Source organism: Manis javanica, chromosome 7 (assembly GCF_040802235.1).
Source record: "Manis javanica isolate MJ-LG chromosome 7, MJ_LKY, whole genome shotgun sequence".
Taxonomy (NCBI): domain Eukaryota; kingdom Metazoa; phylum Chordata; class Mammalia; order Pholidota; family Manidae; genus Manis; species Manis javanica.
This window is the reverse complement of record NC_133162.1, coordinates 128,414,781-129,568,213: the sequence shown is the minus strand read 5'-3', so window position 1 is coordinate 129,568,213 and position 1,153,433 is coordinate 128,414,781. Positions and strand designations below refer to the sequence as shown.

The 1,153,433-nt window shown below is 36.6% G+C and overlaps 6 protein-coding genes and 1 long non-coding RNA gene across 11 annotated transcripts; 5 read left to right on the top strand and 2 right to left on the bottom strand.

Moving 5' to 3' along the window:
* Positions 1-468,451: 468,451 nt before the first annotated feature.
* Positions 468,452-903,361, top strand: KCNH7 (potassium voltage-gated channel subfamily H member 7). 2 transcript variants are annotated; one of them, XM_073241555.1, is made up of 16 exons: positions 468,452-468,750; positions 470,449-470,679; positions 744,320-744,475; positions 762,392-762,820; positions 767,307-767,327; positions 775,223-775,437; positions 824,045-824,470; positions 835,986-836,385; positions 843,312-843,511; positions 861,231-861,483; positions 864,248-864,453; positions 866,377-866,452; positions 880,595-880,858; positions 885,534-885,702; positions 892,826-893,018; positions 894,170-903,361. In XM_073241555.1, exons 1-16 carry the CDS (start codon positions 468,675-468,677, stop codon positions 894,434-894,436), a joined length of 3,582 nt encoding a protein of 1,193 aa, XP_073097656.1. In that variant the 5' UTR covers positions 468,452-468,674; the 3' UTR covers positions 894,437-903,361. The 2 variants fall into 2 exon arrangements, with proteins under 2 accessions (XP_073097656.1, XP_073097657.1); XM_073241556.1 differs by lacking the exon at positions 767,307-767,327.
* Positions 503,102-507,149, bottom strand: LOC140850627 (uncharacterized). Its single transcript, XR_012133576.1, has 3 exons — positions 506,597-507,149; positions 505,618-505,764; positions 503,102-503,614 (listed from the first exon to the last, which is right to left on the bottom strand). It is a non-coding gene; the product is annotated as an uncharacterized lncRNA (long non-coding RNA).
* Positions 903,362-905,301: 1,940 nt separating the features above from the next.
* Positions 905,302-920,423, bottom strand: GCA (grancalcin). The gene is made up of 8 exons (XM_017661851.3): positions 920,248-920,423; positions 918,252-918,419; positions 912,620-912,689; positions 910,198-910,241; positions 909,763-909,910; positions 907,821-907,934; positions 907,420-907,478; positions 905,302-906,807 (listed from the first exon to the last, which is right to left on the bottom strand). Exons 1-8 carry the CDS (start codon positions 920,272-920,274, stop codon positions 906,781-906,783), a joined length of 657 nt encoding a protein of 218 aa, XP_017517340.1. The 5' UTR covers positions 920,275-920,423; the 3' UTR covers positions 905,302-906,780.
* Positions 920,424-920,548: 125 nt separating this feature from the next.
* Positions 920,549-966,625, top strand: LOC108398082 (interferon-induced helicase C domain-containing protein 1). Its single transcript, XM_073240059.1, is given in 11 exon segments — positions 920,549-920,779; positions 930,995-931,122; positions 936,584-936,738; positions 937,894-938,794; positions 938,796-938,940; positions 944,412-944,519; positions 944,522-944,573; positions 961,209-961,313; positions 966,398-966,538; positions 966,541-966,573; positions 966,576-966,625. Coding segments are annotated over 8 exon segments (933 nt in total). The 5' UTR covers positions 920,549-920,779; positions 930,995-931,122; positions 936,584-936,738; positions 937,894-938,495.
* A 10,918-nt stretch (positions 966,626-977,543) lies between these two features.
* On the top strand, positions 977,544-985,764 carry LOC140850317 (interferon-induced helicase C domain-containing protein 1-like). Its single transcript, XM_073240058.1, is given in 5 exon segments — positions 977,544-977,697; positions 978,115-978,356; positions 980,766-980,915; positions 982,272-982,433; positions 985,615-985,764. Coding segments are annotated over 5 exon segments (858 nt in total).
* Positions 985,765-986,316: 552 nt separating this feature from the next.
* Positions 986,317-1,084,372, top strand: FAP (fibroblast activation protein alpha). 3 transcript variants are annotated; one of them, XM_073241557.1, is made up of 32 exons: positions 986,317-986,404; positions 986,503-986,608; positions 987,320-987,477; positions 988,886-989,050; positions 1,006,102-1,006,279; positions 1,006,607-1,006,691; positions 1,019,300-1,019,398; positions 1,020,318-1,020,412; positions 1,021,353-1,021,427; positions 1,022,740-1,022,792; positions 1,026,101-1,026,170; positions 1,026,851-1,026,971; positions 1,027,864-1,028,018; positions 1,030,078-1,030,181; positions 1,031,944-1,032,079; positions 1,036,936-1,036,980; positions 1,042,357-1,042,461; positions 1,042,560-1,042,630; positions 1,044,688-1,044,741; positions 1,046,393-1,046,517; positions 1,049,510-1,049,557; positions 1,054,313-1,054,411; positions 1,054,892-1,054,961; positions 1,055,701-1,055,895; positions 1,060,641-1,060,695; positions 1,068,342-1,068,441; positions 1,069,464-1,069,528; positions 1,070,012-1,070,084; positions 1,070,357-1,070,430; positions 1,079,632-1,079,776; positions 1,083,187-1,083,274; positions 1,084,170-1,084,372. In XM_073241557.1, exons 5-31 carry the CDS (start codon positions 1,006,274-1,006,276, stop codon positions 1,083,195-1,083,197), a joined length of 2,334 nt encoding a protein of 777 aa, XP_073097658.1. In that variant the 5' UTR covers positions 986,317-986,404; positions 986,503-986,608; positions 987,320-987,477; positions 988,886-989,050; positions 1,006,102-1,006,273; the 3' UTR covers positions 1,083,198-1,083,274; positions 1,084,170-1,084,372. The 3 variants fall into 3 exon arrangements, with proteins under 3 accessions (XP_073097658.1, XP_073097659.1, XP_073097660.1); XM_073241558.1 differs by lacking the exons at positions 1,079,632-1,079,776; positions 1,083,187-1,083,274; positions 1,084,170-1,084,372 and adding an exon at positions 1,071,838-1,072,229; XM_073241559.1 differs by lacking the exons at positions 986,317-986,404; positions 986,503-986,608; positions 987,320-987,477; ... (1 more) ...; positions 1,006,102-1,006,279; positions 1,006,607-1,006,691 and adding an exon at positions 1,019,657-1,019,809 and having other exon boundaries at positions 1,084,170-1,084,371.
* Positions 1,084,373-1,094,057: 9,685 nt separating this feature from the next.
* Positions 1,094,058-1,103,297, top strand: GCG (glucagon). Of its 2 annotated transcripts, XM_073241560.1 has the most exons (6): positions 1,094,058-1,094,277; positions 1,097,261-1,097,361; positions 1,098,885-1,099,046; positions 1,100,693-1,100,830; positions 1,102,060-1,102,203; positions 1,102,847-1,103,297. In XM_073241560.1, exons 2-6 carry the CDS (start codon positions 1,097,270-1,097,272, stop codon positions 1,102,851-1,102,853), a joined length of 543 nt encoding a protein of 180 aa, XP_073097661.1. In that variant the 5' UTR covers positions 1,094,058-1,094,277; positions 1,097,261-1,097,269; the 3' UTR covers positions 1,102,854-1,103,297. The 2 variants fall into 2 exon arrangements, with proteins under 2 accessions (XP_073097661.1, XP_073097662.1); XM_073241561.1 differs by lacking the exon at positions 1,102,847-1,103,297 and having other exon boundaries at positions 1,094,124-1,094,277; positions 1,102,060-1,102,207.
* The last annotated feature ends 50,136 nt before the right edge of the window (positions 1,103,298-1,153,433 follow it).

The window sequence follows — 1,153,433 nt, the reverse complement described above, 5'->3', positions numbered from 1 at the left end:
CTTCCCACAAAGATAATTATACCCTATTTCACTGAAATACAACATCATATTGTGCCTTCTATCATGGCAGATTACCATGACCTCTTTTTAAATTTTATGCATGTACTCTTTTGTGCCCAAATTCTTCCACTCAACATTTTGTTGTGAGATTCACCCATTTTGTGGTTTGTAGAGAAAGTTTCGTCATTCACATTGTTCTGTAGTTTTCCTATGTACTGTAATATGACAGTTTTTGTCGTCCATTGTACCCTCGATGAACAGTGCTGCTTGAACATTGTTGTGTATGTCTCTTGGTGTGTACATACATACACATTTTTTGGGGAAATGCAGTTACTACACAAAGGGTATGCATGTGGATAGCTTTAGTAGATATTCCCAGCGAATTTCTAGGATGTTTGAAGATGTGTACAAGTAGCATAAGAGTTCTGGTTGTATTCCTTACCAACATTGTTCTTCTTAATTTTAGATTTTCTGGTGTGTTGACTGGTATGTAATTTTGATTTTAATTTGCATTGTCTTGGTGTGTAACAATATTAAGGACTTTTGTTATGCTTACTGACTCTTTGGATATACCCTTTTGGACATGTCTCTTTATGGTTTTTCCCAATTTTAATTTGGTTGTGTATTTTTTTCTTGTGATTCATCTGAGGTTTAAGTATATATAAATAAATATGTATACAAATAAAATGTTTATATTCTATACACTAACCCTTTGTCAGCTACACATATTTTCTCCCACTTGAAGGTTTGCATTTTCACTCTCTTAGTGATATGTTTGATGATTAGTAGTTCCTAATGTTAATGAAATCCAAACTTACCTTTCCTTTATGGTTATTGTGTTTGTATCATATTTAAGAAGACTTTACCTAGACCAATGTCATAAAAGTATTATTCTGTGTTACCATTTACTAGCTTTATTGCTCTTTCACATTTAGTACTAGGATCCATCCAGAACTCATTTTTCATATTGTTAAATAAGAGCCAAGATACATGTTTTCCTCAATTGCATATACAATTATTTTTGTGCCTTCCTTTCCTCTCTGAACTGTTTCACTGTAAATCAGGTGACCATATATATGTGCATATGATTCTGGACTCTGTTGTCTTCTACTCTGCTAATAATAAACATATTAATTACTTTCTTTGAAGTAAGTCTTAATATCTATAATGTAGATCCAATATCTCTGTTCTTCTCAACATTGCCATTGCTATTTTTGGCCCCTCCCATTCCTGTAAAGATCAGCTTATCAATTTTCACATAATGGCCTATTGGGTTTAGGTCCATTACATTTACAGTTTAATTGACATCTTTACAATATTAAATTGTCCAATCAAGAACATGGCATATCTGTAGTGAGCCAGTGATCTCTCACTTTTGTCTGCCTGCAAGAAATAACTTGAATTCACAATATTGTTGGGTGTTGCCCACCATTCCAAGCTGACACCCCTTTGCCTGTGGCAGAGAGCTGCTGATTCTCATGGTGCTTTGCCCTGATTCTCCAACTGAGTGGGAAGGGGGTATCAGAAGCAGACCCAAAACAGAGCACACATATTTCCACTCTTCTTTCTCAAATTTCAGCATCTTTTATTCATAAAGGTGATCAGATTATTGTGTACCTTTATGTGCTTTCCAGAGCATTGAAATGTTTGTTTTTTGTTAATATTGCAGAGATTTAGAGATACTTTTGGGGAGGTGGCTTGGGCCAGTCATAGCCAAAAATCCTAAATAATGATTTCTTCCTCAAGAAAGTGTTTTATTTTATTGAAGTAGTCAGACTTACTGCCATAAATTATTGATAAATATTTATCATAGCATTTCTAATAATACTTATATCCATGTTCCACTCTTCTTGTATTTTTTTTCCTGTATAATTTTTTCTTGGATTTTTATTGTTATTTTAAAATAACAAGCCTTTGGTGGTGTTGATATTTCTTTTGCACATTTGCTTACTATTTAATTTTAATGGTGTATTATTTTTTACTCTTCTACTTTGTGTTTACTTAACTGTTTTTTTCTTGGCTTATTGAGAATCACATCCAGATAACTTACTTTATACATCTCTTCTTTCACAATATATATTTAAGGTGATAGATTGTCTGCAAGTATATGTTCAGATCTGTTCTGTATATTTTGAAAGGTCAGTTTTCTTATATCACATATCATTAGATACCATATATCTATTATTTAATATTACTCAGTAGATATATATAGTTTTGCTAGTGACTTCTTTGACCCATAAGTTATTTACTATTTTATTGCCTAATTACCTAATTTGAGGGGAATTTCTAGTACTGTTTTATAATTTATATTGAGTTCCATTTCACTGTGCTTAGAGTAAAACTGTTCAGTTGCTTTATGTTTCAGAACAGTCAATTTATTAAATGTTCCAGGTGAACCTGTAAAAACAAATGTGTATTCTATCATTTTGGAAAGCTTCTATGTGTTAATTTTTTGTTTGCTGAGAGCAAATCTCAAACTATGATTGTGAAATTTCTATTTCTTCTCTTGGCTGAGTAATTTTTTGCTTTACGTATATTGAGGAATTCCTATTAATACATACAAAATTATAATTTTTATATTGAATTCATTGTTTAGTTATTATGAAATATATGTCTTAATCTCTAGGCTACCTCTTGACTTTAAGTTTACTTTGTTGGTATAGCTGTACCACCTTTTTTTCTTTCTTTTTCTCTAACTTTTTTTTCCTTATATAAAAAGATGTCAACAACATACAGTTGTGTTCAATTTCTTAACTAGTCTGAGGTTTTTTTATTTTAATGTGAATATACTGCCCATTTACATTCAAAGTAATTACTGATTTTGAGGGGCTTAATTGTACCATCAAAGGGTGGTTTTCTATTTATCCTACTTAGGTACTTTTTCTTTTCTTTCTTGATTTTTTAAAAATTAATCAGTTCTTATTTAATTCTCCCCCATTAGCTTTTAAATCACACATTCTTTTATTGATCTTTCAGTAGTTACTCAAGAGGTTATAATATGCACACTTAACTTATGATAATCTACCTTAAATTAATACTTTAGCCACTTTTCAGAAACAGGAAGGGATCTAGGTCACCTTAATTCTACTGGCCTCCTTTATTTCTACATATATTTTAAATCTCCAACATCTTATCATTGTTTAAAATAGGAATTGACAAACTATGGCTCATGGGCCAAATCCTGCCCCATGACCATTTTTGTTTGTTTGTTTGTGTGTGTGAATGATCTGTGAGCTGAAGTTGGTTTTCACATTGTAAATGGCTACAAAAAAGTCAAAAGTAAAACATCTTAAGATATGTAAAATTGGTGTGAAATTAAATTTTATGTCCATAAATAAAGTCTGACTGAAAAATAGCCACACTCATTCAGTATGTGTTTTCTGCGGCCGCCGTCCCCGCACAAGCAGAGTTACGGGGTCGCTGGGACAGAGGCCGTGCAGGGAGCTCTCCTCACTCGGCACTGCTGCTCGGTGCACCGCAAACGGCAGTGTTGCAGTGGGAGCTCCTCACACTTTCCAGGGCCATACGCATGGCCACGCTAACGTTTTATTTTTATTTTTTTATACCAGGGCATAGCCATTACAGCAAAAGAAAAAAAGGAGGAAAAAAGTGCCCTTAAATGTCGTGCTTTAAAGGTATAGTAGAGTATGGATGAATTGTATCATGAAGTATTGTGTGTTTTTTAGCAATAACTAAAAGAATACAGGATACATTGACATTACCAGATTAAGCACTCATCACAATATGCACAACTCACAGGAAAGCAACAATAGGAAAAATTAGAAAATTTAATTTGAAATATTTCATCAAAGAAGAATTTCATCATAGATACAAAAAATGACAATGAGTTTTTGTAGGCTCAGCTGTTAGCTAAGCACTGCATAAGTCATTGCGGACTGACAGTGATTTTATTTTGGCGCTTTGAAGACGTAATTTCTTTGTAGTTGGATTTCACCAAATGTGTTAAAAAGTGAAACATATTTATTATTTTTCCTTTGCTGGCAATGTCTTTTTTGTTAACCTGCTTTTAAGAATTGCTTTTTGCCCTTGATTTTTAAGTTTTAATATGATTTGGCTAGATGTGATTATTTTTGTAATTATTCTTCTGAAAATTAGTAGACCTTCTTGTATCTTTTTGAAAAATTCTTACCCCTTGTCTTCTGAAATATGGCTTCTACGTCTTGACTGCTTTTCTCCTTCTTGGAATCCAACCATACACATGTTAGACTTTTTCCGTGACGCTTTGCCTCTTATATTAATAGATATCAGCTCTTTTTTCTTCAGTTGCTTCTTTTTGGATTTTCCACTTATCTCTATTGTTATTAAATCCATATATTGATTTCTCAATTTTAGTTTGATTTTTTTGTTTTTGAATTTCTATTTGATTCCTTATTATAGATTTACTTTCCGTGGTGACATTCTTCATCTTTTTATCATATTTTTTGTATGTACTAATAATAGTATCACTGGCCTCTATTCTCCTTGATATGAATTGGCAAATGTTTCAAGAAAAAAGTGTGATGGTAAATGACAGGGTTGCCGTGATTTTCCATTTTCTTAGGCAATAGGCTTCTCAAGCTCTGGTGGCCTTGGTTGTTTTCCAAGACCCTTCGATGCTGCTGTCTCTTTTTCTGTGTATTTGTGTCTTGTCCAGCTTCTACTGTTGTGCTCAGGAGAATAAATAACCTGAAATGAGCAACATAAAAATCTAGCCCTATTGCTGGCCCACAGTTAGTGCTGAACAAATATTGCCTAGTAGCGTAATTAATGTACTAAACTCTGCGTTTGTGTAGAGCATCTCATACTGGATATTTTAGTTATACCAGAACTTTGAAGGATATAAAGGAGGAGCAAACATTCTTCCTGCCTGATGTTAATTCAAGGACTGTTACTCAAGAGAAATCCTAAGGTGAGTGAAATGGTAAGGGAGGTACAACAGAGAGAGAGCGGTAACTTTATTTTTATTCTTAACTTGCAATTTGAACCAAAACAGAGGCTCTTAGTAAAGCCAACATTTCTTCAAAATCCAAATCCCACACTCTGCCTAGATGATTAGAAGAAACAATCCCCCGAAATAAAAGCAACGAAAATTTTTAAATTTGCAAGAAGTCATGATTCCTTTTAAGTTGTATGATTAAAAGAGAAGAACTTAATAAATTACTAGTTCCTTGTTTAATTGTACTAAGGAGAGACATTGCAATCTGACACATTCTATGAGCAATGCTTCTAACAGTGTGTGGATCATAATCCTTCCTGTTCTTCAAAATCTTTTCAAATCCTAAATCTACATCAACTTTACATCACTGGGATCAGAGTGAGATACATGAGGCACCACAGGCATGAAGCTAAATAGATATCCACTCCCCAAATCATACAAGTAGCAACCCTGCTCTTGTATGAGCCTGGCAGTGAATGGTTCCCCTTCAATTTTGTGCCCCTGGTGCCTCCTTTGAGTCACCCTCCTTTTAGTCCTACTGCAGAGATGGGTAGAGAAACACTTATCTTATGATTTTCTAAATGTAGAAGCAGTCATAGAAAAAGAACATGATTTTCCGAAGGCCACTTTGGGACCTAGAAGACTGACCGAGGGAAATAAAAAATTACTTTGATAAATATGTATAGGATATGTAATTTTTTTGTAGGACCAGAAAACCACGTGCATCAGTAGTCAAAAGCCATGTGAGTCCTTGAGAGCGGTGGTAGTAAAATAGGATCAGGCCCCAGACATCCAGAACATTCCATGACCTGAAGAAACAGCATTTGGGGTTTCTGAGTGGTACATGCCAACTATCGCTTCTTGCCGTTGTTGATATCTACCACACCAGTTAGGTTTAAACTGAATTTGCAGATGATAATTCAGATTTTTATACACTAGTTGGACAAGTGTATACACTTGTCCTACACTTAGTTATGAAATGAAATGATTATTGTGTACTCTCTTTTTTTTCCTACCTTAGCAGATGCAACACTAATCTCTACAAACATGCTAATAAAGGCATTTGCAGTCAGCCTGTACAGGAAAGTTGCAAGAGATTCTCTGTACCAGAATGGGCTGTCTCTGCTTAAGAATGTGGAATGATTTACAGGTGTTAATGGGCATATTTTATTGTTTAAATGCTACTCAATGAAGGCATCTGTGGAAGAACAGAAAGGCTGTGTTGAAAATGAGTGCACCTGTTTGCAACCTGTTAAAAGATGCACCGAGAATAAAATGCACTTGTCTAAAATAGCCTAAATGTAAGGATTGGAAAGCCTTATCTCTTTTTAGCCTCCTTTTCCTTTTCTGTATTTGGTGCCTTGCTCAGGTGTGAAGTGAAAAACTACATTTTGGATCGGAGTCATTTCACTTAGGAACGAAGGTTGAGTTTAAAGTGCTATCTCTTAAGTGAAGGTCAGTGGTTTATCCATTATAGCACCCAACCCCAAATACTTCTTGCAATTAATTATATCTATATCTGTTTTTATAGAGTAAAAGAATAAAGAAATGACAGTCAGCAGTTTTAGGAAATGCAAGTTAAAGGTGTCTTATCATTTAAAATGATATATCATTTTGGAAAGAAAATTTAAAAGCTGGGACATGCAATGTAAAATTAAATACAGATTTTGAATTTCAGGCTGTGAAGCTAAAAAGATCAAAGGAAAGTCTTTATAGTACTTTGGAATTTGTTATAATGCTTCCCAGGAGGTCATTTACTCCCATAATTTAGTCTGACTTATTTTGGCTTCAGGTCCATTAAAAATGTGCAGTAAAAGAGGAGACCTTTTTTACTTTAATTTTTAAAAGCAACTTGTCAGTAAAAAAGAAAGGTGTCTGAAAAAGGATAATCTATTATAGTCCTAATAGCTTTCAAATCTTCTGACTTTCTGAGTCTGATTGAGAGAGAAACTTACCTTGGAATGTCTATATTTCAGCTCTTTCTACTGTTCTGTGGAGGAATATGATGTTAGATTTTAAGTATTGTTCAAAGGCAGTCACCATCTCTTATGACATCCGTGGCTGTTACCCGTCAGCTAAGGAAACTTAAGAGGTCAAGCAGATTAGGTGTGTTATTAGGTATGGAGTTTTTCTATCTGCTCTTCTCAAATGACTAAGTGCTACTGATAGGAATCCAGCACGTCAGTGGATAGACGAATCCATAAAGCAAAGACCCAGGTAAATAATTCTATTGCTGTTTCCTCTTCTTACCTCTCCTCCCGTCCACAAGATCAGGTTCAGGATCTGTTTCGTACAGACACACATACAGACACACACAGAAAGATAAACTTTTTTTTATTTTTTATCAGTGGCTACATTATGCAGGGGCAAAAGTATTGGCTGAGAGTCAGAAAAGGAAGGACTCTTATGTTCTCTCTTCATATGCTTGTGGGTTCCATTGTACAGCCATTGTATTTCTCTAGTCTTCGCGTTTCCTCATTTGGAAGATCAGGGGATTGCATCTGGGGTCTGAGGTCTCTGCTCGCTTGAACTCCTCGGAGCATGCCTCCTCTGGAATGCCAGTAATTACTATCTTACAGTGGCAAATCCTACAGAGAAGCGCTTATCTTCTCTTCATTTGGGCCCAGGAAACTGACAGTGTTACTTTAATTGAATCAATATAATTCAACTACGCTTTCTAAATAAGTTTTAGTGGGAGCAGATTTCCATCCACTCTGAAGATGCTAATGGCGATCAGCTTGTGACTAGTGGCCACCTAGAGTCCTGTCCTGAGAAGGACTGTGAAGCTGGGTCTGGGGAGAACTGTGAAATCTGAGCCCTGGCTGCTATTGCTAAGCACAGGGTACGCAGAGTTCACCTACCCGTTCTTGCCATTTCTGACAATTTCTGATATTTCTCCCTTACTGCCAATATTGTGGAAAACGCACTACTTGGAAGATTTTAGCATAAATCCAGCTTGAATGAAATAATATAAAAGGCAAAAACATGGCTTTGTTACCATCTTTATATAACGCTGCCAGGCACAGTTGCAACCCTTATAAGCTCGTAGATTTCTAATATGTGTCAGACCTGAAATTATTGTTATTACTACCTTCAAGGAATGCATTTATTTATTCCACACTCACAAAATGGAGGTATATTTTATTAAATAACATAAGGAAGGATTTCAGGGCATTGAGTCTCTGCTTTTCATCATATTGTAGGGAGACTCCTGACTAGACCACCTATTGAAGTCCTCATCCATTAAACAATTCTATATTGACTTGGTTTAGTGTCAGAAGATAATGTCTTGGACCAGTTTTTGACTCAGATGTAATCAAGTCTGGAATACCTGCCACACAGAAGAACTGGTTTGCACCTTATGTGCTTCTGGACTCTTGCCGTTGAAAGGTTCTTGCAGGTCAGGCTCCATTGCATTGCCATCTAAAGAAATGAACGACACTAAGTGTCATGGAACTTATATTCTTATTCTTGTAGTAAACAAGATTGATAGGAATCTTGGGGTATTTTGTGTTGTAAACATAACAAAGTCAAACAACCACTTGGAGATCTGGCTACTACACACTTCTCAGAAACCTATTTGTAGAAGAGTTTGAAGTATGTGTTAGCCCATTTTCTAACAGTGTGGTCTGTTGTAATATGCAGAAAATTTTAGCCAAACCTTTTGAAGTAGTACACATAATTTATTGACCTACTTGCAGTTTTTCTTGTTTTAGTTTGTACTCTATTTTCATGTAATTTCAAAGTCATAGAAAAAAATGCAAGCTGCAAGATGTTCAAGGAAATCCTTATATCTTTTATTCACCAATTTTTTACTTTTCCTCCCATTTCTACTTTCTTCCCTGTTCCTTCCCTCTCTCTCTCTTTATCCACTTTTTCTGAACCAATTAAATTTTAGTTGGAGCTACCATACCCTCTTTCAAAACACTTAATTGTGTATTTTCTAAGAATAAGTTGATTCTTTTACACTGACCACAATGTAATGACCCAAACCAGGAGATTTAATATTGGTGCAATACTACTGTATAATCTGTAGTCCATATCCATATTAAATGTCCTTTATATCTAATTTGTATTTTGCTATGAAAGGTTCAGCAGTGAGGCAATAATTTATAATATGGGAGAGGGTTGAGAAAATTATTAGAGCATGTCCTTGAATAGGAAAGAGGAGAACCTATTTAATACACAAATCATGGGGTTGACCTTGGTTATGAAAATCGACAGAATATATGGGCACAGATAAAAGTGGGTTGATTCATTCAGTGATGGAAAGTTGGATAGCTGTCCCCTGTTACTTACATCTTCTCAGAGAACTAGGAAGCTGAAATTGATGAATAAGGAGGAGGTATTAAAGGTTTAAGGAGGAAGAGGAAAATAGTGGGACAATAAATGGGTTAGAAAAATGTGTTATGATTGCAGGGAGTATTAAGGGCACCCTTGAGGTTAGTGATCATAAAGTTACAGGAAGACTGCTACACGTGACTATTTTCTTTCAACCACATGTGGCTGTATAGGTTCAGTTGCTGAGTAAATGGAGAGTTTTATCTAACCAGGACTGAAGTTTTGACATGATTGTATAATGAGGGAAGAGAAGAGCAGAGAGTTGAGTGTGACTTCAAGGGAGTAATGTTGAGGATTGGCCATAGATTTAAACTGGATAGCAGGATGTGAGGGCCTTGGGGGATAACAGACAGGGAGAAAGGCTTGCAGTTATTGAAATGACAAGGTTCAAGATTCACTGTAGGAAGTGAGGAAAGGTAAATGGCAAGACTCCTGGAGTAGATGTCATGGCCCTCAGAATCCTGCGTGTTCGACAGGTCACACTATGTAATAATGGAAAGTGTGGCAGGAATAGTGTGAAGCAATACCAGAGAAAAAACTGCCACAGAAAATGTTCCAGGAATGATTGGTGACAGGAAGCAGCAGTGTGGCTCGAGTGTGGTCAAGTCTGACGATTCGAAATTGGGGATTGTTTAGAGAGGAGAGTTGGATCTGAAAGCAGTGGTGACGAGCCCGGAAAGCACGCACCACATCGTCAGGCCCCAAAGCGGAAGAGAAGTGGGGCACACATTTAATGCCTGGGGTGAAAAGGGTCCTCTGCAGAGATGGGCTTCTCTGAAAGCATGGAAGGGCAGGTTCTGCACAGCAAGAACGGGTCTGAGGAGGCCTCATTCACAGTGTAGACTTCCCAGCTCTGTAGATTTAGTCTGGCAATTGTCCATCACGTGGTAGTCAAGTGTCTTAAGGAGAAGCTCCATTTTCTAATTCATAAAATGGTATTAGAAGCACTAAGTAGTAGAAGTTGAGAATAAGAGGGTTTTTTAAATTACAGATGATAAATTCCAGAAGGACCCAAGTGGAAGGCCTTCAGAAGTTGGTGGGACGTGCAGATCTGAAGTAAAAATAAAAGTGTGCTTTTAAGGATTGGAATCTGCATATGAGGGATGACTTAGAAAATTCTGATTCAATTGATTTTGGGTAGAGGCCAGGTATGTGTATTTTTTAAAAGCTCCCAGTGATTCTAACATGCTTCCAGGACTGAGAACCACTCTTCTAAATACTTCACTTGTATTAAATTATTTAAACAATTCTTATAAATGCTATAAGCACAGTATTAAATTCATAATAGGTGACAGCACATAATGTTACTACATACTTACAAGACTAAATGAATAAATCACTCAAGTACACAGATAGTTCTTTTTTTATCCAACACTATCATTCTCAATAGTTCTAAATTAACACATTTTTCACCCAATAATTTGATGCTCCCATGTTTATTCACTGAAAAGATCAAATGACATCTATATCCAACTGAATCTTGGAGATATATGATATGCTTTGAAATTGTGTGCTTTTACAGTGCAATTCTCGAGTTAAATCTATAAAAAATAAGCATAAATTTGTTGCTCATTTTTTTTTGTAAATGGAGATCAATTTGGGATAAAATAAATACTTTAGTCTTAACTGATATTAAATTTAATAGCCCGTTTAAGAAGAGTCTTGAAGAATGAACACGTTTCCACCACTTTCTTTTTTAGTAACCATTGGGCTTTACATTTAAGATTTTTGATATCTACCAATAGTGATTCCAAATTCAACTAGAGATGTTTTGCTTTCCTCTGTCTTCATACTCTTCTGTCGGCCAAGGAACTGTCTATCAATTACCTGTGTTGAGACATGTTGCTAAGTAATCATATTTGGAACTGAACATTATATCTGTACTCTGGTCATTATTGCTACTGATAAAATAACAATTATCTTCTGATCAATGTAAGTCTGATTTCATAGTTTCCTATGATAGTGTAAAACAGCAAAAGCAAAAGGTTATGATATAGTTTTAATTTTAAATCTACACTCTTCCACACAATTTACTGGGAAATACTTCACTTCTACTAATGCCTCACCAATTATCATAAGGCTGAGAATCAACTGTCAGAAACAGGCACATTGAAGACACGGAACTCATTGCTCATAGATTTTCTTTTATTATAATGCTAAGCACAGAATGTAAGAGATCCTAAACGTAGCACATCAAAAAAGATATTATCTTCTACAAATACAATGATTTGGATTTGTTCCTATTCAGAAGATGTGTTGAAAATGGCCAAAGATATTGTACACTGATTTCTTTCCGTCTAATCCCCGTTAATTAATTAGCTATTAATTAGCTATTAATTAATAGCTAATCCCCATTTTGGATTGGTGCAAGTAGTCAAATCACTCCCAAATCTTCAGGAAATGAAGGACTAGATCACTAATCACTGCATGCATACTTCACTTTAATATTTCATTCAGCATTGATAGAAGATGATAATGGAAGAATATTATGAAAGGGCACCTCTACAATGGTACTCAGTGGGCCATATGTAACATCTGAAAGTACATCACCCTTCAGGTGCTTTGTACGTCACAGTTAGGTGAAGAATAAATGTTACACAAGATTTTCCCAGTCATCCAATCAAAAACATTTATTTTGAACTGCCTGTGTGTGAAGAACTATATTAAGTGTACAGAATTTTTGTCTCTGTTATTATCCTTAAACTATGCTCCTGGCATGTTTTAAGCAGAAATGAGTGATCTTGACACTAAAATAAAATAAAGGCAATTTTTCCTGGTTTTTAGAAAATACTTCAGTTAGGGCTTAGAATTGTATCCATTTTGGTTTTCTCCTGCTAGTTTTTCTTAAATGTTTGATGTCTGCTTCTGCTTGTTTATGTCATAGCTAATTTTAAATAGTTTCAAAATTAGGAGTTATTTAATTTTAATGCAGTCTTGTTTTTGTTGTTCTGGAACAACATCAAGCTTACCAAGTGTCCTTTCTGTCATGTGAACAAGTTCGAACACCAGTGTGACTTTAGACGCCTTGGAACAAATATGACTGATTCAATTCACGCAGCTAAAATCATTAAGTTCAGATAGTTGAATAATACACAAATTTCTGAAATATAATCATGTACTTCAAAAGAATTAATGCAGCATTTTATGTAAAGAGTGGAAATAGGTTCGATCCCAGGAAGGTTGGGCTTATTTTGTTTTCACTTACATGATTTTCTAAGGAATGAAGTCAAATCATGTCTATTATTTTTTAATGCCAATCATTTCCTGCAGCCACATCAGGCCATCTGTAAATTTAGGCTTCACAGAATATGTAATAATGTTTGTTTTACTTTTGTCAAGTAGCATTAGTATTTAATAATAACAGTGAACTCTTACTGAGCATATACTTTGGGTCAGATGCACTGGCTCTTTTAAACCTCAAAATCACCTGATAAAGAAGATGTTCTTATTATCTTCTTTATTCAGATGAGGAGTATTATTCATAAAGTGAACTAAACCTAGTTTAGGCAACATATATGTGACAGACCAGAGATTTGAACCAAGCCAGTTTAGCTACAGAGTCTGTGCTCCTAACAATCGAGCTAAACTAACCCCATTTTCTAATTTAAGAATGTTGTATTATTTAAGATGCCTTCAGTTGCAAGTATCAGCCTAACCTAAACTGGTAGAAACAATAAAAATAATTTACTGGCTAACATAATTAAAAAGACTAGAAATAGCACTTGCTTCAGGCAAGGCTTGATTTATTGGTTCAATGATGTCACTGAGAACCCAGTTTCCTTCACTTTCAGTGTTCTGTTCTCCCAAGATGGATGCCAGCAGCATCAGAGGAAAATGCTTCCTTATTCACATTCAGCAAGAAAAAGGAGTATCTTGGTTTAACTATTTCTTGCAAAAATCTTGAGCATCACTCTGAACAAGCCAGTTTCGGTTGCTGACTGCCCCTGAATCAGTCACTGTGGTCAGGGAGATGGAATGCTCTCTTTGGCTTAGGGTAGATTAATATGCTTCCTCGAAACCACAGAATCCTCCATTGGGTTTCTGGTGAAAGAGAACATAGATATCCTAAAAGTTAACTACAAATATATTCATAATGTAGTATTTCTATATTCAAGTGTTCATGTTATGTGACTTATTTACTATGCTTATATATGTATTAATTATAAATATTAGTCCATCATCTATCTATAGTTGTCTATCATGTCTATCATCTATCTAATCAATTACCTATCTATCTGTCTATCTATATCATCATCTCTGCCTCTGTCTAACCATAGACCAATCATCTATCTCTGCCTGATCTCCTTGGGAACTGAGAAAGATGCTATACCAAATGACGTTTTGGTAATAGGGTGGGAAGTTAGGAGCATCTATTCTAAAAATCTTGTCAGGTTGCCATATAAGTATAATAATGACGATCAAAACCAAGGTATATCCAAAAGATTTAGCTTTTTGGATATTTGGAGCCCTCGATAAAACATAAAATAACATTTCATTTAAAATTGTTTTGCATCTGTGGATGTTTTGTTGCCCTTGTCTATCTTGGATTAATACTTAGTCTATAGGCGCAGACCTGGTCATCTACATTTGCCCTCTTACAGCACTAAATGATGTTTTCTACCTTTATCTTGCATCTACCTACCACTTCAGCATTTTATTTAAAAAAATAAAAATAAGGGAGAAATGTGGGATTCACATATAAATTAAGTATAAAAATCAAATGAATAATCATATCTGACTTGATTGTTTATAGTTCATGATGCATGATCAAAACTGAAAGTTTCTGTAATATGACTGCCCTTGCACCCACTGTTCACCATGTAAGAACTTATTCACTATGTAAGAACTTGTTCACCATGTAAGAACTTGTTCGTTATGCTTCAGAAGATTGGAGACTGACGAGAATTAGGCTTGGGGTTGATTAATGACTGTGCATTGAGTCCCCTACACAGAATTTTATTGTTGTTAACAACCATTCGGTCAATAAACATGAGAGATGCCCTCTCAAAAAAATTATTTTTTTAATCTCTAACTGGCATTGTTATCTATAGTTCATGACTAATTTTCTTTTTATTTAGTACTATTTTTATTGTTATTCATGCTCTTTTAGGAACTAAGTACTTTTCTGAGATAGGGAGCTCACAAAGAAGACTATAGGCTGACAAATTGCAATGCCAAGGCTGCCTGGGCAGCTTGTGATGTGTAGGAATGACATTCTTGTCCAAAGGAGACACACGTGTTTCACATTCTTCTGTGCTCAAAGAGAAACACTGTAAGAAAAACCCAGCTCTGTATTCTCATGTCAAGGCTGAACCATTTACCAAGTACAGTAATCAACATGCAAGTGGAAGAGTAGACAAAAAGAGACAAGTGACTTCTTTGGTATTTCTGCAGTTCGTGACGCCCTAAACTGAAATAATCGCTCACACATCTCGGTTTATGATATATGACACAGACTGTCTTGTTGAACCTAGAAATTGTGAAAGAGAAAATGACCTTCCTATAATTCTGTAGAAAGACTATCTCCTTTATGTCTGATGTTTCTGTTTCAAATCAGTTGTGGTGATCTACTTGAATTAACTGTAGTGTTTTACAGATTTATACAAACAGAAATAAAAGTACTTCATTGGATATGCATGTGAATCATTGAATTTTCTGAGATTTTTCCACTCATCTAAAAAAATGCAGAGAGCTAATGAAGACATAAAATATGAAATCCTAAGTACAGTATGTCTTTTAAAATAACAACTGAGAAAAATGAAAACACATTTTAAATAAAATGTTTTTCTTACATTAATATTTTTAAAAGTCAACTTGTATTTTAGGAAAGTTTTATACCTACAGAAAATTGCAAAGTTAGTACAGAAAGTTTCCATGTACTGCTCATCCAGTTTCCTATATTTAACATCTTATATTAAGGTATATTTGTTACAATTAATAAACCAACATTGATAATTATTATTAACTAAAGTCCATACTTTATAGAGCATTCTGTAGTCTTTAAAACAGATTTTTATTTTAGAACAGTTTAATATGTACAGAATTATGGTGAAATGGTAGTAAGTTCCCATATACCCCACATGGTATTTTCCCTGTTACTGACATCTTTCATTCATGTGGCACATTTGTCACAATTAAGGAGCCAGTATTGATGCAATATTACTTTAGAAATCCATTATTTTATTCAGATTTCCTTCGTTCTCCCCTGATGTCGTTTCTCTGTTTCAAGATACCATGCAGGACACGGTATTACATTTAGTCATCACATTTTCTTTAGGTTCCCTTGTGGTCATGGAAGTTTCTCAAACATTCCTTGTTTCTAAAGACCCTTTCAGTTTTGAGGATTATTGATCAGGTTTTTGTAGGATGTTCCTCTACTAAGATTTGTCTGCTGTTTTCACCGAGATTAAATTGGGTCTTTGCATTTGGGGGAAGACCACCACAGAGGTAAAGCGCCACTCTCATCACATCTTTTGAGAGTATGTATGACTTAGCGATGCCGACATTGGTCTTGGGTCACCAGGCTGAAGTAGTGTCTGCCAGGTTTCTCCGCTGTGAAGTCACCCTTCTCTCCCCTCGTCTTGCATACTGTCCTCTTTGGGAAGAAGTCAATCTGCACAGCCCAGTCTTACGGAGTGGGGAGTCATGTCCCGCCTCTGTAAGGGCAGAATACCCATACAAATCATTCAATCATTCACATTTCTTCTGAAACGGAGGTTTCTCGCTCTTCTATTTATTTATTTTATACTCATCTATTTATTTCCATCCATATTTTTAAAATGCAGTTAGTCAAATAGCATCACATGTGCATTAAAAGTGTTTATTTAAAAAAAGTGAACACAGCTTAATAGGCCACTATTCCAGGGTTAAATCAGTATTAATTGGGAATGTCCAGTATTTCGGGGAAGGGGGCATGAGACTCTCGCTGAGTACAGACTTACTTCTCTGGATTATGCTGTATGACAAGTCTTTTTAAAAATCTTTCTATTTCCTCTGTTTAGCACATCTTCATGATAGTGGATTGTGCAAGTCCATTATCTGCTGGGTAAAATAGAAAATACTTACATTTGTTTCCACTTGAACATTTATTAGCAACAACAACCACTTTACTAGGTTTATTAAATGAGCCCCATTATGCTAAGTGTTTGACATATTCTGAAATTTAAGCCTTATATCTCTATGAATGACGACTTATTATCCTCATTTTGAAGAATTTCAGGGTTTAATAACTTAAGCAAGGTCACTAAGTCAGCAAATGATAAAGTTGAAATTTAAACTAAGGTTTTTATGGTTCAGAATTTTAAGTTATCAACTACATTTTACTGCATCATTCACTGTGTTAAAGATTTTAAGTATTTCCCCTCTCAGTCTTTGATTGACTGATTTTTTTTCTTTTTAGTCTGCTATTATACATCTGACATTCTGCCTTTCTGATAATTTAAATTTTTCTCCTGTATACATTTTCTGGTTCAATAATATCACATGTGAAATGCTGCATAGGAGTTTTTTATTGTGTTTTGTTGCATTTTTGTTAGAGTTTTACTGTTTGGGGCTAACATCTTGTTGGCTGGCTGTTATTTTGTTTTTCCAATAGTTTCCTTGATACCCCAATCTCATTAACACTGTGACAAGACTATCCATTCATCTATACACCCAACTAATTACCATTGACCACCTGTATGTATTACGGGGAGATACGATTTGAGAAAGATAGACTCTCCCTTCAGTAAAATGACAGATTGGTAGAAATAATATACATATTAAGACAGTAAAAGAATACTGAGTAGTAAAAATTACAAGTAAGGGTGAAAGAGTTCAGGCAAAAAATACTAATATTGAATACAAATATTAAAGGATACTTCTTGGAGGAGAGATAATATTTGACTTAAATCTTGCACACCTGGTAGGATTTATGAACACGAGATGGATGTGAGCACAGTATAATGGAGAACTGACAGCCAGGATTCTACTTTCTTCTGGTTCTCTTTTTATCTCCTAGACACCTTGGTGTCCATCATATTCTGCCATCCTTTTAAACATAAAATGATTGGCTTTTGCCTGCAATTCTCTTCTCTTTGTTCTCATATACACCTTATGCCCTCAACTATCAGTCACATGCTGAGAACTCCAGACTTTTCTATCTATCCATCTACAAACTATCTTAACAGACATAAAATTCAGTATGTCAGAAATAACTCCTGTTCATTTTCTTAGATATAAAATAATACCTAAAAATAATTTATCTTTGGGTCGAGCATTCCCAGGTTTGAGTGCTGTTTCTATCTATTACACACTATTTGAGAGACTTTGGGCAAATCACTTAACCAATCTAAACCTCATTTCTTTAAATGATAAGAGAAAGAGTAATTGTGCCTACTTTATTGAAATGCTATAAAAATTAAATGAGACCATGAGTGTTAAGATCTCAATGCCAGTTGCTGTTACTGTTGTTATATTTTATACAATTTCACCATCCACTTGAGCACCCAAGCCCAAACTTAGCAATCAGCAGCAATGAGACTCTCTAATATCACCTTCCACCAGTGCAGTTGAAGTCCAAACTCTTTAGCATGATCTGGCCTGTGCTATAACCTCCTAAATTATCCCCTCGTAAGTCCATAGCCCTAAACACCATAGTTGCCTAACTCCCTCACATGCCATTCTGCTTATTTTTCTTCCCAGCATTCCATTCTGTTTCACATGTCTCCTCAGAACCTTCTTCCAGCAATGTCTCCCCATTCATTCTCCAATATGAGAAGTGTGTCCTTACCTCTCAAAAATCTCTTCTACAACACTGTTTAAGACAGATTCATCAACTTTTGAGTCCTCACTGCAAACTTTACATGCTATTTCTATGATACCTTAATTTCTGTTTCATTTATTTATTTACAAACCATTCTCTCCCACCAGACTGAACATTTCTTGAAAGCAGGAATCTCACATAGAAGTTTGCATTCATTCTCAGATCTTAGTAAAGTGCTTAGCATGTGTTAGATATTTGATAAACTCTGGGATGAATTATTGAATAAATTAGTACCCAAATGACCAAAGTTTATTCATCTCCTCACACTTTTGCCAGCTCATATTAATGAATAGAACTTAGCCTATTTTTGAAAACTGATACTTGGCTAATCAGAGTAGTTTGCCATTGGGATCTCAGAGAATCCTTTTCTTCCCAGATCATTCATACTTATATTGTTTAACATAAGTGATAACCAGTATCAGCTCTGTAATACCCAACTCTTCATTTACCACAAGCCATCACTTTTGTTTCTACACTAAGTCCACACCTGTATCAAAACAGATCCATCGGACAGCATGGAGACCCCATTTCTCAGACATATATTTTAGAAAGAAAACTTTCGTAGCGTTTTCCTCCACTTGATGTAGAAATAAAAAATAAGTTCAACTTTGACAGACAGAAGCTAGCAAAGATGCCCAATATCTTCTTAATTTAGCCTGTCACCAGGTACACCACAATTCAATTACCCACTTATTAAGAAATAACATGAAGACAAAAAGCATTTAATTTTAATTGCCTCTGATGCTCACCATATTGTCACTTTTTAGTGGCTCACTATGGCTGCTCAGCTAGAATTTCTCTTTCAGGCAAACAACAGGATTAAATTGAATTGCATAAAAAGAAGCTACACACTGACTCACAGCAGTATGTTTTGACAAAACATTTTGTCTCCATAAATGATTTCAGATGCTGTAGTCAAAAGCCTTGACGGAAAATAATGGGTTCATAAAACCTATCTTTAAAATTTTACCTGACAGTAATGCCGTGCAAATATCTGCACTTCGGGTTCACCTTCTCCACTTGTTTACATCAGGATTTTAATAGAGTGACTGTCACAGAACAACAGCTAAAGGCCAGCGTTTGATAAGTTCCTGCAAAAACACACTGTTTAAAATGAGAATTTCCTCCTTAAATTCAGCCATTATAAAAAGTGATGGTGGTGGTGGCTAGAAAATTATTGAGGAAACATGTTTTCTTGGCGGGGCCTCAATAAAATCGTAAAAAAAAAATCAGAATGTTAAGTGCCATTCTAAATAGCGATGGCTTTCAGATTTTGACTTTGAGTTGCTAAAGGAGCAACTGACAGAAAGTACCTCACATAGTAGGTTCCCAGTATGTGTGTTCTTTCAATAATTACAAGACCCATTCTTTAAAAATGTGGTTTCATAGAGTATGAATTTTACTCTAGTATATTTAATTCTGTCAGATAAAAACACAAATTATTTCCACAATGAAATTGCATATTCCAAAAACGACGGAATAGACCTTGCTGCCCATGTTTGGCTTGTTGCTCTTGAATCCTTGCTATGAGGAAACAAATAAGAACTTGAGGATGACTTAGTGCCCATTACATGGCTTACAAGGTGCTAAACACTTTATATATGGACTTTCTTATTTAATACTCTCCTCAGTGATGACGAAGGGAGTGTTTATGAAGAATCTGAGAAGCTCTTCCATTTCTTAAAATTCATTTCTTTTCATTTAAAAAAATGTTACCTAGTTATAATACCATAGTAGTAGAGTAATATATGTGAAACATTCAGTGTCTTCACAGAACTATTTTTTTTTTCACTTCTCAACAATATGTTTGGCTATATGAGGACTATTTTTCACTGGAACATGTTTCAACATCTGAGGCTTTTTTTCTGAAAAGTCTGCACCTTCTTTTAATATCACAATTTCAGCTTCAGTTTTAACAAGGTGAATTCTACACCTGTTTTAGTTTGGTTTTTCAATACTGTGAAATAAACAGCAACAGTGTTAGCATTATCTACTTTTTGAGAACTTAAAAGCACCTATCATTTTAAATATCAAGCCCCAGAGTTACTATGGTAGTAAGAATTTGAAAATGTCAAAAAGTAATCCTAGACTCTAATATATATTGTCAAGATTAGATGCTTTTATTTTCTGCCTTCAAAATGATTGTGCTAACTCTTAATCCTTTCCATCTGTGTTCTTCAATCCAACCTTTTTTCCCAGAGAAATTTGTCCCTTTGTTGAGAGTCTGCTGAATGATGTCAAACTCCAATTGGTTCTAAATGGTATTCTCTTTCTCGGCAAACTCCTTCCACACTGTTAGAGAACTTTTGTAGATTAAAACTGTTGAGATTATCTTAATTCCCTTTTATTCTAAGTAAATTAAATTCTCTGTCTTGTACTCTCTTGCTCATTTTATTTCATCAGTGTCTCTAATTTGAAAATAGGAAGGAAATTAGATTTTGGCCTGCAATGAGATGATATTTCAGGGATTATAGCATCCCTTGTGATATTAAAGACTTACTCTATTGAAGAAGAAATGGTAATCCATTTTTTCATCAGTCTAATTCCATCATATTGCCTTTTGTATGTGTTCCAAATCTATGCTAGTTTTACAAAAATCTAAAGATTTCCTAAAGGAAAGACAACTATGAATCAGCATTTGGAAACTTCTGCGACCTGAGGTTGAGACAGCATTAAGATAGACAGCCATGAAACTGTTTTGCCATTCAGAGCACATCATTTCTTCATCACAGGGGAAAACTTCAGAAAATATTGAATTCAGCCTTCTCTTAGCAGTACTTGTTTGCTCTCTTCCTTGGAAAAATGTTATAGCAATTCTCTCATTTATGCCACTCTTGAGAATTGAAGAACCATAGAGCATTAGAACTGAAGTATATCTTAGATATGATTTAGTTATTCAGAAGGACTAAATTGTGCCCCTAGCGTTCATCCACATGGAAAATCCAGAAGGCAAATAATTAGAGGGAACCAAATTAGAGGGAGTTTCTTGTCCATTTTTCTCTTATCTCACATTTTAGACACCAAACATGATCATTTTTATCCCTAGATTTTATATGCGATTGTAACAAAAGCCAGAGTTACCTCCCCACACCATCTCTTTGAAGGACCATGAACTCTTATCTTTTGCAATGATTCACTTCCCTATTTGCCCCCAGTCAAGAGCCCTCATCATAAACAAGTTTATGAGGATGAAGCAATTGAGCATTAAGCAAGGAGGTAGAAATGTGTTAACATAGCTTGGAACCTTGAGCAAGTTATGTAGCTGCTTTAAACCTCAGTTTGACCATCTGTAAAATTCAGGTAATAATGATATTTATTTAGTTTGAGGAATTTGATGTGCTAATTCATGGGATGCATTTATCCTAACACAGAGAAACCCTCAACAAATATTGATCACTGCTGTTAGATTTACTACAATATATCTGGTGAATGTGTGTGGATGGAAGTGACACGAGTGGTTTCTTGATGTATTGTTTAGTGTTTCTCAAAAAGCACTGATCAGTACTATTTTCTTTAATTTTAGTTGTTAAGTAAACATTCTATTGAAGTGTAATGTACCTGCAGAAAAGTGAGTCGTGTGTGCTACATTCACGTTTTCATAAAGTACATGTATCTTTTGGGATTGCCACCTCAATCAAAAAAATAGGACATAATTGGGATCCCTCCTTCTCCTTCAGTCACTACTCTCCTAATCATCACAGATTAGTTTACTTGTTTTGGAAGGTCGTGTGAAATAATTCTGCAAGTGGAATTTGTGCCTGGCTTGTATTAATAAGGTTAATTTAGACTGCAAAGTGTATCAGTTGATGTCCATTCTCCTCAGGAAAATATCACAAATTGTTTATCAATTCTAAAGGTGATAGCCCTTTGGGTTGTTCTCAGCCTTGGGTTACCAGGAGTCAAGCTGCTGTGAACATTCTTATGCATATCTTTTGGTGCTCATATATGTGCCTTTCTCTTGGGTATCAATCTGGGAGTAGAATGGCTAGATTGTAGTTTTTGTGTATACTCAGCATGGATAGATGCTGCTAAATAGTTTTCCAAAGTTTATACTCCCACTGGTAGAATATGGGTGTTAGTTTGATAGTTGCTCCACATATTATGCAAACACATACTATTGTTTCATAGTGTTAACTTTCAAAGTTAACCCCTCTTTGTTGTGTAGTTGTGATATCTTACAGTTCATTTCTCTAAAGAGGCTGAGTTTCTTTTTCTTTTTTCATGTTTCATTGTCCAAATGGATTTCTGGATTTAGAAAGTGCCTATTGAAATTTTGTCCATATTTCTATTGGATTATTTATTTTCTTACCGAGTTTTAGGAGTTCTTTTTATGTTTTGGATATAAGTCTTTTACAAATATATTTTTCCCCTTAGTAGCTTATCTTTCACTCCCTTAATTATGTCCTTTGATAAAGAGAAGTCCCAGATGTATCTTTTCCTTTATAGTTTGTGCATTTTATTGTCCTAATTTAGGTTTATTTGACTACCCCAAAAGTATGAAGATATTTCCCTGTGTCATCTTCTAGATTGGTGTATTGTTTTCCTTTAACTTTCAGGTCTGTGATTTATGTGGAAATAACTTTTGGATATGATATAAAGTAGAGGTCAAATTTCTTTTGCCCCATGTAGATACATTTGCCCCATAATCCTTTATTAAAATAGCAGCCTTTCTTCACAATGCTTCACTTACGTATTTGTCACAAATCAGGTGACCATATATGTATGTAACTATTTCTGAACACTATTCTAATTAATCCATTTCTCTATCTGTCTATCCTTGCACATACTATAGTATGTGCCTATACAATGTCTTAATTTCGGTACTTTATAATTAATCTTGAGAACTGTAAGTATAGATGTCTAACTTTGCCCTTCTTCAGGATTTCCTTGGCTATTACTGACCTTTGTTTTCCAAAAAATATTTCAGAATCAGCCTGTCAATTTTCACAAGCTAAACCTGTTGGGGTATTGATTAGAATCACATAAAATATAAGGAGCAATCTGGGACAGAAGTGAGTTTTCCAATTCACCAGCATGTTACAGGAGTCTGTATTGTTCCCAGACAGCTCTAGGGGTGAAATTTACTGCTGCTCATTTAGACTGTTAGCAGAATTCAGTTCCTTGCTGCTGTAGGACTGAGGTCCCCATTTTATTGCTTTCTGCTTCTAGATAGCACTACCTTCCGTGGACCTTCTTGTATCTTCAAAGCAGTAACGGCAGGTCAAGTCCTTGTCATGTCTCACCTTTCTGGCCCTCTCCTGCCTTCCTCCTCCACTCTTAAGGACTCATGTGATTAGATCATACCCACTCAGATAATCCAGGATCATCTTCTCATCTCGAAGTACTTCACCTCAACCACATCTGCAAAGATTCTATAGCATGTAAAGCAACATGTTCACTTCCTGTGATTAAGGTATGGACATTTTTAGGGGATCATTATTCTGCCTACTCCAATATACCTGTCTCACATTTTAATGTCAAGATTTTGGAGGCATCAAAATAACTTGGGAGTGCCCTTTTATTTTCTGTTCTCTAGAAGTGTTTCTGAAAGATACAGAGCAATTCAAATTTTTATTTTTTATTGTTGCATAAATTTGGGTAAAATTGTAGTTTTCAAGTAGTTTACTATTTCATCAACTTTTAAAAGTAATTGGCATAAAGTTGTTATGGTATCTTTATCTTTTTAATGTCTGTAAGATCTATAGTGATGTGTGTTTTTTCATTCCTGACATTAGTATTCTGCACCTTCTCTTTTTTTTCTTAGCCAGTCTTACTAGAATTTTACTAATTTTATTTGTGCTTTTGGTAATCAACTTATGACTTTGTTGATTTTGCTATTGTATATATTTCCTCTTTTAGTAGTCTTATTAATTTATTAACTTCATTTTTCATCAATTTTATTTGGTCTGATTTTTTAACTTCTTGAGATGAATGCTTAAATCCTTGTTTTCCATTCTTTCTTCTTTTCTTATATATGTATTTCCTTATAAGCTAAACACTAGCTGTATTTCACATATTTGCTGTGTCATATTTTCATGTTTTATTTAAAAATATTTTTCATTTACATTTTTGGCACACAAATGATTTAAAAGTATTTTAATTTTCAGGCACTTGAAGACTTTCTGTTTATCTTTCATCTTTTTTTATAGAAAAAGATAAATAGAAAGTCTACTAATGATTTCTATCTTAAATTCATTATGGTCAGAGAATATATGCTAATGCTTTAGTTCTTTGACATTTGTTGAGCCTTCATGGTCTACCGGGGAATAATTGTTTTTAATGTTCACTTGAAAATAATGTATTTCTATTCTTTTTAGGTTCGGTGCTCTATATCTGTCAATTAGATCAAGGTTGTTAATCATGTTGTTCAGATTTACATCCTTACTGGGTTTCTGGGTGCTTATTTTATTGATGCAAGGATGTTTACTTTTTACTGTGAGTGTGGATTTTTCTGTTTCTTAATTCTGTCAACTTTTGCTTTACGGATTGTGAAGAGATGTTATTGGAGGCATGCAGATTTAGAAGTTATATCTTCTGAGTGGATTAGCTCCTTTACATTTATCAAATATCTCTCTTTATTCCAAATAATAGTTCTTAAAATTTATTCTACACAATATTAGTGTATCTCATTAGCTTACTTTCAGTCAGTATGAACATAATAAATCTTTTTCCATCCTTTCACATTTAACCATCTTCTGTCCTTATTAAAGTTGTTTCCTTTCTATGTTTTTATTAAAGCTGAGCTTTTATTAATCACTCAGAATTTGAGTTTTCTTTTTATCCAGTCAGATAATATTAGTCTTTTAATTGGAGAATTAAGTTTGTTTACATTTATATTAATTACCATTGCATTTGGGCTTATACGAATAATCTTTTATTTGTCCCACCTGTTCTTTATAGAGTCAGTCAGCTATAGCTGCATAAAAAAATACAGAATCTCAATGGAGTACAATAATACTAAGCATCTACTTCTCATAGACCTTCAGGTTGGCTAGGGTAGTTCTAACGAGCTCAGTTGGGCTTGCTCACATGTCTGCAGATTGGCTAGGAGTTGGCTCAGTTAGGCTGGTCTGGCCCGAAAACCTCAAGTTGTAGGTGTAACTGACTCAGATCTGCTACATGTGTGTTCACTCTGAGGGCCACACTGAAGGAGCAGCAGCCACCCAGGGGGAGTTCTTCTTCTGGTAGCAGAACACAAGGGGCATGCTTGACCGTGAAAGAACATTTTAGGTGGCTTTTTGCATTGCTTCTGTTAGTTTACCATAGATAAGTTAAGTCTACTTGTGCTAATGTTAAACAGCTACAGTAGATCATACAGCAGAAATAAAAATCAAGAGTGCGGGGTGGGTACTTAGCTGTCACAGAAACTGTGAAGTTATATGGTTAAAAATGTGGGAACTATGAGGTAGAGAAATGGGCAAACAATTCAATCTACCACATACCCTTGTCCTTACGAAAGCCTTTAGAAAAATAATAAGTTTTTCCAGATTCCTGAGAGTACAAATATATGTATGGAATCCGGTGTAAGTAACAATGACATAATTGACTTTCCTTATTTTGCCCACAATTGAATTATGGTAGAATATAGGGGACTAGTGGTGAGAAGAATGGTAGGATTTAGCTCAGAGTAATTATTTTTATTAAGGCATCATTGCTATACATTCTTATGAAGGTTTCACAAGAAAAAAATGTGGTTGCTACATTCACCCATATTATTGAGTCCCCCCCACACACCCCATTGCAGTCACTGTCAATCAGTGTAGTAAGATGCCACAGAGTTACTACTTGTCTTCTCTGTGCTACACTGTCTTCCCCATGACCCCCTCACACACCATGTGAACTAATCATAATACCCTTCAATCCCCTTCTCCCTCCCTCCCCTTTGGTAACTGCTGGTCCCTTCTTGGAGTCTGTGAGTCTGCTGCTGTTTTGTTCCTTCAGTTTTGCTTTCCCACAAGTGAGGGAAGTCATTTGGTATTGTCCTTCTCTGCCTGACTTATTTCACTGTAGCTCAGAGTATTTTTAAGTAAATTTGTTTCCTATAGAAGGTAAGTTACAGTGTTGAACATGTTCCACATTTATACCAAAGTGGTAATTTCTTAAATCTGAATAATTTTTCAAACTCCTCTTTATGGAGTGATTTTGAGTTTTCAGAGAATTACTATTTTGATTGGGATGTCAGAGAAGAGGGAAATTCAGAAACAGTAGTGTAGACCTAAGGTACATTTGGGGAACTTGGGCCTTGGGAAAGGCAATACAACAGTACCAGATCTAGGGAAACATAAGAGTGAAGCTAATAAAAAAGAAGAAAATATTGCCATCTGCAACAACATGGATGGATTTAGAGGGTATCGTTCTAAGTGGAATGAGTCAGAGAAAGACAAATACCATATGATTTCACTTATATGTGGAATCTAAAAAGAACAAAACAAAGAAAAAAGAAACAGACTCATAAATACTGACAAAGGACTTGTTCATTACCATAGCGGAGGAGGGTAAGGATGGGTGAAACAGGTGAAGGGGATAAAGAGCTACAAGCTTCAAATTATAAAGTAAATTGTCACAGAAATGGGCATACAGCTAGAGAGTGTAAATAATAACACTGTAATGTCTTGGTAGTAACAGGGGATAGCTAGACCATGGTTGTAGTCATATATGTAATTGTTGATCACTATGTTGTACATCTGAAACTGGTATAATATTGTATAATACCCTGCATTCCAGTAAGCAAAAAGAGAGAAGGCTAGAAGTGAATGAATAAAAAGAGAGAAGGCTAGAGGTAAATGAATCTCTCAGAGATTCAAAAGAAACATAATGAACAATTTTGTCTGATAAAAATTTAGTTTCCCTAGCTATCATGACTATAATTTTAAGAGCGATTAAAAAGAGTGTTCACTATTAGGAAATCTTTATGCCTAAAATATTGCAAAATTCTTTATGTATCTCTTTTAAAAAGATATGACAAATGAAATTTTGGATTCAAATTCAATTAAAATAATAAGGATGATCATTCTATGTCTGATCTTTATTTTGCATCAGTTCACATCACTCTAGTTTTAAAGTTTCTTCAAAGCACCTCTCCCTTGCCAAATAAGCAATAATATACAAAACAGCCCATTAACATCAGTGAAGAGAGAGGTTGCTATCTAAGAGGGAGTGTGAGAACCTTTTTATTTTTATTAAGAGCTTTTGACCCTTGGGGAAATCAATAAAGGACTGCAAGATAAAAAACAATTTAAATTTTAAAGATGCATTAAAGAAAAACATATGAGAAATTCTATTTATCTCCTTGACAATGAAAATAGAAGTTATTAATTGCAGTGTATCAATTACAACCCTAAAATCCTTAGTTCTACATTTCAATGTGAGTTAAAGCTAAGTAGGATAGAACAACAAGAACCCAGAGACTGAAAAGGAAAGACAAAAAAAATCTAGTCAAGAACAAACAAGGAAATAGATAGAGAAGAGCTGAGAGCTGGGCACACTAAGCATGAAGAAGGAATCAAAAATTTGACCAGAGTAGGAGAGAAGAGAACCTATAAAAAATCCAGAATACAGAAAGAACTGAGAGAGAAAATAGGAGGATTTAGGACACAGAAGGTTGGAAATCAGAAATAGAGGCTCCATGGAGCCCATACCTCTTTAGTTGTATATTGAATAAGACCACCTCTGATCTAGGAATTACTACAACTTGATTAGTGATTTAACCACCATTCACAGATCTTCATCTATTTAAACCTGGTCAACATTGTTCAAGATAAATGGGGATTAGGGTAAGAATTATTCCTTGGACAGCAGCAGCTGAGATCAGAATAATACTTGAGGACTACTTAGAATCCTACTCCTCAATCTTGGACCTTTAAGTGCTGACTTAAAAGAACTCCTATAAATAATGTTTTATAGATTTGAGGTTGCTTTTAAATATGGTTGCTTATCATGTCCTCTTAAAACTTCATCTCATTTCAGGTCATTTATAGTCACAACAAATAAATGTCATCCACTCTGCAGAAACTAAATATTTCTCTTCCTATCAGGCTAATATTTTCTAAACTACAGATCTTGACTCCTTAAAAATGGATTTTACAAGTTGTGAGCAGCAAAAATGTAAAAATACATAGATTAGAGAATGTCAGTGCATCACATGGAGTAATGGCAGATATTGTTTTGAGAAAACTTTTTATGTGTGTATGGCTATTGTGTATTTCAATGCATTTGTAATTGGGGTTTGCACTAGGGCTGCCCCAATGAAGTACCATAAACTGGATGGTGTAAGCACTGGAATTCTGTTGTCTCAAGGTTCTGGAGACTGGAGATCTGAGATTGAAGTGTTGGCAGGATTATTCCCTTCGAAGGATTGTGAAGGAGAATCCCTTTAGTGCTCTGTCCAACCTCCTGGGGGTTTGCTGGCAACCTCCAGCATTCCTTGGCTTGTATACACATCACCCCAATCTCTGCCTTCATGTTCTCATGGAATTCTTTCTGTGTTCATGTCTTTCTGTGTATCAATTTCACCTTGTTATAAGAATACAGTCATGGTGGGTTCAGGCCCACCTTAATGATCTTACCTTAACTCATCTGCCAAGAACCTATCTCCAAATATAGCCACATTCATGGTCACTGGGAGTTAGGACTTCAACATCTTTTGGGGGGACCCAGTTCAACCCATAGGATAAATCATAAATAAAAAAGTGCGAAAGCTTCTGCATAGGCATTTTTTGTCCACATTAGCTTTATCCCCTAAGACCAAGATCTTAAAAAAACCACCAAGTTGTATATTGATTTGAAGATGCAATATGGTATAAATTGTACTGATTTGGGGTTTTCCTCTCTGACCCTAACAACCACAGGCAAATAATTTGTGTAGTTCTAATTACACTTTTTTTCCATTTAAGCAGCTGACACACATCTTTCAAGGTGTTTAGAAAGTTAATAAGGAAGCTGACTAATGATTTTTAAGGTCATATTTATGTCCACCCAAGCTTACTTTCTTATTGGCCCTTAAAGGTATAGTCAATACTTATATAATACTTAGTCATTTATTAAAATATATTATCAAAATATAAGTTTTTATTAATCAAATATAATCTGTTAAGATTGAGGTCTTTGGGGCTATATATGTAGATGCCAGGTATTTATAACTAGATGCACATATTCATTCTCTAATTCTTAATCACACTGCTGTATGCAGTCATCAGTTTTCTGACAACCATCTGCTTAGATGTCACTCATTCCTTCCACCCCATCTTATTGAAATTAAAATATTGACAGAAATAATTTTTGCATGGGAAGTAGAAAAGCTAATAGGGGTGGTGAAACTAGATTGGATTTTGCATGCATCGCCCCTGACAATACTCTGACACTTTTTAGCTTGCTTCAAGTCATGAAGTAATACAGGAAAATAAAATATAAAACAAAGATTTGAGCAAAGAATAAGCTTGTGCTCTTCTTCTGATGGTCTTAAAATATTCTTGAGAAGTTAAAAAAAAAGGCTACCAAGCTGTAAATGCCATATTTGATGGTGACTATATGACATAAGAGTGGCACTAGTAAAGAGAAAATGCTATCCTTTTCTTTCACAAATACAAAATGGCAATAACAGCAGTAAAACATCAAATGAAATAAATATTTTTAACAGAATGGAGAAAACATTTCAGAAAGTTTTGAAATATTCCAATTACTTATTCATTTTGGAACTCTTAATAAACCTAACATATTCTCTATTGAAAATATTTAATATTTAAAAAAATCTGACTCTGAGATTCTTTTTTACCTTAGTGAAGACTGTTCAGCTACATGAAAAACTCTAAGCTTAGTTTTTAGAATTTCCATAGGTGGTAAACTGTTAAACTAAGCACTTGATTTCCTGCCTTTGAAAATCTCACACAAAATAAATAAGTGTGTCACTAAGTGGTCTGGGTTTATACCTCCAACACATAAAGTAGTGTCCCAGGGAAGCAGAAAACTTAGATACACTTACAATTTACTTGATATAAAAAAAATCACATTCATGTAGTCAACAGACAAACACTAAGTCAGTGAAGTGGGTTGTAGGAAGAGCTGACAGGAAGGACAGAGATTAAGACTAAATGTGAGTAGCTGGTTGTAAGAATCAGGTTTAGTCCGAGAAGATAACAGGAAAAATAATGAAATTGTTTCCTCTGTGCTCTTTCCTAAGGCATGGGGAAGTGTTTTTCCTCCTTTAATCACAAATGCTCAGTATGGATAAAACCTTTTGTTAATGATTCCTGAAGGTCTCAAAGACCTTACCAATGTCACGTGAACTTCCCTTTTCTAAGTCTCACCTCTGGCCACATCTGTTCCTGCATCTTGCCGTGTGCACTTCTCTACCTCCTTATAGTTTTGTTCTGTATCTCCTTAGGTTTTGTTGTCTCCCTGGTAGGGATTGCTTTACTTTCCTCTTCTTCCTGCACACGTGTTCACAGTTGTTTACGGGTATGGGTAAGTTGTTAAAGGCTATGGCTAAGTTGTTAATGGGTATGTTTCCCAAACTAGACGATGCAGTCCTCAAAGACAAGGGCAATACCAGTATCTTAATACTGTTTTTATTCCTAGAGCTGAGAACATTTAAGTCCACAAAAAAAAAAACTCTTACTTCATGGGTGTTTTAGACCAGAGTAGCTGTGACAACACACCCTAGTCAAATATTTGCACAGCATCACAGCTGCCTGCAGAATTATTTTTCACTTTAGCTCAGTCTGTTATGCTCAACTTGCAAGAGGCTTTGGGGAAACATCAACAGTGGCCGTCACCACCAGCCACCAAAAAGAATTTTCCTAACACATTCCCTCCTTTTCCCCTCACTTCTAGCTTCATGTCTACTGCACAGGACAACTCTTTCAAAGCTATTAGAGCTGTCACTAAACATTTTAGGTCATCTTCCCATTTGCTATCTCTGGTTTTATTGCTGTTATTGCTCCTGGACAGGTTAGCTACGTCTCTGCTCTTTAGGGTGGATCCATACAAAGGAAGACGCACTGTTTCTTAAAGAAGCTGAAGCAAGTAGTTCGAGCACTGGAAACGTGTTTCATTTTATCATACACTTATCCATTAACGTTTTTGTCATTTATAGCCTACATTTTTATGAAAGACTCTCTGTTGGGAACTGAAGGTGAGGCAGAGAGCTGACAACTCATTGGGAGGTGTGCCATAGGCAAATGGATAAGCCCAAAGCAATGTGACAAAGTGACAGCAGAGGCAGGAGGGGCAAAGGGCAGACATGGGGGTGCAGGGAAATGTTTGAGTTGGGGTTTTGAAGGTAAAGGAGAATTTTGAAAACTTGAATGTAAGCATTTTTGGGCAGAGGAAATAAAAGCATTTTGGGCAGAGGGTCACTATTGAAGAACACAGAGCTATAAAAAGACTTAGCTTATTAGGAAAAGTATGATTAGATCAGGTGCAAAGGCTGTTCATCCAGGGACCAGGCATCAGATGCCTCTACTTTAGGGCTGGTCTACCCTCCCTCATCCAGAAAAGAGTCCTAACTTATGCATGAATCTCAGTTCATAACTGCCACTCCATGAGCCATCGAGGTTGGAGAGGTCAGAGGTTGAACATGCCCATGGCCTGTAGAAAACCAGTAGACAGCAGCCTATGCTTTGCATGGCAGGCCCCTTCTCCCCCGATGAGAATAATTCAAGACAAGGTAAGATGATTTATGGGTTACATGAAAATATGGATGTCAAAATCTGGCACACATAATCAGATTAGTACTTCACCAGTGAATTTTACTGTCAGGAAGGACTGTGCCTATGTTATATGAAAATACAGCAGAAACTGGAAGGACATGAATTTGTCCTATTAAAGACTAAAAGAAAGCTGAGGCTAAGGAAATTAAGTGACTTGCCCAAGGTCATACAACTTATCAGTGAACGAGCTGGTGCAGGAATAAGGGTTTCTGGCTCCCAGACCAGGATCAATTCCACTGTGCCATGTGCTGATCCTGGCAAATGGAGGTGTTGCTGATGTTTGAGAGTATTAAGAAGTTCAACATGTGAAAGAAATGATAAGCTCCCTGAAGAGCTTTGAAGTTAATAGACTTCTAGTCACTGTTTTCTGAGCAGTCTTGCCTTAAATTTGTAAGTATCTCTGGATATCCAATAATGCAAACTTCACTGAGCTTCCAGAAAAAAAAAAAAAAGAAACCATCTCATTCTTTTTTGATTATTTAGATACCATCTGGAGTGCCGACAAGGTTTGACCTGGTGGAGACCATCTGATATTATTCATGTAACCCAAGTTTTAGAGCAGTATCAGCCAGTGTCTCAGTGAGAAAAGAACAGTGCACTTATAAGGGACAATTGAAGAGACTTCGGTGAAGGGACTATGTACAAAGAAGTGGGTAGGATTAAGGGAAACTAACAAGAAATGATGAATGAGTGGTAGGAGAGATGTTAGCAACTGGAGGCCTGTAGAGGGAAGGAGAAACACCAGCTAGAATTGTGGTGGGGATATTTGTATATGTAAGAGATGGCCCTCAGACATAGACTGTGGTTGTAAATATAGCAATAAGGTCATTGCCAACCTTAGACACAACAGGGAGGAAGCCAGTAATTAAAAATACCCCCAAGTCCAGTTTCTTCCCGCCCTTGCATCTCCTCGGTGCTTTAGTTTGAGCAAACCCCACAGAATGTCGGAATCAGAAGCCGTACAAGTGAGTCTCCCAGGGCACAGATCACCACAGACGAAGAGGGAGAGCCGATCTGGAGGAGCATGTGGAAAATATTCCAGGACAGACCAAATGGAGATTCCTCCATGCCCTGGCCTGGCGTCTCTTCAGCCCTCCCGTTCCACCACCCTGCCTGTATGTGCCCTGCTACACACTCCTCTGATTTCAGAAAGTTTACCTCCCACTACTGGGAGAATTATGTAAATATGAAGAGTTTGGCTGAGCAGTGACTAAGGAGAGAGGGAAACATGACCTCCATCTGCAAGCAGTAGTGAGAACGGAAATGATTTCCTGCGGGAACTCAGCTGGTATTACTGTTAAATCATTTGTATACTGTTAAATGAGTTGTGCGCTGGTGGGGCAAAGAGGTCCTGGACCTGTGTTTGCTGGCATTCTCCCTGCCTCCATCATTGTCTACAAGCATTTGGGGGGTTGAAGAAACAGCAAGCAGAGGCTCGGATTCAAGGTGATGGAACCAGAAAGAGTAAGGTAGAATCCGGAGGAAGATATTCTAAGTTAAAAAACATAAAAGCGTTCATAGCAGAAGAAGTTAATCTTTTATTAAAATATTCCAAGGAAATAAAATATGGGGAAGCTCTTCTTTTGCATATTTAATTTCCAAGAGAACAGGGCTCTAAAAACTCCCTATTGAAGATAATCTTCCTGGAAGAAAAAAGAAACTATACAGTTTATTGTTTGCATTTCTAACAAGTACACTTAGCAACACTAACAAGCTTTAGCAAGTTTCAGTTTATGATACAGCTAATTATTATTTACTTTTCTTTTTTGAAATATGATTTCTGATACTAAGCATTTTTAGATCTCTGAAGATAGAAATTCTTTTTTTCTTCCCCATCTGGTAAAATGCTGATATGTAGCTTAAAGAAAAACTTAATAAAATTTTTATGAAAAGGTTTTGGTATGAGGCTTACTCTCAAGGAATATATTTAAAACATAGCATAAGCCTTCCCTTTAAAACTTCAATTAAATTAAACATATATTATACATGTACTAAAACTAATATTTTTCCAGTTTAAAACTTTTCTACTTGACTTGACAAATGCTAGTGGACAAAAGCTGCCTTGCATTTTATTGTTTCTCTTCCTCGCCCAGCCTAGTTCCCTGGGCATAAATTGTAGTATACAATTTGATTGACAGTGCTAGGTAAACATAATAATTAATGTTCCTGATCAGACTGTGTCAGATGCTGTTCTAAGAACATGAGATGTATTAATCCACTTATACCTCCTAAAAGCTTTATGAGACATTTCCATCTTTGCAGATAAGGAAACTAAGGCTTGAGAAGCTGTAGAATTTGCTGAAGATCATGCAGACAGTGACAGAGGCAGGATTCAAACCTGAGAAATCAGATCCCAGACTTTGAGATTTAACCATCATGCCATACTATCTTACATGCTATGCTGAGATAAGGTGGGGCCAGAACAGAAGGAGCCTTGAATGTAGGACAGTTGGTTGTCAAGTGAGAGAACTCTCGTAGGTTTTTATAAGAAAGTATCATGATCAAATTTATCCTTTAAGACGATTAGTATGATATCTTTTTTTAGGTTCAATGAAGGCAGATAGAAAAACTGTGCCTTAACTTTTTAGCTCAAAGCACTGTTTACATAACATTGATCCAATGTCTAAAAGGGACTGTGATAATAAAGAAAATAAACACAGTTTATTCCATAACTAAATGGTTTTTAGGCCATTTTTAAAAATCCTTCCTCAAACAGTATCTTCTGTGGACACTTAATAGGAAAAAAAATGTTAAAGGCTTTAAAATACTTCATTCCTGTGATTTGGGAGGAAATTATCGTTTCTAGGGAACCTGAGAACAACACCCCTTTGCTCAATGGCTATTTCCTGGTTTCTTCTTCTACATGTCAGGTCTGCCTGACAGGGACTTTCCTAACCAGGGCAGGCTAATTGCTGTAACAAACAACTGCAAAAATTAAGTGGTTGAATGTGTCAAAGGCTTTTTTCCCCTCTCTCATCTTATAGTACAATGCAGGCTGGAGAAGGTGGGGGAGGTCTCTGCTCCACAAAGTTAGAGAGCCAGGCTGAGGAAGTTTCCACCACGTTCACTGCATGGAATTCGATGTCCAGCTAGCAAATCAGGGAGAGGGTAGTCATGGAGAAGGCACGCTCACTCGTAACTGCTTCAGCCCAGAAGTAACATGTCATCTCAGCTTCCGTTTCATTTGTGAGACCTCGTCTCCTGGCTTTACCATGATTCAAAGGGCTGGGAACCTTAATTTAGCTGTATGCCCTAAAGCAAGAGGAAACATATTGAGGGTATATAAGCCCCAAGCTCTGCATTACAAGTTGAAATCTCTTTTGAGTAAAGCGCCTTGGGAAACACCAAACACACAGAGGTGAGTCCAATGTGATTCTTGCCCTCAACAAGCTTCGTGTCTTGAAGTGGAGTTTAATTAAGTAACTGAAGGTACACTAATAAGAACAGCAAAACCTACCAGTGACTTACAATGTTCAAGGCAGGGTTCTACATGCTTTATGAGAATCAGTTCCTTTAATCAATGAGATGGTATTGCCAGCCCCGTTTCACAAATGAGGAAGTGAAAGCAAAGAGTAAGAGGCTCAACGAGGTACATGGCTGTTAAGATGTGGAGCTGGGGCCTGAACTCAGACAGTCTAACATCACCCTCCACACTTCCTAGAACAGTGCGTGCCGCAAGAGGAATGCAGTCACGGTGCTCATGTGGCCTTGTGAGGGAGGACTGGCTGTGACAGCGACAGGTGGCCATCAGTCTCTGGTCATCGCTGGGGAGCACAGGTCGACTGTTCAATAAATGTCAGTTATTTTTATTACTGTATTAGGTTTCCAATAAAAGATAACATTTTGGAAATGACTTTAAAGGAGATGGACCATTTGACAAATGGGAAGTTAATGTGAATGGGACTTACTCCAAAGTCATTAGAAGGCTTTTAAAAAGGTATAAACACAAAGACTAGAAAAAGGAAAGGAGTGTAAGACAGGTCGCTGAGACCAGGGTTGGGGGACAGATTCCTGTGCTCCTGACCTGCTCCTTCGTACCTTCTGACAGGCTCCTGCCCACTCCCCTCCTTCCACCTCAACTTTCCGTGAAGGTGCCCTTCCATTTTCTTTCCTCCAGTAGAATCTAAATCTCAATGTCCTGGAAGCAGGGTATGGGTAAAATTACAATATTTCCAGAATCTCTCACCTGGCCTTAGTGCATCTCCCTAGAGTAGGTGTTTCCAAGGGGTAGAGAGAAGTAGCCCATCTCCATATCAATAGATAATTACAAGAGCAGATAGGGCTTATCTGGACCGGAGAGGATGGGTGGGGGCCTCTTCTTCTGCAGCCATATCGTGAGAGACACAAAAGAGCTCAAGTGAACTGTTTGTAAGAATTAAACGGTTTCTCCCACTGTATCTCTCCTTTTGACTGATTTTGGTTTCAAAGATATTTTTCCTTGGGATTTTCCACCTGGAGTTACACAGGGAAACTGGAATCAGGAATCCAGGCTTCTTCTGGCTCAGATACTAATCCTTCGTTGATCTGGAGCAAGATACTCAGACCTTTGGGTCTCAGATTCTTTATCTTTAAGCAGAAAAAATGCAAGTTGCATCATATCCACAGCTCTGGCTAATGTTATGGTTCTTCCAAATGTCTGAAATACTAGGATTTTAATACACAGTAATTAAAAAATTTTTTTCTATCTCATTTTTGGTAAACTCCATGTTATGTGCCAAATTAGTTTTAAGATACAAACATTTATGTTTGTATCCTAAAACATGTAGGTGTTAATTCTGAGTCTGAGTTTAAATATTTTGATAGAAACTGATCTTGTTATCACATTAGCCTTTCTCTTTACACATGTTCAGTGACTTTCTGTTTCACTTATAGGATAAGGCTTTGACAGTATAATTTGGCAGTAGGATCATGGAAAAATCTAGGATAGAAGACATCAACAGGAAATATGAGTGGGGGGGGGTTTCCTGAAGTTAATAGGAGCAATTTAAAAATCAGACAGGCAATAATGTTAAGAAATGACATGCTTTACTGATGAAAAGTTCTGTGAATATTTTATAGAAGTTGAAAACTAGGAGTACAAGTATTTAGACTTTGTGCAAACTATTTCATCTACTTTCTGTATTTAAGAAACAGAACTGCTTTATCTGTTAAATTAAGCTAGAGTATGCTATCATCAACCTGCAGACACAAAGAAAAGTCCATGAAAACTTCAGTCATTTTCATCTCAGCATGATGATACCCCCTGTGTGGTTTTATAATTCTCAATTAAAATGAGTAATTCAGTGAAAGAACAAGTTCTGTGAAGAAAGATGCCACTAAGGAATCTTACGGTTAAAGAAATATTTTCCCATGATAAGCCTGTTATGGTTGGTGATGCTTCAAACACACCCATGCCCACCGTCTTTGATTCTCATCTTAATGTGTTAGTACTATAAATTCAGGAGAAGAAATTTAAATTGGTTAGTGTAACATTATAAATAGCATTTTTTTCCTATTAAAACTGTCCTATCTGATGCACACATTTTAGTTATTTGTATTAGGAGTTGTAGTATTTGTGGCACCAGATCTATAGGAGCTAAGAATTTCTCTGCTTCCGATTCCATACATCCTATTAGTGTGTCTGCTATTTTTCTGCCATTTTTTTAGCGTTTGCCATAAATGTCTAATTTATTCCTCAGAATAAGTCTATAATGTTTAAGTGAGGTGACTTGGCTAACATACACAGGTTATAAGTATTCAGGATTTGAAGTGAAATTGTCTAACAGTATCTCTCTATATTGTCAGAGACTGGCCTGTTCACTTTTTATATCTTCAACTGATGGTTTTATACAACCCAGACATTTTTGAGTGTATCCAGGCCCTGGGTTACAAAGAACACTCAGCGGGACCAGCTTTTCACCTAAGTAGGTAGGGTTGCAAGGCTAACGGGCAAAGCACTTTCCAGTAAGTAAATTTCCTGTAGCTCTAGGTATTTGGGAACAACCTAGTCAAAACCCCCAGTTAAAATGCAAAACTGCTTCCTGGAAGGACAAGTATATTAGATCTTGCCCTTTAATACCTTGATTTAAATTATTTTTCCGATCTTATCTCCAAATACAACCCCAAGGTCATGGAATGGAGAACAGGGGAATCACAATAGGGAATTGAAAGATGACAGCTAAGAGGGTGTCAAAGTAGATCTCTCCCACGGTCACTGCTAGCACATATAGCACCTCTGCTGGAATTTATAAAAATTTCCCTCTCTGAGGATGAATTACAAGATGGCATTCATTCTGAATGGTTGAGTTACTGAAAGACTCCTTTCCCTCCAAAATGATGTAGCCTCGAGCCAGCGCACACAGCTGAGGGGCATCTGAGCTGGACTTCAGCCCAAATACTACCCCTTGGCTGAATATCTTTGTGAACATTTGTACAATCTTACGTGGCTTCTCCAGCTTTTCCTGGTGCATTACATGAGGTCACAGGACCTTAGAATGGGGAAGAAAACAGTGCTTACTATAGAACTGAGAACCAACTTTATTTAAAGCTGAACCTTACTCTTATCTTTGCAGTATCTTGGTAGCAAGGAACTCTAGCAGCTTCACCCCGTTCTCTCACTGAGGCTATGATCTGTAGGACAGGAGCTGGGACTAATGGGTGGAATTCAAGATTCTGTCCAGAGACAATCATGGTGATTTAAAGATGTTATCAGGTTACCCTCCCTCTAATACTGAGTCTAGAAAAGGATCTAGGTGTTTTTAGTTATTCACTGAAGAGGTATCAATTATTGTGGAATTTTTTACTTGTCTCTAGGGAGTAGTCCCTATATGCAGTACTATATGCAGATCAAAAGGCCAAAATAAGCATGAATTTTGTTTTGAGTAGTAGAAAGAACTCAAAACTCTTTTGGAAAGAAAATATTATCTTCATTTCCAAATAAGGGGCTCCATACATCTCTTTAGGCACCAGACTTGGATATTTCTTGATTCTGTTATTTTGTTCATGATATTACATATTGATATATTCTTTTACTATGTCTATACTGTCAGCATGAATGGTCACCATAAAAGTAATGTATTTTATCATAAGAGATTTCAAAAATACAAAAATACAGAAAATGAAATAGGAATCAATTTACAATCACACTAAAAGATACAAGTCTCATCCCAGACTTGTTTTGATTGTGTGACTTCATTGTCTTTGCGGACAATTAGTTAAAACCAGGAAGAAGCTGTCCATTTGTTCTTAAGACCAGGAAGTCCACTGCAGACCACATATCAAGGTATCTCCAGACTCCCCAGGCTGTCTGACCCGTGTCATGTTTCTGCTTCTATCTAGCCTGAAATTTCTTGGCTCTTGCCAGCCATGCATTTAGGCCAATCTTTGAAAACAGTTATTTCTGACAACCAGTTTGTTGATGACAACTTGATCTTTATTATGAATTTTAAAGAAATAACTAGGACCAACTGCTTTGATTCTTTCTGTAAGAATTTTCAATGACGTCCTCAAGAAACAAAGCAATCAGGCCGTTAGCACGCACACAGATTCATTTATATCAGGTAATTCATTTCCATCCACACATCACATACTGAGGGCCCCTTCCTGAAGAGACTTGTCGTCATCGTTTTGAACGAAGTCTGGAGTTTTGTGAGAAGGCTTTAAGACCCAAGTCCAAATGGTTGTGTATAGAAATATGTGGGCTGGTAATGGAGAAGAGAAGGAGGAATGGGAAAGGGTAGGGCATTTAGACTAAATAAGCTTTGGAGGAAGAATGAGTACGTTTTTAATTTTCCATTCATTGTTTCCTGGCATTAGTACGATATGCAGATTAAAAGGCCAAAATAAGCATGAATTTTGTTTTAATTAACTCTCTAAGATTTGTCTACCATCTGGCTGCCCCCTCCCACCCTCATCTGTTATTTTGTTCATTTTAGGGCCATAAATATTATTAATCCACAGAGATTTCTTTCTGTTTCCTTTAGTTAATTAAAGATACTCTGGAATTTATCTTATGCTACCACCAGGAGGGCACAAAAATTGAAATATTATATTGCTAGATAGTTCATTCATTAGCATAAAACAGTCAGTGGGACTGTATAGTGGAGTTTCACGCCCCTCTGCCAGATTTTCTTTTAAGAGACAAATGCAGTCAACGGAAGAAAATAGGGAAAGAAGGGAGCAAAAATGAGTAAAAAATTAAGAGAATGACAGCAACAAATATACAGATGAGCTTTTTTTAGAGATTGTCTCAGTAGACTCTAGTCTGGGAAAAAACTTCAATAATTCCCTGCCGCGGTATCTTTGGTAATACAATGGACAGGTCTTCCTTCACTGGTTTCAAGCTGTGTCACTCAGTCCAGAGGAAAAGGGGCCATCACGGAAGCTGTCAAAAAGAAAATGATATTCTTTTATTTTACCTACTTTATTTTACATTAATGGTTTTATTACAAAAAGAAACTATGATGTAAACTTCATGTATCATTCATTTAAAGATTTTAGACCAAACCAAGCAGAACCCAACGCTAGACAGCTCCACTATTTATATTCCTCTAAGGGTAGCTCACCCTGCCCTCTTTTTCCACTGTCAGTGTTTTTCTTCCTTCGGGGAGAGATTCTATATCAGTGTTTCATTTCTCCTCTGGGTGGGCTTAAAGGCCAGACACATTGATTATTAATCATTATATTGGGGTTCCTCTCCTTTCTTAACCAATGACACAATCTGCCGAGCATGATAGGTATACTGTAACTGACATCTGTACTGAAAAAAAAAAAATCAGGTTATGTCGTATATATCTGTGCTAATAAAAAAAGCCATTTTTCAAATCTTCCTTTTGTAAGTCTTACTAAAAAGACCGCTGAGTTACAAATGCATAGGCACTGAGCCATAAATCCCATAACAGAGACATATCGAAAAGCCCATTTTGGGACATTCTTTACTTGGACTCTTGGGATACTCCAGGCTTAACAAGTATCACTTTTTTTCTAGGTTGTGCTGTTGATGAATACCAGGGAGACAACTGGAAGCATGTGGGATTTTTCTGGCCTTATTAGCTGGCTGTGCTATTTTACAATCATCTATTTTGACGTATATTTTTATTTGTGTAAATTTCCCAACTTAAAACTATCTATACTGTCATTCATGCTTTAAAAAACTCATCGACCTTATGATGCAGGGCATATTTGAAGTGTATTTGGGACTGCCAGTTTATTATTTTTTTTACATAACATGTCATGAATTTTCAGGAGTTCAGAACAGTAGCAATCTACTGTAATGGTTTAGAGCATGAACTTGTATTCATGCTGACGGAGACCTGAATCACAGCACTCAGCCTACATGTGTACCTTTGGGCAGATTATTTGTCCTTTCAGAAGTACAGTTTTCCCAGCTATGAAATGGAGACAATGCTAACACAAGGCTGACATGGTTCCTGCAGCCAGTGAGAGCCTGCTTCACAGTAAGCCCTTCATCATTGGAGACATTGTTCCTATTATTATGAGCGTGACCAAATCAGCATCATTTAGAGGGAAAACAGGCCCGCTGTAATGTTTAATAATTACACTGGAACAACAGGCACCACCCTGTGCTACCCTGAGTCTAGTGGGATGTACCGTTAGTCTGATGGTGGGAGGCTATCGACAGTCTCAGAAGCAGCATGGGGAAATTAGATGTTGAATGACTCATTCTGGTCCAATGTTGAGAAGTATATACAATGTTGAGAAGTATATACAGCAGCCAGAGTAGCAAACCGTGCAATGCGTGTTTTTGTTTTTGCTTGTTTTCTATTTACTTCCTTAACAAAAGCCTGTTTGCAGTGTGAGAAGCAAAAGTTTATAGTCATGTCTTTGAGTTTTGCCCATGCACGCAGACATACAAGGGTAGTCCCCCCTTTAGTCACACCGTTTCTGACTGTAAAGGACAATATGGATTTATGTTTAGTGACCTCTTGCAAGTTTTCTTTCCCGGCTGCAGAATTACGGGGAGCAACAACTTGATTTATTCCATTAGTTTTGAACTGCACTGCCAATAAGTAAATTGGCTCATGGTAATCACAGCATTCACTTCAATTAAATGATCATCAATTGAGTTATTTGCCTTTTTGCATGTAATTTATTATGGTCTACTTTTCTCTTTCAATTAAAAAGTTGAAGTGTATAATTTACTTATTTCTAGGGAATATAAATAAGGGAATTAGAATTCTAAAATGCTTATCTTAAAGACTTAACAATTGTAAATGTTTATGTTTCTTTATATCTTACTGACAACATATGATTAGGAAATTATTTTGTTGTATGCAATCAAAAACATTTATTTCTTTATGCAAAACCTACCTCAGAAAAAGGGAAAGATGAAACATATGAGAAAACACATTTTGCCTAATGATTTTCTATCAGGAAAAATATTGCTCTCATGATCCTTTTTAATTAAATAAGAATTTAACACTTTTGCGTGTGTGTTCTTAATGTCAGACTCTTTAGTTATCACACTTACACCTCTGTTATTAATGTTAGCCATGGTTTTCAGATGAGAAAAAGCTAGTTATCAATGAATAATTCAGATTCCATAACTGTCAGACCTCATTATTTTAAATAGGGCCTGGTAGTTTCAGTTGTAACCAGCTAATTGCCTCATTTAAACTTAAACTGTTAGACTATTTCACATAATTCCAATTTTAAAAACTTTAAATACATTTAAAATTGCTGTAGTACATAGAGCAATTTGTTTTAAATCAATCTAGAAGAACAAAAGGCATTCTGGTTGTGATCTGCCTTCAAACAAGAATTGAAATTTATTTTAATCTACTAGCTCTCATGAAATGCTTACTTAACCCAGGCTGAACAAAATGTTTTCCATTTATCAAAAATAAAATGAGAAGACTGAGGCTGAGTAACTCCACTTAAAATTTGATCTCTTTTGTTTAAACATATTTTCAAATACAAGTTCAAAACCAAAGTGAATGGGATGGAAGGAATCACTAAAAGTGATTGCTTTCACTTCCTGAATTCCCAGCACCTTGAAAAACTCAAACAACTATCTTACTGATGACAAAAAATCTGTGAAGTCAGTGTGGTGCCTGTGGAGGTAAGTTGTGCAGATCCTCTGTCAAGAGAAGCTGCCGCACGTGGTAGACATCCTCCAGGGGACACACCTTCAGATCTGCTCCAGTGTTCACACCAAAGCCACACCCTGTCTGGGCTGCTCCCAGCCAGTGACAGAGCATGGTAGAATGCTAGATCCAAGGCCATACCTGCGGTGCGGTCCTCCTACAGCAGCAGTTCTTTCTCTGGGACTCCGCAGCAGCCTGGTTGAAACTCTCTCAGAAGTGAGCTTCTCCTCTCCACTCCTCTTCCCTTCCCTCTGTCCTTGTCCAGATGCCAGACCTGCACCATGCCCCGAAGGGTCCCCAGGGGGCCTGGTCTTCCCTTTATCATTCAAAAGCATTTTCCCCAATAAATTTTTTGTACATCTAATTCTGTCCTGTTGTTTGCTTCTTGGAGGACCTGGACTAGTAATAGCGATAATTCTATGATCTCTGCATGTCTCATTAAACAATTCTATTCACAAATCTAGTCCTTGTTATTTGGCTTTGATCTTTAAAAATAGTAAGTGTTGACAGGATATGTTTTGTTGAGGTCCATGGAAAATCATATTTCATTCCTTTATTCAGGCCAAATAATCCTACCTTTTATGATTCTCCTGTAACCTAAATATATGTTTTCTATTTCCTGGTCTTCTCTAGCTTCTCAATATATCCCAACATGAATAGATAAAAGTTGGGCACATATCTACTATTTCTACATAAAACACTTCATCTTAAAGTCTCACTTAAGTCTTCTTTCAGTGAAGTCACTGCCTTTTTGATAAATAATTTACTTATATCCCACATCCACAAAGCATGTTATTTGATAGACAGCTCTACCTCACTATCTCTTGTCACCTGTTGTCTTGGGCAGTGTTGACTTTTTCTGACATCTGAAGTCTGTGAGCTGCTCAAAGATGAGAAAGGGACAGAGGTGGGAAGCTACATGAGCATTTGGAAAGGATATACTGAATTTTCAGCTAAATTTAAAAGTTGATTTCATATTTTAATATCAAGGTGTCAGCAACATTCTGGTGCTCACTAAACCTATTCACAAAAAGAATGAAATTTAAGGGACACACAGGTTTGCATAGTTCAGTTTTAATAGTACCTTCACACTAGCGTTGAGACCTTGGGCTAGTCTTGGACTTCTCTAGGTCTCAGTTTGCTCACCTTTGAAATGATAGTGAGCTGGGCTGGGAATGGGACTAGACAAATCTTAAGGCCACTTGTAGCCCTATGAGTCTCTGAGGTCAGGAAGTACAGTGCACCCACACTTCCCTTAAAGGAAATATATTCTGGATATAAGAGCAACTCTTGGTTTACTTTTCCAATATAAGTCTATATTGGTGGAAACAACACAACGAGTGGCCTAAATTTAATATCCTTTTCTGGGAAAAAGTAAAAAAAATGAACACATTTTCTTCTGATTCATATGTAGGGCATTTTTATTTACTTATTTTCTTTTTCACAGTTAAGTCTTCCACCCTATGCCCACCTTTGTGTAGTAACATCAACATAATAAGTTTGAGAAAGTAAAACTCAGTTTATTTTTCTTCTTTCAATTTCTGTGTAACAAACAACTTCTGAAATATTAACATTTTCTGGAAGGTTTGTTCCCCTTTGTTGCCTTGCAATTTCTGAGCAATGACTTGTTTTGTCTGCTCTGTAACATTCTGAAAGTATAATAGGCTACCATGAAATAATACAGTAAATATTTCCCCTTCATGAATTCTTATATTCTGACAGGTTTTTCCTCCCAGAAAACTCAGTGAAGAAGAAATACAGACACACACAATTAATGTCAGTTACAGTTCATGGAAGCTCATGCTTTTTTTCTATAGCAGTAACTGAACATTTAGCAACTGAAGGGTTTGCCGTCTGTAAGCTATGTGTCAGCTTAGCTGTCTCAGCTCAAGCTTCGTGTTTTAAATATTGTGCTCGAGAAGCCCACGCCAGGATAGGGATGGCATTCTTGCAACCACACTTGGTTACCATAGTAAAATGGGGACTTTGCTTGTCTATCTTCAAATCTGGCATGGCTTTGCCCCTCTCCCATGACGTGTCTCTATAAGCAACCATCATGTTTAGTTACTAACTGGATTCTACAAAAGAAGAAAAAACTGTTTAGCATTAATGTACTACTTTGTGCTTTTAGATAATTACATAAATAAACAAAAAAGGTCACAAATGTCATGCTCATAATTTATCCCCTCTACACTGTGGTTTAGAATCCTACGGTATAGTAAACATTTTGCTGTTATAAGCATTTAGTCCAATTAATTTTGTTGAGGGATAATGAAAAAAGATGCTTTTGGTTTTCCTTTGCCTTGTTTTTAAAAAAAATTCCACTGAAATACATAGTTTTAAACCCATTTTTATAGTATAAAATTTCTTCTGGTAAATATAGAAGACAGATTTGCCAGAAGCACAAGAAAGGACGAAATGGGGTAATCAGTTAAGTGTTCAAGTGGAGCAACATTTAGGGTTGTGTTATATATTTTGTCCACTATTTAGCATTGAGAAGAATTTGATAACCTAGGACAAGTTTCAGAGGTTTAAATGGTCTCTGGACATGTACATCATATTTAAGTTACAGATTACTTTGAAATCACTGGAGCTGGTGGACGTGGGAATCCAAAGAAATATTTTGCTTTCTGATATGTGAAAAAACTGAAATATTCTCAAAGGCAAAGATTGGAATTTTGTAGAATAACTTCTTATGGTCACTGTTAACACCTGTTCTACAGGAGACAAATTCCTCTCTATGATTATTATACAGTGATGAATGGCAAGTTCCAGGAAGAAAATAACTAGTTTCCTAAGGATTGAGTTAGACATTTAAAGTATACCAAGTGCTTCTAACATATGGTACAGATGGATTGCAAGCTACACCTGAGTGATTGACTAGTTCTAGCATTTGGTGTTTATGTTGTGATTTTAAAATAGTCATTCATTTGACTGGTGTGTGTGAGTGTGTGTGTGTGTGTGTGTGTGTGTGAAGGCAGTTAAGAAAACATTATTTATACTATTTCACAGAATATGAAGGCAAGTACCTAATCATTAAAAGATTTAGGAATGCACATCACTGCTAGTTGTTAGGTACTGACTCTTAATGCCTAGTCAACATGAGAAACAGATCGCTTGTGAGTATTTATCTTTTTACCTTTCATAATGTCCTAAAATGGAGAACTTATACTTCATTTTTTTAAAGAATAATTCCTTCAATCCCAAAATCCTTCTAGCAGCATAATAATGGGGTCAAGGTACTCTAATAGAGAAGAAAGTTATTTGACAGTCAGCCATACCTTGACATTATAAACCCTGTTTTCAGTTCTGAAATTTTTGTCCACTTGGGAACAAATTGAGCTTTTAAATCCAAAAATTTAAGTTAATTTCATAATTCATTATTAATACAAAATAGTAATACCTATGAATTTTATTCAAACTCACATATAAAATAACCAGTAATCCATTATGGGCACATATGAACCCTTTAAAGCTTTCTTGTACCTTTCAAGGAATGCTCATATTGAGTATAGGAAAGGTTCTCCGTAAGAAAAATACAGCGCAGCCTGCACACATGAAGGACCCTTTTAGTCACCTGTCTCTATTAATTAGCTCTTTTCTTTTATTGTATCATCCAACAATAGCATTGTTTTATTTTATTTTTCTTTTTTCCAGTTTTATTGAAATATAACCGACATATGACATTGTATAAGTTTAAGGTGTACCGTGTAATGTTTTGATATATTATATATATATTTTATATATATATTATATATATATTATATATATAATTTTATATATATATTATATATATATTTATATATAATCATATTATAAAATGATTACCACAGTAAGTTTAGTTGATACCCATAGCCTCACATTGTTACATATTTTTATTCCTTATGATAAGAACTTTTAAGATCTATTTTCTTAGAAACTTTCAATTATACGATACGGTCTTGTTAACTATAGTTCTTATGCTGTGCATTACTTCCCCAGAACTTAATTGTCTTATAACTGGGAGTTGGTATTTTTAGTCTACCTTCCCTGAGTGCTCCCACCCCTGACTCAGGCAACCAAAATCTGACCTCCATTGGTATAAGTTATTTTTTTCAATTCCACTTATAAATGAGAACACAGTGTTTATCTTTCTTTGTCTGGACTTATTTCTCTTAGCATAATGGCTTCAAGGTTATCCCATTTTGTTGCTCATGGAAGGATTTCTTTTTTATGGATAAATAGTATTCCATTATACATATATCACATTTTCTGTATCCATTCATCTGTCATAAATGACAGAAGATAACATACCACATGAAAGAATAACATTATCACATATAATTAAAATAATTCTTAGTATCACTAAGTATCCAGTCAGTGTACAAACTCCCCTTGTTGTCACAGTCATATTTTTTCAGCTGGTTTGTTCAAATCAAAGTCTAAACAAGTTCCAGACATTGCATTGGTTTATGTAATTCTAAAGCACCTCAAATCAACAGTTTCCTCTTATGCTTTTTTATTACAATTTGCTTATAGAACAAATTAGAATTTCTACATACTGGATTTATGCTGATTGCATCCCTGTAGTATTGTTTAACATGGTCTTTTCCCCCCAGTTTGGTGAGATTCAGGTTTGAATTTATGCCAGGAAGCTGTAAAAGTGGTGCAGGGCATTTTCTGCTGCAGTAGACCAGGAAGCAAATATTAACGGCTACCTCTCTTTTTTGGGATATTTAGATTGGTCATTAGATTCAGATATTATCAATCTGATCTCTCCATTGTAAAGTTTCCCAGATTTTCAGTCATAGCCATTGTTTTCATTTTTGTTTTTTTAGTTTTTAGTTTTGGTATCACTAATATACAATAGCTATTGTTGGTCATTTCTTAGCTCTAATAGTTCATTAAAGGAACTGTGTCAGTTTTGTTTTCTAAAAGTTCTGCAAAAAGTTCTATTTCAGTTCATACAATATGCTTATTGCAGAGAACAGAGAGATGTAAGCCAGAAGGTGATGGCAGTTTCTGGGGGTAGGGGAAAATGACACTCTTTCATTAACAGTTTGTGTGTGCATTTGATTTCAATTACTTCATATTGTGAATGTAGCTATTTTCCAATATACACAACAATGGAGTCAACATTGCTAAAAATACTGTGATGAGATTCTTGTTACCTGGCGGAAATAGCTTACTTGAATTGCAAATCATGATACCTTCTCGAGGGCTAAGTATACATAACGATTATTTGGTGCATTCAGCATGATTTCTCATCCATTATACTATATGATTCAAATAGCAACTCTATGCCGTAAACAGAGAAAACATAATTTTCTCTATTTTACAGATGTGGAAACTGAGGTTTAGAGAGCCAGAATGGATTTCCACTGTTATCCCATGAGTTGGTGAGAGAACTGGGGTCAGATCTGAGATTCTTTCTAAATCCAGTGTTCTTTTACTGTGCAGTACTTAAATTATCTCTAGATTTAGACATGTGTTAAATCCAGAGGGGTATGCCAATAAGTTAATATATTGTATAAAACATGATTTATATGAACATATAAATATAATTCAATAATATGCATAAAATTAAAACTTACAACTGTTTTCATGGTACCATGGAAGAGTAGAAGCTATGTACCAATTTTCATTTGTTATTGCTATTTTTGTTGTATTAGAAAAAGAAACTCAAAATTTCTTTTGAATCTCTAATACATTACAGATGCAGAGAATAAGACATTTTGTCTCAAATCTGGAGGCATTCATGACATGGTGCAAGAAAAGAGGATAAACCAGTAATTATAGCATAGATTAGTAAAATGATGGGTTTTAAGCTTCAAAAATTGTCAATTTTCACTTGACCCTAAATTCTGTCTCTCTTATATTGTCAGTATATCAAGTCTCCAAGTGTAACTTGCTCAAAACACGTTAAAATACATTTTACATATATTGCTAGTGGCTTTCTGTGTAAGTAATTCTATTTCTTTTCAGGGATCAGACATAGCTAATTACACCTCTGAAAATTTCTCTAGGTCTTTCCACCTGAAGAATGATCTTCTCTAGCTGGTTTCCAAAGGTATATTCTCAGGTGCTGTTGTGTCTAAGGATGGCCTTAGCACTGGCTCTATCTCCAATCTGGGCAAGTACCACACGTCCCCTACGTAGGGAGATCCAAATGTCAGAGCTGACTTTGTACAGGCTGAAGCTATTAGTTTATGTTGAACCTTAAAAGAATCTGAGAAAACATTTCAAATCTAGCAGGTAGGGATGTCTGCTTCTGGAGCACAATTCCTACAGCATCTTTGATAATAATTGATCCTCAAATAAAAGATAGAGACAATTCTTGAGGAGAATCCTCAAATACTGGAGATTTATTTGAATAACTTTGATGACATGTTTTCCTAAGAAACGGTAACTTATTCTCTTGGAGGAAACCACATTTTTCTGTTTAGAGAAACCAATAACAGACAACACCAAATGACACCATGAAAGAAAAGGAAAGGAAAAAAATTATATGGACCTGCTTAGAATAATAACCCACTGAATTAGGTGAATTTTAATGTCATCTGTGCCTGATCTAATGCCTGCATTGATAAGATGAAAATTTTGGAGATGCTCTTGAACACACTGGAAAGGCATCTATAAGAAAAGTCATTTTTCTTGGTGTCTTTATCACTGATCCCTAACCTTTCTGTCAAACAAGAGCAAAATTTTTAATCAGATGAAAAACTCAAGACTTTGCTAGTCTCAACATCATGGCAAATCTTAGAGAAGTGTCTTCGCATCTCTAAAGCATCTTTGTTTGCTAGCTTACACACAGACACAAACACACCCCTCAGGATATATTTATTAGACATTTTATTCTTGCTTCCTAGATGAGGAAACAAAAGCTAAGTATCTTAGATACTTGAACAGAATATAGGAATTAGGACTTCCTGACTCAAAAGTTAGAGGTTTTCATTAGTTTCTTAATTTCAAGAAGCTAATTTACACTTATACAACAGATATAGTAATTTTCCTTGAGTAAGCTTTAGTTCACCTGGAGGCTGATATAAATGATTAATTTGCTGAGTTGTATTGTCCTACATGTTTAATGTGGTTATACCAGATGGAGGTTCTGAAGGAGGATAAATGACGTGTAAATACCATGCAAACAGTATCCGTGCCAGGCTATGGGAAAGTGTAGTAAGTACATATTGGTAAGTAATTCCATGATTCCCTTCCCAGTAGATCCTTAGAAATCATCTTTAATGGTTTCCCTGGGAACAAAAAATTAAATCAAAAATAGTAATTTCCATTGACTCTGCCTTTCTTTTGAAAATTTTGTGAAGGAAAGTATGATTTGAGTATCATTCCCTTTTGGAAAGATCGTGGTACCTTGGTACTTTTGATTCTAATGTGAAAATCAAAGAAATGCCAACATATAAAGCTGAAAGACATTTCTTTGTTAACTTTTCTTTTGCGTAAGGCCACTATGAAGACTATAAAACTTTTCCATGTCTGTGATTTTTTGTCTTCAGAAAGCATTTATTCACATACTCACTGTGTTTAGAACTCTATACCAGAAAAAATGTGGCATGACTGAAAAAAGAAGAAAGCTGAGTTCCCAACTGAAGGAATTTTAGAAAACCTCCTAATGTGCATGTACTTTATGATTATGTACAATAAACTACTAAACATTCCCATACATCAGGATCCAGGTTTCCTCACTAGCTAAGCTACCTCGGAGAGAACTCTCAGCAGGAATAAGTTTGTCTGTCTTTTCTTCAACTTGACAGAATCAAGGACACAGCATTAGGTACTACCACAAGTTTCCCTCTAACTTGGCTGGAGGACCTTCTACAAATATTCATTATTTGACTCATGATCCCATCTATTATCATGGAGGTTGAAGTTTTGTCATACTAATGTGCATATCCCTAAGTGACAGGAATTTGAAAATATCAAGTCTTCAACAGCACACATGAAGTGCATTTTCCTCTGTGACCTTTTTAAAATACACAATAAGAAGTATATTTTTCAATGGAAGCAACCTAAGTGTCCATCAGGAGATGAATGGATAAAGAAGATGTGGTACATATACACAATGGAACACTATTCAGCCATAAGAAAGAAACAAATCGTACCATTTGCAACAACATGGATGGAGCTGGAGGACATTATGCTCAGTGAAATAAGCCAGACGGAGAAAGACAAGTGCCAAATGATTTCCCTCATTTGTGGAGTATAACAATGAAGCAAAACTGAAGGAACAAAATGTCAGCAGACTCAGAGACTCCACAAATAAACTAGTGGTTACCAAAGGGGAGGAGTGTGGGAGGGTGGGTGGGGAGGGAGGGAGAAGGGGATTGAGGGGTATTATGTTTAGTATACATGGTGTGGGGGATCACGGGGAGAACAGTGTATCACAGAGAAGGGACATAGTGGATCTGTTGTATCTTACTACACTGATGGACAGTGACTGCATTGGGGTATGGGTGGGGATTGGATAATATGGGTAAATGTAGTAACCACATTGTTTTTTCATGTGAAACCTTCATAAGAGTGTATATCAATCATACCTTAATAAAAAGTAATAAATAAATAAATAAATAAAATTAAAAGATTAAAAAAAAGTATATTTTTCATTGGGATATATTTTTGTAACCCACATAAGTATATTTTGCATTGTGACCCATTTCACACGTGTACATATATACCTTTAACACAAAAGTTTAACAAAAATTCTTACACGTACATGTGCCCTGGGCTCCAACATTTACTTTACTTTGCCTATTTTATTTAAATTTCTATTTCTATCCTGTTGTAGATTAAAAATACTGGTTGTTACCTACTGAATTTATTTTGCAACCCACTCATGTGTCTGGATTCATAGACTGAATTACTCTGTGCTAAGTAAGTTGCAGAATTGAAAAAAGAGACTATAGCAGTAATAATCGTCAAGAAGAATCTGCTTGCTATCTGTAAGAAAAGAACACAAGAAAGGTGATCTGATGCTCAAGTAGAGAGTTACTACTTTAGGCTGGTTAGTTAGGTGTGGTCAGATCAAATTAGTAGCTGGAATCAGGTTTTCCCAGATACACATCTCCAGTGTCTCACACAATATTTACTCTAGAAATTTATACATACTGTGTTGAATTTAATTAAAGTGAACTCTGGTATGGCTGAAGAAATGGATAAAAATTGCACATTGAAAACTATCATGGGAAAATGATCTGAACATCTTGGGTACTTCTATATTTGGTTTTATAAAACTTTTTTTTCTTTTTTTTACTTTATAAAAGAAACAGTGTCAAGATTGTGTCAATTTCATGAATTTAGGTTGGAGATTAAAGGTAAGACTTTCAAAGACGCAAGTTTATCAGGAGACGTTTTTAGGAACAAGTACATGGCTATACCTAGTGTGTCATGGAATTGTAGATTCTTCCATAGAAGGGACATCGGTGATTATCCAGAGGTCCAAACTCCCTCCCAAGACGACGTTTCTTTTTATACCATCCTGGAGAGAAAGCTTTCCATTTGTTCGTGAAACATTCTAATGAAGGGAGAATATGCTTGAAGCAATCTGGTCTTTTGTTCATTATATTGAATTGTTATAAAGTTTTCTCTCCAACTGAAAACCTACTCCTATTTACACCCTTCTACCTTGTAGCATAATATACAAAAAGTTAATTCCTTCATTTTACACAGCGGCCCTCCTCACCTCTTGGCCATACACTTTCAATATTTTTCTGTCTCTGAAATTCAAGGTTAAAAATGTTAACAAGGTCATCAATGTTAAAAAAAAAACTGAGGTCAATAAGGGGAATGAAGAATTAAATAATCATAGAATGAATAATGCCCATTTCTTTAAGACAATGCAGGCCTAATTTCATGGTCATCAGATAAGAATCTGTAGTGTTTTGAATATTACACATATTATTGATTTAAGAAACCATCAGCAACAAGTCATATTTATTGAGAACTCTTTGGTAAAATGACGCTGTGTTAACTGAAGGCATAACATATTTCCAATGGTTTGTTTCCATACAGGAACTTCTTGTCAAACAATTAGAGAGCTCTTAAGTACGTTTGCATTGACGTCATCACTATTTGCCTAAAAATATAATAAGAAAGCTGAGCTCCTCTTCAAAGAGGTGATCTCATGTTTGAAGAGAAGTATTTTTTCCCCATCAGACTAATAAAATTTACTTAACTTTTGGTTTTTCCTTAAGCACTAGTCTTCAAAATGGAGTCATTGTGGACCCAAAATATTCACCTTCAAAATTTCCTGTAGTATAATCTTTAGTCATAAAACATTAGGCAGATGGAGCTAAAATAATTTTAGAATATAATTATTGGAAAATTCCCAATAATTTTTAAGTGGAAAATACTAGAAGTCTCCACTATTAATTCTCAGAGCTACATAATTTAACCATAAACTGATTGTTTTTTTAAGCTGTAAAATATTATTTGCCTTTAGAAGTCCAAAATTATTAGAAACAGGTGACATTGGGAAAGCTTCACAATCTACGGAACCCTAGTGGTTTTCAAATAGCATTTGAAAGGCTGATTATGAGTAACAAATCTACCAATACAGAGAATCCTCATTATAAAGCAGGTATACATACAAATATCTGAAATCACCAAAATGAAATAAGAAAAACGTAAATGTTTTAGAGCCTTGCTCTCAAATCTCTTATAATAGTTTCTAACCAATAATAAAGTATTAAAGTGTTTATGAATTACAAGTTTATAAATGTTGACCGTATGACTGCTTTTTGGTTATCCCAAAAGTCACCCCAGCAAGTGGCGGATCCTGAAGCCGTGCACAGCTAAGAACACAAGGCGAGCACCGCCTCTGGCTACGGCAGTGGAAAATGAGTTTGCGCCTTGAAAAGGTTGAAAGTATGATTAGGAACCCAAAAGGCGTGCACAGGAAAATGACTAAAGAAAATATAAACACTGTACAGACATTCAAAAAAAATCATAAACAGTGAAGGAAAACCAAGGTTTAGAATCAGGAAGGGTATTCTTGAAAGAGCTCTTGGAGGGTTTGGCGGGGCTAAATTTTCAACGAAGTAAATGGGCAGAAAAATAGTTACAGTGTTTGAAATAAGGAGAAGCTATTCATAAGTAACAGTGACTGGGCTACAAATAGAGAATAAGATTGAAGATGGCCGAGTGGTAGCTGAACAGCATTAAGAACTTTATGGAGGAGGATAATACCCTCTAGTTATGTTGAATCACATGTGATTGTTGATATTTCACCATGCGATCTACGAACACAGCCATGTCATACAGTTCATCGTAAGTTTCCTTATTTGGGCTGTAAGGACTACCTGTATTCAGAAGGCAGACTTGAATCCTAAGGCAAACTCCTGAAGAGGAATGTCTGGAAATCCATCATAGGAATTTACATCTAATTGAGGATCTTTAGGGAATTTTTCAAAAACACAGTACAGTTTAATAGCCGTCATTTGACCACAATCCTTGGCTGAAGGATTTGTCCTCATACTTTCCTTTGTGCTTGATCCTACAGGCCTGCCACATGGCTAGCTGGTAATGGGTTCCTTCCCCCAGGCAGCAAAACCAGGAGCTGTCTGGAAGCTATGATTTGTCCTTGAACATAAGCTCTGCCCAGACATGTAAAACAGTGATCAACAGGCCCAGTGATTTTCTCTTTTTCAGGAATCTTCACCAGAAATAAAGGAAAATATCCACTGGTAGTGTACATATATATACATAACATAATGGAGGGAAGCATAGGTCCTATTTCAGAGTGTGTTGAAGTACGGCTCCTGAGGAACGCTTGTACACTGTGGAGCTATCAGGCCTGCCATCCAACTGGAGCTCCCCTGGGACCCCAGGGACAGTCCTGCCTCCCTAAAGCCTGGCAGTATGGGAACATTTGTTGTGTTTTCTTTGTATATCTCTCAAACAAATTTCTAATTCATTTAAAAGACCAGAATGAGCTCTGTTCATTTCAACCGAAAGAGTGACCACACATCAACGTGAAGTCCAGACTAGAATTTTAAAGATGAGTGAAATGCTTCAGCTTTAGGATTTAGAAGGGAAAGAAGCTAAGACACTGGTTATTTGACTCTATAATCAGCCCTGAGTAACTGCATTTGATATACCTTCTAAAATAGAGCTAAATAATGTCGACTCTCATCTCTTCCCTCCCCACGGCCAACCTAAAACCTCTAGAAAGATATCCTGTCATCCTGCTTGTTAATTTAAAATTAGTCCACACAGACCCAACTTCCCTTGAACTTGGGAGCAAAATCTCCAGTAATGAGGTCACAATTTTGAGTGACATTTTTAGCCCATTGCTTTAAACGGTCAGAATCATCGTGATTAGGATTCCGGTTTTCTTCGCTAGCAAGTGTTTAAGCAATAAGCAATATTCACAGTAGTGACAGGGTCCTATTTTAGAGGATGCATTGATAACATATTAATGATTTGTGCTGGAAAAAAAAGTACTGAGGTAATAGTGCAGTGGATAATATCACAAACATGCATAAGCAATATTTCTTGATAACTGAAATGTTTAACTTATTTTATTTCATGGCCTTTGGAATGCAAATTCCTTCCCATTTTCCCCTCAAAACAGCTTCCCTCAGTTTTCCTGAGTCCAGAATCCTACCATATACCGTAGCATCTGGGCTTTCCTTCATGTGCCATGCTTCTGATACCTGTAAGAAACCTTAGCTTCTCAGCTTTTTTAGTGGTACTGTTGCATTGTTTGTGAATTTCAAAAGCTTCAGAAGAATCAAAATCTGTGATCACTTAGAAAATCTTGCAGAAATCACGCTCTTCCCTCCAGCTTCACTGCCACCGCCCTCATCCACACCACGGCATCTCTTGGTAACTAGTATTCCTAAATGGCCTCTCTGTGTCCATTTTTGTTGACCACAGAACATTTCCCGTAAATCAGCCAGAGTGAGTTTCTAAAACCAAATCTAATTTTGTCACTCACACACTCACACACCATGCACACACCTCACATACTCCAATCCATTCAATGGCTATTCACCACTTTTGGAATTAAATCCAAATTTCTCTCTGGGAACCATCTCTAACATCATCTCATGCAACTTACTCCACACTCACTGAGCTCAAGCTTTTTCTCATCCCCAGAACCTTGCCCGCCCCTCTTTGCTGTGTGCTGGTCCTAGAGCAGCTATAACCTGGCTCTCCCTGTGCGAACAGCAGCCGTAGCCCAATGTCACCTCTTTGGAGAGGTCTTCTCTGCTAAGCCCACATGAAGTTTTCCTTAGCTACCCCTCTTCATCAAATTGTTTTCTTCCTCAGGCTTAACAAACTCTATTGTCCTTCCTCAGGTGGGCTGCCAAATGCATCCTTCTGATTTGTGCACGGATCTTTCTTCCGATTATGGGGCCCTGAATAGCAAATCTGCCTTTATTCAATGTATAAAGTAAGAACTACAGCAACTTCAGAGGGGATCCCTGTTCAAGTGTACCCCAGAGAATGACTCTGAGGAAGAAGTTAGAAATACTTAGGGGCTGGATTCTAAAACACTAAGCCTACTTGAGAAAGTCAGTGTCATACTTGCATTTTAAGAGGCAATTGTGTTCTTTACATTGATATTCCCAGCTAGGAATTTATTTGGAGAAAATACTCGGACATAGGTATAAAGATATGTGAATATAAGATTTAGTGCAGGGGATATGCTTAAAGATATATCCATCGTCATTAGCTAAGTAAATGATGAAACATCTATAAAAAGAAAAAAACTGTAATTCTTTAAATGGAGAGTGAATGTGTTTATCTAATAATATTAAAATATTAAATATAATTATATGACATGGCACAGAATTTACTAAATTACCATATAATCTGATTAATTGTATAAATATATAATATATAACATTTTTATATTATATTAACATATAACTTAATGTATAATTATATGATGTTAATTTATTATATAAATTATATATAATATTTAATATACATCCACTGACATGGAAAACATCTTTACAAAGTATTGTTGATGGAAAAAATGGGCTGCAAAACAGTACATATAGGAGAAAACAGTCTATTCCAATTATGTAATTGCTATGTATTGACAAGGATATTTTTTACTGAACCAGAAACCATTACAGATATTGAACAGAATTCTGTCCATGGTTGTTTGTGCCTGGATTGTGGAATTTCAAGGATTTTTTCTTTCTCCTTTGTATCTTTTCTCTAATTATTTATTTACAACTGTGTATACTTTTGTGATAAATAGAAGAAATGGATTAAAAAGATTGTTACCGAAAAAATACTAATGCAAACCACAGAGAAACATGGGGAAATATTTAAGTGGGGAAAAAAGTGAAAGATTGCATAGTCATACAGTGATAATGACTATGGCACATACATAAGGAGAAAAGATCAGAAAGATGGGCACAAAAAAATGGTCATTGTCAGGAGGATTAGAGTCAGGTGGATTAAGGGTAACCATTCACATGCTTTTCAAAACTTTGAGGAACACTCTATTATTTAACACTCTATTATTTCTATAATTGAAACTATTTTAAAAGACTAATGTGTACAATGTGTACGTATATATTGATTATTTGGAAATTCATACAAATGTTTATGGTCTGGTGATTTGGACAAAAAGGTTTGGAATATTCAAATGTATCATCATCATGCACATATTATATATTTATATGCATAGGTGCACACACACATGTGCATATACATTACTAGGAAATAAAGTGCAGTACAACTCTAATATTTGAAGTCCCTAGAAAAGTAAAGTTCATCTTGAATTCAACTCTAGTGTGTCTACACGTAGGTAGAGTTTTATCTTGAGGACCACTTTGTAATCTGTAGACTGAAGAATTTCAGAAGTTCTGAACATAGACTTCAAAGCTTCAGTTCATGCTACATTGGCAGAAGCACTTTCTCTCTTACTCGGTTCACCACTTTGAACTATGTTAGTCACTAATCTAGTCACCTTGTAGGACTTAATGGGGGGCATATATGCCACAGATAATTCTTGGTACTTTAGAAGAACTTTGATCTTGTACTCCCTTTTTACAGTGACTGAAAGAACATTAGAAATGAATCTACCAGAAATGTTTCTATGCAGAACAAGTCTCACAAAAAGTATTCTAAGTGGCTATCCTGTGCATATTTTCCTCTGGTTTTAATATAATAGCAATATCAATTTTGTCCCTAGGTATAAATTCTATATCTGCTAGCTTGTCAGTATTATTTATACCTTTGAAGTGTACATACACTTACTGTAACCATTGCTGGATGATATGTCAGTAACACTGAACTTGGCATCAATAATTAATAATGATTTAAAAACAATATAAGCATAAATACATACGGTTCAATTTTATTATTTTTTTGAAACTGTAAATCAGATCTCATTCAATTGCTTTATAAGCACAGGTATTTTTTATTGCTTATAAAATGGATGAAGGAAACTTTCAAAAGTCTGCAAATGCTGGAAAAATAGCAAAGCACCCATATTGTTCTCATGGATTTTTTGAAAAAGCCATTACATTTTGAACAGCACCTAACTTTCTTTTTTTCCATTATTCCTACATTTGGGGCCCTGTTATGCTGGTTTACAAAGTACCATAGTCTTGGAGGATGCTGAATAAGTAATATAGTTCAGACAGGCAATTGTTTTTCTTGTAAACAGAACTAACAAGGGGGAAAGTTGAACCAAATGTTTGCTGAGCTCCTACCTAGGCATGATGCTTGGCAATGGAGATTCAAACTAACAAGACAGTATTATCCTCATGGCTTACGAGGAAAAAATAGAAGCCCTGCCTGTATACAGATATTCTATAATCGTGGGAAGTTTTCAGAACATGGTAAGCTATTGATGTGCGTGGGTAGTCAGGATATAACGTGTAAAATGCTCTAAATAGAGGTTTGTATAATGTATTGTCTGAATATAGAAAAGGAAGCAACTCATTTTGTCTGGGTGACTGTGGGAAGATTGGTGCTCAAAGTTAGCTGCAGAGGAGAGAAATCATTTGGGAAGGACCTCAAATAATGAGTTAGAACGTTCCTGGGAGACACACAGCCAGGTGTTAAGAGAAGAACTGACTCTATCATGTATGGAATAGTCCATGTGATGAAATAAATATGTTAACTATCTTACCAATTTTAGAAAATCAGTGTGATCTAATCGGATGGCTTCAATGATATTATTAGCATATCATTTGGCATTTCTGTTCTTCCTCTAAATTCTACACTAGCAGTATTTAATAGTGTTCTTTATTTTTCGTGAATTTGGCACATTGACAGGAGAGGTGGCTGGCCATAGATAAAAATTAATTGAAAAGCCATATATAACTGCTGATCACCATAGACGCTGACTGACACCTTGCTCTACATAATGGGTATTCCTTTTTTCCCAGGGAAAAAGTCAAATTACTTGAGCCTGAAGTAAGGAGAAAGGATTCTGACCCATCAACATAACTGGTATAAAAATCTCCCTAAGACAATCATTTTTTCAGTTGGTCCAGCCACCAGCCTGCCACTAATCTCAGTCATTCCATAATAAACCATCAAACCATGCTATAATCCATCCTAATATGGTTTAATTTCTTCTAAGGTCTGGAAAGTGTGGACGTGTTAATACATAATATATTTTTGAGGCAAATTTCTAGGTCACCAGATAATGCAAAACATTAGATCTTGAGGATACTGCATTGGAATAAAAACATAGAAAGAACAAATTCTAATATTGATATTAGATAAAGTTCATGTTACAAAGTCATGTGACACAAAAAGGAGCAATTGCAGTTAGCTAGGAACCTGTGTGTGTGTGTGTGTGTGTGTGTGTGTGTGTGTGTGTGTGTGTGTGTGTGTGTGTGTGTCTATAGATTAATTTAGCTTTAATCTAGGCTGGTGAGCTATTAGTTCAGGGGTACTTCACAGTCTTAATTTACAACTGATAAGACAAAGGAAAAAGTCTAGTTTAAATACCTGTATTTGACCATTGCTGGGAGGAAGATACGGAAACACCAGTTTTGTTTGCCTTAAACAACAATAAAGAGAAAAGCTAGAATTGTGACGGTGGTTGATAGAAATTTGTGTCCATTTTACAAATCAAATGTACTAGGGTTTTCTTCAAGAAATTTTATGGTATTGGTATATCCCCAGTAGTTCTTGGTAAAGCATAAGGCCTTATTAAACTTTTCATTAAGTAAAATTCAAGAATTATTTCTGAATTTTTAATGATTGGGGAGGCTAATATCTAGTTTATGTAGTGAAGGATTCCTGGAGCTCTTCAGGATTCAGGAAAAGCTGCCCTAGTTTGGAGCAGCTGTGAAGTCGGGGGAAGCTGTTGATACGTGTGAGCAGGAGCAGCTGCTTGTGGCTGACGGGGGGCCCCTGGCTGCGTGCGGGATCAAGGAGGCCTTGCCGTTCAGCGATACCCACTTAACCATGCACCCTGGAGGTTTTCTTACACAATTTTCACTGAAGGAAGAAAAACAATAATGTCCCACTAGGAGACCAGACTGGTATCCCAGCTTAGGAATCATGGGTGAAGATCTAAAGCGAGAATGGAGTATGTAGAGAGAAAATTAGTCTTCTGATTCTGGGTTGGAAATATATGGCTTGTGAAAAGAGAATTAGAGCTGAAATCACTTAACTTCTAAGCATTCTTTTGTTTGATTCTTTCCTGTATTTGCAGGTACATGGCAATTTTTTGTTTATCACAGTCAGAACCAAGAAACACATCTGTTGGCTCGGATCTTAGCAGATTGAGCTAATGTTATCCAAACTAAGCTAATGTAATTGTCCAACATTCTCTTTGAGTTGTCCATGTCTGTAAAAAGACCTAAAAATAACTTCTTCACAATGATCATGTCTTCCCCTAGTTGGCCAGATGTTTTTCCATGTACTGTGCAGATTGAAAAACCACAATTCAAAACAGAGTGAAGATAGTGAGGTTTAGAATAATTTCTGTTTGAGGAATGATAAGGGAAGCAAGCCTACTTATAAGTAATGATGAGATCTTACCTGCCTACTACATTCTTATAAAATCTGAGTATCCTTTAAGTGATCATCCTTCCAAGTGATAATCAACAAATAGGACTGTCGCAAATAGGACTGTTCCTAGAATGTTAATCTTGAAGGAGGAAACGTGAATGCAGAAAAGAAGTTCACTTGTCCATAGAGTGAACCATAGACTGTTTAGAAAAGACAATTTTTTTTGTTATTTATATGAATTCCTGTGACCTGATTCCATGTGGATGTGGGTGAACATCTGTTAAAATTTATTAATTGTCATGAAAGGAGAAAAACTTTATTTTTGGCTCATTTAATTATTAATGCATATGTATCTTCCCTTAATTTTTTGTAACACAAAATTTCAGCACTCCAATTTCTTGCCAGAATACAGTCTTAAAGTTGGGGCAATGAGTACTGGGCAAGGAATACATGGTCTCTCTATTCGTCAAAATCAGTATTTCACAAACCTTTTTGAGATCTATGCTCCCATTTAAGAAACATAAAAATCTCATACCTTCTTAGTCTCAAAAGTTTGTTCAGTGTAATTATTCTCTGCATATTCCCACCAATCAAGATGTGGTATTTTACTTTCTATAGATATGGTATTATAAATACAACAAGAATATTTTTAAATTTTATGAATATTAAATAGTATTTTAATTTTGAATACGCTTCATAATTCATGCTCCCCTCCTGAGATATTTATACCTGGTGGCAGGCAAGCTAGAGATGAAGTATGTCACCAACTGAAAACCATTCCTCCGATATCCCAAATAATCTAAATGTTACCTTTGTATCTAGCCAGACCATCAGAGAGCTGGCTTACATTCCCTTCTTATTTCTTCGTTAAATTGAAATAGAATTCAGGAATTCCATGTTGAATTTTAGCATTGTCTTGCATTGAATAACTAGATGAACAAAAATAATACAAAACTTGATATTATATTTATTTGGGTGTTATTGAAGACATGCACTACATCTCATATTCTTTTTTGGAGAGTGGGGATTTTGCTTTCCAAAAGGGAAGTTTTGTTTATTTATTTTATCTGTACATGCATCTTATAGCTGTTCTGTTTTCCTCTTTTCTTTGGCCACTGGGATTCTTAGTCCAAACATAAGCTCATCCCTTTTAGTTGTACAAGACTTTATCATGTACATTATATCTAATGGAAACTCTAGATGCTTAAGACTGTCAACTTTGGAGTGAGCCAGCCAGGGACTAGAATTCTTGTTTTCAGTATTTACTAGCCCTGTGACCTTAAGCAAGTAACTTAAAATCTTAAAGTCTTCATTTGCTCATCTGAAATTAGAAAATTAAAAAATACCTTCCTAGAAGAGTCTATGTGAAGATTAAATAAGACAATTTATAGTGTCTAACACAATCTATGGCACACGAAACACTTTCTTTAAAATAATTATGATTTCCCTTTTGCACTGATACCTTGTGTTTATGTGTTTTTGTTTGTTTTGTTTTCCATCTTGGTGCTGTAGTGTTTCTTCAGGGGACCTCAAATACCTTTGAGAATAATGTTGAACATTAATAAAAACGATCATATGTCTGTGGGATTCTTCAAAGCAGCTTAGAAAGTCAAGCTGGGGGACTATTAGGAGGGTAGGAATTCCACTGATGGGATATTAGCTGGTTTTGAGAGGACTGATTACATGCAGTTTTGACAAATAAGCAAATAGTTAAACAATTTATTAATATCTTAGTTTGTTTTCCTAACCTCTACTTTCATTTTTTTTTTTGACTACTTTGCCCTGACCACCTCCAACAATCTCTCTCCAGACTTTAAGAATGGAATCTATGTCTTCTTTTGACCTCTTTGCCAGTGTTAGAGGCTATTTAAAGTATTGGGTGGGGTGTTAGGTGTGATAAGTGGGAGGTGGGAGTACCATTCCTAAATGAGCTAACTTTCAAGAGCTCTCAAACAACTGCCTCCCAGCCACATCCATTCCTGATGAAGTGATGATCCATGAGTATCCAGGGTGGTCTCTGAAGAATAGGGTTTACCTTCTCCAGATGGACATTGTCTTCCATGGACATTAAACCTAAGTGAGTCCTAATACCAAAGGCAATAGGCATGGCTCAAAATTGACATAAAGTTTCAGTATATCTTAATTAGAGTAATTAAGTGCTGAGAGTTTTTTGAATGGGCAAGCCCAACTGTATGTTTATTTTTCTTCTAATAATCATACTGATCAAGATCTTATGAGTAGCATTTCAGTAAATCCAATACTAACCTCAAGGGCATGAAATTTAGACAGACTGTCTTACATACCTCTATGCTGGACTGATAAAGGAAGTTGTATTTAGAGCCATTATGCCATTTATACGTACATTTTTCTGAGTGTAGCTAAAGTAGGAATAAGGAAAACGGAGGAAAATAATCACCACCAGTAGTCTCAAATAATAGATAAACATTTCTTTTTCTATTCTTTTAAGTGATGGTCTTTGATGAGCTGACTCATGTCCCCTTAACATATTAACTGAAACCTAGTCCAGACAAGATTTATTCCCACCGGTCCACAAAAACTGTTTTCATTTCGGTCACCAATGACCTCCATGTTAGCAACATACCATGATCAGTTCTCAGTCTTTCTCTTGATTGTCAGCATCATGTATTACAATTGATCATTGCTTCTTCGTTCATGAGCTTTTCACATTCAAATTCAGCAACACCATACATTTTTCTTTCCCTACCCCATGGATAGCTTCTCTCTGACTCCTCCTCTTCTACTCAAACTCTTAATTACAGAGAATCCCAGGGATCCATCCTTGTATCTCTCTCTCCTCTCCACGTGTATTTCCTTTCCTGGTGATTTCATTCAGGGTCATCACTATATGCTGACAAATTTCAATTTTTTTCAACGACTCCCAACTCTAGACTCTAGACTCATACAGGCAACTACCTATCCCATGTCTCTCTGTCCATATCAAATAGATATCTTAAGCCCACACGCCTAGAGTGGAATTCCTGATCTCTCTCACCCTCAAACCTGTTCCCTCCACCTTTCCCAGCTTGGTTGGTCTCAACTCTGCTCTTCCAGTTGCTCAGGCCAAAAACCTCAGATTCATCTACGATTCTTCCCTTTCCTTTATTCTGTACATCCACTTTATTAGGAAATGCTGTTGACCCTTTCTTCCAAGTATTTTCATGATCTGATCATTTTCCTCACTTCCTCTAATAGCCTGGTTCAAAACTAGCATGATCTCTTGTCTCTATTAACTGTGGCATCTTCTTTAAGAGGCCTTTCTGCTTCTACTCTTGCCTCCAGTAGTTTAATCTCAACACAGCGACTAGAATGGAACTGTTAAAACATGTCAGACCATGCCATTCCTCCGTTCAAAGCTCGGGTCTGTGGCTCCCCATGTCGTTCCAAGTAAGTCCGAGTCATCACTGTGGCTCACGGGGCCGCCGCTGTGGCCGTCTTTCGCCTCTGCACCTCATGTGCTACTTCCCTTTGCTCGCTTGGTTCAGGCCGTGCCAACCTTTGTGCTGTTCCCTGAACCTGACAGGCAAGTTCTTACCTTAGGTCTTTGGGTGTAGCTCTACCTCTAGCCTGGAAATCTCTTTTCATAAGTATCTGTGAGGTTAACTTTCTTACATCCTTCAAGCTTTCTTCAACTATCTCCTTTTGTGTGAGGCTTACTCTCGCTACCCCACCCAATATCACAGCCCGCCTCTCTGGGCACTCCCATCCCCTTACTTTGCCCTCATTCCCTCTTACTTTTTTTTTCTTTTGAGCACTTATCACCATCTAACATACTATAGAAGCAACTTAGATATCGCATTTATTATTTATCATGTATCTTTCCCAAATAAATTTAAGCTTTCTGGGGCTATAGTTGGGCATTTAGTGTTCCTTTTACTTACTGACTGATTAATTGGTTGCAATTTTAAGTTTTGTTACCATAAACATGTGTGTCCATAAAGCTTTACTTATTTAAAGAATTATCTTCCTAAAATAGAGACCCAGAAATGGGATTATCGAGAAAAGGACCATTTCAAGACTTTCATAGGCACACCAACTGGACTGCACCAATTTACATCCTCACCAACAATGTACTAGTGTTCACTTCATTACATCCTCATCCACATTGAGTGTTGCCATTTTTTGACTATTTGCCAAAAAGTATTATAAATAGCTATTATCATATACATAAATATATATTTTATTATCAGATGATAGTTATCTGTGATTCCTGTTGAAGTGAAAATGAAATTTTTTTTCAAATTTTATGCTTTTCTACTTTTCTAAATTGTCTTGCTATTTTCACCTTTATGAATTGCCTGTACCTGTCCTTTGTCCAATGATCTCTCTTAATGTTTTGTATTATTATTTTTTTCTCAGTTTGTCAATTTTTTGCTTGATATGTCTTAAAATAGGCATTCATTTTATATGGGTAATTGTGTCATAGCAGTAGTATAAAAGCTACCTAGGCATTATGTACATTTATTGTCGTAAGCATAATGTTTATTCATATTGTCATTAAAAAATGGAGTCTTTAAGGAGTGTAAACTTGGAACAGCTTTATTCATAGCTGTTATAGAGAGAAGATTTCCATTGAAACTTTAAAGTTTTTGTGAAAATTTTTGCCATCTCACAGTGCATGGAGCTCAGTGTACATCTCCAAATGAAATCTCACAAAAAAGGTTTGAAGTATTTGTTAGTAAAGGTTACTCTTGGGCAATGTCTAATGTCCCTACCTACAAAAATGTGGCAAAAGTGCAGAGCAGGTGGAACAGCAAAATAAACAAAGGTTTGGTGCACAGATGAGCATGACTTAGAAATGCACTTCCATTGATAAACTGTCAGCATCAATTGTACTTTTAAATTGTCCTCTTCTTAGAATTTATTCTCTGGTACCAGTTTCTAGCCAAGGAAAATGACATTGATTGTAGATAATTGACACTGAACTTTTGGGGTGATTTTAAAGGTGACTTTAAATCTCTTCATATTTTGCTTGTTGGTATTTTAAAGATCTAATGATAATGATCTTACATTTGCAGTCAGGGCAAGCCAAAAAAATCTCCCATTACTACAGAGATCCTGTCAGAGATAATTCATTCTACTGGATTTTTTTTTTTTTTGTATCTTTAGTTAAGAATGCCATATGGCTTCTTTTGCTTTATTACATTACATGTTCTGAAACCTTTACTTGAAAAATGAATTTATAGTGATATCATGCAGCAGGATGGAGTTTTCACCACAAAGATGCTGCCATCCCCAGGGTTAAATGTGGCCTCTAGTTAACAGTACACTGTAACATCACAATACTGTGTGAGGTCAGAATGAAGGATCTCTTTGGTCCCAAAGAGAATTTAAGTAGGCAGAATGTAATTACCCAAGTTTGACTTGAGCCAGAATGACAGGGTTAACATCCTTACTAACATCCATCCTAATTGAAGAAAATTGAAACTAACAACAGCTACTTTCCCAAAATGTGAGTCATATAACTTTTTCTAGTGTCTCTCATTTTCTCTTTATTCTTTATTAAGGAGTGTAAACTTGGAACAGCTTTATTCATAGCTGTTATAGAGAGAAGATTTCCATTGAAACTTTAAAGTTTTTGTGAAAATTTTTGCCATCTCACAGTGCATGGAGGGAGCTCAGTGTACATCTCCAAATGAAATCTTGGAGATTTCAATCTTCTTTATTGGTATCTCCCAGGCAAGTCCACCAGCTCTTACTACTCAACCTGTTGTTGTTCTTTAAAGATATGAAAACACCACCTAGTCATTAGTCAAAAGATTTATGAAATGAGAGAAGTATAGTTTTTCTTTTGTTCACTAGGTTAAAAAAAAATAGACTATATACAAGGTATAGTGCCCAGGTTTGAAGAGTTTGAGATGATTTGTTTTGCTCTGATATAAAATTAAATTAAATTATACTCACTTGGCTAAATCTATGGAAACATTAAAATATATGATTCTGAATAATCTCAGCTTTAAAAATATATTTCATACCTCCTATGAAAGTTAATAATATCCCTTTAAAGGTAGTATGTTTGTTTCATTTCTATCCTACACTACAATGTGAACACTTAGGGGAGGGTGTTATGTTTTTTAATATATCTGTATAACATCATCACATACTACATGCTCCCAGCACAAAATAGATGTTCAATAAAAGTTAGAGAATGCTTCCTTTTTACTTTAGTTACTCACATCATAACAACTAACTAGCCACTTTACATGAAAGCAGTAATGTGCAATTCCTCTTTCTTTTGAAATTAGCTTTTCTTAGACTCATTAATCCCTACTTTTCCCTTTCATTAGAATATTCCCAATTCATACTTCTCTAACATTCAAATATTTTCTCATTTTTTTCTTCTGCTGGAAGCAATCCCTGTCCTATAATTAAATGCATATAATTAACAATGGGAGTTTCTAATTCTTATTCTCTTGGAAATTGTTTTTAATTCTAATCCCAGTTTTAAAGGCTGAATGGAAGGAAGACCTTGCTAACTCAGGGGCATATTAATTGAGAGCTCACACCTGCTTTCAGCTATTTGTTCTTCAAATGACTCTTTAGCCAAACATCAGGGATCTGCCCTGTGGCTGGAGCTGGGTATACCAGCAGGACAACCTGAAGACCCTTTGTGGCTGAACATCAAGGGGACAGTTATCAGCCCTTGTGCTCCCGCTTTATGTGAATATTGCCTTTTCCACGATGCTTGGAAGTTTTGAAACTGCTGGAATGTGATTTGTGGCCCACAGCAGAAAGAGACAGCGATGCAAGTGTGATATGACACACAGGCCCAGAGACAAAAATAACGTGTGAAAATGGAAGCGACAAGGTTACATTACATGGAGAACTTATTTATTTGAAGTCTTTGAACGAGGTGGCTACACTGTGATATAAGGGTTGAACAATTGAGCTCGGATAAAGGAACCTCGAAATTTTAACTCTCTCAAATCAAGTTTTGTTGTGTTTGTTCTTTACCAAAGTTTAGAAAGTTTGGTGATTCATTTGATTCTGCACATTTCATGAAGCTGCGCATGCGACTGAGACACGCTCCAGTCAGAAATACGCGCTGCCGCAAAAAGTGCCGTTCTTGCAGAATTTTCAACCCAATTTAAACCTATTCATTTTTGATATCTTATAAGAAATATTTAGTATCATGGGATTTACAGCCCAATTTTCTGACCGAACAGGTCCAGATGATTTCTAAAAAGCTTATGATAAGCAACTTTAAAGTTGTGCCAAAATCTTAAACTTTAGACATCCTTCCAAACCGCAACGGACTACTCTAGAAAATGTTGCTTAATCTTTGGTTAACCAGTGATTGATGATGGTTATGTAGATGGTTAATGATACCCAGCAGGCTTCTCAGCTACCTTCCCCAACTAGTAGGTGGTTAAGCTCAAGGAAGTACTAGTTTTATTTTATTTTTATTACTACTTTTATTTTATGGTTATTACTAATTTAAGTATTTATCACTAATAACCAGGGGGTAAATTTGCAGTAAAAATTACACAGTGCCTCCTCAAGGCAAATGTAAATAGAATTTAGAGTATTGGCAAATAATTCACCTCCACACACACCCTTGAGAGGAAAGCAAGTGGCCTGTGCATTTCTGGTCAAATGTTTCTACCCAGAGTTTGAAATTTGGGGGCATGAGACCAAAGGAAAGGGTCCAATTGAGGTTATTTTTATAGCAAAACTGATGGAATTGAGGATTTTAGCAGTAAGATGCCTCCAGGGTTCTTAGGTGTCCTTAAGTGACACCTTAAACAGAAATAAAGGATTTTGGTGGTGTCTTCCCTCCCTTGGGGCCTTTCCAGGCCTTGTGTTGGTTATCATGTATGCTAACTAACACCCATTCAATACATTCTTTTTCTGTTAAGTTTGCGACTAAAAATCCAGACCTATGATAAATAGGAAGCCATAATGATATGACTTGCTTTCCATCTGAAACTGGTATTATGAAATGTGGATATCAATCTAAATAGACTACAATAATTACCCAATAAGCCTCTAGGCCTCATATTCTCGTATTTCTCACCTATGTTAATTCTTTGTAGGATATCATAGAATTTTAAATGAGGTAATACATATAAAATGTTCAGTACCCTGAGTATTGTTATTGTTGCCTTACTTACACTCAGTGAGTACATTATGGTTATTATTATCATTAATATTATTACTGGCTAACGTTATCCTCAGGTCATCCTCCCTTCTAGTCTCTGTTTCTTGGTCTTCTCATTAGGCTGCACCATCTTCTCTTTGGACCTGTCATCATGCCCATCAGATCTTCCTTCCTTCATCACTGAATTTCATGACAGTTTGTTATTACCTTCCTTCTCTTCCCATCAACATGCAACCCATCCTAATCTGGTTCTCCTTCCCCTTTGTATTAAAGTTTATTTTATCAATGTTGCCCATAACCTGGCAACTGCCAAGCACTTTTTAAAATACTTCTGTATGAATGGATTTCCCTGCATCCAGTACTCATAGTAATCAAGCATTCCAATGTTTTCTCCATTGGCTTCAGCCACACAACTCTTTCCCTTTTATCTTTGTGACTCTTTATTATTAGAGCTCTCCAGGAACTTGATTCTTTCACATTCTATGCATTCTTCCTTGTGGTATTAGCAGCCTCTTCAGCCTCAGTTACGTCCTGTCCTCTCAGTTAAACTAAGTGCCCAGTTCTGAGGGCCAGGTGAGTGAATATTGCCACCTCCAATTTTATATTTACCCAAACACTCTCTTTACTCCTACCCTCATACTAAATTGGAAACTCATTCATTGCCCTAAAATGCTTCCTAGTCATCTATTACGTCTTAGATGCCCCTCCCTAACTCAACAGTCTTGATTTAGGCCCTGCCATGTCCTGCTCATTACTTTTAACAGCCTCCCATATTAGAATCCTGAAGGTATACAGTTAACTTTGGACCAATTTACTCTTTCTTTACAACAAATTCCTCAACACTCAGTTGCTCAAAATAGCAATGGTTTATTCTCAAGAGTCAATGAGTCAGCTGTCTATGCAAGGCTCAGCTCAGGGAGTTTTGCTGACATGAGCTGGATTTGCTTGCCCGTCTCGTGGTTGGTTAGCCCAGGCTGGAACGAGAAGGGACAGTTTGACTCCTTTCCACCTGTCTTTCTTTCACCTTTTAGGAAATGTAGCCCAGGCAGGGCAATTGCAGGGCCATGAGAGTGGAGGTAAGACCTCTAAGAGCCTCTTGACTTCTGTCTGGTGACTGGCACAACATCACTTATATCTCACTTTACTGCTGATGCAAGTCAGGATGACTTGTACTCAAAGCAAGGGAGTGAAGGAATACTGTCCTGTGGTAAACCGTATGGATTCAAGAATGAATGAAGAATTGGGGCCAGTGATACAACCAAACACTGAGCCTAGCTTCCTCCCAACCAACCCAATCTGTTCTCCTTAGTATCACTGAGCCTTAGAAATGCACACTTGATCATGTTAATTCCTGGCCTAAAATCTGTTGGTTGCTTTTGGATAAAATGTAGACTTCTTCATTTGGCTCATCAGATCCATTATCTGACCTCACCCCCTTTACCAGCTTGAGGGTTCATTTGTTGCTTTATCTGCCCATCACTGCCATTTTCCCTTAGGGAATCAATAACCTATTGATATCAATCAATCCACCATTGCATAGCATCTGCATGAGACATGGAGATGTGCATGGGCTTCCGGGTGAGCCAATCATATTTCTCTCTTCCTTTGCAAAAGGAATTCCACTATTGGTGAAAAATATTATAGTATGGAAACAAATTCCTTTTTGTTGAAGTTACTGGCATTATTTTACTGCCTCATGAAAGAAGCCCCGTCAGCAGAATAAAGGCAACACACAGAGGAAAGCAGAGCTGGGAAATGGAGAATAATAGAGCAAGCTCTAAAATCACTGTTTTCTTCTGTTCCTGAACACAGTCTTTCTTGCATCCCTTTTTTCCCCCCACTAAAATAGTTGGAATATAGTTTATGTATTGTGTAAACAACAGCTCCTGGCCTGAAACTGCATGTGGACATGTAGCATCTCACACTTCTCCTATCTGGCCATGAACCAACGCCCTCAACATGATTGGTAAACATTATATACTGTATCCGCGTTAACATTGATTTCGTTAAAGTTTCCAATATTTTACTAGTTGCAAAACTCAAGATTGTCTTTCCATTTTATTCCGCCAGAAAATTGGTAGTCATTTTTCAAGATCAAATTCAATGTCAAATACCACTTTTTCCTGTAAAGTCTTTCCTACCTTTCAGACTAAATCAGTCTACAACATATTCATCTTTAGAGGTGGTAAAGGAAAAGAAAAAAAAGAGACCCTGATTCCCATTTGCATGTTTCAGAAAATGACCTCCTACCCATCAATAAATGCAGTTAGCTCTACCTTCAAAATCTGCTTTGGCCAGAATCAGGTAACTTCTTATAACTTGCATTGCTACCAGCCATCATCACCGCGGTCATGGATCGCTGCAAGATCGCTGCTTCTGCCCTTCCCTCCTTGTACGCCGTCCTCCACGCTGTGTGGCCCTGTAATGCCAGCTGAGATCTGTTCACAGACTTGTCTCCAGGGCCCTGAACAGTCTGGCCCCTCTCATCCCCTGGCTGACACTGCTCTGGATACAAGATCTTTCTGCTCCTTCACACACGTATCACATGTGCTCCGGAGCCACGGCCTCTGGGGTTGCTGTGCGTTTCCAGGATTCTCTTCCTCCAAATACTGGCCCAAGTTTCCTTTCCCTTTCTTCAGGCCTTTGCTAGAATACCATCTTCTCAGTGAGGCTTTATGAGATCAATACCTTTAAAAATTAACTCTCCATTCTCCTCCCCTGCATTGTATTCAACACACTATATATTCTCTTACATAACATACCATGCATTGGAACTACTGATACGTGGTTTCTGAATGTTTCTAATCATTAGGATGTAAATTCAATGAGGAGAGGTTTTCAATCTATTTACTTATTTGTTTTTTGGTCTATTTTGTTCAATATTCTCTCCCCACTGCCTAGATTGGTGCCTGACACAAAGAGATTCTTAAAATATTTGTGTAAAATAAATGAGTAACAGGACACATTGCTCTGTGTGTGGAGGTCAGGGGTGATAGGCATTCGTCCCTCCCTAGATGCTCCACCCTCCCTGGAAACCAGGGCACGCACTAGAGAGTCGATGGATGGGTTTTGTTTGTGTGTGTGTGTGTGTTGTTTATTTATTTTATTTATTTATTTATTTATTTTTGGTACAGGTGACTAGTGAATGTTAGAGCTGAGAATGGAACCTACCTCTTTTAAAATCAAGTCTCTCCCTGGCTGCTCCCATCATAGGACAATGAATCTCAGCTGCAAAAGAAATCTGCCCGAAGAGGCCTGAGTGTTTTCCTTTAACTTTCAAAAAAAAGGAGGTATCTCATTCACCTGGATTTACTGATTATTAAAAACACACTTAACGCTTGATTCACATGTGAGAACTGTGTAATCTGCTAGTAAAATATTCTAATACATTAGGTGAACTTCAAGCAAAATACAGAGTATGTTTATTGTAATATAGCCCAATTCTTTGCTCCATTAATGATTATATATTCTCTTTAAGAGATGTGAAATGCCTTTCTGGCTGGCAACATCCCTAGTTCTAAAGATTGAATGAAAAAGATGTGCCAACTGCTTCACTAGGCATTTTCCTGACTGTTCTGCCCCTTTCCCTAAGATAGTTTAAATTTTCTGATAGTCAGTTTTGCTAGGAAAATCTTTTTCTATGTTACAATTATCCTCATGAACTAAAAAGATATGGAGAAGTGCATACACAGAAAAGTATAACTTCTTTGATTAGGCTTTTTTAATACTTATCTCAGCTGAGGCTTAATTTCATATTTATTTTCTCTGTTTTATATCTCCTGGGAGAAACTGCTGTTGCTCACAGCACAGATTTTTACAGTTTGATTTATCTATTATTTTTCTTCAGTATTTATGAAATAAACACAATGTTTCACAGCTTTACACTCCATGGCAGGATACTCTAAATCTTTTCCTAGTTTTTGTTAAATTTCAGACAGCAAATCCTTATATTCTTTTCCTATATAGAAAATTTAAAAAATCAGAGTAAAGAAACACTTGTTTTTCCCTTAAGAGAATTGAATGAGCCATCATAATAGTGAGTTTTCAAGATCATTCAATATTCTTTTCAAGAATCCTAGTTTTAGTGCAAGGAGACTACGTAATAATACTATGATGATTACCTTACCTCTGCTACTGTTAGTTACCATTATTGAGCTGTCTTACTTGCACATCTTCTTTAATCCTTAAACTTTCCATATGAGTACTATTTATTAACTCCATTTTATGGAATAGGAAATTGAGACTCACAGCGGTTAAATAATGTGCGAAAGGTCACAGAGCTAGTAAAGGATGGTGTAAGATTTGAACACAGACCTGCCTGCTTTCTCCTTAAATATGTGGTGTGAAAACTCACGACATTGCTGTGGTTTGCAATTTAAACAACTGAGTTCTTCCAGAGTATAACGAGTGTATTTTAACAACCTATTAAAGAAATCCCAATATAATTCAAATTGATTCAATATTCTACGTCAGCATTTTGCTCTTATAGTAAAATATTTTAGAAAAGTAGAAAGACAAAATTATAATAAGGTTATAGGTGATAATAGGATTCTATATATTGCAAATTGTAGTGGTAAGTGAAGATAATTCAGTGAATTTTCTCAGGTTAAATAACACAACAAAGATTCATTTTGAAATACAATCTTTATTACAAGACATTATATGAACTACTAGGTTTATAAATTTAAAAACATGACTTTGTTTTCAGGAAAAATTAATCATGTGTTAGTTCAAACTAGGACATCCTCCTTGCATTGGGTTTGAAAGTGATTAGTTGGGGAAAATGAATACAATTTACAGAACATTTTGCATGGCAACAAATATCTTATTACAAATCTAGTTTTTCCACAAAATCCCTTTGAAGTCGGCATTTTATTCTAGTTTTAAAGATGGGGAAACTGATACTCTGATAAAATTATTTGCTGAAGGTCTCCACTACAGATAATTGCAGAACCTGGATATGATTCCAAGATGACCGTAGCTTCAGTCCACTCCATGTGCTTGAGCTGTGTTGCTAAGTATTGAGTTTAGGAGGAAGAACAGTAGCAGATAAAATCAAAATAGGTCACCTTCCTTAGGGCATTTGGTCACGTAGGTCCCCGTAGGCCATTGGTAGTTCGACTTTCTTTTGAATGAAATGGAAAGGCACTAGAAGCTTTTGAGTAGTAGAGACAAGACACAGTCTTACGTAATATTAATAATACCACTCTCAATTGTTCTCCTAAAAACAGACTCTAGAATAGCAAAGGATGAAATACCAATTAGGGACTATTGCATGAATTCATGCAGAGAATCTGATGTAAATTATATTTTGAGGATAGAACCAATAGAATTTGTGAATGGGATGCATGTTCACAACATAATGCTTTGCAAAATGTTACATGTACCTTCTCTGCTTTCTCTTTCACTCGATGGTGGAATGACTAGAGACAAGGAGACCAAGTGGAAATCCATTGCAACAATCTTAATGATAGATCTTGGTGACTTGAACTAAGTGGTGACGGAAACGGAGATACATCTGCAGATATATAGGCTAGGAGTGAGTGAGTGACTGGTTGTAAAGCACCATTGAGAAGAAGGATTCATAGCTTTCTGACTCAAGCAACAGTTTGGGTGATGATGCCATTCAAAAGATAAGGAATCACAGGAGACAAAGTAAGTTGAATGTGGGAAGATAATACGAATTCAGATTCCTGCGCCCTGTGTTCAGGGCTCTTGTGGGGGATCCGGTGGTTTTCTGGGGGAGTGGGTTTGTGCAGTGTGGGCTCAGACAGGACATCAGGGCATGGTTGGAGAGTCAGGCTCGACATTACAGAGACAGTTAGAGCCATGAGAATAGTGGAGACCATCCGAGGAGATTTTTAACAGGAAGAACAAAGGGTTAACAGAACTGAGAGGAACACCACCGCTAAGGAGTAGCCCAAAGCACAGAAGTCCAAGAAGTGGAGAAAAACAAGAGAAGCTAGAGGGAATTGGAACATAATTATGAAGCTTGGATGTTGGAAAGCCAAGGTAATGGGAGTGTGGGTCAACAATTACACATGTTGGCAAATACCATAGTAAATCAAGGATCGCAAGCAATCTAGTGTATGTAGTAACGTAGAGCTAATGTCTGTGGTGAGGAGGGACTGTATTAGTGTAATTTGTCTATTGGCCTGTCTACTAGACAAGGAGCTCCAATAGCATGTTGTTGAGTTCTTGAAATTTTGTTCAATTCCAGCCCTACCTAATGGCATATCTTACAAAGAGACTTGAGATTTCACTGACCATCTGAAATCGTGACTTAAAATGCAACCATAAATCACGGCTCCATGTTGTATGTGCTATGCCCCTTATGCCTCTTAAAAAATATTATCCCAAATTAATTTTCACTGAGAGACTTAGGACAACTGGAATATATAGTATCTTGAATTGCATTTGTCATTTCCTACTTATTCATAGACTCTCATCTTATTTTTAGTGCCATTAAGAATTACTATCTTTGGTAGCTAATCACTATGGAGTCAAAGAGTGTCAGTTGTTTCTGACTTGTACAACCTACTTTGATTACTGTACAACTTACATCCAAGGAATGCTACATTCCACAGTGTGCTGTGTTGGATGACAGGATCGTTTTACACTGAATTCCAAGTTCTCTACACTCCGCCACTAATATATCTGGATGTGAATACCCTAATTTGTGAGCTACATAACTCCTTTGTTTCCCTGCAATTGATGTTGTATTAAACTGTCCATACCCCAAAGCCAGTGTTCCTTCCCTATAAAGCACCCCATTATACCCAAATGCAGTGTAGGGCTTTTGTAACCTCATCAGACCTTCATTCATGTCCTCTCTAATAAAGGCCTCTTTGTGACTTACGCGTTAGTAGAACTCCCTAAAAATCTCAGGTTATCTGGAGGAGAGGAAAGGGGAAATGTTAGGATATGTATTTTGTGCAAATATAAATAAAAGACTGACCAGTTCAAAATAATTTTCCCTTTTCAATAATGCCAATGAGATGAAGAATTTGTGTGCCTGTTTTCATCTTATTGTTCTGAACGTTAGTGCCTCTCTTTGCCTGCTTTAATGGTGTTTACCTACTTATTTTTTATACCTTCCACCTCTGGCCTTGCTTTTTCAGTGAAAGAAATTTATGCACACTCAGAGACCAAACATTTCCATAAGCTGCTTTATTAGCAAATAAGACATTTGTGCATATAAGGATTTTTGGATTTCAGAGTTAAGTTTCCTATCTTTACCTACATAACATTTCATAGGAGATTAAGTTTGACTCTGGAAAGCAAAGCATTTTCCCCCAATTTTGTCTAGGATCTGATTGATTCCTTGTCATTTTTTTTTCTATTTGTTAAAGAAAAAGAAAGGAAAAAAGAAACAACAGGAAAAGAAAGAAAGGAAAGAAATCATAGTGGAAAAAAGTCAGACCAGAGATTATATTAGGCTGAGGCAAATGGTATTCACCTTTTATAGTCCCTATGTTTTATAATGAAGATACTTCATTGAAACAATGATGCATACTTCAAGGGTTCCCTGGAGAGCTGTGAATCCTGTTTGGAGAGATTCATGAATATGTGCATTAGCACAATCCAACTGGAACTTGCCCTTAAAAAACGAACCACGAGAGAAGCTGATCAGTTTCTGCTTATGTATATAATCAGAAGGTTATCATATTATCTCTCTCCATGGAAAAGCAGATGCATATTTTCCTACCACCTTAAGAGGAGAAATGCCACAGGAACACAACAGTATTTTCCCTGCTTTGTGGTGTTCATTACCTGAAACTCACATAGAAACCTTTTAATATTAGGCAAAAGAGCAGAAAATGAATGTAAACTCAGTTTTTCGAAACGAATTTGAGTTTTTGCAAAAGATGAATCATAGAACAGACCTTCAAAATACACATCTTGGCCCTGATTTGCTGGAGGTGATTAATAAACCTGAACTGAATTCAAAGATTGCTAGAGACATCCATTTCAGAGTCAAAGCTTACGAAAAGGGACGTGAAACTCTGTGCTTTAAAGATGAATGAGGGACACATGGCAGATGTTGAAGTAGTAGTTTATTTAAAGTACAAAGAATTCCATGAAAAATATTTCTAACCAGCAGTTGGTACCCAAGTTTCAATAAAAATGGCAGACCACCACCAAGCTAGTAAAAGTGACAAAGTAGATCCAGGTATATTTGCAGATTTATCTTTAGGTTTTAGCTCCATGAACTTCAAGCAAAATAGACAATATAAAGGGGGAAAAGCCTCCCAACCCTTGATCATCACGAATGAACAAAAGAGAAAAATTGTTGTTACCTAAAGATGGAATGTTGTTAAATGTTCATCTTCTCTGCTGTGCCACACGGAAATATCATTAGCAAATGTGAATAATTGCTGCAGAAAATTTGATTTTTTTCCAGATTTGGGAAAAATGTACTGAATTACTTAGAAAAGACCTTACATGATATTTTTAAATGCATATTATTCTTATTGTTGTAAGTTCTGTGCTCTAAGTTCAACCGTGTCAGTATTTGCACCATGTTCTGCAAATAGAGAGGAGAGAAATGGTTATCTCAAAAAGGAAAGCACAATGATCTTAATGTTAAAAAGCACTTAATTCCTCTTTGGCAATTTTTTTTAACTTGTCAGTTGGTCATTACTTAAACATCTGGGAATGAATTGCCAGAAACTGTTTCGATCCGTTATTTCTAGTCTCCACATTTGTGGAGAAAATGGTGTTTAAACTTCTCCCCTATATTCTCAAACCTCTGGATTCAAAAGCTTTCTGGATGGCTTAGGTTCGCTCTCCAAATGTGGTGTGGGAGCCTGCTCCACTCTCAGTATGTAGGGTAAGACCTAGGGAACACTGTTAATTTGAAGAGAGTACAATGGTGCAGTCATGCATTTAAATTATGTCTAACTTTCACCAGAAGTCATATTCGTGTTTTGGAAAATTAGTACTCAGCCAGGCTCTGAGGAAGAAAGCGTTTTATTTAGTAATAGTTCAAATAATGCAGTAAAAACGTCTCTGTGCATTTGAACTGGCCCTGGTGGCCTGATTCAGAATTTGCCCATTTTCTTAGCTTTTTGAGCTTCACACACACAAAAAGGAATTGTACAAAACACTTAGCACTGTTTTTTCATAGCTGGTAATGGGGCTTTCAGTGCAGAAAGGCAAGGAAAAAGTATTTGGAAAGGTGAACAGGTTTTTAGAAGAACTAGAAAACTGTCCTCATACATTTTAGACTCAGCTTTCTGTCCCTTTCCTGCATGTTTCAAATCTAGAATCCCAGAAAGAATCCTATTTCACAGTGTTAAATGCTGAAAATGATCATCCGTAACTAATCCACAAAAACAAATTTCATAAAGAAGAATGATGTTAAAAGAAATTGCTGTTTACTGATAGTGTTCTGTTTGAGCCTGTGCATAGAAAAACCTTATCTATCTACTGTTGCCCAAACTATCTCAGGATTCACACATGCAGTGCAGAAAATGTGGCTTTGAACCCCTTTTGCAAACATGTCCTATCACAGGATCTTAGAAGTTTTATATTGTGCAAAAAGGCCAACGACATAACCATCTGTTTAGTGAAAACAGAGCTAGCTAGTGAATTGCAGCGTGTGTGTGTGTGTGTGTGTGTGTGTGTGTGTGTGTGTGTGTGTGCAGGCGAGGTGGCAGTGAGGGAGAAGAAGGTCAAAGGGTAAATTCCAATTGCTGTGACATATTTTTATGAGCTGAATCATACCCAGCTTTTAGCCTTGAAAGGGGAAGAGGATCTTAGAAAGGGAAGTAACATGAATGGGCAGGTCAGGAAAAACCTCAAGAAGTGCTTTTCCAAATTAGCAGTTAATTGCTCCCTAACCTGCCATATTCATCCATTTGAATTTTATTTTATTGTCCCAGGACTCGACAAGATCCATTTCCTCTTACGCCGAATCCCAGTAAAATTTGGATTGCAAAAGATGAAGTTATCTTGGAGAATTTACTTCCCTTTTACACCTTTGGTATTTTTCTCCTTGCTGGAAGGGTGAGGGGTGAAGCATCCTTGAAAGTCAGAAAGGAGCAGGAGACTGTGCAGGGAGTTGGTTCCCAGCCCCAGGCTGACAAAGCATTGCTGCAGCGGGAAGGAGATTGCTAACCAGAGCGGGGAGAAAAGACAGGAGGGGCCCCGGGAACCCAGCTTTGTCAGAAGCCCTAACCCCCCCCCACCCCAGCCCTCCTCTCCCGGCGCCCTTGCTCTCTGGCCAATGTGGAGGCTATTTTCTGCTCTTTGCAGGAGGTACGGCCAGGAGGAAACAAACAACAAAAAGCTGATGCTAAAATCAAGGAAGAAACCGCAGAAGGGTCAGGGCCAAGAGTCACGGCAGCAGCAGCGGCGGCGGCCGGGCCCGCACCGGCGCGCTGGGTCCCGGCGACGCGGGGACAGCCCGGGGGGCCGCGGCTGCGGGGAGGCCGCGCTTCTCCCCCGGCCGCCGCGCCGGGGCACCGCGTGGGGAGCCCCTACCGCCCCCACCGTCTGGGCCAGCACATTCCCCTCATTCCTTCGCTCTCCCGGTCCCCGCGCCAGCTGACCGGCCGCTCCCTCCGGGCCCTGGGGACGGGCACCGCGGGTGCCCTGCCCCGAGGCGCACGTGCGCCGCCCGGGTTTGTTCCAGGAGGTGTCGGTGCAGCCTCGGCAGTGGGTTTGGGGCCAGGCGGGCCTAGGCGTCTCTGGCATCTGCCTCCGGGCCGGCTCCGCAAACCCCAAGCCCCTGGGTTGGAGAGATGGCCAGGCACGAAACCAGGGCCTTAATTTGCAAAGTGGGTGGGGATAGACCCAAGCATAACTCGAGAGGGTGACCAGCTCCCAGGCCTTGCAAGAGGGTGAACTAATCAGGCAATAGCAGTATTATCAGAGACAACATTATGACCCTTTTTGTTGTAAAAGGAACATAAATGTAGCCACAGAGTGAATGAAGTTACAGGCCATAAAAGGGCAAGAGGAAAAAGCAGGGAGATAATAGGCTCTGTCCATTTGAGCCTGTTACACTTACTGTTTCAAATCTATTCAGACACTGTTAGTGGCAAAGACGTAGCTTACCGGCAATAATAAATGAGGGAAGGAGTAAATAAATATTAGGGAGGGCTGCGGTGCATTTAGAGTAGTGACAATTGCTGTTTATTTGCTCTTCATTTATGAAAATTACACAGGGCAAGGTTATATGTGAGGCACACATCTTTATATTATTTTTTCTCATGTTTTTGGAAATCAGGGTGAGTGGAAGCATTCAACTTTTTTTCCCCTTATTTAGATTAACTAAAAAAAAAAATCAATACACCCTTTTTAGTATGGATTTCTTTTCTCTGTTATATACTCAAACAAAACTAATTATATGTTTTTTTTGCAATTATAACCATCCCGTTTGCCTTCCTTAAGCCGACCCCATATAACCATGAAATCCTGCCTGAAAGTTTGTAATATTTCACATAGTTGAACATTAACTTTACACAAGTATGGATTTCTTTACATGCTTAGGCATTTAACCATTGAAGATTTTAGGCACACTGTTCACTTGCTAGAGAAACAAGTAGATTTATTTTGGGTTATTAAGTATAAACTCCTTAAGGGCAAAACTGGGGATTTCTCTGTAGTCTGAAAGCTACCAGACTCACAATTAGCGTGCATTTTTGGTTGGAAAGAACAAAAGGGCCAAACTTCAAAATTTCAGTTTGTATATAAATGGTAATCAGCTTCATCTAAATGGGAAATAACTTTTTTTTTAGTGAAATAACTTATTGCCTTAAATTAGAAAAGATAATTATTTAATATGTGACAAAAGTATATAGGAGAAATAATTGTCAATTTTGAAATTTTTAGATGCATGACATTTTGTTTTTTGGTTATTTGAAATGGAGTAGAATAAATACAAGTAAGATATATTTGTCATATAAATTAATGTGGCAAGATATATATTTCTATTAGAAAAGCAATTATACTACCTTTAGATAAATTATTTTAGATAAATTCCAACAATATGTAGTATTTTACAAATATTTGAAAAGAACTTTCTTAAAGATGATTGAGAGACTTGACTATAGATCATTTTAATACTATTTTTCAATGTGAAATTAAAGGAATTTTATCCAAAGATATGTGAGATTATATGAAAACATATTCTATTAATATATTCTTTAACTAGCTTTCAAAAAGAGGAAGAAAGGATGAAATATTTATACTTCTGCAGGAAGCTGAGTAAATAGAATTTTTATGTTTCTGATTTCATTTAGATATTTTATATTTTTATAATGAGATTTTAGGACTTTGTAGTTTTTTTTATGTTAATGTGTACATGGAGTTCTGTTCTTCATTTTCTCTTTGAACTAGAGAAAAATCAACCATTTATTTAGTCATTCATGGATTGATCCTAATTTGTTTGCTATCTTTTGTATTGTATCATTGATCTTTTCTAGATAGATAGTGCATGAAATTAATATTGCAGTATTCTTATGAAATAAGGTGAAAAACATAATAGAAACAAACTTTTGCACCACGTAGTTAAAAATATGCATCATTTAAAATGTACATGAAAATTGCATTTTATTTACAGTCAAACAAAAGCTCTCTGAATGAAGATTCTGGGATTTCTTGGGCTTTGTCTAAATTCAAAGTGCCCTCTACTGTCCAAAAAGTGTACTACTCTGAAAGAAAAAACTTGATAAATCTGAAATAAAAATCTAGACAAGTCAGAGACAGATGGAAGAAAACCAGGATGGGTAATGGCATTGCCACTCAGCCCTGGGCGATTCAGTTTGGAATGTTCCATCAGTACATAATCACGCTCCCATTCCAAACATAAAAGTTACGTTAAAATATTTGTAAGTTTATAACTGTTACTTCATGATATTTTCCTTTTTTTCTTAGCTTTGGTTTTAAAACTGAAATTTCATTTTGGTGTCACTGTGTTTTATAGTATGATGATCTGAATAATGCATGTTATGACTGACAGACTAAACTTTAAAACTGCACATACCCTGATGTCTTTATTTTGCTCTTGAGGAATCAGTGTTAGAGTTTCTTTTCATATTTTTCTGTTAGAACATTTTCATTTTTAGTAGAGATTATATGTATCTAAAATGCATAATCTTTACTTTGATGAAATAATGCTAGCTAAATAATCAGTTGACCCAGTGTGGGGGGAAAAAAACACTTTTAAAAATATCATGCAAACAAATAAGGGGTTGCCCAATTTGTTCACTCTTAAAAAGGTGTTTAAACATTATGAAGACAGTTATAAGCATTCTCTGTGTACGTATAAGTTTATTACAATCTTTCAATTAAATTTGGTGACCCACAGAAAGTTTTGCTGTAAGAGACTCAGGCTATTCCACAATGTTGAGTTGTATTTTATAATGTACCGCAAAACAGTGAACTGAGGTTTGTGATAGATACAGGTGAAAAATTTTAGTCATGATTACTGACCTGTTTTATTAAAACAATGGATGGTATTACAATATATTAAAAAAGGGAGAATTCTGATAGAACTTATAATTTTTATAATAAAATCAATAATTTGAAGTGAAATTAAAGATTGAGAGAGGCACTGACATGATTGAGGGATGGCAAATTGCACAATTTGTCAGGTGTTCAACATACATAGCAGGCCTTGGTTAACTGGCTCCATGAAACATTTAGTCTATATTTCAAGCAAAAACAAACTAGAGATTTAGAAATTTGAACCTAATTTTTATGGAATTATCATTTCTCTTGATCAGTGCTCAGTTATGTTCCACTCCTGAGAAAAGAATTGCATTTGCATACTAATCATAAATTCTGTAAATATGTGCCACATTAAAAAAAGTCTAATGCTCTGATATATCAGATAACCAACTAAAAGTTCTATGTTGCTGATTCCTTTGCTTTTTAGAATAAATCTTCTGTTCTGAATTCAACTTGAGATAATTTAATTCCAATTAATCTGATCTAATTAATAATAAATATTTGCTCCTCTCCATAAGTACTGTTTGTCTTTGTGAGCTATTTAGGAAACTTAAACCAAGGGGCTTGACATCCTTTAGCCAATACTAAGCTAAGGTAGGTCCATGGAACTCTTCTGGCAAATGAATCTTGAATTAAATATTATAAAAACAGAAGAAAACACTGGCACCTTGAAGACTTTGCTCTGTTTCCTGTTTTGGGGAACCTGGGAGCTGCTCCTCTTCTCATACTTTGTTTTAATACCTCGTTGATTCACTGTCTCATAGTTTCTGTTGGCTGCATAATCTCCTTCTTACAAATTCCTTTACTCGCTAAGGGAGCCAGTCAGCTTCTTTCATTTGCAACCAATTCTAATTTAATATAATGCAACTCTTTTCCTCAGTGAGCAGGTCATAGATTGATAGGTGCTTATTTACAGAAAGTTCACCAACTTTGATTTCATGCTATGGAAGCTTGGTTGAGTAAAGGACATTGACAACTCCACAGAGCATGCTTGTGCAGGAGAACGGGACTCAGTCCCAAGCCTCCTGATGGCCACCGCATTGTACTGACGCACTGATTATTCATTCTTATTCCCATGATCTGCTGGGCCTTGTATATGGCTTTGTTGACATAAATGCTTGTCTTTCTCATCTTTAGTACTGAAAGCATTGTTCTTGATATAAAAGTAAAAATAATGTATGTACTAGAGATCAAACAATTTAAGGAAACAAAATATTGTGACAAATTCAGGTATTTGTAGTACATGTACTATAAATGTTATATAGTAGCTTTCTAATGTTATACAGCTTAATGTACGAAATATCTTCCCTACAGAAACTGAAATCTATTGTATTTAAATAGTGGAGAGAGTAGGCTTGAATTCCATATGTTTATGTTTCTGTATAAATAACAGCTATCTATTTAAAACTTGATAAGATGCACAATGAAACCCTTCTCTTTTTCTTATGAAAACTGTTGTGGATAATATTAGCAAGTATGAATTGCGGAAAATTGCCTCTCTTTAATACATCAATAGTAACAAAGCATGGCACAGGCATTTAATAAAAGGATTATTGTAGACTTTCTTCATTCCTGGGAACCAGCAGAAAATCTCAGGAGACAGATCATTATATCTTCTTCCTCAGTGTTAACTTGGACAACAGCCCAAGAGACATCTCTGAGGGTGCAAGGTACTTATTAGGAGCATGTTTAGGAATCTCTGACTGTTTTTCAAAAACCACTTCTGCAGAAAACAACAGGATAGCTACTAAGCATTTCTGGAAACCATGTATAACTGAGGAGATTCAATTCATTAGAAATATGATAAATTATAAATGGCAAAGGCTGAAAGTGGGTAAGTGTGGGGGAAATATAAATTAAATATGAGAAGTATTATACAACCATGAGAGATCACTCGGTATGTATTACTTTATTACATTTTTATATTATACTTTTTGAGATAAGGCAATTTGCCACAGTATTATTTTATGCCTTACGTACTTTATAGGGCAAAAAGCAAAGAAAAAATTGGAAACAAAAATGTACAAAGTATGTTATTTTCTTACTGCTATTTTTCTTTTTTACATTATTTAAATGTTCTTTGCTTTTTCTTTGCTTTTTCCCCTATAAAGGATCCTTCATCAGCTATAATTCCCATTACTTTTTTCTTTCTGAAAGAGGTTATTGCTAAAACCATGATTTAACTTCCAAGCCTTTATCTTTCCTTGACCCAGCACTTTTCCTAGTTTTCAGTGGATTTCAAATGATAAATACAGCATCTTTCATTTGTGTACTGATTCAGACTTAATAAATACTTCCATAGTCAAATTTCATTTTCTGGCCAAAGGTTTCTTTCTCATAGTCAGCAAGTAATTTATTTGTTTGAATTTTCAAAAAAGGTTTGGAGATCCATCCAAGATAACCCACATCTTGAGGAGATTAAAATACTTTGAAAACTCAGATTTTAGGACTCACAGTTAGTACACATTCACCCATTAATTTGTCAACAAGTATTTCTTGAGAACCTACTTATATTTTTTAATTAGAAATTTAAATTAGATACTCGTCCTAGTAAATTAAATTTTAAATTTAAATGAGATACTCTTGCGAGGACCAGCCGTTCCTTCTCTCTGCCTGGAGCAGCATTCCCTTGCCTGTAGGAGTCAGGCAGCAAGCTCGTGAGGGTGGCTTCCTCCTCAGGTCTTGGGATATCAGTTGAGGCTATACCTTCAGACAACTGTTTCATGACTAATTACTTATCACTAATTTCCCTGAAAGATCTTTTTTTATTTCTTCCTTTTAGTTTTTGAAAACTACTGCGCCAGACTCCCCATTTCGTAATTGACACTTATTATGGTTCTTCGCGCTGAGGATTCTTGGCTAGGCCCGACTCTGCTCTGACCGCTCTGGGCGTCCACCCCTAGCTCTCAGGAACCTGGAGGTGTGGACGCTTCCACTACCTCCCCTCTCCACTACTCGCGGTATCACCACCACACCGTCACACACCTAGCTTTATTTGTTTGACTTTTCAAAAATGGTTCAGTGATCCGTCCAAGATAACCCATCTCTCATGTACATCTGTAATTTTGAACTCCACAGAATGCCAACTTCATATTTATTCACCTTTTCCCCCCTTTTTTCCTTTCTTCTCTGTGCTTTCTTGCTTCAATAGGTTGGACTTTCCCCCAATTGCCCTTTCATTTTATTTTTATAATCCTTCCCTCTACTCTGTTCTGCCATTAATTATATCATTTATATGTGACATTGGGCAAGTCATGTAACTTCAATCAATCTGGTTTTGTTATGTGGATAAATAGAAATAACTTTACTTACAGAACTGTGACCATGCTTTAAAAGTGAAGGGCCAAATCTTTCTTACATAGCAGTTATGATTGGTGAGTTCCTTATTAACACTAGTCTTCCTGGGATTTGTGGATGAAACCTGTAGACACATTTCAAGCTAACTTCTGAGGTTGTTTTAATGCAGTCAAGTGTTACTCTATTACTAAGTCAACTTAGTCTATTACATTATTACTTCTTACCTCATTTTTGATATTCCTGTGCTGTTTGCTAGGAGGATCTACTTTGTCATTGTGTGTGTGTGTGTGTGTGTGTGTGTGTGTGTGTGTGTGTGTGTGTGCGTGTGTTTGGGATTTTAGCAGAGAGGTCCTCACTTGTTTTCTTTGGGAATGCTGAGCAAATGTTTCCTCCCCCTGAGTATTTAGAGAAATTGTTAAGAGGGGATTTGGGGGTTGGATATATTAGTAGGTCTGAACTGTTTGGAAGACACAATTCTGTAAGAATGGATTTTCTGAACAAAAGAGTGTTGATTTTCTGAAGAGTGGCATTGGAAAAACAAAATCGTGAGAAGAGGTAAGCACGAACAAAACTGCCACAGTACTTGTGAAAACCTAAGAGCCACCGTTTTCCATGTCTGGGCAACCAGACTTAAGACTTCCCACAAGTTTTTTTTTTTTTTCCCTGTGTAAATGCAAACTTATAAAGTTAAGTAATTGTTCTTTCCTATAGGAGAGTGTTGAGATGGTCCTTGTATAATGAGTGCACATCACTAGCTTTTAGCAATTAAACGATGACAAAACTACATTTTTTGAATATTGAAAAGGGGATTGGTTACCTCTTTGTTTTCCTTCCACTGTTTCCTGCCCATTTCGGAAGCTGTAGTGGTTGGTTTCCTAGGAGACTATTAACGAGTGAAAGTTGATTGGCTCTGTTGGCAGAAAGATGATTGGCGTACATTTTGAGAAACTTCTACATATCAGCTACACACAAGAAAATAAATGCTTAACATATGGAAGATTTTTTAATTGTAGTATGAAAAATTTCCTTGATAAACTAAAGTTAGAGATGGGAACAATGACCTAATAAGTTATCAATCACCTTGCCAATTAGTCCTTTAAATATCCTCCTGCTTATCCACTATAGTTAAATTAATGTTTTTATTCTTTTAGCATAATTTCCCAACTAGACTATTTATTTTACCAATTTGCTATATATTCATATATCTTTTCTTTTTCACTAATGACCTTGCAAGTTTAACAAAGGGTAAAGAAGATGGACATAGAACAACTCCTCAGTATCTCTCTGAGCAACAAGGACACATAAGAGAGTAAAAGCCTACAAATAACAAAGGAACACAGCTCGAATATTTATGTTCTACAATGTTCTGTAAAAATAGAATTTATTCATAGGAAAGTGGGGCAAAGTAGAGGATAACATCAGGAGATTTAAGCACAGGAAACATTTCTGTTTAAAGCTCACAGATGGGACTAAATATTCAATTCTAGCTGGCCCTTAATTTGAAAAAATTTATGTATAAGTAGGTTTATTTTTATAATTTTATTTCAAGATTTTCATACAATATTTTTATTGTTATCTACATCTGTCAGCTTCATCCCAACCACATATTTTTCAGTTAAGAGGGACAGACCAACACATTCTTCTTGAGTCAAAATCTTCACCATTTGTTGATAAGTTTATTTCTTCAAGAGGAAAATGGCAAAAGAGAAAACAAGTTAAGGGAAATTTTCTCTATGGCTTGATCTTGAAATTGGATTCTACAACAAATTTTAACAGTTTTCTGTTGTGTACATTTTCCTTGCTTTTAAATCAGTTTTTAAATTTAATCCAGCAATTTTTGGAGAGAAGTTCATATTCCTTGCACTAATCTAAGTGCAAAGAGAGGAAAAGGAGGGCTGTAAGAGAGCATCGACCCACAGGGCACTAGTGCCTAGTTTGGGAGACAATGAAGACAAGGGCAGATTCAAAGCAGCATGGGATTAATTGAAAAAACGTTTCTTGTATGTTATTCTCAGTGTGGAAATGTGACTTAGAGGAAGGTTTTTGTATGATTTGGAACTATTCATAAAATAGAATGACAGAAAGGTGGTGAACTCTTCATCACTGGAGGTGTGAAGGAAGGGAATGCAAAACCATGTGTTGAGAATATTATAAAAGTATTTCATGCTTTGATCATGATTGGAATGGGTGTGCTTTCAAATTAGTGATTCTATGACAGTTTATGACACATAATAACATTCATATAAGGGCTCTTCATTGTGGACTATAATACTCCATGAATTCTTAAGCAAATATGAAACATAGGCTAGGTTTTGAATAATAAATAAGGTTTAGGTAAGCAGAAGAGTATAGTAAGATCATTATAATGAGAAAGGAAGAAGGAAAATCAGAAAAAAAAGAGGGCACAAATGGGTTGATATTTTTCAGGACAGTGAGGAATTTGGTCTGAGAAGACTGTAGAATTGTATAGATGAAGGTATAAAGGTAGATCTAAATGTGAAGGGCTTTTAGCATTGAGAACTGGTCAGGAAGGATTTTATCTTATTTAAATAGGGTAGAACTTTCAGATTTTTGTCTGTTAGAATAGCCTGTCAATACATGCATTTTAGCAAGATAAAACTGATATTATTATATAAGGGGAGAACAAAGTATTTAGATAATTTGGGCATTAGTAGATGAAGACCTAGTCTTAGGGAATGCCCATAAAACAGGGTCTTTGTACAAATAATTACTCTGGGACTATTCTATTTATATTTACTGATCCAGAGCAATGGACATAACAATTCTTCCTCTTCTAACACAAAATGAAATAATACAAAAGTGAAAAATTATATTGCAACAGCTGAAGACATCCTTTTAGCATGTGTGTCAGTTTGGATTATCCAGATGAAAGGGGTAAGGTGGGGAGAGAAAGAAATCGATTAATTTTAAGGAATTGGCCCTCACAAATTTGGCAGCTAGCAAGTCTGGCATACACACCGCAAACTAACAGGTTGAAGACTCAGGTAAGAATTGATGTGGTGGTTTTGAATTCAAATTCTGTAGGGCATTAGTTTGGAAACTCAGACAGAATTTTTATATTGAAATCTTAAGAATTCCTTTTTCCTCAGGAAACCTCCTCTTAAGATCTTCAGTTGACTGGGGAGGCTCACCCACATTATGGAGGAAAATCTGATTTACTGAAATTAATTTAAGAAAGCTAAATTTAAATGTTCATGATGTCTTAAAAATACCTTCAAACAATATCTAGACTGGCAATAGCTCAGCCAAACTGATGCATAAAATTAACCATCACAGCATGTAATATTATATATAAGAAATGAAAGTGCTGTTTTGGCATTGAAGGAAAACCATGTTTATACAGATCCACACACAGATAAGTATAGAGTTGGTTACTTCTAGAAAGAACTGTAGAGAAGACATATGATTGGTTTCTCTAACCATCCACCGCTCTAGTTCATTAAGAAAACATAACTTCCAGTAAATGATTAGTTGTTACAGTATCAGAGGAAGCCTAATCGAAATAACCCTTTTAAACTTTTACATAATATGGAATAACATGGACCTACTATGCACTCTCAGAAAAGAAAGCAAGTATAGTCTCTCTTCTGATAATTTCCTCTATACCTTGAGTCTTAGAGAGAGGGAGGGGCTAGAAGACAGCGTTAGTGTTTCTAGTCTTCCACTCCATGGTAATTTGAAAAGCTATGTTAGTGCTGCTTTTTGCCCTCATGCCTTCTGATGATTTCTCCTTTCTTCATTGAATTCCATCCCTATACACACACACTGGATATACCTTCTGTTGAATATTTTTACTCCTTCCCAGGTTATTTTTATCCTTACAATTAAATGATTAAATATAATTAGCAATGGACCCACAGCTAAAGCTTTGGAATGTCTTGCCCTAATTATACAATAGGAGAAAAAAAAAGAAAAGAAAGACTTATTTAGCTAAAGAGTTAATTTGTATTCTTCAGGGACTGCATTATAAAAGAAATTGAAAAGGAAAACAGAGAATAAGTTTGGCATGTGAAGAAGTAATTAGAGTATCATGACTTTAAAAAATCAAATTGGAACTGCTAGTGGTTAGTGGGTTATGCTCAACACATCTTAGGCAAATGGACTGGGGCAGATGATTCCTCCTTAAATGTAACCTGAACAAGTTTTCACAAGAAAAAAGGCAGAAAAGAAACAGAAGTGGTAGCATTCAATTGAGTGATGTCTGGGCAGGACAAATCATTTAATTTTGAAGTAAAATTAGCAAAGATGGGATAAAATTTGATATTATATAAGATGCACAGCCTTGAAGGTAGCTTTCAATTTATAATAATACCAGCAGAAAATGTTGAACTGGGAAGAATGTCCAAGGAGAATATTTTGGCAATGGAGTTTTCACTTAGAAAGAAGCCCAATAAACAAGTTATGAAAGAAATATTGCTGACACAGAAAGAAGGCAAGCAAGGTACGGCCTGCTGAAAAAAAACTTAAGAAACAAAACTGCCAGTCAATTTTTTTCCCCCAAACACATCAGCATTGCAAGTCATTATCTTAAAAGAAATCGGCAAAAAAACATTAATCAAATAATTTACCTGTGCCACCAAGAGGATGTAAGGATTAATGAGTTAATTTTTGGAAATATTAAAACACTTTGGGATATCAGAATGAAAAATTAAAATAATTATTTATGGCTTTGCTAGAATGTTTCAGGAATCATAATTACTTTTTCATTATAGATCCCTTGTTTTCTAGTTACCTTATATTTTTCTAGTAAAAATTAAACTTGTGGCATAATTAAGCACCAGAACAATATTTGATAGAGCAAAACTACTTAGATAAAATAATGCTAAACATACATGCAATTCATTCTCTCCTGATAAATGATTATTTTCTACTATTAACCTAATAATATCCTTCTTTATTACTGTGTTTAGATGACTACAGGGGAATATATGGCCTTTAGTGCCTGCTTAGAATGGGGTACATTTTTGGACATTTGGCTATTTTCTCCTTTATATGCACCAGAAAAAGAATTTGATGGAAAAAAATTGAAAGAAATGAGTAACAATTATTAAACTTAAACTCACAAAAATGCACTTTGCTTGGTATTTGTTGAGCTGAATACAATAGAAAGACAACTTAAACCTTGTCAGATAGAGGACAAAATGAGGAGCGCACAGCCACAGAATGTGAGGCTGGGAAAGGACTTGGAGAGGTCACGGAGGTCACCACCTTTCCGGCAGAACCACACTAAAAACTACTAAGCCCATGAGAATTCAGCCTAATGTTGGAAACAAAACAAAGTTGAAAACTAAAATCCTCTAGCATAGGAGATAGATTTGGGTCTCTTGAATTTCCCTTTATTTTTCCCTGAAAATTTTTTTCATGCTTTTCTGGATTTTAATATGACTCCTTATGAGGTACTGACTAACTTGTGGCAAACGTACCAATTATATCCTACAGAATTCATTTCATTGTTTGAACAAAATAAAAGCTTTGGGTTCTAAAGAACAGCCTTTATGTCTCTCCACTTCACATTAGCTCTTTGCTACTAAACTCTGGCAGGTTCTAGAAAGTTTTTTTAAAATTACTTGGTAATATTTTCTAAACAGGGGAGGGATAGGCATCCTTTGGCACAGGTATTACTGGGATGCAACAAACGTCATTCTTGCTGACACTCTGCTCCTTATCAACACCTCTTTTCTCCTTAGCTCATCTTCTCATTTCTCTTTCATCATTTTCCTTTTCTCTCCTCTATTTACCTCCTTCTTCCTCTTATTCTCTTGTTTCCTCCCTCCCTCCTTTCCTTCCTTCCTTTCTTTCTTTTTCCTACAGCAAACCTCACTTTATAATTAGTAGGCATCCTGTTGCCACCTAGGGTTCATTTAGGCTTCAAATTGGCATTGCTGGTGTCACCACATGGTAGTCTTGCTTTGCAAAATGTATTTTGAGAATCAATGATGTTGATGTCAAGGTATATTTTTAAAACTTTGGTTATAGCTTTGTGATACTTAAAAAATACTTTCATGATTTCCCATCCACTGGAGGAAAAATATGGTTCATGTTGAACGTTTTAACTAACTTCATCTTACAACTCCCAACTCACTCCTATGCTGCAGTCACTCCCAATAGCTTACAATTTCCTAAATATGTCATATTATTTAGTGCCTCTGGACTTTTATATACATGTTTTCTAGACAGACATGCTCTTCCGCTAACTTGTCTACCAGTTAGATGAGCTGCTACACAATACCTCAAGACCAGATTCAAGTAACCCTTGCTTTCCTTGATCATCTTCCTAAGCATAATTAATTTCTCCCTTCAGGATCTTACCATAACAATTATCACTTATTGTAATGATTTATTTACATTGCTACTCTGACATGGACTAGGCAACTAGAGGAGATAATATTGTTGAACTTATATAAAATTAAATCATTATTTTTAAAAGAAATGTTATTAATCAAAATAATTCTCCATAGGACCGTAAGCCACACATTATTCAAACTAAATCTTTTGTGACATGTATTCCATCTTTACTACATTTCAGGTGATAGACAACTGTTTTTTCCTGCCAAGAACAATTTAGAGGATTGATACAAATGATGAGAAGCAGGCCAAGAACTGGGTGAGATTGTTTTTGGTCTTAGGGTCTAGGAAACATTATGTCTATTTTAATTTCTGATTTTTCTTAAGACCAGCTAAATAAATGACAAATGCAAATAAATTCTCTACAAACATTTGCATACAGGCTTTAGTGTAAATATGTTTTCATGTCTCTCAGGTAATGCCTAAGAGTACAAAATGAAAAACTGATAAATTGGATTTCATCACAATGACAAACTTTTGCTTTGCAAAATCCCATGTGAAGAGGATTGAAATGACAAGCTACAGACTGTATATATTTGTGTGCCACATACTGGATAAAAGACTAGCATATAAAATACATGAGGAACTCTCAAACTGAACATTAAGAATCAAACGATTCAATTAGAAAAATGGGCAAAGGACATGAACAGACATTTCACCTAAAAAATACACAGATGACAAATAAGCACATGAAAAGATGTTTGGCATCATTAACCTTTCAGGAAATGCCAATTAAAACCTCAAAGAAATATGACTACATACCTGTCAGAATGGCTAAAATAAAAAATAGTAACAACATCAAAAGCTGGTGAGGATGCAGAGAAGCTGAATCACTCATACATTTGCTGGTGGCAATGTAAAATTGTACAGCCACTTGGGAAAACAGTTTGTCAGTTTCCTTTAAAGCTAAATATTGACATCAGTTTTTAGGAATGGACTGTAACCATCATAGAGAACATTAATGTTAGAAAACCTTTACAGATGAAAATAATCTAACTTAATGAATTGACATTTAATATCTGTGCATTGTAGATGACAGACCACAGTCAGTAAAACCAATCTGATATATTGTTATTGCAAACACATTTCAGTTAACATAGAAGCCTCAGAACTGAGCAAATGAATGATTGACGGGAATATGGGCATCAGTAATGTAAGTGACAATGTGCAATCTCTAAAGTGCTAGAAATATACTGGATATCATTCCTATTATTTATCTCACAGAGTCATTGTGAGAATCAATTAGATAATGTACCTGAAGTCACTTTGAAAAACAGGAAAGTATTGTAAACATGTTAAAATATCAGAAATTATTTTGACACCAAGTTAAATATCAGTATGGTGAGATACAGAAGAACATTTTAGTGTCTTAATTTCTCATTAATCCTCTCATTAATCTTTTGAAGCTGTTTTGTAAACTGATCATTTAAATCAATTTCTTGTACTTTGATTAAATAAATGTATTAGTAGCCATTTTTAAAATGTGGTCATTTTTCTGATTATAGTGAATTAAAGTTGTAATGCAGATTTGAGGTTCTGAGAAATTTTAAATTATTTTCCCACATCACCCAAGCCAGTTTCCCAGATATACTCCTTCATTTTGATTCCTTCAACAGTTACCCTCATCGTAAACATATCACAAGATAACATTTTAGCTACTCATTTTCCTTCTATCCTTTCTTTTTCAAGTCCCTTATTTCCCAAAGCTACTAAAAAACTCACTGTTTTAATATCACCATTTATTTTTAAAATATTTATATTATAGCACTATAAATATGTATACATATTATATATATCATTACAATAACTGTGATAACCCAAGAAAAATAGATAAACTAAGTGTAAAAAGAAAGCATATTCATCATCATTTGTGGGGATAGAATGTATACCCAGAAAAGCTAAAATAACTAACTAAAAAAAAAAAAATCTCCAATCTGCTGCTTTTCTATAGGACATGTAATGTAAACAAACAAACAAAAAAGATGCCATTTAAAATAACCTAGCAACACCAAGGTACTGGAGCAGAGGGGAGAAGACTGAAACATTTCTTTCCTTAATTCTGTGCCTCATTTCAGAGCCTGTACTTTGAAGAAGTTCTCCTTCCGTCTAAAGTTTCACAAAATCTCTTATGATGACAGATCCATCAACTTCTGGCCTTCCTCTCCCTAAATTCTGTTAAAAAATGTCATGATGGGGCGGGAGCCAAGATGGCGGCGTGAGTAGAGCAGTGGAAATCTCCTCCCAAAAACACATAGAGCTATGAAAATATAACAAAGAAAAATCTTCCTAAAATAGAGACCACAGGACACAGGACAACATCCAGACCACATCCACACCTGCAAGAACCCAGCGCCTTGTGAAGGGGGTAAGATACAAGCCCCAGCCCGGCGGGACCCGAGCGCCCCTCCCCCCGGCTCCCGGCGGGTGGAGAGAAACCGGAGCAGTTTTTTTTTTTTTGGCGAGCGCTTTTTGGAAGCCTTAGAGGGACGGGCCCCCGTTGCTGGGGAGGCAGGGTGGCGGGACCGGTGAGGAGGTGCCTGGGAACAGCGCCGGAGGACAAAGAATATCCCGCGTTTCTCCCTGCGAGACCTGGGGGCGGGTGCCTGAGACCGGTGCCTGAGGACGGAGGAGGTCGCGCGTTTTTCCCCTTTTTTTTTTCTCTTTATGGCAAGCGCTTTTTGGAAGCCTTGAAGGGACGGGGACCCCAGTGCTAGGGAGGCACGGTGGCGGGACTGGTGAGCGGGTGGCTGGGACCGGCGCCTGAGGACAAAGAATATCCCCCGTTTTTCCCTGCGGGACCGGTGGGCGGGTGCCTGAGACCGGCACTTGAGGACAGAGGAAATCGCGCGTTTTTCCCCTTTTTTTTTTCTCTTTTCTGCGAGTGCTTTTTGGAAGCCTAAAAGGGACAGGGACCCCGGTGCTAGGGAGGCAGGGCGGCGGGACTGGTGAGCGGGTGCCTGGGACCGGCACCTGAGGACAAAGAATATCCCGCATTTTTCCCTGTGGGACCGGTGGGTGGGTGCCTGAGACCAGCACCTGAGGACGGAAGAAATCGCGCATTTTTCCCCTTTTTTTTCTCTCTTTTTGCCAAGTGCTTTTTGGAAGCCTTGAAGGGACAGGGACCCCGGTGCTAGGGAGGCAGGGCGGCAGGACTGGTGAGCGGGTGCGTGGGACCAGTGCCTGAGGACAAAGAATATTGAGCGTTCCTTCCCTGCGGGACCGGTGGGTGGGTGCTTTTTGGAAGCCTTGAAAGGACAGGGACCCTGGTGCTAGGGAGACAGGGCAGCAGGACCAGTGCGCGGGTGCCTGGGACCGGCACCTGAGGAAAAAAAAAAAAAAATCGCGTGTTTTTTCTTTTTTTTTTCCTTTCTGTTCCCTCTCTCATTGTTGCTGTTGTTGTTTTGGTTTGGAGAGTGCTTTTTGGAAATCTTAAAGGGGCAGGACAGGTCACTTAGACCAGAAGCAGGGAATCTGGGGATCTCTGGGCACTCTAACCCCCTGGGCAGCAGGGAGCACAGAGGCCCCTTACGGAGATAAATAGTCTCCTGGCTGCTCCCCCTCTAACGGGGCTCCACCATTTTGGAGGAACAGCCCCAGCCAGGCCAAGCCCACAGCAACAGTGGAGATAAACCCCAAAGCAACTGGGCAGGAAGCAGAAGCCCTGTCTGCGCACAGCTGCCCAGCACAAGCCACTAGAGGTCGCTATTCTCCCAGGAAAAGGCTACAAACCAACAAGAAGGGAAGCTCTTCCAGCGGTCACTTGTACCAGCTCTGCAGACTATCTCTATCACCATGAAAAGGCAAAACTACAGGCAGACAAAGATCACAGAGACAACACCTGAGAAGGAGACAGACCTAACTAGTCCTCCTGAAAAAGAATTCAAAATAAAAATCATGAACATGCTGACAGAGATGCAGAAAAAAATGCAAGAGCAATGGGATGAGATGCAGAGAAAAATGCAAGAGCAGTGGGATGAGATGCAGAGAAAAATGCAAGAGCAGTGGGATGAAGTCCGGAAGGAGATCACAGATGTCAGGAAAGAGATCACAGAAGTGAAACAATCCCTGGAAGGATTTATAAGCAGAATGGATAAGATGCAAGAGGCCATTGAAGGAATAGAAGCCAGAGAACAGGAACGTATAGAAGCTGACATAGAGAGAGATAAAAGGATCTCCAGGAATGAAACAACACTAAGAGAAATATGTGACCAATACAAAAGGAAAAACATTCGTATTATAGGGATACCAGAAGAGGAAGAAAGAGGAAAAGGGATAGAAAGGGTCTTTGAAGAAATAATTGCTGAAAACTTCCCCAAACTGGGGGAGGAAATAATCGAACAGACCATGGAATTATACAGAACCCCCAACAGAAAGGATCCAAGGAGGACAACACCAAGACACATAATAATTAAAATGGCAAGGATCAAGGACAAGGAAAGAGTTTTAAAGGCAGCTAGAGAGAAAAAGGTCACCTATAAAGGAAAACCAATCAGGCTAACATCAGACTTCTCAACAGAAACCCTACAGGCCAGAAGAGAATGGCATGATATACTTAATGCAATGAAACAGAAGGGCCTTGAACCAAGGATACTGTATCCAGCACGACTATCATTTAAATATGATGGTGGGATCAAACAATTCCCAGACAAGCAAAAGCTGAGGGAATTTGCTTCCCACAAACCACCTCTACAGGGCATCCTACAGGGACTGCTCTAGATGGGAGCACCCCTAAAAAGAGCACAGAACAAAACACACAACATATGAAGAAGGGAGGAGGAGGAATAAGAAGGGAGAGAAGAAAAGACTCTCCAGACAGTGTATATAACAGCTCAATAAGCGAGCTAAGTTAGGCAGTAAGATACTAAAGAAGCTAACCTTGAACCTTTGGTAACCACGAATCTAAAGCCTGCAATGGCAATAAGTACATATCTTTCAATAGTCACCCTAAATGTAAATGGACTTAATGCACCAATCAAAAGACATAGAGTAATAGAATGGATAAAAAAGCAAGACCCATCTATATGCTGCTTACAAGAAACTCACCTTAAACCCAAAGATAAGCATAGACTAAAAGTCAAGGGATGGAAAAACATATTTCAGGCAAACAACAGTGAGAAGAAAGCAGGGGTTGCAGTACTAATATCAGACAAAATAGACTTCAAAACAAAGAAAGTAACAAGAGATAAAGAAGGCCACTACATAATGATAAAGGGCTTAGTCCAACAAGAGGATATAACCATTCTAAATATATATGCACCCAATACAGGAGCACCAGCATATGTGAAGCAAATACTAACAGAACTAAAGAGGGAAATAGACTGCAATGCATTCATTGTAGGAGACTTCAACACACCACTCACCCCAAAGGATAGATCCACCGGGCAGAAAATAAGTAAAGACACACAGGCACTGAACAACACACTAGAACAGATGGACCTAATAGACATCTATAGAACTTTACATCCAAAAGCAACAGGATATACATTCTTCTCAAGTGCACATGGAACATTCTCTAGAATAGACCACATACTAGCTCACAAAAAGAGCCTCAGTAAATTCCACAATATTGAAATTCTACCAACCAATTTTTCAGACCACAAAGGTATGAAAGTAGAAATAAATTCTACAAAGAAAACAAAAAGGCTCACAAACACATGGAGGCTTAACAACATGCTACTAAATAATCAATGGATCAATGAACAAATCAAAATAGAGATCAAGGAATATATAGAAACAAATGACAACAACAACACTAAGCCCCAACTTCTGTGGGATGCAGCGAAAGCAGTCTTAAGAGGAAAGTATATAGCAATCCAGGCACACTTGAAGAAGGAAGAACAATCCCAAATGAATAGTCTAACATCACAATTATTAAAACTGGAAAAAGAAGAACAAATGAGGCCTAAAGTCAGCAGAAGGAGGGACATAATAAAGATCAGAGAAGAAATAAACAAAATTGAGAAGAATAAAACAATAGCAAAAATCAACGAAACCAAGAGCTGGTTCTTTGAGAAAATAAACAAAATAGATAAGCCTCTAGCCCAACTTATTAAGAGAAAAAGAGAGTCAACACAAATCAACATAATCAGAAATGAGAATGGAAAAATCACGACAGACTCCACAGAAATACAAAGAATTATTAAAGACTACTATGAAAACCTATATGCCAACAAGCTGGAAAACCTAGAAGAAATGGACAACTTCCTAGAAAAATACAACCTCCCAAGACTGACCAAGGAAGAAACACAAAAGTTAAACAAACCAATTACAAGCAAAGAAATTGAAACAGTAATCAAAAAACTACCCAAGAACAAAACCCCGGGGCCGGACGGATTTACCTCGGAATTTTATCAGACACACAGAGAAGACATAATACCCATTCTCCTTAAAGTGTTCCACAAAATAGAAGAAGAGGGAATACTCCCAAACTCATTCTATGAAGCCAACATCACCCTAATACCAAAACCAGGCAAAGACCCCACCAAAAAAGAAAATTACAGACCAATATCCCTGATGAACGTAGATGCAAAAATACTCAATAAAATATTAGCAAACAGAATTCAACAGTATATCAAAAGGATCATACACCATGACCAAGTGGGGTTCATCCCAGGGATGCAAGGATGGTACAACATTCGAAAATCCATCAACATCATCCACCACATCAACAAAAAGAAAGACAAAAACCACATGATCATCTCCATAGATGCTGAAAAAGCATTTGACAAAATTCAACATCCATTCATGATAAAAACTCTCAGCAAAATGGGAATAGAGGGCAAGTACCTCAACATAATAAAGGCCATATATGATAAACCCACAGCCAGCATTATACTGAACAGCGAGAAGCTGAAAGCATTTCCACTGAGATCGGGAACCAGACAGGGATGCCCACTCTCCCCACTGTTATTTAACATAGTACTGGAGGTCCTAGCCACGGCAATCAGACAAAACAAAGAAATACAAGGAATCCAGATTGGTAAAGAAGAAGTTAAACTGTCACTATTTGCAGATGATATGATACTGTACATAAAAAACCCTAAAGACTCCACTCCAAAACTACTAGAACTGATATCGGAATACAGCAAAGTTGCAGGATACAAAATCAACACACAGAAATCTGTAGCTTTCCTATACACTAACAACGAATCAATAGAAAGAGAAATCAGGAAAACAATTCCATTCACCATTGCATCAAAAAGAATAAAATACCTAGGAATAAACCTAACCAAGGAAGTGAAAGACTTATACTCTGAAAACTACAAGTCACTCTTAAGAGAAATTAAAGGGGACACTAATAAATGGAAACTCATCCCATGCTCATGGCTAGGAAGAATTAATATCGTCAAAATGGCCATCCTGCCAAAAGCAATATACAAATTTGATGCAATCCCTCTCAAATTACCAGCAACATTCTTCAATGAATTGGAACAAATAATTCAAAAATTCATATGGAAACACCAAAGACCCCGAATAGCCAAAGCAATCCTGAAAAAGAAGAATAAAGTAGGGGGGATCTCACTCCCCAACTTCAAGCTCTACTACAAAGCCATAGTAATCAAGACAATTTGGTACTGGCACAAGAACAGAGCCACAGACCAGTGGAACAGATTAGAGACCCCAGAAATTAACCCAAACATATATGGTCAATTAATATTTGATAAAGGAGCCATGGACATACAATGGCAAAATGACAGTCTCTTCAACAGATGGTGCTGGCAAAACTGGACAGCTACATGTAGGAGAATGAAACTGGACCATTGTCTAACCCCATATACAAAGGTAAACTCAAAATGGATCAAAGACCTGAATGTAAGTCACGAAACCATTAAACTCTTGGAAAAAAACATAGGCAAAAACCTCTTAGACATAAACATGAGTGATCTCTTCTTGAACATATCTCCCCGGGCAAGGAAAACAACAGCAAAAATGAGCAAGTGGGACTACATTAAGCTGAAAAGCTTCTGTACAGCGAAAGACACCATCAATAGAACAAAAAGGAACCCTACAGTATGGGAGAATATATTTGAAAATGACAGATCTGATAAAGGCTTGACGTCCAGAATATATAAAGAGCTCACACGCCTCAACAAACAAAAAACAAATAACCCAATTAAAAAATGGGCAGAGGAACTGAACAGACAGTTCTCCAAAAAAGAAATACAGATGGCCAAGAGACACATGAAAAGATGCTCCACATCGCTAATTATCAGAGAAATGCAAATTAAAACTACAATGAGGTATCACCTCACACCAGTAAGGATAGCTGCCATCCAAAAGACAAACAACAACAAATGTTGGCGAGGCTGTGGAGAAAGGGGAACCCTCCTACACTGCTGGTGGGAATGTAAATTAGTTCAACCATTGTGGAAAGCAGTATGGAGGTGCATCAAAATGCTCAAAACAGACCTACCATTTGACCCAGGAATTCCACTCCTAGGAATTTACCCTAAGAACGCAGCAATCAAGTTTGAGAAAGACAGATGCACTCCTATGTTTATCGCAGCACTATTTACAATAGCCAAGAATTGGAAGCAACCTAAATGTCCATCTGTAGATGAATGGATAAAGAAGATGTGGTACATATACACAATGGAATACTACTCAGCCATAAGAAGTGGAAAAATCCAACCATTTGCAGCAACATGGATGGAGCTGGAGAGTATTATGCTCAGTGAAATAAGCCAAGCGGAGAAAGAGAAATACCAAATGATTTCACTCATCTGAGGAGTATAGGAACAAAGGAAAAACTGAAGGAACAAAACAGCAGCAGAATTACAGAACCCAAAAATGGACTAACAGGTACCAAAGGGAAAGGAACTGGGGAGGATGGGTGGGCAGGGAGGGATAAGGGGGGGGAAGAAGAAGGGGGGTATTAAGATTAGCATGCATGGGGGGGAGGGAGAAAGGGGAGGGTGGGCTGCACAACACAGAGAGGACAAGTAGTGACTCTACAACATTTTGCTAAGCTGATGGACAGTAACCGTAATGTGGTTGTTAGGGGGGACCTGATATAGGGGAGAGCATAGTAAACATAGTATTCTTCAGGTAAGTGTAGATTAAAAATTTAAAAAAAAAAAAAAAAAGAAAGAAAGAAAGAAAAGGGGGATTACTCCTTAACAGGATAAAACTATTGGTAAATCAAAGATCAACGCATGCTTTAAATATCCTTAATGTTGATCACTTAAAGGGTGTCAGATGATCAGCTATGGAGGTACTCTTTTCTGATAATATTCCTTTCTCTTAATTAAAAAAAAAAAAAAAAAAAGCAGTTACTGTGTGCTGACCTCCAATGAGTTCTGCACAGTGGTATAGAGGGCATGTCAAAGTGTGGGCAAAGGGTCTGTTTGTTTCTACGCAGAAGATCAAGGCCTAGCTTGGATACCCAGAAAATGAACTAAGATACGATATGAGGAGGAGCTTCCGGCATCAGCACTCTCTGGAGGACTCGTGCCGGGGGATGATCATCAAAAAGCCTCCACAGGGATCCGGACGATGCTGCGGTTGTGGCTGCATCCAGCCCACCATCTCCTGGACTTGCCATGAGAAGGAGGAGGGAGATGTCTAGGCTGGCATGTGCATACAGTGAGACAACGAATTTGACCGGATCTGTCTGTTGGAACTCAACCAGGAGTTGGGAGGGGTGCAAGTTGTAGCACCCCAAAATCTCATGACTATAGACTATCTATGGTTAAAAGAACATATGGGATGTGAACAGATCCCAGAAATGGGCTGCTTTAATTTGTCTAATGGTTCAAGTACAGTTGGAAAATATCCATCATATCATAGATAAATTTTCACAAATGCCTAGGGTGCCTAAATGGTTTTCTTGGCTTCACTGGAGATGGCTGGTAATTATAGATTTGCTTTGTTTATGTCACCGTATTCCTATTATGTCAATATGTGTGTGCAAATTAGTTAGTAGTTTAAAACCTATACATACTTAAGGTACTATACAAGAAGATATGTCAAAGAAATAATCAATCCTCCCAAGTTTCCTTCATATGCTACATCTATAGCTTTTCTTCTTCCTTCCTAATTACAAACTTTAAATAGAATTCGTGCCTCATATCGAATTTACCGAGTATCATAATTCCTCCAGGTGGTAAAGATACCTCGAGACAAGTGCTGGGCATAGAAGCCACAGGGCATAAATCTGCAAAGAAGTAAAAAGCTAACCTTTGCAAACAATATGGCTTCTCTCTCACTTACCAACTTTACATTTCCCTGTATGGCCCCGGAAGATGACTGGTTAGCCAGAGACGGGTAAGATTCCTCAAGGGAGGAACAACCTAAGACAGGCACAGTCGCAGGGGGGCCATCAGGTGAGAATTTGGGGATCAACAGAGGTGAGGCTCAGAACCTCACCCCCCCTGTTTTGAGAGAAATCTTCTGCATCCGTGGATGTTTTGCTGCCCTTGTCTAGCCTGGATTAATACTTAGTCCATAGGCACACACCTGATCATCTGATCATCTACATTTGCCTTCTTACAGCACTAAACTATGTTTTCTACCTTTATCTTGCATCTACCTACCACTTCAGCATTTTATTAAAAATAAAAATAATAATAATAATAGGAGAAATGTGGGATCAACATATAAATCAAGTACAAAAATCAAATGAATATTCATATTTGACCTGATGGTTTATAGGTCATATTGCATGATCAAAACCGAAAGTTTCTGTGATGACTGCCCTTGTACTGTTCACCATGTAAGAATTTATTCACTCTGTAAGAATTCGTTCACCATGTAAGAACTTGTTCGTTATGCTTCAGAAGATTGGAGACTGACGAGAATTAGGCTTGAGATGGATTAATGATTGTACATTGAGCATTGACCCCCCTATACTGAATTTTATTGTTGTTAACAACCATTTGATCAATAAATATGAGAGATGCCCTCTCAAAAAAAAAAAAAAAAAAAAAAAAAAAAAAATAAAGTACTATTTCAACAAAAAAAAAAAAAAAAAAAAAAAAAAAAAAAAATGTCATGACATCTCCTCAACACTTTCATGCGTTCTAGATAAGACACATTTCCTCTAAAGTTCCCTCAGCCTCAAACATAGACAATATTTATATTCTTGCACCTGAAGGAATTCTAGTTTCCATTTGGGTAGGTCTTTGGGTTTTATTTATATCTCTAAAAGGACCATTCAGGTGGTTTTCACAGAACAAATCTGCCCTGGAATCTCTTATCTTTTGTCAGATAAGAACTTTTGGTAGCTTTCAAGTGATTTTTTTAAATGTATTTGTTTAACTTCTACATATCAAGTTGTCCAAAATTATGAGCTCCCAGCTTCAGCCTGTCCTGATGCCGTTGTGGGACCCAGTGTGATTCATGAATTGAATGTGTCATTTGCCTTCATGACAGAAAGTAGAGCTTGGGACAGGTGTATGAGCTTCTCCAAATCAGTATTGCCTATAAAATTAATTATAAAGAATAGAATCTGTTATTGGGATGTCAGCCTAAGAGAAGTAGAAAGGCAATTGTTTATTCACAGTTTAATTGAGGCAGTTGGCACAATGGAAAACAGCAAGGGTTTAAAGTCAAATAGACCCAGTTTTGCATCACTTGGAGCTTCATGGCACTACTTAACCTCTAAACTTCAAATTTTTTCATTAGTAAAGTAGGGCTAATATGATAAACCCACCCTGTAGTTTATTGTGAGGATTCACTGAGATACATAAAGCACTTTGCATGCAGAGTCTGGCAGATAATGTCTTCTGGGTAGGTTTATAAGTATTCATGTTAAATCTGGGAATCAGAGCTAGTATGTCAAGAAAATATTTCTTAACAATTTAAAACTTGAAAATCAAAAAGATTTGCAGATTTGTACAAGGCCTGAAGGGGTGATCAGAAATGATCCCTCCTCCCCAAATAAGTAAGGCGTTAGGATAAGACCAGACACAGGTGACAGTTTAGTGGGGTGATAGATGTTACAGAAAAATCAATTTGACTTTTGCATATTTTAAGTATGCTTATTCTGAATTTTGGTGTAATCCATTGAGAATCTGGTCTTTTGTAATAAAGTCTGAACTTCCTAAAGTGTTTCATGCATTGGGTGCTGTAGTTGAACACCTGTGCAATCTGTGACTACAAGGATACCTTTTCTTCACTGATTTAGAGGAGAGTAGAACAATGCCGTGTGGAGGGTTTAGACAACCATTTACAGAATGAACCCACCTAATGATTATCCAGTTATTTAATTTTCTCATAATGCCAGCTACTTACCTTAAGGAGAATAAACTCTTTAATTCTCTTTCAGTGTAGTCTCACTATTTATTGCCATGTGCTTCAAAAATCTAACCTGACTGTATTCACTCCATTATCCTAGACCCTGCTCTAATTTAGGGCTCATCTTATGCCCAGACATAGATATTAGTTCGAAGTTTCCATGGAAAACCTCTAAAGAGGCCCTACTAGAGAATGGTAGACCCACTTTTTTTATTGTTTGTATGAGGTGTTCTAACAATCAATATATGCAATTAGTCTTGTAAAATTTAGAGCAGCTACTATTGTAAACAACAAATGTACTATTAAGACATGAATACAATAAAAAATCTAACATGTTTTTTAAAATAAGTACTCATAGTAGAATTTAGGTTTTTAGTAGGGCATATTTTATAAATGATAAATTCATATCTTTCCATGTAATTAACATTGGACATGAATATTACTTATCAGCCAAAGTTAACAATTGTGTGTAGCACTCATGGATCTTGGGCTCCCAATTTTTAAGTAACTCAACTGTAAAGGTAGATACTTCACACTGGGTTCACAGTGATTCTATTCATCTGTACTTTTTTCCTGAGAAACTCAGAACCCTGTACTTGTAACAGTTATCCTGGTAAGTTCCAATTACTAATATATAGTATTCAGACACCACTTCAGCTAGTTGAGCTTTATGAATTTTGAATGAATTTGAAATTGAAATTTGAGTTAAGGAAGATTTACATATGAAAAATCCCAAATTATGCCTTTTATACATTTTTTTTTTCAGATTAAAGCAGAATATTGGAAAATATAAATTGGAGTCAGATAGACTAGGGCTCAAATCTGAATTCCTCAATTTGTCAGTCACATGACCTTGGAAAAGTCACTTGACCTCTGAACTACAAGTTTCTCATCTCTAAAATGAGAATAATTTGATTCAGTGATGTGTGGAGGCTTAGAGATAAAGCATGTAAAGCTTCTGGCACAAAGCCTGGTTTACAGCAGTCATCACAAATTGAGTGCTACTGATGTGAAAAAATAAAAACACTAATAAAGAATTGAATGCAACATACCAATACTAAAAATTATTAATTAAACTAACCACAATATGGCAAGATATAATTTAGAGTCAGTAAGTAATAACTAGTTCTGGACATTCAGTCTTAATATAGAAAATAAATAGAACACTTTTTTCTGCCACCCATAAAACTATTTTACTTGAATTAAAAGTTCCATGTTTAACAACAAGTTCTATCATTTATCCGTTCGCTTACTTATTACCCTTGGCATTCATAGACCTTTGTGACCCATGGCCCTGTCCCTCTCTGAATTTGTTTCTTCTCCCTAAAGGGATTAAAAGGATTGCACGTGAGATTCTTACTAGTAGATGCTTATCTACCCACTTTTTATATTTGAAGAACGCTCAGTGAAAATAAGCAGGCTTAAAATACGGAAGATTTCCAGTAGGAGAGAGGAAAAAACTTATTACAATCTTAGGATAGTCGACTGAAGAAAAGCCCATTCTTGTAGATCTATCCAAAGACATTGATTACATTTTAATTAATTATCCTCCCCATAAAAGTGGAAATAAAATACCAATCTTTTAAGGTTATTTGGAGAATTAAATGTCCAAACAATATAAGCCATGTTTAGTTCCTGACAAGTAGAAAGTATTCATTAATTATTAGTGATTATGATAACTATAGTGGTGGTGGTGAGGATGATGATGTGAGAAAGACCAGGAGAGGCCAGAGATGAGAGGGATGATTTGATATGACATGTTTAGGGCTTTATAAAAATTTTCCTGAATGAACAATGTCATGTTCTGGTATTCCTACATAGAATGGATATCCAAGACAAATATTTTGGCCCTGGAAGATACATATTTTAACACCTAATTATTTAGATGTACTGCATAATTAGAAAATACAAAGAACAGACCTGTAAGTGTTTAAAAAATATAAGGGAAATTATCTAGCTGAGATGCAGCACATATAATACTCACACAATTGGAGCTGCACAAAGTATGATGTAAATCATTTTACTAAGTCAGATTAAGGGTGCTATTACTCATGGTTATGTAATACTATCTGTAATTTCTGTGTTAAACTTGACATTATAAATCTTTTAATCTGCGTATTTAAAAGCTGTTCTATGGCTCATTTTTCAAACAGATTCCCGTTAACACATTTACTGCTAATGAACCACTAACGTGTTCTCTCTTTCTTAGATAAACGCTGTTGACCAACATTATTATTTGCTCCTCATATAATTATTTTTTTGGCTTTTTAATTTAATTGCTTCAATAAAAAAATACACCAATAATGCATTTTTAATTACACTTCCCAGGTGACCTCTGTAAAAAGAGGTTTTATAATGAAGCCACAATAATTAGCCTGTCACAGTCCAGTTTGGGGCTATTGTCTAGTTGTCCTTTCCATGGTTTCTTGTGGCATGACTAGAATTCTAAAGACCTTTTGTATTATCTCCCATAATACTTAGGAAGGTATTAAAAATGTGTGCAATACTGGCAGAAGCAGGCTTTCTAATTATTGTCAGCTATTTCTAGTGTGACGTGGTAAACTCCCTTGAGAACAGAAACAACAGCCCACTCCAGGGTTTGTAACAGGCCCTAGAGCCTAAGTAGTTGTAGACAGAGCTGTATCCCTCCGGACAGATAATTGGTTTACACAGCAGTTAAACATCTGAACCAAATCCATTTTTTTCCTATTGTGATTTCACTGTTTACTCTAATATACATAAACTATTTTGATATATTAAATAGCATATGACTCATTTTTTAATAGCTGAGTAAATTTGCATGTTCTCTCTCACCTGGAATACTAATGACTCTCATGTCTGCCTATTTTTCATGCATGAAATATTAAATATTTGGTTTGTTAAGCACACATGCTTACTGTAAATACTGTGTTCTACCAACTTGTTAAGTACTATTATCCTTTAGTTTCATTTTTTTCACGGATGAAATATGGCTTTAACTTATAGAGAAATGCAGATGATTTCTAAGGAATTTAAGGATGGTTGTCCTTATGAGCACAGTATAGTCAATTATTGAGAAACATTTGTTAATGTTTGCAGACTACCATTAATAGTAATAGGGTGACACTTTATAGTACACAATATATCAGAATTTTTTGGGTATGCAGATACCTTGCTTTGGAGCAATAATTAAATGTGGCATATTGAAGTTGAGCAAAACTTGGTTTTAATATCTCTGGTTTCTAATGGATAAAGTATTATTGCTGTACGTTGTAAGCAAATCCCACTGTAAATGATTTTCCTTCCAAATTATATCCGATAGTCAAGTCACCACTTTCCTTCTCAGTCTGAAAATGACTAAAGGTAAAAAGCGCTATTACACTTGGAAAAAAGCCATCAGGTCTGGAAACACCTACCATTTCACACTTCTTTCCTCCGAACCGCTTCTTTTCCCTCTAACTGGACAACATAATCATCAGCAGATACTGCCTGTCCTTTATCTAAATATGAGTCTTTTCTAGGTGTACTTGCATGTTTATGTGTAAAGCATTTGTTATGACTCAATAAGGTAGTTTCACTAGGCATCTGTATTTCCTTCTCTGCTGCTGAGGAGGCCTTGTTGATAATGTAGGGGACTCAGAATGATAGGATTATTTTTGTATTTAATATCACCAACTTGTATTTGGCCAACTTGTCTTTAATGTCACCTGAGATTATATGCTATGACATTCTGGTTTTCAGTTCCACAGAAATAAACTATCTTCGATGAATATGAATGTAAAGTGGGAACTACAGCACTGCTGTATGCATCCCAGCAAATCATTTGCTCTCCTTGGGCCTCACAGTCACGTCTAATAGGAAAGGACCCTCCCCCACCTCACAGTAAGTGGTGTTAAGTAGCTTCATGATTTGGGGCAAGTTCCTTGCTCTCTCTGAGCTTCAGTTCTCTCATCTGGAAAATCTGGAAAAGGAGAATAAATAACCTCGACTTCACAAAGGGATTAAAATGGATAAAGTGCATAGCAAAGTGCTTAAAACAGGATAAAGCACTCAACAAATGTTACTTCCTTTTTCTTTCAATTCATGTTTTCTTAATGTCCGGCTCTCTATTTTTTTTAAATCAGGTTAAGACAAAAAATTTGTATAAAGAGAAATAAGACTGTAATTTTAATCAGAGATGGAGAATTTGCCCATTGGAAAGAAAACAAATCTCCCAAATTCTTAGACCGTATGCATTTGACATCATATGAAATATACATACCTGTATGCCATTTTTAATATTTTTTCTTTTTTTATTAAGGTATTATTGATATACACTCTTATGAAGGTTTCACATGAAAAACAATGTGGTACTAGATTCACCCATAATATCGAGTACCCCCCTCATACCCCACTGCAGTCCATCAGTGTAGTAAGATGCCACAGAGTCACTATTTGCTTTCTCTGTGCTACACGATCTTCCACATGATCCCCCCTATGCCATGTGTGCCAATCATAATACCCCTCAATCCCCTTCTCCCTCCCTCCCCACCCACGCTCCCCCACCCCTCGCCTTTGGTAACTGCTAGTCCTTTCTTGGAGTCTGCGAGTCTGCTGCTGTTTTGTTCCTTCAGTTTTACTTCGCTGTTATACTCCACAAATGAGGGAAATCATTTGGTACTTGTCTTTCTCTGCCTGGCTTATTTCACTGAGCATAATATCCTCCAGCTCCATCCATGTTGCTACAAATGGTAGGATTTGTTTCTTTCTTATGGCTGAATAGTATTCCATTGTGTATATGTACCACATCTTCTTTATCCATTCATCTCCTGATGGACACTTAGGTTGCTTCCATATCTTGGCTATTGTAAATAGTGCTGTGATAAACATAGGGGTGCATATGTCTTTTGAATCTGAGAACTTGTATTCTTTGGGTAAATTCCAAGGAGTGGGATTCCCAGGTCAAATGGTATTTCTATTTTTAGTTTTTTGAGGAACCTCCATATTGCTTTCCACAATGGTTGAACTAGCTTACATTCCCACCAGCAGTGTAGGAGGGTTCCCCTTTCTCCGCATCCTCACCAGCATTTGTTGTTCTTAGTCTTTTTGATGCTGGCCATCCTAACTGGTGTAAGGTAATATCTCATTCTGGTTTTTATTTGCATTTCCCTGATAATTAGTGATGTGGAGCATCTTTTCATGTTACTGTTGGCCATCTGAATTTCTTCTTTGAAGAATTGTCTGTTCATATCCTCCACCCATTTTTTAATTGGGTTATTTGCTTTTTGGTTGTTGAGGTGTGTGAGTTCTTTATATATTCTGGATGTTAACCGCTTATTAGATATGTTGTTTACAAATATATTCTCCCATACTGTAGGATGCCTTTTTGTTCTGTTGATGGTGTCCTTTGCTGTACAGAAGCTTTTTAGTTTGATGTAGTCCCATGTGTTCATTTTTGCTTTTGTTTCCTTTGCTCAAGGAGATACGTTCAAGAAAAAGTTGCTCATGTTCATATTCAGGAGATTTTTGCCTATGTTGTCTTCTAAGAGCACCATTTTTAATGTTTTTAATAACCCATGTTTGTATTTTAATAGAGATTCAATGCAGACTGATCCAAAGGTGTTTTAGCAGATGATAAACATCTAGAACTGGCAAAAACAGGCTAAGATTAGAACATCTTGCTTCATTAAAAAAAAAATTTCTTAGAAGCACAGAAAAAAGAGTAAAAAAATCAGTCATGTGAGTGGTCAAATATCACCCTTTGGCATTCTAATAAACTGTTGCTTAGATAGAAATATCAAGCTATTACTAATGGCTATTAATGTGTACATGCTTCATGTAATTTTATAGTATCTTATTTTAATATCTGTAATTTTAATGAATTGCAATTTAGGAAAGAAACAATTTTCATTTACTTTATATAACATAATTATGGATCAAATTAACCCCACACTAGTCTTAATTACATTTAGTTTCATTTGGCTGATCAAGCAATTAACATGCCACTCTATTTTGGAAGTAAAACCCAAGTTGGTATGGTCTTTCTTCCAAAAAACATGTACTTGTTCATCTGAAGTGTAGCTACCATGTACAATTATATGTGTGTGTGTGTGTGTGTGTATAGATATAGATACAGATACATAGATATATAATTTTTTTGGTTTGTTTACTGTACACTCAGTACGTTGCTGCTTAAGAATAGGTATAATGAGGAAGTCCTGCACCTGGGGTCCTGGTACATGCTACTGCTTAATAATCTCTTCTCCATGCCACCCTTTATCTGCTACATTCGGATTGGTTTTCATACATTTCTCCTTTAATTGGAACTATTTTAGGTTTGCCATTACTTGTCATTAAATAGCCTCTTTACCACACACGCATTTCCTTCCGTTTATGTAGTGTTACCTTCACAATTTTCTTTAGAAGAGAATGATTTGTCAGGAGGAGACCATCTTTTTACTCCATTAGCTAAGTTCTATCTGTAAGGTGCATAATTTTAACAGCAATAAAACATATTGGGCTTAATAATAATAGCATTCAGGACCATACGAGTATCACTGCAACTAATCCTTTTCAACTAATTGAAAATGAAAACGGCCCTTTACAATATGTGTGTATTGTGAATAATCCTAATTAGGATAATGCAAGGTTATTTTAGCACAGTTCAGAGGCAGGGTACAGTCTCAGAAAAACAGCTTAGCTGAAGTGTAGTCCATTTAGAATTACCTGGGAGCCTATGAGAAATCATAAACTTCCAATCACGAATGCCACAGAAGACAGGGCCTTTAGAAAGCCCCAGTTCTCAGTTGTATTTAAACAGTCTTAAATATGTAAGAGGACCCTATATTGTGATATTTTTAGTACTTTCCAGGGGGAAAAAAAAATATTTCTGAAGTCCATGACACCAGTCTATTATCCATGATAAAACATAGTGCAGAAGGGTTGCATATAAGATATTTGGACAAACTGTGCTGGTGGATTATTTGCTCATCTGCCAAAGGCTTTGTTTTTATATTTCATGATAAGTATTGTATTATTTTTTTTCTCTTCAGTCTGAATAAAGATAGTAGCTTTCCCTTGTTGAATTGTGACATTTCAGATTGTAACTGAATTTGTCAGATTGCATCAGTCACATTTGATTACATTATATCGTGTCAAGAAACAGTGAAAAAAGGTATTTTTCTACTACCTTTTCCTGAAAGAAGTAGGATTCATGGTCCACCAGATTTCTTACAGGAATATTCCCTTTCACATAGAATGATAGAAGCAAAAGTGTTTAGAGTCATAAAAAATGAAAGAAACCCTTCATGGCTGACAATTTAAACAAGATATGCTCATTGGAAGTAATTTATTTCACTTGTGTGACCAAAAAGTTATAGGTCTATGTGTGTCTAAACTTAGGCTGATTTGTTTCCTTTTTAAAAATTATGGTTAGAGTTCGAGTGTTTTCGATCAGCAGTGACTAAAGATGATTATGTTTAGTGTTAATTTTCAGAAGCGTTTTTTGAGACGTTCTGTTATATTCATAATAAAATTTTTATTGTTTCCACTATTCTCACTGATTTTTAGTGAAGTAGTCATCTAAATAAGTACTCTGTCAATAGAATGGGTGTTTGGCTAATGAGTGTGCATTGATTATTTTAAATCAAGTCAAAACTAGTAGGGAAGCCGCGAAGTGTTCATTGACTTCAACTTCTCAATTAAAACAAAACAGGGAAAGAATCTAGGAATTCTCTCTTCTCTCATGACCTTACCAGCTAAGAACACACCTGGACTTTAACAAGCCACGATTATTATTTCAAAAAGAGACACCTGTGTGTGTGTTGGGTGGGGGTCATGGTGCTGGTATAGTGGTGATAAGCCTTGTACACTAGCTGCCTTCGCTCAGCTCTTCCCTCTGGGCTGTGGTGGGAGAGGTCAACACTGGGGCCTAAGAGCTTATATGTCTCAGCTTATTTCTTCTCTTGCTTACTTGTTCTGTATCCTGTTTTAAACACAAAACAATCCCTTGAAGTTGAAGCTGAGAGGTTAGGCCTGTTCCCCCGGGTCACACAGCCAGTAAGTGACTCAAAAGGTCTTTTAGGTGACTGATCGGAAAGCAACACACAAGGAAGCCTTGGAAGGGACCCAGAGCAGGTGGGGCGTGGGGAACTGTCCCCAGGTTGGTGGTCCTGAAAGAAGAGGGGATGGCAAGGAGGTGCTGGAGGGTAGGGGACAGCTTGGACCTTTGCTCCAAGCGTCACAATTAGGCTTTGCTGACAAATGGTATGGAATCTCCTTCTCCTTCATGAGAGGTTTCTGGAGTCCGTCTTCCTGCAGAGCCTCCAGAGGTCACGCCCAGCCTCCCAGAGGTCCTGTGCTTCCAAACTCTTCCTCAGAGCATTCATGGTGACTCAGTGGCTTCTCCCACCCGACTTCTGTGAGAGTGAGAGAATGTGAAGAGTGAGAACAGCCAGGTTGGGGAGTCTGGAGCCTCTGATCAGCCGTGGAGCAGCTCACGGGCCTGGGGTAGTTCTGGCCTCAGTGCTTTCTCCAGGACCCAGGGGGAGCTAGGGGCTCCTCTTCCCACTTCCAGTCGGACCTGAGCCCCCACCAGGAGCTGGGAGGCATCTCGGTGAGAAGATGCTGTGAGGGACTTAGAAGGTTCAGGCTTGGGCTGTAGGGTTTGGGGGTGTTTCCAAGCAAATGGGGATTTTCTCTGGATTGGGTACCATCACAATTCTATGACTGTGCATTTTAAATTCTTACTTCCCAGGAGCAGACTAGAAATAGACTAAAGCTGTAGTTGGGAAAGCAGTGGCAGTCAGTCATATTAGCCAGATGGGGGTGTTTGATCATTTTTGTGGTTTGAAAAATGTTCATGTTTTGTCTGTGTTCAGATGTGATTACAGAGTATCTTGTCTCTTATGATCACAGAGCGGCCTTATCTGATGTTGATGTTCTATGGAATCCATTCTATTCAACAGGAGAAACCACAGCGTAGCTCATAGTTCCAGGCCGGCTCCCAGCACCACTGAGGCCCTGCTCAAAGTACCAGGCTACCAGCTCCCGAACCACAAGGGGCTGCTTTGTCCTCTGCAGTTCTGTGCCTTTTTCTCTGGACTACCCAGATGAGCGTAGGGAGGTACCCAGATTCCACCCAGAAGAGTAAGAAAAATAAACTGTCACTTTATCTCCACATATTCTTCACAACTTATCCACACCTATGAAATTTTTAAATGTATAAAATAGTTGTGTCTCTTATCTTCAAATCTTGGCTTTTTTTTTTTTTTTTTTTTTTGCCACCTACTCCTTACCACTCACTCAAAGTGCAATTGTCTGAAGGGATCTCTGCACCAGCCTCCTTAGATCTGCACCTCCACGGAGCCAATCCTGGACACCTGCCTCTCTCTTCTGCATCACATTGCCAGGACCTGTTGATCTTATTTCTAAAACTCTGCAGTCAATACCTTCGTCTCCTTAGGAGTGAGCTGAAAAGTTATCTGCTCTGATATTATCTGACAATACTAATCACTACTTTCTCTACAGTGTATATTTCTTTACAAGTGTGTTTACCACATCTGCTATGTTTCTCAATCTATTTCACCACCTAGTCTCTGATTTCCTTTCCTACATCTTATTTGCTTATTTATTTTTGCCTCTTTGACCCCCTACAGGTGAGGAAATAAAGCACAGTGGTTAAGACCAGGGGCTTCGGACTCACCCGGCCTCAATTCGTTTTCTTGGCTCTGCCAGTTTCTAGCTGTGAGGTTTTGGACACACCACTTGGCCTTCCTGGGCCTCAGTTACGTCATCTGTAAGATGAGGTTGTTAATAATGGCACCTATATTATAGATTTGTTCTAAGAATTAATGAGGCATAAGGACTGTTCTTGAAACAATGTCCAACACACAGTTTCCAACACACATGAACAATGTCCAACACACATTTATTAAAAGCCCTTAATAAATGTGCTAAACTATCATTATCACATAGCTGCCACATACGTGAGGGTCAATAAATCATAGTTGAATTGGATTTCCATTGGATTCCCAATCATCACATACATAAAAAGTGCTGTAAGTTTAGGATATGGAAACAATATTTCATCTTTACATAAGCTGAGTTGTGCTAAGAAGTTTCCACGCTGGGTGGAGTCTGTGACCCTGGTACTCTACCAAAACATATTAAAACAGGAGGTGTAGGAATTTGAAATCAGATAGAACTGGGTTTAAATCCGGGCTCAGCTTTGAGTAAAGTCCTTTGGTTTGTTGAACCTCCTCCGTTAAGTGGGAATAGCATCTGATTCATGAGGTTATTTGAAAAATTAAATGAGTTAATGTATGTAAACTAATGAGTAAACTACCAATAAAGTGTTATATACTTGGTAATTATTTTCCCTTAATTTCTCCCATTGTTTAAGGACATAGCCTCCCACATACAACCTTCCAAATAGCAAGGTAAGGGGCGAGTCAGGGCTAGGCAATTGTCTGATGAGTGTCTATCAAAAGTCGCCATGAGACATTTCCATATGTTGACATGAGACCTTGATCAGAAATGAAATCCCATCAAGCTAGAAATAATACGGTTTGATGAAAATACAAGATGTAAAGTAGGACTGGATAACTAGTATTAGAGAAATCCAAGTCATCGTTGGGCGTAGGTTAGAAGAACTGGGCAGGATCCAGGCTGAGGGAGAGGACTTTTTAGGGCAGGTGGGGCAGCTTAAGTCACACAGAGGGAGTGGGGTTGGTCCCACCCAGTGTTAGAATCTTTGGGATTTAGATAGAGGAGGTCAAGCAAGGCCTGTCCCTCCTGGGAAAATAGCAATGATGAATATTTCAAATGGCTGATTGGTTGACCTGGTATTACAGGACTGGTAAGGTGATAGAATGACACAGTGAATGCAGAGAGAGTAGCTACAGGGAGCAACTAACTTCCTTAGACACTGAGGGTGGGAGGGAGAAAGGGTGCAGAGCAAAGAGTACTGGGGTACCAAATGCCCTTAAAGTGAGTTGTTGCTTTTCAAACCCTCAGATCCATACTCTCCAGTTCCCAGTGCTCATTCGTAGTTTAATTATTATTGTTCTTTAGCTCTAAACCCACTTTTCTATATTTTGTTTTGTGATTCTGGGGCTGGGAGCCTGTGGACTTAACCTGCATGGCCAGCTGTCCCCCTGTTAAGTCCTGCTGACTGGGGGCGCTGCAGGGAGACAGTGTGACCGCAGGAGGCAGCAGGAGCTCCATCCTGTTTGGTGCGCTGTTTCTGTTAACACCACTCTCGCAATGGCCTTCCTTAACTATTGGTAATTGACTTCAGTTTCCACCTTTTTCTAAATGCTCCTACTACAGACCTTATTTTGCCCACTCAGAGGTCTCAGGTCTACCTGGAGCGTGTCCCTTCCTCAGAAGGAGCCGCACTCTGTAGAATTCCTCTTCTGAACTTCTGGAGCCTGATACCCCAACCTCTTCCTTCTGCTCCTCGATCTCTAGGGAGGCAGCTTCTCCTTGCAGTTACCATCTCTATGTTACCCCAGGTTTTCTTGTTGTCCCTCCAGTCCTTTAACCAATTGTCTATTTGAATTTCTCCTCATTTTTATATTCCTGAACAGACCTTGACCGTTACAGTCGCCCACCCCGTTACGATGTCTCTGGATCTGCATACAGAAAGTAGATGAGGCACTCCTGGGTAAACCAGATGTCTCAGAGTGAGAGCAGCTGGGAGTGTTCTGTGCCTGGTGCTATCTCAGAGGAAAAGCATCCTGAGCTTCTCATGCCTGCCCTCACCATGACTGTCAGTCTCTGTGCTCTGTCCATCTTTCTTTCTATGTGTACACTTTACCAAGACATCAGTCACATGGCAGCATGTAGCCTGACACGTATATTCAACAGAAAATTCAGATCTAGATGGAAAATCACTACCTATTTTACAAAAGAATGAAACTCCTATCAAGCTAGTTTTTAAAATTTTGTACAGTATGTGGAAGACTGGTCCTTCAGTGACTAAAGGCCTGAGAATCAGAGAAGTTAAATGACTGGCCCCATTGAGGTTTTCCAACTCCTAGTTCTAGGTTCTTTTCCTACATCAGACACCCACCAGAGAAGAAACTGGCGGGAATCCACCCCGATTTTGAATTACATGAGTAGCAGGAGAGCTTAAGTAGTTGTACGAATGAACATACTTACTTAAATATATAAGCTTTGTTCTTAAGCTTTATTATGTCACTAAATCAGGTAATGTTATCATGTCATTAAATCAGGTAATGTGTCAGGATGATAAAAGTTATTCAGAACTTGAGAAATATATGTTCTAGGGTTGACTTTCAAGGTTTGACTCTGGAATGAGGAACATTGTGGGAGACTGAGAAACTTAGGAGTCTGCATTCTCCTCAAATACATAGTTAAGATATTCCAGAGATGAAACACAAAACATGAAAGAAATAAAGAAGTCATTGATTTGGAGGCGGTAGGCTAATAATTCCTCCCACTCATGCTGTAGACTCCGGAATAAAGAGAAATACTGTTCTTCAGTGACAGCATGCACAGAACACTGACTTGTTTTTCTGATCAAACCCTGGGCAGAGTGTGTGAATTATTGAATCCTTTAACATTAGGACCTGGACATAATAAAACTAAATGGTTAAAGGAATGGAGATGCAGCCATATGCAGTTGTACTACTTGATTTTTGGAAAGCATAAAATAATTTTACATTAATAATTTATATATATTTTAAAAATAAGTTACAAAATTTTATAAAGCCATTGTGGATGACGATGGTAAATTCATCCTCAAAAATACACATGTATGCATAGTTATGTGATATCTCATTATAAAATTCCATGATTTTATTTGCAGCGCATGAATTGAGAACACTATCCTTGATTCTCTAATTTGTGGGGACAAATGAAGCTCTTTCACATTTTTAGAATGATGCATTTTTGAGATTTTTCTACATGAAGCCAGAATGTAGATAAGAATCTCTCCCTGTTTATCTGCGTGGGTTGACGTGCTCTGTGGATGCCTCCTACATTCCTAGTGTCCACGTTATGAAAACCACTGAACCACTTTGTGGAAAGAAACAAAATAATCCATTTTGACACTTCTTAGGAATCTCTTAAGAGAAAAATATACTCCCATTTGTGGCTTGGTAATTCTGTGCAGGAACAAACTGTAGAAACTACTATCTTAAAACCATAGACTGTCTGGGTTGGAAGGGTTCTGTAGAGTATGTTACCCAACCAAAGTCCTATTGTCCTCTGACTTTTATAAGGTAGTCATTCAATTTATGTTTCAGTGCCAACAGTGACAAAAATTTCTTCACCCTTTGAGACAGTTTATATAGTAGCCATAATTACTGTGATCAGTTTGACCTCATGAGATTAGAATGAGGCTAAACCCATCTAGGTGAAGAAAGTGCCATGTCATAATGCTTTGGAGTCAAGATTTCCATGAAAAATGCCCATTTTTCTATAATTGTTTCAAGTTCCTTTCTCATCTCAGGCAATTATTCCAAAAGTAGAAGAGGAAAGCTTTCCATTTACCCACCTCTCTGCCTGCTTGCCCTTTTAAAAGGTGCACCAGTGGTAATTGAAATTGCTTATTTCAGTATTTCCCCAAATGGGTTATTTGAAAAATTTTTCTCATAAGCATATGGTATGAAAAAAAAATTTTTAAGGATAAATACATTCAAGAAATGTTGCAAACCTGTACGCTTCATTGTGATTCACAACAAATGTTATTACACTAAAAGCTCTAAGAAGTGCTTGAAAAAAGAAACCTATTTAACTTTCTATTGTTTAGTACTCCCCAAACTTCTTTGATCTTAGAACCTTTTTTCAAGTATCATCTGCTAGCATTTCTTTGTAGCAACTCTTCTTTAGAAATGCATGTTGAGAAACACGGGCCATAAATTTACTGAGACGTCCGATCATAGGAGGAGGCTGGAACAAATATTTGGTCAAACAAACTTTTACTAATGGGATGTGATGTAATAAGAAGAAAAGGTAACATCGACAACATGGTAGCCCTGCCCTATGCCTTTGCTTTCTCTGGTTTTGCCCAAGCCCTCCCTGGTCTCACTATTTTGCCCGTGTTTGTCTTGGTCCACACGTGAGTGTTATAGTCTCCTACAGGACCACAAGCCAGGGAGCACTTGTCAGAATTCAGCGGAGACTTAAAGTACCATAAACAAGACCACAACTGTACTGCTCTTTTTTAAAGAAGGACAATGGATTAGGAAGAATTAGCTGGAGCAAGTGGCATTCATCTTTTCAAGCATTCATCTTCCTTCTTTATGCTTTAGAGACATGTGGTTATATAGCACACCATTCTTTGTCACACAAAAAATAAAATGACCAAAACCTTTTATGAATATTCAATCACTAAAGGTAATTTATTTTTAAGTGGAGTTATCTCAAAAAATGTCCCAGAAGCAGTTCTTCCTTTCATTTGGATGGCAAGCTACGCAAGCAAGGTAAAATCCTAAACTATGCCAGAAGGGAAAAAGCGCCCTGTTATTGAACTATAATTTACAGGTAAATGCTAAGAATTGTGGCTTCAGTTGATTTTTTCTTGTTATGATTTGGTGGCATTTGCAACAAGGGTTTAGTACTTTCGACCTGTGTTTTATTACTTATCAGTAATTTTACAGCTAACAACCGAACCAAGCAAAAATTAGAGAATGGACACAATTACTGGCAGAATTTATAGAGAATACAGTTCATTTACCTCTGACAAGCCAGTATGAAATCCCTCCTTGGCTATAAAGGGTCACCTTCAAATCAGGGTTCTCTAGATTGTTTGATTAGACAATATTTTAAAAATTAAGAAAAACATTCCTAGAATAATGTGGTGGTTTCACTGACTAAAAATAAAGTCTCCTTTTTAAAATCTCCTTTTTTAGAACATTAGCCAGTAGTCTCCATAATGATAACTTGATAATCCTGTATTTCTCAGTTGAGGAAACTGATAGGAAATAAAATCTCCTGTTGGCAGCTGATAAATGTTAAAATAAAAAACAACAACCCTGAAAACAAAATCAACAGACTTCCTCAGAACATAGAACTGAGAAAATGTAATCGACTGAGATGCTACTTAACAATAATTTATAAAATGCAGTGTTTTATAGGTATATATTGTATATATATGTATTATTCTTACACACACACACACACGCATGCACACATTCATACACATGCACAAGAGCCATGTCCAACAATATATATTGAAATTTGATTACAGAAAAAAATTATCAGGGCACTCCTTTGTTTTATGGTCTTTAAATTGGAATTTATATGATATGAGTTGTCATAAAATACTAAGAAGAGCAGATGAAAACATCTTTGCTTTTATTGCAGTGCTTTGACTATGAAACTAGCAAGTATTGATTAAAAGATGTTATTATACTGATAGACATTCAATAAATCATGTGGAACGACTTTCTCTTTTTAGATTGTGGAATTTTTCCATAAACTTTCCTCAACATAAACACCGTCTCATTAGAGCCACCGCCTTCATGCTTAGAGAGGCACGGTGCGGGATTGTGAATCCCAGCTCTGCCATATATGAGCAGTGTGATCCTAGGCAACTTCCACACCTCTCTGAGCCTCCACCACTGGTGATGTGTATGTAAAATAGGTGTGACAATGCCATTCTCACTGAGCTGAGATGATGGTTTATACATGATTCCAGAGCATCTTCTCTTTAGCAAGCATGTAGTAAACCTTTTATCTCTTCTTTTCTTCTTCCTTTCTTCTCCCCCTTCTTGTCTTCCTTCCACCCTTCATCTTTCTCCTCATTTTCTGATTGTTATTATTAAATTCCTACTACTGACATTTCATTTAGAATCACCATGTGATTTCAGCTTTCCATCGGATCAGACGTCATAGTTGAAAGGCAGGTGGACACAAGCGTGGTAGCCAAACACAGAGTTGCCTTGGTAAATTAAAGAAAAGGAAACAGGCAAGAGAATGGTGCTGCCTCAATTTCTCCTCTTTCTCTTTCTCTTAACTCCACCTTTAAAATATGTCTAATGACGCAATGAAATGATTCTGAAGGAGCCTCTCAGAGGAGCTGGCTTGAGGCTAATGATGGAAAGTGGGTTGCAGTCTGAACCGGCCTTTCTACCACCAAAACTGTCTGGCAGGTCCTTCAGCACCTCTCCTGTGCCACCACACTCAGGCCGGGTGAGGGCAGGGGGGATGAGAAGGACTTGAAGAATTCAGTAACAAAAGTTGAAGAAATTATGAGGATTCTGACATTTAAGAATTTTGCTTTGCAGTGCCTTATAATTTTTAAATGTCAGAGAGAATTGGAGTGGCTGTTAAGTCTGAGATCTTAGCACAGAGTTAGGTCAGTTTTATTTTACTAAAATTGGCTTGTTTATTTCTCGCAGGTAAGCATTGCACTCCAATGTGGCCATTTATTTTCCTCATCTGTAACTACTCTATCACTGGTTTTAAGATCAAGGGCCACAATTTCAAAGAGAAAACAATAAAAACAAAACAGATTCACTTTACTGACTAAAGGTTTTTTTTGTCTATTAGGGTAATAAAAAAAGAAATAAGCTTACAGGTTTGAAGTGCTTCATATCCAAATAGTTTTATTATCAAGAGTCTTGTCAATAAACAATGGAAGTGCGCCTATTCAGAGACCCCAGGGTCACCTATAAAGTAATATTAGTAATTAGATTTTCTATGGAAATTAATTAGGCTGTAAACCAGTGTTCTTTCAAAAGTAAGCTCAAAGAAAAAATCAGGTAAATTGCATTTTCATTTAATTTACTATCAAATAAAGGCAAGAAAGTTCTAAAATCTGTAATAAACACCAAATTACTTAGTATGTGACTTGCTAGTAGGAGGGGTGATTTCTGGATGTAAAACTGATTCTGTTCTTTAATTTTTTCTGGGATCTTATGGACACAAAGACTTTTGGATTGTTTAGTTTCCCATCCTTAAGGCTTGGCACAAAGAACATATTCTTAATGAAATTTTCTGAGACACTGCCAGGTGGGAGCACTTTCTCCTTACTCTGAATTTTCAAATGTTTTATCTGTGCCTTTCATGCATTGTTTATTAGTTTCTGCCTTATGTTATCATTATTTCTGTACAATTGGTATCTGTACTATTTAAATGTTAGTCCAGAAAAGCAGGGCATTTGTCTTACTCGCTTTTATATTTTTTTTTTTTTTTTTTTTTTTTGAGAGGGCATCTCTCATATTTATTGATCAAATGGTTGTTAACAACAATAAAATTCAGTACAGGGGGGTCAATGCTCAATGTACAATCATTAATCCATCTCAAGCCTAATTCTCGTCAGTCTCCAATCTTCTGAAGCATAACGAACAAGTTCTTACATGGTGAACGAATTCTTACAGAGTGAATAAATTCTTACATGGTGAACAGTACAAGGGCATTCATCACAGAAACTTTCGGTTTTGATCATGCAATATGACCTATAAACCATCAGGTCAAATATGAATATTCATTTGATTTTTGTACTTGATTTATATGTTGATCCCACATTTCTCCTATTATTATTATTATTTTTATTTTTAATAAAATGCTGAAGTGGTAGGTAGATGCAAGATAAAGGTAGAAAACATAGTTTAGTGCTGTAAGAAGGCAAATATAGATGATCAGATGATCAGGTGTGTGCCTATGGACTAAGTATTAATCCAGGCTAGACAAGGGCAGCAAGACATCCACGGATGCAGAAGATTTCTCTCAAAGCAGGGGGGGTGAGGTTCTGAGCCTCACCTCTGTTGATCCCCAAATTCTCACCTGATGGCCCCCCTGCGACTGTGCCTGTCTTAGGTTGTTCCTCCCTTGAGGAATCTTACCCGTCTCTGGCTAACCAGTCATCTTCCGGGGCCATACAGGGAAATGTAAAGTTGGTAAGTGAGAGAGAAGCCATATTGTTTGCAAAGGTTAGCTTTTTACTTCTTTGCAGATTTATGCCCTGTGGCTTCTATGCCCAGCACTTGTCTCGAGGTATCTTTACCACCTGGAGGAATTATGATACTCGGTAAATTCGATATGAGGCACGAATTCTATTTAAGGTTTGTAATTAGGAAGGAAGAAGAAAAGCTATAGATGTAGCATATGAAGGAAACTTGGGAGGATTGATTATTTCTTTGACATATCTTCTTGTATAGTACCTTAATTATGTATAGGTTTTAAACTACTAACTAATTTGCACACACATATTAACATAATAGGAATACGGTGACATAAACAAAGCAAATCTATAATTACCAGCCATCTCCAGTGAAGCCAAGAAAACCATTTAGGCACCCTAGGCATTTGTGAAAATTTATCTATGATATGATGGATATTGTCCAACTGTACTTGAACCATCAGACAAATTAAAGCAGCCCATTTCTGGGATCTGTTCACATCCCATATGTTCTTTTAACCATAGATAGTCTATAGTCATGAGATTTTGGGGTGCTACAACTTGCACCCCTCCCAACTCCTGGTTGAGTTCCAACAGTACAGATCCAGTCAAATTCGTTGTCTCACTGTATGCACATGCCAGCCTAGACATCTCCCTCCTCCTTCTTATGGCAAGTCCAGGAGACGGTGGGCTGGATGCAGCCACAACCGCAGCATCGTCCAGATCCCTGTGGAGGCTTTTTGATGATCATCCCCCGGCACGAGTCCTCCAGAGAGTGCTGATGCCGGAAGCTCCTCCTCATATCGTATCTTAGTTCATTTTCTGGGTATCCAAGCTAGGCCTTGATCTTCTGCGTAGAAACAAACAGACCCTTTGCCCACACTTTGACATGCCCTCTATACCACTGTGCAGAACTCATTGGAGGTCAGCACACAGTAACTGCTTTTTTTTTTTTTTTTTAATTAAGAGAAAGGAATATTATCAGAAAAGAGTATCTCCATAGCTGATCATCTGACACCCTTTAAGTGATCAACATTAAGGATATTTAAAGCATGCGTTGATCTTTGATTTACCAATAGTTTTATCCTGTTAAGGAGTAATCCCCCTTTTCTTTCTTTCTTTCTTTTTTTTTTAAATTTTTAATCTACACTTACCTGAAGAATACTATGTTTACTATGCTCTCCCCTATATCAGGTCCCCCCTAACAACCACATTACGGTTACTGTCCATCAGCTTAGCAAAATGTGGTAGAGTCACTACTTGTCCTCTCTGTGTTGTGCAGCCCACCCTACCCTTTCTCCCTCCCCCCCATGCATGCTAATCTTAATACCCCCCTTGTCCTTCCCCCCCCTTATCCCTCCCTGCCCACCCATCCTCCCCAGTTCCTTTCCCTTTGGTACCTGTTAGTCCATTTTTGGGTTCTGTAACTTCACTGCTGTTTTGTTCCTTCAGTTTTTCCTTTGTTCCTATACTCCTCAGATGAGTGAAATCATTTGGTATTTCTCTTTCTCCGCTTGGCTTATTTCACTGAGCATAATACTCTCCAGCTCCATCCATGTTGCTGCAAATGGTTGGATTTTTCCACTTCTTATGGCTGAGTAGTATTCCATTGTGTATATGTACCACATCTTCTTTATCCATTCATCTACAGATGGACATTTAGGTTGCTTCCAATTCTTGGCTATTGTAAATAGTGCTGCGATAAACATAGGAGTGCATCTGTCTTTCTCAAACTTGATTGCTGCGTTCTTAGGGTAAATTCCTAGGAGTGGAATTCCTGGGTCAAATGGTAGGTCTGTTTTGAGCATTTTGATGCACCTCCATACTGCTTTCCACAATGGTTGAACTAATTTACATTCCCACCAGCAGTGTAGGAGGGTTCCCCTTTCTCCACAGCCTCGCCAACATTTGTTGTTGTTTGTCTTTTGGATGGCAGCTATCCTTACTGGTGTGAGGTGATACCTCATTGTAGTTTTAATTTGCATTTCTCTGATAATTAGCGATGTGGAGCATCTTTTCATGTGTCTCTTGGCCATCTGTATTTCTTTTTTGGAGAACTGTCTGTTCAGTTCCTCTGCCCATTTTTTAATTGGGTTATTTGTTTTTTGTTTGTTGAGGCGTGTGAGCTCTTTATATATTCTGGACGTCAAGCCTTTATCAGATCTGTCATTTTCAAATATATTCTCCCATACTGTAGGGTTCCTTTTTGTTCTATTGATGGTGTCTTTCGCTGTACAGAAGCTTTTCAGCTTAATGTAGTCCCACTTGCTCATTTTTGCTGTTGTTTTCCTTGCCCGGGGAGATATGTTCAAGAAGAGATCACTCATGTTTATGTCTAAGAGGTTTTTGCCTATGTTTTTTTCCAAGAGTTTAATGGTTTCGTGACTTACATTCAGGTCTTTGATCCATTTTGAGTTTACCTTTGTATATGGGGTTAGACAATGGTCCAGTTTCATTCTCCTACATGTAGCTGTCCAGTTTTGCCAGCACCATCTGTTGAAGAGACTGTCATTTTGCCATTGTATGTCCATGGCTCCTTTATCAAATATTAATTGACCATATATGTTTGGGTTAATTTCTGGGGTCTCTAATCTGTTCCACTGGTCTGTGGCTCTGTTCTTGTGCCAGTACCAAATTGTCTTGATTACTATGGCTTTGTAGTAGAGCTTGAAGTTGGGGAGTGAGATCCCCCCTACTTTATTCTTCTTTTTCAGGATTGCTTTGGCTATTCGGGGTCTTTGGTGTTTCCATATGAATTTTTGAATTATTTGTTCCAATTCATTGAAGAATGTTGCTGGTAATTTGAGAGGGATTGCATCAAATTTGTATATTGCTTTCGGCAGGATGGCCATTTTGACGATATTAATTCTTCCTAGCCATGAGCATGGGATGAGTTTCCATTTATTAGTGTCCCCTTTAATTTCTCTTAAGAGTGACTTGTAGTTTTCAGAGTATAAGTCTTTCACTTCCTTGGTTAGGTTTATTCCTAGGTATTTTATTCTTTTTGATGCAATGGTGAATGGAATTGTTTTCCTGATTTCTCTTTCTATTGATTCGTTGTTAGTGTATAGGAAAGCTACAGATTTCTGTGTGTTGATTTTGTATCCTGCAACTTTGCTGTATTCCGATATCAGTTCTAGTAGTTTTGGAGTGGAGTCTTTAGGGTTTTTTATGTACAGTATCATATCATCTGCAAATAGTGACAGTTTAACTTCTTCTTTACCAATCTGGATTCCTTGTATTTCTTTGTTTTGTCTGATTGCCGTGGCTAGGACCTCCAGTACTATGTTAAATAACAGTGGGGAGAGTGGGCATCCCTGTCTGGTTCCCGATCTCAGTGGAAATGCTTTCAGCTTCTCGCTGTTCAGTATAATGCTGGCTGTGGGTTTATCATATATGGCCTTTATTATGTTGAGGTACTTGCCCTCTATTCCCATTTTGCTGAGAGTTTTTATCATGAATGGATGTTGAATTTTGTCAAATGCTTTTTCAGCATCTATGGAGATGATCATGTGGTTTTTGTCTTTCTTTTTGTTGATGTGGTGGATGATGTTGATGGATTTTCGAATGTTGTACCATCCTTGCATCCCTGGGATGAACCCCACTTGGTCATGGTGTATGATCCTTTTGATATACTGTTGAATTCTGTTTGCTAATATTTTATTGAGTATTTTTGCATCTACATTCATCAGGGATATTGGTCTGTAATTTTCTTTTTTGGTGGGGTCTTTTCCTGGTTTTGGTATTAGGGTGATGTTGGCTTCATAGAATGAGTTTGGGAGTATTCCCTCTTCTTCTATTTTGTGGAACACTTTAAGGAGAATGGGTATTATGTCTTCTCTGTGTGTCTGATAAAATTCCGAGGTAAATCCGTCCGGCCCCGGGGTTTTGTTCTTGGGTAGTTTTTTGATTACTGTTTCAATTTCTTTGCTTGTAATTGGTTTGTTTAACTTTTGTGTTTCTTCCTTGGTCAGTCTTGGGAGGTTGTATTTTTCTAGGAAGTTGTCCATTTCTTCTAGGTTTTCCAGCTTGTTGGCATATAGGTTTTCATAGTAGTCTTTAATAATTCTTTGTATTTCTGTGGAGTCTGTCGTGATTTTTCCATTCTCATTTCTGATTATGTTGATTTGTGTTGACTCTCTTTTTCTCTTAATAAGTTGGGCTAGAGGCTTATCTATTTTGTTTATTTTCTCAAAGAACCAGCTCTTGGTTTCGTTGATTTTTGCTATTGTTTTATTCTTCTCAATTTTGTTTATTTCTTCTCTGATCTTTATTATGTCCCTCCTTCTGCTGACTTTAGGCCTCATTTGTTCTTCTTTTTCCAGTTTTAATAGTTGTGATGTTAGACTATTCATTTGGGATTGTTCTTCCTTCTTCAAGTGTGCCTGGATTGCTATATACTTTCCTCTTAAGACTGCTTTTGCTGCATCCCACAGAAGTTGGGGCTTAGTGTTGTTGTTGTCATTTGTTTCTATATATTCCTTGATCTCTATTTTGATTTGTTCATTGATCCATTGATTATTTAGTAGCATGTTGTTAAGCCTCCATGTGTTTGTGAGCCTTTTTGTTTTCTTTGTAGAATTTATTTCTACTTTCATACCTTTGTGGTCTGAAAAATTGGTTGGTAGAATTTCAATATTGTGGAATTTACTGAGGCTCTTTTTGTGAGCTAGTATGTGGTCTATTCTGGAGAATGTTCCATGTGCACTTGAGATGAATGTATATCCTGTTGCTTTTGGATGTAAAGTTCTATAGATGTCTATTAGGTCCATCTGTTCTAGTGTGTTGTTCAGTGCCTGTGTGTCTTTACTTATTTTCTGCCCGGTGGATCTATCCTTTGGGGTGAGTGGTGTGTTGAAGTCTCCTACAATGAATGCATTGCAGTCTATTTCCCTCTTTAGTTCTGTTAGTATTTGCTTCACATATGCTGGTGCTCCTGTATTGGGTGCATATATATTTAGAATGGTTATATCCTCTTGTTGGACTAAGCCCTTTATCATTATGTAGTGGCCTTCTTTATCTCTTGTTACTTTCTTTGTTTTGAAGTCTATTTTGTCTGATATTAGTACTGCAACCCCTGCTTTCTTCTCACTGTTGTTTGCCTGAAATATGTTTTTCCATCCCTCGCTTTTATATTTTCCACACTGCTTTACACAAAACAGTCAAATTATTTAATGGATGAATGAATGAATGAATGAATGACTCCCCACCTGAGGCCTATCACTTTGGGCCTAAGCCAAAGGCAGATGCACACACACACACACACACACACACACACACACACACACGTATTTGGCAGTTCAATCACAAACAGATTTTGAAATTTAGGAATTGAAATTGAGTCATCTTAGAGATCAACCTCTCACTATTCCCATATTTTACTTATTATGATGCTGAAGCTCAGAGAAACTGAATACTAAAAGCAAGACAAACAATACGTATAGGAACAGTGGAAGTATATTTGAACTAGAAGCAAACCTATGGATTGTATTGTTCTATATCTTTTTATTTTCTGAACTATTTATGTATGTATTTACCTATGAACATATGTGTATATGTATATATGCATGTATGTAGTATTTATTATTTGTAATCCAACAACAGGCCCAGAGTGGGCAGTGACTAATAAAGGTGATATCAGGAATTACTAGCAAAGCCTGGGCCAGTGTACTGTTCTCCCCGTCACACGTTATGCATCTTGGAAATGATACTGTTTCTCTGATGCATGAACCCACTACGTACTTTTCCTTGTGTCTCAACCTAACCAGCTCACAGATGTTATGTGGAAACTGGACCTGTGTGAGAATGCCCAATACTGATAGTTCTAGAAGGCTTAGGCCAGCAAACACGTCTCTAAGACGGCAAAGACAATGTAAGATTTATGGCCTGCTTTTTACCTTTGTCTTGGTACATCACTTGCCTCTTTTTATAAAAGAATCTTTCTAGATGTTGCTGCCTCTGGTCCTCACAATTGTGAGGAAGACGTGTGTTCTCAGATTTCACCTCTCTCCTTTGATGAGGGACAGAGAAGTGTTTAAGGTTATAAATGGAATCGATGATATAACCAGGATTTGAACCTAAATGTTTAAAGTCACAGCCTATCGGCCTTTCCTCTCCTGGTGTCTCCACATGTATGTGCATAAGGGGCATATCAAATGAGGAATGATTACATTTCTATAGAAATGCTAACAAGCATCCTCAGGAAATACTTTTCAATTGAGGAAATCAAAATATTTTGTGAACCTGCAGTGTGAAGATACCAGTTCTATACTTTGTAGGTCACAAAGGTTGGGAAGTCCCTTCGTATTGTGTTCTTTATTCATGCAGAGACTCAAGCCTAAACTTTCACCCTGTATTTGTTTACTGATACTGCTTTATGTTGGTTAGTTTTGCTTATGGTTTTAATAGGAATCTCAATAGTTTTTCATGTGAACAACAAAAATCAAACACAGATATGTAGTATGTGGATACCTCAATAAACATGCTTGAGTGTTTGAGGAATCCTTCCAATCCTTGTTATGCATATCTAAACACATACCTAAGTGTGTTATATAGGGATATTTAAAAAATTAACCATTTGTGTATCACTCTATGACTGGCTCTTTAACTTCATGGTATAATTTCTATAATGTATTTAACCACATTCCTACTAATGGATATCAAGCTTGTTATTTCTTTTTTTTTTCCCCTTTACAGTCTAATCTGCAATGGACATCCTGCCCTTTGAATCTTCATACGTCTATGTGATTATTTCCTCATGATACGATCAGAGAAGTAGAATTGCCAGGCAGTATAGGCTGGGTTTCCCGATGGCAGGCTCTGCGATGAAGACTGCATTTAGGGGATACATTAGGAAGTGCTCCTGGTGTCAGTACCTGTGACACGAAAGGGAAGGAAGCAGGACTAGTGAGTGGTTGCCTGCCATGCAGTTTCCAGGAAAGCCCCAGCTGATTCTCCAGGGAAATTTTAGGCCTTCATGGCCCCATCGAGTTGCCTCTAGCTGGAGTGAGGCGCACAGTCCCTAAACTGATTAGTCACCGGATTCAAGCTGCCCCGGGAAGCAGGAAGACAGATCCTGGAGCAAGGTGGCTCTCTTCAGCCAGGGTAGGTCCAGAGGACTGTTGACAGCTGAGGGCTGTCGGCCAGCAGCACTTCCAGCAGCTGGGGGCATGAGGCTTACCTTCCTGAAAGGGGATCTGGGTGGTACTTCACCACTCTGGGTCAAAGGCAATTCATGTGATGTAAATTGATACACTGATCAATTGATAAATGATGCCAGATTACTATCCAAAATTTGCTAAAATACACTAATTGCATCAGCAGTGTGTGAGAATGTTTGCTGTCCCAAATATTTAACAACACTAAGAACTATCAATCTTTATATTTGCCAACCTGATGGACAAAAATTCTCATTGTTGATTTAATTTGCATTCATTGATTAGTGAGATTTGTATCTTCTCATATATTTAAAGGCTATGCATATTTCTTCTTTAGTTACTTGACTTTATGCCCCTTTTTCCATTTCTAATGTGCTAATCTTTATGCAGTAAGGGTATTAACCATGTATTTGTCCCATATGTTGCATGTATTTTTCTGTTTGTAATTTGCTCTTTAATATTCTTCATGTATCCTTCAGGGTAATCTTTTATACAGTCAGATCTATCTTTTCTTAGTGTCTACCCTCGATGGTAAGAGAGACCTTTCCTATTCAAGATTATCTTCAGATGTATCTATATCTATATCTATATCTATATCTATATCTATATCTATATCTATATCTATATACACACACACACATATATATACATATATATATAAATCTTCAGATATGTCTATAGTTCTAATGCTTTATGGTATATGAGTCTATTTTGAATTTTTTGTTATAAAAATGTATAACATCATACTACAATTGAAGACTGTGTTGAGGCCCCATGGTGCAATAGATTCCTTATTCTGAAGTATCTATAGGAGTCAGAACATGATGCGGTTATTTCAACTTTTATCATGATGGTTACAGGACTCTTCAACCTCTCAGCTACAGCCAAGGATATATGAGGGTCCCAAGCTGCTGTTCCTTTAGAAAAAGCTCTTTGTGTCCTGTGAACCTCACTGTTCTCCTCGGGGGAGGAATGTCATAAATAGGTCTGTCTCCCTTCACTTTAAGGAGACCTCCTAAAAGTTCAATGAATCTTCTGAAGTTTCAGGACATGGTGGATAGGGGTCTATGCATGATGGAGAGAGAAAGGGGCAAGTGAGTAGCTTACTGACTTCTTTGATGTTAGGATGAAGGAATTGCTACAGCAAACAGATACCAGCAGACCTCAGATCATATTTAAAGGAAAAAAGGAGAAAAGATAAAGTCAGTTTATAATTGTGCTTAATCTGTAGTTGGTCTTGTACACGAATGAAGGTCACCGCATTGGATGGGGGAGTCCACCATACTCAATGTGCTTAGCATCTTCAACCATCTATACAAGTTCTCTGCATCAAGTAGATTTGGAAAGAAGCCACTTTTGGAAAGAAAGGGTTCTTGGAAATTCTCAAAGCTCCTCAATGTGTTCTCTGTTGGGGCTGGTCCCCAAAGTTTCTTCTAGCCTCTGATAGTCGAATTTATCAGTGTCTGAGTCATGACAGAGTTGAAATGTGAAACTAAAATTCTAGAATGCTACAAAAATCAAGTGAAGGTTGTTTAAACTTCTTTTTTTTTGTAATAGCCCAAATAGTACCTACTAAGATGCTAGCTTCATTCTCTCTTGTTTTTATTTCTCAATTAGAAACCATCAATGTTTATTTTAAGTGAAATCTAGGGACAAATGCATCCAGTTGCTTGCAGATCAACTAAGTTTCGCTCTTCCACCATCTCTCCGCCTTACCTTTTCCATTTTCCCAAACTGAGGTAATTGGCATCTTTCCAGACACCATTCCATGCTGGAGGGTTTTCTAGATCTTTCCTCAGAAAATGCTTCCACTTACTTTTGAAACAAGTCCTTCCTTTGCCAGGCATATTAGTTTCCTATTTACTAGGGTTTCCATAACAAACTGGCACAGACTGGATGACTTAAACAACAGAAATTTATTTCCTCACAGTTCTGAAGTTTAGTATGAGTACCAGATCAAGGTGTCCGGTAGGGTTAATTTCCCCTGAGGCCTCTCTCTTTGGCTTGTGTATGGCCATATGTCCACCTCTACATGGTCTTTCCTCTCTCTATGTCTGTGTCCCCATTTCTTTTTCTCATAAGGACACCAGTCATTTGACCCACTCTAATTATCTCATTTTAACTTGATTACCTCTTTAAAAACCTTGTCTTTAAATATAATCACATTCTGAAGTACGAAGGGTTCAACTTCAACATATGAATTTTGAGGGAATACAATTCAACCCAAACAACAGGTTGAGATTCAAAGAGGTGCTTAGTTTTCCTCTTTGAAGACACCTAATCTGGTTTTCCATCTTTAATTCTTTCTTATTCCTGTATTTCCTTAGACTTTTCAACAGGATTTGGGGAAAAATGGGAAAACAAACACATGGACTTTACTTGCTTTCTATATATTTAAGTGTTCTGATATTTCCCAATGCCTATAAGAGAAATAAAAAAAGAGAACATACCATTAGTGATCACTATAGTGTACCCATCTACCCTAACTCCAGAAGGCGTGAGCTGCGTGTGTGCATGTGCATGAATTTTCAGTGAAAAAAAAGAAAAAACTTAAATGTTATCGCATTTAGTACTCATTTGAATTGCTCCAAAATCCTTATAATCCATATTTTAAAGATGTGGAATAATATGTAATTAAATATTAATATGACCTGTAAAGTTAAAAATGAAATACATGAGAGTATTTGTGAATTTAAGGCCAAAATATCACAATAATACTTATTTTTTTGGGACAACTTATGTATATTTTATATGTGATATAATATGTATATTAATTTACATGTATATAATACTTTATAATATAGTTACAATATATAACACTTTATATATTATATAATATATATTATTAGATAAAATATATAATATATGATGTAGTATGTATTAATTTATGTATAATGTATTGACTTACATGTGCTTGTAATATACTATGAATATATAATATATATTTATTTACAGTGTCCTGCCTACTTGTGCCTAATTGATGTCTTAGTTTCTAGTCATAGTATGAAATGAGTCTTCATAAACTGCACAAGCACCATTTACAAGGATGGTTAAAAATGATTCTTAAAGTTTCCTGCTTATGAACATTTCCCGTGTATGTTTTCCATTCTCTCTTCTTGACACCTCAGCCCACACAACTAATACAACTGCTTTCTTTAATTAAAATGAGAAAATATATTACTTACAAAACTTACCATTAAGCAGAGCCACATACAAAATCTATAGTTTCCGTAATGGGAGATGCGCTATAAAATGGAATAAAATGATACATTGATAAATACATAGTATAATTATTTGTTCCATCTTGTTATTTTTTATCAGTTATAAAATGTACAAAAGCCTTATAAATTCTCTGTTTAATAAAAGAAAAATAATGAATTATGTACCTTATGAGATCTTAAACAAGTTTCTGAAGTTAAAGTTTTTCTTAGATCTTTTCACCTGTAACATAATTTTTTCTCTTCTCTTTATAATAATCAACAAAATCCCTCTGGGTGGTTTCTCCTATTATTTATTTCAAAAGAGCCAAATTATTGAAGAGACAATAGTTTTTAATGATATGGACTTTATTTGGTTTTTGTCCATGGATGTCTTGGTCATACATTAGAAAAATGAGAACAAATGCAGCTGTATTATGAGATGAACTTTAGATTCCAAGTAAGTAGTCCCTGGAGGGGAAGAAACAGATACATGAGCTGCTTACTCTGAGAGTTTTTCAAATCCTCTAATCTATTTGAAATTATTTCTATGCCATTACCTGAAGATTAATTTTGTTGTTGCAAGCAAGCTTCCATCAGGCATTCCCTACTTTTGCAGCCCTAACAGTTGAGAGTATTCTGAAATCAGGATTCTCCTTAATTCTGCCTGAAGTACAGTTGGGTGTTTCTACTTAACATTGCATTTTGGCTTAAATGAAATTTCCACATTTGTGCTCATAAAGCAGGTATTTCCTGAGTGGGGTGCAAGAGGAAAGAATGTGGAGATTGGAGATATCAACCAAAATGAGCTACTTTGCTCACATACATTTGATCACACAAATCCTGAAAATACTTTGTGCCTCCTAGCTTTGTGTATAGGTTTCATATTAAATGGAAAAGATGCAGAGCTTATTGAGAAAACTACTCTATTGTTTAACAATATAAAAACAGAAAAATCACACCATTGTTTTATTGTGTTTATCCATAGGCTGGTGCATAGGAATATAAAACCCAATTGCTGTTCCTTAGGGAAGTAAGGAATCTAATTATGCATTTCATTTTAACTCTTTTTAAAATATAGTGTCAAGGTGCTACTCAACTTCAGTGGACTCTTGGCTTAAGTCCCATTTTTTAAGGCAGTGTTTAAAACTCCAAAGTCTTCAAGCTTAGACCTGGGGAATATACAAAGTTCTCATTTGATAAGAAAATTAAAGAAGAAAACTTATGATTAAAGAATCATTCTTTTTAAATTTTTAAAAATAAGAAAAAATCCTGTATTCTTCAAGGAAATTGTAGTGATTATTTTTCCTTCCATGATATCTTATTTCAATGCTCTTATAATTTAAGCACGTTGATGTAAATGACAAGCTGAATGTAAGGTCAATGGACAGAATTTTTTCTACCTTGTATTTAACAGCAGAAACTAACAGAGGGAATTACCAAGGAACTAAGCCATTTTTCATGAATTACTATCAAAGGGGCTTTTGTGTTTTACTTTCAATTAGAGTTTTGGCATTTGTATTTAGGAAATACTGATGCTGTGTTCTTTATTTTTTTAGTATGTTAAAACTTGAATTTGTTTAAAATAACACAAGCACAATGAAACATTAAGAATATGCCTAAACATGTTACCATTCAAGCAGTATATCAGATATTTGTAGCTCTAACATAAACATTTTCTTGAAGTGTCTTGGAGAAACTATAACACTTGAAGAATTATTTCATAATGGTTAATTGTACAGTGTATATTACACTGTACATAACTTTCTCTCCCATTATTTTTCTAAGATACATACCAGTCTAACAACATAAAATTAATAATACAATTCAGAGGGGAAGTTTTATACTCTAGGTTTAGAAGGTCTAGAAGTATTATTAGATAACTTGTGCAGAATTAAAGAATAAGCACTCAGATTTATGAAAGAGTCACTAGGAAAAATTTGCCAAAGTTATATCATTTTGCTTTGCCATACACAGTGCTGGGATAAATACCCTTGTAACTACATTTTTTTTTCTAGCTCAGACTTACTTTCCTTAGAAAATTAGTTAGAATTTTGGGTAAAAAATATGCACAATAAGGGTTCTGGTCTGTGTTCCCAAATTATTCTCCAGAATGTTTTCATAAATTTTTATACCATCAGCAGTATATGAGTGTTTGTTTTTCTCATCAAAATGTAACTGCCTCATCAAAATTATATGTTGTTATGTTTATAAAACCCCTACCATTTTGATCAATTAGAAAACCTTATTTAATTTAAGTTTTTATTTGTAATGAACCTTAATCTAGTCACAGCCATTTGTATCTGTGAAAGTGTGTGAACATCTGGAGCTTTTCACCACACAGAAAAACGGGGTGTTTGCCTTTCTTTTGTGAATGTTGAAGAGTTTGTATATAATAAATAAGCCTGTTACATCTATTTCAAATTCATTTTTCCACCTTGTTGTTTCACCTGCAGCATTAAAGTCAAATTACTTTTTCTTACAGTTTCTAGGTTTCATTTCCTCTTAGATACCTTCTTCATGTAGTAAAATGTTACTGTTCACTTACATTATTTTCTTAGAGTGTGTTTTAGCCTGTTGTGACATGGATAATGGTGCAGGTGATTATATTCACATGTGCCTTCCTTAGACGTGTGCATGAACAAGCCCGTGCTACTGTTTTCCAATCAGGCGAGACTTTATGCTTTAGGATCAGTAAAGCTCCTTCCAGTTGAAACACTCTGGTTTCGTGATTCTACATTGGGACGTTATTGCCGCCAGCATAAACGTTCATAAATTACCAAATGCTCTGAACGTTCGTTCTGAACCTACATTGGTTTTTATGGAAGTTCCTTTTTGACCATTCCTTCTGTGATGAGACTGTAAAAGCTTAAAGACAGACTGTGCTTCTGTTACAGATTAGGAAAAAATTCTAAAAAATCTCGGGGCTTTTGAGAGATTGGCAAGTGGGTGTCTTTCCATTGCTCCTCCAGACAGAGACATCAAAAAGGACCAACAGGATGCCGCTTAGTAAGGTCTTAAGCTAAAAAAGAATCGTTTTCTTCTGTGCTACGGTGTCAGTTCTGGTCGCACTACTTTATTTTGTCTCATGATTTTTCGCCCTTTGATGTTCACCTTACCTCTGTTTGCTCTCATGATTATTTTACGTGAATCATAGACACAGGAACTATGGGGAAAATGACAGGTCATTGTATTCAGACCTCTGCACCTAGTGCATGTTATTGCCAGACACTTATAGTATTCCCTTTAGAATTATATTTAATCTCTTTCTGAATGTCTTATTGATGTTTCCTCAATGACCTCTTTGGGTGACTATTCCATTGTGAAATTGCACTTGCCTTTAGGACACTTTCTCTTATAAGTAATTTAAACATGCCCTTCTTATTTCTTGTAAAACATTCTAAGTCAACTACAAATGATTCTTTCGTCTACTGTATATTATTTCTTTCTTCTTGTAAAATACCACATGTCATGGGACGTAGGCTCTCCATTCAACATGTAGCCCATTCAGAAGAAACCTAACAGATTTATGCCATTCCCTCATCTATAAAGGAACACTTAAATGTTCTCTGAAATTCTTTCCAATTATAATATTCTGTTGTCCTGTGATTCCTATATTTTGGTTGTGGAATTTCTAAATTAGTCTCTGTCCTGTAGTTCATTATGCCTGTGAACTTTTAAGTCTTGTGTTATCAAATATATTATTTTTAACTTTTAGCCATCTAAAAATATAAATTATAACATAGAATTCATAATATCTACTTTATTGAGTACTTATTATTTACTACTTTACATTATTTATATATATATATATAATATATATATATATATTTATATATATATAAATTTTTATTTTAGGCTTCTCTCCTACTGATATTTTCTGATATTTTGTTGGCATTAAATATATGTATACACCCATAATATGTACTTAAATTTATTCCATTGGAACCATTACATTCAACATACCCTTTTCATTCCTTTTTCTCCTTAACCATTTTTTTCCTTTTTCTTTATGAAGAATATCTGAGGACACTTGTCTCATAAAGACACTTTATAGAACTCTTGTCCTGTTCTCTACAACATTATTTTCCAATACTTTTATTTCTTTATGGTTACCTAAGTGAAAACCACAGTGAGATATCACTTCATGCCTGTTAAAGTGGTCATGATAAGAAAGATAAGAGATAAATGCTGGTATGGGTGTGGAGAAAAGAGCACCTTTGTGCAATGTTGGAATTACAAATTGGCACAGCCACTATGGAAAAAGTATACATGGTCCTGTATAAATAGGACTACTACATATGATTCAGCCATTTCACTTCTGGGAATATATCCAAAGGTAATTAAAATGCTAACTCAAAAAGATTTCTTCACCCCCATGTTCATAGCATTATTATTTATAATAGCTAAGATTTGGAAACAACCTAAGTGTCCATTGGTCTATGAATGGATAAAGTTGTTGTATATTCACAATGGAATATTTTTCAGCCATAGAATAAGGAAACCCTTCCATTTGTGATGACATGGATGGAACTAGAGAGTATCATGCTAAATGAAATAAGCCAGACAAAGATGAATACTATATTATCTCACATATACATGGAATCTAAAAAACAAAAACAAAAACAAACATAGAAAAAGTGACTGGAAGAAAAAGAAATAGGAGTACTGCCATATGATACAGCAATTTCTGTGGGTACCAGAGGCAGAAGGTAGGGGAAGTTGGAAGAAGGTGTTCAAAAGGTATAAACTCTCAGTTAAAAGATGAATACGACGACTGTAGTTAACACTGTTGTCTGACATACACATAGGAAAGCTAACAGAGTAAATCCTAAGAGTTCTCTTCACAAAGAGAAGTTTTTTTTTCTTTATTCTTTGTATAAGAAGATGGATGTTAGCTGAGCCTGCTGCAGGAATCACTTCATAATCTATGTAAATCAAACCATCATGCTGTACACGTGAAATGTATACAGTGATAGATATCAATTCCTTCTCAATAAAATGACAAAAAGAAGAAGTTATTTTCACAAAGAATCAGTTTTCCATGTATGCAGTCATCTTTAATGTTGTTAGTAAGATAAACATTAAGATACACGAAAGCAAATTACAAAAGTTGGTAAAGTAAAATCAAGCAAAACTTCTTAATCATTGGTGAAATATTTCCACAGAGTTCAACAATTTCCAGAGTGTGTACCTACTGGTGGTTAAGAGGAGGTAAAGTGCAGTAGTTGGGTAATTCACAAGATGATTTTTGTAACACCTGCAAAATATAGCTGTGGGTTCTTTCTTTAAGTAACATATGTTCTTGTGTTTTTGAACTGATGACCTGCTATACACTTCTCAAATAGTGGCAAAACAAAATTCCCTTAGAATAGAAGAAGTTTTAAACATGTCAAATAGTATGTGAAGTTGAGAATCCTCTAAAGCAGAGGAATCCAGTTTTTAAGAGAGTAGAGAAATAAGCAAAATGACCTACACAGAAAACTTACCCTAAGATAGAAAATAGCTGGGATTGGAAAACCACTTCTTTAGAGGAGAAAGATAGGAGGATAATTGGTTCAGAAGAAAAACTTCTACCTGCAGGTTGATAACCCTTGTGGAACTAGGAAGAAAGAGAACCACAGCTGTCTTCATAATCATGGAGGCTGAGGTGGCCTCTAGTAGTAGCGACTGCTTTGCGGAAGTTAAAAGATAGAACAAACGGAAGTCACTGTTCACTTGGAAAGGAACTAAGATGTTTTCAGGCCAAAGAAAATTCAGTACTGAGGTCGAAACTAAGCAGAAATAAAAAGGTAAATGAAATACTAGATGGAAAACTCCAAATTAATAACTTCTAGAGAGATTATTAAAAGAAATATAATATATATTCCCTGAATTATTGAATTCATTCACATATCTGTTTTTCTTAAACATGTGTATCATTTCAAAATAAACAAGTCAGTGATAGTTTCTCTTTCCTACACATAAATTTATAGGTATGTATTGAACATTCATACATATCAAACTTGATGCCTGCAGAGATGACTCAATGCTTTGTGAGATGGTTAAGCAGGAAAGTTGTACTAGAATTAGAGTAGGGGTGTGAATGTGTTTAAATGTGTTATAATGACAATGGAATGACCTCTGTATTTCTCTGTATTTCTGGAAATCTTTTTGTTTGGGCTCTATCTGGAGTTTTTTTTTCTCTCCAAACCGAAATACAGCAGATTATGGGATTATGGAGATAGAGACAGAAATAACATTGCAAATAAGCAATTCTTGGAGAAAATAGATACCTTTAAATGACATTTTTAAGGATTATGTATTAAAAGTTGGAGTGTGAGATTTTTTACAGTAACTACAGTGGTATTATGCAAATAAAAAAATATCCCTTTTGAGAGAAAAACTTTGGACAAAGAGCATGGACATTTAGAAGAGAATCATTAGATGCTGAATGATGCCAGAGAAAAGAAGATATCTTACTCTCAGGTAACTTATTTTCTAGCTGTATCTATATAAAGACTTGCTTACTCAGTCCTTTGTAAAAGCAAGTTTAAATAAAATACTGTAATTCAGTTCAGGAGACACTGGGAGTTCCTCTGACCTTCCGAAATCCAGTGAATTTCTCTTTCAATTGCTGTGGATTCCAGACCCAATGGAAATCACAACTCCACTGGGCTGGATGACTGTGCCCTTTCTACATTCCCTCACTCATCTTTCAACTTCCAGCACCAGCATATTGACCTTCATCTCTTGGGGCCAGAAGTGCCCAGGAGAACCCTCTGAGAGCAGTCCTCCCAGAATGATTGACAGTAGTGATGTGCAAATACCCTGGGGCAGGCACAGTAACTCAGGTGTGTGTTTCACACTGGCTCCCCTTCCCCAACAGGAAGCCCAGTCATCACAGTGACAGAGGGCTTAATAATGAGCATTTGGGGGGCTACCTTCTGTTCCTTGTCTCATTTCCTCCCTGGCCTACTGGTGGTTTCTTCTCTTGAATAAACAATTTGCACTAGAATCCTGTCCCAGCATCTGCCTCTGAGGGCAAACGAACTATGGCACGCTCTCTGAAACGTACATGGACTCCCAGGGGCCCTGGGATGCCCTGTCCTCAAAAGCTAATCAGGAGTGGAATTCAGCTGTTTTTTCAACTCCCTAAGTAAATACACAACTTTTATGTATTTAAAAGACTTTATTGATAATTTGGAAGGCTCTTTGGGAGGAGTCACTTTGCACAACGGGCAGCTTTTCTCTCCCCCTTTTTTCCCACCCCCACGCATTTGCAGATTGCTTGAGGAATCTCAAATTCTTCTCCCTTCTATTACCCAGAGCCATTTCTTCTTTTCATGGCTTAGAGCCTGCCTGGGAGTTCCACTTTCTGCTCTAAGAACTTCTCTTTTCTTGAAGATATCTTTCTTCCTGAAAGGCATTCTGGAGACAGTAGTTAAAATAATAACATTTTCTACATGTTGTTATGTTCACAGCCATGCTATATGACCCCTATATTTTTAAAGTCATTATTAGTTATTCTTAAATACAATAAAAAAGTAGTTAAAGTTCTGTGTACAGTAAACTGGATAGATTCTTCTTTTCTAATTAGGATTCAGTGATTGTCAAATCTTTGTGAAACTCTGTGTTAAAGAAACTGTCTAAGTATTTAGGTATAGTTTATTATGGTATAATATATCATTATGAATAATTATCTGAACTGGGTCCACTGTACTTGAGCACGGGTAGAATTAAATCTTATTTGGGCTTGAAAGTTTTATAATTTGGGGTGCCTTAAGAAAATACAAAAATAGTTCTATCAGCCTTGGAAAGTCGGGAACTTGGAAACTTAACTTTCATTAGCTTTACTAAATCAGCCTTGGTTTGTGGCTTTCTTATGCAGAGGTGTAAGCCAAGAATGTAGCACCTCTTAAAATCACCTATTATAACAAAAAAAACAGAACATGGAATCCTTATGATATTCCAGGCATTGTGCTAAGCAGTTTACTAGGATTAATTTATTTAATTTATTTCATTCCCAGATTTACAGATGAAGAAATTGTAGGACAGATAAATTAAGTGACTTGATGGAGGCCACACCACTAGCTAATGGCTGTAGTTGGGCCTATAATAGTGTGTCTCCGAAGCCAGTTCACGTAAACTCGACACAGTAATGCCTTTGGAAACTGTCTTCCTGACGTGGAATAGCTCGCTATCTGTGAAAAGAAGTACACACCAAAGATACATTTAGCATTAACAATAAAGCTCTGCTTGCTACCTTTAAAATACCTTCTGCGGTAGTGCCATCAGCGATATACTCAGGCGGAGGGGTACCCGCGGTTCTGCTCAAGGGGTAGTCACAACGTTAGGAATCTCATATTTTGATTGCCTTCAAAATAAAATTGAACTGTCCTATTAAGTCAAAAGCACATGCATTAGCACAGGCCTGTTAATCTGTAAAATACTGTAATAATACAAGTACTACAGGGAAGTAGGTCCAGATACAGAGTTTCGGAGGCAAACCAAATTCCTGGGTTAGTAATGGGTCCAAAGCAGCCCGGTACACACCCCGAATGGGATTAAAATAAATATGCCATGGAGTATTTTTCCAAGTTACAAATAGCCAATTGCCTTTTGTCCGCTTTGCTTGAGTCCATAATCAATCCTCCTATTCTAGCTGATTGAACCAAAGGAGATTACTTTCTCTAACCTGAGAAGAAAGATTTTTCTTTCCAGAAATTTCATAGTTGATACTAGTATATCCTCGTTCCGTTAGGAGCAACTATACACTTAAGTATGCCGTGGCTCTCTCCTACCCACTGCGTGGGGGGCGGCTGAGAGGCAGAGAGCGCCAGTTCAAGAGAGAAACTATCCGTGAAATTTCCTGTTCACAGATGGAGCAGGGCTGCAAATTTGTGCTTTGGGGTTATAATATATCTGTGAATCACTTACAGTGTTTGGGCTTTTCTGTTTGTTTTTTCATATCTTTATCTAGCTTGAGTTAATTTCTGTGAATTGAAATTCACAGTCTAAATACAGAGATAAACTCCAAAACTTAGATGTATTTTATTTTTTTAAAACCCACCTTTTTAAGAAATTTGTCCCCATTAGAATTGTAACTGAAGTTCCTAGAACACTTTTAGAATATTATTAACAAAAGCCAGATTGTTCAAATTCATTTATGAGGAGGCATAGATCTCAGTGTGATATGGGCAAAACTGGTAATTTCTGAAGTCAATGTTTTTCTCAAGGTAAATGGTATTAAATGAATCTTTTACCATCTTTAACATAATTCCATGTTCTCCTTTTAAGGCTGAAGTCATCTTATTTTTAGTTTCTTCATGTCATTAATATATTACTGTTTATCCACTTTATGGAAACTTCTAATGAATCCTTGCTTTATTAGAGCTTGGGGCTTTTTAAAAGTTTAATTTCTCTGTGAGGCCAAGGTCTTAAAATTCCTTATGAGTAAATGATTTTTGCTTTATTTTGCCTCATTTACTAGTTTAGTTATAGCCTTAACTAAACTTTGATTTGGTATTTCATGTGTGTTTGTGTATGCATGCATGCGTGCATGCCTTTCTGTATGCATGGATGCATGTAATAACAACTGTCTAAAATAAATTATCATACTAAAAGCAAGAGGCAGATGAAGTCCATCAATATTAATTCATTAAAAAAAAGTTTACTTTTTTAGTTGGTCAGGTACAATCACTTATGCATATTGTTATTTGGAAGTCCAAAGTAATATGAATATTTTCTGGGGTACAGGATGTTTCCTCTACTAAGAATACCTATTTTGGAGCTCTACCTGATTCTGTCAGAATAATCATGGGAAATATGCAATTTTAGTAGAAGTTGAAAAACATTTTGAAAGAAAAAATGTCACTCATTGATTTTTCTAAGCAGATAGTGATGTATTTTAGTGACAAAAATTGGAAACTGGGTTTATATTCTCTTCCAATTTCATGTCTCATGAGTAGTTTAAAAAGTTTGGGTAATCATCCTTATTACCTTCCAAACCACAGAATACAAAACAAAACTTAGATTTGGTTCTTCCAGGAAGAATTTAGGAATATTTACATCTTATTACAATCCCATTGTTTCTCTCTTTAAGCAGATATTTAAATTTGGAACTAGAGTTATGATTTTAAGTAACCTAATACAGTAGAACAGTAGGAACCCTCAAACCGTATTTCTTTGCATCTCTAATATGTAAGTATTGTGTCCCCACATGACATTAGTAAGACTCATGGTGGGGAATGAAATTTTATGATAACAGATTGCAATTTTCTTGTAGCAAGCTGAGCGGGGAGAACCATGTAAACAAATTAGAACTGCAATTATAGCTTAAAGAGTGTGCAGGATAGAGCGACCATTACAAAATAAATATTTTACTTTTGGGGTGTGACTTTTTTCCCACTGATTTTAATTTGTGTGAAACGTATCATACATAAAATCAGAAGTGTAGGAACAATTCACTTATCTTTATTTATAGTTTCATAATATAAGTCATCACCCTGAAATGATATTTTTAAAGATTTTTGAACTTTATTGTTTATCACTTTTGAACTGTATTTACATGAAATCATACTGTCTATATCTTTTGATCTTTTAATGTATTGTTTCTTATTCTAATGTAAGACTTTTTATAAATATTTATCAACTTGATCATTCACTTTTACCTTAGATAATAATCTAATATTTAAAATACATTGTTTCAAGATACATAGCTTAATCCTTTACACTCTTGGTAAATAGAATCTGGAGTAGTTCCAGGTTTTAAAAAGTGTTTATTTTTAGTATTACTGCATTTCTATGAATATTTTTATATGTATCTCTACCCTAATACTCAGAGTTGAAATTGTTGAATCAAATTATAGGTATATTTTTAATTTTTTTAATTAATTAGTTTTTTAAATTTAGTTTTGCAAAGTTCTACTATCTAAAAAGTCCATTTGTATATGGGGGATTCATTACTCTAAATCATAGTGAAGATTTGGTATTTACTAAAGTTTTAATTATTATCAATCTGATGGGATACACTACAGAATTACAGGTCTCATCACTATGATGAGATATATCACTATGGATTTAATTTGCCTTTCTTTGATAACTAAAGAGGTTGAGTAACTTTTAAATGTATTTATGTGCCATTTGTTTTTTATCTTATTTGAAATACTTTTTCATGTCATTTGTCAAGTGTTTCTTTTGAGTTATTGATCTTTTATTATTGATTTTTAGGAACTCTTTATATATAATAAATGTTAATTCTTTGTCTTCTGTGTGTTTGATAATTATCGCCTTCCAGTCTTAGTCATAATCTGTATCGTATTGTGTCATTTAATGAATATAAAGTTTCAATTTTCATAAGGATATATACTTACTTTATTTTATGTTCTGGGATTTTATGTCTTATTTAAGAAATGCTGCTTAATCAGATGATAGTTTCCACTAAAAACATTAAAAAATTGCTTTTGGCAATGTCCCTAATCTTCTTGCAGTTGATTTTCTGTGTGGTTTAAAATAGCTTTTATTTTTTGTTTTCATTTATTTTTGAGGGGATGATCAATAATAATTGCACCATATGCTAAAGAGTCCATTCTTTTCCTGCCAATCTCAGTATCCACCTCTATAATTCCTGAAAATCTCCATGTATTCAGGAGGCTCTCTGAGTACATTCAAACTACTGCATTGGTCTACCTGTTTCTGAGCCAACATGAAACTGCTTTAAGTACATTAATTTTGTAATTAATGTTGTTATCTAATAAGGAAGCCCTCCAACTTGTTCTCCTAGGAGTATACTGTGTGTTCTTTGTCTTTATTCTTCTACATATATCATGGAATCAGATTAGAAAAATTAATTTAAAAACACACACACACACAACACCTGTTGTGAGTCTGGCTGAAATTGCATTGACTCTATAGTTCAATTTGGCGAGAAGTCATATTTTTGCAGAACTGATTCTTTGCATCCATATACAAAGTATGCTTCTTCCTTTAGTTTGGTCAGACTGTCTTTCAATAATATTTTATAGTTTTCTACATAAAGTTCTTTCATACCATTTTAGATTTATTTATAGTACCTTATTTTTTTAATGCTTTTGTATATTTATGTTAATTTTGTGAATTTATGTTAATGACATTTTCTAAGTCATTCTGTTAAATAGGTTTCTAACTTTGCATCTTCCTTAGTGTATTGAATTTTCTATTTTTTTAACCTAAGAAAATTCTTTTTTGAGTTACGATAAGTTTTCCATCATTTATCATGGATTTTTTTAAGAAATCATATCATTTGCAAATAATAAGCTTAATATTTTCTCTATTGCTTGGGAGTTATATGTCATAATTTTATTAATTTAGACATTTTAACATGCATATAAAATTTAACAAAACCTAAAGTTAATAAAAATCTTCACCCATCTCCCAAATAATGCTAGCATTCAGAATGTTTAAACTCTGATCACCCATTTCCAAAAAGGCTATTGCTGTACAAGATTTTTATTCTGTCTTTATTTCATACTAACCCCACAGAGTTATTGTTGTTACAGGTTTATGGAGTAAATATCTCTAGTTTAACATTTTCTCACAGACAATTCCTTTTTTTCACCTCTGATCTCCCTTCTTGAAAGAATTACATTCTCTGGTATTTCCTTTAGTGAGTATTTTTTAGCTTTTAAATATCTTAGTTTTATATATTATATATATATATGTATCTTCTTCTTTGAGTATTATTTTTGCTGGATGCATAATTCACTATTCACAGATATTTTGCTGTTTGGAGAAATCATTTGACTTCCTTTTTTCCCCTTTGTTGTTCTTATTGAGAAACCAGTTATTTGTCTTATTTCTGGCTGCTTTTAAAACCTTCCAATTTAATAATTTTCCCTTTAGCTTTGTCTAAATGTTTTTTTTAGTTTTATCTTGACCTTCTAATTATACTTATTCATATCTGGAAAAATATCTTTTCCAGAAATTATTTTTCAAACATTTTCAAATCTTTTCAGTCTCTAATTCCTCATCACATGAATAATTCTATGTATTTAAAAAATATTTTAAATATACTTATTTCAGGTTCTACATCTATTAGTTTAAATATGCACAGTCAGTTTGATTCTGAGGGGTTTTTTTTGTTTCTGCTTATCTTCATATTTAACGGTTTCTGTCTACATGTTTACTGACATTTTAAGTTATAAGGCCATGTGTTTATACATTTGTATGTGGAGATTCTTTAAGAATTGGACTAAAGGGGGACTTTTCATAGAAGATTGTATATGCTTCTATGGGAAGCATGGGAGAAATATTAACTGAGGAATATTTTCCACATTTGGCTTAGGATTTGGGGGACCAAATAAGAATCTGAATTCCAGTTCCCAAACCATATAAGTGTAGATTAATGATTAGGAATTTTCAGTGGAATATTTTCCCCCCATTTTCTCTAAATTTACTCAGAAGCAAAGCCCAAACAGACAAGTGTTCTTGAAGGTGTTGGGTTGTTCCCTAGGTCATTCACAGAAGGCTTTATACTTTTGGGGACCCAGGTTTTGAAGAGAGTATCTGACTTCCAACTAGCATCAGCCCTACTTCACTCTGTCTTCCCTTTGCAACATGGTGCTTGTCAAGACAGGTCAGCAAATGCCCTCAAGACAAAAGGCATCCCAGCTTTCTTATTACCATAGGATTGGCTTCTTAGTGTCTCTTGTCTCTGGGGTCATCTCTTATTTTCCCACTATCTAAGCCATCCTTTTTTACGTTTTTTAATATTTTAACAAAACCTTTTCTGGTTTTCTCTGTTGAGAAATGTTCCTTTGCACATTTAGAACTCCATAGTGCGAGAAATTAAAATGCATTCATTTTTTTTCTCTTCCTCCAAAAATTCAGGCTATTTGTACATAGATTAGAATTTTAAGCAGAAGCATGGCTCTGGCTCTATTTTGTTTTGGTTCAAATTTGTGCTTTGGGCACTTATTAGTAATGGGATACTTAATCTACTTCTATTTCAGTTTCCTTATGGCGATAACAACAGTACTCATCTTACAGGGTCGTTAAATTATTAAATGATTTTAGTAGAATGGTAACTTACAGGTAGCATGTACTCAATAAATGATAACAGTACTGTTGTGCTCTCTGATCAAACAGAAGCAACTGCATGTTGTTGTCTTGTTAAATTGCTTGTGTAAGTAGAATCGGTTAAGTTAGGACAGGCAAAATTTGTAAAATTTTGTAGAATGAGTTAAAGTTGAGGATCTTATTAATAAAAATTAGTAAATAAGTCAGTATAGAAGCTATACTGATGGTTCCTTTTCCTGCCTCAAATTGGAAGTCTAGCACTCCCTCTCCCAGTTTGCTTCTTGTAAGCGTCAAACCATTGATCGTGGCAGTGGATTTACAGGGCAAAGCTGCCAAACTTCCTGATAAAAATCACCTGAATCTTCTTTTAAAATCCTTATTCCCAGAATTCTTCCTTGAAATTCTGATTCAATAGGCCTATGTTGGGTCCTGGATATTGTATTTTGCTAAGTGTGTGAAAGGGAGAAAAGCTTTTCCTCTACCCTGTTGTGCTCAGTTACTGGAGTTGTGAATTAAACTCATAAAAGATTAATGGGAAAGAAGGTTTATTTATACATGCAACACACATGCACATAGCAGTGCTCAGTGATGAGTCACACAAAAGGGTGCTTAGAATTTGGGGGTTGTATACCTAATTTAGTAGAGGAAATGCAGTGAGAGGGACAGACTCCAGTGGGAAGAACAAACAGTTTCCTTCAGAAATGATAAGTGTTTGGGTTTTTTTTTCTTCCTTTGGAGAACACATGGGAGGCAAAATTTTGTGATAATGCTTGCCTATACAGGTATTAATAGTCTTGTGTCTTCTTCTGGGCCATAAAACTTTCTCAGTGAGAGGATTTACAGTAGTTTAAATCTTGGTCTCTCCTCTGAAAGTAGACGCTACCACAAAGAGGGAATTTATGGCAGTCTTTAGTTCTCAGAAGTTTCTGCTTTTAGTCAGATAAGGGAAGCTCTCAGAAGGCTTCTCTCTGCATCTGTTAAACCTCAAATAACTTCATCCTAAAATAATTTTTTACCACTCTAGAGTTCCATGTGAGTCCTCACAGGCCCTAGGGAAATCTAGGAAACACAAACCTACGCCACCAGGTACTAAAATGAAATGCAACATATATTCTACTACTGATTTCACTATAATAAAAAGGTCTCAAGAAATTCATTTGAACTTCACTGTCTTTCATTTTACTCACACAATCATGCTGGCCCTTTGTCATTAGCCAGTTGAGGGAAAAATGGGTATGAAATACCTCTAAATGTTTTGAAAAGAAATAAAAAATCCCATTGCAGCTAAACAATTTTCAAAGATACATGGCGCTCCTTTTGGTGTTTGCATTTTAGTATGTCTTTCAAATGCATACAGCCAGATTGATAACCCTTTCTTGAACTTTCTTGTACCACAGCACAATTTCCTCTTCTGTAAGTTTCCCTTGCATTACCCCAAACCTCCTTCTAACATCTCAGAGATGCTTTTAAAATAAACATCTTTGGTGACTTCACTTGAAAGGTGTGTGACATATGTAAAGTGAGCTCATAAGGAGAGGGCAGCCAGATCAGCTCATATCTCATATATCAGAGGGTGGTTGAATCCGTTATGAATAACAAGGCTTGTCTTCTTTCACATTTGCAACAGCTTTGTGAAGAGATAAAATGTACTAGGTTTCTACAATTCAAAAGCATAACTACATCATGCATATTAGGAAAAACTCTTTAGCCACTAACCCAAAGATACAACCTCTGGTTTCTATCTATTATATGTTTCTGATTGTATTTCACCGAATTCTTACAAGCTGAGGTGTTCACCATGGGTATCTCACTTTATTTAAATTTTTTTTGGACTAAAAGTCACCAGATACAGATAAATGAAAACATTCCATTGAAAATATGTTTCTAAACCAATAAGAAAGGCTACAACTTAGATCTGTTCAGCCCATTTACTGAATGTCATGCATATTTAATTGAAAAATAGGTAAGACAATATGGTTCCTACCCTTTTCATTAGTGGATCCAGTGCAGCTTTACTCCCTCCTATTACCAACCTTACTAGAAGAGAAAAAGTAGAAATGACTTTTAATAAAAAGTATGTTTTTTTGTCCATACATTCCATCAGTTCTGATTATTGAATATAGTCCTATGGCTCATTTGTATCCACCATTGTGAGTTCTGAGGAAGGAGCAATCAGACTTCAACAATGGGATTCCAGAACATAATGGACAATATGCCAGGTATTTAGTTTCAGTATCTTCATTTCTATTCACATCTCTCTGTGCTGTATGGTTTTTCCTTAATTTAATTTTAGTGCCATTATTGTATCTCCTGTTTAATATTTTTATAGCTCACTATAATTAAGCTTTTATTTGGAAGTCATTTTAAAACCACTGCATTGCTGTCAGGGAATTGTTGGTAATATGTGATTACATTATGTTGTCTTTTGCCAGGACACTCTTGTAAATGAGGCATTATCCTCAGAGATTTTCTTGGCTGAAAATGTAAGTAATTAAAAATGTAAACAAATATTATCTGTTACATATGCTGCAATAATAAATACTTCAGTATAACACAAGTTAATGTCTCTTTTGGGATGCAGTTTAATCCTGCTACAACATGTTTTATAAATGGACAAATAAACGGTTAAGCACTTAATATCTTATGTACTATGGCACACAGGTGCCCAAGGCTTTCATATGTTCTCTCTTTGAGTATTTATGCATTTCTTACCAGGCATTATCGAGAATCTTTTATCATTATTTTTTATTTTATAACAATAGCACCTATGGAGATGTGAAAAATAGAATCATCCATCAAGACTTCCCAATTAACACCCATATAAATGAGAGTCTAGGAAACGGGGCACTCTTTGTCTATAGATTTTAGGATGAAATTAGTGTGTACTGCTCACAAGGTGATTTGGCAATATGAATCAAAAGCCTAAAATGTGCATAATCTTTACCCATTAATTTATTTCTCAAGAAATCCTGAAAAGCATACATGAAAGAAAGTGTACATGATTTTCATCATTATATTATTTATAATATCCAAATACAGTAAAATGAATTAAACATATATCTGTACAGAATTGGTTAAGTAGAATACAGTAAATCCATAAAATGGAATGTCATGCAGCCAATAACAGCCAAGTTGGAGAGGAAAAGTAAATGACAGGATAACATAAAAGTGTATATTATATCGTAAGCAACAACAAATAAGGATAGGCCTAACTATGAACAGTTTTCTAATAACTATTGAGATCTGTTAAAAAGAAGTCATGATGGGTTCAATGTGAACAGTATCTATTATGTATTTATCACTGGATTTTGTCCCACTAAAGGAAACCACCCGGGGAAAATTAGATGAACTAGATGAACAGGCTGATATTAAAAACAAATTCATTGAATGTTTGGTATTAGATAAGCATCTCTGACTTTCTCAAATCTTCCCTCATAATTTAAATTATTTTACTAAAAAATCCAGGCAATTATATAAAATCAGATTATTAAAAGGAGGCAAAATATTAGCAGGGGGAAATCTTGCGAGGAACTGTATCTATAATTTTTTTTTTTTGTACAAGGATAGCTTCATCTAAGTTTGGATAAAATAAAACCTGGTTATTGACTCTGTTCAAGTGAGGAGATTATCAAATTCTCTTTCTTCAAGAATAACTATAAAGCTGGACAAAATTGACAAAAATAATTCTTTCAGCACATAGAAATTGAGAATTGACATAAAATAATATTAGAATTATTTATGCTTGAAACCCTGCTGAATTCTGGGTAATGCTACTTTGAATCTGTGGCATTCTGGCCTGAGGCTTGACCCCTCCACCCCCACTTCACATATCAGCTACCTCTGCTGAAATGAGGTGGTATGGCAGCTTCTTTGTAGTAAACTAAATTTGGAGTGGTAGGTGGTACCCATACAAACCAGCATATTAGTGGACATGACCTCACAAAAGTAGGTGAAAATGGAGGACCGGTGTCTCAGGGAAGTTAGCCTATGATTGCCATTTTGATTGGTCAAGCTTTATTTTGTGGCATTTATGTACTCAGTGGAGATTGGAGAAACTCCAAGGTATTCATATACTCCTGGCCAAACCTGAGGCTGTGCACATGCACAAAGGAGACTTGAAAGGGCCCAGAAAGAAAGTGAAACCTGAAACACACTTCAAATGTGCTCATCATAAAAAAAGAAATGGTAATTATGAGGTGTGATAGAGGTGTTAGCAAATGCTATAATGGTAATCATTTTGCAATATGTAAGTATATCAAAACAACATGTTGTACACCTTAAACTTAACACAATGTTATATACCAATTATATATCAGTAAACCTGGGAGAAAAAAATGGCCCCGAATTTGGAAATGACACAGATATATCAGTAGAGGATAGTAGCTACACTGGTTAACCACTGACTGATTAGATTGAGATTCTCAGTAAGAAAATATACACACATTAGATATGCACATGTAAGTCTGTGAAGAACCGGTACTTTGACTGAAGTAACAAGGCAGTATTGACCCATCCCCTGTCACATCACTGCTACAGGAGACTTGTTAAAACACAAGATTTAGATAAGACCCAGAGCCTTACAAAATAATTCACAAACTGTCTGGGTTTTAATTGAAAGTTATTATAATCATACAAATGACCAGGAAGAATTCAACTTGAATAAGAAGAGAAGATTGTCTTAATGAATGATAACAACGAGATGACACAGGTGTTAGTATTATCTGAGAATGATTTTAACATAGTTAACCAAAAAACACTTCAACTAGCAATTATTAACATGCTTTAAACAAATGAAAAAGTGGAAAATCTCATCAAAGACACAGAAGGACTCAGAAAAGAAGTAGAAGGTAGAAGAGCCAAATGGAAAATTTAAAACTAACAAGCAATAACTGAAAGAAGAGCTCAATGAATGAGCTCAACAATAGGATGGAGGGAGCAAAACAAAGGATCAGTGAACTAGAGGACAGAAAAATAGAAATGATCCAAACTGTACAACAGAAAATAGACTGAAAAAAACCTTAAGAAAATATTGTACTGTAATAAAAGATCTAACATCTGTGTCACCATAATCCCAGAGGAAGAAAGTATGTCTAAGAAGGTATTCAAAGAAACAATAGTTGAAAATTTCCCAAATTTTGCAAGAGACACAAATCTACAGATTCAAGAACAGAGCAAACCACAAATGGGATAAACTCAGAGAAATCCATACCAAGACCCCTTTCAAATTACTGAAAACAAAGGATAAAGAAAAATATCTTGAAAGTGGCCAGAGAGATATCATGCATTTCCTATGAGGAATAAAAAAATTAAGAGATAGTGGATTCTCACAAGAAACCATGGATGTCAGAGGAAGTGGTACAATATTTTTTGAGAGCTAAAAGAAAAGAACCCAGAATTTTTTATCTAGTGAAAATATGCTTCACAATTGAAGGAAAATTTTTTTTAAAGTCTCAGATTCTGAGAAAACCTACCCTAAATGAATGGCTAAAATAATTTATCTGGGCAAAAAAGGAAATGATAAATAAGAAACTTGGGAAAAATCAGGAAAGAATAAAATAACAACAGTATTTAAACATGTAATGGGCTTTCTTCTCTTAAATTTTCTAAATTATGTTAGATGACTTAAGGCAAACTTATAATACTTATCTAGTGTAATTACATTAAATAAGAATGGTAAAAATATGCAAATCAAAAGACAAAGACTGGTAGAGTAGATACAATAAAACAATCAAACTATATGCTATGCACAAAGGTCTTATTTTGAATATATTCACATAGGTAGGTTAAAAGTAAAATAATGGAAACAGATAAACCATGTTAATATTACTTAAAAGAAAGCAGAGGTTGCTAGACTAATATTAGATAAAGCAGATTTCAGAACAAAGCAAATTACTGTGAAAGAGACATTATATAATGATAAAAGGGTAAATCCACCAAGAACACATACTGTTCTTAAACATAACTGCATCAAACAGGAGAATTGCAATATATGAGAAGCAAAAACTGATGAAACTGAAGGGAGAACTATCCAAATTCTCAAATATAATTGGAGATTTCAACTTCCATCTTCTCTTCTCTAAACAAATAATAAAAACACTAAAGACAAACTTCAGTAAATATATAAAGGAATTCAATAATATCATCAGCCAATAGGATCTAATTGATATTTATAAAATGATCCACCCAACAACAGAGAAAACACTTTGTTTTCAAGTGTCCACATAACATATACCAAGATAAATCATATCCTCGGCCATCAATCAATCAATCCCAACAATTTGAAATAATTGAAATCATACAGAGTTCTTTGACCCCAATACTAGACATCAAAAACATAAGAATAACAGAAAAATTGCCAAACACTTGGAAAATAAATCACACACTTCTAAATAATTCATAAGTCCAACAAGAATTTGCAAGGCAAAGTTAAATGTAAAATAATACATTGAATTGAATGAAAATGAAAACACAACACATCAAATTTTGTGGGTAGCAACTAAGAGTGCTAGTTACACTAGGAAAAAAGGCATCTACAGTCTAAGCTCTTCCATCAAAAAACCAGAAAAAGAACAAAGTAAACTCAAACAAGTAGAATGAAAGGGAATAATAAGGAGCAAAAGTCAATGAAATTGGGAAAAAAATAAAGACAGTGAATAAAACAAGTAGCTACACTTTGAAAAAAATATATCAATAGACTAATGAAGAAATAGCATCACCAAGTGATGTAGAAAAGGCATTGGATTTTGTCCCATCAACAATTTATGTTAAAACCTCTCAGCAAAAATAGGAACAGAGGGTAAATTCTTCAAACTAATAACAAGTACAAAATAGGACAGAAATGATGAAGGACTGACTACTTCACCCTTAATATAAAGAAAAGAGAAAGGATGTCTTATGATTTCTCCACTCACTGTTGGAAGTTCTAATTATTGCAATAAGACAAAGCAAATAAATAAAAGGTATACATTTTAGAAAGGAAGAAATAGAACAGACCTTATTTGCAGATGATCGGATCATTTGCATAGAAAATCCCAAGAAATCTGCCAATAAATAAAATCCTATGAATAACAAGTAAGTTAAGCAAGGTTGCAGAATACAAGATCAACACACAAAAATTAATTAAGTTTTTATATATTAAACATGGGCATGAAAAACTGAAATTAAAAACACAATACCACTTAGAATTGCTCCAAAGAAAATGAAATATTTATGTACAAATCTAACACATGTATGGGGATTTGTATATTAATAATTACAAAGCTGATGAAAGAAATCAAGGAAGATCTAAATAAATGGAGAGACATAACATACTTACGGACTGGATGACCTGGCTTAGTTAAGATCCTACTCGTTAAGATACTCGATGAGATACTAGATCAATACTTCCTAATTTGCTCCATATGTTCAATGCAATTCCTATCATAATTCCAATAATAGCTTTTGTATACACAGCTAAGCCCGCCCTAAAGTTTACAAAAAGGCATAGACCAAGGAATAGCTAAAAAAATACTGAAAAAGAAAGCTGGAGTGAGATGAATCATACTAAGTGATATTAAGTTTACATATATATTGATATATATCTATAGTAATAGTAATCATGACAGTGTGGTATTGGTCAATGGATAGACACACAGATCAATTGAACAGGATGAAGAACCAGGAAAAAATCCACACATATATGTTCAGTCAATTTTGATGAAGTACTAACAATTCAATTAAAAAGAATTGTAACCATCTTCAACAAATTGTTCTGGAGAAATTGCACAACCATTGGGCAAAACAAAAGAACATTGACCTAAACTTCCACCTTTTACAAAAAAATTAGCCCGAAATTTATCACAGAAAGAAAAATGAAAAGTTAGAAAACTTTTAGGAAAAAAAGAAGAAAATTTCATGATCTAGGGCCATGCAAAGCATTCTTAGACTTGACATCAAAAACACTATCCACGGCAAGAAATACTGACACATTGGACCGCATTAGAATGGTTCTCTGAAAGACTGTCAGAGGACGAGAAGACAAGAGCAGATTAGGTGAAAATATTTGCAAACCATTTGGATAATAGTTTTGAAGCTTCTTATAAAACTAAATGTACAATGACATAAGACTGAAAACTTGCATATCTGAGCATTTATCCCAGAGGAATGAAAGCCTATGTTCGCATGAAAATTAATAGCAGTTTGGCTCATAGATGCTGCAAACCGAAAACAGCCCAGGAATCCTCAAACTGAGGCACACGTGACCATGGACTAACCTCAGCGATAAAAGAATGACTATGGATACTTGCAACAACATGGATTAATCTCTGGGAAATTATGCGGAGTAAAGAAGCCAACTGCAAAAGTTTATCTACATAGTGTATGATTCTATTTACATAACACTTGGAAAAGCAGAAGTTTCAGGAATGGAGAACAGATTCATGGTGGCCAGGAAGACCATGAGGCAGGGCAGGAGGGAACTGGCTATGGTTAGAAATGGGTAATATGAGTAATATTTGTGGTGATGAAACTATTCTGTATTTTAATTGTGATGCTTGGTACTCAAACTGACATATGCTGAAACTGTACAGAGCTACATGTACATATAAACACACACAAATGAATGCAGCTAAAGAGGAAATCTGAGTAAAATAGGTGGATTGTCTCAATGTCAATAGTCATAGCTGTGTTATTGTAGCAGTTTTCTAAGATGTTATTTGTGGAACTTGAACAAAGAGTACAAGGATCTTTTTGTATTATTTTTTCCAACAGCGGGTGAATCGACGATATAAAATTTTTAAAGTTTAATTAAAAAAATAATTTATACCACAACCAAGTGGGGTTTATTCCAGTGATGCAAAACTGGTTCAGTATTTAAAACCATCCATGAAATGCTGCATACTAGCAAGTTAACAAAGTAAAGTCACATGATCATACCAAGTAAGGGAGAAAAAGCCCTTAATAAAAAGAATCAACTTTTTTGTGATTAAACCTCTCAACAAGCTAGTAGTAGAAGGGCACTTTATAAAACTAATGAAGGACATCTAAAATACCCACAATTAATATCATATTAAATAGTTACAGACAAAATGCCTTCTTCCTACAATTTTAAACAAGAAAGAATGTCCACTTATACATTACTTCTATTCAACATTGTACTAGAAATTCTAGCAGCAAAATAAAGCAAGAAAAATTTAAATAAAGGCATCCAAACATTTTAAAAACAACAGTACAACTGTCTTTATTTGCAGATGAAGTCATCTGGGATCTATAAAATCTTAAGAAATCCACAAAAAATCCATTATATTTATATACATTAGCCATGAAAAATGTGAAAATGAAATCCATATTTTCATTCACAATAGCATCAAAAAAGACAAAATACTTGGGAATAAATTTAATAAAAATAAATATTTGAAAATAAAATATTCCAGGCTCATGTACCAGAATTACAAAACATTGCTGAGAGAAATTAAAGGAGACCCATATAAAGAGAGATAGTCCATATCACAGATTGCACTGTCAATAGTGTTAGGATGACAGTTCTCCCCAGATTGGTACATACATTAATTGCAATCTCTATTACATTTTAGCAAGCTCTTTGAGTGGAAATTATCAGGCTTATCCTAAAATTTGTATGGAAAATCAAAGTACCTAGAATAGTCAAATCATTTTTAAAAGGAGAAAATCATTTGAAGACATGGGATACATAGTTTAAAAAGGTATTAAGTCCTCTGTAATCAGGGCATAAGGAAAAAAGAGATCAATGGAACAGAGTTGAGAGTTCACAAATAAATCCTTACCTCTAAGTTCAATTCATTTTCAATAAAAACATCTAAGAGGAAAACTTAACTTCAAAAAAAATAGTGCAGTGACAATTAGATGTTTACACACAAGCACACACACACACACAGAACTTAGACTTTATTCACATGTATTCATTTCACATTCAACCATATTCATATGTATTCATTTAATATACCACATTTAAAAATGAACTCAAAATGGACCTTAGACTTTAATGTAAAAGAAAAAACTATGAAACTTCTAGAGAAATATAGGAGAGCCATCTTTCCGACCTTGTGTTGGGTAAAGAGTTTCTATATGTAAACCAAAAGCATGATCAATAAAGAAGAAAATTAAGTATTTGATATCACCTAAGTTAAAACTTTGGTTTCAAAGGACATGATTAAAAAAATGGAAATGCAAGCCACAGACTGGGATAAAATTTGGCAAGTCATATATCTGTTAAAGGGATTGTATCTAAAATATGAAAGAAATCTAATGACTCAAAAAAGACATACAACCTAATTTTTTAAAAGACAGAAAATATTAATAGAGATTACACATAAGAACATACAAATGGATTACGCTACATCAAAAGATGCTCGGTGCTAATTTGTCATTAGGGAAATGTGCAGTGAAATCATGAGGCTACTACACATCCATTTAAATGGCTGTAATTAATGAGACATACAATGCCAAATGGTCATGAAGATGTGAGGAAATTGGAGTTCTCATGCATTTGTGGTGGAAATGTAAAATGTGACAGGCACTTTGGAAAACATTTTTGGCAGTTTCTTAGAAAATTAAACATAAACTTACCATATGAGCCCAAAATTCCATTCCTGTATTCTATATAAGATAAATCAAAATGTATTCTCACACAGACATGTATGCAACTGCTCACAGCAACGTTATTCAAAATAGTCAAAGTGTAGGAAAAAATCCAAAGGTCCATTTTCTGGTAAATTGATAAATAGTGGTTCAATCCATGCAAATTCATGCAAAATCCATGCAATAGAATACTACTTAGCAATTAAGAGGATTGAATTACTGATGCATGCATGTCTAAAACATGCTCAGTAAAGGGAGCCAGGGGCAAAAGTCTGCATATTATGATTCCAGGTATTGTGATTTTTTCCAGATATTAGGGACAGAAAACACATCAGTGGTTGCCTATGACTTGGAGGTGAGAACAGGGACTTACTGTGAAATAGCACAGGAAACTTTTTTAATGTGATTGATTAAACTGTATCTATGGTGATGTTCCAGAACTAGATCATGGTGATGTTTTCATATCTTTATAAATAATCTTACAGAATCATTGAATTGTACACTTACCATGGGTGACTATTATGAAATATCCATTATTTATTTCAATAAATCTGTTAAATAACCACTGATATCAGTACATGTACTACATATTTTTTTGAACAAATGTGAAAGCAACTATTGAAAATGCCTAAGTTCTTCAGTGAACACTTGTATGATCCAGTATTTTGATGACTACTCATAAATTTTGTTGTGTCTCCTATATCTTATGATGCACATTATTAAAGTCAGTGTTTTCAGGGGAACAGATTCATTTGATAAGTGCACAATACATTTAGTAAAAGAATTTTAGAAAACTTAAAATTTATGTTCTGTTCTCAAACTACATTCTTATACAACCCATTGATTCCATCATTTTTAGAAACATTTCACACTTTGGTGTTTCCTGATTCTTTGTTAGCTCTTTGAGCAGGTGAACACACATGTGTATAACTATCTTTATTGTTTATTAAATGCACATGTCTATTAAATACTTAGCTTTCTCATTTTGTAATTTGCATCCTTATAAGGCAAAAGAAAATGCTGTAACAGTGCGTTGTTGTGCAATATTCTGAAATAATGACTTAGAGAAGTCTTGACGAAGATGGAGTACCACCAGGTACAGGTCTAGAGGATGGGAATAAGCTAGAGGAAGCCCTGAAATCAAAGGCACATCGGATCGTACTCCTTCAGCGTGACTGGAAATAAATCCTGTTTTTTAGCCTTTTATAGCTACCTGTAGTTTACTCCTTTTCTCCCTGACTTAATGCACACATTTTCACTTTTAACATCAGATCATCACATAAGAGCCCTTTTTGTGAATCTTACTTATGCCAAATGGCATGCAGAACGGGTTAAACATATGTGGTCTTTGACCTTAAACAAGTAGTTTGACACAAGCAACTCCTATCTGAAAGGCACATGAACAACTAAATGCATATGATTCTAATCTAATGCCTTAGTTCTTTAAAATATGCTTACTCTTTGCCATTAATATTTTATGAAAATGGTAACGGGCATTCATACAACATTGAGTCCTTTTGTTTCATATTAATCTTCATTCATTTTTATAGTTTATATATGTAAGAATTTCTCAGCCTTTATTTTTAAAGACATATGAAGAAACGTAAGGGATGTCACAAAAAAAATGTATACAGAGGGCTTAAACGTTAGGGTTCATTTTTGTTATTGTTGTTTTTGCTTAGTTTTGAAGTTTGTTTGTTCTTAGTTTTGAAGAAGGCCAATCAGCTTTACAAGCCCTGCTAAATTCCCAGGTGTCTCCACTGGTGGAAGTCTGTGTCTCCCCCGAACATGTGGGAGCTCAGCAACCAAGCAGTGACTCACATAGGGGAAGAGGAGAAAAAGCAAACCTGTGGGGACAGTAGAGTAAATACTCTTTTTCATCTCCGCTGCAGGAAAAAAAATGGAAAATGCTGCCATTCATTAAATCCCTGATTTATGAAGGCAAGATCTTCTTCAAATAAAGCCTAACAGAAGTAAAGAACTGCGACGAAAGGAACATACGCTAAATCTAGAGATCATTCTATCTCCAGTTCTCCACATGCAAAACCAACTGATACTTTGAAAGAGTTGTAAGACTCTCAGCCAGTATCCATGTTTGCTGTTGCAAAGCATAAAAAGGTGAGAAGGGAGGGCATCATTAATCATACAATAAAATTAAAGACTTTGTTTAAATAGAGGAAAAGGGAGAAGTACAATACATTATGGCATTTATATTGTGTTTGTTTCAATGTCACAAATGCTTAGATTAAATTTAAAAAGAGGGGCTAAAACAGTAATAAAAATGTCTTACATATGTATGCTATTTCTTGATACAGGGTAGAGCCTTAATTTAAAAATGGGGCCTATTTTCTAAATCACAGGACTGATTTCTGAAGAAGGCAGGCTTTCAGTCCTTATTCATTCAAAATTGCTCTATTTTTTTCAGGCTCAGGCCATGCATCACACATATTTCCTTTTCCCCCTTCCTCTGTGCTCTGTGGATGATAAGGGTACCAGATCAATAGCTGTGTAGGAGAAGCAGCTATAACATTCCCGAGACACTGGAGACAGGGAATAGAAGCAACAATTCATTTTTCTGTCTCAGTTTAGATTGTATTTATACCACCTGCTATGCCTGTGGGAATGGAATCTATAGTTTGTGTCTTTAGACACAAACTTTCTCTTAGTGACTTTGCTTTTTCTATTCAGTCTGATAACATTTTTTTTTGTTCTGGGAAAAGTAGCCTGTGGCACTTGGCTGAAGAGATGAGACTTCAATGAGATATAGGAGACAAAGAGTGACAAATTAAAATGACAAGGCTGTCTTATAAGATTGTGATCCAGTGAAATGAAGTATTTCTGGCCCAGTCAATGCAGACAGCATTATGCTATGTGGGAATAGATTGTAAGACCTGGGCAGCCTGTATATGTCTTTGAGATAACTGAATTTATCACTATCAACACTCTCCCAAATTGTGTCTTTCCTGGCCCAATTTCCATTTTAAGAATAGGAGTATGGACAAAGCTATTCATTTAAGCCAAGTATTTAGGGATATTTTATTTTTCCTAAAAAAAGAAAGAAAGAAAATTTGCTATGTTAGTCATTGGTATGAAATTAATCCAAGGGGAAGCCTTGAAATAGATTAACTAATAGCCATGAAAGTGATGGTGAACTTTGGCATTGTGGTTATTGAATGTCTTGTTACATCTATTCCCTCATAACTCTACCTGGTAGTTAACCACACACTTTCTTCTGAGCCTCAGTCCTGCCTACTGGACAACTTGACTTGGTGTTCACACCATGACTCCAAATTGAACAAACATTAAGTTAAATTTGCAGATTTTCTTTTAAAAAATCGATGGGAATGCAATTGCACATTATGAAGCAAAAGTTTAATTTTAATTTGCAGTAACTGCTTGTAAAGATTGGGAACAGGAGAGTAGGGGGTTATAAGCTTTCTGTGGAACACAGAATGCTTAAGAGAGTTTCTTGTTTCCTTTCATCAAAGATCCTCTTGATGTGGCAAATTATAGTAAGGAATTGGGGCCAACCATAGTAGGTGGTATTTGCTGTTGCTGTATATTTGGAAATATTCTAATATTTACTGAAGAATCAAATCCATAAAAAGTTACCACCTATTAAACAGTAGATATCTTCAGTTGTGGATGGCCGTATTTTTTATCTTTTTTCTGTGCCCAGATTTTTAGTTGTTTCTAATTTATTGATGCAATCACTACAAAACCTAAAGGATGTATGCTTTCCTGAGTTATGTGATAGTTGTAGAATGTCAAGGTTATCATATGTGCCTTTCCTTAAATGACCTGCACATTTCCCTCAGTTAGATTATACATTTCTTTTTTTCATTTAGTAGTATAAGGGGTTTTTTAGATGATTTCTATTTTCTGAAACCAAATTCTAAAAAGTTTAGTTAATTAGTGAAAAAGTGGAATAAATGAGTGATATCAAATCTGATTGTTTCAGAAACCTTAGTCTCTCTAAGGGATGTTGGGCATTTTTTTCAGGCCCAGTCTTAGGACTGGGTCGTAACAATAGCCTTTGGATACAAAAGAGTTTGAATGGAGCATGGTTTTGCTACTCAAAAATACAAAGGAGAAGTTCAGACAGAGCTATTCTTCGGTTTAAGTGAATCTCTTAAGCTGAAACAGGAATGCTTCCATACATCTCCCCACAACACGAGGAAATAGAAACTACCTCTCCAAGTCCCCGTCCTTACAATGTTGTTTTATTTTTGAAAAATTTGGATTGTTTCCATTTTACTTTTATTTTCTCAGCGTGTTAAGTGGAGGAAAATTAAAGGTTAATCATGAAATGTCAAAAATGAATTAAAACCCTCATACGCAAGATCCAAATTTGGCTTACTTCTCAGATTCATGCAAGTAAGAAACAATAAACACAGCTTCCCTTTTGTAAAGTTAAGGCTATTAAATTATATATTGCATAAATTATATATTGCATAATATATAATTTTTAGTCTAGAACCAATGGAAAGGAAAAAGAAAGGTGAGTTACTTCAACATCCAGAATAACACTGTAACAATGAGCTCGGTGATGGTCACAGTAAACTCAATTGGATTTAAGATGAACAAACAATTTAAATAAGATGAACTAATTAGATTGGGCTTAAGTGTGCAAGCAGTCTATTTTCTGAAATCATGTACAATAACTTGTTCAAGAAATGCTGGTGTATAATTGCCTGAAGTCAGATGATAAAAAAGAGAAAAAGCAGGAAATCCATTATGTTCGTGTTAACAGTCTAACTAAACTAATTAACTGCTATCTGAATTTTCACACCTCAGTTTCATGATCTTTCTTGCCTTAAACCTCTAAGCCTCAAAAGCAACAAACAAAAAAATATTTGAAAGAAAACCGTACTAAAAATGATGCAAACTATCCCATTTTGAAAATCATTTACTTTTATTTTCTCCACCTTCATGTGTTTACATTGCTTGACCAACAACCTTGTCATATACACTCTCTACATAAACTTATGTACTACTCAGTTATGTGCCTATAAATAAAATAATAAAATATTTGCTATACAGCTATCAACTTATCTTAACTCTGCTACATGTATAGCCACTTTTATATTTAATACTGAGAATTAGAATTCCTACTATTGTAGAAAAGTTTGGAATATCTACAAATTCACAATTTTTAAATAATAAAAACATTTCAGATCAAATGCCAATACCCAGCCCTCCATATTTGTTACAAAATACTGATAAATCTACAAGGTTTTCTTTGGTTTCTATCTACATTTGCATATATAAGCTCAGTTATAGCCAGAATCAATTTATCTACACATCTTCTCTAACTAGGATCTGCTCTTTCCGATTTTATTTTTAAAGAAACAGACATTTGAAAAGGAAACAAGTTTTCTTAATTAAGAATTTATACCTATGTAACAGTAAAATGACCAACAACCAGCAAAAATCAAAGACAAAACTGTTATATTGAATCAAGTGAAATCTCTAACAGTTGACTATTTTTGTCCTATACAAAAAAATGGTATTCAAAATGGTTCAAAGAGATATCAGTCTGGTTTAAAACAGAACTTGTTTGCTATACACTACATTTAATGGAGGTTTTGTAATATAATGAAAGACCTCCCAAAAGCCTTCCCAGTTCTCATTATTATTTCATGGGAAGATGTCAATTCTATCTTTCAAAATTTGAAAAGCATATCCTACAATACATACTGATCTCCAAATAACACTGTCTTTTAAGTTACTATAATAAGATGTAATTTATTGAAGGTGCGATTATTCTCTTATAGAATATATTCTGGTGTTGCTCAATGATTGGTTTTATGGATAGATATTTTATTGTGGCTTATTTTGTATAATGTAATTTAGTTCAATTTCATTAACAAGAAGACATGATATTGATAGTAATAGTATTTTGCATTTCAATAAATATATTTGCATTAAATTACTTTATATAATGTAATATTTATATGATGTGTAAAATATAATAATAAATCATAATATTTTTACATTAATTCTTTATAGTTTTTGACACACTTTAATTAAGAATTGTAAACAAAACTACCCCTGAACAGTTTTTTTATTGTTCTTAATACAAAATCTTCTTTCTTGATGACTTTCTATTCATGTTTTATGAATAACACTGAATCTGCAATTACATAATCAATTTAAATAGATTAAGGACTCACAAACCACAAATCATGTTATATTCGAAGAGATAAATCTGCTACTAGTCAGTGTGATATTCATGAAATGAAATCTTGGAGAATGATGAGACCCTAAGTTCTTATATCAGGCTTTCTGGTGTACAGGTTGTCTGGCTAATTTCTAGAGTTGATTTCTGACTGTGCAGTGGCATTGAAGTTCAGCAGGACACATTTCCTGTATGTATCCAAGACGGTTGTGCAATTGGTGAGAAACTTAGCTTATGAAACCAAGGTCATGAGTTCACTACTCTGTGGACCCATTTGCTTTGTTGTATTCAAGGGTTATGGGTCACACCCCTCATTATAGGTAACTTTCTGACTCATATATGTTACTTGTCACTAGAGAGTACCATGTGATGTTATGTGGACAGATGAAAGGAAGTCCATACGCATGACTGGGAAAGCCACTCCGAGTGCATGTTCACCTCAGAATGAGTCACCCAGGAGTCCTTGTGCTCTATGTTCCCTGCTCACATGCCCTCCACACTTTCTTCCATCCCTCACAGCAGAGCCACGATGGAGCTCTTCAGGTTTAGGGGAGAGATCCCCTTACTAATCACATTCCACTGCCCTACTTCAGCCATGGAGGAGTGAACCTGACATTCAGGATCATTGTCACAAGCCCTGTCTTTCTAGCTTTCATGTATGGATTTTGAATTTTAATTTAAAATTGTTAAAAACACAATAACTCTCAAATCAAGAGTCAGAAATACCACAAACCTGGGAAATTCTCACACATGATAAGAGAAATCATAAAAGTTAAAATAATTTTTTCTTTCTAGTTATTTATAAAATCATTTTATAAAACAGTGCTTGTAATCTCACCATCTAGTCCCTCCAGCCTTTATATAGATACATATGTATGTGTATGTGTGTGTGTGTGTGTGTATATATATATACACACACACAATATATATATATGTAGATTTCAACATATATATATACTTATATAAATATATTAATATATTTATGTTACTTATATATTATGTACGTATATATGCCTATATGTAAATTGTATTTACATACAAATATATTTATTCATAGGCATAAATTATATATTTATATTTATATTATATATATTTATTTATACATATACATGTAGAATTCAGAAGAATTAATATTTTTAAATGTAAACAACAAAGTAACCAACAACATGAAGGAAGATTTTGTAGAGTTTAGAACCAATATCCATTCCATTGGATTTCATTTTCTAACAAATTAATCCTTTGCCTATAAGTATTTATGTTCAAGTGTTAATAAAATTTTAAAAAGCAGTCACTGGTTAGTGCTAGAATGGAAGCCTATAAATATAAAGACTTGGAAAAGCTGCAGACACAAATGATAATATAAAAATAAAGCAGAGAATATTCACAAATAAAATTTCCAAGGTCTAAAAGTAAGGGTGTTAAAACAATATCAACCAGGCATGTCAGTCTTGAGACTTCCATGTAAATGTCCAAAGTGATATTATGAGCAAATAGGACATCTTGTTATAGTGAAGTTCAAGAGGATTTCCTATACACACTCCAAAAATATAAAAGAGGTGTGTAGTTTACATTAGTTAAAGAACTTCAGTACAAGAAGATAGGAAACAAACTAGAAAAATGGGCAAGTAGAGCATACAACTAGAGAAAAGAGAAATGCAAATTAAAATGGTAGTATTCTATCTGTAATAATAAGCTATCCCACCCAGTAAAATTTAATATGCAGGTATCTCTACTATACAACTCTGTAGTTCCATCCCTGAGTGTGTAGAATGTATGCTGTACAGAGAAATTCTTGCTTAGTTCCGTAAGAGGATATGTACAGGATGCTAACTTCAGCATTGTGTGTGTGTGTGTGTGTGTGTGTGTGTGTGTGCGTGCGCACGCACATGCAACTGGAAATAGTCCAAGGGTTCATCAACAGGGATATGGGTGTATAAATGTGTGGATGTGCATGATGAACTATTATGGAGCAGCCAGAGCAATAAACTAGAAATGCATAGAAGAAAAAGAAGTCTTAAAATTTATGTCTGAGTGAAAAAGTAAAATAAACAAAAAATACAAAACACAGAAGAGTGAAAACTAGGACTATAATATGTTAGGCATTATATAAAGGTAAAAATCACGATATACACATAATGATCTTTTTAAGGGTTCTTACATATCTTACAAAAATTCACTTTCATATTGAAGTGGTTACCTGTTGGGAACAGGAAAGGGCAAGCACGATGGGGATATGGAGAAAAAAGTAAAAAACTAAAACAATGAGAGGCCTTGTAGAGAAGGAAGATGATAAGGTGTACTGGGCTGAGAATATAATTTGTCCTTTGCGTCTGAGGTTACACAAGAGAATGAAAAAGAGGAAGAGAAATGAGGAGGCAGAAGAAAGAGGAAGAGGACAGACGCAAGCAAACGTGAAGTCAGCATTCTTAGGACGCCCCCAACCAGCACACTCAGAGTTTGCAAGCAGTCAGTTCATACTTTCAGCAAAGACACTGCTGGTTCTCATTCGTCATATGCTCCTTACATTCTGGCAATGATAGTCTCAGATTTTGTTAATTCAGAAATTGTTTGTCTAATTAGACTATTTGTGTGATGACATGGCCATGTGCCTTCCAATATGTTTGGTGAACTGTTAAGAGTCTTAAAAGAGTACATTAGGTCTACTGAGCTTGATTAGAAAAAGGGCCACTGGTTGCCCTGCAGCTAAACTCTTTATTAATTTGTACCATGCAATTTCTAGTTTGAGATTCATAGGCCTTTAGAAAATTAATCCTTCACAGAGAGAGGATAATTCAGTTGTGAACTTAGTAGAAGAAAGGCTTTTCGGGTATTTACTTTGGATACATCATCCCCAGCAGACTGGTAAAGAGCACTCTTGCAGCAAGGCAGGTTCAGACATTGGCCTGCATCAGTTTATGGTGGGTGAATAAATCTTTCGTTTACATAGTCCTTTACATTTTAGAGTCTTAAAAGAGCTTTACATAATACACCTGATTTAAGTGTGCTGAAGTATAAAAATCTCAGGAGCTAGAAACAAAGCATCTCATGCAACTAAATACACACACACACACAAACACACACATTCACACATTCACACATCCACCCATTTTTCCTCGGTGGTAGAAATCACTGTAGACAGGAAATATTTCACCAAGAAGCCAACTGTGACATAACAAGCATAAGACTATAGGTGAATATTCTGCCAGCCAGCTATGCAGAAACTTCAAGCTGAATTCTGTTCTTGGTGATTTCACTTCAATTCTCAGAGGAGTTTTGTAGCGTAAATATCAAAGTGCAGAATTGACTTTAGAGCATAAGTACATGAAATAAAAGCTGGTTTCCATAGAAAAGGCAGTGGGATGATTAAACTCATGTTAAATAACATTATTTAATAGTTCCATATTTCTTTGATGTAACTCAAAGGACCAACAATAAATTCACAGAGAATCACAAATCAGTGTATTCATATCCAGCTTGAAACATTAGCCATAGGGTTATTATCACTAAGATCTTTCAAAGTGAATATATGAAAAGGCAACACATTGAAACTCAGTCTTAACCAGTATAATTTAGTTGTACACTGTATGTGTAAATATATATATGCCGGTATACATATATATATATGCATGTATCTACACACTTTTTCAGGATGCTCCACAAACAGATGCATACAGTCCATACATATCCATGTATACATAGGTATATATACATATACACACATAACAGGATTGCACCCTGTACAATAAAAGTACAAATTAAGTGAAATTTGAATTTAACAAACAACGTATCTTCAATGTTGCAATTCTTTACTGTTAGGTACAATACTTTAAAGTTTTGCTTATATTTCCATTGTCCATGCTGACAAAAATTCTTAGGATAATTAATGGATGACACTTTAAAACGTCGTTTTTCAAGTCTGTGGTTTCTCTGCCAGTATATTCTAATATTGTGGCTCAAGCTAATTGTGAAGAGGCTGAGTTTTGGGTTGATGACTGCAGTACTCTAGAAGCTGCTGGCAAATCAAAACTGCCTCCTGAGCAGTTGGTACAAAATTGGTAAACGTGACCAATTTTGCCTGTTTCCTTTCTGTTGTTGATGTTTTAAGAAAAATAATTGGACCTTAAAAACAACACTGCCAGTGCAATATATAAACTAATAATTTGAGCAGTTAAGCAGTTGATGGACATTGGCTGGAACATATAATATTCAGGTTGTGTCTCTGTGAGTTTTGGCTATTTACTTAATAATAGTTTCTGGACTGCATATGACTTCCCAGCCTTCAGCTAAGTTTCCATCTGTTAATAGCTGCATATAGGATGTAAGGTCCTGATTCATTTATGATAATGAGTTAATAGCCAAATAGGGCAAGCTTATCCCTCTGCCAATCTTCATGTCAACACTTGATTTTGGGTTCCTTTCTTTATCTTTAGCTTAAAATAAATTAGTATGGTCTACTAATAATATGGTCTGCAATTTTCATAAATAGGTATCCTGGGGAAAGGGTCAGTTTTAGAAATAAGAGGGCTATAGATGAGGGCACACTTAGGCTTCGGGCCATAGCACATCTGTGGCCAATTCAGAACAGATTTCTACCACCTTTCAGCCGTAGCCTTGGTGCTATGCTGGCAGATTTGTAAACATCTTAAAAATAACAAAGCAGACGTGAAGGATGGGGAATAGTGATACAGCAGCAACCAGATTGACAGGCATGCCACATTATTATCTTGTACTCCTGATTTTTTGAAAAAAGGCACATATTATTAATTTTCATAGCACATGTAGAAGAACAAAAGAAATGATTTAAATGTCTATTACCACCTATTATCTGGGACTACATTAGGGAGGTTCTGGTCAGCTTGGCTTCACTTGTCCCCCAGACGCTCAGAGATGTGAGGCCAGGCCAATTGGGGTTAAAGCAGGCAGGGGGCTGATACAGCTGGGGATCATTAAGAGTGACCAAGGGCCAGCCAGAAGAAAAAGTTAGCTGCAAACAAGACCGAGAGGTCTTCCAGGCAGAGCGGCGGAGTCCTGTGCGTTCAGGAAACAGCCTCACCCCATCCAGCGAACTTTGTTGATTTAATTAGATTTTGTTTAAAATTCCAGAGTTGGAGCAGCTTGGTCAGCTTTGATGCAAAAATTGGCAGGAGAAAACTATTGTTAATTTTCAAAAGTAGGATTATTAGGGCATTTAAGAAATGTTCAAAATCTTTGTCATGGTAAGGAAAAATTATGTAGTGTGGCACACTAACGTCGCCTTGTTGATAAAATATTATCATCTTTCCTTGGCCAATGAATACATAGATTGTGGATTTAATGGGAGCCTGCTCATTTATGCACTTTTAATTTATTGGCATTCCTCCTGTTTCTGTCTCACATTTCCACTCCTTCACGGTACTTTCCGGATGACTTTCCAAATAAATTATTTGCACTCCCATGCTTGTCTCAGAGTCTGTTTGGTGAAACTAAATCAAGACATGCAGATTCTAGTAATGACTTAAATTCATTCCTTACCTCACAGGGATGTTTTGAGGATCAGATTTGATAATACATGCAAAAATACTTTTTTAATAGTAAAGTGATACAAGTTATCACACGGAAGATATTCAGTTTCCTCCACCAAAACTGAGTTTTTTGAGTACAAAAAGTTTATCTTTGTACCCATTTTAATTTGCAGAATTATCAAGATAGTGGAGGAATTTAATAAATGGCTATGGAAAAATGCTGGAATTCTGATGCTTACTTGGCTACCTAAAATATTTTGAGAACTAAAAGGTTTGCTGTTCTCATAGACACTTATGTATGGGAGATGCTGTTACTGAGTTTTACGCTCTTCTGTGGTGCTATGAGAGCAGGTATAACACAAAACTGGGAAAGAGAGGCAAGAAAGGGAGCAAATGGCATTAGCTAAAACTAGATCCTTATCTATGCCAACCTTTGCCTACAAAGACATAGTCCTGAGGAAGACAGACAAGCAAAAACAATACTCTGGGTCCCTAGAGGCCAAATTATTTTCCATGGATAGATTAAAACCGAATAAGCTGGTGAAGGAAGAGGTGATCTCAGTTCATTCCCAGTATTTTATCAGTTTTCCCTAGAGCCCTGAAAGTTTCAGCTCTTGTAGAATTTCCCTGTTTAGACACAGCTAATACCAGTGGTTCTCAAAATGTTGGTCTCAACCATTAGCCCTAACATTACCTGATAGCTTGTTAAAAGTGGAAATTCTTTTTTTAATTCAGTATTTGTACACTGCAAAATGATCACCACAATAAGTCCAGTTTACACCCATTACCATACATTGTTAAGCATTTTTTTTTCTTGTGGTGAGAACTTTCAAGATTCACTCTCCTAGCTACTTTCAAGTACATAACACAATAGTATGAGCGATGGTCACTAGGCTGTGTGTTACATCCCCATTACTTATTCACTTTCTAACTGAAAATCTATACCTTTCAACCATCCTCACTCATGTTGCTCACTTTCAGCCTCCCCCTCACACAACTACCAATCCCTTGTCTATATCCATGAGCTCAGTTTCTGTTTTGCTTTTAGATTCCCCATATAAGTGAGATCTTATGGTATTTTTCTTTGTCTTTCTGACCAATTTCTTTTAGTATGATGCCCTCAAGGTTCATCCATGTTGTCACAATGGCAAGATTTTGTTATTTTTTTTTTATGGCTGAATTATATTTCTGTGTGTGTGTGTGTGTGTCACATTTTCTTTATCCATTTATACATTGATATACAAATAGGTTGTTTCCGTGTCTCAGCTATTGTAAATAATGCTGCAGTGAATATAGGGGACCTATCTTTGCAAATATTTGTTTTTGTTTTCTTCAGATAAATACTCAGAAGTGGAATTACTAGATCATATGGTATTTCTAATTTTAATTTTTTAAGAAACCTTTTTTCATAGTGGCTATACCAATTTACATTTCTAACAACTGTGCATGAAGGTTCCCTTTTTATCTATATCCCCACCAACACTTGGTATTTCTGGTCGTCTTGATAATAGCCACTTCTAACAGGTTTGTGGTGGTAACGCATTGTGGTTTTGATCAGCATTTCTCTGGTGATTAGTGATGTAGAGCATATTTCCATGAACTAGTTGTCCATCTGTATGTTTTTTTTGGAAAGTTGTCTATTCAGATCCTCTATCCATTTATTAAATCAGATTGCTAATATTTTTTCACTATTGACCTATATATATAAATTCCTATATATTTTAGGTATATCCCCTTATCAGATACATGATTTGCCAAGTAATGTATACCATTCAGTAGGTTGTCTTTTCATTTTGTTGATGGTTTCCTTTGCTATACAGAAGGGAAATACATGAGCCCCACCCAGGACCCACTGGATCAGAAGCTCTGGACTTGGGGCTAAGCAACATGTATTTTAACAGATGTCCCAGGTAATTCTGACATACATTAAAGTTCTAAAATCTCTGGTCCACAGTGAGCCCTTTGGAAAAACTGAGAATGCCTCTGGTTTAAAGCAAGTGTCCTAGAATCAACCTAGTCCTCTAAAATTCTTTGGACGCAAAGCTAAGTCAGCAGTAGGAAAGGATGTATTCCTCCCAAATGACCTCTACAGAGGTCAGAAAATGAAACCTTCCCAGTGCTGTCCAGACAGGGAAAGAAAGGATTTGATGACACACAGTTTCTTTCCCTTAACCCTTTTCAGTGATATTCAAATGTATTATATTTCAGGAAAGAATATCACTTACTTATTCTTGATCTTGATTATAGTGTTTGGTAAGTCCTAGTGTGACATGTATATGATGACCTCCAACATTCTTAATACATACAGACTTTTAGATAAGCAGAAATCTCCATTTCATAGATAGTATGTGCAAATTGGATATAATGGCAGTTCATCTGTACTTACTATTGTGTTTTACTGCTGGTTAAAATGTTCAAACTCAGTATTTCCAAGGCAAATTTGATGCTTATACACTACGGTATTCACTGGGACTGATTAGCATTTGGGATCCTCACATTAAGCTAAATGTGGAAAACTGAAGACAGTATGAACGAAGTAAGTAGAAATAACTAAAGGATTTGAGAGAAGATTAGTGGAGAAAGGGTAAGGTAATTCAGATTAAATAAATTAGGGAGGAGAAGAGGCGGAGTCAGCCCATCACTTCACCTCAAGTTTATGGAGAAGAGTCACTGGTAGTCCATCCCCTTCAATGACAAGAATAAAAGGATGAATTTTAATTGCAGTAGATAGTATGTACCTTCTTGGCACAAGAAGGCAGGACAGCCTTCTGGGAATTAGGATTAACACTAGAATGTTCCTAATTAATGGAATACTATTTCTTCTATGGAAAATTGGGCAGGACTTAAAGAGAAGGAAGACTGAGCATTTTTCTTCCTAGTCCAGGTATGGGAATGTTATTGTGGATTCCCACTCTTAGAAATCAAGTAAATAGCAGGATTTTTATGGGAAATTATCAACTGTACTTCCCAAATGGTTCAATTCCAACTATTCATGGGTGTTAAAAGTCTATTTACCCTCTCTATATAATTTAGGAAGCCTCAGAATCAATGACCTATCATATAGCCAAAACTTTGTTTTTTCTAAATTTAGCTATTATAATTCCTACCAATTCCCAACACTGATATTTGCATATTCTTCCTTTGAAAATTAGTCTATTTAAAAAATGAACTACTGATTTTTGTAAAACTACTGCTGAAATATAAGGAAATTGATTAAGTTCCAATCGGCCCCTTAGTCAAAATGAGTGTTCCTTCTATGATAGATTTAGAATATTCATGTCTGAGAGGAGGATCTACAGATATCCACTGGTAGTCAAATCCAATTCTTTTCTTTAAACTCAGTAGAAATTTTGAAATGTTGTGTTAATACTTCAGCTTATTATTTATATAATAAAGGAATTGAGTTTAATTAAATCAAAATGTTTGGCATTCTTTTTTTAAGTGAAAAAACCATTTTAATGTTTGATTTCTTTAGCAGTTTCAGGGGAGCTGAAACTTTGTTTGTGCCTGTTTAGGTGGAAGGGTGACTAGATATGTGCTCATATATATTTATATATGACATACATATGTACATTTATATTTCTAATTTCTTCACAATTATTAAAAACAGAATCCCTCAAGGACATGATTTATGTAGAAGAAATCTTTAGACTTGATAAATGTTGGAACATCGGAGAAATATCAGCTCAAGGTTAACTTATTAAATCCTTCATTTTTAAAGTAGTGAATAGTCCTGTGTAATACAACCAATCAAAAGACTATGGAATCTAAAACTACAGTGCTTGACCCATAAAAATAATTTCAAGCTGATAGACTTACAACCTTGTATTCTGCAGTTGTAAGAGTTAACATAGAAACAGCATTGCATGTCAACTTAGATGGTAATGATTTGAATGTGTTCACAATTATCATTGCATTATTTTATTAATCTTTGCACATCTGTTAAATAACATTTATAACACGATATAAATCCATTAAATAGATAAATGTTTTGATTATCTTTTATTGTTTATTTTTCATCTTCAGGGATTCATTACATTGACTATACCTTTCAAAACATAATCTACAGCTTAATTAAGCCTTGCAGTTATAAATTTTGAGCCAACATATTAAGAGAGAAGTTATTGCTTTTGGGGGTACAATATTCCTAATGAATGTTTTGCTCTGCACCATCACTGCTGGTATAAAATTCTAAGTCTGTCTGAAAGAAACTGTTCCGGATTTCACTATTCAGAGATCATAAGTCAACTTTTGATGTACTATAAGCTTCTTAGGTACAAAATCCATACCCAATGATGGCTGAGTAAATTTCACAGCTTGTAGAAAAGACACATATCATTGTAATGTGTGAAATTTTAATCAAAAATGTTATGGAGGAGAAAGGTAAACTGACTGCTATAATTAATGTGCTCTGACACAGATTTAGCTGGCACGTTGGTGGACTGAACTGTGCTGTGTTAACCATTCCATTGCTTAAGGATTCTCGGGGCTTGAGGACTCCCTGTGTTACGGTTTTCCACTTGACACATTTTCCTAGAGCATCAGCTTTGTCATGGTTTGAGATGTAAAATCTTTTCTTCTTTGCTTTTTTCCTATTAATATTTAGTGAGGTATCATGGTTATCTGGTGATAGGGTATATTATCTTCCTCCTAAAAGCAGCTTCATTTAAGATTAAACTATATAAGAATGCTTTTAAAATATGAATCACTGTGTTTGTTTCTCTACTATTTAAATAGCATCCAGTGTCTTAAAGGTGAGGATACTGAGAAAAACTAATTGAGGTAATGAAAAGTTAGAAAGCAGACCCTCGTATAACACACTGTAATAAAATATTTTCATATTATGCCACTTGCATCTCATAATTAAATAATACTTGGTCTCATAAAGCAAACAAAATATTCCTCCATTTAGGAAATGAGCTCTGATTTTAAAAAGGCATTTGTGCTCTCTCTCTCTCTCTCTCTCTCTCTCTCTCTATATATATATATATATATATACACACACACACACACACATATATACACACATATATATATATATAGGAAGTAGCATGAAATTCACAAACTATTTGTTAAATGCTCCTAAAGTATTCTTTCATGCTAGACACTGGGTAAGATAGTGGGTTTCATGCCAGACACCGGGTTAGATGGAGGCTTTGTATTTCAGGGAGATTCTTCCAAAAATCACAGACTGGGTTCCCGGCGCTGTGTCAGTCTGCTTGTGGAGATCTACTGCAGACGCTTCGAAAGCACTGCCAGTGTGGTTTGCAGTAGACAAAAGACATACCTGAAAGGGGAAGACAGATATGCCACTTAAATTAAATAGGAAATGAATTGGCCAGCAAGCTGGCATGTCTGCCGAGACAAATCATGGACAACATGTCTCTCAACAACAAAACTTATTTGTTTTCTCTTGCCAACAGATTCATCACTGCCCAGGCAAAACAGGCAAAATACATTAGTGTCATGGTAAACTGATAAAGAGAAGTGCCTCAATCTAGCATCCTCAATGGCGAAAGTCTTAGGGCAGTATTGATCTGTGTTATATAAATCTTGTTTTCTGTCTGCAGAAGTGAATCAGGAATGACCCGTAAGGTTAACAAACATTGTAATGTCTTTCAGCTGGGGCAGATGCCTGTGAGTTCCACACATTGTATTTGGTCAACTTCCATCTTGTCATTTTACCGCCAAGAAGCTTAACTAATTGCTGGCAATCATAAGAATGTTTGGTGGAAGGAGAGAATTCCTACAATTTTTACCCCCTCTCCCATCTCCCCCCCCTCCACGCCCCCCACCCAGCAACCCCTGCTTTTGTTTCTTAAGTCTTAACAAGCAGTCAAAGCCAAGTAGCGGAAAACAATCAACACTGAATTAGTCAGCAGGAGTCTTCACTTAGCTGAAAGTTTATGTAATTGGCGTGTCATGTTCCTACATTGCCGAGAACAGACCTGCTTAAGCTGATGCATTTTGTTTCAGTAAAGTTTGACAAAGAAAATGTCTCATCCTTTTGAGTAACATGTCAGAGTATGTGCTTAACATGATTTTCTTCTGTTCTTAGGCATCAAAGTGAACCGACTGAAATAAAAATTCTCACCAAACTAAGGCCTGACAATGTCAGTGTTTGGAGGAAAAGGAGAGAGAATATTGGTGGTGAAAGTTAACCATCAATGAAAATCAAATTTATTAGCAAACAATTACCCATCATAACCCACTTGCTTTTATAAATGAAGTACTCTTAAAGGGACAATACGTTCAGTCCTGTTTTGTTACAGGGGTTTGCCTGACCACATATGCTTTCTTCACACACTGTCTTACATTTTTACTTATTAAAAAAAAAATTGTCACTGTAACCTTAACAATTTTTACAATGGCAGCCCTCTTTAGAGATTTGTCAGCCATGTGAATTTGGTCTGCTAACTTCTTGTAATGCCTTAGTAGGCTGCATATGATGAATGTTGCCCTTATTTGGAAAGTCAGACTTTATGGTGAAAATGCAAATGCCTAGCACTAAAAGAACTCTACAAAGCTTATGATACCTTATTTGTATTTACTCACACTAGTGTCCCCCCTTGTCATATCTCTAAATCAAATGACAGATTTGAACTTGGCTTAGATGATTAAAGCTACAAGAGAGCAGCTATTGTGGGAGCAGTCCACGCATCTGTTACGTCATCGGTGACAGTATAAAGGCAAGATCCAGGGACTAATGGAGGTTCTTTTTCTTCTCCCCTTTTGTCATAGAAAGGTCAATCTAGTTTTCAACATTTTTATCTATGTCATTCTCAATATAGCAACAGAATCTCTTATGGGAAACAATGTAAGTAAATGTCTTCACGATGCTACTAGTCACCTGATCAAAAACCAATGTTGAAAAACACTTCTAATGACTGTCTCTTATGCATCAGTGCACCTACTAATGAGCTGCCAGAAAAGGCTTTGTAGAGCTTTGCTAAGATAGAGCAGGAATGTGAGAAGCCTGAGATATAACTTCCCTGCTGTGATCCCTGCCTTTCTACTAACAGGGAGCCTAGACTTGGAGCTGCTAATGAGCGTGCTGGAGAGAGTGTCCAAATGAATGTAGGCTGCAGACAATTCACCTGTCTGCTTTCAGATCCAGGGTATGATGCATGACAGTAAGACACCCGGTAGTAGCTTTTCTTTAAATAATTTAGATATTTATTGATTTTCCCTCTCGACCCCCGTATTTTTATTTAGTCCCTGAATTTTGCTTTCTTTCAGTGATTTCTAGCACCATCAGAAAAAAAGAGTAAGGATTATTCCTTCTATTGCCATTCTCCCTCAATCACATATATACAAGAATTTAATGTCATTATGTCATAGAATAGCAATATGGAATATCTAATTAGTTTTCCTGGAGGAAAGAGAAATACATGCTCTTCAGAGGTGGTATTTATAAAATGAGACAGTTGAAATTAATAGCTTTTTAAAAGCCAAATTCAGCTTATTGAAATAAAAGGAATTCAAAAGATGGCATTTATTTTGACACTTAAAACATAGTACAGCATAAGTTAAAGACTCTTTTCCTTCTAGCAACACCTTTTTTAACATCTTTATCCATAGGCAAACCCCAGCAAGATCTTTATAAAGAACATTTACTAACTTGGCTTGTAGAAATTCCTTTCTATAAATGAAATAGTTAACTGCAGAATACCTTTCAAGTTCAATGCTAAGCTGTTGCCATTACACATTTTGATGCTATGCTTCCTTTGAATTTTCCTAGAGGCTATTTTACCAGTGAATTTTTTTTTTTTAGTCCAACAAATTAAAGAATACAACCTGTGTAATTTCACCAATTTGCAATGCCACCGTTACCTCAGAAAGAGAATCAACATGCCTAGCCATTAATTATAATCCTGACTATCTTCTAGCATCCCAGGAGGCAGCCTGTGCAGTCCACATGGACTAGTGCTATCTGTCCCTTCCAGTTGCCAATGTTCCTATTTTCCACAGCTCACCCTTGCTTTTTCTTAGGCTGATACAACATGCCATGGGAAATCGCAGGCTCCGTGGCAACTGGGGAGATAAGAATACTGTGTGCCTCGACAGCCCTTTTATCCAAGGATGTCCAAAGAGCTTTATAAAAATCTATTTTTTAATCCCCTGGATACCCCCGGGAGATAGGTATTAGCCCAACTTCACAACTAGCAGAGCTGAAATGAGGGAGCATCTACCTGCATCTCTGCCCCTGGACCCTTCTAGCTGTTGGATGTAGTGCAAGGAAGAGCTTGAATTCTGAACCTAGTCCTGACAATATGGGGAGGGGGTTTGGAATACATGTTTCCTGGCAGGAAATTTACGAGGCCCCCCCAAAAATTGAGCTGTACCTAAGTGCATTTTTTTAAGAAAACACTACTACACAGAGATACAAATAACGTAATAAATATTTGAGGTTAACAACTGTATTATGATAGTCCTGCTTTGGAACTTTGTCACCAAGAAAAGCTTAACTTCTCATACTTGGTACTCCAATGTACCTTATTTTAATTCTTTGCTTGATAAACTTGCAAAAGAGTAGGGGCAATAAGGGTTAACCGGTAAAGGTTTTTGAGCAAATCTCAGTTCTGTAGAGAGATACCCAACATAAAAGAATCAACCACTTACTCTCAGGAAATTTATAATCTAAGAGAAAGGAAAAAGTAGTTAAACTTATGAAATAAATGATGATGCACATCATGCATACGACTGCTAACAGATACATTTTGAGAATTTCACTATCTGTAACGATAAACATTGAGAAAATGTCTCTTTTTATGATGCTGTTTGTGGAATCCTGTCATTGCAGATCTGTGTCCAATGGAAAAATAATTTTTTACTTAATTTAGTATGTTTTTATTAGGAAGTGATCTTGAAACACCATGGAATGTTCTATTAATGCTTGCTGGGATACCTGGGGCACAACAGATATAACACTGCCATTATCCTTTGGAACTTTATATTTCATACGTATAATTTTGTTTCAGCATAAAGTTTTATCTTTTAATCTCAGCTATTTGTCAAAATATATAAATATTAAACATGTTATTTTCTTTAAATTTTCTCTTATTTTATTTCTCAGTATTGTCTAAAACATTGTTTGCCAAGTGGCCAAATATTTCAGAGCCTAAGTAAATATCTAAGAAGTAAATTATTAAACCAAAACTGTAAGAAAACTTGCCTTCCTTCCTTTTTATTTTCCTCATGATCTGAGCTTGTGAAGAAATGCAAAAAGGCACAATGTCATCTCAGCCTACCAATAGATAAGCTGTATTCTTCCCAAAGCAGAGGAATTTTGTGACAGTAAGTTTGGCCCTTGGAAGGAGATATTTGTTCTTTGAGTCACTTGGGTCCCATTTTATAAGCATCACATTGACTGGTGCCTTACACTCAGTTTAAATTTTTATATTGCCCGCTCCATCAGTAGAACATCTGAAACAAGCATCCTTAATATATTTGCATTTATATATAAATTACATATCTATGCTATTATATTCAATGTATGTATTTTAAAATATGCATGAAGAGAATATTAAGAAATATGAGAGAAGATAAAGGAAATATTTTAACTATTTATTTGCTAATACAGCAAAGTATTTTTGCTTCTAGAGTTAATTATAGTATTAGAGTAAAGTATTCATAAATGGGTACGTTTCTGTATTTTTGGAAATCTTGCTTAAACTTTTGGTATATAGCAATGTCCAAAGACTGGCTTTAGATTCATTTTATTATGAGACTTGGTTTTACTTGTAACCATAGCTGGAAATAATACCTCACAAAATTATTATGAAAGAAATGCATTATGAAATCATTACGCTGATTATTAAGTTCCATCCAAAAATATGCCAATATTTTCATTTGGATGTTGATGGTGAATATGTCTGATGACAAGTATTTTTGCATTTAGTGGGATTGAGTGACACTCTAATATTTTTGATGAATGGCTTCAACATTGCTAAGATTCTTTGTTTAGGAGATTTCAAAACATGTTAGGGAATTTTCTTCCATTTTTTTTTCTTTTGAAGTGGACAAAGATGCATCTTTATAGAAGGTACATCACTTTGACAGCAAAAAATTAGAATGACAATTCATCTCCAGATACCTATTTTCAAAATTCATTTTAGTTATGTTTCTTTCAAGATGAAGTATATCAGTCATTGATATGAAAAAATCTCTATTTAAAAAGATATAATAACTGTGTTTATTCTTTTGGGAAAAAAACCCAGCAAATTATCCTACCATTGGAGCCATTTGTCATGAGGTTTGGAACCCTTGCTTCTTTATAAAATAAAAACACCCATTTCTGCTAAGAACTTTCCTGTAAGTTAACCAGGGAAGATTTTCATGGCATTCTTCATGTCATTCAAGATTACTCTAAAGATCTATTTTTTAAATGAATTGCTTTTATGAGAATAAATGCTGTTCTTTTTTATCTTATAGTATGAAAACTTTAATTTGTTCCAGTATGCCTAATGTAAACAACTGTGTTAAGGCCATCTCTTTCAGTCACATTGTGGAACCTCATTCTTTCCTCAGGATGGAATATATAGCAATGAGCTTCTCTCCTTTGAAACAATTTTGATGTCTAGAAAGCATAATTTTTTTCTACTTATTAGATTTCAATATATTCCATTATGAGATCTGATATCTTTCCATATCCTGATAGAATGATTGCACTTTGCAGACCATCCTTCCAGACACCGTAAGATAGGATAAGGATGGTTAAGAAAACTAGGAATCAGAATAGAATTTTAGTTGGATGTAAGGATATTATCCAACATCAAAATAATATAGGGCAACTGAACATGGTCACAAACATTAGGAGGATTCAGTATAATGGCCAGTCATAAAATTTGTATATGTAAGTCACAGATGTCTCACATACTGAGGATATATTGAGTTAGAAAATAGAGTGACTAAGATGTCATTTTTAATGTTAACACAGAGACATAATGCCAAGAAGTAAACCTAAAGAGAAATGTTCAGAATCTACATGAATGTGCAATGTGTTTTGAGGGACATAAAAAGAAGACTTAAAAAGTAGAAAGAACGACACAAGCGGGAGCCAAGATGGCGGCGTGAGTAGAGCAGTGGAAATCTCCTCCCAAAAACACATAGAGCTATGAAAATATAACAAAGAAAAATCTTCCTAAAATAGAGACCACAGGACACAGGACAACATCCAGACCACATCCACACCTGCAAGAACCCAGCGCCTTGTGAAGGGGGTAAGATACAAGCCCCAGCCCGGCGGGACCCGAGCGCCCCTCCCCCCGGCTCCCGGCGGGTGGAGAGAAACCGGAGCAGTTTTTTTTTTTGGCGAGCGCTTTTTGGAAGCCTTAGAGGGACGGGCCCCCGTTGCTGGGGAGGCAGGGTGGCGGGACCGGTGAGGAGGTGCCTGGGAACAGCGCCGGAGGACAAAGAATATCCCGCGTTTCTCCCTGTGAGACCTGGGGGCGGGTGCCTGAGACCGGTGCCTGAGGACGGAGGAGGTTGCGCGTTTTTCCCCTTTTTTTTTTTCTCTTTTTGGCAAGCGCTTTTTGGAAGCCATGAAGGGACGGGGACCCCAGTGCTAGGGAGGCACGGTGGCGGGACTGGTGAGCGGGTGGCTGGGACCGGCGCCTGAGGACAAAGAATATCCCCCGTTTTTCCCTGCGGGACCGGTGGGCGGGTGCCTGAGACCGGCACTTGAGGACAGAGGAAATCGCGCGTTTTTCCCCTTTTTTTTTTCTCTTTTCTGCGAGTGCTTTTTGGAAGCCTAAAAGGGACAGGGACCCCGGTGCTAGGGAAGCAGGGCGGCGGGACTGGTGAGCGGGTGCCTGGGACCGGCACCTGAGGACAAAGAATATCCCGCATTTTTCCCTGTGGGACCGGTGGGTGGGTGCCTGAGACCAGCACCTGAGGACGGAAGAAATCGCGCTTTTTTCCCCTTTTTTTTCTCTCTTTTTGCCAAGTGCTTTTTGGAAGCCTTGAAGGGACAGGGACCCCGGTGCTAGGGAGGCAGGGCGGCAGGACTGGTGAGCGGGTGCGTGGGACCAGTGCCTGAGGACAAAGAATATTGAGCGTTCCTTCCCTGCGGGACCGGTGGGTGGGTGCTTTTTGGAAGCCTTGAAAGGACAGGGACCCTGGTGCTAGGGAGACAGGGCAGCAGGACCAGTGCGCGGGTGCCTGGGACCGGCACCTGAGGAAAAAAAAAAAAATCGCGTGTTTTTTCTTTTTTTTTTCCTTTCTGTTCCCTCTCTCATTGTTGCTGTTGTTGTTTTGGTTTGGAGAGTGCTTTTTGGAAATCTTAAAGGGGCAGGACAGGTCACTTAGACCAGAAGCAGGGAATCTGGGGATCTCTGGGCACTCTAACCCCCTGGGCAGCAGGGAGCACAGAGGCCCCTTACGGAGATAAATAGTCTCCTGGCTGCTCCCCCTCTAACGGGGCTCCACCATTTTGGAGGAACAGCCCCAGCCAGGCCAAGCCCACAGCAACAGTGGAGATAAACCCCAAAGCAACTGGGCAGGAAGCAGAAGCCCTGTCTGCGCACAGCTGCCCAGCACAAGCCACTAGAGGTCGCTATTCTCCCAGGAAAAGGCTACAAACCAACAAGAAGGGAAGCTCTTCCAGCGGTCACTTGTACCAGCTCTGCAGACCATCTCTATCACCATGAAAAGGCAAAACTACAGGCAGACAAAGATCACAGAGACAACACCTGAGAAGGAGACAGACCTAACTAGTCCTCCTGAAAAAGAATTCAAAATAAAAATCATGAACATGCTGACAGAGATGCAGAAAAAAATGCAAGAGCAATGGGATGAGATGCAGAGAAAAATGCAAGAGCAGTGGGATGAGATGCAGAGAAAAATGCAAGAGCAGTGGGATGAAGTCCGGAAGGAGATCACAGATGTCAGGAAAGAGATCACAGAAGTGAAACAATCCCTGGAAGGATTTATAAGCAGAATGGATAAGATGCAAGAGGCCATTGAAGGAATAGAAGCCAGAGAACAGGAACGTATAGAAGCTGACATAGAGAGAGATAAAAGGATCTCCAGGAAAGAAACAACACTAAGAGAAATATGTGACCAATACAAAAGGAAAAACATTCGTATTATAGGGATACCAGAAGAGGAAGAAAGAGGAAAAGGGATAGAAAGGGTCTTTGAAGAAATAATTGCTGAAAACTTCCCCAAACTGGGGGAGGAAATAATCGAACAGACCATGGAATTATACAGAACCCCCAACAGAAAGGATCCAAGGAGGACAACACCAAGACACATAATAATTAAAATGGCAAGGATCAAGGACAAGGAAAGAGTTTTAAAGGCAGCTAGAGAGAAAAAGGTCACCTATAAAGGAAAACCAATCAGGCTAACATCAGACTTCTCAACAGAAACCCTACAGGCCAGAAGAGAATGGCATGATATACTTAATGCAATGAAACAGAAGGGCCTTGAACCAAGGATACTGTATCCAGCACGACTATCATTTAAATATGATGGTGGGATCAAACAATTCCCAGACAAGCAAAAGCTGAGGGAATTTGCTTCCCACAAACCACCTCTACAGGGCATCCTACAGGGACTGCTCTAGATGGGAGCACCCCTAAAAAGAGCACAGAACAAAACACACAACATATGAAGAAGGGAGGAGGAGGAATAAGAAGGGAGAGAAGAAAAGACTCTCCAGACAGTGTATATAACAGCTCAATAAGCGAGCTAAGTTAGGCAGTAAGATACTAAAGAAGCTAACCTTGAACCTTTGGTAACCACGAATCTAAAGCCTGCAATGGCAATAAGTACATATCTTTCAATAGTCACCCTAAATGTAAATGGACTTAATGCACCAATCAAAAGACATAGAGTAATAGAATGGATAAAAAAGCAAGACCCATCTATATGCTGCTTACAAGAAACTCACCTTAAACCCAAAGATAAGCATAGACTAAAAGTCAAGGGATGGAAAAACATATTTCAGGCAAACAACAGTGAGAAGAAAGCAGGGGTTGCAGTACTAATATCAGACAAAATAGACTTCAAAACAAAGAAAGTAACAAGAGATAAAGAAGGCCACTACATAATGATAAAGGGCTTAGTCCAACAAGAGGATATAACCATTCTAAATATATATGCACCCAATACAGGAGCACCAGCATATGTGAAGCAAATACTAACAGAACTAAAGAGGGAAATAGACTGCAATGCATTCATTGTAGGAGACTTCAACACACCACTCACCCCAAAGGATAGATCCACCGGGCAGAAAATAAGTAAAGACACACAGGCACTGAACAACACACTAGAACAGATGGACCTAATAGACATCTATAGAACTTTACATCCAAAAGCAACAGGATATACATTCTTCTCAAGTGCACATGGAACATTCTCTAGAATAGACCACATACTAGCTCACAAAAAGAGCCTCAGTAAATTCCACAATATTGAAATTCTACCAACCAATTTTTCAGACCACAAAGGTATGAAAGTAGAAATAAATTCTACAAAGAAAACAAAAAGGCTCACAAACACATGGAGGCTTAACAACATGCTACTAAATAATCAATGGATCAATGAACAAATCAAAATAGAGATCAAGGAATATATAGAAACAAATGACAACAACAACACTAAGCCCCAACTTCTGTGGGATGCAGCGAAAGCAGTCTTAAGAGGAAAGTATATAGCAATCCAGGCACACTTGAAGAAGGAAGAACAATCCCAAATGAATAGTCTAACATCACAATTATTAAAACTGGAAAAAGAAGAACAAATGAGGCCTAAAGTCAGCAGAAGGAGGGACATAATAAAGATCAGAGAAGAAATAAACAAAATTGAGAAGAATAAAACAATAGCAAAAATCAACGAAACCAAGAGCTGGTTCTTTGAGAAAATAAACAAAATAGATAAGCCTCTAGCCCAACTTATTAAGAGAAAAAGAGAGTCAACACAAATCAACATAATCAGAAATGAGAATGGAAAAATCACGACAGACTCCACAGAAATACAAAGAATTATTAAAGACTACTATGAAAACCTATATGCCAACAAGCTGGAAAACCTAGAAGAAATGGACAACTTCCTAGAAAAATACAACCTCCCAAGACTGACCAAGGAAGAAACACAAAAGTTAAACAAACCAATTACAAGCAAAGAAATTGAAACAGTAATCAAAAAACTACCCAAGAACAAAACCCCGGGGCCGGACGGATTTACCTCGGAATTTTATCAGACACACAGAGAAGACATAATACCCATTCTCCTTAAAGTGTTCCACAAAATAGAAGAAGAGGGAATACTCCCAAACTCATTCTATGAAGCCAACATCACCCTAATACCAAAACCAGGCAAAGACCCCACCAAAAAAGAAAATTACAGACCAATATCCCTGATGAACGTAGATGCAAAAATACTCAATAAAATATTAGCAAACAGAATTCAACAGTATATCAAAAGGATCATACACCATGACCAAGTGGGGTTCATCCCAGGGATGCAAGGATGGTACAACATTCGAAAATCCATCAACATCATCCACCATATCAACAAAAAGAAAGACAAAAACCACATGATCATCTCCATAGATGCTGAAAAAGCATTTGACAAAATTCAACATCCATTCATGATAAAAACTCTCAGCAAAATGGGAATAGAGGGCAAGTACCTCAACATAATAAAGGCCATATATGATAAACCCACAGCCAGCATTATACTGAACAGCGAGAAGCTGAAAGCATTTCCACTGAGATCGGGAACCAGACAGGGATGCCCACTCTCCCCACTGTTATTTAACATAGTACTGGAGGTCCTAGCCACGGCAATCAGACAAAACAAAGAAATACAAGGAATCCAGATTGGTAAAGAAGAAGTTAAACTGTCACTATTTGCAGATGATATGATACTGTACATAAAAAACCCTAAAGACTCCACTCCAAAACTACTAGAACTGATATCGGAATACAGCAAAGTTGCAGGATACAAAATCAACACACAGAAATCTGTAGCTTTCCTATACACTAACAACGAATCAATAGAAAGAGAAATCAGGAAAACAATTCCATTCACCATTGCATCAAAAAGAATAAAATACCTAGGAATAAACCTAACCAAGGAAGTGAAAGACTTATACTCTGAAAACTACAAGTCACTCTTAAGAGAAATTAAAGGGGACACTAATAAATGGAAACTCATCCCATGCTCATGGCTAGGAAGAATTAATATCGTCAAAATGGCCATCCTGCCGAAAGCAATATACAAATTTGATGCAATCCCTCTCAAATTACCAGCAACATTCTTCAATGAATTGGAACAAATAATTCAAAAATTCATATGGAAACACCAAAGACCCCGAATAGCCAAAGCAATCCTGAAAAAGAAGAATAAAGTAGGGGGGATCTCACTCCCCAACTTCAAGCTCTACTACAAAGCCATAGTAATCAAGACAATTTGGTACTGGCACAAGAACAGAGCCACAGACCAGTGGAACAGATTAGAGACCCCAGAAATTAACCCAAACATATATGGTCAATTAATATTTGATAAAGGAGCCATGGACATACAATGGCAAAATGACAGTCTCTTCAACAGATGGTGCTGGCAAAACTGGACAGCTACATGTAGGAGAATGAAACTGGACCATTGTCTAACCCCATATACAAAGGTAAACTCAAAATGGATCAAAGACCTGAATGTAAGTCACGAAACCATTAAACTCTTGGAAAAAAACATAGGCAAAAACCTCTTAGACATAAACATGAGTGATCTCTTCTTGAACATATCTCCCCGGGCAAGGAAAACAACAGCAAAAATGAGCAAGTGGGACTACATTAAGCTGAAAAGCTTCTGTACAGCGAAAGACACCATCAATAGAACAAAAAGGAACCCTACAGTATGGGAGAATATATTTGAAAATGACAGATCTGATAAAGGCTTGACGTCCAGAATATATAAAGAGCTCACACGCCTCAACAAACAAAAAACAAATAACCCAATTAAAAAATGGGCAGAGGAACTGAACAGACAGTTCTCCAAAAAAGAAATACAGATGGCCAAGAGACACATGAAAAGATGCTCCACATCGCTAATTATCAGAGAAATGCAAATTAAAACTACAATGAGGTATCACCTCACACCAGTAAGGATAGCTGCCATCCAAAAGACAAACAACAACAAATGTTGGCGAGGCTGTGGAGAAAGGGGAACCCTCCTACACTGCTGGTGGGAATGTAAATTAGTTCAACCATTGTGGAAAGCAGTATGGAGGTGCATCAAAATGCTCAAAACAGACCTACCATTTGACCCAGGAATTCCACTCCTAGGAATTTACCCTAAGAACGCAGCAATCAAGTTTGAGAAAGACAGATGCACTCCTATGTTTATTGCAGCACTATTTACAATAGCCAAGAATTGGAAGCAACCTAAATGTCCATCTGTAGATGAATGGATAAAGAAGATGTGGTACATATACACAATGGAATACTACTCAGCCATAAGAAGTGGAAAAATCCAACCATTTGCAGCAACATGGATGGAGCTGGAGAGTATTATGCTCAGTGAAATAAGCCAAGCGGAGAAAGAGAAATACCAAATGATTTCACTCATCTGAGGAGTATAGGAACAAAGGAAAAACTGAAGGAACAAAACAGCAGCAGAATTACAGAACCCAAAAATGGACTAACAGGTACCAAAGGGAAAGGAACTGGGGAGGATGGGTGGGCAGGGAGGGATAAGGGGGGGGAAGAAGAAGGGGGGTATTAAGATTAGCATGCATGGGGGGGAGGGAGAAAGGGTAGGGTGGGCTGCACAACACAGAGAGGACAAGTAGTGACTCTACAACATTTTGCTAAGCTGATGGACAGTAACCGTAATGTGGTTGTTAGGGGGGACCTGATATAGGGGAGAGCATAGTAAACATAGTATTCTTCAGGTAAGTGTAGATTAAAAATTTAAAAAAAAAAAAAGAAAGAAAGAAAGAAAAGGGGGATTACTCCTTAACAGGATAAAACTATTGGTAAATCAAAGATCAACGCATGCTTTAAATATCCTTAATGTTGATCACTTAAAGGGTGTCAGATGATCAGCTATGGAGGTACTCTTTTCTGATAATATTCCTTTCTCTTAATTAAAAAAAAAAAAAAAAGCAGTTACTGTGTGCTGACCTCCAATGAGTTCTGCACAGTGGTATAGAGGGCATGTCAAAGTGTGGGCAAAGGGTCTGTTTGTTTCTACGCAGAAGATCAAGGCCTAGCTTGGATACCCAGAAAATGAACTAAGATACGATATGAGGAGGAGCTTCCGGCATCAGCACTCTCTGGAGGACTCGTGCCGGGGGATGATCATCAAAAAGCCTCCACAGGGATCCGGACGATGCTGCGGTTGTGGCTGCATCCAGCCCACCATCTCCTGGACTTGCCATAAGAAGGAGGAGGGAGATGTCTAGGCTGGCATGTGCATACAGTGAGACAACGAATTTGACTGGATCTGTACTGTTGGAACTCAACCAGGAGTTGGGAGGGGTGCAAGTTGTAGCACCCCAAAATCTCATGACTATAGACTATCTATGGTTAAAAGAACATATGGGATGTGAACAGATCCCAGAAATGGGCTGCTTTAATTTGTCTGATGGTTCAAGTACAGTTGGAAAATATCCATCATATCATAGATAAATTTTCACAAATGCCTAGGGTGCCTAAATGGTTTTCTTGGCTTCACTGGAGATGGCTGGTGATTATAGATTTGCTTTGTTTATGTCACCGTATTCCTATTATGTCAATATGTGTGTGCAAATTAGTTAGTAGTTTAAAACCTATACATACTTAAGGTACTATACAAGAAGATATGTCAAAGAAATAATCAATCCTCCCAAGTTTCCTTCATATGCTACATCTATAGCTTTTCTTCTTCCTTCCTAATTACAAACTTTAAATAGAATTCGTGCCTCATATCGAATTTACCGAGTATCATAATTCCTCCAGGTGGTAAAGATACCTCGAGACAAGTGCTGGGCATAGAAGCCACAGGGCATAAATCTGCAAAGAAGTAAAAAGCTAACCTTTGCAAACAATATGGCTTCTCTCTCACTTACCAACTTTACATTTCCCTGTATGGCCCCGGAAGATGACTGGTTAGCCAGAGACGGGTAAGATTCCTCAAGGGAGGAACAACCTAAGACAGGCACAGTCGCAGGGGGGCCATCAGGTGAGAATTTGGGGATCAACAGAGGTGAGGCTCAGAACCTCACCCCCCCTGCTTTGAGAGAAATCTTCTGCATCCGTGGATGTCTTGCTGCCCTTGTCTAGCCTGGATTAATACTTAGTCCATAGGCACACACCTGATCATCTGATCATCTACATTTGCCTTCTTACAGCACTAAACTATGGTTTCTACCTTTATCTTGCATCTACCTACCACTTCAGCATTTTATTAAAAATAAAAATAATAATAATAATAGGAGAAATGTGGGATCAACATATAAATCAAGTACAAAAATCAAATGAATATTCATATTTGACCTGATGGTTTATAGGTCATATTGCATGATCAAAACCGAAAGTTTCTGTGATGACTGCCCTTGTACTGTTCACCATGTAAGAATTTATTCACTCTGTAAGAATTCGTTCACCATGTAAGAACTTGTTCGTTATGCTTCAGAAGATTGGAGACTGACGAGAATTAGGCTTGAGATGGATTAATGATTGTACATTGAGCATTGACCCCCCTATACTGAATTTTATTGTTGTTAACAACCATTTGATCAATAAATATGAGAGATGCCCTCTCAAAAAAAAAAAAAAAAAAAAAAAAAAAAGTAGAAAGAACTACTCAGTTCTTAGATAGGAATACATATACATGGGGATTTGGAAACAGTGATTACCTCTGGGAGAAGGAACTCAGAGATGGGACAGTTATTTTTCAATGTATATCTTTTGACTGTTTAAACATTTTTTTAATCCATGCACAATTATTATTTTCAAATAATTAAAGTAAGACCTTCTATTTGTGATATACTTATGTTACATGGCAGGCAGTTTTCTAAACAGATTACATATATTAGCTCATTTAAACCTCACTACAATCCCATAGTCAAATATCATCATTTTTATAGATTAGGAAACTGAAGCACAAATATGTTATTTGTCATAGGTCACACAATAAGAGGCTGGAATTTTTAACTCAAGTAGTCTGACAAACAGTCTAAGTTCTAAGCACTATTATATGCCTTCCTTTCTAGAACAAACACCTCCAAAATTCTTTTTTTTCCCAAATTTTAGGTGACTTTAATAATTCAAAATAATGAAAGAAAATGCATCCTTCTGAGGATATTGTTTAGATGTTCTAAATATTGAAGAAACACCATTAAACTATGCTGCAGTACCTCACAGATAAGCACACATTCTACCACAGACCAACCAATATAAAACCAAAGTCAGTCCTATGTTTCATGAGCATCTTTGCAGTCTCAGTCGGCAGAAATGAAGTTTTCTACTTAAAAAGGAAAAGAAGAGAAAATTGTGAATTTGCCTTAAAAATGATTTCTCATTGATTTCTGTCATAGAGCACCCCCTCCGATCAATCACACATACATGTTCCTGTTTAAGGGCTCTCTTCTGAGATTTCCTTACTCCCACACCCTCAAAACTAATTCTGTTCATCTTTAAGATATGGTAGCCCTCCCTCTTCTACAACATCTTACTGGAGTAGCTTATAGTTATTTTTTCTAATATAAAGCGATTATATTTTGAGATATAAATATATATAATGTTAATAATAATAACAAATACAAAATATACTCTGAGATCTACTTGGTCATTCTTGTCCTTATTTCCTCTTAAAAATATTTTTCAATTTTGTAATGTGTGCACATGATTTCTCTCTTTGCTGATTTTTATCAAAGTCTGGGAAGGGACTTAATTTTATTTTATATTTCCTATACTGCTCAAGATGGTATCGAACTCAGTTAATTATTTAATAAATATTTATTAACTGCCTTTTCTGTTCATGTCTTCCAGATATTGATTGAGGTTGTTAAGAAAACGAATAAGATATTACTGTTTGCTGTCTGGGAACTTACAGTTTTGTACAAGAGATGTTTGAAAGTTAAGAATTCTATTGAAAGTTAAGCGTAACAGTAAACATTTTTCAATGACTGCCTATTGATGTCAGTGTATACAGTCAGCTCAAGGCTATCTTTACGTCATTTTTTTGACTCCTGATAATATAATTTATATGCATGTATCTAATATTTTTTAATAAGGTAAAAAATTGTCCCTCAGAAACAGCATGATGTATGTTTAACTCCAAAAATATGTCAGTCTTAATATAACATGTATTTGTTTCAAATGTTCATTTCTAACTACATCCTTGAAGTTAAGGATTCAACTTAAATTTTTCCAATTCCTTTTGTCTATTATGATCTCAAATACTTATATTTTCTTGTTAATTTTAAGTCATGTAACATACATTCCAAATGGCTAAATAACAAGGCAGCACATGTCAAAATATAACAATTTACTTAGTTTTTTCCTTTCTTTTCTTGAGTGTAATTCTATGGTACAAGTCAACCATAAATTATTTATACTAGCTTCTAATTAAGGCAGTAAGGAATTTAGCTCACTAATTTTCTTCTTCTTAAATTCCTCCAAAGTTTGTGAATTACATATATTTTTCAGTTTATATGGGTCACCCTTAAAAATCAAATATTACTCTTGACTTTTTATGTCATGATCCATAACTTTTTGGTGTTTTATATAACCTCTTCTATATAAATGAAGACATTAACACTCTGTCTCTTTCTCCATTCCTATATCTTATCCCTCCCAACCTTTGTTAACTGTGTCATTAGTTTTATATTATCAATTATTTCTTTATGAATTTATTTATTGTAATTTTATATAGTACATGTATAGTATATATAATAATTATATAGTATGGTAAAATATATTCTATGTATATTTATATAGTATAATTTAGTTTTCTATACTTTATATCTAGATTAATTCTGAAAATTGATAATGAACATATGAATAGCATATGAAATACTATTATTATGGATATAGTAAGTCCTATGAAGTATAGAACATAGTATTTAGTAATTGATTCTGTAACAAAACAGAAACAGATTTTTTATATTTCTCTTATAAAAGGGTAATATAAATGTCAAAATTAAATGTTCTTTCTTTTCTTACACTCAATCAGAGCCCCAAAACTTTGGGGCTATGACTTTCTTGGACAGCTGTAGTTCCTAGATATATAATTTTCTCCTTAAAATTTGAGATATATGCTCTTTATACTACCAGATGTGTGGTGAAAGTTGGATTAGCTACTTTCTAGGGCTCAGAGCACCCCTGCATAACACCAACTTAATTTTGGGTCTCATATCTTCCTATTTCTCAGATTTCATTATCATTTTCTAGGAATATTTTAATTTTTTAAACAACAGTGGATAAGTGATAGACTTCTGGGGCTTTGCATTTGCAAAAAGTGTTCTTTATTTCACTATAGCCTTCACTGGTATGCTGGGACTGGCTCATACCAGCTCACAAATACTGAAGTTTTAGCATCTCTTCCCAATCCTGTGCCTCACTTGGGTAGCTTAAAATTGAACATGTTAGGAGTATTTACTCCATAGGAATAATCAGATACTACAAATCAAGTTAATCAAGTTGTGTTCTTTTATATTTTTGAGAGCTGGTTGTTAAGCTTTTATCCGCATACCACCTCACCTCACTCTTCAGACTCGATTTAGAATTTTAGATTCAAAATTACTTTCACTATATATTTTGAAGCTCTGGAAAATACTCTCCTATTAGTTACTCATATTTCTTATTTTCTCTTATATGTTTTCTTCTTTCTCTTTGGAACGCCTTGAATATTGCTTATACACTCCAAAATATAAATTCCATGATGGCTAAGACTCTGTCTTACTCATTATCAAGACAAAAACCATGAGGACAACAGATGGCACAGAGTAAGCCTTCAATGTCTGTTTGACTGATGAATACATCAAATCATGTTAGAACTTTATTGGCCCTCAAGATTTATCTTCTCTGTCTTTTTACGTTTGGCTCAAGCATTTGATCTCTTTGATGCTTCAGTGGTCAGGGAATTTTTCAATAAATTCGGTAAATTGCTAATTTATGATGATTATTATCATTTCAACAATCAGTTTAATTTCGGACCTATTTCTGCCCTCTGTTCCTTTTCCACAGCAGCATGTTCTTACGTTACAATAAATATCTCAATGATCTTTGAGAAGGTACCTTTGGAATTCTTTTACCTTCCCTCTTTCTTTTCTTTTAATTTTCTTTATTTCCTCTATTAGTGTGTTTCTTAATCTCAGTTTTTTCAATTGCTCTTATTCCCTGGGTCTTACAATTCTTAAGTAATTGTGTTTTTCTCTTTAGTGATTGTCTTTTATGAATGAAGAACTAGTTTGATTAATAGAGATAGGTCACGTGGGTTTCTCTTAATGTGACTACTGACCCTCACCTGATTTAAGAGGACTGATGTAAAACCTATGTGTGCCAAAACAGTTTGTTAACAACCAAAAGGCTTCATTTTGGTCTAACAGGCAAGAGTCTGACCACACCTCACTTCATGCTGCATGTTAATAGTGAAAAGTTCTTCTGTGAAGAATCAATGCTCTTTTCTCACTATATATATATGCATATACGTACATACATATTATATACATACTTTTCCATTTTTATTTCTATTTTTATGAATGAATGTATTTATATTGCATGTATTTATATTTTTAATTTAGCTGGCCATTCTTTATCTATAGGTTTGATACTAGATACTGCTGCTTTTAAGAAATTCCACCAAATAATGTTCTCTGACATTCTTGTCCTCATCTTTCCTACAGCTTCTACCTCAGAATTTCAAAGTATTTTTCACATTCATGCTTCCTTCTAGTCAATTCAGTGAGTCTTAATGAGAGAAGAGAGTTAAAGGGTTTGTTTAGCTCTCTGAGATTTATGATCGCTTTACATCTTAATAACTCCCTCAACAATAATTTAAATTCTATTTGGAAAATTTTCCACTCCAGGAAAAATATCTGAAATATATGATATTAGTTATTTGTGAGCAATAAAATTTACATTATCAAATTTGCAATACATAGTATTATATGTAGATTCTGTGGTAACACCTGTAAGTGAAGATTTTCTGTAGCACATCATACAGTCTCCAACTTAATACCTTCTTGGGAAAATTGGGATGTAGGAGAAGAATTTGGCAAGTATGAATCCCAAACTTAAGGAAAACCTGTCTATTTATTATCAAGTCCTAGGTACTTCATTTAGTCAGACAACATTGGGCCCTCCACATGAAAAAATGAAGGAATTGATGCATTTTGAGCAAAGTGTGTTAAGTTTAAAACAGAAATCAAAGTTCTTCCTTTGGGAGTGTTTTAGTCTATTATGGATATTTAAGTAAACATAATTGCTTGGTGAGCATGAAAATGAGAAAACTTAACTAAAAATCTCTAGATTATATTTGGTTGCCTGTTGTGATTAGACACAATGGATTATCAGCTATTAAGACTCTTTATTGGCCCTGCTTCTAGTGTTCCTGGAACTTTTCCTCTATTAATAAATATCCTGAGCTTGAATTTAACCATGACAAATGATCATTGGCATAGCTGTCTGTTTCCAGTAATTGAGCAGGCAGTCTATAACACCATGTACTACAGATTTGTTGTGTTTTAACAATTCAATTCTATTAATGCCATTCATTTACAGTCGCTGTCTTCTGATTGTGATGCCTCCTTGGCTTCTGGAAAAGATATAAGTCAATTGTTTAATCCACACAGTATATGCACAATGGCCTTCTGGACTGCTGCCATCATCAACATATTCAGAAAGTGAGGATGTATAAAAATATATCTTGAAGAGATCTGAATCTCTAATGTTTTGGTTCAAGGAGAGTGATTCTATGGATGGCACTACCAGATTGATCAATATGGATTAGTTACCACTTCTAAATTTTGTATCTTTTATCACTTATAAAACAAGGGAATTGTATCATTATTTTGTATACCTCCTAGCTTTAAAATTCTATGATTGTAAGATTCAAATATGATAACACATAAAATAATATGCTTAGCTACTAGCAAGTAATGTAGAAATCTAAGAGAAATATTTAAATTTGAGTGTACTACCTTATATAAGTGTAAAATTATGAGAGCAACCCTGGGTTAGTACTGGTTTTACACATGAAAACTCCTGAAATATATTAATGTAAAGCTTTCTTGAAACTCCTCTTTGATTCTGGCAAAAATGTAATAATTTTTCAATGGATTACTAGAGAATAGAGTACATGCCAGAAAAAATGATTAATAAAACTTGAAATCAGCTTGCAATTTCATTAAGCGAAATGGGAAATCAGTGGCACCAAAGGTGAAAAGTAAATGCCTCTTTCATGTTCTTATTCAAGTCGTAAATAATGCCATTAGAACTCTGTCTCAGATGTTTATTGGGACCGTGCTCTCCCAATGAGAACTTTCAGACTTTGCTCTCTCTGTGCTTAAGTGCCCAATTTCATTAATGTAGTTTTGGCATGAGTAATAAGGTATAAATATTTTAAAGAAACAAAGTTCTAAGAAGGCTCTATAAGACAGTTGGCATGTTTCTTAAGGTTGTTCCCTCCTAATGAACCAAATTGGCTCTAGAATGAGCACTGAAGAAAATCTGCTTCAGGACCATAAGAAGAAGGTGATTTTAAATGGCAGAGCATCTGACTTAGGGGAGCTATCTGGTAGGGTGTTTGGTGTTCATCCAAGTTTTCCTTAACAACTTTATTAATTATCTGGAAGAAGAAATAAATAAACAGCATGTTAATTAAATTTGCAGCTGATAATAATTGGGAAATGTTGCCAACTTCAATGCAAAAGAGAAAAGAAAAATAAATTATAAAGGAAAAAAGACAAAAAGATTGGGTTGATATAGGACAGAGCTGTAAGAAAACAAGAAACAAGTTAATAAATATAATAGAGGAAAATAAGAGAATAGAATGAAGAATCCTAATCATAAATCCATGAATAGACTACTTTAATAACAAATTCAAGGGTTTATAGTATAACTGGTAATATAACTACACAAACTGTATCTTAAATGTGTAATTTGCAGCATCTAGAGTCGTATTTGATATCTTCTATATATAAATGCTCAGGAAAAGTTAACTGATTGAATACATGCTGCATTGTAGGAAAAATGGGAGTTTCATGCCAAGATCCTCACCTTATTCTAATTTACTCATGGTATATGTGCAATGAAATAATAGTTAGCCTACTGTGCAGACACAAGCTTACATACCCTGCTTTAAAAAGAATTCCCTCCACCCCCATATGCTAAGGACAGAGGAGAGCAATGGCTGGGCACGGAGACAGAGCCTGGAGCGGAGGTAGCGTGAGGCAGAGGCTGGAGCAGAGGCCGAGAAGGAGGCTGATGGGATTCTAGGGCTTGACGAGCCACCCTGAGAATAAAGCTTGGTATAAACCCTTTACCCACAACATTCCGTTGTCACTTTTTAGTCTCATGGAATCCACAGTGAACTTGCCCAGAGCTGAAACCTCATTCAGCCCAAAGCTACATGCATGTTTTGGAAATCTCTCTTGGCTACTTACTGTCTCGGTGTTATGGAGCAGATTTTTGCTTCTCTGAGTCTCATTTTTCTTATTCCTAAAAATGAAAAAATAATATATTATTTTACATGGATTTGGATAAATCCTACATATAAAACAAATTACCTCCCATAGGACATCAGTTCTCTTCCTTTTCCTTTCTTTCCTTCCTTCCTCCTTGTCTTTCTTTTAAAGAAATCTCAACAAAACCGGTGGGGATGGAGATTTTTCCCCTAAAATAAATTAGTTCATTAAAAAGCAATTAAAAATATTTATGAATATCAGTATTTAAAAGGAATAGGTGGTTCTAAGAGAACTGGCCTCACCTATATTAAATATATGGCCATATATTCTTAATGTTTAGCTTTTTCTTGAAACTTAATAGTTTTCTTCTTAAGATTTTAGCCAAATTCCATGTTCAACTCTATATGCCTTGATAAGTAACTGTTAAGTGACTTCCTTGACTTCTCATAATGAGAATATGTAAAAAGATCTTATGATTTATGCATTTGGGAATTTTAAGACAATTATTACTCAGAACATTGCATGACCACTCCATAAAAACACACATCACCATAAAATAACTGCATGTGGAGTATTTAATCCTGAACTTCTGAAGACGAAAAGTGAAAGTAGTTACAATAATCATTATTTTCAATTTTATGTAGTTAAGTGGTTTTACACAAAAAAATTAGCTTTCCAAATGACATAGTTATAATGTGTTAATGGTAGCATAACGTGTTATTACATTATGCAACATAATTTCATGGATATTATGTATGGCATTTTAGAAACTCATGTACTTACAGTTATTAGAAGATACTCTATTTTTTCAGACTATACTCTTCTTAACCCTATTACTTAATGTAATCTTTGAGTGGTTTCTCTGCTTTTTGATGAGGTCTTCGTATGGACTGTATAACCTATTTTCTAACAGGTTAACTTACTGCTCTCCAGTTTCTTCATTATCTTTTGCTCTTATTTCCAACAGAATATTTAGAATGTTGTCTTAAAGGGGTCCCAAAGTCAAGAGGCAGTAATGATCCAATGTATCTAGTTTATAAAAAGTGCTTTGATTTTGCAAGTTGATTATTTATGTAATAAATCTTATTACATTTAGATGGAATTGGGTATTTTTACTATTCTCATTAGCACCAAAAATGGTGCTTTATCCTCATAATTCATCCAATTCTTTAATAGCAAATCTCATTTATCAAATGCTCAGCACTCAGTTAAAGTCACCACTTGCTGAGTACCTGTTTTTTCGAAAAACCATGCTAAAGTGGTTAAAAACAGTCTTTCTCTTCTAACAGAACAGTATTCAAATCCCAGACTTGACAATTTCTGTGTGAATTTTGCAAATGAATCTCTCCTGCACTCATTTCTTTACCTCTAAAAGAAATCTAATAATAATTACTATAAATGGTTTTTCATAAATGATATTTTGAAATAAGATATCTAAAATGTCTGGCCCATTGTAGTAGTTCAGTACATGATAACAAATATTGTTATTCTAATTAATAATTCAATGTGCCAAATGGTAGTACAAAGATAAACAAAGAATTCATAGTTTTATGGAGCTATGGGGCTAGGAGCTGAAAAGATGAGATAATCAGTCTAAAGTAGCCACCTTCAAGAAATATCATGTAGTATTTGTTGAATAAATAAAAAAACTGGGAACAAAACTTTGTGCAGAATTAACTTCAGTGGCAATCAGTATGGTAAGGACTGTAATTAATACGTGGGTAAAGTATTGCAGATATTCAGAAGGGGGTTGAACATTTAAGGAGGATGAGAAAAGGTTCAGAGGTTGGACACTGGAGAATAAGCAAGAATCTAATCCCCACATTCTGCCTGTCTTATGAGAACAGTCCTGTTTTCCTTTGTCCATTTAGGTCTCCTGAGAGACAGACACCAAGATGACAGTAGACAAGCAAAAGATTTATTGAGAGAGACACTTGTGAAGGAGAAAGGGAAATGGGCAGGAGTGGGCCTGGGGAGCTTTCAGAGTAGAGGGTAGGTCTGATCGCTGAGGAAGGCAAGAGGGAGGAAAGATTGGATGGAAATAACATCAAACTGCAGTACAGTTCTGCAAATGTTGCCAGGCTGCTGGAGATTCCTGGGTCAAAGTTATCCATTAGAAAAATCCTTTAGTGAGCAAAATGATCTAGTTCTGGTAACCCTCCTGTACTCTGTCATTGGCTGACACAGCCTTGTAGAACCATGTGTTGGCATAAATATCTCAGTGTATGTAAAGATGGAGTGCCTAGAGTTTGAAACTACTGATTAAATAATTAATCTTCACTTTTCCCCACCCCTAGTCCCTGATAATCACCAATCCATATTGTGTTTCTATGGAATTACATATTTCTTAAAAATTAAATCATACAATCATACAGTAATATAGATCTTTTATTTCTGGTTTCTTTCATGTAGAATAGTTTTTCAAGGCTCATCTAGACTGTAACATTTTTTAGTTCCTCATTGATTTTTATGGCTGAATAATATTTCACTATATGTATATGCCACATTCTGTTTGTTTGTTCATCCATTAGGAGATAGTGGGCATGTTCTACCTTTGGCTATTGTGAATAATGATGCTATGTACAAGTATTTTTTTGAATCCCTTTTTTTTATTATTTTTATTTTATTATTTTATTTTTAATGATTCCAGTTATGTATTATACATGGGTCTGGAACTTACAGATCTTATGGTAATATGGTATTTAACTATTTGGGGAAGTATTAAAATGTTTTCCATAGTGGCTACACCAATATATCCTCACCAACACTTGTTATTTTCTGTATTATTAGTAGTAGTAGTCGTGTAAAGTGGTATTTCGATGTGGTTTTGATTTGCATTTTCCTAATTACTAATGATGTGGATATGGAGTCACAGGAACTCTCATTTATTGCGGCTAGAATGCAAAACACTTTAGAAGACAGTTTAGCTTTTTCTTATAAAATTAAACATAATCTTGCCATAGAATCTGCAATTGTGCTCCTTGTTTTTTGCTCAGAAGTAATTATATGTTAATGTAGTTTCATCTTTGGCAAAAATGTTCCATTTGTTTAATGATGTTGATAGTGGGGGAAGCTATTAATGTCTTGGGGCAGAGGGTATATGGGAAATCTCTGTGCCTTCTCAATTTGGATAAATCTAAAGCTGCTCCAAATATACATAGCCTTTAAAAAAAATGTGTAGCAAAGAATTTGATGTTGCCCAAAAAGATATCTGGTCTTCATTCCTGGTTCCTGGATGGTAATCTCTGACCCCCTGAAATTTCCTAAAGATGAGAATATCTTTGTATTTCATGATGGGATCCTTGGAACTCACATGATTGTTTTGCTAACAAAGTGTCTCATGGTGGGCCCTTGAACTATGTGGTATCAGCCTGACTTCTGGGGAGGTGGAGATGAAGACCGCTTTCAACCACAAGGGCAATTAATCAATCAGTCAGGCCTGTTCAAGAAAGCCCCAATACAACTCTGTTCACCACCAGGAAAATTTGGTTGACCCTCTCAGTTTGGCAATGCTTCATGAATATTGTCACTTATAACTTCTTGAAGGTAACGTGCTGAGGACAATGGAAGATATTTTGCATCTTTTCCCTGCAATAAATCATAACCACTCATAAAATAGCTGTCAGTGAGTTTTGTGAGTCCCTCAGCAATGCATCAAATTCGAGGATGTTTTCTGAAAACTCTACACACTTAATACTGCTGTTGAAAGTAGGATAGTCTTGGGGACTGTGCTTCAGACTTTGCAGTGTGGCTAATTCCAGGTAGAAGGTGATGTATTTTCACTTCAGAGCAGAGTCTTAAGAGCCAGCATGTATGGTTTGCCACACCATCTTTTCCCCAGCATTGCATATTTTCCCTCAGCAAACACCTAAAGAGTTGGCATCACCTGAAACAGCAAGCAATTTATTCTAACCATCTGTTCTATTAATTTCAACAAATGTGCATCTTCATTGTGCTTTTGATTTAATTGTTTGTTACGTGTCTTGTGAATAAATAAGCTGGAGAACAGCTCATACTCCTCATGTATAACTGTGTCAAATGGGAAAACTAGTAAGGTACATTGATAGACTAAGGGAGAGAAATAAAAACCTATTAGCTGCAAGCCAGGAAGGTATCCAATTCATTTTAAACCTCATTGAAACCGATACCGCATTTAACATGACAATTTAAAATAAATTATTCTAAATCACCTGCCACCTTCTGCCAGAAACAGACTACAGACATTTCTTGAAATATGATCAGGTTAATGAAAATGTATTAATAGAATCAATGAGTTGATGCTCTCCTGTTATTTCTTCCACCCAGAGATTGAGATCATCAACCCCACCCAAGGGGCAATCATAATAAAAGCTCCTATGGACTTGTTTGTTGGCTACCTGTCCTCAACCCTTTTTCCCTCGTCCACTGTGTACTGCAGTGACTGAAAAGTTGTTCAATGTTCTTTCCCAACCTTTTGTGAAGCTAGAAACTGCCATACATTCCATAGAGGAAATCTGCTCTGAGCCTTCTGAAATAAGTTTCCTTACTTTATACGAGAACAAGACACTACTGTAAAGTTCTCACGCACGTTCCTCTGCTTCCCGCGTTTGGATGTGGTCGTGTGAGAACATACTGATTGCCGCTGTAGCAGCTCTGTGTGACCAAGAAGTCGTCTGTCAAAAAGCATGAGATTTTTTTCAAAAATACTCTGGGCTCTTGACAAAATTAAGCTTATAAACTCACCATAGGATAGTTTGACTCCAGATGTCTCATCTACTCGTCAATGCATGCCAAATACTGGGTAAGTCACAACAATGTGTCTCAAAACCCTTGCTACTCAAATTGTGGTCATCATCAGCGCCATCTGGGAAGTCGTATAACATGGAATTTCAGGGCCCACCTGAGACCTACTGAGTCAGACAGGCACCTTAACAAGATATCCCTATGATTTGTATGCACGTTCAAGTTTAAGAATCTCTGAGTTAAGCTCTTAGAAAGAAGTCACGGTGTTATTTGAAGTTCCAAGTAATTGCTAAATTGCCAAGGTCCTATGGTACTATCTTTTGTTAAGTATATGGAACTCTGACTCTTAACATTTATTTTATTTCATCACAGTAGAATCAAATAAATACTATACTTCTGTGTTTCTCAGTTTTCCAACTGTTAAGAAACTCACAGCATTAATGGTTACATGAGTTATACACATGTCATGATTCATCATGCTGTATGCTAAGATTTGTACATTTTCTTGTGTGTTTCTCAACATATTTTTAAAAGGAACTTGTAATTTTAGTTTCTCCTTTTCGGTTTTCCTTTGTTCCTGCCTGATAATCAGAAGGGAAAAATAAGTTTTCAATCTATCTTTTTCCTTTCGCATTAGAATCATATTTAATTCCCTTTAATTAATTTAATTTGTTAAAGGTTCACCATCAAATATATATATATATTCGTATGTGTGTGTGTGTGTGTGTGTGTGTGTGTATAAACCTACAGCTGTGTGTCAGCACTGGCATTAAAAACTAAATAAGGCAAGGGTCCTATTTATAATCAAGATGTCACTCATCCCTTATCTTTATTAAACAATTCATTTCTGTAATTGAGGAAACACAAATGTAAGTTGGGATAAAAGGAAAAGAAATATACAAAACTAGGAAAATGACTTGTCACTGTTAAAACAGAAGAAAAGTAAAGTGGACCATCCCCAAAGTCCTTGAAGTTATTCCATGTAGAATTTTCACAAGACTTGATTTTCTTCTCAGTTGTTTTTCATCAGACTTGTTCTTTTACTCAAGGATCAAAAATAAGGATTACTTTAGTATTACAATACTAATAACATTAAGTTTTTCCTCAATGATATTTTAAAAACATGATATCTTTGAGAGGGATTTCTTTCTATCTTTGAAAGATTACACTATTATAAATTCATAAAAGCTGATAATTTTTGTGGGCTAGCCTAGAGCCTTCATCACTCCCCATAATATTGTGTGAAAGAATCTATTCCAACTGACACATAAATTGATTTGGGGAGCCCAATCTATTTCTCTGTTAGCAATACCTACTGTATTGCCTGGACATTTGGTACTTGCTAACATAGTACTATGTAAGTCAGGTTTGTGGGAACTTATTCCTTGCTCTTCAGAATAAAAAAACAAAACGTTACCACTTAGGGAAGGTCTATCCTGTTCTAGGCCCCCTTGGAGACACTTCTTCCCATGTATTCTCTGATTGATAATTCTCCCATGTATAATCTAGCCCTCACGGTATCACAATGATAAGCACTCATGTCAGAGGTGAAGATAGAGCCTATAATCAGCTGATGTAAACCAGTATAACAAAGGAATATATAACAAAATTAATTTGTTCTTTTCCAGTATGAATATAGCTTCCAAGAAACTAAGAGACATGTTTTTAAAGTAAATCTTTTTTATACAGTAAACCTTTCTTTTTTTTTTTTCCCTCAGTCCACATTCATTCAATATTTGTTTATTTTTTTAATTTTCAGGAAAACCTCTTCTGATGTTAAGACTGATGATTCCATGGGACTTCTGGCACAACAGCTTTCTAATTTGTGCTCTGCAGAGTTTTATGGGGTTCCTTAGCTTGTCCCTGGAGATAGAGCTGGGAAATGGATACAGCTAATCTGAAAAGCCTGTAGAATCCGGCCTGCCTTTGCTGGTGCCCTTTCTCCTGGCTGTTCTGGGCACCAGATGCTTCTCTCTGCTGTTGTGACAGTTGGGAAGACACCGTGTCTTGAATCTTTTCATCCTGCTGGGCCTGTTTCTGAACTTTGACAGTGGCTGCTGCTTAATGACAGCAAGGCAGTTGGTGAAATAGTTGTTGCTTGTGTTAAATGATCTATAAATCTATGATCAAACACTGTGATGTGGAGAAAGTGGGTGTGGAGTTAAATGTGGTCCAACTACTTAATAAGATGAACTGTGTAAATGTTGTAAGGAAGACCAAGTGCAGACAAGGCTTAACACTGTGGTCATCAGAATATAAAGACTTCGTTATTATGACATGGAGATGACCTGGCTGAGGTTTTCAGATTCAGCAATGAGTTGCATTTTTTATTGGGACTCAGAAGTCAGAGGAACTTCCCAATGAAGTCTCTAGCAGCCCAGTGCTTGCTATCTGCCTTTCCTCTGCATGCTACAACCATCTATACGGTACGTTAAGCAAAGCAGAGATTGTCCTCTGCTTTATAAAAGCTAGTCATGAAATAGGTTTTATGTTTTACCATTTCTTAAAGATTTCAAAAAGACCATCACAGAGAATTTTGTGAATATGGAAAATTTACAGATAACAGGAGAGTATCATCAGTCATTATTAAGCTATAAAATTAATGATAGAATTTGTACACGGAAGGGACTTAGATGAACCTCAAGAATGTTCTCCTCTGCTTCTATTTGACTTGAACTTCTCAGAGCCAGATAAAGTTTAAGATAAACAGAAATAAATTCATGGTTTTTAAAACTCTGATCAGAGCCTTGGTGGCTAACCTTGTTTCTGCTGGTTGGGCATCTGCCCATTTGGGGCCCTGAAGCCCTAACAGACAGTGAAGATGGGCGGGGAGCGACAATATGAGGATTGGTATCAAACGACCTACCATTTGACTTGAGGCACATCAGAGCAGATCTACTCCAGCAAATGGTAATTAATGTGCAAGGGAAGTGTATTGGCTTGAAGGAGTTACATAAATTTGCAAAGGATTTTTCTCTTATGTTATTTGGGTAGAAGAGTACTAGAGGCTAGATTTCAAACAGTGTCCAAGAGAGAGAGAAAAAAAATGAGGGACCAAAATATGAGCCCCTCCTAACCTATTCCACAGCCAGTACTGGACAAGCAAGACCATTTACATGAAATTTAAATGAGGCATTTAAATTGGCTCCCTGTATAAATTACTGTACATGGATATTTTCCTATCTGACGTACATGCTATTTTAGATTGGTCTTGCAGCTACATGGAGTGCAGTTTATGTAAAATGGAGACGGATTGAAAAAAAAATTTTTTTAGATTGGCCCAGTGAGCAGGTTAAACTAAAATAAGAGAAGAGAATACTTCTCCCAAAGCTTACATTATTCGTAAAAAGAGGCATAAAAAAAAGTTACATTAATGAAAAATTAAATTTGAGCTCTTCATTACAAAGATAAAAGGAATTTACAAGTTAGAAGAGAATGATTCCTTTAATAGGAAAACTCCAGTTTCCAAGAGGTTCCACTGCTTCATTTAAGGGAAAAGAGAAGAGTCATTAGCAACTAAAGACAAAATGAAATCTAAGAAACTGGAAATGAAACTTCATGGCTCTCCTGAGCCCTGCAGATTTTCTCTTCTGAGAACATTGTTCATAACTCAAGGTGTGAATAGTGAAGGGAACAGTTTCAACCAGTTCGTGACACACTTCTACTGGCTTCCTGTCTTGCCCATAGGAGCTAAAGCTGATTTGTCACTTCCCCCTCCTGACTCACCTTTGTCTTAGAATCAGTCCAGTAGGTCTGTATCTGAAACTTCACCTTAGCTAGGAACGTCTACCCTGAGGCCGGTATTACAGGAACTGCAAAATTCTTCAGAATAAACACTTCCTCCCTAACTCATGTTTCATTCATTAATATGAGAACACTGGTTATAGAAGTATTTTTAACTGCTCTATGCTTATTGTATTAAAAAAAATGAGTTATTTCCTTATTGAAATATAGAAAGCAAGTCTAATAACTATACTGATTCATTCAAGAATTTGGAGTATTTTTGTGATATTTGATTCTCCAGAATATAAGAATATACATTCCTCACAGAATACATTTTGCTTCTTTAGATAAATTAAATTAGTACTGTGAAAAGTATTTAGAAATCCATGTAGTAAATTTAATGAACTATCTCATATTCTCCCATTGAATGATATTCTGATAGAAATACGAAGAGACTAAGGTATTTTAAGGTTGTAAACATTAAGGTGGTTAAAAGCCAGGCTGTTTGGTAAAATCCAATGGAGTCTGAAACTCAAGATGTCTTTAAATCGCTGGAGAGGCCATATAGATTCCCGGAATTCCAAAGGGTACTTTTTAGGCATTGAAATGTGTCTTTCTAAAATTCCTATGTTGAAGTCCTAATGCCCACTACCTCAGAACATGACTGTACTTGCAGGTATGGTCTTAAAAAGATAATTAAACTACAATGAAGTTATTAGGAGAGACCTCAATCCAATATAAATGGTGTCCTTATGAGCAAAGGAAATTTGGAGACAGATAAATACAGAAGAAAGACCAAGTGAAGACCCGTGGAGAAGAGAGCCATCCACAAACAAAGGAAAAGGGCCTCAGGGGAAACCAACCCTTCCCACACCTTGATCTCAGACTTCTAGCCACTGTAAATGAGAGAAAATAAATTTCTGTTGTTTAATCCACCCATTCTTTGGCTCTTGTTACGGCAGCCCTAACAAACTTATAAAGTATCCCAGGGGTGATAAAGAAATAATGTCTCCCCACAATTGCCTTGTTTACTCCCCTGCAAAATAGTGACTTCTGAGACAGTCTTGGCTGATGAATTCCTTCAGTAAATCCCTAATTAATTCTTACTGTCAACAGATAAGCACTAACTGAATATTTTCTATCCGCTAGTCACTTGCTAAATTCTGGAGATACAAGGATGCCTTCTCAAGAAATTCACAGCTAGTGGAAGATACAGACAAGCAGAAATAATTGCAGTCAATGTGGGAAATGTCAGAGTGAATGTATTCTTTCCTTTATGCCTTCATTCATTTTCCGAATTCAATGAACGCTGTTGAGACCTTCCTTTGTGCATGCACTGAGATGAAGGAACATCAAATCTTATGGCAAGATAGTTCAACGACGCATTCATGAAAAACGTGTCTGTTCTCCAACGCAGAAGGTTTTATTCGGTGAGTATCATTGGCTACCATCTGCATATCCCAGCAGTGTCACCCTGAAACCTCTGTAATAGTGCTCAGTGTATTTCCCAGCTGAGTCTGTTCCCCTTCCTGGTTCCCTCTCCTTGGTTCATAGCACATTTCCCCATCCTGTCACTCAAGTCAAAACCTGCGATTAGCTTTGAGTCCCCCTTTCACTCCCACCTCATATCTACTAGGTCATCAGGTCTGGTGACTCTTCTCAGACATGTCTAGACACTCTAGATCTCTCTATACCTTATTCTTTATTTCAGGCCTTCATCATCTCTGGCTTAGTTTACTCTGTTATTATTAGAGCCTACACTCTCTGATCGAGATTACTATCTTCGATAGTGGGAGAAGTTCCACATTTGTTGCTCTCATTCTAACCAACCTTCCATATTGACTCAAGAATTATATTTCTAGAGCAAAAACAAGTGTAGGGAACTTCCTTGTGCATTATTTCACAACTGCTGATGAGATGTAACGTGAACTCCTTAACCCAGTATAATAGGTCCTCTTTGCTTCTTCAGCAGTACTCCCACCACTTACCAGAACATGTCTCATGCTCTTGTCAGAAAATTAAGATTTTGATATTTTTAAATATGAAATACAAACCTGAATAAAAATTGAGGGAAAAAGAGAATTTTTTTTGTATTTGTGAAACTCGGAAGAAGATGGCCATCCCAGATCTTAATATTTGTACACCCTTTCAATATTTCTGATTCAATATTTATTAAGCAAAATGTTCTTGTCTAGGGCCTACTTATAGTTATTATCATCACCATTTTCCCTGCAATATGCATACATATAGGGAGTAAGAGAAAGACTACATTATCCAAAGAAAAATTATAATTATAAATAATTAAATAGGAATTATCTCTTCCTTCTATTATTTCAATATGTATATAGGAAAACGTCATGTGGATATAGGTGAACAAAACAGTAAGTTACAATATGTTTTCTTCAACTGCATTTGATTTTCTTGGAGAAATCTGATTATATAGACCCACAAAATGGATCCATTAAAAATGTTTTATCAAATCAATCTCCATATTCATCTATTTCAGGAATTGGAGTTTCCAAGTGAAGGATAGTTTAAAGGAAAATTCAAACATTCACACCTTTAACCCAATGAAGGCAATAAGCATGCATTTTGTATGATTTATTTTAGGAACAATAGAATATGTTTTATATCATAAGGCCTCCAAATTTAAATACCATATGTGACCCCAGAGCATAATTAAGGAGTTATTAAATACAGCTAATGATATAAACACTTGTTTACTCCTTATATTAATGTTTTCTAAAATATGATTTCATGAGCCATTTCTACAGAATAATATTCTATTATAGAATATGTATATTCTATATGTACTATATTCTATTAGAAAAATATACTGACATATTTTAAATAAGGCAAAGAAAAATTCTCTCAATTTTTGACAGCAAAAACTGACAATCTGAGTCTTTATACCTTGAGATCTTGGGGTATTTTTTCTCCATCCAAAATCAAATTACTATTTCTAGCCTCCTCTTTTGGCATATATCACATTGCTAGAAATCAATAAATATTAATATATTATTCTCAAAAGACTAACAGTTTCAGGCCATCCAACTATGAATACCGTCTGCAGAAGTTCCAACCTTGTGGAGTCAGCATTGAATTCATGAGAGTTCTGGAAGAGAACAGACCAATGACTGCAAGGATGTCTGAGGATACAGACCCTGAAAGCTATGATAAGAAGCACTTTTCATCAAAGAGAGAAAAAGAACCCAGCTTGATTTTAATGAAATCTTTTTAAAGTGCAGGAGAAGCAAGGAATGCGGAAAACATCAGTGACTCGGGACGCAGACTGGAGGAGGGGATCCCCCCGAGTCTACTCAGAAAATGACTTGATACCAGAAGATAATTAGATAGTCTCTTGGAAATAAGTTAGTGGGTAACCCTTATTCTGTTCCCTTTCCAAACCCCAAATTATTGCACAAACGAGATCTATTAAAACCCTCCTGCCTCCATCAGTTGGGCTGGGAGATTATAGACTCTTCTTTGGCATTTCAGGGCTTCTTCGAAAGCTTCCTGCTCTACAGGTTTTGTGGCTAAATAGAGTTTCCAGCCTCTGGGGCTGCTAATTTAACAGGTTTCCTAAGTATTAAAGTTCAAGGCAAATAATCCTTTTTAAAAAGGGTACATTAAGTTATTTCTCACTAAATCATGAGAAAGGCCCTCTCTACCCATTACCAAGCATTAAAAAGTTACCAATTAGTAGAGGCTTTACTGACAAGGTCAGTTATAAAAGAATCACCCGATCTAGGCAGAGAAACCTATAGCTGAGAAACGAACTAAAAACAATTCTTCAGCTAAATTCTCAGGAAATTAATGTTTCTGTTATCTGTGTTTATATTTAAAGAAGAAGCAGTGAGAATGTTTCATCCTTGAACTGAGAAACTACCTCTGAGCTCTTGGCAGAGAAAAAGAAGAAAGTCTGATTGCAGTGGCAGGCTTGAACAGTTTGGACGAGCAGAGTATTGATTTCTCCTGGTATTTATTCTATTCTTGTGTTAGGAAACATTAAGTATCTGGAGAGGGATGGCAAAGTGGACATTTTTAAAACACTTTGACATGATTGAAAGTCTCCATATTTGTCAAGGTGTTTACCTGCTATATGGAATTGTTTAGTTTTCACATTTTTGTTCTCAATAGATGTCACATCCTTGAAATGTGGCAGATTCATGTCTTCGAAGTATCCGTTTTTCAGTTTGACACCAGACCCAGTCCGTTGTGGGCCAGGGTGCTTCCCATGTTTTTTACTCCCTTTTTTTTTTTTTTTTTTTTTACTAATCAAGTAGTTATAAGTAAAAATCACTGCAAGGAATGGCCTGTATTGTACTGCTCAGCACACGGATCAAACACTGTTCTTAGCACTGTATTCTAACCAGCCATGGCCATTCTTTATCATGTCTCAAAAGGTACCCCAGTTCCCAAGTTGGTTTCTCTGGCAACTGTAGAGACAGTTGAATTAGAATTCGTAATTGACCAGTCACTAGCCCTGGGGATTTTTCTTCATCCGCCAAGCTTCCATGTGGCCTGTGGAGTGTGGAAAGTGGTTGCCCCTCCCAGTTTCCTGAGTCCTTTGAGACAGAGCCAGTGAACCACAACCCTCTGTGTTCTGATCACTGGAAGGACTTTTTTTTTTCTTCACAATTCATTCAGAACTGCTTCAGCTTTCTTAAAAGACTGTTATCCCAGGGAACAATGCTACTTGTTTTGGATCGTTTTGTGCTCTTCATACCTGTTGAGTTTGAATTATGCTAAAGCTGCCAACTTGCTTTATAAAAAGTCATCTGGAAAACAATTTGACAATGTCACCTTTTTGCTTCCTTCACAAGCTTCACTCCGATATAACCAAATGTAATGAGAATAATAACTTGCACCTAAAACGTCTCTTAGGTCTTCCTCATTTCAGAAAAGTTACCTTAAATTATTATCAAAGACTCCTCACATCTTAACTAAATTTGGGGAAGACTCCTTCTCAGCCCTTGAAAGCATGTTTTTTAAAATTTCCTTTTCTAGGTTTATGTGTAAGAAGTCTTGGCATCTGAAAACATGCTAGCTAATCTAAGCAATGAAAGCCTGTCAAATTTGTCACAAATATAGAATAATACCAAATAAGCCTCATATTGAGATGCATTACATATTTTGGAAAATATCCAAGTACATTCCTCCATTGGTTGATGCATAAATAAATGACCAAATTTAGATAACTAGGGCAATTGCATTTGGAATTACAACTACCTAGAGTTGCATGAACATTTATTTTGCATTTTACGTGAACATTGACTTGTGGTAGGTTGATGAAGGTGATGTAAATCTTTATCTTTTCAAGTTCACATCAAGATCCATGAAGTGCATAGGTGTTCAGGGCAGAGGCTGTGTGGATTGTCTAGGTTCAAGAGAAATGGGACTGCAAATACCTCCACCACAGAGCCATCTCGAATGCCACTGGAACAGAAGCTTTCTTTTTGCTTCCCGGACTCAGTACCACAGTCAGCCACATTATTGACCACCAGCGCCCCAAGGGGAAATGTCACCACTGATGATACAAATTGGGCTAGAACAGTAACTCAGTTAAAAGATTCCAATGGCATGACTGCTCCTTCGACATGGGTTCTTGCTCATTAAGTGACTTTCTTGTTGCATTGATTCTGGGCACTCGGGTTCCATAAGAATATATATGACCAAGGGATCTTTCTCCTGCTTTTATGGCTTACCACTGCACAAATTGCTGCAGATGTGAATGTTCTTATTGGCATACGTGGAAGAATGACCTTACTTTATAGTGCTATTATAAAAGCACAGTTTAAACCAGCCTTTCCATTTTTGTGTGACAGAACGGGCTAATCTTACGGGTCTTGACCTCTCGAGCATTCAAACTATTGATGACAGAGCACAAGGCTCTTTACATTCCCTGCTTGTCATTTCCTTGGCCTTAGATGGTTTCCAACCCATTTCAGTGCATATGCCTTATTGACGTTCTGCACTGGTGGATAATGTATCTTCTCAGCCTCCACATCTCTGGTCTACCTTCTCTAAAGATTAAGGAAAGAAACAATCTTTCTGATTCCCAAACCTGGCTTTGCACATCTCCAATTCATAACAGCAGAAACACTGCTAGGGGTGTAAGCCCTCCTGCCATATTAATAAGTATGCCTAATCCATGCATTATTCCAAGCAACTGGTTGATCATCCAATTTCATGGTTCACATTTGTTCACTAAACTGGACCTTCCTCAGAGACACCTTTAATTTCTTTTTCAGCAGATGTCTCAAATTAGTTTTACATTTTTTACTGAGGTTTCATTGAAGATTCTATCTACTGCGCTTATTCTTCCCTTAGGCATTTGTCAATACTCTATACAAATTTAAGCAGGGATATTTCTAAATTCCTCATAAGGATACATAAATGAAAACTGTAAAATCATTAAAGATGTACTAAATTTGGCACCAAAGAAGATGTCGTGATTCACAATAGGGGCAGCCTAAGCCTCCGTCGGTTTCATGATTTTCCTTGGAGACTCGAAGGTGACTTTTCCTCCCGCATGCCCACGGAGAGGCTCTTTACGCAGGGGACATCACCACTCTCACCATGGGTGACTGGTCCCAGAGCGTGCGCTGGACACACAGGCACCCACATAGAGTCTGTCCAGCAGAGTGTATGTTGTCCTGGCGAGAGAACTTTTACCAACTGGTGGCCTGAAAATGGATGAGACTGCCAGACCCAATCAGATTTTCATCTCTTTTGTGAAGTTTGAATGGGACATTCAAAGAAAGGCTGAAGACAATAGTGGGGCACAGGGGTGAAGTTGCTGAAAGATACACAGAAAAGAGGCAGTAAGCTGAAACTACAGGGATGTAGGACCCAGGGTTAAGAAAATGCCTCAATAGAGAGGAGAATAATGAGGGTCAGCTTGCAAGTGACAGCAGGAGCTGTAGATGCGGAGGCACAGAATGACTGGGTCACCGTCATGTGGAACACTAGAGAAGGGAGGAGACGGCGATGTGCAGAGGGGACGACTCAGTTCTCTTAGGGCTTTTACCTTAAATGATCCTCCAGCTCTCCGTGGTAGCTGGCAGTGTGATGGGGGATGTATTCTGGAAGCTGTGTCTTTTCCACGAACCAAGTTAGGCATCTATCTTTCTCTTCCACATTTCCTCATTTATTTTCTCAATAAACTATGACTGGAGAATATGGGTATTATTAGGAGACAGAAAAACTAACACAGTATTTATCATCACTTTTGGCAGAGGGGAGTAGATGATCTCTAGCTTAGATCCCTTACAATCATATTAAGAAAAGTTATAGATTTAGCCAAAAAAGAAAATCCTTATACTACAAGTAGTAGTAAAAGAATTGTCAGGATAAGTAGGGGCACAATAAGTATTGTCAAGATGAGGGTTTTCGATGAGGATAAATGTGTTAAGCTTAGGAAAGATTTAGGATGTATGTTAGCTTATTAAAAGCTTAGTGAAGTCTTACAATTAAGAACAAATTTTACTTCACTTTAACCGAGCAAGAGAAAACACTTTTTCATTACAACAGTGCAACCAATAACATCTCACCAAATTATTTTTTCTATGGTCTGAAGTTTCCAAAACTTCAATTTATATATATTATCTTAATAACCACATTATATTGTATTAAAGATACCTATCCTTAAGATTGTACCTAACTATAAGTTATTCCAAACTTTGAAATTCTTACTGCTTTTAGTGTCATGCAAGAAGTCTTAGAACTAATACCAAAGATATATTAGTTATTAAAAGTTCTGGAAACACCAATTTGAAAAAAAATTTCTTTCTGTCTCTTCCCACCCACCCTCTGGTTGTCTGTAGGAGATTTCCTTTGTGGATTGTTAGTCAGTTTTTAGAGGTTTTACACACAAACTTTCTAACCTGAAGAATTGTTTTTTTTTTTAGAAGACCAATAGAAAAAGATATAAATATAGTTATTCGAACTGCTTAAAACAATGTGATAAATATTGACGGGGCCAGTGAATAAATCCCATGTATGAATATAGATGGATTCAAATACTACTTGTCACAGGGTCTTAAAATACTGGGTGTTCTGAGATACCCACTTTCACCCACAAAGTGAAATATTCAAATTTTATATATTAGTAAGGAAGACGGTGATTAACACTATTTTAATGGGAGTTCAAATACTCTAGAGAAAAAAATAAAAAGGGAAGAATTTTTTATGATAAAAACAACTATGTGTTAATTTAATCTAAAGAAGAATCTTAGGAACATGAAAGTAGAAAATCAGTTGTAAAATTTTGTGAAATTTCCTTAATCACTCTAAAAATAGAATGGTCAGTAGTATATAGTTATACATAATCTTCAGTTGAATAGCTTTTAGCTCTGATAATACTTATGTGTAGAGTTGTGTGGGAGAAGGCAAGAATATTCAAATTTTCTGATTGTAGAAGTAATAAATGTATACTTTCAAAGTTTGGAGAAGCATAAAAAAGCAGTTATTACTCACTCATAATTACAGTGTTTGACAATATTGGCTATTACATTTGGTAGATATTTGGTAGATATTTTCTTCCAGTCTTTTTGTGTATATATCCTTTTATGGAATTCAGATATTGGTACATAAATTTTCCAGCTTTGACCTGGGCTTATATTTTATCACTACTTCCATATTTTCCTTACTATTTAACTAAAGATTATTAGAAACTCTTTCTGCTGCTGATTTTAAAAGTTACACAATATTCTATTACAATTTATCTAACATGTCTCCTACATAGGTTTATTCAGGATAATTTCTATTTGAATCAATTTAAAACTTCAGTTTTATCAATAATACTGTGATGTGTATAAATCTTTTTTTCTTTAAAAAATTTTTACTTTGGGATAGATTCTGAAAATGAGATTAATGAGTCATATGTTTCAATACTTTCACAATTTGCCATATGTATTACAAATACTTTGCTATAAATCTTTAAAAAATTTACATTCTCTATTGTAACAGGTTAGAACCTTCACATTATTCATATTTGAATTTCTTGTTCATATCCTTTCTCATTCACCTTTTGGGCTCTGTGCTTTTATGTTTGTCTACAAAGTTTTTCATATTAACACTTTAATTTGCATATTAATAAAAACATTGGTAAATATTTTTCAAAACTTATTTTTATGTTATTTTAATAAATAGAAGATTCATGATTATATTCTAAAAACTATATTTCTGCTATGATTTCTTCACTTCCTTATAAGTTTAGGATATCCATTTGTCTTAGGACCTACTCAGATTAAGGTTAAATCCTCTTTCTGGGCTGTTGTACTTGTGAGAGAGGATTTTCTGAACACATATAGAAGGGCTAATAAAGAGGTTTTTGTTCCTTTATTCCTTAGCAATTGTTTGGAAGTACAGGAGGAGTATGGTGCTCTTATGTTAACCTCTATTAGAGCAGAAAGTGGGTCTCTGGTAACATTTCTTGAAAATTCTCAACTTTCCAGTAGACTAAAACCAAAGTTTTCACTAGTCTCTAACAGAATCAAAAGAGAATAACCTGTACTACCTCTAAACAAAGAGGCTGTGAGCGTGAGATTCTGTAGGTTGTTTTCTCCTCTCCACCACAGTCAGCCATTCTAGCCATGAAATATTAATAATCTCTTTTTCTCACCATATGGATACACACATCCCTCTCCCCAACACAGAACAGTCACTCTGGTGTTTGCATCCAGTGCCCAGCTTAGGCTCTCCAGGACAGGCAGTGCTCCCCCCATCAGTCCCATGGCTGCTCCTCACTGCCTGGGGCCCCATGAACTAAATAGTCAAGACCCCTGCTTTTCCTGTACCCAGTGGGCAGCCATGCTGTGTATCAACTGGTGGTTGAACAGTTTGTGCTTTCGTTAGGGTCTGATGCTGTTCTCTGTAAGGTACTGATTTGCCCACTGTTTTTGTGTCCCTTCTCTCTAACCTTTGGGAGTTTATTCTTTGTTGGTTACCACATTCCTGTTCATGACCACATCTGAGTGGGCACTGGGGAGTATGCCCTTCTTGGACGCTGTGCAGTTTTCTTAGAGTCCTTCTAATGGAGTAAGTTTGGGGACTCACAATATATCTTGAACAATCCAAGGCTGTTTAGCTTGGTCTCATGGTTTGTATTGAGAGATTAGATAAAACCATGCAGCAGGCACAAGACCTATTTGCTTAGACTCAAATCCACATGCCAGAAGCTACATTCTTTGCTACACAATTCTTAAGCCTGACTCGTTTTTTGCTTCTTTTTCCCTTTTGCACCTCCGCCTCAACTTCATGGTGCCAACTGGAGGCCATCTAGAACAAAACTCTCATCTTTGAGTGACTATCTTCAACTGATAATTATCTCTAAGTGTTCATTACTTAGTCTTTCTCCATTCTATCCTTACTGTGTAATGTCTAGAAGAAAGTTTCACAACCTCTGGTCTTCTCAGCTCAGTTTCATTTCTATTAAACAACCAATTATGTCTATATCTCATCTGTTTCACTTTATGCTAAAGTCATCAATAGTCATCTAGCACACTAATACAGTGCTTCTCTCCGATGTTCCTAGAGGTGTCTGCTCCATAACACAAGGGGTCCATTCCAAGGTGCCATGTCAGCAGTTTTACCAAATGCCTCGCCAAACGCTATCAGGGTCCTCCAGCCTGCTGGTCTCCAGGACTGACTGGTTCTTCTTTACACGTGGCCTTCTCACTGAGCCTACTGCCAAATATTTCTATATGTTTTACATGAACATCCCATCTTGGCATCATTCTCTCTTTGGGGCAGCATATGTTAATGGCTGTAACAAACAACAAACAACTCCAAATTCTTAGTCACTTAAATCAACTACGAGTTGTATTTCCAACATCAAAATCCAGTATGGCTGGCAATGGAGCCCTACCTCACAGAAACAAGCCTTTTTTCCTTTTGAAGCTTAACTATTTTCCAGAACTTTGTTTACTTCTGCATTCAGTAGCTGGATGGGGAAAGATTAGAGAGTGCACACATTTTTAATTGCCTTGGTCTATAAAGTGGCACATGTCACCTCTGCTCACACCACAGCACTAGCTGCACTAGAGCAAGGGAATGAATTCTAGTTGTATTTCCAGGAGAAGAGGGGTCCTGAAACTCTGACACAAGCTTACAAATTACTTGGAAAAAGAAGAATAAAAAGAAAGTTAGTGTTTGTTAAAATTACCTGCTACTGTCACCTCTTTCTCTATTCAATTCATTTTTAAAATAATAAAGTAGAAAAGAGTACAGTAATGATACAGTTCCATCTCTCCATTTTGCTATAACTTTTCTCCATACTTAATTGTTCAAGTATCACAGTCCAGGAATCTGGCAACTCTCAAGCTCTCCTTTGTTTGCCGTGACCCCTTGGCCATGACCTCTACTCCATTCTCAGAGTGAATTGTTGGGCGGGGGCAGTGGTACTATCACTTGGAACTGCTTATACATTTGGTGGGAGGGAGAAGTACTTGTACATTGCCATAGGCGCTTCAGCAACTATTAGTTATTCTACAGTTTCATAAATGCATGGATTCTTACGTATAGATGCTAAGTCACTGTAATTTTTAAAACCTTTTTAAGAGAGTGCATTTATTACTTTTACCACAGGGAATTTAAAAAAATGGATATTCAGCCCATAGAAAATTGAGAATTAACTATAAAAGAGATGATTACATATATTCTCTGGGTTGTGGATGGGTAGAAATCTGGTATTTCTGTCTAGAGAAGAGGCTTGTTTAGAAAACTCTAGGGCTCCATACACATAATTCGAAACCACTAATCTAGTCCTCGTGGTAGACAATTATTGGTTCCAATTCTTTGCCTATCCCTGAATTCATATGTATTTCCATGTAATTTCGTAGTTCCTCCAGCTAGAGGCAGACTGTATTTCTTTACCTTTGACTTTGGGCTCAGCCATTTTAAAAGATGTGAAGCAGCAAAGGCTTGAAATGTACTAGCATGGTTGGACTTGCCATTGTATTTCTGCCTTGTCCATGAGAAAAGCGTGCTCCGGAATGTTCCCCTACAGAAGAGGAGAGACACTCACTCGGGGGTAGTTTGACACAACTCCCATCTTGGAGCCAAGCCATTCCAAGCTCAGTTGAGCCTCGTCTGGGTCATCCAAACCCTGGTCAACTAGCAGACGCATGGACAAGAGCAATAGTTCTTTTAGGCCACTGAGTTTTAGGATATTTTCTTAAACAGTGATAGTTTATTGATATACCCCCTAACAGGTTAAAAAATTGAATACGGTAATAGCTATTTGCCAAAGGTAAGAGCCAGGATATATAATCAGATGATTTTCTTTCCAGATAGGTGATCTTTGTAACATTATCCCCAGATCTCATTTAGTTTCTATAGGTATCTACCTTATGCTATGACGTAAGTTTGGAATAGCAAGGCTTACATATTCTCAATGTAAGCAGAATTAAGATGCAGTTAGAGAATTGAGCTTTGTTTATGTTTTTTGTTATAGTTTTCTAGAGTGTACTTTAAGCATTGGCCACAAGCCACGTTGGGACATTAAGTAATCACAATCCTAGCACATTTCAATATTCAGCTGGCAACAAGGCCTACAATTACAGTTAAGCTTTTATTCTCTGTGTCTGCAATTACCTAACCAGTGAAAGGAGATTTTCATGATTGCCATTAAGGGTTTAATTATGACTGAGTTAGATACAAGAACAGTTGTTAGCTCGATGTCTATACATCTCTGTGATTAAACAGGCCCATCTGAGGACAGGGTCTAGAAAGATAACCAAAGAAGGAAAAGTAGCCCATCACTTACATTATGTGGATTCAGGACACACTGCTGCCAGCCTGCTCCGTTTCAGCAGCCTCCTGTGAGGTGGGCTGCCTCAGTGACCTCCGCGCCTTGGAAGGGCCGACTGACCTCAGGGGAGGAGCAGTGAGCTGTCCTGAGGCAACCGTCTTACTCAAGGAGACTGACTGCTTACCCTGTGACAAACAGGGGCACACAAGTAAGCGCTTAGCATCCAAGTCATCAAATAGACAAAGTAAACACTTGGCGTTGCTTGAGAAAGAATTGCAAGATTGGATATCACTAATTCATTGGTTTTATTTATTAAATGTTGCTGTCACTTTAATAGCCTCTTCACAAATGTAATCCAACATTGAATATTTAGTGGCTTTGTTATCAACCGTATCAAACAATTTGAATCTGAGTATGTCAGAGGAGATGTCACTAGTTTCCTAGTTATTTGACAGGCATGTCTGTTGCCAGATAATAAGCCAAAAGCGCCATTGTTTTTTAAAACAATGTGGAATCCAGACGACACTACAAAGGATCAACCTGGAAATAGCAGAGGTAGAGAGTTTTATTACGGAGTGCTTTGGAGAAGCTAGTTAGAAAGAATATTAGATCATGATGGAACTAAGCAAAGGTGATCTTATTTATCTGAGTGTTTGAAGTACATATTGTCCTGATTAGTTGTTTGCTTAAACAGGACGGCAGTGATTATAATACAGACAAAAAAAGCCTTCATGCTCTTGTTACATCAAGAAAAGACACGTGATTCACTGTCCATATGCTTAATGTATTTTTACAAGGATGTGTTGAACCCCTTTTATAGCTCTAAGATATTTTTTTTCTCTTCAGCTCAGAACAGTGCTACCATTTTAACTACTTGGAAAATTAATTTGATCGGTTTTAAAATGTAACAGAGCCTGAAGGATCATGAGGAGGAATTTCCTGCCACAACAAATCACATTTTTAGAAAATGTTTAAAATTCAGAATCTTGAAATGACTGTTTTCATAGTTAAAAATATCCTTTGATGAATTTAAGCTGAATTTTAAAATATTCTATCAATGATAAAGTTGAACAGAATTACAATAATGCTCCAGTTCAATTTTCAAACATTTATATCAATATTTATGGGTTTGTTGAAGGAGTACAAACATTCCCATGTGACCCACTTTTTCAATAAAATTTCTTGTTAGAATTTAAGGTGCGAAACTTGCAGCTTAGAATTAAATGTAGAAACAGGAAAAGATAAAATACCCCCAGTAGCAAAAGCAACATAAAGTTAACATTTAAAAAAATGGCATGTGACTGAAAAGGACGAAAGTCTTAGAAATTAAGTCATGAAAAAGGGCAAGAGCTATAATACACGAGGTGATTAGATCCAGTATAAATGAGAATAAAGAAGTCTACTCCAAAAGTCTTCAAAAGAGACATCTTTCTACCCTGCAGAACTTAAAAACAAAGAAAAAACATGTGGAAATAGGGAGATGTTTGCATTGCCTTAATTTTTAATTTGTTCAATTAATTGTTTAATTTATAAGTTTTTCTTATTTTTTTTTAAACACATACTTTTGTAGCAGTCACTGTCACCAGGTAGGAGCCACTACTTAGGTACTTTAAAGCACTGGCTATATAATTTACTAAGTAACTCTATCAAGTAGGCACTGATATCATTACTGATGCATACGCGGAGGTAAAAAGTCTCTCAAGATCACAGAGCAGTAGAAAGTGGGTAGAGGTGATATTCAAGCTCAGACAGGCTGATTCCAGAGTAAGTGCACCGAACCGCAGGGATAATGCCTCTGTAGAAGCTCAGCAAGTAGCCAGTTCCTTGTCTACATGCATCATTCTATTTCATATTTTCAGGTTGTTGCAAATTAATAATAAATGTGTGTGTGTGTTTGTGTGTGTGTATATATACATGATGACATATTAACATATTGATATAATATGTAATTGTATATGATATAGAATTTAGCTATATAAATATATAAGTAATCATATACATAATGTTAAAATGAACTGCAAACAAGAGTTGCGTGCTATTTGTTTTGGAATGTATTCTATCAACACAACTGAAAAATTGTGGTTCCACTGGTAGAATAAGATCATGTGTGTCCAAATACGAAGAGTTTTTCCCCAAAATTTTTCCTTAGAAAAGAGAATATAATTTAGAATTGAGTTCTTTCAAAGTTTGTTTGGGGAAGGCAAATGAGTCAGAAGTAACTGTCATCCATGTGAAGTTGAGATGATTATAGGGATTTTTTAAGGGGTCAAACACAGATTTAGTTATTATCCTTGGGACTAAAACCTGATGGTATTAGATGCCATTTTAAATAATTCTTTTATAGAGCATTTTGAAGAGCAAGACAGTGACTGATTATATTACAGAAATCGCCTACTATAAAGTCCACTACAAATAAAACATACAAAAACAATAGCAACAACAAAAATCTGAAAATTTCCTAATGTTATACATTCATAGGAACTTAGAATTTTAGGATAAAAGTTCCAAAGATAGCATCACACATTGATTGAAAACCTCTCTGTATCAAATAAACCATCTGAATGAAAAAAATAGAAGCTTTCTAGGAAATCTTTCTAGATGACAAAGATCTGACCCAATGATAACAAAGTAATTGATACTGAAGATGCATGAGAAACATTTAAATGAAATTGTTTTATGGAATCTGAAAATAGAAAATGTTCCTACATTAAAATATTTCAGCACATGGCATCAACTCATATCTGTAAGTAAATTTTTAAAAGAAACATTTGACATTTTCATCTCTAATCTTAAAACTTTAAAACTCTTTGTGGTTCTATATACTAATTATGCAGTTCATGATATGTAAAATTTAAGTGTATATGATCTTAAATACTTCACACTTGAAAGTTGAGTTATTATCTTTAGCTGCTCTCCTTATTGTTTGAATAGCAGAAATGAAAATTAGGAAGCTTGCTGCACCAGATCTTTGTCTAATTCTGTATTCTGTTGAGTGTTGCTCATAATTAAGAACCTCAATGTTAAATGACAATATTGACTCTTCTACTCTACTTTTAAATATGCTTACCCTTGAAGCTTACATTAAACATGTGTACTTTTATTTATATTAATACACACATATTTCACAATTTAAAATTTTATATTGCCTATATGTTTGTATGTGTATGTGTGTGTGTTTGTGTATCTGTCAATATTAAGTTTTAAGCCATTAGAAGACCGGACTCACACATTTATTCCCCAAACTTGTGTCAAGTATTAACTAAATATACTGTACCATATACTTGAAATGATGGGGAGGCACAAAATAATAGGGCTGTAATATTCTTAAGAGAAGAAAAACAATCCCTTCCAACTATAAATCATACTTTGTAAGAAATAGTGAATCATTAGATATTATTTTAATATTTTACATATGAATAGTGTTTATGAACGTGCCACAAAATGTCGACTTATGTGCTGAGGGAACATGGATTTAAGCTTATTCAGGAAGATGAGCTCTGTGAAGGAATTTAAAGGAACTGATTGACACCAGTGAACAATGGTTTTAGGGAGACAAATATTAGAAATGTTAGGGAAAGGGTACAAGAATTCTAATAATATTTTTAAATGATAGACAATGGCACTTGTCTGTCTGGAGAGATGAGAAAAAATAACTGTGTGTGTGTGTGTGTGTGTGTGTGTGTGTACACCAGTATCTTATAATTAAGACTGGAGTGGAGTTGAAAACCAAATTAAGAATTTATATTTAAAGTAATAAATAATGAGATGTCCACTGAAGATGCTGAATTCAAAGAAAATACTTTATTGAAATAGTGGTGACATGAAAATGGCCTTTAAGTAAATGATCCTTGTAACTATATATGTGATGAACTAAAGCAACAATAAATTAGATTCTAGGCAAATGAGAATAGGGAGATAGCTATATCAGTGTAGGAAAGTGATCCATTCATGTGATGATAAGAAGACTATATGCATGGTGTCCATCTTGTAGAAAATTAGGTACAACACTCCATATATATAAAATATATATATATATATATATATATACACACACAAAATAGTCAATACATTAGGGATACCTAGAGGTTTAATTTGTGATTACTAATTATATAAAAAATTTCCATTTAAAGAAAAGTTTCATTTTTCTTTAAGAAGACTTCATTCCCCATTTCCTTCCTTACCTGATTTTTAAGAAAAAAATAAATGCTAAATTAAAAGGCGTGAAACATATAAATCAGTCTCACAGAGGTAAGAAAGAAAATGCTTAAACACCAACTCTGACTCCTAAGAGACTGGTTCATACCGCCACCTTCTGTTGATGACCCATTTTGTGTATGTGTGTGTTTTGTTTTCAAAGCCTTATTTTCCTGGTGCTAAACTACATTCTGAAGTAAATATGGGTGACTTTGCCCATGTTTCAAATTTATAAAGTACTGAAATATGCAACAAAAAGGTATTTTTAAATAATTTTTTCCCACTAGTCAATTTTTTCTGCTCACTCTGTTCCATGTTGGTACATTCTTGTTCTTTTTTTTTTTTCCACTGAAGTGTGGTCAGTCCACTTGGGCTATGGGAGGGCGTATTGGGAACAGCTGGATTCTGTACTGAATCTAAGGATAGAATTAAACAAAGTGTGATATTTTGAAATGGTTGTAATCAAAGAAGTACATGGCCAGGATATGCACGTTCTCATGTATTTATTCTACAATTAATTTGCACTGGCTGGTTTCTTCTCTCTCTCTCTCTCTCTTTTTTTTTTTGCATTATTTTTTAAATGGGTACAAATTATGGAGAGTTTAATGAAAAATTTTTGTGAATTCACTATTTGGGGAATAATTGATATAGGAGCTGATCAAATCCATCTTTAGCAAGTATTTTTATTATATCTAAGCTTTTATTATTTGAACTAACAGTTGATTACTATTTCTAATCACCAGCCAAATTGGATCTCCTACCATTAATCCCTGGAGAGACAGTAGAAGAAATGCTGTAGAAAGATAATTTAGACAATGAACTATAAGCTCTATTTCTAAAGCTACTATCCCAAATTGTCTCACAGCCTACAGGTCCTTGGATGCTTTCAATTGAATCTTTTTTCTTCCCAGAAAATCACAGTAGCTGTTCCTTTCCTATCTTCCCTTGTCTGAATGACTGATTCATTTAAGTGAAAATAAGCTTGAATTGGTTTTTTGTACTTTCCTTTTCCTCCTGTCGAATGACCTTTATGTCTTTAAATATAGCCTTGTATGAAATTAGAAAATAAAGATAGCATATGTAATTTATTTAGAATGTAGTCTACCAAGATACTAGACCTATCTTTGAAATAAAAGTAGGAATCCTCAGATTAAAACTTCTTCAAGTCAGTCTAGCTTCTTAATTAAAAACTTAGATGTACCAAAATGTCTCTATTTATTATAATGAAACAAAAAGTTTTGTGTGTATAATACATATGTATAATCTATAATTATATATAAATTTAAACATATACATTTTAAGTGTGTGTATATATATTATATAAATACATACGTATAATTCTGCTGAAAACTTTTTATTTCCTATGGTTGTGGGAGGTGCAGGTCATGGTATTATACATTCTATATACTCAGTAGTATGGATAATAAGATTTTTTAATGTCCAATAGCAACTAAGACAAAATATCTATTAAGGATAATTTTAGGTTCTATGTAAATTTTACTGTAGGTAACCTTCCCATCTAGCACTCAAATTTAAAAATAATTCATTTCTAGAGATTGAGTATATTAATTAAATTTCATAGTCTTATGACCAATTCAACAACTTGCTTAATTATTGTTGAAGAATTTGAGCTCTTCATAAAAACACATCTCTTTAGTGACAAACAAGGAATTTGTCAACTAACAGTTATTCAGGTTGTCATGTCTTTTCTTTTCATCATAAACATTCTGTCATTTCTTTGCAGAATGCATATTTTTGTCTATTTGAAGTGCATTATTTTTAGGTAGAAAGCTGCTCAACAGATTAGGGAGTTTGATTCAAGCCAGTGGAGAACTTAACTACATAAGCCCACTACACCTAATTATAAAAGATGAAGGTTTCAAAATTTACATAATTGCAACTATTGGTAGGGGTCGGTAACATATTTGCATTATCTACTTATGTTCCATACCAACACTTTTAAGCACCACTTAAAAAAAGTCTGTTAAGTCAGATGTTTATATAGGTGTTAGAAAGTCGTAACCTAAAAGCAGGTTGCCTGTTTCTACGCACACTCCTGGGTTCTGACAGCTTTCTAAAATCAATTTCTAGGCTCTGGTGCTATTTTATCTTCTGAAGTTTGAAAAAAAAGTCTTTCTGTCCATAACTGCAAGTGTCAAGAGACATGCCTGATGCCTCTAAACCAAATCCGAAGTACTCATTTATTATTTTTGCAAATAAGCATTCCATTTGCTATAATTCATAAAAGCAGGTATTTAAAAAAAGGCATTCAAACATTTTTTAACGAGTTCAGAGATCATCAAGAATAGTGATCAGTTAGAAAAATGTCCCTTGTTTAGCCAATAAAGAAAATCGAATATTGGTAATACCTCTTGAATATAATTTTTAGACTTGATCTTTACATCTCATGCACAAGAATTAGGAAGGTTCCTACCCACCATTAGAATACTCCAAAGTAGGAAAGGTGTTTATATTTTAATCTACACAAATATATAAATGATAGAAAAATGCAATTTTTAGTTTTTTTCTACTCTTTCATCAGTGTTCATGGAAAATAAATTAGGACAACTATAAAAATATTTTTGATGAAAGAGGGTAGCTAACATTATATCCAAGTAAAACTAGTCATCTAATTGTTGTTTTCATTGTGGTTTTAACATGCCTACTGTGTTTGTGTTAGTGTCTTCTCAACAGTTTCTTCTCGAAGTACTCTTCATCTTGCACAGCATAGTTCATGATATTTCATTGAAAATAAGTATTTTGTTTTATTTTAGTAAATCCATTTAGTAGTATACCTGTCCTCACAACACTGGTTTGTATCTTCTCTACTGACACATGTTCCCCTAAATTCTGATTTTTTGTTTGCTCATTTTTATGAAGTTCTATGCAGCGATCTATAACTGGTGTCATAATGTTTAGTTTTCATTACAATATTCTGGCTCTGCTCACTTCCTGTCTGATACTCCCGTTGTGGGTTGAGTAGCACATTGCATGGAGTAGGTAGTCAGTATTCGTTGAGTAAGTGAAGAAATAAATGAAATATACTTCGTGTTTTTTTTGAGGACAGCTAATCTTTTTTACTACTAAAAAAAAGTTGAAGTGATGATCTATCATACTATCTAGGTAATTGAGGCTCTGCCATGAAGGTGTTATTAATAAAATACAGTTACAATTTTGTGGGAAGGAGGCAATGTGAAATAGTGGAAAACTATGGACTGTAGGGTCAGAAAAAGCAGGATTAAATCCAGGTTTAATTTCTGTAAGTCTATAAACAAGTTGGGCAAGTTATTGAACTTCTATAAGCTTCAAGTTCATCTTCTATAGAATAGAGGCAAAATATCTTATTGGGTCTTAATGAAAATTAGAAGTGATATATGTAAAGTGCCTGGACCTTGCACATAGAAGATACCAAATTAATGGTAGCTATTATGATTTTTATTAGCAAATTAACTTATTTATTAATCCCCTTTTCCATTTTCTAATTTAATTATTTCAGATGTCATTTAGACGTTTAAACAAGAGCAGCTGCAAGAAGATGTTCATTTCTCTAAGATACGGGGTTTCTTTTAGCTTCCAAAGTATAAAGGTTCTTACATTGGATGAATAGATACCCTGAGAAAACATCAACACTCTTGGTCTCCATACACTTAAGTATTTTCATGTAGATTGAAGAGCATTTGCTGAGCATCAAACCAGTCATTTTCCCAGATGTCTCTGCCTAGGATGGGAAATCGCCCCTTCCCTCTACTGTCTACCCCCTTGACATCTGGCCAAGGCTCCTCTTGTATTAGGAAAAGGTTATTATAGGAGAAGGAAGAGGAATGGGGCACAACATAAAGGTGATTTCTACACAGTATCAATCTCCAGATATTTAATTCAAAGTGTACAGTGTCCAGGACAATCAAAAACTTCCATTCCCAAATAAAGTCACAGAAGACACATTACCTCAAATGAGACTTAAAAAAAAAAAGATTCTTAATGTAAGTTTTAACATAAACTTATAAAAGTTATCACATACAAGGAAATAGAGCAGAGGACTAAAACCATAGAATATTAAATCTAAAAATGCCATTAAAAATGATTTTATACGTGAGAGAACAATTCCCAAGGGACTGAATGATTTCCTTCAGCTGATTTGCTAAATGAGAATGGTGATGCCAAGATTGGAATTCAGGTCTTCCTGTTTACTGTGCAATGTGTCTTCTCCTACACTGGATTTAAGCACGTACCTGTGAAGCAAGTAAGACACATTATCCTCCAGGAATATTGTGACTACAGACATCTCGTAAGACCTTCAGGGGAAGTCCAGCTCAGATCTGGCCATCTCCAAAATCTCTCCTACTTGTATCTTGGCTCCCAGCAGATTCACATGTGGCATTAATGATGCTACATTGTGTGGGAGCGTTTGGCGTGTGCTTATTTGGTCTGAGGAAGTTCCTAAGAGGGAACATTTTAACTCTAGTTTATACAAGAAAAATGTGTCATTCTCAGCCAGCTCAGAGTTTCATCAGATATGAAGACTTAGAGAAATGATTTAGGAAAGGGAGATTATAAAAAAGAAAAAGGCATTTTATTTCCACTATGAGTCATGCTTTGTAGAATAAACGTCTGGAGAGTCAAATGGTCATTTTTTTTTTAACTATACAAATGTATCTGGCAGATAATTTATTCAGTCATAATGGTATATTCATTTAAAAAAAAACCAAACAACATTTGCTTCCAAATCAAATATGACAAGAAGATACGTTTCCTCTAATTAAAATTGCTTGTGGTATGCTGGCAAGTCCTGAAAATCAAAAGTGCACAGGAAGTGAGACCGTTTCAGAGGCTCTTGGTGAACGCATACACGTACTTCACACTTACAGTAAATACCAAGGTTTCGCACTTGAATTACCCAGGTTCCTTTCAGTTTCTGCTCTCCTGAGGTAACTTTCAAGCCCAGCATTTTCCGTAACTTGATTCCTCAGCACTTTCTGGGAAAGAAGGGTATCAATGAGCCACTAGTTTTATTGTAAACTCCTTCATAACAGAATAAAGCTTTCTCATCATTTTTAGCTTTTTCAGCCATAGGCCTAAAAAAGAAAGTATATAACCATATTTTCTTTTGCATGAAGTTAGAATATTAGCCACTAATCTAATCAAATCTACACTCAGATTTCTCTGACCATCAAAAGTAAGTGCACATGTGTGTGTGTATGTGGTGCATGGTATGCTGGTGTATGCGTGTGTGCATTATATATTTCCTGATGTATCTTCATCTTGACAGTAACAATAGTGTATGGCTCTGCGCGAGTGTTTTTCTCACTGCCGATTTTGACTGCTGGTGTTTGAACCCTGGACAAATATGGTGACACTGTGGCTGATCCACTTCAGCCCTGCTTTGTTTGGTTTGGTCTTGCTCCCTGAGGCTCCACTTCCCCATTTTCGTTGACTTCAGGAAAAGGTTCATTAGGCTGATCTCCTTCAGTGTTTTTTTCTTCCTCCCCTTTCTTCTCTCTTCTCCACACTGGATCTGGGGCTCTTTATTCCTCAGGTCCCCTGTAGGTTAAGCCTAAGCTCTTATCCTCTCTTCTCTTTAACTCACAGTCAGCATTGGCATCTGTATTCCATAACACTCCCTGTGAATAAATAAAAGCAGGTACCAGCCTCCCAAATCTCCTGGTCTGGCCAAACGAGCAGCTTCAGATACAGCTCTGGTCACAATTTCGTAGCACCTTGCAGCAAAAACGCCCCATTGCCGCTGAGATGCATCTGACTGCAACTCTAATTCTCTGGTGTTCAAATCTGCCAGACTCCTACAATGCCTCTACATAATCTACAAATAATTAACATCTAAAGAAAAACAAATTATGGATGTAAATGATGCACTAAGGCAGAAGGAATGTTTGCACCTGGGTATGGAATAATTTAGGGTTTCCATGGAGGTCTTTATACTTCACAGAGGGTTTGAGCTGTCAGTAGAGAACCGGAGTTAGAGCCAGTTGAACAGTTGGATAGGTAATTTGCATTTGCCAAGGTTTTTTCACTCCTCACTGTGTATATCCATGTTTCTTGTTCTTTATACAAATTCTGCAGTGTTCAAATAGTATGCTCTTTTGAAATTATTCCAGAATGATTATTACCTGAAAATGAAAGTTGTCAGGCAGAAGGGCAGGTACTTCAACCCTTGCAGTTTGTTTTTACTTCTGTTTTTAAATTCCAGGTTTAAACAAAGTCAAGCTATTCTTATCATCAGTTCACAAAACATTATCATCCTGGGCGTATGTCAGTTCCCTGCCTTGGTGAGCTGGCTGGCTGATGATTTATTTTTAAAATTTTCTTTCCATTTTTGCTGCTTAACCACACTCCTCACTCCCCAAGTGGGCAGCCATTTGAGTGTGTAGCTTTTTCTTATATCGTGTTATTAAAAAACACACATTATATGAATATATTTTAACGTAAGTGATACTGCTATGTACTCTCTGTGTTTCCTTCTCTTACTGTCTATGTTTTTAGCAACCATCCTTGTTTTTAGGTATCATCATTTCTAACTGTTCCTTAATGTTCATGGCAAGTACCTACCACAACTTGCCTGTTCATCAGAAGTCTGAATTTGACTTCTGGACAAAGAAAAACAGACGAATACCTCAAAATTTGTTTTTCTTTTTCTTTTTTTTTTTTTTTTTGCTTGCTCTTGAAGCCTTTTCAGTGTCTGTGTTGCATGAAGGGGATATAATGACATAACTCAAGGATGGACTTGCCAGCCTACCACAAGCAATTTTAATTAGAGGAAACGTATCCCCAGGAACCTACAACGTCCTGACACACGGCAGGCAATCACTGTTTGTTGCATGGATGAATGCAGTCCTAGAAATGTAATACTTTAATTAAGGGGACCAAATATTTAATGGATGGGGAAGTGGGTATTTTAGGCATTGTGGGAGGACAGCTGGAGATAGATTTTGAGTAAGAATGTTCTTCAGGATTGTCCCAAAATTTCTTGTCAATCAACTTTTCTGTTTACATTTGGAGGCAGATTCTAATTGATTTGCAACATTTGGAGACAATTCATAAGAATTACAGAGCTCTAATATGACAGGATAGTTTTACATGTTCAAAAACTGCAAATGTTTGGTTAATAATAATAGTAGTAATAATAATAATCACACTATTTTCTAGAGGATTTAAGGCCTTTAAATACCTGGCATGTTTTATATTGAAAAAGAAAAAGTCTGCAAGCCCATCATTGGGCAGATTTAGTGGACTTTTTAAAAATGGCTTCCCAAAATGGCTGGTGGCAAAACTTTTAAAAAGGCTAAAATTTGCACAGCATTTCTGTGATCTCTGTAATGTTCACTGGACTCCACTTTCTCTATAATGTACCCTTTTTCTGCCTCAACCCAGGGAACTTCATTATTGCAAGAACAAAACATAAACGACTTCCCTAAATCTATTCTCTTGTACCTCAACCCATATGCAACTGCAGTCATTGGGCCAGTGGCTGACAAAGAGTAATTACATCATATGACTGCATCAAAAATTATTAATAAGGTGGATTCTTATGATTTGAAAATTAAAGGACAGTATGTCCTTTCAAAACCCCTCATCAATTACACTAGCTTACCTACTCAGACTCTAAAGCCTATTAGCATTAACCATAATCCCTACTCTTCAGTTATTTATGCAACCGCCTGCCTGAATACACATGCACTCACAAACTCTTTTTTGCTTTTTCTTCCTTCCCTCATTGTTCTAAAAAAATTCTAATTTTTCAATATCCAACTTGAATAACACACTTCCCTTCCACTTCATTTCCATATATTTTCAACTTTAGTTTAGCTTTCACATCTCCAATGGGTTTTACACTCCTTTACAAGAACTTTCGTTTCCTATTCATATTTATTCCCTTTGGAATCTATTAGACTCTTGCAGATTGTAGTTACTGGTTTTTAAAAGTCAGATGACTTAGTTCTTATAAAATAACATTGCATTAGATCTCCAATACTAAACAAAGACAATTTTTTAAACTGCTGGAATTTGGGTATGAATTGAACTTTCATGAGAGTTTTATCTCTTTCCAATAATTTTACCCAGGTCTGTATCTGTAGGCTAAGGACAGTCTTTCTTATTTCTTGATTTCATTTTATTTCTATATATTGAGAGTTATAAAAAAGCAACAATGGAATATACTTTATGAAAGTATAAAAATGTTTTCAAAAGAGGCATAATGATCTTGAACCCAAAATGTATTGTTTGAAGCTAAAATCTCTAAAAATCTTAATACAAGGTGATGAATAATGCCTGTAATAGTGACATCTGGTGGCTCCTAAGGAATTTACATTAATCAACCAATTTCACCTCTACAGGTATTTCTATTTTAGGAAGACAGTTTCCTTTGTACTTGTAAATTAGTCTTAATCATTTAAAATATTTGCCTCATTCCTTACCAAGGAAATTAATATTCTATGTTTTATTCTCTAAAATGTATGTCTTAACTTCAAAAGTAGGCTAAATTGCAGACCTGAGTTTTTCTTGTGCCTGAAAGGAGTGGAAGGTGCTGTTATGTATTAAAAACACCCATAATCCATACCACTGTGACTCTGAACTCAACCCTCCCTAAGCAACCGTGATCTCCTAGAATGTATATGTCATAATGTAGCCTTTGTACGTGGTATGAAAATATTGTGGTGGAACAAAGATAAAAATGCCAGAAGATTGGCGTTCCAGACCAACCCTGCAACTACTGAATTGTATGATCCTAAATCAGTCCTTTACATCCTTGGGCCTCAATTTCCTCATCTGAAAAATTCATACTAGGAATCCTCTATCTAGAAAATTCTTAAAGACAGGGAATTAATAGACAGCGATGGTTAATTACAATGACATAGTTCTCCTCTGATATTTGGCTTTTGGAGCACAGAGGATAGGAACTTTAAAAAATGGTCATCAGGCTCTTTTAAATTTATATTCAGTATTCATGTAACATCCATTATGAGAGCACCCAGTGGGATGACTCGGCGTCCCAGGACCACTGGCAGGGAGCCAAAGCTATTACAGTCACATTTGTGAATAAATTAGAAACGGCTTAGGCTCAGTTTCTCACACTCAGGAATTGACTAAATGTACCTGCTGATCTATCCCCATTCAGTAATTTCCAAAGTCTGTTAGAAAATAGATTCATTAGAATCATCTGGACACTTGTTAAATATATGTCTCCCGTGCTCCCCACTAAACCTACTAAAGGGAGACGCTGGAATCCCCATTCTTAATGACTCTCCTGATTATAATGATGGTCACCCTGGTTTAGATGCTACTTACTACCTCAACTCCAAAACCACATAGATTCAGACAGAATGGGACACTGGTACCACCTAGCTGAAAAAAAGATGGAGTCTTTTAAATCAAGAGTTTTCAACTCAAGTGTCTACATGGCCCACATAAATGACTTAATGAAAAAGCTGGCCAAGTAGGAATTCAGGGGAGTTAGAGAACATGCCCCATGTGAAAAAAGACAGCCTCTAATTAGCTGTAGGGCTGCCAGGGCGGCAAGCTTCCCAGGGTTGCCTGTGCTTTGTAAAAACATGCAAAGAGGATTCTTATATGAAATCTCCAATCTGTAGGAGTTGGAACTAATTCAGTGTGAGTTAAATGAACCATGTTTGGGGCTTCAAGTTTGTATTTCTTTACTGTCAGTTCAGTTTTCATTTGTGTCCTCTGTAACACATTTCCCTCTTTTTCAACTCCACTGTATTTTTCAGTCTAATGCATTTAACTAGCTAGATGAATCTACAGAGAACCCTATATAGAATGGTCATCCCATCTTTTCTGTTGTCATATCCTTTCAAATTCTTATAAAATTTGTTGAAATCTTGTCTCTTCCGTAAAGCTTTTGAAACTTTACTCTCCAAGCATCTGCAAATGCACTCTTTTCATGTATTACTCCCAAACAGCTTTTCCATCTCTATTCATTTAATAATTATAAAATTATAAAATATATAATTATAAAATTATTATAAAAATAATTACTATTGCTGTATTGGTCAGTACAGCAATAATAATTATTTTTATCGGTGTTACTTGTTTTACCATCTAATAGATAGGTATTATCAATTGGGTGCTTTTGCTTAAATGGAGATAATACTTCCAATAATCATTTTTGTTAATGACTAAGTATATTATATAAATCAGCTATCACACATAAATTTAAATGTTGAAACCTTATTAAGGAGTCATCATTGAGTGCTTATTACTAGCTTAACATTCACCCTGATTAAAAGCAAATATTGCACGCATCTCTCTTCACTCTAAAGCAAGAGTCAGAATTTTAAAAATCAATCAATAAAAAGGACTTCCCCCATAAGAAAGTCAAAAAGATGCCTTCGGATGAAGTGCTCTTGTGAGCCTGGATCTTAAGGCCACATGAGAAAAAGCCTCTAGGGCAAGTGGCAAAACAAAGGACTTTAGATAGAAATTAGAAACTTTCATAAAGTAAACACTACACATTATGTTAGAAAATAGTTTTAATGGTTGATCAAAGGTAGAGTCGGCATTTTTGCTTGTGTTTTGCTTGTTTGTTTCTGGCTGTGCTGAGTGGTGGAATGAGGCTTCTGAGTGGCCAAGACCTGAAGCCTCCTGAAGAGGAAGGAAGGAAAAGCACCCGGCCCTGCGAGAAGGTCCATAAGAGGAAAATGAGGATGGAGGCACACCCGACAGTATCCATCTCTTCCCCATCCTTGAACTGGTCATCTGAAGGAACTTCGGGATTTATTGTAACCTGGAACGCATCCAAAAGCCACTATTTCTGAATATATGACATATCACCAGGACTCATATCATTGTAAAATGATATGACTCAATTAATTTGAATGAAGATAAAAGATATCTAAATTTTATGTCCTATAATAAGCATCACTTATATGACACATTAGTAGAATTTATAGAGGTTGATGATTTATTGAATGTTAGCTATGATCATGGCCTTAGATGATAGGGAAAGAATAAAAATAAACACAGGAGATCATCTCCACTCTGAAGTAGCTTAAACTCAATGTAAAGAATACAGAGTAAGTGCAGGCATAAAGATGCTTCAGACCAAGGTAAGAGTCTCAGTGGATTGTGCATTTTAATGAGAACTTGGTCCACTGAGTTTTAAGGAAGTAAAGATTCAGAGTACAGTAGCAACAGCTAGGGAAATTAAATAAGGTATTTTTAATTTGTCAGCACAGCTAACTAGCTCTGAGTCTTCCAATTAATTCAATCATTTATTCATTCAGCAAACATTTATTAAATTCTCTTCATATTTATCAAAAGGTAAAGCATTCCTGTGGCTTAAAAATTAAAAAGACTTATTGATGTATCTAACTACTGCCCCATCCCCATCTAAATTTCCATAAGTGAGCATTTTTATTGATTCATTTCATACTTTTAGCTTGTTTATGCAAGTATAAGAAATTATTAATAATGTGACTTAGTAGATTAATCTCTTTAACATACCAAAGGTAGCATCTTATATGCACTGGTCTTTACCTTACTCTAGTGTTGTGAAAGCTCCATATAAAACTGAATAATGTTCCACTGGAATATTATTGGTACATGACTAATACCATGGTTTACACCATCCCCTATGGATGGATATAATTTATATTTAATTTCTTGCCAGTATCAACTGTGCTAACATGGCTATAATACAGATTCTGTAGATGAGTGTTCAGTTTCCTTTCTTTTTTCACCAGACTTCTTCTATAGATCCTAACACACTAATAATACTGTAAGGTTGGAGGTACCAGAGGGACGAAAGCGAGGACAGTGCAAGTGGAACAAAGACAGCACCAAATAGCTCTGTGCCGTATAAGGAAGGAACGGACAGCTCTTCCTGGATTCCAGTCCTGTGAGGTGCCGACAAAACCCAGATGCAGACCCCCTCCATCTGGAAGGAGACCTCTGGCTGTCCATCACCTGACCCTGAGCCAATAAAAATTCCCCACATACCCCTGGCGCCGCCCACTTCCCCCTCCCTTCCCTGTGCTTATAAAAACTCCCCGCCTGTCTGGTTGGGTGCGACCTCTCCGGCCTGTGTCTGTGCGGACTGGTGAACCTCGCCTGGGATTGAGCTCAAATAAACCACCTGGCCTTTTGTTGCCTCTTGTCACCTGCTCATTTCGGTTACAATTTATCTTACAAATACTTATGCAAATTACTATTGTTTCAAGAGAAAAGAGGATTGGGAGTGGGGGTGTGGAGCAAAAAGTAAGAAAGACTAGGAGAGGCAGTAGAGGAAAGGGGACGATGAGAGTGGACAGACGCTGCTCTGAGGGCCACCTGTTACTAGAATGTTATTTCCCTTCCCACAGGAGCTGTCATTCTGAAAGTAAAATAGTTTATTATCAAATTGTGAAGACTAAAAGTCCTGCCATGGTCAGCTATAAAATATAAAGGAAGAATGAACATCATCAGCTCAGGAGAGTTTCTTATATGATTGCATAATAATTTTATGTATAATTACATGCATATCTGTTATACATTACACATAACTTTCAACTTGAAATATATTATTGCTATTAGTAACATACCTTAATGCAAATCACCGTGGGAATTATTCTATATTTCCTTTGAAGCAGTTTTGAGGAACGTTAATGCAACTGAAGAAATGCCTTTCTTAGGCCATCCATACCTCACACTATAATTTTTTTCTTAGGAATAACCATCCTTTCTATCTTAATCTCTTACTGGTATTAAGCTGTCGATCATTACACAGTTAAAATGTTAACTGAATCATGTCATGTCCCATGGACTTTTATCATGTTTAAATTTTCAAAACTTGACCGCATGTAGGAAAATGAAAGGTATTAAAAAAAAAACAAAGCCCAGGTCCTTCCCATGATCTGACAGCTTGAAAGGATCTCCAACAGAGAAACAGAAGTAAAGTGAAAACTCCTGGAGCCTTAGCCCCACCCATACAAGACTCTAATTGGCAGTCTTCAGAGGGAATTTGCCAGTCATTCAAGTTCTGTATATGATATTTCCTGATTAACTTTGAAAACAAGGATGTCACCTGATATTGTAATTTGTCTCAAAATTAAAATAACATTAGTTAAGTATTTTACAAAACTTTGCATTTATTTTAAAACCTACCCATTACATATTTCTTTATCACCTTTTATTAGAACTGTTGCTTAAATATCTACTTCAGATCCTAGTCCTTTTGCAAATGAGATCATGTTCATGGTATTTTAAGACATGGATCATTTAGTAAATTTATTTTTTTTAAAGTCTCTCTTTAAGTGTAAAATATTTCAAAGCCCTTCTCTGCAATGTGGGTGCATGCTAGAACACATCTGATATGCACACTTGAAAATTTGTAAGATCCTTTGCTAATTGAAATAAAATTAATGTTGCTGTTCAGAAGATCTCAAAGAATTTTAAAAGTATCTGGTTTTAAAATCCCATATGCCTGTGAGAGATCAATATTATTTTGAAGAATATGTGTCTTCTGAAAGCTCAGAGTCAGTGATGGAGCTCGAAATAGAACCAATGAATCTTGACTCTCAATTTGTGTCTCTAGCTAACCACATTAACTGGACAATTTTCTTTCATCTGTGTATTATTAATAACATAATATCCTGTGATACAACAGACTAATAGCCTCTTTGGAGAATTACCTTAGAGTTATGTGGTACACGTTTTAAAAGAACGTATTATGTTATACATATATAACTTACGGATTGCCATATAATTAAATAATTGCCAGCTATTTACATGAGGGTTTTCACTTCGAATTGTCTTAGTCTTGTACATAGGTATGGACCACTTATCACAAAGACACATATGAAATTTACATAGTAGTTTTTTTGCAGAAACTCTAGTTTTCTCATATCCAAATGCCTCATGAAAAAGGGAGATAGTTGGGACTTTTACATCCTGTCTTTATTTTAGATTTGGGGTCAGTGAGGCCTGGATTCATGATAACTTCACTGCATTTCAAACTCTTCCCTTCCTTAGTGGTAATGATAATGTGCTGTTAGCATTAACATTTTATTTCTCTATTTTTCATTTCTTCTGTAACTTTAATGAAGGTTTTCCTCAATAGCACCTCCTTGAACTTCTTCCTTTCTTTCTGACATAAACTTCCATGGCTTCAATTATTGCTCATATAAAGCTCATTCCAACATGTATAACGTCAGCTTAACCTTACTCCTGAAATTTACTTGCCCTCTAGTCATTTTGTCCTGGGTTTTCATTAGCAGCTCAAATTCAACATGTTCCGAGCTTTTCTTGACTTTTTTACTCTTGAATGTATCAGCCTCATATTCTCTGTGATCCCATTTGCATAAAAAGCCCTTCTCCCAACCATTGTCTTATAATTATGCCTTTATAGGTTTTTCTTTTTTCCCCGAGTAAGTTGCAAGCCCATGAACATGGTTTCATTCATCTTTCTTGTCCTGGTACCCAGCACAGTTTAGTACCTGGCAGATGCTCAATAAATTTTTGGTGAATAAATGAATGAATGAATGATCATTGGATAAAGGGCTGACAAATGTTCAGGGTATATGAGATGGAGGATCTATTTCCTGTGAGAAAAATAATATAAGCCTTGCCTTTTAAAAAGTTGCCAGAGAATAAGTTTTTAAAGTCTACTCTATTAATATACTGGGCCGCCATTTCAGTATGTATCATCACCATGTGGTTTTGAGATATAATTTTAATAAAATTATATTCTCTTGATGGAGCAGCTTCAGTAACAGGGTTAGTTTCTTAAAGCCAGTCTTATAAAAAGGTTCCATTCTATTACAGTTTATGTTACTAAAGTGTTAGGTATTTATAATCATGAAGGAAATACAATCAAGACAAAAGCATTTCCAATCAAATAGAATTTGATTATCCATTAATGCTAAGTGGAAACTTCAGGCCCTGAGCCTAATGGGCTCCTTACAAGTTGTAGTGGACAATTCAGCAACTGTCCCGTGAAACTGACATTGAGGAGCAGATTTTGCCTGCCAGACGCTCTCAGAGTTTGAATTTCAGTGGATCATGTTCTGAAAGGTCAGCACTGGCCAGATGACCAGTCCAGAACTGCAGATGGCAATGTGGTCACCTGACCACTCTGGGGCTCCCCAGCCTGCTGTCCAGGCTCAAGTTCACTGAAAGGTCATGGCAGGCCCTGTGTCCCAGCTCAGAAACACCGTAATTCCTGGGTACTCCGTATTCTACATTATGTGGAATAAAATAGATTCTTTTACTCTCCCAGATAGAGGATAACTAAAATCATGACACCATTCTCACAGTGGTAAGACAGCACCTTAGCTGTAGGGAACAGCTCAGTGTGGGACAGCTTTCTTCAGAGGAATGTTCACATTCTGTAAATGAAACATCATTTACACACTCACTGGAAATTTGGGGGACATACGCCAGCATTCAAGTCTCGACCATACCAATTACAAGCTATGTACCTTTGTGCCACTTATGTCATCTCCTTGAACCTGTTTTATTTCCAGCTATAAACTGAAGAAAATAGTATGTCCTTCCTGCCAACATCGGAGTTGAGAGGCATAGCATGTAAGTCATTGGCGAACTTCCTGGTGTTATTTTCTTTATGTTTGAATGAGACTCTTTATGAATTTCCAGGGAAAAAAGTGAAAAAAACATGTTTTTCTTATTTTTAAACTGCAAATTAGGCTTAGTGAGTAGGCAGAACTCATTTATTGCCCCTAAACTTTTTTGAAAGCAGACCCAGTGGAGGGCAAGATGACTTTGAAAACATCTCTGGTCAATAATTCTCTTGCTCAAATTCCACCCAACCTAGCAGGAAAATGAGACCAACGGTAATTTTGAATATTTCTACACTCTTTCAGAGTCAGAACCAAGGTATCCCTTTGTTTTCTGAAAGTGGTTTGGAACTATTTATGTTCCAATAGCATTTAAAAAAGAACTCATAGGCTCCAATCACGTAATCTCTTTCCCGTTCTGTTCTTCTTCGACAAGACAGGTTGGTTGTACTGTCACATTCTTTGTTTCAACAGGCTGTTCCATGTGCCCACAGGCCTGACCTCCTAGTTATTACTCACTCCAGGCAAGTGAAGCAAGATTAGGTCCATAATTTGAAGTCCTCTCCACACAAAAGGGAGAAAAAGCTGCACTCACAGGTGGGGGCTGGAACCTTTTGTTTTTGCTTTTTTTTCTGAAGATCCTCTTAAATATTATCAGGCACAGATAATCAGTCTGGAAACAACCCCTACCTCCCTTAAGCAGGGATTTTGCAAAGTTTGAGCATAAATGTTAGCCCGCAGATGGCTAATCTTGGAGTTAAGCTTTTAACTTGTTTGTTTTATATTGTAATGTTCTAAAGAAGGGCTTAGACTATTGTAACTTAGAACAATTGTGAAAAAGTATGAATGCATTGGTTTGGGAAAATTCTCACCTGTCAAAAATGAAGTTGCACCGGAGCTTTCTAATTTGGCCCGATTTTATTTCTTCACACACTGTACCTGCTAAGAGAACAGAGGTGTCTGTCGACAGCTAATACAGCCTCCCTAGAAGTTTTCAGGAAAACCAACTAAGAGCACAATGGGAAAGAGGACAGATGTACAGTCCTCAAGCGTCCTGTTGGCTTGGCTTGGCTTGAGGCCCTGGGAAATTGAGACAAGGCTGACTTGCAGGGCTGATGCAGATCAAAGGGAAAGCAAAGCGCCCCACTGCCCCGTTGCTTGTGCCCAAGTAAACACTTCTGGTTCCTTGGAGCAGAGGCAAGTAGACAATAATAGATCAGTTGTTTCTTAGAAACTTATAAACCGAGAGTGTCTACCGTCTTTCTGTGAAAACTTGCAAACAAGGCACGTTTTGCAGCATGCAGGAAAGGAAGACCGCCAAAGAGAACTAGACACCTGTCGCTAGCTCTGTAGCGTCCCTGCCAGTGTGGGAGCGCTTGGCATCCTGAGTGGCTTTGCACTTTGTGTCACACCTGCTCTGCTGTTGGTTTCTAGAAACTATGTCTGCGCCTGTGTGGCTAAACCTTTCCTCTTGTAGGAGTCTCTTGTCTGTCCAGGAGATGGGATTTGACTCCAGAAACCTGGATTCCTGTTTGTTCATCCAGCCATCCTCCCCAGCATGGCACCCACATATAGGTCTCACCACTCACCCACCGTTTCTACCTCCACACCTCTTCCCAATACCTCAGTCACCACCAACTTGTGCTGCCAGGATTTATTTGCACTGCGGGAGCTCTTGAAGTAGCTGGTGGGGACAAACTATACTCTCTAACTCCCTTCTTCACCCCTCTGGGGTACTTTGATAAGAAAAAAACATGCTCCATGTGGCTAAAAGTGCTCCTATGAGGGGCTCTAGAAACATTTCATCTGTATGCAGATATGTCTCCCCACTCCCTTGCCAAGCTGATCCTTGTTTTTTTCAGCCTAGGTGTCTGTAAGGCCTCACACCACCCACACCTGGCTTGCAGGATCAAGCTGTCCTTTCATCAAGAGAAAAAGCTGATGAAAATCTTTCACACAGAAGTGTTAAGAGCTTAATGATGAACACTCCCTTGAGTATCTTCATTTTGAAAGAGATTGCCTGGAGACGTTATTGATTTACACAGAGAAATGGATTTCTAATCCTGGAATTTCGTCAGGAGAAGGGAAAGAGATTTATTTGGTGGGGATAGTTTTTGTTTTTTTTTGAGTACCTCCAGAAATTAATCAGAGGCAGGCACCTGATTGGTCCTCTGACTAGATGGCCCAGATTATGCCAGTGCCTTTAACTCAAATGTAGTGATGGCTTTTGACAGAGGAAACAAAGGGGAAAAGAAAGGGGAGAGAGGACGGAAAAGAAGAGAGAGAGAGGAACACCAGAGACGCTTTACAGTGATACACAGAGAACAGAGAATTCCACAATGCCTACCCCTGTGACGGAAGGGGGAATATCCCAGGCAAAATTTGGATTAATTTGGCATAGTATTGTAACCGTGGAGTTTGGCATGGAGTTTGAACTAGATTAAAATGAATACGTATTAGCAGCATAAAACAAAAATTAAGTAGTATCTAAAAATGCAGATATAATCTATTCAACTCTAGCGTCCTTCTCTTGAATGTACTTGGTAAGATTTTTAAAGGTTACATCAGCTGGAGATTGAGTCAAAAAAAAAAAAAAGAAAAAAGAAAAATCAACAAACTAGGGCAAAAGATGATCACTGTGAATGGACATCGAAGATGACATTCAAAAATCGCCACCTCATGTCCAGATGAGCAAGAACAGGATGAATAAACTAACAGTAACATTGATCATAATTATTTAGGATGATGATAATGGTAAGGATGATCACAGAGCATTATTCTAAGTCCTCATACAACTACACCATCAGGATGATTCCGTGAGATGGATACTGTCCGCATTTTAAAGAGGAGAAAGAGGAGGCACAGAAAGCTGATTAATTTAAAATTAGCAAGTGGCAGAGCCAGAAGTAAGCCGAGAGGTTCTGTGGTTTTCCTCTGGGGTATTCTAAGGCTACACAGCAGCATTCCAAGGCCCGGTTGTCCTAAACTTTTGCTATGTGGTTTTTAATCCCCCCTTTGCTTTGGTTCTGTGGCGGTTCCTGAAGACACAGCCCAGACAATGACAGCCCCTCACAATATTTGCAAATTCTGCAAATTGAAACTTTAAAGGAAGTAGGAACCAGTTGCTCTGGGGCTTGAAACAAACGGAGAATGATTGCTTACATCAATCAATCGCCATAAGTTTCTGACATCAACCAACAATGGCAACAATATTACTTAGAATTCTTGGGTTTGAAGTTTGGGAGAGACACTAGAGGTAATCTTGTCAGTCGCCTGCACTTTACATATGGGGAAACCAAGACCCAAAGAAAGGCATTAACTGATTTGCTCCAGGTCGCACAATGATAGGAAAAGGACTAATTTTCCAGAAAGTAGCTTCAAGTGGAAATAAGCATGTGTCTTTTAGTGATTTTGATATAGTTAACGATCTAGGTTCCTGAGATGGTTGAGATAAAATAGGTATTTTGCCACTTTTTGTTAACCTTCATCCTTTTGATCAACTTTGGCTTTTGCCCAGAGGCTCGTTTCTTCTAGGACCAACAAAGAAATTATGGGTTAAGATGCTTAGTTAATATATACATACATACATATATATATATATATATATATATATATATATATATATATATATATATATATATATTTCACTTCTTTTCCTACCATCAACTCCCTAGTTCTAGAATTGTTTACCTATTTTGCACACTAAATTTTGCATTGAATTGTGTGTGTGTGTATACATATATACGTATTTGTACGCATGTGTATGTATATGTGTTTATATGTATAAATCTCATTCCCCTACTCCACATCTCTCCTAGGCCTAGTGACATCTGTGAGGCATTATAGAACCTAGATTTTGGATTCAAATTTAACTCTCACTGGGTAAGCAGCTTTGCACAATTTACTTGCCTTCTTGACACTCTTGTTTTTTCTTATTTAAATTAATCATATTATTATTTTTCAGAGCTGTTGTAAGGATAACAGATACATGTGATTGTGTAAAGCATCCAGCACAATCCCTGGAATATAGTTAGTGATCAATAAATGTTACTATTATTATTTTTTACCTTATCTAAGAGGGTGTTCAATAAATATTGCTAGTGTATTATTATTATTATTATTATTATTATTATTATTATTATTATTTGACATTTCTGACTGTTCACAATTTCTTCCACTACCGTAGCAACAATGTTTTATAAATACCACCATATAATTTCATTCTTTACATAGAAAAATAGGCAGCATGCAATATACTTGTGAGGATCATGCAGGATGAGTTGTATTCAACTGTCATATAGAGTGCTCAGTAAATGTTAGGTATTATTATGGTTTTATGTGCCATCGTAATTGCTGGACAAAGCTTGTGAGTCCATTTTCCTTCCCCAGCTGCAATAGCTTCTTTATGAGGCTCATCAGCTTGCTTCTTCCTTTCTAAGAGAAAAATAAAAAACCACGAATAATATGGAAATCTTAGTGTCGCCTGTACGGCCTTTGTGGCTTTGTCCTGGACATTTGCCATCTATGTGGCTCAGTTTCTTAATCCTGGAATGTAGTATCTAAATGGGATCCTGAACGTGCCATTCACAATTTCATACCAAAGTGATTTTCTTGAATCTGTGGTACAGTGAAAGTCACAGGGCAACCCCTTCACCAAAAAATCATGCAATCGCTGCTTTGCTTTCAGAGTCTAATTGGAAATAACCCAATGAGACTTCTTGTAAAAGAGAGACGTGCTATTTGCAGGTCAAGCACTAAATATCTCTGCTTTCAATACAGTTAACTTCCTGTATTTTCTCTATGTCATGATTTGGCAGTGCAGTGATACATCAGGAAAAAGGGCAGTCAGGGTAGGTACTTCACTTAGCAAAGATCTCATTGTAAGTCATTTGTTTTGTTAATATGGCTGTAAAATTTTCACAGCATCAGCCTAAACCTTATTATATGTGGAATCACAGAAAGTCAAAATCTGATAAGCCATAAAGCAATAGTTTTGTCAAAATTTGTTGAGTAAAAGGCAGTTACGGTTGCTTGTTCTAATACGTGGAGTATAGTGCCATCTATTGGAAATTATGTGTAATGAATGACATACATCTAAATCTAGATTCTACGGGTGTGGTAAGCTTTTAGTGTGGCGACTGTAGTAAATGGAAACAAGAAAATACAAACTCATTATTAACACTTAATGTGTCTCCCTGAAGAATTAAAGATGCTCGGTATACATCTCATAAAATAAATAGCTTCAAATGACTGGGAAAATTGAAGGCGGGAAAAGCAATTTCCATGGTAACCATGTAAGTGGAAATTTTTATTTAAAAGAGTGATGTGAAGAAAAGTAAAAGAGGTTGGCCAGAAAGGAGAAGACACCTAGAAAGCAAATAAATAGGACAGAAATTGTTCTTTAGTTGAAATGTCTGTATAAAATAGTTGTCTAAAGTAATAATAAAATAAGACAACTGTGGATTCTAGTTACAGTTACATTGTGTGCTATGCCATATCAATTATATTTCCCAGCTAAAAGTATTTGTCCCAGATATGCAGGAAAAAGCAGTGGTAACACAGCATGGAGAGAAGAGTGGGCAGGTGGGCAGGCATGTGGTTCTAGATCCCAGGTCCACTGTAACATCCCTGGACTTTAGTTATCTTATCCACATAATGAGAAAGGATGGCAACGCAGTTTAAAAGGCCAAACTCAGCTCTAAAATTTTCGAGTATGACTTTAATAGTGGCGACTTTTCCTTCTTAATCATTCTGTGGTCAGTGGTTAACTTGATGTGCAACCTTGTACAAAGCACTTAACCTCTCATCAGCTTCCTCGCTTGTAGTAACAGGTGCCTGGACTGGGTGATCTCTAAACTGACATTCGAATATGTGACTTGTCTCGAGCATTTTATTATATTTCCAAGCCCATTTTTTGGTCCATGTGAATTAAAATTCCACTCTGAGGTAGAGTTTAGAGAATCAGCGAAACCCCAAGCATATAGCTAAAAGGGCTAATTACAGTAAACACGACTATACCTATCAGAATGTTTATATGAGCTTGAGGAGGATATGTTTACATTTTAAAGTCTGTGCACTCACACCATCTTTGTTGTGTTTGGTTAGAAATTGGGGACAGCAACGGAAAAGGTTGTGTAACTCCGAAGGTCTTGTCTCCTCCCCATCTCTACTCTCAATCAGGCTTCCAGTTTGGACCAGTAGCATCAAAGAGAAAAAGGGGTCTAAAATTTCTGACTTCAGTTTCCTAGATACTCCCAAAGGCTTTTATAGCTTAAGGTGAGATTCATTAAGCTTCTGCCTAAGATTTTTAAACATAACAAAATATGAATTTCCTATATCTGTTCTGAAAAGAGACGCTTTGTAGAGCAAATCACACTATCTATATTGAAAGTAACTGATACCCATTCTGGAGAAAGCTAGAGGTTACTAGGATTTCCTCATATTCAACAACAGAGAAGTTTTTTTCCCCTGATGTTTTGACTTGAAGCCAAGCTTAGGATCCTTTCAGTAGTAAATTATAAGCCAATTTTATTGAGTACATATTATGCACCAAAAATGATGCTAAAACTTCAGGTGCAGTGTCTCATTTAATCTCTATAGTTCAGTGAAGGCTTTCTTTTTTCTTTTGGTATCATTAATCTACAATTACATGAGGAACATTATGTTTACTAGACTCCCCCTTTCACCAAGTCCCCCCCCACATACCCCATTAGTCACTGTCCATCAGCATAGTAAGATGCTGTAAAATCACTACTTGTCTCAGTGAAGGCTTTTTAACCTTTTTATAAATGAAGAAAATAAAGCTTTGAAAGCCTAACATATTAAGCTTAGACCTGAATTTAAGTATAATGAACTCTCATTCATTCTGCCTCACACACACACACTCACACACACATATACACATATATATATAAGGAAGGGCACACGCATGCTCAGGTTCATTTGAATTGGTTCCTACTATCATTATTGTACGTTTGGTCTCTCTAACCTTCCTTATATCATGAGCTAATAATCAATGCCATGTTCAGTTTCTATATAAGAAGGGATATGTTAAATTTAGGTGTAACAAATAGTTTTCCGTTTCTAATGTTGTTGTTTTACCATGGGAAATAAAACTGTTGCAGAAAATATTATATAAGGTTAATAAATATCAGTTGCTACTAATAAAGGCAAATGGAGCAGTTGGGGCACACTGTGTGTGTGTGTGTGTGAGATTTGATGCATTTGTTTTGAGTAACCATGCTGCAAATTCCACTTCAATTTTTTTTTCAATTTTGTCTCCATTACAATTTTTAATGGATTAAACATATTAATTTTTAACCTATTAAAAAAACAGAATTTTTAACATATTAAAAAAAACAGAACAGTAATATAAGCCCCAATCAACATGAGCCTATGGAGAATCCTCCCTCAATCACAAGTGATCCACTTCCATCTCCCATATCCTTACTATTACATCATTTTATCTGAATGTGTTTCATGATATGTCACTAAAATAAAGGGAATTTTGTATAATGTAATAATACATTATCACACACTCCCAAACAGTAATTTCTTATTATCAAATATCGAATGTTTTTTGAAATACAATTGAATTTAGAAAATATGTTTCTTAGCAAACAAGAAATAGGAAGGAACCTTATTAATCTGATAAAGAATGTCTTTTTAAAAACTAGAGCATATACAGCCAATAACTCAGAGACATTGTTGTTTGGTTCCAGACCACAGCAATTAACAAATAATGCAATGAAATGAGTCACCTGATTTTTTTCATTTCCCAGTGCATGTAAGTTCTGTCTACATGATAGTCTATTAAATATGCAATAGCATTTTGTTTAAAAAACAATGTACATGTCTTAATTTAAAAGTTCTTTAGTGCTAAAAAATGCTAATCATCATCTGAGCTTTCAGCATGCCATGATCACTAATCATATAAATCACCATAACAAATATAAAAATAAGTGAAAAAGTTTGAAATATTGTGAGAATAACCAAAATATGACATAGAGACAGGAAGTAAACAACTGCTTTTGGAAAAATGGTGCCCATAGATTTTCTTGATGCCAGGTTGGGAGTTGTGCAATATCTGCAAAGCACAACAAAGTGAAGTGCAATAAAATGAGGTATGCCTGTTTCATAATCAATGGTGAAAGATTGAAAGATTTCCTCAAGAGCTCAAGAACTGAACATGGATTTATGCTATCACTGCTTGCAGAAAACATAGCAATAGAATCTTAGCAATACAAGAAATCAAGAACAAAAAAACATTAATTTGTAAAGCAAGAAATTAATCAGTTTTCCAAATGGCATGATTCTGTAGCATGGTAGCTAGATGTAGATAGCTAACTAGATACAAGGTATTTATACAAAAATTAATTACATATCTAAATGCCAGCAATAAGCAGATAGAAAATGAAAAAAATTAAACATGAAGTACTGAAAAAAAAATTAAGGTGTACAGAAACTATAAATATTATTGAGAGAAATTAAAGAATCCTATATAAATCGAAATACATATAATATCTATGGATTGGAACTCTCCATATTCCAAAAACATCAATTATTTCCAACTTGAACCATGAATGAAAGGCATTTCCAATCAAAACACACATTAATATCTGTAGGCTTTATATCTAATCGCATAGTCTTTTGGAGCACATATAAATATTGACAAAAATGAATATTATTAAATTTGAAAGAATATCACGGAGCCTCACAAAATCTTACAACAGAAGGCAAGGCCTGACCATTTCAACTGGTAAAAATACAATGAGCCGCTTTTTAGATTTAGAGAGTTTGATATTTAAGTAAACAGGATAAAAGACGAAGTCAAAGGTGCCAGCTCTCTGGGTCCTTGCCCAACATGCTTAGAAGGATCGCACTGGCAGTTGAGTCACTACAATGAAAACTGTAGGATACCCTGTGGCCGAGGAACCAAATTTACCCTGCAGCTAAGTGGTTTTATATTCTGTAGCTCTACACTGAGAGGGTGAGGCAGAAAGTCCCACAATTCATCGGACCCAGGAGATGATAAGAAACTCTCTCATAATAACCTTCCAGGGAAGCAAAGGGGTGAGTGGGCAATGGAATCACAGGAGCTCCTTAGAAGCCTCCCACACTCTCATGTTCCCAGGAGATCATAGGTATATTGTTACGACTCCGATAAGCTGCAGTTCAAACTTCTGCCTGTATGAATATATGCAAGGTCACCACAGTAGCAGGATGAGCCATTCCCTAAAATTCTGATCTCTGTGAATAATACGCAGGTAAAGAAGATCTGCAGGTTGCAAATAAGCATATGAAAAGATGCTCCACATCGTATGTCATCAGAGAAATGCAAATAAAAACATCATGAGATACTACTACACACCTATTAGAATAGCCAAATCCCAAAACACTGAAACATTAAATGCTGATGAGGGTGTGGAGCAACAGGGGCTCTCATTTATTGCTGGTGGGAATAAAAAATGCGATGGTTACTTTGGAGGACAGTTTGGCAGTTTTTTTTTAAATATAAAAGTAAACATACTCTTATCACACAATCTCATTTTCCTTAGTATTTACCCAAAGCAATTAAAAATTTACATCCACATAAAAAACTGTACACAGATGTTTATGGCAGCTCTATTCATAATTGCCAGATTCTGGAAGCAACATAGAAGTCCTTAAGTAGGTGAATGGGTCAAAAAACTGTTGTACATCCAGACAATGGAATATTATTCAGTGCTAAAAAGAAATGATCCATCAAGCCATGTAAATACATGGAGGGAACTTGAATGCATATTAAGTGAAAGAAGCCAGTCTGAAAAGGATACATACAGTGTGATTTCAACTATATGACATTCTGGAAAAGGTCAAACTATGGAGACAGTAAAAAGATCAGTCATTGCCAAGGGCAGTGAGGTAAAGGAGAGAAGAATAAGCATAGCATAGAGGATTTTAGGGCAATGAAAATACTCTGTATGATATTATAATGATGACATATGACATATGTCATTATATATTTGTCCAACTTCATAAAATATACAAGACCAAGACTGAACCCTAAGGTTAACTATGAATTTTGGGTGATTATGATGTGTCTAGGTAGGTTCATCCTTGTTAAAAAATATGCCATTCTGGTGAGTAATACTGATAATTACACATATGTGAAGGCAGGGTATAGGTGGGAAGTCTCTATACCTTTCTTTCAATTTTGTTGTAACTGAGAATAAAGTCTTAAAAATAAATAACAAAGGTGAAAAGAAGTGAAAAGAAAAAGTCATAGAAAATATTATGCATTTGGGCACTTAAAAAAATAAAGAGTATTCTTGGGATAGGGAAAAAGAAAAAAATTAAATCATGAGTTAAGTATTTAAAGTAGAAAGATTGAAAAGGAGAAAGAAAATAAATCTAAAGTAATTTTAAAAAGGAAATATTACTCTATGTAACCATCAATAGCCCTACTAAGTTAAATATGAACCCTTACTGCTGTCTCCAACACTCATCTATTACCACAGTGATGTGGTAGTTTGAAGCTCCTTATGTTGTGGAATGGAAACCAAAGGTCCTGAACCTATAAACTTTTCTTCTTTTCTTATATCTAATTTTGTCACAGGATTTTGCTAGTGTCATACATTAGCTGGCTCTTTCAGCATCATTTCCCCCTTCTGTTTGCTGGAACAGGTCTATAAGGAGAAGTTATTCATTCCCTAAATGTTTGGGAAAAGTCACCTTCAAAGCAGTGTGGGCCTGGGAGGCGGTCTTATGAGTCTTTTAAATATTGCTTCTAATTACATTTCCACATAACTCATACTTAAATTATTTCAGTTTTTTAGTTATCTGCATTCAGCCATAATAAATCCTTTTTTCAGGACCTAAAAACAACTAAAAACCCTCTGGGTTTTGCACGTTCTGTTCCTTTTTTTAAAAGTACTTTGCCTTCCATGTATTTTGCCCGCTGATTTTATTATCCTTTAGTTTTCTTTGATACTTTTGTCTGTATCAACAGCTCTCATCAGAGGGTAGTGATTATATATTATAAAGGACTAGAGTTTCCAAAAAGCCTTCCTGGACCTAAGTCAGATTGCACACACACGTTTATGTGAGCACATGGAATCCTACACTTGTGTTCTCTACTCCTTGTGATACACTGTTGACAACCCGTCTCATCAGTATGTCCCAATAGTTCACAATCTTCTTGCAGGCAGGAATTCTTCACTTCTTGATTCTTCAGTGATCGACATATATTGTCTTAAAATATTTGTTAGATGAAACAATTATTCTATAACAACATTATGGTGTTAAAAGAGGAAGTCATTGACTTTATACCTTTTTTTTTGGTATTGATGCATGTGGAGGGATTTTTGTCGGTCAGTGTGCACTTTAGAACAGATAACCACTACCATCTGGTGGCAATTATATGAATTACAGCCTCAAGAAGGGACTCAAAGGACACGTGTTTGTTTAAGCTACTGGTTCTCATTTCAAGAGTTGGAAAATCCGATTGGTGGAGAAGTGCGCAGCAAATAACGTCTTTCTCAAACTACTTAAAAGGTTAACGTTAACACTTTAAAAACATTATTAGTGTGTTCAGTGGTAAATCTGAATTCACTTTCACTTCAGCCGATCCGTGTCCTTACATTTAAGTAAGTTTTTGACTATCACTCCATCTACGCCACTGGCTCTGGAGGTCACCATACCCGTCTTTTCTGAGACCTTTCAAGACCATTACTTTATCTCTTGCCTTCAACAATGGCTGACATCATGCTATCTTTGTTTAATCCTAAACCGTTTCAATCAAAGGTGGTTAGTCCTTGTGCAAAAGGGGTGCTGTTTTTGTTCTGTCCATGGGCCCTTGCTTGTTCTCTCTGCTTATGGCCTTGTGGGGAAGCATGGAACGAGATCACATTCTGGGAATGCAGTGATTATAGCTGATTATAGCCTGATGTGTCCCAGAGAAAACACAGATGAAGATGTGTATTTTATGTTATGAAATCCCAAAGAGGAAATTTAATGCGAAACTGAAAAATGAATTATTGCTCACATTTTCCTGCATATCCTGGAAAACTATTATCAACGATGATCAGTTGCAACTTTTAGAGACCTATTAAAAACCAGTTATCGTGGGCAATGTATGATGTAACATCATAAGTAAAACTGTAACCAGCATTAAATTAGTAGTATTAAGATATTGCAGAGGCAAGATTTATATTGTTTTGATACAAACAAGTCTGGAAGAGTCACGTCATCATGATTAGTGAAATGTTGCCCCCTTTTCCTAAATATTTAAAATATAAAGATAGGCAGCAACACCTATTTGACAATATAGAACATGCAAAAAATCCATTCATGAACCTAAAAAGAGACTGTGCTTGAACACTTCAAAGAACACCATTGGTTCCAATAAATAAATACCTAAGTACCCTGTCTCTGCACACTGTTTAAAAAACACCCTTCATAATAAATCAGTATACATTATATAGACTCAAGAAGATTATAATGCATTTTAAAATCATGTTGTAGATATGGAAAGGGAGCTAAGCAAAATACTTGCCTGATGCCCTGCTGACCCCAGATGGGGCCCTGGCTGTAAGCATCTCTAATAAGGAAGTAGGGAACTTGTTTCAGGACGTGCTCATACAGAGAAAATGTCCCTAGTTACTCAAGATATAAACAGAACAAACTGGAAACTTCCCTGACAGCGAGAGAAGTGACGGATGCATGCACCGACGATGTGCCAGAAGTTAATGGAAAGAGCTAATTTGAATTTTGGCAGCAGGAAAGCTTGAGCACATACCTCTCTGATTTACATATACTTCTGAGTTTCTTTCTAGGATAATGTAATACAACACTATAAAAATGGCAAAACTATGGGGATGGAAATCATTTAGAATGTTATTACCACTCTACTCTATATGAAGAAATATTCAAGGGATTATCGTAATGAAGTGACAATTGAAACAGAACAGAGATTTCAAAGGTGGTGACCGAGAGGAAAATGTGGGCATTAAGTCTCTCTTTCTATCCCTCTTTCTCTTTACCTATCTACCAACCCATCTATCTAAAATGATTATGCCTTTAAAATTAAAGCCTTAAGGACACTTTAAATATTCAAGAAACATTATAAGGAAAAATAGTAATAGAATCCTGAAATAAAAATTTTAAAGTGTCTCAGCAAAATATAGCGGGATTGGTTGGTATGGAAGTTGATAGCATTCCCATTATGTAATGTTAATAGTGATAAAAAAAGATCAACAATATCCAAACTCTGTACATGTACATAATTTTCCATGGACATAGGGTAAGAGGGAATATAAAACCTCTAAACAACTAATTAGGGAGAGACCATTACTTGTTTATATTGCCTTGCATTATTTCACTCATTACAGTGATTACCTAATATTTATTTCATTAATATTTCAATTGGAAAACTATTAATTAATGGTTATTGTTGCAGAAAACCATTCAAAATCTTTTGTTGAGCACCTATTATCTTCAAGATATTATGCTACAATGGAGAATTTGGGGCACACATGAAATCTGTACTCAAAAAACCATCATTTTTCTACTTGTGTTAAAGAGAGACGACTGCTCTCCTTAATTACTTTCCTTCTTCATCCATTCACAACTGAACCAATGGTAATAGGCTTTGTATCCCCTCTTACCCTGTGTTCATACAAAATTATGTACATTATAAACATTGGAACTAAAGGAAAACACAGAAAGGTGAGCCCAAGATTTAGTACAAGTTATTTTCCCTTGAGATCTTGCCAATTAATGTATACTATCTGGTAGGCTGAAAAGTTGGAAAGCAAATGGTAGCATGGAGTCTTTGAAACTGGACACAGATGCTAGTCATTTCATAAGGTTAATGAGACAAAACTATGTTTTAAAGTAACCAAGGAGGAGGATGGTGGGCAAACATTTCAGGCTTTCATTTGAAAACCTTAAAGGATTACAATGTAGGAATATGGATGAGGAAATAAATAGACCATCCTTCACAAATAATATATTGGCAATAATGAATCTAAAGTTATTCACCCCTAATCCAACTTGTCATACACAATTAAACCTTCTTTGGAAGAATAGAAACATCACCTATATCATGAAAACATGTTTGGCATTAAGATCTATTTTTTGGATCTTGTTTGGCATTAAATCAAAATTACTAGGCATAAGAGAAGACAAATTACATGAAAAAGATCAAGAGAAAAAAAAAACAGAAAATAGAAACAGACCTAGAAAAGATCATTATATTTGATTTGTCATGAGCATATAGAACAGCATAAACATATCAAAAGAATACTATAAACTACAGTGATCAAATAGAAATACTAGACCTGTTATTGTTCAAAATATAACAACAGAAATCAAATCATGAATTTAACAGCAGAAAAATACTAAAGACAAGATTCCTTTAAGGTCCAGAATAAATTCAGTTTTAGTAAATATTCCAAATGCTGGAGGAAGAAAGAGCCTCAAAATTTCAAGGGACTGAAATTACACAAATTATATGTTGTAAAGCAGAGAAATTAAACTAAAATAAATAATAAAGATAATTGGAAAAGCTCTAAGTATTTGGAAATTCTGACATATGCTACTAAGCATACCATGGGTCAAAAAGAAACAACAGGACCTTTAGGAAATATTTCGAACCTAATAGCTATGTAAATAGAGCATATAAATATTTGTGGAATGCAGCTGTAACCTAACAAAGGAGAAAAACTATACCATGCTTTCAGGGAAGTTTATAGACTTAAGGACATAGATTAGAAATGGAGAAAGACTGAAAAACCAATGAGTTCAATATCCAGATCAAGAAGTTAGAAAATGTAATTAAACTAAAGAAATAAATAACAAAATGATAAATATAAGAACGGAAATTAAGCAGCAAATACAGAAGAGAGAAAAACTTGAGAGTCAAAAGTTGTTTGAAAAAGTAAGTTCTTAAACTTCTAGAATGATTACTGAAGACAAAAGAAAGGCACAAAATACTAACATGAGAAATAAAATAAGGATATAGCAGTATAGACTGCATAGACATTACTGGCATTATAGCACAGATTTGTGAAAAGCATTATGATAATACCTGATCATATATTTCAAAATACAGATGACAGGAAAAAATTCTTTAAAAACACAAATTACTAAAGCTGACATAAGGGAAAATAAAACTTCTGAATAGTCCTATGTCTATTAAGAAAATGCAATCTATCATCAACAGTTTCATCTAAGAAAATTCCAAGTGTAGAAAGCTTTGATGAAGAATTATTCTTAATATTTAAGAAGGAGGCAACGTCAATGTTGGTCAAAGTATCCCAGGAAATTGAAATAGAGTGAATTCTTTCCAACTTACTTTATGAGGACATAAAATGTTATAAATATCTTAAATAGGGATAATAAGACAGGAAGATTCTAGGCTAATTTCCTGAAATATAGGTGAATTTTTAAACAAATATTATCAAGCAAAATAAGAATTATAACACGACTGATTAGGCTTTTTCAAGGATAAAAGATTAACAGTTTGAAAAAAATAGTGTAATTCACCTCATTAACAGAACAAAGGAGAAAAATTATGTTATCTTCTTAAATACATAGAAAATATTTGATATTATTCAACATTCATTTATGGTTTAGAGGGAGAACTGCTTGTAACCTAGGACTACGAGGCTATTTTTTAAATCTAATCAAGAATACCTATGAAAACCTATAGCTAACACCACACTTCCCACATTGAGACTGGGAAGGATTACATTCCATTACAGCTTTTACACTATTAAACTGGAGAACCTATCCTGTGCAATATAATAAGAAAAAGAAGTAAAAATTATGAGTACTAAAAAGGAAGAAATAAATTGCTTTATTTGCTGGAGGAATGGTTATGTATCCTGAAATTTTTAAAAATAGATACACATGGAAGTAAACCAAGTATAACACTGATTGAGGAACGGATTAACAACTGTGGTGTATACATATAATACTACTCAACCTTAAAAAGGAAAGAAATTCTGACATGTGGTACAAGATGAATAAACCTTGAAGACATTATACTAAGTGAAATAAACCAGTCACGAAAAGATAAATACTGTAGATTCAAATTAAATGAGAAACATACAGTCGTCAAATTCATAGAAAGTACAAAGGTAGTTGCTGGGAGTGGGGAGAGGAAGGAATGGGGGGCTGTTTAATGGGTACAGAGTTCTAGTTTTGCAAAATGAAAAAGAGTTCTGGAGATGGGCGGCACAGCGGGGTGAGTGTATTTCACACTGCTTAGCTGTATACTTTGAAGTGGTTAGGATGATACATTTTTTATTCTGTGTATTTTGCCACAATTTAAAAAATTAGTGTGCCGTTAAACTATATAATGACTTCAGAGAGTTCACTTTAATTGCCATATATCATATCCAAAAAATTAAAAAATTTAATCTAACAAATGGTGTGTAATGTGCAATACATCCATTGTATTTTAAAACAGTGAAGTAAGTTTAAAAAGAACCTAATCAGTGGGGAATATGCTATGTTCTTATACCATAAGATTCAGTAATGTAAATATGATTATTTTATTTAAGTATATCCCCAGATTGAATGTAATTCGAAGCAAAATCCTAGTAGTCCTTGTGTGTGCGTGTGTGTGTGTGTGTGTGTGAATAGAAAGACTGATTTTGAATATTATGTGGAAATATAAAGAGGTAAGAATGGTACAGTATATTTTAAAAAATATTATGAGAATATGGTATTAATAAAAGGATGTGCACATTACATCAATGCAACAGAATAAAATCCAGAAACAGACCCACGTGCATATAAAAATTTGTTTTATGGTAAATATTGTATTGCATACTAGTAGAGAAAGGAAAAACTTTAGTACATGTATTAGGTAAAATAGTTATAGATATGAACAAATAAAAATGAAAATGACGGTGCTAGAATCTTCCAAAGTGAGGCAGTATAGACCAATGGCCAGGGCTAGCCATCAGCTCTAATGCCTTGGCCAATCTTGCCATCTCTGCTGAGTTTTACAGGTATAAATAAAGGAAAATATGTGGAATATGGGTGTAAAAGACATGGAGAGGTGATCCCACAAAGCTTGATTAGATTTGAAAGCTAGGGTGGAACACAGATTTTAAAAAGGAATCTGAGATAGAGCATAAATTTTAAAGCTGTTTTCAGTCAATAACCAGAACATTTTATTAATAACCAGCCCAACTGGTGTTTGTGAAAAAAATAGTATCCAAGGAAGTCCTTCTCTATTAGCAAATTCAGTATACAATAGAGTGTTATTAACTATAGTCACATGATGAACATTCAATTTCTAAAATTTCTTCATTTTACATAACTGAAACTTTGTACCTTTTGACCAACATCTCCCCATGATGTGATCTTTTAATAATAAACCCACACTGCATAGAGAAAAATATTTTCTCTTCCTAAAGCATTATTGTTGCTTAGATTGCATATGTCATGTTATATATAGTATATATACACAATAAAATGTATATGCAAGTTATATATACATGGTACATTATATTCTAAAATGCTTGCAAATGGTTAAAGTATATTTAAGTCTCTCCCTTATCTTGCTTTTTGGTCATTAACTAAGTAATCTCATAGTTTAACTGGGTTAAAATTACACAAGAATTTGAATATTATTTTTCTGCTCTCAAAAAGTCGCATGATTGATAAGCATGAACCTTATCCATCATTTCAGATGTATGTCCCTAATGTATTTTTCTACCCTTAACCTCTTAACAAAAGCTACATTTTTTATCCCTTCCATCATCCCACCCTCTTCCTGCATCTCAAGTTCTTTATTTAAGAAAAAGGTAAGATTTACTTGGAATCATATACATATAAAAAAACAAGTCCATCATGAACATGGAAAATCTGTGAAATCATTAAGGAAGATTTTTCTGAGAAAGATATCTATGACCTAGATAGGAAGTTTGCTCTATAAAAAAAGTGTGCTCATATTCTTAGGCTCTGTTAATATTACATTTCTATAAAAAGTCAGACTAACAAAATCCCAGTGGAATATGTACATTGCAGCAGTTGCTAAGGTAACCCCTTTCTATTTAAAATTCTTTAAATAGAAAGAAAAATTAAAAATACATTCTTTGAGGGCTGATAAGTTAAAGGCTGTCCCAAGGCTTTCTAAGAGTATTTTTGTGGCAGCAATAATGACTATAAAGAAAAGAGCTGGGACCTAAAATGAGACTGAGTCACAGAAAATAATTAATTAACCAATACAAATGAAATCAAAACAGCATAGAATAAAGACTTTTGAAGTTCCCTATAGGGGCCCACAAGGAAGAGTTGGCCTCAAGGAGAACTAAAAATGAAGAAATTAAACTATATTGTCCTATTCATCTAGTGTAATTTTGAGGTATATTTGATACAATACTGATCTATTTCTTATTTGGTTAAAGTTGAGGTTAATTTTTTTCTTCATTGAATTTTTTCATTGAATTACTGAAAGTCATACAGCATCTTCTGAAAGTCAAACATTTAAGGTGGAGATTTGTAACTTGATTGATATTTCTTCATGATGCACCAAATGGATCATAAGTTCTTTTAGCTTTGAGAGGTCCATGATCTTGTCGTAGAGGTTTGTCCATGTGTGTGGTCTTTAACTGCCTAGTACGTGACAAACAAATATTTTGAGTAAGTCTCAATGAAAAAAAGAACTACAACTTTATTTGTATCTTGCATCTTCAAGTTTTGAAAGTTTCTTGGTTGTTCCATCACAAGAAAACACAAATGCAGCCTTTTCTCCAGTAACAGGTGTTAAAATCTTATAATTGTTTCAATATTTTTCGTGCATCTAAACTTTACTATAGTGGAAACTTTTAAAGGACATTTCAAATGACTTGCAAGTGTGCAAATAAAAATTTAAACTGTACGTGATTTATCAATGCTAATAACTTAGGGGACAATATGTTCATATTCTTTGTATGCACATTTGACAAAGTCCAGGTAAAGACAACACCTTTCTCTTCTGTCCAGAGGTTGGTGTAAAGATGTGAGAAAATGTGGATGCATCTATATGGAAGCAAGGAAATGTCTGAAAAACAGAGAAATAGAGATGTAAGCTGATATAATTCGGCCTTAAAACTTCAGGAATTGGTAAATTTGCATACTCTGACTGCAGGACCCGTGAGTGGACATGAGATGTGCTGACTATGATTCACGAACTGAGTGCAGTGAATGCCAAAGACTGATGTGGTGGGCTGCGTATGCAGCAACTGTGGAAGCTTCGTGGGGCAGAAGGTCTAATGCAGGTCTCACGGGACTTTTAGCATATTTTCATGCAGACCATTCTGACATTCTGATGGCTTTTTCACACAATAGTATTTATATAAGCATAAGATACATAAGCAATACATAGAAATATACCTGAAACAGGCTATATGGAAATAAAATTATTAAAACACATTTTCCTGTAGTAATACATGTGCTTCAATTCATTAAATAACAATATCTAAGGGTACTTCTAATAATGATAATTGACAATAATTCAATGAAGTGAAGAATGTATCTGAGATGCCTGCAAAAATGTAACCTCTTTAGAAGTATCTGTGATTTCTGTTGGTGATAAAGTTACATGTTCTGCTAATAATACTAAGGTTTTTTGTAACCTATGTTTACTTTTGAAAGATATGTTAAGTTTCATTAATGGGTGAACAAAAATGAAATTTTTTCCCACCCACATACACAAATACATTGAATTCTACCCATGGCCTATTTGGGGTTAAGTTAAGAATTCCTGGAAGAATGAAGCATTTATTATGTGGACAAGGCAGTCATACCTACTACGCTATAATTTTAAAAATGCCATATTAAAGGTTATTCTGAGTTTAATCACAATCTAAAGTCCTTTCCCTCAGTATCAGCATCAGATTATTATTTTCGCACTGTGGTCTGCAGAAGTGGCCTGCTGAGAAACACCATTAATTAAGACTGAACAGTAAGCAGTTTGCTTTCCGCAAACGTGGTTACCCTGTCACTACAGCCAACTCAGAATTCACACGCTCTTGCCAGCGCTGCCCTGCAGATTTTTAGTAGTTTCATTACAGGGGAAACATTTGCTCCCAATGAAGGCATAGTTTCTACCCCAGCAGCATCCATGGTGTGGGAAAGAAGACCCAAATGGGATAAGAAATGGAGTCCCGATTCTGCTGGGACCAGCACTGTGGTAGATAACTGAGTGGAAGCATCTAGTCAACGTCCAATTTGGGACCCAGGGGGCCATATTTGAAGGACAGATAGAAGATAAGAAGAAAGAGAGGAAGGGACTCTTGATTATCCTTTGAAGGCAAGGGCGTCGTTGTAACGTAATGGACATCACTGAAACCCAATATTCCAATATTTGTTTACCAGCTGGCCCCCTGCTGCCAGGTTTCAGTGTGTGCTGGGAAGTTTCCCTCTGCACAGGCAAAGGCTCCAAGTAGTTCATTAAGCCTTCTCGCCTCCTCCCTGTTCGCCCTCATCTTTGGAGGTGTAAATTAGAGAGGCAGATGTACCATCTGGGAAGTTTTCCAGCTACATATTTAGAATGTGGAGTGTTCGACACCGTGGGTGTTGACTGGAGTTCTTCAGTCTGTCACACATGCAGCCTCAGCGCAAAGGAAACCCCCAAATGGTCCCCGAGAGCTTTGTTCTAAAGGAAGGCTGTAGCCTTTATCAGAACAGGTTATAGTTTGTTCTTTATTTTCATTGTATAATAAATAAATACTGAGCATAGTGGGAGAAAAACAGTATTCTCATCCAAGTCTGGGAAGCCCAGTGTACTGGCTAAATGATATCTGTTAGGAAAAAGTTTTAAAGAGTCTCTATATTTCATTTTGCAAAAAATGCTTATGCACTAAGTAGAACATTAGCTACCAGAAGGCTGAAATGGCATAAGAGCATACTTTCTGATATTTATTTAAATAGTACATTCTACTTTGAAGAGTGCTTTCATACATTTTATCCCATATTATCCTTACTAAACCTCAAATGTACAAAGTAGACTTAATTTTTCCAAAATTTGACAGGAAACCAGGCACAGGTTAAGTAGGTCAGCCAATGTCATGAAGATACGCTGTAGTGGAATCAGGTCTCAATGTTTTCATTCATGAAACTGTTCAATAACTACCATTTATCAGAACATAAAGGTAAATAAAATAATATAGAATTCTACACTACCTAATTTCCTTTACTATCTCCCAAATAACCTAATATGGAAGGAAGTCATATGAGAAATAGAAATACTCAAGTGTGGATAGAGATTAAAGGCAGCCTCATAAAGAAACCCAGGGTTGGGGGTGGAAGCGGGTGTTGGAAAATTGTTCCTAAGAGTGTTCTAGTGCATAGAGATCCGACTCCCTCCAGGAAACAGAGCTTGAAACAAGGGCTTTTATACAAATGGCTTATTTTGGAAGCGATCCCAGAAAACAAGAGTGAGAGATCATAAAGAATGAAAACCAGGAAGAGGAGAAAGTCATTTGAGGTGACGTGAGGTGATGATCGCTGGGAGCAAGTGGCCCCCTGTTTTCTGGGGAAAGCGTAGTAGACACAGAGCCCTACAGGCCTTTGGTTTAGTGTAATCTAAAGTCCTCAGTCGGTTCTATGTTAGAAAACCATCCTGTTGCTGTATACTATCAACTCCAAAAATTGTATTTGAACCAAAACACTTTAGGAAAGGAAGTGAATGACATACTTCCAACTTTTAAGGAAGCCAAAATGAGTACACCCCAAGATCCAATTGCTCACCAAACCCAGGCCACAACGTTGTGAGGCTGTCTCAGAGTTCTACTCTTTCTGTCTCCGTTAATTAGAGCTCTGAACAGAAAACAATGAGAGAACACTTTCTGCCCTACATGGTTTACCAGCACAGACTCAGCTTGAAGGCAGGTCCCCCTTTCAATTACACAAGCCCCCCGGCTGAGGACTCCTCGTGTGCTCCGTTCGTCATAAACTTCAGCTTCCCTTGCTCAGCATGATCCATTCCAATTGGGTTAGCTAGGAATTTCCCATCCTTTTGACTTTTGCATGGCAGTACAGCACGTGCAATTGTTCCTCACCCCCACGTTGGCACAGCATCGAACTCACCTCCTCACCTCACACTCCGCAGGCATCGGGAAGCAACGCCCTCTGCCCTTCGGCCGCCCTTACCCGGACACTGCACTGGCCACAGTCTATGATCTGGAGACTGCCTCCCCAAGTTACTCTAAGAAAATATGGATTTCCAAACCCCTCATCTGTATTTAAATTATTAGCTGTTACATTATTTTTAAAAAATAGAGATCAGCCGTCTGACGGACTTGCACAATGACCTCACTTACAAGAAGCTGTCTCCATTCATGTGCTTCCGAGGAAGTCATTATGTGGACATTTTTGTTTTCAACATGATCTCAATCTGTGACAAGAGCATAAAAGCTTAAGCTGTTATATTTCATGTGAACTTGTAATTCGGCATAAGGACATTCCTTTTTAATGGCATAGTACAGCTCAAGGACAAACATACTTCTCTGACAGAAATGGTGCAGTGACGGCAAAGTCACAATAACTGATACCTTTTAAAATACCAGGCAAGTGTAGAATAATTATGAATACGGTAGTGTATGTGGGGGTGTATGAATAAAAATACCCACTAGTTTTTGAACATGGGAAATTAGAGGTTTTGTGATTTACATTTGGGGCAAGTGTAATCATATACACTATTCCTACATATGACAAATTCTTATAAAACAAAAAGATTACAAAAAACGTTTGCTGTTTTTTAAAGCTACCACTAGATGGTATGCAAATACTCTTTCTTCAGTGCTGGTTCTACTGTTTTTAGATTAGCATATGACGTAACACCGGTGTATGCGATGCTCTGATTCTCTTCTTGTCCATTGGTAGGGAGGTAGAATAGGAGGAAGAGACACAGGTTAGGTCAGAAATGTTTTAATAGCTATTGTCAACCTCTTAGGATCAGTTTTATTCCTTTAACATTAATGTGACAATTTGATGATATTTTGAATTTTTAAGTTTTAAATTTTCTTCATCCCATTTCCTCAGTATACCCAAGAACAAATGATCAAATAATAGTATTTAAGGATTATCTTCAACTAGCAAGTATATGTCAAATCTAGAAGCTCTTTGGTCTTGAAGTACTAATATTTTACATTAACAATTCTTAAAAATTATTTAGAGGTTTAAAAAACTACGAGTTGCCAAATATTTACCACATCATATGCAAAAATGAAAAATAAGTGTTTTTCATATAAATAATCTAAAATCTTTCATAGCTAATATTAATTCCCTATTTAGTCTATTCAATTATCTATGTCTTTTTATGTATGTGAAAATGCTCACTGTCCTTCTGTCTAACAGAGATTCTGACTTGTTTTTTTCCAATTCATGAATGAAATTAGAGGGCTACTATTCCCAACAAGGGAATGACATCCATCATTACGTAACAAATCTATGTTGAGTCAAAGTCTTTCCAAAACCTATTACAACTGGAAGTATCAATCAACTCTAGTTCCCAGTATTAATAATAGGCTCATCATTTCCAACTTCATCATTCCTGCCCTAATGCAGGAGAGCTTCTGCACAAGTTACCTATAAATTGTCCCAATCTATGGCCTCCAACTACAGCAAATGAAGATCAGCAAAAAGTAGGAGGGGAAGTGAAATGCGGTGAGTTGACCAGAAGATTCAGTGACTCAGCTGTTTATGCTTAAAATCAACCTACCTTCCAAATCCAAGTATGTAGCACCGTCCTAGGTATAAATTATTGTGGTTCCAGAGATAAAGAACATCTTATCTAGTTACATTATTTAGCTGTTTTATAACCACACATACTTACACAGCTATTCACACTATAAATGTAAAAAGCCATATGCACACATAACCACATAAGTAGTAAGCAACTGCCTTATATCTCAAATTATCTGAATTTTCCTGAATATTTATTCTCAGACATTTGAGACTTCATGATCAGTCTGAACTTCATGCTCACCTATTTCATTCCTCTTTCTGCTAATTTTCTTTTTTTAGTCCTTGGCCTTTTAATTCACACTTGCTTTCTCTGTTCTTGTTCTGAATCAGAGTACAGGAATACTTTGGAGATGTTGCGGGTTTTGTTCCAGAACACCACCACGTGAATATTGCAACAAAGTGAGTTAAATAATTTTTTATCTCCCAGTGTATATAAAAGTTATGTTTACACCTCACTGTAGTCTATTAAGTGTGTAAGAGCATATTTTTTAAAATGTACATGCCTTGATTAAAAAATACTTTATGGCTAAAATACACCAACCACCATCTCAGCTTTGAGTTAAGTGACAATCTTTTTTTCGGATGGAGGATCTTAACTTCATGTTAATGGCTGATAATGGCTTAACTTCATGATCATGGCAGTGTTTGCTGACAGTAGGGTGTCTGGGGCAATTTCTTAAAATAAGACAATGAAGTTTTCCATATTGGTTCTTTCACGAATGATTTATGTGTAACATTTGATGCTGCTCGAATGCATTTTACTCATAGTAGGACTTCTTGCAAAATTAGAGTCAATCTTCTCAAAGCCTGCTCTTGCTTTATCAACTAAGTTTATGAAATAAATAAACATTTTGTTGTTGTTTCAACAGTCTTCACAGCATCTTCACCAGGAGTAGATTCCATTTCCAGAAACCAGTTTCTTTGCTCATCCATAGAAAGCAACTCCTCGTCTGTTCAACTTTTATCATAAGATTACAGAAATTCAGTCTCTTCTTCAGTTTTCTAATTGTAGTTTTCTTGCTATTTTCATCATATCTGCAGTTACTTTCTTCACTGAAGTCTTGAACCCCTTGAAGTCATCCATGAGGGTCGGAATCAACTGCTTCCAAATTCCTGTTAATGTTGATATTGTGAGTTCTTCCCAAAAATCCTTAAAGACATCTAGAATGGTGAATCCTTTCCAAAAGTTTTCAATTTATTTTGCTCAAATTCATTAGAGTAATTTCTATGTATGCTAGCTACCACCTTAGGATATATAGTTCTTAAATAAGAAGCATTGAAAGTTCAAATCTCTCCTTGATTTATGGATTGCAGAATGAATGTTTTGTTAGCAGGCATGAAAACCATGTTCATCTTGTTTTACATCTCCATCAAAGCTCCTGGGTGACCAGGTGAATTGTCAATGAGCAGTAATGTTTTGAAAGGAATCTTTTTTGATGAACAGTATGTCTCAGTGGTGGGCTTGAAATATTCCAGTAAGCCATGTTGCAAACAGATGTGCTGTCACCTGGCATCCTGATGCATTGATAGAGCACAGGCAGAGTAGATGAAGCATAATTCTTAAAGGCTTTTGGGTTTTTGGAGTGGCCAGTGAGCACTGGCTTCAACTTAAATTTGAAGAGTCAGCCTGTCCTTTGAAGCTTTGACACTTGACATTGACATCTCCTCTCTAGGTATGAAAGTCCTTGATGGTGTCTTCCAATATAAGGCTGTTATGAGTACATTGAAAATCTAATATTTAATGTAGTCACCTTCATCAATGATCTTTGTCTTCTGGATAACTTTCTGAGGCTTCTCCATCAGCACTTGCTGCTTCTCCTTGTGCTTTCACATTGTGGAGACGCTGCTTTCCTTAAATCTCATGACCCAGCCTCTGCTAGCTTCCCCCTCTTCCCCTGCAGCTTCCTCACCTCTCTCTGCCTTCATAGAATTGAAGAGAGTTAAGGCCTTGCTCTGGGTTAGGCTTTGGCTTGAGGAAATAATCTAGCTGCTTTGATCTCCTACACAGACCGCCAAGACTTTCTCCATACCAGCAATAAGGCTCTTTTTCTTTCTTATCCTTTGTGTGTTCACTGGAGGAGCAGTTTGAATTTCCTTCAAGAGCCTCCCTTTGCATTCACAACTTGGCTAACAGTTCAGCACAAGAGGCCTAGCTGTTGGCCTCTCTGTGCTTTTCGACATGTCTTCCCCACTAAGCTTAATCATTGCCAGCTTTTGATTTAAGGCAAGACATGTGCAACTTTGCCTTTCACATGAACACTTAGAGGGCACTCTAGGGTTATTAACTGTCCTAATTTCATTATTGTCAGGTCTCAGGGAATAGAGAGACCTGCGGAAAAGGAGAGAAATGGGGGAACAGCTGGTCTGTGGAGCAGTCAGAACACACAGGACATTCACTGATAAAGTTCACCATCTTATATGGGCTTGGTTCATAGCCCCCACCCCCAAAAACAATTGCAATATCATCAGTTATCACTGATCACAGATCATCACAGCAAATATAATAACGAAAAAGTTTGAAATATTCCAAGAATTACCAAAATGGAACATAAAGATACAAACTGAGAAAATGCTGTTGGAAAAATGGTGTTGATAGACATTGTATGCCAGATTGCCACAGACCTTCAGTTTGTAAAATAGGCATTAGCTGTGAGGTATAATAAAGTGAAGCACAATAAAACAAGGATGCCTGTAGTCCCGGAGAAAGATAGATAACCCCTCAGATTATGCAGTACAGAGGCCAGATCAGCAGCAGCCTTCCTGCTTGCTATTTACTGCTGAAGACCTCAAAGCAATTACATGCTTTGCCTAAATTCCAGGCTTACTGATAACACACATACACTATTTTTGATGAAGTCATCTTGAGCTCCATTGAAAGGATGTGGGCCCTTGAATCGATTCTCCTTAACCTAATTTCACATTTTCTGAAAAACAGTTTTAGAAGAAGGTGTAGAGATCTTTGTAATTTATAGTCAGTTGTCTTCAATCTCATCATTTCCTGACACCTGAGTATTTTGCTGCTACGGCCAGCTCTGCGCTCTTGTTAATCTTGAGCAACGTCTCCAAATTTAATACATGGTACTTCCTCTCTCTCTTTAAAAAACAAAAACAAAAACTAACGAATCTTTCCTTTGTTCCTCCAACGCTTACCCCCAGTCACCAACTTTTATCTTTTATTTCACTGAAAATCTGTCAATATGTCAGTTTAATTTTATTCTTCTCTTTATTAATTTAACCTCTGCAGTGTTACATCTCACCCCACTCCTCTGAAAAATGCTCACTTTTGACTACTGCATTTATAATTGTCACTTCCAATGGCATATTTGCCTGGACCTGTGCACTATGTATGTATATATTCTGCTGACCAGACTTCCCTTTGTGCTGTAAACGCCATGATTACTACCTTGATTCTCCTCTTTCATTCCGATAGCGTATCTATTTCTTGGAGGTCTCCTACACTACCTCTTTCTTCTTAATTATTAACATTTCTCAGTGATCACTGCATCATGATCCTTTGCTCTTCTATTTATTCTCCACTTACTTACTTTTTCATTCATCCATTCTTTTTCTACAGAAGTCATGCCAGTCTGCCCATACCACCACTAAATCTGTCATGTCTTTTTGTGGTATGGCTCTACAGGGAAAAGATGATTACAGAAGAGTAAATTGGCACACATGTAAGGAATGCTGGGGTTAGGAAGTCATTATTTTGTAACCACATAAAGTGAAGCACATAAACTATACAATCAAAGTAAAGATTAGTTCAGGCAAGAATCATTAATGGATGCTAAATGTTGAAGGACATTTTGATGAGGTGTAAGATATTTGCATTGTCTGAAATTGTCATCCCATATATTGGCTAATAGTTGCAAAGGGAATCATAGGAACTGTACAGTGGAGAAAGGAAGCATCATCTTATGAGCCATTGATAAAATTAGCATCACAAAATGACAGAAGGATGGAAATCGCCTGCCTCTATATATTATGCTCTGGTACAATATCACTTAAACTATCTGTACGTTAGCTTCCTTAGCAATGAGCTGAAAGATCTGCCTGGTGAATTCAATGACTCAGCACTGTGCCTGAATCATCGTCAGCATTCAATAAATGTTAGTTTCTTCTTCCAAATTCTTCCACAATATGCCTTCATACATTTCTTACCTCTTATTTCACTGTTCAGAATGCGTCCTTTGCCCAAGTCACACGTGTGTCTCCTATCATCCCAGACAGATCGTCAGGGTGCATTTACTATTGTGTCTTACACACAGCAGAGACTGACGTACACTTGCCATTGCTGTTGGTGTTTGATTATGTACTATTTTGATGGAAGAATTGGAGGGAGAAGGACTCCCCTAATACTAAGTCTGTTGCTATAGATACCCTGTTTCCTGTAAGTTTTCGTTTTCTTCTCTCTATGGATCCAGAAAATTATTTTGATCACATTTCCTTTTAACTTGATTTAGCAACACAGATAACAAGTAGAAATGTAATAATTTAATTTAAAAGTCAACCAAAATTCAAGGCTCATAAACAACTGCTCTCGTAATAAGATTTATTTTCCAAAACCAATACTGGAAGACATATATATTGATTATGCTATGAATCATAAGGTGACATTAAATTTTAAAGTAAAGTTCTTACCCAATTGTGGCCAAAGAAGCAAATTAAGACTGAGTGTGTGATGCAACTTAAGTAAATAGTTTAAAATCTCATCTGTTACATTAAAAGTATATTAGAAAATCTTGCCTATGGATTATACAGAGATAAATACAAGGTAGCTAGAGCGTTTAAGCTAGTTTTTTTCCAGTTGGGTCTAGGAAATAATTAAAATGTTATGGTTTAATGCATAGTTCACTTTCATTAAGGTGTCTTGGAACATCATCATTTACATTAAAATATGTTTGGCAAATTTAGACTTTTGATCAGAAACTATAAGAATATTGCATTAGTTTTTGTTATTTACTATATTTAGCACAGAATTCGTTTTCATTAAAGCATATTATTGTCTACATTGCAGCATGAAGGAAGGAAAATGAATATGCATTCAATACAAATAAACTGGGTAAGTTGGTGCCAATTTATTTTGTGTAATTGTCTCTATTGATTACTTAGTGATAATAGTAATATTTGAAGAGTGATCTAATTTTTTGGCTGAGACAAGGATTGTTTTTAAGGTTTCCTGTCTAAAAACATTATTGAACTTATTAAAGTAATAAATGTTTCAGAAATTAGTTAAATGTTCTTCAATTTGAAAATGAAGTATATGCAGTAGAACCAGAATTCTCTGCATAAACAAATTAAAGCAACCACCTCATTTTGTTTAAAAAATATAGAAAAACAAATTAACTTTATGACATCCTAATCCATAGTACTTTGTAGCTTGTTTCTAAATGCAGGAAAGTGTTGAACTCTTGGGATAAAAGACAGTGAACAACAAGTAGAACAATTCTGTTTTTTCTTTCTTTCATAGTATTTAAAGGCACAGTACTATAACAAACAATTAGGGAAATGATGCAACACTATCCTTTGTCTAATTATCTGTATTTTTCAATACCCATAAAATAGTGAATGAAAGGAAGTGAAAAGTATATAAGTAGTACCTCCACCAAGACTAGAGGAAAAAGGAAATATTCCTTACTAATTCCATAACAATAATATTAATAACTTCTATTTATCAATGTTTAGTATGTAAACAGTACCTTGCACACATTAATTTTTTACCTTAACTCTATTAGGTCTATTTGACAAACAGAAAATTGACCTAAATTATCTTTACTTGACAAATGAGAAAATAGAGACTTCCAGAGGTTAAATAATCTCGCTAAGTGCATGAAGCAAGCATAGGCGGAACCAGAATTCAAAATAAATCAGTCTAGGTTAAGGTCTGTATTTTTAACCAATATGCATACTGTCTTCATGGATATATTTGTTTCAAGTTGAAGATCAAGCAAGTTTTAATCTCTATTATTCTCTTTTGGTCATGGCTAACATGTACTTTGATCTCATCAGAAAACTGGCCAAGAAAAATATGAGACTTGTAACATCATATACCATCTTTTAAACTTTCACTCTACAGAAAGAAACTATTTGGATGGCAAGCTTAAAAAGGAAATAGCTTCATCCTCATACTAATTTTTTCCATTTCAAGTGAGGAAAATAATACCTGCCATTAAAAGTGGTAAGGATTAAATGAGATAAGACATTGCAAAATTTATGTGTAAGAAATTACTGAGGTATATCCTACAAATGTGAGCATTATTTTTGCCTTTCTCTATGCTTTTTATGAGTGCTCAGTATAGTGACACAGTTACGACTCAAAATAGGAACTTTGAATTTCTGGTAAATAGTGACACAAATTCCTAAGTGTGGTATGCTAAAAAATTCTGATTTGCTCTTAGAATACAGGGCAGATATAAGTATGTTAAGGAATTCCACTCACTCTGATACTCTGATATACTGGCTGGTTTAGACCTTTTGGGAAAACTAAATACTGCATAAATTATTTGAATAGAATCAGTCTGTGTGTGTGTGCGCCCCTTGTTTTGACAGTTGTTATATGTGTGTTTTGTTATATTTGTTTGTAATTATGGATATTAGATGAATAGCTGCATGCTCACCTGTTATAATAAACAAAAACTTAATATAAAAAATAACCTAAAATAAATGACTTTAATAAACTATAATTGATAAGCTATAATAAATAAATAAGAACTTGTGAGGTGACTGGGTCATACATACTTTTCTGATACGTATATACTGCCATCCTACTAGGTAAAAGGGCCTCATTAGATAAGAATACAAGATACACTTTAACATTTTTTTCAACAGAGTGCCAGTTTTACCACTTGTACATCCTGTATCTAGAACATACGGATCTTTCTAATTATTTCTGTGAAATACTGGCGATTTGGACATTTGTCACAGGATTCAATCATGAAATGACCATGAATTACACTTGCCAAATGTTCACCTGTGATAACATGTTAGAGGTGGTGCAGGGATTTGCTAAGTACCCATTAATCTGAGTTCTCTAACTCCCCCAGATTTCCCTGTATTGAGTCAGGCCATCAGAAAACAATATTGGTTTTTCTGAGCTATTTATAAAAGACTTTCAAAGTCAGGAAATGGAGTCATGCATGTCCTGATGGCTATTGATGGACACTTCTAGACCATTAATCTCCTTCTTTCATTAAAAAAACAATTTTCTACCCTGATATGTAAAAAACTTGAAAGTTGTCATTTTCCCATGCTCACAAGGAAAAAAAAAACTGAAATATTTAAAAATCATCAGAAGTTCTTAGAATCAGAGAACTATGCAAATTGATGCCCCCAAACATGGTAGGACTCGAGAAAAATCTTCCTGTGCTCCAGACAGGAGGAGGAGAAAGTAACCTTGTTGAAATCTACCCCAAGTATTCTGTTCTCCACGAAGTTCTGCCCTCCAGCGACCTACCCTAGCAGAGACTCCTCTGACCCGAGGGAAGCTCTGCTTGTATCCTTAGCAACAAATAGTTCTTCCAATAGTAAGGCTGCTCAATTCCTGGATCCTCTCATCCCCAATGACAAAAGCTTATGCAGCTTGGCCATGTCATTACCTGCAAATAAATTTATCTCTTTTGAAAGAATATATTCAAACATCTTCTCTCACCAAAACTATGTTTTGTTCCCTTTCTGCTCTCTCATTCATTTTCTTTTATGATCTTGGTTTGATCTTCAGGACTTTGTTCTACATTCTCTTTATTACCCATATTTTTCTGTCTGTTCACCTTTTGCTAGCCAGCTCAGTCTACCATTTTAACTATTCTTTGGCTATATCCTTAGGTCTATTGTTTTTCAGTTATACCTTCTTTCTTGGCAAAACTTAAATTCCAGATCAACCTATCTCAGATGCCTAACAACAGCCCCTGTCTACATCTCTCTCACACTCAGCTCATCACACATTACTGGAGACAATCACACATACATGCAAAGTTCCCACATTTCTTGGTCTTATTGCAACAGAATTCCTAGTATTGCCAGCAACTTTTTTCTATTTTCCTACCTTGCTACCATTTCCCATTCTTAAGAGTGACCATTTTCCTCTCCTGAAATATCTGGCAGTGCATTTTATCCTTTGTTTTCAGCATTAATACTAGAGCTTCACAAAGAAAACATTAGCCATCATACAGATAATCACTTGACTTCCTATAGGGAAGTCATTCAGAGCACAGACCCTGAAGTTGGATCTGTGTTCAAATCCCAGCTCCATTTAGCATATAACCTTAGAGAAGTAACTTAACCTCTCTGAATGACTTTTATATGATGATAATAAAAGAATTTTCTTCATTGAATTGCTGTGAAGGTTAAAATGAAATAGTGCACACTGAGTGTTCAGAATAGTGCCTGGTATATACTGGGTGCTCTCTAAAGGATATGCATTGTAAGTCGTGTGATTGTTAATGTTTTTTCTGCTACCTATTTTACAAATGTCCTTCAATATTCTTCGTTCTCTCCTATTTTAAACTGACCAAAGTGTCCTCCTTGGTGGCACCACTAATGGGTTGTCCTTTCAGCTACACTTTGGATTCGATTCCCTTCTCAGTTATTCTTTTCTGTTTTTAGTTGCTTTCAGTCCTGTTATCCTGTTTCTTACTTGTTCATATTACTCACTTGCTTTTTACTTACTTATATTATTACTTTGTATCTCTTTCACATCATAATTTAAATATGCTTAATTCCCTCCTATGTTAAAAACAAAGGAAATGAGTTCTATTTTCCCTAGTGATTAAGTAGCTGATATCAGACTAACCCTTCTAGAGATAATTATAAACTGTAGAAACATTACTGTAAAAATTATACACTGTAGATTAAATAGGTGTAAAAATGACAAAAAGCAGGGAGACCTGGAAAGAATTCAATCTTTGAAAGAAAGAAAACACATAGAGATCCACATGTTACGACTTTTCCATTGAAGGTCCTCTGGAGTCAGTGCCACAGGGCTTGAACATAAGCAGACATCCGAGGCCATATGCCTGTGAAGGAAAAGGTCAGAAAGCAGTGCTTGCAAGAATGGTTGGGAATTGAAGGTAGAAATTTTCAAAAGGGGGGACTCACAAAAGGGGGAACCCTGATGTCTACATATAAGCTCCCCTTAAATACAGACTATTCTAGGACCGCTGGAGACCCAAGTGGGAAAAGAAAACAAAACACAATACAAAAACTAAACAGATAGAAGGCCAAAGAGCCAAACAGATTTCACCCACTGCCCACTTTAGGGAAGAAATAGTTGAAGCCCAGACAAGGCAGCGGGGCTTGATAAACATCTCAGGCCTGAGAGGCTACAAAGTGGTGACCAATCTCAAAATGATCCAGGTATTGCCAAATAAGTATTTACAATCAACTACTATAACTAATCTCAAGGAAATAAAAAGACAACCTGTTTGTAATGAATGAATAAGAATGTTTTCAGAGATACAGAAAACAAAAAATATATAATTCAATAATGAAAGAAATATCTCAGTAAAATGTAGACAAAAGCTTTGAGTGGGCACTTGATGAAAGATGATATATGAATGACAAATGCACTATATGAAAAGAAGCTCATATCATTAGATATCTTAAAAGCAAATTTAAACCACATTGAGATAATACCATTTCACATCCACTAGAATGGTGAAAATTATAAAACTGGATTATACCAAATGTTGGAGAGGATCTAAAGCAAGTAGAACTTCCATGTACTGCAAAATGTTGCAATCACTTTGGTCTTATATTATGTTATAAATTTAAAGGGGCACTTAACTTTGACTTACTAATTACTCTCCTAGGTATTTACCTGTATCAGTTTTCTCCCCATAACGCTCCAACATTGAAAGCGAGTTAAATATCCAACAACAGGATGGATAAAATGGGAAGAATGTAATGAATACCACGCCCCATGTAAAAAAACACAAACTACTGATCAACTCAGCAACATGGTTAATTTCAGAAGCATTTTGCTAAGTAAAAGAAGCCGGATGCAAAAGGACTACAAAATGTGTAATTCCTTTTATATGCAATTCAAGAAAAACTAAACTGGTGACACTAGAAGAACCATTACCTTTGGAGATGAGGTCTGACTAGAAATGGGCAGGAGGAAGCTCCCCCAGCTGTATCTCAGTTGGTGTGGTGGGTATATGGCTATGCATGTTTGTCCTCATTCTTCAAGCTCTTCTCCTACCATTGATTCTTTAATTTCGCATGAAAAGTACAACTCAATTCTTTTAAAGTCTTCTTCTTCTCATAAATATTTCACTAGCACACGATCTCCTGTCCTACGCCTGTCATTGTTACATCGAATCAACTTCTAGAAATAGTTGTCTTCATCTGCACTGCTGTCCTCATACAGTTACGCTCTCATTTTCTCTCTATAGCTTATTGACCTATCTTCTAATTGAGATCATTGTCTACAACTTAGTTGTACTGATTTTTTGAAAAATATCAAAGCAATCATATCACATCATTACTTAAAATCCTCCAGTGGCTGTCAATGCATGTTACATCTCAAATCCCTTTCTGCATCTTGACGGGTGTTTATGGCCTTTGCCCCCCATACCACTTTAGTTTCACCTTGCACAGTTTACCCACTAGAGCATTTTGCCCCAGACATTAGAAATGCTTTTAGTTTAATTTCAACCCCTTCTCTCGATTCTAGTTCTTTACACATGGTCTTCCTTGAATATGAAGCAATCCTATTTTCCTCTTACTTGACTAATTCCTATACAATCATCTGGTTTCAATTTAATTCACCTTTTATTCTAGGAAGCTGTCCCCAACCACATATTTTGTTAAGGGCATAAATGCTATGATAATATTTTACTCTTTTCATATTATATTTAAATCCATGTTTGTTTGCCCATGTTTGTTTCTAGATTTTAGAATGGTGGTTTGGAGAATGAGATCTAGCTTGTTTACAATAACATCCACAACATCTACGATAATCCCTGATGTCAAAAAATATACGATTATCATTAAGTCATTGAATAATTAAATGAATAAATTATTAAATGAAATAAAGAATAAGTAAATGCTATATTCTTGTCCGCTAAAAAAGGGAACCCTATAAAATAGCCACTTAAAAGATAGTTGGATACTAATTACAAAACTCTAGTCAGAAGTTTCATCCATAAAAATCTCATTGCTATTTAAATTTGCACCATTTGTGTCACTTGCTTTTAAAACCTATGATTGATTTAGAGAACATAGTCTTGTAACAATTTCTATAAAAATTTCTGGTATATTAAACAAATATTATGAGAAAGTTAAAATTAGTTCTGTTACTGCACAAATAGAACATTAAGTTCTCCTGTAACAATAGCTGCTAAGTAGTTACAAATTAAAATAAACAGTTTATGCAAACTTCCCAACAAGGAACAATATATTTAAGTTAATATCTGTTTATAATCCATGTCAGCTTCTAGTTTCCAATAGGAAATTGGGGATGTAATTCTAGGTACCTGTCAGATAACACAAGAAAGCACAAATATCTAATGATAACTATGTGAATTATTTCTTGTAATTTTATTGACATGTTTTGATCTCTTTTTATTTGTTAAACCCTCAGTCTTCCCCAAATGCATCCTGTAAACTCATCAGATATAAAAACTTTTAAGTGATAAATAAAACTTTTAAATAATGAATGACTTTTTTGCCATCTGAAAATTTTTTAGTTTATTTTCTTTAGTAGTAGGTTATAATGCTCTTAGGCAGCATTTACCAAGTAGTTATTCTATGTCAGGCAATGTTGAGTTACTGATTTCCTGATAGGCTTTGTTTCACCTTATTGAAAAATCAGCTAGAAAATGAATAGGAAAGATATGTCTAAAATCTGTTATTCGGAAAAATAATATATTATTAAAAGGCTTACTGAGCATAATTCTGATCACTTAAAATTACAGATATACCAGTATATGTGTGTGTGTACATATAAAAGTGCCTATGCAGATCTCTTGCCAAAAAGTTGACAATGATTATGTCTACATGATGGGATTTGGGATGATTCTTACTTAAAAAAACATTTGCAGTGTTTTAAAAAGGAATTTTATAATATATTATTTCAGTTATTAGTGACTACCTCCATCTCCCTATATACATGTCCACTTTGAAGAGATACATTAAACATCATTTTTATAAGTTTCCCTCTACTTTCATTTCTACAAATAGAAGCTTCCTATTTCAAGCTTTAAAGATGCAGCATTTCATTATCTCCTACATTTGAACTACAAAATTTTACCAAAATAAGAGTGGGTGGAAATGGTTCATTGAAAGATAAATGAAGCATTTTAAATGGAATAAATTGTAATTGTGCCCTGGCTCCCCTTTCTTTTATCTTAATATATAGATGAATAAATTGGTTTAGTTTTAAAAATATTGGATTAAGATGCCCCATTATAAACTAAGATTACACTCACTAATCACATTTCTTTATTCTTAAGTGTACTTAAATTATTTATAAAGAATAATCTCACATCAACTACCCCAAAACTGAGTGTTTGGGGAACAAGAATTTCCCAGTGTTGAGACAGAAAATATAAAATCATTCCATCCAAAGTCTGTTCAACAATTTATGAAGCTGCAACTTGAGACTACAGCTCAGTAAAATCCATGAACTTCAAAGCCAGACATTCTACTAGAGACAACTAGCGATGTACTTACAGCTTCTACTTGCACTTAAAATTGTATATGTTTCAAGTTGCCGCTTCTCCAGGCTTGGAGAAAACTTTAGAGCTCATTTTGAGCAAGTATTTGGAACTTATTCTTACAGTCTATCTTCTTACAAGAGTACAATGGTAAGAGTAGAATGTAATGTTGGTACAATAACTTAATGAAATGTTATCTAAAACAAGGGAAGGCTCTGTTCAGCCATTTAAATAGTTATGCCTTTTAGACATTAACCAGATAATTTCATGTTCTATTGACTATTCCAATTCTTGTCAAATAAATATTTAAGAAGTGTTCAACACAGTCAAATAAGTGATCCTTGAGGAAAAAAAAATTCAGAAAATATGCTATTCCTACTATCAATAAATAATTGTGCTCACTTTCTCATGAAAAGTCCTCTTTTATAAATAAAGCATTTGGTGGTAATTTCCTACCTCAGGTGGGGAACCTTAGGGAATATGATCTAGTGAAGAATATCTTCCAGCTTCAGGCGACAAGAGCAAGTGAAAAACTTTAAATCCATCATGGTTATTTTCCTGATTCTTTGAGACCCGTTTCTACTCCTTAATCTTGTGTTTTGAATTAGCAGTGATGCTGAGGACTAAGTGGTATTATGTCTCACCTTCTATCCATACTCCATGTATCTCGTCTTAAAACTAGAGATGATCTAGACACTGAGAAGGGACCAGTGCTTACCAAGGGGGAGGGATTGCAGAGGATGGCGAAGGTGGGGGGGGAAGGGGATTATAACTCCAGGGAGGGGAAATCCCGGGGCAAAATAACTTTGAAACCGAAATCAGTCAAAGGGAGAAATAAAGTTTAAAACCCGTTTGTTGCTCCTAAGCAGTCATCCCGCGTCTCTCTCCTGCTGGAGCAGAAGCAAGCAAATACTCCTCTCCAGCCTCTCAGGCCCAGATAAGCCCTCCCAGGCCTATGCAATTGCCCATTGATATGGAGGTGGATTACCTCTATCCACTCCTTGGCAACACCTGTTAATATGCAGATACACTAAAGCCAGGCAAAAGATTCTGGAAATATTGCAATTTTACCCACAGGGATTAAGGGACATGATAATTGTCAATCACAATATAGGTTGGTCACGGGAACGGTAGTACAGCATGGAGAATACAGTTAATGATTCAGTGACATCTTACTACCTTGATGGACAGTGACCGCACTGGAGGGGGTGAGGACTTGATAATATGGGTAAATGTTAAACCACTATGCTGTGTATTTGAAACCAACATAAGATTGTATGTCAATGATACTTGAAATAGGAAACGAAAGATGATCTAAGAGAATATCTGTCTTACAATTACATATAAAAATTTCTGCCATGAGTTATTTACCTTAATTCTGAGAATTTTATTTAGCAATATTTCCATGTATACCTGCTGTGACAAGTTCTATCAGCTTGTGTTTCCATGAAAATGTTTCTATTTTTGCCTTAAATTTTTGAAGGTATTTTTCTTCAACATAGATTTTTTTTCCTTTCAGGATTTTTAGAATATTATTCCATTGTCTTCTGATTTATACTGTTCCTAAAGAGAAGTAAGCAATGTTCTTATTGCATTCCATTTTATAAAATTTTTCTTCTTGCTCTAGTTACTTTTAGAATTGTGTTCTGGTTATCAGCAGTTTGACTATCATGTGCTTGGATGAAATTATCCTCTTTATTTACGCTGTTTTGAGTTCACTTATTGTTTGGCATTTTGGGTTGCTCTTTTTGTTCAAATATGGAAAACTTTCAGCCACTATTTCTCCAAATACCTTTTTCCTTTCACTTCTGTTTCTTCTCCTTCTGGGACCCTAATTACATGTATGTTATCCTATCTGATGCTGTCATATTGGCTGTGAGTGCTTTTTTCATATTTCTCAGCTGGTTCTCTGCACTTATTTTGGATAATTTCTGCTAACTTCTATTCATGTGTACTGACCATTTCTTCCCTTTGTGCAATTTGTTATTAATCACATGCAACAAATTTTTTATTTCAGAGATTGTGTTTTTTCAGTTTTACATTTTCCGGTTGTTTCTTCTTTGAAATTCTACTACTCTTCTGAAATTTTTCATCACTTCACCAATTTTACCCACATTTTTCTACAATTCTTTCAATGTATTTATAATAATTATATTATAATCATAACTGCCAATTCTAAGATATGGATCATAGTGGGCTTGTTTTTAGTGAATTTTATTTTCTGTTTCTTTACCTGTTTTTTTTTCTCTTTTAGTAGTAGGGAATATTTTGTATTATAGAGAATCTGGAATCTGTTACTATCTTCTGGAAAGTGCTGTATTTTGTACAAGATGCAGTTAACTTCCAAGAAGTCCTTTTGACCCTGACAGCATTATTTTTAAGCTTTCTAATGGACATTTTTTTTTTCTTTCAGTCTCATGTCAAATCCCTTACTCTTCAGATGCAGTCTTTACTCTTCAGGTGTGATCCTGAGATGTTTACCAATTCCTTCAAAGTGGTGAGAATCACATTCTAATCCCCAGCAACAGGCAGCTTATAACATCTCAGTACAATTCAGATTTCCAGATGTTTCTTCCAAGTGGGTTCATTGATGTCTTAGCCTGTGTGTGTATAGTTCAGGGGTCACTGATTTGAAAGTAGTCATATTTGGAATCTCTGCAGTTCTCTTCTTTTTGGGATTCTCCCTTCACATTTTATCAACTTCTAGATCCTGGTATCCTACTGTCTTGACTCCTTAAACCAATAAGACATTAGCTTTTCCCCCTTCTGTTCTGTCAAAGGCACATCACAGTGGACTCGAGTCCTCTCAGGGGAAAACCATGTAAATGGACACCTTACCTGGATTGTTGCTACTCTGTCAGGGTTAGACCCCTTCAGTCTGCGTTTGGTTTCGTTACTCTCCAGTTAGTTTAAGTATTTATAGTTTATAGAGTTCATATGTTTTTTATAGTTTATAATTGTTAGGAGCAGATCAGTTAGTTCTTGACAATTTTTCCATCATTGCTGAAGGTAGAAGCTTCGATCATTTTTACTTGTTTGATTTACAGATTATTAGGAAACTAGGAGGTCTTTGAAATATCTTCTTGAAATTAAATTCATTTACATGCAAATTACTTCTTAATTATGTGAATGTTGTTACAACAAATGAATAAGAGCCTCAGAAATTCAGTATGTCATTATTTTAAAGTATATTAGTCATTATGCAATGAGCATACTAAAGTTTACACAAACAGACACTTAGGAGGTGGCAGTCAGGAATCTCAAGTCATTTTGTCTAAGTATTTATTGAGGTAGCTCACATGTTTTCAAATGACTGTTGATATCACTTCTGCATTTTAGCTCTACAATTGTTTAGATTCATTTTCTTATTTATGGCAGCACTAACATCTTGGGAAAAGATCTATATATTTATTCGACATACGTGATGACCATTTATGGTGGGCATCTCATGTTCATAAAATACTTTTATAATTTGTAAATAAAATTCACATATGTTTACCTGGTCAACATATGGTTAGCCTCTAAGGTAACATGTCAGGATCTCCATTTTACAGGTTATAAAATAAGAATCTTAAAGGGGTTATGGTGACTTTTCAAATAAAAGACTGATAGCAGGTGATGGATCTGGGTCCTGGACACAGATATTCTGCGTCTTGGTAAGACTTTTGTCTCCACTAATGCACACCAGTCTTCTCACCTGGGTCTCATCGATTCTGCTTTGGGTCTCAGCGCTCTTTGACATGTCAAATACTTTGTGTTATCCTGGATAAAATGCAGATTAACACAGGATACTTGATGGCAACTTTGAGTTTGAGACTGGTTACTTTGGTGAGAAAACAGAATTCAGAAAAGGTTAAGTAGCATATAGAGCCACATAGATTGACAAAACTCAAATTAGAATTGGGAAGCTATCCTAACTCTGAACCGTCCCATTGCTTCATGCGTGGCGTGCTCAAAGAGATGTATTATAGGTCATTGTTTTCTGTTTCCCATGTTTGTATTTTTAAATCTTGATCAACTTCAAGCTGAATAGACTTTTTTTTTTTGCACTTGAGCAGGTAAAACTTTGTAGGAAAAAACTTAGCACAATTTTTGAAGTAAATGTTAGGCTAAACTTTGTCTCTCTTTGCCTCCAATGCCTTATATCAGGCCTGAAAACAAGTTTAAAATTTTTCCATGCAAATAGCCTTTGCTCTCTGCAATCTAAAACTTGTTTAGTTTATCCTGTGGGGAAAAAACTGGAAGATGAACATCACTGAATTTTTAATCTGGAAGTCCCATTTATTTAACCCTGCATTGAAATTAAAGCATTTTGGGTTTTTTTAACTTCCCAGCTCTGAAAATAAGACTTTAGCCTCTCAAGCCTTACATAATGTGCAGCGTTTCTGTGATATTGGTGATCATTATGGGTTTTCTTCTTCCATATGATTTTTTAAAACTGAATCACACCTAAAGAAATCTGCTTCCTGGGTATCTGTTTATCTTCTCTCCTTTATACTATAATTGCACCCTTGCTTTGATTGTAGATGGCCTATGTAGAAAGTGAAGTCGCTTCTGAAAAACTTTGCCTTGCTAATACACTGAAGGCATGTGATTGTAGAGAGAGAGCCCTTAAAGAACTTAAATGCGATTTTTGTTACTAGGAAACCATATTCCTAGACTAAATATCTCTTACATACTGCCATTGCTCAATATAGACATATATAGATATGTTATACATACATATGCATGTGCACATATAAAAATTTGCACATATATAAAATCAAGTTAGAATAGGAAAGCCTTACAGAGATATGATTTCTACAAATCTAATTATACTGAAAAATAGGTCACTTTTGAGATGTCAAGCATATGATTGGTATTAGATCTTATATTCTTAGTCTTAGAAAATGCAAAATGAAGATTTAAAGAATAAAACAAGCTAAATGTGAAATCTCCCCAGTTTTTGGTTCCTCTGTATTGAAAATACATATGGAGGGTAGTGAAGAGGGGCATTTGGTAAAATTGTTAGAGCTGAACTTAGATACATTACAGGATTTATAAATTCACTTTCTCTGAAGAGAGTAAGAAAGATGTATGTACATCACCATAGTCAATTTCCTGGGACTTAATGAGTATTATAGACCATTCAGTCAATTTCCTTCTATTACTACCTTTTTTAATAAAATTACAGAAAACTGCTTTTTGCAAATTGGTATGATGGGAAAGTATGTCCACCCAAGTACAACTGTCCAGAAAGTTTCCCCTTAGAGGCCTTTGCCTAAAATTAAGCCTTATATAGAGTAATATAAAAAGGAGAATCATAGACCAGATGCCCAGTGACCAGAGACCACAGTGGTCACTAAGCTCCTTGGGACAGAAGGAAGGCCCTACTAATGGGAACTATTTTAGAGAGTGAAATGATTACTAGCTCAACTATAAATGAAATCAGTGCATAGATTGATGGAAATGTTTAACCCTCCAGATTTATAGGTGAACATTGCAGATAGTCTCCCAGCCTTGAAAGAGATTAGGAGACTTCAGTATAGTATCTTCCTGAGTTAGGAAGGGTTCACATGGTATTATATTACCTATCTGTATCTTCAGCTATTTACATGCATGCCCTTGTTTGCAGGTGCATACACACACACACACACACACACAAACACATTTAATCAGAAATGCCAAAGCTTGGGTAGCTGACCTAGAGAAGCTGGTTCTCTAAATGTCAGTATGCAGTTCATACAGGCTGGTGACAATATACAAAGTGTTGTGGGATGTGGAACTTTGTGTCTATTGAATCTGTATTTCTCTGGCCTCCTAAAGGAGTCAGAGGAAAGCATTTCAGTGAAACAATGAACCAAGATTATGAATTTGGGAAGGATGGGTAGTTGAGGAAGCTCAGATAGCATTAAGGACAGAACTGTGAAGAGCGGCACCGCTTGAGGAGGGCTGACCATCACAGAATCATGAAGTTTCCAATTTGGAAGATATTTAATCAATCACAGTTCTCAGATTTCATAAGTATGCACATTGTGGACCAAGATTGAATGACCAAGATATTAGGATATAATGACAGAACCACACCTATATTTCCACCCTACAGATTCTCATTCCAGAATTTCTCATTCCTTTATATTGTGCTGTATTCATACATGAGTTCCCCATAGTTCTCTTAAGCAACTACATGTCTATTGCTTCCATTACTGGATGCAAATAATCCCCTCTGACTAAGGGTCTACTTGGATGCAAATTAAAGCATCCAGGTCCAGAGATAAAAGACTTTCCTCAAGAGAATGGACGGACTTTGAGAGATCCTGGGAACAGAATCTCTGACTATAAAAAATTGTGAGGTTGAACGTATCTACAGAATTATGTGATTTGCATTAGAAATGTAAAGCTAAGCAATTTCACAGTTTAAAAATGTTCAGTGATTTACTATAACTCAAATGCTCGCTTTTTCCTTTTCAGGTTAAGAAGTAAATTAAAGGAATTGAAACATTTGAAAAATGACAAGAGTGAAATTAAATTATCTTCTCAGACTAAGTCACCTTTTAGTTGTTTCTGAAAACTTCTTAAGCATTAATGATCTGATTAAACTAAATGTTCCACTGCTGTAGCAATAAACTTTTGTAATATATATATATATGTGTGTACACACACACACATATATCATATATATATATATACTCATGTATATGTGTATATATATGTGTGTATATATATATACACACACATGTATATATTTATATATCAGGCAGGAAATGTAGTTATGCTGTCTTTGCTCTGAATTTTGGTTAGCATCAAACTGTTTCTGCTTTAATCATGGCAGATTTGTGGGGGTTGGAAAGATTATTCCTTTTCAGAGAACTCTATCCTTACCAAATATTGATCAGAATGAAATTTCTTTGGTTTAAATGACCATTTAAGCACACTAAAATTTATAAAATGCACTTATAGTATGATAGGCCATCATGTGACTTTTGACCTTTTAAAAGTTTTGTCATGTTAATATAAATCAGGTATGACACAGAACTAAGAGGCAAGAGAAAAGATTGATAAATTCAACAAAATGAAAATAAATAAAAATTGCAAATCATTAAAAGCACCATGAGCAAAGAGAAAGAAGACAAATCTTCAAAAAATGGGAGGAAATATTTGCCTCACATATTTCATATTAACATGTCATATTCAAAATGTATGAAGGATGATTAAAAAACAAGAATAAACCAAGGATTTATTTGAAAAGTGAACAAATTACATGAATAAATTTTCCTCAGGAAATATACAAATGGCCTTTGAACTTATAAAAAGTTGCTTGACTTCATCATAATAAGATAAACACTAAATAAAATTATCCTATGATACCATTTTTCATCTATCGGATTGGGAAAAATTTGAGTTTGACGTTACACTATTGCTGGGTCGTGTGGCAACAGGTGCTTTTATATGTTGCTGGTGGAATACAAAAACATAAAACCATTGTGAAGAAGAATTTGCCCATAGCTGAAAAATAATTACACATAAAATTATTATTTAACCCAGTAATTTCACTTCTAGAGATTTACCATTAAAATACATCTCCAAGAAAACATAATAAAGTCAATATTCACAAAAATATTTATTGCAGCAATATTTCTAATAGCAAAATACCTGAAACAAATAAAATTCTCATTCACAGAAAGTTGATTGAATAAACTATATGAAATACACACAGATGGACAACTAAGCAGATGTAATGAGGATGATCTTTATGAATCATATTGCATTATTTCTGAGCTTTATCATGCAGCAGAAAAAACAAGGTGGGAAAAATATATTTACTAGACTACTTTTGTTTAACAATGGGGATTAAATATTCATTTATATGTATGTGTATTTATTATTTATCTATCGATCTATTTATAATTCCTTTATAAAAAAAGAAATGCAGAAAGGGACAAGATACTAAAGAAAATGGTTACACAGGGGTGATGAGAATTGAATAGAAGGGGAAGAGTTGAGAGTAAGACTCCCCTAACCGTGTATCTTTACTGTGGAACTATGTAAATAATTTCTATATTTAAACATAAATAAAAAAGGATGCAAAAGCAGCAGCACCAACATAAACAGAAACAGAGGAATGCAAAACACTATAGTGTTGATGACATACATACAAAAGAACTAATCTATAATAAAAGTGGAATTAGTACACTCTGAATATAGCTCGCTGATGATATTCCCTTGGTGGGAAATACTCTAAAAACAAGATAAAACAACAGCAAAAACTGCAAAGAAAATGTTATATAGTAGATTCCATATTTGGAGTGCTGGGAATGTAGCAGTGTATTTTAAGACTGAGCAAAGCAGGAAACATACTGAGACTCTCGGGACCTGGGTTCTCACTGTTGGGGAAACGAGACACAAACACGGAAGAGTCCGAGTCAAGGAAGCCTGTGGGGTGAGAGCACTATTAGAAGTATCAGTATAAGCCTCTTGATTTAAAAGAAAGAAAATCTCGATGCTAGCTAGCTATGCATTTCTTAACAGTGTCCATTGAAAAGACATAGAATTCCAGTAGCTATCCAATGCCCAGATCTTGTTTTTTCATTATTATTCCCAATGAAAAGAAACCAGCACTTCTTAGAGAAGTGACTGGAGTGGAACTGGGAAAGTACAAGTTTGGAACACGCCAGACAAAAGGTAAAGAAGCACTCCGAAGGACGAGTTGCAAAAAGGTCGCAAGAGCCAGCTTCATGGGGTATTCACTGGCCAAATTTAGTACAATGCAAGTATCAAAATGAACAATGGCATGCATGGTTTCATAGCACATTGAGCGAAAAAAGAATCCATGTTCATCTAAATGTATAAAAAAACTTGAACGGAGTAAAAAGGGGAAGTTCATTTAAACAGAAAGATGCTAACCTATAAGCATAGATGGATTGATGGAATTATGACATCATTACCATAGTAATAGCTGATTCAGGCAAGAATCACCAATAGATTTTAAAACTATTACATGTAAGATGGTTGAGGAACAGTGTTTTCACAGTCTCAGAATATTGCTCCACAGACTACTCATGACATGCAAAGAGTTTGAAAACATACTTTGAGAATGATGAAATTTGGCAGATGCCTTCTTGACCAAGAATTGAATTTGGCATCACCAATAATAGTAGACACTGACTTATAAGCCTCCCCATATGAAGTACTGAGAAGGAGGCAATATTACCTGTATAGTATTAACAAAAATGTTAACCCAAATCTGATCAGAAGGAAATAATCAGAAAATTATATACAAAAATATTATGCAAAACAATTTTCACATGTTAAAAATGCCAATACTAGCAAAGATTGTGGGGGAAAAAAACCTGAAGAAATGATCTAGATTATAGACAACTAAAGAGACTGTAGTAACTAAACACAATGTGTGATCTTTGACTGGATCATGGATTTAAAAAATGAAGAAAAAGAAGATAGACATTATTAGGTCAATAGAGAAAATTTGAAAATGGACTTGTTTTCAATTTCAGCCAAATGAAGTTTGCATAATTTGAAATTAATTGAAATGATCTAAGAACTACAATTATTCAGAAAAGGTATCTAATTGGGCTTTATTGACACATTTTATATAAAACTCCTGAGTACGTACCTAGTGATTTTGCCGAAATTAAAGTAAAAAAAATACCTTGTGAATTGAATTTGTGGTGACATAAAGAATAGGAAATATTCACTTGCGAAAATACAAAAGGAAAAGAATGAAATGAAAATCACCATCACTCTCTCTCCCTTGAGAACTCTTCTCATATTTCAGTCTATGTTGTATCAATGTTTTTTCTGTTTCGTTTTTATAAACATAGTTTGGCTTCTTCTCTGTACTGCCTTTTAGTAACACAACACCATTCCCCCAAATCCTTCAGCATTATGCTGTAACCTTGTTTTTATATGCAGAGTGTATCCTAGGAAATAGATTCTACATCTGTATGGTTTTAATTATTTTATAGATTGGTTTAGCAGGACAATTTCAAGCTTAAGTTCACTCTTTCAGGAGGTGTGTTTTTTCCTAAATTCTGATGTGTAAATAAAAGAAGCTCTAGTTAGATCAGATCATTAAAAACCTAGGGATAATCTACTAATGAAATAAATGAAGCCAGCAGCCATCTCGCACCACCAATCTCACATTTGACTTGTTTTTCTTTGTAAAATATTAAGAGCCAGGGGCTCATTAGTTGAAGATGTACAGCATCAAATGGGGATGCTGCTTGACATAACAAGAATGTTAGTGCTGTAATTTTTTTGGGGGGAGGGGGCTACTATCTATTTCCTCTGTTAAAACAAATAGCGAATATTTTTAACTAGGTGGTTGCAGCCATAGTTAAGGGACTGCACAAGAACAGCGTAACTGCTAAAGACAATGTCTCAGGCTCAGTTTGGGACTGGGCTATGTAAAGATCCCCTAGTCCGCCACTACCCCGTGTCACACCTCTGGTACCTTTCCATCAGAGATTGTTTCCTAGCTTCTGGAATGAGACTCAACTTCCTCACACCTCATCCACACCGCACTCATGCACTTCCACACTTCATGCTGAACTGAGCTGCTTCTCGTTGTGGAGTATTTATTTCCCCAGTGACTAAATAAGCACAATTTCTTTGACATCATATATGTAAATTAAACACTGATCCATCCAACTCCAGATCTGTAATACACAAACCCCCCCTGCCCTCTTTAGAATATTCAGCAGACACAGTAAAGTAAGAACTTACCTTTACTATATATGTAGTATGTTTATTTTGATAATATTTGGACATTAAAGTCCATTTCTTTCTGTATGTGGGTAAAAACAATATGTTCCCTTTGCATGTTACAGGGAACTCAGAGCAGGGCTTTCTGTTTGTGTTCAGGCCGCCAACAAGACAAAATTCAAGCATTAGTATGTCTTTTAATTTTTTTCATTTAAATTGAATTAACTGTGAGAGAAGTAAGAAGGTAACCTATTTTCCCTGATTGTCACACATATGCCCCACCCCCTCCAGAAGAAGGATACCCAGGTCTGCACAATAAGGTTGGCGGCATGAATTATTGCTCCATCATTTTCTGCTGCTACAAGAGGTGCACTGCAGTGATGGCTGACTGGCTGCCCGCCAAAGGACGATCTGACTTCTCTTCAGCCTCTCTCCTTCTCTCGGTAGCTGCATGTGAAATTGTCACATATATTTTTATAAGAATTCTTTTTTCATGAGAACTTCATTCATTCAATATTATATCTAGCCTGAAATTCTGGGCATCACAGCTTCTATGTATTTCAAGAAACTTTATTTTTAGCTTATCCCTTTTTGTGCTCTGTCAGCACTTTCAGCTTTCCTCCCTCAGTAGCTAGGCAGTTAGGAAAGGCTAACAGCTAAAAAGACAGAACCATTCAGAAAGAAGATCCCCATGAATCCTTGGGATGCCTATTTCTCCTGCGACGACAAATATTTATCTAGCAGCCTGTAAATGATCAACCTTCACTTGGGGTCATTTCCATGGGCACCACTTCCTTTTATGGATTCTGTTTAAATATATGTTTATACTCACAAACTCTGAATTTTGGTTCCTATTCCCTCACCATCCAAAACGATTTAGCAACAATGTAGTTCTGATATTCTGGGAAAAAAAAGCCTGCTAGACTTTAGCCCTAATGCAGTCCATGAAATTGGCATGCTCTTTGGAGTCACACTCCAACACTCATTCCTTGAAAATAGTTTGTCAAACTGGTTATAAACAACATATTTATTAGGCTCTTGGCAAAACTATCAAAGGAAGTATATGGGTACAGAATAGGGCTCTAATTATAATCTATTCCCAAGAGTTAAGATGATCTATCTGTCCAAGGTAAATAAATTTGACTATAATTAGTTGGTAACACACCTAATTCACAAAAAAACAAAACCACATCTAAAACCATAAAAATGAAATTAAAAGTCAGGCATGGAATAAATTAGGAAAATTAAATGATCTTGAGAAGTGGTTGCTAAACTACACATTAGAATCAAACACCTGGACAACTTGTTTGACTATTCATGCCTATGGCCCACTCTCAATAATGAATTAGAATTTTAAGAAAATAATTGGAATCAAATCAATATAGTCTAATTATTTTGACAATATATTCCTGAAATATACTGGGAGTAATGTAGTATATAATTACATATGTGTGTGTGCATGTATATAATTTTCCAGAGACAAAAGGCATGATATGGTTTAGATGAAAGAAAAAAAGAACAAAAAATAGGCATCTAGAAATTAATTTTTTATATAACACATAAACATTGAAAGAATAAAATACAATATTCCTTTTCTTGGTTAGTATTATTAAAATATTATTTGGATAGGAAGTAGAATTACTTGATTTTACCATCTTCATGTTATTCTCTATATACTGACAAAAGACCTACATTTATAAATTTCAAACAAGAGAGTTGTATCTTCTAAGTTTCCTTTGCAAAAGTTCAGTCATATGGAATATTTCTAGTGATCACTATTTAAATGAAAGACTTATCAAAAATAGTTTGCAAAATGATTGGAAAAGTGGAATGAAAATAGGTTGTCATTAGTAAGAGCAGGCTAATTCCATACTAGTGATGTGTATCAAAACTTTAATGCATTGACAAATATATAAGAATATGTCATATGAAAAGCACAGTTCTCTAAGAAAGCCAGCTGAAATCATCCTCTCATGTTTTTCAAGGGCAAATTGTCTCATTTTTCCTCTTTTTAGTGCCTCATTATGGTTCTACCTCCTATAACTAAATTATTCTCTCTGAGTCTGTTTATCATCTGTAAGATAAATAAAATGGAGATAATAATATTTACAAATTTGTTATAAATATTGGATATATTAATGGATGTAAGGATTTTAGATAGCAAGAGATCTCTTACATTTGAGACGTTTAAGTATAAATTCAAATAAACCTGATCTTTGATATAAAAAAATTTTAGCACTACAACATAATTAGATCATGGAGCTTAGGGACAAATATATACAATTTTAAAATTGTAAGAAAAAAAATTCTTACCCATCTTTGAAAATGAAAAAGTTGTTACCATCTACTAAGAATTTGGTATTGTATTTGATTTGTTTTAATCAATGGCTTGAGGATAAACAGCCACATTTTTACCATGCTTAGTATGGTAACCATCTCATATTTTGAGATAACGTTGTAAAATTCTTCTAATTTCCTCATCAGGTATTATATGAGCCGATTTCAGTCTATGGTGACTATTCAGTACTAGTATTATTTCAAGTTAGCCATTTGAATACATTTTATATCAAGGGCATTACAAGTAAAACCAGTTGTTCCTCCAACTACTTATAAAGGAAAATGTGATTATTTTCAAATGAACAATATGCTGAGATGGCATTGAAAGAAGATGGGATCCCTAGAGAACTAAATGATATATGTCATTTGGTGTCAGGGGAATATCATAGTTACATGTGATAACAAATCATGCTTGTTTCAGATTTGTCAAATGTCATGAACTCATCTTAAAATGCTTAGTCTGATAAAACACTCAACACCATATAAATTGCTTTTAAATCATGCAAAGGTTAATCTTCTTATAAATCATTTGATTTGAACTTCTTCTCAAGATACCAATAAGTGTTTCTGAGATATTTTTAAAGACTCCCTTAAGAATTTCCAGTGAAGTACCTTTAGGCCAACAAAAAGAAAAAACACACACACAAAAAAACAACAGAAAGAACGGATTGTGAATCGCAACACTTCGCTAATGTCAAGTATTTATTTGGCAACGCAGCAGGCATCATTTTGTAAGGACTCTATGTTCTGAGGAAAAGTTCTCTTACCACTAATTCATATACTATTTCTGGTCCTCAGTTACCTCCAAATATTCTTCAACAAATATTGTTAAGGAGACAGGAAAAATTTGAACTTCTGCATATCCAGCATATGCAAAGGCATTGTGTTGTATTTTCACACAAGAAGGGACAAACAGAAGCAAAATATGTTTTAGGCAATCCCAGTGACATTAGTCAGGGCTTAAATGTTAAACATATTGGAGGCAGGCAAGCCTATGTATTTTGTCATGACTACAGATGCAAAGTAGATGTGATATAAATAAGATCAATGGGCAAGGAGTCGGTGAGAGTTTTCTTGCTTCATCATCCTTCAAGAGAACTGGATGGCAGTTTTGAACCAGTCATCTTCAATAACCACTAAGAAATCATAAATAACATGTAGGAGGAGGCAGCTTGCTAAACTTGTTCTGCTGGCCTCAGCTGGAGCTCAGGACAACTTGTTAACTGCTTTGAAACAAGGTCAGTTCCAGAGAGTGAAAAGGACATGAAACAATGTCGCCTGCAACATAGAATCCTGGTCCACCCAGGACCAGACAAAATTTAGTACAAAATGCCATTCAAAACTCTTTCTCTCGGTGGTGCCAAGATGGCGGTGTGAGTAGAGCAGCAGAAATCTCCTCCCAAAACCACATATATCTATGAAAATATAACAAAAACAACTCTTCCTAGAATAGAGACCAGAGGACACAGGACAACATCCAGATCACATCCACACCTGCGAGAACCCAGCACCTCGCAAAGGGGGTAACATACAAGCCCCGACCTGGCGGGTCCCGAGCGCCCCTCCCCCCAACTCCCGGCAGGAGGAGAGGAGTCAGCAGGGAGGGAGAGGGAGCCCAGGACTGCTGAACACCCAGCCCCAGGATTCCGGACCAGAGCGCAGACACAGTGCATGCGCGGGGCCCTGGATACTAGGGAAACAGGGCAGCAGGACCGGTGAGTGGGTATCAGAGACTGGCGCCAGAGAACAAAAGAAAAGCGAGTGGCCACTTTTTTTGTTGTTGTTGTTCTTGTTGTTTTATTGTGGCGAATGCTTTTTGGAAGTCTTAAAGTGACAGGGACCACAATACTAGGGAAACAGGGCAGCAAGACTGGTGAGCGGGTATTGGAGGCTGGCTCTGGAGAACAAAAGAAAAGCAAGCGGCCACTTGTTTGTTTTGTTTTGTTTTGTTTTGTTGTTGTTTTGTTTTGGTGAGCGCTTTTTGGAAGTCTTAAAGGGATAGGAACCCCGATACTAGGGAAACAGGGCAGCAAGACCAGTGAGCAGGTGCCTCAGGCTGGTGCCGGAGAATAAAGAAAAATGAGCAGCCATTTTTTTTTTGTGGTCATTGTTTTGTTTTGGAGGGTGCTTTTTGGAAGTCTTAAAGGGGCAGGGCGGACACTTAGTCCAGAGGTAGGGAATCTGGGGATCTCTGGGCACTCTAATCCCCTGGGCTGCAGGGAGCACAGAGGCCCCTCACGGAGATAAATAGCCTCCCCGCCACTCCCCCTCAACGCAATTCCACCATTTTGGAGTAGCAGACGGAGCCAGGTCATACCCACGGCTACAGCGGAGATAAACTCCATAGCAGCCGGGCAGGAAGCAGAAGCCCTGTCTGCACGCAGTTACCCAGCACAAGCCACTAGAGGTCGCTATTCACCCAGGAGAGGAAGGCCACAAACCAACAAGAAGGGAAGTTCTTCCAGCCATCACTAGTCCCAGCTCTGCAAACTATTCCTATCATCATGAAAAGACAAAATTACAGGCAAACCAAGATCACAGAGACACCAGAGAAGGAGACAGACTTAACCAGTCTTCCTGACAAAGAATTCAAAATAAAAATCATAAACATGCTGACGGAGATGCAGAGAAATACTCAAGAGAAATGGGATGAAGTCCGGAGGGAGATCACAGATGCCAGAAAGGAGATTACAGAAATGAAACAAACTCTGGAAGGATTTATAAGCAGAATGGATAAGATGCAAGAGGCCATTGATGGAATTGAAACCAGAGAATAGGAATGCATAGAAGCTGACATAGAGAGAGATAAAAGGATCTCCAGGAATGAAACAGTATTAAGAGAACTGTGTGACCAATCCAAAAGGAACAAATCCATATTATAGGGGTACCAGAAGAAGAAGAGAGAGGAAAAGGGATGGAAAGGATCTTGGAAGAAATAATTGCTGAAAACGTCCCCAAACTGGGGGAGGAAATAATCGAACAGACCACCGAAATACACAGAACCCCCAACAGAAAGGATCCAAGGAGGGCAACACCAAGACACATAATAATTAAAATGGCAAGGATCAAGGACAAGGAAAGAGTTTTAAAGGCAGCTAGAGAGAAAAAGGTCACCTATAAAGGAAAACCCATCAGGCTAAAATCAGACTTCTCGACAGAAACCCTATAGGCCAGAAGAGAATGGCATGATATATTTAATGCAATGAAACAAAAGGGCCTTGAACCAAGGATACTGTATCCAGCATGACTGTCATTTAAATATGATGGCGGGATTAAACAATTCCCAGAAAAGTAAAAGCTAAGGGAATTTGCTTCCCACAAACCACCTCTACAGGCAATCCTTCAGGGATTGCTCTAGATGGGAACACTCCTAGAAAGAGCACAGAACAAAACACACAACATATGAAGAATGGAGGAGGAGGAATAAGAAGGGAGAGAAGAAAAGAATCTCCAGACAGTGTATATAACAGCTCAATAAGAGAGCTAAGTTAGGCAGTAAGATACTAAAGAGGTTAACCTTGAACCTTTGGTAACCAAGAATTTAAAGCCTGCAATGGCACTAAGTACATATCTTTCAATAGTCACCTTAAATGTAAATGGACTGATGCACCAATCAAAAGACACAGAGTAATAGAATGGATAAAAAAGCAAGACCCAAGTATATACTGCTTACAAGAAACTCACCTCAAACCCAAAGACATGCACAGACTGAAAGTCAAGGGATGGAAAAACGTATTTCAGGCAAACAACAGCGAGAAGAAAGCAGGGGTTGCAGTACTAATATCAGACAAAATAGACTTCAAAACAAAGAAAGTAACAAGAGATAAAGAAGGACACTACATAATGATAAAGGGCTCAGTCCAACAAGAGGATATAACCATTCTAAATATATATGCACCCAACACAGGAGCACCAGCATATGTGAAACAAATACTAACAGAACTAAAGGGGGAAATAGACTGCAATGCATTCATTTTAGGAGACTTCAACACACCACTCACCCCAAAGGATAGATCCACCGGGCAGAAAATAAATAAGGACATGGAAGCACTGAACAACACAGTAGAGCAGATGGACCTAACAGACATCTATAGAACTCTACATCCAAAAGCAACAGGATATACATTCTTCTCAAGTGCACATGGAACATTCTCCAGAATAGACCACATACTAGCCCACAAAAAAGAGCCTCAGCAAAATCCAAAATATTGAAATTCTACAAACCAATTATTCAGACCACAAAGGTATAAAAGTAGAAATAAATTCTACAAAGAAAACAAAAAGGCTCACAAACACATGGAGGCTTAACAACATGCTCCTAAATAATCAATGGATCACCGAACAAATTAAAATAGAGATAAAGGAATATATAGAAACAAATGACAACAACAACACCAAGTCCCAACTTCTGTGGGACGCAGCAAAAGCAGTTTTGAGAGGAAAGTATATAGTGATCCAGGCACACTTGAAGAAGGAAGAACAATTCCAAATGAATAGTCTAACATCACAATTATCGAAATTGGGAAAAGAAGAACAAATGAGGCCTAAAGTCAGCGGAAGGAGGGACATAATAAAGATCAGAGAAGAAATAAACAAAATTGAGAAGAATAAAACAATAGCAAAAATCAATGAAACCAAGAGCTGGTTCTTTGAGAAAATAAACAAAATAGATAAGCCTCTAGCCAAACTTATTAAGAGAAAAAGAAAATCAACACAAATCAACAGAGTCAGAAATGAGAATGGAAAAATCACAACAGACTCCACAGAAATACAAAGAAATATTAAAGACTACTATGAAAACCTATATGCCAACAAGCTGGAAAACCTAGAAGAAATGGACAAGTTCCTAGAAAAATACAACCTTCCAAGACTGACCAAGGAAGAAACACAAAAGTTAAGCAAACCAATTACGAGCAAAGAAATTGAAACGGTAATCAAAAAACTACCCGAGAACAAAATACCCGGGCCGGATGGATTTACTTCGGAATTTTATCAGACATACAGAGAAGACATAATACCCATTCTCCTTAAAGTTTTCCAAAAAACAGAATAGGAGAGAATACTCCCAAACTCATTCTATGAAGCCAACATCACCCTAATACCAAAACCAGGCAAAGACCCCACCAAAAAAGAAAATTACAAACCAATATCCCTGATGAACATAGATACAAAAATACTTAATAAAATACTAGCAAACCAAATTCAGAAGTATATCAAAAGGATCGTACACCATGACCGAGTGGGATTCATCCCAGGGATGCAAGGAGGGTACAACATTCGAAAATCCACCATCATCATCCACCACATCAACAAAAAGAAGGATAAAAACCACATGATCATCTCCATAGGTGCTGAAAAAGCATTTGACAAAATTCAACATCCATTCATGATAAAAACTCTCAGCAAAATGGGAATAGAGGGCAAGTTCCTCAACATAATAAAGGCCATAAATCATAAACCCACAGCCAACATTATACTGAACAGCGAGAAGCTAAAAGCTTTTCCTCTGAGATCGGGAACTAGACAGGGATGCCCACTCTCCCCACTGCTATTTAACATAGTACTGGAGGTCCTAGCCACAGCAATCAGACAAAACAAAGAAATACAAGGAATCCAGATTGGTAAAGAAGAGGTTAAACTGTCACTATTTGCAGATGACATGATATTGTACATAAAAAACCCTAAAGATTCCACCCAAAACTACTAGAACTGATATTGGAATACAGCAAAGTTGCAGAATACAAAATTAACACACAGAAGTCTGGCACAAGAAAAGAGCCACAGACCAGTGGAACAGACTAGAGACTCCAGACATTAACCCAAACATATATGGTCAATTAATATTTGATAAAGAAGCCATGGACATACAATGGGGAAATAACAGTCTCTTCAACAGATGGTGCTGGCAAAACTGGACAGCTACATGTAGGAGAATGAAACTGGACCATTGTCTAACCCCATATACAAAGGTAAATTCAAAATGGATCAAAGACCTGAATCTAAGTCATGAAAACTTTAAACTCGTGGAAAAAAACATAGGCAAAAACCTCTTAGACATAAACATGAGTGACCTCTTCTTGAACATATCTCCCCAGGCAAGGAAAACAATAGCAAAAATGAACAAGTGGGACTATATTAAGCTGAAAAGCTTCTGTACAGCAAAAGACACCATCAATAGAACAAAAAGCAACCCTACAGTATGGGAGAATATATTTGTAAATGACAGATCCGATAAAGGCTTGACGTCCAAAATATATAAAGAGCTCACACACCTCAACAAACAAAAATCAAATAATCCAATTAAAAAATGGGCAAAGGAACTGAACAGACAGTTCTCCAAAAAAGAAATACAGATGGCCAACAGACACATAAAAAGTTGCTCCACATCACTAATTATCAGAGAAATGCAAATTAAAACTACAATGAGGTATCACCTCACACAAGTAAGGATGGCTGCCATCCAAAAGACAAACAACAACAAATGTTGGCGAGACTGTGGAGAAAAGGGAACCCTCCTACACTGCTGGTGGGAATGTAAATTAGTTCAACCATTGTGGAAAGCAGTATGGAGGTTCCTCAAAATGCTCAAAACAGACTTACCATTTGACCCAGGAATTTCACTCCTAGGAATTTACCCCAAGAATGCAGCAATCAAGTTTTAGAAAGACAGATGCACCGCTATGTTTATCACAGCACTATTTATAATAGCCAAGAATTGGAAGCAACCTAAATGTCCATCGATAGATGAATGGATAAAGAAGATGTGGTACATATACACAATGGAATACTACTCAGCCATAAGAAGAGGGCAAATCCTACCATTTGCAGCAACATGGAGGAGCTGGAGGCTATTATGCTCAGGGAAATAAGCAAGCGGAGAAAGAAAATAACCAAATGGTTTTACTCATCTGTGGAGTATAAGAACAAAGGAAAAACTGAAGGAACAAAACAGCAGTGGAATCACAGAACCCAAGAATGGACTAACAGGTACCAAAGGGAAAGGGACTGGGGAGGATGGGTGGGTAGGGGGGCATTAGGGGGGAAGAATAAGAGGGGTATTAAGATTACCATGCATGGGGGGGTGGGAGAAAGGGGAGGGCTGTACAACACAGAGAAGACAAGTAGTGATTCTACAACATTTTGCTATGCTGATGGACAGTGACTGTAAAGGGGTTTAGAGGGGGGACCTGGTATAGGGGAGAGCCTAGTAAACATAATATTCTTCATGTAAATGTAGATTAAAGATTAAAAAAAAGAAAGAAAGAAAAGGATATTACTCCTTGATAGGATAAAACTAACTGTAAATCAATGATTAATGCATGCTTTAAATATCCTTAATTTTGATCACTTAAAGGGTGTCAGATGATTGGCTATGGGGGTACACTTTTCTGATAATATTCCTTTCTCTTAAAAAAGCAGTTACTGGGTGATGACCTCCAATGAGTTCTACACAATGGTATAAAGGGCATATCAAAGTGTGGGCAAAGGGTCTGTTTGTGTTTATACAGAGGATCAAAGCCTAATTTGACTACCCAGAAAATGATCTAAGATATGATATGATGAAGAACTTCCAACATCAGCACTCTCTGGAAGAGTCATACCAGAAGATGATCATCAAAAATCCTCAACAAAGATCCAGGCGCTGCTACAGCTGTAGCTGCATTCATCCCACTGGTTCCTGGACTTACCATTGAAATGAAGAAGGAGATATCTAAGCTGGCCTGTGCATACAGTAAAACAACAAATTTGACTGAATCTATACTGTTGGAACTCAATCAAGAATTAGGAGAAGTGCAAGTTGTAGCACTCCAAAATCTTACAACTACAGACTATCTACTGTTAAAAGAACATATGGGATGTGAACAGTTCCCAGGAATGGGTTGTTTTAATTTGTCTGATTTCTCTCAGAATGTTCAAGTACAGTTGGACAATATCCATTATATCATAGACAAATTTTCACAAATGCCTAGGGTGCCTAACTGGTTTTCTTGGCTTCACTGGAGATGACTGATAATTATAGATCTGCTTTGGTTATGTAACTGTATTCTTATTATGTTAATGTGTGTGTGCAATTTAGTTAGTAGTTTAAAACCTATACATGCTTAAGTTACTCTACAAGAAGATTTGTCAATGAATATTCAATCTTCCCATATTTTCTTCTGTCTGCTACCTCTATAGCTTTTCTTCTTCCTTCCTAATTACCACCCTTAAATAGAATTCGTGCCTCATATCGAATTCACCGAGTATCATAATTCCTCCAAGTGGTAAAGATACCTCAAGACAAATGCTGGGCATAGAAGCCACAGGGCATAAATCTGCAAAGAAGTAAAAAGCTAACCTTTTCAAACAATATGGCTTCTCTCTCACTTACCAACTTTACATTTCCCTGTATGGACCCGGAAGATGACTGGTTAGCCAGTGACGGGTAAGATTCCTCAAGGGAGGAACAACCTAAGATAGGCACAGTCGCAGGGGGGCCATCAGGTGAGAAATTGGGGATCAACAGAGGTGAGGCTTAGGACCTCACCCCCCCCCTGTTTTGAGAGAAATCTTCTGCATCCGTGGATGTTTTATTGCCCTTGTCTAGCTTGGATTAGCACATAGTCTACAGGCACACACCTGTAGACTATATGCTATAAGAGACATTTGCTCTCTTATAACACTAAACTATGTTTTCTACCTTTATCTTGCATCTACCTACTACTTCAGCATTTTATTAAAAATAATAATAATAATAATAAAGGGAGAAATGTGGGATTCACATATAAATCAAATATAAAAATCAAACAAATATTCATATTTGACCTGATTGTTTATAGTTCATAATGCGTGATCAAAACCGAAAGTGTCTGTGATGACTGCCCTTGTACTGTTCACCATGTAAGAACTTATTCACTATGTAAGAATTTGTTCACCATGTAAGAACTTGTTCGTTATGCTTCAGAAGATAGGAGACTGACGAGAATTAGGCTTGGGGTGGATTAATGATTGTGCATTGAGCATTGACTCCCCTATACAGAATTTTATTGTTGTTAACAACCATTTGATCAATAAATATGAGAGATGCCCTCTCAAAAAAAAAAAAACTCTTTCTCTCCAACCATAAAATATATATAATTTTTTTTAACTAGAGCTCAAACACACAAAAAAAGATTGTTCAGAATGAAACTAATTTTAAGAGAGAATAGGATAGAGGATTTGCTCAGAAGTTAGGTTGGCTGAGAATAGAAGGAAAATGGTGACTTTGTTAACTAGTTCTGTCTGCAATACATTTTCTCTCACTCATCTCTCATGAAAGAGAAAATCCAAAGATATAAAGGAGAAATTAAGCTTCATAATTCCCTTCTACTCAATTAGATCTTGTGATGTCACAACCTAAGCATACAATCCAGAACTGCACATGCTTTCAGGAGTCCTGTGGTTGTAGAGGGTAATAGAGTCATCCCAGCGCAAGTCAACCGTATAACACTGCTGTATTATTTGCTTCCCTCCCCTGTAAGAAGCAATTAAGAATAGACCTTAGATAATTACTAACATGAAAAGTGAACCTTACTACTATAGATTTTTTGCCTATTGTTTGGTCCTTGTGTTGTAGTTCATGAATCCTGGAAAGCAGATCAATAATGGTGGGATTACTTGTGTTGCCCTGAAACTACAAAAGCAATAGAAATTCTCTGATATGGTTTGAGTGCAGCAGTAACTGTATCTTTAAAGCTCTACCTGTAGGCACACAGTCTGAAAATGGATCCCTTAGTCGTGTTTCAGATAATACCTTTCTTTTCAATCAGCTGCAGGAGGATTCAGGCTCTTGCATCCACATTTTAGATTTGTTAAATATAAATAGATAAAATATATTCACACAATGGCTTTTAGTTGAATTCTTCCCAATCCAAGGTTTTTTAACTTTAACAATTGAATTTAATGCAGTGAATTTAATGCAGTGAATACCAGTGAATTAATTGAGGCAGAAAGTCCTTATATCCTACCTTCACTCCTCTTGATATGAAACTAGGGTTTATGAATATTCTTCCAGTTATTTTCACTCCTTACCTGTACTGACTGCACTTTTCAAGGACAGACAATATTCAAGCTGATTTCAAGGAATTTTCAGACTAATTAGAGAAAGGAGATTTAAGCAATGAGATGAGTAAGAACATTAAGGAATGAATATAAGCATCACCACTAGCTCATGCAGGTGTAAGGAAAGGAAATGATTTTTATAGCTTGGTGAAGGTGAAATGTGAGCTCCATTCTGACTACATAGATACAATGCTAATTCAGGATAAGTGAGAAAAGGACTTTATAATCAGGGGAATGGAGACAAGCAAATAGAATTTAGGCTAGAGAGACTAGCCTCATTGGTACCAGAGTCCCTATCTCATAGTTGATAAAATGGCTGTAAAAAGAGTTTAGGAAATTTGCCCAAGAAAATTCATCTAATTAGTGGTCTTGCCTGAATTTCAAACATTGTCACACTGCTTTGCCAATGAGGAGACCAAGTTTACCCGGAGAGCAGTGAGAAACACTAATGCAGACAGAAGAGGTTGGACTACTCTACAAACCCCTTCCTCCAACTCATTCTATTTCTCAGTAGCTTTCATTCTGATTTCTTTTATTTTCACTTTTCAATTTTCTTTCCTTTCCATTATATTTTTTCATCCTTTAATTTTCTCGAAATAAGATTCACATCTTTAACGTGATTTCAGAATTCTCTGGCCAGTGCTTGGCAAACAAGAAAATTACTTTATCGCCTCCTGAGCTTTTTGTGTCTGCCTCATTAGAGATTTTTTCTGAGAATTAATGACAAAGAGCAAGTGAAGACCAAGGGCAAAGCAGAACTGGCTAATTACCATTTCAAAGGAAGGTGAAGGGAGGTTCCCTCAGCCAGGTTCAGAGCTCAACTATTTCACAGCTTGCAACCGCAGTAGTTGACACACATTTTAGAACCACAGAAATTTCTCACTCTCCGTAGATCTCCATCTTTCTGTCTTTATCATTTCTTTCTTCCAAGCAACTCTCTCCTGTACTTCCCTAGTCTTTAAACTTCGAATCTCTGTCTCAACCTTTCATCTTTCTTATTTTATCCTACTTCTTTCCTGCTCCCGCAAACCACATAATGCTTATATATATATATTTTTAGTATAGTTTAAAATACCTTCTGCATTTATTCTTTTAAAAAGGTGGCTATTTAAAATTTTCAAAAACAGTTTTCTTATCCTATTCCTTCTCAGAAAGAATTTATCTCCATGGCCTTACCTTAAAATTCTGTTTATTCTTTTTATTGAAAGATAAACACTGAAAAAATTAAAAATTTTAAGAGTTTGAGTAAAAATCAATTGGAATTGACAGCATCCAATTTAGCAGATAGAAAGGAGCTCTGAAGCACTGTATGAAATGACAGACTTATAGGCAGAGGAAGTGGGGGAAAGGAAGTTATACTAGGCAAAAGAGCAGGTTGGTTATTGCAAAGTTACTTTCTTTTAGGGGATGGCAGAGGCCCACCAGGCAGAACACTAGTGTTGATCAGTCTCTTCCTGAATGACTAGTTTAAGATTCCATTTCTGGCTGAGCCAAAACTGCAATTAAGTTGAGTCTTGGTTTGTGACATGGGGCTTAGCATCACAACTCCATTTGGGCCTGCTGTCTTCTTGTTACCATCTTCCTTTATTTCAATATTTCAATTCCATGCAAAGGAAAAAGTCTTACTTTTCTCTCTCCTTTACGAGCTGTATTTAGAAGCTTTTAGATTAATAAATGTGTTAGGCAGAGAAACAGATATGAGCAGGTAGAGGGAGAGAATAGGCCAGTACAGCCCACTAAAAGGGATTCAGAGTTAACCAGATAAAACCAGAGAGCCAGAAAGGACGCACAGAATTAATGAGTTAATTAGTTGAAGTACCAAAGACCAAAAGTAACTGAGAATGCCCAGATATTCCCCAGATAAAGAAAAGCATCTGAGCACAGCCCATGTCTTCATTTATCAATTAGATCAAGCCACTGTAAAATCTACTTAGCCTGCAAAAAAGGCCCAATTCATTCTTTAACTTAACCTATATGCTGTTTTTTCCTTCTTCCTCCAGCCCCTAATCAAATAACTTGGTAACCAGGGCAGGAGACAAACCTTGGAAGTGTAAATAAACCTATATGGACAAAGAATGCTTAAGTCCCAAACCAACATAGTCCCCTAAATAACCCTATTTTTAAGACAAAACATCAAAGGAATTATGAATCACCTGTACACATCATGCTTTATGCTGACCCTTACCCAAAAAAGCCCTATAAAATCCAAGACTCTGCACCCTTAAGCACGCCTCCTCTCTGGGGTTGCCCAGGCTCACCTTTCTGCGAGTGTGTCACACTCTCTGTCTTACTTCAGATAACTAGGGAGGGGCTGCTGACAGCTCTGATTTGGGGCTTTTAAGTTCCCATCACCAGGGTGACCAGATAGAACTGCAGCTAAGATCATGCCCCTTAGTAACCTGCCTGAAAATCTCTTTTCTTTGCCTTTGGGAAGTTCTTAGAACATAATCTCACTCTGTCCAGAGCTCTGAGGCCCCCCAAATCCAGGGGTGATAGGAACTTCGTTCCCATGCCATGCAGATCCAAGTGGACATTGAACGCCAGGTGACCCTGGCTTTAGGAGTTGGCAGGGTATGTGCCCTGTGCTGAGCAGCAGTTCACTAAGCTTCCCTTCCCTCCCTCTGTTTTTCCTTCCTCTCTGTGTGGGTAAAAAATAGAACCTCTTTCCCCTACAAAAAAACTTAAAAGTTTACTTTTCTAAAAGATTTGTTCCATTGTAAATAATTATTTGGCCTTCAGTTTTCCCCCAAGCATGGGTCATTGATTCCCTGTTGCATTACAAATATATTCACAAAACATGTAATTTATGAAGTAGTTGGTAATGAATCAGTAACAGATTCATTACGACTTCTCAGAGATTTTAGTATATTAATGTGCATTGTGAAGTCTTTTTTATTCTTTATTTTCTTTTTCTCATAGTATTTCATGACAGAACTGGTGATCGACAAACTTATTTTGGACAATATCATTGTATTTCCATATGTTTTTGCATATATTATATAATATAAATGAGTATCTCTATAAACTTTATTTGTTTTCTTTGACAGCATAACAATAACAAAATATTCCTTTAAAGCTCTGTCAGAAAAAATATATTGAATACAAACCAAGAAGCAGTATTGACATTCTAGTGTGACCTGGAAGTAACTTACAGAATCTATTCTAGGTCTCACACAACCTTGGTTCTTATGCTAAGAGTTAAAATATAGATTGGAGTTATAAACAGAGCTGACACACTAGCAAAAATAGGACATAAAGTGGTCCATACCTGTTTTTCCAAGACACCTTGATAGGAAATTTTCCTTGGTAAAGATTTTGAGATTTAATTTAGAGACTAAAAGTCAGTAACATTGATCTATTAATAATTGGTACATCTGACTCTCAAACTTTGGTAGTTATCTTTGTGGCATCTGATCCCTTTTTCCCAAAGTGGAATTAAAACTGATGCCATGTGTTTTCAGTATAAACACAGATATAAACAAGCATATACATGAATTAGGACCAGATTGCTTTACTGCCTTCTGCTATGCCTACATCAACTAGCAATACATTTTTTGAAGCTGGTAAGGTAAATTGAAAAGCCAGAAATGGTATTTTGAAAATAATAGGTTCCAATCCAGGAGTCACTGATGATACAATAGTATTTCTTTTAGTCACTATTTTGTGAGTGGATATATAGATTTCCTCATCCTTGAAAGGAAATTATGTTTTTCCCACTATACATTTGAATTTGTGCTTGCTTAGAATTAAACAGATTTTTAATATATGTGCCATATTCAACATGTGTCATCTCTAAAATCAGTTTAGCTTCCCCTTGAAAATGGGGTCCGCTCATAGTTTTCCAGCTTTGGATTTTCAGTCTACATTAAAACTGACCTTTGACAAAACTAATGAAGGTATTTTAACCCTCAGAAAGAAACACTGAGCATAGTATATGTTTGGATGCTAATCGAATTTTTGAAATTTCAATACCACCAGTGATATTTCTGTAATAAATAGAGCATCAAGATCCTTCAAAGGACTTCAAAGGGAAATGCGGGTAAAATCTGCAAAGACCGTCCCATGAGGAAATTAGAAAATTGATAGAGGTGACCATGGGTTCAAGAGCCTGTATATCTGTTTCCTTCTTTGCTTCTCTTCTAGCTCCTACTGGGAAATCCCACCCAGAGATGTTAACCAAAATTCCTCCAGAACTTGCCTCAATCTTTTCATGATGACTCACCTATGAAAAGTCAAGTGTGTGGCGTAGAATTTGAAAACAAAGTCAAAGTTAGAGTGACTGCCTTAAAGTGGAAATAAAGGGGAGAAAATTTCTTAACATTATCCATTCATTTGATATGACTTTGGATTTACATCCCAGTTGTATATTGAGGGGACCCAATATGTTTCAAATGTTTTATCTCCGGTTTCCTTTTTCTTCACAGAATCACTTTACCAGGGGCTTGAGGTATTATTTCTATTTAAGAGAGGTCACATTGCACCAGGGAATTTATAGAGAAGCTGGACCTCTGCCGTTCTATTTTTAGCAAGAAGATCCCACTGCGCACAGACGTTTGGTCTACATAATTGCCAGAGTCTCAGGCTTTGTTACAGCAGCTTATGAAAACAAATGTTTTCCACCCTCCACCACAGCAACAGCCAGTCATAGAGCATCTCTAGACCCTGTGTTTAATTGAAGCTTTTCCCAGCAAAGCACCTGCTCTTTAAACATGCAGAATTCCAGTCATGTCTACACATAGTAATCAGGTTTCAGAGGGAGGAAAGAATGGAGAGACAGTCCTTGAGGCAGCCTGAGTTCTGGAAGAACCCAGAAGCTGGTACTTCGGCTGGAACCAGCAATAAAGGATTCCTTTGATGATTATAGCTGGGAATAGCTGCTGAACTGTGACCTCTTGAAAATGTGTTTGAAAGTTGCCTTCAGTGGGAGGAAATACTAATGATAATGAGACAGTTTTTATAGAAGATAATGGAAAGACTGTACCATAGGAAGACTGATGTAGAGATTATAAAACAGGAATTGCAAAATTAATCCCACAAAGGTAGTTTACCTTCCCTGCTGGTTTTGTTTTAATTGGAATTAGTTTCAAAATATTAAAACTGGGAGGATTGCATTCAAAGAACCAATTTCTGCCACCTCTTAAAAGCTGAAGGACTCAAACAACTCATGTGTCAGTGAATGAATGATAAAGAAAATGTGTATACATATATGTATGTATGTATGTGATTTAAGTATTATATAATATATATATTTCAACATAAAAAAAGGAAAGCTTGCCATTTGCAACAACATGGGTGGAACTTAAGGGTATTGTACTAAGTGAAATAAGGCAGAAAAGACAAAAACCATATGATCTCACTAATATGTAGAATAGAAAAACTAAAATCATAGAAGCAGAGATTAGAATCATGGTTGCCTGAGCCTGAGGGTCAGGAGAACTGGGGAGACATTGGTCAAAATACACAAACTTTCATGTATAAGATAGATAAATTCTGGGGAATCTAATGTCCAGCATGGTGATTGTAGTAAAGAATATTGTATTGCAAACTTGAAAGTTGCTGTAAGAGTAGAACTTTAATGTTCTCACTATAACAAGCCCAATAACAAAATGGTGATTAAGTGAAATGAAGGATGTGTTAACTAACCTTATTGCCATAAACATTTTATAATATTTCTGTATGTCAAATGATCACATTGTACATCTTAAACTGACACATTGCTATACATCAATTATATCTCAATAAAGCTGGACAAAAATAAAATAATTTTAAAAGTTGGAAGACCTGGCAATAGTGGGTCTACATTCTTCAATGTCAATGATGAACTGAAGTTTACATCCCCTTATTCCCTGTATTTGGTTTTGTCGACTTTGGTCATGCCATTTGGGCATCTAGGTTGGCAAATCCTTCTTCTAAGAGATGCTTGAGATATAAAACCTGCCCCTGGATGTCACTTAGAAGCTCTAAAGGGCATATGTAGTGATTTCTCGGAGATGGCATCTAGAAATATCATGTTTTAGGTCACTGTAATTTAACACTACTTCGGTTAAAAGTGTCCAGAAATAGGTATCATAAAACTAATCTCATCTAAGTGTTACAAAACGCGCACCTGGGAATAATTGAGGCCCTATGAATCCACACTCCTCACCATGAGTGCTTAAAACTGCCACATACACTCACCTGCTATGACTTTCTGAAGAGTCCCAGGACTTCAAGGAAGCCTCCTGAACTTAGGGTACAATACAATATAATGACCTGTGCATTTTATGGTTTGTCTCCTGAAACAGGCAGAAATTTATTTCTGCTAGGATCTTAAGTCATAAGGATTTTAAACCAGTAACTAGTTTCAATGACATAGAAGCACTTGGTATGTGACAATTACATACATTTTCATACTGCTTTACAACACTTAATGTGCTCTAACGTGTATTACCTCTTCATTTTTTTAAAAACTCTGAAAAATAGTCAAAGCAGATATTCTTGCTCCTTTTAAAAGTCTCTGACAGTAAAAATGACTTTTGTCCAAGAACAAAAAATACTTTGAAAAAGTCATAAGTAGAACATTAGTCTATTTTCTGCCAATAATAAAAATTTAGAGTGTGTTCTTTAAATACCTAAGTTATTGACAATTGAGTAAATGTTATAGAGAAGTCCAGTTGTTAAAAATGCAAGTTCTAGGTATTCTTACTCTGTATGCTACTACTTTGGGTGTGTTGCTTAATAGCTCTGAGATCTTGGGCAATACTGTAGTTACTTTAAATAATTATTCTGAAAATAAATAAGATAATGCCTCTTATGTACTTGTAACAATGGCTGGTACATAATAGGAATTTAATACATGATATATAAAAGAATTATATTAAGATTCATAGGACAATAGATAGAGAAATTGAATTTACCTACCTGGCTGAATAAATGAATTATGTTATTTTAATGTAACTTTCTCAATAACATGTATGGAAAAAAAGAAGGACAATGTGGAATTTAATTATGTGTGTGTGTGTGTGTGTGTGTGTGTATATATATATATATACACACACACAAAGACTCCTATATATAATTATATATATGTATGTTTATGCAAAGAGTCCTATAAAGATGCCAGAATGGTACTTGGGGGAAAAATAGCTCTTCGATTCTATTATTATTTTTGTGTTACAAAATTTTTCAAAAATATTATGTTTACATCTTGATGGGATATTTTTAATACTTGAAATGCTCTCAAGCACAATGCTTTTAACAGTTCATTTCACATTTGCATTAACAAATGGAAACCATTCTAGACGGTTGTTATCTCCATTATAACTGCTAGACATTTTGTGAAGTTCTTGGAGAATTGCATGTAGTGGTAATAAAGTAGGTTTTTTATTTCTGTCCTTCAGGATTGCTGTAATTTTCTTACTGGGTAGTGAGAAACAGGTGTACATGAATCAAAACTCATTAAGATGAAAACCAATGGAGGCTCATATTTCTCTATGTGCCATTTAACAGGTACAGTGATTCATGTTCAAGTAAGTATCAGTGCTTAATTTTTTGCTTAATGATTGTTAATCAGAAATAGATCTTACTAACAAAATTGCAATACTATTGGCTTTTAATCTATGAACTACATTCTTACAAAATACAACTAACCTGCATATTCTTTGTACTGCATTGCTCACACACTACCAAAGTCACAATGGTAGTAATGCAGGCACCCCTAAATTAATCAAGGAGGAAATGAGGTCAGAAGGCAAAGGTTTCATTTCCTCCCAAGTGTATATTGCAAGTATTATAGCAGCTACAAAAAGTTTTAAGAATTATTTATAAAGGTAAAACTAACATGTTCTTTTCCTTTAAAATGACCATTTAAGGAAGAAATGGACTTTATTTTAACCTGTAGGATCTCTCAAATTCAGAGATTGTAATTACAGAGGAAAAAGAAAGGAAACTATAAAATCCTCTTTCAATGGAAATACTAGTATTTTTAAATTACCTTAAACTTAGCCTAATAGTTTATATTTCAATGTGCCCCTAGTTTCATACAGCACTATTTTATATAAAATTCCACTTTTTATTTTTGTGTACTTTATTGACTCTATCAAGTTGTTCTGTAGTTACTTATATGCAAATTAGTTGCATAATTAACTATGTATATATGTATGCATGTGTGTGTTCTTGCAATAGTATATATTGATATAATTTATATTCTGATAGTCCATAATTGTTTTCCATAAAAATAATAGCATATTAAATAAATTCTTAAAATCTTTAATCTTTCTCAAGTAATTTTATGAAATTTTTCATAAGCTACAGGGTATTTATGCATATTACAAAATTTAAAAAGTCATTGTACAAAGAATTAAATTGTTACTTATTTTGATGCATTGCTGAGTTTGTTTTACAGTGTATCATGGGGCTAATATAATAGAGAACAGGAAAGCTAAGCTAAGTATAGAGAAAAACTAGTAGCCAGAAACAAAATTGGCTGGAAACTAGAAAAATAAGCAATGGTTCTTTTTAATTGACTTTGCATATGGAAATATAATGCAAGTTGCTGGAGAAAAAAAGAAACTTTATAAATATTGTTTATACTTAATATTTGTAAGAAATGTGTTTTGTTAACAGTTCAGATTATTACAATTAATACCTAACTGTTTTTGAAATTTAAGTAAAAGGCAATCAAAATACAAATAACTGAAATATCCTGCCATTATTGGCTTTTTTTATATAGCTGGTCATTAGTGTTGCTAGATGTTGTTTTTTATGTAACCAACATTTTATAATCTTCATTTAAAACCTATTTATAAATGAAAGAGTGCCCACTTCTTTGCTTAAATGCTGAGAAATTTCCCTGTGCTCACTACTGATAAAAAACACATTAAGGATCAACATCTCTTCAGAGCGTCTTTAGGGTAGTATAAACTACTTATTTAAACATTTCTCTTAAAAAAATTGCTAGCCCCAAAGTTTAAATCTGAAAGCTTTCATGCACAGATTCTAAGAAACAATAAAAATATGTTTGAATCCCTAGACTATCTCAAAAACATAGAATGTCTGGACATTTATTTTCTGTCTGACAACTCTCCATTGTCTATTATCTTTTACAATCTTTGTTCAAAAGAAGAGAATATATTTTATCAAATAAATCAGATAGTCCAGTATTTTCCTTGAATGTCACAAAATAATTTGGACCACAGAATTTCACTAGTAGTGTTGTTTTAAATTATAATAGTAAGATATTCTTAATTATTTGCTTTTGTGCACTGGAACATGGTAACTACTTCAGGGAAATATATAATCATTACTAACACCACCATTATGACAGCAAGCATTTACAAATAATTTTGTATATGTCAACTTTGTGCTGTACCTATATTATTTCATTCAGTTCTTGCAACATCATCACATTTCATCAAATATAAGATGCCATGGGTTATAAGAAACATCATCACTTTTTGTGTCACTAAAAGAAATGATGTTTCTAATCTCTCGATGTCCCAATGCTAAAATGTCATAGGCTTGTAAAAGCTATATTTGATTTCAGTGATGTTGAAATGTGGGAAAAAATGTGAATTAAAATCTATTCAATAAAAATACTCCATAGAAGCAAGGATGCTTCCATAATTATTTATTCCATAATTCACCCACCTCAAAACACGCATATGCATGTCTCTTGGTGTTTAGAAATGACCCACAGCAATTTCCCTCTAGCTGCCTTTCTAGTCACCCAGAAAACTGATAACCACATATTTATCATGACACCTGAGGCATCTGATTTTTTGCCACCCATTTTCTATTCCTTTTCCTTCAGTTAACAGTATCCTAGCTTTGCTTTGGGGGTTCCAAATGCAGATGATTAGACGTGTTCTCCTTGGAACTGAAAGTATGAACAAAGTCGAAAACACTGACCCTAATAGTACCCTGAAGAAATGGTCAGTTCCTTCCTTCCTGCCAGAGGCTGGGATCTGCCTGGGACCTGGCAGTACAAAGCCCAGTGATTCAGTGATTTGTTTTGTTTCGTTTTTTTCTTAAATTCTGAGAGCTACCTTACTCCCTTCCAAACAATTCCCTTCCTGCTTTGCTGACTTGCAGCTAATGGGCCCTGAAAGGCTCCGACCACGACAGCCATTTGATCTTCACTACAACATAATTTCTTGGTCATTTAGATATTACTAAATGATAAACACTAGCACAAACATTCCGAGGAAAACAGATTTAATTTACCTGGATACTCATAAACATTAAGTCAATCAGGATTTTTTTAGTTTTGATTAATTAATGACCAACTACAATTTAAATGTGTACAGTAGAGTATTTTCTTGTTTTTCGGAGTCCTTAGCAGTAATGACATCATCTGGGAGCTTGCCAGGACTGCAGGCTTCATCCCAGATATATATTTAATCAGGATCTGCATTCTTAAAGAGCCAACATTCTTAAACATTAAAGTTTGAGAAGCACTGCTTTGTCTTGTTCTGAACAAATGCATGAAGTGGAAGTCTATCTCCTAACACAGATAGAGTTCATTCTCAAAGTTATTATATCCATTATAGTGAGAAACATCTATGGTTATTGAAGTACACTTCCAAACCTTCAACCTTCAAAAGTGACTCATCAATTTAAAAAATCTTGTCTGTTCACTATTTCTTAATCATACAATTTATGTACTCGTGAAATCAGGGAAAAAGTATATAATTATATATTTGAGATGGTGGCTATTTTTAATTAATTTCCTTTCAGACAAGTTAAACATGAATATTTATTCTCATAAGATTTCCCAATGATAAAAATAAGTAGTGCAACAAGCTGTAGGTCCTTTGCACATTGCCTACCTCAGTAATTCCTCATTTCTCCTTAGAGTTAATACTTAATTATATGCCCTTTCAGGTATTTTTATATTCCTATGTGTGTGAATATGCTTTTGTATGTAATTATAGACAGATAAATGTTCTATATGCAAATTTAGATATAGGAAATATGTATGAATCTATAAAAAGTGTCATTAACTTTGCTGCGAAAAAAAAATGTTTTCTTTACTTTTTTTACACCTGAATTCTATATGTATTCTCCTTTTTCCCAGGAATGGAAAGCTATTTTTTTCTTTCAATTTTTGGTAAACTCAGTCATAACAGGCATTCTTCAATTTTTTTCAGAGCTATCTCTAAGTTCTAAGGGTTCCCATTCCATCAGGCATCAGAGGAGGACTCTGGTCCTTGGTGACATCCCCACACAATGTCTGCTGAGATGATCATGCTCCCATTAGGTGGTAAGTCATACTCAGGACTGATGGCTTTGAATCCCATTTGTTCCTGGTTTTCCACTGGGATCCATGGGGTCACTGGGTTTAGAACAGGTCCATTTGCCTAGGCCTTGCCAGGAAGCCTCCCTAGTACTGTCCTGTGCCGTGGGAACACGGAGCACTCCAAGAACACTTGCCTCCCCTCCTGCTTCTGGACAGGAAATAGGAGAGAGGCCTTTGGTACTTCAGGTCTACACTTACCTAGGAGTTGGTTCATCACCTCTGGTCAGCACAAGAGTCAGGAAGAGGGTCCTTTCTGGGCAGATCTTGCCAGTATCCAACATACTTGCTACTTTCTCTGTTGCAGTAAAATTTCTCTTTGGGGGATGGAAGCATCTACCCACACCTGTCTCTCCCCAGTTCCAATAATTACCTCTCTCTTTGTTTTCTCATGGAATTAGCTAGGACCTCTAAGATCTGCTGAATGCCCAGGTGAGAGTATTCAGTTTTGCTTTTACTGTTTAGTGCATGGCCCCTCTTATTTGTCAATAAGATACAAAAGTTTCTCCTATTTCTGACTTACCATTTTAAAAAATCTGTCAAATGGCTAATGCTGGTTTTTTTCTTTGTAACAATTTCTTAGAGCTTCCCCGATGCTGAGTCATCCTTGCATTCTTAGGACAAATCTTACTTGGTTATAATACCAAGTCTGTTAGTACAGTGTCAGACTCAATTTATAATATTTTATCTAGGTATTTTATAGCTATGCTCAAAAGTAAGATTGGACTACTTTTCTTTCTTTCTCATTCATTAATTTTATCTTTTTATTTTACAATTTCCAGCACTGTTATCAACATTCTCTCTACAAGAAATATGTGTCATGACTGAAGGATTAATGAACAGTTACCTTATGGGGTACCTTGGTTAGCTAAATAATACCATATATGTGTTTGAAGGATATTAATCTTCTTTTGGGGAGGTGTCCAACCACCGAATTCTCACGGCTCTGCTTTGCTTTGCATTGTTACAATTAACAGTATATTGCTCCCTTGCACTTTAAACTCTATTATTTTACTTACAGGCATGCTACCACTATCACTACTCTCTGAAAACATTTTACATATCATTGTTAAAATAATCTTCTCAAATCTCTTCATTGGCGTGTTCTTGTCTTTTCAGAAATCTATTCCCAATACTAATTCACTTTTAAATATTGTGCCTCAAGTAGAGGTTGGATACATTTATTTTCTGATGTTGTTGATTATAATAAAACATGGTAAAAAATATTAAATAAATGATATAAAATATTAATAATACCTTAATCTTTAATTCTAAATGTTCTTTTAAAACCTGTTAGAACAATATAAGAATCCCTATTAAATAGTTTATCTTGCTGTATCATAGTTTATGTTACTATAAAATGGTAAGAGGGATTTTATGGTTTGGAATTCTAGATAAAACAAAGTTGTCTCTCAGAATTCCAGGGGAAAAAATGACAAATATGTATATAAAGCAACAATAATATATTTTTCACTCTATATGAATATATGTGGTATTTGCACTTAAGAATTTAAAGAAGCAAATATTGTCAGTTGTAGTTTATAAAAGAAAGTGTGTATATTTGTCATTCATCAAAAATTTGGAGTGTTTTAGTTTACATGTCATCTTTGAGAAAATTAAATTAAACTTGGCTAAACATAGAACTCAAGCTTCTTTGCTTCTACTGAGTCTCATCTGTCTGCAGAACAACAAGCTTGCATTTATTTTGGGAAAATATGCCTATAATATATATGTAAAACTTCCCCCATATATATCTTATATACATATATGATCACTCAAGTTAATAAATATACATGCAAATTAATACAAATATACACATAAACTAATGCAACAATGAAATGCATGTAGCTAAAGTGAGAGAACAGAACTCATTAAAACGCAAAAAGTGTTGAAAATACAAAAAATAGTGGAAAGGGGGCAACTCAAATTTCTGAAATGTATGTTGGACAATGTACCTTGAACTATAAAATAGAACTTATTTCCAGCATCAGAAAAATATACACAAAACTCCCTAGTTTGATCTATTTTGGTCTATAGACTACATTTTTATTTATATGCCAATGTAGCTAAATTTAGTAATTCTCTCTTCTGTGTTACCAGCTGTAAAACAACACTGTTGGAATAAAAATATGCTTTCCACTGAAACCTGTTTAATATTCATTTTTAAGTTCAGTTTTAGCATATGATTCAGATGAAAGTTGATTCCTATAGGCAGTAAGTAGATTCCCAACCCCATTCCCTTTTTCCTTTGCACTGTGTATTAACTAAGAATTAACACACAATCCCAGATTATAGGAATGGGACCCAAAAACAACTATTGAAATTATATTTCCATACAGTGTGTTGGAAGAGGGGCTTGAAATAAAAATTAGATAAGATTATAGAAATAAAATCTAGTTTGTATAGACACGAATTTGTAGACTGAAATTCACAGCCTATATAATCACACAATTGCTCATTGTTTTGAAAATGGGAATGCAAAAGAAAGGGCATTCCAAGCAAGAAGCATAGCCTATGAGAAGGCTAAACAGTTAAACTGAATATTTCGTATTGTTCCTAGAGAAAGCATGGCCCTGATACAAAGTGGCTGCAAAATAAATATTTATTGTACATGCCAAGTAAGAGCTGACACCAACAGCTGATGAAACATTTTGCTTTTTTCTATAAAGAGCCTGTATGTAATCATTTAATTCAGTATATGTAAAAACACTTAAGAGAACTACCTACTGAATTTCCAAATGCTTTTCATACATATCCACTTATGTTTCTTACCCTAAACTTAATATCTAAGAGTCCCAAATGAAAAGACTTCTTTTTAGTTTTCCTGATCCAAACTGATTATAATCCTTCACTCCTTCTGCATCCCTTCAATTATAAGATATCAGACATCCAATACCTAAGTTGAGATACAATCTAAAACATCTTGAGTTTCCTAGTCCAAGTGTGCCTTTATTTCCATAGCTACCTACCGAAGACAGACCTTTCATTGACTCATAGTCAGATATGTATGATTCCATTCAGTTGATTCTCTTATTCTTGAGCTCTTTCCCATCTGGTGCTTCGACACTATGTCTTACGTACGTAAGAATGTTAGAGTCAGTAACTTAAATCTCTCCAAAATTTAATGGACAGATTCAATATTGCAGACTCTTCAGTATCTCCTACTCCCTACTATATAATGACAGTTTTTCAATATTTTTTAAATCACATAGCCTCCAAACTGGTCCTTTTCCCTATTTTCCACATACTTACATAGAATGGAAAACTACTTCCTTACCTTTATAAAAATATGTTGGGATTTCTACATCCTTATCTGAGCTTCACTGACCTTTCTGTAAATTACTATTTTGAATCAGTGACTCAAACCTTGTTAGCTCTATGACCTCACAATACTCCTAATAAAAAGAAATTTTTTCTCAACATATGATTATATGTCTTAATTAATTAGCTCAGCAATTATTTTTATGGTAGTTGGGATAACTTTGACCTTTACATTTCACTTTTTATTATTAGAGCTTTAAACAAAATGTTCCAATGAAAGTCAAATGTGGAGTAGATACATTTTGAATTCTTTTGACAATATGGTAAGAAAATAAGGCAGAACTAACTTCTAAGGAAAGTGAGGCTAAGCAAATTTGGGTAATTTATCAAAAGCCATTTAACTAATGGCATATTCAAAAAGAATATATAGTTTATTCTGAACATTTGTTGGCCCAACTTCTGTTTCTCAACTACAACAATATCACACCACATGAATAGAAAATTAATCATAAATTCAGATTGAAGAGGATTTACATCTTAAAATAACCCAAGTGGAATTCTACTTTAGCATCTGTTCCCACCACCTCCTCTTCTGATTTTCTTTCCCCAAAGTGCAAGGAAAGTGGTGATTGAGGACGTTCAGCATTGTTCTTGCGTCTTCACCCAAACAAAGTTTAAACTAGCCTTGCAATGTGAGCAGCACTGTCTGATAAAGAACCAACTTATATAGTCCATAGTCAAAAATACCTTAAATCAAAATAGATATCATACCAAGTCTTTAAAAATGGAATTTCAAATTCAGCTAATTTCTTATAGTAAGATGACAACAAGGTTTTACTGAACATGCATTTGTATATTTTTATTTTAGTCACAAAAATGGTTTGTTCACCAAACATATGACCTGCTTATTTTTTTTTTTCCCATCGGAGGGCCTATTTTTATTTGTATTTTGCGCAGGATGGAGATCTGAACTCATCCGTACTTAGTACCCCTTCACCCACAAAACAGGAAGTACCCAAGCCTCTAGTTTATAAGGTCACACATAATCCCTAACTTCTTAATCTGTATCACCATGTATGACCAGTCATTTAGGCGTAAAGCACTCTCAGAGACGCCGGACAGCCCCTGGGAGTGGGTGAGCCACCGCCAGCACTGCAGATCACGGAAACGCGCCTCCGTGTGCAGCCGGCTGTGCTCACCTCCCGCCCCGCCCCGCCCCCAACAGCTCCCCATTTTCTCCTGCAAGCCAAGGAAGCAGGTGTGGATATTGACGGATGAGTTTCTTGGAATTCCACGGAGGTAGAAAGGGAAAGGTGGTGTTCTTATTTCTCCTTTAGTCAGCACAAGCTTACTCAAGATGAGAAGGTCTATAGTCAGTACCATCAGCAACGTTCTTGGTCCTTGGTGTTCCCTCAGGGTTTACAAATACATTTGCACAACCTCAAGAGTAGGATGCTGCCTCCCCGTGAATAGCCCAAGATTCAGATTATTTTTTGTACTTGGTCCCCTTAAAGAGAGAGAGAGAGAGAGAGAGAGAGAGAGAGAGAGAGAGAGAGAGAGAGAGTGTGTGTGTGTGTGTGTGTGTGTGTGTGTGTGTGTGTGTGCGTGCATACCACACAGAAAGCTTTAACAAAACACTAAAACATGACCAGGGATGTTGGCAAAGAGTCAAGGCAGAACCATCTGAGTCACCATGAAAATGTAACTAAAAGGCCAAATAACCACTTGAGAAAAATCTTTTTGTCTGATGCTTATGTCACAGTACAGCAAAGAAGATATCAATAATTAATTCAGTGGGCTAAGACACATACCACTATAAACTTTGAGTAAATAATTATTATGAAATGACATAAGATTTAGAAGCATTTGCATGTATATCTTTCATACTAAATATTTATATTCTTCCTTTGCCCTAATTCATTTTCATGAAGGGTCCCTGTTTCTAGAAGAAAGCATAAACAATTCAGGAAACTTCTTTCAGTTTTAGATGTTACATTCTAAAAATGGAGAAGTTTCTGGAGATATTTTTGTGTTATTGACCACAGTCAGTTAGAAATGACTTACAATTTTTTTTTTTTGCCATTGGTGCTATTAGTTATATTTAAAAGAAAAGCTGTGTAAACCAAATCAAAGTTAGTACAGCTTATGAATAGCTAATATTTATGGGGTAGTTACAATGTGCCAGATACTATTTCAAGCATTTCATGCTTGTTAATTTTTTTAACTCTCATAATAACTGCAGTAGATAATTTTAACTCTCCAAATGATTCATATTGGTGGCAGTTCATATTATTCCTGTTCAATCCAAACGAGCTATTTTTTATCTGTGTAACTCCATCAAGCCTTATGTCTTTAAGTGCCAGAACATTTAAATCATAAACAAAAATTAAAACATTTCAATTAAATTAAACCAGATTGATTGAGTTGTAAACAAAATCTGTTAAAAATGAGAATAGCAAGTGAAAATTTGGCATAATCAATCAAGAGATGCTGATACATTGTATTACAATCACTGTCAGTTGTGGTTCATTTAGAATTTCCCTGTAGGTCAGTGACCAGTGAAATCTATGGCATATTGATAGTATATATCCTATATACTGGTTGTTTTGTTAATGATGAATAGAAAATTTAAATCATACATAATAATTCATTTAAATAGAGACCCATTTTGTTTAAGAAATTGACAGTCAGACCTTTTCACTTTGAGTGCAATTTGAATCCATGCTCACTTATAAATTTCACTGCCACTTTAATATTGTGTTACTTAATTAACCAGAACAATTAATGCTAGGCCCCTAATTTCTCTTTCTGTCTTGTGATGGTGCTTCCATTGGACTTCTAAAACTAGCATTTCCTTGTATACAACCTTCCCTTGGAAAGCACCCAGGTATGGAAGATAATGGTGACTGTGTGAATCTCACTCTTCACACAACCTTCCAAAAAAACAGATCAACAATAACAAATAAATTACAACTGACCATGTTTCACACATTCCTCGGGGGTGGAGAATGCCATGAACTTTTGAAATATTTGTAAGTAGAGAAATAAAAATCAAATCCCAATCCCTCATGATTGGTGAAAGTCTATACATATGAATAATGAGGGAAGGGGAACTTCAGAAATTCTGTGAAAAAAGAAGAGTGGAACAAAAGATGTAGATAAAAGATAAACAAATATCACTACCAGAAAGAGAAATTACAACAGTTAAGTACCAAAATACTAAACACAGGGAACTGGTGGTTCCCAGTATCAGCAATAAGAATGGAGCTTGAAAGTACACAGGACTGGAGGTATTAGCATTTGGAAGCACTGCTTCTGGGCATAGAATTTGCTAAATAGAGAAGAAAGAATGATATAATATAAACTTTTGAAAGAAAGAAGTATGAAGAAGAATTAAAGGAGTTAATGATGCTACAGAAACAAAAGATAAACATGAGACACCAGCCATCCCTCTTCCTGCCGCCATCACTACCAATACCAGTATGAACAATTTTTCAACTACACTTAATCATACTGGTAGAAAAGGGTATTCTTGAGCTGGAAGAGTATTGACAAAAGCAAAAGGTAAAAAAAAATCAACAAAAAACCAACCAAAAAGTATGGCAGAAAGTAAATAGAAAATTAAAATTAAAATACTTCCATTTATATATTATAGAAACCACAATGTTGCTCATGTGAAACCTTCATAAGTACCTTCCTACCTTCATTGTAGGTCAATGATACCTTAATAAAAAAAAATACTTTCATGATAAATTCTTTCCAAAAACCAATAAGAAAGCAGAACACTGTAACAAACATTCAAAATTATATTAGTCTTAAGCAATCATTTAATTTTAATTTTTAAAATGCATTAACCAGAAAGTTAAAAAAATGACCAAAAAAAGAAAGGACAAAACAGAGGGGAAAAAAAATCTGATGGAAGTTAAACTCAGAAAATAATTGAAAAAAGAGATAAAGTCAAACAGGAAATAAAGAAGAAATTAGAAGATGCCTAATGGAGTATAGACTGGGATAAAAATTTAATAAGGGACTTGAGAAAAGACAGAAAAACAGCTAAGAGAATACATTTGAGATTTTTTTAAAAGACTAAACAGTTTAAGGCAAAATTGGATGAAATGCCAGACAGATGAGAAAAAAAAATCTGCCTTTAATATAGTTCAAGTTACTGGAAAAGGAAAGAAGCAGAACAGAAATAAATATTCAAATCTGTAAGTCAAGAACACTATCTGGAAATAAAAGATAATTTAAATTTACATTTTGAAAGGGCCTACTTTGTACATGGGAATGTTATCCAAAACTTTGAGAGATATGCTAGTAAAATGATTCTACTTTTAAGGGAAGAATCATCAGGTCTTATAAACAAAATAATAAAATCATTTCTAATGAGAAGAATATTAGTCTAATATCAGCCTCTCAAGAGTAACATAACACAAAGCAACAGTGGAGTAGCATTTTCAAAATAGTCAATAAAAGTAAAGTTAGCCAAGGTTTTTATATTCAGCCAAGCTATCCTTGAGGTATCAAGATTATGGAAAACTGTTTCAACCATGCAAGAAACCAGAGACTATTAAATGAAATGAGTCATTTATGAGGAATCTACTATAGGGCAGGTTCATGCAACCAAGACATACCAAGGAAAACTTGGTAAATGGATTTCTGTGATCATTTAGTATATTTAATAAATCGAAGACTAACACAAGAATAGGCTAATGGGTGAGAGAGTAACATTTGAATATTATATATTCTGACTATTTAAAATGAATGCCATTAAAAATGGGAGGAGGAGACAGGGAGAAGGGCTTAATTTGGAACCTGTAATTGACTATTATATATGTGAATGTCAATGAGTACCACTTAAAACTGACAGAGTAGATACTAATATATTTTTAAGACAAAGAAAATTAAGGGTATTATAACAGGTATAAATATGAAGATAATTACTCAAACAAAATAGAACCTTTCCTAAAAACCAAATGAAATAATAAAAGAAAATTGTTACATTTCTTGTAAATAGAACAAGACACACACATCAACAATAGAATAAAATAATATGTCAGAATTGAAACTAAATGTCATTTGTAACATTCAAAGTACATGGGCAAGAATGTTCTCTCTCACCACTTCTATTTTATGTTGTACTGGAAGTCTTAGCTAGTTCAATAAGAAAAGAAAAAGAAATAACAGGTATACAGACAGCATAGATAGGCAGAAATAAACTTCTTATTTGCAGATGCAATGATTGTCTATGTAGGAAATGCCAAAGAATCTTCAAAAAAACCTACTAGAGTATGCTGGGGAACAGGTACAAGGGCGATACATAAAATTCAGTTGTTTTCTCATGTACCAAAAATGAAAAGCTGGAATTTAAAATTTTTAGAAAAAATCAGTTACAGTAGTATCAAAAACACAAATACTTAGGCATAACTCTAATAATATATATATATACAGAATTTAGATGAGGAACACTTTAAAAAACTGCTGAAAGAAATTAAAAATGATGTAAATCAATGGATAGATACTCTATGTTCATGGACTGGAAGACAATATGGTTAAGATGTCAGTTATTTTCACCTTGATCTATAGAGTCAATATAATCCCAATCTAAATTCCAGGGAGCTGTATCAATATTGATAAACTGATTCTAAAGTTTGTATGGAAAGGCAAAGAAATGCTGTCCTGTTCAACGTAATATTCTTTCTTCATAGGACACCATGTTTTCTTTTTAAAGTAGATGTTTTTATTTTTAATTCAAGACTTTTATGTAAGTAAACACATGCCATAGCATCTCTGCAAAGGTAGACCGGTAATTGGAAAATGACTTTGGAAGCTGAGCCCAAGCGTTTCACTGTGGTGCGCACTTTTGCCATTCTTAAGGAAGTTGGAAGTTACTTGTTTATTTGGATTGCTCTAGGATTCCATTTTAAACCTGTCACCATCACGTACCTAAAGGGCTGTACATGCCTGGTGGCACGTAGCTGAGTGTGTATAATTCGATTCACTTCCTTGCTCAGATGTTCAATACATATCATGGAAATATACAAACTTAAAATTACAATTCTTGCTGAACATAAGGGACTTATCGAAACTGATAATTCTTTTCACTCAGGTTTCTGTCTCTGCTGAAATCTTTGAGACAGTGGATCAATGGCTAAGTGCCATTTGAAAATCCATTATGATCTCCAAGGAAGGCACAGTATTGTGTTTTCTTTTTATAGCTAAGAAAACCTCTGAAAATCCTGCACTTATTCCCTTTGACTTCTTTGAGGAAGGACCTATTTAGAGAGCACGGACTACACACTTAAAGAGAAAGAAGCAGGTTTCCTATGCCATGAAATTTTTCAAAGTCAAAATAGTTCTCTACAGAACAAAGAAAGTTAAATATCATGATGCAACTAGATAATTAGGTAAACATTTGTTAAACAGAAATAAAACTCATGCAATTCACTGATTTAGTCTGGTAAGAGAGTCTGTAAAATCAGATACTTACAATTCTGTCCTTACCTAATCCTACATATGTATTGATCAGCTAAAACTTGTGGCATCTGCTTTTACTGATCATTTTACTTGCCTAGAAGCAGCTCTCAAATTTTGATTTACAACATAACCACCTGAAGAACATGTGAAACATAGATGTCTGAACCCTTTCCCAAAATGTATTATATGGGTTCTCCTGGGATTGGTCATATGCATTTTTAGCTAGCTTCCCAGGTAATCTTAGTGCACCATATCACTGTCTACGCCCATAGTAGGTCCTCTAATAAGATGTATGAAAGGAATTTACTATTTATTATTTATTATCAGTACCCAGTGTATAGAGAACCTATTTCTTTGGCTGAAACTACACCTCTCTGCCATTATTTTCTTGGTATTTCACTTCACACTAATATGTCTGCCCTGCTGCGGTAAGAGGAAGGAAAGTGAGATGAAACAAAAATTTGTCAATTTTTCTTCTCAAAACTTTTGGTAAATGGCTGAGTAAGAAACAGATTAAAAATGATTTTAAGATTATCTGGGAACTTTGTTATCTCTACTCTCCAAGTTTTTGGTCCCTATGGATTAATAGAGGTGATTATATTGTCTTTAATCCTAAAAGAATCCTAAAGTGGATTCAAGAATCATAGAACTGGAAAGAGCAGTGGTTTCAGAAATTATATAAATCACCTCAGTTTCTTGTTATAGAGTCTGAATGAAAATATTTATTTATTTTTTTACTTTCAAACAAGCTTCCACTTTGCTTGATATCTGCTTCAAATGAATACAAGTCAGCAATCCAGTGTAGGGCTGTGAACGTGTAAAAAATGAGCACATGAAGTCTTCTTTACGTGATGTCAGCCTTATAAAACAGCTTGCAAAATGCATCTAGTCTTTATCAACTAATTTGAGAGAAAAGAAAATCCAAAGAACAATTTGGAAAGAGGAATGTCGAAAAGATGTAAGAAAAACTAGTAACCTAAAGGACTTATAAGAAGGACTATCACCCAGGAGAGTAAAAACATGTTTTCTATTTCAACTGAGAACAAAGTGAAGAATGTGTGTAATATTGCTCCAGAAAAAGTTGGCCCTCACCTCTACTCGCAGTTACTCTAAACTAAGAACACAACAGCATGCTTCAGTCGCCTCTCTCTTACTCTTTCTTGTACTTGGAATGCTTTTCTCTTGCAAGACTTCTTTGACTTCACCTACCATGTCGTTTCCTTCTCTTGGCTTCTAACAGGGTATAATAGATGGTTCCCATGCTTGATTGCTACATCTCCTCCCAGGCGGAGGTCATATTTTATTTGTATTTAATTCTCTGTTCTTTTTACAGTGCCTTGCATACACTGGTACTGGATAAATGTTTTCTGAATGAATGAAAAATTAAATGGGAAAAACAAAACCTCTTGATGAAAGTGTTATAGATTAATAAAAATAAGTCATTGCAGGGAAAAGTAGTGAAATTGTCTTCTCTCACCACAATTGGCTGGCAGATAAATATGTGAAGTCTCTGTTGCTTTCTTCAAACCTGTTTTCTCTCCTAAGGTTATAGAGGAGGCAAGGAGCATGCCAGCCCCAGGGGCCCCTGAGAAGCTTCTGCTCCAGTGAGATCTAACACTTCATAAGTCTGAGCACAGAATCTGGGGCAGACTGCTTGCAGTAGCCCTTTACGTTGCTATCCTTGGATAACTGAGTGACGTGAGCTGTAAGGGGCAACCTTCTGAATCAGAGCAGGAACTTTACAGCCTGCAACCAGATAGACTGAAAGCACAGGTGCTAGCCTGTAACCAGGCAAAGGTCAACTCTCATCACCATAGGTAAAAAAGAAAACACCCTGCATTTTGTTTTAACCAGAGTTTCAGAAAATGTAAAGTGCGTAAGATTCATCCGGGGAGCTTGTAAACCCACATCCCATGGGCAATTGGTTCTGTGGGCATAGTAAGCTGCCCAGAAACCTGTAATTTAGCTAATGCCCTGTGACTGCAATGCAATTGGCACTTTGAAAATCACTTCTTTACATTAACTACAGGGAAAAGTTTTCTGCTAATTATGAAAAGGTATCCAAATAAATAAAAACTATTAAAAAATTTATCTTCTATGGAATTAACTCAAGTAGTTTGGAAACTTTATTGAGTTCCTGTTCTTCATTAGATCCAGGCATATGGGAGAGTAGTCCGGAGACTGTCTGGATTCCTTGTCATTGGATAACTGGGCACAGGGAGAAACATGCTTAAATGTCTCGCATCATGATGTCCTCCTTTTTAAAAAATGAGAATAATAAAACTACTTGCAGAGTGACTGTCAAGATAAAATAAGAAAATATGCATTGTTCCCAGGGAAAGTTAAATAAAGGTTATCAATTGTGATGATAATACAATTTAGAGTAGATGATATTTGGACAATAATAGCTATGATACAAAAGGGATAGGCAAAATACTAAAGCATTTGTAAATATTAGGACAAGAACAATAGGTTGAAAAAGGAATAAAACAGTCAATTCCATAACACGAGTAAAGATGAAGTTCTGTGGAGGGATCCAGAAGACAGAAATAGTATATTCTACTGTGGGGACAGAGCTCAGAGAAGCCACCGTGAACGAAGCAACCTTTGATTTGAGCCTAAATAAATCAATAACCTATAAGCATATAGACAAGAGCATTCCCCAACAGAAGAAACCTTGACGAAGGCTTGGAAGACAATAGAGAGAATGCTTCTATTTTGCATTCTCGCTAGGGGAGTAGTGAGAAATAAGATTGAAATGTTATCTGAGTCTGAAAGAACTAACAGATGAAGACCTTTGCTTATTTGATGGCTTTTCCCACACAGGTGTGTCTAACCCGAACAGAGCAGTGACACCTTTATTTCCAGCTTGAGAAGCAGGCCCCGAGGTGTCAGTTGGGATGTCAGTATCTGCCTTTTCAAATACAATGAGTCAATTGGAGTGTAGAAAAGAGGTCTCTATTAGTCATAGACAAATATTCAGCTAAGCCTGTCATATGAACCTAGCAAGAGGGGAGGTGCTGACAGAACGGAACAGATGCAGTCTTTTTCTAAAAGGGAGTTTAAGAAAATGACAGTATTTAGACTGAAGGGAACCAACACTACAGCCTTTGAGTGCCACAGTGTGAGACTGCCTGCGTTCATTTTAGGCTCTAGGACTAAGCCCTTCCGAGGTTTGGGGTAGATTCTAAAGCACTGAGGCCACTCTCCTTCCAGGGGTGTGACTCCTGGCTAAACTGAATGAGAAATCATTAGAGTAAAAACACCTCAAGACCTTGCATCATGCCTGCAAATAGGAGGTGCTTCTATTAGTGAAGAAATACTAAGTTAGTAGTATTTTAGGATTAAAGTGAAAAAACTGTTACATATTCTCGATTCCAGCAGTGCTGTATAAAATGAAGTTAAGAGTTTTGAACATTCCAAAGAAGCAATAACATATAAAGCCCATATGTTAGCCTCTTAACTGTCTTTTGAATATTGAATTACTAAAAAATAGTCATATCTACAATGAAGATTTTCTAATATGTATTTGATATTTGTTTTTCCATCAGAAAAATTAGACAACAAAAAAATTGTGAAGCTGAATTAAGATGTAGAAGTTTCCCAGAGACCACTGGCTGTGTTTCTTTTTATATTTAAAGCTCATATGATTGAAATAGATATACATATGCACATATGTATACATGCTTAAAACATATGTGCATATGTATGCATGTGTTTAAAACAATAAATGTTCATAGAATTCCTCTGAAAGGATTTTCTTTGATGTATGTTAATGTGATATGGGAAGAAAATCCCATAAAATATCCAGAATTTTGCAGCTGTGCATCCAACAAAAAGAATGTTATTCAGGATGTTTCAAAAAACAGATAACCCTAGATAATTTCTACCTTATGAAAGGGATGTGTAGTCCACATTAGTGCTCCTGAAGGTAATATTAACATGCCATGCAAGGGACGTGACTCACTGAATGACTTCCAGAATTCATTACGGCAATCTTTAGTTCTGAAAATTTTGGTAACATCCTAGATAGCATTATTGGCTTGTCTGATGATGTATCATTTATACTTCCAAACAGTGTACATCATTTATTGGCAGCATCATCGGAGTGACAATATACCAATGCAATTCCATCACACAAATGTCACATGAAAAAGAGACCCAACCTACTTAAACAAAAATTGCTACTAGAAGAAGAGGGTATTCATTTGAGTCTGAAGAATAATAACATGAACCTAGAGACAAAGGGAGGAGTAATTTCTGTAAACATGTAAGGGCAGTTCAGAAAGGAGAAATCCCCAATGAGATTTGGTTTAAAGTATTTAATAAACTCTGATTTTGTTATTCTAATGTTCATATAGAGAGAGCAGACTCACAGCCCACATAGAAGTAATATTTTTAAATCACCTTTTATGTTCCATAATGTTAATGAATGAATAGTTTATTTGAGAATTTTATGTATGGAAGTGATAACAAATTTTCTTATGTCAATTGATAAAATATACTGCCTGTAGACACATGTACCTTTTAAAAATAAGCTTAGGAAAATTCCAACTTCTTTTTTTCTTTTTGGAAATATCTATCTACTTCTGCTTTGACAGCAAAACATCATGAATTTGGCTAGCTTTTCCCAATGAATAAATTACATCCTAAGGTAAATTTGCATGCTTTAGACTCTGACTGATACACTTATGTTATGTGCTCTTTATTTATGTTACAACTTGATCCTTAGAGCATGTAGGCAAAACTAAAATGGTTATATAGTATTCATGTACCATCTTTTAGCATTTTATTACTTTCTATGTGTACATGCTTTAGATTCTAGGGGAAAATGACTTACATTGGTTTAGAGCAATCTACCTCAACAATGATTTCTTACATACCTACTCTGTGCCAAGAACTGTTTGCTTGAATTTTTGTTGATATGTATTACTCAAGGATTTTAAACAGAGAAATTAATCCAGATGCTGTGTGGAAGATGAACTTGAGGCAATGACCCCATTAGGAAGGTGATGCTGTAATCCAAGATAGAAATATCCAAACTTATTCAGGCTGTGAGAGAGATGAAGAAAGAGTGGAGAAAAATTTAAGGAATATGAAAATATAAACTGGTTCTTTCTGATGATCTGATGATTTATTGTTTGCAGAAGAGGGAGATAACCAAAGGAAAGAAAAGAGTGGACGGTGTTTCTAAGAGCTTTAGCGAAGTTTCAGATTATTAGTGGCATCTCCAGAAATGGCAGAGAACACAGGAGAAGGTTAATTAGAGGCTGAAGGATATGATGAGTTAAGCTTTGGGCATATTAATTTGGAGGTTATTCAAAGCATGGAGGTAGAGCTTCCCAGCCAAGACATAAATGTTTGAATGAAATTTCAGGACTGTATAATGGAAATTTAGTCGGGATCAGTAAACTGTAGTAGAGAGGATAAGATCACATCAGGAAAGAATGGAGACAAATAATAAAAGAGTTTGATGGCAAAACCTTGTAAAGGGTATCAATGTTTAAGGTATGGATAGAATTAAAAGGTCCTCTAAAGGGATCAGTACTGGAAAAGTCAGAAACGTAGATGGACCAACAATCCTGTTTCATGGATGTAAAGGAGTTTTACGAAATACTGAACTAAGTGTTCACTTAAAAGTTCAGCTCCATGGAGCAAGATGCTTGCCTGCCTTGTTCACCACTGAATTCCCAGTACCAGTAGCAATGTCTGAGCTTTAATGGACACTCAATAAAAGTTGAATGAATCAAACGGTGGTATAAAATGCACCACAGAGGCTATCCAAATGAACAGTAAAATGTTACCATCGTTGAGGTAATTGAGGACATTGGCAAAAGTAATGTCAATGAAATTGTGGGAGCAGAAATCAAACTGTAAGGAAAAGTCATGTAATATAAACACTGAAGGATGACTTGTCTTGAAAAAAAAAATGTATATAAAAGAAAGGTAAGAAGGAGGCAGTTCTTAAGATGATACACACCAAAGCTTGGTAGACAGAAGATTATAAAAATAGAGGTGTTCTAAATCTCAGCCTACAGAGGATTGTAGTCAAATTCATTGGCATAGGGAATAGCCCAGGAAGGAGAATTCCATCGCCAGACTGTAATTTCTTGACAGCAAAGACAGTATCTCATGCGACTGCCTTCTTAGGATAGGTTCTGACATGGTGTAGGCGCTCTGACTGGGTGTACTTGCTGAATTAACTGCATCTAAACTAACTTTATTCCAAGATGAAACTTTCATTAGTTTGAACTTGTTAGTCCTTGTCTTTTCCCCCTTTCCTCCCCTTCCTCACTCACAGCTTGGCAGCTGAAACAGCCATTTCAAGAGCTGGGCTCACACTTGAAGGAAAAATGATTGAAAATGTCAGAAAGGGTGTCAGCACTATCTGCATATGGGGCTTAATTATACTCTAGTCCTGGGAGCTCTGGGGAAATAGGATGAAACCACTGCTCCTTTTTGTGACATTAATTCTCACTCATCTAGAGATCAAATTTGTTATGCAGCACTTGAAATTTTCTGTAAGATTCAAAGAGTCTGAACCAGATATTAAAACTGTTTTATGTTGGCAAAGTGCATATCTTTGAGTTATTTGTCAGCTTAAATAAAAGTTTGTTTCTGTGAATACATTTAAGTGTTTTTTTCCCATATACTGAAAAATAATATTCTTATTTAAAACGTAGGATGTGTTTTACTTTCTTCCTTGCTCCCTCCCTTCCTCCCTTTCTTCCTTTCTTCCTTTCTTTTTCTTTCTTTCCCAGTGGGACCATGTGTGGAAGCTGGATGTTTTGAGTTTAGGTGATTGTATTCCTGTTTTATTTTATGCTTCTCTCTTGCCTCTAGTCAGCTAGTTTACAGTGTTTGGATACATTCCTCGGTATCTGTTGTGATTTGCCAAAATACTCATTGTAGGTAGACTGTTATGTAAGTTCCTGGCTGCTCTGCAGACTGTGAGCATTTGGAACTCAGTCATTGACAGTTGCAGATATTGGGAGCTGTTTTATCTAGACTTCCAGGATGTCTCAGCGGATCTTTAATCTGATGTGGCTGTGCCAAAATAACCTGGTGCCATGTATGTGCAATATGTCTGTGCTAAAAATTCCCACAAAAATGTTGGATGAGTAACCTCACAGGCAAAGTAGCTGGGATCTGCTATTTTAAAAACAGAACTGATGTGATTATGTTTGTTGTTGTCAACTAGCAAAGAGTATATGATCACTAAATATGCTCAACTGCTAAACATCCCTGCATAAATATGTGTTATGCTATGTCCTCTAGAGAAAACACCAATGTAACATACGGTTTCAAGTGCGTGTTTATTTTGTTCCATGGTCATGACAGGAGTCCCATCGCCTGTATAAGTTCATTATGTTGGGAAACTTTTTAAAACATCTCCTAAAACTATTTTTGACCACCCCGACCCCCTAAAAAAGTCTCTGATAGAATGAGCTTTTAAAGCAGCTACAAAGAACAAATCACTAGCTGGGGTGGGAAAGCATAAGACCTGACCTGTTGATGTTTCTCAAACTTTCATGTGCCTAAAAGTCACTTGGTAGGCTTACTAAAATTGCAGTTTCACGGGCTCTGTCCCATGCCTACCAAACAGGAAACTATGGGTGTAGAGACTGAAACTAGAGAATTTAATAACCATTCTTGGTGAACTTCACACTGGGGGCCTTAGACACACAGTGTGTCCAGTCAAAGCTTTAAAATTGTCTGGGTTTCAATACCAGATTTGTTTTTCAGTCTTAGTTGGTTTACACATTTTCTTTCAGTCTCTCATTTAAGAAGGTGGTGTGGGATTATCAATAGACTGTCATGAGTCTAGCCACCTAGAGAGAGGGTAAAAGTCAAGAGAAGAGAAAGAGCTGGGCCTACCCCTCCTCTTTGGACAGGGTGATAAGCAAAGCACCCATTTGAGGCAGCTGACCAGTGAAGTGAAGGGAATTAGGTCATTCCCTGAGCAGGTGAATTTGCTATTTGAATTATCTGGGGAACTGACCTGATTTTCTGCTTCTTCTTGTCAGTGGAGACTTGGCCTAAATTTGCCCTCACTGCATGCATACCAAGCATGATAAGTGGTCAGATAAATCCAAATGATCTAAAATCCTTTTAACACATTTGTGTTAGTCTTTCATCAACATCAATACCATATTAAACTGAATTTTGATAATCTTTTAGATATTACGAAGCCATTTTGTACACATTATGTCACTTGTGCCTCAAAAAATACAGGCCAAGATTTTGGTCCTATGTTACTGCTTAAATGCCTGAAAGCCCAGAAAACTCTTAACAGCTTGTTATTTGCAAATCAGGGAATAAAACTCAGGTTTCCTGACATATTGCTTAGTGTTCTATCTTTGACTGTGCTTTGATTTCTTTTGTCTTTAAAAGATTACTAATAAATAGCTGCTATTTATTAATATGAATCCTGAATTTATTAGGGTATCTTAAATTGCAAGTTAGAGAAAATATTCCCAATCTGGTCTAAACAATAAAGGTGATCTGTTGTAAATAAATAAAATGTTCATACAACTAATAATCCCCAATTAAGTAAAAGCTCATACAACTAATCATGCTTCAGGAGGGGCCTGATTCTGGAACTGCAATGAGAACCTGATTTCCTCCCTAATTCTTCACCCAATTCACTACTGACTCTTTCTCCAGCGCGATCTTTCCCTGTGACCATAACACAAATGGCCAGAGGCACCCAAAGCAAACTTTCTTTCTTATCCAGCAAGAGAGAGAAAACTTTTACTCTTCTTCAAGCCAATGGCTAGACTTATATCTCATTGGCCTGATTTGGGTTGTGTGCCTGCTTCTGGGGTCAGAATGGATGGGGTGATGGTTGGTTTAAGTCAAGAAGAGGTCACAGTTGAAGGTAAGGTTCTCAAAACCTAGTGTTCAGGGAACTAGACGTCCATGGTGATAAGAGTAATTTACTTGTCAGAATTCTGATTTCAAAGTCCCGATACCCTTTAATATTGGCTTAAAAAATATCTTCCTGGTCAGCTGGAGGTTTGTGATAATGAAGTCAAGACACTGGATAACAAACTAGACTAATTTTACAAAAGGAAAAAAGCCCCATTATTTTCCTATTCTGGCCAGCATTCTGACAAAGCTTTACTTCTGACAACAAAAGGAACCAGGATAGAGAGTATGCATGATTCAATATAATCTTCTTTTCATTAACATATAAATTAATATTAATATTTAATAGACAGTGAAATATGAATACTATGGTATATAATAACATATAATTAATATATAATAAAATGCATAGAGTAATACTTTATCAGTAAGTCTTAAATTATTGATATTTTGGGGATTATGGGCCATTTCTATGGCTTTATTCCAGCCCTGCCTTCTGTAGCCTCACTGGAATGAGGAAAGTTAGCCTCTCTGAAACAGCACTGATGCGCATACAAGAATATATCAGTGGGAGAAAAATATAGAAGCAAAAGACAATTTAGGGAAGAATTTTCACAATTCTCCCTTAGAACCGTCCTATGACAGAAGAAGAACGCTCTAAAGTTTAGAAAGATTGGACTATATTGAGAGAAACCATTCCAATTTTAAGAGCAACTTGACTTTACACAGAAAAAATAACCATTCAAGTGCTTCATTCAATGAACAAATACTCCGTAAACAACAACAGTGTACAAAGGATTTATTTAAGTATCCTGTTCAATTACTGCAAGGGATAGACCGTGTTTGTTGGTTTTCTGTTTTGTTTATTTGTGGATTGACTAGCATCTAATACAAACTCTTCTTAGAAGGATATTGATTTGCTTTTTGAAAGTCACAGCTCCCTGACTCTCAGTTCATGTGACTGGGACATACTAACCATACCTCAGTTCCAGCAATGAGCACATGACCGTTGCCTTGACCAAGATTAGAGATTTCTTTCCCCTGTCCACAGTAATTGGTTCAGAGATTAACCCAAGCCAGATCAATGGTAGTCATTTAAAGAAAATTTGCTGAAACTATTAAGAATGAGGAACTGGTATTACTTTCTACATGAACTCCTGAGATAATAGGCATCAACCTTCTGCGAGCTACCAATAGGGAGAGAATTGGTTGCGAAAGAATACTAATTTGGAGGAGAGCAGAGCTTAGAGTGCAGATGAAGATATAGTCTTGATGATAATATCTAAGCAGCCATTATAGTCTGTGTCTGAAATTATATTGTATGATTTTGAGTTAGATGAGCCAATACATTCCTTTTTGTTTAAACCAGTCTGATTTGCGTTTCTTATACAACTAAAATATGGGTTCACATAGTTGCCAATGTTAACCAATTTATAAAAGTAAAACTTTATTTTAAACTAACACACTTAAAGAACTGAAAATAAATGCAATGCAAAGGGAATGTAGCAAGTTTTAGTGGATATTGTGTTAAAAAGAAACAGTTTGTATAAATGATCAAAATTTCCTAAAAGATACATCCAATTTAATTGCAAAGCTTCCCAGTAGCTAATAACATACTCCTCCTTAATCACAGGTGGTCTGAGATTCCATTCCCTTCATAGAAAGACTGATGAACAAACAACATCTTTGCATATTTATGTTGTTTTTCAATACAGTGAACCTAGTTCTCAAAGGGGGCTTCTCCAGCTTCAGGGGATTTTGGAAAGAGATAACTTCGAAATTTAATTTTAATTTTACCTTAAGCAGCTATATAAGGAATTTGAAAGTTGTAGATTTTTGGTCTAGCATCTTCACCTAGGTGATTTTCTGTTTGTGATGTTTGGAAAGTACAAACCACCGCAACAACTGAGTGTTTTCATAACTCCTGAAATAAATGGCATGCTAACAAACTATAAGAATGTGCCAGGTAGTATACTTTTAGTTTGGGTCCATGCAGGGAAAATCATTCCCTTTTTCTTATTGAGATAAAATCTACATAACGACAAAATATAAAAAACAAAAACAAAGTGAATAGTTTAATGAGCTGTGATAAATGTATACACTATAGTAACCATCGTACCATAAAAGATAAAAAATTTCCAGTCAGCTCAGAAACACACTGGTATAATTTTACAGTCAACCAACATCCCTGTTTCATTTTTAATGACTAGAGATTATTTATCCATTTTTGAATATCACATAAATGGAATCATAGAGTATTTACTCTTTTATGCCTGATTTCATTTGCCCAACATAGTGTTTTAGGAATTTACCTGTGTTATTGAATGTAATAGTAGTTTGTAGTATATAGTAGAATGTAACGTAATTTTTTACATTAACTTTAGTGGGGCATGTCATTTAACGATTTTAAGTATAATTTAAAGAGTTTTGACAAATGTATACAGTCATGTAACCATCACCCAGCCTGTGTTATAGAAAATGTCCATTGCCCCAAATATTTCCCACATGCTACTTTGTGGACAATACCTCTCCCAACCCCAAGCTCCTGCCATACACGGATTTGCTCTTGTCACTATAGCTTTGCCTAGAATTTTATATAAATTGAGTTACAGATTGTGTAGTGATTTGTTTTCTGGCTCCTTGTACTTAAAGTAATGCTTTTATAATTAATTCATTGTGAAACTTAGTAGTTTGCTCCTTTTCATTGCTGAATATTATTCATGGTATGTTTTTACATGGATATACCACAGTGTTTTTGTCCATTGAGCCAGTTGATGGGTAGTTTAGGTTTCTTGCAGTTTGGAACTGTTAGAAATAGGTTGCTATGAATAGCCAAGTACAAATCTTATGAATAATTATTTTCAGTTTTTTACTTACAAAACTATCTATAGTTTATATTGCTAAGCTATATGGTAAGTGATATTTAACTTGATAAGAAAAAAAAACAAGCTGTTTTCCAATGTAGTAATACCATGTCCTATTCTTGTTGGAGGTCATTGAGAAGACGTGACCTCTGATTGACCCATCAGAGGGACTTGGGAAATGGAAGGTGCCTCACCCTATCCCCTGTTCTTGGAATACATGTTCCACCCACTATCTCAACCTAGGAGATGTTCCAACAGCAGTCTTGAGAGAGTAAGATGGTGTTGAAAACAGCTTGACTTAATGCATTACTGAACCCAGTAAAAGCCTCTGTGTAAATTGTTAAGATCCTGGTGGGCAGGTGCAGAGTTCTATTGGTCTTATGGCTGCCCAAGACAAACCTTGCGTTTAAGTTCCTTTGCTTATGAAACTTGCCATCTGCAGTCTGGAGTGGTCTGCTTTTCCTTGTTCCCCAGCTATGGAGGCCAGTTTGCAAACTGACAATTGATAAGCCAGCCAAGAGATCGAAGAAATAAATTTTGGAAAAGAAGTATCCTTTAGGGAAATCCTAAATTGGCCATTGACCTTTACATAGGGAAGGATGGCATGTATGTTAGATACTTACGGATTGTCACTGAGTACAGGGACATATGGAAAATGCCAGCTGGTCTCATGCACTTGTTTAAAGACCTGCACATAGCACCCTGTAGCAGAGACAGAAATTGATTACCACAGTGGGCTGTCATCTATAGCGGGCAGTTTGGCTGAACACCAACTGCCCAACCACAGGCTAAAGCCTAAGCTAGAAAGTTGAAAGAAGAGCTAAAGTTAGAGAAGGGTGTGCAGTTTGTCCAATACTTTGCTATATTCAGGGCTGGCAGACAAGGTGAAAAGCAGATTGATAAATTGGAGAGATTAGTGTGCAGTTTTGTAAAGCTAATTGGGTTCAAGCTGCTACAGATTTAAGTGTGAGCTCTGGTGAAAAAGCCTGATTGAGATGCTAAGAGGTGGAATCTCTGGGAAAGTGAAGAGAGGAAAGAGAAGATGCTGTGATTGACAGTGAAATTGATGAAATGCCCCATTCCCTCTGACCCCTAACACTAAGGAAAGCAGATGCACAGTAACAACAGCCCCAGCCTCATAAATGGATTGCCTAGCATCATAATTGGGACAGCCCAAAGTTCAGATGTCCATGGCGAAAGAAGAACTCCTCTTGAGCTTATTGTTGCAGCTACCAAGTTTCAGCAAAAGGCCATGGTTGGTACAGCTATGGGATGGGGAGGGAGTGGGGTGACAATGGCATTTCTCTGTCTGGGAAGGAGGCAGAGAAAATAAGAAACCCCCTGCCCAGCAGCAAGCCCTGCATGGCCCTTATAGATTGGAACTCACTCCCTTATAGATTGGATTATTATAGTTGCAGGGAGGCTTGGTCCAATGAGGAGGACCTCCCTGGGCCAATGGGACCCAGGATATCTATGGAGGAGATAAAACAAACTCTTAGGGGGTTAGGGGTAAGACAGGGTATCCATACCCTGGTCTCTGACAGCCCTTATTGGGCCTCATTTACTACAAGAATGAAAGCTAAGACCATCCAGTCAACCCCAGCACCTGGTATGGGATGCTGATATCCATGCTGAGCCCAGGCTGGGACAGGACGTTTATGATGCTGGGCAGTCCATTGCTGATTTGGGGAAAACTGTCAAATCATGGCAACAAGTACAGGATACAGAAAAGACTCAAGACAAAAAGGGAGCTCCAAAATCCAAAAGCCTATCCCAATCTGCTGTACAGGGTCTGGGGAAAGTAACCCAGAAGGAAATGTGGTTTGACCTCATTGCTGCTGGGACCCACCTGAACAGATAAACCAACAAATGAAGGCTGTGTTGGTCGGCCTTCAGAAAGCCTTAAAACCTAATCACAGCTCAGACATGGCCCACCTGCCTCTACCATCCCTGAGGCCTCATCAGCTCCAGCAGAGGCCAGAGATGCAGTCTTATTTTGGGTGGGTGCCTCCTACACTCCAGTTAATGTGAGCCAAGATTGCCTCCAGGTGAGGGACACTGGAGGTGATCGAAGGCCTCATGTTGAGCTCACTGTACACTGGCACCCCAGAAATAAACAAAGGTAACCAGAGCCAAACGTGTCCACAGAGGATACATTCCAAGATACCTAGAGGTTGCCTGACACCCCAGAAATCACTAAGCCTTATATACATATGTGTTTTTCCTATACATGCATACCTATGATATAGTTTAATTTATAAATCAGGCACAGGAAAAGATTAACAATACTAACTAATAATAAACTAGAATAATTATAACAATACACTGTAATAAAATTTATGTTAATGTGGTTTCTCTCTAAAAATATATTTTTGACTGTACTCACCCCTCTCCTTGTAATGATGTGAGATGATAAAATGCCTACATGGAGAGATGAATGCTATAGACATTGATGTAGTGTTAGGCTGCTATTGACCTCCGGATGATATTCCAAAGAAGGATGATCTGTTTCTGGATCATGGTTGTTCACAGGTAACTGAAACCATGGAAAGCAAAACCACAGATAAGTGGGGATTACTGCACTTCAATACGTGGTAATGCCCAGAAGTTTTCTAAGTCCCTCAGTGCCCTCAGGGATTACAGAGGGCAAACGGTCACGGTCATGAAGGCTTCTTTGACACAGCAAGTTGGGCATTCTCCCTCGCAAGAATATGAGGTTGTGTCTCTCCAGGACTAGAGAAGATATCCAGCAATGATATCCCACAAGATCAAACTCTGCAAACCTTTATCAGTGGATTGTGCCTCAAAGTTAGAGTCATCAAACCAGTGCTGAGGGGAAATGCCCACTGGGAACCAGAAAGCCTGCCACCCCCAGGAGTGGTAACTGTTAAATAATATAAATTGCCTGAGTGGCAGAAGGAGATAGGAGAAACTATCCAAGAACTGCACTGAGTAGGTATTGCATCCCTTGCCTATAGTGTTTTCAACAGCCCAGTGTGGCTGTTACAAAGACAGATGAGTCATCACAGATGACCATCAACTACCAAGTGAACAGGGTGGTACCGCCCTTCCATGCAACTGTGCCCAACATTGTCACTATCGCAGATGCCTTGGCCCACAGTCCTAAGAGTGCACCACGCTGTGCTGGACTTAGCACACTCTTGACCACTGAGTCACAAAATCCATTTGCCTTCATGTGGGAGGGGTTAACAGTGGGTCAATCAAGTGTTTCCCCAAGGTTACCTGCATAGCCCCAGACTGTGGAGTCCTAACACAAGATCTGGCCCTGTTTTCCTTTCTCACATCAATGAAATAGTCCCATTACATTAAAAATATAATGTTACCATGTAAAGGCTTGCCTCTGCTGAAGGACACGTTGCAGGCTTTGCTGGAACATCTGCCAGGGCGATGATGGGCAGCAAACCCACAGGGAATCCAGTGGCCACACACTGCCGTCAAGTTTCTGGGAGCCGTTTGATGTTCACGGTCCCAGAAGCTCCTTTAAGACACACATTGTCCCGGAAGCTGTGATTGATGCGATGCCAGCCTATCTAACTCCTAAGAACGTGAAAGTGGCCTAAGCCTCCGAAGAGATTTTGGGGTTTTGGAGGACTTTTATTCCCTTTCTGGCAAAATGCCGCCACCCCTTATACTGCCTGTAAAGAAACAAGATAGCTGCCCAACGGCCACCTCCGTTCTAATGAAAGCCTCTGCTGAGTGCTCAGGGCACGCTGAGGAAGAAAGGGGCGTGTAGGATGGTAACAGCCTGTCTCTGGGGGTGGGGGGCGGGAGGTGATCCGGAGGACGTGACCCCTGGCTGACCCACCAGCTGGGCTGGGGCAATCGGAGGCTCTGCACCCGCTCCCCAGTCCTTGGAATGCACCTTCCACCCCGCGGCTCACGCTAGAGGCGGTTCCAGGGACACAGCCTGGGGACAGGAAGACGGTGCTGAGACCAGCTGGACTGAATAGGTGGCTGAACTCAGTCCAGGCTTTCTGCATAAACTCCTAAGATTTGGCAGACAGGTGAGGAGATCTACTCCTCTCGCGGCTGCCCCGGACAAGCCTGGTATGTGATTTCCTTGACTTATTAAACCTGCCTTCTGCCAGCCTGGAGCATTTCACCTCCTTCCTCTTGTCCTTGCCCCCCAGGTGCAGGCACCAGTGTGTAAAGCAACAATTCTCAGCAGCAGGTTATAAGAGCTCCAGTTTCTCTGCCTCATCACTAATACTGGGTACTGCCTATTGTGTATGTGTGTGTGATTTTCTTTTTTTTTAGCCTTTCTAATAATTGTGAGGTGCTGTTGACGTGAGTGGGTCAGGAAGTATGGATCCTCGGGGCGGTGGAGTAATGAACTCCACACCCTTAACGTGGCAGGAACCACGCGGTTTATTTTGCACTTTCCTTTCACACAGCACTCGAAGGAGGGGATCACACAGCACGGGTCAATCCATCTCATACCTGTCACGATGGATGGTTCGGGTCCTGACAGTCCCAGTCAGCCTCTCGTCTCTCCCAAGGGGAAGGTGAGGAATCGGTGATGCAGCAGGAACACGCGCAGGTGAGGAGGAGCAAGCCTCGGAGCACAGGCCTGTCAGGTGTCAGCGGCCTCTGGGACGAGCTTGCTGCAGGGGCTCTGTCAGCTCCCTTACATAGTCCAGTCCATCCATCCGGGGGTCAGGGGTAAGAGGGTACAGTCCACACCTGGGTCAGGCGGCCCCCGGCATGCATGACGTGCAGTGGGGTCTGGTCCCAGCGATCACCACGCGCCTTGCAGGGTGGGGTGTGTTTACAGAGGCAGTGCACGTGAAAGCAGCAAGCCTGACATAAGTAAGTCCACACCAGGGGCTCGCTCGCATCAGCTAACTAATGTTTTTAATTAATGTTTCTCCAGTAACACGATGTTGAACATTTTTGCATGTGATTATTCCCTTTTAGTGCAACTTCTTTGGTAAAGTGTCTTTGGTAAACTTTTAAAAGTTTTTGCCTATATATATATATATATCTTAAGTTTGTGTTCTTAATATGGTGTAAGTCCAAGTTATATATGAGATACATGTTTTGCAAATGTGTTCTCCAAATATGTAGACTGCTGTTTCATATTTTTAAACCACTATATTTTAAAGAAGAAATTATTTCAATTTGATGAAGGCCAATTTATCTTTTTGTTGTTGTTCATCATTTTGTATCCTAGCTGAGAAACTTAGGCCTAACCCAATTTTGTCCTTTTTTTCCCCCTAGAAGTTTGTCTTTAGCTCTTACATGTAGGCTTATTACTCACTTTTATTCAAAATTTTTAATCATGTAGGGCAAGATGGGGGGGTATTTTTTGCATATGTTTAGTCAGTTGTTTCAGCACCATTTGTTGAAAAGGGTGTTGTATTCGTTTCTATAGTGCTGACTAGTAGGAAATCTGGGTGTTCAGACAGGCTTGAATCTGAAACCCATAGAAGAGGCCCACAAGCTGGAAATTCAGGTGAGATTTTTACATTACACTCTTGAGGAAGAATTCCTTCTTCTCCAGGAAACCTCAGTTTTTGCTTCAGGCCCTCGGCTGTTACAGAATGTATTCATTGTCACAACACGCTGCATGACTTAAACAACAGAAATTTACTCTCCTAGTGGAGGCTAGAAATCCATGACCAAGTGTCAGCAGGCTTGCTTTCTTCTAGGGCCTCTTTCCTCTGCTTGTAGATGGAGGCCTTCGTGTGCGTCCTCACAAGGTCTTTATTCTGTGCACACATGTGTCTGGTGTTTCTGTTTCCAAAAGTGCCCTTCTTGTAAGGGCACCAGTCAGACTGGATTGAGGCCTACCTGATGGCCTCATTTTAACTCAGTCACCTCTTTAAAGGCTGTATCTCCAAACACAGTCATGTTCTGAGCTATTGAGGTTTAGGGCTTCAATATATGAATTTTGGGAAGACAGTTTATAACTCTCTTGAAATACATATATATACGAAATGTTCAGGAATTTAGTGGTACTTACACAGAGGAGTAGGGAAAAGTACATGTTTCCATCTTCCCAGAAATTCAAGTCCTCCTTGTTACTGGTATTAATGTCATTGCTTTAAAGATACCATTACATTTTAGCCTCCGTTACATCTAGTAAATTGTAAGCTATCATTTGTGCAATTTTATCTCTCTTTGTAATGTACTTTTTTTCTTTTGTTTAGCAGTTTGACTACATGTGTCTAGATATGGTCTAATTTGTGTTATCCTACTTTGCATTTGTTGAGTTCTTTGGCCTTTATATTCTTTACCAAATTTTGAAAATATTTAACCCTTATATCCTCAAATATTTTTTCTGTCCCATATTTTCTCTCCAACCCTTTTAGGACTACAGCTACACATGACTGACCATGTGATTTTGTGTCACAGGTCCTTAAGGCTCTTTTTTGTTTCTTGTCTTTTTTTATCTCTATTTTTCAGATTGGATAATTTCTATTGAACATTTTCTGTATACCTTAATCCTTTCTTTAGTCCTTTCCAATCATCTGTTGATCCATTTCAGTGACTATTTTATTTCAGATACTGTGCTTCCAAATTCTAAAATTTCTGTTGTGTTATTTTTTATATGTCCTGTTTCTTTTGTTAGGATCCTCCATATATTCATTCACTGTGGGAAGTTTCCTTTTGATCTTTTAATATATCTTTAATAGTTGCTATAAAATCCTTTTCTGGAAATTCCAGCTTCTGGGTTATCTTAGATTCTGTGTTTATTGACTATTTTTTCTCTTAAATATGGGCCACATTTCCTCACATTTTTTCATATTTCTAGTAATTTTTATTGTATACTAGATGTTATAGAAAATGCTTAGTAGAAATTCCATTAAGTTCCTCTGAAGAATGTTGACTTTTATTTTTCAGATAGTAAATTATGGACTTTACCCATGAACTAGGGAGGTTTGGTTTTATACTTTATTAGAAGAGGTGTTTTGGTTTTGTCCTTATGCAAGAAAATATTTTAGTCATACTACATCATCAGTGGTCTTAAGGCGTGATCTTGCAGTACTTGACTGAGAAGAACCCAAGTTCAAAATTTTATCTTCCTTCAGAAGGAAAAGAGTGATATATCTGCCCAGCTAATTCAGCCTTCCATTTAATGTTTTCCAGCAGTACCATTAGAGTCTTCTCCATGCATATGCAGTTTAGGAAACAGCCAATGATTTGAGGATGGTTATACACAGATTTGGGGCCTATCTCTTCAGTGTTTTCTTCCTTTCCAAGATTTTCACACTTGATTTCCAGCACCTTTGGCAGCCCTAGACTCTGTCCTCTGAGACTTGAAGCTAGTGAGACTTTTTTTTTTTTTTGCTTAAGTTCTTATGCAATGTAGACTGGAATGCGCTGAAGTAGAAAAGAGGAACTCATTTTCAAGATATTAATTTTATATCTCTATTTCATTTCCCATGAGTTATTTTAGTATTTTCTTTAGAGTTTATAATTGTTTTCCGGGAGAGAGTTAGGTTTTACCAATAAAAGCTATTCCACCTGGTCAACACCAAAGCTCTCTCAAAGAAAAGTCAAAGAAATATAGAATTTGTTTTTAAAGTCAATTTTCAAATCTGATTTTTAGACTGAGTCGCACACCAACATTGCTAAATTCTGAGGCTACATGGAACAACTTCAGTTATTATAGTTAAGACTTCAAAGAATAAATAAATAATGGTGAACTTTAAAAATTTTCATCAGATTCTGTGAAAAATAAGATTTCTTTCCTTATGACTAACAGAATTAGACTATTAGTAATAAAATGCCAAGCAGTGGTCATTATGTGCAGCTATATTTGCTGAGCGTAAAGTAAGTATGTGTTTAGGGGATGTTTATAAAGATTGGTGTCCACAAATATCTTCTTTTGGTTCTTTTTTTTGAAATCATCCTTAAATTCTTCAAAATATGAAAAAGTTAACTGTCAGAGAATAGAGTAACCAGCCAGTTCAACTTGACTAGGGAGGCACAGGTTCATAAAGCCAAACTGTATTCTTGCAATTTCAGAGCAATTTTCTTTTGCTTCCATACCAACTTCCAGAGCCAAAATTAATTTCTTCTTAAAGCTATACCTATAAAATTTGTTCTAGCAAATAGAATTAAGTAGAAATACAATTACGTTCAAAAAAATGTAATAATAATCATCTCAGTCTAAACACTGAATTTCCCAACTATACCACATTGTGCCCTACCTTTTCTATTAATTAAGCTTAGTTCTTTGTTCTTAAGCCCGTTTTCTTATTGTGCTTTTAAATGAACGGAAAAACTGCCTTGAGGAGGATTAAAAAGTAATTTGCTGGCAGGATGTTTTGCACTTCTTTTAAAGGTAAACATTAAGTACTGTATATACAATTATAGTACTTTAAGCTAATATACCCCATTGGGTATATCTGTATTTATATCTTATTTTTTACTAAATAGACCAGAAATATCATGCAATTCAAGTTTGAAATGCATGGTATCTTAGAAAAAAAATCAACGTTATTCAATTGGTTATATATAAAATTTTGTTCGCATTTTTCTTATTTGTATTTTATTTGTAACAATTGTCAGTTTTTTCTAATTTTTCTAAACTACAGTTAAAAGAGTAACACTAGCTCAAAATGGTATTGGCTAAGAACTTTTCAGTATTGGTCAATTTATCAGATATTTGAAAGTTATCTCTCTATGTGGCTCCATTATGGTATTTCTCCTGTGAAGATGGGAATGAGTGTTTATTAATATTTATGTTACATATAATCTGTATGCATGTGGGTACATCTCTCATTTCTTTAGAATATGCCTCTCACTCTCCATCCCACCATGCCCTCCCCCAGTCTACCATTTCAGTTTCACAAGTATTTATTTTGCTAGTGACCTTCTTTCTAATTCATCACATTTTCTGGGTTAATGTTGCTCATTTGCCTTCTGTTGCTAAGCATAGGTCTTCTTTGCAAATTCTGTTTACTAAAAAATATTCACCCCTGCTTGTCAATCAAGTAGAATATATTGGACTTCCTGATATCATTCTACTGGTTCTAGACACAAGGATTGAAGGCATGTACTAGGTAAAGAAAAGTATTCCATCTGTGGTCTCTTTTTGCGGCATTGCTATGCCAGGTCTTCATCTTTATTTATATTTATTGTGCTTGTTACTGTTTCTGCTAAAATTTTCAATAATTTCCATCTTGTTGAACTTATTTCAGTATAGCGGACACAGAGGATCACAGTTATATTTTGACTCTTATCTCCTGCAATGTATGTTAATGGCTCTTCTGTTTTATATTTTACAAGAGTTTAACACGTATTTCATCTAAGACATCTAAAAATAATTGTGCAATTTATATAAAAGTAACTGCTTTAATAAAATTAAACAACACCAAAGTTTGATTGAATATGTCTTGGTTATAGCACCTACTCCTGTCATCTGTTGATTCATTCTTGCTCAATTTTGAGTTGCAATTATATAATATGACTGAATATTTTTTATGCAAATGCTGCAATAATATGACATTTTATTAGTTGTAGCTTCCTTAGATTTAAGAGGGTAAAGTTTATTCAAGTCATAGTTATTGAACACCCACAAGTGCGTCCATTTGTTGTAATTTATTTGCCAAAGTGCTCCTTGCTGGAGCTAGAGCTGCATTCATCGTCTTGTCCATATCCACTAAATATGCTGAAACATTTAAGAAGCTCTATGTCAGAGGCAATGTCAATGATGATGAAATATAAAATGTTACACTACTAGATGTTTGGCATGGTGTACACTCTGGATTGCAATTAAATTTCATGTCTTGATTAGGGGCCAAATTGACTCCCACCACATTGTTTCTCTACTGTCCTATGTTGGGTAGGATGTCAAAGGCCCGTCTGTCTCAAGAGGTCAGAGTGATGTATTAACGGACAAGGGACTAGGAGCGGCAGCCATTTTACTGTACCTTTCCCAGCGTTGGTGTAAACCAAAGCATTACTGATTTATACAATTTGTTCATTTTCCGAACAGTGTGAGGCTGTGAGCCCACGGCTGGAGTTACATCTTAAAATATATTATTGCCAGGTGGTATAACCATACTACTAAAGGGAGACTAAAAGAACCAGGTACAATGTAGGAAATCATCTCAAATAAAATAAAAGTTCTTAGTATGTAACGTCAAGGGTGGATTAGCATGTATAGCAAAAAGTGTTTTTCATTGCTGGTAGTAATTAAAAGGGAAGAGTTCTAACAAACTATTTGCTTGATGGAGGGGAAAAATGATTGTTATTTGTTATTCCTAAACAATGAAATATTTATATACTCAAATTTTAAAATAATGAAATATTTATATACTCAAATTTTAAAAATAGGCAAGATGAAATAGATTAGAGCATTGGACACTGAGTTGGAAATTATCATCATTGCTACCAGCCGACCAATCAATTCAGCTCCTATCTGGACTGTGGAATTGATGAGACACTCTTTATGCCATGAGCGAGCCTATACGCTCATTAGACAAACCTGATTTTCATTTAAGAAATACTTAATGAACATTTATTTCTGTGGACTTTCCATGTTGGTAGACTTACGAGAATTAAAGGCAAAGGACAAGCTAAAAATAATCATAGCTTATCATAGTATATATTTTATTATCTGCTTTGTTGAAAAGTAGAATTCTGCTCTGTTTCTAGCTGTATGAAAATACAATATGAAAACAAACAAGAAAGGAAATAAGCAACCTCAGACTGACTTCCCTATTTCATTCAGGTTGGGCTTGGTTTAAGTTTAAGGTGACATTATATATATTCCTTTCCCTGTGACCTTCCTTACTGAAAAATAATTCTATGATTTACCATCCCTTTACTAAATAAGTATAAATATACTAAATGTCAATCTTCTCACTAAAAAAATTTTTAGAGCTCATAAATGTATTATCAATCTTGAAATCTACCTTGAGGCTTTGTTCATTTTCATGTGTGTACAGCTAATTTAACTTAGCTAGCCACTCTTTACTGACTATTGTAAGCCTTTTCTACCTTTCTTGACTGATTATAAAGTGACTTTTTGATAGTGGGTCTTGTATGGGAGTCGATTAAACATGCTTCCCCTCTTTCTTCATCACCTGCTTCCATCCATGTGTGTTCTTCCTTAGAACATTCCAGAGGCATTCTTGTTCCTCCATAAATAGCATCATTCTTCCTAAATCTGAATAATTTGAAAGTAAAACCAAGAATGATGACATAGGAGCCAAAAATGGCCTTTGTTACAGACAGTGAACAGTTTACTGTACTACATTAAGTCTGTTATTTGGCAAACTAATATTCCCACCATCCCTGCCCTGCAGGCTGCTGGCAACCCTGGATAATTGCCCAGACCCACCCCCCACAGAGGTGGCGCTCCTGGAGCAGCACCGGGATGTGTTCCTGCAGGAAACAGCTCGCTCCCCAGAGGAGGAAGGCAGAGGTGAGCCAAACACGCCTGGTTAATCGCTTCAGATTTGCCCATCACACAAATCACCACCTTCTTAATGGCAAAGAAGGGAGAACAGTATGTTGAGAAAAAAAGTCCTCCTTAGGGAAGCCAGTAGGAGTGAAAGGGTTTACAGTGAGCATGCTCAGTGAAGGAAACGGTGCCCGGGGGGGTTTTACTGGTCACAGAAGCTTCAGAGAACCGTTTTCTTCTAAAAGGCTACTGTTCCAAAGGAATATCAGGTGAGGTTAAAAAATATTAACTGATGCTGTATTTTACGCTTTTCTAACTAGTTTCTTCTCTAGTTTGTACATGTTTTCTTCTAGGGGTGGTCACAAACACTCAAAACTTCTCAGCAAGTGCTTGGCATCACCAGTGTGCTCCAACACGAGCTCTTGTAGCCATTTATTAATGGTTAATTACTTCATCGTTTCATTAAATCAAGCCCACATTTAAAAAATCTCTCATTATTTATAATGAGGTATTTATATCATGGCTTCCTTAGAGCAAGAGAGGTTCTTAGTAAACATCTCATCCTATGCTCACATTTCAAACATAAACTGAAGTCAAAGGACCCAGACTCATATGAGGTTTTGAAATTAAGGTAAATTGCTTTTTACAAGAAAATAACCACTTTCCTGATTATAAAAGGTATTAAGTGACTAGACTATATACATTGACAGAATACAGTTATTTTGTATATATATACTGTATATAAATAATATAATTATATATTATATGCGTTATGTAAATATATATTACATATAATATACATATCTCAATTCATACATAAAATTCTGAGGTACATAATATAATATTATATCCTAATTTTCTAGATAAGAAACTAAGTTCAAAGGAATTATGAAACTTGCCCAAGAACACAAGCTTTATAGTTAGCATATTTCTGACTTGACCTTATCTGACTCCAGAGACCTGTGTTCTTTATAGAAACTTGGGAAATATGAAATTGTATAAAAAGACTCTGAAATAATATAAGATTACAAGACCTATAAATATCCATCAATAATTTGGTATGTTTTTACAATCATTTTTCTACTTAACATTAAGAATGTTTTGCTATTTTAGAAATCTTTTTCTACCTGCTTTTTTTCCCCCCAATGCTAAATACCCCTGTATTAGTGTGATTAGGCTGCCAGATAAAACACCAAAAACTAAGTAGCTTAAAAAGCAGAAATGTATCTTCTCACAGCTCTGGAGGCTAGAAGTCCAGACCAAGGTGCCAGCTGGTTCGGTTCTTGGTGAGACTTTTTTCATCATTTAAAGACAACCATCTCCCCACTCTTCTCTTACACGGCCTTCTCTGCGTTTCAGTAGGGAGAGAGCCCTGGCGTCCCTTCCTTTTCTTCTAAGGACACCAGCCCTATCAAATTAGGGACCATATTTAAAACCTCATCTAACTTTAATTATCTCCTTAAAGGCCCTGTCTCCAGATACAGCCACTGGGGATCAGGGCTTTAGCATATGAATATTTGAAGGATACAATTTAATCCATAACAACCTCATTTTTAAGCAAAAGTCTCAGAATAACTAAGTTTCTCTTGGAACATGTGTTGCTCTTCTCACTGGGAAAGGCACATTCCTACTTAGAGCTCAGAGGCATTGCTCACATCTGTTAATCTGATAGGAAAACTTTTATGTTGGAAGTAGGGAAATTTATTAGATTGAGAAAAATGAATATAAAACGTATGTAGTGTCAGGGCTAGAAAGGCATAATCATGCATTTATTGTATTTGAAAATGTATGTTGTTAGAATATGCTAAATTGATGGACTGAGTAAAAGAGGTCTTTTTAAGACATACTGAGATACACTTGGCCACGTTTGTTTTTTTAAACATCCTTGCTATGACTGTGGCAGAGTCTGTGTGGGCCCAGTACTGAAACTATTTACTATATGATCCTATAAGAAAAAGTGTGACAATCCCTGATATAGGTGAGTGAAGAAAACAGCAGGAAGCTGACCAAAGCCCCGTAGAAATACAAACAGAACAAAACTGTACACATACACACACCTTCAACATCTGCCAGTGACTTCAGGACATCACATGTGTTAAGAGCCACTCTTAATGTTACCATCGGATTTCACCTCATTCTTCCACCACTTTGTAGGAACTCACAAACCAGAACCCTCCCAGCATGTCCTTCCACAAGCAAACATCAGGCCCTCTTCAAGGCAGAATGACATTTTCATTGCAGATTTTGCATATTTCTTAACCATTTCTATGTGACACTGTGCTACCATTTTTAAGGACCTTATTCTTTTTGGGGCTGGTGAAGTTTTTGAGTCCTGTGTTCCCAACTTCATTTTTTTTCCCCCCCGTAAGCCTTGTAGATTTTTACTGCATGGTTTGTATAAGGCAGTGAGTGTTTAGGAGCACATAAGTCATGTTTCAAAAGCACTGACTGCACATCCCATACTCTGTGCCTCAGACATTCCCCGAAGAATGAGCCCCAATTGGCCACTCAGTGCCTTGCTCATTAACACGTGGATTAATTGGCTTTTCTCAGTTCTCTGCCTCACTTTCCCTACTCCCTTCTTGCCGCTTCCTCAGATCACATTTCACACACTACTTGCTCTCAAATCCATATCTCAGCCTCTAATTTTAGAAGGAACAAATTAAGATGACAGGTTCCTGGCCTAATGGAATGTACATCCTAATTTGGGAGAGAAACTATAATCAAGTAAATAAATGAACAAGCAGCAAGCAAGCAAGAGAAATACATATCACAGTAAGTTTTATGTAGGAAACAGTCATGATTTTTATGATGAGAAAAGGAAATCTGGGGGAGGTCAGTTCTGAGAGGATCCAGGGAGGACATTTACGAGAAGATGACATTTGAATTCAGATATAGAGAATGAAAGTGAGCCAACTGGGGTAGAATTGGTACTGGTGTTACAGTGAGAAATACTAGAGGCACATCACCAGGTGGAAAAGGGCCAGACTGGTACATAGTAATATTGTATCAGAACTTAAGGATGAATGGGCACTGCACGGCTCGCCGTCTCTCTTCTGCTGATACAGCAAACGACCATTATCAGTACACTGTCTCCAAAAAGCCATGTTATACTCACTGTACAGAAGGGACCACAGTCTCGAAGGCTGAAGTTCACACTTAGAATTTGTCAGTCAGCATAGGGGGGTAGAACCTGTAGCAACATACTGCCTCAGTTGTTCTTTCTGCCCTTTACTGCAGTGAAAGTGGGATATTCAGAAAATGATGAAAACCAACAAGGATAAGTAGGATCAGAGATCAACAAACACGGTTTAAAAATACAATACGTGGTACATATAAAGCATTTGAAATGGCCCTGGAAATCCATCCTCATGTGCCTAGTAGTAGGCTCCCAAGGAACAGTGGTGATGATGGCTTTGACATTGACCTTGGCAGTTATGACAGAAAATGGTGATAATCCTGATACTAATTGATGATCGGCCCTCAGTGCAGAAAAAATGAAATACAATCTTGACCATTAGGCTTCTTGCCAATTTGGAAGAGACACATTATTTGAACACTCTTTATAGGACTGACTCCTAAATTTGAAGGCATCATATCAAAAAGAGAGGAACAGAGGGAAGATGATCAAGAAAAATGACACTGCTGAGTGTCCACATGTGATCACTCTTTGGCATATTATACACTATTCATCCTCCCATTGACCATATGTGACCATGGTCTACCTAACTTATTGTAAAATGAATTTTAACCGAAATGAACAGGTGATGAGGGGCAACAAAAGGCCAGGCAGTTTATTTGAGCTCAATCCCAGACGAGGTTCACCAGTCCGCACAGACACACGCCAGAGAGGTCGCGCCCAACCAGACAGGTGGGGAGCTTTTATAAGCACAGGGAAGGGAGGGGGAAGTGGGCCGCGCCAGGGGTATGTGGGGAATTTTTATTGGCTCAGGGTCAGGTGATGGACAGCCAGAGGTCTCCTCCTTCCGGATGGAAGGGGTCTGCATCCAGGGTTTGTCGGCAAGTCACGGGACTGGAATCCAGGAGGAGCTGTCCGTTCCTTCCCTATACGGCACAGAGCTATTTGGTGCTGTCTTTGTTCCGCTTGCACTGTCCTCGCTTTCCTCCCTCCAGTACCTCCAACCTTACACTTATATACACAGGGAAACTCATTCTCGGACAGGTTCTATTGTTTTCCGAAGTCACTCAGCTCATTCACATTAGAGTTTGCTCACAAAGACAAAAATGAGTTGCTAATAATAAACTGAATAGGTATGGATAATTTTAAAGAAAAGAACAAACTTGGAAAAAATGAATGCCAGCTTTGAGTTTAAGACTTCATTTAGAAAAGGTTGGAAAGGAGAGAAGAAAGTCTGCAGTGGGGCATGAGGGCTTCTCCTCGTATTGGACTGTCTTTAGCAGGAGATTCGTTCTGGGGATCATCACCTCTATTAAGATACACAGTACTGGGCTTACTGTCGGTAATTAAACATTTGTGCTGATTTTGAAGAATTTTGTGAGCACAGTAGGGAAGCCAAACTGATTTAATTGTTTGCTAATTCCTAATTAGCCTCATTATAATGGCAGGTGGTCACATTTGCCTGAGTAGGAAGAGGGCCAGAATATCATTTTAAGAAATTCTACAGTAAAATTTGGTAAGTGGGAACTATATCAGCTGACCAAGTTTCATACCACAAAGCATTCTTGAAATTTACCTAGATAGATAGATAGATAGATAGATAGATAGATAGATAGATAGATAGATAGATAGATGATAGATAGATATCATTTTTTTTTACATTTGGTAATGAGGCTGCTAATGGCCTATTAGGGATTATATAATGTGAAAGAGAATGGAAATAAAGGAAAATCTGTCATTAGCAGTTGACTACCCCCCACTCTTTCTGTACCTATATTTCTTCCTTTCAAATTTTACTAAATTATCTCCATAAATTTCAAATTAATTTCATAAATTTATCTTCATAAATTTAAAACTTTCTTAAACATATCTTCATTCTTTTTAAAAATCCTGCTCTTACTTATATTACACTACACTCCTTTACTATATTTTAGTTTAGTCTTAAAGTTAACACATTTTTCTTAACATTAGGATTATCGGTACACATATGCTGTTTGAAATTTCTATGTTCTACTTGAAAGACATTTTAGGGTGAAAGGATGTCCTCTTGGTCAAATAGGTTAATCAAGATTTCTAGAATATACACTACACTGTATATATATATTGATTTTTGCATAGCTTTGCTTCATTACTGTGAAGAAGGAAGTAATTGTGCTAATCCTCATCTGAGTCACATGCTTGCAGGAAACAGTGACAGTTATGAAATCCTCTTACCATTTTGTTTTCTTAAACCTCCTCAGCATTTCATGTTTCAAAATATGGCAGCCTATCCAGAATTCCAAAAACAGACTTGGCTCCAACTCCACCCATCTTCAGTGATTCAGATCAGACCCATCTCTGTCCTTCATGACTCCCATAAGATTCCTGATAATTTTATCTGCCTCTGTAAAACTCTTCTTTGTTAACAAATATTCTCACTATTCTAATCACCGTAATAGATTCATCTCCTTAGTTGTTCAGTGACTTTGTCTTTCACAGAAGGTGGAATGACTTGGAAGAAATACTTGAATTTATCACACATATTCTTCTTTTCCTTTTAGTAGTAGGGTGGCTGAAGACCACAGCACATACCAGCTAACACTCTATTCACAAACGCTTGCACAGTTATGGCTACTGAAAGTAGAGGAAACTGCTGAAATTCATCATTACCAAGAGATATGAGTTGAATATCATAGGATGACTTTCTTTTACTACAGTGTCTTATTCCTGCCTTGCTGCTATACACTCACAAACCTATCAAGAAAAGCATGCAAAGATTTTAGCTCAGTGCATGGCACATAGTGAATGCTCTCGAAATATCAGTACTTTTTACTATTATTGCTCACCAAGTGCTCAGAGTTCTTCTAGTACACCAAACTTTATTTCTCTGGCCCTTCTACATGTGGAAGTAAATGCAAATCCTCTTAGAATGGGTGACATCTGAAATTGTTATTGGAAAAGCTCTAGATTAGTATGAATTAAAACACAAGAGGCACCAAATCCTGCTCAGTAGTGATGGATAGCCAAGAAAAGAGAAGGCACCACAATTACCATTTGACCTTTTATCAGTCACTCAAGGTCATGGCTACATCTTAGAGTTTCATGCTATTATTATTAATATAATAAATTTATATTTCATGCTCTTATGTGCACAGAAAACATATTTTGTTTATTTCCTGCAACTTATCTAGCCTTCCTTAAAGGCCTTCCACCATGACATTGTATTTATAGGCATAAGATGTATTAATAGGCATCACATTGTATTTATAGGCATGGAGATACTACAGGTTCAGTTCCAGATTCCCAGATAGTAAATATGGCAATAAAACCAATCAAGTGAATTTTATGGTTTCTCAGTGCATACAAAATTTATGTTCCTAATATACTGTAGTCTATTAACTATGCAATATACACTATGTCTAAAGAAACAATGTACATACTTTTTGTTTTTTACATTTTTTAATTTTGTTATCATTAATCTACAATTACATGAAGAACATTATGTTTACTAGGCTCTCCCCTACCCCATGTCACCCCCACAAACCCCATTACAGTCACTGTCCATCAGCATAGTAAGATGTTATAGAATCACTACTTGTCTTCTCTGTGTTGCACAGCCCTCCACTTTCCCCCACCCCCCACATTATACATGTTAATCATAATACCCCCTTACTTCTTCCCCACCCTTATCCCTCCCTACCCTCCCATTCTCCCCAGTCTCTTTCCCTTTGGTAACTGTTAGTCCATTCTTGGGTTCTGTGATTCTGCTGCTGTTTTGTTCCTTCAGTTTTTCCTTTGTTCTTATACTCCACAGATGAGTGAAATCATTTGGTACTTGTCTTTCTCCGCTTGGATTATTTCACTGAGCATAATACCCTCTAGCTCCATCCATGTTGTTGCAAATTGTAGGATTTGTCTTTTTTCTTATGGCTGAATAATATTCCATTGTGTATACATACCACATCTTCTTTATCCATTCTTCTACTGATGGACACTTAGGTTGCTTCTATTTCTTGGCTATTGTAAATAGTGCTGCGATAAACATAGGGGTGCATATGTCTTTTTCAAACTGGAGTGCTGCATTCTTAGGGTAAATTCCTGGAAGTGGAATGCCTGGGTCAAATGGTAAGTCTATTTTGAGCATTTTGAGGAACCTCCATACTGCCATCCTGCCCAAAGCAATATACAGATTTGATGCAATCCCTATCAAATTACCAGCAACATTCTTCAACGAACTGGAACAAATAGTTCAAAAATTCATATGGAAACACCAAAGACCCCGAATAGACAAAGCAATCCTGAGAAAGAAGAATAAAGTGGGGGGATCTCACTCCCCAACTTCAAGCTCTACTACAAAGCCACAGTAATCAAGACAATTTGGTACTAGCACAAGAACAGAGCCACAGACCAGTGGAACAGATTAGAGACTCCAGACATTAACCCAAACATATATGGTCAATTAATATTCGATAAAGGAGCCATGGACATACAATGGGGAAATGACAGTCTCTTCAACAGATGGTGCTGGCAAAACTGGACAGCTACATGTAAGAGAATGAAACTGGATCACTGTCTAATCCCATACACAAATATACATACTTTTACTAAAGGCTTTGTTGTCCCATTAATAGAACACAGGAAGAGCAGATTTAGCATAAATATTAAGGGCCCTAGGATTTTCAGCATGGTCAATGAGCACTGGCTTCCACCTAAAATCACCAGCTGCACAAAGCCCCTAACATGAGAATCAGCCTGTCCTTTGAAGCTCTTACTCTTATTCCAGACACTGATTTTTCCTCTATAGCTATGAAAGTACTAGCTGGCATTTTCTTCCAATAGAAAGCTGTTTCATCTATACTGAAAATCTTTGGTCTAGTGCAGCCACTTTCACTGATTTATCTTACTAGATATTCTGGGATGCTTGCTATAGCTTCCCCATCACCTCTCACTGCTTTACCTACTGCTGTGGTATGGAGAAGGTTACTTTCCATAAACCTCATGAATCAGCTTGTTAGTTTCCAACTTCTCTTCTGCAGCGTCCTCGCCTTTCTCAGCCTTCATAGAACTGCAGAGAGTTAGGGCCTTGTTCTGGATGGGGCTTTGGCTGGAGGGATGGCTGTAGCTGGTTTGGCCTTCTATCCAGAGCGCTCAGACTTTCTCCTGTTTTGCTTTCTTGTCATTTATGTGTTCCCTGAAGTAGCACTTTTAATTTCCTTTATGAACTTTCCTTTGCCTCACAACTTGGCTAATTGTTTGATGCAAGAGGCCAGCTTTCATTATGTCTCCCTTTTGACATACCTGCCTCACAAAGCTTAACCATTCCCAGCTTTTTGTTTAAAGTAAGAGACATGCAACTCTTCCTCTCACTTGAATACTTAGAGGCCACTGTAGAGTTATTAATTGGACTAATTTCAATATTCTGGAGTAGGGAGGTCTAAGGATGGGCAGAGACAGTGGAACAGCTGGTTGGTTGACTAGTCAGAATATACCCAGTACTTATTAAATCCTCCGTCTTACATGGGAGTAGTTCATAGCAACCCACAGCAATTACAATAGCAACATCAAAGGTGTTACTGATCACATATCACCATAAAAAAGATAATAATAATGAAAAAGTTTGAAATGTTGTGAGAATTACTAAAACATGACACACAGATGTGAAGGGAGCAAATGCTGTTGGAAAAATGTTGCTGACAGACTCGCCCAGTGCAGGGTTGCCACAAATCTTGAATTTGTAACAAATGCAATTCCTGTGAAATGCACTAAAGTGAAGCTCAATAAAACAAATGATGCCTATATATCCATTCCATATATGTACACACATATGTATATATACACACATATGTGTATATATATTTTTATATATGCATATTTCCCATGTGCATCCATTCGAAGAAAAAGCTAAAACAAAACATAGTTCAGTCTGATAAATTCAATCAATCTGATATGGTATTTTAGTCTTTGTCTCTTTCAGGTCAAAATAAACCTTGAAATCTTCCTCCTCCTCCTCCTCCCTGGTCCTTCCCTAGTGCTGGATTTTTGATAAAATGAAAACTAAGGGTTATGTGACATTGTATCTGAGGGAAGTGGGGAATGACCCACATTTTAACTTCAGGTGCTCCCTGGCAGGTGCTGTGGTGGAGCGAGTCTGGGCTACTCTCTGAACTGGTAATTGCAGGGGCAAGACTGGTCCTGTTCACCCATTAAAGCCATCTTGTCAGGGCCACTTGTCCTGGGTCAGGAAGTCCTCACATACAGTGACAGCTTTGTTCTGATCCCAGACCTCTACAAAGTCACCATATTTCTCCATTTCTCTGTGGCTTTTCAAGCAAGACACACATCACACCTGAACCCCCTGTAGTTCACACAGGGCTTGGGAACTTGAAGCATTCCCAAAGATTCTCCTAGATGCTTCCTTTGACCAGTGCTGTACGACATTCCCACATCACGGTAGGTGTGCCTGTCGGGCTGCACACAGAGGTCCGTGCCTTCCCAGGAGCGTACACCACCGGCTAGCGCCAGCGCCCTCCACGCCCACCCATTTCAGGATGTTTCTTCTATTCAGTCTTTTACATCCCTTATTTTGAACCTTGAAGATGGAAATCAAGGTCACATGGGCTTGAACTTTCTACCCTCTACATGTCTCCCTGCTCTTTTTCCTATAAACTGGTGCCATAATGGGTGGCATTTTTTATTTGATTTATCATTCCGTTTAAGGTAGAAATCACTGAGTGTATATACCTCGATGTCCCCTTTTACTGGAACAGTGGATCCTAAGGACATCGAGAGACCCTCCTGGCTATGACAAATGCATATCTCTCTGATAGCTAGCACGAGAGGAAACCAGAGGTTTCTCTCAAAGGCACAGTATGAAACTCTTGGTATTTCACATGCCTCTCTGGAGTAGAGGAAACAAAAAATAATTGAGCTCTAATTTCCCAGCAGGCCAACTGGGTGAGGGCTCTTCTTTGACCTCCACTGAATTTAATTAGATTAATAGAAAATAAAGAAATAAGACATCTCAGGCAAACCTTAATTTGTGGACAACTCACATCTGCTACATAACATTGTTCTTCTCCACTGTAAATTCAGAATTTCTGATGATTTATCTAACACAAAGACTAATAATATGACTTTAGAAGTTGATCATTTTAATTTAAAATAGATTTCTTCCTCCTCAAAGTGCAATTTTTAACTATTTAAACCTTGCATAATTTCAACAAACTGTAATGGGTATTTATTCCTCTAAAGGAAACTGAACGTTTGCAATATTTGAATATTTTGAGTTCCCCATCATCATATGGTATGACAAATATATCATATTCATTGTATCTATACTTTTAACAGTTGTGGATTTTTAAAATGTAAGTATCTTAGAGGCAAGATATACTCAAGCCACACATTAATTCTTTATACTGTGCAAAATATCTAAATCAATAAACATTTTAGAAGAAAAAAATCAATACTGCCCCAACTCCAGTGAGTAGAATTTGTCCTTGTGCTTCAGGTAAGTGCTAAGGACCCGTGGGGATACCTATAATTGGACTGATTTTTTCTGGCTTTGTGATACATATTGATTGACCATGCTATATTGACCCTTGCCACTCTGCAGTAAACCTATGCTTCCAGGATCAGGGCCTCACTTTCAGTTGTGTATGTTTAGTGTATGACTCTTGAGAGACATCTGGGGTCATCTGCTTAGGGATATGAGAGAGTGACTATCAGGACAAAATGTTAAAGATGATTTCTTAACTGATGACTGATTACTTGATTTACCAGAGCTATTGTCACAGGGAAGTCAAGCATCAAAAAGAATGTCAGAAATAATCAAGTTCTCATTCCCCAGTAACAAACCAGAGGAGGGTCCTCCACTGACCTCTACTGAATTCAATTCAATTAAAACAAATAAATTGTTGAAAACATTCCCTGCAAACGTTACTCAAAATGTTAACGTAAATAAGTTTTAACTTGTTAGATATAGGAATATAGATATAATCCCATTAGGTGTTATTCCCCAAATCCTATTTCAGCAAACATTAATGTTTTTAGATTTTCTCTATTTTACAGTCAATTTCTTCTTTACAAGTTAGACATCCTAACTTTCTAAGCAAGATTTTGCTTCATGTCTCATTTTCAGTAATAATTAGGTGCCAAATTGCACCCATATCAGCTGGGCTTCCCATGTATTCCTCTTCATCACCTGCTCTGCAGTTAATTGTGTCCCCTCCCAGATTCATATGTTCAAGTCCTAACCCCTATATATGTGACTGTGTTTGATAATAGGACTTTTAGAAGGTAATTAAGGTTAAGTGAGGTCATTAGACTGGGGTCCTAATCCAGTAGAACTGGTGGCCCTATATGAAGAGGCAGAGAGTGATCTCTCTCCGCGTGTAGACACTGGGGAAAAGCCAGTGAATACATCCTGAGAAGGAGCCATCTGCCAGCCAGCAAAAGACCCCTCACCAGAACTCAGCCAAGCTAGCACTCTGACCTCAGACTTGCCATCTCCAGAGGTGTGAAAAACAAATTTCTTTTGTTTAACTTTTCCAACAACCTAAGGTATCTGCTTATGGCAGCCTGAGCTAAGACATCACCACTTTGTAAAAGCACCCCTACTTTGCCGCTGCAAATAGGATGATGGTTCTTCTTGCCTACTGGCCTGGCCCTTAGTCACAAGAAATCTAAAGATCCATGGTGGCAACTGTAACCTATAGTTCAATACATGCCTTGCTGTGTCCCAAGAGTACAACCTTTGTAGAGAGCAGGTCCTCTGACCCTGTATAAATTAGAGTTGAAAGGACGGAAAACATACTTTCCTAAGTAGGTGTTTGGGTGTGACGGTAAGAGGGGCCACTCCTACCAGCACTCTTCAGCTCTCAGGTCAGTGCATTCTCTCTGAGAACACAGAACCATATACAGTGGACTTCGTACACATACAGAGTCCTGAATTTAGTATATATACTATACTGAGCCCTGGAATGATGAAACCACATCCTTGCTAAGTAATGTCTCCCAGCTGGCATTTTAACATTGTCTTCAGTAGGTCATCCTGCATTAGAGAAGACCAACCGCTTCCGGATTTGCAGCATGTCCTATAATAGCAGATCCCATCATTCTAGGTCCACTTTTGCACATCCCATGCTATAAATGGGCCATTTGATTGGGTGCTTTATTATGTGGACTTCAGTGCCTGAGGATCAGGCACTCCCCCAAACTCATGGATAGGTTCTATAGGTACGAAAGCCAAGTAAATACCTGGAAAAGATAACCACCTCTGTGAGGATAAACACTGATGCTTCTAGGGCAGAAGGCCCAGCGTAGTTAACTTTCCGTCAAGTGGCCAATGGGTCTCCTGGAGGAGTTGTGTCCTATTAATGGCTTAGTGTTGGTCTTTATTGCAAATATGTTGGATGTTCTGGGGCAGCAGCAGATAAATTGGCCTTGGGAAGAGGGCCCATGAGTCACCCCATCTATGCCATGATGACCACTCTATTCACGTGCACATTATGCCACTTCTGGGACGACCAATGATGAAGACTGCCTAATGTTGACTGGTCCAGTCATTTTGTCTTCAAGGCTGTTTAGTGCTTCTTATGTGGTAGATGCTTCTGGTGAATATTAATGTATGATACACAGATATTCACACTTTTTTTCACACTCCCAAGTGCCCACCCATATGCTTCTACCCCACAACTCTTTCTCTCAGATCTTTTAGTCTTATTCTGTCCATGCTCCTGTCTAGACAGCAGGGGTATCAAACTTGCTCTACCTTGGATATCTGTTGTTCCACGTGAAATGGATGATCAGGTACACCACTGTCAGTTGTACCCTTTAAATTTTCTTTCTCCATTACTTTTCAAGGTCATCCCTGAATTTTGCTCTATTGCAGTCACTGTTCATTGTAAGCTTGCACCCACATACCACATTGACTCATTAGTAAACCAAGCTTGACTTCCTTCTCCCACATAGGAGTAATCTGGGAGGGTTCCTTGGGTACCTTGACAAGAAACATGGGTGGCCTGGCTACCTGCCCAAGCAGCTTATTTGTCCTCTCTGGTCCTCCTGAAGCTCACTTCCAGATACACCATTCCATCTTCTGATGGACTGCTGTGGCCTGTCTACCTTCATGACTGGAGGGCTCCAAATAGATTCCATGTCATAAGAGGCAGTTCCAGATGCTTGGTATGGGATTGGTGGTCAAGTGTGTCCTCTTTGACAAGGGCCCAGTAGCATGCAGGAGCTGTTTCTTAAAAAGTGCCTCATTATCCACTGTGGATGGCAGGGCCTTGCTCCAAAATCTCAGCGACCTGCATCGTGAGTCTCTACCTTAGGCTTGTCACAAATTCCACACTGAATCTCTTCCCATCTCTAACACCTCCGTCACCAGATATTATGGCCTAATAGGCCATCTGGACCTTCCACAGAGCCTTTTCCTAACTCTGGACCTCACTCAGTTCTGGCAGCCTTCCATGTTACACAGCATTTAGGTCAGAGCAGTATCCCTAGGGTTGAAATGTTGGGTGGAAATTGACTCTAGAAACTGAAAAATTCTAGCAGGTGCTATGCTTCCTTCTCTGTAGCAGGGGAGACAGTGCAGCAATTTGTCTTTTAATTTGGAAAGAAAAGGCCTGTCATACCCTTGATCATGGCTCCCAAACATTCTTAATGAAATAGTCTGAATCTTTTAATTTTCAAAGGGCTTAATCCACACTCTTCCAGTGCATGCGTTTTACCCAGCTTTCCAGTATACTGACCACCTCACACATGCTCATTCTGCCTGAGCACTATGATGTCATAATGAAACGATCAGCCTCATGTCTGCAGATAATCCGGAAGATACAAATCCATTCAGACTCTGCTATGAAGGAGAACACAAGGGTTCACGTAGCCCAGAGGTGAAACTATAAATGAGTTATTTTTTCCATTCCATGTGAACTCATATTATTTCTGATCCTATTTTCCAACTGCAGGCTTGAGGTCTATGAAAGGAGAAAGGTAAAGAAAAAGGACTGGATAGAAAAATCTTCAGACTGCAGTGTAATAGAAAATCTAGGGTAGGAAGATGAGGGGTCTTCAGAAAACATTTCCCTAAAGTAGTTTAATGTCAGACAGAAATGGCTTGCCACCATTGCCAGTCATTGCTGGCACCATGGCCCTGGTGTGGCAGCTGTGGGGGACACTGCTCTGAAATCTTAGCTCTGCCTTCTGCAGCCCAGGTTTTTGAAAGGAGATCGAAGCAATGCAAACACATGGTTCCACAAACAGAAAAAAATTGTGTTCTCTCTGCGCTCTCCATAAAGATGGTGAATTTTAAAGTGGTTTCACTTTCAAAGCATCAGACAGTCCCCTCTGGAGGCAAACAGACAAATAATCCTTTCTCATATGTACTCCTTACTTCACTAAATAAATGTTGAACAAATATACAAAGAGTATCAATCTGAAGGGGTACCACTATTATTTGCAGCCGAGCTCTCTGTATGTTTACCTCCACATCCCATCTCTGCTTTTGTGCCCTTGTACCCTGGTAGTTAGAATAAAATGATATTTAAGGTGACTGCACTCAAGGATTTGATCATTTTCTTTTTTTAATTATTAGCACATCTTCCAACCACCACGGAATAGTTATGGGCTTGCGTCTGACTTCCAAAGGTTTTTTTTTTAGAAGTCTACCTTTTTAGCATGCAGACTGATGAAATCATTATCAAACTGGAGACAGGCCATGCTAAAAAGATTCCTAGATTTGGCAGAAATGTAAAGGTTTTGTGCCTCAAAGCAAGAAATGTCACCAACTGACTGTGTGCGCTTTGGCACCTTAATGTATATGTTTCCCCACACCAAAAATATGTGTAAGTGTATCATATCTTACTCTTGGAAGTTTCATGAAAAATATTACTTAAAAAAATGATATATTTTTTTCTGTTAGTTTTGCTATATGAATATACTATATTCTAATATAGTGTAGTATATACTTGCATTATATTGTGGTTGTTTGCCTCAAGGGACCAGTCTGTGTAGATATTTTTTTGATTAAGGATCCTTTATCACTCTTATGTCCAAACTATCTCTTATATTTTTTTGTCTATAATCTCAGCCTCTCTCTACAGGGCTCTTCACAGTTTACTGTTTCCTCCATAGATAGTTTCATCTGTCTGTGAACATCTCCGTCATATTTTGCTGCTTTTTTCCCTGAGATACATTTCTCCTCCTTCCATTAGAAAAAAAAATCATCAAAATAGATACTTCATTTAAAATATAAGTGACAATATATATCAATCTTTCTTCATTGTTATACAAATTGAATTAGTAATACTAACATGCACATATTTGATTTCTTAATTACATATGCCAATTTTCAACACATTATTTTTATATTTAATACAGCATTTTCAATATAACTTTTTCTGAATATCTGTTTAATGCTTTAAAATGCTTTGTTTGGTAGTGAAAGATAAATAAACTCTCTTAAGAGACCACTTTGACTCCTTAAGAAATCTAGAAATATTTTTTAACATAAATTCAAGTAACATGGCTATGAACTATTCACCATGTCATGTGCTGAAAGCAAGATTTTTCTTATTTAAAACTGAGAACAAATGTATCTTTTGAGGAAAAACTTATCTATAAATAAAATCTCCACCTCTTCCTCTCCCATTTATTCTTCATCCCAACCCATTCTGGGTTTCCCCTCTATCATTCACTTTGATAACCTTTGTGAAGGTCACAAATCTGACCCCAAACTGATGGAAATTTATCAATTCTTATTTCACTGAGTGGACTTGGCCTGCCATAGAGGAACACTTTTCCTTTGTGAATCACTTCTGTCTTGGCTTTTATGATGCCTTATTCAACTGTTTTGTTCTTTTTTACTCCCCTGGCCACAGCAACTTGATCTCCATTAGTGGCTCATCAATGTGTAACAATATTTAATGATAGACATAATTTGTTCTTACCTACCTTGACAGCTATACGGGCCAGCTATTGCTGTGAAACAAACTAGTACAAAATCTTGGTGGCATAAAGTATTAATAATTTGTTTCAAACATGGCAATGTGTTGTGTGGAATGGCTCTGCTGATCTTGGCTGGGCTTGTTCATGCTTCCATAGACAGAGGTTAGATGGACGAGGTAGAATCAGGGGGAAAGTTCTGATTCAAACTGAAGGTCTGCCAGTGAGCCAGGCAGTTCTGCTCTATGTGTCCTTTCATCCTTTCATGGGGAAGTCTTACTCAATAAATATTTGTTGAATGAATATAAAATGAAAAAAATATGATTAGGCTATTTTTTTTCATTTCACAATTTTATAGAAGAGGTAAAATAAAAAACAGTATACCTAGCCCTTTATGCCCTAAACATTTCTTTGTAGTGGTTGAAAATGGGAAACCAAGAAGATGATTAAGAATGGTGAAGCCTTGTTCTTCATTTTTTTTGTTTCATTTCATTTTGTTTTATTTTTGATTCAGAATATCTGCTACTATTAGAAAAATTTTCTTTTCTTTCCTTTTTAAAAAAAATTTTTAATTGAAGTATAGTTGATATAAAATATTTTATTTGTTTCAAGTATACAACACAGTGGTTCAACAGATACCCATAATATTACATCATTACCCCCACGAGGGCAGTTACTACCTGTCATTTTCAAACCTGCAATAGAAAAGCCTCACAAAAGCAGAGACCAGTTAGAACATTATTACAAGGGTCCAGATGAGATGATAACTTGGAATGGACTGCCAAAACCAAAGTAGGAGACCTGGAGAAAGATGATGAATTCCATCATGGGCATGTGGAGTTTAAGGGGTTTATAAGATGTCTGAATGAAAATATCTAATAGACCATTGGAAACATAGGCTAGAGAAAGAAATTTTTAAAATGTTAATAGGTAATAGTTGTAGCCATGGGAGTGAGTGATATTTTCTCTAGTGAATACAAAAGTGAGAACGAAAGATGTCCTAGGATTTTGCCCTGAGGAGTTCTAGCATTTAAAGCTTATATAGAGGAGATGAAACAAGAAATAAAAACGAGAAAGCACAATTAGAAAGGTAGGAGGAATACTGTGCCATCACAAACCATAGTGGAAGAAAATGTTTTCTGAAAAAAAGAAATAGTTTGATTGCTGTTGAAAGGTCAAGTAAGATGTGAGAAGAATAGTAGCCATTGGAGATGGGCAAGCAGAAGATGTATTTTACATTATCAAGAGCAGATCAGAGGTGCTCTGGAGGTGGCAGCTAGAATGGGGTAGACCGCATTTTAATTAAGGGCAAGAAATAAAGTCAGCAGGTGTAGATTATAGTCTGACAAGTTTTTCCAGGAAGGGAAAGAATATGAATGTAAAATTATGATTTCCACTATAGAAATCTTAGATAACTCCTGGAGTATCTTTATTTCCCTTTATCACATCAAGTAGTGAAATATCTATATGTGGAATCGCTGGCCCTGAGTTTAACTCTTAGCCCCATGCATCACTAGTTATTTTATTTAACCTTTAAGCCTCAGTTCCTCGTATGTAAAAATGGGCATAATATTACCAAATTTACTGATGTCCGCAAGTGTCAAATGTATTATTCATGAGAGTATGACTGACATAGAGTAGATGCTTCAGAAGAATTTGATCCTGAAAGAGTAAACTTTAGAGAAAATATAAAAAAAGCACACTTTGACAAATTGAGGGCCTTTTATGGTATTTAAATTTTTTTTCTTTTTTTTAAATTTCATACTTTCATTCTATCCTTTGCTTTTCTGTGATAGTATTTTCATTTTTTTTTTCTTATTGTTGCAATTCCAAAATCCAAAAGTTCTAAAAACCATATATTTCTAAATTTATTTTCTGGCAGTAGAAACTTGACCTTTACATGATTTAGTCCAAGGGCTTAAGATGGCAGTCATATCAAGGGAAAACTTTTGCTTGGACAGGGAGACCCAAAAGTGTTTGCAGGCAGCAGAGCAGTTGTTCATAGGAAAAGAGAAAATACATTATTTTGCCACAGATTTATTTACCTGTATCTTTTTCTACCTTGATAATATGCTAGGTTCTGAGTATATAGCAATGAACTCAACATAGTCTTAGGCCTCATGAAGTTGATATTCTGCAGAGAAGGATCCCTGATAGAACAGATTTCAGAGGAGACCAGAGGAAATGGGGCCTAAGCAGTATGATCCCTGTGGTCCCTGACGGCAGCATTACCATCTCCAGGGAGCTTGGAAGAAATGCACATTCCCAGGCCCTCCCTCAGACCTACTGCATCAGAGTCTCTCTCAGCGAGTAGTTGGAATCTGTGCTGAGTCACTTTTTAGCTGATTCCTATGCACACTAACATGGGAAAACCACTGGTCGAGAGCACACACAGAGGAATGAGCCTTGTTGAGGAGGAAGGAGTGGATAGGTAAAGGCCTTGAAGTTCTGACATACGGTGAAATGAGACAAGATAGATTTCACCAGAAAACCTTTGCTTTCCACTGGAATAGGAGTGAGGTCACTGCTGAGCACAGGCTACATGCTTTTGGTCCCTCTGAAGTTTTATCTCCCACTCTGTCCCTACATAATCTCCACTGGAACCAGCGTCTCCCAATACACCAAGCACCTGTCTATCTCTTAGCCTTTCTCGTTTACCTGAAGTGCCTTCCTGCGCCTCTGAATGTATTATAGTTACCCCTTCCTGCAAGCCCACCTTGAGTCAGTGTAGCCTTCTCCTGGAAGTGTCTTTCCAGTGAATTCTTGTTGTAGCCTGTAGCAGTACAGGTACACACGAGACAAACTCCAGAGCCAGGTGACTGGATTGATATCAGCTCCACAACTTAACATGTGATTTTGGGGAAAGTTACTTAAGTTTTTTAAACTTTAGTTTCTTCCTTGTAAATTACAGATGATAATAGTATCTACCCCATAGGTACACTTGAATATGATAATAAGCACTCTTCAAATGTTAACATTTATTGTTTATGACCTACTCTGCTCTCCTTCAGCATATGTTTCCTATATAGTTATTTTCTATATATCTATATTTATATACAAATATATATTTATGTAATTTTATTTACATAAATTTATTTATGTGTGTAATATTACATAAATATATATTTGTATATGTGTATATATATATATATATATATAACACATAAATGCATGTATACACATGGATTCTCTTCTTATATGCCTGCATCTTAATTGCTCAACTCCATCTATCCCCAGATAGCTGTTGGGGGACTTCATAAGTGTGTTGAATAAACGATGATGTAATAGTTCTCACTTTCATGCTTTCTGTTTTGAGTCCTGGGCCTCACCATCCTGCTTAATGTATCCTATACAGTATCTCAAAGCTGTGTTCGTGATTAGCCTCAGAGGAGAAAACAGTGGTGTGATAACAACACTGAGCCTAGAGTGTGAATATCTGTACTTCAGGGTTTTCCAAGTTCAGCACTTTTGGTGTTTTGAGCTGGGGAATTATTTATCATGGGCTGTATTGCAGGATGCTTAGCGTAGCCCCGGTCTCTACATGCTGGATGCTGTTAGTGCCCCAGTCCAGTTGTGAAAAATATCGAGTGTCTCCAGACATTTGCAGATGACCCTGAAGGGTAAAATTGCTACGAGTTGAAAACAACTGATCTACCACTGATCCCTTTATTTAAACTTTATCACTTTTTGGATATATGCAATCTTGCTTCATTCACTGCAGTATGCTAAGCCTCAGATACCTCACCTATAAACTGTGTATAATAATGGCTACTGCACAGGACCATTACGAAGACTAAATGAGAGGCTATATCGCAGAGCCTTGCACAGAATATATCAATATGCAACTTGAAGTTGAACTTCAGAAGTCCCCATTGTTTATCTAGGCAGAATAGAAAATGCCAGAATGCCTCCAAAGGATGGAGAAAGATCATGCCCGTTTCTCACTCCCCTACCTCTCTCCCACTGTGGTATCACTTTCCACTCGATTTGACCCATGTTTTCTGTGGAGCTAAAACTGGCACTGTTTTAAGAAACCTTCATGAACCATCTGCCCATCTGGCAGCCTGAACATAAAGACAGACAGGTCAGAAGTGGAAGGCGAAACAACCAACAAGCAAAACACCAGCAGACAAGAGTAGATGGGGTTCTGCGGTTCCAGAGAACACATTCTTTGTCTTTCAGGAATACAACACATGTGCCCTGGGGGGCTTCACACAATTCACATACCTAGACCAAATTTGAGGGATACTATTTCTGATAGGCAAAAAAAAATATTCCTTCATTAGATAAAATAATCATTATTATAAAAAGTAGACTATTAAATATATTCCCTTTATTGCTTGGTGGATTAATGAAACAGCTATCCATGTAAAGTGAAGTTATTCTTAAGAAATTGTTTGATTCAGCAAACCCAATTCTATCTTCTTATTGGTATTGAAACTATAAATAAAACATTATAATTACTGAAATAATTACAAATGTGTTAGAATGTAAAACCAAAATTAAATATATCAAAGGACACACATACGGAGTTCTTTCCCAAAGGATGCAGTAACTCTTCGATGTAATGAAAAAGTTAATAGACTAATAATGTTTTTGTAGATTGAGTTATTCTGTTTAGCTTTAATTTTCTTTCTTTTTCTGTGGGTTTCAACAATTTTCACATTGCTGTAAAAATATATTTGTGCATTTTCCTGCCTTTAGTAGCAAAGCAGCCTGACTTTCCTTGCCAATACATGTTCTTGAAATGCTTCAGGGGTCTGAAGAACAAGCAATGAAAAGGGTAGAAAACATACCCAGAAAACTGTTTTTAGCATTAAGCTCCAGTCTCACTGCTTTTCTTATATGCATCTCTGTTTGATAGAAGCCAAGCACAAAAAAAAAAAAACCTACAGTGCTTAGAGTTTATTCTAGTAAAATGATTTTATCAGAAAGCATAATTTAAAATCACTGAGGTCATAAATCTCTGGCTTGATATTAAAAGATTTGTCTACCTAACTACAAACACCCTTAAATTCTTGAGGGATTCTTGTTAAAAGATGTCACAACTGTTCTTTAACTTTCCCTTTCCTTCATTCTTCTTCCCTCCCTTCTATCCTTCCTTCTTCCTCTCTTCTTTCCTTTCTCTCTTCCTTCAGCTTTTTCAAGATTCAACAAATATTTATTGATTATTTAACTGGTCCCATGGTAAATTTGATTACTATTGAAAAACAGTAAGTTACCCACAAGCCTAGCTGCTTCTTGGATGTAATTCATCTTATCACTAAAAAATGATGTCTTTGACACTAAATGTGTTACAGATAGTAAGTGTGTATTTTATAGCTACCAGATATCTAAACATTATTATCATTCACTTTAGAATTGAAACTGTTTTATTCTGTTTGATTTTTCCCTACATCTGCCTTTCTTGACTTCAAATGAATTAGAAGGAGAGAAAGAAAAAAATTACATCATGGCTTATAAATGGCAGGTAAATTGCCACCCGGCCCTATACATACACACATATGTAAATGGACATACACAAATAAACATACATGATCCTCCACTTCACGCATATGCTGGTTTGTTACATAAGGATTTATTAAAATAGGTTATTGCTCTGATGGAATATTTTACTTAATAGAGAAAGTACATTGTTTGTGACTTATAAAGAACGTTCATCCAGTGGTTTAACTAATTATTTGTAATTAATGTTCTCTGATTCCAACTATTTGTTATTTTTATTTAATTGTGAACTTAAAATTGCCTCTCTGAGATTGCTCTGGGACTACAATTTCTTTGACCTTTGAGAAACAAAAGGTGAGTAATTTTGCTTAATATTCCTTCCTTACCTACATCTTTCTGAAATTAATAAGAAAACTTGCTCAGACTATATATCATAGAATTAATAAGAAAATAAATAGGAATGGCCTTGGCCTTTCCCATGACTGTTCCATATGGAAAATATATTTAATTTACTTTCATTTAATGAGAATAATTGTAAATATTTCTAAGACCTACTTCAGTTATTTCATACACACACATGAACACACACAGAGGCATCATGAAAATTCTAACTTAAGGATTTATACTTCTATACATTCTTATCTAATGTCTATTTATACCCTCTGTGTTTGTGTGTATATGCATAAATGCACACAATTTTATTTTATATATTTTCAATTTTATGTTATATATTTGCAACAATGTATTTGCAATTACACGTATTTGAAATTCTATATTGTATATAAATATATAATTCTATATGTTTGCTTATATATTTGCAATTTGTAGTTTTTAGTACATTTTATGTATTTAAAATAATTTTTTACATTAGATTTAAATCAAATTCTCAGAATATTTTCTCCCTGATTGACAAACAGGTAAACAGAACCCAATTTGCTTAAGTAGCTTACTTTAGGTCATATAATCAGGCAATGGCCAATCTGAGCCCTCCGTTACCTAGCCTAGCAAACTTTCTGCTACGTCTTTTTGTTGGATGGCAATATTACAACTCTTGTGTGGGCAGAACTCATGACACTGACTTGTTGGAGCTCAATGAGGTACATTGGAAATGATCAATGTATAACAGTATAACCCAGACTCAGTTAAGTTAATAGAACACTATTAACTTAAATTTCATTTCGTGACTGTCTTTCCAAGCAACATACAGGCAACTTTCTTCTTGCTACGTAAGTACTATTTTTCAGATTTTAAGTCTGTTTTCCCTCTCTGTTCTCGTGATGGCCCCAGGCTCACGTGCTCTTCTGCCTCCCATTGCTTGCTTGGGTTGGGGTGTGTGCATAGGTGTGTGTATGCGTTCGCGGCTGACCGTGTGCAGGCATATGTTGCTTTTTGTTTATCATGAGGTAGTGCATCCCACATTCTGTTTTTGAGTGGAGTGCTTTATAAATTGTTGTTGTTAATGTTCTCATTAAAGCTCTTTACAAATAGAATGTGGTACTCGAGCATCCTACCTGTCACAAAACAGGTAGACAGGGAGGCTAATTATTTGTCTTTGCATTTCTAATCTTCCTCAAGAAAAAAAATAAAAGAGGTGTGAGTTTAGAAAACACAGACAAGATGAATACAAAACACCTGCTATTCTGAGACAGATGCCAGTGAATCAACTCATTCAAGAATAGCTATGAAATATTCAGAAAGCTTTTATGCTGGGAAAGCAGAACAAACATGGTCATGCATAACAACTTGAAAAAAGCTGCTTCATATACAAATCTGCGGTTGTTCCTGTATCCTAGACGTGAAGTTGGGTAATTTGAAATACGAACCAGAAGCCTCCATTTGATCTTGAAAATGGGAAAGGACAAAAAAACCCCTAAAAGTAGGATTTATTTTCTTTCCTTTTATTTCACTTAGTAAGACCAAATTATACAATTTTCATAACTTGCTGAACAAACTCTAAACTCAATGGGAAATATCACTTAACTTCTCTAACTTGTGTAACATTCAAAAACAAAGCTGTGCCATTTGTGTGACTGACATGCTCTGGAACTGTTGATGGTGAATGTCCCAGTTTGGACTTTGGGGGTCATATATTGGGGTGTAGCACACATCCAAATATTTGACTCATACTATTTCAGACAAATGTGTGTTTCCTGTGATATTAATGTACCAGGGGTTTTAATATAAATCAGTAACCATAAGATGTAGTTTTAGTAATATGGCTATTTTAATAAATAGTATCCTATAAAATGTCTGGAGAATTATTATATTAAACTTTTTTTCTTAATGTTCTCAATATCATCAATATGATACATTTACACTGTATTTTCTAAATCTTGCCTAATTTTTCAGGAAAACACAAATACAGACCCTATGAGCAATGTTATTGGACACCCCCAGCTGGGAATATCTAGTATTCACAAAAGCTTTCCAAACATTTTTTAGTAATTTTTTCTTGCACTTATTCACTTTCTAATGACTTGAATTCAAGGAGGAAAATGAAAAACTGGCCACCAAACATCAACTTGTTTTCTGGACATAAAACCAATATATCATTTAATTTCAAGGAACATAAAGTAGTACTTCTATTTCTTAGCCTGACTCCTTCTGAGCATGACGAATATGAACAAGGTAATGAATGATCTTCCAACCAGTCCTGAGATGGACTACATGAGGCACGGGGAGAAGTAATTAAATTACACTATATTGCAATGAAGTAGCTCATTTGTTATTTTCCAGTTTCTTCCTATCAGAGTAATCATAGCATCAAGAATTACTCTAACCATGGGAGTCTGATAGATTATCCTGGCCTTACAGAGATGCCCCTTGTGACTAGCCTAAACTCTGGTGAATTAACTCAACAAAAAACTGGGGTACATTTAATTTATGCCCAGCCCTGAGTGGGAACTCACAGCCAGAGCTGCTGTTGAACTGACACTGCAGAAAGCAAAATAAAAAGAAGTAATTGCTTTATATGCAGTAGGTAGACTTTTGAGAATTGACGTCCCTCACCCAGCCTATTTCAAAAAGTGATGAGCCGTTGCCTCTTCTAAACTGCTGGGAACCTCATTCTGCATAAACTACACTGAACACAAACTGGGGGAGGCATCCTTGTGAGCGATTAGGGAGTTCTAGTTCCTAAGGGGAGCTACATCTGCTTGCTCATTTGCATCTTTATTTTACATATCATTTACATTATTTATTTATAATCTGTTACGTAAACCAAAGTGAAAGCAATTTACTCTAGTTGTGAATACCCTGATTTCAACAGACACTCTGAATGATGAAATAGATCTCTGTGGTTCATTTTGTGAATATGCAAGAACATGGATTCTAAATGGAAAAACTTAATCTTTAACACTAGTAGTTCAGTTTAAATCCAAAAATTTTATTTTGATCGATTAAATGAAAAGCAGGATTTTTTAATTGAATTAACTGACTCTAGTTGATATGGGATTAATTACATGTGAATTTTAAATATAGGAGTCATATATATATATATATATATATATATATACACACACACACTTCTGAGCTTTGCCTTTTAATTCTACATGATTTCTTCTTTAAAACCACAGTAGAATCAAGACACTGTATATATATAATCAAGCTCTTCTGGTTCATATTTTTTTATATTTTAGATGGCATATTATGTATAATAAACAGAAGCTTCTAATTTGGAGCCTATTTTTTATAACTAATTGCTTCCTGTTTGATCTTTACATACAAATTATTTAAAGCGTAAAAGGGAGTTAATATTCTACATGCATAGCTGGTGAATGCCTTCCACCTCTGGAGAATGCCCAGTGACTCATCTGTTTTTGCCTAATCTGGAACATAAGAGTTAAATTATTTGCCCAAGATAATAGAAAGGTCATCAACCTAGTCTAGATTATACATGAAAAGTCTCACAAATATATAGATTTACCAAGAAAACTTAAAATTCTAAAAACAGAAATTCAGAAATTTAAATATTTAAAGGTACGTAAAGCAATATCGACATTTGACTTTGCATCAAATTCTTTATGCTCTTTCTTTGAAAGTCCTGGAGATGTTTAGAATAGCTATTTTATGTAAGCAGGTGTGTTTTCTTTGCTAAATGCTGTTCTTTAATTTATCCAAGGCCATGGCTTAGAACTGTCTGGTATCTTTGTGCAGAGAAAAAGTGCCTCACTCTGGGCGACTGATTAGGAAAAGAATCTCCCTTTTGGTGGATGCGCTCTCCCGTGAGTGTGGTGCTTGATGAGCTGAGTGCTGGCTAGATTTGGGTCTCCATTCACATTCCAGCTGGTGGCTCCGTGCAGTGTCCTGCATGCATGATGGCCCTGTGTTCGCCCTCTGCTAGGTGATCATTATCTACATTCTCACTTGTTAAAAATTCTCTCCTTCAGTTCAATAACCTTGTCCTTTCATAAGAAACATCTATTGACCAATGGATTCCTTACCATATAATTTTAAATCTTTGCATGCAGCCTGGGTTCTGGTTTTAAACATCCTTGGATTTGTTAAGAAAATAATAGCAGCAAAAAGACAAAGCTAAACTCCCTAAGAGATAGCTTATTAAAACACGGAAGTTTAAAGAGAATAAAAAGACAGAAATCATCAGTGAAACCAAACAACTGAGACTTTTAAAAGTTTCAGCTTAAATTCAATCCCTTGAGGGCATCCATGAAATATTTATACTCTAATGTCCCCAAAGTAGTCTAATCTGATCTGCCAGGCCACAGCTACAGCAGAATACTATGTCTCAGCGTCAGGCGATGTGCTGGCCTCAGCAGGACAGGCCCAGTTTCCACAACCAAAAATATACGTCCTACAGGCTTTGGTGAAAAGTCTGTAGCTAAACATGTCTTCCAATTCTCAGCAACAAGTTCCCCTTAGAAATGGTAAAGAATTTTCTGTTTAGATCTCTTGATTTTACTATTTCTTAATTGGTATTATGAATGGAAGAGTCAGTATTTGCAGAACTGCTATGCAATTAGCACACACACACACACAAATAAGGTATTAACCAATTGTGAACAATTTCAAAGAATCCTTTATAATTAAAGTTATCAAGTTGCTTCAGAAATTTAAATGCTGTTGAGCAATAAGAAGCATTTGTTAAAATGGAGGGATGGTGGAATTAATCAATCTTAATTCACTTATCAGCTACTCAGAATAACACCATGATAAACAATTATCACCTCAACATGGCTGGGTGTAGCATTTTCTTTGAAGTGATATTTATGACATCTTATCAGTGTATACAACTTAAAAGCTTACACATGTTTTTCTCATCCTTGTAATCTAATCGAAGGTGCAAATCCTGGATCACTGCCAGTAAAAGCCTTCCTTGTTTCATGGTTGCAGCCTGCATCGTCCATCTGGAGTTGCTGGTCTGCTTGATGTCACATGACAGATCCGACCGGCATGGAAGATGAAAGGATGTTCGGGCCACGTGCCTGGGGATGACAGCTTTCTTTGTGATGAACCACAGGGTCACAGCTTGTTAAATAAGCCTGTGACAGTGATAAAAGACAAAGCCATCAGTTTATAGCAGAATATGGCCTATCTACCCATGACAAACCATGCTATCTTTATTCACACACACTGACATTTCATAAAGCATTCCCACAAGTGGTGGCTAGAAATAGTCTCTGAAGACAGCTCCAAAAGAGAGTAATAGCTCGCTGCTTATCTTTGAGCAAATGAATGGAAAAAACCTGGAGTGCACAATGTAGTTCTCTTAGCCTCACAGATAAAGGTGTCTTTCTACTTAGGACATTTTCTATGGTAGGCCTATTTCATATAACATTAAAATCTTGAGCAGTGACATAAAGATGACCATGAAGTCCCTGTTTTCAAAGACATGCTCATTTTGAATTCTTCTATTATTTCATAAGTCCATAGGCCACTTTATGAGACAGCTTCTGTTTATTCAGAAACAATATGTCTATAAACAAATAATAATAAAATCTATCATCTAGTCAATGGTTACAGCACATTAGGTATAGTGTTAATCACACACTATATATTTCAATGAATCCTTATAATCCGTATATCATCTAAACACAACTGGGTGGACCATTTCCTTTCAAGTAAAAGGACTATTTTACCAACTTCACAAATGAGGAAACTAAGACTCAGAGAAATAATTTATCCGGGTCACTCAATGGATGAATCAAAAATTGGAAGGTCAAGCTCCTGCTTTACCATATCCTCTCTACCATAATAGTAACAAATAAAGTGGGGAACATTATAGAAATGAATATTTCTATACAGGAACTAAATGAATGTTCCTAGTTTCTTTCTAGCCACCTTATTTTCATGATGCCCTTTATTTTCATCTGATTCACTCAGACTTTATACTATCCATGGTGCCTTTGAAGTTTGGTCCCTTATCTTCCTGATCAGCCGTTTTACACACACACACACACACACACACACACACACACACACACACACACACACACACACAGGTTCTATTTAATCATAAGATGTTTTCACATAATTCCGTAATTGTTTTATATACAGGCTCTCTACTCTCTCTTCTCCACAAATTTCTTGAGAATGTAAATGGGTCAGACATTTGTCTTGTTATTTATATCAGACTTTGCAGAGTCCTGGACAACTGGAAGACACTCAGTGAATGGTTATTCTGCTGAAGTGCTTCTCTCAGCTAGTGGTTTCAGACACCAAAGAGGAGACTGAACCCTTAATATAAAGGAACAATACTGCCTGACAAATCCAGATTCTGAATGAGCAGCTCAATAGCAATAGAAGTTTGCTTTGAAAAAAAAGACCTTTTCTAGTCCAGTAAAACTGAAAAAAGTCCTTTCTGTACAGCGGTTCCTACTCTTCTGAAGGGTCTGGCTAAACTATCTTGCTATTTTGGTTTTGATGGGCACTTTTCTAAGCCTATCATGACAAACCTTTAATAGAATTTGCAGACAAATCAGGATGAAAATTAATACTGAAAACCACTGTTTTAATTATAAAATAAGAAAATGTGAAGTTTCAGGCTAGAATTGAATTTTGAAGTTCAATTAACTGATGCTCTTTATCTGTTTTCGACTCTGCATATTTGCATCAACCAAATTATACATGTGTGTGTATATATATATAATTTTACATATTCATATTTATAAGGTTCATATATATATATCCATGTTTATAATATATCATACATATAAATGAATTTGCTGTCTCTACAAATTTTTATTAAGGTAGGACTTAAAGTACCAAGGCATTTAAAAAAATATGTTCAGGTGATTCTGATGTGTATTCCTAGTAAACCAGTGGTATAGTCTAACCACGGATTTGTCCTAGGGTCTCTTCTATAACACCCGCTCTCAAGATCATGAAACCTATTTCTTTAACACCTTCAAATGGCAGAGCAGTATTAGTGTAGAAAATCACTTTAATAAACTGAAAGACTTGTGGTCATTTGCAAAATGCACTATTAACAACCGGAGAAGATGCAACTCAATTCTGATGAGAACACACAAGGTTCTTAGATGTTAAAGTTCATGTGTTTTGTGAAATCAAGGAGAAAATTGTTAAGGGGAGGCCAGGGAGAAATTCTCATAGAGAAAGCAACCAAAAAAGGAGAACAAGAGATTAAGTTGGAAAAAGAATCATTACCTCAGCCATATCCTTTGCTTAATTTTCAGATGCTGGCTGCAAGTCATAGGAAAATACTAGAAATCAAATTATTTGTGCATGTGTGTGTGTTGTTTTATCACTCAAGAACATTGGTAGACTTGGTAGGAGAATATCAAAAGTCCCTGTCAGGTGAAGTCAGTCAACATGTGCTGAACATCTCTTATATGAAAAGACTGCTAGAATCAGGACTGAGAGACAGTAGGACTAGCCAGGACCTGGGTAATTAGGCAGGCTTATTGCGCTAGACCAGCCAGGTTTGAAAGAGACCAGAAGGAGCCTGAAGATGGAGACAGGTAGAAAAACTGACAGTATCTGAAGGGAATGAGGAAATCAGAAAAGAGTGATTCTATGTGAGATATAAGCTCAGTTTCCTACAGGAAAAGAACAAGGTTGTTAGAAACTAATTGCCCAGCTAGGAAGGTAAACTTCTGAATGCCTTGATGGTATTGATCTAATGATTTAAGACTCTATCTCCCTCCAGACTAAGAATTATATTTATAACACCCAAGTTGAAGTTTAAAGAAAGAATGGGAAGGATGATATTGTAAATGAAGGGCAGGTAAATTTCAGCTGTAGTTACTTGAAGTTTACAAAGACATGCACCAAGGAGATCATCACACTCTGCTCTATATAATCAAAGATATTTTGGGGATTAAGGTATTCTCTTCTCTCCAACAAATTCATAAGAAGATGAAAAGAAACAACAAAATGAAGTTCAAATATAATAATAGAAGTGGTGTCATGAGATTATAGAGGTTTAATGGCACAATGACAATCGTATCAGATAATAATGGCTCTAAAAGCCACAAAAGAAGAGCAGATCCCTTCATTCTGAAAGGCTAAGGAAATCCGGAGAGGATTGTGAGTGGGTTTAAATAGAAGGAAACATCCCAAGAGAAAAACATTCTGTCATTAAATGCTGAAATGCAGGATTTTAAGATAGTGATGTTAAATAATTGACTTGATAGGAGTGGAATTTTTGGAAAGGATAGGTAGGTTTAGGTACTTGAACACTTAGTTTGGGATTATTTTGTAAACAGTGGGGACCCACTAAAGGTTTTTAAAAGAGTTATTTATAAGCATAATAGTGTTAGGGAACATTGACTTGATAGTTTCCACAGAATGGATTGGAGGGGAGAGAAATTGGAGGAATGAAGAGCAGTAGGGGAAATGATCTCAATAAAGACATAAAGCAATAAAGGTCTGAATTTAGATCATGACAATGAAATTGAAAGAAAAGTTTCTTTGCAGTAGTTATTCTAAATAAAGATCTGAGAAGATGTGACAACTACTTCTTATTAACTTTAACACGGAGATCAGTTAACTGTGATCAGAAGTCTCAGATAAGTTGATTTGGTGAAATACCAGCCCAGTTGAAATGTGTGACAATTTACCACTTAAAGGTCGCACAAATCAAACCCAAAAGCTTTCCCATTTGGATATAATTATTCAAACACCATTCGGAAACAGCATTCATTTATGTGCTGCCTACCAAAATAGAGCCAGTTCCTTCAGTTAGACCTTTCATCTGTGGAATTTATCCGAGACAATAATGATCCTTGGCCTCTGATATCCATTCCAGATCTTATCTGACAGGGAAGAACCAGCTATCTGTACCGAAGAAAGGAAATAACATTACATTCTAAGGTTCATTATCATTGAAAAGGAAATTTAAAAACACAGAGGTTATGATTTTGACCATACAAAAGCTCCATTTAGCTCATTGGTCCTTTAGATGATGCAGTTCAGAGAGCTCAGCTTTGTAAGTGGCAAAATGGTAACAACAAAAACAAAACTTCACAAGTACTTAAAACATAAAAATTAAAAAAAGAAAACACTATTTCACTACAAGTGAAATAAGCCAGGCAGAGAAAGACAAATGCAATGTGATTTTACTTGTATGTAAAGCAAATAAACAAACCGGAAACAGACTCACTGACACTGAGAAGAGACTAGTGATCGCCATGGGGGAGGGGCTAGGGTGGGTGAATGAAACAGCTGAAGGAGATAAAAAGGCACAAAGTCTCAATTATAATATAAATTAGTCACAGGAATGAAAGTATAGCTTAGAGAATATAGTTAATAATATTGTAATAGCTTTCTATACTGACAGTGACTACACTTATTGGGGTAAGCATTTAATAATGTAGAAGATTAAAAAAAAACACTATTTCATATCAGAATTTTTCAAGTTGAGTATTTTATCAGTAACTTCTGTGTATGGGTAATAATTGAATAATCAAAACTTTGTTCCTTACCTAAAATGCATGAACTTTGAGAAGCATCTACCTCCTAAATATCTCCTAGAGATCTATTGTTCTATGATGTAGATGGAGTCTTTAGTTTTCTTATTTTTGCCCTGTATTTTTTGAAAAGCCCCAGGTATACAGGTGATACATTTATCTGTCTTATTTGTCAGTGATACACTCTGTAATTTGTTCTATGGAGAACATTCTAGGATTATGCAGGCATGTTCAGCACATCTTGAGATGCTAATATGTCATAGAATCATTGTATCTTAAATTTGAAAGACTTAGAAAATTACATAGTCAACTTCCCTCTTAATATAGGAATACCTTCTCTGAAAAGGATATCCTTCACAGATATTATGACCCAGACTGAATGTTTTGCAAGTATTCCATTCTGTAGCTTTTACTACCAAAAAGAACCAAAAAGAATGTCTTTCTTCTATATACTTATACAAGGCATTGTAAAATTGTTGCAAAATCAAAGGCAAATCAAAGGTATACAGTACCAGGACCCATCAAAAATACCACCAGTCCTTGTTTTTATATTTGACTTCATCTTACCATCTTGCACACAATGACATGAAATTACAAGACCTAGGTTATTAGATATTTTTGAAACAAAAGTGTTTTTAAAAGAGTAAAGTAGGCACTCCATCTAGGGCATTCTCATCTGCCAGAGGAAATCCAATTAAGAGGGCATGACTTGTTCCTTGTGAGTCCATGATGCCTTGTAGTAATGACTACTTTATTGTCAAAGTACTTACAAATGAACTATTTAATAATTTTTTTGGAATTCTCCCAGGGCTTAATATTAAATTCATCAGAGAATATAGTTGTGGTACAATTTACTTATTGATCTATTCAGTTTAACAAATATTCATTACGCACCTACATTATACTAGGTACTAGTATCTATGTTCTAGTAATGTGATGGTAAATATATTCTCTAAATTCCAGGAGCTTATGGTCTAATGAGGAAAACAGAAAACAGACAGGTAAACATTGTTTTAAATGATATTAAAACAAAGAAGAAGAAACAGAAAGACTTTTGATAGTACATTGGAGGGGTATTTACTGAGGCTTTTAGGTTTTCCAGAGGATTTTAGATCTCAGATGAAACATAACCAATCAGTAGGAGTTGAGTAAAAGCAAGGATAAGCAATGTGGAGAAATCAGCATGTTTGGAGGGCCCAGTGATAGGCTTCATTTCAGTGAAGAAGTCCATAGTATATAGAGAACAGAGTATGGGGTTAGACTGGGGAAAAGGTGGTAGTGAGCCTATAGCCAGAAATGAGACGGAAGGGGACAGTATCCGGAGGAGCCCTAACATCCTAGGAGATACATACTATGTATATGTGCATGTGTGTGTTTAAAAGACACACTGAGGTACAAGAATCACAAAGGTAGAAGAAAAACTAAAAGAATATGGTGGTATAAATGCCAAAGGAAGACATTTTTCAAGCAGGAGTCAATTATACTATATGTATGTTAAGAAATCAAATAGGCTTAAACTGAGACGTGTTTACTGGATGTAGCAACAAATAGGTGATGTGGCCAATTTCAGTGGGTTGGATGTGTTCCATCCAAATGGTTATAGACTGAGGAGTGACTGCAAGGGACAAAAGTGAATATGAGTATGGAGAACCCTATGGGTAACTTCACTGAGAATAGAGGGTTAATATATTACAGTAGCTAAGGTAGGATATTACAAAGGAAAAAAACATCAAGAATTTTTTTAAGCATGGAGATTTAGAGTTACAAAATGTTAAAATACAGAGTAGCTATAGAGAAAGAAAGAAAGGATTTATAAAGCTGAAGTGTCTGGAGAGAATACAAGCAAAATCAAATGGAAAAAATCACCATAGATAAGAGAAGAGACACTACATCCCTTGCCTGGGAAGACATAGCCAGAAAAACATTAGTAACCTTGATGTTTAAGAGTTTAGTGCCTATGTTTTCTTCTCAGAGTTTAATGGTTTCAGGTCTTATATGTATTGGTCTTTAATTTAAAAAAGGAAAGAAATATCAAGTGTTGGTGAGGACATGAAGAAAAAGGAAGCCTCCTACACTATCGGGAATGTAAATTGGTACAGCCACTATAGAAAGCAGTATGGAGGTTCCTCAGAAAATTAAAAACAGAAATATCATACAACCCAGTGTAATTCTAATTCCACCTCATAATTTATCTAAAGAAAACAAATCACTAATTCAAAAAGATATATTCTTATGTTTATTGCAGCATTATTCACAATAGTCAAGATATGAAAACAACTTTAGTGTCCATTGATAGGTGAATGGGTAAAGAAGATGTGGTACATACATACAATGGAACATTACTTAGCCATAAAAAAGAATAAAATATTGCCATCTGTGACAACATGGATGGATCTGGAGGGTATTATGCTAAGTGAATTAAACCAGACAAAGATAAATACTATATGATATCATTTATATGTGGAATCAAAAACAAAAAACAAATAAACAAACAAGCTTATGAACACAGAATAAGCAGGCTTTTGCCATAGGGGAGGAGGGAGCAGAGATGGGCAAACTAGGTGAAAAGGGGATAACGGGTACAAATTTCCAGTTAAAAAATTAATTAGCTATGGGGATAAATGTACAGAATAAGAAATATAGTCAATAACATTGTAATAACTTTGTAAGTTGACAGATGGCAACTACACTTATAATGGTGTGCATTTCAAAATGTATATAATTGCCAAATCACCGTGTTGTACACCTGAAACCAATATAATATTGCATATCAACTATTTTAATCAAACAATATAATAATAAAAATGATTTTGAAAAGAGGAAGAGGGGAGAACAAGATGAATGTATATTGTAGGGAAATCTGTAAATTTGATCATAGCTATTGAAAATCAAGGTAATGCTCATTGTATATCTTTTACTTTCTCTGAAAGACCAACAGTTTACATGGAAACAGATGTTTAAATCAAATGTTTAAAAGCGTGGAGAAGGTATTTCAATGAAGAGGGCTGGGGATTAGAATGGTTTCTGAGAAATACTAAGTATTGAGAAATTATAAAAGTTTTATCTGGTGTAATAGGGAACCCATCTAGGTATGATAACCATAAGGATATAATTTATGCAGTTTTGTAGAATTTATCCATCAATGTCATCTGATAGAGATGGGGGAAAAAGGTGAACACAAGATGAAAATATCCAAGAAACGTTGGCTAAAGTGGGAATGATGGTGGGGTTTATTGGAGTTAAGATCAAAATACTAGCAGACTGGCAGCTGAAATGGCTTGATATTATTCACCCCCAAAGGATGACAGTTACAAAGAAATAGAGACATAATGGCTTGGAATCAGCCCTGTGAATCTTGGCAGTCATGCACCTTGACTGTGTGGATGTGGGAAAAATAACACATTCCTCTTGAGGGATCTGCAGTGATTATATTTTACCCTATTTTAAAATTTAGAAATTGGAGCTGCAACTCCAATCTATGGTATCTCTGTGATTGAGCAAAGATAAATGGTAAGGAATTTGCAAGGTGGCTAAGGTGTCCCGTTCCACAGAGTTGTGATTGCTAAACCGTTATGAGTGACAGTTTAACCACCACCAGCAGGTTTTGGTCCGTTCCACATTAGAGAATATTCCTAGTCACATAACGGACAAGTCAGACCAGATACTTGTGATACTGACTGAAAAATGATTATTTCTCACTACCGATTCCAATAAAAGAGCATGTGCCCTGCCCACTTATCAAGACTGTCATGTGCCCTTGAGTCTCTTAAAAACAATAACCATTTTGCATCAGTGAGTCTTTACTATGTGCAGCCACTTGAGATGCTTGCATCAATTTCCTGAGAATCCTTATTAAAATATTGTATTCTTATTAAATTATTGCAATGAAAACAAAACTTAGAGTCAGCAAATTTCCCAAGTTCACAGAGTTGATTGGCTCCAAACTTCATGCCTTCTGTGACCATGAACCAATCTTCCTTTGTATCTGACTTCCCCAGTTTCTACTTATTAGCTGCCTAGTAACCTTGTCTTTTGCTGGAAATTTTAAGCTCATGTGATAAGTTGTTCAATCTATCCATATTTAAATATCCCCCTTTGAAATTAATGCTCTATATATCCACCCTGTCTTTGTCTCTATAGATTTGCTTTTCAGTTCATTTCCCAGTCTGCCCATTCCTTAAATGTCCAGTTGCTACCTTACCTCCTACATGTTTCGACATGTGGCTTCAGCTTTCATCACATCCTTGTGTTGCCTTATCATAATATCTGTCATTCTCTAGACCCCTGAACCTTGCTTTCAGCCACTATACTAGTACTAAATGCCTTAATATGGAGCAGAAATAGGAGATGACTTCACTGCTCTTCAAGGACGTTAGAAACCTAGCAGAAGGCTAAGTAGATCTTCTCAAAGGCTCTCTGATCTAGAATCTTACAACAAGACAACTGGATTTTTAAAAAAAATCGATGGTGTGGTAAAATGTGCTAACTTCCATTTACCTGTCTTTGTAAACCTTGAAACTCCATGATTATGCAATCTAAATTTAGGGCAAGCACAATCTTGTTCTACAAGATTCTCCAGACAATTACGAATTTCACAAATTCTAATTCCTAGAACATAAACTGGGAATTAAGCCTTTTGGGCTTATAGGGCCAGAAAATCGACAACCCTTTGAGGCTGATTGCATTTTGCAAGACTGCAGAGGTTCATAGGCAAGTTATTCTATATGTCCATCGGCAAAACTTACTTGGACGTAAACATTTTTATGTCCACAAGAAAAGAAAACTTTCTGCACCCCAAAGGGACAACTTACTTAAATCTTTTACTTCATTCATTCATTCATGTTATATGTAATTTTAAATGATTACTATTAGCAAGGAAGTTGGAGAGCACAAAAAAGAATGTCACTCAAAGGGAACTACGAAGGTGATCTTTCCCCCACAAGAAAGTGTAGATATGAATGCAAATAACTGTGACTTGTAAAAAATACTAAAAAGGCTTTTAGGAGTCTCAGTATAAATTTAGCTAGGATATTTAATACTACCTATAAGGATTATAATTACTATTCCCAATTTTTTATATATTGATGGATACAAAAAACTGGCCTTAATTCTTGTGAGGTGATAGACTGTTTGGGGGGTGTATAGGAGGAGAATAGAAGAATGTGTACCAGGTGCTCTGTGGGTGGGAGGCATAAAAAGTTTTTAAAAGCTTCCAAGGGATTAGGATATAATACCTTCCCCAGCTCCAGGCACAAATGCACATTATTTGAGGACTTCTGCGCTTAAATTTTAAAAAGGCTAAACTGAGATGTTTCTTCACTCACGGTTAGGGAGTAGTCTCTGATGGCTGAGAAATTTTTGTTGAGTTTAGTAGCTTAATAAGATTTGGAGTTTACTGCTTATTATTTCTCTAGTGAGTCCCCACACTAGAAAATATGTTTAATTAAACAATAATTAAAGGATCATTTTAATAACAAATCCTTTTGTTCCAGTTTTTTTTGTTACAAAAATTTTTTAAATGGATTCTGGGTAGAGTGGGGAAATTGACTTTAATTTCAGGTTAAAAATATATAATGAGTTTATATAAACATAAACTGAAGAAAAGGGTAAGAACAGAAAACAACTAGACCTTCTCAGTGAATATGTTGAATTTTATGGATAAAGAACAAAAAACCCTACTAGTTTCAAGGTGCCGATTGCCATGAATTTAATGAGAGGAAATGTCTCTCTACTGTATGTGAGACTGTGCATTACATACAGCCTTATTAGTTCAGTGAAGAATAGGATGCTGATGAAATGCTCAACTTGATTAAGGGGACAGCTGTCTAATGAAGAGGCTGGTGTAGCAAAAAGTGGAGAGAGCTTTCTCCTTGAAGTTCCAATGATCAATTATTTAGCAGAAGAGCCTTGTATTCTAGAGGGATGTTTATCTGTCTTTAATAGTCATGTTGCAGACACAGGCATGTAGCATTAAATGGACAAGGATTTCTATACTTGCTATGATTTTAAGAGTACAGAAAATGTTTGGAGATTCTCTTTCCCATTCACCTCTGTGTGACAGAACAAAGCAAATCCACAATTTCCAATACAATTATCAACCAACAAAAATGACTCTTCCTGCTTACGGGCTTTGTTACCCTCTTTTCTTTCCTTCAATCTTTCTCTTGCTTTCTTTTATCTTTTATCTTAATCCAATACTGTCAGTCTCATCCACCAGATCTACAAAGTCCGCTCAGTTTAAGCCGTATAGTTTATGACAAAAGACAAGGACAAAGAAAAATGAGGTTCATAAAAATACATACATAGGCAACACAAAATAATATGATGAAAATTAAATTCAGGAGAAGCATAAAGTGAAAAATATCAGTGCTTAGAAATATAATGAAATGTATTCCATTTACAACAAAAATATAATTCATCTAGCAATAAACATATGAATACTATAGATTTATCATAAACTAAAAAATGAGTAAAATGAAACAAACTTTACTATGGCATATAAAATAAAACTTGACTTAATGGAGGTTATTAATAAATGCTATTGAATTGGAAGTTTCAAAATTGTAAGGATGTTAATACCTCAGACACCGATCTGTAAATTGAATGAATTAGTGAATCCCAATACAAGTATTAGTTGTGCCATTTTTAATAACGGCAAGAACAAATTTTCCCTTTTCTTTTTTAAAATTTTTCTTAGATTTTTTTTGCATGTTGTATTTAATAATTTTTAGATTATTTCATCAAATCACTAAGCAAATGACCAACTTGGTAGAAAATTATGCAGGATGCATGAATGTAGAATATAAAGAAAAATAAAATAAATAAAAATTTTCAGTTAATCGTTATAAGGTAAATATGTAACTTCTGTAATATAAAACACACACAAAAAAGGATATAATATATTTTTTTCACTTCATATTAACATTACAATACTCTGTGGGTGAGGATGTGAGGAAGTGGGTAGTGTCTTGTACTGCTGATACAAACATAAGGTCCTAAATAACAAAATCCTGAATGTGAAATGTAGTTACCCCCTTCCCTTTCCCTGTACATCAGCAATTCACATTCCCAGAATTAATCTGAAGGACCTAATTGAACTAAAAAAAAGATATATCTATGAAAATATTCTTTGGAGTACAATACTCCACAGAAGATAGGTCATCAGTCAACATTGTAATTGATCAGCATGATTCACAACAAGTTACTTAATTTCCTGAATCTCTATGAACCTTTGAAATGGGATAGAAATTCCTCACACTCTAAGATTATTGTTGTGAGAAAACTGTGACAATGTATGTAAAACACAAAGCTTATTCCGCACATGGGAAGCAGTGCTTAAAGGAAGTTATAAGAAAAAGATATGTAAATACATAATCTATACATACATAAAAAGTAAATATTTCTGTGTGTATAGATTTTTTTCAACCAACTATAGTTTTTATTTCTTTTCTATTCAAATATAGTTTTTAAAAATTGTAGATTGCTGACTTTTTTCTACCTAAATAAGACTGCTGGAAAAGTAGCTATGTTCCAGTCCATAAACCTTTTGCTGTGTAGGTTGAAACATCTTAATGATGGTGTGGAGAAAATGAAATTCTTGAATATTTAACTTTCCCTGCAGCCTCCCAAACCGCCACCTCCCATCACACTCACAGACTCACACATTGTGCTGAGAGATATGATCATGTTTAGTTTTATGCTCTGCAGCTTAATGCTTACTATTTCATAAGCTTCCCCCAAATCATCAGATGTACCCTTATAATTGCAATGTTTAAAAAAATTTTTATCTTTTAGGGGAGGCCCAAACATTTTTACTTGCTGTGGAGGAAATGGTTCATCATCAGCACGGTCATCCTGAGTGCCAGGCAGGGCTCCAGTCACCTTCTCTGCCTGGGGGAAAGCAGCAGGAGAGGAACACGGCACAGGGGAGGGGCCACGTGCCAGGGTCTGAGCGACATGCTTTCCTTACACTATCTAATTTAATCCTTTCAACACCCCTTAGGATGTAGGTGTGATTGACTATTTCTTAAATTATTTATGGGTTTGTATCTACAAAACACATTAATGTCTCATCAATTAAATATCAGACTTCATTAGAATCCATTTTAATATGTTTTCTCCCTCCCACCATAAAATTACTGTAAGTACTTTGCTTAAAAATAAAAAAAAAAAACCATGAACCAATGTTTTGGTTTCCTCTCACTCAACTAATTTGTATGTTACGAATAGCAGTTTGTAAGTCAGTAAGACAATAGGTTGAAGACTGAGGTTCAAAATATCTCCCACGTAACAGTGCTAACCAGTTTTGGAGCCTTCTCTTTCTATGCCTCTCCTATCCATATCTTATCATATGTACAACATTTACATAATAGGAAATGGAGGCTTATAGAAGCTATCAATTGCCTTACTCAACTCACACAGCTGGCAAATGTTGGAATCCAGATTCAAATCCCAGGCCTGACTTCATAACCTTACCCTTAAACTTTGCTATATTAGTTCCATAGAAAATGAAAATTCATTAAGCCTCCTCTAGCCTAAACTTTTTTTTTTAATTGAGATTTTCAGCCTCTTTATCCCCTTCACCTATTTTACTCAACTACCCCAATCCCACTCCCATGGTAACCAATAGTCACTTCTCAGTGTCTATGAGTCTACTGATGTTTTGTTTGCTTTGCTTTATTTTAGATTCCACAAATAAGTGAAATCATATGGTATTTGTTTTTCTCTGCCTGGTTTATTTCACTGAACATAATACCCTCTAGGTCCATCCATGTTATTGCTAATGGCAAGATTATTTTCTTTTTCATGGCTGAATAATATTCCATTGTGTATATGTACCACATTTTCTTTATCCATTCATTTATTGATGGCCACTTTAGTTGCTTCCATATCTTGGCTATTGTAAATAATGTGGCAATAAACAGAGGTGCATATATCTTTCTGAATCAGGGATTTTGTTTTCTTAGGGTAAATTCCTAGCAGTGGCATTGCTGAGTCATATGGTATTTCTATTTTTAGTTTTTTGAGGAATCGTCATACTGCTTTCCATAGTGGCTGCACCCATTTACATTCCCACCAACAATGTAGGAGTTTCCTTTACTCTACAACCATTTATTGTTTTTTATCTTTTGGATAGTGGCCACTGACTGGTGGGAGGTTGTATCTCATGGATTTGATTTTTATTTCCCTAATGATTAATGATGTGTTGCATCTTCTTATGTGCCTGCTAGCCACCTGTGTGTCTTCTTTGGAAAAATGTCTATTGAGGTCCTCTGCCCATCTTTTAACTGGGTTATTTGTGTTTTTTGGTGTTGTCATATAAGTTCTTTATATTTTTTAGATGTTAGCCCCTTACTGGATACATAATTGGGAAATAACAGTATTCAGATCTACCCTTACAATTGCATTTATACCTAACACACTGAATGCATGTACTGCCACTGCTTTGGAGCAAAAATTATAGACTATGACTAAAAACTGACTGCTTCAAGAACAGGTGTACTGTTGTCTCTTCTGTTACATTTCTTTGTGTTCTTGGCAGAGCTGCTTACCTCACATAGCAACTGGGATTTTTGATTGTTTATACACAAATCTCATTTTAGTCTCTTAAAAACTATACCAAAGTCACAGAAAGCAGCACACAGTGAATTGCGCCATTCTCAAGAGTGTCAGAACACAGGGTAATGCGGGAGCGAGACTACTTAAAGGAGAACTCGATTTAAACTCGTAAGGACAGTCAAAAGTAGGTTGTACATTTCTGTTAACACAACCCAAAGAAGGTATCAACATCTCTATAAACTCCATTATTTTAAAATCTTTCAACAGCTTGGTTTATTTTAATCTAGAAATGATGCAATCCAGCTGTGAGCACTATATCTCTTTTACAGTTGCTTCAAATATAGAATTTTTGTATAATCTGTTAAGACACAAATTGAAAAAAGAAGAAAAAGTGATTTTGAGTTGACGCAAAATGTTCTCAAATTTCTTATTAGCCAACCTAGACTATTTTTTAACGAATTTATGAGATACAAAATTTCTAAAGTTGCACCTTCAAGCCACCTTATCGTGAGTGACTAAGTCCTTCCTGATTATTCTAGTCTTCTCCAGACTGAAATGTAAACAATCTGCTGTTCTATTTCCAGTGTGAAGGTGGGATTCCTTTGGGTCTTGGTTCTCTAAGCTAGAAAGTTGGTCAAAATGGCCAGAAGTTCTTGCCCTGGCCTACATGGAAAATCCTCTTGGCTATTTGAACTGCAAAATATAAGGTTGATGATGTAAGGAACTGAACAGGGATCAGCCGGAAAAGGCAAGGAATTGGGGTGTTCCCTAGAGTCCCCAGAAGGGAACACAGCTCTGTTGAAACCTTGATTTTAACTCGGTAAGGCTCAAGTCAAATTTCTTACCTACAGAACTTTAAGAGAATAAATTTGTGCAGTTTTAAGTTATTAACTTGATAAGGATTTATTACATCAGCCGTAGGTAACTAATACTACAGAAATATAAATTTCTATATATATTGTGCTTGCAGATCTAGTTGGTTCATTCTCATTGCTTCATAAAATTTCATTATATGAGTATTTTAAAATTGACTTAACCTTCAACTTTTGAGCACTGGTTGATTTCCTTTCTGAGATTATTAAAAATAATGCTGCCTTAAGCATTCTTGTAAATGTCTTTTGTGAACGTATATCAATATTTTTATGTCTATACCAAAGAAGGGAATTGCTGAATCATGGAGTGTGTCTATCATGGAGTGTATGTCCATTCAATATTAGTGTATGCTGCAGTTTATCAAAGTTTTTGTACCCATTTTCACTCCTATCAGCAATGTATGAGACATTCCAATATAGTACATCTTCTCCAACAATTGGTATTTTTGGTCTTTTAAATTTTATCCATTCTTGTGTGTGGTGATCTTACATTGTGGTTTTAATTTGTATTTTCTCATTATTAAGACTTAGTTTACTGTGTCTTTAAAATGAATAGGTGTTGAATTTTTCCAAATTACTTTTCTGCTTCTATTGAGATAACCATATAATTTTTCTCTTACTCTTTTATTAAGGTGGTGGATTACAACAATGGATTTATAATGATAAAAATACCCTTTATTTGCTGTAGGATAAACTCTGCCTAGTCATAGTCCTTTTTTTAAATACAGCTGAGTTCCATTTTCTAATAATTTATTTAGGATATTTGCGTTAAAATGATGAGAGATATCAGCCAATAAGTTTTCTTTCTTCTCATTCTCTTTGTAGGGTTTTCAAGGTTATGTAAGCTCCATATGATAAGGTAGAAATGTCCCCTTTTATCTGTTCTCTGGAAGGTTCTGTGTAACATTGGTATTTAGAAGGATTCGTAAGTTAACCTATTATGGCCTAGAATTATCATTTTCAGAAGTTCTTAAAAATGGAATTAATTTCTTTAAGAGAGATAAGACTTCATATTTTAAATTTCTTACTATGTCTGTTTGGTAATTTGGGTTTTTAGAGAATTTTTCCCATTTCATTCAAATTGTCAAATTCGTTGGCTTTTTTCATATTTAATCATTATAGTTTTAATATTTGGATGATTTATATTTATGCCTCCTGCTATATTCCTGATATAGGTAATATTTAGTTTTAATCAGACATGCTAGGAGTTTTTTAATTTTACTAAAAGTTACATAAAAACAATTTTTTGCTGATTTTCTCTATTGTATGTTTACTTTGTGTTTCACTGATTTTTCAATCTTATCCTTATTATTTGATTCCTCCTTCATTCTTGTTGGTTAATATGCTGTTCATTTTTTTCATTTTTGTTCTCTTGGGATGGATTTTTGGTTATTTTTTAATATTTCTTCTTTTCTATGATGCACTTATGACTCTACATTGCATTTTAAGTACTGCTTCAGCTCTGTCTGGCAAGATTTGATGTGTTGTGTCTTTGTTATTATTTAGTTCATAACATTCTCCAATTTCCATTGTGATTTCTTCTTTGACATATTAATTGGAATTTCCAAGCATATGGAGTTATTATAGTTTTTTTTATTTTTCAGTTTTATCTAAATTCGATTATGATGAAGGAATATGCTCTAAATGATTTCTGTCCTTTGACATCATTAAGGAAATTTTTGATGGCTTAACACATGATTAATTTGTCTAATGTTTCTGTGCATTTCAAAAAATATAAATGATATTTTTTGAATATCAGTGTCAGGTGCAGTGTTAGGTATATTTGAATTTGGTCAAGTTTTGTTACTTTTGTTGTTTACATTATATCCTTGCTGTCTTTTCTATCAATTATAGAGAAAAGTCTGTCGATTCTTCCTCACAATTGTGGAATTACATGTTGTCTGCTTAGATCTCAGAAAATACATATATATATACATATTTAATAATATAGAGAATCTGTTGTTATGCTTTATTTCATATATATGAAGGATCATGATCTTTTCTTAGTTGATTGAGCTTGTCATGATTTTAAAATGTCTGTTAGTAGTGCTTCTTGCCTTAAAGCCTACATCCCATTGGTATAAACTTACCAGTATTCTCTTTATTAGTATTTTTATGTTAATCAGTTTCCATCTTTTGATTTTCATTTTGTGTGCTTATATTAAAATGTTTATCTTCTAGCAGAAGAGTTATCCTTTGTTTAAATCTAACAAGTGTAGTATCTTAATTAAAATATCCATTCCATTTACCTTTAATATAATTACTGATTAATTGATATAATTTGATTTAAATCTACCATTTTACTATTAATTTTCCTTCTGTATCTGTCTCTTTTATTCCTTTGTTTTTCCCTTTAAGATTTCTTTTGGATTTGCACAATATTTTTATCATTCCATTTTCCCTCTCTATGACCTTGTGAATTATACATCCTTTTCTTGTTCTTTTAGTGCTTACTGATTAAAAATTTATCATTGACTTATTACCATGTAATAGAAGTTATCAATAATTTCATTTCCTTGCAATGTTGGCATCTTAGAACACTTTACTTTCAGTAATCCACCTCCCATTTTTGCATTATTGTTGTAATGCATTTTAAGTCTATATTTATATTATAAATTTCATAAAATATTATACTTATTGTTCTATATAATCAATATATGTTTACCCACATTTTTTACCATTTCCAGTAGTCTGAATTCCTTTATTCATTCTACTTATTTACTTCAGTCTAGGAATTCCTTTTATGTGTCCTCTAATGCCTATTGATAATGTACTGCTTTTGTTTGCTGAGAGTATCTTTATTTCATGTTTGTTTTGAACATTTTTATTAGGTATAAGATTCTTGATGAACAATTATTTTAACATTTAAAAAATATCAACCTATTATTTTCCAGCTTCCTTTGTTTCTGATGAGAAGTCATCTGTTAGTCTTGTTTTTGTTCCTTTGAAAATAATATTGTTTTTTTTTAATTGATTGCCGGTTGTGAGACTTCCTTCTCGTCTTTGGTGATCAACAATTTGACTATAATATTCGTAGTTATATTTTTGAAAATCTTGATTTTGTTTCGCTAAGCTTCTTTTATCTATGGGTTGATACTGTTTCTGTTTTTAAAAATTCTCATCAAACATTTCTTTAAAAATAGCTTCCTTCGTCACCCATTTACATGTATGTGAGACTTCTTGTTAGAGTCCCTCACCTGTGCTATATTTTTTTGTGGTTGTTATTCTGTGCTTCAGGTTGGATATTTCCTCTTGATCTAATTTATCTAAATTTCTGTGAAAAACATTATTTTCTTAATTTCAGATACAGTGTTTTTGTTTCTAAAATATTCATTTTATTCTTATAGTATGGAACCTCTCCATATGTTACCAATTTTTCCATCTTTATTCTAATTGCTTGACTATATTAGTTACAGTCATTTTTAAGTCATCACCTCCTGATCCTAATATCAGATTCACCTGAAAGCCTCATTCTGTTGCATATTCTTCCTCTTGGTTGTTGATCATAGGATCATATGTGTGCTTGATTATTTTTATATAATTATGAACCTGATGTACATAAAAACTATAAAGGTTCATATTATATAAGCTGGGTTTTTTTTTCACCAGAAAGGTTCTAAGAAATAAAATGGAAGACAATCACATTAATTCAATCAGAAATGGAGCCATGTCACAACTGCACGGAGTTCGGTCAAGATTCATTCTGTTTCTACTTTGTCTTTATTCTGAGGATGTGCCTGATATGAGTTAATTAATGGCCCAGAAAGACTTTTTCTTCTCACATCTGAGATATGTTTGGAATTTCTGCTTCACTTTTCAGAGAGTTGTAGATTAGTCTTGTCCTGTGCAGCTTTTGAGTAGGAATTGTTTAATGAGGAAGTCTGGCTGTATATTTCACTGCTAAAACTTATGCTTATTCTTTAGTTTCCCCAAAACTCTGTGCCCCTAATTATCTTCATAATTAGCCAATATTCCCAGAATGGAAAGATACTGATAAAATATCAGTGTCGGTTCATCACTCTCTCCAGCGCCATCAAAATAGTTTTGTATTGCTCTATCCTCTGGCATAGAGACTTCAGTGTTCAGTGAAATAGAAAAATGTCTAGCTTAGTTCTTTAACCACTCACTCTGCCCATCTATATACTAAGTTACTATGCTCATGAGATAAACTGGTCATGTGTTTGAGGCAATTTAAGTCTCTAGCTCCGGATGACTGCTGAAAGTTCTGCTGGCTTATTAGTGCCTTTTCATTGGTTTTCATTCTGAAGAAGCCCTGGTCTTCCAGTTTTAGATCACAGTCCAAATTATTGCATATGCCTAGGGAAAAGACAGCTGAAAATCCTGAGCTTTCCTCTGAATACTTTTATGAATATTTTCTCTAAAAGTTTAGTTCTTCTAATCTTAGTTACATCCACAGCTCTCTGATATCTATAAAAATAAGATTTTTATAATTTAACTGGTTTCCCTAGGTGTTCACATTGGGCATGTTAGCCTCCTGAAAATTACTTCATCTTGCTTGTAGGTGAAAGTCGCCATAGATAATTCTTCATTTTGATTTTAATACCAGTAAGGAAGGCCACTACTCTCCAATTTCTCAAAGGTTTTACAAGTCTCTATTGTCCAAAAACACCTCATACACTGTGGAGCAAGTTTTTGACCACTACGCAAAAGAAACTATAATTTTTCATATCCCCTGCTGCCCAGATCTCACCAGTTTTTTATGGTTCAATTCAAGCCAAATTCCTCTGAGACACCTTCCCTGACTGGCAAGAGTTGACTACTTTCAATAAATTCTGTGGCACTGTTTTACTCAACAATAAATATCTGCAAAAAGCTTGTGTGTCTGTTTCATCTCACTCTTATAATTGAAAAGTTGTTTTAAAAGACTAATAGTTATAGATTGCATGGAAGAAAAGCTAGTAATTTTTGAAAGAACCAGCTCTTGAACTACTTCGGAATATGTATTTTAAGGGCTCCCCAGTGCTTTGCTATTTGTTAAAACTGAAGACACAATGGAAAATAGAAGAAAAAATTGCTCTCAGTCAGCTGCCCCTGAGAGCAGCAAAATGTATGCCACTGAATCTGACTGTTAAGATGATCACTTAAATATTCTGCTTCTGACTATATATAAAATCTAAAGCTTCAGAGTTGGGTGAAAAAGCCCACTCTACTACTAATGAATTTTATTGTCCTAGTTTAGGTAATAGTATCCCTCTGGGCCCCAGTGGCAATCAGCCAGTGCCCTGAAGCATGTAATTTAAATGTAGTTATTAATGTTAATAAAATGTATAAGTCATTTTGAAAAATGGCTTATACATGGCAGTATTGGTGATATTCCAGCAGCTATTTGAAAGTCCAACCTTAATACCTTTATATTAAATTCTGTAGATTCAGTAGTATACATTTATCAATGCACACCACAACACATGATTTATTCATACCACTCACCCAGTGTCTTCCATCATTGATCTAAAGACTGTTTTTTTAGCTTCATAATGAAACTCTAGAGCTTGAAATCCTATCAAATGCCTTCAATACACTAGATCAGAAATACAGACTTAGGAGTTAAGGTAGGCGAGGCTCCTTTTGGTCTCATAATAAAATCTTGCCCAAATCTAATATTAAGAAAAGGGGGAAAGCGTTTCAGTGAAATCAGATTTGCTGTCATCCTACCATTATCAGCATAGATTGGGTTCATCCTTCTGAGCCATGTGCTCCAAATATTAAAAACAAATGATAATAAATGTCATTGTTCTAATGAGTAAGAGATGGTGTTTAACTAGGATGTATTTTTGGAAATATACTTCTAATAGAAAACAAACAAAACTTAAAGAAAATACTGTCTAAAGTGAGGTTTTTATAATATGCTTCACAAGATAATGCATAAAATATAAGCATATTTATAGGAAATATAAAATATAAATATATTTAGTATATAATTAAACTGTAGATATAAAAAATTCATAAAGTAAACAGGATATCTTATAATGATGAAACATAATTTCTGATTAATTAATACCAGATGTCATAACATTTTAATCAAGATTAGGAAACACTAACAGTCTTGAACTGTATTTCATTAGTTAATGTTATGTTTGGAATTATAATCCAGAAGTTAATCCAGAGTTAAACCAGAGGAGCAGAATCAGTGGGAAATATAAGTTAAGATTTTTGCAGGAGACTGGTTTACCATTTGGGGGACTGGCTAAGAATATCTGAAATTTGCAGGGCAGGCCACGCAGAGGGCAGAATGGCACTTCCAGGCACAGGGAGAAGCTGCTGTCCATAGAATTTATTCTTACGGAAACCTGAACTCTGCTTTTAACCCCTTTCAATGGATTGCATCAGGCTTACCAGACTATCTAAAATAATCTCTATTACTTAAAGTCAACTGATTATGGATTTTAATCTCACCCACAAAAAACTTCACAGTAACATCTAGAATAGTGTTTGAAAGAATAATGGGACTATCCAAATCAACACATCAAAAAGACACCATAGTAATATAGAGAGGATTTGTAAATCTAATCAAAATGACACATCATATACAGAATTTGCAAATTTAAGTATTGATTGGTTTCCCTGAATCTCAAAGGGCATTGAAGATTACCCACTTGAAATTCAAACACTACTTTCTTTAAAAAATGGTTATAAAAATATGGTACATATTATATCTCTGGTCTTTTCTTCTTATCTGGTTTTTATGGGGAAAAAATTACCTAAAAGTTCAAAACTTTACTATAAATTTTTGTGTCCATTTCTATAAACAGGGTAAAGAAGGTGCTTCTGAATAAAGAGTTTCCATAACAGAGTGTCACAGAACACACCTTTCCAACATCCTTCTTTAAAAAAAATAAAATAAAAATTAGGAGGGATAATTTTGTACTTATTCCATCTTGTTATTGTTTTCTGGCTGTTTTTATAGTTGTTCCTTTTTCCTTCTCTTGTGGTTTGATAATTTTTTTAGTGTTATATTTACATTCTTTTTTCATTTTATTTTCTGTATTTACCATAGGTTTTTGCTTTGTTGTTAAGCATGAGGTTCACATAAATCCTCTTACACATATGAGTCTATTTCTTAAATTGATAGCAACTTAAATTTGAACACATTAAAAAACTCTATATATCCCACCACCACATTTTAAGTTTTTAATATCATTTTTTGCATCGATTTTATTTATCCCTTAACTAATTATGGTAGTTTTAGTTATTTTACTACTTTTTAACTTTCATACTCTCCTTCAGTTCTGAGTGATAACCTTGATGGGTAATGTATTCTTGGTTGGAAACATTTTTGTCTCTTATGTATTTTGTTTTTCCTTTTAGGACTTTGAATATATCATGTAACTCCCTTCTGCTTCCAAAGTTTCTGCTGAAAAATCTGCTGGTAAACTTATGGAGTTTCCTTGTATGTAACATTTGTCTTTCTCTTGCTGCTTTTAAGATTCTATCTGTATCTTTAACTCATGACATTTTAATTATAGTGAACCTTGGTGTGGCTTTCTTTGGATTCATTTTATTTGGGATTTTTTTTGGATTCCTGGTCATGGCTGTCTGTTTCCTTCTGTAGGTTAGGAATTTCAGGCATTATTTCTTCAAATATGTTTTCTTTTCTCTCTCTCTTTTCTTCTCCAGGGACCCCTCTAATGTGAATTTCATTCCACTTGATGTTGTCTCATAGGTCCCTTAAGTTATCTTAATTTTTTCAAAGTTCTTTTTTACATTTTGCTTCTCTATCTGGATGAATTCCATTGCTTTCTCTTCCAGCTTGCTGATCCATTATTCTGCTTTATCCAATCTGCTGTTCAACCTCTCTAGTGTATTTTTTCAGTTCAGTTATAATATTCTTCAGCTCTATGACTTCTCTTTCATCCTTTCTTATATTTTCTATCTCTATGAGTGCTTTCTCTGTAGTGAAGATCTTTGGCTGAGGTTTGTCTTGTTATTTCAATTGGAACATCATTATCTATTTCTTCATTTTGCTTGTGTTCAATTCTGTGTATTAGGCAGAACAGCTACCTCTCTGTCTAGAAGAAGTGGTCTTGGGTATGTGATGAAACTTTTCATTTAACCTTGCCTTAGTGCTTAGTTTTCTCTGAAACATTTTTGATGATCTAAACTACCTGATTTATTCTTGGTAAATCCTCACTTTTTAGGATGTGCCAAGACCTGTCAGTGTTCCAAGAGGAAGAATCTCACCTAGCACCTAGTTTCAGGTGGACTATAAGCCACACCCTTAGGCAGTAGTTTTTAAACTATGCAAATAGATACAGTCCTACAGAGCTGCACTTGTAGTCCCTGCTGCCTCTAGACAGGAGAGCTGGAGGTGTCTTCCTAAGCCACAGTTGCAAAAATTGTGGCTCCAGGTGAGCATAAAAGCTTCTTTCTAAGAGGTAACATCAAGTTGTAGTGAGGCCAAGGGGCAGTGCAAGCATAGTGTTTTCCTGCTCATGTTCTCTGAGGGTGGCTCCTTAGCCTCTACATGTGTGGGAAAGCTGAAGCCTGTTCTTGAGGCTGAAGCTCCAGGCTAAATAAATAGACATTTTTTTCACAGGAAGACTGGGGTTGTGTTTCAGTCTGCTATTTGTGCAGTACCTTGTTTGGGAGTTGGAGGGGTTTGGGGGTGGCTGTGAGCTGTCTTTCCACTTGTCACATTCCCATGGAGCTCAGGAATTCCAGCCTCCTTGGCCACCAGAGGCAGGAAATCAAGAGGTGCCCCTGTATGGACTGTGCATACCTACTGGCATTAGGTAGGCAGCTAGAGAATGTAGACAGCAGGGCATGCTTCCCATGAGCCTCAGAAAGGCAGTGGGAAAATGTCTTGACTGCATACATCCATGAGCTTCAGGAAGAAACCAGGGTAGTGGCTTTTCTGTGCACTTTCCAACTTGAGGCTGGGGGTGGGTGGGTGCCATGATCATTTGCATTTGCTGGCCCAAGCCAGGACCAAGTCCCCATACTCACCAACTTTAGCTTGGGAGGAGAATGTCCTGACCATTCGTGCTTGCCTGTCCCACCAGGGAATGGGACAGTGCTACAACTGCCCATGCTCTCAGGTTTCAGCGAGGCAGTGGGCTCATGCCCCAACCACTCACCCCCCAGCAGCCCCAGCAAGGCAGTGGGAGGGCATTGTGGCTGAGCTCTCCCACTGGTGCTAGCAGAGCAGATGGAGAGTTTGCAAGTGGAATTCACTGGCATCTCTGTCTTTAGGGTGAGCTCCAGCTGTTTCCTATCCCTCTGGCAGGTGCTGTTAGGGTAACAAATGAATGTCCTTTACATATAGTCTAGGCGCTTTTGAAACTGCTGTTTTCATTGGGTCTCTGGGAGTGTGAGATCACGTGTAAACCCTTTCAGAGAGGATCTCGGTTTCCTATAGCAGTTTGGGGCCTTTGAATGTCAGCCTCTTGGCTTTTTAAGCCAGATGTTTCAGGGCTCAGCTCTCCAGTTCAGATCCTGGGGTGGGGGAATTGCCAGATGTGGGCACCACCCTTGCTCCTCTTGGAGAAGTGCTGCCCTGGTGAGACCCCTCCCTTTTGTGCGTGGCTCATGGGGGGACTTTTGGTAAGACCGTGTTTCTGCCTCCTACCCTTCTTGATGTGGTCTTTTATTCTTTTTAGAGGAGAAGCAGTTTGTCTAATTTTCAGATCTTTGTTCAGAGGGAAATGATCCATATCTGTATAGCTATAGATTTGTTGGGTCCATGGAAGGAGACAGGTTCAGAATCTTCTTATGCTACCATGTTGTGAAAGTTGTCTTTGAGTTAACCATTCTATAAGAAGTAAGTTTGAGGTTTAGTTTTCTTTTTAACTATGGATGTCAAGTTTTTCAACACCACTTATTTAAAGGGTTACTATTTCCATATTAAATTACCTGTGTACCTTTGTCAAAATTAATTGACAGTTCTTTGGGCCTTTTGCTGAAATCTGTGTGACTGCCTTAGTCTGTGTCTATTCCCTCGTCACTATCACACCGATATGATTACTGTAGCTTTATTTTAAGTCTTGACATAGTATGAATCCTCCAGATTTCTTCTTCTTTCCCCCCAAACACTTTTGGCTATTCTACACACCGTGGCAATTTATATAATGTTTAGAATCCAAATGTCTATGTATTTATTGGGATTTTTATAGGACTACACATCCAGTTGAGAGTTATCTTAAATACATGTGTTTTTAAATCTACGTATACTATTTATGTCTTCTTTGAATTCTTTCATCGCATTCTGTAATTTTCAGGATAGAGATCCTGTTTTAAAGTTTTGTGGGGCCGTAGTTCCCATCCCGTTTCCCTTCCTACTGCTTGCACCAGAAGCCAGAGGTCTTTCCTTGGCAGCCCTTCTACCTGCACAGAGTGAGCAGTTACAGGGCTCAGGTTTCCTCTGAGTCCAGCCTCGCAGCCACCAAAAGAAAAATAAAATGGGAAACTCCCTTCCAATTTAGTGATACTTTAGATTCTGGCTTCTCCAATCTACCTACTCCCATTATTTTTCAAAGGGCTCAGAGGGCATTTTCTGCATGCATTGAGATTTTAGTTGCGTTTATGGGAAAAACAGAGTGGGATATTCTTACCCCATCTTACCCAGAACCATAATGACACAGCTTTTTTTGGGCAAACCCAGTAAATAAAATAACCTCATGCTCCTGAATAGAATATATTTACTGTTATGACTTTAGCTTAAAATGCATTTGATGTTCCAAAGTGAAGATGGCGATTCCTCTGTGTGGTTGAATTGTAGAGATTCTTATTTGCAAACCTTAGTTGTCAGAAATTACAGTAGAAAAGAAAAGAATATCATATATTTCTAAATTAGAATCAAACATCTATCAGTTGGATTACATATATAACAAAAATTATCTGACTACTAGGTAATTGAGGATTTTGAAAATAATTGCATTTCCCTGAATTCTCACTAATAAGAAATGTTTCTTTTTAGGAACAGCTTTATGAGTCTGTCCTCAGATGCAGCGCATCATGTGGCCTTGTATGACTTCTTTCCACTTTTCCTTAGCATATCATTTTCAGCAAGGTTGGAGCTTCTGCAGTGCCAGCATCTCAGCTCTCTATGGGGGTGGGTAGGAGAGTGATGGTGAAAGAAGCGGTATGTTTGGAGTGTGAGCAAATACACAGACTTGAGTTTTCCCCTTGAAAGGAGTTATTTCTCATCTGGCACCTTTTAGCTAAAAATATTAGAGGCTTGTTTTGACTGTTACTTCTGTCGCTGAACCTTGAGTGAAGAAAAACGAAAAGTTAGGTGTCTGTAAGTTGGTGGATTTCTAGGTTCATCTAAAGAACTGCTGCTTGGTGAGTTCTCAGGGAGCTACAGGCAGCCTGAAGAACTGTGTGACATGCCTGTGCCTAAATTGTCCAGGATCTACAATATGCTCATGAGCAGGACTTCCTGGATTGAGTGGCACAGAACTGGACAGAGAACGAGATAGAAAAGCTGGAACACGTGGTGTTCTCTGCAGGGTCTCACCCTAAAGCAGTGCTTCACCTCTCTGTAGTGGATGTGAGTTCCCTAACACTTGAACTCCCATTGTCTTCTTTGCTCTGTCCAACCCTGCTGTCAGCAGCAAGCGCTCCTTATTTTCCCAGTTCTAGGGATGAGACACAAAGACTCAAAGTAGTTAAGACCTTCTGGCCTCTGTTACTCCGAGATTCTTTTCGCTTGAATGTCACTGGTTGACTGTGTTACCAGGAGACTCAGTTTCTTGATCTGTAAAATGAAAGATTTTCACTCCATTTTCACTCAAGTTCTCTTCAAGTTCAGTCTAGTCACATTTGCTCATTGTAGACACCTATTAACCATAATCAGTTACTTTAAAAATCTTATGAAATTTTTCACAATTATTCAGTCTAAAATATAGTCTCATACATTCTGTCACTAAAATATCAAGCATTTCCTCTGCTCACACTCCAGTGCCTAAGTCCTGGCTGTGGATAATAGCAGCATGTATCTTAACATAGCTGAATAGCATCTGCGAGCTCATTGTGTTTATAGAATTATTTAATTTGGGTACTGTAATGTATTTTAAAGCCTATTAAATTTTGTTGATTCCAGTCACTCACCCAAATTCTCTTAATCTAATTTGTCTCCTTTATAAACACACAATAGAAAGGCAAAGGATATGAATGGACTATTCATTGAAATGATATATAATTAGACAAGATATATACAATTGACTCACTAAAAGCCAAGTAAATGCAAATTTAAATAATGAGAAACAATTTTTCATACATCAAACTGGAAAAATTTTTAAAGATTAATGAGACAGTGATGGTAAGGATATATGAAAATAAGAAACCTCATATACTAGATTATATTAGTTAATATCTACTAAGGCTCTTATAGAGTTCTGGCATATGGTAAGCACTTAAAATTGCTTAAAAGTTGATCAATATATTAAATAATTAAACTGTTAGTGCAAGTTTGAATTGCTTCACAATATTTAGAAAGTCCTCTGGAAATATAAACATTAAAGTTGCACTTAACCTTTGAATGCACATTGCTACTTTTGATAAATATCTTACAGAAACAGGAGCACTAGTATTTAAGAATATATGTAGAAGGATGTTTGTTTCAGCAAAAATGCTGAAAATAAACTGAATGTTCATCACCAGGGGAACAATGGAATAATTTTATCAGAGTCCCAAGGAAACAGATAAGTCATGATAATTTGGGGAGAGTATATTCACAAAGGAAGGGTTTCAATGGTATGATCAGTATGTAGGGAATCCAAAGAACACTTTCGATAGCCCAATTTTAATAGGAGTGGAGCTGTTACCCTGCCTGAATCTAAGGAGAGGAATCTGTGACCAAAGTTCAGAAGAAAATAGAGTACAGGAGGAGACTGTGAGAGAAGTGGCCTTCAGTTGGGGGACACAGCCAGGCTGAGGCAAATTGTATGAAAGGAGCCAGGGCATAAATACTCTGCCCTCAGCCTTCTGCCTTCCTTTAATCTCCCAGGCCTCCCTATTTGTCAACCCAGTCAGAACCAGAGGACAAGGGAAGCCATAAAAGTCTGCATAAGTAATTTACCAAAACCAGGATAGGCACAGTGGAGAAAAGGATCTGGGTGGTCAAGCAGAAGACATCTAACCCGACACTCATACGACATAGACATGATGGAATAATACATAGCTTTGGAAAATAATTATGAACATGAGATAGATGGTTATAACCTATTTCAGAAAAACTAGAGTGTAAAGCTTTGAAAAGGATTCAATTTTTAAAAGAAATAATTGTGGGTAGGTATATGTGTGTAAATGTATAAATATGTCTATATATAAACATCTATGAAAAAATTTCCTTCTATTTCAATGTTTCTCCAAAGTCCTTTCATACACTTTAGGATGGCAGGTGTCATAAAGATTGTGCTAAATGCATTTTGCATGTTCACGGCAGGTGACTGAGAATAGAGACTGAGTGGCTAAGATGGCTGAAATACAGTATGTTTGTAATTTGCATGAACTAAATTTTGCTTTGTAATATGAGTAGACAAAATAGTGTGCAGATAAATGAACCTTCAGAAAGGGATGGTTCCAATTCTGTTTTTTCTCATATCCACATAGTTAGAATTTAAATGGTGCAAAGCATACTGGGATCTGACCTACTTTTGAGTCAGGGAAAAATAACAATTGTTTGTAGGCAACTCCAATGTGAAGGAATTCAAGGGGGCCCTGCTTTGCAGCAACATCTCAAAGTCAAAAAGTCACCCTAAAGTCTAGAACATTTGTTAGATGTTATCTGCTAACAGATCTGATTTCTTCTCTTCAATTAGGAGTCCCTAAATATTTGGAAAATTTTCTTGTTTAGTGAAGGATGTTATATAAATATCTCTCCTTCATTTTTAATAGATGCTTCTGTTTATGATACATGTTTTCCATTTTTGAGGTATTTTCAAATGTCATTGACTTTCAAATATCACCTTTTCACAAAGCAACTTACAGACCTTGTTGTCTTAAAAAACACACGCCAGACTTGGACTTGCTACAGATGACACATCACACTTGCACAGCGGTTTCACCAGCCTTACCTGGGATCATTTTCTAAATTCCAAGGCAAGACAGGAGCCCCACAACCAAATGCCTGGAACATAGCCAGTCTCACAGCACTGAGTCAGTGTGACACAGACAAGAAGACAAAGCTACAATGTGAGTCTACAAGACACCAAACAACTCTGTTCTCTCTCTCTTTCTTTTGTCTCTATTTTAATCTCTTTCTTTCTCTAAAAGAAATACAGATTCACTAACACTATGGACACAGAGTATGTTGGGAAAAGTCCCTAAGAGAGCAATGAACTTTATGTGTGAGTTCTGGGGGAAGGAACCTAAGTCACACTTGGATCTTTCCAGGCAAGGCTGCCTGTGTGAACAGCGTGGCCATTAACAATGCCAGCTTCATCTGTGAAAGGCAGCAATTATATGGCTTTTTAAAAGGGGTAATTCAGGTGTGTCAGATAATTTTCTAAAAGAATGTTAAAACATGACTCTTACTTTTAACCCATAGGAGAAGAGTTTAGCAATTAGGACATTTTGCTAGGACTTAAGCAATGGACTTGTGCACTGTTGAGTATAAATTCTGATCTATAAATTCTAAAATAAATTATCTACCAGATGGCAATTACACCCTTGACATTGTAGAATGATAATTTGAACTAAATAGCTCATTATTAACAAAATCAGAGTATTGCTTTTAATAACATAAATTCCATACAGCAAGCTAGACAATGGTAATATGGAACCAGCTAATCTAATAATTCCTTGCTCTGTTTCCATGATTCATCTTGTAACTCTGGGTGCCTGAAGGTAGTAGTATAAGGAGAGGTTCATAAACGTGTTGCTTGGTTTCACAACGTAGAAGAAACAGGTGATTATTACTGAAAAACTTGTGTAAAGCAGATCAAACTTTATGTATCTTAGATGTCTTCTCATACCTGAAATTCCTACTATGTTAGCACAGAGGAGGCTTCTGTGCTGGGAGGAATTGGAGCAGAAAGCAAAACGGAGCAATAATAAGCTAAGTGAAAAAAATAACCAGCCAGGTGAATCAAAGACTACTATTTTCTGGTGGGAGGGACGACAGAACAAACCGCTACCATATGAAATGACAGACTTATGAAATAAGTTCAAAAGCAGGATTCCAGGTTAATACCACAGGTAGGGTGCTGGCAAAGGGGTCTTTACCTGAGTAAGAGTCTTTCCTAGTTGCTCGCGGTCCATGTTTCTCTTTATTCCCACTGTTTCCTGAGGCAGAGACTATAGCCAGCAACAGTCGTAGCAGTCATGCCACAGCATGTTTGCAGACTGGAACCTACTGAAATTACCTATTGAGCTAATGTTACATTATTACTGGCAGTCCATGACCCAATAATAATCATAGATGAAAACGTCTGTTATTGTCCCTGCTGCCTCTCAACACCAGTGATTGTCTCTCCCTGTCACCTGCCCTCTCCCTACTCCTCCCTGCTGTGGTAGCTCTTAAGGAAAAACTAAAACTTTGCTACCCGCTGGGGGCCTGTGAAACTGTGAAACCAGAAGCAGAGGAATACCTGAAGAAGTGAGAAAGCAAAAAAAACACAGATATGTTAGGGGAGGTGGAGTGTGGAATTTCATACCTCCAGAGGGGGCTGATACGCCTATTCAGTGACCCACTGCCAAAAAGGAACTTCTTCGTGAGCTAGGTGTATTTGTCACTTAGCTTCCTATTGAGTCAAAGGTCAAAATCCTTTGTTAGGTTTCAAAAATTAGCATAAGTGTTTAGTATCTGTTGAGTGACTGCTAAGTAACAAACATTTTGATAGCCACATTCTCACAATCACCTGTGAGCTATGATGCTATTAATCCAATTTAAGATATGAGCAAGCAAAAGCTCAGGAAAAGGTCAAGTAATTGACCAAAACCAGGGTGATGGAGCCAAATTCAAAGACAGATGTCAAGCCCAGAGCATCTCCTCTGTCTTCTGCTGTTACACCCTGCCTTCTGCATTGTTATGAGTGCTTCATATTTTAATGTGATTTAAGTACAGGATTCAACAAGCACTCGTTGAACACTGTGTAAGGTGCCATGTTACCTCCTAAAGCCTCCTGAGATCAGGTACACGGAGAAGCTGCATTTTATGTGGGGTTAGTTAGGGGGTTGCATGTTGATTAATTAAACAAGCATAGAGAGGGAGGGCCCCTAGGAGCTTTGTGGGCTAAGAATTGGAAAAGAACAAGATATCAGAATGTTAAAAGGTGATAACTAGTTTTACACCTTTTAAAAATATAACTAGATTTGATAGCTTTTAATGTATCCATGTGTCCAGATTGAACCAGATTTCCCCAAATCCCCTGCATGTTCCTGGTTAGCTGGGTAACAAGAACTATTTTCATGAGAGATTTGGAAGGCAGGAGTGAAGCAGCAATTTTATCTTCATGCTCAGGTTGGCAGGTGCATCTGTGGTTCATGTGTGTTGTCATCCACTGACTCACCTCGGCAGGAGGCAGGAGCCAGGCCTCCACTGCCCCACCTTCCCCGATCCTCCTCCAGTTTCTATGAATCCTGGGACAGAGGTATGGTTAGCTCCGTGACAAAGGGTACCAGCTTCTCCTGCAGGAGGACACTCCTTTCATCAAGGTCGAAGGCAGCTCCACTGTGTCCTCATTAAGTTACAGCCAACTGGTGCTCAAAGGTATCACCCTGTCATTGCGCTCCTCACTTTCCACCCATCTTCCCTTCCTGTCTCTGATGCTCCAGCATCAGAAACAAGGGCAATAATCCTACTGACACTTTTTAACCAACTTCCACATTGTGTGAAGTCAAATTCCTCTATCAAACCCTGCTTCCCTGATTGAACTCTGATACACTAGGCAAGGAGAGATCTAAATGGTTTCCCTCCCCACTTCTAGATTACATCACATAACTGCACATAATACTCCTTGAATCTCAAATGTATATGTGCCTCAGGGATTGCGCACCTCTTCTTTTTGGTCCATGCTGTAGACCTAATTCTATATTCCACAAGATTCTTATGTTGAAGCCCAATCCTCAATATGATAGAATTGGGAAGAGGGCCCTCTGGGAGATGATTAGGTTACAAGGGCAGAACCTTCATGAATGGCATTCAGTGCCCTTAAAAAAGAAGTACCAGAGGGCTCATTTGCCACCTCCACCGTGGGAGTTATAGTTCGGAGATGGGCATCCATGAGCCAGGCATTGGGCTCTCACCAGCCACTGAATCTGTCAATGACCACATCCCAGCCTCCAAACTGTGAGGAACACGTTTCTGTTGTTCGTTGGTCACCCAGTTTATAGTATTTTGTTATCGCAGTTTGGGTGGTATTTTTGCTATATTTTGTTATACCAAATGTACTAAGACGGTCCACATTCCCCTGAACAGTCTCGTACTCTTCATGTGTCCAAGTACCAGCTCTAAGTCCCTGTCAGTTAACTAGTACCCCTCTGTATTGGCAGGCCACATTTTTCTTTTAAACTTAAGCTTGTATATTGTGTTGCCTATTGAAAAAGCCCACGTAGATGTACTTCATACAAACTAGAGTTTAGTTTGTTCAATATCAAACTTATTTTATATCATTCAACTTGTATTCTGAAAAAACAAATGAACTAAAAAACAAGCAAATGCCCCTAATGGTCTCCATTTTTTTTTTTATTGGAACAACCATAGATTGAGTGCTTAAACTAGAATGCTAGTTTTCTTTCATTCCTTGCTATTCTCTTCACAACCAATCACTCAGCTATAAATTTCCTAAGCATCTATCAAATCCATTCATTTCTCTCCCTACTCACAGCCACTATCTCAGCTCAAGCTAGCCATTCTCCAAGAGATGGTCATTGTTAATAAGTGTGTATAAGAAATATGCAATATGTATATTTTCTGCATATATACATTATAAGTTATTTATAGGCAATATGTACTCTATATTCATATATGTGAGATAATATTACTCATACTTTTATGAAACTTGCTTCTTAATATTTTCTAAAGTCTAAATGATAAATATAGCATTATTTACTTAAATTATACAATATATGCACATAGTCAAGAAGGCATGCAGAAAGCTATGAAATATAGAAAACTTGTCTTTCCCATGACCTAATTTCCAATCTGCTATTGCAATCACTTCTAGAAGTTCATTGTATTACTCACACTGAGTTTAATATTACAACTTTATATCCTGTGCTATACCTCTGCTTTTTGATTTGTCAGCATTAAATAACTATTCACTCCCTTAAAGGATGAGAATTCACTGTATTTAGACCATTTTCTATTCTCTTGCCACAAATTAGACACTTTCTCCTGATTTATTTTTAGTTTTTTACGTAGTAATTTTAACTACAAGCTATATTCTTAAGCTTTTATTTCTTCTTTCATCAACATAATAATATCTATTGATTTTCCTCTATGAAAGATAAGGAAATTAATTAATCCACTGACCCTTTGCTAGGTCTTCCGTATTTCCCCCCACCCCATGCCTCAGTTTCAGTCAGCCGTAGCACGGTTTTTACAACATCTAGATAATAACATTTATTAGACTAGTATGTTCAGTTCCGTCACCATGGTTAAGTACTCTCCTTTATTTCTAGGTTTGCTCTCAAGGGTGCAAACCAATAAATGACTTTTGTTATGCCCACACTTAAATATACCTATTTACTATACATCCAAATACAGTATTTTGACCATGAAAAGAGAAATACCATCTTATGTAACTGATGCTTCCAAAAGGTGAGGACTAGTGGCTTCTCGCTTTTTTTTCTTTTCCAGTGTTCATTTCTTCTGGGTCATTTTCACATATGTGTCTCTTGTATCCTATTTAATACTTCCTTAGATCACCAGGAACATATCTACAGGTGAACAAGTTAGGTTTTCACTTGTTATAGTAGGAAAACCTGTCAATGGGAGTTGGAGGGCATCTCAGGGAGAGGGTGTTAGAATGAACTGTTGAGGATTTGGGTTTGGGTTAGATGATTCAGGGAAGAGTCTAAATTTAGCAGGGCTGTGCTTTAGATTGCATGCCCTCCGGAAGTGAGAGTGAATCTATGGTTGGCTGTCTTAGTAAATTGTTTCTGTAAGGAGAGACTGTTAGATGGAGGTTAAAGTTGTAATTGATGTGGAGGCAATGATTACTCTTATTATTCAGGATAGGAGGATATGGATCATTGTTGCGGTTTGGACAGTGTTCACGTTCTGTTCAAACAGGATTATGTAATGGTCTCAATTTGTCTTATTTCATCATATGGTCACAGAGTAGCTGTCTTGCCAATGGATTTCAGCCCTGGACAAGTTTGCTATGGATTCAATGTGACCAAAGAAATTGAAAGCAAAATATTCTTGTGGTGAAAGGGTTATACTCAACTTTATTTCCAGGTGGCAGGTCAGTCACTAAAATCCCGTTCATTGAGAGTGAGTCTGCATGCAGCAAGCTGGTCTCTGCCTCTGAGCCCCTCTGTCTGCACAGCCATCCTCTGGGCCTCTCTGCACAGTTGTCCCCCTCAGCCATCCTTTGGGCCTCTCTGCCTGAGCTGTCCCGCACAGCCAACCTCTGGGCCTCTGTCCTCGGCACTGCCATCACTCCAGCCTCTGCTCTGCTCTCCTGCAGCCTTGCAGCCCTGCCACCATGTCACACCCAGAGCACTGGGCAGAGCTCTTCATATAGAGTCAACAGCCATGTATTGCCCACAGGTGTGCAGTGAGCTAGTCAACCAGGGCCAGGTGAGAATCCTTGCCACAGGAGTTCTCATTTTATCCACAGTAGCCTTGTCTGATGTTGATGTTCTCTGAAATTGTTCATGTTTATATTCATCAGTAGAAACCAAAGCCTGGCGACGATGGCCAGGCTAATTTATAGCAACACCAAGACTTATCTGATAATACCAGGCCACCTGAATGTTAGGGGAGTTGCTATCTACCTATTATCTAATCTTTTTATATATTATGTATATATAAAATCTTAAGTATATATATATGTGTATGGATGTATATATGTATATCAACTTATATTACATATATGTTTATATGCTTTTTTGTATTTATGTATATGTATACATACATACATACACACATATATATATACATAAAGATAGCAGTGATTCCTAGCTGGGGGGATTATGCCCCCCACTCTCCCACTGGTCAGGGAAGCTTCTAAATATCCTATAGCACATGTGATAAATCTTCACATCAAAGATCTATCTGGTCAAAAACATCAGAAGTGCTGAGGTTGAGCAACTCTGATATATACATATAAGCATATAAGTATGTGTGTAGGGGTATAAAAGAACATATATGTATTTGTATGTATATGTGTATGGTATAATAGATGAGAAATCTTCTAGTTCCTGCCTGTACTCAATGTTTATTTTCTTCTCACACTCGATTAATAATTTGGCTAAGTAAAGAACTGTGGGCCTAGGATTTGAAAATAATTACTCCATTGTCTTCTGTTATTCAGTATTGTTGATACAGAGGCTGAGGTAAATGTGGTTTTCATTTCTGGATACATGATTTTTACTAATCTTCCTTCCCTTGAATCTTTCAGGATTTATCTGGGCTTGGGTACTCCTCTATTTTTTCCATTAATTCCATGGGTCTAGTCAACATAAATACACTATTCTTCAGTTTACAAAATTTTCTATTGGTTCTTAAATGTTTCCTCTTTGCCATTAACCCTGTTTTCTTTACCTTTTGAGTCTATCCTCCACATTTGTACCTTTTCTTATATACTTTCTTGAACTTTATCTTTTTATTGTATAGCCTAGGAAACTTCTTTAATTTGGATCACTTTCTTGGTTTTCAGCCATGTTAATTTTATTCATTAGAGAATTCATTATTTCTGTTTTTGAAAATCATATTAAAATTTTCAAGAATTTTTAATTTTGCTTTGATTTGCTCTTCTAGCATGTCATCCTAGTTTTATTTTAAAAACACAGTACCATTTGAAAATCTCTGAAGTTATTAATGATATACTTTACCTTTTTCCCCCTAATGATTTGTTTCCTAGGCAGTTTTATTATTGCTATCACTCATGATGTTGATTATCCTCAACTCTCTGCTTAGGCTTGATGGCCCATTATTAATTAATTGAATGCCGAGATTGATTAATATAAGCAGGGAGCCTGGAGACCCACACAACTGCCAGAAGGAGGATTGACTCGAGAGATGAAGTCGGATAAGTGATTTCCCTCAAGGGAAGATTGTATTTTCTAGTTTCCCCCAACTTCTCTGCTATGGCAGTCAAAACTTGTTTAAAACTCCAGCGTGCTTCTGTCATAGGACCTTAAACCATTCTCAGTTTAAAGATTTTCTTTCATTTGTGTCAGGGTTTTTAGCCTGAAGGAAAAATCCCTTCAAGTCAGCTGCTCAGTTTTCTTGCAGAAAGGAAGGGGTTACTCTCCCAGCTATTTTGAAATCAATTATTTAATGATTTAATGAGTTTTGCTGATGGCTCCGAGGCCAACCTCTACTCTGAGGGATTTGGTGGCTTTTATTTGGCACTCCTTTAGGAATCATTTGGGAAAACTGCTCCCTGGTACCTTGGGCTTTGGTCTCCAGGGCCTGTCTGGATGTGTGTGCAGGATAAACACTGTACAAGTCTGTGTGAATGGAGACCCCCTAAAGTTGTGCAGTGCACAGCTTGAACGCTATAGCTCTAGTATTTCATCTCGTTTGATTTCTCTAGCTTCTGAAATGTCTCTGATTTCTTATCTTCATGGTTTCCCAAATGATTTCATTTTTTTTCTTAAAAATATTAAGTATTTTACTATGACTTTGGAAGAAAGATAAAAAAAGTATTCTTAGCCCAATGACTTGAGTCAAAAACCATCTTTAGTTTTATTATGTCCCCCAGTTATTATCTCTAATTAGATTAATCCCCTAAATATTATCACTCCAAAACTCCAGAAGGGGAGAAATAATAGACATTTTTGTATAAAATTTTCTATTTTATTTAGGAAAAACTATAATTTCCATAGAATAATACAAAGGTCATTGAGAAATTTCCTGGAAACTGTCTTTATCAGCCTCTGATAGTTTAGACATAGAAATCTATTAAATAAAGATATATGTACATAAGTGAGAGAGAGAGTCATAAGGATAGAAATTATCTTTAAAAATAAAGGATAATATTTATGTCTACAAGTTCCCCTACTTACAAATTTCAGGTAAAAAGGATTACATGGGCTTGAAACTTCTAGTTTAAGAAGAAGAAAATAGAGATAAAAGGAAGATTGATTAGCTCTTCCTCACCTTTTGCAAACAATGGAAAACAGTTGTGTCCTTGTCTTAATATTTGTCAACCAAAGAGGGATAATATAATGTGCCACACGTGGGATTACCTGAGAAGACAATTCTGAGATGCATCTCTGCATGCAGGTTATTTATTAGGAAGACTCAGGTTCCACACCTATGTAAGGAACGAAAAGGAAACAGAACATAGTTTAACTAGGATGCAGTCTCAACCAGGATCTCAGATTGCACCACAAGGAATATTTCAGAATGTCTCAAATAAGGATACAGCAGCTGAGACTTTATACACACAGATTGATCAGCCATTCCATATAGGCACCCCTGAAAAGGTGTGATTTGGCTCAAGTAGTTTTCTTCTACTGAGGATAGCCAGTGGATACTGATAGTTGACATCTGTGTATAAAATGAAAGTTCCTGTGGCCAGGATTCTCACCTGGCTCTGGTTAGTAGCTCACTACACAGGTGTGGACAATACATTGTTATTGAGCCTATAGAAAGAGCTCTGCCCGACATGGTGGCATGGCTGCAAGGCTTCAGGAGAGCAGAGCAGAGGCTGGAGTGATGGCAGCACCAAGGGCAGAGACAGAGAGGACAGCTGGGTGGGCAGAGAGGCCCAGAGGCAGAGACCAGCTTGCTGCGTGCAGACTCACTCTGAGTGGATGGGATTCTAGTGACTGACCTGCCACCATGGAAAGTCATAAATAATAAAGTTGGGTACAACCCTTTCACCCCAAGAACATTCTACTGTCATTTCTTTGGTCACATTGAGTCCATGGTGAACTTGTCCAGGGCTGAAACCCAGTGGCAAGACAATTGGCGACAGTCAGCAGGGTTCACTGTTGACCAAGGAAAAGGCTGCCCTCCTGGAAGGGGTGTTTCAGCGGCTGCCCCTACGGATGGGGAGACACTCGAGTGTCCCCCAGTGGACATGGGGTACTGGGAAGGGGTGGAGGACTGGGGTCCACCCCAAGAGAAAGAAAATCTGTTGCTGATTGAAATGGCGTCACCATGAAGGGCTGTGAAAATAGTAAAGGATGTCGTGGTGTCCCGAGAGGAAGCAGCAGGAGGTGCAGCTGCCCGAGAAGGAGCCGCCCGAGAAGCAGCAGCAAAAGAGCGCGGGCTGCCAGGACCCGTGGGGCAGGTGCAGGAAGAGGCCCGAGAAGGAGCAGCACGCGGGCTGCCCGGGGCGGCGGGGCAGGTGCAGGAAGAGGCCCGAGAAGGAGCAGCACGTGAGCTGCGAGGACCCGTGGGGCAGGTGCAGGAAGAGGCCCGAGAAGGAGCAGCACGCGGGCTGCCCGGGGCGGCGGGGCAGGTGCAGGAAGAGGCCCGAGAAGGAGCAGCACGTGAGCTGCGAGGACCCGTGGGGCAGGTGCAGGAAGAGGCCCGAGAAGGAGCAGCACGCGGGCTGCCCGGGGCGGCGGGGCAGGTGGGGAAGAGGCCCGAGAAGGAGCAGCACGTGAGCTGCGAGGACCCGTGGGGCAGGTGCAGGAAGAGGCCCGAGAAGGAGCAGCACGCGGGCTGCCCTGGGCCGCGGGGCAGGTGCAGGAAGAGGCCCGAGAAGGAGCAGCACGCGGGCTGCCAGGACCCGTGGGGCAGGTGCAGGAAGAGGCCCGAGATGGAGCAGCACGCGGGCTGCCAGGACCCGTGGGGCAGGTGCGGGAAGAGGCCCGAGATGGAGCAGCACGCGGGCTGCCCTGGGCCGCGGGGCAGGTGCAGGAAGAGGCCCGAGAAGGAGCAGCACGTGAGCTGCCCGGGGCCGCGGGGCAGGTGGGGGAAGAGGCCCGAGAAGGAGCAGCACGCGGGCTGCCAGGACCCGTGGGGCAGGTGCGGGAAGAGGCCCGAGAAGGAGCTGCACGTGAGCTGCCCGGGGCCGCGGGGCAGGTGCAGGAAGAGGCCCGATAAGCAGCAGCACGTGAGGTGCCCGGGGCCGCGGGGCAGGTGCGGGAAGAGGCCCGAGAAGCAGCAGCACGCGGGCTGCCAGGACCCGTGGGGCAGGTGCAGGAAGAGGCCCAAGAAGGAGCAGCACGCGGGCTGCCATGCCAGGGCCCGTGGGGCAGGTGCAGGAAGGGGCCCGAGAAGGAGCAGCACGTGAGCTGCCCGGGCCGCGGGGCAGGTGGGGGAAGAGGCCCGAGAAGCAGCAGCACGCGGGAGGCCAGGTGCGGGGTTGCAGGTGGAGGAAGAGCCGGAGAAGCAGCGGCCCGAGGGCGCAGGCGGCCAGGGACTGAGGGACAGACAGGTGGAGGGTGTAGTGCAGCCCTCGCCCCCAGAATGGAGGAGCGGACATCTGAGGAGTAGGTGGGGGTGGAGGGCCTGCCTGTGCAGGAGGCATCGGCCCCTCCTGGGTGGCGACCCCCGCCCACCCAGCTGAGAGCCGACCGAGAGCCAGGAGGACTCGGGTACTGCGGGTTCCTCCAGGGGAGGGGCAGCCCCCCTCGGGTGTGGCGCCCTCCAGGCCCTGCTTCTGCCCTCAGGCTCACGCACAGAAGGGACGCGGTCTGCTTCTCAAAGGGAGAATTTAAAGGGCCCCGTGAAGGTGGCGAGGACCCAGGTGTGGGTTGGCCTGAAAAGGCAGGCGTAGACGGAAGGACATTGGATGGCTGGAGCTGTGGCTGCGATTGGGACCCAAGCGGCGGTTCCGGGAACTGAGGGCGAAGCAGAGGCAGATAAAGCAACAAGATCGGCCTGTGTGTCTGCACGACTGTTGGCTGGAGAGGCTGGAGGGAGTGGGTATTGCAAGGCCCACCCGTGGTCCTTGGGGTTAACTCCTTTGAGTAGAACCGGTGTGAATACAGCCAGGGTGACCACTTGGTGGCAGTGGACCTCCTCATGCTTAAAGGTTATTATAATTTGTTGTATTTTTTGTTATTGTATATTGTCATAGCCTCTGTTGTTATGGAATTTGGTTATAATGCTCTAGCTTTCTAGCATAGGGACCATTGCAGAGGATTGAGGCAACATAGATTGAGAGGCAAGAATCCTGGAGGAGTGGAGTGTGGATAAATGAAGGCTCCTGTGGCCAGGATTCTCACCCGGCCCTGGTTGGCTAGCTCACTACCTAGGTGTGGGCAATGTGTTGTTATTAACTATGTAAAGAGCCCTGCCCAGTGCTCTGGGTGACATGGTGGCATGGCTGCAGGAGAGCAGAGCAGGGGCTAGAGTGGTGGTGTTGCTGAGGACAGAGGCCCATGGGACACCTGTGTGGGTAGAGAGGCCCAGAGGCAGAGACCAGCTTGCTGCATGCAGACTTGCTCTGAGTGAATGGGATTTTAGTGACTGACCTGCCACCATGGAAATAATAAAGTTGGGTATAACCCTTTCACCCCAAGAACATTCTACTGTCATTTCTTTGGTCACATTGAATCCATAGTGAACTTGCCTGGGGTCAGAACCCATTGGCAAGACAACATCTATCCTCTGACATCACACCCAACAGCCAGAAAAATAATAGATCCTTTTATTCCTGAAAAGAGATCTAAGCAGCACATCATAAATCAACCATAACCCATACTTTCTACCACTTGGATGCATTTATTACAGATTCTATGAGTATCTTCCTTTTCTTGGGGGAAGGGGGACTTAAAAGAAGGTTAGCAGACATACTAGCTCCAGCAGTAGCCCCGGTCGCAACAGCACACCAGATGATTCTCAGACACCATAAATATTAACTACCGATGCAACAGTCTTGCTGCAGAACCTTAAAGGTCTGCACGATAAACTCCTGCTAGGCCTGGCCGTAAAGTCCATGTGGTGGTGTTTCCTACCACTAACATCTCTAATACCACAGAGACCTCTGGACTCCCCCAGCAGCATACTTGTTTACACAACACCTGAAATGGTTACAGGGCCCTTGCCTGCTCTGGGACCCGCTCATAGCTGCCAGCTTTGCAGGCATCAGCTCTCTTCCCAGGTGTGAAATATGCTGCCTCCACACTGACCAGCCATTAGGTCTCATTCTTCATGGTGGGAGGCACAAGATGTAACAGTTTTTCCTTTACTTGGAAAATAATATTGTAGCATGCTGAAACCCTAAAATTTTTATTAACATGGTGGGCCCCTGAGTCGTCATAGGTTGTATTTCATACTCTCTGGAGCACCTATGGCTTTCCAAGGCTTTCGTCATGCTAGCCACTTCTTGCTCCTCCACTCCATTAGAATAATGTCATTTGTATAGAATGACCATCTGTGAGATGGTCAGACAGCCTGGATTTCTTCAAACTGTGTTATAACAGAAGACAGAATAGCTACCATAGCCCTAGAGCAAAACTGTAAATATATTCTGTTGTCTGTTGTTTTCTTCTGACAGAATTACAGAAGAAAACATTCACCAGAGCAAATCAAAGGTCACTTACCAAGCTCCTGAGGTCATGCTAATCTGTTTTAGTGAATGCACCACATCTGGCGCCATGGCAATAATGGGAACTACTGTTTTCTTGACTTTGCAGTAATCCACTTTATCCTGCAAATTTGTTTTATGGTTTGTGTTTTTTTTTCAGGGACCAGAAGTGTATTCAACAGAGTTTGGAGGATGTCTGTCACCCTGCATCTTTTAGGTATTTAAGGGTGATGCTAATTTCTGCCATTCCTACATTGGGATATTTTGTCTTATTTACTGTCTTAGGAAGGAGTATGGGTGGAGCTGTTTTAGAGATTTCCACTGGGCCTTAATAGCTCCTCCACCACAGGCCAAGAACCCAGTGTGTGGGAAGGTGCCTGGTAAAAAATAAAACCATTTTTCATTTGTGAACTCTGGAAATAACCATTGGATGAGTCTGCAAATCCAGTGGACTCACTGCGAACTAAGTGTGGGCCAGAACCCGGTTTATTATCTATCCTTATGTGATCTCACTATAAAAGGGGGACCATGGTGGGCTTCAGTTCTCAGAAAATCACATCATCTCAGACCTGCATCCAACAGTTCTTGAATTGTTTAAGATAGTCCTCTTTGCTCAGTGTGTAGCTACCTTAGTAAATACCTGAAGGTCCCTTTGGGACAGGACTTGGTAATTACAGCCGTAAAGCTCTTTCTTCTGTTGAGCTAATCTTTTTTCAAGTCAGTGGATTTAAGGTTTAAAATCTGGATCTGCGATGGAAACTGGGTAAAAATTGTAACGTCTTATCAGAAGATTTACCTTTACTCTCAGCTTCCTGATTTTTTATCACTGATTGCATCGATTGAGTAATACACTTTTGATTACTTATTATTCCCCTGGGGATACTATATTCTATATCTCTGTAACTGAATAGGGCTTCCTTGGCCCCTTGAATTCATTTCAGTTTTAATGCTCATTACGGTAATGGCGCCCATCCGCCCTCTGTTGGTTAAGTGCTGCTTAACTCTCATCGCCATTGCTATCGGCAATCTCAGTTCTGTAATGGTATTACCAGGCCCAAAGAGGAGAGCTAGAGATGGTCTTCTCGGCGACATTGGGACCAGCCTCACCAGTTCATTATTGTTTTGGTAAATGGTGTATCCCATTGGCCTTCCCACGGGACAGCACATCCTCTCTAACATACCAGTATCGCTGAGACTTTCATCTCTTCCTCCAGCACCTGCTATGGTAATTGCAAATTGTCACCTTACTTAGAATGGTAGTAGATGCCATCCTAGCTGTATGTTCACATCATTTCGCAGGGTCTTCACCAGGGTAGTACATTCTATATTCTCGACAGACACTGACTGCTTCAACATATTTTCCACCCTCCCCTGGGTTCAGAACCCTAAGAATCCAGTTGCAAGTACACTCTCCCACCTCATGCTGGTACATGCTGGTCAAGTCCCAGAGGAACCCTTCTTTTCCCTAAGTAGGCCTAGTATTTCCCTGTCTGGGCTGTTGTGAAATTTTTCCTAAATTATTGTCCTGGTGGCCAGAAGACAGGGAGATCCTGAAGACATGTTTCCTCTTAGAGGAAGGTCCTCTGCATTTTGTTTAGGCAAAGAGGGATTGTTGATCCTGATAAGGTTGATTGGGCCGTTTCTTCAAGCTGGCAGAGTTTGGGAGCATCTGGAGACCCAAGGTTTGAGTTGTAGCACCTCAGGTGTACCCATTCCAGGCATCAGTGCCTCGTTCTTTGCAAACAAAGACACTGACCTTACCATGGCACATCTACCTTGGTTGAGAATTAATCTCATTTCGGTGCCTGGAACTCTTACGACAGTTTGAAGCCCCGTCCTCGTCTTTCTCTGCCTTCTTGCTTTAGTAGATGAGAGCCTCTTTCCTCTAAGGAGGCACTCTAGCTTTTGCACTGAGATTTAATTGCTTACTAATCATTCTTAGTTTATTTTTTTGTTCTGTTTTTGTTTTTCTTCTTCCTAAAGGGTCATAGAGCTTAGCAAGAGCAGCCTAATTCCATTGTCCTTAGAGTTACTGTTTCTGCTGTAATTCTCAAATATCTCATCACTGCACAAGCTAATGTGCTCACCTCTACCCTATGGCATTTCAGTTTGCCCCTGGTGAAAGTCTTAACAATCACACTGCTACCCTGTGCTCAGAGGCCATCTGTCCTCACCTACTACCAGTCATGGGCTCCTTATATACATCACCAGACAGGGACAGGTGATCCAGCTTCAAAATCCCAGTCAGTGTCGGTTTCTCTGACCACCGCTAACACAGTGGATTGGTTTTCCTGAGAAGCTTATTCCGAGACAAGAGATCAATGTCACGAGCAGGTTGATTAAGGAGTGCCCTGAAGATCAACACGGTGGAGGTAGGAACAGTGAAGGAAGTGCTTAGGCAAAGGAAGTGGAGCTGGAATGAAGTCCCAGCAGAGGTCTAGCTAGACGTACAGAGAGTTCTAGAAATGCAGTGGCCCGCCAGAGTCGTATTAACTTGGGATAAAGTTTTATGCCCTTGCTGATAAGTCTTTCTATGCAAGCTTCCCTTGGAAGGAAGCTTGAAGTTGAATGGAGCAGTTTTCTTCAGCTGAGGCAATTCTAAAAGAGGGCTGATGTCTCAAGGAATCTTCCAGCAGCTGGGGAGAATATCCCTCATTTGAAAGGGTCATCTGGATGATACATCCTTGCATCCATCTGTGACATGATCCATTTTAGTTAAGGTAACATCTTTCAGACCAAAGATGAAAACAAAACAAAACAAAAAACTGAGGGAAAATAATTGTGATCCACAGTCCCTGTTCTTGTTCTCAAAATGTGACTAGAAGAAGAAAACCATTCAAACAGGAAAGAAGCTCATCTATTATTCACCCATTTCTTTAAAAATGTTATTTAATAAGGAAAAACTTATTTTAGGTACTTGTTGAGTTTCAGCTGTGAATAAGATAAAAGTCCTACTTTTATGAAGAGGACATTTATGAGAAGGGACAGATATTAAATACATAAGCAAGTAAATATATCAGAAAATTTAGTAATGATTACAAGTTATGTGGAAAATTTAGTATATCAGGGCTCAACTCTATGCATATTTTAAATAGTGGGTGGAACACTGAAAATATGTTCTGCCTGTTAATCAAACAAGAAGGCCATTGGACTGATGTGGCTGTAATGTCATGGCAGCCTGCCTGAAGCAAACTGACATCTAAGCTTGGTAAATGCCTCCAAGTCACTAAATCAAAACACTAAGGACATCCAGTCACAAAGAGCCTACTAGGTTTTAATCTATAGCCAATCAAATGATTTCCTTCTTTGCTCCTGCACTTTCTCTCCCCTAAATCTTTGCCCTGACTCCTGTCTGCGAAGCACTCCTAGCCATGCTAGTTTGGCATGTTCAATTTGAATAGATTTCTGTTCATATAAACTCTTAAAATATTTAATAGGCCTCAGTTTATCTTTTAACACCTCAATGAATTCACAGTCTTATTGGGGCAAAGAGGCACAGGGAAAATCTGCAAACTATAAGTTACTGTGTTTAAGATTCAAAGAAATGGGCCAGATAACTGCTATGTGATGTTTCAAAAAGCATTATCACAGGTCTGCCAGAGTCTAAATTAAGTGTAGCTTTTGTTAAAAATTTAGATTCTAGGGGCCTGCCTCTGACTTACTGATTCAGAATTGCCAGGTCAGAGCCTGGGAATGTTCATTTTATAATCATTGCAAATAATACTGATGTACAGATGTTTGAGAGGACTTATGAAAATGGCTCCTAAGGAGTTAAAATAATTGTCTGCAGAATACATTAAAGATCCAAGGAGCTACCTGTCCTGAGAAGAATCATGAAAATAGATGGAATTTAGATTGATGAAGAGGGGAGAATGTGTTTTAGAGAGGGGGATCTGAATCCTAGAGATGAATAAATGAATAAGAGACATTTGAGATACTAAATCGATTGTATAGACTATAATTATGTACAAATTGGAGAACAACAGGAAATGAAGTTGGAAATAGAATTTGCATCAGGCGTTGGAGAAGTTTGAATGATGGATTTAGGAATTTTTATTCTGAAAACAATAGGGAGTACTTATTTATGTCAAAAGAGTATTGATATCTGAGAACATTAACCTGCTGGCAGTGTGTAGGGTAGGATAGCCTGAAGTGAAGAAAGAATGTAAACAAGATCTCAGTGAAAAGACCACTAAGATAATCAAGATATTATGATTGGAGAGTGAAAGTGGGAGAGACAGGTGGGTATTAGAGAGATTAAAGAAAGACTACTCCACTTCTGTTCTTTACGAAAGCCAACATTTATTACTTGAAGGATGCAGAGAAGCTTAATAAGTATCTCACTTGCTAAACAGTAGTGCATGTCACATGCCTGGGCTAGTTACTGGCACAGGACTGAGGCTCAGGAATGCCAGCTCTAATCCTGATTCTTCATCTGTGAACTGTTGGTAATGGACAATTGATTATAGTTAGCAGTTCTGGGTTCAAACACTGGCAAAATCCTGCTTTTCTGCTAGGCTTTTGCTGTTTCATCTAGCTTATGCAGAGAGTTATACAAGTATCTCTAAGGTCCTTTAACATTGTGAAATTCTATGATTTTAAGAAATGACAAGCTAATAGATGTTATAATAAACATCTTATATATGAATATGTCATATGCCCATAAAAATAGTAGCATTGTTTGACTATCCTCTAGGCAGAGATAATTCTCTTCTTCTCACATCAAGTTTTTTTAAATTCCTTTATTTATGCTATTTCAGTACATAACATAGCATCTGATCCTGAATTTAAATTTTATTTAAACTTTAAATAATAACTGAATTTTAGTGTTTTGTGAAGGAAAATAAGCAGTGTGGTATTAGAACTGGGAACCTTCAGTTGTCTAAACTTTTAAGAACACTTATGGGAATCATTTTTAAAATTTTGTTTCAAAGAAAAAAGGTACAGAAACATTAAAGAATTTATAGATGAACTTTCAAGTCTGAGAAACTGTAGAATACCATCTCTGCAAGCTAAGTTGAATGACTAAGAAATATGACTGTGAAATATCTATTTCACAATTACAAAGTGATTTGGACCTGACTTGCCTTATGGAGAAGTATATATTGCAAAGACAAAGTGCAAGTAATTTTGAATTTAGAAAAAAAAAATTACTTCATCTTTGGTTTAAAATAAAGATAACTTACTTTCAGTGATATAATCTCTCCAGCAAAAAAAAAAAAACAAAATTGTAGTGGTGGTGGGGTGTGTGTGGCTGGAATTGTGTGCCTTGTAATGTAGTTTTATACAAGCTAATGAAAAAGCAACTTTAAAATAAATCAGGTTTACTTTGTAGCACCCATCATAACTATCAAAAATTTTGCTGTCAAAGATTTTTTTTAAATAGATTTATTTTTTACTAAAAGGTACTCTTCCTGATGCATAATTAGTAGATTAAGAAGAGATTCAATTACCCCAAACGTATTTTGTATTCATTTTTAAGGTTCACATTGAGTTTATATATACCTGTATATTGAGTCCTATGCATTGAATCTTGGATATTTCAAGTCACTGCCTGGAATTTATCAAAGTTAATGAGCCCTGATCTTATGCACCAGTGCCTGCCAGGAAAATAAATAAATATTTATTTATTATATTTGTAATATTATGGCATTTGTCTTGTTTCAAATCAGTTTTAAGATTCTTAGAATAGCTGTTTCTTCTTCTATTCTTTTTTTCAAATTTTATTTTGTGTCTTTAAGTGCCTCAGTGATATAAGTTCAAGCTGTAATCATTATGAAATATGAAGAGGCATTTGAGATATGTAATTTTATCATCAGGTTTGTCTCTCAAACTCACTCTAACAGGACTGACTGGCAGCAAGAGAGATGAGGAAGTGCCAGGTCTGCTATGTAGTCACAGGTGGGCAGGGGCTGGGAGGCACCACTGGTATACTTCCAGGAATCACAGGCAGGATTTAGGCGAGGAGCCCTCTGTTCTCCTAGGGGTATCTTACAGGTACCACCATAAGGACCCTGTGGCTAAGACATTTAGATTTTTCAGACCTTGAAATGTATAGGTTTCCCACACATTTCCCTCCAGACCCACTTAGGATGAATTACTCCCCATTGATATTCTTTTGAAAAGAGAAAGGGAAAATGGCCCAAAAGGAATTTTAGTAACAAGTCAAGCAGGTTTTGAATTTAGAAGGCATGTGCCAGAACTAAATACTCACATTAACCCCATAACTATGAAAAGCAATTCCTAAAAGAACAGTGTGAGATGTCAGAGGATTTATCGAATGATTCTGAATTTTCAGACCAAGCTTGATAATTTTTTCAGCAATGTTCATACCCACATGAGTATTTGACAAGGTAGGGGAAGGGGAGCAGAAAGCTGTCTTATTTGCATTTTTCTTTTTCAAGAAAAGAAAGCTAAGAAACAATGGAAAAGCAACAGTAAAGAGCAGGAAATCTGGGCAAGACATAAATGCACAATGATAAATACCTGAATATGTTTAAATTATAGCATTCTGAATAAGTAAGGAAAAGTTGCTGAATTGTCAACTTTTGCTGAAGCTTTAATTTGTTTCAATTTGAGATCCTAATTTTTTAAATGCTCTGCTACAAATTGAGAGTGTTATTTTACTGCATTGGCTTAATTAGAGAAATAAGCCCATTGATAGTCAAGATGAAGAGGAAAACAAATATTCACAGTCATTTATTAAGATAACTTTGTTTCCTTTGTTTTCTTTCCTAGGTTTCAGCCCAGGGAATTCACTGTGCCCTGAATTGCACTTTTCTTGAATTTATTTTGTTGAATTTTATCTGTTTAATTCAAAAGTTCTCCCAGTTCAGGGAACAAGTGTTGTATAAATATGTACAGTCTCTATTCAACATAGATCCTTGAGGCATGATGAGCAGATTATCTTCAGTCCTACAGAGTGGAACTAGGTTTCTATGTTCTAGTAGCTGAGGCAGCATAACAAAATGTACTTCCTGTGCAAACAGGAAATCCATGTTTCAGCCCCTTGTTTCTGATGAAACAACCACGTTCTCTTGCATGTAAGATCCATGGTCAACAAATTGACACTCCTTAACTAGGCTGGCTAATGCCTGCCAGCCCCTAACTCCTCTTATTCCAGCCAACCTCCAAAAATAGTCAAGTCAGGGAAAGGTTGCATCTATTCAAGGCAGGATCACTGCTAGAAAAAGTCACAACACATGCCTGGCTGGCAGTAGCCTGGCAGTGATGTCTTTTCACAAACAATGCCACATATTTATTTATTACTGCTCTGAATTCCATATTCAAGTATTAAACTCATTCAAATTAGTGTGAGGATATACAAGAAAGAAGGGATTTGTAGGACAGCTAGTCAAGTGTATAACTCTCCAAATCTGGTTTTTAAGAAAAACTCACATTATCTATTTTAAGAGTTGTTTTACTGCTATTGTTTTGTTTCTGTAAAGCCCTTCTGGATTGGAATCATGTACATTTAATTCATTGTTTACATTAGTCTCACAATTACCACTAGAAGAAACAAGGCATAAGTTTTGAAGGAGTCTTTTCTACCTGCAATACTTTCCTTTTCCCTATTAGCATCCTTCCTAGATCATCTGAAACAAACGCCCAGGTTCCAGTTGATGAATCCCTCAAGACTCATTTGATCCACCCAATCTAAATTTAATCCCATCATAACATCCTTTTTCCTTTCTTCCACCCAACCCCTTCCTAAATGGTCCACATCTTTTAACTTAGATTCTCATCAGAATATCATTTCCAGGAGGACAGGAACCTAATATGTCTTGCTTACAATTTTATCTTCAGTCTGTTATCTACAATTTGACCAGTACATTTTTTTTTTTTTTTTGAGGGCATCTCTCATATTTATTGATCAAATGGTTGTTAACAACAATAAAATTCAGTATAGGGGGGTCAATGCTCAATGTACAATCATTAATCCATCTCAAGCCTAATTCTCGTCAGTCTCCAATCTTCTGAAGCATAACGAACAAGTTCTTACATGGTGAACGAATTCTTACAGAGTGAATAAATTCTTACATGGTGAACAGTACAAGGGCAGTCATCACAGAAACTTTCGGTTTTGATCACACATTATGACCTATAAACAATCAGGTCAAATATGAATATTCGTTTGATTTTTGTACTTGATTTATATGTTCATCCCACATTTCTCCCTTTATTATTATTATTTTTATTTTTAATAAAATGCTGAAGTGGTAGGTAGATGCAAGATAAAGGTAGAAAACATAGTTTAGTGCTGTAAGAAGGCAAATATAGATGATCAGATGATCAGGTGTGTGCCTATGGACTAAGTATTAATCCAGGCTAGACAAGGGCAGCAAGACATCCACGGATGCAGAAGATTTCTCTCAAAGCAGGGGGGGTGAGGTTCTGAGCCTCACCTCTGTTGATCCCCAAATTCTCACCTGATGGCCCCCCTGCGACTGTGCCTGTCTTAGGTTGTTCCTCCCTTGAGGAATCTTACCCGTCTCTGGCTAACCAGTCATCTTCCGGGGCCATACAGGGAAATGTAAAGTTGGTAAGTGAGAGAGAAGCCATATTGTTTGCAAAGGTTAGCTTTTTACTTCTTTGCAGATTTATGCCCTGTGGCTTCTATGCCCAGCACTTGTCTCGAGGTATCTTTACCACCTGGAGGAATTATGATACTCGGTAAATTCGATATGAGGCACGAATTCTATTTAAGGTTTGTAATTAGGAAGGAAGAAGAAAAGCTATAGATGTAGCATATGAAGGAAACTTGGGAGGATTGATTATTTCTTTGACATATCTTCTTGTATAGTACCTTAAGTATGTATAGGTTTTAAACTACTAACTAATTTGCACACACATATTAACATAATAGGAATACGGTGACATAAACAAAGCAAATCTATAATTACCAGCCATCTCCAGTGAAGCCAAGAAAACCATTTAGGCAGCCTAGGCATTTGTGAAAATTTATCTATGATATGATGGATATTGTCCAACTGTACTTGAACCATCAGACAAATTAAAGCAGCCCATTTCTGGGATCTGTTCACATCCCATATGTTCTTTTAACCATAGATAGTCTATAGTCATGAGATTTTGGGGTGCTACAACTTGCACCCCTCCCAACTCCTGGTTGAGTTCCAACAGTACAGATCCAGTCAAATTCGTTGTCTCACTGTATGCACATGCCAGCCTAGACATCTCCCTCCTCATTCTTATGGCAAGTCCAGGAGACGGTGGGCTGGATGCAGCCACAACCGCAGCATCGTCCGGATCCCTGTGGAGGCTTTTTGATGATCATCCCCCGGCACGAGTCCTCCAGAGAGTGCTGATGCCGGAAGCTCCTCCTCATATCGTATCTTAGTTCATTTTCTGGGTATCCAAGCTAGGCCTTGATCTTCTGCATAGAAACAAAGAGACCCTTTGCCCACACTTTGACATGCCCTCTATACCACTGTGCAGAACTCATTGGAGGTCAGCACACAGTAACTGCTTTTTTTTTTTTTTTTTTTTAATTAAGAGAAAGGAATATTATCAGAAAAGAGTACCTCCATAGCTGATCATCTGACACCCTTTAAGTGATCAACATTAAGGATATTTAAAGCATGCGTTGATCTTTGATTTACCAATAGTTTTATCCTGTTAAGGAGTAATCCCCCTTTTCTTTCTTTCTTTCTTTTTTTTTTTTAAATTTTTAATCTACACTTACCTGAAGAATACTATGTTTACTATGCTCTCCCCTATATCAGGTCCCCCCTAACAACCACATTACGGTTACTGTCCATCAGCTTAGCAAAATGTGGTAGAGTCACTACTTGTCCTCTCTGTGTTGTGCAGCCCACCCTCCCCTTTCTCCCTCCCCCCCATGCATGCTAATCTTAATACCCCCCTTCTTCTTCCCCCCCCTTATCCCTCCCTGCCCACCCATCCTCCCCAGTTCCTTTCCCTTTGGTACCTGTTAGTCCATTTTTGGGTTCTGTAATTCTGCTGCTGTTTTGTTCCTTCAGTTTTTCCTTTGTTCCTATACTCCTCAGATGAGTGAAATCATTTGGTATTTCTCTTTCTCCGCTTGGCTTATTTCACTGAGCATAATACTCTCCAGCTCCATCCATGTTGCTGCAAATGGTTGGATTTTTCCACTTCTTATGGCTGAGTAGTATTCCATTGTGTATATGTACCACATCTTCTTTATCCATTCATCTACAGATGGACATTTAGGTTGCTTCCAATTCTTGGCTATTGTAAATAGTGCTGCGATAAACATAGGAGTGCATCTGTCTTTCTCAAACTTGATTGCTGCGTTCTTAGGGTAAATTCCTAGGAGTGGAATTCCTGGGTCAAATGGTAGGTCTGTTTTGAGCATTTTGATGCACCTCCATACTGCTTTCCACAATGGTTGAACTAATTTACATTCCCACCAGCAGTGTAGGAGGGTTCCCCTTTCTCCACAGCCTCGCCAACATTTGTTGTTGTTTGTCTTTTGGATGGCAGCTATCCTTACTGGTGTGAGGTGATACCTCATTGTAGTTTTAATTTGCATTTCTCTGATAATTAGCGATGTGGAGCATCTTTTCATGTGTCTCTTGGCCATCTGTATTTCTTTTTTGGAGAACTGTCTGTTCAGTTCCTCTGCCCATTTTTTAATTGGGTTATTTGTTTTTTGTTTGTTGAGGCGTGTGAGCTCTTTATATATTCTGGACGTCAAGCCTTTATCAGATCTGTCATTTTCAAATATATTCTCCCATACTGTAGGGTTCCTTTTTGTTCTATTGATGGTGTCTTTCGCTGTACAGAAGCTTTTCAGCTTAATGTAGTCCCACTTGCTCATTTTTGCTGTTGTTTTCCTTGCCCGGGGAGATATGTTCAAGAAGAGATCACTCATGTTTATATCTAAGAGGTTTTTGCCTATGTTTTTTTCCAAGAGTTTAATGGTTTCGTGACTTACATTCAGGTCTTTGATCCATTTTGAGTTTACCTTTGTATATGGGGTTAGACAATGGTCCAGTTTCATTCTCCTACATGTAGCTGTCCAGTTTTGCCAGCACCATCTGTTGAAGAGACTGTCATTTTGCCATTGTATGTCCATGGCTCCTTTATCAAATATTAATTGACCATATATGTTTGGGTTAATTTCTGGGGTCTCTAATCTGTTCCACTGGTCTGTGGCTCTGTTCTTGTGCCAGTACCAAATTGTCTTGATTACTATGGCTTTGTAGTAGAGCTTGAAGTTGGGGAGTGAGATCCCCCCTACTTTATTCTTCTTTTTTAGGATTGCTTTGGCTATTCGGGGTCTTTGGTGTTTCCATATGAATTTTTGAATTATTTGTTCCAATTCATTGAAGAATGTTGCTGGTAATTTGAGAGGGATTGCATCAAATTTCTATATTGCTTTCGGCAGGATGGCCATTTTGACGATATTAATTCTTCCTAGCCATGAGCATGGGATGAGTTTCCATTTATTAGTGTCCCCTTTAATTTCTCTTAAGAGTGACTTGTAGTTTTCAGAGTATAAGTCTTTGACTTCCTTGGTTAGGTTTATTCCTAGGTATTTTATTCTTTTTGATGCAATGGTGAATGGAATTGTTTTCCTGATTTCTCTTTCTATTGATTCGTTGTTAGTGTATAGGAAAGCTACAGATTTCTGTGTGTTGATTTTGTATCCTGCAACTTTGCTGTATTCCGATATTAGTTCTAGTAGTTTTGGAGTGGAGTCTTTAGGGTTTTTTATGTACAGTATCATATCATCTGCAAATAGTGACAGTTTAACTTCTTCTTTACCAATCTGGATTCCTTGTATTTCTTTGTTTTGTCTGATTGCCGTGGCTAGGACCTCCAGTACTATGTTAAATAACAGTGGGGAGAGTGGGCATCCCTGTCTGGTTCCCGATCTCAGTGGAAATGCTTTCAGCTTCTCGCTGTTCAGTATAATGCTGGCTGTGGGTTTATCATATATGACCTTTATTATGTTGAGGTACTTGCCCTCTATTCCCATTTTGCTGAGAGTTTTTATCATGAATGGATGTTGAATTTTGTCAAATGCTTTTTCAGCATCTATGGAGATGATCATGTGGTTTTTGTCTTTCTTTTTGTTGATGTGGTGGATGATGTTGATGGATTTTCGAATGTTGTACCATCCTTGCATCCCTGGGATGAACCCCACTTGGTCATGGTGTATGATCCTTTTGATATACTGTTGAATTCTGTTTGCTAATATTTTATTGAGTATTTTTGCATCTACATTCATCAGGGATATTGGTCTGTAATTTTCTTTTTTGGTGGGGTCTTTGCCTGGTTTTGGTATTAGGGTGATGTTGGCTTCATAGAATGAGTTTGGGAGTATTCCCTCTTCTTCTATTTTGTGGAACACTTTAAGGAGAATGGGTATTATGTCTTCTCTGTGTGTCTGATAAAATTCCGAGGTAAATCCGTCCGGCCCCGGGATTTTGTTCTTGGGTAGTTTTTTGATTACCGTTTCAATTTCTTTGCTTGTAATTGGTTTGTTTAACTTTTGTGTTTCTTCCTTGGTCAGTCTTGGGAGGTTGTATTTTTCTAGGAAGTTGTCCATTTCTTCTAGGTTTTCCAGCTTGTTGGCATATAGGTTTTCATAGTAGTCTTTAATAATTCTTTGTATTTCTGTGGAGTCTGTCGTGATTTTTCCATTCTCATTTCTGATTATGTTGATTTGTGTTGACTCTCTTTTTCTCTTAATAAGTTGGGCTAGAGGCTTATCTATTTTGTTTATTTTCTCAAAGAACCAGCTCTTGGTTTCGTTGATTTTTGCTATTGTTTTATTCTTCTCAATTTTGTTTATTTCTTCTCTGATCTTTATTATGTCCCTCCTTCTGCTGACTTTAGGCCTCATTTGTTCTTCTTTTTCCAGTTTTAATAGTTGTGATGTTAGACTATTCATTTGGGATTGTTCTTCCTTCTTCAAGTGTGCCTGGATTGCTATATACTTTCCTCTTAAGACTGCTTTCGCTGCATCCCACAGAAGTTGGGGCTTAGTGTTGTTGTTGTCATTTGTTTCTATATATTCCTTGATCTCTATTTTGATTTGTTCATTGATCCATTGATTATTTAGTAGCATGTTGTTAAGCCTCCATGTGTTTGTGAGCCTTTTTGTTTTCTTTGTAGAATTTATTTCTACTTTCATACCTTTGTGGTCTGAAAAATTGGTTGGTAGAATTTCAATATTGTGGAATTTACTGAGGCTCTTTTTGTGAGCTAGTATGTGGTCTATTCTGGAGAATGTTCCATGTGCACTTGAGAAGAATGTATATCCTGTTGCTTTTGGATGTAAAGTTCTATAGATGTCTATTAGGTCCATCTGTTCTAGTGTGTTGTTCAGTGCCTGTGTGTCTTTACTTATTTTCTGCCCGGTGGATCTATCCTTTGGGGTGAGTGGTGTGTTGAAGTCTCCTACAATGAATGCATTGCAGTCTATTTCCCTCTTTAGTTCTGTTAGTATTTGCTTCACATATGCTGGTGCTCCTGTATTGGGTGCATATATATTTAGAATGGTTATATCCTCTTGTTGGACTAAGCCCTTTATCATTATGTAGTGGCCTTCTTTATCTCTTGTTACTTTCTTTGTTTTGAAGTCTATTTTGTCTGATATTAGTACTGCAACCCCTGCTTTCTTCTCACTGTTGTTTGCCTGAAATATGTTTTTCCATCCCTTGACTTTTAGTCTATGCTTATCTTTGGGTTTAAGGTGAGTTTCTTGTAAGCAGCATATAGATGGGTCTTGCTTTTTTATCCATTCTATTACTCTATGTCTTTTGATTGGTGCATTAAGTCCATTTACATTTAGGGTGACTATTGAAAGATATGTACTTATTGCCATTGCAGGCTTTAGATTCGTGGTTACCAAAGGTTCAAGGTTAGCTTCTTTAGTATCTTACTGCCTAACTTAGCTCGCTTATTGAGCTGTTATATACACTGTCTGGAGAGTCTTTTCTTCTCTCCCTTCTTATTCCTCCTCCTCCATTCTTCATATGTTGTGTGTTTTGTTCTGTGCTCTTTTTAGGGGTGCTCCCATCTAGAGCAGTCCCTGTAGGATGCCCTGTAGAGGTGGTTTGTGGGAAGCAAATTCCCTCAGCTTTTGCTTGTCTGGGAATTGTTTGATCCCACCATCATATTTAAATGATAGTCGTGCTGGATACAGTATCCTTGGTTCAAGGCCCTTCTGTTTCATTGCATTAAGTATATCATGCCATTCTCTTCTGGCCTGTAGGGTTTCTGTTGAGAAGTCTGATATTAGCCTGATTGGTTTTCCTTTATAGGTGACCTTTTTCTCTCTAGCTGCCTTTAAAACTCTTTCCTTGTCCTTGATCCTTGCCATTTTAATTATTATGTGTCTTGGTGTTGTCCTCCTTGGATCCTTTCTGTTGGGGGTTCTGTATAATTCCATGGTCTGTTCGATTATTTCCTCCCCCAGTTTGGGGAAGTTTTCAGCAATTATTTCTTCAAAGATACTTTCTATCCCTTTTCCTCTTTCTTCCTCTTCTGGTATCCCTATAATACGAATGTTTTTCCTTTTGTATTGGTCACATATTTCTCTTAGTGTTGTTTCATTCCTGGAGATCCTTTTATCTCTCTCTATGTCAGCTTCTATACGTTCCTGTTCTCTGGCTTCTATTCCTTCAATGGCCTCTTGCATCTTATCCATTCTGCTTATAAATCCTTCCAGGGATTGTTTCACTTCTGTGATCTCTTTCCTGACATCTGTGATCTCCTTCCGGACTTCATCCCACTGCTCTTGCATTTTTCTCTGCATCTCATCCCATTGCTCTTGCATTTTTTTCTGCATCTCTGTCAGCATGTTCATGATTTTTATTTTGAATTCTTTTTCAGGAAGACTAGTTAGGTCTGTCTCCTTCTCAGGTGTTGTCTCTGTGATCTTTGTCTGCCTGTAGTTTTGCCTTTTCATGGTGATAGAGATAGTTTGCAGAGCTGGTACAAGTGACCGCTGGAAGAGCTTCCCTTCTTGTTGGTTTGTAGCCTTTTCCTGGGAGAATAGCGACCTCTAGTGGCTTGTGCTGGGCAGCTGTGCGCAGACAGGGCTTCTGCTTCCTGCCCAGTTGCTTTGGGGTTTATCTCCACTGTTGCTGTGGGCTTGGCCTGGCTGGGGCTGTTCCTCCAAAATGGTGGAGCCCCGTTGGAGGGGGAGCAGCCAGGAGACTATTTATCTCTGTAAGGGGCCTCTGTGCTCCCTGCTGCCCAGGGGGTTAGAGTGCCCAGAGATCCCCAGATTCCCTGCTTCTGGTCTAAGTGACCTGTCCTGCCCCTTTAAGATTTCCAAAAAGCACTCTCCAAACCAAAACAACAGCAGCAACAATGAGAGAGGGAACAGAAACAAAGAGAAAAAAAAAAGGAAAAAAAAGGAAAAAACAAGCGATTTTTTTTTTTTTTTTTTTTTTGTCCTCAGGTGCCGGTCCCAGGCACCCGCTCACTGGTCCTGCTGCCCTGTCTCCCTAGCACCAGGGTCCCTGTCCTTTCAAGGCTTCCAAAAAGCACCCACCCACCGGTCCCGCAGGGAAGGAACGCTCAATATTCTTTGTCCTCAGGCACTGGTCCCACGCACCCGCTCACCAGTCCCGCCGCCCTGCCTCCCTAGCACCAGGGTCCCTGTCCCTTCAAGGCTTCCAAAAAGCACTCGGCAAAAAGAGAGAAAAAAAAGGGGAAAAACGCGCGATTTCTTCGGTCCTCAGGTGCTGGTCTCAGGCACCCACCCACCGGTCCCACAGGGAAAAATGCGGGATATTCTTTGTCCTCAGGTGCCGGTCCCAGGCACCCGCTCACCAGTCCCGCCGCCCTGCCTCCCTAGCACCGGGGTCCCTGTCCCTTTTAGGCTTCCAAAAAGCACTCGCAGAAAAGAGAAAAAAAAAAGGGGAAAAACGCGCGATTTCCTCTGTCCTCAAGTGCCGGTCTCAGGCACCCGCCCACCAGTCCCGCAGGGAAAAACGGGGGATATTCTTTGTCCTCAGGCGCCGGTCCCAGCCACCCGCTCACCAGTCCCGCCACCGTGCCTCCCTAGCACTGGGGTCCCCGTCCCTTCAAGGCTTCCAAAAAGCGCTCGCCAAAAAGAGAAAAAAAAAAAAAAGGGGAAAAACGCGCGACCTCCTCCGTCCTCAGGCACCGGTCTCAGACACCCGCCCCCAGGTCTTGCAGGGAGAAACGCGGGATATTCTTTGTCCTCTGGCGCTGTTCCCAGGCACCTCCTCACCGGTCCCGCCACCCTGCCTCCCCAGCAACGGGGGCCCGTCCCTCTAAGGCTTCCAAAAAGCGCTCGCCAAAAAAAAAAAAAAAAAACCGCTCCGGTTTCTCTCCACCCGCCGGGAGCCGGGGGGAGGGGCGCTCGGGTCCCGCCGGGCTGGGGCTTGTATCTTACCCCCTTCACAAGGCGCTGGGTTCTTGCAGGTGTGGATGTGGTCTGGATGTTGTCCTGTGTCCTGTGGTCTCTATTTTAGGAAGATTCTTCTTTGTTATATTTTCATAGCTCTATGTGTTTTTGGGAGGAGATTTCCACTGCTCTACTCACGCCGCCATCTTGGCTCCGCCCCCCATCTCTACCTACATTTTTTTTTGATAAGTAACTCATTCACTGCAACCAATTCGAGCTTGTTGTTAGAGTAAATACCTGATTCAGCTAATTTCTAACAGTATCTCATATTTGATGATAAATGACACTTCATAGGTATAGGAATCACTGCAATGGGGTCTTGCAGTGGGAAAGAAATTGGACTCAATTCTAAATGCAACAAGGAAAAGTGGTAGCCAAGGAGAAGGGTTGGGGGTGTGTGGGTAGAAAATTACTAAGAGGGAACATGAGGGATTCTGTCTAAAGTGACCTAATGGGATTCTTGAGAAAGGCAGACCAGAATGATAAGACATCACCTGGGGGATGGTGGATGAAGAACCCGGTTAGATATTGAAGGTGATCAGATATGGAGCATGGGGCATTCTGGCTAAACTGACTTATGTCTGAACAATGCAGAGATGAACACAGAAGTCCAAAGGTCATGGTCTAGTTGAAAAAGCTCAAAGAAGTCTGAGTAGTTTGGTCTAGGAAAGAATCTTTGTCAAAAGCCATCTCTAGACAAGAGTCAGCTAAGTCATGGTCTAAATTCTACAGTGGAAATTGCAGTAGCATTTCGAGGTTTGCTGGACTTTTTGCCTAATGGTTTCACATTTTGACAGTATTTACTATCAACAGACTAGTTTGAGTTTTCATCTTTCTTGCTTAGCCATAACTATCAATTTATATACTTTTAGGGCTAGCTTGCCTGTCTTACTCTAGTATTTAGCCTTTCAAATAGCAAGATTAAAGCATATAAACTATCTATACTGCCTTTAACCGTTAAGATATTTCACTTACAACCAGAAGTCCAGAATTTGCGTCTGAAAGATTCACCAAGAATGTAGCAGTTCTTGACTCCTGTTTGTGACTATTAAATACCTAACCCAACCTGTGTGGATGATTTGGGGTGTTACATCAAAATATTACCATGATATGACAATATTTGGAGGTGGATACAGGCTAGTATTCAAGGCAAAGGGAACACCATGTGAAAGACCAGAGGCATGAAAAAGCTTGATGAGTGAAACTCAAGGGAGACTTAGGTGGTAAAAGCAGACAGGGTCATGGGAATTCTGGGAAATTGCTGGCAGAGAAATGGATGGGGAGATACAGGAAACTGAGTCCTGTAGGTCAAGGTAACAAGTCTGAATTCAATCCTAAGTTTTTTTCTGAGAAAGAACTGAAAGACAAAAGATGAATAAAATTACAAAAAAGAAATTTAAAAAAAATATATTACCATGATACAATGTTCCCCTGTGTGTGCTTAAACATTGGTAAAAATGAGGGAGAGACGTGTATAAACAAATCAGAAGTTTTACTGTTGATCCTGTATGAGAAATCACTCCAATTTTTCTGCTTCCACTTTGATTACGTATGAAGCATGTATTTTGCTATTGGGTGGTAGACAGTAAGTCTAATGGCTTAAACAATTCATTTGAAATTAAAAGGAGTATCAGAAAAGTCCTTGATTTTTTTTTTTTCACACTGAGATGAATGCAAGCTTCCTGGAGATTTGGTGAGCAATTAAATGTCGGAAAGAGAAGCTGTGAGGCCAGAGAGGAGAATGTGCTGGTGTCCCAGGGCTCTGATAACAGAGGATCCCAAGGTGGTGGCTCCCAACAACAGAACTTGATTCTCTCAGAGCTCTGCAGGCCGGAAGTCTGAAATCCAGGTGTCAGCAGGGCCGTGCTCCTTCTGAGACCCTGACTAGAATCTTCTTTTGACTCTTTCTCGCTTCTGGTGGTGGCCCTTGGTCCTTGGCCATCCTGGGCTTGTAGCAGCCTTACTCCTATCTTGGCCTCTGTCATCACATGGCATTCCCCCTGGGGGCCTCTGTCCTAGGACACCAGTTGTAATGGATTAGCACCCACCATAAAGACTTCATTTTAATTTGATTACATCTGCAGAGACTCCAAATAAGGCCACATTCTGAGGTATTAGGAGCTGGGGCTTCCCCACAACTAAAAAGTTCAAGGTAGTTTTGGACAACTGGCATGTTAGTAAAGCAACTAATGTAAACTGAAAGTCTAGGAAGAAGGTGGGCTTGGGATAAAAGGAAGTACAGGAAATGAACAAGTCTATAGGTGGTGATTTTGGTGCTATTGTGCTAGCTGGAGGAAATATGGAGGCTTTCACTAGCCTGTGGGTTAACAATAGTTTAATGCAGAAGAGGAGACAAAATCTTTGGGAGGAAAATTAGGTGTATAAATTGAAATAGAATAGAATTTTAAAAAAGGAGAGTGATTGGTCAGACTGAGGTGTTTGTTCTACCTGGGGAGGAAATTCTAAAACTCAGCAGAGCTTTGTTCCAAACATATAATAGATCATAAATAAATATATTTTTAAATTACAATGAAATGGTCCTTCATAAAACCTGAAGCCATATGCAGACATCAATTCAACTGAGTAAATTTCTAATCTTACCATCACCATGCTTGTTGCCTTTACTATTCAATATAAGGTGGTTGGAATACAAATATTGAGGCAAGCTGTGTTTGTGTGTGTTCATGAACACGTGGGCTGCCGTGTGGTAATTCAATAACAACCTAGCCAAGCCTGGACACAGACAAACTGGCCTCTGCTTCAGCCTGCTCTGTGGTCCTCACCTGGAGCAATGTGGCCCATGCAGATCGTGTCAGAAAAGTGGAGCCCAGAGTAATGATCATGAGATGAGTTGGTCCTATAATTCTAATGGAAGTTGCTAACTGGTCTTAAGATTGCAATTATAACCTAGCATTTTCTGGGCTTTGTTCTTTTAGTGAGTAACATTTAGAAGGCCAAAGCCATTACGTGTTAAGAAAATAGGCCATTCAGTAACCCTTCCACCACGGTGCCTCTTTACAAATTGAATCTGGGCTTCCTTTGCTTTCCATCTAAAATTATTAATAAACAAAACTTTGTAATTCATTGTGTGGCTTTCCATTTACATTGAGGGAATAGAGTGTGGTGGAATTAACAGTGGGTTGGGAGTTACCAATCCTCGGGTATGGTTCCGGCTCCACAAGTCACTCCCTGCATAAGTAATAATTATTCACTTACTTCTAATCCTAGTTTTCCTCATTTGTCAAAAAAACAAAAAAAGAAAAAAAATGTGCTTTCAAATAAAAACTTCAAGAACACAAAATTATTCTTACACTGAGAGAGATTTTCAAGGTAGTAAGGGAAATGATTATCAAACTTTGTTAAACATGGACAGCTTATTCCCAGAGATTTTATATACCTTTACATTTGCATGAGTTAAGCAATTTTGAGGCTACTGCTAGCAAAAAAGTGAAAAATACTTTGTATTGACTTAATGACTTTTATATCCAAGAACTTGAAATCATTTTAGAAACTTAATAGGAAGTTATGACCAGGAGACCAGGTTTTAAATGGTTTGGTAAGAAAGTCATTATATCTTGCCATCACAGTAAGCAAATTGAAAACATAAAACTTCCCAACTTACAGGGTAGTAGGAGTCAAGAAAAAGAGAAATGCAAAAATCCTGTCAATTAATATGGAGACACAGTTATACCAGCAGGAAGTAATTAAAAGTGTCTTTGATAAATACTGACAACTGATTGTTGATTACCACAGGGAAGGGAATGGGGGATGAGTGAAGAGGTGAAGGGGGATAAAGAAGTACAAACTTCAAATTATAAAATAAATTAGTCATAGGAATGGAAGTGCAACATAGAGTATAGAACCAAAAATATTGTAATATCTTGTTATGGTAAGAGGAGGTAACTACACTTACTGTGTTGAGCATTTATTAATGTATGTAATTGCTGAGTCACTGCTATACATCTAAAACCAATATAATATTTTTGTATCAATTATATTGCAATAAAAAAAGTCTTTGAATAGAACAGAAAATAGCAGGTGGTAAATTTAATAGTAAAATGCATCGAGAGTTAATAGAATTGTTTCCCCTAAAACAGTTATGGAGTTTTGAACAAACACAAATATTAAAACCATTTATTCATTCATCCAACGTAAAATGATTTATTGAGATCTTCTGTATGCCTACTACCACTTTTGGTACTAGGGATAAGAAAGTGAACAAGCAGAAAACATCTCTGCTCTCATAAAGACTACATCCCAGTAGGGTGAAATAATAAATAATAAATGAGTAAATAAATGGTACAAGATCTTTCAGAGAATGACATAAGATTTGGAAAACTTATACTACAGAGCTGAAGCACAGAGTGACTGGTGATGTGGGTGAGATGATTTCATTGTGGAGGTGGTATTATTTTGAGATCCAAATGATGGGAATGAATGGTGTGGTAGACAAAACAGTGGCCCTGAGAGCTGTGCATGGTCCAATCTTCACAGCCTGTGAATATGTCACCATACATGGTAAAAGGGACTTTGCATATGTGATTAAATTTAAGGACTTTGAGATGGAGAGACTATCCTGGATTTTTGAATGGGACCAGTGTTATCCTACGAGTCCTGAAAAGTATAAGAGGAGGGCAGGAGAGTGGGTCAGAGGGGTGAGATGTGACAAGGAATTAACCTGCCACTGTTGATGAAGGCGGAGGAAGAGGGTCAAGAGTGTAACCATGGCAGCCTCTAGAAGCTAAAAATAGCCCTCAGTTCACAGGCTACAAAAGAAAAAAAAATGGGGACCTTGGTTATATAATAGTTATAAGAAGCTGAATTTTGTCAACATTACAAATGACCTGGAAGCAGATTTTCTCCTACAACTGCCAAAAAAGGAATACAGCCTACTGATATCTTGGTTGTATTCCAGTGAGACCTATACAAGATTTCTAACCTACAGAACTGTGAGATAATAAACTAGTATTCTTTTAAGCCACTAAGTCAATTATTAGTTTGTTGTGGTAATGATAGGAAACCAATACTGCTAAGAGTCTTATTCCGTTCGGGTTGCTCTGACAAAATACTACAGGCGAGGTAGTTTATAAAGAATTTATTTCTCATAGTCTGGAAACTGGAGTTCTGAGATCAGGGTGTAAGTGTGGCCAAGTGAGAGAGCCTCTTTTGGGTCATAGACTTCTAACGTCTTGCTATACCTTCACCTGGTGGGAGAAGCTGGGCAGCTGTCAGGGGCTGTTTTATGAGAGCACTAATCCTATTCAGGAGGGCGCCGCCTCATCACCTAGGCACCTGTAAGAGCCCCACCCTTTAACACTACAACATTGAAGATTAGGTTTCAACCCATAAATTTGAGGGGGTGGGGGGCGGGATGCAAATATTCAGACCATAGCATCTCCTTTTGTAAAAATAAAGTTAAAATCAAGAGAAGAGTGTTCCATGCAGAAGGAACAGCGAATTTCGAGGTCTCACAGTAGGAATGAGTTTGCTGTGTCTGATCATCAGAACACACACAAATCCAAGTTCAGAACAACTGAAGAAAGATGAGTTGGGCGAGAGTGAAAATCAAGGAGGTAGACAGGGACAGGATTCAAGGGCTTCACTGACTCTGGTAGAGAGATCAGATGTGTTCTAAGAGAAATTCAGATACCAGAAGGCTTTACATTAAAGTATGACCTGATATCATTTATTTAAAAAATATTAGCCTGGCTGCTGTGCAATAAACAGATTACAGTAGGTAAAACTGGAAGTGCCAACGATCACTAGGAAATACTTCAGTTGTGTTTGTGAGATGATGGTGTGGCAAGAAAGGACCGTAGACACAGGAAACATAGGTGAACTTAGTGTGTTCGGAAGTAGAGTCAGAGCGTGAACTGGTGGTTAAGGGGCAGGAAGTCAGTAAAGGAAAGAAAGATCAAGAATGACATGGATTTGCTTTACGGATTGTCTGGTTGGCAAAGCTATGTTTTTTTGTTGTTGTTTTTTTTTGGTTTTTTTTTAAATTTCAAAATCGATTTTATTAAAGCTATGTTTTTATATGGGAGAAACTGGAGAGGAATATATAGTCCCCACTGACTATTGATAATAATCAGGAAGATGGAATATCTAACACAAATTAACTAAAAGCAGTCCGGGAATATTTGGATATCATATTTATTCCTCAGGGAATGTAGGAGTCTCTTCTTTCTCCTTCTCCAGCACCTTGGTGAAGCTTCAGGACATTTATGCAAGTGAGAGTTCCATAGAATTCATCTGAATCCCTTCAAGCGTCACTGACAATACGGCAGCCAGAGCCTCTTGGGAGCCCGTATGCTGTGGTACTCTTTACCCCCAGCAGCTATGGAATATACCTTACCTGGGGATTTGGTATACTAGCGGGTTTCTATTTTTCAGGGACTTGCTTTTAGACATGCTATTATTAGGCTGAAAACAGAACCGGCAAGGTGTATTTTAAAATGATTGTCAACTATGCTTTTGGAAAAGAGCTAGAAATGATACTTAAAATAATAGTTATAATTTTTTGAGATCTTCTGCATTAAGTGTTTGATGCTGGCTTTATAACTGAGGTACATACTACCTTTAATTCATTTGCTATATACAGCATTACACTCCAGGGAGGTCAGGTAATGTGAGGTCACGGAACTAGGAAGGGTGGAACTGTGACCAAACGCAGGCTCACCACTCCTCATATTTCACATTCTTAACCCCACACTAAATATTTTTTCTTCCCTATATCTCCCTTAAAAATGCCTAAAATTCTATCATTTTGTGTTACATTTTTACACACATACACAACCTCAAGTAAACATCGTAGCATTCTGTAAGGGAAGTATTATTATTTCACTCTATCTGATAAAGAAAGTGAAGTTTAGAGGTCCGACTATACTTTTCTAAGCTCACAGAGCTACATTTGGAGCTGCTGGGATTTGTCCTAATTCTGAATCTCAATCCCAGTTTGTTTTCTTATTTCTCTAATGTAAAAGGTAATAAAAAAAGATTTCTATTCAAAAACATGATTTAGTGTGTATTATATGCAAGCACTCTTCCAAGAACTTGCACATAATAATCTTTTTAAAAATCAAACTCCTGAGACATTTGCTTCTTACCATGATGACTAAGTAATTGGTACCAGACTTACCTTCCTGTCCTGAGCAATCCATGACTGGACAAAATAAAGAAGTCCATCGTTTGAGGTGCTGACTATCAGAAAGCCCAGTACCGTGATCCCTCAGAGAGGAGAAACACGCAAAGTGAACTCTAGGTTCTCCCAAGTTTCTGCCTGGGAGAATTTTCTGGGTCACAAAACAGGATTGATGAGCCCAAGAAGAGAACAGAGGTGTTAGGAAGTTGAGGAGTCAGAGTTTAGACTCACTGAAGTGTCTGGAGTTTGTGCAACAGGGCAGTGGGAGAGAGGGGAGCAGCGGGGATGGGTACGGAAGCCTGTCTGCGGTTTTCCTGTGATCCTGGATGAGGGCTTGGTTGTATACAAGCAGCACACAACTCACTGCGACACACTAGAGAGCATATGTTGCACAACTGAAACCCAAATATGAGTATCAGAGATCATGCCAGGCTGAGGCTGCTGAAACTCTGTTTCAACTGAAGTGGAGACACTTTACTGAATACCTTCATTGAGACCCCAGAAAGACTGGACTTTTGGGCCCCACCCTAGAATAAAGATGACACCCTAAGACTAAGGACAGAATTGAAACAGCCCTGAAACATTAAAAACAACAAAAAAAAGGAAACCTGACAGTTTCAAGAGCATCTCCCATCATTTATCTATATGCCAGAACAGAACACTGAATCTTCTAGATCAATAGTATTGAGATTGTCTACAATACTACCTACAGTCTCTAGCATTAAATTGAAAAATGACTAATGTGAGGGGCCCAGAAAGTGTGACAAATAATGACAAAGAAAAATCAATAGAGATTGAGATGATCCGTATGTTGAAATTCACACAAGAACTTTGTAGTAGTTATTTTTAAAATATCTAAGGACCTAAAGGAAAAACCTAGATCAAGTGAAAAGATAAATATTCTTAATAGAGAAGTGGAAATTATGGGGGACAGGGGAGTTCTTTCTCTTCCCTGAGCTTATTGTCAAGGGATACTGTTTCTCTAAAGGGGAAGGATATGCCTTCAGCATATTTTATCCCCCCCACTAGCCATCTGTATATCTTCTTCAGAAAAATATCTATTCAGGTATATATACACACACACATAATGACATCTACTCAGCTATAAAAAAGAATGAAATCTTACCCTTTGAAACAATATGCATGGACCTGAGCCATATACTAGGTAAAATAAGTCAGACAGAGAAAGACAACTATATAATTTCACTTACATGTGGAATATTAAAGACAAAATCAATAAACAAAATAAAACAGAAGTAGACTCACAGACCCAGGAAATAAACTATTGGTGGAGAGTGGAGAAGGGTTGGGGGGGATGGGTAAAATAGATGAAGTGGATTAAGAGGTACTTCCAGTTATAAAATAAATAAGTCATGGATGTGTAATGTGCAGCATAGGGACTACAGTCAATAATACTCTAATAACTGCATGGTGACATGATAACTAGACTTACAGGGATCATTACATAATGTATAAAATATTCAGTAATTATGTACACCTGAAACTAATAGGATATTGTACATTGATTATACTTCAATGAAAAAAAATATTATAAACCAACAAGACCTAACATACCTATAGAACACTTAAAAATAGCAGAATACACATTCTTCTCAAGTACACATGGATCTTCTTTAGGATAGATCTATGGTAGCCCCTTAAAGAAACTGTACTAAATTTATAAGGATTGAAATCATACAAAGTATTTACTTTGACCATAATAGGATAAAATCAGAAATCAATAACAGAAATTTGGAAAAATTGCAAATATTTGGAAATTAAATATGTGCCTAAATAGTGGGCCTAAGAATAAATCCCATAGATTATAAAATACTTTAAAATGATTAAAAATTATGAAATAACATAGCCAGCATATGACATGTAGCTAAAACATTTTGAGCATGTTGTAGAAGGGAATTTAGAGCTGTAAAAGTCTATATTAGAAATGAAGGAAATATCAAATAGTTACCAAATACTTCAATTTAAGATTATAAAAAAAAGAGCAAACTAACAGGAAACAAGCAGAAAAAAGGAAAGGAAAGATTAAAGTAGAAATTAGTGAAAAGGAGAATAGGTAAGTAGAGAAAATCAATAAAACCAAAAGTTAGTTCTTTGGAAACATCATCACAATGACAAAACTTTAGCTAGACTGACGGACATAAAATAAAGAAGACTTAAAAATTAGAATCAGGATTAAAAGAAAGGATATTACTATCAATGTTACAGAAACAAAAAGGATTATAAAGAAATTTTATAGATAACTTCATGGCCATGAATTAGATAACAGACTAAGTAGATAAATTCCTAGAAAGACACAAGCTATCACAGCCAACTTAAGAAGCAGACAGTCTAAAAAGATCTATAACAAATAAAAAGAATGAAAGAGTAATTAAAAAAATAAAATTTCCCACAAAGAAAACCCCAAACCTAGAGGATTTCACTGGTGAATTCAAATATTTAAAGAAGAGTAAATATCAATTATTCACACACTCTTCCAAAACATAGAAGAGGAGAACACACATACTTTCTATGGGGAGATATCAAAACTATTGATATCAAAAACTATTCTGTGTCTGCCAGTATTGCTCTATGAGGCCAGTATTACTCTGATTTCAAAACCAGATAAAGACATTACAAGAAAACTACAGACCAATATCTCCTGTGAATACTAATTATAAAAATCCTCAGCAAAATACTAGAAAACTGAACCTAGCAACATATATATATATATATATATATATATTCCAGCCTTACTACTTTTACTGGCTTTGTATTGGGCATTCTAGCCAGGGCAATTAGGCAAGAAAAAAAATAAATTCAGATTAGAAGAGAAGCAGCAAAACTATTTAATTTGAGATGATATGATCTTGTATATAAAAAATCCTAAAGAATCAACCAAACCTAATAGAAATAATAAAAGAGTTGTAGGATATAAGGTCAACATAGGAAAATGTATTACGTTTCTATACACTTGCAATAAACAATCCAAAAATGATAAGAAAAAAGTTTCATGTCAATAGAACAATAAAAAAAATCTAAAGACTAAATTTTATGTAAGAAGTGTAAGTCACATACAGTGGAGCTAACAAAACATCATTGAGAGTAATTTTTAAAAACCTAAATAAATTGAACTGTATCCTATGTTCTTGGATTGGAAAACAATATTGCTATGAAGCAAATTCACCCACAAACTGATCTGTGGATTTGATACAGACAGTATCAAAATCCCAGTTTGCTCTTTTGCATAAATTGATAACCTGATCCTAAAATCCTTATAGAAATTCAAAGAAACCATAATAGCCAACCAATTCTGACAAAGAATGTATTTCAAAATCTACTACTAAACTGCAGCCATAAAAGGAGCATAATACTGGCATAAAGATTGATAGAATAGAATTGAGAATCCAAAAATAAACCCCAACATTTGTGATCATTCAGGATAACCAGATATCCACATGCAAAAAATGAAGCCAGACCCCTTGTTCACCCTTTATACAAAAATTAAATAAAAACCAATCATGCTTGTAATGAGATGGCCATGTGAAGACAAACATACACAGAAGGCAACATAAAGACACACAAGGAAGAGATGGCCATATGATTGGAGTGGTATATATTTCTCTGTAAGAAATACATGGCTCCAGAATTTATTTCAATTTATCCATGGATTTATATTTAACATGCCTCTCTTATAGATTGTACATTTTTTTCTTTTTCTCCCCAGTGTCATATAATCTCTACCTTTTATTCGAGTGCATGGTCCATTTACATTTAATGTAATTATTGATATTAGGATTTTAGTCAGCCATATTGTTCTGTTTCTCTTCATCTGCTTTTAGTTCTTCTGTACTGTTAGAAGCTATTGATTATAACTTGGTTCATTATATTCTAGTTCTATGATTAGTATTGATTTTTATCTATTCCCTAATATGTCAGCCAGTGGGTGTTCATTTGCTTGCTTGCCTTTTTTATTTCTTTGAAACCTACAAACTCACATATTTAAATATATCAGAAGAATGTCAATCCATTGTAGTTATTATCCTCGATATATTATCCATTGTAGTTATTATCCTCCATATATTATCCTATTGATGCAAATCCCTGAAGATGGGATGATGATCCAAATCATCCCATCTTCAGCCAAAGGAAACTTCTCAAGTTGGTTCCTGATTATTTTTACATGACCTCAGCACTTTTTGATAGCTTCCTCGTTTTCTGGTATGGTGAAATATCCAGGCCTATCTCAACATTTTCTGCCCTAGATCTAGCTTTATCCATTTGTAAAAGGAGTTTTGATTAGGTTCAGTGGTAAATAGTATTTAGAAGCCACAATCTAGGCATTAGATATATTCATTGCTATTGGATTGATCACTTTTTCTAGACCTTTTAGTAAATAGGGAAAGGAAAAGTTTTACCTTCCATTTTTGTGTAAAATAAAATATATCACGAGTTCATACTTATACTTGCAATTCAAATTCAGAACACTTTATATGAACTCATCAAGTTCTCTCCATTAGCTATTTTCTGTTATACTGAAATTTGTTTTCTGCAATATGCACATAAGAGCTTAGAGTGGCAATAACTCTACTACCATGGAATATAACAATTACATTTAGTTTGAATTTCCTGTGCAGTCCTTTTGTCCTAAGCTTATGTCCTATATACAATCAAAAGACTGTGTGCTAATGTTTTATGGAAGAAATCCTCTTTGATTAGATCATCAATTCAAAAGATAGGTTAATTTGTTTTACTTTTGTTTACAGTTTTTAATGTTGCCTTAATAAAGTTAATTTGAACTTATAATTACGTAAAATATTCATTTAGTTCCAAAGTCAAACACAGTATATTCAGAGACATATAACTTCAATCCGTGTGTCCTCAACCCCATTCTTTCTTTTCCTTTCAATAAATATTTAAAACTTTTTTTTTGGTTTATTTTATTTTTTAAAAACAAGCAAGCACATATATACTTTTGTAACCTCCCTTTCTTAAACAAATGATGTCATAATACACACATTTTTTCTTCCTTCTGTCCCTTATGACCTTATAGATCACTCCATAGTCATATATAGAATTATTGCTCATTTCATTTTACAGTTGCATAATATTCCATTTTGGATGTATCACACATCATTCAGCCAGTCTTCTACTAATGGACTTTTATTTTTGTTTACAATCCTTTTTGTATTATAGATCATGCTCTTTAACTGCATTAGAAGAAAAAATTTACTGATATAAATTTAATGATATAATCTGAGTTTATAATCAAATCATCAACTTTAAATGTTATTAATGTCTGTATAAATGTGTTTTTGCATTTGGTTCTGGAATTTTTCTTCCTTTCATAGCTGAACTTTGATAAATTTTAAAAGCTTTATAATGGCCATAAAATATTTGAAAGTACTTTGATGTTTGAAAAAATCGATTGTTTTGCTTATGTTGTCACCAGTCGTTCATCAGATAGATACTTTAAAGAATAAAAATCACCACAGAATGAGCTGTACAGTCATATACTGAATGTAGAAACATCAGTTTCTACATAAAACCTAGGATGGTTGAATTAAATATGGGGATTAAGTAACATTTTTCTCCCCTGATTATAACCTAATATATGCCTCTAAGGTATAGTTATTTAATAATGTAGTGAAAATTATACATTATTTTAGTAAAAATATGCACACATACATGTGCATATGAATACATACACAAAATCACTTACAATTTCAAAGTGAGAAGTGAGACACTGAAATCCATTCTTGGACTCTGGTTGAAGAATCTACCTGAAAGTTAACAGTACACAGAAATGAAACAGCTGCTGTGCATGGCATGAATTTCTCTGCATACAAGGTTAGCTTCATAACTAAAGCTAAGTGCTTACCTATAGAAATTATAAAGAATAGTTGACCCCTAAAGATAGATTTGGTATTCTGTCAAACTGACATTTTTACCTTTCCAAAGGAATTTTGTAAAATTCCATCAAGTAGAAATGGAGAGGGAATTGCAGTTTTTCACCTTGTACTGTGAAGAGCAGTTACTATTAGTCAAACACATTTGTTCCCCAAACCCACATTATTACAATTTGTATTTCCAGTGATTGAAATGCTCACTCATTTTTTTAAACACATATACATGTGTACATGTATGTGTAAGTGTGTGCATGTATATGGTGATGTTAGATGTGCTGCAGAATTAATGCTCATGAAAACTAGATTATTTTCTGCCACATGGAGTTTAAAATATACTGTTATAGATAGATATTAATTAAAAACTCATTAAAATAATAACTGGATTGAAGGAGTACAGTACTCTGAGGAGGGCTTACACTGGGGAGATTTGACCTAATCTAAGGCAGTAAAGTCTTCCTTTTAAAAAGAAAAGTATTAATTGAGTTGAGATATAAAACAAAGAAATATTACATAGACAAAGGGGAGAGAAAACATATTTACCAAAATCGAATCCTTCTATAAATGCTCCATGGCTGGAAGGACTATGGAATTGAAATCTTTCACAGATTTCTTATTCTTTATGTATATAAAGTGCCAACGGCAAGTAGCAAACCTTGTTTGAGTACTGTGTCTACAGAGGGATCACTGTTCTTTGCTCAGGGAAATCTTGGTTACAAGCACAATATGTTACTATTAGTGCCCCTTTCATTTCCAGAAGTGTCCATGTCCATAACGAATGTCGTAGAAATCTACACCTCTTCTTTTGAGGACCTGGGTGCATTTACAAGTCTAGATCTTTGTTCTTTAAGCCTCTCTTTAGCTTTGAATACTATGGCAATAGTTTTGATAGCCATGAATTTCTGCCTATTTCTATTTCCTTGTATTTCAAAAGTAGTTTATTCTTTTCATTGTTACTAAGTTCATTGACTGATTCTATTGTCTAAATGAGAGTAAACTATCTTGTCATGCTTCTGTGTGTGTTCATCCATGCATTTCTGCATACGTGATTGTATGTATAACTTATCTTTTTGTATTACCTGAGCATCCTTGTAGTAACAATCTGGCCTTGATGATTAATTCAATGGTATCCTCAGTCCCTTCTTTTGCCATTTCAGACTAAAATGTGAAAATTTACATGGTAAACCTTAAGTGTTGTCTCACTGCCACCTGGTGGCAAGAGTATAGAAAAGGCAGCAAAACAAAAATGGATGACTGACCAGGGGGGCTAATGAGCATAAAAATCACAGCATAAAAATCAAAGACTTCTCAAATGTCCCCTGGTAGAAGAATTTTCCATACCTAAGCTTTGTCTCTTTCAATAAACTGAACACAAAGCCCTAAGAAATAAGAAGGAATGAAATCATCAATATATTTTTATTGAAGAAAATATGAAAATAGATACTAAAGATGTGCTTTATTGAAGGATAACTGAAGAAGTACACATTCTTCAAGTCAAAAAAATTGCAAGGATAAACTTCCTTAAGAGTTTTTGTTTTGCATGGCTTCATTCTTTGTAGTAAAGGAAATCAAACTTCCCAATATTTGGAAATATACCATAATATATAAATTTTTGAAATCGAACAGACATGACTCAGGACCTCCTTTTGTAGCTTAAACTAAAATCCCAAGGCTGAAATCACTGGTTTTAGTATCAATGTCTAGTCTTCATTATTAGCTACTCTCTTTACTATGTTCTTTACATCATGCTAGAGACAGAGGTAGACCGGTATTTTTCAGTGTCTACAAATTTCATTATATCTTATGAAAAATATGTATTTAAGAAAAGAGCAACACTGAATACCCTTTCGGCTCTTGCTGTGCACATTTTTCTACTTCATTATGCTTTAAACAAATGAATCTCAGGGAATACCAATGTTGACTTCTGTGGTCTACTTTTTCTATTTGAGGAAATTTCTCAATTCAGGCTTCCACAGTTGTCACAATTGTACATATGTATCAGTATAACACAGATATCTTATTTGAGGTGTTCATGTATAGTATAATGTATTTCTGTATTAGAACTGAGTCTACATGTGTGTGTGCATTTAGTATCAAATTAGTTCTTTGTATTTTTTCCAGCTTTATTTAGGTATAATTAATATATAACATTGTGTAACTTTAAGGTATACAGTGTAAAGATTTGATACACATGTATGTTGCAAAAGTTCACCCCAGCATTCTTCACCTCATAATATTACCATTTTGTTGTTGTTAAAGATGACATTAAAGCCCTAGTGTCATAGCAACTTCCATATTTTTTTCTAATTTTTTAAACATGTTCTACTGCACTGGGTTCTCAAAAAAAAAAACTCTTGTGAGAGAAAGAGGGAGGAAGTTAGGACTAATTCTCCCTATTTCATAAATAAGAAAATAGAAACATAAATTGGCTGAATAAGGAATTTTTGAACCTAGGAATTCTGCTGTCAACTCCAGAACTTGTTTCAATACATCACAACAAATAATGAGGCAATTCCTTGTTTTTTGTGGTCCACTGAAATCTACCATCACTAAGGGAATTTGGCATGTTCCTGAACATACTCCCAGGGAGCTGGGAAAGAGTCAAAGACCATCACCTTGGGTTTAACTAGATGTATGGCTTGGCTTCAGCTGAAAATTAGAATGATAACACATTTCTCTCCAGTTCCATAAGAGGATTAGAGTTAATTTAGGCAAAGCTATAGTACAATACCGGGCATACAGCAGATGTTCAAATAGCTATTATTAAGAAGAAAATATGAAGCTCACAAGATTGTTGAGGATCATCACACTTGCACTGAAGACAGGCCCTCTCAGATAAACTAAACTGACCGTGGATGACCTAAATGAGCTGCCAGATATTACTCCTGAGTTACAAGGTCACATCATCTCCTGTTTGGTGCCCCGCAGAACTTTATCACAGCCGTATTTACACTGATCGAGAAGAATATGTCAGTTATTAATGTTTGCACGTTTAGTTTCCTTATCTAGAGCCACATATAATTACAGTTAGTTTGGTTGCATCCAACCAGTACATGGGGCACATCTTAATCCTAGCGCTGGGCAACACAGGTTCAATAAAACAAACGAGCAAGCAAGCAAACGAAAGTCAGGGCTTTACCAAACTGAATATATCCGGGTAACATGGGAGAGAGTAAATTAATGCAGCAAATGAGAACTCGGTCTTATAATTATTTGATCATTCTGGATATGCTGTGTATGTTTGTGTGTGGGTGTGCATGTGTGTGTGTGTGTTTTAATGAAACAGAATACATGCCCTGAGCACATAAGCAAAGTCACACCAGGTGACATATATTGCTTGCTTGCAGGCAAGAAAAGTGAATGGGTTTTGGCCAGCACTCAGAACTGAGAAGACACTGCCGGGTGCCAAGAGATTCTAACCAATTCAGTATCTAAGAAAAGAATGTTAGAGGGGGCAATAAATGGCCTGGGAAGGAAAACAAAGTATCACCGAGTAACCACTTTATAGTAACATGCTGAGGCCATAATATTCTCAAGAGTGCAGTGCCTTATGCAAAAACAGAAAAGGAACTTGTTGGAAAAAAAGACAAAGTTAGGCCAGAGACTAATCTCCCATCAGATAGTAACCAGGTCCACCCCTGCTTAGCTTCAGAGATCAGACAAGATGGGACACGTTCAGGATGGTATGGCCATAGACTATGCTGATCTTTTAGAAAGGGAATCGGAGTAAAATGGAGCACTTGCATAATAGATATAAGAGAATCTGATAAATGACTAAGTTGTTCTTGAAAATCCAGGAAGTGCTTAATGTAATGAAAACAAACTTCCAATGTCTATGCACATACTGAAGTGGTGCATATCTCAGTTTATTACTTAAAAATCTCATAAACACATATAACTATCTTGAAGCAAATATATAATATAGAAATTATAAAAAATATGCATGTGGAGATCATTATTTTCTTTATATAACAAATCACTGAGCATTTCCTTTCCAAAGTAAGTTCTACATGTGCATTTAAGTTTAATTTTCAAAAGATGGTAAATTACACTTATGGTTGTGGCATACAGCGGAAGTTCTACCATAGTCTCAGGCATAAGAATTATAATAAAGTAAAACTGCACACTCAGATTATGGTATAAGTATTGCAGAAGTCAAGCATTGTAGTAAATGGTCTACAAGTTAGACGTGGAAATTGCCTTGCTGAAAGGAGAATATAATACATCTCCAGGCTGAAAGAAAGATGAAGAAAAGTGAAAAGATCCAGGCTTGGGGAAGCTGAGTCATCAAATGTGGAATTCTTGGGCTATGATTCTTCTCTGATTCCATAACACACAGACAGGAGTATTCAGTTCCTACTCAGAATTGATCTTCAGAGAAAAATAAACTACCAGAAGATTGAACAGAGACCTCTATAGTCTACTTATCATGAAAAAAGACTCAGAAAAGAAGTGCACAAATCTAAGAGAGAAAAGGACACCTACTTGTAACTTAACCTAAAAATACAGAGAATGATAAGGCATGCAAATAAAAATTAACTCATAAAAAATAAGTTTGACTTTAATGAATGATTTCCTTACTCTAAGACAAAATATAGTGGGCAGAAGTGGTGGTTGTGTATTCCTTCTACAACTGTAATTTTTTTTTTCCTACTTTGGCTTTACATTGTATCACCTGGACCACCTGGGGAGCATTTAAAAGAGAGATGCTATGCCTCACTCTAAAATAACTAAATCCAATCTCTGGAGGTGGAACCTGGACAGGTTTTTAAAGTCCTCCTGATGACAATATGATGCAGCATGGATAACAGTGACCAGCATCAAAAATTATCAGCAATAGTTCAGTCAATATGTACCAGGTACTCTTACCTAGTTAACTTATGTGCTTTCACAAGTCTTCACAACAATGCTAGGGGGTTAGTATGGCTTTAATTTCCTTTTACTAAAGAGTAAACTGATGCTTTAGAGAAATTAAGTAACTTGCTGCTAAAGTACAGGTATTGGAAAGGAGGATAAAAAAGGGTTTTTATCTGATTTCAGGAACTTACAACCTACTTGTATGACCAAATCTACAAATTTATTCAATTATTCCTTCAATCATTAATGTAGCCAACAACTATATATTGAGTGCCTATTGCATATTATAACTTGGAGATATAGACTAATGGACTATTACTATGTCCTTGGGGATTCATTCATATAAGATTTCTAGATTTTATGCCTAAAATGTGTGTGACTTTGATGTCCTTACACCTCTCATGTGTATGTTTCCCATCTGTCTTTAGCAGCTCTTCAGATAAGAATTTCGCAGCAGCCGTACAAAGGAATTTTAAGTTGGTACATGTGTAGCATTCTCTACTGGGACCTTGTAATGGTAAAGCATTGGTAGGTTATTGCCTGGCTAATACTTAGTAGAAAGTTAGGTTTGAATGGGTTGAATTGCCCTTCCAAAGAGGGTTATTTGGCATCTGTTATCAGTTGGACATATCTGCTAACATTTAAATCCACAGTACCACAGCTCCTACCTAGCATATAATAGGTACCGAATAACTTTATTTCATTGAAGTAAACCCAATTGAATGCCAGTCTGAGTTACTGAAGGATTCAGAATTTTAGATTTCTTTTTCCTCTACAAGCTTAAACTTTCTGCTCCCAGACTTCTGCTAATGATGCCGGACGATTACATGAGGAATTCTGAAGGCAGAAGGCCTTATTTAGATAAATGGCAGTTCAGTTTTGTGTCTTCTGGGGGATCTATTGATTCTCATGATTTAGTCCAAATTTGGACATTTACTAGGATGAGAGGTTTATAAAAGTACCCTGCCGCCATGTACCCTACCGTTCATTAAATATTAAGCAGATATTAATGGAATTAAACATTAAACTTATTCCAGAAAATTAAAATACACAAAGTCATCATTTGGTGGCCAAGATTTTGTACTTTAATGTTTATATATACAATTACAGGAAAGACTTTGGGCCATGAAAGCTTTTAACTTTGGGAGAGAAGAACTTGTAGTGAAGACTCTGATGTAAGACAGAAATGTTTCCTCATAGAATGTGCACATCAACTCTTGGGATTTAAATGCTGAATTTTGATTTCTGTCTACAGCTATCAGTGAGGGCTTCTCTCTAACTAGAAAAAAGCTGAAAGATAATAATACCTCTTTCATGAACCTACTTTTCAGGTCCTTTTCTCTAGGATTCAAATGAGGGGAAGAGCCTGAAAAATGAAACTTAACCTTTTATATTTGCATAAAAATACTGTTTCACATTTTTACATAGCAAAGTATGAGTGAAGGGAAAGAAGTTCATCTAAACCATTCTCATTTGCACAGACCTTATTTGAGCAGCTAGCATCAATGGTGAAAAGCTGTCAGAATTTTCAGATCTGATAGCAAGGACTGGCCACAAGCCTTAACGGGCGATGAACTGGGCAGCACATTCAATTTTAATTAAGTGCCTGTGCCAGGAAAGAAGGCTATGGGGAAAGCGAGCATTAAGAATGCCATGTGTTCATGGAGCTGCTCTATATTCATGGAGCCATTTGAAATAATTGCAGCTGGTGTGGACATTTAACTGACCAATTAAAATAACTGTATCCTTTGACTCCTGCCAAACCCTTGACGTAACTGCAAAATGATCTTTGAATTATGCACACCTTGATGGCTGCTTTTTCTCCTGGGAGGTGAGGCTTACATCCAGCATTGCTGTCTCTGCTGAATTCAGGCCAGCTCTTCCTCTTTTAGTTTCCCTGTCACAAGTAATAAAGGAAAAACAAACCATTCCATTCTTCTTGCAGAAACACCAAGGACTCAGAAGTAATGTTTTTACCCCAATTCCAAAGAAGCAGAAGAGGCCAGTTACAGCTGTCGATGGCAAGCTGGACTCCGTTGTTGCAGGTAATAAGATCTGCCTGACACTCACCATCTGCACCTTTGTAGCACCAGTTGCTATCAAATTACATTTCCCGTAAAGAAATTAAAGAAAAATTGAATCACACACCATATGTAGACCCATGTCCCCTGGTGTTATTTACATTTTCCTTTGCCATAGCGACTATTAGGGGAAAGGATGTTTGCGACCTGCTCTACCACTCGATTACGGCTGAATGACTCTCCCACTGAGATACGGCCCTATGCCAGTAATGCCCTTTCCACAGATCATGCTGACGTCTTACCAGTTACCTTAGGGACAGGGGACCAGAGTTTCTGTGAGCCATTTTTCCTCATTCGGGAGGGCAGAAGAAGATTGCTTAAAAGAACAAAAAAAATAAAGTAAAGAAAGAAAGAAAAGAAAATACATGCAAGTTGGGAGTCCTATCAGAAGTCTCCTTTTTATGCCGAAAGTTAGTGCTATGGATAAAGAATGGGACTAAGAAGGAATAGTTTTTTTTTTAACAGCACTGAAAAGACTCAGAAAATGCGTGTTTTTTTGGCTATGAGGCTGTGCTTTACATTGTGCATCAAGGAGAGGAGAGCGAGCAAGGGTGTGTGTAAATTCAGAAGGCGCTTAAAAATCAAGACTAATGTCTTCATTGTCACTATTTATCTCATTAGCAGATGTTTAACCTCTTCCAGTGCATTGACTCTATCCCAAGCCGTGTTTCCTTACTGCAATTCCTTGTGTCTTTAAAAGAAGTTCTCAGGTCACGGCCGGTGCCGGGTCTGCTGTTGTGTCGTGCCTCTTCTCACCTTCATCATGACGGGTTTGAAAGTCTCCACGCCAGTGCCCCTTCCCATTTATCCTCAGCAGCTCATAAACTGGAGCACCCCAGTTCCATGCACACCTTTCAGCCAGTCATGCTCTAGTGACCTGCCCCAGTAGCATCTCCTGCTCTAACTCTATCAAACTCTAGCCCTCTTTACTGCCTCATCCATATTCTTCCCTGGATTTCCAACAACCTCTGCGGTCTCCTCTTCTTGACCCATCAAGTCCATCCTCTTTTCTCATTGCCACTGTGATCTTAGTGCAGGACCTTATCATTTTTATCTGTATTACCTCAAAACTCTCCAAATGAGTATCCTTTCACTGGATTGCTGAACTTGGCGATCCTTCTTTCTGCCTCGCCTATAGTTTCGTCATGACATTCACTTCTTTGCCCCTTGCCTTATCCTGCGATGGGCATTAGGGTAAAACCCAAACTTCTTATCACGTCCTGGGTCTGTGCTCTCCAGCTCCACCCGATATTCACCTACAAATACGAACTGTGCCAGACTGTTTGCAAGTCACCTGACTGCTTCATCCTCCTTAAATCTCCTACTCCACCTCCTAGTAAAGCCCTTATTCTATTTTTTCACCTGGCTAACTTCCTCCCATATTTCATGACAAATTTCAAATTTTATCTCCTAAAATCAACCCAGACACCATATGCAGACAGTCCAATGTCCCTCTTCATTGCTTTCCTTGCCCTCTGCGCATGCCTCTGTAGTCACTCAGCATAAGGCTTGCAGTGGTCGGTGTCCTTCCATTAGACTCACCTCCTTCTAGTTGTGGACTGTGTTTTTTATTGATGTATCCCTACTACATAGAAGAGTTCCAGATAGTAGTTACTCAGTAGTTAGAAGAATGCAAAGAAGTAAAAGAGAAAAGAGAGAAAGGAATGAAGAGGAAAGAAGGAAGGAAGGAAGGAAAGAAGCAAGGAAGGAGGGAGGGAGGGAGGGAGGGGGGAGGGAGAAGTATGTGCTTTGTGCTAGCCCAGTATCCATCTATTTGTGCATCTATACTTCCGGTGGCAGGTTCCCTAGGAACCACCCTTTTCTACTCTTAGCCATGTAGTTCAGGTAGTTAATTTCATATTCAGCTTCAAGTTGCACATACAGATTTTGAAAATATAGCTATTAACTTTGCCTGCCAATTCTGAATGTGAAAGCTTTGAAAACTCAAATATTTCAGAAACAAAACGTTATGGTGTATAGTTTCCAAAAATATGTCAGATTGAAAGTGAAATTGCATCCTCCTTCAGCATACATATCAACAAAGCTAAGATGTCTACTAAATATCCAGCAGGTGTTATATCCCAAAAGTCTAACCTATGAATGAGCTCATTACCTTCAGTGATCCATAGAGTCTTTTATCCATGTAAATGAATCCTTGGATGCAAGTTTACTGACTGCTTGTGAAAACTTCCTTGAACTTTTGCCCAGAATATCCTTATGCATATCCTATATGTTGATATTGTTTCATTGTTCATGGCAGAACAGCTGTTTTTTAATCATTTTTTCTCCTTTAATCAGCCACAAAGTCCTTCCTCTGAGATACCTCAGGAATTCCATATTGCCTTTCCATCTCCAAGGTTCTGGTTCACTAACATCTTACTTAGTTCTCCGTGGTATCAGCTTTGGAGAAAAGCAAGGCATGTTCTACCTCTTCACACCCTCTTCACCCACCAACATAGAAGTGTCAAGTTGACGAAGCCAGAAACTGAATTCAGCCCACACATGTATTTTTCAAAAGCCAAAGTCTGAAGACTTAACATGAAATTCCAGCTTCTCTGGAAAAACAGTTATCTGAACCTCGAACCCAACTTCTTGCATGGTAACTGTTGAGGGTTGAATTGTGTCCCCTCAAAAGATACAATAAAGTCCTAAGTTCTGGTACTTATGCATGTGACCTTATTTGGAAACAAGAGACTTGCAGATGTGAGTTAGGGTGAGGTAAAACCGGATCAAAGTGGGTCTTAATCCAGTGACTGGTGTGTCCTTTAAGATGAGGAAAACTTGGGCAGAGACAAAGGCAACCAGAGAGAATACAACATAAATACACACAGGCAAAGGGAGAATACCATTATGACAGAGATCGGAGTGACGCATCTATAATCAAGGAATAACAGGGATTGCTGGCTACGAAAAGACAAGAAAGAATTCTCTCCTAGAGCTTTCAGAGGGTGCATGACTTTGCCAACACCCTTATTTAGAACTTCTAACTTCCAGAACTGTGAGACAGCAAATTTCTGTTGTGTAAACCACACAGTTTTTGGTACTTTGTTATGCAGCCTAGGATATTAACATAGGAACATCAAGCTAAAAATGAACAAAGGCTGCTCTCTTTAGATGGGGCTTCTTTAGATCTTCCGCTCCAGGAGTTAAGGGTGGTCCCTCCCCTGCCCTATGGTTGCTGTGTCACCAAGGCTAAGTGTTGATTGTCATCTGTCAACTTACATTCAGCCAGTTTCCCTTACTGACAGTATGTCGTTGCTCTCTGTAAGGCTTTGAGTTTATTATCTCTTATTGTTTGTATATTAATACATTTTTTATTTCAATCTGTGTATTTTCTTCAATACAACTCTCAGCAATGTTATTTTGTTATTGCTGTGAAAGCTGCTGTCCTTGGTATAGTTGTTGACATTTTAGATAATGACTTCATCTTGATAAAAAAAAAGAAAGAGAAATATCTAGGTCTTCACCTAGATACTAATACTTTGGGCTGGACAATGCTTTGTTTTGGGGGTAGTCCTGTGCCTTGTAAGGTATTTATTGGGGTCTGGAGCCTCTACTCACTAGATGCCAGAGGCATCCCTGTGGTTGTGCCTTGAGTCCAAAATGACTCCAGACATTCAAATGTTTTCAAGGTGGGGAGAGTAAGATGGACAGGGGTCATCGTGGAGTGACAAAATCACCCTCGCTGAGAACCACTGTCCTGAGCTGTTTTTCCTATCCAGTCTCATAAAAATAAAGAAACACAGTAGCACACAATAACAAATATTTCAACATAACAAATGCCTCTCAGAAAATACTGCACATGGCTCAAAGACGCCAGCACACTTTTGTATTGCCACCTCTGTCCATCTAGCTGTAAGAATTCTTTCTTTAGTTTGTGAGTAAGAAGCTTAGTTCCTTCCCAGCATTCCTTTGGCTAGCCTGTCTTAATTAGGACACTGCTGTTTATCTGGGCACGTTGCCATGAAGCTAAACAATTATGCCCCTTAGCTGAGGGTGACCAATCAGAACATGCGAATAGTTGTTGACCACTGAGATCTGAGTGGAAGGGAGATGTAAAACTTTCAGAAAGTGCTTTTAAAGAAAAGCTCACTTTATTCTGTTATTCGTTTCCTGCTGCCTGGAATTTTCAGGTACTGGGTAAGTCTCTGGCAGCCGTTCCAAGGTAAATCACTAGAAATAGAGGAGAAACAAACTAGAAGCCCCCCTGCCAAATCATTTCAGGACTGCCTCCCTTAGGGCTTCAATTCAGGAGAGAAAAATAAAATTTTGCCTTGTTGACATCACTTTTATTTCAGGTTTCCTGTCACGTGGAATGCAGTCTACTTCTAGTTATTACATAACCCTTTCTAATTGTAAGAAATGCTCTCAAAGTTTATTGGATGAACATTTGCACTATTTCAATATTGGCTCATACATAGCTCTCTTCGAAGTTACAAGATTGCCAAAGTGTTGTTTTGTAATATGGCAGTAATAGTATAGATCTTGGAAGAATATGTTTTGGATTAGCAATCACGTCTATAAAGCACCTAACACCCTGCCTGAGTGATGGGTAGGTTGCTGTAATTAACCATAAGGACAATTATAATCATTGTGATTATTATTAGATCTAAGAGTGTCTCGTTTTACATTCCTATTATCTAAGTAAATGATTCCAATGGTCCTTGCAGAGTCTTCTTTGGGAGGTTAGGATACCTGGCTGGCTGAAATTTGTTTATCTACTCTTGCATCACAGTCAGTGCAATATTAAACTCACAAATCAACATTTAAAAACATGTTTCCATTGCCACCAAAATGTTATAATATTTAGTCTTTTAAATTCAAACACAATTATTACCTTTAAACCACTAGATCTGAAATTTGGCATCACCAATAGTATTTGAGAACTAACAGCTTCCTGGGTACCACTCCTAGAGATACTGATTTAATGACTATGGCATACAGCCAAAAACTCAGGGCTACTTCTCGAGCTCCCCAGTTGATTAAAATCCACAGGAAAGTTTGAGAACCACTGCTGTAAGCAACAGTCAAGGCAGGTAATTTCCTTACTATTTGCTACACTTGTCAGAAACCAGGGGGCTGACACACAGAAGAGGGGAGCAAATTCTAGCTCTCCAGGTTGCCTGGGTGCTGATCAAATAATTACAAGAGTTCCTTAATTTTTTTCACCATATTCTTCTTTTCTGATAGTCTTCTCTCTCTGTCAATCATTGGCCATTCTAAGATAGGAGATGGATTCAGTATGTAATTTTTAAAAAAAGCTGTATATGAATCCTCAGAGTAACCATTGAAAAGAAGAGAGAATCAGAATGGCTTGGCATCAGAATGGGTTCCTCTGGCACCTTCACCCACAGGGGCTCTGATTCTAACCCATCTCTTTGCTTTTCTCTGGTATTGACTTTTGTCCCCCCCACCACCACTGTTTCTTTCACAATAAACTGAAGGGTAAATAGGAAAGCAATAAAATACATTTTCTTTTTTCAAAGCAGAAAACGCCTTCCAACAAGTTACAAGATAAAATAAAGCCATAGAATGAGGAAAAATATCCTATTTTCTAAAGTCACTTGATACTTCTTCATATCCATTTTCTATGAGAAAGTCATTTATCAAACTATTCCAAGTCCTTCAAAACTCAACTTGCCAAAAGAGTACAGCTTATAAGAAGTAAAATCCAATTCTTATGCCTAGAGGTTGATTTTAAAATACACAGAAAGCATATTATCACTTGAGCTAAGTGGATATTGTGGTATAGGATTTAAAATGAAGCATTGCGTATATACAATTGCTGATGTCTAACGGGTTTTCAAGTGGTTCAGCTCAATGCGAGAAAATAGGATTTGAAAATTGAACACAAATATTTTTATGCGGAAGGTCAAATAGATTTTTAACTTGTTGGTAAAAACATTTTTACCTTTGGGGGAAACTCTCATAAAAAGTGCATTAAGTGAGGTTGTTTATAACAGGGAAATATCCATGTTAACACTCTCACAGGTCAAGAAAATTGAACATTGACAGACAGCACCCAGAGCCCCCTCCTGTCATTTGTCAATCTCTACTCTTTCCTCCTGCAGAAGATAACCACCATCCTGAACTTTATGGTAAATTTTTCTTTACTTTTTTTTACAGATTCACTAACTAAACATGTATCTATAAACATAATTACTTCTGACATAAAATTTATGTATGCGTTTGTAATTTATGTAAATGTTTATAAATTTTATATAAATGAAGCTATGAAATATGTGACCTTTTGAGTCCATCCTCTTTTAGTCTATGTTAAGTTTGTGAGATTCATTCAGATGGTTTCCTTTAGCTGTAAATCACTTAAGATTGCTGCATATTATCCCATTGTGTTAATGGTGACAGTTTATTTATCCATTTTACTCTGAATATACACTAGATTGTATTCAGTTTGAGGATATGACAAATAGGACTCCTATGAACATTCTTGAACATGTTTTTTGGAATGCCCAACAGAGGTTGATATGACAATTTAAGAGCCTGACCTATGGAGAGATACGGAGATGATAAATTAATGGATGGGCAGTTAACAAGAATATTGCTTAATTTATACAAAGATGAATGTCCAGGAGATTGAACACAGTTCTACCACCTCCCAATATTCTTACATATTCATAGATTCTGAGGATTAGGATGTGGATATTTAGTGAGGTCCGTTATTCTGCCTGCCACACTCAATCTGTCTCTCTCCTGTCAGAGACCATAGATGTAACCAATGGAGAGATTTTGGAGCAACAGTGATACATGGTATGAGATGTAGATCACATGACCATGCAGGTTATGTGTGCTCTCCACCCTTCATCTGTCTGATTTGAAATGAACCACTTTCATTCTATGATGGATCATTGCTGGCTCCACTTGATTTTATGACTTGATGTGCCTGTTAGAACTCAGCTACCTGGTTGCTCAATGGCCCGTAGTCAGACACACCTTCTCTACCAAGGCAAGTATCACACCAGGAGCTGTTTTTCAATTGGCGTATACTTTTCTACTTTCTCCAGCACCCCAGGAATGTATGTGTAATTTTCCTACAGGAGCTTGCCATAAACTCTACTCAGCATCTTTTTCTCATCACAGGAGCCTGTTACATCAGAGGGCTCTATATGTCTAAAGTGGCAGTTCACGTGTTGTTTCAGTCTCCAGTGTATCTGCCTCTTTTGTTCATTTGGTCTGATGAATTGATCTTCTTACTGTAGCAGACCAAATCACATGTGGAATGTCCGAGGAGTCCAGGTCTCTTTGCAAAATATTATGATGAAGACTGAGGATATTAACGTAGCCTGTGCAAGAACAATAAACAGATATTTTATTGATTCCATGTGAATATAAACTATTTCTGGTTGTCCTTTCCCTTAGACATGAAAAAGAGTGCATTTGTCAGATTATTGGCTGTATTGCTTAGACTATGTTAATCAATTCACTAAAGTACTACATATGGCATCACAGTTGTAAATAAGCTGTTAGTTGGTCAAGTTTGAGGTAATTGACTGTATCATCCTGGAGCTGTCTGTTCATGTAAGGGTCAGACTAGAAAATTAAATGGGTATATGGTGGGGACATTACCAGTGTTACAGCTCTGCCAATGGCCATGTGCTGTGTCTTACAATTATATATTCAGGAATATAAGAATGATTAACAGTTCAGTCTGTGGATAGTGTCCCCTAAAAATTCATGTCCACCCAGAACTTCAAAATAATACAGAAACAAAATCCTTGCATATATAAATAAGGCAAGGATCAAGATGAGGTAATATTGATTTAGGATAGGCCTTAAATCTAATGAAAGTGTCCTCGTGAAAGACAGAAAAGGACAAACAGTAATACAGAGAAAAAGGTGAGGTAAAACTGAAGGCAGAGATTTTTAGAGATTCACCTATGAACCAAAGAATATCAAGGATTGCCAGCAACCACCTGAAGGTAGGTAGAAAACTTCTGAACTCTTAAAGTGGGAAAGTAAATTTCTGTGGGTTTAAGTCATCCAGTATTTGGCAATTTGTCTTGGGAACCCTAGAAAATTAATACACATAGCAAACAGGAATTAAGGCTGTAAATGGAATTAAGGTTGCTACTCAGCTATCCATGAGGCAGACAGATTATCATTGGTTACCCAGGTGGCCCAGTGTCATCACAGGGAACCTTAAATGTGAAGGAGGGTGGCAGAAGACAGACATCTCTCTGGTTGAAAGACAATGTCTTCTCAAATTTTCTATAATATTAACAGTCTATATTACATAAGCTAATATACTCTTATATTTGTATTGCTACTATTGATTAATGTATGCTAAGCTTGTCTTCCTATATAAGTTTCAAGCTACATCAGAGTCCTAATCAGACACAGATGATAATGGAACACACCAAATAGGATAATTTGAGTAGGGTTTATTTGCAAAGGGACTACTAACAAAGATGTGTGTATAGGTGAGGTCTGAGTTACTGTGTGATAACCTGGGTATAGTAACAGCAAGTTAATACCATCCCCCGTAGGCAAGAAGGCGTAAGAGATGAAGAACAGACACCAGAGCTCACAGAGACAGTAACTTACAGTTTGCTGCCTTGAGAGAAGCAGTGACCATTGTTTTGAGGGAGGCAGACAGCTTTGCAAGAAGCCTTGCCAGGGAGCAAATATCTTGGTCTCACTCTCATTGACAAACCCAGAAAAAAATCATAAGGAAGGGAGTCCTGTTAATACAGTCCCTGTGGTTCAGCCTCCAGGGACAAAGAACAGGGCAGAAAATATTGGAGAATGGATCCATAGAAGCAAACAGAATAAGGGCTTTACTATCATTCAAAGCATGATATGGTCCTTTGGTCTGGCAGGACTGTAGGAATACTGTATGTAAATATACATCTTCTAAGTATTTGCTAATTGTATTTAATCTAATACAAGAAAATTAAGCTGTGTGAATTATTAATTAAATTAATGTTTTTAAATACCACGTGGTAGGCAATCTTTAAGCACTGAGGATATAGTAATAAACACAATAGAAAGAGAAAAAAACAGCTTCGTGGAGATTTCACATGTCATATACCACACATACATGATAGCACTGTAAAATACTTTGTGATATGTTAATGAGGTACTCAAAAAGATTTCAAACCTCATAACCAAAACTTTCATCTTAATAGTTGATTGCTTTACCAAAGGTCACTTATGGGACAAACTAGATAATACATTTCTTTGGAAGTTGTACATGGAAGTAAAAAAAAATTAATGCTAAAAAGTGGTAGTAAATTATTTGTTAAACAATGTCATTGTTTGGTTGAATCCCTGTTTTGTTTGCTTAATACTAGATGAACATGTACAGATTTCATCTGTAGATTAGGGCCCTCAACCCTGCAACTCAAGTGAATATGAGTGTACTTTGATAAAAATACATTCCACATATGCAGAGTATTCCAGCTGTCAACTCAACTCCAGCCAAACTTCAGCTAATTTAGCCCCATATATTAATTACCTCTTTGATAAGGATCTTTTTGCTGAGAAAATTAGGTATTAAATCCCTCAGTTTTAATGTTCAACATAGTCTCTTTAGGTTGTTCCAAAATAGACCAATGGCTCCAACGGGAAGTGTAAAGGTTTCCAAATGTTAAATATGAGCATTGCATTAATTTAGCTGCCATTTCAAATGTTAATTTTTATTCTATGATAAATATTTGTTAGTTCCATTTATCAAACCCAATGAACTCTCCATTTCCCTATAAGTTTCCCCAAACCCTCTTAATCAAGATTCAGGGTCAGTAGGTATTTATTAATCAGAATGTCCAACATAAAGAACAAAAAGACCCCTAAGGACCTAGACTGAATCTTCATGGACAGAACCTTAATCATTTGCATTCATTATCAGTTATTTTCACATAGTCAGCCTAATTCCTGTTATTGTGTGCTAACTGTCTAAAGAGCACTATGTTAGGCACTGTGAGGAAAAAATGATATATAGGGGATAGAAAATGCCCTTAAGTCTCTAATCTAGTTCTGGAGGAAACATGGGTAGGGGAAAGAGAGAACTCTAACTCGAGGCAAAATGTAATTCTGAGGCCCCTAAATGCTGAAATTCTTTTTTTAACCTTTGGAATTTAAAAACATACTAACTGTACATAAACAAGAAATTGCTTGCAGAGAAATGACAAACATCTAAGCTGATCCCTGCAGAATGAGGTTTTGTTTGTTTTTGTTTATGTTTGTCTAAGATAGGAGAAGATAACACTTCAGGAAGAGAAAGATAACCAAGCAGGAAAGCAGGTATTAGGAAGTATGGAGGCCTTTGATCACCCAAATTTTTTGCTCAGACAAATACATTTTTGTTTTTTGTCCATTAGAAAGATAACATGAGGAAATTTTCCAGGACCACTTCTCCTCACTGTATCTGGAGGTATTTATATTATTCGCAGCCAAAATAATCACATCTGGTTGCTTCTTCTTAAAAGCAAATCATAGGTTGCAAGGTCAGTGGTTTGAAACAATTAAATATAATTAAGAAATTCATGAAGTATCAAATGTTAGCTATTTAATCAGTCATAAAACCTTTCCCCTTCTCTACTCATCATTCTTTATGTATTTCCCCATCTGCAGACCAGAACTTCCCTAGCCTTACTTTGTATTTGTATGTGTTTCTGTGACAAATAACCACATGACCTATTAACTTTAGAATTTATACCCAGTTAATATTGGTTTATCTTGAAATATTGAATTGTCTATCAAATGATAAAAATTATATGGCAGATCATATTTGTCTTTTCCCTTTGAATACCCAAAAGCATAAAACTAACTCTGGTGCTCTATCACAGGAATTACTTTAAGCTTTATAATCAGTGTATTTGTTTTCCCTTTCATTTAGATATATTTGTATATTGTAAAGACATCAGAATGTGTACTCACTTGTCACATGTATTTTAACACCATCATTCTATTTTTACTGTAGTCTTTCTCAAACACCTGAAAAAATATAAATAATAAATTGCTTAAAATTTTATTTATATTTTGAAATACACTGATGCTTGTCAAATGTCCTAAATGCAAGAATGTCTTCCATGAATAATTCCTGCACATTTATGAACTGTTCTTTCTTAAGTAATGTAGCTATAAAGAAGTTAATAATTATGACCCAACAAAATAAAAAAACAAAAAAAGAGGTAGAAGCAGAGAAAACTAATTGTTTAAACATATAGCTTTGTAAAAATTTTAACTTAAATTAACAAATTGCTGTGACAAGCTGCCTATTTAGTTTCTCCCAACAATTCACTGTAGGAATTTACAAATATGTTTTATAACTTTAATTGAATTTTTACTCACTGTAAAAGCAATGGCTCTTAAATCTATACAGTTTAATAGCCAAAGAGGTTTATGTACAATTACAGATGGTCTAAACATTTACACACACAGACATATTTTATTCCCCATTTCCTATGTTATGTTCATGGACTATATACAGTCATGGTCAGTTTGTAGCATGATTGAAAAAGCAGCAAAAATACTGGTCATATCAACTGAGTCACCATGTAGTTGACCTTTAGTTGATTAATTTTTGACATTGAGTTTTTGTGAGAATAGTAGAGCAGCATTATGCTACCCTTTATACACAGTGAAAGACACAGTGAAAGAACTGGAAATCACGAGTCAGGTAGGAGGCAGTTCTGTGCATGTGTTGTTGTGTCTGTTAATATGATTTGAGACAAGGTGACAGAATTTGTGGGCCATTAAAAAATGATTTCCTCCAAATGATTTCCTATTATAGCCTTTAAATTTTGCTTTTAGCAATTAAGTTTTTGATTTAAATATTGGAAATCTAAGTGCTTCTGAATTGTATTGTTTTAAACATCTTGTAAAAATGTTGTTTGTCAGAATAATGGGAAGAGCATAGAATGAGGATATCTATAACCTGAGCAAGTACAGGCTTTCTTGGGGCCTTTGCATTTGACAGAGGAAAAAACTGTGATAGAAATTTCAGGTATCAAGCACAATTTGTTAAAGAATCTCTTTCTAGTCACCTTTCAGTTGAGGGTGGCCATTACGCATAGTTTGCTCAAGGAGTCCTAAGGGATGGTTTGCTAGGTGGGCTTTCTGAGGCTATGGAGGCTTTTTCAATTCAAAGGGAAGGCAGATTCATCAAAACTTTTCTGACTTTTTTTTTTAACTTGTCTTTTTTTTTCTTCTTGCCCTAACTCATCTTACCTGGAATACTAATTAGAGACAATTTCTCAGCCATGAGGAACATGGTAACAAGAATAAAGTGTAAGATGAGATAACCGTGCCTGTAATGGCTTATGCCGGAGCTGTCCTGCCCAGAACTCCCTAACAAGACTTTTCATGGCATAAGACTAATAGACTTCTTCCTGAGTTGAGCACATGCAGATAGTTGCTTGCAGCTAAGTGCACTTCTTACAGATCCATGTGCAATCACACCATGCAGAGAACTGCTTCCTCCATCGCTTACTAAACTTGTTGCAATGCCAAAGCATTGAGGTAACCTGAACTTCCCCAGGGGAATGCCAATGTCACATTGGCACTCCCCTGACACCAATGTTAGAAAGTCTTTGTAAAGGTGAAGGAGTGTAGAACTAACCTGAATGATTATTGTAGGGTGTAACATAAAAAAATGCCACACATGAACAAAATAATACCCAATGTGCTTCCTTTCATGGACTATTTAAACAATAATGTAGAGCACAGAATTTCCATCTGCATAATGTCTTTTTTCTCCTAGTTTTATTCCTAGCATGTTTCATAATGTAGAGCCTGCCAAGATAAGGTAGAAGAAACCTTATTTTGGCCTATAATGGTACATGATAAAAATATCATAAAACAAAAGTAGAAAAAACAAGTGGAAAAAGAATTTCTTGACCTGAATTTATTCTTTAGATTATGGTTGACAGCATAATGAGAAATGACAGTGAAAAGTGATCTGCCAGGAAAAAGATGTGGTATTATTTGCAGCAATGTGGCATTTTGCTATGAAATAATAATCCCTATTACAAAATGGGAAGGAATTAAATCTCTAAAAATACAGTAGGAAGAATGTATTTCATGGATGAGAATTTCCAGTGTTTATTTCTATCCAGAGCTAACAATGTTAGTGACTAATTCAATAGAACCAGTTTTGTTATTTAGGTTAATTCCCTATATAAGACACATTAACAGTATTTAGCAAAAGAATTTAATGTGTAAGTTTTGAAATAAAGTATTACAGTTTCATAATTATATTTTGTCCAATAGGAGACAGAATATCCAGTCAGGACAAATTAGAGGAAGAGAAATATAACTTTTTCTTTGAAAAGATTAAATATGTCCACGTTGCATAAAAGCCTCTCAAAGAATTTCAGGACCCAAAGTGCTGTAAAACATTACTAAAATGTGCCTGAATGTTCAGTATGACTTAGATATACAGTGTTGGTTAAAAAGAAACATTCAAATTAGTATCAAATTTAGAAATTTAACAGATTTGGAAGAGGGAGTCTGTTTTAACAGTTAGTGAGGGCATGAGATTCATGTATTAGTTACAAGGCTGGAAAATGAACTGAACTGAACTCATTATGTGACCTAAAGCAAATCTTTGAATCTCAGCTGCCTTAGCTGGGGGACTTAGTTGAGACAACAGTCCTTGTCCCCTTACCCTTCTCACTCCATAGGCAGGAAGTTCCCTTCAGAGACAGGGCAGGGAAGGTTGGAGAGGAGAGGACACCAAAAACAAACATTAATGCCCATGCAATTGCTTTTATAAACTCTAGATGATACTGCTATGGTAACCTGCAGCTATGATTATCTTTGATTTATATTCAAGCACAGCTACTTAGTTGCAAATACATCTTTTTTCATTTAGCAGTTTCAAGGGGGAATTGATTTTCTATTGCCCATAAGTATTCTACTTTTCTTACGCACATGTTTATTCTTCTTCATAATGTTGTTAAAATGGATGTCAATTTGTAGTAAATTCTTTCTAGATATCTTTATAGTAGCAACCATATGATATAATTGTATATCAACCCGAATGAAATATGTTTCTGTTTATTTAGAAATAGGATCTTATTGATACTTGGAAACAAGATAGTTCTTTCACGTCACGGGGGTTGCACTGTTGTGAATTTTTTGGTGGTGCTGTTTTTAAATGGTCATTGGATTGTGTAGTGATAAGCACGGCCATTTTCCAGAAAAAATGGGGTGGGTTTGTGATTTGTGATTTCCTTCTTTCCTTCCACTCTCCCCTTCTCCTTCCTTCCCTCCTCTCTCTTACTTTCTCTCTTTCTTTCTCTCCATTTTTCCTTCTTTTGTCCCCCCCTCCTCCTTTCTTTTCACTGTACCTGCACCTTTCCTTTCTCTTTCTCTCTTTGAATTTGTCCCCAGCTCTCTGCCTCCATCCCTTCTATCTTCCTTGCCTCCTCCTCCATCCCTTCCTTTTTCTTCCCCCCGTTACTTTTCCCCTTCTCTCCTTCCTATCTCCATTTCCTCCTGCTTTCCTTTTTCTTTCTTATCTACCCTGACTACTTTCCATCCGCCCATTCATATTTTTTCCTGTATGCTTTCCTTCCTTCTTTCGTACAACAAAAGTTTATTGGGTACTTACTCTGTTCCAGGTGGTACGCCCAATGTCAGGAATCCTGAATTACAAGGAAGAAAGAGAAATTTAAAATGTATTAGTAAAATCATACAGAAGACTATGGAGAAAGAGATAGGGGGTGGGAAAGTAAGGATCATGCACAGTGTTCCCTGTCTACCCCTGCTTTGAGAGACCGCTTGGACTTATCTAGGGCAGCTAGTAAGCTCCGCCCCCACCGCGATGCTCTGTTAGATGTTATCACAACTATTAAGAATTGCTCTCCCTGCAGATTTTAGTTCTTTCTTTCAAGAGCCCATCATGTTGTCCTAAGTTCATTCTGAAAAGACCTTAGATTAGTCAAGCACCAGAGACCACCTACTAGGGCTTCTCAAACTCCATACATTCTCAATGAAGGACTGTCTTGAGGACTGGCCCTTGGTTTAGCTCCTGGAAATTGACCTCAGAGTCTTTAGAATATCCTGCCTGATAGGAGTGTTTGCCTGAGGCCTCTGGCTCTGCTGTATCAGTTTGACATCAGTTTGGCAAATTTATATGCACAAAGTTTTTCATAATTTTAAGAATTATTTTTTAAATGTCTATATGACCTGAAGCATCGATCCCTCAAGAATTGATATTGGTAGTTGGGGTTTTCTTTCTTTTTGTCTTGATCCATCTAGCTAGAAGTTTATTAATTGTATTGATCTTTTCAGTGGGTCAGTTATTGTTATTGTTTTTACCAATTTTCTCTGTAGATTTCTGTTTTCTATTTTATTACTTCTGCTCTTTATTATTTCCCCCTTAGGCACAATTTTTGTATCTTCTTTTTGTGGTGGTGGTGTTTTTTTTCTAAGTGGAACACTTAGGTTATTGATTTGATAGCTTTCTTTTAAAAAAATGAGCATTTAATTCCATGAACTTCCCTATCTTCCCTGCCTTAGTTGCATGTCACAAATTTTGATATGTGATTTTTCTTTTTTCAACCAGTTGAAACAATATTCTAATTTTACTTGTAATTTCTTCTTGACTGTGTCAGTAAGGGTTCTATGAGGAAAACAGGGAGAAAGATAGAGATAGATAGATAGATAGATAGATAGATAGATAGATAGATAGATAGATAGATAGATAGATAGATAGATAGATATAGAAAGAATATTGCAGGGAAAAGGAATTGACTTCTGTGATTGTGATGGCTGGCTGGGCAAGTCTTACATCTGTAGGGCTGGCCATCAAGCAAAGCAAGCTGAAACTCTCGGGCATGACCTAAAGCCGCAGGCAACAGATGGAATTCCTTCTTCTGCATGGAAGCCTCAGTTCTGCTTTTATAGCCTCTTAAATAAGGCCTACTCTTGTTATATAGGGTAATCTTCCTTACTTAAGGCAAACTGATTATAGACTTTAATTACATCTATTAAAATTCCTCCACAGCAACTCCTAAATTAGTTGTTTAATGGAATAATTAGGAATTATAGTCTAGCAAAGTTGATACATTACATTGACACAATAGTTACATAGAGGTATATTTTTTAACTTGTAAATATTGAGGTTCTTTATATATCTTTTTGTATTCAAATTTAATTATATTTTTTTAGGGAACATACTTTGCATGATTTAAATATTTTGGCATTTACAAAGCTTATTTTGTTGACTGTTCCATGACTGCTCAAAAACAATGTGATTTCTGTTATTCTGTGGTGGAGGGATCAATTAGTGTCAAATAGCTTAAATTAGTTGATAAGTTTGTTTAAGTCTTCTAAATCCTTACTGAAATTTCATTTATCTTTTATTGAAAGAGGAGTGTTTAAACATCAATGATAGAATTCTCTATTCCTCCTTTTATCAATTTTTGTTTAAAATTTTATAATATGTTTTACTGAGATATAATTCACATACAATAAGATTTATCCTTTTAAAGTATGCAATTCAGTGTATTATTAATATATTCACAGGGTTGCTTGTAATCAGCAATCTAATTTCAGAACATTTTTACCACTTCAAAAAAAGCTTTAAACCAATTAGAAATCACTTCCCATTCCTCCCTCTGCTAGCCCTTGGTAACCACTAATCTATCATGACTCTTGCAATTTGCCTATTCCAGATATGTCACATAAATGGAACCACACAACATGTGGCTTTATGTATCCGGCTTCTTGCACTTACCATAATGGTTTCAATGTTCATTCATGGTATAGCATATATCAGAATTTCATTGTTTTTATGGCCTCAACTATCCATTGTATGATTATATCACTTCTATTAGTCATGGATTCTGTGTGTTAGAACTCATTATAAGTGCATACATACTTAAGATTTTTATGTTCTCTTTATGAATTAATGTTTATTTCATTATGAAATGTCCTTCACTATCCCTGATAATGGTTCTTGTTCTGGAATTCACTTTGTCTGATATTAATATAGTAACTTCAGCTTTTTAAAAAAGAGTTTGCATGCTGTCTTTTTCTGTTCTTTGACTTTAAGCCTCTTTACATCTTTATACTTAAAGTGGATTTTTTGTAAATAACAATAGTTAGTCTTGATTTCAGGACAATAACCTCTCTGCCTTTTAAATAGAATGTTTAGGTTAGTTACATTTAATATAATGACTGGCATATTTGGGTTAAATGTATTACATAGCTATTTTTCTTCCTTTCTTCTTTTATATTTGTTTGAACTGTTTTTTATGATTCTATTTTATCTCTACTCTTGGCAAATTAGCTGAACATTTTTTATTATTTTTTACAGTGGTTGCCTTAGGGTTTACAATATACATCTTAACTTATCACAATATAAGTTCACATAATAAAATCTTAGAGATATTATAAGAAACTTGTTAAGAGAATATTTTCATTTCCCCATGTTGTCCTTTGTTTTGTTGTGGTGTTATTATTATTTACTTCTATATTGCTATACACCTCTCAATTGTTACTGTTGCTTTTATTTACTGAAGTATAGTTGATATACAATATTATGTTTGCTTCAAGTATACAACACAGTGGTTCAACAGTTACCCATATTATTAAATTCTCACCCCCACTAGTGCAGTTACATAGAAAGTTACATCTTTCTGTCAACATAGAAAGATATTACAGAATCGCTAGCTACATTCTCCATGCTGCCCTTCTAACCCTGTGAGCAACTTACATTATGATTGAGATTTCTGTGCCCTTTATCCCCATCACCCTCCCTGCCCACCCACAACAGCCTCTTGCTCATGGTAACCCGCAGTCACTTCTCAGTGTTGCTGAGTCTACTGCTGTTTTGTTCATTTTGTTTTGTTTTTAGATTCTACAAATAAGAGAAGTCATATGATATTTGTCTTTCTTTGCCTGGCTTATTAATTTAAACATTAAATTATCTTTTTAAAATGTTGTCAGAATTATGGAGAAAGGCTTTTATTTTATTCTCAGATTTACCATTTCTTGAGATCTTTGATTGGTTCTGAGCCTGGTGCATCAGTTCTACATAGGTCTACTTTTGTATCTCTATTAATGCAATAAGTTCCTGAAGAGTCTAATCTGTATTCAAGGTATGAGAACGTTTTCTGCTTTAGACGGTGGCATAAGTCCTATGTGAGCTTTGGCAATTGTTCTGTCAAATCCATTCCTTAGTTTTTCCCTCTATTCTTGGGTAGTTTAGTCACACACTTGTCCAAATCACACTCAGATGAAGACTTGAGTTGAGCCCTATGGAGATGCCTGAACTTCCTCCTCTCCATGATTCTGTTCTTGTGAACTTAAGCTTTGATTTCCCTGAATTCCAAACCTTGTCTCTTCAGTTCAGTCCATTGAGGTTTGCTTGGTTTTCCAGTCCATGCACTGTAGTCTGGAAATTCTCTTGAGCTGGTAAGCTGAGCAATCATAGGGCTCACCTTGATTTTGCCCTTTTTTCGGGAAACAGTCTCCTGTACTTCTTGTCTCCAATATCTGGACACTGTTGTTTTCTGTATGTTGCCCAACTTCATAGTTGTTAAAAGTAAGAAATTAAATCCTTAGCCCATTACTTCATTATGAGCAAATGTGGAAGCTCAAAAGATAGCTTTCAAATTATCTGTACAGGAAAAAGCTGCTTCCTAGTTACAGAGTTGTTAAATATTAAGAATTTCTATATATAATAAACCTATCCAAAGATATAGAGACCGTTTTTAAATAACTAAAATGAATTTATTCCAGAAAAAAAACAATGCAATTCAGCATAATTCTAGGAAAAAAATATGCATTTCTTCAAGGTGCAAAAAACAATCAAAGTAGACTTAATGTATACAAAAAATAGCTGGTCTGGATAATGATAAGAGTTCATTTGTCAACTAAGAAGTAATTTTAAGGTCTACTGATATAAAGTAAATTTCTTCCACTTAGTATTTAAAAAGTTATCATGTGTAACAATTGACCCAATTTGACCTCATTTGGTAAATTACTTATAAATTGAGTAAAGAAATCATCTTCTAAAACAAACTTACCAAAGTATCCAATCAAATCTCCACTAGAATACTATTCAAATTTCTATTTAACAAACTCAGATTTCATAAATTATAAGTGGTTAGTTACACCTGTATTTCATATGTCAATTATTGATGAATGTATTAACAATACAAATATGAACAGTTTCTTTCCTGTAAGAATAGGTGAAAGGTTTTAGAGAAATGTCTACCAATACCAATTCCTCACAGAGGAGACCTTGTTCTTACATATAAGAAGGCCTTGTATGTAAGATTCACATGTACTCAATGAAATTAAGGCAAATATTTACCATCTGGAAAAAAAGAGTACAATGTGAAGTATGTTATTACAAAGTATCTCAGGTGAAGTAATAGCTATTGGAATAAAAACTGACATATAAAGTATGTTATCAGAAGAGCATCTAAATTTTCTGAAAGGATGCCTAATCTTCTTACCAGACGTGTTTTGTTAATATATTAGGATCAGTCACTGGTATTAGTCCAAATCAGACTACAGAGTAGAAGTATGATTGACTCACTCCATTCTATACCTTAGTTCTCATGCCTCACACACACACACATACCAATAGCACAACCTTAATGTACATCAGCTTTATTCTATATGTTGATATTAATATTATTAATTTACTAATTTTAAAAATAGAGAGTGCTTTGATTGTAGGACAGCTGTTATTTATATGTTAACCAACTGCTAGAGTTTGTGCTAAGCATTTTAATATCCATTTTCTAGCTATTTTTTACACAAAGTTGGGGATTTTTTTACTAATTTTAGAAAGGAAGCTATGAACAAGGGAGCTTAACTGTTTCATTAGTTTCTGCTATATTGGGCAGCTTTAAATTATTTTCCTGACCTTTTCACTACTCCATGCTGCACAGAAATATCGTTGTTTTAATAGATGGCCTCAAAATTTGTGCCTCTTATAATTATTTGGATCTATATATGATAATACAAGCCAAAATTTGCCTAACGTGCAGCTGTAAAGTTATATATTTCTTAGTTTAAATGCGACCCAGTTACTAGGATAATACCAGGACCCCATAGATGGCTACATTAAAATAGCCTTCTTAATGCTGTATTGTGCTAATCAGATCATTAAACTAATTTTGCCAAATTGAGAAAACATCACATGAGTTTCATTGATTTATATTCTACATTTTCCCAAAACTATGCAACAGATCTCATTGCTTACTTGATCTTAAAAATTTTCATTCCCTATCAATAGAAGAATGCTACTTAAATAGTCCAAATTGTTGCTACTATTTACATAAGGATTTGGGCATTAATGTATGATGCTTAAATAACTTCTCTAATGTAAGATTCTTAAGCAGGGCTCCATTAATTCTGTGGGTTTGTCTACAGAATTTTGTGTGTAGGAAATTTATGTAGCATTAATTATATTGTAGGCATTGTTGAAAAGTTTTCAACATACTATAAATACTAAATGACTTGATTTTAAAGCAACTGGGACAATGAAGTAATTTTAAGAATATATCTGAATCTATTCTGTATCTTTGTCTATAAATTGATTGTGCTGAGTGTTAAACTGTACACTTGGTAGGATGTCAACAGTGGGGTTTATGTGCTTTGTTCAGTATTTGGACTTCCAAAGAAAAAGTCCCAAAATACTAAAAACTTATGCAACCTGGACTTAGCACAAAGTCTAATGTTTTCTTTTTTAGAAGGTGGGAATGAAGGGAGGGGTAAATTTCCAGCCAGCAAGCAGGCATGATTACCATTCTCTGGTTTGATTCTATTATTGGCTGAATATAGATTGATGTACTTGTCTCCACTGTACCAATGTATAATGCATGAACATGATTACTAGGGTAATTTAAAAACAGGATGCCTTTAATCTTCTGCTCAGGTCAATCAATTACAATACATAGGTTATAGAATGTCCTATGATCTTACACTGAGTCCTTAATAGAACCAATCTTAGAGTTAAATGAGGTTGGGAAAAATGTGAAGCCCACAGAGATTACTAATATGAACACAGACAATGGAACTTTAACCATCACATGTTTAATTACCCAGAACAAACAAACAGAAACCTCTCTGAAGGTTGTAGAGAAAGGAAGAATATTTCAGGGAGCAAAAAGCCACTTTTTCCTGTTGAAAAAGAACTTTTTTCCACCCTTAAGAGGAATTCAAGGGTTTAGAGACACAATAAATTTAGTATCAAACTCATAACTAGAGACATTATGCATTGTTACCTTCTGCATGTCAATGTATCTTGTTAGATGGCAGATAAATGCTGTTTCAAACTACATTTAGAAATGTCTATTTCCCTTTAAAGCAATATTCATTACTGAATTTACATGTGATTAAAAAAAATTTTCCATAAGACTTTGCCATAACTTACTACTGTGTCATTATGTCTTTATAATATACATGAAATCTTAATTACAATCCATACAATTAGTTTATTCAGTTTTCTCTGGAGTCCTTGATGAATTTTGAGAGGAATGCATTTGAGCTTGGATTTAGTTAAAAAGCTAAGTAGAAAAAGAAGGTGTTTCAGACTTAGGATGTAAATAGCATTCCGTGTTTCTGTGGGTATCTGGCGAAGACAAGCACTACTTGTGAATATATCAGGGCCACTTGCCTGAGTTTGCAGTTCTATTGTTTGTGACTGGATGTAGGCAGAGAGCAGTTGCTAACGGCAGAGTCAGATTCAGCACCATGGATAGCTCCACACGTTTAGCACCTGGGAGAGAAACTCTCATTTCCAAGCCCAGCTGCAGCTAGGGAACAGAATGACAGAATGATCTACTTACACTGAAAAAAGGCAAAAAATAAAGCCATACACTGGGGGAGCGTGCCTTTTTATATTCTGAGAGATGGAACTGTACAGACTGAAGAAAGCTCAAGCTACCATAAAAGCCTAAGGGTTGTCATAAATTGCTTCCTTTTAAGTAAAGCTAATTAACCAGAAAATTCAACATTCCCAGGCTATGTCTGGCGTTTCTGATTCATTTTCATTACTATGATGTGAAAGTGTAAGAATTTCTTAGGTTCTTGTGTTTGGATTTTTTTTTTCTTGGCTTGTGTTTTCTGGAATGCAAAACGAAGTTGTCATGTTTATTTCCTCACAATTTATTACTGTACACATAATTCACCTTCCTGATTTAACCCTCCCTCTTGTCCCTTCTCAGTTCCATCCTCATTTGTTTTACTTGAGGTTGTAGCAGAAAATAGGAACACGACTCACTCAAGGCACAGGCAAAGCAGGTTAATGAGCTGCAAGAACCCACCCCCTCTCCCAACTCTATCATGCATCCCCATGCTTTGATAAAAAGCTCTGAATCCTTATTATTGCCAACTGGAAACAAGCTATTTGTTGGTATTCCTCTTTCTGTAGGTTGTAGTGGTGGTAGATTCCATTTAGAGAAAGGGGTGTGGAGAGGGGCTGACTCTTAGGTTAAAGAGAGAGATAACATGAATGAAGGGAAGAAACAAGAAAAACTAGAAAAGCAACTTGGAAAACACTCTCTCCTGGCATGGCTTGTCACATTTGATTTCCTAATTCTCTACGAGGACTATTTGGATGGAAGTGCATGTATACCATGCGATTCCGCATCGGCAGGCTCCAGGGAGCTAGAACAAGAGGACTCTATTCTTTGACCCCTGTCCCATCCTAAACCAGACCATTCCTTTGAAACAGAGGAACGTTGCAGAAGATGTGCCCAGTGTGTTCCGGGAATGAGTGGCATGGGAGGTCACAACACGGCTAGTAACTGTTAGCCCCACCCATCTTTTGTTCCTTCCCCCTACGCGCCCAGCCTTGCCCATTTCAAACTCTTTTCCCGTTTGTACCAGTTGCTCGCACAGTCTTCGGCCTTTTATGTTTCTCGCAGCCTTCAGTGCCTAGGGACCCAATCACCCCCCAGCCTTGCAACTCCTCAGGGGTTCAAGCATTGAAACTGGGCACGCTCAGCGGCTGCACCACCAGCCTCGAGTCTTGGGAAAGAACCGCTCAGCACTCTTCAACACTCCTGGGTCAACTCAGCCCGGGATTCGGCGCCCACCTCCGCTGAGCCCAGGGGTCAGAGCTGCACCCTGAGACCAAACCTCTGTCCTCAAACTCCTGAACGCCACCAGAGCTTGGAAATAGTCCTCAATGAGAGACTATTTTTCCACCTGTCTTTTCTTTGCAGCTAAGGGTGTTTTAGCTACTGCGGCGTGAGGAGCTCAGGGATGAAGCTCTGTGGCTGGTGGCCGTGATCACCTTCCCAGAGTAGCTGTTTGTCACTGAGTTTTGGAGATTTCTTGGCTGGCTTTCTCTAAAAGCGCGCTTGAGTAATCCGAGCTGTGGCGGCGCCCCAGCTCTCAGGATAAAGGGAGGGAGTGAGGGAGTGAGTTTGTGTGTGTGTGTGTGTGTGTGTGTAAAGGGAGAGGGCGGGGATAAAAACGTCAACTACCCCCCCCCCCCCCGGCGTCCAAGCCTCCTCTTCTTTCTCGCCTCCTGCAAAAGCCGCACAAGTCTTCCAACCCCCCTCGGGCAGCCTCGCAGCTCTGGGCAATCGCCAGGTTAAGCCCATTTGCACTGGGAAATTGGCGCTGCTCGGGAGAAGGGAAACGGATCGATTGCCCTTGTGACTCCCCGCCCCCTCCCCACCCACCCCGCCGCTCCCTCCTCCGCCCGGCCCGCCCCCTGCCCTCACCCCGCCTCCCAGCCTCTCCCCACCCCCACCCCCGCTCACCCGCGGCAGTCGGGCGCGAGGCCCCTCCGGAAGGCGCGGGGAATGGGGAGGACTCCGCCGGGGAGAGCGGGTGTCTCCAAGTGGTGCTAATGGGAAGACGCTGCTGGTTTCCAAAGAGGATGCTCTGCCACAAAGAGCGGCCGGCGCGCGGGCCTGGGCTCTAGCGGAGAGACACCCCGGGAGAACTCCAGAGCTCGCGGGGAGCGCTCCTCCGGACCCCGGGGCCAACATGCCTGTCCGCAGGGGGCATGTGGCACCCCAGAACACGTTTTTGGGGACCATCATTCGGAAATTTGAAGGGCAAAGTAAGTTCATCTGTTCTCTCCTGCCTCCCTCGCTTTCTGCTCTGACAGCGCGCCTGGCGTCCGCCGCGTACAAGCCGAGCAGACGGCAACTCCGGGCCGCGGCAAGTTAGAGGCTGTGAAACCGAGCCAGGAGCCTCGGGTGGCAGCGGGAGCGGTCCCCCTCCGATATTAATTTTGATGTACATTTTAGATTATGGTCTCCATTACGGGAGGCAATTTGATCCTCCTCTCCCACTGCTCCATTATCTGCCTTGCTACTTAATGCCCTCTTCTTCTACTATCTTAAAGGGAACGTATGAGCATAACGGGTTTATGTTTTGTGGCTGTTTTATGGTAGACTTTTTCAAAGTCAGGAGCAGGGCAGAGCGGACTGCCTGAACAGGAGAATGTAAATGCCGGCAGCGCTGGATATGGCTATGCGAACTCTCTTTTACCTTGGTTAAATCGCAGGGCTGTGATATGACAGGGATGCTTGCTTGCGGTTAGTTTATAGAAGCTAAACTTTGCATTGAATCAATGCAAATATATCCCAAGCGGGATAATATGGAAAAAAGCAGTATCTGATCTATGCTGGTTCCCAACGCAAGCAGTTTGTTATTCAAAAGAGCATTTCTGCCCTTTTATTATCCCCTTAAATTTCCATCTAGAAATTTAAAAGTTGAAGTGTAATATAGTAAATCCCACAAAGGCTGAATGCAGAACAATTTAATATTCTCATGTGAACTAAGTGTAAGGGGTGACTGATTGTTATATAATATAATAAGTTTAAATCCTATACTTGTTAATTTATATGACATTTCCTCGAAACTACATTAACACACATTTATGTTGTACATTTTGTAGTTATTTTAGCTCTGCATTTGGTGACATGAAGATATAATACTTGGTGCACAAGATAAATTTTATATCCTGATTCACATTCTATGTGGAAATAGTAAATATGATCTGTGATCAAAATTAATAAACCCTTTGTATTAAAGGCCCTACTGCTACACAAAAAAAATTCAAGGTTCTCCCAAAGTAAAAGTGAAAAGGTGTTATCAGTAAATAACATGAGATTTACTGCATGTGTGTGTGTTTTTATCCCGTGGAAAATAGGTATCATGAAAGGTGAAACTTTGTATTATTGAACTTCTAATTAATGTGAAATAGTTTTGTTGCTAATAGTTTCATGTTTTTTTTTAAATGATCAGTATGTAGTATGCCTCAGAAGGATAGAAAAAAAGCAAAATCCAAGAATAATAACTACTTTGAGAAAGTTCTACTCTGAAGGCCAAGGTTGAAGTGAGACATCTGACAGCTACAAGATGTTTCTCTGTCTTGGCTTTGAAAATATTTACCTTGCAATTGAATGGCATTCTGGAAATATCAATTGGCCAGTTGCTTCTGGGGTGTGCATTAGGACCCCCGGGAGTTAAAGAGCTTGACAACTAGACTATCTGGAAATTACATCCCAGATGTAATTCGTAGAGTAGTTCCTTAATACTTTTGTTAAAACTACTTCTTATGACTATTATTAACTTCACATTTAAGGTTTTTGTGTGTGTGTGTGTTTTTTTCCCTCTTAAAAGCCTGGGCAGTTAGCAATTTCAGAAGCACCTGCATTTCAGATATCCTATTATGCAACAAATTGCTCCAGTGTTTATAAGAATCTCATGGGAGCTTTTTAAAAAATGCCTCACTATCTTCTTATTACAGATAAAAAATTTATCATCGCAAATGCCAGAGTGCAAAACTGTGCCATCATCTACTGCAACGATGGGTTCTGTGAGATGACTGGTTTCTCCAGGCCAGATGTCATGCAAAAGCCTTGCACCTGCGACTTTCTCCATGGGCCTGAGACCAAGAGGCATGATATTGCTCAAATTGCCCAGGCATTGCTGGGGTCAGAGGAGAGAAAAGTGGAGGTCACCTACTATCACAAAAATGGTAAAGTTTATCTTAGGATTTCTTGTATTTGATTCCATTGAGATGAAATTTTGACAACTTATTTCTGCAAATTCATATGCAGAGAAGCCCTGAATATTCAGTTGTAGATATATGCTTTGCTTATAGTGTTACAGGATTCAAGAAATATGGATACTTTATTAGTGGACTAGTAGGACCAATTTCTTCCTTGAATAAGGATGCCCTGTACTCTTCAATAGGGCAGTAACTTAAAGTCACTGAGGACAAAATGCCACAAATTGGTCTTACACTCTCCCCTTTCTAAGGAATAATGTAAAGGTTAATAATTCACCGGTTGCATTGATAGGTATTTTGTGGGAGAGAAATACAGTTTCATTTGCTTGAATGTGAAACTATTTCACAAAGCTAAGTCTTGTTGAAAGCTGTGTATCTGAAACTAAAACTATTGTAGTTATAAGTGTTTCCTGGCTCTTCAGCTTTATTTGATAGGCAGCACCTCTTGTTTCCTTTGCTCCTTTTTCACACAGTTACGGAGATATTTAGGAACTTCTGAAACTGGTCCAGTAAACCTATGTATATTCAAATATTAAAGGCTGTTCATGTATTCAAGATCTGTCCTAAAATAAGAAATGGGAAAAAGGAACTATGGTACTGTGGAGGTTTTGGTGTTCATTTTTACAGCTGCAGCAAAACTGACATCTCAAATTTAAGGTCATACCTCAACTTCAAGGGCACTCCTTCTTCTTTGAAGCTTGCTATGGAAGCACAGTATGTTAAACCTATAATAGTTCTCAAAAACAATCCCACACATTTAATGGACATGCATTCATTAAATACTCTCTATATATATATATTAACACACATATATGAATATTCAGATATACCCATTTAAAACTATACTCATTCCCAAAGGTGCACACTTCAATGATATTTGACAACTCAGGGCTTAAATAAGGTAAGTCATTTTAAAAATGCACATTGTTGTTACTTTTGTTGATATTGCATTATCATTTTTTTTCCATTGACAGAAGTCGGTGGGCAGCGGGATACTTAGTCAGATTTTTAGATAACTCCTAAGTTTTGTAAATGAGTAAATGGGTGATGTGCTATAGCTTATATCATATGGTGACTAATCATTTGGTAAAATGCAGAGAACACATTCTAGCAAGGAAAAGGTTTAGCTCTTCTTCTTATTTGCTTACAATTAAATACTTTATACTACAAAATTTAATTTTTAATTACTGGATTTTCCTTAACATCCACTGACGAGTGTGTATGCATAACAAAGTATGATTGGAAAAGCAGGTTTGTATAACTTTGGATTAATCTATAAGGACAACAATTATATGACTATCAACCAACATAGAGATTGTTTTTAAAGTTCTCATTTCCCCTGACACTTTTCAATCCATAGTGTTGGCATACTAGAAATAGCTTAATTGCTCTGTTGTCTTGAAAGCATATTTTGGACTGAGGCTCTCACCACCCAAATGCAACTCATCTTTTTTTGTGTGTGTCTGATGCCAGCGAATTGGGCTTTTGGAATAATTTGAAGTCTGACGTTTTTCACATCTGCATATTCATCATGTCACTATGACATGTTGGTCCACATTCGGTCATTGTGTTTTCTAGGACACTTTCAACTTGTAGAATTTAAGTATAAAATGAATCTGACTGTCAGAATCACTTAAGTAACTAACTATATTTTTTCGGACAGTGTTTTCAAATAGAAGTTTTTACACTGCAAGTAGAATGGTGATATTTAAAAGCTGTATTAACTTGTACAATGTGAGTGTGTAAAATTATTGCACAACACCTAAAAAAGCAATTTCATGTGTAATCACAAGCATGAATTGACAAATTTCTACAGTACATTGAAGATGCTAGTAGATTGAATAATGCAGATATTCCTATCCGAGTGATTTGCTTGGTTATAAGAATTAAAAATTCCCTGTTGTAAGCAAGGAATCTTTATTTGGAAGTTTCTTTAGGTGTATAAATATCAACCTTTGGTGAAGATTTTGATTCTGTTGGCTACATTTTCAGATGTGACCAGTCTACAAGGTCTTGAGTATTTTTAATGACAAATGCTGCCTATTTTGCTTTTATTGATATGAAAAACACGAGGTGACAGGCCAAGCTTTTTCCTTTTAATTCCAAAGAAAAAGATTACATTGAATGACCTTTTTAGATCGTGAAGACACGCAGTTGGACTATTTGCTCTGAATGTAATCAACTTGTGTTTTTGCTACTAGTAAAGATACTTTGAACAGATTCTTCAGAGTGTTTTGCTTTCATTCACATTCAACTACAAAATCAGTTAGAGCTTATGAAGTTAAAATGCTTTGAAAATCTTTCCTCTTAAGGACCTGCCAGCGACGCTACATTTATAAAAGCAGGAAGGGACAGAATAACCAACATTTTCATTGGTTGTTTCTCAAAGTTTCCTATTTCTTTATTATTGAGGTCATTTAGTTTTGAGAGGTTCTTGGTTTCTCAAGTATATGCAGTAATTGCTTCCTTTACTTATTCTTTAATTAGCATTTCACAGGAATATGAACAGTAATGTAATAGTACAATGAGCAAATTAACAGAAAATTGATACATTCTGTTTCCACTTTGTCCATTCACTCATACTAGAGTAGCAAAACTATGAGCATGGTATTATTTCCAAAAGCTTGTTTTCCAGAATGGCCAGAGGCTTTATAAGCAGTTTAAGCCTGTGATCTATGCAATGAGCTCACACTGATGCAGTGCATGATCACCTGTGCAGCAGCACGTCCTACCATCCCACTTTATGTGCCCTTACTAGGTACAATTGTACTTGCTGTTTACCAGAGTATCAATTTTTAAAAACCTAGTTATTTGCAGTAGGAATATTTGACAGCCCTTCCTTTGAGGATTCTATTTTACACTTTAAGTCATTATTGTATAAATCATTCTTGGCAGGTGTGAAATATTGCTTGAGGTGATAAAGCTATAAATCTTTTGACATGGAACGCTAATTATACAAAACTGTAATTACGTTGAGGCATACCGGATGGGCATGTATTTTAATAGTATAATACATTCACTCTAAAAACATCTTCCTTTTAGCATTAGGTATGGAGAAATAGCAAACACTTCAGTTTATTAATTAGTGCATAGTTTAAAGATGATGTTGATAGTCAGGAAACAGAAAAGAATAGTTTAGTTGATCATCCTTTAATTTATTGTTCATCAGATTTGCTGTATGTCATGGAAATGTTGAACAACTTCAGGCATCCTTAGATATGGCATATTTACCTTAAATTACCAAGCATCCCTAAATATTTGGAAACTCAAAGTAAATTTCTGAAGGAGAAATAATGGTCTTAACACAGGACAACAGGACTTAAAATGCATTATTTTTAGAGGTCAGAGTGTTCCTATATTTTTGCTTTGTGCTTTCAGACATAGTACAATAGCAATTTTGTTCACAAATCAGAAGTGTCCCTGTCCTTGTTATTGCTTTTAAAGAACTAAAGGGTGGGAGGGAAATGAGGAAAATTCCAGAGGCAGCATTTGATTCTCTAAACTCAAGAGGTTTTGGTTTGATAACACGGAATCTGCCATCTCTAAGTTATTCGGAAAGACCTTATACAGTGTTGGGCTGCTGTGAGTAAAGGTGAGGACTTGCACCAAGCACCACCTCTCCCTAAGATAATGTTTCAGACACTAAAGGAACAAAGAAGGAGAGGGAAAGGGGAGTACGGACTGATTTCTGCTTTCAGGATCTTCATATTACAGAGCGACTGATGTTCATTTCTATCTTCTAAACCTCAAAATGTTTTTATAAAATCATTTATCAAGGAAAAAAAGAATATATAGACTATGAAGTGAAGAAGTTTTAAATAAATGGATAACAGAATTTAGGGTTGATCACCACTCTTCCTCTCTTCCCCAACTGTAAATAAACTTATGTGTTTCTTGTCACCTCTTCTCATTTACATGTAGTATTAACTTACTTAGTTAAAATGTTAGTAGCTGGAAAGAAAATTTTATAAAAGTTTCTGTAAGTTATATGGCATGTAAAATATTCAGCTGTCCTCATTCCTGAGCTGTGTAGTAGAGATATACAGATGGTAGTTTTTAGAGAATGGAAGTATATTTTATGTGTGTGAAATGCAAGCAATAAGAAAACTTTCCAGGGAGTGTCAGTTTGTTTTGGTGTTCATTTTATCTTTCTCTTCATATATTCTCATGTTCCCTCTAATAGAATATTGTAAAAAAACAGTAATCTTAAAATACATTTTCTTTTACGTACCTAAACTTGATACTGTCTCATGAACTCTAGATATTGTACAGAACTTAGATTTAATCAGTTGTCCTTCTTGATAAAATAATAATTTTCAAGAGATACTCCTTACAGTTTAAAAACTCTTTCAGCATTGTCCCAAGTGAAAATAAAATGTCCTAAAATTGTATGTTCATCAATCTCTTTTCACCACCCTGTGGCACCATACCTGTAAGCAGTTCTGGTGCTAAAAAGAAGCTGTGTTGTCTACCAGCTTGAGAGAGAACCACTCTATTATTTTTATATCCAAAGGGCTTGAGATCAGGGGTCAGTTCAGGGCCATAGACATAGGCTAGACCTAGTGGGAGGAAGCTGCTTCTCTGGCTTCTATTGGCTTCCAATGTTGTTTGTATTTTTTATTTTTTCTCTATAAATAGGCACTAAATCACTTACTGGTAGTCAGCAGCTAGGAGACTCCTAGGATAATTGATTCCACAAGGAAGTAGTAATCAGAGTATGAATGCTAAGACATCAGCATTCATCTGACCATCTGAACTACAAACCTGGGGGCATTTTCTGTTTCTCTCTTTCTCTTTCCCCCTAAGGCCGCATGGTCACCAAAACCTTTCAGTATTTGCAGCTGGACTATGTCTCAGTGTTACCTCGGCTTTTCCATCGCTGCCAGGTGCCTCAGTTGGAGCCCTCTTCATCCTTCCAGGGCGCTGAGGGCTGCAGTGTCTCTCCCTCTGCAGTTCCGTCTCCACAATGCTGTCAGAGAGCCATTTCTGAAACAAGAATCACATACACTGGTGACTTATTGGAGCCAAGCAGCACTGTAAATGAATTTCATGTATTTGGTAATGAGCACAACAATCCCATAATATACATACTCTTATTATCTCCATCTTATGAGCAGAGTGCTGAGGCCCGCAGAGATTAAGTGATTTGCCACATCACACATGACTTTTAAGTGGTGATGCCCGGGCCCTTAACAGCTTCTCCTCATTTGCTCTTTAATGCATTTATGTCGTGCCTTGGCTTATAAACTCACCTCAACTCATTAAAACTCTCAGGATAAAGCTCTAGACTCTGTTAGGATGTCAGAGCTGAAATCACTTGGTGGGGTATCTTTAGAGGAACCAGTTGCTTTCCCAGTTCTGACAATAGCTAGGTGAACTTGACCAAGTTTACCTTCTTAAGGCCACAGCTTCCTTTTCTGACCTTATGTGAAGAATAACATGTACTCTGTTAGTCTGATTGAATGTGTTATAAATAATAAAGCACAGAGCATTATTTCTAACATGGTTTTTCTTCCCCGTAAAATGTGCTCTGTAAATATCAATTAGTCGAATATCTTGCCAACTCCCTTTCTTTTACAAATCATAAATTTCAATAATGCTTGAATCCTCCATTTCTCAAATGAGCCATATGCACTTTTATTTCACCAAGGCTTTGCTCTTCCTTCGGCAGTTTTCCTTTCTCTGTAATAAACAGTGTAAAGTCTGTCTGAATGGATTGCGTTTCCCTCAGCTTCTCACCCTAAAGAAACCATTCTCAGTCTTCCAGAAACAGATCGCAGACTTCTCTGGAAAGTCCTTCCTGATGCTTCCGCTGGCTGCTTTCAGAACATTAATTTAACAATTTTTTGTGTGTGTGTCTGTACAACAGTTGGCTCTCTACTCCAGCATAACACTAGGAGTGTGCTACACATCATTGCATATTATTACAGTTAATTTTATCTGTGTTTTTAGCTCATTCAGGGACAATCCCAAGTCTTACTAATTTCTATGCCCACAATGTATGCAAGAGTGCCTGTGTGAAGTACACGCTCAGTTAACATTCACATGAGTGACGAGAGGATGAGCAATGGCTGGGGAAACAAGAAACTGATCAAGATCAGGAGATCTTGAGGAATGTGACTTACAAAGGAAAACGTGACGTTTTGATTTTGTCTTATTTTCTTAACACTTCCAAAATGTTAAGAATAATTTTCACCTTGATTTTATTATTAGACCTATTTCTTTGTTTAATAGGCTATGATACCATATAATCTTAACAGCCTGTAACTATGCAAAGCACTAGAAAAAAATAATAGAGTGAGAAAGAAGCTATTAATGACCAGTTATTATTTGGTTACTCAAGTATCACTCACTTGCCACTAAATCAAAATGAGTCTCAGTAGTCTAACAGTCCCTCTGCAGTAGCCACCCCAAGGTTCTCGTCCATTCTTTTCTGACTTGAATTCATTCCTGTGTTTGCCAATTGCTGTTGTACTGACTGTCTGTCAGACAGTATTGGCATTGTGTATCTATCTAGTGCAATATTTTATCTTCAGTGTTTTCCTGAAAATTCTTAACTGGCCATGAACCTTGATCTCAGGGTCACTCAATGAGAGTGTTCAATCTAAAATAATAAAGTTAGTGTATTAATAATATAAATAATAATTACTGAATAGTATCATCTAATGATGGTTTTTCTCTCTTTACTGTGCTGTCTGCATTTAGAAAAAATACTGAACTACTGAGAAGCCATAGAATCAGCCAGCAGTAAGATATTAATGACCATAGTGAGGAAATTTGTCCTATTACTAAACAAGTAAAAGGGCAAATTGCCACTTGTCACAGGTGGGTTATAAGAAAACTGAGGACCAGGCTAATATTGCCATTACTGTACATTCTATAACTTCCTCTGGCTTCTTTAATTTATATGAAATACCTAATTTAAGAAAAACTACTCTTTCTGTGGACAGCTCCAGTGGTGGCTGGGGCAGCCATGTGGGCCCTTTCCCCAGTTAAATAGATCTGTGGGTAAACAAACTCTCCTTTTCATGGTTGGTACTATTTTGCATGACGTCTCACCCCAGTTTTTACTTCAAAACATATAAAAGCCTTTACTGATGCTTGGTGGGTAAGAATTGGGGAGAAGGAGTGGGAGAGGACTGTGGGTGCATTTCTGCCCTTGTAAAATAATCTCACACTGCACTGTGCCGGGTGGGGCCAGGCACGGCTGCCCAAGCCACACGGCTCCCATTTCTGTGCCTATGCCTCTGGGACGACCAGTCACAAGAGCTTGCAACAATTTACAAAAATGTTAGAGCTGTGCAACATGATATATTACACAAATCATTTTTAACCAGGTACTCATTTACTTCTCTCAGCTGAATTAGCTAAAATTTTTTCTCATTTTGCTAGAAAATTAGTATGTACGCCGTCCATTTTTAAAACATTTTTGCATTAAGGTGCATACAACAAAACATACAAAGCTTAGTGTACAGCTTGATGAATTTTGATTCATGTAAACATCCAATAGTGTAAATCAGTTATCTTTATACATTTAGGTCTTTTATACACAAGAATGTACTGTCCAGGTTTTAATTCCTGTGGTTGTAGTTCATAGACCATAGCCCTTCACCCAGTTTAGATCTTCTCTCAAAGGACTAATGCTAATTGAGTTCCAGTTCTGTTGCTGGCTCCCTATAAATCACTTTATCTGATTTTCATTGCAGCTTTCAGGGTAGATATTACCCCATTTTACAGATTGAATTGAAGTGCAAAGAAGTTAAGTAAATGACTGATGATCGTAGAGCCAGGTAGAGATGAAGCTTAAAATCTTGATTCGTCAATGCTTATAAACTTTATTACCTCTAAATGATACACTTTTTAAGCCTCACGCCACCCAATCATATATTTCCTAATTGTTGCTCTTAATCATAGGTGCTTATTGGTTATCTGAGGTATGAATCTGATTAATTTAATTTACACCAAAGTGTGAAAGAAGCATTATTTATTTTAGGTATTTGTATTTTAAACAGAGCTATATCATTCGAAATGAACATCTGGCAGGACATTTAATTTCAGTAGAATGAGGAAAATTAATATGTGCCTGTAATCTTTGCACTATTATTAATGGCACTCTCTTTTCCTCTTAAAAGTCCCCATTTTGGACTATAATATGAGGTCAATTTAGATTTGGGGGACATATTTAGTTAAGGGCACTTCACTAGTACTATGTCTAGTCCTTATCCAGGTAGTCTAGAAGAAAATTCAAATAGTAGTATGATTTAGTGGTAAAAGCTCTATTATGTTCTTATGCTCTCTGTTTCCCACAATGATGAAGTTATGTAATTTGACAAAATTCACCCAGAATATTTAAAAGAGAAATCATAAATTAACTGGTGTGAAGAGTCTGGTTTATCTGAAACACTTCCAGTTTTCTTCATCTTTGTCCAAATGTGACTCAGTTCCTGCTACCCACCCTACTGTCTTGTGTCTCTGAGCTCCTTGCAGAGGCTGGCATCCTCTACTTTGCATGGACTTCTCTGAATCCCTCTATAAACTTGTCCACATTTCTTAATTTTTTTTTCCTGTCTCTATTAGAATTCATGAAATTATCTGGCAACAATCTGTTTTTATGCCTGTCTCTCTCACTCAATGTTGAACTCTGAAGAGACTTATTAAAGCACTTATTTAAAAGGAGGAAATGGGAGAGAGTAAAAAAATAAGTTTAAAAGAATCCAGGAATATACCTATTTGCTAATGAAAATGTCGGGTGGCATACAGAGAAGTCTCACTCATTCGTTCATTCAACAGCCTGTGTCAGTCATTTGGTAGATATGAGAACTGTAAAATTGAACAACTTTCATTTTTCAATTAATTGAGTTTCTTAGTAACTTGCTGTTATATCATTTATATATTACAAAGCAATTTATTGTAATACTTAATAACCTATAGCTCTTTCTGAAAAGACAGAATAACTAATCATCCTTCTTCAGTTATCCTGGAAGGAAAGAGATGAAGTTCAGGACAGTCCAGATAGATCCTTAACGCCTACACGGAGAACTGATTTTGATGGGGCATCTATAAAAGAAAGACGATGTCTACGTAAGAAACATATATATTCTTATAATAATATATGTAAATTTGGAAGCCATCCCTGCCCCCCATGGATCTCTTTAGTTGAATGTACATGATAAAACACTTCTATACCCTTGAAATTATTCTGATGTCTTTTATGTCTTCCGCCCTACAATGAGAACAGTCTCATACATACATTAGTTTCCCAACAGATTTCATTCTTTTTCCCAAACCTAGTGTGATGGGTTGAGATTATAAGGTCTGTTTGGTATCAGCAGACACTTCATCAGTCACATCCTGATAGAGGATTTCACCACTTCAAAAAGGACTTCACATCTCTACTCTCTCAAAGTGATTTAACTCCACTGTTGAAAAATTAGAAAATACAGAGAACAGATAGAAAAAAAAGACCTATAATCTAGAACCTAAGAAATAACCACTGTTAAAATATTATGGCATGTATTCTGTCTGTATTCTTCTACTCAAATACACACACACACACACACACACACACACACACTATTTATTTTATTACAAGACTGGAATAGCAGTATATATACCAAACTGTAGCCTGTTTTCCTTCCTGAGAAATTTATCCTGAACATATATATGTTTTAATGATTATATAATATTTAACATATGGACAGTCTGTAATTATTTTAATATCCACCCAAGTATTAGTTTAAAGAAAATAAAATATTACCAACAATACCTTATCACTGAACACTTTATTATTTCCAACTTTTCAGAATTGTAAAAACAGAGTCTGCACTGCCATCTTGGATACCTGCCCTATGGTTCTCTTTAGTGTATATTCTTAAGGGTGTAATTGCTGGGTAAAACAGGATGCGTGTCTTTATAAACTTTTGGTACCTCTTTTCAAATTATACCCCAAAAGATAATGTACTTAATCACACATTTACTGTGTGTAATAAAACTGGCATTCTTTAAAACTTTTTGAGCCATTAAAAATAGCATCTTATCATCTGATCATTGAATTTAACCCTCAATCTTTATTGAGAAACACATGTAGAAAATATTCAAGGTTATTTATGTTCTTATTGAAAGAAAACAGTGCTCAGTATTACCAAACCATAGGGAGCAATGGGACTGTCTCTCAGATAGCTGAATGTCTAGGCTGCATGCCTGACCCCACAGCATGGTCAGTCTTCCAAAAACCTCTTCACAGTCACGTTTTCATTCCAGTAATTTTCTGGCTGCTTTCCAAGCCTCAGACTCAGAAACTAGTACCAGTTATTGACTACTTAGCAGCATTCTGTGAACTTTTTCTCCTTTCTATTTGGGATAAGTTGTATTTTATTTTCAGTATTTCTTATTCTCTATGTAAACTTTGGTGAAAATTTTGGTAGTGAAAGGAATTTTTATTTGGTAGTTTGCATTTGAAAATATATATACACACACACATACATATATATGTATATTTAAATATTTATGGTTTTGCTTAGATTCAAAGTGATAGGCATAAATGTTAATCTGCTCATGATAAATAAAATACCCATTTAGCTAGGATACCATATACCAGAAATGAAATGTATTTACAAAGCTTAAATGATATCAAATGCTCAAAATTACACAAGAATGTGTAGGAAATCTATAAGCAACAGAGACTCAACATAACATTAGATAAACCACAAACTTTCCCCTGTAATACCATTGAAATGACTGCAAAGGAAGATCTTTCTCTTCTAGGCTGCCTTGCTTAACCAAGCCGTGCAGAGCTCAAGTAGATAATCTGATTCTAGCTGTGACTCAGTTCTCTGGTCTTCCCTTCAGGTGTTCTTTATAATGAATGTCACTTAACCATACACTCTCAGTAGGATTTATGGATTTTCAGATTGCTGTTCTCAGAATCTGCTCCCCAAATGGACCACACAAAAATGCCGCTAATGATGCACCTCAACTGTCTTGTGAGCTGCCTTCTATTCAGTTCTCACTCTGAAATTGTAGGACTTACTTCTTTGCAGGTCATATTTCCTGAGTGAGCAGAAGGTGTCCTGAAATTTTATACCTACCAACATTCATTATTTTAAATATAGTCATAACAGTGTGAACGCAGTGTGAGTTACACAGCATTTTGTTTTAATTATTGGCCCCTTTGAGGAAGCCAGTAACTCCAATGATGAATTTCTCTCTGGAGATTACTTCCTTTAAAAGAGCTGTGTTAGTACTTTTTGCTATTAATCTACATTTTCTTTTTTGAAAATGTGAGGGATACTGATTATGTTCTCTTAATCTTTACCAAGTGAGTTTTATAACATCATTCTTAATTTTTCTTCAATACTAGAAAATAAAGCTAAATGTCTAATTGCGCTATAGCTCAGCTACAAAAATGAAAATTAATCTCAAGTGTGAAAGAATAGGAAAGAGTATTTTCATAAATACATAGTTTTCAAAAAATCGCTGGAAATTTTACTTTTTTTATAGAATAGAAGGCTTAGAGATTTTAGTTAGAATATCTGATGCTATAGAATTTGAAACTTATAATATAAAGAATGAAGACGAAGCTTGGATTTTTAACTATATTTTACCTGCGTGTTGGAATACCTGGAAAAGACAAACGAGAAATCCTAAGCATTTCATTTTCTTTTTTTATTTTATTTTATTTTTATTAAGGTATCATAGATTTATACTCTTATGAAGGTTTCATATGAAAAACACTGTGGTTACTACATTCAGCCATATTATCAAGTTCCCCCCCCCACACCCCACTGCAGTCACTGTCCATCAGCGTAGTAAGATGCCACAGAGTCACTACTTGTCTTCTCTGTGCTGCACTGTCTTCCCTGTGACCCCCACCACACACCTTGTGTGCCAGTCATAACACCCCTTAGTCCCCTTTCTCTCTCCCTCCCTCCCCACCCTCCCCCACACCTCCCCTTTGGTAACCGCTAGCCCCTTCCCAAGCATTTCCTTTTCATTCTAACAGAAGTTATATGTACTAACTTCTGTTAAACATTCCAAGAAACATGGGGTAATTTTTTATTTTTTAAATAATGGCATTGTAATATAATGAGGCAGGGCTTCCTTGCTACCGATCTTATTGTTCCAGAATTGGAATCATGACCTCCTCCCTGTCCCACACCTAGCTAAGTATAACGGAAGTGAAAAATTAGATCCTGGAATGGTGTTCTTTTTGTTGATTTTAGTTTATCTACATCTGTCTTGCTAATGTGTTCAAAGACTGGGCTTGTTAAATTATCAGTGTGTGTGGCAGCTTTTTTTAATGTTATTGTGTAACTGGGATGGATTAAATAAGAGTGTGGTTTCAATCACTTTACATATTATTAATCACTCTCATACCCTGAGCACTTGCATTGTGCTAGTATTCTTCTAAAATCTCTTTTTATTCCAGTCCTCACAACATCCCATAAAGTAGATATTTGATTGTTCCCATTTTACAGATTGAAAAGATGAAGTCCATAAACATTCCCAAGGCTACTCGAGCAGTTTGTAACAAAGCTGTGGTTTAAATGCAGGCTGTCTTCTTTCCAAGCCTGTGTCCTCAGAACTCTTACTGTACCACCCAGGCATAGCTCCTCTCCACAGAGGGACCCTGACACATACAGGGGATACAGAGGTAAAAATCAAGTCCCATCTTGACAGACAGAAAAGTGTGAATTGTTTTTGAATTTTAGGCATTTATGTGGTTGAAAATTGGACGCTTCTAATCTTCTCTTAAATGCAATTAGACAAACACTTGCCTCTGGTCTTTTAGAAATAAGTCAAATTCACCTGTTTTCCTAGTGCCTAATTCCAGGCCTTGCAAAAAATAGCTGCTCAACAAATATGTTTTTTTAAAGAAGTGAATCAATTAAAACCTGAGACAAACTCTCTTACACATGTGATCTGTCAGTGACTTCAATCAAGTGGAAGTCATCTCTTGCCTATTTGAAAGCGATGATAAAAAGGAAGCATAACATAGTGGCTAAGTTACCTACCCTGCCCTCAGGTTCATCATCAGTGAAATGGGAGTTATGATAATAATACAACTTGTCTGACATGTTTTGCAAAGACTGAATGTGTTTATATTTGTAAAAGCTTTTACGACAGCTCCTGGTACCTAGTAAGTGTAATGTAAATGTTGATAAATAAAATAGTATGAAAAGACAAAAATATGTGAAAAGGAATTGGGTTAAAAATACATATTAAATTGCTATGTTCACTGAGTGTTGTATTCAAAAAGGAAGTTTGGAGTTTTGCATGTATGACAGAGTAAAACATGTGAATTAGTTTGACATCGGTAGGTAAAAGAAGAAATCAGCAGTGTTTCTTAAAAACGTCAAGTGTGAAATCCCAGGGACTTTATCCTTGAGATACTGGCCTCAATCAAATTCTGCGCAATTAAATTTATTTTTAGGCATTTTTTTTTTAATGCTGAAACCCATGTTAAGTGTGGTTGCCTTGAAATGGTCAGCAGTCTGGGCAGTTGGGATCTTAGAATTTTTTTGAGCATGGCAGTCTTTTAGCTTCATTGCAGCCAATTCTAGTATTGGCCTTCCAGAAACCAGAGTGTCTTTAAAGTGAGAGTTCTTTGAGTGACAATGAGGTGTAAGCCCAGTTCACCTCTTCTCCCCCTAAAATTTAGTGGGAATTGAGATAAATCTTAAATTTAAGACAAAGATGTTGAATAAATTGAAGCCCATTGATTTGGAGAAGATATGTAGATAAAAATACCCAAATATAGCTAAGGTAACCATATCATTAATTATCCAAAGCAAGACTTCTTTTAAAACAAGGGGGGAAACAATCAATAATTATACTAAGAGAACAGGAAAAATCCATGACTGTCCAGACGAACAGGATGTATGTACACTTTAAATACAACCCATATCTGGGCCTGTGTGTCAGGTTTTTCCAAATGTGTAACATTCTATCGTATAGACTTTTCATGAATGTTTTTTTAGGTTCCTGAAACTGGTGAGTTTAAAAATGTAGCCACTCATTCTTGCAATGCCTAAAATGCTTACCATGTAGACAAAGACAGTATCTTGCAATCTGGAGAAATGAGTCAGAATTCCTCTGAAGAATATATTGCACCTGCTGACCTCTTTGAAATAAGACTACGAATGAATCTTGCTATAAATACCATGTTGAAGTTTCTTAGTAAAGGAATTAACCTCTACCACTTTGTGAACCACAGTGAGTCATGAAAGCAGAATGGACTAAAGGTAAAGAGACTGAGTCATTGCTGAATGCCAACAGTCCTTTACAGGCTATCTTTGACTCTCAAAACTCCTATAATGAATCTTTATCTTGGAATCTTTAAAGCAAGGGTGTTCATGGTGTGTGTGGATAGCCATTTATAACCCAGTTGCTCCATCACATTTTAATTGAATGTGCTAGTCTATTTGTAATCCTCTGATAAAATTAGCTCTCCTCTGTGTGTAAAATTTGTTGTCAAAAGGTTGGGTGTAAGGAGAAACACTCTGGAAAAGTTGGGACAGGCAGCATTAAAGCAGAAAGTTATCAACATTGTAATAAAAACAATTTAAAATTAATTAATTAATTCAGATTTGCAATACACAGTAAACTTACTAGTTCTCATGAGGTTACATGGAAATTGGGCTCTCCAAATTTAAAGAGAAAATGCAATTATCAAGCAACCAAAATTAAGGAGTAAGACATTGTTTTTCAGAGGAAAGTTAAATGAAAGTCATAGAGCTGGTATTCTCATATTGTTTGTGTTTTTCTAGATCCAATACAAGCATAAAGCAAATCATCTTTGGGAAAACTGGGCTTTAAACAAATTTAGTTTGTCCGGTGCTACAATCCAAAAAGGAAAAAAAAAAGCTATGAATAACAATATTTATAAAAATTCTTCTTCCCTTCCAAATTCAATTAACTCTTCCATTTAAATTACCCCTAGTTGTTGAAGTCACTACCAGAAAGATGTGGGAAAAAGAAATGGAGGCATGAGAAAACTCACCTTCCACACTTACCTGTTTTCCTGTTGATGTATGGTGTCCCATTTACTTTATATTTGCTAAATAAATGTCCATGGAATAAGCAAATACCTGATAAATATATTGAAGAATGTATATGGTATGCAGAGATGGAAGTTGCATTATTGCGGATGATCATATTTTTGGATGAAAATGTTTCTGCCTCTTAAAGGAACTAGGATGGAGGAAACATGCACAAGTTCTCAATTAACATTATTTTCAGGTTAGCTTTAATGAAAAGTTAATCATAGAAAAAAGCAGCATACGTTCTTGGTTAAGCAGTGTTTCTTCTTGTCCCTTACTCTGAATTCTTCTTCAACTTCTTACTCCATAGAAAGATTGCCCTGCTTCAAACAAAGCATAGTGAGCCTGACATAGTAAAATCTTTGGCAGTTCAAAAGCAAATTTTACACCGTCTTTCCAGTGGCAACCAGATTAGCATTATTCTTGAAATATTACAAAGTTAATCTGTATGTCTAACTGCTATTATCCCTGTAATTAAAATTTTATTTGGAAAAATAGACCTACAGAAGAGTTGCAAAATACTAAAATGAATTTCAAATTGCTTTATTAATATAGATTTAGCTATTGTTTCCAAGTTGCCACCTTTGCTTTATCTCTCTACATTTCCTCTATAACATTTCCTCAATGCCATTTTATGTCTACTTATGTATTTTGCTGAGCCATTTGAAAATTGTTTGCACAGATCATGACCTTCATCCTTAAAGATTCAATGTTGTATCTACTACTAAGAAGGAAATCCATTTATGAAACTGTAGCTTGATTATCAAATTCAGGAAACTACATTGATTCAACACTATTACCTAATATACCCTTTCTTCAGATTTTGCGAGTTGTCCCTATACTGTCTTGATTTGTTTTAACAGCTCAGGATTTAAGCCAGTAGCATGCATTGCAGTTTGTTGTCACATCTCTTTAGTCTCCTGTAATCTAGGTGACTTCCTCACAGCCCTTCTTGTCTTTCATGACACTGATATTCTTTAAAGATCTAGCTCATTGTTTTGTAGAATGTTCAGTTTGGGTTGCTTGACAAATTCTCATACTTGATCCAAATTATGGAGTTTTGTCATGTATAATATATAAATGATGTCTCCTTGTCAGAACATTACCAGAGGCATTTACTGCCAGTTTGTCCCATTAGTGGTGATGTTACCTTTCATCAGGTGTCTTGCCATTTTTTTGCGTGATATGACAAAAAAATTGGGTAATGGAATTTAAAAACAACCCTAAAATGAGCAGCAATATAACAAATTTAACAAAAACATGAGACAGCTACACTAAAATGCTCACAAATATTATTAAGAGACGTTAAGGAGCAAATATGTCAATGGAGAGATATTCCATGTCCATGAATTGGAAGTCTCAATATTGTAAAGATGTCTAGTCTTTCCAAACTGACCTGTAATTCTCACCAAAATTATAATAAATTGTTTTGATATATAACAAGTTAAATCGAAGATGTATATGAAAATGCAAAGAATATATAATAGCAAAAATAGAAAATTAGAGAAAAGAAAAAAGTTGAAGAACTCTTAACCACTTGATTTTAAGAAGAATTATGAAGCTACAACAATCATGACAGTGGAGCATTGGCATAGATACAGATAAATATATCAATAGGACAGAATAATCCATAATTAGGTTCTCACATATACAGTTAATTGATTTTTGATAAAGGCACCAAGGTAATTCAGTGGGGGAAAGGCCAGTCTTTTCCACAAGTGAGCTGCTAGATTAGCTGGAAAAATATATGGGAAAAAGTGGATCTTGACCAATATGTTATGCTAGGCACAAGTATTAATTTGACAGGCTAAAATTATAAAATTTCTAGAAATAAGTGACAGAAAAACCTTTGTAACTTGGAGTGGGCAAATATTTCCAAGACAGTATCCAAAAGATACATACATGGTGCTCATGTGGTCAGAGGCATCTCTTCACTGAAATACTGAAATCTCAAATGACAGAGCTTTCTTTGAAGATTGAAAGAAAGCATGTTTAAATGTTTATAAAAGTCAATATGGCTGCTCCAGAGAGATGGAATTGGTAAAATTTGTAAATATATCTGAACAGAACAGTTTATTTGTGGTTTCTAGAGCTCAAACAGACATGTTTGAGATGCAAACTTAACATATTATTGACTTTGACACTAACGCAAAGGACAACTCGGTTTCCTAGTGATACCCCTTCGTGCCTCCTTCACTTTCCTGTGTGTGTAATCCGTCAGGGTGTTCTGACCCAAAAATTGTGTTTCTCTCTTTTATTATTCTTTATGTTTAATAGCTTAAAATCAACTCAAAACCACACCTGAAACCTAATATACATGCATTGCATTACTTGATAAGATTTTTCTAATAAAGAATGTTTGCTCACATTTATCATAATTAAGAGTTGAACTATATCTTAATTATATGAACACATATTTAATCTTAGTGGGAAAAATTCATATGTCTCCTTTTTTAATATCATTCTGATTACTTCTGTAAGTTTGGAATCCTTCAAACTGCTATTATAAGCAGAGGCTTCATTTTGAGACTTCTGTTTCTCTAATTATAAACTGGACTAGCATGTTTAGAATAAGTTGGGCGATAAGATACAGTTCTTCTGTCATTGTAGTAAAAAATAGAGGTCTGTGCTCTTTAAATCTGAAAGATTTGGAGAGATTAGTTTCTGTGAACAAATATGATTTTCAGAGGATAAAACACAAAATTCATATTTGCTACTCAGATATTCAAAGATGAAAAAAAATGGAGAGGCAGAAAAGAAGAGGGAAGATTCAAATTTAGAGAAACAAAAGTGTAAAGTGCAGAAAAAGGCATATGAGTAAAAATATATAAGACACTGTTGCTTCCTCCCCTCAAAAGAAAACGTGCCATTGAAATCTCTGACAGGCACACGTTCAGGAGGCTTATCTGAGACTGGGCAACGTGGTCCTTGGAGAATGAATACTTCAGGGTGAAGAATATTTATTCCTTAGCTCTGTTTACTGCTCTATTTGAAGGTAAGGCAGTGATGAATGATGGATAACAGGACACCCGAATTGTTTCTGTAACAAAGGCAGGAGCGCTGGAATTCATTGCATCTTATTGTGTGACGACTGTATATTGACAGTTATACAGATGAAAGCATTTCCCCTCTACACAGAGCAGGTCTTGGCTTCAAACAGCAGACTGACTCTTCCAGAAGTAGCAGCTGATACTTGGGGCTTATTTTGCCTTCCACACCTCATCTCTTTGACAGAGTAACTAGATTACACCTCATGGAAAATGAAATAATAATGATAATGGCATTTCCATCTTGGAGTCAATTTAAGACAGTATTTGCTAGAGATGAAATGCTGCAGAATCACAAAATTTTAAGATGGCAACGAACTGGGGTCACCCACTAAGAAATGTGCAAATGGTTCCTGGTGCAGAGGAGCTGCCCTCAAAATGCTAACTAGCCAGCTTCTGGACTGCCTACTTCACTGACTCTTTTTCTTTCTTTCTTTTTCCTCCATCCCTTCCTTCTTTTTTCAGCAACCTTCAAATATACAGGCCAAAGGCCAAGGCAGTGTGTCCAGGCTCACTTGGCTTGAGGACCAGGGCGTGCATATTCCCATTTCTGAACAGGGCTGGATTTCCCGTTTATATAGTGAAAACATTGTCTTCTTGCTTATGCTCACAAATAAGCAATATTCTTACAAGTATAGATAAGGGTTTGGGTTTTCTTGAAGATGAAGAGCATTTGCCAGAATTTCAAGCCAGCATTTCTCACTGAGTTTAGGCAATCACACAACTTTGTATTTTCTCACTGAGCATTTCATTTGCTCTTTTGGTGCTTTTAAACAACCTTCCATGACACTTTTTTCCCAGTATAATCCAGGAAGTGTATGAATCGATAAATTGATTGAAGCCCTGTGAGAAGGGATGATGCTATTCATACTGCATACTAAAATAAAAAGGCATCACTATTTGCCATAAAAAGGGTACTGTAATATTCTTTAAGGGAAAAATCAGATCTCATAGAACATCTTCAGGGACATTAGAAATGAAACAGAAAGCAGATCTGTTTGAGTTGGCGAATCTGATTTATTCTGCTTGATGAGCTCTTGCAGGTAGTTTTGGGTAATGAGCTGTTGCGGATGGTCTTGGGGAATGTTTGTATTTGTGTCCATAAGAAATGGCAACATCATCTAGGCTTATCTATGCCATGAAGACAATTCATGTTCACCAGGGAGAATAAAGTTAAATGAGGGCAATACATTCTAGTTATAGCTAGACTTGGAGTTTGTGTGTTTTTGTGTTTTTTTCTGAGTACAGTTTCAGAAATTTAATACAATCCTTAGGAATTGCTCTGTACCCAGAGCAGCACCATCCTGCAAACTGTGATTGTCCAGTGCCCTTCTGACTCCCAGCTGTGCCTAAGAAGGCACTGGTGGCAGGACAATTATAGAAACCCCAGTTAATGATATTTTCTTCCTGCGTGCTCTGCCCTGCTGACTGCACTCTTAATTTGCCCAATTGTGGAAAATAACAAAACATTTGACTTTTTCAAACTCCATTTTTTGAGAGGATAAGTGTTTTGGTCAGAGTTTTGAAAGTACACAATTCCGGTCACTGTTGCCTTCGTTTGTTAGATAATGTTTCTGTTCCTGTGACATTTTAACTGTGTGTATGTTCTGTTGAGGTTTTTCTGCCTCGACATGTAAAAAAAGAATAAATAATACTATTGAGAGCCATGTTATCTATTTTATTGAAAGTTTTAGGTGTCTGTGGCCTGCTTGTTTCCCAATATTTTTTCTTAAATTCCTAAACAGTAATCAGAGGAGGAAACTTTTATAATATACCAATATTCTACTCTTTTTCTTATTCATTCTTGGTGTTAAAGTACAAAGTGTTTGGGAAATCTAAACATAGGAGGAGATCATTATCGAAGAAGCTTTCAATACAAATCACATTACTCATTTTCACTAGAAACCAATTAAAATTCAGTATAACAGCCAGTAAAAGGAATGCACAGTATTTAAGAAGATTAAAGATTGTAAAGCTCAGAATCAAATAATGATCTGACTTTTTTTTTTTTTTAGTTATATGAGAAGAGGGATAAAATATTAATTGGCCTGTAAGATGTGGGCTTAGACCCAAAAGATCACCAGTCAGAAAAGACTAGTTCCCAGAAAGGTAGCGAGCCAACCCGAGTAGGCTGGAGTAGGTCCCTGGAGGCCTCTGATATGCCAGGAATAACCTTCTACCATCTGCATGACCTCGTGGTCTGTGGGAACCGGTGCATCCAAGATAGGGTGGGCAGCATACAAAAAGCCCTAATTCCATGGCTTTTTACCAAAGTATACAGAAATACTGTGGAATTTCATTAACAAGAATAACTGTACTGGATGTAATTACCAATTATCATATATGCATATATCATCTACATATATTACCTAAGACTTACTGTTCTATACCATTTCTTATGTATTTTTTTTCTCAGTATGAACACTATTACTAAGTTTCTTAGTGTAACAGTATAAGCCTACTTGGTTTAAGTCTATAATGAGAAGAAACTATTACTTGTTAGCTAAGTCTAACATTACCTCCTAATAATCATTAGAATTCTGGTATTTCAACAATGTTTTCAAAATTCCTTGAACTGGAGACTACTAGTGGCTACATGGTGTTTAGCGATTTTTCACTATTGAGTGCAAGCTTCCATTAGCAAAGCTTGGCATGGTAAATTTCTTCTATAGGAAGAAATTCCTATAGAATTTATTCTCTCCTTCTATAGGAAATTCATTAAAGTAGTCATGTGGGGGAGTTATATAGTTAAAAAACAACAGGTTTTTGCATTTAAAATTCTTTGTTATCAAGAATGTATTGATGGCATGGTTCACAAGTTCTTTTATTGTAGCTTAATTGTTAAGCACACTTCAGTTTGTCTCTGAATCAGCTATTCAATAAAAAAAATTGAAATTTTTTCTGAGTCTCTCTATCATGTCTGCTTAGAGAATTCTTAGTCAATGAAGTTTAGAAGATATTAGAGCAGACTTGAAAGAGATAGACAGTAATAGATAGACTGGTAAGACAATTCACTACAAATCTGCTTTCTTCCAAAGTCCTAAATAATGTTAGCTCATGGCTTATTAAATACTTCCTTATATTTGATGTGAAAAAAATGTAAAAGAGAATAAAAATATTAAAATCAAACTTTCCTAATGACAAGACTTAAGAGAAAGTCAGGTCAGCTGTTAAATTTGTAAAGCTGTGTGAGCCGTGGTTGAGGTAGATAGGAAATAATTAAGTCTCTCGGTGCCTTTATAGCTTTTCCCATCAACAATTGGAAGATAGTGAATGATGGACATAAAGTGCTGATCTAAAGGTTTTAGAAGTTTCACCAAGTTTTAATGAGCCTCACCAATCACCCCTGATGGCAGCCTGATATTTTACAGCCCCTCTAATAATGTTTTCTTCCCTAATGTTCAGTGATACTATCTCGTATATGAACCTCTAGGAATGTATCCAATGAAGGAGACTGTTCCAACAGAGTGCCAGACTGCAAATGTGGCTTTGATTTCATCCATGATTGTCTTACCTTTCTTCGAATTGAAGTTGAGTGTGTGTCAGTTATCCCTGGGCCTGCTTGGGTGCTGGAGAGAAAAGCAATCTAACGTTGACTATCTAGGCTGCATGTTTTCTGACCTATCCTCTCACCTTCAACAGTTCCAACTCCCTGTCTCTGGGATTTTTGTCCTGCCTCACTTTGAACATGCAAAGACATCACTTAAGTTTCAGAGAAGAGGAGATCCATTATCTTCTCTTTGATTATTCTCTGCTTCCTGTCTCCATGTTTTCACATAAAAAATTCTTAAATCTTTTTCTTTCTACCTTCTCTCTCTGCGGTTCTTCACCACCCTCTCCGTCCTTGAGTCACAGAAATCTTTGAATCCCAGAAATTCTAGTGAAGCTGCATTCTCAAAGGTCATTAAGGATATTTTCACAGCAAAGTCAGCCTGCCCTTCTTCATTGCACACTCCAGACAACTTTCTTTTCTCATCTTTCTTGATATCGCAATGTCCTTCTTGTCTGATTATTTCTTTGACTCTCATCTCCTACTGTCTTTGGATCTTTAATCTTTGTTATTATTGTTGATATTTCATCTGTGGTTTGACTTCTTGATTCCTACCTGTAGAGCTGTTTCTTCACTCTAGTCAAGTTCCATGCTTATTTCAATTTCACTCCAATTATTCTATATTTCTCAGTCTGAACTTATCTTGACACTCTTTTCATTGTATCATTTGTTTTCAAGATATTCAAGGACCTCCCATTTATTTGTGCTTCCAGCCTAAAGTCTCTGTTGATATGTTCAGTTTCAGTTTCTCCCAAAAATTAACTTTATTTTGCAACTTGGTGTTTTTCAAGTTTTTTTAACCATGTCAAAAAAAATAAATTTTATATTGCCACCTGGCATGTGTACGCACTTGCACCCTCATAAACACAGACACACGTGCACACGCTGACTGCTGTACACTCAGGTAAAGGGAACAAGTTTCCTAAAATGATTTCCTCATACCATTTACTTTGATTTTCCTACAGTGTTTCCATTAAAATGTGAAGCTTGTGAGTCCCTAAAGTAACTTCCTGTCATTATCCCAAAGTTAGAAGTGGTCCAGCTTCTCAGATTTTTCGCCTTTTTCCACTGTATCCCCTCAACTCTCTCTAGAAGAGTCTTTCCCTGCCCTCTGAGCCCAAGCACACAGGTTTCTGAGTTTTCAGTTGAGCCTTCTAATCTCTGCCAGGTTCAGCTCTTGAAAATCCCCAGTTCCTCTGAAAGACAACATTTCTAAACTGTCTTACACAGAATAACCCATAATCATCTGCTAATTTTTATAATGGTTTTATAATAGTAAATTTTATTTTTTCTATCTAGTCTGTAAACTCATAAGAATTGTACTATGTTCCCTATAGCACTTACTTTATGTGGTCAAAACAAAGCTACTAGGTTATTTTTTAATTGACAGCATAATGAGATTGTAATTAATTCATTTTTCAAACTCTGGATTTATGCAATGATATAAAAATAACTGAATTTCTGAGGGCTAGGTACAAATCTGAGCTCTATTATTTATGAGCCATGTGATCTTGGGCAAAATTCTTAACATTTCCTTCTCAGTTGTAAAACAGCAACACTAGATCCTGCCTCAGAAAACTGCTGAAAGAATGAAATGGGGATGCTTGTGTAAACCCCTGGCATATACTAGATGCTCAATGAATGTTTGTTGTTAGATGTGCTGTCCTGGAACACAATCATTTTATCACGTTTCTTGCTTGGTTTTCTTTCTGTTTGTTTATATTTGCAAACAGAATCCTGCCTCCAGTCTCTCTGCCAGTTATGTACACATTTTTGAAATGTTATGCTTGAGACAAAGTCTAATGAAAAATAAATGGGAAAGTATGCATCCCTTCAGGTTCTTATCACTCCTTGTAGTACAATACATGGCTTTCTGATACTCTAGAGAAAAAAAAGGTACAACCAGCTTCTATATTATATTTTCTTTGCAGAAGAGTCTTCATCATATTTCATGAAGTGTATATAAAACTTTTGCTGCCACCAACTCTGAGGGTTCATTATACCAAATTAATTTTTAAATGTTTTATTTAAAGATTAAATAGAAGCTTACAAAATAGAAGAGGACATTTTTTTAGTGCATTCTTCATTTTGGAAAGGTAGTTGGTGTTCTGGCCTTTAGCAGAACTAGTTATTTGACCGATTGGAGAGGCTATTCTTGTTTAATTTGTGAAAGGAGCTTTTTGTATTCTAAGACAAACTAGGACACCAAGTTTTAGAGGCACATATTGCATCAGATTTTAGAACTAAATTTAAATTCATTTTCAACTTTCTGTGCTATGAGATATGCAGATTAAAAGGAAAGTGACACACATAAAACCATGTCTGTTAAGCTTTTTAAATTTAAAAAATAGTTTTTTACTCCCCAAGTCTTCCAAGAGTGGAACTTGCTGGCATAAATTATCTAGCCATCAGTTAGATGGCATAAGGCAATAGAGACTGATAGCAGATATCAAAGCTAAAGATGAGTGAGATAAACAAACATGGATTTAGACCTAACATTCCTGTTAATATTTTGTTTACCTCTACCTTCATATTAAATTCAGTGTAAAATATTTATCTTTCCTATTTCATTTGGTTTTTGTTATGTGTGGTAAGCATGGAACCTATGATATCAAGACAAATTTGTGACAGATTTTCTGCCCAACACCCATTTCATTTCCTGATTTCCTTACCTGCATTTCAATTTTAGAAATGTAGTCCTATCATAATAAAGTTATTCTGTATCAGTCTGTTACAAGTATAACTTCTGTTGCATATATTTACCTATAATGTGAATATTATATATGTTTTATAGGTGTTAATTATAGATGTATATTATTTTGAGAATAGCTGAGAATGCATGATTTATGAATTTTGAAAAAATCTATCAGTCAAAATACTATAAAAACTGTTAGAGAATCAAATCAGTTAATGTTATTCTAGCTCCCACTTACCTCTGCCCATCTCAATTAATTTGGAAAATTTTAAAATTATCTTTTGCTTAAATATTTACTACTCTAAGGACATATAGAAATGTTTATGTATGTGTATGTGAAATAAAACGGTTAGACCTGGGTTATCTTTGGTTATCCTAAAAGATACATTTATAAAGGTTTAATTCTTCTAAGATCCAGTGATCTTATCATGCTCCACAAAAATGTTTCCAGCAAAATTTGCTTCTGATATACAAGTCTGACATTTGTTTCTTAGCAATGAGTAATGATAGTTATAGGAGTCATAAGTACTAAATAAAGCTTTACCTTCAATGAAGTTAAGTTACATACCAATAAAGCTTTGACCTTATCTAGGAAGAAGCTGAATAAGAATTTTAAAATGTCATTCCAATATCTTGTAGCATTGCAAGTTAAAGGAATAGCATCTTGTGAAAAATCTAGTTCTTAATAAATTCATATCACAAAAAAACAGGAAGCTAAAGAACATCAAAAGACCTATAATTTAAGCTAACATACATTTTTAACTCCTTATTCAAATTGCCTGAAGAAAAGGTTGGAGATAGTTTTCTTTGAACTTTCTCTTTCTTATAACATAAGGCTTAATAATGATTTAGCTTCATATCATTAGTCAATGGTAATAATCATCTTTAAGTTAAACTAACTCTCGGTTGATGGGTCTCAAAAATGACTCCTAGATCTAAATCTTGATTCTGTTTATAGAATGCAATTGTTAGTGGGTTAGAAAAATCTATCAGGAGATCCTGGCTAATCACTATCATGTACAGAGTAGCCCACTCCAAGTACTAAGGCTCTCAGAGCAAGCAGTAGACTTATCCAATTTAGGACTAGTGGGATGGTTTATCTCAGACAAAATTCAGTTACCAGCTGCCTAGTCCTTCATGAACTAGAACCTTTCTCCTTGTTGTTTTCCATTGTATGGCTGCTTGTCATTAAGGACTGGAAACTAATTCTAAAATTATTTTATGAAAAATGCAATTAGGGTTCTTTCATTTTATATTTGTATGTATACCTATAAATATACACATGCATGCATATACGTATGTGTGTGTACATGTGTATGTTTCATACATTTCAAAATGGAAGTTATCAAGAGAAATATATGTAAGTAAAAGATAGTGGGTCACATTTTCAAACTTAATTTGAAGTTGTATTCCATTGTTATAGTTCTTATTGACCTGGTTTTCACAAGGGAATTGACAAATTCCAAGTTAAAAAATAAATTATTTTTTAAAAATCATAAAATTTTGGTCTAAAAAGAAGTCCAAGCTGACTACATAGTAAAAGTAAGGGTCTATGTCCTTTTGAAATCCAGCCTTATTCCTCAAAGTTGAACTCACTTTAGCCAACTCCGTGTGAATTCCTTCCATACTGAAAGCTCTGTGGAGTAAAGACTATCACCATACAGTGTCTAGCACATTCTAGGCATTCACCAAATGTTTGTTAAAAGAAAATACGGGATGCAAGTAACAACTAAATAAATGGAGAGAGGGTCCATGTTCATAGATAGGAAGGCTCAATATTGTCAATATGTCAATTCTTCCAAACTGGATCTATAGATTTAATGTACCTCCAATCAAAATCTCAGCAAATCATTTTGTGCATATCAACAAAGCAACCTAAAATTTTTGTGGAGAGTCAAAAAGCCCAGAATAGGTAACACTATATTGAAGAACAAAGACAACTGACACTACCTGACTTTATGACTTACTATAAAGCTACAGTAATTAAGACAGCATAGTATTGGCAACATAATAGATCAATGGAACAGAATAAAAACCTCTGAAATAGACTAACATATATATAGCTAATGGATCTTTGACAAAGGAACAAAAACAATTTAATGGAGAAAAGATAGTCTTTTCAACAAATGGTGCTGGAACTGAACATCAACATTTAAAAAAATATGAACCCAAACACAGACACTGAGATAGTTTTTGTGAAGGATTAACAAAAACTACCTCAAACTGAATCACAGATCTAAATATAAAACAACAAAAACAAACAAAAAACCCATAAAACTTCTGGAAGATATTATTGGAGAAAATCTAGGTGCCCTTAGGTTTGACCTTGACTTTTATGTGCAACACAAGCAGATGATCCAAGAAAGAACTGATAAACTGGACCTCATTAAAATCAAAAAGGTTTTCCTGTGCAAAAGAAACAATAGAATGAAAAGACAAACCATGGACTGGGAGAAAATATTTTTAAAAAAACTTAAATAGGACTGTTTTCCAAAACATACAAAGAACTCTTAAAACTCTAGGAGAACAATCCAATTTAAAAAATGGGCCAAAGACCTTTAGCATACACCTTGCCAAAGAAGATAAACAGAAAATAAGGGAAACACAAAATAAAATAAAAACAAAATACTAATATACATCTATTCAAATGGCCACACTCTGGAACACTGACAACACTAAATGCTGGTGGGCATGTGAGTCAACAAGAGCTGTCAGTCATAGCTGGTGAGAAAACCAAATGGTACAAAAACTGGAAGACAGTTTGGCAGTTTTTTACAAAGTTAAACATGCTCCTACATATGATTCACCAATTGTACCCATTGGTATTTGGCCAAAGGCGTTGAAAACTTATGTCTACAGAAAAAACTGTACATGAGTGTTTGTAGTAGGTTTATTAATAATTATCAAAAATTGGAAGCAACCAAGATGCCATTCAGTAGGGGAATGGGTAAATGAATGGTGATACATCTGTACAATGGAATGTTATTCAGTGTTAAAAAGAAATGAGCTATGAATCCATGAAAAGATATGGAGAAACCATAGTACATATTACTCAGTGAAAAAAGCGAGTCCAAGAAGACTACATACCATGTGATCTCAACCACACGACATTCTGGAAAAGGCAACCCTATAGAGGCATTAAAAGAGCAATGGTTGCTAGGAATTCATGGGAAGAGAAGGTGGAATAGTCAGAGCAAGGAGGACCTTTAGGGCAGTGAAAATATTCTGTTTTATATTATAGTGGTGATGCACGTCATTTTACATTTGTCTGAATCCATAGAATGTACACCACCGTGAATGAACCTTAATGTTAACTATGGACCATGGGTGATAATGATGTGTCAATGTTCAGTTATAACCAATGTCCCACTCTGCTGCAGGGTGTTGATAATGGGGGTGGGTATGCATGTATGGGGGAAAAGTATATATAGGAAATCTCTGTACCTTCCACTCAGTTTTGCTGTGAACCTAACATTGCTATAAAAATAAAGCCTATTTAAATACATAAACAAATAAATAAATGGGAAAAAGAGTAATTGAATGAATGCAATAAAATAAATAGCAAATGGTTTCAAGGTCCATGGTATATAAATTATTGAAGCACTTTTCCACTTCATGTCTTTTTTTTCTTTTGAACTTGCAGCGAAATGCTAGTCTTGAGGTTTTACAAATGCAAATAAACCACAAGCTTGTTTTCAGAATCTCCACTTCCTATTAAGATTAATACTTGAGGTAAATATTTTTAGAAGATTTTCTTTTTTGTTTTGTTTTGTTTACATTAAGAGCACTTAGTATTCATCCATTACATTTCTATTACTATAGTTTCTTGTTTTCTGTTTTTATTTCTATACAATTCTATTTCTATTATTATACCTTCCATTTCTGTGCTACAATTTCCATTTCTAATACTCTAGAATTAGAGTATTAGATTTTAATGATTTCCTATGTAGTCATTTTGAACACATAGGTTATATAGTGATTTATCTTATGGCCAATGCCAGATAATTTAGGTAGTACTTTTAGTTTGTTTTAAGAGTTACTTTAGTTACTAATTATAATTTTTTCATTCCTTGTTTCAATATCATTAAAAAATAATACTTGTTACTCCCACAACTTCAATTTTACTGAAACCACAAATATCTAGTATTGCCAGTGGTGTGAATGCCTAATAGAATGCAAAATATAATTGCTTTTTTAAGACAACTTATATTGTCTCAGACTACTAGTATATATTCCTTTGATGACTTTTAAGAGAATGCCCTAAAGTGCAATGCAAAGTGTAATATTGACTAGCAGAATTTGAGGATTCAAAGGCCAAATCATTTCCTTTTTTATTAACAGTAATGATGGTAATTGCCTGCTTTCTACCCATGAATTACTGAGATAAGGAAATCTATAAACTACAGTTACAATTTGTGTCAGTTACAATTCAAAGGCATTTGCTCTTTTCTGGTATCACAGAATAGGGCACCTAGTAAGAACTCAATAAGTAATGGGGTATAAATCACATTTTACTCTCCATCCAAAAGCCTCTCTATTTTTAGATGACGTATGGAGAGACAAGCTGTTACTCCTAAAACTGAGTTACCTAACCTTCAAATTAGTTTATAGCGGTTTTATAAACCTACATAATTTTGAGATGGTGATATTAGAAAATTCAGTGGCTATCAATTTAAGTATTTCCATTCTCAGATTCATAGAAATATTATAACTGAAGGTGAGGGAGATGAAAACAAAATGAAGTCACTTTGATTTTAAAATAATTTTGGAGGAAAATTCCTTGATTTTTTGGAGATAATTGGAGACACCCCAGCAAATGTGTCATTGCCGTTAGGTCCTATAATGAAGGAATAAAGACAGGGGACGTGAGGAAGGAGAGGACCAGCGGTCTGAAGAGCAACTTCAGTTTAGGTCCTAGTTCAAGTCAATTCCTTTGTTCATTTATTGCTCTAAGCATTGCTTTTTGAATCATACACCAAAGTAAAAACTGTTCTTTCCAGGCACTAAGATCCCAGAGGTGATTCTACGGTTAGAATGAAATAGATGCCAATAATTTTGGTTCTCAGATTATTGGCCTATGAATAATAGACCTCACAAAATGAAATTCTATAGTATCTTATGGTGCCAGAGTCTTAACCATAGAAAGAGCTTAGGCTACTCCGTGAACAGAAAAGGATTGTTTACTAGTTGTGTAACCTTGGGAATTTGACATAATCTCTATCACTTTCCTCATCTAAAGAAGGAGGATAATCCTGTATGGGAGGATAATTAAATGCCATGTAATATTTAAAATATCTCACAGAGGTAGGTCAATAAAAATGCCTTAAATTTATTGTAAACATATTAGTTTATCAATGTCAGCTACTCCAGAATGATTTTTAAATTCCTACTTTTTCCTCTTATCTGCTTCCAAAATGAATTTAATGGAAGTAAATTTATCATTAATGGAGTTGATCTAAAACTGAAATACATGTTAAATAATTCAACTATTCCTTTGGAGAAGTCTGTAGAAAGGTTTAGAATAATTTTATTTGTAAATAAATTTGCCATCTCACTAGAGATGTTTGAATTGTAAAATTCTGGATAATTTACATTGGATTTAACTGTCCTCTCATATGGAATGTAGGCCTTCCAAGGTCTCCTACCAAAAGAAAAGGATCTGTCGTGTTAAATATGTTGAGTTGTGCTGTCTTTTATGGTAGTCCATATGTAGCTAGGAGAAGTTTGAAATGAATATCAGACTAGTATGGTTGAGAAATTCCTTTTTCTTTTCTGTTTTTCTGAATTCTTTTTCCATTCCTTTAAATTTAATTAAATTGAAATAAAAATCTTGAAGCAGTCTAAATATTTTTCTGTTCAACAAAACTGTTGTTTTTTTAAAACTGCATTTTATTTTAAACCACTGAAAACTTAGCATCTGAATTGAGATATACTTTAGGTATAAAATTGGTACCAAATTTTCAGAGATTGAATATAAATATGTAAAATATCACAGTAGCAATTTTTGTGTATTGTTACATGTTACAGTGATACTATTTTTTATATATTGGGTTTAACAATAAAATACATTGTTAAAATTTCTTTCATTTGTTTCTTTGTACTTTTGGTTTCCTGTAGCTCCTAGAAAATGTAAAATTACACCTGTGGCAACCATCCTGTTTCTATTGGACAATGCTGGTATAGAGAGATGGCTGAAGTGAAAATACCCACTGCAAATTAAATGCAAGCCTGAGATGAGTCAAACTAGGAGTAGAATGTGACCTGGGAGAGGAAGGGTAGCTTGAGGCAGAAGGAACAAAAGTCGTCTCTTCTTACAGATTCTAATTTAGAAACTGCTGTCGAATTTAGTCTTAGCAACTAGTATATAAAACTGTCCTTTCGCTATCGTACTACTGACAGCTTTATCTAATCTATAATTGCTTAGGTTTTCCCAGTTCTCTTGAGTATTGGAAAACTTCTGATGATGCTCTGTTGCTCTTTAGAAACTAAACCAGAAGTAGTAGTTTTCAAAAGGGTCCTAAAACCAACAGTGTCAGCACACCTGGCGATCTTTTTACAAAGGCATGTTCTCCAGCCCCACTCCAGATACACCGAATCAGCAAGTCTGGGGATGTGGTCCTGAAATTCTGATGTAAGGCCCCAGGATGATTCTGATACACACGAAGGTTTGCAGACCACTGAAATGGAATTTTCTCATACTGGAATGTAACGTTCTTACTAATTGATGAATAGAATTCACTAATAGGATGAGATACCAATAAGTCTACAAGTATTTAGTACATAACTAACGGTGGGATGTGATTAAGTACTGAGGCTGTACAGGACTCATTGTAGCATTATCATGGCTTCCTCTTCAAACAACTTCTTGTATTACATCATTCGTTTTCGGGATGAACTCTAGGTATAGATTTTCCTGGTTTAGTGTTTAGTTAATATTAACAGTTGTCCTAATGGAGTTTACTATCATTCTGAAACAACTACTGGATTATTATGTTGCAAGTAAGTCTAATCTACCTCAATGCTTTTACTTCACATAATGTGCACAGAATTGCTGACTGGGATAATATATGAGCTTTAAGGTATCCCCCTATGCCTCATCCATTTTGATGAAAAATGATTGTGCTGCCTTTTAGGAATGTCAGAATGATTATGTAACTTTTATGGTGCTAAGTTATTGTGGGTATGACATTCTTGGTAAGGGAAAAAAGGTGCTTCAAGAAAGTACTTCAGTATCTTACCATTTTTTTAAATTTCAGATTCTCCTTGAGTAAATTAAAAAGAAAGTTACTTTGTTGAGAATTGCTATCCCTGATAATTTAACACTATTAATATTTAAATTTAAATATTTAAGAAGGGCAAGTTTGTCTTTTTTTTGTATTTTAAATTCTCAATAATACGTTTTCTCCTTTATTACTCAATTTTTTTAAGATTTTTAAGATGGTTTTATACGTCTGCTTCTAATCATATTTATCCCCTTCACGTTAGTTCCAAATACATCAAAATGAGTTTTTTCTTCTTTTAAAAATGGACGACCATTGCCTCTGTCTTCACATAAACCTAAATATGAATTTAAAAGAAGTAAAACATGAATTTCACATTAAAATGTGAAATTAAAAAGTCAATATATGCATGTACTATTTGAGTATATTTTCCCTTTCTTACAAGAAGAAAAAAGCCAGCAAGAAAATCTGTTCACTGATGTCACCTTAAAGCATGGCTTTCCATACACATAACCCATGAGATACAATACAAAATTTTTACATGAATAGGACAAGCATAAAAGAACACAGGATTACTTTTCCTCTAAAGTGAGGAGCTCTATGAGCTTTAAGCATCATGAATGTATCAAAGCCCCAGCACTTGGGCATGCAGCATGCATGCCAACACTGATGACTATTGTATTTCATCAACTAAAGCACAAGGAATAATAAAAGCCATTGCAGCATTTCTCTTTGTTAGGATTAACAAGTGCTATTCTTGTTCTGTACAGGACTAGTGCCTTCTTAAAATGTAGTAATTTGACCCAAGAAGGCTCTATTCTAGTATGAATGGGTAGTAAGGAAATAAGATTCTTTACTGTGATAAGTGCGCTTGGTGTTTCAAAGGGCACTTAATGGAGTGTTTGGAATTAGGGTTTAAGGTATACTGGAATTAAACTGTTTCACTCAAAGGTTTTAAATTGGATAGGCTGGATGGAAACAAACTAATTAACATAGGATAGCATATACAATAACGATTTAAAAATCCTAATGTTAATCATGCCTTTCAGTAGAATGACCAGGCAAAGCCCTAGGCAAGCTATTTACTTTCATCGTCTGCAGTGCTGCACCTGGTCACTTTTCTAAGCTGGTTTGAGTTCTTTCAGCAACAGTCCTTTCTTCCTTCCGGAGGCCTTAGTGTTTGCCCTCAGGCTCCAGCCTTTGTTCGTTGTGATGATGGGTAGATAAGCCATTTCTCTTGTGAACTGTAAAATATGTGTATTTATATTTTCTTGCATTCAGGGGCTTTGAGTTGGTCCCTCCCATTCTGAGTAGTTATCCATGCTGTGCATGTTTGTACACATACAGATCTGTGTATAGATGTAAAACAAAGTATTTTAGATTTTTAATACAAACCCTTCTCTCTTATACTTAGATAAGCACTGGGAGTAACAGAAATACATGAAAGCCTAATGCATAATTGATGATGCCCTGGTCTTTCTAAAGTTTTGAAATGAAAACTAGGCATGCGTATTGTTTTACCAGAAATGAAAATGTCTTCTTGTATGACTGCAGTTTGTTTCACTCACACCTATTCTTTGCGATGATTCACAAACTGGTTGAAATTTGGCCCTTGACATCCTTTCAGCCTCAAAATGTTTTAAATATTCTAGGGGAAAAAAAAGGGACTTCAGCATTTATATAATCTTACATCTGATTTTAGATTAATTTTAACTTTATGAATATAAGATCATTTTTGATACAAATATTTGATGAAATAGGACAGATTACTTATGACTGTGATGGCACATAAAACAGTCTTCTTAGAGTTTAAGAGTTGGGTTATAATTGATTAAATCAATATTCAATCAATATTCATCTAATCTTCAAAAAATTCACTGATTATTACACAAGGAATATATAATTGCTTTATCAGACATGTACACTATTCAGTAATAAAATATTCTTTCCTGAAATTAAAATAGGATTTTACTCTTTCTAAAAATTAAGTGGAAAATTTATAGAGGGAAAAAAATAACGAAATATATAGAGTATTCAGGCCCCACAATTGCTATATTTGAACATTGAATTTGGCACTGAATTTCTTGACAGCTTAGGGAAAATGCAGAAAGGGCCAGTTAAAAAGGATAAAACATCTGTTTCTCAAGGGAAGCAAAGTTCTCTGTAGTACTTAAAAAATAAAAGAAATTTCTTCAGTGGGTCTTCACCCAGAAGGTCTTTGGCTATGGATATTTAACTGACTATGTTCAAATTCCACCCAATAGAAAATCTGATGAGAAAGCTCATTTCTAACAGGGTCCATCAATGAAAATCATCAACAAAGCATTAAAAGCCTACTCATTGTTTTATTTTAAGGACAAAACTTGAAATTTCTAGTGAAAATGTCTTTCCAAAAATCTTCTGTTATTCCCATTTCTTTCAGATGTATTTTTGCTGAATTAGAGACAGTTGAAAAATCTTTTATCTGGCCAGAATTAGAGATACAGGAAACTTCTCTCATTGATTAGGAACCAGATTTTTTTTTTTAATAAAGAAAGTAAGACAAGAATATTGGTCATTTTCAAAAATTAAAAAAAATAACAAATGCTGGTAAGGATGTGGAAAAATTGGAACCCTTGTGCACTATTGATGACAATGTAAAATGGTACAGGTACAATGTTAAACTGTATAGATGTTCCTCAAAAAATTAAAAATGGAACTACATATGATCCAGCAATCCCATTTCTGGGTATTTATCCAAAAAGAATTGAAATCAAGATCTTGAAGAGATATAAGCATTCTCATGTTTACTGTAGCATTATTCACAATAGCCAAGCTGTGGAAAAGCCTAAATACCCACCATCAGATGAATGAATAAAAAAATGTGTCATATATATATATATACAATGGAATATTATTCAGCCTTTAAAAAGAATATGCAAAGTATTCTTGCAAGCATGTGGAACAACATGAACTAACCCTGAGGACATTAGGCTAAGTGAAATACGACAGTCAGAGAGAGACAAATACTATGTGATTCTGCTTTATGAGATACCTAAAATAGTCAAACTCCCAGAAAGTAGAATGATAGTTGCCAGAACTGGGCTCAGGGTGGAGAGGGAAATGGGGTATTGCTATTAATGGATATGAAGTTTCAGTTATGCAAAATGAGTAAGTTCTAGATATTTGCCCTACATCATGCCCATAGTTAACAATAGCACATTGAGCACTTAAAAATTTACAAGAGGATAGGTCACACATTAAATGTGTTTTACTGCAATTAAAAAAAATCGTATGTTTCAGTGTTTACCCCAAATGACCGCTCAGAATTTGTGTCTATGATTCTTATCTGTAACTAGCAGATCCAACTCACATGGCCTGTTGGAGGAAAGAGGATATCTGGTCTCCCACAGCAACTTTGTAACTATTGTTTATATTTCTATCACTGCTCTTGAACTGTGAGCTCCTCTGGGTGGGGACCATTTTTATTCACAGTGCAGTGCCTGGCACGTGTTAAACCCTTGATAAGAAAAAGAAATAGTGTTAAGATTGTTATAGCTCTTCCATCAGCAATTCTATGGGACATTTTTCTATCGTCAAGTCTTAAAAATATCATCACTTTAAAATAATATTTTTAAAAACATTTGAAAGAAGGATTCATACTGCCTATTTTTTTTAGGAAGTGACAGAATCAAATACAGACATAAGGAGTTCAATATAGAGTGTTGGTTGTTTAGGTTTGAGCCAAAAACTTTAACTATTATACATTTGGGCTACTGTCATTATGTTCCTATATAATATATTCCCTATATCAGCGAAACAAAAAATTATTAGAAAAATGAATTCTAGAAAGTTGTTTGATAGTCTGTCGTACACTATGTAGAACGTGCAATGTAGACTTCAGGACATCTATCTATGTATAATTTTCTAAAATTCACATGTGTCTCTTTAGAATCTTACCATTACTTGTACAATTACAATGCGAATTCTGAAACCTTTGACCAAATTTATCTTGTTTTAAGTTCTTTTCAAAAGTGTTAGTGCCATAATACTTCCTCCAGTAAATAAATGGGGCAGAAAATTCACAGGGAAAAAGTATAAATTTTATAAAGCCTTAGGGCCAACCGTTTTCATTTTCTTGTTAAAACACACTTTCTAGAAGGGAAGTTTCTACTAAGAAAATGAAAAAGTGCTATCAACTATATATCTGTATCTATACATAGCATATGTGGGACCCAAAGGGATAAATCTTTTTACCTTTTTCCTATACTGAAAGCAGATAAATTGACATTTTCTTAAAGATTACTTGAATCCATATAATAAATAGTATTATTATTATTGCCATTACTCACTTTTGTTTATTCTACCAAGTAGGAAGAAGGATCAGAATTAGTCTAGCTTTCAATTCAGTCGTGGGTGGCAAATGCAGCAGTATGTACTTCCAGTTTCATAATGTTATACATTTGATTAATTTGCATAAACCCAGACTGTCTCCCTCTAAACTTCGCTGAATATCCAGAGATATAATTTGGCCTGCCCATCTTGTTAAGAGCCTTAGTGTAGTCAGGCCCTACGTTGGGCGACACGGCGAACTTGCCACGGTGCTCACAGCTCTGCTAAGGACACCCTTTGGGTCAGTGCTGCCCAGTGAGCTCTCACATTAAAAGATCTGTGGTGCAACCTCATTGTCATTCCTTTAACGTTTACGTCACAGACAAGGGGCTGTCGAACAGTGGCCCATGGGCTAGAAAAGGTCCAGAGATTCCTTTAGTTTGCTTTCATTTAGTTCCTGACGGTGTTTCATCTGAATACCCTTGAGTCGGTTCTGCTGTCGCCCCCTCCAGCCAGCCCTTCCTTGTTGGCAGTTCCAGCCCATGAGACTCATTTATAATGATCACGTGGTCTCCCAGCTCTGTGAGTTCTTCATCCCTATGGCAACTCTTGCTTTCTGCTGAGTGATGTTATAGACTTCCTTTTTCAAATAACGAATGTTAATATCCTAATAATTACTAATGAATGAATCCAATCTCTTAGGTAAATTGTGTGTTTTCCAGCAAGAATCCTGAGTGTCATAATCTAGGGACACTAAATAGATTATCAACTCTGATCAAATGTTGTTTTGACAGAGCATTATTTTGGGAAGATCTGTAAGAACAATCCAAGTTCATAGGGAAGGACTGTAGTTATCAGCAACCACAGGCTGTGAGAGCTTAGAGTTTATCAAAGTTCTGTAGTTCCTATAGAGAAGAATTTACCATATTATGCCTTATAATTATGTGCCCCACCATCCTTGAACTCGATGTAATCCAACTAGGTATGCATGTTAGGTATGCATCCTAAACATGTATGTATCCTTGTGACACCTATTTCAGAGCTTTATGCATGAAGGCTGGAATGAAATTAAGCCAGGCCAAATAAGATGTTTTCTGATGCCCATCTCCTGCTGCACCTTTACATTCAAAGGGATGCAAAATTAAAAATAAAACATGATTAGGCAAATACAAGTTTTGAAAGAATCCTGAGTGATGACTATTACACAGATAAACATACAGCTTATTTTTTTAAAGCTCCAGCTCTGTTACAGATACCCTACAGTTGCTGGTGCATAGGAATCATGGCTTATTAAATGTTTACATATGTGCTCTGCTGAACATAATGCAGAATGTGTTGTATATGGCTCAGGAAACACAGGAAGTACCTGTCTTTGGAAATATTTTCCTGATAATAAGGGATGTGAAATACTATGATGCATTTTACATTGTCTGAAACAAGCTGGGTAGTGTATGAGCACAGATCAGTTGTATTGCCTGGATTTATAAGGAAAAAAAACCATTAAACTTGCTATCATTAGGAAATACTCCAGCCTACCAAGTCACCTGAGGCAGATGGTTGAGCCTCTTGCTGGACAAAATAATACAATCCCAATGGACTCTGTTCTCTCAATATCAATGGCCAGTTCTTCTTGGTAAATAGTGTGGGCTTGCAGCCTATTATGTACTGGACTCTGTCTTGGCGCCTTACATACATTATCACATGCAATCCTCTCAAGACCCCTTTGAGGTTCAGATCGTTATATCCATCGTACAGATAAGAAACTAAGATTCAGAGAAATTAAGTTACTTCCAATGTTGTGAAGCTGATCAGTGGTAGGTGCCAGATTCAGATGCAGGCCTCTGATTTCCAGAGCCCGCACTCTTTCTTTGTCGCCATTTATGGTGTATATAAGCATCTTTTCATTTAAGGAAACCATAGATGTTATGGTAGGGAACAAACTTATTCTAGAATTTCAGATTTCCTGTGTGTTTGCTCATTGGGCCTGATTGTGTTTGTCTTCAGATTTATTTTTTTGAGTCAGCATTCTTGCTCTGTGTTCATTTTTGTTTCCTTTTTTTTTTTTACTCCTCTCGCCTTTACTTAGAGAGTGAAACGTCCAACATCTGTCCGTGATTCTGTGCACCGAGCACATGCATGACCCTGTGCGCTTAGACTTGCTCATAGGAAAGACGCAGGGTGCTTTCCTCTCCCACTGCAGGAATGGAACCGGTCAGAGCAAGGTGTTTATAATGGTTATCTTAAATTGTTTATGAATCTCACAGGCACACACTCCTATTGTGGTCCCATCTCAAGATAAGATGAAGAAACAATGGCCCCTATCCTAAGAGAAGGTTTTGTGATGCATCTCAGTGTGACCAGAGGAGCCTTCAGAGTCAGAATCTGAAGGCACATACACGGACCTCTTTCACAGCTTCTTTAACATTCTCCTCATTTGCTGGGTTTGCCATCATAGATTTTGCAGAGCTAATGGGGACACTCAAAGTGTGGGTCCTGAAGATAGAACCTAAGAGCTGCTAGGATCCAGTGGTGGGGGCTTACCCTCAAGACAGCCTTGCTACTTTAATCAGATGACTGCCATGTGAGGGAGATGTCCGTGGGATAAAAAAAAGGTGTCCCTGGGACCAAAAAGAAAACAAAAGAAATTTGAACCACACTGTGTAGTCTAAATTCCTCATAATTGCTGCTGCTCGTCATTGTCTGTTCTTGTCTCTCCCACTTCACCAACAAACTCTCCTGAAAGTATAAAGCTTTAAACAATTTCATTCCAATTTATTTGCTAAATTTCATGGTGATAAAAAGGATTTTAATAGAAAGTCATTGTATTATCTAATTAGTGAATCATATGACATTAAATCATTGATAATATGCAAGGAAAACCCTAATCTACAACTAATTAATGAATCCCTTTTTCTCTATGAGAAAACTATCCAAGAAACAGATTTTGTGGTTACTTATTCATTATAATGATATTAAAAACTAAAGCATGTTCTTAATTACTGATTATCTAGGCAAAATAGTTAATAGTGCAATGAAGAGCTCAGAAAGGAAAAACTACATAGTGTAATTTCACCAACTCTGATATCTATTTTCCTCAAGGTCATGAATCAGAACTTTAAAAATTATTGAAACTGCAGGATATCAAGAAATACAATTAATGTGTTTCTATACATACTAATAAGGTAATTTTTCCACATCAAGTTCTTCTAGGACTTAAGCCAAATTATCCTTTGAAGTATACTTTTTGAAGGCATTATCATGTATTAATAACAGGGACACATTAAAAACTGCTTGACAAGCCTAGATAGTAGGGTGGCTTTAGATAATTCATTCAAGTAAAACCTCTCTGAGACTTTCTTTTCTCACGTGGCCAACAGAAGTAGGCTTAAGACTAGAAGTGTATCGATGTGTGTTATGTGTGCAAGAAAAGGAGAAAGAGTAAATGTTACAAGGACAGTGGATGTGGAATAGTCCCGGAGGTCATTTTGGTGCTTACGTATGACTACCGTATGGAATATGCAGAACGTATGGAATATGCAGAACCGTATGGAATATGCAGAAGCCACAACTAATTTCTTCTCCAGTGTTTCTCGTAACCTTCTTATTGCCCAGCCCTGCGTGCAGCTGTGGTTGAGAGGAAGGTGATACTGTCTGCATGTACCTGCTGCTTATGAGCAAGAACGGGGAGTGATTCGGCGGGTACAGACACCGGGTATATGATACGTCTGAGTTAGTCCCTGACACATCACGTGATCAAACCCTTCCTTCCCTTTTCTTCCCTTCCCTTCTTTCCTTTTTCTTTCATCTACTTGGCTGTACATCCAACTGTATCTATTTATTTTGCCACAGAATTACCATCAGGTATGAACACTTCAAAGTTCTGAAAATATCCCTGCAAAATTCTGAAATGAGAAACAAGTACATTTGTTTCCCATCGTTCAGCTTAAAAAGTTGAACATCTAGATAATTCTCAAAATTAACATACTTTATGTTCTGTAAATTCAAGTACACTTCTGTTGGACAGCTAATATGTAGACTGCTTGCTTAAAATGAAAACAATAATTCAAAAATACTTTATTTAAAATATATTTAAAGTTTCAAAGGCATTTTGAAAGACACTACACCAGCATTTCTTCAAACAATCTATAAAACCAACCAGACTTAAACTTTTGTTATTAATAGAAGCATGAGAGCTCTGAAGCCACACTCCTAGGGTCCAAAATCCTGGCTCTGTGACTTCCTTCTTATGTCCCCTTAGATAGGTGTGCCTGTTCCCCTGTTTATAGAATGGAAGCTGTACTGCCTACCTGCTGGAGTTGTAGGAAAAAGGACTTGGTTTGTATATCAAGCTCGTAGAATAGTACCCAGCACATAGTAAGTACTCTGTGGATGTGGGTTCATATAAGTGGGTTCAAAAGAAGTTTCCAGGACCGTTAACATGGAAAGTTTATTAAGTAATTGGAAATTAATAGCCCAATAAAAGTAGTACAGTCACAACTCAATGTCCATTTTCAAGGGGTTCTAAGCAGCACTGGTCTCAAACTCTTCCCTGAGAAAGTTGTCCCCAAATACATGCACAACAACAAGCAAAAGTGAGAACAAAAACAAAAATCCCACCCGGTCCCTACCCACCTCAAAAAAATACAATCACAATGACACAAACACACGCACAAAACAAAACAAAGAAGAGAAACTCCCCCTGCACCCCGAGGAGGGGGTGTGCAGTGGGGACCAGAGGAAAAGAGAGCCAAAACCCAAAACGGCTTCCTTTGCAGGCTACTCACTTGAAGGGCGAAAGCAAGTCTGGTTTAAGTAACTGCAAAAACTCTGATGAAGCAAGTCAGGATATCGAATAGCAGAACATGATCATGTATCCGTAAGTCAGTGAAATGTTGAAAAGCTTTTGATGTAAAATACTAAGTGGTAATGATACACTAAAAATCACCACGTTAAGCAATAGCTATAAGAATAGAGTAAGAATTGGAAAGTGAGGATTTTATTAAAGTGTTATATTTAAGACTATCAATCTTAAGAACAGACATTGCTAACTGGTATATTTATCTCCAGCTAAATGTGATTTAGAGCAGTGAAAGCGACTGATATTTCTTGGTTTATGCTGTTTCATGACAAGCTTATATTTTCTTTCAAAAGTGACATGTATATATAGCGATGACAACATTTTAGGTGGATTTTTAAAAATAAAATTAAGAAAGAGTGCAGGCGTTTTGCCTAGCAGGGTCCATCTTTATTGGGCCTGTGTGAGTGGTTACTGGCAGATGGAGAGCCCATCTGGAAGAGGCCTAGAAGTTATGAGTCTCCGATACAACCTCACGGCCTCTCCCTTCCCCATTTCTCCCCTCGTGGCCTGGCCATACACCGTGCGGATTAACCAGCAGTTAAAAGGCACTATATCCCACTGGCCCAGACTTTATTCTAAATCAAAAGTTTCTGAGATATATTGCCGTAGGTAACATGGGACAATTTTGTCAAAGATTCCCTTTTCCCTTAATTATTTGCTGAAATTATCCAAAACTATAATGGATCCCAATTAGTGCTGCCTTCTGAAATCTTTAGGAAAGAAAGGGAATCCAATGTTTACTGAATATCTGACAGCATTTGACTGTCACTCCATCCTAGGGGTGAGGCGATGTGTCTGTCATTTTTGTGGATGAGAACAGTGACGCTTAGAAAGTCATTTGCCCGGTGTTGCCAAGTTTGCAGGGGGTGGTTCTGGAGCCCTCTGGCTTACGTTCTTTCCCCTGCCTGATGGAATTAGAAAGAAAATTAAAGTAAAATTTAGAACAAAACCACTCAACTAGAAGTTAATTCTTTAGTGCTTGTGTCAGTGGCCACAGAATTTATGATTAGGGGAATTAATGCATCTAGGGGGAAGGTTAAATGAGAAATGAGTAAAATAGTGGGCTTGGTACAAGAGAACATGAGAGGCCCTAGGCCCTGGGCCTCCATCACAGTGGAGGGTTCCTGACTACATGCAGGATAGAAACCAGACGTGTGCCTGGTACAGCATGAGGTGGATTCATTAAGACATAGAAGGTACAAATTGTACAGAAAAGTAGAGTGGACTACTCCGTAGGCAGGCAGCCCCTCCCTGGTGTCTTGTTAGTGTCTTTATTGGAAATATGGTATATAAAGTAGGGGGTGTAATAGTCATTATTTCTCTGGGAAGAGTCTAAGAAGGGGGGGTCTTTTCCTTATTAGGTCTCTTCTGGGGTTGTCATGACAATTGTAAAAATGGCTGATGGATGTGATTTTTACTAGGGAAATGTGATTTTAATGAAATTAGAGGTCTATTCCCAGTCAAACCGGATGCCATCTTGGTTTGCTCTAGTTCCAGCCAGTTTCTGTCACAACTTGTTTATCAGTCTCAGGCTGTTAAACAGTATGTTTAGACAGTATCCCTGTTGCTCCTGTATCTGGCTAGTCAAACTAGCTCAGACTCTTGTCTGCTTCACCCGTCCATTCCCTTCCCACCCCAGGCTCAGTATTATTCATTACCTAACATTACAGAGATTGAAGGAAAGAGCGCTGATTTGTATTCAGTATGTCAGGGGACGCACAGTAGCTCTGCCACTCACTGGTGCTAAGAACATGGGCAAATGATCTCATCTGTCCGAGTCTCCATATTCTGGAAAACCAGCCCACAGAATGGTCAAGAGGGTTAAATACAACTGTGTAATAGAGAATCTCTAATATGTATTAGCCCAATAATTGCTGTTGACTTTGAATCAATAGTATTGAGTGAACTTTTCTTTAAAAAATCTTTCCTGAAGGCGTCTGCTGTCCTACAGCCAGTCTGCCTTTCACAAAATCCAAATGCTGGATTGTAGCAACAACATAAATTCAGATTAGATGGGAGTTTTGCTTGAATAAAACTCAAGGGAATTCCTCACAATTCTTGCCCTTTTTTTTCAAAGGAGATGTATCTGTCTTTTACAAACATACCAGTCATCCGCTCTTTGAGTTGCAACTAGAATGCACTGAATACATTTAGAAAGGAGAAACACTGAAGGCCGGATCCCTGACGAACAAATCGGACATTCATTTACATTTCAAACTGAAACTGGCAGAAAGGTTCCCTTTCATGTGTGTATCTTTTGTTTGAAGCTGCGGTATTAAAGTACAGAAACTTTGCTGAGTTTTAATGACAATTATCCTTTTGTGTTCATCTTAGAGATGTCTTAGGGGATATAGCTAGAAAAATTGGTAAAATAAATTGAAGAGAGGATATTTATTTAATCTAATCTCATGATATCTCTCCTTCAGAGAGTTTGCTGAGGCATCAGACTAGCAAATACATCTCTGTCAATATAACCTCGTGTTTTCAAATTGACAGCATTCGGAAGCAGAAGTTGGGCTTAGGTGTAATTTTTAAATCTTGGATCAGGCTATAAAACCACATTCTGTCCACTACAGAAAAGCCTTCCTGGAAACATCTCAAAACTTTTTTGTTCTGAGGCAAACAGGTCCTGCAGAGGACTTACATTTATAATTTTCCAGAATTTGTGAATATATGCTACATCTATCAAATGTTAAAGCAAATGGACAGCTTTCCATAAATAGACTGCATCAGGCAAGTCCGGGCATGGGAGCAAGTTACTAATGAGTGTTATGGGATAAAGAATATAGCATAGAAATTAGACTGTAAGCAATTGTGGATGGAACCGCGGAAGGGAATGTCAGAAATGACAGTGGGATGATCGGAGAAGCGGTCAGTCAGAGAAAGCCCGCACTCTGGACTGCCAAAGGGAAGTCTGCGTAAGTTCGACTGGTAAGTTACTACGGCTGTGGTTCCGGAGTGAAAGCCTGGTTGTAGCCCCGGCCACTGCTGGATACCAGGCCCCGAGCTTGGGAAGGTGCTGGATGCAGAACGGGGCCTTCCAGGAGCCGCTGCCCCACCTGTCACCGCATCTGACCCTCGTGCAGCAGTGACCACTGCGCTCTGCTCCCCTTCGGGTCAGCTGTATTTGGCGATCATACAGGAAGAAGTTTGTGAAACACAGTTTCTAGCCTACCCAGGTACACAGTGCAAAACCACCCCATGCTCCGTAGTTTATGGGATGGGTGTCCATTCCATTCTGGCCTTGGGGAAGGTCATTCAGTCTCCTTTTGAAGAGATGTGACTTTATTCTATTCTCAGCATAATGCAACAGGAACACATTTGGAATCATTGATTTTCTGACTCCTTGAATGTTTTCGTCGCCAGACCTCTCCAGGGGCTTCCTGTTTTGCCTTCGGTGGTAAAGCTGAAGTCCTTACAATGCCCTAGAAAGGTTGTGAAGATTGTACTCCCCATGTCCTGCCCGACCTCGTCTCCGAGCCTTCCCCCTTCCCCTGCCTCAGCTCCAGCTACCCTGGCCCCTCATCTTTCCTTGACAATAGCAGACATGGCCCTGCTTGGTGCCTGGGCATTTGATACTTCCGGAAATGCGTTTCTCTTAAATGTCCACGACTCATTTCTGGTCTTCCAATATCAACTTCTCAGAAAAGCCTTTCATTACTATTATATTTAAAACTGTACCCCTGACTCCCTGTTTATCTTTGCTGACTTATTTTTCCCCATTGTCCTTTTCATTAACTAACAGACCACATATATTCCATACTGCATGCTAGAATGTAAGTTCCATGAGGGCAGGAATTTTTATATATTTTGTCTACTGCTCTGCCTGGCACATAATGAACTGGTAGGACAGTAGTAACCCCACAAGTATTTGTTGAATCCATTCAATGAAATAATCAGAATGACAAAATGGTTTGGTCTACCCATGACAATCGTCAAGGGTTTTTGTGTTATGAGTGCAAGGAGTAATATTAAATGCCAGTTAATTTCAAAATTAACAACACTAGGAAAAAAATCAAATTCCAATTAGTTTTTCATTCTGACTTGCATCTCACTGAGGATAAGACTTGCAACATGAAGGAATACATGTTGAAATTTGCCTAGCTCTCTAAATTTCTACCTGTGCAGAGTTTTGAAACAGCCAGTCACCAAAGGAGATGTTCTCAGCCATGGGAAAACATTTGCTCTCTGGAATCCCTCAAGTCGTCACTTTTCTAACTGATGTCCCTGAACTCTTAAGGGCTTTAAGAATTAAGGGGAGGATAGTTCAAATCAAAGTATCCAGATTTGCCTGTTGATGTCTTACATTTGTCTCTGTAGCCACTAATCCTTAAGAAGCCTATGCTCAAAAAGTGTTTTTGAAAAATAAGTATAACTAAATCCTAAAACACCTTTACCTACCTATTAATACAATCATTCTCTTCCCTTCCACAACTCATTTCATCTTCTCCATTTTCAAGCCAAATTTTTATCTTCCTCACTCTCTTCAGCCACATTTAGTTATTTCCTTTCTCCTAGGTCATAAGATCATGGGTATGTTGAGAGTTAATAAACATATGTATTTAGTTATAAACATAGGGACTAAAATTAGCGAATTAGGATTAATAAAAAATCCACACTCAATCTTTCTCTTAGAATTTACTACAGCCTCTCATTGTTCAAATGTTTTATTTTTCTAAGCCTCATCATTAAATAATAATAGATAAGAATAGACTATTTTTATGAGGATTAGATGAGTAAATACACATAATACATTTAACACAATGCTTAAGACATAGCTCACATTAAACCCATGTTATTGGTATTATCTACAAATATGAATATATACCTTGTAAATACTACTTCATCTCACTGTAATCTTCTGTTCAGTTATAAAATTCTGAGTCTACAATACACAGATTATGTGTGTAAATGGGCATGTTTGGATAAATAAACAGGATATAAATTCTATTGAATTTTAAAATTAAATAGTGATGGTAATGAAACATATCACACCATCATACCAGTTTATTGCATTCATTATACATGACTAATAGCTATCCTAACAGCTATCCCTTTTGTAAAGGAATCAAATCATATTAATTCAAGGCACTACACTTCTCAAGGTGTGTATAACTAGTTAATAACTAATTAAAATAATGTTTTCCTGCAGGAGAGCCCATCCTTACATATGCATTCCATCCCCAAAATTATACGTCAATGTGAGTTCCAAAACCTTTTGCGTAGGCGCAAGGTTAAATATGGAGGCCACGTTTCTCTTTCCTTACAAAGAAGTTAGTTCAGTTAGGATAAATGTGTAGATGAAAATGGTTTTTCAGAGTCTGCAAAATGTTTTTAGATATTGTGACAAAACTTAGGATAGTAGTTTTTAATCTTTATTTCATCTCATAATGCTAATATGGTCTGCCCTTACTCTTAGCACTCAGTGACTGTTTCTAGGCGTTCATTATACAATCCGCACACTGCACAATGCATCATTTTTTGTAGGTGCAAAAGATTAGGGAAAAATACCCTTCAGTGGGTAAAGTGTTACATAAATGAAGCTTGACCATATAGTGAAATACTGTGCAGCCCTTCGAAAGGATGAGGCAGCTCTTTGTGTACTTATACAAGAACATAACTAAGATATGCACAGAAAGGTCTGAATAATAAGCTGTGTTTTTTTGTGGAGGAAAAAGCAATATTTCTATGAGTATATCTGGAGTACTACTAACTGTTATTACAGCTAAGGAAGGGAATTACATTTCTGGAAACAAGGAGGGAAGAGAGGGAGACTTATTTTTGCTTTTTCTTATCAAAATGAATTAATAAATACATGGTTTCACTTTGTAGTTTCCATCTCCTTGGATGCATTTTTACCACTAGCACTCTTGGTATACTAACCAACCATACACCAGAAGGTTTTTGTTTGAACAGAAGATTGTCACGGAGAGAAAACAGACATACACGTTGAGGAAATGGAGGCAACTGAGAGGCGAAGAGAAGGCAGGTTTAAAAGGTCACATGAGTCCATTGAGAAAGAGATTATTTACAGTGCAATTAATTAAGACGTAGACAGAAAGGAACCAGGAAAACAATAACACAGGATTATGCAGAATTTCTGATGGAAGAGACTGTGGGGGACCATGGCTGGGTCACACAGTTTTCTGCCAGCAGGTGGCATCATCAACCCAAGACAGTTTTGATGCTACGCCTTAGCTGGGGTTTCTGTGGGTGAGTGGGTTAGTAGACGGGGGTAAAATGAAATGGCTTTTGGATTAATACATGGAAAGCAGTATATAAGTAATCAGTCAGAGGTTATTATAGCAAAAAATGCACACATAACAACTTAGTTCTTATACCAATAGTACATCTTATACCAATAGTACAAATTGTATCCATTTATTCTCCATCAACTCTGTATACATGATTTAAGCAATCAGTCAGAGGTTATTATAGCAAAAAATGCACACATAACAGCTTAGTTCTTATACCAATAGCACATCTTAGGAAAAAAGTAATACCATGGATATGTGTATAAAACTGTTATATTTAAGACTTGATTCTAGCTATTGTTTTCCTTAATGTTAAAATTCATATTACAGCATTGGGAAAAAAAAATTTTCTCTGTAAATTTTTTCAGCAAAAATGAAACAAAGGGAATTGTGTATTAAAACTGAGTTGACCTAAGTAAAAAGACGGCAACAGAGGTTTTGAGTTGTACTAAAATTTGAGTTGAATGACCTAAAGCTAAATCCTCCAAAAGGAGAAAAAAAATACTGGGCTTGTCTCTGAAAAGGTGTCAGGCTCATTGAGTGAGTAACTGACCTAGTAGTAAATGCACATAATCACCAGATAAATTTTCTACAGTAGATACGTGGGTCAGTTTTACACGATGTAAGTGAATTGTAATCCACTTATTCTCCATCAACTGTATATACATGATTTAATAATTTTAAAGTATTTAGAGCATATTGTAAAATATATTTTTTTGATATCTATTCTGTGTAGAGTAGAATCTTGTGAAGTTATTTATTCAGAATACGTCATGGTTACCTACCCTGTGTCAAGTTCTCTGCATTCACTGATAACAATTTAATGAAGAAATATACATAGATCCAGCATTCATGGTATATGATTATGGAGAAGTAAAGGATTCGGAGTTTGACCTGACCAGTATTCCAACACATTGCTTGCTGCTGGTGTTATGCCGACAAATTAATTAGCTTCTCTCAATCTCCACTTATTCAAAAACTATTCATGGTGCATCTCCCATGTGCCTACTAGAGTTGAAGGTGCTGGGCAAACAGGAGTGAATAAAACAGATAAAAAATCCTTGACTTTGAGGAACTTTTTTTTCCACATGGTGTAAGGTTTTTATTTATTACAAGTGGTTGTTCTAGTTAAACAGGTTGTAATGAATAAAATATAATAACCCTAGGCTTAAAATAAAGAAATACTTGTTTTGGGATGGAATCCTAATGATGCTATAATGAATTTTTTTTTTTACTGGGTTGTATGGTATTTCATTTTTTTTTTTTTTTGTTAAGGTATTGTTGATACACACTCCTGTTCCGTGAGGTCTGTTCTTTTCTCCAGGTGTATGCAGTCTGGTGCAACCTTCTTCCTGTTGTTCTTTCAGGATTAGTTTTATTAATTATATTTTCGTATTATATGTGGTTTTAGGAGGAGGCCTCTGTCACACCTCTCACGCTGCCATCTTTAATCCTGTCTTGACCTTTAAAACTTAAATATGAGTTTCTTCATCAGATAAATAACATAATAATAATAATAATTTCATATAAATAAGATTGAGTAAAACAAAACATATCTGCAGAGTACAAGATCAGTTCTAGGAAACAAACTGGCTCCCAACAAAGACCTACTCTGTTCTCCTTCAATCAATTCATGGCTCTTCCGTTAATTTTTTCTCCAAACCATCTTTTTGTGGGAAGAGAGAGTCTCTGTCTTTCCCGTCTTTGTATTCACAATAGGAGCTCAGTCAAAGTTTATCAAACTGTTGTTATTTTTATTCAGAAAAAATGGTAAGAAACAACACTGGAAGGTTAGATAAGGGGCAGAACTAAGGAGTCTAAACTCCGTTCTGTGAGCAGTGAGGGATCACTGAAGGGTTTTAATCCAAGATGTTAGAGTTCAGATCTACAGCTAAGAAAAATAACTATGTCAGCAGTTACAATCAAGGAAGAAAAGAGAGGAGGCAAGCAAGAATTTAGGCTTCTGGGGGAAAAAAGACCAGTTCATGACTGGAAGACTTTTTGACCTCAAAGTTCTGGGAATAGATAATTTTGCTCAGCTAGATCTTTTAGAATGAGAGGAGATGTAGGTGAAGGGCAGAACCCAGGGTGTATCGAGAAGTTGATACAATTCCATTATATAAATGCTCATTGAGTATCTGCTGTGTGCCAGATACTTTTCTAAGTAGGGAAGAAATAGTGGTGATTGGGTGGTTGAGATATACATTCTGGAGGAGGGAGATAATAAACAAAGGAACAGGGAAATACCAGAAGAAAATATCAGGTAGTGACAAGGATTATGCAGAGAGTTGAAAGAGGCTGATGTGAGAGTGAGTGAGTGTAGGGCCCACATGGGTCAGGCGATCCCAGAGGCCCTTCTGGGAGGTGATGGTTAAGGTCTGTGTAGTAAGAAGGGTCCAGGTCTGGGAAAATCAAGAGAAAGCGTGCTTTGGACAGCAAGCCGAGAAAAGACAGCTGATGAAAAGGACTGAGAAAGAGCAGTCAGAGGGCTAAAGGTCAATGCTGTCTAAGGTGAGGGAGGCTACAGTTCAAAGGAAGAGTGTTCCCCATTGTTGAGTCAGAAAAATCAAGTTTAAAAAAGCTAATAAGCTGTCAATTAGGTTTGTCAATTGGTGGCTTTAGTGAGAGGAAAGAAAAGAGGGAACTCACATGTACTGTCCACTGCAATACATGTGTAGCAATATAGATGTAAAATAAAATGTTATTTTGCATTTTATATAATTGGGTTTTTTGATACTCACAATGGCAATAGTATTACTCTATTCATTTTACAGATGTGAAGACCTAGAATCAAAGATGTTTAAATATGTTACCCAAGGGCAAACTGCTAATAAGCTTGTATATGGACCCCGTTCCGTCTAACTACAAAACTCTCAGTGTCTCCAGCATGAGTGGTGGCAGAAGCAGGGTCATAGGATGCGGTTTGGAGGAGTGGGGTCCGGCAGAGGGAAACTGAATGTTAGTGCACATGATTCTCTGACGAAATTTGACCCTGAGAGAAAAACTATGGAGTACTGAGACAGTGAGCGATCTGACTTGCTGAACTGTTTCATTAGCTAAATTTCTTTTCTTTTCTTTATTAATTTGTAAAGGGCCTTGAAGAAATAAGTAGAGTTCTTATTTTTATTTTACCCTCTACCCAGGGTTAATAAACTGTATAGACTGTGTTTTTCTAGGGTATAATTTTATTGGACAGTGACCACACTCACTTACATGAGTTTGTGACTCTTATTTACATATTGTCTATGGCTATGTTTGCGCTCTATCGATGAAGATGAATAGGTGCAACAGAGATGATGTGTCCTGCACAGCCTAAAATATCTTCTATCTGCCTCTTTACAGAAAAAAAAAAGTTTGCCTACCCCATCTGACCGGGAAAAAAAATGGAGTTGTATAGAGCTGTTAGCAAAATGAAATAGGTTATATGGAACATATCAAATGGTACATGTATAAACAAGATGAAGGTGGTGGTTTGTGCGGGGTGCGTTTAAAGGAAATGATTTTAGTGTTTCAGAAAGGAAGTGACGGAACCTCACCAAGGCAGGAATAGGCCGGAAAGGACAGATGTGGACTCGGGAGCTAACCGAATTCGGGAGTGATGGGAAAACATAAAAGTCTGATTCAGAATGCAGAATTAGGGAAGTCAAGAAAAGAAAAGAGTATAGGGGAAGATTGAGAAATTTAATTGAGAAATGTATAATTCATTCAATGTGGTATTGTAGAAAGAACATAGACTTCAGATCTGAGAGATCTGGGTTTGAGCCCCAGATCCCGCAACTGTGTATGTGTGGCATTGGGAAATAATCTTTTCCAGCCTGTATCCTTGCCTGCAACTAGGGATAGTTCTGTCTGCCTTCGAGCCTTTTGGTGAGGTCAAAATGAGATGCCATGTACTTAGCACTGTGCTTAGGACATAGTAGGTAACTGTAGCAAAAATAAGATATTGTTGTTGTCCACAGAGTGGTTGTATTTCAAAAAACTATAGAAATTAGGCCATCAGTATAAGTATTACATTATGTTAAAGTAGATTTCATTTTCATTTGTGTCAAAAATGAAAAGTTAGCCTAACTTTGGCCTATTTCTTCATATTATTCAATCTTTTTTTATACTTCCTTGATAGACAATTTGTCATGGACGATTCCAAGTAGGAAACTTTGTAGCCTAACACCAGTTTCCTTGGTATTGAAGAATAAATTAAAATTATTCATTTAGCATTGCGGAAATAGTTATTGTAACTGGTATAATTTTAATGGAATTATAAGATATGATCAGAGAATTCTCTTCTGAAAATAGTATTGCAATGTCACCTTTATTTTTATTTTTAATAAATGCTTCAGCCTCACTAGTTGACTTTCTACAGCTATCCTGGGGCATAATTAGATAGGCATAGCTACCTGTGTAGTCATCTAAGAAGTCCTCCAAACAAATTTTTTCCTCTCTTTGCCATTCTAATCCTTACTGATCATTCTATATGGTTTTTATATATTACCCACAAAATAAAATATTAAAAACAAAATTAAAGGAAAACAACTCCTTTGTAATATAAATATCAATGAAGAGGCCTTATGCATAAATGAATGGTCATAATGTACAGTAAAAACTTGTTAGATACACACACAGACACACACATATACACAAACACACACAATCAGTGTGAAAGTGACAAAGAATACCTTTTCTTCCCTACCTGATTTGGAAACTGAGAATTAGATACAGAGGTCAAATAGTGGGTCAGTTTTATTACTGATGAAAACTAAGTTTGGCAAATTGGGCTTAGGTGTGAGTAAATGGACCTTATAATAGTCCTTTAAACTGAACATTAAGCATTGCCACTTAAGGGAGGAGTGAAGGGCCAAGAGTGTTAATCTAGCAAAAGTTTATCTGTGTGGAAACGTTAGGAGTAGGGAGTAAAATGTTTACCCATAACACCCATTTCTTCTTACAACTCTTTCTTACACTTAGATGTATGTGACTAAAGAGTAGATAGTTAGGGGCCCTAAGGTTATTTTGAGGAAAAGAGATGAAATGTTTATTCCAATCTATTTTGATATTAAGTTTCTCTCATAATTTTAATTTTTGTTAACGTTCTTTTATCATGTCTCCTATTGCACATAACGTCTTTGCTTCAATTATTTTCAGTTATGAATTCTGATGTTTCACCACACCACTAACACTGGTATTTATTTTATTACTAATCTTTTATCCCTCATGCAAACATGACTTAACTTATAGTGTGATTTCACCTTGATGGGTGAATGCTGTGGGGACTCACCAAGCATTCATAGTCTTGCTGTACATGTCTTTAGTGCACTGTGATTCATCTTTTTAAGCATTTGGCACTGGGTTTAACTTACTGCTGAGCTCTTTGTTAACTTCAAAATCTTTCCTAGTGCCCATTTGGTTTATATTTAATGATGCATTTACCTACCACATACCAGGAGGGATTATTAGTATATGTCATATTATTATTATATGTAGTTTTTTTTTATTTTAACAAATAACAATAACCAGTCTTAGAAAAATGATACTTGTATTTTACAATGTGCTTCAACTTAGTATTGTACTCAGTATGAGAACACAATCATTAGTTCAGTTTATGTAACTAGCCTACCTTGTTTCTCACAAGGCATCCTGTTGTAAATTTACTCAGAGCCATGTATTTTATCTCTGGTTAAAATCTTGGCTCTGTACTGGCCACTGCTAAGTTGCTTCACTTCACTGAGTCTGTCAGTTTTCTTCTTTATAAAATGAGGCTGATACAAACCTCACAAGGTAGCTGGAGAATAAAATTAAATATAGGTAATATGGGTGAAGTACTTACGAGAGGCCTTAGCTTATATAAGACATGTTCATCACATATTAATCTCCTCAACTTCAAGATTTACTCTCCCACTTTTAATGCCACTAGACAAGAGTACAATATTGGTGATGCTTGTTTAGTGAGCAGGAGAATGACCCTAAAGATTCCAGGACCCCCTTACATGATGAGTCACTCAGCCTATGTGCACAGAGTCTGGGTCTGGGATGATGAGTGCACCTGGGCCCCAAGTACCAACTCCGACTACCGAGGACTGAGAAAAGGAAAAGAGAGACAGAAAATAACAGTTGGAGGGGAGAGTTCACATAGAACTTCTTGTAGAACAGCTGGCACCGTGCCCATACTCTACTAAAGCTAGGAAGTGACTTCACATCTGTCTGCTTTGCATTGCTTTAGCTAAAGCTCTTGGAGGAATGAGAAACAAAACCATAGCTTGATTTCTTCTGTTAATATGAGAGTGGAACAGCAGCAGATGTTATTCGGATATGAGAGCAAATCAACATTACGAAGCAAAAATACAGTCATACCCATGAAAAAGGAAATTAGGAATTAAGTCCTACACTGACATACTCTTTCTTTCAGTGGCTACATGGTCTCAAACTTCGGTACCCTCTTCTTTCTCTTCTCTTTCCCAGACCACACTCTACAGCCCTTCTGTCTCCTTCTCTTTCTTGTCTCTCATCTTCTTTCCTCTCTCTCTCCTCTACCTCTTACTCTTTTCTCTCTTCCCCCTTCCCCATCCAACACTTTTTGCTTGTACTTGGTTCAAAATACACCTTCAAATCAATACATCCTTTGGGTTCATCACCCAAAGATAGTCGGCTGAGCCTTTCTCTATTTTACCCTTCCCAGCAAGGACCTGGTTTGACCCCGTCACTTGTGTCAGCCCACGGATCGGCTTCCCTGGGTGGGAAGTCTGGGTCTGCGCATGTCTATCTTAAGCCTCCCTTCCAGAAGTTACAGGAACAGGTTCCCTAGGAAGGTATCAGTTACTTTCCTATCACTTCACACAGAATCTGGAATGTAGTATGTCTGCTGCATAAACAAATGATAATACTAAATCCATAGCTTATTTTAATCAGAAACTCTGCTTTACTAATAATTGATAGCCAGCGTGTGTCAAGTATTTACCATTAGTCAAGCATTGTTTGATGCACATCCCATGTGTTCACTCTGTATCCTCACTGCTGTCCTATGAGATGTATTTCATGATAAATTCCCTGAATTTACTCTCAAAAAAAAAGGAAATGACTACACCATACATAGGAACTAAGAAGTTCAACTAAAATAGCATATTATTGTTTTCAATGAAAATGATTTGCAACCAGAAGAAAAATGCTTAGAAATATTTGTGTTTTGAAACTAAATTATTAGAGTTGGCAAAAGGAGTGATAAACATTTTTTTTTGTATTTGTATTTTTTAAAGAAAGGCAACCCACTGCTTATCAAATCATTTTATTATTATTAAAAACAATATGAATAATAGTAGGGTTTTAAACATTTGTAGACTACTGATACTTCTCAGAATTTGGTTTATCTTAAGTACTGTTTTGTAATGACACTGATCAGATAAAATAAAGTTTGATTTTAGCTACAAAATGAAGAGTTACTTAATAGTAAAGAACAAAGCCAAGTTTATACATAGGCACTATACCCCAGAACACAAATTTTCGATGACTCCCTAAAGGATAAAATGTGTATAGAAAGTAAAGCATGGTAGATGATAAAAGGAAAACCTTTTGTGTAACAAAAAAGTCCCAATGACAATTTAATCTCAAAAACTGAAAACATGATGTAAGATGAAAGAAAATGAAACAAAAGCAAAGGACAATATAGTTCAAGTTGAAATCAGACTTACTCTTAATCAAATAAAAATAGATTTTTTCATTTTACTAAGCTACTATACTTCAAAAAATATTTCCTGTTGTAGAAGAGGCATATATTTGGAGAGCAGCATATTTCCATTGAACAATACAATGATGTGCAATTAGGGCTTTAAAATATTCATTCATTCTTCTTTCAAAAATTATGTTCTAAGGAAATTATTTCAAGGGTGTTGTGTTTTTGTGTGCAACACTGCTTATTACTCTTATAGTCATACAAATTAAGCCTGGTGAGAATTTAAATGAGGAAATGTAGAGGTCAAATGTATAAATTATGATGCTATTATAAATTAGTACCATTGTTAAATGCTATTGAAGTGATGTTTATAAAAAATTATTCTGAAGTTGTACATAAATGCAGAAATACACACATTCACAAACAAGAAGAGACTGGAAGGAAATGCACCAAGATATTTGTAGTATTTCCCTCAAGGTAGTAGACTTATACATAATTCTTCTTTTCTATATATTTTGACACTCCAAATTTTCTATCATAAGCAGGTTGGTATGAGGGCAGTGTTCTTCCATTAAGTTGGTGTTGAAAGGAGTCTCCTTACTGCCTTACTTCTCACTGCAGGCAAGCCTAGAGCATCCACTTGCCAAGCCATCTAGAAATCAGGCTTGCTTTTGGTACATTTGACCCCAAATCTATCATTCTAACATTCAAAGAAATCTGAGGCTGCCCACAGTGCATGTAGGAAAAGGGTTGTGAAATATTAGCCAATACTACCACTGAGATAAGCCTTTTCCCAAAATGAAATTCTTTGAGTTGGCAGCTGTTTAGGAAAAACCTCAACTTTTCCTTTTCTATTCAGGGAAAAACACAGTTCTTCACTTCTGACGCTTCTGGTCACCAAAAGTGTGGAGGTTTTTTCTTCACAAAAAATTCTCTGTGGCAGCAGTTGAGTGTCCTACAATTTAACTCAATTCTGACACCATCCGTGCAGAGACAGAGGTAGATCCCACAGGTTAAGGGCTAAGGGCTCACTCCCACAAGACATCCCCTTCTGTCACAGACACACATACACACACTTCAGATACCAGTTGCAAGCCCAGGTTGTCACCTGTGAATCTGATTGACTGACTGCAGGTCAGGGATTCCCATGACCCCTTCTTGGGTTCAGTTAATTCGCTAAAGCAGCTCACAGAACTCAGGGAAAAACTTACATTCACCAGTTCATTAAGGGATTTGCTAAAGGATACAGATGAACAGCCAGGTAGAGAGGTACATAGGGTGAGGTGTGGGATCATTCTAGGAGCAGGAACTTCTGTCCCTGTGGCCCTGGACGCATGCCCCTCCTGGTGTTTGCCCACCTCTCACCTGGAAGCTCTCAGAACCCCATGTTATTGGGATTTTCTGCAGGTTTCCTCACGTAGGCATAATTAATTATCAGTTACATTTCCAGCCCCTTCCTCCTCTTTGGAGAATGAGGGATTGGGCTGAAAATTCCAAGCTTCCGAACACGGTTTGGTCTTTCCAGTGACTGGCCGCATTCAGGAGCTACCCAGAAGCCCACTCAGAGACACCACATTAGAAGCAAAGATGTTCCCAGTGCTCTGTCCCTTAGAAATGTACCAGGGTTCAGGAGGCCCGTGGGGAAGAAGGACTGAGGGGAGGGGCAACAGGGTTGCAGACCAATATGCATTTCCTTTGGTCCCGCAGCAGCATAGACACCAATGCATCCATCCGACGCCTCACTCTGCCCCTTCCCTGTTGAGGATAAGAGATCGCTCCACTTTTGATCCTTGTTTTGTTGATCATTATAAAAGCAAGTAATAAAATCAGTACAATATAAGATAACAAAAAGAAAAGACAAGAAATCAGTACACGTTTAAAGTAAGCATAAAGTGAAAAGTGAGTATAAAATAAAATATTTTAAATAATGATTTTAAATGAGGAAATTAGAAGAAAGGTAGGAAGTTTCTCTTTTTTATCTGAAATGCTGTAGATTAATGTATTTCACGATAAATTCCCCAAATTTACTCTCAAAAAAAAGGAAATGACTACACCATGCATAGGAACTAAGAAGTTCAACTAAAATAGCATATTATTGTTTTCAATAAAAACGATTTGCAAGCAGAAGAAAAATGCTTAGAAATGTTTGCATTTTGAAACTAAATTATTAGAGTTGGCAAAAGTAGTGATAAACTTTTTTTTTGTATTTGTATTTTTTAAAGAAAGACAACCCACTGCTTATCACATCATTTTATTATTATGAAAAACAATACAGATAATAGTAGGGTTTTAAACATTTGTAGACTACTGATACTTCTTAGAATTTAGTTTATCTGAAGTATTGTTTTGTGATGACACTGATCAGATAAAATAAAGTTTGATTTCAGCTACAAAATGAGTTACTTCATAGGTATAAAAACCTTGATTTCTAACCTTTTATGTTCTTGCTTTCGCTATAGAAGTTCTTTTTAATTTCTGTTTCTCAACATTCTTTCTGCTTCATTGTACTTTTGAGTCATAAATTAACACAATTCTTACTCCCTCTTTTTAACTGTCACTTTCCAACACCTTTAGTTCAGGTTGACAATTTCCTAAAATGTTATTGATCTGTATACAGATGTATCCAAAGTATTTAGAGTAATATTTTTTTATGTGTGTGACTGCTGTCTTTAAGGGCTTTTAGTTTGATATTGACTGAACTATATCAGTCTGTAACCTTCTTTATATATACCTTTTGGCCGCTGAAAATTGTCCATCTGATTAAACTTGCCCTTGTCAGTTACTAATAATGAGACCCAGAGAAAAAAGTGGCTAAAGTGTCCACCAAAAATTTATTTAGAAATCTTCCCTTAATATGAGAAGAATTATTTGTTCTGCAAATTTATATATAAATTCCTGAGGCCTAGCATTCATTTTTTATCTTTATCCCAATGCCTATTTAACAAATGTACATTAAATACATTAATGAAATTCCAGATGCATATTATTGCAAGAGCATCATACTTAGAGTTTCTGCATGAATTTATATGTATTGTCTTAACAGATTCTCTCAGAAACCTGTCCCAAAGGTATGAGCATCACTGTTTTAGTTTGTGAAACTGATCCTCAGAGGTTACACAATTTGCCCCAAATTCAAGCAGTCAGAAAGCAGAGAAACCGAAATACTTGTGTTTATTTTTGGATTTAAAATCTCACCTGTAGGAATTTATAATAAACTGAAGTTAGTACAAAATCTTTGGATTCAAAAACATCATTATTAAATAATTGAAATAAATGTTTACATATGAGATCCAGTAGTAGTGGTTAGGAATTCTGTATTTAAAAACATCTTTACATTCTAGATTTTGAATCAATTTGATTCCTTCCATGATTCTAGATTTTGAATCAATTTGTTCATTCAGATTTTGTGCTGTATCAGGATAAAAGGAGTGGGTTGTTGTGGTGCTTCTCAGGAAAATATATAATCAAATAGCCAGGAACTGAAGCTTCAGATGTAGCACCTGTAAATGCATGCACTTGCCAAATTGAATCAACCAAATACTTCATGGAAAATTCAAAGTTTAAAAGCCTCCTTATTAGTCAAATAATGAGTAAATTTTAATTGAAAAAGAAGAGCATCACTTTGCTTTCACATTGCACTTTTCCAAAATCCCAAAGGGTTAGAAACACAATAGTATAACTATGTTCAATATTAGTTTGTTTATAAGGACATCTGTGCCTTCTGCTTTGCTTATTTGCATCATAAGTTTGTGTATTTACAAAATTTGACTATTCAACCAGCAGATGCCATTTTTAATAATGATTTGTTTAAAAGTTCTTAACTCGTTGGGTTTCTACTTTATGCCATGTACTTACATATATAGATACACACATATACAATATGTGGATATGTGTATGTTGGTAGGGACTTTGTACCTTAAAATGTAACCATATTGTTCTTTACCTTTCCCTTGAAATGGCCCTTCTCTACTAAGGTCTGTAGAAAATTTGAATAGCTGGATGTAATTGCAGTATATGGGCAAAAGGGCTGTTAATTCAGTGAATGTTATTAGTTTATGAATATTCATTAAATTTGTTTTTAAGCAGCAATACAACTTTGCAAATGGTTGCAGCCAGAAAAAGCTCTAATTAGTGGAATTAATTAGAACTTGGAAAGGTGAGCAGGGATTTGTGGGTATTTGAAAGGGTTATTTTTCTCCTGTTAAGAAAAATAGCTCCCAAGGAGCTTGCAGGACAGTTTGCATGTACACCAGGAAGAAAGAGAACAGGGAGTTTCAAGTCTTAAGGGCACAGGAGGGTGGAGGGCTGTTGTTCAAGTTAGCGGAAGGTAACTTGCCAATCACAGCACACCTAGGTCTTTCTTGGTGTTTACCTTTTAAAAGATCTTGTTACCAACTTTCAGACCCCACATGAAACCCTCATGTCAGCTTAAACTCAGTTAAACAACAATAAACTGACTATGGAAACTATCTTCCATGGACAGAGTGCTGCTTTTCTTCCCCTTCAGTTACCTCCGGACTATCCCTGCCACCAGAAACCCCAAGGAAGCAGCTGCTGTGAATATGTACAAACAAAAGAAGCCGTTACTATAGCAACCACCCAACTGTGCGAGAGCTCTCCTTTTAACACTAGCCAGTCTTCCTCTCCACTCCTCCTTTTCCCTTTGTGCACCAGTCCAGACTGCCCTTGGGCAGAATTGGTGACTGGGGACTTGACTGCTCCTGGGGGGCTGGGGGCTCAGTGAACACTTCAGCCTGCACTTACCCTTGCAGGAGCTGGAAGACCTGCCTGTAGCCTAAGCTTATGAAAAAGGCTGCAGAAATTGCCACTATGAAGCACTTGGTTGCATGATTACCTAACTTTTCTTTCTCCTCCTTTAAAAAAATACTACTGACCTTTCTCACTTTCTGTTCAGTGAAGGAATCATGTCTCTTTCACCTCTGCCTTTTATTTCAGGTGTTCTCCCTAACACCCACATATCCATGCCCATGAACCAAACCTAGCATGGCTGAATTGAATCAAATTCCACAGTTGCTACTGAATTGATAGGACAGTTCTGACATCAGAGGTAAATGGATGGTGCCAGGGGCTCCAGGTAGGTCTGGTGTATCTCCAGATGGTAGAAAACACAGGCATGATTTATCAAGATTAAACCCAGCTTTTTGGAAACCTGTCCCAAATAATTAAACTTCTAGTCATCTCAAACTTTAATGCCTTGCAAAGCTGTGTTTGAATTAATATACAACAGTATCTTTCATTTAGTTTTATATCTCTTGGTAGTCAGCCTTCAATTTACTAATTGCCTATACTCCCAAATTAGTTCTGAAATCAGTAATCTAGGTTCTCCAAATTAGTTCTTAAATCAGTAATTTAAAACCTAGAACATATCTTGATGTGGCTGCTGTCTGTTCACACAAAGCATGACTATCTTGCTAATGCAAATATATTTATCCCTTACATCGCTTGCAACTTTAACTAGGCAAAGAAATGTTGTAGGATATGACTTTACTTTTGAATGAATAGCATGGCCTTTTATAAGTAAACCCTGAGGTCCAACAACACCTTGAAGTAGGCTTTCTAACAGGCTAACTCTGCTGTAATTTGTTCACATTAAAATTAAAATTCTGAATTTAAAAGGTAATGAGCGGTAAAGAGTCTTATCAGTTATTAAAACACATTTTAAAACTTTATAGGTAAAACCATGATGACAGGTCCATGGGCCAAGATAAAAAACCTTGGAAGAAGACACAATTATTTATGAGGTTTTAGTATATAAGACAGGTGACTTTCCAAGCCTGGGAAACAGATGGATTCATCATTAACAAATGGCATGGGCACCATTTTAGCAGCCACAGGGGTAAAAAAAAAAAAGAGATGTGCATCTGATACATAAAAAGCTCCAGAGATTGGAGTTCTCTGAAATAAAAGGGTTTATTGAGCTCTTACAGATGCAGCCAGAATAAGCAGTAAGTCCTGGGATGGGAGGCTTCTGCTTCATCAGCAGCAAGGCCAGTTCACATAAACAACTTGTCCACCAGACTGAAGAAACAGGGCACATATATGAGGGGTCTTAAGGGAAGAAATATGCTTAAATTTATATTGGCTATAGAAAAGGAAGGTGGGCTAACACGAAGCTGGGAAAGACCCGGGATGGGTGGCTAGCCCTGAGAGAAGACTCATACATTGCTTGTTGATGGCGATCAGATACCCGTCACCTAAAAAGGGTCTGCGGTGGTACTGGGGACCTTCAAGGTGATTGTTGAAATGATCGTCCGTCACCTAAAAAGGGTCTGCGGTGGTACTGGGGACCTTCAAGGTGATTGTTGAAATGATCGTCCGGGAACGTGGAGTTTCTGGTTACCTACAGCCCATGGCTAGTGACTGGTGGCCTTCCCTTGTCTCTCTCCCTCATTCTCAGGCCCTTGTTAGGTCACTTAATTTAGGGCATTTCAGAATTTTTCCTTCTCACATATTAAATCTCATAGGAAATTCTGAAATGGAAAATTGTTAAATATAAAACAAACTATAATCATAGTGTTGAGGAGGAAAATTTTCCTTTACTTGTCAAGGTTCTTGTACAGATTAATGTGAGAAAAATATAATTTGATTACATGTATAGAGGAACTCCACACAGACATAAAATTCCAAAGACAATTAGTCAAAATGAGGCATGTATGTTATCCAGAACTAGGGAGAAGTGGGTAGGGTTTGAGACTTCAAAGAGAAGGAAAGTGATTCACAGGAAGATGAGAAAGAGTAAATAAGTGTTTGGCAAATGAATGTTTGCTGGGCCGCACAGAAACGATGGGACATAGAGAGGAACAAACAGACTTTGCTTGATTCTCCCCGCTGCCACCCCCAGTACATGGTATACAGTAATTATCTGTGGTGGTAGCTTTCTTCCTGGAGCAGGTCCTCCATTTAAATCACTTTAATGCAGTTAAGAGGAAGGTCAAAGGTTTGTTTTTGTGTGTGTGTCTTTAGGGCTTTGCTTATTTTCATCTCAACATAATCATGTCAAAGTGGCACATATTGGAGCAGCCTGCCCTTGGCCCCGACAATAGCAAGACCGTGAGAGAAAGATCTTCAGAACACTGGAAAACCATTTTTCACCTTTCACATTGATATATATGATTGAATATATATATATATTTCAAATACATATATGATTACATGGAGTGTTGATGAAGGTGTGGGGACCAAACCTTCTTACCCATTGCTGTTGGGAATATAAATAGGTAAACCTTTTGTGAAGGATAATTCAAGTACACCTTTTGAAATCTCAAATATATATATCCTTTAAATGAGTAATTTCAATTCTAAAACAGTTTCCTGAAGGTAGAGTTAGACACATTAGGTGACAGGAGTACGTGTTTATTCATTGCAACAAAAGATCAGAAATGGACATTCTATTTGTGTCTAGAATATGTTGTGGGTTAAATAAGTTATTTTACAGCCATTTGGTAGGCTAAGAGGAAGCCATTAGAGACACAGAAAGAGAAAGATGGGAGAAGCTCTTCATAAACTCTTATAGACAGAGAACAATCTCAGAGATCAACTGTTAAATTGTTAAAAAGCAAAGTGAAGAATGCTGTATAGAGCATTATATCTTCTGCGCAAAAATGAAAGTGATGTCATCATATGCATGAGTTTGAGCGTCTAATTTGGTTAGCACATCTCTGAAAGGACACACACATGCAAACACACTAGAAACACCAGAAGTCTCTAAAGAGGTATCTGGGTATCTAGATAACATAGGTGGGAGGGAAACTTCATTTTATACCTTTTGTACCTTTTAAAACTTTTGACGTTACTCATTCAAAAACGAGTATATTCAAAATGGCCTGAAAACTATTGCTTTCCAATATTTGTTGCTCAAATCTTGGGCAGAAAACTGAAAGGAGACAGCAGTGAGAGGGATCAAAATTAAAGTCAGTGATGGGGCTTCCCTCTTTCCTCTTCAACTGGGCTTTGCCTGACATACCCTCTTCCCATTTTCTTATTGTTTCCATTTCTCATTGATCTTGGGGGTAAAGACAGGGAAGAAATTACATTTGGAAAAGATGAAAATCTTTTCCAATTTCCTCCAGAAAATATGAGACCACTCTGGGTCAGAGAACAAATGTGTGTAATCTAGAAAGACTTCCCCTACAGATGGATTTGTGACAATATGTATTTCTTCTTTATTCATGGGTGGAAAGACATGAAATGTGTTAAACACTACCACACATCTAAGTAGGCATTGATATGATCACCTGAATCTTACCCCTCACCTTTGAGGCATGTCTGCTGTAAGACAAATATCATTTAGTACAATGTATGTAGTACTAACTCAACAAATACTCACTGATACTGAGGATCAGAAATAAACCTGCTGTGCAGTCAGCATGACTCAGATCTATATAAAGCAGACAAGTTGTCACTTCTAGGGTCTTTTCCCTGAAAAATATGTGATTAAACTTTCTAAGTTACTAGATACAGGATCAAACATAAAACTGTGTGTCATGATTTTTTGTGGTTCTTTCTGGACGGAACCCTATGGTTCAAAACCATTAATCTTTAGATGAGATTAATATGCACAGCTAAGGAGGTAATATTTTTAAAACCAATAAAAAATATATAGATATGAATAGCAAAGCCAACTAAAATATGAGAAGGAGCCAAACTTAAACAAGTTCTGGTGATCAACCTTTTTCATTTTGCTGTTGAGGAACTCATTGATTTTCTGATCAGTTCTGGAACTTGGACATATGAAAAATATATTTTGACAACAAAGAGACGGTAGACAGATTTGAAAAGTTGGCAGAAGGGATTCCGTTTCCATGTTCTAGACTTTAATTTTACTAATACTCAAGACATGCATAAATTCACAAGCCCTTTATGCTACTTGGATTTTTTATTTGTTTCCTTTTATGTAAACTTTTGTTCCATGTCAAGGCAACAGGGCAAGACGAAAGGAGAGTAGCCTGAACAGGCTATTGGTTAGTGTTGAAAGTCAACTTCCCAATCAATAAGGGGTACAGATAATTTCAAGCCTCTGGCCTTTTGTGTCACACACATAAACATACAAATGGACACAAATATTTTTAAAAGAAAGAAAAAGAATACAGGAAAGTAAATGAAATATTAAGATTAAAAAAATTAAGTAGAGGAAGAAAGGAAAGAAGTTATAGAAAGCAGAACATTTACACAAAAGAAAAAAAATGGAGAATTTTATCATCAGGGTAAAGATAGATGAAATCCATTTGCTATATTTTTCATTTTATATTCATTTCTCATTATAGATTGGACCAGCTTGATGAAAAGCAGTGATATGACCACTTCTCCTTTGTAGTAATCACATCCTCCATTATATTCAATAAACTTTTTCCTCACCTTTATAAACATCCCTTGTTAGGAAAACAGTGTGGTGTCAACATAGTGAGACATATCACCTGCAGCCCCTATAAAAATGACCCTCAAGTGCATAGCAAAGGACTACTACATATTAGAGGCCTCACAAAACTGGAAAAATTAAAACCCAACAAGAACAACTATAACAGGGTGAGGTTTAAGTTCCACACCCTCAGCCTTTGCAGTCTCAGTTATCATTCTTAAATATAATTTCAGAAGCAAGCTGGTGGTCATTTATACTTAGATAGTTAAGAAGATACAAGTGTAGTTTTTAAACTTGATTCAAGTAAATATCATATCACATTGACAATTATATCTCTTATTAATTTTCCTCTTCCTGCACCTTGAATTCAGATCTGTTTAGTCTCTCTCTTCTTCCACCTTGCCCTCTGAAGAGAAAATTATTGTTGAATGTTGGCATTGAGAGCAAACTGGTATATTTTCTGCTCACCTATGTTCTTTTCCCTCCTTCCATATCCTTTCCTAGTAACACCAAACAAAATAAAAAAAGCCAGTGTAAACATTCATGTCAGCCTCAAACATTTTAATATTTCTTAAATTTCTTTTTATGGCTCTATTTGATGTTTATATGGTTATATATGTCTCACAATTTAAAAATATAACAGCCTTAAAAAATTATGTTTGCTAACCAGAATATGTTGGCTCAGCTTTCTTTGTCTAGTTAACATAAATTTATTTTGGCTGGAGTAAAACCTATATATGATGTTTTATAACAGGCTAAAATATCATGAATTTGGGAAAATAAATTTTAACTTGAAACTGCAATCTGTTTACATTGGATAAATGCCTTTAGTTTTTGAAAAATAACTCATAAATTGATTTGTTTAGGTCTCTATATCCAAGCCTGTATTGCTTATCCCCTGCCAGTTTTGTTCGAGCTATTGTACTTAATAGCTCACAGTAATTTGTAGAAGGAGTAAGTATGCCTGGGTGTAATTCAAGTGGAACAATCAGTCTGTTTTGTTCATTGTTTTTTTTTTGAAGTTATGTATCATTTTGCTTTTTTATCAGTTTTCAGTGATACCTAAGAAGAATCTTGTTTGTGCAAGATTTTATAAACTTTATCAACATATAGATAATTAGTGAAGAAAATACACATACTGTCAAATTATAAGATGTTATAAAGGAGGCTACATGGAGAAAAATGTTCCTTCGTAAAGGATTTACTTCTTAATGTTTATATAAAATATTGCAACCATGTGCCTTGAATTTTTATTGTCATACCAGCCATAAAATCAAAGCATCACCAGTTTTTATAGATGCTGATATTTTTCTTTTAAACATGAAACTTTCTAAGATATCATAGTGACTGTAGATTTTCCAGTTCCTGACTTATAGCTAGTTGTCTGCCTTGAGAGTTACATGTAACCTTAGGGAATTTTACAGTTCTTGTAATATTTTACTGAAAAATATTTACTCACTTCTGATGTAAAAAAGTCCAAGCAAAGGAAAAAAGCTAATACTTGGAAATAAAAATACTAGAAAGAAAGATGTTCACAAACACCATCTACTCATATAAACCCTTTCCTTCAGGTAGAGCATCTTCTTCTCCCCCCCACGTCTGCCCGACACACAAACACACACACACACACACACACACACTCCTAAACCCTAAGGCATCTTTATTCTCTCCTTCATCCACTGTAGCACTTCTCACATTGTTTACACATCTGTCTAATTAAAGACAAGCTATATTTTATCCTTAGAGACTGCTGTAGTAGTTGACACACAGTAGGCACTGAATAAATATGTAATGAATGAAGGAGCTACTTCATTATACTACTTACAATGCGCAAGTAGCATAAGACATTCCTGTGGCAAAAGGTACCTTCAGGGTAAATTTCCATGAGATGATCAACCCAACTCAGGCATAATTACCAGCCCTTGATGTCCCCTGATCATTCATCTCTACTAACCAATTTCTAAGACCTCCTTTCTTTTCCTTGTTAATTCAGTCAACATTTACTATCTGCTGAGGCCTCAAACTTTGACCACTCTATTTCATACCAATTTTGGAATTTTTTTCATCACTTTAAGTATCAGTGTGGTGTTAGAAACTAGAAAGAGGCATATTGTATAACTTTCAATGAAGAATTTGCAGTTTTAGGTCATACATATCCGCAGTGTATGGATGCTACTTGCATTGAACAAACCCTGTCTACTTAGCTAATCGTAAACAGGAAGCAAAATGGCATCGTGATAATTGATAGAAGAATGAATATGGATACAAGATTTTTCTTTAAAATACTGACCAATTAAAAAATGACTCAGAAATAACATTTTTAGTGTTTATCAAGTACTTCGAATGATGCTTAATGAACTACGGTCACTGTCTTAAAGGAACATGTATTCTCTCATGTAAGTCAACTTACATAATTCAGACAAAGTTAAGGAAGTCTAAAGAAATGTGTCCGTTGAAGGGGATCTTGGGATACAGTTCCTGAACTACAGTTAGAAGGGTGGATAAAAAATTGGAAAGACAAAAGAATTATAGTAGCAGTGATGGATCGTATCATCTCTGCCCTATCCATCCATCATACAATAAAAGCCTTTCAAGATGTCATAAAGAACCTGTTATTTTAGTGGCTAAATGTCCTTCTTTCCTCTAAGCCAAGCTGAAAATAACTGCTGAGATAATAGTGTCTTAAGTGCGTAGAATATACTGAGTGTGTATTCTGGATAAAACAAAGGTTAAGAACCATTTAAGAACCACATCCGCTATGTTTAACTGTATCTTCATCGTTTTCTAAGCATAATCAGCATTGTACACCTGAAACCAATATAATTTTCATATGAACTATACTTCAATAAAAAATACCAATCTGAAAAAAAGTATACTCATATTAATTTTATAATTTTATATCTCATGATTTTATAAAGTGGACAGGCCAGGAGTTAATATACTTATTGCACAATGAGTATGAGGTATAGAGATACTATGTCTAAAATCCAGTTCTCATGGCTGCAGCAAGCTTTCTTCGGACTCCCTCAAAGGAGCCCAAACTTTCCTAAGTAACAAAATACAAATGCTGGAGATGTTAGAATAAGTTCTAAATGAGTGATCTGTACAATACTGCTAATATTGAGAGAAGCATCCCAATTTGTACTGTAGGATGGTCTTTATCTATTCCTCCTCTGCTAATTGGACCAAACTTCTAAAAACACTCTGTTTCTCCCCATAATGCTTCTCCCCGTATGTCCCACCCTTTCCCCTTGGTACTTGGACTTCCCTCCCCTCTAACAATATTTCATTAGCTCAAGGTATTTGCTGCTCAGGTGTTATAACAAGGACTCATCCATGCGTATGTTATTTCATGATCCATTTAAAAGGAATCATATAGTATGTAGAGGGGAAAACACCCTGAGCAAAGAGAAAAGTCTTAGCCTTGGGATGTAAAATGTTCACATGGGGGAAACCAGCAGAGAGGGATATCATTGATGATACATAGATAGGTGATAGACGGATGATAGATGGATAGATAATACTGATAAAGAGAGGGAGAGAAGGGAGAGAGAGAGAGAATCTAAAGGAGACAGAGGGATGCAGCAAGAAAGGGGACCTGACTGCCCTTGGGAAGCAGAGAGGGCAGCACCTGATCATGGCCTCCCAAATCCTTTATCCATTCCCAAGGGACTTGCTGTTGTCTTCCCTTGGAGTATCAACAACCCAACTCAAAATACTTCAAGTGAAAAAAAAAAAGTTAAAACCTACTAAAAGAATGAAAGATTCTGACAGAATTAAAAGAATGTTTAAATGGTGGGAAGGGCAGAGTCAGATTTCTTCCCACTGGTAGGAAGAGAATGTACTGTGAAAAGTTTCAAGATTGACATCAAACCGCCTGACTTCAAACACCAGACTGTCACTCATTTGCACTAAGGTTTGGTTAACAGCTCTGACCTGCAGGATCCGCACTTATATGATGTGGGGACTAATGATGGGGTTGTTGTAAAACACTCAAAGTGTTCTGTACATTTACTGAACCCAACAAATACCAATTGGTGGTGGTGGTGGTGGTGGTGATGGTGACATTGAAATAGATATTTTGGCTTTGGGAACACAGTTCTTGTAGTGCTGTTGACTGAGAGAAACTGTCTTCCTTAGGTTCTCTGAAAACAAAGTCACCAAATATCCTAGGTATGATCATGGGTTCAGACTGTAAGGATACAGGGACTTTGGAGCTACAAGTTTGAAGTGGGAAGGGCAGGGATATTTTCAGAGCAAGAGATGGAAGGGGTGCTGAGCAGGTCCAGTAATAGATGCTCACCCGAGGTGGAGGTGCACAATATCTGTCCTATGCTTACACTAAATCTCCCTTCATTAGTGAGTCACTAACTGAATGCTTGATATAGATATTCATGTAAATATAGTTATAAAAGTAAATGAAGACAAATAGAGACATAGGTAGATTATATAACTATTATATGGTCCAAAGATAATTGTTTTGTGAGTTTTTATAGGATAACAAAATCAAGCAAATGTTGCTACAATGTATCTGATTCTTACATGGAGAACTATTAGAAGGTACACACACTTAGAAGTCACTGCCAAGCAACTTGAATGATCTCTAAATTAAAATTAGCTGCTATTCTACATGTAAATAATGTGCTGTTAATAACTGAAAGAATAACACTCCAGGCTAATCTTTCTGAGGAAGTTTGATTAGCATGTATAGCTTCAGACATTCAAAATATGCTGTTCAAAAGACCATATTTATGTATGCAATAAAGTGTATATTTAAATGGGAAATCCTTGTTGAGCAGATGCTGCAATGAAATAAATGCAGTGAAATAGAATACTGAAGCTGGGCTTATTTGTATGCATACCAGACACTTAACATTTGTGGTATAATTAGGTTTTAAGGACAAATGATTCACTGCTTTTAATTACATTAAAATACTATCTACAACTCAGGAGATATACCATTTAGGGACTAATGGACCCTAAATTAATATACACTTAGCCCCAAGTCAAAATTTATAATATTTTATATTTTTGAATGTAACTAAATAATTATACTTTTCAAACCTAAGGATCACAGACCCTAAATAGAGAATTATTATAAATCCATAAGAGAAATAATATTCAACATGAAGAATGAATAAAAAACATGACTTCTGCACATGTGAAATCTAATAAAAGAAGAAATTGTTGAAATTGATAAAAATGTAAATTAGTTACTGAATAATGGTTTGGGACACTAATCATCTCTTTAATCAGTGTAAATCAGAAAAAATTTATGTGTGAATCTGAGAGTTTTTTAAATATGTAAAGCTTTATAAAACTGGAAAATGTTTGAAGTCCGTGCTTTATATTCTCACTGAAATATGTCATATTTCTAAACTATGTCAATCTATTGCTGAAGAAAAATAAATTTTCTGCCTAATATCAAAAACTATTTTACTTTATAGCTTTAACAAATTACCTGCTGCATGGTTCACCATTGTGAAAATACTAAGACAGTTTCCACTGAAGCTACCTTGTTCTCTCCCGTTTTCAATAAACACACTATACACAAAGTGACCACATATTGATTCTTCAGGACTTTGCATCTTTTGAATGTTTTAATAGTTGGATTCTGAAGCCTAATTTGACAATATTAGCAAAGTTGAAAACAATTAATGGAAACAAATACTCATTATCATCTAGAAAGTAATTACTGATGCATTTGTAACAGGTTGAAGTTGTTTAGAGAGTCTCTGGTTTTAAGAATTCTGAACATTTTCTCTGCTCTTTTTCTCTTGTCTTTTCTTCACATTTTTCTCTTTCCTCCTTCCTTCATCTCTTTTCCTCCTCTCTTGTTTTCTCTTTCTTCCTCCTTCCCTTCCTTCTTCACTTCCTCTTTTCTTTCTTTATTTCCTAAATTTGTTCCTTAATCTAATTGAACCTCATTTGCAAGTTCTTTCCAGTCCATGTCAATCATAAGTCCAAGAGCAAATGCTTAATGCACCCTTACTTTTTTGGGGTTGTAGAGGCCCTATGGTTTGCATAGTCCACGGAGAGGGATTGGGGAGACTTGATTAGTTAATCCATTATGGTCACCACTGAAGATGTACCTTGACTTATCCTGCGGATCTACTTCAAAGACAGTATTTCTGCTATCAGACTTCACTCTCTCAGTGCCGTGCTGGGCAGTTCTCCCCAGACCCCAGCAACAGCCTGCAGCCACCCTTCCCCAGAGCATGTGCCACTTCCTAGGACCTGGGTGGAAGACTGGGTTGCAAGTCTCCACCATTAACAGAAAAGGCAATTCAGTTCACTCCTCCAGCCTGGGCAACGTCCCTTAATTCACTTTCTTATGTAGGTAAATTCACTTTCTATCCACTTTCTTAAGTAAATAAAGTTTAATCATCCCTTCAGAGATCTAACTTTTCCATAACAAAGGACTATTGCTTCTGGAGGTAAAAGAAGCCTAGATCCAACCCTTACCTACCTCTTCAGGAAAGGGTGGGAAAGTACTTCTTTCCTAAAGAGGCGAAATTTTCTTAGGTCACTCAGCAAGGAATTTTCACTGGATCATCCCTTTGCACTCTATTTGAATATTTTTCATTGTCATCCTTTGCTTCCTTAAATAATTACCTACATTTCCTTTATATTTTGGCCTCAAAATTAGTTCCCAATGATACCCTTAAATTTCCTCCTGTGCATAGCAAATCGTGAGTTCAAAGTTTAGCTAAAGGCAATAGAGTTTTTATTGCTTATTTGCTTTCAGTTTTTTATTGAAACTTCTGTAAATTGAGTCACATTTTAAGAATACAGGATGAGTCTATGTGGGGATCCAATGGTAAAGTGTTTGGTGTTGGAAATAATTCCTTCCAAATGTAATGCTTTATCAGAGTTACTTGCATTTATTTTGGAGTCAAAGCATTCACTACTATGAAAATATATTTTTTGGCAACTAAAATTAAGTTACTACTTAAAGCTAAAGAGTTTCTCCAAATTTTTGGCCTGCTGTTAGAAAAATACTTTTTTTTTCAGTTTGATGAAACCATACACTCACTAGTACCAATATAACCTTGCTGCTTGCACTGGATCCTGCCCAGTCTTTAATGCCTGTCCAGTAGCTCAAACTATCCCCCACCAGATAAAAGTGAAGTCTTAATCAGACTGCTGATGAAATAATACCGTGTTATTGCTAGAATTGAAATTTGCAAGAATGTGATTATCCTGACTTTCCCTTATCTCACGTATGCCCCATGTCTCCTTGTACAAACTCAGTAGACATCTATGTTTATTCAACAAAGATGGACTGAACTCCTACTCTGTTCCAGGCACAATTGGTCTCATGATAAAATAGATTATTGACCCTTTTCTCCTGGTGTTAACAGACTAGATAGACATATAAAATCTCCAGCCTCACTCATTCTACCAACTTAGCTTTGGTTCTGTCCAAATAGAGAGCTCACTGAAAATAAGGACTCTCAGTAGCCAATGGCCCAAACTCACATGGATTGAATGGCTAAATGCAGGAAAATATAGTACGTAATTATTGTGTATCTGATAAATGCTAAGTTATTAGAAAAAGTGCGTAACTTGACAACTGTCCCAAGAAACAGGCTCTTTGGCTGCCATTTGCTTATACTAGAAGTGCATATACTAGTGACTACCTTGTGAAAAATCTAGGGTCTGATACCATACTCCCAGAACATGGGGTGGGGATGGGGAGTTCCTCTGACATCTTTCTTTTTAGCATGTTGTGAGCTCTGAAGAAATAATCAATTCTGCACTGCAGTTCCTTTATTTAGAAATCGTGGTAACCTAAGTACCTTTGTGGTGAAAAGCTTCTAGGAATATATATTTTCAGGGGTAAGATGTTGGCTAAGTGTATAGTTCTTTCAGGAGATTTTAGTCTCTTTTTTGTTTCTTGCCAGATGTAAATTTTAGCAATAAAGGTGTATCATTTCATCAGTAGTCTGATCAAGATTATGCTTTTGGAAAAGAAAAAATGCATTAAATAGACTAATTGGGGAACCTGAAGGGTAGTCATTAAAATCAGCTGTCTTTTCAGTACGTGCTGAGGATTTATTTAGGAGCCTTTCTTTTAAATGATACTATTTCAATCATGCCTAACATTTAAATCTCTAAACACTGATATTCACATTTTAATTTTAGCTGGCACCAGAAGGAAATGGTAAAACAGCAGATGATTACCTCGGTAATTTATTCCACATTTTCTAACAGCTTTACAGATTCAAATAAAAAATAATAATCTAAAAATGAAAAATACCCAACTAAAATTAAATGTAGGATAATATTCTTAAACCAAGGGATTATTTTTTTCCTTCATACTCTCCCAAATGGTGGAAAGTAAATGCCACAGTGAAATGTAAACAGGACCTAATTTTACCACTGGTTATGTTCTGATAACTAACTTGGACTTAAAAAAAATGATACAGATTTAAATTGTGTGATTATTTAGCTAAAAGATGAGTTGGTGTTCGGTTTTGAATTTGCATAATCTAAGAGCAAATCCCACTTTAGAAACATCCTATATAAATTAAATTAAAATGCTCTTTAAAAACAAGCCCTCTGTTTTTGATTTAGTTCAGTTAACAATTTCAACTGAAAGCAACAGAGATTCTCCTCAGATTTATTAGGAATGAGACTGAAGCAGAAGTGTCACCTCCAAAACAAGCATTTATTGAGAGTATAACCTATACCAGGATTTGTCCTAGATTCTGAATACAGCAGCGAGCAAATGGGAGGCCCACTGCTCTCGCATAATTTACATTCAAATATATGACTTAGTAAAATTGGAACCTTACTAAGTCATTCTACCCCTTTTGGTTGTTTCTATAAGTAATATTGACCTCCCATTTAATTCATAGCATTGAAATTTTTATTTATCTTGAAATACAAATTTCAAGGTAATATAAATTTCCAAATATAAAATTTCACCAGTTTCTTGAAGTCTACTGGGTAATAAAACTAATATTCTTTTTCTGTTTATTTTCTGATGACTCATTTCTGATGATTAACTTATGAAAACCCCAAATAGAATTCTTTATTTAGTAAACAGAATAGAACATATCCCTTGAAATAAAATATAAAACATTGAATTTAAAAATGTCCCTTGCTTCTTTTACTACTGCTTTTAACTTAGTATTTTGTTAATACTAAAATCTCAATTTACCTAATTCAACAAAGAATCTCATGTAAATAGTACTAGTACTCTGGTTATAGAGCACACCACTTGTAGACTTGAGGATTTCTTTAAGATTGTCACTTAGAGTGACCAACTATAGGCCCATGATTTTAATTTAATTTAATTCCCCAAATCCAAGTCAATTGCAGCTCATGATTAGTATTTCCTGTCTTGGCATAGTAGTATAGTAAAGGTTTTCACAAATCAGTAATGAAATGGTGATATCTGTTTGGATGTATCTGTAAGTGAATCATAATTTCTGTCATTACATCTGAAAGTAGATACACTGTGGTTCCTCCCCATGTGTTTGATTAGAAACTGTTCGCTGTGACCATTTTTACATTCAAATCTACATTCACACAGTACCCTAAGGGTTCCAACTAAATACTCCTGAGAAAAACTGCATTAAATTACATTACATGAAGCATATTGTGAAGTTTGGGCTTTTACTATAAATTGACATGTATTTAAAACATCAACTACATAGGAAATATCTTCTGTTCAAATGAAGGTAGACTCATTTGAAAACAGATTAATTTTATTACTATTTTTCTAGACTAAAAGTAATGACAGAGAATCCTAAGTATCAACACGAAGAATCCTATGAAGTAAGAAACATTTCTGTTAAGACAGCGATTATAGCAGTCATTCGATACAGAGTGGAGTAGTAGATTTTCAGCCCAATGTAGGCCTTAGTAGCCAAGCAATTCACATACTTGTTTGGGGCCAAAATGAATTCCTTGCAAAGTGACTTCTGTTCTTAATATTCTGCCAAAGCTGTTTTCCAGTTTCCAGAAGTTCGCTAAATGCTAAATCCAATTGCTCCTTCATTGCTTGATTTTGTTTTCTTTGCATTTTATTCATTTGGATTTGAAGGAACTACATTCTTTTGGTTTGATTCTTCTGAATAGCTTTCAGTCTTCTTTTCCAGACGCTCTTCTTCGATCCATCTCTTAAATCTCCTGAGGTCTTAAAAGTAAACGTAAAGGTACATGTAAATTCCCCAAGATTTCGTCTCTGGACTTACTCTTCTTATTTCAGCAGTTACAGCTATTATATAATTTATAAACTTATAGACCCCCCCACCCCGATCTTTCCACCTGTCACTTGGATATCTCACAGGAGAAGCCTACTAGCACCACATTCTCTCCTTGTGTCGAATTCTGCACTAATTATTTTGACCATTTACTCTTAAACATTTTTTGTCTTAATTTCATTTCTGCTAGAATTTTTTTTACACTTTCCACACCTTCTCCACACCTCATGAAATTAGTTGCCAAAGTTGTTGATTATTCACTCTGTGATTTTTCTTTTTCCTCCCCTTTCCTTTTTTTGCCTTTTTTCATTTCCACTACCTGTGTACACTTTAAGAATTTTGTCAGCTCATCTATTGCAACAGTTTCCTTTCTCTCCTCCCTGTTTTCAAATTCTACCTTCTCAAATTTATCCTTTATTATTACAACAGTAATTGGGCTGATTTTGGGTATGCACTCAGGGAAATAAAAGGCTATTTCTAAGGATATTGTACTGTAAATAATAAATAGGACTATCATTTAAGAAGTAATCAATATCATTCTCTTGTATCTTATCCTGTTGAAATGCTTTTATATCCATAACCTATATAGGTTATCCTAAAGAATAAAGGCAAGCAATGTTATGTAATATAATGTTCAACAAGTTGAAAGTCATGGGGAATTATAAATGATTAACATATAACACAGGTAAGCTCATATACTTGTAAGGGAAGAAAATTAATTTTCTCTCTACCATTCTAGGTTCTTTGCTGAGATACCTCTGTAATAAAAAGTAAATTACAGGAGGAAAACAGAAATTTAACATATACCTCCTGTGTATATAGGAGATACCCAGGAACACTGAGTTAACTCCCCAAAATGGTCCAGGGGACCACCCTAAGTACCATCTCCAGTGAAAGACAAAAGAAATTGGGAGTTGAGGGAGCCAGTTTTCAGGCAAAACACAGTAAACAAGGGTATGTTGCTAATGCAGATTTATGTCCATGCCTTCTCCATTGATAGACCCTCCATTGATAGTCACCGTCCTCTTCCTGGTACAGAGAGGGAAACACCCTTACGAACTGAGGTTTACCTTATCAGTGTAAATTTCTACTACAAAAGGATAATTTCTGCTGTTTTCAGAGCATTCCCTGTGCCTGCACTTTCTTAAAAATAACCAGCTCAAGATAATCCTTATCTAGAAAAGCATATTTTGAGGGTAGCAAATTCTGCTCCCCTTCACTGTGCAAATAGGTCCTTTACCACTTGACAAAATACCAAATATATAAGTTTGTTAAATTTGTAGAGAGTTAGAGGAAGTACAAAGACAAACTAAGAGGAAGGAGAAAAGATTCTTAAACCCAAAGTCATTCATCTAAGAAATTTTATTAGCAAAGAAGTGTGAGCAGCTTGCTCCAAACTAATTTAAAAATTATAAAATGAACTAGTCCCATCTGCAGCAGTTCGTCTTGGATGCCAACTGAGAGATTATAGAATTAGAGTTTTGGTCCGAGAAGAAATTCACTGCAAGAATATTAAGGTCTTGCCAGCTCTAAAGCTGAATTCATTTTAACAGCACTGTTTGGGTAGAATAGAACACCCAGTGTTTTCTGACTCTCCCCTCTGCTCACGGTTCAGAATTTAGGGAATGAGCATTTTAATGGTCTGGTTTGACTCATAATCCCTAATCTGTTCTTATGAACATCTGCAGAATTGCAAGGTACATTTCAAATACAGAAAATAATTATGACAGAAACTGTTGAAGGAAACTGAAATTGTGTCTGCACACTTTCCACATCTAAATGACCAAATTAAACAAAGAAACCAAAAAACAGTATTTGGAATGTTTGGGATGATACAAGAAAATAAGGAGGGCCCCAAAATTTTTTATCCATCTTCTAATGAATAAAGCAGCAAGAGAAAAACAGAGGTCAGGACCACATTATAAGCATTTGTAAAATTCTAGGTGGCCCTTGAATGGTTAAATGTATTCTTGACGGAGTTCAAAGAATTTCTTTAGAATCAAACTACAATGAACTGTTATCAGTCAGGGTTTACTGTTCTGTTGTTCCATGTGCCTCTTTGGCATTCTGATGATGTCTGTGAAGCCCAACTTGGAATAATGTTCCAAATCCAAAATAAGTAAAATTTATAGGTAACTAAAGTTATTTAGATGTTTTCAAAAATATGGAATTTATGGTATATAAATATTTTTTTTCTTCAATAACCTACTAAATGAGAAGACCAAAGGCAATGAGTATAAAAAAATAGTTCAAGATACAACATTGTAGTTGATATGAAACAATCTTTACTCTCTATTAGTAACAAGGTGGAAGAGATTTTTAATTATGTCACTAGGTGACATTTTTTTCCTCTCCAACTTAATGGACTTCCTGAATCACAAGTTAAAGTCCCTGACATGGAATAATTTCAAAGTATAATTCTGTTCTCAGAGATGAGTCCTTGGTCTTTTCTCAAAGAAGAATTCAAGAATGGACACAAAAATGGTTGAGAATTTATTTGGAGAGTAAGAATTTTTTAAAAAGGAGAGTACACACCTGAATGTTAAACATGGGCAGACACAGAGGGGGTTGCCTCGAGGAACAGTTGGGAGGGCTTTATTATGTAAAGAGAAATGAGCATTCACTAAGTGGGGTAGATTTCAAAGGCAATAGGTAGGGTGTTCTTGGAGGTCGGCTTGCTTCACCCTCAGGGATGGGGGATTTTTTTGACTATCATTGGTTGTCATCATAACTGTAATGATGTGGGAGGTATGCTTTTTACTGTTTTAATGATGGAGGGGCATGTTTTTTACTATGTTAATGAGTGTATAATGTATTTTGGGGTGAAGTTTGGGTCAACTGAGCCAGCTGGTTTCAACTGGTCTGTTATGTACATGCTCACTCCCCACACCCTGTGAGAACAGCTTATGTGGAATGTGCTGAATGTAGGCATCCAGGTGAATGTAGACACCAGCCAACTGTAAACTCTGGCTGAAGTCCCCACCCCCCTACCTGCTCATGACTGTCCATCTGCCTACTCTAATAGTCCCACCTGAGCACAAAGAAATTATTTAAGTGACTTGTGCTTGGTTACTTAACACTAGGTTTCCAGGTGAAAAGTGACTTACTTAAAAGTCAGTAAGAGGAAATCATTAGAGAAAAATAGGAAGAACATTAGCTGACTTGTTTGCTTGTTTGTTTGTTTAAGATACAAGATGTAAACTAGAAAGCCAGCAAATACTTGAGAAAAAAATGAGTTGTATTTTCTTCTTGAAAATCCTTCTCTAGTTTTTCATGATCTTGGGTAGTTAGACATTGGTTTTGATTAGTCCTAAGAGAGATGTTTCATCTTATATTAGCATTAAAAAATATTACTGATTTCTACTTAAAGTTCATTTGGTTATAGGAGTACTTTCCTTTTAATATTTTTGAGGTAATGTCTTATATAGTAGATTATTTGCACAATCACCATCCATCTTGGGTAAATATAACCATCGATGGCTTACTTGACATGTATAAAATACAAATTATGGTAAGAAAGAGATATCAGAAGAAAAGTTAATACAGGATTTAATATAAACAAGAAAAAGTAAATTTTTCTCCAATTTTTTTTGCTAACCTTTTTTATTCATCATTCTTATAGCACATTAAATGATGATATAATACTTTGGTGGAACATAGCTATATAAAGCATATCATGAATTTCTATTTCCATTTTAACTCATTTTTTGGAAAATATGAATGCCTTCCTTTTAGGAGAAGGTATGGGCAAAATTGCAGTATTTCCAGAATCTCTCACCTAGTTTTAGTGCATCTTCATATCAATAGGTGTTTCCAAGGGGTGGAGAGAAGTAGTCCATCTCTGTATCAGTAGGTAATTACGCAGATGAGGGAGGGCATATCTGGAGCAGAGAGGCTGGGTGGGGCCTCTTTTTCTGCAGCCGGGTTGAGAGAGGCCCTTGTAAGAAATAAACTGGTTTCTCCCACTTCATTTCCCCCTTTGACTGATTTTGGTTTCAAAGGTACTTTGCCCCAGAATTTTACCCCTGGAGTTACAGAAGGTTAAACGTCATGTTATATAGGATAAGAAACCTACAATATCCAGAAATTAGGAGGGACAAGAAATTAGGAGTTGGCTCTTTTTCTGAGACCATATTATACTTGCAGTAAAAGAATTTTGGGGGAAGAATCATGAGCTTAGGAAATAATTGATTGTCCATGAACTTGTCTTTTTTTTTAATTTTCAAAATATGGCCTAGAAGTTGTATATAAGGAGACCAAATATTCACAAGTTCAAACATACAAACAAAAACTAGACCAGTTAAATTTTGTAAATGAAGATGTAAAAATATGTATTACTCATAGCATAAAAGAAAGAGATACAGATTTTCAATGAGATGCTTTCAGATTTGGCATTTTTTTCCATAAAAAAGTTGGAAAGCATAACTTTTCTTTTCCTTCTTGTTCTCATGCAAAAGAACTAGAGCAAAAAATTATACCAAGGCAACACATTCTTATACCCTGTTGGGGAGGAAGAATTTTCCTCTGCCCCTCAAGGTTCTTCTAGTTGGTCTAAGAATCAAATTGATATGATATAGATTAACAGGGAAAAAACACAAAGTTTAATTATGAATGTATGGGGAATCCATAAATATCAATTCCAAAAACAGGGACAATGAGTCAATGTCCCATTGGTTCATACATATGTCAATCTGAGCCAAGGAGAAGGGGGCATGGGTTTGAGACTTCAAAGGAAAAGGGAAGCCAAAAAGAATTACGAAAGAGCATGTGTTTGCTAAACAAAATACTTGATGGGCCACCCAGAAACCATGGGTCAGAGAGGAATTCTGACAGTATCATCCCTCCCTGCCTATCACACCTAGTTTTCACTATAATGTAGTTATCAATAGTGGTAGTTCTCTTAGAGCAGTTCCTCCACCTAAATTATCTTTAGATAGTTGTGAACTGGGTGGGAGATCAAAGTGTCTTTCTTAGTCTTGGGACTTGACTGTTTTCGGCTCACATTTCACAGTGGAACATTTTGGGGCAGCCTGCCCTTGTTCCCTAGAGTCCCCAAAACCTAAGTCAAGCAAAATTCAAATTCTGATGAAAATTGTATAAATCAAACTGTCCTACAATGCTAAACATATTTATTCACCTGCCTTTTTAACTTTTATAAGTTGCTTAACGTACTTCTTGTACTTCTAAATCATCTCCAGTATATCATCCAAGGTTGTCTCATTAAATATAACTTTAACTTAGAAAATATTCCATAAGTTATACTGTCTCGCTTGCAAACACTTTATGGGTTATAATAATTACCTGAAGTCTATAACCATTTTATTCATTTTACTATGAAGTTATCCAATACTAAATAACATTTTATTATTTTTAAGGCCTATCAAGAATTGCTAAGTCTCATATTTCTTCTACTACATAAGCCAAAATTTATTGAACAGTTTTTGTTTGCTCATGCAATTTTTGTTTTTCCTTTGTGAGATTAAAAATTAAATTCAAAGGCACTCGATTCAATCTCTGTATTTCCATCCAGATCATAGCAAGGCTTGTGGTTCTCTCTTTGTATCCTGTTCCATTGCCGCCTTCTTCCTGGGGGACCACCTTGAAGATAAGGCCCGGTGTGTTCTCTTGGCTTCCTTGCTGTAGGAAGGCTGACTTGATGCCATTAACGATTTTAAAGTTGTCATCCTTCTCCTCTGCGTTAATGGGTTGAATCCAAATTTGTCATTCCTTTTAATTAATCTGATTAACCTTTCTAGGCTCAAGTAAGTCCCCAGTGTAAGGTTCGTGTTTGGAAGCAGAGAAATCCCACTTTGAAGGTCTTTCCAGGTCACCAGTAGGATAAAATTAAGTTTACTCATTAAAAAGACTTACTCAGTCCTATCACAGAACGTATTTCTTTCTACCTTAAAACTTCACCCAACTCTCAGCACGAATGTTCCCTTGCCTTCATTCAATCTTTATTATCATCTTTAAATTCTAATTACTTCTGTATTATGCATTCCTTTAGCACTCATAGAGACCCACAAAAAATTCTACTGATTTGTTCTTTGAGATAAATTACCTTTTGGTATTTTCTGTCACTTTTAGTCTATCTATGTGTTTCCTGCCCATCTGCATAATTCAAGTGTCTTGGAGATCATCTAACTTGAGGACTGGCTGACCCCTTCAAGTCTTGACTCCAATGTCACTTTCTAAAAAGGTTTATTGTTTAAAATTTCTATTTGCTCCTCTTCCCCCTCATCACACTTGTCATTCCCACATTCCTGAATCCTCTAGCCTCTAAATGTTTCACACATTTCTCATCATATTCCATAGCTTATATTGTAAAATTCACTTACATATTATCTTTATTATGTTTACAATCTCCCTTTATTACTAGGAGATAAACCCCATAAAGATGGGGATTTTTTTATTACTGTGTTCACTAATATCTCCTATGAACCTAAAGGAGTACCTGATATATAATATGTGTTCCAGAAATAGTTGTTGAATGAATGAATAATATCAGTCTTCTACATTATGTCCTGTTCCTATGCCCTGTAGTACATAGTGCGTTGTATTTCAAAAAGGGTGGTTTTGAATTAGATAGTAGCCAGTTTTTTAAAAAAAAAGGAAAAAAGAAAAAAAAGAAAAAAGATTAAATAGATGCCTGTTGACTTAAGTAGTGCTTTGTTAGTCACATATCTCCAGTGCTTATTGTCACATTTCCCTAATTCTTAGAAGTCCTTTGAAAGTAAATATAAAATGAGTAGAGCCAGTTGTTTACTAGTATTAGAGGGTGTTTACACTCTGGCAAGATAAAATTTGAAAAGAAAAACACAGATTTATGAGGGAGGCAGATAATGCCTGTCTAGCTGGCCAGATTATCTAAATCATTGAGACTGTTATATTTCGACAACCCTCATGCATGAAAAGTCTTCTATTTTCTTTTCACCATCAATGCTTTGGCATAGGTAGTCAATATTTCACATGCACATTATAGGACTGTTCATTTAATGGCTTGACTAGGCTGAAAAATAAGTTAAATGAATCTGGTGAAGAGCTTAAAAAGAGAGTGTATCTCTTCTTAGAAAAAGGACTATTGTTCTAGCTGCTGTTCATATGAAACATGAACAATCAAATTTGGATATCCCTGGCCAGCATGTGAAATTTTACAACTACAGTGATGACACTTAGGACACGTTTCACAGAAGCCATAACAAAACTTTACAGTATAAGGAATCCTATAATGTGCTCTGAGCCGTGTGGTTCCATAGAATTTCCTTGAGGACTATCAAATAATGAGGCCTCAAGGGCATTTGCATTTCCTTTGGGCAAGTCTACATAGACCATGTTTAGTGTTTTTTGAAGACTTTTCAAGGAAAAGTGTTTTTTGTTGACATCCAAACATTATCATTTCAAGGTTCACTATTTGCTTTGACTCCCAGGCAGCCACTCCAACCACATTATCTCTAAGCTACAGAAGAGCTATCAAGAAAGATAAGAGTGAAAAACCAGAAGTGTTTGGGCACAGGGAAGATAGACATTGTGATACAAATTGCTGCATCTTTTTTCCTGGGCCACTGTAGGAAAAGGGCTCTAAGCAGTTCTTAGTAAGAGTCATGAAGTCATGGCATAAAAAATCACCTATCTCAAAAAATGAATGATACGAATAGTGAATGCATTTGAATATCAAGAATTCAATTGTACACTAGAAGTTATAAACATCAAACTCCATGGTTAGTTTTGATTAATTTCTATCATCCTGAGGTAGTCCATTTTCTGGGAAGTCTTTAAATTTAGTTCAACTGTTGGGTGAGCTCAATTAGCATGCCGCTCTACCATCTTGAACTAGCATGTTGGGTGGGATATTGAATTTAGTTTTGCCCACACATTTGCTGTCACTCCACAAAATCCCAGCTGCTCAACCCACACCCAGCTAGAATGTACAAACAATACTTTTAAATACATCAACAAAAAGCAATAAAAACACAAGCACTTTGTTCTCAACCACAAAAAGAAGAGAAGATGTACTTGCTTTTGAAAATTCTTAGAAATAATTCCCAGGAACTAAGATAGTGGCTTCTGTCCTTTCCAGTGCTAATGAATCAACATTCTTGATGGTTTCACTTACTATTTTTAACTCTTACCGATGTTAAACCCTCTGAATGTAACCCCCATTTAAATAAAGCCTCTTTAAAGATTCTCAGTTTTCTTACGCAATTGCTGTTCACACCAGAGGGCTTTTTTGCTATCTTACTTAATTTATTTTTATTCTTATGGCGCTGTCCGGCTTCTACCTCATGCAATGGTATATTCAATCAGCTACCCTCTGAAGTTAAAGTTTAAAATTTTGAAAATAAATGCATTAAGGATATTTTTATAAGCAGTTTTTAATATCTATATCTAACAAAATGATTACGAATTCTCATACTTTTTTCCATTTTTGCTATTTTCCCCTGTTATTCCAGAAAAAGCTAAATTGTTGATTATTAACGGCTGATGACAGGATCATTTGGAACTTCATGGTAATTCAAGAAAGTTGAAGTAGAGTCTTTGCTTTTTTTTCTCCCATTTCTTTTGTTCTGACATGCCTATTTAAACAAGTTCCATGAATAACTTCAAGTTTTTAATATTGAAAATGTTTTTTAAATTTCCCATGTTAATTATCTGTGCTGCCCACATACATAGTCTGTAGAAATCATGATGAGCAAAAATCATCTACATACCTGTTTTATGTTTATAGCAAGGTTTATTAACATTTTAGGATGTTAGTGATTTCATGAAATTGGAGTTTTGCACAAATCTGGGCTGAATTTCAAGGTTTATTTATTATTTCAGGCATAAACCATGTAAAGTTTGGCACTGTGAGTTGAGTTTTGAGTTTAAGTTCTCTGGTTCATTTAAACCTGTATCTCAAAGAAATCCCCAAGGGATAACAGCCCACAGGAACTGAAGCGAAATTTACTGTAAATATGTTCAGGATAAAAATACTTTCTGACCTCTAATTCAAATTCCTTTATATATTAATATTCATAATGTTACTTTCCAAATCAGTCATCCTTTTACAGGCTGAGATGACAAATTACTGTTTGAAGACCATAAATTTTTACTATAACATTATTAAGAATGATTCGGCTGAAATGCAAAGTCAGTGCAAGTTTGAAATTATTAAACCCATTTCCCAGAAATATTAATTACTGTATGTATGATGCAGTGTTAACTTGAAAACCTGAAAACAACATATCATAGAAAAGGGAGTTGAAGGGAAATAATTGTTATACCTATTGTAAAAGATATCAAGATATAGGAATTAGAATAGCAACTCTTTACCTTGGAAAATAGCAAGCTCTTGAATTTGTTTTGTAAACTCTACATACATGAAAACAATAGTCTTTATAAAGTTACACATTGGCTCCAAGAATCCATGTGTTAACAGAACTGGGAGGTAGCAGACTTTGGCTTATAAGAAAAGAAATCGCACTTATGTGCTCTTTAATAACTTTTTTATACATAAAGAAACTGAGATAAAAAGTAGAAAGCTTTTTTTTAAGGAAAAAAAACTAAGAAAAAGACAATCATAGAATAAAAATACTTCTTACCACATTTTTTTGAGGGGGTCTTTTTGAGTTGTGATTAAACAGACACTTCAGAAATACAAAATAGTATGTTATCTATTATTTTATTCTATTTTTAATATCTAGTTAGTCCCACTGGAAAATACCTTCTGTGGGAATGTTGCTTTTTCAAGGAATATTCTGTTAAGATAGAAGTCATACTCAATATTTTTTTGTTTAAAGAGACTTTAAAAATAATTGCCTGGTCAGATTCTTATTTTTAAACTAAAGGAAAATCTCAATTAGGACGTTTAGCCTACATCGCTTTCTAGATATCCTAGCTAATATTCTTGGTCATTCATTCACTCTAAGTAATGGGCTCTTTACTTTAAAAAGAATGCTTTTAGGTAGCGATGCTTTCCTTTTGTCAGGCTGTAATTATAAAAGATAGGTCAAATACAGTGGGTGAGTAGAGGTAAATGAACCTCATTACGGTAAATGAAACTCAAAACAGAATGAAGACTGAACTGACAAATGACTATGTAAAATTCCTTATATTTCATGCCTGTTGACAAGCCCCCTAGGTGTCATTTCTGTCTATAAGAGGCCTTGATGCTCTACTAGTCAAGTTCAAATAAAGTCAAGGAGTTGTACAAGAATATTCTCAAATGTCCATGTTGTAATAGCTTCTAGGGACAAGGCATCTTTGAACATTTTGACTATTTGAATGTCAAACAGTAAAGAGATGAAAATCAATAAGCATGTCGCTCCACGCACTCCTGCCAAGTGTTTAGTGACTGTGGGCACCAGTCGGGAAGCTGAAGAGGGGTCTGGGGATCAGCAGGACTGACACAGCGGTCTTCTTTCTAGAATCACAGGTTATTGGAGTAATTAAAACTTCTGTAAATCAGGATAAAACTATACATGTGGAATTAAAATTGTCAGGACAGAGCTAGTGAAAATGTGGTGATTAGAGCTGGGAGGAACTGGGAATACCTGCCTGGTACGGAAGCCTGTTTGCCTGAGGAGAGCTTAATTACAGTGAATTCAGGAAAATACCTGCATCATGAGGGAGAAAAAGGCTGTTGCTTAATCTGAAAAGGTTGTCCTGGCAGCAGTTAGGTATCTTAGAGAAACACTCCAAAATTAGCATTTGTTTAATACAATAAAAATGACATCACATTTTCCATGGCAATTTGTAATTTGGAACTCTGAAATAATGCTTTTACTAAATAGACCTTTATGGTGTTTTAAATCCTCTGTGATTTGGGCTATGAGTACCTGCGTATGTTTTTTGGTTTTTTCATGACCTGACAAATGGATATGTTCGTGAAGATTACTTCTTTATTATCTCTTTATTAATTTCTCTGCCTCCTTAATGACTTCTAGATCATTAACATTTGGGTAATATGGGTGAACCCAAGAATTATGTAGAAATTGTAGTTAAAAAAAAGGGTTCTCTTTGTGTTTGTAAAATACCTTGAAATAAATCCATTTCACCAGAATTTAGATGAATGAAAAGGTTTTCATATAATTTTGTGGCAGGGGATCATCCTTCCTACACACTAGTACTATATATGAAGAAATGTGAAATATGTTATTTTTCTTTAGATGTATTTCTTGATAATAGGTCTTAATTCTTGTTCTGTGATTAAGGTTTTTATAAATGGCCCAGGCTCTGGCATTCTAGAATGACATCATGTAAATTATAAGGACTTCTTTAGAACCAGTCTTATTTTATTTTTGCAGTCATTGTTGACTGTTTGCTCTAGATTACCAAAATTCTGGGCTCTAGTAATGTCGATTGGTTTACAGGGTCATTGTAGTAAAACATGTTGCATATTTCTAATTTTTAATACCAGAAATATGATGTCTGGTATTCCAGTTTTTGAGCCTGCCTGCTGATTCCAGTTCTTAACCAAGTTTTACTTACATTAGTAAGTTAGTGTTCTGTCATTTTCCCATTTTTCCACTAACATTCTATATCATATGGCATCATTTTTTAAAAAATTGTGTCTGATTTGCTTTCCTTTGTACTCTTAGATGTATTTATCATCATTTTACCATCTTTCCCTTTTTTCCCTCCGTTTTCCTTCTTGTGATATTATCACTTAGGAATTGTTATCTCTAGAGCTTCTTTTAAGATATTAATTTATTACATTTTTTGAATAAATACACACCAAAGTTCAAAATGCTGTGAACAGTACACAAAGAAAAGGCTTTCATTTCTGGCACGTTAGCCATCCAATATCCAATATTATTTGCCAGAAGTAAACTGTAAACAGTTATAGAAAGTTATGAAGAAAATAGACTCTATCACGTGAGTGATGTAGTACTGAGCAGGCAGAGATAGAGGGGCGCGAAGTATGGCAGTTTAGGGGAACAGTAACGGGAATAGGAAGACGCAGCAACTAGTCAGAGAATCACAGAAGGAGAATTTGGATCCTAAATACAGGAGACAGCTAGCGTTCCCACCGGGCCATCTGAGCCTGTGGCAGATCACCAAAAGTGAGGAATAATATTCCAGTTCACCTAAAGCCTGAATGTAATACTTCTGAGACATTTCTTAGTTTTGCATATCATATCCTGATAATAAACTTCCATTACTTCTGAGGTAATTGGAGCATCTGTCTAATTCTGACTGCAAGAGCCTCTCACATATATCACACACCAGAGATGTGGATGATAAATTTTGAGGGCACCGTCAGCCTTCACTCTCAATTTCTCTTATTCTCTTCCGTAGCAGCAAGTTAATTCAGGGTGCAGTGTTGTGATGAATGGACTGAAACCTAAAATGAAAACAGCTGTGCTGTTTTAGAATTGCAAAGAATTTGTCTAAAACATTATTCTTTTCTCCCTAAAAAAATATTTTAAAAACTTTTAGTTCTGGAGAGGAAAAAGGAAAGAAGAAAAAATAAAGCATTCCTTTCTTACCAAGGAATGAAGTATGTAGAGTATAATGTGCTGAAAAGTATATAAATAAAAAAGGAATAAGTATGCAAAGTATATTTGTATAATCAATAGATCCAAGTTAATATTTAACTTCTAAAAATAAGAAAAATAGTTTTTCTGTTTTATACTTAATAAAGAAATAAGAGGAAAAACTTAAGTAATCTATGAAAATATAGAAATGACATGAAAGGGAGCCCATTTTACCTTCATTCCAGTCACAAATACAGGATCAAAGTTAAAAGGTAAGTTAAACCAAATTCCCTCTGTCACTCTTATCACATGCATTGTTGTGGACCATTTTCAAGTCACCTGGATCTTAACTACTAATACCACTCTCAGTTCTGGGTTCTTTCATTCTTTGAAACTGTCTCTGCAACATAAATATCTGGAGATGTGGTTTTTGTGCTCAGAACTTCTGTCGTAATTCTGACTTAAAGTCACCTCCTGGTCTTAAAGACAGCATTTGGAATTCTCCAAGCAATCATTTTGAACATTGATTATCCCATCACAAGTGTTAAAATATATTTTCAGAACAAAGCATGAAGATAAATCCAACTGTCCTCTCCATCCATAAATCTCTTCACAAGCAACACAATTCCTCTAAAGAAGATAAATTACCTTAACTTTAAGAAAACAAGACTTTGAGCCTTTAAACTGAGCGTTAGCATCTTACATGTATCTCACATTGCTTCATAAAAATGGAATGGTATTTTGTAAGTGGAGCAAATGTGTAAGAGTGCCCTGAGAAATGTAAACTTTTATAGAAATCTATATAAATGTAAACACCATTAGTTTTATGTTATGACCTGCTAGTTATCCTATTTCTTAAGAGGGGTACAATAAAGATTATGAAAGTTGAGACTTTCATACTTGAAATTTAATACATTTTCAAAACTTTAAAAGCTGAAATAACACTGCTGACTCACATTGTATTATAATCATCCATGAGGATGTTAGTAAAACAGTGATGATGATACACTGATTTAATATACAACATGTAACACCTGATGTATAATGTATAGCATAGAGCATAAGGTTTATAATGTTGTGTAATATTATATAATGAGTATGACATTATATAATAATACAAAATATATCACAACCCTATTTCATACACAATGTAAAACTATATAACAATTCTATTACAAAAATGGTTTCGCTTTTTCATTTTTTAACTTCACATGAAAATAACATGTGTTAATATGTATAGTGCCAGTATACCAGTATGCCATAATATCAAACATAATATCAGTATACCAGTATGCCATAATATCAAACATAATATCAGTATACCAGTATGCCATAATATCAAACCAGTATGCCAAAATATCCCCTGAAACATTGCTTGAATTTTATCTTGAGAAGACAAACTGGTTTGTATCTGGATATACATTAAACCAATTGGTCATCAAATATTTCTGAAGTTGGTATCACATGCGAAGTTTTAAATTAAGATTCAGAGAGAACTCCAAAGAAATAATAATACAAAAAATTCCGTCCCCTTGAGATGGTTACAATCTGCCATCTATAGCAAACTAACAATTCTAGGAAGTCCAGAAAAGTGCTTTACAGATACACTCTGACTGTAAGAGCTGTAGCTATAACATTCTGAGTTACCTTGGGAAGGTAACAGGAAGAGGAAAGGACACCGCAGGTGAGGGGCTAGCGCAAAGTCATGGAGGTGGAAACAGCAGATAGTTTGAGGGGCTGTTGAGATGTTGGAAGGTCACTTCTAGAGAACTGAGGGGCCTGGGATCTATCATATGTTTGACAGGCTGGAGATACCAGTTTCGAGATTCAAATATCCCTAGTGAGGCATTGTCAAAGTCCTTGAGCAAGTGTGCGACTGTGATAGTATTTCCTGTATCCTGTGCCCTTCTGTTTAATTGTGTGTGCTCTTGAATCCTGCCTACAGACCCACGTTCCCTTCCCTCCAGTCTGGGAGGAAGGTCAGCAACCTCACTCTCTCCGTCTGGTGCTACTTGGAGTCCAACTGTGCTACCAACCTCGTCAGTGCCTGATGTGCCTGGGACGGGCCCTGGGATCACTTTGGCTTCATTCACAATGCTTCCTTAACCCATTTGTCTGTCTTGTTAGCTACCTAAGGCCTAAGGTTTACCTAAGATTGGGACATTGCTCCAAACCCATTTTTATAGTAAGTCTTTTCTCCTCTGAGCATTTGGCACCTACTTTCTCTTTATTCCTCTCCCTTAAAACACATACACCTGCTCCCTAGTTCCTGGCTGGGGTCCTGACGTAAACGAGTAGCTCTCTAGCAGTGATGACTTGACATTACCATTTGTCCTTGGTTTATCACTGCTTTTGTGTACCATCCACTGAACTGGAATGACTCACCCTTCATTCCAGGTACTGACATGCCAAAACTTGTTGAGCCCCTCCTGAGGTAGCAGCCCTTTGGGATTCTGGGCCATGGACTGCCTGGCTCCCCTTGTCTAGATTAGTTTTTGCTCTCCAGTTAATCCTACCCATGTGTAGTGCTGTGATGAATGGGCACTTCTGGGATCAATTCAGTCCCCAGGCTTCTTCACCCACTCACTGATTCCTTAATACGCCATACTTCAAAGCTGTGTCTGTTCTCATTATGTCCGGGTGCTCATGTCTGGGGATGTGGCTACTGATTTTAGATTCCCTGTAGTAGAATGGGCAGGAGGGAATAGCTGGGGACCTGATATTCTTACCACTCCTTGAAACCAGAACAAGCCACATGGAGAAATATGTATTGAGAAGGTATTCCCAATGACAAGACCTCAGTAGGACCATGGCAGGCCTAGAGCATCCTCACCACCATTCTTCCAAAAGAGACACAGAAATATTTTAGGGAGGGTCATCTGATGGCTGGGCTCCATGCACTACCTAGTGCACAATATCATAGTCACATGCACTAACCCTGGGGGTTGAAATTTAAACTAACAACTAGAAAACACATGGTGTCCCAGATAGCAAGGCAAAAAAGAAAGCATCCACGTGTGTATGGCTAGTCATCAAGGTGATCCAGACGAAGTAAAAGTATGTCAGACATGGTGGTGAAGCATCTAAGGATCTGTGGCTACAGCGCAGACATGGTGGTGGACAGCTGGCCCTGGAGAGGAGTCGTCTGGGAGGTGGACCGTAGCCCTTCAGCAGGAATCTGAAACATGGTTCCGTAGCCCTTCAGACAGGAAGTGGGGTGAGCACAGTGAGAAGAGTCAAGAGTAGAGCACATGTACAGAGGAGGTTTTGAGAAGGGGACTTGAAAATAAGCATCGCGGCGGAAGTGTGTTTAAAAGAAGGAGCACACAGGGGCTGAGGGGGTCTGAGACTCCCAAGCAGATGAGCATCTGTATTTCAGAAGGGTTTGAATGGTATCGGGTCCTGGGGAAAGTTGATGGTATGCACGAATGTGGGTTAGTATCCGGAAGCAGAGGCAGAACTCAGTCTCTCAGAGCGGGAATCCAGTGGGGGGGGATCATGGACTAGGACCCAGGCTAGGCCCCGTCTACACCCAAGGAAAGTGATGTTCTGCTTTTACCGAATTTATGTTGCAGTGGGGCTCAGCATAGGTTGGGGTGAAGGCAGTCATGCCGCTTGATTGTCTAGGTCTTAACAAGAGGGGATGGCAATTAAGATGCATTAAATGCTGCTTTATATTTGTTATTTAATAAGGTAGATGTTACCTTCATTTTATGGATTAGCTCAGTAAGGCTAAGAAATTGCTTAAGTAGTTAAATACCAGAAAATAGGGTGCACAGGGCTCTGAACTTAGTGTCTGAACATTTCTCCAACCTGCTTTGTTGGCATTGACTCAGTTCCAGTGTTTCCTGTATGATTCTTGTTCCCTGGGAGGAACTGGGTCAGCTTAGGCAGCATTCAGCCTGAAGCTATAGAGTTCAGAGACCTCCTGACTGAGGCGGAAAGACTTCACAGCAAGTTCTACAGAACCCTGATTAGTTTAAAACCACCAAGGTGAACTTCTCCTTTGGGAAATGTGGAAATATCAAATTAGGGCACTAATCACCTTAAAATATAAGGGCTGTGCTTCTCTGTGCTGAAGAACACTGACCACTTGGCCATCAACTAGAGAGGGTCATCAAGACCTCACTCAACTAGAGGTCGTATCCACAGAGGGAGTAGGGCTTTGGCAAATGAGGACTATAAACATATGTATGTGCACATATGTACATAGGTATATATGCATACACACATGCACACACAGTGGCTTGACTACTAACCTTTAAAATTAGAATTGTTAAAAGGACTTTATCATAAAATTGCGTTTCACTGTGGCAAGAAGAAAGTAGAGCTGTTCTCTTCTAACAACTATTTTCACAAGCCAAGCCGGTATCATCCTGTGTTCAACCTTTTTGACCTTACAGCAGGAGAATGCAGTTAATGGTAAAGAGAGCAAAATATCTGAGATTCCATAAAGTTCCAGACTGCATTTGTGATTGACTCAGAGTATTATTATAAATATTGTAGTTTCTATTCCTTAGCATCATTTCCCTTCAATATAGTATGTAATTTTGAAGGCCTTATTTTCAAATAGTACTTTTTTTTAGTCTTCATGCATTTTTTCCACCCAATATGAGACCCAATGTGTTGTAAATCATAGATTCCTGTTTGCCCTGACAGAGCTATTCTTCTAGGATGGCCAAGAATTTCTCCCTCACATTTCTGCCTCATTCTTCAATCACTTTATCTTTAATTCTAGAATATTTATGCAAAAATCATCTAATAATATCTATCTGACCAAAATTATCCAATAACCTACCTTAATCTTTTCTCTTACCCCTTCTCTGCTTGTGATAAAAGTAATTTATTAGTTCTAAAAGACTCAAGTGTTCTTATATAATTAAATATAGGTAGTCTAAATATCTACATTTAATCTGTTATTTGAATGACAAAAGAACCTTGACACCTCCTTCTAATATTTCTGAGAATTCTTGGGACACTCACATTTTCACAATGCCCCTGTGGCCATGTCTCATTGCCTTCTTCCTAATTGAATGATCTCTCCTTGTCATGTGCTAGTTACAAGGCTGTACCCTCTCACTGTTTTGATCTGTGAGCGCAAACAGTGTTGTCTCCAAACCTATTAACAGCTGCTTCTCTTGGGGCTCACAAGCTGCTCTGGTCTCCACAGCACTCAGGCACGAGACCCAACTCATACAGACCAAGAAGACAACCTCTCACTCAACTGTAGTTCAGAACTGATTACCTTCCTTTCCCAGATGCCTTTGATGAACTCAAAGAAACATACCGAACCCGTCTGAATTACTTCTTGGCTCGCTTCACAAAATACCACATTCTCACAAGTAATGTGGAGATATTAGCTGTCCAAATTTTGGCAATCCCAAACAAAAACCATATTCTCCAAAATGCTACGTTTTTCTTGCTAAAAACTGTAAAGACAGTTTCCTCTCACAAGATTTCAAAGTTTTATGTCATTCCATGTCAAGGTATAAATCAATACAGGATGGTGGAAATGGGCTTCCTGGTTTATTGGGAAGTTGCGTTTGGTTGTCTTACTGTTAAGTAGATCAAATTCTCTGTTCATTGCTGGTTTGCTGTGAGACTCCTTCTCCCCAGGCTGCAGAATTTGTGGCATTGTCTTTCTAGGACTACAGTACTGGGGTTTTTTGTGTGTGTGTGTGTGTATGTGTGTGTTTTTTCCTTAGCTATCTGGATCTGTGAATATAACTGGGTCATGAAAAGGCTATATACCTCCCCAGCAAAGTGCCTTAGCTGCTGAAATTTAGAATAAGGCCATGAGTCTTTGTTAAAAAGCGTTGAATTGCCAACCACTATGAGGAAACACAATATGTTAATGGAAAAATACCAGAATTCCTACAGAGTCTTCTTTCAGCAGTGGCTCTATCTTGAGCCTCTTTCCTTTAGGGAAACCCAATGCAACTTGCTATCATTCTTAGAATTCTGAGGGCACTTCTTTATGCTTCTACCACTGCTTAACACACCCATTCCCCCTTCTGTGTCTTTGGTTATATTAGAAATTAGAGCAGTCCCTCTTACCAGAGAATGGCAATCATCATCTAGGACCGAGAGCTGTTTAAATGTGTCTTTGCCATAAATGGATCATTTTACTTTCTGAGTAACTTTCAATTGGAAACTTCCTTCTTAGTCTATAGCCTTCATCTTTGCTCTGTAAGGGCAAATCATCTTGAGTCATTTGTTGTACAGGACACTATTCCTTAAAGCTTCTATTTGGATGTAAATCATAACTGATAGAGACCGCAAAGACACAGGCATCAAAAACCATAAGTTCTCAGATGGCGGGGGGGTTATGTGTAATGGGTGAAAAAGTCAAGACTTCTGAAAATGAATGACACATTCAAAAAGTTACTTTATTTTCTAAATTGAAATTAATTTTGATGATGGGCTCCATTCTACTCAATCACCAGCTCATGGCATTAGGGTTTTCTTGGTCCACTAAGGATCTCTACTCAGTGCAGGGTTCCCTCCCTTCTTCTGGGGCTGTGCCAGTGGACTCAGTAGGGAAGGCCGGCCCTGAGTCTTCCATCCCCTGCCCAAGCTGGCATCTGTTAGCAGATAGACTTATAGAGTTTATACTGTTTTGTCTTATCAACATCAATCCCAACAGACATCCGCTCAAAATGTCCATTCCTTCCATGATTAAGTCATTGGCCATCACAAGTCACTCAGCATCCTGCTTATCCTGACCACAGTGCCCTTCAGATCTGCCAGTCTTTTCTCAGTACTCCAAGGCCTTCTCAAGGAAGGTTCTACAGGTGGTGAAATGATTCCTGGAGTGCTCTGTGAGGCCTTGCTTGCCTGGATATGTCTCAGCCATTTCTTGCCACTTCACACCCCATGAGAGTGACTGTGAAGCTTGCCATGTCCCAGGGATGGAGGCACATGTTCTGTTAGCTTTAAGGCTCCCCAAAATAATCTGCTGGATTTTAGATCCACAAACACCAGGCTTGGAGACAAGGTCATAAGTGTAAGAACACGATTCAAAGCTCCTTTTCAAAGACTTGCATCAACACCTGAATCTGTTGCTTGTGTGTGGGATGCTCTTGAACACCACTCTCTGCTGTCCCTAGTTTTATTTGTAAATTTAAAAAGGATTGGTAATCATAACTGACTCCAACTAATCATAGGTTTTACTATGACTGTGACTTATGAGACATGCTTTATGTCTTGTGTTCTACTGAGCTCAAAAAACAAACCATAATTTTAAAATTAAAAACAAAATTGCTCTTAAATTATCTATGCCATGAGTTTTAAAAGTCCCTTTAGAAACACAAAACATTCCATTTCTGTTTAAATTATCTTTCCCTGAAGCAAAGAGTACCTGATGCCTAGTTTTCACAGGGGAAAGGGCTTTCATATTAAAAAGGATGGGGGGATGGACATCATTTTGTCATGTTTCAAAATACATCCTACCACACATGGGCAGGTCAATTGTAATAAAAAAATGTGAGGGCTAATATTGTGGTGAATTAATGTTCTCAATAAAGACATTATACAAAATCAACATCTATGGACAATATTTCTTACAGAAAAAAATGCATTTTTGCCATAAAAAACATATGAATGTCATAATCTAAAAATAAAGGATGATATGAAGTATTATGAAGAAAAACACCGTATTTTCCTCTTTATCTCATTTATCCCTACCTGGAAGGGGGTGGGCATGAAACTTTGTCATAAATGTCACAGATGCATGATGGAATCATTGGACTAAAGATAAACACATTCAAATACAGTCACATCCAAATTTTGGAGAGGCTATTTATGTGAGAACTGGGAAGAACAGTAAATATTTTTTTTTCAAGCAATATTGATTGATCATTTAAAATGAGTTAAAGATGAAAAATACCTGGCATGTTTGGGTAGGATGGTGGGACTTCAGTTAATATTAATTTACATCCATTTCATTCTAAATTATAAAACCAGGAAGGAAATATGTACCCCCATTTTATACAACTGGATATTTCTACTATGCTGTATACTCCCCTTTCTCAAAAAATTCATTTAGATCACTGGATCAAATGCTGGTTTTCTTTTTAGTCAGGCAAGAGATTGCTTCTGACTCAGGTGCCTTGAGGAGCTGAAGGATGTGTGGGTTAGTTAGCTTAGGCGGAGCTCTGCTTTGGTAGAGTATGATGTCGCAGAGGCTCACAATAACAATCACGTATTTTTACTCTGCATGCTAAATATGCATCGTGAGTCTGCTTCTGTTCTGTATCTCCTTATCATTTTCCTTCTGGGACTAGACTCAAGCTGCAGCCCCCATCTGGGGAAATCCTCATCTTTTGGCTGAGGGAAAAAGGCAGAAGGTAGAGCCACATGATGTCCCTTAAAGCCTCTGCTTGGAAATGGCATATGTCCCAGTTCATTGGCCAAAGTAAGTCATGTGGCCAATCCTGATGTTAATGGATTGAGGAGGAATAACCTTGCAGTAGGTTAAAGTGGCAACTATTTTGAACGATGATACAATCTGACAAAATGAGTAAAAGTAGTTGAGTGTAAAGTAAACAAGATATAAACAACAGAAAACAGTCGGCACTATTGGCAGCTAACTATTCAGCTCCAGCTTATTTGCTGCCATGCTGGTGCAGACCGAGTGCTGGCAGATTTGTATTTTGAGAAGAAGCTGGGGACTGTGTCCATTCATGGTCATCAAAGCTTGTTCTGCGCCAGATCCAGCATCTGGCTGGATCCTGCCCCTATAGAACTCTGCTACCGGGTGTCATGTAAGATTATACCAGGGCTGGACACCCACTGTTGCTTAACATGCCAGATTGTCAAGACAAGCAGGGAATCTTGAATTTTATTTGAAATCTTTATATTTACTAATAATATCAGTGAATTCAAGCATTTTAAAAACATAATGACAGCCTAACAAAAACATGGTTTGGGCAAAATCCGTCTCACTGACCGCAGTTTCTGAGTAATGATGGTGGTATGGCTAGAGGTCCTTCTACTTTGCTGAATTGCCTGCTTCTGAGAGGCACCAGTCAAGCAAGTTCTTAAACGCTACCTGGGAAATGGGTAGACCGTTTTTTTCCCCGTTGTCTGGGGACATGAGCTTCTAAGGAAGCCATCGTGTGTGTGTGTGTGTGTGCGTGTGTGTGTGACTGACATGTTTAGAATATTTATGTGGAAAGCAAAGGATTTATTCTAACACAAATCATTTACAGTGATAGGATTAGATACTGTATAATAAAAATGAACAATGATCAAGTGGTATTTTAAGTCCTTTCTCAATTTGAATTTGTAAGTGTCCATAAAGCTATCCTACAATGGAAATCTTCAAATTTTTGAAATTAATAAGATGTGTGGCTTCATCATTAATGCAGCTTTATATTTAATACACTGTAAAAATCATGGCAGAAAAATATATTACCTGGATATAAAATTCAGGTTACAGAACAATTAAACAGAGGCTTATAGCTATGTTAGGAAATCACTAACAGCAAATTAAAATAATCTAATTGAACTTTATTTTTTCCTTTTATATTTAAAGATTCTTCACTCTTTTGGGCGCATGGGGTGAAGACCTCCCCTTCCTCTACATCTGTCTGTTCAGTATCCTAACCCTTTCATAGTCTCATAGTCTAGAATTACTATCACAGGGCCACATTTGAGGTGTAAGAGCATTTAGGTAAAAGGAAGATACCATATTTTCTCTATCTTCATCACCTAGCAGAGTGTGTGATACAAAAATAGGTGCTCAATCTCCTGTTGAATGAATTAACATGCAAGATATTATAGATTTTCTATCAAATAATTGCCCTCCGCAGTTGATAATCTAATTATTTAGCAACTTGATACTTGACAGCAAGGGTACTTTCCCAAATTTTATAACCTTCCTCTCCATTACCTTCCCAGAGTTAATCTACTCTCCTGAGTTTGATAATAGATTGTTTCCATAAATATTTATGTATTTTTTTTCATAGCAGATATCCATAAAAATAGTAAGGCATTGTTTTATAAAGCATTGTAAAATGTTTCTACCTTCTGCAGTATACAGTTCTTTGTTCAATATTATGTTTATTTATCTATATTGGTACATGTAGCACAAGTTCATTTATTTTAATCGCAATATAAGATTCAATAGAATGAATATACCAGAATTTCTTAGCCAATATTCTGCTCATTTAGCCTGTGCTCCCTTTCCTTTCCTTTATTTTCCTTTCTTTTAAATCACTATTTAAAGCCAAGTTACAGGAGTAGCTCTTTGCACACATGTGCAAGGAATTTTATAATGTATATATTATAATTTTATGATATATACAAATAAGAAATAAAATTGGTGTGTTAAAAATATACACACCTTTAATTTTGCTAAATATTGCCAAATTACTCCAAATGGGTGCAACCAGTTCACCTTTCTTTCAGAAGCATATAAAAATGACACATTACTTCACAGCCTCAGCAATGTTTAATGGTATTAGATTTTTTAGTTTGTTCAATATGATTGGTACACACTTATATCTCATTAATGAGTATGAATTTATTTTTGTGTTTACTTGCCAGTTGGATTTCCTCTTTGGTGAATTGTTTATTCATATCTTTGTGCAATATGGGGAAGATTATCACTTGTATTGATTCCTAAGGGCTCTTTATATATGTGCAGGGCATAAGGTCTTTAACATGTATTAGACCAACAGTCTCTTCAGGCTTTTCCTTTTTACCCCTCATTGTTTATGTTGGATTTATTTTTTTTTCTGTTTCTGAGATAATAATTTCCAATCCTGATTGTCAGTTTTTACCCATTGTTTCTTTTATATTTTGCATCTTACTTAAGAAACTCTCTTTGTTCTGAGGTAATGTAGATATTTGTCTTATTCTTTATTGTAAAGTTTAATAATCTCATTAGCTAAGAATTCACTGCAGTTAATTATGTGTAAAAATAGATTCCTTCCTTTCTTTTTTTCCTCCTCTCTTCCTCTCTTCCCTCCTTCCTTGTTTTGATAACCAGTTCCAACACCTTTAATTTTGTTTAGAATGTTTTTCATCCACATTCATAAATGACAGAACATATCTTCCTTTTTCCTACTGTCTTTGTCAAGTTATGATATCAAATTTATATTAGAGTGATTAAATGAGTTTATTTCTAGTTTTTATCATACTTTATGTAAGATGATAGAGACTGCCTATAAAATTTTATGATAATCGTTGAAAAATTGGATGGGGGGTATTTGGGGAGAAATGAAGTTTTTAACCTCTGATTTCAGTTGTTTTGATTGAATTAATTAAATTTTTAATTCATTAGTCACATTCAAATGTAAATATAGAAATTGAGTATTCTCTTATGATTTATTAAATTGCTATGTCTTTAGTTTTGTTACTTCCGTTTCTAATACTGTTTATTTGTGCCTTTCCTAGTTTCCTTGATTTTATGATCAGAGTTCTATTTACTTTATTAGTTTTTAAAAGAATCAGCAATTGGTTTTATTATTGTTTCTTCATATTCTAGCTCATTATTCTCTTCTTTTCACTTTAATTTTTTAATTCATTTTTAGAAATTTCATCAGGTTTTCTCTAGTTCTTTTCCCAATGTTTGAGTTGCAAGCATAGTTAATTTATAGTTTATGATTCTCTAATGCAAGAATTTAGAGCTATAAATTTTCCTCTTAATGACATTTTAGTTAGAATCCACAAGATTTCATTCCATAAATTTACTATGTATTAATCTTTTTAAAGATTTAAATATATTTAAATTTATTTCTAACTTCTGTTACGACTTCTGTTTTCACCTATGAGGTATTTAAAAGCAGTTTCATTTTGTAAAATTTTCATATGTATTTTTCCTAGTTACCTTTCCATTATTATTTCCAGTGTAATTACAAGTGGTTAATGAATGCAGCTTGTATGGTATTAGTTCTTTAGCTATGAGATTTTTGTTGTAGTAGTCAAATAAGTTGTTATAATAGTAAATTCTTGACATTATAACTTTTTAAAACTTATGGTTGCTTATTTGGCAATCTTTGCTTTTTCTGAAATGTTTGTTTTATACATCGTGAGGCTTTTAATATTAGTTGAATTTAAGTTCAAACCTTTAATTTTGGCAAATTTTTCTTCTTGGCATTATGTATTGGTGCTCTTTTACCCTTACTATCTTTTGCCTTTAAACAAATTTTGTCTGATGTTACTGTTGCCATAACCTCTAGTTCCTCTTTATTGTATGTACCTGATATATATTTTACCATTCATTTACCTTTCATTTTAAATGTTTTTGAGTTTTTAATTTGCCTTTTGTAAACAGCATATAGATAATTTATACAGCTGTGTGGATGTAAGATAAGCTGTACTGTGGTGTTTTTTAAATAAGTAAGCTTATTTCATATACATGTATTATGACCTGATGTATTTGGGTTCATTTCAGCTATCCTTTTTTGAGTGTTTCTTTCCTTTCCTTCTGCACTTACCCACTTTCTATCATAAGGGGAGTATCTTTTTTAATCCCCATTTAGGGAATAAAATTTTATAACAAAGTATCTAAATGTGCATTTGTTACTAATATTGCTTCAAACTTACTATATTTATAGACTTGGGATTCATGTTTTCACAAAATCTGGAAAACTTTTGATTATAATCATTTTCAATATTGACTCATTCTCCATTTTCTTTCTAGAAATATTAGACACATTTGGATTCACAATTTTCACTTTCTCTTTCATATTTTCCATTCAGAATCTTTCAGCTCCCTAATTGAGCTATGCCTGCTAAGATGTTTAAACCATACTTTTAGTTTCTTATTTTAGGGATTGTAATTCAATTTGCACAAATTATATTTAGTTATTTGTATTAAGAAGCAATATTTCCATGTTCAAATTGTCTTACTCTTTTCTTGTATTTTCAATTTCCTATTCCACATCTAATATATTTAAGTCTACTTTTAATACACTTAAATCAAATATATTTAAGTGTTATAACATTCTTGTTAAATAATATTTTTAAAATGTTATTTTATAGATGTTATTTTATAGATGCTACTTTATAACATTTTAGTTAGAAATGTCTTTATAAACTTAATTTTATTGCTAAAAAGTAAAACCATCTAATCATCTCAACGGTGCAGAAAAACTTTGAACAAAAGAATTCAACACTCATCCAGGATAAAAGCCAAAAGAAAACTACCAAAAGAATTTTCCCAAACTTAAGGACATCTAAGAAAAACAACCTATAAATAACATTATACTTAATCATAAAAGACTGAATGCTTTCCTAAATTGAAAATAATACAGGACACCCACTCTCATTACCTATATTCAACATTGTACTGAAGGTGTTATTTAGTTCAAAAAAGCATAGAAAAGAAATAGAAAGTATGCACAGAAGAAATAAGACTGTAAATATGGAGGACAAAAATGTTACTGGAACTAATTAGTAAGATCTTGTGACTACAAGATCATTTAAAAAAATCTGTTGTATTTCTTCATACTAGGAAAAAGCAATTAAAATTGAAACTATATCATAAAAGTATGAAATATTTTGGAGTGAATTTAGCAAAATATGTGCAAGAATTGTCCACTGCAAAATACAAAAGATTGAAAGATGCAATATTGTTATGTTGCTCATTTGTTTCAAACTGAGCTGTAGTCTATACAATCCTCATCAAAATCTGAGTTAGCACTTTCAAAGAAATGGAGAAGCTGACTCTAGCATATATGGAAATGCAAAGGACCTAGCATAGCCAAAACAACTTTGAAAAAGGAAAAAAAAACCTTAAAAAGAACAAAATCAAAAGACTTCAAAACTTCCTATAAGAACTATAATAAACAAGACAGGGAATATTGACATAGAATATATGTAATAATCATCTAGATTACAGTAACAGTATGAAGTTGGCAAATAGACCTGGATGTATATGGCCAATTGGTTTTTTGACAAATGCGCCAAGGTAAGTCAACGGGAAAGATGTTTTATTAAGCAAATAGTGCTGTCAAGATGAGATATCCATCAAAAACAAAACAAAACAAAACAAAATAAAACCTTGAACTTTACTTCACACCATACAAAAAAAAACCAACTTGAAATAGATTATTGACCTAAATATATGAGGTCAAAAAAAATCTTCAGAACTTTGGTTAAGGAAAGATTTTTAAGATAAGATCACCTTTAAAAAAATAACAAACCATGATCAATAAAATAAAAAATGTGATAAATTGGGCTTCACCAAAATTTAAAATTTTTGCTCTTTGGAAGACACTGTTAAGAAAATAAAAAGTCAAGCCACCTGATGATAGAAAATATTTGGGAAAATATAATTCTGATAAAATATTTAAACCCAGAAAATATGAAGGCACTCGCAGCTCAAATTCATTTGAAAATAATGAAAAGCTTTGTACAGACATTTCATCAAAAAAGATATACAAATGGCAAAATAGCACATGGACATATTTTCAAGACCATTGGTTATTAAGGAAATGCAACTTGAAGCCCAATGAGATACCATCTTCAAAATGTCTAAAAATTTAAGTGTACATATAAGTGTGTATATGTAAAAATTTAAGTGTGTAGACTAATGTTTAAGTCTAAGTATTGTAAAGTCTGTCAATTAGACCGCATGTATTGCTGATGGGAAGAGAAAACAACTTTTGGAAGATTTTTGATACATAAATACCTTTCCTGGGTATTTTTCAAAGAGAAATAAAAGCATATATACTCACAAAAATTTGTATATGATGTTCATAGTGATTTATTCATAGTAGCCAAAACCTTCGCAACAACCGAGGTAGACTCTATCAGCAAGAAAATGGATAAACAAAAAGTGCTTATAGTTATACAATTGAATATTCAGTCACTAAAAGATTAACAATCGTGGACTAATTTCAGAAACATTATGCTACAGTGAGAGTTTAGACAAAAAGGAATCAGATGTTATTCCATGTATATTACATTCTTAAGAAGATACAATTACAGGAACAGAAACCATATCAATGGATGTTTGGGGCCATGGATGGGCACGGGGAAGATTGCCTGTAAAGAGATATAAAGGAAATTTTGTGGTGATAGAATTGGTCTTTATCTTGATTATGGTAGAGTATATACCATTGTCAGGCTAAACGTTTAAAATGGTTGATATTGTTGCATTATAAAAGGAAGATTTTAAAAACATACTTAAGTTTGCTATACATCTTTAGTAGGCTATACCCTAAGACAAAATATATATATATATATATATTTAAATTTATTAAATATATATATATATTAAAATATATATATGTATATATATATTTAAATTTTTAAGTAATCATATTTTTGTTCCTAGTGCTATCATTATTACTCTAAGAATTTTACAGGTACACCGTGGAATAAAATATATAAATAATTTTGTTATTATCTTTGGAAACCAGGATTATTGATGGAAGGAAGGGGAGAAATAAAAGAAAGAAAACCTTACCTTTTTCCTTTTAGTGGCCTTATGCCTGAATAACCTCTGAGTGTATTTGTTGTTCTAGAATAGTGACATCAAATGAAGGAGGCAAAGGTATTTCAGCCTCAGATAATATCAGGTACTTTTTGTGAAAAGACTGCATGAACGTTCTATGAATGCATTTTGGATGTATTTCCAGAGTGCTTGTGGTTATCCTCTGATTATTGTCATTTATCAATTTTTTTTCCTTCTTTTTTTTAATTTTATTTTTTATTTTGGTATCATTAATCTACAATTACATGAAGAACATCATGTTTACTAGGCTCCTCCCTTCACCAAGGCCCCCCCACATACCCCTTCACAGTCACTGTCCATCAGCGTAGTAAGATTCTGTAAAGTCACTACTTGTCTGCTGTGTGTTGCACAGCTCTCCCCGTGCCCCCTCCACTATACATGCTAATCATAATGCCCCCTTTCTTTTTCCCCACCCTTATCCCTCCCTTCCCACCTGTCCTCCCCAGTCCCTTTCCCTTTGGTAACTATTAGTCCATTCGTGGGTTCTGTGATTCTGCTGCTGTTTTGTTCCTTCAGTTTTCCTTTGTTCTTATACTCCACAGATGAGTGAAATCATTTGGTACTTGTCTTTCTCCACCTGGCTTATTTCACTGAGCATAATACCCTCTAGCTCCATCCATGTTGTTGCAAATGGTAGGATCTGTTTTTTTCTTATGGCTGAGTAATATTCCATTGTGTATATGTACCACATCTTTATCCATTCATCTACTGATGGACATTTAGGTTGCTTCCATATCTTAGCTATTGTAAATAGTGAAGCGATAAGCATAGGGGTGCATCTGTCTTTTTCAAACTGGAGTGCTGCATTCTTAGGGTAAATTCCTAGAAGTGGTATCACCTCACACCAGTAAGGATCACCATCATCAAAAAGACAAACAACAACATTTATAATTACTTTTTAAAGAGATATTCTGCCCCAAAGAATATTCGTTATAAATATGTAAGCAAAGTTGGTAATACCTGTTTCTTTCTAAATTTAAATACAATTTGGAAAAAACATTAAGGAAGACTTTTATGTCAATGTGATTTCACTTATACTATATATTCAACTATTGCAGTAGGAAGCAATAATCAATGTGAATGAATATTACCAATAATGCAATGTATTTTCATTATTAACATTGTAACCAGATCTTCTCATGTTATCAAAAGCAGTGAAATAATCTTATCTATATACAGTTGAATTGAGAAAAACAGAGTTATGGCTAAAATTAGGTTTATGAGCTTTATTTTTCAAATTACAGAAATGTTCATCAGCAAGCTGTTGGGTGAGGTGACCTTAGCTTTTCAGAAGACATTCCAAGAATAAAACACACTTTTAGTGAGTCATGAAAAAAAAACAAGTATTTCCCGGGGGATGGTATATGGGATTTAAAAGAAATAACCCTTTCTTTTGATGTAGTCAATTGCCATTATATCTATTTGACTATGTTCATTTCAGTGCTATGTGGCAAACATACACACACGAGTAGATTTAAGTATGTTGACAGGTCTAGCAAACCATTTTTCTCAAAAAGGGTATTATGCAGACAGAATTTACTATACTTTATCATGACCTAAATACTCCAAAGTACTTGATTTGATTTATCTCTTTTTCCAACTCCATAATTTAAACTAGACTTATTAGGAAACTTTCATTCTAACTTTTCAACCGAATCTTTATCTTTCCAGTAAAACTTGATTAAGAATCTGTTTGAAACTGTGTAAATTGGTCCTTAGTTACTATTCATGATTCTAACCTCAGAACTAGAGTATTAATGTGCTTTTCTGTACTCTATACATTTTTAAAAAGTCCTTTTCCACCCATGGATCACAAAATATTCTTCTATATTATCTTTTCATAACTATATTATACCTCTTACATTTGGGTTTTCCAGTCTATATGAAGTTCCCTCCTGCATGTGTGGCAATTGTTTTTTCTCCATTCTTTTTCTGTCCATTGATTTGTGGAGACCTTGCAAATTAAGTTCTCATTTAAAGATATATTAGGGCATATCTCTGTAATTTCTTTCTTTCCCATTGGTCTACTTGTTGACTTATGTGTCATTATCATACTGTCTTTATTGCTACAGTTTTAGAGTATTTTTTACAATGCAGTAAAACAAGTCCCTCTTGGTTCTTTTTCAGACTTAATTTAGCTATTTATTGATATTTCTATACATTTTTAAATGTTTATTAAATTATTTAAAAAATATAACCAGAATTTCAGATTGAGATTTGGAGTTGCATTGAATACATAGATTAATTTAGTTGGTATTATATCATGCTTTTATTAGAGGTGCCTAATCAAAACCATGAAATGTTTCTCCATTGTTCAGAATTTGTTTGATGTTCTTAATAGAATTTTAACATTCTAAATGGGTATTGAATATTCATTGTTAAACTAGTTTCTACATATGTTAAGGATTGTTTTTTCTTACCAATTTTGAATGCCATCTTTCTCTCTCTTTTTAAAATAATACTCTTCTAAGAGATATATAATTTTTGTAAAATTGAACCAGCTAGCAACTTTGCTAACCTATTTGACAGTCTGTAATTGTCAATTCTGTTGTGTTTTTTTCTACATGATCATGTCATTTACAAATCCTAATTTTAATTACCTTTCAATCTTAATACTTCCATTTCTTTTTCTTTTTTGGTATTTATATCTTGTATTTCCTATACATTAAACTAGTAGTAGAGTTTTGGTATATGATCTTTAAAAATCACACCAAGAAAGTTCACTTCTAATTCTAGAATACTCAATGTTTTCTTTCCTTTTATGCTGTTAAGTATAGAAATATATCAAATAACATTATAAACTGCTGGGTTCAATTAGCTAATATTTTATTTAGGATTTTTATATATATGCCTATGAGTGAAATGACTTATGGTATTCTTCCATTTTATTGTTACCTAGTTTTACAACTGAGATTACATGAACCTGATTTTTTACCCAGTTTTATCTTTATTTTTTGTTTTAATTTAACCTTTCTATATTCTTTCTATATGTCTCTTTTAACCAACATGCTGTTAAAAATTTCTTATGCAATCTGAAAATCTCCTTTAGTTGGTGAGTTACACCCATTTATTTTAATTACTCTTATTTCTGCCATTTTATTTAATTTACTTTATTTCCTTGGGCTACCATATACCTGTTTCTGTTTCAACTGGTTAGGTCAAGTTTTCTTCAAGTTATTTAAAAGTTAATGGTTCTACTTTTATTCATACGGTGGTTATATTTAAGACCCAAATTGGTATTTAGCCCTGTAGATTTTTTAAATGTATCACGAGTCATCCTCCTCTAATAAAGCACATATTTTAATGTGCTCTTATCTCTCTTGTGTTTCTCCCCATCTCAGCCCCCAATTGGGCAATGTTTATATTGCCTAAAATTAAAATTTTGGTGTTTTATTAATGTACTTTTGATGTTACTTCTTTGCTGTCTCCTATTTCAGAAAATAATAAACTTTTTTTACTTCTTTTACTCTTAGTGTCCTATATTTACTTTCTTTCTCACTTGATACTTATTCCAAGACAGTTTTAAAAATTAATCTTAATGGGGCAAATATTTTTCTGATACTTTCAGTATGAGAATATCATTATCCCTTTCATTTAAATGGTAATTTACTGGACATAAAGCCAGTCTTTTTTTTTTTCTTCCATTTTTAAGCCCTAAAATTATCGCTCCATTTTTTTTTCTTGTATACAGTGTTTTCGGTAAAAAAAAAAAAAAAATCTAATTAGCCTAATTTCTGGCTTTGTAGTTAATATGCTCCATTTTTCTAAATATTTTACAATTTTTTATTTTATTCTCTTACTTTATTTTATGAAGGTCTGATTACTTCAATTAGATGGACATTCTCAGAATCTTATCAGTCATAATCAGTTCATCTGTTTGTAATTCTTAGAAATTTAATATTATTTTTTAAATCTCCTTTTGGAATTTGTATTATCTGGGATGGCATTTCCTATCCTATCCTCTGCTTCTCTTAGCTTTTCTTTTAAATCTATTTCTTTATTACTATCTCTCTGTCTTCTGTTGTGTTATCTCAATTTGATCTTTCAGGTCAGTAATTTATTCTTTGGCTTTATCTGTCCTTCAATTTACTGGTCTACTTTAGTATGTATTTCAACAATTGGGTTTTTTATCCCTAAAATTATTCTTGAATCTTCTTTATGACTTCTTGTTTGTGTGTTATCCTTGTACCTTCTTTAAACTATTTGAGTATATTTATTACAGTTATTTTAACATCAATTTCTCTTTTCTAACAATTTGTCCTCATTTGGTAAATGAAAGTATGTGCTTATTTTGTCCCTTGGCTATCGGTTCTTACAGCAGTAATATGTACTAGTGAAAGGTTGATTGCTGGCCTCCAAAGTCATCATAAAGAATAATATCATGGGTAGGAATATATACATAGTAAAAATAAAATAGAGCATTAAAATTACTAAAAGTAACTCTTTCCTGTAAAGATGTTAGTTCTTGCAACTTCACTTTTTCTTAGATTTCAATTATGTGTAATTACTTACGGGTGTGTAAAATTATTCAGCTACCGGTTTTCTTACATTGTTGTCATACTTTTTTTTTCAATAAAAATAACCAAATACTTGAAAATTCTTAATCCTACTTCCTAATACTTTACATTGTTTTTACTTCCTTAAATGATACTGGGAGCCTTCTGGTATCTTTGTATTCAATGTGAAAAATTTTACTTTTCAGAGCACTGGAAGTACAAAATAATTAAAGTGTATTAATTACATGCTGTGAAATTTAGCTAGTGAGAAGGAACGGCTAAGGCAGCCGAGTGGCTAATCCAAGCATAACTGGGCATGATTCCAGTCTATTTTTCTCACCCTCCCTGCTGTGTTTAGATCAAACAATATAGAATCGCTGAGGAGAGGGAGTGACCTGAGGGAGAATGACTGTAATGTGACTGGAGAAAAATATATTAGTGTCTGGGTGTCTTTAACTTATTCAGATATTGGGGTAAGGGAAGGTGGTGTGTTTCAGACGTCTTTCCCTACATGTTGCGATATGCTGGCACCAGCTTGACCAATTCACTGGAGCTGACTTTTAAATTTTCAGGAATTTTGTGAGCCAGTTTGTTAAAAGTCATTAAAAATTGTTGAAAGTCAAGGCCATTGTTCAATGCCAGCCATTATGAAAAATAATCTTACACAAACTCATAATTTAAAAATACATTCAAAGCAAAGGTAATCTTCAAACCTCATCAGTCACCCATTATTTTAATGCATTTAACTATTATCTATGCCCTTGAGGTTATTTATATCCACTGTATGAATGGTGGACTTGCCATAAAAAGGTGTGCTGCCGGGCAACTCTTCCCAGTTCACCTTTCTGACCTCATGCTAGTCAGAAATAGGTCATCGTGTTAGTATTTACACTTCGGAATTCAGCCAACACTACAAATCTGGACTTTATTATTTTGTTGATTGTCTTAATTTAAGAAAGTGGTAGGGAAAATGCTCGTAATTCAGATTATAGGTAAAAGTGTGTAGTGCTTATAGTCATTGTATGTCCTTAACTCAAAAAAAATTGAGGAAATGTTATTACAACATTCACAAACTAGTATCCAACTCAGCAGTCACGTTACAAACAAGCAAAGTTCCTACTCACATCTTCGCTTTCATCTTAGTCACTAACTGAAGGGAAAATGTCTATGAACATTCGAGTCAGAGCCATACGTATTCATCAGGTGTAAGCATATTTTGCCTATGGATACCAGGAGTCAGCAACATTCAACTAAAGTATTCTGGGAGTTGGCTATACGGAATTTACACTAAAGTATCGCTTATTGAGTTACTATTTTTACAGCATGTACTATTCAAACTTTATATCAGTGTATATTATGTATGTATACATATACACACTCTTTCATTGTTGTTGTTGTAGAGCTGGTTGTGAAATGCCTGTAAACCCGCCACTGCCCACACAGATTAAGTCAGGTAATTCCAGAAGACCTGATTTCTCCACATCATGTTTATTCTTTTTTCTTTTCTTTTCTTTTTTCTTTTTCTTCTTTTCTTACCTTTTATTTTCCTGTCCTGTCCTTTTCTTTTTTATTAAAAAAAACAAACATCACAGGCTTTTTAAGAACAGGGAAGGAAGGAAGGAAGGCTTTTAGAGAATTTGGGATTTTAGTTGATCCCCTGTGCTTGACTGAAAAAGACATTTTTTCCTTAGGGATAAACAAAGACTAGCATTTCAGCAAGCAGTTGCTGTAGGGATGCCAAATACTGTCCACCTAGGTGCAAGGAAAATAGTTGATTCCTAGGTTTCTCAATAAAACATGATTCAAGGAAACATTGAGAGCCATGAATTTGTGACCATTATCTACATAGTGGTAAGGCATAGAAACTTGGATTGACACGTTTTGGGGGCTTTATTTGTTTCTTGGACATAACTAACAGCTCCTGGTATTTTACACATAGCTACAAATGAAGACCATATTATAAATAAACCAGCAGGGAATGATTCAAATATTGTTAATAAGAAAGGAGAAGTGTGGTAAGTCAGAATGGCAAATTCAGGTAGAACTTTGTCTGTCTTGGGAGTTGTTTGTTTGTTTTTACTTGAACCTAAGCATGTTGATTGAAAATAGCAAATGATATAGGATACTGAGTAGGTTGAAGTCATGGTGTTGTATTTAGTTTCTAGCCCACATATTCCTATTTAAAAACGAGGTTGCAAAAATTAGGGCTTTCACTCCATCTGTTTAAAGCTGGAATTTGCATAGTCGGGGAGTTCTTTTTTAATATCATAAAATTCTTGCTAAAACATGATGAGACTTTTATTCCTAAGAAAATGGAGATACTTTTGTGGATATTAGAAAAAAGATCACAGGTCAGTTCACTTCCAGACAATTCCTCTCATAAATACCATTTGTTGTTTAGCAGTTTGGCATTTCAACATTTTAGAACACGTTTGGATTTATAATATCTCCCTTATTGGGAACAAAGAAAGAAAAATCTGTGCAGCTTACACATTTAACATGTGCATATTAAAAAGAAACTATGTGACTTTACCGTGTTTCATGCAAACTTACTATGTTTTCCTACAAAGGATGAAGTAATGATTAATATTAGCTTTACAGGATACTTTACAGTAAGATTCTTTGAAATAACAAGCTCACATTAATGCACTGAGTAAAAGAATAGCTAGGACTGGAAAAGGTTTTAGTGAGTCATCCTGCACTCACATCCACACAGTGGAAACTGATGCCCAGAATACTTCGGTGTCTTGTCTGAGACCTACAGCTGGTTTATTCCTAATCTGGGACAAGAACTTGTGTCTTCTGGTGTCCCTTCTTTTAGAGGGCGTGATATTACCCCTGAATTTGAAGACAGATGGGGAGTCATCTACCAAGTTTTTTTCCTTCTTTTTTTAATTCTGGATATTTTTATTTTTTCTAAATATTGGGGGAAGGGAATGTTCAGATTAACTGACTGTTACCAGCCATTTCAAATACATAATATATATAATATATATAAATATACACATATGTAAATATGTGTATTTACATACAATTTATGTCATATGCAAAACCATATATTTTTTATAAAATATATATTATACATAATAAATTTACAAAAAATTACAATAAAATATGTTTTACATAAAACCATGAAAAACTAAATTTAATCTTTCTTTAATGATTTAGAAAGCACTTGAGTAACTTGCAGTCCAAAGACATTGTTATAAATGTAATTTAAAAATTTTAATTCATTGTATGTAAAATTTGTAAAGAATTCGACTGAACCTTGCCAAGTGTGTGGCATTCCCTATAAGGCCTATATGAGAGAAAAGAATGAACATACAATTTGAACAGTAAGGAAAGGAATAAAGTAAAATACAAAATTCGACCATAAACAACCCTAGCTTCCAGCCTACTCTTTAGAAGTAACTATATTTTCTTAGGTGTCATTCTACATATTTTTCATGTTTTTAGAGAAGTTTTAGGTTCACAGCTAAATTAAGGGAACAGCTAGGAGATGTCCCGAATACTCGCTGCCTCCACACTCGCGTAGCCTCCCTGTACCCCTGGGCTCCGCTAGCGCGGTGCCGTTGTTCAAGTGCAGAACCTATGCTGACTCATCGTAATCACTCCAAGTCCACAGTTTACATTAGGGTTCACTCCTGGTGGTGTACATTCTCTGAGTTTGGACAAATATATCATGCCATGTGTCTATCATTATAGTATCATAAAGAGTAGTTTCACTGCCCTAAAAATCCTCTGTGTTCCACCTGTGCATCCCTCCATGTCTCTTCCCAATCCCTGGCATCTACAGACCTTCCCCATCTTATGATGGGGTTATGTCCTGATAACCCCATCATAAGGTGAAAATGTCATAAGTCAAAAATGCATTTAATAGACGTAACCTACTGGACATATCATAGCTTAGGTTAGCCTAACTTAACCATGCCTAGGATGCTTTGACTAGTCCAAGGTTGGGCAAAATAATGTAAAACAAAGCCTATTTTATAATAAAGTAGTGAACAGCTCATGTAATTTATTGGATACTGTACTGAAAGTGAAAAACATAAACAGTGAAAAACCGGAATGGTTGTATGGAAACAACATGGTTGTGAGAGTATCAGTTTATCCTCGTGATGGTATGGCTGACAGAGGTGTGCTGGCTGTTGCTGCTCTGCATTACCAGAGAAGAGTGGACTGTGTATTGCTAGCCAGGGAGAAGATCCAAATTCAAAATTTGAAGTATGTTTTCTGCTGACTGCATTTTGCACCATTGTGAAGTAAGAGAATTGTAAGCCGAAGCAATGTAAGTTGGGGACCATCTGTACTGATCTTTTTACTGTCTCAGTTGCCTTTACCAGAATGAATTTCTTTTCTGCATTTTAAATTTTATAACACTGTTAAAACTAGGTTGCTTACAGCATGTCAGAAACGCATCCACTGGGCAAAATGAGGTTTATCCACCTACCTAGTTAGTATAATTTTATAGAGAGCAACTAAAAAGATACCCATCTGCAGCATCAGAGCATTTGAAATTGAAGGTTATTTGGAGACTGGAGAGAAAATGTTTTATTTTAAATTCTGTATGTGTTAACTATAAAGTGGATTGAAAATTTTAAAACACAAATGGAATATATTGTAATTTAAACATCCAAATGAGTGTTGTTCCATCCAAAGTGTTGGCTGGGGAGTCAGTGCCAGGGCTACTGTTGATGTTGTGACATTCAAAATGAGTCTCACAATCCAATTTTGAAAGTTGTTCCAGAGCCACCGTATGAGTTGTCAGTGAAAAGGAGAGTCTCATTATGTTCTTGCCACACCACTCTTTGATGAAAAATTCATGAAGTCTACTTACTATGTTCCTACCATGTTTCCCACCATGGGCTTTACATGACTTCTGGCTTTTTTTCAAGGCCAAGTCCACCCTTAATAGATAAAATATACCCATTACTGAGTATATTAAGTTAAATTTTCATAAATTCTGAAGGTAATGACCAAGAGTTCTTGCAATAAACATGTTTGGACAATGGTAGAGTCATTGGGGTCACTGCACTGCCTACCAAGCATTGATTTTGAGGTGAAAACACTACCTAGAGTTGCACACCCTGGTATGTTCCCTTTAACAAGTCACATTGCTGCTCAGGTACACAGTGGATTTCATTAAATGTGGCAGGAAGTTTAAAAATCAAATATGGGTGTCCAAGAGTTTCTAGAGCCTCTTCTAGATGCAGCTAAGGAATTTCATTTTTTAGGTATCATAATTGTCCTCTTCAGGTAATACCAAATTCATTTTCCGCACACAGCTAGTATCTCATTCACCTATTCATTCCGATGCTGGGAATATATCTGTGAGCAAAACAGGTGCTTACCTTCTAGCAGAGGAAATTGACAACAAACACCTGAGTGAATGAGGCAAAGGCAGGTGGAAAGAAGAGCTCTGAGGGAAAATGAAGCAGGGTAAGGGTAGGGTGTGTTCCAGGGCACCACTTCAGTCAGTGTGATCAAAAAGGTTTCTTTGAAAGGCTGAAAAATGGTCACGTGATCTGATTCCAACTGTATGGTTGGAACGTTTCCCTACCAGAGGGAACAAATGCAATGATCCTGAGTATTTTGAGGAACAGCATGGTGCCGGTGAGGCTGAACAGGAGTGAACAGGGGCTGGTGGTAAGAGAGGTGGACCTTTTACAGAATGGTATACAGGAAACCAGTTAATGTCCAAGGCCTATAAATTAGCTTCATCAATTATTATTTGTGTGCAGTTTACTTAACCTCTCCACATCTTGGGTCTCCAGCTGCCAAATGGGACCATGAGTAGCAGCATCTCATAGGTGTGGCAGGGAAGGTAACACGTGTGCAGCACCCGACATAATGCCGTCGGCGATGAAGTATTGATGAAGGAAGAGACTGGAGGCATGAAATTGTGTCTTTCCAAAAGAGAAAAGGTTTTATTATCTATTAACATATTACAAAGGGAAACCTTAAAACATTAACTTTCCAGCTGTAGCTAATAATTAAGGGTTCCCATGCAGCTGTTTCTCTCAATACCTTTCAGTCATTTGCTTTTTTTAAAATTTACTTTTAGATTTATTTATTTACTTACAAGTTTAGCTCCTATAAAGCAGCACTCCATCTTTTCAAGATCTTTATAGAAACACAACTGAAATAACATTTTATGCCTTTTTTCAAATCATGAATGTATTACTTGGTTGTTAAATGAAAAAAATTTAAAAGCACAAAATCATAAATGTTACAAAATAATATACATTATGGCTCTAAATCAGAGAATATCTTTCCATGTAATCACATATCAATAATTTGAAACATTTCCAGTGATTCTTGATTATAGTAAATATTTGGCCATATCTCATGACTTCATTTTTTACATTGAATTTTCTAGTTTATCTCAATTTAATTTGATATCTGTTACAATGGGGACCTAACTTTGTTTTCTCTCGAAGGCAAAACTTACCTCTTTATCAAATTGAAGTACAATATCTGTCAAATTCTAAATGTATTAAAATTTCTAGGGTCTGTTGACCTTGAAGTGTCTTTTCCCGAGCCAGCTATGACATTATTTTATTATTTTTTAATTAAAATTATTACATTACATATATAATAATATTATCAACATTAAATACCTAGTAGGGAAACTTATTATGTATCACTACTCATTAACAATTTTATTGTCTACTGTTAGTCTCTTACACCTCCAGATAAGGTTTATATTAATTCTGTCAAGTTTTTTAAAAAAGTATTTTTAATGGCAATTGTATTCAATTTGTAGATGAATTTGGGAGATCTGACATTTTTAGAAGTCTCATCTGGGAATATGTCATGTCTCTTTCTGTGAGTGTGTGCATTCTTTTACCAAAACTCATATTTAAAGGGAATTCTTTATTGCTTAACTTACTTCCTCCACTTCAGCATCATCAGCTTGTAGGAAAATGTAAATTAAAACCACAATGAGTTGTCACTATGCCTATAAATTTTATATATATATATATATAAAGCTAATTTAGAAAAAAAAAAGTTACACTATGAAAGGTTGGCAAAAATGTGGAGAAACTGGATCACTCATACATTGCTGATGTGAATGTAAAATGGTACATCCATTCTGGAAAACAGTTTGCTGATTAAAAAAATAAATACAGAAAAACTAAACATGAAGCTATCATATGACCTAATGATTGCATTTCTGGTCATTTATCCCAGACAAATGAAAACTTATTTTCACAGAAAAAAAAACCTGTACAGGAATTTTGTAGCAGCTTTATACATAATACCTAAAAATTGGAAATAATTAATTATCTGTCAATGGTTAATTGGTGAAACAGACTGGGGTTAATCTATAATGTGGAATACTACTCAGCAATGAAAAGGAAAAAAACCTATTTATTGATATAACAACTGGGATGAAGTTTCAGTGAATTGTGCCAAGTGAAAAAAGTCAGTCCCAAAAGGCTACATACCACCTGATTCCTTTATATAACATTCTTGATATGAAATAATTGTAGAAATGGAGAATAGATGAGTGTTTGCCAGGGATGAAGGGCAGAGTATGGATGTGAGGAAGTGGATATAACTAAAAAGGACAACATGACAGATGCTGTGGTGGTGGAAATGTTCGGTATCTTGACTGTAATGCTGTCAATATACTGATTGTGATAAAGTGCTATAGTTTTGCACGTTTTTTCCTTTGGAGGAAATTAGGTAATCAGGCTGTGAAGGATCTATGTAAAAACAAAAATAAATACATGAAAAAAATTTTAAATATGTTCTTATAATTAATTTTGACTTAAATGTGTTAAATTTATAAGATTTGTTTGCTTGAGATTTTTGCAGTAGGGCATCTTAGGGCATCTCTCACTGTATGTGTGTCTGTTTAACAAATCTTAGTAATTAAAAAAATTATTTTAAAGCAATTACGTTACTCCTCAACATTTTTTCCTCCACTTCTGTGCGTTTAATCCTAGAAGTTTCAAAGAAGAACATTGATCTAGATAAAATAGGTCTAAAAAAGCTCAATTTCCACATGTTTAGTCCTTACTTCTGCTAATATTATCTTATCCAGTGTCCAAAATGAGTCTTCTTAAATTCTGATTGGCCACAGACTTCAAAATTTTGTTGGTCCATGGCTACTGGTCAACCCATGATGTAATCCCAGCCAAAAATTATTGGCTATTTGAAGTCCAGTCAAGTGACTGATATTTATTCTGTTAATAAGGGTATTTTCCTCAAAAACAGAAAAAGCACTGTATTAGGTTTTGAATTTGTGTTCTATGCTTTTTAATAGATTATATCTTCTCATAGTCCAGTTTTCTTATCTGTAATATGAAAGATAATTTCTATGTGTTCTTTCATTTCTAGGATTTCTAGATTGCTAGGTATTTTACATTTTTATAGTCTGGTCATAAATCTCTAGGCAGCTAAAATAGTACTGTAACTATGTCTTATGGTAGAGTACCTGAAATTATTAGGGCTTCTTAATATGTAAAGAAATCATTGTTTATTCAGTCCTTCCTAAAGCTTTTTTGCATTCTAACATCCAGACCATTTTGTGCTGTCAACCTTGTAAATAAGAAGGGGCACAAGCTTGGGAGGGGACCAGTATAGTTCAAAGCACAGTGCCACCATTTACTGGGAGGATACTACTCTTTAAAGGTCACTGAACTCTTCCAAGCCTCAGGTTCCTCATCCCAAAATGGGGACTTGAGGGTTACAGATACATGTATGTGCCTGACAAACACATCTTCATAAGTTATTAATTACTATTCGATAATGATGATGATGTTTATTCTTCAGGGATAACCTAGTTACTGTCCCAAAAGAAAGATAAATCTCATATAGTTTCCTTATAATCCCCATGTGAACTGTGTGCCCTTGTTGCTTTCTAAAACATCTATGTAATATCACATAGTTATAAAACTATTTTAACTTTGTATTCAAAATGAGCCCCTATTATCACTTGGTATATATTACTTTCACATAAGAGTTATCAGAGTTGTCTCAGATAAATTTTTATACCCCAGAACACTTAAAAAGCTATTATCAATCCTTTGGCGAGAGGCAGTGTTCAATCTAAGAAGTAGGTGTGCAGACCTTGTTCAATGCTATTGGTGGACTTTGGTTCTTTATATAATACAATTTGCATGAAGCATTTCTCTAAAACAATATTTGAGATAAAAGTTTATAATATATCACTTTGGAGCATAGAAGATATAGTAGAATTGATCATGAAATTGAAATCTCTATAATCTAAGCAGAATTTATTTGAAAGGCCAAAAGGCTTGAATAAGATCTGGTTTCAAAATATTTAAGATTGAGACTCATTTCTGAATCTCTTAACACATTCCCATTAACTCCTTAGGGGAATAGCTGAATTAGATTGTTACCTCTTATATAAGAGTATGTATGAGTAAGTAAGTCTATATACAGTTTGCTTTGAAAATATTTGTCAATCTATTACATGTAAATGTAGATCTTTAAGAAATAATTCTAGTTCTCTTCAATTGCTCCATTGTGTGTTCTTCTAAATAGTCACCATGCTTACCTCTTGTATCTTAAGTTTCTGTGCTTCTTTCAATTTTAGATTTCAATTAAAGAACTTATGTTCTGATTCTAACTGTGCCAAGTACTAACTCTGTGGCTCTGGGAACATTTAGAAATTGGAGTTTTGAAAAAATTCTTCTCAGAAATTCTTCCAAATTTCTGAATTTTAGAACTTTTCACAAATCCTACTCAGATCCTGCCTGAATTTTATCTTTTTGTAAAGTAAACAAAAATACCTACCTTACTACAGCAGTTATGTATTGCCACAGTAATAACCCTTAATAAACAGACATAAAATTCAAGTTGCATACAGTTGTAAACATTTGTTTAGCTCACAAAAAAAGGTCAGATAATCTTGGATGAACTTACTCATGTGCCTGGAATCAGCTATGCACTGGCAAAGTGACTGCTGTTTTTGCTGGTGTCCTCACATACTGAGCACTTGGTTGTTGACTGATCTAGGATGGCCTCAGGTGGGGCTATGGGAGTCTCAGGTCCGCGGTGTGTGTGTGTATTTTATCATGCCATTTTAAGAGCAGTTTTAGGTTCACAGCAAAAGTAAGAGGAAGATATAGAGATTTCCCATACACCTCCTACTTCCATACATGCATAGCCTCCCCCATTTTAACATCACTCACCAGAACAGTACATTTTTTTTTTTATCAAGGATGAACCTATATTGACTCACCATAATCACTCGAAGACCATAGTTCATCTAAGGGTTCATTCTTCTTCTTGTACACTCAGTAAGTTTGAACAAATGTGTAATAACACATATCCATTATTATAACATCCTACAGAGTATTTTCACTGCCCTGAGAATCCTCAGTACTCTCCCCATGTATCTGCCTCCTCCCCATCCCACCCTTCCTGGCAACCATCAATTTTACTTTTTATTGTCTCTATAATTTTGCCTTTCCCAGAATTTCATATAGTTGGAATCATACAGTATACCGCCTCTTAAATTGGCTTTTTTTACTTAGTAATATGCATTTAAGATCCCTCCATGTCTTTTCATGGCTTGATAGCTCATTTCTCTTGAGCACTGAAGAATATTCCATTGTCTAGGCGCACCACTGTTTTTTTCATCCATTCACTTACTAAAGGACAAGTCTTCCAAATTTGGCAATTATAAATAAAATTGCAATAAACATTTGTGTCTGGATTTTTTATGGAGGTAAGTTTTTAGCTCCTTTCAGTAAATACCAAGAATGCAATTGTGGATTATGTAAGAATATGTTTAGTTTTATAAGAAACTTCTAAACTAACTTCCAAAATGGCCATACCATTTTTCATTCCCACCGGTAATGAATGAGAGTTCCTTATTGCTTCAGTATTTATGGATTTGGTGTTGTTAGTTTTCCAGATTTTGGCCATTCTAGTAGGTGTGTAGTGGTATCTCAGTGTTTTTTAAATTTGTATTTCCTTGATGACAGATGAAAAACATCTTTTCATATATTTATTTGTCATCTGTATCTCTTTTTTGGTGAGTTGTCTGTTAAGGTCTTTGCCCATTTTTTAATTAGGTTCTTTGTTTTCTTCTTGTTAAGAGTTCTTTGCATATTTTGAATAATAATCCTTTATCAAATGTGCTGTTTTCAAATATTTTCTCCTAGTCTGTGGCTTGTCTTTTCATTCTCTTGACTTTGCCTTTCACAGAGCAGAAATATTTCACTTTAAGTAAGTCTAGCTTATTTGTTCATGGATACTGCTTGTATTTAAAAAGTCTTCATCACACAAAAGATCATCTAGGTTTCCTTCAATGTTATCTTCCAGAAATGTTGTAATTTTGCTGGTATATTTAGGTCTGTGATCCATTTTGTGTTAATTTTTGTGAAGGGTGTAAAGTTTGTGTCTGATTCATTTTATTGCATGTGGATGTCCGGTGGTTTCAGTATCATTTGTTGAAAAGACTACCTTTGTTGCATAAAATTGTCTTTTCTTTTTTGCCAAAAATTAGTTGACTACATATTTTGGTCTATTGCTGGGCTCTCTCTGCCGTTCTCTTCATTTATTTGTCGATTCTTTCACCAAATACCACACTGGTTTGAATTTCTGTAGCTTTATAGTAAGTCTTGCAGTCAAACAATGTCATTCCTCCAGCTTTGTTCTTCTCCTTTAATATTGTGTTGGCTATTGTAGGTCTTTTGCTTTTCTATATTTTAGAGTTAGTGTGTCAGTGTCCACAGATGTGTTTGGGATTGCATTTAATCTGTAGATCAAGTTTGAGAGAACTGACATCTTGACAATATTGAGTCTCTCTATCCATGAACATGGAATATCTCACCATTTATTTAGTTATTTGGCTTTGTTCATCAGTTCCATGTTTGTTTGTTTTTTTATTCTTCAGCCCACTACCTCCAGCATGTTCTTATATTAACATTGACGGATAAGCACTAAGCAGAAACACTCAAGCATTTTTTAAGTTTCTGTTTGGGTTACAATTGCTAATATACCATTGGCCAAAGTAAATCACATGGCTGAATTCAGAGTAAGGTACAGTGGAATATACTCCAAATTTATGCTGTAAGAAGCTTCAAAGTGAGGCAATGGACATGGATACAGGGAGAACTGAAATGAGGGACCATTAATCTACCATATCAATTTATCACATAAGATTGTTGCGAGGATGAAATAATGTACTTAAAACCCTTTGTAAATTATAATGCATTTTTCACATTCTGTTTTAGTCAATATTCTCACTGTTACCACAGTGTTTATAATAAAGCTATATTGGCTGATATAACTTTAGAACAGGGGTCAGCAAACTTTAGCTCATGGGCCGCCTTTGTCCTATGGCCTATTTTTATACACTCCGTAAGCTAAGAATGGGTTTATATTTTTAAGTGTTTGGAAAAAATACAACTTTTAAGAATCACATTTTGGGTTCAAATTTCAATGTTTATAAAGAAAGTTTTATTGAAACACAGCCATGCTTATTAATTTACATATTCTCTATAGCTGCTTTTGCACTACAACGGCAGAGTTGAGTAGTTGTAACACAAACTATGTGGATCACAGCAGCTAAAATATTTATTATCTGGCTCTGTATAGCAAAAATTTACTGACCCCTTGTTGCAGAATATTTATTTGGACTGTAGAAGTCTCGTATGGTTCTGTGAGTCACTTCCCTGAGATCCTTGAGTGAATATTTAGAAGATTGAGGAGTGACAGGCATTCCTGACAATATACTTATGCGTCAGCTTATTCTCTTAGCTCACTGTTCTTTTGCTTTATTTAGTCTTTCAATTGCACACTAGCTGTCTATCCCTCTGCAGCGTCCTTGCATCTCAGGTTTGAACAATTAGATATGAGTCTCAGTGACCAGTTGTTCCCTGTAAAGTTCATCTCAAGGAGAAGTCCAGTTCTGGAAGCACCCTGCCAATACTCCCATCTGTCAGAAGCAGCAAGAATTGTAACCCCACAGCTGCTGACTGTGACCTAATACTTTGGACTCCAACTAAACAGAATCCCTCAGAAATAAGCAGATAATTAGTAAAGGAACAGCATGGAGGAGAACTCAGATATTCTGACTTTAAATATAGAGTGGTGTTATATCATCCTACAGGTACATTTCATTAGATGTTTAGCTCACATTACATTTTTCCACTTTAACTTATTTAAGACGTTAAATATTAATGTTTTGTTAATTACATACCAGAATTAAAACCCTACAGTGAAGCATGACATTATGCTTGTACCTACTTCCTTCCAATTTTTAACTGCCTTTACTTATCTATGCATTTGATTTTATGAATAGTCACTAAATTCACATGAGTAAGTTTACATAATTCTGCTTTTATCCTCACACTTGATTATAAAGTTCCTTTCTAACTCATCTCCATTTCTTAACTTTGGAATTAGCTCATTCTCAATGTTATCATAAGGTTCTAGGTGTTCAGCCCATTTTCGGATCAAAATACCACCAATGTTGCCTATAGCTCCCTGCCGCAAGGCATGTTCTCTGCCTATCAGAGATTATCTGGGTCAGACAACTGTTTTCTTAGCTCTTCTTTGTCTCAGAATTCACCTTGTAGTCACTCTCTCTCAACCGGTAAAACAAAAGTTTCAATCATATTCCTTCTCTTGACAGTGAATGCCTCATCTATGACTACTTTCTGTAATCATAAGGAATTGTCATTCCAACATCCCAAATCAGTTATTTGAACTCTATACACATCTTTCCTTCCAGATACTGAAAAAGAGATTACCGCCAGTTACTTACATCTTGCAACAACATTCAGCTGGTATTTCACAATCAAAATGGGAATCAACATTTTCCCCCTTTTCTTTAAGTAAAGTAAGACACATCTTCCTTCTACATGGTAAAATTCAATGAACTGTTCTGATAAAGGAAGCTTGAAATGTAAATGATGATGTCAGCTTCTAATACTTTTTAAATTGTCATTTCAATCATGAGTTTTGGAAACTGACTGCAAACAGATTAGTAGAAGGTAATAAGAAAGCATTCATGTGCTATAAAATACAAATATTTTTAGAAACTCTAACCTATGTCAATAAACTTTTGAGAAGGGTTTATTCATTTAATCCTTTATCTTCCTTTGTTTTCAAATCACTCTGACAGTTGTCTTTCTCAAATGTTTATTATTTTGCACCATTCTGAGTGTGGTTGAGTAAGTCTATCTCAACCGCTCAAACCTGATGCAGCAGAAAGACAGTTGTTTGCTTCTGAAAATCGACAGGAATGAGCGTACGATGCTGCAGAGATGGACTGTTGTAGAGCCCTTGCAGTACCAGAGAAGTGCATTATTGCGTTGCGGGGAGGTGGGATTTAGAGACTGATAATGAAGTAGAAGGGGAGGTGTACTCACAAAGAACACCAACGTGTGTGCGTAGAACTGTGGAGGAAAAAGTGTGTGTGGCTCAAAGGCATTTTTCTGTGATTCCCCAAATCTGCCTTTGTTCAGCTGACAATAAAATTGCTCATTCTGTTCTGTAATTCTCAAGATGCCAACAATTCACAGGCTAAAAAATGTGATGAGAAAAGACTTACTACAGTAAAAAATTTATCAGGTTAAAGTGCTGAGTAAAAAGTCTTGTACCTGAGAGCGAAGCCCTCTTTGATTAAAGTCCTCTGGTCCTGTTGGGATGCTGTGAGGAGAAAGTGCAGCATCCATCCTACATGAACAACAATGGAAAAGGGCAAAGGCAGCCAGAAAGAGGGTGAGCAGGAGGGTCTCCTTTTGTTGTCTCCTCACCCTTTACCCTTTCATTCTGGTTGCCTTTCGCCTGTTTGTTTGTGTGTTTGGGTCCTTCTACCGTTTCCCTTTCTTTTCCCTCTCTGGAAGGTGATGGCTATTATAAAACTGCTTCGCTGCAGGAACGGAGGCTTCTGCTGTGTGCTCCTTCTTTTATGGGAACAAAACACATTTACTGTGTGAAGCCTTCAGAACGTATTCTGGCGCTCTCGCTTCCAAGTTGAGAGCATATTTTACCCTTTCCAATTTTTGACTTATGTTAACTGCAGAAGAGAAGCATGACTTTTGGTCCTGAAAAGGTCCTGTGAGGTTGCGTGAACACATAATGGCTCCAAAGTCATACTTTTAATGAAAAGAAGATGAATTAAATTCCCTTTGAAGTCTGTTACTGAAAATGCAGGATGTAGGTGGAAGTGGGGCAGTATCTGGGGACTTTTGCCAAGCAACACACGTTGCAAAAGCCTTTTAAATGTATAGACTGTTTCCCTGCTTCTCCCATTTATACTTTATTAAAGTATTGCTGTTCAGAGACTATTTTCATAGCACCTTCCTGGTGAAGGCAGAGACTTATAGATTAATGGTGGCAATAGCAGTCTCAGTGAAAGAGTTCTAAAAATACAGTACCTTTCAAAATCTCTGCTGATACAGAAGATGCAGAGATGATATCTGGATTATTGTTTTAGGAAAAGCCACTCAGACCAGAGGGCATGTACTGAATGAAACAGAGGCAAGAATATCATGCAATCTACATTTCTCCTTCAAAATTCCTGCCTCTTGCCTCTTAGTTTTCACATAACATTTCAAAGCTTTTGCTGTAACTTTTAGATAAGGATTTTTTTAGACATGTGGAAGTGTACTATAAAGAGTATAATGGTTATTTTAAAACATCTTATAGGTACAAATTTTCTAGGGAATTATTGAAGTGTCAATGAAGAGGATCATCATGGGAATTGAAAGCTAAAATTGCAAAATAGTTGCGCAGGTCATACATATCAGGACCCCATGTGTATTCAGTTTGATCCGTATTATTTTAGAAGAATTTGAGTCTACTTTTAGAATCTTTAATTTACCATTCAGGAGTCGGGGTTCCCAGATTCTCCTGAAAACGTGAAAGATCTGGCTACACTAGACCTATATTCTCAAATGGCAAAATTGGCTGGAGATAGGTAAATAATGGCTCTCAAAGGGTAGCTCTGGCCAGTGTTCCCCATCTTTACACAAAGCTTGCGTGTACCTGCCCTCTTCGCACTGCCCTCAGGCTTGCTCCCTGACTAGAAGACGTCTGAGTGTATGATCTTTGTTCCAGTAAAACACTAGCATCAAAGTGTGTCTTCTTCCAAATATTAATGGCTAATAGCGCGAACATGCTTGTACTGTCTGAGTATGGATGTGTAAACACTGGTTTATGGTGACACTGTGAACAATTTTACCTCAAATTTCCCCATAGTGTCAGTGCCAAAAGACTGATAGCGGGCATGGGTTATCAGCAAATCAGAAGGAATAAAAATAGAATGTTCTGAATTTATCTAAAATTTTGGCCACAAATATCTAGAAATAAACTAGTCTACCTTTATCATACATGCATGTTTTATATTTTAAAGGTTTTTGTTTCAATTAGTTTGGTGGTCTCCATAGTCATTTTAGTGCTGCAGCATCCATAAAGTGTTTATTGAACTAATTCTGAGCAACTGGCTTCCAAAGCTCTTTTTGAGTCTTGGAGTTTTGGGTGTCAGGTTTATGTCATGTGACTATGGAGCAAAGCTATTTCAGCCTTTGACCATCTCTACTTGTATGGTTGCTAAATTCTTGGCTCTCAGTCTTAGAAACCAGTGCATTTCCTACTCATTCTTTTCTGTCTTTTTGCTGGCTGACTGATTCCCCTATGGGTGCATACTACACACTTGCAGTCAAATTCCCACTACCCATAAAAACCACTCAGCTCTTCCCTAGTAGTTTTCTTTTGCACTTTATTAAACAGCGATTCCAGTCTTTTGCCTCCCAGACGTCCCCGGTTTCTGCCCCTACCTCATTCATTCTTAGCAAATGTCCTTGGAACAGATGAGCTCCACTCTTCAACATTCACAAGTCCCTCTTTATTCTCACTTACCTCTCACCTCCTTGATCCTGTTTTGAGGGATGAGATGTTCCCTAGAGAGGGAGCTAATGGCTCTATGTAAGCTTGTTCCTTTAATACTTTGAGGGCTTTGATCCTCCAGTTTTCTTTTTATAAATTTTTATTTCTTTCTCTGGTCCCTACGTCATATTCCTTGGCTTAAAAATGTGTTGAAACCTACCTTAGATTTTTAGTAAACCAAGAATTCTTTGAACCCGGGTAATACTCTAGCTACTACCCTTAATCTTACTTTTTTATTTTTTGCTAAGGACCTCCACCCCCTAAGCCAGTCAATGCTTTGTTTATTTATTCAGCAAAGACTGTTGAGCACCTACTTTATATAGGGAATTATTCCAAGTTGTAGTAAATTAACTGTAAACAAAATAAACGTCTTTGCCTCTGTGGCTTTTAGATGGAGACAAATAATATATAAATAAGAAAATATTATAGTATGTTTGAAAATGAGAGCTAAAAAAGAAAAATAAGGTAGGCAAAGGTGATGGGAAGTGGGTAGGGACCTTGTAATTTTAAATAGGAAAATGAGAGACGGTATCATTGAGACCCACTGTTTAGGTGAAAGTGAGAGAGCAAGACTCATGCATATCTGGGGAGAGAAGAAAGCAAGTGCAAAGGCCCCAAGAACACTTCTCTCCTTAGGAAGCCACACGGAGGTTAGTCGGCCTGGAGCAGAGTAAGTGAGGGGGAGAATAATAGGACATGATGTCAGATGATGTCACTTACCTGCTTGTACTGTATCCCACCCTCTTTTTTACCCCTTTGAGTACTCTTTTAAATTCCAAAGCTATTTATACACATGCCCCATGTCCTCTATTTGAGCATCACCTTTCCAGCAGCAAGGTGTGATCTTGCTCATTGCCGTATCCCTACCAGACCCTACTTCTGTTCTTTTGATACAATAGAGTATTTGATCAATGTTTCTTTATTGAAATTAAGTGAAAACAAATGATGACTTTAAAAATGAAGCATTTCTTTGTAAAATATTTAAAACTATTTCAAATCAATTTTTTTCAGATGACAGTTGGATGCTAGCTACAAAGTTTATGGTAATGACTCTAATTCACATCGTCCTGTTTTAAGCAGAATAATATCTAAATTTGGTGTTTATAGACTGATGTCAGAGCCATCTCCCTTAAAGGTTAATGAAGCAAGTTATTTTTATCTTTTCTGAATTTATGAATTCTCTGCCTGCTCTTTTAAATTTGAAGGAGTATCAAATGTAACCTTAAAGTTACAGCCACAATTAAAAACCTAAACAAAAATGGAATCAGTTAAATGATTTTTTATAGTCACATGGATTTGGATTCTCTTCCTTCGGCTTCCAAATGCAAGTAGAAGAAATGACATTCTCTAAGTGTGAACCTCTTAGGGGACAAAATATGGACTGTCAAAAGATGTGTTAATAAGTTGTGTCCTTGCACTTAAGGCCTTAAGTATGCCTATTCCAGGGCGTGTGAGGGAACACCGGGAAACCGGAGATGTTCCGTGGCTCTCAGAGATAGAAAGCCTCCCCACTCCGACTGTCTCATTAAAGGTCTCAGTAACACATACTGTAAAAAATAAAGTGTTGATTTAAATGGCCACACCAACCTCCAAACTGTGGTTAGTACCTTCTCAAGTACGAGATGCAATTTCAAGCAGTTTTCATTTCCTATGTGGACAAGCATTATTCTAAGCTTCCCTCCTTACAAGCAGCTGCATTTCAGAGGCTGCTCACATGACTTCCCTGTGACTGGAGACAATTAGAGGCAAATAGTCTATGAAGAGCTCTAAAGCTTCTGGAATAAAAATATTACAGAGTATACTAGATAGCATGTTTTTCAGAGGAGTTCAAAGACCCTTGGTCATGTAAAATGGCAGGACGATTATGGGTAAAAACTTTGTAGTAAGTCATATCTGAGCTCCTAACTGCGCTCGGGCACATGCTTGCTGTTGTGTGATCTTAACCAGGTGACCCAACATTTCTGAACTTCAGTCTTCCATTCTGTAAACTGAGGACAAAAAAAGGACTACATACTGTAGAGTTTTTACGAAGAATGGCTAATTCATCAAAAGAACACAGCAGACATTGTTGAGAACTGTTCTGTCATCGTCATCAACAAAATATCGCCACCATCATCTATACAATTACTAAAGCCATTTTTAAGGAGATTATAGTTTTTCCCTCTCAGGTTTTCAGTTTTGAAAAGTTCTTGGTATCTTAATGTTCGGGTAGGTTCAAAGGTGAACTTTAAATATCGCCATGGTTTGCTAGGTTGGAGGAGTCATCCGAACTGCACCGGAACATCAGGATTTCCTGCAGGGCCCCCGAAGCCCTTCTGTCCTTGGGTCATGGAACACAAAAGATTTTTCATTTAGCAGATAAATGTTCTGCTGTGACTCGAGAGCGTACCTCCGTGGGCATGCACAGCAGAAACTCAGCTGATGTATCAGAAACTTTGAAATGTAAAGTCTGACTTTTAAATGAAGTACATTTGTGTAGAGTGTGTTTTCCTTCCAATGTTCTAATTTTATTGCATCATGAATGCTCCAGCTGGGAGCCCTGGCTGACAGTTGGTGTAGGGTGTTTTAACTTCATTTTTAACACATTTTTAGGACTTCTGCAATTTGTTTCCCAACATTCATTGATAAGAAAGGGATTTGCTGACTTCATTACTGCATACCAACTTGTTGCTGAATGCTCTCAGCAAAGTTTATTTTGAAGTCTGAAATAGTTGGGGCTTGCTAGTCATTCATAATACAGGATTGTCTGTTTCGTCAACCCAAGGATAACAATGGGTATCATTAACTGGGCAAATCCCTGGGCACCAGTTTAGTGCATTTTCACAACTTAACACTGTAACAAATTTGTACCAGACTAGGCACATAGTCCAAACATAATTTCCCTTTAAGGCATGAGGCAAACAATTTAAATCCACCTTATTGTTTCAATGCTCTGCAGAAGCAAATGTTTAATGTTCCATCTTCCCAAAAGTGACAAGGATAGTTCACGATTGGTCTTTTCTGTGTAAGCAGGACCCTAGTGATAATAGAATTGCCAATATACTTTAGTTCCTCAAATTTGCTATTTTTAAAATGCTTTAAAAATGTCACTTTATACCTGCTTTCACTTAAACAGATTATTATCTCTAGTTTCTAGATAAAGAAACAGACATAGAGAATGTGCCCATGTTTCCAAGACAACCATGTTTTTGAATATGTTATTTGATTGGCATGTAAATTCCATAATATACACCTCAAGTTTTAGTTATTAGATTACTCGGGGATAAATTTCCTAATTGTTATGAAATGTTTTTATCAGTTTTCTCTTGATTCTTGTATCATTTAATGATTTCCCTATAGGTTGAATTTTTAAATAGACTGTATGATAATAGTAATGAATTGTGATTTACAAATACGGTTTATAAAAAAAATCCGTAATGACAAACTATTTAAAAGTGCTAAGAAATTTAACTCGATTATTTTATGTTTTATCCATCTTAATTTTGCCAAGCTTTAGATTTTAAAAAATATGAGAACCTTTCTTGCTATCAGTCCTTTTCCTCAGAATTTCTCTCCCTTACCTCCAAATCTACTTCAAATCAGACTTTAGGAGGATAGAGCGAAAGCATTCGTGTAGGTTTCTGTTATCTTTGTCTGTTCTGTCTGACCGTAAGGCCATTTTTGCCTTCAATCACTTAAAGATGCCAAATGAGGGTCATAATTTCAGAATCAGCTGGTTAATACTCAAACTCAGAGCAGCAGGGAACTAGGAAGGGGGACTGAAAAAAAAAATTCCCAATAGATTCTTTTACTGTCTTATGGAGCTGGAAAGAGAAAAACTGTAGCAGGATGAGGCTATGGATTTATTTTTGAGTCAAGTATTTAAAAGTAATAACTCTTCCAAAAGACAAAGATTTCTGAAACTGGATCCTTACTTTCATTCTGAACCAAGGCATACAACTCATAAAATACAGGCTATAATCTCTATACAATCAAATGTTCCACTTTAATTCAGTCTAAACTCAGAGGAAAAAAAAAATAATGTCCATAATGTATTTCCCTGAGATTTCAATAACTTGATTACTTCTCTAATTGATTTTTTTATTGAACATATTAAAGTAAGAATAATGCTTTTCCATTTATATTTTAATTTTTGAATTTATCAATACCTGCTTACCATGGAAACAGGTACATTTCTCTAGGGGGAGAAAAATGCAGGAAATGTTATGTGATTTAGTTGAGGTCAAACATAATTTCCGTGACTACGGAGGCGTAACAGGATATTTAAGACTGTATTTCTACTCTGGAAAATATTATTCCAATACTTTTCACAAAAACAAATGTTTATAGTTATTTGCTAATATTACAGTTTTCAATGTAACCCTTTAAAATATATTTGGAAAGCAGAGTCACAGTATTGCTATAAACTGATATTTTGTACCTTTATGTTTTTCCATGTTAGTAACAAACTTTCTATTATTCATTTTTCTGCTTTTTCTCAAGAAAGTCACATACCATTTTTGAACAGTTGGCAGGTTGATTACATGATTAAAGCACCTTCTGTTTCTGTCATTTTCTTAAGATCATGTATGGCACTGCAGAAGTGCTACAAGTGCTAGCTGGAAGGTAATTGATTCACCATTTCAAATGACTTCCGTTAACCTTCTAGGACCACGATGGCTATGGTGACAGTTAATTCCTGTCTAGAAAAATTCAGTGTTAGTCCTAAGCCAAACTGTGAGGCAGTTAAATTTAAGTTTTATACTTCTTTGTTTCTTCTGTCAGGTTTAAAAAAACACCTGCTCCTTAAAAGAGATTGCTATCATATGGACATTCCATATAAGGTGTAAAATTACCTGTTTTTATATAGGGATGTATAGGGATGTCATTTGAAATTATTTTTAATGCAAGAATTTATGATAAAAAATGAATGGGAAATGTTTATATCCAAACTATTTCCTCCTCTGATGGTTTATATTTCTGTCAGTTGTATTCTTTCAAGTACACATGCTTGAATCCTAGAATTTGCTCAAGTTGTAATATAAGTGCCTTCTATGTAGGGTTAGACAATGGTAGCCACTTCATGGATTGTTGTGGGGATCATATGAGGTATTGCATAATGCATGGAGTATGGCGATATCTATGATATCTATGAACTGTTCTTATCAACTACTATTATTTCCCTCAACTACTGTACATAATTAACTATAAAAAAACTTCTCCTTTGTAATATCTATCACATCCAGCATTTTTTTTTCATCATTCATACAACTCTGATAGTAGTTCAGATCCTTGCTACCCTTCTGAATGACTACTACATAGTGTTCTTTACATGAGCATTCTTTAAGTTCCTACAAAGATCCAGGGCATTTTGGGAACACTAGACTTCCAAAGAGGAATCAAGCATTGTCCCTCAAGAAACTATCAGGCTAATTCGGAAGAAAAAAAGTAGACAGAGACTTACAATTAATATGGCTAAAAAGATTTCAAAAACTAATCTGGTGAAAAGAAACAGGAGAGGGTACTCCAGACACAGAGATCAGTTTGTTGTAAGGACTAGAGTGCAAAGAAAGAAAGGAAAATTAGAGATGTAGTGCTTTAAATGCATGAATAATAATTTAACTGGGAATTTGACTTCATTTCCTTAAAATATTGGAACACATGTCTTGAATTCTCTCATATCACATCTACAATACACTATTTGACAGATTAGCCTGGGATAATTGTTGCAATTATTTTTAGAATATTTTAAGCAATTCAGGCAAATGATGAGTAATATCATTTGAGGCACAGTATTTCAGTGATTGCACTGAAGTGATAGCACATTATCTTCAAGTGGGAATCAAATGTCTCTACCTGATGGTGTGTCATTTATTTGACAAAACAAATTGATATCAGACAACTTATTACTTTTACTTACAACTTTTACTACTGTAATTAACCTAGGCAAAATATAGTGTAATAGCTTCAGAATTTCAATACTCTGTCAAGAAAGGAGATACTGAATAGAGTTCTAGCTTTATCTGATTTCCAAAGAGAATATTGTGCTTATTATAATCAATAATAACTATAATGATGGTAATATGTTGAATCTTTTTTATAATACATGCTGGCTGATATTTCTCTGTTCTCACTTTTAAAGGACTTAATCATTTTGAAAACAATATTTTATCTCCTTTGAATGACCTTTAGAAATTGAAATTGGTGGAACACCAAGATAGAATATTTAATTTGATCTTAACTGTTTGAGGTTAAACTATAACCCTTAAGCCTAATTTTAATTATCTAGTTAGTGGCATTTAGAGGTGTTTTTAAGAGTTTATGAGATTATATTTTAAAAACAATATTTTGTATGCCCAGAACAGCCATTTCTAGCAAAATCCAGCATATCTATATTTTGGTGCTAAAAATAGTAAGTACAATTATCTTAAAAAGAGGAAAATGCTATGTTAGTAGATGTCAACCAGGGTAAAATTTTTGAAATGCCCTGTAAGCATGTGTTGAGAATTCCTCACATATAAAATAGACTATTGTAAATATATATATATGTAAATATAGTTATTCCTCCGGGGACTCATCAATGATATATCACTAGCAAAATTTTTATTATGCATGTCCTACAAAAAAAATTTTTCAGATGTTTACACTAGATAGGCCTATAAGTAAAATCTAAACTACAGGAATGAGAATTATTTATATCTCATAATTATTTATATCTAACAATATTCAAAATGGCCTTATTTATCTTGTTCCCCAGTGAATCATACACAACCATTATATTTTGACAATATCTTTAGTAACAATTCATTGACTGTATTATAATAGTTCTGAAGGGGCCAGAAGTACAATGCACATGTTATTCCCTATTAACAGAGCATCTGATTATGTGAGGAACTAGTGCTCCAGTCAGTTATGAAACCAATATCCTGACACACAGAGCAAACACAAGAATAATTCCATTTCTAAGAACAACCCCCAGCCTTAAAGAGAGCAACCAATATTTAACTATTTTAATAAGCCAAAACTCTGATTTTAAAGACACCAAAACAGATTTGTTGTATCATGTTCATCCAAGAAAAAAAAAATGCAACTGAGTGAGCAACAATCTTCTAATTTGTTAAAAGCCTTTGACAGACTCAAAAAAGAAACAGATTCTTAAATGTTAAGGAAAAAACTGAGAGCAACAGTTTTTAAACCTCTGACACAATCACTAAGAAACAGATTCTGTTAGCTTCAAAGAAGTTGGAAAGGATCTTTATTTTTCAAATATGCTGACAGTCATAAAGTAATGGATTTTTTTTTTTTTAAAGAAGAGACTCCTTGCAAACATTTACATTTCATATGTAGAATTTGGGAGTGGTTGTCTAGTAGAGCAAGGGATGGTAGTTTTGCGATATTTAATTAATCCCTTTTTCCTTCCTCATGCACACCAAAAATACGTATTTCAAATCATGTTCCTCACAGAGTAGACACTTTCCTACTGAAAGGAAAGCAGAGAAGAGGGTCAACAGAGATCTCTCGCCTCCTCTTCGTGAGGTTGGTCAGCTTGCAGCATGAGCAGGGATTTAGGGTAGCGTCTCATGGCTCCATAGCAAAACTGTAAATGGGTGGAAAGTGTTTGATTTTGGTCTTGCCCTAGAGTGATATTCAAAATGTCTCTTCTCTTCTCTTCCTCCTGGCTGGGGCCCCAGGAGATGGCGTAACCCATTGTGCCTTGATCCCCCAAACTCACCACTTCTCACTTCTATCATCACAATGCCTGCTCCAGCCAGGGGGTAGTTAGTCTCAACATTTAATATATTTGCATATTCATTGAGAACTCTGAAAAGAAATTATTTTGACAAGGAAAGGAAATATCTGAAGATTTTTATTGATTTAAGGATCCTTTCCACCACCCCTGAAATCATACTTCATAGAGAGATGCCAACTTGAAAGACTGGTAATAGCCACAAGGTATCACAGTTGTTTTTAATGGAAAAAATATTATATATGTATGTGTATGTGTGTATTTCTCTTTTCTTAGTTTCCTAGGTTACATTGTTTGCTGTCCTTTCTTCCCCTTGTCACTTACAGCAGAAAAATGGGCAGTGGGAGTGTGGACACACTCTTAGAGATAATACAACTGAGTGGTTCTTTTGGTGTGATTCAAAGGGGTGTCTCTCATTTTATGAGATGTTTTGAGAGAGGAACGTCATGATAGAGGAAGCTGTGTTTGCCAGGATTGGGAACTATTTTTTAAGTTGTTAAAAATGATTACTGCCTATCCTTTTGTCACTTATCCCTTGCTGAATTAAAAGAAAATAAAGACGCTATCAAATTTTAAGCAGATCACAAATGTAGGAAATTACAAAAAAAAGAAGTATTTGAAAGAATAATCTGAAATAAAGAAAAGAATCCATCACTTGGGGATGTAGATTGTAGATTACTGAATACATATCTAATGTGGCTCTACTATGCCTTTTTTCATCAAGACAAACTTATTGGAGAGTGAGTATAAGAAGTTCTTAAACTGCAAATATGCCTGGTCAAAGAAAATAGCTTCCCACCTAGTAGTTATTTCAGAACTAAATCTACTTTAGCATAATACATAAACTTGAGAACATAATACTTAGGTAAGGTACAATAATCATCATTTTGACAGTATCCAAAATGCATCTGATATTTTAGATGTATCTTCTCATTTAACTTTTATAGAAACCCTACTGATGTCGGTCTTATGGTCTCCATTTTATAGATGAAGAAATTGAAGCTCATGGAGATGAAGTAATTTCCCCTCTAAATAAATGCAGAACCTGGGAATGAAACACAGATCTGTTTGACTCAAAGCTAGTGCTATTTTTGGTATCCAGGTCTTTGAATTTTTTTTCAAATACAATTGATTGTTAGAGATCTCTTATTTTGAACTATTATAAAAAAGCAAAAAAGCAAAAGCTTTGGGAAGATTAATTTATGCAATGAAAGTAAAAATGGGGTAGATTACAGTTATCTTACAAAACAAAAACCTAGATTCACTGACACAGAGAAAGGAAACACAGGCAGAAGGAAATGAAAAGGGAGATTTAATGCTCACCAGGGCTCATGGTTTTCAGTGCATCATCTTCAGTGCTGGAGTACATGCTAGTTCTAGGCAGACACATTAATTTAACAGGGTAAAAACCTCTTTCACTCATTGCCTTCTTAGTATTCCATTCATGTGTGTAAAATGGCATCGTAGGAATTACATCTTGTTTGGGAATGAAGTAAAAACAGCATGGTAACAGGCTCAAGGCTGAGGAACGGGGATTAAGATGAACTAGAGGCTATGGTTTTCAGTTCACCTGTCCGCAGTGTGTGAGCTCTGAATCTAATCTGTAAGTGCTGTGAAAACTATGAAAGTAATGGGGTGCTGTTCATTTTAGGAAACCTAATACCTTACAACCAAACCGTTAATAATCTACCTTGGGAAAATTAATGTTTGTATTTTCCATGACCAGATATTTGAGACACAAATAATATGAACTTCATTTTCTGAGAATGTGAGAGTTAAAGATTAAAAGTAAAAAGAACAAGGATAAAAGATGAGGCAGCTGGGGTAGATCAATACTAACCATCCACTCATGAACTCTTTTCAGCAATAGATTGACAGTTGCTTATTATTATTTTTATTTTTAAGTATTTTATTATAAATAAAGCACAGACACAGAAGACTATACAAATGTATAGCATTATGAGTTATTAAAGACAGATATTCTTCTGTCCCCACCCAAGTCAAGAAACATAACCTTATCATCCATCCCATCCCAGAAGTCCTATCCATACCCTGAAATAATATCAACCCCTTCCCTCCCCTCCCTACTAAATATTACAATACTTAGTAAAGATTATTCCTAGAATTTCTCTTTAGATTTATCATCCAAGTGTGTATCTTTGGAAAACATAATTTACTTGGCTTGCCCATTCTTTTTCAACTTAAAGTATGTTTCAATCTGTAGGTTCTACTACAATCCCTTGGTTTTTATTATTGTTTATTTATAAGTAAACTTCTGACTTTTATCATTCCCACAGTCTGTCTTTTGCTGAATGCGTGCTCCTGGTATAGTACAACATGATGTTCTGTCCTCTGTATTTCCTGCCACTTGGCAGTTGGATTCAGACACTGGGATCAGACCCAGCTTCATCCCTTTAGTGAGAGCATGGGTGGCGGTGTATTCCTTTCTCAGTAGGCATGTGAAGTCTGGTTGCCTCTCTTTTTTGGGATATTAATGGTCATTGATGCTCAATGCTTGATCTCTTAATTTATTGACAGTCATAATTTCTCACATTTCCTTTTCATTTATTAATTTTAATAGCTTTACAGACATTTGGCCTCATCTTTTCTTAGCTGGTGGTACAGTTCATATGGAGAAGACTAACTAACTAAACAAGATTGGTTCTTTCCATTTATTTACCAGTTTTTAAACTAAAATGAATCAGTTTCCTATCATCATTAAAGGCCAATTACTTAGCATAATTCCCTCAAGTTCCATCCATGTTGTCACAAATGGCAAGATTTCATTCTTTTTATGACTAACATTACATTTTATATGTATATCACAACTTCTTTATCCATTCACCCTTCGATAGACTCTTAAGTTGCTTCGATGTCTTGGCTATTATAAATAATGCTGTTATGAACAAGAGCGTGCATGTATCTTTTCAAGTTAGTATTTTCATTTCCTTTGGATATATTTCCGGAAGTGGAATTGCTGGGCCATATGGTAGGCCTCTTTTTTTAATGGTAGGACTTTAATTTAAAAATGTTTAATTATTTACGGAACCTCGATACTATTTTCCATAGTGGCTGCACCAATTTACACTTACATCAGTAGTACACAAAGGTTTCCTTTCCTCCACATCCTCTCCAACACTTGATATTTTTTGTCTTGTTGATGTTAGCCACTCTGGCTTGTGTGATATATCTCACTTGTGGGTCTGATTTGCATTTCCCTGATGATTCATGATGTTAAGCATCTTTCCATGTACCTGTTGGTCATCTCTATGTCTTCTCTGGAAAAACGTCAGTTCAGATCATCTGCTCATTTTTTAATCATATTGTTCATTTTTTCTACTGAGTTATATGAATTATTTTCTATATTTTGGGTATTAACCCCTTATCAGATATATGACTTGCAAATATTTTCTCCCATTCAGTAGGTTGTCTTTTCATTTTGTTGATAATTTCCTTTGAGGTACAGAACTTTTCTAGTATTTATTTTTTGCTTTTGTTGCTTTTGTTTTTGGTGCCAGATTTTAAAAATCATGTCTTTTCAGGGACTTACTGCCTGTGTTTTCCCCCAGAAGTTTTATGGTTTCAAGTCATACACTTAAGCCTTTAATACATATGGAGGTAAATTGTGTATGGTGTAAAATAGTGGTCGAACTTCATTCTTTTGCAAGTGGCTGTCCAGTTTCCCAACATCATTTATCGAAAGGGCATAAAGTAGATGCCTGCTACTCAGGCACAGCTCTGATATGAACAGGTGGGCCTCCTTCACTTTAAGTCTGGGCATGATTGGCTGCCTCTAAGCTGGACCGTGGGGTGAGTAACTGAGCATACAAACCCTTTAAGAGCTTTTTCCCAAATTGCCAAGATCTCGTGGGTCTCAAGTTGCAAATCCCTGTTGGTTTTCAAGAAGATATGTTTGGGGACTTGTCTCTAGGTGCAGACCTAAAAGTTGAACTGCCCCGTATGAGTCTGAACCTTTTAGTCCTTGGAGAGAAGCTCCAGGTTTTGAGTTTTCTCCCGGCTCTGGACTGCTGCAACAGGCATGGGGTTTCTGGAGAGACTGTGTCCTAACCTCTCTTATCTGCCTTAAGGTGGTTTTCTTCTCTTTTGCCCAATGTGTAGTCATCACTCTGCAAGAATTTAGAATTTTTTAAAGAGGAAATTTTCCCATATTTGCTGCAGACTCAAATGTTTCTATGGGAAGAGGTGAGTTCAGGTTCTTCCTACATCACCATATTGAACTGGCACCTCCAGATTTTTAAAATATGGTTATGAACTTATGAATTTTAACATATTTGAAGGGCTTCAATCAATCACAATTATTATTCATTTTGAGTCTGAAATAGTCCCAAGTTTGGTGGAGCAAGCATCTTTACTTTGGCTCCTGAGTTCTCCTGACATGACCCTAGTGGTCGTTGCTAGTTTCCTCTGTATCCGATACGCCACGATTTCTCGGGCTCATTTATACTATCCCTACCCCAGACCTGAACCAGCTTTGTTCTATGTGAGAAAGGGTATTTCAAGACCACAACCTGGGTGCAAGGCATGCTCACTGCATTGGTTGTTGTTTCCAGACCTCTTCGGTAGACGTCACTAGAAAATATATCTGTGAAATAAAAGACCTCAGGAATTTCTATGGGTACTTCCTATTCAGATCAGGACTCTAAAACTTGATATTATTCTTAATTATTTAAATGCTTATGTACAGTCCTCATTAAAAATTCTAGTTATAAAGGACTCAGGTAGAATTACAATGCCCTATAATTACTTATTTAGTTTATACCACATTACACGTGGAAAAGACTCAGAATAACAGTACTAAATGTATATATACTTTCCAAATATATATGTATATGTAACTGTAATTATTTGTTAGACATTTATAGAACCTTTTTAAACATATTGTTTACCCCTCCCTTTTTAATAATGTCATATGTACATTACCTAAATATGTAGCCTTTGCTCCCCTTTGCAGTTCTCACTGAGTCTTAGTTGTACAAGCAACCATGTGCCTAATGATTACCTCTGCCATTTTTTGCCTCCTTTAGTCTTTTGACTTGTTTGAAGATCATTCTGTTTGAGATTCCTCAAGAACAGCTTATGTGAACAATATTCTTTTATGTGAAATTTGTCTTTGTGAATCTTTAGTAAGAGGTAAAGTCAAGGTATCTTTTCTAACTACACAGAGCCCAATTTTAGCTGCTTTTTTTATATGATCCAAAAAATATGGCGGTTTGCTTTCCAGAATTCCCAGAGCTGTTCCTGTCACCTGCTGTTACGCGGGCCTTCTCTCTCCTCAGTTCCTTTTGCAAATAGCCAGTCTGATGCGAATCTTCTCCAATAGTTGCCCCCTGGAATGGAGTCCTGGGATGTCAGTTTTAGGACACATAGGGCCTGGACTGCCGTGGCCTCTTGGGCCCTGAAGACGTACCTGGCTCAGGTCTCTTAGACTCACTATTTTACTTGGCAAAACCATTTCCAGTTTCAACTGCCATTCTCAAGTTGGCCCACGGTGCTTTCCAGTTAAAGCCTCTTGACTGTTTTGGGTTTCTCAGAACCATCACATGCCCCATTACTTCCTCCTGCTTATTTCACAAAGACTCAAATAGCCCTTGCCTATGACTGGCAGTAAGTTTGTCCTCAGAAAATTTATTTTGGGGTTCATGGGAATATCTTCTCACGTGGTTTTGTTTTCAATGTTGTCCATAGGTTTTTGGTTTTGCTGTCTTGTTAATCTATTTTGGTTTGGGATTCAGAAAAATCTGAAAACTGTGCTGTTACTGCTCAGGTCACCATCTCCCCAAATCCAATAACTGGTTATTATTGAATAGAGACATAAGAACACTCCAGTTAATAGCAAAAAAAGAAAATTAATAGACTCATGCAAATAATACAGGCAACGAGATCACAAGTTTCTTTCTTGGGAAAAAGATGAAAGTTCATTCCTTCAAATATCATGATTATCCAAAACATTGCAAAGTAAGGTTATCTAGATTTAGTAAAACTCTTCTCCACTAATTGAGAAAATAATGACTTTGAAAATTAGGGTTTTTAAAAATTATTTGGTTTTATGTTTATTCTATGCTAGCTGGGAGTTATGTTCCAGGCAATCTCTAGGCTATAAGGAATGTTTCTTCTTTCCTAGCTCCTCTTAGTTATTTTGTCAGAACTCGTCATTCCTGGGAAGTATCTCCTAGAACAAGCAGGAATCCATGATAAAGACTCTGATTATGCACCCTTATTCTGGTTCTCTGAGTGTCCATCACTGCAAAGATCTATGGACGTCCACTGCCTGGCTGCCAGAATGAAATAACCCTACTGACAGCTGGACTGCTAGGGCGAAGAAATTAATATGGATTCAAGGCTAATGCATCAATGACCCATCGTAGATATCCTTCTCAGTGACATCAGACACCTTTCTGTTCAGTTGAGAAAAACAAGTCTCCAAATTGTAGTAGAAGTCGGTTTGCTGTTTCCCCAGTTCTGATGTGTGGATTAGAGTTCTTCGTAATACACTGTTTGCATTGTTGAAAGATAAGAGAATTAAAGTGGAGGCGATTAATTATAGGTTCTCAAATATGTTTTCAGGATGAGAATATATATCATTAAAATGTCAACACTTGTTAATAGTTAGAATTTATGCTTGTATAACACCTTTCTCTAAGGGACTTTGAAAACATTATCTCACTAATCCTCACAGGCTTTAATTAAATTATGAAATCAGTGCAGCATTCAAACTTAGCAGCAATAGAAACTGTTTCTTTTACCCATTATATGTTAATTAACTCCTTATCATCTGTAATATCCTCTGAGATAACAGCAGATCTTTTTTTTCCCATATTTTTTAACATGAGAAAAGTCTAATATTTGTGTTCAGTCTTTTTTACCACATATGTTTCAGAGATTTAGAAATTATCCTTATTCTTTTTATTCATGAAATCAGAAATGTTATTTTCCTTGAAAGACAAAGAAAGGCTTTTGTGCCATTGTTTCTTAGGCACATGCTCAACAGTCCCCAACCCCTCAGCCACCTTTTTTTCCTAAGATGTATTGCCAATACCTCCTGAGTACCATGCGGCCTTCTACCTTCTGCCAGCAGTGGTTTTTCTTTTCCTTAACTATTCTGATTTGCACTGAGAAGTATGTGCTCATGTCATAACACATTGCACATTGAAAATGACCTTCCACTGATCTGATGCTGTTCAAACATAGTATAATAAGTCAATGTTACTTTACCTGTTTTAAATACTTCCTGAATATATGGCATTCTTGTGATGTGTGATTAGAACTGATCTGGAGAAAACACAAACCTCAAGCTATCCTTGAAAACTACTGATTTAGCTTGACTCACCATATCCCTATTGGAAATGTAGCCACCTCCTTTCTTTTATAACACTTTTTGTCTTTAAGCAGTTTCTAAGTATTAGAGATGCATGTGTGCTAAATGTGGTCATTTGTGTGTATGTGTGTCCAGTGTACTCAAAACGTCCTTTAAAATGAAAAATCATAGTAAAGCTTAAGAGCTCTGGATGTGTTTTTCAATTTGCAATTTTAACAAGTAAAATGCCATTAGCAAATAGTCCACATAGATAAACTACTTACAGTCCCTTCCTCCAAAGACATCTTTTTCTCACGTATTGAGCATACTTGTATGTGGACTATTTGGCATTCTTACATATGTAAATATCTAAATCTGATCATTTACCTTGTTACAAACTAAAATAAAGGACCATGCAGTTTTTCTTTCATATACTTATTTAGTTCTTTTCTCTGGATTATTTGAAAGTTGTCTTTGGAACTCTAACCCTTCCCACCTTATCAATATCTGTCTTTCCCACTTTCTTTGGTTGGATTGCCTGCCATGTTCTGGCTACTTTACAATGTTTCCTTTTATTGGATTACATTTATTTTTAAAGTAGCTTCCAAAATCCCAGTGGCCCTGAATTCTTGAACACCAATATTTGTTTTCTTTCCCAATGATTCAAAATAACGGACAAACATGAACTTTTCTTAACCCTTACCTCTTGACCTCCACTACTGCTTTTGTCCTTAACGGCCTTATGCCAGCCTATACCACAAAATATTAATAGAGAAAAAGATAAAATTATCCAGAGACTCCCTTGTACCTGCTGGGCTTGTCAGTAGAAAATGAAGCAATAAACAATCTGTTCCCTGCTGTCACACAGTCTTTTCAAAATTTGTTATGCTATATTTTTAAAGTACTCAAACACTTCAACTGGAATTCAGATGCAAAAATGTGTGTGTGTGTGTGTGTGTGTGTGTGTGTGCGGTGTATGGGTATGCACGTGTGTATGCATGTGCATACACTAGGGGATTTTGTTTTGATAAGTCTGACATGGATTCTAAAATTCACAATTCATTGTAGCCATGGTGTAACTTTGATTATGAAATATAATGTTCACATTAACATTAATCTCCCTTAGACAATGATGTCACAGTTTTGGTGATGAGTAGGCACAATTATCCTATTAGCAGAACTAAACATGATTGGTCATGTGATGAGTCCAATAGATTAGCAGTAGAAGAAGTCATAGGGTATAAGAGGTGAGGTTTTTCTTTGAAATTATTAAAAGAATATTATTCAGTGTCAACAACCTGAGAGCCATTGTTGTTCGATATCTTCCTCAAAGGCCAGAATTGTTTTGCAATCTTGCAAATGGATGGTATCATTTTTTAATTAATTCATTTAAAAAGTTACAGAATAGCAATATTTAATTTGAAAAAATTTGAGACTATCTGTTAAAAAAAGGTTATTTTGGGAGGTAATAGTCAAATTGTATCACAGTCTTGGTTTTCTATTCAGTTAAAGGGTGGGTGAAGGAAATATGGAACCGATAAACAGTTTTTAGCCTTATTGCAATGGAATTTTAAAATGGACCTCACGCAAATGTGGAAAATAGAACTCTCTAGTCCGCTGTTTGCACAGTAGCTATATGATAACCAGTCATAATACTCCTGAACTTGCTCTAGTGGACTGACTCCAGTTGTAAAGAGTTACATGTAAAATATTTATTATTTTTTACATAACACATCATTTGTGAGAGTTTGCTACTGTAAAAACTTTCATGGGAGAATAAATTTAGTGAGATTCCTGCAGATAAAAGCCTCAACAGAGATGGGGACAGAACTCTTACCCTGCCTGCTGAACAATGCCCCTTGTTCTATTTTCAAGGTGAGCTTAGAGGTCAAAATTTACTCAATCTAAGGTCTCCACAGGTTAGAACAAAAAGACTAACTGCAGGCCTAGAATGTTAACAAATAGAATATAAAACTTAAAAAATAAATAGCAACGATCTAAGAGGCAAATTACTAATATTGATCCTAGAAGCATAAAAAAAATAATTTGAGATAGTCCACAGGAAACTCCCACTTAATCTTCTCTCTGAATTTTGGCACATCAACATGCTTTTTCTTATGGTTAAGATGTTTTCACTGAATCTCAAGCTTGATACTTAAAGCAATTTAAAATCTATTGTTGTATAATGTAATAGTCTGTCTCTATCATTCATGGTTAGAAATAACACTACTGAGTAAGACTGTGGCCAGGAAGCAGGTGAATCGCTCTGTATCTCCACTGACAATGAGAAGCAAGATACCTACCTAAGGAGTGAAAACAACCCACTAGGAAATTCTAGAACATGGATAGTACAGAAAATGGGATAGCTGATAGGCTTCTTATGTTGAAACAGAAAGCAGGCTTTCCTGTGAAATTTTCCTCTCTCTAAATAAAAGTTAAAATGCCAATTATTTGAAAAGATGTATTGGCTGAATTCTTTGTTTATAGACAGTCATTGTTTCCTTCCATCTCTTCTCCCCTTGATGTGCTGTACAAAAAAAAAAATGCCTCGATGCTTGTGGAAGGTACCTTGTTCATCGAGCCACTGCTTATGAATTAAATAGTAATGCTTATTCTCATACTCCGTATTTTCCTTATCCACAAATATATTTCTCTGAAAGTCAGGTTGAAATGTTTGCTCATTTCCTCTAGAAAATAGAGAACATTTAATTTTAGATGTCACAATCCTAGAAAAATGCATGATGGATAAACACCATTGTTTCCTTTACTTGAGTCAATAAGGCCCTACAATATACATTTTAATTGGACACAATTCAAGCAGATTCAACTGAACCTTGCATATTGTAGTTCTTGAAATGAATTTCTTTTACTAGGCTTCATGTTCATCTTTTCAGAAGAAAATAGGTTTTTAAGATTTTTGTGCTACTGAATAAAAGAGAAGCCTAAATAACCATAGTAATTAAATCTAATACAATAATTATTGATTTAGCATCACAGGAGTATAATAATAGATACTATTTATGTAAAATGAATTGTGTTCCTGGCACAGACTTGGGAAGTTGAGACTTATTGCATCATTACTTAAGTTTACAGCTCTGGCAAGATAGCCGGTGATATGCCCATTTCACAGGTAAGAAAAATGAGTCTCACACGTTACACAGCTATTAAGTGGGAAAGAAAGGGTTCATCCAGCTTCTTCTGATTCCATCTCTAGGTTCTTTGCACTGTAAGCAGCTTATAAAACTGGAAGACAAATTACCTGCACCCACCAGCTGAATGACTTTGAAATGCAGCATGTCATTAAACAGCAATGTAGGCATCAAGACCAAAAACAAAACAAAGCAAAAAACAGGGTAGGAGAGGAGAGGTTAGTACATAAAGAGACAATGGTATAGAAACAGAGAATTACCTACAAAATACCTATATCTGGTTTAAAACGTATACCAGCAGAAGGATGAGGTGCACTAAATTGTTTGATAAGTCATAACTCGATTGCAAAATTGTGAATTCACTTTAAATGGAGTGTCCTGAACAGACTTAGTCCTATATTCCTATTAACTGCAGTAAAACAGTTTGGTAGGAATGATTAACATCCTAATTGCTTAATGAGTATTATTTCATTCTCAAAACTTTAACACTAGCACTACGTATTATAAATTATCACTAGTAAATTTGCTTTTTTATTGTCCCCCTATGCAGTGAAAAATTTGTTTTTGATGTAATGTTTGATAAAAGTAACTCAGGTCATGGACACAAGTAGTTTTTATTTACTAGGTAGGTTCCTGAGCCACTTCACTTAGAAACCCATCTTTCAGATGTACTCTTCTAAGAGTTTGTCTTAAAAACTGGTCTGGATCTATAAGACATAGACACGTTTTCAAAAGGGTGGAAAATGAAAAACATAGGGGATTACAGAAGGGATTTAAGGAACATTTCACAGGAAAAATCTCATGATTGTTCTTTGAAGGCATGCAGCCATGTTCAGGTGTTTAGGTAACCCGCTCCCAGACTTTCCAAAGCCTGAACTAATCTGCATCTCTTACAGAGTGAGATTTACAAAAGGTCACCCATGTTGTCACCCTGGGTCTCTCCTGTGATCACACCATGGCTCACATTCACAGCACGACAAGCCAAGGTTGGTAATATTATCTCCGGCAATGACACAGAGTAGAGCTTGCACACACTAATCCTGGCTAATACCAATTATTATGATTTGTTTGGGAGGTAATATTAGCAAAACTCAGGATTAAAAATTAACTAATATGTTTACTCCTCTGGTTAGCATAGAAGTTAACCAGCTTGGATAATTCTTTTTTTTTCACCCCAGCTAAAGAAGAAAGCCAACATGCTCTTAAATTTGGGTTTTGAAATTGTGAGATTACTTTTAATGTTTTAGTGCTTAATTCCTTTGCTATAAAAGAGGAGTATACGGAGCAACAGCAAAATCATGTAAGATCATTTGTATGCCCGTCAGAAGGTAAAGCCACTGCTTTCCCGTACACTAAACTTTTCCCAGTGTCCTGATGAGTATACTTTTCCGCTTTATGCTTAGTATCCTGAACATAACGGTGGCCCTGGGTGGCTTTCCATTAAACCTAGCTTACTATCTGGGCAGGAAAGTCAGAGAACAATTGCTAAACTTAAGTGTTTTTGTTCCTGTGTAGTCAGATTATTGGTCACCTGATTAGGAAAAGAAAAGGCTAAGATTCAGTGAGCTGACTTCGCATGTTAGCATGGGGCATGTTTATTGCTCTGTTTTATCTTCCCTGACTGGATGAGTGACAATAAATCATTATTACGGTTTAAGTAAATTGATCTGTTTTCATGGCCTATCCAATATTCCTTTCCCTTGATTTTTAGTTTTGTCCCTTTCCTTAGGTTTTGGGGCCACATCTTCGAATGACTTCATTTGCCCCATATGCATCTCCAACATTCTGACCTCATCTTGCTTGTCTCAGTACATCTAAAATGTCCCTTCCCACCACGCACTTCTGTCGCCGCGCCCCAACCTTAGCTCTACATCCTTGCTAGTATAAGCTTTACGCCTTGATGCTCTGCCATCTCCCAACCCCTCCACAGCTCCAGCTTCACCACAGAGTTCTCCTGGGTTTCTTTCTGCCCAGTCATAACGAGTCATTTTCTTCTCTGCATCTGTCACTAGAATATATTTCGTGGGCCTTTGGTTCTCTATTATATTATATATACCAGTTTTCTAATTATACATTTTATCAATATGTTTCTAATCTCCCTGAAAGTATGGTCCAAAAATTTTTATAATGATCTTACTAATCATTTTCTAGGTGTCCTGCAGGTAATAAAAAAATGACTTGTTGATACCAGAAAGTACTATGATTGAGTTAGAGAAATATTATATCTAAATGAATTAGACATGCAGGGAAGGTCTTTTCATACTAGGGAATTAGTTTCCTAAAGAAACCTCATGCCTCTGGTTAGAAATGCCTCCACTGTGTCCATATTTGTGAATTCTGACATACTGGTTATAGTTTACTGGAAAGCTTAAATTGCTGTCAATGAGCCACATGAGCTTGAGATTGGATTAAAGATGGCTTTAAATGCATAAATAAAAATAAGTTGCCAAAATGGCATATTAGAAGCAGTTGGTTGAATGTGTAAGAATCATTTAAGACAAAACTTAACAGATAGATTAACCAGGCTAAGCATAGGAGAACGAGGTTCAAGAAGGGACTCTGCCTTTTACCATTTAGGTACCTTTGAATGAGCCACCTAATTTCTCCATGGTCACTGCCTTCATATCAAAAATTAGGAAATTGTAGTTGTTGAATTCAAAGGCTATTTTCAGCCCTAAAATACCATAATTTCTCAGTGTAACATTTTTCTGAATGAGGAATGTTTGACTTGAAGATCCAAAGATAAAATCAATTTTTAAAATACCTGTACTGGGTAAGGAATTGTATGCTTTTTTGAATAACAAAGGATAGATAAAAATTTAAGAAATGTGATGCTCTGATTTGCTTCACCAAGATGGATGTAAATCTCTACATCCAAAAATTCAATGTGTCTCTATCTAAATAAATAGACACCATTATCTTTTCATGCTCTGTAATGGAGAGTTCTGCTTTGTTCAGCAGGAAATCCATTTCTTTATTATACTTCCTCCTACCAACAATGCTTAAAGTTTTAACCATGTACTTCAACATTTATTCCATCCTTCTTCTGTGCCTATTTTTTGATCCATACCCTTGAGAAGAGGAATGTAAAAAAAATCTATACTTTCATTGATCAAGCAAGCCAAATTCAGGGCAAGGTGCTATGTAAGCATGTCTTTTTAAGCCAAAATGTATTGATTGGAAAAACATTTTTCGTCTGGGTATTTCCAGAAAGAACATTCAGGAAATAATGGTTCTCTGTGATTCTACCTAAACTTTGTGATAATGGTCATGACAGGTACAAGGAGGTCTGTTAACACATTTTAAAATTTAGCTTCAAGGTCTATAATTTACAATTTACTGCTTCTCTCTGATGACAAAAACAGTGAATGTCTCTTTATTTAAAATCATAACTTACAGAAAGTACAAAGGAAAAAGTAAAAGCATATATAGCCCCACTACACAGAAATAACCATGGATAACATTCTTCTGAACATTCTTCCAGGGTGTGATGTTACAATATCTATGTCTTTTGAAAAATAAATAAATATCACTTTATCAACCCAAAGCTATTGCCACAGCCCTGAAATACAGATTGACTAATCTGTGACCCTGACATAGTAGGCCTAAGAATTTTGTCACAAACTTTCCCAAATTATTACAGTTGTTTTTCCCCATGCAGAACAACTAGACTTATTAATAAATAAGTTCTTACAATTGGCAGGAATGGATAATAGCAACAGCCAGGCTTTATGCTTCTGAAAATGGTCCTTAAGTAACAGATTTCCATTGCTATGTCACAACACATGCATGTAGTACTCTCCTTTGCTTAGAATAGTAACCAACACCTATTGGCACTCAGATAAATATTTCTTCAATGGATGCATACATGCTGAATTGGAAGAAAGGGAGGTCTGACTACTCCATTCTGGCTCCATGGAATCCCTGCGCATTGGTGTTTTACTGTTTCCTAAGTTCTAACTCATCACTTAGCAGGGTCAGAAATACACTTTCATGACTTCACCTTTCTGAATAAATCATGGGGGTCAATTCATTCCAAACAATCCCTGTAAAAAGGAAATTCGTTTTGAAAGAAAAAGAAAAAAAATTAATTACCAGTAACAGGAAGTAAATGGTAAGTGCTACAGAGTTAAGATTTTCAGAACTTTCTTTATGTCCCATGTCTTTTGTTTTTTAAAGCCGTTTTCTCCTGAGGCTATCAAAGCAAATTAGTAAGGGGTCCCTTTAAAGGAAAAGAAAATTGCAGTCCTCAGTTGAACTATCTTTATGTTATTAAATGTGTATACATTTAAAACTATTTGCAGACTCCTGCTTTTAGATTGCATTATATCTAAATTTACATTAACTCCAAATGAAACTGCAAAGCTAGCAACATTTCAGTCAGCAACACTACTGGGTGATTTTTTTTTTGTCCAAAGTCAATCACTTTCATAGCATGGAGAATATTAACATGGTGCTGCTTACTAAGGCATGAGTATTTAGGGAGGACCCAAGGGGGGAGTCTGCACCCTCTTTATTTTTCATTTAAGTTACCATATTTGTTATAATATACATAGAGAAAAGTATACAGATCAGAAGGGTACACCTACCTGCATTATCACGAAATGAACATGCCCACATCATCATCACCCAGATCAAGAATTAGAGTATTACCATCAACCCAGACACCTCCCTTGTGCCCCCTTCCCAAATGCTATGCCCACCCTCCTTCCCAAAGACCACCTGATACTAGTTTGTGTGTGTGGCATGTTTATATTACTGCATTCCCCATGATTATGCAACATCTACCCTCTTTTCTCTTTGAATTGCAGGTTTTTCCTGCTGTCCAAAAATAGAGTGTTCCTGCGGAACATTTCATAAACTGAAATGACATAGAGTGAAGCACTTACCATTAATTTATATGGAAATTGTTTTGAGTTTCCCAGAACCCCAAAATAACTTCTCTTTGGCTCTTCTGATACTTTAGGACACATCCTGCTAACAGATGCACAAAATAAGTTGAGATAAAGCAAGATGCTCAGACATAGTTCAGAGCAATGAGGGCTCGAAGCTGAGATACTGAGTGTAGTGCCTGTGGAAGGGGCTTGGGGGAACCACTCTCACTGTTTGAGATGCGCGCTCTTCCCTAAAGGGTCACTGCAAAACAAATGCTGAATGCTATTTTGTTGCCTTTCATCTTCTTTTTGGAAAAGCGAAAATCCTGTTCAGGTTTCTTTTGCTTAGTGAAAACATATTATTGTAGGTCTTTCAGAAAAGCAAAGCAAAGTGGGAGGTACCTGTATTATGAAGCCTTTGTTTTTATAGCACTCTGTGATACCATTTGGCTTTCTATTTTGACACAAATTTTTTAATTTATGTGTTAAGTACTCATGTTTCCCATTAATAATGATAACTAACATTTATTACATGCTTTGTGCTGAACACTATTCTGAGTGTTCAACATGGAATAAATTTACTTATTCTTCAAATAGGCTTACAAAGCAGGTTACTACTATTATATTCTTTTTTAAAATGAAGAAATAGAGGCATGCAGATAGTAAGTAATTGGCCCAAGGTCATACAGCACATAAATTATGGTTCCAGGATTTAAGCTCAAGAGGTCCATAGTCAACCTTTCCTTTGTATCATTATCTTTATTTCACATCTATTCAGTAACCCAGGAGTCATTTGAAAAATATTTCATAGTGTTTTTATAGTAAACTTTTTTTACAAGTAAAAACACTTCCAGTGTCCATGTCCTTAGTTACCTCCGCTGCTATACCATTTTGAAATTAAAAGATTTTCAAAAGTACCATGTGGCACTAACTTCGTGTAGAACTTGAACATACCAGGTATATGTTCAGAAGGGTACCTGGCAGTACCAGCTATAAAGTGGTGATCCACATGATTTAGTATAGACCTGTTTTAACTTTTTGATTGTCACTGAAATTCAGGCAGTTTTAGAAAACGTTCTCATACAGAAATTTTGGAAGCTCTTACCTGTATGTACACAAGTATATCTGTGCCCCTTGTGACCTGCCCTCTCTCCACTCCACAGCTCTACCATTGACCTTTTCTCTCTCAGGCTCCTAAAGCTCCAGCCACACCCTCGTATTTCAGGTTCAAGCCCCCTTGCTTAGGACCTTCACTGGAGTACTCTGGGCTGAGCTTTTTACATTTCCTATCCTCTTTGTTTACCTCTCTTTCATTTCTTGATGACATTTAAAAAAATAGATATTGTATGTTCATTTTCAGAAATTAGAACTATTCAGAGATGAATACTACAGTGAAAGTTCCCCGTAATCCTACACCACGAAGTAACAGACAAGTCTTCAGTTATCTTCCTTTCTTTAACTTTTCTAGGCATCGTTTTAAAACATTATGTATAAAGAAATTGATAAATACGAAGGAATAGAAGGAATATAAATCAGCATAAAAACCATCCTTCATGGTCCCCTACGCAGCCCATGCCAAGTGCCAATCAATCCCACGGTTCTATGGCCTTGGCCGTTACCATCCCCCAGCGCCCCTTGTTCAGAGTGCTGTCTCTGTAATTGTTACAGAAATTTTGTTAAGTAGATACTAGTATTTTAGTAATTTAAAGTGAGTATGCAAAGGCTTAGAAGGTTTAAAATCCAAGACCCACATAATCGGAAACCAAACCCGGGACTTTCTGACTCCAGAGCTCTGGCTCTTAACCATTATTTCACAGAGCTTTTCCTGGACTCCCACCCCGATTTGAAGTCCTGATAAATGCTGTCATGGCATCTAGACCTTTACCTTCATAGAAGGATCATGACTATAATTACATAATTATTTGTCTACCTCTAAGCATACTGGCAGGTTCCTGCTATCTGATATGCCCGATTCAGCTAGAACGCAAATGTGTCATAATCATTTTAATCCCGTTGCTGGAGGCCAGTATATATTTAGTGAATGGATGGGTAGATGGACCGGCGTCTGATTACTTATGTGGTTACTAACTTCATAGATGTCCAGCTAGCGCTATGTAAAAAATAAAATAAATAAATAAAGACTGAGTTTCTCTGGTACTATATACAAAACACATCTAATACATATATTATTTATATAATACCAGGAAAATCTAACTCCTTTCACGCCTCCCAGCTCTGCTCATTTCACCAGTGAGCAGCCTGTCCAGCAACTGCATCTTTGATTTCTGGTTTCTCATATTTTTCAGTTTGTAAATTACGCTTTTCATTACGTCGTCTCCTCCTCCTCCTCAGACTTCCAGACTTCTTTAACGTGACTGAATATATTGTTGGCGAGAGGATGGCCACCCTGCCTTCCATTTTCGCATGGAAACAGCTGTGGTACAATTCTGGTGACAAGGGTGATTTTCAGGTTTGATCTTTAACAGTGAATCAATACAAATAGAGAGAGTATACTATAAGTTGAATACCATAAGCCACTAAAATTCCATAATGTCAGTTAGGTACATAATGCCATTCTTTATCAAGCAGGATGCTATATTCTTTATTGATTTTGTTTCTGCAGTAGGTTTAAATATGGGCATGTTTTCTACTTCTATAAATAAAACTTTGATTTTCTGTATTCTTAAATTATGCAAATTCCAAAGATACTATATACTTTAAAAGTTCTCAAATATGTTTTTAAAATGGGTTTTCAAAAGTAAATTAATTCAAATTCAGAAAGATATTTCAGAAGGTCATGAATACTGAGAAGTGTGGGGTACAGACATAAATAAGGCATAATACATTAATTAACACAAATCTGAACCCTGCCTCGGTTTTCACCCTGAAAGGCAGTAATTAAAACACTGTGAAGTATTTTTCAAATGGCTCCTGGGTTACTGAATGGATATGAAATAAAGATAATAATATAACAAAAAAGTTGAATGTGAGACTCAACATAAAAGCAAGAAAATGCATGATTTGCTGTTACTGTCTATAGTCAACTCTCAAATTACTCTTACATTTTAAACAACTGCTCAGAGTGTTTCAGTAATTAGCATATCAGGGATGCATTAATATAAAATAATGGTCTTAACTCTGGGAGATTTTTCAGCTATTGTAATCCCCCTACCTCAAAGCATAACATGCAAATAATTTAAATTGAAACAGTATGTCTCAATCATCTAACAACATACTCTACTATGTTAAATACATAATTAAACATTAACTTACACATGCAAACCAGAAAATATTACAATATTACTAGCCGATCATTTCTCTGAGTTGGCTAAATGTATGGCTACATGATAACTTCTTTCCACACAGAACCATATAAGAAAGACTGTTGATCTGGGAAACTGCCATTTGCCAGTCCTGTTCTCTTGGCTCTTTCCTTTTCTTTACAACTTAAGGGCATCTTATCAACTTGGCTAAGAAATGGTCATTCTGTTTCTGAAACCTTGCACCCCAGGATAATCTCTATGCTGCTGTTTCCAATTTCATGTCTGTACAGGTTTTACCTCAGCATGTATTTACACTTCTTAAAGTCGATGTTGAATTATTAAACTCTGGGACTCAAATACAATGCAAAGAAATCCGGTGCCTATTGTATTCACTTCAAACTCCTTGGTCAATTGTCAAGTGAATTTGTAATCCTCCTTTTCATTAAATTTCAAGACTGCAGACTTTTCTCACTCTACATTTGGATAAATATCCTATATATCCTAATATTGCTCCTATCCCCAAATATGCCCACTACCTGCTAGGAAAATATGCCCTACCCCAAGAACTTTGAAAGAGTTTCTTAACTGTGATCAATAGGGAATGAGGTCACTCAACTCAAACATATCTCCAGTTTCTATTAACCTTAAGGGTTAGTTTCTTGCTTCCTAAGGCTGTAAAGCAAAATCCACACAGACAAAGCCCCCAGGATATACTCATTGAGTTTGCTATGTTGTGTAATGATGCCAGTGAAGCTGTAACCCTGAAGCTGCCAAGCCTTTCCAGAGCATTCTGAGGTTATTGGTAGCTTCCCAACATGGCCACTTCTCTCCAGCACGTGCAGAGTTAACGATGAAGAGACGTTTTTTTTTTTTTGGAAACAGTTCTCCATTGTTGATGAAAATCTTAGATCCAGTACAATTTGTCCTTCCTCTGGTTGAATACTGAGCTCCATCTCATTGAGGGGTGTCATCATTCCTTAGCAATGTTCTCAATACTTCAAACTCAAGTTAAATAATTAATTATATTGAGAGCAGCTATCATTTACTGAGCTTGTACCACATGCCATATCCTGTTCTGGGGAACTTACATATATAGTCTCTCATTTTCACAAAAGGAATGTTGTTAGACAAACAACACATTGGGAAAACTCACAGCCTTCATTCGATCCAGAAAGCTGCAGCCTTCCAGCATATGTGTATTCCTATTGGAATGTGTAAATATATAATTCATTAGTAATAAAAATGCTTTACATTTAACACTTTCAAATTTATAAGGATCTTTCATTTTTAGTGCCTTGTTTTATTCTCAAAATAACTTGATGACAATCCAATAAAAAGATGAGCCAAAAAACTTAAACAGGCATCTGAAAAAAGATATCTTAACAGCCAATAAATGAAGAGATACCATGACAAGCAAATTAAAACTTGAAGTGATACCACAACACACCCACCAGAATGGCTAAACTTAAAGAAGTTACCAAGCCCTGATGAGAGTGTGGAACAAGTAGAACTCCCACAAACTACTGGTGTGACTGTAAACTGGCACAACTTGGGTAGAAAACTATTGGCAGTTTCTACTCAGCAAAGCACGCATATGTACTTTGTGACCCAGTAATTCCACTAAAACACTTAATATGTTTGTCAAAAAGAAACATACAAGAATGCTCACACCGGTATCATTCATAATGATTCTGAACCAGGAACTCATATGTTCATCAAGAATAGAACAGATAAACATATTGTGGTATATACTGTAGAATATTAAATATAAGAATGAACAAATTACAACTCCATGCAACAATACCGATGGCTCTCACAAATGTAATCTTGAGAGAAAGAAGCGAAAGACACCAAAGAACATCTAGGGGGAAGGTATCTTGAATGGATGTGCTTTTGTAATAGTGGTAACAATCTTCCTTAATTTGGGTCGGTAAAATGGGTATGTTCAGTTTGTGGAAAGTCATTAGATTGTGCACTTATAGTTCGCTCACTCTTCTGCATTATGCATTTCAATATAATGTAAAAAACAACACGATGGCATTGCCAATGTAAACGCTTATTACTTAATTAATGACCAAACAGTTAGGTAAACATTTTCAGAGTACATATTCACACACTGCTATACTTTCTGCTATACAATCTGTCAAAATTCACAAGAACCATGGATCATAATGATTTCAGTTATTTCTCTAATATTTTTACGTTCAGTTAACCAACCAAGATGTGTGGCACAATTGAACAAGTTGAGGTTAAAATACTAATTTTGTGTTACACAATAATATTTTAGGAAATTTTGCACACTTAGATGAAAAATATTTTTCCTGTCTTCAAGCAACAGTTACCAAATAATTTTTTTTAAAAATAAATGATACCCTTGCACATTATTTAAACATAGGTATTTTTTCTGAAGGAAACATCAGGTGCATGAAACGAGCATGAGTATCCCATCCCAAAATGTAACCTTATGTGGTAGTACAGAAGAAGGAAAGTTTTCTGTGAAGTTACTTTGGAAAACTTCATTTTTATTTCAAATTTAAAACTTACAACAGTAGAAACTACTGGAATTTCCCAAGATACTTCTCTGTGCACCATTCAGTTCTGGATTTCTTTAAAATTCCTTCAGAAGCTCTAGGGGATGTCAGCTCTAGCAGCTGCACACCTCCTGGACAAAAATAGAAAGCAGAAGTGGCTTGTTACTAGTGAAAGTTCAGTTGTGTTCTTTTCTGTTTCATCTGTTTTTGGTATTCAATACTGACTTACGCAACTATGTAAAGGGAGCAGAGAAACTGGAGCATCGGCATTTCTTTTGGTTGGTTTCCTGAGTCGGACATCCTAAATGCCCAGAAATTGATAACTATTTCATAAGTGGCTAAGAACATGAAAACACCCATTTTACTGTAAGATGGCTTTCTGTGTAAGTCTAACAGAGATTTGGAAGTAGCTTCAATGAGATTTTCTATTGGATTACATGATAGGTTCTATTGTCTCCAAAATCTTAAGAACTTTTTTCCAAATATTAACATGCTTTCCTATAAGTGGAACAGATTCTTGGTGATAAACGTTCCTGCCTAAATGGAAGAGAGCCTTTTAGCAGCATCACTACTATCAGATATTCGAGACAACACTATGTCTACTTTTAGGCACACAAGTCAATTTACATTCGGAGAGGGAGTGTTTAGGAAAGGACACTGGAGTTAAGCACAAGAAGATTAAATACTGGTACTGGAATCCTGGTAGTGAACAAGTACACTTTCAAAGAATTGATTAATAAATGCCATTGAGTCTGAAACTGCATGCTACCCTCATAATTTCTGCCCATATAAGACTTTGCTTAACTTTTAGTTTTATTGTTTCATTAAATGTATAAAATAATACATTATCTTAAACTGCAAGTTATCAAGAATAATAATAAACACCCAAGTATCCAAAACTCAGTTTAAGAAATAGAACATTTGAAGTCCACTTAAATGTATCCTGTCTTCCCCACCATAATATCACTATGTTTATCATTCTTTTCTTTTCCTTTAAAGTTATAAGATGGCAGTAAACCAAATGGTAATATGTTCTGGACATTTTTGAATTTTGTAGTAGTGAAAATATACCATATCTTTTTACATTCACAGTTTTCACTCAAAATTATGACTGTTAAATTTGTCTTGTGTTGATACATGTATCATAGTTTATTCATTTCACCACCAAGTGGAATACCTTTGAATGAATGTGCTACAATTCATTTATCCAACATTCATTTAATATACATTTTTTTCTTAGTTTTCTTGCTATTGGTAACAATCTTGCAAGTTTTAATTTTATTAGATAGTTCAAATTATTTTTCCAACTTGTATTGATTTATACTTCCTTTAAGATTCTAAAGGCTTCCTGTAGGTCTACATACTATAAGTACTTGTCACTATCTAACTTCTTAATTTTTGTCAATTTAATGAGTAGAAAAATCTAAGTTGTAGCCCTAATTTTCATCTCATTTATTACTAATTGTATTGATCATCTCTTAGTACCTTAATATATCTTCCATTGTATATCTTACATATGTCTTTATATATCAAGTATCCTGTTCTGTAAAATAATCTGCTCTTTTTTGCCTATATTTTAAAATTAGGCTGTTTTTTGTAATCTTGCTAATCCAGCATATATTCTGCAATCTAATAGATTGTTAGTTATTTGCTATCTTTTTTCCAGTTTTTAAGTTGTCTTTTTTAATTTCTTTGTTATCTTTTGATAAATAGAAGGCCTATATTATGTAAACAGATGGATCAATATTTTCTTTATGATTAATGCCTTTAGGTTCTTGGCAAATAAGTCTTTCCTTATTGCAAGTTCATAAAGTTTTTTTTTCCTGAAATTATCTTTTAAATGTTTTACAGTTTGCTTAGAATATGTAATCTTTAATTCACTTAGAATTGATTTTTAAGTGTACATTGAAGTTGATACACACATTTTTCCCAGTAACATGATCTGCTGTTTTAGTCGGTGATCTGCCATCTTTTTTCTGTTCTATAGGAATTTTGTTCAAGTCTGCTAATGTTTCTGCAGTTTCTACATTTCTGAATTGCTCTCTTTGTCTAGCCTTCTGCTGATATCACGTCTTTTAATCAGTATATCTCTGTAGTGAATATTGATGCCTGATGGAAAGAGTCCCCAGGTTTATTATTCTTCGTTGGTGTTCAAGTCATTCTTAGGCTTTTGCATTTGTACAGAAATTTAAAATCAGTATTTTTAATTCCATAAAGCAATATGTGAGGATTTTTATTGCACTTACATAGATTCTGTACTTAAATTTAGGTAGAAAACATTTTGAGGATATTGACTTTTCCTCTCCAAGAACCTAGCTTATTGTTCCATTTACTTAGATCTTAAATGTCTTCCATTCAGGTTTAAAAATTTTCTCCATAAGTATCACATACATAACTCATTAGATTAATATCAATTTTGTTGCTATTATTTTTGCTATATTTCCTAATGGCTTTTTCCCTGCTGTGTATAAGCTTAGCTGATTTTTATATTAATTTGTACCCATCAGAGTTGTTTAACTCTCATTAATTCTAAATATTGATCAGTACTTTCTTTGAATTTTCTTTCTACACAGCTATGGTGTTTGTAAATTCTTATTTTTCAACTTTTTTATGTTCAATGCATTTTCCTTGCCTTACTGTTAGGGTTAGTTGGTCCTTTGTAATGTTTACTAGAAATGGTAATAGTGGACATTGTTTTCTTGTGCCCATCTTAATGATAAAGTAGGGAATATTTCATCATTAAAAAGTGTCAAATACTTTATATGAGACTTTTTGGCAGATAAACTTAAAGGATTTTCTTTAATTTCTAATTTAAGATTTTTAAAAATTATAAGTGGATCTATTCTTTTATTAAGTTGTTTTTCTTCCTTAATTGGAGATTAACATAGGGTTTTGCTTCTTTTAGCAAACAGTATCTTTCTGGCATACAACAACAACAACAAAAAAATATTCATTTCTTCCTATGAGTGCTATGGGTCAAACACATACTGATTGAATTTCAAATTTCATCACTTTTCCAGAGACCTGTTGAATAGGCAACTTCTCTCTGGAACTAGCTGTTTTCATGACAGAGAGCAAAAATGCAAGGGAGAAAGCAAAATCATACAACTACGTTTAAACCTTCCTCTCAGACACGGTATATCATATCGATTCACAGTCTATCAGCTACAATAAATGGTATGGCCAATTCCTAGACCCTGGAATGAGCTATGGCAGAATAGGGAGGAAATAAATAATTGTGAATAGATAATACAGTCTACTATAATATATTAATATGAATTATAGTTATTTTTTAATGTTAAACTGACTTTGCAGGGATGAAGCAAACTGGTAATGTTGTTTTATCTTTTTCAGACATTGTTAAATGTAATTTTCTATATTTGATATATAATTATTAAGTATGTATGTGTGAGTGATATTGGTTTGTAATTTTCCTCTCTGCTACTGTCCTTGTCTCAATTTGATACCAATTGATATTGTAGCCTAGAAAATGAGCATTTTATTAACCCTGCTTTAGAATTCTCTGATAGAATTTTTCAAATATTGCAATTATCAGTTCTTTAAGGGTCAGAAGAATTGTTCATGAAACATTCTTGATTGCATGTGGAATTATTGTAAAATATTGAAACAATACTTTAATAATTAGTCTTGTCTTTTCTGCATTTCTTCTTCAGTCAATTTGAGTAAGCTATATTTTACTAGCAATTAGTTCAATATACATGAATTTGCATTTTGTTCTCAAAATGCTGTTTGGTATCTCTCCTTATAATTTAGACTATTGTGTCAGTACTATTGCACTGTTTTTCATTTTTACTTCTGTGTATTATGTTCTTTAGTTCTTGAACTAGTCAATCAAAATTTGTCAATTTTATTGTATTAATTTTGAAGAATCTTTTATTTTTATTTTAAAAATGCAATTGAAATATACTTTTTATGCAATACTATATTGGTTTCAGATGAACAACCTACTGATTCAACATTTAGATGCATTACTAAATATTCACCATGATAAGTATAGTTACCATCTGTCCCCACACAAAGATATTACAATATTATGAGCTGTATTCCCTATGCTGTACTTCCATCGCTGTGACTAAATTATTTTATAATTTGGAGTTTGTACCTCTTTATCTTCCTCACCAATTTCACCTACCCACCCCCTCCCATGGCAACTAATCGTCTGTTCTCTGTGTTTATGAGTCTATATCTGTCCTGTTTGTTTGTGAAGAATCTTTTAGTTTATTGTTGCTATGCATATATCTTTATATTCCATTTAATAATTTATCACACAACTGATGAGGAATTTAAAGTTAATGAAAATAAAAGACTTAGTACAATTTCCAACATACGTCAGTATATGGAAGTTAGCTAATATTAGTATTTCTATTTTTTTCTTCTATTCATTTCATTCATATCTGTTGTACTTCCATAAATTCTTTATTATATGCTGGGTTCATTAGTCTTTTTGTTTAATAAAATCATATAGGGTTATAACTTTCTCCTCTAAATACTACTTTAGCTCTATTCCTCTCACTTTTAAATATTTTTGACATTAGCCATTTCCAAGGAAGTTTTCTTTTTCAACCATGAGTTATAGCTAGAAATCACTTTCTGAAATTTTCAAATATATGAATATCTTCAAGGTATCTCCTTACTAATGACTATTGTACTCAGAAGATTTTGTATATAAAACCTCAACCTCCTGAAATTTGCCAAGACTTATTTTATACCTACTATTTAGTCACATTTTTTAAATATCTCAGGTGTCCTTGAAAGGGATATGTGCAATGTTTTATACATTTCATTACATCAAGCTTGTTTTTTGATTAATGATTTTTTTTCCTTAGCATTTTTGTCTGCTTGATGTATTAATACCAGTTATTAAAATCTTCCACAATGATAAAAGATTAATCAAATCTTTCTTCAAGTTCTGTTAATCTTGGTTTTCTGTTAACTTCATAACATTAATGACATATAATTTTCTTCTTAGAGTTCTATAAATGTTTGTTTTATGTTTATTAGGCTATATTATTCATTAAATATATGTTTATAACTGCCTAATTAATCCAAATTTTAAACATGTGTATTGATAATTTTTAAATTTCTAATATTTAAAAATAGTTTCTTTATTAAGTATTACTTGTGATGATATAGCTGTATCAGTTGTCTTTTCATTGATTTTACTTAGTTTGTATTTTTATCCTTTTAATTTCATTTGTACTTTTATTTGTATATCAGTCTAACAAACATGTCTTTAAGTATGTGTTTATCATGATAACTGTTATATTCGGTTTAGCTCCTTCATTTTACTTTATGCTTTTGATTTTTTCCATCCTTTTGGATGACTTTTCCTCTTTTTTGTGTTTTAAATTGGTATCTTCTGTCTTCTTTTAATTGTTTTCTACATTAGCTTTCACAATTAATCATCTAGTGATTAGCCTAGGAAAAGTAACATGTGTACATAATTTGATGCCATATATCTCAAATCAACCTCTCACCTGCCTCCTGAACAAGAACAAGACATGGATAGCTAATTAACCCCTAATTTATATGCTGATCATTTCCAGTAATTTATTTTTATTATTATACCCTATAAATTATTATTTGTACAATCAATATTTATGACTCCTACCTTTTCTAATAATCTTTCTTGCATTGTAGGCATTCTTTCGGGGGTCCTTTTCCCTTCTTTCTTAAGCAAATATTTCAACATTACTTTAGTGCCGGATTTCTCAATCTCAAAATTGTTGACTGTTGGGACCAGATCATTCTTTGTTGTGGAGCCTGTCCTGTGCAACACAGGATGTTTAGCAGTCGCCCTGGCTTCTACCTGCTAGATGCCGGTAATGCCCTCCAGTTATATGACCATAAATGCTCCAGATACACCAAATATTCCCAAGTGGGGAAGAACTGCAGAGGGGACCAAAAATTACTCCAGACTGAGAACCACTGCTCTGGAAGTGTCTTTGACATTCAAGTTTAAAATATTGTTTTTCTGCAAGAGTTTCATTTTACCCCTGCTCTTGAAAGAGCTAATTGTACACTGTCGAGTGTACAGTTCTAGACTGCAGGTTACAGATACATTCCATGGACTTTTGGCTTTTATAGCAGCTTTTGAGACTTTTGTCATTCTCGGGAAGATAATACACTTGGCTGCTGCGGTTTTGTGTCCTCTTTTGGCTAGGATGTGTCTAGGTGTGGGTTTCTTTATATTTTCCCTACTTTAGATTAAATTTTATTTTTTAATTTGAACAGTCATATCTCTCACTGCTACTAGAAAATCCTTCAAATATGATCTCTTTAATCACTTCCTACTCATTTTTCTTTATGATGTCCTACTGGATATCCGGTTGAATATATATGATAACTTCTCACTCTAGCCTCAGCCTCTATAATTCTTAATCCTTTTTTCAACCTTCAAATCTCTCTAACCTGTTGTTTATCTTTTGTTACATGATTCATATCTGTAGTCTATTTTTTTTAAATATTCTCTTTAGCTACCTAATCTGCTTTTGAACACATCTGTGTTTTTACTTTAACATATCCCATTTTGAATTCTGAAAGACATTTTTTAAAATTTGCCAGTCATTTCTAAGGTCTGGATCTTCATGCTTTTATTATGCTGTCTCTCCTTTTTTACATAATAAGTATTGCTTTATAGTTTTGTCCGATGATACCAATATTTAATATATCTGAAAATGTAAATATTCTGTCATTTTTTTCTACTGCTTCTCATTCATCATACCCAATTCTTATGTGTGTCCTGTGATTTTATTGTGTGCTCATGGTCAGTAGAAGTTTATCTTTGAAAACATTATATATGAGGCCCTGGTAGAAGATTTATATTCTCTTCCAAAGAGAAGTAGCTCCTGCTTATGTCAAGCACTTGGGAAACTACAAACTTTGGATTATTGTAATTCTATACTTCAAGGTTTGCAGATAACCCAGGTAGCTATAATTGGGATCCAACCCTATATCGAGGATGGCTTGTGGTTTTGAATTCTCAATGAAATTCTCTTCTCTGCCTACCAACTATAGCAAGTTTAAGACAAAGTTCTTTATTGTTAAGTCACATTTGCCTCTACTTTGACTTAGTAGGTTTTACTGGAAGTGCAGTCCTTTGAGGTTCTGCATTCCATCTGTCAGATATTCAAAGCTTGGGAAACCCTAGCCTATGTCTCTGGTTCTCTACACATAGTAAATGTTAAAACTGAAGCCCACTATCAACAGGATTGGTAGATTCCCTGAAGGCAGCTGTCAGCTTTAGATAGTAATTGCCTTTGTGGATTTTTTGCATTCCCTTATTTTGGCCTCCTGATATTTTTCTTGCTTTCTTGCAGCTCAGCAATAAAATTAAATGGACATTCAATAACTTAATGAAAACTTTTAGTTATTTTGAAGAGCAAATGTTAATCAGAGGGTTTTTCTGATATATATGCTGACTTTTTTATTTTTGTTTTTAAGTATTAGTTTCTAAATGAACCTGTGTTTATATAAATAAGCCCCACCCTAAGAGTGCTTTCTACTCGGTTCATCCAATAAACATTTATTGAGCATGTACACCATTCTAATCATTGTTTTTAGCACTACAGATATAATGTGAGTAGAACAGAATCCATACCTTCAGGTAAATTATTCCATTCCAGTGGGAGGAAAAATATAATAAACACAAGCCAAATTCATAAGAAGAATAACTTTGGGTACCAATGAGTGCTATGAAGAAAATTAAATAGGATGAAAAGATAGAGTTATGTGGGCTAAGGGGCCTGATTTATCTAGGGATTGGAACCAGTTGCTCTGAGGAGATTAAATGTAAGTTGAAGCCTGATTGATGAGAACTAGATACTCATTCAAAGGTGAATGATGTTCCAAGCAGAGGGAATAGCAATTGCAAAGGTCCTGAGATGGAAATGAGCTTGAGTGTTTGAAGAAATTAAGACAGTTTAAGACAGCCAATGTAATTAAGTACCGAAGATGAGGAGATGAGTAGAGAGAGACAAGTTCAAAGGTAAAAATACATGGCAAGTAGTAAAATTCATAGGCCATGGCCAGGAATTTGGATATTTTACTTTTAGTTGTTTTTAATGTTGAACAATTGGATAGCTTTTTGCATGGGAGGGACATGATCTGATTTGTACTTCTCCTGGCTACTGTATAAAGAATGGACTGAAGGGTACAAGACTAAAGGTGAATTTCTATGAATGTTTTTGTCGTTTACACAAGGTCATATAAAACCTTGCATTAGGGTTGCAGAAGAAGTGATGGTAAGAAGCGTTGGCCTGATATACATGTGGAATTAAAACTAATAGATTATGTGTATGTGTAAGTAACTAATAGATTATGTGCCATTTAGATCTATAAAGGAAGCAGTTGCAGGAAGAAGTCTAGGATGGAGATACAATCTGAGGGTCATCAAAGTTTCATAATGTTTTAAGCCATTGAATTGGGTGAAATTTCTTACAGAGAATGAGTATAGGGAAGGGAAGAGAACTGACTACAAAGAGCAGGACTAGTTTAGGAATCACTGATCTGGTAGAGAAGAAAATGCCAGTAAAAGTAAATGAGGAAGAAAACGAGCTGGGGAGTGTACTTTTCAGATGACTGTTCATAAAATTGAAGTGAGTCCAGTCAATCTAATTGCGTAATTTCTCTAGCAACTTTCGGCTTCAGTGGTATACCGACAAGTGTAGCATAAACAGGTAATTGGATTAACCAGAATTGGGGTTTTATTAGGCAATTTTGATAGTACTAGAAAGGAATTAGGTATTTATGATGTTTGCAAAAGGTGTAATAGTACTTATCATGAAATCTAGTCTAGATAAGGAAGCGTTTTTAGGACGTAGAGTCACAGAGTGGGAAATTACTATGCTCAGAGAATTGGTGGATTGGATGAGGTAGAGAAGAAGGCCTATAAGGAGAGGAATGATTGTCAGTGGGGGGATATCAAAGCCTACATATGAAAGGATGTGCCGCTGTTAGAATGAAGACAGGATAGAGGGTGTGGATCTACTAAAAGACTGGGATGGCTGAAATGTTGGAGGTGAATGAGGCAGGATGAGATTCAACCTGAAAGTCAGGGGATATGGTAACGACAAGAGATCAAAGTAGAAAAAAAAAATGACATTGTTTTCAAGAACTAAAGGATCTAAGAGGCCTAGTTTGGGATGGATCTTAATGACAGCAAAAATCCCCAAGAACAGTGGAGAAGTCAGGAGCTAGTTGCTGACATCATCAGTAAATGATATAAAATGACCAGAAGTTTGATAGACGACAATAAAGAAGAGAGGTAAAGGATGGTAAGGTTTGATGATGTGCTTTAAAGGAGTTGAGGTTTTTTTAAGAAGAAGCAGTAGAGGCAGAAAGCAGAAATAGGAAGTAAAGAAGGCGCCCGCTGTAGCTCCAGGGCCCAAGGCATGAGGCATGGAAAGAAAGAGGGATTTTATTTGAATATGTCAGGGAAATAATGTCTTCAGGAAAGAGTGAGGTTCATTAAGAAAGGAGGTAAAGGAAACCGTAGACAAGTTTAAAGAAGGAGAGAAATGTCTTTTGGGCATTTCATGCAGTGAAAATTATAAAATGCACAGTGGGGTAGTTACAGGGATGAAGGACAGGAATCAGTAGGGATTATTCAGAGCATTCAGAAGATTTGGAAGGTGATCATCACAAGGTGTGAGAGACTCTGAGAAGGCCGGGTCTCTGCTGCTGTTAGAGGTGAACGGAAGAATGAGGCGTGATGACGTAAGTGCTGGAAGTTGGGGCACACAGCGGTGACTGGAAACCAGGAATTAGCTCCCCTCCCTATTTGGCTTGTCTAGTTGTCCCCTGGGGCACAAGACAATGGAGAATCTTGGGGTAGCTGGTCATCCTAAACTCTATCTAAGCCTCATTTACATGGAAGAAAACGCTGATGTGATAATGCTTGCACTTTTTTTTAAATCTACACTAAAATAAAGGTAAAATATCAAAAAAAGAGAAGTGATATTTACGATACCTTGTGTATACCATTAGTGTTATATACATACCATACTTCGAGAAACACTGACTTCCACATTCATGTTCATGTTTTTAGGCAGCAAATTCCATGAAATAAAGGGAGAGTAAGAAGATCAGTTAAAACTAGAGTGAAAAGTATATAAACCAGTGAAGGCTGCTTGCATCTTATATGTTAACTGAATCAGAATAAAAAGAAATTATCAGGAAATGGGAACCAGGTAGAGAAACACTTGATTCTTGAATCATTGTATCATACCAAGTAGAGGGGGAAACAGGTAAAAGATTTTCTTAGTAACAACTCAAAAATGAGTTACTTCCAGATAAAATACTAAGTTAGAAATGGCTCCGTTTTTTTAGTTTACAACAGTCTCAGTGAGCATTTGGAATATTTTTCTTCCATCAATTTTTTTAAAAGATTAAAAAATGGACTATTTTTTTAAGATAAATAATTCAGTTTTCCCATAATTCAACTCTATGTAGAGCCAGTCAAACATAACTTTTCATAAAAAGACATGAATAATACTGTATATGGACTAACCAATAGCCCACACAAACTCCAGTTAATCACCTTTAAGTCTTTGGTATTTTGCTTTTTCTTCTCTGTGTCTCATTCTTCTTCTCCTCACCAAGTGTCCCAAGGCAGTGGGTGTAGTGGGAAAAGCACATATATAGAATTTGACTTGGATTCACATCCCAATTCCACTATAAATGAATTGTAATTTTGGACAAATCATTAACTTCTTTACCATTCAACTGCACCTTCTGTGAAAATCCATTCATGAAGCTGGTGACAAAAAAATAGAAGGCATCTAGCAGAGCATCTGGTCCATGACAGTTTCTCAATAAATGGTAACCACTGCTACTGCTCTGAGAATTGGAAGGAGGCTGCTAAAGCACGTGTTCTTTACCTGGGGTTTCTCCATGGTTGAGCTTTAGACTGTCTGAGAATTCCTTAAAATTGTAAGCAAAACAGGTTGTATCGGGGAAACAACATTCCTCTGGGGAAAAGGGTCACAGCATTTGTTAGGTCCTTAAAGAATTTAAAAAACAGTGTAAGATTTTTAGAATTTAAAACAGTTCAGAAGAAAAAATGATTGAAGAAACATTGGCAGAAAAAGGAGAAGGAATGGTATGAAAAGGGAAAATATGAATAGGGAGAAAGGACAGGAATTAAACAGGGACTCATAACTTTAAACAGGGGAACCAATGATGGAGAATTTTCAAAGAAAGAAGACTATAGCATTGATATGATCTTGAGGAGTAGGGGAACGTGGCAGAAATGAGTAGATGAGTCAGACAGAATTAATAAAGCCAGGGAGAAAAACACTTCAGCTTTGTGATGCGGTCTGCAGTAAGGGTAGCAATTCTGAAGATTCCTGGGAAGCTGTTATATTTCAAATTGCTTCTGTTTTATCTTTTCTTTTTATTCAAAACCATTTACATACCTCAGTTGACTGTTTTACTTGTTTTATATTGACGTTTCTCCCCAATTTTGAGACATTTAAGCTATCTCATCACTATTATATTATCATATTGTCTGATGTTACTTATTCTCAGTAACCCATATTAGGGGTTGATGAAACTTATTCAGAAAGCTCTTCCCTACACACGTTAAATGTTTGGATTTGCATTTAAATTTCAGTTCTCTCTGACAGTTGATCATGTGATTCTCTTGAACATTTTCAGAGTAGGAAAAAAAATAATGCTGATTTTCTGGAAGAGCAAATGAATCAGTTCTCTATTAAAAAGGAGAATTTAGTGATAATCAAAATTATGTGTTAATCTGAGAGGAAGGTAAATAAGAGTAGTTCTACTTGAATTTATTATCATTAGTAAATCATTAAAAGTTGCCATTAAAGCATATCTTAGGATGACTAAATATGGAAAGGAAAAGAAATACAGATGAAACCATAACAAGCAAAATTTTTGCAAATCCAAATTATTTTCTTAAAAATATAACATGAAGCTTTATGAGGACTCCTGGAATCGGTATTGGAGGATATACCTTCTGAAAATGCATATTTGCTTCTCATTTCCTTTCTAAATCTGCAGTACCACTTTCTCAGTGGTACATAACTTTTATCCCATAAAATGTATGAACTTTTCATAACCTGAAATAGCTTCTTAGAGTTGTTTTGCTCTATTACAATTCACAGTTCCCTGTCATTAACATAGAGTTTGAGCTCCATGATATCAACAATCAACACCCATAGCTTACTCAGAAATTAATGATTTGGATGAATGGAGATATTTAAATTCACAAATAAGCTTCAGTTGTATAATATGCCCTTTTATGTTCTTTAACACAAATAACATTATCTGAAAAAATTAAAGTTTCCCAACCATATTTATTTCTGAATTGAATTTTGTTAAGGATGCCATACTCCAGTTTCTATTACAACTGTTTTATCTTTTATGATCTTTCTTTTTCTTTACTATTTTTATTCTGTTTGAATTTTCTACCTTTTCAAGTTCGTATCTCAAAGACCAACTTTTAGTATTTTGGTAACCTTCTGCAAATACAGGGCATAAGAAATGATTTTGCTTTTGCTAACAGGTAAAGACTGATAGTTTCCATTCATGGAACTTTCCACACTTCTCTGTGCAGGCAGAAGGTAGCAACTGGACCATAACACTGTATGTTTGGGAAAACAAGATTATAGTATTGTTGCATTCCATCTTGCCTGTGGAAAATGTATTTATTCAAAGCATGTTGGAATAAATTTAATTTGTGATAGTTTCTTCATCATATCAACAAGTCAAACTATTTTAATAATTCTCTAAGATAGATCTCTTTTTCAAAGAAAAGTACTACATTATTAGACACAACTTTTTGAGAATCAGTGGATACCAGTCAAGACTGAGGCTCTCCTGGTGACTAATGAACCAAGTTCTTGTCTCAGTCTTTCCATCAAATAGTTGCAGGATGTACAGATTTTTACCTTCTCTTGGCCTTAAATTCTACATACACAATATGAAAGATTGTGTTAGTTTAAATTCACACTGTAATGTTTCACAGTGTCAGTTTTTGGCTTGCCATTGTGTAAAAAATAAATGAATTAATTTCTAAAGTGAAAAATTGGGAGTTTTCTGATAGATGTGGCAGGCAGAAAGTCAGGAAGGGCATAGTTAACTTACCAGCATCACCAATCAATTGGCCATAATAGGTCTCCACAGAATGCTTCATCCGACAGCAGCAGAATACACATTTTTCTCAAGCTTGCATGAGCAATCACTGAGATAGACCACATTCTAAACAATAAAAAACTGTTTACATTTTTAAAATAATAGGAAACATGTAACATCTGCTCTTAGACTACATATAATTAACATAAAAATCCAGAGAAGAAAGTACCAAATCCCCAGATACTTGGAGATTAAATAACTCATGTTTCAAAGAAAAAAATCTCAAGAAATAAAAACCAGTTTGAACTAAATGAAAATATTACCTCAAAATTTATGATTCAGAAAAACAGTGTTCAGAGGAATATTTACACCACTAAATCCTTATGTTAAAAAGAAGAATCTAAAAGGAATCATTTAAGCTTCGATCTTAGGAAACTAGAGAAAGAATCAAATGCAAAGTAAGCAGAAGAAAAGAAATAATAAAATTTAGAGCACACATTAATGAAATAGAAAAAATGAAGTCAATAGACAATATTAACAAAGCCAAAAGCTGGTTTTTTGAAACATCAATAAAATCAACAAACCAAATACCTAAGTATTTAACCAAATACTTTTAACCAAAATACCTAAGAAATAAAAAGACAGAAAAGACTTAAATTACTACTAGCAGAAATGAAAAAGGAAACATCACTATAGATCCTATGGAAACTGAAAGGATCATAAATGAATAAATGAACATCTCTATGCTCACAAATCTGTTAACCTAGATGAAATGGGCCTATTCCTTGAAAGATAAAAGCTACCAAAACTCACCCAAGGAGAAATAAACAATAGGCTTACAGCTACTAAAGAAATTGAATAAATAATTTAATAACCTTCCAAAATAGAAAACACTAGGTCCAGATGGGTTCACTGGTGAATTTTACCAAACACTTATTGAATAAATTATTCCAATTCTCTAAAATATCTTCCAGGAGATAGAAATGGAAGGAATACTTCCTAATTTGTTCTATGAGTCCAGTATTATCCTAATACCAAACTACATAAAGATATAAGACAAGAAAACCAAACACCTATATCGCTCATGAAGAGAGATGCAAAAATCCTCAACAAAATACGAGCATATCAAATTTGACAATGTATAAAAAGGTTTATACTCCAACTAGCTGAGATTCATTCCAGGTATGCAAGGCTAGTTCAAAAATTGAAAATTGATTACTACAAATCAATTATTAACAGACTAAAAAGAAAAAAATCACAGTAATATCTGTAACTACAGAAGAAAAAACATTTGGCAAAATCCAACACCCATTCATGATAAAAAGTCTCATTTAAGTTATCTATAAAATACCTACAGCTAACATTATACTCAATGGTGAGAAACTCAACACTTCCTGCTAAGATCATAACAAGCAAGGATGTCCCCTCTCAATACTTCTTTTAAATATCACATGAGATGTCCTAGTAGATGCAATAAAACAAAAATAGGAAGCAAAAGGTATACTGATTGGAAAGGAAGAAATAAAACTGTCTTTGCCAATAACATGGTTTTCTATGTAGAAAATTCAAGCAAGTTGACCAAAAAGCCTCTTATAACTAAGTGATTATAGTAAGGTAGATAGAAAAATCAACATATAAAATCAATCATTTACCTATATACTGTCAATGAACAATAGGAATTTGAATTGAAAACACAATACCATTTATGTTGTCACTCCCCCAAAATGAAAAACTTAGGTATAAATCTTCAAAATATGTATAACATCTATAAAAGGAAAACTGTAATTCTCTGATGAAAGATACCAAAGAAGAACTAACTAAATGGATAATTTTCTAACGTTACATATAGGAAAACTTTCCACCTCATTCTATGGATTCAACATATCCCAGTAAACTCTACCAACTTATTTTGTGGCTATCAATAAGCTCATTCTAAAGTTTATATGGAAAAGCAGAAGACTCAAGAGATCCAACCAAATATAGAAGGAAAACAAAGTCTGAGGACAGAAGCTACCCAACTTCAAGATTTTCTATAAAGCTATAGTGACCAAGACAGTGCCATATTAGCAAAAGAATACAAAAAAATAGATCAGTGGAACAGAAAAGAGAACCCAGAATTAGATCTACACAAATATAATCAGCTGATCTTTGACAAAGAAACTAAAGCAATTGAATGGAGAAAAGATAATCTTTTCACAAATGGTGCTGGAACAACTGACATCAACATGCAAAAACTGAGTCTAGACACAGATTTTACACCCTTCACAAAAATTAATGAAAATATATCACAGACAAGTGTAAAACGAAAAACAATAAAATTCCTAGAAGAAAGGAGAAAGTCTAGATGACCTTCTGTTTGGTGATGACTTTTTAGATAAAACACCATAGGCATGAAGCCCAAAAAGAATAATTGATTAATTGGACTGTATTAAAAATAAAACCTTCTCTGTGAAAGGCATTGTCAAGAGAATAAAGAGGCCACATACTGGGAGAAAATATTTGCAAAAGAAATACCTGTTAAAAAAACTATTATCTGCAATGTATAAGGAAGTCTTAAAACTCAACGGCGAAAAACAAATGGTCCAATTAAAAAATGGGCAAAGGATCTGAATGGACACCTCATCAAAGAAAATATGGAGATAACAAGTAAGCAAATAAAAAGTCCTCCACATCATATAGCATTGGGATATTGCAAATTGAAGCCACACACAAAAAAAAGTACAACTATACCCTTAATAAAATGGTGACAATTCAAGACACTGATAACATATGCTGGTGAGAATGTGGAGCAACAGGAATTTTCATTTATTGGTGGAGGAAATGCACAGTTACACAGCCACTTTAGAAGACAGTGTAGCAGTTTCTTACAAAACTAAACATACTATTACCATATGATTCAGTAATCACACTCTTTGGTATTTATCCAAATGAATTTGAAACATGTTTACACAGAAACCCACGCATGGATGTTTCTAAGTAGCCAAGATGTCCTTCAATAGGTGAGTTGATAAATAAACTGTAGTATATCTATGAAACGGAATATTATTCAGTGCTAAAAAGAAATGGGCTATCAAATCATGAAAAGACATGAAAGAATCTTAAATGCATATTACTAAGTGAAAAAGCTAGCTTAAAAAGCTCACATACTATATGATTCCAACTATATGACATTCTGGAAAAGACAAAACTATGGATAAAGTAAAGATCAGGGGCTGCCAGAGGCTCATGGGGATGGAGAGATAAGGCGGAGCACAGAGAATTTTTAGTACAGTAAAACTATTATGTATTATTCTATAAACATCAGTTTGTCATTATATATTTGTCAAAATACATAAAATATACAACACTAAGAATGAACTCTAATATAAACTATGGACCTTGGATAATAATGTGTCAATGTAGATTCATAGATTGTCCTGCAAATGTACTGCTCTGCATGGTATTTTAATAATAGACAAGGCTGTGTGCATGTGGGTGTAGAGGATATATGAGGACTCTATGTATTTCCTACTCAATTTTGTTGTGAACCTAAAACTTCTACAATGAATATGGTTTTCTTTGAAAAATCGGAAGTTTTACACAAGAATCTCCTTTTCCGGCAATGATGTGTTAAAGCTGCCTGATACCTTTAGAGAGGACACATGCTTTCCAAATCGCCATAGTCCTTCCCAGCTTGTTTCCCATTTTTCTCATCTGTTGTCATTTGTGTTTTCAACCCTTGAGCTTCATGATTAATCATCTCCAATATTCAGACTTTTTAAAAACTTGATATAGACATACAAATCACTGCATTTCTCCTGCCTGTTTTTCTACACTCTCTTTTGATGCTCCATAATGCACACCTACATGCTTCAGCATGGACTTAACCTAATCATTTATTGACTTTTCTGCATTACAACCAAATGTGCCAAACAAAACACAGGGTCCTGCTAACAGGCCTAGACCCAGTCTCAGAGAAATGGAAAGGAGAAGAGATCATCTGTGGCCCTTGTGTCCATTCATTATCACTGAAGTAAAGTAATGCCTTTTCACCTGCCTACATATGCCCTGAACACTTTTAGTCTATGATTTCTTTTCTCATAAAAATGATGGATAAGAAGAAAGGGGAAGTCAAGCAGGAAGAGCAAAAGAGAACTGTATTCAAAGACCTACCTCTAAACACTCACTCCTCATATGCCATTTCAATTATGTACATATAGATTATGTTATATTCTGTATACACTGTTTTATGGTCTATACAGACCTTATATGTAATTTTCATTAAACAATGGACAGTAAGGTGGCATAGATACTTGAGTCATTGGGTTTATTTGTGTTTCTGTGTCTCCAGAGTAAATATGTCATGGACAAAACAGGCATGATTTTGGGCTTCCGAAAGTGTGTTTACAAATGACAAAACTATCCACACAGGCTTTTCAAATTCCAAGAAGGAATATTTAAAATGTGTTGAAGTCTTGTATCTTAAGAACTGAATGTACAGCATGACAGAATCCCTTTTGAAGGGCTTTTTGCCTGAAGTTATTTTAAGTGATTGTAGATATACACAGTTGTATCTTTTTGTAGGTTTTATACTGTTATTTATGCCAATACATAGTCATAAAATTGTCCTATTAAAATATATATTATAATTCCCATTGCTATTATCACTGTAAAGTCAAACATTTATTGAGAATTATGTGTGTGTCAGGCACTATGTTAAAAATTTAAATACAATATTTCAATGATAGTTATAATAACTCCAAACTAGACTTTATTACCCTCATTTTACAGATAGAGCTTTAGATATCCAAGGTTTCATAACAAATAGTTGGAAGAGCTTGGTTTATAACCTTGTATATTGGACCTTTAGGATTTCAAATCCTGATACTTTGAAAATATTAAAATTCCACCAATAACTTCTGTTGAGTTCCACAGAATACCTATGAAAATATACCAACAGCAGCCACATGTGTTTAAGTTGCATGGCTTTACTAGGTCCAGTATGCTACATTCTAAACCCAGACCTTTAGTCTTCATGCCAGCCTTAAGTCAACTAAAACTAGGTTAAGGTCTGTGATGTCAGAGTCAGGCTTTTTCCTTAAGCCTCAGTTTCTCTCGAGTGAAATTATAACTCTGGGTTTTTCGTTTTTTATTTTGGATTTAATTAAATAAAGTGAAGCCCTTGGCACATAGGGAATCACTCAGTGATACCTACAGTTACTTTAGTTCCAATGACACAAAGAAATTCCTGCCATGTAGGTCCAGATTCCTTCAAATAGTCTATACATTTTAAGAAACTTAAAACAATGTGTTTGTTGTATACAGAAAAGCAACTTTCGAGGTTTATTGTTATGAAAGTATTTAAAATTGGAATTCGTATTTATAAAGTATCTGTAGTACAGGTATTTTCTCCAAAATATCTCATTTAATCCTTGTAATAGTCTTGCTAAATGGTATTATTATTTTCATTTTGAGAATGAGAAGTTAAAGGTTTAGAAGTTTGGGAGAATTGCCCAAGAATCCAGGTGGTTTCAGACTCACTCAGATAGATTGTAAAGTCTCAGCTTTGTCACCACATCAAAAGCTTGAAGTTCACTACTGTTGCATTTTCCAAATCAAAACTGGAGATAACTATGAAGTGCTAGGAAGCAGAACATTTTCTTTTGCTTAAGAGTCTGTAAAAAAAAATCATACACTAAACTATTTATTTCTCTCCCACATTTTGTAAACATTCATATTTCAGAATTAATCTTGAGCATACAGAAAAAAAATGCCATGGCTTACTTTTTAATGAATTCAAATGGTCAGTGCACATTAGGGTGATGTTATTCTTCCAAAAAGTTTCCAAAACTTAGCAGTTCTTCTTCAGTATGAAAACATGCATTTTTTAAGATGATAAGTAGTTATTTTTATTTTTTTAATATACTGTCATTGAATACTATTCATGGTGTGGTTCTTTGCAGACTGGTTTGGGGGAGGGTACAGCCGTAGTCACATGTACCTATCAGCTAAGTGATGGAGGCTTGTTGCATCTTTACATACTCCTCTGTCAATTTATTCTCATTCATTGAATATTGGTGGAGGACCTTCCCCATACCAGTTATTATGCTAAGAGAAGAGCATACCTGGCCCCTCTCCTGGTGCAGACATTACATAACTAATTATACTGAAAAAATGAAAACTGCTGATTGAGATAAGTTAATGGAGGGTGAAATATAGATGCTACCATGAGAGTACCTGACAGGAGAATTGCACCTGGTAGGGAAGGTTGGAGAAGGTTTTGCTGAAGAGGTGACATTTGAACTGCATTTTGAGGAATGAATAGGAGTTCTCCAAGTGAAGAGGGAAGAAAAGAGTCTCCCTTATGGCAGCATATTCCAAGGTTTCCTTGTTCGCTTCTTTCATACTTAATAGATATCATATACAGAAGCATAGCCTTCAAGAACATAACTGAACACCCGGCCTCTGAATTTTGAAAACGATCCACTCAAGTGTTATAAATGAGTTGCTGAAAGTCATTAAAAAGTCTTTATTTCATACTTATCTTTACACACACACACACACACACACACACACACACAGAGGATTTTTTTTACCCTATCATAGGAACAATTGTGAAGCATTTCCATTGACATATGACATAACTATACTATTTGCTTAATGATTGTGGACAAATGTGCACAAGTTACAGCCATGTGAAATTCACTAAAGACCACACAAATTACCACAATGAGCCAGGAATTGTGCTAGGTTTTAGAGTCTCAAAGAAATACAAGATAATGTCTCTGTGTTCTGACAGCCCATAATCAAACTAAAGATCCGGAAGAACAATGAGCAAAATATCATCTAATCATGCTGAAGTCAAACTCTCTGGTTTATTTAAATGCTCTCAGTACATAAAGGTGGGAGCAATTACTTTTTATTTCCTTCACTATGTACTGCATTGTTTGGCTTTACCTAAAATCCCAATATATTAGAAATATATTAAATATATGAGTAAACATGCAATCAAATAACCCTGGGTCATTAACGTATGACATATTGTTGTTGCTGTGTAATTGTAAAGGTGAATGCAAATAGCTGTATTTAATTATGCTCCATTACCCAACAAACAGCAGAATCACCTTTCAGTTTGAAGTAAATTTTCTGAGTTGCAAATAACATCCGAAGATTCCACCTTCTCTTTTTTTTGGTACAAATATGTGATGGCAAAACATCATCAAAGAAGCCTTCAGTGCAGAACTGGGAAATGAAGACCCATGATTTGTTCTCCGTTTCTGCCCTGTCTCATTGAGTTCTCATAAAGGTACCTCCTCATGTGTGTGGTCCCCTAAACAAGAAAACACGTGCAGAGTGGCTTCCCCAAAACAAGAAAACACGTGCAAAGTGACTTCTCACTCACTCCTCAGGTGAACTTCCCTTCAGTGAATATTTTTAAAAATCTATTGAATGCAAAATAGTTGTATTACAAACCTAAAAGTAAAAATAATTTTCAAGTTTTTCTGGCAACTTTGATTCTCTAACAATTTACTATTTGTGTAGATTTGAGCCTTTCTCAAAACAAAAGCCTTGCAACATAATTATTTAAGTATAAGCTCTAAGAAATCTTCAGCATACCAAAAAAAAAAAGATTTGGGGCTTTTTATTTCAAAATCCACTTAGGCACAACAAGGAATATGCTCTTCCTCTGAGGTTTTGTCTTGACTAGGTTAGGAAAAGAAAACACTCAGGTGAATTTATTTAATAATTGATAGTGGAACTAGTGTCTTAATGAAATTTCCATCTTCCTGAAACATGAACTTGGTATTTATTACTTTTATTATTGCCTAATACTGATGTGTGCAGTTACCTGACACAGCCTAGCTGAAACTCCTATTAGCAATATAAAGTATTTATGTTGGAAAATTTTTACAAGCACTGGCCTCTCTCCATTGATCTCAAATAAAACCATATAAGCAGTGATGAAGAGAAAAGTCTCATGATAGAAGCATTGTATTTATGCCCAACACACTTAACAAATACTTGTTTTTCAGTTTCAGAGACTGGACGCTATTAATATTATTTCATTGAAACAAATTATTCTTGTGGATATTCTGTGGAAGCTTCTAAATTCAAAACCACCACCCTGAAAGGGGTTAAATTACACTTTCATTAAATAAAATTCACAAAATAATCATTAATAGAATCATAACATTTAGAAAAGATTCTCAAAGGTTAGGGCCACTCCCATACCAACACTTTTTACTAGACTAATCTTAAGATACTCAAGCTCAGAAAGAAATGAACTTCAATTGCCCAATGTTCTAGAACCACTAAATCAGAGACTACAAAAAATGAGCAGTGCCCTTAACAGCCCATCATCCCAATAAAGTTAACAACCCAGCATGACAGACAGGTGACAATCTGGTATCTGCTGGAAATCTGCCACCGACAAGGAGTCCCAAACTGCTCCCAAATTGTCCATTCCATTTTTGAACAATGCTTTATAATTTTTATTTGTAATTTTATAATTTTTATTTATTGGTCCCTATTCTGCCCTCTGGAATCATACTAATTCTTTCCTCTTTTCTACAACTGTCTTTCAGTTCTGTTTGTAGCACTCATGGCCCTTTGGGAATTTTTTCTCCTGCCCATTCTTAACACTGTAACCCAAGCCTCATGTGCTCTTTCCTGCAAACTGTAAATCATCCATTGCCCTTTCTCAGAGGCTTTCATTCTATCAATTTCTCTTCCAAAATGTGACATGAAGATTGGAAGAATATAAAAGACTGATTATGATCTCTTTAAACACTACAGAGTTCAGTGAGGCTATGACTATTCTTAGGATAGCCACTAAAATTTATATTATAAAATTAAATTACATTATCTTATTTCAGTGTTACCTTATTTGTAAGTAAGGCTGATCTTACTCTAAAATATGATTATTAATGATGCTACCCACATGATTAGCACATTTTATAAAACATATTTTGGGGATTTGGGACATTTGCAATGATCTAGAATGGATAAATTTAGGAAAAGTAACCCATTAACTACTTTAAGAATTGTAGTATTTTTAAATAATTGGAATCATTCTATAGCAATGTATAAAGTAGCAATTATGTGATTTCCACAGTCCAGGAAAACAGAGACTTTTTAAGGGCAAGATTATTGGAGCTTCCTTCCTAATAAGTAGGTCAGACATTAGCTGGAGGCATCTCAAATGCTGTTAAGCATTCATTAACATCATGCGGTAACACTGCTGCTATAAGAAAACCATACATTTCTAAAGAACATACCAGTATCTGTTAGCGGATTACTTAAGAAGGACTACTCTCTCCTCATCAGGGAAGTCTTTAAATGCTGATAAATAAAACTCATTGAGTGTTTACAGACACAATGCCAAGTCCTCTACATGTATTACTCTCTACTTCTCACAGTGTTTTGAATAAGATACTATCATTTAACCCATTTTACAGATGATGACAACATAAGGCTTATAGAAAATGTTTTTCCAAAGATCATAATTCTAGTTGATGACAAAGACAGGACTTGAACTATGTGTATCTGACATCCAAGCTCTTAACTACTTTGCCATCATCCTTCCATTACTTGGCTATATCGATCAGGGCAGCTGGCTGGCTCAGAGCATCCCTAATTGATGATCATTCAGACTATTGATTTTGTGTTAGACACCGCACTGAGCATTTTATCAGAACCAATTTGCATCAATAGATACAGCGAGGGTTCAGTTGTGGCTTCCCAGAGTTAAGAGACTGCTGGTCCCAAGTAAAAAAAGGTGGAAAATGTCAGTCGATGTGTCTATCTGATGGCATATGGGCCATATGAATTAGTTAAACAGCTCCTGGTCCACGCAGCTGAGAGAACTGAAGTTCCTTGACCTTTCTCCAGTCTCCTAACTCCCTTCTTAACCAGGGCTCTGACATGTGTGTGTTGTTGTGAGCATCTATTTGAATGTGCTTTGGAGGCATAGATATATGTAATACATACAGTAAAATGTTGTGATTCTTATTTGATTGATACAGTAAGTTTGGAAAGTAAGCTGGTTTAGCATTGTTTGATTAAAAAAAAGCCATAAAGACACTGGGAGAGCAGTTCTAAGAGTCATTAAAATATTTCAAAGGAAGAAATCCCATTAACTCAGGAGTACCTCTCGGTAATAGCTTCGGCTGTGTATGGTTTCAAGTTTTAATTGCACAAATATTTCTATTTTCTCTCCACTGTATTACATAAAGTATTTTTAAAATTCTAAAACCATAAGCATTCTTTCATCTTACACTTCCCCAAATGCCCATAATTTGACCACTATACCTTCCCTTGTTAAATTGTTTCAGCATAACTGTAAACACGTGTTGAAATCTCCGGTATTTGGTGCTTGTCTGGTCAGTTAGTGCTACTCCAGGCTCCTGGTTATCTACTCTCCATCCTGTAAGAACAGCAAGAAAACAACTGCATGCTGATGTGGAGTTCAAGTTAAGCAAGTGTGACTGCAACCCGAAGCACCTCTGTGGCCCCAGCAGGCATGTGCAGGTGCTTCTGCTGACAAGTGTCTCGTGCTCCTAGCAGTCAACGATACAAATGAAAGAAGCATTCTGGCAGCAGAAATGATCCTGCCTAAATCCTTCAAATACTGCAAAACAAAACACTCTTCAATAGCCCACAATGCCTGCTAGGTCTTTCTTGAGAAAATACTGTATAAAGCTCAACTGAGAATCTTAAATTCAATCACATAATTTAAAAATATATGCTTGTATGCCTGCTGCACATAAAACATTGTCATAGGGTCATGGGAGGTACACAGACGAGATTCAGAGACAAGAATGCACCTGAAGGGCCTTACAAACATCTGTTTTTTTTAAGCATGTGCAAATGAAAATTAAATACCATAAAAATTAGAATGTAAGATAGCAATGCAAAACGTACTGTGTTCTAGTGCAGCACCTTACATATAGAGGCTAGTCAATATGATTTTGCTGCTATGGTTAATATACTAGCTGAGTTGTGCAGATAATTGAGTACTTTAAGGTTCAGACAGGAGCCATCATGTACATCATTCATGTACAAGTTTGGTGCGAACATAAGTCTTCATTTATCTAGGATAAACCCCCAGGAATTCAGCTATTTTATCACATGATAGTTAAATGCTTATTTCTAAGAAACTGCCAAGCTGTTTTTCAGAGTGGCTGTGCCATTTAATATCCCCACCAGCAATGTGTGAGTGATACAGTTTCTCTAAATCACTAGCATTTGGTTTTCTCCATGTTTTGTTTTGTTTTAATTTTAGCTATTTTGAAAAATGTGCAAAGATTTTTCATTGTGTTTTTTTTTTTTGAGAGAGAGCATCTCTCATATTTATTGATCACATGGTTGTTAACAACAATAAAATTCTGTATAGGGGGGTCAATGCTCAATGCACAATCATTAATCCATCTCAAGCCTAGTTCTCGTCAGTCTCCAATCTTCTTAAGCATAACGAACAAGTTCTTACATGGTGAACGAATTCTTACATAGTGAATAAGTTCTTACATTGTGGTTTTTAACTTGCGTTTTCCTAAGTCAATAATATTGAACATCTCTTCATCTGGTTATTTGCCATTTCTATATCCTTTCAACGTATCATCTCTGAATGCCCGGTGTCTATTTTTTAACTCAGTTGTTTCTTTTAATGTTGAGCTTTGAGACTTCCTTATAGATAGTAGATACCAGTCCTTTGCTGGATATGTGGTTTGCAAATATTTTCTCACACTCTGTAGACTGTCTTTTTTATCAATTTTTTTTTAGTTTTGATGAAGTCAGAATTACCATTTTTTTCCTTTTATGTATCATGATTTTGGTGTCAAGTCTAAGAACTCTGCCTAGTTTAGATCTTGAAGAATTTCTCTGATATTTTTTCTAAAATTTTCATAGACTTATATTTTATGTTTAAGGCTGTAATACATTTTGAATTAGTTCTTGTGTTAAGTTGTGAGATTTATATAGAAAAAACAGATTTTCCTTTTTTTTTTTTTTTGCCTATGGCTGAATGTCCAGTTGCATCAGCTCCAATTGTTAAAAATCTTATCTTTCTTCCACTGAATTGTTTTTGTACTCTTGTAAAAAATCAGTAGGACATAGTTCTGTGCTTTTGTATCTGAGTTCCCTCTCCTGTTTCATTGATTTATGCATCTATACCTCTACTAATATCACATGGTCTTTATAAGTACATATCACATAGCTATGCAATAAGTTTTGAAATTATATAGATTGATGTTTTCCAATTCATTCTTTTCCTAAGTTGTTTTAACTATTCTACTTCCTTTGCCATTACATATAAATTTTTGAATAAATATACCTATATCTACTATAAAAAGTCTTCCTGGGATTTAGATAGCAATTATGTTAACCTGTACCAATTTGGGGGGAATTGAAATCATTACTCTTGAGTCTTTGAATGCATGAACATAGAGATATCTTGATTTATTTGTAAACATTTATAAAAATTATAAATATTTATAACTATAAATTTATACTTACATTTATAGTTATAAATCGTATTTGATTTCTTTCAGCAGAATCACATCACTTCAAAATACAAGTCCTGTATGTGTTATATTTTCACTTAAGTATTACATTTTTTGTGATTACAAATGGCATTGTATTTTTAATTTTGGTTCATGGCTAATATATAAAAATATAATTGATTGTTTGCATTTATCTTGTATCCTGTAACCTTTCTTAGCTCACTTATTAATTCTTGGGATGTTTTATGTAGACAACTGTATCATCTATAAATAGGGACAATTTTATTCTCCTTTTCCTATGTAGATGACTTTTATTTCCTTTTCTTATTTCAGTGGCTAGAACTTCTAGCAGTATGTTAAACAACAACTGTGTGAGTGGACATCTTTGCCTTGATCTCAGTCTTAAGAAAGCATTGTCTTTCAGACACTCTGATATTTAAATCTTAAGCATTACAATTAGCTTTTATGTCAGTTGTTTGTTTGTTTTCATTATAGATTAAGTAAAATAAATGAATTTACCAGTGAATTCCCATCCCCTCTTTAACTCTTGGCCAGAACTACCTTCCTCATGATACCTTCTTTGGTTGCCTCCCTCAAATTCAGAACTGCCCTTTGTCACCCTTTTACTAATACATTAATTTATACTCCTAGATTTAATTGGTATACCAGTCAGAGAGTGAAGGTTTACAGTCAGAGACTGCGTATTTTGGGGGAGTAGCTCCACTTTTCTAGTACACATTGCTCATAGTCATCAAATGCATTTAATAACTCTTCCTTGACTTTGCATTTTTGGTCTTGAATTCTGGTTACTTTAAAATCATGCTTTCCTTTATGCCTACTTCAGTAACTCCTCAGAGTTAATGATGTGGCACATTGTCTAACAATAAGATTCAGTAGCAGCACTAGAAAATTGCTCTTGTGTTTGTTTTCATTATAGATTAACTAAAGTTGGTATTCAAAGATCTTGTAATTCTGTGCTTGGATGCACAGGCTTTAAAGTTAGATTAAAAATGCAAAAACTTACTTTGCTATATGCTCAAGTGATTATTATATTCTGTTAGACTCACTTCAAAAAACAATGTATGTAAAGTGATTTCATCTTGATAGTCAAATCAACACTTGAAAAATGGCCTCAAGATTGGTAGAAAAACTTTCAATTGATGATTGAATACCAATTGTTTCCCAGTGGTACTAATCTGAAACAAAATCTGAATTTATATACATCTAGGGACTATTTTGGTCTCCTGGGAGGTTGTTCCACTGACCATCAGCACTTTTATATCATAAACCCTAGATTTTTGAAGGTGAAGCTAGAAACTTTCAGGTTCTACCTCCAGATTGTGTTGAAATGACCACCTCAATTATCAAAAATAAACTAGCTAAGAATATTATCCTTAAGTTTCATACCAATAGCTGGAATGTGGTTCTCTCGGAATGGTAAAATTTGAGAGACACCCTATTCCAAAAAAGTTCTTCTACAAGCCTGCCACTGAGACTCAATTCCCTTCATCATTATAACCTCTTTGAATTAAGACATTATGTTTCTTGTGTGGGACTATCAAAAAATAAATGCAAGTATGAGCAAGAAGAGACGACACACTACAGTGGCTGCACCTATTTACATTCCCACCAATGGTGTAGGAGGGCTCTTTTTTTCTTCTGATGGCCTTAATTAGATGGTGGAATCATTTGCTGAAAGGTGGGGGGTTGAGAGTTAAATTGCCAGTGACAAAGACAAGCTCTGTTTTTCTGGACATGAGTCAGGGTGGCCTCGCAAGAGCGCAGTGCAGGACTGGGTCCTTTGGAGGAAAACGAAATGAGTAGCTTTGTTGCCTGCCTTCAAAGAATTTATAGGCTAATCCAGTGGGGTTTTGTGGCTCCATTCATGTCCCTTGGATATATTGCTTCCATTTATATGAAGAAAACAAATACCTAAAAAGCCTGACAATGGCTGGTTGATTAAAAACTGCACTGTGATGTGACATACGTAATAGATGATGATTTTATCATGTCACTGAACTGTCACGTTCCATCATTTGCCTGGCATTAAAATACTGGTTCTCTGTATCATCAAGGCCTGGAAACAAAAGAGAAAGCTTTTGTCTAGGCAGCAAGGAAAAGAGAACATGAGAAACTAGCCAAAGGTGATTTTGCGTGGACTAGGAAAGCCAGTGAGTGTCCAATAACTGGCAGGAAGCAGCAATCAACGTGATACTGGCGCTGGGGTTGACAGTACCTGGCAGCAGCTGTATTGGATGGCCTAAGCAGAATGATTCAGGTAAAAGCTGGACAACGTTCAGTGACAAATCTTATTACAGAGGAAGATGAATATTACAGATACATTTAATCGTTTCTTTTCCATTGCTCTATTTGGCTAAGATTCTAATTTATCCCATATTTGATAGTCTAATTTTAGTCTATCTTCATGAAATAATGTCATCCCATAAAGTGTTCTTGTTGCCAAATAGGAAAATGTGCCAAATAAATACTACTAAACATCGATTTGGAAAAAAGACATTTTATGCACGGATTCTAAAATACTCAAAATAAAAGTAGGTGCCAGCTATGTCTAATGAAATGGACAAGGCTTGTCCAACAATGATAAAATGGGTTTGTTATATTTTTTATAGTGAGAAACAAAATTGCCCTTATTAACTGTGGGTAAAAAGAGAGCCCACATAAAGGGCATATTGGTAGCTTTTTGGCAGCAAGGTATTTCTAGAAACTCCTCTGGCTTGTGGATGAAAATTCATTGGAAAGCCAAGCTTTCTCTCACACAGTGGGAGAACAAGGTTTTCCAACAGTATCACAAATAAGAAACTTCAAATGTCTTATTGTAAAGAATTGGACTGTTTTGCAATCATTTTATCAGTGTTTATTTTGTACAAGATGAAATGGGGAGAATTCTAGGTCAAGATATCCTATTTTTATTAGGTAACAAAGACAAGATGTGAATAGATTACTCTCGACAACAAAGTTATTAGCTAAAAAAAAATAGTAGAAATCATGATTCAGATGTATGCTGCCAAGACAGCAGTTTTGGGCTTGTGTGGGTAGATGCAAAATCAGCACTAAGATTTGCAAAACTTTAAGGTCAAAAATCAGGACTAAACTTATAGAACTATATGGTGATAGATAATTCAAAACATCCCAGTTCAATCTGGAATAGAAACAAATTATACACCTGTGCAGGGAAAGAGACCAGAAAAAGTACAGTAATCTCTGTTGGACCTATTACTTATGATTCCCAAGAATGGCAGTTTTATTGCATCTGTCTCCCATGGCATCTTGGGAAACCTAAGGAAAGAGACTGTGTTTCCTGTTTTTATAAATCAATGCCTAGCTGATGTCATGGCCCATAGTGCATGTTAAATATTCACCAAGAAAATGAAATTGTACAGCAATTCCAGAAAATGATCTCTGGTTTGGAAATGTTCAACCAACACTGTTCAATAGAGTTTTCTGTGATGGAAATTTTGGGCATTGCCCAATTTGATAGCTACTAGCCTCAAGTAGCTATTAAACACTTGAAATGTGACTAGTGCAGCTAAGGAATTGCATTATTAATTTTATTTAATTTTAAATAATTTAAATGTAAAATGAAGCAGCTACATGTTGGTGCAACATTTTGCAGGAGAGTTAAGGGGATTGAAGGTATTGGTTTTGTAGCCTGTTATTTGAATACTATTTGACTACACTCTCTTCTCTTCTCAATGTATCATCCTTCATCAAGTAAAAAAATCCAAAAGAAAAAAGAAATAGTCTCATATCTCAGGTTGCTTAAAAGTGACCGGTCTTTTCCTTGTTAACCAGCAGTGACCAAATATCACTCATTCATCTCATAATCATTGACTGTGTCTACAGCAGAACGTAATAGAAGAACACTGAGCATGCGGACTTGTTGGAATCCTGGGTTTGTTAAGTCCTGCAGAGTATCTGTGGGTATGTTCCTTAAACCCTCTGAACCTCAGTTTCCCTATCAATGCAATGGGGATTATAATATCCACCTGATAGATTGTTGTTAGGATTAATGACATTCTTCTTAGTCCCTATTGCAATGCCTGATGCATAAAGGATAGCAGACGATAGCTGCTACTATTGTAGTCATTGTTAAGGGTAGGATAATGTGCTAAGTGCTGTGAGGATATTGGAAGGATATAGTTTAGTCCCTGGCTTTTTAGAGCGATTTTCTGAAAATTTTCTTTTAGTCTATGTAGGTACCAATAATTTTTCTGTCCCTATCAATATGTCAGTAATCCTAGCCTCTCACATAAATATTTCAGGCACTTCTGCCAGCCCTGCATGCCCTTGAGGAAGAGATTCCTGTCTTACCTGTACCTTCATGCTCCTAGAACAGAACCTATAAGTCAGTGCATAAAAATGACTAATGGATTTGATATAAAATACACTCTTCACTGCTGCTGCTAAAGGAGAACAATGTACTTACAATACTCAGCAACCAGCAATAGCAACAAATAGAAGATACAATAGAACAGAAAATATCCCATTAACTATAGTAAGACTCATTTTAAATGCAACTTCTGCATCTCGTACACACAGGTAAATAAGTGATCTAGGAAAATAGTTAACAATAAAATATGAAGGATCTATAGGAAGAAAGTTATCACATTTATAAAAGTTTGTATGAATTATCAAATATATATATAAAGAAGATATGAATTAATGCAAAGGCATAACTTATTCTTAGATGAGAAGAGTGAATGATGTAGAAAAGCATAATCTTTTTCAAAACCAAAGGTTTGTGGAGAACTTCTAGGAAATTTTTGAAACATAAAAATAATGAGCTGCTTTTTCAAATATTAAAATATATAGAGTTTCAATAATAACAGAGGTAATAGAGGTACAAGAATAGACACATAACAAGTGAAATAAAGTGAATAAATTTGAAGTGGCCCCTAATAAAAATAAGAGTTTAACATGGAAGGGTCGCCAGCATAGGAGAAAAATAAGTTTAGCATCTCACCTCAGACTGTATACCATATAAATCCTAGATGGATTAAGGGTTTATATGAAATGACACCAAGAAACAAGAAGAAAATATTTTTCAGGGAAAGCATACTAGACATGTAAAGAAGTAGTTGCATAGATAATACTTGTATGTCCATAGACTCTTTCAACTACTTACTTAAATAAACATATGAACAAATTAAATTATAAACCAAAACTGTGAAAAGTTTTCAAACACAATCAATAAGAAACTTGTAGAGTTAGAAATTTAATGCTGGCTGGGCACATGTAACTATGCAACCTCAGGCTGATTATTTAATCCAAACTTATGTTTTCTTACTTTCAAAGTTAAAATGTGAAATAATGTACCTCATAAGATTAACTTGACAAATTTGAAAATGTATAAAATATCAGTGCTTTTCATAAAGCATAGTAAAATGCTCAATAAATGGTCATCTTAAAATAACATGAGTTAATATCTTTGCTATGTAGTTTTATAGATCATGAATGTTACTATTACATTTTATCTGATATGAATTCTCAAAGATTTTTCCAGGATAACTATTTGCTTTGACTTTTATTTTTCCTGTCTTTTGTAGAGAAATTTTTCAGTTTTATTTAGTCAAATCTATTAGGTTTTTCCTTCATGGCTCTGACTTAGGAAGTCTTTCCCTTCTTTTCAATTTCTTCCACATGATTATAAAATTTCCTGTATTTTTATCTAGTATTTGGGGTTTTAATCCACATAAAATTTGTTAGCATAAGGCACTCTAAATGATCTAATTTTGTTTCATTTTAAATGATGAGCTGATTGTCACAATGCTATCTATTGAATAGTCAATACTTTTAAAAAAGTTTTAAATGTCATTTATTCAACTAATATTAGTATTTACTTAGAGATCTTTTTCTGGACTCCCATCTTTTCCATTGTCCTGTTTACTCCTCAGATAACCTCCCTGTTTTAATTATTATATGCTTTGATCTCTCTTAGGATTCTTAATTAAACATTTATATTCTTGAATTTTTTTTAACATGAATTTTAGAATAGCTACCAGGTTTTACAAATATATGTTTAGATCTTGATTGGAATTGCTTTAGATATATAGATTAATTTGAGGAAAATTTACATCCTAAAAAACTGAGTTTTTAAATCTGGGACTTGATATATTTCTCTAATTATTAAGTTATTTTTAGCACCACATATTCCATAAGCTTTGAGTTTTCTTCTCATTATCATCACACATTCCCTTTTCAATTCACTGTCAAGCATTTTGTTTGTTTGTTGTTTCTGTTATTATAAATGATCTTCTTTTCCCATTAAACCTGCTAATTAGGTAGTCTTGTCTTACAGAAAAGCTGTTGAGTTTGGTGACCTATCTCCCTGAAATATTTTATTACTTTCAGTAACTTTCAGTTGATTCATATAGATTTTCCTAATAGATAATTTTATCATCAGCAAATATTAAAAGCTGTATCCCTTCCCTTCCAATATTTACACCTTCATTTACTTATCTTTCTTTTTCTTTAAATGATACCACCTACATATGGTGCTGACCAGTAGTTTTGTCTGTGACATTGATTCATAGGAATGTTTCTAATATTTAACCATTAAGTACATTTTTTGTGTTTTTTTTCTAAAAACAATCTTCATTAGGATTAGGAACCCCCTTCCCTTCTATCCCTTTTCACAACCACCCTGGATCTATTCAGCCAGAGAAAGGGATATTACAGTTTTTGCTTGGGAGATAAATGCCTGAAAAATCGGAGGAATAGGTGGTGGAAAAGAGAAGAACTCTGCTCAATGGTTTTATTTAAACAAAAAAAGAACAAAAAAGGAGCACTGTGTTTTCATTATTTTAATTAATGATACTTTGCAACAGAATTCCTTGTAATGCTTTCGTTTTGTATTTCTCTTTTCAAATTGACATGTATATTCTTCTTCATGCTCTGTTAGTTTCCATTCTCTCTGACTTGAAATTCTTTCCTCTCAAAGGGCTATTAATTTTTTTTCTTTCTGTGATTCATTGTGATCTAGAATTTTTTCTTATACTTCCTCTTATTTCCCTAATGTTTCAGATACTTTTGGGGTATTGTACTATCATTACAAATTCATTTGAAACTGAAATGAACTCATGTTATTTTATGTTTTAAAAAATAAGTTTTTATCCTTTGCACATTTTTTTGTAATGAATTCAACATTTTAAGCAAAACCTTTTAAATTTAAAGTAAGGAATATTATTTTATGAATCTATTTCAACTTCACTCTTATTTAGGAGTTAGATATTACATCTATCCATTGAAAAGAAACAGTTCAGATAAAATTTTTTCCCCAATTTTTTTTTTGAGAGGGTATCTCTCATATTTATTGATCAAATGGTTGTTAACAACAATAAAATTCTGTATAGGGGGGTCAATGCTCAATGCACAATCATTAATCCATCTCAAGCCTAATTCTCGTCAGTCTCCAATCTTCTGAAGCATAACGAACAATTTTTATGAGTCTGTTATTTTAATTTCCTTAGTTTTCTTGTGTTTTGTTAGAACAGATTCTAAAATGAACACGCCATATCTTACCTCCTTCTGTTACACACCATTATCACAGGGAAATGTGGTTTGCTAGAATGATACCCAGAGACAGTGAAAAATTCAATTTCCTCAATGTGGAGAAATAACAAAAATTAATGTAAATGAGTAACATAGTGGCACCTACAGTGGGGTGGGGGTGGGAGTAGCTTCTCAACCTACAAGCCCCCCTCAAGTGCTAGTGCAGTGAAACCCTGTCACAACACAGGTAGCAGCCCGCAAAATTCAATTGCCTCAAATGCGCTTGTTGGAGGTAAATAAATATCGAGACAAACCTACTCGGTCCGCCAGTCTGGTGGTCTTGAGGCCCAGCTGTGAAACCTCAGCCTGTGTGATCCAGCTGCAGGTGGTGTCCCCACGCAGCGGGCCTTCACATGGACGGGGATGAGTCAGGTCCCGGGAAGGCAGGATCTTGGGAATCACAGGATCCTGAACTGGGAAATTAGGCTGACTGAACACCAAGAGACAGTTGCCCACCTAAATCTGTACCTCTTCCTTCAAGAATATTAAAACTTTAGCCCAGGTGCACCCCTGATGGGAGACTTCAACTTTTAAACATCATTTTCCCACAAGTGCCATTATCCTCGATAATTCCAGATTCTAAGCCACAGCAGGACATATGCTTCCCTTCATCTGACAGCTGAGGCAGTGGGGCGGGAGGGGAATCCACCCACAAGTGACCGCACAGCACTGGCACACTGGTCACTTCTCTGCGGTGTCCTCACCCAGTCCGGTCCCTGCCACGGGCCACTTTCCGCCCCTGACTGTATTATGTGACTCTCTCTCTGTGTTTCTACTAGAGTACCTCAGTCATGGTCTAGTGCCAGTGATCTAATGGAAGCAGAATCACATGGAGACACTCACCAGAGCCCTTGTGTGAGAGCATTTTCCTTTTTAGGCAGCCCTTTGGTACGATGGGCAAGTCAGCATTGGTCCAGCTACCTTCCCTAAACCTATGGGGGAAATGTGTACCCCCTCCACATCACCACACCACCATTCAGTTCCTGGCTTTACAGAAACTGTGAGTGTAATAGAGGTCTAGGCAGGGAGGGGGTGGCGGTTTTTCGTTTCTACCTGGCTCCCCTCTTCATGCTGCAATGGCATATTGCTACTGGCCTTACCCACCCCCAAGAGGGATGAAAACCGTATATGTTCCTCCATTCATTAACCTGGAGGTCCACAGTGTACACTCTCCCCCATGCTCAGAAATACCTGCCAACTGCTGTAAGGGCATCCCTTTGGGAATAAAGATTCCGCATAAGGAGAGAGAATGAGTGTTCCCCACCCTACACAGAGGAAGGATGGCACGTAGAAAGGATAGGAGACTTCAACTTTCAAAGATCATTTTCCCACAGGTGCCATTGGTTGGGGAAAGTAAACAATCACAAAATCGTTTGGCCTGAAAACACTCTTCATATTTTTTTATTAATATTATATCTCTTCCTGGAGCAAGAGGATGGAAACCTGCTCTCCTGTGGCTTCAGTAATCTAATTTCTTTGTTCCATGTGATCCTAGTAGGACACATCAAAGAGAAGGAAATTTTCTTTCTGTGCACCACATTTCAAAAGCCCTTATGTTACAATGCAATGCCTTGCCAATTAAGAGAAAATAAATTTATTTTCCTCTTAATGTCAATACTCTCACAAAGAGATTATCTATCTACCTATCCACCTATCCATCTGTCTACCCACCTATCATCTTAAATTTGGAAGCATAAAGGAATATGTGTGTATACATATATATATATATATATGTATGTTTATGAGTCTTGATTTTAAAACAACTCTAATTTATCATTCTTTATTGTTATAAAATTTGATGCTTTTGATAGAAACTGCAAAGACAATATATATTTATCATATGATTTCCTTAAATTGTATAGTTGATAAATCGTTCTTTTGATTAACAATTTCTGAGTTTCCATTATGTAGAAGTCACTACTATATTCTGAAACTAAAGAGGGAAAAAGATACAGTTTCTGCTCTCAAAGATGTTATTCACTAGAAAAAATTAAATATTGTCTGTGTCACTCATTCAAGTAATGACAGATATAATGATCACATTATTCTAAAGTCCAGGCCAACCACTAAACCATCCCAAGTTCCTTAGTAGTAGTAAGTCAAGTATCAATAATAGTTCCAAGTCAAATATTAAAAGTTCATTGTACAAATGAGATGTGAGAACCACTGGCAGTTTCATATCCTTCAGTTTTTGCTTCATGAAAAAATATTTATCCATGTATTTGATAACATTTCTATAGAGCATATATTGTCTAAGTACGTATCACTCATAAATTAAAATTTTCAGTCATCTCAAAATGTTTGCTTGAATACATGTTTAGAAATAGTTTATTTAAGGAAATAACATTAATTTAGCTTCAATATACATGGATTTTATATTTTTCATATATTGAACTATAACACTGATAATGTAAGGTGGGCTCACCTTGGTCAGACATGCTGTTTTATTCACCATCTTACCTTCTCTGTTATACCAGTTACAATACAGAGAGATGAAAGTATCAGCTGCCAATCACAGACCTGTGCACTTACCCAAATCTGAAGCCCTGAGCAAATCTAGATTACAATGCACTCTCAAAATTCTTAGGTGCTGGAGAAATAAAGTCGGATGTCTCTGGTAAATGTGAGAGGATAGACTTTGATTTCCTCATAGATGTAAAAGAATACAGAAGTTTCAAAAGCTTCTCTCAGGACTATGAGAGAATTCATTCACTATTTCAACAAATATATATATTTGAGTGCATTCTAGGAGCATGATCTTTCCACTGCCACAATGCAAGAACTCGATGGCAATGTAGCTTTTAAATCCTCTTTCATTAGAACCAGACAGGGTAAGAATGAGGTTTTGGAGAAAAACTCCAGCATAAAAAATTGAAGTTCCATCAGTTTATTTCCCCTCTATTTCCTCTGTTGATAATTGACTTTTCAACTAATTGCCCTTATGTCTATAACTGGGATTAATTCTCATTTTTTGAGAAGTTTATAATGACATAAATCTTTAATAATAATCCATAATGTATATAGAATGAACTTGCCTATGCAGTGATAAATAGCACCTACTCCTAATGACAGTACTGCTGGCTTACGTTCAGAAAAATCAGTATATTAATCTCAGCTCAGATATTGTGACTAAATCTGTTACATCACAGAATCCATTACTCATTGAACTGTATTTAGATTACCATGTATCACACATGCCAATTACTTATTTCTGTAGATAAAAAAATTGGAGGTCATCAATCACAGCAAGTATCCCAGCCTACTTGACATCAGAATTCCAGTTTCCTCTAGATATGCTACTCCTCTTTTCTGCCCAAAGCAGCATGTGCCATTTCTAAAATTTGTTTTGTGATTAATATTAGTATTGTAAGTATCTTATGAGACATCAGGCATAGCTAAGTATTACAAAGGCTATATAAAACTAAGTGTTTCTATAAAGCTTTCATCCAAAAATGTCAAAGCTTTCTGTGGCTACTCTGGGCCTCTAAATACTTATTATCTGAATTAACAAATGGCTTGTGTTTGCTGATGTTTTTACCCAGTTGTTTTTCCCACAATTAAGGTTGTGCATTTTAGAGTATAATTGAAACTGCGTACCATATGCATAATATATTTCTATGGAAAATTGAGGTAAACAATCACAGATTCATATAAATTTTCCCCATATCCATAACACTCCACAGCTAAGAACAACTACACCAAAAATGTAACCAGAATGTTAACTAGATTGTCCCAAGGTCCCAGCCCTGTGGCAGGATGACATGCACATGAGCTCCACATGATCAACAAAAGGTTTTTGTTTGTTTTTGTTTGTTTTTAATTTTAGATTCATCCTAAGGTTCCCGCAGGGAGAGTTCTCAGAAGCCCCCTTCCTCCAGGTCCAAGACTCTCCTCCTCTCCCTCCTTCTCTTCAACCCAGTCTACACCTTTTTATTTCAGCTCTTACCCCTCCTTTTCTTGATAAATTCTTTCCATTGTTATAGCTTTTCCTCTTTCCAGTGTAAACTACCCTGTGTGTCATCCCCAATTTTGCAGCTATTTCTACTTATTATCCTAATGCATAACAGGATACTAGAAAGCTAAGCAATAAAACTCTGTGGGGTGTGTGGAGTTCAAATATTCTTATATTAATTTTTTTCCAGTTACCCAGTTCCATTTTTTTTAGTCATGTAGTAACTACAGACCTTCCTTTTCTTTAAAAGGGATCTTGCTGCCTGTGGTGTTATTCTGCCTAAAGCAGTTGTAGCTCTAAAATTCTTCATTCACCGCTAATCACCTCACCCCCTACTATTCCTACCAGCCTAAAATGAGAAAATAAAAATGGGCACCATTTGTTGAAAACTTCTCAGGTGGCAGGTAAAGTTCTAAGTGCTTTGCCCATACTTCTTTCAACCTGCACAGCAGTGATATGAGGCAGGAACTCTTTTCTTTACTTTTTTCGGTCCTTTTTTTAATAGATGAGAAAATGGAAGCCCCGAGGAGTTAAGTAAATTGCCCAAGTTCATAGAAGTAACAGAGCCAGGGGTTTAACCCAGGGAGTTAGACTGAAGAGTTACACATTCAACCACCATGCTACTGAAAGCCATCTGAAATTTGGGTACATTATTAGTGGTATAATGAATCATTAGATTACTGACGATAGAAATAGAGAAGAATAGGAGAGAAGTTTTAGAAATTGGTGAAGGAAATGGCACAGTTATATAAGATGTAACTAAAAATAATTATAACTCCTTATTCTGGGAAGATTTGTATGATAGCAGTTTGTAAAATCACAAATGATATAGTTGAAACAAATAAGGATTTATCTATTAATTTTGGAATATCGAAATTTAAGAGGCCCTTGGAAATTTAGAGATGCGAGACTGTGTAAATAAAGGAAGGCATTGCACAGAAGCCAATGATGGACCAGATTTTACACTGTATTATTATAGGCATTAGCACTTCCCATTTTTCAAATGAGGAAACAGATTTACAATTCACCTATGATCAACACAATTTCAACTGCACAGGTCCATCTACATGTGGATTTTTTCTGGAAAATGTTTTGGGGATTCATGACAATGTGAAAAAAAATTTTCTTTTTTCTAGCTTTATTAAAGGAACACAATATATAATACATAAAATATTCAGTTTTCATGTTAATGATTGTTTATATTATTGGCAAGGCTTTTGGTCAAAAGTAGGCTATTAGTAGTTAAGTTTTGGGGCAGTCAAAAGTTATACGTTACAGAATTTCAATGGCACAGGAAACGGTGCCCCTAACCCCCGACATCATTCAAGGGTCAACTGTATATGGGTTAAGAACTCAAATATGAATTTCTCTGATCATACACCCCTTTCTATTAATGCATGTTTTATGCTGCCACTCAAAGAGTCCTCAAATTATTGAGTCAAAAGATCATGATATATTGTCTGAACTAGATGTAATACATACATTGTATGAACTAGATGTATTCACTATTCAAAGAATTTTATAAATGTTAGCTCATTTAATACTTATCATAAACCCATAAGGTAATATTATGTCCATTTTATAGGAAACTGAGACGTTATATAATTTGAAAAAAAATTATATGGATGATTCACAATGCTAGGCTTTGAACCCAGCAATTTATCTCTGAAATTCATGTTCTTAACCTATACACTAAATCACAGTGAAAGGAATTTTAATTAGATTTGTGCTTTACAATGTGTGCCCACAATATTAATAGATCACATATAAAACCCAGTTCTGTAGGCAAGCCATTTTATTTTTGTTGACATATCAGATACTTTAATAAGAAAATGGGTAATGTAAACCTTGCTCAATATGAACTATCACCATTACTTCAAACTATATGAAATTGCTAATATTCAACAATTTTAGACCTTCAAAAATGCCAGTAAGAAAGAGATGATGATATGCAGTTATCTCTAAGCAAATTGTTCAGTGAAATACAAACATTTTTAGAAACTAATGCAACAAGCTGTAAGTGATCGACAAATATTTGCTTCTAAAACAAATCCTAGAAATATGAGAAGACATCTTCAACTTTTCTGGGTTAATGCTGTGTGAACTCACCATGCCCCAGTGCAAATCACTCCTTATCAAATGCAGAATGCAAAGCCAGATGAAAGTAGGTAAAGGAGATGACAAGGTTATAGCATAAGGCATTATGAAAACTTATTACAATTCCGTATTCCAATCCATGAAGATTTGAACAGACGACTTCGTGATTTATAATGTGAAGGCAGTTTTTGAGCACTAAAAAACACTATCTAAACATGTTATGTATTCTACCCATCTCAGTTATAAATTTGAAGTAGAAGATTACTTGCTCTTTTCCATCTTTAAAGATTGTTATTGCCGATGATTAGGACCACTAAAGAGGAATGTGACATACTCTGCTAGAGCCCCTCCATTTTAAAGAATAGAAATCTCTGAAACAAAGAACAAAAATCTGTGAAACAATGTATAAGAGGTAAAGCCAAGAGCCAAAACACACATTCTATACCAGTCTTTCTTGTTTCCTGATCACATCCCCAAATGGCTTTTGATTCTCTGGGCACCTGTAATCAGAAGTCTTCATTTTTTTGGAGCTCTACAACCAGATTTTGTGACCAGTTACAACTGGGCTTTTAGCATCACATACATAAATGTAAGTTGGAGAATTTACTACTGTGTTCCAAAAGTCTAGGTGTTCAAAGGCAACATTTTAGACCTACTTAGAGATCAATCCCTTCTTTTACCCCATCCCTAATAAAGAATGAAATTGAAACCAAGGGAGTCAGTAAATGTTCCTGTGGTACATAGGTATTTAACAATAACTATTCTGTGTTAAGAGTAAGCTGATTTAACCTCATTTGACATCTGCCAGCCTTTGAAGGACCTGTTTGATGGTACTTGCTGTTGAATTGCAATAAAAGAATGACCAATATAGTTATGTTAGACCAAAAAAACCATTCTATTCAGTATGGCCCATTGTGACTAGGTGGCCAGTAGCCTTTTCCTGGCCCTTCACTGCTCATACAAGCACAGCCTGCCTGTCATCATCTGAAGGGATGGTGCTGACTCACTTCTGCTACTCCCTCCTATGATGTTTTATATGAATGTAGAGCTGATGACACTCATCAGCATGGCACGACTCCTATGAGCAGCCGACACAGGAGTGTTGTATATTTGATAAGTATATGTAAGAATGGCAGTTAATTTCTTTAGGAATTTAATTTAGGCCTCTCTGCAGTTTCTAAAAGTAAGTGGGAGAATGAATAGAACAGAATGTTCTCATTTTGCAGAAATAGAATTGCAAACTATATAGCAAGAGAGAAATTAGATGGCATATTCTTTAAAAAGACAACATGAGAAGTGGCAAGAGGAAAATACCTCTTAATAGCAATTTTATCTTTTGGTATTTTGGTGATTTTTCTCATAAAAGAAATATTTATGCTACATGTGTAACTATGATGATACAGAGAATAATGCAAACCGATTCTTGAATAAATACAGCTAAATAAACTTCTGTTTTGCTAAAACAAAAGTTAATGGCTACTTTGTATACTGAACAACCTCTTATGTAAAGGAGGTTTTACATAAGATTTCAGCCTCTGGAGAAATTTAACAGGCTGATAAATATTTAACCCTTTTGCTCTTTCTATACATATACCCACAGTACAGAGTAGGTACTGAATATATATTTATTGAATTGTTCTGAAGTCTGTGATTTAAATATATTATTAGATCATAATTCTGTGCTATTTTATCCAGCCACACACTTAATAGCATATAATCAGTTGTCAAGGCAAGTTAAGGACAAGTTATTTTCAAAACTCTAGAAAACTATATATGGAGGGGGAGGGGCAATACCTGTAAAAAGGTTCCAACCCTCTTCTCAACTTTGGAACACAAAGTGAGATAAGTTTGTATTTTCTGACTTTAATGTTGATTTTACCCAGTATTTTTGAATAAGAAAAACAAGAAATCAGAAAATAAAATTGTAGAATTGCCTCTACAGAAGCTACAAGGCTCAAAATTAGCAATGTACTGTGGGGGTAACTAAAAATAATTGCTTACCTAATACAATACACACATACAGAGTATGTGTGAAATAAAAGACAGCAGGGGACAAGCTAATTAGTGGAGGCATTTGGAAGTTAGGGAAAGATTTGAATCATTTCTGTTTAGATTGATCATATGTCCAAGTAACTGGGGACATTCCCAGTTTATGCCTTTTATTTCAGTGTAATATCTAGTTAGAATAATAAATTATGCTCATGCTAAATATTGGAGATTTCCTGTATATTGCCAAGCAAAGAAATTATGTAACAGAGCATCTGTGACAAGACTATTCTGTGATTCCTTGGCATCCAGAATAAAGGGAGGTAGGAAAAACTCGTGAGAGACTTTAGCATTTGTATATATATAAGGTGACTGTTAGTTAGTGATTAAGACACAAATAATGTGGAAGATCCACAAGACCTCAGAGAGGTGTAATTGACAGAATTTTTACACGATTTTAAAAATAATATGATGGATAAAGGATCTCAAAAGTAGACAAATGTTGTAAATCTAGGAAACCTAAGAAGTAGCATTGTCAAAACCAGGGAGGAAATATTTAAAGAAAAATATTTTAAAGAGAAGAATAATGAGCTCTCTATCTAAAATATCATTTTCAGAGGTCAAAATAGTTAAGCCAAGGAAGTTGTGCCGTCCTATAATAATTGACAAATAACAGTCTAAAGAAGCAGGAAATACACATTTGAAATAATCAGCATAAAGGTGATATTGCAGGTCTTAAAATTTCTAGTGGACATTCATATTTCTAGAGGACACCTTAGTATTTATGTAGTCCAGTCTCTTAACTGATAGTGTCCAACATGGAGCCCGATATTGCTACCTGTGTATCTTTACCCATATATCTCTATATTTCTCTATCTATTTCTCTATCTACTTATCTATCTATCATCTATCATCTATCTATAGGGAGAGACAAAGAGAGAAAATGATTCAATGCAAGATCAACTAACTAAAAAGCAATGGATCTGGGGACTGTCCACAGGCCTCTCAGTACTTTGTACTCAGCATTCCATTATAATTCAGGGGTCTTCATAGAACAGCTTGTCATGAATTCCCAAAATCTTAAGGAGTGGTAAATATTAGACTTAGTTTAGATGTTTATGCAAAGTTCTTACGTGCTTTGTTATAATAGAGCATAATGGTAAATAAAAATGAGTAAGTTAGATTGCAAGCTATATGCCCTGGAACAAAATCTCTGGGCCAAGGAAAGTTTAATTACTGTGAAGCATCTCTCAGGATGTGGAGATTAATTTGCAATTGTCAACAAAGTCTTTAGTTGTCAGCAAATACTTAAGTGAAAAGAGAATTATTTAATCGATGGTAGGGATATATCCTGGCTTATCTATAAAAAGGATCCTTTTGCGGGAAGGACATAATTGTCTTGTATTTTGTTTTCAGGTTGTGTTGTCACAGAGAGAAACGTTAATAAATCAGCTATCACCTGGCATTGATTTTGGGAGATTTTCTAGAGTGAGACAGGAAAAGGGATTTGGCTTTTTGGAAGAATTGAGTATTCTAGACCAAAGGACTAATTTTGTTTGTTGTTCCATCTTACTGAGAATGGAACAGTAAGTACTGAGAGGGGAATTAAAAGATTTAATTAATTCCCCTCAAAGACATCTCAATATTACCCTGGTCTTTTGTCCTGACTGCCCGTAGGATATACCCAATTAATGAAACTTTGATATTTTTTCCTAATTCTTTCCTTATTCTCTTAGCAATATCTCATTCTTTGTTTGGGACATATCTTAATGAAGTGGAAGATATATTTATTAAAGCTGATAATTTTTTTTCTTAATTAATAACTTTGTACTTTCCATGGTTAATGAGAGAATGGCCTAGTACAGCTGTTGACACACAAATGTTGAGGAAGTATAACTGAATGAATTAATAAATGAATCAGTAGACAGATAAGGTGTACATTCAGCAAAAGCTGGCCAAGATTATAATATCCTTAAGGACAGGTATGTTTGCCTTTCAAGTCTGTATTCTTAACAGTGCCTTGAAGAGAGATTTGCTCAGGCCAGAATTTTAACAGATGTGTGCTGGAAGAATGAATCAACACTTATGTGAATGAATATGTTAATGAGTGAAAGCCAACTGCCTGGCCTAATGCCTCCTAAGTTAGCTCCTCTACTCTTTTGCATACCATTTAATTAATGGATATAATAATGTGACTTAAATCAGTTTCCTGTGTTGGATAGTTTCCACACCTCCTTCTAGTGCACACAGAAAAGAATCGGAGACATTTATTAATATTTACTAACTACTTCAGTGAGTTTAAGAGCAGATTCAACTGATTCATCAATTCATTAACATCTGCAACTGTAAACTCATAGACTTATTCACATCACAAGTAATGAAATAGAAAATACAAAGTAATTTTTATACCAAATGTGACAGCTTATAAAATATTAGAGTTTCAAAAGTAAGATTTCATCTTTCCAAAATAGAACTAGATATGGTTTTATTCCCAAATCAGTCCTTGAGTTCATTTTGTTAACTAATGATTTCTTTGTGTACGTTTAAACTAAAATTCTGTGTAAACTTTGTGTGTGTGTGTGTGTGTGTGTGTGTTTGGTCCCTTTAAAATATCTTTAAGATGCACATTTGATAATAGCTTACTTAATGTATTAAAATCTGTATTATAAGTTTCATATTAGGGATTTAGGGAAGGAAAAGGTTTTCTTTGGCCCTTTTAGGATCCCCTACTGGGTCTGAAAAGTAGAATGATACAGACAGAGTACCAGGGGAAAAAAGCCTATATATGTACTTAATGTAAGTTTAGATGACAGGGGAGCCTTCATAAGGAAATGAGGAACAGAAGAAATGGTTAAATTGCATGTTTTTATGCTAGGTTTGATGACTAGTGGAAAGATGTGATAAGACAACGTGTATGAATTAAGTATGGTAAATGGGGAAACTTAGTAAGGCCTGTTCATTCATATTTCTTTGTCTCTTTGTCTTCAAAGATAAAGATGCTCCTTCCCTCCAGGTATGGGGAAGCCACCTTTCACATGAGGGTTTTATGAGCAGCTTCAGGAAAAGGTCAGGAAGTCCTTCCTGCACGTGCCGTTTCTCAAATTCCTTCAGCTTGAAATTCTCACTATGCCAAGAGGCCATATTTTGGGGAAACGTCCTGCCAGTGATGAGGAGAGTGTTCCGGTTTTATCTTTCCCAGTCATACTGCCTCTGAGAGCAACAGGCCATTTCTCATTTACCACGTAAAGTGACCAGAGACTAAATCATAGGGGAAAGAAGTAATTAAATCTCTAATAGCTGCAATAATCTATGATTATGAGACTTTATAATCGTTTTTTTACTATTCTTATGCAGCATTTACATAGAAAAACATAATCAATCTTTTTTCCTTCGTTATCCTGCCTGATAGGATAAATTAATAATATACATCTCTTTACTAAACTTAGGTTTAAGTGGAAATATTATCATTAATTTCTTTTCTTTATTTATTGTAAATATAAACATGAATGCCAAAAAAGCTCCCTAAATTTTAAGTTTGTGATTATCGAATTAAGAAAGTGAGAGTAGTAAGCTCCAATCTCTAAGCTTCACATAAGAACTTCAAGAGAAAATATGTTAGATAAAAAATTCGATGAGAATTAGGCTTGGGGTGGATTCATGATTGTACATTGAGCATTGAGTCCCCTATACAGAATTTTATTGTTATTAACAACCATTTGATCAATAAATATGAGAGATGCCCTCTCAAAGAAAAAAAAAATTCTAAATGGCATACCATTTTAATGAATGCAGCTTTTCTCCTTGTTTATAAATTTGATTTTATAGTTATTTTTTCAGGTTTTATTTAGAACTAATTCAGGTTGAATGCTAATAACTTCTGATTATTTTGTACATGGAAAACCCATTGAATCCACTAGAAATATTAGACAAACATTGGCTGCCAAGCCAGTGCCCTCCAAACAATTTCTGTGCATCTGACTTGAGATCAGCATTACCTCTACCAAAAATCCTAACTTCAGCTCAGCTTTACAGGCATGGCTTTGCTCTGTGGTTTTTCTCAGTGTTGTCCTTCATTCCTCAATCATCTGCCCCAGCTGAGCCTCTGTTGGAGAACCTGTTGCTTTGGTTTTCCTGAATTCTTAAAGCCAAGATGACAGTCTCTGCTGTGCTTCTTTCTCACTCCAGCTTTTCCAGTCAACACTGTTAACAGATTCGCTGGCTCTCGAATCCACTGCTTTCCGACCTGAAGCTTCACCTTTCAGGGCTACCATTATATGTTGAGTCTGAGAAACACACAAAAATATGAAGAACAGCACACATGCCAGATTGGCAGCCATGTGCCAGCTGAGAGTACTGAATAGATGAGATTACCGGATTTTTCTCTTTACTATTAATCTCTCTCTATACTTTCAGCATTAAAGTAAGTGACATTTTGAAAAAAAAATACGGTACAAATTTTCTTTGTGATGTAATTGCACCAATGTTTTCCATCAGTAGGCATTTTCCCCATTTCAAAGAGAAACCCCGTGACAGAGGTCGTCTCTAGACTTTCACAGAGTTCGTTTTTCTGCGATGCTTCCTTTTTATCTTGCCACCCACACCAAGCTGGCATAAAGGTGAGACTGAGGCCAAGGACAAATCCTATAGAAGGACAACGAGGCCAGGAAAACTGGTGGTGTGGGAAGGATGGAAGAGAATTTAAACATCACACAATCTGATTTGCTCCTTTTGCAGATGAGGAAACCAAGACCTGGGAAGGTTAAAAGTGGTGCTAGTTTGATGACACACAAGGACAATAATCCAAGTTTCTTAGCTCCAGGTTACTTCTCTTCTCCACCAGATACGAAACAACTATGTGATTGTTTTTTCACTTAAGAGACTTAGCATTCCAACTCCTGTCTTCACTGAAAACCTTCAAGAGTCCAGACGAAGAAGGCTATGTCATCCCCTCCATTTTCAGCCACCACTTATATTAGATATAAAGAACCTAGGCTTTATTTAATATATATGAGTGAAAACTGAATTGAGTGTAATTGCTTTTCACTCATTTATTCCCATGAGTCATAAAAGCAAACTTTGGAAATGGAGGTCAGATCAAACTAATGTGGAAAAATTCAAAGTGATAGGCCATGCCAGAGTGACATGTCACAGCCAGTACACAAGCAGAATCTCTGGCATTTTTAAAGAAATTTGCCTGATTCCACTTCAGCAGCACTTTGTGTTTGAAAGCACTTTAGGAAACCATAGTATTAGAAACTCATCTCAGCAACTTTCCTATCTTTAATTCAGTAGCTTCAAATTTAGTGCAAAATAGGAAATCATTTTGTTAATTACTTGAAAACTAACTTATAAGCAATCTAGGAAAGAAATTGTACTTTTTTTTTGCCTGCGTATTTAAAGTATGGGTCATTTGTACATTTTTGCATGTGCATTCATAATTATAATTGCATTCATAAACATACTCCCACAGCTAAAACTTTTAGCTGATTGAAATCTTTAAAAAAAAAGACAGTAAAGCAAAGAGAGATTTTAATAACCTAATTGTTTCACTACCTTCACAATAAATAAAATAACTCTAACTTACTCTACTCTACATTAAGAGAGTGCTGCATAAATGATAAATAATTACTAATTAAAAGTAACCATTGCTTGGTTATACTTCCTGTGTGCGCAAAACAGTAATACGATGCTTAAGGTAGAATTATGACTTTGCCTTGCTACCTAATATTTGAGAACTTAAATAAATTTTTTAAACGTCAGGATAATCTAACAAATAATACACAAGTCACGCCGACCACTAAGGCAAATCCTCACTAGTTTTAAGTTGTTAATTGAGTCCCTCGAGTGATATATTTTTAATGTCTTTTCTTTTATGTAAACAGTCAGCAGAGTAAGGCAAGTGGACAATGTTTGAAGTGCTGAATAAGAAAATGAAAAGCATATAGTAGTTAAGCTTAGGTGGGAAGCACAGTGCTATTGCATGTTTATCAGAATCTTCTTGTAAAATCTCCTCTGATGGCCTCCATGCTGCCTGCACACTGGTGCCTAGAAAACACTTGCTTCATGTAGGCGTAAGAGTCAGGACAAGTAGGGTTAAGTGACCAGAAGCTACAGGTGATATACTCATGTTAGCTTGAAATAGTGACAGTGCACAATTTGAAGTTCTGTAAACTGAAAAACAAAATTCTACAAGTATGTTAAAGAATGGCAGACATGAATGATTGCTGACATTTAAACCATATGGCTATAATTTTTAACTCTCGATTTAAGAAACATTTTAATGATTGCATCTTTTTTCTTTTTTAATTATGAAATGTTTCAAATGTACTAAAAGATATAATGAATATAATCAACACACTTGAAACTGTTCATCAGTTGAAGTACAATGATACAAACAGAGTTCAAGAATCTTCTCCAATAGCATTTTCTTCCTTCCCACCATCTACCCAGAAATAGTAACTATCCTAAATTTGTTGCTTATCATTCTTAGGCATGTTTTTATGATTCAATACAAATATGTGTATTCCTCATGAAAACATTAGCATCAGTTTGTATCATTGAATACTATCATACAAGATGCGTTTTTCTGCAAATTCTTTTTCCTCTCAAATCATGTTTTTTAAAAATATTTATCCACTTTGATAGATTTACTTCTAGGTCATTCACTTACTTTACTAAATATTATTAGATACATGAGTATTCCACAATTTATGTAGTCATTCTTTGGGGAGCATTTATCTAGTTTGTTTTGTTTTGGTATTATAGGCAGTGCTATTGTGATTACACTGGTATATTTCTCCCTATGTATGTATTGAATACTTTGTATGGACAAAGCTGTTCAAAGTGTGGTGTGGACTAGTGTCAATCAGTGAATTACTAATTATCTATGATGAAGCAAGTACAGCCACCAAGAGAAGGCATTTGAGAACGTTCAAAGCAACTTGACATTGCTACATCTGTGTCTCTGATTTTGTGCTTTGTAAAATTATTGTTCTGCAGTGGATTACACATTTAAAATTTTGTTTTCGTCATAGATAGCCATAGATAGTATTGCTCTAGTCTATGCTTCTTGGGATAAAATTGTTTTGTCATGGGGTAGGCATGACTTAATCTTTAAGACATTGCCAATTATTCTTCAGCATAGCTGTGCTGATTTAGATTCACACTGGAAGTGAGGAAAAGTCTTTTTTCCCATGTGCTCTATTTGCTGTTTTGTCTAAGCTTATGTTTGAAGCTTTCTTTCAGTGGAGGGATTTTTCAGTTTCTATTTCATTTCCCCTCTATGATAGAAGTTAAATACCCAATTTTCATTCCTTTAGTGACAACCCTTCAAAAAAATAACCTGTATACTTATCTACAATCATTCTCACCTCTCTCACATGTTATTTTTATCTAGTCTATTCTTTCATCTCATTTTTTACCACTTGAATTAATAATTATTATTGTTTTATATCATCAATTGTTAAGGAGCACCTAAGTGTAACCAATTTTTTACTTCAATACTTTTTGAGTTTCTTATCCTCCTTTTATAATTTTATCCTTAGTAACTAAGAAGTTTTAGTCCTCTAAAACTTTTTCCATTCACCAAAGGTCTGTTGATGGCAATTTCTTAGTGCTGTTTTGACTAGAATACATATTCTTCACTTGAATAAAATTCTATTCAACAGTATTATCTCTTAGTACATGGAAGAATTGTTCTATTGTCTTCTCATTTCTAATGACACTATTGAGATGTTTACAGTCACTCTAATTATAGTTCTTTGGAGAAAATGTGCCTTTCAGGCTGCTTTTGAAATATTTTTATTGTACTTAGTGTTATGCAGTTTTGCTATGACATGACATGATGTATCTAGCTGTGGATTCCTTCTTATTTACTTGAGATTTATTAGCGCCCGTGATCTGAAGATTTATGATTTTCAACTCTAGAAAACATCTCTGGTTTTTCCCTATCTTACATTTATCTAATTATATAACATCTCTTCACCAGAAGCCTAATTAGATATATACTAAATCTTTTCATTTAGTCCTCCAAGCCCCTTAAATTCTCTATCATATTTTTCATCTTATGTCTGTGTGCTCAGTTCTAGGTAAATATTTTGATACATATTACTTAATTATTACCTATCCCTTTGGCTGGTGTCTGAGTAGTCTGTTATTTAAGCTTTCCATTGGATTTTAAATTTGAATTATTTTGTATTTCTAAAAGTGTTTTTTAAAATTATGACTATCTTTTAAAAAGATGTCATCTTTTTCTGTGTTAACTTGTTCTCTGAGCACGTTAAATATATGTATTTACATTATATATTCAATAACTAAATTAACTGGTGTTCTTGTGGATCTCAGTTTAATTAAGCACTTTGCTGATTCTTCCTCATTTATTTTGTAATTTATTTTAACTGTCTGAGTTGAGTTCATGTTTGGTAGGGCTTTATCTCTGGGAATCCTGACAAGTGCCATTTCCTTCTGCCACATGTCCTGGTAGAGTATCAATCAATACCAATTACTTATGGCATTGTTCTATTTGGGGTCTCCAAGATTACCTACAGACCAAAAGTTTGATGTTAAACCCATGTGAATGTAGCTATGATTACAGATTTTCAAGAGGAGACTTTTTTTCCCTCCATTCAGCTTCAGGTCAAGATAAATGAGTTGACTTTTCCCAAGTCCACCTCTCGCCAGTGGCGTCCTCATCCACGGGTCCTGGCTTTGTGTGGCGCTCTCTGCCTTACACCTGCATAACCACTCATACTGAATCCACTTGGTCAGCCAAGACTGGGCAACCCTTTCAAGGCAGCCGTGACGTCTACACCAGCTTCCACTCTGGATTTTAACGTATTTTTCACTTTTGATGCCTCACTGTTTCCCTTCATCTCTTGGAGGCTCAGCTCTGAGTCTAAAGTGAATGTTTGCTGTATTTTCCCCAACATTTCTAGGGATTTTATATTCACCATGCTTTTCAGATTATTTCATATGCCATAATGTGAAAATGGAAGTGAAATTCGGTGCTTTCTATGAGCAACCTTGTATGTGCGCCTGGTTGCACAGCTGTTTCAAATGTCCTCTCTTCCTGCAGTGACTTCCGCCGTTTTCCAAAGTCCTGTGCATAAGATTCAACTGAACTTCTGCCTCCCTTATCAAGCATCCCGTGATGATCCCACCCCCAGGTGAACCTTGCTTGCTACCTAGGATTAGAGTCAGACATCAGTGAAGCAATAACATCATCGAGATTCCTACTCAATTTTAAGTGTCTCCAGAGAGGAAATACGTGCTACTCTTTCTTATTATATATCTGGTACATTGCTGTGAGATAAAATTGCAGGTTTAACTCTCACTATGTTCAAATGTGCAAATATTTCTCCCAGTATGAATGATGCTTTTCACCCCAACTTCAAGTACATATTAGCCTTAGATAATAACTTGATGCTTAATCCATTCAGTCTTTATTAAATCTTCTGCTTTAATTAGTCCCTTTAAATAATGTTCACTCTCTCTAAGAAAACATCTCTTAATATCTCATATTTCTTAGTTCATTATCCATTTCCCAGTTCCTGCTTAGAATGGCATCAGAGTATTGGAAAGCAGAGCGTCTCTTGTACAACCTTGTACCAGAGAACGAAAGTCAAAGTCTAGAGGTGTGGTGCTATCTGGCCATTCATGTCACTAAACAAGATCTCTTATTCATTTGATGCCATTTGCTCTGTTAGAACTCTTAGATAATGAATAAGCCTGTGTAACTCAAGATATTTTCTCTTTTCATTCTGGTTGGGCACCTCTGCAACACTACCACAACTTCCATTTGCCCCTTACCCTGGCAGCCCACCTACTGCCACCGCTGCGAGCCCCACAGCTGGCCACCATGCTGGCTCTCAAACTCCCACCGATGCTGAGTGTGACTGAAGGTGGTTGGAAAAGGGCCTCAGGGCCGTCGAATCTATATTTTCTTATGCTGAACCCATAATCATAATTAATAAGGGACAAGGTGTTTCTCTTTGGGGTCCCTCCTCTATGGAGTAGGATGACCTCATTTTTCCCATATTGGCCAATATCGTGTTTTCACGGAACCTGTCTTTCACATCCACTCTCTCACAGCACAGCCTTTTCTGTTTGTTATTTAATACCTTCCCTAACAATCCTGCTTCTTAGCACATTTCTCACTGCCTACCTTGAGGGAAGCAAAGTGAAGGTCTAGTACTCAGAAGGCAAAAGAAAAAACACAGTACTGATTTTTTAGGATATTAACCCAATTATTATTTCAATAGCTTCTCAGAGGCAAGAGGAAATAAACATAAAAAGAGCTCAATCACCAGTCTTTTGTTTTGTTTGCATGATATTGGCAGAAAATAGACTAGGAAAGTGGAAGATATTTTAATAAATTGTAGATCACGTGTAAGTTAACAAAATTAGGGAATCTTTGTTGCCTCCAGAAATATACCTATAAAAACAATTCTCTACCTACTTGTATTTTCTGTCTCAGTGGCAGAATAGCCTTAACAGTTAGTGAATTGGGATAACCTCCCTGTATCCTAAACTTTGAGAAAACAGCACTCCATAGAGGCAAGGTTTCTTGAAAATGATGGGGGTAGCCAGACCTAGTGGGAACGAGAACTCATTAGCTGTTCCCTAAAGGAACTGTGGTACATAAAATAAAAACATAAATGCCTTCCTAGGCAATCAGTTGAGGTTTGCTTGCTTAGGTTCCCTAACCTCTCGAGTTATATTGCTATAATGTACTTCTGAAAAAGTTAAGAAGAGTGCTCTAGTATGACTTTGAATGGCATTGCACAAAAATGTTAGTGTGAGAGAGAGACATGCAGTGACCATGCTCATCCCTGAGCTCTTCCTTCTAAGGACAGCTTAGAATTGAGGCGCTCCTAGGCATGGCCCCCTCGGCCTGAATCAGACTGAATTAGCTTGGATTCAAACTCTTCCGCACTGTGACCTCCTGGCAGGTTTGTCCCAGGGTCCAGCCAGCCCCCAGGGATGATAGCGCTGTGACACCTGCCCCCTGACCGTCCAACTCCTTTTAATCCTTGACTCTATCAGAGTCATTGTTAGTGTCTGGCTCTCTCTTGGGAGCTGCTAGTCCACCTCCCAATTCTCCCCTCCCTTCCCTCCACTTTCTGCCAAATCTCCCTTTAAAAGGAGGAAAAAGCAGCAAGAGTTTGCCTTAACTTCATTTATGCATTCTTAGCACTTTCTTTCTTAAATAACTCATCCTGCCTGGGGGCCAAAATACCTAAAATACCTCCACAGTAGAATCCAAAAGAAATATCAATGAGAAGGTTGGACTAAGTGATCTCAGAGGGCCCTTCTAGAGAAGAGTTCTGTGACTTCATATGAGGACAACAATGTAAAGGAAAAATCCAATGCAGCCCTTTAAAAAAATCCTATAACTATTGAAAATCCATTATGTGTGAAATGCTGAGTGAAAGCGGACACAACAGAAATGAAAGAGAAGCCTCAACAACCCTAAAACCTCATTATCAATATAGAAGACCTACATGTAAGAAAAGTTAAATAACATTTGAGAAGTTCACTCATTTATTCATTCATTCACTTATTCACAAATGGTAAAGGAACTCCCAGTTCTGTGGGGCTTTGCTTACAGTCAATAAAGTAAACAATTCCAGGGGCCCAGAGGGGAAGTAGAAGAAACCTGGAGTTCATAGCACCCGACTACCTCCCACGCAGGGAGGTGGAAATGCATGGAATCTTCAGGGGACTGTAGCTAAGCCTGCTTGATTAAAGTTGGGGCACAAAAAGGAATTCACTGGGCAATATTTGCCACCTTCCAAATATAACATGGTTTCTTCTTATTGTTAAATAAAGAGAATTTTGATAGCTCCACAGAGCCCCCCACTTGTTCCCTGGGAGGAATGGGCAATTACACTAACGTAGAAAATCAGAAGGAAATGACTTCTGAGTGTGGAATTGTGGTCACATTATGCCCGGATCCCAGCATACTGAAGGTTCCCTTGCTAGAGAATAGAGTTAAGCATCATCATGTGCCTGTAGTAAGAACTTGAACACTACTGCAAATTCCTTTGGAGGTAAATGTACCTAATCAGGCTGGCTGTGCATTTCTGGTCAGCTAATCTTGCCACTGACCACCCACATGAGTCCCTGTCTGCTCAGTGCCCAAGTGGTGTTCCACTGGCTCAGCCTATATAGAGATATGGTCAACACATGAAAACCGAATTCTATCTTCAAAATATGACTTCTTTTTAAGCACACAGTACAACCCCAAATACTAACTAGATTTGGCACCTTACATAATGGAATGAACCTGTCTTAAGAAGTACAGGTATGGAATATTTATTAGATTTAGAAACATGTAAAGGAGTAAATCAGATTCTGTAAACTAAGAAGCCTTGTAAGTCAGCAGAGTCCAGATTTAACACACGTTGCAGTTATATTCATATCATCAAGCTGGCTGAATGTATTAGGTTTGTAGGAGAACAAAATGTTAATTTTTTTGTAAAATTTAGCACTTTAAAATATTATATTTTGATTCAAATATATGTGATTTAAAATATTAAGTATTTTATGTTCAGGAAATAATTTGTATCAACTATAATGTGTTTAGAATTTTCATTCAACTTAAAGATATAATTAAGGATATTGAAATATTATTAATAAAGAGAATAATTTCACAGTTTAAATTATTATTCATTAATGTCCAACTGATAATTCAAGATATTTTCTCTTTATTCCAAACAAGTTTCTACTCTCTCAAAATTTAATTTATATCTCAACTGAGGAGCCAGCTTGTTTTCTATTGATACATAAGCCATAATTCTACTAATTTTTGAAAAGGATTTATTTCCCTAATTGTAAAATGAGTGTATGTTCATAGGCAAATAAAGACATGAAGAAAACATAATTTGTAATCTCCCACCTATAAATAATCACTATCCATAATTGGACATATTCATTTCTAGTCTTATCTTTAATCTATATTTTAAAAATTAGGGTCCTTATTTATGCATGTTGTATCATCCTTTTCTTGTATCATTGTTTTCGAACATTATTCCATGTCAACAGGTAACTATGGGCAAGTACCAGCTTCAGTAGTATCATAATATTCCACACTATGAATGAACCATCATTTATTTATTCATTCTCTGATTGCCATACATTCAGACTGTTTTTAGCATTTGTCATATTAGAAGTAATATTTTAATGGAGATATTTATTTAAATCCTTTAAGATTCTGGTTTGTTTAATAAGATAGATTTCCAGAATCACTGAATTCCAAATGTATGAACTTTAAATATCATTTTACCACATCTTTTTCTCAGGAAGTTTTCATTTTTAAAACTAATGTATGATTAGGGATATATACTCAACAATACAGTGTTTTTATCTTGGTTGTCATGATAAGCAGAAAATGGTTATCTGCTCAAATTTACCCTGAGCATTGATATGATCAATAGTAAAGTGGAACGTTTTTCACATTTGTAAGCCATTTATATTGCTTCTGTTAACTGTACATATCCTCTATTACATTTCCATCAGTTTCCAATTAATTGAAGAGAATTCAGGATTTAAAACAGCGAGTTAAAAAAATAATTTAAAAAATGATAACAGTAAATGTCACCTTGTAATTAAAGGAATACTTCAAAATTAATCAACTTTTAATTTACTGCCAGTTAACTCAATGAGAATTTTAATTAACACAATAATTTTTAACTTGATTCATCTTTTTTTTTTAAGCTTGGCTTTTACTTTTGAATTCCTAAATCAGGTTTCTCACTGAAGACTTGTACATTGTCACAGATTTCTTTCAGTACTGCATGCTTTTCTCCCAGGCCATGGATCCTATGCCATATGTTCAAACTTATTTCTTACTGGCAGCCATAAAGGATCTGGAAAAATAAAAATTGATGGGCCCAAGAAAGAAATATTTAATGATAGAATTTGAAGGTGGTAAGGGAGATTTATTTACACACAAAGGGATCTTCTACTGTATAGTTTTCCATTGCTTATAAAAATCCGCCCTGAATAGCATATTAATCTTTCTAGCACAATTAAAATAAAATAAAATAAAATACTATGCTTAGCTTTTACTAAGAAGGCTTGCAATATGACCTAATATGCTAATAGAGAAGTATAAAACATCTTGGTAAATTGGAGTAAACTTTAAATAGTATCCTGAATCCTAGTTGTATCTAAGTATAAGTGGAGCCCCAGATTTTTTGACCTATGGAAGTTATGGAATTTTTCTCAGTGACTTTGTCAAGGGTCTACATCAGTATCAAGGAAAGCTCATATCAACTTCAGTAACAGGGATGGTACAAGCTTTCAGAGAGAAAGGGTCAAAGCTGAAAAGTGAAACTTGAAATAACCACACCATTTTCTTACATTTGGAGTATTTTCCATCAGAGAAATGATAACTGTGGGATTCACATTAAAGCAGAATTTTCATGCTCACATCTGTCCCCTTTGAGGAATATAGAAATCACAAGGAAATCCTTTCAAGAGAATGGTTTTATTATTTTTCTAAAGATTTCAAAAATAAAAATGCATTCTGTATTCTTCTCACAAAGATTTCTAGTTATAACTCTCTAAGTGTCTGTTTATTACTGGCCAATGGACCATTTTACGTTTGATGGTTTCCGAAACAAGAATTGTAATCAGATTTAACAAATCTCCTCTGAAATGAGATATCTTGTCATAGCTCCAGAGCAGACTTAATTGAAAAGCAAAATTAATCTGCTTCTATAAAGGTGAACTATAGCCTATCATGTAGTCTGTGACAGCAATTAATGCTGCTTTAGCTTTCTTTGCATGCTCTCAGCCCAAGAAACCTAGTAATAACTTAGGTATGTAGGAAACCTGTGTGGAATTTCATTCATTTCAGCCACACAGAATGAGGAGAGATGGTATGTTTACACACTTTAGATCTCCTCCAGAAAAGAAGCTTCTGATGGGTATTTCCTTTTTGCAATTCTCATGTGAGATTAGATACTTTTCTATTTTCTAGTATGAAAAAGAGAATTGACCAGGAACCTCTCTGGTAACTTGTAAAAATGCTGGTAATTTGATTATTTTAGGACTAATTTATAAAATATTTAATAAGTTTTTGAGGTTATTTTCTCCTCTGCACTAACACAGATAGGTAAATTCTTTGTAGCTGCTCAAGCAGTATTCAATTCTCATATACCACTGCTGAAACGCAGCTTTTAATATCAAAAGTTAGGGTGAGGGGATCTTTTTTGGGGGGATGTAGTTTTTCTCTTACTTTATAGGTCAAGTGATCACTATTTTCCTTTTGGTAAGGCACAATCACTTTCTGCATCTTCCAATAAACCTCTGAAAATATACAATAGAAAGAAATATTTGGCCATATAAATAATAAAAGTACAACATTTATATACAAAAACAAAAACCAGTCTTCCAGATATATAACAAATCAAAGAACAAAATGAGAACTTGGGAGCACCATCAATGCCCCTACTAAGTAGAGACTTAAAAAAGTAAACAATAAAAACCACCTGTTTTACTTAGTAGGTCATATTCATCTTCTTGCAATCTATAGATCCCCAAAGCATCGTACAGTCAAATTGTAACTGGCATACATTTTATACTGGCAGTGTCTATAGTATACTTTGGTGGTAGTCGGGATTCCTAAAATTCAGCAGAAATGAAAAATAAGAAGACTCTATACTTTAAACTCTCAGAGTTGCCACCAAAACTCAGCCTCACACTCGCAAGCCCTGCCTGTTAGCTTTCCTTCTGAGCGTGGTGATGCTCAAGCCCAGCGCTGTGTCCCTGCTTGGTTCCGATTCGAACTCAGTGCAGTTCTGCAGGAATGCAAGCACAAGGGAGGCCAGCTTCTCCTCCTCATGCTCAGCTTTTATGCTCACTGCTTATTTCTCGTTTTCTGGCCTCTTTGTCCATTCAGTCAGATAAAGCATAATTTCATACAACACCAAATGGTGATAAGAGTTACCAAAAAACCCACCAATCCAGAGTAATGGAATAAATAATATTGGAATATTTTAGATAGAGTGGTCAGGGAGGGTCTTCATAAAGAACAGAATTTGAACAGAGGCTTGAATAAAGTGAAGGAATGATTCAAGTAAAATCATAGACAGAGGGAATATAAAAGTGTAAAGGTCCTGTGATGACAATGTTTCTGTATGTTCAAGAATAGAGAGAAGATTGGACTTCAGTGAGTGAGGAGAAAAGCAGAGAATAAGTTTGTAAAGGTAACCAGAGGCCAGGTCATTTAGGGTGTTGTAGGCCGTGGGAGGAGGGACTTGATATTTACCGCCTACCTCATATGTATTAACTTGCAGCAATTTCACACATGGTTTTGATTTTCCCACCAGAGCTCAGCTGGGCCCTCAAACTGTACCCCTTCTCCTGCTTACCTGTCAGGGTTTGGCAAGTTTCTTTCCAGGCCTCCTACTTTTATCCCTAATCTAACTTACCAGACCATGTTCCTCACCCATTTGTAAATAAGAACTAAAATAAAATGAAATTGCATTTTATTCCAAAATATTATAATAGATTCACCCATTTATGCCCCTGCCACTAATCCCCCCAGACCTTTCCTCTGCAACAACCCTCACACCCCAGTGGACATTTCTAGTTGTAGTTCCTTTCTGAGTTAGACTCAGGAGCATTTAATTTTTCATGTTTGGTTTATATTCTGGAATAGAATCTTTTTTTTTTTTTTAACTCACAACTAAACTATTCTCGCTTTTCTTAACCTTGACATCAATGTATTTGTTAGGTAATGTGAATTCAAAAAATGCTGCAGACTTCATTCCTTTCAAGTGAAAGAGGTGCATGTCATGAAAATGTTATTAGGAAAATAAAGTGCAGTCCATGCACACGTGAAAGGGAGTGTTCACACGCCCGTGTTCACAATACTTAATGTAACTTGGTAAAGCCTTCCACAGTCTTCAAGTTGATCAGTTGTGATTGAGTGCATCCTGTATGCACAGATAACTGTATGAATTATTAACCTTCAAAGAAGACAAGTTAAAATAAACTTTACCATTGATGGGCCACACAAAAAGTTAAAAAGATTAATTGTATCATTTGTTAGAGAATGTGACATCAAGTAAAAATTGAATAAAAGATCATTAAAGGTCACCTGTGCCCTGATTTAGACATTCAGCTTGAGATATGTTAAAAAAAAAACTGATTTTTTTTTTTAATTGAGAAGTCAGCACAGATGCAATAGGAGAAAGAAGTTAGAGATGAATGCCCAGAACTTGGAAAGGTAGACTCATAGCCTAGTCGACCTCTGGTCTACTGATGCCATTTTCGCTGTATCTTCAAACCACTGGCCACATCTTTTTACTGGATTATATCGAACACAGATATTCTTCTCCAACTAGTTAGAAGAGCAGAATTCCAACTAGGAATTCTTCCCCCAGGAGGATCAATGTGAACAATAGACATTATCTTTTTCTTTTTTCTTTCCATTTGACTCTGTTCTCATTGAATCTTAGAGCAAAAGAGGACTTCTAAAATCATCTAATTCTGGGATAATAAATAGCACACACGGTGCCTCCTCCCTCTTTTTCTCTCCCCAGAGGAGACATCGCTATTCCATGGCATGTTCTTTCTCATGAGACATAGAATCCACCTCACAATTGCCAGGAGAGTACGTAAGGCAGACACTACCAGCCAGTTGGCACTCCAGCAAAAAAAAAAAACCCTGCCACAGTGGATCTAGTTCAAATTTCCATTTCACAGCTAAGGAGACTCAGAACTCACTCACAACTGGGCTAGAGATCAAGCCTCTCATCTTGGAATGAAGCTTTTCCCTGTTGAAAGTAAGTTGATCCAGAGAATAAGTAAAACTTTAATCTCCTTTGCCCCATATTCCACGTTCCTAAACCAAAGCATACACATGGAACTGCTCACCATGGGCCTGCCTCCTTCTTTACCATTTCTGCTTCACACAAAAGTAATAGAGCATTCAGGAAATTGTCAACTGAAACCAGTTCTTTTTGTATGGACAAAATAAAATTTTCCTGCATAGTGGGCAACATGCTGCTTGTCTTGCAATCAAAAGGACAGTAAATCTAACAGAGGCAAAACCTTCCACCCTCAAATTATCTGGTTTGTCCATGAAATAATGTCAAGGCAGCATGCCATAATTTGTAAAGTGCTCTGAGGGAAGATGCCACCTAAGGGTGATCACCTTCCTGTATCTATTTGGTCTCTTTTAACTCAGTGAGACATCTATTTGTCTTTCTCTGAGACTCAGTGTGGAGAATAAGGCAATCACCAGAGTTTAAAAATAACACAATGTAGAACACTTGCCCCTATGCCCATAACAGGTGATGTTCTGCAGAAAGCAGTCCTGGATGCATTTAACGTCTCTGTGTGTGATTGATTACAAGCTGGAGAGAGTAGTCATTAAATTCGCAGGGTACATCATATCATCAGGATGGGTGAGCACCTTGGAAGACAAGATTTGAATTAAAAATGACCTTGACAGTTTGAAAAATGATTACAAGCAAATGAAATTGAGTTCCCTAGAATCAACTCTGTGGCAACATACTTACTAAAGATACTTCCGACTGCAAAATTCAAGTTTGAAATGGATGAATTGAGCAGATATTAGTTGTTATCTCCTGGGTCATAAACTATACTTTTGTCAGCATTATTTTGCTAATTAGAAAGTACGTATCATTTGGGATTGTACAATTTAAAAAGAGCAGAGTAGTATGTATTTCATAAAATGTATAATCTAGTATTTGATTAAATATAGTTTATAATTTTGTTAATGAACTAATGAATATGCAGATTGATTGTTAAAAAGTATCTTAAAATTCATTTATGAAGTATATAAATTAAGAAAGTCTTAGAAACCCTGGAAAAAAATTCAGAAGCCTAGAATGGAAATAATTACAAGGAAAGCAGAAAAAGTTGAGAACGTTTTAAAAGAAGTTAAGAAAGTTAGAAAAAAAAGTTTAAAAAAGAAGTTAGACAAATTGTATGTTAGCAAAGGGATTTAGAAATATTGAGAGTGCAAAGCTGGTCAATGTCCAAAGAGAAATGAAGAGAAAATATGTTGAATGATATTATAAAGACTTTAGACTTAAGTAAAATCAAAAGATCTGGAGTGTTAAAGCCCTAATTTAATTTTGGAATGTTATTTCATAGAGATAGCGTTGATCTAGGCTGTTAACTTACAGCTTTGCCTGAATCCAGTAGCATGAAAGAACTAGGATTCTGTGATCTTGTGAGGCTATAATATTGATGTGGAATATTAATTTATCTCCTTGGAGATATGCTCATTTGTGAGAATAGTTTGAGTACATAGCCTTTCATAATAAGTGATTAGAATATCATGATTTCAACTAGGGAAATTATAAAATTCTTTCATAAAATATTTAATAATATTTGCTATGGAACACCATAAAGAATATATGACATGCCTGAATAATGCTGTCAACAAAGTATATTTATTGTGTTCAACAAGAAAAACTGGTGTGCCATCTTCTGTTCCCCATGAAACTTTAAAGCTAGAAAGGACTTTTGACCTAATCCCATTAATCACTTCATATGGCAAATTTAATATAGCAACACCTCTAGTTTATAAATACCTGAAGTTATAGCCACACAGTATTCCTCAGTGTGTGCAGTAGCATTTTTTTTAATTGATCAAACCACTAAGTAAAGGCTCCTTCAAAAATTGTTTAAAAGCACATTAAAATTTATAGTCTATATGCTGCTTTATAGGTGCCACTGTGTTTTTAAAATATTGCGCTGCTTAAATACCTAGAGGGATTTTTTTTGCCACATGTAATACTGAAAGAATTTCAGCTGTTTTAAAAGACTATTTATGCCTATGGATATCTATAGCTTTTATTCACATTTAACATCCTTCAAATGCATCTTCATATCATTAAAGATATTTTTGTTACTGTTTTCTTAATTTGAAGCAAAATGTCACTTTTTTGCGAGATTCCATCTCTGTTGCTATATCCTCAGCTTATAAACAAACAAAACTGTATGATAACTTCTGCATTAACCTCATAGATCTTCCAAGAATTATCTAGTGTTTTCAGCACACAGGTAGATTCTGAACAGTTTAACCTGTGTGTACAGTGTTGGTTTCAGACCCTTCTTTACCATAAGATAAACACTGGTTTCTGTAGAACTGTCTGTGTTCTACATAGGGGTGAGAGGAGAGAGGGGACAAAAGAGTGAACACTGGACAGGGAGAATAAACAGGCTGGAGAGTAGCTGGAAGTACTGGTACTGGGGGGTAGAAATGTCCTCTGGGAAGTAATGCACAAACAGAATTCTAACTGGGAACTCAGAACAGACATACCTGAAAATGTTCCCATTTCTGATTAGTACAAAAAAAATGGATTTTACAAAATGTTAATCCAGCTTGGCTACATTTCCTTTCCCTTGCCCCCAGATCAGTGCCCATCCCCAGTAAGAAACCTTCTTGGGTTGAGGAAGAGTGAGATATGAAGGAGAAAGAAAAGAGAGAGATTAACAAAGACTAGTAGTGGCTGAAGCAACTGCACGAAGCCTATGTTTCCAAGAGGAATATTCACCGGTTATAAACCATCATGTCTGTGAGAAGGACTAGAATGTTCTGAAAGACATTGATGGTGATGTGCCCTTTTCTACCCCAAATTCACAAGGCCTTCACCAAATTACAAGTCTAATTTGGAATGTGTGTGATAAAATGATTTTCATCTCTTTTTCTTTTCCCCTGCTTTCAGTCCAAATCTTCAGTCTTGGTAACTAATAATGACAACAATAGGGCTGTGTGCATACTTGACATTTTTGTTTGCAGAGTTCTCATTTCTAAATGAAAATGAGATGACTTACAAGTCTAATTTGGAATGTCATGGGCTAGATGTACACTACACAACTAGAAAAATTGCCACCAGATGAGAGAAAACTGTCCCCAAAGGTTATGGGACAAAGGACACCATGCTCAAAATGTTGCTACCAAGGCCATAGTCCTTCCCTCATCCTTCATGCATTGAATTAGCCAGTCAAGTGCAACTGCAGGACAGGAAAGATACCACTAGAATGAGCATATGCAACATTTGAATGAAAGCGTGCAATATCTGAGTGCTTGTCTGTGGATATACTGAGGCAATAAATACATAAATTGGTCTGCTTTGAAGATAATTTGATTAAACTATCAGGGGGTTGAATCTTTGACAAGTATTATTAAAAACAAAAACAGAGAAATTATCTTCATTTTCATTTAGAAATGAGAACTCTGCAAACAAAAATGTCAAGTATGCACACAGCCCTATTGTTGTCATTTTTAGTTACCAAGACTGAAGATCTGGACTGAAAGCAGGGGAAAAAAGAGAAATGAAAATCATTTTATCACAGATGAGAAGTGGTGATTCTTATCTCTGCCCAACCTAGTCCAATTTAAGCATCACAAAAACTATATTGAAGATGGCATTTCAGAATTACAAAGGCTTGCCTTTTCTGGAAACAAAGAAAAATAGCTACCAATGATATATTGGGTCACATTTTTTCTAAGATTGTACTAGAGTAGACTAAGATTGACTTCACTACTGTGGGTATTAGAAGTGTCTAGCATCCCTACTCTCCAAGTGAGCCATCTCCCTCATAATACAGAATATCTGTCAATTCTGTCTGCTTATATTATTATCCCCCTTATGCTGAAGAGGAAAAGTGAGGCTATTTGGCTGAAGCAAAGCAAATGCTAGAGCATAATTTCCATTACTTATTCCAAGGGTCAGCAAATTAAGATCCAAGGGCCAAATTCACAGGCAGCCTTTCTTACACAGCCCTAGAACTAAGAATCATTCTTACATTTTTAAAGGATTGTTCAAAAGGAAAGATTATGCAGTGACAGGGAACTTTTGTGGTCCACAGAACCTAAAATCTTTACTATTTGGCCCCCATATTCGTAATATCATTTCTTTAAATGTAATTTAAGTGCTGGATTTTTAGTAAATGTAATGATTTGGATAAAAATAGAATGTCTATCTAAACCTAGAAAATAGAAATAAGGTGCAGACCCTCTTATTTCATTTACAAAATGCTCTGATATATATGTTTCTTGTACAGTTAGTTGATAAGATGTCAAAAACACATGTTTATTTCGATATCAAGAAGAAAGAAGCTTTTGTATCTGTAAATATGGCCAGTTACACAGAAGATAAATAACTTGAGGTGGTGAACCTTTGCCAGTAGAGTCAATTCATAGGAGTCATAAAATAAAATAATATACATGTAAATAAACATATATATATGAATACAATATGCATCATATATAGCTTATTAACATCACTACAGTAACACAGATATACAAACAAGATAGTGCTCTATTTTCCTGTAAGTAAATAAAGGCTCTGAGGGTCACTGCAGGGGGAAATTGTAAACATTAGCAGGTGCCCATTTCTGTAGCTTTCATCTGGCCCTGTTGAACGAGATCACTTAACTCTTGACACATGTTCCTGCTTTCAAATTCCTAAGGTTGCCCATTGCCCTTAGCCAAGAGTCCATTTCCCTACAGCACTCCAGATTTTGTGGAAAGACCCATAGGGAAGAATCGTTAAAACAAATATGCTCACTGTTTTTCCATTCTCCCGCTCACACGCCTGGGGGCTGTATTTACTAGGCTGGACTCTTCTGATACTTAGTGATGTCCTGCCTGCATCTGATGGCTTCCACCTCTTTCCCTGCCGATGTACTTAGAAATACATCAGCCTCCTCTCCTTAATATAACTCCCGTGCTGATTGCAGTTTGTGGGTGAAACCTTTGTCTGTCAGGAGACTAGGAATAGATCAGGAAACTCAGCACAGCTCTGAATTCAGTAACCTCTCAGCTGTGGGAGACTTGAATCACCCCACCAACCTTGCACACTATTCTTAACCATTTCTTTGTCAGTGTTTTTGATAAATGGAAGAGGATGAGACTACCTCTCTCCCTCTCCCTCTCTCGTCAGGGTAGTAGAAGGAAAAACTAAAAGTGAACTGAGTGTCTTGATTCTGTGTGGAACTTTGACCATCACTAAACATTCTTAAGTCTTGAACGTTTCTCAGAAAGTTATGAACGGGTTATATGTAACCAGCTGCCTTTAGAGCACTGGGACTGGGAGCATAATCTGTGAGAAGAGAAAGGACTGCTGACAGGAATAACATGCCTTTAAATTGAATAGAAAAGAAACTATTAACAATGTAGGATCAAATTTCAAAAATAAAAATTCATCACCACTTCTGTAATATGAGAAAAGATTCCCACCACGATTTTTAGGGTAAAAAATATTTTATAAATTGTAAGTCAACCACTTTTGATAGTGGCATGACAGAACTATGAGGCCGAAGTCACTTGATGACTCGCAGAGAGTTCCCTGTTCAGCCACTTACCAGCAGATACATGTGGGTGTGTTCGGGGCACCACTGTGAAGACCAGCTGTTTCTTTTCATATCACTCATGGTTTCTATTTTGCTTTGCATGTCTTCCATAAAATATAGGTTGCTATTTAATTATGGGGAAAAATTACCTTTGTAAAGTTGGAATTCTAAATAGGAACACCTAGAGGTTTTTTAAAAACAATTCTTGAGCTCTTGTTATGTGCTTATAACATTTTGGACACAGTTTAAGGTCTATGGAGACACATGCAAAGGAAGATCCTCACCTTGCTGAAATCACATTGTATGTGAGAAGACAGATCAAAAAAGAAAAAGAAAAGAAAAGTATAATTTCAGATATTATTATGAAGCAGATAGTACATTGGGTGATATATAAAGAAAATAACCTTGTTGGGGGAGGTGGACTGGTTGGTTGTTCCAAGATCTCCCTGAGAAGATGATAGTCTGAGCCCTGGAGATGGAGAGGGGTCCAGCCATTGAAGAGCTGAGGAAATGCACTCAAAGTCAGTACCCACAGGCCTGACCTGGGGTTGGGCATGTTGCAGGAAAAGAAAATGTACTGTGACTGAAATAGTGAGGATGGCAGTGATTGAGATGAGGTAAATGGTAGGCAAGGGCCAAATCATGACCCTTACAGGCTGGAGTCAGGAGATGACTTTTGGTTCATTGGGGAGCCATTATAGAGCTTTAATGACATGCTCTGATTTACATATTTTAAATATTGCTCTGACAAATGTGCAAGAAATATAAGTTAAATAAGAGTAGAAGGGAGACTATTACAGTCATCCAGCCTACAGAGGGCTGTCGCTAGAGTAATTAACAGTGGAAATGGAGATCAACAGATGGATTTCATTTGTATTTTAGGAATATAACCTAGAAGGCTTGTTGCTGACAGATTGGACAATTTTGTTCTGATAATTTGGGTGCTAAGAAATGAAAAAAATTGCAGTGTACAATGTTTGCACTGAGCATGAGGAAGACCAGAAAACAGAGCCTTGCATTTGTGTTCCTTTGCTATTTTTCTGGATATATGTCCCCTGTGACATGCTTCTCTGTCACCTTCCAGTCCAAGTCATGTTGGACATTCATGCATCAAGATCCCCATAACTCTAGTCTTTTTCCTATTTAGAGGTAAACATGAATTTCAAAGGCACTTCCTGTTTTAAACTCCAACTGCAGTTTTTAAAATATTTGCACGAGCTCTTTCCTATTTGCAGTACTGCACTGCCAGGACTTCAGGAGGAGCAGGCCTGCTCCCACTCAGATGCTGTAGGGTAGATGCCCCAGCACAAGGTGTATTCTTTCCTGCCACACTGTGCTGGGAGCTTTCGAAATCTATTTAGGTGGGACAAAACTATTTTCAAGTGTATTTCTCCATATAAGACTCTCAAAGTCCATTTTTCTCCACCTGCTTCCAGGTTCTATAAGTGAATATCTCCTTTCCTTTCCCTACTCCCACCTTTCATTCAAAGCTACACATTTAGTGTCCAGCGGAGGTTTTATCCCTTAACTAGTGTCTTCTGCATTGAATAAGCTAATCTAGTTTTCCACAGCACCTGTGTAGTTTTTTTTTTCTTTATTTTGCATTCTATTTCCCTCCATTCATTCCTCAAGGTATGAGTTTTACTTAAAATACAAATACTTCTACAACCATGCTGCATGTTTAATGGATTTTGTGTGCCCATGAATAAACCACAGATAAATAATAGAGATAAAACAGTAATGGCACATTATAAATCATCCTTGTTATCCTTCTTCTCAAAGGCCACCCAAATATGAAATCTGAATCTTTAGTTTCTTTTTATGTTAAATTCGTGGTTTTAAAACTTATTAGTGGAATTGTTCCTCATGCAGAATCATATATGGAAGCCCAACCTCTAGTATGTAAAACAGACAAGAACATAGCTGCTCTGTAGGAAGAGAAAGATTAGTGACTCTTGGAGTCTCTTCTTCGTACCTTACAGTAATAATGAAGGCATTTTTTCCTGTATGAAATCTTGTGCTCTACAAAGCACAATTTGAAACCTCCATGCTAAAATGTTATTTTGGATCTGTTTCTTTAAAATGTCAGATTTTGGAGCTTTCCTAACTTGTTGTTTGTTAGGACTGTAACCCCCTAATCCTGACGCTGAGTGTCACACACAGGTCTTAATCCTGGGATCATGGTGATGCACCCAGCCCACCAAGAATATTCTATTACCTGCTTCTTGATCATTGTCAAAAAGATTTATTTCCTCAGAAATAAAGTTTTGTTCAGTAAATAATGAGGCCAGCTTTCTGGGCCCTCCCCACCACTCTCCTGATTCATATGGTTTGTAAGACACTCTAGGAATTGTTTGGCTCAAAAAGATATAGAGTGCCATGGACACATTGCCCCTCTTCACTCAGAATTTTTGATGCTTTTACTTTTTTATCAGCCTTGTGAGGTAGATAGGGATGAAGTCTTTGGTACAGGTCAACACATGAAGAGCTAAGACCACATTTAGGGAGCCAGATTGACTCTCCACAATACCTACTCATGACAATGTGATGGGGGCAGGTGTCAGAAAACCACATGGCCTGTCATGGGGGTCCTGGTGATCCAATCTTTACTCCTTGACTGTGATAACCCACTTTCAGGATTACACTTGCAGTGATCACACAAGAGAGAGACAGGAGGATAGACGGGTTAACCAACAATTCATCATAATTATTGGAGACATAAATCTAGAACATATCTAAATAAGTAATGGCATAAGCAAGCCAACTTTGATTTCAACAAGAGGTTTGTAAATTTATTACACATTTCCCAATCTGACAAAGACCCAACTTTTGTCCTCAGAGGTGTGTGGGAAAGACCATAGTAGTAGTAGCATATTAGTTAATTGACTAGTTAACTTATAGTAGTAAATTCATAAACACTTAGATCTGCATCACATTAAATATGATAATCAAGCTACCATGATCTATGCCAAACAGATGGCTCATTGAGTGACGACACTATAAAAACTACATTGTCTTGTTTATTTTTTTCAGAAAAGTAACTAAATTCAGACTTGGTCTATTTTTGACTGTTTTCCTTAACTTTTCTTCCAAAGGTCACTTATCAAAATTTGGGTGACCTTCAGAGGTAAGAAGGTTAGGAACTCAGTCGTTGTCACCAAACCTCTCTTCACAAGCGACAGTGCTTTAGTTGTCTAATCTGTTGTCTGCATTCCATGGTCTTTTAATAGCTTGTTCAGTGCCGGTTCAGTGGGAGGGAGAAGGGACAGTGCGCCAGTGGCACCACTGCTGCTCTTCAATAGTATGACCAGTTTCCTTGTCTTGGCAGAAAGGACAGATGTAAAGCTGCTGCCCGGGAAATGCGCTTTTTGGTACATGCAGCCCAACTTCTAAGTAGAACTCGGCTGTGCCATCCTGCTTTACTATATATACTGACTCCTCATGTGTTCTAGGGTGTGAAGGAACGTAAAGACATAGATAAATGAATTTGTATTTTCTGGGTACAAAGGCAAGTAATACATATTGTGATACAAAAATGAAAAGTAATACATATTGTGATAAGAAGAGAATTTTCGAATATCAAAACCAGTTGCTACAGGGCAAAAAGGGACATGATTTTTATTTGCTATTTATCCTTGCACATCACAATGCTGGGAAAAGGAAACCTTATAAACCAAAACAGTCTCACAGGAACACAGAGTGGTGACACAGCATATTGTGTATGTAACCAAAAGTAAAAGTGTTTTTCTTGCTGCTTCTGCTGTCTTATATTTCTGAAGAGATCCTACATGCCATAAAGACAAAACATTTGCCGTAAAATTGATGTTACAGTCTCAGCAACTTTTTTTTTAACGTGGACCGTGTATTACTTCTTTTCACAGCAAGCTTGTGATAGTTTGGGGAAGTATGGTATGTAATAACCTAGAGCAGGTAAAAATACAACTTTCAAAGGAAACATTGTCACACTGTATTCTAAAAGGTTTGTTTGGGTCTAACATCTCAATGACAGTGTCCCAGAGAAAAATAATATCTGGACCTTAAAATACCTCCCATCTAAAAAACTGGTGTAGTCGAGGTATTTGATGAAGCCTATACAAATTTCCCTAATGACACTGATGCATCACTCATAAATACAAAGTAAAGAACATAATACATAAGCAAAAAATTAAACACATGAATTACAGGCAAAAAATTACAGCCCCACCATGACAGTATTCATGTATATTAACTCATTTAATACCAACTGAAAGCTTTACTTAGAAGTAACATTTCAGAAGTAGAATTTAAGATGGACAGGCATGAGGATACTCCTTGCACTGTGGTGGGGGGAATGTGTTTGTAGTGTATGAATCAGGGCATAAATTAGACATGTAATCTTCACAAACTTTGGTTGTGATGATGAGAAACATATACATAAGTAGGTATGGTAGAGATGACTCTTTAAAGTTAATGTGAATGTTTCTTATTTTCATTTAAAACTTTTAATGGGCCTCTAGGATATGGTGAAAATAATTTGTACCAATAAATCCATACACATCACTCTATTTCTAATTTCAAGTTAACTTACAACTTTGGCTTTGTATTGATTTCAAAGCCCTGCTTTTTATTTCTAGGGGGGAAATGAAAACAGAAAAGAAACTATTACCATTGCATTAGTTATTGAAATCATCAGTGATGTAGGCATTTCAAACCATCTCAGATTTAGTGCCTTCAAGCAAAACCCTTGTATTCACTCATAATTCTGCAATTTGGGCTCAGTTCAGCTGGGCAGTTCTGTGGCTGAATTCCCCTGGCATCTCTCAGGGTTACAGCCGTCAAATCGATTGGCTGGGAATGGGGTGGCTAACATGGCTCCAGGTCTGCAGCTTAGCAGCTCGGAGGCCTCAGCTGGGGTGGCTAGAATGTTCGGGGAGGCTGGGCCTTCCTTCTCAGTGTGGTTCCCTCATCCCAGACTTCTCAGAGCCGATGCTCGCAGAGTTCCAAAAGGGTAAAGCAGAAATTATGATGTCTTTTGAGGTCTCATCTCAAAAATTGCAGTGTCAGCTCCTGCACATTCTATTAGTCAAAGCAAGTTGCTAAGCAGATTCAAGGGGCAGAGGTGGGAAAGAGACTACCTTGGTGGGTACAATAGGGATGGCACTTTGCAAATGGGCATGCAAATAAGGAAGTTATGACCATATTTTGCAATCTACCACAACCGCCAAATTAAAAGAAGACTAACACTTTTATGAATTAATAGTAAATCAATCATGAATAAATAGGAAAAAAAGTCCGAAAACTTAAAATATTATTTGAACACAGAATCTTCTATTGTGTAAAATAGAGTGATAAAAGTAGTCTGAGATTCTGGACAAATCAGTCTGTAGCTTTATGAATTCACACATTTGTTGTCTTCCCCTATTGTAATATGATTCCTTCCTTTCAAATAATTATAAATAAGATTTCTCAACATGATCAATTCCAGCACAATTTTAACTTGATTAATACTAACCTAGCAACTTTCCTGAAAATCTTACTCTAAGTTCAGGCCAATGAGATATGACACAGAATATTGTGCATTATTTAATCATTTACCCAGTTCTGTATTTTTATTGAATCATTAATCCAGTTTTGTCCATTTATATTGGAGAGTAACTATCTTTCACATGCACATTAGAAGATATTTAAGAAACTTATTAATATTATCAAAAGATTAATTTAACCTTGATTTTCTCCCAACGTCTCTTAATTACTAGAATAATAATTTGTATGTGAGTAGATGTATCCAAGTTTGGAAAAAGTGGATTTTTAGATATCCTCCATTTTTAAAGGCTGTATATGTTTCATTATATTTTAATTTATTAAACAGAGACAGTTACTCAACTGTTGCTTTCTGCAAAGCAATTGGCCCACCATGGGACAGGAGTGAGACTATGAGATACAAATAATAAATAAACAGATGCTGACCAGAAGCGTATATAGTCTACCAGTGCACACAAAAACTGCAAAGAAGTTCACCAAAATAGAAATCAAGAAACACATGCACTGCAAAGTAGTCATATTTATGTTGCCTATCAGTTACTTTTAAGTTCCCCAGGTGAAGGAAGTAAGCTGATAAGGGAAAGAGCAGTTGACTCAGCATCATCTGGAGCCTCAGAGCACAGGCCAGCCAGAGGGCTCTGGTCTCTGTTGGTGCCCAGAGGTGTGCTGGTTGGTAACTATTCACTTAGATTCTCACAGTGCATCTCTTTTGGCAAAGCCCTTGCATGTACACCCAAACTCTCAGTAAACCGTATGACACTCCGAGAGACAGGTAGAGCCCTTAGCAGACCAAGCAACTGGCGATGACTTAGGGAGAGTGACTTGCCCAGAGCTAAACACAAAATTAAAATAAAACAGAATTACGGCAAAACCTAGGCCTCGTGCTCACTCATTGCTTTTTTCTTTCTATGTAGAGCAAACTGGAAACATAATTTGTGGGCAAAAACTTAATGTTGCTGTATCATTTATTCATTCATAAACACAGCAAAATGCAGTGGCTCTGAGCTATAACACTGTGTGCCCTTGGAATCTGGGTTCTTCAAGTTTCGGTGAGGTAATGTACCTAATACCCAAATGATGGGTGCTAGCATGTGGTATCTTCTGGAATACCTCCATCTTCACCTTCCGTAACTCTAAGGTTCAGGTCACAAGATCAGCTCTCAAAAAGCTTTGTAATAGGTTATTGTTTTGGTATTTCAAGAGCTAAACCACTTTATGTGGTTTCTGAGGTCTATGTATTTGGTTTTCAAATGTATTAGATCTGGGTTCATTTCTCAAACTAGTGTCTGAGGTTTTTGAAATTTCCAGGACATTTCTTGATGATTAGCAAATGCTCTACAAGAATTATTTTAACTATATAGAAATTAATTTTAACTATAGGATGGACTGTAGATTCTGCAAATAAGTTTTTTTTAAATGGAGATGAAGTTAATATTAATATGATGTTTCCATCCCATGAAAACTGAAAGATTTCACATGGTGCTGTCTGAAAGAAGGTTTTACAGAATGTAAAAATAAAAAAACTTACAAGCATATTGTAGTAAAGGCCTGTAGACCTATAGCCACAAATGTAGGAAGTTCTGAAAGTCAAAAAAAGCTAATATAAAAACTTTGACTCATTTGGTAGCAAGCTTGATCTGTTTGACTGTGAGGCTACTGATAGATTTTGTGTATTTTGCTGTGAATATGTTTGTATTCATATAATGCAAAGAGATTATCATGCCTGATTATTGGGTCTTGCCCCTTTCTAAAATCTGAAAGACTTTAAATTCTGAAACAGACCTTGTTCCAGTGGTTTCAAAGGATGGACTGTAGATTCTGCAAAGAAATTTACATCAGATGGCTAGTGTGGTAGTCTTTATTTTTAATGACAGCTCTATTGAGACATTAGTGCCCTGTTCTTACTGCTTTGTTAGTTCCACAAAGCAATACCAACCATCATATCAAATTACTATTTGTTTTGTGTGGGGTTTTTTTTGTTGTTTTATTTATATTAAACTTATAAATGCATATTCATTGTAAATGTGTTAAGAATTGTGGGCATTTCAAAATAATTCTGAATCTTATGTTCTTAGTGTTTTCCATACAATACAAGTAAATTAATCATAGTTGAGAAACTTTGCCAAACATTGTACTTAGTAACTAGAACATGAATAACAAAGCGATAGTTTATGGTGACTTTCAATCTTTTAAAACTTTGTCTACTGACAAAATTACTCTGAGAAAGGTAGCTATGGCCTAAAGTATGATAGTTTGCTATGTATCAGGGAAAACAGTCCACAGTATCTAAGTTTTTCCCCTCACTGTTGGCATGACGCCAATCCCCGTCTCCCTACTCTAGGAAATGTGCTTCTGTGCTTTGCAACAAATAGCCAGCCTGTCTTTGCTACTAACCATCTGCTCACTTACCTGAAACATCTGTAGATTCTGGGAAATGAGAATTTCTCTAATATATATAACTAATTACAAACAATTTCAAAAAATTAGTCAATCAGCCTTGTTTAAATGATTGGGGTGCTTTAAAGGTTCAAAACCTCAACTAGGGTTGCAGTTTTGAAATTTAGCACTCATCACAGAGGTTGCCTCCATTGTTTATGCCTCCATTGTTCATGTTTATTATAGATAATAAATATCTCAGTCTTAATAAGCAAGTAAAATGTAACATTTAAAATGTTACTCAGAGTAGCAAGACTTATGAGCGAACAATTACTGCAAACTCCCAATGGAGTTGTTGCTAGTTTTACTTTCTGGATACCAGTGTCATCCAATATCTAAGGCAATGATCATAGAACAATCTTGTTCAATCCCTTTGATCTGAGAAGGAAAATGAGATTTTGAGAGGCTCATAGGTTGTTCATGATCATGCAGCTCATTAGTGTCAGAGCTGGGTCCCCTCATTTTGAGTCCAGTTGTTTCAACAGTTTTGTTACCATTTGAAACGCTGTGCTCAAATCTAAGGGGGGAGTGACCTTATCTGCTCCCAACGCATGCAAATAAGTTGTCTCAGAGTGCCAAGGCTGTAGTGGAGCCCAGGAACAAAGAGCATGACTCAGCCAGACCCTCTTCAGCAGGCTGGCTTCTAAGCTGAGTCACTGAAAGTTAGATTGCAGAGTAAAGGTGCTGTGTTCCTGGCCTTGTCAGTAAGCCTCAGCCAAAATGGGAAACGGGGAGTTTCTCTAAGGAGGCTTCCTGCCACTCCGAAAGTGTTTTGTGTTTTATCCCTGTTAATCCTTACTAAGGGTTAAATGCTGAAGTATCACATCACATAAGAGAGTTTTGGGTAATGCTTCCACATTTATTATTTTGATAAGTGACTCCAAAAGACCCTCTTCAATCCTAAGAAAAAATGGCAGGTGTTTGAAGGAGCAAATCTCAGGCTAACATTCCCCAAAACCAAACCACAGGGGCAGCTAACTACATTTGGAGGCGAATGGAATCTTGCATCCTATCCCAGCAGAGAACCCCTTGGCCCTTTAGAATCACCTTCCTCATAAATCTCAGACTGCAAGGACAATATTGTGCGGCCGTACTTATCCAGCCCTCTCTAAATGTCCTGTCACTTTATCCTGCCCCTTTTTCTTTGCAAGCAGGCTTGTACATAGAAATCTCCCCATTCTTTAAAAAAAAAAAAAAAACACTGTGCTTACATTCTTCAAATGAGAACCCTGAGGGGGGAACATAGGAGATTCCAACTCAGAAGTTGATTCTTTTACAATGAGTGTCTCATCTCATCACTGCTTTCTGTTTCTCGGGTCAGGAGGTTCCTTTTTTAGTAGAACGGTTTGAGGCATCTTTCCAGATTATTGCAGTTTTCTTAATTATACATCAAACCAAGTTCCAATCAGTTAAGATTTATGATATTACATTTGCAGTTTTGCTCCTGTTATTTGACATTAATTTTTTCCCTGATAATTTTAAGTATCACTCAACCAAATAAATACTAACTTCCAATCAATCTAGTGATCTAACAAGAAACCATTAAGTGAAACTAAGTTTGCACTTTGGGAAAAAAAACCTGCTTTTAAATATGCTTGAAAAAACTGAAAGAGTTGCAATAAAACAAAATGTAACTTTCCATGGTTAGAAAGGACAGTCAGGGGATATGACCTGCAATGCCTCTTCTTATAATAAGGCAGAATAAGCTCTCACTTCCAAGAGAATGTGCCCCAAATACCTTGGTAATGGATTTAATAAAACAACGATTCTATTTCTGCTAAGCTGTTAGAGTACTGATCGTTGTATTGTTCAGTCATTTATATATTCATGCATTTCTGAAAATAGCTATCCATTGTTGTTTGACTTATTTAAGTCTGTTTCATCACTTATGGATACAAAAGAGCAATTAGCAAAGTCAACAGTACAGTGTGCCCTGCTGGGTATTGGAACTTAAAAAACAAAACAGGTTTTAAAGTTCGGGTTCATTGTGCCTATTGACTTGAATCTTTCATAAATAATGATCACAACCCTATTATTTGAAATCAAAATGGGAGTTCTTCTATTTGTAAATCAAGGACATATCCAGGGATTTTACACATTTCACTTGCCTAAAGCCTGCCCCCACTACCCGTCACGGTAACTCCACATTCTTCAAAACTTGTTGTATATCCTTTTTTTCCCTCACTATTAATTCTACTGAAATTAGAATCAGTAAACAATCCCTGACTCTCATTGTGCCAGTGAATATAAAAAAAAATTCGTGATTTAAAAACAAGATCTGTTAATCCCACTCTCTCCTTGCTCTATAAGAATATCACCCAGGCATCTTGACATCCTGAGACCTTTTCTGTACAGGAATCTTGGAGTTTTCTAAGGAGTTCTTTGTTGAGGCTGTGCTCTCTGCTTTCTTCCCCAAACCAAGCTCTCTTCGTCCTCCCTGGTTCCGCTCTAATTCTCCTGTGTCGTCTCTGATGGTGACGTGGTTGATCTCCTCTCTAAGTGGGTCCTCTTTCTCTCACCCAAGTCATTCATTGCTTTTCCAGGATGCGTGGCATTCACAGAGGGGACTTCCTTTCTACAGCAACATGTGAAAACTCTTGCTGTATTTAAAGATTGTTGAGTTGAGTTCTACCAAGTAAAACTGAAGTGAATTAAGTGACTTGAGTGCCACGTAATGGATTGGACTAAGACGGGAGAGACTGGAATGGGGTATTTTGGGGCTGGGTCCCTCCTCTTTGAAGCCTCCTGTTAGAGAGCCCAACGTTCACTTCTTGGGATGATAGCTCCTTCCATGTTTTGGATTTATTTACACCCATTTTTATTAAAAATAACACTCATGAAATATATCTTCCTGAAGGATGGTAACTGGGTCCTAGTCATTTCCTGTAGATACTTACTTAGCAACTTTTTTCTGTCTAAAAATCAACTGATACCATTTCCAAGTGATGGATGTGGACAGGGATCCCATAAATAATGCAGACAAGTGAGCAGTGCCAGAGGACAAGAGTTCAGTTACGACCCAGAAAGACCTTCCTGGCTTTGAACCATGACGCCTATAACACAAGCCAGGAGAGGTCACAGGGTTGCATTATCTGAATACTTCTAAGCAAATAGCTTGGAATACATGTGACCTGATCACAGTCAAGTCTGCTTTGAATGAAGGTGGAGAACTAGCACTACAAAGCGACACCAGCTCCTCAGGGGGCACCTTTTTTATTCATCCACAGAAAGCTAGTTTTACTTTTCCACAAAGAATTTAAAAATCATTATCAGAATATTTCACTAAGAAATCATTGTCTCTATGATAATCTTTTTTCACATTACATTTTCTAAACTTTCTTGAGAAAAAGCATTTTCTATGATCAAATATCCTAACCACTGTGTATCTGTCTTGGCTCGGGTTCCTCACTAAACGACAGCCTCTGTGGCCGTGACAGGAGACACAGACCTTTGGGAAGGCTTGTACATGTTTCAGATCTGAAACACCCCACTGTGCGGGCTGAGCTGAGCAGGGCCAGTCTATCTGCCCCCAGCCCTGACCTCGGCCCCTACCTGTTCCACAGCACCTACAGCTTTCTGTGCTGCAGCTGCTATGCCAGGCCCTAGAGAATTTAAAGTGTCTCCAAGCTGTTTCTTGAAACCAAGGAAAACAGAACTTTGTTGTTGACATAGCAGAGGCACAGGAAGGACATTACTTCCTTGGAAATGCACTGGTTTATTCCAGACACTTCCATCAGCCAAGAAATACTGCATCTCCCTCTACAGGAAGTGAAGTTGAACACACTCGCACGCAGGCTATTCTGTTTCCCAGGATGGTGTAAAGAGTGGTTGAAGCCCACAAAAGGAGCCAGTGATGGGTGAATGTGGTCCTGGTTTTTCCATTAAGGGCACCGTGTCCTTCGGTTCCAAGGAGTATTTACACAACTGCTGATGCTACAATATACACCAAGTCAAATGTGCCTGCAGAGATTCAATTCATTTTCTACAAATCATGTTCCTATGGCATCTCCAAAGCATGACACTCATCGGATATTCTCTTCTTCCGTCCTTTCCACTGATTTATTTGGGGGGTGATGAGCTTCATATGCAGAAGCAGTCAAATACCCCTCCTGACTCCATTTTCCCCCATTCAGCACAAATAAAAAAATGTCTTGACTCTCTGTTCCAATAATTTATATGACTCTTACAGACTCACACAGCCCCCATAAGCATCATAAATGAACCCAGGAAAAACAAACCTAACATATATATATTTTTTATGCTGTGGCTGGATTTCACTAATAAATAGAATTATTTTATTACCCAATCATTCTGAGGACAGGCATTTCAGGAAACAGACAGACATAACATAAAAGTGATTACCTTGCCATACATAAAAGTCTTATAAAGCTGAATGAAATCTCAAATTTTGTTTTGGTAGAATTGAAAATAATAATCATTGGGTAAGATCATGATTCTAGGAAGTCCATTTATTTTCCCAGGTATAGCAAAAGATTCTTATCAAGGGATGTAGGTCCCATTTCCACAGCCAGAAATTATTTTTTCTCTCTTCCATCTGTAAATGGGTCTATTCCGGCCCTCAGTTCCTGTGCCGTGAAGGAGACAGCATGACCTCTTTGGGTGCCTTCTTCAAAGTCACCCAAGAGAAACCCCTGAAGCAGGCAAAGCTCCCCAGTTTCTTCTTTCACTGTCATCTAACTAAGCCTCAGGCCTGGCTTCCTCAAGTCCCAAGGGCACAGCCCTTGTCTGCCCAACTTGGGCAGTGAATTGACCTCAGACCCTGGCAAGAACCCAAACCTGGGGATCAGGCTTGGTTGTGTCCCCAGCTGGGTTTGTCATATTAGCCATGTCATTGCCCTCAAATTGGGAGCAATACTTTACAGGGCCACAATAAAACCTTAAATATGTATGTAGAAACTCATGAATGCTTAAAGCACAAGATAAATATAAATATTTAAACACCTTGAAATAACTTAATTACCTATCTCAATAGATATTCATTTGCTAAAAAAAAGTGCTTGTTTTAATAAATGTTACTTTCATCTCTCCCCTTTGCTATCACCTCAGCTAGTGTGGAAGGGCCCACTGTTCTCTAAAAATCCCCCATATACGTGCATGCATGCACACACTTTACTTGAAAGCTCTCTCCTACTTTTTTGATTCATGAAATTCTTTGATCCAAAGACAAATTATTTCAGGCCAAATGATAGATAATGAATATTTCCAGGGCAGGGTTGCTTAACAACTGGATTTCTTCCCACTAAGATATAAACAATTAAAAACAGATGCCTTATGACAATCAGTTCTGAAAGGATGAGATCAAAAGAGAGAAAAACCTAAAAGGAGAGGAGTGCAGACTGGATCCTGGACAAAAGATTTAAAAATGATGCTTGCCTTCTTGATAATTTTGTGAAAAAACCTAGCCCACCCTTTGCAAAAATGTTTCTGCCTTCTGTGCTGGTCTGCTCCCAATCTTTATTCCACTCAGTGTTGGTAGATGATCTGAGTCTGCGGAAATAAATAAGCAAAAAGGACTGAAGAGGAGAATATCCAATGAGCGTCAGCCTTTAGAGATGCCACAGGATCACGTTTTGTGGAAAATGACTTGAATCTCTGCAGGCCCATTTGACTTGGGTATATATTGTAGCACAGGTGCTTGTCTAAATATTCACTGGAACCAAAGGGCATGGCACCCTTAATGGAAAAACTCCAGTTAAGCTCTCCTGGAATCATAGCTCAGCCACTTAGCAATGCTGTGACCTTGGGCAGGTGACTTAATCTTGTTAGGCTCTATTTCTTCAGCTGTGAAATGGAAACAGCAATGCCTATGTGGAAAGAATGTGACACTGGTAATATACATATATGATTTTTTAAATTTATATAATGGGGATTATTTTTCATTTATATAATGGGGAACTTGCAGAAAATTCTAAAAACTATAATCTTTTAAATAAAATTGTACTACCTTAGTGAGGATTAGGCAAATAAAATAAGTGAAGTATTTTCTGTTTCTACAGACTTTTGTAGTGTGTAAAATACTTTTTCTAGAAAGCTTACTCCTCTAGGTTAACATCACTCCATGAGGAAAGGAGAAAATTATTCTTTTAGTTTTAAAGAAGTACCGAAAATTGATTACGTGCCTTAGCAAAAGTTTTAGGAAAATTCATATGAATGAGAAAGCTGGGTCCAGAGTCCAAAGCTCAAAGCTCAAGGCTTTTAAACCAAAACCCTTTATTCCTTTTGCCCTATTAGGACAACTTGCAGCAAACTTCAGGTTTTTCAGTATATGACCGTTCCCACTGTCTTCCCTACCTACAAAATTAAAGATGTCAGATATCATTTTATGTGGCCTTCAGTGAGGGAGAATTAGGACAGAAATCACAAGAGGCACTTACAATAAGTCATCCTGATTAAAGGAGCTTCTGTTCTTCTGAGTTCTCCCAAATCAAATCCAAACTTACTTTTTCTTTCTTTTTCCATCTCTTACATCTTCATCTCTCTTACTTGCAATACTCTTTGGTCATCCTCATAGTCTTTTACCAGCTCTAAAAATCTATTTCTCACCAGTTTTTTGTTTTTATTCCCTCTTGCAAAGAAGAAAAAGAAATACTAAAAGCATTTTTTAGTTGTGGTGGACTTTTGTGGGTGGGGGGAGCAGGGGGAGACACCTTGCTGAGGAAAAATCACTTAGGTGGAGATGGGAAAAAGTTGAGACTAGAGTAAAGGAAGAAGAGGCCGATTTCAGTAACTCTTTCAGGTTTTCTTGTCTTCCGCCTTTAGGAGCAGATTCCGGTAAGGGATGGGCTTCCTTCCAGATAGTTCCCTGACTTCTCATCTCTTGGTGTGAGGGAGTCAGAAGACATGGCACCTTCTCCCTTCTCACTGCGCCCAAGTCCCCAGTTTTACAGACTGAGAAAATGCAAGCCACAGTGGCCGCACAGCTCAAACAAAGATGCCGCTAACTTAAAGAAACAACCATTTTTCTTGTCTTTTGCCTCAAGAATGCCCAACTCTTACTCTCAAATAGTGTGAGACAAAAAGGTTTAACAAACCGTTGGTAAAGTCACAGAGAAAATTCCATGAGAGAATTTGAATTCTTTGATTAAGGGGAACAGAAAATTACTTGGTGTGCATCCATGACCTCTCTTCATGCAAAGAACGAATGTGCTCTTAGAAAAATGAGCGTTTGCCAAACTCAGACCTCTTCCAAAACTGATGGGTTCAATTTTAAATCACACCCAAATTATGCGGGTTTGATTTAAAACCAGACACCCAAAGCTGTTTATGCATGGCAAAACCCCATTTCCTGAAAGTGAGTCAGCTACCTGGAAGATCATTCATAATGCTTCGAACACCACAAAAATAATTGTTTGGTTTAAATTAATTTTACAGTTCTATGGATAACTGAGAAAGTCCATTGTAAATGATCTCTGTGATCCAGTTTTGTTATGTTTTTTAACTAAATCAGTGATTTTGTTTTAGAGGTTTTATTGGTTTTTAAAATATATACCATTATTTCTTACATTTCAACTCACATAAGCATAATCTTCTTAGTTCTAAGGTAAAACGTTTTACTCCCAGTTAATTAAAAAGTAAGTTCTATTGTTTAGAACATAAAAAAGAAAGTATTTGGAAATGCCCTTTGGATGTACTCAGAGAGTGTAGTTACATGCAGAAGACAGGGGCAGACAGTTGTGGCCAGAACTTGAAAGTTCATCTCTTCCCAGGGAAAGTCAGTTTCCAGGGAGTCAGATGTAGCTCTGGTGCTGGGAGAAAGTCTAGCCCGTAATATACTATGGCATGTGGGAATAATATACTATGACGTGACTGGAGGCAAAAGCTGACTGTCCAGAATGTCATTTGGCATGAGGAGATCCAACAAAGGTTCAGAGAGTAACCCGACAGGCAGCAGAGCCCAGCGTCAGGAATTCCAGGCAGGCAGGTGGGCAGTTAGTCCCAGGCAGACCTGCCTACAAAGAGCAGAGTCCCAGACAATAGAGGCAGGTCCCTGTGGAAGGAGTATCCTAGCAGAGTAGAGACCAAAGCTAGTGTGGATAAAATGGGAGTTCCTGTGGCCAGGTTTCTCACCTGGCCCTGGTTGACTAGCTCCCTGCACACCTGTGGGCAATACATGGCTGTTGACTCTATAAAAAGAGCTCCACCCAGTGCTCTGAATGCAACACAGTGGCAGGGCTGCAAGGCTGCAAGGCTGCAGGAGAGCAGAGCAGAGGCCCAGAGGACAACTGTGTGGGATGACTGTGCAGAGGGGCCCAGAGGACGGCTGTGAGGAACGACTGTGCAGAGGCCTGGAGGATGGCTGTGCAGGACGACTGTGTGGATAGAGGGGCCCAGAGGATGGCTGTGTGGGACGACTGTTCAGAGAGGCCGGGAGGACGGCTGCACGGGACTGCTGTGTGGACAGAGGGGCCCAGAGGCAGAGACCGGCTTGCTGCATGCAGACTCGCTCTGAGTGAACGGGAGTTTAGTGACTGACCTGCCACCTGGAAGTAAAGTTGGGTATATCCCTTTCACCCCAAGAACGTTTTGCTTTCATTTTCTTTGGTCACATTGAATCCATAGCAAACTTGCCCTGGACTGAAACCCATTGGCAAGACAGCAAGTTACAAAGCCTGGAGTTTAGATGAGAAAGCAGGAGAAAATGTGGGAAGGAAGCCAGAGATGAGGAATAAGGTAGAAAGCTGTTTCTCTACTTGATCTTCAAGGTCAGGAGTAAACTTGCAGCAGGTGTGATTTGATCCTATGTCTGCAAATAGAAGGCTTTATGTGCTCTAAACCCTCCCACCTGTGGTCAGATCCCCAGCTCTGGATCCCGGGCTAAGCCTCGTGACTTAGCTAGAGGGATGGGTGCTGGGCTGTACAGAGGCAGTGCCTCCTATGAGCACTACAGTTTTGCCGCAGTAACTGAAAATCAAGGGAGTGAAAGCCTCAGATGTCCGACACTTCCACTGGCATTTGATACTGTGTGCCAGGGATAGCTCATACAATATTCACCATTTTTATCTACCTGAGCATTTAGCGTGCTCAAAAAAAAAAAAAATCATCATGAGAAGAGACAATGGTTAATGATTTACTTTTGTAAACCCAGCCTGATGAATGCTCTGCAGAGGAAAGAGCATGGACGTGAGTCTGTAAGGAGCAGGCTTTAGCGCATGGACCTGCTGGGGCTGCCTGTGGTAGAAGCCACCTCCGGGCTTTGTCCTCATCGTATCCACTGGTGGGATGAACTCAGGTTCCATTCAGCTTCAGCTCTCCATGTCTTCATTCCAAAACTCCAAGGGATAAACACTGCTAAAGTACCCAGGGACTTTTCTACCAGACAAGACAATAGCAATCAAAGCACTGCATGAAAAACAAACAAAAAAGGCACTTTGCCCTCAGTAGCTTCAGAAAGTCATTACAATCTACTAACTAAATAGCTTACTTTCCAAGTGCATTTAGACAACTGTATTGAGACCATCATAAAGGAATATTACCGTGCTGTTGCACCCGGTCTCTACCAGGTCAGGACTGAGTTTTTGTCCCTCTAGTTTTGTTTTACAAAGAGAAGAAATGAAGACCAAAAAAAAGCTATGTTGAAGTTATAAAAAGTCCATTAAAACACTGAAATAATGAGTTGAACCAGGCTCTTCTGTCAACCTGAAGAATGACTAAATGGAGAGTCAGAACCCACAGCCCAAACTTTCTCAAGAAGCCACATTTGTGTGAAACATGCATGTTTATTAATCATTAGTGTATATAGTTGTAATGTCCAATGAAATACTAAATATCCATGCCATAGAGATACAAAATAGACCTGTGTTTTGTAGACTTGTTCAATGCATAATCAGTGAATTATGTGATTGAAGATAGTTAAATACCAATATTTAAGACTAATTTCAAATTCTTAAAACACCCACTTAAGAGTAAGATATTTGATGGTAATTTGAATAAATGAAAATTTAAGATCCACAAAATTGCTTATTATGTTTTTCATAACATCCATATGTATATAGCAATCCATTCTCACAGGCAGTTTTTTTTCCTGTTAAATATATGCAGATGTGTACTTGAATATGCATTAAACTATGATACAAATATCTCTTTACATTTTCCTTAAAAAGTTGAAACAGAAGCTGCCTGTCAATAAGATACATAGCAATATTTCTGTAAAACATTTACCGTATAAAAATGATAACATGTTGAACAATTCTCCCAAAGAAGGCCCTAGAATAAATTTGCTAATTTAGATTTACACAATGCAAACAAAGTGAAGGGTAACAGAAATACTTTTCTCTAATGGGCTGAAAAAAATAATCTTCTCTGAAGATACATTAAAATAAAAACCATTTTATAACACTTCTGTGAACACATAGTAAATAAATTTTTTGTACTTTCCCAAGCAAAGTAATTACATAGTTTGCTATTTTCTAAGGTATTTCAGCTTAAATCCCTAGGTCAGATTTTTACTCCTATTTAATTAAAAGTACCTTTACTAAATATTAAATTGAAACTTTCATTCATTCTTGCATTTGTTTCTTCAAGAAATATTTACTAAGCTCCTCATTTTGAGCATTGTAAGGACTAGATACTACCACGATACAGATGAGTGAGGTATTATTCCTGCCCATGAGGGTCCATCACCCAGTCATGGCTTGATGTCAGAATTCCTCCATTGCCTATTGCAGTATCCCTTTGACCTTTCTATATCTGATGCCATTAAAGATATTTAACTTAGTTTATACAAAGATTTTTCTCTACCATTTCAGTGTTTCTTAAAGGGATTAGTTTCAGGATATAAGGGAATCCAGTTTTCAAACTATTAGGCTATATTTGTATTTTTATAACAATTATATTCAGAACACAAAATTATGGCTTCTTTTGAAATTATAGTTGTATTTATATCATATGTGCAATATCCAAAAAAATATGTAAAGATATTTAAGAAGCCAAAACATACTTTTTAAAGTATCTCATACTGCTTAAGTTGTTTTTACTTGATTCTGTTTAAAGTCATTTTTGTAGAAGTCCCTAAATTTTTTAAATTTTTCGCACTACTTTCTAGCTTGACTTTTTTCTTTTATGTATTTCTTATATACTTTTAGATCTTCTTTTTTATTTCTATTCTCCTATATAATTCATTTTCATTCTTTGATCCAGACATACCTAAAACATTGACTTTGCTCATCATGCAATCCAACTTTCAAATAAAGAAAAGGTGCTTATTAAAATGTCACTAACCTTTGCTTCATTATAATATTTGTTATTTCATCAGTTAGAAAGAAAATCATGCAAACTATCTAATTTAACACCTTGGAAGTTAAAAAGTTTTGAAAGTGGGTGGGTAAAATAGGGGAAAGGGATAAAGATATACAAAATCTTAATCATTTATAAATTAGTCATGTAGGTGAAATTATAGCATGGAGAATATAGTTAATAATTCTGTAACATATTTCTATGTTGATACATAGTAACTACAGTAGTTGGGGTGAGCATTTAGTGAGGTAGATAACAGTCAAATCATTATGTTGTACACTTGAAACCAATGTAACATTTTATATCAACTATACTTCAATACAAAAAACTAAAAAGTTTTAAAATAAATGACTTTGTTTCATATATATATTTATATTGTCCAAATCATTGCTTTCATTTTTCTTAATTTGAAAGTTATTTATTGAGATCTTATTGTGTGCCAGGCACTATTGTAGTCAGTGAATAAAAGTAAAAAAAAACACAAAAACCCTATAAAGGCTTACATTCTAGAGAAGAGATCAACAGAAACAATAAATAAGTTACCAATAAATAAAGAGTTAATTACCACTATACTTCCTTATAAGAAGTGTTAAAAGGACTCCTTTAAAGTGAAAAGAAAGGGTGCTGATTGGTAACAAGAAAATGTATGAAAGAATAAATTTCATTGGGAAACAAATATATTGTGAAGGAGCTGATTAATCACTTATAAAGCTAGTATGGAGATTAAAAGACAAAAGTAGTAAAAGTAACTATGATTACAAAATTAGCTAAGGGATACACAATTAAAATTGACACTAAAAATACAAAATGAAGGTGAGAATAAAAATCTTGAACTTCAAAATGGGCTCAAACTTAAGTTGCTATCAACTTATAGTAGACTGTCATAGATATAAGTTGTTATATGTAAGCCTTGTGGAAACCACAAAGTAAAAATCTATAGTAAATAAATAAAAGTTAACAGAAAAGAATGTAAGTATACCATTAAAGAAAGTCATCAAACTGCAAAGTAAGAGAGCAAAAGAAGAAAGGTACATGGAAGAATTATAAAAGCAATCAGTAAACAATTAACAAGATAGCAGTAAGTACACACCTATCAATAATTACATCAAAAGTGAATGGACTAAATTCTCCAATCAGAAGACATAGACTAACTGAATGGATAAAAAAAAAACAAGACCCACCTATATCCTGTATGCTATACTGCCTACAAGAAACCCACTTTATTTATTTTATTGACATACAGTTGATATTAAATATTATATTGGTGTCAGGTGTACAACATAATGATTCAACAATTATATATATTATGAAATTCTCACCATGGTAAGTGTAGTTACCTGTGTTAACATAGAAAGTTACTATAATAGTATTGACTGTATTTCCTATGCTGTACTTTTCATCCCACAACTTATTTATAATTAGAAGTTTAAATCTCTTTTTCCTTTTCACCTATTTCACCCATTTCCCCACACCTCTCTCCTATTGCAAACCTCAATTTGTTCTCTGGTGTTACGAACCTATTTATATTTTGTTTGTTTGTTCATTTGTTTTATGCATTGTGATTCTGCATATAAGTGGTATCACATGACATTTGTCTTTTTCTGTCTATTTCACTTAGCCTTACACCCTCTAGATCCATCCATGTTTTCACAAATGACAAGGTTTTCCTTTTTATAGCCAAGTAATATTCCATTTATATATGTGTCATGTCTTCTTTGTCCATTCATCTGCTGATGGACACTTAGGTTGCTTCCATATCTTGGCTATTGTAAATAATGCTACAGCAAAGATAGGGGTGCACATATTTTTTCAAATTAGCAATTTTGTTTTCCTTAGGTAAATACCCAGAAGAGGAATTACTGGATCATATGGTATTTCTATTTTTAGTTTTATGAGGAACCTCCGTAGTACTTTGCACAGTGGCTGCACCAATTTATATTCCCACCAATAGTGCACAGGTGTTCCCTTTCTTTCACATCCTTGCCAACACTTGTAATTTCTTGTCTTTTTGATACAAACTAGTCTGACTGGTATGAGATGATATCTCACTGTGGTTTTAATTTGCATTTCTCTGATGATTAGTGATGGGGAAAATTTTACCTAAGAAACATAGGAAGTCAATAGAGACTAAGACTAAGGACTAAAGGAACTATACATAAGCACTATATGATAGCTAATAAAGTTGTTTCCCATGGGAGTATAGGTTAACAGTTCTAATGTCACTGTACACATGTACTGGGATTTAGTGAAGAAGCAAATATCTGATGGATAATGGTTAAAAAAACTAAAAAAGAAATGGAAATAACTATATCTTGAGCCCTTCCTTTATAAATAAAATAGATAAACAGATAAATAAGTAAAACTGACAGTGTGTGTACATATAGAATTTCCTACCATAATCATGTGTATGTGCTACTCAAGCCATACACGTCTTTAGCTGTATTTGGGTAGGGTGGGTGGGGAGGAAGCCTGGGAAATCTTGCCTTCAGGGAAAATGCAAACAGATAACATGTAGGATAGTGATTATACCTTCTATTTCTACTTCCACTCAACTTCAACCTCCATTTCTATATGGATACCTATCTTTCTTAGCCTCACCTAATGGCTTTTGGACTGAGTTATTCAGAAAGGAAGGAAGAAGAAAGGAGGGCTGAGAAGAGGCATCTCATGTGTCCCCAACCCAAATTTAAATTCCAGGTGTACTAGGAAAAGATCGTTTTGACTGCAGAGAATAATTATTTTGGAGTATCGTACCTAGAAAAAGTGACAACTTTATAATTACCATCTTCCCTAGGGGATGATCGTATTTTTCAGTTATTTTTTTTTCATGTATTGAGTTCCTGCCATATACAGATGTAATAATATTTCTGCTTTTGGTGAAAGATTAAACTATTGACATGGCATCAGTCAACTATACCCTTTGAATATCTTAGTCCTCCCATCCCCATGCAGCTCGTCAAATAATAGTCATCTTTTAGGACTAGGCTCTCCAAAGGTTATTTGAACAATAAAGGCACTTCTGATAGTCACCTACCTGGTAGAAATGTTTTACTTTCTCGTGCGGTACACTTGTGCTCAATATATAATTCTCTCATGGCTGCTGAAACAAAAATATTACACTTCGGTGTATATAGATTTGATCTCTCTCCCTGCCCCTCACTTTTGCTCACCAGAAGGAAAACACTTCAATGGCAATGACTCTCATTTGTGTTGGCAGCTTCAACCAAAAATTATCTGGTCTTTATTAGATACTTAATAAATATGTCCTGATTAAATAATGAATTAATATTGTTTACATGAGGTGGTAAATTATTTTTCCTTTCATGTACTTAATTATTATATGTTCCAGACAGCAAGTTCACTTTAGACAGGCAGTTTGCAACAACAGGGTGAGCCATAGGGGCTGAGTCTGTGAGGAAACCTTACTCTCATCTTATTATAAATACATTAGCACTGAAAATGGTGATGAAGCCTTTGCTGAGCGCCTATAAATCCCCAAACAGTATGCTATCCCTAAATAAAATTGGACTATTGCAAGGTGACCATACTTTCCACAAAAAATATATATACTTAGAAAAGACATTAAACCCAGGTAAGTGCCCTGACTGTGAGACTGGTGAACATGAAACATGATGGAAAGGAAGAACACAAACTGCACTCAGAAACACCTGTTTTGAGAAGGGAAGGGTCAGTGCTAGTAGACTCCCCAGAAGGCACTGACTTCTTATGTTGAGTTGTTTCAAAGACTTTTAGTCCTCCACTGTGAGCATTACTGGGCAGGGCATGGTTCCCAGACAGACAGAAGTGACCTGTAAGTATCTTAAGGGAATACATAATAAGCTAACATATATTAAGTATTTAGTATACCAAATGATTTATAGCCATTATTTTATTTATTCCTACAAAAACCCATTGTTATCCTTGTGTTTATAGATGAAGAAACAGAGGCACAAAAGGCTCAGTAATTTGTCCCAGGTCATACACCTCAGAATAAAGAAACTAATATTTGAATCTGAGATGTCAGGACATTCCTCACCACTATCCTATTCCCAACACATCAAGAAAACTCTTCATATGGTGAAATGTTATCAATACACTTTAATATCCTTTGTAACAATCTTGGGAGACCAAGCATTGACTTCAGATTTGCAATATTCTAGCAGGTACTTAGAATCAAGGGAACAAGTCTCCACTCCACAGTATCATCAGGAGAGCTAAATCACCACTCGGCAACCGACAGTTTTAATGGGACACGTTGAGATCTTTCACACAATGTAATACTGACTTTTTCCATCTTCTTATATCATTCACTAAAAATTTATGTCTTTGGTACTTCTTACCAAAACATTTTTGTACACTACTAATTTTTCTCAACATTTAATATGTAAAACATACCTAGTGGGGGAATATACTAAATAATTAGAAATCTATTTAAATAGCTTATGTTACCTAACTTACAGAAATAGATTTATTTCCTAGGGCTAGTTTTTTCTTTCAAAGTCATTTATTTACACACGTTACTTAAGTGCTGAAACGTATCTTATGTTGCTTTAGACTAAGTATCATGTAGAAAATGAGAAAAAAAAACATGGCAGCTGAAGGAGGCTGAAAATCATTATTACTCATTCACAAGGGCAACATTCAGATATGGGTATCAGGCATTATGCCAGTCTAGCAGATGGACATACTGAAACCCTTACTTGACGGTATGAAATATTAATAGTGAGGGCATGATTCCAAGCTGAGAACATAAAAACAAATTACTTTGGAGGTTAAGGGGATATGCCATCACTAATCCATTGCTGATCTGAATTAGCCTTCAGAAATAAAAATGCCTCCCAATAACATGTCTAATCTAACGCTCAACTTATTTTAACCAGGTGGGGTTTTGGAGAAACTGTAGAAAGCTATTACGAATTTTCCAAGCTCATGAAATAGAGAATAAGAAGTGCAGCACAGAAGAAGCTATATTGACCTAGGGATATGGCATTTAATGAACTCAGAAGTACAATCATGTAGTAGTTTTACAGATGTAAAAATGCTATGTTGTACTTCCTTAATCCCAAATCTATAACCCTTCTCATTCTTAATGTTACAAAGAATTAGTGGTCAAGGTCACCCATAAAATATTCTGCAATTTATAATAAAGGAAAACAAACTGTATAAATGTGTCTTTCAATTTACCACCAAGGGTCTGCCCAAGGTTTTCTAAGAAAGAAAAGCAGAACAAATCAATTGTATAAGCAATTTAAGGGTTAGTGAATTCTCTTTCACCTCCTTGGACCTCAATTTCCTCCGGGATACATGGCCTTCTTTATGCTGGCAGAGCTAAGAAAATTTACTGAGAAGAATTCTGCAAGTATAACATTCTCTTTCAAGGTTTGCAGTAATGTTTTTCATGGGACTCAGCACCTATGAAATGTCCACATTGTTCCTTAACCTTGGTGATGTCATTTAAACTCTCTGGGTCATATCTTTAAATCAGGCAGAAAAATATACAGGTTCTATCCATGCTACTCACGGATTCTGCAAAGGAAGGTTTAGAAAAAAAACAAGTTGGAAATGGAGTCGGGAAAGCAGGATCAAAGCAGCAACATATATGTAGTAATAATTGTTTTTAAATGAATTACGTGGAGAGGAGGATAGAAGAAAAAAGTTTACTGCAGATGTTTTAAGTTTTGAGAGAAAGTAATTTTGAATTTTACTAGTTTATTGCTGTTAGGAAATGAATACCCAATGAAAACTTTATACTAGATAAAGCCTCTGATTAGAATAGCTGTGAGTTTTATGGGAAAATATTTCCTAAACAAGCCCACAATAAATCCTTGCATTAAACACCAGGCAAAAGAGAATATTAAGGGGAAAAGAGAGAACTAAGAATTAATGCTTTTTTGTAAACTGACAGATTGCTAGATTCAGACACTGTCTATAACCATAAGGGGACAGTGCCACGAAGTTACCACTTAATATCTAAAAACATCTCATTTGCGGAACTTTAATTATATGTTTGCACCCAGTCAACATGTAGACTTCGTTCTTCCAGCTCACCCTTTATAAACTTTGAACTCAGTTTTCACTTTTTTTGTTTTAATAGTAGGAAAGCAGTCATATCTGAAAATTTAAGAACACAAGTTGTTGAATCTGCAGAGGCATGTTTTTCTCTAACAGATTTTCACCATTTCATCCTGGATTTACTATTCGCTAGAAAAAAGCGTAAGTGTATTTGTTCTAAGCCATGCAAATAAAATCACTGCTGAGAAGGTGCATGTGTGTGTGTGTGTAAATTTCCATATTGTATTAATCAAGAAATACAAGATGGAGTAATTAAAATGTAAATGCCTGCATGCCTTAGAACTGTTACCAGTTCTATGCTGCTTACTAAAGAGTACCATTGATGAGTCTAGCCCTTTCATGTAAGTCATTAGACGCTTTTGTGATGAAAACCACCCACAAGGGAGTTACTATTACCTGAATTTCCCAGATGAAGAAAGCGAGTTTCCACAGACAGTGGCAGAGATAAACTCAAATCCTTGGCCTTCCTGCCTGCCTGGGAGGTGCTCATTATTGCACATTTAAACTCAGTGAAGATGCCATCTTTCATTTAGTGGCAGTCACTTTAATTACAAGGGTTGAAAATAGTTACCCTATGAAAAGTGACCTTGTGCTTATGAGTCAGATAACTGACAGTTTGCAGAAAGACTAAAGCCCGACCCTCTTCCTCAAATGTTAGCACTAACAGCAGGATCTCTCCAGGGCAAGCATTCTTCCCTGCTGCCATGAGCACACTGGGCTCTGTGGCCAAATGTGGATACCTAACTCAAAGGTGGGTTCTAGGAGAGCTGAGTTCACGCTAGAACATTTAAATCAGACTTTGCTAAGGGCCCAGGAAGAGCAACACAGGTAAGACAGAGAAAGCAAATAATGTTAAAAAAGAAAGATCCAGTTTGCAAGATCCATTTGCATTTGGGATCCCCAGCAAGCTACTTCTCTTTAGTGGAAGCTGTCCTTCCCTGATCAATGGGCAGCACCCTTTGCTTCCTCAAAACCCAACCCAAGTAAGCAGGGCCCAGAGAGAGACGAGGCTGGCATCTGAGCTGCAGACTGACCTCTTTTCCATGGGGGACCAACACGGGAAATACTACCCTGTGCTTTTGCTTTCGCTGCCGGGACTCATCCCAAAGCCTCTGCTTGGCCAGTTGAGAATAATACACAGGACACTCTGTCTCCATATAAGAAACAGATGCAGTTTTCATACAGTGGTAAATGTGTACATAGAAGGAACTGTCGGTTACAGTGCCACACCCATATCCTTACAGCTTTAGCTAGTTGTATCCTCACAATTGCCTGAGTTACCTAACTCTTTAATTCTATATGAGCAATAGTTTCATAACATTTTTTTGTATTATAAATGAATAATGAATGTTAATTAAAAATTGGATTAAAATGTTGTGTATTGTAAGGAAAAGACAGTTTCCATTTTCACCTAAAAAAAATTGTTGTAAATGAGATGCTGATTCTTTTTAGCAACAATAACAACTGTTATTATTATTTGATAGTGGAAGCAACAGCCAGAGAAAAAATATAAATAAAAATAAAGGACGGAGAAAAAGGAAGCATACACATGAAGGGGGACACACATTTAAAGCATGAACTCTTAAAGGGAAAAAGGAAAGAAGCGTACACGTTATACATGATGGATTTTCATTATAAATTAGATGCATAATATGCTCTTTCTAGAATATAAATAAAAATTACAGGTCTGAGAGAAATCTGAGCAAAAGTTTTGATGCTGGAAAATTCAATACTCAGTGGAAACAATATTTCCAGAAAAAAATTGTTAATCCAGTTCTCTATTTTAAGGATGAAGCTAGCCTACCACCCTGGTTCTGTGGAAGAATCCTTCCAATTTGACAACAGAACCCTTGCAGAGGGAAACACGGCTTGTACTTAGCTATTTTCAGGAAGGGTGAGTCATGGAATGAGCTATGGCCTGAAGAGTCACCTTTTAAAGAGTCTGATTACAACTCCTTTAATCTTCTCTAACTTTGCAATATTTCTATTTTGAACAAGCAACTCATGAAAGCACATTTGTTTTATCTGGTTTTTCTTTGGTTTCATTGTTAGAAGTATGGTATAGACATTAAAGTGGATATTCCAAAAACTTCAAATTCCTTTCATACTGGCCCGGCTTCACTAGTTCAAAGGTGTAACACTTTTACCCTTGAATACTGAGGGTGTCCTTTTATACACAAAGGTTAAACAGTCCAAGCTGGGTCATGACACATTCTCATCTGTCCTTCTGTCCCCTCTTTCATCCTGGTTGCTGGCCACCAGCTACCTGCTGATTCCTCGCTGTCCCCAGCCTGGCTAAGCAGGCCCTCCCTTGCAGCCTATGACTTTTCCTTTCCCCAGAATTTTCCTTGAGATTTTTTTTTTTTTGCTTCCATTCTAATGTTGTGGTTTTAAGTTAGCGACTTTCAGGGAAGTTAAAAAGAGCTTTTCTGCACAGGCATCTCTAGAACCAGAGTCTTACACTCACAGGGAACTTTGAAATAGCATAGAAATGCTTCAGAAATGTGAACTTCCAAACACAAAGAGCTGATTCCCAATTCATGAATTTTGTAGCCATGCAATTTGGCATTTCCGTTATTGCATTTTGGGAACGCGATGTTCTGGCTAGTTGTTTCGTAGAAATTACTTTTACAGTTGCCGTCCTCATTACTTTTTGGAGTTTACCCCTCACTACTTTTGAGTTCACAGCCAAACATTTGAGTCATTATATGTCAGAAAACAAATATTTTAGAAAGCTATAACTACTGCTCACAGTGGGTGTTTCTAAAGATGAGAACAAATTTTACCCTGTTTTGTTACTAATAAATTTATGTGATCCAGCTCTACTGTTGTAAACTGTGTTCACATAATTCAGAGCTTCATTCATTAAATATAATTGTGACAGTTGTACCTCAGGCACACAATCACACCCTCTACCTGCCCAGACCACGTAGATACAACCATAGCTCAGCTATACAATCCAGGCACACACATTTTGCCCGGCGACCTGACCTTGTCAATATAGATACCATTCTCATTTCACTGGTTCCGATTGCTTTCTTGTCATAGCCTATATTTATAACTAAAGCTTCCATTTCAAAATGGTTACAACAAAGACTGGTAATGGCAATGAGTCTATAAAGAACCAATTAAGCAATTTGGAAATAATATAAAAAAAATATTGGATACATAGTGTGAACTCATAGAAATGGTAAACTGAGAGAGATTAGCTTTTGTTTTTTATGTACTTGCTTTAAACTTTCTAAAGTAATTTATCTTTGCAAATTATAATACCAGCACTAAGATTAACAGTAAACATTGAGAACATTTTATTCAGTTTCTGACATAATTCAGCACTTTCTTTGTTACTAATTTTGCCATTACTGATCATAGCTGCCTCTCACATTGATTTTCCTCCAAATGATTCATTGGGATTCTTTGATATAGAGCCCTTTAAACATGGTCTTGTAATTGAGTTCTTTGAAAATTGTCTCTTACTCTGGAGTCTAGCTTCCTAAATTGTTAAGTCCTAAATTGTTAAGTTCTTTGACTCACATTGCTTATCTGTTAATAGAGGAGTTTAAACTTGATGAGTTTTAAAATGCTATGGTTTTATGACTTCTAAACCATTTGGTATCAAAAGATGTTTATGCCTTTCCCACCTGTAGAACATCTCCTTATTCTTTTATACCAGTGAAAGACTTAGAAAAGACTTTATTTTGCATTTTAGTTTTGCATCACACTTTGTATACTTTATTCTGATTCCCTGCACATTTTTTTAGGGTATCAAAGAAGCAGAAAAAAAGTTCAGGGTTGGGTGTGAATTCCCCAAACAAGCATATTTGTGTGACTGTTTTTATCCTCATTTGTAAATACCCTACCACAACACTATTCACTTCTTTTGATTATTTATTTTATGTTGTGGACAGACTAAAATTCATCTAAAATAACTCATAAGACCATAGCATCTATAAAGTGTTTCCTTTAACAGAGCTCAAAAGTTATAAGAATTTCAAAGCAAATTTTATTTTTAAAAACACTCAATTTGAGCATGACACATAGGACAGACACAGTAGGGGCACACTTAAAATGAAAATTTAAGTAGGACTTTTAAAGGTATTTATTTTGTTGTTAATCATACTTTGTACATTGCAACATATGATTAGTTTAATTAACATAGTGTGGTACAGTTCTTATTCACATGTTTGGTTGTAAACTCAAAACAAACATTGGTACCATAGCCCACAATATTTGTGCTTTATGTGCTAAAAGCGGCAGTGGGTAATTGCATTTTGACGGAAAAAGTGGGGTACTTCTGATGGTCACCTCAATTGGGTTTCACTATAGTTCTAGGGGAGGTAGTCAGAAAGGCAGAAAAAAATTGAAGTCCTTAAAAAAATGCAGCAGAATGTAGACAGGTAACTCAGATCAAGAACACTGTGGGAGCAAATAGAAGTTCCTGTGGCCAGGATCCTCACCTGACCCTAAACCACTTGATGATGTAATTCACCTGCTGCTAGGCTACTGCTTCCACACCCACAGGCAATAAGCTATTATTGACTGAGTCACGATATAAAGAGCTCCACCCAGTGCTCTGGGTGGAGGCAGAGATGGCAGTGGGTTACAGATGCAAATCTGATTCTAGTGCTCAACGTACCCCCAGGAAAATAAAGCCAGGTATAAACCCTTTTACCCCAAGAACAACATTCCATTATCCTTTCTTGGTCTCACTGAATCCGTAGTGAACTTGCCCAGGGCTGAAACACTCAGGCAAGACAACCGCCATGTTGGTGAAGAAATGGAGGCGCCAGCTGGGAAGATAAAAACCCAACTCAAGCAGTCTGGGGAGAAAAATAGTCCCAGTCAGGTGCTGAGGAGCAGAGAGCCCCTGGGTGGCATGCGTACTCGGATGCCCCTAGGATCACTGCCCTCAGCGCAGGTCTCCCTTGGCCATTTGACTATTGGGAGGAGGTAAACTTACTGTTGTATTTTGCTTACATATATTTCCAAAATTGTTCTCTGGTGTATGAGGGGCAAACATTTATTTTAAGAGCACTGATAAATTTCCCAAAATGACAGCCTAAATAATTAGCATCAAGTCATAATAATTTTAAAAACCATTGTTTGTGCTACTTTTTATTGTTAAAAAATTGAATGTGTCAATTTATTATAGAAACAGATCTCACAGTTAAAACAATAAGCCACTTTTAAGAATGCTCTTTAAATGTATAACTTTTGCCAGGGACATAATACGTCTTCTGTGATTTTTAATAACTTATTAGGCAATTTAAATATCAAAAACCGCACCTGTTTTATGTTACAGGTGGTTAATTAGGAAGATATTTTGGAAACCATAATTTAATTATTAATTATATTCAATATTTGCTTAATGCTTAAAGTTAGGTTTGGAAATATTCCTTTTGTTTTCACCAGTACACACTCTGCACCCTCATTAGTGTCTAGATATCTCATCTCTTGGGTATGTAGCTGAGATATATTGTTATGTTAATATAAGGAAGGGAAATGGAAAGTTCTTGAATATGGTCTCTTTACAGAAGAAGGTGCTAATTACGGCACTGTATGTTATTCTGCACACACATATGTCTTATCAAAAAATTTAGCATTTAAAATCTAGTCACAAGATGATGTAAAGTTGGAAGCTTGAACTCTAACTCCTTGTGTCTAAATGAACATATTTTAAATAGTTGCTTCCCATATAATGTAAAGATAATATTGCTTATGATTTAAGAGGCCTCTTGACATCTATGTACAATGCTACCTCCTATTTTTAAGCACATTAGAAAAATTTACCATGTTCTTTAGACTAGACAGATTATTCAAAGAACGTAGTGTCACTAAAATAATTAATACTTGCACACAGACATACATCATACATTCTCCACTCTAGTCTGAACGCTTAAAATCAAAACAAATTAATCTGCAAGACTTGTCACTATAAAATTTACTATGGACCAGAGTAAGTGTTCCTACACCTCATGAAGGGCAAGAGCTATCCCTCAATCTTATTCATCTTTAAATACTCTGTTCATTTCCTGGCATATAGAAACCTCTAATAGCCTGTTTGTTTAATGAGTGAATTAACTACTTTAACTTGACCTAATTGTCTGTAATAGCTTGCTTTCCTTCATTATGATTGCAATCATATAAAGGACACCTTATTTATTTTCTGATTATGTTGGAATACACATCTAGATTAACAACAGAAATTTTAATTTTAATCATTACTTCAATTTGTAGCATGGGGAGATACAGGGTCACAGTGTTGTTGCATCTTTACCTATATCATGAACTCACCAATTAATATTTAATGAAATCCTACAGTGTATGAAGTTGTATACTAGGCAGTGAGAAAGAAATAATTTTAAATATCTTAGATACTTCCTTTGTCTCCAGGAACTTTCAGTCTGACAGCCACATGATTCCTATCTTGGACTGCAATAACTATTTTATTCTTTCTATTTATTTAATCATCTTCCTGTAAGAGAATTAAGCATTCTTGCACAAGGATGTCACGCTTAACCATACCGTACCTTGGGTTAATGCAGTGTGAGGATGGCATATATCACATGTGAGTAAAACTTTTAAGAGCCGTTATGTGGTTCGGTCATTGCATTTCCCCTCTGCCGTAAAAACAGTGTGTCCCAAATAGCGACGCCCCCTTACCCTGGATCCTTGACTAAGGGAGGGTCTTGAAGCAGAGTCACGGACAACCCACAGCTGCCTTAGGCTACATTGAACAGGAGCAAAACATCAGCTATTTTTGGAGTAGGCTGATGAGATTTGGGAAGCTGCTTTTTCTATAATGTAGTCCTCCGAAGGTGACTGATATACATCCAAATTCAACAGTTTCCCTGGCAATTTTAGGAACAGAAAGGTATTCTCACTAAATGGCTTTTTTTAACCAATTACATTGAAATAAAAAGTTAGATCACTCTGACGCCATACTTTGTAATGTACCATATTGTCTTTTTAATGTAACGTTAATGATAGCTGCCATAGTAGGAGTTTCAGATAACATCTATCAGAGACTCTCTTCAACTTTATGACACTTTCCAATTTCATCTTCCCAACAGTTATACAAGGTACGCCCTATTGCTATCATCTCTATTATATTTATTGTCCAGTTAAAAAGGTCAAGTAGCTTGTCCAAAATGACATAACTATCTTTGCTTTTACCCACGGACACTCCATCCTTGTTTCTTCACCTGCTTTTTAAACACAAATGTCTATAAAGGTGCTGTAATGCAAAAGGAGGGCTCCTGAAGGCAGAAGACCTTCATTTCAATCCCCATTCCTAGCTACGTGATTTGAAGGAACTCACCTAAGTTATTCATCCCTCAGTTTCCTGATCCATACAAATTTGTTGTGTCTCCAAACAGGAAATATACAGGAAAGTTCTTTATAAATTACATTGTACAAAATGTATATTACTCTAATCATATGGAAAGAGTGATCTTTCCTCCATTTGTAGATTAGTAGCAATTATCCTCAAACTTCTTTTAGGATTTTATGGTTTCTCTCTGTGGATTCACCCTACTGCAAACTCTATTCCCACTCTGTGCATCTACGTTTCCCAACATCCAACAACCAAAAAAAAAAAGCAACTGAGATGGAAAAATAGACAGTCAGAAATATAAAGTGCCTATCTAACATTATTTATAATAATCACTATCAATGGGAGAGAGATCACATGTGGTATCCAGAATGGATAACCCTTTCTGGTCAATGGCATAGTAAGTTTTTTACATCAAATATAATTTGCGAAGCATAGGTGAAGTTGGCTTTTTAATTAAATGCAGCATGTTGCATTTTCCAAACACACCTGCACCAGTATCCACCCCCTCCCTTCTCTTGAACTGTTGCCTCAAGAGGGGTAATCTGTTTCTCTACTCCCTTGAATACAGGTGGGTCCCTGGCCTCTTTGACCAATAGAATATGAAGGAAGTGATGTTATGCTGGTTCTGGACTTAGCACTCATTGACCTGGCAGCTTCCACTTTGTACCTCTTATAAATTTCACAATAACTGAATGCTCATTTGGGGGATGCTTCCTCTAGAAACCAAGGCACCATTCTCTGAGAAACCCATGCCACTTGGAGAAGATGTATGTAAGCATACCAGTTTATAGCTCTACTTAAACTCCCAACCGTCAGCCAGCTTCAAGTGCTAGTCATGTGAAGTATGCCATCTTGCATATCCAATCCAGTCTAGCCTCCAGATGACTGCAGCCACAATCAAAATCTAACTGCAGCGACATGAGGGAATCTAAGTTAGAGCCACCCAGCTCAGAACTTAACCTACGGAACCATGCACAGTAATAATAGTCATTTTAAGCTACTAGTTACTGAGGTGGTTAAATACTAGTTTCAGCAACAGAAAACGAGAATACCAACAGATCTGAGGGTGTATAACTTGTCCTTCGTTTCTTCCCATGAATCCATTAACACAATTTGAGTAAAACCAACATGATTTTTAAACAAATCCTTTAGTGGTTTCATCATACTTATGCTATGTGTTTCAAAATTCGGTTAACTATTTGTAAAGTGAAGATATCATTTTATATGTTTTGCAGCTCGTGAAAATTAATTTTTAGGACAAGATGGAATTTGCATGGAAACACAAACTATCATTGAATTTTTATTCAGTTATTTGTGTGGGGATTTTAGGATCTGTTTGAATTTATTTTTCAAAAGTATGAATTTTAAAGACTCAGAGTTTTCACATATCTGTTTCCTTACATTTTTAGTAATACATCATGTCAGGTGTTTGCTACAGGTTTCCTGTTTTGTGGAAATTGGTTCTTTTCTCGAATGAAAAGTACATGCCTTTTTTTTCGTACTTGTAAAAATAATACACACTCATTACTGAGAAATTCAGCATCCAGTGTGAACAAATGAGATGTAAGTGTCCTTCGAATATTCACATCCCAAAGATAGTGTTGGATAACCAAGTGTCTTTGGCAATTTATTTCATCTCTTTGTGATTTGCTTTCACTTATACAACCAAGACAATAATAATAATTCATAGGCTTTCTGTGGGATTATGTAAAATGATACAAGCATAGCATTTAGAACAGAGCCTGGAATATAGTAAGTATTGAATATGTTAGTGTTAATTAGTAACAGTTTGATGTATAAGTGTGTTTCCTTCCAGATTCTATTCTAAGCACACATAATTACATACATACATTTTTAGCAAAAATTTTTGGAATCATAAATGTTCAGTTTCCAAGCTGACTTTTGAATTCTTTACTGTATCATGTGAACATGGTTTCATAACAAAACATAGAAATGTGCCTCATTCCTTTTTACAACCATATTATATTCTAATTAACGAACAACACAATATATGTGAAAAATGACCTAGGATTCTATTGGATATTTTTTTTAACAAATTAAGGTAGCATCCAAAACACTGCAATGAACATTCTTCTTTTTAAATTTATCTTACACAGAGGATACTATAAACAAGAAAACTAGAAAAATAACTATCCTAAAATGTATGGAAATTTTTACCCTAATAGATTAAAATATTTTACGACTGTATAGCAAGTGTTTTATTAGCTCTAAATCCTTATAGATACCGTGAGACTGTTAATCTATATGCAGATAATAAATGCTGATGAAACCAATATACAAAGGCCACAACAACTGGAAAAACCTAAAACCTTAAATTCCTATAAAAATATCACAATCAGTCTTCCTATAAATCAACTTTCGTGCAGAAGTCTGGATGCCTGCATCAAGGTCAAGCTCAGCATATCACAAAGAGAATTCTTGTTTTGTTATGCCAAATAAAATTCTGATCAAAGGCTAAGTAAATCTCAAGTATACATGAACATCTGAAGACAGAAAGTGGATAAAGGCATCAAATCACAGATCCTGAGAAGTTGAGGTGCACTGGCATTCTGTCACTGAGCTGGCCTGATGGGTGAAATGAAACTGTCAAAGAGAGTGGGACTTATCTGATCAGTGTCCACCCATGTGAAGTCCACACAGTGGGACAAGCCGCCTCTCTTGCTTCCCGTTCTCCCTTCCCGGAAGCGGGGTTTTCTAACACTGGCAGTGGTAGAACCAAGGGGTTCGGCTTGATGGGGGACAGATACGGAAGAATTTTACAGTAGTTTCATTAGTCCTTGACCTCAGCCTGCCCACAGATAAACGTAAAATCCATGTAAAAATATCAAGCTTGCTATGAAAACACAATTGGAAGTTGCCTAGCCCTCTCCTTCCAGTCAAGTTGCCACCCCTATGCTCCTCTCACATGGCAATTCTGGGGTCCCCTGTGGCCGCTAGCTGTTTTGCTAACTTGCACAATGTATCTTTCACATGGAGTCATGCAGATGCACAGACAAAATGTCTTACCAGAAAATTCTCAATGTCATATGAAGTCTTTTCTTTTAAGAGTATTTTGGACAAAAATAAAGAAAATATGTGACCTGTGGTAGGATGAATAATAGTCCTAGAAAGAGATCCATGCCCTGAATTCAAGAACCTGTGAATATATTACTTGACATGGCAGCATGAGCTCTTCAAATGTGATAGTTAAGCTTCTGGAGAGGATGAGATTCTCCTGGATTTTCCATGTGGGCCAGTGCAATCCCAAGTGTCCTTATAAGGTGGAGGCAGGTGCTGTAACTCCAGAAGATGAAGGAGGAAACATGATGTGATGACAAAAGCAATGCTCATAGAAAGAAATTTGAAGATGTTACATTACTTACTTGAAAATAGAGGAAGAGGCCATGCACTGAGGACTGCAGGTGACTTCTAGGAGCTGCTGGAGGAAAAACAATGGATGCATCCTCAGATCCTCCAGAATACAGCCCTGCCAACCCATTTTGAATTGTTGACCTTCAGAATTGGAAGATAATAAATTAATGTTGTTTTAACCTACTATGGTTATAGAATCTGTTATAGCAGCAATAGGAAGCTAAAACACTCCCAATGAGGTATATTTTGAAGAATTAATAGCTCATTACTTCCTATGTAAAGTTTGATAAGGCGAGTGTGACTTGCTTAAAACACCTGTCATACAAATATTCACAATGTGTTAAGTTCTGATGAAAACACAAATGTGACTGATTGTAATTTCTACCTCTCTTTATAAATCTCACCCTCACTGGTTTCCCTCTCTTCCTGCAGAAGCTTTCATTCCAGTTGTATCCTTCCAAAATGGTACAAAGTTTACAGAATCAATTCTACCTTCTTTATATTGCCTTTTTGTACTAATGATTTTGAACTCCCTGTGTGACTATGCAAAGGATGAAATGCCTGTTGCTTGAAGCTAGGGTCCCTAAGTCACTGATAATGACCCAATACTCCCTAAACAGCAAGAGGAAATAAACCTGGGGTGTGGAGGCAGATGCGACAACATGGGTACTTGAGGTCTGACCCCAGCATGAATCACAGGCATGTAGTTTCTGTTAGGACCCACTAGGGGAAGTTTATCTGTTCGTTAAACTTGAATCAAAACCTTTTAGAGAGTTACGTGGTTCCAGTAAACCTAAATAAACAAAAGAAGGGGAATAACTTCATCTTACACATAAACTGGCAGGTTAACTTATATTCAAATACAATACAAAAATCCTACAAAATAGACCATCAATGTATAATGGTATAATATCGTACATACAAATGGTACAATATTTCTAACTAAACACAGTGCAGGTACCTCTTAAAAGTGCTAAGGAGAGCAGATAAAAGGGTAATTAGAGGCCTTTGAAACTGTCCAATAAGTTGCTCTCAACTCCTTTAAATTCCTGCAGAGGGAAAAAGAAACACAACAGCTCTGACACTGTTTTCTCAATGAAGGCAGTATATTCCTTTCTCCCTGCTAAGCACAGGGAACTGTGATAACGAGATGTCCGGAATGGCCACCTCCTCAGGGTCTTCGATTTAGATCTCCTTTGGTCATTGTCTTATTGGGAGTTTTGTGTTTAAAGATCAGTTACTCTTTGTCATATGTTTCCTGTGGTTGAAGTGCTCATAACAACTCATAGGAGAATCATGAAATGGAAAATCCCCAGTATGTATCAAGAATTTGGTAATAAAAAACCCAAATTCTAAAGTTAGTAGTGAATAAAGAAAAAACTCAAGAGAACTAGGATTGCAAATCTTTCTCGTTGAGGCTGAAAGGTAATTTTTATGCTTCACATATTGGCACTAAAAATCTTTCCAATGCTGAAAACCTCTTTGAGTGTCAAATGCCACATGGGTTTAGACCGTTGCATGACTAATGAGCAAACAAATTAAAATATATCAGGGATTCTACACAAAATGACATAATAACCCAGTTATATGACCTCAAAAATGTGGGGATGTATCCAGAGCTTCAATCCTTTTCAAATTTAGATTCATTAAACAATTCTTGAAGTCCTTTGTAATCTCATCCAGTACAACTTCTTGAAGTAATAAGCTTCTTAAAGGTATTATCAATTGTGAATAAAACTATGCTTTTAGTTTCGAATTTTAGAATTCTTTGTAACATTAGGAGGAGCTACTGAGTTCTGTTAGGACCTTTAAGGAGACCGATTAAACAGCACTTTTTTCCCTACACACACCAAACTTTAAACTAGTAGGAAAATAAAACCAAAAAATGTGATTTCTGGAGCACCACTTCCATTTTATTACTAAAAAAGGCTAGGATGGAGTTTATGGCTTATATTTTTGAGCTTAGACTTCTTCATACTAACCCTCAGAATAAGAGAGACTTATCTACCCAGTTAGAGACATGCAGAGGAGAAAATGTGCTCTCTGTGGTCAGGTTTCTTCTTAAGAAAAAAAGATGAGCTGAGTGAAGCATGCCCAATATATCATCCCAATTTTACCAACCAGATAAGTCACCCTGCCTTCCCACACTGCCTTCCTATGGCCAAAGGGACGGATAGGGGTAGGGAGTGTTATACTAATTTAACTTCCTGGAAACATCCAGACGGGGAAAGAAAAAAGCCTCCTTCACCACTAACTGGGCTCTCAGATTGCTGCCAATGCACCTCTTACTAATTTTTATAAACTTTGAGAATACTTCCTCTATCTTTAGTTCTCCAGATAAAGGATATTTGTAAAATGTACTTCCTAAGAAAGTTTGACCTGTTGCTTATTTTAGTTGCTTATCCAGGAACTTTCACTATCAGTTATGCATTTCCTGAAGTCTAGGTAAGAAGGGTAACTCTTCCCATTATACCGGGAAAGGGATGACCATATTTTTTTCCCAGACATTTTGTTTCAGTTTTAGCACCCTTCCTGAGGATGTACAGAAATGCTAGTCATCACACAAGTAGCACGTTGAGCCCATGTCTACAGGGAACATTGAAAATGCTCACTGTAGCTCTTTAATGAATCACAGGTGCTGGTTAGGACCCATCCATCATCTTGCAAATATCACCCAGATAAATTCTTCCTAAAATGTTTTATCTTAAGCCCACACTGAACCTTCTGCCATTTCACAGTCAACACAGCTCAATCTCCATTCAGTGTATTTCCCCAAAGATCAAATGTTTACTCTATGTGAAGCGTTCCATAATTTTACTGTTCAGTCACCTGAACTTTTTGTAAAAATGTCAGAGAAGAAAATTCTAGAAGGAGTTCTCACTGTGTAATGGTTTTCTATAGCTGCATGATAAAATACTACAAATTAGCAGTTTAAAACTGGGTTCCCTGCTCAGGGTCTTGCAAGGCTGAAATCAGACTCTCACTCCAGGGCTGTGGTTCTTATCCAGGCTCCAGACCTCTTCCGGTGCACTGGCTGACGGCACAATTCATTTCCTGCTAGCTGTCAGTTGAGCACTGCATTTAGTTTCTGAGGGCTTCCCCTCTCAGCTTTTCAAACATAGGTGTTGCTTTCCTCCAGGACAGCAGTCAAAGAAGACTTCCCCTCCTGTAGCCACCCAGAAAATAAATCTCTTCTCTTAAAAAGGTCTCACCTGCTTGTGTTAGCTCAGCCGGATAATCTCCCTCTCTTAAAATCAACTGCACCACATGACATAAACTAATTGGGAAAGGTGGATCCATTATATTCACTGTCTTTAGAATTATGCAGGGTGTGCATAGTTCTTGTGCAAAGTCTTGGGGACTCTCTTAGAATTCTGCCTAGCAAATACTGTTAATGAGTCCCAGGCATAGAAATACCTGATGGTTCCTATCCTCTATTCCTTCTTATTTTTGAATCAGCTTCTTATCTTTGCAAAATTCTGTCCAAATCAGATTGTCATTAACTTTCTAAAATCTCTGATAAATACCTGTCAAAAAAAATGTTTAAGTCTCAATAAAATTGACAAAGAAAACAGGGTACTTAGAATCAGACAGACCTGGGCAGGAGTCTGGACTATACTTCACAGCAATTCAACCTTAGTCAGCTAGTGATGTAATTATGGAGCCCTTTTAATCTGCTTCCTTTTGTGAAATGGAGACAATAATTCTTACCCCTGGAACACTGTCAGTATTTAATGCGTGTGCTAAAATTCTTACCACAATGTCAGGTCTAGAGTGGCCAGCTCACAATTTCTTTCCTACTCTTTTGTTTTACTTCTCTTTTCTTTTCATTTTGGTTCTGCTTGGTTTTTATTTAAACTCTAAAATCCCCAACAGAACACATTTTGCCTTGCAGAAAAATGTTACCTTTCTACCAACATTATTCTCAACAGGGTTTCAGTATCCTACAATTTATTACCATTGTCAACAGCTGCCTGGCATGGAAGCCCTGCTCTAATCTGTCGATCCCTCTTAAATCCTTATCAGAGGAGTCACATTGACCAGCACACTGATCATTAAAGTAATAAATTACATAATTCAGGAGCCAGCATAACACCTTGAGTACTTTAAATATCAATCATGGGAGGTGATTTATTTATATTGCTTTTGTACAATAGATTTAATGCATTCTACCTATATAATGTGGTTCTAGAACTCCTACGTATTTCATGAAATAATTTTCAGCTGATTTTCCCTTTCTGCGCTGCATATACCTTTAGTAATCAAGTTTGTTCCCCAGTTCATCTCTATTTTAAACTTCTGATAAGTTATTTAACTTAATCTTCTAATAACTTATTTAACTTAATTAATTGCTTAGGAATTCTTTGCAGATGCCCCTCAAATTATTCTTGGCTTAATTTTTTATGCTGACCTTCAACTTTCACTAGGATCCCTGATTCTCTTTCACAGTTTTTTCTTCATTTTGGGGGAAAAAAAGTCTTCATTTTCTTGTTTGTTTTCTTCACTCGAGGGTATAGTTTGCCACTTCATCATGGAAGTCTTGTAGTCATGTTATTTTCTTGGAAATGCATTGTGCTTATAAACGGTTTCCCCTGGTACATTGATAAGGACTTTTAAAAATATTTTAAATCTTCTGGCAGTTTTTGCTCTTTCTTTGTTTTCATTTCTATCAGTAAGCACTCTTCCAATAAATATTTTTAGTTTTCTTCACTTTTCACTAAAATGAATTTGATAATGTTATTACCACTTTGTAACTTGCCATTCTTTTGACCACTGCTCAGAAGGAAATCTATTATATTTCATTCCCCTTGAAATTCTTCTAAAGGAATTCAATCTCAGTAAGTCATTTATCTTATCCAAATACGTGACACTTAACATTTTGTCCTGATTAAGATTTCTACCAATCTCTATGGGGACAAATTCAGCCAAAAATAATTTGAGGGGCATCTGTGAAGAATATCTATGCAATTAATTATCTGGCCTAATTTTTTATTCTTTCTGTCTTATCTAACATATCCAACTGATTCTCATTATCCCAGTAATTTACAACATCTTTATTCTTTAAACATGGTATGTCTGTTTAACAAGTTTCTGCTGACTTTCTTTGTCCAGTAATATTTTTATCCTGTATTTGGAACACTCACATTGGTTAATGAAAGAACAATGTACAGAAGTGCAAGTAGGATTTCCAAGAAGCAACCAGACATGGTTAGTGTCTCTGTCTTAGTAACAGTAAAGAGCAACCAGACAGGATGAGCAGCAGGCATGATAATTACTGGAACCCTAGGATGGTGCTGTCTGTTGAGCTCGGACAGGAACTGAAGTTTAGTGAGGATGCGTCCAAAACTATAACCCAGCCATGGATCCTAGGAAAAAATCCCCCATCCTCTTCTTCCTCTTCCCCATCTCTTGTTGAAAATCGCCACTGGATAAAAACCAAGAAGATAAGGGAGTTCTTTTGGCATCTTCTCTCCATTCTGAGCAGGGGTAGAAGGATGGAGAGTGAGGCTGGAAGGGCAAACTGAAGAAATCCAGCAGGAGTGACACCACTCCTTACACTCCCGTCTCAACACTGTCCCAGAGAGGGTGTGGTTTAGGAGCAGTATATGCCATTGTTCCATTACTTTTCCTCCGGCAAGGCTCTGAAACACCATTTACTGTCTATGTATGTGCCAAGCATTCTACATCAACTTGGCTTCAGAAATGAGTCTGGAAATATTTATTCATTCTCCATTAAGATGCAATTTGATGTCACCTCTCTGGGAAGCTTTCCATACAATCCACATGGAGACGCTTTGAAATACTGACTTCTTCTTAGGTGCAGTTCTTAGAAGGAGGAGTATTTTAAAGAATATCAGTGAAATCAATTTAGTCTCCTCTTGTCGTTTGAGATTGGGGGACGGGGCCTTCTGTTTTTCCATTGATGTTAGGAGATGACCAAACGTGGGCTCCTTCCTCATTCTTGTTCATGTTAATGCCATGTAGTAGTGCCTGGTTGCCTTGTCACTGCCAATTTACAATGGCAGGCAGGGATGGGGATCTAGGAAATTAATTATTTTCATCTTAAAAGTTTCAATCCCTTTCTTCTCATGTATAATACATGATAGATCAGCCTTGCAAGTGATGTTGTAAGTTCTACTGAAATCTTACCAGCGTGTTCAGTTGAATTTAGTTTTCAATTCTTTACCATTTGAGCTGTGATAAATGAGTCCATCACCTCCAAAATGTCTCTCCCATTGGCTCACCATAGTGCCTGATATTTCTATCATCAGAGAAACTTCTCTGATATAGGACTTTATCTCCAGAAAGTTCCTGTCAAGTTGGCTTAGATTAATGAGGAGAGGTAACATGCTGCTATGGAGTCACTGACCAGCTTCAATGTCATCTGGCAGCAGGAAGGACCCATTGGTATTTTGATGGAAGATCTTGTTTAGAGAAGCTAAAGGTTTAAGCTTCATCTGATGTAATTAACCACAGCTTCTATGTCCAATATATTTCCAGTCATGGATAAAACCAAATGAGCATAAGGCTCCTCTGCCAAAAATTTTCAGACACCAGAAATGAGATTTATTCCCTTATCTGAATATTAGACCCCATGTATCTCTGTCAACAAGTGCTTAGGCAACACTCTTAAATAAATACATAGAATGATAAATTTTCTTTTTTTTTTATTAAGGTGTCATTGATAAACAATCTTATTCTCAGGTTTCACATGAGCAACATTGTGGTTACTACATTCCCCCTATTATCAAGTCCCCACCACATACCCCATTACAGTTACTGTCCATGAGCATAGTAAGATGTTATAGAGTCACTACTTGTCTTCTCTGTACTATACTACCTTCCTTGTGCGCCCCCCCTGTATTATTTGCACTAATCATAACACCCCTTAATCCCCTTATCCCTCCCTTCGAACCCACCCTCCCAAACCCTCTCCCTTTGGTAACTGCTAGTCCATTCTTGGGTTCTGTGAGTCTGCTGCTATTTTGTTCCTTCAGTATTTGCTTTGTTGTTATACTCCACAGATGAGTGAAATCATTTGGTACTTGTCTTTCTCTGCCTGGCTTATTTCACTGAGCATAATACCCTCTCGCTCCATCCATGTTGTTGCAAATGGTAGGATTTGTTTTCTTCTTATGGCTGAATAATATTCCATTGTGTATATGTACCACATCTTTATTCATTCATGTACTGATGGACACTTAGGTTGCTTCCATTTCTTGGCTATTGTAAATAGTGCTGCAATAAACATAGGGGTGCATATGTCTTTTTCAAACTGGGCTCCTGCTTTCTTAGGGTAAATTCTTAGGAGTGGAATTCCTTAGTCAAATGGTATTCCTATTTTTAGTTTTTTGAGGAGCCTCCATATTGCTTTCCACAATGGTTGAATTAGTTTACATTCCCACCAGCAGTGTAGGAGGGTTCCCCTTTCTCCACATCCTTGCCAGCATTTGTTGTTCCTTGTCTATTTGATGTTGACCATCCTAATTGGTGTGATGTGATATCTCATTGTGGTTTTAATTTGCATTTCCCTGATAATTAGTGATATGGAGCATCTTTTCATGTGCCTGTTGGCCATCTGAATTTCTTCTTTGGAGAAGTCTCTGTTCAGATCCTCTGCCCATTTTTTAATGGGGTTATTTGCTTTTTGGTTGCTGAGGCACATGAGCTCTTTATGTATTTTGGATGTCAAGCCCTTATTGGATATGTCATTTATGAATAGATTCTCCTATACTGTAGGGTGCCTTTTTGTTCTACTGATGGTGTCCTTTGCTGTACTGAAGCCTTTTAGTTTGACATAGTCCCAGTTGTTCATTGTTACTTTTGTTTCCCTTGCCCAAGGAGATATGTTCAAGAAAAAGTTGCTCATGTTTATATTCAAGAGAGTTTTACCTATGTTTTCTTCTAAGAGTTTAATGATTTCATGACTTACATTCAGGTCTTTGATCCATTTCAAATTTACTTTTGTTTATAGAGTTAGACAGTAATCCAGTTTCATTCTCTTGCATGTAGCTGTCCAGTTTTGCCAACACCAGCTGTTAAAGAGGCTGTCATTTCCCCATTGTGTGTCCATGGCTCCTTTATCGTATATTAATTGACCATATATGTGTGGGTTTATATCTAGGCTCTCTGTTCTATTCCATTGATCTATGGCTCTGTTCTTGTGCCAATACCAAATTATCTTGATTACTGTGGCTTTGTAGTAGAGCTTGAAGTTGGGGAGCATAATCCCCCCACTTTATTCTTCTTTCTAAGGATTGTTTCAGATATTTGGAGTCTTTTGTGGTTCCATATGAATTTTAGAACTATTTGCTCTAGTTTGTTGAAGAATGCTGTCAGTATTTTGATAGGGTTGCATTGAATCTATAGATTGCTTTATGCTGGCCATTTTCACAATATTAATTCTTCCTACCCAAGAGCATGGGATGTATTTCCATTTATTAGCATCCTCTTTAATTTCTCTCAAGAGTGTCTTGTAGTTTTCAGGGTATAGGTCTTTCACCTCCTTAGTTAGGTTTCCTCCTAGGTACTTTATTCTTTTTAATGCAATAGAACAGTAAATTTTTATAAGGAATAAGACCCAGGGGAAGTTTAGAACTAGAGGCAAGGAAGAAGCAACGTCTTGGGAGGCAACTGTATAGTTAGAAGCCAAAAGGACCAGAAATAGGGGTGCTCATAAGGGAAATGGATGAACTATAAGCGCATATTGTCCCCCCTCCACAGTTTATTTTTTAAAAATCTTACACTCCATTTTTCAGTCAATCACTTGCTGTCTACAGAACTGAAAATTATTCCTTGGTAATTCCTTTATGATAATAATAACAGAGTTTTTTACAAAATACAAGGCTGTGCTTTAAGCTTGATGCAGGTAATTGACTCAACTAGTCCTCACAGTGACTCCATAAAGTGGCTAACCATTATTAGCCACTCCACAAATCCCTATTTTACAGATGGGAAAAACCGAGTCTCACATCAGTTAAATAACCTATTCCAAGATCAAACACTGAAAAGTGCCAGATCCTTGAATTAACCCTTAGCAGTCGATGCATGGACTTTAGGCTTAACCACTACACTAGGCAGCCTTTCACGGACTCAGAAAGTAGATCCTGCCCCTCAGCTAAACGTATGTTGCCCTGTACACAGATCGGGTCATCCCCATGTGCGTCCTTCTCCTTGGTCCCCATCTGCAGCTAGACCTCAGCAGTCATCACTCTGATACCTTGGAAGAGCTCTAGGCTGGGCCTGGAATCCTGGGATGGCTAAAACATGAAATCATCAATAAATGTGGTCCCACTCAATTTGAAATAAAACATCCTTCCCTCTTGCTGTTCAACTATATTTGGAAAAAAATATATCCACAGCAAGATGGGCCATGACAAAGAATGCCTGCCATGAGGTGCCTGCTGCAGGGCCATGCCTCGGGCAGCGTTTGGAAGCAGACAACCTCTTAGGAGCCACATGCCCCCAAAACCCTAGTGTCTAAGCCTAGGAGAGGGTGTCTCTCACTAACACTGCCGATAGGCAGGAAAGGCCCTGTTGTCACTAGTTTCCCGGACATCCTTTCTGCTTCCTCTGCTCTTCTGTAAAAATAGTGTACACATTTAAAAAATAAAAATGAAAATCCTAAGTCATAGTGCTCAAACAAAAAAGACGTTTTTGTGACAAGAAAGAAGGACTATTACCTGGGGAAACACCTTCAATTTCACTCTTTTCTGCGTCTGGTGTCCCAGACAGGCCCTCAGAGCCTAATTTTAACCCCGTCAAGTTCTGTACTCATAGCAAAGGACTCTCAGAGGAGCCGAGCCACTCTCCATGATTTGTTTGTTGTTTTAAATGCACCTTTTCTGGTGTTGGATGAAGTAGACGTACCTCAGAATCCCGACAATGTGTGCTGAAGGTGAAACATTAAATTCAACCAGAAGCTGAAAAAACAGAGGTCAGGGTGGCTGGAGTCATTTATATCACCCCAAATAAGTAGAAACAAAGGCCTCATTATGTTGTGTGAAGACTATGGCATGTGTTAGATCATCTAGATTGGCATCCTGCTCTCCCACCGACCACCTGCGTTGCGTGACTTGGGGAGTTCCTTTCTCTTCTGAGTCTCAAGGTCCTCTTCTATGAAATGAGGCTATTGAGCATTGGTACTTCATTAAGGTTCTTATGAATATTAAATAAGATAGAGGATGTAAAGAACTCATCCTAATAACTAGCACGTAACAGTTGCTTAATAAAAGTCTGTTGTTTGTTTTTATCAAAACCAGAAATGTCAGGCATAACGGTAATTAAATTGGTTGGCCCCAAAGGGCCACACACCACTCACTTTGCCCTTGAGTCACTACATTCCTCCATTGCTCATATTTTTCCCTCAAGTTGAGATGCCTCCCCCCTCAATTTCTACCCATCGTAATCATTTAAGACCCAGCTTAACTGATTCTTCCTCCAGGAAACTGTCCACATCCTGGAGCAGAATGACTTGCTCCCCTCCGAGGCAGTCAAGCACACTGTCATGAGTGGGTTCTTCTTTTCACGAAGGGTCCCTGTTTTATTCCTGTTTATAACTCTTACAGTTTGTGGCGTGGTAACTTGAGCACAGTAGGTACCTAACATGCTTGTGAAAACATATTTATTTAAAATATATTTTACTCAAACTCACATTGCTTACAACTTTTCTTCCCACTCCAAAGTTGCAAACATAGCAAAAGCAATCAAAGTATAATTCTTTTCAACAATCACAGATATACCATGAGCATCATAGCGTACTACCCATCCAGCCATGGATAACCTAGTTTGCAATAACATCCACACAGTGGTGGCTGACCTCAGGATTCTAATTGTATTGAGTGTGGACATACCAGGGTGATGTGCACATTCACTCGTATTCTGAGTTGGTCCAGTAGATGCAGGGTTATACAGTTTTACTGAACAAATAGCAGTTTAGTGGGGTGGGCTTGCTATAGGCACATTTGAGGCTTGGTAACATGAATGTGTCTTATGAAAAACAGAATGACCCCAATAACCAAATATTTGCTTGAGTATAAAAGCCACAATCTTAAAAATTGTTACAAATATGTCCCAAAGTTCCTGATTACAAATACGGATCCAATTTGCCTGGATACTAAGAATAGCCTGTAAATCAGCCTCAGCTTGTTCTAATACCCGTATGTTCCAATACACTAATTTCAATCTCAAAAACTCCAAATGAAACTGGAACTGGGGCTGGGAGGTGGGAAATCACAGTAGTACATTTTAAGAGATAATCTGATTCATAAATCAGACAAAGTGTAAGAGTTTTCCTTTCTAATTTCAATCTCCAAATAATTTATTAGTAGTTCATCAAGCATAGAAAAACAAATGAACTTGCTTTTTTCAACACTCAAGTTTATAAATATGGAGATAACCTAACACCTAAACAAAAATGTTAGCAGAGAATGTGTTAGTGGGAAGGAGGGAGAGTCAGTCATAATAATAAGTTCACATATGCCTACATTTTGAGAATGAAGAGGAAGGACTCCTGAGGAAATACAGTGAGAATGTCTCCTTGCAGGTGTCAGAGTCGTCTCATGCAGTTTTTGAGGGAGGAGAGGAATGGATTATTGAGTTAGGTCTTTTACATCCTAAAACCTGATCTCCATCAAATAGTATGAACAGGATCTAGGATGTGAAACAACCGATTGTATTTTAGTTAGAGATAACCTTGCAACTTAGAGCTAGCTTATGGAGAAATCATCGCTGCAAGATATGTGGCCAAATATGATAATGCTATTTTAGTTGGGTTTCTGAGATCTCAGATCAGTGCTCATACCAAGCAAAATATATTGAGGAGGTGACACTGGCCTTTGCCATCATCTTCCCCCTCCTGCCCGGCTTATGGTCCTGTAACTCCTCTCTCTCTCCAATAAGCATCTTGGCCACCCTTGACATTTGCTTTGCTTCTTCTCAGAAAGGTGTCTTTGAAACAGAGAAGGAGTGTAACACAACTCAGCATTTTCCATGACATTCCAAGAAGCTAGACTGCAAATTTCTCTAAAATACGATTTCAGAGTCAAATCCATTTGGAAAGTGCTGCATTAAAAAAAGTAACTATTCTTGTTTATCAGAATGTCTCAAAACCTCTGAAACAATAATGTGCACTGAGCATCTCCTAGAGGAGGAAACTTCCAAACTGGATTAATTACAGAAAGCCTTTTCCAGTAACATTTCACTGTTTGGGAAACACTGATGTAGGAGCAATAAGGAAAGCTGCACAGGTCTGAGTTCAAACCCTGGCGCTGCTCTGCTTGAGAAACTTCTCTAAAATAATGGTTTCTTATGCAAAACACGTGGTGCATGGAAAACATTCAGAAAATGGCAGTAATAGTATAATTCTGTAACTGTGAATAGTAGTATTAAAGATAATATATAGGCGTTGAGGGAGCAGTAGAGCACCTTTATTCTTAGAAATCCCAGAGCTGATGAAATGGAAGGTCGATAGAAACTGTTAGGAGGCAGTATAGGACTGAAGAGGTGAAAATGAAATGCAGGATTGGTGCGGGCTGAGTAAATACATGGTGACTTGCTGCCTGCCAGGTGGTGGGAGAAGGGAATGGTGCTTAAGCATTAAGGAATGCTGCAGAAATGTGCAAGACTGAAAAAAGAAGTAGGAAGAATTTTAGTTATCAGGACTTTATTTATAAGAGACAAATCTTCATAGAATATACCGGAGTGAAAAATCATGAAATTTAGGGTCTTAGTACAATGAAGGAATTGGATTCTAGACCTTCTGCCCCAATCATGGAAAGGGGAAGAAGTGACCCAAGATCAAGGCAAAGGAGAAGTTGTGCATGGCTTGCTTTTCATCTACATCATAGGGATGGTAATGGTGCCATCATTATTGGGCTTTTGTGAAGATGCAAATGATATTAAAGCATGTAAAGCCATTAGAATGGAGGCTGACCCTGATAAATGTTAGCTGTTATTATGACCCTTCTTCCTAAAATGTGCTGTCAAAGACTGATTGTGGTACCCTAGCGCAAATCCAGAAGTCAAGATCGTTTCATACATTTCTACTATATACCAAATTCCACTGACTGTGGAGCTTGCCAAAAGAGGCGGATTTCTGCTATTATTAAAGTTACCAACTATATGGTGTACTTTTTAAAGGCAACAAGACAAACCTCAGGGACCAGAGAAATATAGGAAGTAAACCAATGGCCTTATCACTGCAAAATTGTGGAGAAATATTTTAAGCCACTAGGTGATAGAAGCTGCTTCTTTCTACTGAACCCCCTACCCCTTTCAAAAGGCTGTTTTGATGCACTTTTGAAGACAAAATGCACAAGTTTAGTGTGCTTTTGAGACCAGGGGACTAAGCTGATGAGTTCATCTCTGAAATTTCTTAAAAGTTGAATGACTCAATTTTATCATTGAACCTTTGAAACAAGGTTAACCACCATTTTGAGCTGAGAAATTGATTTTTTCCACCCCAGCTCGTAAGAGTAACACTCATTAATTGCCCAGTTACTATATGCCAGGTTTCACTCTAAGGACTTTACATGTATTATCAAATTTCACCTTCCCAACAACACTATGAAATGGAGGGCTCTCTCTTCCTTTCCTCTTTTTATAGATGAGGAATCTGAATCTCAGGGAGATTGGAACCTGGCCCCAAGGTCTCAGGGAATGAAATAGAGTCAGGTCTGGCCAATTCCAGAGGCTACAGAACTACATATGCAGGAAATTTACTGCTCTCCCTCACCATTTCCTGAGCACTTAAAATTGTTTGAAATAAAAAGTAATTAAAAATAAATAATGCATGCTGCTGACATCTCACACAGAGCTAATAGTACCACACAGAACGTGACAAGGTTTGTGTCAATCAGGTTAGTTCTTAATTTTTCAAAGGAGAGGTTTATATATAATCTCTCCTGAAAATTCTGAAAGGATGTGTCTAGCCCCATCAGCTACATCAACTATCTGACATGCTCGCAACTCTCATAATTTGATTGTGTTGGTGATTGTTGTGTTAAATGTACAGACGCTGGTGATTATTACCTTAAGGTTGTTTATTTAGACTGACTGTACTATCAGATGCACTGGCAATTTTTTGTCAGCTCTGTCCTTTTGTTAATAACACTTCTATATAAAATATTTTTATTATCTCACATGAGTCCCTAGTATTTGCTTTCACTAGATTCATTTAGGCTGGTGAAATAAAAGAAATGGACAGTATTAAAATACTAACCTCCCATAAACGATCAAGTTTGCTCTGATCCACAATGTTAAACAGATCATACGTGCTCAGTGGAACAGATGTACCATTTATTCTTGTCGATATGATATAAGAATTAATAGTCTTTCTAAATGTCTCAGAAATGCCTCTGTCTCTTCAAATAAATAGTTCCTATAGCTTTGGAACTAACTTCTCTAAGACATCACCAGTACTAAAAATAGCCCACGTGCTAAATAAATACTTCTTCTGAAGATACTTTCATGCTTAAAACAAATCATTGTATCCCCAACACTGAAAGACTGAATTATAAGAAAATAGAAGATCGTCAGGAAATGACCTCCTGCTACTCAGTCCTCCTCCGTCGCTTCCCAATTACAGTCCACACTCTACTACATTATTGCTCTGCTGAAATCAGATTGCTTAACCAACAAAACATATCTGTGTCTATGTCTTTACAGAAGCCAGAGCCTAAAAATTGCCTCTCTCAGTCCATCCAGTGGCTTCCTTTTCTTAGCCCGAGACATGGCAATGCTCACAGAGTTCTAGCTGCTCTGCCACCCTCCCCGCTGCGCTGCGCAGCTGCCTCTCTGGCCGGGATCTCCTGTGGCTTTCCCCTAAGCTTAATCTTGAGCTTTCCCCTCAGTTTTAGCCACACTGGCAGCCTGTCCTGGCATGTTTCAGCCTGTCTTAGCTTGGGCTGCCATAGACTAGATGGCTTTAATAACAGAAACATATTTGCCCATGTTTCTGAAGGCTCAAAGTCCATGATCAAGGTGCTGGCCGGGGTGGTTCCTGGTGAAAACTCCATGTGGGCTTCAGACGGCCACCTTGGCACCCAGTCCTTTCACGGCCTTTCCTCTGTGTGCGTAGACTCCTGGTTGCTCCTCTTCATGTAAGAGCACTAGACCCACCGGATTAGGGCCCCCCGTTATGACCTCATTTAACCTTATTTACCTCTTTGTGGGCCCTGTAGTCACAGTGGGAATTAGGGCTTCAACAGCTTTGGAAGACACGATTCAGCCCCAAAAGAGGGCTTTTCCTTGTGTTGTTACCTCTTTCCCAGACATCCTCATGACTCATGCCCAGTCTTCAATTCCTCACGGAAACATAACCTTTTCAGGGAGGTCTTTCTCATTCTGCTAAAAGTTACAAGCATTCCCCTACTCCTGGCCCTTAACTATCCCCTTTCTCTATTTTCTCCATGGTATTCTACACCATCTCCAGTTAACCTACTCTGTATTTTACTTATTTCTGGCTCCCCCAACTCCACCAGATTGTAACTACACATTGGCAAGGATTTAAGCCGGTTTGATTCCCTGTTGAACCTGTAGTACCTAGAACAGTGCCCAGCATGTAGTGGTTTCTGAGTAATTGGTTGTTAAAATAGAATGGGTTTGAATTGTGCATGTGTTTCTTGTCCATGGAACTCCCATTATCTGCAACCTTACTCCTGCTCAGCCTCAAAAGCTTAGGGCTAGCACTTCCTGGGCTCTTACAAGAGTAATACTTTGGGCATGTCCATTTTCTACATCTACCTATTATATTAAAGTGTCCCATTTCCATAAGCTACCATTTATTGAATGTCTCTTATGTATTAGGCACCACATTCCAAATGTATCCTCTCATTTAGCGCTCAAACTTTAAAGGATAGATACTATTTGACCTAAATCTACAGAAAAAGAAACCAGAACACAGAGAAGCTAAATAATCTGTCAAGTTTAGGAGCCAGGTCTCTAACTCAAAAATCCATCTTAAGACTACAGGCTACTCCCCACCACAGGCACAAGTGCTGTTTGTTTTGGCTCAGAGGTCACCTCCTGTTGACAGCTTTTCATGAATCATCTCACTGTCAGAGAGGCAAAAGGAGTGATTATTAATTCAGCAGATATGTATTGGTTCTCATCATGTGTTGATAAGCTGATAATATCTTGTCTTTGGGGAGCTTATAGTCTGGTTATAAATGTGCTGTGAATGGAATATTTTCACTGCTCTGTTATTCTACAAACCTTGGGATGACTTCTGGAAGTGGATTATGAGTGAGGATGAAATCCCTGCTGTGTTTATTTCTCTTTTCAGGACTGGGCTAATATCTGTTAAAAAATAACCAAATGGCTAAACAATTTCAGACCCACTCTCCAATCATAGAAATTTCTTCCAGTTCTGTTTCAAGGCCCTGTCATGATCCTCTCCTGTTCTTTGGGCCACAGTTTGTTCAAGAGTGACATCGATATCAGCATGCAGTTACTTACATGGTACGAATTAAGGGCTATCTGGAAGGTCTTATCCACACAAGCAAACTATTTCTTCTACATAGAGTCTATAATTAGAGTTTATCTTGGGTTAATTGTTTTTCACTGCTCTCCTTAAAAACTTCTGAGAGTGGTAATCCATTATGTCATTAACAGTTCAACAAGAAAGTCATGTATGTCGTGATGTTCCTCCTTGATAAGAGGAAGTTCATAATATTTCACCTTGGAAGCCTGAAGAGAGCAGAAGAAGATGAGAAAAGTGCTGAAAGAAAGAAAGGAAACAGTAGATGCAGAAAAGAGAAGCACAATATTACTTACTTCCTTGTGGATCCACATTAAGTCATTCACAGCTGGGTAACTTTCTCCAAGGAGGCATACCAGCCCCGTTGCTTTTTTAATAAGATTTTCAATTTAAGATGAGCAATGCTGCCTCTGTGATGAGGCATTTGTATTCTGACTGCTTTATTTTTCTTCTAGGGTAGATCTCTAGTGGTATTTTTTCATCTTCAAAGGGCACCACAGTCTACTAGAAAGAAATGAATTAAAAACTCCCGGGTATTCACTAAACCAATCAGCTCAGAGAAAAATAATCTCCGCTTAGTGCCCCAGAATGCCAACCAACAGTGGAACATGTGGTTCCAAGAATGGCAGAGCGTTGGAGGAAATTACAGAGAGAAGCATGAGAGTCAAGAGGCCCCTCTGGAGACCTTCCAACAAGACGCAAAAGTAACAGCTCAAATTACTGAATTTCACTCCATGCCAAGTACTGTTCTAAGAGCCTTACACCTGCTTGAGTTCTACTCGACAGTGCGAAGCTCAGCCTGTGAAAAAAGGCAGCTTGTTTGTGTTTTTGTCATCCCATTAAACTGTATTCACTAGCGTAATTGACCACTGTCTTTAGACGGTGATCAGGCACATCCTTCCCTTCCAGCAACTTCCAATTATAAAAACAGTGTCAGTTCTAAAATCCCAATCCGAACCTCCCTCAAGTCAGAGTGCAGTGGGGACCCAGCTACAGCCTGCTGCCCTTGACCTTCTCCACAGACTGGCTGCTGTTTTTTCCCTCCAGGTGGAAGGGAAGAGGGCTTAGGTTTTAGAGTAACAGAGTACAAACAGTGGCATGAAACATCTTTAAAGTAGAGGAAAAGGAGCACGCCTGGCCTTTTATTTTAAAATGCAGCTAGGAGTATGCCAGCAATTCATTGATAAGTGACGAATCATTCAGATTACCCTGAGTGTGCTCATTCTGTGGCTATAGTTAAAAATGAACATTCCAGACATTTTATTAAAATGAGCACTGTTCCTCCTCAGCAGGCTTTCCACCTTGGGAATGTTTTCACTCAGGACACAAAACATGCAAATGAACCTAAGTCTAACTATATATTATTACTATAACTGCATGATCATTTTATAATTACTGATGATCTCATAGCAGATAAGCTTCTTCTCAGCATTCATTATTAATTTCATTTGAATACATGATCCTTCTTAACAAGGCCTGAATTTTTCATTTCTAGATTTGAATGGATCTCTTATTTATACATTATTGAATGTGTCTAGTTTTTTTCATTGCTATTTTTGCTGGATTATATTTCCGTTTCCCTTGTCCCCAGTGTTGCATTCAAGAAAAATATTCAGGAACACACGGTAATGACTTGTTTGGGTTATGTCACTTCATAAAAGTAGTATCTTGACAGAACTTGGAGTTTGTAAAGTTACACAGCTAAAAATATATTTTAGTTCTGTGCAATGTATTTGATTCTCCTCCTCTTCTAAATTCCATGTATCTCCTCTCAATATCTGCTTTCCAGCAGCGATGCAAGATTGATAGTGACATAAAATCCAAAAACTTAAAGAGGAAAAAAAATGTAAATGTGTGTCTTCAGTTAACTTTAGAGGAGATATACTGCTTAATAGAAACATGCAGGAAACAATAACAGTGGGCAGTAAATCCCAGATTAATTATGCTTATTCAATATGCTAACAAGCCAATGCTATAGCTGAACTTTTTTATAAAGCCCTATAATTTTATGATTTTTAGCCCTAGACAGTAAATTTACAAGCATTAGTATTGAAAGACATGATTTTGCCCCTTAATACTGAAAGCAAAATTACTCTGCTCTATTACAGACCTATTGGCTCTCCATCATCACAACTGTTTTTATGGATTTTTCCAAAATCTGTGCTTTATGTTTTGTTATACAATCAGCGATATACTTCAATTGTTCTAAGATTTGAAACCACTAAATAACAAATCTGTGAATTGGCAATGATATTCTAAATGATCCAGGAAATGTCATTTTAAGTGGTAATATCAATATGTATTTTCATTCATTAGCAAAATACATAATGGCTATTTCCAACATTTCCTCAGATTCTCTGTTTAGCCAGTTTGTATTGAGATGTCTGGTCTGAAGCAATTCTATTTTTAGTTCTAATGGAACAGCCTTAAATTGCTTATTTTCTGTTTACTAAAGTCATCCTGTTTGTTACCATGGAAACTATGACAAGTGCTCTAGCTAACTACTTTATAAAATGACTCAAAGAGATATCTGAAGACTGTGAGAATGCTGCATGTCACTCCCAAAACATCCATTCCAACATCTGTAAAGCCAAGGTCACATTTATAGAAAATATGAAGTTAATTATAAATAATATCTTCTACATTTCAAATCCGGGAGGCTATCCACATTTGAAAATTCAAAGCATAACTAGCATGTAGGCATCCCCACCTTACAAAGAATCAATGTTCTAAAAGTACATTTGTAAATCAGCTTTAAAAATTAGAATATGTTCACCCACAGAAATAGTTTCATAAGTAATAATTAGATCTCCAGGCCCACACCCTTCAACTGTGATGTTTCAATCTGTAACAATATTAGCAATCATCTTTGTTCTCATTTCTGGCAGAAGGAGCCATGTTATGCAGGCATGAGAAGAAAAAGTTTTCTCACATTTATTTTGTCTTTAATAGAACATAAATACAACACACCGTTTTGGGACAGAAGGATCAATTGGCCTTGGCAGATGTTGGGGACCCAACTACATTCTTCTGCTGTTTGCTCTGGTCTCTGTCCCGGTCTCTTGATGTCATCTCACTTTCGCACATCTCCCTCTGAAGTCCCACGCCAAACCCTTCTTGCTTCCAACCTGTTCCGCCTCTGCCTTGAACCATCACTTTCCTCAAGATTCCACGTGGTCCCAGCCAGATGTTAAAAGAACACCATCGAAATACACTGTACTGCCTGAGACATTAAGAACTCTCCCTGAAGTTTTGCATTTTAAAAACACAATAATCTTGACCCCAAACAAATGCCTAACCTTTGAGATTTCCATCACCATGACTAGGGAAAATATTCCGAAGATAAAGATGTGAGGAAACTGCTTTGAGGAAATACTCAGTTCTATAAGTCAGTCCAAGAAGTCAGTCAGAAGTCAGTTGATTTTTTAAAAAGTCAACATCTGGACTGTATTCTCTGAACCTTGAACCTGGGGTCTTCTGTTGAAGGGTGTGTGGTGGCAATTAATTATAAATGAATCATTCCTAGTTCATTTCATTTCTAGAAGATTCTACTGCAGTGTATCTTGTATGCCCTATAATTGTGCTTTTAAAATTTATCTTCTTGGTTGAAGGGATCAAATTAACACAATCACATAGACAGAATTTTGTTCTTATTTTCTAACATTGCAAACCAAACAAAACCATTATAATGTGGGCATTGTGAACTTTGTACAGCAAAGGAAAGAATTACTGGAATACTTTTAAAACAGTCATTAAGTCACTATTTTATATTCAAGGTATTGAAAGAGAAAAAGTAAATAATTTTCTTAACACTAAAATCTAGATGACAGAAAATGTATGTGTTTATACAGCTATATTTTATATGGATTCAGAATTAATCAAAATAGAAAGGAAAGTCTAAGAGTTACATCTAGAAAGTTAAAGTATGTGTCTTTTTGTTTTTTTGTACTAATTATTATAGTAGTGGGTGTGAAAACAAATGAGATTTGATATTCTGCTTTTCTACAATCTAGTGACTGAATTTGTAAAGTCTTTCTAGCAAAATTTGTGCATTTTTTAGATAAATTTATGTACAACAAAATGTAAAATAAAAAATTTTAATTGAATTTCAGTGGTCATGTAAGATAGAAAATTTTAAAGGGAGTTACTACTGACACTTCTGACCTAACATTCATTTTTCACCTCCACAGGGTCCACTTTCATTTGTAATACTCACATAATTCCAGTGAAAAACCAAGAGGGCGTCGCCATGATGTTTATCATTAATTTTGAATATGTGACAGATGAGGAAAACGCTGCCTCCCCAGAAAGAGTAAACCCAATACTACCAATCAAAACTGTAAACCGTAAGTAAAAGGCAATGTATACATAATGTTCTTGATATTCTGGTATGGTAGTAATTTTAATGTATTTCTTATTTTGATTCAGTTCTCAGAATATGTTTGCATATAAAATACTTTCATGTTAAAAAAAAAGCCGGAGTAGATGTTATCCCTTCATGCCTTACAGAATTGATCAACTGCTCTCAAAGCCATCTGAGTTGCTTATACCATAGCTAATTCAACCAGTCCCTTATTGATGTGCATTTAGGTTGTTTCCAAAGTTTGGCTATTACAAGTAATGTCAGAGAGAGTTGTGCATGTGTATTTTTATATTTGTATATGCATATCCTTGAACAAGTATCTTCCAAGTGAATTTCTGTAAGTGGAATTCCTGGGTCAAAAGATCAATGATTATGTAATCTTTTTGATATTACCAAATGCCCCCTCTTATATTTTGAACCATTTTATATTAACCACCAACAATCTATTAGATCTTTTCCCCAAAGCCATGCTACCAGAATAAGTTAGTTTTGCCCATTTTTGTCACTATGATAGGTAAGAAGTAGTGCGCCACCCAATTGGTCTTAGTTCACATTTCTCTTATTATGAGTGAGGCTCATATATTTACGCATTATGGACATTTCTTGTTTTGTCAACTGGACATGTCTCACATGTTTTCAAATTTTCTGTCCTTTTCTTCAAATTGTAGGATACATGGAAAGTCATATTCTCAGAAAATAATTAATCTTTTATCTTCTTGCTGCTTTTTGTTGATTCTGGATTTTTCAGTCATAATTAGAAAAGCACTCACCAATCCAAGGTTGCAAATAAATTCTTTTTTTTTCTAGAACTTGTATGGATTTTCTTTTAGAATCTCTGCTGTATTTTAATTTTAACTTGGCTTATAGGGTAAGATGTAAGTTTGTCATTTTATCAAGGGCTCTCCAATTGTTCTATCACTTACTGGAAAGTCAATCTTTTCACCAGTATTTGGAGATACCACCTTTATCACATACTAAACTTGCTTGTGTGCTTATGTGTATTTCTGGACTTTCTCTTCTGTTCTATTTGTCATTCAGAATCATACTGCTTTAAATATACAGTTAATCTTTGATACAATATGCTTCTTTTGATAATAATTTTCAGTGATTTGAGATTATTTCTTACTGAATATTTCATATGAAATTTAGAAACAAGTTGTCTTCTGGTATTTTTATTGGATTCACATTAACTTAACAAATCAACTTGAGGAAAATGAGCATCTTTATGAGGTTGGGTCATTCCATACAAAAATATTATTATATATGTTAATGTTTCAGGTTTTATTTTTATATCTTTCAAGAATAGATAAACATTTTCCTCCTTGTTTGGTTTGCTACTTCACATTTAGCTTTTTTGTTTTTGCTGCTATTATAAATAGGATCTTCTCTTTCATTATATTTTCTGATTATTTTTAAGGCTACTGTTCTTTTGCTGAGTGTACGAATTTTGTATTTTATTACACTAGTGAGTTTTCTTAGTTCACACTGGTTTTTTACATTGGCTGTCATGAGTTTTTCCAATGCTCTATCATATCAGATCGAGATTGTTTTACATTTTCCTTTCCAATTACTATATACATCTAATGGTTTTCTCTTGTCTAATTGTGTGGAAATTACCTCCAAAATGTACCATTGAAAAAGAAATTGATGGTAAACATCATGCCTTGTCCCTGATTTTTCTGTGACTACCACCTGTGGTCCCCATTAATTCAAATGATGGCATGTAGGTTAAGTTGTGTGTGTTTTATAATTTTAAGGAAGTTTTCACTGGCATATTTATTAAGAATGGGTGTTGAGATTTGTAAATTGCCTTTGAAACATCTGTGGAATTGACTGTGCTATTCTGCTTCCTTATTTTTATGGTACATTTTATTAATAGAGTTACTAACTCTAGAATGGAACCGTTCTTGCAGCCCTGGAAGAAGCCACCATTGAACTTGATGTATTTCACTTTGTAATAAACCACTTGATTCTTTTTATCTAAAATTAATTTAGGATTTTTGCATCAATATTCTTTAGGGAAACTAATCTCTAAGTTTTGTGTTCATGTGCAATTCCATCAGGCATTGATACCAATGTGAAATAGTATGGGGATTATCTGGGCTTTAAAAGTGAAATGTGTTTCCCCTGCAATATCATCTAGGCGTGGTACTCATCTGTGGTGTAGCTTTTGACAATTGTTTTAAAATTTTCCACTATTAGGGTATTCTCTCTGTATTTCCTTGTATCTCTGTTAATTTCTGTTTTATGAATATTGCTGCTGTCTTACTTATTTCACAGATACTCATATAAATACTAAATACTTTTATATTATACTATATGTTAACCTGTAGCCTCTAAGGTATCTCCTTTTTTTTTCTTAGTATGGGTTTTTAAAGTTTTATTGAGGTTTAGTTGATACACAATATTATATTGGTTTCAAGTATAAGACACAGTGATTCAACAGTTACACACATTAAATTCTCACCCCAACTAGTACAGTTACTATCTGTCAACACTGAAAGATGTTACAGAATAATTGGCTATATTCTCCATGCTACACTTGCATCCCTGTGACCAACTTATATTATGATTGAGATTTTTGCACCTTTTTACTCCCCTGACTCTCCCTGTCCTCTCACTCCAACCCCTCCCCTATGATAACCACCAGTTCACTTGTTAGTGTCTGAGTCTACTGCTGTTTTGTTCACTTAGTTTTGTTTTGTTTTTAGATTCCACAAGTAAGTGAAAGCATATAGTATTTGTCTTGCTCCAACTGACTTATTTCATTTACCATAATACCCTCTACATCCATCCATGTTATCACAAGTGGCAGGATTTCTTTTTTTATGGCAGAATAATTCTTTTTTATTTAATAATTTTCCATCTAAAGTCTACTTATCTTAAATCATGACGCAAATTTCTTTTTCCATTTTGTTGTTATAGCTTTAAACCACCTTCTATTCTTTCTTTGTTTTAGCTGTCTTTTTTATACATTGTGGAGTCATGTTTTCCCTTGTCTCTTATAAGAGAAAATAGTATTTCTCTTTTAATTTACCACTATCACAGCTATTTACATTTATTGATATAACTAATATGGTTTTGCTTAGTACTAACATGTTCTATATTACATACACCCTCTTAAAATATTTCGTGTCATGTTTTTTTTTGCTTTTTTTAACTGTGTTCTTTGGTTTGTTTTGTCCTGTTTTTGCTTTTATTTTGGTATTTGGGAATATTTATATTTTTTATAGTAGTTACCCTCATAAGAAAATTTATATAACGTTATTAATCCTTCTCCCTTTTTCCTCAGACACTGTATTTTCATTTCTTAGTATGAAATAGAATAAAATCAGCTTGCAATTCTTTTCCTCCCCTTTCCACCTGCAATATTAGTTAATATTATTTCTCTTAATGCTAATAATCTGTGCAGTAAGTATGCTTGGTTTATTTATCCTACTAATTTTTTGGTTTAAAGTATATCATTTGATGCCCAGTTTTTACCAACAAGTCACTCAATGGGCTTCTTTTATATTATCTTCTTTCTCATTCTCCCATTTTGTTTGTTTGTGTTTTTCTAGCTTGTCAGAGAATATGATGATTAAATATTTCTCCCTTCTGATTAGATATTTAATTTCTAGTGAAAAGTATTCAGTACTCAGCACTAACATTTTTGTCAAAATTTCCTCAAACATAACTTCTTGGGTAAAGTTCATCCTGTTAAAAATGTTCATAGGTTAAACTGTTTCCAGAGTTCTTTCATGTTCAACATTATTTTTCTGTAGACTTGATCCTTGAAAGAGAGCCTAGGTAGATATAACATATTTGGCCCACACTTTATTGCCCCATGAACCTTGTAGATATTGTTTTACTCTTACATCCATTGTTGCTAATGGGAAGTCTGATGCTCACTTACTCGAGTGCCCTTAGTATTGATAATGAATCTCAGAAAATTTCAGAAATAAATTATAGGAAACTTTAATACTCCTTCTTCAAACCAAAATAGACTTGAAGTATAAAATTGTAATTTGTCCTTTAAAATATATGACACTTCCTGGTTTTGTTTGTGTTTGCTTTTTGTCTCCTGACCCTTATATTCTCTCTCATATTAGAAAAGGGACCTTATATCCATCTGCTTCCTTATTTCCCCATTTTCAAGGGACAATTCTACCTTGGAAGTTCCCTCCACCTCTTCGAGAGTTCTTCCCAGCGCTCTGTCCATTCAGGTCACAGACCCACTCTCGTTATTTCTTACCGAGTGTGGAGACCTCTTCTTCTAAGGATAAACCCCATTTGATATGTGTTCCATCACTGCAAGGAGGATTTGTACTCCCCCTTTTTTTCACTGACTTGCTGACTACTGCAGCGTGCTCTCCTGAGCCAATCTTAGGCATTTATTCCCCGCCGACATGGAAATTAAATTTTGTAATTTCTCTTTCTGTAATTACTTTGTAAGCGTAGTTTGTACATTTTATTGGCCTCCCTTCTTGATCCCCATGTTCTTTAGGAAGATCTGTGAAGAAATTGCAATTTAGATATCTGTCATTGTCTGTGAGAAGACAAAAGCTTTATCAAAATGTTAATATTTGAATAAAAATGTCATACCGTATATAAATTCTGATATATGTAAAATCAAAAAACACAGTCCCAAAAGCCTATGGCGTAAACTCAAGTATAATACTAAATCAAATGTACACCAGTTGATAATTTTTCATAAGTATGTCTAAATGATAGTACAATATTCTGTTCAAGCAATATTGTGACAAAAATATTAATGAATATGAGTCTGATATTCTGAATATTTTACTGTGAACAATATCACACTTGGGAAAAACTATCAAAATCACCAATTTGTCAGTCTCCCAGGTGACATACTTAAAAGCAAAATTGATGTACTGTAAAAATCTATTGTAATACCAAAGTCTTGTTCCTTTAAGCTGGTAAGTGTTTTGATTTCTTTATATTTTCTACTAACAAATTCAGTCACTACTGAATGATTCCTGAGAGTGTACTTCAGGTAATGTAAGCCTGTGTTTTGGTAATAAATGTCAATAAAATAATTTGTTGTAGGGGGATGCCTAGTTTTGTTTCTTCATTGTCTTCACAAATTCTTTATTCCTCCCAGAGAATAGCTGCCTTGCATGGTCCATCAGACTGCATGGAGGTGATAAAGGGAATGGGTATCAGCAGCATGGCAAAAAGAGGGTTTTTTCTTTTTTAAATAAACTATTCATTTCAAACAAATATAAGTGGAGAATAGAAACTTTGGTTTATTGGATGGAAGATATTCTGTACATAGCCTCCCAGAAAAGTTATACATAATATATGCAACTTTACACTGTGATTAAAATAGCATCTCATGTGTAAGTCATAGCAAATTAAGTAGAGATTATATCTTATTTTATGAACATGAGTGCAGCTGTCATTCCTATAGGGAATCATTGGAGAGAGTACAAATATGCAGATGAAACTGTTCCCAGAGCGTCACAGAAGCCCGTTATTTACAACCAGTATATTGGTTTTGATTATACCCTTCTGTCATTATATCCTCCAAAGTTTCCTTTATTTGGTGTCAACTTTTGAAGAGTTGATTGAAATCAAACAGAAAAGTTAAAGACAAACAAATTATATTTAGTCGTTTCTGATACCATCCAATTTCCACTATGATCTTTGGCAAATTCCGGATGATTTTTTTTTCCTTTAAGTATAATTTTAAAAATAACGGTGTTGGCCATTTCAAACACTGTTGTGTCCATGGTGGCCACTAAAACAAACAAACAAACAAAAACAAAGACATAAAAGAAAGTAAAATTTCAGTACACCTTTTTGTTTTTTACAGAAACATCTCGACCTTCAAAATGCTTAATTTTTATTTAAATAAGGGGTGTGTAAGTGTGCGGTAGTGTGTGTGTATGTGCCCCTGAGTGTCAAAATTTAAGTGAGAGTAGTAAGGAAAAGGCAACTGTCTGTTTGAGAAGATGTGGGTGTCTGTAATTTTAGCTGTCTCTTCTGAAATGTAGTCAAAATAAAAGAAAAAATATGTGAAGTCACAACACAGGAAATGCAGATGAAAAAGAAGAGAAGTGATAGAAAAGGAGCTAGAGACACAATAGAAAAGATGGATCATAAAAAGGACTATGATAAATTGGGCTGAGTAAATCGGGGAAACCTGCAGACTTGTTTTGTAGTGAATCAAGTGGTGGATCATTTCTCAGTGCACATGTCTAGTTTCTGGTTCAGAAACAAAACCACAAAGCAGAAGTGAGCAGCTTTCTCCAGGAAGAACTAATGTGTAGCAAACTGATGCTCAAAGATACAGGATGAGCCACAAGTACAAGAAGACAGTATTCATGTGATAGGTCTAACTATCAAATGGGTAAATACTGAACAAGTCAGTCAATTAATTGCTGCTGCATAATAAATATTAATACCAAATGAAAGATAGAATTAAATTTTTTCTCATTGATGGTCTCTGTAAAAATGGAAATAATACCAAGTGGAAGAGAAAATGTACATTTACTGCCAACTAAAAGGGGGCCACATCTAAAGGAACTAAATGCAATGGGAGAATGTATTTTCTTTTTTTCTGCTCTAATATACATTGTTATGAAGTATTTGCTCATTGTTGAAGATAACAAAATTATGTGTTCTTGCTTGTGCTGCTTAATTCTTATCAAGTCTAAGACTTTTGCTTTTATTGTTTTAAGTTATTTTACATTTTAAATTATTTACAAATATATTTGAGTTTTATACTTCTTCTATTTTATAGCAGGAATCTAAGGTCTCCAGTCTGGTGCACACACACACACATTTTAATTTGTTAAAATTTTCTCAAGGGGATTAGGGGAACCTGAATTAAACAAAATTCTTGATTTAACAATATACATCCGAACAAAAAAATGAATGCATTCTATGTTTTTATCTTGTTTTAAAGCCAAATATTCAATTGGAGCCCATATAAAAGTTGACCTTACTTAAATTCATATACTCGATTAAATTTTAACTAGTAGCAAGTTAACTCCTCTTATCAATTTAAAATAGCTTTTGTTTAAATTTAAGTCTACTTAATCTACCATCGTTATCAAATATACATGAAGTATTCTCATTTTACTAAACTTGAAACACTTCCCAACAAGAAAACAGGCCAATGTTGCTTGCTTTATTCACAGGAAAATAATGAATTTTATCATTTATTAATTTATACACAATTATACTGCATGTCAAAACTACACAAAAGATCCTAAATCTTTTTCCCAGATACTTCACCTCTTTCCACCAACAGCATTTCAAACTTTCACCAGGCTTCTCATGACCCTTACATCAAATCCACTCTTTTGTGTCCACAGATAACTTCAATTCCCACACCTCAAAGCAAAGAGGGCATGGGGGCGGGGGGTGCACAAACCTCCTTTAATCAGCCCATGATCAAAAAGTATAACCCAACCCCTGGTGATAAATCTTACCTGAAGCTCAAATCTGCACCTGAAAGCCATTCCCTCCTCTGTTCCTTGGGAACCTGGCCTACCCAATACCCCCTCTCACCAACGCTTTCTATTGGCTCTTTCCCTTTTGCTCATACTCATGGTAAGTGAAGATGAATTCAACAGACTTCAACAGACATACTCTGTTTATATCACGTATTTTCTCAAAGTTTTCATTAGTTGCATTTGTTGCCAACACTTAAAAATTGGAAGACTACTTATAAAATTGAGACTTCTGGCTTACTTCGGAAAAACTATGAGTATTTGTCCACACATCTGGAACTGGATACTGGCCATGCCTTTAGATGGGGTGTGCACACTCTGCTTGCTGCATTCCTCAGCTCTCCTTTCTGTTTATTCCAGATTGTCTTCATTCATGTTACTTGTCACTTCCTATAGGCATTTGCATTTGCCACACCAGTTCATTTGTTTCCCTGGTCTCCTTCATTCTTCTGCCCACTGTATTTAAGCTCTGTGTTGTACTCTCTACGTAGCCCTCTGGGTTGAATGTACCTTATAAAGTTTGACTCCCCTCTCTCCCTTCTTTTACATTCCATGATATACACTCGCTTCTTTTAATGTCTGTGACAGCTATTTTAATACCATTGTCTTGTTTCTCTTACTACTCTTGAACATGATTAGTTTACCCCCTAGAAGTTGCTTTTAGTATCCCTCTCTTCTTAGGCATCTTCTCTCTACACCTACTTGGGTAAACTCATCCATGACCTACAGGGTAAAACCCCCTCCCAAATCAGTGTCTCCAGCTCATACCTTTCTCTAGACTAGAGACTTCCTATATCCAACTGCCCACTGGACATCTCCCTTGGAAGATTTTAGCATTTCTGGTTGATTTAGCATTTCAACCTAAGTCTTATCTTTCCATCTCCAGCCACCATCCACCCCATTCCATCAAAAACTCTTACTCTTCATGCACTGTAAAAGGTGTAATCTTCCATGCCACCTGAGCCAGAAATCTGGGCATTAAGTTCTCCTTTTCTCTAATCCCCCTTTCTCCCAACCAAAGAGTGGTCAAATTCTGCCAAACATGTCTTGTGGGTATCTTTCTTATACAGCCTACTATAACTGCCTACTCAGACTGTCAACACATCTTTCTTGGGCTTATGAAATGGTCTTATAGTTGGGATCTCTTCTCTCAGACACTTTTCCTCAGGGCTGTGCATCCTACTACCGCACCCCAGGTCAGAGTACCCTACTGTTTACGTCCTTTACAGAGGTTCTGGATTGCCTATCATCATACAACTCCAAAGCCCTGTGCATCATATGGAAGACCCATTGTGGCACTGCCTCAGAAACCTCTTCCGCCTTGTCCCCCATCGCAGCTGCCCCATCACATCCCAGATCTCAGTGTGGTCCCTTGGAATCACTGTACACTTTAGAACACCTGGTTTGCATGACCTGGTGCCCCCTCGGCTGCAGTGCCTTCATTCCTCTAGAATACCACCTCCAGAGGACCCCTCGCCTCTGGAGCATTTCTAACTCACCCAGATTTACCTGCCCCTGTGACTTGTCTTTACTACCACATTGTCACTTCTGCTGACCTAGTTGACAAGGAACGTGAATGATTGAAAAAGGCTAAGAACAAAAGAGGGACGTGTGGACTATGGAAAGCTAGAGAACACCTACCTTATTTACAGTAGCCAGGAACCCCTTCAGCTCCCAGCAGGGCTTATTTGTATTTTCTTTCATGCATCCCCAAAATTTTGCAAATAATAATATCCAATACTTATTTCTACAATATATAATTAAATGTTAATTTTACATGAGTAGTTATTTTTTCCCTCTTGAGTGTTCATTAGCCAGACTGTCTAAGTCAGAGATTATCAGCACCACTTTCAACATGTTTCAAGTGCAAGTTCTTTGGTCTTACATCAGAACAACTGATTAGAAATGAAGAAATTCAACACTCTGTGTTTTAACAGACCCTTCAGATCATGCTGATACCCGCTATATTTTGAGAATGACAGGCCTAAGTTGATTAATGCTTAGATGGAAGTATAAAGATAGATTTTAAGTGGAACTAAATGAAAAAATGTTAAAAAAATAAAATTTCTATAGTATTTTATTCTCACAGTGATTTTCAAAAGTGAACTTTTTATTTAATCTTATTAAGGCACTATAAAGAAGATTCCATTATCTTTGAGATGATTTAAGTTATGGTCTCCAAATCAGACGAGAATTTTTACTTCTATACTTACTAAAATAAAAATTCAAGTTACTTTAAAAGTTTTGGCTGAAGATAAGTCCATACACACAAAACGCAGTTGGTAATTTAGGCAATTAGAAACCTAAATTAAGCCACTAAAAATGTATTCCTGTACTTTGGTCCTAATATTCTGAATAATTGACACATAAAATATATAGTTGCCTAAATAGCTACATTAGTCCCTCAAATTTGTAATCTCAGTGTTTAAGTCTCAAGCTAAAAACAAAGAAATTTACTGTGTATTCTAAAAGGGCATTCACAGTGTTTTTACTATTCTCCATTGGAGCTGAAAGTCATTCTTTAATTCAAAAAGGAAAAGCTTCAGTAGTAATATAGAGTTTTCCATTCTGCAAGCATGACTTCAGAAACAGTCTATTATTCAGATGAATTTAATTAAAGGCTTTACAATGTAACTAATGTTTACTATTATCATGCATTTGGAAGTTACCTCTTTTTAAAGATTAAATTTGATACAGAAAAAGGAACCATGACATGCTTGCTGAAAGAAGTCTGGGAAAATTTCAGATTGCAGTCAGCTTTATATCATGTTCTTCCCCAACTCCCCAGGATTTGGGCAAAATACATATTTCTAATATCAAGAAAATTACTGATAGTTGAAAAATATTGTGCTTTATTGCTTCATTAACAGTGAATGTTAATGACCGCCTAAATTGGCATATCCACACCAGAGATTCCCCATGTGACTATCATTTGGAAGAATTTGTTACCTAGCAACACCCAAATCAGGGACAGTTCCTATGCGTAAAAGCACTGGGTAACTGGCGTCTGTACCATTTGCGGTTAGAATACCTTTAAGGAAGGTCCTGTCAATGAAATGACTACATCCTGAGTCAATCTAAATTAAGATACTATTTCTTTCTACTTTCATGGACGCTTTAACTTGGCATTTGGAAAAGTAAGAAATCTATCAAAGAGAAACAAAATAACAGTATTAGCAAATCATGCATGGATTTATTAAGCAGTTATCACAGAGACACCTAATTAGGTACACGTAATACCAATGTGATTGCTTTCATTTCCAAAGCCTCCTCACTGAAGAGTTTAACGGTGGGTGGCTAAAAGCAGTTCACTGCCTGTCTTGTTTCTGTCTTATCTCCCTTATCCCAAACCTGTGTTTTCTACTTCTTTGCTCCCATGAGGACGCGGCCAGGTCAGAAGCAGTGTCTCAGATGTCGTCAGCCTTGGTGAACCTGTTCTAGAAGGTCTCTGCTGCTTCAGCTCCAGTGATTGCTCTCACCCTGCTGCATGCCTACTGAACCCAAAATTCAGGGCAACTTCTGGGCCTGTACTTACTGCCTTATTATAAGACATTGCTTTGCCTCTGGGGTCTCTTGCCTAAGAAATGTCCCAGGAGTTTAAGTCTTTAGAGGCATTACTGACCACATCTGCTCCTTTCCAGAGTCCCAAATTTAGTTTCAGGTTGACTAGGTTGGTGTGCTCCCTGGTGATCTTTTGTTGTCACTACCAGGACTGCACTGACTGCCCCGCCCCGTTTGTCATCCTCTGAACAGGCTCCCAGGTCAGTACTGAGTTCACTTGAATAGTCCTTGTTCTCAGCCTAACTGCCAAGTACTGCCTTTTGTGACAATATCATGAGTTATCATCATATACTCCTTACCAATTAGAGAAGAAAAGACGCATCTCCTTGCAGGGCCCCTCTATGGAAATTTCTCCCTAAGAAGAAAGGCAGATATGTCAATTATCTTTCCTGTTTCTCCCATCAGATTTGATCTGTTGCGCTCTCTGACTCAGAGATTAAAGTCACGTTTCTCCACACACCCAGAGCTATTTGGCTGGAGGAAAAATTCTCACAGTGATTTTAAGGCTTCCAATTTAAGTGTCAGACTTGAGTGAATACCCTGATTTTAGAAAGGTGCATTGACACTAATTCACAAATCCTTATGCTGTGTGATAGGAGCTGATTGTAGACGTAATTCAGATGAGTTTTTTTTTTTCTTTTCAAACCAAGTGCTGGCTGTTCTTCCACCTCTGTACTGGGGGCAGACACTGTGCCGCTCAGCCAGACACCTTCCTCAGGCAGGGGCAGCCCAGCCCCTGGAAATGGCTGCTGGGGGCGCACAGCTCCTCCTCTCGCTGAGAATTGTAGTCAAAGGCAGGGAACTGTGCTACTCAAGGTTTGGCCTTTCCCACGGAATGGCTGTAGCCGGTGACTGGTGAGTGGGGGGCCAAGGTCAGATACTCTGACGTCCCTTTAGCCTAACTTTGAAAGGCTATTCTGCTCCAGAGCTCCCTGGAGGACTGACTGGAGCTTCAGTGCATTTGTATAACAGTTGAGCTTCTGTTCAGTCCTGCCCTCCTCCCTTCCGTGCCTTTATATCTCCTGAGGACACTCCCCACAGACATTTTGCAGTCTTTTTTGCAGGGATCCAATCCGAGATACCACCCACCACCCCTAACCCTTTGTGCGGTGAAATATCTCCACTCATGGCCTTCACAACACTTACCCCACCTCCTCCCATATGTCCTCTCTTGACCCCACTATGCTCTCTAGTTTTCATGACTGATCTTAAGTTTCTTTCTACTTTTCGGTCCATAATTCAACAAAAGCAGAACCAAAAAAGGGCAAAATACCTGTAATTTATATTTAACTGGGTTTTAGGTAGTAAAATCATTAGATAATCAAAGTTCTAAGAGTTTGTAGAAATGATTAGAAATTGAACCAAGGGAATGATTGGGAATTTGTGGTTGTGAAGAAATTCAATGATTAGGATGGTATGGAGCATATTTCAGAACTATTTGTTTTTCTTCAAGAAATATTATTATTTGTAATATTCCTAGGTATATTCCTAAATTAGAAAAGGTGATTGAGGTCAAAGTTGGCACAATAGTTTTCTTCCAAACTCTAGTAAATGAGAACCAGCTCCCAGAGAGGGAGAGAGAGAGAGAGGAAAAGAGAGAAGGGGAAGAATAACCCTTCAGACTAATGAAGTCTTCTTAATTTGGAAAAGTTCAGAAGAACCATTTACTATAATCTCACTTCCACAGAGATAGGGTAGAAATGTAGCAGTGATCATTACAATTTTGTGAGAACTGTGATTTAGCATAAACATATAAGTGAACAAACTCAAAACTGGAAGGAATATTAAAAGCCAATGAATACTAGGGGATCCTAGGAGAGGTTAATGGAAGGGTATTGACTGGGGGAAGCAATTTTGTTTTTCAGTCTGTAAGTTCATAAGCAAAATTGTGTGTATGCATTTATGTACATTTATTTGCAAGACAGATATGATTCTCACTAGATTCTTTTATAAGTCTTTCTGGCCCAAGAAAATACAATATCTTAGGTAAAACTGAAACTAGGTATCAAGGAACATGCTGTTTTATTCTGACTTTATTCTAATCTCCTATTTGACTTTGGGCCTAGTATTTAACATCTTTGCAAATACAGGTTGGAGTCATGATTCTACTTTTTAAAGAGAAAGATGATGGGATTATCTGTGTGCTTGCTTGGTTGAGAAGTAAAAAGCTTTTAGTTAAATAGACACAGGATACATGGAGATGCAGTTTCCAAACTTATATTCAGTAGATTTACAGAAATGACATGTCCTGAGAAAGACACTTCAGTAGTCTGAATTATAAATGCATATATGTTAGAAACTATATGTCTTCTTAGTGAAAATGGTATATTTAAACAAAATCACGTTCATGCAAGGAGTTTATCAGTACTAACTATTGTTTGGGGGAATGTGTAAAAAATCTTATTGTTTTTTCATATTTATTGAACATTTTAGGAGATAATAGGCTAAATGGTATCTATTTTAGTTATTCAAGTCAGAAAACAAATATAGTCAACTATGGAGATCTAACTTACCAAGGGTGTTTATCAGTGTTAAGAACTATAACAGGATTATACTCATCTATGTTTTATATTTTGTGCCTGAAAGTGCTTGCATTGAACAAAATTCTCAATGTGTTTTCTTTCTGGGTGAACAACAGTTAGACAACTAAATCTGTAATGCAGTATAACATGGTTATATTAACCTAGTGATGCAGAAAAGACCATCTGTACCACTTTGGATATGACTAAACTATAGGAGAAAACTAAATGTCTGTGGAGTAATTCATTTAAGGAAGGCAGTGAATTGTTTTTAAAGGAGGAGGGTAATGTAGTTGATGAAGAATGAATAAAAGTAGGTACTGACCTTCAGTGCACTGTAATAAGCTTGCAGAATTGATTTGTAAACTGCTTTATAAGTCAATTCTGGGTCCATTAAAAACTAATCAGATGACTTTGATGCAGTTCACTGACTTTTAACTTGGCAATTTAACTTCAGCCTTTAAAAGTTGTTAGTAGAATTATATAAGAATGCTTATAAGACAGTTTCCCTGATGCACTGTTATTTAATTTATTTGCACAGATTTGTTACTCTCATCTCCATTTTATTAATCCAGAGTTTAATGTTGAATGTACTTGGACTTCGTGTACTGTCATGTCTTTCATCAGAAAAATTCATTCTATTTCAATTATATTTAACACTGTTAACTACTACCCACAAATGAAAGCTTATAATAATAAATTAGCCAGCTTAATTGTAAAAACGGAGGTTTTATGTAAAATTCACTAGGTGATGAGGAGTCTGGAAAAACATCTGTGTATATGCTAGAATCAGAATGGTAACAATTAGTAATTTCTGAAAAAAGATGAAATTAACAATAAAAGTTGTATCAAGTATATATTACCTAGTAGAGTTCACCATTTCCATCATCTGTGAGTTCTACTCAGTCAATCACTTTTGGTAAACAAGGCCAATACAATTCCAAGAGGCTACGATTCTCTAAGTTGGTCAAGGCAATTAAGTATTCTGTTGTTCCATAGTCAAAATTGAAGCACATTATCAATTTAGAATCAGCTCATGGACATTCAGATACCATGCTCAGGCATCTGTCAGAGCTGGGATTTGATGAGCAAAATAGACAAAGGCCCCATCCTTATGCGGCTTACAGTCCACTAAGAGAGAAAAATATTAATCAGAAAACCGACAAGTGTGTAACTATATATTAACTGTGGTGGAAGCTATGTAGTTGAGGCTGATCCAGTTCAGAGGGAATGAAAAGCTCCTCAAAGGAAATGATGGCTCTGGAGCCAAAATCCAAAGGATGTGGTAAGTAGAAAGGGTAAAAAGCATCAAATACAGGGAAACTGAATCTGGAAGAAGCACAAGACTGCAGAAAAATTAAAAGTCTGTATGGCTGGATCCTAGAAAGTAAGGGAGAAAAGATGGAACTGCAGAGTGGAGGTAGTGTTGTCTTCATTCCCGAAGCAGGAAGGCTCTGGGAGCAGTGAATGATTAAACAGTAGCCTATGTGATCAGATGTGAACTTTTTTAATGATAAACGTTGTTTTAAAGGATAGTCAGTATGATTCAACCATGGAAAGTGATAGTAACCTACTGCAAGAAATGAGGTGAACTGTGATAGTAGCTTGCACGAAAGTGAAAGCAGTGGATATAAAAGAGGTAAAACCATTAAAGAGATACTCAGGAGGTGAACACAATGAATGGATTCATCTAACATGGGGGATGGAGGTGAGAGATAGAACAGTAGCTAGAATTGCCCTCAAGTCTCAGGCTGATACAACTACTTAGATTGTGTGGCTATCACTGAAAAACAGGGTTGGGCTTGGAGGGATAGATCATGAGATTTGATTTGATATGAGATTTTGGGGTATCTTTTAAACTTCTAAGTGAGGTAGTTGATGAGGACATTAGATACCCATGTTTGGAACTAAGAAGATGTCTGGGCTGGAGATAGAAATGTATGAGTCATTGGATTAAAGATGGAATTGAAAATAATGTGTGTAGATAAGACTATCTACTGGAAGAGTGTACTCAATTAAAATGCAGAAATGTTCATGAGTTTTGAGAGTGTTCTTCCATATTTTAAAATTGACTTCAGTGTATGGAGGGAAAGTTCATAGTGAATATTAAAGATAATGGTGCCCATGATACTTAAAGAATATAAAAAGGTGATAATTGTGTAACCCAAAAACACCAACTTTCTGATTAGAATGGCAACATGTAATTGTAAAACTATGGGGTGATGTGGACCTGGGCTACTGTGCTGGCATTAGCAATTAGAAACTGCATTTTCTTACAGAAAATACTTGGAAAGCTTTGAATTATGCAATATTGTTTGGATGATTTCTCTCATCTTTTCATTTCTTTTAGGGATAGAAGCTTTCACAAGACTGTATATCAATGATACCTTGATTTTTAAAAAATAGGAATATATAGTTTAGGTAATTCACAGTAGAGATATGTAAAGAAGCATGTGATACATTATACTTCCCACCCTTCTAAACCCACTTAGCCAATCAACCTTAAAAGTTTAGAGTATATTCTTCCACATCTTTATTGCCCTACAACTTGGAAATATACAGGTTTCTATTATTTTTAGTGAAATAATATCATCATAAACAAAGTAAGCTGAACCTTGCTTGTTCATTTACACTATATTTGAATAACCTTCTGATCAAAACATATGCATATTTTTGTTTTTTAAAGAACATTGTAAGATTCCAAAGTATAAAAATGCCAAACTCTGGTCAGCCATTCTCCTTCTAATGAATATTCATATTGTGTCTAAGTTTTGTGCCTTTATAATATCCAAAAATGGGATTACTGAGTCAAGGAAAGTTTATTTTTTTTCATTTTAATAGATATTATAAGATGACTTTCCAAAGAATTTGTAGCAGTTTGCAACCCCACCAGCAAAGTGTCAGAATGTTCTCCAGCATTCTTTTCCAGCACTAGATGTTACAGTTCTTTTTTTCATTTACTGCTAAATTGAAGAGAAGAGTGGAAAATGCTATCCTCTTATTTTGATTTGCATTTTTGCTACAGTGAGTTTATGTGTTTATTAGCTAGTATTTTAATTTTTAATATCCACTTTTTAGTGTTTATATTTACTTCCCCGTCCAAGCATTATCCACTCTGAGATATATATAACATTTCATGCCATATTCTCAGATTTTGGAATTTAAAAAAAATCAGAATAAAGAAATCCTTGTGTTTTCATCTTTGTGATCACAAGTCTGATTACATGCTCAAGTGGCTGAGATTCAATGAGAATGCTCTCAAAAGACCAAAGAAAAGGCCCAGAAATGCCGTATGAGACATGAGGGTTTATGGGACTTACATACAGGTAGTCCAGGAACAGCCAGCTGGATAGAGTAGGGCATTTTTATAGTTCGATCAGAATGTCATTTAAGGTTGCACACCACTATTGTGTACAGGGGGGGAACTGCTTATATAGGGTGAGAGGACAAAGACTACATCTGTGCCAGGGGAGAGGGGACAGAGACTATGACATGCTTTGCTAAAACAAATCATTCTTGTGTGACCATTGCCCAGAGGGGCCTGCCTCCTAATAAGATGTTTCCATGGAGACGGAGGGCCTGGATTTGGCCAACTCTAGCCCATCAAGGTACCATGTAGTTAGCGTGCGGCCTGAAGGAGAGCCATGTGGACACATGGTTATTCTGGGACAAAAGGTTGTAAGCAGATAGTGCTTGTCCCCACAACATCCGTCTTTGGAACCAAAAGCATTTCAAGGATTCCAAATAGAATGAGAAATGTCTCATACACAGTTGACCCCACTTTATCCAACCACACTTGACTCACAATATTATCCAATACAAACCTTCTAGAATAGTCTGGCCAACTCTTTGCCCCACCTTCCCTTCTACTTCTAATACAGTACCACCCCCTCACACACACACACACACACACACACACACACACACACACACACAGGCATACACTATAATTTTTTTCTGTGTCTGACCCTTTTATATATGATGCCCCATCCCTTCGTTTCCTTTCTATGGTTTTCCACCCTTCAAATTTCCTTAAAAAATGGATGTAGAGTAGATATATGTCTTTAATTTATTAAAACAAAAAACCTTGTGTTACCCAAATAATGTTTTCATGTCACTTGAGTAAGCATCAGAAATATGATAAAGTTATTTTACTATTTTCTTACTGCTTATATGATAATTCATATTGGTCTTAGAGAAGTTTTCTCTACTATCCCTCACTGGAACTGTAAATGACTTCATTAATATTGATTAATAATTCTTTTTGCATGGCATGTAGATATAAGTCAACAAAGTCTGTTTTAAAGGATGTACCCTTTATCTTGTAATAGCGCTCTTTCTTGTCTCTCTTTGTAGGGAAGCTTTTTGGGTTCAAGTTCCCTGGTCTGAGAGTTCTCACTTACAGAAAGCAGTCCTTACCACAAGAAGACCCTGATGTGGTAGTAATCGATTCATCTAAACACAGCGATGATTCAGTAGCCATGAAGCACTTTAAGTCCCCTACGAAAGAGAGCTGCAGCCCCTCCGAAGCAGATGATACAAAAGCTTTGATACAACCCAGCAAATGTTCCCCCTTGGTGAATATATCTGGACCTCTTGACCATTCCTCTCCCAAACGGCAATGGGACCGACTTTACCCTGACATGCTGCAGTCAAGTTCCCAGCTGACTCATTCCAGATCGAAAGAAAGCATCTGTAGTATCCGGAGGGCTTCCTCAGTTCATGACATAGAAGGCTTCAGTGTCCACCCCAAGAACGTATTTAGAGACCGACATGCCAGTGAAGGTAGGTTTACTTTAAATATGGAAATATATATTAATGGGTAATGAAAGGTAATCTCCATATTGTTTTTAATTTTGACATTAATCCTTATGTGTTTGGGTAAGAAATGTTGAGTAAAGGCTATGACAAATATGAATTCTGTATTCAGAGCTGTTACTGATTTCCTCTTTAAACTCTAGTCAAATTTGGTTTCTTCTGGCTTCTTATCTGTGTTTCTGAAATTGTACATAACCATCATCTGCCTACCTTATGGAGTGGTAACTAATCAGTACCTCCTGTAAGATGCACTTAGATGATGACGCCATCAGCCTTAGCATAACTAATTTTGCTGCATTTGACAAATAGTCAAGCCCTGGGCTGGAAGAACGCTGTGCCAGCACAGGACTATTTCATTGACCAACTCTTTCCAAAGGAAGAGATGTATGAATGTGGTGTACTTAGTGATCAGAAAGCTATAAACTGATTGGGGGTGGGGAGGAGACAGATAAGGGGAGGGGAGAAGGTTTAGAGGGGAAAAAAGCCTTAAATTCTTGATCTCAGCCAAAACCAACTTGAATTCATTTATTTCTCTTTGGCCTCTTCATGTTCATATTCTTATATTAGCCAGTGGTGAAGAGCATGTTTAGAGGGCGGTGATAAAAACAATTCATCATTAACATGATAATGGATAACATTTGTTGAGTATTTACTATGTATGAGGCTATGTATATGCTAGATATACATTCACTTTCATTTCATTCTTATAGCAACCCTGTGAGTTAGGAACCATTATTAAGCTCCATTTTATAGATGAGGTTGCTGAGGCTGAGATGTGTGAAATAAATCAGTGGCCCAAGATTACGGAGTGCCAGAGCTGGCCTTCAAACCCATGAGCCTGTCTCCAGCCTCCACCATCCATCCATGCAATGCTCTTTCCCTGCACCCCTGCCCTGTGAAACCTGCCATTAGAGGGGGTCTGCTGACTCATGAAACTTTCCCCAGGAGCTCCAGAGATTCACAGTACCTGTTGCATGCCTACATCAGTCCCACTTCTATGAAGCCCATAGGCTTGGACTCTTGAGAGGCCCACTGTCCCATCTGTGGTACTCATTCCATGAACGCCCATCCTCACCGATGCTGCTGCTGGTCGTCCTTTTAAAACATAACTCTGATCAAGGGCTCCATGATGCAGGGTCCCAGGCACTTTGCCAGCTGAACACAGCTGTTTTTCAAGACTCATTTCTATCCCCTGCAAGACTCCTTCCTGTACTATGCGCTCTATTCTGAACCTGCAAAAGATAATCGCTTTTTCCCAAAAATGTAACACCCATTTTCTCACTCCCTTAGTGTGTTCTGGCAGGAATACTCACTTTGCCCCTCTTACACTGTGACTTACAGCCAGCAGGACCCATTTTCCCTTCCCAAATCAGAAGAATTAAATGATTACACACCTGAGTGTGCACAGTGGTGTTTACATATATTATAGTATTTGTTACATTCTCTATTTAGTCCATATGTCTGTCTGTCATTCCTGTTAAATATGCAAGCAAATAACACATTGCTGAGAGCTACCCGAGGATGGGAGCCCTGGCATAGCTGGCTTTGCACAACTTAGTATCTTGCACAACTGCCTGTTTCATGGCAGGAACTCAATAAATGTTGATGGGAAACTGAGGGGATCTTGTTCATGAATCATATTACAAAAACACACACGTCAGGAACGGATGAGCTATCTACTCCATAATACTCTGAAATTAACCCAAAATCTTAGGGTTGAATCATGTGAAGGATCTTTATTAAAGGCACAGTGAAGTGGAGAAGGTAGAAGGGGTAAAAGAAAATGAATTGGCAGGAACTTTTGAAGAAAAATAAATCAATTTCACAAAAAAGAGAAGGAACAGTTTTCTATACAAAATAGTTGAGAAACTGTATATAGTGTAGGAGCGATTAGCACTTCCATTTTAATCTTTAGTCCAAAGAAAGTAGAAAGGGAAATAAATCAAGGACAGTTCCTAAACTGGATAATCATCAAAGGCCCTATGCCATCTAGTGATGGCCTGCTCAGCATCCCCTGACTGAATGAAACCTCCAAAAAATGGAGCCTGTGAATGAACGACAAAAAGTCCAACACGATAATTCAGATGACCAACATCCATTTCAGTTAGTGAGTCCAGTTAGTATCCTCATCTTTAGGAATCATACTGATTTTTCAGGGATTGGTCTATTGCCTAGAGCCCGAATTACAGTATAATAACGTTCAGAAACAGTAGATTTGAATATTAAATGATTACTCAGGGCTTGGTAAAGACTCTTGCCTGTTTTTTAACAGTGGCACTGAATAGGTTAGATCAGATTTCATGATTTAACTTCATTGTTTTCAATTTCACGTAATCTCCATTTAGAAAGGATTATTTAATACTTTTGGATTTCTCAGTACAGGTTCTATACATGGAGGCTTGGTGTTAAGATCATTCTTTATTTTATTCCCCCACTCAAGCTCTGTTATTTAAAAAGAAAAAAGTATCACTTTCTTGCCAATACTACAGTCAATGTCTGGCTATTGATTGATAAATTGAGGGTATTTTTACAGCTTCAGAGCAATTTTAGCTACAAAATCACTTATCATAGAAGCTACACTTCCTAAGGCTACAGAATTTGATGTGTTTTAGAAAGGGAACCACTTATAAGTGAAGATGGAATACTTTGAAACTGATTTTAGTCTCATGAATCCATGTAACTAGTTAATCAGTTAAATCCCATGTGCTCTATATTTTGAATTTAGATTGTTGTCTCCTCATTCAGGAGAGAAGTTAGCTCCTCTATAGGATATCTTTATAGAACTTTAAATAATTTGAAAATATATTATTGCATAAGGTTTTACATTATCCTTTCATTTAATCTACATTACCAGTATCTCAGAATTGTACTTCTCAAACCATTTGTAGGTGAAAGACCAGAATCTTTTTCTGATGTGTCATGGACCAACACATTTGTAAATACAATAAAAATGCCCTACTAGAGAAATGAAGTTAAAAACACAAAGCAGGCATGAAAAATGTAAATCTCATTTGTTTTATTATTAGATTGAACAGACATAAACTTATTCTGTCAAATTGCAACAGAATTCTAAATTCTTACTTTAATTTGTGCACTATATTGTCATGGAAAAATAACAAGAAGATCTCAGCTAACACCAGACCTCATGTTCTACCTTAGTATGTGAAAGCAACATTAACCACATAACTTTTGGTCAGGTTTTTTGAAATTTTCCAATATTTGTGTATAATTTCAAGGTTTGATAAGAAGTTATAATTTTTAATCACTTGCAAGCGTTACTTTACTAATGATTTTGAGGACTAGCACCTGATGGAAATAATTAATCCTATGTAATCAAGGTCTCTTCCACTATCCCTATTTGCTTTTCATGGTTCCTTAAAGGGCAAAGACAGTTGTCAAGTAAGGTCACAATTTTATTTGTGTTTCTCTGTCTGAGGCAGTGTCTGTGCTAACAATTTAATATGCTTCATTATTGAAATTGCTTCAGTTTAAACTTTAAAAAAGTCACAATATATCCCAAGATTTTAAATATGCACAGCATTAGAATAGATATGCACAAGTGTGGAACTGATTTTTCAAATCGGGTATATTTGGATGGTTTTGGCATGACTTCATTTATTTTAAGCTTGTTTGTTTCAAAACTAGTAAAGCATATTTTGTTAGTAGCAAATATGCAACCGAGTCAGATTGCTAATCTCAAAACAATTCTGAAAACATTCCACTCAGAGATTGGAATAAAAGCCTATTTTAATATACATGATTTTCCTGACTATTGTGCTTTTACACTAAGTGCACTGTAACAACATAAAGTTAAAAATCTCTTGTTATCTCAAAGAGTCAAATCTTTCACTGAGTTCCTTACAACTATTTTTGGCTAAGAATTACTTTTTGAGTACTCTTTAGTAATTTCTAAATATATATTGAAGAACATTTGTGGGAGGGGCAGTTAATGAAATTGTAATTAATAACTCAAGTTGGTTTAAGGTAAATTGTTGTCTTAGAAACATGTTTCCTTATTCACATACTAGGTTAAATTACATGAAAAAAGTTATTTCAAGTTACATGCAAAATGTGTGTAGTCTTTCTTTATAAACAATGGTTGAAATTATGCTAAAAATTGTCTTCTGACGAGGTTGAAAGGTTTTATCACAACTGAAGGCAGCTGGGGATCTCTTTCTCCAAACTGTTCTAACTATAAAGAGGTGTCTTAGAGTTCATTTAAGTTAAGTAAGATAAATGTATCACCTATTTGAACATGAATGCTTAAGATGGCAGGTATTTTTGATAGATGCATATAACTTGGTTGACTAGTACAAAATGTTAATTTCGAAGATAAATTTCCAATCATTACATCCTGTTTTCTCTGATTGTTTTTACAGAGATAATTCAGTGTACATAATTTTAGTCTTCTTTTTATATTTCTCTCTTTTTTATCCTTGTGTGCTCAAAACAGACAATGGTCGCAATGTCAAAGGTAATGTACGAACTCAAATTTCATCGTGTGATGCTCCAAGCACCCCTTTACGCAGCATGTTAACTTGCCTGCTGTATGCCCTGTTCAGTGCATCATGCTGCCCTTAGCTAGTCCAAGTGCCTGGTGGAGACATCACGGCTTGATTTTGCTGGAGACATTGTTACTTTCTCGGCTTGTTACCCAAGTGATTATGAACTCCTTTTCCTGCAAGAAGGAGAAGCCTAGGCTGACAATGAACACTTCCTAGATATTTAAGCCATTTGGAAAGAAACGTATATTGTGTTAAATATATTCCCGGGTGAAAGAGGCACATTAGCCTATTTCAGCCAAAAAAAAAAGTTTCTGAATACAAGATTAAATAATCAAAGTGCTACATGACAGCATCACTTCACTTGTTCCTCTTTTGTTTCCTTAAAACTAGTTTCACGCTCCTGGATGGCAGGGGGTATGGTTTTAAGCTTACTGTAGTAGTACACTGTACATGCATGAGAGTCATCTTCTATTTTTCTATATTACATTTCAGTCATTTTAAATTGTGTCCTATAATAGTCTAAAAATCACTGGCATGACCTACAGCTACTGTAGGGTAATGTCTTAGGGGGCAATCCCTCTGGCTAAATCTGGATTCAGCTAAAAATTTGAAATTTACCTGTTTTTCTACAATGTTGTCATAGATACAAGGAATCATAACATTATAATAATCATGTTATTCTCATCAAATTGAAAATTTGGGGGCTTTGTCTTAACATAGCCATGCATGCTGCTGTGGTTGTGTACATATGGTGACAGTGACTCATGTGTGCTTGTGTGTTGCATGAACACGTCTCCACCAGTAACCATTGTTATTTAAAAGTCACTGTTTGGGCCTCTTCCGTGTGTCACTGCTACTCTGATCACTGTGAAGTTTTTACATTGATTTATTTCTCAATTGCTTCCCTAATTAATTCAGAACTAGTGACAGTTATGAATTAACAGCACTAGAAACTAAAGATGTTTTCTGGTCAGCAGCCCAGGGTAATTTGTATGTAAGGAAAATTGTGGCAGCTCCTTCCCATCCCAATTTTATTCTGTAAGCACTTCATAAAGGATCCGTGCAAGTGACTTCCAGTAGTGGGATGCGATTTCATTGACATGATTATTCTATCCTTGGCCTGTCCACTGTGATTTCTAAAAGGGAACAAATTAGTGTCAGCTGTGGTGGTGGTTTTGGTGTAATTCAGAATATAACCTCCAGAAACATAATACAGAGAGCTCTTGCCAAGTTGCCTATGTGAAATATGACTGGCTTTGGCATTTAGCTATTAGATATAAAGTATTAGACATTAATTTCCCCATGATCTTTTAAATGCAGTGAGAAACAAATCTAATTTTTCTTAATAAATAGACATTGAGCTGGCTTAGCTTCCAAACTAGTAGTTCACATAGTTGTCATTCAAACTACATTAATATTTTAGTCTCATAAACTAATCCATTTAATCTCCTACCCTTTTCCCTCAATGATTCATTTTTTAATAGCAACAGTCTTAGAATAAAAATGAATCATCAAAGTCAGAATTTGGGATTAGGAAATTCTAAACCACTATAGAAAGCTTTAACATATTAGAATTTATGAAGTTAAACCCCCAAATTAGATAAACATGTGCAAATTTAATACACACTTAATGTAAATGTGTCCTCCAACGTCTTCATTATTTATTTGTTCAGATTCTGGTTTTGAAAACATTAAAAAATATTTGACTGGGTCGTTAAGATTTTTATAGAACAGTTATATTAATTAGATATGGACAAATACATTAAGTGTGCTTTAAAAATTTTTTTTGACTTTGTTTCTAAATCACATTTAAATTTACAAGATTTAAAACAAAAGATGAATTTCTACACTTTCTTGAAGAAAGAAATATAAATGCATAATTACAGTTGTTTTTCAAGAACTAACTCAACCAAAAATAAATGTTTTTACCAAAATAAAATAAGTAATTGAGGCACACATATGAAAGACCTTCAAGATCATCTGGTTTATTACGTTCAGACCAGTGTGTGGGCTAAATCCCTTGCCCAGATGGTGAGTGAATCTATATTTCTAAAGGAGCCCATTTTTTAACGTTCTTGGGAAATCTATTTTACTTCTTGTTACACAAAAAGCTAACCTAAATCCTTCTTGAAGAAATGTGCATTTTTTTTCCTTCATCTGTCCTCAGTGGACAGATACTAGCTGGCTACTTCCAATCTTGATGTGATATTACAGTATAAAAACAGCAAATTGGTGCTCACTCTTTTTTCTCCGAAAACAGAATAGTTTCCATTTAGCCTTCTTTCTTAAGATCACCTCTGTTTCCCTTTAATAAATTCCCTTTGCACTCTGACACTGAAATGTCAGAGATCTAAAAATATAGCCTATGATCAAAGAGTAAAAAAGTTAATTCAAGCAAATTTCATATACTATTTATATGTGTGTGTACATAATATTTTTTAACAATTTCTCTAACATGGGAGAGGTGAACCTAATCCTACTTCAATCTCTCATAAACTGATCTTCACCTCAAATTTCATGGTTTCTCTGCCTATTCTACTCTCCAAGTCATCAATAAAAATTAACCCCACTTGTCTTACCTAGTAAGTAAATCATTAGTGTAATTTCACTGTTCTCTTTTTTCCACCTCCTTACTATCCCAAGTAACTCTGTATCTCACCAACAATGGTTTATTGAGTTTCCAACTTGTCTATGAATCTACTTTATGAGCCAGAAACAAAACTATTCTCAAGAATTATTACAGGTTTCACCTCCTCTCTAGCTACAAAGCCTATCAGATTCAAAAAGCAAATCAGTTGATCTGATACAACATATTTCTCATAAAGTACATTGGCCATTACCGAATATTTGTAATCTTATAAGAACTTGCAAATTGATTTTCAAAGGTGAGAGTTTTCTTCTGTAAAGTGTATATCATGCATTGAAACACAATATGGATATAGATTACATATAATTTCATGATTACTTCTTATGTATCTTTCTGTTAAACTGGTTGCCTTATGCTTCCTGGCAGTATTTCTCTCAAAATCCAATTATTAAACACTGAATTTGCATTTCCTTTAATGTTAAATTATACCAGCAATTTCACTTGTATTAACTTTAGCCAAATAAACTCTGTGCCCTAAATGATATTGTATAAAGACCTGATGATTTGGCAACAACTCAATTTTTTTGTTTCCCTCTGTCCTGTCCCATTTGGTCCTCAAGAGAAATTATCTTAAGAAAAGAAGCACTACTTTTTGAAAAAATTATCAGATATCCTTTCTATATTTCCAGCACCATCAAAGAGAGATCATATTCTCTTTTAGCATCTTGTAACTCATGATAAATTCAAGTAGCCCTATCATAAAAATTTTAAATACCTTTAATCTCAAATTCTTCTCAGTTGTTTTAGCCTCTAGCTTGATCTCTAAATGCAGAACATTCCTTTGTAGATGGGACTTGGCCTAATTTATATTTAATCAAGCACTTGTCACACATTAGAGATTTATCCAGCTGTTGGCTGAGTCCACTTGGTCACCTGTTTTCTACCTCCTCCCAGTATATTGGAAAATGTAATCTGGTCATCCATTTGGCAAAGGTTTCTCTAAAGAACATCAGGTCCTCTTATATACTTTTGCATCTATTGGTTACTTTCTATCCAATCTATTATTTCCCTTAATTTCTGTCCGTTTATATTTTTTAAATTCGTTTACTTTGTTTTTCAGGTTATTCTCTTTTCTTTCACTAGAATCCTAAATCCCCTCTGTTCATGATCACTCTCAGGGAGGCTGGCTTTCACCTTAAAATCCTCAACCAAAGCCTCTCTGAATATAGACCTGGGAGGTAGGAAACCCTGTATTCTGATTTCTAGTCCTTGATTCTTACTCCCTTTTAGCCTCATATTCTGTCTGCTAAGGTTTACAATTGGTAAAATGAGCAAAGTGTTAGTACCTCTCTTAATTAAAGTGTTGGGAAGTTTTTTCATCAGAATGTGGACAGGTTTTAGAGGAACCTAAGCCAAAACCAATCAATCTTGCAGACACTCACAGACTTCCACATATGGACATCTGCTTCAAAATGGGCAGAAAAGAGCATGATGATGTTTGCCATGCGGGGTGAAAAAGATTGTAATGTCTTATCTAAGTAGTATGCATGAATTATTTCAAGTTCTGAATTCTTTAAATGTATGGATTTAAAAGAAAAACTAAATTAAATATCTAACACTAAGAGCTTTAAAAAAAAAATGTGGAGTAACAATTGGGAAAGGTTTTCTACCAGTAAATGAAAGAAGCTAAAATATGGACTGTAATGAACGTGTAATATTCTGAGGCCAAATCTGAGCAGGACCAATGTCCTCTTGCTGTGTCATACTCATTTTACTATCCCGACAACATTCTGAGATAATTTAACCTATTTCTAAAAGATCAACGTGACTCCTTACCTGTACTATAAAGAAGAAACAAAGGAAAACAGTTTATAATAAAATGATATTTCTCTTAATATGCTAATGTTCAAATACAACTACACTAGCAAACATAACACAATAATCAGACATAAGAAAAATAATTTGTATTAAGAGCATTAAAGACATGAAAAAACTGTCCCAAATACTGTATAAAATGACAGAGCAGGAGTATGGGTGGATAATAACAAAAACCATTATTGGAATAAATAATAATAGATAATACTTGTTTACACATGAATTTTTAAAGTAGGAAATAACCATAGTTGAATTATAAATACTATGCCAAGATAAACTGGGGAGCAGATGAGGAAGTATGACATTCTCACGAATGAGCTGGCCCTTGCTTTTAAGTGTAATGCCAAAACGATTCCTTTTGTGGTAACAGGCAATAGTAATGAGCTGTACAGAAGAAAGAAATCCCACTAGATGTCAGGGCATATATTCACCCTTCACACTTCAAAAAGACCTTGCAAACCATAATCCGTCATAAGCAATGAGAATTAGACGACGCCCTGCAAGTACAAATGGCAATCAAGCCATTGTGGAGAAGGGGTGGCAGATGTCTAGGGGGTCATTAGAATGAGATTTGAAACCAACAGGCAATCCTAGAAAAAATCATTTCAAGTATTTAGCTTTTACCCCATGGAATTATTTCATATCCCTTTACAAGTGCAGGAGAACAATATGAGACATTTTTTAAAGAGATTTTATTAATAGTTTTTAATGTGTTTCCTGTAATTTCTCTACAAATTTAATAACATTTGGTTCCAACACTGTTAGAAAAAAGACCCAAATCTCTTCACTTGCATATTTTCACATGGCAGGTACCATCACAGTCTATAACGTGATGTCTGCAATTTCTCATTGCAACCCAACAGTCACAAGTAGTGGAGCTCCGAGTGATGTTATTTTCCAAAATGAACAGCTTTTGGTTATGTTCTGAACAAAACAATGTAAAAATCTTTACATTGGTAGCTGTAGCTGTGGAAAGTTCAATGCATATTAAAATCATGTTAAAAGCACATTGTACCCTTTGAAATGGTTAGGTTGAGGACTGAGATTATTATGAACTGGCTTTTCACCTACATGAGTGCTCACTGGGATATAAGGGGAACTTTTCAAGGTGAGGGAATAGCCACCTCCCATCATTGTGACAAACAAAAATGCCCCCACTAATACCACTATGGAGATGTACTCTCTGAGACTATTTGCTTATCAGTGCAGCCAATTCAGTGGAGATTATTGGAAATGGTCATAATGACAAGCGAAGTATATTGAACAGCACCTTACTACCATGACATTATAGAGATCCATGCTTTTACCCAATTTTTAAAACAACTCTGCAGTCTGCTATAGAAGTCCAACATAAAGATGATAGAGAATGAAAATTGAAAAAAAGCTTTAGTGTTTTAAACACAATTTAACTATATATGTGGGCTCCATCTCCTGTAATCTCTTGTAAGGATCCCCATGTGCAGTAAAATTATCTAAGGAGTGAAAATACGACATTAGAGTTCCTATCTAAGAAAGCTGAAGTCCTGAAATGTTTTATAAATTTTAAATATTAAGATATAGACCTGGAATGTAGCCATAAATGACACCGAAAAGGAAACACTCTCCAGTATGTTACAACAGCAAATTAATAGCGTGAGGTAGAGACTTGTACAATGACCTGGAGAACGGAGCTTCTGTCAGAGATTTAGCTGAAGGATGGGTGAATTTTGTACCACTTTGGCTTTTATTTCTCTCCTTGTCATATAAATAGAAAAGAGTGAGAATCTATATGCAAATGAGAATATACTGGGCATTAAATGCCCAGAGAGCTCAACGATATTTTTCACTTACATGGACTCTGTTTGCGTCATGGATAAAACCCACGGAAAGAACAAAAATACACCTAAGGAAACACATGGTATTTGCTACATAGATAAAAATTCTCTTAAAATCACTTTAAACTTTTATAATACCCAAACATAAACTTTTATAAATAAAAATAGTGTGATTTTTCTCCAAGGTAACTATGAACTAAGTGATGGATAATTATTTTCTCAGCATTATATTTGACCTGAACTGACTGATCTCATTTCCAAGGGTTTATACCCCACTTGGAGCATAAAGTACATTTTGATCAGTAAATACTATAGCTTCATTCTGAACAGGGAAAAAAATAACAAAAGGCAAAATGTGCTCACCAAGTTCATTCTTGTGGTTTGCATGTTTTAAACACTCTCTGAGGCAGAAAGATAACATGTCTACAACACTTGTGGGCTGAGGATATTTATAAAATTCTTCCTGATGCAACATATTGGTTAAAGTAACATCACTTGTTCAAGAAACTGGGGCATTTCCTGACTCCATAAGCAACTGACTATCAGTTCATCTCAAAGGCTGAGCTCATCCTCAGTAGTAGGCCCAGAAGTCCTGGCACTTTGCCAAGTTCAGTCAGGAAAGCAATGTGAGAAGTGACTAGGGCTGGTCACTGGTCAGAGGGAACTAACTTCCAGCTCTATGATGCAGACATTCTAAGGAGCTAATGTACAATATGATTTCTAAAAAATAAAAAAAGAAAGTAACCAGGTCCTACCGTGTCTAGGCATGTCCTATTAGCCAGCAATGGTCACTTCAATTGTAAGTTGTATTTGCCAAAGCATTCTTCTGGGATGGTTTTTGTAGAAGCTCTTCTTTTCTTCTTCTTCTGAAAAAGTAGTCAGTCTTCAACCTAAATTTAAGGAAAAAGAAGAAAGTAAAGGATAAAAGAAATTAAAAGAGATAGTAAAGGCATTACTATCCCGCACAGGAGCCTAGAAACTTCCACAGTGTTCACCAAAAAAGAAATGACATTTGCCTTCTCAGGCTTACCTGAAATGCTTCTGTCTGGGTTTAAGTCTCCTAGAAACTCTGTGGACTGTCCCATGCAGGTAACAGAAACAGATGAAGAACCCAGCTGGTTTGTCAGTTGGTATGGCACAGAGAGGGCGATGATACAAATTGGAGCAGAGTAGACAGCCTGTCTGGAAGTTTCATGCCAACATAATTTTAACCATAGGCAAGTCCTTCCTTGAATAACCCTGGGATTATAAAAAGAAATTCTTGAGAAACTTTGAAGGTAGAATGTGGCCAGCAGTAGGGAGTGGAGGTTTTCCTTTTATTCCAGCCATTAATGAATGATGCGAAGTAAGGGCTAAAGACTCCATCTGCCCTCTGACTGCACGCCGAGGACCCATCTTATCCACGGATATGCGTACACTGCTCCCACGTGGCAGATGGTGACCCTAACTCCTGTCAGGTATCAGCTGGTTGCATTCAGTCACTTGAATCAGAGTCAGATCAGTCACGGATTACCAGCAGGTCATTCAGGACCGTCTCTCTCTCCTGTTTCTTCTGCTCTGCTTTCACAATGCTTTCCAATTTTTTTAGGGCCTTTTAATCATATCAAGTCAAGCCTCCTGGGATCCACATCGGATTCAAACCTCAACAAGTACAGCACCATTAACAAGATTCCACAGCTCACTCTGAATTTTTCAGATGTCAAAACTGAAAAAAAGAACACATCCCCTCCTTCTTCAGACAAAACCATTATTGCACCCAAGGTTAAAGACCGAACACACAATGTGACAGAGAAAGTTACACAGGTAGGACACAGTTTTACTGTCAATTTCAACTGTTTTCAAGGTTCTTTTCTGCACCATAAAACACATTCTTTTTCCTCTGAATGGCTAGCAAGAGAGGTAAGCCATTTATTGCACTCCAGTTTATCTTGAGATCTTGGTTGACCCTCTAATGTAACATAAATAAAACTGTAGACTGTGATTTTATCGAGTACAAGACTAAGCAAAAATCAGCTAATTTGGTGTTGTTCCCTTCATTGCAGAGGTGGTTAACCTGCTATTCATCATGAGTGGACGTTTATTGTTTTACTGCCAACTCTTGCATTATTAAAGCTTTATGTCTTAATATAATGGATTGGAGCTTAATATAATGTTTGTTGGAGCTTTAGGACACTAATTGGAATTTACTCTTAAATGTGGCCTCCTTTTTTTTGTACTTTACTAAGTAGAGTCAGATATAAGGTAGTGGACATGGGAAAAGAGCTGAGACGTAGAAACATCAGAGTAAATAATATATTTCACACGAACAGTATTTTATTGTTTTGTAATTTATTGCAATATTTTATTGCAATTTGAACTAGAGTGAAGAAGTAATAGCAGGAGTCCTGCTTTAAAGAATAAATAACAATAACTTGTACTTATTTTATCAAAATACCAACCTAAGCCATACTGGACTTTTGGCTTACAATGAATTTATAGTGTTGTGAATTCATGACTCTAAAATTTGTGTCAAGTAAATGGTTCTTTTTCAATTTACTTACTATATTGGCTTAGCAAATCTTTTCATAAACTGTCAAAATTATAAAGGTAAACTTGGCCCCAATCTCTATCTTAAACATTGGAGGCTTTGAATTAATAAAGTTTTTTTCTGTAACTATAATCACCACCGACAGCACTATAGTACCATTAATAACTTCTTATGCATGAGCTGAAATAACTATGGAAATACCACGAGTCAGCTGTAAATACACCTAGCAGTCTATATTTATTTGAAATGAGAAATCATATATGCCACACCCCAGTATATATTTTGATATTTTTGTAGTAATGAGGTTTTCCAGCCTTGGCATTTTGCTTTTCTTAACCTGTTTTTAGTAAACTGGGCTTAATAGTGGTAAATGAATAGTCTGCTGTTATTCATGAATTGACACTGTGTTGACAGCTTGAATTTTTTTTTTTTGGTGTCGTTAATATACAATCACATGAGCAACATTGTGGTTACTAGATTCCCCCCATTATCAAGTCCCCACCACATACCCCATTACAGTCACTGTCTATCAGTGTAGTAAGATGCTATAGAGTCACTACGTGTCTTCTCTGTGCTGTGCTGCCTTCCCTGTGCCCTGCCCCCCACGTTATGTGTGCTGATTGTAATGACAGCTTGAATTTTAATTGCAATTATTTTTACCTTGGAGACAAGTGCTATTTATTGTGGGCCATTGAGGCAAGTTTTAGGGATGACAAAAATTATTTCTCAGCGTTGATGTAAGAAATAAATAGAATGATGTGTGGTAAGTGCTCATCAGCGCTAAGTGCATAACAAGCATTTTGTTCTGTTTATTAATCTTCTTGTGTGACTGCCTCCCTGCCCTCCTCACCATCTCTGCAGGATCCTAGCATCCCTACGTTGCCAGGGCCCAGTAGAAGATCATGGCAGAGTGGAGATCATGAAATGTTTACTGAAGGGAGAAAGAAAGGGTGAGAGGACAGGAAGTGGAAAAGAGAAGTTGGCCAGTTGGACAAGGGAAGGGTGAGAATCCTGGGTAGAGAAAACAGCAAGAACAAATTTGTGGAGGCCCAGAAGTCCATGTGTCTTCTGCGAACAAGTGGTTTCCTGGGCCAGGCAGAGACTAGACGGGGCAAGGGCATGTTATAGGTGGACGTTTCCAGATGGTTTTTCACCACTTGGTTCATATTAAGTGCCTTGGGTATCGGAGTAAAATGCAACTTCTACCATCAAAAGTCTGGCATTTGTTTAAGGTTTCGTACTTCCTCTTTAAAATCCCTGTGATTTTTATTTTTAGCTCCATAATCTTACAGTATTTGTTACAACATTTTAAAAAATATTTTTCACTGCTCACCGCTTGGGGAATCTGAGGCCCACCAAAAGGACCCGTAGTTTTCTTAGAACTGCTCATACTTCACCTAATTTGTCAAGCACCCCTCTCCTCAATACCCCAGTCAGGGAAATATGACGCAGGAGAAACAGGGTCACTTTTTCTTTTTTCTTTTGAAAGATACAATGATAGGAAAAAGATTCTGGAAGCGGATAGAAAACTTAAGCAACTGTGTTTTCTTGCCAGAAATGATGAGGGACTAGAAAAAACTTGAGACTGGTAATTAGAAGAGGATAAGAAAGAAGACTCTTATTTTCTTTTTAGTGCCGCCTTTAGGTCTCGGTAACCAAGCCTTCAGTTGTCTAAATGTCAAACCAAACAAGGTAGAGACAACATGTTAAGGATTTCCTCCTGTAGACACAGTCTCTGGAAATTTTGTTTAATAAAATCCTGGAAAGCAGGGCAATCCTGTAACTCTTTTCTCACGTAGTGTGTGTAATGTTTCCTGATCGTACCTGTCTCTGGGATTCCCACATTCACAACATATAACCTCACTTGTCCCCTAGTCACTAAAAATAATGTGGCAATAACCCAAAGATTTGGCTGTGTGGAAATTATCCTCGTCAATATATTTCCATGGCAGTGGGAGTTGGGGGCGGAATATTCTCACAATATTTGCTATAGGCAGCCAACAGTAGTTTCTTTATCTATTGTTTTTATTTGTTTTACATCATTAATAGATTTGTATGGTAATTATATCGTCAGAAAATATCAGAGTTTTATTTATAGATCATTCAACAGTGAGTTTAAATACTGCTCTGAACACAAACAGTAGAGCAGATATTAAGAAAAGAAAAGACATAATGAAAGAAATGACTAATCTTTCATATTGTGATCTCTCATCATTTGGATCTTATCTCTATTATACACTAATTTCTAATTAACCATTAGCTATTTGCCTTCTCAGCTAGAGTGAGAATCTTCAGAACCCTAGAGACCTAGATGTTCATTCATTCATGCATGCATTCATGCGTTTGCATTTGTACACTAAACAAGCATTTATTGAGTTAGTATGTACAGTGCAAGATTCTGAGAATTCATGGGAAATGTTAAATTCTCTGCCTTCAAGAAAAGAGGGAGACAAGTACATGTTGTTACAGTGTAGTATGAAGGATTAAACGCAGGGTGCAGAGGTGCTGGGAGAGGAAACATTACCTATATTGAGAATTTGGGATAGTGGTTGCAGACTATAAACTCTTAGATGAGTTTTGAAGCTCGAGAAGTTTGTGAGGTTAGAAATTAGTATCTCAAGTGGGCACTGTGAGTACCAGTAAATGAATGGAGCAGGATGGGTCTGCATCACTAGTGCCTGCCATAGTATACAAAACATAAGAAAAATCTTGAAAGACTCAGAAATGGACCACTGAAGGTACTGGATGGAATAAAGCAAGAGTAAATCTGGGGGACAGAAACCCCCCAAAGCAAATGCTTGCCTCCTAAATTCTCCCCTCAGGCAAAATTCTGATTCTTGCTGTTGTTTCAGGTCCACAGATTCCTTTCACTGGCTGGTCTCAGGCCAAACCTCTGAACTGATGCAGCTCTTTATGTCATATCCTATCTGATCTACTCCACTCATTGAAGAATACAGAAAATAACTGTCAGAAGGAGTGGGTCTTTTTTTTCCTCAACTTACAATCCAGCTGGTACAGGTTGATATGTAATAGGGTCCACTTTGGAGGGACAGGGCCTTGGTTAGCTAATTCCTACCAAATTCGAGTGGAGCAGTGGGAAGAAAACAATGTATTGAAAGAGAAGTTGGGTAGGTAAAGAACAAAGAATGGCTTTTACCACAGCAAAATTGTGATTCTCAGTTGAGGATCAGATTCTTGGCTATATGTGCCCCCTTTTAAATAAAGGTAAACCAGACTTTTGAACAGTTGTACATCCTTCCACAAGGCCAGTTCTAGTTCAAATGTTATGTTAATTTTCAGGATAACATGTATCATTTTGTTGTCATATTCAGCTTTTACCAGTTTTGTATTAACTCATTTCTTGGACATTCATAAAAGTGTCAGGAGCGTTTAAGAAGATGGCCCTGTGGGTTCCAAATCAGTTATCAGCCAGTCCCATGAGACTTTACCAGCTCGTATAGTAACAGAATGCAAATAACAGAAGTGCAACTGAAACCACCTTCAGCAAAGGATGAAAGGAGGTGGGGCAGCTTACTGGGGGTGGGGAGTAACATGACCTGAAAGTGTAAGAGCACATTGGCTTTGGGCGGTGGCTGCATTCATTGTTTGGAGAGATGACAGCATTCGCTCACTGTCTCAGCCATGCTTTCTTCTCTGCTGATTTCGCTCCCCATTTGATGGAAGCAAGGCCCTCAGACTCTTCTGTCCCATATAATGTTCACAGGTGGTGATCTGGTGAACAGGGCCCTCGATCCTCCAGTGTCCAAATCATTCTCAAGGTGGACTCTGGTTGGCCAATTTGAGTCCTTCACTCATCCTTGAGGTGAAAGAAGTGTAGCCCCATGACTGATGACCACGCCATAAAAATGCAGCGGGGGAGGAGCAGAAGGTTCTAAGGAAGGAGAACAAAGCACGGTGGCCCATTACAAAGACCGAGATAGTAATTCAGACTATGCATCAGTCATACACATGCGCGCGCGCACACACACACACACACACACGCACGCATGTACGCACGCACACTTACTAAATATGCATTATATGCTGGGTAGGCAGTAGAGATACAGAGGTATAAAACTTAGTACCATACTCAAGGGGTTATAAACTTGGAGAAATACTATATAGCAATATATAATACTAGCATTTACAAGTGTTACTATAATAAATGCTGGACATAATAAGGTTTATTATAAAACTAAGATAGTTTGTATTTCCTTTACACTCAGTACTGCTCGAATTATGACCAAATTGTTCTACGTCTTACTACTTGATTACTGAAGGGGACTGTCTAGTAAATTTAATAGAAACCCTTATGATCATAACAAATAAGACATGTGAAGGGCTAAATGAACCAGTAGACTTTAATCTAGAGAGAAGATGATGGGAGGAGAATCGCTGACAGTCCACAAGTGTAATTCCCTGTAGCTCCACAAGGACAGAACTCAAGAAAATAGTTTAGGAGTAATTGCAGAGACTTAGGTCATAAGAAATAAGTTTCTGAATGTTTAAATGGCCATAAAAATATTGAAATCTGCATAGAACTCTAAAGCCAGAATAGATTCTCATTTCTGGGGATTCATTTAAGCATATTATTGGCATGAAAATAGAATTATGAAGACTGAAGAATAGTTGACATTGATTGAACATTTACTATCTGCCAGGTTCTATGCTGCTTGTGATTTCATGGTTTATGACTTGGTACGATTATTATCACCTCCATTTCATAGAGGAGAAATCAGACTTAGAAAGAGGAAGCAACTGGTCTAGATCACATAGGAAATGGTAAAAGTAGCCTTTAAACCAAGGTTATCTGACTCCCAAAGAGAAGTTACTAGTTGCTAATGCATGCCCTGCCTGTGATTCTGTTCTGCTGCCCTATTTGTTCCCTCAGTCTACTCAGAAATTAGCAGGGCATTTGGATATACCTGTAACATTCGTCTGTATACCCAAAATCTTAATCTGAAAGTTTAATAGTGATTTATCAGAAAAGTAAATCTACAGAAATAGGGAAGAAAATGTGGTAGATTTTCTCCAGGCCTCCTCAAACTCCAAAAAGCCAAAGAAAGCAATCCCTAACAGGGGAGCTTCATTTCAGCACTAGCTCTTGTGTTAAGGTCTAATTTTTCTTATGCTAATTTTACATCAGGATAAAGGACTTTGTTTTTGTTAGTGGAATGCCACTCAGTTGCAGGAAAAGCAGAATTACACCAATAATACTGACATAACAAGAGCTCAAAGATTATGGCTTTTTATTTTCCACTTTTGTCCACTGTAAATATGCTCATTATCTCTTCATGTGATTCAATGACTCTCATTTTATACATACTTTTGAAAGAAATTCAAAACAGTATTTATAATTTAGTACTTCTTTAGAAATGGAGATTAATTTATAATGAAGAGAGAACACAGATTTCATTTTATTAGGTAATGTTTAAAATTGTAAATGTATACAATTTTTGTATATCAGTTATGCCTCAATAAAGTTAAGAAATTATTTATCAGCTCAAGCTTAATAGTAAGGAATTTCCTAACACTTTCTGTGGTTTCCCTCACACTGGATAAATTTAATCCTGAACTTTCTTCAATGACAGTATTAAAAAATATCTTCCAGACACAACTACAAATTAAAAGTGGTTCTAAATAGAGCAAGACTTTTCAATAATGATGTCGTCACAACACTGAGTCCAATTCAGAGTCTGACACCAGCTGGGTCTCCCAAAATTCAACTCAGTTCCGACGCTTCTACCTGGAGGTAACATCAGATTCCACAGGTTAAGGGCTCCGTCCCGCAAAACTGTCCCCCATTTCAGAGGCCATTTGCAAGTCCAGGTTGTCATCTGTGCTTCTGACCCACTGACTACAGGCTGGAGGTTCCAATGACCCTCTTCTTGGGTCTGATTAATGTGTTAGAGTGCCTCACAGAACTCAGAGAAACAGTTATTTATGTTTATCAGATTATTAGGAAAAGACATAATTCAGGAATGGCCAGATGGAAGAGATGCATAAGACAAAGTATGGGGAAAGGGGTGGGGAGCTTTCATGCCCACTCTTAGCCCATCACTCTCCCAGCAAACCAACTTGCTTTGTTCCTCCTGAGGTGACCTTAGGTGACCTAGGGGCTTACCCAAGTCACCTCATTAACATACCAAGGACACCCTTCTGGTTCTCATCACTTAGAAAATTCCTAGGATTTAAGAGCTCTGTGCTAGCAACAGGAAGACCAAATATATATTTATTATAATTCAAAATTAACACAATCATGATTGAAAAATTACACTTGATTGAAAATTCTATTTTCAACAACTATTTGTATAAATCCTCTTTGATGCTTTGCTCTTGAAATTTCCAAAAAACAAAATTCACAGTATTACTTCAGTGTGTTTCAAGTATTTTCCTAAACTTCATTGCTTGCCTAAACTAATGCAAGCATCATGCTAACCTCAACAAAACTGTACAGATCATCTTGAACTGCCAGAAATAGTAATAATCACAAAATTCCAAATTAAACTTGAAATGCAATACCAGAGTCCAAATTGCCTCTGAACACTTCCAATTTAACATGACATTAGTTTTGCCTTCATTAGCATACTGTTATTTGTGAAATAAGTAAACTATAACACTTGGATCAGCAAAATAGAAATCCCCACCCAATGTTTCTCCCATATTGTGGATTTGATTTCAGTCTATACATATAAATTGAAATGAAAAACAATATATGTGGATGTGGCAAGTAGGAATAAAGCACATTAATCAGGATAATTATGGATTCAATATTTGTGAGGGCTTACTAAATGTAAGTCAAAATGTTATGTACAATGTTGTAACTCTGAGGGAGAGGGGGAAATGCTGAAGGAAAATACCTTTGAAACCGAAATCAGTCAAAGGGAGAAATAAAGTGGGAGAAATCCATTTATTTCTTACAAGCAGTCATTCATCCACCTCTGCTCTCCCATGTCTCTCACCACCTGGCTGCAGAAAAAGAGGCCCCACCCAACCTCTCAAGTCCAGATATGCTCTATTGGTCCTTGTAATTACCTATTGTTATGGAGATGAACTACTCTCTCCACTCCTTGGAAACACCTATTGATATGGTGATACACTAAGGCCAGGAGAGAGATTCTGGAAATATTGCAATTTTACCCACAAATGGTGAAACAAAACTGTCTAAGTCAAGCAAGGTTCTTGCCTTCAAGGGCCTTTTATTGAATGCAAAGCTTTGATCTTTGAGATCTTTTGATCTTTGAGATTATGTTGTCTAATTTTCTCTGGGCAATTAAATATATTTTATAATCTAGTCGATGATGATGGATAAATAGAAAGTAACTATAAGATAGTTAAGTAGCAATTGGTTACATCAAGAATGCTGTATATCATATACATATTAAATATAAAATAAGGTTGTTCATTATTTTGAAAAGAGAAATGTGTAATTTACAAAAGCAACAAATTTGTTTTCTGTTTTCACTGAATACTATATGCATATCAAAACTGATCATTTGCTTTGCTTACATATTCTAAATTAAAATAAAATTTCATTTCAGTGTAAAACACCTTAACTAGCTCTAAAGTCATGCTTCTGCACACTCCAGATGATGAAGAAATAACATCCATATAAAACCCTGGTAGACACTGATTAAAAGCCATAGCTTGTCGAGCAAGCTTTTATGTACAGTTGCTTTCAAAAGCAGCTGTTTGGTTGTATACGTTCATCTCACGTTTTAAAATGAAGGGAGGAAAAAAATATCGCCTCCTTTAAAAGTTCTGTCAGCCAAAGAAACCAGGTTGAAAATAGATGCTTGAAGTAAAGAAGTAAAATAACAGTGGTCAGAAAAGACAGGTAAAAATAATTTAGCTTAGCATACATAGCAATAGCCGGGTTGCTATGGCAGCAGAGATGCATGAAGATTGTAGATATCTGCTGCCAAGATGGTTCAGTTTTTATCCCCCAACTTACTGTGAGCTTTGGGCTAAAATCAGACCCAGAGACAGAAAGGAAGCCCTAAAGGGAGATTTCCTTTGCTCATTTGCCCTCACGGCCTTGAGGTTGGGACAAGCACAAGGTTTTCATGTCTCACAGCATAAGAAATAGGGCAAGGATTTTTTATCAGTATGGAAATTCCAGAGCAGACATGGCGTATTTACATACCCAGGCAGTCTAAGGTGTGGTGATGTTAAAAGACTCTAAACTATTTCCTGAGTTAGGAAATGAATTCAACCATGGAAACTTATTTAGGAAATAAGAAATAAGAAAGTGAAATAAAATAAAATACAATAAAAGGTTCCCACTGTTTATCTAGGTCGTGAAATTTTGGGTCAGATATTTTCCCTTCTAGCTCTACTTCTCCATATTGTGCAAATCACACTTCTAATGGAAAATAGTTAGATAATCAACCCTCTGAAAGCCAATTGCTTGAAAGAGTTCATTAAAAAGCAGCTTATCATCAAAGAATTTTAAAATTCAAAGGAACCTTAGATATCATCTTCCCCAGGTTTTTTTCAATACTTCCTTATCAATGGAATCATCTGAAACACCTCTCTCTCTCTGTCTCTCTCTCTCTCTCTCTCTCTCTCTCTCTCTCTCTCTCGCTCTCTCTCTCTCGCTCTCTCTCTCTCTTTCTCTCCCTTCTTATTTCTATGTCTATCTCTTTCTGCCCCTTCACTCCCTGGAAATTCAGTAAGTTTCAAAGAAGCCTGAAGATTCTGAATTTTTAACCATCTCCATTCAATTTTCAACCTCTACTCGCCTATTATTAAGATCAGGCAAATTTGGGAAAAATGGATTGGCTCAATCCTTTCATTCTATAATTAAAGAAGTTAAAAAGAGATCCCAGTAGAAACCTAGGCTTTTTTTTCCCTTTGTTATTATTGTACATTGTATCTCTTTCTGTAGATTTCTTAATAAGATAACTGGTTCAGTTATATATTCTTGTGATTTTTTAATTACAATATTTTTGTTGAAAAAGCATGTTCATTCCTATTTACAGAATTCATATTGGAGAAGCAGGCTTACTTGCATGGGGGGACAACTGATTTCAAAGGGATCTGCTGCCTTTTTGAAGTCGTGTGCAAGCCCTCTAAGAAACAATCTCCATGTAAAAGAATTCACCTAGGCTGGAGTGCTCCAAAGCGATTTCTCCAGAACATGGGTCTCATAAGTGTTTCTGAGACAAAAAGTTTTCTTAGTCCAATGATACCATCTCTACCCAACTCACATAGCAAATGAGTACATTAAAATGTCTGAGAAGTCCTGAATTAAATCTAAAAAACTTTACCCAATATTCCTTGAACTTTTTTGAGGACAGACCCATTCTTAATTGTCTATTTATAAGTAACATCTATTGATATCCTGAGGAATTCATATTTGAGGGGAGATTCTTCAGGAAATACTAGCATAGACAAATGCTTTTTCACAGAGAACCATGAACACTATAGTTCAGCCCAAATATGGATGTGATAGAAATGTTTAAATAGGCATGAAGCACCGGCGGTTGGAAGGGGGCAGTACATTATAGGAAATACCTTTTTCCTCCTTGTTTTAATGAAGTCCACTTAGGTTTCTTTCCAACCATGTACTAAATATAGAACTTAGAGAATCTGGAGAAAATGCCATCTGTATTTCGTTCTCTGTTTTAAATACCATCTATAGTTCCTTGTCTGTTTTAAATATATCTGTTATAAATACACCTGTATTTTGAAGTGACTTAGAGTCACTTAGGTAAAATAGAAAAATATGGCATGTAGGTCATGGGGAAGAGAATTAAAAAGTATTGAAGTCTTTCTTCTAAGAGCAATAGAGTTAAATTCAGCCTTCTTCTGTATCTTAGTGGCCGTAAGTTGAGACTGGAGAACCCTCTTTTTCTGCCCCTTGTTCCAATATCCCGAGGTTACTGTTGGAGCTAAGCACATCAATTTAATGGTGGGGACAGAGGTGAAGTGGTCTGGGGTGTGAAGTGACGCAGGTCACATTAGAATGCTAGTTTCCATACGTCCTTGACTCCTCTATGTTCTGTTGTTCTGTCAGTTCTCCTTTACAGCTTTAGCAGAAAATACTAAAAAATGGTCTGCAGCCAGGTCTAGTTCCTGGTGCCCATGGATCCTTCTCACATTGGACATGAAAAATCAAGCTGACAAATCACCATGCCATTTTTGAGAAGACAGTGTTAATTTTTAGTTCATGGCAACAAGGCTCGGTGAAATCGAATGAAGTCAAAGGAAAAGAAGAATGTAATAAAATAGTACTCTAGTGCTGTTTCTTGATTGAGGGGTAGCTGTCAGTTGAGCTGTATCGCCTCTTTCAGGTGAAAAGCTGTCATTTGTAAATTATGCCCTTAGCCATCTCCGTTATTCATGGGTTGGTATTGGAAAGTAGTGATTTCAGGTCCTTAAATTTTATTACTTGTAGGCACTTGAACTCCTTCAGAAACTGATGACTATATTACTTCTCATGCCCTCTTGCTTTTTTTTCGCCTCCCTTCAGATCCTACCAGCCCACTTTGTGTCTCAAGTGATGCATAGAAATGAGTGAATAAATCCTGATGAACAGAGTGCTTTAATTCCAGTAAATGGGCTACTGCACGCATGAAGTCTCAGGATAAAGTTAACTGAAAAGACAAAAGTCTTTTGCAAAGGACAGGTATTACTGTCTTTTCCACACAGCCTTTACCTGAAAGGAAGTAAAAACTAAGGCATCAACCTCTTTGCTATCAAAAAGAGATCACTATCACATTTTTACATTTTAGAATTATTTTATATTACTTAGATAATAAAATAACCCCTCAGCTTGGACTCCAGCTAGTCATTTTAAGATTTTTGAGTATGTTATCTTACACAGATTCCCCCAAATTTGTCTGCAAGTCAAAGCTAAATTACACCTTTAGAAATCACTGAGGTAGAGAGGAAAATAATCAGTCTTCAGGGAAGTTGAAGGAATCTCACCTTGGAGGCATTTTTGTTCCATTCTGAACCTCCAAACAACTCCACACACACACACACACACTTTTTTAAGGTCAGGGAAAATACCAGAGACACAGATTCCTTGGTTCCTATTTCATTTCCGTGCAGTCATCTTCTCTGATAGATCAAACTGCCAAGGAGAGAATTATCACACATTGTATGGACAGATGAGGGCTCGTCCTGATGGTTGGGGCCCCCTGGTTTCTTCACTGTGTCATTGCTATAGCGATACAGAGGGAAAGAAGGTAAGAGAGAGTACTACTCTAGTGCTACGTGGAGATAATCTTTACAAAATATAAAACTGCCTTCATGCGACTGTTCCAGTAGTTTTTAAATTTGTGCTCAGTAAGAGTACCAGGTGCTGATTAGCACGTGAGAACCCCAAGGGGGCGGAGCCCCCATCCCACGCAGCACTGGGTCCTCCACCCGACGTCCAAATGCAGTCAGGCCAGCTGCATCCTATGTGCTTTAGATAATGACTTTCTCTTAAGATTGTGTGCGTGAGCATTTGTGTGTGTTTTGAGGAATTTGTAATCAACTTTGGTATAGTTTTGCTATTTATTTTTTGCTTTCTTCTATCTAAAGTATTCAGGTTTTTTCACTGATTCTGGATGCCAAATCTTTATTTTATAGAAAATGTTGAATTCAGTGAATTGTTCAGAGTCCCAAAAATTGTTAACTGCACACCCAAGACTAGAACCGTGGAGTTCCAGGGTCTTTCCACTCCCTACTCCCACTCAGTGGCAGGGCCCTTTTAATTCACATATTCTCTCTTTTCAATCTAAACTGCCGGCATCCCAGAATCCCATCAGCCTCCTGGTCCAGCTACTAAACCAATCCTCTTTTTTACAAGATAATTGGCTCAAAAAGTACAGAATCATTACCAGAAGTGAGTTTTCATAGCTGGGTAAATCCAAGTGATCAAATAGGCTATTTTTTTTTCAACTTGAATATTCTATTCTCTGCCTCAGGAATAGGACAGAAAATTAACTCTGTGGGAAAGCAAACAACTTTTTTTAACCCAGTCACTAAAATGTAGACTGTTATTGCTCATTTGTTCTGAAGATGTTCACAGAAAAAAAGAATCTGATGCTACTTTTGTGCCAGTATGTTCAAACATAGAATTGATCTTCATTGTCAAGAAGAGACACAGTATGTAAGAACATTTTTAAAAATGCAGTAAAGAAACAGGGAATTTCTGTTCCTTAAATTATGTTTTGTCATCTTATCATGAATAATAGGATTCCTAAGTGTTGTCAAGTATAGTTATTCCACATTGCTGATCCCCTCTTTCATTGTATGTAAAATTGAGATCCATATCATAAGATTATGTAGCAAAATACAGAAATATATACCTCATGGGTAGGAGAAATAACCTGAAAGTTTCAGGTTATTTCAGGATGGCTTCTTGTCCACACTGTTAGAAGAGCTTGAAATGTAAACTTTTGAAATTATTTGTTTTAAGGTAAGACTTTTAAAAATATTTTCTATGTATTGAATACATACATCTCTGTTTTCCACCCATATAGAGTACTAAGTTAGCTATTTTAAAATGTATGAAATTCAAGAATGAGATTTGAGAACATATTAAGATCAGAAATATGTTTTATTATCTGTTATGCATCCTTTTTTATTTCCATAGCTTATGGAGATTTAATTCCTTATTAATAGGAGTCTTTGCCCATCTTCAACCCTTCAGAAAATACTCAGCACACAATTACTGGTGTATAACAGTTCCAGAAATTTTCAGTTACAACATGTGAAAATTAATCTGCTAATAGGATATAATTATATTTAGTTGGCATTTGACATTCACTCTGTGTTCCAAAAAACATTAAGAATAGACTCTGGAGTTTGCAGGGAAACATTTATTTTGGTGTAGTTATCCAGTAGAGGAAAGAAAGATTCCTGATTAATCTGTAAAGATTAGGAGAACCTGCTTTTGCAACATTTTCAATTCCCCAAGCTTCCGTAGCTGCAGAAAACAGCAGACATCAGTATCATTTTCTTCCTTTGCTTTGGCTTAATGCTCACCCTGAGTGACCTGTGGCACACCTTGCTTCTATTGAAACCAGTGAGCTTAATGTAGCTATTTAAAAGTATTGGCATTGTTTGAAATAGCTATTCCCAGCACTGCCTTAGAGAGAAAACTTTATTTTAATGGGTTAATTTATTTTTTTTACATATGAACTCACTTTAATAAATACTTTGCAATCAACTTTTCTCATCTTTTTGGAAGACAAATACACATCCGCGAACATGCACACATACCCTGCAGAAGACACTTGAATATTTCCTCTCCCCAAAACATTCTTATACTGTGTATGCATCGCCCCTCTTCCCTGCGCTTTTATTCTCACCCCTCACCAGCACATACTATCTGCTCTGAGTCTCCTTAAAGTTCCACTTGTCCTGCTTGTGACAAGACCTGGAGGTTTGCAGGCAGCAACCCTTAGACTTTCAAGAGATCAAAGCCTCTTCTCTTTATATAAAATCTTACCATTTCTAAAATCCTATGATCTTCAGGTAGCTTCAGGCTTCATGGTTCATGTTCACCTCATCCTTAAACTCTAAGGCACTTGGTCTATTTCCACACAACTAAACAATTTATTTCCATGCTTCTTTGTTTCTCTTGGGTGACGGACAGATTAGAAATAGGTAGGCAAGGAGGTAGGTAGGTTATTATCTTCCTTGTAAGCTCTCATGAATCTCCTAGTGCAGGTTTGGTGCAAGACCTCAAATGAAGCTCTCCTTGTCCAGATAGATATGGAGTGCCTACTCTGAGCAGGGCACAGTGTTAGAAGGTCTGGTTACAATGCTAACACATCCCTGCCATCTAGTCAAGGGAACAAAGAAAGATTAATAGAACTCATAAACAAGTGAGATAAAGGTTACAGAGTGGAGTAAGGGGGATCTGGGCGCAGAGATAGGGCATCTAACCCTGTCTGGAGAGGTCAGAGTGGCAGTGCCTACACTAAAACATGAAGGAAGTGAGAAGGTAGAGGATGTTAGCCCCCTAGAAACATGGGCAGTTAGGGTGCAATACACACAAAACACAAGCATGGAGGTTTTGAAGCCAAGTGAACCTGGGAGGCAAAGTTCCAGAAGCTGCTTTGGGCCGAGTAGAATAAGACGGCTTCCGTTTCTGAACCGCCATTCTACTGCTCCCTCCTCTTCCTGGACCGTCTTGCACCTACTCACCTCTTGCCCTATAAGGTCGACCATTCTACCTGGCCTGCATTCTACACCTTAAGGCTCCCTCTGTATCATGCATGACTATTTGACAGACTCTCCAAGTGTTATAAAGTAATATACAAAATTATAAATAGAGTTTGGTTAAAAGGAAATTCCCTCAGTCCTTTTCATTGTGATAAAAATCCATGTTTTCTGAATGTTGCTAATTTGATTAGAGTACCTCATATGAAAAGCTACATGAAAGATTGGGAGTTGTGTTTGCATTGGGCTGTATTTGCATCTAGAAGGAGAAACTCGTTAACTCAAATGAATCTTTTACTGATGGCAACATGAGGCAGGAGGAGAAGGGATGACAGGTGAGAGAAAAGATATTTTGAAGGAGCAGGTTTTCCGGTTCTGTCTGTACCTCCCGAGCTCCCTGCCACCTCACCTTCCTCAAATGCCATCTGACCCCCTGCCATCACCCTGCCCCTTTCTTCACCTTACAAGGGGTTAGGGGCTCAGTAAAACAGGCTTCTCCTGGTAAGTAAGTGTTAATTGTGATTCAATATGAAGTTTTGAATGTGGTGGGCTTCCTGTGTTTACTGTGGACTGGACCATCTGTAACCCAGTGACTGGTCAGGAAAATTAAGAAAAATACATGCACCACAAGGTATCTATTAAAAATAGTATTTCAATAAACCTACGATTTTCTAAAAAACAGAATTCTTACATTAACTAATCAGAACCCAATTTTTTTCTGGCTCAGTCTAATGCCTGCCTTCAACTGTAGATTTTCTTTCCTCTTGGAAGATCTTGAAATAGCTGTGCTAAACCCTTGAGAAATTACGGTCTCCCTGGCAAAATCACTCTTCACAGAATATCAGGTTACATTTGAAATACCTTCAAATACGATCTAAGATGACATTGTCATGTAGTAGAAATTAAAATAAAGTCTGTCCCTCTATCCTGAGAATCAGCCTGCACTTATTTTCATTCTAAGATGTAAAGTCAGGAGTTAATAGAACTTTAAAAAGGGCTTTAGTAGGGATTGTATAAAAGCCTCTCCAAAGGCATCCCATGTAGGGAAATTACTTTTTTTCTTCAGCTCTTAAGATCCGATTCCAGTCTGTACTTCCGTCATCACACTTAGTAGGTACACATACACACGCACAATTCCTTGATGTTATATCTCAAGTTTAATTCTGCTGCCTCTATACTTTGCAGACATTATCTGTACCTCTGACACATAAGACTCTATGTACTGTGCCCAGTGACTTCCTTTGATGAGTTTAGTGGGGAACACTCTTTATCATATATGGTATCATTAGAAAATATACTACAGAGTTGTATATAATTAAAGGGTAACATGTATGGGCCAGACTGTGTTTGCATTTAGCATTCAGGTAAAGGTTATATCTGCATGGTCAGGAGAAGCATCCTGGAAAAGAGAGGGTTTGTTCTGGTCCTTGAGGGATGAGCAGCATGGGGAATAGTGCAAAGGGTGTTACAGACGTGAGGATGCGGCTGCACCAAGGTCCAGTATATAAGTGCAAATTCCATTTCTGATCTATACAAATTTAACAAGAAGCAAAATATGTATTATTATTACTGGATTCACACTTAAATTGTGAGAGCTAATTGCTCATTCCGTTGCATTTGTACTTTGGGTACTAGCCATTTGCTCTCATCAATAAATAATTATGCTTGCTTGGAACCCATAAGAATATATAAAGTTCATAAGCCTTCCACTTCACCAGAAACCTAAGCTCTGATAGTCCTGTAACATCAATAAGATCTTTGATCAATGCTTAAGGGTGTTTTTTAGCTAACAAATAATTAGCATTAGCTTTAAAAGATAAATAATTTATATTCAATGTATCAGTAAATATTCTATATAAATTAAAGATACTGAATGACCTTTTATATTATTTAAAAGAAGGCTTTTAGCTAAATTCCCATATTCCCCATTCCTGGTAGAGAAAGTTGACATTTTCCAGTAATTGAGCCATCCCCCTTTACCTGCCTCTCTCCCCTCCCTCGTGATTTCTGTGAACAGATCTGAAGCTTACAGAATAAAAATTCCCCACATGTTTTATTTGTATCAGTTCTGCTTCCTTCTCAAAAGCACCAGGAAAGCCCCGGGAGTTACAATGATTAATTAACTGTTCTAGAGTCTAACCTGTTTTATAAAATGTTCTGCATTCCAGAGCATAAAAGGAACTCTGAAGTAGGTCAGGAACTTAAACTGCCCAAGGGCCTACCTGAGACCAAAGGCAAGCAAATTTGAAATTAATTTGCCCCAGAAATTGCAATGACTCATGATTTGGTGGATTCATATTGGAATGGAAGATGGGGAACTACAATGTGAAATAAAGTCTTCAAAACCTAATTAATTCAGACTTATGCAATTCTGAATTTGAATTAATTCAGAAGATGACCTGGTTCCAAATAGTTTTGTGCATTCTCTAAAGAGGATTGAATTGGGGTGGTAGGGAGAATTTTCAAAAGGAATTAAAGAAATATTTAGTCTGTGAGAGTGGAGACCAACAAAATAAGTTCAAGTGTTACTTCAGAAGAGCCACAGATTGAATATGCTAATTACAAAGGATCTCATTAAACTTAAAATGTTTATACCAAACAAGTAGATCAAATCTACAAGATGTTCACCACTAGGTCACACGTGATGCTCTGTGGCTGTAAGCAGGTCACAGTTGCTTTCTGGACAATCTGTTGGCTCACTTCTATCTCCAGTAGACCACAAAGCACCAAAGCTCCCAAAGCGGTAAAGAACAACTAAGTGGGAAGAGATGGAGTGTTGGTGGGAGATGGAGATAGCCTCTTACAAGAGAAGCTGAGATTCCTGGGTCCAGGGAATGACTGGGAGCCTCAGGGCAGTTCCTCCAGGTGAGCCCTGCCTGTCTGTAGTCTCACCCCCATTGCCTACCACCATGCGTAGCCCTCTTCAGATTAAATACCATTTCCTCAAGGATGCCTTCCTTAACAACCCCCACCCTCACCAGACTAAGTTAAATTCATCCCGTTCACATTCTAATTGTGTCTCCTTTCTGTTATTTAGTACATATATGACAATTATAGTCAATCTTTGTTGTGGAGTTATCTGTGTCATACCTGCCTTCCCCTACTAATATATAAGCTCAGTGAAGATAGGGGCTGTGTTTTTTCTCTTTCTAATGGCTTTCCTAGCGTCTGATACATTTTGGTGTTCAGTAAATATCTGATGGATGAATGGATGAATGGATGGATGGACGGATGGATGGATGGATGGATGGATGGATGGATGGATGGGTGGATGGATGGATGGATGGATGCGTGGAAGAATGGATGGATGGAGGATGGGTGGATGGATGGATGGATGGTTGGGTGGATGGATGGATGGGTGGATGGATGGATGGCTTTATAGAAAGAATGAGCATATCTTTGAGGATACAAGGTGGAACCAGATTCCTACCAAGCCCCCTCCTAAATCTATAATTATATTTAGCTTTTTAAGAGTTGAACAATATTTCATCCAGTAATATAAAGAGACTGCAAATAAGGAAACAGAGAACAAAGTATTTTGTCAGAGAGTTTATAACATTTTTGCTTCACGTGTGCATCAGTATTCCTGTGAAGGCAGAAATGATAGACAGCTTTTTATTAGCGCCTGCCAACTGTGGGAAGAAAAGTAAAACTTACCCCATTTAAAATCTTTCCTTCTCTATCCTCTCTGAAATCTACAGGGAAGATCCTGTTGATTTTTCTTCTAAAATCTGCTAGTCCGGGAAGATAGAACTGGTTTTGGAAAAAGAATCAAAGGATTAAGAATGTGGCTGGTGAGGCCGCCAGGCAGCTTTGTATGCCACAAACCCTGGGTCTTGGCTTTTTTTGCCTCTGGCCTCCCCACCCCACCAACCACCACTTCTTTACTCTCTGTGAAGCTCTGAACACTTGTGATGCCTGTGGAGTCTTAGTCTCCTGCTGGGTGAGTCCAAACCAGGAGGTGAGAACTCTCAACCCCAAAGAAATATCATGTTAGGAAAATCTGGGGAATGGTCAGAGCCCCTAAACTTTCAAGATGCTGCCTTTAATTGTTACCAAGTCCCAGACAAGAGTTTCACACTTCTCTTTTACTCTTTCTCTTCTCATTGCAACCATAAGTCTTATGGTTGCAATGGTAAGACAAAAATAGATCATTACAAAGAAATCTGAATTCTTGGGGTCTTTCTTGGCAGTTAGAGGTAGGTAAATCTTTAAGAAATGGGCTTTAACAGATGTTAGTGAATGCCAGAGCTGATATGCCTAACCTAAGTGTTAGATGTCCAATTTCCTAACTCCTGGAGTAAATGAAACATAGATGATGTTCAGGGGTTCATCTTCTGCTCCCGACTAATGCACATTTTGATTGCTATGTTACAAGCTCCTATTGCAGATGTGGGACTTAATCATATGCAAAGCCTCTTTTAACATCTGAGAAGCTATGTTTCTACTATAGGTAATAACAGGACCATACTTTTTAAGCTTTAGATTTGCAAATCTTCTCTGGAAGGGCATTCTTTCTTCCACTCATAAGGGAATCACAAAATCTTTTCTGCCATTGTCATTAACTACAGATAGTGTAGGGGTTAACTTCTGTTTCACTGATTATCTCAAAATTAGTTGCATTTAAAGATGTTTTTAAATGTATTAATAAAATGTACTAACTAATCTATAATCCTAAAGATACAGAGCAAATGATATATAGCTTAGCAAAATGTAACTAATTCGAAATGAACTTGTAAGAAGATTCTTCATTCGTTTAAGATTTATAACCTTGATTTTAAATACATATTATGTTAAATGTATAAAATCTACTATAAAAATCACCCAATTTCAGCATCTGTCATCATGACAAGGTAAATGATTTCTTCAAGATGATGAGTTTTTCTGAATTACTGAATGTATAAAGGTGCTTTCTCTGAGGTATTCTTATCTGACAGTAATCTAGGCAAATAATATTTTGAAAAAGCCTCTGGTATAATGAATATGTCTTGGAAGATTAGCACTAGAAGTTAGCTCTGTATATAAAATCCCAGTGTAATTTTGACCAGAAAGTTTTAAGGACATCATTTCAGTAGGTTACTCTGAGAAAGCCAAGGACTGATAGATTGAATTTCATTAATGGGCACCAGACTCGTTTAATGAGATGCCAAGTTTCGGGGGCTTTCTCCAGGTTCTCAGTGTGAGGGACAAGGCTTGCCAGTTTGCTCTGCTGAAGGCACAGAATTCCCCCACAAAAAGGTCTTCTCCATTTGCGGTTTTCTGGGTTAATGTATTCTAGGCTGCATTATCCCACCCAGTGATTGCTGCCCTGGGAATTTCAGTGTTCGTGCAAACTAACAAACATCTACCAGACAAGCACCAGCAATGCCCAGCTGGCTCTTTGTCCCCCATGGGAAATTTTCTCAGTCAGAGCCTGGTAATTGTGCAGCGCAGCTGCTGCACTTTCAAGGATGCCAGCTCATCCGAGCCAACTGTATGCACACAGCCCATGACTCACACGACTCAGAAAGTGCACAGCACGGGTGGAGGGGAGGTGCCTTCAAGGACTCCATTTTAAATTTGCCCTCTTTGTCAACTATTTGGGAGAGAATACGTAATGAAAGGCAGTTATTTAAGGGTTATAAATATCCCACATAGTCATGAAATTCAGCTATAGCATTGCATAGTAATCTCATCTTTATCAAAATGCATCTGCCATGTATCTCAACAGTCACTGACTTGGCCATACTGTATGTATTACAATATAAATATTACATATAACTATACACCCAGATGTGGGATCAAGAGCTGGCTTAGTTTCCAGAGTGCAGAGCAATTGGGGGGGAGGCTGGGGATGCAAGCACATTGTCTGGTCTTACACCTTGCTAACTGACATGAGGATTCACCGTCAGATCTTCCAAAATTACTAGAAATACCCAAAATACATTTTGTTACAAAAGTAGACAAAAACAGATTATTACAAAGAAATCTGAACTCCTTGGGTCTTTCTTGTCAATTAGAGGTAGTAATATGCTCTTGGAAAAATCCACCTACGTAACATATTCTGTGTACAAATGGCATCATTAAACAGTGTCAACCTGTCACATAGATAGCAAGTGTCTCCAGAGGCTTGTGGTATATAAGATGATTATGGTGAGAGTCCCTGACACATTAGTTATCTGTTGCTGAGAAACAAATTACAAAATCTTAGTGACTGAAAACATTTATTATCTCATAGTTTCTGTGGGTCAGGAATCAAGGTGAGGCTTAGCTAGGTGGTCTGCTAAGGGTCTTTCACAAGACTGCAAAAAAGTGACAGTCATGGCTGCAGGCATCTCAAGGCTAGACCAGGAAAGAAATCTGCTCCCAAGCTTTCTCATGAGGGCTGACGACTGGCCTCAGAAGAGCTGCCTCTGAACTCACTCACATGGGTCTCCCTACAGGGCTCTCTCATACATGACAGCTGGTTTCCTCTAAAGCAGAAGTCCAGGAGAATGAGAGACTGAAGCCACAGTCTTTTAATAAAATCTAACACTGAGAGAAATATGTATATTCCATCATATCTGCCATAGTCAATGCATTAGACATAAGTCACTAAGTCCTACAATCAAGGGGAAGGAATTACACAAAGACACTGACTACTGGGAGGCAGGAATCATGTCATAGGTGCTGTCTACCACACTGAAGGATCTTAATTCAAGACCCCAACATTTCTTTCTGGAATTGTAACAACCACTTCTAATTAGTCTCAGAGGTTACTTTTGATCCCCTCCAATCAAACTACTCTTGCTACAACAAAGTAGTCTTTAAACACTGCAAATCCGAATATCTCTAGCAACTCCTAATCGTCCTCAGAAAAATGTCTAAGCTCTTAATGTGACAAACAAGACCCTTTATAAACAGCGTTTAAGGCAATATTAGGTGTTCTCTCGGGTCATGGGCTGTAAAATCAGTCTCCCTGGGTTCTAATCCTGGCTCCACAATTTCTCACTTCTTTGCCCTTGGGCCAGAAATTCTGAACCTCATCAGGCCTCAATTTCATCACTGAAACCTGAAATAATAATAATACCTACTTTATAAAATTATTGTGAGGATTAAATAAGGCAATCCTTGTGCAGCTCTTAGCACAGACTCTAGCACATAGTAAGACCTCAAAAGGATAGGGTTTATTATAACTCCACCAATTTATCTGAATCCATTTCACACAATGCAGTGCAACTAACTACAACAGCCTACAGTAAGGAGGCCATTTTGGCCCCTTACAAGACTGTTCCCTTTGCTTGGAGAGCCTTTTCCCATTCTTCTTTGTCTGAAGAACTTTCATTTATGCTTAAATACTCAATTCAGGAGTTCATATTTCCTCCAGGAAACCTTCACAAATACACACACACATAATTCTGTGTTAGGTGGCCCTTCTTGTACTTCCTCAGCTCTCATGATTGTGTTATGGTTCTTACCCCATAGTTTATTTCTCTATGGCCCTTTTGTGTGAGATTCTCAAAGGAAAGAATGAATCTTACATTTCTACATCTGCAGAGCAATGATAGGCACATAGCTAGTCCCTAACACGTGGGTTGAATGATTTAATGAATGAGGGAGGTGAGAGATTTCTAATGCAGTCTCTCTCCTTCTCCATTTCTCGATACTACTTCTCATCCTCACTAACTCATCCCTTCACCCCCAGGTTCTGGTTCCATTAGAATATTTCAACTATGGCTTTGAAGAAACTATGGCCCAAACAAGAGTTTAGATCAAAGAACATCCTTCTCTTCACTTGCAGTTATTAAAACATAATTTAGATAAAAGTCAACATTTCTTTCATTGACTTCCTATTTCTTGAGGTTTTGAAGCTTACGACTTTATAATAACTGCATCGCTCCATAAGCCGACCTCCTCAGCAAGGCATTTAAAACACACAGTCTTCTCCCCACAGACCTGCTCATCTATACCATCTCTGTGTTCCTTTCTTCCTTTTCATGTTCTCAAACACACACATAGATAAACATATATATATACTAAATACATATGCAAGCATCCACACACACACATCCACAAACACAAATATTTACACAGGAGATGCTTATTGAAATTCAGATTCCTGAGCCTCACCTTGACTCAGAGCACCAGCCCCTTAGCAAGCTTCCAAGGTAGTCTTCATACACAGACAGGCTTGAAAGCCACAGCCTTTAGCCCACTGAGTGATTTTGATGAGCATTGTCTCCAAGCTTTACTAGTGCTGTGACCTCTTTCTGAAAAGGCTTCTGATTTCCAACTGAGAAAAAAATCCCAGTCACCCTTTAAGATTTACTGAAATAGCACCCTTATCAAGCATCCCTAGGTGGCCCCATAGCAGTTGATGGATCCCGTTTGCCTGGCCCTTGGCTTTTATTTGGTACAAAGTCAAAAATAATCATTGCTTAGTTAGCCTTTCCTGAAATTTTAGCTATTACATTAAAATATGTTTTTGATCTTAAAAGTGTTGTCTTGTGTGAATCCATAAGACTTTACTTTTTTCAATATAAAAATATCATAGCAGTATTTAGCCATTACGTTGCCACCTTAACTTTTCAAGTACATTATAATGCAGAATAAGTAACTTGCTCAATATATATTAGTAGGAAATTAAATTCTTCTGCCAAGATATTTTGTTAATAGTCTTGCATGATTTGGAAGAGCTATCTGCAAACTAGAGAATGTACAAATAATTTTATCTCCTTTAGTGCAAAGGCATAAGACAGATTGTGTTGGCATTTTTATTTATATTTTATTGTCCTGATTATTTTAATGCTTTGAGATTGGTACTGAATTTTTCTTCTCTAATTAGAACATGGAGTGTATCAGGTGGCCAGTAATCAAACTCCTCCAACTTAAGGTAAACAGTTGCCAGGATTCATAACCAAACATATTTAAGTGAAGTCACTGCTGAGCCCACTACCACCAGGACGGCTACTCCAGGACAGAGGGGACCAATGAGTAGGGAGCTTCAGAACCCCTGAGCAGCTGACAGAGTTGGCTCCTGGCACATTAATGTACAAGTTCACCAACTGATCAAGCAAGGGGGATTACATTTAGAATTCAATTAGCACATTGATTTCTCAACCTTGGTCAAAGAATCGCTTTCCTCTTCTCTGTGACATGATGACTTCTGCTGACTACACTCTTCCCTAAAGATAGGTAATTTACATAGCTTTCCAGCCCTCAGTCTCTGTGGGGTCCTCTAGGCTGTACGATCCTCTGTCTTTTAATATCCTTTGAATTCCCTGAGCAAAGCCTCCTGCTGTCATAGTAAGGAACTAAAATCTATCCTGAAGTCAAAACAGAATTATTTGGAAATGATATGGTGGTTATGGTAACCCACCTCTTTCCCTCAGGAGCGGATATAAGAGAAGGTTGGAAAAGCAATGCATCTCCTCCACTTGTGATTCTTTTTCTCTTTAAAACATTCACTGTTACCCTGTTTTACATTTAATATATTAAAATCACCTCTCCTCATTCCACAATTTATTTATAATGTTAGTGACCAGTTGAATTGTTCCAGAATTTCCTGCAATCACACAATTTTGAGTATTTTATGTATAATTAGCCAAGCAGCAATCACTTAAAACCTATTGTGAGTCCTCACCCTGAAGGAGGAGCGAAACTAGTAACCGGTGAGTAATACTCTTCAAGATGGCAGTGTGAGCTGCCACCTGCTTTACTAGGGAACTAGCCTTTCCTAATCTACAACATGTGTAGTTAATCATAGAAATGCATTTTCTCGTACGTTCTAAGTTTTTTTCATGATACAGTACTGTCAGGTAAGAGTTTCCTAGAACATTTAACATGTAGTTTCTCTCTCTTGCTATTCTCTAACCAGCATCTCAACATTGATACATGTATGTATACACAAACACACACACATAATACTCATCTGCAACACAGTTATAACCTGACACCCTAAGCACTGAGCTAGGAAGATGCATTCAGTTACACAAAGAGAGAGAAGACAGCACACAAATGAGATGTTAAGTTTGATTTCATGCAATGCTGGTTAAGTTCTGATTATCTTCAGAGGTTGAGTTTAGTTCAAAGGAACACTCTACAAAAAGAAATATTGAAGATGGATTTGAAAAATAATTGAATGATGATAGCCAGTCTGTCATCTAGGAAAATAGATTCCTCCTCTTGATCTGTAGCTACGTAAAGAAAAGATGAAAAGGTAAAGAGCTGCATGAGTACCTGGCATGACACACATTTATGTGATACTTCATGGATTTGGGGGTAAAGGTATAATGTTCACATACACAGTTAACTATAGTCAGGTCCTGCTGATACCCTCAGCAAGAACACAGTGCACACCGTTACTCAGCAAACCTCACCAAATTATACTGGCACAGAATAATATCCTTGTGACCAAAATGATTGATCAGAGGCAGCTTTCACTCTAGGATAGTTGACTTAAACACAAAATAAACTTGAACAGAAATCTGAGTACTCAGTAGCCTGCCACTGTTAAGTCCTGCACTAACACAGTAATTGCCTCTCTATTAGTGTCTAGGATACAACTTTATGCCTAAAAAATTACATTTATATATTAGAAATCTTCCATTTTACAATGAAGTTTGAATTCAATATCATCAAAACAGTAATGGCTCTTGACCACTAATTTACAGTACAAAAAGTACAGTAACAATCAGAAACGTAGAGCATGTTAGGGCTGGAAGGGATTTTAGAGATCACTTAATTCAACCCACATATGTTATAATTGAGATAATTTGCATGACAGTGTTTCCAAACCCTGGTCTCCAGAACAGCGCTTGCTGATGACAAAGTTTATACTGTCCAGAACCAAATCAGAAAAATGAAAGAGTATAGTAAGATTTTCATAAAGCAGAATTTACTCATTTAAATTAATTGCCTTTTATTCTAAGATTTTGCCCTTCCTGATTCTTTGTGTTAGCATACTTTTATGAAGTGATGGTGATAAAAAAAAAAGATAGTTGTTTTTCCTAACCTTTGTAATCAAATAAAAATCTGGCAATCCTGTGGTATGCCCCATTTCTTTTCTATTTTACCAGACAATGAAATCCAAGAGTTGGGGAACCATTGATACAGATGCCAATTAAAGCTACTGACTATTCTATATAGCAGAAGCTCAAACTTGTGAATAAGGCAAAAGTATTAAGACAGATTATTTATGAAATAAGTTATGTTAAATGACATTGCTCCTATCTACCTTGTAAAACTTAACCAAGTTTTCAAAGAAAAAATACATGTCACTTGCTATTCATGTCTCAGACACGAGAACAAATGTAACAGTTTTTAGCTGTATTTGAAAAAAATGGCATATTTTATCTACCAACAAGATGTAAAAACTGCAGGAATAAAGAAACCAAGGAGATTGAAGTGTGGACATAATCATATTGTTACACATTTATTAGGATAGAGGTTGCAGAGATGGTGGCACTTGCCATCAGGGAACATAAATGACTTGATTTTCATTTGTTCAGTGTGACTTGAATAATGCTTCTTGTTTCAGACAGGTGTTTTCAGATTCATCCTTCCTCCCCCAGGATATATGGGAAGGAGTCAAAATCTTAGTAGGTTTTTTTTTTAGATAATTATTTTTATTGAAGGGTAGTTGACACACAGTATTACATTAGTTTCAGGTGTACAACACAGTGATTGAACATTTATATACATGATAATTCTAGGTACCAGCTATCACCATACCAAGTTGTTACAATATTTTGACTATATTCCTTATGCTATACATTACATCCCGGTTACTTATTTATTTTACAATTGGAAGTGTGTGTGTATATGTATATATTGTGAAGGCATCTCATATTTATTGATCAAATGGTTGTTAACAACAATAAAATTCTGTATAGGGGGGTCAATGCTCAATGCACAATCCTTAATCCACCCCAAGCCTAATTTTCGTCAGTCTCCAATCTTCTAAAGCATAACGAACAAGTTCTTACATGTAGAACCAATTCTTACATAGTGAATAAGTTACATGGTGAACATTACAAGGGCAGTCATCACAGAAGCTTTCGGTTTTGCTCATGCATTATGAACTATAAACAGTCAGTTCAAATATGAATATTCATTTGATTTTTATACTTCATTTATATATGGATACCACATTTCTCTTTTTATTATTATTATTTTTAATAAACTGCTGAAGTGGTAGGTAGATACAAGATAAAGGTAAAAAACGTAGTTTAGTGTTGTAAGAGAGCAATTGTAGATGATCGGGTGTGTGCCTGTAGACTATGTGTTAATCCAGGCTAGACAAGGGCAATAAAACATCCACAGATGCAGAAGATTTCTCTCAGAACAGGGGGGGCGGAGGTTCTAAGCCTCACCTCTGTTGATCCCCAATTTCTCACCTGATGGCCCCCCTGCAACTGTGCCTGTCTTAGGTTGTAGTAGGTTTTTTTTTCCAAACTGTCAGAGTAAAAGATTTCTAATGAGATATAAAGTGTAATATCAGCCAAGTGGAATTCAAGACCATTTAGAATCAGGATAAATTACCTCCTAAGAAGTTATTCCTGCCAGAAATGTTGCACAAAAATAGGAAGCTAATGAATCTGTGGTACAAAATTATGCTTTTACATAAAGTCATCTGAATAAGCAAGAATGCTACATTTATTTCTTTTTTTTTTAAACTTAATGTCCAAGAATGTTTTATCAAAAAATGATCAGATAAAATTTTGTCTTTTTTAACACCATACCATTCTAAATTTAGACACATTCTAAACATGTGTCCATTTTCTGTATTCCCCTTATTCAAAAAATCTTTTAAAACTGTTTTTAACCATATAACTTAGTATATAATAGCAGTTATATTTCTAAAACTTGAATTAACTCCTGATATAAAAAGGAGAGTGCTGCTATTTGTCTATTTATACTCTTGAGGATATTAAAACAAAGTATGTTGTTCTATAGTTTTAGATCCAAAGTTTTGCAAACTCACAGTAAATTATGTAAATTATGTTACATAGTAATTACGTAAATATGCGTCGCTAGTACACCAAGCAGTACTCTTAAACAGTAATAGTAAGAAATTCCTCCAGTCTTATTTAATATCTGCACAAAAGAATCCTACATGGGCTGTTTATGGGTCCTATTTTTAAAATATTTATGTGAAAACTACAAGTTACCAATTTTTTTCTATGTTCATTTTTCAGGTTAAAAGAAACACCATTTTTCAAACTTTTGTTGAAAGATAAGCCTCATGAGGACCAGGGTTTTTTTGCTTTTTTGTTTTGTTTTCGAGGTAGAGTTGACATGCAATATATTAGTTTCAGGTGGACAGCATAGTGATTTGACATTTGTGTACATTGCAAAATGATCACCAAAAGTCTAATTACCTTCTGTCACCATGTAAATTTATACAATATTATTGACTATACGCCCCATGCTGTACATTACATTCCCATGATTTATTTATTTTATAACTGGAACTTTTACGTTTTTATCCATTTCACCTGCTTTGCTCTACCACCCTCACCAACAACCCTCCCCTCTGGTAACCACCAATCTGTTTTCTGTAAGTCTTGGTTTTACTTTGTTTTATTTTGGGGGATTCCACATACAAGTAAAATCATACAGGATTTTTCTTTCTTCATCTGACTTATTTCACTTAGCATAAAATCCTCAAGGACCATCTGTATTGTTGCAGGTGGTAAGATTTCATTATTTTTTATGCCTGAGAAGCATTCCCATTTATACATATACCACATCTACTTTATCCATTCTTCAATCAATGGATACATAGGTTGTTTCCGTATCTTGGCTGTGGTGAATAATGCTGCAAAAAAACATAGGGGAGTATATATCTTTTTTTAATTAGTGTTTTCATTTTCTTTGGTTAGATACCCAATAAAGGAAGTGTTGGATCATATGGTAGTTCTATTTTTAATTTTTTGAGAAAACTTGCTACTGTAATCTATAGTGGCTGCACCAATTTACATTCCTGCCCACAGTGCCCGAGGGTTCCTTTTCTCCACATCCTCATCAAGGCTTGTTACTTTTAGTCTTTTTGAAACTATCCATTCTGAGAGGTGTGAGATGATATCTCATTTTGGTTTTGATTTGTATTTCCATGATTATTGATGTTGAGCATCTTGTCTTATTGGCCATCTGTATGTCTTATTTGGAGAAAATGTCTATTCAGATCCTCTGCCCATTTTTAATCACACTTTTTTATTGTTGCTAATGAGTTGTATGAGTTCTTTATATATTTTGGATAACCCCTTGTCAGATATGTGATTTGCAAATGTATTTTCCCATTCAGTAGTTGCTTTTTCATTTTGTAGTTGGTTTCCTTCGCTGTGCAGAAGCTTTGTACTTTGGTATAGTTCCACCTATTTATCTTTGCTTTTTCTTTGGAGTGAGATCCAAAAAATCATTTCAAATACTGATGTCAAGGACTTTACCACCTGTTTTCTTCTGCAAGTTTTATAGTTTCAGATCTTACATTCAAGTCTTTAATCCATTTTGAGTTGTTTTTATATGGTGTAAAATGTGGTCTAGTTTCATTCTTTTGCATGTAACTTCCTAGTACTACCTATTGAAGAGACTATCCTCAACTCAATGTATATGCTTGCCTCCTTTTTGTAAATTAGTTGACCCGATACATGTGGGTTTATTTATAGGTTCTATCCTGTTGTATTGATCTAGATGTCTTTTTTTATGTCAGTACCATACTTTTTTTTATTACTATAGGCTTTATAGTATAGCTGGGAATCAAGGAGCATAATAATTCCAACTTTGTTCTTTTTTTCAGTATCGTTTTGGCTATTCAGAGTCTTTTGTGGTTCCGTATACATTTTAGAATTACTTGTGATACATCTGTTAAAAATGCCTTTGGTATTTTGATGGGGACTGCATTGAATATGAAGATTACTTTGGGTAGTATGGACCTTTAAACAAAATTAATTCTTCCAATATATGAGCACAGAATATATTTTTTATTTGTGTCTTCTTCAATTTCTTCCAGCAATATCTCATATTTTGCAGTGTATAGTCTTGCATTTCCTTAGTTAAATTTATTCCTGGGTATTTTAATCTTTTGATGTAATTGTAAGTGGGTTTCCTTGATTTCTTTTTCTGATAGTTCATTACTAATGTATAGAAACCCAGCAGATTTTTGTACATTAGTTTTATATCCAACAACTTTACTGAAATCATTTATTCATTCTAAAAGTATTTTGGGTGTAGTCTAGGATTTTCTATGTAGAGTATCATGTCATCTGCAAATAGTGACAGTTTTAATTCTTTTCCTATTTAGATGCTTTTTATCACTTTTATTCCCTAACTGTTCTGGCTAAGATTTCCAATACCAAGTTGAATAAAAGTGGGGAGAGAAGGGATCCTTGTCTTGTTCCTGATCTTGTAGAAGGTTTCAGCTTTTCATCATTGAGTGTATTTGCTGTGGGTTTGACATATATGGTCTTTATTATGTTGTGGTACCCACTTTGTTGAGAGGTGTTTTTTTATCATAAATGGTTATTGAATTTTGTTAATGCCTTTTCTACATCCATTGAGATGATCATGTGATTTTTTATTTTTCATTTTGTTAATGTGGTATATCATGTTGACTGATTTGCAAATATGGAACCATTTTTGCACGCCTGGAATAAATTCCACTTGATTATGGTGTAAGGTTCTTTTCAAATATTGTTGAATTTGGTTTGCTAATAATTTATTGAGGATTTGGGGGTTTATATTGATCAAGGATATTAGCCTGTAATTTTCTTGTTGCAATCCTGTCTGGTTTTAGTACTAGAGTAATGCTGACCTCATAAAGTTTAGAAGCCATCCACTTCTTCAATTTTTTTGGAACAGTTTGAAAAGGTAGACATTGATATAAGTGGGGTGTTAAAGCCCCCTACTCTTATTGTATTGTTGTCAACTTCTCCATTTAGGTCTGCTAGTATGTGCTTCTTTGAATGTTTGGTAGAATTCATCAGTGAAGCCTTCTGGTTCAAGTATTTTCTTGGGAGATTTTTTATTATTGATTCAATCTCCTTACTAGCAATCCAGTCTATTCAGATTTTCTATATCTTGACAATTCAGTCTGGGAAGACTGTACATTCCCAGGAAATTATACATTTTGTTCTAAGTTGTCCTATTTGTTGGCCTATAATTGTTCAGTGCATTTTCCTATAATCTTTTTGTAATATTTTGGTATTAGTTGTAATTTCTCTTTCATTTCCAGTTTCAATTATTTGAGCCCTCTCTTTTTCTTGGTGAGTCTAGCTAAAGGTTTGTCAAATTTTCCTTTTCTTTTTTCAAAGAGTCAGCTCTTAATTTCTTTGATCTTTTCCCTTATCTTTTTACTATTTCATTTATTTACTCTTTACTCTTTATTATTTTCTTCCTTCTGCCAACTTTGGGCTTCATTTACTCTTTTTCTAATCCTGCAGGTGTAAAGTTAAATTGCTTATTTGAGATTTCTTTTGTTTCCTGAGGTAGGCTGGTATTGCTATGAACTTTCCTGTTAGAACCACTTTTGCTGCACCTGGACATTTTGATATATCACATTTCTGTTTTTATTTGTCTCTAGATATTTTTTAAATTTCTCCTTTGATTTCTTCCATGCTTCAGTAGTTGTTCAATAACCTGTAAGTTAATCTCAACATGTTCATTGTGCTTCCAGTTTTCTTCCTGTAATTGATTTCTAGTTTCATACCATTGTGGTCAGATGGTTGATATGATTTGACTCATTCTAAATTCATGCGACCTAACATTAGATCTATTCTAGAGATTGTTCCATGTGTACTTGAGAAGAAGTGTACTTTGCTGATTTGGGGTGGGATGTTCTGTATATATCTATTAAGTCCATCTGGTCTAATGTATCATTTGAGACTTATTTTTCCTTAATGATTTTCTTTCTGGATGATTTATCCATTGATATAAGAAGGGTGTTAAAGTCCCCTACTATTATTTATTGTTGTCAACTTCTCCCTTTAGGTCTGCTAAAATGTGCTTTCTATATTTAGAAATGTCCTACCTTCTTGCTCGATTGACTCCCTTATTACTTTATAATAGTTTTCTTTTTATCTTTTATTATAGCTTTTGTTTCAAGCCAGTTTTTTCTGATGCGAGTATAGCCAAACCAACTTTATTTTCATTTCCATTTGCATGGTATACCTTTTTTCATCCCATTAGTCTGTTTGTGTCCCTTCTGAGGAGAGTCTCTGGTAAGCGGTATAGAGGTGTGTCTGTTTTTTTTTTCATCCATTCAGCCTTCTATGTCTTTTGATTGGAGTATTTAGTCCAATTACATTCAAAGTAATTATTGATTAGTGTGTACTTATTGCAGTTTGTTAATTATTTTCTGGTTGTTTTTGTAGTTCCTCTCTTCTCACTTCCCTTCTGATTTCATCACTTCCTTTAGTGTTATGTTTAGATCCCTTTCTCATTTTCTTTTGTGTATTTATTGTAAGTCTTCACTTTGTGGTTACTTGAGGTAACCACACATATTATCATCTTATATATACATAAAAACCTATTTTAAGTTGGTAGCAACTTAAATTTGAACACATTCTAAAACTCTACATTTTTATTCCTCATCATGTTTTATATTTTTATGTCACAGTTTACACCTTTTTATTTTATGTATCCCTTAATTAATTATTGTAGTTTTAATTAATTTTACTACTTTTGTCTTTTAACCTTCAAAGTAGCTTTATAAGTGATTGGTCCACTACCTTTATTATGTATTTACCTTTTCCAGTGAGACTTTTTACTTTTGTATATTTCTTCTTATTAGTTAGTGCATTTTTTTCCCAGCTTAAAGAAGTCACTTCAACATTTCTTGTAAAGCCAGTTTAGTAGTGCTGAATTCCCTTAGTCTTTGTTTGTCTGGTAAACTTTCTCTCTCCTTTAATTCTGAATGATAATCTTGCCAGGTAAAGTATTATTGGTTGGAAGTTTTTACTTTCAGCACTTTGAATATGTCATGCCATTCCCTTCTGGCCTGCAAAGTTTGTGCTGAGAAATCTGCTGACATCCTGATGGGGTTTCCCTTGTATATAAAATTTGTTTTTCTCTTGCTGCTTTTAAGATTCTCTATCCTTAACATTTGATATTTTAATTAGAATGTGTCTTGGTGTGGATTTCTTTGCATTCATCTTATTTGGAACTCTGGCCTTTCTGGGCCTGGATGTCTGTTTCCTTTCCTAAATTAGGGAAATTTAAGCCATTATTTCTTCAAATAAGTTTTCTGCCCCTTTCTCTCTCTTTTCTTCCAGGACTCCTGTAATGCAAATATTTTGCTTGGTGTCCTATATGTTCCTCAAGTTATGTTCATTTTTTAAAAATTATTTTTTCTTTTTGCTGCTCTGTCTGAGAAAGTTCCATTGCCTTGTTTTCCAGCTTGCTGATCCATTCTTCAGCTTTACCCAGTCTGCTGTTAAACCCCTCTAGTGAATTTTTCAGATTGGTCATTGTACTCTTCAGCTCTGTGACTTTTGTTTGGTACTTTCTTATATTTGTCTATCTTTTACTTGAAGTTCCCACTGTATTTAGCATTATGCTGCCAAGCTTGATGAGCATATTTATGACCATTACTTTGAAGACTTTAAATGGTAAATTATTTATCTCCATATCACTAAAGTTTTATTTTTCCTGAGGATTTTTCTTGTTCTTTTGTTTATAACACCTACCTCTGTTTTTTTCCTTTTGCTCAATTCTCTGTTTGTATCTATGAATTAGGTGAAGTAGCTATCTCTCTGTATCATGAAGGAGTGACCTGTGTAGATGATGAAATTTTTTGTTCAACCTTGCCCTAGCTCTTGGTTGTCTCTTGAATCTTTGTGATAGTCTATATTGCCTGATTTAGTCTCAACATGTCCCCATTATTGAGGGCATGCCAGGACCTGTCAGTGTTCCAAGGGAAGGAATCTCATTTAGTACCAAGTTTCAAGCTGATTATAAGCTAGACCCTCAAGCAGCAGCTTTTAAAGTGTGCAAATATGTGCAGTCCTTTGGGACCACATCATTATCCCTGCTGGTCTCCAAACCAAGAAATCTGGAGGTATCCCCTTGATGACACTGCAAAAACAGGAGCTCCACATGAGTGTGTATTTCTCCTTTCTGTGAAGTCTTGTTAAGCTATAGCAAGGCCTTTTTAACAGGTAAAGTAGGGTTCTGTTACAGTCTGCTGTCTGTGCAGTACCCTGGGGGAGGAGGGAGGCAGCCCACCAAGAACTGTCTTTGCAATTGTTAAATTCCTGTGGAGCTCAGGATTGCCAGTCCCCTTGGCCATCAGGTCCAGGCAACCAGGGGGCATGCCTGTGGACACTACATGTACCTGCTGGCTTCAGCTAGGCAGCTGGAGAGTATAGGGGACAGGGCATGCTACTGGCTTCAGAATGGCGTCAGGAAATTTCTTGACCATACACCCCCAGAGGCAACAGAGGAGGGCCTGGTCTGTGCATGCACCCTGGCTTCTGCTTGGAGGTGGAAAAACACTGCAACTGCTCACAACCAGGGACAGGCCCAGTCAGGAAGAGGGGGAGCGTCACAGTTGCCCAGATGTCACTGATTTCACTCAGCTAGAGAGCAGGAGAATGCTGCAGCCATCCAGCGTCAGCAAGGTGTGGGATGCCTCTGTGGCTGCTCACCCTGCCTATCTTAGCAAGGAGTGGGAGAGTGCTGCACCCATCAGGGCTTGCCCTGGGTAAGTGCCAGCTGGGTAAGTGGCCTACTCAAAAATGGCATCCACCAGTGCCTCCATATTCAGGGAGAGTTGCACCTGTCCACCGCCCTGCCAGATGCTTTTAGATTAAGAAATAAATCTCATCCATATATAATCTAGGCACTTTTCCAACTGCTGTTTCTGCACTGGGAATCTGGGAGAGTGAGACCACATGAGCTCTAAGAATGGGGATCTCAGTTTCCTGTAGCACTTTGAGTCCCTTGTTTGGGTCCGTTGGATGTCAGCCCCTTTAGTTTTCCAGGCCAGACATTTTTGGGGTTCATCGCTCCAATGTAGATCCCATGAGGTGGGGTTCCTGATGTGGGACACCAACCCCTGCTCCTCTGGGAAAGCAGCTGGACTGGTGAGATTCCTTCCTACTGTCTGTTGTCACACTGGTGGTGGTTTTTGGCAAGACCACGTCTCTGCCTCTCCTTCCCAACTCAATCATTTTTTTCCCTTTGTTGTGGAGAAATAGTTCATCTAGTTTTCAGATCTTTTTCAGAGGGCAATGATCCACATATAGCTGTAGATTAGATGTGTCTGTGGGAATGGGTAAGTTCCTTCACTGACGTCTTACAGAAATCTCTCCCCATATTTATTTATTTTTATGTATTTTAGATTATTTTGAAAGCTACTTTAAAGATAAAAAGTGATTATCTTGAACACTCGTCTACATGACTTTGAGACTTTGATAAGTTGGTTACCAAAGAGTCCAGAAGTTACCTCGTTGACCCTTCTAGCCATCATTTATGTATAAATCTTTCTTGACTATAATTGAATCAGCCTCAGATTTAATTCCAAGATTCATCAAGGCTTTCAGTAGAATATTTGGTTTGTTTTCTCTCTTAGAAGAACAGATAATATATTGAAATTAAAATCTAACATTATTTTCAAATTTTCCCTTAGTGTGCATGCTTATTCAGTAATTTTTCTAATACAGATTTTTTTTTTACTTTTGTTGTTTGTTGTTATTTTATTAACATGAAGAAGATGTTCATATTTTTAGTAATTGAATTGCCCATACTGTATTTGGGGACTTGTTCTGAATCCTAGCAGAACGTTTTGCATAGGACCTTTCAAACTTAAAACAACAAATAATAAGGAAGGAAGGAGGGGAAAAGAAAGAAAGAAAGTGAGGGTGAAAAAAGAGAAAACAGATAATTTAACACCTGATTCTGTAGAAGGCATCTTTTCTTACTTCTTATGGTTGTATTAAGTTGGCCTGTAGACATTCTGATGTTTTCTATCATTGATCTTCTGGGTCCCTAATTACCTTTAAGTCCACAAGTCCAGGAGGCAAATAATAGCCTTCCAAGAGTTTATTATTAAAGTAAATGACTTGAGTGGGTTCCTGAGATGAGAGCCAGGTTTTACAAACTCTTAACTGACTCTTAATCATGAGCTATGGCCCAACCAGGTAAAACTCGTCAACTAGAATTTGGTGGGCATGTCACACTTCCTAAGGCTACTTAGTAATTGAATGTACTCAATCCTAGACCAGAAGATGTTTCTCATTTGGAAATTTAACAGGAATTGGAAATTGTCCCTGAAGCCAAGTTATTTATAAGCAAAGCATAGGGCTGAGAATTAGGAGACCATTCATCTTGTAAATACTCAGAAAATTTTTATCAATAATGGGGAAACAATTTACCTGTGCTTCAGTCAAGATGCAACCTCTTAATTTCACTGTGACTTGGAGACTTTCCTATTTCCTGCTGGTGTCATCCCATTGCCTTATGCTTCATCTACTCTTTAAACATTTCTTTTTCTTACTCTTTTGTCTCTTTCTCTCTGTCTCTCTCTCACTTGATTATTATCAATGTGTTTGTGGCCCTAAGGGATTCAGAGACCCATAGAAGTTCCTGGCCTAAGTCAAGGTTTTTAATTATTTACCTGTAGATCACAGATGACTGAGAATCCAATAAAGGACATGAACACATATTCCCTGAGACGTAAATAGCACCACACATCTTATATTCTTTTAGGATATTTCAGGAGCTCACAAAGCCCATTGGTACATCCAGGATAAAGCACTGTGGTTGATAATTATGTGCTTGTTCACATGCATACACACATATTTATATTTCTTCATTATCCCAGAATTTTCATGAAGAGTGTTTCTGATTTCTTTTTTTTTAATTACATTCATCTTTGACCTGTAGATGATGCAAACACAGTAAAATCTCACTCATTTAGTGTAACTGAGTAAAGAACTGTGTTAGATAAGGAAAAAATAGAATTGCAGAATCTCAGAGATCATCTATACTGGTTTTGTTGTGTATATAATTCTACAGGATCTTTGGAAAGTATATTCAAATTTTAACTGATAGGGACTCCATAAATACTGAATTCATTTTGAAGAAATACATTTCATTACTTGCAGCAAAATAGAGAAATCAATGCACTCTCCAAAGATGCTGAAAAGTAATTTTCCCCAACCACCCCTCCCATCAGATATTCAATTCTTTATAAGAATTTCAACCAGACCAAGTCAATGTTCCCTAGGTCCAGGACAAATGCTTTTATGAGGAAATATGCTACCGTTTGCTTAAACTGGTTCTTTTCAAAGTCTATGAAGGCTTTTAAAAAAGAATTGAGTCCCTAACTCATCATTTTACACAGAGCCCACAGCCCAACACAGCATAGCTGAGATGTTCATAAACAAAGAAAAAATTGTTATATTACCAGCACAACCAAGAATTCTACCCATTTATCTCTGCTGTCTCTATCTTTGAATAAATTGACTTGCTCCAGGGTTCACTCAGAGAACTGGGTTTTAGTCAATATTTATAATTGACACTGAATGTTATTTATAATTTAATTTTGACTTGTTCAAGGTAAATATGCCAAATTTATAGTAACACTAAATTATTGGTTGCCTACGGTGAGACAAGGATTATCTGTGGAACTTCATACACACGTCTTACTGTGCAGTTCCCTATTGGGTAGATACTGCTGTCCTAATTTTGCTGCTAAGGAATTTGGTATTCAGGAAGATTATTTTTAAATGACCATGGCACAGTTGGGATATAAAGCAGGGCCATTTTGGTCCCCAGCCTGGCCTATTCAGCCATATTTGACAGATTATGGGTTTTCAACTAGTGGAAATGATATTCATTTTTATTTTTGGTACCCATCATCACCATCTGACGTTTTTGTTGTGTTCTTGCTGTATCTTACACATGTGTGCCCATCCGAACAAGGGCCATGTAGGTTCTTGGCAAGAAGTGGTCCTGCATATTCTCTTTATTCCCTATTTTGCCTAGGTGATTAGAATTTTATGAAAAGCATTTGGTAACTATGGAAATATTCACACAAACCCTTAAAAAATGTCTTCTGGAAACAGCATGTATAGTAAGAAAATATAGGCTTTATCCCCATGAAGAAGTGAACTGAATACTTGTATGCTGCTGAAGAGAAAAACACAGGCCCTGTGACACCAAACAGTCCTAGAAAGTTAGCTAATCTTGGTTTTGACATCTGTGAGTGAAATAAACAATAACACCATTTTAGTTATCTGGGCTGCCATTCAAATTACCATAAATTGGGTTGCTTAAAATAACAGATGTTTATTCTTTCACAGTTCTGGAGACTAAAATTCTGAAATCAAGGTGTCAGCAGGGGCAAGTTCTCTCTCTGAAGGCTCTGGGGGAAAATCTGTTCCCTGTCTTTGTCTTAGCTTCTGTGTTGCTGGCAGTCCTGGCATTCCTTGGTTGATAGATGCATCACTCTGATTTCTACCTCCGTTGTCACGTGGTGTGCCTCCTATGTGTCTTTCTCTTCCCCTCTTCTTATGAGGATAACCAGCCACATTGGATTAGGACCTACCTCAGTCCTGTAGGACTTCATTTTAAATTGATTATATCTATAAAAATCGTATTTCCAAATAAAGCCACATTCACTGACGCTGGAGGTAAGACCTTGAGTATATCTTTTGGGAGGCCACAATTCAACCCACAGCAAGCATTGTAAAATTGTAATATTCAAATGAGATAATGCACACCAAGCCTTCAGTAAATAATATATATTCACTAAGCTTCAGGAATATTATGTTTGATAATACCATAGTTGGCTCTGAGACCTCAGGCAAATTATTTAACCTCTCTGAGTCAATTTCCTTGTCTATAAAAATGGAGATAATAATGCTTACCTCAAAGAGCTGTTGAGAGAATTGAATGCCATAATTCAGTACTGGGCCTGGTAACTAACATAAAGGACACTTGGTTTTAACCATCCTCATTCTCCAAGACAAAGGATTGAGGAGCTGAGCAGGCGCTCTCTCGGGAATTGCAGTGTCATCATATGTACCATATTTCAAGGAGAAAGTCCATGTATTAGGGTAATGATAGCTGCTGGAACTTCTAACCCCCATAATACTGTGGCTTCTCCCAGTATTCTGTTTCATTGTCAAGCAGTAGCAGAAGCTGGTATTCCTGTACAAAGGATGATTTTCCTCCTCTTGGTAATTTGGTGACCCAGGTTTCCTGCATTTGGAGGCTCCACTGCCCCATAGGACTTAAGTGCCTGAGGCTTTGAAGGCACCTGGATTATCAAGTAGAAGGAAAAAGGAAGAAGGGCAAGATTTACTCACTTCTTGAAAGCTTTCAGCAGCCATCAGGCCACACATACAAATGGGGCGGGGCATTGTTTCTAGGCTGGGCAGACACCTTCTAACAGCTCTACTCCAGGGCGGGGAGAACACCACATATGGGGGCACACCAGCTGTCTCTACCATAATCCTTTCCCTCAGGAATCTTCTGTCTTTCCATCTCCATTGTCTCTTTTGCTTTAAGTTACAAACATGCCCATTGTACTTACTAGGTACATTCCAGGTGCTATGCTAAGCCCCAGGAATACTGGCTATGTATTTTTTTCTCAAGCCCACATTTTAGCAATTCCCAGTGTGTTCCTCTCTGTTTACAATCTCTTGGCAAATAAATACACTTTCCAGAACTTGAGTCACTGCCTCTGCAGGAAGAAATCTCAAGTTCCAGTCCCCTTGGAAACTTTCTCCCAGACTTGCTGTATGTCAGGCCCCTCTTCCTAGCGGCACCTGGCTCACCAACCCCAAAGTGTCCTAGCCAAGCCTCCATTTCCCTCTCCCGTCTCTAAGCCCATTCCTCACTTATCTGTGCTTTTGAAAAACATTTTTGAAAGGCTTTCTTACCAACTAGTGTGCTAAAGATAAAGGAAATGGAGAGAAGAATGCATGTGTACAGTTTCCATGAGAGGAAACTTGGAAGAAGCAAAGAGGTAAACATTAGGCCAGAGGGCAACTGGTATCAGCAACAAGACGACGCTGCAAGTTCCTCAGGGGTGTCTGGCACAGGGCGGGGAGGCCAGAAAGCAGGGCCACTGTCCAGCTGGTCACTGGCATGGAAGCTAAGAGTTTACAGTTTACAGTAATTACGGTTTGCCTGTAATTCTTAATATGACTATACTTGAAGTAATTTATGCATATTGTAAGTGTTTAACATATTATCTAACCTATGTCTCTCATATTCTGAGTAACATATTTTAAGAAGCAGCTATTTTTCATATTAGCCTATACTGCACAGCACATACAAAACACAACCTGACTCAGCTGAACCTAGGTGACTCTGATTTTTGCAAAATCCGACAATCATCCCAACTCGATCCAATACTCACAGAAGCACACACATGCATGCACGCGCACACATGGTTAAATGTCGACTTAAGCCTTAGAAGATTCTTTGAATACAGAATGCTACAATGATTCTCTACCTATTTTAATGTATTATTTATTTTTAAAATCTTCTTATGTGTCAGGTTTTTTTAACTGTGTGAATGCGTTTCATCTTTTAATTTCCATATCGAGGTAATCACCAATGGAGGTGCCTCTTTCAGTGAAAATTATTCAGGGTTTGCTGTATTTCTCAAATCATTTGCTGAAAAAAGCCAGGGGAGTTTAGATCTTTCCTGATGCTATATAATCTATCTGATAGACTTTGTTACAGACGACTCTTCCCGATAGATAAAAATACAGCTAGCCTATTAGTTAACTGCAAGTCCCGAGTAAAGGATAAATAACAGACGAACAGTCTCTAAAAACACCTCAGCATGGCATTGAATTAGCTGCCAAAAGTACTGTATAATCTTTTGGAAGGCTTAATCGTTCCCTATTGCACTTTTCAAAAGAGAAGAGTAATTATTAATCCTGGTGTTCGCACAAAATTTTCACAGCAGATCTTCATTGAATAAATAGAGCTGTTTTGTATAAAGAATGTGGTTTTATATAACACTTAGCTGTGAAAAGTTAAACAAATAGCAATGTGCTAGCAAGAAGAAAAACTGTATTTGCCAAAGAAAACCGTATTTTGGTCTGTATTAAACTGTACATTTAATTGGTGGTTTGAATGAAAATAGAAGTGTCTTTCTGGAGACCGTGGAGTTCCCCTTTTTTATATGGTGAGGTTGTTGTCCCCTCTTTTCTTTCCCTCTTCAAAGAAAATCCTTATAATAGTTCAATTAATCATGTTTTGTCTTGCTAAAGTATGTTATTTCTCAAATGTGTGGGACAAGTTGGCTCTCTTAAGGAAACCTAATAGACTGGTTAGCAACTGGGTTTTGTTTTTTTGTTTTTTTAGTCACTGGCCCCTTAGAATCCTACTCAAATTTTTAAAACAAATATTTACCTATCTAATATTTCATTTCCAACAGAATGGCTCCAAGTACTTTCAACATGAATTTTAACTTGCTTGTGACACATGATTTATATATTTATCCTATTTCCAAAGGAGTATGAGGAAACATTATAAAAGATATGCATTTAGGCCATGAAAATGGAAATAGAGCGAGTAGAACACAGTAAGGGGAAATAGAAATAATTGCACTGAAATTATAAACTCAGCGTTCTGCAAGAAGGCAAAAGGGACTATAATTAATGAAATAATTCTTATCACTTTATGAAACGAAAAATAGGTGAAACCTTTTGATTCTTCAAGGCAGATTAATTGTTTTCTGGAAATGAATTATAAAAGGAATATAGAAAGCAACACTTCCCAAAATGACATTAAACAGCCTAAGCATTGCATTTAGTGATAGTTTATGGGGGGAGGGGGAGGAAATGCAAAAATGTATCAATCCAGAATGAAACCTTGAAGTTTGAGGATGATATGCCAACAAAGTTTTTAATAAGAGGTCTCATCTAATGAGTCTTTGAAAAGTGGCAGTATTTTAATCTAACTTGATGAGTAATGTAAATATACTCGGAGGATAAGCACCCTCACCTTTAGCATGTCTATATTCTCTGTAAGGATTTGTCCCAGCTACCGATTTGACAGAAATTCGAAGGCAAACCCTTCAAGGCTGGGCAGAGTTGTGTGATGTCTGTGTGGCTGAATGGAGGTCAACATAAGATGAATTAAATGTGCAGGGAGCAAAGGAAACATTCTGTTGTAGAAAACAGTCTGAAGTTGCCTGATAAAGAACAAACTGAATTCTGATAGGAGTGAACCCCTGTGATGTGTGTAGACCCAGATCTTTTCTCCACCAGGAAATTACCCCTTCAAATGGCCTAGATCTTTCTGGGTGAAGTTTTACAGATTTTTTCTTTTTTGCTTTTTATTGTGGACAATCTTAAATATACTATAAAAATAGAGGAAATAATATATATTCATCACCCAGTTTCAACAAAGGTCAGCATACAGCGGACGTGGCATACAACCAGACTTTCCCCGTTCCATCCCCACTCTGAATTGCTGTGTTCCCCATATACCTGTGGCTTCACTTTCTGGGGGTTTCAGTTACCCCACAGTCAGCTGCAGTCTGGAAGCAGAATTGATCCTCTTTCTGACAATTGTCAAGAGATCAGTAGTTGCCTAAAGCTGTCATAAAGCCTAAGTCACCTCACGTAGGCATTTTATCATCTCCCATCATCCCAAGGAGAAGGTTGAGTCAATAAGATGTCTGAGAGAGAGACCATGTCCACATAACTTTTATCATGGCATATTGTTATAGTTGTCCTATTTTATTTTCAGTTGTTATTAGCTGTTAATCATTTACTGTGCCTAATTTATAAACTAAACTTTATCATAGGTATGTATGTATAGGAAAAACATAGTATAGTACACATAGGGTTCAGTACTATCCAGAGGTATCAGGCCTCCACGGGGGTCCTGGACTGTATCGTCCATGGATAAGGAGGGACTGCTGTATATTGAAGCAAACCCCAAATACTATGACATTTTATCCATAAATATTTCACTCTGTACCCCTGAAAGGTAAGAGCTATGTTTTAAAAACATAACCGCAGTATCATCAAATAATAGTAATAATAATTGAAATAACTAAAAGAATTGTTAATAATTCCTGTGATAGCTTGTCTCTTAGATGAGCACAGTTGATTCTTTCCCTCCCACATGCCTGCCACTCCCTGTCAAAAGGTGGACACTATCCGTCCGCTTTCTTGAGGCTTGGCTGGCCTGTGAGTGCTTTAGCAGAAGAATATGGCAGAAGAGATGCTGTACTAGATCCAGCCCTAAACTTTAAGTCAACTGGATGTTTCCACTTCTTTCCTGGGAGCACTGAGTTTCCACAGCAGACATCTTACAACCCTGCAATATGGGACAATATGGGGGACTCTAGGGAAATGGACTATACGGAGAAGTTAAATACAGAAACTATATAATATATATATACATATATATATATGAGAGAGAGTTATAGATTATATCTATAGCTATAATCATAGTTCCAGTAAAATATAAAATTTTTATACATATTATATATACATATATATGTACATACAGATATAGATACATATCTTTAAATTATATTATATATCTATATTTATCTATATAGAGAGAAGGAGAGAAAGATAAAGACCCGTCTAGCATCTTGATGAACTCAGACTTCCAACTGTCCCCACTAAGTTACTAGACATGGGAGTAAAGCCTTCCTGGGTTCTCCACCCAAGCTTAGTCACCAACTGAATATCACTGAGTGACCCCAGGTGACATTGTGGAGCAGAAGAATGGCCCAGCTGAACCCTTTCTAAATCTCTCATCCATAGAACATGGAATAATAAAAGGACTATTGTTTTAAGCCACCATGTTTTGGCTCAGTTTATTCCAATGAGTGGATAACTGAAACAATTCCTTAATATTATCACTATATATTTAGGATATGTTCAGCTTGCCCAGCTGGTTCATAAATGTTTTGGTTATAGTTGGTTTGTTTGAATCAGGATTTAAGTAAGTAACCCTAGAACTCTAAACAATAATGAAATTATTCTATCTATTTCCCATTTTATCAGCTATGTTTATAGAAAGTATCTGATGGGGCATGATAGGTCTGTATAGATAGATGATCTGAGCAAAGATTATTATCACCATTACACAGATAAAAAAACTGAGATACAAGAGATTAAATAACTTATCATAAAAATTGTATCTGGAACTCAAACCCAGGTCTTTTAATTTGAAGTCTTGGGCTCTTTCCCTTATTCCAAATGTGATTGAGCCTTCAGATATTTGTATTACTAAGACTGCCTCTAATAAGACTTATTGCTAGAACCATAAAGAAACAAACGTTTCTCTGCTCTCCATCCTCACACTGAGATGTATTTATTTCTCAGCTGTGTCCCCCTCTCCATCTCTGCCACCTGCCCTTCTACACAGGCTTTCCTGGCCCCTTTTTATTTCCCTTTCTTTCTTAGCACCAAAGTCCTAATTATGTCTAAGCCTCTGGTCCTGCCCCCTCTGGTTTCTCTTCCCTTCCACTGCCAGATGCATTTACCTAAAACTAAATTTGGCCACCTTACCTTTTCTGGTACCCTTCGGCAATTCTCAAACCAGTATCCATGGCAAGAAACATTCTCAGACAGCCAGGAGTTCTCCTGGGAAATCTCACAAATTCCTGAGTCTTGGTGAAAACCTGACACAGTATGATGATCTTCCAAATGAATGATGTAATCACTTAATAAAAGAATACTGCCACCTATCTGACTCCAGTGCCTACGAATGCATTTGGATTTACAGTGAGAACTCATGATACTAAAGCAGGCCATATAAGCAAGTTTTTGAAGTCCTCTGGTTAGTAAGATTTATGAGAGTTAAGTGATCATACTACACAGACAGAGCTATGCAGAAGTCAAAAGAACTTGTACCATAATGTTTGGCCCAAACCTATCACTTCAAATGCATTGTCAATACACACTCCATATTGTACATACCAAATTTCAGTGGTTCAGTATTAACAAATTAATTACCTTTATGAACCCAATTCCAGAGATAATTTGATTAAATAACCACTTAATGTAGAATACAATAATCCCCCAAAGTTAATCTGAACTTGAAGTAGACAAAAACTTTTATACGGTATCAGGTAACACCACTTAAATGAGATTCTTAAGCCTAGTAGAAGAAGAATTTGAATTAAGGTTTAGATTACCCTAAAACAGTCATAAAATCTGTAAGGATTGTATTACTTTTTTAACAACATACTTCTACAAAAAAGCATTGGGGTTAGAATAGATGAAAAATTTTGCCAATTAGATCAAATCACATGAATAGCCATATCATTTTTGACATAACATATGTGTCAGTGATGAGAGTTTGAATTCAGTAGTTTTGCACATATTTTAATAACTTGTTGTCACTTTCTGTCATTGCATTAGTTTCCTGGGGCTGTCATAACAAAAGACCAAAAAATGGTGGCTTAAAACACAGAAGGCATTCTTTCACAATTCTGGGGTCTAGTACTCCAAAATCAAGGTATTGGCAAGATGGGTTTCTTCTGGTGGGTCTGAGGGAAAATGCATTCCATGCTTCTCTTCTGGGCTCTGCTGCCTGCCACCAGCCCTTGGTGTTCTTTGGCTTGTAACTGTATCTGCCTTCATTGTCACATGGCAGTCTCTCTGTCTGTCTTTGTGTCTCTGTACTTAAATGTTCCTCTTTTTATAAGGACACCTGTTGTAGCATCAAGGTCAACCCCAATCCAGTGTGACTTCATCTTTATTTGGTTACATCTACAAATAGGGTCATATTCACAGGTACCAAAGATTAGAACTTCAACATATCTTTTTGGGGTACACAATTCAATCCACAACAGTCATATTAAGAGGTATAAAGCATAAGAAGTTTTGACCTAGGTTTTTGTACATATTAACCTAACATTATAAGTAAAAATAATATAAATCATAACTGGGGTTCTGCAAAAACTAATTTTCCCTTAAAAGGAGTCTTTATCTTATTCAAGTATGAGACACTCCGACCTAAAGGAAAAAAACCTGTGAATCCTATCACGTCACATTGGATTTCCCACAGCCTGTCGCTTCCCCTCTCCGCTTCCCTCCCCCATCACTATATCCCTTGCTTTTTATCCATTAGCAATGGAAGACAGCTTGTAACTCTTGAACACACATCATTTCCTGCCACCCTACCTTTGTTCTTTCTGTTCTCTACCTCTACTGTTTTTTCCTTTCCAGTTTCTTCAATTCCCAGGTGCATTCTTTTCTGTCTCCTATGCAAAGTTTCAGTTCAAGTGCCATCTCTTCCCAAAAGTCCTCGGTGGAGACCTCCCCCCTCATCAGTGCCACCACTTAAACCAGAGACAGTGCCCGAGCTCCACAGGACTCCCATTTTCCTTCATATCTGTCTCTTCTAATAAACCATAAACTCCATGATGTCTGCATTGTCTTCCCTATTTTTCTGTCTCCACCTCTTTGCCCAGTACTCATCCAACTGGTAAATGACTGTTGCATAGGTAGGATGGAACAAGTTCCATCTACAGTTTTTCCTTCTCAGAGGAAGTCCCGTGGTGCTATATGCATTCTAACTTAAGCTTCTGCTAAAAAACAAGTATTCAGTTTGCCCCATGTAAGAAGTTGGTATCAGAAACATGTCACTTAACGCGGAGCAAGCTCAGATAAATAACCTCCTTTAAAAATGACTTTTATGTTGTTCTCTTTGGATATCTACATTCCCTTTTTTAATTAGATAAATGTATGAATTTAGGGACTTAGGAAGATTTCAGCAGCTCAAAAATGTTGGTCATGTCTTGCCAGAGTACACTGTGTTCATAGAGGAAGCCAATGGGAGAAGATGCTGGAAAGACTGCATATGTCCCTATTTTAGAAGACTTTGAAGGCCAAAATAATGTTTTGGATTTTACTTTCTATATTCTGAGTAGTGCTTGGTTTTTGAGAATGGAATATTACATAATGACATAATGACACCTTTAGAGATGATCCATTCTTTCTAGACTAAAATATCACCCACTCATTTTGTGTACTAAGCATAAGAGGCCTGGAGTTCTATCAGTCTGTGCTTATCAAGTGACAGATTAGCCAAACATCATTCCTATTTGGATCTTGGAAGTCAGATACAAATATAGATATGGATATAGGTATAGATACAGATATTGGATTCTGAGGATTTTTAGTATTTCATAAGTAATAAAATCACTTTATTTTTCAGATTTCTATTTTACTAATAATTAATTCCTGTCATTCCTCTTAATAGCTTAAAATACAGCCCTGTATCCTCCATATACTGGTAGTTCACATTTACTGTGGGCCGAAAAAATGGTTAGATTCTCTATTATTTTCTTTTTCAAAGCTAATAAAATCAGTTTGCTGCTATCTGAAAACAGCTTTCTCTATTTTAACTGAACTCTTGGTACATTTAAAAGTCATGTTGTACCTCATTTGAGGCTGTTATTTGATTTCTCAAGTTCTTTTTAAAATAGGAATGGTAACATTTTATGTGGGAAAAAAGATATGAACTATGACTATGAAAATAAGATTTAAAATTGAAATTTGTCTGAGATAATTTATTGTTATAACCAAGTTAAAACCTACATGGATAGAATTACCAAGAACACAGAAATAACACACTTTGACTAATCAATGTAGGTTTGCCTGAGATCCATGCTGCGAAGCTAATGTATCAACTGTGCTTAGAAGAATTTAGTCTCAAGAAAATTTATGTAATGAAATTAACTGAAATAGGGCCACTGCAGAGATATTCACAAAAAGAGATTGTAAACTACCCCTCCCTTTAAAAAAATGCTTCCATGTGCCATTTGTGGAGTGATTAAGATTTTTAAATTACTTAAAACTCATATATTAAAGCTAATTACATTTCCTGGGTAGCTAGATAACCTTTCTGTTTTGATCTTTATTCTTGAAACTTGGTCTAACATCATCACCTCATGAACTATTTTATTGGGTCACAGCAACTCAAGTTTAGCTCTCATTTTTTCAGATAAACTGGGACTATAAAAGGTGAACTATTTCACTATCCAACACCTTACTCAGGAGAATAAATTTTAGAGTTTAAGTACTCCTCGGTTGCTAAGAATCTTGCAACATTTCCAGATTAAAATTCTGAACATTTTCTGGCTCCATTCTCTCTTCACGGTTCTCTAAATGTGACGGAGAAGTTGAAGTGCAAGTGTATTTGTCCCAGAATACAAAGTACTCTCTCAACCTTTTAGGAAAAAAAAAAGGGCTTTGTGTTTATTTTAATCTCATGTGCCTTTTTTTCTAATGCTAAAAACAGATTGCAGGTGAGAAATTTTTAATTAAAGATTTGAATGAGTTGGGTTTAATTTATCAAAGTTTAATTATAAATTAAATATATGTAAATTAAATATGACCATGGATCCAAGTACACTGCTTCAATTCATTACAGCCAATCCTTTTTTTAGGTTTGAAAACAGAATTACTCACGTATCAAACTGATTTTATTATTTTCTAAAAACAGCTACAAATTTGTTTCCTGAGTAGTAGTATGTTTCAAAGTATCCAGTAACCATTCCTTGGTATCTCAGTGACAATATTCATTTTTCAGTGGAAATCATATTTATCAAGAAATGTCAGGGTCAAATATGCTATATACTCGGGATGTTTATGGGTTCCTTTATATAGTGTGCTTTTCATGAATACTTCAAAACGACGTGAAATTTTCTAATACATTTTTCTGTATAAGAACCTTAATATTTATATAGGCTTGGAGATTAAATAATGGCATTTTTATGTACTGTAAGATTCTCTTTTATCTGTTCAGGTTCTCTCTTTAGGAGCAGATGTCCTGCCAGAATATAAACTGCAGACGCCGCGCATCAACAAGTTTACAATATTGCACTACAGCCCTTTCAAGGCCGTCTGGGACTGGCTTATTCTGCTGCTGGTCATATACACTGCTATATTCACCCCGTACTCGGCGGCCTTCCTCCTCAATGACAGAGAAGAACAGAAAAGACGCGAATGTGGCTATTCTTGCAGCCCTTTGAACGTGGTAGACTTGATTGTGGATATTATGTTTATCATAGATATTCTAATCAACTTCAGAACAACATATGTAAATCAGAACGAAGAAGTGGTAAGTGATCCAGCCAAAATAGCAATACACTACTTCAAGGGCTGGTTCCTGATTGACATGGTTGCAGCGATTCCTTTTGACTTACTGATTTTTGGATCTGGTTCTGATGAGGTAAGAGCTGCTTAAGATGCTTAAGAATATTATTTTCTGAACGATTGCAATTATGAAAGTGAATCTGTTATAACTGCCAAGAAAAAAAGGCATGGTTGCTTCATAAACTTCCTGTATCTCACAGATGAAATTCATTTGCAATTGGAAATACTATAAAATGAAATATGGAACCATTTTACCATTGGAAATAACTCACAATTCTCTTTTTCACTAAGAGTTACTAAAGACTATCCAGTAGCCAACAAAATAAACCTTGAGACAAGTTGAATTTTGAAATTCAAGGTCCTTTTCTACCTAAAAACCCCTTACCCTCTCACCATTTTTTTTTCCAAAAGGAGAGATCAAATATCAAATAAATTTTCTGCAAATGTTTGCTCCCTGATCAATTAATGCTTCAGGACAAAAAAATCTTCCTCTGCCAAGGGGAAGAATAGGTTTAGAAGTAAGTTTTTCCCTATAGAATATGTCCGTCAAACTGTGAGTCAGTTAAAAGCAAGGCACGGAACAATGTACTCTTCCTGGATTCTACAACTTTAGACAAAAGCTTAATTTAAGCCCGACTCTCACCTCTAAGGATGGTATTAACTTCCTGTCTTAAGCTGTTGTTTTTTTTTTAAACTTGCTACTCCAGTGAGATAATATATGAGAACTTTAAGCAAAATAGGTTTTTTTTAAGTCAGCTTTTGTTAAATTAGTTGAACATTTAATGTTAGAAACTCCTAACTTTGGTATCAATTAAAAGAAAGGAAAGTGAAGTACCTCTTTTTGATATTTATCCTTGTGAGTTTCTTACAATGGGTGATACACGTAATCACATCAGGTAAGTCCTTATGGATAAACAATGGATAAACAATTGTATAACGTCACTCTTCCAAATTTTGAAATATATACACCAACAGCAAATTAAATTTCATCTTAGTGAAATGAAAGAACGAACAAATAAATAGGCAAATAGCATTGTTGAGGGAAGTTGATTTACTGTTGATATTTAATTAACAGTCAAACCAGTGAGATTTAGATTTGCTGATTATAGCCATTAAGGTAGAATTTCTAGGCTGCAACACTTGATTAGTTTAATTTCATTTACTGTATCACTTGAAAATAATAAAATTCATTAAAATATGTAATTTAGATAAGCCCTCTGAGAGACAGCAAGCACTTCAAGTGAGCTAAAGCAAGAGAATATTTGTGTGATTCACGTTAGTATGGCTTGAAATGGTCTTGGGATAAAATGGCGTACAGATCACCTTTCTCATGTAGCATCAAGGAAAAGGGGAAGTTTGCCACAGAGAAATGAATGCCCACTGACCTCTCCAATATGAGTTCATAAATTCCACATATTCCCAAAACTGCTTCTCACTCTTTTAAGAAGTGTTGTGATATGAAAAAGATCTGGCTTTGGGATCAGACAGACCTGGGTTTGATTCTCCTTTGTGCCACTTAATCGCTGTATTCCGGTCAGAGGTCTAACTCTAATAATTCATTTTTTTCTGTAAAACTGTGAAGGTAGGTCCTTGTGATTTTTAAATATAAAGCAGCATGTCTGAAGAAACCAGCCCAGTACCAGGTACATAATAATTGCTTGCCAAAGATAACTTCGCTTTTCCTTCTCACCCCTGGATTACAGCCCCTGTTTGTTAATGAAGTCTTCCCTTAAAAACTTACATCTTACCACATTAATCCATAAATGCCTCGATTATTCACAATTGGCTTACTCCACAACACTGACTATATCCCATCAAACAAATAAGAATAAAATGACAGTTTGACAATACAAAACAAGTAACTCTCCTATTAATCATTATTTAACAAATAGCTATTGAGTGTTCATTACCTTACAGTAGTTATTGATTAGCCTAGTTAAAGCTAGGAATCCTGAAGAAATGGAAAATGGAAAAGAAGTATTTTGAGGACTGTTATTGGGTTACAAAGCACAGGAGCATGGGGTATGTGGTGGGGGAAGTATGTCAGCATCTAGGATGTGTCAAATAGAGGGAGATCTGGAAGGGCTGAGACTGGGCTGGGTCAGCTGTGAAGGGAACAAGGCCATCGATGGATGGGACCACTTCATACATTTACAGGAGTGACAATGAAGTGACAATGAAGATATTCTTCTTATATACAAACTATATCATATAGCTATTTACATATATATATGTATGTATACACACACACACACATAGAGAGAGAGTCAGGTGTTTTAGCATATAGTGATGTTTCAGAATAATAATTTTCCAAAAATGTATAATATGTCACATAATAAGAGTACTAAAAATATTCAGCATCCATGTTTGTTTTAGGCTTAAAAAAAAAAAAACAGAAATGCTTCCAGGGAAAGGAGATTTTGAATTCAAATAGCCTAATTTGGGAAGTTTCATTATATGAATATGAAAAAATGTAACACTGTGAGCTTTTTACTCCAAGATGAAATAGCAAATCCTGAAGTCATGAAGCTAGAGATCACTTGGATGAGCAGTCACCTAGCCCAGTGTTTTCCAAGCTGGGTTTTCACCGAGGTGCTCTGAACACTGTGGCCTGAGCTGGGAGCCCCTCAAGGATCCATAGCAAGACAGCTGATGACACTCAGCTATCCACCTACATTGCAAAAAGAGTAGCTTGCTTTTTCTGTTTAACTGATTAGAAGTCCATGCATATTTTCTCAAATGTTAATGAGAATTGACTTAATTCATTTTGCTGTTTCCAAAAAAGGCGTATGGTAACCCCCTCCTTAAGCAGATTCATTCATTCTATATGCATTTACTGTGTGTCAGTGTGCTAGACCCCAGGCTTGAGAAGAAAGTAAGACGAGGACCCCACTATCTGGGAGCTTGCAGTCTAGAATGGGCGAAAATCAAATAAGCAGACAGAGTGCTATCTGAACAATGATTCATAGTCTGATGTGAAAGTGGACATGTGAGCATGGAAGGCGGTCCCGATTACTAGCTTTTCAGCAGAGGGTAGGAAGATCATGCTGGTTAGTGGGGAGCCCATTGGCGGCATGGACCTATAAAGTGTTGCTTTCCAGTCCTATCAGACCCAATATAAGAAATATTTTATACTGCTCCCTTTTATTATTGTTAAAGAAAAGTCATAGATAATATAGCCTTTTTATATACATAATTTCCCAAGTATGATATATGATGCTTACACTTAATATAAAGGAGAAATAAATATTCATAATAAATAGCTGATTGAATATATAAATGTTTCAGACATGCCTACATTAAATGATATAATGAAGTTATCAGATGAAGTTTATATTTAAACAGTAAATTCAGTATTAAACTGAATATGTTTTCTTTACATTTTCATTTTAACACAAGACTTGGGTATATATGTATATGGGTGCTTATATATTTGTGTATACACATACATATACAGGTAGATATGTACATATGCACATATATGCATCTATTAACATTTATACATGCCTAGAGACCCTGTGACTGTGAGATCCACAAATGTAGACTGATACAGTCATGCTGTATACCACACAGTATACAGATATCATATGACCTGCTGTCACTGAAGATGTAATTTTATGAAACAGTGAACAACTCTTAGTGAAAGTCCAAACTAAACAAGTTAATCATCTCTTAATTTACACGGTAGCTAAATTCCTGGAAAATGTAATGAATATTAAAGAATGTGAAAGTGAACTTCTGTTTATATATAAAACCTAGCTTTAAAGCTCATTAAGTATAAATGTGTTTTCTGCCTATAAAGATGAATGTGGGACGTTGAAAAATTATATAGAACACAAGACAATTTTTTGTTGCTGTTAAAGCTTACTCTGGGCACTATAGGACTTCCATCTACCTCACTCTACCTACAAGTAAAGGAAAAATCAAGAAGGTATCAAATAGTATAAAGACATAAATTATGATGAGGGCTGAAAATAAGTCATTGGGTTTGTATGCGTTGGTATTAATCAGATCATATGTTGACCACTAGCCAAACTGAAGTAGCTTCAGATATTAACAGGAAGTGAGTAGGGCCTCTTCTTGTTAGGATCTTGGTAATAAACAGAAGGGAAAAGGGCAATGATTAGAAAGCTGCACATGGTGAAAGAATGGGTTGTTTGATTTTGTTTTCCCTCTTACGATGTTTGTGAGCTAACAAGAGCCATGTGATGCAGAATGACTTGGCTGGGTGGCTGATTTGGATGGGAACTGTAGGAAAGACCTCTGAGGAGGTGCCATTTGAGTTGAGACTTGCCCAGAAGAAACCAGCCTCATGAAACCACATAGGGAGCATTTCAGGCAAAAGAAAACACTAGTGAAAATGATTCAGCTGGTGAATAGCTTGATTCTGTTAGAGAACAGAAAGCCAGTGTCAGGCAGGCTGAACCACAGTGAGTGGGGGTGGAATGCAAAGACATGAGGATGCAGAGACAGGGTCCAAATCACTTGGAGCCATCAGACTAGAGTTTATTCTGGTTACAGTGCAGCCTGCGGGGAGGGAATGATCTAACTGACATTTTTAAAGACTTCATAGCCAATGTCTACAGATTGTTTTTAGTCAGAGTAGAACCAGTCTAACCACTTCAGAGTTTTTGCTATAATATAAGGGAGACAAACCAACATCTTGGACTACATGGTCTACAATAGAAATGAAGAGAAATAGATAAATTTGGAATATGTTAGAGGGAAGCTGTTAGGGCTTGTTGATGATTAAATATTGTTAGAGGAGTAAGAGAAAAAGCAGGATTAATGATGGTTCAAAGACTTTTTGTTGTTTTTTTCTTGTTATAAACATTATTTCGGTCACATTAACCTTTATAGATGATCATGCATTTATCCAGATGGGAAAAACCTAGGGAGAGGGAGGTGTATTATGGGGGTGAATCTCTGTTTGGAGCATGTTAAATTTGAGATGCCTTTTAATCATATGAATCCAGATGGCATATAGGCAAGTAGAAAGACATATAAGTGAGTATAAGAAAAAGAAATGAGATTCATAATTATAAATTAGATAAAATCATACCAAAAGTTGGTTTGGGTCAATGTTCCTACACCAGGACCATACACCCATATCCAAGTGGACTTTGTAAAAGAGTGTGAAGATTCATACTTGATAGGTATGAAGTAAAATCTTGAACCCTGCATTTTTAAAACTGGCAGGAATGATTCTGCTATTTAGATAAATGAGATCTGGTGGCCAAAGAGGAAGTCCAGGAGAGAGAGGGCTTTCGTGTGCACACAGGTGAACATTTGTACAAAATGAGTAAGTGAAGGAGTGATTTTTCAACTAAATGTAAGGACAGTCATGATTTCTTAACTGCTTAATTTAAACTGAATTATTAAAATGTTTTCTTCGATGCATCTCAGCATAACGGGTGACCTTAGAGAAACAACTTTGTCAATGTCAATTAAACATTAATGTTTTTCTTGCCAATTTCCCTAAATGGTAAGCTACTGTAACATTTTCATTTTATTTACATTCACTCTGGAAAAGAAAAACCATTTGAATTGTGGGTCTATATTATTTTATCTACAAAACATGTATGTGAACAGAATAGCTTAGCACATACATTTTTACTAAAGCTGACATGTGAGCAGAATTGTTTATTTTGTCAAAATAATCATTTCATTTTTTAGCTTAAGTATTGCAAATCACCTACTAATAACTATAGGATCTTCTATAATGTTCAGAAAAAACATGTTGAAGAAAATGAATATTGGCAATAACTAGGCTTGCCTATGTCATTAATAAATATCTTCCTGATGTTAATGCCATCCAGATAGACCAAGGAAAAGATTTTCTATTTTTCTTAATTTTTGCGTCATCAAGCATCATGCCATCCATAGCAAATTGCCTCAATATCATTGATTCAGAGGACTAATATTATTGACTCAGTCTCCCAGAAGGTCAACTTTTCAGTATCTGCCTGAAACTTTCCCATATTTTGCTTATCTGTGGCAAATACTACTTTTAGAGATGTTAATGGAATCTAGAGCACTCTATTTAGTTAATACCTCCTTCATTAACCTCTTCCTCCTCTGAAAATTAGTACTCTTTTGATTAATTACTTGCTTATCAACCTCTCTCTTTTCATACCTAACTGTTATTTTTCAAGAATCATGAATGCAGGCAAAGCCTTTGAAATACAGTACTCTTTGAGAGAAAGTTCTAATTGAAAAGGGAAGGTTCTGATCACACTGATGTGTTTGCTTTACTAGTCTGGTAAATGAATCATCGAATGGGTACAAGGAAAAACTTAGCAGGCAGTCACATAGAACTCTGATCATCTGTCAGCATTCTTTTTTTAATCTGATATCTACAATAGTTGTCATTAGTTTGTTGAAAGGAAATTCTAAAACATGAGACATACTCATGTTCAAATATAATTTACAAAGACCTGTATGCATCTATGTACAGAGTATGTACAGAGTAACTGTCTCTAGGTAGTTCTTGGGAGTTAAGGCAGAAGTTTTCATTGGCTTATATTTGAGGCTGTTGATTATGACTCCAAAAGTCTGTTGCATGACCAGTGAGAGGCATGAGATCCCCAATGGAATAATTTTCTAACTGAGGAAATATAAGCACATTCCACCAAAAAAATGTTTTTTCATTAAGTTGATTATGTATATGGGATCTATCTATTGACTACCATTTGCTAGAGATGGCATAAGATATAATTTCTGGTTAAACATTTCTCAGAACAAGTCAAATTCCCATTTTAGTTGTTTATTTACTGTAACATTGCCTACTACTATTTAGAACCATTTGATGACCCCTTTTCCATGTTTTACCACTAACATTTAAATCACTTGACAGCCAGTTTTCCACGTTATTGTAAATAAAGAAAGAAGGTGAGTTCAAATTGCAGCAAAACAAAGTGCTAATTATAAACAAAAATAAAAACATCTCAGCAGTAAATGCTGTTCAGTATTGGAGTGAGTTTCCCAGAGAGGTTGTAAAATCTACCCTTTAAAAGCCACAGTTTGTGGAGAACTTGTGAGGTTTGGTATGAATAAAGAAAGGATAAGCGAGGTGATTCCCCAAGGATTTTTATTAGAAATATTGAAGTAGTGTGACTCAAGTTGCACAAAAGACTTGAAACTAGTTGCAAAAGTATTGAGTTTTATTGGGTAAGTAATCCATTGAATGGCGTGGGCAAGTCCCAGAGCTTAGAGGGAAGGGAAATGAAACCTAAAGCAAAACACGAGTGTGCAGTTACAAAATGCAGTCCTCACTAAATGTTCTCATTTCCCTCCTTATTCCCAAATATCTCTTGACAAACAGGGCAGAATGATGGATTAGGTAGAAAGTTTCAGTGATAATTCATTCTATCAACCCAGTAGATAAAACCAAAAATCCCATACTTGTATTTTCTTACTATACAAGAATAATTCTATGCACTCCCTGTTGGCAAAGCTTTTAAGTGTAAACATCTGAAATGAGGTATTTTAAATGTAAGAGTCGAAAGTGCTTATTATAATGAAAGTAGAATTATTTTTCAAAATTATTTTAGAAAAAATTTGATTAGATTTTCTCTTATGGATGATGCTTTCTCAGTTGGACTGTAGCCAAATTTACTCCTGCATAGAGTTTGCTTAATACTCCTCCAAAGTCACCTATTCTGATTTCAGGCCTTCAAAAAGAATTCCACTTATGTTAAAAAAAAATATTGCCTCATCTCTTATAAAATGTCTTGTTAAAAAAAAAAATCACGTGGTTTTCTTGAGTCTGGGTCCAGTATCTAAAATGTTTACAAAATTGTAGTTGTTTATAGTTTATATTTTTAAAATAAAGTCTAGGAAGAAAGTTGTGCTTAATAAAGGAAACTAACTTCTCCATCAGGATAAGAAAGCATCAAGGGCTTTAATAGCTATGGAAGTAGGTATGTTCTAAAAAAAAATGAAATTGATGATATTCAACAGTCACCTAGAAATTTGAAAAATTGAATCCAGGAGAAGAGTCATTTTGCATTAAAAAAGTTTCTGCCAAAATGTGCTAGAAATGAAAGTTTTAAATAGGTAGATTTTCTTTATTGTGGTATTCAAACAAAACAAAAAAGTGTTTGAAATATCATTCAATGGCCGTGAAGGAGCTGAGTTCTGGCCCCGACAGGGTGGAGACTGGACCTGTTTCCTTTGCTCCATGCTTCGTAGGCAGGGTCAGCAAAGGGACTTGCTTCAGTCTACTTCAAAATGAGTCGCCTCTTTCTATATCTTATTTATTATCATGATGTCTTCGTATTTCATAATAATAATCACACACTTACCTCTAGTGAGCCTTTATGCTTTTTTAGTTTCTACCAAAAGTAACAATAAACAGACAGTATATTTCCAACACCAGTGAACATGCTAGAAAGAACATATAAGAGAAAATTCTTTTTCCCAACTATTTTTAAAATTGTTGTGATGGGTTTAAGGTAGTTTTATTTCTATTTTCAAAAATTGGAAAAAAATCCCACAAAGGTAGATTTCCATGCTATGCCTGGATATTACATGAAATTAGATATACTGTGAGATGACTATGCATTCTGAACACATTCTACTCAGCCAAATTCTGATGTTAACACAATTATATTATAAAGGGGCTGTTGGTCCCATTTTCCACTTGCAAATAATATGATAGCACGTTGAACTAAACAGTGGGGTCAAAGAGTCTCTAACAAGTCAGTAAGAAGAAATTGATTATTCTTTAGTCTACGCTTTCTGAGATTTGGAGGCAATCACTTCTCTCTATTGTGTAATCTGGGGCAAAACACCTTATATCTTTAAAGAGATGTTTACAGAAGAAGCCAAGAGTTATTGCAATCCTAAATGTCATCTACAAGGTGTGCTATACACAATTGTAGCTGAGGAAGAATGCCCAGGTGTATTAGTAGCATCTTGATAACAACAGAAAAAAAGGCAAAGTCATTTGTTACATTGTCAAACTAGCATATGCAGTTATGCGTGGATACATGTGTGGAATCACAAGAGAATGTCTTAATTGAAATCAGCACTCACTCATCCTTGCAATGCTTAGTAGTGTCATCTCCTGTCTCTCTGTCTCTGTTTCTCTGTCTCTCTAAGTTATTTTGTATGAGTCATGTCAATTGGGTTGACACTTCATCATGTACATATTTCTCAAGCTTTCTTTGTCCAGAAAATACATCACTTGTGTGTTATTATATTAGTTATATCCATTTATCTGCTTAAAGGACATACTGTCATCTAGGTTCTACCTTATTTTTGATCTAAACCTAGAAGAAACATCAGAGGTTTCTTTGGGGGGTGGGCAAAAGAAAAGAGGTGGCATGCACAGCAGATCGGATTCCTTTTCTTTTCATAGCCTCATTTTTACTCTACCATCTTTGCAGCCAGAAGAGCATTAATATTACAATGTAATATTAAAACAGCTCTTTTATTTTGAAGCATTTCATCAACCAAATACTTAGAGAATTTTCATTGTATTTCATTTATTTTGAGGTTCCGAGAGAAATTCTGTTCCAATGACAAGAAATTTTGAACAATAATCCTCAAATATTTCTGATTTTTCCATACAAGAAAATAGGGAACAGAGTTAGGGGACAAAATAAACACACACACTCGAGCTGTGAAGTGCAGAAAGACACACTGAGCCAGGATGATTCCTGGGTCCAGAGTGTGAGTGGTCAGCACATCTAGATGACGTTCTTGTCTTTGAAATTCCTGTCATTTCCTGAGGCGGCTAAAGGGCTCATGCTGACAGGCCTCCTCTTGGGATTCCACCTATCGAAGCGATGCCTTTGGAAAATACGTCATCTCTACCAAGCTCCTAATGATAAATTTCTGACTTACTGATGGAAACAACAGTATATAGAATATTCAAATAGAGACACAAAGAGCTACTATTTACTGGCTATTATTTACAACCCTCTGAGGAGACATTAATAATGCCCATCTGCAGATGAAGAGATTGATGCTTAAGGATTAAATAAATAACCTGAGGTGACATACTGATGTAAAAGCATAATTTGAACATAAGTTTGTTCCAAACTAGTAGAACACAATTGCTAAGCTAGAATATTGATAATACAAATAGTGTAAAGTTGGCTCTCTCCCCAGAACCGCCTAAGACTTAGACTCTCCATTTATTCATTGAGAAGAGATATAATTTTAAACTTGTGAATAAAAAAAAGAACAATGTTTCTTTCATTGCACCCTAAAAGATAATACCTCAGCATTGGAAACAGAGAAGAGCTACTTCTCCACCTATTCCTAAATGTGCAAAGGCCAGAGTTCAACTGTGCTAAGCGCATCTTATCTCCACTACCAGCTCCTCTCATCTCTGGAGGGTTCCAATACTAACTGGGAAGAATTCACGGGGTATCTCCCTTCCCTTGTGACCACTCTAGCACAAGAAGAGAAAACTACAACACTTACTACACAGAACTTTAATGAAAAGATTTTTCTTGATATTTCATGGTCTTTTTTATCAAGTCAGTATGAATAGATACAGGGTGAGAGTTATGCCATATGCTCTGTCCTTAATTAAAATATGTGTTGTTAATTCACTTGGATGTACTTTGTGAAATAAACACCAACAATGAACATGAAATGACTCAATAATTGATTGGTAAACACCATGTAACTATGGAATAATTATATGCCCTGTGAATTATATAGTACTTATAGTTGACATTATTGAGGAAACCTAAGAAATGAACTTGTAATTTGTACTTATCAGATTTCAAATCTGAACAACTAGTTAAGTATCCTATTATTATATGGAAGTGTCCTATCATTAGATACCTGGTCAGTAATAATCATACAATTAGTTACACATATCACACCCCAAAGCAAAATACATACTATCATTGGATATCAAGAAATAATTTACCAGTTTAACCCATTTAGGAAGGAAAAATGAATTTAAATACAGTGCCTAATGCATGCATGCAGCCATCCAAAAAGTGTCCCAGTCAGCTGCTTGACCGGCTCCTTCTCATTATGCAGGACTTTCCCGACTCAGCAGCCAGAGCCTGTGGGTCTTCCTTTGGCAGGCTGTCCCCACCCCAGCCCTTGCCCCCAAACCTCCTCTATCATACTACTCTGTTTTATCATCATCATCACACTTTTCACTCTCTGAAATGATCTCATTATTTATTTTGAAAATATCCATCTATCCCCAACAGACAGTGAATCTTGTTTCTCTTCATTAGAGAAGACACTGTTTCTAGTAAATAACTGCCTCTTTCTATTGGAAACAGAGCATGTCTGTTTGTTCAACACCATAATGCCAGTGTTAGGCACAACCACAATACACTGGACTGTTTGTTGATGAAGTAATGACCTATCGAGTACCCTTCATGTGCAAGGTACTTAGTTAAAGCATAAATAAAATAGAGTCTGTGTCCCATGGGTCTTGCATGTCACACTTTCTAAGTATTTTCCAAAGCAGGCAAAAAACTAATAGTTAATTTGAATATATAGCTATCTTCAGTGCTGCCGTATTGTTTTAGCCTGTTTCTATTTACTTTGCTGCATGGGAACATTGTTTGCCAGCTGTTTCTGACCATGCACATTTATTTCCACAGACAACAACATTAATTGGTCTTTTGAAGACAGCTCGACTTCTTCGTCTTGTGCGAGTGGCCCGAAAACTTGATCGCTATTCGGAATATGGTGCTGCTGTTTTAATGCTCTTAATGTGCATATTTGCCCTGATTGCTCACTGGCTGGCTTGCATATGGTATGCAATTGGGAATGTAGAGAGGCCCTACCTGACTGACAAAATCGGATGGTTGGATTCCTTAGGACAACAAATTGGGAAACGTTACAATGACAGTGATTCAAGTTCTGGACCATCCATTAAGGACAAATATGTCACAGCACTTTATTTTACCTTCAGCAGTCTAACCAGTGTAGGATTCGGGAATGTGTCTCCTAACACCAATTCGGAGAAAATCTTTTCAATTTGTGTCATGTTGATTGGCTGTAAGTAAACTTCTCTTTTGTTATCTACTAGGATACAATAACATCACAAAATTGACATCTCTAGAACATTTAGCTTAAGGCAAAGAAAAAGTTATGGAAAATTGCAGAGATAATGAGATTACATGTATGAGTAGTGTATTCTCTCAAATTGGGTTCTCTCATGAAGACAGGCACCAAAGGTCTTTCAAGATCTTGGAAAACTACGAGCATAAAACTAGAATGACATGGGTGGTAGGATTCAGGAGCTGAAACGAGAAGTTCCGTCTTGCTGCTGCAGAAAGGCATCTGTCATTTATTATCAGTGGTTATTTTTTATTTCAACCTGAGACAAGGTAAGAATGGGAAAGATTAGCTTTCCTTACATTACTAGGTAGATAGATATAAATATATTTCACCACTACTAATTATAATGTAAATTATAGTCAACTATACATTAAATTATAATGGAAGCTAATCTTCTGTATGTAAATATTTTCCTGTCCTTGGCTAAAAATGAATTTCCCTGTGACATTATGCCAAGGCCTACATGATTCTGCTTTACCCTGTTATGGGGTATTAACATTAGCATCATTTATAAGGTATATACTTTAAAATAAGAAACAAAGTCTGTGTTAAACTAATGTTTTAATGTTAATTATTTTTTTTAATCACACCATGCTACCTACCACTAAAGATAACCTTGCTGATACCACGCAGCAATTGACAAATTATGATGGAGTTTCAAAGCTTAAAAACGTGCATCATTAGATTGCTAACAAATTTGAAAATAGATCCAGAAAGCTGATTTTTAAATGTTAATATATTGACTACTGAAATGTGCTCAGATAAGCTTCATTTACAAAACTTAAATAGATTCACCCAGTTTATTGTTCACCGCATTTCAAATTTACTTTTCATATGTATCTCTTAGTGTTTTGATATTAGTAAGATTTGTATAGACACATAACATTTAAAAAATTCAAGATATTCTATCAATTTGGGCTAAGCCTTGACTATAAACACAGAAGTAACATTATACTCAGAAGGAAATAGATGTGGAACCTACTGAAAAAAGTAGAAAAATATTTCAAGAGACTGAATCTCTCAGAGAAAATACAGTCTCAACTATTCTGTGATTACAACCGCTAGTAAATACTTTATAGTGGTTACCAATTTTAATGGAATAGATAAAGAAAAGTAAAAATGTTTTAAATCATTTAAATGCTTGTGTAGAAAAAATATATATACTTTTTTGAGAAAACAAAACCTCCTTGAAACAGGATTTGCAAAAAAAACACTTAGAAATCCTTACCATTTGTGAGCATTGTGAGCGTTAAGTGAAATATATAGATAGCACTGTTTATCATGTGAACTATTTAAAATTAAAGAAAACTCAGTTCTTTACTAGCTTTATACCCAGCGTCTAATTCCTAAATCAAAGGACTATTGGTAGTTTTTGTTTTTCCTCTTCCTTCTTTATTCTCTCCCTTCCTTCCTTCCTTCCTTCCTTCTTTTTTAAATGTAGCACTAGGCTGTTTCCATTGAATCTGTAAGATAAATACTTATTTACTGCAGAGGAATTTCACCTTTTAAAAAGAGAAAACAATCTAGTTAATTGGGTAATGTAAGATACATCCACATTCCACATAATATCTTTTATTTGAATAGTAGATGTGTTTCTACAATCAAACTGGGTGATGTAAAGCTTAATGTCACCCAGGAAAAAGTTTATAAATATTCATGGAAATTCCATCACAGACTATTATACCATAAATAAAGAAAAAAGGTGAAATTAGACTGAAAACTTAACAATGATAAGGATATCCTGAAATTTGCTTAGTTGTTTGATGTATATGGACATATTTACAGGAAAATTTAAGCAGCTAATAAGTAAGTGTAAATATAAGTTATGCTCATTTATTTATATCTATGTGTTCTAATACATAACATTTTTACATGTTTATTCAAATATTATTAATATAGTATACACATTTAATTTTAAAACATACACACCAGTAAATAAAGGCAAATATTTCAAATACTGAGAGACAAACAATAGGGAAGTTTGATCCCAGAGAGAAAGAAAGCAAACAAAATGGGCCCATGATATCCACAGCTTTCTGCCTGGGCCCCCTGTTGAAGTATTGTGAGGAGAGGCAACCAAAGTTGACAGCAGCGGTCTCACTGCATCAAGAAAACAAGGTCAGAGGTCATGGAGGCTGAGGTGCTAAAATCAGCAAGACAGCCGGGCAGCTATGACCAAGGAAAGCTCCAGAAACTATATAAGTAGCCCCTTGAGTCTAAAGATAAACACTAAGTTGCAAGTACATAAGGTAAAACTCTTCAAGTGCTGGCAAATAAATACAGAAGCACTGTAAGCTACAAAATTTCCAGAGCTCATACAGGGGTGATACTCAACCTTCTGCCCCCCAGAGTGGAAATCCTTCATTGAATATTGAGGGTATTCAGTAGAAATCTCAGAAAAATAGCACCATAGTATTAGTGCTAGTCTAGCTCTAAAAAATTAAACCTCAAAAGGAACAAGCTGATCTACAAGTAGTTCAACTGTCTGCAAGAACACCATCTGACATTTCTAAAGGAAGATTAAAAATACACATAATGAAAATGTTAACTTACAATGCCCAGCATCCATTAAAAAATTAACAGATAAGCTAGGAAACAGGAAAATGTGATGCATAAGCAGGAGAAAACCCTTTGTTTTAAACCTAGACCAATAAAGAAATAGTGTGTGAGACAGTGTGTGTGTATATATAGATATATATTGCATAATTATATATAAACTATAGTCACCATGCTATACCTTACATCCTCCATGAATTATTTATTTTATAAATGGAAATTTGTACCTTTGACTCCCTTCACCCATTTCACCCACTCTCCACTACTCCCCACCTCAAGAAACCACAAATCTACACACATAAATAAATGAACATTTATTTATTTATAAATATTTCAACCATAAAAAGAATGAAATCTTGCTATTGGTGACAGAATGGATGGACATTGAGGACTTTATGCTAAGTGAAATAAGTCAGATGGAGAAAGGGAAATACCATACAATCTCACTTACGTGTGGAATCTAAAAAAAAAAGCCAAGCTTTGTAGATACAGAAAGATTGGTCACCTGAGATGGGGTATGGAGAGTGAGTGAAATGGGTAAAGGGAGTCATAGGTACAAATTTCTACTTAAAAATAACTCATGGGGATATAATATACAGCATGGTGGCTGTAGTTAATAGTACTGTGTTTCATAATTTAAAGTTGTTAGGAAGAGTAAATCTTAAAAGTTTCCATCATAAGAAAAACAATCTGTAACAATGTATGGTGATGAATGTCAGCTAGACTTAGTGTGGTGATCATTCTGCAATACATACAAGTATCAAATAATTCTGTTGCACACCTGAAACTAATAGAGTGTTGCATGTCAATTACACCTTTAAAAACACAATAAACAAACAAATAAGCCCAGAAGTGGAATGACAGAGATGATGGAACTAGCAGACAATACTAAGTATTTGAACAAATGTGTATGTGAACTCCCAAAAAGTGGGAGAGGAAAGCAGGAAAAAAAAAGTTTCAGCAGCTGAAAATTTTCCAAAATTGAGGAAAACTATAGTCCACAGATCCAAATAGGCTACACACACACACACACACACACACACACACACACACACACACACACACACACCAAGGCACATCATAGTCAAATCACTGAAAAGCAATGAAAAAGAGAAAAAAAATCTTAAAAACAACTAGAGGATCAAAGAAGGCACATCGTGTATGAGGGGAAAACATCAGGTTGGTAGCATATTTCAACGCAATTACAGAATACACGTTCTTTTGTAGCATATGCAGAGCGTTCACTAAGAGAGACAATACATTGGACTACAAAACAAATCACAAAGACAGATTGGATTCTGGACCAAAAATAAATCTCAATAAAGTTAAAATATTAAATCATACAGAGTATTTCTCTGACAAGAGAAACCAGAAATTAGTAAGAAAAAAAAATTAAACAGAGAGAGAAAAGAAAGAGCAATAGACAGATAGAGTTGGAAATTAAGTAACACAAATCCGAATACCCTCGTTTTAAAGAAAAAACATCACAAGGAAAATTAGAAAACAATTTGAACTCAGTGACAATAAAATGTATCAAAATTTGTAAGAGGCTTTTAAAAAAGATCAATAAAATTGATAAACCTCCAACTAGACTAAAGAGAGAATAAGAAGGCGAATCTCCTGCATGACAGAAAAGCTTTACTATTCATTCTAAAGACATAAAAAGGATAAGAGAATAATATCATAAATTACTTTATGATAACAAATAGGATGATTTAGAAGTAATGGACAAATTCTTTGAAAAACACAAATTACCAAAACAATCCTGAGCCATAAAATAAATGATTAACTGGATTTCATTAAAATTTGAAACGAAATTTTCAAAGGCACTGACAAAAGGAACAGGCAAATGATAAACTGGAAGCAAATACCCTCAATACTCAGATCTGAGAAAGGACTTGTATCCAGAATATATCATGAATTCTCACAACTTCCTAATAAGAAGACAATTTAAAAATGAGCAAAAGATTTAAACAGACATTTCACAAAAGAAGATGTAAGAATGGCTAATAAGTACATGGAAAGGTGTTCTCAGCCATCAGGGAAATGGAAATTAAAGCCCTCCTGCAATGTCCATCCACTGTGAGGTTAAAAGGATAGACTGACAACACCCACGTCAGAGAGGCTGTGGAGCAACTGACATTCTCATCTGCTGCTGGTGGGAGTGTGAAATGAAGAGATAGTTTGGCAATTTCTTTTGAAGTTAAATATATCACACAACTCAGGAATTCCACTCCTAGATAGTTAAAAAGGAAATGAAAATATATGCCCACACACAAAGATTTGTACCCAAATGTCCATGGCAGTTTTGTTCATAACAGCCAAAGGCTAGAAACAAGAAGATTTCTGTCAACAGAGAGAGAGGTAAACTGGGAGAGCCAGGCGATGCAAATCTACTCAGCGATAAAAAAAGAACAAATTACTGAAACAAACAGGAACAGAAGTAACTTCAAGAATAACTATGCTGAGCAAGAGAAATCAGATAAGTGAATATGTACATTAGGAGTCCGCTGAGATGAAATCCAAGAATGCAAACTCATCTGTAATGCCGTAAAGGAGCTCAGTGGTTGTCTGGGATCTGACATCGGTGGGCAGTCTCTCCCTTGGGGTGACAGAAATGTTCTGTATCTTGAGTTCACAGGGCATATGCTTTTGTCAAAATTAACTGAATTACATACTGAAAATGGATTCTTTTCATTATATGTAAATTGCACATCAATAAAATGTATTGTTTAAGTTACAATGTTTTTTGAAGCTTAAATAATAGGTAGGAAAGCAAATGTATTTGTTCTATTACCTGTTTCAGCTAATACCCAATGACCAACTAAATTCATTAGTTTGGTTAGTATACCAAATTTTGGGTTTGGTGCGCTGAAGGAAGTTCTTAAGATATACCTGTTTTATTCTACAATGTCTAAGCCTAAAGCAAATCACTTTAATGAAATAAGAACTCTCTATTAAGGAAAGCTAAATAAAATATTGACTCAAGGAGAGAAATGCTTACATATAGTCAGCCAACTTGCTTTCAACTCATATTTTATGTCAGTTAATGGGCAGTAACTAATGTTTCTCTGGAACATTCTTTCTTGGGACCTTCTCTGGTAAACGAGGACCATAGAGACAAAGAGACAAAGATAAGCAAATGAACAAGAAGATAAGTTCTTTTAAAATACTTAGCTGAAATTGGGCCAGAATCTTCTTTAAGAATGATTAAGTGGTTTATAGAGGTAATGATTTATAAAATGCACTGTGGGGAAAAAAATGGGTTGGTTGAATACAGTGGAAGCACACACTATAAGCTGTTTTTCCCCCACCTTCCTGGTGTGTTGCAGTTTTGGTGCCTTAAACATGTTATGTCCTCTCTAAGGTTGTGACACAGGCCCAAAGATCAAAATATAAACTGGTTACATGGTGTGACTTTCTGGACGAACTAGTTTTTAAGGATTATTATAAATTGAATACAAATCTAAAAGGAAAGAGAAGTTGCTTAAAAAGCTTAAATCATAAATATTTAGTCCCAGGAGCACTAAAAATGATATTTCACCTAAATACTAGATATATGGCAGGGGTTGTCATGGCAGTTTCATTCTTCCCACAGATGAAAGAACAAAATGTATTCTATTTTTCTCTATAAAAATAAAGCTATATTCTCATATTCTAAGCCAGAGGTATGTTTCTCATGTAGAAATACTGGAAAATTGAATTTTGATAGATTAAAAATTGTATGTACAAATAAATATTCCAAGGAATCTGTGAGTTCTTTAAAACAATTTATCATTCCTTAGAAAAATCTGAAGTATTCAAAATAATCTTAAGGTTTATAATAATATTATAAGGTTAGGTTTAAGGCTAAGAGGCAGAGATGTCCCAGTTTAAAATTCAACCTTTTAATGCTTATTCCAGAAAAACAATCTGCTGTAACCCCATGACAGACCTTCTTAGTATATTACAAACAAAATATGTAATATACAAACAAAATATGTAGTAATATACAAACAAAATATGATTGCCAGTGCATTTTATTTCCAGTCAGCCCTCTAGGTCACAGGCTGATACTGTAAATACCTGAGTTTTTACTCTAGTTAAGAATCCATGGTGAATTTGGATACTATCCCCATCCAGGCTTGTCATCAAAGTTCTAACATGCACAATAGTATTGGCTTGCCTTCGTTTTTCCACATGGGCCAGTGGTAAAGCCTCACAACTGGAGTTAAGATCATCAGAAACCTACAGACTTGAGAGTCTGACAAGATATAATATGCCCACGTGCAGTCTGCCCCCATAACTTTGTTTCTTATCCAATCTAGCCCTAATGTACGCAAGCATTTTTGGGAACGTGTCTGCAATTATCCAAAGACTATATTCGGGAACTGCCAGGTACCACATGCAGATGCTGCGAGTAAAAGAGTTCATTCGCTTTCACCAAATCCCCAACCCTCTGAGGCAACGGCTTGAAGAGTACTTCCAGCATGCGTGGACATACACCAATGGCATTGACATGAACATGGTATGTATTTCTGTTTTCCAAAACGGAAGTGACACAGGCATTAGAGCTGCAGCCAGAACGGAAAAGCCGGTCTCACCAGCTTTGACCCCTTGCTTTTGTTTTCCTCTCTCGGATGTTTATTTTCTCCCCTGGAGATAGTCTCTCATTTTCAATTCATGGCATTGCATGATGCTATATCTAGTTATACTGTGTGGCAAAGGCATTATAACGTGATGCAAACTGATATAACTGTGTGTGTAGACCTCCCACTTCTGATTAGAGAGAGCATTGCTCATCTGGGACTCGGGCTGTCACCACATGGCCCGCTGTCAGCACCCACAAAAATAGTTGGACCCATGTGCATGAAGATACGGCAAGTAAGCAGTAACAACTATAAAGCCCCAGACAGAAATCCAATATGAACAGTCTTTTAAAAACCCAGGATGCTCTAAAGGTTTATTAGGGAGCTTAGGTACTTAAGCCATAAACATTTTATGATAGGAAATGTCATGCTTCTGTTTAAGGACCTTTCTATATTTTAAGCAATTAACGATGTGCCCTTTTATTGTATCTGGTTTAATGCATCTTTCCTTTCAAGGGGGAAATATGGATTGCTTCATAACTTTTAAGCAAACTTCTAAGCATAACTCTTCCAACCTCTGTCAATGCTTAAAAATCAACACAACATGACTGTGGTCTGAAGAGCTCTTTTTATTATTAGGATAAATGCACACATTCTTTTGACCTATCTGTTCACCTATTGAGGTGGATTACTAAAGATAAATTTTGTGATAGATTCAAATTCTATGACAAATCACAGACCTATTGAAAAGAGATAAAAAAATATGATGCTCTACCACCTTGCTATTCCTTCACTGGGCAAGGACCTGTTTCTAAGAATTTCTCAGAAAATAAAACCACTCACATTTAATGACATCAAAAGCATAACATAATTTTTGCCTAAGTGAGCCTGTACAATTTAGTTTGTCATTTTTTTCTATTTAATCAGTAACATTCAAGAAAAAACCAAAAGTTCAAAACTAGCAATCAAAATGCAGAAAGCATGGCAAATACTGCCTAATTTGGAAGACATTTATATATGGATGCTTATCAAAGTTCTGTGTGATTTGTTTGACTGAGAAATAAGGACACGCCATTATAAAATTTTTATTTTATGAGCTAATCAGTAAGCACATTTCATATAAAACTGTGACTGAATTCCATGAGTTATTTCTAATTATCCCAAAAGTAGTTGTGAAAATTCATTTTATATATGGATCTCATAAAGATAACACTTAAATCTCATAAGAAAGGACCTGCCAATTGATCACTTCTATATATTCTCATCCATATTATTGTTTAACAAAGATATCAGCATTCAGAAACTGTTGGGATTCTCTCATGCTGGGTTGACTCAAGCAGTGTGAAGAATTTTTAATCAAAACACATTGTGACTCAATTTTGTTGTTCCAAACTGTAGATTATTTCAATAACAGTAGTAAAACAATTATTTATTGTACATCCCCTCTCCATATAACTAGTTTTGTGGCCATTTTTTGTGATAAAGTCTATTTTCTGACAACTATTTACCTTTCATTGTTTGACTCTATTACCTATTAATATGGTTTATATACCACTTGCTATTTACAATGTACTTATGAAAGATTTATCTCTTTCCTGTCTGCTTCACACCTTAATACATGGAATCACAACACCCACCGGTAAGAACAGGAGGTATTTATATCCAATTTAATTCTCGTGTAAATTGTGGAGAACACCCTTGTTATCTGTCAGGTTTAGAGCTTGTTAAATGATTTCCAATGCTAGTTCTGATATTTTTTGCATGATGTAGCAGAGGAAATACAAAGCAAGAAACTGGGGAAGACAACCTGGAAGAGGCCAAGTACAGAACAGAAATTCTTAACTTTAAAAATATCTTGACCTCTAGTAATATATGTATACAGTTTCCCCATCCCACAAACAGTCACTTACCCGCTCCTTCCTCCACTCTGGTAAAGGTTATGGGTATACGGTTTGCATTAGATAATTGTCATAAAGAAAATGTCATTCTCTTTCATCATCCTCTATTTTCATGATGTAGGTGCTTTTCTTTCATCTGCATGCCTGTCTTACATGACCCTGGAGTGTGTGAGCTCTAAACCATGTGCCACTGAGTCTTGCATGTGGTTTCCAGAGCTTGACTTTGCACGAAATTCTTGTTTGTACACAGTGTCTACATTTCTCATCTTGTGACTGCAAAGTGAGTAAAAAATTAAAGTGCGAGATAACTCAAAAACTCAGCAAATGAAAGAAGCTTGCTTATTGAGCACGGTGTGCAAAACAGAACAAAGTTGATTAGGAAAAAGCAACTGTACTCTTAGACTATTGAGAGGTAAAAAAACAAAGTGGATTTTTTTTACCTCCAAAACCACATTGTTAAAATACCTGTGTCTCATTAGTTTATTTTTAACTAATTTGTAATTTAATAATAATTTAAAGTTATTGTGATACATAAAAGTACATCAAATTGTTGTATTTTGCATCAACATTCCACATTATTTCCTTTAAGTATAACCATAAGTATTAATTTCTCGTGAAACATTTCAGGTCATTTTTGCTGTTCAGCTATGTCAAAAGGAGGTACAAGGTTTCTAATCACATTGTATTCATTGACCTAACGTTAATATTCATAACCCAAAACATCTGATTCCTTGATAGATCATAAAACATAGGAAAGAATTTATCTAAAATGTGCAGCCATATTCTTTATTCCCTAAATCTTTTGCTTTTGTGAAACACCTATTGCCAGAATGTTCCAGAACCAAAAGCATTCTGGAAACACTTACGCACTTTCAGTTGAAATGAATGGTTCAGAGTTCAAACAGAAAAGGGTCAGGATAATGAAGGTAGTGAAGGAAGATGTTCTTTTTGTCTCTGGTGTCAGGCTTAGAAATAGCAAAAATTATCTCAACAATGTCCATAAGATCAATTCTGGAAAACTCTCTTCTTCTCCCAGAAATTTGACTAATTAGGAAGGAGAAGATAGTTTCTTAGATTAGGATTTAGGTATCTCAATGAATTTCCTCAAATCAAAGCTGTCTTCTGACACAATCTGAAGCTTGCCATTATTCCAACTTTGATTTTAGTTACAACATTGCCAGGAACTGAAAATCATCTTCCAGATCAGTGTAGAATCAAGTCTCTTCACATCACACACAAAAGACTGGCTTAAATGAAGAAGGCCCCAATAACCATGGCCTGTGCATCATTCTGAGTGGAGAAAACTAAATATTTTATGACAGAAACCACTTGATAACTTAAAATTATATTGGTATGAGGAAAAAAAAAACCTTTATGACCATTTAATGAAAAATTTTGTTACCTAAAAATGTCCCCTTTGTAATGCCTAAGTAATATAAATGAAATATGGAAAATCAATTCAGAAGACCCAAGAATTAGCTCTCAATCTGCCACTAATCTTGAACAAGTCACTTAACCTTTCTGCAATATTTTTAAAACACCAGAACCAAATATGTTAAATGTGTAAAACAGTTATTCTGGCAGTTTTTCTGCTTAAGGATGGAGAATCTAACTTATCTGCTGCCCACTGTCTTACTCCTTGTAGTGGGCCTCTATGTCTCTTCCATGGAACATCTGCTTCCACATAGAGTATTATGCAAAAAACCACTGGAACCAAGTGGGTGGTAAAATTGTTGATAGCAGAGAATGGCAGGGAACCAGGACAGTAGAAGCTCATATTTGGGAGAGCATAAGGCAGAATTAAGGCAGGGTGTCCAGAGACGATTTTGTTTGATTTATTTTAGGAAGAAAGGGGAACAATTCAATATAATTTTTAGCCTGAGGCATTAATGGAGAAAATTTTGAGAGACAGACATAGAAAGGAGTTGGAATAAGCACCTAGGAAGAAGGATGAATTGTTCAGCTAGGTACATAGACAGGTTTTTCTTAAAGACAGCCAGGAAAGAAAAGAGAAAGGTTAAAGACATTGGCTTTGAGGAGTAAAGGGGAAAGGAAACTCGATGGCACCTGCACTACATGGTTCAGTTTTCTTTGTCAACCAGAGAGTAAATTAAGTCCCCAGAAAGGAAGAGATGTAGGAGAGGAGTTGAAGACAGGGAGAATTTTTAGAGATTTCAATCCATAGTTAACCTAGTAAGCTAAGAAGGCTTATAATCACAGTGGGATTCTGAGGAAAAATCATCATCTATAATAAACCCAATAAACAAGGCCAACTAAAATGGAAAAGAAAATGACAAAAATGACATATTGTTTAATAGAAGTTCTTACTTCTCGGGGCTGATGTGATTTCTAAGGAACATTTTATAATGAAAATCTGGTTTCCTCTCCTTCCACTACCCTTTTCCGGCTCCTCTGTCACCTGCCAGTATAGCCTCTGCTAATGCTAACACTGACCCTATTACTTACTGCTATTACAACTTACTACTAAGTACTGCCTACTTAACTGAAAACTACTGATGACATTATTTCTGCATCCATGATCTAACTCTACTCTGTTAAAACTTTACTGCATGCATTTCTCTACTCATATTTAAATGACTTCATCTGCGCTAGACCTTCACATTCAAAGATATTCTACTCACGGACTGTTTTGATACACCACAGTGAAATATGATGATGAGCTCTTGCAGTCATGTCCAGTGCAGTGACTCAGATAAAAACAATCCTTGTCACATTAAACACCATTGGAAATACAAAGCAAAATTTACAAAATAGCATGGCTTGTCTTCACCATTATTGTTTTTATCACCCTTACCTTTTTCTAATCATCCTTTATATACTGAACTTGACATATATGATCAATGAGAAACCTTCGACTGATCAGAATCATAGAACTGCAGTAAAATGACTAAAAATATGGTGTCCTCATATTTGACTTCCTTTCTACTGGGCAAGGATCCAATTTCTGAGAATTCTTCAGAAAATAAAAACTCTCACATTTAAAGATATCAACAGCATAATACAATTTTTGCATGGGTGAACTTGTACAGTTTAGATTGTTATATTTTGTTTGATCAGTAAAATTCTAACAAAAAGCATAGGTTCAAAATTAGTAGCCCTTGTGCAGAAAGGATTGCAAATATTTCCTAATTTGAAAGATATATGGTCATTCTCTACACTTAGATCCAAGTGACCAACAAGTAAATCCACACATTTAGAAATGGGAGCGTGGAGACTGTCAAAAGCCTACATTTAAGTGATAGTGGACGTCAGGACTGGTGACATCTTTTAGCTCTCTGTAAAGAAATACCTAGTTACCATTTAGGAGTCGCGTTAAAACAACAATTGTCTATAATCTACTTTAAAAGATGTTTTCATCTGCATGTAGATTAGTTGACAGGAATTTCCTGGCTCTGCAGACGCTGGCAGGTAGTAAAATGTTGCACTAGCAAGCATTCTACTTAGCTGGTGCCTGAACAGCAGGTGCTTAAGAAAAGGCAAGGTCCATGCCCTTCCTATTTTTTACCAAGGCTACTTACCCTAAAGTCTCAAAAGTAGCACAGAGTACAATAAATACCATCTGGAGCGCCCTGACATGAACAATATGAAGCGAATCTTAAGACAGACATCTGGTATTTTCAGGTCACAAATGGTATGTTCTCAATCATGGTTCACAAATGATAATGGCCACTTCTTCCTGGTCTCCAACCATCATCAGGAAGGACTTTTTCATACCTGCCACCAGGATGCCTCCATGCAAAGGAAGTTTGCCAGAAGTGGGATCTAATCTTTAGCAGGTCCTGAGCCAAGCAATGTAATGACAGCATGGCCTGGGGCTTTACACATGAGAGACAGTCATTACAGAAACACCACGCTGAGACTGTGAACACACTTCCATGCTTCAGCTTCTCCATTTATTAATAATGTTCCTCTTTCAGTGGTAGGAAAATGGAAATGATGTCTCAAATTATTTTTTATCTCTTTAAAGTAATGGGACTATTCAAACGGGACTCTAGAGTGCAATTTCTTAGGCTGAAGAGTGTGTTGTGTTTCCAGATACTTTCCTTGCAGGGATGGGACTACGCAAGTAATTCAAACTCAATTCAAGTTAAGATCACTCAATATTCAACTCAGATGTAGGCAGTAATAAAAAATAGAGATATCAAAGTTCAGTTTCAGAATATTCTTTGGAAGTAATAACTTTAAGTTCATTTTAATTAGAGTACTCACCCCATTTATCAAACTTAATGGAATCAAACCAATTTCTCCCAATGTTTTCTGTAGGGGATGCATTGTCTGAGACATTCCCAATGGCCTGAGAATTTATACTGAAAATGGATGTATAAGTGCTCCACCTGATAGGTCAGATTTTTGAAATCATTTTTAAGAGTGAAAATAAGCATGATAAGCCAGTTGATCCTGCTGCCCTAAGGCAGCAAGAAAGTTGCATATATTTTAATGGTTTTCCTTGGTGTAGACATTTTGTTATCCATGGGGATGAGCATGGATGGAAAAATATATATATAATTACTTCTTTCGTGCAGAATGTTCCTAAAGAACCTCTTTTAGATTGTGTCGTGGGCTCCTATTCATTAGGTGGGCCACCCGGGTAGAAGTCTACCCTCAATTTAGGGACCACCCGATAATCTTCCTTATTCAGGGTCCCGCAACTCACAGGGTACATTTTAATACTCCGGAGCTATGCTAAATCATTTGCACATATGCTGCAGTTCATTTTTCCCACTCAACTGCTAATCTTCTGAGATTGGAATGCTCTACAAAACACATGGAACTGAAACATATCAGTAGTTAGAAACATCTACCACAGTGGAAAGATAAGCCACACACTCACTCCACACCAGTAAAATAATCGTATTTGAGTCACAGACACCTTTCTCCAGCCATTGTCTAGTTCTGACCATGAATAACAAGTGTATGCAGGGGAAATGGGGACTTAGTGTTATCTAAGATGGGAGTTTTAGCACAGAATCTAATTCTAATTTTATCTGCTTTATTTATATATGTGCTTAATATTTAAGAGTAGGTAACACCAGCACTGAGATCAGAGCATTATAATAAAGCAATTATGGTTCATCAAGACATTTCTTCTATGACTTACCCATTCATAACATTTCTGCATAGCTTGTGGTTACCTTTTTCTTCTCATTTTATAAGAAAGCTTTGTAAATTATAGATACTGATGCTTTTATCAGCCATCCATATTGCAGTTTGTTCCTAATCACGTCTCAGAATGTTGGTTTTGTCTAAGATATCTATCTATTGGGTTTGTTTTTTACTTTTTAATATGGTCTAATTTTCTTGTGTAGTTCAGAGATCTTACCCTGTTTTTCAAAGGTCCACTAAACCCATGTACTAATATGTAGTTTCCTAGATTTTCTTGTAAGTTTGTTATATAATTAGAAAATTGTGTAATGTGTCCAAAAGGTAGCTTTGTAAAGTGTTTTCTTCACATGAATAGAGGATAGTACCTGTATAATTTAAATAAGTCATTTTTTGTGTATTGATTTAAATACTCTTATTTATGTAATAAGTTATCAAACATAATTAGGATACATATCTTTACTCTCAAACTGGCTGTATTTGTCCATTCTTATGGCAATATAATAAGTTTTTGTACTTGGTGACTTTATACCATACTTTAATATCTGAGAAGGTAGGTCAACCCTTACTAATCTTGTTTTTCTTATTTTTCTTGATGACTTGAGAGAACTCATTCTTCTATATAAAACACATGACTATTTTTATTCAGATACAAGAAACCCCATGTTGGCTTTTGACATAACCCAAAGATCAGATTGTCAACTCTGACTTACAAGAATCAGAAATTTTAACTGATATCAACATTTACTAAAAATTTCAGGAATATTTGTAATCATAAGGCATAAGCAAAATGTGGAGAGCCTCTCTGTGTTTCAACTCAGATTTAGCATAGGCTGTCCCTAAACAGTGTATGTGATGACACGACCCTTAGGCAGAATGGAACTCTCTTGGCCATTAAACATGCGCACTTCATAGTCAGGAAGTTACATAATGTACATGACAGTTTCCAGAAAACTGTATCCTATGAATCTACTGATGGAATGTTTACTTACCATAAGCAATTTATACTAGATACATCCTGCTAAAGACACTCCACAGATGGGAACAACCCCATGCTCTAAGTGTTTTTAGCCAGAAGCAAGTCACTAAGATGTCCCACTAAGCTGTCATTAGCTGGTGACTTTTCTTTCCAGATGTTCCTTATGTAAGACAGAGTATGGATTGTAAGCTGGATGCTAACCCTTTCCTTCCTATGACTTGTGTATTAATTTTTACCTATTAAAATCATCTGAAATATGTTTAACCAATTCAGCACTTCAGTTCCATCCTACAGCAATTAAATCAGAATTGCTCAGCATCAGTATTTTTATATGTCAATTCTGAAATGCAACTAGAACTGAGAACCACTGGTTTACATCTGAAAAAAAGAAAGTCCCCTTCAGTAAGATTTTATAATTTTCTGCTTAGAAATTCCTATTTCTGTTATTTAATTTATTCTTAAATTATAGTTTAGTCAGTCAAACAAACGAAATATATTACATATTTCCATTTTTACCTGCTTAAAGATAATACGCAGTGAAACTATATATAGCCACCTTAACAAATTCTCTGCCTCATTCTGATAGTACTTTTTCTTTTGTTCAGTTTAATTTGGTTTTGGGAGATAGTTCCTTGAGGATTTACTCTAAGTATGCAATCATATAAGCAACCAAAACAGAAACATCCATTATCTTTTTTAAAATCTTACTTATTGTGATTGTGAGTTCACTAAAATCTCCAATTTTGATTAGTAAAAGCTGATTTTGATGAAAGTAGCTTCACAGTTAAGACTGATATTTTTAAATTTCCATGCATTCCTGAAATCAATCCTACTTGGTCAAAACTCTTTTTAATACTTTGTTGATTTTTATTGGCTAGTAAGTTATTTAGAATTTCGCATCTATTTTATAATGACATTGGTCAACAGTTTTATGTTCTTTAGGTGTTGGAAAGAAATCATCTGTAAAACCATATAGTCCCAGTGATTTTAATAGTAAATCTTTAATCACCATTTCAACTCTACTATGGTAATTATTCTATTTTTTCCTTGGTCAGTATTGGCAATTTATATTTCATGATTAATTCATCCATTTCATCTAGCCTTTCAAAGCTGTAATAAAATTGCGTGTAAGATTCTCTTCTAATTGATTTAGCCTTTTCTGTGTCAGCAGCTGCTTCTCCTTTCTCATTCCAGACTTGTATATTTTTATTCTCCCCTCCTTTAGAAAGGCCTTTGAAAGATTTATAAATTTCATTGGATTTCTTTCAGGGAACTAACCTTTGGATTAATTTATCCTTGCTACTGTTTATCTTCATTAATTTTCATATCCTTGGGTTGTCTTATTATTCTTAACATTTGTTTTAAGGTAATTTATTGTTTTGAGTCTTTCTTCTATAATAACAAAAGCATTAAGACTATATGTTTTCTTTCCAGTGCAAGTTTTCTGTAGTTCTATGGGTTTCTATATGAAGTATTCTTTTACTGCTTTCTAAATCATTTCTTTTTTTGGATCCAAAGGTTATCATAGGGTATGGTCCTTAATTTCTATATACTTCTGATTTTCTGGTCACTTTTTAATAATCTTTTCCTTATTTTTTTTAGATTATAATCAGAATTAATGGAGTATATAACATTTCTACTTTTATAAATGTGTAAGGACCACATCTAATGCAAAAGCAATCTGTGGTTACATTTTTTAAACGATTCAATGTTTTTTTTATAAAATCATTTTCATTTAAATTTCTAAAGCATTTTAGCTCTTTTTTCCTGGGGATTAAGAAGGAGCTGCTCTCTTTCTTTACAAGATTTTATTTGAGCACAATATGATTGAGTTTTACAATTGCACTAAAAAGTACAGCTGGCACAAATAAATTTCAGAACATACACACCTCGTTTGTAACTCTATTGGCCGAAGTGGAAATGTGCAGGAATACAACAGTAGCTGAACTGTGTCAGGTAACAAGGATCATTACATTGTACACAAGAGGAATCTCATTAGTGGAAGAAAACTTCTATTAATTTCAGAGCTTTGGCTATTTTGCAAAAAGTTACATATTTTCTGATACATCCATCACTTTCCCTAGAAAACAACTGAGTTTTTGTCTTGCCTTAATCTTTTCTGACACTGGTACAAAGTGAAAATGACATTTATACTACATTTCTGTTACTTTTTACTTACTGACAAAACCAATAAATAAAATGAATGGGAAATGTTTTTACCTTATGATATTGGGTGCAACTTTACAAATCCAATCTGATGGACCACTGTGGCGAGTCTTAATAGGTGGATGAATCCTGGACTAAATTTGGCACCTTAATTACTCCGCAAATAAAATCACTTAATGCATTTATATTTCAGCTTTCACATATGAAAAATGAAGTAATCATAATTTTATATTCCTTATATAAAGTTAATAAGTCATTCAAAAAATTTGATGCTAAAATTTCATTCTACATGAAAAGTGTTTCAGAAACATAAAACTAAATCTAAGTTCAAAATGGTGTTTAAATCATTCTTTTCATCATCTGGCAGATTGCACCTCCCTTTTCCTTACTCTGTAAGCAAATTCACGTCATCTACAATCAATCCATTTAGGAAGAAGTATTTGCAAAGTACCCAGTAGATGCCACTATAGTTATATTTTGTTCACGCCTTCCTCACTCCCTCTCTTCCATAAGTAGGGAGTTGAGGGCAAGTCCTGAAACTGCTTCTTGGGATGCAGAACTCCCTCCTGTTACCTTTAGAAACACTAATGGGTGCCAATGTTTCCCCCTGAGACCTTACTTTAGAAATTCTAACACAACTTTTAAAGTCAACCTTTTGCTGAATTAGCAGAAAGACTCCAGAATCTGGGTATCAAGGACATGTACGTAAAAGCGATAAATCCCTTCTGCCTACACATCATCACCCACGCTGCAACTCATCCTTCTCCCTGGCTTCATTTAAGTAGGTTAAAGTTTGAGTGTCCTTCTGAAAGCAAAGAAACATCTCATAGTTTTGTTGTTAACTAGGAGTAGGAGCTTCAGGAGAGGGAAGGGGAAGAAGCAGAAGGGAGAACTGTACCTCATTGTTCAGGGAACCTTTACTGGTACCAAAACTGGTCCAGGATTTATGAATTCTTTTCCATGTCTGTGTGTGGCAAGTTTTTGTTGTGCTCATTTTTTTCCATAAATGATGTAACCATATGATAAATGTTGAAATGTCACATGCAGAAAATTAATCAATTTCCCCATGGCTTCTAAAAGCTCCTAGTCATAGATTCCATAATACTGTGCTTTGTCAATAATATGGCAAGATATGACAGCCTTATAGAATAAAATAATTCCTTATTCTCATCAGCTACTCAAAGGTAAAATTAAGTAGGTGGCAAATCAATTTCAACTTCAGACTAATGTTATATATTTTTGTAAGTTTAAAACTACTTAAGGAATCTACCTGTCATGATCAGTAGTTAAATATGGAGTATTAAATATGTAATCACCAAAGAAACATGAAAAATAAGTATTTCCTGGTCCTTAATGACAGATCATAACCACAGAAATAATATAATCTGGGATAACCTCAAAGCTAGAAAATCCATTAAGGAAGGACATTGGTTTCTGGAAATGACAAAAGGCAAGGTTCAGTATCTTACAAGTGGTAAAGATTTATAAAACACTGAGTAGCCCACATGGCAAACAATGATTCCATAAGAATCAGAAAATGCTATAAAATATTATGAATATATTCTAGGGCAGAGACTTCAGATTTAATATATTGCTTGCACCATCTATTTGATAATCACACTTGAGATTTAGTGTTTCACAGGGAGTGTTAATTTGTGTTTTTATTAATCCTACTATGTTGATATTTAAATGTATTAATGGCCCAGAGAATTTCCCAAGAAAATTTCCTACGTCAGTTATCACAGTTACTGAGGTCATTCTTATGATTAATATGCTGTTTAGGGGAACCATTTGCCACCCTCAGAGTGTCTTTCTCAATGTATCTTTTCAACCTGCCTTTAGGAATACCCCTCTCTGCAGCTACACTGAATAAAATGAATCAAAAACCATTCATTACAACAAAGATCAACACTCCATTACTATCTGAGTAGGGGTGTCTATTAGAAAATTCTCGACAATTCTATTAGAAAGTTGATCCTTTTGAAAGCAAATACAAGGGTTCAAAACACTGTAGAAGGAATCTGGAAGGAATCTTGGTAAAAACTCAGTTGCTGAAGCTCTTCCCACAGAACCCTGAAGGTGTACCCACCATAAGAAAGTACTTTGCAATCCAGGCTAAGAAACAGCAAACACTGAATTTTGTGTCTTGAATTTGAGGAAGGAATAATAGAGTTTATTGTCAATATATTATGAATATTTAACTTCATTTGGGCCCAGCACCCAGGCAAAAGCTGAACAGGGAATAAGTGTCTCTCCTGCAATCCTTTCTTTTCCTTGATCACATGGACATGATGGACATGTCTGGGAGCACAGAGACTGTGTCACGGGAACAAAGGGAGACCTTCCATCCTCTGGTGGGAGAAGAGAATCATGGTTGTAAGGCTGTAAATCACTTCTCCTAGCCACAGGAATATAGTTACTGTGAAAAAGACAAAATTATATTGAAATTTGACTATAAAAGAATTATTCTCAGAGGAAAATTCAATATAAGGCAGGCCTTACCTTAAATGGTGACATAACGGTGTCACATTAAAAAACAGAAAAATCTTCATTGATTAGGATCTTCCTCTACTCAGATGCCACTGACTGAAGGCAAGGACACATTTTTCTACTTGTGATCTACCATAGACCTGAGCCAAACTTTTTCATGTAAGGCCCAGTATATTAAATGCATGGTATAATTGTTTTATTATGTAAATTTAAATTTAAAAAGTTAATAGACTACTGTCATTTTGATGAGCGCACATATATCAAATCAGAAGTTGCAGGTTTACATTATGAAAAATGTCAAATCACTATGATATACACCCGAGACTAACAGAATATTGTATGACAATTACACCTCATTTAAAAAAGTCAGAGGCTAAGGTTAACTTCGGCATCCATTCGTTTCTAGATGAAATTGCTCAGTATAGGGAAAATTTGAATTCACACACCACATAATTGTAAACATTAACAATATTGTAATATTTATCCCATTAGGCGCTCTTAGCAAATATTCATTTGAGGGATATTAACATAAAGTTGAATACTCCTCAATTAATGTCTGATCATATTTGATAGATGTTAACTATAGAATAGTTCATTATTTACATTTCTGCTCTCCACATTTTTGAAATATAAATACTTTAGAAAGAGTTTACTTTGATTTAATACTTTCTTGTTTTGTAGTTATTGGATTGTTCTTGGTTGAATGTCCTTAAACTTTGGGTCCTCTAGCATGAAGCTACCAGGTTGATTTATTTTAACAATCACAGAAAATATTTCATTTAATAGGACAAATGTCACATTTGTCTTGCATGATTTGAGAGACCCAAAGAGCTTTATCTAGCTAGATACATTCAAGTAAAGGGAAGTTAATCTCACATTGTAAAATATTCCAGTGGCCTTATACAATAAAAAAGACATGGGATTTTTAAATGTCTTGAAACATTTTTCTGGAACTTCAGGAAGTTTTAAAAATCTGCTCCCATAAAAGCCAGTATCAGGAAAGTGCAATTAGAACTTTCTATTCACCTTAAATTAACTGTTACATTGAAGATTCATTTGAACAGCCATTATTATAAATGTCCACACTTGGCACAAAAAGCAAAATGTGGGAGATTCTGGTTAAATTTATAATTTTTTTTAAATCTGGGAATCTATAGAAAGAGCCAGTATATTTGCAGAATATGTTTGATTCATTATTATGCCTAGCATAGCTTCTGGTATTAGAGTAGATAATTTATTACAGATTTGCTGAAAGACAAAGGGTTACTTTTCCAAGTGTCAGGCCATGCAGCTGATTCGGGTGACGCTCCTTGGTCTTTGAAATCATACTAACTCCATAAACAATGGCTCTGGATGCACAGTGAAAGGTGCTATCTGTGCTCAGGGCTCCAGAGCCTGACAGGAAGGCTGTAGAGAGCAGAGGGGAAATGACCGTCACCGAAGCAGCTGGTGACCAGGTCTGTACTCGCCTACTTGACGTAGCTACGCTTTGCATCCAGATACCCTAGACCCAGGAAAATGCCAAAATTTGTGTGCTAAATGAGACAGTTCCAAGTCAGGTAATTTTGCAGAGGCACCAAACCTTATTTTTTTTTAAGTACAATGATTGGGAAGCAAGGAAGGAAACACAGCTGAGACCAATGGAGTGGGGTGTTTGGATAAATATTTACTTAATCCTACCGCCGCCTTCTTGCCACCCTTTTCAATGTTCGCCTACCTCTTCTCCACTACAACTCCCTCTCTTTCAACTTCCTTTTTCAAGTCCCTTTACTGACGCATATCTCAGATTCCAAAGCTTCTGCCTTATTTAGAACGTCTAAACCTCAGAGCTAGTAGGACATTCAATTACTGAATATTAACATCTGAGGCTTATTTGACTGATCTATGCACCTGACTCGGGGAAACTAAGAAAGTCAGTTATGGGCTAACACCACAGGAGAATTCCTTCATCTAGACAAGTCCTACATGCCAAGATCTATGCATCTTCCCCCTGTGCAAACAAACAGCTCTCCATGAACCTGTATGGTACCTCCAAGTTGAGGTCATTCCTTCTAACGGGTGTCCCTTCTAATAGGATGAATGTTAGAAAATCACATTTAACACGGACACTTGAGAATGATGTTGAAAACTTTCCCAAGTGCCCTCTAAGGTTTTGTGAGTGATCGTAAGACTATTAGAATTCCAAGAACGTGTTTGTAAATTGATTTAGTAACTGCCCACTTTCAAAAAGGATTTAAGACAACTCACAGTGAAAACCTAAGTAAAATAAGCCAAAACATTTAATAAAAGTCAGAAATGGGAATCAAAAGTTAAAGAGATGAGTGGTAACGAAATTGTTAAATTCTTTTGAGATAATGGAGCACAGAATATTTAGACTCTGTTGAGGCAAATGGAACACAAAACTTACTGGTGAATTTCTAGTCACCAAAGAGACCAAAGAGAAGAACACCATGGATGCTGTATCTCTCAGTTTCTAACTAAAGAGAACATACCAGTTCTTTAGGAACACCAGATATGTCTGACAATCAAATGACAACAAAAAAAGCCAACAGAAAAGTCAGAATTAAACCATCTATTGATAGATATCAACAATGCATGGAATGATTTACACACATTATCACACTTAATTGTGGGAAAGACCTGGGAAGTAGATATTACTAATTATTTCTGCAATAGAAAGGAACTGAATTTCCCCGGTAATTGACTCAACCAAAGTCACAACTAGTAAGTGACGGGAACCAGGACTTCAACTTATGCCTATCTGATTCCACAGCTCATATAAAACACTCGGAGTAATAATGAACGATGCCAAACCTCTATCTTATCTGCTTCATCCAACTCAAAGTGCATACCCACTCATGTGTGCACACACACATGCACACATGTGCACAATTTTTCCTTCTATAACCAGGCTGTACTCAGAAAGTATTACTGAGAAACTTCAGAAAAAGGTCAGAAATAGCACCTACAAACAGTGTTCCCACCCCAGCTACAATGATGGTAGAAATATGGTAGCAGTATCTCCCCCCTTTATGGGAAATATAAAATCTTTTTGTATATTGTTACAGCCAAAGCTTAAGAAACAAATAAGCATATCTAATTTGTTACTTGATTTAATGCCTTTACATTTTTCTCTCTATGGGGATGTCTGAGAGTTATGCTGAAACCACAATTGTGGGCTCCAAGGAGTACATGTAAGTCATATATGCAAGGAGGCCAGTGAACTGTTTGTTTGTTTCCTACTTTAAAGTGGCCCCATTTCAGAAAATAGTGTCCAAACCTAGCTTCTGACTCCCTTGTCAAAGAATCCAGTGTGAGAGTTCAGACGTGTAGAAGGGATCAGCGACCTAGATGGTTGGTTCCATGGAAGGAGCTGAATTGTTTGGGGTCCCAACAAAAAGCGGGAAAAGAGCCACCAGCCCATAAAGTCAGGAAGGGACAAGAACTTGGCAAGTTGTCCTTTTGGAGAGGTCTTCAGTCCAAGGTGGAAACCTGACGGGGGTGCAGTCATGTATAGGAAGGCTGGTACTTACAGATGCAGGGTTTCAGAGAAACGCCCAGGAAATCAGATAACGGGGAGGCACTTGTAGGTCTGAGCCAGGCAATACAGAAACTTCAGGACCAGAGTCAGTTCCTAGAGCTGTGAGGAGTGGGGTGAGCAGTGTCTGACAATTGGCACACTATTTATCAGTGACTTATGACAAATTTCAATATTGTAAAGGTACTTTTTCTCTGACCAAGAAACACAGATGGCTGAAGTGACTTGCACAAGTACCAACTTGTGGCAAACCCATGACCGGAACTCATGTTCTGTAGGTTGTCTTCTGAAACACCCTCGACTTGTTTCTGTGGGTGACAATAAAACAAAGGAAACAAGATCAGAAATAGTGGCTGTTATGTTTCACGTCTTTTTCTAATTGACCTTTTTGTATTAGATCAGCCTGACCAATTGCATCACACAGTGTTCCTGCAGAAACAGGATCCCTGTGGCTGCTTTAGGATTTAAAATAGAAAAATTTAAGATAGCGAGCTTGATCCAAAAAGGTAGGAAATCCTAAAATTGCATTATTAGGCCCTTATATAAGGCCTCTTCCCTGTACCTCAACTCACACTTAAATGGACATATTTTTATTGACAGAGGGAAGTCCTCATGGGAATTAAAATCTTACAAAATAGCTAAGACACATATAGAGAAGTAAGACTGGAGTGTCTTTGAGCCATTGCATACTGGGAATTTTATAAAATAACATAAAATTTTATTCAGTTTAAATTGAGTACCACTTGTCACAAGCAATTGTTTAATCTCTTCTGCAACGAATCAGTTGTCAAAACAGTAGCACTGTTAGAAGCGTTATGTATGCACTGTAAATTGTGGCACAGAGGCCATTTCTGAAAACGGAACTGTACTTTTATAATTCTTCCCTATTTTCAGTGCTTATCAGAATACTTAGTATTGATAATGTACCTACAAAACACAAATATTCCAAGTGTTGTTAGGTAAGAGCACTCTCTGGTATGACATTTACAAATACCATAACTATTTCGGGACCATCCTCTTTACTAATTATACTATGATGTTTACCAATCCAAATTGAGTTGAGATTCCTTCAGAAGATTGTCTTTCTAGTTGTACCACCTTCCGTTAGTTGCGTTTTATTTATTGTCACATTGCATCATATCCGTGCACAGGGTGCCAGTTGCCTAACATAAGGCAGGGAATGAGACGCAGTGTGAAACGTCGTAGTTATTTCATTTTAATGAGACAGCATTTGTGTTGAGCCTGAGTGCCTGCAGTTAATGCAGAGAGCAAGTATTTAAGTTAAAATTCTGACATGTTTAACAAACCAAGTATCCTATCTATTTAGGGGAGGCGAGGTAGAAGCATTGTAAGGACTCTTGTGTGACAATTACTCTACTGCGGTTCTATGAGCAAGAAATATACTGTATTTCAGGTGGAAGTACTTTGTGCACTGGTAGTATGAAACTCTGCATTTTTTTCTTCAGGTCCTAAAGGGTTTCCCAGAATGTTTACAAGCTGACATTTGTCTGCATCTCAACCAGACTTTGCTGCAAAACTGCAAAGCCTTCCGGGGGGCAAGTAAAGGTTGCCTCCGAGCTTTAGCAATGAAGTTCAAGACGACCCATGCACCTCCGGGAGACACCCTGGTTCACTGTGGGGATGTCCTCACTGCACTTTATTTCTTATCCAGAGGCTCCATCGAAATCCTCAAAGATGACATTGTGGTAGCTATTCTGGGTGAGTGTTTTAACCTGAATGGTGACAAATTCAGTTATTAGCTGTTGCAGTGCATAGTTTAAATCCCCGGAAAAAAAATGACTGATCTGGGTATTTATGAGCACTACTTTAAGACTGACAGGTAATTTTAAAGCTTTACTTAAAATTCCATTCAAATCATATTAACCTCGAAGAAAATATGTTTTCTTGACTCTCACTTTTTCTTAAATGTGTAAACGCTTCCATGACGCTTCAGTTCTTGGCAGCTACTTACGCATTTGAGGCCAAATACATAAAGATAGTCAGCATTTTCCTTTCATGTTAGAGGATCTTGGATTCATGCTTGATCTCTTAACACTTTAAATAAAATGTATACATTGTTAGCATACTTGCTGTGCCAGTGCCCCGTCATGAACTCAGTGTATGTTTTGATAAATTTCATTTATTTGCCATGTACTTTTACCTGCTGTGTCCCATCAAATGGAATTACTTGAGTTCTTACCTAGGTAATACAGAGCTATGAACATAACACCCAGGGATAAAGGGGATGAGATTGAAATCTGTAATAAATTTGTTTGGGTGCCAAAGAAAGTCCATCTGTCCAATCTGTCCCTTCAAAAATAAATTTAGTCAGTGTGAACGTGCAGGATTTGTTTGGAATATTAGGACAATGGGGAAGAACAAGAGAGGAGAGAGCAACAGGATCAGTTCTTTCCTACCACCTGGCCAGTAGATTTAAGCCTCAGTCTCCCCCCGAGAACACCTATCCTCAATGTCTGTGAACTCCTGCACATCTTTTTGTTTCCTGGGGATTAAATCCAAGTCCATTTAAATAGCAAACATGTAATTCAATGATTTCCTTTCACTGGGCTCCAGATGGTAACATCCCAAAGGACAAGGACATACATGCCTGGTTTCTTTGCTGCTGTGGGGACCCAGACGATGATACAGCACAGGATCCAGTACATGAACAAAGATGTTTGAGTGATCCCTATATATTTTGATAATTTTATTATGCAGATAGTTTTTTTATAATTTTCAAGATTTACAAGATGTGTAAGTTAGTTTACAATCAGTAAGAAGGCAAAGAATAAAGACGTATTCTACATCACTTAGCGGTTACACAATAAAGTTGGATTTTCACCATATTTAGCCTTAGTACTCTGGTCTATTGCGAGGGCCAAAGCATTCTGCATTGCGTTCTGGTCTTCAAATCAGCCAGCCCTTGCTTCTACAGGAAGGGAACAAGCCTTCTAGCTTTATAAAATGGTAATTCTGGAGTGTAGTTAAGCTCTACACAGTGACTTGCCTACTTTTTGTTCATGTACAGTCACATCAGCTAATTAAAATACAAAGCCCATGCTGAATTAGGTCTGAACTTCTCTTCGCTAATATCTATGCTGAAGTATTAACTGTAAAGTGTTTCAAGAGATTCCCCTTTACCATCCTCATTTTCATGTAAATCCCACCTGAAATCCTCACAAATTTGTGAAATCCTCACAAATTACGATTATTCATTCTATTTTTAAAGCTATTTATTTAAAGTTAGTATATTCTCTCCACTATCAATTTTTCTTATAAAGGTACAGTATCTGATTTCTCCCCATGAAATTCACATTTAAAATAAAACATTACAGCACTTTTCTTGACTAGTTAGAACTTACTGTTTACAAGTCTTTGATAATTTCCGTAGTTTGAACTTGTCTACCAAGAACTAATTTAACAGATCTAAGGAATTTTTTCTAAATCTGAAAAGAAGCTTCAGAATGTATGTAAGAAAGTACAATTTCACACTGCCACTCATGATCTTTGAAAGTTACACAATCAATAATCTTTCGGTAATTATTCAGCATGTACTACACGGGTAGAATTTTTAAGAGTCTCAATATTCAGAGACAGAAATATCTAAGTGGCCATAACATCCAAGGAAAATATTGAGAGGAGATTAAATACATCAGGTATAAAGATTTTTACTTGAGTCAGAATTCACTGGATTTAATCAAAGCTACTCACTTCCTCTCTTCACTTCACCCAACTAGGAAGGTAACCTTGACCTAATCAGTTTGCCTTTTTAATCCTCTTTCCATATTCATAAAATTTGGATATAATTAATAAGTTCTTCATGAGGCTATTTTAGGGATTAAATGAGATAATGCACCTAAGCACTGATACAATGCCTAGCGTGTTCTTAGTCCTCAGTAAGACTCTCATTATCCTCATCATTGAACAAGGCCTGGAACAGCAGGTGGCATGTGGCTAAGCAGAGGGGATTGGGGGGCAGGAGGGAGAGGTGCCCATCAGAAGCCAGACACTGAAATGACCCCAGGTTTGGGAAGAAAACAACAAGGACACACTTTTAGAATAAAGCCCATATGACAAAAAAGCATGACTACGTATGTTACACTACAACTAGATTTATTAAACAGTTGCGCAAATCCATTAAGGACAAATCGGGGTTACTAAAGAAAACAGAGTATGTTCAAATTGTACCCCGGGTCCCCTAAGTGTTGGAAGTGGTCCACCAGGCCCCCATGCCTGTCATCTCCTCTGGGGACCATCCTCAGGCAGAAAGTTTGTGGATCTGACTCCCTGCAGCCTTTCTCAATATTCCTGCATTGACAAAATTAGAGCGTATCTATTATGTGGCAAGACCCTTTTCTAGCAATGTGGGGTATAGCTGACTTAAACCATGGTTGCTGCATTCTGGACACATAAAAAGAAAGAAAACTTAAGTTCAGATTCCTTTTACATCCTCATTTTTTTTCTTTCTTTTTTTTTCTCTTAGGAAAAAACGATATATTTGGAGAAATGGTTCATCTTTATGCCAAACCTGGGAAATCAAATGCAGACGTAAGAGCTCTCACGTACTGTGACTTGCATAAGATCCAGAGAGAAGACTTGTTAGAGGTTTTGGACATGTATCCCGAGTTTTCAGATCACTTTCTCACAAATTTAGAGTTGACTTTCAACCTAAGGCATGAGAGTGCAAAGGTATATGTTAACCCCTTGCTTATTTTTTTAATACATTTTTTTATTAAGGTATCCTTGATATACACTCTCATAAAGGTTTCACAAGAAAAACAATGTTATTACATTCCCCCTTGCTTAGTTTTATACTTCTGATATTTCTCTGAAAGATCAAGCAAAATAATGCAGCAAAACTTTACCAATTTTGAATATTTGGAAGGAAAAACCCACTTAATACCAGAACTTCTAAATTATAGAGAGGAAATTTAGTCTAATGACTTAAATATATTGAATAACAATTAAATTTGACCTTTTTAGGAACTCTTAGGTGACATACTTGTTTTAAAAATTGCCTTGGTTTATACTTAGTGTGCCAATTATTTGTAAGATATGGGTGATTCTAGGCTATTGAAAATCCCCTAAAAGAGTTTATCTTACATAGAGGTTGAAATATTCCCTCAGCTATTATTTACACCATACTTCGGGTAGCATTCTTTTCAATAATAATGAAAAAATTAAACTCAGTCAAGTTAATATATTTGTCCATATTTAACACAATTTCTAAATCACAGAAAGATAAATTGATCAGGCTTATACCTGAGTCAAAATTAGTGCTGTAGAATGAATAACATATGGTCTGCTAGAAATATTGTTTTAACTGATTCTACATATAATTTGGCTTACAATGAATTTTGAGTTTGTAGCACTATACTCTTCACTCTCTTCTGCTATGAAAATATGTCCTTATGACCTGCCTCTATTCTAAGAATATAGAACTTAGGCTGCAGCCCACAATTTATTACTTGTTTATTTCTCCATTTCCTTGCCCCCCAAAAACCAGAACCCCAACTCCAATTCTAAATATTTTTTCTCATAAATCAAATGTTGAGCTTTTGACACATGCCATTGTATTTTATTCCTATTAATGGACTCTCGGGAAAAAAGATCCTCAGTAGTTAGGTAAAAGGTGCCAAATTTAATTCTCCCTGGAGTCACAGTCATTCCCAGGTACTGTGAGAGACTTAGAAAGATCAACTTTAACAGTAACAGGGTTAAACGTTTAGGGTCACCCTCTTCATAACCTGAAGCACCAAACAATTATGTCTTTTCAAAACATTAAAATGTTGAAAAACATTTAAGTGGCAAGAGGTTCAAGTTATCAAGAGCATGTTTTTTTATAATGGGTTCAATTCGGTACTTTATCAAATTCCAGTTTAATGTCACTAACCTCATTCTGATATTGTCTTGAAAAATACGAACATCTGCCTCAGGTAACTTCTTCACATAAAAAGTGAAGCAATCAACTAAATAAAGCAGGAGCTTCCATTTGTTTCCTGTATTTTGGAGCTTCCATTTTTATTTAAAAGTCTGATAATATTTTACAGAGTGAACCAGACAGGACGGAAAGAGGAACTGGGAACAAAAATAATAAAGGGCTCAAAGCATCGTGTTTATTGAATTCAACCTCATATTTATTGTTGTGAAATTTAACCTTGCAATCATTATCATGTAATTTAAACATCATAGCTAATTACAATTAGTTTATACTTTTTTCTTTTCAGTAATACAGATTCTGCAGTGTTTTTAAATTATTGTTATTTTTACTTTAACTTTACCAAGATACATAAAATACACTCTACTGGAAGGAATATGTTGTTTCTACACATTGACAAGGTCATCCCCAAAATTTCTGATAAATTACTTCTATAACTATGATTTCCCCATCACATAGTGAAGCTACTAAAATTATTCTCAGTTTATTCTATAATATAGAGACAACCATTAAGCAAAGGATTGTAGCTATTTGACTACAATCTAATAATTAAATCTCAAAATGGTTGAAATTATGAGATAGTGAAGAGTTTACCGATAATACATTATGTTCAAATTGAATGATCTTCCATTTCATCCTCATTAACAAATACTGATCTCTTACTACCATCACAGTCCATGAATGATTCTGAAGGAGACAACTGTAAACTCCAAAGAAGGAAATTATCGTTTGACAGTGAAGGAGAGAAAGGTAATTCACTCTTTTTCTAAAGTTTAAATGTAGAGCATGTGGTTATTAGCTCTTCTTACTCATTATGCTTCTGATTTGAAGAGAAACTTCTTTCAGGTTCTAGGAAGGTAAATCTTTCATTTTTTTCAGTAGCTCGTGAGAGGGTTTCTGACTGATAGCCCTTGGTGATGTCATTCACAAATGCAGCGGTCAGCTACCAGGGCAGCACAGATAGAGAAACAGAGTAAGTTGGCTTAAGATTTTTAGAAAGCAGGCCAGTTAATAGCAGGTGAATAGCTATGCCTCCAAGGTTGAGCAGAGAGTTCTGGAGGGACGGCTCTGGTTACAGCCCGAATTCTTAGTCCTCTCACACACGTGGGTGACGTGGATGAAGGTGTGATGTCTCTTCATCCTTCACTCTCCACAGTTCTCACCACTTCTCCTCTCTAGGTTTTTCTGCCCCTCTATTCTTTGTGTTTCAATAATTCCACAAATATTTCTTTCACATTTCACATTTTTAAAGAGCTACTCAATTTGTGAGAAACAAATTGTGTAAAACAGCCCCTGCCCTCCCTGGGCAGGGAAATGATTATTATTTCATATACAAATAGGTGGTGCTTTAGCAAGAATAAGCACCCCTCAGTGGAAACCCAGAGAGGGTACATTTAATTGTGTCTGGCCAGATGCCACAAGGCTTCCCAAGGCAGCCTCCACTTTTGCCCCGGCTGATGCAGCAAACATTCTCGTCTGCCTGTTTCCTCTCAGCAGAATCTGACTCTGAAGCAATTCCCCTCTTTCCCTTGGCATCCTGACACTGTACGCTTCCTATTTTCCTCCTACTTCCTCTAATTCCCTGCAGATAATTGCAGGATCACTTTCTAATAAGCCAGTTGTTAGTTATTAGAATTTCTCGAGGTACGACCCTCGGCCTTCTTCTCTTCTCATTCTGTAACATACTCTTCCCTGGGGATATCATTTTTGGACATAGTTTGATTTTATTCTCACATAGATGTGTATATTTTCATTCTAAATCCCAAATCATCTGAGCTTCCATCTCAGATAGCTAACCACCTATTAAATCATCTACTTGAAATCTCAAATGCAGTTCAAGCTCAGTATTTCCTACATTGAACTCACGATGTCCCACCTGTCTCTCCATCAGTTGCCATGTCTCAGAATGTCACCGTCATCCAATCAATTGCACAAACTAGTATCCAGCTAGGAACCAGCCCCTCCATTATGTCTGGCAACGAGTCTTGTTATTGTTACCTTCAATACATTTCCACCTAGTCTTCGAAATAGGTCCCTTTTGGTTTGTCTCTATCTTCACAGCCACAACTCTGGGCCAAAACTATCATCATCTGTCACTCACTTTTACCACATTCAACTTGCCCCTCTCTCATCTACTTTCCATACTGGTGATTATTTTTCAATGCAATCATGTTATGTCATCCACATATTTAAAGCCCTCGAAGGACTTAATGTTTCCTAAATCCTTCATAGGTGGATTTATGCCTATTCTGCGGTCTTCTCCACACTACCCTCTGCTTAACTTCCCTAATCTGGCCTTCCCCTATCGGCTCCTCTCTTTTGCAGCATTTATTTTTTCTGTTCATTTGCATCATTATTTAATCAGTGTTGTCTCTTAGATCATAGGCTCCATAGAGGTGAGAAATACTCAGTCATCTATAACTACAGTGCCTGCCTACATAGCAGATACTCAACCCAATATGTGTTGAAAGAACGGATTAATTAAATGAAATAGAATTCGAGCATTTTTCTTCTGATTTTCTTCCTCCTTCCACCTTCTTAACCCCAGTTCTTTTCTTGGCCCTCTTTGCCCTCTTCTTTTCTCTCAATTCTCTCCATAGAGGAGCTCACCTACTAGCTTCAACTTGCTTTATACTTCAAGTGAACTAAAGTGCCCTCTCTTCCATGTAAATTGTTTTTTTGTGTCTTTCTCATATCATTCCCCTAATTGGAATTTACCTCCCATCCTCAAATACACATACATGCAACCATGCCATACCACTTTCTCGTCCACTAAAATTACAGTATTTTGGTCATAGTTAATCTAGAATGACATAATCACCATGAACTTTTTTCTTGATTTCCTCAAATGTATAGGTTTTCTCCCTCTTATGAATTCCTAAGCCACTTTTCTTTCATGTATTGTGAAAATCTGCTCTGTACAGTGTTATTGGTGTGTTTGTTCTTTTCTACCAAACTGTGAATTCTTTTAGTCAAGAATGGTTGAAAATATTTGTTAAATTGGGCTAATGGTTCAATCATCTGGCTGATTGTGGAACAATAAGCCACTCACAGATAGGTGATAATTTATTTCTGCAATGTCGTTCTTTATTCCCTTGGTGACTTTTTCTAAAATCAGAACCATTATTGTTAAGCTGTTCTTCCCTAGACTTAAGCTAAATCCCTTATCCTGAAGTTAATCTCTTATTTTGATTGCACTGGAAATGAAGAACAGCTTGACAAGTTGTCTATTTAATAATGTCCCCCATACAGTTGAAGATTTATTCAATCCCCTTTCAAACTTCAGTTTCCTCATTCTCAAGCTAAATAATCTAATGTTTCTATCTCCTGATAAGGCCCTGAGAGCATGTCACCATTTATATTGTGCTCATGCAAGTAGACATTTCTATTGATTCTGAAAACTTTTCCTTTAATCACAGCCTTGGTCTGTGAGACCTATTTTATATAAAGTATAGATGGTAAGGGATTTGTCTGCCTGCCTACAGCTTGTTAAAGTTTCCTGGTATTTCAGTAAGTAAGTATGATTTGGTTGATGTGAAAACAAAATTAACTCCAATTATCCAGAGCCTGAGAGCCTATTCCAGTCTTCAGGACTCCAGGGTGGTATAGGTGCATATAAAATTTGCTGAAAGCAATTTAGTTCCCACCACTCCAATCTAATAATCTGAAGGTGGCTACTCATTCTACACTTCTTGATATAGAATCAATAACTAGGAGAAAAACACACACAGAAGTTCTGTATAAATAGCAGAGAGCTTTCAGAAGATGCTAAATGATATGGGAATACATAAACTGAAAGCTTCCCATGAAATGCACTGATTATTTAAGTTAGATCACTGCTCCTGTGAAACAGCGCCTTGAAGGCAGACAGACATCCATGAGCACCGACTGTGAATCAGGCAGCAGAGGCATCAGCACCAGAGGGAAGAACACGTTCCTGGGCCCTGGAGATGGAGGCTGAGCTCCGCATTGCCCCTCACTACCTGCATATCAAGGCCCTGGAACTCTCCAGACTTGAGTTCCCACCACCCCATTCCCCTTCCAGTCACGCTAGCCACATGGTGCTAAGGAGTTTGTGTTCAAAAAGATTTACTGTAAAAGATACATGGATTACCTGGCAAGTTAACTTGAACAAAATAGGAACTTAACATTGAATCACTTCTCTTTTATAATCAGTTTACTAATGAAAGTGGTTTATCCTCATCAATTTCACATTTCTTCTGAGGAAATAAACCCACTTTCCAACAGGATAGAGTTGTCAATTTAGGAACGACTTTGAAGACATCTTGACTTTTTTGAAGGATCGTTAAGTAGTTCTCATTCCTTCCTAAAATTCTAGCCTGGATATGCCCAGAACCTCCCCAACTTGACTAAGGTCATTGTAGGAAGAATTGTTACAGTTCCTGAGATGGAAATAAAGCTATTGCTACAGAAAGTGAAGAACAAAACTGCTGTTTTAATGGTCTTTTTAGTGAAAATGAGCATTGTTAAGATGGTTGGACAAAAATATATGATGTATAGCTATTTGGAACAGCCATTGTTGCAAAATAGGCTCTATTCAAGTAGTCTTCAGAGTCGGGTTGTGCTTACTTCAGAGTACACCAATATGATTCATTGGATGATGGAATAGTTCTTTTAAAATTTTATGTTGTGTGCTATGTATAATATATTCAAGTAGCATGCATAATAGCACACGAGAAACACACACATAAACATACACGCACACAAATGTGTATGTTTTTATGGATAGGGTTTTGTGATCAAACATTTGGAATATTCTCAATTCCCTAGAGACAGAAAATGCAATATCCAAGTACCTACTAATGGCTAATTTGGGGGCCCAGTGATCTTTTAGCAGAGAATAATCTAATTAGAACAGCAATATAACAGGCCAAAAAAAAAAAAAACAGGGAAAAATTAAAATAGTGTTAAAGATGTGACTGTGCCAGGCAAAGGTGATAATCAAGGCAAAAAAAATGTTTAGCATCCTCTTTCCACTGGACTTGGATGGAGTCACACATGTTATAAAAAATAGGAACCCATTTTAAGAGATATATACATCCTAAGAGTAGGGAAGAAAGACCAAAATTTTCTTGTTGCATTAACCATATAATTTTAATTAAAATGAGCACTTCTATATATTTCACTGGAAAATCTAATGTTCCAGAAAGTAAGAGTGGAAATGTCTTGAACTCATCACACGTTGCATTTCAAAGGACAGCAATAAACTTTATCTCTTTGTAATATTAGTTTAATGATTTCACAGTGTCATTCAAAAATAAGTATTTTGAAAATGTTTCTCCAAAACAACTTCTATAGAATTTATTGAAGTCAGGAATAAATACATCATTCTTAAATTTATTCCTGTAGAAGAGAAGTAGTCTAATTCTAATTTTATTAAATTAATACTTTAAATATGTTGATATACACTTTGGCACCTCTTTACAATTACCTTCCATAATAACAAATAATGATTAGCTTTTTTTACCCATTTTAGTGATATGTAATTGCATCTTCCTTTATTTAATTTTTATGATAGTTCAAATATTTTTATCTTATATTTGAAAAGAAAAAACACACTAGTCACCTTTCAACATTCTTTGAAGCTAAAAAGGAATGAAGGTACTTGAAATCAAATGAAGAAATTTATTTTAGACCCTAATTTTCCAATGAAATTAATTTTTAAATGCATCTGGCTGGAAAATGCTCAGCTTGTCTCAAAATTGTTACCAGTGGGAAATCTAAAACTCAAATGCTGAAAGATGACAATCAATGCTTCTCTTTGACCAAAAATTGGGTCTACTTGTTGGGTCTTACAAATAAAAATAGTAATTGATCTGAGAGAGAGACTTCATAAAAGATGAGCAAGCACAAGCTTTTGTTCCCAGATTGTTTGAAAAAGAAGAATTTTATAGTATCATTCTTAAGATGGATGGTCAGCCACTCCACCAGGACACTCTTATTCTGTGCTCTTGAATTGCTTCTAAACTCAGAGTTAGGTCCCTATGACAAATCACAAGGGCTTTAGAATTGTGTCTTATAAGAAAAAGGGAGGAAATGAACTGTTAGCCCGAAAAAATAAGGCATAAAGAAAAAGGTTTTCCGTCATCTACATCAGAAGGAAAATTTGAGGCTTAATTAAACAGGAAAAATTTTTCTTTGTAAAATGGTGATTATAGGAGTGATTATATATCTCACTTCTAGTGCAAGGGAAAATGTAAAACTCCCTCAGATTACTGCCCTCAGAATACAATTTCTACACAAAATAAGAGTAGGATTAAGAAGAAAGAACCACCCTGAGAAAGAAATAGTACCTAATACTATATAATAGCTATCAAATAATCCAGTTAGCTGGGGAAAAGCAGAAATGGAACAGGCTATCAAAATCTAGAGGTATCTGGAGGCTAATTATAATGTACAGTTCAATTTCGTGTATTCCATCAGCCAGCCTCAAACCTAAACTTGAGCAGTTTCCATTTTTAACCCCCAAATAGATTGTTATTTCAACTGTCATTCTGTATGATAGACTATGATTTATCTAGTAAAGAGCAGAAAATACATTGTTGCACTGGGGATGCCTCAAAGAAACTGTTCCGGTGGTCTGGGTTCCAAGAAGCAGAAGACGGATTATCTGATGGCAGTGAACACAGGAATACATGTAGCGTGATTCCCTTTACAGGTTGAAAAAAATTCAAGGATATCAAACCTTCTCTTCTTTCATGATTCTCTTTTTACCTGGAATATTTGCTCAAGGATTTAGATACTACATCTATGAAGTCATATGCTCCATTTTCACTATCATCCTAAATTATAATCACTCATGCATCACATTTTGTGAGTACCTGTCCAGAGTTAAAATCAGCAAGTTATCATTCAATTTAATAATATATATTAACTGATGACTTTGTGTCTCAGCCTCCAAAATCAGCCATAGTTACAAAGACCAAGGCCTGTAGTAGGTGGGACAGGGCATTTTACCATGTGTGGGGATTTAAAAACCTACAGAGAACTCATAAGACCTCTCAAGTCTAAAGGACAAAATGGTTTAATAATTTATGATGCACATTCATTGTAAATATCCACGTTAGCATTGTCCATGCTTAGATCGGATGTATGTGAGTTAATGGTTAGTTCAGTTGACGTTTGAATCTGCTAGAAAAGACTTCATGAAAAAGTTTAAAAGACACTTTGGGAAATTGAGAAGCCCAAAATGATCCAAATTCCCCTGGGACCCACACTGCACAAAGGCTTACTTAAGAGCAGCAAACAGGTGTAATTCGCCAAGCAGGTATAAGGATATTTTAGAAAAATTAGGCTTTTTTTTTTTGGCTCATTTACTAGCACAAAATTGGAAACTACTATTTTCAGGGGAACGAAATATTGTTGAAAAAATTTTCAGGAGATAAAGATCAAAACAGAGGTAGGAAGAGATGACAAGATTGAAAATGTAGAGGCTGAAGGTAGACTGTATCAGTGACACTGTAGAGGAAAGGAAGAGCTGATATAAGTATCTGTATGTAACCAATTAGGTTAGTGGTTAGTGGAGAAACACAAGTGCTACCAAGTTGTCAGTGATGGCTAGAATGCTTGAAATTGGAAAATTTCTCGTGCTCATAGCAATGATGAAATCATTGAGCAAGTCTCAAATATTAAAGGAAATTAAGCACTCCACTTTTGCTATATTTATCTTTCATTGACAGAAGGTAAAGTCTTTTTTTTATTTTTTTATTTTGGTATCATTAATCTACAATTACATGAAGGACATTATGTTCACTAGGCTCCCCCCTTCACCAAGTCCCCCCCACATACCTGTTCACAGTCACTGTCCATCAACATAGTAAGATGCTGTAAAATCACTACTTGTCTTCTGTGTTGCACAGCCCTTCCCGTGCTCCCCGCCACACTATACATGGTAATCATAATGCCCCCTTTCTTTTTCCCACCCTTATCCCTCCCTTCCCACCCGTCCTCCCCAGTCCCTTTCTCTTTGGTAACTGTTAGTCCATTCTTGGGTTCTGTGCTTCTGCTGCTGTTTTGTTCCTTCAGTTTTCTTTTGTTCTTATACTCCACATATGAGTGAAATCATTTGGTACTTGTCTTTCTCCGCCTGTCTTATTTCACTGAGCATAATACCCTCTAGCTCCGTCCATGTTGTTGCAAATGGTAGGATCTGTTCTTTTCTTATAGCTGAGTGATATTCCATTGTGTATATGTACCACATCTTTATCCATTCATCTACTGATGGACACTTAGGTTGCTTCCATATCTTGGCTATTGTAAATAGTGCAGCGATAAGCATAGGGGTGCATCTGTCTTTTTCAAACTGGAGTGCTGCATTCTTAGGGTAAATTCCTAGAAGTGGAATTCCTGGGTCAAATGGTATTTCTATTTTGAGCATTTTGAGGAACCTCCATATAGCTTTCCACAATGGTTGAACTAATTTACATTCCCACCAGCAGTGTAGGAGGGTTCCCCTTTCTCCACAACGTCGCTACCATTTGTTGTTGTTTGTCTTTTGGATGGTAGCCATCCTTACTGGTGTGAGATGATATCTCATTGTGGTTTTAATTTGCATTTCTCTGATGACAAGCGATGTGGAGCATTTCATGTGTCTGTTGGCCATCTGAATTTCTTCTTTAGAGAACTGTCTATTCAGCTCCTCTGCCCATTTTTTAATTGGATTATTTGCTTTTTGTTTGTTGAGGTGTGTGAGCTCTTTATATATTTTGGATGTCAACCCTTTGTTGGATCTGTCATTTATGAATATATTCTCCCATACTGTAGGGTACCTTTTTGTTCTATTGATGGTGTCCTTTGCTGTACAGAAGCTTTTCAGCTTGATATAGTCCCACTTGTTCATTTTTGCTTTTGCTTTTGTTGCCCGGGAGATATGTTCATGAAGAAGTTGCTCATGTTTATGTCCATGAGATTTTTGCCTATGTTTTTTTCTAAGAGTTTTATGGTTTCATGACTTAGATTCAAGTCTTCAATCCATTTCGAATTTACTTTTGTGTGTGGGGTTAGACAGTGATCCAGTTTCATTCTCTTACATGTAGCTGTCCAGTTTTGCCAGAACCATCTGTTAAAGAGACTGTCATTTCCCCATTGTATGTCCATGGCCCCTTTATCGAATATTAGTTGACCATATATGTTTGGCTTAATGTTTGGAGTCTCTATTCTGTTCCACTGGTCTGTGGCTCTGTTCTTGTGCCAGTACCAAATTGTCTTGATTACTCTCTCTTTGTAGTAGAGCTTGAAGTTGGGGAGTGAGATCCCCCCCACTTTATTCTTCCTTCTCAGGATTGCTTTAGCTAATTGGGGTCTTTGGTGTTTCCATATGAATTTTTGAACTATTTGTTCCAGTTCATTGAAGAATGCTGTTGGTAATTTGATAGGGATTGCATCGAATCTGTATATTGCTTTGGGCAGGATGGCCATTTTGATTATATTAATTCTTCCTAGCCAGGAGCATGGGATGAGTTTCCATTTGTTAGTGACCTCATTAATTTCTCTTAAGAGTGTCTTATAGTTTTCAGAGTATAGGTCTTTCACTTCCTTGGTTAGGTTTATTCCTAGGTATTTTATTCTTTTTGATGCTATTGTGAATGGAATTGTCTTCCTGATTTCTCTTTCTATTAGTTTATTGTTAGTGTATAGGAAAGCCACAGATTTATGTGTGTTAATTTTGTATCCTGCAACTTTGCTGAATTCCGATATTAGCTCTAGTAGTTTCGGAGTGGAGTCTTTAGGGTTTTTTATGTACAATATCATGTCATCTGCAAATAGTGACAGTTTAACCTCTTCTTTACCAATCTGGATTCCTTGTATTTCTTTGTTTTGTCTAATTGCCATGACTAGGAACTCCAGTACTATGTTGAATAACAGTGGGGAGAGTGGGCATCCCTGTCTTGTTCCCAATCACAGAGGAAAAGCTTTCAGCTTCTCACTGTTCAGTATGATGTTGGCTGTGGGTTTATCATATATGGCCTTTATTATGTCGAGGTACTTGGCCTCTATACCCATTTTGTTGAGAGTTTTTATCATGAATGGATGTTGAATTTTGTCAAATGCTTTTTCAGCATCTATGGAGAGGATCATGTGGTTTTTGTCTTTCTTTTTGTTGATGTGGTGGATGATGTTGATGGATTTTTGAATGTTGTACCATCCTTGTATCCCTGGGATGAATCCCACTTGGCCATGGTGTATGATCCTTTTCATGTATTTTTTAATTCGGTTTGCTAATATTTTGTTGAGTATTTTTGCATCTACATTCATCAGGGATATTGGTCTGTAATTTTCTTTTTTGGTGGGGTCTTTGCCTGGTTTTGGTATTAGGGTGATGTTGGCTTCATAGAATGAGTTTGGGAGTATTCCCTCCTCTTCTATTTTTTGGAAAACTTTAAGGAGAATGGGTATTATGTCTTCTCTGTGTGTATGATAAAATTCCAAGGTAAATCCATCTGGCCCGAGGGTTTTGTTCTTTGCTAGTTTTTTGATTACCACTTCAATTTCGTTGCTGGTAAGTGGTCTGTTTAGATTTTCTGTTTCTTTCTGGGTCAGTCTTGGAAGGTTTTATTTTTCTAGGAAGTTGTCCATTTCTTCTAGGTTTCCCAGCTTGTTAGCATATAGGTTTTTCATAGTACTCTCTAATAATTCTTTGTATTTCTGTGGGGTTCGTCTTGATTTTTCCTTTCTCATTTCTGATTCTGTTGATATGTGTTGACTCTCTTTTCCTCTTAAGTCTGGCTAGAGACTTATCTATTTTGTTTATTTTCTAGAAATACCAGCCCTTGGTTTCACTGATTTTTGCTATTGTTTTATTCTTCTCAATTTTATTTATTTCTTCTCTGATCTTTATTATGTCCCTCCTTCTGCTGACCTTAGGTCTCATTTGTTCTTCTTTTTCCAATTTTGATAATTGTGACGTTAGACCATTCATTTGGGATTGTTCTTCCTTCTTTAAATATGCCTGGATTGCTATATACTTTCCTCTTAAGACTGCTTTTGCTGTATCCCACAGTAGTTGGGGCTTTGTGTTGTTGTTGTCATTTGTTTCCATATATTGCTGGATCTCCATTTTAATTTGGTCATTGATCCATGGATTATTTAGGAGCATGTTGTTAAGCCTCCATGTGTTTGTGAGCCTTTTTGCTTTCTTTGTACAATTTATTTCTAGTTTTATGCCTTTGTGGTCTGAAAAGTTGGTTGGTAGGATTTCAATCTTTTGGAATTTACTGAGGCTCTTTTTGTGGCCTAGTATGTGGTCTATTCTGGAGAATGTTCCATGTGCACTTGAGAAGAACGTGTACCCTGTTGCTTTTGGATGTAGAGTTCTATAGATGTCTATTAGGTCCATCTGTTCTAGTGTGTTGTTCACTGCCTCTGTGTCCTTACTTATTTTCTGTCTGGTAGATCTGTCCTTTGGAGTGAGTGGTGTGTTGAAGTCTCCCAGAATGAATGCTTTGCATTCTATTTCCTCTTTTAGTTCTGTTAGTATTTGTTTCACATATGCTGGTGCTCCTGTGTTGGGTGCATATATATTTAGAATGGTTATATCCTCTTGTTGGACTGAGCCCTTTATCATTATGTAATGTCCTTCTTTATCTTTTGTTACTTTCTTTATTTTGAAGTCTATTTTGTCTGATAATAGTATTGCAACACCTGCTTTTTTCTCCCTGTTGTTTGCATGAAATATCTTTTTCCATCCCTTGACTTTAAGTCTGTGTGTATCTTTGGGTTTGAGGTGAGTGTCTTGTAAGCAGCATATAGATGGATCTTGCTTTTTTATCTATTCTATTACTCTGTGTCTTTTGATTGGTGCATTCAGTCCATTTACCTGCAGGGTGATTATTGAAAGGTATGTACTTATTGCCATTGCAGGCTTTAAGTTTGTGGTTACCAAAGGTTCAAGGTTAGCTTCTTTACTATCTTACTGTCTAACTTAACTCGCTTATTGAGCTATTATAAACACGGTCTGATGATTCCTTATTTCTCTCCCTTCTTATTCCTCCTCCTCCCTTCTTCATATGTTCAGTGTTTTGTTCTGTGCTCTTTTTAGGGGTGCTCCCATCTAGAGCCGTCCCTGTATTATGCCCTGTAGAGGTGGTTTGTGGGAGGCAAATTCCCTCAACTTTTGCTTGTCTGGGAATTGTTTAATCCCTCCTTCATATTTAAATGATAATTGTGCTGGATACAGTATTCTTGGTTCAAGGCCCTTCTGTTTCATTGCATTAAGAATATCATGCCATTCTCTTCTGGCCTGTAAGATTTATGTTGAGAAGTCTGATGATAGCCTGATGGGTTTTCCTTTGTAGGTAACCTTTTTTTCTCTCTGGCTGCCTTTAATACTCTGTCCTTGTCTTTGATCTTTGCCATTTTAATTATTATGTGTCTTGGTGTTGCCCTCCTTGGATCCCTTGTCATGGGAGTTCTGTGTACCTCTGTGGTCTGAGAGGCCATTTCCTCCCCTAGTTTGGGGAAGTTTTCAGCAATTATTTCTTCAAAGACACTTTCTATCCCTTTTTCTCTCTTCTTCTTCTGGTACCCCTATAATGCAGGTATTGTTCCATTTCAATTGGTCACACAGTTCTCTTAATATTCTTTCATTCTTGGAGATCTTTTTATCTCTCTCTGCATCAGCCTCTCAGCGTTCCTGTTCTCTGTTTTCTAGTCCATTAATGGTCTCTTGTATCTCGTCCATTCTGCTTTGAAGTCCTTCCAGAGCTTGTTTTATTTCTGTATTCTCCCTCCTTAGTTCTTGCATATTTCTCTGCAAGTCCATCAGCATGGTTATGACTTTTGTTTTGAATTCTTTTTCAGGAAGATTGGTTCAATCTATCTCCCCAGGTTCCTTCTCAGGGGAAGATGTAGCAGATGCCGAAGCTGTCTGGGTTAGTCTTGTCTGGATCAAATTTTTTTGCCTTTTCATGTTGATAGGTGCAGTGGTATGCTATTGACTCGTCTGTCAGCTGCGAGAGCCAAGACTTTTTCCACCAGCTCCTGGCCTTTCTTTACTGGGACAACTGTGACCCCTAGTGGCTTGTGTTGGGAAATTGCATGTAGACTGGGTCTCTGTATCTTGCCCGGCCGGTATGGAGGAAGCTCCCTTGCTGTGGGCATGGCCAGCCTCAGGCTGTCACTCTGCTATGGCGGGGCCCCGGAGGGGTAATGGTCGTGGGGGTTGTTTGGCTGTTTACCTCCATGAGGGGTCTCAGAGCTGTTGCCCAGTGAGTTAGTGCGCCCGGAGTTCCCTGGAATTTCCAGCTGCTGGATTGTGACCCGGGATGCTTCCGTCCACCTGTGGGGTCCCTGTCCTTTTAAGACTTTCAAAAAGCACTCGCTTTTCTTTGTTTCAGGAGCACCGGCTGTGGGACCTGCTCACAGGTCTTACTTTCCTGTTTCCCTAGTTTCCAGCACCCCACGCATGCACTGTGTCTGTGCTCTGATGTGGATGGCTGGGGCTGGGTGATTAGCAGTCCTGGGCTCCCTCTCCCTCCCTACTCCAACTCCTCTCCTCCCACCAGGAGCTGGGGTGAGGGGCACTCGGGTCCCACCGGGCCGGGGCTTGTATCTTACCCCCTTCGCAAGGCGCTGGGTTCTTGCAGGTGTGGATGTGGTCTGGCTGTTGTCCTGTGTATTCCGGTCTCTCTTTTAGGGATAGTTGTATTTGTTGTATTTTCAAAAATATATATGTTTTTGGGAGAAGATTCCCACTGTCCTACTCACGCTGCTGTCTTGGCTCCACCTCCCAGAATGTAAACTCTTTGATAACAATTTTACATGAAGCTGATTTTTAAATCCTATCCATTTTTTACCTTGGGCCATTTCTGGTTTCTTATATTTTAAATTATGATTTTATTTAATGAAGGAATAAAATGTTTAATTTCGATGGTATTTGGGAATTTTATAAAATGGAAGGTTCTCTGGAGCAGCCTTAAATCAGTTCATGTGGTGTTTTATAAGTAACAATGTAAGCACAACCAGACATAGGGTAGTTGGGGAAACTGCTTTAACCACTTCTTTAGAAAATGATACACCTTTTAGAGTTGATTGGTTAGTTATTAGCAGTAACTAGATGGAGAATTATCCTGTCTCCCCAGGACACTAATGGAAACAAGTTCTAGGATTTGTCTCTGAGTTTTGCCTGCTAAAATATACTCTCACACAACCTTTAGGGCTGAAATTATTCTGACATTTCAGCATAAACCAGCCAAAATATGCATTGCTGGCTGTAATGTAATTAGGTAAACTACCTTAATTATTATATTTAAGTTATATATTCTTTGCAATATGCTATGCAACCAAGCTGCCTGGAATCTCAAGGCCATTACATGCCTTGAACTAAGGTTGAAATTCAGCCTGTCAGTCCTTACTCCAAGAAATCTTCCAGTTTTGACCTTCGTAATGTGTAAATGGCCTCCACAGATGAGAGGGCATGAAGGTTAAAATAAACAAACAACAAACTGCACAGTGGTGATATTTTAGTACTGGGACACATTTTCTCTCCCTTTTTCATTTCCTTAAAGAGTGCATTGGATTTTAAGAATACAAATAATTGTTGAACATGTGTAAATAAGGTTGTAAGGTATAGATTTTTTTTTCTCAGATACAAACTTCATTACTATTGCATATACTCTTTTAATTTTGAAAAGAATCATGTATTTCATTATAATCTAATGTCCCTTGAATTCAGGAAAGAAGTCTCCTTAAGTAGTTACATTTTCAATTGGGAAAAGAAAGAACAGCTTTTCTGGTGGTTTTATAGAAAATCCTATGTTAAAGTGATTCCAGAAACATCACTACCAAAAATGTACTTTATACATAGCTAGGTAGTATAATATGCATAAAGTCTCACCTTTGATTATCTTCTATAAAATAAATTTCCTTTGATAGATTTTGGCAGAGGAAACAGTACGAATGGTCCTGAAGACTCCATAGATGCTCTAAGACATTATCAGAGTTCCCAGAAACACTTTGAAGAGAAAAAAAGCAGATCTTCATCTTTCATCTCATCCATTGATGATGAACAAAAGCCTCTCTTCTCAGGAGTAGTAGATTCTCCTCTGGGAATAGGAAAAGCAACTGGCCTCAATTTTGAAGAAACAGTGCCCACCTCAGGAAGAATTCACATAGAGAAAAGAAGTCGCTCTTGCAAAGGTAACCAAGTTTCTCAGGGATCAGATAATCTTTCTTTGGGGTTCATTATAAAATGGTGGCTTTTCACAAATGAGGAACTGTACTAGCAAATGTTAAGATTTTACAATTTCATGAAATGTTTGCAGTTCAGCTCTTGGATCACCTACAAAGTGCACAATTCTGAAACAGTTGTAATTATTCCCAAACAAACATAGCATAAAAGATTTTTTTGTAGCCAGGCTGAACATAATGTCACATAGAACATTGTGGGAATATCTCTTGTAGTAATTCCAATAGGAATAGGGCACTACTGAGTATTTTAAGAGAACCAGTCGATTCTTATGTGTATCTCCTGTACCCTTCCTTATCCCTACCCAGTCATTTTACAGTATGAAAGACCAATACAATGACACTGTACAAATGTGAGAAAGAATTTCAGTTTACTGGGAATCATGAGGAAATGGGGAGAAATATCCCTAAATAAAGTATGCTCTTTATCCACCTCATTTGAACACATTTATTGAACATGTCTGCCAAAAGGAATACCCAAATATATGAGTTTTGTTGTAAAAACAATATGCATGAGATGGATAATAATGTTTGATTAACATACACAGATTTGATGCCAAAGGATGGTGATCTTGGGTAAATGGGAACTCTTATATGGAACAACAATTAACTTGGCATAACAGGAGCTAGATGCACAGATCAAGTTAAATTTAGGCATTAAGTGGGTGTGAGCAGACTGCTTGGCTTCTAGCCACAACTACCTTCATCTCTTCACTTGCTCACTTGCTCCCTTTGTGTCTTTGAATAAATGACTTAACAGATCCCACTGACTCAGTTTGCACATCTGTAAAGTAGGAATAATATTTCCTAACTAACTAGTTGGTTGTATTAAACAAGATAGCATGCATAAATTACCCTCTCTGAAATAAAACCCCAATTCAGTTTAGTATTTTCTCACATGTTTTGTTTCTAACCCTTTAATCATTAAATACAGCTCTGTATCTGTAGAGATGAAGAAGGCATAGCAAATAACCAAAAGAATATAAGAGAAATTTTAAAAAACAGAATGTTCTTACCCTAGCAGGATAGAAAATTACAGCACAGAGTAAATAAATATTACCCATCATCATCACCATTATTCAAAGTGCTACATCTCATAACAAAAGTTTTATGAATTCTAGGCTGTTTAGGCTTTAAATTTTTCCAGAGTTACTTTCCCTATCTTATCAAATCAGCTTTTGCCATGGCACCATGTTGAAGTAAGCTAAGAATATATGCAGATGTTCTCTGGACAATGTAAAATCTTGATGAAGTGAGTGAAAATAGTACCTCATTTATCATCAAGGAAGAATGGAATATTAGATGTGATTACCAAATGTCCTACTTTAGTTATTTATGAAAACGGGTTCTGGGAAGTACTAAAAATAGAAAAAGGTTGTATCACAGAAGTCAGAAGTTCTGAAGAGCTTGCCGAACCATCCCTGCTTCTCCAAAAGTCAGCATATTGTAGTCCTGATTTAAAAAAAAAAATGCTTTCTGTTGTTTCCATCTTGAGTCTCAGAATCTCAAGTGACACGTCATTAAAGATGTATTTTGGGGATTTTATTTGACTTTATAATGATTCAGTGACAGTGAATTCTCATGCCCTTCATCTTGTATTTTTCTTTGCCACTTATTCCAATTATTTTAAATTCACAATTCTACATGCACAATGGAAAATCATATTCTAATAAATAATTTTAACATCTACAAATTTTTAATTATCAAAAATTTGCAGTATAATCTCTATTCAAATAAATAATTACCCTGAAAATGCATAACCAAACATTCATGTCAATTGAATAAAATAATTGATGTCATATAGCATCAACCAGTGTAACATATGGTTAACTCCATTAGTTAATATGATTAACCAAAGGAAAGTTCTAAAATTTCTCACTGCAAATTTCATTTCCTAATCATTTTTTAAAGTGAAGTCCCCTGGAATGTTTAGGAATGTATAATATGTAAGGATTAGCTATAACTGCTATAGTTTGAAGTACTAAGTAACCACAATTTTAGTTTTATCAATAAAAAGAAATTTATTTCACTAACATTCCTGGCACTTGTCATGCTGAAGTCAACAGAAGCGTACCTTTAGGCAAATCTAAATAGACAAAAAAAGTTTTAAATGGACTCTGACCCTACATAGATTGAGGTCAAAAGTTGACTCCAGAAAAATTGTGTACACGGAGCAAAGACAAAGTTTACTTTCTCTTTATCCATTTCCAGAAATGTGTCCTGCAACTATAGCAACATTTTCCAAGGCAACCAAGTGCAGATTCCTTCCGAGCTATATTTAGAAAGTGTCTACAAGGATGTTCATTTCGATTAAGACCACTAACCGGGATTTCCCCTTTAAGCCCCCTTTTCTCAAATTGCTGTTAAAACAAGTTAATCACACATATCCAGATTTTAACAAAAAAGTAAATTATAATCAAGGAAGCCTCTGTTTAATAGTTTTCATTTTATTCATTTCTGCTGAGAGGAGATAATCAGTTTTTGTCTTGAGTACTGAAGAAAAAAATATAATCCTACATAATTGATTGTGTGATTCACCATTGTTATTTAAAAATCAGTTTATTATATATAATTTGAGAATGAGAGAGCGGTTAAGCAAAGGCAGAAATTCTGTAAGCTTTTTCTTGACACAAAACTTGTGAGCATAGTTTGTAACTTCCATCCTGTCGGTTCTTACTGTCTAGTGGCCAAACAGGGCCAGCACGGACTTTTTGTGTGGTATTGCTGCTCCAAAACTGAAAGCTTGGGATACTAAGACATTATATGATTGTTTTACATTTTAAATAAACTCATATCTGCAAATAATAAATCATACTTTTCAGTAAATATCAGGATACCATGGGCTAAAGAAGCCCTAATCACAAAGAACAGTTCTGGAATTCATAGCATCTCTGTGAAGTCTGTTAAGCCATTTCAGAAGGACAAGGAGTCTTGACCCCATATTTTTCTAATGCTGTTTTTGGATATGCTACTGGGTTGTGTTTGTTCTCTGCAGTTCTTGTCCTTGCTGAAACAAAGAATTGAAAGGCAGAGACACAATAGTGAAGCCAAGCGTAAGTTTTATTTGAATACACTCCAACGCAGGAGCAGGCCAGAGTCAAGGCAGACAAAGGCCTTCACCCAGTGGGCACAAGGCAGGAGGCCTTTATATTACATTCTGGCTGGGAGGCACCCCTTTGATTGACAAGGTGGTGTCATTTGATTGACAGGTCCATCCGTACAGCCGTCCTTCTGAGTGCACATGCCCTGTGCACTCAGGTGTGGTTTGGGTAGTTCTTAGTTTTGTTCCATTGTACCCACATTGGGATGTGGTTGGGACAGGTTTGGCCTGGTCCCAATAGGCAAGGAAGTTCTCTCCCTTCAAAGCTTTGTTTGTTCTTTTTTTTTTAAATAGCCACGGATATAAATTCCTTAACATTACATAACTTTTGTCCATGTTTAATCATAGCTACTTGTCCAAACAAAAAAAAAGTCAATCAAACCAAATCACTTTCTGTAATTCAAATGTATTCCCATGTGAAAAAGACCAGTTTTAGATCCCCTTTTCCTCTTACCAGCTCTCCTAGTCAGAAAGAGATGTTGCCCTTTCTTTTCTCTGAAATAAACTCCCAAATCCACTAGTATTTTTTTGAGGGCTTTGTTTTCTAGCCCTTTAGTCATTTCAAGTTCTTCTCTGGACATGAAAATATGATAGAGGATAAAAAATATAGCACAAGCCATCAAAAGTATATGACAAAATAAGAGGAAAGATATTATATTTGCCCTCAAATACTGATAACTTGCAAATACAGATTACAGGAAAAACAGCAAATTAAAAGAAGCTCAGAAGGTGAATTTCTGTATGAAAAATGATCAAAAGCTTGCTAGATTGACTTCTTCAAGTATGGGGTCTATGTCTTCTTTGCCTTTAATTCCCCCACATTTAGCAGAGTGTCTGGCACATTAACAGACATGCAAAGCATTTGAAAAGTGAACTTGAACAGATAACCAATATGTTTTAAAGTGTAGCAACATTAAAATAGTCTAAATAAAAGAGCTACCAGAAAAAAATATTGGAAATTAATGTGAATATATTAAAGTACAGTTCAGGAGCTGCAAGGAAACATAAAAACAAGAAATTATGTCATAGAACTAGAGGACCTTTCCATCTTTAATGGCTTGTGGGTCCTTGAGTTGGGGAAGCCTGAGGGAATTCTCTGGAAGATTAGCAGTTCCCCAGGGCTCTTGCATTGGACCCACCCTGGATCCTGAAGTATGAAAATTACCCTGAGGGAACAACCCTAAAATCTTAAACCCAAGATGAAGAAGTGCAAACAAAATATGCTGTTTCTTCTCAAATGTAGAAGTTGTGGTTGGCAATCTATGTTTCCTTTTAACACAGGACAAAATCATGTTCAAGATTCAAGACCTGCTATGAGTTTTTACGCCTGTGCAAGAGGGCAGGGGAGGGATCAAGTAGGGTCAAGGTGGGACTCAGCTACCGATTGGCTGTGGCCCCTATGCAGGTCTCTGCATCTCTGGATTATACAGCGAGTTCCCTTCCTGCTGATCTTGCAGATGTCTCTCTGTGCTATGATGCAAAGAACCATTCAGAGAAGCTGACATTCATCTTGACTGTTTCCCACAGATACTGTTGACGCAAGAAGCTGGGAACAAGAAAATGTCAGGACTCAGGCTGACGAATCCAGCCCCTCAGCTCTTCAGCAAGCCGCCTGGGGAATTTCTGAAACGGAGAGTGACCTCACATGTGGGGAAGTGGAGCAAAGATTAGATTTGCTTCAAGAACAACTCAACAGGTATAAGCAGAGAGAGAGCATAACCAAGCTTTTAGCTGGGTCTAGCCTTACTCCTTGTAAACAGCAAATTCCTACTATCATAATGTCATTTTTTCTTTATACGCTTGCTTATTTAAAATAAGACTAGAAATTGACAGATTTATTAATCTGTGTTGCAAGGAGCATTTATTTAGAACACTTCATACTCACACAGTATACATCCTATTTTTTTCGTTACTTGTCATAAAATTGGGATACCCACACCAGCTGCTTAAGAAAACTCCTTTTCTTTCCTCAAAACAATTCATACTGAGTTTGTTGACTAGCACCCTTCCTCATTTAAATTCTTCTTTTACGCTTATTTAAACATCTAGTTATTCAGCCTTGTTAAAAATGTGATTGAACTGAAAACCCAGCTCAAACAGAGTTGAAGCCCAGACCTTCTTCTCTGTCTTCCCTCCATCTTTGATTCTATACCCTTTTAAGATGAGGAATGCATTTTGGTTTTAGGGAAAATGGGACTCCTTAACCCAAATGCACGGATTCCTTAAAATCAAATTAGTCAATAAGACACAGAAAGAAAAATACATGAATAGTATGACATAGCTTCTTTAGTGGTGTTTCATGTGGGGATTGACATGGATCAAGTTCAGCCTCTGGGTACACCACCAAGGGTGGCATTCCAGTGGTTCCAGAAGGAAAACTGCATGGATTAAACTACAATGTTCAAATAGCAGGAATTGCTTAATCAATTTAAAACACGCAATGAGAGATGAGGAGAGCCAGATGGAGCAATTCATACGTTTCTAACAAGCGGAAGCAGGGTTCAAGGACCACACTACCTGAATCATAAGTTACACAATGTGTAAATGCTGCGCCACCCTACCCTGTCAGGGTGATTACTAGGATCAGAGGTGAGGCTTGCACAAAAGGGTTTACAGACAAAGAAAAGAAATCCTGTGCCAATGACATACATGTGCCTGTTCACAGATGTGTTAAGAACAAGTAGAGCTGGTCACAGCTCTGACTCTACAGTTAGCCTGCTCAACAGCCAGGTGTTTTATTGCCCTTTTGTAGGTAAAGAACATGTGGAGCCAAAATGAGCCTCGTATGTCACTAGTGGGTGACCAAATTTGAGGGTGACAGTTGTCTGCCCAGAAGTGACATGAGAATAACCTGTTCTTCCCATTTCTCTGTGCAAGCCACAGTCCAGTTTGTTACATCATACTTCTATTTTATCTTTGGCATGTATTACAGGTTACTAGCATGTTGTCTATATTTTTTACAGCTGATGAATTCTGCCTGTGTTGAAGCTACTTGTTTACTCATTATCTGTACTTAACTCATGCTATGATTTTTGCCTATACCACATGCTACCGGTTTACTTCATGTCTTAACATTTCTTACGTGTTTTATCCATGCTTTGTTGTTTTCATTGTTTGTTTTAAATGTTTATGTCAGAATAGAATAGTGTCAAAGAATACAGTAATTACATTAAAACGTGCACACACAAATACCTTATCATGAAAGATGAATTAGGAATTAAGACAGAAAAAAAGAATTAGAAAAGTTACACATTTTAAATTGAAATAAATTTGTATGCCTTAATTTCAAACAGAAGTGTGAAAATATTGCATGAACTGAAGATTTAATTTTATATTTTATTTTTTCATGTTAGTTAATTGAATTTAAAATCTCCTGGTGCTAAGATCTGTATCCCATTCCCAAATGTCAAATGCAAGTCTTATGAAATTGAAACATACCTGAGAAAATTAAAACAGACTATCATTTACTCAGAACCAGTAATCCTTAATTAAAGTGTAAGAACTTGGCATGATCATACTTATTATTGGTCAGAGAAGCAGAGTTACTTGACTAATACATTTATTTTTTCTCTCACTATTTACGCCAAGCCACATTTATATTTTAACCATAGCATATATAAAAATATATACTATACATACATAAGAATTAATATGTGTAATCTCTGAACCGCTCTTAAAGAGAGGAACATAACTGCCCATTTCTTTACAGCCAGGACATATGGTATGTATTCAATATGTTGAGTAAATAAAAAAAGCAGTGAATGAATGGATGAATGACAGAGATTGCAGTGATATCTTTAGCACAATACTTGCACAGTACTTGCAATTGGTTGGTCTAGATTAAAGTCATAACTCTGCTACTTAACTACTTACAGAATGGCTGGATCAAATCATTCAGATTCAGTTTCTTTCTTTGATTCATACCTCCCTGTAGGGTTGTTGTAAAGACTAATAAGCTGTGGGAACTGTGTATGCTGTACAAAATGGGACGTGTTGTTCTTGCAGCTAGATAAAGTCTGATTAATGCTGAACTTCACCTCTTTTATTAGCATTTCTCTGAGTTCTACTTTACATATATTTACTGATTTGGACCTTTTTTCAGGACTAAAATGGGAATTTTAGGGTCCCCTTGGTGCCTTGCCATAGGTACCATTCACTGCTGCTAGGATAAATCAGTGATTAATGAGAACTTATGTTTTCGATGTATCCCAGGGCTGAAAGTGCCCTGGGAAACTTTTAAGGGCCCATACAACAAGGACCTAGTTGCAAACAACTGCCCTTCATAATTACAACTGTTATTGCTATTTTATTGCCTTAGTTGTTATTATCATATGAAACTTTTCCACCTTCAAAGTGCAATTCAAACTTTTTTGACATCTTTTGACTTGTTCCCAGCACCTGTATGTCCTTTGATATACTTCTTCTCACTTGGACTAACTCATATTTATCTCTGATATTTTCACAAACATTTTATTGCCTAACTCAGCCACTTTAGGATTGAAAACCTAAAACATTGTATTTCCACTGCACCATCTCCAACAACATCTTCCCTCCACTTTAAGAAGGCAAAAGTGTGGAAGACAAGTTTGAAGAGGGGAGCTCCATCTAGACTTTGACTTTGCAGGGTGAGAATCCTGGGACCCTTTCTGGAGGTGGCTCTACCCCCCTGCTTCACTTTGGCGTTCTGTTCAAATGTAGAGCTGTGAACCCCTACCCTGTTTGTCTCATCTCCATATGCAATGCATTAAAAATGAACACAAATGGTCTACTTTGAATCAACTTTGCTGCTGTGCTGCTGTTTTTCTGCTTTACCAGCAATTAACCTTCACATAGAGTTAAAGATTTACATAAGAAATGTTCTTATATTTAATACTACTTCTATTATTTTAACATTTATATCAATATCAATGGAATATATATGTATATATTACTATATCTGTAACTAATATTGATATTGATATACTAGGCCTAGATGTACACTTAGAGAAATCATCCTAAATTGGTGGCTTCTCAAACTTTAATATACATTGAAATCATCTGGGGATTTTGTGAGAATGCAGATTCTAAGTCTGGCAGGTCTGGAGTTTGCAGAGACTCTGTCCACATTCTAACAAGCACCCAGTTTTGACCACACTTTGAGTTGGAAAGCCCTAGAGAATGTAAAGCTTTTAGTAATGATTCCATCCCTTGCAGGACACCCAGAGCAATTTATCAATGCCTTTGCTCTGGCATTGAGCACTGGATTCACCTGACATTATAGGTATTTATGCATTTCCTCCATTTTTCCTTCCTGTGAGGTCAGCACTGTCAGCATTTGAGACCAGATTCCATAGTTATTCATCACCATGTTCTCCCCTCACCTACCAACACCATGCCTACTACATTGTGGGTCTTTGAACAAGTGAATGAAAAAATATACATTTTACACAGCTATATAGCTATGCTGATGTAGAGGAAGAAAAACAGTTTTCCCACTACCCTTCTGAGTTTTTCCTGAGACCCTGTAATAAAGAACAGATTAACAAGAGAAAAACAAAGAGAAATATAGTAACACATACACCTCAAGGGAGATACCCAGGGGGAAATAAATAACTTCCAAAGGTAACTTAGAATTCAAGATTAAATATCATCTTCATAGGGGAAGGGGTGAGGGAATGTAGGCCTCTTAGGGGAGGGAGAATAAATGAGGTTTAGGGAAGATGAACAGCCCCTTAGAAAAATACATGGGAAACATGAGAGTTTGTGACATTGTCTGCCTGAGATCGGTGTCAATTCTGGTCTCCTTTACTTTGATAACAGTCAATCTTCCCTGGTTGATGAAATTCCCAGGGAGGGGACTGATGACAATTGAGTTCCTTTTGGAAGATATGTGTTTAGGCAGATAAGGAGAATCCAGAGAAGTTCTCTCTCTGCATTTGTTGCTTTACAGATACCTCCAGGTCAAAATAATCAATATGGCAAAGTAGCATATTTTGGGATGGCATATTTAAATACCCTTTAGTGACCAAAAAAAAAAAAAAAAAGTTAAAAAACTCAGTTATTCTTTTCCCTTTTAAAAACCAAGCTGGATTTTTAAAAAATTCTCTGTAGTGCCTTCTGAGTAAAGCAGATTATTTGTTCTTAGTGGGAGAGTCTATTCCAATTAAGCCAACAGACCCTACTCATAAAACAGGAAAATGTAAGCAATGCATAGTAAAGGAATTCTTCACTAGAGCTCCCCTTTGTTGAATGTCTTAGTCTGTTCAGGCTGGTGTACTGAAAATACCATATACTGGGTGGCTTATAAACAACAGAGATTTATTTCTCATGGCTTTGGGGACTGGGAATTCCTAGGTCAAGGTACCAGCATATTCAATATCTGGTGAGAGCAGCTTCCTGATTCATAGACGGCTGTCTTCTCACTACATCTTCACAAGCAGAGGAAGGAAGAAAGCTCCTGCGTCTCTTTTATAAGGGCACTAAACTCATTCATGAGGCCCCACCCTCATGTCTCATCACCTCTCAAAGGCCCCACTTCTTACACTGTGACATTGAGGTTAGGATTTCAACATACGACTTTTGGAGGAACACAGCCTTTCAATCCATTGCACCTAAGTATCCAAAATATCAGATGACCAGTTAATAAACCTAAGTATTCAAAATCACTGCAGCAAGTTTGACCACCACCTTAACAGAGTCTAAGTGGTGTCTCAGAAGGGAAAGTAAGAAGTAGATATTAATAGAATTTCAAAATCTGGACTTTTCAGGGTGGGAAACTCATTGGAATTGGGCAAAGTTCATGACATAATAATTCAGGACTGATAGACACAGTGAGGTGAGGATCTTGGAGCAAGTCTGGATCAATAACAGTTGTTTGAGAAACAAGCAATTTGTTCACATGAGCAGACTGCTGTCTCCAATGAGTTGATCTGTAAAAAATGCCTGAAAGAGTGAAATTATATTTTGTTTAGTCTTACTTTTTTCCAGGTGAAGTTTCCCTGGAACACACAACAAAGTCATGTTGACACAGATGGTCTCAGTTCTCACCTGTACCAGCCCCCTCACCTGCACAAGACGTGTGGGTGAGCCCCACTCATGGCAGCATGTGGCACTTACTGAAGCCCCACCTTCCGAAAGATTTTTTCTTCACGAACACTATTCAAATAGATGGAATCCATGATTCTGGGAGATCACTGCTGTTTGACAAATGCTTTACAGGACTTGAAAACAGTATTATGATTTTTGAGTCTTAATTGGGTCTCGAATCCTATGAATAGATGGAAGTTTTATTCTATCCCTCACCCTAACTCCCCGAATCCTTTTACATTCAATGTGATAAACATTGTGTGAGCTATCCACTAAATATTAAATGCTGTTAAAGGTAGGAAAATTTGTACAAACATATTTATAATGAAATCTGAATGTAGGGTTTTCTTTGAAGACTCAGAGGAGTGAGAAATTAATTCTGAACTGGTCAAAGAAGGAGAGATTTTGGGTGCACATAAAATTTGAGCTGAACCTTGAAGAACAAAAGGAAAATGTGATGTATAACAAGTCTGCTCAGTTTAGTTGGTGCCATAACAATTAGATTGGACCTACGGGCAACAAGTAGCTAAGTAAACTAATTGATAACTCAGTTTTTTACTTTTCAGTGTGTGTTTTTGATATTTGCAAGCTGCAATCATGTATAATTTATAGCTATTGGTTTAGAAGACAGAACGCTATATGGCTATATATGCCAAATATAGAAAACCTGAAAAAAAATGTCCTTATGATACACAGAAGGAAAATTTGTAGTGTCAAGTAAGAACTAAAAAGAGAAAAAATTATCTTTTCTCATGTTTTCCAGGTTTACACTGTTCTTTTTCAAATTAAAGGCTAAGTTCTCTCCACTTTGAATTCCACAAATACAGTATGTATATAATCGGGCAAAATTAGTTGTACGATTTTAACTTTTTTTAAGATTTACCTTTTCTTTGCATTTTCCATGCAGGGACAAAAAGTAAGCACAAATATGTAAGGAGTTAAAATAAGGTTTTCTGAAGATTTTCTGATCTTATGTTCACAAAATTCCCTCTTTTTTAATGTTAACACATGCAAAGAAGGGAAATTAGGCCTATTGTATTTTGCTATTTTCTCTTGAATTTTAATTTAAAATGAGAATGATATTAACAGGACAGGTGAGCTTCGAGGAAAAAATCATTAGGCTGGTATTTTGCAAGCCAGACAGCTCATAGAAGCAAGTGAACTTGTACATTTGGCCTGTTTTTTTAAATATCAAAGACCTTGAACTATAGATGGCAAAAGAATTTAGCTTTTAACAGCACTTAGCATGAAACAAAGAATGCAATGAAAATTATGTGGAATTTGTGAATCAGGAGAGAGGCAAGGTAAAATAAAGGTAATTTAAATTTCGAACACTTAAGAAATTATCCAGTGGCTGCAACTGTGAAAGAAATGAGCTAACAAATCTCTTTTTTAAAGAGTAAATAAAATGCTCACAAGAAACTGAGCAAAGCCTGATTAAAAAGCAAAGCAAAGTACTGATTAAAAACAGACTGCTAGTGTGTTTTACATTTAGAAATCAATAAAGGTTAGTAAATATGTCCCTATTCCATTCAGCTGGTTTCTGCTACGATCTAATTACATGAGCTGGAAGGCAATGGTCTTTATCAGAATAATCAGACACAGAAAGTGAGCATCAGCTGGGCAGAATCTCCCTGCTCCCTCTCCTGTCCTTCTTGTTTAAAGCAGGGTTAGTGGTGCTGAAATTTTCTCCAGTGTTCGGCAATCCTGCGCTGCTTTAGGACTGTCTTCCCTCATTTCTGTCTGTCCTGCAGACTTGAATCCCAAATGACAGCTGACATCCAGACCATCTTACAGCTGCTGCAGAAACAAACCACCGTGGTCCCCCCAGCCTACAGTATGGTAACCGCAGGAGCCGAGTACCAGAGACCCGTCCTCCGCCTAATGAGAACCAGTCATCCGTCAGCATCCATCAAGACCGACCGAAGTTTCCGTCCTTCCTCACAAGTGAGTACAGTGTACAGCCGAATGACTCTCAGTGTTTCCAGGGCCCCCCAGAGTCAGAATCCCCTGGGCCGCTGTAGAAAATAAAGACCCACATCCCCATCTCTATTCCTGCACAATTAGTGTTTTGGGGACTGGCCCTTCCATCTGCATTTCAACAAGCTTCCCACGGAGTCCTATGTTCACTAAAATTTGAGAACAATGGACCTAGAAGAATGGCTTTAAAAGACTCTATTTTATTTATTTATTTTTAAGAAAAGGTTCTTTTTGAGAATCAATTTACTTACATTTCTGTATGATAGAGCCTTAAAAGCTAATAACCCTGGGTCCAGAAAGCATTTCAGACAAAGGCCTGTAGTTTGCTCTGGCTGACAAGAGGCCGTGTCAGGAAGCAGTGGGACGTAGCAGCTGTCCAGAGAAGCCCCGACGTCCCACGGCAGGCCAGCTAGCGATCTGGTCTGCACACCACCCATCACCAGAGATCCCTGAACTTTCCTCACTTTGATGACAAGGCAAGAGGCGGAATGTGTAAGTGTCCATTTTCCTGCCTCTGAAGTCCTTGAGGCCCTTTTGAACTCTGTTCATTTGAAAAGTCTAACTCCCTTGGAATTTTGTTTAGGAAATATTCTTAATAACTTCCACGCTATAGCAAAACTGTACCTAAAAACAATGATTTGAATAAGGATTTACAGACCAATTTTGTAAAACTTTTCTAGAAGTTTGGGAATTCAACGAAAAGTGTTCTGGGAACAGAAACTACATTAATAACGGGAAGAAATGTGCAGAAGGAAAATAATGCAGTCTTCCTGAAATACGAAAGGAGAAATTTATTTATTCCTAACTAGCTTGGAATGTCTGGGAAACAAGCAAAAGCATGTATTGTGTTTTCAGGGGATTTAGATAATATATTCTAATTAGAAATGGTGATTTTCCTTCCTTTTTCTTTTATCTCCATCTTGTACTCTCTATTCAATGGATGACCCACATTTCCAATGCCAGTTTTGTCTTGAATGCTGAAAAAGATGTGAAGATTAGTTAATACCACTAATCAAGTATAGGTTAATGGGCAAACAAACCATATTTAGATTTCATGAGTGTAGTTTTTGAAATCTGTTTAAATGAACTATAAACCATGTTTTCTCTTTTCCTATCAGTGTCCTGAATTTCTAGACCTTGAAAAATCTAAACTTAAATCCAAAGAATCTCTCTCAAGTGGGGTGCATCTCAACACAGCTTCGGAAGACAACTTGACTTCACTTTTAAAACAAGACTGTGATCTCTCTTTAGAGCTTCACCCACGGCAAAGAAAAACTTACCTTCATCCAGTTAGGCATCCATCTTTGACAGAGTCATCCCTAAGCACTGTAGGAATCTTGGGTCTTCATAGGCATGTTTCTGATCCTGGTCTTCCAGGGAAATAATTATTTTGTACTATTTACTCCACATACAATGTAAGTGCTTTTAATGGCTGTTTTCCTTTTTGTATTTCAATCCTCTCTACTTGACTCAGGGGCTCACAAGGTACCATTATATGCAAAAGTACTGTATATTTTCCTAAACTGAAGCTTGTAAGGTAAAATTGAGCAGTTAGGTTGTAAATATACATATGAATTCTTCTGTTCCAAATGTTACAACTGCCAGCATCTCAAGGCACCTATTTTTTATTTTTATTTTTTAAATCATGTGCATGTTAGGAAACTCCACTTTCTCTTGCATGGAGACTCCTATTTATTGCTTTTACTAAATCAGTACTTTGTTATGAAAATGCCTTCCACACAAGTAAGAAACCAAGGGATAAACTGTTCATGGATGAAACTCAGATGATTCTCAAGTTCAAGGGAGAGAAAGGGAACTCAGTCACTTTTGAGAACAGATACCCTTCTCCATCAAGATGTTTATAATTAATTACATCCATGCCACCACACTGAAAAAAAAATACACTTTTAGAGTTACAAATCTCTGACAATATAGAAAGCTATCTCCAGATGCATGAACACAGAACCAGCTCTAATGGAATGGAGACAAAAAGGCCTATTTTAAATTCTGTCTATAACCGCCCTCACAAACTACCTAAAATATTTTCCACTGGCAATTTCCTCGAATGCTTAGAAACCAGTTTCTCTAATTTTTCTTTTTAGGGGGAGGTGGGCAGGAAGGAAGTCTCCTTAAGAACTGTGAATGTGTGATTGACACAAAGTAGTATCTTCAGCTTTCTCCTGGCTCATTTTTAGATTAATCCTGAATTTGATCAAAAGACTGGATGCACATGGTTTTCTTTTCAAAAAATATGCAGTCTGAGTGAGTCTGCATGGCAATACCAGCTTCCATTAAGTCTATGTTGTTCTATGGCTTTCTAATCCCAGCTATGGAGAAAACAATGGCATTTGCCTGCCTATACAGAACATGCACACACCAGCAGTGAAGTTTTGTTTGGCTATTCAGACACGTTTGCTAATTGAAGATTAAATAAAAATCTGTTATATAGAGATTGTGCTGAATATGTATCAACCCCAGAATATCAAACATACAATGGAATATATTTTAATATATTCAACTGTTTGGTTTTGGGGGTGGGGTGGGGTATATGCCTCTCAAAATCAGGGTACAGAAAAAATTGCAACTTATTTTATGATTCTGATTAGTCAATTCTAGTTATAAAGTTTTATTTTACAATTCATTTGAGTACAGTTTTAAACTTATTATGGACTGATCCTTTATAGCCTTTCCCTCTGAACAATATTTTGAAATTCTTTGAAAGTTCTTCGTTTCTTACACTCACATATAATTTTAAAGAAACATATCTGTGTACATTATTAAATGGATTGATTTCTAGCCCTTCAGGTTAGAAATATAAGCTATTGACTTACCTTTACATGTGACACTAATATGTTAGTTTCAAATACAAGCAATTTATTTAAATCTACAAAAACTGTTGCACTATTTAAAATATGATCAAAGTGACCTTAAATCCCTCCCTATATATTTTTAAATGGTCACATAAATTAATAATCTGGGTGGGAGGCATGTTTTTCTCTCCATTTAGTTTTTGAGAAATGAAGACATAAGCAATCAAGTATATATGGCAAAATGACTAATCAATACAAGTATAATCATTTTAACCAGCTTCCAAGCCATTTGGTGCAATGCAGTACACATTTAGGGACTGATATTTTTCTTTCCTCATTAAAAACATTGATGGGTACCTTGCAGGGTAGAGAGAAATGGCTAACTGTGATTCACAGGACAATTTAGGGATTTTATGACCATATTTAGGCATATTTTTGCAGCTGCAACAAATTTCAGAAGGATTGCTGGCCTAAATTCCAGGGAAATACAAAATGAATTCACCAGAGACGGTCATTTGTAGGGAGACAGGATTTAGCAGGTGAGGAATTTAGATCTGATTGTTTGATTAGTGAATGCTTCAGCTGCAACATTTGATACGACATGCATAAAACTCAGCCTTTCACATCAAGCCTTGAATACTTCTTTATAAAAACGGAGCATGAAGGAATGGGAAGAAGAGAATGGTGTGTAAGCATCCAGCTTATTTAAATTCTAGCATAACACAAATCTTTTTTATTCTTAATTTCTTGATGCTAAATAATTGCGTGATATTAAAATATAAATCTCAAGAGAGTTGGACAAGATTAGGAAAGTCCTCTCCTACAGGATCTTAGCTTAATAAAAAACTGAGCAATGTAAAGATGCAGACTTTATGTTGCTTTAAATGTCAGAAGACTCAATGGTTAAAATGACTTATACATGATCAAAACAATTATCTTAATTTACAAAATGAAGTTCCTTGTCCCAGCCAAAGATCTAAAGCCTAAAATCACTGTCACTTTCCCCAGGGTCTGTATCAACAACAGTCAGACCCATCCATCCTGGAATCCTGATGAGAGTTTTAACTGCTGCAGCCAATAATAATCCCGTATAACTGCTCAGTTTCTAGGTAATTAAAAGCACCAACATAACACCTTCTGCTTTCCTCCTAAAGGTGTTACCTGGTCCCCAGGCCTAAATAAAATGCCATCTAAAATCTAAAGTTGATTCGGGCTGGATATTTTCATGCTGCTATTAATTGCTGGGTGGAGCTGAAAGTTAGACTTAACATTTTACCCTGAAGGGGACTCCCATACTCTAATTAGCTGATGAAAAAAAACCTAGGAATGAAAAATGCTGAAGCAAGGTTCTTGCAGAGTTTTTAAATTAACAATCACTCAGCAAACATGAAGGCCAGGGCAGAATCGGGACAGCACAGTTTCTTAAATCCGTATCATGGGTTGGTCATCAGAGCTGAATTTTCCAACTCATTTGGACAGAAGATATGGAAACTAAGTCAGGACATAGCAACATTTGGTGTCAGGTTGAATATGTGTGTTTAAGGGTTGCTTATAAAATCTTTTTTTGAGGTTGATCTTTAGCAATGGTTCCAAAATGCCTAAAAGAACAATGGCCTTGTCCAAATCTCATTTAAAATCCCATCACATATTACCAAAGGATAAATTCTATCACCTCATCAGCATATCTAAAATTTTAACAATCTTTTTCCTCTAAATGCTTTTCATGGTTAAAAAAAGGAATTTGTCGCTCTAGTTATAAAAATTGAATTGCAACATTGACTAATTTATAATATAGTGTCTTTAAATTGCTTATCCAAATTTAAAACCAAAAGTAGATCAATACATTTAAGTAGACTTCTTGCTGCAAATCAAAATTTTTGCAAATTACAAAAACAGTTCAAATATTGTTAGGTTTCTAATCCTATTTTTGCAGGAAAACAAATGTGCCCACCAAGTGAGTCCATAGAAGCACTTGGAAGTCAAGATGATGGGTGTCCCCCAGTGTGGTCCTATAATAAGCAGCACTAACACCACTTGGGAACTTGTTAGAAATGCATATTTGGGGCTCCACTCAATGAGAAACTCTAGGGTGGGATTCTACTATCATCCTTTAACAAAACCCCCTGCTTATGATCCTGATGCACACAGATTTGAGAACCACCAATGTAGAGCGCCAGCTCTGTGAGTTCTTTCATTACTAACTGTGTGACAGTGAGCAAGTTCATTAACCTCTGAGTCTTTTCCTTGCATCTGTAAAAATGAGATGCTGGTCCCTGCTTCAAAGAAGCTTGAGGAGGAAATGAGATAGCAAGGTGCCTGGCACATAGTAGGTGCTCAAAAAATACTAGATTCTTCAGTTGTCAACTAGGAATGTGACATTAAAAACAATCAGGAAAAAAACAATTTCCCACAATTTAGCTTTTCATTATAGGCTATGAATCCAACTAAACAAATAGCTGTTGTCAAGACTAAAGTTTTTTTTTTTTTTTTTTGAGAGGGCATCTCTCATATTTATTGATCAAATGGTTAACAACAATAAAATTCTGTATAGGGGGGTCAATGCTCAATGCACAATCATTCATCCATCTCAAGCCTAAGGACTAAAGTTTTTGACTCAGAAAAAGCAAGTGGAGCTGTTTTCTCTCCCTTAATTGTATTTTGCATGGTTAGGTTTATAGCTTTAAGGTAATACTTATTTATAATAATAATAGAGTATGAATCTCCTTGTTACAAACACATCTACTCTGAATCTCCGTGAAATGCTGAGTATGCAGAGGTGATCTGAGATTCAGCACCATGAGAATGTGCTCTGCACAGGCTGGCTCCCTGTGGAAGCCCCTCTTTAGATCCATGATGGAGTTCCCAAATGGATCTTTGAAAACACATTTTCAAAATACAATTTTTATAGAAAATACACCTATTTTTTCAGAAAAACAGACTTTTACAGTGATAATGATTCTCTTTAGGCGTCTAAACCCACTCCTTCATTGCACAGATACTTAGACTGCCTAAGCTTTAGTGTGGAAGGATGGAAATGGGATGATTCAACGTGGTAAACCTGAATTTAAATCCTACCTTCTCCACCTACTCTCAGAACAAACCCTCAGTGAGCCCTAGTATGCAAAACTATAAAAATGGGGGTTACATCTTAAGTATCCTGAGGGGGTATTGAGAACCCTCTTCAGTTATACATGTGCAAATGCTTTGCAAACTATCAAGCAACACATAGATGTAAGGTCATCATGCAACTTGTGCATCATCACAAAGATGGTATTTGGTGGCAGTGCACTTCCACGGCCCTTTCCCCTACCCAACCCTGACTGTATTTACCCTCTGTGACAAAAATCTATACAGTGATTCCTACACAACTTTCAAAGACCCATTTGCTCAGAATAGGAGAACGCCAGTGGTAGGGAAGCTTCCTGTGCTGTAGCATACCAAAATTTGTCAAATATCAACTTCATCCCACATGCATAATTATAAATTTGCATCACAGTTGTTTTCTAGGTCTGCAATGGCTTCCCCCTCTCCCTCTTACTTTTTTTTTATTAAGGTATCATTGATATACTACACTCTTATGAAGGTTTCACAAGAAAAACAATGTGGTTATTACATTCATCTTTATTATCAAGTCCCCCTCCATGCCCCATTGCAGTCACCGTCCATCAGTGCAATAAGATGCCACAGAGTCCCTATTTGTCTTTGAGGTACACTGTCTTTCCCATAACCCCATGCACACCATGTGCACCAGTCATGATACCCCACAATCCCCTTCTCTCTCCCTCCTCACCCACACCCCCTCACCCCTCCCCTTTGGTAACCACTATTCTCTTCTTGGAGTCTGTGAGTCTGCTGCTATTTTGTTCCTTCAGCTTTGCTTCGTTGTTATACTCCACAAAAGTGGGAAATCATTTGGTATCTGTCTTTCTCTGCCTGACTTATTTCACTGAGCATAATACCCTCTAGCTCCATCCATGTTGTTGCAAATGGTAGGATTTGTTTCTTTCTTATGGCTGAATAGTATTCCATGTATATATGTACCACATCTTCTTTATCCATTCATCTACTGATGGACACTTAGGTTGCTTCCATATCTTGACCCCCTCATTTCTTAAGAATTCTCATTCAAAGCTGTTTTCTTATGGTTCTACTTAACCTAAAAAGGAGTGATATTAACATTTTAAAAACTGAAAGGATCATGGGTTAAAATTCTTTATGAAATATTAGGTATTGTCATTGATCAGTGCTCATGCTTAGAATAATTAATTAAATGCTCTATACTTTGCTTTAAGAATTTGCAATACAGAAAAGAAAATTCACAGTAAGACTTGAATTATTAGTAACCGAAAGCACAAAAAGAAATGATCACAAGACATGTATGTAAACTATTAAGTGTAGGTTGAAAGAGATAACAAGAAAGCTTATTAAAAATAACTCATTACTATAAATAGAATAAAACATCTATAGAAATGCAATATTAGAAAAACAGAACCAATCATTGACCAAGCTCATTGTCAAACTTTTTAAAGAATAGCAATGTTATTACATAAATGCTCCCAATAAAATATTTGTATAGTAAGAACTAACATTATTGATGCGGTTATTCTTGAAAAGCTAGTATCAAAACTTAGTTGAACTGCTAAATTGTAGTCATGATATCTTGACTTCCATTAGTTAATTTATATTTTGAGAGAAAATAATTTGGCATACCTGTGAGTTTTAAATCATTCCATACATTTAACCTAATTCTTTGTATTTCCTCTGTATTTATTTTTAAATGAAAATAATCACAACTGTTAGCTTTTAAACTTATTTTTTTCTCATACTGACATTATATTAAGTGTTTGAGTATATAAGAACACTCTACATCATTCCATCATCCTTATTTAGGAATAAAATGTAAGGATCAATAATCTTATAATTAATTCTTCCATATAGTCTCATCAAAATGCCCCTATAATTAGAGTAGCATTGAAATGATTTGGTACCCTTTATTCCAAATAAGATAAGAATAGTGAGGATTCTCTAGTTTTTAATCTCCTAGATACCTGATTTTAATTAAAGGCACATTACCTCTTTTTAGCTGAAATTTGCATTCCATAATTTTGTTTAGGAAAATGTGTATCAGAATGTTTTCAGTTAAAGAATACTGCATTTCAAAAAATAACGTAATCACTTTGAAATGTCAGTTATCTGATATAAAGCTCATTCACACTGGTTATGTAGTTTAATGCTTGGAATGCTTTAAACATAATGAAACAATCTACCAAAACACTTTTTCCTAGTCTTTATGCACATAATGTAGCATGAAATCATGATGCTTTTGAAATACTTTATGCAGAAATATTTATTTTTTAGCAAATATTTTCTTCAAAGATCTTTATGTGGTATTGACAGTGTCATCTACTTGCACAACTAGTTTTGCAATAACCTACAAATAACTGTAAATAAGAAAAATGTAAATATCATGTACAAATGGTTGCAAATTTTTGGTAGCTCAAAGTGTACAAGTTAAATTGAAAATAATAGTATATATACATAATTTAAAAATGAAGTATATAATTTCTGATCTATTTATACATGAAAATTCCAGAATTTGTAAACAAAATTATTTTGGGGAAAACGAAAGTAAATCGCATTAGCTAGTTAGGATACTTTTATTAGAGAAGCCAACTATTTCCAAAACACTTTACTAAGTGCAGTACTAAATATAGGCATGGTGGTGCTGTCGTATTTCACAAAGTCACATTACTTTAACAGTGCTACTACATTGCTGAGTTCCACCCAGACACTAGTAAGCTGAATTGAGTGGCAGAAAGCATTATATCTAAAATCAAAGAAACATAAAAACATTTCACTTTTATTATTGCCTGGCAAGAACACAATGGCAATTTACTAAATCATCTATTGTTTGATTACTTAAAATTTCTGGTGGCTAAACAGGCACTAACTTACATCTAAAAACTTTTTTAATAATGTACTTTTTTTGCAAGAATGAAAATATCCAGATAACATTATTTTCATTAATCTAAATTTCATACTGTCTTAATTCCTCCCCTAGGGTCATTTCTCTCTTATTTAAGAAGAAAAATCCAAACTATCTTCAAAGAAAACTTGTAAGTAAGCTATTGGTCATAATATGACTTTTCTAAGCTAAAGACTGTTGAGTCTGTTCAGTGGTTTCGATTCCCCTCCATTTTTAAGGTTTGAAAAACCAGAACCAAGAGAACATTGCCCTGTGTAGTAAATGAAACCCCAAACCAAACACAGATGAACAGAAAGCACTGGATTGGTAGCTATGAGAGAGGCTGTTTAAAAAATGAGGAAGTACGAACAAGCTTTGGGAAATTAAGTACACATCCAAAAGTTCCGTTATTCCTAAAGTTGTTTTAAAATGGCCTGACATTTTCAAAAGAATATGGATTTTTAATTAATCTGTTTCTTATATACTCACACTAGCACTGTTCAGGTTATCCTTTGAAATTTCAGTAATCATAGTAAGATAAAATGTGACTAAATAGTCACTTAAAATACAAGCGATTGTATGTATTTGTAAAGTATACTATGTATATTTTAATGCTTGAGGGATAAGGTTGAGACAGACACCCCAGTCTCCAGCCCCAAAGCGCACACACACACACACACACACACACACACAATGTATCAGAAGGTACTAATTCCTAGCATACTTGTCTCTGACTATAGATATTAAATAATGACCTAGCTCAGTTCTTCTCACTCCTGCACACTTTCCAAATTGCCAACATCTCTGAGGTTGCAGAATAGAACACCTGAAAACACACATAGTACAGGCAAGGACCCTACTCATCCCCCAACTGTATGGTACATGTAATATCAGAGAAGTGCTGCCAGTGTCTACTTCCTATATATTCAGATAGACAGAAGCACCCCTAGTTTTGAATGCCTACAAAATAAAACACAAAGCTGCATACTACCAAGTTACCTGAGTAAAGGAATGTTAAGTAATATAAGATTTTCTTTATTGCCAGTAAAACATGGTTTTTTAAAAAGCAAGCAGGGAAGACATGGCAAGAAACAATTAAAAGCAGAGATGTCCCAGGATTCAAATAATGAGCTGATAGTGAGTCAGATGAGAAATTTTTCTGAAGTTTCCCAATGTTTTGCTGGAAAGTACTTTTGTGCTCAGTATTCTAAATTACAAGAGAAGTTTAAATTAAATAGATGGACATATTGACGTTATGACCTTAGTCTAGGCTACAAATTATTTGAACAGTATTCATTTAAAATTCTGTCTGCATTCATCACTACAATAACAGAAGATCTAAATTTTCATTTTTTTCTTTATATCATGTATTATTATGAAGTCTAGACATACTTAGATACCTTAACATTTTATATTTCACAGTGCTTGCATAATTTACTATGTAGTAAATGATTAAGACCAAAAAAATAGGATTTTTAATATGTTTCAACGTAATAAGACACTCACGGCTTCATTTTAAAATTTAAGAGAAAAAAATGCTAACACAAAGAAATCTTTACTCAACAGATTTGATTTATCCTGTTTTTACAAATTTATTTCTATTAATTTCACCAAAAATGGCTACAAATAGAAAACATATCATCTATGAGTTTGTCAAACATAAAAGGACAAAGAAAAGCACATTTCCGACAAATAGTATTTATTTTGTTTGTCCAGTTCAGTCATAAGATTACAAGTGAACTTTATTTGTTTTATTTAAAGAAATAATCACAAATTGATGTTTTGTCACTTAATTACACAGACCTTAAACTACTTTAATGAATTCTTTCTTCCAGGGTAAATGTCTTTTCTGGAAATAAACATATCACTTGAGATTGATTTTTATTACTTTTTGTTTCTGAATGCATGCTTAAATAGATCAGATGAGCACATCCTTGAAATTACATTTAAAGTGGACCAAATTAAGATTTCAATCGTATTGATTTCCCCTTGATATAATTCAAAATGTATAAACTGCCACTCGAAATAGAAGGTCAATACCTGACATTTAAGCCTTTGGTAGTTTTTTTTAGGCATAGATGAATTACTGCACTGTTATTTGAACTGAAGCATCTCATAATATATATGTAACAGATTTTGTATGATGAAAATCTTTACAGCAAGCTATTTGAATGTTTATTAAAAAAATCTCAAATGACATGGAAACATGTTTATGGTATAAATAAAAGCACTTAAACACTGAGTGTACATTATTCAATAATTTACATCATCATAAGAAAACTGGGTGTGAGTTAACCAATACAAACCACCATACAATATTCATACTCCAGTGATATGTCATAAAACTAATTATACCATAGTAAGGGGTGTCTGTTTACAATTATCTTAAAAGCATCAAAAACTGAACTGCATTTCAGTATAAAAAACCCAGTAAAATATTCTCTAGGCTTAATGTTTTTAATAAGATTATCTATTTAATACAAAGGATAAAAGAATTGTCTAACAAATAAGTTGGATTGGCATTGTTAAAAAAACAGCAAAATTCAACCCAGTAAATTTGAAAATATAATTGGCTTTAGTAGTAATTCATGAATCTGACAACATCTCATTTAGCAAGTAGAGATGCTCTGATAACTGCAGAAAAGGAAAGGTTTTTAAAAGTAGGGAGCAGAAAAAAAGGAGATTAGCAGTAGATAATTCATTGTTCTAAGCCAGGTCACCCTCCTAAGGGGAATAAAAGGTGTCTATCAGGAAATTTTCTAGCGCTGACAAGGGAAGTCCAAGTTGACTAATTAAAAGTTGTATTTCTGGTGACTGGGGTGGGGGTTCTGAGACTTCACCTGGGTTAGGTACTCAGTCTTGGTTTGCTGACATAGGGATATTAACATATGTGACTGTGTCTTTGGGCCTGTAGTTTTCCTTTTAATATCATGGAACATTAGTATGCTGGAGAAAGGAGTTTTCTGGTCAAAAAGTTTGGGAAAAATTGGGTCAAAAAAATTAAGCAGGATTTTAGGTACAGTAGGATTTATCAAGCTTCCTGAGGAAGATTAGAATTTCCCATATATGTTTGGCCATGGACTCCTTCTTCGTAGATCTCCTATGACCAGAAGTCATGAGAACACTTTCAGAAAAGATGAGTTAGAGAATTGTGTACAGTTCTAATACAAAGTGTCATTTGGCAGAAACATATAATACCATATGTCATTTTTAAAGTTTTACCCCAACCATGAACCTCCAAGTAAGAAAAACTATAACTGATATCAGAACAGTATAGTAACTCAACTATCTATAAGCTGAATGTTAAGGTTCCAGTCTGCTGAGTCACATTATCAGCCTTATTCAACATGAGCAATAGTGTTTGTTAGCTTTTTCATACAACACTTCTAATTAGAATTCTCTATTTTTTTATGGCTGCTAATGTCTTCTCACATTATCAAATATATGTTCATGAAAAAAATTAGTAGCCAGAGGACCGAATTATATGGATTATTTATTCATACATTTTTATAAAGCTGACCAATGAATTCAAAAGCTAATTAAATAAAATTATCAATGTCAAAATGGTTACACATTTCTTTCTTTCCAGGACTGTTAAAAGTGAAAAAATTGATTTAAAATTCTGTAAGTTTATAAAAGACTTTTTTCAAGATACTTCTATTTATCCTCCATCTTTTAAAAAACATGGAATTTTATAAAAAGCATGTATTAATTTGGTCACCAGCCACACTATAATTATATTTTGTATTCACCTTTAAGCTGAAGACACTCAGATAAAGTGTAAGAATAATATGTGATTTATTAAATCTTCATTAAGAAAGACTTAGAGTGTTTGCCAATTACAACAGCTTATATCAGGGATCTTAAATGCTAAGGACCTGGTGACTCGACTTTGCAATTTCCAAAGTAACACCACTTAGAAATTGTTGCTGTGGTGTCCACTCTACTCAGGACCCACATACACAGATGGGTTCAAAAGACTGGTTTACTAATGCGCAAACCCCCAGGTAATGCTGTCAACAAAGTAAAACTTATGGTTTCTGAATATTTAAACAAAGTGGTAGATTACTTGATTATATATGCAGTTGGCATTATGTGTGAACAACAACGTTCTTAAGAGAACAAATCTGAAAGTTGACATTTCAAAAATGTATCATTTCCAAAGAATCAAGACTTAGCGGAAGATGCCATTTTAGGTTATCTATGTCTCCATTAACAAAATGAGGTACAGAGGGAAAGTAGTGTTTATTTAAAACTTTTTTCCACAAAAGACAAAAAAACCACACCAAAGAAAAATACACACTTTGTAAAAAATAAAAAAGGAAAAACAATGGCTCCTGTAAGTCTTATTTCACTACAGATTAATTTATGGTCTACCTAAAGTGATTTAAGATAAAATCTAGGACATACAATTTTCTTCTACAGAGGAAAAAACCTGTGAGTTTCTGTTCTCTAATTATGTACTCAAGGAATAAGCCCTATTTCAAATATGGTACAAAATCCAGGCTCCCCTTTTAGCTCATTCTACCAGCAAAAACCAACTACCAACAAAACTTCAAAGTATAATTTGCAATCCACACAATTATAAATTAGTTTTAATGAGGCTTTGATTATTTGACTTCTTATATAATCTATCCTGTAAGTACATTCAAATCTCTAGGGTTATAATGTTAAAAATTAAGAGATATTTACATCAATCACATAACAATATTTTGTCACTATGCACATATCAGTAAAGTCATTACATTTTTAAAAGAAATAATATCCCAAATACAAAAACATTTCTTACATTGCTTTGAACTGTGCACTAACATAAAAGCATATAGAAAGGAAAGAGATTTTAACAAGTAGAAACATGCTTAAAGCCCCAAAAAGTTTAATTCAAATTAGTCCAGTTCATTTCTTCCAAGTAAAAATATTCACAGTATCTCTTCAGCTTTCAAATTCTAGACATTTAAATCGCCATCGTACCCTGCAAAAACTAATATAGAAGCAATATCATCAGCTGGTAATAATAAAATGGTTTTTTTTATTAGTACTCTTTTTAATACTCCATAAAAGCATTTTCACAAGAGGGGAAATTTAAGTCTCCAAAGTGTAATTCAAACCAATATATCCTAAAACTTTCACATAACAACAAAAAAACCTTGAAACACTAAAGCACATGTGACATGTGAAACATAATTTTCCTATAGCTTCAACTAAAAAAAATGGAATCAGCAACCTTTGAAATGAGAAATGAATAGCTTGTTAACTTATCATAGATGAAAATTTCCTGTCTCTCTTAGACCAGCAAAAGCAAACTACTCTTTATAAAAAAAGGTAGTTTTACCTTAACAAATCATTTTGAAAATCAACTGCCAAAACTGTTCATAAAATTTATGCATATTTTTATGTTTAATATGAAGTCAAGATGGGTATTTGTACTAGTATTGAATCTTACATATATGCATTCAGCTGAAAAATATAAGAAAGGAATAACGGTCTGTAAAATATATTCCCAGTGTTGGTACCAGAGAGCATTTACAAATTTTTGACAACTATGAACACATCAGAACAGTGTAAATACCAAGTGTTAACTCAGAATACTCACATCATCATACATGAAATTCACAACTCCTTGCTGCAAGTGATCTCTTCTCCTAAAGAAATCTTTAAACAAAAAAAGTACTTTTTTATTATGATTTAAAATCTATAGTTTCAAATACTTGGGTGTTCCCAGGTACTAAAAAATGACTGATTTCATACTCAATTACATTTTAAGTGATTTCATGTCCCAGGCAACTGAGACATGAAGAGAACTGCAAAATTGAGCTATAACAATTTTTCACTATTTATATAATCCTAAATTTTTAAAGCTGTAAAACTCTGATTAGGTCTAATGGTGAATAAAGGGGGAAAATACATAATATAAACTTGGTGAAGGAAATAATGAGAGACACTATTCAGAAAAGCAGCTGTACAATACTGTACTCATTTTTAAAAGGTCATTACCCGTCAATGCTCGAAGCTTCACGCAGCAAGCAACATAATCATCAAAGAAGATTCTGCCATTCTTGCTATACCGTTTAACAATAGCAGTTAATGTTTGAGGACTCAACCTATAACCTAGAAAAAGAGATGGGTAGATTAAAACTTCTAAAACTAAGTACCATAAGAACACCATAACACTGAATTCATTTTTAAAAAATCATAATTTTTCAAAATTCATTCCATAAATATACTAGAAACAAAACACACACAGAAATGACCACAGTCTTCACTATTAATAGTGAAGTGTTACATAAATATCACAATACTAGTTTTATAATAAAGAAGCTAAGGAGGAAATAATTATCTTTTTGTGTTTTCAAGATGTATTTTGATTGAAATAATGTCTAGTATTTCACACATTTTAGTGCTTCAAATTTTCAATTCTGTAATTTTATAGTTCTTTAATGAATATCAAGAATTAATAGTGATCTTTAGTATCATTTAAAGCCTATATTTCCCTTTTTTTAATAGACGTATAATTGACATATTAGTGTCACATGTACAACAAAATGATTCAATACTGTACATATTGCAAAATCATGACCATGATAAATCTAGTTAACATCCATCACCACACAGTTAAAATTTTTCTTATGAGGTGAACTGAGATCTACTCTCTTAGCAACTTCTAAATATGTATACACTTCACTGTAAAAATATTGACCTAGAATTACTGTTGGATTAGATTTGGAAAAATGATAGTAATCCATTCAGAGTGGAAAACAATAATAAACATAATAGGAAAAAATTCTATCTGTAGCTATAATTAAAATGTAATCCAGGAAACTTACTATAAGTAAATAAAAGGCATAAATTAATAGAAGTAGCAACTAAAACATGCAAACTGATACCATTATATGTAAATGGTACTGACAAAAATTCTTAAGATTTCCCACAGCATTCTCAGCAAAATACCTTGAGTATTTTTATATACAGCTGGCTTAAATTTGAGTAACATACAATGCTTCTTTGTTACATTCAACTGCCTATGTGAACTCTTTGGTAGCTTTCTTTTTGGCAAAAGGTTATATTAATTTTCCAATGTTATGCTGAATTAAGAAACAAGTTTAATTCACTAGGTATTAATGCTCTATAACCGAGCTACACATGATATAGCCAGGATTGTCCCTAAAATGACCATCTATTAAGCTAAAATGTCTAATTATAAGACAAAACAAACCATTAGTTTTAACTTCTTTAAATTGGAATTTGAGATAACTTGCACTGGGTTCAGATTTTAACTTCCAAGAGGTTTATTTTCTTACAAATATATTTTGTTTAGAAACTAATGTAAATAATATCACAACGGTAAACAATTAAGAAAATGACATAAAACTATATTAACTGTAAACAAGCTAAACACCATTTTATATTATCACTTTTTGAAAGAAAGTAGAAAGAAATATGATTTTTAAAAGTTGTTCTTTAAAAATATTATAAAATGCAGACTTCCCACTCTGAGGCATTTTGGAGTCTACAGTGCATTCCACACATGACAAGAAGAGGAAAAATGAAAAATATGGTTTTTATTGCTGAAAAGCTAGACTATGATATGGAAACCTGTACTTGATTTAGGTAAGCTTTTCTTGTCAAATTAGAGATTTCACTAAGTTGCAAAAGAATGCAACACTAGTGGTGAGTACTAGCAATGAAAGTAATAAATTTAAATATACTCAACAGAGGAAATGCAGAAATTATTTTATTAATCAGAATGTATAACAGATCATCTTTTGAAAAATCATAAAGTGGTTTTTTTAAAGATCTTTAGTCAGAATTTATAATCTTCAACTTAACAGCTGGTGAAATAATGTATCTTTTTTTAGTTAGCAAATTTAAACAGTCACGATTCATCTGATTGAAGAACAAAGATCATGTGGATTCTAAAGAGTTTTAATATTCTTACCCATAGCAGCAATGGCTTGGTTCAATTCATGACGCTCTACTGTGCCGCTCTGGTCTTGATCAATAGTTATGAAGTTCTGCTTCCAGGCATTAAGAGCTGCCCAAAGTTCTTTGAATTCATTAAATCCCATTTTTCCTGTGTAATCTCTCTGATAGTTTTATTAACAAAAATTAATTTTGATACCAAAAAGAACTGACCCAACCCAAAACTCCAAATAACTGACTAAAAATTTGTTAGTATGTTTCTGCAAGAGGTAGCCAAATGTAGCATGTGAGTAGATTTCTATGTAGAATGAGAATATGGAATTCAAACAGGATCTCACAAACTATGTTTAAACTCTCAGGTTTACTATGGTCATTTATAATAAAAATTGCCTTAATATTCAGAAGGCAATTATTCTATATTCTCCTACTTTCTATTTTTATTCAAGGATACATCCAACATGGCAATCATAATTCTGCAGGTTTCCAGACTGAAGGCTGTAAAACATATTTATTACTTGAATTGGAGTCTGACCAAGTAAAATTATGACAATTTCTATTTTATAAAACAAAACATTTAAAAACTGCCCAAAATATGCAACCACCCCAACCAACAAACTTTCATTGTTTATTAAGTGTCCATGGTAAAAAAAAAAAAAAAAAAAGTTATTCAAATAAAAATTACTACCTTCAAACTACTCACTTCTCATAAAAGGACCTCATAATTTAATATGTGATTATAAAACCAAAACCAACAGGGGGAAAAGGAGGACTTAAGTCTTCCTAACACAAAAGACAAGATGGGTTTTGGCTGAAGTCTGACGGAGTCAGGGATTTGGCTAAAGCTCAGGGTGAAGAACTGGTATGTGATGACATCAGAAGGGCAGATGAGGACCAGATCATGAAAGTCTTCAATGCCACTCTAAGATTCAGAGCAATGGAAGTCACTGAGAAGTTTTACTAAGTAGAGGGGCAATTCTAAAATTTCCATTTTAAAACATTCATTCACAATCAACAAAATACAAAGTAAGACGAAACTGGATGTTTCATTCCTTAACTTGCAATAAGAAAAGTTGAGAAGAAATCTAGTTATCCTAGACCCCAAACATTGAAGAATTAGCAGTACTTCTGAAAATGGGTGTGAAGGTAGAGATTTGAATGGAGGTTGAATACTTAGGAAGAATTTAAAGCCCCAAATCCCCTCCTTGTCTCAGCTCCGTGGGTGCTCCCATGCTATTCCCACACCCAGTACAAGTCTGGGGCCTTATTCTCCGGAGAGGTCTCTGGACTGCCAGATACCAGGCACGACTGAGAACAGGGCTGTCTACTAAAAGCAAGGCAATTAAATGACAATTTACAACAGACTGAGAACGCTGCTGAGTCCTCACTCCTTCTTCCCAGACACAAGATCAAGTGGACAACCCGCCCCCAAGGAAATCCCTAAAGATACCGATACCAGAGCTGAACAACAACCTGCCCGGCCAAACCGCCAGACACTGAAGGTACCATCAGCACCTAACCACAGCCTCAGAGCTGCCAGCCGGCCCTTGAGTTGAACATGAGCAGCTGAGGATCATCAGACCCCTGAGAAAAAAGCATCTAACGAGAAAGACAATCAAACAAATGGGGGTGGGGGAGGTGGGGGGCGGATCTGGAGACAGCAGAAATTCCCCCAAAAGTATAGAGGAAAACAAGACACAGGAAAGAAAAGGTAAGAAAAGTGATGCCGTCCAAATGATAGGCATTCCAGAAAGAAGAAAGTGCAGGCAACATCACAACGAAAACTTCCCAGAACTTAAACAAATCAGTTCCCAGGCTGGGCGTGCCCGAGTCCCCACGCATCACAGCCCGGCACAGTACTGTGAAACGTCAGACTAGGGGCAAAGAGAAGACCTCACAAGCCTCCAGAAAGGGAAACAAGTGACACACAGGCAGGAAACAGAAAAATAAGGCAATAATGGAAGCTAGAAACAATGGCACAATACCTTTAAAGCTCTAAGTGAAAATAATTTGTAATCTAGCTTTCTATACCTGGCCAATTACTTAATTCTGAGGATAGAATAAAAGCATTTTCAGATGAAGACTCAGAAAATTTACTTCTCATGCACTCTTTTATTAACAAGCTAATAAATGTTATATTTTATTGAATTAAAAAAGATGGCAAGAGATGAATTAAAGGGGGGATCTAATTCAAAAGAGAGGGGATAGATGGTTCCAGAATGAAGGTGAAGGAAGGCCAGTAGGACAGCTATGCAAAGTAGAGCACAACCAGAAGATCCAGGATGACGATTAATGTCAGGAAAAGCAAAAAGCCGCACCTAAAAAGGAAAATCAGTCATACGTTATCACAAGACACAGGAAGAGCATTTTGATAGTAATAAGGCAACTACTGATTACTGACCTATTTACTGAAATTACTACCTAGCGACACTGGATGGACGGGAGGATGGGATTTGTTCCTGTGTGGAGCGCAGGGACAGCGTGAGTTAAACGATGAAAAATAGTTAAATCTTTATCTTCCAAATCAGGACATCAACTGAGAATCATTCAAAATGAAAATCAATAGTTAAAAAAAAAGAGAAAGCATGCTATTTTGAGATCAGGACGGAACTTTCACAAGAATCCTCTGAATGAAAAAGCAGAAGAGATTTCCCCTATGAGTAGTTCACTGGAGGGAGAGGAACGCACAATGCACAGTTGTTTCTTTTTTTTTTTTAAACAAGCCTTGCAGAATCTTTTGACTCTTTAAACTATGTGCATGTATATCTGTGATAAAAAATTTTTTTTAAGTATTTTAAGTATGGGATCAAAAAGCTAGACAATGTATTTCCAATTCCAATTTCAAGGGGCAGGGGAGGGAGGGGAGAAGATCTCACGAGAATAAGATCCACTAATTCCAGACTGGGTCAAACATTTTTGAAGTTCTTCAGCATCCACTTCACCATCCTGTTAAAAAATAATTATAACCTGGTGTAATGCACAGTTGTGTAAAAGCATATTAAAACACTAATTGGCTGTCCTAGGCCAATCAGTAAATACGTATTCTTCAAAATATTACTCTATTATCAACTATAAAATTATAGAGAGAATTATTGACAGAAAAGGCACATTACAGATCATACAGCACGAGTAATTTTTTCACAAATTATAGTCTATTAATTTTTCAAGTATTTCAAATAAAATTTTTTGTTTCTGAAAAATAGCAAAATCACTTTTTCTTATAATAGCTCAAAATACTATCTGGCAAGAATCATTGTATTTCTATTTAAAATAGTTAGAAAATGCCCAAAATGTGTTCAGAGAAGTGTCAAAAAATGTTCCCATCATGTCCATTTTGGGGAAAATTATTTCTAAAGAATACTAAAGCTTTTTTAACTGAGAGGAAAAATTATCTTTTTTTCCCCCCAGCATTACCTCTAGCAAACTTTAGAGTCCCTTGCATTTTGCTACTATTCTTCAGATTATCACCCAAACATTCTTGTTTGAACTTATGTGAAATAAAATTTTTAACAAACAAGAAATCACAATGGAAGTGAAAGAGGTTGAATACTCTCATGTTTCAGTACTTCATCTTATTTTCTACAAAAATACAGAGTAATTTACTTGGAGGCATCACAAATATTATCACAAATGTAAAACAGTAGCATTGAGAGAGGATCAAGAAGGCAAATTTAAAACGAGCTTTGTAAGAGCCCCAAGAAATAAAAATAACTTTTACAAACTATTTCTAAGGAACACTCTAAATGTTCATATTCTAATAGATCTTTAGCAAAGAATTCGCTGTAACAAAACTTCCAGTGGTTCTAACAGGAAAAATACTGAGAAGCCCTCTTCTCAATAGACTATCCATGTCTACATGGGTACATATTTGGGAGATTTTGCTTATAAAATTTTTAATTCAGTAGTTAGAAAATTAGTCTTTAAAGAAAAACTACAGATATTTTTAGATAGGGAGCTAGGTTAGAAATTTTTCATCTGATACTTTTTTCAATTTTCCTCCAATTACTGTATTTCAAGATACTGAAAAACCAAGAGCATATTTCTAATGTCACCCAAAAAGGAATTATGGATTAAAAAAAAAAGACCAATCAATGAACTACAGCTACCAGTGTCAACAATATCTCAATGAAATGATGACACAAATGCCAGGTCACTGTCAATTAAGAGTAAATTTTAAAGGACAATCTTTTATAAATTATTAAAACAGAAGTAGAGGTAGAAATGATTTTCTTTCTTTTAATTTAAAAAATGTTTCCAGTCTTCTAGTACACTGAAGATAATATTTTTTCTTTAACTTTTCTTAAGTGGGAAGATGGTATTCTGCTTGAGAATTACTAAGCTTCATCAATTGTTATCTCAATTATAAGAATAATATACTGTGCAAACATAAGGCTCAAATTTGAAGCTTTCTATAAAAGAGAAATTAGAATTTACTAAAAATCTGTGCCAATCCAATTAAAATGAAGGGAAATCAATCCTATGTGGTCTGATAGTACCTGTTCAAGTAAGAGTTTCTTCTATATTTTCTACAAAAGTCCACTTAGTGCACAGAAGACCTCTCTCTAAATTCTCTTTCCAGAGACAAAGAAGGAACCTTGAAGAAAGAGTATGGAAGTTCTTTTGTAGAGAAAGAACCAAGTTTATAGAGAAGCAAAACTGAAAAGTTTTAGGCTTAAGAAATATACATCAAAGGTCAGTATAAATTCAATTTGAATTAAAGAATATGAAATTATTTAGTCATTGTTAACCCTTTTGGAATGGAATGAAACTGAGAAAATATCTTCTTATTTCCCCTCCCACAAAATAAAAGTTTTAGACTTCATTTGTCAAATTTCTCCTGGCTCCTTTACCTGCAAGGCCCACATGTCCTTTCCCCCGCTTCCCGGCCCTATGACAAGGTGGCTGACAGTCTGTTTATATGTCTCGTACTACAGACATGACTGTGTCATCTTTCCATGAAAAACTAAGTTTATTATTTTATCAGACTCGAGAACTAAATGCTGTAAAACTCAGGAAATTTCCCATTAAATTCATGAAAACATCCCAGAGCAACGTAAGTTCTTATCTTTTATAAACTCTTCATCTTACAAAACTTTTTTAAGTCACTGAAATATAAAATCCTTTACCTTACATTGTTCTAATAAACATTTGGGCTTGTCTTCCAAGAACAAGCAGATTAAAACATAAGTTTTATATATATATATATATATATGCATATCTTACACATACAAAATTGTCACATAAGTCGGACAGGCTTTACGGACTTAAACAGGGTCAATATCAAGGGGCAGCAACGGAAGTGAGTGCTACTTCCTTAATTTAAAAATTGGATATTTATTCATCATAGCCTTTTTGTCACTAATATCATGTTTTTAAAAAAATAATGCTATTTTATATAAATGCTTAAGGAATGCCTCACTGATAAGGTATGTTTTGAGAAAGATATGAAGAAAGTAAAGGGGCAGACACCTGAGGGAAAGAGTTCCAAGCCTGGGTTGTCCAATTTCGCCGCCATTAACAATTATGTTCCACTGAGCACTTAAATGTGGCTAGTGAGAACTGAGAGGTTCTGTAAGTGAAAAATACACACAGATTCTCAAGACTTAGTAACAAAAACAGTCAAATATTTTGTAAGTTTTATATTGATTTCATATTTATATGTTAGTATTTTTTTTATATATTGGGTTCAATTTAACAAATTATTATAAAAATTAATTTCACCTATTTTTTTTGTACTTTTTAAAATGTACTACTTGAGGCTTTAAGCCTACATATGTGGCTTGCACTTGGGGTTCATATTATATTCATTTTGGACATTGCTGTTCTAGGCAAAAAGAGTAAGTATAAAGATCAGAGTGTGTTCTTGGTGTCACTATAATCTTTATCCGTTCACCTTTTACCATTTCTTTACCTATGTCATTTTCATTTCCTACATGTCAATCCCTCTGAATAGAGAGATCTTTGTAAATTTCATTCATCTTTGCATCCTCAGGTCCTGGTGCAAAATCTAGTATAAAGCAGATTTGTTGTTCGGTAGAATGGAGACAATTACCATTGGTTCTTGGGTTAAACTATAGTCATTTTTGACAGTTTGTGGCCATGTTCATTTACTATTCCAAAAGGTTGAAAAGATTAAAATTTCTCATTGAAGTGTGGATTTAATTAAAACATCTAAAATCTAATTAGTTAGTTAAATTCTATTTTACATGTGCTTTCAATAGAATTTTGGGAGTCAGAAAAACAACCTGAACAGCTTTGCCAAAAGTTACCACCATCAGAAAGCATTCTCCTAGCACACTACTTCATACTAACATTTCATACATTTTATGAAAACTTGTTATCTTAGTTGACTGACAAATAAGAAATGTCTTCCTAAACTTTATGGAGAAAATCCAAGTGGTAGTTTTGGATTTCTTTACCTACAGTTTGAGCTGATGTTCATGATCAACTGTATACCCTCAACTGAATCACACAGCATTAGTGGTAGAAAACAGGATTTTCTAATTAAATAATAAGAGTTTTAGGTAGATCATTAATAAAAAAACAAATTGTCATTGGTTAGCTTAACTGATAGGAAGATTTTGAAAGGATATTCAAGCATTAAGTCCCATTTTTTCAGTTACTCAATCTTAATCACCACTTACTCTCTATAATAATTAATTCCTATCCGATCTACCTCACAGAGCTGCTGTGTGGAAAAGGAGAAGTAGCATGCACATTAGAGTTAAAGTTGTTAGTATTATTGACATGCACATGTGTGTATTTATCAAGGTACAAAACAGAATTTCCCCTAATCAACTAGTGATTGAATCATTACTGTTCAGAAAACATTATCCCATAAAAAGAAACACTGCAGAAACCTTTAATTGGATATTTGTCATAGAGCATCATTATTCATGAGGCTGATCAAAAAGACTCCAGTTACAGAGAAGAGTCAGTAATTGGGCTCTAGGACCATAATGGCTATAGGTCTGATATTATACCTGATTCTTTAAAGCTAGGCAAAATTCAACATATGAAATCTATATATGCAGACTAAAAATTGAAAATGAGATAGTTTATGCATCTATTGACACACTGAATGACTAATATATGCATCTATTGACACACTGAATGACTAATATATTTCTAGTGCCTACTTGATAAGGGAGACTATGACAAAGGCTAAGTCCTCACAGAATGTAATTACTCAAAAGCACAAGACTGCAGAAAATTGAAGAAAAGTGTCAAACAGTAAAAACAGCAAATTGTTGTTGGCAGTTGTGAAACTGAAATAGCTCAGATGTCAGTTAAAAGTCTCTGAATATGCATGTCCAGTTATTTTTTAAGTTGTAATTTCATAAAACAGATTTATTATATTGTCAGTAAATAGGTAGACCTATTCCCGGTATTATACTACTTACGAATTCCTTACAGATAAAAATAGTATAATGTAACATGACTGCATTTAGCTGCAAACAATGGGAAATGCTATTAAGGACAATAGCATTTATTGTTTTATGCAAGATTTCTGAGGCTAGGCGGAACAAGACTGTATGGCACTTTAATGACGCAATCAACCTCTTCACATTTTTCTACATTTCCTATCCATGAGTCTTTATCTCAAGCTTGTTGCCTTAAGGTCACTACCTCCAAACCTTAAGTCCCTTTCTAGGCAGGAAGAATGAAGAAACACAAAGGACAATACTAATTTCCATGGTTTTTCTCATTTGGTAAAGGAAAGCATCCCAAAGAAATTGCATCTATATCTCAATAGCCAGGCCTATGGCACATGGCACCTTTACTAGTTACAAAGGGGTCTGGGATGGTGAGTGTTAGGGCTAACCTCTGCAACAGAAGAGAAAGAAAAAGAAGGTTATGAATGGAATTGGGGTCACAAAAACAAAGTGTCTGCCACATATATTAATTCTGTGTCTATCATCTGTTTCTAGCAAAGCATATGGGACCTAGTGAATGCTTAAGTGAATGAATAATGAATGAAAAATGTTATCAAAGTTCTATGAGATTCAAAATGCAGTAAATTTTTCGTGAACAGTATAAAAGAAAGGAGATATGGAATGTGACTAAGACTCAAGTGTGAATCTGGCTCTGCTGATTAGTCTGATATTTGAACCTCCATTCTGCCCTGTTGTCTTAACCTGCTCCTCATGTACTCTACCATCAATCCTCTCCCAGAACCATCCACAATTTATATGTCTCCTTTTTGCTATTCTGCCCAGCTTCCTCAAGAATTTTATCTTGAGATCTCTGTTTTCCAGATCATCTCTGACTCCGTTTCCTCTTTTAGTGCAATGAATAATGCATCATGGATCATACTAACAGACTCTTAAAACTGAAATAATCATCACGACTCTTATCTCTGATCTCAGGAAGATTAGTCTGGATCAGTTTATAATACAAATTACATACATATTTAAAATGATACCCTAAATTAAAAAGTTGATATTTCTTTTAAACAGCAATCATTTTTTTCAAACTGATAATTGTGCATTACATTGAGAATCTCACCTGCCCGGCAATAGCAGAGAAATATGTCCACATGGGGTCTCCTGCTGCAGAATAACTGTCTGAATATGCAGGGTACCCAGAGCACGCACCAGGGAGTAAGATGGGCCCTGGCAGCGGCTGTCCCCTCTGCATCTGCATTCCTGCCACATAACCACTAAAGTTTCCAAACTGTGAGAGTAAAAAAGGAGAAATCTGGTAATTACAAATATTATAAAATTTACACAAATATAAATACAAATTATTACCTATAACCCACCAAAGTCAATTTAAAAGAAAACATTTATGAGGAGTCCACTGAAAAGCAGGAAGAATTACCAGTTACCAAGTTCACTACCACAAAAGCCGTTACCTAAAAATGCTAGATAGATATCCTACATGCAGATATAATTCAGGTGATTAGTATATGTTACCCAGCATCAAAATAAGTATACCAGAAAAAAAAAAACCTCCAGCCTCTAAAAACTTCATCTAATAGATGAACATGAGGCACAATTCAAAAAGAGTTTACCATCGTATCATTAGAGAAAAAGTAAAAAAAAAAAAAAACTTCACCTGCAGTGAAACTAATAAGTAATATATCTCAAGACACATACATAAAAGAATCAATGGTAAATGCAATATGCAATGAAATTGTGAATTAATCATGAGAAACTGCATAAGCTTGAAACACTCTCTCTACCAGAAAATATTCATTTTTTAAAAAGCAAGACGCCAAAAACAGATCATTAAAGTGATAATTCCAGCAACAGTCCTCTTCAAAACCAGTAAGCATAGAACAACAAAAATACCAACAATAATAATATGCAGCTAATATTTACTGAGAGCTTTATATATCCCAGGTACTGTTCTAAGTACTTTCCGTCTATTATGTGATTATTTTCCAACAACTCTATGATGTATGTAAGCATTATGCCCTGTTTGCAATTGAGGACCTGAAACTTCAGGTTTCCTGACCTGTTAAGGTCAAATAACTAGTAAGGAGATCACTGTTCACATATAGTCTGACCCCAGAGGCCACATACTGTTTGTCTCCGGCTATGGCTATGGGCCTCTCTTACTTTCTTCTTCACTTTGGAACGTTGTATACATATTTAATACCTTAGAAAGGCATTTTACTCAGCATTTTTATGAGTCTGGAGGAGGAATTAGTATCGTGATTGTAAATTATTCCATTTGGAACAAAAATCTTGACCTGCATCCGCGAAGGATGAGCAGAGATTTCCAAAAGGCAAAAACAGAAAAGAATTCTAAGTATGAGGTGAGGAAAGGACAAAGAGTAAGAGACTACAAGTAGTTTGAACAGCTGCGGTACGTATAAGGGCAAGGGCAAGCAAGAAGTATGGGAGCTCCAGGAAATGCATTCAAGGAGGTAGTTAAAAACTGGATTATGATGAAATGAAAGACAAAAAAGGAAACCGTAAACATTAAGAGAATGGATTAAAAACATAAAAAATAGATGTGATGGTTAATCTTGATTTTTGAAAAGCGGAGACCATCAAAGGATCTGTCACCTTCAAAAATAAAGAGTATATAACCACAAATTACAATTTCCAACTTTCAAAAGAGATGCAGAATAAACAGGTATGTAAAAAAGAGTAACCCTACCCCGGCCAAAAAAAAAAAATGGGTCTAGAGGAACAGATTGCCTTTGGACAGAAAACAAGAAGTGGTCAAAAAATTCGGAAAGAGAATGTCTACAAAGCTAACGGCAGGGGGCGGGGGATGGAGGAACCACAAAAGATTACTGGAACAAGAAAAGGGTGCTTTGTTTCCCCGGTCCAGGAAGGAAATTTCTATCAACACACTACATCCCTGGCCTCGTAAGGACGCGTCTAAGCGGCCCTGAGGGTTCGGAACCCCTGCGGCTCTCCGTGGGATGCCCGGCCGGCTCCGTACGGAGGCGGGCGACGGGAGCAGGGGCGGAGGGCGGGCCCGGCGTGTAGGCACCGCCCGCGGGGGCGGGGGCGCAGGACGCGACGAAGCGGACAGGACTCACCCCTCCTCCGTATCCCGGGTATGCCATGACAAGCCGAGCGAGCGTCCCCGTCACCCGCCACCCGTAACCCTTCGAGTCAGCGCACGCCTCGCTGGCACAAAGGCTCAGATGCAAACACAGGCGCAGGTGCAAGGTGAGGCGGAAAGACGCGCCGGCCGCGCCGAGTGCTTCCCCGGGACCGCCCCCTCTCGGGCAAGCCCCGCCCTTCCCAGCTCCTATTGGCCGAGTCCCGCCCTTCGGCGCTCACCCGGCCGAATCCTGACCCTACCCTGCGTCCAGTCCCACCCTCCTGTCTCTAATTGGCCTCCAGAGCACAGCCCCTTCCTCCTCGGTTCCTATAGGTTCCTTCAGGTCTCGCGCGCTCTCCGCACTAAAACGCGAAGGAGCCTTTTGCTTCGGTGATTTCCACCTGGGAAGGGCTCCCAGGGCCAAAGTTTCTCTTCTTCTGCGGGAACCCCCAAAACCGGCCCTTCCATGACTTCTGTTAACCTACTCCTCTACTCTTTTCAGCGGGAGTTCCAAATACATGTGTGTAAGTTTCAAGACAGCAGAGTTACTCAGATTTATATTTGCGTAAGTTGATGTCACATTATCAGAAACTTTGAAGCCTTGACTTCTGCGCCAAGGTGAGTGCTTCTGAGCTAAAACCAACTTGACGCCAGTTTTTCCCAAAGGGTTATTTGTATTTTGGTAGGTAAGTGGTGACTAGAGTTGGCAGATTTAGCAAATAAAAGTACCAAATGTCTAGTTATATTTAATTTTCAAGTAAACAATGATTTTTCTTTTAATGTAGGTATGTCCCAAATATCGCAGGAAACACGCACTTACACTAAAAAATTATTCGCTGCTTTTCGCTGATAATATACAGGGGGCAACCCTACCACTGACTCAACCTTTGGGCAAACTCATTAAGATGTTCCTCCCAATTATATCCCAGCTCAGTGAGAAGTTAAATGCTCAATTATTTTAATATATTAGGCAATAGTAATGGACAATTCTGCTTTTCTCTGGAACTCAAATGAGTTGTGTACCTCCCTCTGGCTTTGAAAAAACAGGACAGCAGTAGCTTTACCTTAAAAATAAGGAAAGATGAGGGTGGTGTTATTATGGGATATCTCTGAAGAATATGCCAACCACTAAAACATTTCTTAAAAATAAGAATGTGAAAAAAAAAATAAGAATGTGGACAAAAAAATGTTAACTATCTATTAGTTGGGGAAGTCAGCCTTGCAAAGCTGAGTAACAATTGCTTGGAGGAGGAACTTGTAGAGGAGGAACACGTTAAACCTTGTGAAACCTAACTTTATCAGGAAGAGACACACAGAAAGGAAGATTGCTAACCTACAAGCTACTGTGGAGAAAATGTGCATTCGTTCCCTTAACATCAGATGATATCACATCCTTCACAGTTCCTGGCAGTGTATCTTGCTTAGAGAAGGAGCTACCCAAGGATTTGCTACTGAACAGCTGCAGAATATACCATCCCCAAAACACGGCACTTTGGCCTAAGGGTTATTGTGAATTGAAGGCAGTGAGAAGCAGCAGCAAAAAAGGCTCTGCTCTCCCTCTGTCTGCCTAAAAGCAGGAAATTTATGAAAGTGTCCCTCTTCCCCTCTCTGCCAGAAAGGACAAAGATTATTGCTCTGAGGCAACTTTAGACCCTTATCCATGAAGACTGGACACACCTGGGTCTGCATAACAAACCTCACACTTGTTTACGCTGCTTTTCCTGGTAACCTGCCCATAGCTCTGCCCAACCCCTTTCTCCCTTTTCTCTTTTGCTGAAGATGGTATCTAAGCTGGAGTTCTAAGCCATGTAGAGTTTTAGTCATTTCTCCCTGTGCACTTACCAGGTATACATGAAAATACATGTTTATAAACTTCTGGGTTTTTTCTCTTATTTATCTGTTTTTTGTGATGGGGGTCTCAGCCAAGAATTCAGAAGGGTGAAGGGAAAATTATTTCACCTCCTGAGCACAACCGTGTACCATGAGATACAGAGAGGAATTTCAGCACCACAGTCTGCAGCACCTCTCTCTCTAAACCTAGTATTTCAAATTATAAATTATCTATTGTAGGAATTTAAAAATTCAAATGAGCCTATACAGAGTTTAAAAAAAAATAATAGTAATGAAAATTTGCCTTTTGACTCAGGTAGTATTGTATGAAGAATATCATTTTATGAAACTACTGTATAAAAATAAATTATATATTTTTCTTTTCCATTATTCTAAAAAATATTCCATTATTCCATAAAAATAGATATTTATGGACTGACTGTGATGTAACAGGCATGGTATGTTGTGAGGTGCTATTCTCCCAAACACTACCATCAGGTATATACAATTACTATTTCCATTTTAAAGGGTGAAAATGTTGGTAGTTGCATGTCTCTTACCCATTGTTGCATAGTTGTTAGCAAAGCTGAGATATTTACCCAGTGTGGCTGAATAATATAGTCTCTTAAACACTGTATTTCCTCTTCCCTCCCCACCCCCCAACCATACTATTTCCAAAAGAGAATAAATATAATTACATGATGAGAGGAAAGGGTTTAAAGAGTACAAAAATAACACCAGAAACTAGATGAATAAACAAGAAAATGCATTGTTTTTACTAAGTTTTGCCAATCACATTATTTATTTTACACAAGATACATATTTTCTGATGACTGTGAAGCCTTCATGATTATGTCTACTCATGGTATTTCTTCCAAACTTTAGTGGCCTTTGATCTTATCATAAATTTAGGTATTTGGTTAACTAGCTCCATTTACCAGCATAATATAAACAATTAATTATGTTTTCCTTTCCTGTTCCACCTCGTTTCCTCTTTCCCTCCCTATAGAATGGCAGTGGAGGTGGGGAGGGAAGAGCCATGAGAGGACATGAGACAAGAGTAAAAATTTCACTGCTCAGCAAACCTCCTTTCCAGAGCCAGAGCCTACCTCTGTCTTGGAATTTGTTCATATGCTAAATACAATAACTAAATAAATAAGTAAGCACACTAACTACTGAAAGACAACATTGATAGAGCTGATTTTGTATCACTAAGAAATTGCACTTAGAGTAATGCATTTACTCAACAAATATTTATTAAATCTCTGTGATGTAGTTTAGAAGGAAAAAAAAAATACCAAGGTGGGGGGAATGTCCTTGCCTTTCTGGAGTATACATTCTAGCAGGGGGAACAGACAATAATAAGTAAAGATAATGAATAAATAAAGGGTATGGCCTCTTGGATGATAATGCTGTGGAACAAAAGGAAAATGAATGCAGGGATAAGGGTAGGGAGGTGAAAGGGTAGGTCACAGTACTAAATGGGATGTTCAAGGTGACCTCTTTAAAAAGATGAGGTTTGAGCAAAGACTTAAAGGACGTGAGTGAGTTAAACATGTAATTATCTATAGGAAGAATATTCCAGGCAGAACTAGTGCTACGGTCCTAAGGCAGAAGCCTACTAACCTGTTTAGAGAACAAGTGGAGGCCAGTGAGTCTGGTGTGGACCGAGCAAGAGGGAAAGCCGTAAGTCGTGAGGGTGGTCACAGATCAGGGACGTCAGGACAGATCCCACCGGCCTATGTAGGCCATGGTAAGGGCTTTTCTTTGATACTCTGGGTGCGATAAGGAACATTGAAGGTCCTGGAGCCTTAGGGAGATATGATGTGACTTAATTTTTAAAGGACCACTCTTTCAGCTAAGTTGACAATAGACCAAAGGAGGTCAGTTAGCAATCTGTTGGTGACTTAGAGATGATGGTGACTTACCAGGGGCATGCCATAAATATGGTGAGAAGTGGTGAGATTTTTAAGGTACAGCCCTCAGGACGTACTGATGTTTTGGATTTGCCCTTTAATGACATGGTGACAAAGGTTCTCTCCTTGACCAAACTCTAGCCAGGTTCTCCTGATCCCTCTTCTTGACTAGGCCTTAATCCTGGCCTATAAACCACTTGAACAAACACTCATACAGATAACGACAGCTCGTGGCTGCCTCCCTAGGACGCCTCTAGCTCCTTTTAAAGGGCCTATGTGAGAAAACCGAGAAAACCCGAGGCCGCCACAAGAATGTACTGTTTGTTCCAGCCTTCACCTCGGACCCCTGGTTCTGAGGAGGCAGGGGGCCTGGAGAGGGTTCACATGGACTAAATCCCTCTTCCTGCCTTTTGTCATTTTTTTCTTCCATGACTCCACTCAGAGAGCTTCTACTTCTCTCCCTCTTTATTCCCTCATTCTCCCTTTAAAATGTCTAGTCACCTCTGTACAAATCAAAGTTGAGTTCAGTTCATGTTGGAATCTTTTCCCTATCATTATTATTATTATTTCCCTATTATTAGTGGTATATTACCAATGAAAATCAATCTTGCCACCTTAGTGTCCAGCTTTGTTTATCTTTGCCAATGGTGGAGACTTGGGGGAGAGCTGTTGGGACGGCCAGATCAACCTCAGTGGTGGACATGTTGCTCTGAGACGCCTATGAAACTGATAATGTCGGGTAGGCTGTTGATCTAAGAGGCTGGCTGGAGTGAACAGCTTAGCTAGTGAGGATGCCAACCAACCACCCATAATCTGCATCTTAATTAGCCTTGTTATTCTCCACTTGATACGTATGCAGCAACTGTTGAGAAATATGGAAGAATTCAGTGAGAGGCAGAGGGTGTCCTCCAAAATGGCCCTAAAATGAAAATTAATTGCTAATTCCAGTAATGAAAGTGAGAGGAGCCAAAGATTAATGCCTCTTTGATATCATTGTCTGTAAAGAGTAATAAGTAATAGAAATAGCTTTCATGGATTAAAGATGCAGTTTATTATGCATGCATAATGATTCTGGTAACCTTTAAATCCATGTAGCTTGAGAAACTACACACACGTACAACATCTTAGTCAGCTCCTGCTACCTTAACAAAATTCCCTAGGCTGGATGGCTGAAACAACAGGAATTTATTTCTCACAGTTCAGAAGACTGAGAATCCCAGATCGAGGTGCCAGCAGAGATGGTGTCTGGTGAGGCCGCTCTCCTTGGGCTGCAGATGGCTACCTTCTCCCTGCCTCCTCATACGGACCTTCCTCCGTGCATGTGGGTGGAGAGGGACAGAGGTGCAGGTCTGTGTGGTCTCTTCTTATAAGGACACTAATCGTGAAGGTCACTCCTTCTTAACCACATGTAAATCTCATTACCATCCAAAGACACCCATCTCCAAATACTATCACACTGAGGGCTGGGGTTTCAACAAATAAGTTTTAGGGAGACACAGTTAAGTCTATAGCACACAACAACTGAAAGGTGAAGAGGAGACATTTAGAACATCTACTATTGTCCCCTAGGATCCTCCCTATTTTTTATCTATTTCATGCTAAGATGTATAGCCATAGTTTTAATTGATATACATGCAATAATTATCATACTTTTTCCAGAAATTATTGACTGTGTTTTTAATATGGAATAATGAACTACCTGTATGTGTTATTTATATAAAGCATAAAAATATGACGGTATAAAATAAAGCCATCAGTAATTATTTCATTTTAAGTCTAAGACTGTTTCAGCAACTTCCCAAGGGGAGGACAGAGAAATACTAAGCTTCCCAAGTAAGACAAAGGTAAATATCATTTGCCATTTATTACCAAGACCAGCCACTTGACAAAATAACCTTATTCAACTAAGCTTTCAACAACACTATTTTCTGTTTCTAATTTTAGTAATATTAAGTACTCTCTTGTCAGAAGCATAAACTGAAAAGCAATTTAATAGTAGTAATGCATATATGAAAACTGTCAACAAGGCTCTTCAGAAAGATGGGGAATGATAGTTTCTGAATATATACTTCCTCACTTGGATTGTTAAGCCCTATTAAATAATTTGGATTCAATACAAACATTTTTAGAAAAGCTATATATATATATATAATATGTTGACCACAGTATGTGTCCATAACTATTGTTCTATAAAAACAGCACCACGATGATTAATAGGCTCAATAAAATACTCTGTTACTCAGGCAATACTGGAAAATTACCAGAAATTTTAAATCTGGGTGTCATTTTAAATGTGGGTATCATGCTTATAAATATCAATTAGGCCCAATATTGATAATGTAGTATCCTACACTCACGAAACTGATTTTCTAGAAAGATACAAATGAAAATACGTTGACTGAATACTTTTTGTGCTGATGCTTATCCCTTTGATTCATAACTTGCTTACCTATAATGTGAGTTAAGTTAGAGTAGTCTTGTTAAAAAAACTAAAAATATTTTAATCAAAAACATAAAAGTGGCCATAGCTTCAACAGACTATGGACTGGCTAAAAGCTAAGATCATATCCACGCTAATCCTCAAGTGTTTTGCATATGTATGAAGATAAGATTACCCACCCCCATGTCAATGTAAACCTATTGGTGGGAATAAGACTTGGTAATAAAAATGAAAAATTTTAAATCTATTTATTTATGCATCACTTGATGGTCTTCACAGCTGTTTTGCACATTACTACATTTGAGCTTCACAAAAATTTTGTGAAATAATAACACCAATTGCATTTTAAAAGGAAACTAAGATAGAAATAAGTTGTACTATGGATGTAGACCCAAATCAGAATAGTTGCAAAATATAACAAAACATGACCTGACGAATTTTCATACTTGGAAAATGACAACCTACAAGGCCTCTGTAGTTTTGAATGAATGAATGAAGTCCCGTGCTTAGAATCTTTTAAATTGCTTAAAATTTAAGAAAAATCTTTGAAAAGCTATAAAAAAATCTAAGAAATCTAAGAAATTTAAGACAAGCTATCTGCATTTCATTGCTTGAGATACCTCAAATTAAAAATTGAAGTAAAAGAAGATGAAACAAGTTTGGCATTCTGTTTATAAGGTCCCCAAGGATAAGAATCATGACATATATGACATAGATGAGGGCGCATGATCACTGATGGTGCCAGTGGCAACCTCCGTGGGCATTTTCAGCCTAGTTAATGCCCCATCCAAGACCTGCTCAGTTTAGCCTACCTCGCACACTTTGCTTTTTGGCCGTTAGCCATAAAACTCAGCTGCTGCCACATCCACCAGGAAAAAATGAGGTAGCACACTCAGACTCAGTAACCGAGGGGTTGTAGTAAGGTCATCGTTTACCAAGGTGTTGACACAGTTAAGAAGCAGCAGTAAAGGCCTATTCAGCATCTGAGTGCAAGCTACAGTGACGGTCTGTCACCACCCTTAGGCTGAGGGGCAAGGCAAGGAGGTAGTTATGGAATCCTAGAGAGAGCAGCTGTGTGGAGAGGCCCGCCTGACATACGACCTTCAGTGGAGGACACATGATGATCTGGATGCAGTGGAGCTGAGGGAACATCCACTACCTCCCTCTCTGCCCCTGACTCTGATCTGCTGGCGTTTCCATTGGCTGATCCCAATTAGGACCCAAAGGAAAACAGGGTTGATGGATGTAGCCCATAGAGGTCGGCCTCCCGGCGCACTCTGAATCTTCAGGGGGAAGGGAAAAATACCAAACACAGCGAAGAAGAAGAAATTCCACAACTTACACTTACAATCTTGCCAAAATTGAACAACTTTTCAATTACAGACTTAATCCATGTAATGTTTCTGTAAGATAAGAGAAAAATACAGGTAAATTGCATAAAACAAATATTTATAGAATAATTGTATCGAGTGATGAACCTTTAATTAAATCCAAATACTTGATTGAGCAAGTAGGCTATATAGAAAAGAAAGAGAGAGAGAACCTAGGTTTTTTACTCAGCTATCATGATCCCAATAAGGACTTGTACTACCCGTTATAAGAGGCACTATGGCAACCAGGCTGAAAAGGGGTGGAGAAAGGAAAAGCAGCAGAATCTTGAGGCTACCGTGTGCTCACATATTGTCAAAAATGTACTTAGTGGTATCAGAAAACGTAGTTAAATAAAGAGAAGGTACCCAAAAGGGGTAGGTGGGGAAATAGCGAATATCTAGGTATATGGGTAAGGAAGATCAAAATATTTATTTAAATTAAAATTTTGATGTGAAATGTCTTCCTGTATACTTTTTAAATAAATTTACACATAAAGTAAAAACTGAAGGAAACAAAGTAGATTTCTGTTGGAAAAGCATGTATCTAAAATGTAGCTTTTTCAATATAAATTTGGAAAATCAAGTGACTATGCTGTCAAGCTTGAAACAGAAGTATGCCCCTGTAGTAGGTTTTCAATACTAAAGAAAACAATTGATAATTAAATCAATTTTTATATTTCCTCCTGATTAATATTTGGGACACATTCAACCAGATAATAAATTAAAACCAGCATTAGAGTTAGGCCAATTTCTCTTTAGTAGTCATACTGAATTCATTTATTCACACACACATTATTATGTTAATGGGTGTGTTAACTGTGTTTTCTTATTTGCGATATTCTGATGCTCTGGCCTCTGGGCCCTCTCTGACTGGGGAGATCTGTCCCTCCAGGACCAGCTAATTCTTAGGGACAGCAGATGACTCACCTTTCATGTGCGAACGAGCCAGTCCACAGTCCTTGTTCTGCACACCCGCCTCTCTGGCTGTTTAGGAATGTTTCTCTGCAGTACACTCCCCAGGGTCGGATACCACTAGGCAGCTAGGGACAGCCTCTATACGTCAGAGCCCAGAGATTATTTAAACTAGCCAATTATTCTTCTTTTTAATTTTTTCTATTTAAGTATAGTTGATATACAATATTCTATTGGTTTCAAGTATACAATGTAGTAATTCAACAGTTACCTACATCATGGAGCCAATTCTAACGTTACCTCCCCTGCCCTGCCTTGCCCTTGGAAACCCTGATAAAGGCCCGTGCCCGTGCTTTCCCCTTGCTCCTGCTGCCTTCTGACTGGCCCTGGGGCTTCTCTGTGTGGCCCTGAGCAGTGTAGTGTGCCCCCTCCTCTTGGGCACTGTAGCAAACAATTTTTTCAGTGATAATCACCTCCTGATCTGTTGACCTCACCATACTGGAAAAATAATGAAATGTGCATGCTAAACAATTGATTCTAGACATTATTGTCTAACTCTTGAAGGAATTGTGTAATAAAAATTTTAGAGAATGCAGATTGACTCTGAATTCATGTTCTGGCTGTGTGACATTTGGCAATTTAATACAGCTTCCATGAATCTTGGTTCCTTCTTTGCAGAATGGGGATATTCCCTAGTAGATCAATTTGTCCTCTTTATGTTGCTTTCTGCATTTATTTTATTTATTTTCTGCATGTATTTCCCATTGGGAAATACAGATGACTTCCCTTTTCTGTTACCCGTTCACAAATCTGTAATGGTACATAGTTACAGTGTTGCTTACTTTCTAAACCAGCCAAACCAGTTCTGATGCAGTTAGGAGTTGACAGTGAAAATGCCACAAGGTGGCGGCAGAGTCAACACCATCCTGGGCGGGTAGTCCAGACACGTCTGAAGAAGGAAGCAGTCGACTTCCCACTGAACAGCCCTTCTGAGATCGGCATGGGTGCCGCTGAAGGTCTAGCACTTGGCCTGCGCTGCTTTGTGACTGCTGGCTCCTCAGAGGAGACACATTGCCATGAGGTTCCAGGGAACACAGTAAGCCACCGGCAGTTGTTGAGAACCTGGGTCAGCTTTCAGAATTCATTTTGTCGAGAAGCACTGGTTTTCTTTACAGTTCACTGTGGCATTCCACAAATACTAAATCTATTCCTGAAAATCAAAACATTTCTGAAATATTTAAAAATCAATATTACTCACAGTCTACGCTTGCAACCTTATTTACACTCATACCTCTATTAAAATAATATGTCTTTCATCTTGAAGTATTTTTAGATAGATCATTTGTAGCAATGAAGTCACTGGGACCACCATTCTTATAATTAAAGCAAAATCTTCCGCATAGCACAGTATGTCCCTCTTGAGGTTTTCACTGCATTTGAGGGAGAAAGAATCAGTGAATGAAACCATCCGTGCTAAACTCTAAAATTTTGTTCCAGTTCTAAGGGTTGGGAAGGACTACAAGCTGCCCCAGAGCTGCTGAATTCTAACAGCTCGACACAGATATGAATATAGACACAGAAATGCAGCACATACACACACATTCTAAATGAGAATTCAGAGGAGAAAAAATTAAGTTCTTTTAGAAGTAATCAGGAAATATTTTATTAAAATTATCTTAAAATATTTTAAAATTCAATTCCATTTTCATTATAACTTAAATGAAAATTTTAGTATAATACTACTTTACATAATGTGGTAAAATTTGTAGCCTCAATAACTTGGTGTGTCATGCTTTCATTCATTTACTGATTTTACTTAATGTATTCTTTAATTTATAACAGCAGCATAATGTAATCAAAGTCCCTTTGCCTCCCTCAAAAATATGGTATACTGAATTTGCCCAATTATTCTGATGTTTGGTTCTATGAGAAATGATGGAGGAAAGGCAGCCGCCTAGCCTGAAATCTTACCTTTTCCTTGTTGTGGGTATATACATATGAGACAGTTTAAGAAGGCTCTGATACAGTATTTCTGTTTTTGTAAGAATTCTTTATACATCATGTTCTCATCTCTTATCACAGGGATCCTCAAACACCTTTATGAAAATATGGAATAATATGACAATTCTTGTCCTGACAATTTTATGTTTATTTAAGAAAAATGAGTCCCTTGATTTAGTCAAGGCCTTGGGGCATAGGGTATTAGCCACTGTCCTATTCAAAATGATGCATTTATTCAGGGCAAATCTTAATTTACCTTGTCTTCCTCAGATGAAGGAGCCACAAGAATGCCTAAAAGAGGGAGTGATGTCCATTTAAAACACCTTTACTGAAACTCGATTCCTTGAGCCAAAGGAAGATCCTTAACTCTAGTTGACGGTACAAGCAGATCTTCTCAGGTACTGTTTCCAGGTGTCACTGCCCAACTCCCTGCCACCACCAGAGTGTTCTTCTCCCTCCAAATGCACCTGCAATCTCAGCCCCCAAATATAAAGCCAGTAGAAGCCGACCTGCTCTCTTTGGAGTGGGGGACAGAGGGGCCCAGAACCGCCCATTGAGCTGCTCTCCATTCCCTTGGCAGGTTTCACTGAGTCACACTAAGGGTCCTCAAAACACAGTTTGAATCTTAGTCACCTAGGGTATGATAAACTTGCAATAGAAGTGGCTCCACTGTGGAGCTTATTTTGCATAGAACTTGAGTTTCCTGGTAATATTCCTAAATTCCCTTCTCATGGTTAGAAAATGTATAGGGAACACCAATCACTGTAAGCGGGACAGCACTTCGGGCGACAGAGGAGATACCCTCTCTCTTCCTCATCCTCATCCTCTTGCTGAACCAACAAGTCAGAGAACTACCAGGGGCCCAGGTAACAGGCATAGGATGAGCAAAACTTCTGAAGCCACTCAGATTCTGATTTCCTGCACTTGTTACTGTGTTAAGTTTACAGATGTCATACGCTGACTTTTTAGTTGAATTCATGCGTGATCCAAGTTTTACAAATTAAGGTGAAGATTTTTCTTTATGAAGTGTTCAGGGTGCTACTGCCATGAAAGTATGTATTTTCTAGGACACATAATACCATCTAAGCAAATACCTGACAGTGCCCAGGTCAGCAGATTTGGCTGATGAATGTCACAGGCCAAAAATTCTCAGGTTATAGAGAAAATGTGTGTCCATTTCTGTCATAGCTTTAGCTAAACTGAATCAGTACGAATGATTCAGGAATATATTTACAAAGCACAATCTGGTTTTCCATATTCTCCTGGTTAGACCAGACATTTATCTACTCATTAAAATGCATTTGTAACACCAAATCATGACTTCCGGTGCTTGCACGGTCCTTCGTGGATGTGTGCGGAGCACTTGGAGTTGCCTGATTCGCATGTTCCCAGAGGAACTCAAACAAGGTGAAGTTCTGCCTTCTTGTTTCGGTTCTCATACTGTAATCAGGGGTCCTTTTCAGAGTATATTTAGTGCCAGTTTTTCACATTTTTTTGTGATTTTTATAATGATTTCACTATTTGAAATGGCCCCCAAGCATAGACTTGAAGTGTTACCTAGTGTTTCTAAGCACAGGAAAATTGTGATGCATCTCACAGAAAATATGTGTTAGGAAAGCTTTGTTAAGGGATGACATGTTAATGAATCAGTTTAGTAAGTAAGGTGTTTTTAAACAGAAACCCACACAAAATGAGGTCATGTATTGATCGGTTTTAGAAATGTGACCAGAGGCTCGCAGGAACCTAATCCTGTATTTCCCCAGGGACAGTGGTTCACTATTTGCTAATTTAGTGCATCTTTATAGTGCATAACTATTGCAAATAATGAGACTCACCTGTGCACTCCGTTGGCCCTAGTTCTCAACATTGGCTGGAGAGTAGAATCACCAGTGGAGTTGAAAAATAACTGACACTGAAGTTCCAATCTAGGAGATGCTTATAATTCCACATATACATCATCCCACATGAGTCTAAAATGCAGGTGGTCTTGAGAACAACTCCCTAGCTTGCTCTGTGACCACCACAAGGGATTGAATGCCTGCTTATACTTCCTTAGTGGAGACGCTCTTCGCAGGCAATGTGTGTTCTCAGGTAGGGAAAACACTGGGAAAACGAGTTTATCGGTCTTCCTTGGGTCGGCTTTGTATTTTAATATTTAAATAAAGTGGCTTGAGCTCCTATAGCAAACAATGCCTTACTGTTAGATATCAGAATTTCTTCATGTCTTGAGCAGATGCCACTTTATTTCAGAAGGGGTGGTGGTCACAACCCAGTTCTAGCTAATGAGGTATATGAGAAATTCTGCTGGGGCCCTCAGAGACAATTTTTTCCCTTCACTGTTGGGAAGAAGCAAGTGGGAGAAACTCTGCTCCACTCCAACCAGCTACAGCCTGGTTTTAACTGAAGTTTGAGGAAGTAATGATATTTGTAACCAATAGTTGAAGTCAGTTTGCATCTGTGAGAGAAAACCAGGAAAATTACAGGGTATACATCCCAGAGTTCTGACCAGCCCCTCCAGCTGAGTCACACAGACTCAGGAATTCTTTACCTTGCAGCTGAAAGCATGCCCACTGAGCTGACCCTCCCCTCCCCACAGAGCACTGGTAAGTCTGGCACAATGCCTAAAATATTTGAGAATTTCTAGAGGGCTTGTGCTCTCTTGGTCTCCCTTGTGTGGAATTCACAGTCGGTGCTCCCATGGCACTTTCCACAGATGCGCTTTCTTTCTGTGCAGCTCTGCCCCACCAGATGGGGCCACTGCCTCCCTGTGTTAACCAGAGCACCACAGCCCAAACCTGGTATATGTGGCCAACTTGTATGAGAGATCTGGGAGCAAGAAGGGTCAGCACAGCTTGTGCAACACAAGAATAAACTTGTTTGTTCCTCAATACTAGGCACCACTGCCCGCACATCCTGGCCATCCCTGCTTTAGGGGATCACTCAAAGGGTCTCTTGGGTATCAACTTCCTTTGGAGATCCCTTCTTTAGAGATCTCATCCTCGTGACCGAGACATCTCAGATCCACTGTCTGCTGAATGGATGTTGAATGTGTGCACTCATGTGCACAGAACATGTACATACACATATATTTACACAAAATATTGGTAATATACTTAATATAATAGTGTAAGTATTAACAATTCCTATTTCTGGGTGGTACGATTGCAGAAAATTCATATGATCTTCAATATTATGTGTTTTCCTCCCAGAACTTCTACAATGAACAAATTATTTTAAAATAATTGTATTAAAATATTCTGTCATGCATGATTTCAAGGAAAAATCACTGGCATTCTAGTTGTATTTGACTGTAGTTTGCTCTTCACCATTTATTTTAAAGTAAAGTGAAAGAAACATGGCTAATCTATGCCTTTGAGGTAAAGGTGCTGCTTTAGCAAAAACATGTGCAAGTAACTGTTTTTTGAAAGATCCTAAGTATGGAGGAAGCATTTGGAGAAATAGATGTTTGGAAAATTTTTGAGTGACACCTGATTTTTTTTCCCCAAACTGTTATGTAGACTTTTATATACTTAAAACACACTAAAAACTAAGACTTTATAACTGACTTGGTGGAAGTAATCAAGAAATGAGTATCTTAACACTTATCTAATACACTAGCCAAAATTTCTTTTTATATCTAGACCTACTTATGCTTTTTGAACTATAAAGCTATGATAGTATCCTTTCAATAAACTTTTTTGCTAAATCAGACTATCAGCTTCTGCTTCTTGTCAAAAGCAATCCAATCTAAAAACTCAATTACATGGCTAGTTATTATAAAGTATTTCTGTATGTAACTAGCTTCGTTCTCTATTAATTGTGCATTCTTTGAGGCCTAGTACCATGTCTTACTCAATGTATGAGAATGCTGGCAGTCACTTCTTAGACATATAATATGCCAGGTCTGGTGCTAAGTGCTTTGTCTTGTGGTCCATACTTGGCACAGCCTTAAGACATGGCATTGGTATCATTCTCATTTTACAAGTGAGAAATCTGAGGTGATTTTCCTAAAATCACACTGCAATCAAGAGACAGTACTGAGATGTGAATCTTGACATCTTGAGCTCCAGTCTCTGTGCTTAATCCCAACTCTGTTTTCCTAGGTTAAGGGCATATAACTTTACAGAGTAGGCTCTTTACTGATACAATATAGTAAACAAATGTAGGAACAGAATAACAATTCTAGAAGGATTCCCTCATTAAACTAAATTCATCGTTTTCTTTGGAAAAGACCTTTCTGCCATGTGTGGCCATTAAATTGTAGTTACAATTTGCCAAAAAGTGGCAGCTATGATTTTTACTACTTTTTAATTATAGAAAAAGCCAAAGAAAAGTTGGATAACAGTGGGAGTCTGTTATCTAGTCCTGAATTCCTATTTAAAGAATAGGTTGCTAAAAGGTGACTTTAAAACTGATGGAGACAAAAATGTTTCTTTTGAGTTTAAAAAGAAAAAGCACGTCTGGAAAAAAGGAAAAGATAAAGGTCAACAAAATTTCCTACTTCAAAGAGAAAGGAAACAGAAACTTACATTTGGAAAATAATGATGGTGAAAATGAAAGTTACTAGAAGAAACTTGGCAGAAGAAAACATCTATTCAAACAAAAAGCAGAAAATAAACTAAGTCATTATGCAAAACTGTAAGGAAAAAGAGGTTAAAGGATACATTTGGAGAGATGGTGGCTTGGCTTTTTTCCCCCTTAACCTCTTTCCTCCAGAAGGGGTCCCATCAAGATTATGGTATATTCCTTAAGAAAAGATTCCTTTTAATTTTCCTTCAAGTGCTCCCACCTATGCTCTGTCCTTATCACTCAGTGCTCACCCAGCAAAGTTACGCTTGCTTGAGAGTAAATGTAAATTGTTCTTGATGGATATATTATGTGATGGTAACTGTCAGGATAAGGAGAGGATATCTACATGGAAAAACACCAGAGAAACTATAATGTGCATTATTATCTAGATCTCACCAAGATCAGGAACAAGACACGGGTGCCTACCCTTCCCACTTCTATTTAGCACAGTGCTGGAAGTTCTGGCCAGAGCAATCAGACAAGGAAAAAAAAAAATCAGAATTAGAAAGGAAGAAGTAAAATTGTCTCTATTTTCAGATTACATAATTTTATACATAGAATCCTATAGACTCCACCAAAATCTAGATCTGAGCAATGAATTCGGTAAAGTTGTCAGATATAAAGCCAACATACAAAACTCAATAATGTTTGTATACATTAACAATGAATTATCTGAAAGAAATAAAATGATCCTATTTACAATAGCATAAGAAACAATAAAACACTTAGGAATTGAACTTAGAGCCTTCATACCATTTATCCTTATCTGGAACATTGTATATTTCTAGTGTTTCTTTTTTTTTTCTATTTACTATTATCTGTCTTCCTATTCCCATTAAAGTATGAGCTCCATAAAAGTAGGAACTTTGTTCAGTTTTAACAACTGCACTAGAGCAGTGCTGGTCAGAGAGTAGCTCCTTAATAAATATTTCTTTGAATGAATGACATAATCTGAATACTAAACTTTTAAACGTTTACTTTTTGACCCTCTCTCACCATTCCCATGGTGTTAAGAAGATGACATCGTTTCCCCATATTGAACCAGCAATCCCTTCTTATCCCCCTGCATTTGAAACCGCAAGACAGAAGGGTGGGCATTGGGGACAGTGCTTTTTTGGTTTGTTTTATCTGTTTGTGCTTTAACAATAATGAAACCTGCTGACACCTGAGGCGTTGAAGGTTGGGGACTTTCTGGTAATAGCTCTAGAAGATACATTTGTAGACCCAGTAACTAAAATTAATAATGTGAATATTTCCGTTGAAATATCTAATTTGTCTTTTTCTACCTAGGCATAGGGTCAATTCCCAAAATTAAGAAACAACGGTGTTTTTTGAAGAAACAACAAGAACAACCATGCAAATCAGGCCCACCTACAAGACCAAGGTTTCCTTTCACTTCAGGAATTTTCACTGTGTTTGGTATTAGACCAGCTGCTAGAGTCAAGGTAAATAAAATTCCCATTCAGGGGGAAAATCGTCAAGGGCCTACTGTTTTGATTTTACTGGTTACTATGTAAATATGTCCTCTCCATGCAGCTTACAATCCTGCTGGGAAGAAAAAGGCTTAGCTTCATAATTACAGCATAAAATTAAACAACATGCCATAAAGTGCTCGATCGGATATTTTATATGCCTCTAGTAAATGCTCATAGACTGTATTTCTTTTACCCTGTGGAAAGCATGACCAGGCTTCCATGGCCAATGCAAACATCATTGAATGTGCTTTGCTAGTAGATGACTTTTCCTAACTATCTTTTTGATAACCTAAATAACTAACTCCTCCATCTTCTGTATAATTCTGGACAGTCAGGTTCTAATTATGAAGCATGTATATTACCACCCACAGTCACCAAGGGCCACAGGATGTGAATGAGTAACAACCTGAAGGATTCACATTTATGTGGCTTCTGTACTGAACTGAAGCTGCCATTTTTCAGTGTGTTTTTCCCTCATGACATAGACAAATGTTGATGTTTACTACAAGTTGGTACATTAGTTGCTAATTAAGTTCCTAGCTGCTTCAGCCAAAACTTGCTGTACTGAATCCAAGAAAAGAATGGCAGCTATGTAAAAAATAAGTTGTTAGGGATTTTGTTTTGTTTTATTAAAGGGAAGTTGTATATTAAAGAATATGGAGAACTTACACACTAGGAGATAGGAATCCTTAAGTCTTGGCTTCCTCCTCCTAAGCTGAGTTGTGTATCTGTCACCATTCCCTGGTCAAAGCGAAATAAATACTACAATCTATACTTAAGGCAGTAAAGTTAACTGTTTATCATTACTCACTCTTTTCACACCCACAACTTCCAAGAGGAAAGTATGTTCTTGGGGGCCGGGAGAAGGTCAGTTTCATGCTGGAAGGAGTGCAGACGTTACTTTACCTTGGCGTCCTGTGCTTACGCGCCTCTGGAAAGATGTCTTCATCTCTCTACCTGTCTGCCCCCTGGCAGTCTTCCCGCCCCGGGGGCCAGAGCCTGCCAGCATTGACAGTCAAGGGTGACTTCTTCCTGCTGGCAGCAGGGTCTGGCAGTTTCACTTCAGTTCTGGACCGGGGAGTCCCAAATAACACGCTTTCACACCGTCCACATTTTTGCTGACAGGGGGTGATGCGAGGCGGCTGCGAGTAGAAAGCTTGATTTTTGATGCAGAACCTGGGAAGAAAACAAAATACCCGCAGCAGGGACATTGCTGGAGCGTTGCCGTAGCATCGCTGCCCTGCTCGCTGGGAAAGAGAATCCGTCCTCCTTTCTGTGTCGCATGGAGCCCTGAACCAAAGGACTCTCCCCGACAGGCCCGACCGAAGGGGGCCTCCCCCCGCCCCCCGACAGAACAGACGCTCCCTGCCCGGGGATAACGTTTGGCAAGTCCTGAAGAAGAGAATCGAAACGCGAGCCAAAGCCAGCCAACTACAGGAACTGCCTGGCGGAGGGCCGGCCTCAGCTTCCCCGGAGTGTTCGGGAGGAATGCGCATCGCCGGGCCCGGAGGCCCCAGCTCACCTGCCACCTGCCCGGGCGCGACAGCGCCCCCACGCGCCGGCCTGGGGCTCCGCGAGCGGCCCGGTGATCAGGCACGTGGCTGCGGAGCCTCCCTCCCTCTCCAGGGCGGCGACGGCGCCGCACACATCCCTCCTGCCGAGCGGCCATCAGCCACCTGTCGGTCCACCTGGGAGAATCCTCTCCTTTTGCTGAGAACCTGCGGAAGATGTCGAATGCATATTCCGCAGACAAGAGTTTCCGCTCTCCCATTTCGGCTTCACACCCGGAGGGAACAGGGACATCCAGGCGGAGGCTGTACTGGACTGACTACCTGGGCTTTCTGCCTGCAGAAATGAGGGAGCAGATTCAGAGGCCGGCTGCCCCCGCCGGGAACCTGTGCGCAGTTGAACAGCTCCTGAGCACCTTGGAGAACGGGGTCTGGCCCCCGGGCTGGACCAGGAAATTTGTGGAGGCCCTGGAGAGAACAGGGAGCCGTTCAGCCGCCCGCTGCGTGAACCCCGAGCTCGTCTCCGTCCTTTGCGAACACTCATGATGAGTGTCCCCAGCTGATGAGCCGCCTTCAGCCCACTCTGGTGGACACACTTGAGGTCAGAGATGTCGTGGATAGATGTGTGGAGGAGGACCTGTGAGCAACTGAAGACAGAAACCGGGTAGGTGTCAGTTCGACTGGAAATGGGCCTTTAGGCAGATTTTGCAACTCAGGGTTGACCCCATTCTCGATGTTCTCTGACGTCTTTGAGTAAATTTGGTTCCCTCCTTCCTTGAGAAGAAAATATTTAGACACTTAAAAACATAACTTAAAAAAATTAAAACGCAAAGGGCTATTTTTGTAATCCCTTCCCTGAAACAGTCTACAGAGGAGTTAACTCTAGAATAATAATTGATAACATTTATTGAATAACTTAATATGTGCAATTACACTTACAAAATGTATTATCCGAGTTCCTGCTCACAATAATCCATTGAGGTTTCTGATGTCATTAACTCTATTTTACAAATAAGAAACTGAGGCAGGTTAAATAATTTGCCCATAGTTTCTCAGGAAAGCAGTGACAGACCTAGTGAGTCCTGATGGTATGCAATTTATGTCTCCTTTCATACAGTTCCAAAGAACAGAGGCCGGCAAACCATTACCCATGGGCTAGGTCCAGTCTGCTACTGGCTTTTGCAGACCCAAAAACTAAGAGTGGTTTTTAGATTTCTAAATTTTAAGTGTTCATAAAGACAGTTTTATTAGAACACAGATGTACTCATTCATGTACATATTATGACTGTTTTCTGCTTTAAAAACAGTTGGACAGACCATATAGATCACAAAGCCTAAAACATATGTTATCTGGCCTTTAGAGAAAAAAATTTGCCAATCGATAGCCTATATTATACATTATGACATTTAATCTTGGTCCAAATAGTGAAACTATTAAAACATACACACACAAACACACATACACTTTTTTTTTAAATGAAATTTTCAACATTTTCTGGGAATCAAAAGTTGGAAATAATTCGCTGAAAAAAATGTTGCCAGTTGTAGTTTTTCATATTAGTAAAGAAATAGTGGATTTTTTTTAGGTAGCATTTTGACAGGGTGATTTTTACAGGTGACTTTACACAATGTAATGTTCTATTGTTCCTTGTTTACTGATGAGTAAGGATGTACTGTGAAGTATAGAAATGCTGATCTATTTGAATCTGACTTACTCAGGGTGGTAAGTCAAAAACATCTTACTTTGAAAGGCATACAGGCAAATAAACCCAAGACTGAAAAGTCAAAGGCTTTGTCTAAAATGCTGTGATTCCTTCCTTCCTTCCTTTCTTCCTTCCTTCTTTCCTTCCTTCCTTCCTTCCTTCCTTCCTTCCTTCTTTCCTTCCTTTCTTTTTCTTTCTTTCTTTTGTATTCATGAATTTATTGTATCCTCATTAAAAGTTCTGAGCATTGGCCTCACATGAGCCTATGAATTGACTTTGTTTTTAGTGCCTATGAAGTTAATGTCCCTTTGTAAACTCTGCAGCCATAGGGTGTGTCCAAAGACCCAAGCATGCATCAGATTTTGACAGTTGGTTTCCCAACAAGTAAATTACTTTACACTGTTGTCTGTAATGTCTATGTAGTTTTGTGTATTGAGAACCAGCTAGAACGCATTATAGTAGTCCAGCTGGATATGACAAATGTGTACATCACTGTGGCAGAATCTTAATTTGGAAGACAGTATGCAGCCTTCAAGCCAGCTGGAGATAGAAGATGGCATTTCCAGCCACAGTAGCTGTCAGGAAGTCCAGAAGCAACAGCGTCCAGTGACACCACAAAGCTGTTTGTGTTTGGTGGGGATGATGTCCCGATTGCCAGCAACACAGCACTTCTTCTTGTTTACTCTAAATACTTCTGCCTATCAGCATCACTTTTGTCTTGCCTGGATTGAATTTCCGCCAGCTCGATTTTATCCAAGTTCTTGATTCTGGCAAGCTTGGAGGCAGCTAGCAGTAATGCAAGGGATTTGACACAAAGAAGCTACAGAGTAAAGGGACATTTGTATACTGGTAGCAGTTCAGACCAGAGCAGCCCAAACTCTCCCTCAGATTCATATTTCAGAGGAGGCTCTGAAAGTTGGAGGATCCATGTATTTGAGGATCTCTAAAGATGAATAGTGTCTCTGTGAGATTCTAGAATAATTTTTGTACATATCATTTTACATGTATCATCAGTCTCAAAAATAAGTTATGGCAGGTGATGGGAAGGAAGCGGTAGGTTTAGAAGAATCTATTTTGATAGGGGTCATCAGTGGAAGTTTATCTATAACAGCAAGTGTAACGAGCAAAGCATGGGAATTTGGAATAGGAAGACCCGCGTTTGAGATATGTATTTCATACTATATTTGTTACTTTGGGCTAAGTTATTTAAGTTCCTTGATCCTAAGTTTACCTAGGAAAATGGACATAGTTTTTCCTCTCACAGTATTTTAGTGTATTTGAATGAGAAATCATGGTTATAAAATAGTTTTATAAATAATAGCTATTTTGATATAATGATGACTTTTCCTATCATTTATTTGGTCATATTTCCTTGTGAATTCAAAGTTTAAGGGTTTCAAGTGAACCTCCCAGATTGAAATTGAGATCTGCTTCTTAAAGTCCTTGGATTAAATTGTTATTCAAAGGAAAATCTATGTCTTTCATCTCTAAGAACCTTGCCAGGACTAGGTTTAGGGTTGACACTTAATAAGTATTGATTGATTGGGTTGATTTCCATGCTGTACACTTCTGTAGTAAGTGGGATCCACTGGTGAAATGTCTACCCAATGTAGAATGAATTTATATAGGCACCTTCTTCAGGGTTTCTGGTTTCATATATACAAAACTAACTTTTTATGGGGAACTAGCTCTTTAAAATTCTTTGTTTTCAATGTACCAGCTGTGCTGCCTGACTTAAAATTACCGAGAGTTGAGCTCTGCTGTATTAAAAAATCACTATTATATTTAACTAGCTGTCTAACGTCATTAAGAGGGAGAAAAAGCATTTTTATCAAACTTTACAATTGTTTTGGCAAGCCATTGCTTAATGGAAATATCACTGGTTTCTTCACTGGTTTTTGTTGGAAAGAACAAATATAGATGAAATAATTTAGAATATGAAAGCATTGAATTACATTACCCACACATTCATATTTATTCTGTATTCCATAAATTAGCTATCTAAGGTCATTAAATGTCCATAGACATTTTTAACTTCATTTTCAGAGGAAGTAGGGGAGGAACATGAGTGGAAAATCATTATATGTCCTGTTGCAGTCTCAGGTCTAAATAGTCACCTCTCAAGAATTTCAGTAATTGAGTTTATATATTGGGAGCTAATATCTTTACTATGTTTTAGGAGAACAAATTAAGTATGAAAAAAAAATGTGGCTATTTCAAAGGGAACTGGTCTACTTTCTAGCACCAAACCTGGGAAGACTTCTTAAAAATTCATACTCTTGATGAAGCTCCTAAAATTGCATAGGTATTATATGAAGTTCCACATTCAAATAAAATACTCCCAGGAAATAATGGCATACTGGTCCTCAAACTTGAGCTCATAAGGACAAAGCAAACTCAACAAATGGAATTCTACAGTAAAAAATAAATCAACTATTAATCGTTGAAGAAAATCTAGTGGATGTAATATGCTTAGGTATTTAATAAAAGATTCATTATAGTGCCTCACATTTTAGAGAAATTCTTCCTGATTAATTCTGTCAGGTGAATTTACAGCTGAATCAAGGACGAAATTGGTTGAATTAAAAGTAGATGCTCAAACCAGTTTTACTTAACATCTTTAGCAACTATTGCCTAAATTAGCAGATAATACTAAAGATGCTACAAACACCAGAGCAGACAAAGAATTTCTGTTACAAGATTAATAGAGTTAGAGAAAAGGGAGGAAATAAGCAAGAATCTGCTTAGAAAATGCTGTGGGAGAAGTAGATGGAAATCACCTAAATTTTATTAAGTCAAGTTGTCATTTTAATCACTTGTTGCCAGAATGTGAACTTAAAGTTGGAGACAATTATTACGTATAATTATAAGACAGGAAGGTGGTAATAGCTCTGAAGCCAACTGCCTGAGATCAAATTTATCTCTACCATTTACTAGCTTTGTAGCCTTAGCAATGTAACTGGACTTCTCTGCACCTTGCTTTTCTGATCTGTAGAATGAATTTATATTGGCACCTTCTTCAGGGTTTCTGGTTTCGTATATACAAAGCCTTTATAATAACATTATTAACTATTAGTTAATATGACTAACATACATTGGGTAGAGGTCATGCTGTACACTTCTGTAGTAAGTGGGGTCCATTGGTGAAACGTCTGCAAATGTAGATACTTTCCCAAGTCACCCGTAACAGCTAACACTGAATTTGTAAAGCGTTCCCTACATTGTTCCAAAAAATGAAAACAAATTCCTGACCCTAAAAGGTTATGGGATATATTGATAGGACTAGAAAATACACATATTTTATAGGAAACAATTAATCTAGCTAAACCATCCAGAGTACGCCTGAGAAGACAGATGGATGTTGACAAAGACCTTTGAGAGTAGGTAAGTCAGTATTTCTCATCCAAGTTGCTGGTTAGAATCATGAGATGCTTTCAAAAAATTTTCTGGTTTCCCAATATAGACAAGTCATAATCTTTGAAGGAAGGTCCCAGTATTTTTTAAAGCTCCCCAGGTTAGTCTGATGTGCAGCTAGAGAAGCCTTGGAATTTCTTTTCAGTTGCCTCATTTGACACATGTAGAAACTGAGGCCCGGAGAGATGCAGTGGCTTGTGCCATTAACACAGCAAGCTGATAATGTCCTAATTTCTTTCTTGTCTACATGTGGCTTATATTAGTCTTTTCTCCAAACATTTGGTGCTATATTAGAAACTGGGGAGATGCACTTGATAATGATTATACAAGTTATTCACAGTTAAAAATACTTGCTGGATCAATCTAAAAGGGAAATTAAATAAAGGTTAAAGATTATAATGAATGGACATAGAAATAATTCTTCCACATACTTTAAAAAAGGAATAGATACAGATATAAAGTTGCCTTATAATATTAAATAAATACAAATTTAAGAAAAAATATTATAGTAATAATAAATGTTGCAGTTACTAAATAGGCAAGAACATAAATTTTGTGATAGTAATTACTTTATAATGGTAATTACAAAGAGGAGTTGGATAAGAAATGTTTCATTTCCTATTTGTAGACCCCATGGGTTGAAAAGAAATAGCAAGCCCCAGGCATACAGAAAGAAATTGATGCAAATAGACATGACATAGCTGGGGAGTAAGATGCTTTCTCCTGTACCCCTTTTTCAGGACTTCTGAGGTTAAATTTATTTCCTAAGTGTCAGGTTTAACTATCTCAATGGCTTTAAAAATGGGTACGTATTTAAAAGGGGGCTTGAACCAGATATTTTCTTCTCCCTTCAATTCCCCTTATTATCATGAGTGGCATCCTGTTTTCTTTAGTGTTTGAATATATGCCTTACTGAATATTTATGCTTAATTGCTCAATTTTTCTAAAGGCTAGTTCCTGTTTAAATGTGTTCAGAAGATGTTTGATATTCTTTAATTCTACTTTTCTCTTAAAACAGATTGTTGCTGCAGAAAACATTGGAAATGAATCAGGTATAAGAGAGTTACTGAAAAGGATCATGGAGAAACAAAACTGGTTTTCTACATTTCTGACTATTCTACATTCTAAACGGGATATGATGGGCTTGTCCAAGAGCTAACGGCACCAGTTGCTTTGAAAGGTATTTCTAATTTTGCTAAAGAAGAGAATGTACATTTTGCCTCATGATTGGGAGTTCAATGAAACCTCTACATAGACACAATGCCAAACACTAAGATAATTTAGAATCAAAATTTCAAAACTGGACATGATTTGAGAGATCCCATTTCATCCCCTTCACAAATGAGGAAGCTGCTGCCTGGGAAAAGATTAGCTTACCAAAGATTACAAAACTCAGCAAACTGGCTCAAACGCTGAATGCTGACCTCTAGTCTAACACTATTTCCACTACCCGTCTTATTTTGGAAACAAGGTAATTGCCTGATATTTTGTCAAGGTAACTTTAACATGGAATAGACACTAACTGGAAGAAAATATTTTAAAGGTCATTACAACTCTGTTGCATAATATCCTGGACATTCATACAAATTTTAAGGAATTTATTAACAGTTGCTTAAAGACTTGTAATTGCAACACATCTCAATATTTCTTCTGTGAATTTTTTTAATTCAATTATGATAAAAGTAACATGGTATAGCCCTTTCACATACATTATTTATCAAACTAATGTAAACTGCCATTTTATTTTTCTTTATGGAGTCTGTACCCTATGTTTTCAAAAATACTGTATGTACGGCAAATTGAATGTTAATTGGTAATGAATGACTTAGATGAATTACAATCATTTCAAGCTTACTTCACTTCTATTCATTCAGTCATTCAGTCAGTCATTCAATATGTAATAAGTGCCAATGATGTGCCTGACATTGTTGTAGGTGCTGGAGATACCAACTTAATTGAGACATATAAAGTCCCTATTCCCATATACCACACTGTCTAATAGAAGAAGATACACAGTTGACAACTTTTTAGTTACTTATGCAAAATGAAAAGTTACTAAATTATTAAACAACACATATTTTTATGCTGTATTATTTAAGAAATAGGTTAATTTTGCCCAGTACTTAGGAATATACATACATATATATATATATATATATATATATATATATATATATATATATATATATATATATATATATATATATATATATGAGAAAGAGGAAGTAAGAGTCAAGTAGTCAAGTATTTTTACTATGAGATATTAAAAAGTTCTAATGACTTCTAAAATGGCATTAATGGACCTGTGTACAAATGAACTGTGGGAATTGATATCTAGGCAAGGTCTTTTGACTTCACCCCAAAGCAAATGCTGTGCAGTATCATCTGGTCAAGACCACCATGATGAGATACACTCAAAAGGCCTCACAGCTCTCCCTTCTCTCTGGAATTATCTAAGGGTTTAGGGAAAGGGGATGCTGACTCTGTCAGAAGTGGCTAATCCCACTTCCAAAAGCCTGGCAGTAATTCCATGATCTCTACCAGCAGGTTCCATGGTTTCTACTGTCATTGCTTTGTGTCCACAGCAAAGTCTAACTATACAAAAAGTCCTTCTCAGTTGTAAGCATCTTCATTTTGCTTCAGTCTCTGGAGGGGCCTCAGCAGTGCCACTTACTTGTAACATCAAGATTCTGGTTTTTTTATGCTTATACATTATGGCCCAGCCGTTGTCTCCACAGCATAACTCTAAGATCAGTTTGCTGAGTCTGAAGGGACTTCCGGCCAACGTTACAAACAGTGATGGGGCCAGATTGTTTCTGCACACTGCAAGGATGAGCTGGACGCAGTCGACAGAACTGTCATGACGAGTTCCCTTTCAAGACTTTGTGGGAAAGACCATGTCCACCCCTAACAAACAGGCTAGGACTCAAACTTCAAAGAGAAATGGCTGCCATCTAGACCTTTTTATTTCCCAGGGAATTTTGTCCCCAGTGTGTCAAGGGATATTAGAGAGCCATTTGGATCACAAAAGACCTCATACCCATCTCCCAAATCAGGGAATACTTACTCATTTTACAGTCATGTGCAGTGGCACACTTGCTTAGGAAAGAATCCAGGAGATTGGCTCTCTAGTGTCTTCTAGATTCTCCTGACATAGACAATGTCTGGCCATATTTCTTTATATTTTTAAGTTCCATTTTAAAAGGTGACTTATTAGAAGTTTAATGTAAATTTTAAAATTATAATATTTTTGAACAATAGCAATCTAGGCAGAGTATATATAGTAAATCCCATGTGATATCTATATTATAACATACCTCATTACATAGATCTTCCACTTTTCTTTATTATATGCCATAACTTTGTATTTTGATTAAGCTCTTATTTTGATTAAGTCTGTTTCAGAATGACTTAAGGGACTAGAATATCCAAATTCTCCCAGCTCACACACATATCCTGGCTGGCCAAGGCCAAGTGCTTTATGAAAGGAGGAAAAGCCTTGTGAAAAGAAACAATGTGACACAAATTATTCTTCACCCTCTTCCCCCTCCCCGTACCACATCAGGATCCTCTCATAGCTGGGGCTTCTCCCTCGTTCAGCCAAACTGGGTGATGACGGACAGTGACTCAGCTATGTGGGCTTTTGCGAGGGCAGGAGCAGAGTACAAAGGGGTCTGTGACCTTCCTTTGAGTGTTGGATGGAAAGTGGCAATCTCTCTGTGGGGCTCAGTATTCTTACACTCCAACATGCCATCAGGTGGTTCCTGACCAACTCATCCCAAATCAGTAAGGTTTACTTTTCATTTCCTCAGAAAATTCCATCAGAGGAGGCAGGGGGGTGGGTGAAGTTTTGCTTGCTGAGCTGTACATCTTATTACGGGACTCTGAGCATTTTCGGGCAGGCCTTAGTGAGCAGAACGAAGCTAGCTGTTATTATTCTTGTGGTTAGAAGCTGCCATGGACTGATTATTTCCCCCCAAATTCATATGTTGAGGCTCTAAGCCCCACTCTCCCCACTGTGGCTGCAGAGATGGGGCCCACAAGGAGGTAATGAGGGTTGAATGAGGTCAGAGGGGTGGGCCCTAATCTGATAGGACTGTGGCTGTGTGAGAAGAGGAAGAGAGATCTCCATTTTTCCTTCTCTCTACCATGTGAGGATACAGTGAGAGCTGGCCTTCTGCAGCACAAGGAGAGAGCTGTCACCAGACACCAGCTCTGCCGGCACATTGATCTTGGGATTCCAATCTCCAAAACTGTGAGAAAATAAAATTCTTGCTGAAGTTGCTTAAGCTACTTAGTCCATAGGATTTTGTTATGGTGGCCCAAGCTGACAGACACGGGAGCATAGGCTCTGGATCCTGACGTTTATTGAATCTGGGCTCCTTCACTCCTCTGGACGTGTGACTTTGGCCAAAGATTGCCCTCTCTAGGTCTCAGTTTACCCCTCTGTGAACGAGGATAATATAACTTATTACTTAAGGTTATTTTGAGGATTAAATTTAACATTTGTAAAGTGCTTATATGGTAGGCACAAAATAAGTACAAAATAAGACACTCATGATTATAAACCCCAAACATACTAAATAGGTACTTGCAAACATTGTCATGCTGTCTAAAAACAAAGTCCGAAGTCACAATGGTTTTCTTCAGGAAATTCTCCATACACAGGACATATTTCCCCTTATTCGTTAAATGGACTAATCCAAAATGATACTTAAAGAAATTTCTTTATAGCATCAGTCTTGTCCGACTGACTGTAACCTCAGGACAGAAATTCTTGTTTTTCTTTGTAACCCACATTGTTCCTTAAGAAAACATTTCAATACATGTTGGTTGAAGGAAGAAAGGTGGAGAGGAGAAACGGAGGGAAGGCGGGAGGAAGGGTACAGAATATTTCATGGAATTTCTAAAAAATCTCCAGAAATTTAGAATACATGAATTTAGGCTGACATTAAAGCATATGTACATTTCATGTGGAATGCACAGAGAGGGAACGAAATGGCAGGAGCACAAGCTAAAGAAAAAACACCACCAAATTTGCATTTTCATTAATTCAGCCTTAAATCACCTTTGTATTACTAATAAGTGGCTTACTTCCCAAAGGTAATGGTCAGATAGGAAATCATTGCATTTTTCTTGTGATTAGCATAAAACTTATTGTTTTTTAGATAACATGTAATCATTACAAAGGAACTACTCACTGTGTCCATGTTAAAAATAAAAGTATTGTGTCATAGCAAAAATCAGGTTCCAAGCCTTTTAAAATGTCAAACTATTAAAATTCATTCAGACAGGCTTCTACTAGGGACCCCTACTTGGTTTTCAAAATAACAGTAACAGTCATGTGCACTGTATAAAATTTTACATTGCACTTCTGTTTATATTGTAATACTTTTGTTCATAGAAACTGAGAATTTAACACAAGATGGTCCTGAAGTTAAAGAGTCACATCTTTTAGCTGCAGTTCAGCCAAGTCCAGAGAAAGAGGCCTGGGACGTGGAGAATAACTCACTGGAATCATCTTTTATGGATTCTTATATAGTTTCAGATACTTGGAATGCATACATACTTTACATACACTAATTACTACTTCTAGAAAAATCAGTTCATTGGTGACATCAGGATCTGTTAAACAGAGAAGATTTGGACTTTGGGGTTTTGTGAGTATTTTTTTTATTAAAATAAAACTTCTAGAAGAGATTAAATAAAAATAGTTCTCTGTGACTAAAAATGTTTCCAAAACTAATGCGATATTAATCTATTATGAATACGAACACACTTGGTTCTAATTATACTTTTTAAGATATTCATGTTCCTTGTAATGTGGTATCATAAGCATGCCTTGTATTTCATCTACTTTCAAATATATTAATTAGTTTGATTCATAAAATGCTATGAGAATTAAATAAATTCAAATTACCTTTTCTCTCTTTTATATACTGCTATGTCTAAGAAAGATTCAGCTAGGTCATAGAGATCAAACCTAAGGCTGTACAAAGAAAGGTGAACAGGTAGGTGCTCAACTGGGCTGGCTTGCATTGCAGTAACTAATTAGTGTGACAACTAGATATGTACCACCAGAATATCAAGCATACCTGAAATAATCAAATGGTTTAACTATGCTCCCCTCCATAATTTGATCATGATAGGAAAATTCTTCTCTTTTCTCCCCTCCCCACTAAAGGGCCAAATTTTATTCTCACAAGAAATAGCTATATAAAAGAAATCATTATTTAAATCTTTAAAACCTTGTGTATGCTAGTAAATGTTTAACAAGTAGCTTTCTGGGGAAAAGAAAAAAAAAAAGCCCTGAATTGTAGCATTTGCCAATTGCTATGATGTAAATATTCCCACTAAAGCTGATTTCAAACCTGCAACGTATCACTGAACACAAAGTTGGGAAGACACGTACAGTAGCATTTCAACCATACAGATACAATGGATATAAAAATAGCCTCAATAGCACAGATATTAGTATAATACAGGCAGTTGTCTAAGAATTTATGGGTTTTAAGTAATTATGACATTTGTTTTAATATAATTTATTTAGCTGTAAGTTTATATAACTTAGTTTTTTAGAACAGCTGTGCTTAACAATTGACACAAAATTCCTGAACTTTTAGCAATTGGCTCTTGTGAGCCAGTATAAGCTGACTCCATCACACCACTGTGAAGTTTACTATTTTCTAATCAGAAAAATAATATAGCTGCACTAGGAAATTTGCAAACATAGAAACCTACAAAGAAAAATATCACTGATTATCCCACAGTATAGCTAGATTTATTACTCTTAACATTTGGGTATCCACCCTTCCGGTCTTTTTATATATCTGGATGTTTATATATGATGGCATTTCTCCAGTGTTCATTAAATACTCTTCTACATTGTGTTTTTTAACAAGTGAATAACAGTCCTACCCACTGGCTGCTGTATAATTAATTAACCAATTATTGAACATTTAGGATGTTTCCACATGTTTCTACCAGGTGAATAATGCTGCAATAACTTTCTTTGTATTTATGTCTCAGTTTAATTTTTATAAAAATTGTTTTATACCTGGAATATCTGGATCAAATGATTTCCACATCTAAGACATTTGATACTTATTCACTGCAGGATGTTTTACCAATTTTCATGACCTCTAACGTACAGAAAAGTGTCTATTGCCCTCAAGTCTCTTCTGAAGAAAATACATTTCTACAAAATATAACTTTCAAACTTTGTCAATTTGGCATTTAGCTCCTTGAATCTAAATTTTTTTTATTTCTAATAAAAAACACATTCACAATATTATCCTTGTGATGTTGCTAGTTACTTATCTCTTTTTCTGTTGAAGTATTCATATTCTTCTTGCTGGCTTATATGAACTATTTAGATATATAAAATAGCAATCCTTTGTCATAAATAATATCAATATTTTTTACAGTTTGCTTGCTGTTGAGCCTTGTTTATGGTGCTTGACTTTTTTAAAAAACTACAATGCTTCTGAAGCTTTCATACGCCTGTGAATCACCTGAGGAGAGGTCCTATTAAAATGCAGATAAATTCAGTAGGTCCTCTGCTGGTCTGAGAGTCTGCCTTTCTCCCAAGTTTACAGGTGAGGCTGCTTTTACTGGCCCTGGGCCACATTTTAGAAGCAGGGTTTAATGCATTAGAATAGCAAAGCTTTCTGAATTCTAACCTGAATTCTATAGATTTTTTTTTTTCATTTGAGCAGTTGTACTTTTTTTCAGAAATCATGATTTTTATTGGAATGTGAAAATCTACTGTCTGCATGTGGGTTTTTCACATTTTGAGATAACTTCCTTGGTAGACTATCTCCCATCTCTATGGGTTGCTGGCTATTTTCTAAATCCACACTAGAAGGAACTGAAGAGGGACTGAGGCTGGGGGATGATCCTGCGTATCAAATGAGGGTTTTTCACCCAAAGTTTTTCAGCTTGCTAAGGTTAGGCACCCTGGGTTGCTTGATGCATTGTGTCAGCCTGTAGTTTATCTGTCTGTGGAGGAATCTGAGTTTCAAAGTGGACACAAGTGAAAGCAAACTAAAAAATTTGTATTTTCTTACTATTTAATGTAAAGCTTAAAGCTGCTTCTTAGGATAAAAAATATGGATCTTATCAGCCTTAGGGGACAAAAAGGGGTGTTTTATTCTTGGGTTCCCTTTTACTTCTTTCATTTAACAAATATTTATTTAACTCCTGTCAAGTGCTAGGCATGTACTGCACAGTGTTCAGCTCTGTCAATGCAGGTGGGGAGCATAGCAGAGGCAGTGTCACCCCCCATGAAGCTTTCAACTGAGGGGCCTGTCAGCCAAACCATAGTTGCTATACAGCTGCACAGCAAGTGCTATGTAACCATCACACAGCAAATGCTATGCAGGAAAAGTATAGACTATTGCAATACAAACTAGTCTGAGAACATATGAGAGCAAGCAAGCTACGGAAGTCTAAGGACCCCATCCAATTCCTAGATTTTAACTAGTCTGCAGAATCTTTGTGAGGTCTGGACTTCTCATGAGGATTTGGGAGCATGTTGGTCCAATCCATTCTGGCCTTTGCAGAGCAGTGAAGGGTGACTTATTTGTGAAAATGTAATGCCTTTGCGCTAGGCCTTACACTGCTACTGATAGATGCTATGGGTCATTCCAAGTTTTCTTATTTCTCTTCAGAACCCAGAATTATTTATATAAATAACTTGTGAAGTATTTATTAGCCCAAAGAGTTATTGGAGTTCTTTTGATTGAAGTGTTTGTTGCAAAGTGTCCCCTAGAAGATTTTGCCTACATTATCATACTTTGATAGAGTTAACAATCAAAATAAATATGAAAATATTCCACAGTCCCTACTAAGAATTGCACGGTTTTGTTTATGTATCTTATCCAAATTGATAAGATATAATCTTTATTTTGAATTCTAATATATTGGGCTAAGAGTTCAAGTATAATTACCAAAGTAGCATGGAAAGAAACATATTATGGAAACTGCACACATTCTATATATATGAATTTTCCTGTGCAGAAAGAAAATAGTGTCACTCAAATTATTTCTAATTTTAAGTTAAAATATCTCTAACTTTTATTTTTGAACCAGTTTCTAAATTTTTCTTTTTCAATGCATAGTAGCCTTGGTGCATACAAATGTTAATTATTTATGGTTTTAATGAAATGTTTCTTTATATATTGCTTTTTAGCCTTTCTTTACTCCTTAATATACCTTATGGGTAAGACACACTACCATTAGTAACAGTGGCCCACCCTGAAACCAACCTTGACCTCTCCATCCTTCACCCTGGGAGTGATAGATCAGAATTCCCTTATGGATTGTTCTGGAGAGTGATTTTGTTAAACCTCCACAGTGGGGGCTGGCATTTCTTCACCCTCCCTCCTTCCAACTGCTTCCCATGAGACAGTGGTTGATAATTAAGATATACCAAAATTTTTTTGTTAATTTGCCTTCCAAATTTACACAATAATTTCTAAGAGACATTTGAATAGTTGTCAGATTACCAGTAGAATTTTATTGCTGGGTGTTATCAATCTGTCTTCTGAAGTCACTGGTCACCGTATAACCAGAAAATATTGGAACACTTCTGTGTTTCTCTAGACCATACTTCCCTAGTAAACATCAGAGGGACACAGAGCCCACATTCATCTTCTTCTATTAAAAGTATCTTAATTATAGCAAACTCGCAATAATATGGATTATTGTAATGCTATACACTGACAGAAAAATTGGGTTGTAGAATCATTTTTGATGATCTGCTGTTGTGCTTTGTCAAAATAAGTGAATAGTTATTTTACATAGACCTTAATTTTTATTATACTATTTTAAGAATTAATGTTCTATTGTAAAATAAAAGTAAAGTAAATGAGATTCAAAACAAAATCCATTTTATTATATCTGGAATGAACTTACTTTTACACAGAGTTCCGCAGAAAATCCCCCCAAATTCTTTTATCTTTCTGTGCTGAAACCTTCCCTTTATGAAACTAGAAAATTCAAATACCTCAGGACGGCCAGCAGAGGGCACTTTCACCTTTATAAAGAGAATGGAATGTCGCTGTTGAGTGTGAAAGATTATAACGTTAAGTGTAGAGTTTATGTGGGAATATACAGTGCGCATGACTGTGAATGCGTGTGTATATTTTGATTTATATATTCGTTCACGTGAAGATTTTAAAATTCCACCCCAGCTAATGAGCTTACCAACCTGCTTGTTTTCAGACTTTAATACCTTCTTTTTCATATTCCCCCATATGTTCCACTCCTTAGGTTTATCCGGTGACATTATGCTTTGGAATATATTGTGGATATATTTTGCATAGATCATGTTCTGTAGGAGGGGTTTAAAAATTGACCTTTATAAAACAGCCTCCTTCTCCCTTGCCCAATCTGTTTTAGCACTGTTTTGTTGTTGTTTTCTTTTGCCTTTTTATAGACCAAAGTCCAATCTTAGATTTGGTCTATACTGATTTCTGTAAAAATGCCACAAAATTTATCCTTGCACTTGCGGACCAGAAAAACATTTTGTGGCACTAACCTCTAGAAATCTAGAGATTTTTAGAATCTCTAGAAATAAGTACCTATAGGACTTGAAAATTTAGTAGAAAAGATAATTGATGCAGCAGTGCACAATAATACTGTTTCAGATTCATGCACGGTTTCAATTAAGATAGCTCCTTATCTGTATTTTTCTAGATTATTGGGAACCAGAATATTTATCATTGAGGCAGTCAAAAAAGGAAAACCTTAATTTTAGCTGAGAAAGCGTAAGAGAGCGAGCTGCTACTCCTGATGTGGCTGTTGGTGTTTGTTAAAGGATAATCTAGATTTGGGTTCCATTTGAAACCTACCAGGAGCCACCTAAGTTGGTTATTTCACTTTCAACTGTGTAATTGTTCTGGGAGGCTTAGGGTTCAGATCTCAGGAATGAGGACATCTGCATTTTGATGGAAAGAAATCTCCCTAGCATGCAGCTAATACATGCTGGGTTTATTTTTGTGACATCCTTTTATGGCTGCCTCCATAGAACTTTTTTTAGCAGTTCCACAAATGTGATCAATTTAATTTCAATTTGATTATTAGACCTTCCCTTCTCTATTTTGGCTAGTGCATGAGGACTAGAAGCCAGAGGTTTAGTTGGCCAGGTCATATTATTGAGAGAACCAAGTACTGAGGTATTATCCTCACCTTCAAAGCATTCATAATGCAGTCCAGGAAAACAAGTTGTGTCCCCAAAGAGAAGCAGCAATCTATCTAGAGCAAAAGAGAAAGTACTGAAGTATGCGGAGTGAGGAATTGGAAGGAAGACTTGGAGAAAGCTTTCCAGAGGGGGAATAGGAGACATTTCGTGTGAGCTTTGAAGGGCCTGTGTTAGATTTGTAAACAAAAGGGGAAGGCAGCATTTCAGACTGCATGAACATCATGAGGGAAAGTGCAGGCATGGGAAAGTTAAAGATATGTTCAGTGTGGGGGATGTTGATAATGGGGAAGGCTATGCTTCTTGGGGGGAAAGGAGGTATATGGGAAATCTGTGCACCTTCCATTTAATTTTGCTGTGAGCCAAAAACTGTTCTGAAAAATGAAGTATAAAAGATCAATCCAGCTATAATAAATACATCAAATTCTGGCTCTAATGAACACAGCAAAATTTTATAAAAGAATTTGTGTAGGGGAGCCATTTAATTAGAAGAGAACATTTATGGAGGAGGTCAGTGAGAGATAAGACTTGTGGGACCAATGAGAGTTAATGGGTTTTTCAAGTGCTTTTCCTAAGGCAAAAACAAAACAAAACCCCAAAACCCATGCTCTTAAAAGTGTTTCATTCGTTGTTTGGATGACTATGAAACACTAGCTCAGTGTTCATTTCATGTGTTTCGTTTCAGGTGTTTGCAGGCAAGTCCTGAGTTAGAGGGATGTAGCTGCTGGGGTGCTGGAACTGGCTTATGCTGGTTTGCAGGAGCCAAATGTGCCAATCTTTTCCCATCTCCACTCAGTGATGTCCCACTGGTAACTCGAAATCAGCCATGGTGGGAGTATTTACACCATTGACTCTAGCAAATACTTTTAAATTGTGTTTCTCCCACCAAAGAGCTGATTATTGAACATTTACTAGGATACCCTTAAACGTATCTCTCCCAGTACTGTACTCATGTTTGCTTAAATCTGCTTAACTCAAATTACTTTCTTGAAGGACGCCTATCAACCAAAGTTTCCACTTCATCCTTTCCTATTTTGCCATTCCCAAACCTTACTGTCACTAAGACTCACTTCCCATGTGGTCATCTGCCTTATCACTCGTAACTGACTCCACTCGGGCAATTTTTGCCTCTGGTCCTGGCAGTCACAGGTCATTCTAGTGGGCACGGTTATCTGCACCACCCTGTACTCGAGACCCAAGTCCCAGTGCTAAAGGGCATAGATGATCCAATTTGAGCTGACAGCATTACACACAATTAAAATTTATTTCTGATTGAAACATTTCAGCGGTATAAATTCTACAAACAGGTGCAAGGAGCTCCATGGATAGCCATGTGGGCCTGTGGCTCTCGGAGAGATTTTTTCTCTTTGGGGAACTCATTTCCTAGAAGCTTGGATCCAGGAGAGAATATGCAAGGTGGGTGGAGGTGGCTTCTCTCCATTCTGCGGGAACACATGTTCCCTGGCACGGAGAGCAGAATCTGACAGACCAAAATGTGAGCGCGTGTGTGTGCGCGCGCACACGCGAATCCATATACATAGAGCTGAAAATAAAAGTCATCTATTTCCTCTCAAAAAAGATTAAGAATAAGTTATTTTAAAAGAAAAGGAGTGTCTGAGCGTTAGGATATTTTGCATTTTAGAAAAAAAAAAGACAAGAGGTCTTAACAACGTGTCTGATCCAATTTCTGAGCCCACAGAAAAGCACAAGAAAGGTTCAAAGGAGTCTGAAATGACAGAAGAGCCCAGAGTAACTTTACTGGTGCTCTTGAAGAGCTGGGCTAATACACCTCCTAGTATGAAATTAAGCACACTTACGAAGCCCATGCAGTCTTTGGCCTGCATACGTGCACGTGGGTTTGAAGCCTTAGGGATGGTCTCTCACATCCCAGGCTGTGGGGATTTTGAAACTGGAGGGAAGGTGGGAATAACCAAAGAGGTGAAGCTACACTGCATCAAGAGCTCAGGACTGGAATAAACATAATACTACCATGACAAGTGAAATCAGACTATTTGCAAGCCTTGAGCTTTGCCTCTCGAGAGCCTGGGAACTGTTGGTGCCCTTCGTCTAAGGCGAACAGAGGCCTGACCCCTTGTACTGCTTCCTGCTGTAACGGAAAACCACTTTTCCACAAAGAGGATGCATGAGGCAAGGGGTGAAAAAGGAGAAATATTCTTGGGGTGGAAACTAATCTAGGCTGAGAAGGAGGGACACTCGTTGGCAGGAATGGAATAACCCATTTATACTGGCTCCTTGGGCTGAATAAACAATGTACTTATCAATTAATTGTTATAATAGCATTTTCCAGCAGAGGGCATACTTACATTGAAATAGATCTAAAAAGGTCTTCAAGAGGTTTTTTTCCTTTGGAATTTTTTTTAACTTCAATATTTTTGGTTTCTACATGGTTTAAAAATATTTCAAAGTATTTAAGGTCCAGAGGATGTTAAATATGAAATTTCTCAAATTCCAATTAATATTTCTTTCTTATTGGTAAGATGTGATTGCTAAATGAGGCAATTTTCCATGGCTTATAGACAGGTCTTAGGCATTTACTATTATTGTAAGCAAAGCAGTTTTTTCTGTTGTTTACAAAATTACCGGAAAATCCTATGTTTTAGGATGAGTATTGTTTCCTGTCATTCCAGTAGAGTTTGATACAAGTTACAGCTTTTCTTTAACAGTGAGAAATTACCAGCATTGTCTAATCTGTTTTATAGCTAGTTTTGATAATTTTCCTAGAGGAAATGGCACCTATATAAGTTAACTAAACTTATTATATAATATAACCCCAGTATTCAAAGTCCATTTAAGCAGCAACTTCATGAGACTTTAAAATTTGTCTCTCTTCCAGATATATTTCCTAGATATAACAATCAGGGAATTATTATTTTCACAATAAATAAGAGGGTAGACACTATTATCTATATTAAGTTTTTTTTTTTTTAAAAAAAAGGTTAAGTCCCTTGTTAGCAGTGGCTGAGCTCAAATCTGGAGACTGATTTGTTTGACACCATAGTACATGTTCTTTCCCTGCCTCCAATTGACTCTTTTATCACATCTGCTTTAAAATCATAGACTTTATTCATCAGGACGTAAGTCCAGATTGACAAACTGTGAAAAGTACAAAAAATGTAACAAAGTAATGCTATATAAACCAATTGCAGGAATTCTTGGCTTATAAACTCAATAGGTTGATTTAATTTTGGCATCATGTAGTCACTTTATCTGGCTTTTTGGTATGTGTGTAAACCATGATTTCTTTAAGTCAATGCAGAAAGAAAAATCTCTGGGGAAGAAATTCTCAATGTTAGGGGAGATACAATGTATTTTATTTTATTATTAAAGTTGTCTCCTTTAGTGCTTCTCTTTCTATGGAGTCAAAAAAAATATATCAAATGCATAAAAATTTGCTGCCTAGGAAACAAATTTATTTTTGTGTTGAGAAACTGGAGATTTATACATCCTTAAAATTACAAAGAAATAGACCTCTATATATTCACTTTCATTTTCATAATGATCTCTAGAATAAGTATTCCAATTAATTTTGTTCTATAAGGATATGTGTTCTTGTTTTATTTGTGTGCAGAAAGAAAAGTTTCAAAATAAGTGAGAATGTTTAAATGTAAATGAAATTCTATTGATGAAATAAGGCATGTTAGTAAAATAAAACAATCCTAACTTTTTATCTTGAGAATATTAACTGCTTCAAGATTGATAGATAATTTAACATTGCAATGAAAATGTCTATATGCTTTAAAAAAAAGCCCCAACTTTCATGTCACTTAACACTGTGGATACAGGATACTTTAATTGTTTACAGAGTTTCACACAGAGCATCACCACGCTTGGTATTGAGTAAAAAGCACTGCAGTATTAGACAAGAATTCAGAATATAGGACTCTTAGGTCTGCCTCATTCTAACTGTGTGATCTGGATACATCATTTAACCTCTCTGAGCCTTGGTTTCTCATCTGTAAAATGGAGGTGATAATGGGTGTTTAGCCAAGGATATTAAGAGCTTAAAATGTAATTTACGTCGCATCTGTGAAGGCACTGAGTTTTGCTTGCAGATTTGCTTGTTAGATCAAAATAATCCAGATAATAAGCTTAATTAGCAACACCCTATTTTGGTAGCAACTTTCTTTAATATTCATAAATTGTTTGTGCACATTGCCTTAACTAGCTCCCCCAAACCTGATATATGTTAGAACAAAGCTTGGGGAAAATCACAGAGTAGGTTTAAGATCATGGTTTAACTGCTAGTGATTAGGATATGAAATGAAAATCCAATATAATTTCCCTTTGTATTATACTTAATGGGAGACTTAAAGATACAGTGTTAGATTTTAGATAATATTGACTGGTATTTTTCAGTATTTTTGGTATTGTCTTCACTTCTCAATACCACATTTAAAACAAAAGTAAAGCATGTCAAAATTGACTTTTTTACCTCAGAAATCGTGTTCTGTATTTCTAGATCTGCAATCACTCTTGCAATGACATTTTCCCCATCTCATTTTATACCTTGCCTTTTCCTTACAAAGCATATTTATTCTCTTTTCATCAGTACATCTGCCCAGAACGCTCTTTACTCGACCATTCTATCCCACACTCGCCTCTGAGCTCCCAACAAGGCACCTTTGGGACTTGTCAAGTGCCATATTTAAAATCTCTCGGGGAGATATGCGAGTCTTCCCGTGTGATCATGAGGATTCCTCAAATATGAGTTTTAGAGCCGATCTACAACTGATAAGCGCAGTATTTTCACATTGGTATATTGATGTTGTGCTAATAGACTTCAACAGTATGTATGTCCATTGAGAATTTTTCTACAAATTTCTTATCAGCTTTCTTTTAACTTTTAAGAAAGATAATCATACGTACTTGATTGGCATTGGCTGTAATTCTATTATATTTCCCAAGTTGCTTAGGCTTCTCCAAGTTGGAAGGGAGATAGTGTAGATGTCACAGATGCCCAATGGAATACTAGTTGGCAATAAAAAGGAACGAATTACTGATGTCAACAACAATGTGGATGCATCTCGAACGTCTTATGCTAAGTTAAAGAAGCCAAACGTAAAGGCTACATATTGCATGAATCCATTTGTATGACATTCTGGGGAGGCAAAACTATAAGGATGGAAACCAAATCGTGACTGCCAGGGCACAGCAGGAGGGAAATAACAAAAGGGGCTTGAGGGGCCCCCTTTTATCTGAGGTGATGGAAAAATCTTGATTGTGAGGGTGGTTATGAAACTGCATATATTTGTCAACCTATATACCTAAAAAGATGATTTTTACAGTATGTAAATTAACCCTCAGTACACTTAAAAAAATGTAATGGGTTAAACAAAAACAAGATGCTTGAAGTTTTGAGTTGTATATTGTCTTTTTTCCAGACTCTTATTGATAACATACCATGTATGATTTTCACCCATTTCTATTTTTCAGCCCTAAATGTGTGATGCTCACTTTAGCTAAAGGCTACTTTAACATAACTTATTAGTACATTTGGAAACTTTAGCATGCCATAGCAATCATGCAGCAAATGTTATGAAATGTTATTGATTGTAAGGACATTATTAAATGAAACTCTTGCCTGGATAATATGCCAGTACTTGATTTTTATTTCACTTTCCAATTAATCTGCAATGCTAAGAGCTTATTGTACCTAATATTTCTTAATGATTGCTAGTTTCTGTGAGGTGAATTGAACTACCCCCGTTTTAAATAAGGGGAAGTTACACTCAGAGCAACAGCAATAGCAACTATCACAGGTCCTTCTGGTTCCGAAGCCAACGTTTGTAACGTCGTTTCATTTATTTTTACCAGTTTAGCAGCAGTTTGGATCCTTGAGGGTGGGTTGCACGAATCCTTGGAGATGCACGGTAAGGAGTGAAGTGTTCTCCTGAGGGGAAGAAGGCTCGCAGAAGGCACTGATACTTAGTACTGCAAACAGAAAATTGGGATTAACAAGCAAAGGATATACCCTGGCATCTTACCTTCCCTGTGACTCCTTGATGGAAGCTTAGTTTACTTACAATAAAGAAACAAAGTTCATTTCCAACCTCACATAAGCTTCTGGTACAACTGCAATGCTAGGCTTTGATAATATTCTTTTTGAGATTTCAAAATTATGTTTATCACTGAACTGTTATTTTCATAAATGACCAAACCATGTGCTTTATTAAATTTTTTTATACTTTATTAATTCCCTGCCACTTTACATGAAGATAACTCAGTGGTTTCTGTAGGATACTTTTTCTTTACATGACATTAGCAAACCTAGGTCATTTTTCAGACACAATTTATATGTAGAGGAATGACAAAAGTGATAAACCCTTACAATTTTCATTAGCTCTCACACTGGACAGTGGTACTTTAAGTAGGTATATGTTTTTGATTCCCTCCGTGGCAGCTGCTCATCCATAGTGGAGTTTTGAAGGTCGCTTGCCAGAAACTTTTACCTTTTATTCCTAACTGTCTGGGTGTACCTTCTCCACTTGCATTGAACTGTATGTATGTGCTGTGTACTGTAGAGGTGTGCAGTTAAAATACGTTTATTCTCAGAAATATTTTTAAAATATTTTAAAATGTTTTCCTTTGCAGAATCAGACACAAGTTTGGCAGAAGGAAGTGTCAGCTGCTTAGATGAAAGTCTTGGACATAACAGCAACATGGGCAGTGATTCAGGCACCGCGGGAAGTGATTCAGGTACTGCCTGACTGTTGTGTAAACCTTAAAAAGTGTGAAGTAAGACGCCATATAGTGGAAAACGTGGGGGCTGTTCATACCCTCCCTAATGTATTTATGCAATTAAAGCAATTCTTTTCTACAGTTGAAGTAGTTTTGGAACTTTGCCATTCACTTTCTTTAAAAGTACAACTTACAAAAGTCTTAGAATCAAGCTCTCTCGTTTTGATCCAATATTTGTCTTTTTGGTCTGGCATATGCCACGTTCCATAGAATCATGTTATCTGTTTTATTTATGCTATCTTTTTCAATTAGTTTGACTGCATTCAAATTATGTATTCAACTTGGTATGTGTATTCCCTACTTTTTTTTAATTAAAATACAGTTCAAATAAAAATTATACTATCAATGAGTGTGACTGTAGATAACTGCAGATAACAAGAGTCCCTCTTAAAAGAAAGAGCTAGAAATTACCCATATAATAAATAGTTCCATTTGTATAAATATCTTTTGCATACAAGTAGAGTCTGAAAATATTTTTGTCATTTAGTAACAACTTTATTAGGTGTTTCCCAAATTGCTTTCCCTATTAGTTGACTATCTGACCACTAACAAATGAGAGTGCCTCTTCTCAATTCCACACTTCAGCAATACTTCCCACTCTCAGATTTCTGAACTTCTGTCGGTCTGATTTCTAATCGCTTCCTTCTCTTCTTGGTGCATTTCCATGATCACGTCTGAGCTAAACTGTTAACATCTTTTAGGAATGGGTGATGAGTCCTTGGATATCTATCATATACCTTGCTGTATTTGTCCGTATGTTTGAAATACTTCAGAATTAAAATGGATAAATTACAAACAAAAAAATGCTTTGCAGTGTGGTCAGCTCAGGATCGGTAAAAAGTTGCCAAATTAAAAAACACAAGCACACAAATTACTTTATTCCTCATTTCTCCTGTTATTAAGTTCTAAGAAACACTTAGAAAATATTGTGCACTTCAATTTATCCTGCACTGTTAGGTAATTATAAAAATTTAGATTTACAGTACATCTAAAGGGGCAGAATAATTTACATAAAGATGGTCATCTGCCCTAAAAACTTTCCAAGCTTTTAATAGGTTAATTCACCTTCTGTTCAATTCTGTTAGTGTTTATTAAGTTCTTACCCTGTGCTTACAATTTCTGTGGATTGTATTTGTTTTTTCTATGCTTGTTATACAATTGTTAAATTTAATAGTTAGCATTTCTATTAAATGATATTGAGCCTAACACTCAGAATACACTCTAGCTAATATTTAACATCTTTAGAGTTGTTTTAAACTTCTAGACCTCATCATGATTTTTGTTTGTCTAAGTAAGGGCTTTTCAACAATATTCATTCATTCAACAAACATTTAATGGGTATCCTTTAATGTGTAGGGCGTTTTGTCTATTTAGAGCTGTTAGCAAATGTAGCTACTTAACTGATTTTCAGTTCTCAATGTGGCATGAAAGACGATAAGTCTTTTCACAACCTACTTTTTAAAAGCAAATACACTTTCAAAGGCAAATGCATTTAAAGACAAACACATTTTCAAAGGGCACCCATTGATGTTCTCTATGGGGTCAGTGCTTAGAAACCAAGAATTACTTTGCACAGTGGGTACTGAAATTCTAAAATTCTAAAATTATGAAATTCCTTTCCCTCAGGTGCATGATATAGATGAAATAGCAATCAATTAAAAGGGGGCTTATATAAATTGTAAGTTGTTAAACATATTGAATTGAAAAAAGCATTACAGTGTTTGAGATTACAGAGTTTGAGGTTGACATCAAAGGGACCTTATTCCACATGTCCTTTGTCCACCTCCAAAAATTACATAATGGGCCATAAGGATCACGGACATGACCCAAAGCCATAGCATTCATTATGTTCCTTTGTGGAAGTATTATGCTGTGGCAAAACATAATTAGTGGTTCTCTCACAGTTTAAATATTCTAATTACAGTACGGAAGGCTTTTTGTTTTTCTGTCTCTCATTTTCAGAGGGATATACTGCACAAAGTGGCCATATTTTTGGCAATACATCTTGGCCTGATATGTAGAAAGTGTTTCCTTACTATTTCGAGGTAATACCTATTAATATTTGCCCAGCTGGAATGGCGTATTTTTCTGTGGTTACAGACTATAGGTAAAAGAATACTTTGTCGATTCCAAACACATGCAGTGACAGACCTTTTCTCTCCAAGAATAACTCAGCTGTCAAAATCAATGTGAGAATGAAATTTGCCACATGGTGTAGTTCCAATAGAATGTTATTATTTAAGCCCTATTTGATTTCATTTTTGACCATTTATATGGAAGAGTATAATTTTAAGGTCTTTAATCAATATTTGTTGTAGAGGAAGGTTACAATATTGTTCAAAGCCTGTGCATATTTTAAATAACGTTTTCATTATTGCATTTCATTGATTTTGCTTTTCTAAGAGAGCTAAAAAGACACAACAAACAAACAAAAACCCAAACATTTCTTTTATAAGGGAAGTTGGCTCCTGGCTCATTGACACCAGCCCAGTTCTCTCCTTCTGGTACACAGAAGAGAAAATTCTCTTTTCATTGCTATGTGGATAAATTCTCCCATCCCTGTGTCAGAGGATGTGATAAGGCAAGAATCAGGCTGAATATTTAGCACTCACCCAGTTCTTTTTCTTTGGATGCTATTCTCACAATGAATCCAACTCTTAATTTTTTTTTCCATATTCACTCTGTGCTTGTCTTTTAAACTTGGGGCTACCCATCAGGTTTCCTAGACTTGACAGGAAAATAAGGAACCCTATTGAACTATCTATCTAATATCTAGATAATTTTAGTAACAGCAGTACAGTACCTTAGACTCTGAAGTCCTTGAGGATAAGGGGTGTATTCTTGGGAGTGCATGGCATATAATAGGTGCCCCATAAGTATTTACTGCAGAATGAGTTAGTGGCACATGGTTAGTTAAGCAGCAGTAAAAATCATAACTTTAGTTCTAGAATTAAGTTTTGAACACAATAGCCCTTTCAACTTGTTAACTCATTTTAAGTTTATTAGCACAATAAATATCTAATATGCATAAGTGGCATTGATGTTTTACTCATTTGACTTAGTTTTAAATTCCTAGTAAAGACACTTAGAAAATTTCTCTTTATATTGTGTTACCCAAGGATACAGTAGCAAGCATGAAATACAAAGTGGGAAAATGATTCTTTTTAAAAAGTGCATGCAATTACTATAAGCAGAACTTTATTATTTGATTAAAATCTGTGCAAAAATGTTCCTAGAGTGAAATTAAACAAAGAGAATTTGTTAATGTCTTTTAACAAATAGATCAAATAGCAGTTTAGCAAAAGGAAATTGCTGGATTTTCAAATGAAAATACTTATCCCTTTGCAAATATGCTGGCTCCTTTGGAAAGGTTAGGTGACAAATGCTTGTAATATTAGTGGAATATTAGGATTTTGATCACCTAAAAAATCCACTTAGCAGAGAAGTTACAATATTCTTAAACAAATTTGAACCTTGCATGAATATAATAGAAGATAAATGATTGTAATTGTTATAGAGTTCAAAACAAGTATAAAAAGAAAACTTGTAAGTGTGTACTTTTGAGTGCTGGTAATCTTGAATGAGTTTTTCCTGAAAATCATATCAAGTGAATCAGCAGATGATCCAATGATCCCTTAAATGTATTGTGCCTGTACTTACTCATCCAGACAGAAGGCAAATTTCCTGTCAAGTCAGGAGGCAACTCTTACTAAGTGGTATTTGGTGTGAATTTTCCTACCTGTTCAGATAGTCCTATCACAACAAGTTAAAAACGCAGTTAAATAGAAGCATCCAGTGGCTGAAATGGAAACGTCAGCAACTTTTTTGAAGTTAATGGAATTATGTTAGTTTAGTTTTATTACAGTCATTGATAAGAGAAAGAACACTTGCTTCATGTGTAATGAAATAGTGATAAGTGCTGTCATTTCATTTTTTATGATTACATAAAGCATAGGATGGGCTTTTAAATTGAATTGATATTTATTTTAGTGCATTCCACATAATAAGTTATACATTTTTAGATCTTTTCCTCCTGGCTAATATAGATAAATATGGCCACCTCTAAACAAAATATATTTAAACCAAGATATATTATAATGATTTGATTCTAATGTTCATAAAATTAATATATCTGAGTATTTACTTTATCAGTATTTTAAATTTAGAAAACTAGGTTAACTGGAAATATTTTAATATATTGTGCTTTGAGTTTTAGGAAAATGTGAATACATGGCAACATCCATGTAAGGACATCATAAAGATTACAGTTCAAAACTAAGTGGCAAAATAGGCACAATTCAGGTTCAGCCAACAAAATTGTCTTCATCTGTCAATGAAAACCAATCATTTAAAGGCTAGAATGGGACGAGTGTTTCCCCTTCTCCCTAAATATGATTTCTATTTAATCTGTTTGCCTCAAATGGCAAAAATGGGATTTTTAGGGGTTATTTTTAGATATTTGAGATAGGTGGATAGAGATTTATGCTCTTGGATATTAGATTGTCACTTTTTCAAATGAAGGGAAATAGCATCAGCTATAATATCTTCATTGCAATAAAAAAAGGAGGATACAGAATGAGGGGGACTGACTCCCACTTTCCCAATTCCTGTTGATTTGTAGGTGGAAGGACTAAGAGGAAGAAGTAGAATAAAGTGGCTCAACAAAGAAATAGAGAGTCTGATGCGTTCAGCACCATTACTGCCAATTCTTCACCACTGACTGTTCGGTCATTTCCCCTTGGTTTGCCCACTCTGAAAAGACTGCCCCATGTTGCCCCCCAAGTTGTGCATCCTGTTCCTTCACTCCCTCTGCACCCCCACAACCCCAGAACGCTTCCATGAAACAGCACCTGGCTTATTTCCTGCTAATGCAAGCAGAGAGCTGACATCCATTTGGTGAGAAAACAGAAAATGGTTGGTTTGGACCACACATGACACGGAATTTAAAGCACAAGAGGCCTATGTTCAGCGTTAGATGGCTTCCCAGCCTTAGTTATGTTGTTTCCCATTCCCTTATTTTTCCTTCTTATAACTTCCTTGAGGTGAAGAGAATATGCCAGGAAGGTCATCTCCTGAGCCAGAACTGCCTCTCGGGCCTTACCAAATGGAAGCGGCCCAACCAGCCTTGGAGGAGAAAAACACCATCATGTGCCTCCTCCCTACAGGGAGCAGGAAAACCAGAGCGGCTACGTGGCCAAGGATCACTTGGACGAGAGGAAGCAGCGTCTGAGCCTGGGCACGTCATGGTCCTGGTCAACAAGGTGTTCTAATCGCACATCGTATAAAATTATCTGTTTTTTCTATTTTATTATTCTGAAACATTGGTATAGTGACATATGTAGCAATGGGTCACCCAGATGTAGCTTAATCAGGAGGAATATTAAAATAAGTAATTTAGTTTATTTTATTTCTCCAGTTATGTGTAATATCTGTTATTAGCCTTTAAAGCAAATTTTCCATGAAACCAGAGTATTAAATCAAATAGCTGTAATCGATGTATATTTATCCAGGTACTCTTTAAGATTAACTGCTACAAATTTAAGTTTTCATTGTATGTGACATGAATGGCCTCAAAGTATCACTGGAATCTATGATCAAATACTGTCTCTCAGAGGCTAACTGTTGACCCTTAATCAAAGCTGACAAGTCTTTATCCAAAATATATAATTCAATTTGAAGATAAAGAGAAAATTAAATGAATATTTGGCTGATCTTTGGCAAGTTAAATGTAAAAATAATTAACTTTCAAATATCATATCAGAATGTATATAATATATATCATAGAAATATATAGATATACATGTTACATTAAATACAACTGAGGTTTCCTTTGTTAGTTCATATTTTGGAGTATTTGAAGACCAGTCTTCATAAGCAGGTATAATTCTCTTTTGCTGTAAAACAAAATCTAGTTATTTGAGCTTTATTTGTATAAATGAGTTTATTCACTTATAAATTAGAGATACAATCTTTACTTTTATGGAGTAAAATTGAGTATACTTTTCCATGACCAGAAAGAATCTTTTTTCCATTACTTATAGTAACTAGATTCTCATCTTTTCCTTTGTAGAAAATATAGTAATAGACTATAGAACTTTCCTATACTTTTTGGATTTCCATTATGCTAAAAGTTTTAGTTGCAACTTGCTTTTCAGTACTAAAGAAACATTCTCAGAATCCATGATCTGAATAATTTCCATCATATAGTTCCAAATGCATTTTGTATGTATCTACTAAGTCTAAAGACTGAGTTCGCCTTTATACTTATGTGCCTATTATTAGAATAGTTTTATTTCTTTGTGATAATGGTGATACATTAGAATTTAATTGTTCATAGCCGTTCATATATTCCCATTATTGAGGGTATTATTTTTGGAATAAAAGAAATCTAGTTTTGAATACTCTTTCTACCTGGCAATAGTCTGACCTTGGACAAATTGCTGGTTCTGTCATTTTAGTTCCGTCATTTATAAAATGAACAAAAGAATGTTACGCTATACAATTGCCCTGAAGTTTTTAAGTTAGATAATCTGTCATAAGCCTAGTGTGACCCAATACATTTTAATTATTTCTACCACTCCTTCCTCTTCACCTTTTTAACTAATTAAATGGAATTCCTTAACCAGAGAACAGGATCCTAAGTGCCAGGTCCAGAGAAAAGAACAAAGTTATGTGATTTGAAGCTACTTAAGCTGATGTTCTTGATACCAAATGTTTTGCAATTTCCTCAAACTCAGCCTCAATCTCTACCCTCCAAAAAGATTCTCACTCCCTACTTAACAGTATTTCTGTTTGCTGTACCACCTCTTCCAAAGCATGTCGCCTGAAAACCTAGGAGTTGTTTTTGTTTCATCTGCTTCCTTTACTTCTCTTATCCGCTCACAGGATCATGGACTTGGACTAACAGAGTTAAAAGAGGACTTCAAGGTCAAGCTTTAAACCATTGCAGGATAGTCCTCTCACTCCACTGAGTAACTTCCAATATCAAGGAGGACCCCCTTCTAACAAGACAACTCAAGCCATGTTCTGAACAACTGAAAACTGTTGGAAAATCCTAACAAAAATCTTTTTCTCTGGAATCTACACTCATTGGTTAGAGTTCTTTCCTTTGTGATTATGCAGATTAAGTCTTAAATCTCCTGCCTTATAAGAGCCCTTCACATAAAGAAGGCAGCCTCATGTGGCTCCTAAGTTATTTTTCTTTTTGTTGTCTGGGAAACATATTCCCAGTTCCTTGAACTGTTTTTCATATAACAAGGTTTCTAGACTTTTCAGCATCGTGAGTGTTCATACTTTTTGAGACATTTATTTAGGACCTTCTAAAATACACTGTGTGTGGAGCTTGACAACATATCATAGATATGGTTTGATCAGTGCAGAATGTCGGAGAAATGAGATGTGATCCTTAGCCCATGACTGGACTTGCCTGTGTCACCAGGCTGGCAAACACAGATTCACTGGGAGTTGCCCTAAACTAAAACCCTCAGTTCCTTTTCATTCATCTGAATATCTGTTAAACTAGATCTCATTTAAGTTATTTTTGTGCCATTAATTTTTGAGCCTAAATCCAAAACTTATGTTTACTTCTTAGTATCACTCATGTTAATTGATCGTTTCAGGGCCCATGTTTTTGCGGGCATCTGATGGACCTTCCATTCTGTAATTCCTTCTCCTCTCAGTGCTGTATTCTAGTCACAATCTTTCACCCAGTCAGAAATGGATGATTCTTATGAATCCACATTTGAAGCCATGTTTGAATGTTAAATTATCCTCATTAGTTATTCTGCTTTGTTTTATAGACATTTAAGGATGTAAATTAATTTCTGATCTGTTTTCCTGTTGTTTTTCCCTAAGAATTACTAGAAATCCCTCTGCTAGTTCTTCCATCTATGTCATAACTGTTTACTTTATTATCCCATTTCTTTAAATTTTAAAGTAAGTCAGCTTTAATTCTTTTCTATTGAGTCAGGAAATCTCTGGCCCGACTTAGACTGTAAGTCAATATAACACATTTTGTATTCAGCCCAATGGCAAGGTATTATAGCCCTTGATCTAGAAACAAGAAATCCTGTGCCCTGACACCGTTTAGTTTCATCTCCCTTCCTCCATCCTTTCCGAAGTTATCGCCTTCAAATGCAGGGAGAAATGAAAACACCACCTGTGTTCCCAGACTTTCTATTTCCTATCTAGGGTTTCAACATCACGAGAGAGAAATCCCAGGTTCCTTCAGATGCTGTAAGGCAGCCCCATATGATTCAGCAGAAGTGGGTAGCAGTTGGGTGTGATTAGTCTTGGCAGGCACTGTGTCACATCTCAGGAAAAGGCTCCAAGAGGACCCCACACCTCCCAATTAGCCATGTCACACTTGCATCTGGCTTTCTCTGTGTCCTTCAGTAGGAAGTCAACGCCGCCCAGAGTGAGAATCAGGATTTCCAGGGCCCGCTACCCCCTGTGACAACTTCTTTTTGTTCTATAGACCAGAAGATGTTGCTTGTTTGGAGGCTCTTGACTCACCCCTGTGGCCAGAACCCCATGTTGTGATGTTTCTCCATGGCATGGAGATTCTTAAATCATGCAACAGCATGAGGGTATGTAAAGACAAATAAAATGCAGATCTTTTCCTCAGGAATCTACAGTCTAAGAAATAAGCTAAATGTGTTTAATAATACTGTGTTTTTATGTGTATTAATATGTAAAGTTCAATGTAATATTAATTATTCTTATTGTACCTCATTAGGTCCACACAGCTACTCAATGAAGTAACTATAATTATCCCCATTTTACCCATCAGAAAACTGAGGCTGGATGACTTTTAATTGGCCCATCAGAGATCATCTAGCCACTAAGCAGCAGAGCCGGGACTTGAACCCTTATTTTCTGAAGTCAAATGATCTTTTTCCACTATACTCTACTGATAGAATAAAAAGATACATAAAATACCAGGGAGGTTTTCTAAGTATTGAAGATGTCAGCCTCTATTTCATATAATTTTTTACAACTAGCCTACCATAGGTTAACATTAAGGTAGAAATTGAGATGATTGAGATGGTTCAATAACTTGTCCAAGGTCATATAATAAGCAAGTAGCTGGAGTAGCTATTTTCAGAGCTGACTTTTCCCTCTGGGTCATGTAATCTCTTTCCAATAAATTTAATTTTCTTTCCCTTCTTACTATCTTTCTGACTTCACCCTTAGATTATATCCTGTCTTGTGTAAACAGAATGAAAATAATAGTTCTAGAGAAAATATGTCCAAAATGACTTTGTGGAAGAGAAGAAAGAGTTGTGGTTCTCACATTTCAAAGACAATCTCAAATAAGAAGTTTCATAAAAGCATAGGGGCCAAGCCTCTGGCCCAGAGGTGGTCCCTGGATTTAATAGTTCCTGAGTCTCCATTTTCCAGGTCTCTCAAGTGATTTGTGCTAGGTAGACCAGAGACTTTACTTTGATAAAAATGCAACACTAACTGAAAGTTTCTCTTCTTATTCTTTGCCCTGTGTTATTTTCCTTCACTTGCCAAACTTGTTTATTGATTTTAGGTCCACTTTGCTTGCCTGGGATTCATGGATTCCATCGTACCCTCCCCACCTCCACATTTGCTCTTAGAAAATGACATTATTTTTATTAAATAATGGCACAAAGCAGTATTCTTCATACACTGTTCTCCTTAGCCAACCCTCCTTTTTCACATAAGTGGGGCTCAACTCAAATAAAAAGATGAATAGCACATACCTTGCAGACCAATGGAAAGGTAACCACTGATCACATTATTGGGTAATTACATCATGAGAAATAAAATGCATATTCTTTGATAATTGCTCTTGAAACTCTTTTTGCCAACTGTCTCTTTGCCACATTGTTCACCTCTAGGCTTCCACTGTATAAATTTTCGTGGGATATTACCTTCAACATGTCCTGGTTATTCCTTTCCCCAAATCCAGGAGGTATTGTGAATGACTGGTACTGTTTAACATTGAGGTGTCAACTCACATAGCTTCAGCAGATACTATGACATATAGTAGCCAGCTGAAAAGGAGTCTTTTTTGGTACCATGCAATAAAATTTAACATTTTGAATAGGTTCACCTGTTACTGAAACTGGTAATTTTGAAACTTCAACTGGGGCAAAAGGGTATAGTGTGGACTCATGGCATTAATGGGCACTGCGAACACAGGCTAAAAAATTAACAGCCACCTCTCAGACAGAAGACCAGGCCCAGGGTCGACTCTTCCCCAGTAATGACGTGTTTGAGCATGGCCATCTCCCAGTGGCTTGCCTGCACAGGAGAGCCTTTGCTGGTGAGGCAGGTATCCTCTCTGTTCTGGACTTCATGGTATCGCTGAGTGCATCGCCAAGCGATGGTCTTACAGGTCAGGGTCTTCACAAAGATTTGCATTTGACCTGATACAAAATATGAAGATACTCTGACTTGCCAGTCGAGTTTTCATCTCAGCACAAGCACGTTCTCACTCGGCAGTGCCAGTTGTCTGGAAGAATTTCCGCCTCTTTTGCCAAGCCTGTTTGCTATTTTCCCAGTCACCAAAGCTGTCCCAGCAGCACCTCTCCTCCACTCCCCTGGGCAATGCCTTATTACCTCCTCACTTTTGGTTCTCTGCTCCCTCCAATCCTTGAAGCATGTTGCCTCTGGCCTGACCCCAAGAGAAACAGTAATAAATCAGCTCGACGACACAACTCACGAGTGTCCTGTGAACTGTTACAGTAAATTTAGAAAACTGTGCATAACCTGGCCCTGCTCTACGAATTCAAAATCTATTTCCTATCCAGCCTTAGTTTTAACTTCTCTGTCCCCGGACCCATGGCTTAGGAAATCACAATTCCTTCTGAACTCTTCCGTTGAGCAGTCAGGCGCTTCTTCCTCTTTGTTATCACTTTGTATGCGTTTCTGTGGGAGAATTAATATATTGTGCTGTCATCATTTGTTTTATTTTATTTAGTCTTAGTCTGTGGGCTCAGGTAGACTGAATTCCTCAAAATTGTCAACTGTATCTTAAACATGTTAGTGTCGCAGATGCAATGTCTACACCTAATAGGCATCAGTGGATGCTAACTGACAGATGAATGAATGTAATGACGGGTAGGTTGTTAGACCTAATTAGCTGATAACGTAAATACCTCTGATAGTGCTCGGCACACGGTAGGCGTTTTACCAGTACTCCTTCGGCTTTGCTTATGCTCCCTTTGTCTCTTTTTAATTTCAGCATTTTTAAGTACCATTAGTTAAACAGCTCTTCCGCAAAGAGTTCAAACCATTTTTGAAAAAATGGTATCAAGTTACAGGATTAAGCGTTGATACCCAACTGAAAATATCATTTCCAGAAGTTGTCAAGTCCTGTGATGTTATTATCAGTACAGCTCAAATCCTCAAAAACTCACTTTTAAACCCAGAAAATGGAGAAGATACTGGTGTCCAGTTTTCAGGTTGGTTGAAGTGTTTATTTCTGAAAAAATAAGAATTAGTAGCAATATTAGTGATAGTAGCAGAGGCTGTATTAGTTAAATAATTTTTGAAAATTGATTGAGATTAATTTTGGTTTAGGTCATCTTTCATTGCATATGGTTTCATTAAAATCTTGTACTTCCTTGGGAAACAGAAAAAAGATTTGATAAGTTTTTATTAAGTCACTTTATTTTGTATAAGAAAACACTATTGAATCAGACACTCACTGGATTTTTGCTTCTTATTTCTAGCTACTAACAAGTTATTTTTATATGCTTATGCATCCTGTTAGATCTGCCTTTTCTCTATACAATAAAAACAGAATCCTTTCTATTTTGTGGGAGATGAGAAGAAAAGGTAGGAGACAGGAAGGAAAAGAAGCATAAATAACCATAATAACAAAATACAATGCTAAAACATGGCCAAATTATCCCTCTTTAAACATGTGGTTTTCATTGGTGTAATAAAAATATAATTCAACAACTTAATATTAAATATTTTATCAAAGAAAAAAACTGTAATCTGGAGAGTTTTGGGGAATAAGGCAGGGTTTCAATTCTTTCCCGTAACACTTCTTAGCTCTGTAAACTTTCTGAAACTACCTTGTAAGCCAGGATAATATTTTACAAGGCTGGTTTCATTATTAATGTACATGAACTTGTGTAAATACAGGTGACTCGCATAGTTACATTTCCCTCTTAATGACTGAAAGAGGCCTGTGCCAGTATTCTTCCCAAGAAAAGACATCCCCATGGTGGCTCAGTTTATGAGCTTAAAGGTCCTTTTTTTCCTCTTACCTTGTGGGTAAAAACAAATGAACCATTTGAATTTTCTTTTAAAACTTTTCCCTTATTATCATTGATGAATGCCACCACACCAAGAAGGAAGACGTCTATAACAATGTCATGAGATGTTATTTGAAACAGAAGTTGAAAAACAATAGACTCAAGGAAGAAAACAAACCAGTGATTCCTCTCCCTCAGATACCGGGCTTAACAGCGTCACCAGGTGCGGGAGGGGCCACAAAGCAAGCCCAAGCCAAAGAACACATTTTAAAAGTATGTTTTTAAAAAAACCAAAGCTAAAGAACATGCCAGGGCTTCTTGGGCTTTTTAAGGTTAGGCCCAAGTACCATGGAACCCAGGACGGAAGGTATTCCACAATCACTGATTAACTGAAATCTGTAAGCTTTAGTTCAATTAAATATCCTCAATCTTCTACAAAACTCATAGGCCTTAATAAATAACTATGGCATGAAACAATACTAAAAATGATTGAGAGCAGATATTTACAAAAAAATGAGACAAGTAAAATACCCTCTTCTAAATGTCTGCTCATTTTGTTAAACTTATCTGTTTGGTATAGAAATATGCTTAAACAATGAAAGGTTCTAATTTTCATACATACTCCATGAGTTTCAAAATTGCATCTTTTCTTCTGTGCCTCTTTTGTGTAACTCTCAGAATCTGGGTAATTAATTAGATGGGAAAATGGAGATAGGGGAATCTTCAATTAAAGATGTACTACCTGTCAGCCGCCCCCAAATGGCAATACCACATAAAGCTCTGTTATTGTTCTCAAGGGGTAAATGAATTCAGAGTAACCCAAGAAGTATGTTGATACCAAAGCAATTGGACTTGTGTTCTGAGTCCCTTACTTGAAGTTGAATTCAGTAAAAATCATGTAGTGTAGACAGAGGCACAATTAATGATTCCAAGATATAATCTATTACTGGGATTAAAGACTAACACTAATGTAGATCCAGATACATGGGCTTCTGCTGCTTCCAGCTTTACAATGTCCTCCTTGAGTGTAGAAGGGGGTGGAAATAGAATCCATGAATGTCAAATCTACCTTTATAATGCCTCATGCAGTAAGGTTATCTTTGAACCATTATTGGCTATCTCTGCAACTTGCTTTATTCTTTCCATGTCAGTTTTCCCATCTGGAAATGGAACTTAAGAAATGAAAATAAGTGTACTTCTTTTCTGGAATTATCAGTAAGCATAATCTAGAAGCCCCTTTTTATTCTCTCAGGATAAATGTTATCAGGTAATCAGATCCAAGTAAAGCAATACTGAAAGGGTATGGTATGTTTAGCAAGCCATGCTACCTATCTCTTACATGAAAAAGAATTCTACATTGAATTAATAGAAAGGGAAGAGTAATTATTTGAATATTGAAAAATGTCTCTTTTTCAGATATGTGCTAATCTTGATGCATTTACCATTAAAACTATGAAAGAAAATATTGAGCAACTCAAAGACCAAATAAAGGAGCCATGCAAAAAGTTTGTGATCTCAGATGACACCAGAGAAGTGAATGCTTAAAAGTCTACATTTCCTTGATCGGTGATGTCATACTCAACTAAGAGATGCAAAGATGATTTTATACTGACCATCTGAAAAATATTATTTAAAAATTTTAACAAAAGAAGTTATAGTGTTTTTTTTCATTGGTATTAGGCAATATGACACTGCTGTGAATTCTCTCATCATTTTTGTTTTCTAGTTTAAATGAGGAAAACTCAGTAGTTGGTTGACGACATATGAGCCATGAAGGGTGAGGATAGGGAGGGTTGTATAGCTAAACTAGGGGGATTACCATAGTTCATTTTATTCTCTTTCTTTTTTGATGAATTATTTCCAGGGTTAGTTTTCTGACATTTCACAGAGCCATTTTGTGGTTTCCAGATTGCAGTTAGCAATGACAATGAGAATTCTACCTAATTTGTATATTTTCTTCCTTAGGAAAACACTGAAATAGTAAAAGAATGAAGTATTTACTTTAATGGTGCTTTTGTGAGACATATTTTAGCTGATTATAAAAGCCAACCAAGCCATTTTGGGCATTATGGCCAGCCTGTTATGTCAATACTTTCTTTTGTAAAATATAAAAAGCATGATAAATTTTAGCTATTACGTTATTAATAATAAGTACAATCATTGAAAACTACCTCATAAGGAAGTTAGAAATAACTGATATGAAATAGGCATAATAGATAATATTGTATTTGGAATTCAGTAGAACCAAACCCACATTTGCGACCAGTCTCCATAGATCAGTGTTTTTGGCAATTTTGGAAAAGAGCACTACCTGTTCCGGCTGAACTGGCACATTTGAATGGACTTGGTTATACTTTACTTCTTGTTAATTATTCAGTTTTACTGACCAGTTTCTCTTTATTTGCATGTGTCTACTCATAATCATTAAAAAATAAAAACCCACAACATCCTCAGGATACATTTTAAAAGGAATTTGCCATCTTATTTTTTAAGTTACTTACCTGTGGTATACTTTTTATTGAAGTGTAACACATGCACAGAAAAAGTACAAACTCCTAAGTATACAGATTACTGAATTTTCATAAACCGAACACACCTGTATAAGCAAAACCCAGATCAAGAGACAAAGCATTGCTGGCTCCCCGAAAACCTTCAATTCCCTTGCCAGTCTCTATCCTCCAAGGATAACTACTATCCAGAGTTCTAACACAAAGATGGCTTTTGACTGATTTTGAACTTCACATAAATGAAATCATATAGTATGACCTCTTCTGTGTCTGACTTTTTCAAAACTCTACCTCTTAATATTTTATTTTGGTAGAAATAATACTGATGCCAGTTCTTTGAAAAGGAATGGTTCTTAAATTAGACTGCAGGCTTTCTACATAATGGGGGCATTACTTTAATATATATTTTTAAATTATTATTAGCACTCACGGTGTATGTCATGCAGTAATTTTACTTCAGAAAGACCTTTAAATTGGAAATTCCAGAAGGGTACATGGTGTTGGTATGCGTGGGACTTAAGGCAAAAGAGAATCTGATGAAAAATAAATGTAGAAAGAGGTGGTCAGAGATAAAATTACTTTGTCTAGACAAAGATTCTGAATCAATTTTATTATAACATGGAATTATTTTAACAAAGATAATATTCCTTTAACAGTATAAACATGTAAAATAAAAGTATAATTTACTTTTAGGATCAATTTAAAGATAAAATTATAGCAATAATGACAAGTATTCAAAGTTTTTGCCAAGTGTGTCCAATGCCAGATTTTGGAACTCAACCTTATGAACAATGTGGCATTCAAATAGAAAAAAAAGTAATTTGGTTTTTGACCTAACACTTAGTTTATCACATGTTTAGCCAAGATTTCAGGTGCTATATCACATATTCCCAAGCAAAATGAAAGCAAATGTGTTTTCAAATGGAATTTCTGTGTTCTGAATAGGACAAGGATAAACATGTTCTAATCCCTAATCTAAGGAAAGAGGCACCAATTCACTCATTTTCTCTTTATCTTCTGTTTTTCACTTATTGTATATTTAAACTGTTAAGGTAAATATTAACATTTCTATCTTCAAATGCAAACTCTGGTAATGTGTTTTTCATGGCATTTCTGAGTCAGCATGATCAGGGGCGTGTTCCTGCCAACACAGAACTCATGCAGCAAGTCTATGGGTTGGCAAGCTTGCCACTTGTAGAGCTCATGGCACATTTTGAGCCTAAATGTGCCCTTTTCAAGAACAAGGTGAAGCCCAATTTGGAATCAGTATCATAAACACATCCAGGCCCACAGCACAACTTCAGGGGGTGTGTTCGGCCATTATTTCTCTGCACATGTATTCTTTCGTAGCTGCCAAAGAAGGAAACCACAGAGACCGCGCATGTGCAGAGAATCTGAGGAAGCCCAATGGGACCTTGCAAATCAATGGTACAATCTGAATGATTGATGCATATCGTCACCTTGAAACTTTCTATAATGACGAAAAGGAAAAGAGTGGCGACAGCGGTGGCAACGGCGATGAAGGGGAGGGTGACCAAAAGAAAGCTTTGAAACTGGATGGGGCAGATGATTTTCTCATGAATTCATTTCTTGGTAAGAGTCAATGTAACATTTATTGTGCAGTTTCATGCACTTACGTCCTTGTCCTGAGCCCACTGCTGCTCAAGAGCTCTTCAGAAGACCCTCGGATGAAAATCTCGTTTGGAAGAAGAAATCTCACTCATAGTGAGACAGTTTCTCATTGATGTGATCAGATTAGCCATGAGTTATATGACTACAATCAATCGTTTGACTACCTGGTTGTATTATCAAGATGCCTGCAGTACCTTAACTTACTAAACTAATCTGGTCATTAGGTACAGCCCAAGATAAATTGTATTGATCTACAGGTCGGTACATCATTACATAAAATCTTTTTAATGTTCATTTTTCATTAAATTTTGTGTAATCATTCACGTATTTTACTAACTTAAACTAATTTTTTCTTAAAGATAATAAGAAAACATTGAAAAAGCTGGGCAGCAAACCCAGAACATGAAAATGTGAAGCTGACCGAATTAAGAAGCACTATCCTGGGACAGAGTGCAAGGACTGAGGAATCAGCCTGAGGAATAATTTTCACAAAAACACGACAGAGTGTGTATGCTCTTTCCCAGTGGATCACTGAACTCAGCACATTCGCTGAAGTAGGTGTCAAGGCCCAGCACGTGACTGGAGCTGGACACAGCAGTGAGTTCAAGCCCCCGACACAGGTAGAAACAGCCTTTGGAATTTCTTACACTGTCATCCCTCTTCTCAAATGAGTTGCAGCAGTAGTCTTTTTTCATCAATTCTCTCACCATTCCACAAATAATTTTACAGAATAAAACACTTGTTCTTAAAAAAGTATATGTGAGTTCAAGAGCAATCTAATCTGTAGTATTCTATGGGCTAAGCCATGTTCTGGGAGTCATTTTTTTTCACCCACTTGGAGGAACTTTCAAAATTGAGTTTCCTTTGGAAAAATTGATGGACACTTAAGCTTGCTAACAACATGAGAAAATGGTTAACAGATAAGTGGAAATATCAAGTGGAAAAATCAAATCCCACAAAAAGGTGTGCACTGACATTAGAACTTTGTAAAATACGTGTGCATAGATGAGATGTGTAAGGGAAATTGGAACACTTAAGACATTTTATGTGTTAGAGATTTTGAGACTATGAGATATTTTCTTTTCCTTTTTAAGACTTTTGTTTTCATTTCATTATACTAATTTTGTGCACAGGAAGATCACTTGGTAATGAGAAAAAAAGGTACTTGTAGGTATTATAAGCATAGGTGAAGCAATGACAGCTTGTTAGAGTAAAATGTTCTGAAGCCATATTGATCTGGTGTCTTGCTGGACAAGGGGACATTTCAATTCTATTATGCTCATCACCATTTGAAGAAAATTAAATCTGTTTCCCTGTTTACTGAAAAAAAAAGTAGTTCTTGAAATTGCCCATTATAACTCTTAATATACTCTCTACATGTACTCCTGTTAGTTACCTCTAAAATTTATGCCACAGAAAGCATTGTTTTCCTTGGGTAAAGAGTTTACTTCCTCCTTTGTGATGAGAGCTAGTAACATGTTTCCCTTTTTGCCTTAGCTCCCAGGAAGCTCATAGGCAAAACAGAAGTTCAGTGTCACAGCCTCTGAGTTAATCCTTACAAGTAGTACATCTATTCTATTTCACTTTTGGTCCTGTTTTTAAGTTTCTATTATAGTAGTTTTTGTTTTGTGACTTTGATAGTATGTGGCCTCAGCTCCTCTTTGAAAAGAGATGGGGTACAAATGGAAAATGTGTTTTCAAGGTACTTTTTGCTCCTTATCCATTTAAAACTTGGGTGCTGCATGTCAAAATATAGAACATTTCCCAATCCTTACTTGCCACATGCTCACTGACAATAAACTGAGTTGGACTTACTCTTTGGGAGAGGGAGTCGGCATCTACTTGATGTGATTAGAGGGTCTGACTCTGTCTGAATTTTCATTATTAAAGTTATTCCTTTCAATTAAGGCACAGACATCTTCTGCGAAAGTCCAAAATCATGTAAGTTTTTATCAGTGGACATGAGTGCAAGAGGGAGAAATTATTAAAGAAGACTGGAGAGGCACTTTTCTGCAGGATTCCCCAGCAGTTAGGAGTCACATAAAGTCACATGGTGTCTCTAGAAGAAAGGGAAGGAGATGGGAGAGCATGCTGTTGGTCTCACATGCTTGTTTTTGTTTTGCATACCGAGGCAAAAGATAGTATGAATGTGCACCAAAGGCCAACTGGGCCAACAGCTTTGACGACAGTGATTATGAAAATAAAACGACACTGCTTGTGTCTGGCTAGTTTGTGCTTCTCTGTTCCTCCTATGCAGGGCCCAGAGTGCATATTTAATTTCTTTACTTACATTAACTTTCAAAATTCAGATTTTTTTCATTTGAATACAATTTTTAAAAAGTGTGTTTTTAATAATGTATTCTTTCACTTTGATTCATATCACCCCTTTGAACAGATAGTATATTTACCCCTTTTGGATGAGTAAGGCACAGGGCATACCACTGTCCTCCAGCCTTCCACTGCCTCCCTCCCTGGAGGCCGCCAGTGTTTTCAGTTTCTTCCATGTCCTTCCAGAAATATCCCATATACATTTCTTCCTGCGTAAGTCTTAAAGTGACCGAACATGGTATGCAGGGTATATTTTCTCTGTGACTCAAAACTCAATAGTCTTTAAAAGTGTCACTGCATCTTATTCTCCGCATGTCAAAGATTTTGAAGGTAATGTTGTGAAATGCAAGCCCATTTTAGTTTCTCATTGCCTTATCCTTTTCCTAACTGCAAACATCTCACCCTCCCTGCCTCCCAAGCCGCCCATCAGTTTATTTCCTTGGCATAAATGATGGTCTTCCCACCTCCAGACTGGAGGATGGAAATATTTTTGTTATTGTGTGGTAATCCCAGATTGGAAATCAAATGTTGTCTCACCATCATGTCTTTGTTCAATGCCAAAAGCAGATGGCAGTGAATCCGTGTATGATCTAATCCTTTGATTTACACTGACCAGTTGCAATTTATTATTTCTTCTCCTAATTAGAAGATTTTAATGTGTTTAGCATCACAAAATTTAATTTATTAAAATGTTTCTACAGAATGAACAAAAAGAAGTCATTAGTAAATTTCACACAGGAAAAATACATCTGCTTATTGCTACCGCAGTGGCTGAAGAAGGTCTGGATATTAAAGAATGTAATATCGTTAGCCGTTACGATCTCATCACAGATGAAACAGCCCTGGTCCAGGTACATTCAAATACCTCTAATATGTTAACTTTTGGTTTTGTGTTACTTTAATTGTTTTCTTTTAGTAAAACAGCACAATTCTAAAAAATATACCTGTTTTCCTACCAAAAGACAAATCATTTCACAATGCATACAACTATCAAATCATTGTGTTACACCCCTGAGACCAATATAATGGTATGCCAATTATACCTCGGTAAGAAAAAGAGAAGAGACTGTCTTTTATATTGTTATTTAATTCAGATGACAGCCAGATACCTGTTGTGCTTTTAAACAACAACTCTTCTGCGGTTGCCGTTTCTATGTCCTGAGACTTCTCAGGAACATGACACAGGCCCTTTATTCCTGGAGTGTATGTGGACCAGGAATGTCTGATACATCTGATAAAGGAGCACATCCACACCTCAGGGATCCCTACTGTTTTTGCATGTTTCTTCCTTACTCTTTCAGTTTTTCTTTCTGTTTGAAAATTTTCCACAACAAAATGTGGGCGGTCTTACATATGCAAAAACAGAAAACAATAGTGAGATGTCCTGGTTTTCATGCAATTTCACTTTATCTTTTACCCATTCTGTGTTTACAATGTAACTGCTACCTTCTGTTGTGTATGTTCTCAGCTGTGCTGGTTAATAGATAGAATATATTCTTTCTTTAAAATTAACCAGTTACTTTTTAATGCTCTAAATCGCATCCTAAAATGGCAACTCATGGAAGACTAAGATAACCAGACTGCTACTAAATTAGGAATTAATGGCATTTCAGGAGTTGATTTGTCAGTCAGTGGTTTATTGCCTAGAATGCATTTTTCACATGGATAATACTACAGTTGGTAGCTAGGTTCCTGGGCCAGGCTGCAACACCCCCAAAATGTACCTAAATGTCGTTTTATAAAAACGAATACAGAAATTGATCACCATGTTGAGCATTTTTCATGTGGAAAAGCCCTCCAGTGCCCTGAGGTGCCAGGAACAGAGTTGCACTCCCAACTGCCCTGGGGTCAAGGTCAGAGATGCTCCACCCACTCATCCTTCCTCCCCAGTCCAAGTCATGGTTGACAGTTCCCAGAGTTTGAGGGGTCTGGGGGACAAAACACCTGGTCAGGATGGTGTTGTGGAATTGAGATTTTGAGGCTAGGTCAAGGGACCGGACTGTCTTCATTCTAGAACATTGTTTCTGCATAAAAGTCCATTTTGAATTTCCAGTAGCTAACTTGCAAAGAATAGATAATAACCAACTTTATAGACAATAGATAACTCATTTGAGGGGACACTGAATAGTAATATCATTCCAGGCCCAAACTGGGAGAGTTCTCAGCAAGGCATAGCCCTTTGTTCACTGATTTCCTTGTATTCTCAGGCCAGAGCTGGAGCCAGGGCAGAGGAGAGCACCTAAGTCCTGGTAGGCCACAGCGGCTCAGAAGCTTTTGAACTTGAGACGGTTAATGATTTCCAAGAGAAAATGACGTATAAAGCCATAGACCATGTTCAAAATATGAAACCAGACGAGTATGCTCATAAGGTATTGTTTTTGGCCTCTCTGAAGTTGGTTTTCACTTTAAAATAGCTGCACATGGTTGCCATTGATATTTTTGTGGCTAAGTCTCCAGACAGAAATTGTACTGAATTTGAAGCTCCAGTTTGGTGAGCTGTGCTTCATCCAGATTCACAAAGAATCAAGATCTGTGGTGAGCAGAGATTGTCAGGCAGCCATTCCAGAGCAACCAGCCATGAAGTCTGATAAAATAAATTTAGCCTGCCCTTGATTCAGGAAGGCCAATGTAACTGTCCCATTTAAACCAGCTTCATAATTTTGGTTTCATCCACTCTGTTTGTATAGACACAAATTGCTCATTCCAGAAATATTATGAAATGCCTACTACGTGCCAGGCAACGTTCTAGAAACAGAGAGCAAGGTGACAACACAGTCACCTGCTGCCTGAAGCTTATATTCTAGTTTGTAAATGGTGATATTTGAGGAAACAAAATAATAGAACATAAACAAAGCAAGAAATACATCGCATAGAGATAGATACTGGAGAATTAGAATAGGGTGATGTGAAACACGTCACTAGATGGGTACTGTAGATGTAGTGATTGGGGAAGACTTCCCAGCCCCATCTAAATTGGGGGGTAACACTGAGGCCAGATCTGAGTAATAAGAAAATACATACCATGTCATCCAGCCTCATCACAGTTCACTAAAGTAGGGTTATTTGGGTTCTGAGAGGAAGGCAGTGAAGGAAGAATGCATTTCTACAATATTCCAGGAAATCCCCCATACCACTGAATTAAAGACTGTAACTACTATAATAGCAAACAATCCATTTAGAAGAAAATTCACACCCTTGCATATGGGTGTGAATGTTAGTTTCTTAACATTGGAATTGGCTCTACCCTAAATAGACTTTCATGAAAGGGATGCCTTTACATTGGTGTGCTTTGCTATAACCAACTCCGTTTCCTGGCCAGGTTTCTACACAAACTTATATTTTAAAACCCCTTTAAACGTAAGGCAAACCAAACATTTTTTAGTGTCAAATCAAATATCTGTGGTCAAATAATGCCACTAGAGAGTTACTGCCTTACATTTAATGTCCTAGATAAATGAATCAAGTGGGTGTTTTCAAAGATTGATGTTTTAACACCAGTTTTTTGGAGTGAACTGTAGGACAGTCTTTGGCTTTTATGAGTCAGATTTTTACCAGATAATCTCTAGAACAAGACACAATCCCTTTGGGAGCCCCAGAATGGACTTTTAGGTCTCCTTTGGCTAAAGACCTGCGTTGCTTAAACTTCCCTAAGCAGTGATGGCTACGGTCTGGGGGTACATTCTACCACTGCCCTGTTCAGTGCCCCCAGGAGACACTGCTGCAGGGTCACAGCACTCCTTTCTTCTGAGTTGAGAATCCTCAACACAGTGTTCAAGAAACCACTAATGAATGGTGAGAGTCGACACATAAAGTGAGATCATGTGCAGAGTTTATGCATAATTAAAATCTTCTTAAATCAGACTTCTAGGAGCAAGTTGAAGATCTTTAACATTTTCCTTGGCATTGACCCAACTTTTGCTGCATTATTTCAGTTTATTGGATGTAGACTGATTATAGTTGAGCTTCCTTGTATATTTACTCTGATATTTTTTTCCTTTTCTTTTCTTTTCCTTTCTTTTCCCCTTCTGATTATTTCATATTCCTTACTATTTTAGAACTAATCTTTTACTTTCCAGTGTCCTGGTTACATTTCTGTACACTGACCTGGGTTTTATTTTTATTTGTTTTTGTTGCATTCATTAGGTGTTTCTTAATTGCCCATACAAATCTTTTAATCAGCTTGCTGAACCATAAATACATTGCAATAACAACCTAATTAAACCTTCAGGAAACAGAATACTTCAATTTATTATATTTATAATTTATATAGGAAATTAGTCTTTGTACTTGTCCGACTAAACTATCCCACAGTCCGCAGGTTTCCTTGCAAGGTTTTGTTCTCTTTTCTGTGCTAAATAAAAGCCAAAAGCACAGAGGGGAGAGCCAAAGGGGAGGGCCGCTTGGCTTTGTTGGTCGGCACTGATGACTCACTTTTACTGAAAAATTCCCTTTGGTCTTAAGAAAAGGAATGGCTTTTTCCACAGTTTAATGTGAATTTGTCATCTATGAGAAGTTCGGTTTGGAGTTAAATTGTTTAGGAAACATATTTTTCTACTGTGGAGTTGCATAGGTGAGAGAACTGGCCAGTCCCTATTTCAAGTTTTACACCTCTCACAAACTACAGTTTCTGCTGTGAACTAAGGTCCGCTGCTAGTCACAGAGCTGGAAGACAGGGCATTGGGGCTTATGCTTGCACGTAAAGAATGTGGGCAATCTAGACTCAAACCATAGCTCCATGATGTCATGAGAAAGTCAAAACCCCTCTCTCCTCTGCCCTTTAATACATGGCTTCCATTGCTGAGGTCAAAGATAGTTTTAGAATTTCAGCTGCCACATTCTCACTTTTGGCAGGAAGGAGGAAGAAGATGGAAGGGGCCAAAAGTGCACATGGCAGCTACCTGATACTCAAGGATCCTTTCTGGAAATCCCACTTGAACTCTTCTTATATCTCATTGGCCACTAGCTTGGAAATGTAGTCATTTAGCTAGCAAATTTCCACCCAGAATAAAATTATAGTTCTGTTTCTAGGAAGAATGGACACTGGGTAGCAAACTAGTAGTTTCTGCCACAAACATGCAAAGAAGAGATTGACCAAGATAGTGGAGAGCCTGGCAATTATGACAGGAGGAAAGATGGAAGAAACTGGGGGCTTATTAGGGATAAGAGAAGACTGGGTAAGTAATCATAGTGCTTAGTTCTTTAAAGACATTCCATATGGAAGAAGGTTTAGACTTATTTTATGAGACAGAATTAAACCTAAAGGGCAAGGGAGGTTAGAGGGAGAGATTTTTTGTTGTTGTTGAATGTTGCTAAGGATTTTCTCACATTAGAACTTTTCTGAAATTGAAGAGGTTGTTTTATGAACACCCGAGAGTCCCACGTATCCATGATTACAGAAGATTATATACTAAATCCTTTAAGGACTATTGCCTCATTTTTTTTACTTCTAGACTATGGGTCAAGTGTATATTTTCATAACAACCTAAGATCTCTAAATTCCAAGAGACTTACTTCAGTGAAATATGAATTAAGTATTTTTTCTTGATGCAGATTTTGGAAGTACACATGCAAAGTATAATGGAAAAGAAAATCAAAATCAAAAGAAGTAGGGCAAAGCAGTACAGGGATAAGCCATCATTAATTAGTCGCCTCTGCAAACTCTGCAGTGTGCTCGCCTGCTCTAGTGAGGGTATCACGTAATTGAGAGGATGCGCCAGGGCCACGTGACAGCAGAATTCAAGTAAGACCAGAAAGACTCAATTTTAAGTTTCTTTATAAAGGGTGAAGCAGGTTGTATTATAAATGTCCTTCCAAAACAGTACAAAGGAGGTTCATTATTTTTCAGAACTTCCCCTCCATTAATCCACAAATTATATTCCTATTTCAAATGTCAGTTTTTCAAATATATTGCACTCAGGCAGGGAGGGAGAAGTATAAGACCCAAAGCCATTTTGGCCCAAGGCTCATTGGTTTGGTGTATCCTCAAATTTCTGAACAACTTAAACCTGGTTAAAATAATCAACACACTTGAAAGAAGCTGCAGAAGGCAGCATGCCCCCCAAGAGGCATGCGCGTGGAAAGGGGACACCTGTCTGCTGGCCCGGGGAGGCAAGAGGGGGAGGGGCCTGAGCTGTGGCATGATGCCTGCATGTGGCTGAACTTCAGGGCTGCCAGCATGTGCCTTTGGGCTGCATATCGGTCCTTTGCAAACTCTCAGGGATGTTCCTTCCTCTTTGATAATTTTAGGGAGCTCTGCCTCGTGAGAGAGAACAAAGCACTAATAAAGAAGTTTGCACACTATCAAGCAAATGGCAAGATTATCTGCACAAAATGTGGCCAAGTGAGTAACTGGCTGTTGCCCTCTTTTCACTTTGGCCTAAAGGAATTTTTAATTGAATGTGCATTTAATTTTTCCTCCCACTCTCTTTTGTTTTCCAGGCTTGGGGAACAATGATGGTGCACAAAGGCTTAGATTTGCCTTGTCTCAAAATAAGAATTTTGTAATGGTTTTCAAAAATAACAAACCAAAGAAACAATACAAAAAGTGGGTAGAATTCCCTGTCACATTCCCTGGTCTTGAGTATTCACTGTATTGTTTGCTTAGTGATGAGGATTGACATTTGATTCAAGAATCTTTGAAAATATCATCAACTCAATATTTAATATGATTAATATGTTTTCATTGTACTCCAGAACTGATGTAAAAATTAAAATAATCACTGTATTCTGCATTGGGCTGTATAGAGGAAGACAATATATTATGCTTTCAATCATCTATCTTGTTAGTGGAGAGCTGTAAAGAAAACCTACCAGTATTACTTATTACTGTGGAGCGTTAGAGTACTATGGGAAGAATGCTGGAGTATAAATGAGGATCCAGATTACCAGTCTTAGTCCTTAACAGTGAGAGTTATCACATTATCTGCTTTCACTTTTGTCTAGTTTTCTATTGCTGCATAACAAATTACCAGAAACTTAGTGGCTTAAAACAACACTCATTTATTCTTGCACATGTTCCGTGGGTCAGAGGCCTGGGCTGGGCCTGTGCTCAGGGTCTCAGGAGGCTGGAATCAAGGCATCAGACAGACGATGTTTTTACCTGGGTACTCAGGGAAAGAATCACTGCCACATTTTTCAGGTTGTTGGGGGGCCATTCCTTGAAACTGAAGACTGGGATTCTAGTGTTCTTGCTGGCTGCCCACTGGGGCTCACTCTGGGCTCCAGAGGCCGCCCTCACCGCATGTCCCATTCACAGGGCCTTCTGTAGCCCAGCTATGTGGTGGTCAAGGCCTGCAGAAGAGTCTCTGCCTTACGTCTGTTAAGATGAAGTCCTAACTGCTAGGATGAAGATGAAGTGACTGTCTCATCACATTCCTAGGTGCTGCCCACACTCCAGCGAGGGCATTGTTCAGGGTATGTACACCAGCAGGCGGAAATCTTGGAGGCCATCTTAGAATTCCGTCTCTCTCACTGCACCAGTTTTTGTGATTTAGGGATATATGTGTACATAAGAAAGTACTTCAAAAAATATGAAGCTCCTTAAAAGGGAAGGTATTATTAGGTAGTAGCATCAGGTAGCTGGAGACTTACCTCCTCAGCATGCCCTCCCTGAACGTAACAGGATGCTCAAAAACTGCCTAACAACGGGAATGGTGGTTACATCCTGACTAGTTATTAATATCTACAAGATGACCTGTATCCATGGAGATGTCCAGGGTTCACATAGGATTTGTCTATGGATAGGGATTTACTTATTTAGGGAGCAGATACTGGACATTATTAAGGAATAAAGAGGAACTATCTACCCCCCACCCCTCCCTAGTCCCAGGCAGAAGAGTAAGTCTGTGGCTGTGACATTTTCAGCGTTTCTGAACCGAGTGTGATCTTTTGGAGATGGACACAGGGCCCAGCACTTCAGAACATTCTCCCAGGAGACTAGCAGCCTGTTTTTGCATGGAAGAGCCACGCGACTGAGACAGAGCCGCAGCTGGCCGTTGTGACCACACTTACTGATCCAGTCTCACAGATGGTCTGCTCCACGGAGAGTCACCTCCTATGGCTAAGGAGAAAAAAATTATTAGAGGGAGTAAAAAGAAAACTTTTCTGTGGTTTTCATAGATCAATTAAATTCAATATAACAGTAGCTTTGAATTTTTTCTTGATAAGACCTAAGAGTTAAGGTGAATACTAACCAATCAGAGCTCTTGGAATGCAAGAGCACAAAAAAGATGGTGGTTTTTCTGAAAATATTTTTTAAACTCCAGCTGACTCCATTTAAAGTACTGTTGTCTTCTAGAACATTTTGGAAACTATGCAAGAAACCAAATGCATAAAATAGCTAAATGTACTACTGTAACTTATATAGACTCTTTGAGGTATCAACAAATATCAGATTTTTTCACTTATGTTTTCCAGACATTTTCTTTTCAATAAAGAAGTGTCATTTCTACTTCAAAGTTTTAAAATACATGCTTCAAATGGTACAAACTTTAATAGGAGGTGGTACCTGAAAACTCAAACTATGGTGCATGTATTTCATTCAAAAACAGTTGCAATAGCCCTAACATTTTGATGGACTGTTACTGAACAATTTAACACTTACCGTATTTTAGAGTCATTTACAGAATACGCTCATGACATGGAGATGCCAGCCTGGAGTTAGAATGCCAAGTTTTAGTCCCCACAAAATTTTCAGTTAGTTAGGCAACTTTGAGAACCTTATCTCACAAGTCCTATGTTTCTTCTCCTAGAAAATGAGAGATAGGATTAAATGATATCAAATGTTACTTACTGTTCTAGCTTTCTTTTTTTTTTTTTCTAGATTTCTTATAATCCATGCTTTGAATGTCCAGGCTGCTTTCATTCTAAGAGCTTGTCCAGTGACTGGTGATAATATCAGCTGTGGGCTAAATATCTGCTAAGTACATTACATATTTGAAGATAGCTCATATCTGCCAAAGGATGTTGCAGGCATCTCATAAAACAGGTACACTGGCTAAAGGCATGTGTCTCAAGGCAGGTTTGAAAGGCCTGTAAGTATTAGGAATTTTAGAACAAGTTTTTCCAAAACGGTAGATCATTGGCCAACTTTGTACATATGAAACATAAGGTTTATGCCAGAAGTTTGAGATCATTTCAAATCATATAAAATTAAAATACAGTAAATTGTAGTTTATATAAATACCTTGAATGTAAGGCATTGAGGCACACACAATGAGTAACAAATGGTTCCAGAGGACAGTCTGTCTATATCACAGGCAATTGTTAAAAGTGAAAAATGCTTTCAGAGAGGTAAATATTTTTTCTCTGCAATGTAATAGTCTCTACATCTGAGTGTTAAGCCTTAGGGGAAAGGAGACTTTTGGTGGTTTATTTTTTTCAGTTCAGTTGAACATACAGCTAAAGAGGATTTGGAGTTTCTGGTAGGAATTGTTGCTTTTAAGATGTAAAACAATCAAACAGACTTATGTGCTGATAGGAAAGAACAATAGAAAGTGAGAAAATGCTAGCAATGTTCAACCCCAAAGTAAATTGCTTTTTGGGTACTGTTGATATTTTCTACCAAATATTCTTGCTACAGTCTTTTCTCGTCACCCTGATCCTCCCTCAAATGCGTGCCTTTGCAGTGGCTAGAAGCCCTTCCTCTCCACCTCTTCAGCAGACATCCTTCATGTTCTCCAAAGAAAAAGCTCCTGTGTCCCTCCCCAGCTTCAGTGCCCGCCCGTCAGGTTTTCCGAACTTAAGGGAGAGACACACAGGGAAAGCAGGCATCACTCACCCTGAGCGGGACAAAGTGCTCCTTTCCCAAAGCTGCTAAACAATGGCATGAGTCACGGCAATAAAGAGAAAAACAAAGAGAAGTATTTTGTTTCTTTCTAAGAGTTATGAAGTTGATTTGAAACACAGTAAGCTTCAGTCTTCTCCCATTTGTGAATTCCTCTTTAATTAGTTGTACAAGATACGCCATTTTTTTAATGAAAGTATCGTTAATATACAATCTGATGATGGTTTCAAATGTTCGTCACAGTGGTTCAACAGTCCCCATAATCAACTTATATTGTGATTGCAAGTTATTGTGCCCTTTTATCCCCCTCCCCCACTACCTGCCCCAGACCCTCCCCCTTGGTAATCACCAGTCACTTCTCAGTGGCTGTGAGTCTGCTGCTGTTTGTTCCTTCTGTTTTGCTTTGTTTTTATATTCCACAAATAAGTGAAATCATATGGTATTTGTCTTTCTCCGCCTCGCTTATTTCACTGAGCATCACATCTTTGTTTTTATGGGGAGAGCGTGGAGCAAGAAAAACTGGGGTTCGGATCCTCACTAGTTTTGTGACTTGAGCAATTCACTTAATCGCTCTTGGACTACAGGGAATTAATACCAACCTTGAGGTACTGTCATGAGAATTTGGGTATTGTTGGCACTTAGAAGGAATCAGTGTATAAAATACAGTAGCAGGGGCTGCTGGTAAAGTAGCAGCACTTGTAGATTAGCTGAAAGTGTAGCACAATAGCAAACTGCAGACCAGTGTTTGCTGATAAGCAGGACATACACAGAATTGGAGCCCCCACATCCAATGTTTAATCTACAGGGCTTAATCCAAGAAGTAGCAGATTTAATGAAGCATAGTTTATATGAATATGCTAATCAGTGTAGCTAGAGGGAAGGTATGAAGTCCATATCTTCTGTATGTGCAACAAATATGGGTATCAATATAAACATAGAGCTCAACACTTATTTATCAAGTTGATTATAGGACCTTACTAGGTCTGTTATGTAAATACAATTTTAGTTATATTCTGTCTTCATCTTCAAGACTAATATAATAATGTTGTTGTATGCCACCCAGTCATAAATCCCATGAAAAAGAAAAAGAGAGATTGGGTTGTAACACCTAAACATTAATTACCGACCTAAAGAGTGGTGGTGGTTTTTATTTGTTCTAAATCTCTGAACTTTTTTCTCAGGTCATAGGTTATAAAATATGAAAGACATATAGAAAGCATTGAAGACATCATTTGTAATTTTTAGATATATTCCAGAGTATTACCAATCCCTTTTTATATGAAATTATTCATTCCATAAACATCTCATTTGCAGATGAAATTGAACAGTGATGAGCCCTATAAGTTCATAATTTTTAAACCAAATTAAAGGCCATACCCTAGGTGGGGCCATGGGAAGAGGAACAGACTATTTATAGGCAATAGTTTTTAACCATGAAGTTCTTACAATATATATGGTACTCTATTTAAGATGTATTATTTGATGAAGTATAAAGTATATTATTTTTCATATACTAATTTCAAAAGTTGATATTTTGACATTTATGAAAAAAATTTAAATGTTTAATTCAGTTATGTATGTATAGAGTAATGAACCAAAGGTGAGTATTTTTTCAACTGAAATATCCTTTTCAAACCCTGTCTTCTGCTGTCCTTTATGTATTTTATTGTATACACATAGGATCAGTGAACTGTTGAATGGGTTAGTTCTTCCATTTTGAATCCCTTCACAAAGTTGGAAATGATCGTGATTCAAGCTATAAAAATCTGTGTAATACTAAATTACCAAAACAATTGATTCAGTGTTACATTGACTAGGGCTGTCCACCGGAGATTAGTCTTAATTCAATACCACACCAAAGTTTCTACAACCAAATTTACTTTTTTCCTTGGTATTTGACTTAGGTTTATAATTTCATGACTTTACTTTGCATAATTCATGATAAATAACCTGTTGAGTTCGAAATTGCAACTTACCATAACCTTCAAAGTATTTATCTCATTTGACAAGTGAATCCCAAATTCTTCCCTAAAACATGATGTTTCTTGTGTTTAATTAGACCAAATAGTTTTTTCTGTTGAAAGCCATTAACCTCATGGAGAAAGATAAGGCCTTACATAAACAGCTTAATTCAGTGTTTTGATTTCTATCACTCATTTATTTTGAGATAAAATGTGAATCTCAAATAACTATAACAAACACATTTTCAAAAGTTTCATTTCATGTAAAATGTTATGCTCTGCTCAAGAGAGGAAAAAGAGAAAATGAAGGTAAGAAAGGGAATAAATAGATAAAAAGGGATAGACACAAAGAGAATAAAAAGATAGCCACACTAAAACATATAGACAAAGAAATGAGAAGGGAAGAAGGAAAAATAAAATAAACTTAACTGAGACATGTATTTATACATATACCTTATAATACACCTTATAAATGACCAATTCTTTCTTTAGCTATTATTAAGTACTTTTAAATCCTACATTTTTAAGATGCCATATTTTAGGCATAGAGACTAGTGAGTAAAATAATGATCTTACTCACAAAATCTCTTGCCCAATAGTGAGGATCTTTTACTCAATAATGAGTAAAATAAGAATCTTGCTTTTAGGATTCACTTGTAGAGATTAGCCATGTTCAAAAGTATCAATAGCATATGGAAGACAGTGATCAATACCATAAGAGAAGGGAAGGAGAGAGATTGAATTGGATTGTGGAGTGTCCAGGAACTTTCTCAATGTGTTTTGGGGTTATCCCATTTGTAGGTGAAAGTGTTGAATATGGAGAGTGTGGACATAAGAAAAAAGGAAAACATGTGACAATCCATACGGGAGAATTTTACCATCAAATATGGTTATAATAAACTCCCTTTAGAAAAGACAGTTATTCTAGCTATGTTTAGATGTTTTTTGGCTTAAAGTATTTATACACTATTTTGAGATAATTTTGTACACAACATTTGATTGTAAAATATTACTAAACTTTACCTCATTAATTACACAATAGTAAAATTGTTATTAAGATTCACTCCTCTGTAAGGGTTTGAGGAAAAAACAAACTAGTGAAAGAGGATGCTGACTTCTGATGTAACAGTCATGGGGAAAGGCCAGGACTTCCTTTTATAATGTAAATCAATATAATTTTACTGTGTTCATTTTCCTCTCTCCATTCATTATCCTTGGCTTGACTGATGCCTGAAACATAAGTGAGTTTTCGTGCCGGACGTGGGAAACTTGTGAATAATCATATTAAAAATTTTTGGTTCCTGTACTATCAGAAACTAACAATGCCAGTTATCAGTGTATTTGCCCCTCATCTCCAAATTCAACCTTTTTATCTGTTCCCTAAACATGAATCTGTGCCCTTTAAATATTCTTGCTCTGCCTGAGGGCATAACTTAAACTTTGCCTGTAGAGGGCGCTGGTGAGGAAATACAGAGAGAGAGAGTTTCGCTTCCTGGTTCTGCTGCTGTCTTGGCAAGCTTCTGCAGTGTGGGTGGCTTCTCCAGCATCCAGTTCCTGCAGTACATGTGTCTTCCTCCAGCGCCAGGGTCTTGCACGGCAGCCAGCAGTAGTCAGTAGCCAGCAACTGCATCTCCTCAGCCAGTTTTTGTGCACAATGCCTTTAGTAAGACACCTCTCCTTGAGCAGCTTTCCTTGGCATCTGGAATGTACTTTCCTGCAAGCTCCAAAAAGGCAGCTTCAGGCAACTTCTTTGCTTTCAGTCATCTACAACTGTCCTCCCCCACAGGGTCTGAATCTCAGCCTTGGGCGCTCTATCTCAGCCACAAGGAAAGTGGCTACTTCAAATCTCTGCTACTTCTATATTTTTTAGAGTTCTTTTTACTTCTTATTAGCTAATCCTTTGTTACTCCAATCCCATCGTAGTTATTTGTATTAAATTTTTATCTCTTCAGATCACTCTGTAGTTTCTCCCACCAGATTAGACTCAGACTCACACAATAATATGTAAAGAAATATGAGAATTAGTTCGTAAGAAGTTATAATTTTCAAATACCCAACTACTCTTATGTATAGCACTGTATTTCACATAGGAAATGAGTCAAATGCATCTGACCAGTCTCTAACCAAACAATTTAGAATCAGGACAGGATGTATTTTGGAACTAGGTAATTTCATTTTCTGAATCCAAACAACCAGTTTTGTAATACCAATAACGGGACCAAAACGTCCTTTCTTACATAAAAGACCATGTGACTGATTGTTGAGAAGATTAAATGAGAAAAAGTATATATAACATCTTTAAAATTATGTAACACTCACAAAATACCTCTTAGAGAAAACTATCTTTGTTTTAGAAACCCCGCCCCAGTGTTTTTTTCTCTTTTTTGAAGATGAGCCTGCCTTATAGCTCCTTAAAATGTTTTGCATAAAGGAGGATCAGTTAGAAGGAGCTAGAGAGGAAAGAAGAAAATGTTCAAGACAGAAGGGGTTCCAGGAGCAAGACAGTAGGCTGCAGTCAAATGGAAATTACTGGTGGAAATTCCCCTATTCCTGTCCCTACACACCAGTAAATCTGCTGCTTGCATACTTGAGTCAGTGTTCCTTGGCATCAGTCATGAGGGCGGCCTGGCAGGGCCATATGGAAACGATGAAGGGAGAGCACACACAGAAGGAAAAAGGAATACAGAGGATTCCAGATAATAAACGGTGAACACAGTTTGCAGAGACTGACACAAAGACAGCATTCAGTAAAGATTAATTTCCTTTTCTGATTTGAGCTGTTAAGATATAATCCCTGAGATTCAAAGTGGTTGAGAGTTCAATGATTACAGGCTCAAAAAATCAAAGAAAGAAAAATAAAACAAATGTTCAAAAAAAAATTTTTTTAATAGGAGTATACAAGAAACCATGTGGTATGCAGATTATAGGTATTGTATAACTCAGAGAAGTCAGGGATCAATTGAAAAAAGCTTCTGAATTAGAGAGAATAAGAAATGTGAATATTGCCTTGTTATGAGATGTTCACAATTCTCTGAAAACAATTTAAAAAAGAAAGAAGAGGAAATGCATTCCAAAAAGAGGTAATGAGGAAGAAGAAAGACAAAAATGAATGCATTTTTGCTTATCTATTGGCATGCCAGCCTGCAACTGGGCTTAACAGTTACCTAATATGAAGTCATTCTAGTTTCTGAGCAGTGGCGTGGCATGTTTTAGAAAAGATGATCTACAAGGAGTTAATAGGCTAAATCATATTGAAAAACAAAAAAAGAATTGGAAGGAGAAACATGAAAGAAGGAGCTGATGACACTATTCAGGCTGAGGTAATAAAAAGCCGGTCTTGGTCATTGGCACTGAGAGTGGGAACAATGATATTCTGGACGATGGTGAAATACAAAGTCAGGACTGGGGGAAACAGCTGCACGGAATACAAAGTACAGCACAGTTGGTGACAGAAGCACATACAAGAACCTTATTTTTGCTTTTAATATGATCCATAGTTCTACTTGGTCTTCATCTAATGCCGCGGGTGGTCTTATCACTGGCATATGGGTAACTGTCTGATTGCACCCAAGAACTTGCTCACTAGGCTCCAGCTGTTTCCTCATCCACCCACAGTGATCACTGAGCTGTGGCAGATTCAGTTCCCTTGTCCTGAAGAAAAGGAGACAGAATTTCTTGATTTGTGAATAAAGCAAATCCTTTTTCTTCCCAAAGCTCTAGTTCCCTCCTGTGGCACAATGACTCTCACCTACTTCCGACATACATTCCCCCACTCGTGGGGGCAGACGAGTTGTATGACCCAGATCCTACCTCAGTCTCCCAAGAACTGAAGAAGGTGCTTTGGGGTTACTGTTCTAACAAGGCCGGGCAAGTGAGTTTCTGGGAATATGGAGGGGAGGGTTTCTGCTCTCCCCATTCAGTGGCCCTTTTCGGCGCTGCTCTGTCTGAGGCTGTGGCATGACATGATTACACCTTTCTCAGACTTCAAGATTATTCTAGGCCAGCTCGTCCAATAAAACTGTAGTATGATACACATACTAATATCAAATTTGCTAATAGCACATTAAAAAAGTTAAAGGAAACAGATGAGATTATATAACTTTTATTTAACTCAATATAGAAAAATACTAATAATGGCATGTTATCAATATAAAAATTATTAATAAGATATTTCACATTCTTTTCCCAGTTAAGTCTCCAATATTTGGTGTGCATTTTACACTTTGAGCACATCTCAATTTGGACTGGCCACATTTCAAGGACTCAATAGACACTTGTGGCTAATGGCCTGTATAGTGTATAATGCAACTGTAGACATTTATTTTATTTTTTAAGAAAGACATAAATAAAATTCAGTTTAAACATGAAGTTCCACTTTTCTTCCTGTAAGTTATCACTTAGCTTTGAATTCTCTTATTTTCTCTTAATTCTCTGAAGTCTTCTTGCCTTCCTGGTTGTACATATCTTTATATCTGATAAGACAATTACTTGTAAGAATATATAGTGGGAACCCTCCCCTGTATCTCAAGTGCCCTAAATAAGAAGACGTAGTCAAAGCTTAGACCTGACCTGAGAGTTAGGAGACAGGAGTCTCCATCTGATTTGGGCTCTTACTGAAGTTTTTGTGACTGGTTTCATATCTTGGGTGTTCTGCTACCTAACCGTTACACAGACTGTAGCAAGATGATGATTAGAAGTGCTCTTTCATTCCTAAAAGAATTTATCTAGCCTATAAAGTCAGATTAGAAGACTGGATAAAATCTTATACGAGGTGGGAGATGTTTCCTATCCTTAAAAATCTTGCTGCCACTTTAGTCTTGATATAGTTCAGAGGGGTGGTGGAAAAGAATTTTAGAGCAGATAGATATGTTGCTAAAGTATGAAAAATATGTTTTTTCTGAGTGTTTTTATTGTGTCTGTTACTAAGATATGACTTAGAAATACTGAAACCATGGAAGTTTCTGTGCTTCTATGAAATTAGATTTGACCTAATTTGACCAAGAGGTCAGTGATGAGGGGTCTTTCAAAGGAGGGGCCCTACGTTGTGAAGGATAAATTGCAGGAATTATAGGGATAAGGAGATTCTGGAATAACACCTACTTCAGGACCTGAGAGTATGTTTGAGAATGTCTCACAGTGGAAATTGGGTACTTCTGTTAGTTGAATAAAAGCAAAACTAAAGCAAGTCTTCATGCAGCCACATGGCCCCTCTTACACTCTTCATAAGAGATTTCTTTGCCCTTTCATCAGATGATAGAAGTCCAGTTGGATGCAGGGAATGTTGTTGGTCCTTTGTACTGTGAGAGTAGGAACAGGATCACAAGAGGATAAAAGGTGATGCCTCAATATCACAGAAAAAGTAATTTCTCTAGGCTTCAGTGTTCATCAAGAGAGAAATTTTGGGTTTGAGCTCAGACCTCACTGTGGCCATTGCTGTGGAATCACACTGCAGGACAATAAATCAGTGCCTGGGCAGATCGTGTGGCTACAAGAGGCAGAGTCTGCCTTCTGCTGCTCGGTTCTGCCCACTGCTCTCTCCTTCCTTCTTCCTGACTGCCTCCTAGGTAATGATGATGCCTCACTATGAGCCTGGAGGGGGAGGAGGAGAATGAAAGGGAGAACTTAGTGCACCAGAGTTTGGGCCAGTTACAGGAAACGCCCCATCCCTCAGCTGCCGGATGGTCCAGAGAGTCCCACAAGCTTTTCAGAGCCCTCAGGCTCCCTGACTCCATCATCTTAGCCATTCACCACAAGCATGGCAAATCACTTGTCAAAAAAATAGTCCCACAATTCTGGCACAGGAACCCCACAAAGATTTTTTTCTAGATCTCTAGCATTTCTAGAAGTTAATCAAACGATTTCTCTTGTAACTAATTATAATATTCTGATGATTTTATGTATGCATTTTTAAACTACAAGTTGCTAAAGAAGTTATGAGAATGCAGCACGGCATTGATTAGATTATGTATTCATTGAAATTTCACTAAGTAGAATGTCAAGAGGAAGTAGACATGGAGTTCAACTGATTCTCACTTTACTAATCCATAAAACAGATACTTCTCATAAATAGCTGGTAATCGTTCCTCAGTTCTCAGGAAACATCTGAATAGCAGCAGTAAAGTCTCCTATTACTAATGCTCCGTGTTATAATGAACAGAACTGCAATTCATGTTGAAAGGCGCGCTGAGGCAATAGCACAGGGATTAAATGACTGTTGATAACAATGGTTAATATCTGATCGTTTAACAACAATGAGCTTGGCCTTTTATTAGTCACACCTGGAGGTGCTCTCCTTGAGCATTATCTAGCTTGGACCCACAGTGAGCAGCAGGTGAGCTCCATACCCTTTATCTATTCATTTATTCATTCATTCATGCATGCATGCATTCATGCATTCAGACAGCAATATTTATTAAGCACCTATTTTATGCCAAGTGTTGTTCCTGTACCCTTGACATATGTAAGTGAAACAAACCAAAAATGGAGCTACATACGGGGAAAGAGGAATAAGCAACAAAAATGTTGCATGCATACATAAAGTACACGATATTGGGAGCTGGTGAAATCTATGGGGAAAAAAAGAAAAGTAAGCTAAGAAAAACTGTGGGTTGAAGTGAGTGATTCAGCCTCACTGGGAAGGTGATATTTGAGCAAGGACTTGAGCCCATGTTGGTAAAATCTTTCCTATTTTCTTATCTATAAATCTTATTTTGCTACTAGTATCTTTCCTCATATCATTTACTAGACACATATGAAAGATAATTTATATGTAGGCTTAACACTGCATAGACCTCAAGTCAAGGCCAGTTGATCTTTTCATGATAGCATATGATTTATCTCTTGAAAACCTGAGGCTTGGCCTTATTTATGGTAGCAGTATATGGTTCCTAAGTGGTAAGATGTGCTTACTGTTTTAAAATCTACTTCCATGGCTTTCTCATCGGTCAAACAGTCTGAATTCAACACCATTAAGATACTCATTATACTAAAATATAGCATTATTAACAATTCTCTTTCAAAATTCAAATTTACCACAGGAGTAAATGCAAGAAAAAACATGCACAATTCATGCAGGAAAAAGCCTGTGTCTGAAGCAGGGGCGGGCAGAAGCTACAGGCAGAGTATAGATAGAGACCAGACAAGAATTGTCAAGTCTTAAACTTGGCCTCATATACTTTGTGTAATAAAACATAGGAATATTTTTTACTCCCACAAAGAAATGTAGTGCCTTGCAATTTTTTTGACCAACTGACCCTCTGATCTAATTCTATTTTCTCAGTAGGCTACCGCAATGGTGGAGTGGGGTATGGAGTGGAGCCGTCTGCTTCAGGAGAAAGGGGTGTTTTATCACTCCAGCTTCCTTCCTATGAAAAGATATTTGGGGTGTAAAGTTTCTGAGTTCTCACTCACCTGAAAATATATATATATATATATTTTCTTCATATTTGACTGGTTTCTTGGCTAAGTAGATTCTAGCTTGACAAGCATTTTCTCTCAGAACTTTGAAAACAATACTCTACTGTTTTACAGCCTCTAGTTTGTTGCTAGTCCAATTCTTGATTCTTTTGTAAGGGACTTGTTTAATCTCTGGAATAATTTAGGATTTTCTCTATATAATTAATATACTGGAATTTTGCAATTATGTGTCTAGGTCTGAGTGTTCTCATATTTGTGCTGGGTATGTGATGGGCTCTGAAGACGTATTTCGGCTCTGGGGGATTCTCCTGTGTTTATTCTGTAATAATAACCTTTATCCCTCTGTTTTGTTTGACTCTTCCTCAAACTCCTACTAACTGAATGTAGAACTTCCTGAGTTTATATTCTGTGCCTCTTATCTGTTCAGTCTATTATCTATCTTTGCCTTCTTGTTCTGAGCTATTTCCTCCATTTTATTTCCCAAAACCTAAATTGCTTGTTACAAATTTGGAAAAATATTTTCAATAGGTAAGAGTTTTTTTAAATGTCATTTTTTCATAACCTGGTGTCTAAATTCTGAAACTGAGGACACTAATTCAAGCTTTTTTATTCATTTCTTTATACAGCTTGATTAAGGTATAATCAACAAGTAAAATTGTAAGATACTTAAAGTGTACATCATAGTGACTTGATAAACACATACACAGTGAAAGGATTCCCCTCACCTAGTTGATTGACACACACATCACCTGGCTTATTTATTTATTTATTTGGTGAGAATTTTTAAATTCCACTCCCTTAGAAAATTTCAATTGTGCCCTATAATATTACCATTTATAGTCACCATGATCGACATTACATCCTCAGAACTTTATTCCTCTTACAACTGAAAGTTCGTCCCCCATACCAACCTCTCCCAAGTTTCCCCCTGACAAAAAAAACATCACCATGAAGTAGCTGAGTGTTTTCCCCATTTAAAAAATAGTGGGAATTTCTTACGGAAATTTCTTTTTTTTTTTAATCTCCTTCACGTATTTCACCCACCCATCCCCACCCCTCCCCTGTGTGGTAACCACCAGTCACTTCTCAGTGTCTGTGAGTCTACTGCTGTTTTGTTTTATTATGCTTTGCTTTTAAATTCTACATATAAGTGAAATCATATGGTATTTGTCTTTCTCTGCCTGTCTTATTTCACTTAGTGTAATACCTTCTGGGTCCTTCCACATTGTCACAAATGGCAGGATTTCTTTTTCTGAATAATACTCCATTGTATATATGTACCACATCTTCATTATTGATGGACACTTTGGTTGCTTCCATATCTTGGCTATTGTAAATAATGTAGCAATAAACAGGAGTGCAAGTATCTTTTCAAATCAGGGATTTTGTTTTCTCCTGTTAAATTCCTAGAAGTGGAATTACTGGGTCATATAGTATTTCTATTTTTAGTTTTTTGAGGAACCTCCATATTGCTTCAAATAGTGGCTGCACCAGTTTACATTCCTACCAATGTCTTTACTTTTCTTTCATGTTTCTGGGCTTTGAGTCCCCTTTTTTAAAATCAAAAAGCACTTATTACCTGGTCTAGTGATTCTTGATTTTTCATGTAGATGTAAGACTGAGGTAAGAATAGAGAGACTGTAGTATGTAGGTGGGGCTTATAGGCTAGTGGATTTTGCTTAAGAATAAAAAGTCAGGAAGCCAGTAAGTCGGGGGACTAGATTTGCCGATGCACTGACTACCCAGCTAGAAACTCTAGTACTCTCCAGTAATAGTTAAATATTCCTAAAATTAAATCTCCTATTTTTTTGCCTGGAATAAATGCCTAACTACAAATTGTTCTATATCCAGAAGGGAAAAGTCCATACATGGATGTCTAACTAATTCCCTTTTCTCAGCTCCATTTCTCTCTCCTATTCTCAGTTTTAAATGCCACCTCAATTCTGGAACTGTTCCATGCAAGTTCCTCTCTGGGTGTGTCCCAGGCAGTTACTATTTCTGTTTTGCTTTACCCACTGATAGTTTTCTCCATTGTTGTATGTTTTAACCTTTCCTCCCTTTACAGTAAATTTAATGGCGCTTCAGAAGGCAAAGAAATTGATCTGCAGGTTCAGTTTGCCATCTTGAACTGGAAATGTCTCCAGCTCTTTTGTAAAGAGTTTAGAATGTGACTCAGTGTATTTCTCCCCTACTCACAAGCATTACCATAATTTGGGGTGAATTCAGTTCCCAAATAGATATCACAATGACACGCTAACCTCTCACTGTTTTGCCCACTCTATCCCTAGTCATCTTCACTTCCTCTACCTCTGCCAATCACTCTGTATCCACACCCTAGGCTTTGCCAGCACCTTGAGCTGAGATTTTTAAACTGAAACGTGCTGCTTCCCGGTAACAACTTTTATGTCCCACTCTGTCACTAAGCTACTAGAACAGCACATGCTTTCGGCCTTGTAAAGATACTCCAGATTATTAGTCCATTTAATTTCTCCCATTTCACCTACTTCTAGATCCAGCCTCAACTACACATCCCGTCATTGTACCCCTCCTGTCAGAACCCTGAACATGGACCAATCAGATTGCACTATAGAGTAAAACTCTCTGGGTTCATGCCCCATCTCTACCACCCACATGGCTTATAAGCACAGAGACTTTGGAGAAGCGACTTGTACTTTCTGTGCATCCATTCCTCATCTTTAAGATGAGGATAATAATAGCATTATGTTCTGAGGATGACATGAAATAGTATATGTAAAGTGCTTAGAGAGATGTCAGTCTCAATAAGTGTTCAAGAAATATTAGCTAGTAATAATATTCTCTAATCTAGAAATGCTTGTGAAGTAGCAGTGTGCTCTATTAAGTTGTATCAGACTAATACAGTGGGCTTATACTTTCAGTTTGAACTATTTAATCAGTCTTCCTATTGATTAACCACTTCTAAAGAGATGTGATATTTTTACTTTTCAACTACACCAAAGAACCCAAAGAAACGGGTTATTTCTCTTTTATTTCTCTTATTTTTTTTCCTAATCCAACTTTGAGAGTTAATTCTCTTCACCTCCAAGAAGAACTTGCCCTAATTACAATAGGGTAATAAACTACTGACATCTAATTAAAACATCTATTAAGGTAGCACGTACCAATTACAAACTGGAAGGCATGTTGCTTCATATTTTCCCTTCTGTAACAATTGTGGCTTTAGAAAATACACTAGACTCAAAAAGGAGTTTAAACTCTTATCATTTCTCATTGATGCTGTGTTATACTCCTGCTTCCAGATCTATAACTATCTGTAACTATGTGATAGTTATTCAAAGATCTCAGTAATCTTCCTAGCTTAGATCTCAAAATCTTTGTTGTGGGTCTTCTGCTGAATTCCTTAATTTAAATAAGGCACTGGAGCAAGTCCCGTTAACCCCTGGTACTCTATAACTATTGTTCTGATTGCCAGAACCCAATTGTAAGAAAACCTACCCGAGTTCATATTTGGGACACCAGCTCTGTAGCATGAAACTGTGGTTGGTGAAGACATATGTAACAGTGGCCTCTAAAGATGTGAGGATTGTGCACACTTTAGTTGTAATGATTCTAGCATCACACTCTCAGGATGTTTCTCAATAGATTGTCAGTGAGGTGTCAATTAAAATTTAAAACAAATCTATTATTTTAGTATCAGCTTCAGAAAGTATCACAAAGAAACAATATAATAAAGTAACAGTGGGTCTTGTTGGAATCTTGGGCAAGTTCCTTAATTTTTCTGGGCTCCATCTCCTAATCAATAAAATGAGTTTGGGGATGAGTTAAGTAAAATAATGCATAAAAGCACCTCGTATATAACAGTGAACAGGAAACTGCTTGTTGAATATAAGGAGGCAAACAGACAGGCATAACCTTTTAAGGAGCAAATTCCTGTTTGAAAGAGTACAAAACCAAAGCTTATATTGGTGCCACTCCTGCTTTCATACCCTTTATTTATCAATTATCCTTAAATAATCTGTCTTAACTTTTGGTTAATAGATGCATCCCCTTTCTTTATCTCCCCATCCACAAATAAAAAGACAACATCCTTATTTATGCTTTTAGCATAGTCTTACTTTCACACTCTAGGAATGTATAGCCGAATGTGTTTTCTGGGAAAACATCTAAATCAAAAGCATTTTTGGCAGACATACAATGGCTATTACTATATAGTTATAGAAAGCTCATGTAAGTTAGTAAACTAAGGATATGTGTTATAGCTAATTGACCCTGTGGGCTTGCCAGAATGTAGCCAAATGCCAAATTAAGCCTTATAAGTTCTATGTCTGGAAAAAGCTCAGTAGAACCTTTACTATCCTAATTCTTGATCACAATTGTTTTACAAGGCCGAAATCACACTTCCCTTTTTTTATCATCTGAGTAGATCCAGAGTTGCTTTCTAAGAAAAGCCCCAATTCTGAAAAAAGTTAGACTTGGGTGAAGAGTTATAAACATGTGCTGTGTGTACTTTCTGACCCGCCTGCAAAATCAACAGCCAAGAGGCACTCTTTCCCACTAAGCCCAACCCAGCTTCACACTCATTCTCTGCACGATCTCCAGGAAAAGAACCAAGCATGGAAGAATTTACTTGCCACCTTGTACTGGAACGTAAGCTCCCTGAAGACACAGACTTCAGTGTATTCATATTTGTTTTCCTGACAAAAATGCTATTTGTTAATAAACTGTGTAAACTAAGAATAGTAGTCACTTCATGCAATATTTTTAAAATATTAGCAGAAGCATTTTAATTTACTCTAAAAGGAAAAGCCAATAAAAATGCTATAACATTAAAAGAATCCAGTTTATGGTGGGAGTCCCTGTTTGGATAAAAGTTAGAACACTTACACGTTGTCTCACAGAGATGGACATGTGTAAGTCTATTATGGACAGAATTTTTTCTAACCCCTGACATCGGGTGGGAAAACTCTTACCACCTTTATTTCTATAGTCAGGCTCATTTCTCTTAAAGCTGTTTAAACCAATAAGAAGTTTCCAGAAGCTGCAGTTTGAAGGACCTAACCTTCCAAGGAAAAGACAAACAAAATGAAATAAACATGTTTCAGCCTCATAGTTTTTCCCCCTCACCAACAGTTTCAAGTTAAATTTGTCCCCCTTAAAGCACCCCCATTTCTCCACAGAGACTGTCAAATAAATCTGTCATGGACGCCCACACTTGGCTTCAATTCTAAGTGGTACTCAGACCAGTCACATGTCAGTGCATTTTTAATTGCTAAAGCAAATCATATCCATTTTAATTATACCCTAATCATTTCTTACAGTCAGTTTCTCTTCAGAATGTAAAGTCTTGGAAATAACCCATTAAAAAGTACTGGAAGACTCTGGGGCTTTGGCAGGCTGAAACAGAACTTCTGAAAAGATGCTGTGTGAATTTTCCAAAGAAGGTAATCAATCTGAGAGGACGCATATAGGAGTGGTTCATTTGGGAGCTGGCTGGTGGCTTTTATCTTGGATTTGAGGACCTCAGAATCTCATGGTGACACCAGCAAATGTATAGCATAACTTGGACATCTCTCTTAATGATTGCTTCTGTTTGTAAAGACCAGGCTCTATCAACTGCAAAGGAGGGGGGCTCATCTAGAAGCCAGTAAGTGCTCAGTGACTCACTTTCCTCACCAGAATTTTCATAAGGCTGGAATTCTGGGAGGGATGTCTGGAGAATGTCTGAGAGGAAGTTCTCAAGCCACTGTCCGGCTGTTTGCTGGAGAAAGCCTCCTGTGGTTGCCAGACCAGTTGACTAAAGCAAACAGCAATGGATTTCAGTGATGTTTCCTCATTAACTTTTATGAACAATTCATGCAAGGTTACCATGGAGTTCGTTTTCATCAGATTGAGAACATTATAAACTTCCAAAGAAGAAAACCATTAGTGGAAAAACTAATGATGCTGTAAGGTAACAACTGTATTTATGTGGAACCACAGAATCTATTCAAGTGAATTGCACTGAACCAGCCAAAATACTCCAAGAAACTATTTATGTGTGTGTGTGTGTGTGTGTGTGTGTGTTTGTGAATTCAGCCTTTTATTGATTTGTAAAGTTGAACAATTGCTTGGGATTATGTGGATTTTGCCAAAATGAAATTGTACATAAAACTTACTTCTCTTTTTCAAAAGCTTTTTTATTTATGTTGAAGGCTTTATAATTACGGAATGTTCTTCTCTCTCAGAAGATATTCTGAGAGGGAAGCAAAAATACCACTTTTGCAAAGCCATTTCCATTCTTCTAAAGGTCTGCTGGTAAATTATTCTTACTGATCTTTCCATCTTTCTGGCCCGTGCATACACACCTAACCCATACTAAATTTCACCAGATGGCATTTTATTTCTTTCAAGTAAAGCAGTCATGGATTTACACAGTTGAATTTTTAAACTGCTGTATTTACTGAAAGTGCATATGGTGCTATATGGACAAAGAAATTGTGCTGGAAGAAATACATTTCTGACTGCAGTACCTCATCATCTCCCAGAGGGGGAAAAGAGTGCAGTTATGTGGTGTATTTCTCGTAAAATCTTACACAGCTTTATTTTTTTTCCTCTGCTAAAACTTCAGATGTGTACTGTACATACATGGAAGTCGTGTGACTTTTAGTTCTTCCCTTGGTCACAAATAGAAAGTTTGTACAAAACCTAATCATCTGCCAAAATGATCCATGAGTGATTTCTAGAAGAAAACGAAACATAAACCTGAACTTGCAAAAAAATTAAAACCTCTGCATGTCAACGTAAGCAGATGTTGGTGTAGAATTTACAAGGATGAGAATGTTATAAAACCTCCCTTGAGCCACTCACAGTTCATTTCGAGGCCAAGAACGCCCCCAAAATCTGTTTCTAATTTTACAGAAATCTTTTGAAATTTGGCCCGGTATTCAAACGTCCGTGGAACGAAAAAAACTTTGTCCTAGCTTCAGCTTCCAGCTCTGAAGACAGACTTGTTCTTTTCAACGGTTTTCACAGATCCGGTGACCCACGCTCTGAAGTTAGACTTAGCTAACTTTCAAAAACATCTGGAAAAATGAAGGTCAGTATATGCAGCTTCAGATACTGCTAAAGAACGAGGACTGACCGAACTGAGCGATCAGAGTTTTCTATTGTTTAGAAGGAAAGGATTTGTACATACGTATGTACTTCCTGGAGTGGGTTGGAATTGGAAAATTTTTCTAAATATACTGTAGAAACATTTGTCCTTGTAGAGCTGGAAGCATTCCAGCAATTATAGCCAGATCAGTGGAAGACAAGCAAAAACTTTGTGGGGAGGAGGAAATAGGATTTAGGTGTAAACAAAATCTTGCCACTTCTACTATTATCAGAAACTGTGTATATGTTGACTTTTCTTTCTTTTATACAGACATGGTTAAAAATTGTGTTCGGAGTTGCCATCTCTGCTGTGCTTGCTCTATTGGTGATGTGCATTGTCTTACGTCCTTCAAGAGGTGAGAGTTTTCTCTAATTTGCTCTGCCTAGAATAGCTTGGAAAATGCACTAATGCATGGCCATGAGTGATTGAACATTTTCCAACTGCTTATTTTCCAAAGTAAGTCTGTTATTTCCAAGAAGATATGTAAGCTCACAGATAAATTGTTGAGCAACCGGAAGTCCTAAAGAATTTAAGGCATGGATAAAAAGAGATTTCCAATATTATTTCAGCAATAGAAAAACCTAAGCACTATTTTATATCAGCTCCACCCCCCCCCCACCAAATATATGCTAAATTACAAGCTTTGACAGGCCTTTAGAGACAATATTTTTAATTAATATTACTTTCCACTTTTGGATTGCCTCATGGAGTAAAATAGTAAAATGAGTAAGAATGGAGAAGTTAACCTAGAACTTACAGTTTTTTATTATGAGACTTCCCAAAAATTTAGAAAGGCAGATGAGAATAGAAATCTTGGAAACAGCTGTATACAAAAAGTGAAATTGTTGTTCTAGATGCAGTAGCAATGAGCAACCAAATCAGAAGACTAGATAGTATTAAGCAGGCATTATATTTAATGATAAATCAATCCTTTAAAAAAGATTAATATTGATCTCACTTTGCTGAAAGTTGGAAGATACTATATTGTTTGAAGACTAATACTGGGGATAGTTTGAATTTAAATGAAGCACTACCTATAAATAACCCAGTGGTTTTAGGGGAATAAGTTTCATGAAACAATTTATGAAAAGAAGCTCAAGTTCTAAAACAGGAAAAAAAGACCTCATTAATACCAGGTCTTGTGCCTTGGGGTCTAGGGAAACAGGAGAAGTTTGTACCAATAAATATTTAAAGTTTTTGATAGCTAAGGTGGGAAATTTCTTTGGTTAAAAGTTCACAGACAGTAAAGGAATATCAATGATAAACTTTCAGCTAAAGAATGTTGAGTTCTGAATAATCTGTTGTTTTAAAAAATGAAATATAGAAAAATATTTTGAAAAACCCAAAATGCTCATGGGATTTTTACAGAATTATAAAATGAAGACGTTAAGCAATAAGGTGAAAGTAGTGTTCTTATAACTTTGGTGTTAATCTTCAGTCCTTATTCCTGCCCTCTGCTACCACACAATTATTCTTAGGCTAAAATGTATAGTGCATTCATATTCTTCATATTTTTTCAGGTTAAAGTTGTTTTCAGACCAGTGTTTCACCTCAGTGGTTTGGGGGCCATATTTCCCTCTTATCAGCAATTGTCAGGTGACAGATTAGGTCCTACTGACCTGTGGAATGCTAATCTGTTCAAATTTAACTCCTTATTTTTGAAAGTAACTCACCAGTACTTGAAATTGATACTTTGCTCAGAAATGTTGAGAACAAAAGTGTGTGGATTTTACCGACAACTTACCTCCATGTCCACAGGAAAGGATGGCTTGCATTTGCACTTCGGAATTTCAGGCATAATTTGTAGTAGAAATATACTATAGTTATACATTTTCAAATGACATATGAGTATGCCCACAAATAGACATTGGGGTAACTATGTATAACCTTAACCCTTACACTCCCAAATTTAGATATGCCTATTATATATACAAATATCTATTATAAACTACATATATATTATAAAAGTCCTATAACTTAGTTTTACGATTCAACCAACAGATTAATTCTCAGAACAAAATTATTTCCTAATAGAGTGAAATAAGGAAATTAAACTTTGGATGAAATTTGATTACTCACTCAGAAACAGATATATCATAAAAACACTAAAAACTGTATTTTTTTATCCATAATATCATTCTTTCCATTCTAAATTGGCTGAAGAACTTCTCAGAAGGTCCCTTAACTCACACATGGGACTATTCATCCGCTGACTTTCCTGAGCAGGACCGGGTGGAGGCCCCCCTCCGCCCCAACTCAGGGGACAGGCAGCCCTGGCGTTGAGCTCTCCCCGACCCCCCTCCTTCCTCTTCACACCCCGCTCCTCCCCCATCCCCAGTCTCCGGCTTCCTGTCCACCTCTCACTCGTACGCGTGCCCAGGGCCTGGGGAGGATGGGGTCTAAGGCGGCATGAATGGAAGGAGGAAGGCGCAAGGCGATGGAGGAATGGAAAATTCAAAAAGCCAAGTAAGCTTCTAGCCAGGCTGCGCACGCCTCCTCAGAAATCCCATCACCTCACATTTGCCTTAGGCGCCCTCGTGTTCCTAGCCCAGGATTTATGCCCCAGCGTAACGACGGCCTCCCTTTGAGAGGCTTACCGCCCACTTAAGGAACGTTCATTCACTTACTTATGCATGAATGAGCCAAGTCCCACCCCCTGCCCATCGCTGCGCCAGGTGTTGAGCACACAGCGGGGCAGTGGGCCAGACTGCCCTCGGATTCTGTCCTTCCCCACAAGGTCTCCGTGGAGGGGGCAAAGAGAGGAGCGCTTCCACTGGGGGAGCAGGAACCCCAGCTCGGGATTAAAAGGGCTCTGGGGCAATCAGGCAGGATTTTAGGAACGAATGAGAAAATGTCGTGAAATGAGAAAGATTCATTGAGATCACTCACATAATAATAAAAAAAGGGACATCTTTTTTTGAAACTTTCGAATGTTCTGATTTATATTTTCACCAAATGGGGAGCATATATGCTTTTCTACCCCATAGTACCAGGCTAGCTTCTTGACCTTGGCCTACTCCCCTATCCCCTCCCATTCTCTGGCCTCTCATCACTTGTTCTCGTCTTCCTAAGCATCACCCCTTTTCCTGTGTGAAGATGCACCCAGGCTTAGAGTGGCAAACGAATTCCATGCCTTCCCCCCACTTTCGCCAACCCCAAGGACAAACACACCAGACCTTCTTGTTTCAAGAGATATACAAGGCTGATAATAACAGAACTAAACAAAAAAATCCTAGCATTGGAAAGTGATAGCAGCTCCAGAACTTCAAAAGTACATTCTATACGGCCTTGCTTCATGATTTATAGTTTCTGAGTTCCTGGACCCAAATTTGTGAAGTCCATTTGTGAAAGGAAACATAGGCATTACCTGCCCTCTCCTTGAATTCTGCAGAGTGCCTAGTAAGGAATAAACACTCAAATATCAGCTATTATTTTTATACAATTTCTAACATGTAGTAGCGACTTAATAAACAATAGCTAGAATTTCATTGTTCTTCCTCTCAATATACTATACATGCAAAGATGGCCACAGGGCCCTTCTGTGTGATGTTTTCCAATCTCAACAGTTCTTAATTCTGAGAGTAGGGGATCTTTATCTCCGGTATCACCCCGTGTGCCTATCCCCCACCTGCTTGGATCAAAAGCGACAAATATTTTTCAGAAACTTTTGCAGGCAAGGCACTCCTACAGGATGTTGGCAGCTCTGGGGCAAAAGCAAAGGACAAGAAGAGGAGAGGAAAGACGAAGGAAGAGGAAGGTGGGAGGCAGGGAATGGAGAGGAAAGCAAGTGACAGAAAACGCAGAGGGGTGGTGTGCGGTGTGGAGAAATGACAAGTCCCCCTTGTCGGTGCCTCCAGCGACTCTCCAGGCACCAAGACCATGGCTCACCTCGGCTCAGGCCTGCCTGCGGGCCTCTCATCTACCTTTAATCACTTTCCTTTTTATTGTGGCTGCTTTGGGCCTGCCATATAAGTTGCCAATTTAAAACAATCAGACAACATCACATAGAAATTTAGATTTTTGGCTTCTCTTTAAACACTGAATCTGACAACATTGGGCCCATGGTAATAGGTAGCTGAGGAGCAGCCACTGTCCTTAGGTGGACAACACATTCCCCAATTTGCCACAGATTCTACAGCTTTCTATTTTAATATATGTAAGATACCATATTCTTTACAATATCTACCTGCTATAAACATTTGGATCTTTAACGCTTGAGCTGAAGAAAGTATAGGATTCCTACTAAGATCAAAAATAACAATCTATTGAATATGAAAAACCTGAGGTTAGCATCCCATGGTCATCCGTCATCCATGCTGTCCAGTCTGCTGCAGCTCCTGGTCACTTTGGCTATCTATTCAACAATTATTTACTTAAACACCTTCGAAATACCAGGTCTGGTCTAAGGCATGAATAGCAAGGTCCCTGCATTTAGGAAAAAACAGTTTGATAATAAACAAGAAAGTAAATAAATTCATAGCATATGGAGCTATATATAGGCAACAACTGGAGTGGGGAGTATGTTAGACATCTAGGGCCGCCCTGACAAAATGCCACAGATTAGGTGGCTTAAACAACAGAAGTCGGTTTTCTCACAGTTCTGGATGTTAGATGTCCATGGTCAAGGTGTAGACAGGTCTGGTTTCTCTGGAGGCTCTCCCCCTGGTCGTACAGATGGCTGCCTCCTTGCTGTGCCCTTATATGGCCTTTCTCTGTGCAAACACACTCCTGGTGTCTCTCCCTCTTCTTATAAGGGCTCCAGTTATATTAGATTAGGGCTCTACCATTATGATCTTCTGTAACCTTATCTACCTCCGTAAGGTAGTGACCTTAATTAACTCCCCTATGTCCAGATACAATCACACTGAGGGTTAGAGCTTCAATCTATGAGTTTTGGAGGGACACAAGCCAGTCTATAACCAAGGTGGTCAGTGAAAGCTTCTCTGAAATGATATTTGGCCTGAAATCTTAAGGACAGGAAGGACACAGCTGGGGGATGGGGGATGCCCTCATACAGAGGGAAAAGCAGGTACCAAAGGCCCCGACCCAGGAAAATGTTTAGGAAGTTCAAGGAGCTGAAAGGACACTGAGAGCTGTGAGGCCAGTATTATGTAAGGAAAATAACACAGGAAAATATGGACATTTATATCTGTTTATGATTTTACACACACATATGTAAAACTTAAAAATGATTGTTTACTTAGCTAAACAATGCCTTATATAACTTATTTCAGAAGATGTCTCAATCACAGACAAGTTAGATAAAACAGAAATCAACATTTTGTGAGAAGAGATATCATTTAGAATGTTTGCATTTTAGGTAGAAATCTACTATTGTTATCACTATTATTATTATCATTGCTACTACTGTTAACCTCAGCAATCACTTCTTGTAAAAGAAGATGTACGTGAGATGAAAATAATCTTCAAAGGAGAAGTGAACATATTTTTAAGGCTTGAAATTTTCCCAGTATCAACATTCAGAACTGTGAAATAGACTCCTTCAAACATCTTAGGAGTTTTAAGCTTATTTATATTCACTGTTCTTTTTGAGGAAATACGGGGAAGTCTAAAGGGTTGGGCAAAAGGTTCAGAAAGTTCATGGACATAAAGGAGCTTTTGAGTTGAGTGTAAATAAATCAACTTTGCAGATTATATTTCTTTAATTTGCACTTGAATTTTTAAATCAAAGACGATGTCTCTTGGCAAACTCTTTTTGAGTTTGGCCAGATTCTAAGTATTTTTGAAAATAATCCATGTATTTGGGTGATTCCCCTAATGCAGAGGAGTTTACCTGTCTCTGATTTCCAAAGTGAAGTATGTTACAATTTATACAAGAATATCTAGTCATAGATACACCTTGAGAAAAACATGTTCTAAAGCTCAAATCAAGAATGTGGAATCAAGACTGAAAGTTTGTAGCATCCAGAAACAGTCAAGCTAAGTCTTAAAATATAGAAATAATTACCATAGTAGGCACAAATCAAAATGATCTTTCCATAGAATAATCAAATAACAATCAGTCTTTTTAAAAAATTGTCATTATATATACAGCAAAGAACTTACCTGTCATTTCAGTATCATTGTGAGTTAACAAAAATTATGTAGTAAAACAGAATAACAATACAATAATTATCAACTCTTATTCCTATTAATAAAAAAATAGGATTTCTTAGTATCTAAATTAAATTTTTCCATACAGATTATTATTTTATACTTGGTAGAAAAACTGGTGTGAGAAGACTCTTTAAAAGAAACAGATAGAAAGATTGTATATCAAAAAAATCAGATAGCTTAGATTAAAAGGACCAATTTCTGCAAAGATACAAACTACCAAAATTTAGTCAAGACTAAATAGAAAACTGAATAGAACTAACTATAAAAGAGACTGATTTGGTGATTTTAAAACTTCCCCCAAAGAAAAATTACAGGGTCAGATGGCTTTACTGGTAAATTCTGCTAAACATTTAAAAAAGAATTATTACTGAATCTTCACAACTCTTCAAAAAAGTTGAAGAGTAGGTAACATTTATCATTTTATCCAAAGTATTACTGTGATACCAAAACCAAGTATGTCACAAGAAAAAAAGTTATAGACCAATAGTAGTTAGAGACCAATATTTTTATGAATATACATGGAAAAAACCTCATCAAATACTAGCAAAGTAAATCCAGCAAGAGCTAAAAAGAATTATAGACCAGGACCAAGTGGGATTTACCCCAAAAATACAAGTTTGCTTTAAAATCTAAAAATCAATTACTATAATAACTGCATTGATAGAAAAAAAGGACAAAGACCACATGTACAGAGAAAGGATTTAGCAAAATCCAGCACTCTTTCATTATTAAAACACTCAGAAGACTAGAAATAGGAAGGATTTCCTCTAGTTGATAGAGGGCATCTACAAAAACTCATAGCTAACATCACATTGGTGAAAGATTCAGTGTTTTCCCTTAATATCAAGAATAAAACAACATGTCTGTTCTCACCACGACTGTTCAATATTTTATTGGTTGTTGTAGCCAGGGCAATTAGTAAGGAAAATAAATAAAAAGTATTCAGATTGGAAAGGAAGAAGTAAAACTATCTCTATTTGCAGATGACATGATCTTGTTTATAAAAAATTCTGAGGAATTAACTAAAAACTACTGAAACTAATAAAGAAGTTCAAAAAAGTTGCTGGATACAAGATCAATATATAAAATCAATTGTATTTCTATACATTAACAATATGCAATACAAAAAGAAGAGGAATGACATCCTATACTTGTGAATCAGAAAACAATATTTTTAAATTGGCAATACTCCCCAAATTTATCTACAGATAAATTTGTCTACAGATTAAGTGCAATCTCTATCCAAATCCCAAATGACTATTTTGTGGAAATTGACAAGCTGATCCTAAAATTCATATGGAAATGCAACGGAGGAAGAATAACTATCTTGAAAAATAAAAAACAAAGTTGAAGGAATCACACTCCCTTATTTCAAAACTTACTACAAAACTTCCATAGACAAGATAGCGTGGTGCTGGCGTAATGAGACATGGACCCATGGTATAGAACTGAGAGCCCAGAAATAAAGCCTTACATTTATAATTAATTGATTTCAATAAGAGTGCTTTACCATTTACAGGGAAAAGTCTTTTCAGCAAGTGGTTCGGGGACAACTGGATATTGACATGCAAAAAATGATACTGGATCCTTACACCTTATGTAAAAATTAACTAAAAATGGATCAAAGACCTAGATGAAAGAGCTAAAACCATAAAATTCTGAAAAGAAAACAGAAACAAATCTTTATGTCTAGATTAGACAATAGTTTCTTAGAGATGATTAAAAACACAAACAGCAAAAGAAAAAGTACATAAATTGGGTTCATTGAAATTTAACAGCTTTTGGTCATAAAATGAGGAAAAATATGTTTGCATGTCACATATCTAATAAGGGACTTGTAACCAGACTATATAAAGAGCTCTTATAAATCAATAATTAAAAGGCAAATAAGCCATTTTAAAGATGAGCAGCAGATAGACATATCACCAAAGGAAATATACAAGTGGCCAATAAGCACATGACAAGATGTTCAACATCGTTAGTCATTAGGAAAATCAAAACCACACTGAAATATCAGGAATGAAATTGTAGGTGGAGTGATTAGGTACCCATTAGAGCCTACATAGTGAGAAGTGGCTAGGCCTTGGGGATGCAGTAGAAATGGGTAAAAACAGACACACTAGGGAGAGATTTTAGAGATAGAGTTGTCAGGCTTGAGTGATGAACAAAGAGGTGATTTGAGTAAGAGGAAAGTCAGGAATAGCTCTCAGGTATTTGAATTGAGGAAATACATGGGTGACAGTGGCATTGACTTGGAGAAATCTGGAGGGACAGCTTGGAATTCTTTTTTCTTAACATTAGACATACTGATGTTGAAGTGCCTGGCAGATATGCAAGGGAGGATTTCAGGAGGAAGTTTAATACAGGTCTGTAATCCAGTGAGGAATCCAGTGGGGGCCAGATGTGGGTGTGAGTGAGTCTACGGATATGTAATAGAAACCCTGGGAGAATGAAATGGCTGGGGAAAATGGCTCTTCCTCAGGCCCCAAGTAACATTAAAAAGAACCACACCACAATTCAAAGTAGAGATTAGAGGAAGATGAGCTGTCAGAGGAGACTAAGTGGGCCTTCAAAACTACACAAGATTCACTTTCATCTCAGAGTCACTGACATAGCATTTGCCATACCTTGTCTGATGCATTATATGTCCTATGATCTTTGAAGCTTTAGAGATCATGAAAAAAATAGCCCTAAGTAAAATAGCATAGGGCAACAGTAACATAATACACAAATGGACTAAAAATAACCTGAGAAAACAATTCATTTGAATAACATGTTGTTCAGTGTTGTTTGTTGAGAGAATCATGGAAAATTGCTTTCAGAACTGAGACTTAAACTACATTCTGCAATGAGACATTAAAAGCTTTAAAGTGACCCCTTTGCTTTGACAAAGTTCAAATTGTCCAATTTTCTCTTACATTTTGAGATATAATTATTCTACCCTCTTTGTGTGTTGTTTGGTTCTTGGGCTTTTCTGTGTGTTTGTTTCATGTTGTTTTTATATGTGGGATTTCACTTTCAGTCATAGTATAGTGATAAAGTACCCAGCCTCTAAAATCAGATGAAGCCGGATTTAAATCTCAGCTCTGTTATGTATTAGGTAAGCTACTTCACCCCTCTAGTTCCCATGTCCTAATCTGTTAAGTGATGTTAATAATACTACTTATGTCACAGAGTTGCAGTGATTATTTAATGGGACCATACATGTAGAGATCTTAATACCGTATAAGAACTTAGTAAATTATTACTGGTCTAATGCTACCTCACACCCATTTTTTTCAAAGTTGTCAGTCTTTGCCCAGAGATCATATTAGGATGTGAATAGTGTATTTCCCACCCTAATATTTCCTACACTTGGCCCTGTGGTGTTCACTCCGTGAGCAAACGTGACCCAATGTGATTGCTGGGGATGATGCCCTCTGATAAATAGCATCTCTGTAGAGCCAGCAGAAAGACAGGTGTAGTGTGCTGGGATCCCACCTCAGGGGTGACGTCATAAGCCTCAGTTCTAAATCAAGTACCAAAGTGAGAACAAAAGCACCTGCAAGCCGTTTGTGTGCTCACTTAATAAACCGTATTTTCTCATTGCACTTATAATGAGTATAAAAGCTACCATCAGATGTCCCTGCTCTGACACACAGTCCCAGTTTTTCAGGACCAGAAAATTAAATGAAAGAAATAGAAACAAAATTGTAATAAAGAATAAGCACATAGTTCTTACGAAAGAATCAGGGAAACAGTAAATCATTCCATACTTGTGATTCATTTCTGTGAATTGTAATTTCAAGCTTGCTTTAATAAGTTGAAAATGCAAATAACTAACATATAGTTAATTAGAGTGTTTAAGTGGTATATGAGTAACTGTGCTAAAGATGGGCCAAACTGAATATAACGGCACTATCAGGAATTAAGTGTTAATCAAGTGTCAACTATGTATAGAAGAGTGATATGCTTTTCAGAATTCATTTCTACTTCTGCTCAGCTGCTTAGTTTTAACATTCTACATGCCAAAACTAAACATCTAAAATAATAAAAAGATTTTATTTCAATATAAAAGCATTATTTGGAAAAAGACATGAAAAACTATTTATTCATTCAATGGTTATTAGTGGAATATTTTTCAGGTGACTGGAACTTGTTTATTGTGATTGATGATATGGAGATGCATTTTATACTGATTTACACACACACACTCAAAACACTAGAAAACAAAAGTACCCCACCTGCACTCCCAATGCTTTCCCTGCAGTCTTGTTTAAAAACTCATCTGGGCAGAATCAGTCCCCTTGCCCTCTCTCCTTAGGGAATGGGAGTGGGAATGTACCCAAAGAAGAGTCCTTCTGGACATAGCCTCCAAAGACAATGAGCCAGACGACAAAGAGGGGCAGAAACACTGAAGGAGACGATTAACATTCCTTTAACGCCATGATCAACCCTTAGGTGTGGGGAATCTGTATCCATGAGGTGTGGATATTTATGCTGGCCAGCCCCACCCACCTGCCAGAAGTAGGCAAGGAGCAACTATGGATAGATGCAGGAGTACATTGAACTGAGTAAATTCAGTGCAATCACTAAATTTGGATTATTTGCATAAGAATCACCTGGGGGTAGGGAGCTTGGTAAAACTGAAAACTACTAAGGCTTCATTCCCAGACTAGCAATCTTTTTCAAACAAGCATTCCAAAGACTTTTTTGATACATATGTAATTTTGATACATATGTAAATGAAGAAATGTCCAGATAGGAGAATGTACACATGGAATTCACAACATGGACAGGATGGTAGAGAGTAAGGGCAGGTATGTCTTTGGGGGAACATTACTGAAAAACAAGTTAACATAAAGTCTATCCAGTTGATTTATTTTTTTCATGCAACAAGTATTTATGGTGTTTTTACTCTATGCCAAACACTATACCAGCTACTAGGTGCATAATAGTGAGCAAAATCAAGCACAGACTACCCTCATGGGTATAGAACTATGCTCTATACAATTCACATAAATATAGAGATGAAAAAGATTCATGTTCAGTAAATTTAGGTAAGTGTGGGGAAAGCAATAAGCCTATGACATTTTCCTAGAGCTCAAAGGTAAGGTCATTTCTGCTGGCGGCTGATGGAGGGGTCAGCATTGATAGTTTAGTGAAACATTATTATGTTTATTATCTTTCCAGATATACAAAGAATGAGAGCTTGGATTGGAAATTCTAAGTAAGCTTATGCTTCATAACTCTTAATATGTGACTAGTGCAATATTTCAGGGTAGACATATTACTCCATTACGTTTATTAACATATGGTCATTTTCAGCAGAAAGAAAAAAAGGCCTAGTTCAAATTCTTCCCAACTGATTTGGCATCACTCTGAGCCCAGCCTGACTCTGGCATAACCACTCTTTCAAAGCTCTGGCTGCACCACATGTGAGGCCAGGAGTACTTGCAAAGCCCAGTCTGTGCTGTGAACCCTATTTCCACAAAAATAGCTGGCTCTTCTAGATATGTTTTCTGTACATTCACTCATCACTTCTTGGGTACTGGTAAAGCTTATTATCATTATGGTAATTAGCGGTACAATTAATATGTGTTTAAAATTGCTTCACAGATATTTTGAGTCATAGTACGACATATACATATAAGTTCTCCATATAGATTATTGGCATTTATAGCTACTGTGCACCCATTTAAAATAAATGACTAACTAGGAAGGAATATGATATATACTCCCATGTAACTTCCTTAGGTCATCCAAATTAGAAGTTCTAAAAGAGTAAATAACTAACCCTTGAAATCTTTTTGAGAAATCTGCTAAGGATCCGCATGATTATTAATGACATGAAAAGGAAAATGAATAAGTATTTAAAAATAACGCGGAACTTATGTTTTATGAATTTTAGTTACCTATATATGTGACATTAGTACTAAATGTATTTATGATCATAATTGTGATATTTCAGTTATGAAGCTGTACAATGAACACAAGACTTCAAGTACAGCTGATGAATTTCACTATATTAGAATAAAAGTAAACATTTATTATATGTATAATAGCCTAATCTAAAACTGCATTTCCCATTCTATGATTTTACCAGATATTTTAAAACAAAAATGTAGAAGTCCCAATGTTCAAAATCAAATTAGTTTGTGAAATACTGATCAGAATTACTTATTTGAAGAATACTGACAAGTTATGGCAACAGCAAAAGCTACTAACATTATTGACTGCTGTGTGCCAAATATAGAGCTAAATGTTTCTCTTGAATTAGCCCACTTAATTTAACCTTCCATGAAAATTAAGATAAATCAAAGCTATTAATTTCTCAATTAAACATAATTGCAAGTAAGGAAAATTATATGCAAGGATACTTAAATAGGAAATTTCAACTATATGTTCATGGTATAGACACAAATTAAATGTATCTCAAAAGGAAAATGATTTCCACTGCAAATAGTGTTAGAATTTCCCCTTGACTACATTAGGAATAGATTGTAATTTGCTTTAGGAGAGTAAAATAAAATTGAATTAAAATAGTTTGCAATTATTCTAATCATGTTGTAGTAAAATGATCTTTTATTCATTGAATGGGAATTATAAAATCAGTGGTATGAATTTTGTTCAAGACCATTTAATTAAATGGAAGAGCTTTTATAATAAAAAATTATAGGGCATGTACAACTTTACTTAAGATGCAAAGAGAATATAAGATGATTATTTTAAAGAATACAATAACCTACTGTTGTTAAATATTTTGTGTCTCATTATATGAGGAAGAACAAATGAGAGGGAGGCTTATTATTTACTTGAGTTATTTATGTTATTTTTAGTAATGATGTGTTTCCTCCTCCCCCAAAGTTCCTGACTCTGAAGGAAATACAACAAGAACACTCACACTGAAGGATATTTTAAATGGGACATTTTCCTACAAAACATTTTTTCCAAACTGGATTTCAGGTGAGTAAATTATTTCTTGACTTTTTGGGGTTTTTAAAAATGCGTATTTTTGGTTTTTGTTTTTAGTGCCAACACATCTCTATGGTAACAAGTTATATCAGTTGAAATGGAAAAAAGAACAATTATTTGATCAGGCCACCAAAGCACTTTGGACAGAACCATTTAGAGTGGACTTTCCCAGCAGTCATGATGTCAATTGGAGCTTTAGCAAAACAAGTTGGGAATACATCATGAGCATAATCCAAGTTTATTGAATAGCTTTTCAGAATGGGAGATACGCCCTCATGTAGGAGCGGTCATGAGAATGTTGCCCAAAGAGAAATTCCATTGTTCACCTGGATAATCTGAGGAACAGACAAATCCCATCTCAACAAAATATCCTTACAGATTATCAAAACGGGATGATGTCAAGTAAGTCTAAGCAAACAAATGGTAAGGTCAACTAACATGCTCATGACATTACAGGTTTTATCTACAGTGCCACTAATCAAAATCAAGTATTTTCATTTTACTCTATAGGAAACAAAATAGAAAAAACACATAAATATAGAATACACTTTAAACTAAATCAAATACAACCCAAATGTAGTGTATTTTCTCACTGCAGAAGAAGCATACCATTTTAGACTTGTTCATCCCTCTTGTAACACAGAGGAAACCCAATTTATTTATAAGCACCCTGATGTGGTTAAAATAGAACTGCTAGTAGCATCTATTGTATTTTTGGTGTAAAGTAGAAAAAAACATCCTTCCCTCATTCCACCGTCCATTTATTATTTTAAATCTTACAAAGCAATATACACTGGGCAGGGAGGAAAAACAAAGTAAGTCTGTGAAATCAGAGGTTTCCTTTTGTTATAAATGTATTATTTCCTGTTAGGGAGATCATTTCATGCTTTGTTTTCCTTCTTGTTTAAAGGACAAGAATATCTTCATCAATCTACAGATAATAATGTAGTATATTATAACATTGAAACAGGAGAATCATATACCATTTTGAGTAATACCACCATGGTATGTATCCCACCTCATCTTCCTCCTCAAAAACTTTGTTGCCAGCTCTTCACTGACCAAGAAACAGAGTCTACATTCTTACACCTGATCTGGACCTAACCTGCCTTCTCAGCTCCCTCCCCCACTACAGTTCCCCAGTTCTCTCTTCTAGTCACACTAGACTACTGCCCTAGGCTCCTCTAAGTCACCTAGCATCTCTCTTCCTCTGTGGAAATAGTATGGCATGAGATAAGAGTGAAGAACTCAGTCCTCGTAGTCAGGCAAACCAAGGTTCAAATCCTGGTTCTATTACTTACTAGTTATGGAACCCTGAGAAAGGTTCGTGACACCAACATCACTGTGCCTCAGTTTCTTCCTCTGTAGAGTAGAAATAATAGTACATCTTTGGCTTAATGTATGAATTAAATGAAGAAGCATTTGAAAATGCTTAGACAGTACCTAACAGAATAAATGCTCCATAAATGGTAGTGATGATATATAGACACATGCTACTCAGTCCTCCTAGACTCTCAGTTTTCCCACTTTCTTCACCCTCAACAGCCTACTAATCTTTTAAAGTCAAACTCAGAAGATACTTTTCTTCTGTGCAATCAATAATCTTCTCTTTTGGGTTTAATCACTTCTTCCTTAATGTTTTTTCAATGCTACATTTATATCTCTTTTATAGAACTTTCTAATTTGTAATATAAGTTGTTTGTTTTCAAGTTTAGCATTGTAAGCTTCTTGAAATCACAAAGTATATCTGGTTATCACATCCTCCTCCCACAGTATCTAGTAAATTTCTTTGTATCTAGAAAGTACTAAATAAACATTTTTTTAAATTATATTGAAAAAATATGTATGTAGGAGTAGATCAGTGATTCATTATTCTTGTAGAACTCAAATTTACATGACTCTGTTATTTTTTTCTGTACTCTAATCAGCTTCTTCATAATTTCAGAAAAGTGTGAATGCTTCAGATTATGCCTTATCACCTGATCGGCAATTTGCATATCTAGAGAGTGATTATTCAAAGGTATTGACTATTTAATTTGGGTGTATTATATTGCCTACTAATCCACAGGTTGAGTTAAAAAAGTAAAAGGAAGCAAGAGTCTACTTTTCACTCTAAATATTCAAGAAGTTAATGTGGGTTCTAGAAGAGCCCAGAAAGCTTAACTGAAACATACGCAATTCAGAATTTGGCATACTCGTCTGGTTATAATCTAGTGGTACAAAGTGCTTTCCTCAGATGGGGAGAAAACTTCTTTTGGGAACACTGGTATTCATCAGAAAGGGAGACTTATACTGATGTTTCTAAAGCTATAGGACATCATAAATCATTAGTTAATCCTCCCATATTTTAATCATGAAAGTTTATTACTGAAAATGAAAAAATAAGTATACTGCTTATTTTGCTCACTTGCTCAAGCAAGATTAATGAACAGTAGTCAGTCATAGACCAAGATTTAAATCTGTATCTTCAAAAGCCGAGGGTAGGAATATCCCACTGAACCAGACCACGTACTCTCACTTAATTTCCCTTTTCTGAATAAACTTATAGAGGGAAGTTCATCATCTTATCTTTTCTACATATACATCTTCAATATGATTTTTTTTTGCAAAAGGGCAAAGTAATGTATTGCTGAATTAAAATTCTAACAATTACTTTTAGATCCTAGTCGCCATCAATCTTCAGAAAGACTTGTTTCAAGGAGCTAGAGCTTCTTTATCAAAAGTTTGAAAGCATTTTAAAAAACAAAATCCAAAGTAACGCTTGCATTATTCACCAACCATGGCACAAATATACTTACTGAGAAAAAAGAGCAGGAGGAATTATAACTATATATCTCCTATTTATTTCTTCAATTTTATTATTTAGAAACAGGATTATAGTCAAAGAAAGGCAACCATTTTACATTAAAACTATACACTGAATGAAATTCACTTTATGAATTACCCATGTAGAGAATAATCCTTATGGGCCATGGAAATCATAGTGGTTTTACTTCAATTAAGGTAAAGAACAAAAGGAAAATTCTTAGGATAATAAAGCATATTAAAGAAAAAGCTTTTTATATTAAGAAATGTGTTTGGATATGCTTTTTATGGAGTGAGGGTTGAATCATTGCTTAGATTAGTTCTGGAACTTGGACAAACAGTGCAAAAGTCCACAGTAGAACTCTTTAAATGCAGACTTGCTTGGAACTGAAACATACCCTTCCTAGTGCCGTGTGAACATAGTCCTTTTACAATTCTGAGCCTTGAACTGAATAACCTACGATTATTCATTATTGATGTGTCTTTTAAGAATCATAATTTGACTTTACCTCTCTTCTTTCTGACAGCTTTGGAGATACTCTTACACAGCAACATATCACATCTATGACCTCAGGAATGGGTAAAACTTCATGTCTACTTATTAATACACTTAAAATCTAATGTACATAGATTTTTTTCATTCCAAACTCTGACCTGAGGTTAAGACTACATTATCTTGTTACTAATCTTAGTTTCTTGCTTTACAATATATGTGTACCCATAAAACTTAAGAATTCAAGAAAGTACTTCTCTGGAATTTCACCTCTTTTTATTTGACTGATATTTTGCATTTTTATACACAATATAGTTTATTTTCCCTACTTTTGAATGCCTAATTATAAATATACAATTTATGAAAGTAAGTATATGTAGTAAAAGTACCAAAACATGCATGGAATGAAACCCTATTTGTAGGACAGTGGCTACTTCATTGAAAGGAAGAAGAAGGGAGGAGAATACAACATTACTTGTATCTATGCACATATTCCAGTACTTGAATCTAAATTAATTTTTTTGAAATTGTAGAATGTTAGTATCTCTTAAATTTAGATGGTAGGTAAATTGCCATCTATTATATTATTTTCTTTGTCTGTTTAACTCTTTGAAATATTTACAATTTAAAAGAAAAAAATTAAATGAGTAGTTGAAGAACTGAGAAAGAGAATTCCTGGTGAAAGTAGTAGTATGTAAAGTCCCAAAGGGAAGGCAGAGAGCATGGGGTGTTGCAGAACTCAAAGCCGATCAGTGGAGTGGGATTTGGAGGAAGGTATGCTGACTAGTGGGAGGTGGTTTACGGTTGGGAAGGGGTTGAGGCCAAGAAGCATGGGCCAAATAATAAGGAAACCATTAAAAAGGGAGTTTAGACATCGTTCCGGTGACAATAGGAAATCACTGAAGGGTTTTAAATGGGAAATGACATGATCAGATTTGCACTTTAGAAAAATCACTCTGACTAAGTATGGACAATGAATTGGTTTAGTTACTCATCTTAATGTGATATCCTATTTGCTGTTATGTAAAAGGGAAAAATAATTATATGGCTTGAAGAGGTATTGAAAAATTTTATGGTCTATTTCCCCTTTTGTCAAGCAAGAGCACAAAAATTCAAAAAAAATTTATCTACCTCTTTTAAATGTTCGGAAAAGAGTAACACTAATCTCCTTAAACTGTCAAATTAAGAAATAGGAACTGCTTCGTAAAGTACAATCTAAATCCATCTAATGCACTCTCAGTCTCTCTTCTGTGTACCCATATCATCACCAAATTCAAGAAGTATTTATTGCTTTTTGTTGAGCTTGAATATGTGACAAGCATATAAGGGAAAATACAAATGAGCTGGACATGCCAACCTACTCTCAAAAAACCTTTACACTAGTGACATGGAAGCCTAACTTCTCCAGTACAGTTTGTGAAGTCTTTAATCATTCCTTGTTTGTCTTTTAATCATTTTGAATTTCCCCATGTCTTACCTATGTTGAGGGGCACCGGATTAAACAACATTCAGAAAAGAAGATGATAATACTAATTTTAATAACGGTTCTATAAGCTTTATGGCCTAGGTTAAATTAAATATTTTGCTTCTGTGCAGTTTTTTTTTTCTGCACAACTATCTAGTTTGGCAGATTGGTTTTTTGTCAGGTAAATACAGCATACTTTAGAAATGAGGGATGGCAAATTTGCTAAGATTCAAGTCAAGACTGAATACTGCTAATTCCAAGTCTTCGATGTGCCTCTGAAGAGTTTATTAAAGTCTACCACAGAGAAAATAAAGATGGTTCTGGTTTCAAGCAAGAGAAGGAATAGTGAGGCGATGGCAGCCTTTGTGAAGCAGGCTTCCCCACTTCCTGTCACACTGTTAATTACTTAGAAAACAGAAAATGGCAGCTGTGGTGACTTGCCAGTCATGAAGAGACTGTGTGCTGAGATTTTCAGCCTGGCACTATCTGTATGATTGCATTGATGATTCCACGGCATACGGAAACCTAAGGCAGTGTTACAATGTCAAAGGGAAAGTGAATCCTGGTTCGAGGCAGATGGTAAACCAGGTGAAGAATGCCCGCCCCCCTGGGTCATTCCTTTGCCTGCGCCCTCCCACGCCTTTCAGTGTGGTCTGGATCTTCCACCAGCCTGATGCTCATCACCTGCCCTCTGGCAGTCAGCGCCGACGGTCTGCTTCCTCCAAGGGGCCGCACTCTTTCTCCAGTCAAAACTGATCTGTCTAGTGCCATGTTCTCTCATTTTCATTAGGCTTCATGCTGCACCATCTAGTAAGTTAAATAAAAGAAATGATTATTACAAGTCTTCATAGTGTCCAAACCTTAAAAAAAATGAGAAAAGTAGAAATATCAGGCATATGTTAGATCCAAGTCGAAGAGATTTTTTTTTTTTTTTGGAGACGCTGATCAAGGAGTCTTTTTTCAAACTCCCCATATAGTACTTTAGAGGCAGGTGTTGTTTTTTGTCTCCACAAAAGCATCCTTGATGAAACTATTAATGCACTCCTGAAGAAGATAATAATCAAAACTCAAGCATGGCATCCTATGACTTGTTAACTCCAAAAAATCTGAGCACATTCTTGCTGAAGAACTACGAAAGCTCCATAGTACAAGACAGTTAGTTGATTGAGTATTTCCAGGGTGACTCTTAGCCTCAAAGTGAGATTTTTGGCCAGTAGGCTATTTGAAATTTCCCCCTGGGTGGAGGACTTTGCAAGCCTAAGGCATACTGCCCAGTGTACGATCTGTTTTTCAGTTTAGCTTGAGATCAGATGTTCCTTTCCTTTTCTGATTTCAAGTCAGATCCCTGGGGAGATTGTCAAATGGCATCTTATTTTCAAAAATTTGAAATGCATATGCATTCACAAGGATGGGGGTTGTGAATGAGAATGTGCAAGAGTACATATTCAACTGCAGCACGATTACAGAGTTTCAGAGCTGGAAGGCACTCAACGACCATCTCAGCCTGGTGTGTACAAATATTACAGCCCCGCGGGTTAAAAGACTTCAGTTTAATTAGGGTTCTGCCAAGAACTAGCAATGTGCTTTAAAAAATTCTTATCATCTCATAACATTTTCTATAAAATGAGGGGGTTCCATTAGGTGATTTCTAGAGATAATCCCATATTCACAGTCTACCAATCTTTCATCCATTCACTTCACTAGAAAGGTCAGAAAATTGAGGCCCAGAAAAGTTAAGTGACTGTAAGTAAGGAGAGAAGAACTTAAGAGCTGTTCCGCGTTTCCTATCCCACGTTGCCACAGTTCTTCCATTTGGATGAGGAAGCAGAGGGTGATCCTTTGTTTTCACTGTGTGTTTATTTTCTGTCTACACAGATTTTTGCATTGAACAGCAAGGCTTACTTATTTATTTGTCTTTCTTTTCTTCTAGAGAATTTTTAAGAAGTGAGCTTCCTCATCCAATTCAGTATTTATGCTGGTCGCCTGTTGGGAGTAAATTAGTAAGTGTTTAAAGTATAGAAGTGTTTAATCATTTAAATAAAAAAAGGAGCCATTTGATTTTGGCCTTTGTTAAATAACCCTGCCTGGAAGAAAAAAAAAAAATCATGACTATTTTAGTGGTTAAAAATGGGAAGAGTTTTGATAAATCGAAACCCATCTGAGAATTCCGCAAAATCTCAAGCTCATGGATAGACTTCTTTAAATATCGCAGTCAAAAACTTTATCCTTATATTCAGCCAGAATGTGCTGTGCCAGAAAGCTCAGGAAAAATATGGTTTTCACAAGTTTCCCAGACTAGCTTCAGACAACATGAAATTTTGTCCAAGCTCTTATTTAAGGACTCTAAATTAAGATTAGATCTGGCTAACTATTAATATTCAGAGATTTATTTCACTTCCTGTCAATATGCACATTTATTTGGGTAATAAAACAACTAATAGTAGACTTTATTCTTTATTTGATATAAAATTTAAAAATCATAATTTATATTAATATGAGTTAGTTGGGGTTTTATGGCCTTTTTAAAAACGATATTTTAATTGTATTTTTTGAATGCAGATTATCACTCTTTTTAAAGGTCTTAGGTGAATAATTAACAAAAATATACAGACTTCATTGTAAATTTTGTTGTATATTTTATGGAATTTCCCCTTATTAACTATCTTACTACCACTTCTAGGCCTACGTCTATCAAAACAATATCTATTTGAAACAAAGACCAGAAGACCCACCTTTTCAAATAACATACAATGGAAGAGAAAATAAAATATTTAATGGAATCCCTGACTGGGTTTATGAAGGTAAACTGTATTATTTTTCTATTGCTGCTGTTTTAAGCTTTTAATAGAAAATAACTGTATACATTTAGTAACATTTAGATATGTGGATGTTACTGTGATGAATGGTGGCATTTCTGAAAGCTATTATCAGGTTATGAACAGGATCACGTGTTCTGAAAGAAAATTTTATCAAACTGGTAGAATTTATTTTCAGTATTATTTTATAGAGTAGTAGTAATAATTTATATTCCAAGAAGTATCTGGTTCTTAGATGCTGTTTTAGTGCAGTTTCTAGAGTTTACTTTTTCTAGAGAAATAAGTCTTTCTTCAAAAACTAAACAACTGTCAATATTATTTGTGGGAAAATATTCCTAGTTTTTGTTACTCTTGTGAATTTTGTCCTTTTTTTTAGGCTAAGTAGGATCCAGGACTGAGCTGGACTTTAAAAGGCCTTCTAGTCTTTGTTTTTATTAAAACATATATAGCTGGACTGTTTCTGTTTTGTTTTGTTTTTTAATATATCCTGGAGAGAAAGTCACCTTTCGATGTTTATGTCCCTCTGTAGTATATTTATAGTTCTTGTTTTGGCCACTTTAGGTGACTGTAAAAACCAGTAGCTTTCCCAAAGGGAAAAATTAATTATTGTTGAGAGGTGTATTATTCATTTTATGTGACATTTCTTTTGAATATCAATTCCTTAGAAGACTAATTGATGTTTGATATGGAGTATAAGGTTAAACTATTCCTTTAGATCCAGATTATTTTTCTTTAAATAACCAAAGTATGACATATATCACATCTTCATTAAAAAAATTATTTCAGTCAGTAAATATCTATATACATTTTAAAATACGTACATTGATTTTAAGAGTAAGCTGTAATTATAATTAATATGTTACTATTTATTTGTCAGAGGAAATGCTTGCTACAAAATATGCTCTCTGGTGGTCTCCTAATGGAAAATTTTTGGCATATGCAGAATTTAATGATACTGAGATACCAGTTATTGCCTATTCCTATTATGGTGATGAACAATATCCTAGAACGATAAATATTCCATACCCAAAGGTATGTTAAATACTTTTAGCAGATTTTTTCATTTTTCTGGTGTCAAAATGACCAACAAACACCGTGAATAGAGGTGGGATCAACAAGTTTGGACAACTTCCTACCCGTGCATTGCAAGGCAAACACTGTGCAGTGATCTGTGCTCTGTTGTTTATGTGGACATCTGTTGCTTTAGACATCTGGTTGTGCTGGATGAAATAGTCTTTGCAAAATCTACTGCAGAATCTATGAAAAACATATGGTTTACATGATGGAGAAAAAACAAGCTTCATTTAATTTTTTTCATATTTCATGCCTTACATTCAGGGTAAAGTTCTACTTTGCAATTCCCTCCTGAATTCTTATGTTAATGCAGACTAGAATGGGAAACACAAATGTTGAACTTGATGTTCCTGTTAGGGAGAAGCAGACATGGGTTATGACCTTCACTGGACATACAAAGTAGGTTAAACCTGTGAGCCCAGTTTCTTCCCTGAGGGAATTAGACACGGTATGAACCCAAAGTTTCTTACATAAAGACTTGAGAACTCTTAGTATACAGTCTTTTCATTCAGTCCCACATGTGAAGAGAGGAAACACATATGTGCAGTAGGAGAATGGCCAGGTCACAGTGAAGAAGCATTGTTTCCTAATTTAATTTAGATAAGAAATATGAAAGAGAATCAAATCGTACGATCTCTTGCACAGGGACTGGAAGTGATTTTAGAATGCAGGTCTTTGTCCTTTAGTCCCCATTGTTTTTACTTGCCGAGGGGAACAGAGCCAGGGATGGATCCAATGGGTCTCCATATGTGACGAAGATGAGATTGATTGGCATACACATGGGCGGATTGGGAAACAAGCCAAAGGGGGCATGGTGAGAGAAATAGAAATTCTGTATAGTCTAAAATTTATGCAACATTTATGTTAAAATTCATTTAAGAAAAGGCAATGGACAGGAGATGAGTATCTAGGTAGGAGTCCCCTCAAGGACTGTGTTTAAATCCTGAAAGCTGGCGATGTTGGGAAGTGAGAAGTGTGATACTTGGTACCCAAGATGGGAAAGACCTTGAATCTGTAGGAGGTTGTAAGGGATCAGGAAGAGATGAAGAAACCCAGAATTGATGAGTAACTAACACACAGAGAAGTAGGGACCTAAAATCTCATGTTTCTTTGAAGACTGAAGTTGCTGAAACATCTGACATTAGACTGAGAGGTGAGATATCTGGAAAGAAGCAGGGTGTCCCAGCTAAAGGTCAGAGAGATAGGAAGGTCGGAGGAGGTCAGTTAATTCTTCAGATAAATCCAAACAGCATGGAGTCATTTAAAGCTATGTACCTAAACTTTATGGATTTAAATTTTTTAACAATGTTAACATTCTCTTTTTCTGTGGTAAAATATCAGAGGAACTCTTAAGAAGCTGCCTGGATGTGACTATTCTTTTATATAAATTTAGGGCACATGATAGCAAAGAAAGCACAAAGCAAGAAAAGTGTAAATCCCATGGACACTTTATTTGGAGGTTAAATTTCTCTAATTTTGGTAGGATGATAGCGGTAGTAATATAACCAATGAGATAACGAGTGTTTGGTGATTGTCCTAGACAAAATTATAGAGTAAAAGCAAAAAGTATCTTTCATCATTTTTTCTTTATACTCTCCTCCCCAAACCAATTCCACTCTATACTTCTACTAGCACAGGTAGAAGTGATTATTATAATTACCCTAATAATGAATAAAAATGATGGGAAATATCTGTCTTGAAAGTCAGGAGAGAGAATATCAATTGTGGAACTACATTTTCATATCCAAAGTATTTTTCCTGTGAGTTAGTTCTTTCCTTAATCACTTAAAATATGTATTTTCACTCTAGTTGAAACGATGTTTGTAAGTGCCCTGCAAGTGAAATTGAAATGAAATTCCTGGTCATGTTATAATTAGAATTTTCCAACAGTAATATACTTAACAAAATTAGCTTATAAAATAAGCTTATAAAAACAAACCTAGGTTTCTAATGTATCTTTAAAATGTTGGTGATAATTACAATTGTATGAGTTTATAGATCTCCATTTTCTTGGCAGGCTGGAGCTAAGAATCCTGTTGTTCGGTTATTTATTATCGATGCCACTTACCCCGAATATGTAGGTCCCAGAGAAGTGCCAGTTCCAACGATGATAGCCTCCAGGTAACTAATATCAGATATTCCCCAACTTTTAAACTGAATTTTCACATTGAACTTTCTTAATCAGTATTTGCACTTCTTTTCTAGTGAGTTTAAGATGTGTATACGACAAACAAAAATAAATATATAAATAAAAATGGCATGCAAAGCTAAATATATACAAAATTGAAAATTACAAATAAGTTTCTTAAATTGGTTTTAAAACAGTGGCCCCTTGTCACACATATAAAGATGATCATGTGGTGATTTATCTAAGTGACATTGCCTTCAGACATGTGAATGCGAATTGGGACCAATGGGCAGAAAGTAAAATTTGTATGTGTCTTCTTCCAATCTTCTTTCAAGTTTGACCTACTTTCTCTCCAACCCAGGATCTTTAGATTATGCTTATCACATGTGCATAACAATCAAGAGGAGATAAGCCAACCATCTCCAGATATTAGCATTTTTCACAAGGAGCCAGTCTACTTGCAGTTATCTGGTTATAGAATTACCTGTTTGCAGATTCACTGCAGGCAGACAGGGCCATGAAACGCTCTCAAGTCCCCAGAATGGTGCCCTGTATGATCATATCTGATTAATACTGATCATAGCAGCCTCCCAGCCCCCTATTAGTCCTCTGTGGTCATTCCGGTGGAAGCAGATAAAGGGGTACCTTACCTGGTGGGCCTCCTTACCACTTCCCAAACTCCAGCAGGCCAAAGCTTGACTTCTCCTGATTCATGAAGGAGAGTCAGCCAGGGCCACAGGATTGATCACTAACGGGGAAAAGGACTGCATCGGATTCCCCTGCTGGACCTTGCCAAGATGAATCCACTCTGGGATAATAAAAAATGTCTTTAATTTTTTGAATTATATGTTATTTCTCCACCCTAATCTAGTCAATGAAAATTCAACCAAACACATTTTTTTAAGTGCCATTTTCCTTAGGAGAAAAATGGAGTGATAAAAAGTACCCCACATAGAGAGTCAAGAGCTTTGTTTGAGCATATGTCAAATACTAACAGTGTAATAGTAGTACCTAACATTTTTTGAGCACTCATTATCAAGTTGGGCGTACTGTTCTCGGCAAACCTTTACAGCCACCTTTAAAACTGGTCATATTATCATTCCCATTTTTCACGGCAGCAGAGGCCCAGGTATGTTGAGTAACTAGGTCACGGTAATAGAACTAGTAGGAGGTAAAGCTAGAATTTGAGCCAGACAGCATTCCTAGCTCCACGATTTAATTTATATCATATGTGCCAGTCACTATTTGAGTTACTTTGTACAAATCATTTCTGATTATTATACCACCCGAATTTCAATCCCTAACCATGCTCACAGTTAAAACTCAGCTTCCAGCATAAACTTGCCTGAAGAGAAAAATGACCTTTCATTATATTTTGCTCTCTCTCGACTATTTAAAAAGTGAACATGTAAGTTGACCTATACAAAATAACTAGTTTAATGCTTTTTCGTCTCTAGATTGACCATAGCTATAGCTTTATGTCTTAAAGTCTTTCCTGAAATGTAAAACTCCAGAATAGGGAGAAAACTCAAGCATAATACAATTCCTTAGATAAAAGAACTCTCTTACAGATATTCTTTAAAAGTCAACACGTATAGTTAAGCTTTCTCTGCAGAGAAAGGAAAGTTTTGCCTTCCTTATCTATGGAATAAGTATTTCATAATAATAAAATATATCCTTTAGAAAACAGAAATTAAGAAATTATTTGAATATAATAGTTTATGGTTGTGACTGTCCTTTTTGATTTATTTGCAGTGATTATTATTTCAGTTGGCTCACATGGGTTACAGATGAAAGAATATGCTTGCAGTGGCTCAGAAGAATCCAAAATGTTTCAGTATTGTCCATATGTGATTTCAGGGAAGATTGGCATACATGGGATTGTCCAAAGGTAAGGTTCCATGGATGTGTATTTCTGAAGATGCAAATACAAGAGTGGGGGCTTATTTATAGCTAACTTTTATACAGTAAAGCCAGAATTACTGCATTTAACTTGGGATTGTATTGCAAAAAACACTTTCAACTCACATGTCCATTATTTGTATTAAATAAATAAGGTACTTATTGTTTTCTTGAATGACTTTAGCATTGAAGTTGAAGAGAGGAAATGACTGCATGAACCAATATAACACTGGGAAAATCAGATATCTTGTTCTGAGTTAGGATAGAAATCTATCCTTTTGAGACTGCAAGATTGGCAGTCAAAAAAAAAAAGCAAAATAGTGAAGATGAAAAGATAAGGTGGCTTATTAGGGAAATAAATGTCTTCTAGTCAAAAGAATGAGAGGGAAAATACAAATAGCAGCATGTCCTGGCCAATGTCAAAATCAAAAAATTCCAAAGAAAATGTATACTATCAAAAGAAAACCAGATATTCTCATTTAAAAATCAAAAGTAGATAGCCAAAAAGATGACATGAAATATCAGATCAAATTATCCTGCTATCCCATTATCTTAGGACAGCGTTCCATAATGTGCTAATTTTAAGGAGAAAAAATTTGAAAACTACAGAGTTGTTGTTGAGTTTTAATTGTTTCTATTGTTCAAATCCGAACATAATCTGTTGAATTAATGAGTCAGAAAACTATTTCACCCATCTAAAAGCTTTAAAATAGGCTTGTTCATAAGTACTCATTTTAGAGACTAAGAAATACAAAATGCTTTCTTTAAATAGGAAATCTGATGGGTACATTTCATGAGACTTCTAATTATGTAGAAATGCTTCATTAAACCAAATATAGAATAAACCTATTTTATAAAGTAAGAAAAAAAGCACAGAGCCATCAAAGAAATCATTAAATTCCATCTAGAAATTAGGATATTATGTTTTGCAAGGGAAAAGTCATATGAATCTGTTTGGAAATATATCAGGACTTTAATAGTCAACATTACTCAGGCTAAAAATATTTTTTAAAATTACTGCTGTGTCTGTAAGAAGCTTGACTAATTTCAATGGAATATGCTAGAAGCTTATTTTTATCTTATTTATAGTTTGATATACAAAGCAGAAAAATTTGCCTTTAATGAAGTTTCAAAGGCAGGAAAAGAAAAAACAACGATGGAATAAGTTTGATTGTGCCAGTTAATTAGAAACCATTCATCTGATTAGTAAACTTTTCCGTGAATGTATCTCTAATGTTTTTGAGTCTAGGTATTAGGAATTATTACTTGAATTGTATTAGTTTGAAACTATAAGCTTGGTGTTTTAGATACAATTTTTAGCTCTTAAAACTAGGCATTTAAAAACTGTGATTGCTTTGGAATCTGAAATTCTAATTAATCAAAATCTGAGACAACTTTAATCCAAACTGACAGAACATATAAGATGCTCATTCAATGAGATGTGAAATTCCTGGAATGTAAACTTTAGTTTTATGGTCCAAAACAATGATTAAATTTAGAATACCAGGTTTAAATGATTTTAGGATTTCAAAACAACCTCTGTTGCAGATAATCTGATAAACACATGGAGCACATTTTCAGATTTAAGAACAAAAGTGTTGGATTTTCCAGCAACCATACTTATACCTCTGTGTGTGTGTGTGTGTGTGTGTGTGTGTGTGTGTGTGTGTGTGTGTTTTGAGAACAAATAAACAATACGGTTAAGTGACCTGACAACATTTTATTCATACTGGGGGCCACGTCCCAAAGAGGCAAAGGAAATTGGTTACTTGCAATATCATTTTATTAGTGAGATCTATTAGGAAATTTGAAATTTGGGGAAAAAATCATATTATTCCTTCTTCTTTGAAAGGGTGATTAAAATTAATTCTATCTTTATGGCTAAAAATAAAAAAATTTCCACTACTTTTTCATGTCTTAACTTGTCTCTGAGGCACTGGTCTATTCCTTTAGGAGAAAATCCGAAGTATGTGTTTAAAATGTGTTATTCCCTGCTTTTTATGACAGTATGCTCTTCCCATGCTTTTCTTTCTACTTCACTGACTGTTCCTTTCCAGCCCCTCTTCTGATTTCTCTAGAAATCTTATTATTCTCCAAATCAGTATATTTGCAAGGTAGGCTAACTGCTGTAACAAGAACAACAACAAAGCCCTTCCGATAATTCAGTGGGTTAATATACTAGAAATATTTTGCACGTTTATGTAGCCATCCAATAGGGAGGCCAGGTAAGTGGGGAATGGCAAGGGGTGGGGGTGCTCTGCTTCACATAGTCACTCAGGAACCCAGGTTGAGGGAGTTCTGCTATCTTCATCCAATGGCTTCCAAGGCTAGTCTAAGGTCATTCAAACCTGACCATCAACATCCAGCTGGACAATGGAAAAAAGAATGCAGGACCGTGTATGAGAGGTTTTCATAGGTCAGGTCTAGAGGTAGAGTGAGTCACACTGCGCACACGCCGCTGGTGAGAACCTATCACGTGACGACGTACAACTGGAAGGGGTCCTGGGAGATGTAGCCTAGCTACAGTCCGAGCAACAAGAGGAAATGACTGCTGACGTCTCACAGTCTCGGCAACAATGCTCTACTTGCTCTTTTTAAGTGATTTTTATCGATGCCACAGGGTTCACTTATGACATACCCTAGAATTCATTCTGAAAATCTGAGCTTTTAAATATTTCTGGCTACATTATCTCTACTCCATCCTCACTACCTCACTACTGCTACCTAGATTTGGGTCTTTGTCATCCTTTTTCTGAACATTATAATAGTCTTCCAACTGCTCTCTATGCCTCTTTCTGCCTTACACACTTCTAATCCACTGCTTACCCACTTCTGGTATCATGTTCATAGTTATATTTTCCAAATTGTGATTTTGAAATCTTTCAAGGGATTTACCTACAGGAGAAATCCAAACTTACTAAGGTGACATAAAAATTTCCCCAAGATCATGCTGATACCTCTGCAACCTCCCTTACCCTCTAACTCCTTCCCATACTCACCCTCCACTAAGCCATACTGAATTATCTATGGTTTACTAAGCTGGCCTGGTCTCTATGCTGTCCATTCTACCTAGAATGTTCTTTCTCTAAACTATTTGTCTAGGAAACCCTATTCATCCTTTAGGTTTATTAAATATTTGTTCAATAAAATGATTGAGTGTATTATGCTGAAGTATACACCAAAATAAGATTCTGTGAAAATTTTAAGATTCCTAGCTACCTCATAAGACTGAGAAAAGAAAAAAAATTGAACCTGAACTCGCTGAGAAATGCCTTTTTACCAATACAACACCAAGTGATTAAGTTGTACTAGACCTCCATAGATGTTATAATTCCAGTCACTGCTTCATGGAAAATATAATCATAATTATTAAAGGTTTGCAATATGATCCAATCCTTAGATTATCTATATGTATGTAAGAGTGGTATTGTATAAAATCTTGCATATTTCACTGAGTATAATACTCTCCAGCTCCATCCATGTTGCTGCGAATGGTAGGATTTGTTTTTTTCCTATGGCTCAGTAATATTCCATTGTGTATATGTACCACATCTTCTTTATCCATTCATCTACTGATGGACATTTAGGCTGCTTCCATATCTTGGCTATTGTAAATAGTGCAGTGATAAACGTAGGGGTGCATCTGTCTTTCTCAAACTGGAGTGCTGCATTCCTGGGGTAAACTCCTAGAAGTGGAATTCCTGGGTCAAATGGTATTTCTATTTTGAGCATTCTGAGGACCCTCCATACTGCTCTCCACAATGGCTGAACTAATTTACATTCCCACCAGCAGTGTAGGAGGGTTCCCCTTTCTCCACAAACTGGCCAACATTTGTTGTTGTTTGTCTTTTGGATGGTAGCCATCCTTATTGGTGTGAGATGATATCTCATTGTGGTTTTAATTTGCATTTCTCTGATGACAAGCGATGTGGAGCATCTTTTCATGTGCCTGTTGGCCATCTGAATTTCTTCTTTAGAGAACTGTCTGTTCAGCTCCTCTGCCCATTTTTTAATTGGGTTATTTGCTTTTTGTTTGTTGAGGTGTGTGAGCTCTTTATATATTTTGGATGTCAACCCTTTATCGGATCTGTCATTTACGAATATATTCTCCCATACTGTAGGATACCTTTTTGTTCTATTGATGGTGTCCTTTGCTGTACAGAAGCTTTTCAGCTTGATATAGTCCCATTTGTTCATTTTTGCATTTGTTTCCCTTGCCTGGGGAGATATGTTCAAGAAGAGGTCCCTCATGTTTATGTCTAAGAGATTTTTGCCTATGTTTTTTTCTAAGAGTTTTATGGACAAGTACCAGGTGATTTCACTCATATGTGGAGTATAAGAACAAAAGAAAACTGAAGGAACAAAACAGCAGCAGAAGCACAGAACCCAAGAGTGGACTAATAGTTACCAAAGGGAAAGGGACTGGGGAGGATGGGTGGGAAGAGAGGAATAAGGGTGGGGAAAAAAAGAAAGGGGGCCTTACGATTAGCATGTATAGTGTGGGGGTGGGGCACGGGAAGGGCTGCGCAACACAGAGAAGACAAGTAGTGATTTTACAACATCTTACTATGTTGATGGACAGTGACTGTAAACGGGAATGTGGGGGGGACTTGGTGAGGGGGGGAGCCTAGTAAACATAATGTCCTTCATGTAATTGTAGATTAATGATACCAAAATAAAATTTAAAAAAAAATCTTGCATATAAATCATCTTCAACTCAACTGCATAGTTGACTAGCAATAGTACACTCTGACGAGGAAGCTTAACCAGTTCAAATATCCAGACTATATTTTGGAAAAACTATCCTCCTCATACTATGTTTGACGTGATCTTTTTTTCTTTTAGACCCAGGAGCATATAGAAGAAAGCAGAACTGGATGGGCTGGTGGAGTATGATTTTGCTATCTTTTCCTTATATTTTAATGAAACTTAACAAATTCTCAAATATAGAAGGACTACTTGAATGATTCCATACTGGCACTGCTTGTTTTCATAGAAAAAAATATCAAGGTAAAAAAACAAGGTAGTGATCCATTCAGTGATTTTGTGCCAATCTTCATATCTATATATTTAGAATTCTCTCGAGAACAAATCATATTCCTCATGTCCCAACATTTACTTTTACACCTGATCCTCTGATATCCATAATCAATATCATTTTTAAACAAAGGCAGTAAAGACCACTTTTAAAAATGGAACATAATCCTTGATCTGCTGACAGTATCTTAATAATTGTTAGCCATTTGAATCCAGGAAAAATAAATATATCAGATATCCATCATAATTTAGAAACAAACTACCTTTTGTTAAAGTTGATATAAACTGAAATGAATAAGTCAATTTCATAAATATACATATGTATATATGCATAAACATATATATAATTGTAGTTTTTAAGTAAAGTGATATCAAATAGGAAAATGTGTGTTTGTTATGGTTTATTATATATGTTTCTGGATCCAGGAATTTTAGTTTATATACATTTAATCTCTGTCTTCAACTAAAGATACTTCAGTTTTATTAACTAAAGAATGGTTATTACATTATTAACTATATACAGTAAGTGGATATTAAATTCTAAATAGCTAGGTAACAAGGATAGGTAAGAGCTAAGTAATTCAGAAAAAGAAAGAAAGAAAGGGAAAGTCTTATTCACTCTTTGCCACTGTGCTAAATAACACAGGGAAACTTCAGGAAGGAACAACATTTTCTAAACTTTTTGGATTCTTGTCCCTCAGAAGCTCACCTTCCAGAAGGCTAATTCCTAGATCAGCATTTGAAAACTTGAGGAAAAGGGAAAATTAATCTATGAAATCACTCCTATTGTAAAGACTCCCAGTAAAGAATGGGAAAGAACGGATACTTAAAAGCTTCTTTTAGTTGTGTTTTCAATGTTGATAATGATAATCAATGATACCCACAATCTCCTCAAATGTAAGGTCTTAGGAATCCATACACACTTATTCTCCAAAAGCTACCAATGTTCAAAACACTGAAATGTTATACAATGTATCTTTTGAAACTCCCTATTCATCATCATCTTGAGATCAATAATTGTAACTTACTATTTTTATAATCTGCATAGCATCAACCTTGCAATTGAAACAAATATTACCTGGGTGAATGAAATGATTAATTGTCTTCTAAAGCTGTAGAACATTGTTTTAAATACCCCTAGTGGAGGCACATATGTGTCTTTTGAGAAATGAGGTCCCTACATTAAATCAAAAGTCATGTCAAAAGAAAGCTAGTGAATAAATGAATTATTTATCTGCACCATATGATTTTATGTTATATAAGTTTAATATCTGTAGCTTTAGAATTCTATTAGGAAAAATTACTTTTCTTATGTAGTAGTCTCAGTCTCTTAAGATTTATACAGTAGTCAGTAAATTTTTAAATACTAGAAGAGAAATGGTCAAATAATCTTTGCAGTAATAATAGCTTTCAAAAGTGAGTTTACATTCTCCCAAGGCAACAGCTTTGATGGAGTCATTCATTAGATTTTATAAGTTCTGACATATCTTTTGAAAAAGCTAGGCCACAACTTTATGTAGTCATAACTCGTATGTTGTAATATGCTATGTAGCTTCCTTTGACCTATAATCAAACCAGTGACTTAATAAAATTACTCAGAAATAACCTAGAAATATGTGTGTCTTCCAGATATTTGTTCAAGTAATATTTATTAGGTTTTTAGATAAAGTATAAGGACTAGTAATATTAGCACAAATTTTTTTTTCACTATGCATTTTCCTTTAATTAAGAGCTTTGGCTATATCCCACAAATTAAGACAGTTCTTTTATAAATTTAAAGAGCAATTTCAGAGCAGTTGTTCCTTTAGAATTTACCAAAGAGATTTAAACTGAAAAAGTCCTTCAGGGATTACCCATGAATTAATGAGGTGAGATTAAATGACTTGATAAAATTGACCTGTTAGTTGAAGGCACAGAACTAGTGAATAGTTTCTTGAAAAAGTTACCTATCACTTTCTTTCTTCCAGCATGAGACAGTCAGTGTCTTAATTTTTGGGAAAAAGCCAAACTTCTTCTTTGGTATTTGATCAGAACAATAACAATAAATTCACTTAAAAAATATTTTTTTCTCTGTAGGGGCAAACAAAAAGGAGGATTTAATCAAAGAATGTAGTATTTAATTGCTAAAAGTTGGAAAACAAACACAAAAAGCATACATAATGCTTAGACTGAAAAGCCACACTTAGCTTATTTTAAAACAGTTAATACACTACACCTCCTTTAGGCTGTTGGAAAAATCCCTTGGTTCAGAAAAAACAAATTTCTACCTTTTGCTTGAAAGTCTGTGCTTTTCACTAAATGTGAACCCAGTTGAAGCATCGGCCTTTGATAAGTAGGATTTCAGGTCATTTATCAACACAGCAAGAAATTACCTGGTGGTAAATAATCTTACCTTCCAAGTAAAATATCGTAAGTGGCTTTGCACATAGAGATGAGTAATTTGTCAGAAAATCTAAGTATGATAAAGGGGCCTGTGAAGAGGCCTTGTTAAAACCGAGGATCACCTAGTTGTGTGTACTTACCTGACGTCCAGGTGTGAATTGCTGCAAGAAGCACTTAACTCAAAATGCATTACAGGCCCAGCTCTGGCAAAGTGAATACGGAAATATTTCACACTCTCTTTACTTCACCCAAGTTACACATTCATCTAAAGCAGCTCTCCTGGTTGTGTGCAATAAAAAGGGAGAAGATAAAAAGTCTCTGCTTAGCAGAAATAGTCTTCCTGTTTGCCTGGTTCTAATATCTTAGAATATCCCACCCTGCCCTGTTATGTTTTGATTTTCAAGGAAAATGAAATTTTTAGTTTCAACCTAGAACAAACCTTTCTTTAAAGTTCCTTAACTAAGGGCAGGGGTGAGGGGAATATTTCTTTATTCTGGCACCTTGAAATATTCTGTGCTCCTCATTCTATTTCAGTGGCTGAAACAACATAGGCATTGTCAAGCGGTCCCTAGTTAAGTGTATCGTTTGTCTCAGAGGGCAAAGCTTCGTTCTACAATGAAAGAATGATTTGTCAGGACTGTACTAATGAAATCCCATCCTCAAAACTGCCAGTCAGAATTTCCTGCTCAAGGGTCTCTTGGCTCTCCAGCTCACTTAGACACATTAGTCTCCGTGCACAGAATCCTACCAAAGCTGGTCATCTTATTAATGAAACTGTTGCTGGTTTCCCACAACCAGGTCATGTAGTCTCCGTGCTATGCAAGGAACACTGAGCTCTAAACAATAGACCAGGCGAGGCTTACTAAGGACAGTTTGTATACAAGGTTGCTTAGAGAAAGAGAGGAGTTGGCTGCCTGGAAAGGGCATGGTGTGGAGTTTACAATGGCACTCTTTGAAGGTCCGGGGGTTTGGAGGTGTGACAATGATTAATCTCTCTTGATGATTTCATGCATATACGTCTCCCCAGTGAGGCACTACTTTGACGTTTAACAGATGTCCGGTTATAGTCTCACAGTCTGTTAGTCTGTTAGTCAAAAGGTTTTCCTGGAACAGAGGCTTTCTGAGCTGAACCATCTCCTTAAAGATTATTTTGAGAAACAAGCAGAAGAAAAACAGAAGGAAAAAATGAAAAAAAAATCGCCACAGGTCAAGTTAACCTAGAACTTGGGCTTGACCAGGTGCTATTCTTATTTACAGGTGACTGATTGAGTGCCATTTAACTATGTCTATCCTACATAATATAACTATTCCCTTCTCAGAGAAACTTCTACAAGGATGTGTTCTCATGTCAGGCACCTTCCCAAGATGGAGGCTCACTCCAAAATGGAGTTCCTTTTTTTTCAATCCCTGCCTGCTTCAAAACTAAAGGGAATCATGTAATTAATCCCTTTACAGATCCACCCTTATGACCTCATTTAATTCTAATTACCTCCCAAACGTTTCACCTCCTAATAACATCCTAATGGGAGGGTAGAATTTCAACATGTGAATTTGTGGGTACACAAACAGTCCGTAACAGTCACCATCTGAGGTTCTTCGGTGTGGGAATAAATTTTGGGGAACATTTTTCAGAACACTACAGACCCCACATCAAATAATTGCATTTTATTACAACACAATCATAATCATCAGTCTTATCAGAAAGCATCAATTATCGGATCACACATGGTCCCATCATTAAAGAGGTCTACAGTACCTTCCTCTGGCTCAAAAGTGGGTCTCAGACTGGGTGTCAGCTGGATAGGGGTTTATAGCTACAAGATACTGGTGGTCTTTTGATTGTTGCTGCTTAGTTGTTTCTAAAGGAGCTGAACGTCTTGGTTCACGGTCATGTGGAAGACCTCCAGCTAGAGAGAGCTGGATATGGATTATTTGGGGGAATATTGACTCTGCATGATATAGAACAGCTCTTTGCTCATGCAGCCATTTCACCACTTTACTGTATTTCCACAACTGATGACCAGGAAAAAAAGAAGCCAGCAAATGTAAGATGAGTCAGTTTTTTAATGGGAACTACTAGCTAACATTTGGTGCAAAGACATTTGTAGGATTTTATTTAAAGGCAGCATTCAGGATGTTGAGGTGTAGCTTGCTCTATTCCAGGGCACATTAGAGCTGAGTGTTGGGCCGTCTCGAGGTGGCTTCCAGCAGGTAGCCAGCCAGACCCCTAGGAAGCCATCAGAGATGTGCAATGTCTGCTGTGCTCTCTGAGCACAAAGAATAGACCTCCCACTTGCTTATTATGTGAAACATGTTTCTCTCAAGTCTAAAAGACCCCTCCCTACCATTAAAAACTGTGGCTGGCAGGCCGTATTTTAGTCTTTAAAATGTCTTTCTTTTTTGAATCATTGATGTTAGATACTTGGCACCAAAGAAATCACAAACTGTAAGAACTAATGGCCTTCATTAGAGTCACACTTTGGTCAAATACTGCATTTTAAAGTTTGATTTGGTTAAATATCAACATTCATTTGTGATTCTTTTAATTCTATGTCAAACCACATGATCTCAGAACATAGAAATTCAATCAAATTAAACATCGTATATTATATGTACCCACTACATATATTAATGGGGTAACAATTAGGTAGTTGGAATGTGCAGATGCCTGTTGGAATCACCAGAACAGCTGTCTATCTGAAAGAATTAAATGTCAGGTGTGAGTGATGGAAGGTAGCAGAAGTAAGACGTTCTGATTCCTGAGATCACAGCTGTACAGTGCTTTGAAAAATCTGTAGTTGTAGTTAGGTCTGTCTTTTCAACATAACCTCTGTTCATTTTTTTCAGTTCTTTGTTTCAACACCAGTTTTCAGCTCTGATGCCATTTCATACTACAAAATATTTAGCGACAAGGATGGCTACAAACATATTCACTATATCAAAGACACTGTGGTATGTTCCTTCCAAGATTTATCTCCTCAAAGATCATTCACTTGAGGTTGCTCGAATAACGCTCAGCTTCACACAACATAATGTTTGTCTTTTTATAGGAAAATGCTATTCAAATTACAAGTGGCAAGTGGGAGGCCATAAATATATTCAGAGTAACACAGGATTCACTGTAAGTATTGCATGAAACATGATGCACCATTCAGGTTTTAATTGGCACTGATGGACATACAAATGATACACCACCTCCTTTAGTTAAGGGCATTTTGTTACTTACTTTATAGTTCAGACAGCTGTGACTCTTTAATAACCAGTCCACAGGATTTCCTTTCGGGAAGAATATTTAGTAGGTGGTCATTTCTGAGACTTGGTAGGTAATTATATAAAAACTATAATTTTTTTTTAAGTAGTAACTCATTCTAAACCAATACTTGGAAATTTAATTAACTTGGCCAAGGCCACTTAGTGACAGAACTGGAAGTCAAACTCAAAACATATTCCATCTCAGGTTCTTGTTAACCTTAGCACAGGACTTTTTCCTTCAAGTTCTTTCCTTTTCATCCTACATACTGTCTAAATAAACCTTCTTAAAATAATAATTTATGAGCAAAGTCCTCCAACCATGAAAGTAGAGTTCCTTTCCCTCAGTTCTAATAAAGCCCAAATCCAGGGTACTCTCTTATAATCTGCTTGCTATTAGCTAGAATCATAAGAGAAAAAAAACCGAGGATCATTAGTGCAGGCTCATTGGATAAAAGCCTGACCGAGACCTGTTGCCAATCTATGGAATTCTTTGAATGGTCCACAAAGGACCTTGGACATCACATGGAACAGGCGTGAAAACAACCAGTGTAAGAGGAGCGGCTAGATAAAAGCCGATGAGACATGTCGGACGCACTCGGATGGGCTTAGGAGGTGGGGGGGACAGAAGGCGGAAGACACAGCTGTGGTCCCAGCACGGACCCGCGGTGACGGGGCCTGAACTAGAGCAGCCGCCGTGGAAGATGAGCTCTGAGCGAAACTGTGCCTCCTTTTTTATTGCATCCCTGGCACAGTGCCTGACACGGAGCTTGAGTTCAATATCTGATAAATGAATGAGAGGAAGGGTGCATAGGCGGTAAAGACATGGAGGCTGACGAGGACTGACGAATGAGAGGCCGTGAGGGAAAAGGGAATGTGAAGAGGGCGAGGAGACTCTGCTGCAAGTGTTAGAGATGGAGACAGTGCGAGAGCTGCGACGGAGCAAGAGGACTGCGGCGGGGGCGGGGTGGGCAGGCTGTTTGGAAAGATAATGTTTGTTCACAGGTACTGTGGGAGGCTGTGGGAAAGGCTAGTGCGGGTAAGCGGGGACTGGAGTCACGGGGCATTAGTAACGGCCCGGAGGAGGAGGATGCTGGTCTGGAAAACAAATCTAATTCCATGAGTCGGTTGTGTTCTGTTGCCTTTTCCTTTTCCTTGAGAATAACAAAGTTTTCATGACAGTGAGGATCTAACTGTCCTAAGAATTAAAAATTGTTAACCAAACCTTGGTTATTCCAAACTTTTCACACCCTGTTTTCCTCCTCCTTAAAATAAACAAATAAACAAAAGATAGTAACTTTGTGATATTCAGATGAACCCACAGAGAAGTGAAAATCATGCCGTTCAATTGGATTTTCCACTCATGGTTATATTAAGACAGGTTAGAACTGGGACCCAATACTCAAGTAACAAGTATGTTCTTTTGCGACTTTTTTTGCATCTGGGTAAATTAATATGCCCCTTTGTGCGGTAGCCCTGCATGGATAAGTTTCCTAAATTTTTGCAAACTTATCTACTGTCAGGGCTACTGTAAAATAAATTCAAAGAGTGTTCAGAATCATAGACCAAAGATAGCATAGAGAAACCAGTAAATTGGTAATCATGGACAAGGAAAGGGGTAATCTTAGTCTAATAGCCTAATTTATTTTGCAGAGCTCATAACTAATGAATCAGAATACAATATATGGAGAATTAAAAGTACTCAATATAACGCGACTTAATCTTTTTCCTATAGTTTGAAGATCAGAGTAAGTACACCAAATTCCGAGTTATGAACAGCAGTGATATATGTCCATAAATGTCCATGAATAGTTTTGTTCAGTGAACACTGGATGAAAATTGTTTACTCTGTTAGTACTAACTGTACTAACTGTAGTGTCAGCATTTAGTCATCAAAACCTATTGAATAACTTCTGCATATGTTTTCAGGTTTTATTCTAGCAATGAATTTGAAGGCTACTCTGGAAGAAGAAATATCTACAGGTAATATTTGTCAGTTCACTCTGGTTTTATAAATTGATATTTGAATAAGAAAATCTGTCAGAGTCTTCAGGATAATATTTATAAGGACTCAAATGTAGTAAAAATAATTTATGAATTTAGATAGAAATTCAGATAATGTTGTATACTACTTCAATATAAAAATATACACTCCAAAATATTAGCTAATTCAAAATGTTTCTTTTCAAAAAGAAAAACCAAGGAATTCTAATGCTGATACAAACATGATATTAAATATGTTCAACCAAATTTAGAGGTAATTGAGAACCTTCATTCACTTAACACACATTTACTAAGTACTTACTATGTACCAGGCATTGTATTTATTCCCATAATGTGTAATTTCTCTTAATATGGTTCACATTGACATGAGCTTATTATGATTGGAAGGAATTCATCTCTGTTTCTAACTTAGTGTTTAAGTTAACCCACTGGTCCCCTTGGTGATAGGAATGGTTTCTTCAACAACCTCTTCTGGATGTAGAAATAAAAATAATATAATAGGGCTGATAACCTGCTATATGCCAGACACCTTTTTGTCAGTTTTACATATGTAAATTTTAATCCCCACAACAATTCTATGATATAGGTGACATTGGAGCCAGAATTTTTACCTAGGCATGCTGACTTCAACCCTTATTGCTAACTGCCTACCTAATATTTCCAAGATCACATCAAAATATGAACATGAATACTAACCATAACAGAAGAAGTAAATTTCCCGCTGCTGCATTGCTCTGCTCCCTCCTGGATCATGGGTCCTTCTCTGTGGGAGAGATTCCTGGTGCTAGCAATGCCTCTAGTCGCCCTCTACCATGCCAAGGCGAGCTCAGGGGCAGCAGCAGAAGGGACACTGTGGCAGCCACAGGTAACCTTACCAGCCTCAGTGAGGTTCCATCCTGGCACAGGACCCCCTCGTCGGCCCCAAATGACACCCTGATTCTGAGGGGTAGGGTCTGGGAAGCCACATATTGAAGCCAGTCACCCCACTCAGGAACCACATGAGGGTTCCACTGAGGAGGCGGTGGACCCACTGTGGGAGGTACAGGTGGGCTGGTGTATAAATGTGTGGAGCGAGCATTCCCAGGCAGAGCTTTCAGGAGCCCACATTTCCTGCCTAAAGGAAAGAAAGGTACAGGAGGTGCTTAGAACCATGGCTTCTTATTTCCGAATTGCCTTCCACTGATTTCCCCTTCCAGAAACATGGTAAGAACAGGGACCCCTTTCTTGGTGAGACTGCCCAAGTTTCCCTGTCTGTTTGGCCATGAGAGTATGAAAAGAGAGAAGGGAAGGTAATGAACTCTGCATTCTAACCACTTTGTGGAGCGTCAGAGCTGAGTGGCTATGAGGCATGATTATCACACCCCCATTCAAGGTGGTAGATGTTTCTCCCACCCCTGGAAAACTTAAGAGCACTTCTCCCTCAAGGCTTGTGCCTATTTAGGCAAAGAGGGATTAAAAATCAGGCTGCCTCAAAACACTGTGATTCCCCTTCACTTTAAATGATATTGGCAACAGAAAAATAGAAGGGGTTTGATGTCAATATGTAAATTAGCCATTTTACATGGAGTAGTGCATTTTGATAAATACAATCTCAAAATTTCAGCTTCGCTTGATTTTCATTTTCCTCTAGAATTAGCATTGGAAGCTATCCTCCAAGCAAGAAGTGCATTACTTGCCATCTAAGAAGAAAAAGGTGCCAGTATTACACAGCAAGTTTCAGTGACCACGCGAAGTACTACGCACTCGTCTGCTACGGTAGGAAACGGACCTGGCCAAGCCCTTCTACCCATTGCTACCCCTCATTTCATCACCACCATCTTCTGCTCAATCCTTAGCTGCGGGCTCTCAAACACTTCTTATATGTGAGGAACTTATTTGTATTATTGTATCTAATGCTTATGGAAAACAGTGAAAGGAAGATAGGAAAGCATTATTATCCCCATTTTTTGCAGCTGAGGAAACAAAGTGACGTGCCCAAGGTCCACACTGCTGCTAAGCACCAGATCCAGAATGACAGCAAGGGTCTGTTGGCTATAAATTCCAAGCTTCTACCCACCATGTACCATAGCACCATGATGTATGCAAACCAGCTATCATAGCAGGATTTGAACAGTATCATAAAAAGAAGCATTCTCTGATAAATGGGTTGCTGGACTTCAGCACCATTTGCCTGGAGAAATGCCAAACTCCTACAGCCAGAGGCAAAAACAATAACCGAGTAACCTGGGCGCCTTTGCCTTAGATGCCAGTAATTCTCTGAACTGTAGTTTCAGTGGGCATGGAAAAATGAGCATGTATCACCCAGTATGTCCTTTCTAAATTTGGGAAACATAGTAACTCATTCATGTATGAAAAAAGCATAGGTGATAGAATATACTAAACATTTCCCAGTTGTTTAAGTCATGTATACATTTAGTAAGTAATTTCTATCCAAATGATTTTATTTTATGCATAATATTTTATCTATCTTGAACATGTGGCAAGTAATAAAACAAGTTAGGCCAGGTGATCGGTAGATGGATGAGGTATAATGGGGTGTTGGAAGTCATCAGGGAGATTTGGAAAACCAATTTGGGAAATATCCACTTCTTTGTTCTCTGTCCTGTCCCTCCCATTAACAGCTGAGTTTCCCCTGTGGGGGACAAAAAGCAAAGGAGGCTATTACAAAACTCAGGCCACTCTTCTGCTTCTAGTATCAACTCCCCAATTGGGGTGGGAAGCTTGGGGAGCAAGTGAAATCTTTGAGTAATTGAGGTCCCTGTGGGACATGGTGGGTAAAAGCTTGGAATTTACAGTCCACAGACCTTTGTCCAGTTGCAAAGGACCCCAAGGTCCCCTTTGTTCCCAGAAGAAAGGCCACCCTAACATGCCACATCTCTTATTCCAATCACATGTTCCCAGAACCTGAGCCCCGGCTCATTTGACTATGTGAAAATGTATAAGCATTTTAACCCAAATGCTTCCTTCAGGAGGGCACAAGATGTAAGTTCAATTCAACACTTCCACAGAATGTTTGGTCAAAGGCATCTTTGAAAAGTCAAAAGATCGTTCTTCGGGACTATCTGTGCTGTTTGCAGTTGTGGCATTTAAAGGTATCCTTAAGTGTCCCTCTCAGGTTATATGCAACATTTTTCAATTCCATGCTATGTATTTACGTGACATATATTAAAAGCTTACATGCCAGGCCTTTAGTGTCATTGAACTAACTAACTGTGTTGTTTGTTCTTCTGTGTGTCTGTCCTTCTCTCTGAAGACAGAGGCTGCTTTCTTTTAATCATTATGTTCATAAGGCCAAGAAGAATGGCTGGTGCATAATAGACAGTGAATGCATACTGAGTGGACATAGGTTTCAGAGACGATCAAAGCATGTCTGCCTTTTACAAAGTCTATTGAAAAACTCATTCTTAGGTTGATGTGTTTCCTTATAAAGACATCACTGACCCTCCACTTATATACCTGTGTTTATATTTATATGCACTCTGCATTTTAACCCTTTTTGAAAGCACTGTACCCGTCACGATGGCCGCACCTTATCGTCCTAATATTGCTTGAGCCTGAATGCCCACTGAAGAGAGATGGAAGCAAAGACCAATTGCTTATCAAAAGTTGGTGCTAGAGTCCTTTCTAGAACTTGAATTGCCTGACTTTTCCATGCTCCCTCTTGCTCGGCAGTATGGTAATTTCCCATTTAGCAAAAAATACACCGTGTGGGAAGCATCACATCGTCTGGTGTTTTTGAAGCTCCAGAGGAATGAGTCATCGTGCCATCATAAGAGAAACCTTGAAATCTTTCCCTTTAGGACTAAGAGTAAAGCCTCATTATGTAACTTCAAACTATCCAAGAGAGATGATGAGTAAATCCCAGATAATAGGATTAAAATACGTAAAAATCATAATCACGACTGGATGAAACAAAAGCAGTGCAAAGTAGGGATTCTAGACAGTGCTTATGCCACTGGGACCACACCCTCCAGCAACCTGTGTCCAGGGCGGTCAGTCATCGCTTGTCTCACAGTCTATAGGAAAGGGGGTGCCGGTTGTTGCTACAAGGACTGCATAACCATCAAAATCCCGTAGGCGGGTGCTGGCGGACTAACGTCAAGGAATTCAGATTTATGTCTCAATTCCTTATGCTCTGACCCTTCTCTTCCCTTCCCCACAAGTAAGCATCCCTGGTGCCACCCTCCAGATAAGCTTCTGGCCCTCAAAACTCCTTCCGGGTCTATTTCTTGGGAAGTGTAACCTGCCACAGCATATCTCAATAGGCAATATGTTCCATATGAATTTCTTTCTGCGTGTATTAATTACATTAAAAAAAGATGCAGGGTCCTACCTATCAAAATGAGCTGAATATTGAACCAAGAAGCCAAGTTGAAAATTACAACCTGGGTACTGGTAAAAGTTGTTTGATCATAAAGATGCAGCTAAAACTAGCCTATCCAGCATGGCATCTTCCAGGAGGCTGTTTCTCCCCGTAGCTTCCAGGGCCCATTTGTGTGATCGGATGCCAACTGGTCAGGACCAGCGGACAAGGCTCCTGGCAACCCTCCCCTCGCATCTGTGATTGGGCTTTGATCTCATGTGTTGTTTAAATGTAACTTAGAAGATGTTTATTTCTCAATGGGAAAAAATAGCTGCATTAAAAGATGCACTTGACCTGGGCACTAATCACAGATACTACTAGCAGTTCTTACTGAAACTGGTATTTTAAAACTAAACCTTCTTTTTGTTTCCATCCTGTGCACAGGCCCAGGCCTCCCCATTTCTACCCTTCATGATGGCCGCACCGATCAAGGTACTGTCTCCTGTGCTATTGCCTTGTCTACACAATCCCGGAAGCCCCGGTGATACTACCCCAGAGGAAGCAGGACAGTTTCCCCATGCCAGCAGGAGGAGCCGTGATAAGATGCTGTTATCACGTATCTTATTATGATGCAGATTTGGATATGCTTTGAATTAAACTTGATCAAATGAAATTTATTAATTTTATGCAGTAAGAACCTGCCAAAACAGGTAAGTTACATCATAGGGATTAATCCTGTCTTCCTCATCAGCCTTATAAAAAACACAAAAGCTTAGAATTAAAAGGAAACTTAGGGTATATAATATAACCTCCCTCCTCAGTGAGAATGGCTGTTTTGTTTTGCTGTTTGTAACATCCCAAACTGGAGACAAATTCCAGATATAACTCCAGTTCAAAGCAGAGGGTGACTCTAGCACTAGCTTTTTTATTTTAACAGCTTAATCACACTGCTGCCACTTATGAGAGTCCTGAAATTTGGAGACTCTTTCCATTTTCGACTATTATCCAGGCAGTCCTCCTCCATCCCCTATTTGCGATATCCATTCACAATAGTTCACAGATCAAAAAATGACCATTTTTGCTCTCAACAGAGTTACCCAAGTGTATAATTGCCCTGACACTCTTCCTGAACTTTTTGGTTATCTTTTGATTCACTATTAAAAGACATTACGGGGTTGGAGTGGATGGAGACTGGGAGACAGGGAGGGACGTCAGCACTGAGGCCTGTGATTGTCTCTGGACAGCTCTGGCGACAAGTCAGGAGGCTCCTTTGGGATTAGTTTGGCTGCCAGCTCAGGACCAAGTACAGGTGAAAATAAGGTACTGAGGAAAAACAACAGTCAGTTCAGGAGCTCTGGGCAGGACAGGCATTGTAATCGTGGGAGTTTAGTTTCATTTTGAAGGTTGTTTTTTTTTTTTACCTTGTATCTATAATGAAATACTTTTAATGATGCCAGATTGTATTTCTCAATCTTTCTCACCTTAACCTTGAGTTTGAGACATTTTAAAGCAACACTACATTCAAATCTGTTTTTGTTTTGATAGAAATCACCATAAATGTATAATTCCCATTTTGTTATAACTGCAAAATAAAGGTTAGCTTCTGTTTTCCATGGCATCAGTTTTTACTTTCTTACCATCCTTTTCATATTCCTTCTGGATACCAATATCTGTCCTGCTTACAAAGCTTTATTACTTCATTCAATACACGAAATAGGTGCCGTGTCCATGTTACTCTCACAAACAGCATATGTATTTACATGTTTTCTAACTCTCAAAGTAAAATGTAAGTTCTTTTAGAGCACAGTTCTGCAAACTTGCCTAATGGTGAAGTTCTCCCAAGACATGTCTGATAAATACAAACATGCAGGCCTTCCCCAGAAATTGCAAATCAGTAGATCTTGGATTGAGTTCAGGAATTTGTATGCCTTACAAATTCCCAGACGAGTCTGGGAGCTGCTTTTAAGAGCAGGCACTTTGTCTTCTTTTTAATGGTAGTTTTATTTCACACATTTGGCAGTACATTTGGTTCTAGAGACCCTCATTCAACAGATAGTCATTAAGTACCTGTCACCTTAAGCCAGACACTGTACTGGATACTTAAAATGAGCAGATAGTGGGTTGGATATGGTCCCTGTCCTCAAGGACGTTATAGATCAGTAAGGAATATAACTGTGTGGATGGGCAGTTACAACTCAGCGGGGTAAATTATTAAAGTAGGGCAAAGAGAGGGAGCATGAAAGCACATAGGCGGGCACCTCCTTTGGTGTTTGGGATCAGGAAATGTCTCCTCCTGATAATTACATCAGACTGGAGACTCATAAATGTGAAGGAAGGATTAATGCTGCTTGGATGTCTGGCTTGATCAAGTGGATTGATATTGATGCTTTTTATTGAAAGAGAGGATTCACAGTGGAGAGCATGTTTTTAGGGAGATGATGAATTTTGTTTTAAATGCTGAGTTTGAGGTGCCAAAGGGATATCTAAGTAGAGCTTTCCTGGAGTGACATAGTTTGGGGTCTGAATATTGGAGGATCAGTTTGGACTGAAGAGGATAATCAAGAAGTCATTCATTTCTGGAATACATGTTTGCAGTAGCCACGGAAGTGGATGATACAGCAGAGTGGGTGGGGGGTCATGCAGAGTGAGCCTAGATACAACTGCGCAGAACAGCAACATAAGAAATGGGAAGAGAAACGTGGCCCTGTAAGGGAGACTGAGAGAGAACAAAAGGCAGAGGACAGCTTTGAGACGGTGGTGTCGGGGAAGGCAGGGAGGGGAGGAGCTCAGGAAATAGGGTGTGCTCCTCCATGTCAAGGGCTGCAGAGAGGGAAGCAAGAGCTGCCCTAAATCAGTGAGCTTAGGAAGGGGGAGATTGGCGCTAGGTGAGTCAGAGCAGATTCGGTGGAGCAGTGTGGATGGAAGCCAGGTTGAAGTATGTAGGCCTGTCTAGAAGGGAAATAAAAAGAGACAGCATTTTCCACAGGTCTGAATGACAAGAGGAGACAAGAGGTGGGAAGATGGCTGGAAAGGATTGATAGAGGTTTAATTTTATTAATTTTGAAAGATGATAAATATTTGAGCATGTTCAAGTGTTGATGGAAGAAAATAGGGGACCAGAAGGTATAAAGGAGGAAGATCCCTGAGAAGCTGGGAAAAGATGGGAGTCCAGAGACAGGTGAGGGGATTGATCATTTCTGGCATTGCAATTAGAGAGAAAAAAAATCATTAATGTCATTGTATGAAAGTTTGAAGACATTGCAGAAAACAATGCAATGGCTTCATTTTCTCTGCAAAGGGGACAAGGTCATTTGAAAATAAAAGGTAGTACATGAACCAATTGCTATAGAAACCAGAAGACTTGGCACTTGACACTGAGGGCTCAGTTGAGGTATAGCTTCTGCACAGCAGGTGCTTATTAAAATTGCCCAACTGATTGAATGGCCTGTGTCAAGAGCTTTTCCAAATATTCTTCATGTAATTTAATTAATGAGTAGTAGATCTTAGTTAATTTGATTCCAACAAAAATTTCATACAAATGTATAAGTGGAAAGCATATACTATGTGTTGCCTACTAGGTGCTAAGTATGCTGGGTACTGAGTGTGCAACAAGGAGTGGAAGAAGGTAACAAGTGCAGTCTGGACTTTAACATTCTTTGCCATGTTACAGGCTTTTAATGCAAAGCTACATAGAGAAGCCCAACTGCTATCCCTTTTTTTACTCACAGCCCCATGAAACTCCATTTTGTTCCATGGGTTGTAGAAACATTAATCAGTTCTTAAATTAAATTTGGCCTCTCAGCAAGTTGTGAATAAGAAAAGTTCAGTAGCTGGGAACAGAAAGCAGTCAAAGTCAAACCGACGTGGTAACACCTGCATAGTCTCTCCAATGTCCAGAACCTGTCGGTGAAATAAATAAATAATGAGGCCGCTCTGTGTACTTGCTCAACACAAGACTCCCTTTATCCATGACAGCTCCGCATCCAGTACCCACACGCGGAGAATGAAGAGCCAGCTCTGCTGTACTTAGAATTCTGTAATTATTTTATCTGCTCACTTACTTACTTACTTACTTATTAATGTTTTAACTTTTAAGATACCACAAGTATCTCTTTCTTGATGGATTATACAAAGTTCAAATGAAATTTATTATGCATCTTAAACAACTCTTACCAAAACATCTATACTTGTTCTAAGTTTAAACATAACATGTTGGAGCAAAATGCCATGCGTACATGAAAAACAGAGTTACAAAGCAGGCAGTCTGGAGAACTTAGTGTAGTCACAAGTGCTGCTCCAGTTCCCTACCTTCAAGGGCCACTTTTTAAAAAACACATCAAACCAAGAGGTCCACAAGATGTCTTTTGTAAAAACTGCCATATCTCAGAACTCATCCAGATCCTCTTGAAAAAAATAAAGCTGCCAAGTCTGAATATTATATGAAAGCCTAACTTTTCTCTTGAAGATACCAGCTCTCGATTCCAGTTCAAAACAAAGCTTACAAAAGCCCTCTATTGCTAGAAATCCATTTGCATATGCCAGCAATCTACAGCATAGGGAGATGAATGCGTTTATTCAAAGAGTAAAGTGTGAAATATAACTAAGCTAAAATATAAATAGTAGTTTATTAGAAGATTTTTTTAAGGTGAAAGAAGGAGATCATACTGTGTATATATTGTTATTTTACTAAGATATGTAACTGCCTTGAGTGAAAGGATTGGGAGGAATAGGACGCACAGTAATTCAATTACAAAAAAAGGAAAAATATTCTATATCAAACAAGTAAAACAGGAAAAGGTTAAGAAAGAAATAGTTTTAGAAAATCACAGAAATAATATTCAACTTCACACATTGAAAATTCAAAAGCAAACTTTGTAAGTATATTTTATAGTGGAGGTTTCTGATAAAAGAGAAATGTCGCCTACTCAGGTCATAGCTTCATGTTAAAAATGAAAGGAAAAGTTGGAGATGGAAAAATGTGGTTAAATAAATACTGTTGCTTCTGTGATTCTGCCCAAAATGTATTTTGATGCCATAAGGATCAGTCTAGAGGACAGTGATTGGTGTCCTTCATAAACTCACACCTGCTTTAAAGGAGGATAAAAAATATGCTTGTTAATATGAAACTCCTTAAGAAATCCTTACACAGTTTCCATTTTATACATATTAAACACAAGGGAATTTTAAGAAAAGAAATTTCTTATGGAAAAGCTATTAATTAAAAATGAACACTTTATTTTTTTAAAGAAATTAAAATCCTGGAAGAAAACAAGGAATTAGAAAATGCTTTGAAAAATATCCAGCTGCCCAAAGAGGAAATTAAGAAACTTGAAGTGGATGAAATGAGTAAGATCTTCTAAAAACTTTTCAATGATAGATATGAAGCTGAACATACATCTTGCTTTTTAGAAATAAATTGTAGGGTTAATATGATAGTCCAAATCCTACAATATTTTAAGATCTTAATTAAAATGATCTCAGTATAACAACAATTGGAGTTTTACAAAATGTCTTTAGTGTGTTTGTGAATAGGGTTGATCTATATTTTTCTATAGCTTCATTTCAACACTGGCATTTTTTAAAAACAGCTTCTCTCTTTTTCAAATTTTAATTTTAGAATGTGTGCTTCTAGAAAAACAGTAATTCAAGACTTCTAGTAATTTGCAAATTAGACAGCAGTATGTAATAAAAATCAAATTAAAGCATTCTTGATTCTTAACAATTCATTAGTTATGCATTGATGTTATATTGTATATTGCAATTAAGGAAAATAATGCAATGAGTATAGTGGAATGAAGATTTTTTTTCTCCTTTTCTCCCCCTAAGCTCTATGGTACAAGATGATTCTTCCTCCTCAGTTTGACAGATCAGAGAAGTATCCCTTGCTAATTCAAGTGTATGTAATTTTTCTTTGCTGCAAAAACTATTTACTGAAAATATGTTGGATTAAATACACATTTATGAGATAGAATGAACCATTCTCCTTGATAACAGTTCCTATTGATGCTGTTTTTATATATTCCTCAACTAATCAGAGTAAATAAAATATGGCTATTTAAAATAGATTGAGGAAGTCTTGAGATTTTTAGATGGACCTGCTTGCATTTGCTATGTTGAATTTCCTTTGTATGGCAAATTGCCTAATGTGTCAGAATACCTTTGAGATAGAGAAATTGCAGCCAAAAAGTATTGTAAAGCATCTTAACATCTTATGTAATTGAGTTAGAAATGAAATAAGGGAATGGAATACATTTAATGGAATCACACCCAAAATCAGGGCTGACCTACACACAATTTGCTTAAAACACCATGCATTTTTTTTAGTATATCTTATGCCTGCTTTTAGCAAGTGGCAGGTGGCAGAAATGACGAAAAACCCACACATATTCCTTGAAATGCCAACCCTAGATGTATCCGTTTTGGGGAATAGGAGAGGCTGTGTCCCAAAACAACTTCCTTATAGCAAACCTCTGGGAAAAGCCTGGTCCTCTCTTGATTTTGAGCCAATTCTAATGCCACTGTTATTGAAATTTTATTATACACATGTACTGGGAAATACTAAAGGCACTTCTTGGCCATGATGGGAAGTTGAATTTTACAAAGGAATCAGATTGTTTTTTTTCTTTTTTCTTTAGGTATGGTGGTCCCTGCAGTCAGAGCGTCAAGTCTGTATTCGCTATTAGTTGGATATCTTATCTTGCAAGTAAAGAAGGGATAGTCGTTGCCTTGGTTGATGGTCGAGGGACAGCTTTCCAGGGCGACAAGTTCCTGTACGCAGTCTACCGAAAGCTGGGTGTTTATGAAGTCGGGGACCAGATCACAGCTGTCAGGTGAGCGCCTTCTCCTTCAAACAGAAATCGGTGTGCAAAAAAGTCGTGCAATCACTGCTGGGTTTCCCCATCCTTAGTGTTTTAATTCTTTTGTCTATTTTCCTACCTTCATCTAAAGCTATCATTAATCTTGATGGGATATTTCTACCACATGTGAGAACAAATTACTCTTGAAAGAGAGCTTATAAATGTGTAGAAAAATAATTTCTAATGATAAGTGACAAATACTGTCTTTTGCTATTTGTCATTTTAATGTCCTTTCACCTATTAGCATGGCTCACAACTGGCACAAATATTTGTGTCACTCTAGGGATGGCCTCCAGGAGCCCAAACGTCTGAATTTGCTCAATCATTGTGGATTCTGACTCATAAATTTAGAAATGTCTCAAGATTTCATCAGTACTGTACACTTACAGATGTTAGTCATTCATTTGTAATTAAACTAGTTGTGAAGTTCGGCTATATTCATATGAAAGTGTTTCCTTCTTTTTTTGACAAAAAAAAATCACTTTACATAAGAGAAACTACATTATGAAAACATTTAGAGGAAAGACAGACTCACAGTCTGACTTCTTCCCAATTACATTTTCACTACAATTTATAGCTCAATCATCTTTTCCTGAAACAGAAGAATATAGTCACCAAAATTGTTGCTTATTTGGAAATAGTGTAAAGGGTTCTACTAGTTATTTGTCTACAGTTGTTGGGTTTCTGTTATTAAAGTGTGAGTGGGTGAAGTCAGAGAATTGTAGTCTATAAATGCTAAGCTGAATACAGGCCAGTGGCACTGTTAGTCATGGATACGTATGGATGCATGATTGCTAAAGGTCAAACACTGCCTCACAGCAAAAAGCAATTTAGCAAATTCATTAGTACACTTTTTTTATCATTTTAACGTCATCAGTAGTTACTGATTTCAATGCCACATGTACACATATTGTATTTAACAACTAGGAGCCAGGTCCAGACAACACTTTTGTGTATTTTTTTCTCTCATTGAAACAAAAGAGCTTAGACTCACAAGTAATCATTTTTTTAAATAGAAAAGTAATCATAACCCCTGTCTTTTCAAATTTTCTTTCATTCTGTGAACAGTAATATACACATCCTTAGACATATAATATTCTATCAAAAGCAAAGTCCCTACTTGAGTAAAATCTGACAAATTAATAAATAATTAAATAACACTTCGCAATCTGTAGGCATCATTTACACCTAATTTCCAGGAGGCTCCATCACTCTTACTGATCAAGATTTTTTGCCTTTCCACCATTTACTTGTTTGGAATCTTCTACCTAATGGACAGACGGGGTAGAGATAGTTGAAAGAAAAAACCCACTGAGAGATCAGTTTCTCATATAAAGATTGTAGTGTGCCTTCATGGAATATTAACAAAACTGTCAGCATTATAGACTTCATTCCTTAAGGAATTTTTTCTACTTGTATTTATACCTGGCAATACATACACCAAGGACATGTAATCCTGGGGCTACAACAAAAGACAAAGATGTAAGTTGCATCTCATTTGTAATTCAATTAGATCTTTTCCAGAGTTGGTATAGCTGGAAGTGGTTAAAAAACAATCTCATCAGCATCACCATCTCATTATCACAACTTACCAATAACAACAAAATGTCATTATATTTTTGTGCATTTATTTACCACTGAAAAAGCAGCATCCAAATTCAAGAACACCTGAAGGAACAGAATAGATAGTGTTTTAAGGTGTTCCCTGGATGGAATGAAACTTTAAATCTGAAACCCACATACAGACCTTAATGAAAAATATCTCCGTTGTTCAACACATGGAACACAAAGTCACAAATTCTACCGATTTTCACAGTAACATAAATGTCTTTGGCATTTAGAATGGAGATGGACCAGAGGTGGTAATTGGCTACCTTTATTTTCCCGGATCCACTTTTAGGATGGAACCTGAGGAAAATCTTCCTGCCCTGGAGCAGGCATGTATTCACTCATTTACTCAGCCATTCAACAACAGATCCGATGTAATACGCCACTGCAATACGCTCTGTATAAAACTGTGCAATTTACAATCTCCACCTTCAATACATGCATTTGCAGTCTTTGTAAAGTGGATAAACCACCTGTACTCTAAAGGGATGGCATTGCTGTTAGACGGAACTTGGAGTAAACACCCTATTGAATGAAGGGCAGCTGTGTGACCCAGGCAAAGCATACATGCAACCGTGGAGATGCCAGTGCGGTTGGCCTGAACTTTGCTTGAAAGTGTTATTCTGCAAAAGTGAAAGGGAAGACTTGGAGCCCAGTGCTTTGAGAAAACAAAAGCCAAAAAGGATAAATTTATAATAATAACCCTGGGAATTATTCAAGCACATGTCCCTCCCAGAAGTATTTTAGGAATATGACGCTGAATGTCTGATGTGGGGAATTAGGATTATGGTAGCCCTCAAACTACCTCCCCTCCAGAAAGAATAAGATGCGTACCCTTAAATCCCATAAAATGCAATCTGGCTAAATTCTCTACATACTGAAAGAAAAAAAAAATCCTATGTCCCTGTCTAAAAACAACAGGAAATACTAGTCAGGGTCAATAGATTCAAACAAAGCAAAGGAGGAAAAGAAAAAGAAGTCATACAACCTCACAACTTTTTACTGTACAAAAGAGAATGCTTCAGAGGAGATGCTTGTGAGGTCAAAGCATAAGGGAAACTGTCACCTGCTTTCTTCAGGCTCTGCAAATGGTACATAAGCGAGACCTATAAAATTTTGATACTTAGGGTCAACTTTGCTCATTGGTATATTTGGCATTTTGACATTCCCACAATTTTGAAATTTTACATAATTGAGGGCATATTACACTATTATACATGGTATCATTAAGAACTTTACCAAAATAGAATAATGATTGATCATTAGGATTCCCAATTGGCCTTTGGTCTAGGGCCATTTTTATGAGAGAAAAGTTGCAAAGTTTAGTCCAGCTCCTCCCCATCCCGCGCCAAGTTAGAAAAAGAAGCTTTTTCATTTGTTACTAACATTTTGATGATCTAATACATTATCAACAGTATTTCTGATCTCCCTCCTGGAAGCTCTTCAGAATTTGGAGGTAAATTTTATAGAGCTTTGCTGGTCTCAAAGTGCTCAGGTTATCCAGCCAACCTGTAATCTGGTCCTGCCACATTAACCGTTAATGTTTCGTTTCCATGTTAACTATTACACTATCATTTCCTGTAAATGTCATCCTTACAGAAAAAAATCTGCGAAGGGAGCTGTTAAGCATTTCCTGTTCCCATGGATCACCTGCTATTTGCTTTTACCCCAGATGCAAGCAATCTAATTGCTAGCTTCTGGGAGATCATAAAATCACGTTTGAGTTTATGGCCCAGAATTGTCTTCAAGCACCAGTAGCAAGGTTTTTTTTTTTTTTTTTTTGACAAAGAAAGTGAACCTTAACATCTTTCATTTGATTTTTGAAGTTTATAGAAGCATCGCCCAAAAGCCACAATTTGCTGCACATTTCCTCTGCTTTCTCATGAACAGCATCCACACAGGTAGCCCGCAGCCATCTCAGGGCCCCTCCAAATCAGCGTCGGGTAAACTGTGACTGCTGGGGCTTCTTCCCATCTGCTTGTCCCGGGCATTTGCCCAACTCCTCAGTGCATCGGAAACGTGCATGTTGAATCGATGTAACGAGCAAAATGGTTGCTGTGAAATCCCTTTAAGAAACTCCATTATTCAACTAATGAAGATCACTCTGCCCTGCTAACAGAGAACAATGAAAACGGGCTCTTACTTCACTAAAGGGAACAAAAAAAAAAGGGTATTTCTGGGTCCGTATGGGTCCCTCTGGTCTCCTGCCCGCCTTCCTGTGACTGTGGCATCCAGGCCTCTGCGATGGCTCAGCCCATTTGCCTTCCTCTTCCACCGATTCTGTTTCTCTGTGAGTTTCTTGGGCTTTTATCCAACCATTCCCCAAATAAATCACAATTGCTCTAGAACATCAGCCCTCGGGGGGGTGGGGGGGGGCAGGGAATAAACCAGCCAAAAACAGTCCTGGTTTGCAGCAATTTTGCAAAGTTTATTTTCTGAGGGCTTCTCATGACTTTTTAAAGGTTGCCCTTTAGCATGGCCCCTTGCTTCTAAGGGAAGATACATTTTCAAATGGAGGCTTTCCTGTGACGGGGCACAAATGAATCGTGGCTGTATCCTCAAAGACACATATAATTGTCCATACCGTGATAAATTAAAGGTAACTGAGTATGAAATGGGAGAGGGATGGATATTTTTCCATGGATGGATGTGGCCAAAAATGAGAAGGAGATTATCATTAACTGCTAAGCAAACAAGATCATAAGAAATGGGTGAAATTTAGGATGGCAATAACAAAAATGTTTTTACCAAAATCTGGGGGATTTGGAAATGTTATCCTAGTAATGTTGCTATTACTTCTGGTGTTACTGTGACCCTGTCTGTTGACCTGAGTCCCAAGTAATTCACCCTCATAATTAAGAGGCATAGCCTGACAGTCCTGAAAGTACTAGTCAATAGACGTACTGTAGAGTCTAAAGAATCCTTTTATCCTTTGAAGAAAACATGATAATAATCTTTTAATTATTTGTAATGCAGCCTCATTATGCATGTGTTTAAACAAAGAAAATGTTGCGTTTCTATTAAAGCTTTGGATTAAATATGCTTGTGTAATGAAGTAAATGTCATGTGTACACACTTAAAATTCTAAAAATTTGTTTCTTTTACTTTAGAAAATTCATAGAAATGGGTTTCATTGATGAAAAAAGAATAGCCATATGGGGCTGGGTGAGTTGTTTTATATGTTTTATGCCTGTTATTCAGTTCAGCAATCATCATTTTCTAAAGTGTTCGCTTATAAAGTTTCTCATGAAATGTTAATGTTGTAACATAATTTAATCTGTCAGTGGAAACAGTCAGTGTGGATAATCTGGGCTTCAAAGTGGTGGCTCTTAAGTGTTTGTTCCTTTTTCCCAATCATTTGGTTTCTTCCCTACATAGCAAATTAACTCTTATTTGATATTTTTGCTTAACTTTTGGGTATTAGGTATAGTATGCTGAACTGAACCATATTCGTCAGCTTTATTTTTTTTGTTATTTTAGAGTTTATATATATCTTTTATTTTTTTAGTTCATCATTGTACTTTTATGAAAAGCTAAGCCAAAATTTGAAATTACAGGAACTTTCAGAATATAAAATTCCCCAGTCCCTAGCCTATCCCAGTCAACTGCTTTAATCCCTCTTTTTTTTTTTTTTGGTAATCAAATTCTCTTACCAGACCTAACATTAATTTGTGTGAACTGGAGAGAGAAATATAATTTAGTTTCCTAGTTACAGGTCATGGAGATAATTTCCCATGTTTGAGGAGCTGAGCAGGTTTTCAAATACACATTAAGAGGAAGTGGCAAAACTTACCAATCAGGGGCACGCAGTCACTGGAAAGTTTAGAGAAATACTGGAAAGAGTTTAGACTTGCCCATTATAAATTATGATAATTGTCCTTCAAAGAAGATTTCCTGTTTCACTTTTTTTGGTCTGATTTTGTACATCTGCAAGTCAGTGAACAGCCATTTGTGCTTGGGTTGTTTTTCTTGAATGTTTTCCTTGAGAGTGACCTGCACAAGACGGAGGGAATGAAACCCACTATTGAAAGGAATCTGCAGGCTTGGGCTCTACTCTCAGCTCAGTGACCAGATGAAGAGCTGTTAGGAATTTGTTGAAAGTCATTACTTCAAGCCAGTTGGTCCTTAAAACTATAAAATGATAAATACCTAAACAGAATGGAATGCAAGGGTGGAAATAAATGAAATATTTCTTTAGCAAGATGTTTCAGGTAAAACCATTCCTATCCATTTTTATGAAATTTCCTAAAGCAAATCTTTGAATGACTCAAATTTCTAGCTGAGCACTTACTTACGAGCTTAGCATTTCTCTTGGAGTTTTACCTTGCTTCTGCTCTTGGCTTTGAAATAACTCTAAAGGGGAACTTTTAATTTCATTTCTACAAATTCTAGGTATTCGTTTGGTAGAAAACCATCTATGTGGGATGATTCAAGGAACCCACTCATCACCCCAAAATACATCCATATCAGTCTGAAATTCTCCAATAAGAGATTCTCACCATGTCTGTGCAAATGCTTTTGGAAGAACGAGTATATTAGGCTCCCTTTGCTGCTTACTTTCTAAGATGCAGTGATTGTTGAGAAAACCCCTGAGAGCGTGTGCAGGAGAAGAAAGTAATGAGGGGTCTACCAATGCATACAGCCCTTGCGTGGCCCCTGAGTCGGCAGGGGAACCCAGAGGGTCCTGAGGAAAAAAGACCTTAATTCTATATGGTTTGATCAGTTCTGTGAGTTCAAGACCAACCCATATTTATTAATCCATCCATCTGAGCATGGACTCTTTCATTCTTTCATCCAGATAGTAAATTTTTGTTAGATCTCAACTAGGTCTTCCGTTAGGCTCTTTAGAGGATGAAAAATGATAGCTCTGGCTCTCTTGTAGAGAAAACACAGAGCAAAAAAAGCAGTTGGTCTGCAATCCTCTAAGTGTTAAGAGAGATGCAATTCATTGTGGAGAACACCAGGGAGAAGAGCGGTTAATTCTGTGAAAGCTAATGGGAAGCTCAGAAATGAGGTAGCATTTGGCCTTGGTGAAGCTCGGTTGGTAACAGGGCATTCATTCCAGGGCTTGAAGACAACATTGCCCAGGTCCTGAGGTAACAGAGTAGGACGTACATGGGGACTCTGAGTAGGTCAGGAATGCCTGCAATTTCAGGCGTCTAAGGCATGTGGTGCGGAAGGTGTAGGAAATGGGTCTGGGTAGGTGGGTAGTAAGATGTCAGGAAGCCTTCTGGGCCACATAAAGGGGAGTGGGCTTTATCCATGGCTCTGTGACATAGTGCCCTTCTTATTTTTCTATGTCCCTAAGATCATTATATTTCACTCATTCTTTAAATCTCAGTGTTTTTCTGAATCTGGCCTTGACTGTCATTGTTCTTCACTTCCTTGGGGAAACCCTGTGATCTCAAAGATGACGAGGGCCACCAATCCCTCCCATCAGCCCCGCCTCTCTCCATATTTCAAGTGCTACTGATCATTTCTCCCAAATGCCTTACAGGAGTCGCTAGCTTAGCCTGGCCAAGCTGAGCTTGTCATAGTCTGCTTTAAAATAAGCCCTCATCTTTACTAAGGACCTCCCCCACACTTAGGCACCAAATTGGTAAATTCAGAGCTATTTTCAACTTCCTTTGTTCCCTGACACCAACATTCTGTTGGTTAGTAAATTTTGTCAATTCTACCTTCAAACATCTAAGTCCGTGCTCTGTGTCCCCACTGACATGACCTTAGCTCGTGTTCTTCATTTATAATTTAGGCCAGAGCTTCTCAAACTGTAGCTCACATAAGCATCACCTGCAGAACTTGTTAAAACAGCTTCCAGTGCCCTACCGCCAGAGAGACTCTGATTCGGTTCTCCGATGGGGCCCAGGGGTTTGCACTTCTAACGCTGTCCCAAGGAATGACAGTTCTTTTGGTCCATGGACTGTAGATTGGGTGGCACAAGCTTAACTATTCCACTTGCCTCTTTAACTAGTTTCCCTGGTTTGGCCTCACAAGGTCCAGTGCTGCTAATGAAGTAATTTTTCCAAAACACAATTTTTCCCATGTTGCTTCTCTGCTTATGTATTTTCTAGGGCTGCTCATTGACCTCAACATAGCGCCCAGCCGCATTTCCTTGTATGCAAGGCCCTTGGCAGTCTGGCTGCAACCTGCTTTTCCAGTCTTCTCTCTCTCCACATCGCCCCACACCTTATGAATAATTTGACTTATATTTGTGCTTCCATGTCCCCATAATTTTGTAAATCCTATTCCCTGCACCTGCACTGTTCATCCTCGTCTTCCATTCCCACCTTTCCAAACTCCAAAATTGAAAACCCTTGGTTTTTAAAACCCAACTCAGATATATGACTTCCTTGTGCTGCTCCTATAGGCGTTACCATGTTTTGTCTTTTCTGTCTATTGGTTTCTCCTACAAGAATGTAGGCTCATCCAGGGAAAGGATTTTTTTCTTTTTTTTAGCTTTGGTTCTCAAATGTTCAACATAATACTTGGCCATCTTATGCATCTCTGATGTTTAAAGTGAAGTTAATCCTGTAAGTCTGTTTTCCCCCAAATGTGTCCTATTAGGAACAGGAAATTTTTTCAGGAAAAGGTTCTCTGATTTAGTAATTTGGTAAATAATGAATTCTCTATAATGGTGTAGATAGGCTCTGTGAAGGAATAGTAAAGACTCCTATTACATTTTGTTTAACACAGTATTACCAAGAAGTATTTGATTCCTTGGGTACCTCTTTGAGAAGTGCCCTAAAGGTAATAGTGAATAGAATTGTTGTCTTAGAAAGACTCTTGGCTGCAGAGTAAAGGATGGCCTTAGATGGGAGGGTGGGAGTAGGCCAAGGGTAGGAGAGCAGTAATCCTGGCAACACATACAAAAGGCCTGAATTTAGGAAGTGAAGTAGGGGGTAGGAAGAGGTCGTAGCTCTGAGTGCCCTTTTACGGTAGACTGCGCAGGGACCTCTGGGAAGCTGGAGCTGGGAAAGAGGAAGACTGACAAGGGCCGTGAGCGTCATTTAGCTGCTGTGCTATGTTCTGTATCAGGGAAGAAGGTATCTGTTTCTATGAAATGTAAAGCACTTCAGTGGGATGAGAAATATATTATAGCTAAACACACATTTTTTTCTAGTCCATTAGTAAAAAGCCTGTAAATCCTACATTTTTTTCCATTATCCAGATTAAAGGTTTATCTTACTCCTTCATTTTTCTGACCCACACAAACCACAGTCCAGTAGCCCTGTTTTGATAGCTGCATATTTGATATCTGCTCTGCATCCAGCACTCTGCCTAAGTATCTGTTACGACAGTGGTTCTTCCCTGGGCCATTTTCCCCTACAGGGGATGTTTGGCGATGTCTGGAGACATTTTTGGTTGTCATAATCGGAAGAGTGTGCTTGTGGCAAGTGAGTAGAGGCCAGAGATTCTATTAAATATCCCACAGTGCACATGACAGGTCCTCATAAAAAAGCACAGCCCAGCCCCAAGTACCAATAGTGCTAAGGTTGCAAAACCCTGGTTTATACAAAGAAAAATTGAAGCAATTATTCTGCCGGTTGAGGAGCAGTGGGGGTTTTGCCTAAATTATTAGAATAACAACCTCATTTATGGGCTCTGCTTTGTTAATATAGACCTAGCCAGGTGGTGTTGAATAAGCATTAGTTCATGATTTAATCTTAGTTTCTGTCTCTTCCACTGACTAATTATAAGCAATTTGAATTGCTATGTGTGATCAACGTTGTAAAAAAAGTAGGACAAATGTACCTCTGAAGAGACTATATCATATTCTGAACTTAAAGTGCCCCAAGGAGGTTGCCCTAATGTTGGGACAGAGAGGAAATGGTGTGGGTGGTAGAGTCAAGTTTTCTGGGTTTGAGATCCGACTCTGCCACTTACTGACCTCATAACTACTCTAAGTTCACAGCAAGCCTCAGTTCTAGCATGAAATGGAGCAGTAATTTCTTCACCAAGTCCCTGTGTGGGTTATGTGGGTTAAGAGGAAAGTCATACATTCAACAAATATTTATTCTATTGCCTTCGGTGTTTATTCTGTCTAGTGCTGGGGATGCATTCAGTAACAAGACAGATGAAAATCTTCACCTTTACAGAGTTGGGAATGCTTGGGGAGAAAGATAATATGCAAGATAAATAAGTAAAATGTGCAGGATGTTAAATGGTGATAAGTGCCGTGAAGGAAAACAAAATAAAATAAGAAAGGAGCATAGTGCAGGGCTGGCACAATGTTAGATTAGAAGGATAGTTGAGCTTTTTTTTCTTTGTACTGAAGACTTGAAATTGGGAGGCAGTGAACCATGCCAATCTCTGGGGAAAGAGCATATCTAGGCAGAGGGGGTAGCATCTGAAAAAGTCTCAGAGCTAGGTCATGCTTGGAGAATGCAAGAACATCAAGAAAGCCAGTGAGCAGGGGGACATCTGAGGTGGGAGAAGGGAGCAATTGCCTGGGACCACCGAAGAACGTTGCAATAACCTTGGCTCTGCAAACGTTAGCTAGTTATTATTATTGCCAGGAGATAAAATGTTCCAATATGCGTGATGGCTTACATCAGAGTGTTCTATAAACCCCTCAAAATTCTGTGCCCTTCTGAGAATGTTTTTAAAGAAATCCTTCATTTAAACAAAATGGCAAAGCGTCTAAGTGCAAAGGACACAATTCTAGAATTCTCATGGCCAATCTGCTCTGTGGCTTCTTTTCTTGCCGCAGCCACCCACTCTGCTTCGGGGCCCCACCCGTGCGAGAGCAGAAAAAAGTCAACTCGGGCTTTTTTTTTTTCCTTCCTCTTCATTTCCACAATAAGAATTGCTTTTCTAAGCTGCCTGAAAATTTAAAGTACACCTTCTTTGGCCGTGCTAGTCTAGTAGTTTTGCTGTTACAGATTCCTAGACACAACTTGTATTCATCCTGAAAACATGAACATTTTATTTAGAGCACAAGTATCTAATCATTGAGTAGATACAGATTAATAATTCCTGAGATTTTTGAACAGAAATGTTCAAAGACCGTTTTACTGTATGTGCAAATGCTTTCAATGTAAAATCTCCTGTCATGCTCTTTCCTGTTCTGGAGCATAGGAAAGAAGCAAGAACCAGAATTGTTATTTGCAGTGAAAGCACTTTTCCAATAAAACCATAAAGAGTGATAATATTTCTAAAGGATGCAGGCTTACTCTACTCTCATGTGAACCTCAGATTGAGAAAGGAGGGCTCTTCCATTCCAGTAAGAGTTGTTGCTAACCTGCTAATCAATACAAATTATTTTTGTAAGTGAAAGTTTGAACCTGAAAGAGAATTTTTATTTTCCAATCTGATTTTTCAACCCCACGGTTCCTTCTGTTTTTAAGATCCATTTTTCCCCTACTAAAACATGTTTTAGTTTGCCAAATATCATAAAAGGAGGCCCTGGTGTAATTGGAGATGCCTCTCTTACTTTGTATTTTGTATCCAAGGGGCTTCACTAAAATTCCCCAGAGCTGGAAACATAAAACTGTAAGCTAGCTAAAGAGGTCTTCCTTTAACTGTTGACTTCAGCAAGATTGGTTCTCTTCTTATTCCCTCCTTCCATGTACCTCATGGATTGCGAATAGACCCCTGCCACTCACCTGCCACTGTCACCGTGCCTGTCAGTCTCTCTCGGGCCCTTAGGCCCTCCCCTCACTCTTTCACACTAAGGACTGACTTTTCTGTGACCAAGGGTGCTAGGCTCTCTCCTGACCTGAAGGAAAGTGATTCCCAGAAGTTTGTGGTAATAAAAACAAGGTCCTAAAAACTAGGCATGCCCTTGGTTGGAGGGTCACACTGTCCTTAGGATTGTAGGGACCTCCCTGTGTTTAAGGAAGAATGAATGAAGAGAACCACTTCCTAGCGTAGCATACACATTCTTGCGGGTCCATGTGCCAGAACACTGCTTAATCCACGTTCCCAGGAGAAACATCTCCCTTCCAGTATGTTCACACTGACCGGATTTGCCTTCCAGAGGGAGATGCCGCCCCAGTGGGATGCTCTGCTCGCGTCTTTATTGTTAGGAAAAGGTTCAGATTTCCAAGTGACAAGGGCAGATATCTCTGTTGTCAGTGTTGCATTTCTGAATCAACAGTCAATTCCTTGGGGAAGGAAATTGATGAGAACTAAGCCTATTCCTGACTCAGCAGTCTGTAACCCCTCTTGTATTTCTTCTTTTTTCCATTACATTTATGGGAGGATATGCAAGATTTTTAAAGACATCAGTGGCTTTTCCTCCTTTGAACTGCTCTGCCAGAAATCCTCAAGACAGAACGTTACACGATATTATACACAAACTGACCACATCCTAAACTATTCAAAGGCTTCTTATGCCTTTCTCTTGCTGTTCTATTACGAAAATACGTAAGTACATAGATAGATAAATATCTGCCTCACGGGACTTTTGCAAACTGTGGGAAGTATCTTGCCTTTACGTTTTGGGAGTAATCTCCTTTTTTTGCTTTTCTTTCAAATAAAATCCCATTTTTGCTCCAGCAAGGTCCTGGTTGGAAAAACATAGAGTGGAAAAAAAAGAAGTATTTTTTTTTGCAGAAGAATTGCAATCATATCTATCTCTTAAATTGTCCCACCATGTCGTGGTCAGCTCACCAACTATAATTTACTAGGGATGAAATTACTCTTATGTCTGGCAGAGCTCGTTGCCAAGGGTGCAAAAGAGACATTTAATTTACCCTGTCCATAGCCTCCAACTCCCATCAGCATATCCTGTGAGCAGAGTTGCTATAAACATGTTGGAGAGTGTATTAAAGTCAATCTGGGACCGACTGGGAACAATGTCTTCACAGTCCTACGGAGGGTATGTCTCATCGCTGGCCCTGGCTTCAGGAACTGGTCTTTTCAAATGCGGGATAGCGGTGGCTCCAGTCTCCAGCTGGGAATATTACGGTATGGAAACACTTCATAAATGTTGCTGCGAAAACATTTGACACATAATTACTCTATATTTGAGGTTGCTAGGAAAACAAATTATGCAGTAAAATTCACCCCAGCATCACTGGGAAAAATATAATCTATAAATGAAGTTGTTTAGATGATTCATGATAGTCGTGTTGTAACAAATCAAAGAAATCTTAGGAGTGAGGAAGGACTCCGCTAAAATCCAGTGTATCTTATTCTCTCCCAGAAACCTTTGGCCCACTGTGGAACCACATCTTTAAAAGCAGAGCTAACTCTATGTTTTTGCAGGCACACAGGGACAGCATAACTGGCTTGTAAGCACATTTTATGCAAAGTCAGGCCAAGGATTTCACCTCCATGCCCCAGCTTGCTGCTGCCAGCTCCATCACCCGAAATCAAAAAAAAAGTTTGTTTGAGAAATTCACTTCCCGTGTGTGTCTGTGTTTATGATTAACATCAGTGCAGGATGGTTATTTGAAATTAACTCTGATAATTGTACAAAAATCAGTTTTCATCATACCCTCTTCCCTCTGTTGGGTTAGAAACAGGATAATGATGACTCGTAAGGAATATTTATTCAGAAAAAAATGGGTGTGTGTTGGAGGAGGAGGATTTGGGGGACATAGTTTCATCTCAGATTAATTAAGACAGCAATAAAGAGTCGCAGAGGTGGCTGCATTGGTGATTTCTTTTAAAATGGGGTGAGGTCATTCCTTTCTCAACATTCCCCCCAGTGAAGGGCTTGAGTAGCACTGGAAAAGATTGAGACCAGCCCTTTCTAATGTCAGCTGCTCCAGTTTCCATGATCTCCTCCTCCATTGCTTCTCTAGCCCTGAGGCAAATTGCCCAGCAAATGACTTGGGTGGAGCGCTACAGTAAAGGAAAGCAGGACTGGTCCTCAGCAGGAACCTCCCTTCACAGACTGAGGGCCCTCATCAAAGGAGGTGGTCTTGTTGATCATTGAAATGACACAAAACACATGCAAACAGATATTCTTATATATTTTGTAGCATCTATCTACACAGAGCGATTCATGGGCTTCCCAACAAAGGATGATAATCTCGAGCACTATAAAGTAAGCATTCTCGTTTCTTCTCAGATCATTAATTTATTTCAAAAATGCCAATTAATTTTAAAGCAGTTGTTCAGAATCTACACTTTTGTCAGGTCCCCAAGCAAATACAATGATCCTTTGTGAGCTACAAAACACCTCACCAGAAAGAACTGACTCCATTTGGATTCTATTCTCTTTCCCCATCCGCCCTGTTCCCCATTCTCGTCCCCACCCCCACCCCTACACAGCTTGAGCGGGCATCATTTATGCCTAAGGTCTCACTCATATGTAACATATGACACATAAACTTTCAGTTTTTCAAACTAAGAATCAGATGGAAGCAATGCAAATGATCATGAAAATGTGTTGCTCTGACTCTTAAATATTTATCAACCAAAGCAATACATAATTTCAGTATTGGTGCTAAGTCCATCGCACAATGATTTAGCTAGTTTTCTATTAGAGCTTGCAGCAACTAAAATGTTAATTTTTCCTCTTTTCCAGAATTCAACTGTGATGGCAAGAGCAGAATATTTCAGAAATGTAGACTATCTTCTCATCCACGGAACAGCAGATGGTGAGGTTTAAGCAAGACTCTTACACATAAAAATACTGAGCCAACATCACTTTGTTTAAGAAACATTAAGCATCCTCCTATGCCTATCCTCAGGGTCAGTACCTAAGAGTCAGGGACATTTCCATAAATGAGTGTGATGACTCACTGCTGACAATGTCAACGGCATGACTAGATAATTGTTGGTGTTCATTTCCAGGCAGTACATTGTCACTCTCTGCTTTCTGGTATTTCGCAGCACTTTAACTCTCTCTCTCTCTCTCTCTTTGTTGCAGATAATGTGCACTTTCAAAACTCAGCACAGATTGCTAAAGCTCTGGTTAACGCACAAGTGGATTTCCAGGCAATGGTACATAATTTCATTTTACTCATGATCACGGCCTTGGACCCCTAAGCTAAATGGAGGAATCTTCTTCCTTTCTTTCTTTAATTTACTAAAACCTGACAAAAAGGCTGTAGGGTAGAGCAAGCAGAACATTAGCAACTGAATCTTGGCTCCGTCATTAACTCTCTGAAGGACACCAGGCAGTTCATACCACCTCTGGGGATCCTAGCTGAGGCAAATATAAAATAAAGGCAGCTGCAAGATTAGATGATCTTCCAGCTCTAGCACCCACTACTTCTGTGATCCTATGAGCATCAGTGTAGCTGCATGTTTAGAGTCTCTGTAAAATCTGGGAGCCCTAAAGCAGCTAGAAGATTCTGTTTATTCAGTAAGAAGCAACTGCAGGATGTTAGTAGAAACCCAGGAGGCTCCGGAAGTCATGCAGCTCCAATCAGAGTCAGAGGATACTCTCATCGAAGTGCTTGTTCTCAGCCCCTGGCATATGCCTGACCCATTACAGAAGCTCCTGTTTTTACTGAGCAAAGGAATGAGTGACTTAGCTGTAAAATCCAGGTTATATGAGGAACGGAGGAAATGGAAACAGGAAAACAAGGCAAGGGCGACAATCCCTGACAGCTGTTCTTCCCCCTCTTCTATGAGCAGAAATCTCCCTCACTGGCTTATCTTGAACAAGAACCCAGAAATGGAAACCCCCATCTTTTAGAAATATGGTTTTTTAAGATAGTTTATAAAAGGTAAGATGAGATTTTTCTGGTCTTTTTTTTTTCTCACTATGATCCCAAGGAAATTCAACTTGTAAGTATGTTTTTATTACATCAGGACCACCAGCCACCTTTCTTCAGTAAAAACAATAATCGTACTAGCATCTCTCCAATAATAACGTTTACATCTACCATATCATCTTCTGGTTTTCGTTTTTTTTAATGATACTATTTTTAGCTCCTAAACAAGGCTACTCTTCTATGTGTTGTAGATTTTCCACATTAGAGAGGAATTAGATTCAGAGGCCAAAAGCCTTGTGGGATTTTGGAGCTAGAAGGAGCCTTAGAGAAAATCAAATCCAGTCCCCTCATTATTCAAATAAGGAAACCAAGCTCCAGAGAAGTCAAGCAATAGGTTAAGCGCACCAGCTCTGCGACCTGTGCCCGATTTCTGATGCCCCAGGATGCTGGCCACCAAGCTCTGTAAGTTTAAAGAATATGAAACAGTAGGGAAGGTTAACAAAAGGTCTTCCAATCTTCCTGTTCTAAACCAGTGCATGTAAACTATTATTTATTCAAGTGTTCTTGGGTAGAATTTCAACCATAATATTAGAAAAATTACAAGGTCCTGAGGGCCTAAAAAAGTCAAAGCTAAAGGCATTATGCGTGGCTGCGGGACTCAAACAGGCTCCTTCCCCTTGTGTTTCAGTGGTACTCCGACCAGAACCACGGCATCTCCGGCCTGTCCACGAAGCACTTATACACCCACATGACCCACTTCCTAAAGCAATGTTTTTCTTTGTCAGACTAAAAATGGTGCGGAGCCAAGCTGGACCACAATCTGAACACTGCTTATAAATGCCTCAGACCATTTGCTTGTTTTACTTTTTATGCTGTTAAATGTTGGTGTAAACAAACAAACGGATGTTGTTCTAAAGGCTGGCAAGAAATTAGGAGGACTCAGAAGTTCAACCTAAATATTGTTTACATTTTCTCACACTCTGTGGAAGAGGCGAAAAAAACCATGCCTTGTGCTTTGGACATGAACCGCGTTTTCCCCTGTTCATTTGAGGAATTAAATAAAGTCAGAAGTTAAAGGGCTCTTGTTTTCTCCCTGTGCATTAATTTCAGGTTCCAGTTTCTATCCCAGGAAGAAATGCTTGTTCTAGGGAAGTACAGGAATGATGTTAGGGGGGTCATGGAGGAGGAGAATCTAGAAGCTGTTTTGGATTTTTGTAGTTAGAACTCCAAATGCTGGCATGAATGGCTCAGAGTAGGAAAAAGTATTGTTCAGAAATCAAGTTTGAGATGCACTTTGTGGAGGTACCCTGAAGGCAGCACTCAATGTTTATTCAATTTCCCCCTGAGTATTTCTTCAGCATTACCAACAGCATTGGATAAAGGTGAAGTTGGAATTTTGAATTCAGGCTCCTTTTAAGAAATGCTTCAAATTTGGAAATATTCCTATTTTACATCCCGTTTTAGAATTAGTAATGATAACTGCCCTCAGGTCGGTAAACCCACACCAAACTAAAGCAAAGGGTAAATTAAATGGATGTCACTAGTTGGAGAGGAAAATTGTTATATGAAATTTTTCTGGGGTTTTTGGTTCTAAGTAATAGAGATCATTTTGAAAATGAAAACCAAATAAAGCTCTAATACCTGTAATGCCAAAGGTAGTAACTGTTCCCATCAACGAGAAACTTACGGGTGGCTTGCCATCTCTGTGATTGCCACAGAATTTAAAAAATCTACACCAGGGCACCAGAGGACATTTCTTAAATGAGTGCTGGAAGTCTCCATGAAGCCACCGCCTAGGGGATTTTCGCTGGCACGTTTCCCAGCACGGATTGCCCCAGATGATTTCCCTATCCCTGGCGTGATTGCCCCGGTGGTGGGTAGAAGGCCCCATGCCTTCTCTCATGTTCTGCAGCCGGAAGCACCAGTCTAGGCCTGGAGCATCACAGCCAGAATGGCCTCGAAGGGCACACAGACCACGGGCGCCTCGAGAGTTTTCAGGCACTTCTTAGTCTGGCACTCATTCCACTAGCGCTTGCTGAAATCTGCCTCCCACTCAGGCCACGTGGCCCCGCCTGACCCTTCAGGTGCAGGTGCTCTGCAGTGGTCAGGGAGCCTGCTCAAGACTCACAGATTCAGGACTGGCCACAGCCCCTTGTCTCCACATCCGGGCAACTGCTGACAGCGAGGGTGGGAGAGAATGATTAGCTTCCCTTTCTGTTCTGCGTGGGGCAACCTGTGACGCAAACCCAGATTTCTCAAAATGTTCTCATCATTCATTCCAACTAAGAAGAAGAGAACAACCAACAGTTATTTCCTAATATTCTATCTAGAGAGACAAGGGGGCAATTACAAATACTAAGAACATCTTGCTACTCTACCTTCTTTTCTGCCTTTGTGGAATACATGAAGCCAGCCTTTACTATATTAATGTAATAAGGAGTCTCCAGCCTCATGCCTTTGATCCTGCTGCCACAGAGGCAACTTCTACAAGACAAATCTAACTGCATCACTTTCCCATGCAGAAAGTTCCAGTAATTCTTAATGCATCTAAAAAATAATATTGTAGGTATTAGGTGTACAGCATTTCCATCATTACAGCAAGTGCTATTGGGTGGCGCTATCCCAGAAGAATCTTCATGACTGTATCTTGGAATTTAGCATGTGGTACAGTTCACCACCCGATACATGAGTGAACACCTGTGTTCATGGAATACTACATTATTATATTACTCTATATTACTATTGATGAAGCCTTCCCTGACCCCCTTAGGTAGAATCAGCCAGGTGCTCCTCAGGGTTGTCAACATGTGTTTATGTATTTATTCATTCATTCAACAAACATTTATTGAGTCTGTCTATACACCAGACACTGCAACATTTTGAAGAAACAGTGATGGCAAGGTAGCAATTTAAAAGGCAGGGTTTATTTTTCAATGTTCACATTTTGTACATTCTGCTAGATTCTTCTTTTGGTTTGGAAGATATAAGATACATAAATGACAAAAAGGAAAGATTTTAGTAGAAAATATCAAACTAAAAGGGATGATTTTTAAATATCTTATCTTCTCTATTTGTAGGAAGCAAGTTGTAGTAATTATCCTTTACCACATTATGTTCTTGGTATGAGATATTTGGAAGGACAATCTCCAAATACCTTAATTAATGCTGCGAACTATAATCATTCTTCATAGATCACAAACTTGAGATTTGCATGCTTTCATTTGACAAATATAATTGCATGCCACTGTTTTAGGTACTATAGGTGACTCCCCCCTTCCAAAAAAAAATGTAGCAGGATGCATGTCTATAGGCAGGAACTTAAAGTCTTGTAAAGGTGAGAAATGAATATAACTACAATGTAAATTCAAATGAGATCAGTGCTCTAGGTATAAAATTCTAGTATGTATAAGAGGGAAACTGTCACAAAATTATACCATCTCAAAAAATAATCTCAAATTTGGTACCACTATGCTGTCCTTAAAGCTATTTTAAAAGGTTCCAAAATTCTAAGTGACCATCCAATATTTCTTAGAGTGAATGACAAAGAAGCAGCAAGAAAATGGGTATTTTGTTAAATTTAACACAAATGAGGAAACTTTGATTGAGGTTTAAGTTCTTTTGAAAATCCAGAAATACAAAATGTGTAATTTATTTTCTTTATTTCATCCTCAAGAAACATTTTTCAATACCTATGTTGTACGTGGCAGTGTTCTGGGAACTGCAGGGGTTGCAAATATGAATATATATGACAATTTCTCCATTTCTAGACTCTTTCAGTAAAGGCGACTTAACGAATCTGATTTTCCCAACATTTGAGCATTTTTCAGAAACTGACAGATCTTTATGCAAATGTTGTTGCCAAGCTGTTTGTAATGGTGAAATTATACTTTGACAGTAACTCTTTAAAATATATTAAACCCAGCTAAGGTTTTTTTGGAAATGTTGCCAATTAAGTGACTTTAATGAGCTTCTTGATGGTAATGTAATTACAATTCAGATGTTCTAATTGTAAAAAAAAAAATACAGTTCTGGGAAAGTTAACAGTAAAATAAGCAAATGTAAAATAAATTATGGCTAATTTAAATTGTGATTATGTGGTCCTCTGAGAAGACTACCAAAACAATGCTTTCAATTACGCTGTTTGTAAAGTAGAAAGAAGGCATCTAACAGATATGTTAAATTTATCCAATAAAGCAGATATTTTGAGTTTAACCAATAAAACAGATCAAAAATTTCTGAACACAGTAAATCATTCTAGCTTGTAAAGAACCGCTAAAACACTTCCTTGCCATTATGGAGAGGTACCTTGGCAATTTGAAGTAGAATACTTTCTCATTCAGGGAGAAATAAGTGCCTGGACCTTACCAAGCGATTCATGGGGAAAACGATCTGGCTCCTAGCAGAAGTCTCTAATGACCACCTGCTCAGATTACTGGCATGCGATGCTAACATGCTGGTCATAAACACTTTTTTTGACGCACAGGTAATGTCTTTGGCAAGCTAGAGCAGTGTGATTTTACTCTGTTGGCCTCTAATTAATGCTCCATTACTTAACGCTACTTAAGAAAAATTGCTTTGACAGTGTATGTTTTACCAAATACTCATTGGTGCAGCATTAAATCCTTCACACTATGGTTATACAAAGTCTGTATCCTGTGAATAAAAGCAGTAATCAAGCCGACATGCCACAAAGATTTGACAATTCATCTTCCTTCTTTCATAAGTACTGCTCACTGACAAGCAAGACAGGAGCATCTTTGCTAGCCCTTCATTATATATATATTGGGGACAGGAATTTTTCTCACTGTCACAGAGGGTGAATTTCTGAAATAAATGTCTTCATGACACATTTAAAATGATATAAAAATTATTTGTATGTTCAAAACCTGCTCTCCATTCATACATAGTGAGTTTGTTATTGAAACATCCTTGCAGATAGATATTCATGAACATAATAGAAATTTTAGATATGTCATAAAATTTGCTTTTATCACACAGGCACTAAGCTAAACTTCCAGCCTCAAGAGATGATAAAAAGTGATGATGCTTTATATATCAACAGGAAACAGGTCTGCTCTCTTATTTTCTTTAGTAGATCAAAGTCATACTTTGCAATATTTATAAATACCTTCTTTCTGAATGAAATACAAGATAGCTCATATGTCAAGTCTTTTAAATATAATATGTTCATTGTAATGGATTTTAGAGGGAGTGGGCTGGAACGGGTAAAGGCATGGATACTAAAGTCAGGCTACCTGGTTTGAATCCTATGTCAGGAACATACTAGCTGTGTAATTTTCATACTTACGTCTGCTTCAGTTTCCCTATTTGTGAAGTGGGGGATAAAAATAATTCCTACTCCTAGAGTTAATTGGAGTTTCAATTAGTTGTTATTCATACACCTAACAATGTCTGGCCTACAGTAAGTATTTTGTAGGGGGTTGCTATATACATAAAGTAAATCACTTTTTAAATGACATTTTCAATAAGTTAATTCTTAAGAAATTAATGGTCTGAGTCAGAAGCAAATCATTTCTTTTCCCATATCAGTGAATTTAGTATATCAGAATTAGCACTTATCAATGAATCTCTATCTTTTCTGAACCAGTGCAGCCTTTTAAGAATAACCAAAATAGAAGCCATGAGTGTCCAAGGAAGCCCATTGACCGTGGTGACAGAACACCTTTGGGGAAGGCAGACCTCCAGGGAAACGCGTGATTGAAGGACAAGTACAGTTCACCCACCCAGCTTCACGCACAGCGTGGAAGGCTGGCCCTGTCTCCTCCACTCTCCCATTGACTCCTGGGCTCCGGCCACACTGGCCTCCTTTCTGGATTTTTGTGCAGAAAGCTTCTTCTGTTTCAGCGCCGAGAATTTTCAAATTTTCACTTGTCTGTGTTCTTGTCATTTAAGTCTCAGATCAAGTGTCACCACCTTCGAGAGAACTTCTCTGGGCACTAGATTTAATGTGCTTCTACCACAGCCAGAGACTTCTAACAACATTATCTAATTTTGTTTTCTTAGTAGCACCTATAAGCATCAGAAATTATTTTATTTATGTATGTGCTTGTTACCTCTTTCTCCCATTGTAATAGAAGTTTCTCTGGACAGTGACCCTGGCTAACTTTTCACATCTCTATGTCCAGGGCCTAGACAGCCACTGGAATAAGGGAGAAAGAGCTTGATAAATACTTGCTGAATGTATTCCCAGGTTCTGGGATGGGAAGCCCATGAAACTAGGATACTGATGTGTGATCACACAGTGGAAATACACCCCATCATTTCTGAGACTTAGTAGGTAGTAGGAACTTACTGTTTCCCCCTCAAAGCAAAGAGAAAGAAAATCTCTGAGTAGCAAGTGACCCACAGTTGGGAGGAAAGGGCTGGGAAGGACATGAATCTTAGCCAGAGACCTAAAAAAATGCTGGTCTTTGAAACAAAAATAATTTGGATTAGGAAATGGAAACAAAACCCACTGCACTGTCCTACCTTTGATATTTGCTGTCTTTAGATGAGTCACCAGGACAATGCAGACTGAGGAAACTTGGCACAAAATGTTCAGACTGGAAAAAGTGAAATAAATCTCTGGTATGCTATGACCACTCCACCAGCTTATTAAAAAAATTTGTTTTGCTTAATAAATCTATTTAAAGTGTTTGTGGTTTCTTTCACATTGTAAAGCTGGCTACTCATGCCTTCTACTCTTTCTGTCTCCTGATCAGAAAGGTCATACATTCAAACCCTGAAAGATTGGTTTGTTGGCCTTTTTAAGCTCAGATTATAAACTTGGAGTCATCAAAAATAAACCAGTCTAATACATTTTCCAAAAACTGTACATTTTAGATCACATTCTTCTAATTGACCATTACACATGGGGTGAATTGGACTTTCTAGGATCCCCTGGACAGAGTCAAGTGTGGCCTTGTTGATCTGCCAAATTGCCAAACAGAATCAAAAGAACTGAATTCTAATCCTTGTGATTTGGAAAGCTCCTTTCTTCCTGAGATTCCTTTCATCTGTCTACCACAATCAGTGGGCTAGACCCATGGCTTTGCAAGCCCTAAGAATTCTTCTGTGTTCCATCAGGTGATAATGCAAAGTAGTTCCTAATCCCTAAATCATCTTCCAAAAACAGAGGCCTATAGCTTGGATAATAGGAGTCAATTCTGTTTGGATTCACTCTTCTTTCCCCTGCATTTCATCTTCTGCAAGTACAATGGTTACACTGAGGACTTCTGTTTCAATATAGAATCCTCCTGGTCTCTTTTGAGGCTCTAACTACAGAGATGGGGTGGGATGACAATCTTATATCCCCTAGAAATACTGAGGTTGACAAGTTCTCCCTCACTTAGATAGTAAAATTGAGGCCAGGGACATACTATGACATCTTGCTTGATGATGGTATGATAACAGTCTCGAAGGAATTGCCCTCACCATTATCTCAGTTATCTTCTTTGATGAGACAGATTTTACATGAATTACATTGATAGTTGAAAACCTTGCATTGGGCAAATGTAACAGCTGCCCTGGAGTAGAGTTCCCACTCCAAAGCAGCTCTAAGGCCAGCCAAGACATCAGAATGAATGAAGCAGAGCAATCAGGGGGTCAGCAAGGTCTCTGCCAACCTAAGGACTCTGGTGCGCCCATATTTCTAACCAGGTAACAACTCCTGGTTCAACTTGTTGCCATGTGGAAATACGGGCCTGTTGTTTCCCAGCCTGACTTTTGTCTAGAAAAACCATAAAATGACTTTAAAGTGTAAACTCTCTTTCAATTCTGAATTCTTGAAAACTAACTTACGAGTAAAGAAGACTCATCCATGTGCCAGATTTGACCTGTGGTTATCAATTTCTATTTTAGGTAATAATTCAGTCACCTTTTTTTTATGCCAATTATATACCAAGTAGTCCACACACACACATTATTCCATTATAGTTCTCTAAACTCTGCAAATTAAAAACTCTAATAACGTATATTTCTGATTAGAAAAATGAAGTGCAAGTTATGGAACTTGCGTAAGATTTCCTAGGCTCAGGTCCGCTGGACCCTTGTCTTCCTTCCACTGCTATACCTCTACGTCATACAGGCCGTGGGTGCCCTTGGCCAGGTATTCCGGGAGTACGTGGGGTGCCTTTTCAGATGGCTTTCTTCCATATTACCATCATTAATCAAATATTCAATACAGAGTATAAGTAAACACGACCCTGGCAGCAGGCCCTTGTCAGTCGTTATTAGAATTTAAGCACAGTTAATGAAGTAAACGATAAGTGACTGTTTATTTAAAAAAACATTTGTAGGGTGGCTTTGAAAATGGAGTTCTGTGCCCGCCTTATAATTAGTGACTTATATATGGTTTGCAACTTATTTCTGGCCTCAGCAATACTTTTTGAGGCAAACCATCAATATGTAAGTCCAACCCAGGACTGGCCACAAAATGACATCAGGTTTCTAATCTCCGTGTCACTTCTTCTCCACTTAGCAGTATTTCTTCTGGATTCTGGATGTCTTCTCTCTAATGTTATCCCTGCTCTGTGGCTTCCAAGACCTGTCTCCACCAACTCCCATACCATGGCCATGGAGCTACGGAAGGCGTCAAGATGTGGGGAAGCTCCTAAGATTTCATGCAGGTATGGTCCCCAAATTGGCATTGGCCGTGTCTTGCCAATGGCACTCAGACTGCGAAGGCAGAGGCTCTGCAAGTAAAGAACAATGCAAGTGGAAACCTGAGGTTTTATTCCTGCAGATTAGGTTTTTGGAAAAACAAAAAGTAAGATTTTAAAGATTCCATGTAAAATACTTTTATTTTGAATCTCTACCTTGTTTTAGTTAGTGGAGACCAATGTATGTTTTACAAAAAAATCCTGTGTGCCTCCACATTGACTGGTACTGTCAGAATACCCAGACTACTTTTATTACTTAATTTTTCAAGTACAGTATCAAGAGCCATGATATATTATTTTCATAACCTTTGGTGAAGAAGCCATGCCTAGTGAAACCTGCTACAGGAAACCCTATTATCGGTTCTCCGATGTAGACCTAGGGTCTTTGGCATAGTATTTCCTCTTAACAAATAGTAGGAACTTATCATTTACAAAATGTTAAAAACGAGGTAAATCTTATAAATGGCTACTCAATATTTACATCTTGTATCATATTTCTCAGAAAATTATTAGTAAAGTCATGGAAACTTTGCAATTTATTGAGATTTATAATTTATTAAAATGTATATAATATTTTCTATTGAAATTTTACTCATTTTTGAAAAAAAATTTATGTGCATTATATATGTATTTTATATGTATAATATGCCATGTATATGTGTGTATGTATTTTTTATGTGTATATATAACATTATTTGTAGGGTCCAGTATCTAATATATACAAGGAACTATTATAATCCAATAACACAATTTAAAATGTACAAAAGACTTGAATAGACATTTCTCCAAGGAAGATAAACAAGTGACCAACAAGCATATAAAAGATGCTCAATATCTTAGTGATTAGGAAATGCAAATTTAAACCTCATTGATACACCATACTTTCAAAGATTGCTATAAAAAAATTTTTTTTTAAGTATTCTCAAGGATGTGGATAAATTGGAACCCTCATACATTGCTGGTGGAAATGTAAAATGCTTGACTACTTTGAAAAATTGTTCAGCAGTTCTTCAAAAAGTTGAACATAGAATTACCACACAATCTAGCAGTTCCACTCCTAGGGAAATACTCGAAAGAACTGGAAATAGGTTCTCAAACAAATACATGTACAGGCATGTTCATTGAAGCACTAATTATAATAGTCAAAAGCTGACACAGCCCATGTAACCATCAGCAGATGAATGGATGAACAAATTGAAGTATAAATACGCAGTGGAATATTATTCACCTGTAAAAAGGAATAAAGTACTGATTGATGCTACAATGTGAATGAACCTCAAAAACATGTTACATAAAAGAAACCAGACACAAAAGGCTGCTGTATGATTCCATTTATATGACATTTTCAGAATAGGAAAATCCATAGAGATAGAATACAGACTGGTGGTTGCCACAGGATTGAGGAAGGGGAAAGTGAAGAGAACCTGCTTAACAGAGTATTTTATTTTGCAGTGATGGAAATGCGGTACTAGGTGAAGGTGGGAGTTGCACGACATCGTGAACGCACTAAATACCACTGAATTGTTCACTATGAAAGGCTTGATTTTGTCCTGTGAATTTTGTCTCAATAAGTTTTTTAAAAATCTGTTCTAAAAAACTACTTGTACTGATTTTCAGTATAAGTAATCTATAACAATGATGGCCTTTCTAGAATAAATTAACTCAAGCTTTTGATATAAGCAAAGAATACATTCTAGGAGGTTAGACTCTTGAGTGCTCCGTAAATATTATTTGATCCATCTCCATTGCCAGTAGAAGGAATATTTTCATTCTCAATTTTAGAAAATTAAATTCTGTTATACAACCTATTTTAACCAGTTGCCATTGACACCACCACACCTTTGGACACAGAAGAGAGGAAACCCAGAGGATTCACCCCCCTCAGTCACCACAGATCCATACCCTATGCCTCAGGAGCCGTGCAAAACCCTGAGACCTTTCAAATATCAGAAATTCCCTTGTTGGACTATCAAATTCTGCTCTTCAACTTTTTACAGCCAGAACAACAGCTCTTTGAAAGTGATTTTCATATACCTAACCTCAGGCAGCCTCTTTCTTTGCCACTCCCATTCTGCTTTCACATCAATGTAGAGAGAACCATCCGAATGGTATCTTCTTTGCCAAGGCCTGTCCCACTCTGATGCCCTGCCCTGTGTCCTAGGCTCTTTGATTGTCCCCAGCTTCTTCATCAGGAAGTGAAACCTGCAGCTGTTTGGAAGGGTGAAGAGTCAGTTGTATGACAGACATATCCAAAGCTCATGGATCTAGATCTTTAAAAAGAGAATCTCCAAGATCAATTTGTTCTGTGAAGGCAGTTTGGCAGTCCCTCAAAAAGTTAAACATAGAATTATTATATAATTCAGCAATTCTACTTCTAAAATTCTTTGGGATTCCTAGAATTCTACCTTACCTAAGAGAATTAAAAACATAGTCCAGACAAAAACTTCTATTTGAATGTTCATAACAGTATTAGTCATAAAGCCCAGAAGTGGAAGCAAACCCAAAGGTCCATCAGCTGATGAACAGTTTGTGGTATGTGCATATTATGGAATATTATTCAGTCTAGAGGAACAAAGTACCTATTCAATCTACAACATTGATGAACCTTAAAAATATGCTGAGTAAAAAAGTCAGATGGAAAAGGCCACATATTGAGTGATCCCATTTATATGAAATGTATGGAGTGTGCAGTATGTAAAAAGAGAAGATGAGAGGTCATCCAGGGTGGGGGAGGGGCAATGAGCAGCAACTGCTAATGGAGGCAGGGCTTCTTTTAGGGGGAGATGAAAAATTTCTGGCAGTAGACAGTGATGATGGTTATACAACACTGTGACTAGCCTAAAAATCCCTGAATCATACACTTTAAAAATAAAAGCTCAACTATAAAATACCTGGAATTGCCAATGGTTTAATTTTTAGATGTCTTAGCTATCTCAGCCATCTGGCATCTGTGAATGGATTCAGAGAGCTGTCAATGCAGACTATCAAGTAGATTAGGAGATTCTGCCTGGACTCTCACCACTGTTTTGCAGAGCCTTGCTCTATAAAGGCAGCATGGTCTAGATTCAATCCAGATTTGGCTTTAAGCAACTTGGTTGCCTATTCTAAGCCTCATCTCATTATTTGTTAAATGATGCAAAAACATTGAACTTACTTGAACTTACTGTGTATTGTAAGGATTAGACAATAATGTATTCAGAGAGCTTTGCTTAAAATAGGCATTCAATAAATGGGAGCAATATGTATTATTTTAAGGGACTTACTCCTCATTCTTGAAGTGTTAAAAAATTTGTCATTAAACAATAGAAGTATTTTCTATTCCATTCAAATTACTATTTTCTAAATCTGTTTCCTATAATTATCTATATGACTTCTAGGTGAAAACTAAAAAAAAAGTGATTACCTAATCAGATGTTGGCACTACATGCTGACCACTGGAATCAATGGCTATTACACTTTCACCAGGTATGTAGTCAAATGCAGTGCTGAAATTGTGATTTATACTTTATCATTTTCATCAGTGTCAACTGCCTAAATGATATATTTATGTAGGATAAGTGCCAAAAAAAATCAAACAAACATTTAAGCTATTCATTGAATCACCATTTTTGCTATACATTATTATTAGTATTGATAGAAAGGGGTGTAAAAGTAAAAGGATTCATGATCCATGCGTGGTCTTTGACTTCTAGAATTTAGATGATTAGTTTTTATGGAGGAGGATGCTGATGAGCATGGACCAGATTTGTAAGAAACGGAGAATCTACTTGCCTTAGCATTAGGAAGCGTTCACAGTTAATAAGGTAGTGTACTCTTTGAAGACAGGAAGGCTTTTATAATAATTGAAGTGAAAAATCAGTGTTTGCCTCCTCTGAAAATGTGGCCACAAAAATTATTTACTTTCAACAAGAAAACTTCAGGATCAGAACACAGTACTGAGAAATTCCTGACTACAGAACTGTTTCTGAATGCAGAAAGCAACTACTTTGGGTAATTTATAACAAAATGAAATTGCAGAAATTAATTCTCTATGTTTGAAGAAAAAAATAGCCAAAAATTGAATTCCAAAAATTAGCTAAAATTCTACTTAAAAATAGGATAATAGCCTAGAGGGCTTTATAAATTATCTTCCTCTCCAAACATCAGTTCAGTATCACCAAAACACACACACACACACACACACACACACACACACACACACACACACACTGAGCATATCTTTATAATACAGCTGATAAAATATGAGTTGGCAACACTGAACAAGTTTCAGGCAGGGGGCAAGTCTGATTACAAGGCATAATTAATAGGAAAAAGTGTTTCTAACTCCATTTTGCATTTTTTGCATTTTTTTATTATACAGATTTCAAATTTTAATTTTCTAATGGCTGAAGTTACTTCCTTTTACAGAAGGCTTTGAAAAATTGCAATGTTTTAATTGGTTCACATTAAAGACTCTTAGAAGCTTGAAGAAAAAAAGTCTTTCCAGATGAGCAAGAGGTTGGATAAATGCAATGACATATGGTTTGTTTTTTTATAGCTACAATATGCGAAAAATAGAAGCATAACACATGTATTCAATGATATATATGTATTTATACATACAAATATATATTCTGCTTATAAATTATGGGATAAGATTATTTTGTACAAATGTGATTTTGTTTTCTTTTTCTTTCTTGTTCCCTTTATGAATAAAAATAACAACTGAAACTTAGAACAATTTTAAACATCTCATTATAGCAGGGATCTAACAAAAGATAAAACCAATGTATGTAAAGTTGTGATACCACAAGTCCCCTGCTCAGTCTTGTGGGTGGGCAATGTCCACTGGGTCTCAGAGCCTCAGGGCAGGAAGACTGTCCGCTGATCTTACTACTGAATCTTCCCCGCCCTCCCCAAGCAGGCTTCCTCAGAATCATTCCAGATGGATAGGTCACAAACTGTTTCTTAAATATCTAGCAGTAAGGACATTTCTCATATCCTCTGGCAAATTCAGAACTGCCCCAGGAAGTTCTTCCTATTTTGTCCCTACGTCCCTGAGCCAATCGTGTCATTCTCAGAGAGGTAAAGGGCGTCTGATTATTGGTGTCTATATACACATTCTATGTACTCAATTTTTAAATTTTCAAAGGCTATTGTTAAATGACTCTCTATACTTTTTTATTCAAAGCTAAAAAAAAGTCAATTAATGTAAACGTTTCTCCCATGTGCTATACATCATTTATTATTTGGTAGATCTCCTGAAGGGTCACACCTATTTTTAGAAGGTTGTTGTCATGGAGAAGAGTGTTCTAACATAGGAACAGCACGATGTATTCAGGGGATTGCCTCCAGCAAAAACAGACCTCAAACTCATAAGGAAAGTTTTGCTGGCCACTACTTAATCTTATGTAACAGAGTGGACATACCATGAGGACAGGCCTTAAAAAATACTGAAAAGGGAGGTGTAATTATTATTCCATTACCTCTGAGTGGTGGCCCCCTCCCTCTGCCTCCAGTGCAGTTGTTTTCCATTACATGGGCCATGCCCTGTGCTCCGATTTTACCTCCAAGCCTTGTTGCTATCCTATGTCTATGAACCAGATTTACTTTACCTAGCTCATACTTAGTAACTGAAAGATCAAACTTTTTTTAAATTGAAGTAAAATTGTTATATAATATTATACAAATTTCAGGTGTACAATATTAAAATTCAATATTCATATGCACTACAGAGTAATCACCACCGTAAGTCTGGTTACCAACTATCACCATACAATTGACCCCCATCACCCATTTTGTCCACACCCAACCCTGTTGTCCTCTGATAACAACCAATCTATTTTCTGTATCTTTGAGGGGTTTTTTTTAGTTTGGTTTTTAGGTTCCACATATAAGTGAAATCATACCAAATTTGTCTTTCTCTGACTTATTTCACTTAGCATGGACCTCAAGATCCATCCATGTTGTTGCAAATGGCAAGATTTTCTTCCCCCCTTTTTTTGGCTGCATACTATTCCATGGTATATATGAAAATTATGCACCCCATCTTTGTCCATTCATCCACTGATGGATACTTAAGTTGTTTCCATATTTTGACGATCATATATAATAATGAACATAGGGTGCATATATCTTTATGAATAGTGTTTTCATATCCTTTGGATAAATACCCGTAAGTGGAATAACTAGATCTTAGAATAGTTACATTTTTAATTTTTTGAGGAATCTCTATACTGTTTTCCATAGTGGCTACACTGATTTACATTCCCAACAGCATACAAGTGTTCTTTCTCTCTCCATTTTCTCCAACACTTGTTATTTCTTGTCTTTTTGATAAAATCCATTCTAACAGATGTGAGGTGATGTCTCAATGTGGTTTTGATTCACACTTCCCTGATAATTATCACTCTTTTGTAATTAATTATTACTAATTATGTTGGACATCTTTTCATGTGCCTATTGGCCATCTGCATCTCTTCTTTGGGAAAATGTCTATTCTGATCCTCTGCCCATTTTTTAATTGGGTTGTTTATTGTTGAGCTATATGAGTTTTTTATAAATTTTGGGTATTGACCACTTATCAGATATATGATTTGCAAATATCTTCTCCTATTCAGTAGTCACTTTTTCATTTTGTGGATGGTTTCCTTCACTGCACAGCTTTTTAATTTGATGTAATCCCTTTGTGTATTTTTGCTTTTCCTGCTCTTGCCTAAGGAATTTTATGGTTTCAGGTCTTATTTTCAAGTCTTTAATCCATTTTGAGTTTTTTATATAAAGTGTAGGATAGGGCTCTAGCTTCATTCTTTTGATTGTGGCCATCAGGTTTGCCCAAGGCTATTTATTGAAGATATTGTCATTTCCCCGTTGTATATTCTTGCCTTCCTTGTCATAACTTAGATGACCACATATGCATGATTTATTTCTGGACTCCCTATTCTGTGTCTGTTTTTGCCAATACCGTACTGTTTTGATTGCTATAGCTTTTTAATATAGTTTGAAATCAGGTAGATTGATACTACCAGCTTTGTTCTTTCTCAAGATTGCTCCAGCTATTTGGGATATTTTGTGGTTCCATACAAGTTTTAGGATTATTTGTTCTAGATCTGTGAAAAATGACATTGGTATTCTGATGGGGCTTGCATTGTCAGTAGATTGCTCGAGGTAGTATGAACATTTTAATAATGTTAATCCTATAAATCCATGAGCACAGGCTATCTTTCCAATCTTTGTGTCTTCTTCAGTTTCTTTCATCAGTGTCTTGTTTTCAATGAGCAGATCTTTCACCTATTTGGTTAAATTTATTCTTAGGTATTTTATTCTTTAATACAATTGTAAATGGGATAGTTTTCTTGATTTCTCATTCTGATAGTTTGTTCTTGGTGTATAGAAACATAACATTTCTGTATTTTGATTTTGTATCCTGCAGCTTTACTGAGTTTCTTTACTAGTTCTAACAGTTTTAAAGTTTTTTATATATAGTATCATGTCATCTGTATATAGTGACCATTTTATTTCTCCTAATTTAGATGTCTTTTATTTATTTTTCTTGTCTAATTGCTGTGGCTAGGACTTTCAATACTGTTTTGAATAAAAATGATGAGCAAGGGCATCCTTGCCCTGTTTCTGATCTTGGAAGGAAGAAAACTTTCAGCTTTTTACCATTGAGTATAACACTGACTGTGGATTTGCCATATATGACAACCTTTAGTGTATGGAAACACAGTCCTTCTATACTTGCTTTGTTGAGAATTTTTATCATAAATGGATGTTGAATTTTGTCAAATACTTTTTCTGCATCTATTGAGATAATTACATAATTTTTATCTTTCATTTTGTTAACGTGGCATGTCACATTGTTTGATTTGTGAATGTTGAACCATCCTTTAATTCCTGGAATAAATCCCACTTGATGATGATGTATGATATTTTTACTGTATCATTGAATTTAGTTTGCTAATATTTTGAGGATTTTTGTTTCTCCCGTGTTCACAAGTGATACAATTTTAGTCAATTGTTCACAAGTGATACAATTTAGTCAACCAAATACAAAAATTTGGTTTTGGGATCATGTAATGCTGACCTCTTAACATAATTTGGTAGAATTCACCAGTGAAGCCATCTGGTACTGCACTTTTGTTTGTTGGGTGGTTTTTGATTACTGTTTCAATCTCCTGGCTAGTAATCAATCTGTTCAGATTTTCTATTTCTTCATGATTTAGTTTTGGAAGATTGTATGATTGTAGGAATTTCCCCATTTCTTCTAAGTGGTCCAATTTTTTGGCCTATATTTTTTTGACAGTAGTCTCTTATGACCCTTTGTATTTCTGTGGTATCAATGGTAACTTCTCTTTTATTTTATTCTGTTTATTTGTGCCCTCTCTCTTTTATTTTCTTGCTGAGTCTTAGCTAAAGATTTGTCACCTTTGCTTATTTCTTTTAAAGACTCAGATCTGAGTTTCACTGATCTTTTCTATTGTCGTTTAGTCCATACTTTAATTACTTCTGTCTGAATCTTTAATATTTCTTTAGTTCTGCTAACTTTGGGCTATTTTTGTTCTTCTTGTTCTAGTTTTCTTAGTTGTAGAGTTAGATTGTTTATTTGAGATTTTTCTTGTATCTTGAGGTAGGCCTTCTCTCTTAAACTTCCTCTACCACTTCCCTCTTAAAACTGCTTTTGCTTCATCCCATAGATTTTGGACTGTTGTATTTCCATTTTCATTTTTTCCCATGAATTTATTTCTCTCCTTTGATTTCTTAATTAACTCATTGGTTTTTCAACAGGATGTTCTGTTTAATTTTCATGTATTTGTGATTTTTCTAGTTTTTTTTCTGTAATTGATTTCTAGCTTTATACCACCATGGTCAGAAAAAGTTATTGATATTTCAATAATCTTAAATTTATTGAGACTTCTTTTGTGGCCTAACATATGTTCTATCCTGGAGAATGTTCTATATGCACTAGAGAAGAATATATATCCTGCTGCTTTTGGATGGAATGTCTGTGCATATCTATTAAATTCATCTGATAGGACGTGTCTTTTAAGGCTGATGTTTCCTTCTAGATTTTCTGTCTGGATTATCTGTCCAGTGATGGAAGTGGGGCATTAACATTCCCATTATTTTCATATTGTTGTCAATTTCTCCCTTTAAGTTTGTTAATACTTGCTTTATGTATTTGGATGCTCTTATGTTGGGTGCATAAATATTTACAAATGTTATTTCTTCTTACTACATTGACTCATTTATCATTATGTAATGCTCTGCTTTGTCTTTTATTACCATCTTTGTCTTAAAGTCTATTCTGTCTGTTAATAGTATAGCTACATCAGCTTTCTTTTTGCTTCCATTTTCATCCTTTTCATGGCCTTTTTCCATCCCTTCACTTTCAGTCTGTATGTATACTTAGATCTGAAATGAGTCTCTTGTAGGCCATGGATAGATGCATTTTGTATTTTATCCATTCAGCTATTCTGTGTCTTTTGATTGGAGAATTTAGTCTATTTACATTTAAAGTAATTATTAATAGGTATATTCCTACTACCATTTTGTTTATTGTTTTCTGACTGTTTTTCTAGTTTCTGTTTCTTCTTCTCTTACTCTCTTCCCTTGTGGTTTGGTGATTTTCTTTAGTGTTATATTTAGATTCCTTTCTCATTGTTTTTTTGTGTATCTACTATAGATTTTTGCTTTGTGGTTACCATGAGGTTCACATATAACATCTTATCATTTAAGTCTATTTTAAGTTGATGATATGTTAAGTTTGAGCACATTCTAAAAACTCTACATTTTTACTCCCCACCAAATGTTGTTTTTAATGTCATGTTTTACATCTTATTTTGCATATCTCCTAACTAGTTATTATAATTATAGTTAATTTTACTGCTTTTGTCTAACTTTCATATTAGCTCTGTAACTAGTCAATCCACTACTTTTACTATATATTTACATTTGCCGTGAGATTTTTACCATCATATGTCTCCTTGTTAATACTTAGTGCCTTTTCTTTTCAGCTTAAAGAAGTCCCTTTAACATTTCTTGTAAGTCCAATTTGGTGGTGATGAACTCCCCTACCCCTTGCTTATATGGAAAACTCTTTATCTGTCCCTCAATTCTGATTAATAAACTTGCTGGGTATTCTTGGTTAGAACTTTTATCCCTTCATCACCTTGAATATATCATGCTACTCCCTTCTGTCCTGCAAAATTTCTGCTTAAAATTCAGCTGATAGTTTTATGGGGATTCCCTTGTATATGGAAAGTTGTTTTTTTTCTAGCTGCTTTTAACATTCTCTCTGTAAGTTTAACTTTTGATATTTTAAATGCAATGTAAATTGGCATGGATCTCTTTGGGTTCATCTTATTTGGAACTCTCTGTGCATCCTGGAACTGGATGTCTGTTTCCTTCCCCAGACTAGGGAAGTTTTCAGCTATTATTTCTTCACATAAGTTTTCTACCCCTTTCTCTGTCTCTCTTTTCCTTCTGGGACCCCTGTAATACCAAAGCAGATGTTATTCCACTTGATGTTGTCCTACAGACCAAAAATCAAACTCTAACTCCCAAAGTAATTGATTAGTTGGTACTAATGCCCCACCACACACACTTAGCATTATTGTTTTAATTTAACTTTATAGTTTAGAAAGTTTCAAACATATGTAAAGTAAGCAGAATCATATAATAAACCCTATTTACTCATTAGCCAATTTCAGCAGTTATCAATAGTCTATCGTGTGTGTTATTTTTACCTCCACTCACATCCACTTTTCAAATTTCACTGTTTTTTTCTCTAAGTTAAAATTTACATGAATTGAAATCATAAATATTAGCTGCACTATTTTGGCAAATGGATGAACCTTAGTAACACACACCCCTTTCAGGGTACAGAATATTTCCATCTCCCCAGAAAGTTCCCTCCCGGACTTCCTCTTTCCCCCGTCTCCCCAGTGACAACCACAGTTCTGAGTATTTTTAACCTTAGTTTTTGCCTGTTCTTGAAATTCTAAAAATGATTTCATATACTATGTAGTTTTTGTGTCCAGCTTCTTTCACTCAGCACAGTAGCTGTGAAATTCATTCATGTTACTGCCAGTATTGTTTATTGGTTCTTTTTGTTATGGTTATTCAGTAGTATTCCTTTGTATGAATTCCTTCCATGCTCTAATTTGTCCATTCTTTCTCTTGTCATGGGATAGTTTGCTTGTTTCCAATCTTGAGTTATTGTAAATAAAGCTGCTGTGAATATTTCTGTGCAAATATTTCTGTGGATATATATTTCATTCCTCTCAGGTAAAACACTTAGAAGTGGAATTATTAGATCAGAGGTAGTTATACCTTGAGCTATAAAGTTTAACCTTTTCCCAAAGTGGTTGTACTGTTGTTCCTTTTTAAATTGTATTTTTCTTTCATTTTGAATAGAAAATTAAATCAAGTGGTCAAAAAACATCCAAAAGCATAACATATGTATTGGTAAGTATCCTTTGTACTTTGTTCCCGTCTACCCCGCTGCTCCACACTGTCCCCTACAGGCAAGCATTCCCATTAGTTTCTTGTGCATTTCTTCAAGTTTTTTAAATACAGTGATGAGTAAAAGTAAACATATTTGTCCTCCTCCCTTTCCTGATAAAAAAAAAGGTGGCTTGCTCTATATATATAGCTTACAGTCTTTCCATATTGGTGAAAGAGCTTCCTTATTCTTTTTCCAAACAATTCTCTTTTGACGGCCTCTTGGGTTGGTCCTCCTCTGTATCGTATGCAATGCTGCAATGAAGAACATTGTGCCTACATCATTACATGTAGAGTAGGGATATATATGGAGTAAATTTTTAGAATAGAGTCTTAGCATTATCAGAACAAAGGTTATAGGTTATTGTAACTTTGATAATATTGTCAGATTGTGCCCCCAAATATATTGTAATATTTTGTACTACTATCAGCAATGCATGATAGTTCCCCTCGTCTATAGTCTTGGAACAGAGTACACTGTGAACGTGGATTGTTACCGTTCTCAAATATTTCAACCCAAGCATCCTGAACAGCTAAGGAAAATATACAAAAAACCCAAACCCCATGATTTTGTGAGTTGAAATTCTAAGTAGGATCTGCTACATAATTTGTGAGGACAAGTATAATACAAAAATGTGGATCCTTTGCTCAAAAATGAACAATTTCAAGATGGTAAGAGTAGAGCACAAAGCCAAACATGGGGCCCTTCTAAGCATGTGGCTCCATCCAACAGCACAGGCGGTGAGCACCTGGAAGTGTCCCTGATCCTAAGCAATATAAAGAAAACAAAAAATCTTTAAATAAGTGCCTATTTTATCTTAAAACTTGATGCACATTTTTGCACTCCATATGATAATTATGTTCTAAATTACTTGCATAGATCCAAACTGACCTTTCAGGATGGCATATCATATTGTGTGGCATTGCTCCCTGGCAACCACATGGCCCCACATACAGTCTGATGAGAGAACTCTAGGTGAGAGTTCTCAGAACTGCTTTGTTCCGTATAAGCTTTTTAACACAAATCATATAAATACAGGGTGACCACTTCCCCTACCTCATATATAAATAACTGAACAACTGCAGTGATGGGAATTGAAGACCAAGTGGAAGCTGGTATTTGGACAGTCACTGGAATAAAAGCCAAAAGTCCAAATTGCACTTGGTGTTTGTCTTAACTTCTAAAAACTCATGTGCATTAAGGAACTTGATTTGCCCCCCTGCAGAGGAGAGCAATGCCTATACAGTGGGGTCTGAATGCTTCTGCTTTCTCAGAATGCTTACCATTATGGTGTTGGAAACGCCCACAAATCAATGTTGGTGGACTGGAGACAGAGCTAGAGGGAATTTCCTGAAAGAACTTGGAATGGTTACTTTTGAAATAACAGAAAGCAAGTGGGATAGAGGGAAAGAAAACTTTTGGAGTGAGATATTGGGAATGAGAATTTACTGAGATGCCAGGGGCTGTGTTAAGTGGTATATATATATATATACATCATCTACAGAGCTCCCTGGTTAGGGAGCTTACCTCCAGGAACAGGTAGCATCTGAAAAGGAAGAGAGACAGACAAGGAGACAGAGACAGAGAGATAAGGAAAGCAAAAGGAAGCGAGGCAGAGAAAAACAGAACTGAATGCCAAACAATTAGTAAAAATATAACCAACATACTTATGAGGATTGAGGTGGGAGAGAACAGTTTGATCATATATTAAACTAACCCACACTTTCAAGCCGTTACCATATTTATAAACTTTAATCCAGTTGGCCCTGAGGCCTGCCACCATTCTTTGCTCTTTCGCCCCCTCTGCTGGTGGTGCTAAAGAAGCAGCCTCGGGTCAAAATACAGCAAGCGCCAGGGAGACGAAGAAAATGAGATGGGTATTTAATACAGTCGTGATTGTCAAACTTTAATAAGCATATGAATTGTCTGGGAATCTTGGTAAAATCTGATTCTTATTCAGTAAGTCTAGGTGTTGGGCCTGAGAGTCTGCATTTCTAGCAATCTCCCGGGTGATGTTGGTCCTCAAACCACTGAAGTGATCACACTCTGTCTCTTAAATCAAGTAGATCATTAAAGTCCTAAATGGTAGACCACGAAGCTCAGGACGTATGACGTTGAGTATCTCATCTCAACAGTTTTCCTCACATCTCATTCTTTTGGAAATTAGTGTCCAGGTCTCTTATTAGTAGAGAGTCTTAAATACCTATTAGAAGGAAAAAGAAATACTAGACTGTGTCTTATTATCATCACCTATCTTGGACGGTTAATCCTGATTTTGCATTACTCTTCTGCCTAAATCCAATTTACTACAATAAGACACATTGGGTCTTAACTGATATTCTTTAAAATTCCCTACCAAAATAACACAAATTAATTCCGTTCAGTGGGTAAGAGAATATTCTTAGAATGTGTTGAGTGAACGATTTATTATTTGGGTAGGTTGAAGGATGAATTGATTATTATACTCAGATAAATTCATAACTAAATAGGAAACAAGGACTTGTAAGACCCTCAAATGAGGCCATGGCTCAAAGTGCAGTTTGCCGTGGACTAGGTACGAGCCAGTCCTTTTGTCTTCAGCATCAAAATTCACTTTAGAGCACTTACGTGATTTCATGCCTGACCGAGAGTGAAAGTGAATTTCCAAACTGCCCTTTCCATTCTGAACAACAGCGGAAAAAAAAAAAAGGCACAAAAGTAAATATGAAGTTTCCTGGTCTCTGAGGTTCCACGCAATGTTAGCGTAGAATGCAGATGAGCAAAGTGAGTGGGCGAGTGAAATCATTTGTGACAATAACTCATTATTTACAGATGAGAAATTTATATTGTCAGCGTAATATCTGCGAAGCTAAACAACTCTGGAGTGTATATAAAAGCAGGGCATTTGGGTGCAGAAGTACGGCGCTCAGGACCAGCACATCCGAAGTTCCGAAAGAGGGTTAGCTCTCTCTGCACCTGCTCCGCGCCACATCTGGGTTGGAAGGTAAGATTAATATCGAGTGATTGTTAAGATTAAGTACTTCTCTGGGAAAAGTTAAGTATTTTTTTTTTAGGGGCAAAGCATTATACATTATAGTATTGTTCTTTGATCTTATACTTTATTACTAAGAATATGAAGGACAGAATTGAGATTAAAGAGTGATATAAAATGCATTTACACATAGCTCAATAAAGCCGCCAAGTGAGTCGGAGAAATAATTCAGTGCGAAGATAGAAAAGAAAAAGAAAAACAAAGATTCTAATCAATGCACTTGTTACAATATTCAACTGTTAGGAGAACTGCATTTTTAAAATAAGTGGTAACATTTTGAAAAATAAATATTTTTCCTTGGATTTGATAAATGTGTATACTGCTTTGAACAGAAGGCGTCTTTTAAATTCAGCAGAAATGTGTCCATTAGAGAGGCTATAACAGCAATTGCTTCTTACCAGTGAAAATGTATGGTTTTCCAAAAGAGCAGAATCAATACCATCTTTCAAATGTTCAAATTTCTGATAAGTCTATCAAAAAATCAAAGTCCATGAAATCAGTTCTTTGTAAATAAGACATAGCATGTTTGGTGCGGAGAACAAAGATTGCCGATTTGGGGGAATTATTTGACTGTAACTGAGTAAAACCGCAGATTAATAATTATTTACTATATATTGAGGACCAAGAGTAATAAATAAAATACCCAAAATGTCCATATTCTGACATGAAATGTTAGTAAATCTCTTTAGAAAAAAAAAACAGATGTTCTAAAGTACCTGTTTAAGCTCTTAAGGACCAAGAACAATTTTACAAAGATCTTCAATGGAGTAAATGATTAAATGGTGTATTTTTTCCACACATACTAGGACCTATGAGAGAAAATGAGCTAATCAACTTAGAAAGTGTTTATTTGGCCTAAAACACCAATATATAGTTAGGGATACAATATAACGTCTCCTTGCCTAGGTGTTAAGGTTAATCTTTCTAAAAGACTTTCTACACAGGGGATACTCTTCTTACCATATTTTCCTTTTACATTTGAGTGGAAATGTGTGATTTTTGCAAAACTGCAGATTCTCTCCTTAGGCTACTTAGTAACTGGAAATTATTCTCTTATTGAAAAAGATGTTGATACTGAAATAACAAATAAAATAGTTGTTTTCTCAGTAGTGGTAGTCAATCAATTAAACTTGCTTTTGTATTTTTCACAGTTCTGTAGTCTATCATGAAATGGATAAATAAGATTTTCAAAATCACTTCCTTCTTCAGTAAAACTCATTTTACTGCCCATAGAGGACTGACTGTTCACTTCTGAATGGTTGTTTCTTCTTCTGTCAGCTTCCCCAGCAGCAGAGTATTACCTGCTCTAAACCTGCCACCATAGAACATAATAAAAGCTACTGTAAAACCTTTAGAGACTTTTCATGGAAGGAATGACTTAGGACTAAACCAACTTTCCAACAGTGGTGAAATCTTAAAAAGAAATACTTGATTCATTTTTTTTTAATTCCTGAAAGCATAAATTCATAATTAAGGATTATAATCAGAAGACCCTACCTACATATATGGCAACATTTTCACAACTCACCTATTGGATAAACTCAACCACAGAATGCCTAATTAGCAATTTAATGTTAATGCATAAAGAAGGGTGAATATGTAATTCCTATTTTTGTTGCTTTGTCTAATTGACCACTTAATCTAAAAAGACAATATTTCAAAGAAATACTGCAGGTATTACAGCCTTCATGTTTTAGTACCAAAGAGAGATAGTAAATATGGCTACAATGTTACAGAAAAGATTGATGGTTTAAAATGATAATATTTATAAAATCCTTATTTCAAACCAAATGCCATTTGCTAAAAATACTCTTTCAAATTATTTATGGTTAAGCACGATCAAACTTGGATTGAAATCCCCACTTCTCAAAGTAAACATGGTCGGATTTGAAAGTAGCAGAATGAAGTCCAGGACAAATACTGGACTTGAGGTTTCCATTCAGAAAATAGAGGAGCTTTCTCTGGGGGGCACATGCTGCCTCACATTCACGTGGGTCCCCGTCCCATCCACACCGCATCATGTCCATAACATCCTATGGCTTCACGGAGCATCTGCTTGTGATATGAGGACAAGCAACCAGGTGTACCCTACAACCAGGTCCAGGGGGTCACGAGCAGCGAATGACGTGTCCTGGACTGAGTCCAGTTATAAAACAACCTGGGGACTTCTGAGACTTCAGACTCAAGCATTAATTTTCTTTCTGACAGTCATCTCTTCGTTTCTTAGTTGTGACTGTTCAAGTTGCCAGAAGCATTATTTCTTGTTGCAAATTGCTTGTCTTTAAAATGATTTTTTTTCCCTTTAATTTAGAACAGGTCAAATCACCCTAAAATACCTCAAATCTGTTGGCCGCTTTATAATTACAAAGTCTAGACCAAGTTACACTATTTAAAATATAAATGAATAATACATCTGAACCGACAGCTGGTATGCCAAGTTGTAGCCTGAGGCTGCTTTAAGCTGGTTGAAATGCGGTATAATGTAAATGCTTGGAAGTGAAGGACTATTAATTGAAAGCCAGACTGATAGTGAAAGGGGTGGCATTATGGATAAGGTGCCATTCAGGCGAACCATATGTAGCATATCATCTACAGAGGATATTTTAAATGTTTATTGTGGACATTTTTAATTTCAAGTCTGGAAGTGAGCCTTCTAATCATTAACACAAGTGTCCTACCATCATGAAAAAGCTTAATGGTGGAACGTATCTTTTGTGTCCTTGTTTTTCACCACCAAGAAAATCTGGGGAAGAATAACATCTACTATTTGAAATGAAGCTGAAAGTATTATCAAAATAAAATTGATGACTAGCCTTTTCTTCCTATTTGTAATATCTACTCAGTGAGAATAGAGCTAATTTCACCTGATGTGTTGAAATATGGTTGCTTATCTCCCCCTACCTACTTCCCTGCCCTTGACTCTGTGCTCCAACAGGCAGCAAAAATGAAAAGCATTTACTTTGCGCTTGGATTGCTTGTCATGCTGGTGCAAGGCAGCTGGCAACGTTCCCTTCAAGACAGAGAGGACCAAGCCGGGTATGACATCTTTATACTAACAAAGCACTGTGGGTTAGAGGGCAGCCTGTAAAGACTGTGGCTAGTGAGTAGGTCTCAGTACTTAAGAGTAAAGACTCCGTACAATTTCCAAATGTTTAAGGTCTCATTGGGATAAAGGCTTTTCCGAAGTAGAATCAGAGTATGTGTGTTTTGTGACTAAAGGGGTAAGCAATGTGGAAAATGTGTTACATGGGAAATTACAGCTCTTTGAAATCTTTAGCTGATCCTATCTATCCATCCACTACTCACACACTGCATGGCAGATTATTTAATAATTCATACCAAGTTTTTCTTTTTTGTTTGTTTTAAAAAATAACATTTCTTGATAATTGTGAAAGTCATAAATGTTCACGGTAGAATATATGAAAAAAAAACTAAGTACTCAAAATTTACTATCTAGAAAAAGCTATTCATAATTTTAAAATTTGATGTATTACTTCCCTGTATTCTATGTGTAGGTATATAAATATACCTCAGATCATTACATGGCTTTATATTATTCTTTTTCTCTTAGCATTGTATTATTAGCTTGTCTTATATAATTAAAATACCTATTAAATGTATGATATTTAATGACTGCATACTATTTGATCTCATAAATGTACCATATTTATTTAGCTATTCTTCTTTATTAAACACTTAAGAGTTCAAATTTTCCTACAAAGAATGCTGCAAATAACATTTTTTTCCTACAGTTCTTACTATTATCTGAGGATAGATTTCTAGTAGTAGAATTACTGTGTCAAAGAGTTTAAATGAGTTTAAATCTTTAATGATATCTTACCAACTTGCTTTACAGAAAAGTCATACACCCACACACTCCCATTAGCAGTATGGAAGTACTCCTCTTATACCATCCTCCCAAGTATTCAATCTTGAATAACTTGACAGGTAAAAATAATGTCTCATTTCTATTTATGAGTATTGATCACATTGAATATTTCCCCTTATTTGCCATATTGACCAACTGTTGATTACTGGCATGCAGATTATCCACTATACAGTGTCAAATTGCCAAGTACACTTTTTCTGGTCTTTCTTTAAACTTTTAATCATCTTTATTCCACCATCAGTTACCACATAGCCAGGTAATTGAGCTACTTTTTTATATTAATATATGCCAAACTGAATTGGGACCATACATCTACCCCAGACAAATGATGTGGCATTCTTCACTCTTTTAAAATAATCGAATCATTGCTCTCTTCTCTCATTATAAGCATGATCATGAGTAGATGCATTAGTTGAGGGAGAAAAAAGATTTATTTAATCCTATTTCAGAAAGAGAGGAAACAGTTGAAAAATCTGTTATTGGAATTCAGAATCAGAGTGTATTCAACTCTAATAAAATGGGATGCTTAAGGCAAGCAGGGTCTCTCTGAACCACCCGCTGAAATAGTCCAGGCACCTGCCTTCCAGCTTCATGTGGTCCTGCGTTGCGTAGAAAAGACGCTCCTCAGTCCTGCAGAGAGATTTCGTTGCACTAATCACTGCCTTCTCAGATCATTTCCGGCTCTGAGGTCAGACCAGCTCACTGACCTCCAGCAAATGGATAAAGACAAGCGCCATTCTCAGGGTACATTCACCAGCGACTACACCAAGTACCTGGATGCCTTACGTGCCCAGGAATTCGTACAGTGGCTGATGAACAACAAGAGGAACAAGTAAGCGCCTGAGCCCGGTCCTAAATTCGCACGTGAATGTGGTATGTCCAAAATACCTCCTGACTTTCTTACCACGTTCATCAATCAAACAGTGCACATAAGCTCTTTTCAATTTGGGTGATTTTCAAGGTTAGTGATGCTATCGTTTGCATTATTGCACAGAATGGCCCACATCCTCACCCTGCCAACCCCCTTACCCACCCTGCAATGGGACGTAGACTTGAGATTATTTTCACAGCTGTGGTCTTGACAATATATACTCTTGCCCATTTCCCTTTACAACTGAAAGCTGACTTGTTGGACCTGTAAGGTTAGAAATCCAATTTCTGACCAAAAGATAGAGCAAATTCCACATTCTCTTGTAGGGCTCAAACTCATGACTGTGATCACATTCAGGGTATCCCCTCGCCAAGTTAATCATGGTAAGGAGTGGAAACAGATGCAGTCTTTTTCTTGTAGAATACAATCCAAGATACACATTTAAAATTACAGCCTAGCTGCACAGCATAAAGAGAGAAGAAGGCAAATAAGAACACAAGCCATGCGTGAGGCATACATTTTAATGTTGGATTTTCTCTGACAGTGTTGGGTTTTTTGCTGCATCTAGGCTACTGGAGGAAATCATCCCCAAGGGTTTCACAGAGATGGTGGAATTTCACAATTTCTTTGGAGTGTGTCCCACAAGGGGAAGGGACTTATGCATGCAAAGTAGCTGAAGGAATCTAAAAATCAGGGAAAGGGCACAGATTTGTCTGCAAAGAATGGAAAAGGGAGAGGGAAGAGCATGAGCTAGCAGGGGGAAGAGGAGGGGCGGAGTAGTTGACCCAAAGTTCTGAGTGGGGGTGCGTGGCTGCAGGAAAGATGGTGCTCACGGTCAGAGCAGACACTGGGAGAAGTGCCCGAGAAGGACTGAGGGTGGGTCCACTGGTGAAGAGTGGGGTTTCACCGATCTGAGAAAAAGTGGAAATGGTTGTCATTTCTAGAAAGGGAATGCCCCACCTTGGTAAACTAATGTAAAACGGTCCTCACTCTCAGGTGGTTTCTCTTGTGTGTCTGAAATGAAAGCTTCTAGGGATCATGTAGGCCAGGGAAGCTGAGGAGAGCTGATCAGCCACCCCCACAGAGCGCTCTGTGCACACTTGAGGCTGCATGGGGTCCTCTTAGCTCTCCTCGTTGCTAGCCCCATCACGTGTTTCCTTTAATCAGTATCATGTGATCCTTTTGATGCCATTCTGAGGTGGTCCTCTGCTTTCCCTTGAATCGATTAACTAACTTGGACCCCATACTACTGATAACAAACAGCTGTCTTGTTTGTAAGTAACATAGCACAGTGGGTAGCCCTCACATATTGTGACTTCAGTAAATGCATGTTTAATAATCAATGGCACAGATAAGCAGGGTTGGTGGAAATGGGTGCCCTGGGTGGAGTGCAGGAGCATCAGCCCCTCTGGTTGTTAGTAGTTCTCTCCCATCAACCTTCAATCCGGATAATGCAGCCTTCAGATAAGTCCCCTAGCCACCCTTGCTCCCAGATTTCCCAAAACCCTTCTACACAGAATCCCGACCCCAAAGCTGCCTGTGTGGCTAGGTGAGAACCATATTGCCGAAGAGACAGATCTCCAATTTAACTTTCACATTTCTTTCAGGAGTAACATTGCCAAACGTCATGATGAATTTGAGAGACATGCTGAAGGGACCTTTACCAGTGATGTCAGTTCTTACTTGGAAGGCCAAGCTGCCAAGGAATTCATTGCTTGGCTGGTGAAAGGCCGAGGAAGGCGGGAGTAAGTCTGTATATTCTTATTTAACATTTTTTTTCTTGCTTGAGGCTAAAAACTTAGACTACAGTTATCTATATATGGATCTGGATTACAGAAGCAATCAGGATAGTCTCACAAAGTAAGAAATAAGTAAGGAAATAATTCCTATTGGGGGACACAGTCTACAAACGTCTAGTGTTTTATCTTTGGCCGCAAGTGTTCATTTTACTTATGATAAATGATTATCTCCTCTAACAGTTTTGTTACAATTAGGGTATGAATTTGTCAGTCCAGGACACTTTTGATAATAAATGGAATGCTTTTGATGAATACCTCAGGACAACACACTGCAGCTAGTTCTGTCCCAGGAAAACTAGGGATAAGCAATAGGAAGAAATAATGCTGAAAACTTAAGGTTTAAATATTTACATATGGGACAACATATATATTTATGTTAGTAAATATTCAGCTAAAAATGTAATGAAGACTAAAAGGAACCAAATTTAAGATGTTGAAAATGAGGCTAAGGCTTTTAGAGACTTTCTTGGAACTTACCACAACCAAACAGACCCCTGAACCATCTCATTTTCTCATGATCATTTTGATTGACATTTGAAATATTCCAGGCAGGAAATTCATGTCCAACTCCATGTTTTTTATAGTGAGATTTAAAACAAGCTTACTGAGACTTGAAGAGATCCCAAGACAAAAGGGAACTAGTACCGTTGCTGATTTTTAAAACATTAATGATCAAAACCAAAACTAATGGTAACCTAGGCATTTACACTGGATGAGATATTTGCAGTGTTCTAAGGGAATACCAAAATATTGGCTCCATTAAAACTGATCAAAGAAGAAATCTAACACAGATCAAGCTTTAATCCCTTAATACTGTATTTTTCAAGGCTGCTCTGATAATCACTCATTTTATAAGATACACATTTTTCTGCATTCAAGACAAATGAACAGTTTCAATAATAACTTCTGCATTGCTGATGTACTAAAATCTTTGAAGTGGCCTGGAATATTGCAAAGGGCAGGAAGTTTTGAAGGCTTGGTGTCAGATCCCAGCTCTGCTTTCAGCTACCTAAACCAAGCATGCTGGTTTCTATGAGGCTTTTCACAGTAGGCTGTCTGTAAATAAAAGCTTACTGTTTCCTCAGTTACCCTCACACTTGCTACCAGTGGCAGCCAATCGATAAGCATCCGCTTTAAACATTTAACCGAGTACCGATTTTACCCCTCCCCCTCAGTTTCCCAGAAGAGGTCGCCATTGTTGAAGAACTCCGTCGTAGGCACGCCGATGGCTCTTTCTCTGATGAGATGAACACAGTTCTTGACAATCTTGCCACCAGGGACTTTATAAACTGGTTGCTTCAGACCAAAATTACTGAGAGGTGACAGTATTTTATTCAATCTGAAAACCAAAACTTCTATAAATATTATCACACTGCTACAGGTTGTTCTCTATGTGGGGGAAGGAGTCTGCTCTTTTGATATATAATCAAAATTATGAATCATTTAAGAGGACATCATTATATTCATTTTTTATCATAGTTTTATCCAATCACCCATTTATTCCAAAACATTTCCTAAATGTCAAAAAGGGGCGAAGCATTAGGAACACAGATATTAATAAAACATGGAGATGTTATGTCATTAACATATTATCACATTACAAATTGCTGTATATGTCGAAATTTTAGCACAGAGCAAAAGCTTAGTATTTTATGGTATTATCAACTTAATGTAATCATGTGGCAGCAAAAATCTAAACGCTAAAATTAGCTTATCTTAATGGGTTGTAATTGCTTTTTATAGTTATTCATAAATTTTACATTTATTGATAGGGGAACTTTAGGATAAGTCATCTTTGAATGCAAATATTTGAAGATTCCAAAAGATGAAGGGATTTGTAAGCTGAAAATTGATGAGTGACTTTTAGCAAAATAAATCATTAAAATAGTTCCTAAATTAACTACATCATCTGGGCATTATAGCTATATTAAATCACTGTCCTTTTTTTTCTTTTCTCTCTAGGAAGTAAGTATGTCAGTGTTCAAGATCATCTTCACATTACCTGCCAGCTGCATGGGATGTTGGACATTTTAAGCTCTGTAGATTTAGGAAGTGTATTCTGAAACCATATTGCTTTACATGCCATTAAAGGAATACTCACTTAATATTGTAAAAGGAATAAACGATATCAAAATATTCCTCCAATAAGAGCCTTAATATATGAAAGTTCAGAATTCTCTTTATTTTCTTCTTATTTTGGGGTACCCTAACCTGCTTACATTTAGCAATGAAATCACTTTTCTATGATATAGTTTGTACACATAAATTTTTCCAATCACAACCTCTCTGCATTATGAGGGAAGGACTAGAAGCCACACTGGTGAAACTGCTAAGTGAATTTTGTTCTTGAAACTTTTGTCACAAAAATACTCAGCTTTCAGTATATCAAAGATAGACTTAAATAAAATTCTCAAGCTTCTTTACCATTGTCTGTTTTCTCTCTTCTTCATGTTCCCACTCCTTCCAAACACTGCTTCGTCCTTAGCTGATAACCTATAAGCCACTCTGGGGCCCAGACATGGCTTCACATTTTGAATGACTGCACAGTGCTTTAACGTGTTGAACCAACACTGGAAAATCAAGGTGTTTTTTATAGAAATATATTGATTTCTGACTTCTCTTGAAAAACTAGGTCATCAGATAATATTAGACCTAGAAAACAAATCTTTCCTGGAGGTTGAGTCCCAGCGGTCTCCTTCTGAAGCCTCATATATATGCTCTTTGGTTCACTATTGGGCCCCCTACACACGAATTCACAAGCACACACACCCACAGGCACACGTGCACACAGTGCATACATGTGTGTGCTCACGCACCCACACCAAATTATGTAAGAATGTAGGCACTTGCCCCTGGCCCGCATTGTTTGTGTATCTCACTTGCATGTATCTTTGTCTTTTATACCCTGTGCTTTTTATCTCCGTGCCTTGCAATGTACAGTATCTTGGGCAAGTTTACTGCTAATCGCCATGCTGGAGACTTTTTTTTGCTGTATTCAGCATTGCTAACTCCCTTTCTCTGTCTCCTTTTTTTGTTGAGATATAATAAAAATACAACATTGTGTAAGTTCAAGGCGTACAACATATCAATTTGATACATTTATGATATGATTACCACTATAGCTTTAGCTAACTCCCCTATCACATCACATAATTATCATTTCTTTTTTTTGTGGTGAGAACACTAAAGAACTAGTCTCTTCAGAATTTTGAAGTGTTGACTATAATTGCTATGTTGTGCATTAGATCTCCAGAAATTACACATCTTATTGTTGCAAGTTTGTACCTTTAACAACATCCCCCCAATTGCCTCACACCCCAGGCCCTGGTGACCACCATTCTACTCTCTGTTTCTACAGTTTGGCTATGTTAGATTCCACATGGAAATGATATCATACAATACACCTTTCTCTGTCTGGCTTATCTCATAATGCCTTCAAACTCCATCCATGTTGGCAGGGTTTCCTTCTTTTCAATAGCTGAGTAATATTCTATTGTATATAATATTCTATATATAAAATACCACATCTTCTTTATCGATTCATCCATTAATGAACACTTGGGTTGTTTCCATATCTTGGCTATTGTGAATAATGCTGCAAAAAGCACTGGGGGTACATACACATTTTCAATGTCTTGTTTTATTTCCTTTAGATACACACCCAGTATTGCGATTGCTGGATCATATGGTGTTTGTATTTTTAATTGTTTGAGGAACCTCCGTACTGTTTTCCACGGTGGCCAGTTTACATTCCCACCAGCAGTGCATAGGGCTCTCTTTTTTCCGCATCCTCATCAACATTTGTCATCTCTTGTCTTCTTCATGATACACACTCGACAGTGTGAGGGGGCATCTCACTGTGGTTTTGATTTGTAGTTCCCTGATGATTAGTCATATTGAGCTTTTTATTTTTCACGTCCCTGTGGGCTATTTGAATGTCCTCTTTGGACATCCAAATGTTTAGTTCCTCTGCTCATTTAGGCTTTACTGACTTTTCTGTAGCTCTGTTGCCTTTTGGGGCAGATATAGGTAAGGCTGGTGGGGCATCAAACATTTTGCCAACACGTGGAGTTGAAACCTGAGCTCCCCCACCTGAGGCCTTCAGCTTCAGCGCATCCGTAGGAGCCACCGAGGTTCCTGGTCCTCCGTTTTCCTCACCAAAGATCGGAGTAGCCATTGTGGATCAGGCAAGACTCGACCTCTTCTTCCTTTCTTTGTCTTTTGTGAATCTACTCTAGGTTTTTGCTTTGTGGCTGCCATGGGGTTTACATAAAACATCTTACGGATAAAACAATCCATTTTAACCTGATAACAACTGAATTTCAACCACATACAAAGGCTTCACCCTTTAACTCCCTCCTTTTATATTTTTTCATGTCTCAATTCACCTCTTCTTATATTGTGTTTTTATACAATTAACAAATTATAGTAACTTCTCTGCTGTATATGCTTCCTATGACATGTTTCATTTTATTCAATGAATTCTTCAGTTCTAGAATTTGATTCTTTTGAATGATTTCTATCTCTTTGTTAAACTTCTCGTTTTGTTCATGTACCATTTTCCTGATTTCGTTGACTTTTCTTTCTGTATTTTCATGTACCTCACTGAATTTCCTCAAAGCAGCTATTCTGAATTTTTATCAGCTAGATTGCAAAACTCCTTGTCTCTGAGTGTGGTAATTGGAAAGTCAGTGTCACCTCCCGGTGACGACATGTCTCCTTGGATCTTCACGTTCTGAGAGGGTCACCCTGCTGCTCTCTCCCTTAGGCAGCAGCCACAGCCTCGGATCTTTACTAGCTGCCTTCAGGATGGACGCACTTGTCACTGGTCCTCCTCTCTCCGGGGCCTCTCTGGCCTTGTAAGGTACACCTGCCCCACAGTTCTTGCTCCCTCGTGTGGCAGAGTTCTTAACCTCTCACAGTTCTTGCAAAAACTCATCAGGAGGGCTGCTAGAAACCTAGTGTTTGTTTTCCAAAAGGTGGCGCTGTAGGTCCTTTGTGATTTCTCCCTTCCCCACAGACCCTGGTTTTGTGAGCACTTTGTGTTGGGGGAGCTCACCCTTGCACTGAACGCGCGCCCCAGGAGCCGGCTGCTGAGTTGGGGAGGGGAGACGAGGTTGGCACTTAAATTAAGGGTACCCGCAGGCCTGACTGGGGGATCCTCGGGTGAGGTTCTCCCAGAGGCTCAGGCTGCAGTCCTGAGAGCAGTCGGCAGGAGCCAAGTCCCTTTAATACCCTTTGAAACTCTTACCTGCCTCTTTCCTCACCTCCTCACTTCCCCCAGTCATGGAGGCCCCACCTCCGTCCTCTGGCTGCTGCTGGAGAGAAATGGGTTTCTCCAGCAATGCGCCACCCTGCTGGGGCACCCAGGCCCTCACCCACCACCCCCTTCCCCCCACTGAGGAGGTTGCCAGCAGCGGTTCGCCTGACGGGGTCTAGGGAAGAGGCAGAGAAAGGTTCCCCTTCCCTCGCCAGTGAGCCCAGACGTGCTTTGTTTCGTTTGTTTTCCCCTGTGGAGTGCTGGAACCTCCCCGTAGGAAGCCTCCATTCCTGCAAAGTCCCTTTTACCTGTGGTTGAAGGCTCACCTCAGCGCTCTCCAAGTTGTCTCCCACCGTAGCCCCGGGGTATTTGGGGCAGGTTCACTGGTTCCTGCTGGTTCTGCAGAGAAGACCAAGGTCTGTCTCCCTATTACCAGATGCCCAGGTGGTGGGGTTCCTCCCGGGGCCAATTTGGTGTCAGTCCCACAGCTGCCACCAAGGTACTTTTGTTCATGAATGGCTGCCACTTTTTAGTTGTCAGGAAGGGGACAAAAAGAGGAACATCTAACACACCGTGACGCTGAGGTCACTTTGAATAGGATCCTCTTTATCTCTAAAGTGCTCCTGTAAGCTCGACACTCCTAACTGTTCACCAGTAAGGTTCCAAAGTTTATAAATTATTTATATACTTTGATTGATAGGAGTGAACAAAAATCTCTCTCCCATTCACCCAATGATGAACTTTTCCTGAGCTGGATAGAAAATTTTAAGACTAGTGTTATCTAAGGAGGGTGAGTGCTGGCTGGTGGACCCTGAGCAGATAATTCAAGCTCTGGGAACCTAAGTTCCTCATGTGAAAAAATAAGGCTAAAATTGACTAATCACCACCATACTTTGCAGAATTTTTTGTTTATAATTCTGTTTTTGCCTTAAAATGAGGTCTTAGTAATAACAGGACCCTTAACTATTTATCCTAAAATCATTGTTATGGAGCTTCTCAGGGTAGAAGTTTCCTTTGTATGCATCAAGATTTTGTCTGTAAGTTTCTCCAGAACCAAAATCATTATGTTTTCCCCCAAGGCACCTGAGTGGGAGAGGCTCTTCGGCCAAACAAATATATCCTCAAAGTAGGGTTTTGTTTTTAGAATTGCTTGATTTTTAGATAAGAGATAGCATTGTGGATTATTAAGGCATTCAGTTGATAAGATCAAAGTACTATATTTTTCGAAGTTCAGATCTAAGGAATTTAAAGCACCTCTACAATGTTCATCATCTCTTCTTTAATACAAATTGTGGCCTTTACCACTCCAAAATCCAGTGTACCCATAGGTGATCTGAAAGTCTCCACATGGAACTGAAATTTGGTTTAGAAACTGAGTAGATATTTGTTCTTGTGATACCAGAGTCAAAAGCTTGAGGCCATCTCTGTGCGCACACCAATTAAGCTGCAACATTTAGAACCATAGGATGTGTTCATACAAAAGAAGGGAAGTAGTCAGTAAAGAAAACTGGCACCCAGCTGGTGTGAACAGAAAAAGGGAACATAAGACAGCAAATGTAAGTCAAGCCCAGAAGAATGTTTAAGGTCAAAACCAGAAAAGATTAATCTTCTTTAAAGTTCAAGATGCAAACAAAAGGATGATGATGGAAAATAAAGCTAAGGAAGGAGCCATGTAAGTATAGAAATGAAGTTGAATATATTCACATATGTTTAACTGTGTGTAATACAAACCCAACCACAGAAACTTAACAGAATAGGTAGTTATATTTTTTTGCAAAACAGAAAGTCCAAAGGTAAAGATGTCAGTAATAGCACATGGTCTTTATTCTTCTACTCTGCCATCAGTAACAATGGCTTCCCTCCCATGGTCATCTCAAGATTGAGATGACTGGTCCATCTCCCAGTTTCGCATCCATTTTCCAAAGATAAAGAAGAAAAAAGAAGATGGGCAGAAGGAGAAAAAGGAAGACAGGAGGAAACATGAATAAGAAGTATAGGGATGGAGAACTGACAATCAGGAAGGAAATGCACTGATTTTGAGAAAGCAAAACATTCCTAGAAATCCCCAGAAGATTTTCAATTATGTCTGGTTGGCCAGAGATGTGTTCCCATGACCACATCCTGGCTATAAGGAAGGCTGAACAATATTGTCCTTCAGCTGAACTATTGCGGCCTATTCAAAAATCTGGATTCTATTAGTAAGGAAAAAGGAAAGAATGAATATTACATACAGAATTAAAATCAAAAAGCATATTACCACAGTCAGGGTTGAGATGCTCAAGCCTCATTTTACCAAATGTCACCTTTGTAGGTTAGGGTTTTGTTGGCCTAACTCAAGTCCAAGCAGGTTTACAAATTGCTGAACTCCCTCTGAATTCAATGAAATAAAAGTAAAACATCCAACAAAGAAATAATTGGAGACTGTCCAGGGAAGACTTACATGAGCATTTTATATCTTTAATTATAAAACTAAGATTAAATAATGGGGAGAAAGGTGTAAAGCAATCAGGTTGAATTAATCAGGCAGATAAAAAAGAAAGCAGAGGTTGCACTCTCGGCATCAGAAGGTGAAACTCAAGTTAAAAATATTAATGAAGGAATAGAAGGACCCTTCAAAATGCTAAGTGTTATGAATCTTAACAGCAATTCATATTTATGTACCCAAAAGCATATCAACCACTTTCATAAAACAGAAACTACATGACTTCAAAGAGAAATAGTAAAAAAAAAAAAAAAAACAGTAATAATAGGAAATACTATCCCTGCTCTCTTAGCCAAAGATATACCCAGTGAAGCGAAAAAATTAGGGCATGGAATACCTAAACAACATAATTAGTTAGGTAGATCTTATGGATCAAAATTGACCAGGAATTCTGGTGAAAGAGGATACACATTCTCCAGGATGGAATGGAAAATCCTCAAAAACCAGCCACATAACCACAAAGGGATTCTCAATAATTATACAAATAGTCTTCTTTGGCCACAATGCAATCAAACTAGAAATGAATAACAAAAATATTTTTAAAGCCTTCTTTACACCTGGACTTTAAGACATATGATGTTAAACAATTCTTGGGTCAAAACGAAATGACAATACAAAATTTCCAGTCTATAGAAAATGGCAATGACATCGTCACAGATCAGAATCTAACAGACATTTTCAGTCCATATCACCTCTTGAAACACCCAACCCCACCACTAGGTCTCTGGCTTTTGGTCTCCCAGAGCAACGCTGTCCCCTGTACTCCCTTGTCAGCTGTTATTTCACGAATCCACAAAGTTCGCCACTTGTTTTGCACTCTGGAACGCTAGATAACACTTCAGCTCTACACTTGGGGATCATTTAACCAAAGAAATCACAAACAAAAAGTACAAAATATGAAAACCTTGGCACTAAATAGATCACAGAAAAAGACACTGATTCACAGTACAAGAGCTAAAACATAAGGCAGAGTCACCTTTTTTTTTCTTTACCTCAGCTGGGAATGTGCTCACAGAGCTACTTAAATTTTTCATCACTCTCTGGGTATCCTGAATGACCACGGAATTGCTGTGAGTATTGATTTGGGGTTACAGATAAATTTTGGTGAGTAGGTTAATTCATAAGTGTGGATCAGCAAATAAAGAGGATCAATGATTATTCAAATAGAAACCAGAATAAGAGAGCAGCTATAACCCCAAATACACTATTTTTATGCTAAATGTAAATCAACTAAATATTCATACTAAAGACTATGGTTATCTTTGGCTTAAAAACTCCAACTAGAGACATGTCTTACATATAAAGACATAAGAAGTTACAATAAGGCTATAAAAGTTTATGACACGCAAATACACAAGAAACCTTGTATAATATATTAGTTTCAGGAAGTAGATTTTAAAACATGGCTATTCCTAAAGACAAAGAAAGGCATCTGAAAATAATAAAGGAATAAATTAATCAGGGAGATAGCAATTCTAAATCTTTATACAACAAAAGCATAGCTTAAAAGTAGGTGATGTCCTAAAATGACAGAATTAAAAGTACATAAACTGGCGATCACAGTGAAAGAATTAACTTGGTCAATAGTTGACAGAGCAAACAGGAAGATCAATAAGACCTGATGGATACAATTAACAAAATAAACATTTATAGGACTTTATACCTGGCAACAATAGAATGAATATTCTTTCCAAGTGCACATAGAATATTTGCCAAGATTGACTTTATACTGGATCACAATTCCTCAGTACATTTTAAAGACTGAAATAATTCAGAGCATGCTCTCTGACCACACAGTGGAATTAAGCTAGAAACAAAAAACAAAAAAAATCTTAAAATTCACAACTGCTTGAAAATAGGCAATCAGTTATAAATAACCTATTGGCCAAAAAGAAATTAAAAAGAAAATCAAAAAATACTTTTGAAATCTATTGCAATGAAGATACAATAAATACAAACTGGAGATACAACTCATGCAGTGTTTGAGGATAAAACACAGCTTTAAGTGCGTTTGTAAGGAAAGAAGAGAGAAATTAATAGCCTAAGCTTTTACCTCAAAACATCTGGGAAATAAAGGGACAGCAAATTTCAAAAAGTAAAAGAAAGGGTATTTTAAAAAGATAGGAGAAAGTAATGAAATAGAAAAAAATGACAATAAAAATAAGCAAAGCCAAAAGCTGCTTCTTTGACTAGAACTATAAAATTAATAAACCCCTGGAAAGACTAGACAAGAAAAAGGAAAAAATTAATAATACCTATAATAAAAGGGCTCATCTCTAAAGATGAAAGGGTAATAATAATAATTGGATAATAAAGGGATAATATTAATATATTATATAAAATTATATGCCTGATAAATTGGACAATCAAAAGAAATGGAGAAGTTACTTTTTAAAATGTTATTAAAATAGACACAATAATAGGACACTCTTAAGAGTTCTCTATTATGGAAACTGGATCTATTATTATTAAATTTTCCAGAAAAGAACTCCAGGCTCGAAGGCTTAAAAGGTAAGTTTTTCTCAACACTTAAGGAAGAAAAAACACCAATATTACACAAACTCCTCAAAATAAGGGAGAAATAAAGAATACTTCCCAACTCATCTTGATACCAGGTTAATCTTGACACAAAAATCTGACAAATATTTTATAAAAAATGAAAACAACTGACCATTCTGACTCAGGAACATAGGTGAAAAATCCTATATAAAACATGAATGAATCAAGTCTAGCAATATATAAAAGGAGCTGTACAGTACAGACAAATAACATGTATTTCAGGAATTCCAGGGCAGTTTATCATCTGCAAACAAAAACAAAAAGCACCGTAATTCACAACATTAACAGAAATAAACAGGAAAAATCTCATATAACTCTCAATAAGTGTAGTAAACACATTTGATGAAATTCAAAACCCATTAACAATTTTTTAAACTCTCAGATGGAAATAATAAAGTTCAAAACAGAAAGAAATAGATAGAAAACAAAACAAATGTTAAATCAAAATTAAGATTTTTAAGAAAAGAAATAACAAAACAGAATACCACTAGTCAACCTAAGCGAGGAATAAAAGAAGACATATTTAAAATACAATGATCTGGGAAATGACGATTGAAACAGATGAAATTTTAAAAATGCATAAGACTACTGAAAATACTGAGCAAATATATTTGAAAATCTAGAAGGATAAAATTTTAAAGAAAATGGAATTTTAGTGTCAAAAGTTGATACTAGTAGAGATTAAAAAGCTCAAATAAGCCAATTCCCATAGAAGAAATGGAGAAAAAATATCAAAGAACTATCTCATAAAATGGCCCCAGGGCCGGATGGTTTCAAGCTTTCAGGGTGGATAATTACGATATTTTGTAAATTATTCCAGAGGCTAGGGGAGGAATGGAGAATAAGAAAGTCCTGTTTTTTTTTTTTATAAAATAAGTATAACATTGATATCTAAACTTGGTAAAGATTAGAAAAAGAAAACTATGGGTTAATTTCACTTAATATTGATTTCAAAATCTGAAAAAACATTGGCAAATAGAATTCCACAACATATTAAAAATATTAATACACTGTGACCAAATGTAATTTATTCCAAAATTGTCAAGGGTGGTTTAATGTTAGGAAATCTAGTAATGTAATATAGCATATTAAGAGATCTGAAAAGAAAAATTTCATCATTATCTTGGAGATACAAGACTTTGTACAAAAATCAACACCCATTCCTCATATAAAAAAACTCAATAAAATGGAATTAATGCACTATAAATTTATCTTAAATTTGCAAAAGCCAGTAAGAAATGGTGACAAAGATGTGGAACAACTGCAAGTCTCATTCATTCCTGGTGGTAATATAAAATGGGACAACCACTTAGGAAAACTGGTAATTTGTTATAAAGCTAAACATACACTAAGCTTATATATATTAACCATAAGAAACATATTATTATAAACAACCTAAATCTCCATATTTCTGTCCATAGGATACTGTTTGAATGAATCATGCGATGTCGATAAAATGGAGAACTATATAGACATTAAAAAAATGTATGTGTATGTGTGCATTTAATTTAAACAAGGATGTCCCCTATCACTTTCATAATAGTAAAAAAAACTGTAAACATCCCAAATGCTCATCAACAGAATAGACAGAAAAACCAGCATATTCATGCAATGAAATGTTATACAGCAATGAGGACAAATTATTAATGCATATGGTGCAGCAAAGATAACAGAACAACCTCACAAGTACAATACTGCACAAAATAAGCCAGATACAAAATAGAACATACTACACCATTCAGTTCTATTCATATGAAGTTTAAGAATAGTACAAACTAAGCAATAGTGGTAGAAGAGTGGCGGTCTCTGAGGGAGGGAGGGATGGGATTTGAGTAGAAATGGGCACAAGAGAGCTTTCTGGAGTAATGGAAATGTTCTATTTCTTGATTGAGATGGGGTTACATGGGTGCGTGTATTTATCAAAAGTCAGCAAAATTTACCCTTAAGATTCTGTGCATTTCACTACATAAAAAGTATGCCTTAATAAATAAATTTAAGTATACAAACTCTTTTTGAATAAAATGATACTGAGATATTCTTTCTAACTCAAAAGCTTGGCAATGCATTTTGTTGACAAGGATGTGGGTACACAGAGTCTTCCAAACACTGCAGATGAACATGCAAAAATTACCCCTATGGAAAGGAACTTGACAGTATATCAAAACTACTTGTGCATTGGCCCTTGGACCCAGCAACCCCAGTTCTAGAAATTCACCCTGAAGATACACACTCAACAATAAAAAAACTACATATAAACAAGACTATTCTTTGCAGATATTGATTATTTATTGTAATAAATTGACAACCTGAATAGGTATCCATAGGGTACTGGTTGAATGAATCAAGAATATGTCCACAGAATGGGGAACTATATAGCCATTTTTTTAAAAAGAAAGCTTTTCAGTTCATAAAGATAAGTTTGTTTTTAGTAGTATTATTAGTGTAATAATTCTGAAATGGTTAAGAATCAGATTCTCACTGCATGAGAAGAGAAAAACAAATCTGGAATAGAAAAGGTGGGGAAATACTGTGAGGGTATAAATTGGAGGTATTAGTATGTGTACGTGTGCATGAACATACATGTATTCATATACAGATACATGAATTATACATGTGTGTATATATATATATGTGTACATATCTGTATATATATGTTGAAAATTTAGCTGAACTATTCCATTGTACCCTAGGTATTCCCTGGAATGCAAGATCCAGATAACAGCCAGCAGAGTCATAATTAAATATAAGTCCCTGATACGACTCCCCCGACAGCCCTCATGATAAGCATTCCCCCTGCCTCCTTCAGCCTCAAAGAGGGTAGAGGGGGTACAAATGGGACAAAATGCTTCCAACTGGTGTATCTAGAACATGAAGCACATATGAGTCTTCATTAAACTATTCTCTCAACTGTTTTGTAGGTTTAATATTTTTCTATGTTAAAGATTTTTAAAAATATTGTCATTGAAGATAGTGAGGTATCAACACAAATGCAGAGCTGGACAAGGTTGATATTAAAATGGCATTGCATTGTCTTCTCTTTTAAATACAACTAAGGGGAAAGAGGACGGCACAGAGATAAAATAGTACCAGTCCTTACTTAACGTGTTGAACTGAAGGAAATGGACTAAAGAACAACACAGCTTCAGAGACATTCGTTACACAACATGTTGAGTTTGAACCATAACTTTGCCGGAAACTAGTTCTGAAGTTTTGCTCTTTAGACATTTATATTTTTACCCAAGAAAATTATAGGTTCCTGCCAAAATAGAAGAGTTCTTGTTTTCCTCCAATGTTTTTGAGTGATCACTCTCACTTTTTCAACAATTATAATTTCATGTTTGATGTCTGAAATCATTCCATCTGACATCTGGAACAAATACATGGCATTTCCAGGAAACTGGACTTATTTTTTTCCCAAGCAAGTCCATCTATAGTAACACATCTTCCTTGAAAATTCATGATGCTGTGAATTCTTAACAATTTTACACCCTAGCTAAAGAAATTGAGCCTAGAGCAATGGCAGGTCCACGTGGCAGAGAGAAGATGGGCTTTCAGATGAGGCAGAGAGGGGCTCAGAGGTCAGCTTTTGCAGACTGGCCTGGCCGGACGCCTGACCTCTCCAAGCCTCAGTAGAGAGGCTAATAATCCTCACCTCATGGCTTTGTTGTGGCACTTAAGTGAGATAGCACATTCCAAATGATGGTACAGTGCCTGGCATGCAGAACCTTTTCAATAAATGGCATCCTCTATTACCTAGGTAAATTTTTAAATAATTGATGAAAAGTTAAGGTCATCAATAGTCAGTAGATACTCACTAGTTTTGTTGTGGTTTTGGGTGATGGGAAGATAATACTAAAGAATACTTAATAAACCCCCAAATGGTCTGCTAAATAAAATCACGAAGTTGAAGACAGGCACAGATGTTTTCATGAGTCACGCTATATTAGTTTCTCACTGCTGCTGTAACCGATTACTGCAAACTTAGTTTCTTAGAACGACACAAACTGGTTACCTTGCAGTTCTGCTGATCAGAAGCCCAAGTGGGTTTCAGTGGACTGACTTCAGTGGAACAGAGGGCCACACTCCCGCCAGGGGCTCTGGGGAAGAAACCCTCTTATAAGGACACTTGGGATCACACTAGCTCCACCTGGATAACTCAGGAAAATCTCTCACTGCAAAATCTTTAACTTAATCACATGTGTGAAGTTTCCCTTTTTCTACATCATATTCACAGGTTAGGGGATCAGAATGTGGACATGTTTGGGGGTGGGGGAGTCATTGTTTAGCCTGCCACAAAACCCAAGGCAAATTACACATTTGGACATGTAGAAAGGAGCAGCTGGATAGTAAAAGGCTTGAGATTGATTGCGGAAGATAACTGTTAGAAACAAACAGGCAATGCTGTATTTTAAAAAACAAATACAATACCGGGGTAAGACAAGAAGAAAATTTTGCTCTTTATTTACAGCTGATTAGGACTTGAGCAGAAATGCCATTATCAGTCTTACATGGTGAGCTATGAAATAGACTCCCAGAGAAGAATTTAAAATCACAGAAATCATTGTACAGGGAAAAAAAATAAGCCTTCTGAAAAATAAAAGACTTGCATCCAGGTACCTGGGGTGGAGGGCAATAGCATAAATCTTAATAATTAATTGCAAGAGTACGGAGTGCGGGCCACAGGTAATTAGCACAAAGGTTGATCGTGTACTTTCCATATTCACAAAGAATGGGAAAAAAAAGAGGAAATGGGCCAAACTGCAGTGAGAAGCTGGGTTTTTAAAAAAGGAAGTTCTTGACCAGAAAGATCAGACGACCAAGGGAAGCTGTGTAATCTCCATCCTTAAAGAGCTTTAAAAATAGTATAAACAGCCATCTGCACAAGATGATTTATGCATTGACCTTCAGGAGGCGGGCCCAGATCATCTCATGAAGTCCCTTCCAAGTGTGGGATTCTATGATTTAATCAGTATGTGATTTTTCTCAGCTCCACATTTTGTGAGATAACCAGCAGATGGGAGCCACAAATTCCCCAACATCATACCAAAATCATGGATCCTCACCCTGGTAGGGCCCGGTCAAGCTTGCCAAATTGGCAACAGTTGTAAAAATCATTGAAGGACCCACCTCAAACATTTATTTATCTCCTTGTGGGTGTCTGGACCACCCATGTCCACAAAATACAGATAATCCTTACTTTGAGTAATGTGCCTTCAGCTTTGATTTAGCGTAAGAGAGAGTTGCATATGTTAGAAGTGTTTGTCTGGCTTTAAAGCCTGAGGCAGTAGCTCTCAAAAACATTATTAGAAATTTCCAGGCCCTAGTCTAAGCAGAAGTGAGACCAATTGGACACTTTTTTCTGAAAGATTCACAGCTCCCTTGGGCCTTAGTGTTTCTCCCTCAGATAACAGATACAGTTCTCTGTGTATATTCATTTGTTCACTGAATGAATATGGGAGCGCTGACTGTATTCTAGGTTCTGTACAAAGCACTGGAATGTGGCAATGAGGCAGATTGTCCTCTCAGGGAGCTTAGAGACTCCTGGGGGAGAGAAGCAAATAGCAGGACATTTTGATGCAGAACAATAAAAGCTGTCGTGGGGTTACGGACATGGTGCTAACACAGGGGGCGCAACCAACTCAGTTTTAAGAGACCAAACAGGATTTTCTGGAGGAAGTGATGTATAAATTGTGTCTGGAGGATGAATGGGCATTGCTGGGGGAAGAGGGTGGTGGAGTGGGAACAGACTGGCCAAGAGGCCGGGAGAAGGCCGCGGTGTGGGAAGCGAGAGCCTTTCCGCGGAGCTGGAGCCCAGAAGGCGGAGAACGTTGGTGAGAGGTGGGTGGGGGGAAGGGGAGAGCCCGGGAGGCCAGCAGGGAGGCGTGGGCGATGGCGGGAGGCCTCACCGGCCATGCTGGGGACCCGGGACTTGATGTGAAGGTAACGCTCAGCCGTGGAAAGAGAGAGACCAGGTTTGTCCTTTCAAAAGATATATTAGCACAATTGGGAATTCAAGGGACAGTAAAACATTTACCTTTGTTTCAGGGAAAGGAAGAGTTTATCATAAGAATATTAGAAATATACGGAATCCAAGTAGGAACTGAACATCCAAGCTGAGTGAACGGCAAAGATATTCACTGGGAGCTGCCGAGCCGACCCAGAAGCGTGGCGGCCCTTCATTCATGTCCCATGGCTGCTCCTTTGGGCTTCATCCCCTCCACTTACGGTTCTCCAGTTCTGTCAGTGGTCCCCAAAAGCTCCTAATTTAAGCCCTTAGTCGTGCCACCCCCATAACAGACTGGTTCAGTTCTCTCCCCCCTGAATACAAATGCCAGTGCAGGGGGGCTTTGCGGCCCAGCTTCCGTCTAGAAGCTCAGCTCGTAACCAAAGAGCTTTGCTGGGCAGCAGAGATACACGACAAGGGAGCAGCTTCACTGCAGCCACTTGCGTGGAGTAGGAGGGCTGCTCCCAGTGGAGGTGCCGCTTTGCAGATTTGCCCACGTGACCTTCCTGCCCCTTTGACAGACTGATGTCAGGCACTGAGGCAAAGCCACGGTGGAGATGGTTGGTTGTATGCGTGGAGCTTGCACCTGGAGTCAACAAGGAGAGCTGAGGCCTCCATTAAGCCCAGGAACCATGCAGCCCCACTAGTCACAAGCCAGGGCGAGCTCTGCATCCCCATCAGGCTCCACAGTCCAGAGAACATGTTTCTGGAAATGTGTTCTTATTCAAAACTGTAACTACTGGCAGGTTTACTCTCACATATGAATTTTCAATCAGCATGCTTTTACTCAAATTGTTCCTTTGTTTCATCGTGTTACTAAAAAAAGTATGACAGGTTGGCATGCTTGTGTATGTGCATGTCTGCAACCATAATTTCTTACATGTTAATTTAGGATCACTAGATAGACTGCCTCTTATAATATTTTCTGAAACAGTAAAATCATGTTATCAGTATTATCAAAACTTCCCTTAAATTTCTGAAGTGTGAGACATAAATCTTTTTATTAATGAATAATTTACCTCCCTCAAGTCCCCATACCTTTAAATTTCTGTCAATAGATGCTACGTTTAAGAAAATTATATGCAGTTACCCATTTTACCACTAGATGGCACCATACATCTTTCCTTCTAAATTTATCTCAAATAGCTTTTTAGAAATGGAATTTGCTTTTTTTGTTTTTATTGCCCAAAGAGTTAATGGCATTTTTGCATCATTTATTGCATATTTATCAGTGTTATTATTATCTGTGATACTACCTTTAATCATATACTAAATTTCTATATATGCTACATTACATTTCCAAGCAATTTTATTATTTTACTTATCAATCTTTATTACAATACCGTGCTGTTTTAATTATTTTAGTTTTACAATACATTTTATTATCTTTGACCATGGCCATTACTCCTCAATTATCGCTTCAATTTCCAAATCTTTTTATCCATTAATTAATTTACCCACATGAAATTTAGGCTCACTATCTCTAAAAAAATTTTTTCACTATCACTTTTATTGGAATTGACAATAAATTCAACAACAAATTAATAAGTTAACTTGGGGAGAGGTTACATAGTTACAATACTTCCTTTCTTCAATAGAATGAATGCTTTTGAACCAATGATGAAGATAAAAACATATGCATAGTTCTTGGCATGTGCATGATTGTATGCATGTGTACAGAATAAATGACTATATAGAGGAGGATGCATTCAAATAGTCTTTATAGAAGAGGAAAAATGAAGGACAATCTCATGTTTAGCTGTGGCAGATTAGCTAAAAATTCATTGGATAACCTGAATGGAATATTTTGCTCCACTACATATAATAATTTCAAATGATTGCTAAGAGAAAATGCTCATAATAAAAGGATAAATAAATATAGTAGATGTAAAATGACATATGCAACATGATAACTTTGTTTAAAAAATAGAGACAAAAGGAAATAGTTAACGTGCCAACATTTTCTTTGGGAGGTAGAATAACAACTTATTCATATTTTCATAACAACTTTCAGAATTTCCTGTATTTTCTACAGTGAACATGTATTACCTTCACAATCAGAAAAGGAAAGCAAACTTCTAAGCCTTTAAAATGAATAGGCTTCATGGAGATTGCAGAGGTATACCATTTTCTTATATCTAGATAGACATATCTATGCATATGGACTGGTTTATTGTTCAGTATTTCATAGAATCACTTATTGAATAAATACTTTGATATTATTTAAAGTCAGGATGCCCCCAAAGCTCCAAGAGCACGGACACTTTCTCTGATGTATTTTCCACATGTGTTCCCTGCTATTCCCTCAGAGAGACGATGTGACTTATCTTGAGTTGTAGGTTACAGTTGCCAGAAAGTTTATTGTTAGAAGACTCTCCAACTTGGCTTCTTTTTCACACATCCAACCTCTCAACTTTTCTCTGAGAACAACTCTTCACGGATAGTAAGTGATAAAAATCAGTGGGTCTCAAACTTTCTGGTCTCAGGGTCCCTTTACCCTCTTAAGTATTACTGACTCCCCCAAAGAGCTTTTGCTTACTTAGGTTTTAGCTATTAATATTTAACATATTCAAAATTAAAACAAATTTCCAAGTACTTATTTAATTCATTTAAAATGAAAGAATAAGGAGGGGCCGGCCAAGACGGTGACAGCGGCGGCTTCTGGCCATTCTTGCTCCCATGGACGTGCAGAATGTACAACTACACGCAGAGAAACTTCCTCTGGAAAAGAAACATAGGTGAGCTGAGCAACTCCTACACATCAAGTGAACAAGAAAACACCTACACGGAAACAGGTAGGAAATGCGGAGACACAGTATCTCCTAAACCCCAAACCCAGCATAGCATATACAATTGGAAGTGTACCCCAACTCCCAGCTTCTCTCTGAGGAGTGAAGGGCTAGAGCCCCACATTTAGTGCTTCAGTTTTTAAGACTTTCACACAAGAGATGGGAGCCAAACACCTACGTTTGAAAGCCAGTGAGGTTTTTTGTCCACAAGATTCTCAAAACTACAGCAAACAGAGGAACAGATTTTTAACAGGTCTGCGAGCATTTGCTACAGTGGCCTCCCCAGGGCTCAACCCAGAGGGAGCAAGGAAAATTTCCATCTTCCAGTCTTTCCCTAAAACGGGTCCATCTCCAGACTTGGAAAGCTGTTGCCTAAGGGTCAGGCTTTTAATTTAACATACATCTAGGGTGTAGCTATGATCCTCCCCAGAGGATGCCCATTTACTACTTTTATTCATCATAGTACTGGAAGTGCTAACCAGAGCAAGTATTCAAAAGAAAAATAATCCAAATTAACAATAAAGAAACAAAACTCTCTCTATCTGCATATGACATACTATATACAGAAAATTCTAAAGACACAACAAAGAACTGTTAGAAGTCATAAAGAAATTCAGTAAAATTGCAGCATACAAAAATCAATACGTGAAAATCATGTGCATTTCTATACACTTACAACAAACTATCAGAAAGAGAAATTAAGGAAACAATCTCATTTATAAAAGAATCTAAAAGAATAAGATACTTAGGAATAAATCCAATGAAGGAGATGAGAGGTCTAAACACTGAAACTATAAGATATTCATGAAAGAAACTGAAGAAAACAGAAATAAATGAAAGGATATTCTTTGTTCATGGTTGGGGAGAAGAGATACTATTAAATGTTTATACTACCCAAAGTGATCTGCAGGATCAATACAATCCCTATCAAATCACAATGGCATTTTTCACAGAAATAGAAAACAACAATCCTAAAATTTGTATGAAACCCCAAGGACCTCAAATAGCTAAAGCAATCTTGAAAAGAAGAATAAAGCCAGAAGCATCACATTTTTCTGATTTCAAACTACATCACAAAGCTATAGTAATCAAAATAGCATGGCATTGACATAAACACACACACACACAGCTCAATGTAAAAAAGAGCCCCAAAATAAACCTGTATGTATATGTTTAATTACATATAATTTTTGACAAATGAGTCAAGAATACACAATAGAAAAAGGGTAGTTTCTTCAATAAATGGTGCTGCAGAAATTGGATTTTCAACATGCAAAAGAGTGAAACTAGACTCCTATCTTGCACCGTACACAAAAATTAACTAAAAATAGACTAAAGACCTGAATGTTAGACCTGAAACCATAAAACTCTCCGAGGAAAACCCAAGATGCTCCTTCACATTGTTCTTGGCAGGGACTGTTTTCCCATGTTCATTAAAGCGTTAGTCACAATCACCAAGATATGGACACAACCTAATTCTCAAGGGATGAATGGATAAAGAAAATGTGGTATGTGTGTGTGTGTGTGTGTGTGTGTGTGTGTGTGTGTGTATACACACACACACACACATGCATATACAATGAATATATACTATATATATATATATGGGAATATTATTCAGCCTTAAAAAAGAAGAAATTCCTATCATTTGTGACATGTATGAACCTGAAAGACATTGTGCTGTGTGAAATAAACCAGGCACAGAACAACAAATACTGCATACTATCTCTTATATGTGGAATTTTTTAAAAATGATCTTAGAAACAGAGAGTAGAGAAGTGGTGGCATGGCCTGGGGTGTGGGCAGAAATAGAGAGAGGTTGGTAAAAGGACATAAAGTTTCAGTTTTAAGATGAATAAGATCTGAGAATCTAATGTATAATATGGTGACTATAGTTGATAACACTGTACTGTATAACTGAAATTTGCAAAAGAATAGAACTTAAACATTCTCACCAAAAAAAAGGTAAATATGAGAGGTTATGGACATGTTGATTAACCTGATGAGAGAATTCTTCCATGATGTGCACACACATCAAGCCATCACATTGTAGACTTACAATTTTATTTGTCAATTATACCACAGTGAAGTTGGGGGGCAGCGAGGGAAGATGTAGGTGACACTTCAGCCTCCTCTGAGCCTATGGAAGGGTGTGCTTCCAGCCTCACTCAGACTGTTGACACAACTCAGTTCGTTGCAGTTGTAGGACTGAAGGATTTGGTTTTTTGCTGACTGTTGAAGGCCACCCTCAGCTTCTTGAGGCCAATTACAGGTTCTTGCAACACGGGTGATGTCTTCAGGTGTGCTTATGGAACGGGGTGGCGGTGGGATACTGCAGACAATTCATCTGGTAAAGGAAGGAAAAGCCTTCCTGAGGAGGGGCTCTTTTAGCTGAGACTTGAAATGATGGGGAGCCAGCTGTGAGAAGATGGGGGGCAGAGGGGAGTCACGTTCTGGGAAGAGGGAGCAGAAGGTGGGAAATGCAGCAATGCCTACAGACAGAAAATATTACTATTCCGCTCTCCCATTTCTTACTTGTACTTGTTTCTGTGTCTGTTTTCTCCATCATCCTGTGAGCTATCTAAATTATCTCAGAATCTTCAATATTTATTATATAGTAGGCACTCAATAAATTTGTTTAATAAATAGGTGGATTTTAAAACAGATAAATAAAATTAAAAGAATAAGCCCAAGTAAACATAAATAACAATTTTAACAGGGGAAAAAAAGACCCTGATGTTTTCCAAAACAGAAAAAAGTAGCAAAGAAACGATATTGTTTTTCCTTTTTTGACTCAGTAGAAGACAGCTGGATTTTCATGTCAGCTTTTGCTTCCAATCTGTTGTGCTATCAAATGCCACGTAGCCTCTGGAAAATGCTTCTGTACATTCATAAGACAAAAACTAATGACAGAAAATGGCTTTTCTGTATTATTATGCAAATAGTTATGACCTGAAAGAGGTCTTGGGGAACCACAGATACCCCCCACACACACCACACTTAACGACTTAGCCATTTAAACTAACTGAATTACCATTAGTCTAAATTCTCTCCTGTCTCTTTTTCAGTACTCTTACTCAACTGAAACTGAAAAATTATGATGTGGGGGATAAGAGCACTAGCGTCCAGCAATGGCCCCTCATTATCCATGTGCCTGTGTGGAACAATGAGGAGAACATTTTGACCAGGCCGGGGTGTCCCTCTGGAGGTGGCTGGGTGTGTCCCGAAGTCATCTAGCCCCGCCCCCCCTCACCTCTGCCCCGCCACTACTTGGTTATTCTTTAAAGAGACTTTACCATCCACACTTTCTGATTCTACCCCTCTTACACTTTGCAGAGCTCAGTTCCACACAGATGATGCCCCCACGTCTGTCCTCTGAATCCCTTGCCCTGTCCACCTCCAGTGGCTTGGTCCTCCCCTCTGCCTTAGCCACTAGTTCCCGTGGAGATGTCACTGGACTTGTATCAGTGGCTGCAAACCCTTCATAATCACAATTTTAAACAGCCTACTTTCGGACCAGTGACAACTGTTTGTTTGTTTTTTCCAACTCATTTTCTATGCCCCACTTCCAATAATCCCTCAACTCCACAAATACCTCCAATCCATCAGTCTCATAACATTTTCTCTGTTTCTCCTTATATCCTCCTTGTACCTAACTTCCACAAAGTTCTTTCACATCTATTGTTTCTTCACAATATCCCTGGACAACACAGCTGTGTTTATCCCAATTGTGTGGATGAAGAAACTGAGGTACGTGTAGAGGTTAAAACAATTCTCTAAAATTATACCAAGAGGTACTAACAGAGTTGAGGCTAGCCCCAGGTCCTAGAGAACCGAGGAGTGCCTAGGCCGCGGCAGCCAAGGCCCTAGCAGACCTCCTGGGCGAAGGAGCCGGGAGCTCCACATGGCTTGGTCCAGAAAGACCAGGGAACTGGCCGACGTCTGATCTTGAAACTGGGTGCCAGGTACGAGTGGGTGTAGGAATGGGGTGTGAATAAGTAGCAATGCTGACAAGCCAGCAGACAGGGGCACTCCCTGTGTACCAGAACGCAAGAAGAAGCCGATGATCTGAGCTGGGCACAGGTGGCAGTAACAGGTGGGTCACCTGGCTGACAGAGAGGGTGGAATGGAGGTGGGGAAGCTGAGTCATTTCTGACAGTCATCCTGGAGAATAAATGAACCCACAGTTCTCTGTGGAGGATCTGATACTTATCTCCTATAATCCTTTGGCATCTGGCCTAAGGAAGAAGTAAATATTTGGCATCTAATGGATGGCCATTGGGTGCTATTGGGAGCTGAGCAGGGGTGGGAAGGGTGGAATTTTTTCCTGCCTTTAACTAGGTCATCATCCAAAGGGTGTTAACAGTTCATGAAAAATACATAGTGTTGAACAAAAGTGGAGGAAATGAATTGACAAAATATTTCTTTGATGTGCAATTTGTTACTTCTATTGGAGCAGGAGTTTTGAAATTTCAAGGGTGATGATACACTGAACAAGCACAGCCCAGGACGCGGTGGCGGAACCCGTGTTGTCGGGATCCACTCCCTCTGCACGTGTTCGGTGCAGCAACCTTCGCTTGCCCCTGGATGAACACTCAGGCACATGCCAGGGTGTCTCTGCACAGTCCCAGGTGTCCATGTCAGGACAAGGACATTCCACAGTCACTTTAGTAACAAATAGAGCTAAATCCTGTCGTTAGAATGTCTCACATCATCAGAAACTGGAACTGATTTAGCACTAAACCTTCTCCAGCCCCCTCACTAGGGCTGTTTCTCTGAGGGTCACTTTTCCTCAATTTCTCCTCCTTGTGCTTTCTCTCCCCCGTCCTGCTGCTCTTTCCACAGGTTGCTTGCCAGTTTCTGGGTTGGAGTCAGACCTAGAAGACAGAAAAATGGTAGGAGGATAGGAAAGGTCCTTCATGAACTGGCTTTGTTTAAATGTTTAAAATGTTTACAACTGAGTCTTTATTTCATGAGCACTTTCACAGACGTCCTGTAGTGTCTCCTGGACCCCCTCCCCTGCAGTCCCCTTATCCTGGGAATATGCACTTTATTATGGGTCGTCAAGGGGAGGGTGACCAACCATCCCACTTTGTCCGGGAATACACCTGCTTTAGCTTCGGAAGTTTCAAGTTCTGGGAAATCCCTCAGTTCCGGGGAAATGAGAAGAGTGGATCACCTAGTCAGCAGCCCATGACTCATGCCGTGTCAACTCCAGCTTCTGGCTCCTCATCCTTCTCTCCTCCAGGGCCCCACTAGACAAAGTCAATGATAAACCCACACTGACTTACTCACCCACGTGACCCTTACCTGGTCCACTGAAAACACTGCCTTTGCTCCTTTGCGATGTGGACGTGTAAGCCCTCCATCCGCCGAACCCAAATATTTGCAGCCATCATCCAGGTCCAAATGCACAGGAGCAGAACCTCTATGTCCCTTCCCCTTTCCTGGAAAGATTCAGGCGTGCCCTGGGCCCACCGGACCAGATTGTTTCCCATCACCTCTGTGAAGTAAATGGATTTTTTACTATAGTAAATTTATTCCATGCAAGAACTCACTAAATTATCTATCTTCTTTACTTCTTAGTTCCCAAAATTCAGCTGTTCCCAAGCAAAGATGCCTTTTTTCCCCTGACTTTTCCTTTCAGCCATATATTAGTCCATGGACCATGCCGAAGTCATATAAATATTAATTCATATAACACATACTTCTAAAATATCTAAATATTCTCAAATCTTGAAAATATTTCTTATGCTTCTCTTTGGTATCCAGTTGCCAAACAAACTTATGCTCAGATTTCTACCAAAATATGCTTTCCATGCCTAAACTGCCCTCTGATTATTTGGAATACACCAAGCATAATAAATTTAAAAATTTTAAATGAAATGGCATTGTATCCTTGAAAGGTTATGTTAAATAAATAATTTTTAAAAACCTGTGAAGTTTTTTTTTGTTCTCTTTTCTTTTTCCTGAACTACATTCAAATTAAGTGAAGCATGATCATAAAGAAAGATTATCAAAATATGCAGCTCAGGTTCCTTAAGGAAGCATTCATATTGCTTTAATACTACTAAGCAGTCATACCAGTAACTATGAGGAAATGTGAATTCCTTGCTGGAAAATCCAAAACCAGGATGTTAGAGAACAGAGAGCTGCCCTGCCTCATGGGGTATGTCGATTTAGGGAAATTGGCCAACCACATTCTCATGGAAATCTAATAAATGGAAACAGTATCATTTTTAAACACTTTGAAATGCTTTCACACTATTTGGCTCCAAGTGGACACTCAGTTACAAGCTTGTTAAACAAAATAACTTTCTGTATCTCATTTTTTTTCTCTTCAGCAACCTGGCAAGATGGGTAACAGCAACCCGGCAAGATGGGTAACTTCATACTGTTGTGAAGTGAAGTATGGAGCTTATACAGCCTCTTGTGCACAACATTCTTCCAATGTTCCACACATCTGACACTGTACTCATGCAGTCATTCATTTACTCATTTGTTCACTCATTCACTCTTCAAAGCTAAATTTGTGGTTAATGCATATGAATGGTACCCAGTCAAATGGGGAGCAGAGACAGGTAACTTGAACACTTCATTATGCAGTAAGTGGGTACAATAAAAGTAAGCAAACTATCGTGGGATCAGGCAGAACTCCCTGGAGGAGATAATACTTAGCTCAATCCTGAAGTAAAGATAATATAATGGCATTGTTTCAGTGTGTGCTGTCTAACTCAGTACTTCTCAAACTATGCATGAAAGAAAACTAATGTTTGGCTTAATATCAATAAATATTCTGGGAATGACAGAATATCCTGGTCAACCGCAGTTTCTCTGTGGCTTGACCTACCACTTTGTTCATTGTAAATAATTTAAGTTGGCCCACTGTTTCCCCAACAAACCAGCTGAGTTTGATCATTCAGAATTAGTTTGTCATAATCTGGCTCAGCTATGCAGTAAGACCCCAGAGGGGGCCCCACAGCTGAACATTCAGACCCAGAATGGAAGGGACAACTGTTAAACATTGCCTCATATCAATAATCCTCAGCCTTCCTGTAGCTAATAACCTGGGTGGCTTTTCTTAATTGTTTAGGAGAAACGTAAAGGAGTATGATTTTTTAAAAAAGAATTCATTTAAAAAACAAACTAGAAGTGATCATAAACTGGACTGTTTGGTATTTAAGTAAGAAACCAAAAGCAATTTGTCAAAGGAGCCTTTTGAAGTTGGACAAGGCAAAATTTTCTCTGTTCCAGGCTGAGATCAGGTAGTGTTGTACTGCAGAAAGTCACTCAGCATCCACATTTCCTGGGAGAACAGAGAATAGAGCCCAGCTGGTGGGTTTTCTGTTTAAAGTGGATAATCTGAGCAGTGTAATGCTGAAAGGCTAAATCAGAATCAAGTGAGTTAGAAAAAGCATTCCGTAGGAGAAGGAGCCTCTCAGGGTCTCTCCAGCTGTTCACGGCAGGGAGCCAGTCCTCACCGACAACCCTGAGAAAGCATGCCCCTTTGTGGATCAGAAACTGGGCAGTGATCTAAGGAGGCCCACCTTTTTCGGTGTGTTTCATGTCGTTTTTATAGAAGTCTCAAATGGGGACTGGTAATTTCTAGTAAAATTTTCCCTCAGGATAAAACTGGCAGTCATGGGAATACTTTGTAGGAGTTCTAAGGTTTGTTTATGCTCGCTAGGTTTTAAATGTTTGGAGCAAGACAGCACAAGCTCAGGGTGGGAGGGCTGCTGTCTTCCTCACGACAGGGCGCACCGCAGGGCCCGCCAGTCTAACATCTAACGGGGCTTTGATATTGGACAGCACGGGTGCCCTTGGCGGCTTCCGTGATGCTTCCAGCTCGCGCATCCCCTGCGGGGACCCCGGGCAGCGGGACTGCGCTAGCGCCGGGGCTGCTGCGGGCCGCGCGCGCAGCAGCAGGGAGAACACGACTCGGTGAGCGTTGGCCACGGGGACCTCTGTACCTTCCGCACTGCCCACCTTGGCGGATAGCCGGGAGTCTGATCGTGAAGTCCCAAAGCCCTGATGGCCGCGCCTGCAAGTTTGTCCCCACAGCACCTGGCTCAGGGTAGAGCAGAAACACACTGTGTCCCTCAGCCAAGGTCCCCAGCTCTTTCTGCAACTCGTGGCAAGGCTAATGGCCCTTCTTACTCTGCTGAGCTTCAGCTACAGGGGGAGGGAAGGAGTGGGAGACAAGAAGAGAGAAAACAGCGCTCGCTTTCCATGCATCGCTGCAATTTTTATTTCCTTGGAGAAAACGCGAACTGCGCAAGTATGTCCTGTTGCTCTTCTTGCTGCATCGAGCCTCCTCCAGCCCTGTTTTCTTGGCTCTTTTTCTAAAAACCATCTTTGGCCCCAAGAAGGTAAAAGAATGTTTACAATCAATTCTAGTTCTTATTTCAAGTTCCAGAAGCCATGTGGAACCACGCTTTTTCTTGCAGGTACCCGCCTAAGCACCTGCCAGGATCGCCCCGGCGCCGTGACCCCTGCGGCCCCGCACCTCGCCGGCCCCACTGCACGTGGTGGAAAGAGGGACGACGACACACACCATTTCCACACCCTTGTGTGCGCTCGGTTCCTTTTTAAAAAAATTCTGGAGTTCCAAAATAAAACCAAACTGTACTCATTAAAAAGCAGGTTTCCCAAACCAAATAATAAATGATTTTGAAAAGGAAAATTTTCTAATTGGCAATTTGTGATATTTGGCTTTACTCAGTTTTACAAATATCAAATCACTCCATGCCGATTCAATCCAGTGGGGAAAAGGAGACTGAAAAACGAGAAATAGCAAAATAAAAAGTGACTCATTTTTCTAGCATTCCAATTATAAGGAAATTTCACAATTATACACACACATATGTGTGTGTGTCTCTGTGCAAGTAATCTTGTAAGTTTATTTACTCATTTAACAAATGTTTTCCAGTCATCTACAATATACCAAGCATGCCAGCTCATGCTAAGTGCTGAAGATATAGGCGTTAATATAACACTGTTTTGATTATCTGCTGCTGTGTAACAACCCACTCCAAACCTTCATGCCTTAACACTGTTAATTCATGAAGCTCAGCTGGGCAATTCTTAGGCAGAGTCTCTTCAGTAGTTAGATCCGGTAGGGTAGGGCGTGGAGTCCTGTGGGAGGCTGGACGGGTCTGGATGTCCAAGTTGGCTTGTTCGCTCACACTTGGGATGGCTGGAACAGCTGGAGCTGGCTGGACATACCCGTCTCTCTCTCTCTCTTCCTCAATCTCTTTCTCACCATATGGCCTATGCATAAAGCCAAGCTGGGCTTCCTTACAGCCAGGCAGCCCTACAGAGTCAGACTTATGATTTCCTCCAGAGCACAGAGACCAAGGCAGACGCCACAAGGCTTCAAATGACCCAGCCTCCAAAGTCAGGCAGCCCAGCTTCCACTGAATTCCGACCGCTACACAGGACAAGCCCAGATTCGCTGGGAGCACCATCCGAGGGCGTGAAGGGAGGGAGGTGTGGTGTGTGTGTGTGGAGGGGGGGCATCTTTGGAGAATAGCCAAGATAAACAACCCTGGTCCTTAACTTCAAGAAGCTTATAGTAGTTATATAAACACTGTTAAATAATAAAACTGAAGACTACAGTCCTGACTATTGATTTTGGCTTTGTCCCATGCTAGTCAGTCATTTTACTTTTAAAACTAAACAGCAAGAAATTTAACTGAAATCCCTATGGAGTTTTAGTGGTGTATATAAGTAAGTTCTATGCAGCAATTTAAAAACCATACTTTCAAAGAATATTTATGGATGGGAAGTGCTCAAGTGGCAAGCAGAATGCATAAGCAGTGTATGTTTGTAGAATATTCCTAATTTTGCTTAAACCACACGTCTGTATACAGACATATACATACATGTATAAACTCATAGAAACAAGACTAGAAAGAATCCCATGAACATGTTCAGTGTGATTAGGATATGAGTGGGGTTTTTCTTCCATATTTATACTTTGTCAAGTTTCCACAATGTACTGCTTTTATAAGAAAAAATTATATAATACAGTGTATTTATAACTAACATCCTGAAAGGAAAGGAAAGCGAGTAGTTAATCTTTATGCTTATTTCTGGAACTTGGGTTTTCCAAAACAACCATACGAGGATGGCAAATTAGCATTGAATCCTGTATGATTCTTGGTGAAAATGAAGACTTCAAAGTGGCTGAGCTGTGGCCCACCGTAGTTCAACGGTAACATCCTATGTAAGTGGAGGAAAGTAGCAGGGTATTTCCTACATTCCCTTATTGGCAGAAATCACATCTTGACATAGGAAAGAGTCCAAGGACCCTGGGCTTTGTCCTAAAATACTGAAGTTCTTAAGAGAGAAATGCTTTGGGCCATGATACTTCTTTGACCTATTTGACCTATTTCTCAGGTTTCACAAAAAGGGTGTAAGAATAGCAGAAAGTGAAGGAGTAGCTACAGTTAAATGTATTTGTCTCTATGGTGTATGAGAGCAGGAGATCAAGGCCACACACTGGGGAAAACCACTATGTTGGAAAGATGGCAGGGAGGAAGTCCTTCCCTGTGTCACAGCTGGTTATGCAGATGAGAAGAGGGGGTATATCCCATCGGAATATTTCAGCCCATGGCAGAACCAGAAATAAAAACTTATTGGAGACCTTGGTGAGGTAGTGGCTAGATGAGCACCCCGCCAAGGTTCGTGGGGCTCAGCCTCAAATCTACATCATAGGCAATGAAATATAGTGCAGAAACCAAAGTTAAATTTCAGAACAACTCAAGGTCTTTACTTCTTTTCTCAAGGACTTTTAAAAATATTGTATGCAGTCCACAACACCACTTTAAAATTCTCTTTTCCTTCAGTAGGATGTCTGCTAGTCATCTGCCCCAATATCCATTTTCCTTCTGTTCCTTAGAAGAGGAACCCCTGATTTAGCTGGACACCTACAGTAAAATAAAACATTTCCTAACTGTGACCATGCCACTAAGTGCTGGGCAATAAGTTTAAGTACAAGTTTTGGGTGCAACTCCCAGGAAAAGATCGCCTTAAAGGGTGTCAGCAGGGTCTTCTTTGTTGCGTTCTTCTTTATGCAGGTGAAGGACTTCAGAACAAGCCTCCCCAAAATATGCCATTTTGGCAGGTAGAATATTTTGAGTGGAAACGATCAAGACCCTGTGGGTTTAAGAGAAACTTTTATCCCTCCCTTAACTACCTAGAAAAATGTAAATTGGAGTCTTTCCCAAAATAAGGGTTATAACCAGAAGTACGTCTTCTCTGAGTGGCCTATGTGTTTGGTAGGGCAAACATCAAATTATCAAACATCTGCTCTTCTTACTGCCCTATGAAATCCCCTCCCGCCTCTGAAGCCCCAGGCCCCATCCCATTTAGCTCAGGATGGCACGTATACCTAATTTTACCTTTCTGTCTTTGACCCTCTCAGGTATGTGGGATTCTCGCACATAGGTCATGAAATTTGATTTTCTCTGGTTAATCTTTCTCATCTCAATTTCATTCTTAGACCAGCTGGAAGGACCTTTGAAGAGTGGAGGAAAATCTTTCCTCCCCAACACTGGCAATAATACAGATGATCTGGCTAGAAGAGAAAAACCTGTTTTGAACTATGGGGGATCAGGCTGAAGATGGTGGAATGAGAAGAGAGAAGGATCCTGAGTCCTTGATGGTCATGGAACTTCCTAACCCAGGAAGAGCTACCTACCTACATTTGGACTTCTAAAGTGATGGAGGAAGACGAACAATCTTCTGTCCTATGTAAGTAATTATTATTCAGAGGATTTTTCTATTGCAGCCAAATTCTTAACTGATTCAAAGTCAAATCCCTTATGTTCCACATCTCTATATACTTCTTTTCCAAAATCCCCTAGAAAAACTCCTCCCTACTTGCAGTGTCCAGGATCCCAGCCCCAAGAAGCTTTTCTTTTCAGTGACAGGGCCTTTGCAATTCCAGCAGTTCCTTTCTTTCTGACCCTGAGGCTGTATGTAGCTGCCTGTCCTCACTTTCAAATGCTGCGGCACACATTCCACATGGCAGGTGAGCAACCGCAGGGCATCTTTGGAAGGTGGTGGGAAAGCCGAACAATCACAGCCAAACCTCTCTTCCGGGGGAAAGGGACAGGGGCCAAAAGTTGTGCAAAGACTCACACATTCATAACTTTCACCATATCACACAACTTTTCTGGAACTGAAACAATTAAAGAATGATTTCAATGTTGAAAAGTCACCTTTTTACATGTGCAAATAGCTTTATTGAAAATGCATGGTTTTTTTCTTATAATTATTCCCTGTATTGAATAAAAATTTGATGAGGGAAAAATTACACAAGTTTTTGAGATGATAGTATTTGAGAAAGAACAACTATGGGGCAGCATTGTAATTATTTAAGCTCTCACACTTATATGGCATTTAAATTAATTCCTTCATTTTACCTTCGCTTGGTACCTAGTACCAAGGGGTAAAAGCTATTATCATCCTCTATACACTGGAGAAAGCTGAGACTCAGAGAGGTGAAATGCCTTGCGCAGGCACACAGAATACGGCAAACTGTATTACCGTTCTCAAACACTGTTTGCCCGACACAATGATAGCGTTAGACCTTGTCACATCTTTGACACCAGGCTTGGCAAGGTAACTTCCTTAGCCAATGAAATGTAAATAGAAGGCCAGGTACCAAGTCCAATACAAATTTTAAGAGTGATTATTCTACTTTTTCTTCCTTCCCAAGAGATCTCCATGCCCCAGGTAGAAGCTGGGTCATTCATAACTTACGTGGAGGTAAGCCACAGCCGATGCACGATAGACATGTAATCTGAGCAAGAAGTAACATTGGGATTATTTGAGGGTCATTTATTCCTGTCGTTGAATTTAGACTAAGTGATGCACAAAATGAGTGAGTACAAAGCCTGGAGCTGAAAGATTATCCATTCAACACACCTTTGCTTAACAGCCTCGTGGCATTCCAGCAGGACCCAAAGAGCTGAAGGAATTGTAGGCAACCATCTCCTACCAGCCTCCCCCTCCCCATCATGTGATGGGAAATCTTGCAATCTACCTGCACCTGGCAACCTATTACTCTAGACCAGAATTGATATTTTCCTAGAAATCCTATAGTCAGGCCATTCTAATGCAATTCAACACGCAGCACCGTTCTCCTTTGGACCACAGTCCCCTGCGGACTCAGCCTGCTGCAGACCTTAGCTGGACAATGGCCACTCTGCCCATCGACGGGATCTCACTCCCACTGTCACCCGCCTCCAGCTTCTGACTCCGCGAGCGACCCAGAGGGCTAGCAGTTTCCCTGGACGCTTCCCTCCTTCTCTTCTTTTCTATTGCAGCTTCAAAAAGTAAAAAGAAAGTAACTTTTCTAAAAAGCTTGAAAATTAAAGACTGTGCTATAGTTCTAAGAAGGCTTTAAGGAACAGGCTACTCATAACTCAGCTGAATGTAAGAAGGGAGATCAATAGATGTCTTGCCAAGGTCCAACCAGTCAGCAGCCATCCCAGGGAAAGCTAACATCCAGGCCAGAGCTGCACCAGGACATCAGCCGTGGCTGCCATGGAAACGCCTAGGTCTGCAGATTCCATGGCAAGGTTAAGGAGTTTGGGAGCTTGTGGGGGAGTACAGGGGGTCCCAGCAATCCCACTGGGTGGGACACAACTTGGTCATCCTCTCTATGGCTGGTGTTGCCTGAAAAGCAGAGTTTACATTTCATTTGCCAAATATCCTGATTCTATTGGTCACACAGCAGGTGCTTCTTGCCAAGAGTCTCTTCCCACCACCAACAAATGCACAAGCTGCTTTGAACTACATGACCTTCCCCACATCTTATTATCAATAGTAGCATTGTTATTTGCTATAAAAGAATAATGGGGAAGTTTTCAACATCTACAAGGAAACAAAACTATTCCAGCTACAGGGCTTTTAGACGAAAACTATCCTTTGGCTTCTTTTGTTTGTTTTTTGGGAACCATTATGAGTTCAGTGATGCCCTGTAAAGTTATTTAAAAATCTCATTTCCTATAAGGCTTTCTATCAAGCTTCTAAGAGTAAACTAGGTGAGAAAAAAATATCTCTACCATAGAGCAGCTGATGTGAGATGTGGGGAAAAGTCAAGATATCTGTCTGCTGTATTTTGTGGACAAGGAGACCTTCTCTGGAAAGGTATTTGTGACTCACTTTGCCTGTCTTCCCCCAAGCAGAGGCCCCACAATTTAGCTATTCATCCCAGTCCTCCATCTGAAGAGGGTGATGCCTGAGGGAAGTTGAGGAGGAATAGAAATTCAAACAGGGGATTGCCCAAAGATTCAGAGGAGGAACTTTTGGGTCCAGTTAGCAGGACAGGTTTGACTTGCAGTACAGAAGTGATACCAAGGTCACTTAGGGCTCCACATACTTTTACTGTCTTTAGAACAGATCAAACATGTCTTATAAATGGATCCATTTCTGTGGTTGCATATTCTGCTGAAGTCCTTGGTGTGGGTGTGGGCGTGGGTGTGGGTGTGTGTATATTTCCCAAAAGCTAAGGGGAAAGGGACTTTCCTCTCTTTGGTGAAGCTAACTGAAGAGCTATTTCTAGAGGCTGGGAATGGTGGGGGTAGCAGCTGGCCTGACTGCAAGAACGTCAAGAGGAAGAACAGAAGAGCTGTTACAGCTGGTACTCCACACCCCATAGGCTCCTGCTACTGGTTCTTAAAGTCTTTTTCACTCTTTGATGTGATGTCTTTCCCCAGATCTCCTCACAGCCCCCGCTGACCTCCCTCAGGTCTTGCCCAAGCGCCACCTTCTCAAGGACCCTCTCTGACCACCCCTTTTAAAACTGCAGCCCTTGTGTCTCGAATCCGATGTTCCCTCCTCCCCTTTCCACTTGTTTTCTCCACAACACTATTTTATCCTTTTTAATGTGATATTTAATGCATGCAGAAGAACATACATAATATATATGTAAATTATAAGTCATACTAATAAACACCTATGAAGTTCACCACAACATAAGAATTAAAACATTTTAAATACGTCCTTATTTTGGTAAAAACTCTTCCTCGGTGTATCCCTAATAATACACCAGGAGAATGTCCATGCACAATTTTAACACAAAACTGAAACAACACAAGTACCTGTCAAACAAAGAATGGATAAGCGAATTATAATATATTCACCCCATTGAATACTCATCAGTGGAAATGAATGAACTATAGCCACATGCAACCGAGCATGATAAACCTTAAAAACTTAATGAATAGAATAATTAAGTCCCAGAACATCAAGAAGAATGCACCATTTACATAACGCTCTAAAACAAGCAAAACAACATTATTAGCATGAATCTTAATAAATGTTAACACAATGAGACATATTCATCATCTTTGTCTTAGTTTATTATCCAGCAAGGATTCATCCAACTTCAACATACATGTAAAATAATGTCTTCTAAATTTATGTCAATTCAAAAAACTCTTAGTTCCCAAAATACAAAACTATATTTAGCATTCCAAGTTAGAAAATACAAGTCAATCATGACGCCTTTTGTTTCTTGTCCACTAAATAAAACTGATCACCCAGTCAGGTAACTTCAGCTCTTGAAACAGGTCTCGGTCTCCATTCAGCTTCCTATCGACCACTTCCTTAGATCAGATGTTCAACTTCCACTTCTGGACATTAAATCATTTCCTAACTCACCATCTCATTTCAGTCATTCACAGAGTGTTTTTCTGTAAATTTTTCAGAAGATTAATTTCTTTGATTTTTATATAGATAAACTTTTGATAATCAATTTGTGAGCAAAATTGAATTACTAGTCTGAATTTGGTGGGAGTTCAAACCTGAAACAGGTTTATTTTTTTTTCCAACTGCCACATTCATTTGTGCTAAGATAAACCCTCCTTTCCAGCCACTTCCAAATGACTTTCAGTCCATCCATTTTAACCAGTTAAAATTTCACTGCTGCAGAGCTCCCCCCTCTGCTGGCCCCCAGGCCTTGTTTGAGCCTTGACCTGAAACCTGCAGGGCACAAGAGGTGGGGTCTTTGCCTTTTGAGTGTCTCCACTGCTCAGGAGAGAGTGGGTCGGAGGACTTCCAGGAAGGGGTGGCGGCCCCACTTAAAGGGTGCTGGTGTGGCTCTTGCGACTGCACTTGCTGTTGACCCACCCCGCTCCACGTGGCAGGAGCCCAGTTGATGCCTCTTTTGGGGAAACATGTAAATGCATTTTTGAACACAGTATATTCTTGTGGGAGGGCCCACCTCACCATTTAATTCTGAGTATGGGAGATCTGATCCAGCTCAACTTATTCCAGTCTCTTTTTTCAGTTGTATTCTGGAGCCAGCTCATACTGGCCAGTTGTTACATTTTCAGAAATCCTGTGAGCTCGTTGTTACTTCATAGGTAGCTTGACATTTACTAATATTTCCTAGAAAGTCCTCTCCCCACTGATCTATCCCATAGCCTCTTGCTGCTGGAACTCCCCCACCTCAGTCCTCTCGACGGGGTTACGGACAGTGTGGCTAAAGCCTGACCACCTCACAAAGAGTTTGAGTCACTCAGAAGAACACCAGACACCCTTGCCCCATGGAAGGTGGTGAGTGCCAACAGCTGCCCTGCACTGCCAGCACCTCTTCTACCCTATCATCTCTCCCCAGATCTCTGCTCTTTCTGTTCAAACTAGGAGAGGAACAATTCAGCAATCAACTTGCCTAAGAAAGCATACAGCTCAGAAAAGAAATACTGACCTTCCCTTCTTAGGGTGTCCTCAGTGTGTGGAAGCAATTTTCCTTGCACCTTCATCCTACTCAGGAAGGGGAGAAACTCACATCTCATACACACATTCAAGGGGTCTGCCTCCCAATGATTTTCCTGGGGGAACAGTTCTCCAACTTTCTCATCTTAGGGCTCCTTTACCCTCTTACAACATGGAGGACCCCAAAGAGCTTTTGCTTATGTGGGTTATATCTATTGAAATGTCTGTCTTAGAAATTAAAATGGAGAAATTTTAAAAGCACATAAATACAGAAGCACACATTCTGTCAGCCATCCAGGGTGATGATGTCATCTCATTTCATGTACCCTCTGGAAACGTGCACTGTACTTTCATGAGAGAATAAGAGTGAAAAGGGTAAATAATGCCTTAATACAATTATAAATGTTTTGGCCTCATTGAACCCTCCCATGTAGAGGTCTCAGGGAATTTTAGAGTTCCCTGGGGACTGTTGGAAGACAATTTTCCAGGAGTCTGTCATGTTACTGCACACCTTGTAAGCACAGGTACCAACTGCCTTTGATTGCTAATCTTTTCAAAAATATTTGTAATGTGAACAATCTTAGAAAAATAGAGACAATGTCTCACTCTAGAGAAAAGGCCTGGTTGGTTTTCTGTTGAATGTCCCTCTCTTGAGCAAAAACATATGGGTTCCTCTCCTGTAACACAGTCCAGATGTCACCTGACATTGCTCACGTTGCCACGTGGGAATCAAGCTTTGGTGAACTTGATGCAAAATTGATGACATTATGGCTACTGTTATGGTTGTGAATAATAGATTGCCCTTTGTCTCTGACTTAGAGTCTCATGTCTTCTGTCAGCATATTTGAAACTGTGACAGGCTAACCTATCAGCCTGCAGTAAGATAAATCTCATATCCTTCCTAGGTTTTGACATCCACATTTTGAGAACCAATGGCCCTAGAGATTTCTCAACATTTCATAAACTCATAAAACCACTATTAGTCATAGCTATATCAAGGATGAATTCCATGAGTTTGGGGGATTGGTAAGAAATTTATAATATTTTCTTTATATTTCTTTATATGCCATTGTAGTGTTACAAAAATACAGCACACACAATGCATGAGGGAGTATACTAAATAGTGAATACCCATAAAATGTCCAAATAAAATCATTTCAAAATTTTAAAAAACTTGAGCTTGTTTCCTTGAACATAATTTTTATATCAGATTTTTAAAAACAAGTGACCACATGCTCTTCTTAAACACTTTTCATGTACTAGTTATTACAGTTACATATTTTGATAAATATCACATTAATATAGTTACATTTTAAAAATAAATTATTTTACTATGAAAGAATAAAGTGCTTTATGGGAATGAATTGCCCACTCTGCGGTCCTTGCCACTCTTCTCATTTCTAGGCATCCCTGGATCGTTGGGTAGAGCAATGACCATTATGAACTTTTGAACACATCACTGAGAACTAGGGTTCACATGATATTATTTTGCCTTTTTTGTGTGTTTTCCTAAAAGTAAAACTTACTGAAGCATCATATACATACAGAAAAGCACACATGTCCTATGTGCCTAATAAATTTTCACAAAGTGGGTACATTTATGTTGCCAGCAGCCAGATCAAAACAACAACATCAGAGTCCACCCGCACCTCCTCTCAGTCACTCTTATCCATGGCAGGAAAATCTTTATCCTGACTTCCAACTTTATGAGGTACTTATGCTTGAGTATTTTTTAAATAGCTTTCTTGAGATATAATTTATATGCCATACAATGTATCTACTTAACTTTAATGATTTTTGACATACTGTTAGGTCGTGCAACCTTAGCCACAGCCTAATTTTAGAATTTTTCATCACCTCACAAACGTACTCCACAGTCATGAACAGGCACCCCTATTCTTTCTCTCCTCCCCAGTCCTGAGTAATATTTTTGAAAGACTATCTCTTCACATTTCTTGGTATCTGACGTCAACAAAACTTCATTCACTTAAGCAGATGATAAGAAATTTAAAATCATGTATTGGCTATTAATCAAATATCTCCAGCGGCTGAAATTATAAAGAATCTAAAAGGCATTTTTTTCCTTAACAAATCTAATGGTAACATTTCCTGTGAAATGTGAATGGGGTTTTAAATACTACCAAACTTTTCCATTGTGTATTGGTTATCTGTTGTTGGGTAAGGACCCCCAAATTTAGTGGCTTACAACCATATTTAAAAGTATTATCTCACACAGTGTCTATGGATCAGAAATTTAGGGAGGCTTAGCTGGCACTTCTGCCTCCTACCTCTCATGAGGCTGAGGTCAGACTGTCAGCAGAGGCTGCATCACCGGAACACTGGATTGTAGCTGGAAGATATGCCTCTACAGTAGCTCGCTTATATAGTTGGCATGCTAAGCTGAAAATGGCCCCCAAAGATGTCTGTGTCCTGATCCCCAGGACTTGTGAGTATGTTACCTTACGTGGAAGAAAGGACTTTGCAAATGTGGTTAAAATAAGAATCTTGAGCTACAGAGATTACCCTGGATTATCCACATGCGTCCAATGTAAGCACCAGGATCTCTATAAGAGGGAGGCCAGAGAGTCCGGGCGAGTAGTAGAAGGTGTGAAGACCCTGGCAAGAGGTTGCAGTGATGTGAGGAAAGGTTCCTAGGCCATGGAACGCAGGCAGGGGAACGCATCCTCCCCTCTGAGCTTCCAGAAGAATCCAGCTTGACTAGAGCTCACTGAGACTAACTGTGGACTTCTGACTTCTGTAACTGGAAGAAAATAAATTTGTATTGTTTTGAGACACTACACTTTTGGTAATTTTTTACAGTAACTATAGGAAAGGAATGCAGGAGAAAAGCTGGTGCTAGCCATTGACAGGAGGCCTCGGTTTCTTGCCACACCTCCTTAGAGCCCCTTAAATATCCTCATGACATGGCAGCTGGTTTCCCTCAGAGCAAGTCATCCGAGGGAGAAGAAGGTGGAAGCCATGGTGTCTGTCCTAAGGGTTTCACTGATAAACCCTATACAAGGTGGGAGGGGACTGTGTAGGGCATGAATCTGAGGAGGCAAGAATCATGCAGGTTCATCTTGGAGCTGGCCAGCACATACAAACATTCAAATGACAATGACGCTCCAGCTTACAGAACACATTTATGCCTTGAAAGGAAAATCACCCTGTCTAGTTTCCATGCCACTAAAGGGCACATCAGTGGACAGACGGCTAGTATAGGTGAAGGGGCATCTCCATTAGAGGAGACCCAGCCTCATCCTCTGACATCCCTCTTTTCCTCCAACTACTGACCTCCGTTTGGGGCCATGTTCCCTGGGCCCCTGCAATCTGAATTAATCAAGCAGCTCCATGGACCCTGCCATAATCTGGGTCTCTGGAAGCAGAGACTAAAACAAAGGCTTGGATGCAGGTGGTTGATTTGGGAAGTGAGCTCAGGTTAGGACCTGGAGTAGTCAAGCAAAAAGGAGGAAAAGCCAATAAAAGGAAGTGTTTACAAGTCGGCTACCATTATGGGACCCTGAAGTGCAACCCCATAGGACCTTCTGGGGCCCTTTTGAAATGCATCTCAGAATGACGTCAGGCGATGAGCAGCGCATCATTGATCCATCACTTCCACCCGCTTGGTTGAAGATCGCTTCACAGATGCTGATTTCCCAACACTGTCAGGTTGTGCATGCTTAAGTGCCCGGCTGATCTGCGTAGGAGCCCAGAGCCATGCCCCTGAGAAGCCCGGGGCAGTAAGCCAGAGGCATACTGGAGAGTTTCCGGGAAGGTGCAGGTTGTGTCTGGTGGGAATTCTGTGAGGAAACTGGTCACAACAGTGGCTGAAGACGTAGCCTGGGGAGACTGGGAGGGATCCACAGTGGTGTTGGATATCAGCCCCTCATCTAGGACGGGTAGTATGCAACTGGCTGAAGTAGACAAATGTATGTCCAGATGGCAGAGAGCTACCTTGGGCATGCTGAACATGCGGTACAGTGACAGAGCAACAAGTGCTGTATGTCTCTCCATGGGGACTGCGTGGCGCTCTGTCTTACATGGGACAAAAGAAAGCAAAGTTCTTCTGACCTTTTCTTAAGTCTTAAATAGTATAACCAACAGGAGCCCTCTAAAATGGTAGATACCATCCATTTGTCTTCAAATTTGGAACTTAATTATCAATTTTAGAGCCTAAGGAAAAAAATCCCAATTACTATTTTATTAATAAGCACATTCTGCATCATCCAGATGACCACCACATACACACACACACACACAAAAAGATGCTTTTTAGTGTCTTACATTTGTGTTTGTTTAATAGGATTAATTAGCATAAGCCACGGTAGTTTTAAAAAGTGGCTGAAAATTCTTCAACATTTCTTCCAGCAAGATATGGTGTTTATGTCCCCTCACCCTAAGTCTGGGTGGTCTTGTGGCACACAGTAACCAATAAAATACAGTGGAAATGACTTTGCATGAACTCTAAAACTAGGTCACAAAATGTGAGGTGAGTCCTGTTATGAGCTGTGACACTTGGAAGCTCTGAGTTGACTATCCTGAGGGTCCCAAGCTATGAGAAAGCTGAGGCTGCCTGGAAAGGCACGTGTTGAAGCTCCAGTTGACCACTCCAGCTGAGGTCCTGGCCAATAATCAACATCAACTATCAGAGTGGAGATGCTGACTTACTTCCGGGCACTGAGTCTTCTCAACTGAGCCCCAGATAATCGTGCAGAAAAAAACAGCCATTCCCACTGTGTTCACTCTGAATTCCTGCCTTACCCAATCCAAAAACATAATAAAATGGTTGTTTAAGCAGCTATATTCTGAGGGAGACATGTATTAAATAAAGGTCAAAAGACTTCATAGCATGTTGTATAAGTGATACACAATAGTTTGAGCAGCAAAAAGATGTGGAAAAACAGAATTATCTTAAAACACAAGGTATCATCGACATGTGGATTCTTTTATGATTAATGAAATTCATTCTTTTCATGCATTTATTTCAGCAAAACAATCCTTCACTCTAAATTAACGTTAATTTGAATTTTAGAATTCATATGGCTTTGTTTTTATTTATTATGTAAATTAATTTTTGTTATTTACTTGTATAAAAGTTATAAGCAAAAGAAATTTATATATAACTTGCTAAAGCTGATGTATGTAGGATACATATTATAATAAAAATAATTAAAGTCCAACCCTGAGGAAGTCCTCAAATACATTTCCATTAAAAGTATGCATGTGATAATCAAGTTTGAGAAACACTCCTTTACACTGTTATCAGCTACCCTGTACTTAAAAACCCACCCTTTGGATTAAGTCTAAACATCTCTATAGGAAACACAAGGTCCTCCACAAACTCCCCAAATTTGTCTTGGTTTCTTCCTTCCTTTCACCCATTTGCCCTGGTCCAGCTTTCTCAAATTTCTCCCCATCTCCTCAGGTCCTCCTGGTCCTCCTTAAAGAGTCCACTTCCTCTGTGAAGTCTTCCTGGATTCCCCATAGGATTCCTCTCTCTGTATTCTCACAATGTTATCAGTCAGGGCCTGGCAAGAAAAAGATGGTACATTCAGGTAGGTAATTTGAGGACATTCCTTGAAAGAAACTCTGACCTGTCCAGCGGTGCAGGCAGCCCACTGTAGAAGGAGCTGAGGGATTCAATACCTCACCTCATGTTTATCCTTTCCTCTAATCTGCTGTCGGTGGGGTTCGGAGTGGGAGGGGTGGGGGGTCCCAATGGCTGAGCCCAACCAGAAGCCACAGGGCAATGAGACCCATTGATATAACCCATACAGATCAGCCTCCCAAGGGAAGAAAGCAGAGTGGAGAAGGGTGGAGTGTGGCTGTGGGGAGCGGGGGGAGGACAGAAGGTATCCAGGCTTTTTATTAAACTTGAACAACATTCTACTGCTGTGACCTGCGTTCATGAGTGCCTTTCCCCTAGACTCTGACCCTGCCACCTCTATCTCCATATTCCCTGCACTTGGCGAAAGTTTTGGACCAGAGTAGTCTTAATAATTGTTAATTGATTTAATGAGCTAATAAAGGAATGATATAGATGAGAAACCAAGAACATAACCAGTATTTTTTAATATTTCTTGATATTTATTTGAAAAATGTTTCTCTATAGTTGCTTTGTTTCCATCTTTTAGAATATATACTTTTTCCTTCTGTAATAAGTTCTTATGGATTTTTCCTAAACAAAACTATTTGTATTGTATTTTTGTTTGAATCCTGTTTCTAATATTTTAGTTCTTCAAGCCAATTAAGATTATATCCTATAATAAAGCTCATCTTAATGCTTTATTTTTGTGTATACGACTGTGGGGCAATTCAATTTATAAAACAGGACCCATTTATGGCACATGCTTTAAAATGTTCCCTTCAGTTTTGTACTGATTTCCTAAATTCCTTTACACTATTTGTAGGGATCTTGTCAATCAAATTTTATTCCATATAAGAGATTAATAGAGGAATGCCACATTACAAGCCTTCCAGTTTCCTTGAATGATTTTGAGTATTCTGTAACACTTTTTTGTAATTAAGATTTAAATACCCAATCCCTCAAGACTTGCCGTACAGAGAGCTGTCAATCAAAGAATTGGCAGGCTCTATGAACCGTATGAGGAAGTCTTTATCCCTACTCTCTGATGCCTTCATGACCAGCTTTTGCGAGCTGATCCTTCATTTCACATGTCTTAGAACTCACTCACACTTCTTATGCTTGGAAATGTAACACACAAAGTGACAACGTAATCCACAGCTAATAAGTTAGCGGCTATAAAAATGAACATTCACATTAACTTGCCAAGCATGGAGGCTGGAGGTGTTACACTGTACTTGTGTATGTATGTCTGCCAGGGCAATAGTACATATGCCTTTGGAGATGCTTCTAAGTTATGCAGAGAAGCCGACAATAATTCTTGAACTTTGTTGTCAGGATCCAGTTTCATTTAAGAGCCAAACCAACAGCATCAAAACACTTGGCCATGATCAGCCACAATTCAACCGGGGAAGGAAACATGTAAAACTAGCCCTTGGGTTATAAATTTTGTGGAAAACGGCTATCTCTGCATACTGTGTTATGGCCTAGCTTAGGGCACATGCTTTCGCAGGAAAAATAATAGCAATGGAGGAGTTCTTAGATCTATTTTCTGCCTGTCTTTTAACTCATTACATAGTCAAGTAAAATGAATAATCACTATTTAGAGAAAAATTTTGATCTAAAATTTATATCATTATTACCAAGTATCAAAATATAATTCTAATATTTTTTGAATTTACATTCAAAATGTAAATTTTAAAGAGTTTATTCAGCTACAGTTAATACTTAAGATAATTCATCATAAAATTTAATAATGGCCTAAAATTTGAGCCTCACTCAAAAAAACTGAGCTCTGCCCATTGAAATCTAATTTTAAATTCACTTATCCTGTGCAATAAGATAGGATATTTGACATACAATGCTGTGAACATTTAAAAATTCTTGACATATGCACATTCTTACGAGGTATAGTATTTATAAATATTGTTTTAAACAAATACTCTTACCCTCTTCTCAATGCGATTTTTTAAATTGCATGAGCTTGTGATCACATACATGAGGAAGAACATCTCAAGTCCACCAGAAAGGAGTCAGAGAACCTTTCAATGGAAGCAGAGCTGAATGTGGGTAGACGAAGGAAGCCAACATTATCATGTGCTTATTAGAGCACAGGTTTAACATATCTTATTTTAGTTCTTACAAGAACCCTTAGATTCTTTTACCCCTATACTGATTCATATGTTAAACCTCAGAAGGGTTGGATAAACTACGCAAATTCACAAGGCTGATAAATTGTAAAGTTGGGATATAAGCCCAGATCTAATTAAAAAATGCATTCTTTTAATTATTCCATGTAGTCTTCCAATGCACAGAAAGGAAAATAGATGATAAGCTTTTCAAAGATAGGAGCTCTGCCCAAAGCACCATTGTGCAGCTGTCTGCCTGTCTGTCCCTGTGCATGTATGTATTTATTCATTCATTCAACAAGCATACACTCAGTGTTCACCCTGAGCCAGGCATGTGCTAGGCCCTGGGAATACAATGGTGAGCCAGACAGACAAGGGGCCCTGCCCTCAAGGAACTTGCAGAGGGGTGCAGAGAAACAGAGAGGCTATGGAAACATAATGTGGTCACTGCTGCAGGAAGAGGAGCCTAGAGGTGCTCAGTGAGTTCAGATTTTGGGGATCTGGGAAGGTGACTTGGAGAACGTAGCATCTAAGCAGAGACTTCACCAACAAGCAAGACTTATCCAGGTGCACGAAAGGTAGATGCCGCTGGGAGAGTTTCTGGGAAGGGTACTGAAAGAGCTAAGGCCTTGACTGAAGAACACGGCCACACCGGGAGGGTGGAGGGAATGGGGGGATGGGCGGGTGATGTGCCAAAGGAATTTATAGACATGTTCAAGGGATTGGGAACAATAGGACCACGCTTGCATTTGAGGGCAATCTGGGCAGAGTACAACAGTCCTCCTTATCTGCAGTTTCTCTTTCTGCAGTTTCATTTACCCTGGTTAACTGTGGTCCAGAAGGAGGTGTTCTTCCTGTGGCATCGTCAGAAGGTCAATAATAGCCTAACAGTCCCTCACAACATCTATACTATCCACTTCATCTTATCATGTAGGCATTTTATCACCTCACCTCATCACAAGAAGAAAGGTGAGTACAGTCAATAAGACATTTTGAGAGAGACCACATTTACATAACTTTTATTGCAGTATATTATTATAATTGTTCTATTTTTATATTAATTATTGTTGTTAATCTCTTACTGTACCTAATGTATAAGTTAAATTTTATCACAGGTATGTATGTATGTATAAGAAAAAACATAGTATATACAGGATTCAGGACCATCTGTGGCTTCAGGCATCCACTGGGGGTCGTGGAACATACCGCCCACTCCCCCAGATAATGCAGGACTACTGTATGGAAGCTACGGGGGGCAAAGGACAAGGATCGAGGAGGAGACCAGGAATCAGGAGGCTGCCAGGACAGGTGGTAGTGGCCTGCACTCCAAGTGGTTCTAGGGCCTGGGAAGGAGGATGGCCAGGCCTGGGGACTGAATCTGAGACAAGGAGGGCACACTGCAGGCTGTCCATAAAGGTTTGGGAAGTTTCTCAAGAATATTGAGAAAAAGCCCTCAAATGGTTAATACAGGTCAAATCCCATCATACAAAACTCCGTAGGAAACAATTATATATAAATAAACACACCCCGTGGATGAAAATGGAGACATTGCATGAGCTCTAATGTATAACTCTTCTTTAAAAATCTTAAACTGAAGCATCTGCAGGGAAAATCTTTGCCAATGAAGTCCTCCAGCATTTTAAGGTATTTCTCTTTGAAGAGACTAGGATCTTAATCTAACCTCTGGCATCGATAGGAGTGAAGGCATCCTCCCTTTTCTAGTCAAGGTGAAGGCATTCTGACTTTGCATTTCCTTGTTTTCCCAGGAAAAATATCTACACCACGATTAGTGAGCCTGTTAAGGTCCTCCTTTGGTGTGTGCTGTGCATGCCATCAGAGAGTCACTAATTTCGTTACCAAGACTGTTAGAATCACAGAAACTGAAGAAGAGAGCATTTGCTCTTTTGCATAATTCAGAGTTGTGAGTTATTACTATACCTGGGACCGAAATATAAAGAAGGGGAATTGTGTTGAGACATCAGTCAAAATTTTTGCAACCCCAAAATGTTTGAAGTATTTCTCTACATTCTTGTTATAACACTTAATTACATTTTTTATCAATATTTTAAATTAATTTTGTGTACTAGCACTGTTTATTCATGTACAGAGTTGTTTTTAAAAATTTTAAGCATTTCATTCTGAAATTCACATTCCTTCATGAGGTAAAGGAAGATTTCCTAAACCTCCTCAACACAATTCACCTTTTCCTTAAAGAAAACAGTGAAGAATTGTTTCATAAAATGTTACTGACTTCAGGGTTTATTGTAAACTAATTTTTTAAAATAAATTATAAGGTTAATATTCAATACTGGCTACGAAAGGACATAATTGTGTCTTCTTTCATCCATTTCTGGTTTATTATAGTGTGGAACATGGTGTCATGTTCCTATTTTGCAGCTGTATTTAGAGCAATTTTTGAACATATCTTAAGTGTACTCTCTTACTATTCCAATGTCAATTTTATATCTGACATCTAAAATATATTTTTTATGAGTAAAATTTAGACATATTAGGTTGTACTATATTAAATAATTATACTGTATGTCAAAAATGGGCAAGGATCAGCAATTTCACATGGTTCAAATATGATCTTTAAATACATGTTTTCCTACCCCTTCCCATTATCAGGAGGTTTTAGCAATGGGTTCCTAATGATTAAATGAATGCCTAAAGGAAGCAGCATCTATAGAATATACATCTCAGTAACCCCTTGTTAAAAGTAGTTCACCATTCCATAAGAATTAACTACCCACAGAGATAACCAAGCAGATGAGAGATCCAGAAATTTGATTCTACATATGCTTGAGTTAAGTTAATCATTTTCAATACAATAATAAAGACTGGTTTGTTTTATGTAAATTTTCTGCTTGAATAAAATTTCAAAGGGCAAATTGATAAACATAAATGACCTACTTCCTAATCAACGCCCTTCAAAACAATAGGAAGGAAAAAAGCTACTGAAAATTATCTCCCAGCAATGCTTTCAGTAGAATATAGGAAAAAATAAAGGCTCTTAATGGGAAAAGAGGACATCAGTGGAGTTTAATTGGAGGACCTGTTTTGTCCTGATGGCTTTATTTCACTCCCCTCAGAAGTGAGAATGTCCTGGTCACTCCTTGCAAAGCAGTCGTAAGGCCTGGAAGAGAAAGGAAGACCTTAGGGGTAGAGATGCAGGGACATTGCATCCTTGACCCCTGATAATTCAGGAAGGAGCTTAGATCTGCTGTGTGGAGGTCTCTGTAGGGTTGAGGGTCACCCTGTTTTGCCACTGCAGGTGGCATATCAGGAGTTGCACAAAATCATTGGGTAGAAAGAAACTCTTGCCATTTATACTTTTATGAATTATATTTATATGAAACTCTACATGTGCTTAGCAATATAAGTAGCTTGAATTTCTGAATTTGTTTTATCCATATGTGCATTCTTGGTTCCTGAAAACTCTGAGGAAGAAAAAGAAAGGTTATAAATACAAATTAGAAGACATGGTCCATGCCCATAAAATGTGTACATTTTCCTTGAGCCGAAAAGATAAATCCACATGAAGAATGAGAGAATGAATCCTCTCCCACAGTTATCCTCCCCACTCAGGCATTCATTATTACAGCTTGTCTATATAGCACCTCCCTTCTCAACAGGTCAAACATCAGCTATGGAACAAAAAATGCTCAATAAAATACTTCTCACAATCCCTTTGAGCCAGGGGGTCCATATGGGACACCAGTTCAATCCCTTCATTCTAATCAAAAGCTACTTTGACTTTGGGATCTACCTTAATCAACTTTTGTCATTGTGAGGCAATACCTCAGAATGCCTAGTCAGAAAATTAAGGAAATAATATCAGTGAAAAATAATGCTAATAATCACTTCCCTCCCATTTGCAGAGCCTCCCATGGACCCGTTAGCAAGTGCCTTACTTATTGTCTGTACCTCTTTGATCCTTACAATACAGCTTGCAAAGTGCTGGTCAAAAAAGTCAATGAGGCACAGCCTAAGTGAGCAATTTGCTCACTCTCTCTACTGTACCAACGTGTCTCTCAAATGTTAGCTACCAATTAGCCAGAGATTGGATCATGACATTGTTTGTATGACCATGAAAGTCTGACCTCCCCCTTCCACCATCCTACCCAAAGTCTTCAGAATTTCCAGAGAAATTCTGCAATGCATTTAAAGAAAAAAAATCTATAGGGCTTTTAAATCTACTGGAAAAGAGAAATGCAGAATATACTCACTATCCAGGAAATACCAACGTTACTTATGCACCCCTTTTCCCCTCTGCCTGGGTCACGTGGAACTTGAGGATATTCTTTTATAATGTTTGCTGAAGCTCAGGCTTTCTTTTCTCTCATAAAGTTGTCCCTTTTCCCCCTGTCCCAGCTCCTCATAGGGCAGTCCAGGCCTGTTGCACATCCTTCTCCTGTTTGAGGCCTGTGAACATCTGTTTGACATCCTTCAAACCGGAGCCTGTTCCTGCGCAGCCTTCAGGGCACTGAAACATTGACTTACAGCTTTTTCTTCTCCATACTTGATCGTAACTATTTTTAGCCTTTGGACTGTATTTTTCAACAATTTTAATCATTTTTATGTCTCTGCTTATTCTCGTATTTCTCTCCACGTTGAGTAATACTCCTTTGAGTTATCTTTTTCCAAGAACTCAAAGAACTTGATGATTCAGCTCTCCGCCCACACACCCGCATGAGGCGGGAGGCCCTCCTCCCTGCTTCCCTGAGGTACAAAATGGTTCGGCTCCCATGCGACTCTGTTTTTCCAGCTGTCAAGCAGCAGCTGACCAGACTTTTTTCTATACATGAAAACTTTCAGGCAGCAAAGTGTTGTTACAGGGCGGTAGGGTGGATGCGAGGTCTCAGAAAAGGCACAGAGGTAAAAAGGAATTTTGGAACTCAATGTGGCAATGAGCCCATGCAGAAAGAGAACCTGTGCCAGGTACTAGGCTAGCCACCAGGAATAAATGGAATAAAATTGGCCCTTCTGAAAGGAGAGACACAAATAAACCAGCATTTATTCATTCAGTGGGTCTGTAAACACTTAATGAGCAGCAATTACATACCAGAGTTTATTCTAGGCCCTAGAAGTATATCAGTGAACAACATAGACAGAAAAATCCTGGACATTATTGGATGTGAAAATGCATCATAGACAATTATACAGGCTACAGAGTCAGACCTCTTGGGTCCAAATGCTGGCTGTGTAATTTTGGGAGAAGTATTTACCTCTCTGTGCCTCTGTCTTCTCATCTGCAAGACAGGGGTGATAATGGTACCTACTATATAGGGTTACTAAGAGGACAAATGAGCTAATACAAGTAAAGAACTTAGAAGAATGTCCAGGACATGGCATGGGGGCCTAATCTCAGTTATTATCATGTCAGATAGTTTTATTATTATGCATAGATAATTAATTATATTCTTTTGTTGAAAAGAAGTGAGGCATGTGGCTCTCTGGGAGCACAGAGGCAAAGCCCCTCGCTTGGACAGGCTTAGAGGAGATGACACCACAGTCCAGAAGGGTGACTAGTACTCAGCCAGATGACAAACAAGGGGAGTGGAATACCAGGCAGAGGGAACACTGTGTTGGAAATTTTGGAAGCAGAGGAGAGAGCAGCGATGCTTGGAAATGCAAGGAGCTCGGTACAGATGCGGAAGGGTGGCGAGGACAGTGAGAAGAAAGGTCAGATGGAGACCAGATCATGTTAATGAAGCTTGGCTTCATCCTAACGCAAGGGTCGCCACTCATCTTAAGTAGGAAGATAACAGAGGCCGCACTGAAGTGCAATGACAGGCTGAGTGGCTTGTCAGAGGTGGTCAGCGCACTGATGGGGTCTAGAGGAGAGGGAGGCCGGAACAAAGGCAGAGAAGTGAGCTAACAGGTATGTGGAAAAATCAAAAAGATATTAAAGAGGTCAAGTCATGGAGGTAAGAAATGAGGAGACACTAAGGAAGACTCCAGGGTTTCTGGCTTGGGCTATGTGGCAAGTGACACCTGTCACTGAAGTGGGGCTTGGAGAAGGATCGAACTGGTGGGGGGCTGGAGAGTGGAGAGGAGTGCAGTGCTGGCGGTGATCAATCATTCACTTACTCTTGGCTGAACTGCACTTCATAGGCCCACGAGTCATCCAGAGCAGGACGCCCAGAGGCTCGAAAGCCAACAGAGAAATCCCAATGAAAGACGTATGTGGAGAAACCATCCGCATAGAGATGAGTTTGAGAGCACAGGGAGGGGCTGAAACTACTCAGTCATTATCTCATTAAATCTTCACAACTCTGTGAAGTACGTTTTAAAAAGAGACCCCTGGTCATAAAATGATTGGATGACAGACCTAGACTTGTCTGACTTTCAAATCATCGCTCTTGCCTCTTGTCCACGCTGGTTGTTTCTGGGTTCAAGGCTTTGATACACTGCTGGGTTCATCCAACCCAACACCGCTGTGGTCTCTAGAAATACAAAAATCAATCAAACAGGTTGGCCACAGTCAAAGCAGGAAAAGATAGACAGAAAGTTAACAATATATTTCAATCTAATATCATAAGGGCAGTGAAGGAGATAAGTACAGGATTATTTGATGCACCTTTTAAGAATTAGGAAGGGCCTCTGGCCTGAAAATCCTGGTAAAATGCACCCTTCCATGCTGTCACCCTCCAATCAGTCTGTTCCCCAGCACAAACAGAGCCTGAGAGTGGAGAGAGGGTGGAGAGGTGGGGCCTTTGCTTGTGGGACTGACTTGAAAGAGGTATTATTGAAGGGGATACTTGGCATAGAAGGGATAATGGAAAAGAAGAGACAGAAAGACCTGGGTGGGAAACAGAAGAATGGGCATCTGCAGGGGGGAGCCAGGAGTGCCACAAGCTCCAGGTGGCAGACCACAGCCAATGCCTTCATGTGGCCTTGGGGAATATGGCCTCCTCCACCTCTCTCTGCCCAGAAATGCCTTCTCAGAGCCAGGAAAGCCCAATTGTCTCTGAGATTTGCTCTTGGGTTTTGCAACAAGCTTGGGTGGATTAGCAATTGTAAACTTGTTTGTAATCGCTGTGATCTCTGGGATGGGCCTGGTCCCAGTACAGTGTCTGGCCGAATAGCATCTCAGGAAGTATGAACTTGGTCTTCCATGAGAGGAAGACAGAGCCCTGAGTTGCTCATTGCTCACTGAGGAGTCTCTGACTAATTTTTATTCTCTCTCCATATTCACAGCCATCTTTTGGTGGTCGTTGTTTGCACTGTTACTCATAACCACTTGACCTGATTTAGAATCCATCTTCTAATTAAATTTATAATCCGTCTTTCAGTTTCTTCTGCAGTATTTTAGTTTAACTGCTAACCTATTAATGCTAATACCACTGATGGGTGTGACCCAAAGTGTTCATTATAAAGAGACAGACATATGTAATGAAATCTCAGGAAGCAGACACTTAAGCAATGAGCCTTTTTCTGGGCCCCATCAAATGTCAAATATATAAATATTCAGCAAACTCAGTCAAAGGTCTTTATATGTATAAGACTCCTATTGAATGACTTACCTTTTAAGCCTTGCCTGCATTTCCAAGCATCTCTTAAAATTATAACTGTTGTAGTCAAAATGGCTGAAAAATGTGAAACATCAATTTGAATTATGAAGATAGTGTGGCTGATAAAGGACAAGACAAATAACGTTATAACAGCCTTTAGGGTGACTGGGAAAAAAAAAAAACAGAGACCAGTGCATGAGCCATGCTTGCTGTTGAAACATGGAAATGGAGAATGTCTATGGTGTCTTTTCAAACGTGTAAGGCCTTCCATGACTGCATCCTTCTTCCATATGACGGAAATAATCAAAGACCACCCAAATGAGAACAAGCGAGGCTATTTTTCTCAGAGCTTAATATAGCAAAAGAGTCAGCCACCATAACTTGGCATTTGGGCTCAAAGGCAGGCAGGGGAGTGGGTGTGCTGTGTAGTGAAAAGCATATGCTTTTCTTGGAGATTATGCTCTGATTGGAGATTATTGGCATGAAGAAATAGGAGGCAGGCTAACTAGGAGAGGAACATCTGAAAAGATTGGATTGGGAAGCATATCGATCTTTTTCTAGTTGGTCCTCAGTTGAAAGCAAGGGCCAAAAATAAGGACCCTGACAGCCATTGACCAGGTCCTGCTAACCCTGGGCAGACAGGTAGAGGCTGTGAGTCAGAATCCAATTGTCATACATGATCTGGCCATTGTTAGCTTACATGCTGTCTCTCAGCATTAAGATTTCAGAGGTTAGCTTTCCCAGAATGAACTCAGTATTTCTACCATACGCTGGAAACAGTGCTTTAAAGAAGTAATGATGTTCCACTGATTCTGAGCAATTGCCGTGTGAGTGTTGGAACTGTCTAACTGTAGGTACACCTCCATAGTGAGGGTGATAATGCCTCCAAAGGAGTGGTTCTTGGGAGCATAACTATATCACTTCCTTTATGTATAACACACAGATATATAAACAGACATACAGTTATATCTGTGGTATTTAAGTTCACAGCAATTGGTTAGGGAAAAATATATAAAGTAAGTTTGGAGTGGTGGAGGGTAGAGAACAAAGGAAAAAAAAGTTTGAGAAACATGTTACAGAGCCTGTGTAAATACGTCTACCTAAAACTATGTTTTTCAGCCACGGAGCTAAATAGCATCTGATCATCCCTTTGCAACAGCACTTGTCTTGTACTTTCTGGCTCCCCAAACTTCTCTGAAATTGGTTTAGTTTCTCTGTGAAATACTACTACTATCCTTTCTTTTCTCAAGGCATGAGGAGTCTCACTGGAGAAGTCTTGGCATAAACAGCCAGACCCCTGTGTGGGGTCACTAAGAGGATCTAATTTCCCATGTAGTCATTCCTTCCCATCCTTTATTCCCTATATCTTCTTATATCTACTACATCTTCTATATCTTATCTCCTATTTCTCCTTTATTTTCTTATATCTCCCACATCTTCGGTATCTATATCTTCTTATCTCCTATGTCTCCTATATCTTCCTCTATCTCA

What these genes read in the sequence shown, in the direction of transcription:
- FAP (XM_073241557.1), top strand. An exon ending in TGTCTTACGTCCTTCAAGAG is followed by an intron (nt 1,006,692 to 1,019,299) that starts GTGAGAGTTTTC and finishes CCTCCCCCAAAG; the next exon opens with TTCCTGACTCTGAAGGAAAT. An exon ending in GAACTGGATGGGCTGGTGGA is followed by an intron (nt 1,036,981 to 1,042,356) that starts GTATGATTTTGC and finishes CATTTTTTTCAG; the next exon opens with TTCTTTGTTTCAACACCAGT.
- GCG (XM_073241560.1), top strand. Translation starts at nt 1,097,270, where the DNA reads ATGAAAAGCATTTACTTTGCGCTTGGATTGCTTGTCATGCTGGTGCAA. An exon ending in GACAGAGAGGACCAAGCCGG is followed by an intron (nt 1,097,362 to 1,098,884) that starts GTATGACATCTT and finishes CTGCCTTCTCAG; the next exon opens with ATCATTTCCGGCTCTGAGGT. An exon ending in ATGAACAACAAGAGGAACAA is followed by an intron (nt 1,099,047 to 1,100,692) that starts GTAAGCGCCTGA and finishes CATTTCTTTCAG; the next exon opens with GAGTAACATTGCCAAACGTC.
- KCNH7 (XM_073241555.1), top strand. Translation starts at nt 468,675, where the DNA reads ATGCCTGTCCGCAGGGGGCATGTGGCACCCCAGAACACGTTTTTGGGG. An exon ending in ACCAATCAAAACTGTAAACC is followed by an intron (nt 744,476 to 762,391) that starts GTAAGTAAAAGG and finishes CTCTCTTTGTAG; the next exon opens with GGAAGCTTTTTGGGTTCAAG. An exon ending in TTGGATCTGGTTCTGATGAG is followed by an intron (nt 824,471 to 835,985) that starts GTAAGAGCTGCT and finishes TTATTTCCACAG; the next exon opens with ACAACAACATTAATTGGTCT.
- GCA (XM_017661851.3), bottom strand. Translation starts at nt 920,274, where the DNA reads ATGGCATACCCGGGATACGGAGGAGGG. An exon ending in ACCCGGGATACGGAGGAGGG is followed by an intron (nt 918,420 to 920,247) that starts GTGAGTCCTGTC and finishes TTACTCTCACAG; the next exon opens with TTTGGAAACTTTAGTGGTTA. An exon ending in GAAGCTTCGAGCATTGACGG is followed by an intron (nt 907,479 to 907,820) that starts GTAATGACCTTT and finishes TTTTGTTTAAAG; the next exon opens with ATTTCTTTAGGAGAAGAGAT.